The sequence below is a fragment of the Struthio camelus genome, chromosome 4 (assembly GCF_040807025.1).
Source record: "Struthio camelus isolate bStrCam1 chromosome 4, bStrCam1.hap1, whole genome shotgun sequence".
NCBI classification, from domain to species: domain Eukaryota; kingdom Metazoa; phylum Chordata; class Aves; order Struthioniformes; family Struthionidae; genus Struthio; species Struthio camelus.
The window spans coordinates 74,326,803-75,480,235 of NC_090945.1; the positions used below are offsets into that span (position 1 = coordinate 74,326,803).

Genomic DNA, 1,153,433 nt, shown 5'->3' on the forward strand with positions numbered 1-1,153,433 from the left:
TGTTATTGGTCATACCTGCTTGGGAGGTTAAGCTGTCGGAAGTGTTGCCTATGGCTCATCCATGAGCCTCCACCTAAAGGTTTTCATCACGGGCAGTTACGTGACTGCATGTGTTGGCTGTAGCTGCTGTACGTACTCTCCCTGGAGAGCTTTCTGAGGGGGGAAAAAATTTCTAACCCAGTGGTTCAGGTGTGGCCTTCAGTGGTGCAAGCACCCCATGTGAGCGCTGGGATCCTGCTCAGCGATGCTTCGATGCTTTGTTGACTTTTTAAACTTTGTCACTGTTGCTAGTTACTTTGTCATTATCATTTTGAAAGGAAAAAAAATCAAGGTTGTGCAGCATGCAGGACTTTGTCCTACAATCCCAGAGCAGTTATTTTTTTCACAGATGCCTGAACACCAGCTATTACTGGATTTTTGCGTGCGTTTGTGATCTTTCCACATGATACCTGAAGAATAGTGAAGATACAGATTCAACAATGCAAATTCAGTAAATTGTGTTATTTCAAGTGTATAATTGAAGAATTGCTAACAATACAAAAACCACAAAGAAATTTCTAGCTTCCCACATGACAATCCTGCAAGAGCTAGGGTCTTGCTAATTTAAATCAAACTTGTGCAAAGTGTGTGAAATTTTCAGCATAGCCCTTACTTTTTACAATTTGTGTTTTTTTTTCTCGTGTCAGTGATCACTGCTTGGCGATACAACAATGATACTGGTGAAGACCTTGCCTGTGCAGCACAAAGGAAAGAAAAAGAGGAAAAGCCACATGATAGTGTTGCTATACTGCTCTTACTATCCACCCACTGCTTTCTGGCAAGTAAATAAGCCAGAAATGCCAAGCTTTGGCCTTATAATACTTTTGTCGTTTTTTCGGGACTTTCTCAATGTCAACAGCTGTCGAGGGAAAAACCTGCAGCTAGCACAGGTGCTGGTGGATCAAGACTAAAAAACAGATGCCGTACAAAAAAAGAGAATGCAAGATTACATGGAGCTTGTTTGCTTTATGTCTGGTCATGTCCATAAGTACTGTCCCACTTTCAGAGGCGCCGTTATGGTATCGAGGCAGTACTGAGAGGTCTGGGAGCTGAAGGCCCCATTTCTCTGGGCATTGCACAGTGCATAAGTGAGGCAAATCCACCCTCAAGTGGTTTACGTTCACCCTTAAAATATAGAACTATACCTAACAAAAAAGGCTTTCCAAGTGTTGTCCTGACTGTTGCAGCCTGTTTTGCTTTACTTGTAGTGCCACCTTGTGGGCTTTTTGTGGGCTTTTTTTTGGTTGTTTTTTTTTTTTAAATAACTAATGAGTATTCAGCATCTGTTGCCTGACCTGGTTTGCAGTCACAGGTGTTGGTGTAGTTGTGTTTTTTGAATAGTCCTCTCACTATCAAGTGGTCTTGTGCTCCTCACATAAATACCAGATTTGAATAATATTTGGCAATAAGTAATGCTTATCCTAAATCCTAAGATGTTAACCAGGTGCTGCTTTTCAACTTGATGTGGTTAAAAATGAATCTACCCTCTAATGAGTACGACAGAGATAGAATCAAGAATTCTGGATATAAGTCCCTGTTCCTCTAGTGATTCCCTTTGTGGCCTTGTGCAATTATTTAACCTCATTTCCACATTTCTACAGCTACGAATTAAGGGTAGCAGTCTTTCAGTACCTTACAAGAAAGTCGTTTAGAGAGCACAAGGGAATTCAAATTCAAAATGTCAGATGAATAATAAGTCTCTTTTTTATTATTAATGTTGCAGTTGTAGTAAAGAAACTTGTACTCCTTTGAGATGAAAAATGCCATATATGCGAGGTTTGTGCTTGGAAAGTTTAAATGAAAATTTAAGATATTTCTGTTTCTCTGATAGAAACACTAGTTCTGTCTCCTAATGCTACAATATAGTCCATTGATATTCAACCAGCAAACAGAACGCCGTTACATTCGTGTTTCAAGTATGAACTGCAACTCTATTATTAATATTTTGATGGTAAAAGCAAAAGGGTGCCATATCTTCTCTCACTGGCTATGTTATAAGTCATTCTAATCAAAACCAAATATTGAACTATGGTAGGCACAAGTGGAAAGAAAAATGCCAGAATATCTCTGTGAATATTCTAGCTGTGACCTTTCAAGCCAGTTATCAGGAAATAACCAAATCAAAACAAAAAATGTTAATTTAGCTGCAGAAATGTTACTGAACTATTCAGTAATGAAGACAAACTTATTATTCAGCCTCGTGCCCTTCAGAAAAAAATCTCAGATAAGACCGCTGACCCTTAATATGCTGTCTGTTGTAGGAAGATGTCTATTGTAAAATTAAGGGACTGATCCTTGTATGTAGAATAATAAAAATTACTCCCTCTAAAAGGATTATTGAGACTGGGGATCATCTACAGCCTGGATCCACTGTGGACTGAGGGCAATAAAGACTGTAAATAAGTACTTGAATCCAGAAAGTTTAAATCCCATCTAGTGAAATATAGGGGGGGGGGTGCACAGGATTTTACCTCCCTTGAATTTAAGCACTGCTAAGATGGTGAATCTATACATTCAGAATTTTAGTGCAAACATTTTAAGAAATCTCTTTGGAGAGAGAATGTGTAATATCTACTTTCTGCCTGGCTTCTCCATAAATCTGGCAGAAAATCAGAGTACAAAGTATGATTTTGTATTGTAAAGAGGACTGTCTGATTCTTACAGCTTTTTGCTAACTAATTTGAAAGGTACGTTTTGTAACCATCTTGTTGCCTGGAGTACGTTGTCTCTGTGTTGGAAATCTAATAGTTATAGCCACAGGGCTCTGAAGAGAGCTAATTAGAGCAATTTAGAATAACAAAAGTTCCGTTCCTGGGAGTACACTGAAGAGATCCTGCTCCAAAGCAGCATGCCACTGTTTCAGAGAAAATTTATTATAATGTTCCTTTATAAGTCATCTGGCGTCCCAAGGATTTACAAATCTGGCTGTCTATTATGGTGTGCTCTCTTAGGCCCCGTGTTATCAGAGGCACTCATGAATGTTCAGTAACGTTCCTGGGGTTATAAAAATGGAAAAATTCTGTCAGTCAAGCATCATCCATCTTATCTTAAGGGAAGCTACTAGTTCCCAGTCGGAACCAAGCTGTTCAAGGCACAGAATCAGTCTTCTGTTGTGCTGATGTGGCTTTCTGCCTTGAGACAATGTTATTGGCCCTCGAGGGAAGGGTTTTTGAATCAATTGTGATTCTCATGAACTCTTAGTGAGGCACCGTTTATTTTATTAATATTAAAAAAAAGTTGTTTGTTGTCTTTCAACTACCAGAACAACTTTTTTGGAATTGGAGGTCAGCTGTGTTGGCTGGATCTCCCCCCTCTCCCCTTTGTCACATTCATATTCACCAGGAAGACAGCAGTTGTCCACATCCTCCATTTTGTACAAAGGCTAGCAGTGGAAGTACTGTAATAGGAATGATATTATGACATTCAGGGCTACGTTTTTCTTTCTTTCTTTCTTAATGTTTCTTTAAGATTTGGTGACTTAGTAGCTGTGGGTCCATTTTTCCTGCCCTTGTGCATAAGCGATTCCTGTTAGTCAAAGGGAGTGTTGTTTGGTGAGAGACTGCCAAGCCAGGTGCTAGGCAAATGGGCTGCCAGTAGCACTGTAAAATCCTGAGACCTGGCTATTTATTGCTCGAGTGTGACTTGTGCAAATGTTTCTCCCTTTTTATGTATTTCTTCTGATGACTGACAGGATGTCGAGTCGCACAGCTGGTTGGGCTGGTGCATGGAGCTCTGTTTAGGCCGGATGTTTTAGTGCTGTAACTTGTAGTTCAGCCTCATAAGCCTGCTTTTTTTTGTGCATCAAACTGACTAGCAAAGGGGGAATGCTCACACTGCTGATGTTACGCAAGGATGTCAGAGAGCTGTGAACAGAAGAGGCATACAGCAAAATTTAGAAAGGTTATCTTCTGCTTTTATTTAGCTCCTATAGAAACCAAGCAGGAGCTTTTAATTGTGTTTCTCTGCATTCTTACATGAGCGGGTGAATATTCCTCTGGGACCCTTGCTGTGCTCCATTCGGTCCTGATCTAGCTAGGTGGGGCGAATGTGGTGGGTCTGGCCAGAATGGGGACAGAGAGTTCAGCTAAGAATGGGGGGGAATGAATAGCTTCCAAAAACCTGATTGCCACTTAGATAAAGTCTGCCTACGTCCTTTTGGTGCTTTAGGTAGAAGTCACAATCCCTGAACCTGGATTTAAACCTGTCCTTAAATGAGTACTTCACACTGTGTTCCCTTGCCACAAGTCTCTGTGAGGTCATGACGTCAGCCCCGTGATAACAGCTTATATCATCCTTAAAGTTAGACTGGTGAAATCTGGAGGGTTGCAGGTTTTCCTCAAAATTGTTGGGTTCTGCCACTGATAGCTGTGCTACTGCCCCAGGTTTTGGAGTTTACTTGAATGCAAAACCTGTGCCAGATGGGTACAGACAGATATGAATGAAAACCCTTGTTTTACAGCCACAGTTTTTGATAATGGTATAATTCTTGTTAGGTTTATTAGTTTCAGTGATCCAATGAGGCTGCATCTCAGAAACAATTTTTTTTATTTTTATCTCCACTAGTAGTACATTATGTAAGTTCACAATAGCGATGTGTGCCCTCATTGTGTACTTTTTGACTGTCTTTATCTAGCAGGCCATCTGCGTTGCTTGTAGCTTTTTCAGAAAGCAAGGGCATGGCAGCTCTGCGTTTGCAATACTAATCACCCAAAATATTTTCACTGCTGTTTAAAAGGTCATCTCAGATTTATGAATCACCTCAAATTGATGTATTATTATCATTCAGAAACTGTTGAATATTGTTGGTTCAGCACTGCTAATACTCTTGTGCCAGATGTTTAGAAACTGAAGTATGAGCAAGGGAATCTGTACTTCCTTGCTATCTATTAAATAGGAATTTCACTGTTGTACCTTAAACTACATAATCTTTCTCTCTGATTGCAGCTCCCACTGCCACTCTCTGCATTGTCTTGCTCTGATTTGAGTGAATAAGCTACTTCTCGTTGCCCTGAGAACCCGTTTTTGGTCTTCTGAATTTGCCCAGGTTGTCCTTTCTTCTTCTTCTTCCTCTTTTATCTGCTGCTCTGCACTATCCATCATCATGTCTGCTCCTGTTTGGAGTAGACTAGCCTCGTTAGTGCATTTCTTCAATCTCTGCTTTCTCAAACTCTTTCTCAGGTTTTGCTCAAGCTATCCTTGCCTAAGACCTTATCGTTCTTTGTGATCAAGGACGTCTTCACCTTTTTGATATTAAAACCTTCCTTCGACATCACTGTGTACATTTTTGGAGATGCATATGCTCATGATAGTGGTGATGATGATTGACTGATAATTTTGCTTATGCTGGGGTAAAGTATTAAGGTGGAGAACTCCTGCTGCCTTGTGGCTTCTCTTTTAATTCATCTTTATACTGAACCAAGCAGCTACTTCCATTTCAAAGAGCTTACAGCTTTTGTCTGACTGGTACTGTCCTGTAGTTTGAGACCTCCTTTCTTTGCTTGCCTAATTTGTATTTTAAATCTATTTTTAAATGGCATTTCCTTTGTGTCTTTTTAAGTATGTGTTTATTACTTTCGTATGGTGCCACAAGTGTCTTGGCTGACATAGTCTTAATTAATAAAATTACTGTCATGTTATAGCTATAACAATCCACTCTCTTCTTGAGAATGAGGGCTGCAAGTTTGAAAGAGCTGAGGAAAATGAAAAGAATAGTTACCCTGGAGTAATTTAAAAAAAAATGGGATAAATACATAGGTTAAAAAAAAAAAAAGATTCTGTTGCAGTTATAAGCTGTTAATGTTTTGATCTTCCAAATTCTATTATACGTATAAACCAAAGGGTATATCTGTACTATCGTTACAATAGTGTTTGCTCTGCAGGTCTGATCTGCTCCAGCTAACTTTGAAGAAGTTGGACACTGATAGTAGCGTGGAAGTAGCCGAGAATTCTGTATATGCTAGAAAACCCACTTGAGTGTCATAGTAAATTAACTCATGCTAATTACCTCTGAGCTGTTTGTGCTTCTGGGAAGCAGCTAGGATCTTAGGCAGCTTATACCTATTACAGCTCTATACTGCTCTGCAAATACTGACGTAACTGTTTACACATTGATTCTACAGCTTTTCTGTTGTTAAGATGGAGTTGTTCCGGGCTGTTGTCTGTTGTCTTTTGATAACAATTGTAGGTGCCTTTGTAGAACACCAGGTGCGTAAAAGGTGTGCAAACAAGAACTTGAGACTTCAGAACTAACTTTGAGAGCCATAAAGCAGATGCTTTCAGACAGAGGAGCACGTGACAAGACTCATAAGGCTCTGTTCTCATATTTCTTGTGCTTCTCCACATTACACACAACTTTCAGAGCGAGCATTTCAGTAAACCCTGGCTAAACTATGTAGATCTTGCAAGCAGTTGGCCAGCACAGCTTCCAGCAACGTTAAGCAAGAGCACAGCACAGGAAGTAGTTATGCATTAGTGGCAATATCCTTGTAATTTCTCCTGGTTTGTAAGGAATACGTTCCTAATTGGGATCAATTCTTAAGCAGCCAACAAACACACTCCGCTTTTTGCTTTTCAGATATTGCTTGCCTTTGTTAAGGGCTCTGCAGATCATTAAGTAAGAGCAAAGTATTGATAAAGCTAGATGATGACTTAAGGCAGTCTCAATTTTTCAGGCAGACCATCTGAAGGGGAGGAAGAACACGTTTTCCTTCCTCCATTTGCACAATACTAGATAAGCCATACATTGGCTTAAATACTGTGCAAACTGTAAATTCACTCTGGCTGTATTTGCATCTTCTCTTGTTTTCTCTATTTCATGTTATAACATACATACAGTTAACATAGAGAAATGCCAATCTTTTAAACTCCAAATAGGTTTTATGAAAGCTGTGAGCAGAAATATTCAAATGGAATAGCTGAATTTGTGCATCTAATCTCTATTTGTGCACATAAGTGTTTTGGTCTTGAGATAAGCTGTTCACTTGCAGTTCCAGAAAATTTGTAGTAGTCTCGTCACTGTAAGACTGCATTTTACAGGGGGTTGTATATTCATCATTTTTTGCTTATAACTTTCATTGTATGTTTAGATGAAGTTCTGTAGATAACAAATCTGTGGATAAATCTGTAGCCTAGATAAATCTAAACCTCTGGTTTAGATAAGCTTGTTTCTGTAGAAATGGCTAAGTGCAGAGGCTGTCAGCATTTATGTATTCTTCTAGAAAATTTGGTGTGCCGCTGTGAAATCTCACTCTGTTTAGGGACTTTCTGGAGCATCGTTTCTAGCATTTCTCCATTCGCCCGATAAGTGCTCCTACTTTATTCAAGCCCTGTCTTCATCTGAAATTTATTATGTTTCTTTCGGGAAGAGAAATGATTTGGAGTAGAGAAGTTGAGATGACATGCAATTTGAGACAGAAATAGTATTAGTCTGGAAACAGTAATATCGTGTTAAAACCAAAGAGTATTTTGATCCACAAAATGTCAAGGGACAAGCTGAGTGTCAGACTTCACTTTGTTTGGCCTGTGGTGCCACTGTGGAATTTCTGTATATGTTGTTTGGGCTCTCAGTGGAGTTCTCTTTTGTTTTTTTTTTTTTGTCAACATGTGAGTCACAAAGCGAGCAATTCAGGTGCTAAACGTGTAGCCCCCTTGTAGACACCCTGCATAACCCACCTGGCCTCCAGCAGCTGCTCCAGAAGGGCACAGGTCTTACTTAAGTTTGCATTGTTTCCACCAGCCCCATGTTGAAGCCTCATTTAAAATGCTTCAGATACCTATTTTTAGGCACCTGAATCACTCATCTGCATCAGTTCTAGCAAATATTTCTCCTAAAATCCTGTAAGCCACAGTTTTACATGTAGTACATCAGCTATACCACAGCACCTGATTGTACAAGCTCCTCTGAATATGTCAAAAGAAGAGCCCTCAATGGTATTTAGGACCCAGCAAGTTGCTCTCTATTCTGCAGTCTAGTTCTACATGGACCTTGTCTGCTTGTGCATCCCCCTGTTTGTGCGTCCGCTTAGCTCTTGGCAAAATTGTTTACGCCCTTTCCAGTCAGCTTTCCAGCCTCATGATGAGGCCTTTGACTCACTGTCCTGGTTTTCAGTCTGTTTTCCTTGACTCTGCTTTTGTCTGCTTCACCCAGTGTTTCTTGTGACTGTGATTCTTGCCTGCAGTTTAGCCTGCTATTCCGGGGGATATCCCGTCTTCTGACCCTTCTGTTTTGTCTTCTGAGCTGGCTAGAAGTTTGAGGGCCACGTAAGCTTGATTTTGGTCATCTGTCTGCATCCCCGTATCTCGTGTTGAATTTCTAACTGTTGACTGGGATGTTCTTCTTGCTCTGAACCCGAAGAAAATATCAGGAACAGGATTTTAAACCAACCATCAGCCTAAGAAGGTTTGGGATGCTCTTTAAGTGTCTCCTGGTATAGCTTGTTTGGACAACCAGTTACCTCTAAGTGAATAAGAAGCGAGAAGGAATATTTGGGATGAGTGAAAAGGAAGAAGTCCTCAGCGAAGACTTCATAAACCTTAGCAGAAGCTCAGTGTGCTATTCCTAGATCAGCTGTTCCTTCTCCAGCCAGATTTGTGGCATACCAAATGCTCATTGCTTATCCTTGGTGTTTCTTGGGCTCTCTAACATGCATTAGTGACAGAGGTGAAAGGGTATGTATGGTACACACACACATATGTATAATGTTCAGGTTAAACCAGTGTCAGGATACCAGCGTATCTGTTTGACTAGCGTATCAGTGTGCATCACAGGCCGAACTGAACACTTAAAATATATTTCATCATTTATAAAGCATGTTGTACTAGAAATGGCAACACAAAGATCTAGATTTATCCCTATACTATAGTTTATATCTCAGTATAGTTTGTATCAGTTGATAATAGTCATGTCAAGGTTTGTATATTTGTTCCTGCTTATTAAAAAAGGCCAGTGTTGGTTTATGTAATTAAACCATAAATTCTTACCAGGAGCTTTGACCATGCTGGATATAAAACTCATCATGTTTAACAATAAATGATGCCTTATGCCATACAGAAGCGGCAGTCAGCAAACAGCACATTGGAAAGATCTTCTATTATTTTTCTAAAGATCTGCAGTGAAAGGAACATACTTGTGAAAATATTCAAGTAATATATTCTTCTTATGCTATAGATTGTGTTCTGTAACTTCCTTTGAAAATCAGTAACAACAAATCGTATCTCATGTATTCTGTGCTTTGCAAGCCTTTTCCCCAAACTTACTCATGCTGGGGAAAAAAGTCATTGCTGATAAAAGTCCTGTATAAAACAATTCATGATGTTTTGAAACCTTTCTTCTCTAGCTAAAGAACAGCAGGACATATAGGAATGGTTGTTTTTTACTGCTATGAGAATATTTATATTTTTTGGCACTGACTGACATTGAGAGCAAAAATAAATATGAGCCATACTGAATATTCCTCCTCTGTTTTATTTCTATTCAGAGGGGATGGGGTACAGGTGAAATTGGTTAACTGCAGTGAAGTTCTCATTGTTATTGTACAGAGCTAAATTTGTCCTTGCTGTAATTTTCCTGAACTCAGCAGTGCTAGGCAGGAGAGTGGCCTGCCTGTGATTACGTTGCTATTCTAGCCGAAGCTACACTCAGAGTTTCTTTCCTTCAAGTCAAATGCACACATACGCTCCACGAATGATCAGATAAAACTGCCCTTCTGCGACCCGTTATCTCCGAAACATTAACAGTTTATGGCATTGTGCTTAGAGGTAACTGCTTGTGGTGTGTGGCAGAGGGTTATAATAATGATCTCTTTATGTACAGCTAGATAGCAGCAGTGAAAGCTTCCTCTTCATGATCTGATTAGTAGGAATCATTGGTAGAGGCAGGTTGGTCCAAACCACTTCCATTTTGTGCGCCAGTGGGAAGCTTCAGGAAGGGAGAGCGTTTCTCACATAATAGTATCCGTGATGGGTTACCATGCTCTGCCTCAGTTTGTTCTCACTCTTACTCCACTTCCCAGGGTGATTCTTCTCAGAGATACTGTTGTTGCTCAGTTTGGCCTCACATACAATGAAAGTGATTTTTGTTCCTTTATGGTACAGTTCTTAAACAGGTATATGTGGGTAACTTCACGGGGGGAACCTGTGAATTTAAGGGGGAGCCCTTAAATTGTGTTAACCTCTGCAACTGTTTGTGTGATTAGAGCCATAGTGGATAGAGGAGCACAGTGATTTGAATCTGTGGCTTTTAAGTGGCTGAGATAAGGTTCAGTGTAAATGCTGCTTCAGAGGAAGGTTGCTGTTCTGTATAACGTAACTTAGTCTGCAATTCGCCATCACGTAAAGTGATTAGGCAAAAGCCTTCCATAGAAACAAATTGAGGTTAGTACCCATGAGATGTAGAAATTAGGTATCTCCTGGAGAAGGTCCAGAAATCACAGAGTTTTCTGTTTTTGTTTTTTACTAAATCACTAAGTTTCCATTGTTGTATCAAAATATTTTTGTGGTTATAAAAATAATCAGTGATACAAAATAAAAATGGCTGAGGGGAAATTTTCCAAAGTTTCTGTTTTAATGAAATAAAATTGTCAGAAAGGAGTAGAGGAAGACGAGATTTACACAGAAATAGGCCTAAACTGAAAACTGACACCCAGCTTCTATTGTGATGGTGATCCATTTTCTCCCTCTTAGGCGATACTGCCCCAAATTAAGTCCTCTGTCAACTGAATATTCATATTTCACCCCCAACATTTCATGTTCAAACCTACCTTGTATTGACGTGCAAATCTGGATTTTTAGTAAGATGATTCTTTTTTTTCCTCTTTCCTTCGAAATATCATGTGTCCAGAGATGTGTATGCTTCATTTTTGTGTCTGATTTTTATTTATTTTTAATGGATGCTCTCGTCAGTAGCATGTGTGTGATACAGGTTGCCATGGTAAGTATGAATTTTTTATTAACATTGTAAATATTAATTTAAAACATGGGAAGCTGGTAGCTGAGATGCTAACACTGCTTTGGAGATTTTCCTGCTCCTGAGGTGATAGAAATTATATAGGGGGCATAAAAATGTGAAAAGCGAGTTATCTTGGAAAGAAGGTACTGCAGAGATATTTCAGCAGCCTAAGGACATTGAAATGGAGGGTATTGGGACAGTGAAGCAAAGGCAATAGAAGGTCAGACATAAGCCGCTGAAAGTTAGCACTAGAGATGATATGAATCCAGAGTTCAAATTTTAAACTCCTTACATTTCAGAACCTTGTGCATCAGTATTTTGGATTAGAGTCTGACCAGTTGGCTCAGCTGAATCCAACAGAAAGAAAGAGAGCGTGAAGAGGCATTATCAGCTTCGAGGTGGGGAGGGCACTTTTATTCCTAAGGCACAGGGCTGCCTCCAAAGTTTTATTTATGTCTTTACGTTCATGACTTTATGATTTAACTTGCTGTGCTAATGAAGACAAACCAATTTAGGCAGTTTTTGAACACCTCAGTCCCCCAAATTTCATTGAGCTCAATGGAAGTTACCTGCCTGGAAGTTCTTGAAAACATGCCTCTTTACACATCTCATATCACTAAAATTCTTGTCTTTCAGTCTTTGCTAGATTATTTGTAAAAGGAGACTGATGCCTCTTTCTTCCCTTGAGGACGAAGAAGCGAGTATTCTTGGTTTGGTGGTGGTTGCCTGAGTTTTGTCAAACTGGTCGTTGTGGTACTGTTGAGTTGCAAGTGTATTGTTAATGGGGCTTTTGGCTCCCAAAGGCATGGTTACTGAAGTATATACACCTCTGGCATGTTTTGAGGATTTATTTATGAGTAGCTTTGTATCTCCAAAGTATTTCAGAAACGTGAATTATGTTATTTCCTCATGTCTTGCAGTGAGAGCTAAAAATAATCCTTCAGTGGCTTTGATGCTACGTTCATACGAAACTTTAGCAACCCCAAAATATGTTTGGACGAAACTAACCCTTCTGCTAGCAGGCACACGTTGCATTACTTGTGTCCTGAGTAACCCCAGTAGTCACCAGAGCTGCAGCCTTGTAGCCAAAATTTGAGACGAGTTATTTCAAATACAACTACAGAGCGTATATGTAAAAGCAATTCAAATCAGTGATGCCTCTAAACTGGGATATCTGTTGATAAACTGTGCACCAAAAGTGCACTTCTCCTTCCCTCCCTTCACTCTGCTTTGCAAGTTGCTTATTTAGCAGTATTTGTATGAGGGTCAGATAGTCCAGTGAACATCATGAGACTGGGCAACCGAAAAGGTAGTTCTCAAAGTGTGGAGCTGCCTTAGCTTAAGTCTTTCCTTTTGCGCCAGAGTCATGCAGTATAACACGCACTCTCCAAGAAATCATGCCCCTTAGCTGGGGAGAAAAAAAGTTTTCTGTCTCCCAGGAAGAGAACCTGGGAGAGGGAAGGGGGATGGAGGGCAGAGGAGAGAAAAGCCCTGTTTGAGCAAGTGAGCAAACCTAAAGCATGCTTTGGAATGACTTAAATATGCCAAACCCTGGGACTTGCATATTCCATGTTACTGTTAGTTCAGCTTTATATAGCTTGAGAAAAATCTCTCTCTGCTGTGCTTAGGAATAGCCAAGGCTGGGATATTTGCTCCGAAACTGAATTAGCCCTACTAGTGCCTAATCTGACCAGAGCGCAAGAACAGCACTCTGGGTGCCCAGTAAGGCATGGGTCTTCCCCTACCACAGAGCTCTGGTGTTTTGTCAGCTTGATGCGTATGAGTGTGTCAGAAATATATATACTAAGTAAATCTAGTTTTGAGGAGAGGCTTAGTTAGACCCCTGGTGGTGTTGACTTATCCCCATGTAAGACTCTTGGCTGGATCCCATGTCCTTGTGCCCTAGCAGCTAGAAATGCATGGAAGACCTGCTTTCCCCTGAATTCACATCAGTGTTGTGCTGCTTTTCAGCTGCTTTTCACATACACAGATGACTCTCAGAAACACCTCTCTTCTGTTGGAAAGGTAGGAAGATTGGTTTGTAAGAAGCAACTGGAGCAGAGGAAGAGGACTGGAACAATCTTTTGACTCCTTCAGTCCTCTTCTACGCTTTAGAGCTACCTTTAGATGAGGGTCTGTAATGTGAAGATCTCTGAGTTCAATCTCAGTAATACTTGCAGACTAGTTTTGAAAATCCCTAAATAGGAGTATAACTCTTCATTAAGGGTCCTTGGCATAAGCAAGTATATGTGCATTATACTGTATTTCGTTACTCTTAAACTATCGGAAGGAAATTTAGTCAGTGACTCTGTTCACCTGATTTTGTTTGCTCAAACAACCTATAAATAAACTTACCCCAAATGAAAATTTTTCTCTACGTAACTTATGGTTTCTAATGATTTTCTGTTCATTCATGAAGCTCCTGGTGTTGCCACATGGCACTAATTGCCACTATGGATTCACTTTGGGAGCAGAAAGTTATGAGATTGTTTGTAGTCTTGCCCCAGGACTTTGACTTGTATTTGATGCTGTCACTGAAGAGTGATTTTAAAAGAAGTTACGTGACGAGAGGTACTATCTTTCAGCCGATATGTTAAATTGAGGTCGCTTCTGCCAATGGCCCTCTTAGAAATCACCTGCCTGTTTTGTGAAATGTTCCATTTCCCGGTGAAATTAATTCTAAAAATCAAGGACTGTGTCTGAGATATTACCGAGCACATAATGGTGGCTCTGTTTGCCCCATATTCATCGCACTACTGGTATTTCACTTGCTATTTTTGTCAGGACTTACATTATAAAACTCAATTTACTCCGTTCTGTATCACAAAGCAGCATATGTCATGCTAACTCCACTGAGCGGAGTAAGATTACTACATGAAATCTTATATCATCTTGTGATATATGTACACACAAGATTACTCAGAAAATAACTTGTCACCACAATAGACACTTCATGGTTGCTGGGAAAAAAAACTCCGCACTGAAGGTCACATGGATATATACGCTGTTTTAACAGCTCTATTCACCCTTTGCTAGAGCAGTGCTCCTAGAAAAATGACAGGCGTCTACTAAAGCTTCATGCTTTGAAGGAAAGCTTTCTGACCCCTTCTGTTTAAAGGACTGAAGTTACTCATATTAAAAGGAAACGGAACTTTATAACTACATTATTTCATGAAAATAAAAGCACCTCTCAGCTCCTTTTGTCTTCTGGACTACTGAGACTCTAAAGAGTGCAGCATTATATGTGACACTTTCAGATTCTTAATGCCTTGGTTTAAATCCTGTTGGAGTTTTTTTTTTTTTTTAATACAGATAAAGAGTTCAAGCAGTTCAATGTCCCTGAGTCTTTCAGCTGAGGTTTTAAAAAGCAGTTTCTTTGTATAGACTGGAGATTTTACAACACAGCAGGACTTAGGAAAGCTGTCTTTGGGTGCGTTTCACTCCTTCATACTCCTGTTCATTGTGCTGAGTGCCCCAGGTATCTGCTTTTCGCCTTGAGAAGTGATGCATTTCATAGTGATTTCTGAGGGAAGAGGGCTTCCTTTCTGATAGCCTCATGAAAATCTGTGTAGATTTTCCTGAGTTACAATCTGAAATATAACCTTTATCGTTAGCGTCCTGTGCACTTGAGCTTATGTCTGAAAGCTCAGGTCTTTCTGCTGATTGTCTGCATTCAAAACTGAAATGGTTAATTTTGCAGGGGCACCCTTCCCCCCTTTTTTGTGTTTTCTGACTCACTACGTATCTAGAATTAAAATTTGTTTAGGCTATGTGATGCTATTGATTTCTTTCCTTAAAAAGTTTCACAGAACCAGTAAGTTTCTTATCTCTTGAGGATTTATTTAGTAAGAAGCCACAACATTGTACTCTTCTTTTGTCAGTACACAACAATTATGTCATAAATGAATTGACATCTAAGAGAACCACATTCAGTGTTTCACAAGATTCTGTTCTGGCTTTGTGTTAATTGATTTCTTTAATGGTTCCAGCGATACTTTACAATATAAAACTGATACAGAGGACCCAGTTGTGCTCTACTGTTTGTTGTCCACAGATCAATAAATGCTCTTAAAAAACTGAACTCAAACAACATTAATTATAGATATAGGCAAAGGTCACCTTTTCTATCAAATTCTTCTCCCTATCCTATTTCTAAATTAAAAAAATACAAAGCAGCATGCAGTTTGTGAGGTCTAGTGACAATGGTTTGCCTAAAAGGGCAATATTGAACCAATGTGTTTGAATCGGGGGTAGAGACTGACAGACTGTACAGACTGACAGAATAGACCTGCTCTCTAGAAGGTGAGTTAAGGGACAGAAAATGTCTTACTCCTCAGCTGGAGGTCAGTATGCCTGCTGCAGGGCATCAGATCAGTAAATGTGCTGTTACCCAGTGTAGTGCAAAATCAGCCAGGGTAGCTGCAGCCATCACTGGCATGGTTCAAGGTGAACTTTGACACTGCCCTGAGGCAGATGAGGAAGACTCAGGCATTCTGGTTTGTTGGCTCTGATGCAGGTTTAGTAACTTCCAGCCAAGAGATGGTAACAAAGGGCTTTAGGTCAGTTATACCTTAAGCTGCTCCAGACAACTGCGAAAAATCTAGTTACATGTGTTCATTTTGTACCATTAAATATAGATATAAAGTCATATAAACTCAAATAGGCAGACGCAAAATACACAGATCTAAACCAGGTTAGATATAAAGGAGGAATATCATAATGTTGATGCATAATACTTCAAAATACCATTCATTAAGCCCATGCAAGACACAGAGACCGGGGGTAGGGGGAAGGAAAGGGTTCTACATTAGAAAAATGACTAAATTTCACTTTCTAAATCAACTTAGGTGTTTTGAAGAATAAATATCATGGAAAGTCAATAAGACTTGGCTCCTGGGGAACGCATGTACTTTCAGATGTCATGCTTGGTACTAAATAGTGACTCATTTTATACATGTTACTGAGTCTTGGAAATGATCTAGATTAAACTAATGCCTGTGAAAGGAGCAGTCACTTGCTCTCCAGGCCATCCATTTCTGATGATTTGATTCTTTAAAGGTAGATACCCCGAAGAAGTGACTAAGAGAAGAATGTCTAATAAACTAAAGGTGACCAGAATGCCCAGTAAAGATCTATGGCAAAGAAACCAAGGGTGTCAGATACCGTATGGGTATTGAGAAAGGAATGTTACATACAGAGACCACCACCCCTGCACCTCTTAAGTGTGGTAGATTCTGAAAGAGGATTTTATATGTTACTTACAATTTTCCAGGAAATACTTCACTGAAGTTGTATTTATGTTAAAATAACATCTTGTTTAACTTATTGCGCTGAATACTATAGCGTTTTCCAGTTTTTCTCCTCTCTCCAAACTCTGCTTAACTGTCCTTGAAGTAACACAGATGGCTTTGATTGTCAAATATTTAGTTGTTAACTGTGAATTCCAGGATGTTTTCTAGAGGAAAGTTGTTTTTCTGATTCCATCAGAACTAACAGCATCAGCTTGTAATGTGAATTTGTGTTGCTGATCCTAATGCTTCCTTCATTTTAATCCTCTACTCAGTGCAACCAATGGCTCAGTCTAACACATACTCCTAAAGCAGTAGGAGATCTTCTATTGACAGATAGCAGTTGTAGTTCTTAAAAAAAAAAAAAAAAAAAAAATCTTTGAGATCTGGTGTCCAGTTTCCTTTCTACCATTTTAAGTATCTTTCCTGGCTTTCTTTGTGACCATGGCAGAGATTTTAGAGAGAACCATCTTTCAGTCTACAACAGGAGTTGAAGGAGCAGAAATAGTTTTTCCTGTTTCTTTTCTAACTAGAAACATGCTTGATTATTATAGTGTTCTTCTATATGATACCATAAAGAAGATCTGGCACTTAATAACCCATTTCCAAAGCTGTATACTTTGGCTGTAAATAGCATTCCAGGTGGAAAATTGGCACAGCAGGTATCAGCTCGGGATACTCTGAATTCTTCCTTTCTCCATTGCTGAATAAGGTAAAAGAAATATTTTAAGGATTTTGTGGTTTCATGTGCCATGGGGCTATTTTTCAGTTTTGTTACTCTTATTTTCCCTCCCATTCAGTCTTCTGCAAGTTTATTAAATGAATGAGGGTCTACAAAAATGCAGGAAGGAGGACTCAGTGAACTACAGGCAGGGCAGCATTACCTCGGTCCCTGAGGAGGTGATGGAGCAAGTCCTGCTGAAAGCCACTTTCCAGGCATGTGAAGAGCAAGAAGGTAACTGGAAACAGTCAGCACGGATTTACCAGGGTAAATTGTGCCTGGCCAATTTATTGCCTTCTAGAATGAAATAATTGGCTTGTGGTTGAAAGAATAATGGTGAATGTTATCCACCTTGACTTTATCAAGGCTTTTGACGTGGTCTCTCATACTATCCTTGTAGCTAAATTGGGGAGATACAGACTGGATAGTGGATGAAAAACTGGACTATTGGGCCCAAAGTGTAGTGTTGGATGGTTTGAAGTAAACTGGTTAACCAGCTACAAGTTACGTTCCTTGGAGTCTGTAGCAGGGCTGATATTGTTGATCCTTTTCATCAGGATGAAAGGGCAACATGCACCCTCAGCAAGTTCATGGATGACACCACATTGAGGGAGTGGGGTGGAAGCAGTTGGTATGTTGGACTGGAGCAGAGCTTCCATTCAGAGGGACCTCAAGAAGTAGGAAGAGCGGGCTGGCAGAAGCTTCATGATCTTTAACAAGGCAAATGCAGTGTTCTGCAAGAATAGTACAGGCTAGGGGCCAATTGGCTAGAAAGTAGCTCTGCAGAAAGATCTGGGCTCCTGGTGGACAGCAAAGTGAATGTGAGTCAGCAGGAATACCCGTAGAGCGATGGAAGCCAGCTGTATGCTGGGCTGCCTTATCAAAACTGCAGCCAGCAGGTCTAGGAAAGTGATTATTCGCCTCTTTTCAGCACTTATGAGACCCTGTTTGGAGTAGTGTGTCCAATTTTGACATCCTGTGCAACAGAGAGATGAATAAACTGGAGCAAGTCCAAGAGGGAGTGAGTTAGATGGTTAGGGAGCTGCAGCACAGGATGTACAAGGAAAAGCTGAGAGCTGTGTTTGTTTACCCTGGACAAGTGAAGGCTAAGGGAGGATCTGTTTGCAGTCTTCCACTATCTAAAGAGGGGACATAGAGAGGATGGAGCCAGACTTTTCTCAGCAGTACACATCCAAAAGACAAAATGCAGTGGATACAAGTTGCTGCATGGGAAATTCCAAGGAATTAGGAAAATTTCACGGATATAAGGTAATTTTTTTTTTTTTTTCCACTGTGAGCGTGCTTAAGAACTGGAACAGGTTTCCCAGAGAACTTGTGGAGTCTCTGTCCTTGCATGTACTGAAACTCATTAAGCCCCTGAGCAACCTGATTTTACTTTGGAACTGGCCCTGCTTGGAGGAGGGATTGGACTTGATGGCCTACAGAGGTCTCTTCCAACCTAAACTGTTCTGTAATTATCCCAGTCTGTAATATGCCTTCACCTGGGGACGTGACATCCATCTGAGATGCAGGAGAGCTGTAGAGAGATGGGAGAGGAGCATGAGCTTTGGAAGTTATTCTACAGACCTTCATAGAACATTAAATCTTTAGCTCTTAGGTGAGTACTTAGGTCAGCTCGCCTCCTGATTTCCACGAGTGTATCAATCCTTAGAAATATCACAGAGCTCGGTTAATGCCCCAATAGCAACGTAGTCCAGCATATGGGACACTGGACTGCCACTCTGAGCTGACTTCTGGACTTGATCATGCTGCTAATTTGCTAATCTACTGGTCTCTGAAGTTTGGTTTCCCCTCCCATTCCTTCCTGAATTGGATTGTAAACTTCTTGCATCAGGAAGTGGCTTTTTACTAGTTGTTTAGCATTCAGCATGCCTGGACCTCGTAAAGCGCTGTTTTTTGCAATACACCATCTGAGATGAACAACACTAGAAATGTGAAATATTACAGCTGGAATTTCTCTTAGACAATAATAGCTGTATAACACTGAGAGAAAAGGAATACTTCCATTTCTCAAAGCTATATTGCATCCAGTAAGAGACTTAAATAAACTGGTTTGAAGTTTAGCAATGATGGCTGCAGACTGGGATTGAATTAGAGTAATTCGAGGGGAGAGAGGCTGAGGAATCTTGTTGCGGTTAATGTAGCAAGATGGGGGAGAAGAATCTATATTTGCTGGTTGTCCCCAGGCTCCCTTCTCTTCCCCTCTCCCCAAATAAGAATAAACCCAAAGGGCATTATTTGGAGCTGAAATCCTTATGCAGCTTGGTGCAAGACTTTGTGTTCATTCTGTAGTGTTCTTACCTGTAGGGTACTGTGAACTGCTGGTTTGCAGTTAATGTTGATGCAAAGTGCTTACAGGATTTATGAGCTAGAATTTAAAAAAATAGCTATGATGTGGACTGCTGCCCACAGGCTCTTGAGTTTCTCTTGTAGCCAACTTTGCTGTCCCTATAATTGTTTCTGGCAAAGTACTGCAGCTTTCTTTTTTCCATTTTCCAAAGTGCAAGGAAACGTCTGATCGTGCTGTGTGCATCTCCTGCCTCCTGTTACAGAAGCAACTGGGGTAAATGTTGAACTGAACAATTCTGGGACCCAGCAACTAGTTCTCATTACATTGCCACCTGTGAAGTAACAGAAAAGCAACCATAAAACACTCTCCATTGCTGGGGGCAGATTGATTAACTTGTGGAAGAGAATCCCCAGGTGCCACACAGGTGATTCAGTAGCTCTGTGCTATTATTTCTTCCGGGGCCGTACAGCTAGGGGTATTGCTAGGACATGATATGGATGCTTCAGCAGTCTTGAATGCCTGAGTAGCCCCCTTCGCATGGATTTGCTCCCACACACAGTGGGAGCCAAGCTAATTTCTGACCAGTGGCTGAATAAGGGAACTGTGAACCATGTTTGCTGATTTCTTTTTCCTTCCCAGACTGCACAAAGTCTACATCTGAGACAGCTCAGGGTGGAGCTGAGGTTTTTTTAAATATATGCATTTGTTCCTAGCAATTATTTCTCAGAATTCTCCCTTTCTTAAAAAAAAAAAGAAAAGAAAAGAAAGGTTCTTACCTGGAGGGGGTATCAAATTGATTTAAACCACCCTTTAAGTGGTATTTATAAAGAAAATATTACTCTTAAGTTTATATCAACTTGTTCTTTGTTCACCTTTTCTCCTGAAGCATCACTCTGCTGGGGTACTATGAACATACTTCAGGTGACTCGGAAAGCTTTGAACGTCGTTTGGTTACTGCCCGTGCTCGTCTGATTATTTCTCACAAAATTCCAAGATGTGATCTATGAGTAATTTGTAATTATACATAGCTAGAAAGGTAGATGCTGGTCTTGAGGCTGATGCTAATCTTGTGAATAAATCACAGGAGCTGATGGCAGGAGATGTAGGTTCTCGCTGCTTCATTTACCCTGTGGTCTGCAGCAAGTGTCTGGTGTCTCAAAGCATAATACAACTTCTGACTCTATCCTGTGGCAACCTTGTTATTTATAATGAAATACTAAATGAATGTAAAGTAGTTGATAGGGAAAGAAAAAAAGAAAATGCTGGAATGTTCTCAAGATGTGAACCGTTTTTATAACGGTCAGTATTATGGTGTAACTTCGGAAGAGGAACTGAAGTCCATTTGAAATTAATGGCCTATCACTTTAGTACCTTGAGTAAATACATAGTTGAGAAAAAGGTCTCTTTCAATAGCAAATTTTCAGACAGACAATTCTCAGACAACTGACCAGTAATAGCCTGGGAAAACTGCTCTACAGCTTAATTCTGCATGGAAAATAAATTCATAGATTTTATGGCCAGAAGTAACCTGACCTCTTTATCAAAGACAACGTTCCTACTGATTACGAATGTTTTGTGGTTGGTTTAGTCTATTTTGGAATATGTTAGCCACTGTGCAACAATTAAGCAAGGAGAGACCTATATACAACCTAACCTGTGAAATTTCCTCTTTTATTGAAACACTCTCGTGGTAGCTTGTTGTTGTGTTGATTGAAAAAGAAATAGCTATGCACAATAATTCTATAACATTTAGCTGGACTTCTATGAGTAGTGTATTTTTATGTGACAAATAGAGACAGAGAGAGAAGGAGTGTTGTTGCATTTGTGTTCTTCCGCAGGGCCTGTGAGCTAATTTCTCTCACAGAAGGCACTTTTCAGTGAAACATGCTGAAGAAAATTTTGGGAGAAATGCTGTGGAATTTCCCTCCCTTTCTGCAAGTTATCCTGTGACAGTAGTGATCCAGAACACTGCAATGCTGAGCCAATGTAATATGGCCAGAAAGATCAGCTTGAGCTGTAGCTACCTCAGACGTATACTGGCATCACAGTTCCATTTAGCTGTAGTATAGAGAATTCTGAGTCCTGAACACGTCTTCTTTGGTGCAATGATTTTTAAACAAGACGTTAAAGTTTCTGCGTTTTTAAGGATTTTGTAGTTTTCTTATAAGGGTAGAGGGTTAGTGGCTTGACCTGTAGCTTAAAAAAAGAAAAAGGAGTAAAAGTCTTTTCTTAAGGTTATGGTTCAGGAACTTGTAGGTGTCTGTCCTTCTAGTTCATGGAAATTGGTGTTGATAAAAGTTGAACTGGAAAACAGATGTTGACTGTAGTGTCCTTGACATAGACGCTGCAAAGATAGCTTCTTACCCCTGGTTTTCACAAGTGATCTAATTAATTTCAGTGGAACACGTCACAAGACTGAAGACTTTTGATGGATTTAAGGGCTTTGAGATTGATTCTAAATTATTGCACCTGGCGTAACTTCCCCATGCAGTTTTACATGAATACCGTCCTGGTCTTTGATCTAGAATAGCGTAGCTGTGTCCTGGTAATCAGCTGCTGTGCCCCACTCCATATGTTTGCTTATGATTTCTGTGCATCCTTTAATTGTTTGATTAAGGAAATGGAGGTGTTATTGGTGCTTGTGGAGTGCTTTGGAATCCATGTACGAATGGTGTAGTAAAAGTGAAAAGCTGTTCTCTGGCAATTCCAGGAAAAACAGGCATTGAGCCTTCAATGTGGCCTATGGAGTTATCCTCAGTGGCTCCCTTATCGTTACTTGGCTTTATGAAAAAATAAATAAAATAATGGGGTATGACTGGGCTCATTAAAAACATATTTTGTTATTAAGCATCCTATAAAGAACATACTGCAATATCAATTACTGGCTTCAGCGGTTTTGGGAAATGGGAGCTTCAGAATACATGAAAGCTAATATGCACCGGTGGTGTAGTCATTGATTTTCATAGGACTCTGGGAGTCAAAGATGGAAATTGATGTTGCAGTGATGTCCTGGGTAATTGACCGTTTAAGTGCTTCAGTAGCACTCCTATAGGTAAGGGGAGAAGTGCCCCTCTTTGGTGCCTTTTCCATATTAATGAATTTAGTACTTTCTCTTTTATGCTTGTTTCTTTTATGGTAGAGCTCTAAGAATCTGATCTTGACTTGAGAGTACTTGGCATCTTGCAGGATCAGGAGTTGTGCCTGCCCAGGCTTGCTGCATTTAATTTAATTGTATCATTTTCTTCACTGTTACTCACTCTGTACATCTCAAGGGGAACACAGTGAAAGGAAAAGAGAGAGTGTGGGTAGACTGTAATAACAGAGAAGAGGAACTAATATAAACTGCTTTGAAACATGCTTTCTGTAAGCAATCCTGTCCTCCCAAGTGGCAAAGAGCTTAACTATTGAAAAGAGCTGCAATAAACTTAGGTTTTCTTGTAGCTGTGTAGCGTGTATTGATAATGCATAATTCAAGCACTATCTAAAATGGGTTTTGTTACTTAGGGAAATTGTCAAGTGGATAGGGCCCAGAAAGTCTGACTACCCTCAGAGTTTATAGTGAGGGCCAAGCAGAGGGTTAATAAAGGGCTTAACCAGATATTTGAGTAAAGGCAAATCAGCTATTGCAGTCTAATAGGTTGCTTATGATCACTGCCTATTAGCTATCCACTAAACCTTCTAATGATATCATCAGCTGTAATATGTAAGTCTTATGACTATACCATCCTTCTAAAATGATATAATCATTTAACCTTTATAAAATATTTATAAATGGAACCTTATAATAAGTGTAGCCCATATTTTGTGCCTTTGGTTTCCATTCTGCAGTGTGCTGCTTATTGGGCAGATCACTATTGTCTTATTGTTTCCATGTATTCCCTCATCTGCCTGTATGTAAGAAAACAGGATTAGTATCCCCAGGCTGCTGTGGAATTGTGCAAATATGTTTACTTTTGTAAAAAAAAAAAAAAAAAAAAAAAAAGATTTATTTATACATGTAAAAGTTTATCAATTTGTTGTCAGTGTTTTCAAGCGTCAAACCACTGAACTTTTTTTTTTTGGAAGTCACTGAGTGTGTGTCTGAAACCGTAGATTGCTGATGCTCTAATCTAGGGTTTGGTAACTTCTACAATGGCAGAAAGATATTTCCTTTATTTTGGCTTTGCAAGTAGTTCAGTTCAATGATTATTTAACTCTGAGCTGAGAAACTGACCTGTACAGAAAAAGCAGAACAACTTGTTTTTCTCTTCCAAACTATTAATAGAAGAGTAGGAGGATGAGATTTACTATTAAAAACTTGGAGACAATAGCTATAAGAAATAGTCGATTGAGTTTGCTAATTTTAGATTAGTAAGTTTTAAACAGACAATGTGATTGACAAACATCTTCTAATTCAGTTTGGCATAAATTACACAAAACTAGTCATTTAGTAAGCAAAAAAGATTTTATTCACAAGAGTCTGATTCAGAGAGGCTGAAGAGGGAAAATAATTGTATATGAACCAAATAAGTTCTTTAATATATTTGAGTTAGCAAAGAGAAAATAACAATGTACACAGCCAATGAAAGCGAACTAATTAAAGAAAACAAATGCAAAACAAAAGTAATAATTATTTAAAGAAAATTTTCTACTTGGTAATTCAAATTATTATCAAAATCTGTCATTACCAGCATGACAACAAAAGGTGAAAAAAAGATTCTCGGTCGTTCCAAGCCAGCGGCTTTACCCCTTTGCGGATGATCTCGGCGTTCCGAGGCAGACGTTTCGGTGGCTGGATGCGAAACAAGGAAGATTTTGCAGAAGGAGACTAATGATCAGGCTTTTAGTAATTTTTCAGTGGTAAAAGGCTGATTCAGCAGTTAAAGCTGAATTGAAATGTTCTTACGTATACTGATGTGCTAACTTACTCTGCAGGAGATCAAATTTATTTCAGCATCTTGTGCAGTAATGTAATGCTTAGTCTGTCTGAGGCTACAGATGGTCTTTTGCTTTTCTAGTTTTTTCTTTCTTACTCCTGATACACTTTTCTCTATATTTACAACTATGAGTAGATAAAAATAATAATAAAAATAAAAAGACCACCCTAAGGAAATTGAGCCAACAAAAACATTTTACCTTTGGATGTGAACTTAATGAAGAAACAGCAACAGAAGACCATTAATTTATACTGAAAAGGCAGAACTATATTATGATTGTAACACTTCTAAATTCTGTGCCATTACTTCAGGTTGTTCTCAATGGACTTAAATGGTATGTGATGAATAAAATACTGATTGGTGGTTTCAGATGACAGATGCTTCTCAATCTGAACAAACATAACTAATATGAAATTCAGATTATGATCAAACAAAAAATGAATATGAATTTCTTATTTTGTTGCATTCAATAAGCACAGATGTCTTGCCAGTGGCTCAGACTCTTGTCAAGCATCACTGCATCATTTTTTCTGGGCTCAGACATAAAGGTCTAGAGTTCTTTCTATATAAGTGTTTTGCATGCGCAATCAAACTGACTGAGATTCAGGCATAACTGCTGTTGATTTTCTTGAATGGCAGTTGTGGTTCTAATGTTAAAGTTTTCAAACTCCTTGCTTTGTTAGTACAGTGTGCGTTTGGTAATAAAGGACCAGAAGGGGCCTCCTAGCTCACCAGTGGATCATGTCCTGTGCTATTGCAGGCAATTTAATCCTACAATCCCTTTCACAGACTGAGTCAGCTCGTTATCTCCTACTGCTTTACAGTGGGTAAAAAAGATAAAATTACTGATGCTGTGTGTTATCTTCTACCGTGTTCCTGAAGATGAACAATGGCCTATCCTAATGAAGTATCAGCTTAGCAAGCAATGAAACGTATAAATGCAAGAATTGCAAGGTAAGTCAAAACATTGTTGATCTAGTCCAGTATCCCGGTTTTGACAATGTCCCATTCCAGCATAAGGTTCAAGAAACGCTTTTGTGACCATCCCACAGTGATCTTTCTGTAGGGGAGGCGTTTTTGTAATGACTCTCCGTGAGCAGTCTACCAAGCATGAGGTTTAATGTCTTTCCTAAAGGATTTTTTTTCACTCCTGACATATGACTTGGGTGTTCTCCCTGTCTATATAAACATTCAGGCTTTGCTTTCAGTGCCTTATAGTGATGAGTTTCAGAAGTTAACCCTGCAACACTTACGTTGTAAGTGTTTCTGCTTTTTCCCTTCGCTGTTTTAATGAGCAAAGGTTCGCTAGAACCCTGACTGACCGTGGCTGTCCCACTGATTATTCTATACATCTCCATCGTACGTCGTCTTGTTAGCATCTTGCTGAAACACTTAGTTTCCTCCATTATCTTTGAAAGTAGGATGTCCAGAACTAAATGCTCTGTTTCAGCTGAAGGTATGCTAATGACTGGAATAAAATGACATTCTAACATCATTTTTATTCTTTTCTGTATTAGCGCAGCACAGAAAATAAGACTGGTAAGAATCTCAAGAGATTATCTTTTCCTTCTCCCATAATCCTAACGTGTTGTTTGCCTCTTTATTTGCAGCGGTATGCTGATCGGAAGCTACGTTTGATCTCTTTACATTAATGCTCCTGTCTCTTTCCTCGATGGTTCTAATTAATTTAGAATTTATCAGGGTATACAAGTAATTCATACTGGATTAACATGGAGTGAACTCTGGATTAAAATCGTCATACGTTGAACTAATGAAAACATGTAATGCCTTTCAATTCCAGAGTGGTTGTTTGACACGATAGTCACCAGAAATTGTCAGCAACATGCAGGAGGTTTGCAATGGTATCATCTTGGCTCCTATTAGAAAAAAAGACCCTTTTTTCGTAATTGGTCTGTTTTTAGGAAATCTTCACTGAGGCACCAAGGCTGGCATGAAGTACAGCCTGTGCAGATGTCTGAGTGGTGGGCCAGGGTGAAGAAGCTGACATTGCGGCTCGCTCTGCATTGTTTACTCTAAATAAGGCCCTGGGGAAGGGGAGGGAGGAGCTGTTTTGGTTTTATGTCAGTCAGGGACTTAAGTGATGCTTCTCCCCTTTCCAAAGTCAAGTCCTGAGTGTTTTTTGCTCCTTGGGTCAGTGTGTTAGGCAACCATGCTATATCATTCCTTTAATAACTTAACCAAGCTCAGTCTAAGGATGTGCTGGTAACTGTGGCCATAGCCAAAGAATCCAACATTAATAATACATTCTGATTAGGATGCACCTATGCCTGAGGGCGGTAGCACCATTAACTGCAATTAGCGTGCGTAAGCAGCAAGCTGAAGTATGTCCAGGAGCACAAGATGAGAAAAATCTGGAGAAAATTACTGTCTACACCCCATCACCTCAAAACATTTTAAATGGACGAGAAATATATGTCAGTGCAGGAGCAATACAATGTACAGCCTATTATCCGGTTGAGTCATGACATGCATATAGATATGGAAATCTCATTTCATGGTAAAAATGTAGACAGTGTATTCAAAGGGTGAAGCAGACACAACTCACTGGCTGTGTAAATTATCACTATGTGAGAAGTTGCCCGTCATTTTAAATTGATATGGTAGATGCAGCGATAAAACAATGTTTGTGTAACATTTGTCTGAAATCTTATTAATTGCAGGAATTTTATCTAGACAGCACTGTATGTGACGGAAAAATAATTTATTCCTTCCAGAAGTTTCAAGTGCAAAGCACCGAAAAATCTGGGGATTTATTACTTTGTTATTTTCTATGATTATAGAAGACTCTTTGTCTATTGCACAAGTCAGCGTGCCATGGCAAATCGTACCAGAGATCATCAGATATTACTGATAAGGTCAGCATTCATCGCCAGTGTTCCCTGCCTGTAGGAATCAGTCCATGCCAGACTCATACTAGACATGGCGTTAGAGTGACATATGGCCTTACGCTGTCTCGGTACTGGAGCTGTTCAGAACTCTGTCACTGATGGCTGTTATTAAAAATGTCTGTCTCATTTGGAGGAGTTGAAGAGGACTGACGCTTCACTGCTTTTAAGGCACATAAGCCAGGTAGAAGCTTCTGCAGCCGAAGGTTGAAGTAGCCAAGGAAGAAGCGGAGAGGCATTTAAATGCCCAGAGTAATGACCGTACTGTGTGTAGAATACACACATGCATGGATCAGGGCACTCATTTTTGCTAGTATAAGCAGAGAAACCTACCATTTTTTTAGCCATATGCCAGCTCGTTTCTGCCAGGCATTATAGCGGAAGTGGGTAATGATAAAAAAGGGGAAGATGTAGTTGCTACTGCACTAACCTGGTGGGGGTTTAAATCTCTGTCTCGAATAAATTGTAAAAACTTACATGGAAAGAGACTTCCAGAAGTTCTCAATGTCATTCCCTTGATGCAGTTTGTTCCTGGCCTGAATCCACAGAGGGACCTAGCTATATTGACAGTCCTCGCACAAAATGAGATTAGTTCTTTCACTGTTCTTAACTGCATGAGCTCTGTTCATCTTAATTATGATGTGGGTAGGTGCCTGAACCAGTAATTTTTCAAGATGCTGAAAGACTGATTTAGCATACTGCATATGCAATCTACAGCGCTCTCTCCATTTCTTCTGTTCCTTGGATCGTTTCTGTAGCTGGTGCGATGTCACCAGGCTCTTACTGTTTGACTCGATAGTTACCAGTCCATCTTTAGATGGGCTCACTGTGCTGCAAACGCCATAGTCACAGTTCTAGTGCCTCATTTATTTAAAAATCCTAATGGTGGCTTTCAGTCTTGCTACTGCGCAGTACGTCTGCAACCTGACAGATTGGTCATAATGTTCTCATCATAGATTAGCTTTCATCTTTTCAACTAGTTTCTGCTTTTGTAGGGGAAGAAACTGCACGGGACTCAGGATTTACTGGGATTTTTTATAAGAAATAGTGTCTCAGGAGGTAAAGCAAGTAGAGAAGAAGGTTTATTAAGTCTTCCGGTGTGATTATAAAATACAGAGTCTGCTATTCCTTACGCTGAGGAATCAGGATTTTTAAATAATACTAATGTGGAGTTTATCGAAAAAGATTTTAATGATTTTTTCCATTTTAAACACATTTTCTGTTTTTCTGTGGGATACAAGCTATTTCTTTCTTTTATCTTTTCCTCGTTGTGGAATGTGAAGCAGAAAGGGACCGTATGTTCTCAAGATGTTACAGAGCTGTGTTTTCTTTTTTTTTTTTTTTTTCCCCCCTACATGGATCTAGTGTAACTCTAATCAAGTTGCTCTGGATTTCAGTAAGTATAGTTGAGATGAGAATTTGTCTCTCTAATTTTAAACCTGCTAGAAGCAATTCCTTTTATTCAGAGAAAAGATCAGATAATGCTTTAAACAGACATTAAAAAAAAAAAAAAAGCCAGTACCAGCTGCAACCACAATCTGAAAGAGGTTGTTGGGTGGCTGCTTCTGCATCATCTAACCGGTATCATGCATGTGCTTCTCTTAAGCCCCCTGCTCTCCCCGCACCCACAGTGGTTTTGATCTGCCCTTATGAAGTGTAGGGAGAGGGAAAGGAGTCGGGTGCCATGCCTTGACTTTCCTCCACAACTAATCCCAGTGACAAGAAGCACCTTCCTTTAGGGTCAGATGCTGAGCTGTTAGGAACATCTTTCCCCTGACCCTTGTCAGTTTTTCTGCAACTTTATCGATTCTGTTTATCTAGACAATGATATGTTTCTTCAGCTGCATATATCAGGGGTGGTTTAGCTTTCTTTGCCCTCATAGCAGCATCAAGAAATTTCTCAGAGACATTTAATGACAATAAATAATAACAGCCTGTTGGGGAGCAGACCTATCGAAAGTATTACCTTCCTTTGTTGGCTGGTGAAGGAGCGATAAGCTGTGTTAGAAGATCTTTGATTCAAACATGTGCTAGTTCATACAAGTCAATCCATCCTGAGTATTAGGTTTGCTTAGTTCTAGTTATCATAGGAGTACTTGTTTTTAAACAGGGGGAGTTACTTAGTGGTGATTTATTTTAGTTGCAATTTACCCCTGCAATACTGTGTCTAGGGAAAAGTGGATTCTCCATCACTTTTTCCATAATTACTTATTTCTACATTGGACAGCTTTCTTGATACAATTTTTAAGCATAGTGCAGGAAATAGTTGCTGAAATTATAATGGACCTTATTGGCCTGGAAAAACTATTGAGAATGATCGTTCTAATTTATTTATTTATAAATGAGAGATACTGTTGCAGGAGCTCAAGACAAATATCTCAGGCTCTCTAAGAATCCTGTGCTTATCACATCCTAGGTACTTTAAGAGCAGATTATAGCACTCAGATCCTTATATTTGATCCATTTTTCAAATACACAGACATCAGGTATATAGTGATACTTTCAGAATATGAATATTTAGTACAGTCGTCTTCTGGAGATGGAACCATATTGATGCTGTGTTCTTAATCTTTACAACTTTATCATTTATCTGAGTGCATTTGGAAGTTACCCTTTGTGTTTTTAGAGTTCCCCTTCTGTTTATACTGTGTGATCTGACTAAACTCCAGATCGCTTGCACTGTAATTTACATAACTCAGTTTCTCAGCTTTTTTCTAACTTGTCATTGAAACGGTGTGTAGTTTGCTTTATTTAAATGCACTGCTCTCCATAACTTACTATTCAGTCTTTCAACATATAAGTTAAGGGTTTAAGTGTGAATGAAGGGAAAAATTCTAAACTTCATACACAGAATTTACAATTTTTACAATAAAAGAGATGTTTTTCAGAACATTTAATAAGGAGTAGTCATTATATAGAGTAAAATCACTTTCCTGCACTTTTTCTATGTTGAAATTGTGAGTTATGATAGTAAAAGCTTCAGTAATTAAAATCAATTGAATGAAGTCCTATGCAGACCATAAGTAACAGAGCATTCACCACCATTCAGATGAGAGGGTACTGCGATTTTAGTAGACTGTGCTTGCTTTCCATTAAATGAATTATACATATTTTTGATGTTTTAGATATATGATTTTTTTAACTACTACCAGCTATGCCTTGTTTCCATTCATGTTGATATTAATTACATGGTAGAAACTGTAATATCTGGTATTATCACTTGGTAACAATACTTCTCCTAGATCAATTTGGAACAGATTTTGCAACTTACTGTACAGCAAAGGAGCAGATAGGGGCCATATGATGTTTTAGAGTGGTAGGCAACATATAGAAGATCTGTATTTAAGAAAAAATCTCAAACTGAAGCTGCAACCCTGCATGGGGCTAGAACTGATTGTTCAGCAAGTTAATAGTTAATAGCAGGTCCTTTTCCCTGGCCAGCATTACTAGAAGTTTACCGTCAGTATGAACTAGGAAGAGTTTGATGTATTTTAGCCAAAAATTGTTGCTGAAAATGTCCAGTAAAACTAATAGTAATCTATCCAACAGAGAGAGACTTTCCTTCTGCAGTTCCCTTTATGCCATTCTGTCTTTCATCCCACCTGTCCAGATACATATGCTCCAGTCCACCCTCACAATTTCTCAGAGACACTGAATCATTTCATTTCACTAAATCCCACCTTAAAACCTCCTATTGCTCTTAGTTTGTGTTTGTCATATGCTGCTAGTGCCAAAGATGTAGTCCAAGAATAAGTAGTAGTATACTGTACATTGAGCTGCCATTCTATGTTCTTCACATCATAGATGATGAATTCTTTCAGCTCCGTAATCTTGCTCCTTCTATTTCTCTCACTGAAGTAACATATGTGTTAAGGGGGAGTCCATAACTAAGCTTGATGCTTTTGCCTTTCATATTATAATTTCTTGGGACCCAGATGTTCACGTGGCTGACTTGTTTAATGTCTTGCAGAAGCAAATTCTATTTTGTGAAGTTAATGGGAACAGGACATTATTCTGGTAGTTGTCTGGCTGGTTTGATAATGCCAACTGAAAGTAATGGAAAATGACACGTAAATAATTTAATTTCACCTGCCTGTGTTGTTATTTTGTCAGTATTGCTCCATATCTGAATATAGCTTTGTAGAGATAGAAAGGTGTGCTTGCTGCTGCTCTCTCCTTTTATAATTAAGCTACTTTTCATTTAAAAAGTTAAAATGGTAATACAAACAGAGCAAGGAGATATAAATAGAGCACTGTGTCTCAATAGCCAGTAACAGATGCTTAAGGAAAAAAATAAAAAGAAACAGGGTAAGTAAAGAATAATCTTTCCTTGGTGCCATCCAACCTTTCTGTAAATGGCAGTTTAGGGACTTTCGTATCTGGATGTTGCATCTGTACTGTGATGTTCAAAAGCCTCAATGTACTATTACCTCTCTCTAATTTCTCTTTATACTTCTAGCTTCCACAGCATCTCACATGGAATTTAATTATGTTAAAAAGTGTAAAAGTGTAAAAGTTTAAAAGCTGCTGCGTGCTGAATTCATGAGCTACCGATTATTTCATACAACTATACTATACTCCCCTTCAGTCATCCTTTTTCCAAGTCCAAGAGTCTAACTAGTGTCTTCTCATACAGATATTGCTCATACTTCTGATCATCATTGTTGCCCTTTTCCCTCTTCTAGTTGTGCCACGTTCTTTCTGAGAGGAGAGGATCAGTGCTTCACACTATTTAAAGCGTAGACTCACCATAGATTTGTACAATAGCAAAACTTGTCTTTGCATTTGTTCTCAATTTCTTTTCTAATAATTCTACCATTTTGGGGGAAAGGGAATGTTTATTCTGTCCAACCTTGTCCTGCCATTTACAAGGTCAACAGCTCTTCTGCAATGTCCTTATCGGTTGTGCAGTACATCCAGAAAGATGACACCTTACCCCTTTGCTCTCTTCTAATGCAGCCTTTCTTGAGCTCAAAGAGTTTCCATGCTCCAGTTAGGTGGATTCTCTTCACTGGTTACGACTGGCTTCACTCTGGTGCAAATATTTCTTCTAGCCCTTTCACTTCAGTGTCTCACAGCTAGCTCTCTCTGCAAGCTTGGTGTAACTGCTGCTCCTCGTATTTAGTATGCAAGGGTGCTTCCCAGCGTATACATGCCAGTAGGTTCGCCTTCTCCATTGCTGTTTTTATCGGGCTCCTCCTGCTTTCTTCACATTCACGGAGTGCCGTATTCTTCCTTCTCTGCCTGCTCCCCTTCAGGCTCTTCCACTCCTACATTACTTTACCATTACTTTTCCCCTCCTCTTCTCTCTAGAAATCAATAGTAAAATGTTTAATGCAATGGGAGATTGGAAGTCTGTACCCCATTTTGTCAAGCAGCATGCAGACTTGACAGAAAAGGAAGTCTTAGTTTGTAAGAGTTTACTGTATAAGTTAAAGGTAATGGGGGACCGATGACAAGAGAAATGGAGCACAGCTGTGACTTGTAAAAAGCAGAGTCACTCACAATGGCATTAAAAGCAGACAGAGTTTCTGAGTCTAACCCTGAGTCCTAAAGTACTGAAATGTGGTGTGGAAGGAAAAGTCCCCGTGTTTATAATAGGCAAACCTTTGATTTGGATACCACTAAGCACTAATGTAAGTGAGCGTTACAAATTGAGGCATGATTTTCCTGTGGCTCAGACCAATGTTTAAGTGAAGATGTTTTTAAAAAAAAAAAAAAAAGTCTGTGATTGCAGCTGCAGCAATAAAAATACTAAATACACTCTAACATTTATAACAAGCACTCCTTATCATAATGTTGCATTCATGTTTTATTGCGCAGGAAGCCTTACTTGTGACATGGTAAAAAGTTATTATTGCTAGCTGAATCAGCTGCCACAAAATATTCCACTACCACCAAACTTTTACCTTTCTCCTCATAATTTTTTTTATAGTATCATAACATAGGGTATTATCTTAGACCTGTATGTACAACATGTAAAGGTTTCAGAGAATAATTTGCAGTGAATGTTGCTGTAGAAACAATAAAGGAGTACTTAAGAATGGCTTTTAAATGGTTCAGCGAAGTAGATACTGGAACGGCAGTCTCAATTCTATCAGACAAGGTAATGGAGGGTAAAGAAGCTGGCAAGCAGAGTGACTGGAAAACTGAGCGATTATATAAGCCTAAAGGGTAGAAGAGCTTGGAAAAAAAAAAAAAAAAACTATGCCAATAGAGCAGGAAATAGTGATGCATACATGAAGGACTGTTACTTGAAATGAGTAAAGGAAATATGTGATTGAAAAGGGGTCGTGGAAGAGCTGAGCCAAAGGTTTTCCTAAGGGCTTTTGCTCTGGATGCTGGCAGCCATGCAGCTAAAGGCCCCTTTGTTGTTTTGATTTAAAACAAGGCCTATAGCCATACAAAATAGGGGTGGCAAGGGTCATCTGTTACATCCCGTGGTTCCAAACCAGGACCAACTGTACCTGAACCATTCTTGACAAAGCTGTGTTCAGCTAGTCCTAAAAAAAACCCCTGCATGTGGATGTGCAGTCAGCAGAGGCACTCTGCTCCAAACGGTGGCAATTCCTGTTAGAAAACCTTTCCTGATGCCTCAGCTTAATATTTCTGTCTGCACTTTGAAGCTTTCTCTTCTTGCCCTGTCCTCAGTTGACGTAAATGAGACCTTGCTGTCCTATTAGCTTGAATCTCAAGCTTCCCTCCTCTGCTCCCACAGCCATCCCTAAGGTCTGTATGACTCACCCTTGGGCTTTAATCTGGAGTGACCTAGTTACCCCTGCAGACGGGGAGCTCAGGTCAGCCACAAACTGAGGACTGCCTCACACCTGAGCTCTGTAACCGTAGTTACTGAAATCGGGTAATATAACCTCATTACCTTGCTTTGCAAACCTGACATGGGGCACAGCACAAAATGGATATAAGGCTCTTATCAGGAATTAGATTTGCTAAACAAGTGTTAAATCTAAATGCATTAATAAACATCATATACTGTGTTCTAGAACTCCACTGAAATTACTTCAGCTATTAATATTGCTGAGGAGAAAAAAGTTGTCATCAGCATTTGCATGTCAAAAAGTGTGTCTGAACGAAGGACCGAGCAGAAGGATGGGTTCGAGGAGCACATGTACGGGCAAAGTTTTCTCAGCTCCACAGGGCAGAACTGAAGGCACGAAAGAAGAGCTGGAGGAAACGACAGTGGAAACGAGTAGAAACTTTAGGCCGATTTTTCAAAAGTCTATAGGAATTGAAATATACAGCTACCATATTTCTGTCCACATTTTTTTACACAGAAATATTTGTGCATTGGGCTCTCTATATGGTGGTATCCTGGATATCCATAACCAGTCACAAATGTTTGACTCCTCCGTATTAAGCCTGGAAAAAAAATCCCTGACTTGAAAAAGGGAACACATCCTAGAGAAATCCAGACGTGCTCTACCTAATAACACAGACGAGAGCAGAATGCCGTTCTGAAAGCCATCCTCTGTTGTTTCCAATAGCAGCACTGTTTTTAATTTGACCTATTTAAATGATTTTGTAAATGTTACCAAGCAGCTAAATAGTGTGAAAACTTGAGCCAAAAACCTTTGATATTTCTTGAAATAACTCCTTCCTCATCATAATGTTTGCGATGCAGGATCAAATCCAATCTTGCAGGACCCGGAGAACTCCACTGCAATCGCTGTGACAGACTAAGGTAAAATCTACAATATGAGAGATTCTAGATTCTCTCATCTAGAGAATGGTGAGAGATCCTAGATGAATCTCTCTAGATTCACCTAGAATGAGAGGAAGGGAATAATGTAATTTTAACTGGGATAGGGAAATCATTCTGGGCAAATGGATTTTAAATTGGTTGGATACAAAGAGCAGAGAATGTGAGCATGGACCAGTATGACAGGCTCTAGCCGGGATTGTAGCTGGGTTTGCTGTTTTGAGTGAGAGTTGTCAGCAGAGTACAGGGGGAGGGAGGAGGAACTTAGTGGGAACGGTGGAAGGTGCAGAAAGGTGGGAAGCAGAGGAAGGAAGATGGGAGTAGGGAGATGGGAGGGGAGGGATTGGCAAGTATTGGAGTAATGCCAAGATTATGAACTTGACATATCCATTGGGAAGAACAAACTGAAGATGGGCTGTGAGGGGAAAAATAAGGAGGTCTGGTTTTGCACACAGTTAACACTGCAGACCATCAATGGGCAACAGTAGATTAGAGTAAGTCTGGAAAGGTTGAGTTGGGAGCAAAACCAGAAATCTTTGGCTTGTTAAGTGATAACTGAGAAATTCTACTCTTAGTTATGGAAATGCAGCCATGCTGAAAACAGTTGGGTTGCATAAATGCAAACACGGGAATACGACTTGGAGGGGGGATATTCACAGTTGGTGAATTATAGTCTAAATGCATTTAGTCTAAAGTATTCTGACAAGGGAGTGCTTACTGCACTCAAATAACTATTATTTGAGCATTACATAATAAAAATAGCAGAGAGGTAATTTCAATTCTTATCTGGAACCATTGCCAGAAAAGCTGTTCCCAGTGTTCTTCTAGAACTAGACAAGTATTCACGGGTTTCTTTAGCAATAAAAACTGCTCTAAAAAGAAAGCTTAACACTATCCAGCCATATGGCAAAGGATCCCGAGTGCATGAGAACATCCCATGCATGCCACGAGAGAGACTTGTGGGGCTTTTTTTAGATTTTTTTTTGTGTATTGATGAACTGGATGCTATGTTGACATTTTGACTTGAGGAGAAGAGTTTTTAAGTATCTCATCCAACATTGTTCCTTGAGGATCTGGAAGGAAGGATGTTCAGACAACACAGTAGATGAATGCCTTTTCTGTGCTCATCAGTATCTCAGCTGTACTTGGTCTATAACCAAGCCTGAGCTCCTCCACACATGTGGTGTTTGGAACAAGTAATTCTATTGACTTCAAAAGGGATATGAAATTTGATGTGATCTGCTATATTTTTAGCCAGTTGGATAGTACCACATATTATTTAGCTTTGATTAGCTCAGACAATGCACAGAGCTAGTAAATGTTAAACATTAATATTAATCATACAGTAGTGCCACTTACAACCCTCCGCTTTCTGATCTTCATCCAGGAGTGCAGGTGTGCAAATGAGGACTATTTTGGCAGTAAGAGCCAAGCCTTTCTTCCTCTCACACCTGCACGTGTTTGGAAAATAAATATATCCAGCAAAAGCTTTTCAAAAATATGTTGTCCAAGTATTCCCTGAGCAAACACTTGAGAGAGATGCACAAAGATATAAAAGAAGCAGTTAATATTCTGAGAAGCCTGAAGTGTTGGTATTGCACAGGAGTTGATGTGATCTATTCACGCTTGTCAGGACATAAACTCGCAGGAGGTTTTTGATAACCTGTGGAATTTGGCCCTAGCTCGATGGACTGCTGGTATACGGTCATCTACAAAGCCTCATGCAGCCCCACTGAAGTCAATGACAATGTTCTCATCTCATTGTCCTTAATGGGTCTCTTGACCAGCTTGGTTTTCTCTTTTAACAGTAGAAGCGAATCTGGTCTAATCTGTAAAACTCGGTGAAACCGCAAGTACAGGAAGATGATGGAGAATATTGGCAGAAGTATTTAAAGTGAATAATCATGAAGGGAAAGAATTAAACTGTTCAAAGGGACTGAAAGATTTTCTAACTAATTGAAAATAACGGAATTGAATTGATAACTATTAGGAAACATATTCTTATTTGCATTGTGGCTCTAATGGAATCATATCTTTCACCTAATAACTAGAGAATTTAAGCTGATAAGGCATACATCTACCTAAAAAAGATCAGTCTAAGCTTGGTTTGTCTACGTTGTAGTAAGTCTATCTGATGTTCAGAAACGGACATTTATAATAGGAGAAGAAATAAGTGACCGGCAGTAGCTGTTGAGGTACGATTAAATTTGGTGTATATCAGAGGTGGTTAACTTCTGAATGGCTAGAGGCTACTTTTATTCTCTGAGAGGCGTTTGGTGACCAGAACTAACAGCTATATTTCTGTGGCCCTGCTAGATTAGCATCCTCTGTATAGCACAGCAATGCCCTTTAATTTGGCTGGTCTGTTGACCTGGTGGCATTCCTGGAATCTACAGAGCTCCAGGGTTTCAGCCCTGCAAGACCTGCAAACTGAAAACTTTCAGCCCTCAGATTACTAAATAGCTACCCCTTTTAACTGTGCTGCAAATGGGCGTCCAAGCTAGGTTAGGGTCATAGCAGAGATGAACGTTTAGGGTAAGATGAAAATAAAAACTCCAAGTGATGAATATGACAGTCTTCAGTGGGGCACCAGGAGGAAAAACTACTATGCAGTCAGTTCTTCTCCTTTGAAATGCTAATACTCGGTGAATGCAAAGGACATGAAGTCAGTATGTCCTCCATATTCTAAATACCCTTTTAAATACACAAAAGTGTTTTGTTTCAGTGGATGCAAAGGAAGCTTCCTAGTGAAAGCAGGGAATCTACTTGCGTGCTTTAAGTTAAAGGTATGCTCGAGAGCTCTGCTGAGTTGTGAGCCTTGGCACAGGACCTTCCTTTTTTTCTCTTTCTTGTCATTGCAGAGTCAGTAATGTATTCAACATCTTTTCCATAATTTATAACCCAACTGTGACAAGCACTGTATCAAATGCTGTTGTAGTGACTAGTGATTGATTGAGCTAATGAAGTCCAGAGGCCATGTGCCATACAGAACAGATTCACACAGAATTTTGACAGGGTTTTTTCAGAGATCAGAGGGTGACTGAGGTAACCAGTTAAAAAAAATCAGGTATGCACCTAATTCACAGTAATGCTTACACCTGAAGGAATAGCCATTAATATAGCTAAGGAGGAGAACCTAAAATAATGAAGGTGCTTTGAAGACAGAGTGGAGAGGATAAACTGAGGATGAGAAAATTGTGTCAAGCCAGCTGCAGCTGAATATCTTCAGTAATATTTTTCTGCTGACAGCAGAGACCCCATGAGAAGTATTTTTTTTCCTCCCAAAACAGAAGATTTGTGTCCTGTGATGCAAGCTGAAACTATAAGAGCACTGCTGGAAAATTGCAGGAACAATGATTTATTCCTAGGTTGAAAGCTGAACAAGGGAAAACACATAAACACTGCACTATAGGCACAAAGGGTGATTATTTTTGCCACATGAAACAGTTTTAAAATTCATGGGAAAAAGTAATTTTTGACAGTATGGTGCAGGTATTTTAGGTCTTATAAAAATAGCCATGGAAAAAATGTTTGTTTGTCAGAGACTGCTATCTTTGCTCTATCATTCAGGGTTCTTTTATAGCTTTTCTTGGAAAAGAGTAGTTATGTTTATTGATGGATGAATTTATATTATTATAGTGGACTGAAACTGCTGAATATTTACAATGGCTGAAACAAATCTGTGACCTAACTGTACTTTTCTTGAGCAAGTTGTCTGGGAAAAAAGATCTGATCATTCCATTTATTTGATTGGATTTTTTCCCTGGTTGTATTTATTTTAAATGTTTTGGAGGATAACTCCAGAACTGCTTTTCTGGGTGCTAGACTCTGAATTGTGTATGCAATCAGAGGGAAGTGTGGGATTTTAGCAATAGCTTTGCCACTAAGATATGTAAGAGTAACCTTCCATTTCTTTGACACTTTTTACAATGTAGATGAAGCAAATTCCAAAAAGCCCTAAGCGATCTTGTTTTGTTAAGGTTTTCTAATGTCCATCTCTCCCGGTTTCTGCTTCCATCTTCTGTAGATCGGGGGCAGACTTACCAGCTACAGATGAAAAAAAATATCAGTTCATCTTATTTCTCTTCATATTCTCTACATAGTCTTTTCTTTAAAATTATTTCCAAAGTATCAGATCAAAACCAGAAGAAATCAGCTCAGATCCTATAATGTAATAACCACTACAAGCATTTCAACTTTAGTCAGGTAGGAGGAGAGAAGGAAGAAGATGGTGAGAAGAACATGCTAGAACTTTCTGCCACAGCGTTGCCAAAAAAAAAGCTTAAATGTCGAAAAATCAGTGTGACATGATAGTGTCACAAATAGCGACATTAAAATAAAATTCTTAACTTCACTTTCTTTGTCTTCCAATTTCTGGAGTCTAGAGGATGAACTTCATCCGTGTTTTCAGTCTGTCTTTGAAAACATGGGGACTAACAAGCTTCCTTAAATGCCAACACTGAGATTTTCGCGCAGTCCCCTGATTCCAACAGCTCTCAGAAAAATATTGTGAGTCTTTTTCAGTTCCTGTATAAGCAGGAAGTTTTAGATATTGTTGCCTATAGATACATGTTTGCTCTTATTTACCTCTCACACACTTATTCCCAGTACTTATTCCCAGTTTCCAACTGAACGACATAGCAGGCATATGGAAAAACACATATGTTTCCCAGCAGACTTCCTTGCTTTTTGGTAATCCCCAAGAAAAACAGTCGCTCATGCCAGATTTCTAAAGGCAAGTTGATCTTCTAAAGCACTTGGGTCCTTAGCTCCCATTGATCTTTGTGGAAGTTAGAAGCCGAGTACATTTGAAAGTGCCTACCTGCATCTTTAAAGACTTGGGCTCTTTCAAGAATCTGGCTCAATGGGAACTTCAGGCTGAGCTGCACCTGTTTGGGATTGGAGAGAAAATGTTGTGCAGGAAAGAAAAAAAAAAATAGAGAAATGCTTTTCTTTTGGATAAGCATTTTCCTAGTGTGGTATTATAAGAGGTACTGATAATGGAATTAGTATCGGGATATTTACGCGCTAGTTTGGTGCTTTCAAAGTTAGTTAAACTATCATATATTTATATGATAACACTAAAAGGCACTTGTTATTTTGGAAAAATAGTATCTTGTCTTGATGTCAGTAAGATGGATTGGTGCATGGTCTTCTGCATAAAACAGGATTTTAAGATGTTACAAAATATGTTCATTTTGTTGTTGTTGTTCTATTTGCTCAAAAGCAGAACAAGAACGATTTAAAGGAAAGGCATATTTAAATATAGAAATGAGAATTGATAAGGGGAGCCTTGGAAAGTGTGAAGTCCTTTGTATTTCTCCAACCTGTGATTTCAAAGCTGTCCAGCCTTTTACTTATGCAAAATGTCTGCTTTGATTTTTCATGAAAAATAACTCATAGGAGAGGAATTGGCTGCAGTTTTCTTTTATGTTTCCATTACTGTAATTTTTACTATTACCCTTGTAGCTTTTTTGGAAAATAGTCTTCTCCAAAATGTGTGATGGTCAGGGTCTCTGGCATCTAATAGTACAAATTTTTCACAGTGCTACATTATTTTCAGTGACTTGCTATTTCAGGGGGAAAAAAAGATTCTATCCATTCATCTAGACCCTGAAGACTGCAAACAAACCAGGAAAAATGACATGGCAAAGAATAAGCCAGCTCAGAAAAAAATGCCACCTAAACAAAATTCATGTACTGTTCTCTTAAATTATTTAAAGTACCTATTCCTGAAAGTTTACTTTAAGTAAATCTATTTCACAGATAGAAAATAGTGTGGTCTTCTATGATGTTTTAGTTGAATGTATCTTCTCCTACACAAAAAACACTTGCTTTTGCTGGTTTGGCTTTGAAACAGCCACTGCTGTATCTGCAAAAAAGCAATGGTTAAAGCAAATCAGGTATGAATTTTGTCTCAGCCATGAGACAAAATTTAGGAAACCTGCTGTACCTGTAGCTAAATCCTTCTCCACCCCTTTAAACAGGCACACAAGACCACACAGGTAGAACCCAGTCCCACACCAAGTTAAACTTGAGTATTTGCAATAGAAAGGGTTTGTTCTCTTGGTCAAAACCTATTAATCATAAATTGGAGCCCACTCATATTTGCATTCCTGGCTAAACCCTTTACTTGAGCTCAAGAGGATGGAGGTAGCTGTGAACATGTCACCCCCACCTTCCTCTAAATGTCCACCTTCCAAATGTTGGAAGATCTCCTATTAGAAAAATGGTGTCTTCAGGGATCCTTTGCAAAAGACCAAAACACTGATTTAGAATGGCTTGATTTTAATTGAGCTTAACATTTATTTATCTTTTGGATATAATTTTGTCAGAAACGTAGCCATATTAGAAAACAGATTAATAAACTGAGTCTGATAAAAATACTGTCAATCAGAATGTAAATGGTTGATAAGAGATTAACACTATTTTAGAAATAAAAGGAACTGCCTACCTGTAGCTATATGAAGCAGAATAGAAACCTGAGAATTACATCCTTCACACCACATTTTACTTACCTAAGCACCCAAATCTTTTCCAGCTTTCCATATTTTCTGAAATTAGCTTCATGAAATTTTAGGGTTGAAAAAGCACAAAGAGTGCAAAGCTATCCTGTGAGAAACAAATTCCCACGGTCTAGCTAGCCACATGAAAGAAAGAGCTCCTCTTGTTCTGTTGTGAGCTCCCCAGGTGTAGACAGCTAATCCAGCGCGCTCCTGTTTTCCGAACTCTCATTAATTGTTAGTGAGAAATTATGAAGGCTGCAGACAGATGATCTTACAATAGCTACCACAACATTATGTTTCACCGTATGTTTTCTATTTCAGACTAAGCCACTGCTTCAGGCTCCGTGGCATAACAAATTTATACAGGTTAGTTTTTGTTTTTGTTTTTTAACTGATGGAAGATAAAATTTTAGGGGCTCTAGACAGCTTGTATTTATTGTCAGCCTGTTTTGTAAGTAAGTGACAGTAATTTTACTACCTTTTTTTCCTTTCAGTTTATGAGCGAGAACTAGAGAAAATTATGGTGTATATTTACCTGCTTACTAGTAAAAACCCTGTAAAGCGCTGAGCTGCTCATATTAAATATCAGTTATTTTCACTGAATTAGATGAGAGCTGAAGATGCCCAAAGGATTAGGTTTTTGGTCTACCTCCGTGACTCCTTGTTTATGGGCGGCTGGCCTTTATAAAGGTGGATGGTTGTATCAGTTCCTCTGCACACATGCAGTTTACTAGCTTGGCCCTTGTGCAACTATAAGCCGTTCAGCTTTCCCTCAAATCATTCACAGCTCTTCCATGTTTTTCCTCATACGTGTGTGTCAGTTGTTAATATGCTCGTACCTGAACGCAGTACCTGGTAATAACCAGAGATAATGCAATATACTGAGAAATCTGTGTGTTATCTGTCTTTGAGATCCGAAGAGGTACTTTCGTCGGTCCTGCACGGAACTGATGCAGCCACGCGCTCCTCTGGCTTCAGAACTGCCCACGGACGTCCGGTTCTGTTCTGCCACGGACAAGGGTTTCTCCCCTTTAACCAGGCTTTCTTCTGCGGGTATCAGAGAGAGCAGCTGACAGTGACGTACCAGTGAACTAACGAAGAACAAATCAGTCTGACACCTGCTTGAATTTACTACTGTGTCAAATGAAACAGCTATTGAGAAAAGTGTTGAGGCAGCTAGATTTGTTGACTACAGAAAGACTTTCTTTTTTTTTTTGGTAATTGGATTAACACAAATAGAAACTATTTTGGCTGCTGAGAGGTCTAGCTAAATAGGAACTTTGCTACTTGGCATAATGGAAATAAGGGATGACGTTATGTAAAATAATTTACATTTAACGCTGAAGAAAACATTTGTTTTTTGTTAATTGGGTAATAAGGCAATAAAGCTTTGCCATTTATTAATTTGTTAGCTTGGAATGTGGTCAGAGTGAGTGATAAGGCTGTTTTAGAGTCAGGCATTTTGATAAGACCCTTGTGAGATTAAGATGTTTTCATGCAAGAGCATTTTATCAAAAACCCTGCAGGTCACTGTGCCCTTAATGATGTTGCTAAAATAAACACAATGTACATGGAAATTATTTTGTATCTAACAGATAGAATGAGATATCCCAATACATTGTTTCAAATTAAACTTTAAACTAGGTAAACAATCTATAGGAGACCTACTTGAAAGTAATTCTTTTGTGATTTTTGCAGCGTTTTGAATCTGTGGTCATCTTGTTCTGTCGAGCAAAGACGGCTGTGAGTACAACACATACAGCAATCTGTTATCAGTGTTTGTAGCAGGAAGAGTACTTCTTGAATTTCAGTAGAAAAGGAATATTAGCGTTGCCTCTTGATTTCTGCTCAAGCAGATCTGCAACTTTCTGTAGTACTTTCAGTATTCGATCAGAAATGAACCTGGCAGAAGTACTGTGGTTAACTGAAGCCTATCTAATCTTAATTTAATCTGACAGTCAATAAAAATGTGGATAGACTTTATTAGTATAGCACTAATAATTCTGCCATTAACAGGAAGAACGTTGTCTTGGAGTTACAAGGCACTAATTCTTTTTCCAGCTTTTTCTATTTCCGTTCTGGGACTTGAGCTCATATACCAGGTCTGATACCAGGTTATTTGTCTTTTTTGAGAGTCTGTGTGTATTTACTGAGCCAGAGTTTATAGGAGAGATAAGATGATATAAATTTAGGGAAGCCTCTTTGTTTTAGGAATCCTTAAATTCAGTCTAAGCTAGCTTTTGGACAATCCTTAAGAAGTCTCAATTACACAAGCTTGAACAGTGGGAAAACTCTTGGCCTCTCGGAGTTGGTCTCGTATCTTCCTTAGCTTGCTTGGGCTTTCTAGACAAAATAGTACTCGCTGGTCTGTTAATTAGCTTCCCTTCTTTGTCAACATACTTCATGTTAACCAATCTAAAAAAAATCAGTAGCAGCCTGTTCTCATCTACCATTTGAGTTTCCGCTGGAATAGCCGCAAGGGAGTAAGACGTAATTAAATATTCTGGTCATGCTTTGAACTAAAAGTATGATATTTTGATTGTCCTTTGTATACTGTGTGCTTCTGTGAAGCTCGATCAGCATTCCTTTTCTTCTTTTGTGCAGCACCTAACGCAACTGCATCCTGATCTGTGATGTGGTCCCCCGAGTCTGAGCAAAACAAAAATATGGTAAGAGGTGATTTAGCTATGGGACTTTGAATGACATGCATGGGAGTTAAGTAATGAAATTTCCTTTCTGATTTGGCAAACCTTAGCTTTCTCTTCCCTGTTTTGATACCATACTATACTCTCTTTAGGCATACACAGCAGCTATATAATGCAATAAAGGTATTGTTGCTATCATATCTCTGGTTTATAGTTACAACATTTTATTATTGTGAATTACTGATATATTAAATATACATTATTTATTAGAGTAGAAGGTTCTGTAAGCGTGCATTAATCTGGCTGCTGTAAAAATGGCTTGAACAGCCATTGGAGAAGTGGCACAGCTGGCCACTTCTACCTAATGGTACAAGTTCTATCTATCCTGCGAATGTCTATTGCATGGACAGAGATGGTGCGGAAATACTCATAACACGGCCCACACATCTATCTTGGTTATAATCATCTCTAAATCAGGGAAATAGAGAAGTTACGTTCGTTTCCATTTAATCCTTGGCCTCTGAAGAGCCTGAGACCAAGGGATTCAATTAGTGACGAGTGAAAGTGGTAGGTTTAGTGCAGCCCCATGTGCTCAAAGCTCACAATTGAAACAGAAAGGTAAGAATTACATTAATTTCACTCTGCTTTAGCATCCTTCAGATGAGACTTTTTTAAATTTACTTTCTTAAAGATATAAGGCCTGTGCAATTGTTCTTTGTCAGGGAGCCATGCGTTGGTCAGTCAGTCTGTCCACCTTGGTCAGCATCTTTTGAACCATTAAGACAATTTCAACTAAATCAGCAAACGGGGAGATCACAAAAATAAATATCAAGTCACGTGACTGGGCAGACAAGGAAGACCTTGTATCTGTTAGCTTCCTCTGAGGGTACATGGGAAAGATCTTCCAACAGTGGGACAAGATTCAAACACATGTTGCAGTTCACGGTAAGACACAAAGCTGGAGGAAACCAGGCTTCATTAGTTCTAGTACTACTGGCTTTTTCCCCCTGTTTAATTGTGGGAAATGTCAGTTACTGACAGATTGAAAGAGCTTGACTCTTGGGAACTTGGATGTTACCATCTCTTCTCTTATCTGCTGCTCACTGAGAGCCCTGGTACGCATGTCTGTACCGCTGCGTTACTCTAGTGTGCCTGTCGTAGACAGTGGTGAATACAAAATGGGTAAGCAGGCCAAAGGTCCAACTGTATTAATTTAGGTGAAGTATTAGTTTTTGTACGCCAGTTTTAATCTGTAGGGACTCAGGCCTTTCCATCTATTCTGAGTATTTTTAGGTTATTATTACAAATGTTGAGTAATCTTCGCAATTTCATGGGAGATAGGCCACGATTTCAGAATCAAAATTATTCACTTCCCAGTAACTGACAGATCACCCTTCATACTGGCTGACAGGATTGCGGTAGAGCAAGGTTTTCTTAACAACTCAGCATTGCATTTTTTCCTTCATTCCCTTTTGTGCAGAGGCACAAAAGAGTAAAGGTAACAAGCACAATATGCAAGCGTTTCCCAGGCAGGGAACTGTGTCACTCCGTTTTCTGTGAGCAGTTGAATCGCTGCCTAATTTCTGCACCTCTGAAGAACATGTCCAAACAGTAATGATTCAAATAAGCATTTTAACACCATGTGTCACTGATACCAGTTTGCAAGAGTCAAGGAGGTTTGTCTGGAAAAATAACTTTCTGCCCACAGAAAACCAGGTGTTTTTTCTCTTACAAGGCTAGTGTTTCACAGGGATAAGTCACAATAAGTGAGGAAACGAACTGCATGCAAAGGTCATTCTCTTACACTTGTGTTTAACTGCCTTTAGACAGCTTCCTATAGCTTCTCCTAGATCTTTTAAACTTTGAATTTTGTCTCCAGAAATCAAGATTTGAAAAACAAAAATCTACTTGCTTTTTATACATATACCATACTTTGGGAATGAATTTAATTCATTAAAAGGCACCTTAAAAAGTCCCAGTGGCATCTTCTAGTGATCTGGGCCAGGTGGTGCTGCTTGCCTACTTCCTGCTGACTGCTGTGGGTCCTGTTGGCAGGGTTTTCTGGGCAGAAACTCCAAAAGTGACTCCTGGAGAATCTCAGACTATGGACAAGTTACTCCACTAATCCAGAAACGGGTGTGGAGGAGTGAGGGGACAGTGCTGCGCAAAAGCTGCGTAGAGGCTCTGCGGCCGTGCTTGGGACCATGAAAGATGACTTTGTAGGAAGCTGTGGAGAGATCAGCTGTGGGAGAGCACATGGGATTTCTTGGAATTTTTTTTTTTTAAATTTGTGTTCCTTTTTGAAAAGTGGCAGTCATCTTGGATTTGAAGCTGCCCTACAGTTTTAGCCACTGCAGTAATAACAGGGCATATGACCCGAGATCTCCTAGCACTGCTGTTGTACAGCTAATATGTGGTCATGCAGCCTGCTGAAAGTCATGTTTACACGAATTTGAGATGGCCATGTTACTCCAAGCAATTGTGGTGGTCATCCCAGACCTGTAAATGATATAGTTAAAACAACAGATACTCTTTTTCCTATTCATCCTCCTAGAAAAGCCTTTGTAATCCTAAATTTAATTTTGTAGGCCATTAGGCTAAAGGAAAATTACAACTAAAACCGTTTTACTAACCTTACTCATCTTGGTTTTGCCCAGCCCTGATCTCTTTTATTATGTGTCCTCTAACCTGTCTACCTGTAGCAAGAATTATTACTTCCCCCCTTGGTCTTTCAAACGCTTGTTTTCTAACGCTCAGGCCCTGAGCAACCTTGTCTTATTCTGAAGCTGAATATAGCTTCAAAGTTGGCCCTGGTCTGTGCAGGGGTTTGGACCAGAAAACCTGCAGAGCCCCAGAGGTCCCTGCCAACCCAAATTATCCTGTCATTCTAACAGGCTGCTTGTCATAGATCAAAATGTTTCACCAGCACTAATTTATTCAGTTATACAGCACACTGCAGTGAGGCAGCAAGAGCATCCAATCTGTGATGCCTAAAACTTCTTCCACCGCTTCCCCTGACTATTTTGAGTTACACCGCACCGCATAAACCCAGTCGTTGCCCTTACTGCTATGACTACAGCTGCAGTGAGGATTTCTTGGTGCTTCCATGACTTGGTGACAACTTAGAAGACACGCAGCCCCAAAGTGGGCCATACGGAATTAGCAACCATCTGTGGAAAATTCAGGTGACGAGTCTGGTGCCTCATAGGAGTTGAGGGGCAGAAGGAAGCACGGTCCCCAGTTCTTGTCTTAATCATGAGAATCTTCTTTTCACAACTGCTTCATCCGCTCCTCAGCTTCCAACTTCCGTAACAGAGAAGGGCTCTGACAAACAGACTTCTCCACTGCAGCCTCCTGGCTCTCGTGGCCAGAGCAGGACCATCTCCTGGGCCGAGAGGGGCACGGCTTGCGTGCTTGTGACCAGCGATCATCCACGCCTATCTCATCTGCACCACGGGGCTGGATGAATACCGCTCTGACCACTTCAAAACAGTCTTCTCCTAACCCTTGAGCTCCGTGTGAAACCGTACAACCAGCCCGGTAACGCGGGGCGGTCTGCCTGCGTCCCGTCGTTCCTGCTGAGCGGGGGCGTATCCCCATCGCTGCTCTTTAGCGCGTGGCAGGAGCGAGAAAGGACCAAAGCCCCCCCGGTTTGTGGTGGGGGTCCGGGGCCTGTCCTGTGCGGCGGGCCAGGAGGGACAGCGCAGGGGGCTGGCGCGCTGGGAGCGGGGGTCCCGCTGCGGGCGGTGCGCGAGCCCGAGCGGGGGTACACGCGAGTGAGTGCGTACGCGCCCGTGCGCGTGCCGCGTGGCTGAGTGTGACTGCCTGTGGGCGTGCGAGGCGGCGGGCAGGGGACTGTCTGGGAGCCCGTGTGCGTCGGAGCGTGTGGCTGTGCCTATGACCTTGCGCGCGCCTGTGGCTGCGTCTGTGAGGGGGCTGGTGCGTGTCTGGGTGACCCTGCGCGTGCGTGCGTGGGACTAGGTGTGTGACCTGCTGCGGGACTGCTTCTGCGCCCCCGTCTGCGCGCGAGCGATCGGGCGCGCGGCTGTACGTGTGAGGCTGTGCCCGTGTGCGTGCGGCCGCGTGGGTGCCCGTGACCCCGAGCGTGCGGCCCCACGTGCGCGCCCGGGAGCACGACTGCCCGCGCCCCTGCGTGTGCGCGCCCCGGCGTGAAGGCCTGCGCGGCCGCGGCGGGTGCGCGCGTGGCTGGGCGCGCGGGGGGGGGGGGGGGCGCGGAGCGGCGCGGCGCTGCGGCGCGGGGGCCAGCAGATGGCGGCGCCGCCCCGGCTGGGCGCGCAGCCCCGCGCCCGCCGCTCCCGCGCGAGCCCCGCTCCGGTTACAACCCTCCCCCGCCCCCGCCCCTCGGCGGCCGTGTCTCCCTCCCAGCCACATCCCCGCCTGTCACTACCACACGCCGGAGAGACACCATGGCGCACGGCGGGCCACGCGTGTCCGCCGCCGCTCCTGCTCCGCGCGGGGCCCCCCGCCTGCTGCCGCCGCCGCCGCCGCCGCTGCTGCTGCTGCTGCTGCTGCTGTTGGGAGCCGGCGCGGCGCTGCGCTGCGCGGAGCCCTGCGGCGGCCGCCCGCGCCCCGGCGCCCTGACCCGCGGGGCGCGCAGCCCACCGGAGCCGCGGGGCGGCGGCGGCGGCGGGGCGGCGGCGGAGGGGGGCAGCCGCTGGCGGAGAGCATCCTCCTCCCCGGCGGCGGGCCGGGAGCAGGTCTCGCTCATCAGCACCTCCTTCGTGCTCAAGGGGGACGCGTCTCACAACCAGGCGATGGTGCACTGGACGGGCGAGAACAGCAGCGTGAGTGCGGCGGGCGGCGCGGGCGGCGGCGGCGGCGGCTCCCCCGCCTCGCGGGGCGCAGCCGGGGCGCGGGCAGGGCCGGCCGGCAGGCGCAGCGCCGTCGGGGGCGGCCGGCCCCAGCGCCCTGCCCCTCCGCCACTTCGCCGAAGTTTGGAAAGTTTGCCAGCGCGCATCTCGCGGAGGGAGGCGCTGGGTGCGCGGCGAGGAGGAGGAGGAGGAGGAGGAGGGCTTGGCCCCGGGCGGCGGGGTGCTGCGCGGCCGCGGGGGCGTGCGAGGGTCGGGGGCGAGCCGCGGCGCGGGGGTTATCTCCTCCGGCCCTTCATAAAGTCCCCGATTAAATTGTCGAGGCTTAATCGATTCACCTCGAATCAATCATCTCCGTGTAATCTTCCCCTGGCCGCCGAGCCCCGCGGCGCGGTCTGGCGCCTGAAGTGCCGCGGGGGCGGTGCGGGGCGGGGGAGGTGAAAAAAACATCCCTCCGCCGGGCCCGGCGCAGAGGTGCGCGGCTGCGGGGGAGCGGGGCGGCCCCCGGCACCCGCCCGGCGGGCGCGGAGCCTCCGCACCGGCGGCGCTTGGCCGGACGCGGGGCGGCGGCGGCGGCGGCGGCGGCCTCCGCACCGGGCCGGGGCAGCGCGGGGCTCGCCCCGGCGGGCTCCCTGCCCGGCACAACGGTGCGAGCGGGACCTTGAAGTCGGCCGTTGCCGGGGGACTTTTCCCAGTCCCGTCGATGTGTAGAAATCGCTCGCTGGGACCCGTGTTTTTGCGTTAGCGCATGAGGCTTTGCAACTTTTTGCTGTTAAAAGCGTGCCTTTCTTTTACTATTTAATTATCAGTTTCGGTCGGAAGCTGTCACGGTGAGCCCGTAGTCCGTTGTCAACTCATTTTCAATTTCAGCTAGTCTTTAAGTTCCTTATGGGTTGACCCGTTGATGGTTGTGTATTTGCACAGATGGTTTCAGGGATTTGCTGCTTCTGAATTTATCCCTCGCTGCGACGTTATATCCTAACAGTTTGCATCGTAGGTAAACATTACATAGCACCTTGCGCTGTCTGTATAACTTCACAGACAGGGAAATATCGTTATGAAGGCTCAAGATCAACTTTCTCCTGGAGGATTTCAGTGTTTCTGGAAAACTCTGTGTGATTTTACTGCAGTTCAGCTAAGCTCCTACTCTGCTTGAACTTTGTGAATTTAGCATAAAGTTTGTTAAAGTTGGCGCAGTTCAGAGAGCTTGTGTTGTACTTCTCGTAAGTACATGAATTATCATCCTTCCTCTAGTTACTCAAGCCCTGTTTTTTGCCTGTTGTTCTAGGGAGTCGCCCAAGATGTGGGGCTGGTAAGGCTGCGCTGGGGAGGACGCAGTGATTCCCTTGAGCAGGCTGACTGCTTGTGTTACTGCTCTAGTATAATGAGATATTTTCACATGTCATAGTTGGAGTCGGCATCAGAAAGCTTGACGCTTTCAAAGGCAGTTTCTGATTTGCTCAGGAAAGACGTGAAAGATGATGGCCATTTTCTTTTCACAGAAAATGTTGCAAATCAGCCGCATCAGCTCTTCTGATTCTGTCCTTTCTCCGTTTCTCTGCCGCTCTTTCTTTCCTGTGGACAGTGCTTGCAGGCTGTTGGAGCTACTTCCTTGAAGAATTCGATATTAAAAAGTTGGCATAAGTTCAGTTTTTGACATAAAAGGCAAGTAACAGCTTTCATGCAAAGCGCTCTTTACTCTGAAATGAATATGGCAGAACCTTGCTAATCCACAGTGATGACTAGTGGTCTCTCCTCACTTCTCTGCAAAGATTTAATAACAGATGCTGCAGTGAGGGCTTGTATTGCTAAAATGTCATTATTTTTGCGGTATGCTACAGTTCATTTACTAGTATACTACGAAGTAGTCTCTTCAAAAGCAAAGATAAATGGGAACTGTCAAAATAAATGAAAGTAGTACAGTCTTTGATGCAACTTCTTAGTTCTTTTTTTGTTTGCTCGCTTACTAATCTACTGATTTCGCATTGCAGGATGGTACTCCCATCATGAGTGCCTGTAGATGTTCTTTCCGGTATTTACACATTCAGTGAAAAATACTCTTGCTGAGTTACTTAAAAAATATGTGGCTTACCTTCTCTACCATCAGATGATTACTGTCAAGCAAGACAGGATTTGAACTAGTGATCTGGTAATGAAAGAACCTCTACTGTCTTAACCCAAATCTGAGCAGCCAGTCTTTTTGCACTGGATGTTTTAAAGTATTGTTGCCACCAGTTTTTGCTCCTTCTTTCCTTATTGGCTTTGTTTTAGTGCATGCTTCCAGTGTAAGAGCTGATTTTAACAAAGGCCTCCAGATAAAAAATAATTTTAAAGGGAGTATATAGAATTTTTTCTTTTTAAGTGGAATAAATGCATTAAGACCAATGGAAGGAGGGTGGGCTTAAAGAGTTAGGAGAGAATATTGCTGCCTGTGTCTGTGTGAGATTAAAACTGTGGAAAATAAGGAGTTCATCCAAAACATACTGAAGAGTCGTCTTGAATTTTTCATACGTATTTTTTTACGCTAGGTTAAATGTTTGGAAGTAGGAACGCTGAGATGCAGTAGTTCTCACGCCTGGTAACTTATGCTTGCATCCTTAAATTCTGTACCAAATCTTCTCTGGCCTCAGCAATGCGTGCTTGCGCCGTGGAGTGCTGCTCTGTCCCAAGTGCGCTGTAGTCAGTGGAAGGACTGTCATTCCTAACAGTGGGATTTTGGACCAGGCCCTGTGCACCTCATGAGGCACTGGGCAGCCTTAAAGTGTCACCGAGGACATTTGGCAGCTCATTGGAGGTACTCAGCACTTTGTAAACCAAGGAGCTAAACTACTTCCTTTACCCTTTACAGCTGCATGGCTGAAAATTTGACAGTGATGAGCTCCAGATGACCATATATTCTCTTAAACACCTCACCTAGTAAAATAAATAAAGAGGAAATATGCGGTAGGATTATTCCTTTGAGCTCCCTGATGGAGAGACAAATAACCATAAAAGATGAGGGGGCAGCTGCTTCCCTGAGAGATGTTCACCTGCATGAATAGTTCATTGAAAGCCTCACCGTGGAGTGGTGTGCATCGGGGCAAGGAAATAAATTGGAAAAGGGTGGAGGTTAGGCTGATCTGCACATGAAGCTTTTAAAAATTTATTTACCTCTTGTAAATCCCTCTGTGCCTCAGTAACCGAACCGTGTGATCTCTTGTTGCATGAGGTATCCTGACAGAAAAGGAGGAGGCTATAAATTGAATTGTTCCTGTCCCCCACACCCTTATTTTTTGTACTTTAGAAGTCTGATGTGTATTGTATTATCTTCTTTTAATGCCGTTAGTTTTGCGAATTATGGAAATGGTGGATGAGGTAGCACAAGGGAGAATATGGTTGCACTGGTTGTAAAGTGAGCTTGAATAACTAGGAAGATCACTTCCTCGTTTTGTCAATAAAGAGCTGTGCGGGGAGGCGTGCAAATTGCTTCCTGTTTTGTGTCCTGATTATTTTTATTTTGTATTCTGATAATTAATTATTTGTAAATTCCATAAACAGTAAGCCTTTCCCTAACTTTTCCTGACAGTGGGCTGCATAGCTAAAACCATTGCTGGTGATGCAAGTCTTGCAGAGCTACTCCTTTTAACATCAAGGGTCTATCTGGCTAGTGAATTCCTACAATTAGTATTTCTGCTCTCTGTCCCCTATGGCGCTGAGTGTCCGCAGAAATCTGTTGTGCACTATTACTTTCAAACAAAGGTTCATGCAAGTGGAACTAATTTCCTTTCCAATCTTAAAATATCATAAGCTGAAGACTTGACAGGTGGGTGGTACAGCACAACGTTTACTCTGGTAAAGGCTAGTGGTTGACGTTTGCTTAACAGATAACCTGGAGTTATGCATCAGAGTATGTACAGCTAGCATGCCTACAGAAGAACCCTTTACTGTGTTAAGTTGAATATGTGTGTTCCCAGATTTAGTAAAAATACATGACCCTTTCTGATTTGGGGAAAGATAGTTTATTAATGACACTTGTAAAAAACCCGTATTTTCTTTGGAAGAGGAGACCTACCTTATAGTCACCCAGGAGGTTTTTGTGCTAGGTAAACAACTTTTTTTGGAGAACCATATTTCTTTTAACCCTCCTGGAGAATTCCTGTTGTGCATTAATGCTAGCTGATTTAAAAAAAATCAAAGCCAAAATAGAAACGTTGGAAGTACAAGACTCATATTCACAATTGATTTCAATTCACAGGATGTTCTTCATGGTGTGTGCAGACTGCTAAAGTGTTGTGAGCAGGACTTTGGCCAACTAGTTCTTAAGTCTGCGGTTTCATGGTGCCAGTATTTCCTTTTTTTTGGTTTGTTGTCACAGTACTAGGTCCATGCAGGCACTGATCTGTGCAGTAAGTTGATGTTATGATCTCTCATAAATGTGTAGCTCTGTGGTATGGGAAATAAAAGACAAACAAGCACACAATCTTTGCAAGACTCAATATTAAACAACAATTTATCAGAAAAGAAGATTTATTGCCCATCTGCAGAAATTGCTACACACTTAAATTTATTCAATTGGTCCAGACCTTTTTGTATTTGCTATACAGATATTTTGTTTAATTAAAAAAAATGCTATTTGTAATACAGTTTCACCATGTATAGTTTGCAGAGTCCAGTGATTGCTAAATGTATTCTTCTGGCAGATGTTTTATTTAATTGGTTTCTGTTTTGTTCAATTTGCAATAAATTGTGCTATGGGAATCTATAAAGACGATTGACTTCGATATTGCTGTAGCAGTATCTGTGGCAGTAAATGTAATTATTTATTCCAACTGGGCAGAAGTCCATTTGTGGTGAGATTTTGGTGCTGTTTCTCAAGAGTAGCTGGACTACTTTTTATGAAACTAAAAGGAGCATGAGGTCAACACTCCTGACGTCTCAAACCTTTGATAAATGGCAGATATATTGCAGAGTGAAAGGCAGGTTTCCCATAGAGAGGATTTAAAAACAAAAATTCCTTGAGATGATAGTGCAATAAAAAACAAACAGCAACCAAACCTGGTACTCATATTTGAATAGAACAGGAAAATCCCAGCCTGAAAGCAGAGTGATTTTAAGCTGTCTGAAATAACTGATGAGTTTAACATCTTCTTTGCTTTTTTCATGATATGAATGTTATGATTTGTTTCATATATTTGCTTGTACCAGCTGTGGATTCCCTCTCCCCCACAGCACGTCCCTCTTGCTGGTCCCGCCTGCCCCGCGTTTCTACAAATTCCACCGGATGAAGACAGGAGAGAGCACCTCCAGCTCCCTGAGTAGACTCATTTGAAATTGATACGTGGTTTAATTAGCATATGTTTGTCTTAAACATGCTTGAAGGTCCTCCTCCTTCATGCACACTCCTCCACACCTGGAATCAGACCTGGTTTGACCTGGTTTGCTGGTTTAACTGGCATTACCTGGCTTGCTTAGGAGCAAGTTACTAGCAACCTTTGTGTGCGAAGGAGCGCCTGTGGCAGTGTGGGGAGGTGGGCAGAGAGGGAGGAGTGGGGAGGTGCCACAAACGTGGCAGGGGTTTTAACCGCGGCAGGGAAAGTTAGCAATGGAAGAGTAAAGACAAGGTTGAAACCGTACCTCTGATACTGCTGGTATTATATGTGCATGATAAACCAAACCTAGCTTAATAACAATCATTGGAAATGTGTTCAGGCCTTTGATAGCAGGGTCACACCTCGCAGTGGGAAGTGGCAATTGCATTCTTCCCAGGCTTGGCAGTGTTAGAAATCTGCTGATGGAGATTTTTGGAGAAAGAGATGGGGACACTCCTTTTGATTTTACTAAAATTCAATAGACGAGTAGATTGGTTCAGGAAAGCAATGGGAAAAATGATGATTTTTTCAGGAAAACAGTAATTGTTCTTCTAAAATGGGAAGTTCTATCAGGTTTGTCTCTGTTTGCAAAGTAAAAACATGGAAGTTATTTATGCCAAGCCCTTTCCACGTCCAGATAAAATGTTTTATCATCGTGTCAATTAAGACCAAAGGATATTAGCACAAGGGAGTATAATCTGTAATATAACGCAAGTTGTATTCTTCTAGTTCCTGCAAGGAGAATTTCATTTAAGTAAAAAATAAAAGCGTAGGTTGAAGGTAGTCTGCAATATATGACCGCTTGCAGTAGCTCAGGAGGAAACTTGATGACCTACCACATTCCTTCAGCATTTATGTTCCCATAGTCTAGCATTCTTTACCAGAAATCCCCCCCTCCCGACCCCCTGCCTCAGCAATAATAATTTAAAACCCTAATAAAACACCAATGACAAAACCACTTTGGAAATAAATAGTGAGTGGGATCCTTTGTCATGCCTAGCTTCAGTCTTCGTGTCTAAGCTTGGACTTCTGTGGTAGGAAGGGGATGGAGATGGTCTCTGGGTTATTCTCTCCCCTGGCTGTCTTAACACGCGCAGAAGAAAGCTTGGATGAATTGTCTTCTGAAAGCATGTGTCCCCCTCTCCTTTTATTAGAGAGGGAGCCTAGATGACTAACTTAGATGAAACACATAATTTATTTCAAGTTATGCCTAACCCAAATATCTGTAATTTATTGCTAAGGGATGCAGTTATTTCCTTCCTTCCTTATTGTATTACAGTTGTTGGAGTTTGAGTCAGGGACTGAGACTGTTGTGGTAGGTGCTACACAAACCCAAAGCAAAAATACAATTGCAGCTCTAAAAATTTTATAATTACAATTTTGCCTACCTATATCCCTGAGAAGGAAGACTGTATATTTAAAGGATATACATGGACAGAGATGACACAGAGGTCTAAGTTTCAGTCCAAGGGCTGCTCCAGCAGCTGTTTAAGTATTTTTTTTCTAATGACTTTGAATATTCATGCCTAAACAGTCATTGGAGCAAGGCCTGGAATTTCCCCTCCCAGTTGGGAGTTTAACCAGGAGTGTGTGTGTGTGTGTGTGTGTGTGTGTGTGTGTGTTTTTCTGTCTCTCGCTTTTCCAGACTAGCGGATCTGTAATGCGGAACAGATTGAGCAGGAAGGGTTGCAAGCCTGGTCCCTTGGTATTCTGAGGTCTGGTGGGAGATGCGCGTTTGAACTCGTCATGCAGAAGCAGGTGTTAAACCCTGCTCCTGGGCGAGCGCTCCAACCCGGGGCCCTGTTGTGCAAAAGGCTGAGGAGGGCAGTGCCAACCCCCAGGAGAAGCTGTTGGGCAAACGCCGCCGCCGGCTGTGCAGTGCTCGGTGTGGCGGGTGCGTGGTGGCCCGTCTGCTGGGCTCCCTGGGGCAGGTAAGGTTAGTGAAGTGCTGCGTTTGTGGATCCTGCTGCGGTTTGTCAGCCCTGGGAGCGGCTGCCATGGAAGGAGAGGGGAGAAGCGGTGAGGCTGCTGCGTTGCGGGACCGCGAGCGTGCGCGCCGCGCTTGGCGGAGTTGGCGCTGCTCTCTGCAGCCCCGTCTCCGCGTCCCCGAGTGCTCAGGCCCTGCTGCGATAGTCACGGTGGTACGGCAGGGCAAATTCGAGGCTTGGCCGGAGGGAGAACTTAACGTTCCACGGGAGCGGCGTTTGGGTTGAACTGAAGGCGAGTAGCACTATTGAGGAACTTTGCCAATTACTTTACCAGTTTCCTCTGGAATACCGTTTGTGGTTATTCTGTGCCTCAGTTTCCCACCTGGGGTGCAAGAGTAATGGTATTTCCCTCTCTCTTAGCATTGTTATTATAAATAACCTGGACGCTTTGATATTAAAGTAGTGATTACCATCTAAATGCATACAAGAGGCAGGACTGTAGAAAATCTAATCTCTGGTTTCATTGTTCCTTTGTTTCATAGTATGGTCTAAGAATTAGAGAAGAAAAGGTCCTCACAGGTCAAGGAAACATCTCTGGGTTTTTTGTTTTTTTTTTGATGTTTGTGTTGATCAGGGCACCTTTTATAGTGTGCATTCCGGTTTTGTATTCCAGTTTATTTTAAATGCCTAGAGTCCTGTCATTTGTGTTGGCAGACCCTTGAATAGTCTTAAGGTTATGTGCCTGAAAACATTTTCACTGAAACTTAACCTACATTTGCCTTAGTTTTTTTCCACTCTCGTTCTCTGGTATACTGGCTAAAATAATTGTGCTTCTTTCTCGGCCTTTGTACCTTTTCTACGCTGGCAGACTAGTTATAGTGTCTCTGAATAACAATTTTTTTTCCCCCTTTTAATTTTTTTCTGTAGCTCACTATTGCTAGCTCTGTAATTGCACCATCTGGATACAACAGTACCTTCACATAATAGTACCTACCTACAATGTATTTGACAGGAACATTTTCCGAAGTGCACCTACAGAGATTGTTGTTCATTTCTGGCTTCCCTCTAATCCCTGTAATGGCCCCCTGATTATTACTCGAGTTCCCTAAAAAGAAACCTATAGAACAGTAAACAGAGTTTGTTTGCTTGTTTGTTTATGGAATGAGAAGTCACAAAAACACTAATATAGTTTGATCATTAGGTTAAAAGCTAATTTCTGTGGGTTTGTGTAGTAAGATTGTTTCTTCTAGAAGCTAAAGTAGATACATTTAATGTAGGTGCTGTTAGTATAGTAGATAGATTTAATATTTTTCTTTCCTCACCCACTTGATGAAATTTGTCTCTTTCATGATCCTTGGAAACTTATCAGAGTGCAAAACTGCAAGAAAAGTGGGGTAGAAGTGTATTACCAGATTCCGGCTACCAGCCGAGTATCCGTGTTCCTCCTGAAAGGTAGGACCGTGTTTTCTGACCAGCATGTTCCATTTTGGCAGATGGCCACCTGCAGTCTATAAAAGCAGTCTGCTGCTGTCTCTCCTCTGCTCCCCAGCCTGCAAGTGCCACAGGGCAGTCCTCTCCCCCGCCTCCAAGGCGTGGGAACAAGATGCGGTGTGCTGGGACTCTGCTCTCAGTTGGTGGCCTTTAGCGTAGCAGCTTCTGTAATACCAGTAAATAGTAATGATGATGACTGACAGGTGAGCTGTCCCACCTGGAAGCCCTAGCTGTGGGTAGCTTCAATCCCCCTAGACTCTCTAAGTAAGCTACTGTAGAGAAAAGTTGTTTTTCTCAGGTGTTGAAGAACAACCTGTTTATGGTTAATGCATTCCCATGCTTGCCTCCAACAGCAATTGTCACTGCAAGAGAGATGCCCAAGGGGATGGAGCTAGAGGCTTGCAGGAATGTATTGGAATCGCTCTTTGAGCTTTGAGCCGCGTTTCACAATGCTGCGTGACTGATTCTGAAGAAATAGTTGTTTCTTCGTTGAAAACACAATTGTATCAGGGGATGGTAGGTTACCAAAAAAACCTCCTGGGTCTAAGTTCAATAAGATATTTTTCCTGTGTAAGCTAACTGAAAATAGCTTATAACTTGCTCTTTTCAGGGGATTGGAACTGCCTGTGAGTCTAAGGGATCTAAATCTGCAGCAGTACTTGTTAAATCTTGCCATTTATGGAAAGCAGAATATTCTTCTCTCAAGTTCTGCTTTTATGCTGTAAGGGATTGCGTTGGGCATTTAAGCGTGAGTAGGCCCCAGTGTTAGCAGAGGTAGAGAGAAGTGAATAACTTTGAGTGAACCTTTGAACCCCTTTTGTATAGGTTTTTTAATGCACGGTTGTTGAGGGGCTGGCCCCTGGATGAGGCATAGTAATAGCAATAAAACAAGCAAAACCAGTCACATGCCAGCGGGAGGGCAGTTGCTTTCTGGGCATGTGGAGACAAGATCACCAATAATTATGGCCACACGGTGCCAGGGACCCGTCAGGACACAGCGCGTGTATGTAGCACTCCGCCATTCAGCCCATTAGGAATAGATATATACTTCTGTATCTTAAGTTCCTGGCTGGTTTGTAGAGTGATCCCACTCTGTTCCTTCTGAGCACTTTATTGGGCATGCTGAGGCTAGTGGGGCTAGGATTAGGCAGGGCTACTGCATACTGGTTTGTGGATATGCTCGTGAAAATCATTCCTCCTGTCCTCTCTCATTTTAGTCTTGTAAACAGCCCAAGTTTAATTAAGACATATAGAGCTCCAGCGTCTGGAGTATTCTAGTATTTCAGGTGGTTAGAGGGTAGAAGCAAGCAGACATATGAATTAGGAGACTTTCCTCTCCCTGGCCCGTATGCACCACGCGGGCACTGGGACTTATCAGAGTCATAGCTTTTGATTTAGAGGACTGTTTCTTTTGTTGTTAATTTATTTGACTTTTAACTAGTGGTTTCCCGTGTTTCCCTGCTTGTTATCCAGCTGTATAATGGCAAGCATGGCAGGAGGTCTCAGCTCCCTTGAGGGGGGCTTGAGGCATGTTCCTTGCCCTGAGTGAGAAGTACAAAAGGACCAGAAAGTACACAAAACATCTGTGCTGGGAGCACAGTGGCTTCAGGGTGTGACTTGTGTCCTGAGCACCAGGGACAGACTAGAGAGAGCCGGCAGTGAGTGCCCTGGTTGCCCTTGGCTGTGTCGGTGCTGGGGGCAGAGAGCTGGGAAGCTGGTTCTGAGCTTTTCGTTCCCCTGGGATGAGGGGGGCCAGTACTGACAGAGCCAGCTGAGACCTGATCCTGTTCTTTTTGAAGTTTCCCAGCCTGATAGGAAAAAGAAATATGAAAGAATCCAGTGTTATTTTTTCCTCTCTTTGATGTGACAGCCACTGAGGTGCTAGTGAGCACATGCAGGAAGGAGGAGGGTGTGTGGATGGAGCAAAGGTGCCCATATTTTTGGAGCAAGCAGGCCACTTGCAAATGTTTTGTATTTCTCTTGGGTCACAGATATTATTATTAAACTCTGACTGAAACCACTGTAAAGAAGAGAAGTAACAGCGTATGCTGTGCATCAGCTGTGGAGCGTTTTTGTAGCTCTGTGAAATCCAGTTTGTGAATCACTGACTTAGCTGTTGGCTCTCACCAGCTCCTGCAAAGGAAGTTGTAGAAGGAATCCTTTCCTCTGCATCTAGGCTAAAGCAGGCACTTCTCCTTAAAACTTGCTAGATGTAGCTCAGCAAACATATTTCCAGTTCATAATGAAATACATATGTTCTTCTTCTTGTGGCATCTCTCCAGGGCTACTGCACAGAGCACAGAGGGCCACTAGCTAGATCTCCTTTTCCTTCCTTCCTCCTCCTCCAATTCTTTAAAACAAATGGTGCATTATAAAGTGGGCTACCTTTGGAGGGCTTTGAACCTTGGTGTTATTTTTAATAATCTCATTGCTTCGGGAGAACATTAAGAGACAGCATTTTTTTCATTAGTTGTATAAGCACCTTGTACCTAGTGTTCCTTTTGTTTATTTTAAAATTCCCTTGAGGGCTGAGAGAACTTACCAGCCGTGGGAGATTGATAGTGCGTTATCAGGCTATCAATGTGTAGTCAGTGTGTTGTTAGCTGGAAAATTATCAGTACAAAATGACTTTTTAGTTTAGTTGAGCTAACATCACAAAAGCCACTTCTTAAACTGGCACAAACTGGGACAACTTAAGGGTTGAGGGAAGTGTCAGCTTCTTCCTCAGCTAGTGGAGGTGGTTCATCTTGGTCAGTCTGCAAGCACATAGGCATGTTTGAGCTACTTTTGTGTATGCAGGAGAGGTTTCACTAGAGCTGCATGAGAAGAAGACCCTCCACTTCTTTTGGAATCCGTGTCTGTGAGGGATACGTCTTGTCTCTAATGTTCCTGACTGAAGAGACTATCTCTGAAGACAGAAATGTAGGGTTAAAGGAGGAAATACTGTATTTTTTATCCTGTTTGCAGAATACTGCAGTATTTTGTGAAGGATGTTGAAGTTCTCTAGGGGAGCAGGAATCAGTCCACCATGATGTTTCACATGGGTGGGTAGCTCAGGAGTCAAGGCCATTAGGATGAGAGTTCATAGCCTTTCATCTGCAGTCTGTTGTGTGTGGAGGGTTTGCGCAAAATATGCAAGCTTTTTATTTTTGTAGCCACTAAACAGACTTGTATTTATTTATTGAACCTGATTGTCACAGTCATTATCACTCAGTGAGAAACTCTGCTCCTCTTTAGGCTACTGTTATATCTGTCCTTTGTTTCTCTTACTTTTCCCTCTGCGTTGTTTCTTATTCCTCCTCCCTCCTCTCTCCGTTTCTGAGAGTCTCCTTTGTTTTTCTCTCTTCATTTCTCTCCCTGTATTAAATCACCTTTCTCACCCCTGAGGGCTTAAATAGCATCATCTTCCCTGTTCCATCTGGAAAAAAGATCTTCAAAGACGTAGTTAGTAATGACACAGATATGTCATCAGTAGATTTGGGAGTTGCCATTCCAGTGAATATAGATGTTCACACTTGGTCACATGCTGTCTGCAGGCTTGGACTGATGTAGCGGCGTTGCTTAAGGAAATCTGGTGTTCGTGCTGGTATCTGTAGGTCTAGAGGCTAGCTACAGCAGATGTTTAAAAGAAAATTGTCCCTAGAATATATCATCTAAATTGAAACTGTCCCAGGAGCAGTGTGTTTCACCTTGTGCCCCTAGCCTAAAGCTGTAAAGTGATCTCTTGAACTCACCTAGGCTAGTTTTAGGTTAGGGACATGAATGAAATATATTGCTTCTCTGTCAAGCTTCTGGGGAAGTTTAAATGATCATCATTAGAAATGAAAGACTCAAAATCCCATTTCCAGTCATCCGGTTCTGCAAGCTGTGCATACCATCTAATAAGAATTTATATGTTACTCATCACTGGAATTACTCTGCTGCTTACCCAAGTTTAATTGAAAAATAATCATAATCTCTTCAGTGTTAGATTTAATGCATAAATGCAGTATTGTAAGCAAAACACAACTTTTGAAATATCTGTTACCATGGATTTTAGTGTCCTTATTTAGTTCAGATATTAGTGGATGCTCACAATTTGAATCATGTCATTCTGACACATGACTTTGCCAAGCGCGTCTCATTATTACTTTTGTAACCTATAGGCAATGAATTCTTTTTCCTTTAAAGTTTTTGCAAGCTGCTGCTTACTGAAGGAATTAAAATGAATGACCACTTTTTTTCAAAAACAAATGCAAGCTGAGGAGAGTCAAGACAGCAAATGTGTTTGAAGCTGTCATTACAGGGGGAATCTGCAGCTCATACACGCGAGCTCTGTGGGCTTTCTCTGAGCTTTGCGAGGATGGGAGTTCAAAGCAACAAAGCGCTACGGTCTTGGTTTCTAGCGTAGCTTGTTTCACTGATACCGCTGCACTTGCTGTGCAGTCACTGTAGTTCACAGACTGAAAGGAGATGAACAGATTTAGATTGCTTTTATCTGACATGAAATTGATGCTATCTTATGGGAATGACTTAAAAGAAGAACATAAGAATGGCAGCACTAGGTTAGACCTGTTGATACCTAGGGAGAAGCATCAGAATAGGATGGACATTTTGTGATCCTTCAGCAGACAGGTCTCCTGGCCTGCAGCAGTTTGTGGCTCAGGGCTAACTGCAAAAGCTTTTCTGGTGCAGAAAGCATGTACCTTGTTTTATAAACATGAAAATCAAAGGGAAGATGAGCGTATATACTTAAACGGAGCAGTTAACCAAAGTTGCTAGTGCTGAATCTCTCTTGATGACATCATCCTTTCCCTATATTTAAATGACTTCAGATTTTGAATTTTGGTCTCAGAGTGGCTTAAATTTTGTGGCTCTGTGGCTACATTTCAGAATTTGAAAATGATTTCTTACTGTATTGATTTTAATAGTATTTAAATTCCAGCAAGTCTCATAAAATAACAAGTAGACCTCTCAAGGTATTATTTACAAAGTACTTCAGCACTTACTTGATTTTTTAATGTAACTTTCTCACCAGTTTGAGAAATTAAAATGATACTGTTTGACTTGAGTGAATATTCTTTCTGCAACCTCATTTGAACCAGGATTAATTTTGTATTCAAGTCATTATTCTCTTGGTACATAACCAATACGGTATATGTTCTTATCAACAAGTGAGCCTCATTTTTAATTTATGAAAGTTCACCTGGGAGTATTCAAATGTCTAACCCTTTCCAAGTATTAAAAATGCCTTTGATGTCTTAGAGTTTGTCTTTAAACAACTGATATTCTGGTGTGCTGTATAAGAAAGTTGTTTTGATATGTACCAGATTTGCTGCTTGTTAGTTCCAAGTTTGCATGGCATAATTTAGCTAGGTTTTTGTTCAGTAAAAATCAGTGGTTCCGTTAAAATAAAAATCAAACTTTATCTCTCTCCAGTTCTGTTTAATATTAAATTTATAGTGATTTAAAGGCCAGTTTTTAAAAAGGCATGATCCTATTTCTTAGACTCTAAGAAATCCTGAGGATGAATGTTGCTGAGAATCTTCTTGTTCATTCTTATCCACACATGATTCATGATGTTTTAATAAAGGTGTGCAGTGCTCTCTTTGCCTTTTTAATATTAAATTGAAGAATATCAATAAAACCGTTCAGGGATAGTGGACTGTCTGTAGGCTCCATGGGAACCCATGCCTTGATCAGATTTCTAAGCTAGTATAAAGCAGTGTCATTCTATTGACTTTAATTTCACCCTCTATGGAACAATTCTTAACTTTGATTTGTCTCACAGTTATCATTGTAACGGAAAGAAAAGGTGCAGGAGCCTACAAAGTGGGGAAAAAGTAAACAGAAACCAGGTAGTATCACCAGAATTGCATCACAGGTATTGCATTCCACACAGCAGTCTTTTCTCTCTTCCTGTATTTTTTCCTTTTCTTCAATTTATTTTCTCTTGACATCTATATGTTAATTTTTCTAGGAAAAGCAAGCTTGTTAGCTCAAGCAGAGGTTGTTTTTTGTTTTCTTTCTCTGTGTTCTCACTCTTTCTTAGTCTTCTACCTGTCTGTCTGTGGATTGGTTAATTCAGTCTTTTTAGCGGCTTCTCTTTTGTATTGGTTTTGTTTAGCATCACTAGCGTCAGCACGTTACATATGGAAGGCACATCAGCTGAAGGAAACCAAAATCCTGATCAGCTTACCATCACTGTAGATAGAGAGAAACCAGCTGATATGAGTGAAATGATTTCTGCATCGGTCTTCTTGCACAGGCAGTCAGTTTAACAGTGAGAATCCAGACTTGAGTCCTCATTGCTTTCCTGCTGTGGATGGCTCCCTGTATTTTAGTCTCATTCTTCAGAATTCACTGATGCACTGTAATAGCGCTTAGCTGGGACAGCAGTGGTATGTTTGGCCCTTTTAAAATCAAACCGTGCAATATTACTGAACCCAAGGCCCATAAAAGTCAACAGCCACCTTCAGTGTGTTTTGGATCAGTTCCCTTGGATGATGCTTCAACTTTTTGACCATATAGTAGTTCAGAGGTATTTGAAGCCCAGAAGCATTAGGAGGAATCTGTCACTGCTAACAGCATGAGGCTCATCTTGATGACAAAGCAGGATCAATGTTTTTTATTGTTTTTTTTTTAGTATATCCGGCTTCTTTCTGGAGTTTCTGTAGCACATCAAGCTAATATTTATTGGGAATGAGATACTGTTTTACTAGATATCATTGTTATATCCAGTGTGAGGAAAAAGCGTGATGTTTTCACTCTTCTCCGTCACTTTTTTGGTGAAGGAGCAAGCATGCAGCAAAGCCGGTCTGTTCTTTAATGAAAAATTTTAGGGCACAATACTGTGTAACTTCGCTAATTATTTAAGTATTCAAGTTAAAGGGAACATAATTAGTAGGCTAATTTGGATTCACCCTTCCCTATTACCATTTAAAGAAGTCGGATGTAGAGCTCTGATACTGCTTCATTTAGTCTAACTATTGCAATGACCTAACTCCTTGTGAGTCAGACTGTTCTTGTTCTGATATGAAGCAGGTTTTTTGTGTCACTGGATCAGGCCATGTAGTGCTTGAGGCTTTTCTGATACCGTAGAATTGGAAGCAAAATAAGCTGACATATTAGCTCTCATAAGGAATTAGACTTGCTCTGCTTTGGTCCCAAAGGTGTCATTGGTCCTATTTGCGTTACACAGTCAAATGTTTGTATGTAGTATCTCTGAGGCTAACAAAAGGTTGTCATAGGGCAGTGTTTATGTCACAGATTGTGACATTTGCTTGTTGATGGGATAGTATAATGTCAGCATGTCATGGTGCAAATGTCATTGTTTTGTGATATGACAAATTGTCCCTAAGGATGAGCTTTTAAAAAGACCTTAATTGATGTTGGAAAAATGAATTGGTTCAGACTGATTTTATTTGCATCATATTTAGGAACAATCAGAAGTTTAGAAAGCAAAAGCTTGCAGCAGTTTGTATCGCTTTTCATTCTTGAAGTGTCTTTGCTAATGTCACAAACTTTAGTCATTATATCCATGATGCTTTGTTAGCAAACCCATTTGTTGACTCATCATGCTCAAAGGCAGCTCCAGAGCTGACAATTCCTCGGTAGCTAACATGTTTAATTGGAACGTTCTTCATCTGTGGCATACTGGGTTTTCCTATTTCAAGGACAAAATAGTAAGAGAATTTTGAACATTTCTAGTCTGACAAAACTTAAATGAAATAGGAGGATGAGTAACAATAACATTTTTCACGTCTGTTCTGCCTCCTCAAAATGTGTTAGAGGCAATTCTAAAGCATACTAGGCAATGCTTCTTTTGCCTTATGTATAGGACAAATTCAGCTGCGATGGCTTTGCTTAGTTAACGTAACTTAACCGATGCAGAAGCGTATTTGATATTGAAGTGTATTCCTGGGAAATTCCAAGTGTATGCCTGGAGTGTACGCTCACGTTAGTGAGCGGTACCCTATCCTGTATTACTGAAGCTGCATATATTCATTCAAAGCTGAACTTCAGTGATTTTGTATGAGACTATTTTGCACTAGATTTGGAAACAGTTCTTATGAAGTTTGGGCTTTCCAAGTCTGTATTTTCTCAGCTTTGTGTTTGCACAGAAATTCCGTTTCGTATGGGTGCTGTCTGTGAACCCGTACCTGCAGATGGCTTCAGTGACTTGCTCTGCATGCACAGTTCTTAGATGTGAAGCGAAAGTTTGGACTTCTGTTCTTTGAAAACACAAAGAGCTGAAGTTATAACCTTAAAATACAGTGTGTTGCCTTGTAAAATTTTCCTTACTGTACTCAGCCGATGTTGAGCTGATGCTCCATGATTACACCCGACTGTAACCCACTGCTACAGAGGAGAGATAACAACAATAGAAAAACAATAGTATCTGAAGAAAAACAATAGTATTTGATTGAAATGAACAGACTTTGAGCAGCTTCTTTGTCAAGATATTTGGACATTGGATACTTTGTTCAAACCATTTTGTTCTGAAACTGATTCAAAACCAGTCTTTCTCCTCAGAGAATTTGTATGGTATGAAGCAATACCATAAGCCTGCGTTTCTGTCGGTTTTGTGTCAGCGCAAAGACAGACTCCAGGTGAGCTGTGCTATCTCTACAGCGAACTTGCCAGTGGTTGCAACATGGTGGCAATTCCTGCAGAAATGGCAGACAAGGAGGGTCCAGTAGGCCCTGCATTCATTTGATCTTCAGAAAAACCAGTTTCTTGATCTGCCAGAGGCTTTGTGTTCAACCTTGAGCAGGAAACTTGAACCTTTCTATGGCTAAATTTCAGATACACAAGTTACGTTCCGCCCTTTTGGTGTATTATAAGGGCAACATCAAAGTTTATGAAGTGTTTGGATACTTTGGCAATTTATGTGATCATGTTACCACAGATAAAGGCTGAAGAGAGGCAGTCTACACAGGAAAGTTATTTTGCTGATGTTAATCTTATACAAGAGGATCTCATTTTACAATCTTTAATCTAGAGCTTTGATGTGGCTTTACATCCTACGTTATACCAGTTCTTCACTGCCATCCCATACCAGCAGTACAGCCTTATGAATGATTTTTCATTTACAAATATTCTTTATGGCTGATACCCACATCAGTGAAATATGCTTCCTTCCAAGCCACCTTTTACTTGGAGATATATGATTTTCTTTCATAATAACATCTATGCTAAAAATCAATAGGAGATTTTACCTTCCTTAAAGAATGTTTGGTATTTTAATTCTTTTTCTCAACTGTATGCATATTTTTATTTTATTTTGAAAAGAGTTATACATTTTTTATAAGAATCATTGTGTATATATAATAATTTGAAATGCATCTGGACTTAGTTCTGTAAAAACAATCTGGATGTTCTCTGATATGAATCTACAGAGCCATAAAATATATACGGCACTGTGTTAAGTTTTATAATGCTCATTACTTCAATGTTGTACCTGTTGGGTAGAAAATTATTGAAGCGGATGAAGAGTACTGCTCTTTGAGCAGCAGAATTATTAGAAGAGCCTTTACGTGGCCTGTTCTAGATGTGAGTTTCACTGCAGGGTTCAGCAAAGAAATAATTACTATTTAAACTGTTTGCTAAGTAGTGTGACTATTCCTCCAAAGCAGAAGGATTACAAATCAGTGAAGTGCTGCAGAATTTTTCTTTGGGCTAAAAAATTTGCCATATGAGGTCCTCAGGATACAGTGAGGGATACCTGTGGTCCGGTATAGTGAGCTTAAAACTCAATGTAGTAGGCCTTTTTTAATTCATGGATCTTTCACATGACTGCCATTATAATTTTGGACAATGCTCTTTGTTCCTGTTTCAGCTGCTAGAGCTGTTTTAGCAGCTTAATCTGTGTGTCTTTAAGTGTCCCTTCAAATTTAGTTACTTTTAGGGTCAATTCCTAAGCTACTTGGAGCACAGATTTAACTTACCTGCTTTGTAATGGTTGTGATGAGCGCTCTGGAAGGCCGGAGATCTGCGTGTGTGCCGTACAGCCTTGACCGTTCTGTTGCAGCAGTGAGCTCTAAATGGTTAAATATTTAGATGGTTTCGTGTTAGGTAACTTGCTGTTTATAAATATATACCTAATAAACCTCAATATTTATCTTGATATCTCTCTGTTCTTTTGAAGGGAGTTTTTATTTGTGATCTGTAGAGAATGCATTTCTTTAATAGGCTTCTCATTCACCTTGCTAATGGTCATAATGCACTTAGCTTCAAAGGGAAGCTGTTTGAAATTTAGTGCGGAACAGTGAATGTGCCACCGTTCGCTCAGGACCGTCTGGGAGAAACTCATGTAAATGTTTTAGGTTTAGAATATTTTCCTGTGCCTTTCCATTTCCATTAGCAAAGTGTTAGTTGTTTGCTCTAAGTAGCAATGTACGGGACATGAGGTATATTTCTCAGAAACAGCTATTCAAAGTGTCCCGTAAATATCAGGGTACAAAGCCATAAAAAAGCCTAGCGATCTCTGGTGGGTATTGAATCTCCAGCTCTGTTCTGCCCGATGAGAGTCTGTTGGCTTTGTTTTGAATGTATACAACTTTTGAGCCTAAAAAGTGGCATGCACGCCCCATTTGTGTGAGTGACACAAGTTCACCTGCCTGTTTTATAGGTATCAGTGTTTTGCAGTATGCTGATTTTGAAACTGTGTTGTGAAAGTGTAGTTTGCTACCTATTTCTCTGAGCAGCTGTGCTCTCCTAAGCAGCTGCAGAGTATTTTCAGGCCCCTACAAGCCCTCTCAGTTGGCGACAGGATTGGGTGGGGAACTGAGCTGAAGAACCGATCATGGTGAAAAGAACCTGGACAATGGGGTTACTGCCTTGCTTCAGTTTACCCTTTTGCTATCAAGTATGGATATGGGGAAAAGTTTATTCCCTATCTCTTTTCATCAAGCCTTAATGTAGCTGAAATCATTTATTATGCCTCTCCCATGTCGTCTTTTCTTTCGATTTAGTAACCTCACCTTCTTCTTGTCTTGCAAGGGAGCAACACTCCCTTGGTGTTGCTTTTCTAGACCTCTCATCATTTTTACTGCGTTCTTCCAGGCTGTCTCCAATTAATCTGTGTTAGTGCTCCAGCACGGACATGCTGCACTACCCGAGGTCTTCAGGCTGAAGTGGAAGTTTACTTTCAGAGTCTTGCAGCCTGCATGTATCTTGCAGCCTCTTTATCTGTTACCTTATGATGTTGTGCTGCTATGGAAAAGGAAAATGTTATTGTCTCATGATTCATTAGCGCTCGTGGCTCTTCTTTTGCTGAGTGTGCTTTGCAGTTGCCTATTCTTATTATGTGCACTTCAGTATTTACGCCTGTTGATTGTCATTGTTCTTGCTGAACGGCACCCAGTCATTTTTGATCAGTTTTCCAATTTGTGAAGACCGCTTTGAATTCTAATCCTGTACCTCAGTCTGCATGTTGCCCCTTTTAGCCTGGTGTCATCCTCTGATTTAATAAGCATAGCCTCCTCATGCAGATATCAAATAATACCAGATTAAGGGCACGTTCTTTTGCAAACCCATATCCAGGAGGATATCTGCTGCCTTTCTCTTATCCATAAGGCCTGTTACTGTACCATATAAGGAAAGCAGGTAATTTTGATAGTATTTGTTTTTGAGATTTCAAATTGAACTTTACTCATTGCTTACACCCAGTTTATTTAGAATGTTTCTGGGAATTGAAGCTAAACTAACTGGCTGGTAATTTCCAGACTCCTCCTTCCCCTCCACCTCCTTTCTTTTTATAAAGATAGGCCCAATGTCTGTCCTTTTCTAGTCGCCTGCTGTGCACCCTATTTTATAGTAATTCCTTAAGAAGTGGGCAAAGCAATCTCAAAATTCCTGCCAAGTTTGAGAATCCGAGGAAGGTGTTCAACTCCATTTTAATCTAAAAGAATGCTTCTGTTGCATTGCTGTTGGTGAAAAATACCACCTAAATCCTTCTTCCACCCTTCTCCACCCCTGGCCACTTATTCCCTTCTGAATGCATTTCATTTAGTTTTGCCACTGCAGCTGTTTGTGGGACCTTGTGATAAAGCAGATCAGTGAACTGATCTGGGTTAAGAGTAGCTCTGTAGTCATTCTCTCCCAAAAGTTCTCTCTTCATACTTCACACCAGCCCCTCTTTGTTGGTGGGATTACATCTGGAGAAGTCCGTATCCAGAAATGACTAACAGGATGTTCTGTGGGAGGCTTTGTGCTGCTGCATTTGTTTTTCCAAATTGTGGCTGGGTAGTTCACCTTATTGTGAAATGCCATGGTTTGAATTGTTCTTCTTGTTGCTTAAAATAGGTACAAATACAGGTCTCTTACAAAAATGTGAGCTCTTATGTTTCTGTGGTTTCTACCTCAGGTGGCAAACTTTGCTTTTAACTGGTGCATCTACCTCAAGACTGCATAGTGCCATCAGATTTTGCATGCCGTTGCCTAGATGATTTTTCACCCTGGTATAGGGGCATACAACATACCTCCTCCCCTCTCTGCTTCACTGCACTTTCACTACCAGGTAGTCTCTTGTTCTTCCATAACTCGATTCTTCCTTATTCCATTTTTTTTATTTTCCTGACACTGCTGGCTTTTCCTTTCTCTCTCCCTCTGCATCCTTAATTCTTCCCCCTTGCAGGAGCTCTATAATACATTTATGGATTATAGGCATTTACAGGTAAATTCTTTATAAATAAAACACACAGCTGGTAAAAATAAGTGTAGTTCTAGTAAAGTCAGTGAAGAATCTGAATTTCTCTGTATGTGTATGTGTGTGTGTGTGTGTACACAAACATATGCATGTCTCACATAAAATACTTGGTAGGTTAACCTCTCCTTTTTCTTCCTCCCAGAAAATCTTTAAAATGTTTGAGAAGAATGACCTCTCTTGCCTTGGTTATATGTTGTTTACTTCTCCCTGTCCTTTTGCCCATGTGGCTGATGTGAAATTTATGTTTCTAGAACAGTAGCTTATGTGTCACTTGGTATAATTTTGATGTTGTGGGAGGGCGTATAGGTGCTACTGTAAAACAGATGATAGTAGTCAGCAGATGTTAATGCATTACACATAGCAGAAGTTCAGAGGCAAGCCTCTCACATTACTTATTATTATTACTACACACCTTTTAAGTGGCCCTACATCTTTCTAGGCAGATATCTGGAATTTATTGAGTGGAGTAAATTTTTCTGGGTGTTCACAGGAAGAAGTAACAAATGTGATTTGATAACAGTGACATTTACACAATTCCCTTTCTGCTGGTGCATCTAGAACAACTTGTGAGAGCAATAGAAAATTAAGTTATGATCATGCCCAGCCAACATGAGTTGCAATAAAACCAAGCCTTTGGTTAGAACCTTACAGCAGTAAAATTTCTTACAGAGCCCTTCAGACAATGGAGGAAAACGTCAAAATGTTGAAAAGCTTTCTGTCTAAAAGAATGCAACTCTTTTTTCAGATAAACAGAAGTGTATAGTTTGCCGAAGAAACAGTGCAGGTGCTCATAGCAAGCCTTCGCTGCAGCCATTATGACAAAGCTGTTGGAGAGAGTCTTTGGAACAGTAACCAGCAGTACAGCAGATGCCAGTGAGCACGATGTGTTACTGCGCGCGCTGTAACGCGCGCTGTGATAATCACACAACACTGGATGACTGTTTCAGGTGCAGTTCACGTGTAACGAATGCTTCCTGTCTCGTGCGTTCTACACTGTGAGTGGGATAGCGTAAGTTTTATAGGCTACCAGTGGCATTCATATAGATACCAGAGAACTGAAAATGGACAGGACGTGACACTAAGCATGAAGAAGGTGTGAAACTATGTATTTTCACGGAGATCAGTGAAGCTAATTGTAATGAATTGTATTGTAATGAAGCATTAAGAGCTGTGGTAGGAGAATTACCATGGGTAGAGCCCACAGACTTCACCAGCTGAGGGCTAAGCAAAGCCAGCGTTCTTCAAGAGTGTTGAAGAATGGCTTGACCTACCAGAATAGTGAGGTCTGAGCCTTTAAAGGCATCATAAAATACTTGGTATTAGAGAGTTTCACTCAGTATTAAAGAAGGCTCTGAATTTGACATTGTTACTGCTCAGATTGCTTTTTAATGCGCAGTGAGTTTTCGGGGCCCAGGCCTTTCTTTGCTGTAGATAGAGACAACGTTTGTAATTATGTAACAAAGATACTCTCTGAAAACAGTTTGGGAAACCTTTGGAAATAGAGGACAGAAGAGATTGTGCCAGTTGGGGTTGCCATTGAAGTATGAATCTCTCACCACTCTGAGAGCAAAGAAATTGAGCTCTGAGATAGTGATGGGTTATGTTAAAAGTGTGGGTCTCTTTAGAAAGTTGGGGAGTGGTCAAATGGGGAAGATGGTTTTGTGTTATGACCGTCAGACTCAGTTTTTGATTTGGCTTTATTAGAGCTAGATTTTGATTTTTGAACAGGTCATGTAATTTCTCTCTTTCTTGACCTTGACAATCCGCCTTTTATTTTTTTCTTGATACCTTTTTGTCTATTTAGATAAACATCAGGAAGAGGCAGTCTCCTACTGTGTGTTTCTGTAGCACAAAGCACAGTGCAACCCCAACTTTGAACAGAGTTTTCCAGTTCTACAACATGGACAGAGGAGTTTACCAAAAGCAGAGTTGATACAAATTATTTTGCTGGCTGTTGAGCTGCAGCAGATCTTTAGGAAAATTTGGCAGAGAGAGTGTTGGCTCTACTTTTTTGATAATTTGTGCTTCAGTAGTTTATGATCTCATGTACCTCTGCTTCAGGCTAGATAATGAGTGTTGCCTGTGGTTATCACTTTCTGTGCAATAGCTTGTATCTAGCCTGGACTAGAGGATGATAAACTTTTTTTCCATCTAAAAGGGTTGCTGTGCATCCTCCTGCCACTGTATGTATACTGCTGTTAAAGTGTAATAATCTGTCTCTGAACTGTGTTGCTCTGGCTCTTCTCTGACAGTGAGCATCCTGTCCAGGGTTGGAGAGAGAGAGAGAGAGAGTGGATGACACGTTTCACTGGTGAATGAAGACTGTTAAGAGGAGCTGATGGTATATCATGCTGCTGTTTTTCTTAATCTTTAACTTGGGCCGGCAGAACTTCCTGTCATCTAGGGAGCACTTTCCAGTGTGAAAAAATGCCTTTGCTTGCTGAATTGGAGCCATGTCGTACAAGGCAATGCAGCGTATGTAGAGCTCAGCAGGACTATTTAGCCGTTGGTGCACGGGAGGCCAGCCTGGAGACTTTCTGGTGGTTTGATGGTGGTTTGCACAGAGCTCATTTTAAGATGGTGTGGTGGACTCTGCGTCTGGACAGCACCGGTGGCTTGTAGGGGGGCAGTCATGGCTCCCTGCACCCATTTTCTGTGGGAGGAATATTTACTGTCACAGCATCCCATTGTGACCGACTGAGGAGTAGAGGGTACAAGTGGAGGGGAGAAGGCTTTCATAATCATTTTTACTTGTAAATACTCCTTTAGTTTGTCTTTACTTTGTTCTATTCTTGAAAGACTGATTCTGAGACGATAAAGAATAAGCAACGAGGAATGAGCAGAAGCTATGAGTAAGATGTACAGTATAACTGAGCCCCAGAATATTTACAAGATCACACTTTGATGTTAAAAGCAATTTCTTAAACAAATAGTTTGTTGACAGGAACACATTTCTTGGGTTTGAAAATTATTTAGGGTTTGTACAGTAATTGAAATGGCAGTTGCTTCATCACACTTAAGTTTATTGATTCCGTTAGTACATTGACCTTCTTTCTGCTGAACCACCCGTTTGAATGTCTGTGCTGCTTGGGATAAATGAAAAGCAAAAGATACCATTTTCCTAACTATGCAGGTCCCAGTTTTCTGCAATAAATAAATAAATGAAAGCAGACAAAGTAGTAGAAAAAGAAAAATCCCAGGAGAACTGATACTTTGAATCTCTTTAGATTTTTGATCGATTTTTCAAAGCAACTTGGTGTTTATCAGAGGATTGTTTTTTCTGCAGGTCACTGGTGGATGCTGGGTTTGCTGGCCCAGTTAAAGTGGCAGCATCCATATTTCAGTAGTTTAAATAAGCAGAAATGCAGAAGGATATGAAAACTATCATATGGATGAGAGAAGAAAGCCAGCTGGAAAGTGTTATCTGTATGATTCTATTTTGTCTGTTGTACCTTTTAAATACTAGTGTCCACATTTATATTTTCCCCCAGAAAGACAGCTTATAGTTGGGCAATGCTAAAAGATGCAAAATAAAAAAGGTGGAGCGTTGGCATATGAACTAAATGGGAGCGGGGAACTGCTGCCTTGCGGAAGGACACAAATCTCTTGTCTGCTTGTGTTCTGCTGGGCCAGCCGCTCCCTCCTCCTGCCTCTGGCCTCTTCAGAGCAAGCTGCCTTGTGCTGCAGCAAGTTATTTTGCTCAGTGTTATCTCACCTTCTTGAAGGATGGTGACTTCCAAGCCAAGCAATGCCTGTGCGAGCAGGAGCTGCTGCCTTGCCAGGAGCAAGTGATCCTCTGTCTTGTTCTGCCCTTCCCGAGTTCCTGGAGCTCTTCAGCCTGCAGCAGTTCCCCTGGACAGTGAGGTGTATAAAAGCTGGTGGTCTGGCATAACACCGAGTGCTCTTCCAGTCTGAGCGTGGCACTGAGAAATGAGCACTTCAGGTTTTGCTGCCTCTCCCTCAGATTTGATAGGATTTTTGCTTTTGCCCCTTAATCTGTGATGCAGTTCAGCCAGACTGAAAGGACATGTTTTGCTCTTTGTAGCTGGGAAACAGAACAAAACAAAGTAAAGATTTGGCCCTTGGGATAATTGAAGTGAGTATAACCCATCGTTCGATGTCTTTTGGAAGGACAGTTGCTATTTTTAGCATTGATAATATATGCTGGGCTAATGGATATAAAGCTTCAAAAGCGCTTGTGTGATATTCTGACCATTTTGTCATGTAATTCTGAGCACTCTGTTGATGTAAAGTTCTTTGATTACAACCAAGGCTCAATATGACTGTATCAAGCTAATATTCGAGGTCTCTTAGCAGCACGTAAATACTGGTAGAAGGGACGTTTAGCTAAGTCATCTCAGGAGCACCATATTTTTTAACAGCTTGATTTGTGCCTGGATTACTGCAGAGTGACTTCTGACGGGATTCCAAGAGCACCTTTGCGTGGGATTTGGCCCAGGCGTGCTGTGCTTTCACTGACGTCAGCCTGGACAAGTGGAACGGGAGAAATAAAAATTGGGAACTGTCATGCTCTTTCCAAAAGGTTTTCCAAACAGATTTGTTTTCTTCCTATGGCAGGATGGAAACTTTTGGATGCAGAGCCTGATTCAGAGACCAAAGGGATAAAATAGTCTTGCATTTATTAAATTGTGATGTGTGTTGGGCCATATGGCAGAGAGGCGGAAGAGGGGTGTTATGAAGGTTTTTCTCCAGGGATCCAACTCTCTGTGACTTCATTGAAGTTATTACAATTTTATTGTGTAGAAGCACTCAGAAGATGTTTTGAGAAGTGCGGTAGAGTAATCGGAACTGAGCTGAATTAATTTCGGTCTTCTATATGGCAACAAATTCTTTGGCCCTATTACAAGGTTGGTCGCTTGTCATTTTTTTGATTGTGCTACTCTAAATTTGGGCCATCTGTGTGGGGTTGCATTCGTGTTGTTGCTCAGAAGTTTACAGGCTTTCTAACAGCCAAGTGGAAAGGGCGTTTCTCGTTATTGTGCTGATGGCTGAGACACTAAGTGCTTGTTGTTATGTTCACAAACGAGGATGCAGATTTTTGGCAAAAGCAAGGAGCCAGATTCACTCATTCAGATTAAGGTCTTGTTACAGTATGACTAAGGGGGCTGTATGCACCCACGTTGAACCGTTGGGTCGTTCATGTGAAACGAGGGCTAGGTTTCTGATAAATGACGGAATTGTCATAATATTGTATCAGTTCCATTCTTTTCTTTTTTTTTTTATTTGACTTGAGCAGAGAAGAAAACAGGATCTGATTTAATTTCCATTCCTCCTCCCTACAAAAATCTGTTTTACTGGCAAATTACAGTGATGAGAATTTCTGAAAATTTTATCAAGCAATACTTTCCATCTGACAAGACTGAAACTCCAAAGATGCCAGGAAACCAGAAAGCTAGTGTGATGTTAATTAGAGGAGATGGTCTGGCTTTTGCTTTTGCCATCTCACTCCATTTTGCTCTCATTGCATCATTTCACAGAGAAAGCCCAGTAACTATTCTAGGTTCAATAGCCAGCTGATTGTCTTGTCTTTTATACTGCATAACATGAACAAAAAGGAGTTTATTTGCAGAAGTATGATGAAATGTTTGTCTGTTATACATGAAAATGTAATAAACTTTGCAGACTTTCTGTGGCCTGAGCTTTGCTGGAACCGAAGGGGGGGGATGGGAACCAAAAGAGTGACTGAGCACATAGAAGCTGCAAGAGATACCTGGAACAATTTCACTGTTACTGTTTTATTAGAATGATGATTAGGAACCAGTATGAATACTTCAAATACAGAAAGGCTTGTGCTTCCCACCTCCTGACTTAGAGATGCATAAGGACTAAATTAAAGTAAATATGCTGTACTGCATACGTTCAGCGTTCTTGCTCTCTGACAGGTATCCAGCTCTTTTCAGTGCCAGCCACTTCCTAATGAAGTAGCAGAAAAGATTGAAAAGAGGCTGCTCACCATCCGCCAGTTGTGGTTTTGCTGCTGGGTAAAGAGGAATACATGGTTTATGGGGGCCAAACGCAGAACAAGCAAGAGGAGGCAGGGTGCTAGAGCAGCAGAGAAGGAGCTCATCTAGGAGGGTGGCAGACTGGTTCTGGTGCTTGCTGTAGGAATTATTTATGCCTTTTTCATTAAAGGTTCATTGGTTAAACTGCATAAACGGATTAAGGTAGTGGATTTAGAGTCTACAGCTGTGGTATGGATACTCGTCTCAGGTGAAGTGCTCTGGAGTCTCTCTGCCTAAGGCGTGTAAGACAAGGTTTTTAGTGATTGTTTCGGGTACGTCCATGTTGGCTGTGTTGCTGGCCTGAATATTAGTTTTTTGGTTAACTACTGCTGCAGTGAACTCCTATCTTGTATGGTTTAAAAGCACCTGCTATCAAATAAACAAATCAGTCCAGCATTAAAAATAAGCATGAATTTAAGCTCAAGCTTCTTTAGTCCTGAGGTCACAGACAGTGACCACATTCATTGATCCACAGTGTGCAGGGTACATTGGCTTTCAGAGGATACATCTCAGTGGATGTACCAGGACCTCGTCCTCTGCAGGAGGAATTAACCCAGGTATTGGGGATGAGTTTAACCATCCCATGGAATGACTGCACAATATTTCAAGCGTAGACAGTGCCATAATTAGAGCATATCCATTTTTTCCTTCTGTATTTACAGAAGGAAATTCTCATTTCTTGAGAGACTGCAGAGAATTCTTACAGAAGGAATTCTCACTGTTCCCTTCCTGTGGCTTTGGGCGCTGAGTATTCCTAGGTCCATACCTGGTTGTGGGTTGTTAATGAAGTTTTCCACCACCTGTCTCCTTAGCATTCAGTAACGTGAACTGCTCTGCGTAGGAGTAGTTGGAATTTGTGAAAATCCAGCGGGCCAATAGGTCTTTTCCCAGCCCAATTAATTTTTAATGCTATCTCTCAGCTTATATATCACAGTATTTAAGACTTACCTTTTGTCCCATCCCTAATGTGTTTCCCTTTATCAACCACTGTTTGTGTCTTTTTTTGATTTAGGGCTTTGCAATGCACTGCTGCCCCTTCATTAAGCTTTCTTTATGAATTGTTGGAGTTGGTAAGAAGGGATCACCCTGGTGATCTGTTAAGCTGTTGAGTGTTGACACTTCAATGAAACTGAATCCGTCTTTGGCTTGCCATCACGTGCTGTGATGCTCCTGTCTGTCTGCTGCTTTACGCAAAATGAGAGGCAGTTTTAAGAAAGTGCCATACCTAAATTAACTTCTAAATTTAGCGTCGTATAATTGGAAGCATCCTGTTGATTGGAACATGGGGGTGGGAGGCAGCGCTCCTGGGTTGTGTTTTCGAGGCAGATTTGTAAGACGCTCGGTGTAGGGACATTTGGGTGCTGCTGCCGGCTGTCCTGCTGATTTGTTGTTGCGATTTCCTGTTTGGGGTACCGTAGCATTTAAGCATCTCAATCAGCTGTCTGAACCTCCTTGTTCTAAGTGCTGTATACAGACAGCACAAAATAGTAGTTTTGGGAACATTTGACAAACTTGTATGAATAAAACTAAGTTTCCTTATGCATTTAAATAAATCTGGCTGCTTTTTCCTGGAAGTGCTGTGCTGCTTCTTTGCTGTTAGTAAGATCAAAGGCCTAGTCTTGTGGAGATAAGTTCAGATACCAAAGCAAAGAGTTTTCAGTGTGATTACTTACTATAATTTATTTAACTATAGTTATTTAATTATTTCAAATATTTCAGGTTTTTGGATACCCATTTTGAGGTTTTTTTTTTTTAAGGATCATTTAAAAAGACTGAGAACACAGTACTTTCTGAAAAGCAGGTCTAGTTAAGGTGGCCTAAAATGGCCGTGAGTGAGAGTCGTTTCACAAGTCACTTTTGAAAATCTAGGCCTATCTAAACATTGAGTAAATATTGAGGAGCCTAATTTGAGGTCCTTGTTTAGAGACACTGATGTCTTTTTTTTTTTCTCCTTGCTTCATTTAATCCCTCTGTAAAAGGGACCACAAGATATATATCTCACCATGCTGCTATCAGAGTTAATATTTTTAAAAGACCTTGGATACTTTACACCTCCAAAATATTAATTAATTTATTACTCTTGCCTTTAGTGGAGAAATACTTAGCGTCTCTGTCTGTATTGCTCTAAAATGAGCACGAAATTATTTGGTATTACTCTAAATTCATCCTGTGGGGAATCTGTACCAACAGATGGAGGCGGGAAATTCTGACAAGATCCCCTTTTGCAGGTTTTGTAGCTTAAGATTTCCCTCTGCCTTAACTAGTAGAAACATCTCTGTCATGTAAAGCTGAATTTTTAAACTGTTCCCCTCTCTTATGTTGATGCCTACTTTGTGAAATATTCCTATTAACATCACGTTTGTGATGTTAGATACAGGCGTTGTATCTCTCGTTGTGATGAGAGATACAGGCGTTTCGACCCAGAGCGAGCCTGTGGCTTGTATTCATATTCAAATCCTAGTATCATCTATCTATGAAATTATTCATCAGATTCATGTGTGAATGCTTTTAATGGTTTAATGTGTTCAGCTGATAACAAACTGCATGCTCAAACGTAATGTTGCTCTTTTTAGACTTGATTAGACTCTATCCTTGATTGTGATTTAATGGCTGTTCACAAGCTTGTTCGCTCTTGCTGTTGCATATTAAGTACCAAAGTATCCAGCCAGGTCTGCCAAAGTCTTTCAAGAGACCATGGTTTCTCAAGGCAGATGAAAAGCCCTAAGTAGGCTAGTGTTTGGATTCAGGCCTCGGATTGTATTTGATTGTTCTTGATCACCAAAGATTGTGTCCGTAAATCCCTGTGGAAATGTTTAAGAGCTCAAAGACTTGTCTCAGTGCTGGATTTTACTCTCCTAAAATCCTATCTAAACAATCAAACAAAATCCTTTTTAAAGCAATTAGCACAAGCAATAGCAGTCAAAACAGTTCCAAATGTAAGTTTTATTCACCCTCTCCTTTTCATTTCCCAAATGCCTATCTGAGCTACTGTGCCAGGAAAAGCAGTGTATGGTTGGAAGTAGACTATTTTTCATATGCTATGTAAGATCTCATATTTGTCTATCATGGGTACTTATATGGCCCTGGTTACCATAATCTCAGCTTTTTAACATACGCTGTTTTTCACTGTGCCCTTGTGCAAGTATTGATTACTCTAATTCACAAACAAGAAGATGCAGGTGAAGCTAATGGGCCTATCAGGGATTTTCACGAGAAGTCTGTAGAGCAAGGACTTGATCTGAAGTCCTAGGTGAGTGCTATTACTAAAGAATCCTTCTTTGCATAGGTATCTAGTTATCTCTATTTTAATTATGATGGGATTAGTAAAAAATGTGGTAGGCCTACATTAATTAGGAAGTTGTTTAAAGCCAAGCCTGATGTTATCCAGTATACCGGATGCCTGAACAGCGCAGTGATAGATGAGATGTCCTCAGTTGTTTTCTTGACAAGGGGTCAAATGGGGAAAGATGCATGGCCAGTAGAAATATGTGACCGCAGAAGTACGGCGATGTCTTCTAGTGATGTGCTCCTCACCTTTGGCTAATGTGTCTTTCATAAGCCCTAGTGAACTCATGATCCCTAAGAAAATATTTGTAAAACCGAATTGACTTTTAAAGTGTAGGTTCATTACACCTGATTCTCAGGTCATGTTGAAAATAGCATGTCAGAAATGGCATGTCCAAGTTTTACATCAGCGCTGATTTCCACAGCCTGTTGCTTTACTAATGAAATAAATAGTTTAAGAATTTGTAAGCCGTTTCTTACACCAGTTACTCTGTATTGACTTCAGTGAAATTATTGCTGGTGTACTCCTGGTAACAGAGAGGAATCTTGTTGTTTGTGTCTCTCTCCTTTCCCTCCTCATGTCTCACCACGTTTAATGAATCTGCCGTAAGATAATCTTGCAGTCTAATGTGCTTCATTTTAGCTGAAATATGAACATGAACTGGGTGCTTCTGAACTGTATTTTTGGTATATTAAGTAAGATATGTCAATTATTTAAAAAAAAAAAAAAGAGCAAAAGAGACTTATCACCTGTGCTTGGCAATGATACTGAGCTCGCTAGCCTCTTGTTAAGCCCATCTGGGGATTAAATGCAAAAAGCTATACATGAAGAAATGATTTTGTTGTAATAAATAACCTGGTAAATGCAACCTAGCAGGGAAAAGCCATGCAAAAGAGAAAATTTTGCCTTCTGGTAAGGAGGTGCAATTGACTTGTTTTGAAAGTAGTCGTACAAGGAGACAGCTTCTTGCACCCTCCTTTAAAACACCTGCAAAGGTTAAAACCTCCAACATGCCTGTTCCAGTGCAAGTGGCTCTTTTGGGCTTACACTCGGTCCCATGCCTTCCTCACTGCCTGCTAAACGTCCTTCATGTTTCCGTGGGGAAATAATCATCCAGCTGACGTGGATCATGAAACACTTTTATGTGGATCATACCCAGCAACCAGTTTAATTACAACTGAAGTGGCAGATATGCCCCTTGTGACACAACCTCTCTTTTTTGGCACCAGGAGAAATATTTAGCAGCGGAGGAACTACTGAACCTTCAGGAAAATTTTATGCTTTTCTACTGTTCTGACCAGGTGACTCTTACGTTAGCCCAGCTGCCCCTTTCATCTCCCTTTCAGGAGAGAAGGAATATATATCTTGTGTTTTTAATGAATACCCAGCACGAGGACCTTGCTTTTAAAACTGACAAAAAACTCTGTAAGCGTTAATTGCATGATAGTATTTTCTTAAAGCCGCAATTCTGGATTTTGTTGAGATTTAATGTAGGCATTTTTATTGGTTGTTAATCGAATCCTAGATATGGCTGGAACAAGATTTAGTTCCTATTTAATAATCCTGTAAATGCAAATATTGGAGCTCTTTTAAATAAGCTGCATATTTTTCCCTTAAGCTTGTTGAAACTGATTAGGAATCACCTACAGTAAGTGGGTGTTTTAGCTACAGTGTAGACTATCTGCTTAATAAAATACATTACCACATCAAGGGAGTGCGGAGAGAAGTACTGGGACACACTAAGGGTGAGATTTTCAGCAGCACTTTGCAGTGCCTTAACTCTGCTCTCTGTTGTGAATTTTACCCTTCACTTCAAACAGAGCAAGGTGAGAGAAGCACCCAGTGCCCATCTTGGATAAACGGTGCACAGAGAACGCAGAAGCATTCTTTTCTTTTTTTTTAGTATGTTCTTTATAACGTGCTGGTTCAACATCCCTGTGAAACCCTAATTGTCTTGCTAAAATCAAAAGTCTTCTGCCAAAAGCGAGGACAGGTTAAAACTAAGTGAACTGAAAAGCAGCAGTTACACTTGCTGGCAGTGCTTTATGGTCTATGCCTTGTTAGCTTTTGTTGGATTTGGCTTACCTCCTTGAGAAACAATCCTCTCTCTTGAAGAAATAAGCCTCATGTTACCACCTGAAAATAATACAAAAAGTCCTTGGTTCTTCTTACTACATTCCTCCCATCTTCTTCCCTCCTTAACCTGGGTTGTTTGGCCATTTCTTTTCCAGCCCCTTTCCGTACTGAACCTGATAGCTAGAATACTTCTCATTGACTTATCCCCTAAAAACCCGAGTGTATCATGATGCTTGCCAGAAGTCATTCAAGCAAAAAGTTGCTAGTTTATGAAATAATTAATAAGCATATACTTACAAGAAATAGGCGATGTTAAAGTTTGTTCAGCCAAACCAAGCTTTGTGCTGTTGTTTTTATCCCCTCCTTCCTTTGCCAGCATCTCCATTAAATCATAAAATGAAGCTGCAAGTGCTGCCGAGCGCGGGGGGTTTGGTGCAGTTTGCCAGCGGGCCGGGTCCCACCCTGCCTCCCCCAGCCTGGGAAATGACAGACTGCGCAAAGGAAACAACGAGGGTCCAATTCCAAGTCAGAGAAGCAAGGAAGTTGTGTGGTGTATTAGCAACGCCTGGCTCTTGCCGGTGTCACTGAAAGCGCTGTGATTGAGGGTGACGCATCAGCTAAGCCCCCGGTGCAAGGGCCGGGCAGAGTTCTAGCCTTAAATTGGAATTTTCCATGGTTTTGCGATAGTCAGAGCATAACTCCGTGTTGGGGTTGATTGACATGTGCATATTCTGATTGCCCGGAGGGGATGCGTCAGGGCTTCCTCGAAGCCCCTTGCAGCTTCTGCATCCCGGGGAGTGGGACAGGGCCGCGAGCCAGCCAGGCTTTGCAAGCTTACTTCCACTAGCTGTTCAGTGCCGCCTCTTCTGCCTAGAGCACCCAGGCCACAGACAAATTAGTTGCTATTAGTTGTCCCTCAGGATTTATAGAGTGAAAAATATGCCGAATATACTGTGGTATATTTTCTTTGAGTGCTGGAATTGGGAGCCTCCCTTAATCTGAAAGGGACAAGTTGCAGGAGCTTAAAGTGAAGAAAGTGTCTTCTGGAAATTCACTGCTGGAGAAGCTAAAGCAATTGCTATTGAGAGATGGTCATATTCATTTCAGGACCCTGCTTATTAAGCATCCTTGTGGAAGGAGAGAGAGTTTTCCGAGGATGATATATTTTATACAGATTGAAAAATCTCTCACCACAGCTTGCTTTCTTTTCTAACTTGCTTCAGTGTTGGAAGGTCACAGAAGACTGCACATCTGCATATTAGGAAGGCTTTGGTTAGGCAAAAGCACCATGAGCGAGGTTATCTATCTGGTTTTCATGTCCAGTCCTTACCTGGGGCTGTGTTTGCAACCTTAAATAAATTCCTTAAGCCAAGTTAGACATCCAAATCTGTAGTTAAGCTCGTAAGTAGGACTGCTCTGATTTTTATAGACACTGACTCCCACGGTGTCTTTATGTGCTACATCATGTGGGGGTTTGCAGCATCACTGACAACTAAATGTGGATTCAGGAACATAACTTGAGGTGTCCAAGTTTAGGAATGTCTGCCTTGACCTCCACAAGCTTAATTTTTTGCTCCTCTGTCAAGCTAACGTAATAATGCTTACCTAGCTCAAGAGGACGTCAGGAGGACTGATGGACTGTAAGAGTTCTCATTATGAAAGTATTTTGATCAACCAGTAGCGGATATTTTCCATTTTATTAATAAAGAGTTATTGTTACAGTGTAAGGAGGGAGGTTACTTTGGACCCACTGTCCAAGCACAGTGCAGTTGTCTTGTGGAAATATAACTGTCTAATATATTTTTGAATGTCAAGACCGTGGTGTTAAACACAGCCTGGTTTGATCCACCCTGCACCAAAGCAGATGAATCGCAGTTTCTTAAGGAGCAGTTAGATAGTTTCTTAGTGACATGTGCAATATCGTATTGATGAGATAAGGGCTCCTTTGTGGTACTCTGGATTCATAAATATGCTGGCTGCATGGGCAGGGTCAGACAGTTTGAGCATTTTATTAAAAAAAAATAATCTACTGTTTTGGTAAAGTGTCTGGGCCAAATTCCAATCTCATTTTCATCATAAATGTGCATATTCCTGGCAAAGAGAACAGAGGAGCTTATAGCCACACTGGGGACCAGCTTCCTTTTGATTACGTGTGGACCAAAGTGTAGAGCTCTGAGTTTAAAATTTCTCTTGTCTGGATTTGCAACGGCAAGGGTACGTCATTTGCAGTGAGTTTGGAGGCATATTTTAAAGGACTAGATTTGATGGTAGTAAGTGCAATTGCAGCAGCTTTCAGCTTATTATGGAGTTAAGCTCCAGCATTTACAGGTTAAAGAGAGAGGTTGCCAGGGAATATAATGCTATTTGCAGGCAGAATTGTTTCAGATCTAGTATCCCTGTCCCTTCCATTTTATGGGTGCTGTGCAAACACTGTCCCTTTTGGGGACTGACCAAAGCCTGCTGCAGCTTTAGGGAACACACATCTTACAGCCTACTTTTGTCTTTTTGAATTCAATGGGAATTTTGTCTTTAGATGTAGTGGCAGCACTGCTGGATTTCTGCTGTTCTAGCTTACTCCTTAAGGAGTCCCTGATCCAGAAGTGAATGCCTGTTGTTTCCGATGACTTAAACATGAGCTGACTGCTTATCACCCTTGGAAGGTGTGGTTCTTCCTTGCAGAAGATTCCAGTTTAAACAGATAGACGTAATTGTTCAGAAACAGTTTGTCTCCTGGCTCCTGATGAGCCAGTCTTAAGTGAACTTTAGTTTGGTTGGGTCTACTTTGATACAGGGGTGCGGCAGTGCTTTTCACATAATTGGGTTAACCCTGAAAGCATTGTCTATTTTGATTAACGTGGTAACAGCTTTTCTTTACCAGGTGGAGAACCACTGCTGACACAGAGTCGTCTACTACCAGAACAGCGCTCTTCAAGCCAATGGGTTTATCCTATACTTGCTCAGTCTTTAAAAATCCAGTTGTTGAGCAGAATCACTGTAAGCAATTGCACTGTCTGTATTTTTAAATAATTTATCCAAAAGGATCTTAACTTTAAGATACACACTGCCTGTGTTGTTTTTCACTCTGAAGCCATCGAGCTGCTTTGCTCCAGTTTGGATTAGAGTGTCTCGTGCAGCATAGGGCTGTGTGCGGTACACAACTGCTGGAATTATTTCTTTTTTTAACTAAGAGATTGGCAGCCACTTGGATGAGTCACACTCATGAGCCTAATTTTAGCTGGTATGTATGTATTGGGAGAATGTACCAGAGAAAGTTGCATCTCAAAGGCTGAAGAGAGGTGAATTGAATTTCTTTTCTGAGCTTCTTAGAAGCCAGCGTTTGTGCCTGAATTCTGTTTCTCCTCTTGTGGTTTTGCACAATCTGACTATAAACACAGTATTTGTGACCTTTCTGTCAGGATTAGCTTAATTCTTTTGCCTTCAAAGAGTTTATCAGAAGGAGACAATCTAGCATGACAACATCAATACTTTGATTGATGTTTGTTTGGTGTGTGTTTGACTTGTGTTTACTTGTGTTTTGAGCATAATGAAGTCCAGAGTTGAAACTGTCTTTAGTGTCCCAGTTCATGTGTTAATTTATGCGTATGTAGCCTCTGCTAGTGTCCTCTAGCCAGCGTAGGAAACGGTATCTGTGAAGGTGCAGGTAGTATGCTGTTTAAGAGGAATTAGTAGATATAGCTAGAGCCTTCCAGTCATTCTGGTCACATCAGCTGGTTTCCAGCACTCATGCCACTGTTCAGGGGCTGCTCCTGCTGTTTTCTTTATTGGCTTAAGTAGACACACGTATTCTGCTAAGCATATTTCATTCTGACGTGCTGGTCTACCTGTATCAAGGGACCCAGCTTCTGTTGGCGGCTGCATTACTACTTCTGGCATCCCATTAGGAACCCAAATGACTGGGACAGTGGTACCTAGCTCTAAACGCTTGGCTATGTACATGAGAAAGAAAAGGCACATGGCTTTTATGGCACCTTGCTGTTCTCTAATGCATTGTTCCTGTTTCCTGCAAGGCAAAGGAGTCAGTCTGGGTTATTCAAGGAGACAGAGTCCATGCGGTGGTCATTTACTGCCTGTGTTCAGAAAGCAGTCCGTAGCAGTACCCAAGTCCCTCCTCTGCTTTGTGTTGTGATGCTTCTGCCCAGCCTCCCTATGCACCTGGGTAGTAAACTGCCATGTGTTGTTTGTAGAAAATGCAAAGGCAGTGTATCATTTTCCACTTAATCAGGATGTTCCTAATCGGGGAATTGCCCAGAGAACTAATTAAAGCCAAATGTACTCAATAACTACTGTTTAAGGGATGCAATAATTCTGCTTAGCAGTAACATCCTTAGGTGATTTACAGGTACGTTGGCCACGTTCCATTTTCATGCTGAGTGTGGTCTGGTTTTCTCCTAGGAGAGAGCTTTTACTTTTGTCTGAGTTATGATGCAGAGGATGTTTGTACAAATGACTTTCTCACTGTCTGATCTGTACTGAAGCTGTGTCCTTTCTCCGTCAGGAGTGCTGACTGCCCTCCTGGTCTTTGCTGTGGTTGAGGGGGTAGCAGGCTCTGCTCCTGCTCTACGGCAGAGCTCCTTCTTTCGTTACCTTGCAGAGTCTCAGGCTGTGCTTTGGTGTTGGTGACGGTGCTGCTTAAGCTTTGCTTATGCTTAGTGTAAACACCTCCTGGCTCTGGACACGTTTTCCTGATTTGTGCTGCTTCTTGTGTTCCCCTGGCAAACTATTTGTTCAGCTGTGCAGCAGCTAAATCAGGATCCTGATCTGGCTGAAAAACAACCCAGAGAAAGAAAGAAGGAAAAAAGAAAAGAAGAAGAAAAAAAGAAGGATGTCTCATCCAACTCATTTTTCAAATCTTGTTCACCACGGGGCTGTACAAACAGCTGTGCAAGCACAGAGAAGGGAGTGGTGGGAATAAGTGGGTGAGGCCAGGGAGAATGGGGGCTGCTTAAGCCAGCACTACTGCCAAAATATTACTTGCCAAATTACTTCTCCGCTCCTCTGTTTTCTTGAACGTTTCCTCGCATCTGCTCTGTCACAGTAAACTCTTATGGATGTTACCACTTCAGCTTAATAACATAAGAACAGCTGTACTGGTTCAGACGAAGACTTCATCTAGCCCAATATCCTGTCTTCAGCAGTGGCCATAAGCAGACCCCCGGGAGGGTAAGAACAGGACAAGCATGTATGATACTTCCATGAATGTTTTCTCAGCCTCAAACAATTTGAAGCTCAGGGGTTTTCTTGAACCTGATGTGGTTCATCTATTTAGTAACCGTCAGTGAATCTCTCAAGTATTTGTCTAAGTCATGTACCCCCCGAAGGCCTTGTAAAATCCTTATGTCCATAACTTCCTTTGGCAAGCAGTCCCCCAGTTTTCCTGCTTGGGAAAATCAAGAACTCCACAGAGAGGATTGCCCTGTACTGCTAACCAGAACGGGCTAGAGGGTGATGGATGTCGGACCAGCCCACATCTGCATGGCCCCACCTCTGCTAAACTCATGTACCCTCCAAAGCAGGGTGGTTCCTGGCCCATTATAGGGATGGGCCTAGTGTCTGGGGATTATGGGGAGAGTTGGCATGACACATTAACACCTCGCAGCATAGGCAAGTGAGTACCAGCACTCAGGGATGGTCCCTGGCACTGTTTCATTCCTGAATGTAGATGCAGCCATAATGCCTTCAGTGAAGTATGTATGGACTAATATCAGTGGGATATTCCTAGAACGTCATTTTCTAACCTAAGGATTTCAGGAAGATGATAATTTCCTAGGGGAGGTGATAATGCTTATTTAGTATGTTTAAATTGATAATTCCATTGAGTCAGATTTAATGCCCAGTTCAGTCATCCATGACCTATTGGCATTATTTTTATGAACACTTCTTTCTGCATAATGCTGATGCACCTGTGCCGCAGGTAAACATACTGGAGAAAAAGTTTCCTTAGAGAATTAGAAGTATCATAAAGTTGGTAACAACTGCTAGCTGCTGCTCAGTGAAGATGAAATGTTTTGATTGCCTCAGTCCAGTAGCTGAAAAAAAGATGGCAGAGCGCTCTTTCCAGAACCCAGTGAAGGGTGGTTAAGTTCCCTGTAGGTATCCTTGGCCAAGAAGCCCCGGGATGAACAGTCAAGATGGGCACGGTATGTTCTCCTCTGCGGTCAGCAGGTTGAGTTCAGGTCTGACAGCACACCAGCCGGTGGGAAAGCTTACCGTGGCTGGGTACAGTCTGTATCAGTGTTGTGGGCAAATGATAGATTTTTTTGTTTGTTCATATGCTTAATGTCCTAGTGCTTGTCTAATTCCATTGGGATTCATGCCAGATGATGAACTGGATAAATCTGCATAACGTCTTTTCTATGCACATTTTGCTTCATGACCAAGTCAGTGAATTGTGCTAATGTTCAGGAAAACTGAATCTGCTGAGACTAGGCCATGTTGACAAACTAGGGCAAAATTTAAATGTTTATTTAGCGATGTGTTTGATGTAGATTGTAATTGTTGCTAGAATGTACATACCAGCTTACTGTGATGAGAGGGAAAATTCGCTGTCTCTTTTCACCTAATATATAAGTGTTTCTCATGGTAGTCTACGCTCAGGCCTTTGAGGCACTCCTGTTCAGCGTGACTCTGCCCGACCTACCAGAGTTGAGGTAAAAACATACAGTCTCTTGGGCAGAGAATGAAATTACCTGGTATTTATTTATGTACGCTTTAAAATCTTTTTATGAATAGGCTATACATTCCTTTCCTGCACCCTCTTGGGATGCGATTTCCCCTTTGTAAGATATTCACAGTTTATGTAAATGATTGTGATTGCCGAAACTAATCAAACCGAGGACAAAAGCAATCACAGGCTCTCACCTAGCATCTAGCTTCCTGACTCCATTTCAGCCCCCACATTAGCTTCTACTTCATTAAAATATATATGACCCACTTCAAGAGCTAATTTGGGCAAAACCATTAGGCTTCTGTCCTCATCACCGGTAGAGGTTTGAAGTTCATTTTCACACACGAGTGAGCAGTTGCAGCTTTAAGATGCATGAAGGTTATTGTTGTGTATGTGCACGTGAAAAGGGAGAGGAAGGGAAAAGGTGGCAGAGCATGGTCTGTAGTGCCCTGCTCTAATTATTTCTATAACTGCATCATTTTGTAATGTCCTGTTTGTGCTCCACCTATGGAGTGCTAGGCAGCATACAAACTGCCTGGATCAGTTAAAGCACGTGAAGGGATATGGAGCCTTTGAGGACTGAGAGCGGCAGATGCTGATGTTGCCTCCTGACTGTTGGGTAGCTAATACAAAAGTTGCTGGTTGTCAGTGGGATCCTTAGTTGAAGATATCTGGTCTCATCTCTAAAGATGTTTGGACCAAGCCCAGGGAATTTCTACTCAGTCTGCAAGATTTTCTTTTCATATTGGATAGTTATTTTAACTGCCTTAGCTTCAAAAGACGCTCTTAACTGGCAGAGTTTGCGAAAATACTCAGAGGATGTACAGATTCAGGATCTGAAGATATTTTTTAGTCCACCAAATCAGAGTAATTTATCCCAGTAATTTCCCAATGTTGGGAAGGATGCCATGACGAAATCGTGTCAGTAATATCTACCAGCATGTGCAACTGGCAGGGGTTTCTTCCCTGGAGCCACTGTCTGGGGTATCAAGTTGCTCTCTGGACTGATGGATGAGTCACGAGAATCTCTGTTTTGTTTGTGCGTTTTATCAGAGATCGTCAGGCAGCCGTCAGTGTGATTGACTAACTCAGCGCGAAGTGTCAGGCGAAAGTAACTGAAGTGAAGTAACACGAGTGACAGCTAAAGAATAAGCAACAATCTGTCTTTTCAAATGAGTTGTTCTGTTGGCAATTTGACAAATTGTACAGTGTAACTGAAAGTTCTAGCTAATGTGGTATATTACTTTATTTCAAAATATTCTATTATGAATTGCTTAGATTTAAATCCTGCAAGATAGAATGCTTAACGGTAGCAGTACAAGTACAATAAAATTGATATAAAGATGCTGAGACATTGCAAATCTTCTGAGATTTATTCCTAAATATATGTGCAAAATCCTGTTTCAACATTTAAAAAAATAATTTGACATTTTTGTTTTGAACAAAATAGAATGTAATCGGAGAGTTCTCACTATAAATGGACAAGAAGGCGAAAGGGTGGGATTGGAAACGATGTGCTTGCCTGTAGCGAACCTCCTGCAAGCTTTTGCTCAGCAGATTTATTTGGGTAACACATCACCTGACTGATGTAATTCTTCTGCCTTATATTACTAATTCAAGTTTTTCCTATCCTAAGAAAACTTGACTTCCTTTTTCTTTATGAGTTTTATCAAATTTACTGTGGTTCCATGATACTGGGTGACATTTTGAGGGGACATGTAAATAAGTAATATCTCCATGAATTTCAGTTTTGTTGCACAAATATGTGCCAGGAATGTTGGAAGAACTTTCTTCCAGACCGTTGTTTTTCCTGGCTGGTGAGTGCTTTTGGAAGGAGCCAAGCTCATAGCTTTTGTGGTTGTCAGTATTTCCCCACGTTTTTTGAAATTACTCTCATTTTATAAGAAAATATGAATCATGATTTCTTGAGCAGTGGCTGTACTAATTTATTAAGACTGTATTTCAAGGTGTTATAATTTGTTTCTCACAGTCTGGCCAGTCAGCGTCCTGTACACAGCAAGCTAATGATACAGCTTATAAAAAGCTATACTGGAAAAACTAATGGATGATTTTAGACATTTGCAGTTTTACTGGGATACATCCCTATGGGGTCACCCTTATTCTAGAGTGAGCGCTTGTTTTTTCTTTTTTTCACAGACTGACAAATCAAATTTGTAACTAAATTGAAATATCCTGCTCTTATTCTAGAGTAAGTATACCCATATGAAGAGCTATTTGCAAGCAATCAAGCTGGCTCATTTTAAGAACTTGCTGTGAAGGTGCTTTAAAATGTGCTTGTTTTATTTTGCATAGCAAAGAACGAGGAGTGTGTGTGTTGTCAGCTACCACGCTTGACTGAGAGCGCTCAGTCAGTCACATGTGATCATTAAAAATATCCACTGTCCATTAGATCGCTAATACTGTATCTTGGGTTAAGATTGTTTTGATAATTGCAGCAGCTTACAGTATCTAAGTGCTTTAGGTTTCCTTTCATGCTTGTTAGTCTGATACAGCATGAAGACACACTATTTATATTGTCAGGTACAGATTGTAGATTAGGTTACGACTGCTACAACATGAAATCTTTTGTCTTCATCCCTGCTACCTGTTACGTAAGGGTGCAGATTTGTCCAGGAGTCTCACTGAGAACAGAACAGACAGCAGGAACAGCTTTTCATAACTTTAAATTCTTTTAGGAGGCCTTGCAAACAGCGAAGGTATTTTGCACGTGAAGTTCTTCAAGATTTAATCTTGTCCCTCCTGATGATAGCTGCATGGTTGTTAGGAGGAATGCGATGGAGACTGCGGTTATCATCATTATGTTGAGGCCTGGGGCTAAAGCAGGGGCCACAGAAGATGCAGGAAAGCTACTTGTTCTGCCAAAAGCAAGGCAGTATCTCCTCAGTGCCCCGTTGCTGTGCTGGTACTCTTCCTGCTTACCGCCAAGGCTCTCCCCCTTGCTTCAGTCTGATTTAAGCACTGTTGGCATAAAGATGTGACTTTTTCTCTTCTGGCATAGCTGATGCGACCGAATTTCTTCCTCAAAATGGGTTGAAACCAGAGTTCAGATGACGGCTAGTTGGTTGCGGCCTAACACAGGTGGGAAAGAGCAGAGACTACTTAAATGAGGAAGATTCCCAGCAATTTAGGGTGGAGATTAGAGCCACTGCTTGCCCTGAAGATATTTATCTGTTCTTTAACAGCTGAATTTGCAATGACATTTAGTGCCTGTGGCAAGTAGTGCTGTAACAACTTTTTCTTTCCGATGAAAGCTGTGTACCTTCGGGAAGGAATGACCCAGTGCTAAGGGGAGCAGCCCCGGCCGCAGCTGCAGCGGGGCTGGTCAGTGCCTGCACAGCTAGCAGGTCCTGCCTGCATCCTCGACTTGGAGGAGCTACGACGCGGTCGGCGAAGAGACGTAGGAGGGGAAGGGAAGGGGGCTCTGGTCATGCTCTGCCCATGATATCCTCTTGGTTTCCTGGAGAAGATGTCCCTGCAGGCTTTCTCCCAGAGGCGTTTGACACGATAGTGCTTTTGAGATCAGTGGTGGAGAGCTCAAGGTGGGGTCTGTTTGCAAGGGTTTGAAACAACTTGCCAAAATCTCGTTTTTCTTTCTCACTGTAAAACAACCTGAGTGTTGCCATTTTTCCTTCCATCTTCAGAAGGATGAACACTAATCCAGCGGGGATGATGGCAACATTTATGGGTTTAGTTTTGCTATGTAGTGAGTCTAGTATTAGCCTTTTATTCTGTGATTTATGGTTAAAAATAAAACCAGTGACAGTTCCAAGAATGCAGGAGAGGCATTTCTAACATATATATCGAAGTAAAAAATAGAAGAAAGAAAATTTGCATTCTTTGTCAGTAAATTTTTTTCTTGCAGACTATTTTTTCCAAGGCAGATATTGAAATTATGTTAATTAAATTTCAACAACTATATTTAAAATATTTTACTACTTAACTGGCTTTTCCCTTTCGTCCTATATGACCACAGATTTTTGAAACACACAGATCATCTTCTGAAAGAATCCCACAGTAGCCTTAGATTGCAAATTAGTTCCTTGAAAAATCAGCTGTACGTATTTTGCATTTAATAAATTAATTTATTAAGGAAGATAGAACTTGATTATTCAGTTACAGGCACTGAGCCGCCTGGTGTGTACGATGAAGCAGATCAATAAAAATCTATTTCGTAGCATTTCTGAGCAGTGAGTTGGCCACTTAGAAGCGAACCAAAGTGCACACATACAAACTCATATCTACTCTAAATGTTTTTTCAGATGATGTGATTGAAACACAGATGTCTTGTGCATTAGGTTTGTGTATGATTAGGGAATTTGCATTATGTATGAAATTCAATTTGCATTTCATTCCTGGAAAAAAAAGTATGATAATACATGTTTGTTTATATTAGATATCTTTGAATGTGGTGTATGGATCTTGCGAACAGGAAACATATAATAAAATTGATAAACAAAAAAAACCTATGACTTTTACATTAAAGTTGTGCTGAACGCTAGCAACAGTCCAGAATCAAAACTGTCATGGTTTGTATGTGTCTCCCTGTTTCCTTCTTCTTAAAGATCCTTTAAGTCTTTGCTAGAAAAGGGAGACAGAAACCTTTGAATGTTACCCCAGCAGCAAACTTCTACTGTCCCAGCAAAACATCCTTCCTACCAACTTTTTTGATACTAAATATTGAACAAATTTTCCAGCAAATGGAAGATTTTATGAAAGTAATATTATGTCCATTCAAATGACTATAATATTGGAGGTATTCTATAATATTGGAGATATTTTATTACTTTTTTGACTCTTTGCTTTCTTACTGTACTCTGCTAGATGCAATTTACAGTAGCAGAATAGAGGTAGGAGAGGAATCGTAATCTACAGTGACAGAATCTGATTTCTGTGAACTAAGCAACAAAACCCCTTTAACATTCACAGTAGCTTGCAGAACAAGAGACACATATTCTACCTACAAAGTTGTTCAAAACCTATTGAAACGTAGGAGAGCGCTCCTTCAGTTCCAGCGGGTTTTGGATCAGGTGTGACAAATGCCTGTTACTGAAATTTTCAAGCTTGATGCTCCCCAAATTTGGTATCTGTATGCTGGTATACAATATTTTGCAGAGGCAATGAGCAGATCGCGTCCTTTGACGCCAGTAGAAGCTGTCTGCTCAGCACTTTATGCAGGTGCTTAATTGCGGAGCTGGAAACTGTGTGCTTGAGAGCAGAGCATCTCTGACAGTTTATAGAGGGTGCTGCCAAACTCTTCTTACTGTCATGAAGGATGTGTTAGAGTGCGGGCAGAAGAAAACAAGTGTTTTTCACTGGGAGTTTGTGTGCAGAGTGATTGCTGACCAATATGCCTACGTTTTTTTTTTTTTCCAGGTCTCAAAATGCTTCTGTTGCAGTTGATGAAATAGATTAGACTCTGAAGTGTCTGACTTATCTCCTGAAAATATTGACTTACTGTGTATTGCTTAGGAAGGACAAACATAATGTCTATTTGGGGATGTGGGCAGTAGGATATGACTTAACATTAGCTTTCTTATTGTTGCTCCATTTGGATTCTAAATAGGGAAGCATCAGGCTGTTGCTTGCCATTGTAACTGTCTACAAAATAATGATTGTACCAGGCAGCAGTCTAACGTTGCACTTTTGCTTGCATATTTGTTAAATAATCTCAAATTTGTATTTTCCAGGCCTATCAAAGAGTTCTGTACCGCTGTAGATAAGTCTTGCACCTTCTGTTTTTGACAAATATTGAAGGTTGTTTGCACAGTACACAGTGACCAGGGAGATACTGTTTTCACTTCAGTGGCTTCTGTGGAGATCCTTTCCATTTACACCTGGATAACTAAGATCAGAATCAGGTCACTGTTGTTTGGAGCCCTGTTTTTGCTGTAGTAAGAATCCGTCTAATGATACTCAGCTGTTTGGAAAGTTTTGACAAAGTAAGCATTGCTTGGTGGTTTGGGAGTCTTTCCTGTGTTTGAACAGTTTTATTTTGAGAATAAAATTGTATGTGCAAGCTAATTTTCATGCATTTTGCAAAACTCTGCTTATGATCTATGGTTTGTGTTACCGGTACGTTCTCTTCCAGCAGCAGATCTCCCTGCTAGTCCCAGGAGATGTCATAACAACAGAGGAATCTTTATCCCTCCGTGAACCTATAAAAACTGCTATCACAGTTCTGCCTAGATGAAGGAAGCAAAACAAGTTAAACTCAAGGCAAATTTATGGCCCACTTCAGCCAAACATTTAAGCGTGCATTCAAGTACAGGCATAGGTTTAATCCATTTTTAGACAACAAGTCACTTGAGCGCGTGACTAAGGCCTGCTGCAGTACCGTTAAAGGTGAGCGCATGCATACATGCTTTGCCACCGTGGAGCCTATTTCACGCAGCGCCAGGGTCCTGTTGTGTCATTTGTGTGACATTTGTGCCATGGTGTCTCAGTGCAGAGCCACAGACTAAGGCTGAATCGTCAGCATCACCACAGCAGCACGTTTCTTCTTAATGCTCCAAACCTTTGTCTCCCATGAGACAGACTCTCTCTTGAGCTGTAAGAGAGGCTGGGAGAGCTGTAAGAAGGTTTTTAAGTAGTGGCATGACCACGGTGAGGCTTGCCCATGCTGACGTTCGCCCAGCAGACCTGCTTTGCTTTGCACAGCAGACTGCGGTGGGACTTGAAGGCCTCTGGCTGCTGTGGCCCTCCCCTGCGCCCGTCCCCACGCCGCCGCGCTTGCGAGCAGCGCCGAACCCAGCACTCTGCGGCTCCCTGGCCTCCGCGGGCATCCGAAACGGAACGGCCTTCGTGCAGCCCACAAACATTCGTGTGTCAGCAGGAGCTATATCTAACTAGGCTATGTAGGGCCATCCATGAAATTAAATTATTTGACGTACCAGATTCTCAACTGGTGAAGTTCGGTACCTGAATTAATTACAACTGTGTAAACCAGCCAAGGGCAGGACCCATCTTTTTGTGTGTGTTTTCTGTTCTGAGAGTTAGCTCACTGAAGCAGACATTGGAAGTACTTTTTTAACAATAACGTAAGATGATTATTTTGAGAGAGTGCAGATGTTCATAATGAACTTTTTTTTTTCCTGACCTATTTTGGGATTTGAATTATTGTTCCAGAGCCTGAAGCGGGTATCTCTTCCAGTCTCCAGCAGGGCAAGGAACTTCCTAGAACAAATTTTGTGTTGTCTTATTCTCCTCATTAGCATGGATGCAAATGTTTCTGTAAGGACTTTGAAAAGAAAAGATACTTTTTGATTCTTTGCATAGCGATTTCTGCTCAGACTGAGATTCCTTATGGGATATAGTTTGTCAAGCACCTGTCAATCATTTAATACTCTGTGCTTTGTTGAATTCTCAAAGAAGGCATAGGGGTCTGTTTTCAACTTGGTGGTTTAAAATGATTTAATAACCACGATGAATCGAATTTTTTATGAGGCTTTTTGGCTTGTGTAGGCTTTTCATGATATGGCTGAAGGCACTTCAAGCTGAACATGGAGCAAGGGTCAGAAAAGAGGTTAAGATGAGACAGCCGTCATGGGAGTCCTTTTTTCCCTGTGGTATTTATTTTGTTAATAGAGCTCTTGATGACTGCAGAGAACAGATTTGTGACTGCTTGCAAGAAGGGAAGTCGCACAGGTGTAGCAGGGTCGGGTGCCCATATAGAACACCTGGGCCATATTTTTTTAATTGTTGTGTCAAGTAAGAATTGGCCTTTTTCTATTTCTGAAAAACAACTGGAAGAAGATAAACTCGGTATTAAAGCCTACCCTGGGATGATGCTGCAGTGACTACACCTCAGTTATTGGATTTTGCAACCAAATGCCTTGTGTTGTTTTCGACCTCAAAGTGTTTATTTTGCTCTAGAGGCAGTCAGAGATGTTAAATTAAATTCAAAAAAATATTGGGAGAAAGGATTTGTTCTTGAACTGGGGCAGAGGGAGGACAAATGTCTGGCTAGCTCATCTCTGTTCTTTCCTTTACAACGCTCTTTGTCCTGACAGTTATCCTGTGGATCTAACTAGGCTCGTTCCTCCAAATTTGTATGCATCTGGAATCATAAGCTAACGTGGCAGAGTAATTCCAGTTCTGATTTTGTGTGCTCTCTTGTAATTAAATTACTTGAGACAGCTTGGGGTGAGTAAAAGCAGTGCTATTCAGAAATCATGATGTTCAGTGCTCCTTGCAAGAAATAAGTGCTGTTTTGTGTGTTTGCCCATCAAGAATAAGAAGTTTCCATCCAGGACAGGTACCATTCAGGTGACTAGAGTATGTTTGCATCAGTTCTGAACATACTGAGGTGTTAAACTTAGATTATGTGCCAGAAAAACACCAGCTAATGCTGAGAAGCCTTTCTAAACACTGCCTGCTCTTCTAACCACACAGTCTTTAATATCATGCAATCTTTGGATTTTACTAGCTTAGCAGGCTTCAGCTGACTTTGGCCAGTCTGTACTTCTGCAGTGTAAATGTTAAACACGCATCAACTCTCTTCTCAGTTCCGGGAAAGAGATTTTATCCCACTTGCGAATTCTTTGTATTTGCTTACTGGCTATATTTATAGCTGATATTTTGAATTTTTCAGTGCTGGGTGTGTTACACAATGTGGTTGCCCTCCATGACTAAATATTTGTAAAATTTGATATCTATCAAGCATAGCTATTCTTCAATCAGTTAAAAAAACTTTCATTTCTGAGAACGTTCTCTCCTGTATTACTGGATGGGAAATAAAAGGTGAAAAAAATCTTTATGGTACAAATGTGTTAATACAAAAAAGCACAAGGGAATTGCAGAACATATAAGAGGACATTTTCCCCAGGTAATACTGCCTGTAGCTTGTTACTCTGTAAAGCAGATGATATGTTAACAGTTCAGCTCAAGAGAAACACTTCAATTACAGTTTCCGATCGTTTGAGCCAGTCAAGACCCTTGTGGCTGCTGGTCTTCAAAGAAATATATGCTTTTTTTTTGTCCCGAATTAACCATTAAATTTGTAGTTCAGCGGTATTTAATAAACTGCATAAACTCTCGCAGCTTTGAAATGCTGTTTTAGTATAAACATAGTCATTTTTTGTTGCCAGTCACAAGACAAGGGTTGCTGAATATTTCACATGTGATTCCTGAAATGTACGATCCTAGGTGTGTTCCTGGAGATGAGGCAAAAGTAATGTAACATTATAATTTCCTTTTCAGTCTGCATGATTAATTTTTTCTCGTGATATGGATAAAGATTTATCAGTTTCAATTTTTCAGGTCAGTAATGACCTTCTCTCCAGATGTGATATATTGATCTCGACAGACAGCAGCCTTTTGACTTTTCTCTCTTCTAAATTGCCATTTACCTGGAGAAGACCAGTCTGTGGAATCAGTCAGATTCGCATGTTCCTGCATCTTTAATGTAGGAGACACGAGGGTAAAATAAACTTCTAAATGTCTTCTGGGTCTAACCTACTGAGGTGGGTTATTCACTGTCTACTCTAATATATCATAAGATATTTCTTGCTGTCCAAAGGCTAATAGGTTGTACTGTGTGCTATCAGGGAAGTGTAAAATACCACCTCAAGAATTTGATATCATTTTGTGTTGAGGGTTGTACAGGTTCTTTACTTACTGTGAGGATTCAGAAATAGTTACATATTTAATGGTAGTTACTGTTTTATTTATTTATTTATTTATTTTTAATTCTATCCTGGGAGGCTGGAAAGAGGGGCTCTTTTGCTCATGCATAAAATAACAGCAAACAAGCTATTTGCAAAGATTTCAAATCCCAAGTAAGTCTAACGGTATGTCCCTAAATCAGCGTAATCTAACTGGTAGTCTTTGGGATATTTCTACTGCCTTCCTCTCAGATGAGGTGGGAATTAGCTCCTCCTGTACATGGAAAGGCACTCAGATCTCACTGTTGCTCCCACGCCAGCGTGGCCTGTGAGAAGAGCCCCAAACCTGGGATATGTGATCTCTCTTACTTCTGAGGTTTGATCGTTCCCTCTTAAGTAACCAAGTGACCTGATTTATATCAGTGCTAAACACCTGCAGCCTCTGGTAACTTTTGTAGGCTTTATAGCGTTCATCACTTGGAAACAAGATGCTTAGATAAATGTGGATTTAGTTCCCCAGCTTTATGGTGAAGCTTTCAAAATGTTAGCCTTTATTTCAGTGGTTGTAGTTTATAGGCATCAGGGCAGTTTTCTGAAGTAGTCTTTTAGAAGCGTAATCTTTTCAGCCCCTCTTACCGCCCTCTCTCATCCCCCTCTCCATCTCATCTACAGTCCCTTGAGCAGACGCGGCCACTGTTGGTGCACTCTTCTGAGTCTAGCACTAGACTCATCCTGAGTCTAGCAGAAGGAAGATAAGCCATGATTTTGCACCCCCTCTTGCGAGGTTCAGCTCTCTTAGCCGATTAGCAGCAGCTTGCCTTCCTGCTACAGCATGGGCGGCTGGAGCTCCCGCAGCTCCACGCTGCTGCGCCTCTGCCTGGGTTTGGAGGGCACAACCTTTATATTCAAATAATGTTTGTTTTTAACTTTCAGAATACGCTGATGTCTTAGTTGTTTACTTTTGCTCCTTACCACGTATGTGGCTTGTGTTAATAACAGTACTTCTGCTACCCCAGGAAGTTCTGTTTGCAAGGATGGCTCTTTTCCATCAAAAATCTAGGTGGTTCGGTCTTTGAGGTGGAGAGCAGGTTTTTGTATGTAAATATCCCGGTTCAATATTAGTGTTGTGCAGGTAATAATGCGCTACCAGCCTGATGCATTGACATAACGTTTCATGTGTTCTTCACGTGTGCTAATGCCAAATGCTGCCTACTTCTTTATCTTTTTATGTGTTGATTTGTAAGATGACACAAGGTAAGTGGAAAAAATTGAACTGAAATAAAATATTAATTGTACAAATAATTTAGAGGACTCTTTCATGCTCATTGCCAAAAAGGAACTATCGAAAAATATTCATCAAATTCTGTAGAACTTTTGCAAAACAGTTGACTTTCTTTCTCAGAATGTTGATGGTGTTCTCTAAGCTCACTTACTCATTGCGAGGATCTGCTTTGTAATGCATCTGAACTGTATAGGCCTCGCAGGGAATTTGGTCTGTTTATATAAGACCCTTTAAATTTATTAGGCAGCCTGGCATGTTCTTAGAAAGAAGACTTAACTTCAAGATGTCTGTGAAGGATTTGATACGTATTGAATGAATATGTGGTTTGTTTACCATAGAAAGATAGGAACTGATTTATCTGGTGATCTTGCCCATATAAAAAAGTTGCAATATATTAACAAGACTGGGATATTGTTGCTAGCAACAACGGGAGAACAGCCAAGCTCTGTTCCTATTTGGCTTCAATTCTGGTAAGTCATTCTTGATTATTTCAGTTAAACTATTTGTTTTATGTAATTCTGCAGTGCCTTGATAGCACAAAAGGTTTGTACTGCACACCTGCAATGATGACTTCTCGTAACAGTTAATGTTGGGGAAGAATATAGTAGAAAATGGTACAATAAAAAGTTGTCAGTTCCACTGCATCTCACCTGGTAGTTGCACCGAGTTTTACACTGTGCTCGTTCTCTTCCTATCTTAGGCATTTGAAGTGCTGCCACCCTCAAATCGACATGTTTATCCTTTGGCTGAATAAATGACTCCTTTCTACCACGATAGCCCTCACTATTCACCTGAAAAGGCATATGATCTCACATCGCTTCTGTGATTGTGTGGGCCAGGATGAAGCACTAAGTAAGATACCGGTTTCAGAGCGTGAGCCATTCTTATCTCTTTCCTTTTTCTTTGGTAACATGGAAGTCTGCCGGCAGTGCTCGTTTGTTCAGAGTAGCCCTTTTCTCCTTCAAGGAACAGAATCACGCAGCTGCCGCAGCGCTCCTGCTGCGTTTATTGTCAGGGCGATGGCGTATCTATAGGGGTTGCAGGTGTAAATGCATCTTCTTCACTGTCTTTTAAAACCAAGGAAAATTATTCTTTTTAGAGGAGATACTACACAGCTTGTCAGAATGGAGTTTTTGAAAGGGGAGAGTTTTATAGTGAAATGGAGATCTTGATGTAGATTCTATTTATTTTTTTCCTCCTGGCTGCCTCTACTAATCATCGGGCTGATAGGGAACTAAGCAACCAAAAGGCTCAGCCGTTGCTTTCGAAGCTCAAGACACGTTCATTGTTGGAATCTAAATATAAGGCTGCAATCGGGAGGATGATCAGTTTTCTGCAAGCAAAGGGAGCACGGTGTAGTAATAATCACTTTGGGTAGTCTGTTCCTTGTTGAAGTGATTAGAAAAATGATGGCATCAGCCTTTTTATTATAGCAGTTGGATTAGTTAGGGCTTTGGCTTGCAATATTATCTGAGAGACAGCAGATAAAACAGCTGTTAGGGAAGCTTTGCTTGTTCCTATTTGCAAGGAGCTTGCACCTGTACTTGTTTATTTTTCAGTGGGTGGGGAGAGGTTGAGAAAGCAAAGCCACTAAGTGGCCAGAAATGATACCAGTGCATTATAGTTTTCAAGGGTCATATTTTTTTACTGTGCTATATAAATAGTGGCTCTGAGCCACCATTATGTTTGTAGAAACAAACATAAACCACGCTGCCTCTCATGCTGCGGTGGGTGATACTCTTTGCCTTCATCTTTCCAGAGTGACTGACTTTGGTCCTGATTCCACAGCCTTCTCTCACATTCAACACTACTTACTTGCATATAATCCCAGCTCAACAGGAACGCTTTTGGAAGTAGTACTTGGTGTGCGGAAAAAGTGCAGAATCAGGTTATTGTTCCTGTTTTAAATTCAAGCTGCATGGAAATCTACTGTTTATTGACCAAAAGCAGTAGAAATAAATATACTCATGCGAGGATTAAGCCGTATAGACATCATGCAACACTTCTATCAAACATACATGATTTTAAGGGTAGATTGTAAAAAAATCTAAAAAGTTTTTAAAGTTTGGTTTTTTTTTAAAATGTACATTCCTAAATTCTCTCTGGGCTTTGAAATACATATAGTTTCATTTTCAAAGGCACTGAATAGTGGATTTCCTGATATCAGACACTTGGTACTTTCACAGATTTATAGATATAGATTTAGAAATCCAATTTCGTTTCTCACTGCGTATGAAGCTCTAGATGTTTATTAAGCTTTACTTAAGAAAAAGTAAGAGTACCAGTGTGCATTCTCATCAAGACTGTTATTCCTTTGCATTCACAAGCATATGAATGAAGCATTCCTTTTTTTCACTTGCAGTGATGATTTTTATTGGTGCTTCACCTAGAAAAAGTTTCCACAAAATGCGGTTTGTATGTGGAGTTAAACAGCAGCCTTTGGCAAATTTCTTTGACAAAGACTTTCATCGTTGGCATCCAGCCATTGAAAATACACAGTCCTTGCTGCTTCTCTCAAAGCTGCATTGTTCCTCGAGAGCTGAGCTATCGTGCGGGATCATGGAAAAGGAGGAGGTTGTTGAGGCAGCTTGGTTAAAGGCTGTGTAAATTTAAGATAAGGCTTTGAAATATTTTTGAAATGAAAAAGCGGCATTCATGTGCTGATGAGATGCGTTTGTGTAGACTCCTGTTTACCCGACATGTCTTCGTAGCCATACACCTGGTGCTAAAGGTAGACAGATAGGGCTCTATCTGATCAGTACAGGAACAATAGTCCACTGCCAACTCTGCTTCAATAAAAATGTTTTGCTCCTGGCGTTATTAATTAAAACTAGAAGGCTTTCCTTAACAGTTGTATGCTTTGAGGAAGAAAGGTAATCTTGAAACTAGCTTGGACCTGAACAGTATAAAGACTTTCATAGCTCAGCATCAGCATCTTGAACTGTATTAGGGTTAACAGGGCAGTCATACGATCTCTGAAAAATTGTTAGGATATGTTCTTTATAGATAGATGCTTTCCCCATTGCTTGCAAGTCTTCACAGTGTTCCACAGCTGCTCCATGTGAAATCAATATACTACTCCAGTCTGGAGGTCCTAAGGTGTAGCACCATTGGCAATTATGCTTTGACAATAGACTTCTAAAGTGTGTGCTCGGCTTCATTACAGTGACTAACTTTAAATATGCTGCCAGTTTTCTGAGGCTCATCTGATCAGGGCTGAGCTGGAGAGGAGATCTTAAATCAAGGCAGCTGTTTTATCTTAGCAGTCCAAGCAAATGGGTCTTAATGGTGGCGGCTAGCGTGGTAATGAAAATCTGTTACACCTATTGCTTGACACAGCAGAGCTTTGGATACCACAAAAGGTTGTTTTCAGAGGAGGTGGGGGATTAGGATTAGTGTAAGGCGGACAGAGCAGATGGTTAAAGAAAATTAGCCACTTTGTATTTCAAGGGAACAGCAAAGATTTCAGATTAATTTGTGCTGCCTGTGTTGCTTTTTATTTTAGATATTTGCAGAGATTACTCTGGATGTGTGGATGCCAATAAAGAAAATTGTAGTTTATGCAAAAAAGAAATCTAGGTTGCACATATATCTCAGATAAAGAAGATATTTAAGCTGTTAAGGAAATGAAAGCACAGTGATAAAAATAAGGCCATATAGATAGAGCGTTATGGTATTTGGTCTTCTGCCAGTTACAGCCCTTGGAGTTGCAGCATTTTATTGTCTTTAACGTAGAGATGCGGCCACCGAGCAGTTGGTCTGAGTTGGAAGCTGTTGAAATCCGTGTGGAGCATTGCGTGCTGCGACTTGCCGCCGTAGGGGTCTCTACCTTCGCTGATCGGATCAGCTGCGTAGTTGGAGCTGTCGCCTCCCTGAGCTCCAGTGGGAAAGATCCTGGCGGTGGAGTTACCCTCCGGTTCAGTCCTATTGCTTCAGCCCGCCAGCGGTGGCCACCGTTGCGGTGTTGCCCCTCCTTTGGCCAAAGGGTCCCTCCCTCTTAAGAGAAAAGACCGTGCTTGCCAGTCTCTGAAGAAGAAGAGTGTTTCTAGCTGTCAGTGCTAGGTGTGTAGCAGGTCTTTTCTGCTAGAGGTAGGCTCCAGGTTCATATGGGAATTAAAAAGGTCAGTCGCTGGCAAAGGAACTGACAAGACAGTGAGTTGCTCAGACAGACATCCCTCCACGTTAGCACGTTTTGCTAACGTGTACTCTCTCAATCATTTCTCAGTCCTTCTCTCTTCTGGGATGACAGCAAATTAATTGTAGGTGTGTACCTCAAACACGTGTGTGTGTGTGTGTGTGTGTGCACTCTACAAAAATAGGCTTCCAATGACTTGCAAGTTATAGTTATAGCGAGCACGCTCCTTCACCCTTAACGCTTGGCATCTTTATAAAGTCATGAACAAGAATTAAAAGTGGTTTTAAAAAATTAATGTTTGTCAATAGAAAAGGATGGTTCTAAAATGGACATCTCGGCGGGGGGGGGGGGGGGGGGAAGAAACACAACTGTCCCCATTAACCTCTTCATTACCAGAGTTTCCCTAGCAAGCCACCTCTGTCAGTCAGAAGAAAATCTGTGTAAATGATTCACTCAGCAATGTAGCAGGTGTGTCCAGACTGCATCAAAATTATGCTGCAACACCGTACCACTCACTTTTTGAAAGGGCAGCGGCCTCCTGCGATTCCCTGTGTATCTTCACGTAGGGCTGCTCTTGCTGCAGTGAATGGAGGTCTTGACTGCCCACAGTAGTTGCTGTCGGATTGACCTGCCGTGCCCCGTAGCTGAGCATGGTTGTAGTTTCACAACAAAGTCAGCCTTAAAAATCCTGTTTGCTGCTTGTTAGACTGAATAGAAGACCAGCGTGTTTTGTGGAGCTTTTTATAAATCCAGTTCTCTAAAGACAAGTACCTAAGTCAGAAGCTAGAGTTGCTGTCACCCGTTTTTTTCAAAATTATGACCTATTTGGAATCTCTTTAATAAGTTAGACTGCCATAAGGAATCCAGTGGATTCTGAAATACTCGCTGAATTTAACCTGAAAAACTCAACTTCTAGCAGGTTAACTGAGGCTTGCCAGCTTGTGAGTTAGCTTTGACATAGACCGACATGAATATTTTGAGAAAAATCACGGGAAAATTTCTGTGTTCTCTTTTATCCTATTCACAGGCCTTTGGAGCTCTTCTCATTTACTCCCCTGCCTTCATTACATTGCAAAGCAGAGCTTAACTATCTGTCGTTTAGTAGCGCAAGGCACCTGGCCGTGTGGCCTCTTCCTGCTGGTAATGAGGGTATTGAGTACAGCGCTGCTGAGACCCTGCCTGCTGGTGCGGTGCCCGCGTTTTGTTCAGCGCGTGCATCCAGCAGAGCAGGAGCCTGCTGGTAGCAAGGGCGGGAGCGTAAGCGGCAAGGTCAGAAGCAAGGTTAACGCTGGGGAGCAGAGCCCCGAGGACAGTGGCTTTGCCTGGGGTTGTGTGGAAACAGGAAAGAAAATGGCTTATACAGCACCTTTCCGCAGGAGGAGTCTTTGGGAGTATGCGTACCTTGTTGGTGACCGTATATTTTCTGCTGTCGTGAAGTTACGATGTTTGTTGCTCTGGACGTCAGTCTCATAAATCGGCTATCCGTACAGCTCTTCAGAAGACCTGTCATACTGATGCCAGAACACGAGTTCTAGTTGGCATTTAGATGCTTTTTCTTTGGCTCCAAGAAAAGAAGATTTTTAAAGGGTATGTAGGCACTTAAATATTCAGATAGAGACCTTGTGAGACTTTTAAAAAGAACCTTTTCTTAGCCTGCAATTCCTATTTATATCTTTAGATACCTAAATGGCTTTTAAATCTGCCCTGTGGCTTCTCTACTCTTGATTTTCCTTCTGTGAAATGAAAAGATAATCAGGATTAATTCACTAATGGAAAATGTGTGGCAGTTGGACAGTGCCCTGAGGATAAAAAATATCTTCTTTTCTGAATCCAAGAACTGTGCAGTTCTCGTAGTGCTTTTATAACACCAATGTGAAATACATAGAGCTGATGTGGTGGAGGTGGTGATGAAGGAGTGGTTGCTCCATACACCCTCTAAAGAAATAGCATCCCCTTTACTGGCAGAACTCTAGGCTCCTTCTTTACAGGAAGCAAACGGACAGTATTTGTAGGCTAAATGAAATGAATTAGCAAACAAGTAATTATATTTGCATGTAACCTTGTTAAGATAATATCCTGTCCATCTTAAACCCGTCGCGTAAGACGCGTTTGATCTTTGTGACGCATGGAGCAGTGTATTATGTTTGACAGTTTCTAAAGGAAGAAGGACGAGGTGCTGTAATTGCAATGCTGGCGTTGGCTGATAAAGATGAGCGCGTCTCATCTTCAAAGGGTTTTCAGCCTTGCGAGCCAAGCCACACATCTGCTGAGTGGGGAAGGTACGTTTTATCCCTGTTTTCAGGTGGTGAAACTGAGATGGAGGAAGAATCACTGGCTTAAAACTTGAAGTCCCTACTTCCTAGTAGTGCTGTATTAAAAAAAAATTAATCTAATTTGTGCATTCTAAACAAAGTAAGCGTAGGATTTAGGTTAGATCGAGCTGATCATGCTGGTATTTGACCCTTCAAATGTCAATTGATTTTCCTGCACTATTAATATAACAAGTTTTCTAGGAATCGTATTACTGTTGTGTTCAGTAGTCTTTGCAAGTAGATTAAAATGTGAAGAGTGTCTGAATGTTCCCCCTTAGAAGTAAAGGTCTGATCCTGAAAGCCTTCAGGGTATAGAAATTGTTATGAAATTAGTGGAATTGCAAACTCAGAAAACTGAGAGAATATGACCTGTTCCGCTGGGAAAACTCTCACTGGAGCGTGCAGCTGGGCAGCACCATAGTTTTTCTTGCTGGGTTGGCATGTTAAGGTAATTTGAGCTTATTGATAACTAAAATAGGGCTACCAAGATGATTAGAGGGCTGGAGCACCTCTCCTATGAAGAAAGACTGCAAGAGCTGGGCCTGTTCAGCCTGGAGAAGAGAAGATTGAGAGGCGATCTCATCAACGTGTACAAGTATCTGAAGGGGGAGTGTCAAGAGGATGAGGCCAGCCTCTTCTCCGTGGTGCCCAGCAACAGGACAAGAGGCAACGGGCACAAACTGAACCACAGGAAGTTCCACCTGAACCTGAGAAAAAACTTCTTCACTGTGAGGGTGACAGAGCATTGGAACAGGTTGCCCAGAGAGGTGGTGGAGTCTCCTTCCCTGGAGATATTCAAAACCCGCCTGGATGTGATCCTGGGCAATATGCTCTAGGTGACCCTGCTTGAACAGGGAGGTTGGACGAGATGATCTCCAGAGGTCCCTTCCAACCTAAACGATTCTGTGATTCTGTAAAATGGCAAAAACAAATCAGTTGCTGCAATGGACATCCTTCTCGCCCTTTCCTATCCTCCTGTTTTACTAGGAGTGATTGCTTGGGTGTTAAATGAATACTGGATGGTTAAAAATAACATCTTGTTTTGATTTTCCGGTCTCCTAATTCTGTTACTAAACTAGAAAGTGCGGTAAAAAAATTCAGTTTACCTTTTACTGTTCATACTTCATACTGGAATTTCTTTTATATTGACAGAAAAAGGTGGGTCAAGTGTTGCTCATTATCCATCCCTCACTGTGGCTCTGGTGTCCCAAGGCTAGTGAGCTGCAAATATGTACCTTAGAGATTTTTACAAAAAGTCTTATTTTTCATGAATAAATAAGTATTAAACTCTTTTCTCCTCTTCTTAAACCTAGTAAAGCTTTCTGAACGTCACCAAATTTTAATGTACAGACTAGCCATAAACCGAACCATACTACAGTATGGTAGTGCACTGGAACTACAGGTACACTGGAACCTCATGGATAAACAATTTGCAGATACGTGAACAAACATGAAAATATTTTGACTTTTTTTTTAATTACTATCAGGAAAATGCGTTACATATGCAAAAAAGGCAAGCAAAAATCACTAAAATCTTATTAATAAAAGCAAGAAATTCTCCTTTTTCTTTTCGCTGATTGTTTTTCCCCTCCACTGTGTTTATTCCCTTAACTTATTTTTGTGTTCCAGCCCTGCCCAGTAATTTTGAGCGTAAACTCCCCTTTTGTTTTCTTTCTCCTTTATATTTTCTCGGAAAATTCCTACATGCATTTCTTAGTTCCCCAATAAAAGAAAACATTTCCACTTAGTCTTTACCTGAGATCTCTTGGCTGAAATGACAACACTGCTAAAAATCAATACACAGAAAGCCAGGTCATTTAGAGGTTTTCCCATGAACGGTTAGTATAAACAGCAAGCTCAAGAAAACAGCCTGAGTAAACTGCATCGTGATTGATTTCAAGTACATCTGATGGAGTATAATTGTCTCCCCATTCATTCTTTTCATTCTACTCTCTACGTGCTTCGTCCTTTGGAATCAAATAATCAGTAGCAGTAAGCACCAGCAGCAAGAATAAGAAAAAAATACATATAAATGATTTCCCCTTAGTTTAGGTTTCAAAAACAAATAGCAGTAACATTTTGCATTGTTTATGAATTCCCGTATTCCACTGTCACGACTGCAGAATCTTTGGGTAAGCCCTGACTCCACTTTATATTAACTTAATAAAAATACGCACTTTGGTTTGTATTGACGGTTTTGCTGTTAGTGTTGTTGCGACTAGATTTTCTCTGTGTCTCAACATCATTATCAACCTCTCCCACCTAATTTCTTTTAAAATGTGGCAAGAGAATCAATACTGCAAGGTGTTAGCGTTGGTGGTAGGTCCAACGTTTCTGCTGGGTCTTTTTTTGATTGTTTTTTAATTGGCATTTGCGGTACTCAAAAGGGAGGCTCTCTGCAATTCAGAAAGTAACGATCCAACTGGAAACGGGGATTGTGGATGATGTTCTGATATCTTACTCGATATAAATCTCGAATATTTAATTGATATAAAACCAGAATATTTAATTGAGATTAATAATCTTAATTGGGATTTCTATCCAAGGAAAAAAAATTCAAATTTTATTCCTATTCCCTGCCTTATAAATTTACATTGGAACAAACTCTTACTCCACGCTGTGCTTTGCCGTCCTATATGAGAAGAAAATGGTTCTTCTGTGATTTTCTGCCATAGGCCATAAATCTGTTTTTTAAAATCGTATTCCATTTAAAATACTATTCTAAAATTTGTTTAATATCTTGGAATTTTTGGTCTCAGGCACAAACTTGTATCTTAACACTGCCTAAGCAAATGGTTTTGGAATGATTGTTAAAGAATGAATACTGTAACACTGTCATCTAATCTGTGTGTAGTTCCAGCATGTTATTGTGCTGAACATAAAACGTCCATAGTCTGGGTTTTTTAGTGCAACTTGTAAGTAACCTATGTCAAGAATGAAAACTTTTTTTCAGTTTATCGTATACTCCATACTGTAACTGCTTTTATACGATGGATACCACCAGAGCAATGAGATTTCTTGTGAGTGGTTGCTCTAACATGATGTGTTACTTCTGATGTTTTGTGTAGTTCTGAAGTCCTCTGTGAAATAATATCTTTGTAAACATGTGCTGGCATTCTGCATTTGTATCCTCTCAATGTTATAAGTATCAAATTCGCTAGTGAAAAACTGGCTTTTTTTTCCCCCAGCCCCGTAAACTCCATTTGAAAGGTGATAATTAGGCTACATTCTTGCTTTTTTTTTTTTAAACATAAATTTATCTCCAAAAAGAGAGAAGTTTCTTCAGGTAAAAGGCTCATTGGCTATCTTGAGAAAAAATCTTCCGCTTTTTTTCAAATTGGGCCCTTAGTGACCTAAGCCCTTGAAGGTAATGGGAACATGCAGAGAGAACGAGGCTGTGAGCAATGAAAGCAGTAATGTTTCATTTTCTTCAGGTATGTCTCTGTAATGAGCACATGCCATGGAAAAGAAGGTGTCATTTTATATTGAAGTGCTTCAGAACAGAGAAATAGTTTTGATTATCTAAAAAGTTATGTCTGCTGTCATTCATGCAGGAAGATCACTATGTACTTTCTAGTTGTTCACGTTCTCCTTTTGCAGTTGATTTCCAGTGTGTTACATCCTTCCTTTCTTTCCTTTCTACTTTTCACATAGTTAATCATCAACTGTATTCATGCTTCCTCCTCATTCCTTCAGCGTAAACATCATAGATTCAGATACCTTTTTTCATTGTAGGCAAGTCACTGCAACCCTGATCATGTTTTGTTACTCTCTTTGAGCGCTTTCCAATATATCTGCATCTTTCAGATAACGATATACACAGAGGATTAGCCACCTAGATCTGTGTTGATACAGCCAAGAAAAGTGATTTAAGTATTTTCAGTCGTCCTAGTATGTTTATACAGGTAATCTTTATTAGCAGTATGTTGGGAAATACATTTTGGTATTACATAAACTTTTATATAATCTCTTTGTGTCTGTAAGTGAGCGCTATTTACCTCTGCCATTCTGAATGAAGTTTTAAGTCCATTTCTGAAAAGCACGTGAGGACTCTTTGGTAGAGGGAGCCCAATCCTACATCTTTTAAACTGTTGGAGATTTTGCCATTGTCTTGGGTGGAATAAGGTCATTCCAAATGCATAATTGCTGTGTGCTCCTCTTGTTCAGGTACTTCATAGAAATATCTGTTACTTCATCATTTTTTAACAAGCAGCAAAGTGGATAAAAGATGCTTTGGCAGTCACTTCTTGACAAGTTTTGTTGACATGATCACTGTGAAATGAATTTTTTAAAAAAATAGTAGGGTCACTTTGAAATAATGAAGTCCTGAGACAGTACTATGCAAACAGATGGTTCTTCTCTCTCTTTCTGGTAGTGTTACTGAAAGAACTGATTTGAATGTGGTGAGTGAATCAGATGGCAAAGATGCACTATCCTACCATTGAAACCCTCACAGATAGTCAAGTTTTGTGGAAAATGATAATGACACTGATTTCTGATGAGCATTATAACTGCATTAATTAATTAATTACATTAATTTTTGAATTGAAAGTGATGCTTTTGAGTCTTTTAACTGTCTTAAAATATATTGTTGTTAATTAAGCAATATAGTATATGGCATAACTCAGTTCTGGTTTAAAATAAAGTAAAATATTTGAGTCTGATGTGTGAATTTGAGAGTAATAGCTACGCTCCCCTTGTATTTCCTCTTGTCTTTCAGGAAAGTTCAGATGTTTTGGTGTTTCAGTGTAGTCCATGAAACTGTAGAGCAAGGAAAAACTGTGGAATTTGGCTCTGAATCCAGGACAGAATTCCAGTCACTCTTCCTTCCCTATGCTTAATGACTTTTCAGCCTATTTTTTCTTATATTTTGTTCATCATTACTACAACGTTTCTACAAAGTAAGTCTCCTGGGATTAACTCTTCTTTTTAAAGTGGCAGTATGTCAGAAGTAAACCTTCTGGCATTGCAGAGGAGGAGGCTTTGAGACGCGAGTTCTCCAAGTCAAGATTTTTGCCAATGATAAAATCCCTTTTACATACATATCCATAATCAAATATCCAGTTAAACTCCTGGGAGAAAGACTCCTACAATAGATGTAACAGCTGATGCTGCGTTATATGCACCTCACTCACGGGTCTGTTTCAATTGCACATTAAAGCACAGGAGGAGGTACTTCTGTTTTTTTCTGCCTCTAAGCACAAAATTACACGTTGTTCCTCATTACTCATGTTCTTTTAAAAATAGTACAGGGATGAAGAGAAATCCTGGCCAATGCTTATCTCATATAATAATACCCTGGAGCATTAGAGATACTAAGAGCTTCTGATCTTGGTGTGACAATACCGAGCAACTGGAAAATGCCTGTATACCACAGAGGCAGTGAAGTCTTGCTGAATACTTTCATGCATACCCTCTTTGTTTTGGTAGATCTGGGGCTACGCCACTGTGTTTTAACTCCTATCCAACATCTAATTGGTTTCTAATTATACTTTTTTTAATCCAGAGAAGTATACTTCTTGCTCTTCAACCTGGTGTAGGTCTCTAGGCTGTTTTTAGAGGTGGTAGCATAATGTATTAACACAGAATATCAATTGCAAGTGGTGTTTGTTGCTGAAAATACATAATCCATGCTGCTCATAGAAGGGAAAGACTCTCCTGTGCTTATGGCACTGGCGCGAAACTTGAGAGATTGGGAGTCAGGTTCTTTCTCTTCTGTAGGTTGTCTGTGCCACTGTGGGCAAGTTTTTAGGCTCATAAAAGGATTTGAGTCCTAGTCCTTGCTTCCAGCGCTGTTTATTCTGTTTTTCCCCTGTAATGATTTTTATTGTAAAATGCCTTGCACAGGCACGGGAAGCGTTGGAGAGTATCTCTGTTCCAATCTTCTTACTGAGCTGATGGTTAGAAAACCCTCTGCAAAAGTGAGAGATAAAGGTTTGAGGATAGCACCGCTGTTTTTGCTGGATAGATGTTTTCACCTTTAAATTAATACAGAGAATTGTGACTCGTTGAGGCTAGGCAACAGCAGTAGAACAGTGAATATAAATACGTAACTGAATACAGAATTAACTCCTCTGCCAGGAATCTTTGTATTTTCCTTGCTGCTTTCACTTGTTTAAATTTGCAGATGAAACTTAACTCCTTACAACTTCTGGTGAAAAGATGAAGAGAAGCAGCTTTGAATCTGAGCCTTTGCAAGTGTGATGGAAGGTTCTCCTTAGAGTCCTTGGGACAGTCCTGCTGGGGGATCTATCTAATGAGAGCGCCAAAAAGAAATCGTAGCGGGGTCGCAATGACAACAGGAGTAGTGGAAGCGAACAGAAAGAGGTTGTTGGAAGGTAATGCAAGAGGACTGAGTGTGAGATGCCCGGACAGCCTGTCAGAAGAATTGTTCTCTTACTGCCATGGTAATCATGTACACCAGACAAAGCGATGAAAGAATAAAACTAACTGACCTGTGATAAAGACACAATGACATAAATCTGGCGAAGACATCATGTCGGATATTTCTAAATTTGGATGCTAAAGCCATTTTGTAGCAATGTAAGGTGAGGGGAGGCTCGGTATATATGGTGAATGGTCTTAGGTTGCTATGTGGTGACAGAGTAGAGATGTCTTTGGGTAGAAAGGACCTGGAAAACATTCCTGTTACCCAGAGTGCTGGCATTTTAGGTTAGTCTCGGGGGCGGTCGCGGTGCAGCTTGGACTGGCGTTCCTTGGTAGCAGGTTTGTGCATGCACCCGCGCCTGTTGGGCTCCTCAGCTCAGCCATGCAGAGCTGTCAAAGAGCTGGGCTGGGAACGGGTAGGACAGATCTTAGTGGAAGAAGTATGTGTGTTTTGTACTTGGGAGACTACTGCTGTCAAAATTACCCTCAAAAAAGGGGCACCCCTACTACAAAGCCACCCTTGCCACCACTTTAAAAAACTCTAATCAAAAATTAAAAAATTTCCTCTTCAGTTCCCTTTCAGGTGCTTTGTGGTTTTGCCCTTCTTTGCCAAGGTTGTTTATGTTTCATTGCTGTATATTGCTTGTAGGATATTTAGTCTCCATAAAGGAGCAGAAAAAAGTCTCATAATGTGAGATGTTCGGTTATTGTTACTGCTCTTGACATCTGTGGGAATGAAGGGAATTCTGCGTGGGTGGCTGTATTTGTGAATTAAAAAAAATGGGGAGATGATGAAGAAATCGAAGATGTTGCAAATGTGAATGGAGAAATTGGATTGTTGAACATTTCTAGTCCTGCAGCATAAAATAATTATTGATGAAAGTTTTACTCTGCAGAAAATTTATTCTGAACTTGGCACACACAAGCTTTTCCATTCAGCATGCAGATATAAATGATGTACAGAAGTGCAGCCTCTTTCAGAAAGCAGCCACTGATGATAATGATGCTAACCTGGAATTTGTTTCTATATCTTGTAAGTTTGGCAGGACAGGCTAGGAAAGCACCGAACATCCTTTGCTCTTCTCCTGAGGAAAACAACCGATGGTGGGCACTGGGTTTTGGATTCCCGAGAGTCCACAGAATAGATTGTCCGTTCCCTTTTAAGGAAGAAGTTACAATAATTGTATTGATTGTCTTTCATTTGACTCTTGACTGAGAGGAATAAAAAGCTTCAGGATTATTGATTTAGTTTTGCAGTCAAGTATTTTACTTTTGTCTTTGCCTCCCATAGGACCTAATCCCAAGGCCATTTAGGCAGTTGTGTGAGGCCCTAACGCAGTAGAGATAATGCAGTTTTACTCTTCAGGAGCCTGAATCAGCAGCGAACCTATGCATCTATCTCCTTGCTCAGGCATTTGTAACTGTATCATCTGAGAATAACCCTAAAATGTATTAAGCGAAGGCTAAACAAATGGACTTGTTTGTCTTGCTTTTTAGGAGGCTCCTGAAATATTATATTTTCTTATGTACCCAAATGACTTCTATGTCGATCCTTGCAGTATCTGTCCATTACCTGACCAGGACCTTGGGGGAAGTGACAGAGGCTGTTTGAGGCTTAAACTTGATCTAGAGAGGTGGGAATTTAGGACTGAAGATACTCAGCAGTGGCCAACGCCCTTGATCTTTAGCTATTGAAATTTTGTATCTGACTTTAGTAGAGGTGGTCAGTGCTGCATGCTTTTGAACTTCCCTGAGTAAGAGTTGGGCGACATTGTGTGTATGGTCAGCACTTCAGTTGTAGTGTTTAAATTTGAGTGTCTTCTCCTTACGCCCTGTTCTGCATGCCCAGACGGTGGAGTTCAGATATCACAGATCCGAGCGCTTCTGCAGGCACAGCTGGTGAACTTCCATGCTGACTAGTTCAGCAGTTGGAATTGAGAATCCCCTTTTCAGTCTGTCTGTGCTGCAGCGTTCACGGAAAGTGATCTCCTGTAAATCTGTTGGACCTTACATTTAATACTGATTTCTCCAATTCCTTCACTTAATAAATAAACAAATAAATAAAGCCCCAAAATGTAGATGAAATTCACTTGAGCAGGAATATTTAGGCACAAAATGTGGTAAAACAAACATGTAATACCAGGTGGACAGAGAAACAAGTATGACAAGGAAAATTTATTTCATAGGTTCGGGGCTGTCAGGTTTAAAGGCCTTGTGGTTCCAGGAGTCAGCAGAACGGCCATCTCTGGCCGCGTACGCGCTGTGCGTGTACGTGTGTTGGTAGGGGGTGTAGGAGGAGAGAAGGGCGGGATAGGAACCGATTATTTTATAACACAAATACAAATTCCTAGTTCTTATGCTTTCTGTACCATGATTAAAACCACATTGTCCCATAATAATGTTAGTTTGTTTTAGGGTTCTTGGCCAGATGTTTTCCTTCATTTTCAGATTTTTTTTGGAGGAGTTACAATTTCCTTATATCCCTTGATCACCTAGTTTTGTTCACGTTGCATGTAAGGCATGGAAAAAGCAAGGAGATTCTTTGGGATAAAAAGACAAGTGCATTTAAAATTATTTTACTGTACTAAATAGAGCGCTTGTAGAAATTTCAGCTTTCACACTGCTCTCGAATGGTACCTTAGGCACAGCAGGCTACGAGAAATTCTAGGAAGGCAATTAAATACATGTAAGTCCAAGTTTGTTATCGTAGACAAAGTTGGTTTTCTGAGAACGGTTGGTAGCTAGTATGATACTCTGATGTTCTAGTCCCAGTTTTGACTTACTGGGTGACCTTGGCAAACCTGTTCTGTCTCTTGCCCTCTTTTGTAAAATGAAGATAAGGAGGCAGAGATCCATTGCACGATACCTTGACATTTCTTGATGAAAAATGCTTTACCATTTCCAAGTATTTCTAATTATAGCCTTTTGTATACTGTTTTCTGAGGAGCACAAAGCCCTTCTCAAACCCATTCTCTGTCCCCCCCCCCCAATGTATTTATTTACCTTACATCCAGAAACCTTCTAGCATTTTATAAAGATCAGTGATAACATTATCTCTGTTTTACAGATGCAGCAACTGAGAATCTGTAAAGAGTAAGATCCTTCTCGAAGGTTATACACCTTGCCCGATGGTCCAGGCTCCTGCCTCCCAGTAGCTTTAATCGCTAGACAACTTTGCTACCCTTTGTAAGAGAGGGACTGATGAAAGAGCCATCTGCTGCTTGCGGTTGCTAGGTAATCGTATGCTGCCCTCAGGTTAGGCTGATCCACTTTCTCTCACATTTGTACTTGTTTGTAGCACAGCGCTGTACCGTACTGAGCCAAAGTTGGTTTTATTATTTTTCCTCCCCCTCCCGGTAGTCTGGCAGCTGGACGGTTGAAGATTGCGTGAATTTAAGTGTGTAGCCTCTTAAGACATGCATGCGGAAAGGGAGAGTGCCGGTAGCTTTTGAAAAGCGTTGCTCTTCTGCTTGCTCATCGGAAGCTTGCAGCATGGATGAGGACGGAAACCGCGTGTAGCGGAGAGCGCTCACACCCCAGACACTAGTAGACTACTGCAGTTTACAGAGGTCTTTTCATTATGGCTCTGTGGGGAGTTTCCAAATACATTAGCGTTTTTAGGTCCTCTTATCAGCACTTCAGAGAGAAAAGTGGTGCGAGATGAACGCTGCGCTCCGAGATTCACATATACGCTGCACCCAAAATAGGTAGGGAAGTCTAAAAGGGGATTTTCCAGCGGATGCTTAAAAATGCCATGAATGATCTGCATACGGCTTTTAATTATGATTTGTCAGATGGCTTTGCACAGGAACAGAATCGCAAACCAGATGATCGCTGATGGTTTATGCTTTAAAAAAAGAAGAAAAGGCAGTCTGGATAGTGCTTTCAGGAGGTGCTATTTGTGGGGGATCTGTGCGTCTCGGTCACGTTTGTCTCCCTGTTTACTGTCGTCATGGAAGCTCAGAGCCAACTGGGAGATCCTGCTCGGCACAGGACTGGATTACTGACCCTAATGCATGGAAAATTGAGTGTATTAAGCAGCCGCCGCATTTTCAGCCCTAAGGACTTCACAAGGAATTTGAAACAAAAGGCTATAGCCCTCTGAGGAGATTTTCATCCCAGGGGGGAGTCTCATTTTTAAAAAACAAATTAGCATCACCATAGAGAAGCAGCTCCCAACGACCAAAAATTAGATTACAAAATGAGAGATTTTTAGTTCTCCTTGGTGCTGCTTTCCATCTTTTTTTGTCAATCTAAGGAGCGCTCTTGTCTTAGATGTAGCTGAGGTGAGCTAAGCTCTGACCCCAATGCAATTGGTTGCAATCGCACTAGAAGTGGGAAAACTAGAGACATCTGAATGTCTTGCCAATCCGTGGGTGAAAGATAAGAGTGTCATTCTTTTATGGAGGGTTAACAGCAGTGGTCTCTTGATTTATACATATATAAATTCACTAAAGGTCCTTGAAAGGAGGGAATCTGCAGGAGTTAATCTAACAGAGACAGAGAAGATTTTTTTTGTCCTTTTCTTCCTGGAGGCAAACAAAGTATTTCACAGGCTTCTAGTAAAACATAGTCTAAATTCTGAAAAGACCTGCAAAAGAGAGCTCATAAGCTATAGAAACTTGGCTGGCATGTACATGCGTGTAGAAAAAGTGCATCTTGTGTCCTTCAGCAGACACCAAGGAGTTATAGGGAGAAGGGCCAGTAAGTCACCCGCCTTGTACATTGAACATGGTATCTGTCTAGCAGCATGGCATTTTTACTTAACAGTTTAAGGATATTAAAGTATCTGAGAAGATGCCTCGTTTTCTGTTGGCAGCAGAGGGAGGTGCTTTAGGTCTCTGGCTGACGAACAGATATATCACGAAATACATACTCAAAGCCAAACCTGTCCTCGTACCTCTCCTCACTTTTAAGAGCATTTCTCAGTTTCTGTCATCCTAAAGTAATTCATGCAGTGCTCCATGCGGACTTGGTTTTGGGGGTAAAAGATCTCTGAGGCAGAGGCACAAAGCATCCTAATATGATTTTGATAAAGAAAAGATGCTGAATCGCTGTCTGCCTGAAGAAATTCCCTCCAGATGTTACACAACAATTTTAAAGTATATACTACTTTAAAAGACAGTGACTTCTAAATGGCTGAAATTTTCTGATGTCTGTGAGCACAAGCATATGGTAACGGTGGAAAGCAGGGTAGCCGAAACACCACGTAGAGCAAGAGATTAGTTGTACATCATGACAGGATAGAGAATGAAACAGAGATATTTTCTTCTCCATTGTCAAAGCTACAGGGGAGCGTAAAGAAAAAACCGACGTTTTCATCGAAAGCGATGAGGGGGGGCGCTCTGATTAACATGGCAAAGCAGCAGAGATGCTAGCGTTTCTGGGCAAGAACTGGGAGAAGGCAGCGATGACAAATGGGTCAGCGACAACCCCCCAGACTTTTGCAGCTCATTAGCAGTAGCACAGACGAGCAGCTGTCACGCCAATGAAATATTGTGGCACTGCAAAGAACTTACAGCTGCCAACGGTGCCACCCCTGGCACCTCACTTTTATCACTGGCGCTCCAGGCGCCCACTCTCTACCTAGTCAGTGAGTTTCTCTGTCTCTGTGCATGCATCCCATTTAATTAGGTTCACTTTGAATCAAAATGGGGCTCAGTCTCTGCTAGCCTATGTTTTATAAAGCAGAGAGGGGTGGAGCGAGCAGTGCTCGCTCTCAGAGCACAGCTGAGATTGGGTGGGTTCTCACTGGTACAGATGAGATCCTGGTCAGCTAATTGGTATGAAAGTTTGCTGAGCACTGGTCTTGACCTATAGGTTTCAAAAAAGTCTGGTATCTCTTTTTCTCTGTTTTCTGCTCTTTGTCTGTCTTGCCCTCCTTTGTCATGCTCTTTTTCCTCTGGCCTTTTATAGAAATCTTGTTAATATTTTGTTCAGCTACCAGCTAACAGACTAAGGTTGCAAATAAAGGAAATAATTCTCCTGAAGTAGCTGCATTCTTAAATATATATACCTGTATACTTCAAATGGTGTATACTTAAATTGGTATACCGTGTGTAAGATATGTTTGCAGATCATTTAGTTCAAGCCATGGTGTGAAAAGTAATTCTAGTTGACTGCTGGGAATAGGAAGTGTAGCCTCTCATTTTCTGCTTTCGGTACTGAGCTATTCATGGAATTTGCAACTTTTTTTCTTTTGCGTCTCTATTATTTTCCATTATTCTCTGAATTTAGCTGTTTCTAAATCCAAAGCAATACTCTGGATTTAAAATGTTGCCTCCAGGAGCAGAAAGTCTGTTTTCCTGTAGGATGAATGTTTTGCTCTTGAGTCTATTAATTATGGCCCTTTCTTTCAACAGGAATAATTGTGTTATTAATAGTCTTTTCATGAACAGAAGAAAGGCCTCTTTGGAAGGAGAACGCTCTTGCTTCACAAAAGGTTTCTGATAGCCTTAAGGTGGATTTATCTGGCGGAGCCTTGGCTAACCTTCATATTAAACAGACAGAAGCAGTTTAGGGAATTTGGGGATGTGAAGCAAATTAGAAAATAAATTAAAAGCATTATAGCTCAATAGTATAAATTAATGCAGCTGCTGAAAGCTTCATCCTGAGAGAGTTGTCAATATCTGCAAAGCTCCTGCTATGGGGAGGAAAATTAATGTATACTTTAACATTTGCGTTTCACCCCGCAAGAAGCAATTTGAAAGAGTCCCCTGTAGCTTTGATAACTTTCCTTATCTTAAATCCTTGCACACCAGTGCCCTGGCTGTTCTCTGGGGAGGGCAGAGGCAAGGGGGTAACCGCCCATCTCCAGCAAAGAAAGCTGTGCAGAGCAGATGCTGATGACAACGCTGATGCCCGGACTTCCCTCTGCAGCTGCTGCTCTGAGCTCCTGGCTGCCCGCAGTATGGCAGGCTTTTCTCAGCAGTTTCCCTCCCGCAGATGTGTGGTTTGGGGATGGAGGCATCAGCTCAGCCTATTTCCCTGGAACAAACGTCTCTTCTGTTCGGGTTCTGTTGGTGCTAGTGGGAGAAGGGCACCGACCTCCCTCCCTGCCGTGATGCGTTCCTCCTGCTGCAGCTATTTGTGTCTGCTCTTGACAACTGAGATTTTAGTGTTGTCTCTTTCTTCCTCTGACGCCTGGGTGGAGGCTATATCAGTCCCTGTGGGAGATCAGAGAGAGCAATCGGGTGTCCCTTTGTGCTTATGGAGCACAGAAAGGAGTGCTGCACATCCTAAACAGGCACAGAAAGCGAACCTCCCAAAGCGGAAGAGACTAAGATAGCAAGGATTCGGTCGTCAGTGCGGACTGAGTCATGCAGAATGGTTACGTGAGGAGGTAGGGTAACAGAAGGAGCATGTTCATTTGCAGATAGAAAAGGAGACCCTGCATGGCATTTGCGCTTCTTTTGTACTCTTAACATAAACAGGGACTGCAAACTGTTGTTGCTTTCGTTATTATATTTTAGCGGCACTGAATAGTCTCAGTCGAATCTGGTCCATGGCATTCTGGGAATTGTGCAAATACATAATAAATGAGAAATTATGTTCAGCTAGTGTGTGGTCTTGATGAAGTTAAGGTGTTTGAAAGGGTATGAAGGGAGGGGGAAGTGGTGAGGGTAACCATGGTATGGCCCATGGGTGGGTAGGTAAATATCAATCTTTACAAAAGTAAGCAAGCAGTAGTTGGTTACTGGCCATAGTTAACTGTTAACCTCTGAGAGAACTAGATTTTAAAGAAGAATCTTTTCATCTGGTCCTCAGCTGGCGTTACAAGGTTTACACATGTCAGAGAGGGTGTTTGAGGTGCTGAACGACAAATGACCATTTAAGATTGCCATTCCTGGTCCGTTGGGGCATCTGGGAGTGAGACCTTCAGTGAAAACATTGTGTGTTGTGCAGATGCTTAATGCAGAGGAGCAGGAGCATGTCCTTGAATGAGAGCCAGTGGAGATGCTTTTAAGGATAAGAATGGTGAGTCAGGGTTTATGATGGTCCTCAGGAAGATGAGCTGGGTGTTATGAAAATGACAAGTACGGATGCTGGGTAGTACAGTGAGGGGGATGATACAATCTGTGTAGAACATGGCAAAAGAAGATCTGGAGAACATTTGTTATGCTTAACTAATTGGATGACATCTATGGAGAGATGTCCTGGAGATGTAGTTTCATGATTCTAGACAAGATGAGAAATATTTTTCTGACTCACAACTTGCTAGCTGGTTTTACAGGAGATTGCGTCGTTTAATTTCTAATAGAAAGAACCGCTTGTGGTCTTAATATGTGCTACTGCTTTTTAAACATGAATTCTGATCCTAACCCTGTGACATAAATTACAGCACCCTCTGACAGAGCATGACCTGCCTCCAGGACAAACAAGGAAACTTAAAATATTGAAGCTTGAATGATAGCTTTGTGTTTCTGCCTTCTTTAAGGTACTCGGCAAACTTTGGGTGCCTTGTAATAATGTAATGACTGCATAAGGAGAAGGGTACGGGCAAGAGCGATGGGAAATGCATGTGTGTGGAGAAAAGTAGAATGAAGAAGCTGGGACAAAGCTGACGGAGTGAAAAATTCATATCAAATGAAAGCTTGCTTAGGTGGGCATCCCACAGACCATACAGAACATACTGCATCTGCTGTGTACAACTTCTTGCAGTCTTTGCTCCAAGACTGCAGTTAAATATTGTCTGGGCAATGTGTTTGAGCTCCAGACATTAAAAATGGAGTGAAGAGGCCTAACATGTGACGAGGGTGCTAATATCTCCATTCTGCTGCACCTGAGACCCTGACATTCCCCTTTGAGCGCTGCTGAAAATGCAGGTCAATTAATAGGAGCAGAGTTCTCATTTTTGATCCTGTATTTAATTCCCTGAAGCTATTATCGCCTTGAGGGAGTGGGAGGAAAGTGGAGAGAATAATTAGACTTGACCTTGTGCTGTGGACTTGTGCAAACTGTTGGATGAGCCATGAACACTGTCAAGACTTGGTTAAAAAGGAGGGGGACACTGCAAAGCATGTTGTTTGTTGTTGAATATGCAAGAGAATGAAAACTGAAATCGAAAGGGCAGGAGGGAAGCTGAAAACAAATATTAAAGCCAACTGTCTAAGTGTGATGCTGTCAGGAGTTAATGTCTTTTTTTTTTCCGTTGTCGTTGTCAGAACAACATCAGTGATAATCAGACAAAATGGTACTTACTGCAGAGAAATAATTAAGTTAGGCCTTCACAGCCTAAATGATTAAAAATAAAAAAAGAATTGGAATTAAACGGAGGGAATATGTTATAATGGAGCTTGTGGTGGGTGAGCAGTGGCTGCAGATCAAATAGACGAAGCAGAGCAACTGCTTCTGATCAGCTCTGCTTTATCTTTCCCGTTTCTCTCGCTGAAGGCTCTCTCGCATTATCCTACTGTTAGCATTCCCAGCTTCCATTTTGGTATGGATTACAATGGCTTGAATAAGTCTTTTTTGGAAACCATCTGGCCTTAAACATCAAAGAACAGCTGTAGATAGAGCTGGCTTTTAATGTAGCTAAAGTTCACGTCTCTGGGTAAAATAAAATGGAGCAGCGCACACACTGGTGACACCGAGCCTCGGGGAATTCAGTTTCTCCTTTTCAGTTTCATCGCCTTCAGTCTCTCCCCCCGTCAGGGAATCTGGGCCAAAGCTTGTTCACCCTCCTCATGTGAAAACAGGTTTGGATATCAATAGCATTCTTTGCTTGCATCTTTAGGCAATGCAAGCCTGGGCCCTAAAGGTAGGCTTTGTTAAACAAGTAGGGGTGAAAGGAAAAGAAGGTGAAACAAAACCCAAGATAATTTGAAATTTTGTTTTGATTTAAATTTTGATAAAGGCTTTTTCTGCCTTTTGGTTTGTTTAACTGTGTCCTCGGGGCACTGGAAATCCCAAATCAAAAACATTTTAGCAAAACGAGACACGCAGAAAACTCTGAGGAGTGAGAGCGGAGGCTGGGATTGTGCCCTGGTTTAGGGCGGCGTCAGCGCCGCGTGGCGCAAGCGTCTTGCAGGTTTCTGGAGCTGTCGCGAAGAGCTGTACCGAACCTCGAGAAGGGAACTGATCTTTGTTTTCCACTCCGGGCTGAGTGGAGGAGAATTTCAAAGACTGACATGATTTATGAAAATATATTCGTTTTCTGAATTCCTAGAACTCAGCAGCAGCAGCAGCAGCATTACAGCCCAGCCGGAGCTATAATGTGCAGTAAGAAAATTTCAAAGGCGGCGTTAACAATAGGCACAAAACCAGACACAAGGCTGCTGCGTTCCCTCTGCGTAGGTCCCCAGGAAAGACAGCAATGCAACAACCCTTTCCTTTCCTTTTCCTTTCCGTGCTGCCCCTGGGGCATTTCGCTAGCATTGCAGGCAATGCTGACCTGGCACAGCCCCCCTGCGCGGAGAAGTGGAATGATGCAACCGGGCAGTATATAAAAGCTTCATGATTTTCGTACCCTCTTCTTACTTTCGAGGGTCCGAGAAGAAGTTGGGTGTTACTGGGATTGTTGAGCATCCCTTCCTCCAACAACTGTAGTAGTAAGTAAAAGCGCCCGTGGCCCCCGCGTACTGTGAAGCAAACAAAACTGTGTTTGCGTTACTGCTTTAGTAATAAGCTGTGCTGTCAAAACACAGTAAATAGGGAGTGAGCAATGAGAGAGGAAACTAATCCCATGTTTATACCGAATCGTCTTCCATAGATCTCTGTGAGAGGAACAAAGAGGAAAGTGAAGGCAGGGGACGAGTGTGCTGCAAAACCATGTTTCAATTACTTTATGAAGAAATAACTGTAAACGTTCCTCTTCAAAATTTGCTAAGCTTCATTGATTTAACATTGCACTCAACAAGGAATTTTCCTCCTGAGCAGTTAGGTTACATTACACCTGACCTCTTTCCTGCTCTTTCTTTTATTTTTCAAGAGTGACTTTTTAATGATGGCTTGCAAAACAAAATTAGATTTGCTTTTATAAATGCTGTCTCTACTTTCCTGTATTTTTTGGTCATTGGAGTATTTGGTTGTAGGAGATGAATATGTTAATGTTGAGGAAAAATCTATAAATACAGTGTATCCAAATGCAAGTCCTTGTTCTGAGCAGATTTATTTTTAAGATAAAGCGCCCTTGCGTACAGTCTCATGTTTAACAAAATCCTGTGACCCATAAATATTCCAGTGAATGTTAAATGAAATAGGTATTGGGCTAGATGAGTTTGGATATTTTGTACTTCCTCCACTGAGCCTCTGAAAGTTAATCCAAGCCTGACTTTTATTGGGCTGCCAAGGCATTGGGGAGTGGAGGAAGAAAAAAAAAACCCAACACCTCTCCCCCCCCCCCCAAATAAGCTATAGGGTGAAAGATTAATATAGGAGGAAATGGAATACTAAACAGAGAGGTTAAAATGCTAGCCCAGCTATGCTGTAGGTTTATATTGGGATTATCTGGTGAAAGCTCAAGGACAAGTGTATATATGATGTATGTAAGTGTGATGTAAATGTAAATTATCTGATGACACCTTCTTGTACATCTAAAGTAGCTTTAGAAATATTAAACAGTATATGTAAGATGCGTATTTTTTATTATAAACATTGCATAGATGGTAGTCTGAATCACAGGGAGGTTCAAGGTCATGCTGTGGCTGCCGGGCCAGTTTGACAGCCAGGAATGACTTTCAGTAACCTCAAGGAAGGGAACTATGGGATCATGCTGCATTGAGTAACAGAGCTGGGAACAGAGGGTCCATACACACAATATTTATCAAGATAAAATTATAGATCACATACAATGATCTGGTCAATTGAAATTGAAAATAATCTTCTTATGGCTGAATAGTTTTTTCAATGTTTTCTTTTTAAATTATTCCAGCACCTATCTGAAGTGTAGGTTGTCTGCAGATGGCCTGCTTACTGTGAGTGACACTGGCAATACTATGACATCTTTTTTAAGCAGAAGTCTTACACTTTGCTGTCAGTGGCCCTGCATTTAGATAGCAGGCATCAAATAGCTTTAAAGGGGTATTCATGAGATAACTTGATCCTGAGGAGGCCAGATTTCATAGCCATCAAGCTTTGTTGGAAAGAAATAGGCTCTGGTTCTGAATTGCCTGCTGGAGGCTGCATTTCTCCATCATCTGTAGATGGTTTCACCGTTAACTTGTCTCCCAAGACTGCAATTTGCCTTTTGCATGTCTCCTTAGGAAGCTCTTTTCTGAAAGCGTGGGAAGGATGGATACCTGCTCTAGCTAGTCACGGCTCTTTTGCTGATATTTAGCTGTTGCCTACCGAGACCTGGCCTTCTTGGGAAGTGAGTCTCGTTTCTCTCGCACCATAGTTCTGCAGACTACGTAGGACTCAAACTTGGCGTAGGTACCGTAGGTAGCGTTGCTTGATTGGTTATGGTAAAGCTGAGCCGTGGTGACTTTCTGTGAGTGCACATCTACTTGATCAAGAGTCTCAGGCCTCAAGTCTTATGTGCTAATTGCTTCACACAGATCTCGGGTCAGATCTCAGCAATTTAACAGACTACATTAACTTGCTATCTGCTCCCTTCGTTTTTCAATGATTTATTTGGACTACAAAGTCAGAAATATGCTTGAAATTTTAAATCAGTTGCTAGTCCTGGAGAAGCCTTGTCTTTTGTTCATCTCTCAAGAATCAGATTATTGGCTCTTTAAAAAAAAAAAATCAGACCGTATATTACTTGATAATTTGATCAATGCTGCAGTGACAAAGGTCAGCCAGTGCCTCATTGCCTGTTGTGCCCTCTGGTTTGAATAGTAACAGCACATTTTCATGCTGAGTTTAGATGAATTGGCTCCTGCCTGTGTGTGCTGGGTAATGTCCTTTCATATTCTTGGCATTGGCAATGAGTAGGATTTTGAACACAGCTTGCAGATGTTAAGGCTTATTGTAGGAAAAACCCTCACAAAAAACTTTAAGCTTCTAATATGGACCTAAAAGCCAAAGAGGGTATCGGAATTACTGTACTAATTCAGTTGCTCGGGGTTGCTTGCTAGATCTCTAATTGCCTATACAAGCACTTAAATGTATTTGGTGAGAGGTGACTTAACTTTATAGTTCCCAGAATTTTTGGCTGGCTATGTGTAATGCTCTAAGAGAAGTTTGGCAACCCGATAGCTGTTAGACATAAATTCTCCTATTACATCTCGATTATCTTCTTTGACTTTAGTGGTGTTCTTGCATCTTAATTAAGATCAAAATTTGACCTGTTTCCCCACCCCGCCCCGATAGCAAAATAGCTCTGTTACTGATATCATGGCTTACTATGGGAAATCTTAAAAAAAAGGGGGGAGGGCAGGCACTGCTGAAATGTCTGGTGTATGAAGGACACTGCATTTGCCACCCTGTAATTTACTATTTGTTTGCAAACCCAGAAACTAAAAAAAAACCTTTGTGGTGTCAGAATTGTCTTGATTTGATGGTGTATTTGTGAATAGTAACACAAATCATAAGCAACTAACAAACAAATCTTTTTTTTGAGGAATTACTGCGATTTGCAGATCCTATGTGATTTTACAGCAGAGAGTAATGCTATTGAAAAGCCGGATTTAACATGGATAGTTAAGAGGGATTCTGTTATTTTTTTCTTTTTTTTTCTTCTTCTTCTTCTTTTTTTTTTTTTCAAGAGAGATGTTTATTTCAGCTGGGGTTTTAATCCTTCCTTCAAAGAGAAGAGGAGGATAAAGTGAATGCCAGGGAAACACGGCAGGTTACTTCTGCTCTTTGTTGCTGCAGTGCTGAGCAAGGCTCTGTTAATGTGGTTGTGCAGGTGAAAATGCTTGGACTTCATTAACAGCCCTGTTGCTGATGTGTGAATGAGAATAGATCCAGTGGCTTTTCTGTTAGCTGTGTTAAATTTGCAGGGCTAGCAGAAGGAAAGTAGCTTGTGTTATTCCACTGGACAGATTTGACTCAGACTGTACATAGGCAGTAGAGTAAAAAGAAAAACAGCAGTAAAAATGCAAAATCTTTGTGCAGTCACACTTCTGAGTAAAACCAAACTTCTGAGACCTTCAAAGCAAGGCTTTGGAGGCAAACTACAATGAGTCATTTGTACTGTAGCCAAATATGGAGAAAAATAACTCGAGAATGACACACTAACAAGGAAAATATTAGGAAACGAATACATTGTTTTACCTTGGAGCCTGTGTAATTCAGCACAGTGTCAGAGAACGGAGCTGGACTCGAACACGGTCTCGTGCGGTAGGACTGGTGCCTGGTTTGCCACCTGCTTAACTCCAACGTGCGGAAGAAAAGATGGGCTTGTGGCTAAGGACGTGGTCTAGGTCTTAGGAGTATATCTGAATGAATAATAATAATTTTTCCAATTTCTTTGATAAAATATATTAAAAAACTAGGGGTCAACTAAAATGTTTTAAACCAGGTTAAAACCATTTATTTTTTTTCTGCCCCTTGGTCCCCAGTCTCTCGTGAGGGTATGTTCGGTGATGTTCAGGTACTGTTGCAGTGGAATTGTATGAATAGATTGACAGTGACAAGTTAGCCCCATTTGTTTAAAAACTAGCCAGCTCATGGAAGAATTATAGTACTAGTACACACACACACACACACACACACACAAACACACACACACACACACACACACACACACACGCACACACACACACACAGAAAAGTTTTTATTCTGCCTCTCGTAGCCTCTTTGGTAGAGCTCTTTTCTAAAGAGTTTTTTACACGGAAAATTTAACTTGTATTAAAAACAGTGCTTTAGCATTTTTTTTTAAGAGAGGAGGACTGTTAAAACTGTTTTAAACAACAGGAGATGCTTCTAACACCTCACTGTTCCTAAGTACCGCAACACACAGGAAAGTAAAAACTAGAAGAAAATCAGAGTCAGATGAAGATGGTAACAACAGAAGAGTTCTTTAAAAGCCAGTATTTCTTATTTCCTTGTCATGCAATCAATATATTCTCTAAAAAGCTGTAAGGCAGTGAGAGTTTCTTTAAATAGTGCTTTGAAATTTGCTTTCATGGCAGAGCAAAACAACATCAAATCAAGAGTCAGCGGTGTCAGACTTGCTTTGACTGATGAGAGAAAGGGATGGCTGGCTGGGCCCAATCCCTCTTCTCCGAGAGAGCTGACTAGTTGCGAATCATTCCTGACTAAAATCAGATTCTGCACCCTTCCCACCTTCCCAGAGAAAGCTTTGCAGATGTGAGCTAGCACTTTTCCCCTTTCCCTAGGAGTCAGGAACGCCCTTACCGTTTCTTACTAAGTATTATGTTCTGGGTATTTTGCTTGATTTCCCAGGGCATTTCACAGACTTTGGATGAAGCATAACACTTAGGTCATGAACACTTGTGGTAATTAAAGATCCCCGGTATGTATGTTCTGGGTTGCTAACTTGGGGATCTTGGCATGATTCCAGCTTGGGCGATGTTACCTGAAGCAGTGTCAGCAGTGTCAGCTGGATGTAGTGTTGTGTTCAAGTCTTCTCCTGAATTATTACATAATATTAGTTGTCCAGTCTCCTGGGCCTGGGATTCTAGGAGTCAGTCGGTCTCTGATTTATCTTCTGAAAAATAGAAAGGTCCAGTTCCGAGAAAGCAGAACCTCTAGCCTTTGTGCAGATCAAGTCCTTCCAATGTCTTGTGTTAAATAGGCATTTGAAATCGCTAGTTATTTTGTAAAAGTTTAAACTTTCAGCAGAAAATAAATTCTGGGTGGGTTTGGTTCACTGGGAAATTTATAGTATAGGAATAATTCTCCATTTGAACGTCAATCCATATAAAGAAAGACTCCCTTTTAGGGAGGAAGAAAAAAAAAAGAAAGAAAAGAAATATCCTGAATTTGCCTGAGAATACGTGTATCTTTCTGTTCAAGGTCAGAGAAGAATCAGGGCAGGACAGAAGATAGCATGAACTGTAGTTCTCTTAGTTAGGTCTCTGTTGGAAAGGAATGGAAAGAATTATTGTTGCTATTATTTTAATGTATTCTTGTTTTTATAAATATTAACATTATGTTCTACTACATTGCCTGAGAGTTAATCTCAAGTTTTTGAATATCAAAATCTTTAATATGGTAACACAGCCTACAGCAGAATTCACTGAGGGAAATGATTCTGCACTTTATTCCATCTGATGCTTTGTGAGAACTATATTTTGTCATAGTCCAAAAACATGTGGTCTGTTATGTGTTATTGCTAATTATCGAATTCCTGAAGACATCAGAGGTATGGTTCTAAAAGCATGCTAAGCTGCCCAGTTAGAACAGAGGACTAAATTCAGCTCTGGTCATTTTTATTTTAAAAATTCAGTTCTATAATAAGAACACGGTCCAGTAAAGAATCCCAGGGGACTACTGTGATGAGTAATAATAATCTGCAATATAGCAGAGATTTATGTCTTGTAATACCACCTGCGGCAAGCTGTGTAGTCACAAAAACCATGCTGCCATTGAGGAAATAATCTCTTCAGGGATGATTTCTCTGGTTTCTTGAATAGCGGGAGTGGAACTTCAGAATGAAAGTTTCTGAAAACATAGACGTACATAGGATAGATGTTAATGGGATTAGAGATACATATCGTGCTTCTGAGAAGCTCTGAGAAGAGGATACCTAGAGATAGCTTCTCCGTTTGTAAAGCTGATGCTGGTACTGTTGACTGCTTACACAGACTTTGCTTTCTGGTGCCAGGAAGAATCACAGCAATTAATTTAATGCAGTCTGAGATGCCAAGTAAACAGATTTCTTTCCCTTTTCCACCTGTATTTTTTTTCCATTAAAGAGGAAAGAGGAGAGAAAATACAGGTTGTCATTAGATCTGTTCAAGAAACCTCTGTGCTATGTAAGTGGGAATAGCAGTAGTTCAGGGACATTTTTTATCCTTTGCTGCAAACAAGAATGTCAAAAATGCCATTCAAGGTCGTGTCAATGGTTTGTCTAGTCTTGGGCGATGGCAACAGGGGACATTATTTAGGGAGAGCACTAGCTACTTTCTTCAGTCTCGATCCCTCCAACATCTACAATCATTACATCAAGGGTGCTGGAGGATTCATCCCTGCCTGTTCCTTCTAGCACTGCTAAATTTGTCTAATCCTTTTTGAACTTCCTGATATTATCTGCCTTCACAACCTCCTTGCTCTGCGAAGAAATACTTCCTACCATTTGTTTTAAACCCATCTTCTACTGGTTTCATTGGGTGCCCCCCTCAGAACTGTCAGGAGCTGGTGAGTAACATTCACCTTATACAGTGCTTTTTCATTGGCAATCATATCTCCCTTCTGCCTTCTCCTTGCTAAACTGAAGAGCGCTAGACTTTTTTGCCTCTTCTGGAAAGGCAGGAGGGATCTTTGCCAACAATGTTGAAAGATGCACTAGACCAACTCTTTGGGCTTTATCTGAACACAAGTTGCAACATAGGAAAATCTAGTTAAGAGATCAGTAAAAACTTTTTCACTGTGAAAAACATTGGTGGTTAAACACTAGAACAGGCGCCCAAACAAGTTGTGGAATCCCCACCTTTGGAAGCAGTCAGAATTTGACCAGGTACGTCCCTCAGCAGCCTGCTCTCATTTTGAAGTTAGTTGTGCTTTGAGAAGGGTGTTGGATGAGATGACCTCCAAAGGTCCTTTCCGTTTTACTGCACGATTCTAAATATCTGCATCCAGATATTTGGAAACAAGCTGTGTTATTCCACCAACCTCACTAAACTGTATCTAGAAGATCTGTCCACATCCCGTTACAGCAGGCAGAGATGCTCAGTTTAACTTCAGTTGGAATTGGGACAAATTCTAAGCCGCTACAGTCCTGTTCCAGTGCCCATTAAATCAGACCTTATATAATCCATTTCTCTAATTTCTCTAATCCATTTATACGTGTGACATCTGTAACGGTGTGTGGGAGTGAGTTCCACAATATTATTGTATGGAAAAAAACCATCCTTCTGTAGCGTAAAAGTTCAGGCTACATTTTTTTTATTAGTATTCCCTCCCATTCCCCTCTGTGGTTTGATTTGAGTTCATCAGACCTTTTATATGAAGCAGAACAGTGGGGAAACCAGTGAAAAATGTCTTGAATAAAAGAGCTTAGTACGTAACATTGTCTTGCAGCTGCCAACTATGGCAGAAGATGAAAACGTTGTAATTTAAATAAATGTACTGGGGCAGCATATTCCTACCTCATTCTCAATGTTAATATGCCTTGGTTGTGATAGTGAGACATTTTGCATGCAAAAATTACTGCGTCTTTTAAGAGTAGGACTAGTGTGAGATGGATTATTTCTCAGAAACTGCTGACTAGCCTTTCATAACAAAACCGGTTTCATCTGGCTTAAGGATACCCTTTTACCCCAGCTGAGGATCCTGTCCAGCGGTTTGATGGCTCCTGTGAGGAGCCAGATTTAAGCCAGTGACCCAGAGGTGAAAAGCTTTGTATCCCATTATCTGTTGCCTGGGGACATCCAGTCCTTCCAGTTTTTGCTGTTCACATGCTTTGTCTGTGATGGTTGCTTTTGGCAGAAGCGCGCGAACAGTTCCTAAGAAAGTCTGTTCCCCGTAACAGTTTCGTGGCTTCCCTCACCACCCTCCACTTTTAACTTAACAGTTTGATTAGCCAAGAAATAAGTTATTTACTAACTTACCCAGTAGTTGAGCAGAAAAATGTCACAGCATTTCTCTAATACAATCTTTAGCTCCAAATCATGCACGACACTGCTTTGACATGGGAGGAAACATGCACGGCTCTGCAGCAAGTGAAAAATTGTAGCCAACAACGTCACAACCGAGTCAAGGTGACATAAACCTGTTATATAATGAATATTTCTTAACATTTTCACCCCTTCTTCTCTGTGAACAGTATCTTTGCTACATTCTTGTCGGCCAGATTTTTCTTTCAGGCTTTCTTGGTGTGAGGAAGAACATTTGGCCACTTATGTCTAACCTTTGCAGTTCTCAGTGTTTTCCAAACTCTAATTTTGTAACTGTTTTTATTACTGGAAGGTGCTGCTGAGGTTTTTAACTGCAGAGTTTAGTGGGACTAACTTCTGAAATGGCTGTAGCAGCTAGCAATCTGATCATTTAGAAGTCGGGTAATTATCTTTATCTTAGGATTTTCTGCTCTGAGACAATGGCTGTTTCCAGTGCGTTGCTAAAGGCATCCCAGAAGCTGCTCTTAAAACCAAACTTGTAGGCAAGACAAACAGCACGGCTGCCTGTGGGGTGCGGGTCTCTTCAGAGTACGTCTCCTGGCACCTGCCAGGCTGCGCAGCCTGTACTGACTTGCCTGCAAGGCAATTTGCAGGTGGGAATGTATCTGCGTAGCTGCTTCAGATCCTGCTCTTTAGAGCCGTATAAAGCTGGCCAGTGGTATGAACTCCCATCGATGAGTTTATGCAGGAGACCATTGTTTTCATAAAAATAATGTTGGCTGTAATAATGAAATAGTGGACTTTCCCATGAGCCTAGTTCTTTTTTCCCAGAGGCTATGTAGTATGGGAAATTACTTCTATTCCGGGCTTCTCTGCTTTTGATGATGAGTGGGAATGGGTGATGCTACATCAGAGAGCATAAGATTAAACAATGAACAGGAGTGTTGATACTTTCTTATATGTAACAAATAGATCACATTGCATTCAGGTGCTCCTGAGTGTGGCAGGTCTTCAACAGCCTGTTAGAAGGAAGCCAAGCAAGACATCTCTTACTAGGTATGGAAAATCAATTGGAACGGATAGCCTGGAAGGCGGGAGTCTGACACGAAAAACCACTAAGCCGCCAGTGGAGCCCCATCGTGCTGCTTGGGGAGCCTGGTAGGATGCCTCAGTGCAGTCCTGTCGCCAGCTGTCTCTCTTCCTTGGAGAGTAGCGCAGTCCGTTTTCATGCAATTTTGGCTTTAGTCTCTGATGAGTGTTTAATAACCGTTTCCAAATCTCTACACAGTTGGGCGGTGACATTGTCAAGAACAGGTGCAGCCAGCTAAAATTATGTGGTAAGGCTTGTTACAACCGTAGTGGGAAGAAGTAAAGCAGAAAAGTCTGATTTCCTTCCGGGCAGAGTTGAATACATTGCATGGAGATATCCTGACATAAAATAATTGCCCATTTGTTTTTGGTTCATTTTCCGTTGTGAGAGGAACAGAATGGCAATTTGGGCTGGGAATAAAAAGACATCTATTCTAATCCCAGTCTGGAGGTCAGCTCACTCTATGACCTTTAACGAGTCACTTGGATAAAATTTTGAGTTTACTTGTACTACAATCAGATGTTTATGTAAGCCACCTCTTTTCTTGAGGTAAACCCACAACTCCGCAATTCATGCTGGATACCCAGCTTTCTACCAGCACTTTGTATTTGGGTAACAATATCTTGATATATGCACTTGGGACTGAACACTTCAGCTTTATTTTTGCTGTGCTAAACTCTTTGGGTTGCAAGGAAAATTAGTGGAACCCAGAAGTACTCAGCCTCTTTTGAAATAATTTATTTCTTGGTTTATCCCTGGTTAAATTGAAGATAATAATTCATATCTCATCAAGTTGTTTTGAGGCTTTTAATCAATTAGAGTTTGGTACTACAAGATATTGAACATTGTCAGCTCTGATGGATATTAATAGATGAGCACACAGAGCACCTGGTGCAAGCAGGGATCTTAATATTTGTGATTGCTTTGAGATTTTTGCTTTGAGATGCTATTAAATTGCTAAGGCTTATTAAGCTCTTTCTTAATGTTAGCAACTCACTGCACTGTCAGTGGCAACTAGCTGTTTGTGGCAGGATTCTTTTATTCGTGATACATGTACTGCATTTTCTCTGGTCTTTCCCACTGACTGCTTCATATAAATGTTTTGATGAACTCCTCTTTTCTTTAAATAAAATATTCTGGTCATGAGTGCTCAAAGGCCTCCCTTCCTTTTGCAAATACTCACTATCCCTTTCTCTGTTTTCTTTTTCTAATATTTCACCTTTTCCCTTTGCTTCTTCAGTGTGGCAAAACAGCAAACACAGCAATCTGTGTCCTTCAGAGCAAAAGGATTACAGGGGTCAGATGGTGTAAAAGTATATATGGAATGAATAATTCCCATTAGAAAATCAGTTTGTTGACTAAGGGAAAGTAGCTGGGGAGGAAGGGCAGAAAAGAAAAAGGTTTACTTAAAACTATTGTTCTCATGGTTTCTCTTTGAATCCTTGTGCAAACAGCTGATATCTGTGGTAACTCTCTAACCTCCTTTCCTTAACCATGAACCTCCTCTTCATTTTTTAGCTCCTTTTTTTGCTAATAGAGGGGATAACTCAGTAGATGGCACTCTCTTTCCTCTGAGTCAGCGTAGGGAGGCAGTGAGCCGGAGCTGCAAGGTGGTTCTGCAGATGCCCTCTTTTGGGGAAGATGTAGAGCCCACACCATAGTCAACTGGGGTCGGTCAGAATTGCTGAACAGATTTTGTGAAAGCAGATGTGTTCCACCTGAGTAGGCTCTAACTCTCATAATTACATACCATTTTTCCAAGTTAACAGTTGCTACTTTTATTATACCATAAAGTTGCAGAAAAGAATAGAAGAGAACCAAGTCTTGTCTCACTTAAACAAGCTTTACGTTACTGTTGATCAGTGGAGTTACTCTTCCACATATGGAAGTGGAAAGGGAGTCAGTCTCAGCATTTTAACTTTAGCAGGGTATTTGTCCAAAATACAGGAAAAGGTTCAGGAAGGTAAGTAATATGCGTAAAACCCATAAGACCAAATGAAATGAATAGGTATGCTGCTCCTGAGTGCAGCCTTTCATGCAGAAACTGAGTTCCTCGTGGAATAGAATTTTGCTTTTTATTAGTCGTTTGCATAGCAATTACTGCCACAAAAAACTGTATTTTGCTTACTATAGTAATAAAAATAATTTACTTTGTGTTTTGCTACTAATTAATATAAAATTTAGTGTTTAATATTTTATTTAAATATTTTAAGAAGAAATTAATTTTTTATGTACTGCTAGATGTCATGTTACAGTATTCAACATTTTCAGTCTTAAATTCATGAATCAGGCTGGAAAATCAATCATGAGACTTAAAAACAACCCAGATTTTTTTTTTTTAATTTATTTTTCTGCCTTCTGAGGGAGGTTCTTTATGGTTTGATTTACTCCAAGAGAAATCAGCAGTACTTGCTCATAAACGTGGCTTTTGATTGTTTGCATGCTACCTTGAGGAGGTAAGTCAACTTCCAGCTCCCGATAACATCACATGGAAGCAGAAGCTCAATACTGCAGTTTCCAGTTGAGGGCAACTGCCAGATAGTAGGCTAGATTTGAAGATTAGAACTTTAAATATTTTTCCTAGCATATTCTTGGCAGCCAGTGCAATGACCAGAACATTGATGGGTTTGTGAGAGCATGTATTTATTAATAACGGGGCAGCTGCATGTTACACCAGCTGGAGTTTGCTCAGACCTCCAGCTTTCAGTTCCATGCGTGGTGCATTACTGTAGTCAACCTTAGAGGTCATATGCCTGTGGATGACCGTTGTCTCTCTCCCATTAATACAGGAGAATATATAGGTCTGAATGGATTAGTCATATAATCCATCCTAAAATGCTGTTTGTCTATTACTCTTTTTGTCCTCCAAGCTAAAAATAAATAATAGATTCAACTACTAACAGCTCTAGGGTTGGTTTCTCTGAATACATTTTTGTTAAGTATTTGGCACCCTGGATTTTGACATAATGTACACTGCCATAGCATACTACAACACCTGCTTCGAATTCTTCTCTCTCCTACCTGTCAGTGCATCATTTCATGCTCCACTAAGTGGTGCGAATAGCAAAACCATCTGTTCATTACTCATGTAGCCATTGTGTGAAATATGAATGAAACATCTCATGTATGAAAGAGTCATTGTCAACTGAATCCAGCTGGTATGGGCTGCATTGTGCTTAGCATCCAGAGTCCAGTTGCTTCCTTCAGTTGTTGTGCTTAGTCTCAGTGCAGTACTTGTTCAAGCAAATGTCTAGTCTGTGATTTCAAATCTTCTATTTATTCACTTATTCTCCTCCTTTAAGTGCACTTCAGGGTTGAGTTCCTTTCTAGGACTCTAACTGTGGCATGAAATCATTGTTTGACTTTATCTTTGTGGGTGCAGATAGGTGAGTTATGTATGCATGTGTACCTACAAATGAGGGAAAGAGATTACTTTGTTATATCTTACAGGAAGTTAATGAATATTTTCAAATATCATCAATTTTTCCACTGCTTTTACTGAAAAACTTTCATCAGAAGTTTTCCCCTCCAGTCTAGAGTTACATCTCCATCAAAGCCATTTGTGCAGTTCTTTCTTTTGGCAGAAAGAATTGTTCCTTTGGAAGCCTTTCATTGTCAGCATTGCACAGATCAGATGGCAATGGCTTCTAAAATAGCAGGTTAATATCCCTGTCTGACAGGATTAAATGCTTAACAGTGATTCTTGCTTTTACAGCTATCAGGGTAAGTGATGCCATATGCAATGATAAAGATGTGACATAGTTCAGCTTGCATTTTGGAGAATGATTAAATGACATGCTTAAATCCTTTGTGGCTTCACAAATTCGATGGTACTGAATGATGCAGTAGAACAGAAGAGCTATACCTTAAGTGAGGAGCAAAGGCTAACTTGTGTATCTGAGACTCAGTTTATACTCATTAGTTGCAGGCAGACTGAATAGCAAGCAGTATTTTCGTTTGTACCTAACAAACCAGATGTATTATAAAATCTGTCTCTGGTATACGCTTTCTCACTCCTCATGAATGCCCTCATTCCCTTGGGGTGGAAAAGACAGAAAGACAAACACATTCAGTAAAACCTGTGCCTGCATCCTCTCTTTAGACTGGGGGTTAAGATTCAGTTTGTGAATTGAAATATCTAAATAGAGTTGTCTACTTGTGAAGTAGGACTCTAAGCTTCTATTATAGAGTCAGTAAAGATCTCATTAGTATGATCAATGGAGTCTAGAGCTATTCAATTAACCAAATGTAAGTGCCTAATTTAGGATGAGCTGAGCAGTTCTTTCAGACTCCAGCGACTGTAACGAACGCTCAGATGCCTTCTTCACATGTGAACACCTGTGTGTGACAACTGCATTTGGATGTCCATCTGTAAGCTGAATCATGGCCTCTCTGGGCAATTTGCAGCAAGATGTGTATGCTGTCTCATGATCCGTAGAGTGAACTGGACCGTCGTAGCACAACAGATGAGGAAGGTTGCCTTGTTGCAGTAGGACTTTGAGCATCTTAACCAGCTGGTTGTTTTGAAACTTGTGCAAACTTCGATGCCTGTCCACTCAAGGGGCTGAAGGAGCAGCGGAGCTGTAGGATTTTCAGGATGTTACAGAACCTCAACAATAAAAGTAGGCAGTGAAACAGATAGGTTGAGCTCTAAGTATCTTTGAGGATTTGGGTCTTTGAAATGTGCATCTGGTTATTGACATCATATTTAAAAACAGCCTATGGAGAGGTAGTTTGGTCCATTTCCATATTTGTCTTGCTAGTCTAGAATTAAATAGTTACATTGTAAAATATTAACTGTCCATGCCAGAATATTACAGAAGACGGTGCTGGGAGTGATCTCAAGGGCTGACATGGCCATCCCACGCCCACAGTCAGGATCAGCTGTACTAGTACATTTGGAGAAGGCTTTGGAAGGATGGAGCTTGACTGGAAAGTGCTTGGTGGTCTCCCTCACCTGTGGCCTGCTAATAGTCCCACTGATCTGCGTTCTGTTACAGGGGGTTAGGGAGAGTCTGTTCGTGCATATATTTTTTTCTCCAGTATGAAGGTGAAAGAATGCTTACCGTCACTTTGCTGTTTCCAGTCTTTTGGCTGATTATCTGTTGTCCCTTAACATTTTTCTTTGGAGTATCCTGTGTTATTTCACATATAGAAATGCCAACATTACCAAAAATATCAGGAACATGAGTATTCTTAGACTAGATTTTAACATAACATGTATTTCTTCTAAAACTAGAAGTGGTAACCGTCTGGCTTAAACCTTTTGCTGTCAAGAGCAAAGAAAGCGATTCTTTAGTCTGCATGTTGCGTAGCTTTAAGAGATCCTCAAAACTGGAAATTAACTGTTGTATCGTCAGGCATCTAACACTACGGTGGGATGAAATATTACTTTCAGGTTTATATTTTGTGCAGTTTCCAGGCTTGTAGCATGTGAGCAGGTTTGGGTCAGCTCTAATGCTACGAAATGACTCAAAGTTCAGAAATCTGGAAAGCTGCCGGTGTTTGCTTTGCTTAATAAAGCACACCGTAAGTCAAACATTTAATCACAGCGTTCTGGTAACAGGGGGCCTGTTTTAATACAGCTCTTTTATTGGCCTCTTTGTAGTTCAGAAATAATAAAGGCGATCCTGGTGGATAAGGTGTCTTCAGAGCAAGTCTCCTGTGGGATGTCTGTTTTCAGACACAGGCCTTGTATAACAATATGAATCACCGGCGTGAGAGCTGTTCCGATCCATGGTGTTTTTTCCAGTAGGGAAATAACCTGCTGAGTTTATTAATGTTTGTCTAATTTACATCATTAGGGTCACTTTTTAAATAGCCTTGTCTGTTTTCTTTATTGCTGGAGTGAGCGCTGGGAGGAGGGGTGCTAGAGAGCGAGCTGTGACTTTCTTCGAGGCCGGGAAAGCTGAGCCTGGTGTCCTCTGCGGCGGTCCCTGAGCGGACGAGAGAAGCGTCTAGGCTTCAGGCGCTCAAGGCGCGTGCCTGTGTACCCCTGCAGGTGTGCGTGCATCTCTGAGCACGGCTTTTCTAGTTCTTGGGAAGACCTTTGTGAGGAGAGGGCGGGAGCGGGGCGGGGGGAGGTGGGAGAGCGGTGCCTGTGTGTTTGGCAGGGCGAGAACACGATTCCCGTTTCGTGAGCCGAGAGGGGCGTCTGCTCCGATCCCTCTGCTCGGGGGTGCTCTGCAGAGCACTTCGTGCCCGGCGGTTTTTGTGCAGTGCCTGCAGAATTCAGCAGGATCATCTTTACGTTGTTTGTCACTGCGAACAGGCGGAGCAGTAGCCTTGGAGGCTCTTACAGCGTGTTTTCACACGATGATCCTGGTGGCGTATTTCAGAAAGGCTTGTCTAGCTCCTCCGAGGCAGAGGGTCGGAAGGAGTCACTCATGCCTCTTGCTGCCTTTATTAATAGTAACATGGGTGAGACTATTTAGATGAGAAATGTGATCTGCGGATCAAACCGGAATTCCTTTGTTTCTCACCTTTCATTCTCAAAGGGAAATAAATAGAAGTGTAATATTACAATTTAAATCCAGCAGACCAAGTCTTTGTCTTCCAATGAAAATGTGAATTTTCTCTTTAGTTTACTAGTTATTCTAGATATACTGCGATGAAATTGGAATCTAACCAAGCTGCTATACTGTTTGTGACCTACATTTAATTGGGGGGGGGGGGTGTGTGTCAGTGTGTGTACATACGTGTAGGCACCCCCACCCACACACACACACATGATATGTAGACCTGTGCATGCAAATTACATGGACTAAAATTAGACTTCATTGCTTTGGTGGTAGAAATAATTCAGTCTCCCAGTTTCCACCACAAAATTCTTTTTACTTGCATGAGAAAACATTAAAGGCTTGTCCATGCTGTTAGAGTGCCTGACAAGTTTGCCAAGGGGAAGAACTGCTGTACTGGAGGTATTCTTCTCCATAGTGCATCCAGCCAGGCAGGTGAAGCAGAGGTGGAGGCCTGATCTTTACAATTTCTGAGTTTATGCCCGGATATATGCCATTCAAACTTAACTCTCTCACTAGTAAAGAATTATACAGATTCATTGGGGAAGAGCATTTGAATGGCTGATTCTCTTTGTGTAACTAGATTGCAGAAATCAAGTCTTTGAGGTTATTTGGCTTTTGGATAAAAAGGTGCTCTGAAAGAGCTATTTGCTGTAGGTGTACTGGCGGTGATTGGTTCTGGTTTAGACTATGAGGAAGAAGTTAAAGGCAACATACTTTTTTTCTTTTTCCTGGGTAGGATTTTTTTTCTCTTTGTGTGGACAGCTGCTGCTCAGCTACAGGTAAAAAATGTTATAGTTTATGGGACTGCCAGCTGAAGCGAATTAAAATCCAGTGGACCAGAGTTGGCATTAAAATACCTGTTTCTGCCCTAGCAATGTGGAGTTTTTGTTCTGCTGCCTATGCATGTTGTTGTTTCTTCTTGAGAGATATTATTCAGATTAGTCTTTATGCAAACTGAAAGGCTTAAAGAGCATTTTTGGCATTTCTGAAATGAACTATTCTCAAAGTCTGAATCGAGACATTTTGACTTGTTTACAAGGTGAGGGGAAGAATTTCCAAACATACAGATTTCACCATCACTCTGTGAAACATGGCTGGTGTAAGAAATCTTTCTATTTCTTCACTTTGTGGTAGTTTAAGTGCATTTTACTTCGTATTTTCAGTGAAAACATTTGGTCACGTACTGACTGAAGTTCATCTGATGAACAGAAACTCAATTGATTACCTCCCCGCATTCATAAAGATTGCTCAGGGCATGCTGGATACCCTGATAACAGGTACATGAGTATTACTGTAGATAACATGAAGAAGGAAAAAGGCATGAAAAAATTTTAAAGCATAAACCTGAAGCATATCATCCTGTGGTTTCCACAAACAAGGAGGCTGTGCATTTGAAAGAATGAGAAATGGGAAGGGTGTAAATCGTGGGCATCTGAAAATTGTAAAATATAATAAATTTAGGCCTCATTTATCTAGGCCTATATTTTACCCGTCTTGGGATAGCGGTAGCTGGTTTTAGGTATGTTGCCATTTGTTCAGATTCATATATTCTAAGTTTGATCAGAGAGACTAATCTTAGCCCTGAACTGACCACTTTTAATCCAGAAAAGGGTTAATCCATACATGTTACCGTAACTCCTGAGGGCGGTGGAAGTGCTTTAGAGGGCAGAAAGAAAAGAGAATTGGAAGGACAATAAATGAACATGAGAAATAATTGAATTTAGAGGTACTTAGGTATTTGTATGGACAAGATTATACAAAGCCTGAAAGCTTGTACGTTTTGAACGAGCTGCTTCATAATTTAAAAAGAAGGTCACAAAATCTAGGGCACAACTAGTGTAAGGGTGATTGCAAACAGTTGACGTTTGTCCTGTTTGGACTTGTCGCAGCGTTTCTCTGATTCCTGGATGACGGATCTGCATGTGGATGAAGCGCCTTCCGGTACTGTCAGGAACAGCATATTTACTTGCTGTCTTGACTGAGTGCCGGCCCCGGGTCTGTTTGTGCTGAGGAGGATTTACTGTCAGTCCAGGGTGATTTGAAGATGCAGAAGTCTAAGAGATCTGTCCTCCGAGGAATGTGACTGGGGCCAGACCTTTTAAAATGGATTCTTCCTCTATTTTTATTTTTCCATAATTTTCCTTTTTGAAAGCCCTCAGGAATCATTTCTGTCTATGTTTGTGAAAATAAGCTAATCAAATTATCAGTAATTCCTTGGAGCTTAGCACGGTTGAAGCTATGTTGTTCTCCTTAGGATGTATTCGGCTCCCCTCAACACTGAAACCAAGGATTAAAATAGAAGTGGAGCTCATACAGCCTCAGGGTGGTCCTCTGGCACAGGACTGAGATATGTTCTCAGGAAAACTCTTGGAAATGCTGCAGAGGTGTTGTTCTTACTATGCCTGTATCACAGCCAGAGGACTTCCTTCTCTGAATTTGTCAATGTGTCTATTATAATAAGCATTAAATTTAATATTTGGAGAGGCATACAACTTCATGATATTAATAGCAGCTTCCTAATGTTAAAGAGAAAGATATAACCTAATTGGAGAATGAATGTAGACTTTTTTGGCTACTGTTCAGGCAGGAGATTTATTAGAAGCACTATAGTACTCCTAATTCCTAATCCATCTCCTTTAACCCAGTATACAACAAGTTACTCCATTTGCCTTTCTCTCTAAGGAGTACTCTTGAAATGGGATCTTTTTTTTTATGTACCAGTTTTTACAGAACATTATGGAGGCAAAGGAAACCAACCCAAAGCAAAATATGAATGATTCATAGTAAGAGCTATTGAGGTTTTTTTTTTTTTTTTTAAAATCCACTGGTAGGGATTCTGACGAGTTGGCATATCTCCTTCCACATCTATAAACATGTCACTGGTGCAAGTTTTTTCCTTCACAGTTGTACAATTTATGCTAGACCTTTTATACTGCATAGGTGGACTCATAGCTCATCCTCGAACAGCAGAAGATGAACTCTGACTAATAGATCTCTGTTGTTATCCTGCAATTTATGCAGGATTAGTATTTTAGAAGGGTAGTGTGCATGATTTAAGTAGGATTTTAGTATATAGCTGTGGTTTGTCCTTTGCTGTCAGCAAAGCCATCCTGAGTTCATTTCTTTAAAGAACCTCCAGGCCAAATGTCAAGAAAAATTAAATCAAGCAGTGATGTAGTCCTGTAGGGAAAATGTATTTCAATTGTGAAGTATGTCTGTGGCTGTTGGGTGCACTTACAGGCAACGTGGCTTGGTAACTGCTACTTGTTCAGAAATTTGGCTATGATGAAAAATGACCTGCCAGAGAAAGAGAGAGTTTTGTTAATTTTATTTAAGAGACTCATGAAAATTGGAAGAATGTGTGTACATGTCAGCAAATCTTCTGTGATATAGCATATTTAATAGAAGAGTATTATTTGTCTTCTGGCAAGGAGATAGCGGAGTCTTTGAGAGTTTGGCTTCTGGAGTGTGAGAAGCAAGTTGGATGAATCCAGTTGGAAACTGGAGTATTTCTCCTGGGAAATACAAGCGTGAGTGATAGCTATGTGTAGTAAATAAGGACAGAGCAGTGAAGGTGTCCACATAGCTTTCGGGGATCCTGTGCAAAATTTCTGCTTTCTGAAAGAATTGGGTCTCTTATTTTGCTCAGCTGCCAATGTTTTACTACCAAATTCTGCCTTCCTGAGGGCAAGCATAAACAAGTTTTCCATCTTTCCAACAGATGTGAGACAAAGCTAGACTTGTCAGATGTGCCCAGATCCAAACCTGGAAAAAATTAACTCCACCCTCTGTAGTTTTGTTTTCATAAAGTGTTCCTTTTCCTGGCATATTTTGAATAAATAAATCCAGATCTTTAGAGTTCAGATTATTGTTTAGTCGAGATCCCTAACCCAGCAACAAGACTATACAGGTCATGTTTAGAGGTCTAGAAAGCCTAGATAGAGCTGCGAACAGCCTTTCTGCAAGATCGCGCCCTGTGCATTCTGTTATTTTAGCTTATTATTCTGGGGGCATAGGTTTGCATGCAGTGGTTTTTTATAGCTTTTAATTACAGATACGTTAACCTTGCGATATCACTAGACATAAGTACTGATGTAGCGTTCAAATGTCCATGTCATACTCAACCATATTATTTGATTGTTGTGAAATGTTACATTTGGAGCACACGTGTAATTCAGGAAGGGTGGCTCTTCAGATGCAAATAATAGATGTTTAAATCCTAATAGGAAGCTGATTTGATAGCGTCATCCTTCCCGAATGAAAAGATTTATCACCTATTGAATTTTTTTCAGGAATAACAGACTTGCTCCCTCACCTGCTCAAACCCATTGTATTGCTTTGGACTTCAGTGACCCCCATGGCATTGATGATCTAGCCCAGTGTTGTTCCTATATCTGAGGATGAGAGTAGTGAAGCCACATTTCATGGATTTATTTTTAGGACATGAGAGATAGATGGGGCCAGATTCTGCATCATTTGTGCCACTGTAAATCCAGAAGAGTTGAATGAAAAATCCCAAGTAATTTTAAGCAGGACACTTGTATTATTCCGCAGTAACATATCTCTAGCCAGAAGCTTAAAAGCAAGGGCAGAAAAAGATTGAATCATAAGAATTTCTGAATAGTTTCATTGTGTGCTAGCAAATACTTGGGATGATCTGGGTAAGGAAATAGGTTGCGCTGAATTTTGAATGGGAAAAAAAAAGTTTGATTATTCTTGGTCCACATGCAAAATACTTTTTTGTAGGTCATATTGAGATTTGTTTGTCACCTTTTGTGTGGGTGTGTTGAATTAAAAGAGCCATTTTTAAGGATGACAAAGAGTTTTTCTTCTATCCCTTTGTATTTATTCTTCTTGAGTATCTTATCAGAGTTGTGAGGTACCTGGTGCTGTTAGAAATAAAGTACGCTCTGGGAGACAGTGAAACAATAGTTCTTCCTTGGAAAGGATGTTGGTTGAGAGATCCAAGTGTGTCTTTCCCATAATACTGAGTAGAAGATTTTACTAAGCTATCTACATGACTGTAAAGAGCTGATCTCTTTTCCTGGGGAGTTAAATTTAATTTTGAATGAATTTGCTCTTTCCAAAGTGCATTTTTTACAGCGACTTTCCTTTATTATATTGCTGAAATACTTTGTTTTCCTTGATTTTTGGTAGTTTTCCCCAATTCTTTCCGGAGTCCCACCTAAATAACATTGTGCAAAAAAAAGGATGTCTCTGTTTGTTTTTCCCCAGGGTGAGACGAGAAGGCAAGAGTTGCAACCTGTTAGCATCATTGGATGATGACAGACAGTTGACTCTGGCTGAGGCTGTGAGAGGTGGAATCTCTCCTTGAAGCTGTTATTAAAAGGTTCTTTAGAAGCAAAAAACCCAAGCATTCTGCAAGCAATAAAAAAAAACGCTGTCTTTGCTGAAGAAGATGATAGAAGACAATACTGTTGTTACACTCCTTGTATCCACTCTTCTTTGGCAAAGCAATTTATACAGATGCTATTAAATGGCATTCCAGGTGCGCTGGCCTTCTTGGAGTTGTGAAGCTCTGCCTTCGAAGGTTTGGCTGCAGCTGGCCTGGGTTTGCCTCTGAGATGTGAGGAGGTCCTAGGCCAAAGTCTCTGGGCTGCTCCGTGGGGCGCTCTTCTACTGCAGGCAGCGGTGGGAACTCAACCAGCTTCTCTCCCATATATTTGATCTAGGTGTTGAGGACTGTGACTCTATATTTCTCTGCATTTATCCTTTGAAAGGTGTGATTTAAAGCTTCAGACTAATTTAGGTAGTGTAGTGCCTGATGATAAACTAGGAGCAAATGTGATTTTTTTGTGGAAGCCATTTGAAGCACAATGGTTATGTTGCACTTCTATTTATACAGACTTCAAAGATTCTTTCCGGGCCACATGACTCACAACTTTGAAGTCACTGAGCAAAGGGTCAAGCCCTTCTTCACTCAATAGATGCTTTCAGCTCGGAGTGCTACTAGTACATTCAAGGCTAAAATCTTGTCTATTGAAACAGCTGTAGCTTCAAAATGTCGTGAAGCTGCATTAACGCTTCGTTTCCTGCACTGAATCATTTTGCCTATGAAAGTATAAAAGCTAGGGACATAAAAAAAAAAAAAGGAAAGAGTGAGAGAAATAGAAAGAAATAAACCCTCTTTGCTCTGAAATGGATCTTTTTTTTTTTTTCCATTGGATAACTTTACCCCATCACAGCAGTAAAATGCAATGATATGGAATAATTATGTGTTCCTAAGCCTTTCCAATTGATACACTGTGAATTCACCTGAGTGACTTTGGAAAGCAAAATACAAGGACATTATGAATAAAAGAAACACTCATTCGATTGGTATAATGGGGTGTTGTGACCATCATTGTCAACCTCTGCTCAAGATTAAAGTGGGTTTGCTGTCAGAAAAATGGGTGTGTGGGCACGAAGGTGACTGCAAAAATGACTTGAGGGGCTTCTTATTTGTTCCCTCTCTCTACTTTCTGGTTTTAAAATTTGATTCTGGATTAGAAGATCAAGCTTTTTTCTTCCTGTTACTGTTAGCAGGAAGGGGAATTTTTCTGACAGAAACTAAATCATAGTTTTGATGGATGAGGAAAGAGCGAAAATGAAGTCTAGCTTTATTTTCTTGATTGGCTTTGCTATATTGCCCATATTAAAAACATAATTTAGTTTAAAAAGTATTCAGATTTTAGGGAGCAGATACTTGGAAAAAAAAAGGTGCCATTACTAGTGATCCTCTCCTATCTGTAGCTGCATTTTGAAGCAGTACTGTCTTCTGTGCGCTGTATTAGCGCTGTGAACAGTGAAAACAGAAAAATGTAGTGTCATAGATAAAAAGTATATTCAGTATTATTCTATTTTCTCGTATGTATTCATCTTTGCATGTCAGCCATACTTTAAAATACGAGATAAGAATTGTACCAGCGTTTGTGAAATGGGGATGTAGGCGTTAGAAAATCTAGTACTGAGTCTATATTGCATATATATGATATGGAATACACACAGTTTAATATTATTAAGACATTATTGTGGAATTAACACATTTCAAAAAGGCATTTTATCTCATTGTGCAGCTACAGTAATGAAGTTATACTCTTCATGATTGTTTTTGTATATACATTTATCCTTCTGTGGCATTTGATTTTTTTTCTTTGTATCTTGGAACAATAAAAGAACTTGCCATAAAAGTTCAGAAACAATAAAATAGAAAGAAGGAAACTCCAAGAAAAGACAGAGGAGACAAAGAGCATTGCAGAGGATGCATAACAGAGGAAAATGCTCCTTCAAGAATGTAATTTTAGGAGAGACCAAACTGGGAGACTATAACCTGCCAAGATACAGTTACATCAGAGTTGCCTAAACAAAGAGAAAAAGAACGGCAACCTTTTGCATATTCAGTTCTTACACTCTTCTATGTTGAATTTTCCAAGCACAATTTTAAAATTTTGTGGGCTTGTAATTGAGAGTGTTTGAAATTTTGAGATGTTTTTTCCATCTGGCTGATTCCTTCTTTTCCATTTCACTATTGAAAAAGTAGAGTATGTGGAAAGATTTGGGAAAAGGAAAAAAAAAAAAACAGTGGAAAAAATGAGTCGTGTGCTTTTTGTTGAAGTAATTGAACAAATCTCCAAACCTCTCTTCCAAAATGTTGTTTTTTTCTGTATTTTTAATTATGGAAATGTCTGTTTTTTGTCTACACATTTCTAATTTCAAAAAAATCTGACTGGTTGTACTTTTTGAACTATTATAGTAGAATTGAGAACATCTAGCATGTTCTTGAATGGTGTGACAACTATAATTACTCACACAGTTAATAGGAATTATTCACAGGAATAATTTTTAAGCGTCAAGGGCTCTTCAATCCAGATGTCAAAGATAGCAAGATCAAGTGGCTGGAAACTGAAGCTAGACGAATCAACCTGGAAGTAAAACTGCACGTTTTTAACAGGCAAAAATAAATTATCCGTAGGAACTCCTCATCAAGGGGTGCAGATGCATCTCCATCACTTAATGTCTTACTTTGGTAGCAGGGCTTTCTAAAAGATGTGCTGGAAGGGATCAAAGCATTTCTTGGATTTATATGCTTCATTCTGTCAGATAAGGAGACAGATGAGATATCACAGGAATCTTTCTGATCTTAAGTCAGAATATATGAAACTCAGTTTTGGGAAGCTTTGTGAGATTCTCCACTATGACAGTGAGATTGCTACATGCTGTGCCTGAGCAATCAGAAAGCATTGCAGAGAAAGTATTATCTGATCATTTCAAGGGGATAGTTCAGACCACCTGCATGATCCAATGTGGGATTTGGTATGGTCAAGACTGCCATATCATCTTCTGTTGAACCACTTGTTGGCTAGTACAGCCATATAACTGGAACACCCACATCTGTTCTTTGATGTGCTTCTCTCCTCTATTCCCACCTCATCCGTAACCAGCTCGTAAACACAGCAGTGAGTTGGTGGTGGCCAGTCTCTGGCAGTATATTCGAGAAGGACATCTGTGCACAAGGGTTCTTCAGGGCCAGTTCTGCTAACTCTGAGGTCTGCCATGTCCCCTCTATCATACTGCTGTGGTCCACTTCTTGAAGAAACCTCTGCTTGGGAAGAGGACTTTCTGAGCCCAACTCAAGCCCAAGAGAGTATCTGCTCTCTTTTGTACCTTTTAAGAAGGATGCCGAGTGCTAAGACAAAGTAAAGAGGAGGAAGGTCATTTCTGTGAGGTGAGCAGGTCTTTACTGATGAGTAAAAGGTATCCTGCTGAGAGCTGAGGTGTGCTGGAGGAGGAGGTATGTTTTTCACCTAGTTTTAGTGTTGTGTGGAGTTGGATGAAGTGTTGCTAGCACTTCTGTCCGTACAGCAATATGTTATGGAGGTCACATCCTGCCATTTCAGATAGAAGATTAGGGGAAGATTCAGACTTGGCTCCCACCATTAGTTAGTGATTATTAGGAGCATGAAAATAGATATTGAGTAGAAGGTAAATATCTTCTCGGTGAAAGAGGCTGTTGTATATGAACAAGAAAGTTTTATTCATCCGAAGATGACTGAAGAGCTGAAAATACTTTTTAGGGATATGCAGGGCTAATATTCACAGGAGCTGAAGAAGTGCAAATGGGAGAAGAATTTTGCTCACCTATTTTTTGTTGTTGTTTTGATTTCTTTATCTCTTCGAATGCAGTAACAGAAGCCATGGTAATACTACAGATTGGAGGACTAGGAGATGCAATTCCTATCCATCAGGTAGCATGACTTCATACTAGTCAAGTGAAGTGAGATTAGCCTCACATTGTAGAGGAGGGGAAACTGAAACAAACAAAACTGAGCAGAGTTTTTCTGGGTACATTATTTGACAGAGAGGGGAGCATTTCTTACTCTGGGGTCAGCTGTGGGTTCCTTTGGCTCCTGATTCAGGTTACGGTACTTTCCGGTACCGGAACTTGTGCCTGAGTGATGGAGCAGCCAGGAGTAGCCTGGGAACACGTGGCCTGTCACTGTCCAAGGCTTGCCGAGGTCAGGGGAAGGGGCCTTGTGTAGACCCGAGCAGACGCCTTTGCACCAGCTCAGGACTCCCTCTGACAGCAGAGGTTTTAGTGCCTGAATTGCTGCTGTCCCATTGGGCATGGGGAAGCTGGCAGCATGTTTAATTGCAGGCTCCAGAATAATTCCTCAGTTAAATCTTGATGTAGTAGAGGTTTTGTGCAGGGTTAGTCAGCGTTAACTCAGGGCCATTAGGAGTTAAATTATTTTCCCAGAGTCTCAAGAAAGAAGTGGAAACAGAGCCAAGATTTGAAGCCAGAATTTAAAGCCAGGTCCTGTGGTTGGACAATGAGGCTAGGCTCTCTTTTCACAGTGTATGGAGCAGCTGGATAGAAACCTCTATTATTTGTGATATACATATTCAGAATATCTGCACAATTAACTTGTAGCATAGATCCTTCAGCAGTTGCATTTGAAACCTCTGTTGACTAAAGGATTCAGACCTTAGCAGATTTTGTTTCCTAAATTGAGTCTGTAATTGTGTTTTCAGTATTTCCATTTCCCCCCCTGAAACAGAGACACCCGATATACTTTCTCCATCTGTCTCTGTCCAAATTAGAATGGTTCATGAGGAAAATTTAATTCCTTTATTGCGTCATTAGATTCAACAGCTTGTCAGCGTTTTCATTCTAAGCTGTGTTGGGGGGGTGTTTATAACTCATCTGTATACTAGTGAAATTTGGGCTTAAATGACTCAGATGTGAGCATTTTCCCCTGTGTTGCTTATGAGTAATTAAAATAAATTGGTAAGGAATGCATTTTTAAGTTTGAGGAAGACTGAATGTTTAGACAGGGAATTGTTCTGGACGTTGTTGTTTGCTCCTTATACTTAGAGAAAGTCTATATCGTTAGTACAGTTTGCAGTTATTGTTAATTACTCCATGCAAGCATATTTTTTGCCTAATTCTCTTCTAATTCTCACCTTTTGAAAACTGGTATTATTCTGGTGTTTCAAATAGAGTTACTGTAGATTTACACTTAATGACTGCCGTGACATGCTGAATAATACTCTTTCAGTGAAATATGTTCCTTGCTTGGCAAAAACTGAACTTGACTGTCTTCACTTATATTGAATAGCGTCTCAAGTCAAACGATAGGAGAGCTCATTCCCTACGAGTACATCAGGCACCTTTAATCTATTCCAGGTATTTACTGCTGTAATGACTGTATGCCCAGAGGGAGCAGATTTCCACAGCTCTGTGTCCTCTTACTTGCAATTCATCAACGCCGTCGGCTACACTAAGGAATAGTGAGGCAAAGTATTGACTCAGGAGTTTCTGGCAAGATGAGGGCTGAGCTTTGTACTTGCATCTAACTCTAGATATCCGCATTTGGAATAATTTCTGACTTTTGCTAATGCAAGGGAGAATTCAGTCCATGATTGACCTTATACCATGTGATTCCTCTTTTCAAATCTAGGTGTGCAAAGTGTGCATGTTACAGAAATTACATCAGCTGTCCAGGTCGCAGCCTACAAACCCTGTCCTATCGGTGTAGTTCCATGCGCGTCTAAAGAACGGGGTGTATGGTTAGTCAGTATGAGGTTAATTCACCAGGCGTAGATAGGACACAGGTAAAGGTGCTGAAGACAGGCAAATAAACATGGTCATTTAACATGTTGTAGTAGTGGTCAGTCTGATATATAGTTGCGGTAGATGTCAGAGATGTGTTTCATAATTTCTCAGCAAAATAAATGACTGCATGCACTGTTATGTCCAGAAGGGATCTGTAATATGTTGAGACAGGCAGAGCCTTGGTACATTGATGCAGATTGCACAGTATCTTTTACCAAGACCAACATCCAAGTGGTGATGCATGACCATTTGAGATTAAAAGTGCAAGTAACACTTTGTATATGCCTCCATTAAAAATATAGAAAGTAGAGAACTAATGGGAAGTCTACCTGTGTTTCCCAGAGGGATTTAAAAGGAGAATAACATTAACGAGTGTTAGAGAAACAAAAACTTGCTGTATAGAGAACTGAAACCAGACTGTGAGTGCAGTTCTGCTGAAGGCAATGTCTCTGTTTGTCCACTGCCTGGGGAGTTACACCAGTGTAGCTGCTGCCCACTGGGAATAAGGATTTTCCACCTCTTTCCTTCTTAACTCCTGGTAACAATCTGATGAAGCCTAGCTGAGATCCATTTTAGGTGGCTGTAACTCCTGGTGGGTTGTAACAGTGTGTATTCTCATTAGTGCTCAGGGCCATGTATCACGGACAAGTGGTCAATTTCAAAATTAACGTGCTTTTTGACAGAAGTCCAGTGTGAAGGGTCTTAACTGCAAATAACAACAATTATTACGTATCTACTCTCATTGTGTATGTTTGTTCATTGTTTGTTTGGCAGGAAGTAGTATGCTGGGATTTATTTATTTGCTTTTATTTATTACCTCATAGTGCACAGAGTAATTGCAGAAGTACCCTTGATTTTTATATCAGTGGAGATCTTGCTGTATTGGCAAGATGAGATACTTGTCAAAACAAGAAACTCAAAATATGTGTAGACTGGGACTACAAACCCAATGTTCATCTTGCTTTACCCATTGCATCATGTCTCTTTTGAGCTCGTGCAAATCTACTAAATCAATGAAATGTCATTAGTTTACAAAACTGGTGCAGTGGTGTAGAAGAATGGGGTGCTGACTTCAGTGGTGTTCTTGCAGGTTTGCAGAGGTAGGTTTGATTGACAGGCCTTTTGTCAAACTTACTGGATTTACAGTTAATCATGCACCCAAACCTCAGGCTACCAAATATCAGCTTTGCTTTTGGCTTGTTCTGTTTTATGAGGTAGTAAACAGCTTGTGGTTGAATTAAAGCAATCAAATCCCTGAAGAGCTCTGTAGTAACTAATGCCAAAATCAGTAAACTTATAGTGTAGGCCTGCCTTATCCCATGTGCTTTTTTCATTTGAATGAGCAGCATCTTAGCATGACATTTAACAGGTAAACTGTACGAGAAGATCCTTCCTTCAAGCCTGAGGCAGAGATGCGGAAGATTGTATTAGTGCTGTTGTCTCCTTTCAGCTACAACTTCTCAGTCCTTACAGACTGAAGGATATCAATGTGTGACTTTCTAATGCGAGTGGTTATCATTAAAATAGCTAATTTCAGTAAACCTCAAAACAAGCTAAAGAGTTTTTTATGCAAAAGTAACACAGAGGATGCCTGCTGCTGGCATAAGTATTTACCACTTCATAGCTTTATATTTTAGATGACAACAAATGCAACAACTGACCAAAAAAGCTTCTATAAGTAATTACACAAACTCTGTGGATATGTCATAGTAGAAGTGGCCAACATCTTGTATTTAGGTAACAAAAATACAGCTTGTGTGCACATGGAACAGCTTGGTGCCAAAGAAAGCAAAGCTGCACAAGACTTATCTTAGTTTCTTACTTGAGCATTCCCCCCTCCCTTGTTTTTCCTTCAAGGTTGACATATTTTTGTCATTAATATCCCTGTAGTACCAAAATATTTCCGATAATAGGTCCTAGTTTCATTTTTGGAACTTCATCGTATGTATTTCTTGGCTTTGCCACTTGGGTGAAGCGTATGTCCTTTTAAATCAAACCGCAGATAGGTTGAAAATCAATGAACAAGTATTAACTGGCCGTTAATATTAACTTTGCATATGGATAGCTGGAAGCCAGTTGACAGTCCTGGCTCCTGGGGCTATTAATGAAATATGAAACTCAGACCATCAGACGCTTAGGTTGGTTTAGCCCGCCTAGGTCGGAGGGGAGTAGCATTTCTGAGGTCTACTGGAAAACTGGGCTCAGGGCAGCATCAGCGGGTTGAAAAACATACATTATCATCAAAATCTTCGTCACACACATAGGACTCAGGACGGGATTGAAACAGCCCAGAGATTAACACAGGGATTGACTTGGAAAAGGGTTTATCAGTGGGGCAGTTTGGCGAACATTGTGCTTTCTCTATATGCATGTTAATTTGCCCCACTTCATTAATAGTATGAATATAAGGTTACATTTATTTTGCATTTGATATGATTTGGGAATACTTTTAGCATTTTAAGTAAGACTTTGTTCTGCTTTCTCTAGGCATTTTATTGTATTACTAAATGTATGGTGTCTTTCCTTTACGTAAGAACAGCAAGAGTTGTCAGCCTAAAGAGAGAGTTAGCAAGCAGTGGGGGAGGTAGGTAAAGAGGAGACAAGAGTTTGTCTTCAGTGTGGAGAAGATCAATAGTACCTTTGATCATTCCGTTTTTGTAAAGGGTTTGACACAGACCATTGGTGACTTGAGCATGCTAAAGCCATGTTGTCACTTCCCACAGAGGATCAATAGATAAATCCAAGACAGACAAGAAAGGCAAAAATAACTCTTATTCTTTGCTGCTTTGTGCCAAGTGCAGTATATAGGTAGCTTTTAGGGACTGTTGAATGAACATAATTTTTGTGGACTTACATGTGGCAGCTTAAGCTACAATGATGCAATCCAGTGTAATCATTTTTCTCCAGTGAAGGTCTATGCATGTTGTTAGAGTTAACTTTACTAGCAAGTAGCAGCTGTAGTATCACCAGGGCTGGGTATTCTTTTATCTCATCAGTGGTGAGAGTTAGGAGGACAGATTGATTTCACTGTTATCAGTGCTTTTTGACCCTCCCCGTTAGGTTTCTCTTGCATTTAATGATCTGTGAAAGCCCTCCTTGCCATTTGTCCTGTATGCATATATGGTTGAGTGATGCTGAGAGATGAACTACTTCTCCACATACACGCTTTCTTCTACCTTTCTTTTATTTTTAATCTATTTTACTTTTATTAATTCTCAATTCATTGTTATTTGATGCCAGAGTACAGCATTTACACTGAAGGTTTTCAGGAATTTGGATAAGTAGAGAGTCTGACATGGTGAATATGTACACAGAATACCTTTTTTGATGCACACATTTGCTTTTGCTGGTGAGCCAAGCTCCTGAGCTTTTGTATGTATCAGAAATCAAACTCAGCTCTGACTTGGCAAAGAGCCCCTAACTCAGGAATAGTCTCACTCAAAACCTCCGCACAGAAATCTTTTTGATTTTCAGTTACTTAGCTTTCTGAATAGAGATCTATAACCCTTCCTATCAGCTACAGGTTTGAAATGTGAATTTATGCGTGTATGTGTGAAGGTGCACATACATGCATACGTGCTTCCCACCCCGACCCAACCAAGTATTTTAAAATTCTGTTTTCTGTAATTCTTCCTTCCTCCTTTTTCATCCGAGGCCTTTCCCCGCCATTTCAAATGCTTGCAAGATACCATGGAGTTAAAAACAATGTGGAGTTAAGCACGTTAAACTAGCAGTCTGTCCTCTACCTGCTGCCTGGGCAGGCAGCCACACCATCTGACGCTGCTCTGGTTTGAGGAGGAAGCTAGCTTCAGAGGAAAGGCAGCGTTTGAGAAAGAAAGCTCAAAGCTTTTGGTTGGGGGCGGAGGTTGGATACCACTGGATTTTTTTCTTATCTTTCTAAAATTCCAAATTTTAGGTCAAAACCATATTTCTCCTAGAAGCCCAGCTGCTTCAAAGTCATTCTGCCTGCAAAAGTTTCACAGCTTGTGCTGAAGTTGATGGTGCAATGCAACCTGCTGGGGGCTTTGAGATCTTGTGGTGTGTTCTAGCCAAAAGGCTCTTATTCATTACAAATTGAAGTGGAGAGTTAAAAGCAACCCAGGGGAGAGCGTGTGTAGTCTTTTTTTAATTGAAGAATTTCATATTTACTAAATTTTTTAAATTAGTGCATTTTATTATGTTTTCCGTATGTTAAAAATGACATGTAACATCCAAAAGAACTTATTTTACTGCTTTTGTATTTAGTTATTTTTATGATGGTAGCTCCTACTTGTCCCACCGGAGATTAATGCTAGTTCTACTCTAAAACTGAAATAAGAATCCATCCTGATCCCATAGGTTTACATCCTAAATAGATAAGACAATTAGAAGTAAGTAAAGGAGATACTGCTATCTCCGTGTTGCAAACGGGGGATATAGGCATGGAGAGATGCAGTGAACTTCCTCATTCTGCGTCTGCCCAAAGCCTGGGTTCCCAGGAACAGAGCCCACATCTTGCAGTATCTCTCAAAACATAAATCTATTCTATCTGATTGGGTCAGCCATTTGAACAGGTCAGAATTATTTAAAAATAGTGCCGAATGCAGCCTTACAAAGTGCCTGGAATGTGAGTTAGTATTCTAACCCATATTTTACGGAAAGAAGAGCTGAAACCCCAGAGTGAATCAGGCTTTCTGTGTCTTTCACAAACCTGACGCTCCAAAGAGTGGTTAAAAGGCTAACGTAGGGTCTTGCTTTCATGGTAATTCCCTTCTCAACCTTCACTGCAGGAGTAAGATCAGAATCACTGTCCGCAACGTTAAATGCCACTACTTGGTTAGAAGGCAGGTATGTGAAAGCTGCAATGTGCTTACACGTGACTGAAGCAGCCACCACTCTTCTAAAAAGAAACGACGTTTTATTTATTTTTGTTGAGTTTGCCCAGGTTCAGGTTGAAAGCAGGGGCGTGTGAGACCTGCATAACCTTAGAACTAAACCGCACAGTATTTAGTCTGATAAATGTAGTATTTTCCTATTCTCATTTCTTTTTCTATTTAATTCTGCTTGTATTTATTTCTATCTTTATAAAATGGTGACATCACCATTTGTTTAATACTTTAATTAATCTCAAAGCCAGATTTTAATACAACAGCTTCTGCTTGTTAAAATTTCACTGAACTGGTTTTCAGGTGATTGAAAGCTACCTTTTTGAGAGCAGTTAGTCATCTTTGAAAGTATAACAGGAATTGTTTGAATTTTTCTCCAAGCACTAAACATGTTGTTCATATTCTTTCTTGTGATAAACCACCTTTTATAATAGTATTGCCATTTATTTCAGCCGGAAAAAATATTCTGTATCATTATCAAAGTAACCACCTGGAGTGCCGTAAGTAATGTACATACATGGAACAAAACTCTGGTCTTTATTACATATTTCTAAATGCAAAGTAGCTGCATGTCAATTTAAAATAACTGTTGACTTCAGTAGAATAGCTCAGGATTTATACTTGTGTAATTGAGAGCAAAATGTACCTTCATGTATACGTCTTCTAATAATACAGGAATATTGCATGAGAAGTAAATCTAAACTTTATTGCTGTCTAATAAATTATCTGGTAAGCGCTGTAATTAAAGTACAAACCAGTTCATTAGATGCAAGCAGTATTACTAGATTGGTTCTAATATAAACTAGGTAGTTGCAGAATGCGAGTGGCTGATTGTGAATATTATTGCTGTGACAGCAACAATTAATTGAAATAATGATGGAACTTTAGTAGATGAGGTTGTGTGACAGAATTAGCAAAAGCAGATTTGCTGAATAATTGGTTCTTTCTTGGTAGAGTAAGTCATTGATTTCCATTCTCTTCTTTGCCCTCCTTCCTCTCACAGCTGTAATCATCAATCTCGTATGCGCATCTTGTCCTGAGACTTTAACTTTAGCTGTACCAAAAGTTCAGTGCCTATCAGAGGAAAGCAAGACTGGCAGATGAGATGCCAAATCAAATACATCACCAGGCCAGCAGGTGCATAGTCCAGGAGATAACAGGCTGTGAAACAAAGAGAGGAAATGCGTTCAGCCCAGAGTAGCAAACAACTGCACTACGCTAAAACGAGACCTTGGACACAGGGGTTTTACGCCAGCAGCCTGCTGAGCCATTCTACCTGCTCCTAATCTTTTTGAGAAATGAAGCTGCTGCCCAAGCTAGCGCTTTCTAAAAGAAAATGACTGCGTCTGTTTTGCAGATTTTATGTAATTGTTCTTTTTTTTTCATTTACTTTTCCTTGGCTTCATCTGTTGTGAAAAAGGTACCAGTAACACCACTTCTTATTTGACAGGCCCGCAGATCAAACGCTGTTTCATGCTGTCCTTTTCTCTTACAGTGCGAACGCTAGTACATTTGTATATACATGAGCCACTGCGAAGTGTGTGCACGCATGTGAGCTCATGAATGTATGTGTGTGTGAGAATGCACATAAATCTTTTGCTACAGTGTTTCCAAAGCTATAGTGTCATAGGTTCTCAGCAAAGGCTTTCAGAGTATGTAGCCTGATCTAATAGAAATACTGTGTAATACATATTTTTAATAGCACCAGACAGTGTGGATTCTTCTGCCAGTTTCAAATTGATAGGGTTGTTGTAATATCCATTTTAAGGAGAAATGAAAGACTGAACTAAAACCCTGGAGACACGTGGTTAAAAGTTTAGCTTGACAGGCAGGTGCCCAAAGATCACATGTAGCTCCAGACTCTGTATTAGGATAAATCAATTTTGTTATACGGTAACGTTTCTGAGAAAGCTTGGCGTTGGAGCTATATTTACTACCCCAAGGGCCCTGCTTTGATTTTATTTTTGCATACTGAAAGCCTTGATTGGACCTGTGTGTTAACTTGCCATCACTTCAAGGAAGTGTTACATAGATCCATCAATACTCATTTTCTCATGCCTTGACCACCTGACTTCTTCTGCAGCAGATGAGGTGCATAACAACTCCCCGCTGCCAGTGCCATTGCAGTCTCCATGCTGACTCTATTCAGATTTTATTTTTGATGCCATATAGCCACATTTAAGAGTTCAGTAGTTTGGGATATCTACTTTGCACAGCTACGAAGAGAAATGTTGCTTTTCTAGGTGCTCTGTGTCACCCCCTTGCAGTTTCCTCCCCACAGCAGCTGTTCAAAGCGTCAAACCCTGCCCAGTTGTGTTTTGTGTGCGCCGTACCATTTTCACAATAGACAGAGGATTTTCATTGTTTCTCCTTTCACCTTTTCTTTGTCTCCTGGCCAATGTCATCTTTCCTTTTACCTGTGTGTTGCCAAGTTTAACACTGATGCTCTCACTTCTCATAGCAGAAACTTGATATGCTCTCTTGGGTCTGCCTGCTGTATTCCAAGAGCTGTAGACTGATCTTTTGCCAAAATCCAGACGATAGTCTCCAGCTTTTTCTAATAAGGGTCCAAATGGTGCAGGAGGCAGTCTTTGCTTGGTATCCTGTCACCAGAATCTAGGATAGCATTATGAGATATGTGCTGCTCTATTACAGTCTTTAGAGTTTGGATAACATTTACAGTAAGTTCCAAGTGCTAAGACCAATTTCAGTTCGCATTATGGTCCTTGAGTTACAGAGAGACAAGATTAGGTGCAACAGAGTAACAGCTCAAAACTTGTTTAAATCTTACAAAATCTGTGTATTTTCTAAATCTGTAACCTTATGCTGTGATTCTGGAAAGACTTATATTTTAATTTTATTGTGTGCAAATCGCTGTCATTCTTCCTTTGAAACTGAGGAAGTTAGCCAAATCCAACAATATCAACAGTTTTTAGATGACAATGTTTTACTGGTTCATAATAGTTGGTAAAACATGTAAGACAATCAGATTTTTATCCTTATGCAGCGATTGGATGCTACTAGATAATTCAGCTTTGACTGTGGACATTTTTATTGATAGAGCATCAATTTCTGTTTACATGAGTGCTAAATAAATAGCAAATGTTTCCTTTTCCAGCATTTCCCATATGGAACTTTTCCTACCAGTCTTGATTGCAACACAAAGTTGTCAGATGCTGCCAGGTACGACTGGCACAGTATTTTGATAGTTTACCTGAAAATGTTACAGACTTCTTGGTTCCAAATTCTCTTTATATTTTCAATTCTGCAGCTGATAAAAGCAGTACGGTTGTTGCCGTCCCTTGTGAGAGCGACGGATTTGTCTACTGTTTCTCTACTTTTGGTCTTTACATTTGTTATCGTTTCCGAAGGAAAATGCACAAACAAGTAGATCTGATACCGAATCACTTTCCACTGGGCTGTCTATATTTGTGGACCAGAAGTACACAGGATCTTTTTAAAAACGTAGCTTGTATGGTTCATTTGCAGGTACATTGGTTTAAAATTGCGGGTTTGCTACTTTTACTATGGAAATAGTGGAACAGAACATTATATAGCCACCTTATAGTAACTCACTACCAGTCAGTTCCTGAGGGGTTTAAGTACAATTCAACATTTCTTGGATGGTTCACTTTCAAAGATCTCCTATCTTAGTGTAATGAAGGTTGCCCTATGAAGTTTTATATAAAATAATATGATTTGAAGAATAGCGTGGATAATTGTTCTTTGACTCTTTAATAATTATGGTGATTGTTAATCCTGAAAGATCCAAGTAGATATATGAAACTAATTTGGTATTTTTAGAGTTCTGCTGAGTTTATCTGACAGTTTAAATACTTTTAAATTTAGTTTGAAATTTACTCTCTTTTAAGAATGGGCGAAATGAAAGTGTAGTGGTAATCTGGTGTTTGGAACAAAGAATTGTGAACTGGCTGTCCTAATTTTATTATCTTGTTTCATAATCAATTGTTTCTTCATCTGCAAAATAAGCATAATACTGAGGACTGTAGAAAGAGAACAGTTTAGATTCTAACCTTTATTTTTTGCCCAGCTTTGTGCGTTCAAGTTGCATTGTTTTAAGTAAATTGGTATGGAAACTGATGTATTTAAATGGATGCACAATCTCTCATTCACATCCATGTATTGTTTTAAAACATCAATTTAATGTTACATCAATTTAATTTATATTTGAGTATTTACTGACAGAAATTAAATTTATCTGTGTCAAATTTATTTTTTAAGGACAATCATACTGAGTCAATTAATGCCATGTGAACTTAATGGTATGGACACAGCTGAATATGGAATGACTCTAATTCGAAGGTAAAAGAAATCGATTTAAACCACCTGCACTAAGACTTAATATAAATACCCATAGAGCACAGCTAATAAGTAGTAATAGGTAGTAGTGGCTCTGTGCCTTTCAATGAAGTGCTAGTTTTTTTAGGACAACCTTATGGCTCAGGCTTGTAAGCGGTTTATTACTGCTTAATAAATTATCCTGTATCATCTTAGGCACAGTAGTGAAAGCCCTGCAACATAATCTAACTTAAATCTCAGTGTAAGAGGTCTGAGTTACGTGGGCTGTGAGCGTGCATTAGGATAGCTGAGATGTGGAAATGCGAACTTGGGATTATAACGAGTAGTGTGTTGGGTAAGTGTCTGTGTTTTTCCTTATGTGTTAAAAAACCTGATGGATTAAAACCATGTTTTTGTAAATGAAGAATCTATAGCAGAATTTGTCCTGTGGTATTTTCCAAAGACCATAAATTAATTAAATATTGAATTTTCTTTGCAAATTCAGTTTTTTATACTCAGTTTTTCTCTCTTCACTTACGGAAGCTTTTCAAGGTGAAGATATTCTTATATGTATTTTGCTTGGGGTCTTCTCTGGCCCATATTTGTAAAACAGAACATGTGTGCCTTTTTATTTTGGCCTCATCTAAAGGGATACTTTCTATATTAGCATTATGGTTTAGAGGAGAAAGGATGTGGGACATTCTCCAAATGCACAGTTTTAAGAGCGTGTGCTGCAAATGTCCTTGTATGATTCTGTTCGTCGGGGGACGATCTCTTTGTGTTCTTTCCAAAAAACAGGTGGACATATTTTGGTTCTATTTGAAACCGAAACATAGGGTTGTTGGAACTGGCGTTGTAGAAGACCACTTTCAGACCAGTGTCTGTGAGTATTGTGACAGCAAAGTAAAGAGAGGAGGGGCTGCACCTCACTGCTTCTCCTTTCACCGGTCTTGTCCTGCGTTCTCAGCAGCAAGCTGGGGGCTGGAAGCCTCTCTGCGGCGCTGGCCTGGCAGCCCTGTTCCAGGTCGTGCAGCTATGGGAAAACCTTCAAATCATTTATTAGATATGGCTGAGAATGATTCTTTTCTTTTCTTTTCCATGCCCCCTTAGTGAGAAAGGGTGACAACAGCCTTTTTCCCAGAGACTAAAATTGGAAATTGAGTAGCTTTCTTAGCTGTCTTTCATCATCCTGCTAGGAGAGAGTGGTCAGGCCACTTAAAAAAGATGATGAAGACTGATGCATCACAGACAGGGTCAGAAACAAAATTTGCTTCGTTCTCAAAATTATGTTAAAACTTGAAGAGCTGAATTGCGCTCTCAAGTTCTGTACTCTGTAGGCTGTGTTTTCAGCTGACTGTCATGTAGCAGTGCACAGGAACTGACCACTGTCTAGATGATCAAAATCTTTTTTTTAAAAAAAACCCTTAATTTCTGATTATATAAATCTTTTTTCTTTCCCCACCTATCATCACTGCATGAACAACTATCTTACATTTCCCGTCTTCAGAGTTTTAATTTTCTTTTCAGTTTGCTTTAGTTACTGAGTTGCATAACGACACTTCTGATTAGCGAAAGGAGGAATTTATATAAAGTTCCAGTGCAGTCCAGTGTCCTACTGTACAGCACATGTCTATGCAGAGCTAATCTGAAGTAATTCAGCTGTGTGAATATATGGCATGAAATCTGTTCTAAGAGCTTTGCAGACAAGTCAGAGCTTTGCAGACAGCGGGCCTTTCACATTTTCTGATGTTGCAACAAAAGGTGTAAATACAGCGTAATGAGAGCAGCTGGCGAGGCCAGGGTCAGATAGTGAGTATGGAGCCTCCCGTTGCCGATTGCTTGGCCAAACGCCATTTCCAGAGAGTCTTCAAAGCTTCAAAAGGTTGCTGCCGTATGGTACCTGAGCAGTGACCTATATTATTCTTAATTTTTACCTGCCAAGTTACAGGCAGCCTTTTGAAGCCAGTGCCTTAAAAAGACATGTCCCATAATGTTCACATCCAAGACAAGGTTCAGACGTTTGGCTGCTCTGAAATAGAAAAGCTGGCATTTCTGCTGCTCTTTCTATACCAATTCCATAGCTATTAAGGCACTGTTGGACTCTAATGCTGTTAATGTGCCATGTTTAATGAAAAAATGAATTCTTCTATTCCAGTTTAATATCTTGACCCGGCTCTGATGTTTCGAGTATCATCTGTCTCGGAGGAGTTTCCTGTCTCCTCCTGTTGGCAGGCTCAGTACCTTTGCTCCAGATGGAGCTGCTCTCTCATCTGGTGCAAATGTACAGCCACTTCCCAGATAGTATCTCTGTCCCTTAAAAAAGATGTATGAATTCCAGAAGTCCCTTTCCAGATTTAAGTAGTAACTCTCTTTACCATTTTATACTGGCATGATTGTTCTTATCCATTTTCTTCTGAAAAGCTCATAAACTAACAGTGTAGTTGGTGTTGATGGTGAATATATGATGAGTTGATGCCATTACTGTGCAGCTGGAGTTCATAGTGGTGGCAGAGTGTCCTAGTTACACAGGTTTTGGTGGTGGTAAAACCCAGTAAACGAAAATGGAGCTTTGGACCTAAATGTGGCTTTTGCCTTGAATAATTTAATCCTTTGCTCCCCCTAATATGATAGTGAAACAGTATAGAGGCCCCTTTGTCATGTTCATATTCAGTGGTTCATAAGGAACTGCAGTGTAACACAGTTTTGGATTTGAACAGTGGTGGTAACTTTCATGACTTCTGGTCGTTGTTATATCAAAGAGTCTATTTCAGTAGGAATACAGAAATTGTGTGTTAATCCTTATATGTAGGATGGGATTTTCAAAAATGTCTAATATTGTCTGCTCCCATTGGGGCATCAAAGGTAGTTTTACCCCTGATGTCTATGGGAGTAGGTTTATGTGCAGACTCTTGTGCCTTTAACATTCCCGTCTTGTATCCAGATTTAAAATCTAGTATATTACAGTTGCCTGACAAAGGTACATAATACAGTTCCCTGTGAACTTGGTTCTTGACCATATCCCATGACCAGTATACCCTTGCTAGTAAGGAATACTAAAGTATTTAAATCTGAACTTTGCCGTGGCAATGTGCTTGTACCCATACTGCTGCTATTTGGTAATGCTTTCTCTTACTTGAGCAAAGACTGTTCTAAAACATTTCAAGTCTTAAAGGAAATTCAGCATTAAGGGAAGCTTGGAAAAAATTCTTTTTGAACATCCCGTTAAGCAAAGAATGCATAGAGGGAATAGTTGTGGTAACATGAGGTTTCACATGAGAGTAATTGACTAGAAGGTAGTATTTGAATGGCAAGATTTATGCCAGATCAAAGACTTGGCTGAGTGTCATCTTGCATTGAATAAACCAGTAGGTGAGATCATCATTTAGGAAGTCACAGTCATAGCTGGACATGGCTGTCTCTCTCCTTGTTTCTCTGCCCTTCCTTCTCTTTCTTTTCCTGTAGGTCTTCCTATTTAAGTTCACCATGCAGAACTGCTGCCCTTAGCCAGCTCCTGCTGAGCCAGGCTGATCCGAGAGGGCAGGTTCTTGTTGCTTTTTTGTAATCGGTTGTGGGTGGGTGTTGGACATAAAAAACCCAGACCAAAAAAAACCCACCACACTTGCATTAAAAATAAAGAGTGAGAGCACTTTTGGAGCGGGTAGGAAGACGTTGTGAGAAAAGTCATGTGCTGTGCAGTCCATCTGTGCCGAGCTCTGTGTGGAGTGGTTATTAGTGCAGGACATAGCGCATCACACCTGCAGTCCAGTCGCTGTGGGATCAGTAATTACGTGTTAATTAACAAGTCTGGAATGAGTGAGGGTTTGCATGTCAGCAGATAATCTGTATAGTGACTAATAGGCTACAGAATGTTTTCAATTAGCAGACTTGAAAAGGAAATCCCAGCGAGCGTTTTGCTTGGTTGGGAAAGGACTGAATGAATGCACTGTGTTAGGACTACCAAAATGGGAAAGTGGTACATCTTAAAAACTGCATTGTAAAGACTGAGAACTGTGAAACACCTGTGTTTAAGTTACTTGCTACTGCTGTGCACTGATAAAATCATACAAAATAAGCTTCAGTAAAACGATTGCGTACGAGAAAACATGGAAGAGTTCCACTCTTGCATAGATTTAAGCTATTTTTAGTAGTCTAAAATACACTTTTATTACAAGTTTTTTAAGGACCAAAGTAGGGACAAGTCAAGAATCCGTTCATTTGGAACGGAAACAAATGTTACGTTTTTCTTTGATGCAGATTCTAGAAATCATCGACTATTCTCAACCTCTGCTAAGCTTTCACTGTGATCTCCACATAACTTTTCCACTTACATTACTACGTAAACACATAGTGGACAGAATCTTATTTCCTAGTGACCTGGCTCCTGGCTTGCCTATTGTGACTTCATTTTATTTCTGGTCTGTCCGTATTTGCGCTCAAGGGCAACGTTTGGAGATGTGGGTGTTAAGCAATTACATCCATCATTTTTTCCCTGAGATGGTATTACAGTGGCAGGCAATTTGGGACGACATTTTTTTTTAGTTAGGTACAAGCAAGGAGGACTCATACAAGGGAAGAGTAATTGCGGTTTGCTTGGGATATTTGGGAGTGAACAGACTTGGGCTGTTCATTTTAAAACTTTAGATGCTATGAGAAGTTCCTCCTGTTTTCTCTTCTTGTTTTCCTGCGGATCCTTTCTTGGCTGCTATGTTGACTGATATGTTGGGATGCTGGAGATGCCTTAGTGGTATCAAGATGTCTTGCACCCTTTTTCATGGAGCTAAAATTTTTATCATCTTATAATTAATTTGCAAAGTTCTGTGATCCCTGTTCAGAGATGGAATTGGGTGTACAGAGGAGTTGGCCAGGCTCTTTCTAAAGCAGGAAGATGTTCTGCCATGAAGATAAACTGCTATGCTTGACTTTAGACCTTCTTAATTCTCATGGGGCTTCTTATTGGCCACCTCTATCAGTTGCTCACAAGCAGGTTAGTTTTAATTAAAATTCATTTTTCATTAAATTCAAGATCTTCCCCTTCTCTCACCGATTTCTGAAGGATACCTGAGCTTGTGTATGTTGCTCAGATCAGCTCGCTGATTTTTTTTTTTTTTTTTTAAGCCTTCTGCTGTCATGGTGAAAACAGGATTGGTCAGAGCCTAAGAAATGCAATAATTCTTCACTCTGAAGACAAGTGTGTCCTCACAGCTACCTGAAGCTGGATGACCTCAGCAAGGTTGAGTTTCCTTGGGGGTTAGAATAGAGCTGTTCCCGCTAGTGGGGCTGTTATACCAGCCACCACTTTTCACACTGGCTGGGACAGGCTGATAATATTTATATGCTTAGCTCATTGTTGAGAATGTTTGTGAAGTGATGACAATTCATATTATTCTTCCTGTTAAGTGGCTTATTCCAGACTGAATTAATCTAATATAACTTGTAAAGTAACTTTCCCTCCTACTTTTGGATACATGGTGAAATAATTTAATTACTTGTAATTCCTCTTATGAAGTACAGGGTACATTCTTGCCTCCCCTGTGTTTTGGCATGTTATGCTGTACAACAATGCTAAAATAAAAATGCCAGTGAAACAACTGCAGCAGTTCCCAGCACCTTGTGTTTGACACTATGGTACATGGAATGAACTGTGGAGGACTTTTAAATTACTATTAAACAAAAACACATGAAAGTAAAGTGTGGAGGTCTTGACTTAGACTTTCAGATGTTCAACCGACCCCTGGGAAGTCATTTAACTTCTGTGTGCCTCTTTGTCTCCATTTGGCATCACCTGTGTGATTTCTAGTTTCTAGAAATTCCGCTTTTGAATGTCTCTTAAGTGCTGTTAGAAACCTGGATGCCAAAGAACTATAAATATTAGTAAATGCTCTTCTCACAGTGCTTAGAGCATTTGCCTCACTATCTGAAATGGGATCACCTTCTGAGCTTTAAAAACAGGATCTCAAACTGTGAAATCCCAAATGAGAAGTAGTTTTCAGAAAGCTGGCTGTCTTCTAAAAGTCCATAAAACCAGGTAATTCCAAACAAAAGCTGATGACCTCCATTCATCTTACTATAGTTTCTTCAGTGTTAAAGCCTTTTATCTTGGTTATTAGTGTGGCTCTGTAGTGAGTCTGCAGGTACAACTGCTCAGGGACTGGTTGAAAAGGTACATGGTTACTGAGTTGAGGTGGTTGGGCAAAATCCCATCTTGCGCTCTGCTTCTCGAGAGTGAATTATCCCAGTCAGGATGGTGTGACGTTCCAAACCTGACCCATTTCTAACTAGGCATTGTGGTTCGGACCCTTACTGTTAAAAGGCCAGAGTTTGGGGTATTTATTTATTAACCATAAGAATTTGAGGATTCATGAGCAGCCTCTTTTGAGGGACGCAACAGTGTCGTCATTTGAAGGAGAGCTAATATAGTAGCCAAGTACATTAGAAAAATATTTTTTTCCTTTGAGATAACTTCTTAAAATGGTTTTTAAAATGTATATATCTTCTATGTCTAGTTCTAAGCACCTCTTCTGTCAACATCAGACAGAATTTAAAAAAAAGATGACCTTCAATAGATGCTTTTTTGTGAAATGTGTCAGATAATAAAAAGTAACTGGCTATGTATTTTACTTTTCATATGCCCCACAAACAGTGGAAGGCAGCAAGAGATAGAGTAGCAACAGTCTGATCTCAAAGACTGGCTTTTCTTTTAGCCTGTTCTCTGTTTATACTGCCTTTGAGTGAACGCTGGGCTGAGACCAAAGGTCTTTAGTCATCTAAGAGATGTCAGAGCTGTTGGGAATAAACTGGTGCAAAAGCAACTCCATGATTACAAGATCTGTAGGTAAATGTTAGCTTTCCCTTAATTGCTGTTTCCCCTCCATCCCCAACCATTGTACGTTCTGTACCATTCTGTACCATCACGACCAAACAAACAATAACAGCAAAACTAAGAACTATTTTTTACACTGGTTATTTTCTCTGTCCTTACTGAAAAGGACACATAATGGAATGAATCTGGCTTCCCATCTGTTGCTAGGTGCAATTCAAAGTGGCAGTTTTGACCTATAAAGATTTGACTGGTTTGCGTCATGCTTACCCTAGAGACAGACTCTCTCCTTTAATTTCGGTGTCTCCATTTTCCATCTGTTAAAAATCAGGATAGCGCTACTTTTCTACTTCACAGGGATATTGCAAGGACACATTTATTAACGGGCACATAGCACAGGCTCTGTATTAGATATTAGTGTGATTTCTATATGTAAAAACTTGCTGCCACCCTCAGTCTTACATAATCAGTCAGCTGACCTTCATTACACCACAGAAGGTCATTAATTGTCCTAGGCTATATTATGGATTGCCTAATCTTGCAGTTTTTTTTAGACACGTTCATAAGACGATACTTGCAAGTCATCTGACTGAATTTGGTGTTTCCTCTTAAACTGGGTGGGACAAACCATTGACACAGTTATGAATGTGTTTACCTGTTGCAGTTTTGGATCCCAAGTAAAATGAGAAGCAGCACAGACCATGAATGTTGGCTGGGTTGGAGAAGGTGTATGTGAATACTTACTTGAGAAAGATCTGGGCATTCTGAGAAAAACCTGGAGCTGGGGTTCCCTAGTGTTCTAGGAGTAGAATAGTCTTGTGGTTAACTTTATAAATCAATAGTTCTCAAGTATGTTTTTGCAGCTACGTGGGGCTCAGGTTTGAGTTCAGTGTGCCTATTTGAAAGAAAAATTCTCCCAGGGCGCATTAGCTGTCCAGGCAGTGTTTTAGAATGGTACTGTATTATGGACTCGGCTCTACAAGAGGTCACGATGGGTGGAGGGCACTTGAAGCAGCCCTGGCTTTGCAGCAGCAGCAGCCCTTCAGTCCTGACTTACGGCATTTCGTGGCTGTCCTCTTCCCTTCATGATTGGTAGAACCACCAAGTTAAAGCTCTGCAACAGAACAGGGGACAGGGTGCTTGCGGTTCTTGTATCTTGTAATCATCCACAAGTCCATCAAGCTTGATGGATTCACTTTCATCTTGGAAAAAGTTGGGTCTGTCCCCACCAGACCTGTGGTAAAATCTTTGGGTCTTATTTCCCTGCTGTGCTAGGTATGGATGGTACGTGTGCTACCACAGCGCTAGCCCTCGGTGGGGATTTTGCTGGCTCTCCCCAAGCTCAGAGAGACAGGGGTGAGATGACTTGGGCGAAGTAGCACATAAGAAAATGTTTTAACGTCTCTTAAAAGGTCATGGTTCTGCTCTCTAGCATGCTACAAGTAAATGTTCTAGTCTTGGTAACAAGTGATGAAACCTGTCCTTGTTCTGTATGATACTGTTCTCTTAAACATCTGTTGCATGATGTCAGCATGCATATACATCCATGTACCCCTCCACACCCCTCAAAGACTTCTGTAGAGAGCCCCACCAGCTAAAAAGTGTAGAGCTGCCGCTTCCTAACTGAGTAGTATCTGTAATCATCTTCTCTTCTTTGTATTTTGGTAAGTGTAGGATTTTGCACTTTTCAGGCCTAGTTACCCTTTCTAATCTTGTTGAGAGGGTTTAAAAAAAAAATTAAACTGCAGCAGACCTTTTTTCAACCTGCATTTAGGAACATGTAACAGACTGCAAATAAGTAGCAAATTAAAAGTTAGCCTGAAAAGTATATTCATCTTAGTTAATTTAAAAAAATCCACAAACCCCTTCATTTGAAAGCAAATGATCTGGTAGCTGCAATTTTGAGGTTTGGCAGCGATACAGGAAAGCTGCCAGCTTTTGAGAACTAGAAATAAGAACATCAGGGAAAGGAACAGACAGGGCCTCATCCTGCAAAGCTTTGGTCATTTGAAGAGCTGCTCTCGTTTTCTTAGGGTATATTTGCCTATGGCACTACTTCCCACTGGAAAGCCTCTTAATTTTGCTCAAAAAACACTGGAGTAGAAGAAATTATACAGGGTCACAAGAAGGTCCCTTCTTCCAATGTGTGGTGAGCGCATGACGGGACAGGTTGAGCTGAACTGTCAGTCTCAGTGCTCAGCCTGCGGAGCACAGTTTCCGGGTGGCGATGTGAGCTTATCTTGAGACACCTCATTAGCATAGGATGATGGCTTTCTTGGGGGAACAAGTAATAAAAAAAAAAGCTTCCTTTCGTTAAAAATGAGTAGTTTAATTTTAGTGTGGTGACAGCCTGATAACTGAGGATTAAGTTTGCATTAAAGCCAGTTCTGTGTGTGTACAGGCAAGAGAACAGACCTATGGACATGCACGCATAGAAAACAGCCTTGGCAGGGGGGTAAATCAAAAGAAGTAAAAACGACAGTGATTTTTTTTTTTTTCTTAAGTTCTGAGGTTCTTGCTCTCCTATCAATTCAATGGGCATCTTTTCAGTAGTAAACCCCTTTTAGGGAATCCCTATCCCTGAATCTCTATCTTCTAGTTAGAAGTAATCATCATTGGAACTATAGATAAGTAAAGTACCAAGGGAAAAAAATCAGATGTTTGTTGGCTTTTTTTTCTGCTAGTCATAAAGCAAATACTTAATGAACGTACTGCATAGTCCTGTTTCCTTGTCACCATGAAAACACTGTCAACAGAGTTTCCATTGTATCTGTTCCAATGGAAAATCTTAATGTGGGAAAATGCATCAAAAATAAAAACGTAATGTAATACCAATATTTAAAAATCCATGTTCACCTTTCATGTGAGCATCCCAAAGTGCTTTTCAGACAGGGAAACTGGGACAGAGATTAATGACTTGGTATTTCTGGCTCCCTCTTACAACATATTTCATTTTTCTTTTTTACCTTGTTACATGGGAAAGCTAAGCTGGTTGAAGTAAAGGTTGTTCTTTTCACTAGGTTTGTGCCATCTAGAAGTACCCCCACCTTGCCCGTTTCTGGGACCTCTAAATGTTGCTGTTATTGCATATTATTTATATTACAGTAAGTCACCTGGTGAGGCAGAGGGGAACAGAACCCTGGCTCCAGGGCATTTTTTCCTGATCACTAGACCGTACTGCCTCCCTATTGTTGTTTTTCATTATTGACCTTATATTGATTTCCAGTGAAAATGCCACAGAGAAGCAACCATGCATTTGCTGAAATGCATGGCCAGCATGATAGTGCTATGCTTAGAAGCACAATGCCTGAACATCTCGCCCCCTCAAAAGTATATGATCATCTATGATCAATCATAGGCTAATACGTCTGTTACTAGATAACCACAGATGTACCCCATGAAGAATAACATTTAAATTCTTCAATACTAAAATGACAGACTTCTACCTGACAAATCAGCATAAACTAATATACATGGGAAGGGATCTGACATAACCCCTTTATTAATTGCTGTTTATTTTTTTGATGATACCATCCAGTAGAGGGCACTGGTACATGTCTGTATAATATATAACTGTGCCTTCAAATTCCCCAGGAACCCAAACAAACTCACGTAGCTTGGTGTGACCTGCTGTCAAGAGTATGACACATTTCTCTCCAAAGTGCTTTACCCATCAAGGGTATAACAGGTCTGCTTGGGCTCCAGCAAGCAGATCTCGTTCTTCAGCACATGCTGTAGACCTCGTGTTTTAGATCAGGAGAGCTTAATCTGATTCCAGAGATGAGCAGAATGATAGTTGTGATAGAGAATTCTCTACTGAAAGAGCAAGTGATATCTGCAGTGAATGCATTGGGATACTCATGAAGATGATTAGAGATTAGGTGGGGAAGGGAAAAAAATGTTCTTAAGGTATATAGTTTAGCCATCCTAATTGGAAGTGGACAAAACTGGAGATACTATACTTCTGTCCTCTTTGATTGAGTTTATTAGGCACAACTATTCTCCGTGAAATCTCTACTTATTTACATGGTGTCAGGTACATCTAACATACTGGCACACTACCTGCAAAGGAGGAATTAATTAATTTGAAAGGGACAGTTTGACAGTTGTGTACAAGTCAGTAAATTCATTGATTTGCTGCATGGACCCAGATTCTTATATAAGACACTGGTCCTGAGGCCCTGGTCCATTCTCTGCTGTCTGTATATTGCACATATTTTTGCATGATGGTCCTGCTCATATGCTGTTCTTTGTAAAGTAGCTAGCACAGTGGTGCCCTGGTTGTGACTGGAGCCCCTAGACACGTTATGCTGGGGTGAATAACGGTAATGTCCTTTCCACCTTTAATTCCTGTGATGACCTCTGCACATTCTTCTATGAAATAAGTCTTTTAAATGGAGTTCATTGTTACTACTCATAAAGAAAGCGGAAAGAACACTGACTTGCCATTGAAAATGTTGAATCCTAGAGTAAATGGATCAGTTATGGCCATTTTGGAGTTTTGGTGCCTTTATATTCTTCAGGTTGAAGTGTTGTTAACTCTTAGTACTGTTGATCTGATTTTAATCCTAGCTACTTTAGTGCCTTCCAGCCACGGAGTGGAATATACTGAGTAGAAAATAAATCTGGTCTTACAGATTAAACTGCTATAAGAGCAGTTTAGAAAGGTCAAAGATGGAATTTATTTTCTCAGTGTTGTTGCAACCTCTCTGTTTGAGTGTTTGGAAACTAAATATGCCTTGATAGCAAGCGAATATTCGGAGAAAAGCTAGAGTCTCATATTGGCAGTTCCTGAATAACTCACTGAGTAGCTCACGGATTGGAACAGGAAGAAAATCCATTCTTGAATTAAGTCAACATGAATGTTTTCAAGTCAATGCTCAGTTTCTGCACATACTAGAATAGTAAAGAATTGGGAGTGACCATAGCAGAGGTCATAAACTGAGGTGTGTTAAATCTTCACATGTGTCAATCCTGATCTTTTTGGAGTGTGCAGAAATAGCATGAAGAAATCATGATGTATGTCCCAAATTACTCTATGTACAGTCTGGGAAGTCTACAGTGATGTTACTTGATTCTGAATACACATTATTCTTATCAATCATCAAAGTGGCATTCTTACTGAAGGATTGTCCAGCTCTTGTAAAATGCGCAGAATCGTCTCAACAAGATAAGGCCCTGTCTAAGGGAGAGTCAGTTGCCTGCATCCAACATTTGCTGAACAGAGCAAATTAATACTGCTGTTTTTTTCTGATGATACTCAAGGACAGGTACATTTAATACTGATGTATTGCCAACCTATAAACGGGAGTAATAGAAGGTCTAAGATGTGAAATTGTTCCATGAAACATAGTAATGAGTAAAGTTAGGACTGTGTAGATCATTCACTTGAGGGAGGTGTGCTGAGCACTTGCTTGCGATTCCCTTAACTTGATACTGCACATATAGCTACTTCTACAGAAGAAGTGAAATGACCTCCTAGTTGATAATCACCAGTATCTTTTTAACAAATTGGATCTTATGTTAATTTCTTGAGAAAGGCTCTCAAATGTACCAGAGCATCTAATTCAGTTGTGGGTTTAAATAAAACTTTGGTGACTGATAGTAGGTATTTCTATTGCTTCAGAGACTTTCAAGCCTGTAGGTTTAGTCTAATCTGATTGTGACTTCCATTGACTTTGGTGGATTAGGCCCAGAAAATATCTCCTTATTTTAGGCAAAAAGATACTTTCCCTTTTTCTCCAAAGCTTATACTATTCAGATTATTAGAAATAATTTTACTTTTTACTTTTTATCCTATGTATTGCTTACCTTGTGCTGTTTTTCCCTCAAACCAAATGGAGTTTTGGTTTTATTCTCTGAAGAGTCTCACTTCCTATCCCTCAGGGTAATGCTTTACTTTAAATATGAAAATTTTCACTAAACTTCAAAAAGTATTTAAAATATTTAATTTATACTAACTTTGAAAATACTTATTCTTTGCTTCTTAAATGCTATGCATTTCAGGTTTGTGGCACCCACTACTTCTGAAAGGGGGAAACATAGACGAGGAGGACAGAAGTGATTCCAAGTATTTTAGTTTCTACATCAGTGGATCTAGACTTTTCTAATTCAGGATATTTTGATATTCAATGAATAATTAAGAAGGGTCTGGATTAGGAGGAATGCCTTTAATAAATGTTTTTAAAATTAAATAGGATTTAAATATTCATATATATATTTTTTTCTGCTTAGTTGTAAGTTGTCAAGTAATATACACACACACATATATATATATATATATATATATATATATATATGGTTTTTTTAGCTCCAAATTCTTCCCTGGTGTAAAGTCATGGCGGGGGGTCATGGAAACATTTTTGTTGAACATCATTTTTGGTGACTTAATCTGTTAACTCTCATCTACTTAGTTTTTTTTTCTTCCATTAAGAAGAAAAGAGATTATATGAATAAACTTGGTGCTGAGCTCAGCCTGTGAAAAGGAATAATTTCCTTCATGCCACCTCAAGATTTCTTGCTCCTCATAGCATGTCACGTGCCATCTCTGTGGCAGAGAGACCAGCCTGTCAGATATGTTATTGGTTCTTTGCTGTTTGGTATCCATGGTACGTGAAGGGACTATAATAATGGTATAGCATTGAGTTATGTAGAGCAGTATATAGAGTAAGAATATAAGCAGGCCTATACTCTTAATGCTTAAGAGTAGCATTTCTAGTGTTGGGGGGGGGGGGCTGTATGTAATAACTTGTGCAGCAGCATTTAGAAGTGAAGACTAGGGTTATTTAAGTAGGTACTGTAATTGAAACACTGGGGAGAATGATATTGCCAACAGATGTGAAGCTTTATAAAAAATGGCCTTCATGGTATCGTTAAAAATAAGAAAACAAAAACCTGACATTGAATGCTAATGAACAGGATTGTTGCTTTAATTCAAAGAGTGTGATTTGTTGTTATTTGTGGACCTTTTCCGTACCTAGGGTAACATTCCCCTGCAGCTGTGACACTGATGCCAAGTACTGGTGTCATTTTCCTTTTCTAAAACACTGTGTAGCTGCTTTTTTGTTCAACAGAGAATAAACTTGATCATGTCAGTGTTAGTCCTTTGCGATTAGTGAAAAAGATGTGATGCAAAATAAATATGATAATAGTCATACAACAGAAACAACAAGAATAATTCATACTTCATAGATTATCTGGAAATATACCTATCTGTTATGATGTAAATTTACAGTAGACTTCTGTTTTCTCTTGTCTTCAGCTGGTAGCAACATTTCCTTTTACTTCTCTGTATTATGCACAAACTTTGAGGTCCCTTTCAAGCTATTTCATTAGCTATTTGAGCTACATGAATTCCACTTATGCAAATACTAGGGCAAGACTGGGGCAAGTTTCTTGTGTTTCCACTTGCCAAAACTTGGAGTAACTGTGCTCGTCTGGATTATTCTAGACTTGTGCTGTGATGGAGATCGGTCTGGTCTACAACAGCAGACGGGAGTTGCGGTCTCTGGTTTGATTCACGTGCATTGTTCTCATTAACCTTAACGGATGTTGCACACATGCATTAGAAGAATAGACCCTATTAGGAGCTGTCTAAGAAGCAAAATGAAAATGACAATCACTTTGTCTTGGGTGAGGTATTGTATTTATTCTATGGGATTTTACAGGATATTGTAGTGTTTAAATTGTCTATGGCATTAGAGAATGGTTTAGATAGCCTTTAGTTGATTGACAGTGGTGGGTATATTTTAGAAAATTATTATATGCCTTAAGACTTTAATTTTACTGTGAATTATATTATTTTTGGAGACATAAATTGCTCTCTCTCCCAGGAGACAGAAATAGTGTGCTGCTTGTTTGATTTGAGCAATAATTAAAATGCTGTGTTAAATTAGGCTCAGGTGGCATCACGAAACAGGGCCTATCTACTTGTGTGGGTGACTTTATAGTCCTTGAGAAAGCTGTGAATCTTTGCATAAACTGACTACCCTGTGGCTCGCATCTTTCAAATCACCCTTCACTATTGGGGTAGTTTTGATACCTAGGAGAAGGCCAAGTAATCCAGCACAGAGGCAAGGCAGCCAAGTCTTGCTGAGATTGAAGGTGGGGGCTCTCCAAAGGAGGATTCACTAACTGAGGAACAGATGAGTGGACTCTTAGCTAATGCGGAAGACTGTAATTTTGAATGCTGTGGATCCTTTAATTTTAATCCACTGCTATTCAAAGCAGATGAGGCTGTGACTGAAGGAGTGTTTTAAGGGGGAACTTACTGTCAGCTGAGTAGTGCAGAGAGCTGCGGTTTACAGCTTTTTGCTTTTCAGATCACCAGGCTTTGTGGAAGGTCTGTAGGAGGGAATAAGGTTAAAAAGAAAGATCATTGAGTCTCTCTGTTTGGACTTCACGGCTTCCTACGAGCAGTCCCAATTTAGTTAGGGTTGTTATCTTCGTCCCTAGAGAAGAGAAATCACAAGAAAAATAAAGTGATGTTTGTTACAGCTGATGGGAATCAAATTGAGTGCAGTGGAGTGGGTGATCTTTATTGAGAGCGAGGTGGCAGTGTCACACATCACCCTCCGAGCAGCGCTTGGCGAGTGTAAAGATCCTCTTCCCTTCCAGCAAGCAGCAGGGGAAGGCTGGTGCCCAGCTGGATGGAGTGAGTGGGAGAGGACGCGGGGCGTCCTCTCGCGTATGTCCCTGGGAAGCGGAGATGACCTGTTTTTGTTGCATCAGACTGCAGGCGCTGTATGTACGTGGTAAAAATGAGTGCTTTACAGTTCAGCCACGCTACTTATTCCTCGGACCATCCAGTGACTGCTTCCTGTCCAGACACCACAAGGAGCGTCAAGAATGGATGCCTAGCATAGATTTATTTCTGTTTTTGTCATGGGCCTTACTCCAGAGACTTGTATTAAACTTCTTTAATTACAAATGACTTATATTTTTTTTAATCCCATAGGTTACAATGTGTAGTCTTAACTTGGAATGCTGCAATTCAACAGTGCTACGAAATTACAGTCCTAGGCTCCTCAGATTGTAATTTACTTGGGACAAGGGCTCTCATGATATATTTACACCTACAGCAGGGAACTGGACCGACTTCCAAGTAATTTAATAGTATTGAGGAATAGTATCAGAATAAATAATAATCGTAGAGCAATATGTTTACTATAAAGCTCAGTATTTTGGGAGCGTAAAAAAATTTAGCAATGTGGTATTCATATTCTGTGGAATCGAACAGTGTGTGTCTAGGCAAAACTCTGAGCCCGGCTGTAAACCAAATGCTGGCATAGAGAACGCAAAACTAGCAATGCTGCATCAAACCAACTGTCTAATTGCTACAGACTCTATTGCCAGCAATGGCTAGCACCTAATTTTCCAAAAGCAGGGGTAGAAAATGGCTTGTCATGGGTCACTGCCAAATAAGCATCAAATGCAACAGTACTGAGGCTTACCATATGCAAACTGGAAAAAAGTAGAATAGTGTTCTCTAAAACGTTATTTGTAACACTGCCTGGTATATTGACTTGATATTCCCTCAAGTTACGTTTTTATTGACCTCACATTTTTAACTGTTCATTATAGTATTTATTCCTTTTCTCCTTTCTTGCTTTTTACATTTTGAGGCAAAAGTGTCCTTTCATCTCAACAGCTTGAGAACTCAATCATTTTCCCATTTATTAAAAATGAGAGCCTGAGAAATTTCCCCAAATCTTCCACATTCTCAATTTGCATTTTTCTCTATTGCTTTCCCCCAGCTCTTGTGCCTGCATCTCCATGATCACTTCCCTACCACATCAGAAAGTCTCTCTGCTCTTGGAGAATCTCCTCATCTCAGCTTCTGGTTTTTGGAACAATTTGTTCACATCTCTCTGCCTCATCAGCTCACCTTACTGACTGTCCATTGTGCATCATATTTCATCTCTTAATTTCTTTCTCCTCCTGTTCCATCTTGACACTGTAACCATAAATTATATAATCCACAGCTATGAAACAGTGGAGGCACAGTTTGAAAAACTCAGTGAGATGAAGTCTTACAGTATTTGCTTGATTATGCAAATTTTGCAGGCTGTGCATCTCTGCAGCAATGAGATGCGGTGTCTGGAAGGGTTCCATGTCTCCTCCGATCTCTGCGTTGCAAAACTGTCACCAGGTGGGCTTAGCCGTGTTGGTTACGTGCATGGATGTGTGGTGAGGGAAGGCGAGCAGGATTATTTTTCTACTACTTCTGTTAGGAATGATTCTCATTTGCTTTATCAAAAGCATTAGGAAGTATAATGCTGCCACCCACGTTCGCTCTGTAGCACATGTAAGGAAAAGTCATCATAGAGAAGTGCTTTGATAAGGAAATATTGCTAATATTTTTCTACAGCTGAAACTTTAATACAGAATGTTACTGGTATCTCTTACCATAACAGCACTGTTGACTCCAGTTTCACTTCTGTTCCTTTGAAGTCATTGGAAATATTTTCAGAACTGAATCTGAGCAGAATGAATTTCAGCACGTATTGTGATTATTGGCTGTTTCCCCAGTACAAAATAATTAAGTATGTGAACTGTGAGTATGATCAGGTGGACAGGACTTTTACATCCACTTTGGAGAGCTGGTGACAGTCTCCAGTGCATCCACAGGCCACATCTTGATGACCAAGTACTACTTTGAGGAGGTATGGTTTGCAACTGGGGTAGCTGTGCCAGTAACAACGGTTATACGTCACTCATGGCAAAAAGTGCTTTTTGCCAAAAGAGCCAATACAGTGTTGAGGGGAAGCTTGAGCTGGAATAAGCTCTGCTGACAAAAAATGCAGATTAGTCCTAATGAACCATGTCTTCCTTGTAAGCAATTTTCCGCCTCGGTAGAGCGGAAGTGGCGAAACCTTCCCTATACAGATGTGGCCAGAGAAGCCACGGTCTGTCGGAAACCTACAGAAGCTTGCTAGGGTCTGTTAGCACCCTCACCTGTCTTGGTTGTTCTGCAAACAGGGAGATTGCTTTTCTGTCATGTGAAATGGCTCCATGTTAAGGAATGGTGCTGTCATGTGGGAAAGGTGGATTTCCTAACAGCGTCTTTGCACGGAGAAGCTGTCCGGTCTCTCAGAGAGTGGCGTTTTCCTCTGCTTTGGCGTGTATCATGTTTTCCACAAATGAATTTCTTAGTCTGGATGTGATGCCACGGTGCGTGGATCAATACTGTTCCTCTGTGGTAAGGTGTACAGAATGCCAAATACATTTGGCAATGTGTTGTTATAAGGCAACTTAAGCAGAGCCAAGAAGCTGGCAACCACCACTTTTGTTAATGGTAATTATCCTTGAGCAGCTGTGATAGGAGCAGGAGCCTGAATGGTAATTAGCTCCAATTGTTATGAGATGCATTTTCAGGTTCCTGTACATTTTTCTCTCTCTTTAAAGAACAGACTGAGGGAATTGTGATAAATCCTGAATCTTTGCTGTTAGAGAAGAGCTAGCTGCCTACTGATGAGTTCAAATCAGGATGTTCTTTGCATGTCCATGTGGTCTTGCCGCAGTCAGAAGCCATCCTGCGTTTACATGGTTTGGAGTCCTTGCAGCAACGTTAACGTTTTCCTATCTATTTTTTCAACAGATGTATTGTTCTCTTGTTTAATTTTATGTTGCAATAAATTAAAGTAACAGTAGACCTGTTTCAATTCAATTTTGCTGTATGGTTAGATATATGTATGCATGCCACTAATGAACAGAGTTACCAGAGTGGTAGAAGTGCCATGGATACAACTTCAGTCACAGATAAAATTGATATGTTCTTATCAATCTAGTAATACCTATTTTTAGTAGAAGTTCAATGTTAGATTTAAATGAAAGAGTAACTTTTCTGTTTTTCCAAATATATCTTTGTTTTTATAGTATGTTCTCTGATGGTATGTTTTGGTGTCAATATATATAAGCATTTGAAGAGCTTAACAAGTACTCTCTTTGCTGCAACATCTTTTTGAGAAATGAAACTGAGCCTGAAATAATTAGTAAAACTCTTACTGTGCAACACAAATCTGCTAGCGCTTGATCACCCCTGCTCTGTCCTTGGATAATAACAGTCTGTCTTATCTAGTACTGTTCATCTTCAAAGTTTTGTACAAGCATTGGTTAATGAACTCTTGAAGTATTATTTAAGCATTTGAAAAGAGGTGCATGATGGAGAACTTAGGCAAAGATGTTAAGCAGTACACATTTTTTCTGTTTAGTTTTTCTATCTGGGAAACAATTCTTGTTGTTATTTCGAAAGAATAAATAAAGACTTGATACTTGCTCCTGTGCATTGCTAAGGACCCCTGAGAGCTTAATGTTGGTGAGAACTGAGGGCATTCAGCATTTCTGTGCTAATACTGGGCTCAGTAGGATTTGTCCTGGATGTGCAGTTGTCTCTTCTGGTTGCTAAATCATATTTTCAATGACTGGCATTTATAGTGCCCTATGTAGAGCAATTATTGGCTTCTTTCCAAATTGCATGAGAGTGTACTTGCTTTGTAGACAGAGATTTTTACCATGTAAACTTCGTAATTCAATATTCATATTACAAATCTGGTTGTAGAATATAGGACATCCTTAGAAATGCCTTTCTTCTAGTGAAGTCCTTTTTTTTTTTTTTTTTCCTGCTAGTTAAGGTTTTTCCACTTTCTGTTAGAAATCTGAAACAATGGCTTCATCCCCTCATCCAGTTCTAGCAGAATCTCAGTATATGCTATTTATGACAGTATCAAGAGAAACACTGATGCATTGCGTAGAGGGGTGAGGAGGCAACTCCATCAGAGGCTGAAGTGTTTGAGGACCAGGCACAGGTTTAATTTTTGCTATGTGCTTTCTGTCTGCCTTGGTGAGGTTTTTCCTTTCAACTTTCCTACAGCCGTTTTGGAAGTCTCCACCAGTGTCTCAAGTGGAGGCAGTACTGGATGGACTACCTGATAACGTGTAGCAGAAGTTTTCGTTAACACGTGTGTTTCTTTGACACCTTTCCTCTGAGTATCTTGAAGTACAGCAGCTGATGATCTGCTGTGTGTGTGCTTTGCTGCTACTGTTTTGGCTGCTTGCCTCTTTGTATAGAAAGAGCACTGTAGTAAAGCGTGGTATAGCAAAGCCTAGCAGAGAAGAGCTCAGAGGATGGAGTAGAGATGTCCTGAGCTTCACATAATCATCCATTTATAAATAATCGAGTCCATCCAAACCTTTTCCTTTTTTTGGCTAACCTTCCTGTCCAGCAGCTGTTAGCATATGGGCTGTGTTAAGTTACAAGTTAATAAGTGAAATTCCCTCATTCCTTGGCCACGTACAGACCCCCCCGGTGTCTCGTTAAGTGTTCTCTTACCAGTGAATGTTCTTAATTATGCTGTGGAAGACACTGTTCAAGTCACAAGTCATTTACTCAAGGTTCGGGCCCAGCAGGTAAACCTTTCAAATCTGTTCTGGTTGCCAAACAGAAACTGCTTAGATCTCTTGAGTGCTGATAACTTGCCCTCCCTATTAAAGCGGGAGATGTTGTTGTTCACCACATTTTGAAGTGAAGCTGATTGCTGCTTAAATAACAGGATAGGATTTTATAGTCTCCTGGATTGGTATACGTGGACTGTAATTCCCCAAGTGTACATACTTACTGTAATTGTGAATCACCATAGCGCCCTTTCGTAGTGGGCAAAAGAAGGGTAATGACTGTGTAGAGGAACGTCTGTCTATAAAGTATCTGGCTAGCCCATTTAGAAGGGGTGCAGGGCACATGCTAATGAAAACCATGGCCTGTAAATTACTAGCAGCAACATCTGACTGTAAATGACTAAATGTGAAGATTTGTTGTTCTCTATAATCTCGCCAGTTTTACATAAGGTAAAACAGTAAAGCTGTCCAAGAGTCTCCATTATTCCCTTGTGCATGCAGTTATCTATTATAGCAAATACTCTAAATATGGGTGATATTGAAGGTGTCCAAAGACGAATAATCCTTTTTAGTTAAGGTAATAGCTATGGTTTTTTATGGGGCATTCACTTCATGTAAACTTTTTTCCCCTTCATGGAAAGCCACAGAATCTTATTAATTTCTTTACTGTCATTTTCACCATCTTTGCCTCTGTGCCCTTATTAATGAATGACAGCCATTAAAAACCCAGAGTGTGCAAAATCTAAGCTTACCAGACCTGCCTGTGCTGGAGTAGAGGCAACACTGAGGGCAGGGCTCCTGGCTCTTTTGGGGAGAATCCTGGAACTTCCCAGCGGTGCGTTTGCTTTGTGGGCTGCACTGCTGACGGACCCAAACCTTTACAACACCAGATTAAATTTTGACCACTGACAAATAATCGGGGAGAGTGGGGTCCCCCCTGCCGTGTCCAGGTGTAAATAAATAAATAAATGCAGCTAGCAAACAAGCAAACCAAAAATCCTCTAAGCAGATATAAGCAGGCTCCTTGAGCCTGGCTTAAACAGTGCCCTTAACTTCCATTGAGAACAGCATGACCAGTTCCCACTGACCAGTAAGTAAATATAAGGTTGTGAGTTTGACAAAAACATGTCCTCCGTTTCCAGTGCAAACATGCATTTTTTTGTGGTCATAACTGAGTTTCCAGAATCTTCAATTTCAACAGGGTCCGTTGGAACAAACGTAGCTAGTATTAAAAGCGGTGCCTGTAGCAAACTTTAGTGTAGGCATGTGTTTGTGTAGCTGGAATTGGGGACTCCTGCTATTTTATCTTGAAGTGCATATGGTTGTTTTGCTTCCTAGTCTCTTGATAGCCTGCCTGCCTTTGGGAAAATGCATTAGCTGTTTTAATCTGAGCCTATTAGTGGTGAATATTGATACTTTTTAGTGCTGTACTGTAGTTTGCATCTGTGATTTTTGTTTGTATAGAACTTCTGACTTCAGCTCAGCTATCTTTACTGTAGAAAACAGGGAGCTTGCAGGAAAACTCTGCCAACAGTAGGATTTTATAAATAGGTATGATGCTACGCTTGTTAAGAGCTCATCAGAAATCACTTCAACACGCATTCACACCCACCCGCAATGGAAGAGTGGGTTTTTCAGCTAGGTAAAGTCAAAAAATTGCTGTCAAATATTATGCAGGTTGTTCTTTCAGGGTTTATGAGGTTAAATCTGTCTATTCATAAATTGAATTTGCATTAGAAATCCAGCCTTTCATCATTGAATTTTGCTCAAAACCCTGTATAGGGGAGAGATTGTGTGCATCACACTACAGAAGTATGCAAAAAATACAGCCTATGAGTGTGACTTCTTCTGCAAGCTGGTGACAATCTGAGGCATCTGAAAGGGATGCTGTATGTAGCTGGAGCACTTAGTCACCGGGAGGTGCGTAGTGCTGAAAGCTAATATGTGAGGGTATTTGTGGGTCATGCAGGTTCCCTGGGTATTGGGCAACTGGATGTTCATGGAAAATAAGTGGTTCCTATTGGGTGACTACATAAATAAGGGGCTTAGTGGAGCTGGCAATAAAGACAGAATCACAGAATCGTTTAGGTTGGAAGGGACCTCTGGAGATCATCTAGTCCAACCTCCCTGCTCAAGCAGGGTCACCTAGAGCACATTGCCCAGGATCACATCCAGACGGGTTTTGAATATCTCCAGGGAAGGAGACTCCACCACCTCTCTGGGCAACCTGTTCCAATGCTCTGTCACCCTCACAGTGAAGAAGTTTTTTCTCAGGTTCAGAGAAGTTTTTTCTCAGGTTCAGAGAAGTTTTTTCTCAGGTTCAGAAAGAAGCTTCAGACAGAAGCTGTCAATGTTGTGGATGTAGTGGTTGAAGCAGTTACCAAAGTGGAAACTACGATTGTTCTGTCTTAGTCTGTAATAGAGGGTTCAGCCTCTGTATTTTTAATTTCTGAAATGCCCTCTTCAACTTCCTTTCTGTTAAAAATAGAGATGATGTGTCTCAGTCAGGTTCTTCTGCCTTTCCCCCAGTTCAATATAGATCTGAACTTACTTCTGCTTTCCCAACTGCTGCTGAAATCTGTTTTGTAAATAATTTCCAAGTCTTTCCCTGGCATTTGATGTCTCATTTGCTTGTGACTGGCCATGATGCAGCTACATCCCTGTGCACCAGGTGACTTCCTCAGTTTTTCTTTTTTTCCATAGAGTTTCCACTCTTTCTTGCGACTTGATTTGGGAGCTGAGGATGTGCTTCTGCATTTCCCAAGCAGCCTAGATCAAAAGGCAGGGAGGGAGCTGACCAGAATTAAGGTAGCTTTCTATTAAAGCTCTTCGTCATAGTTGCCTGTTGATCTCCACATGCTTTCTATTTTAGTTTTGTAATAAAAACCCCTTTTGCCAGTCATTTTAGTCACTTCAATAGGAATGTTTCCCATAATATGCATACATAGATATCAAAGGATTTATTGGAATTCAAGAAGTAGTGACTGCTGCAATGCATCAGCAGTGCTTGACGTTCTTTAAATCCTTGGTCCACATCCATAATATATTATTTAAAAAAAAAAACAACCCTGAAGATAAAGGGGCAGTACCATCTAATGATGCAGGTACTGTTTTTACCAGGCCATACATCTACCTTTATTTAGTAAAAACTTGAAAACAAACCCCAAAATTTTTACTTATTATTCATAGGAATCCAGATACTTAGTCTATCATGTGTGCAGATGCTGTGTATACCTACCCACTTGAGTATCAGAAAGAACAACAGGAACGTGAATAAGCAGTAGAAAGGCTTTTCAGAGACTTCAGTGAATTGAGGTTCTGGGTTTATTCTGCCCCGTTGTCTTCAGCACTGATAACCCACTGCTGGGTATTGAAACATGCTGCAGTGTTAGGATGCTTCTGCTTCTCACATCCCTGTGGAATGGTGGATTAGTCTCTCTGGTCCTTATCTTCCCCTTCCTTTCAGAGAATCCAGAGATGATTTCTGATGTAGGAACCAATCCAGTTTGTTTTTTTGGATCGCCAGGAATAATCCAATCAGCTTCTTCATAGCAACATGAAAGCTTTCTCCATGTTTCCTCTCCTCTCCTTTCCCCCCCCCCCCAAAAAAAAAAAAAAAAGTACAGTTTATTTTCCTGGTTAGTTTCTTTTGCAGTTGCAGGGCCACCTTTTCTCCCTGGTAATGCATATATTTGTTCCTTTTCCCTAACATCCCTAGGTGTGTGTGTGGTTTTTTTTTTTTTTTTTCCCCCCCGTTCAGGACTGCTGTCCTTAAGTCATAAGGCACTGTTACATTATTCACCTGTGACCACAGGGATGTTGCCTGCTCTTGCTACCAAAGTAGTTAGATTACAGCAGAACATGTGTTTGCAGAGGTCAAAAATAATCAATGGGGTAGAGGGGCAGATTGTGCTGTCCTGGCTGGTGTTTGGGAAGAGATGACAAAAGTCTTTATGTTAACATCTTGGCGGTGGTGTTCACACTCAGCATGGGATAAATGCTTTATGATCTCTGATTCCAAGTTGCATGTGCTGGGGGCACTTCTAGTCCTAACTCTGGCCCTTTGATAGGCGCTCCCCAGGTTTAGTCCAAATTCCTCGTCGTTTATTGTCTGAAGCTTACTGGCCCAGCTTAAGTACTGCATGCTTCACTGCTGTATCCACAGCTGTTTTAGGCCATTTATTCTTCTGCAGCTGGTCCACTGCGTACTTGGAGAAGATAGGCCTTTCAGACCAGTTTACATGAACTGAGAGGACTTCAGAAAACATTCTTTCCCTTAAAGAAATACTGTCTCTTGGTAGCCACGTCCAGATATCTGCAGATGTAGAGATCTACACTGAATATTTGCATGTTACCCTCCTGAACAGAAAACCTCTAGCATATTATGGCAACTTTTCAGTACTGCTTTGGGTGACCTTACGGAGCACACAGTCCTGTGCAGCTTGCATACAGAAGCAAATTGTTACCAGAACAGGAGACTGGGCTGGTCTTGAACTACTCCAATCTTAGTTGGCTTCAGTAGATACTTTGGTGAGCTAACACTAATTCTTTAAGCTGTTTGTGCTTCGTGTTGTCAGAAGACCAATCTAATGCTTTTTCACTCCCTTCAGATGACTGAGAGAATCCTAAACTACATCTTTCTTTCCGGGTCAGCAATGCACTGAGCAATGTATATTCAGCTAGTTTTAGCCACTATCCTAGTGTTTTGATCCCTAGCCCCAACTAGCTGTACCTACTAATCACTCACACTGTTTTACCTTACACAGCCTTTATTTTTGTCCACTTAGCATCAAGAATTGGTATAAACAGCAATATCAGCTGGAGATTTAGCTTAAACACTTTCAGGTTCATTGCAACAATATCCACAGGCACGCACACTGCTATATGCAGGTGCCGGATTACACCACTAAGCTTGTCTAAGCCACCAAAAAGAGCAATTGAGCACTTGGTAAGCATGCTAAAAACTTCTGAGAAAGAAAAGAGGACTGCTTTCCAGGGAATTGCCTTCCAGTCAGATCTAAACATGTTGTTGTTGGTTTCTTTTTTTTCCTATAAAAACGCTAGGAATTCTTGCGATACTCTCCTTAAGGGATGGACATCAAGCCCCTTTTGGTACAACAGCATTAGAAATACTGATTCCTAAACATAGTGTGCAGAGCCTTCCCTGGCACCAAATTTCTCCCATTTACTTCAGAGGCTGGTGATCGGTTGTTGCTAATTTACTCTTGGAAAAGTAGAGGAAAACATTCTTCTTTCATTATCAATTTGGGACTCTTTACTGCAGGAATCAGACCTGCCTGAGAGCCTTGTATGTGGCCACACTGTGGTTCTGCAGTCCTTGCTGTCCCCGTATGTTTAATAACGGGTATCTGGATGACCCTTCATGTAGGCTGCTCTATTAATTGCTGCTAGTTACCTAACTGCATCAGCGACTTCTCAGTTCCCCAGTGTGAGCTGCAGTTTGATCTCCAGTGTTCTCTGGCTTCACGTGATCTGTAAATGTCAGCTAGTTGGGGACTTGCTTTGGAAACGCTCTCTCTCGTCTGGTCCCCAGGATAGCAGTGAATAGCTTGCACATTGACCTTTTCCAAATTTTTTAAATGCACTTCTCTAGCATTCATTTCTTGAATTGTTTGCATCTAGTGTGAAGTAGTTGCCCTGGGGCTGAGAACTGTAGCTGGTGTCTTTGAGAAAACCTTAGTTCATGCTCCTGCTTTGTAACTCTGCATAAACCTATCGACCAGGTTATATGTAGTATTTCTGCATTGTTCACTGGTGCATTAGGACGCTCCCTTGCTAATTGTTTGCAAACTGGCTTTTCACAGACGCTCTCTTATGTCTTACATCTGGGCACAGAGCTCTGTCTGGGTTGCCCTTGCCAGATCTGGCACAGCTGGCTTTGCATCAGCTGTGCTGTCTTGTTAGGTGACTGGCACGAGGAAAACTGCCTGGAAGTATCCTCAGTGCATACAAGCAGGCATACAGGATTGCTCTTCCTTTCGGCCTTCTGGCTTGCCGTTCCTTTCCGTGTTTTGGGAAGCTGATGCTTCCTGCCTCCTCCCCCTGCTCTGAGGTGCTGTAGGTTTGCATAGCGCTCTCCAGGACTCACACTGAGAAAATGCCAGCAAAAGGTTTTGGTGTCACTGTTGAAAAGTCTGCTATATCCAGTATAGTTTTTTTCCTTAGTACCCTCCTGTACGGAAAGCAATAACTCCAAATGTGCTGTGGTCTGATCTGTGTGATCACTACATTTAATCTCAAGTAGCAGTGCTTTTGCCATCTGAAACTGCTGCACCTGTAATTATTAAGAAAGATCAGAATTTTGAAACACAGAAATCTGCAACTTCAGCAGACACCGGCAGGGCTTTTTAGCTCTTCTTGCTATGCAACTTTAGCAGGATAGTATAGGTCCACCATTTTTTTTGGCTATGGGTTGCTCTGTTTTTTTCTTGGCAAATGCATTATCTTGCTGTTTCAGTTCACCTCTAAATGATAGAGCAGATTATACTGATAGTGATAGCTGATAGGACCTGGAAAAAGTGAAGCATTTCAGATTATAAAAGGAGTAAGAGCGGAAAAAGAATGGTTTTTTTATTTAAAAAAAGTTGCTGTTTACGGAAAACTGTGGTTTATCCATGTTCTGTATTGCAAAGGTCAAAAGGGAAAGGCGCACGTCAGCTTGGGGCTCATACTAGTTTAACTCTGTGGCAGAATATTGATATTTTTAACCTTATACCAAGAGATAACAAGCAAGTTGCATCCTTGTACTGGACACACACAGCCATAGAGCCTCAGAGAACTTGCAGTTTAGAAAACTAGATTTAACAGATGAGTGGTGCAAATAAGGCTGAAAAGGAGAGGACAGGAAACGGTGTTGTTGGTAATTGCGTCGTTAGTGGTGATCACAGTTGCCCAGCCCTTATGCAGCGCAGTGCTGTGGCTGACAGTTCAGGTGCACGGAGCAGTCTTGCAACAGGAGGGACAGCAGCTTTTATGCTCCTGAGAATGAGCTAGGAAGGAGGCAGCGTAGCTGGGAAGATGGCACCGCGTGCTCGTGGGCTGCACTGAACTCCGCTGCAGAAAACCTGCCAGCCGGCCGCCTTCCTCCGCGCGGGCAAAGGCAGGGTCGGGGTTTGGAGGGCAGGCTGGCGGGGCAGCAAAATCACTGCGCTGTTCTGCCAGGTGCCGCCTGCTAACGTGGCCTGGGGCCAAGCCTGAGCAAGGAGGGGGGAAGGGGAGAAAAAGCCTGGTGCATACCCACTAACACACCATTTACTAAAAATGACCTTTTTGGACCGCTAAAGCTTAGTGTGTGCACAAGCAAGTGGCGTGGATGTGTCTGGAGGCGTTGGAGCCCGCGGCTGTGTTCTGAGCGGCCCCTGCTTGCTCACAGAGCTGAAGGGAGCTGTTCAGTTTTGTCTCACCTCATGCTCTAAGTCCTAATTGTATTTTATTCATTAAAACAACATCCTTAAACACATTTCTTAATAGTGTATTGCCTGGAGCTGTTAGATACTATTACTGAGTAATTAGGTAGTTAAGAAACTGTTAAAGCATGTGTAGAATTCGGAAGACCTTTCCTCTTGTTGTGTGTGGTTTTCTAATACTACTGAAGGGAAAAAAAACAAAACAAAACCCAGAAATTTCACTAAAAACATAAACCAAAAATAAACAGTAGTGAAGTCTGGCTCAAGTTCAAAAATTCAAGGAAATTCAGAGTTAAAGCTGATAACCCAGGTAGACAATTAGTCGTGATGAACATCAGTGTGCTGTGTGGGTGTTTCATGTTTGTTTGGTTTTTTTTTTCCTTTAATGTATAATAACGGGAGCAGAGGCTAGAGCGTCAGCCTCGATTTTCGGCTTTGACTTGGAATTTGACTCTAATCTAGACACTTAATACTGTAAAAACTTTCAGGTTCTTGCAAATTAGTTTTTCTTTTAATAATGCAGTGTGCCCTTTCCATAGTGAGGAGAAGGTAAGGGCAGCTGTTCTTCCAGGTAGCAGTACCTCTAGCCTGGCATGCTAAAATGCAAGCCTGAATGCGATCTCTCAACAGAAGAAAACATTCGTAAGGAGTGCAACAGGATCAGCCAGTAGGTAGAGAAGTGACCTGAAAGCAAAGAGATTGCACTATTCTGCAGACCATAGGTGATCAAAAATCATGATACTAAACTAATTAAGAAATCAGGAAGTGTCTTTCTGAGCGCACATATATGTGTATATATTCTTCCTGTATGTATGATCAGTGTGTGTATATATATATAGTCAGTGTAAATATAAATATATTCAGTATATATGGTGTATATTTGTATCAGTGCTTACTTTCTTGCCTTTGAACAGCTACAGTTTATTTGCCAAACTCTTTCAAATTTGCTTTGCACTTAAATACTGTAGCACAACCAATTGGAATAAAAAATAAGAACAATTAAGCCATTTTCCTTAACTGATTAAATGCAGTAAAATATTAGATAAGAAACTATTGATGCTGTTTCCTTTGGATTTGCAAAGATCATTTAAAACCTCTGGTTTGCATTCTACTAGTGTAGAACTCTAATACTTAGAGGAGCTTTGGTGATGCAGGAAATGAGAGGCAGAGAAGGAAAATCACCTATTCTGCTAACTTGCCTTTCTGTGTCTTGCTGCTTGGTCGTACGATATTATCTGCAGAGGCAACAAGACTTCTTCCTATTGTTTCACTTTATTTAGACACTGAGTACAGGTCTATGGGAGGGGATGAAATCTCAAATCCTTTGAAGAAAGAGCCCTTCAAACAATCACCACGCAAAACAACTAGTGCACATTGACCTCTCATCTCATCCCAAGTGCCTGTGGTCCGAAACCCTTCCCCCAGGAGAGACAGCATTTCCTATCATACTCCAGTGCTTCCCGTTTGATCTGTAAAATGCAAGGATTGTGCTCTCCTGGGAACACCTTTAACACAAGTTCCTCTCAAGCCCTCATGGACTGGAGTCAAGGTGGTTGGTATCCAGTGCCTTTGAGATGGAAAATAAATCTCCTGAGCTACAAATCAGGCGATGCTCCTTGGAATTCCCTTGAGAGCCCTAGTTCCCGTTTTCAATTAGAAGATGAAACTTTAAAGAGAGGATTTCATTAGGCCTTGTGTTCTGTGTAGTAAGAGCAACTTGCACTGCAACAGCTTTGTATTCCAGTGGTTTTGAAAGAAATGCTTGAAATGGGCATAAACTTTGAGTAGCAGTTCGTTTGGAGCATGTTAAACATCTTTCAGGAAAATGTTGCTGACATGCTCTTTTTTTAATGTACACATCCTGCTAAAGAAAGAATAGGCTATAATAAAAAATCTACTAGACTATCACTGAGAGCTGTTACCTTTTGCTGGCTTCTTCCAATTTCTGTATAAAATGATAGAGCTTTCATATTCTGAGCCTATCTGAGGAAATTACTAAGCAGTTCAGAGTAATTTCTGGATGCCTGGAGTTTAAATTCACTATATGCTCCAGCATATTTTTGACAAACAATGTTAATATGTTTCATTGGGAGGGAAATGTCAGAAACATCAGTGTTTCTATTGAAGTTAACATCCCTGTCTGATGCTGTCAAAAAACTGATACTCGCATTTCTGTTGTGATACTAAGTCATTGAAAATAATACCTGTTCTTCCCTTACCCCTCAATCCTGCTCCAGCAAACTCATGCTTTGCAGCCCCTGAGAGGGGGTGCTTTGTACGTCCGCATAGTTGCGGAGAGCTGGGTTCAGTCAAGCCGGATTTGTGACCACAGACATGCTCGGATTTTTATTTATTTATTTTGAATGTAGAAGGCAAACTTCCTTGGAGGATTTTTTTTGGGGGGGTGGGGGGGGGAGTTCATCTGCTGCAAAAATGAAGGATGGTCGTGCCAAGGACAACCCAAGGTAGTTTTGTCATCTTACGGCATGAAGCTTTTTATTTTCAAAGGAAAATACTGTACTGTGGTTTTGGTTAGTCTGGATCCGTGGGTTGGAAGGATGACTTGAACTTTTCAGAGTCCCTGCTGTGAACAAATAAGCTAAGGCTTGCTTTTTTTCCTAATTCTCCATTTGAATGTAGTTGTAGTGAATTGTTTCTTTAGAGCTGGCAGTCTTTCTGGCAAACTTGTGGCATGGGTGGTGAACTTTCAGCTGTAAAATTGTGTTGCACACAAAACTAAGCTATTTTCCCCTCCTTTATTTCCTCCCCTGAAGAACAACGTTAATGGCTTTCCTTACCACGTCTCTAATGGCAGTTGCCTGGATTCTGCGTTCCCCCTCTGCACCCCTCCAGCACAGACTAAACTTTCACTACTGATTTTACTTTAACAGGAAATGTCTGTATTTCAGGCAGGAAGAGAATCCTGACTTTACTTAAAGCCCTTAGCAGCTTAAAGTAGTCTTAAGAGAGACCCCATCCCATGTAGGTGATAGCTGAGCCGTGTATCTGTGCAATATATTTAAATGTAGTGAAGAAGTATAGAATTGAATGAAGGTTTTGGCCAGTATGCAACCCCTAATGAAATGTCTTAAATTAATATTTACAATTGATATCAAACATTGCTATAGTAGTAACACTAATCAGACAGAAGCAAAATAGCAACCTTATTAAAACTCTCATTTCAGTAACGTAATGTGACTCAGACATTTGGAGTAAAAGAGGATGCAGATTAAGTTTGAAAAATAATTTTTAGACATCTTTTTTAAAAACCTCCTTACAGCTTGATTTGTCAGTAAAGTACACTATGTTCTATAGTGCAACTGCAGAGGTCATTTTTAACAAATGGAGATGGAGAGGAAGGAACAGCTGAAAGGTCTAGTCTTACAGCAGACTCCTCCTGGAGCAAAACTGGTTATCATTTATTGTTGGGGTTATATATCTTGCAATTTAAATATCACGTTGCATAAACAAAACCCATTTGTGATTAGAAATACTTATGGTAACCATAAAATGTGTGATGATACTATCAAGTGTAGTATTCACAGCATCAGGAGTGGTGAATATATAGCGACCAAAACACTGAGTTTTCAGGTACTTTCCCTACTTTTCTAATCAAAACAGCACTGTAAAATGGAAGCACTTAATTTGCTGCTGATACCTTTCTGCTACCTCAAAGAGTAAAACAATAAAAATACCCTTCAGCACATCTCGCCCAAGAAAAGCGCATTTAAAAACAGGTTCTTAGTAGCTTCTCTAGTGTTTGTATTCTCCTGCCAGAAATTCTCTATTTTGCTGCTGCTTATTTTCAAGTTGCTGTCACGTGAGCTATAATGGTAATGAAAGATATTCGGTACTCTTAAGGAAATATTATAATCAAGAGAGTAGAAAATAATTTCAATGCTGTCCTGAGCTTTGCAAGCTTAATAACAGGAACTGTTATTTCATGGCTGAAATATTTGCAAAAATGCTTTTTCTCACAGCTTCTTTTCCAGCTTTTCATCTTAGTCTCTCCATTCTTCTCCTTTCTTTCTACTTCAGACTTCCGTAATTGCTACACGTCCTGCAGCATAAAAGTCTCGTCTGAACAGATCATCCAGAATCTTGCTGGCTGGTAGCAAAAATGTTTGCCCTGTTTAAAAAACAACAACAAAACCCCTCATGTTATTAAGGGCTCTTCTCTGTTTTTATCTTGGTACTGGGAGTACAGAAGATGAATCAGCTTCTGTCTATCAGTTGTAAACCTGTCTCTTCCGTTACAAAACATGTATTTTTTTGTAGCGGAGAATGCTGCAGTTGCTTCTTCCTATGGGCTTGTCCTCCTTTGGTGAGCAGGGAGGAGTACAAGTGCAAAATCCTAGGTAAACTCAGACTTTTAAGCCATGGCCGTAGGAATATGCATTACCACTTGTTTCTGGAGAGCTCTTAGCTCTAGTTCCCCATTTAGGTGTTTATAGTGCTCAATTTTAGAAGCTTTTGCTTTTTCTGTAACTATGCACTCTTTGGCTAGTCGAACTTCTGAAAAGGCCCGGTGAAGACTGCTTTTCCATCTCGCTGCTTGGCGCAGTCTTTGACCCTGACGTTATCCTTCTAGAGCTGTATTATTTTTTTGTTCAGGCTAATAACATACCGAAATAATTGCTTATGGAATGAGAAAGGAACCTGTGCTTAGAAACTATGAAACTTAGAAACAGTTTTTTGCCTCGCTTTTGTAATCTAGTCCATTCTGGCGGAGGCGTTTGTCCTCCTAGAACAAGAATGACGTCCCTCATTCTCCACGTGGACGTACAGGTCCGCTTGCTTCCCTGGGCATGTGAGGACAGTTGTCTAGAGCTGCTTTTTCTTGGTTGCCTGTGTCATAGTCTTTCTGAAATGATTAGCTTGGTGTGCTTTTTCTCTGTTGGAGAGAGAGCTGACTCTGAAAGAGCACGTTTTTGACTGAACAAGGACCGAGCAATCCAAAACAATTTCCATATCTGTAAAACAAACTTCTGCATGCTGCCTCAGTTTATGGGTTAGGCATACTGACTCCGTGGTGCTGCAACGTTATTAAATGTGCATGCAGTTTAGATAGTAGCACTAAGACTTGGGAGTTCTTTGGGGCAGGGGTGTTTTGCTGGTTCTCTGTTTGCGCAGCATCTAGCACCGTAAGACGTGCCTTCTAATTAGAGACCTGAAGTGCAGTGTAATCGTCAAGGTTAATGATTTGTCAAAATGCAGAATGACTGCTTAAGTAAAAAATACTGGATGTTTATCCATCTTGTAGCTAACTTTAGAGGATTCCCTGTCTTCTCATAAAATCTTGGCATTTAAACATGTCCAGATCAATCAGAAACAGAATATACAGAGTAGAGGAGACGTGGGGCTCCATACTATTCACCAGACTAACCATCCTGACTGTCCTTCCTGTCATTCCTGTTTATTTTCATGTGCTTTCACATCTCACATCCCTCCCCATCAGTTTGAAACTCAGTTATTTCCTTTTTTTCTTCCGAACGCTCCTGAACTCCCAACCCATTGTGTTAGGCCTAGCATTACTTTTCTGGTTTTGGAATGGTTTTCCATACCGTAATTGGACTTTCATCACTAACAGGTAATTTGACTGAGGGAAGAAATTGTAATACTGACTAGACCTGAAATGGTGTCAAATCTAAAAGTTTAAAAAAAGGGGAAACGAGTGAAGTAGTTGAAAGGCTAAAGAAAGCGTGTATTTCTTCTCTCATCTTTTTCAATGGTCTTTGATACTTTTAACAACAGTAGATCAAGAATGTTTCCATTGGAAATACAATCTTTAAGGGCCAAATTGTGATACATCTTTTTTTTGCCTCTCTTACCAGTGGTTTGGAAGAGGAATTTTCAGCCCATTGCATAAGGCGCATACCTGTTGCACCCTCATGCTGTCGATCTGTATTAATTTAGTCTCGTTATTACAAGCTTTCATTCCCTGCTTGCTCCTGCAACTCCTTCCTTCATGAAGGATGTCTTGGTACCTTTAACTTTATTTACATCTGGATATTGTGCATACAGATTTACCAAAGTAAGATGCTGCATGATTAAAAATAGTCTTTTTATATTCCAATTGAAGACTCCACCATCTGGGTTGTTAGTAATTAGACTTCTCACTAATTAGGTATAATAAAGCAGCATAATGCCAACACTTTGAGGAAAAATTTGTTACAAATACAATGTGATATATGACTGATTATTTTTCATTGCTTAAGTGTAAATAAAATGTTTCTCATGTGCTGGGCATCCATGGTTTCCTACCCCTGTAGGTTTAAACTTCAGTCATTCATGACACTATTGGTTGCTATAGTGATATCAATTTCCTGTTTGAAATTATTGCACTTCAGAGGTATGTGGGGCTTTTTCAGTCTTTGATTTTACAGATGCTCTTGCTCCAGCACTGGAATTCCTATATCCTTGGTCTATTTTGTCCTTTATCTGATGGAAAACAGCATAAATATATAAAACTCTCCCCCCTCAGGATTAATGAAGATTCTTGCTGCTTTATTGTCAGCCTCTCTGAACCATTGCTCCATGATATCAAAGCCTCACAAAATGTATGTTTAGATTGTTGTGTGTTGCTTAGCTGGAGAAGCACAGGCTGTTCACCTTGACCAAGTCACGAGCAGCTGCACCCAGCAAAAGGGAATTTACATACATGTGGAAAGCAGCTTGTGCATCTTAGTAGATGTTAGGTTGGGTGAGATGGTATTAAAATCCACTACAAGTGCAGTTGGACCAAACCTCCATAATGCAACACAATGGAGATTCAATCTAGACTGAAGTAGTTCACCCTTTGTGTGATATATGTAATAGAAAGACATTGCTGAGGAGTATTAGCTGATCAAATTTCCTCCTGCTTCTGTATGTATGACAAAGTCCATGTGGTGTTTCAATTTACTGCAAGGATGAAGCACTTTCTGTGGAGATGTCGCTGTGCTCTGCTCGTTTTTACCTCCCTCTGAGGGCTGCTCTGATCAGATACGTGCATGCGTTTGGCAAGTTTGTCTTTTGATGGAATATTCCTGTTGATTTGTGTTTTAATTCACTCTGCATTTTATTCTCCTTGCCCCAGTATGGCATTGCTGTGATTACCCTGATCATCAGAATACGTGGAACTCGGTATGTTCTGCGACATACATAGCCCTAAGCAGCCTCAGTTCAAAGGTTTGCATTGCTAAATGCCTCCCTACTGGGGAGTCTTTCATACGGATACTTTGTAAACCATTTTTGATACGCATCACGTCCTGAAAACAGTGTGGATTCAGATACGTTGCTGTTGATAGAGTTTCCAAGCAATAGAAAAAAAACCTGTTGCTGAATATAAGTAAGGTAAAAAGAAAAACATTCCAGGTGGCATTACAGAATTTGCGTATGGGCAGCAAATGCACGGGGGAAGGCCCATAGAGAAAATCAGGAAGAAAGGGATCAGTGTGGCAGGAAACAAGTAATGTCTGTAAAACTGAAGGAGGAATGGAGACTGAAGAAGACAGATTTGTGTGGATCCTGGGATGAGTTCATATCTCTTGACATTATGCAAAGAATAAAGCAGGGTGGCAATATTCTCTTGTGTAACTGAGAAGCAACTGAGAACTAATATCATTGTAATCTAGACATGATATTCTACTTCATTTTCTTTCCAATTTAGGCGCTCTCCTGATATTTTGTTTTCCCTTGATTGGCTCTCTAGCATGGTGGATTTCATGCTGTTTGTTCAGCAACATTCCTGCTTTTCTGAATTCTATCCCACATCTGTTTAGCATAATCTTCATTTGCACTTTCACTTGCTGGCTGCTTGTTTAACTCTTCCTCCCAGGCCATTAGTTCAGTTGTATTTTCTTGTGGGAAAGAATTTCTTCTTGCTATAGAGGAAATTAAGTTTCCTATGCTAAAAGCTGGGTTCTCAAGGCTTCTCCAGATTTATCTAGTATCATTCCCTTGAAATCCATATTTAATGCTGTGGATTGGTAGTAGGAAAAAACTGGGGTCTCATACTTCTCTTCTGCACAATGTAAGTTTTTAAGGCTGAAGTGATTGGCAGCAGTTGGGTCCCAAGAACTACCTGCAATACACCATTAGCAGCTATTTGCTTTCTCTGCCAGAAACCTACCCTATGGTGTTGTCTCTTTATTTGTACTACTGTTTTCAGGTAGCAGCTGCTCACTTAGCTATGTGTTTTTAGCTGCCTGTGTGTGGGCATAAAACCCGTGTGAGAATCGCTCTGCTCTGGCTGCAATAGCAGAGAAGAGATGTATTTTCATCTCTCACTTGATTCTTTAGATCTTTCAAAGAGAAGTGAACTGTGATTGTGCTGGGTGAAAAGGGTCTTGTGCTTTTTAACTTCTATATGATAACACAAGGGACAACTTCATTTTGTTCTTCTTTTCCAGTTCCTTTTACTGATGTTGGGAATTCAAGTGTTATCTAGCTCAGGGTATTCCACAGGATTTATCCTGTTTCTCTTTTCTTTTGTACTTATTTGGCTTTGTGCTGGTGACTGGTTTAGAAGTATTTTTATTAGCTTCTTAACAGATGTGGAGTTGCAGTGCTTTCTCTCAGCTTCAGCGGCCAGTATATGCAGTAGCCACCTCTCAGAACCCCAAGGGTTGTTTTAGACCAACCTAAGACGACCAGGTCAGCCAGTCTCTGAATACTTCTCAACTTTAAATTTTTCTTGCTTTTTAAATTTGGTGTGGGAATAGCAAATCTAAAAAACACTGTATAATTAATATTTTTCTAGTTGCAGTAAGTGCATTGTTCTCAGGCAATAATAATTCAGATCTGAACCATCCTGTAATGCAAGAAAACTAGAAGTTTCCTGAGAAGGCCTGCTTGGCCTTATTAAAAAGGGGGAGGAGAGATGGAAGCAAGGACAGGCAACAGAGGAGCTTAAAAGCATTACTTGCGTACTGAGACAAAAGTAAGGAAGTGCAGAGCGCAGCTGAAGCTAAGACAGCAAGAGAAATTAAGAGTAACAAGAAGGGATTTCACAGCTATGCAAGTTGCTGAAGGGCATTCAAGAAAACTGTGGGTCCTTTGATGGATGAGGGAGAGGACCTAGTGATCAGTGATAAAAGGCTACTCATCACCTCTGACAATAAGGGGAAATCACCAGCAACTGGAAAAAGGAAGCATTATGCTGTTATGCCCATCTTTATCAACAGCAACAAAAAAAAGGGGGGAAAAAAAACAAGAGGGAAGCCCTGAGGAACAGCAGGCTGGTCTGCCTTCTCCATGATCTTTCCATGAATCAAGATAAGAGAATATATCCTCCTAAAATCCATTTCGCAGCACATTTGTTTAAAATATCACAACATAGTCATCAAGATGAACTGTATTGATGGCCAGTCAATTCTAAACATGGACTAGCAGTTTACTGGAACTTTTTTGTGCCAAAAATAAACATAATCTGTGACTGACTTTCTTTGCCTTTCCTTCTTTGAAGTTTAAAAGAAACTTACTGTTTTACAGTCCTGTCAAGGAGCAGCAAGAGCAGGGCTGCCCCACTAGGGAAGGCAAGCTGGGAGCTGGGATCCCCAGAGGACAGGCAGGGCAGAGCCCTCACTAACATGGCGCAATCCTGCAGCGCCCGAGCTGGGAGAGCACAGCATGGCTGTGACTGTAGTGGGTCCCATCAACAATCATCAGGCAATATAACAAGTCAGGTCCAAGGTAAATCCAGGAGATCCAAACAGTGATTCAGGAACACTGGGGAACACAAGTAGGAACGCATATGACAGCTTGAGCCAGGACTGCATGCCTGGGCCTTAGCCTAAATGGAGCTCCTAGGACTGGGCAAAAGCTGTGTGAGTTGGGGTCCCAGGTGAGGCCATTCAGGGCAATTAAGGCCAACTGGTGCCCTCTGTGCTCTGACAAGTTCATTTTTTTTAAAGATTTTTACTGGGAGACTCTTATGGCCAAAGTGACTGTGGCAAGTTAAAAATCCACAAGGGCTGCAAGGTAGGATGATGCTGACTCAGTTGAGAATGAGTGTGAGGAACTGGATGTAGGTGAATGCTGACTATCAAATGGAGCAATTATGAGAAAAGATGATGAGGAGAGAATATTGCAACAGTTGGGCTGAGTGAAGAAACTGACAGTGACCTATGATACAAATTGATGATCTGTCTTAGCAAGACCCTGTTACACTGGCAAAGAGGAGCCTGGTAAGGGGAAAAGACAACTATAGTCTTTAGGAGAGGTAAAAAAGATGGTAATTGTAATTGAATTACTGTGGAAAATAATCAACGGACTTATATTACACTTGCTACGAAAGCCTGACATTCCAAAATCTGGGCCTTCACTTTGTGTTTTTGATCTGTGAAAGTAACTGCAGGTGAAATTCCAGTCATACTCACATCAGACTCACGTCAGAATACCCAATTTCAGACACAAATCATGTACTTGGTGTAAGTAATTTGAATTGCTGGTATAGTCCTTTCTATAAAGGATACAGACACAAGAGGGAACAACAGTTAAGACCGAAGGTCAAAAATCAGATTCTTAATACAAACTGATTAGTAGTTTAAAAAAAAAATTAGTTTCCTGAAAGTTATTTCTTTTCCAAAAAGACTTCTCTTGTGGTAAGGGTATTTTTTTTTTTACCCAATGCACTTGGCCTTCTGCCAATAGATGAGAGCTCCAGATTGATACTAATGAAAGAAATATTAATGCACCATAGCATGTCAATTATCTTGAAAAGGTCTCCAGCAGCCATTTATCACTTAAATTTCACATCTTAAAGCTGGGGACCAAATTGTGTTACATGTTAGAATAGTTCTGCCAAATTTGATCCATCATTAACTTTCATTTGTTGATAATTTGGACATGAATTTTTATTTGTTATGCATCTTTGTCAACTTGATGAAAATGTCCTGAATTGTCATGTTGTCATAGATGAGTGAAGCTGTTGTCTAGTTGACTCAACTGTATTCTGCAATACTGACAAGGATGCGTTTCCCAGGAAATATCCCAAGGCCAGGGACTTTGTTTGTTTTGTTAAAAGAAATATGGAATTTTGTGACCTAAATTGGACTTTCTACTGCTGAATCATGGAGAAGAACTACTTAGCTGGTTTTTTTTACTCCTACTCATCGGTATGATAGCTTTCATTCCTAGGGTAACCAGGCTTCCAAGCAAAGTGGAGATAGTTACAAAGGGGAAAGGTAACAGAGTACAATTTTTGTTTACATGTTAGACAGGGTTCTGTGGCATGGGTAATAGATCTTAAGTCCAAAAAGACGTGACTCCATTGTAGATGCTGTAATGCAGTCACAAGTCTTGGTGTGAAGCAACATTAACGCTCCTTGGCTCAGACTTCAGATAAAGGCAACCTCCAGCAGGATTTGACCAAGGAAGGTCAACGAAGAAGCATCCACCATCAAAAGATTGAGGGACATCCTTTGGCTAAAGGAGTGAATTGGACTTTGGAGTTCAGAATGTGATGGCTATCCTAAGGGGAGCAGGTGCCACGTTGTGGAAATGTGTGGCACAAGAATCCTGTGTTGAATCAAACAATGTACTTAAGTAGCCAACAGATTTGACAAGCTCAGGTAGCTCCTTCAGAAGACGTGAATTAAAACCAGAGCAAAAGGAATGGCAAGGAAGTAAATATGGGTTGTAGCTGTGTGAAGTGCCTTGAAAAGGCAAGTAAAGTCTTGATACTGGGAAGACAAAAATTTATTTTCTTTTGGACAAGTTGCACTATGTCTAATTATAGTCTCACCTGTGCTTACATGGAAAGTGCGAATAAATTCTTTATGCAGAGCTCAGGATTGCAATGTGTATAGTTTCAGTGCCTGTATTTGTTTTAATTTACTCTTCTGAGAACCTCTATCAGTATAGAGTGCACAAAATGGCCTTGGATACCCTTTCTCAGCACCTAGTACAGCGATTAGGTCCTAGCATTGTAAGCCAAGAGATGATGGTTGCAGTCATCTCTCCGTTATCCAGGGTATTGGGTGGTTGGCAAAGACTTTGGATAACATACCTAATACAGGATATGCTTAGAGTGCAATTTAAAGACCCTCAAGCTGCTGCACTGAGCTCCCCAGGTTTCTGGAAAGGCTGATAAGCTCAGGCTGTGAACATAAAGCACCTCTGGTGTGCTTCTAGACAAAAGCTGGGGAAGAAAAAGCAAAGATGAGCTGTTGCTACACCTGAACTAATAGACCTCAGCCTGCTCTTCACTGCACTAGATCTAATGTAACCCTGATGTAACCCTGTACAGTTAATTGATGGCTTGAATAATCTGACCACATCTAGGTATAATTGTCAGTGTTTCCAGCATTTGCTCCTCTGTCACATTCTCTCTGTCTTACAGTGACTAATGGTTAGTTATTTCTGTCTTTGTAAATTGTTCTGACCTCACTGGAATTGCTTGTGTGCGTAAGGATATTTCTTGCTACAGTGTTTTAAGTCCTGGTGTCTGTCTAAGGCTCTGGTTGTGCTGGGTACAGAGTGGAGCCAGTTAAATTTCTCAAGTACATTGGTGAACTAAGACCTGTATGTTTGTGTCTCTTTATGGTGGTATCTCTGTAGTGAAGCCATGTACTTCAAGAGGGGAGTTCTTTTTTACTTCTCTCAGTTTTTAAAGCTGAGGGACAGTGATGTTATGGCAGGCTGCTTTTAGAGAGAGTGCTGCTAAGATGTTACCTCAGTTGTGGTCCTGTCACAAATGCATTAATGTCAGCTTGCTTACAGTACCTGGTATATAAACACACACGGACACTTATGCATCTCTTCCTAATTTTACATTACTTTAAAAACACTACGAATCATCAGTCATACACAGAAAACCACAGCAAGAAATTTCTCAATTTGGTTGTTTTGCAGCTATTTGAGTAATGCTCTGACAATGGACGTAAGGATGACTCTCTTTGTCTAACAGTACTATGAAGAATTCTGATGCATACATCTCTTTTAATCGATAATAAGGAGAACTTCGCAGTTTTCATAATAGCATGCTATTTTCTGGGCTGTGTCCAAATGATTCTAGAGCCCATTTTGGTTTGTATTTTGTATATCTTTGTAGATGTCTTGATATTCTGCACTTTGGTACTTTTTATTTTACTGTCTCATCTGTTTAATCACAGTTAGAAATAGCATTTAGATTTGTGTTTCTGTGACACAAAGAATCTTGAAAAAAACATGTAGGTCATTTAAAAAAAAGGGTAAAAATCCCCCTTTTCCCCCCCTTCTTTGCATGAATTAAAAAATACAAATATCAGACTGTGTGTTTGTGTTGCAGGACTTTGTAATAGTGGATGGTCCAGGGCACTGTTCTGGGACTGTATTGAGAATAGAGAGGTTCTTTATTTCATGTGTCTCTGAAACAGGGATGATTAGATTCTGACAGTCACTATTTCAGGAAGAATTGTAGGATTTTTTTCTAATGGTGATGCTTGTATTTCATTTAAAGTAGCCACAGAAGGTTTTGGTGAAGCTTAATTACTTAGTAGCAAAAAAGCATGTAATACTAACATCAAAAATTTCATAATAGGAGTAAGATTCTCTTTATATTAATAAGCCACTTGTCTAGCTGATCAACAGATTGATGTGACTCAGTCACCTTCATTCCTACTGTGTCATGAAAAACAGCTGGACACAAACTTCTGTTTCTGAGGACAAGTCACGGTCAGTCACCTTAGTGAGCAGTGGGGTTTGGGGGAAGCATTATGGAGTTGGTTTTCCTCAAAGTAGTCTGTAAAAGCAATAACTTACATTTCAATTGCTGTGAACTTTCTGCCTGTTTGTAAAATAAAGTAGTTTTGCATTGGAAGTGGTCCTCAGGGAAAACAAGAGTAACACCAAATGTAGTTACCCCAAACACATGCTTATGCTGATATGCTCTACCCTGATTTTATATTATTATTATTAGGGCAAATTCACCATAAGCAAAATTCTTCTAGCTATAAAGCTTCCAGCTAGCAGGAAACTGAGACTGTATTTTGCTATACCCTATCAAGGTTACGCACTGTCCGCTTATAAACACTCCTGGCTCACAGATTTGTTTCTGATTTATTGAATATTACCTTTTCTGTCCTTGGAGATTATTTAAAAAAAAATTAAATGCTTGGGAACTCTTTATTATCAGCTTATAACACCGTTAAACTGGATCCAGTCATGGGGTCTCAGACTGACAGTCTGACCAGATTTGTCACCAAACAACAAATAACCTGGATAGCATCTGAAAGAACTGGCTGGGTTTTGTAAGGCCAGACACCTTGGACAGTGGCGTGTCTAAAATCACGTCTGCAGGGAGAGGGAATTCCCTCACCTCTCTGGCTACGCAGCACTAGCACATCGCTGCAAAGCTGTTTTTCCGCTGTGGCCCCACGATACAGATGGATGTACCTGAGCCAACGTAAAGCCTAACACCATGAAGTTAACTTTTTTTCAGTGTGTTTTCATCAACTGTGAACCGTCAGAGTGAGTTAATACCGACGCGACGCTTCATTGTTTTTTTTTTTTTTTAGGAGCCCTAGAGGCAACTTTACCATACTGCCGAACCACCCAGCTCTGATTCAGCAGCTGTCTATTAGGTGTTAAAAGAAAACGAGTGGCTACATCTCCTGGACTGCTTTTGAAACCTTACGCAGTGTGAGAGAGATGAGCGTTGGAGCTCTTTCTAACCAGCCATCCGACCCGGCTCTTCCTTGTTGTAGGTTGGAAGGAAGTGGTGTGAGCCCGGCCACTGATGGGCCACCCTTAGGCAGTGTCTGGAGATGACGGGCAAATGAGGCACCCCTAGAGTAGACCCCCTAGTAGAGTTCAATACTCTACTCTTCTTCCTTCATTTTAAAACTTTTAAAGAAACTTTGCTATTCTTCCATGGTAGAAAAGAAAAAAAAAATACTTAAAAGGATAAGGAGGCTGAAGTGAAATGAGTTTTCTCCTTCACTTTGTCAGCATCACCATTTTAAGGGCAATGTTTGTAAGTCTAGCAACTCAGAGATGCATTTGTAAGGGGAAAAGAATGCTTGGAAATATGGCTTTCCACAAGAGCAAAATCAAAAATAGCACGTATATGTGTTATACTGACTCCTGTGAGAAAATCTCACAGATTGTAAATTGGTGCAAATAATGCACAATTTTAGAGCTTTTTAATCCTTTAGAGTTAATACTTTATGGAAATTTCAGATCCTGATTAGCTGCAGTGAAGCATTGTTTGAATAGATTGCAATTTTACAGTCTACAGAAGAGGCTGCTAGAAAGTCATCTCTGCCTTTCTCTGGCTTTTTTCAAGCCACCAACGCTTTCTTTTTAAAATGAAATGATCTGGTTTAGGAAAGGAGATGCAGCTTTAACAGGTTTTACTTCTTTGGGTATAGTTGTGTAGAATATAATGGTAATTATTCTAATGGATCACAATAGACTATATAAGTGATTGCATTCATGTAACTGGAGATATTCATGAAACACTGCCTGAATCTGTAGAGAAGGAAAGCAGGAAAAAAAAAATCAGACCAACTGATTTTAGTTTTACGGGAATAATTTTATCCTATCTGCAACTGCCAGTCTGATTCCTTTACACTGAGACATTCTTAAAAGGAGAAATTCACTGGAATAAGGAACATGTGGTCATCCTCATGTGAGAGAAAATAAGATGCTGAAGCATAATTTCTGCTTTTTAAAAAAAAAAAAAAAAACAAAACCTTGTACCATGCCCATGACACTTCTGATGTTTACAGAAGCATGACAGAAACAACATTACAGCTTATCCAATTATGTTTTAATACTGTAAATGAATCCGAAATACTCAGCCCTTTGAAGGTGCTGCAGGAATTTAGAAGATAATTTGCTAAACACTCTTGTGTTATGAAAAAATCTTCGTTCAGCATCAGTTAAATGACACTCCTTCCTATTAAGTTAAAATTCACTCACATTTGGAGAATGTGCAGTAGGAATACCAGAGACAAAAAGCAGCTGATCAGCAATGCTCTCTAGCTCATGGTATGAGTGTAATAAAGGTTGATTTGGGACTGACTGCTGCTGTCTAGGTTAGCAACACCTTTGTGGAGCTGGCTTTGGAACATGAACTTCAAGGCCTTAATTCAATAAATAGTTGGTATGTGCCTAAGCACTTTGCTGAATCATGGTTTCTGCGTTGGAAGTGTAGGGCTGGTTCCTGGTAATGGCTCCTGACGGGATCCTTACAAAGCGTTGGCTGTTTACAGATCGGATTCTGGGAATCCTGCATACTCAGCCTGAGGTTTTTTTTTTTTTTTTTTTTTTTTTTTTTTAAATCGAGGGAACGTGTTGTTCAGTGGGGAACTCTGTGAACTTGCCTGTCCTGTGCCTTTGGCACAACTAACACATTAAGCTCCTTTGGTTCAATAGAAGCCTATGTTTCTGCACTTCCTAAAGGTCGTGATTCCCCTTCGAGCACCCTGTGCAAGATGGAAGGGAAAGGTCATTGTAAGTTTATGATGAGAATTTGAGAAAGTCAGCATTCAGCCTTGGAAAATGTTGCTCACACTGATGAACAAGTCCCTGCTTGTTGCAATGAGCTGTGGCCACTGGCTGCAGCTGCGTGACTCTTCTTTTTCTTAAGCTTATTGTCCTTTTACTTTGAAAGGTTTTGAGGTCTTCTCTATGTGTTTGTGTGCACTTTAACAATAAAAATATTTGTCAGTGGCCTTTTGTTTTTTTTTCATTAACAGTGTTAAGACAGTGATTCATGAAATTTTTGGCTTTTAGCCTCTGTTGTGGTTTTAACAATGCATCCTTGTTTTCTTTCTTCCCCATCGTGGGCTACCATCCCAGACCGCTAGCAGTTCTGTTACAGTAGCAGGATGGATTTAAAGGGGAGATGTCTCTTAGCTGAGAAAAAAATGAAGTAACTTATCTCCTCTTGCTCATCCAGTCATACATACATCTTAATAAAAAGGTCTATTTAGTCATTTTGTTAAGAGACAAATCTAAGTGGCATTATCTGAATGCAGGATATAGAGTCTGTCCTCTGTCTTTGCACTCTGTTAATTTTTTTCTTAAGCTAATGTAATCAAAAGCGTTAACATTATTTATGCTTTATTAGCCAAGTGAGCATTCAGAGCGCGTACCACTTGGTCACAGAGTTGCTCACTCGTCTTGTCGTAGCTCCGCTGACTGGTCTGGCTGCTCTACCTCATTGCTACAGGAGATGCGAAAGACATCCTTTGCAGCTATAGGCCCTGGTTTCTGAGATACCAGGCACCCTATCTAAAAGTACTTCCTTCTAGGTTAGCAGCTTTGCTCGTGAGTATACAGGCATGAGGACTTGGATAGTAAGAGATTCCTATGGTACACTGGAAACAGTGGTATCTGGGGAGAGGACAGGAGGAAGAGAGATATGACCAAGACTTGATGGGTTTAGTTCTGACGTTACCTGTCTATCGAGTGCTTGATGTTGCATCCTTTAATTTTGCTAACAATTGTATAGTGCCTTAAGACCTCAGTCAAGGTCAGAATTTCATCCCGCTAAGTGCTGAACACATGTGTAAGAGAGAGCTTCTCTTATGCAGTTTTCGCAAGGTAAAGACTATGTCAGGAAAAGAATTACTGTGTCTTTGGTCTGCTCACGAGGAGCTAAAGTGAAAAAGGAGACTTGCTTAAGAGGGTGAAAATCTACAGTCCAATGGAGGAATTTGACCTGAGTTTTCTGAATTCAGGATGTGAACTTCCAGACCAGTTCTTCTCCTTTTCCCCTCTGACCTGGCCTCTTGGCCCTCCCTCTGCAAAGCTATGTGTAATCCTATTTCCTTTAACTTGTGCAACTGAACTGAACTAATCCTGCTGCCAAGGGAAATTCCTCAGCTGTGGGGTGAAGCTGTACTCTTAAGTGCTTTATTCTCTGGTGGAACGAGCTCATTTTGTCAGCTGTGGAAGATTTTCGGCTAGATCATCTGTATTACAAGGAGGAGAATAAAGATGGGGATTAAGAAAGGCAATAGAAAAAGGCTTAAGTGGTCAGAACTTAAATCTTAAATTGCCAATTGTATGACTGGCTAGAAAAAGAAAATGTGGAAAGAAGGAGGAGGCAGTAAACATGATGATTAAGTGGATCTTACTCAGAGTAAATTATAGCATTCCTGAATGAAAGTCTTCTCTAACAGAGAAATCATTAAATGTTAAACTCACACTATTATTTGCGTTTCATTGGGTAGATTTGCATGTGCAGAAATATCCATTTTAATTAGTGTTGAGAAGAAGTCTCGTGTACAGAGCACTGCCTGGTAGGTATTTTTATACTCTCTTGCAGTGAACTCATTTTATATGATGATGATTTCCTTTAATTTTTAATTAACATGTCTAAGTCAGAGTTGGGGAAAATGATCAGTATTTCATTAACTGCCTCACACTTGGAGATCTGTGCAAACCTAATTGATATGGTTGCTCTAAGGTACTTTGTCAAAATGAGTCATCCTGCCACTACCTTCCTTCCCTTACTTTTCATTTGTACGAATCTGAATGAAAGACATACTGCAGCAGCATATAGTTTTTCCTCCTAGATGGCGGCACATTATATGATATTATGTTTCAATGCAGTGTTTCATATTGCAAAGCGTTTTATAGATTACACGCTGGAAGCTCATTTGTTTATTGCTGATGTAGAGTGGTCACCCAATGCAAAGAGCGTGCACGACACTTAGGAAAAGAAGTAAGAATGTTTCTTGCTGTTTCTCTGGAGAAAATTAATGGCTCAACTCTAAGCAACGCAATTAAAAATATACTTGCTAGTCTGTAACAAATACCACTAAACTCATAATGTTTATGATCACAAATGGTTAGAGACCTAATATTTGTATGTATTTAATCATATATAGAAATGAAATGTCTGGGTAGACAATAGCTTTGCTGAGTGACCTGTCCTAGACCTTAACCACTCTCAAGTTGAGAATATTTTTCCCCTATGTCCCACTGGAATTTCCGTTTCTTCATCTTGTGACTTTTTTCTTTTGTTCTTTTGCTGTATAACTCTTCTCAGAGTTTATCTCTGTTTTTCTTTTTATGTAGTGGAAGCCCCTTAGGCTTCCACTGGGCAAATGGCACTCCCTTACTTTTCCTTGTCTGTCATGTGCTCCAGATCTCTGGCAGTGGTCTTCCCCTGGACCTGCTCCAGTCTGTCAATCACCCTACTGTAGTAGGCTCCCAAAAGTGGCCACAGTATTCTAGATTTTATATGGAGATGTTAAAGGATAAATACCAGTTGTGGGGTCCCCCAAAATAACTAAGAGGTAAAGGGAGTTACTTTATGTGCCAGATTGGCCGTATGAGAAGCTGAATGTAACCTAGAAGCATGAGTTTCATAAAACGTTGCTGTTGCACCTTGTATTCCAGTTCTGAAAAATATTGGATGGGAGAGAAGCTCAGTTCCAGAGAGAGAGGAGGGTAGAGAGGGGTTAGCTATAATGGTAATATTCAGTATAAGTTCTGAAGTTTCATTTTCCTGGAGAGGCGACAAGGAAGCAAGTTAGAGGGAGAGGAGTGAGGGTACATCTTCTGCTCGGGGCAAGCACGTTGCAAGCTCTCAAGCTTCAAGCTAGGTGGAAACACTGGAGCCACTTGAGTGTTAAGCATGGTTTAAGGCAGTGAGCAGTTTTCTTTTTTTAACTGTTTCCAGTTCTGTAATTAGGAATGTAACCTTTACATTCCTTTATAAGAATAAAATTTATTTTTCCTGTTAGGCTTTTTAGTGTTGGGTAAATGTGACAGTCACAACACATGCTGTTTTTTTTTTTTTTTAAAGCTGTGAATTCAAATAATGGGTTAGTGTTGAAAAAAAGATCTTGGGTATTTCCAATCCAAGGCAGGTGTATCAGCTGCAGAAGCAGGAGCATATTTTCCACTGAGTTTGAAGAGTCAGTTTGGGGAAAGTGTTAGAAATAAAGGAAAACTCCTTAGGGAAGGCAGTGAGGCATAATTTACAATTTTGAGAGAAAATATTACCTTAGTTTTTAGGCTTTGGTTCTGGATCTGATACATATCAGTATTTGCAGTAAGGACACCGAAATGAATCTTTGCTTTTAAGTTTGTAGATGGCACAGAGATTGCTGAAATAATGAAAGTTGTTGCTAGGATAATCTGAAATGGCTGGTTAAGTGATGAAGTTCCAGCAAAACTGATTTTAATACAGCCCGATGCAGAGCAGTACATCAGGAAATAAGAAAAAAGGAGATATGACTCCCAGGATGGAAGGCTGCTTTAGAAGCAGCAACACGGAAGTGGATGTAAGGTTAGTGAATAACTTGCTCAACATGTATTTTAACTGAACTGGTATGGCAAAGAGTGCTCAGGAAGTCTTTTCTTGCCAGAATGATTCTTATCTGTATTTGTGAATGGACCTTGGAAGATTGTTCTGCCTTTCCTTTTATCTTTTTTTTTTTTCCCCTTGTCTTTGGCTGCAGACTTTTTCTTGACAAATTGTTCTTTCTTCTGCAGAAAGTCAGTTGGATTCTTCTGGCAATTAGCCCAGGGAAGCAGAGGCTAATTAGAGTGATTATTGCTAGAGGCTTAGGTGGAGATCTATAAAGCCTAAGGCTAAACAAGAGGAGACAGATTAGAGACAGCTCTTTGGAGTTTAGGAGGTGAATAATGTCTGGGTTTGCAACGCTCTTGGATGCTTGGGAGAACCTAGTGGCATTGTGGATGAAAAATGTTCATTATTTTTATATGTATCTGCATTTATTTATTCTCCCACTCCGTGTACACCAATTTTATAAGACATGCTTGCCAAGTGATCTTTCCCTATTAGGAAGAGAAAAACAAAATATTTAACAGAGCACTGCAAAAGAAGCACTATGATGGATTATCCTGGAATAACTATTCGCAGAAGCCTGTGATGAGGCTAACGTAAGCTGGTTTTGGGCTGTCAGAAAAGGGCGCAGCACGTACCAGTGAGAAGACGGACTTCCTCTGCCCCTGACTTTGGTAGCGCTAGAGGCGTCCTCCCTTCTAGGGGACATACTCTAAAGATAAGGAGTGGGGAAGGAGAAGGAGCCAAAAAAATGATCCAGGTACTGGAAAACAGGCTTTATGAGGTGAATTTTAAGGAGGTCAGTCGTTAATCTTATCAAAAAGAAAAGCTCAAGAGGTGATATGATTGCTGTATGTAAGTACTTATACGTGGAGAGTATATTTGTCAGCAGATGGCTTTTAATCTTGCAGACAAAGACACAAGATCTAATAGCTGAAGACTGAAGTTAGACTAATTTAGTCTAGAGGTAAGTTGTCATTACCTGGCTGTCAACATAAATAAATATTGGAACTGTTTTCTAGAGAAAGAAGTAGGTGCGGTATGTCTTGGAGTTTTTGAAGTGTAGATTGCTGTATTTTGAGTCCTGTGCTTTAAGTGTGTTTCTGAGAGTGTGTGTATTTGGCGGGGGGAGGGGGGAGCAGGAAGGACTTGGTGATTTCCTGGAGCGAGTCCAGTGAAGGCCCACAGCGATGCTTAAGGGACTGGAACGTCCCTCATAGGAGGAGAGGCTGAGAGCGCTGGGACTGTACAGCCTGGAGAAGGGAAGGCTCGGGGGAAGGCTCGGGGGAACTTCTTCAATGTGTGTAAGTACCTGATGGGAGGGTGTCAAGAGGATGGGGCCAGACTCTTCTCAGTGGTGCCCAGTGACAAGATGAGAGGCACAAGTACAAACTGAAACATAGGAAATTCCACTTGAACTTAAGAAAGCACTTCTTCACTGTGACGGTGGTTAAGCGCTGGAGTAGGTTACCCAGAGAAGTTGTCCCCATCCTTGGAGATATTCAAAATCCAACTGGAGATGTTCCTGGGCAACCTCCTCTAGCTGACCCTGTTTGAGCACAGGATTGGATCAGTTGACTTCCAGAGCTGCCTTTCAACCCCAACTATTCTGTGATCTTTTCTAGTTTGGATTTTACCTTCAATTTATTCCTTTCATGTGAGGGCCATTTGAGTGTTCATAAAGCTTGCAATTCTCAAGCAAGATGATTCTTATCAAATCTGACCCCTCAGAGCATCAATCTGCAGGTAGTCAGGAGAGATCCCTGTTTCTTGTGGATGTGTGCCCAGCTGTGGTCACACTTTCACCATTGCCTGTGTACCACCTGCAAGCATACGTTCCTTGAGAGCATCGTGGACAACCATAGCCTGAGATGAGACAGGGCCTGAGATAATGGGTGTAAAGAGTATAGATCTTCAGCTTGCCCTCTCTTCAGAAACAAGCCTTATTAGGAAAGATGATTGTATTTTGTGCCTCTCTTGGGCCATTTCTTCTGCCCAGAATTTTTGCTGCCTCATTGCTCCCTTGAGAGACCATCTTCTCCTATTCCCTCTCAACTTGCATATAGTTCTGTAAGCCAGAACTAGTATGCATCTGAACCTCTTGGATCAACACCACTTTCAGTAAGCTGGAGGCCCTGTGCTTTTATATGTGGTGACTTTGAGTGTCCAAGGACACTGAACTTGCTGTGCGCGTGTTACAGAGCCTATGTTGTACAGGCCTGATGTGTCTGTCATCAGCCTAACTACATGGTGACCGCAGCCATGGGGACCTTTTCCAGTGAGGGGCTTGTCCTTGTAGGCCTATCACTGAAGATGGAACTGGCTCAGATGTGTCTTCTGCAGTTTGCTTATTATGCTCAGTTCTAGGACTGTGGTGCAGAGATGTACTTGAGAAGTCAACACTGCTCTAGTAGAGGCTATTACATTACCGCCTCCCAGCCCAGATGAATAAATGGACATTGCCTCATTGCTTAATAGTTTCTTGAAAAAGATTTTTTTTTCTCCTCTTTTGGCTTATAAGAAACAATTAACTGACTTGTTTAAAAAATCAGGCTTTATGTGAGTCAGAAGTGAGTCTTTCAGTGACTCTTGGCCCTTACAGAAGTTTTCCCTGTTAGCTTTCACCCAGTTTTCTCTGGAGGAGCCTGCTTCTCCTCTTCCTCTGGATGGGTCCTTTCTAGCTATGGATGATGCCCTTGTGAATATTGTTTGCCTTTTGGTGAAGCCTACTATTCCTCCTGTATGTAAATAAAGCCTCTCATGTGCTGCAGTGATGCTCTACTGTCTCTCTCCATGCTTGCCTTGGGGTTTGCAAGCCCTGGTAAGGAAAAATTTCCTGTTTAGATGTGTGGTTATCGTGTCATGCTCATATGGACGTTAATAACGATGGCCAGATTAGAAGACGAGGGAATGCTCTTTCCAATATTCAGACCAATATAAAGGACTGGAAGTTTTAAGTGGGAGTCACAAACGTGAGACAGAAATGCCTTATTTTCATCACCTCAACCTCAGGCACTCAGGCCCAACTATTGGAAGAGAGCTTGGGCACAGACGGCATCTTGATTTCACTTATGGTCTGCCTGTAGTAAACTGTTTTGTCTCCAGATATGCTTTAGTCTAGACTGAATTTCTTTGCTTGCTCAGTTTCATTGATTAGGAGTGAGATTTTTCTGATGCTTGATGGAGTAAAATGAGATGATATGATGGTATTTTTCTAGCTTGATTTTTCCTTCACTTCCCCCACCAAGCATAAGAGTAAAGTATCAAATTAAACATTCAGAATGAATCAGAATATTGTATATTTTTCTTGAAGCCTAAGCCTTCAGGAATAACCATAGCGATCTCATACAAAATATATCTAATGCTAGGACAAATTAGGCTACAAGTATATATTAAGAATAAGAACCTATGTTTTTGTGAAGTGTCTTTCATCCTAAAAGCTAGGCTTTAAAAGGCACTACAAGCTGTCTAAGATGCCTACGTATAGAAATCAGTCACTTTACCCTAAAACGGAGCCACTGCTGGGAACCAAAATGTTATGTTTCTGAAAGAACATGTATTCTCCTTTCATGCTTTTAGTTTTTTTCAATTTTCTTTTTAGTTCAGTAGAGAATTTCCTTGTGTACAGCCCTAGTAAACATTTACCTTTATCCACTTGGGTTCGTTATGAATTTAGTCAGAAAACACTTAGCTGTTGTGATTATTATCTACCATTATCTGCTATGAGGACTTTCGTACTTTACTGTGTTAATCATTACTAGAATTAAGGTTTTAGTTGCAATTCCTTTGGAAATACCTTATTTCCATGGGTTTGCAGCTCAATTCTAAACACTCCAGAAAAAAAGCATTTAGCTACAGGCAGTTATTTAATTTTTCATTTCTGTCCCTTTCTTTGGTGCTGAAAATACAATTTTAAACAGCACAATCTTCTGAACCTATAAAATAAAAAGACTATCTTGGAGTCTTATAGATTTCTCCCCCCACTCCTCACCCCCGTTTTTACTTCTCCTCTTCTCCCATGCCCGCTTTCTAGCAGAAGTGAGATGGACCCTTCTCTTTAGTCTATCAGTGTGAAATAACCATGAGAGTCACTGCAAAGCCTAATGGTAATTAATAATTAAAGACAGATGCAGAGGAACGTGTCTATAATGCATTGATTTCTGGGGGGAGGAGTGTGTAAGTTACTTAAAAAAAAAAAAAAAAAAGGTTCAGTAGCTATTCGCGACTTGAGGTGCAAGCACATTTTACCTTTAGACAAAGCTTCTTATTAATCATAAAGCCATCTCTAGATAAAATGAATTAAGTATGCAGTTTGCAGATCTCACAGTTCATATTTGCTGGTCATGTACAACTATAGACTGTTAGTGTTATTTGTTCTGAGAAATGAAAAAGAGGAAGGACAAAATGGATATCCTGGGTACCAGGACATTAAAAACAAAACAAAGATCTGCCTATTCAGTGATCAGAAACAAAAGATCTGTGCCTTCCCACGAGACTATTTCTCTTAAGGCATTGAGGAGTGAATATTTCTTAGGGGCTGACCTGTTCTGCAAATACCTGTGCCCACTGAGGAAACAAACAGTGCTTGTGTTGGAAAGGACCCCAAGACCTGAGCTGGCATGTTTGAGCGTTTATTTTAGCTTTCTTGGTTGATGCATTTCATTGGTAGTACGCGTACTGCCTTTTTATTTTATTCATGGCGAATTCCCATTATTTCCAGATATCTGATCGTACCCTTTTTTTCACCTAGTCCTCTAACCTCCTTGACGTCCTTCTCTGCCCCTCCTTTTTCTTAATCCGAAAGCTGTTTGATCCTCTCACTGCTGTAGCTTTGTTAATTAGTGCAAGTGATTACGAAGGGTATGTGTTATGTCTCCTCCTGGAGGAAAACCACTGGAAGCTGCCCATGTCATGATTTTGGGAAGGGAGACGGGGCCCTCAAAGAAATTCACTTCAGGTAAATTGCTGTCTATATGTTATTGCAGAGAGTAAAGGAAGCTTTCACCTTCTTTGGACCAGTAAATACAAAGGCAACTTGATTTCTTTCCCTGGTGATAGGGAATCAATGTCTCTTAAATTGCATGGATTTCTGCAGGTAGATCTCTGAACGGAGTAGTTTGTAAAAATAGAGAAGAAATCTATGGACTGAGTTATTACCATTACTAGTGTTTTATTCATTTAAATCTCCTGCTAGCATTGAACTTCTAAAAAAAAAAAAACCTTCTTCTTTCATATAAGCATTAAAACTGTGCTGTGTTAATTAACTAGTGTTGCTGTGTGCTATGCTTGCTCATTTTAAGTCTTTGAAAGAAAGCTTGATCTGTTTTGATGTATCTATTTCCTATATCGGCTACAAAGGAGTTTTTTGAGGGGATGCTATCCACATGTTTGACTCCTGAAGGTAAAATTTTAGCTGAACTCAACAAGAATATTTGTGTCTCTATTTTTGACACAATTCCTCATGAAGAAACATTATTCTTTTTCTACCAGGAGAAGGGAGTTCATTGACAAATTGGCAATGTGTATTTTTAACCTTTATTAGCTTTTGACATACCTATATATTCAGGAGGTGACCGACTAACGTTGAATGGATGTTTTAGTCATTTTATTATGTCTACAAGATAGACTTCTACAAGCTACTCTACTGATCGGACAGAAAATATCTTTTTCTTTCTATTTACTGTTGAAAAACCAAGGCCCACCACCCGATCAGAGAAGAGAAGATAATAGCATTAGGAGAGGTCTTAGTGTTTTTTCTGTACTGAGGAAAAGATATTTGGTATTCTGGAGTGGGGAAATTAAAGGAACTGAATGTTATTTTAGATGTGTGGGTGATATATTTTTCCTGTGGCTTTTAATCTTAACAATTCTTGCGAAATACAGTATTTTTTTCATGAATACACGTACATGATGGATTAACATAGTAGGTCTGAGCTCATTTCCAGTAGTCTACCTCTGCCCACTTTCTCTGATAAACTGCAACTGAACTGCTTTGATTTACGAATGCGTTTTTTAGAGATCTTCAGATATGAATGGAAGTTCTCACTACAGGATAAATCTGCTTGCGTTGTTAAGTGTAATCCTACCTGTTCTCTTTGAGTAGTCTTATGCCCTTTATTTGATACTGAAACTCATAAATTAGTAAAGCCATGCAAATTGTGGAAATTACAGCTTGGTTGTTTTTTCTGTGTGTAGGTTGTACAAGACTTCTGCAAGTATTGACTTTATCAGAACTGAATGCTTCTCTTCATGAAAGAACTTTCAGCATCAGATTTACTTTTAATCTGTTCAGAGTGGGCTTAATCCAGATTCCCATTAGTTTAAAAAGACTTTGGGTCAGACTCAGAATAAATACATGGATATGGCAGGTGGAGGGATGGGGAGGAAAAATATCCAATTGGTAATGATATCAAGCTGAAAAATTGCTATTGGGTTTGGGCCGTATCCTTTGCACTCAGCATTAGCATTAGGATATCAGTTAAACCACAGACTCCAGACTGAAGGAATAAAATTTGCAAGAACTTGCAGGTTCAGATTTTTTGTTGTTGTTTTTGGGATAAAGTAATTTTGATTTAAAAAAAAAAGACTATTGAACTGTATTAAACTGTAAACAACAGACTATGCTATAGAATATTAATAGAAACAGGTATTTATAATACAAACGTAGAAGAAACTTGTTAGAAAAGGAATTGGAAAATAAATAGCAATTGCAGAGAGATATTCACTACAACGAAGAACAGCAGTAAATGTCATGTACACTGTGCAGAAATTTTAACTGGTAATAGTATTGAGTTCTGAAACAAAGTACTTAAAGTATGAAAATATATGCTATACAGCCACTTTGAAGAAAAGAAATGTGTTTGAAATGGTTACAAAAAATAGTCTAGTGCACTTTCTGAGAGGAAATACAGTTGCGTAAGTTTCTTTCAACTCTTCCCTCAGATTTGCAGTTTTTCACTGACTGCTAGTTGAGGGGAAAAAAGGATTTTTCCTTTACTGAAGAATTTGACTTTTTCATATTATGTATCATTGAGGAAGTCTGTGGTACAGAAGCATGTAACTGTGCTCAAACCTCCTAATTCTGCAAAGCATGTTAGGAAAAACAATCCCTTAGTTCAGTGGGACAGAGAAATTCTGTCCTATCTGTTGATCCTGCTTCTCAGTTTGTCCTCTTTTCATATATTGGTTTGTGCTGTGCTCAGACTGCTTCCACACTGCACAGCCGGGAATTACTGCATTACTACAGAAAACAGCCATGAGAAGGTATAAGTGCTACAGATAATCAATTCTTCAGAAGTGTTTTAGGGATGAATTTAAAAATGTTTGCCTTCCAAGTCTTGTGGTATTAAACTGTTGTTTAGTTCTTGTAAAATGAAGAAAAAAAAGTCTTTAACATATTTCTAAAGCAATCTGGGAACATGGAGGCCGGGACCAAGCATGAAAAATTCCAGTCTCTAAGGGGAAAATTTCCATTAAGACTGTATTTTTGAAACTGCTTTGCAACCCTAACTAAATGCTGATATACAAAAACTGTCCCCAAAGAATCTGTTGAATGCCTAATTCTTTGCTGCAGTCAAATAAAACATATAGGTCTCATTTATCAGGGCCTACAATCTTTTCCTGCTCATATCTACTTGATCTGGAGGTCATGTAAAATGTATTAGAGGTTTAAGATTGGAATGTGATTGTGATTTGAATCTTGGCTCTAAGATGACCAATTGTGTTAATATTCTGCTTAGTGGCTAAGCTAAAGTGTAGTATCTATGTGACAGGACAGAATTGGCCAGGGACCCAACATGGCCTGGCACTCCCTGGTGAAATCGCTCTTTCTTTTCTCGGATAGTGCTGTAAAGCTCCACTTAGCTGCAACAGCCCCTGCACTCATAAAATAACAAGCACTTAAGACTGAGCTGGATGAGGAAAAGTCTGAGGAGATACAAAAAGCTGGCAAAAACTCAGTGCTCGCAGATTGGAAACCTTCTGGCTTGGCTTTGGCCTGAATGCAGAGAACTCTGCAGCGCTCCCCGGGCCCCATCCAATGTTTTCTCTGACATATTTGGCCTCTGACCAATTTTCCCAACTGCTCCCAAGCCCTTTCTAATAGCCTTCTAATCCAGTTGGACGTTCCCTTGGCTCCTCTGCGCCCTTTGCATTGGCACAGATGCGAAGTTCGGCTGCTTCAGGAGTAAAGCCCATGATAAATGTGCTATCATCCTTCTCCCCCTGAAAGGGACTCGTTCCCCGTATCTTACAGTAGCTGAATTCTGTTAATTTCATTTGAGTTGGTCCTAACTTATTTTGAATGTGGCCACAGAGAGTACAGACACTTGGAATCGGAGGGGTAATGGGTCCCTTTTCAGGCCGTGCTGGGGGCAGCATATTGGTATGTCTGCTAACATTATTTTCATATGGGAAGCTGCAATCTGCTAAAAGTCAGAGCAAAGAGGCAATGTTGGGCCTAACCTGTCCCTGCGAGAAACCATAAAGCAACTGGCCGAGCTGTGTTTTGTTTTATTCTTGTTTTCCCAGGGAGCCCGCTGACTTTGTCCACTCTGGTTCTGTGTTGCTGGTCAGGCCTGATTTTATCTTTCGAATAAAGGGTACTTTACCAGCCCCACACGTGCTAATGCCGGTCAGTGCAGCACGCATACCCCACCTCGCACGGTGCAAAAGGAGTCTTGTGTCTGCTCCTGCTGCCTCTCAGGTCTTCTGACTAAAATACTGTATTGCTAGAACGTAGCTGCCGCCTTTTGTAGCACGTTTGTCCTTGCAGTACGCCCTTCAGGTGAGAGGGTGCTGTTGTCCCCTTTTACATCATGTGTGACCATGGTTAGCTTTCTCATTTATAAAAAACAAATTCAGATTTCCTGCAAGATCCAGGAAATATAAGGTCCCGTCCTCATGGATGTTTGGAAGGATTTTAAATGTTGTGACTCTTTGGCTCGTGTTGATACAGCACCAAAGTCCTTGCTCCCATATGCAATCCTGTAAATCCTGTTCGTGATAGGCAATTAGGTTTTGTTTGAACACCACCATAAGTCATTCTTGGCAATAATTTAATTGAATTTTGAGGTCTGTGTAGGTGGATGCAATCTATGATAAATATGATGTTATCAGGTCACAAAGATATTTAATCTTGTGGCCCTGGTGAAGACAGCAGCCGTGAGGGAGAGTTACCAATATGAACATATCTGCTAACATCCCTGAGTCCAACAAGCATTCTTCCCAGCTTCTGGTATCCTCCACAGATGTTCCCATATGTCCTGCATAATGTTTTCTTTTTTTTTTTTTTTTTGAAATAAAGAGCCTAATTATATTTGTACAGTAATATAAAAAAACTAGCTCTGGCTTCAAAAAAGAATTCAGTGATGCAGCCTGGAAGCTCAATTTTACATTTTATATTTTACTATTGGGCAATAACAATGCATGATGGACTGAGAATATTTGACAAATAGCACTTAGGATTTGATCTTTCTTCTCTGGTAGTGAGTAACTATATAACATTGATGACCAAGGTGGATTGCCTGTCTGTAATATTGGATTCCTGAAATATCCGGAAGAGAGTAAAGATATTTTACATAAGTCTTCTGTGAATGTCAACGCTGCTTCCTCTTGAATTTTCATGGGAATGAAAAAGAGTATTCAAGCAATAGGTTTGCTTCAACAGGGCAGACTGTTAATCCATTCTAGAATACATTATTAGAGGAGATAAATAAAGCTAGTCTGTATTTCAAAAAATGTTACAATTAGGACCCAAGCCAAAATGTTAAAAGCTAGCAGAAAATATTCTTGCTTCATGCTTTGGAAATTTATTCTCTTGGCATATTTGTAGATGAGGCTTTAAGAGCTTATAAGTGCTATGTCAAATATTTAAACTTACACACACCCCCTCCCTCCTTCCTCAGACATGTGGAAAAAGGCAATTGCAAAGAACTGAGGATTTTTGTATCAGCAGTGACATCATTTTAGACTCTTTGAAGAACTGAAGGTGTACTAGAACAAGTAGTTAAAAAAGTGAGACACTATATGTTGATTAGTTGGCCTTCAAACGGAGTTCCCGTTTGCTTGAGTGAGCTCTGCATCTCCAGCTTGCCCAGCAATCTTAGAGCTGCATCTAATGATTACGCAAATGAGCAACTACAGGAATATGTTAGAGTAGCAACAGTCAAGATTGGTCACTACCATTCTGAATTTACATATGCCTTGATTTTTGAGAGCTAAACAATAAAAGATGCAAACACAATATTCCCTTTTGTCAGATCAGGCAGTGGCATCCAAAAGCTTATTCTTGTCCAGGTTGCCAACTGGTAAAAACTGAAGTAATGACCTAACTGCCAGAGTTGCAAATTACTGAAGGCCGGAAAACATACTTGGGAAGCAGCTTTGTGTGCTTCCCCTATTCTTACATATTTATAGTTATTAATCGCCACTGTGGGAGACAGGATGCTAATCTAGATGGTCCTGTGGTATGAACCAGTATAGCCATCTGAAGCTCTTAAATCTGCGAGGTCTCCTTTTCCATTTAAAGGCGATGATTCTCCAAGTTACATGTTGGAATAATTCAGTGTCTGACACGTGCCTGTTACACCAGCCTGTGTGTCTTGTTAGATTAGAAAGCATTTGTTTCCTCATGCTGAGGGAGGGTCTACAAAACCACTTCATTTTTCTTTCAGGTACTTTCTTAAGATTTTCCTTTGCCTCTTATAGCTGTAAACAAGTAGTCCATTGAGTAGCACTGCTTAGGAAGTTGAGTTTACTTTTTCCTTCCTTTCCTTTTCAGTCTCTGGCTGAAGCTTTTCCTGCATTTGGACGTTCATAGTTTTGTCTTGTGATAGCTGCGTCTTTCCCTCAGTAGTATTGTGCGTGATGATGTGAAGGCTTCTCTTTTTCTAAGCTTGGACTCTAAGCTCCTGCAGGCAGTATGCTGTCTTTTTTGTTCTCTGTTTGTACGACGTTACACAATATAATCCTATTCTCCACTAGATAGTGCATTAAATGCATGAGATGTCTTAAGGTTACTCTTTTATATAAATGTTTGCAGGGTCAATGTGTAAAGTGCTATATCTAACATGGTTTTGAATGTGGAAGTAATCACAGCTATCACTTTCAAGAATATGCACTTACTGAGCTCTTGCAGATAGAAATACTTTTTAGAGAATAGGAGTTGAGTCATTATTGTGTCTTGCCTTGAATTATGAATAATTTCACTGCACAGAGTTGTTAGTAATGTTTAAGACAAGTGCGCTGATCCAGTCAGTGACTTCATACACAAGTTCTGTCTTCTCCCAATACAGTTTAGCTGAAAGAACTATAAATCTAATCTTTTTAAGTCTTTCATGTTATATCATCTGTTCCTTTTATGAACTTTATTACCAGAGAGGAGTAGAAGCTTGTACAGTGAAATCTTAACAACTTTAGTAATGGCCTGAATGTCTTCGTTTTCACCTTGCATCATTACCACTGCAACAAAGTAAACTTAAATGCTCTCCTCCACGTACAGTTCTTTCAGCTCAATCAAATTACTGTGAAGTTGTTAAAAGTATTATGGTAGTTGGTCCATATAATAGACGTGTAGTGATATACTTTTATATTATTATCATCTTGGTTTTTTTTACTGTTTTCATAAGTGTCTATGGTTTAAGTAATGAATATAAAGACTAATCTTAGTATGATGATTAAAGAGTCTGCCTACTGTAGAGCTGGGGATGGCTTGAGGGATGGGAGCAATAGGCGGTTGCCTATAATGAATTATGGAATTTTTTGATCATCAGTTGTCAAGAAAGTTTTTGGAGTACAGGGGCTGTTGCTGAGGAATTAATAAGTTGTGCTTGATCTCCCTGAAATAGTTACATATGCTAAAAAAGGTGAATTAGGCTGTATTCTTGAGCAAAGCAACAGCTTATGTTCCAGTCATGCAGAATATTAAGTGCCTGTTTAACTTGGCTCTCATAAGCACTTCTGTTGATTTCAGGGGGTTCATGCACATGAATTAAATTAAGCAGATGCTAAAAGGTTTGCAGGAGCTTGAGTCTTTCTGAGTAGTTTATATCTTTGGTAGTACTGGCTGCCCAGATGTATTTACAGCGTGCTCTCATCTTCTAATAAACTTGTGAAAACACAAAAAATTCATACTTGCAATTATGCATTTGAAAGTATGAATGTTTCTCTATTAAGCCTCTGAAAAGATTCCAATAAAGAACATTATTTCAAATAAGAAATGGAGGGGTCACATAAAGCTTAATCCGTAAGAATTTCAATGTGGATAGAAAAAGAGATATATCTGGTAAGAATGGTCCATGAAAGAAGGCATCGTGGGGAGAGCATGGAAGAGATTTTTTTTTTTTTTCCTGTAAGCCTATGTTTATCAAAAAGAGTAGGATCTTAGTGAACAGAAAAGAAAAAAGCAAAGATATGATATAGAAAAAAACACTATGGAAAACGATTGATCTAGAATTCCTCCCTTTTTCCTTTCTGTCCCTTCTGAGGTCTCATGGTGAGGAAAAGAGGGGATTAAAATCAGCCCTTTTAAATTCAAAAAATGGTTAGGAGATGATGAAAAGCACATTGTGTCTCTTAAAGAGAAAGTTTCCTCTATGATCCAGTGTTGCTGCTAAGGATTTTCAGAAGAGAACAGGAGAAAAGGAGAAAAAAAAGGAGATAATTCTGATATTAGTTTGGCATCGATAGTAGTATCTGTGGAATTTTCCATTTCTTGTCTCGGTCTGTCTTTCATTGAAGACTAAGTGCAATCCTGAAGATGGGTCTATTTTGCATTTCTGTTTTTGGGACAGAAACTGCTACAACTCTTTTGATTGGAGAAGAGTTTGGTGTTATAGCTACCATAACAGTGAGAGCCCACCTAGACAGAAAGAAAGTAATGAAAGCAGTGGAATGCCATGGGAGCTCTCTTAGGCAAATCAAAAGTCTCTCTCTCTCTGTTGCTCCCCTCCCCTCCGTCTTCCCCCCTCCCCCTCCCCCCCCCCCAAAAAAAAAAAAAGGAAGGAGGAAGAAGTCGCAGTGGAGTAATTTCTAAAGCTGAAGTTCTCCTAGCCTGCACAAGTTGACCAGAATTACAGTTACTATTTCCACTGACAGCTTATTCCCAATGCACTATCATATGACTTTAGGAATCCTAAGGAATTGATCCTTCATGCCTTGGCCAATGTGCAGAAATACTGTGGGTAACTGTGGGCTTATGGATGGGGTCAAAGGCTCTAGTGAAGAGGGAGGTAATAGAGCGCTGCTTTTGTGGCATGGCATATAGTTTCAAAATAAAATTGAATTCCTTAGAAAAGGAGGAGTGCGAGTATAGTCGCTTGAATTCTATTCAAGGAACCTGGCAGGAAACTAGAGATGCTTCATTCTTGCTTCTGCTTTTCTACCTGTTCCTGAAAGGGGGAGAAACTGCTGTGAGCTGCCGCATTGCTGTAAAGTGGCAGAAGGAGCTAAGATCAGAGCAATCAGTAGAAATGTAGTCGGAAAAATACAAAGTGCAGGAAGATCTGTTGCTAAGAGTTGTCTGCAGCCCTCAAATACTTTGCAAAAAAATGAGATCTGTACTAGAGAGCCATGGCTTTATTTTGGACCAATACATGTATGTATTTTTACTTGCATTTGCCTAAGAACACCAAAAAACCGAAATTCCAGCCCTGGAACTTCATTAAAGTCTTCCTTCTTTAGGAGTTGCAGGGTATGACAGCCTTAGTGTTAGTATTGATAGCAACCACTTTCTGAGGGATCTGGGAAGGCAATGAAGAAAGCATGCTCAGGGACTTTTGTGTCAGGGTAATGAAAGCCAAAGACATACGTTTCTTAGGTGTATTTGACCAGGACCACCACCATCAGATGTTCATAAATTCCTAGCACACCACTGTGAATTACTGTTGCCATCTCCACTGACGCTAACTCGAGGAACTGTGGGTGAATTTAAGATGAAATAGGTTAAAATGACTAAAACAGGAGGAGGAGGGACTAAGGGATCTGTAGGCCGCCCTATAAATCTATCTTGAATAGAAAACCTGGTGAATCTAATTCTTCTCCGTTGCCATTTCACTACGTTTGGTGGAGCTGTCCATGACTGACATTAGGATGAGCCGGGCAAGAATCAGACCCTTGATAGTTTTGCTGCTGCTGTTGTGCGTCAAGCCTCTCTTCATTTGTAAGCAACCCAAGCGCTTTCATTAGGGCAGCAGCATGTATGCACCGTTGGCTATTATCCAGCCTGTAAAAAGGCTTTTTAGTTATGGAGTCCCATTGAAATGAAATGTCCGCTCAGTGAAACAGAGCTCTGCTCTTACAGATGTTGCACAGAATACAGAGACCCCAAAACACCTTTAATTTTTTGTGGAATGATTCCTCTTGTTCTTCTGATTGGCTCATTAACTGAGATGAATTATGGTTCTGGTTAACAGGATCGCTATTTAGTCTGAAAAGATGCCTGCAAACTATAGGACAGTGCTGTAGAATTTGTAAAAGAGCTGACCTATATTTTTCAGATACTGAGATGAAATATGCTGGCCTAATTGAAATAGTGGTCAGCCTTGCTGGCAGCCTCATACTTCTTAGATTGCAATAGGAATCTGCTAATACTGTTTAAGAATTCAAAGATGGCTGGTTATGGCTTTGTTCTGCCTACTAAGTCATTTTCCATACTTCCAAAATGCAAAATAGAGTGTTATAATTTTTTTAATTAATTTAGCAGTCAGATTGGAGATGAGAATATTCACAGCTGTTTCTCGGGGATATAACTCAGAGTAAGGGACCACTCCTGCAACATAATTGATGCATCTTGCTACATATGAATGCTATGCAATGCAGTTTGCAATTACCTGACAGCTATTCATTTGAGGTATGCTGGATAACAGTAGCTTTCTGATTTGGTGGCTGCATGCCCTAGATGAACTGCTACTAGCAAACAGTAAAGTCTTTAACATTTAGGACATGATGATGAGGAAGAGACATAGCTTATTTGGAAGGTGCTTTTAAGATTCTTCAGTAGTGGTTAAGTTCAAGCCAGGTGGGTTGAGAGTAACCACATAGGATCTTCTGTGTGTGATAATAACCAGGTTAAAATCAAGAATGAAACATCTGGCTTGTCCCATACCAGAGAATGGCTGCAGTGTACTTCACTGAAAACAATCTGAATTAAAAATATTGTGGTTACAGGATGTACCGGGATGAAGTATGTTGGCTTAATAAATTCAGGATTCATTCTCTGGTACTGCATGAACGTAAGGAAATAGCAAGTAATATAGGAGTATAATCTTATATCTTTTGATATTTTCTTTTTCAGTTTGATAGGGCAAATATACATTCTTGTGTCTCGTAATAAAATCTCCCACATAAATTTTGTGGTCTAAGAATTTCCGTTGCTTCAAAAATCACTGGCTGAAATTTTTTCCCTAATAATTGGAGCCAATAGAAGCTTGCTCCCTGTAGTTAAGTTTCTTTTTCTCTCTAATTGCAAGCACCAACAAAAAATTGTAGTAGGACACTGGCAGTAGAATAAATAGCTGACCTGATGGAGCATGTTTGGGCTGTAGCCAGGAATCTCATCAGCAGATAACTCTCTCCTTTGGGAAATGCTTCTTTCTCTTGGCTTTGTAGTCCTGTAGTAACGTATTTAAAAGTAAGAGATTTCATTTTTTCTTTCTGTATTTTAAACCAAGCCTTAATTTTTACAGTGCCTTCTCATCAAACTCCAACAAAGTGCAATAAGAAAGAGTGGTCTGGCAGATTACGAGTCTTTTGGGAATAGGAGAGAGTTTGCGAATTATGGTTCGGTTTTGCTTTTTCTTATATCAATATAAATCAAGTGTCATGAATTTATTAGGCTTAGATCACCCTGAGTGAGACTGATATCATAGCTCACTCTTGCAAAATGTTGTGTTATATCTAAGACACCATGTACGTAGGACGCGTGGTCTGGAATTCTGTGCTCTCGTAACCTCCACGGTGCAGGGATCCAAGCTCTGAACTGTTGCTCAGATGTAGTAGCAGCATATTAATTATCTGGATAATCAAAGCGAATGCCTACAGTTGCTGTTTGCTTTCATCTGCTGGTCGGGAGTAGAGGAAGTGCTAGCTAAATAAAAGCGGCCTTCAAACTGCTGGAGACTGATGTTGACCCCGCATTGAAGAAAGCTAACAGCTGTGCAAGGAACCAGAGGTTCTTCCAGTTTTACCGCCCTAGGGTTGTTATGGTGACTGGGGTAGAAGAAGGACTAATAGGGACTGGCAGAAGGTGAAGGAAATCTGTTTGAAGTGATCTAAATATAAAACAGTAGTAAGCTCGGTACACAATTTATGGACTAATGGTTTACATTTGTTGGCCAGTGAATTTGTCAGATGTTGAACTAATAGCACGTATTTCTTACTGATTCTTCTCATAGATTAAAGATATTTTGTGGATTAAATTTGGTGATATGTATTTTGTTGAATTTCAGTAGCCTAGATGAGTAACTTGCACAGCACAGGGCTGATTCTTGAGGTGAAAATAGAAGTGGTATTGCTGGGAATATGGCAGACATTGAAGTTGCATTTCCGATCTTGTAAAGACCAAAGCTCCTTTTCTGTCTTAAATTGTTATTTGGGTAATCGCATTCACTTGTCATAGTTTAACACTTTGGATTAAAAAAAGAAATCATGTCAGTAGATGTCAAAGGCTCCTAAATTTAAACCGGCAAACTGGCTTGCTTCTACTGAGGAATTCATTCAGATAGCTTGGGAGCTGTCATTTGGGAGGTGGCTTTATGTGACTGTTCCAACTGTACCCTTCCTGTGAAACAGGCAAGCTTTTATTAAGTCATTTGGTTTACAGGAAACTTTGAGTCCTGTAATCTCTCTCCTCAGAAAGAGGGGGGGGAAAAAAAAAGAATAAGTCTAAAAATGAGAAAAAAAATTCTACTAAGAAGTAAAAATGAAGTGAAATAAGTTTCTTCAGATGTTCAGAATAATGTTGCCCCTGATCTATTTCTTATATCAGTTTATGTGTACAAATATTGTCTTTATCTTTTTAGGTGATCCTGATCCTTACCAAGTATTATCATACTGACATGGGAAAAGTGCTGGAGAGCTCTTTGTGGAGGTAGGTTCTCTACTTTTTCTTACGTCCCTGTTGTCTAAATGGATCTGTTTCTTTTCCCTTTTGAGACTGCTGCAGAGTTGAGCTGATGACTGATTGATGCTAATGTAGCAAGGTTAGCCAGATTCTCATCAGTTCTTACTCTTTTTTTTTTCCCTTAAATGAGCTGCAGCTGAATAAGAAAGAACTTGAAAGGAGATTTAATGGTTTATGCTGTACCACAAATAGTGGTAGAGCAGTAAGGTACCTTTGTGATCCCACCTTATAGGATGCTGTTTCTTTTCTCGTACGTAGAAATTCTGCATTGAAAGTTACTTAAAGACTTTGAAATGTTAACTGTATTGGGCTCTGCCTGTTGGGAGATTTTGCTGCTGTTGCACTCTATTTTGAGGTTAGTAAATAATCCTGATCTAGAAGGAGTTATGATTTTTCTGGATGAAATATAATACCAGTGCAGGTTGTATTGTGTCTTATGACAACTGGGAACATGTAGTAATTCAAATCAGATTTTGAAATTGTTTTTCATTTCCTCGGGATTCATGAATAAGGATATCGATATGCTATTGCCTGTATGTATACAAGTTGCATGCTCAGATGTCTATCAGCACAAAAACAGCTAATGTAAGCCTATGTTACGCTGGTTCAATTTCATGGATCAAGATCAATATTTTCGCATCACATTCTTTTTTCTCACAAAAATACACATTTTAAGCTTGTCAATTGGAGACATTTTGCTATAATTACTATCTGCTGTTGGTGTATTGAGATGTCATGTTTTTCAAGGCAAATGGTTAACAGATACCTAGTTTGCAAAGATGTGTGTGCTTGAATGCATATAGAATTATGCATGTGAACCTATTTGAAATTATTTTAATGGCTTCAGTATTAAATGACAGTTTCCAAATCAGACACCTAAAATCTGATTGTCTTTTGATGTGTTCATTTTGTTCTGCTAGATAGGCTTCGGATGCTTTAATTTTTCTGTGTATCCATATACATCTTCCACCTCTTCCACTTTTGCTAGACCCAGTCAGTATGTACACTTCAAAAGGGAAAGTATTTCATGAATATCAATAAACGTACTGTTGCTCAGATGTTTACTATGCCAGTTTTGCTGGGTTATCTGCAGCAGAAGAAATACTGAAACATTCTGCCTCAGCATCTAAACAGTCAGTACAAGAGACTTATCTGAGTCTGTGTAAATTTGTTATGTAGCCCATAAGCTTCAGGTCTAGAAACAAATGGGTTATGTGATATCTTGTGGCCTAGATACTTGTGAACTCCCATAATTTCCCAAAAGCTTGTAAGAGGATCCAGCCTTCCCCTGTATGTGCAAGAAATTACGCAGAGACAGCCCAAGAAAAGGAGTGGGTATGAGAAATGTCTGTGCCCGGGGCACGCTGCACAGCCAGCTGGGTGCTCGAGGTGGAGAAGGCTGCGTTGTTTGGGTCTTGCTGGGTTTCTCGTAGCGACAGCGTATCTTTGCAGTACCTTGTGCTCGTGCTAGTGCTTGCTACAGCCTAGCCAAGTACAGCCCCCCTTGGAGCACAAGGGTATTTTCAAATAAAAAAGAAACATCTAGTCGTAAAAAGAGATTGGGCAGGAGAGAGAGTAACATCAAATGCGGAGTGCTTAGTGTTGGCTCAGGATTGGCCTTTAGGGCTATGACCGTTTGTAGTTATCCTTTAGACTTACAGGATGGGAAAATAATTGCACTTTTGTTTCTGTTTGAAGTTTTGTCCAACATCTTGTGCAAAGAAGGCAACCAAATGGAAATCTGAATACTCCCATAACTGCGTAAGCACACATCACCTTCCTGTTATATACCCCAGCCTATACAACACATGCAATGTGTTACAAGTTTTGCTAACTATACTTCAGTTTAATCCCTCATAGAAGTCTTTTCAACTTATGCAGTCAGACCCTGCTCTTTCAAAATAAACAGAAAACAGGCTTCAGATAACGTTGCTTTCTTTTGAGAAGGTAAACACTTTAAACAAGGTCATTCAGACCTTGCAGACAGTTGGTATAAGTAACTGGTGTGAACTGTATTTGCATAAAATTGGTGCTCGTGCTTGCGCATAGGAGAATAAGGCCCTTTTACTTACAGGTAGTGAATTTACCAGATAGTTTGTTTATAAAATGAGGATGAAAAACCTGAAAAAAAGCGAGTGCTTAAGATGAGCACTTGGAGCAGGGGTTGTTCGTGCTCCATCCCTAGATATCTTCTGTTTCCTCTGTCTTCCCCCATTCCTGCTTAAAAGCTGCACATGCTGTTGTCGAATTGGGGGAGGCCTCTCCCTGCAAGGTGCCGTTGAAGGTCGGTGGTGGGCAGGCAGGGGTGCTGCACAGGTCCCAGGAGGCGGCTGGGGGCAGAGCAGGGGCAGGGCTCAGGAGGTGGCTGGACCAGGGCTGGGTTAGGTGCAGGGTGAGGCTGCTGAGAAGGTGCTGGCGAGGGGCAGGAGAGGGAAGGATCGGCTGCGGAAAGGTGAGAAGCTCATCAGGTGTCTGTCAAAGGGCCCTGGCGCAGGAGGAGGTCGCTAAGGGCAGAGTGGTGCAGGCAAGACTAGCAAGCCAGCCTGGTTCAAAAACGTCAAGTACTGCCTCTGTTGAGATGCAGCTGATTGTACGTGCTAAAGAAAATCAAGATAAATACTGAACAAAATTCTCAGTAAAGTCAGGGAACTTTGGTGTTTTTTTCTGTGTAAAATAATTGGGTGTAATGTGGTGAACCTGCCTGTTTGTTAAGGAGCTGTGTTGTTTTGCTCGCGCTGGCAGCGTGCCCGGAACGTACAATGCATATTTTATTTTTTCTACCTTTTTTGTTTGTTCCTCTTTTGCACTCCTCTCATTTGCATCAGAACAAATATACAGTAAAGCAGATGCGGAAAATGTTATGGGGAGTTTGTCGGTAGATAAAAACCGTTAATCTCTGCGAGGTTTCTGTGCCCTGAAGGGAATGGGTGCTATCCTGTTACTTCCTGAATGAGTCCAGTGTTTTCCTCCTCCTGTCCTGCCTGCTCTCTAATGAGAGTAAACATGCTTTATAAGCCAATCTACCCCCACCAGGTTAATTTTTTTAATGTTACTGTTCTCTCGCTTTTATCTTGCCAATCAGGAAGTATTATCACAGCTTGACATTTATATATTTATTTATTTATAAGCTGTTGTTTCTTGAAAAATCTTTCCTTTCTTCCTCTGAAACATGTTTCCTCTTCATCTCTGTCTCTCTGTGTCTCTGTTTTTCTCCCATCACTCAAATTAATTATTTTTCCCGGCCTTTAGTGGCTTAGCATATCAGGGAGTGAGGAGGGAGAGGCGACTTGCAGGTCCGGTGATGGTTAGTTGTGCTCCATGACCTTGGAGTTGCAGCCCTGCCTGGAAGAGTAATAGAGTGGAGCGGTGGAGAAAAGCTGCAGTTTGTGGTCAAGTTACCTTTGTAGGTAAATCCTACAAAGCCCGATTTTTGCAAATGGATCTAGGTGATGCTCTGCGACTCTGCAGAGCTTCTTAAATTTATATAGGTAATTTAAGCCTGCCCACGTGGGTCAGGTTACAGGGTTGGGAGACCTAAGGTTTAATTACCTTATAGTTTTGCCGTTGTCCGATAAGATAAACAGTGAACATGGTGCTGGAGAATGAAAGTGTTAGCAACCTTTTACTAGTAGCAGTCATTTCTGGTTGCACTGAAGAGCTGGAGGCGTAAGTGGAAGTGTGTAAGTACTTAGAAAACACCAGTGAGTGTTTGTATAGTTGCTCTTTTTGATACTTTGTTAATGTAGTTAAGGAAATAATTAAGCAGCTGTTAAGGTAGGAGTAAATTGTATGGTTATTTGATTCAAAGTAGGGAAATAAACAGAGGTCATATTGATTTTGTCTTGAATGTAAATGAAAATAAGTAACTTAATGAGAAGGCATAGAGGAATGTTTTTCAGATTTGTTATAAGAGTTTCTGAAATGCAGCATGTCTTGGGGATAAGGGTCAGGTTGGCTGTCATGCTAGGCCTCATTAACTTAATGATGAAAACTACTGTTAGAGGCTAAAACTGCAAAACTGGGTGCTAATATTATCTTCACACATTGTGCATGCAATGAAATTTTACATACTGATGCTATTCATATCACAGTCCACACACATCGCTATAGAGCATAGTTAGGGGATGCAGGACCTGAATCGAAGAGAGCGCTTAGGACAACAGATACTTGAGTGCCTGTTTTCATAGATTTTATGCACCAGTTTGTGCATGAATATATAGATGTGCATATTTTACAGCCTCAGCTGCCTGCCTGCATACATTGCATGAATGCAGCTTTAGATACCTGTATTTGAAACTTAGAATCAAATATTCTAACTTTGATAGCTATCAAGAAATAAATACTAACCTGCAGACCTGAGTTAATTAATCATAGTAATATGTCTTGGAAATAGGTAAATATTATTATCTCAATTTTATAAAGGGGGTAATTGGGAAGTTGAATGATTGCTGAAAGTTATCCTAAAGTGTAGGTATACTGTACCTATAACTCGGTACAGTATGGCCATGGAAATGGCTTCCGGCCCTGCACTTGCACTGGCTGAGAATCCTGTTTCTGACATGAATGCAGCCTTTCCCTTCGTAACTTGATCTAGACAATGAATAATAGATGCTGCTGATGACTGCTAATAAAGTTTTGATTGCATATTATCAAGCTGTAATGATATGGTAGTGCTAACACCACTTGCTGGGTAATTGCCATTATTCCCAGTAGCATCCCTGTGTTGTTACAGCTATGCCACAGCAAAACAAACTGCGTTATTTTATGTTTACTCCTCTCAGCGCTGCATGCTGAGCCCTAGGTAGGCCAGTTTCCAGAGCTGTTGGGATATTTTACCATACTGCACATGCTGTCACTGAGGAAGGACTGAATGAAGAAACAGACCTCTCAGCCTACTTGAATATGGACTCGCTGAATATATTGGGACTCCTTATTCCAAAGGCAGCCCAGAGAGGCAGGGAAGTTGCAGTGCTGGGCTGGGAACTTGTGCGATCCCGGGCCAGTGCTGGGCAGTTCGAGGTGAGAGCTCACGTGTGAGTCCCACTGACAGCGTGAGATGTGGCAGGTCTCAAGGAGTCAGAGAAGTCCCTTGTTTTGGAGGCACAGCTGCTTGTATTTGCACCCACAAAAAGCCACGTATTCTGGGCAAGACCCAGTTGTGCAAGTCCATTGGCCATCAGTAATGATCAATGCACAATGACCACGGTGGTGCTTTGGACCTTTTGCAGAAAAGTGTATGCCTGCACTAAGGTTAAAATTCAGACTATGAAGAGCAGGAGATTCTTCAAAGTATGTGCAGCGAAAGAAATAATGCTCAGGAAAGTAAGATTTCCAAACTGCTCCTGCCCTGCATGGCTCACAGCAAATGAAAAAGAGTACGGGCATTTGCTTCCAAACTGTTTGGGCTTATGGGTGAAAACCAGCTCCTGAAAATGAATTTAAAAAGTAAAACAAAAAGACTAATATAGTCTGGTGCCTCAGTGAAATACTTTCTCATTGTGAAGTGCTGCCTAATAAGTGAGCAACTGTACTCTACAGCATCCTGCACTTCCAGATGGTCTTACACTGTGGTTCTGCTTTGAAAAGTGACTTTGTAGAAATGGCCCCAAGGGACTGAGTTATTGAATCTGTGATTTCCATATCAAGTTTGCACTTTTTCCAAGTAAAAACAAAAAAGAAGTGGCTTTATAATTAGTAGCCCAGCAAACACAGCTTGGGATCTAATGTCTAGCTGTGCTTTCTCTGGCTAATGCATCATTTCCAGTAATACAGATTCTGCAGTCAAAATGCAGCCCACCTGTGCAACGCTTTTGTCCTCCTATTATAGCCTTGTTTACACCTGTTCCACTGTGAAATGGTTTTGGGCTGTTGAAAAGCAGTCCTACAATTAGAATGTTATTTTTATTATTGAACAACAGATTTTTATGACCTCTTTGATCATATTTCCATGTTCACCGTATAGCATTAAAAAGAGCGTCATTATCTTTGTTGCAATTTCTGTCTTGCTAATACTCTACAGTGTGTCGTTACATATTGAATAGTGCAGGAGAGTTATTCTTTAAAATTTTTTTTAGAGTGTTTAAAATTGGATTGTGAAATTACTATTAGAAACCAAATGTAGTAGATTTCAGTCTATGGGTAATATTTTATTGTGGTTGTCAGGTAAGACAAGTACATAAAAAAAAAAAAAAAAAAAAAGACCAAGAAAGCGAGGGGAATGTATCTTGACTGCCTTTGAATGTGCAAGATACTAAAGAGATGATTACTGATGCTTTTACAGGCAGCTGTATTGATCTAGAGCTCCAAGGGTTGCTGATGGCTCTGTTACAATGTCCTTCTGCAGTCTGTGCTCTAATGGGCGCATGACCCACCGTATTCTTTCCTATGGCAAAGACCTAGAAATGCCTACTGTCTGTAGACCCCTCTGAATGAGATATCCTTTAAATGGCTGTTGATGGGGGCCTGGACTCCATTTGAAAGGAGGTCCTTTCAAATCTTGTGTTACCATCCTGGTATTGATTGTATATTTTGATATCAGTACGTACACAGCTCTGAAGGGAAAAAAAATCCCATAAGCAACTTAATCAAAGCTACCAAATAAATATGTCCAAAATTCTTGGACATAGAATTTCATAATTTTATGAAATTATTTTTCATAGATGAGTGTTGTTTCATAACTGCTCTTCGCAGTCATCAACAACTTGGAGCGGTGGTGGTGATGACGACAGCTATGTCAAATATTTATTTGTTTCTAAACTGCAGTTTGTGAATAAACAAAGAATAAATGATACATGGATTGAGATCCAGTTGGAAAGCTGTGATTTGTATTGTTAGGAAAAGGCTCTTGCTTAACGTGGACCTGTGCTTATACTTGTGCTCCTGCTCGTTGCAGCACTGCTGCTGAGCGTGTTAAATATGTCTTGGAGCATGGAGACGTTATTCCTTTACAGGTGCATCTTTTATTTTTTTTTTTCTTCCCTTTTGCTTCTGGAGAAGGTGTTAAATCATTATGAGACTTTATTGTTGAGTCACTTTATTAAGAAAGAATAATTGCTTGTTTAAACTACTGTGAGCCTCCTGCTCCATTTTTTGAGTCGTTTGGACCCAAGTTGTAGAATTTCTGCTTGCTTTAATTGGAGCGGGTATCTTAAAAAATTGTATTGGGCCAAGCTGATTGTATTGGGCCAAGCTGTGTGGGAATTGGCCCATTGTGCCAGCATGCAGGTGCTTGCTTTAAGTGGATTCCATTGGGCTGGGGCTGATGATAATAGGCTCTGTGATCTTTCCTCCCCAAAGCCGGTCCGGGTCAGCAGTAGTGGTAAGTTCAGAGAAGCCACTTCGGCTTTTCCTCAGCTATGTTGTAGACTGATATCTTATTGCACAAGCCTCCCCATAAGAAAATATTATCTTTCTTGCTAGCCTCAGCAGATGAGTTTAAGATGAGGAGTGGAGAGACGATGTCCTTCTATGCATTAGTGGTCTGTGAGGTTTGTGAATTTTGTGTGTGGGCAGTGGGGTGTTTTTTTTCTTCCCTCCCTACTAGTGTTCTCAGTATAATAGCAGGAAGCTTGCACTGGCACTGCCCACGATCTGCCTCTTGTATGATCAAGCTGGCAGCTGCAGTCTCAGGGTTTTTATTGTGGCACGATTCCTCTATACTAAATTCGTATAAGAAATAGCTGAGCCATCATTTGTAAGCAAATCAGACGTTCTTTGCTGCATTGTTATCCATTAACTCCCACTGTCTGCAGGCCAGCGCAGCAGGGAGGTGCTGGGCCCGTAACCTATGGGCAGGTGGACTGACACTATATCTATTAAGCAATGGTTTTTTTTGCCACTCTACAAAACAGAGTAAAGAAGAAACCATACATGAAAGCAGCTAGTTGCATTGCTTTCATTTTTTTATGGTGATAAATGAGGTATAAAAACCTGAACAGAATACATTTTAAAAAATTGATAAAGGATAGAGTCATGGCGTAGGGGAGCATGTGGGCAGGTAGATAGGACATTGTGCTCAGAAACTAGTGGCGTTGCTGGCTCCACCTTCAGCCGACTTCGGGACCTTGTTTGCAGAACCTGCTCTTTCCGTGCTGGCCTCCTCGTGGTCTTTGCCTGGCGTGTTTGTCTGCAAGAGAAGTCATTTGGAGACGTGATTGTACACGAGCAGAGGGACCCCAGTCAGCCCTGGGGCTGCAGTGCTGCTTTAACACAAATCCTATGAAGGAGCTGTAAACCTTCGGGTCATCTTGTGCTTTGTCTCCATAAAGGTCTTGGCTTGAGCCTGAGGAAGAAAGGAGCCCATCGAAGGGCACCAACATAGTGAGACCCACTGTGCGGATAGCAACAAAGTGCCTTTTCTCAGCTGCTGTTTGAATATGCTGCTTTGCAACCCCCCATCGCTTCTCTTCGTGTTGGGCACTGTGTCATTCCTGTGGTATGTGGCAGGCGAGCAGCTTTGCTTACTTCTGTCGGACGTGCAGTCCGCTCCAGTGCATCCCTTGCTAACTGATGGCAAATTAATTTGGTTGCTGAAGCTGAATGAATGAACAGCTGCATAGTTAATTATGCAGAATGGTATAGAAAAATGTACTGTTAATGTTTTATTCTCTCATTATCCCTGCGGTATGGAATATATTTTTCAACATGAAAATAACTAAAGCAATATTTCCCACATAACTTATTTATTAGAGACTTTGTAACATCAGGCAGCTCTTTCTGCTTTAATTTTGGTAGGGTTTGGGAAAAATTAAAGCTTCAAACAGGCCAGTTTTTAACAAGTAAGCATAATCCTATGTGCTAAAGAGTTTAAGGGGGAGTGTACAATGATTAAATGTATCTTACAGCAAGATTTAAATGTCTTGATTCTTTCTGATGTTCTTTGATATGGAAGCTTAGTCAAGACATAGTTTTTCTTTTCCCTGCTCGCGCTCATTGAAAAGATGACTGATTAGCCAACTGGCACTGTTCCAAATGCTTTTTTCTTTTTTTGTTCATATGTGTTTTTATCCCTTCCATTTTTCTTCTGCTCCTCCTCTTTCCACTTTGCCATCGTTTCCTTCTATCCCATATCAAGCAGGGGTAGTAACTGATTTTGCTTCAGCAAATAAAATTCTTGAGCTAAATTTCATGAAGACATTCCAGTCTGTCAGTAGTCCTCCCTCCTACGGGCCTTTTCTTGCTAGTTATTGTCCTGCCTCTTCTGTGGGCTTTCTAGCTCTTCCAGTTCTGATTTGTCCAGTCAAGACTGGACAAGCTGCTTGTGGGTGAGATGTTAAGTACTTTTTGCATTTTTGCCTAACGTGTCATCTCCAGCTGTGTCAGACTGTCTCGTGGAGACGTTCCAGGGCCGGTGTCCTTGTGGTGATGGTGGTCTTCCCTGGCGGCTGCCTTGGCGGACTCTAGATTGTTCTGTGACCTGTGAGCACGTTTGATCCCAATTTGGTTACCTAGGATCTGAAATTGTGATTGCAGTCTGAGTTGGGAGGAGGGAGGGTTACTATTTGTTGAAAGGCATGTTTGCGTTAGTTTGTTTTTGCAAATTTGGCATGTACTTTCTTTGCCAAATGGACATTGTTTTCCTTGAAAAGGGTGCATGCAGTTCAAATTACGTCGCTTGATTTAAAAAAAAAAAAAAAACAAAAAACAAAAAAGACATTGCCTCACCAGAGAAATACAGCTGCCCCTGGGCAAAAGCCAGGGGAACAAGTAGAGCAGGCATGCAATAAAATGCTTAATATCAAAAGGACTAACAGTTCAGTGAGCCTCTCTCAAAAGAGTCTATGTAGTTGAACCCTTAGATAGCAAGTCTTTCAAGCTCTCCCTTCTGGCAGGAAGAGGAAGTGTGGTCGTGCTTTCTATAGGATTCAGATAGTATCCTGTAACACCGATCCATAGGATCACTGTTCTGAACACTTCAACATAAAATATTAACACATGGGAGAGAAAATGGTTTTAAATTCTACTCTCTTCCCAGAATTTTTGGAGACTTATCACTATTTTATCTTAATGCTTACCATATGCTGTCCATGCATTAGTTTGTAATGTCTCTTTGGGATACAGTGTATATGGGAAAATGTGATTAAAAAATGAAAGTGTGCCATTGTGAAGTAAGCTGTCTAGAGCCTGAGATTTCTTTCCCTTGCCTTTAACCCTAGGCCGTGTCAGGTTGCAGGATTTTTTAATTTGTTTTTTCTTCAGTTTGTCTTATAGAATGACAGTAATATTTTATTTTCTATCCACATTTTAAAAAAATACAAAGCAAAATATACAGCTGTTGAGGTTTTTTTGTGTGTGTGATGATTTCTGATGTGTAATACTTAAAGTCTTGGTGCCGTTTTGGTGCAGTTTGCAGCTCAGCTCAGATCACAGCTTCCTGCATGCTCTGCTTGCTGCTGACAGGAAGCACACGCTGGTGAAAGAAGCATCTGCACCGTGAGGGGGCAGTGCTTCCTGGCAAAGTGCAGAAGCCTGGAGTGAAAAATCTCATGCTTTGCCTTTCCATAGGGCCTCAGGTGAATTTATGAATCTCTCTGTGTTCCAAAGTGGAAAGCATCCAAGAAACACATTTAAATAAAATAAAAGAAGGAAAGAAAGTTAATCAGTTAAAGATCAGAAAAGAGTGTTACAAGTATGTTGTATAAAGCACGCTTCTTTTGTTCCAGTCCCAGTGTTATTTTAGTAGGTCACAATTAGAGAAGACCTTGACTGCTTGTTTCAATGTACTTCTGGTACTCCATCTCTTACTGCACTGAGTTGGGATTCCAAAAACTTCACAGTGATTGTTGGACTTAGCATCTCAAAAGGCATGTTAACAAGTGTAAAGTACTTTAATAGGTAAGTATGAATTTCCTCCTGATTTCCATGTTATCTGGAAGTCTTTGCCTCGGTACTTCCAGATGCTTAAGTTTTTATAAAGCTTTTGACATTCCATCTTGGAGATGAATACAAATTGATATTATTATAGTAATCATTATTTCTTTTTTCTGTAGCATGTTTGGTAGGACTGTGAATAGGACATGCATGCATAGATTCAGAGAATAATTTAGGTAGCAAGAGAGCTATGGAGGTCATCTACCCCAGCCTCCTGCTCAAGCAGGACTCTAGCTTCAGAATTGCATTCATGTTGCTCAGGGCCTTGCCCTGACAAATTTGGAAAATCTGTGAGGCTGGAAATCCCACAGCTTTGTTGGGAGACCTGTGCCCACGCTTTTCCACTCCACTGCCAGGGTTATGTCAACTGGAATTCTCCATCCTGTAACTTGTGCCTGTTGTCTGTTGTCTTTTTCATTGTGTGCCATGAGATGAATCTGGTTCTGTCTTATTTATAAATCCCCTTTAGGACCTGGAAGACACAAATTAGGTCCTCCAGTAGCCTCTCTTCCCCGAACTAACCAAATCCAGCCTCCTCAGCCTTTCCTTGTATGTTATATGCTCCCCTTCCCTTGCCGGGCTGGTGACCTTCCGTTGGACTTGCTCCCAGTTGCTGATATCTCTCTCATACTGCGTGACACAAGACAGGGCACACTTAGTCTATCCCATTTGTCCAAGTGGGATAATCTGCCCGGGGGAGGTCTCTCCTTCTCCCTTTCCCGCCAGTGGCAGCTAAGGCACTTCATTACCTCTCATTACCTCAGTGGCAGCTAAGGTGCTTCACTACCTCTGGAAGAAGATAACATTGGTCTTGTTTGCAGTGAGCCTCTAAGCTAAGAGCAGTGGGGACTTTTTTAGCAGCTGGCTAAGAGCCAGCGTTAACTTTTTGTCCTCACTTCTGTTATGCAGTGTAAATTCTTGATGGCTTTTGATTTAGTTGCAGCCAAGAGATGTCATAAATAATGTACAAGCACCTGCTGTAATCCACTAAGGAAAGCAAAGCCTATTGTTTCTATGCATAGAGCTGCTGTTTGTTATGGAGCAACTCTCAGGTAATTACACAATATATGCTGTCACTAGTTGTAACATGGGCTCTTCTAAAGCATTAGTCAGACTGGATGACAGATTTAAGTAATCTTTTTTTCTTCTGAAGGTGTGTCTACCAGAGGTAGATGTTATTGTGTCCACAAATATTAGGAAGAATAATTTTGCGAAGAAAGAAAGGAAAACTATATGCTTTTCACATTCCTTCATTTAGAAGAGAGTTCTTTTAAGTCAGAATATTGAAGTATGCAAAGCAGAGTTCTGGGGGGAAGACTGCATACTAATCCCAGGATGTGGGTAAGGCTGAAGTCTTGTTCAGGGAATGGACTTCATACAGCAGTTTTCACTGCCATTGGATTTACAGAGTTGTGCACAATTTGGGATCATCTTCAACTTGACCTCTACCTTTGTATGTGTATTTTCTTGACTGGTAAGTTTTCAAGGGCCAAACTTAGACACCTGAAATTGCTGGAGTGAAAATTACTGATCACTTGAATAAATACCTGATTATACAATGAGAAGAAATGAGAAGAGGTGCGGTATTGATTTGGTGGATTTCTTGCCTCTTGGTATCTTCCAGTCAAGGCTGTATTCTTTTGTGGAATATGTGACAGATTCAAGGTAACTGGGAACAACACATAGGAAAGAGGATGAAATTCAATGTTGCACCGAAAGTCAGAGTATGCAATAGCCACTCTGAAAGCTCTGGATTTACCACAAGAGCGATCTCCTCCTCCCTGGGACGCTCTAGGACTGGAGATGGGAAACAAAAGATTGCATTTGTTCCATCAAAGGTTGTTCCCTGAGACATGTTACTTCGCCTTAGTATTTTAATAAGAGAAGAGTTGAAGAAGGAAGGATCAACCCTTTCATCTCTTATGGTTCTGTTCTGTTTTAAAACTGCATATCCTGCTTGACTGGCTAATTTGGAGGGGTGATTATGAGGAGACTTCAGTCTACCGTCTGTTGCAGGTGGAAAGGCAAAGTGAATTGCTATGTGTTACATATTTACAAGGTAGGCATTTGGATGATACGAAAGCAGATCCTAGGCCAGACGGGTTCTTCTGATTTTTGTTTTGCTCTATGAGTTGCTCCACATTCGATATTTAATTTTTCTTTGCAGCTTCTCTGTAAAATTCACGTAAAAAGAGCCAGCTGTTCTTGCTATTGTATTCATAGTGAGGAAGATTTCCCAGTCAGCAAATCATTAAATTTTTTTCACTACAACGGTTGCTCCGAAGAAGGCAACTGTATGTTGTCATCCTTGGGGATGTGCTAGCCTACTTGGCCCTTGGCACTCTTTTCTTGAAAACAAACAGAATTTGAGGGCACGAATCAATGCATTACTGGACAAGGGGGCAATAAATTGACTTTGCTGGTGTAAACAGACTTCATTTTTGGAAGCAGTGGAGCTATCATGATTCATGCAGCTTACAAGTCAGGTCTTACAACTTAACAATAGACTTCAACTGCAATTTTTACTAATTGTAGATTTTTTTAGGACAAACATTTGTACAATATGGTATTATTTATTATGGAAGTGGTGATTATCTGTTCCCACTCTTTTTTTTGCACTCTGCTTGGTAGCCTTCAATTTTTAGCAGGCGCTCTTTTGATTTCTGGTGTAGCAGTTCCACAGATGAAGCCATGCAGCAGAAAAAGGGTTACACAAGTGAAAATGCTCAACGGCAAGCATTTTCTCCTCTTGGCAATTTGCACAGGCTTTTTTTTTTTTTGGGTGCATCACAAAGCATCTTCATCTAGGCAGAAACTGTATGATCTTACTGTCGGGTTGGAGGGTGGGAGGAGAGGGACGTTGATTGTGTACAGGTTAAATTATTCTGAGTACAAAACTTGTAGGCTTGAAAGGCCTTGGGCTTTCCTCTGTGCATGTGAGGATGATTGTTGTAATTTAGACAATAAAAAGGAGAGAATTGATGTGTTAGAACCAAGGTGCCGCGTGCATTTGTTCTCAGCTTTCTGACCTATTATTTACTCTTTCACAAGCAAGGATCTTTGTCTAGCCTCATCCCTTATCACTTGCTATTTTTGTCACTTAGTGTAGCGGGCAGAAGATTTCAGCGAGGCACACTGGAGGGCATAGAGGCTGTGGAGTAGATTCCTGGCTGCTGATTTCCTTTTGCGTTTAACAGCAAATGACAATAATCCCGGTGTTAAACTGAGTCCTTCCCCCGCAACCAGTCTTGACTCAGTCCCCCCCAGGACAGCTGGATGACAGTGAGACTCCCGGGTGTATAAAGGCAATAGTTACATCTGCCACAGTTTGCCCACAACACCCGGCTTAGTTCCATGCTGAGAACGAGCAAATGGAACGGTCCTTCCCCTGCTTAAGTATGTAAATACTATAACATATAAGTGTTAAATTGTAAGCTTAAGAGATCTGATTACCTCCAGCTATTTGGTGACACTGCTCAGAATTTGGTCCGTTCTAGAGTGCACATTTGGCATGGCATCGCATGCTCTCGTATTTTATTTTAAAATTGGCACATGACTCACTGAAACTAAGGAACGGTTGAAATAAGACCATGCGGTTAAGGCCTCATGTAAGGTTCACTGAAACCTATATCAGTACGCCTTTTGATGTGTATGTGCCTTGAAGTGGTCATTCCATCTGTGTCACTTCATTTGTTTTCATGCTAAACAAATTAACCCTATATTTCCGCAAATGACAGGTACATATGGATAACCAACCTCATTTTCAGCGGAGGGATGTTCGATACTTTGCAGTTATCCGGTACCCTTTTAAGTTTTTTAATTTGAATGTTCTGAATAAAGGTTTTTCAAAATTATTATCATCTTTGAAATTGTAGATCTGAATGGGTGTTATATATAGCTCTAAAGAAAAACTAACTTTGACAAGCTTGGGACTACTGGAGCAAAAGATCTGTTCTGTGACTGTTGTACTGCAAACCCTGAATACTACTACAGAATGGAGTGCCACAGCCGACCTGCAACGCCCTTTCCCAGCGCAGCAGCTCCTGCAAGGAGCGAAGGTCCAGGGTTAAGATACCATGGTGAATTATCCTGCCTACGTTACGTTGCTGTGTGAGCTCAGGGCAGTGGGATGAACTCCTGGGACCTGATTCACTGCCTCTAATATGGGGATAATGTCAGTCAACTGCCTCTCAGTGAGCATGAATCCATTAACAGTTGCGTTGACATACCATGGGGATGTGTCTATGAAAAAATATACTAGATGAACAAACAAAATTGATTGTTCAGAGCTGTGTATTTTAGATATTGAGCACCCTTGGCTTCTGGTAAAGATGACAGCCGTTCTGTTTGTGCAGTAGAATGGGAAGTATCACATAAAAAGAAAAATAAAAGGTCATAAATTTTCACCTTGTATTTCCACGTCCTTACCAGAATTCTACTTAAGCTTTTTTTTCTTTAGAAGTTAGTTGAGAGGCTTTTGAATTTATATACTCTGCTTCACTGAATGTTTTCTGTTTTGTATTCTGTGAGTTTACTGTCTTTTTATATTGAAATTTCATGGTATTCATTCTCTATTTGAAAAAAATTAGCTCTGTGCAATATCAATAAAGCACAGGTTAAATATATTAAGAGCTGGTTAATTTACATTTTTTAAAAATGTAATTAATTAGCACTGAGTGAGTAATCATAACTTCCTGGAGTTTAGGGCAGATCTGTACCAGCCTTGCTTCTATTCAACATTTTAACCACTTACTTGGCAGGAAATACAAGTTATTGATGATGACAGTTATGGGAGGCAAAAAAGAATTGGCAAAATTATGAGGATTGAACTGTCAGAAAAGCTTTAAGTTGGTCCATTAAAATCAAGTTCAGCTTAATGGAATGCTATTTATCTGGGCATAAGGGATCTGATGCACAAAACACGGTGGCGTATGGTAGAAAGTTGTGACTGTAAAAAAGGATGAGGAGATCAGAGTGGTAACCTTTACGGTTGTGTCGTGGGTAAACAGGTGCTTATGAACTTCATGGAAATTGCGATAGTGAGGAGGGAGAAAAACAGTAACTTGATTTCTGTGCGTGTCCCTGGGAGAGTGATACTGCAATGCTTCATCTGAGCTTCCTGTCCACACATTTAAAAACACATAGAAAAATTGAAGAGTGAGTAAAACGTGTCACAACAAGCATTGAAAGCTGGTGAAAATGGCATACTGTGAGAGGTATTTATTTTGTATGACTCTATACAGAGTGTTAACACTTTGCAGATCATGCCAGATTTTTCCAGGTGAGAAGGAAGAAAGTTAATGAGATTTGCTGATTTACGCAAGCCAGGAGTCTGTTCTGGAAGGCCAGGTGAACCAGGCAAGATGCAGATGCTTTTGATTTGGGAGTTTTATCAACCCCCTGAATAACACAGCTATTCAGCTGTCTTTGAATGGGTTAACTTGTTCCTTAGCAATAACAATTCGTGGGTTTTGCAAGGACAGTGATCATTGACTTTTTTTTTTTTTAAACAATTGGTAAACAGTGTCTCATAACCAAGGCTGCAAATGAGTTGGGAGCAGAAGTCACTTCCCATGACTTACTAATGTACATAAACACTAAGTGATTTTACAGAGAAGTTGTATGTTACACGGAGAAGCTATGAACAGGGACCCTGACACTGACTCAAGCTTCTTTCCCCTTGGCAAGCTACCAGTGATAACTGTTTTATCTCTCTGTTCAGATAGCTCCGAAAGAGAGGAAAAGAACTCATCTTCTAGCCTAACGTTTTGTAATTAGTTTGCAATTTATAACCTTTACTGCCAAATAATTTTAATTCCTAAGTCTTCTAATTTGGTCTAGAATCAGCAGTATTTCTGTGTATCTGTCTCCTCTGTATATCTGTTACCAATAAATTACTTAAACATATTGTCCTATCATAGACTCTTACCCAAACACTTGGATATTTTATCTGTCATGGTATAAACAGTGTAAATCTTTGACATTACCTGAGGATTAGTATTGATCAAATAGCATTTTTATTCTTATAAAGTCCTTCAAACTCATACTGAGAATTCTTTGTATCCAGAATTTATAAAATTCTTACTGTCTTCTGGTGTCCTGTCTTTGAGAAAATTCTCAAAGAAATTAAGTTCAGAAAACCCCAAACTACTGCCTTTTTGCTGCATTTGTTCAGCTAACAAGGCCTCTGTACCTGCTTCTGATTCACCTTTTCTTGCTTAATTCATGAATTTGCACAGTTTTTGCACAATCTGCTTTGCATGAGGGCATGGAAAGGTCTAGGTGGTAATTTTTCTCTTGTTTGGGTACGTTCATTCTCTGATTGGTCTTTGCAGAGTTGGGCAGGTAGAAGGATGAGTAAAGCATAGTAAGATGCAAGAAAGAAAAGAGCGAAAAAGTCATTATGGTACTTGAAAAAAGGCTTTAAAATTTCGATATGCCAAAATGCTTTTTAATCAAGGCTAACTGAGTTTATAAATTTGATCCCGCTTCAAAATTAACAGTACGTACCACCAATGGTGTGTTGAAAGACTTAGTAATGTCAGTCTGATTGCTCGTAGCAAAGTTAAAATAATCAGAAGCCCCACCACAGATGGTACTGATTTATAATCCTTTAGGCAGTTTCAACAGATGGGCCAGGGAACTGTTATGAATATAGCGGTGAAATATGGTCGTCTTTGATGTGAACAATTCAGGTCAGAGCTTAGACCATTAGCAGGGTGATCAGTTTAAGAGAAAATTTATTGTGTTGAAATTAGCTGCAAATGGAGAATTTTATTTTCTTATCTGCTTAATTTCACCAGCATTCAGTTTTTAAACTGTGAAGCCGCTTTAGTTGATCCTTCTGAGAGCATACGAAGTAAGATAGTATGATCACCTCTGTGCAGTAGAGAGACATCAAGAAATCCGAGCTCAAGCACGGGCAACACAGATTTGCTTACTGGGAGCCTGAGTAGGCAAGGTCAGGTGCCAAAACAAAGTGCAGCATGTACAGCCCATTTCTTTATGCCTTTTGAGTGCCTACTAAACCCTGAGACTCCAGGGTTTGACTCTGATATTTCAGATTGAAAGGTTATCAGCGAATGTTTACATGAATGAAGACATGAGTCTTTCTCATGTCTTCTGTGTCACAGCTGCTTATAGAAGAATCCCAGCAAAGGGATGAAGCACCCAATGGCTTAGATGTGCAGCATGTAACAATTTGAAATACTCTTAATTATCCAAGCACTTGTTAGGAGAAGGAGTTGATACTTGCAAGGAGAACAGATGACTAACACAATTCAGAAACACTATAAATTAGCAAATGTGGATTTTGTTTAGGTTTAAATAGACATGTTATGAAGTTACACTGGACAGCTTTGATTTATTGGGTTTCTCTGTATGGTGAGCACATGTGTTCAGTAGACTTTAATCATCCTTTTCAGTAACATCATGACTGTGCTGGGTAAGCAGTTCATGAGTTGTTTCTCCAACTCAAAAAATTACTCAAGTTTTGTTCTGAATTGCACTATTACTGCACTGTTAAATTGTTGTAATTTAAAATACATGGACTAGAAGGGGAAAAATAAGATGAATTATGTATCAGAGGATACAGTTTTGAAAAACCCAGCTATAAATACCCTTCAAAATAGGCAGAGAGAACAGGCGGAGGAAACTTTTTTGGAGACCTCTCTTTAAGGAAAATATTTTTTTAGATTTTTCCCCTCCTTGCCGTTCTTTTTTCCCTTTCTCTTTCCAGACACAGAGTGAGGGGAGGGTGAGAATAAAGGCATTGGGCATAGTGAGAGTCAGGATGACGCAGCGCAAAGCAATCTTAGGGTCCCTCTCAGTTACACATGCATCATTTTCAGAGCCTGTGTTCGTAGGATCAGCACAAGGAGCAATTGGGTCCTTATGGATCAACTTTGAGCAACTCCTTTTTAGGAGTCTTCCTTTTTGGAGGAAAAGGAAGGAAAATAGATTCTTCAAATAATATAACCTGTCTTTACGTCTTGCAGAAGTTTTCTGAAAAGGAGAATCACTTCTTGGAAAGCTTTTGCAATTGAGAATTGAATTTAAGAGGCTAAGTCTTCTGTGATAATAATTGCACAGCTAAGGATGATGCAAATTTAATGGCTCTAATCAAATGAGGTGAAAGAAAGCAAACATTAGGTTTATGCTTTAATTTTTGATTTGCTCTACAGTTGATTCTGTGCAGGAAGAAACGTGTTGTGTGGGGTTTTTTTTTTTTAAACATAAAAAGTTTTGGAAAATATTAATCAAATTGAATGCCCTGAATTAAGATAATCTGATTCCAGCTAAAATGATACATTTTATAACATTTATATTAAAATAGTTTGCTGTAAATTATACTTCAGAAAATAAGAATAACCACATTGAAAGACTGTACTGCTTGATGTTGTGTCTTTGCCCACAAGTGATACCAGATACCTAGGTAACAGAAAGAAAAGAGGGCAATTCTGTAGTGATGGTCCACAGAATCATTGAGGTTGGAAGGGGCCTCTGGAGATGATCGAGGCCAACCTCCCTGCTCAGGCAGGGTCACCTAGAGCAAATTGCTCAGAGCCATGTCCAGTTGGGTTTTGAACATCTGGAAGGATGGAGCCTCCACAACCTCACTCGGCAGCCTGTTCCACTGTTTGATCACCTTCACCTTAAAGAAGTTTTTCCTACGTTTAAATGATATTTCTTATATTTCAATTAGTGCTCATTGCCTCTTGTCTTGTCACTGGGTACTGCTGAGGAGAGTGTGGGTCAATTTTTTTTACTGTCCGTATCAGGTATTTATACCTGATCTTATAGAGAAGATCCCCCGTGCCTTCTCTTCTCCAGGCTGAACAGACCCAGCTCTTTCAGCCTCTCCTTGTTATGTTAGGTGCTCCAAACCCTTAATCATCTTTGTGACTCTTCATTGTACTCGCTCCAGTGTATCCACATCTCTCTTATCGGGGATCCCAGAGCTGGCCACAGTACTCCAGATGTGTCTCACCAGAGGGGAAGCATCACCTCCCTCGACCTGCAGGAGGGATCCCTCCCTCCCTCCTTCTCTAATGCAGCTCAGGATGCTGTTGGCTGCCTTTGCCATGAGGGCACACTGCTGGCTCATATTCAACTTGTTGCCCACCAGGACCCTCGCGTCCTTTTCTGCAAAGCTGCTTTCCAATCTGTTGGCCCTCAGCGTGAACTGGTGCCTCCCCATATGCAAGACTTTGCGTTTCCCCTTGTTGAACTTCACGAGGTTCCTGTTTGCCCATTTCTCCAGTCTGTTGAGGTCCCTCTGAATGTCACTACAACCATCTGGTGTACCAGCCACTCCTTCTAGTTTTGTATCATCTGCAAAGTGTTGCAACAGATCATGCAGATTATCTACTGATGGTGCATTTGGTCCTTTCATCCAGGTCATTAATGAAGATGTTAAACAGTATTGGCCTTAATTTTGATCCCTAGGGTACACCACTAGTGACTGTTCTCCAGCTGGACTTCGTACAATTTATTACAATCCTCTAAGCCTGGCAGTTCAGCCAGTTTTCAGTCTGCCTCACTGTCCTCTTAGTGTGTACTTCATCAGCTTGTCGATGAGGGTGTTGTGGGAAACAGTGTTGAAAGCCTTACTAAAGTCGAGATAACATCCAGTGCGCTGGCTCCATCTCCATTGACTTAATTTTTCTCATTGCAGAAGGCTTTTTAGGTTGGTTAAGCAAGATTTCCACTTTGTAAATCCATGCTGAATACTCCCAGCCACCTTCTTGTCCTTCCTGTGTTTTGGAATGACTTCCAGGAATTTTTGCTCCATCACCTTCCAGGGATGGAGCTGAGGCTGACTGGCCTGCAGTTCCTTAGATTGTCCTTCTTGCCTTTCTTGAAGACAGGAGTGGCATTTCCTTTTTCACATGAATACTGTCTCAGCCTCAAACAGTTTGTGACTCAAGGGCTTCCTGAGCCAGAGATGCAGTTTCTGTATTTAATATTTGTTGATACAGTAACAATATCTGCTATATCCTATTTGAGATAGGTAGAGTAGTACTGCCCACCGTGGTAAAGGTTAGGACACAATGAATTGGCTAATACAGTGCTATATTGATATTTTCTGTTTTGTCCTCTGTTACCTTCCTAAAAACTTCTCATTTGATTTTTTTGAACTGCTATTGAATAGCAGATTTACATTTTCATGGAACTGTGCATCATTCTATTCAGATATCACTACTGAATGATAATGGTTTGTTCAGAACCCCTCATTTTGCGTGTAATGTTAGAACTATTTCCCATGGGCATCCCTTTACATTTATCTACACTGAATTTCTTTTGCCATTTTAATGACAAGTCACTCAGTATCATGGGGTCCTTCTGCAACTTTTCACACTTGGACTTTGTTTTATTACTGTGAATAACATAGTATTAGCAGCAGACTTTTGTCACTATTTGCTCCTATTTCTGGAATTACAGCTAATGTTAAACAGCACTGACCACAGCACTTACCCTTGTGGGACTGCGCTGATGACTTTTCTCAATAGCAAAAATGAATCAGGCCCATGTTTCCTGCTCTTAGAACAGTTATTCCTCCATAAGACGACCTGTCCTCTTCTCCAGTAACAATTTAACTTCTTGAGAACATTTTATGGGGGATCTTATCTAAAGCGTTGTAGAGTAGGCTATTTAGTTTGGTTTTCCTTTTCATATGTTCATTGATTCTGTCAAAAAGTTAGTAGGTTAACAAGTCATGAATTCCCTCTGCAAAAGTCATGTGGACTCTTGCTCAGTACATGTTATTTCTCCATGTGCCAGCTGAAAGAATTAGAGTATTTTTTACTAATTTGCATAGTGTCTATCAGACTTTTTGCCCTAACAGCTCTCTAGTTGCTCTTGGACTCCTTTAAAAAAAATTGGCATTCATGTTTGCAATGTCCATTCCTCTAATACAAATGTTATTTTACGTGAGAAGCTATTTGCTGCAATTGATGGCCTAGTGATTTCATCTCTGAACTCCTTTAGACCATTTGGATGAATACCATCTGGTTTGGGCAGATGAGTAATGTTGATTTGCGTAAAACATCTTTTAGTGACACTTTAATATGAGACACATCCTAATGCAGCCCCAGTAAAGAAGAGCTGTGACGTGGGAACCTTTCAGAGCAGTTCCAGAGTGAACAAGGATGTAAAACATCAGTTTGGGTTCTCTGGGCTCATCTTCTCTAGATGCTCTTTTCTGACCTTGTTCATACATCAGCTCCACAGACTTCTGTAACAGACTTGCATCTTTTGGTAGACATGACAGAAGATTCATTATTACAGTGTAAACTTTTTCAAGCTGTTTTTCAAGGGTTTTTGTTTTGGCCTATTTCATTCCAGTTTATCCTTCTAAGGATTTTTTTTATCCTGTTTTCTTCAACTGGACAAAAGTTCAACTTTCTGAAGTTTTTCTTCTGTCTTTAGATAGCCTTTCTTTTTGATCATGCCCTTTTTTGGTCTGCTTTAGGTGGTACGCGCTTGCACTGAATTTCCAATATCTTGTCTTTAAAAAAAAAAAAAAACCTGTTGTACATTTTACCTGTTTCAGTGCTGCTTTTAGGTTTCGTTTTTAAACAGGCATCCTCATTTTTATGCAAGAATCCTATTGAATCCACTCCTGTTGTGGACATTTTGGCTCCACTGCTTATGCACAGATGTTGAACCTACGTGCGTAATAATCACTATTACAGCGTGACTCATTGACAGCCCTGCTGAGACCCAATGAAGAGTTGCTTCCCCTCCAAGTTTCCTAGCTAGCTCTCATGAAGCAGCGTCTGAAAATTTAGTCTTGGCATCATGCCCTGATACAACATTTAACCAATCTACATGGGGTCATCAAAGTCTCCCATTGCGAATGTGTTTCCTGATCACAAAGGAAATCATAGTTGCTGTTCCCATCCAGACCAGCCAGTTTCCGTCCGACCTGGTGGTATGCTAAATACTGTACTTGCCCTGTGTAGGGCTGAAATCCCCATCCACAGGGATTATGTGTTTCTTGATAGAGGTACCTTATTTATCGGATTTAATTTAAAGCTTTTCTGGATGAATAGCACCCTTGCAAGCTACTCTCTTTTTGCTGTACTTTCTCCCCTGATGTGACAGCAGCCCCCTCATTCCTTAGATATCTAGCACTTATAGAGAAGCACTTTATTTACTTTATCCTCTGGTCTGGTTTTCTATTTTATTCATGCTTGTTTAAATGGGACTTTCTTTTATCTGACTGCTTTTAATCATTTCCTATTTCAGATTTGCCAACTTCTCTTTTGGCCTTTGCTTGAGAATCCAGTGTTTATGACTCCTGTCCTAAAAAGATGTATTGCCCCAAACTACATGCCCTTCTGCACTTTCAACTTTCCTTTTCTATATGTTTTCTTAATTTGCTTTCTAATCATATGACTATCAACCTTATTGACTTCAAATCTACTAGTAAATAGAATGGTGAGAACAAGCAACCTGCATCATTTTATTTCTTTGTTAAAAAACAAAAAAAAGTGATGCTAATTATTGTCACATACGTTACAATTTTTTACTCTCAATATATTTTGGAGGGTTTTTTTAAAATTATTATTTCCTCTTTTTGCTCTGGCTGTGAGTTTACACACTGGAAATGTCAGCAATGAGGAGGCCCTACAGCTCTGCTGAGAGAAGAGGCTCCTCAGCTCAAAAGCATTCCTGCCTTTCTCTGTCTCTCCAGCAGCTTCCCTGGGAAAATTCTCACTAAGGGTGAGGAAGCCTTTGAAAAACGCTTGGCCATGTGTTTTCTGTACATTTGTCATCTGGCCTCTTTCTTTTCCATTTTTTGTTTTTCTTTCAGTTATACATATTTGCTATAAAAGCAAGTTGAAACTAACCAGAATGCAGAGGCTTTGACTCCTCTGGTGAATGAAAACAAAGCTAGTGCACATCAGTGAAGGAGCCTGTGCGTGTCCGCAGCAGCTTCCCCCGCTCCCTCCGTGCAGCAGCCGACGCTTTCAGCTGGCATTTCAATTACAGCTCTGTGCATAGGGATGAGCTTGCATCATTTATAATTACACTGCTGTTTAGGCCCTCACAGACAATAACTCCAGAACATTATTATTCGTTAATTTTTTAAGGCTAGCAACAGTTTAGTCATCTAGATTGTAGCTTATCTCACTACTGCTTGTTTGTAATAGATTCCCTCTCATCTTCCTCTGCGTGCAGCTGTCTGTCTTTGGTTTGTGCGGCAATGTATCTGCTAGTCGTCCCCTCTCCGTCTGTGCCTCTGTTGCATCTGCCTTCCCCTTTATAAGAATACATTTCTTATATTCTTTCACCTGAGAAGACATCTCTCCTCATTACCCACCGCCCTTTCCTTCAGGGTGTTTTACAATATAAGCAGAAATATTAATAACAGAAGATCAGCGTTTCTAGGAATAAATGCACTTCATTGTTTCTAAGGGGGACTCACGCCTCAAGTTTCCTAGAAATTTCTGAAGGTTTTCATGCATTTCCAAACGTGATTTCGTGTGTTTTTAAGAAAGGAGGGTTTGTTTGGTTTTGCAGTTGTTAAACTCTGTTCGTGCCCTTCCTGTACAGCAGTAGTGATCTCTTCTTGCTAATGAGTCCATTACAAAGACAGGTCTGTGTATCAGACCTATTATTTAAAAAAAAAAAAAAAAAAAAGAAGAAGCAGCAGTCTTGTCCCCTCATCCTTGTATATTTTTGATCAGGTATGTTTTGTATCTGATGAAGAAGAGAGGATGGTATGAGGGGGAACCTGCTGAAAAAACAAGAGGTGGGAGGAATACCTAGGAGACTGTTTCATACCTTCTGTCCATCCCTGCAGAAAATACCAATGCACAAAAGATAGATAAATGCTACATATCAACTAAACCGCATATTAAAGTTTCTATACTCATCAGATTGTTAGCTTGTATATGTCAGTTCAGCTGTGTGCATTTTGGGGTGTATGGCTGCCTGAGCAGGCTGCTCATGGGCATAAAGTGCTTTGTAAGTGAGGGCTGATTGTCCTTCCTCTGGGATTTTCCACTGTTTCTCATGACCAGGACCAAACAAGGCCCAAGCAGTGCAGAGTGCTGTTTAATTGGCTTTTACTGCCAACGCCAGTCATTTGTGATGAGGCTTCAGGAAGTGCCAGGTATGTGCAATCAATGAAGTTGTCTGCTGTGAGGTGGGAATCTGTCCTGTCATCCAGCAGTGGAGCCGTAATCACTTCAAGCTGGGATCTTGTCAGATCCCGTCAGCGCGTGAGCAAGGGCCTGCTAGGCTGCTGCTTCTCTTTCCAACGCTTAGCTACGTGCTAAGCGCAGGAGGAAGAAGAGATGGCCACCACGTAGCTGATACTGCTCTTCTGAGTGAAGAAAATTGATGCCGTTGCTGTCTGTTTGCTAAGCCGCTAGATGAAATTATGGTCTTTAGCTATTAGCAACATAGTTTTTATAAAAGGAGAGCGCTAACCCTGTTGTCCTGGACACACTTGAACTGTGACGTGTGCATTTTTCACACCTTGTAGAGGTGTTGATCACAGGTAATAGTGATTGGATACTCTCTGTGTGTTTATGTGCACGCACGTTTGTATTCAGACACATTTAATTTGGAAGAAATTCACTGTGCCCTCGCAGCGAGGAAATACTGAGCGCTGAGGAGCTCTACACTAACAGAAACGGGCATGAATAGAAGCAATGGCTGTGAACTGAAGCAAGACAAATTCAGATTAGAAATCAAGCACACATTTTTAATTGGAAGCATAATTATATACTGAAACAAACCAACCAAAGTAAGTGATGGATTCTTCTAGTGAAGATTGGGTGGCTTTTACAGAGACCTGCATTGGTTAGACATGATTTACTATGCTCTGGTACAGCTGTACTTGAGCAAAATGCTCTGGCCAGTATTTGCAGCAGGTCATGTTAGATAATCTAATGATTCTTTCCAAGTCAAAACTAAGTGACTCTAAATGCTAACATTATTGCTATGAGACAGATGTGTCTGAGACTGGAAAATAGCAACCTAGTTAAAATGTTAGGGGCAGGTGTTGGAGGAAGACTCATCTATCAGTCTTTTGGGCTTAAATTCCTAGTCTGTAACTATCTCTCTAGTATGTGTTTTTTTTTCCCCCCTCCTGGACATGCTTTTTTACCTGTGTTGGCAAAGAATTTGAATGTAGATGAGTCTTTCAAGGGGAAGGTAAGTGCATGGACTAATGTACTTCTCCATTTGTTGGACTGGAAGATACTAAGATCATGCTACTTTCATTTTGCAAGTTGTGAAGAGCAGAGATCAGGAATTTCAATTAGAGTTTCTTCTCCTAGCTGTTCTTGACGTGTTTGACTTTTCTCACGTAGACATGTGGATATTTTTCTTGGTGCTTTTTCTCCTGCATTCTAGGGGCTGTATTCTCCAGTCTGTCATTAATTTGGTGGCTTTTATATCATCAAAAATCTTAGAGTAGAAAACTGGACAATGTGTCAGGGAAATTTCCAGTGGCCTTACACTGGAGGAGGCAACTTATCCATTTCCTACAGCTAGATGCTTCATCCCTCGTAACGTGAGGAGGAAGAGGCAGCGTGCCAGCAAAGTCAGGATGGAGGATGCTGGAAGACCTCAACTGTGGCGGCTTTAGAGGAAACTGTAATGATCGTCATCGTATTCCAGCAAACTCAGACACCGCCAATTAGCATCTCCCATGCTGTTGCATGCCTTTGGGAAGGAAAGGAAAATAAGGTTTCAGCAGACATTTTTAACTTTTTCTGTTGCTGCTTGTAACACTCAGCATGCAGCCTGACAGGATTTTGGCAGCCAGGGACCGCTGGCATCCCCTGGAGGAGGGATAGGAGTCCTCCCTTAAGATATATGGATAGGATCAACTTTCAGCAGTTGTAGGATCTCAAGCACCCAAAGCTGCTCGTGCCATCCATCTTCTGCTCTGTTTCAATAATTTGTTTTTTTGAATGCATATCCTGAAAGCGACAGCAGGACGTCATATAGCTGTTAGTACAATAGTGTGTAAGAATTTATATACTTGCTACTCTGGGAGACTATGAAACATATAGGATCTCTTGGGGGCTGTCTGTTTCTCTCTCTCTTTTTTTTCCCCCCCCTTTTTTTTTTTGTGGTATATAGATTACACAGGAAGTAAAAATCTCTTTCCAGCTGTTTTCCCAAATTTTAAATAGGTTTGGAAGCTTCCTATGAAGTCATCAGTCACCATGTTACTGCACATAAATATATTCCTGAATGTAACAGGTTTCAGATTTCTGGCTAACTTCCATTTTGCATGTGTCAGAAAAGGCCCACAAACTACAGACAGCTGGAGCTAAACAGAAATAATCACTCTGTGGAAATGCCTTTACAGCGTATGGCAAATGGACCCCAGTTACTTTACTGCTTTTTAGCTGTGTCTGTCTCTGCATTTTTGTGAAGACTGTATACAATATTAAGGATCTTATGAATTTTAAATGGCCTGTTTTGCTACTTTTCTTACTGTCAAAGAGTAATTTGGATTTGGGGAATTTATTAGTAGGTGCTTGAATACATTTTTTGTGCCCTGCAGGAAATATTTAAAATACCTATCGATGCTATAAGAAACAAAGAAGAAAGCAAGGGAAGTAAAGATACTTAAACTTTAACGACCAAAAGTGTTAACAAACTTCATTTCCATATTGTCCTGTCCCTATGGATTTTATTTTTTAAAGGAAGAGCTCTTCTCTAAATGCATCAAGTGACTGTGAGCCCTAGACATTCTTGTGTCTGAATTAGCTATGTAGTTGCCTGAGGTTACGTGTATAGCTAATGGAGATAAGTAGGGGTCTGCGGAGGATGACTGCGAGTGGAGAGGGGCTGAGCTGACTGCTGCCGTTGCCGTTCTGGGTCCACCGCCTCCTGCGAGGAGAATACTAAGTGGAATGAATCTGGGTCATGAGAGTCCCGCTGGGAAAGGAGGAGTCAGCAGGTACCAGCTCTCCAATTCTGTTGTTTTAGAATCAGAGTTGAAAATCTACGATAAATGTAGGGTACAGGAGAAAAGCAAAATGTAATATAGGGAAATGGCATGAGTGAAGTTCAGCTTGGTGCCTCGTTAGGCGAGGAGAAGGGGTGACGAGGGTGGGAGGAATATAATAGATGGGAGAAAGACTCAGTCTCAGCAGGAGAAAAGCTGTAGCAGGGCTGAACAGCTCTCGGATGGCGTTCCTGTCTGTTCACTGCCTTCGCCCGGTCCATTCAGAACATTTCTGGGTCAGGGAAAGATTTATTGATCGTAGATTATACAAGAGATCTGGCTATGTAGGTGATGATAACCACAATCATGGTGCTTTTTGATACAACAGGGATGTTGCTGCCATCACTTCCTGCTTTGTTGAGGGAGTTGCCAGATTTATTGTCCCAAGAAGAAATATCCCAAAGAAATGGAAACTGTAGTCCTGCCGCAACAAATTTCTGGCTGTCTGGGTAGGGAGACTTCCTTTTTCTCAAAGGAAAGAAAATGTGTGCCATCTTCATCCTCTGGCTGAAAAAATTAGCAACCCAAGTGTCTGGACTGACTTTGGAAGAAAGAGGATCAACAGTTAGGAGAAAGTTCATCTCTTAGCTGTAAGTAGGAAAGTAGAAAGCATAATACAAACTTTAATGCTTACTGAAAAACAGAATGTATTCTGCAAGCGAGAAGAACAATTGAGTTAATTAGATATAAAATAATATTTTATAGATATCCCCCAGATGTTAAAAATAAGTCCTTCCCCCAGATGATTAAATCCTTTTTAATGATCCTTTCATGTCACGGATATAATTACAAATTGCTGGATTAATTACATAACATATTACTGTGGAATATAACTTAACTGATACAAGCATATCAGCATATTCATCCCACTAAAAATGTGGTAAAATAAGCACCTCTACTTGGAGTAGGCATCATAATTTGTTTTTTAAATTCAGCCATTTGTAAAGCAATTAGATCAATTGTGTATTTTACAAAATTTGTGCTTTTCGTTTCTGACAATATATTTGATAATTTCATTGTTATCCTTAGGGATGTAAAATTACTTAATTGCTAATGAAAATGTTCAGCCCACCTGAAAAAATGTATTACCTAAGTACTCATGTTAAATATTTTCTGTTCTGTACAGAACAGAGGAAGTTCTCATTGTTAACCTGTTTCTCACTGAAGTCTTCGCTTACTGTTGCTATGTTTCATCATTTGAAATTTGTTTAGAGTAGAAACTTACGAAATGTATTTTCCTTTCCAGAGTTTAATAAAAAAAAATATATATATATATCTGAGTGGCATGCCGGTAACCTTCAGGGCAAAGGGATTTCTTCTGTGCTGGAATAATGGAGATGTGCGTTCAAGGCTTTCCTGGAGCAAACTAGAAACCTTAAAAAGGGCAGAGGTGAACCCCACCAGCTGGCAAGTTTGCTTGGCAGGTTGACTTCACTAAAATAGTATATTAGTCAGGTTATGACCTGTAACTTTGGAGTTCGATTATTATCGAAGTATTTGTATATTTTAACATTTTCATATAACTGTGTGTATGTACTGCAAGTATGTTGCTGAGGTGTAGCATTCGGGTATTCAGCATAACATTATAATATTAATGTAGTTTCCCTGCTGTTGTTTGTAATTTATATTTAAAGCAAAAAAAGATAAAGCTTTTCCCAGCACCTCTTTCCTTATCTTCAGGGGATGGGATTACCTTGATATTGACATCTATCATTTTATTCAAATGTTGTGTGTGTGTGTGCGCGCACACACAGAGGTGGAGAGAGAGGCATCAATTTATCTGCTGCACATTTCAGTGAAAAGAAAACCAAAGTGATATAAAAGCAATTGCTGTCATCATCTAACTTCTCTGTCTCGGGTCATGGTTTTGCATTTGGATATCGTAGCACCTTTTTGATGGAAAGGCAGTGTGGCTTCATCTTTACTGAACCTATTGATTTCAAAACAGCAAGGGTCCAGCTGGTTCCAAGAACAGGCAACATATATAAACCACACAGCTGAGGACGGAATTAATATAATTCTATTCCTTTTTGACTAGAGGATTAAATTAAAAAAAAGTACAAGTAGTTTAGTATTTTGGAAAACATTTAAGTTATAGGCCAAAAGTTGTGCTTTGCTGTACATTCCTCCTTTTGTGGAGTCACAGACAATATAATTAGTGTTATGTAATTACAACATTTAATATTAATAGCTCAGTATAACTAGAACTCAGAAAATTCATGCAATAGGGAAATGTTAGATGTTTGGACTTAAAATGACAAATCCTTGGTTTTCAGGCTACTACTTATAAGTAGTGTAGTTTTTCCTGGAAAGGAAATTTGTCATATGTAAACCCAATCTGCTGTTCATTCCTTAAGAGCTGGTTATCTTTAGGAAAGTACCTCCGTCCAATCTTTGCCAGTGTATAAACTCTGCCTGGCCGGAATATATTTCCAATATCAAAATGAAGTGCACTTTTCATGAAGTCTCATAGAGGTGGTTATCTGATATACATCCTTTCATCCCATTTGAGTTTTCTTCCTGCGAGAGAAAGACTTTTTAACTTCATGAGAAACATCATTGTCTCTCAGTCTTGAGCATACATTTGATTAAGAGACTACTTTTTAAGACTCTATCTTACAAAAATTCAGCCCAAAGGGAGTTTGAATAGCCAGCAGCAGCTGACAGCATTTTCATTTTGTCCTATTAGAACATGCAGCATGTACCCTGGCACTGCAAGCAAGAGAATAGTGCATAAATCGGTCTTGAAGTGTCATAGAAGTCAGCCCTTTCATATAGCAGTTGATCGTATGTTCCCCAATAACATATGACTGCTAAGAACATCAGAACTGTTGTTTTTTGCTGGCTGAGTTGGTTGAAAATTTTTAAAAATTTTGACAAAGCCTGTGAACATTACTTGGAAGACTGGGTCAATGGGGCTGTTAGTGGGGCTTTGTGGTAGCTCCCACTTCAGAGGAATTCACTATATTCAACCCTGCCTACGGGAAATTTGATTAAAAATGAGAGCTTGTTTTACTCCTTCAAGATCTGAAATCCAAAGAGAAGAAAATACACTCAAAGGGATCTGAAAGGATATGCTGATATGCCTGTCACAGAAATGTCTGGTTTTGATGTCTTCCCTGGAATGTGTAATTCATTGCTGCACTACCCTCCGGCTTCTGAACTCTTAAGACATTCTTCAGCCCTTAGATTATTTGAACAAATGACCCAAATCTCTCTAGCGGGTCCTTCCTACAAGGTTGATAGCACTGAAGTTTTTTTTCCCCTTTGTCTTGGGCTTATTTCATCTGAGAATATAGATTTCTAGTGATGTCTAAAAGCGGTTAACCATATTTCAGATTTAAAGGAGGGGTGCTTTTCATGAAGTCCTCTGAAGGGGACAGTCTTACATATAAGACTGCCTACCCCAAATCAGGATCGCCGCTGGAGTTGCCCAGTTGCCTGATACCTTGGCTGGGCAGGCCAGGGACAGGGCTGGCACCTTTTGAAATGGTGACTGGAGCGAAACTTCAGCTCTGTGAGTGAGAAGTCACCACGGGATGACTGTGCTACCTGGCTGAGTTGTGGAGCTGTTGTAAATACAGGGGTGAAAGAGAAGGAAAGAAGTGTTCCCAAGTGTGCAGTGTGCTGCTGAGTTTCTTCCTCCACACAGTGCCAGAACTGAGTGCATAATGCCAAGGTGGCTCTTTCCATTGCTGTCGTCCCCTGGGAAAAGTGTGTTTAAAGCTATTATCATTATATCTTTAGCCAGTGGATCTTGGAGACCTAGACCTTCTACCAGGGGAGAGAGACTGCTGGGTCCACGTGCTACAGAGCGTAATGGAAGATGCAGGGTGTTGGGATGAGGGTTAAAGGCAGGCATATCCAAACTGCCCCTGGCGCAGCGATGCTGTTTTAAGGAGAGACAGTGTGACACAGACGTGGTAAGAGAAGTCTCTTAATAGAAGCTGAAGATGAATTCTCTGTGTAGGGAGTAGAGATGGATTTGTCAGTGTGTGGTCTCATCTCCTGAACTTCATTAACCACTGCTGAAAGCTCACAGGAAGGAGTAAGCGTGTTGTAAAAGCAAGATTGTAGGAGCACAGACATGTTGGCTGGAAGAAACTTCTGAAGGTTCTGTAATCCGTGCTCCTGAGATTTATCCATTGGACAATGTCACCACTGGCAGCTGTGCAAACAGAGGTGAGGGACTATTGCTGGAGTATCTGTGGGGCTGGGTATTTAGCTTATTCCTATGCACATGTTTGATTTCTGAATTCGGTACTATTGCTTTTCCTTGTAATATATCTACTGTTTTAACCAGGGCTTGTGAGAGGGAAAGAAGGTCCTATTGAGTATGCCCGAGTGATAAATTTCTCCCAAGCACTTATGTGAGGGATCAAGCCACCAAAGTGTATTTGTGTAAGAACGGACCCTTGGATGTTTGCATCCTTCCCCTTTTGTTGCTTACAATGTTGCTCTATACAAGAATTGTAGGACTTGGCTCCAAACATTTAACTTGGAAGGATTTGGGGGGGTTATTTTTTAAGAGGGGACAATGGCAATAATCAACCAAGTGTTATGTGAAGACAGGCTACTTGTAGTCAGTCCTTATAAACAATAGAAGCACGTATATGAAGTGATATGTCAAATTACGTGGAAGTGGAAAATCAGGCCTGTATACTCACTGGGCACTTGAGGATTTATTATGTATTATGTATTTATCCCTTAATGTTATTCTGAAGATAGGGAGTAGCTGAGAATTCCCTCTTGTCCTATTTCCTAAATACTTTAAATATTTCCCCTTCAGCTATCTTTAGAAAAACCTAGCACTTTTGAAATATGATAGCATCACAGTGCTGGGAAATGAAGATTGCCTTTTATCTACAGAACTGGTTCAGCAAAGGGTCGTGGCAGAGACTGATTCTGGTACTGGCTCCGTTGCCCATTGACCCGCTAACGTGCAGGGTGAGATTGCCAAGAAGGCTGTCAATCAGTGTTGATTGTGTTGGTAGTTTTCTAAGGAGTCTGATTACTTTTTAAATCCATTCATATTGCTTTCCTTGTCCTTATTAGTTTATTTAACTTTACCCACAGTCTGTGTGAAGACATTTGTGCTTATGTAGTGTCGGTGCTCATCTTTCTGCACATACCAAAGTGGATGTTGAGAGTTTTAGGAACATGAAAGTGAGATCTTTGGGGGGCAAACAATGTTAGTGGCCAGGCTGAATCACAGCTTCTTCAAATAGTTGGAGGTTTTTCTTGGTTGTTGGAGGGATCCCTGCTTTGACAGGAGTGCTTAGCTGAATGCTCTGGTATATTGCCAATTACTAACCTTTACTTGAATCTAATCTGCAAAGTAATACCAATTTTTCAAATAAATGTTTTAAGGCTCCCACGTGCTTTGCCACATTTTGTCTGGAAGAAGCCCCAGGGGCCATCTATTTCCTCCTCCTTTTAATGCAGATGAGGAAATAATTTCTACCTCTTTCATTTAATACTACGTTTTTTTTTTTTCCAGTAGTGCCTGTTGTCCCAGCAGTAATCTAAGAACGCAGCATTGCAAGTCACAAGCACAGGAAAATCTTTTCCACCTTTTATTTGTCTATACAGTATTTTGACGGTGTAAAAAAAAAAAAAAAAAAGAAAAGTTGCGGTACTTTAGGAAGTGGAGAAGCTGTATGCTCTGTAGATTAACGTGCTGTAAATTCAGAACTTGATATCTTCTGTTTTTCTAATTCTTGATAGATCCAAGTAAAAATTCTTGCTCTGTAGTAAGTTTTTAACAGGAAGAGGCGAAAAGCCTGTTTGTTAAATTGATCCGTGAGGAAAAGTGTCATAGAAATATAAATATCCATCTGGAGTTTTTACTTGTATACAATTTAAAAATGAAAAAAGGAACCGGATAATGTAAAGCTTGTTGGTTAAACCTGTTTTTTATATGAACTGCAAGTTCTTGTTACACTTGTTCTTTCTAAGTAGTGATTGATCCAAGATGAAAAACTTAACCCTGGACCCAAATGCAGATTTTGAACATCCTTTCTTGCCGCTAAAACCCCTGGCCTTTCCTTTGAGTCATTACAAATAGTGAGTAAGGGCTGAGGGGCTATTCAGAACCTGGGCTGGAGTTCAGAGATCCATTTCCTCTATTACCAGAGTTCAGAACGCTTAAACATGCTGGGGTGTTGCCTTGGCCTCCGCAATTCTTTAATTCCTTAGGTTGATTTTGTGGAAATGAGTCAACTGGGGAAATTTGTTTTTTTGTTTTTTGTTTTTTTCCCTTTTATAAATACTCCTTTTACTGTTAGGGCACAAGAGGGTTTCTCTTAAGGAAATTTATTGCTGAAATAAGGAAAGAAAATGAAACTCTGCTGGCTGCTGCTTAAGACTTATGGACAAAGAACACACGGACAATGATTACTTTTAAAGCCTCACTGGAAAATCTTTTGTTATTAACTAAACTGCCTTTAAAACTAAAGAAAGCTCGTGCAAGGCCTGCACTATTATTTTGTGTCTGTCCATGCCTGCGTCTTCAGAGAGTTTTCATTTCATGTCTATGTTTGCCAAGTTCCTATGATAGTTCTCTTTTCCTTTCCTCTCATTCCTTTCAAGAAGTTCTAATGCTTGTTTAGATGCAGAAAACCCACACTGTCATCCTCTCCCAGGTAGCCACAGTGATGCTATGCTGGATCCTTTGCCTGTGTACACTTTCACAGTTCCACTACTAAGTTTTGTTTAGTTTTTCATTTATTTATTATGTTTTATTCTAATATTGCATAGAGATCTGTTAGCTATATATGTATATTTTTGTGTGCATATATATACATACACAGATGTATATATATACAGATATGTATTTGTGTGGTGTGTGTTGATCTGATTCATTTACACCTGAAGCCTATCACTTTTTTAATATAATCAGTTCCTCCTTTGCAATGCCTTTTCTGGTAGATTGCAGTCTTTCTGTACCTTTTTTGGTAATATTTCCCAGAGGTGGGATTTAAGGAAGGAAATGGAGCAAATCTAGATTCAGACTTTGATTTTGGACCTTCTCTAGAGGGTCAGAACAAATCCCTGCATGTAGTGGTGCACTTGAAGGTAATGAAAATTTAGATATCAGTCATCACTGGGAACCTGTGTTCTGTCCTCATTAAACAGCGAATTTTGGTGAGTGCTTCCCATTCTCTTATGGGATACTGCTGTTTCTACAGAGCAGCCAGTAGACACCAAGCAACATCAGGGCATAATGCACATTTTCATTGAGGCAGAGCAGTGTATATTGTGTTACTTTTCATTGAAACCTCTGATTCCGCTTACACTGATGTAACTTCAATGTCATAAATATGCAGAGCTGTGCTTTATCATACACAATGCTGGATTCTCATCTCTTTCCTTAGTGAAAGTCTAGACTATTTAGAAAGACCAGCTATTTTAATGTTCATGCGAATTAAATTGAAAAACAAATTTCAAGAGTGAAGAATAGTAATTCAAGTGGCATTAGAAATAAGTGACTGATGAAATATTTCCTGACTTAATGGTGAAGTTGATCTTTCTTTGAATGACGTGTATGTATACAAGGATGCAAGATGAACCTAAATTTTGGCGGTCATACAGGACCCTCAGCAGTGTTGTCAATCCTGTGCATTCAGAAGTCATGAACGAGCTTGACTTAATCAATTATGAGTCCTTCTTGTTTGTCTTCTGCCGTTTGTGCCTTTAGGATCCATATTTTGAAACCTTTCTCCATTCACGAAGAACAGAAATTTCCTTTTGCAATGTTGGTGATTTAAAAAAAAAATACCTGGGCTGCTTATATCTGCTGCACTTGCATCTGCTGCAGGGCTGACAGGCATAAAAAGACGGTAAAAACCTGGGCATTTGCAATGGTGAGGGTTGCGTGTTGAGTGTGCCACTGACTCTTATATTAATAAGCTTAATATTAGATTTTATATAATCTGTTTTTACAGAGGGATTACAATTGGAGCAGCCTATTGACAATATCCCTCTAAATCTTTTCTGTTCTGTAGTTTCATACTAATCTATGTAATTTATAGTGAATCAGTACCTGCAATTGCTTGCTCAATTTGTATTCTTTCCTACGTGCCATCTTCTTGTTTGTTTTGAATGCACTAGGGGATTCGGGGAGATGGTGGCGTTATTTATTCTAATATTATAAAAACACAGTTTACTTGTGTACATCAGCAGTTCCACTGCTATAAAAGGAAAAGAATAAAACCTGCCTTTTCATGCCTCCCTTGGCATGGGTTGGTTTAGTTGAATCTAGTTTTTAAAAAACTGGAATCTTCTGCCCAGTAAATCCATTTGTCCATCATTTACTAACCACCAAAGCTGGTTATTTGCTTGTCCTTCCCGTACCATGCTGCCTGACTGGTTTGAATTTCATGTGTAAATGCATTTCTGAGCAATGGTTTCTTCCATTCTGGCTTTAAAGCTTAATGAGAATGTAATGTATCCAGTCTGAGGTTTCTGTTTGATCTTATAATAGTAGGAAACAGGCAAGTAGATTGCCCTAATCATTAGCAATTGTTAATACATTTGTTTCTCTCCATTCTGACTGAGAATGACTGTCTAATGCCTGGTTTGGAGTAGGGCACATGGTAGAAGCAGAAGGGTTATATTATCTTACTTATTTCATGTCACAGGCAAAAATACATGGTTGATTAGAGAAGGTTGGCCATATTTCAAACCTTGCTTTGTAGGAGCTGGCGCTGGAAGGGTCAGTGCTTTTTAGCGGGATGTTTTCATTGGGAACCTCCTCCTGCGGCTCGCCCTCTGCAGATGACACAGGGCTGATCCTACAGGCACCGACGGAGCGGGATCCTTCCCGTTGCCTTCCATGATCTTTCAGTCCTGCCTCACGTGAATTAATAATCCAGAGAGCTGTGTTTGAGCTGATGGTTTTTTCTCTCTGTAGATCATTCTGTGAAAGTGAGAGATCACCTTTAATGTAGTCAATCTCTCTTTGGTGCTCTCTGCGTTCATTCCTGAAACTGAGCCCTTTTGTTCTGCCGGAGGTGTTGGAGTGAATTATCTGTCCTGCCAGAACGGACTGAAATGAATATGCTTCCTTTAGGAAAATTGCAAAATTAAATTAAACTTTAAAGAAGCCACAGAATCCCTTTTAAATATTTAACTTAAAACTTGACTTTCCCCCTGTCCCCCCCCCCGTCCCCCCCCCCCCAATTCTCTTGGCCTGAAGTTGCACAGAATCAAAATTGAAGAGTGGAAACGAGAGGTAGTATGGCAGCTATGAGCTAGCATTTGCTTTTTTGGATTGCGGCCAGTCCTAGGAGGCAGCCAAACTGGAGAACTTGCAGAGGTGTTAAAGGCCCAGGCTCTGAGCCCACAGATCTCAGCTAGGAAAACCAGCTGATCTGAAAAGGTAACGCGACTTGTATCCTAAAACATCAAGACGATGACATAATATATGTAGTGAAATAGGAAGCAATCTTGGACTTTTAAAAAATATCTGGATGTTCTGGGGTGTTTTTATTGTTGTTTTTTTAAGTTAAACGGGACTTTTTCAAGGTTTTGCTGTTTGAGTTCCTGCTCCTTCCCTGGCTTTCTCCACCCTATTTTATTTCTAAAATAGGACTAGATAAGGCACACTGGTTTTTGCAAGAAACCGTTTGTGACAAAATGGATAAGGGAGTCAACTGACATTTCCCGGCACACAGACATTTACTGACTTGAAGAACCGGTATGTTGGAAGAATCCAAACATTTACAGAGAGAAGAACGCCTCTGGCAGCTGCACAGTATTACATAGCTGCACTCAGGATAAAGTCATTCTGGATCTTTTTCGAATCAATGGAAACTATTTAATTAAGAGAAAAAGACATTTTCCAGTGTGTTTGAATGAACCCCCACGAATGGTACACTTATATTCCAGTGCAACAATGTCAGCAAGTTTAAGAACTGGGATTGTTTTTCTTGTGCTATGAATTTCCCTGGGATCACACGGGGCAGAGCCGCATCTTGCAGACAAAGTGTAGCACGTTCTCTGGGCTCCTTATGGCTACTAGAGATAGTCTTATCTTTTTTTTTTTCTCTTCCTATTTCTATCAGTGTACGTTCTTTTTTTTAATGTAATGCTTGTCTTCTTTTAAGGGAGTTTAAGATTAGGTGATTTGATTGTCAGCTCTGAATACTTAGCAATAGATTAGCTCCTTTCTTTGAAACCTTTTGGGTATTTGAAACACTGGGATAATTTCATGCCTTCAAAGTGTGTGATGCGCCTCTTGGCTGCGTAGTTAAATAATGGAAGACACCAGATGGGGGATACGATATTATAGGCAGCTCATAAGGACTATGAGTAAGGATTGTGGAGGACCAGCTATAACAGAGACCTTTAATAAAAGGTGCTGTGTAATTTTCTTGTGCAAATGCAAAAAAAAGTGTGTCCATGTAACCTGGAGCGTCAGCATGCTATTAAACAGGGTAGTTTTCAAGGGATTTTCAAAATTTTCAAAGATTTTAAAGTTTTTAAAAGATTTTGAAAACCACCAGATGAAGACATTAACATGTTGTATATGCTACTCTTTGCATGTAATGTTGGTTTAAAAGCCTTAGAAACAAGGCACTCGTTTTCTCTTTGTTGTCTTTTGAGAGACTTGTGTGTGTGTGTGATGACTAACTCATGTTTTCTTTACTTGAAGATTGCACTGAGCATGCTTTTTTTTAAACTCCTTTTAAAGACAATAAAAGTTATTAATTAGCCCACACAAACAGTGTGCTAAGAGATGTATCGCAGGAGAACGCCTAGCCCTGAGGAATGAAGACTAATCAGATGAGAACAAAATGTGCAATCTATTTTTGCCTTGAATTTTAGGAGATAAAATAGGAGGATAATCTTCTAGTTGAGGCATAAGTCTTGGGTATGGCTCTGCTATAATGCGGCGCTCTCGGAGGTTATTTGAAGAGCTTTCCTTAAGCGCCTACGAAGGATCTTGGTGGCCAATTTTGTGCGTTTTACAAGAATCTTGTAACGAGTCTTCAAAGTCAGTCATGGCTCTGGAAAAGTGGTTCTCTGGACTGGGCAAAGAGCTCTCATCAGTGGCAGCTTAATTGGCACACAAATATTACATTTCTCTCATCTTGTGCAAAGTACTCACTTTTTTTTTTTTTTTTACCGCCCTGTCTTTCTGGGCACTGCTGTTCTCTGTTTATAATTGTTATAGTCTCACTATCCTTATAGACTCCACCTAGGGCTACGCAAAACATTTTCTCTATCTTTCATGGGATATTTTTGACATGCTGAAACTCAATGCAAAACTCCCAAATTTGCTAGAAAAAACTTCTTACCAAGATATAAGCTACTTCACAAGGTTTCAGGCCTAAAGGAACCACTGCAGGATCTAATTCTAATTTGCTTAACAGATCATTTTGTTATGCCCAAATACTTCTTTGTTCAGACTAAAGAATTTTTGTTCTCTGGAGGCTAAACTGTGTGCGCTAGAGAATAAGAGCCATCAAGAAACCTCCAATACATGATACCCTTGGAATGGCAGGGAATTTATTAGATCTGATTCTGTGATCCCATCGAAAAAGAAAGAGTTCATAGCACCATTTTTCCACTTTCATCCTTTACTTGTGCTTAATCTCTGATGCTATAGGAGAAGATAAATACAGCTCCTTCCCCTTCGTCCTTAAGAGTAAGTCTAAACAGCAGTACAGGAGAGAGAAGGTGCTGTTTCTGACCTCAGTGGGCGATTTTGGAAGGCCTGAAAGATGAGATTTCATTAAAATGATTTCTTAATGGAGAACAGAAGTCATTCTGACTCTTCTGGGGGAGAGGCAAAAACCACTGTTTTCCTATGACCCATAAAGGAAAAGAGATGAGCAGGCAGCTTTTTCAGAATCTGGTTACTTCATAGCACCCCTGCCCCTGAAAGTCAAACTTCTTTCCTACCCACACCAGCAAAATATGTTGACTGTAAAGAATATATCTAAGATAATCTGCAGGGAAAAATATGGGCAAAGAAGAAAAGATCTATAGTCTAGAAGGATAGCATAGTTTTCTTTTAAAGACTTCAAGCAATGCTGAGTCCCCTGGTAAAATAGTTCAGTTTGATTTTCCCAGCTGTGAAGGTAATCAAAAGCTTCTTTCAAGGTTTAGCTTGCTAATGAGATCCAGTGACTGGAAGTTAGTTATGCCATTGTCTGCATGATTAACTATTTCCATCCTGTTATCAGATAGCTTTTATGTGTGAAAACACCTGTATGTGGTGATGAAGTCAGCCCTTAACCTTCTCTTTGATGATCTGAATATGTTGAGCTGCTTAAGCCTCACATCATAAATCTCCTCTTCTAGGCTTGAGTCATTTTTATGGCCCTCCTTTGAATGCTTTCCAGTATTTCCATGTGTTTCTTAAATTTTGGACACTCTAATGGTATTCCAGCACACAGACAATACACAAAAGTGGATGATTTCCATTTGCATATCCCCTGTTCAGTTTTTATCTGGGAATGTCGTAGATACTTTTCACTAAGAAATTGTATGAAGGGTTCATCCAGGAGTTGTCCTCCTCCTCCTTCTCCTCTTCCTCCTCTTTATTACAGACTTTCTTTTTCACCTCGCTTCCACTGCAGTCCTTTTCTGAGTTTCCAAAGTGGGTGGCTGCAAGGGCAGTGACCAAATGATGGCTCTTAGCCATCCAGCTCTGGAATACCTATTTGTTTTTACCTAAATCTGTAGGAAATTTAGGCTCTTAGTTTTAAAGCTTTGACGAGCATCCAAACTAAATTCCTTAAGTGGATGACAATGACCATTCTGAAGTTCCCATTAGGCACATAAAAACTCCATTCTTAATTGCCCTTGTGTTACCTTGTGTTCGGCTCTATTTAAATGAATTTTGTTAAATTGTCTCCTTGTAACCAGCAATTCAGATCTCAAATGTTAAATTTGTTATCTTTATTATCTGGACCTCGCTAACCTCTGAAGTGCTGTTTCACCTATCCCTCTTACCTAAGAAGATATTGTATCATTGATAAAAATAACTTTAGACCAAGAATCAGTTCCTAATGGCTCCACTAAATGAGGAATTGTCAGTATCAAGTACGTTTTGAGAAATGTGAGCGTACTGCAATTTGATCCATCGCAGTGCGCTGTGTTAATTCCACATCATCATTTTTAATTGAGATGTCATGTTGTACTAAGTCAAATGCCATGGAGAAATCAAGTATACTATAGCATACAATTGCCTTTGTCAACCAGACCTGTTATCTCTTCAAAAAAAGACAACAGGTTTGTTTTACAAGACCAACCTTCCATTAAAGTGGCTGATTGACATTAATTAGATTTTTAGCCTCTAATTCTTTGTTGATGAGATTCCAAATTAATCACTCCATTTACAGAATGCAGAATAACTGGAGGTCTGTGGCCCCTTTTATCCTTATTTAAATACTGGATCTCCTTTGGCAGTCCTCTGTTCCTTTGGAATTTCCCCAGTTTTCAAAGGTTTGTTTAAAAATTAATATTAGCAATTCAGGGAAGCTCCTCAGCATGTCCTTTTAGCACTCAGGGGTATATGTTATCCAGGCAGCTGATTCGAACACTGTTTAATTTTAGCAGATGTTGCCCAACATCTTTCTTTATCGCAGATGGCAAACTTTCTATTCTGTCCACAACTTTGCATGAGATAAATTCATCTTCCTGCTTCATTCTGAATGCAGAAAAGAAAAACCCAACTGAGTATTTCTGCATACTTTACATCCCCCTTTACAGTTTTACCACTTGCCTCTTGCAGAATACCTGTATCTTTTTTTCTTCTCACCATTATCTTTCATGCAGTCGTTCACTTACCTTTCTTCATCCTTATGCATCCACATACTCACTGTCTTTCTTCCTATGTCCGTTTTATGGTATATTTTTTTCTGGTTTTGTTGCTAATTCTGTTTCATTTCAGCTGGGTTACCTTCTTGGCCCTTTTTGCGCTCATCTGAGTGATGATAACTTCTTGGGAATTCAGAAGTACACCCTCAGTTTTTGTTAGAACTTACAACCTAAATTTATTTTGATCTTTATTTAGTCTTTATGCCAACTATTGCTTTAAATTTTTGAGAAATCCTCTAGAATTTTCAAATTGCCTGTAAAATGTGTGTTTGTGTTTCTAGATAAAATTATATTTTTATATCTATATATTTATTTATTTTTCTATATAGATTTGCCCCAGGTAAGCACAGTGAGGTCGTGATCATGAGTCTCATAGCCTGATAGGGAGCACATTTTTTTAAGCCATGTTCCACATTGAGATATCTGAAGCAGGTCACAGGCAGTGAGCCTCGAGTTTTAGGGGTTCCGACATGCTGATTTTGGCAGTGGCTGCAGGGAAATATTATTCTCTGCTAGAATTTGCTTTACTTTTCTCGGTGGAGCTAAGTAAATGAACTCGTGCGGAGCCTATGGAGAGTTGTGCTGTGCTGCCAGCTTGGCAGCTCGTTGCCATCAAGTAATTCCAGCAGCTGGTATCCGCAAATATGACATCCTTTTAACGATGCTCAGTGGTATTTACACAATATTACAGTGAGAAAGTGTTCATTCGGGCCCTCTCGCCTGTGAACCGTTAATGGAACGTGCTACATCTCCTGCTTGCTGTCCCGTCCATGCTACAACTGCATGGTGCCGTATTGATAATGCTATGCCAGCGTTTGAGGAGGGGTTATTTCTGGGTCTTATTAAGCTGTATTGCCTCCCCTGGCATCTTGTGTGCCATCTCTGGAGTCCGGTGCAAACGCAGGATCTTCCTGTAGCTGTCACTGGATTGCTTCTGACAGCCGAGTTACCTATTTCTGCTACCTACTTCACGTAGAACTGGCTCAGGTATCTCCAAGTCATTGAAGCCCTAAGAGCAAGGCTGGGTGCATGTCCCAGAACTGGCAGTGTACATTTACCAGAAACTGAGGGGCAGCACAGGACACGCTTGATGCCCTAAGTGTGACTGCCTCCGTAAATTTTGGACACATTTACCGCAACGTTTTCCATACGTCCCTTCCACCTGTTCTGATTCCTGCCCTGAGTCCTCTGCTTTCCTCCCTGTCTCATTAGTATTCCTGCAGATATCACTACATCCTCTGCTGCTCTGAGTGTTGTAGTAATGATGACTTTATTATGAATACAACTACAAATGTTCTTTATGGTTTGTTTGACCCTTTTTTAATCACTTCCCTTCCCTGCGCTGTTGGCTGCTGACAGACGGACTTTGTTTTCTGTCTGTCACAGAATATGTGGAGACTAAATAACCTTGTACTTCAACCACATGTCCAAAGCTTATGTCTCTAATAGCAAGTTGATTGATCAACTAATTGATTACATCAGACTAAGACTTTACCAAAGTGCTTGTGGGCACCAAACAGATGAGGGAAAAAATGGAAAACCTATTTATTTTAATTAACTCAGTAAAAACAATTATAGGAAACAATGCCAGCCTCATGGTGTGGAAACCTACGGAAAGAGGCAAGCTGGCTTGATATAATATTCCTCATTTTATTAAGAGGGAGTTTCTGATTTGTCAAAGAGGCTCATTTTGTATAGCATTTTTGCTGTACAGGTCTTTGTTCTTGTGCTGTAGCCTGCTGTGGCTAAAATTATCAGAGCAAAAAAGGGAGAAAAAGAAAATTTAAAAATAGGAGTCCTGGCAGCTTCAGTGTATACTCACCACAGTGATCTTTGTTCCTTTTGCAGCCTTAAGTGAAGAAAACTTCCCTCGCTGTTTTATTTCTTGCCTCAATACATATATTTGCAGTAAGGCAGAGTCAAAGTAGGTGGAAAAATTCAGTGCATGAGACATTTCAGCAACATGGAAAGGAGCTGCAAGAAATCGGTTGCACGATTCCAGATCTCGTTGACTTTATCTGCTTCTTTGTATGCTAGAGTTTGCACCCTCACCTCCGACGTCCTCCCCAGGAATGACAAAAAGGTTGTGTAAATGCTTAGGAGCTGGAGTATGCGTGCGTGTGTGAATGGCTGAGTAACTTTCTAAGAGTCTTTGTGCAACACACAAAATGCTGCAGTCAACTCCTTGGATGAAATCTGCTCATGTAGCTAAGCTTTTATTAATGAAAAAAACCCAGCTCTTCTTTCTTCAGCAAAGGCTTTCATTTGTTGAAAGTGTAAACCAACAAATCCTTGCTTGCCTGACTGTAAGAATAGTCTTCAACGGCTATAAGCGTTTATTTCACTGAGATGTCAACCTGTAAAAAAAAACTCAAATGGTACTACTGTGAATAGCAGCTCTTTCGTGTTTAGCTAATTATTTCATTGCCTAGATTAGGCAGTCAGATAATTAGTTAAATAACATGCTTCTCTTCCAAACTCCGACTGCTTCCTCAGGTATCAAAACCTCCCAGCATTTCCTCTCCAGCTGTCAGAATTTCTGTTTTCTTGATAGCCTTTCCTGACAGGTTTTATAATGTTCATGTGAATGTTCTGTACAAAACTTCCTCTGCGTTGCCAGTTAAGTCTTCAAAGCCATCGAAGTTAATCGCATGTAATATAAAATTAAATATGAGGGTAAACACTGACCTGATTATTTAATATTTAACTCACTAGAAAAGCTTTATTTTTTTGAGTGCTGCAGGATTTTCCTTGCATTGCAGTAAATGCTAGACTCTTCTGGTAGCGTTTGGGCATTCCCACGCTGCACCTGGAGCTTGCTTGCAGTGAGATCATTCCCCCAAGTGCAGCGTTGTGTTGGGCGGCAGTGGCAGCTCACTCCATGGATCTGCGATTCACTTCTAGCCCTACCCAGGGATATTACTGTCTGTCTTCGGAGTCTTTGGTGGATATACTGTTCTATGCTCCTATATCTTGGGGGGGTGGGGGGTGTTTTCCTTAAAATCTTTGATTTCCTCACCTTCATGAATAGCCCAGAGCTACCGCTATTACTGAAGTACTTCACTGAGTGGTAGAGGAGCTCATACAATGCAATATCCCACTTTCCGTGAGCAGATGGCTTCGACCAGCCCTCCTGGCTCCTTGGGTTATGTCTGACTCTTGGAAACCCAGGAAGGGAAATGTGGTGATGCTTTGGCTAACCTTAATTTAAAAAAGAAGAAAAACTTTTGAAATCACCTGGATAGCCAAAAATTTTTTCTACTGAACTGTCGTGGGGAATAAAAAAAGCATTATTCTATTTTATAGCTACATTACAGGTATGAAATTGGACAGTTTTTAATGTGGAAAGGATCTCTTTCACGTGTAGTTATGCTTCTGTGTACCATGAACCACGTATTGTCAATCTAAAGTAACTCTCAAGTTCAGATCAGGATGACTTAGCTTGATGTGCCACAGACTGAGTAGTCATTTTTCAAGGATCTTATAAGCTCTTCCAATCTGAATGTTGTAGCTCAGGATATTTATAGCTTCTGCTTTGTTTGTTCTGCAAGAACAAGAGCTTTAGACTACTGTTTTCCCTTTTCTGTGCATTTCTTAATTTATTTGCCTGTTTGTTCTCTATAGTGTTTTATTTCTAAACACTCATGATACTGTTAAATAAGCCAATCACACACTCCTGATTTCTGTTAAATGGGATTGCAAAAGAACGTACACAAACGTCAAGAAGCTGAAACCTAAAACTTGAGCAGTCAACCCTAATTCAGCCCAGGTATCTGCATTAAGATGATGCATCTCTTTGTAGCATTGCAAATTTACCAAGCAATAAAATCGATGACATCATAAGAAGTTAAAACAGTCAGACATATCATACGTTTATCATAGGCATTGAGGGCAATTTAAAATTTCATTTATAGACAAGAGAAATCTAGTCAATGTATTTGTTAAATTTTTACATGATTTAAAGTGGAACGTGTGCTTGAAAACCCTGCAGACTTCAGGGCTTTTGAAACGTGATATTTAAAATAATATTTATTTTTATAGTTAAAAATCTGATGTGAATTTTTAGTATACGAAAAACTAATTAATGTTTGAAATGCATTAGTAGTTACTGCTTATTTTCATTTGAATATTTGAAGCGGTGTTCAGGCTAGCATTTGAGAAGACGTATGATGTGCTGGACTTGGGTTCAGGCGGGCGCGCGAGGGTCGGCTCTGCGGGGCGGTGCAGCTCGAGGAGGCAGAAGAGCGCAGCGGGGCAGCTGCGCAGGCGGAGGCAGCGTGCTTCCTTGGGGGGGTGCTAATGCCAGGCCGCTCGGGCACAGGGTTGTAGGGCTGTCTTCCTAAAACAGCGTGCTTTTCTAGTGCGCGTGCTTGGCTCTCGCATAGCTCGGGTTTCCTGGAAAAACCTGGCTTTTCCATCGAAAAGTTGAGTCCTGTTGGCTTTCCCTATGTCGTTTCGTTTGTCTGAGATCGCGGCTTTGCAGGCGCTGCAGCCGCCGGCCGCTGCCCTGAGCTGGGAGCGTCTGCAGCTCGGAGGAGCGAGCTGCCCCGCTCAGCCCCACCTGCGGCCCCTGCTGCGGGAACTGTTGCCCATCCTCTACGTCCAAAATGTGATGGCTCTACCGGAGCTTTATAGGGCTTCATGTTAATAAGACAAGGAAAACCGGGAACGTTAGAAATTGAGAAAGCTTCCTTTGTTTCAAAGCCCTTCGTGTGTGTGGTTGGGGAGGGAAAGAAGGTGGTGAGCTGGCTTTAATATTTTGCCATTATATTTTATGTAAGTGCTTAGCTGTTCGATTAGGGATTTTCACAACTGAAGATACTGACTCAGACACGCTCTCCTAGCATCCTTTTGACTACTTGTGCTGGAGAAGGGCTGAGTGTTCATTTATTTTCCGAGCATTGGGTTGTTGATAATTACCTTTAAACAGGTAACGTACCTGCCAAAACTGCAAGTTTGTTTCAGCAGCTTATGTGCTTAAGGTAGCAGCAATGGTAAAAAAGAGAAGTGGTCTTCCACGTTTATAATTTTGGGCTAAGCAAATCCTTGCCGTAAGTATTGCTTCTGTAGCTCAGCATTTCTTGCCTTTACTTGTTTAGGTATTACTGTATAACAATACTTACATATTTTTATGTAAATAAGTCTGCTGATTAAAACAACACAAATTTTCTCTCATGTTTTCTGATACTACCTTCCCTCCTTTCTCCCTTCCACCATTACTAAAAAGAAAATCATATTCTCACAATTTAGACCTTAAAGATGAAGAGAGTATCATACCCTGGTACACGATCATTATGTTTATCCATATATAGGTATAGATGCACATTTTTACTGTATCTCCTTCTGATCCAGAATCATCACTGAGACCTTTTGGTTAAAAAGGAAATACAAGTAAAGATGAAAATAGGAGGACAAAATTGGACTTTCTTGTTTGATATCTTACAACTATGGGGTTTATATCTGGGAAATTACTGCCTGCTAAGGCCTCCTACTGATTCAACTGATTTTTTTAAATTGGTGCTTTACTCACTTTGCTCAAATCCAGGAATAAACTGTGTCCTGAAGACCACCTGTGAGCTGCTTCTGTTTTTCTCTGCTTTTTCAGTGTATTTTTTTTCCTCCACCTCCTCCCCTTCACATGAAGCCTACTTGTAATGGAAACAAAATGGCCAACATGCTAAACACACCTAGTTTAAAAAAAATTGCAACCGTGTGAAGATAAGTTCACTTTGAGCAAACTTATTGTCAAATTCCTGTATTTTTCTATTAACCCCATGTCAACAACTTACATACGAGCTTCCCATCTAGCTGAGGTTCAGACATTAATTTTTTTTTTGATCTTAGGTGTGTGGGTTGGAAAGATGTGAAAGACACAGTGTATGCCTGTATAATCCTTATTAAAATGTGCATTGGACGCAGAGTAAGCACAGATCGGTGAATCTGAACTGGGCAGAATTCTGAGGTACCCACTCTTGTGGGCAAGCATGGGCTCTAAACTTTAGTTCCCAGTAGTTTTGATTTCATTGAAGTCTAGTTACGTGATTTGGAATGCTTTAGTCGACAAAGAAGAAAATTAGTTGCTATTAATTCAATTGGTGAAGGGATCAGTGTTGTTAGTCTTTCAGTAAGTATCCTAGTAATAGTGAATAGACTATACGCAGACTAAAAACACCCTCCAGTATGTTGCACAATCTGCATGTAAATGGTGGTGAATAATTCCCTTTTATTGAGTTATCGAGAGTCTAACCAAACTTATATTAAACTTATATTGAAGTAAGCCAAGCCTTTAATGGAAAACGTTGAGTGTTAAGGTACAGGTAAGGCACAAAAGACATTTTGTACTTCATAGACTTTACCACTGTCCAAATGTTGTTTGGATGCAAATAATAATATCCATGCAGCAAGTAGTTTCTATGTTGCAGCAATCCCTGTTACATCTCCAAATAACCAGGATTCCCCAGGAGAAAGAAGTTTCATGCTCAGGAAATGAATCTTTCGCAAATAGAGTCACTTGGAGTCACAATATATATATGGTGTTACTTTTGCAGAAAGTAATATCGAATATGTGCAGGTGTGATTACAGCCCTGTCATTTTTGCTATTGAAAGGTGTCTTAAGTTCTGCTCAGCTGTTTTTCTTGACTATGCTCTTGTTCCATATAATGCTGTCATCCTCATGACACTGTCCCTAAATGGGATTATATTGCAGCAATTGAGATGGGGGCACCTTTGTGCCAACTGTGTGAGAGATAATTACAACCTTTGCATCATACCTAGTTTTTGTAGGAAGTTCATAGGAATTTTTACAGATCTTCAGAACTAACGCAACACAATTGTAAGTGATTTAAGAAACCTAAATCCCTGTATTAATTGTGAAATGTTCAGAGTGAGTGTTTTTGAAGCCCAGTGTCCCCTCACTAACAATGACCAACAGCAGATGCTTAGGCAACAACATAAAAACAAGCTTCAGTTATGGCCTGTATCCAGAGAGCCTGCCTCTGATGGCAATCGGCATTTTGGAGACTCATGGAATTTGGGTTTGCATCAGGATTATTGCAGCCTCTGGCGGAGTCATGAATCCTCCTTTACTGCTGCAATACAAAAGCAAAGACCTATGAAGGAGCTCGTAAAGTGGAGATCTGTCCTGTGCGCTGCCAGGGTTACACCATAGACATAGCAATCTGCTGCTTCTCCTATTACTATGTCATCTTTTGGAAAGATATCAACCTTTTTCTGTCACCTACTTTGTTATCAGCCTCTTTTGTGCATACAGATTTACCTATACTACCTCTATAAAACCTCATCTTACAAACCATATTTCTTGAGAGGAGGTATCTTTTCTGTAAAGGCAAAGGTCTGTCTTGTGCAGTGTTTGTCCCGAGTGCTTCGTTCCCAGCTCTGCCAACGATTGACTTTGTGATTTTGGACAAGACTGTTTATCCACTTTGTGAAGCAGATGTAATTTTGTTTCCTTATAGATGAGTGTAAAGTTTTTTTTAATGTTTAAAGGTACTTCACTGCTAGGGCCACATCACATCATAGCATTTTATTCATGGACTGGAATAAACACATACAGTGCAGTGTGATCAAGAGAAATTCTTTGGGAGCCTATCAGAAAAGTACATCTGAAATAGATTGGACTCCTTCCTTAAACAGCACTTCATTGTGGATAACTTTTTAGTAGAAGCAATTTCTGTTGTTTAGGTTGTATCTGTGCTTACAAAGAACACGGTTCCTATGGAATAATGGTTAAATAGGCTCTAAAACTTCTTATGAGGTATTAAACCTGGTTTCTTTCGGGCTTCAATCCCATATGTAACAAGCCCTGTGGTTCTGCCAGCTTGCAGTGTCCGTATTTGGCAGCGTACCTCACCTGACGCGCCTAAGTCTGTGCGATGATTCCAGCTCTTTCTAGAAACTACTGAAAGAGCCAAGCTATATTTTTACTTTGTAACATGTCAGAGAAATAGTGATTTATTGCATTTATTTCCAACTGGAAGTACTGTGCAAGAGCCTGGTTCTCATCATGTTTTCTTCTGCTCTAAGGCACACACCAAAATGGGTGTGGGCTTGCTACACACAGAGGAAATCATTCCTATTAAGGGGCAGAAGTAGCTACTTGTATGTGGGCGATGCTGAGCAAATGCTTCTAAAATTAAATACTGAAATGTAATAAGAATAAAAATCTCTGTCGTGCTAGAAGGTTCCTGTAGGAATCCAATACTCCCTGGATTAAAATGTGGAAAGGATGTTATCTGCTTATAGATTCTGTTGCTTCTTCCTCCTATCTCTTTTTTTTTGTTTGTTTTTGGTGGGAACAGTTTTTTAGAAGTTCCATAAAAAGTGAAACATTACATCAGAAAGAAAGATCACTCAGCTGGTTATTTTAAGATGGATTTTTTTTTTCCTGTAGTGATGTAAATTAACTGAAAAACAACTGTACTAAAAATAAATGTACAATTGTTTTAAATGAGTCAAGTGCGTACTCTTATTTCTTGCGTTATTGTATGTGCTCTATGCTATCCTATCCTATTTTTGAAATGACACCACTTTCCTTAAATGATAACTCTGAGTTTAAATGCAGCAAACAATGTAGTCAGGAATTGTGCAAAGATGCTGCTGTGCCGTTTTCTCTGTGCTAGTTCTCAAGTTCTGGATGAACAAAATAAGACATAGGTTAAATAGGCAAGATTTAATTTTTGGCTTTCAGAGTATAAGAGCTGGTACATTAACTTGTAATGTTCCCGATTATACTCTGCTACTTGATTCATGGAGCCAGAAGTATAGATAATAACAAGCTGATGTTCTGTAATAGCAATTTATTATAATAACTAGTCATGACTGTTTGATGGTACCTTTTCTCTTCCTTTCCTTTCCCTCCTGCAATACCATCTCATATACTGTGTCTTTTTCTCATCTCCAAGGACCTCCTTATTAGCATCTGCTTAATTCACGGCAAATGGATTTTTATTCCTTTATAAGATAAGCAAAGAACTGTGTATGAACCAGGACAAAATGCAGATAATTCGTAATAACATACTTGCAGTTCTTCTCTCGGTCAAATTCAAAAGGAAAAGCAACACATTAACTGGAGACTTAATTTTTAAAGTTGCTTTGTGTCCTCAACATAGTGCAAATACTGTTTTGCTGATAACTGAAGAACAGAGCTATCTGCAGAGTGGCGTATGTTTGTGCTAAACTGTGTGTCCAGAACGGAGCTGGCGACCAGACGCGTGCCAGAGTCGCAGTTACGGTTTATGGATGCGCTCTTTTAGAAATGGTGCAAAACTTGAAGGCCGCCATCAGCTGTCTGCTTCTGTCCAGCTGTGATAAAGCTTTAAAGCTGGAAAGAAAAGCAGTTTTCTGTTGCTGAAGGGAGCTTTGCAGTTCCCCTTTTGCTTAATCTCTTCCTTTCCTCGGTCCGGTAAGGAACGTGGCCGCTCTCGGAAGAGAGGTTGGTTCTGTGCCCGGCCTCACTCTGATCAGCACTGCTCCTCATAAAAACAAAAGAAAAAGAAAACTCTAATATCCTAACAGCTGGCCATTAAGCTGGCAATGGCTCTTTTGGTCAGTAATGTTAAAATTTAAAATTGGGACTGGATGTAGACCACATTAAAGGATCCCCATTTAGAGCATAAATTCAAATCGCTCTTTTTGGTAGTGCATTATTTACTTAAGAAAACCAAATTATATGATTAAGATCGAAGAAAACACTTTTCCTCTCAAATACGTTATTGCTGCTTCCTTTTCAGCTGCCTGTTCTACTCTTTTGCCTTTTTGCGTCTTTCTTTTTTACATCTTTGCTCCTGCCTTTGGTCTTGGTAGATTGAGAGCTCTGCAGGGAAAAGTTTGTAAATGCTTTACAAAACTTTAGTAAATTAGGCCGTAAGTTACATCAAAGTAACATTTGATCTTATTATCTAGAAAAAGCATGGCTTGCTGCAGAATTTAATGGTGGTTGCTGAATTAGATGACTTTTTTGCTGCGTACTATAATTTCTGATGATATTGATGGATAAGCAGTTATGCAAGAAAGCTGTTGTCCAACAGATGTTTGTTCTTGACCCAGTTAATCTTTCTCATAATACAGTAAGTAATAAGTGGATCTGAGAGGTCGTACTCTGCAGTTATAATGTTTAAGGAAGAGAAAGCCTCATTTATTTAGGTATGAATGATCTGAATTCTCACCAACAAGAAATATGAATGCTTGTGTCTGTTTAAAGAGGTAAAAACTTGAAGACAAATGCTGTGACAGGGAGTGACTGTAGTTGACTAAGCCACAGTGGGGAACTACTAAAATTGTTTGATTTTTGTCATTTCTTTTAATTCTTGAGTCTTTCCAACAAATGACTGAACTATGTTTTTAGGCCATTTTTTTTCCAGTGTGCATGAGTGTTTCCTTGTCTGGATTTGAAGTCAAGGCAGCAGGATCTCCCGTTACAATAGAGATTATCAGTAGGCTCATTATCAATTGATTTGAAAAAATGCATATAATTCTTCCCTTTATTTCCTCTCCTCTGTGGGAAAAGACGAGGCAAAAAGCTTCTTTAGACCTGGTAGATGAGGAGTGGACTCTTTAAATTAAAGCAATTTAAGCAAAGGATGGTAAAATACATGCACTTTTCCAGAAAAGATGTCTTTTTGTATGCTTGATTTTTATGCAGAATTTGACATGTAACCTTGATAATTGGCCATCAGTGTGTAGTGATAGGTCAAAGCAGAATTTAGTCTGGATACTAAAGAGAGCATTAGACTGTGAGTTATCAAATTGCTTGATTGTTTGTATTCCATTGTTACTCATATGGTTTCTCTGAAGTTCTGCAGTGAAGAGAATGAAACCAGAATGTCTTGGTGAAGTATGACCGTTCATGACTTCTTGTGTGTACAGGGTTGAGGTCAGACTGTAGCACTCCTAATGATTATGCTGTATCTGCAGAGGGTGATGAAGGTCTCTGTAGGTGTGCTCTTGTGCGTCACCTGGAAGGGCTCTGGAGAAATCTCACCAGCAGTACATGGACTGTATTTCTAGTGCTGTATGTAGCACGATTCTGAATTAAGTTATCATGGGACTCTGTCACTTGTTAGGCTTCTTGCTATCCTGTCAGGCACTGAGGGACTCTGATACAACTTCAAGATCAGTTATTTTCCAGATTTCGGATCAGCGTCGGCTTTTGAGCCATGCAGTGTATTGACTAAAGCGCCTTCACAAGATTTCTGTTTTCCATACATTAGTGAAAGTGAAGATAACATTTTAGTGCAGCTGTGCTTCCTACTAAATCTCTTGATGGAAGAGTTAAAATAATTGTGCCTAGAGTGAGGCAGAAAATTCTAATAATGATTGCAAAGCATTTATGTTCTGATTCCTCCGTTTAGCCTTCCAAGACTTACTCTATAAAGGCTATAACTGTCCACGGTTGGTTTCTGCCAAAGAGCAGGGGCTTTGTTTGTGTATGTTTTTCTGTCTGCTTTTGTTTTTACATTCAAACCAAAATGGTTTAGTCATTTTGTGGAGACATGAGAAAACTAAATAAAACTATTGTCTCTGCTGTCATTATACAGAATTAGAAAAATTTGAAAAGCCTAAATAAGAAATGATAGAAAGCTGAAATTTAGAATAGAAAAATTCTTCTCTAGGAAGGACAGTGAGGTGTTTTGATTGGATTTAACAGCCAGAAAATGTTGATTTTTGTGTTGACTAATACACAGATACTAATGACTCTTAGTACCCTCACATGTAATGTTCCCAGTGAAATCTGGCTGGAGTACACGTGAAGTACACACGCAGCATCACTCTCTGCGAGCTGGGAAGCGTGCATGGAAGCCCACATGTTTTGTCTTGTACTTACTGTTGTTCGTTTTGTTTGTTGCACATCTAGAGGGTTTTTTTCAGAGATTGGGGGAAAAAAAAATTAAGACCTCTACTTGCCCTCTGGCCAGGTCCCTGGGCAATCTACCCAGCTGGTGTTGTGCTCTCCCTCCGTGCCTTCTGCTCCGCATCCAGCTGCAGTTCTACTTCCTCCATCCTTAGAAACGTTCCCAGGAGCAGCTCCGTGGAAGCAGCCCCATGATTGTGCCACGGGGTCCCTGAAGTTCTGGGAGGCTGGGACCAGCCCTGTCCCACCAACCACAGAGAAGCAACTGGCTACAGGTGTGGCGGTTTCTTACAGTTCCCTAGGGTTAAACCCTACTGCTCTCCTTAGCAATTTGCCTAATAGACAAAGATTGTTACCAACAACGCCCAAAAGAAGAGCAAAACAAAAGGATGCTTTGCGTTGGCCCAGTATGTGCTTTCCCAATATCGAGCTTCAGTTTGTTTGCCATTGGGGAGGGGATGGTGTCTGTTTTGATTCTGTGTAGCTTCGTTTGAAAACAGTATAAATTATTAATTATTTAAGACAATTTAGTCTTAAAGAAACCTAAGAAGCCAAGTGATCATAAAGAACTGTTGCCTGGTTTCTCAATTAAAACTATTCATGAAGCTCTTTTAAAGATGTAATTTTAAATCGTCATGGTATTATGCTCATTAGTTCTCAAAATAATAATAATTTGCATTTGTAATACTGCTGTGCAATCCTTATACTGTAACACTATGCTCTGGATAGTATTTATTCAATGTTTTTAATTGGAAGAGCTTAAAGCATTTCACAAACCATTAATAATCCCTGCAATTGCCCTCTTAAAGGTAGTATTAATAGCCCCAGTTTACGTATAAAAGAAGACATGGAGACGTTTGTCCTAGGTTACAGAACAAGCCAGTGGCAAAGAGGAAATATAACCTATGGGTCCTGGTCTCGGAAAGGCAAAATAAATCTTCTAACATTGCCAAATGTTTTTTGACTGCATTAATATTGCTTGGAATTCTTTTATACGAGCAGGGGGAATAGGATAGACTAGCAGTTTTGTGAGCAAGAGCTTATGAAATTATGTGCTAATTTTCTTGAACTAATTTTCAGACCTTTTTTTTTTATTTCTTCTTGAAAGACTGACCTGAAATAAAATTTGCTAACAGGGCTTTATGAGAATGGTTTTCCTCTGTATTGTTTTTTCATTACAACATTACAAATAATAAAAGTGCATGCAGTGCTTTTGTGAGGATTTGAATTGTAGATTAGTACTTAACTGTTCAACTGCAATGATATCAAGCGGTGCCAACCGGGGTTGACACAAGTGATATGGAAATACAGAACAATGCAATTTTTGCATCTCTAAGGAGATTCAAATCATTAGCCTGTGTGGAGTAAAGTATATTTGAACAGATATCAGCCATATGAGAATAGGCACTTTTAATTGAGTCAGGCGTAGACCTTGAACATAAAAGTGCTTTGCTTCCATAAGCAAAATTATACTACTGTAGCATTTTTTCTGTGTTTGGGGATTTTTCTCTATTTAGGGCTATAAACATGTAGAAGTTCAAATTAGTGTTATGGTTTTAATAGTTAATATCCTGCTGTAAATCAAGTATATAGCTGTTTGATGTTTTTATATCAGTTTCTCAAGAAGTATAACTTAAAAATTAAGTTTAATATCTCAAAAAACCAATGCTATATTTAAAATAAATACCTCTCTGATGACAAGATTATGTATCTGAATCAAGTTTCCTTTCTTCATTTAGCTCAGTGCATTTTACCTCAATTTCTGCTCAACAAAGAGAGGTGATTCCTGTACAGTCCATGGTCTGTACTATACTGAGATTACATTGAAAGTATTTGCATTTAGGAAGATAAGAAAGATGCAACCTGACTGTGCTTGCCATCTTCTGCCTTTACTGTTGACGAAAAGGCTCATGGCTCTGTAGAGGTTTCTCACATAAATCTCTCACAAGTTCCTTGCATCACATTGCAGTAGTCGCACAGCAGGAAATGAAGACTATTTTATAGCCCCCATGGAGAAAATAGCCTAGTAGTGCACTTTACTTCCAGGGTCCTCCAACCTGTGTAACACTAATCTTGTTTCTGCTGTTAGTGATTTGGGGAAAATGCTATTACTTGGCAGTGCCTAGTGTGATGCTTCATAAAAGTAAAAATACTGAGCTTTAAAAGTATATTCAGTGGTGGTTTCAGTGACTTTCAGCGAGGTTGGGTATCTGACTCGAAAGAAACTCTTTCTGTGAAACACAGAAAATAACTGGTTCTCTGCTGTCTTTGGGTTATGAGGAATTAGTTGTTGCTATTGAGATTATCAAAATCAGCATTCAGGCTGCAGTGCTGTGTGAACCACAGTGCAGATGAAAAATACTGGGAGTAGAGCTATCAGATCCATTTCAGGAGACGTAATTAATGCTAGTTGTAAGGCATGATGTCATCAGGACAAAATCCAAATTTTAAGTTGAATATACTGGTGTAGTGGCCACTGATCTTTATAAGCATCTCATCCGGCACTTCTTGGGGACCAAATTTTGTGCTTTCAGCCTGTGTCTAAATACCAGTTATTCTTCTGTAGTCAAAAGGACAAAACATTAAAAACCATTTCATTTTTAGAGATATACCTTGGGAAAAAATCAAGGGCTTAAGAGTGACAAAAAAGAAACTGGAGGTAGGCTTAAGAAGAGAGAAAGGGAAGAAAGGGAGACTCTTACAACAGCGAAAGTCCCATTTGCAAATAACGTCACTGCTTTGTGTTGCTGATACATGAAAACGCATCACGTTTTTTAGGTGACGAATGATCCAGGCAGTCCACTATATAACATCTGAGACTGACCAGTGCTAGATGCTTAAGGAAAAGTGCAGAAAGTGTTAGAGGCTTCTTTGGTATTTAAACTGGATGAAAACCTGAAGAATTAGGTTTAATAAGGTTTCCAAAATGTGCTGAAACACATGATGGCGACTCTAGGAGTTGTTACCTCTCTAAATAGCTCTCCGTGATCTCAGCATCGTTCTCAGTCTTTCTCTGCTTGGCTTCTCGACTGTGTGGCAGTGACATCAGCAGAGTCCTCGCTTGGAAAAGGTTGTTTTCCGTTACTGGGCTTGATGTGATAGCGTCTGTGTTTCGCTGCGCGAAACAGCAGCGGCAGGTCGGCCCTGGTAGCCTGGGCTTCCTTCAGGTTTTATCTTTGCAAAATAAACTATTTCAGGCTTGTAAGTCACTCCTTTTGAGCGACTACTGCGATCACTATACAATTAATCTTATACCCCCCCCCCCCAAAACCCCTTCAGTTCTTCATTCAAAGGGCTTGGCAATTTGTATTAAGCGTAAAGCAAACTAATTTTGCAGCTAGAAATAGATTGAAGCTTGTGCTTTAATTTTTTGCTGAGCTTTGGCCTAAATGAATACACTGGTTGAAACATAAAGTGTTTCTTAATTAATATGCAGACACTGGTGAATGAATTTTATTAATTTCTTATTAGTTAATTTTTGATTTAGTTAATAAAATAACTGAGCGTATCATAAAGGATGGTATTTTTTATTACTTTCCTCTTCTGCACTCTCATCTAAGTATGTGAGTTTTTTTCAGATCATAAGTTTTCTTTTGTTTCTTAATGGATCAAGAGTGTATATTAGAAACAAACCTGAGTGTGTGTATGACTTAAATCACAGCACTAAATGTTGGCATATAAAAAGTATGAGCAAATAAATCCTCCACTTATCAAAGGTTATAAAAGAAACCTTGACTGACCTTTAACTCTAATGTTATAATGATGACTATGTAACATAAAACACCATATAGGATTTCACTGAAATAACTTAATTTTTTTTTTTTTAACAAATACTGTTTCCTTTGGTTCCAGCAAGCTTTGTGCTGTAGTAGTCTTGTTGATCTTCCAATACATGTAAGGCACACCGCATTTTAAATCTTTGCGAAGGACAGGTACGCATACACAAAAAATAAAATGATTGCATAAATTATGTGAAAAAAGTTTTACAATGTGTATTTGTTAGGATTACCTCCTTTCGAGGTCTGAGCTGTTTGTGAAGTAGGAGTGCAGAGGGAAACGTAATAGGTTTGGCTGGTGGTGCTCCTTCTCTCCCCCGCCTCCTCCCCTTTTTTCCTTCAGTTCCCAGCCTGAAACCTGAAGCTTTCCTAAACCCACTCGCGATGCACGGGGGTAGGTTTGGGGCAGTTGGTTAGGTTCTAGCCAAATGCGTCTGTTCTGGGCTATTGACATCTGTGGCTGTGACCTTCCTATGAACTTGCTAAGTCTAGTGCAATTTTTCTGCATTTCATTCGATATACGTGGCAAAGATTCACTGATTAAATTTGCTGCGCTATGCCACCTTAACACATTGCTGTTACAATGTTCTTGCTCCTCATCCACTATTTTTTCTGGCTTCTGCAGTGTCTGGAGAGTATCAAACTGATAGTTGCAAACTGAGTACCGGCTTTTGAAGTCCAGTCATTTGGAATATTGCTCGACTTTCATGGTGAGAATAAGTATGTTATTGAGAGATATTAAAGACAACTGGAGTTCTAATGACGTCAGGCCTGAAAAAATGATTATTCTATCAGTGGAACATTTAATTTCCAAAAATTAAATTATGCATCATTTCCAGACTTGTAATAAAATAATTACTGTCTACACTTTCTCATTACCAACTGGTTTACTCCAATTTCTGTATATGAAAGGAGCTTTGTAATTCAGTGAGGAGTCATATTATGGTGAAGTTTTACACATTTTATTGTCTCAACTTCAGCTCCAAGAATTACAAATCTGCTTGGGAAACGAATTCACAGTACCACAGAGCCTGGCAAGCTTCCAGATTTTAATTGCTTTCCAGGGAGGGTCAAGACAGCCTGTTCTTCCTAGGATGGGAAAACTCAAAAGAAACAAACCTCAGCTGTGCGAAATAGGAGGAAAAACACCTTACTGAAAAGACTGTTCAGTGATATGTGAAACAAAGAAGTGCAACACAGTTATCATTGCACATTGGGCTCTGTGACTGAATTAACACTGGGAAACTAAGCAAAGTAGAAGCTGTGGTGGTATTAGCCAACTCTTCCAGCTCTTTGTAACTTCTTCATTTAGGCCAGTTCAAGTAGCTGATGAGGAAAAAAGGGAGGTGAGATCAGAATGCATGAGAGAAGTTGAGAGGAAGAATGGGGTAAAAAGCTGTGTAGTAGCAAAACAGAGTAACCCAAAACACATCAAATGCAATGTAAAGGTACCACACAGGGAGGTCAAGTGATGAGTTACTGTCACTGACAGCCAAGAAATGTGACTTTCTATGTCTGGCTCCACAAGAGGTTCCTCTCAGGACCTGCCATGCCTTGTTTCTGATATTCTCTATCTGCAAACAGGGAATGTTTTTTCCACCTTTTGCCTGAAGATCTCTTTCTCTTGTTCTCTCTCCTTTTTTAAGCAATCCTTTCCATTTTATAAGCCCACAGTATTGCTTCCATGTCTTCATCTTGTAGTGCACAGCCATCATGATGCTAAAAAAATAGTGAGAATAACAGAGAATAAAGGTGAAGGGTAAAGATCCAAAGTGAAATAGTAACTAGGTATAGGGACTTCTTTGCAATTTATTGCAATCAAGCAGCCTAAAAGACATGCTGTTTAGTTGATGCAGCTTTCAAAAGGGATCACTGGTGTTTTGGAAAGGAGGAAGACTCTACGTTTCACCTGCAGAAACTACTGCTGCAGCTGCATAAGACTGCAAAAAAATAAAAGGAGAGAGGGCACAATGTGTTGAATGGGACCGAGTCCAGGCACTTCTAGAAAGAGTGAGAGAGCAAAGTTAGGCAGTTAATAGGGTATGACAAAGTGAATTTTGTATTTGCTACAAAAGTGGATGGAGGACTAGTGGAGCTCCACTAGGAAGGACTGTTTCTGTCCTATTTAGATGCAACATAACGTACTTGAATTTAGAGGTTGTGGAGGAGGAGAGGTGTGGTGATCAGCTGCCATGGGTGAGTTTGGCAGCAGGAGAGTGGTTAGATTGGTGCTGGGGTCTCCACTCCAGGACGTGTTTACTTGGAGCATGGACAGCTTGACGTCTGGTTGTCTGCCAGCGAAACGCGGATTATTCTCAGCTGCGTTGCTCTCCTGAGCTTTCCTTTCACACCTTATATTCAGCTTGTACTAACATTTGAACAGCCTCTGTGTTTTTATTCTTCTCGCTGCTGCTCTGGTAAATGACAGGAAACGGAGCAATACGGTTTAGCCAAGGGAAAAATATTTTGGGGGAGTGCAACACGGGCACTAAAATATATTCACTAGCCAACAAGAAACATGCTGCTTACATGGCCTAAGATCTCTTTTTCTGCTAACAATTACATGCTCCAATAGGTACTGTTTAATCTCAAGGTAGTAGTAATACACATGCTAAAAAGGGCTCTAGTTAGATTTAGCAGATCCAAAACTTCATAAGCCTTGCTATTCATTCACTGATGTTCACACTCACTAACGTTCGTGCTCGTTAAATGTAACATTCATTAAAAATATATAATCCGTATTCATCATTTTACTTATCCATCACTAAATCAGATTAATAGATCACCATACAATTTTACATTCTTTTTACAACTTAATGGAAATGATATATTATTCAAATACTGAGCATTGCCCATGTGCACACTTTTTTTTTTTGCAGTAGAGTCACTCAAGGCAAAAAAGAATAATGCTAAAAAATGTATTTGGAGATCTTGAAGACATGGCTGCCAAGACCCCTCATAGGGCTTGGTCAGCCTTCTGCATCATTATTCTGTGCTTTTGGCTTCTTGCGCATCCCCAGATGGAGTAATCCTGTTTTGGCAGTGCCTCTGAAGGGCTGGATTTCTATGACTGGATTAATGGTTTCTCTTATTATGTCTGATGGCTTTTCATATTTCCCATTTTAATCCTTTTTTTTAAAAAAAAGACCTCATGTGTTGGTAGCCTCTTAGCCATGAGAGGAGGTCTGTTTTGATCAAAACATTTCATTAAAGAGAATTTTTTAGTAAATACACTTTTTGCCAATAGTACTACCGTACGAATACCACTTGGATTCTGTCATGTACTTTAAAATGCCATGTATCTGATATGGGCAGGACGTTGCATATATGCCTATTGCAGCTGAGGGTTTCCAAGCACATTAAGGAGGGAAAGGACAGTAAGATATCATGGTTAACAGTAAATAACGATAAGCATATCCTCGCCGATTGGTTTCATCCAGTTTAGCTCAAGCAAAGCCTTCACTCTGACAGGTTTCTCCCTTAGGATTTCCCTACCTGTCCCTGTTACTCGCTCAAATTGTTTTTGTCTTCAGCAGCATCTCCAGAAGAGATGGTTGCTGGAAGCCCATGCGCAGTAGTCGGTCCTTGAAGGACCAGCTCTTCCCTTCCTCAGTCCCCCAGACCTGTCACCATGGTGGCTCGGGAACCTGCTCAGAAGCCTGAAAGTTTCAGCAGGTTCACGGCTGCTGTAGATGCTAAATGATGCCATAATAGGAAAAAATTCTGGCAAGCAGTTCTCATATTCACGTACGGTAGTGAGCTAGCAGAGGTACAGGGTGCTTAAATTCCTGAACTATTTGTATCATTCGAGGCGCAGGGTTGAGAAATGCTATCCAGATTTCACAAGAGATGCTAAGGGAGAGGGAGGATGAGGTAGGCCTGGGTCTGCTCTTTGCAAAAAAGAGATCCCAGCACCAGTGGAGACTTACACAACTTATGAGGAATGTTCTCAATCTCTTTGGGGGATGTGTATATGTGTGTGTGTGTATATATATGTGTGTATATACATATATGCATATATAAATACACATATATTTATACATACACACACACATAGAGATAAAGAGAGAATTCCTTAGACCAAACAGTGCCAAGCTGTACTGTCAAACTCCTACATGTAACATATTTTTCAAAATACCTTTTAGTAAATCCAGTGTATTCCCTTTTAGTCTTTTGTCTCTCTTTACCCTTTGTTTTGCTCCTGCACTTCATCCTAATTAGACTTCCCAAAGATGTATTGGTCAGAGCAGATGCCAGCGAGGTGAGGTGATGCTGGGCCAGCAGCAGCAGCCATCGCTCCTGCACGTTCCTGCGCTCAGCAAGTGTCCGGGAACGATCCCAGAAGTAACTCCGGGATGTGGTGCCGTGCCCTTTCGAACCCGCTACTGGTTGTGTTGACAGGCTCAATTGGCTGTGCACTGAGCCAGGTCTTCAGTTTTCTGAACCTGCTTTTCTCTTCCTGGTTTTCCTTTTTCTTTTTACCATGTTTCCTGTTTGTCCCCCTTGCCCTCCGTCGCGAGGTGCCTCCGGAGAGCTGCTGGTAAGGGCAGAGGGCAGCCGCTGGCTCGCTGGCTGTGCAGGGTTTCCTCTGTCACAGAGGAACCTTGCACAAGGCTGAAAGGTGAGAATTATCTTCTTTTTCCTCAGTAAACACTTCAAAAAAGCAACTTTGACAATGAAACAAACCTTCAGAAGTGATCCTACAAATGACAGTGACAATTCTCCGCTGTGTAGAAAATGTATCGGGCCCATGTTTTAATTGTAGTTACAGAAAAACAAACACAGAAACCCCTGAAGTCCCTGGTTTTGAGATTCAGTAATAGCAGTTATGTGAATAGCTCAGAGAGGAGTGTTCATCATGCTGGGACATGATCACGTTCCCGCATGCTTGCTCTGTATCTGTAAGGCAAGAACAAATCCACCTGATGTATTTATCCAAGGCTCGGTCTCCGCTCCTGTAAGCTTCCCCTTCAAGCAGGAGTGGAACTGATTTGTCTGTCACTCAGAAGTAAGGTACTTTAAAAATAACAACAGCAGCAAAAGGCGGCAGATCCCACGTCAGTATTTTAAACAGTAAGCAAACCGGTGGTGCTTTATTTCATACACCGTCAGGCAGCGCTTTCCTGGCGATGGGTTTAACAGGACAGTTAGGCTGTGCAGCTCCACTCGCACGGTCTGTTGGGCTTGTTCACGTGCTGTGCAACTCTGATTTCATCTGCAGCTTTCCAACTCAGGAAAAAGGGATCCGATAACCTGCATAGGTAGGCTGTGAGCTTTGTGCTGCATCTAAAACATGATGAACCAGTGTGTATTGACCTTTTGAAGTGTTTGGACAAGCTGTTAGATTGCAAATATCTCATTTTCTTTTTCAGTGGTTTGTTAATACTGCTATTTGCGTTTCCTGTTCTCTTTTCCTTGCCTGCTCTCCCTTCATGCTTCCTTCCCAAACTTATTATCTTGTATATGCCCTCATAGCATTTTCTATGTTTTTTTCCCCCGTCGTTGCTAATCTGAACTCCTTTGTTCTACTTCCGCACCAAGTAACCTCACCCACATCCTTCCCCTGACTGTGTAAAGCCTCTCAGGAGCAGTCCTCCTCCTAGAGTCCCTAATGTCAGAAATGAGACGAAATAACAGAAGAAAAAGGCCATCTTGATGACAAACGCATCTTTCGGAGTTTCAGCATTTAGCCCTCCTTGTTTCGGTGGGGCCGTGCGTTGTACGTGCTGATGGCAGAGACACTTGGAGAACTAAGCTGAAAGGCGCCACTGGAGAAAGCCATCGGTCCCAGAGGGTGGCCCATACGGGCACAGTATGTCACGTGGAAAATCCCCTTCTAGAAAGGAATGATTTCTTACAGTTTAAATGTCAGTAGTGAGTCCTTAGGAGGGGTGGGAACAAGGAGAAATCTGTAGAGGAACCATGTGCTTAAGGGACCTTCTCGTGTGTGAGGGAGGCAGGGGAGGCAGCTCGCACTGTCGGTGGAGGAAGGAGGCAGGGGCCTAGGTCGAAGCACGAATTTGCCGTCCGGGAGGTTTCTCGACTGTTTCTGTTCGAAGTTCACTGGAGCTTCCAGCTCGAACCAAGAGTTTTGGATGATGGTCTGGCCTTTTCGGAAGATTAAGGGGTTTCTGTTCTCCTTAGGTTTTTAAAGAACACAGAGCGCTTTGAAAAGACACAAGCATTGAACTAGGCCATTAAAAGAAAGTTGATCCTGCAGAGGATTTTTTAGGATATATCGGAGGGGTAAAAAAGCAGGCTGGTCCAAATGGTTAGTACGCACAAGACACCCGACAGTAATTGCTTAAGATAACGTGTGTTGTAAAAAAAAGTGAACGTTGCAAAAAAGCTCTGTGTTCCCAAATTGCTGCTAAGACCCTGAGTGCCAGTGTGCATGTTTGCATTAGAATTACACGTGCTTGCCTGGCTGTGTGCAATGTCCCTTCGTACCACTGAAAGTAGACGCGTTCCAGCATAGTTCTGTCATTAATTATTTCATTTAGCCTGTGCCCATCCTATTGTTGAGAATTGATGGGAGAGCCAGGATTTATTTTTTCAGAGCCAAAAAGTCTCTCCCCAGGACTTAATGATAAGATTTATGAGTCATCATGAACCCCCTCCACCCCAGCTGACAGAGGGATTTTTGTCTTGCATTAAGAGATTTTTGATATAGCTAGTAGTACCTGTAATGTGCTTCAGAGACGCATACATGGGAAAGGCATAGGTCATTCAGTAGTGAATGTTCACAATAGAGAGAAGCCTGGAAAAATAATTGACTGCAGAAGACTTTTGATTTGTGATTAATTATTCACAGCACAATTTCTCTAGCCCATCTTGGTCTTACACTTTAATCTCTTCAATTTGTCTAGCCTTCGTTGGTTTTATTTGTAAGTTCATTAAAATTAATCTTTTTGAAAAAGAAGTCTGACTTTGAATATAATCTTGCTTCTGTGATGAATGTGAACATTTTGCTTTGTTACGTGCATATATATCTGGGGGAGCTGCGTATGAAAGAGTAGTCACGTGGATGAGATGAATGTGCAATCAGTTATCTCAGAGTGTAATAAGTTACAGAGCTTCCCTTTTACAAGAGAAGGGAGCATCTGCATGGAAACAATCCACACAGTAGTGCTACCTTCGTATAGTTATAAATTTTTTTTACAAAGATGAAAAGCACTACTACAAGTAACTTAAAAATAATTTGTAAGTGCAAAGCTGGGTTATGCTTTAGGAACTTTATTTGGTTTCTTAGTTCTTGTTACATCCTGTGTGCTTTCTGCTGGCTTTAGCATCTGTGGTTGCACAGACATTTTAATGGTTAGAAATTCCTCTGGCGGAGAAAGAGGGCAGCTCGTTTGTCTCGCCTTCCCCGGCTCCCAGCCACGCATCCCTGCATCGCTCCCGTGCCAGCGCTTGTCAGCATGCAGCAGTGCGGTGAGCGGGACACAGCGCTGCGCCGGTGGTGACGGCTTTTGGGAGGGGATTAGTTTACAGCCAGATAGTTTCTTGCTCTACTTCACTTGTCTCGCTGCAAGTGTTGGTACACAGGCGGGAGCAGTGGCCCATGGCAGGAGAGCAGGGCCGGGGCAGCCTGCATTTCTGCTTCTGAAGGCGTCAGCAAGCAGTACTTTATTTATAGAACTGGGTTAGCCTTGTGGTTATCAAGGGTAGCTGAAAGGATTGATAAGATAGGATGTTTAGCACAGTATTAGTGCTAGCAAAGTTAGGTACTAATCAAGGCTGGTGCATGGTTTGGTAGGGTGGTATTTTAATAAATATATTGCTTGATTGATAGAAAAAAATAAGATATTATTTTGGCAATTTATATTCTGGTTCCTACATCTCCTACTGCGTATGTGAGTGGATGGTGGGGTAGGAATCCCTGATTAGAGACTTGCCAAGTACTCTGTTATACAGGTATTTGTCTAAGTTTAATGCACTTTCTTTTGATCTCTTCAGAAATATTTCTGTACCTATCTGCAAATACATTCTTGATCAGGTCTCAGTGTTTCATCTGAGCCTTTTTGGAAATTATAATGATGCTCTGCTAGTTCATATTCCAGGAGGAGTAAGCGCGACCTTGTTTTAGTTAGTCTGAAGTTCTTTGTTTTCTTCCTCTGTATAAACTTCAAATGTGCTTTATGACTCAGCTGAATAAGGCTGAATTTGGTTATTCCTATTTGTGCACAAATTAGTAAACCTCAGTTTAGGACTTCTTCATTAGTAATCCCTAGTCTTTGTTGATAGAAGTCACTTTGAGAATGAATTTCAACCAAGGTTGCTATTCTGCCGGAAATACTCATTAGATATTTTTGTACCTAAGATTGTTCCAGCTGTACCCCGAGGTTTAGAGCTGCTGCCTGAAATGACCGACAGTGGACATGGGAGAAGTCTGGGGCTTCAGTCCTCAAAACAGTTTTGCAGTTGGCTGCTGTGGAGCAGGAGCAAGGGAAAATAGGGTGGAAGTTCGGAGCCGGTATGGAGAGACACCACGCTGATAATCGTGTTTTAGCTCCCAGTTCACAGCAGTCCAGGATCAGTTTGCATTCTTCTTATCTTTCAAAACTTTATTTTGCACAAAAGAAGAAAGGAAACTGTGGTACCTGCAGGGCCATGTGGTAATGGATCTCGCTGAGGGTGCCCTGCTTTTCATCCCTCGTGCATCTTGAGGGAGCGTTTCACAGTCGCACAATTGCACAAAGATTTTTCGTCTCTGGTGCTAAAATCTGAAGGAACTGGTCAAAGCCTTGCAATTCAGAGGTGATGAAATGTCCTGCAGAGCTGCGGGAAGGTTTTGCTGATGAAAGAAAGCAGGAATTATCAGAGGGCCCTCAGTGGTAGGCTGTGACCAAGCTGGACAAGTGAAGAATCGCAAAGAAATATGAGCGATATGAGAGATTTACTGGTAAAAATCCGGACGGAACTGTGCTGTATGCTGAGCTTGTTCGTTCCTTTGTTCTGTTAATGTTAATGGGAGTTTGCAGAGATAAAGTGACCAGGCCTCGGGTGCAGTGAATTTATGTCCTTTTTGTAGGAAATTTAAGTACTCTTGGAAAGAAGCCTCCAATAGCCGATATACAGGTGCCAGCCAGTACCAAATGCCTGTATTGAAAGCGAACGGTGCATACCAATATGTTTCAAAGATGGAGAGCCAGATTTAAAATGTATATGTAAAAGGAAGTGGGTGTAAGCACATGATTAGATGGTTATATGCATCTTCTGAGTCTTCAATGATCTTCTGTCATCTCTCCTCATGAGATACAAGCACTACCTGTTAGGAATTTGAAATACTGGTTTTGCCTGTCAGGGATAAGTGCCATTGAAATCTGAGCTGAAATTGAGATCTCTTCCCAGAGGAACTGTTTGTTAATTTTTGCTGATAAATAACATTCTGGAGTTTTACCTGTAGCATGTACTTCCCTCTTCTTCTTGATGCTAATATTAAGTTTGTATCACTGAAGGGCGGGGAAACCTTATACCCTCTTCAGTTAGTCCAGTATATATCTCAATATTCGTTTCTTAGGAAGTGTCGCTGTCTCCACAGTCATATGGGACCACAGGTTAATCCTAAACATCATCTTAATTTTGGAGTTTAATTTGATAAGATGCAGTACCCAGTGACTGTATATACTGGTACCTAAATGGCTCTTAGTATATTATGTTCTAACATCGCTTTTACACACTTGTAACCAATTACTTGATGAAGAATGTTTGAACAGATACGGAGCATCTAATTGTGATGACTTGTTGTTTCAGCTTAATGAGAGTTGATCTGATTGGGCATGTGCTGTTCTCCTCACATTGCAGATTTTGAAACTCAGTTCTCATGGCGTTAATGAAAGGAAATGTGAAATCTCCTGCTTAGTTCGGATACATTTCATTGGGAATTAATTTCATCGTCATGTGAATATTCATTCTTAGGTAATCAGGTGGAACTTGTTTTTTAAATAAAGTTTCCATAAGGTATAGTCTACATACAAAAATAAACTAATGGAGATTACTATGGAAGAGCAGCAGTTTTGCGGTAGATAAAGTTGAGAACTGCTTTTAGTTTAAAGGCAAACTGCAAAATTCTCTGAAAAGTGTTTTGTGTACTTGATTTTTGATCTATATTCACACATCTCCCTGAAAATACAAGTAATACAACCTAATTTGGCATCTTTAAAGAAGGGATTTCAGGAAACACCTGAATGGCTGGTGCTAAATCTGTCTATTACCCTCAAAGTTCTTGAATAAGTAAGATTATGAAAATGGATTTTTGGTTTGATTGGACCCCTAATGCTCTGAATGACCTGATGTTGTTTCTGGCCAAGCCAGTATATAACCCATAGAAGCCATATGAAAATATAATTAAAATGCTATTTAATACAGAATTTGAGCTCTCTGAGTATGTGTGATTATGGGTCTTACAAACCAAATGATTTACACTGTTCATGGAAGTATTACTTATTATATTTAATTGGATTGATTCAAATACTTCGAGCCTGCTAGTTTTCATGCAGGTGTTCACTGAAGTCATTGCTGAACGTTTCCTAAAACCCCTATCCTTTGGTTTCATACCAACAATAATGAAATAAGAAATAAAAGGAAACACATCTTGTTACAGTCTGCTTTTGTCAAAGCATTTTTGTTATTTTGGGAAAGCTGAATACAGTAGAAAATTCAGAAAATGCTTGCTCCTTTGGTGAACTCTGGGGTCAGTGTAGCGGCTGGCCTTATTTTTTATTTTTTTTGTAATATGATGTATTTGAAAAAACTCTGTAGCTGCAGATTAAGCCTTCAGCAAATGTGTGGTAGAAGGATGGAGATTGTTACTATCCTGATCTGTGGCTTCATCTTTATTCACTGAGTTTCTCTCACCACAAACACATCGCATGTGAATTCCCACTCAGCGTTTGTCCCAAGTGATCTAGCCAATATTGTCTCCTTTTTCCAAATGCGCTCGAATTGGGCAGTCAAATGGAAACTGGAACACTAAACTGCTCTTCACAGTTTGCAGTGAAAAAGCTAATGATATGCTCCATTAATCATTTAGTTTGACCTTCATTCCCAGTGTAATGAAGACTGAGAGGCAGCATTAGCCCATCTGAAAGGTTCAACATACGGGATTGGTCTTGAATGGGATAAGGCCATCAGTGATATGATAAAAAATTACTAAAGGCTTAAATAAATAACTCATGCCTTATTATTGTGTTGACATAATAAACAGCGTCTGTTCAACAGAGGAGCTTACCAGAGAACACGCTTGAGGGAAATACAAGATCTTCTAAAATTTACTCCTTTTCTCCCTGTTGATTTTTAGTTCTTCCTTGTAGTCTTAATCATCAGTCTCACAACTGGAGAAAAGCAGAGAGAAGTGAAGGGTTCATTAAAGCTTTCTTATGAAAGCGCGTATAGTTTTGTATGTTTGATATATAGTACTTCTAGGTACTGTATTAGAAATTCATTACTGAAATGCCATTAATTGCTGGGAGTTCTGTCCCAGCAATTTCCTACTGGGAAACTTGGGAAGGCTGCTTGTTTTGACAACCCAGTATTTTGTTGCACTGCTAATAATGCTGTGGATGTTAACAATATTAAGTGAGGCAAGAATTACTTTTTTTTTTTAACTGTAAAAAAAATACTGCTGCTATGTGTAGAGTTTCCTTAGTCAGTGTCAGCAGCATTCTTGTCTTTGAACTAGATGATCTCAGATGCAAATCCCATCTCAGAGACCTGGGCATAGTCTATCATGGTGTCTTGGGGGACATGCTGAGCCATCTACATGCTCGAAGTGTCAATCCAGAAATTACAGGCAAGATGCATGAAGAAATGTAAAGGAATTTAGCAAGCAGTATAGTTTATATTTTTCTTTTATAACGTTTGCCTCACAACCTTTATAATCAGGATAGAGCTTCTATGGAAACAAGCATTGCTATTCAAGGTGCTTTCCCTTTTAAGTGTCTGCATTAAGTAAATAGATATAGGAGTCATAGAAAAGCAATTTGTTGTTTAGCTGTAGAAAACAGCAGTGATTTGTGCTTATTGAATTTTAAAACAGCAAGCAAAATAGTTAGAGCAGAATTTACGAAATCGTTATGCAGTTCTTGTTCACTGCTACAAAAAGTTGAGTGATGCATACAAATAGCACTAATTAATTTTTCAGTAGGAAATCAACACTTCATGCATACTGATTTTTCCAAGACTTGCATGAAATTGGTTACACTATTGCTATATGTGGAGAATTATAATGTGTGCGGAAAGGTGTTATGTAATCAGTGGTACTCGCATCTACGATCTCATTGATGAAAAAGGATTAAAAATGGGGAAATGTATCATTCTACTTTTACCTCTTACTTGCTTTGAAAATAGGTGAAATTGAAATACAATTCGGGGATTTTTACTTTAGGCAAATTAAACTATGATCAGTATGTAACAAATGCAAGGATTATTGCAGTGCTTGAATCAGGGTAAACAGCAAACTATAGGCAAGGATAGACTGTAAATGAGCTGAACTTGTTGCTTATCAAACCATATTTATCAGCAGAGCAAGTTTCATACTAGATTTTTAATAGCAGTAAGGCTTTGTGGTTCTGTAGAGTTCCATTCAAAGATCTGTAAAGTTCTTTCCTCCCTATGAATGAATAATGTCTCAAAATTCTCTCTTTCTCTTTCTCTTTCTCTTTCTCTTTCTCTTTCTCTTTCTCTTTCTCTTTCTTTCTCTTTCTCTTTCTCTTTCTTTTCTCAGATCAAAGTATTCAAGATAGTAATTCTTAAAAAAAAACTCTAGGAGGTAGTTAAGAGCTGCAGTTGGCAGTGCGTTGATTGGTCCTTGCCTTCTAATTTTTTCAAATGCATTGAAAACTGAAAAGTATATGAACTTTCTGCACAGCAGGAAACTGAATTGATCTTTGTGACAATATGGAAAGTAAATTTTCTGTAATGTTTTTACAGTATTTGAGAATAATAAATGTGCCATGATAGTTAAATCCTCAGATCACTGAAGCAATGTCTTTTCACAGCCGCTACGTAGTTAGCCCATTAGGTACTTTTCAGCTTTGCATAACAAGGCATGGAAAAGTGCAAAAGCACCATTACCTCTCAAGGAAGAATATAAAACTGTTGATACAAGAGTTCTCACAATCCCTGTCACTTTGCTCTTTTCTTTGGTACAGTTTTACATACTTTGGAGGTAAAAGTTCACAGTCTACAAAATTAAGAGCTGACATCTTTCAAATACAGGTCTCCAAGTAAAACCTTTGTATAGCTCTTGTGTTGAAATAACTTGGAACTAATTTAGAATGACTGTGTTTGTGGCTTTATGAGTTGACTAAATTGTGTTTATGTCTTGCAAAACGTAAATTATGGTCCATGACTTGGCTGCAGCCTTGGGAATGATTTGCGCAGTCTCTGAACGATTCGAAAGTCTTTTCTTTTCCCTTGACCGTGTCAAAGTGCTTATGCTGCAAGCTGCTACTGTAATCTCGTGTTTGCCAAGAATGGGGGACTGGCTATTGATATATGCCAAAGCTGACTTGCGGCTCAAAGATTTGAAGATGTTGGGCAGCCCAACCACAGAACAAAACAATAAAGCCCAATGTTTGAGGGGGTTAGTAAAATAATTAGTATTGATTTAATTGGGTGCGAGCATGCAGAGCATTATGCAAATTTCGGTATGAATGCTGTCTGCATCCTCTAAAAAAATAAAGATTTCTTGCTCATTCACAGCTTTTCATTGGGCCTTCTTCAGAAAGTGCCAATACGGCCTAATGGACAATATTGGAACATTTATGAAATTTCTTTCCTAATTTCTCTCTAGCAGCAGTAATTCTGCCGATTGAAGTGCTCAAACAGTTTTCGCTGGGCTGATGCGCCAGGACCGTGCGTAAGCCCCAGCGTGCAGTGCTGCTGTGCAGAGCTGGGGGCACAGCAGGGAATCGCGTTTCACAACCCTCGCGCCCTAATGCATAGCCATGGCCTTCGTAATCGGCCATGACCTTTCCCCAGCTGGAAGATTTGAACCGAACTAAGGATTAGCTAAGGGTTTATAATGATTTTTCAGCCTCTTTTCGTAACAAAACACCCAGCTGAACAGGCCTGCTGTGTGACGCTCCCTTTCTCAGCGTGCACTTTCGAATTCTGGGTGCGATGGAAGGAGGCGTTCCTGCTTACGCCACTCGCAGTGCATCCTGCTCTGTGATGGATCTCTCCGGATCTAGCTTAGTTTCTTGGGAGGAACAGGATTCAAATCCAGACGTCTGCATAGACAACAGACCATTGTTGCATTTTGGTTGGGCTGTGCTGATACCAGGATGATACAAACTCAGAGTAGAGCAGTTTCTGTGTGAAGGAGGAAAAGGAAAGCCCTAGCCACCCCAAAGGGAAATTTGCTGTGAGCTGGTAAGCAAGGGAACGCTGCTGAAAGTGAAATGTGGCAGCATTAATAAAGATACTGTGCTTACACACAGTGAGCAGTTATCTGAAGATTTCAAATCAGTTTATCAGTATGATTTGCTTAGCATCCCAGGACTTCTGATGAAGGTAACTGTTAGTCAAACTGGAGTGCAAAGGCTATTAACACAGAGGCACTGAGGTTATGAGGTTATCATTGGAATAGAGAGGAGGTACGGTCACGTAGTTTCCTGCTCTGTTCACTGCATATACCTCCTGGAAAAGGGCATAGAACAGAAGACATTTTGCGAAAGAAGTGAATCTGTAGCCTGGCGAAGTTTGCTCTTCCCCTCCTGCCCCCCATATTGAGCTATTACTTGTTTTATGCACAGTAGTCTCTCTCTAATGCCATATTTTAAACCTGTGTGTGAGATCTGATAGCTGCCTGACAGTCTCTTCTGTATCCTGTATAGACAAATCTTTGTGTAGAATGAATTTCTCTTAATTCCTTTGTGGCCAGCTTTTCCCCTCCTTTAAGAAAGTCTCTTCGTACTGAGTAAAACACTGACTCAAACTGTCTGATCTGTTCCTTTCAGAATTATATCTTTCCTTAGATTTTTCTTTTGAATGTATTATGGCAGATGATTACAAAGGTTATATTCTTCTCCGTGCTTTTTTCTTTCAATTTTAATCTCGTCTTTGTAGCTTGCGTATCTCTGTAGGGTATTGTCTGAACTACGTATCTGTTCATTTCTATACATTTCTAAGACATTAAAATTTTTATTATTGCTTCTTTTTGTATTAACTGTAGGTTTATATTATCAGTAAATGTTGTTATCCCTTACTGAACTACTTATGGGTCTTTGATCTTTCATGGAAATAGAATCAGTTTTAATGCAGATCACTTTTAGATTCAAGCTATTACTCTTTTTTGTTCTCTCTTCTACCGTTGTAAATAATCCCTTACCAGAAGGGATTAATCTTAAATGGTCTACTGCCTCCTTTTCTGCAGGTATACACAAAACATTTTCATCCCCTCTCCTCCAGGTTGTGTCTTTACAACCTTTTCATTGTTTTCTTGCCTCCTTTAGATTGCCTCTAATTTATTAATGTCCTTTTTGTAATAAGTGCCCAAAATGGCACACAGTGCTTTCAAGGACAAGTGATAAATAATTTATTTTGCCGTGAATAATTCAGTTCAAATTCTGTTAATGAACTGATCCAGTCTCCAGAAAAGCATCTAATGTTCATAAGTGTATGCAAAATAGTTTGTGCAAACAAACCTCAGGTGAAGTGGTCTTGAATAGTTCAACTAATTGTGGTTTTGATGGTATATAAATATTAGCACAAGGTCTTGTCTTACCATAGTCTTATTAGGTTAAATTAGTGCAAAGGGCTTATGTCTTAATAGGACTTTGACATGCTATTGAGTTTTGATAGTGTTACAAGTACAGCTCATCAAGTCATCTTCAGCAGTTTTATCCATGGGCTTAGTCCATGACAAATGTGAGGTGTGATTTTGCCTGTTTTTCAGATAAACAGGTTTGACCTAAGACCCTGAATATAGATATTACTGATCATTACCTGAACTCAGCACTTACATCTATATTCTTGGTTGTGTGTCTAAAAAATTAGTTTAGCCTAAATCTGTTCCTAATCACCTTCAGCTAACTTGAAATAAGTACGTGGTTTAAGCTGAAATGAGAGCAGATACAAACACCTTTCCGAGAAGCAATGCCATTCTGCAGTCCAGCTCTGTCTGTGTGCCAGGGCTGCCAGAGTGAAACTTGTTAGTGGAAGATGAGCAGAGTGACACGCAGTGAAAACATTCATTCCAATAGCCCTATCTGAATCCTGTTCCAAGAGCGAGAATGGAAGAAATGCAACATCTACTAGCACAAGCAATGTCAAAGTGCACCCTTCCTTCAGTGAAGTGGCAGGAATGAAATTTGAAGTGGTTTAATTCATAATTATATCATTTTTAAAACAGAAGATTTTAAAAAGCGTGTAGCTGACATCAGTTGTCAGTTACTCAATAATGTTTTACGTTTTCTACTATGTTATTAATCTGCTTGCCATAATTTGTAGGACTAGAGGCATTGAATCTTGACAGGGACAGTGAATGCTTTAACAAGATGTTAAAGAATGTCCTAAGAGAAGTATCCCTTACAATTATTTAACAAGCAATTTATGTCTTAATTCATATTCCATGACAGTCACTTAGGCTGTGAGCACATTGTTTCAAGGCCATCTTTCTGTTCAGTGTTTTACTGTCTGTCTCAGATTGGGTGATACAGATACCGTAGCCATACAGATAATGGAACAATAATGAAATTCTGTGTTAGTTTACCTCTGTTGATCAATTTGATTTTTGTTGTTGTTGTTGTTCAGTCAATGTAAATAATCAGAGACTGCTTTCTCTTCAAAATATCAAACTACCGGCTCAAAACAGTCTTACAGATGTATATCTGAGTTTAGAGATAAAATAATATTATATTTTGAGGTGAAAGTTTGACAGAGTTTGATCCTGAACATTAGATCTCACCTAGGCAAATCAGTTGTAATTCCTCCTTCCTTTCTGCTATTTATCCATGAAGTAAGTGGGAAAGTGAAAAGTCTTTCTGATCTTGGTTGCTACCTCTGATTTTAGGATTTCTCAGTAAAGGAAGCCATTTTATAATATATATCAAGAGTATGAGAAAAATTCTACCCCAACCGTACATCTTACCAACAGTCCTAAGGATGGTATTTCTTTGGCTGATGGGCTGATTTTGACTCCTAGTAAAAGAAGGAATTGCAGCCGTAACTGTGAAAGCTCTGTTTTCAACTCCCATAGGTGTTCTTTTATTGTGTATTAAGGACCAGAGACCTGAAAGTAGAGAGGCCTGTAGTTCAGAATTAATAGAATATCAGGATTTAAATCAATGTGTTTGGCCAGTGTACAGCATATTACTTCTTTAGAGTCCATTTAAAATATACTGCTTCAGAATAGCCATATGTCTATCACATTTAATTTTTTTTTATAACAGCAATAAAATCAGCACAGGTCATTTCTGTGGAATTGATTGTTAGCAAAGTTTAAATGTCCCAAGAAGTGTTGCATCTCAGGCATTGTGACTGAAAGAGGTGTGAATAGCTTACAACTTAAAAAAGCCTTGGCAAATACATAGAAGTCTGTTCTAAGGCATAAAGCTGAGAAACAATAACAAAGGAAGATGTGGGATGGAGTAAAAAGAGATACTTGCATCTGGACCAAGGGGAATGAAATAATTGAGAAATCTACACTACAGATTTCCTGATAAGCTTCCCTTCTGTGTAATAAAAACCAAGCATGTCACCCTGAATTTTAGTACAAAAGTGTAGCTTAACTTTATTATGATTTGACAAACAGAGAAAAAGCAAAGAAAATTGCAAAAGAAGTGGAACTTAAAGGTAATCAGAAATGGCAAAAGTGAGACAGAGTAACACTTGAATCCTTGTATAAAGTTATCTGAGATTAAAAAAAAAAAGGTTAAAGGTTTGCTTAAAAAATATCTGTGGTGGTATGCAGTTCCCAGCACACTGAACTCAGCCTTTGGAATTCCTTGAGTTTTGTGATAAGAAAAATATTTACTGTTAATGCGGAGATTTGTGAGCAAGATAAAAGGAGGCGGCTGATATAAGTAGATGACAGAAAATTGGCGGATGTGCTTCCAGCAAAGTCATTTTCCACTTTTTGCCCCCTAGGCCAATTCCATATTCCCTGAAGCGCGTTATGCATTCAGTGTCATTTGGAGAATCTTCTAATAAAAATTAAAGAATGAATTTCAAATCTGGAACGGCAATTATGCAAGGCTTTCCCTAATTAAAGATAATATTTAGTTAATACCCCATGATTATCTTTTAAAGGCACCTGGTGTTATGTGAGTTTATGTTCACAACAAAGTCTTCAAAATTTTGTGCTAGGTATGTTAGAAAATTATAGGCAATACATCTTTTAGAAGAAAACACATGCCATCGTTTCAAAAATGTAATAATTTATTATAAAAGCCAAACAAATTGAATCCACTGGGTTAGGTGTATTTTTTTCCCCTCTGGGCTTGCTGTTGTAATTGTCAGAGAACTCAGGTCAAGGGAAATGCTCAGCTTTCAGCATTTATAAAACAAGATCAAAGCAGCCAAAAAAAAAAAAAAAAAAAAGCCCTTCAGTCCTCCTGGAATGACGCCAGGGCCCTGGGGACCCGATCAGGCCGGGCTGTCCCTGCTCGCCCCCGGCCTCCCCTGTCTCAGCCCAGCCTTGGGCGACCGCCCGGCCCGACCCGGCCTTCGTGCAAGTAGGACGCCAGGGAAGCTTGAACTTTTCTTTACACGGCACGTTGTCTCTCTCCTTCGGTTTCTGCTGTCTCTTTGTGTGGTTCCTTAACCCGCGTGGGATGTTGACTTTGATTTTGTTTCTGACAAAAAAAGCAAACCCAAAGAGCCTGCTGTTAAGAAAGAAAAACCAATGGTTAAAGCGTTTGGCCAAGAGAGCCAGCACTTTGACAGTTACTATATAGTAAGCTGATCTGTAATAGAAGAAAGTTACTGCATGCTTTCTAGTCTAGATAAATATTAATAAATTCTCAGCCTAATGCATGGAGATTTTGATAGGTGAACGTGTAAAGACCGATGCACTGACCTGTAAGCATCTCCCATGTGTTATTTGTTTTTACTCTTTATTCTTATATTCCTGTTAAAGCAAGAGTAGGAAATTCTGTGTCCAGGACGCTGACACCCACCAGGGTAGCGCTTGGCAGCGTGTGGAGCTAGCCAGCAGCTTGGTGGTGGCAACACAACTTAATCAGCTGCTTCTCAGCGTGGTCCCCTTGCTTCTGTCCCTCTGCTGGCAGTGCCCTGGTAATACGGATTATTGTTATTTTTGTACAGGGGTTGTTTCCAGCTAGACTGGTTTCTCTCTCCTATTTGCCGGCCGCACGAGCGCCTGCTCGAGCCCAGGGCTGCGAGCAGCGCGAGGTGGCATAGGTGGCCGGTGCTGAGGAGGTGGTTACTGCAGCCGCCCTGAGCCCTCCTCACACGACATGCCGCCTCGCCCCCGGTGACTTGCCGCCTCTGTCACTTGTGCTTACCGAAATCTGAATCGTGGCGCGTGACCCAGCGGGATTTCCTGTTGTAGGCTTCCTGCCTATTTGATCTGACTACGTAGCGTTTTCAGACCAAAATAGGTAATCTCTGCTTGGCTCCTCTGTCTTTGCGTGACCCCCCGAGGAGGCAGCAGCTTGTCTCCTCTCGAGTGGGAAGACTGAGATGCAGCTGTAACTACTGGCCCGCTCAGGCATCGTGGAGGACGTGAGCTGCTGTGAACAACTGCCGTTGATGAGCGCTTCCTCTGCGAGTGAAACCACTTGCTGTCACTTGTCACAGCCTGCTCTCCCTCCTCCACCTTGGAAAAACGGAGTTTTTGCAGACACCTCCTGCTTAACAATTCTCGATCGTCTTTAAATTTTTTGACCCCTCCCCAAGGGGCCATGGACTGTGGTATAAGACCACGTTGGTATCCATAACGAGAATCAGTGAAAAATGTAATGTCAAGTGAAACTGAGAAGAGGAGCATGAGTTCTGGAAGAAGGAAAGAAAACCTCTTTCAAAACCATTTAATCTCCTTATGAGCTTCGGCATAATAAAATAATACGTAGAAGAACATGTGTCTTTATTAGCTTGCAGACCATGTTACTTGCTCCTTGCATTAAGTGGCCCTATTGCATTCATTGGGGCTATTTAAGACAGTGAGACATGAGTCACAATCATATTTTTTTAAGTTGGAAATCACTATTAATAGGGTTTCCTGAACCAGCTATGGAAACTTATCATCGTTGTGTGAACCAGAAGTAGGCTGGAAACTGCAATCTGGGAGCCCATGGCTTACGATGGGGATGATATTTGTAAAAGTTCGAAAATAACTTTTCCTGGTATGTTCTGAAATACAAGCTGGGATGGATTATATAGTATAGCTAACAATATTTTGGTTTACTTTATGATCAGAGAAGGTTAAGAAGCAGTATGACAGCTTTCTGAGCCAAAGATAAAGTGTATTTATAGTATTTAAGCTAGTTCAGAATTTGTGTTCCTTAATATATGGAATGTCTCCTCCTCACTCTAGCACTCCGGGTGCTAGCTTATATCAGCAACTACCAATTAGCTCAGTTTCTGCTATTTCAATGTGCTTTTCTTCAAGGTGAAAAACAGAATATAGAATATAGCATGCAGAGTTTCTTATGAGTCTAACTGTGATGCCTCTCTGTTGGCTAGTGCAAGAGATGGTAATGGAAATTTCATACTTTTGTCTGAGCTTTGGGCCAGTATCGTCAACCATCGCACTTGAGGACCGGGCACAGAGAGAGACATGCAATCCCTACTGACCGGTGATTGAATGAGCCCTGAAAAAGTTGTTAAAGAATCTTTCCAAAACTTCTGTAAGGGTTTGGACTCAATCCTAAATAAGCATTAAAAAGTTTAGAAGGAACATAGTACCAAGATGTATGTTATATTTATGAGCTATAGGTTTTTACACGGTGGTACTGGATCAAGAGTGGATTCTGATGAATGAAATGGCAGGAGTTCAGCTGGTACTGCTAAGAAATATGTTGATTGCATATAAGCAAATAGAGACGTGACTAATATGTGTTTTAGTGGCTGCGTACTGCCATTCCATGCAAACGTTAAGTTATTGATATTGAAATGTTTCATGCCTCTGGAACGTTTTAGTCCTTCAAATGGAAGTATGTTGTATTTACTTTACTTGTAATCTAGACACTAGCTCTACTGAAGTTCCCGCATGTATTTTACAATCTCGAGAGGACAAAACGTATGTGCAGAGAAGACATGTTATTACATTGTAGTAGAGAGGTAGCTGAATTCTTTAACTTTCATTTCTAAAAAAAAATATATTATGGGGCTTACAGCTGAAAGCTAATCTTAACTGTTACTGTGGAGTGATAGTTGCTCTAAAATAAACTTATGATGCTGTCATAAGATGAAATATATAGTTATAGGCACACACTTGAGTTATAAATATTTGATTCTGTTTCTTTCAAAGACTCACAGCTTGAATCACGGGCTTTTTTTGGTTTCCTTTATAGATTATATGAGGGTAAATTGATTCACCATTGTACAAAAATATTTTTGGAGAGGAAGAGAGAGAGATTGAATATCAAGCACAGAGAAGTTTATAAAAAAAGCAGTAAAAGGTAGACAAGGAGGAAGAAAGAAAAATTAAGATACAGAGCTTGTGAGAGTCATTCCATCAAGCTGCGAAATAGACTTGTTCTCCTTCAATGTGTCGTGCTTCGCCAACGCTGTTTCAGGCTGCTGCCTGCTGCAGTCTGTCATCCTTCCCTGGTCGTTGGCTCATCTGTTCCCTTTTTTGTTGTTGTTCACAGCAAAGGAAGTCTTCTCTGGAGGACTGTAATGATAGATGAAGAGAAACCAGGGCGTTCATCTTAGTTATAATTATGACCTTGCAACTTTTAAGGAGGGCTTTCTTGCATAGAAATTCCCTAGAACCCTGCTCACTCATAGTAATGGCGTTCCCAATGACACTGGCAGAACCTTTCTGAAGACAAGGTCGGTGAATCACCTAATGCTAGGTAGCTGTGGAAAAAAGTATTCTTTGATGTAGATACTGTTAGCATTGTAACAGTTTATATTTTCAAGCATGGCATTGACTGCCCATTTTCCTCTGTGAATCATTATATATAGCTTAGTGAAAAGAGGCATGAAAAAAAAATCTAGCATCTAATTCATCTTCACGTCTTCAGATTAGTCACAGGGAACAGGGTAAGTCAACCTACATGGAACCTGAGTCAACTGTTCAATTTTGGAAGACAGTACATCCTTTAGTGGTGCCTGGGGTTGCATAAAATTTTTGCTTTAAAGTATGTGGTATCACTTCTACATCAGGAAGCATTTGTACACACAGGTTGCATCTTCCCTGCTGCACAAGAGCAGCCTTAAGGCCAGACTAGAGGCCGAATTCACCCCCTATATACTTTACTTTCCAGAATGCCTGCAGCGTTGCCTCTGAGGTAACCCAGCCAGTGTTTCTGGGACCTCCTAGGTTTCAGCACGCACTCAAACACATATTTATCTGTTTGTAGCCTGGCAGTCTCATGTGGCACTGACACATGTGTAACAGGCATTTATGCAGTGCTTCTTAAATGGCCATAAAGTTTATATGCAGAAAAGGTAGATGGATTTCTGTAGATACCAGGAATTCGGACTGCCCACAGAGAAAATGTGGACAGACAGCGCACATCTAAATAAATGGCCTGCATATGGCCTGCAATCATGGCCCACTCTAGTGGGACCAGAGTCTTTGATTAACCCTTTATTTCTGATGAAATAGAAACAACAATAACAAAGAAGGAATGGATGCTGAGAAGCTATGTGCCACCTAGGCCTTGGAATATAGAAGGGAATACAAAAAGGTTCAAGCCAGGCTATTGCTTCTTACTCTTCATCTCTCTCCGTTTAATTTTCAATATGATGTCTCCTGTGGATTTCCACGTCCACCATCTCCCTGCCTATATAGAGCCTCCCCAGGGGTATTTTCTCCAATATTTTTGCTTTTATAATTTGAGCTACTGCTGGCCAAATATATCAGTTCAGATATGGGAATTACTTCATGCCTCAAGAAACCCTAAAATAATAATAAAAAAGGAGTACTGTAGAGGGAAATCAATCTTTCTTTTCCCTCAATCATATCTGTTACTCTTCTCCCAACCATCTTTGGTTTGTAGGCACAGCCCTGCATTGGAGTTATTGCCAAAAAAAAATAAATCTCTAAAATAAAAAAAAAATCTCTGGTGATAAAATTGCCTCCAGATAAATGGCATGTGTCTGCCTAAGCAGTACAATATAAATAGCAACACTAGAGTAACACAGCAAAGCGTTGCAGCAGCAGTATCTTTCACTGAAGCAGCCAAGAGTCGCATTACATTCCCCACAACCATTAGGACAGCAGTAGGACTGGCTTGGTTAGTGAGGCAGCCATCCCTAAGTATGAGAAATGAGATAAGGCGACAGAGAGGAAAACAGCATGAGAAAAAAACACATTTCTTAATTGAGCTGGGACTGAAAGGGAGGGTGCCTTTATGAGAACACCTTTTATTGTCTCTGTCTGCATCAGGTACAAGAAGTGACCTGGAGCAGTTTATGTTAGGAATATTTTCCACTGTTAGCATAAGTATAGCAAACAACATAGCACAGCAGTAAAGACACTAATGTGCATTGGCAGTATATATGCAAGTTCTAAAAAGAAATGTTCATCTATTTATATATACTACTATCCATGCAGTTGGAATTGAAAATAAATAGCGTATCTGAATTGTTTAGTTCTTTCCGGATAAAGCAAAAAGCGAAAGTACAGGAACCAGATAGTATATACATTCTTTTTCAGATGGGACCATTCGAAAATTGTTTTTATATATCATTGTGTTCTAGCAGGTGCTTTGCAGCTGAAGGGACTTGGTTTCTCCGGTGAAGAACTGCCTTGCTAAATGAGGCTCTATTTATTTGAGGTGTTATCATATTTCTGCTAGCAAATGGGAAGCTTCCTTACTTGGAAGTTTATTCTCCAAGGAAAAGTGTCCATTACTCAGGCTAGTTGTCCTGATTCCAGTACGGTTTTTTTAATCCAAGAACAAGTCTTGAAATTGCAGGACAGAAAAAAAAGGAGGAGGATTGATGTAGCTCAAGCTAGACAAGAAGAAATTAAAGCTTGACTGCTTTGAAAGATGGATGCCTCCCAGCAGGAGCTCAGAGAAGAATTGCGTGTAAGAATAGAAAGTGGGGACAGGTTGCTGGGTAACGGATTAATGAGCTGGAAGATAAATTGAGAGGAAAAATTAAACAGCAGATAGACCCTGCCTTTCGTGTCACAAAGACTGATGTCCATTTCCCTGTAAGTGAAGAAGCTGTGAGTAAAACTTCCATTTTAAGTCCTCGTGCTCCTGATTTTCTGTGATCACATCTGGTGGCAGGGCATTGGTTGGCATCCTTTGCATTGAGTGTGCATGCCCCTACCTGCTCAAGGTGATATCAAAAGGTGCCATAGTACGTGGCTAATGGCACGCTGGTAGTATTACATGGAAGAAAAGCAGAATTGGGCCCTCTACTTACTAGAATAGCACCCAGTGGTATACTATGGCACATTATGTTTAGACTCATCTACCTTAGTTGTATTAAGCAGATAGGAAACCGTAATTTTTTCTGATGTCATTTGAAGAAAAAAATTTCTTAACTGATTGCAAAATTTATCTATAAAGATGGATGTAATCCTTAAGAGGTTGTTTAGAAAACAAGCTATTAACATGCCATACGTGATGTACATGCATTGGATCAAAATCAATTTGTGGTCATTTTACAAGGTATACACATTTGGGACTACGGTTAAGTCAGCCTTGTATCACTAGGGAAACCTTTGACTGTCACCTAGGTCCTTTTATTTGTCAGAGTAATGGTGCTAGTGCATCATTACAAGTGAGACAGTGATGAAACTTGTAAGCAAGAAGACCATTTTGGATCCATATGCAGGACCTACTGCAGATTCCAAGGGCAAAAGAAAACGTGTTCCTCCTTTCCTCCTCCATTCTCCCTTTGGCGATACAGCAGTAAGAAAGGCAGATTATGGAAATGGGTCCTGCTTACAATAATATGTAATGCCCGAGGGAGTATCCAAGATGGTCTGAGTGTTGGAAATGTAATCACATGGTTTTGGATGGATCAGCACCATTCCTCCATTGGAGGAGAAAGCAAATACATCACTTTCCATGAACAAGAGAAGACACACACAACAAGAACTGAAGGATATTAAGAGTTATGTAGTGTGGAAAGATCTCATGCAATAAGATCCATATATATGTCCCCCTGGGCCAAATATATCTAGGTCATAGGGGATTACAGAAGAAATGGGAAAAGTTTAGGCAAAAGTTAGGTGGCAGACCAGTTAGGTGGGAAACCATTTAAGCCATTCGGGTCTAGTAGCAGCAGAAAGAAGAAAAACAGAAGGAAGTTTGGGAAGGAACACCTAAAGTACGGTATTTTTCAGACACCCCTGACTGTTTTATCACTCTGCTCACCTACCTTCCAAATGAGAGGAGGAGGGGAGACCTGGGGAGTTTATTTGGTTTAGCCATGCTGCTTATAAAGGTGACTTGATTAATTTTAGTTTTTATGCCATTTTTCCACTTGTCAGAATATGCAAATGTACCTCTTCTTCCTGATAATTGAAATAGTGCACAAATTGCAGCCAGAGCTGGAGGATGCTAAAGAGGTTGGTTCTGAAAATACAGATCACCTCTTTACTGTATGATCTCCTATGGCCTCTCTGTGTAGTCTAGCAAGAGTGTGGAGACAGCTTAAGGTTTTACTGGGTGCTCTCAGATTTCTGCTTTCTCTCATTATCTGTTAACTTACGAACAGTCATATGCCCGCTGAAGCATCTAGTTAATCTTTAATTCTGTAGTGAATAAATTCTCCTGCCTCCAGCACTGATGTGAAATAATGGGTCTGACCTTTAATTTCAGACCCTAGTCTTGTGGGATAAAGTGAAGCATCATGCTTTTTTCCCTGCTCCAGGAGGTTCCCTTTTTAATATTGGCAAATGTACAATAGGCTCTCATGTCTCGTTATCACTGGGCAGTTTTAGGGATTTCATTAGAAGTATTTAGAACAATAACAAGAGATGGCCTCTGTAGAAGCTCATACATAGCACCCTGATGAAGCTTTTCAACAGAGACTCCCTATGAAGCATCTCCAAACCTATTGTTAGCAAGACACCTGTCTCTTGCAAGGTATTGCACCACTTTTTCCTCATTCTATCACATGTAAAGTTTCTAAAAACTGCTCCTGTCCTTCAGCTGATTTTTTTCAGTTTCTTTTTCCAATGTAGTCCTATGATTAATAAGATATTCCCCTTGAAATATCTATATATGTATATGTGTGTGTATATATAAATAAATAAATATATATATATATATATATAAAACGCTAAGGTGAAGTTAAATTTCCAGGCACATTTCAGAGTTCTGAATTTTCTGATCCCTGATTATGCAAATGAAATTCTCCCAGTGCATGCAATTCAAAATGCATTATTAAGAATAACTTTACTGGAAGAATATTAGTGAAATGCTAACGTAAAGTACCATTATTTTAGGATATTGTGAGAAAACTCTATCAAATGACCAGAAAATGCACCAGAAAATTGCTTTTGAACTCACAGTTACCCTAACAAGCTTCAAAAATGTGGGGAGTTTATAGAGTACTTTGAAAAATGGTCTTGAAATTGAAATTGCAGAGGATTTAAATATGAAATCATTGTGCCGTCATTGTATTATTGGGCAGAAACTTTCCAGGTCCACTAATCAGGACAAAAAGTTTTCTGCTTTTCTCTTTACACCGATTTGTTTATGCGTCACATTTCTATTAATGTGTAGTTTATTACCTGTTCAAAAATGTAGTCGTTTTCAATAATACAGGTACTGGGAGAGTAAATCTCACCTACATAATCTGATGTAGAGGTGATGCATCTTAATCTCCAGGTCTCTGCTGTTAAGAAGTCACATTATAATTATGTCAGGGCCTAATAATGTTTCTGAAGGTTTATTTTTTGTGAAATACACTATCAGGCATCAGATTAACCAATAATTGACAACGTACAGCCACGAAGGCTCTGCAGTCAGCATTCTAAATATGATGATTATTGGACAAGACCAGTTCTTTCTATTTGTAATTTTTAAGGATTTCTTCACTTATTTTTATGTTGTGTGTGTATAAAATTACCCTTCATTCCGTTTAAATTGTACTTGGCATTGTCAGTTATATTTTATTTAGCTATATCTCAGACTAAGATATATGTCTCCTTTTCTGTTTTGCTTGGATTTGGATTTTGCTGTAGAAGATGATATCATTGCAAAAGCCCCATTGTTTTCGGAGAGGCCAAGATTTCATATGTTTATAGAAACTTATTGAAGCCAAGAGAGAAAGTCATCATAAAATAATTTTGCCCTTTTTTCAGATTTGAATGGCTGTTTAATGGAAATTTCCAGAGTTTCAACTTAATAAATAAATAGATAAATAAATAAATAAGGTAGGAGGAGTGGGAATTTGAGAAGAAAACAAAACAGTGCACGCTTACATTCCTGCAAACCAGTTCTAGCGCCTGGAATCTGTCAGCACAGACAGAGAGGTGTGTGGCTCTCAATCATAATCCCCCAATTAGTCCCATTATGAGTGAGAGTTACAAGGATATTACTATTATTATTTAGTAAGAAACATTAGTTAATGGGAAATGTCAACAAAATTTGACCACAAAAGAGAGCAAGTTTCCATGAGTTGGTGTATTGCTAAGACATTGATAATTGATTAATTTGTTTCGAGTTAGAATTGTTCTCATTTGTGGATGTTTCCACTTGCTTTACTGCCAAAAATGAGGTGAGATGTAATTTGTTTCTAAAATGCCATGAAGCACATAACACATCTGTCATATAAGGATGATTGAAGATTCATTGGAGAGATCCCATCAATAATTTCAATAGGAATTGGATTGATGCAGGAATTATTTGGCTTCATGACTTATTTCTACGTTCTTTTAATCTGCATGTAATGTGGATTGTGCACTTCTTTTCCAAACTTCTCTCTTGCTAAAAAAGAAATTATTGGAAGAGAGAAGCTGTAAGCATTGTATGGTTGGGAGAGAAGAATTCTACTTTTCAGCTCTTAGTAAGAAGAATTTCTTTCTCTCTAAGGAGTTTCATTTGTCACCTGTAAAGACATTTCAACTTTGTCATGGTCAACAGCTGCAATTAATATTGTCCATTCTGTTTAATTTTTATTTCTTTTCAAGTAAGAAAAGATAACAGTGGGATTTCTAAAATTGAGAAGGAAAACATAGAATTGAGAAGACAGATGGAGAATATTAGAGGAGGATTAGGGAGGGGTTATAATTTGAGTCCTTTTAAAAATTTAAAAACAGAGTACTGACTTCTGCCATTTATAATTTCTGAATGGAAAAACAATTGTGCTGTGCAAGAGTTGGCTTGTCCTAATTTAATGTACACGATGACTCAGTTAATCACAACATCCACATTTAAAATTAACCCATACATTGAACTGAAATCATATCTATCTTTTAAACAGTTAAAGTTTAAATGACGTTCTTTCTGTCTTGGAGAGAAGGGAAAGGTCCATGAAATGTGCGTGGTCCAAAGTCTGTGCAACAGCAGAGAGCTCTAACGTATACAGGGGTCATGACTGAAGGGATAAATGTTTACAATCCCAGATGGGAAAACGTCTTAGGAAATAATTCTACAGGCATGAGATTGTTGCTCAGAGAAGAATTACCTTCTTTGGGACATACCTTCGGTTATAATTCGGTTAACTATGTATGTGTATACTAGTAATAATTTAAGACCTATTTTATCTTACTGTGCTGGAGGAAGGCTTTAATTCTTCAGTTTCTATGTTTTCCCACTTCCTTTGGTTCTTCCACATGTCTGTAATAGATGAAACGGGATTCAGCTGCATGAAATTTTAACTGCAGCTGAAATTTCCGAAGTGAAGAACTGCATTGTGGGTAAAAGCCAGATACAGATGAAGTTCTGGCTGACCTTTATAAAATAAATTCCTGATAGAATTTCCTTGCTTTACTACAACTAATTAATCATATACTATCAGTTGCTATATTCTATACCTAGACTCCATCTTACTTTTTCTTAAAACCAATAAAGTCCTAACCTGAGGCATCTCAAGTCAGCCAACGGTACATTTTCATCCTCTGTTTTAAAATTCAGGTGAAACCACTATCCTGTCAGGTACATAAAATTCTCTCTACCATTATTAATGAACATCAACCTGGCTTTGCGTTGGGAAGGTTGACTCTTTCTAATCTAAGTTGACTGTTCAATATCTTTTTCTAGCCCTAGGATTTTAATCAGAAGGCTATATTCCCATTTTAGGCTTTAAGATACCATTCATTCATAAAGACACAGGATATCTCTTTGCCATAATTAAGAAAATAGGCCTTTGGGCTTGGATTTATCTATGCAACCCCTAGGTAACTGTCAAAACCAATCCACAGCTTTCAGAACCCTTTTCCTTTGGGAAGAGGAAAAAAGTTTAAAACACTCCTGTTCAGCTCTTCTGTTCATCACTTCAATAGCTCCTCTAGTCTCAGTGCTTAATGGTGATTCCAAAGGGAAGATGTAGACCTGGACTAGGACCTGTTAATAATTTGAATGTGCATTAGCACAGAGACATCAGAAAACATGTTTTAGAAAACTACTCTATATTGGAAATATGAATATGAATGGCTTCATAATCTGAGATTATTTCCCATTTCTATCTCATATGATTCTGTGGCATATCCTGGTTATTTTCTCAGGCTCCCTTTTATGGCTGGAGCATTTGTTTGCACTCTCTAGCAGTAAACTGGAATAGAACTTAGTATCAAATTCTGTTGGCCTTAAGTCTGCTTTTCTTTGGAATACCCTTACTTTCTTAAGATCTATAAATATTCTGACCAGTTTCAGTAAAACTGCAAGATTGCTAGCAAGGGCGTTGTCAGGTTCCTCCTTCCCTTTATAGTGAGTCTGAGCTTAAACAGCTTCTAAGTAGCCTTTCTCTCCAAAATGTGCTATCTTTTTTTTGTCCAGGATGTCTGCTATTTTTGTTCTGGAAAGAACACTGAAAGTGCCAGTCTGGTCAGATAAAAGGTCCTTCCAGCCCAGTTTCTCCAGGAAAGAGCCATAACAGATGCTTAGAGAGGAACAGAAAATTGTTGAATTGATTCTTGTCTTTGATCCAAACAATATAATTCTACTTTACCAAATAGCACTCATATACCAAAGAGTCTTTTCACAGCAGTGTTACACAGTCTTTACCTCCATTTTATGCTAAAGTATAATAGGTTCATACTAATCTCTCTCTAGACTCATATAAATTCCTATATAAAATATAATTTAACAAAGGCAAATATAGCAAATACATACTCCTCAGGTCATGGTAGAAAATTTTAACATATTAAGCCCATGTAGAATAAATCTTTATTTGTGCTGTTTATTTATTTTGTGATGTTTGCTACATACTGAAGCTATTGTCCAGCTGTTGGAAAAAAGCATAGTGAACGCTGGAGAAAGCAGGAGCTGAGATAGATGAAGTGACCTTTCAATACAAAGGAACAATAATTGTAAATTAAGGTTTCAACTACCCAACAGATCAATAAATCAGTATCTGTAGATGAGACATCTGTTGTATAAATAAAGGCTAAGGGGAAGATAGTAATCCTCTACCCAGGAAGAGTTTCTTTCCTTTTAAGTTTTCTTCCTTTCTTTCTTGTATGGGAGTTGTGTCTCTTCTTTGTCCCCCAAATTAGAACTTCTCTTCCTTATCTGTATTTTTATTGACTTATCTTGGCCTCTCTCCATTCTATCCCTTTCCCTTCCCTCACAAGCACTCGCTCTCTTTTTCCCCGGATTTCTCCCCAGGCTTACCCTTTGCTAGCAACACTAATGTAATGCATTTGTATTCTGCTCTCTGCTTCTATTTACATTTCTGATTTTCTCATTTCCTCTTTCCACAGCATGCTCTTCATACTAAATCACCTCTCTTTGTTTTCTTTTTCCAGTCTGAACTTTGAGTTCTTATTTACACCTGAAAATTTTCCCCCGTTCAGCGGGGAAATACGCTCTCTTCGTTCATAGGCTTTTGGAGAACTTCTCTCTCCTGTGTATGTTGATACTGATATGCCATGCAAATGATTTTAGGTATTCTTAAAATGATTTACATTTTGAGATAAAGTCATCATCAGCTCTGCAATGTCTTTGTGTCTGTCTTGTATTGTTTGCTTCATTTGATTATAGCCTCCTTGGGACAGGGCTCTGCTGTCTTTGTTTCTTTTGTATGCAGCACTGAGCATGCTATCATTACTGAGCAAATCATTTTATTATTGAGCAATATGCAGAGTATTTTACTGCTTTTTTTTCTTAATTTGAAGTTGGGGGAAAGGTGATTCCCATTTTAACTATTTAGAATTTATCTCACAGCTATTTTTATTCTTGGCTTAGTATAGACAAACAAGGCTTTTTTATCTTCAGAGGCATTCTAGGCAAAATGTACTTGTTAGGATGACTTCTGACTCACGATTTAGAAGATTTAGGAATAGTCATTTAGAACGATTTCTAAATGAAATGCAGTGAATGATATGTTGTGTTCCATTCAAAGAATGACTGACTTGTAATCTAGAATTTCTTCACAGTTATGTGGTTATTGCTTTTGCATTCAATATGAAATTCCAGCCACCACTCTCAATTTGATTAATAAGGTAATATAACTTGCAACATTAAAAAAAAGTTAAATGTTCATAAAGATAGCACTTGCCTAGGAAGCGGAAATACATTGCAAATCTAGCTGAGGAGTTAGGAAGTTTGCCTTGTTGAAAATGTTAGCATGATTTTTAATGTTTCTGCTTTAAATAATGCTTGTCATCTGTATGTGCAGTTCTCTGTTCCGTAAGCCTTAACTGTGAAATCTTCATTTCCACAAGGATGAAAAACTTTGTTACATAAACTAATTGGTTGTGAAGAAAGGAAAAGGGCATAAAATTGATAACAAGAATAGACAGAAAGGCCACTCCCTTGGAAATCCACTGATTAAAATAGTTCTGGAAAAAAATACGTGTGTGATATGAATACGCAGAAAAGCATATTGGCCTTTTAAATTTTAACATTTCATTTTCTTTTTGTGTACTATATGTAATATTTTGTATTATATTTGACTATTGTGGTAGAACAAAATATTGTCCATTTATAAGCAAACACACATAGTTTTCTGTGTGGCTAAAATAAGGCAATTGCAAATAGAGACAGCAGTACTCAGTACAAAGCATAGTTTAATATGCACTCTTGGTCCAAGAAGTGATAGTCTTTCAACTGTACAGGTGAAACAGAGAAAAGGAAGGAAGATACAGAAGGAGATTAGTGTTAAAAGGTAGATGAAAGGAGGGTATATAAGAAGAAGAAAGGAAGAACTGTGCCCGTCAATATCTGTTAGGTTTAGGCATTTGCCTTTTTCAGGGAAATGGAGCTAACAGTAGCAAAGGAGAGACCTCCTTGGTCATACAGTCTCTTCATGGTCCTTCTTTTCTGTAATATCCTCTTTAATATTCTGACAACATCCTCTTTAAATACAGTTTCTCTTCCTTCCTTGACAGATCATTCTGTCCATCATTATATTATAGTCATCCAAAATAGCATATTTTCACAGATGAGGAAAAGCAGTGCTGGTGGGAAGGGAAAAAAGATCACCAAAGCACACCCTCATCAATATTACTGCTACCTCTCCTACAGCTCTACGTTTCCAGAATTAAAAGCCTTGGACTAATCTTGTCCATGAAGCGCATGCTACAGAGCTGTTTATATTCACATCATGAAGTACATCAGCTTTTAGGAGACTACGTCGTCCTCAGCCTCATTGTCTTGCCTCCCATCTCTTCCATGGCTTGATTAATCGAAACTTGTCTTTAACATAAGATGAGTACTCCTTACGGATTTTGTGTTCTTAATTACTCTCAGTTTGAGGAAGATTGCCTTATTGTTTCAGTGCTCATGTAAATTCTTTATGGAAAACAAGAAGCCTCAAATGACATAAAATGCAAGTTTTAATATCAGTTTTCTCTAAATCAATTAACAGTTTTAAAGATTTAAATGCTTATGGCCCTACTCTCAGTGAAAGCAATGAGCAGGCCCAACGGGATTCATGACTATGTTTGAATAATAAGGTATTGCACAGAATGAATAAGGATAGCAAATACCAGCCCTGTGCCATTTCTAAAATGTTGATGCACCAAAGGCATATAAAGTTATAGCTGAAAAACAGGCTTTGAAAGGAAAACATAATATAGACATTATGAATGAGGCTTTAAAAATACAAAGACTACAGGAAAGTAGAATAAAGTACATCCTGCAGAATTAAAATTACATCCCTCCCCTTCTCCGCACTGATATTTTGTTCATGTGCTTTTAAAAAACAAGCTAAGTGACAAGTTAATTTTTTACACCAATTAACATTTTCTCTATGATAGTCTTCAAAGTTTCTGCGTTCTTGACAAAAGCTGAACTGTATGGTAAAACATTAAAATGCAATTGTTTAAATTCTGTCATCTCATGCTTGTGACAAACAAGAATCCATTTGCCTCTGTGTTTTCACTCATTTCATTCAGTGGTTGCTATAATATTGACTTTAGATTCCCATGCCCAGTAGACCAGAAGGCTTTGATAAGACATTTGAATATGCACTGGTACTATCAGGCCCTAAAACCAAAATGTTTTCAACGTTTGAAGCACATTGATTTCACTGAATTTGTACTTCCTCTGTACAAATCCAATTCCAAGACCCTTGGGGTCCATCCGCTTGGTTCTGTATAAGAATTTCCCTTAGACTGCTGAATGTAGTGCCTGTCTCAAATCAAATTCTTCAGAAAGGCTGTCAGTATGCTAGTACTGAATTGACTGATCCCATCTGTATGTTGGTTCTCACATGCTGTATGTGCTTATGCCCTGAAATATGAAAGATTTCTTTATTATATAGATAAAATCATCAGGAGAGATATGTGGATTTATATTGCTTTTCTTGGTGTTTCATATTCAAAAATAATGCATTTTATTTTTTGGCTTTTAATCACTGGTTACTGGTATAGTGAGCTCAAAAATAAAGTACTGCATCAATATGTTTTAATGTTGTAGTGTATCAGGATTTACTATTGTATTTTTATATCTAAATGATATTTTTGTCAATGATGTACATTTTTATGTCTAAATGAAGCATTTTTATGAGCGAGAGGGTTTTTTTTCCAAAGCAAATGATGAATGTAGCTTTGAACATGAAGTTTAGTGCAACAGATGCATTCACTCATAATAGAGCCTCAAAGATTCTTTGAGAGCAAATGAAAATACATTATTTTGTCATTAAAGGAATTTTGAATTTGTTACTAACTTAGATAAATGCAACAAGGTATATTTCTGACATCTCATTAGTTAAGCTGATTCCAGTAGAGTTGTACATTGAGTTGTACATTGAGTTGTGAATATTATAAAACATAGCATTAGACCTTTGACTGTAAGAGATGACTGGAAAATACAGTACCAAGCAACCTAGAATTGATATGGGATATTTTGTGCTGCAGTCTTATGTTTTACATAGGGTCAGCATGTTTTTGTCTGAGTTAACTTAAAATCTTGCATCGATATTACAAAAATATGAATTTAGCCCAAAGGTTTTTCTTTTAAGTGCAAATGCAGCTCTGAGATCTAAATACAAACTGCTTGGATTTTGGTCTTTTAGTGGGAGATGTAGATTCATGCTGAGACCTAAATGTAATGAGATAATGTTTAACTGGCACAAATCATTCTCATTAGCTGGTGATCGTGCTAAATCTGCAGCCACCGCGTCAGCAAGGCAGCAGACAGACACCAAGCGCGCAGTAACATTTAAGGTCTTCTAATAGTATTTTTACTGCTTTGATGTCTTGCACCTTGTCCTGTTTCATGATCCTGCCTCCTTTTGATTCATCTCTGGTCCTTATTTTGTGGTCTTATTTCTGGATTTTATTTTCCATCAAGCATATTTCAACACTGGTCTTTCTTTAGCTTTTCCTGTTCTTTCCCAGAAATTGGATTTTCTGTTTGAACTCATTAGGATTCAAAACTTACATGTGAGGTCTGGTTGTATACCTCTGATATTGCCCCTGGAACGAGTGGGTTTATGACTTCCGTATTTTTGACATTGGTTTTCCCGTGCTTCAACCTACCTATGATACAATTATTTATTAATGATTTTTCTACTCTGGTTATTTTTATAAAGTCTTACTGAATTCATAGCCATTGAGGTGGTGATGAAAGCTTGAAAAGATGAAACACTTGAAACGCTGAAAAATTAAACAAAGTAGAACCCCAAATTCATTATTAAAAATAGTTGTATATAATCTTACTGTTGAGAAACCTGATTTGTGAATTTTACATGTTTGGGATTTGCAATACTGCAATTAGTTATGCAGTATACCTTTTAGGGGTCACTTTTTTACATGTGATTGGTTTAAATCAGTAACAACAGTATATTGAGCAATGACTTTGTATTTATTGCTTAACTAAAGTGTTTAACAGTGGCTGCGTTTCATGCAAGTATAGTTTTTGCTGGACAGCTGACTACCTTGCATTTCTGAAGTCTTAGCCTTGGTCTTCTACACTGCACTCTCAGTTGCATGTGTGACAATACTGAAAGTGTCATCCTACCAGATTTGTTACTGATTGAATGTATACAATTAAAAAAAATTGGGAACAAAAATGTAACAAGAAATACTATAGTGTCACTCTTTAAAACGTCCTTGCAGAAAACTCAAGGGAAAAAGAATGGTAAAATGAATTAACTGTACATATTGTGCAGTCAGCCATTATAATTGGCATTAGATTCTAGTTGTCTCTGCATCAAGGTTACAACACTATGCCTGAGAACTAGGAATCTTGAACAATGATTTTAAGGGTATGGTATTATAACAAGATGGTGATAATACTAAAATTTGGTCTAATAGCCAAGAAATATTAACACAGGCAGAAGCAGAACTTCCAGCAAAAAGGAAGACTAGTGAGAACGGCATGAACCCTAGAACCCCATTTATTCACTGACTTCATTTTTGAACTTACTACATTGACTAGCATTTTTTAATCTTCACCTGCTGTTATGTTCTCAAAACCATTTTGCATGGCTGCCGATGCTTTTTGACTTGCATCCTTCGGTACCAGGGTCCAGTCAGCCCTCTGTGTGGCAGGTAGATTCATCATAAGGATCTAAGAAGAGTTTTAAAATTTCAGAGTTTCTTGAAAAAAAAGTGTGTTGTTTATTTTGAAACTAGTAGTTTAAACATTTCATGTCAATTTCTGTTGATAAATATGGAGAACTACAATTTTAACTGTGAATATCCAAACACACTGCAAATTGTTATTGTTATATATTGCTATTGATATTTTACATTTTAGCCTTACAGTTTTATCTTACCAAAGACAAACTGGGAATAGGCCAGTCTCCAGGCTGGACTAGACTCAAGTTAGTGAAATATTGTTTGTGCTAATGAAAATATTCTGTTGACCATGTGATGACTGCACATACCTAGATTTTTCCGTGGTGCTTTTTGGTTGCACAGCAGAAGAAAAGGCTCAGCATCTTTATTCACTTCTCTTCATTAATTAACTATTGCTGGTAATGTTGCCCCCCAAACATCTTTTCCTTCTTTCATTAAATAGATATAGGATAGTTAAATGGATATAGGATAGTGTAGACAGAGATATAGTTAGGCAAAAGGTAAGTATTAATTCTCTTTCCCATGTGGCCCGTATGACTGGGATGATTGAATATGCAGTCGTCTGAAGAGCAGGCGAACTGGTGTGAACTCGTGGGAACTCCCTTGCCACAGATGATGGAGAACAGGCTCATTTTGAGGATCTACAAATTCATAGTGTAGGGACTCTTCCAAAGGCGATTAAATGGTTATTGGTGCTAGTAGTTATTCTCTATTCTCATATTTCCTTTTTCAACCTTGAGAGGTGGGGGGAACAGGGCTCAAGGAGGATTTTGTTGTGTGCATGTACAGAGACATCCCATAATCGCTACTATTAAGAGTATCTGAGGGGCATCATTACAAAACGTAGTGCTGTGAAATTATTTGACAATATTCAGTCTTTCCAGTGCAGACAAGATTTCAAGCGTTGTGGTGTTTCCAGTATGTTTCACGTATGTTGATGAGTCTTTCCATGTTGTCATATTGGTACATCTAATCTTACCTGTTCTTTAGGCAAAGTTGGAAAATGTATAGAATTACTGAAATGTTCATTGTTGCAACATAAAGCATTGTTCAGGGGCATGGATAGAAGGCAGATCAGTCCCAGCTACACAGAAAATGTTAAATTTGTTTTTAGCTTTTGCTATGGTCCCAGAGTAGTGTTAACAATGTGTGCAGGGGCGCTGATGTACCTCCCTATAATATGATTCAATGATTATATAGGGCGGTTTTATCATTTCCGTATCTATGTGTTTCTAGAAATAGGCAAAAAATCAAGACATTAAAAATGGTTTAATCAATAAATTGAGGAATTGGTCTTGGCCTAAAGAAAGGAAGAAATATAAAAAAAGATAGCGATGCACAGTGTCTTCACAGTGCTGTAAAAAGACAGAGTGGACAGCATTATAGGAGGGACCAGTTTATGGCAAGAGAAGTAATGAGCAGGAAATGAGGCAGCATAATGATAAGGTGAAAAAGAATAGATATAAAAAGAATGATGCAAAAAAGAAGGAATGCTGTTTGGAGAGAGAGAAATTACATGATGATCTATGAAATTAGAGGGGAGAGATTTATGATGAAGTGAAATTGGATTTAATGATGTAGAAGAAAGGTGATTAGGGACAGAAGAAAAATAGAATTTAGTGATGAGAAAATCCTATTAAATTGTGCAATAAATCTTCTTGCCACTTCAGATTTCCTTTCTTTCTCCTCCTTCTTCCCAGGATATTTTTCCAGTGCAGTGGTCTCATTATTTAACCATACTGGAACCCCATTTTCCTTGCAAAACACTTCCCCATCTCTCAATAGGACTAGAAAAATGACAGAAGAATTTTGAACTCTTGGCACTGGATTATGACCTTCAGACTTGCAGTCTACGAAATGTGATGCTTTGTCAAGACCATGTTTAAGAGACTGGGGTATTTTTTTTTTAGGGCTCTTTTTTTTGGTCCTACAACAAGGTAATTATATCAGCTATTCCATATAAAACAACCATCTTTCCAAATTTCCAGTAATCTCCATTTCATAAGTAAAATCTCTGGACTTTGTACAGTTGGCTTGCCTTTAATGTCATTTAGTGCCATATTACACCTTTGTAAAATCCAAGCAAAGTAGATAGAAGCAGTAATATAGCACGCATAGCAGATGGTATTCCATTAGGAAACAATCAGTTTAGTCTGCTGTATTTTTGTCTAAATTATACTGAAAAGGCAAAGTACACACACAGTATTAATGCAGCCATTCCTGCCTCTTCCCTTTCTTTTTTTGATGGATTGGCCAGAAAATTCAGCTCTTTATGCCTTAACAAAACTATTCATAAGATACTTTATCAAAACAATTACAATGCAGCAGCTATTGCATTCTCAGTATGTGACCTTTCTGCCTTAGTATCGTGTTATTGAGACCTAATTTGGCAAGAGTTTGCCTTTCGGTTAAAATTTGAATCGTTTGGACCATAGGATGGAAATGCTAACAAAATTACATGTTGAAACTCCCTCTCATTTTCCCCAGAAAGCGATTTAGCAAAAGAAGTCTGGAAAGTCTTCAGGGCCAATTGACACTTGAGCGGTCTGAAACAGGACTCTCTCAAAGTCAGTTAGACAACAGAGATGGAGAGGTGTCCTGCAAAAGCAGTGTGAGTAAACTACAAAGTTTCAATGGTAGTTTAATTTGCATAGGAAGAGCTTTCCTGTGGACTTACAGTAGAGCTGATTCATCACCCGATGCCTCAAACTTAAAATGGTGTGTTGTGTGGAGTAGAAGGCAGCTAAATAGCTCAGCCAATCTTTCTGAAATTTTAGTATTGACTAGTCACCCTTTTTGTAGCTTTTTTTCTTTGACAATCGTTTAAAATCTTCCAAAAGCCTTTAGCATTTTGCAGGAAAGAAGAAATCCAGGACCTAAGTTAATGTGATTCTCATAAAAGGGAATATGTTGGTTCAGTGACATTGTAGAGTTTTTTGGAATATACTGTTAAGCTTATCCTGTAAACTGGGAATACTGAACAGGAATGTATGTATACTAGCCAGGTCTTCCACCTCTGTGTCCTGCATGGAAAAACATTTTTAGAGTTGCAGTTCCACAGCTCTATTTATTTCAGAACTGTTCTGGTCAATTAGACGAGCCTGATGTTGCTCAGCAAAGTTCTTAATTTTCAATGCCGTAAACTTGCAAGGAAGTTCCCTTAAGCAGTAGTCCCCATGACACCGGAGTTACTGAAATCACAAAACAACTGGGCAAGCTGCTTTGCTTTCCTGGAGTCTCTGGCTAATAACCCTGTCTCCCTGAATTTGAGTTGTTTAACCGTCATCATGCTGAGGTCCACCTCTGTTAGAGAAACAGAATCCTTAAATTATTTTAGCAAGAGAACCAGCATCTGAGTAAAGCCTATATGTATCAAGAGTTTTGAAAGTACGAAGAAATTGCTTTCATAATGACTGTGAAAAAATAAAAAATGCTGAAGTAATACCATTATTTAAAAGGAGAAATAAACATACACTTTTAGGTCTATGCTGTATCTGTTTGCTGAATACTTGGTATTTAAAGCGAAGACTCTGCATTTTAATCCTAAAAGCGACTCTCTACTAAGAAGATGATGTACACAGAACCTGTCATGCTGGCTGTTTTTCCAGCCATCTGGATATTATCTGTGTTATTAGTGATTGACCAAACTCCCATTCTTTCAGTGGGGCGTCTTGCTTCAGGTTCTGGGCAGGTTCCCACTGTGTGCATGTGCCAAGGAGTCAAATTGTATGAGAAGGGAAGTTTGAAAAGAAGACTGTAAGAAAGGATTTTTTTAAGGAATATAAAATAAAACATGATAGCAGTAGAAAGCTAAAGGAAGCTTGAAGTGGCAAGAAGACAGGAAGTATTCTAAATTTATAATGAGAATTAATTATGCATTCATTGCATCTGAAGAGGTCAGACATGATGAATTTAAATAGTACATGAGAATGAAGGCCATCTTTTACATTAAAGGCATTACAACAGGGTGATGTGAGGAGAGGCAGAGAAGTAAAGGAAGCAAAGGGGGAAAATTGCAACATTAAGGCAATAAGTAACAAGACCATTAAATCGAAGGGATCTGCTTTGTGACTAAATTGATTCATGATTTTCAGGCAATTCAAAATAATGACAATTTATTAGCCATAAAATTACATGGAAAAAAGTTTAAAGCTTCTGAGGAGGTTAGTAACAGAAGGAATTTCATACTGGATTCTCATCCGCTTGCAGGACTAGAAAAACCATTAGAACTCCTGTACAATGGAATATCTCCTCCTTCAAATTTTATTCCTTTCTTACATACAGTTGCTGTAAGTTTCTTGCTTTTATGGGGAAAAATGCTGCACCTTTGTTTGTTTGTTTGTTTTTTATGATCTCCTGCCAAATCTGCCCTATCTCCACTACCCTATTTGTGAATATAACATATGAGCAAAAAAGATTAAACACAAGCCTATGGAAAAGCTGTGCGAGACATCTAAGTTTAGGGCTACAGTAAAAAATCCTGCTCCCCTTTCTGGAATACTGGAGCTCAGAGCTATTAGGTTAATAGCGATAGAATCTGTTTGGTAACACCAGTGGAAATACAGCATAACCTCTACGTTTAACACTGCTTCAACATCTGTAGACTGGGAAGTATGAAGATGCCACATTGCTCAGGTACTTTGGAGACAGGAACCATCCATGTGGAGTTATGCAGTACTTACCGTGATAACTCAGCTCTGCTGTCAGACCCAACAGCTTGTTCTGGCTTCCATATTGCTAAGGAATTTGAGGAGACACAAGGAACGTGTGCATAGGAAGGTGAGGAGAAGGTCAGAAAATCTCACTGACTTTCCTAGCGAAGGCATACATTTAATTATGGAAATTCCTTGGTGGAGGGAGCTCTTCAAGAATATCATTTCTGTGGCCCTGAGCTTAGTATTGTTAACAGAAAACTAAATCAGAGAGGCTTAGCGGTCAAGAATGGAAATAAAATGTATAACAGGAAATAGTAAATTGTCACCCTGGGCTTTTACAAAATAGCACATGAGAGAAATAAAGAGTTTTTTCCCTGAGGAGTGGTTTCATATACCAAGTTGTCCATGGGATGCAAGGCCACAAGAACAGGATACTGTACCAGGTAATTCCCCTATGGCAGCTGTTATGATTCACTGGTTTTAATATTATCCCCAACTTCACTTGAGGGAGTTCTTCAGGCAAGCTTCTGAAGCATAGCATGTAAACTAATAGAGTTATTTTTTTTTAATCACAAACTGTTCTTTATTTATTTACTGAGGATCAATCTCTGAGCTGAAAATGGCACCATAATTTCTATAGCCGCAATTAGATAAACACAGTTAGATTGAATCAATACCCGTTTTTTGTGGAGAATATTATACTGAAATTATGGAGTATGGATCTCCTCCTTGTCCTGACAAATACAATTAGCACTGGAAACCTGGTCCAAAGTCCACCTAATTAGTTATTTACTAATTAAATAGGACATTCATAAAGGATACATTGCTAATAAACACATTAATGCTGTCCTCTCATTCTAAGTCTAAGTGTTCAGCATGGTTTTGTGTTGATGGTTGATCATTGCGCTGTGTTTGATGAAAATCCTGACAGGTTTAACAGCTGAGAAGGGTTTTAAACATCAGGCACGTGGATCCTGATGATACCTTATTGATACCTGATAAGGAGGGGAGGTTTCTCGTTTTTTATTTCCCTTTCTCTTGTTCTAGGCCTTGAAACGAGGGCAGTTGTTATGCTGAGGGTAGAAAACGTGTCTCCTTACCCACGAAGCGCTTGGGTTTACCTCCCTCGCTGCCGTTGCAGCGCAGACTAATGCGTGATTGGGCTAGCATGTTTCTACTCACATCACCAACACCAAAACTGTCCTGATTATGTGTCTTTTTTTCTTTGAGGACTTTACATTGCGCTACCCTAACAGGGAACGGGGCAAGCTCAGTCCTCTGACAACCTGGAGCGGTAATTGTAGCATTTCGAGCAATCATTTCAACGCCAATTTGCATGTTTTCACCATTGGAAAGTTTTTCTTCTCTCAGCACTTCCGCACAGCACTGTGTCAGCCTCCTAGCACATCTTTATGCTCCTGATTTACCACTGCTTTCGTAAAACCTAAATGTATTACTGTTACCACGCACACCCTTGCGGGCTGGTTCAGTTGCGTGAGCGGCTTTGAGATATCGGAGGCAGGTCAGTGAGATTTTCGCTTGCCCCACGAACAAAGTCCTGCTCACGGGGTGGCAAGACTCTCCGTCCCCCATAAAACTTTAGCAAGGGAGAGCGGGCAAGGTGCGTCGCCCCAGCTGTGGCTTCTCCTCCACGGCTCTGGCATGCTACAGGCTGTCTGACGGCCCCGGTGGTGTCTAGCACGTGGTGGGGGCCTGGGGACGCCGGTGCTGCCAGCAGCTGCTGCTCGGGCGCTGGTGCGGGCCAGGGCAGCAGGTCTCCAGCTAAGGCTGCACGCTAGGTACCCCGGTGAAGCTGTTACGGCTGCCACGAGGGAGAGAGAAGTTTGTTTCTTCGAGAGGCAATGTGCAAAATGGGACAGTCGTCTCCTTATTTTCCCATTTTCAACTAGCCGTTTTAACGCTAAGCGCGTAATTTAATTCAAATTATGACTTGAGTTGACTTAAGTTTGACTCTTAAATTAAAATCTTCTCCTTTTTAACTTCTTTTGCTTTTTAAAATGCTTTAAAATTTGTCTTCTGTCATTTTAATGCCTCTGTCTTCAGCCAGATGTAGCCATTTTTCTTTTAAAAAAGGCACAACAAGGAAAATCCTTCTCGGCTAGGACCCAGTCAAATTTAGCTCATCCGTTAGGCTGACAGTAGGTTTAGCACATTTATTAATTATGAGTGCAACTTGTTCAAACAAACAAGATCTCAAACCCTTAGGAGGCCTGGCCTGTTTCTAAATAAATAAAAAAAACCTTGAAAAATGCTTCAAGGCAAGCTCTTGGCAAAGAACAGAAGGGAATCTACTTTGAGAGCCTGCCACTAAATGTGGGGAGAACCTTTCTCTTCACTTCTTGGAGAATTGTGGTGGGTATGTTAGCAATACAGTAATGGTGTACAAGTATAAATGAGCTTTTTGGTTGCTGGAGGAGCAAAAAATGTTATGAACTTGTGTATGAATCTCCTTGTGAGCATCTTTTGTCTTCAAGACTGGCAGTAGTTCTGTCTTCTTTCTTGTGTGTCTTATATTTCCAGCCTTGGGGCGCTGTCAGTGCCACTCAGTGGATGAATTTCTGCAGAAGTGGTGGTTGCACTGGGAAGTCGATTTTGGATTTGCCGTAGGCTTTTCTTTTCTGGGCGAATGCATCCTCCTTGGACCCTTACAGGGACCTCTCAAGCATAACCCCCCTGTTCAAAGAGTCTAACCACCTTCTCTAAAATTATCAGCCCATCATAATTAACCAAAGGGAGAGGTTCATTTGAAGACATAGTCTTTCATGTTGCTTGTGTTACCTAACAGCCTGCATTTCGAACAGAACCAAAATACTAGCGCTGGGGACATCAGTTGTCATAAATTACTATAGAGCTGCATTTTGTGTGCCAACAGATATAAGAGATTTAAGTGCTAATCACCTGGCATGGTCAACTGCTATGTTTAGAGAATCTTAACTTCTCCGTTTTACAGGGAGATAGTGTGGCCATTTAGTTGGATTGCAGTGCAATTATTGATTTCAGATCTCGAGAGACTTGTTAAATCTGTCATTAAGGCCAGTATTCATTCATTTATTTTTTGCTATGAACAGACATCTGCACTGAAACTATGGGAGTGAAATGTGCAATGGTGGTACGGGGAAACCTCATGTTAATAAGTTTAGAGAAAGCAAATACCTGTTTGTAACAAGTACAACCATATGTCCTACAAATCTGCTCCGTGTTTCCATATTTGCAAACATCTATGATTTCCATTTTTATAGGCCTTACCCTGTAAGCATATGCCTTCCTATGCTGCAGCTATTCCTTTTGTTGATGCAAAACCAGTATGAACAGTTGTGTCTTGTCTTCCTGTCTCGGGATTAGCATGTCTGTGTTTTTTTGCTTCTGCAGGGTTTTTGCTCCCAGTAGTTGCCACACCCCTATCCCTTCGCTTATACATACTTCGACGTGGGAAGCAGAGAACATGTGTACAGCCAAATAATCTGTTCATCAGTTACAGTAAAACGTCAGAAATAAAAATACTGTTTTCCATAGCTAACCTGAATAGACCTTTCTGAAGGGAGTTTAAGAGCACACCTACAGTGAACTAGATTCAACTCTTTGTTACACAGATGTTAAAAGGACTCTGTGGTTGCGTTTCTGGGGCAGTTCCAGTGAAATTAGTGGAGCTACTCTAGCTATCCAGCTTTGTAATATAGAGTTGAATTTGACCTATTAGCATATTTTTCTCTGGATATAAGATTTGATTTTAACAATGCATTACTCTAATGTGCTGCTTTTGTAACTGCATTAGTTTCCTTGAAGTTACATAGATGAAAAAATGATGTATTGCCAAGTAAGTCAAACCCAGAGAAGTCTGTGACATAATCAGGGAAGAGAATATTGTGGACCGTTAAGAATCTGTGACCCAGAAAGTAGCACAAAAATGCAGTTACTCTGTGTGCAGATGAAGTATCACTTTGTTTTTTCAAGAACTTGGTTTCTCTTTTTCCCACCCTGTTACGTTTATTGGAAAAGTTCCATGTAGTTCATGATCATTAGAAAACCGAGGTCATACCATTAAAATTCTTTGGCATTCAAAGTTAGACACTTTTTCTCTCCTTTTCACAGAACACAGCTTTGAAATAAATAAACGGTAAAAACGATAAGCCAATTGTAATACCTTATATTAGGCAGGAAGGACGACGACTTGATTTTTCAACAAATGCTGATCCGTGACAATTCCTACTGCCAGTTGCTCAGCCATTCTAAAAATCAAGGCATCTACTTAGGTACATAAGTACAGATGCTATAATCTAACTTACGGATTCTAAGTTTTGTTTTTTTTTTTTTTTTGGCCATAATCTCTTTATGGCTTAGAGGGTCTTTTTGCTGTTTTTCACTTAACAAAGAGAAAACTTAGAGCTCCAGAGAAAACTTAGATCCGGATCTAAGTATCTACATATGGACCACCAGAAAAGTGAAAGAACTATCTGAACTGTTCATCTTTGTCTATATGCAAACTTACTGCCTTCGCCTGAAGGTCTATGAGATCAGTTGAAAGGCTGATATTTATTTCCATGGTTTTGAAAAAGCCCTAAATGTTCCATGCACCACACATGATTTTCAGTAAGATATATTCTCTTTTTGGATGTTTATACTGAGATTCCTGAAAGACCAGAGGATGGAGATCTCCTAGATGATTCACTCTGTGACTGACTTTCCAGGCTACACTGGACTTTATCATTTGTGATTTCAGTACCATTATTTTTAGCTGTGAATGTTTTTGACCTTATTAAGGAAGTAGGATAGTTTTAATAGGTTTCAGATTTTAAGTCTGCATTGTTCTTTTGAAATCTAAGACATGAAGTAGATATCATATAGTGAGCATAGCTATAAATCTAATTGCTGACACTTGAAAAACTCTTCTCCAAGTAAGCTGAGGTTGGTAGAGAACTATTAGCTATTTTAAATATAAATCTTTAATTTTCAGGTATGCAGAAAGATGTCCTGTTGCATTAGGTATTCTAGAGATTGTGTTGTATTGTATGGTACTGTGTGGATGTATAAGATATACTTATATTCTGAAGATAATTTTATTGTGATGACAAGCTTCCAATGAAGGAGAAGGTATTCAGAGGGTTGGATCTTCATCCCCAAACTTTGCGGTTTGCCTCATGTTTATCCTATGGAATTCTCTTCCTCTCTAGTCCTTTCTTTCCTGTCAAGTGTCCTGGGTTGCGCTGTCCTCCCCTAGCTTTCTCCAGTTGCCTCTTTTTCTCCGCAGCATTTGTAAAAGCTTGAGTTTGGGAGGAACCTATTCTTCATTTGGATCATTACTTGGTGATGGTTCTCCTTTGCAGATTGTTTGTCCCTCTTCCCCCTCTGCCACCCACCCCACGCATGTAGTCTGTGCTGCAGGACGACTCTGCAGTTCTGTATTGAGAGCTGATCTCTGTCGTTACCTAGGTAGCTCTCGTTTACCTTGAAGACAGAAAGGCGTCATCTCAGACAGCTGTCTATTCCTTTGTTTCAGGCAATACAGAACCAGGAAGGTTTCACGGGACTTCTGTAGACAGGTGTGTTTAATAATACTCTTCTGTGGAATTTGGAAGCTACTGTAGATAAAATAATCAAAATTTGATATTTACAAATCCTTGTGAGCATTTCGGAGCCGTGTCCAAGCCATTCTCTGTGTTTTGTGCAGAGACGGCAAGATGATTTCAAAGAAAACATTTTATGCCTTTCTGGATGACATGCTGCTGCTTCCCAAAAGTTTTTTGTTTGCCTTGGTTTTTTCCTCCATCATATATTAATTCTGTCTCTTCTTCCTTGAGAGACAGATGGTGAGCTGGTGCTACTAATGAGCTCCCTGCTGCCCAGAGGAGGCAGCCTGGAATGGGCTGTGCTCTGAGAACTAACAGCCTGAGCACCCTCACCAAGGATCTAACACAGGCGATGAAAGGTTCGATGCACAAATACTGTAACAGACTTTCTTCCCATGCACCTATGAACCATGTTTCCCCAAGAGAACAACTCCCTGAAACAGTCCACCTATTAGTTCAGTCCTTACTGTGCTTTTGGGGAGATGGCCATGAATGATTCAGCAGTCTCTCTCTTTTTACGGAGGTGGAGAGAGTATTAGGTTGTGGACACATGGCGATTGAATGCCCTGCTTTTCTGGCATTAGCACACCAAGAAATAAAAATAAAGAGCACCTGCTGTTCCTCACCATGATTCTTTGAACAGTATAAGCACTTTTTTGCCAGAAGGCCATTCTTTTCTGGGCTAACTTTAGAAAGAATGCAATTAATTATAAGAAACACAGACTTCTAAGGTAATAAAATCCAATTATCCAGGGATTCAAGATGGATTCAGTTATATCTTGTTTAAAATACAATAGGATTATCAAAACTGACTTGTATAAAGTATGCAATTAAAGATGGGGGTCCAGTTGGCCTGGAAGTCTAGCAGTTGCAATTGTATCACCAGTTCAAGGCCGACTGTGAAGTTCTCAAGTAGTGGTACTTATGTGGATTTGGTATGATTATGGAGAATTTTTCAAAACCTAATTTGTTGGTTACATTTCTGAGAACTTTCTCAATGGATTCATTAAATGTTCTTTTAGGGTCTCCGGCAGAGACCACAAAGAGAGAGATATCCATTTCTCCTCAGTCAGCAGAAAAACTGCAGTGACGCAAAATTTCTAACTGAGTGAATGCAAAACATCCACTTAGTGTATTTCAAAACAAATAAATAGTAGTATCAGAATAGCTGACTTTTAATATGAGGTCTCTTGCTCAAGATACAGCATTTTGCCACTGGAATAGAGATCATTAAAAAACCAAAACATTTGCTTTCAGTTATCACACAGGGATACACCACATGAGTTTATGGGATGGACAGTAAATCTAACTCTAACTTGACTAACTGTTATAGCTGATGTAGAAGTGTCAGTCCCTTATCAAAGCAGGTGCTTTGATATCTGTACCCAGTGCACATTTACGTTAATTACTGTATACGAGGGAGTAACAGATGTGCTGCAGATGGCTAGCATGATTAAAATATATTTCACAAAGAAAGATTTTACAGGTTTGGAAGCTAGCAATAAATAAAAGGGTTAAAGAGCACTATTTTAAAAAACTCAAACATTTTAGTAATTGAACTAATAATGTATTTGTTTATTTCCTTATTATCAGTCAGTTGCTCTGATTAGATTTTAAATAAAATAATAGTCCACTTAAGCAGAGATGTTTTGTCATATTTGAATTTCCTAGTACTATGCCCACAGTTTTTGTGGAAAAATGTGCGTACACTCTCTTATTGGTCTGTACTTTCCTAGCTTGCAGTAAGGACATAAAATGAGGGTCAGGATGAAAGGGGCTGGCAGTCTTTTTTTAAAATGTACATTTACATTTACTGAAATGAAAGACTTTTATAGGAATGTACTCATTTCACTAAAAGTGCTTTTAAAAGCGTTTCTGATTTTAACTGGAAATTCATTATTGAAAGGCGAGTGAGTGAGGCATTTACAGACAGGCAAACACCCATCTCAGAAAAAAAAACAGTATGGTCCTGTAGGCAATGTAAGATCTGGAAGCTGATCCAGATGTTCCCACAGGTTGGGTGGGTATCTTCACAGTAACGCTGTTTTCTCTTCTGGGACGTCGTTCCTTCTCTGTTTTTTTGTGAAAAACCTTGCCAGGTCTTATTGTCATCCTATTTCAAACCATGGCAATTGCTGGAGTCTCAAAACTTTCATCTAAGAAGAAAATGGTTTCCTGCCTAGCTGTAAGAAGCATCATTGTAAGGTTAGAAAGAAGATTATGAAATGCTCATAAAGGAAATGATGCAATCTTGATAATTTAATCATATACTCCTAGGTTGACCCCATTTCCAAATTAATAATAAAAATGTAGACCACCTTGCCATGAAATCTGATCAAGAAGAACCACTTAAATAGATACATGAAATGACATTGAATTAACTTGAAGAAGCTTAGGCTATTCAGTGTGCTGTGCTATGTAAGAGGTAGAGAAGGCGGCCTGTCATACTGTGGTACTTTGGATGCAAAAGACAAATTAACTTTTTATAAATTGTTCTTAAATAAGATTTTGTTTGCTTGTTTTTTCCATGTGGGATCGCTAATGGTGCTTAATCACCAAAATACTGTTTGACTGTTTTGCTTTAAGAAGGCATTTTTAATGTTAGGTGAAATAACCACTTTTTGAAAAGCAGATTACTAAGCACAGGTGAATTGCTTATTTCTGGCTTTTGCTGTAGCTATTTTTGCAACTAACTATTAAGGGGGAGATCATCAACAAAGAAGAGGAAAACAAAAGGACTCAGCTCAGGCCATGGGTCGTTATAGACTGACTTGTGTGAATGGAACGTCTGGTAGCCCTCATCAAGGACCGGGTCCCCTTTCTGCTACTCACTGTACAGAAAGGCCGTGGAAATGTGCTTTTTATTCCAAAAAACCTCTGTGCCATACAGAACAGTTAACCGTATTCACATAAAAGTAGCTCTGGTGGTAGAGTTACAGAACACCTGGCTTAGGGATTTTTCTTCTGTGTCCCCCGCTCCGCTGTATTAACATTGATTTCCTTGTTATGTTCCCCAGACATTTCTCTTTGACTCCTGCCCTGCCCCGTGGTCATCTCCGCATCTTTTTTGGAAGGGCGAGCGGCGTTTGTGGCTGGGGCTGCCGGAGCCACGGGACGGCTGGTCAGTCACCTGGCTGCGGCTTGCCGGACCCCCAAACACCAGTTCCCCTTACCTTCACCTGAGCAGAGGTGCTATCTGGGGCTGTATCCTTTTTCCAGCTATTGCTGGTCCTAGAACTTGTAGGAATTTAGGATTTTGGAGAGGAAAGGAAATGAAAGAGAAACCGAGTGGTCATGTAAGAAATGTTTCCTTAGGGAGCCAGACTAAAAATATGCACTAAGACTTGTCTCACACATTATGTATCAAGTAGAACGCATCCTCTGGTGCACTGCTGTCACGGGGAAGCTTAATTACAGGGGTGACCAAGAACTGAAAAATGCACAAAAGACACAGTGCCTCAATTTCCGTGATAGCTCTGGGGTTGTGTTATTTCACAAACACATTTGTCAGTTATTCACTGTACAATACCACTCTGATTTGACACCATTATATTTTTCCTTTAATATATGTTCTAGATAGTTATTGTCTATTTCCAACTATTTCCTCTCAGATCGCGGCCAGAAATGACATAATTACATACATTAAAGTATATATAATATGGTATTTTGTTTGTCAAAAATGTTGTACTTTACAATGTTCTGTCCTGCAAGAAGGCAAGACATTAGATGTGCTACAGAAGTATTTCCTGGCTTTGCAGTGTCTTGCACTCTTTTGATTTGCTCTCTACTAATGTTTTCTGTTACTTTGGATTTTTGGATACAGTGGAACATTGTGAAATGTTAGCCCAGTTGTGTTACTCAGGTTAGTTGTAGGTTTAGCTCATCACGGACACCACCTTAGACAGCAAGGAAAAGAGGAACATTGCCTTTTTTCTGAATTTAGATAATGAATTACCTTCTTAGAGCTCGTTTTGCATTTCTCTTACATCATGCAGAAAAATTCTTCCTTTTCCTTTAATTGTGAGAAAAATTCCCTCCCTCCCCCCCCCCCCCCCCCCCCCGCAAAGTTGTAGGGAAAGATGTAGACTGAAGAAGTATTTAGAAGTGTTTAACCTTTCTAGTTCAGACATATGCTGGTGGTACTGTGGAAACATGGGAAATTCTGTCCCAGTAAAAATAGAGTGAGAAAGGGTGCTTTTTCGGTGCTGAATGCACCGCCTCTGCTTTAAATATGGAGAACCTTTGGTATTTTGGATTTAATGAGGCCTAAATATGTCAACATTGGAGGCTGTTTGCTTTTATTAAATAGCTGGCATACTATATGAGCTGGCATTGTTTTATTAGCTCAGTCAAAGCCTTCTTCAGCTCATTGTTTCCTAAGCTCCATGGATTTAGGTCTTTGGGCCCAGCCTGTGTTTTAGGTTGTTCTTAATAGTTTTAGGATGAATTACATCCTCTCTCTTTTTTTCCAGACGTCTTGCTATTTCTTGTGTTGAAAAGAACTGAAAATTTTCACACTGACAGGTATCACTGTTGATATTTAAGTGATAGGAGCGTTTCTTAAATTAGGTAGATTGATATTAGTACGCTGATTCATAATTATTTAATATATCAGCAATAGATTAAAGTCAGATGTTATTATGTTTCAGTATGCAGTAAGTTATATCTTTCCTCTGGAGATCTTCCTTTTATGACCCTGCCTAAAATAAACACTTTTTATCTGCTCTGACATGCTGATGGTAAATAAAATATATTGTTAGTGTTACAGGGTTTTTTTAAGTGTTAGATTTATTCTGACTACTACTGTGACCTCCAGAAAGCAATAATTTGGAAAATGTGGTAAAAATGTTAATAGGCTCCATAGGCACATTAGCCTATATGGCACCAGGCTTTATTTCTGACTTCAGTGGAAGCGCTCATAATAGAGCAGAATTTGGCACTCTGTCTTCAGTTTCTTTCATACTGACGTGCTGTTTATGTGGCATGAGACTTATGTCTCAAGTAGTGTAAACTAAGAGAGGAAACTGATGTAACATCCTTATCCTATTGGGTTTCTTCTGCTGTTGTGCCTGCCTCACCATCACGGAGGTAGGCAGACCAGTGCGGGTAGAGCTCCCTGTCTTGTTTGACATGGGATACCTGAATGAAGCCTTGTAGAGGTGAGAGGTTCACCAGCAGTCCCACAAATTGCCAGCCATCCCGCCTATGCCCAGTACCTTTTATGCTAATGAGCTTTTAGAAAAAAGCAGTATGTAATTTTAAGTAAGGGTAGCTATACATAGAATAGAATCGGCTCTGGGGACCAGACCTAGCCAAAACTGATATCATGCGGCCAAGAGGGAATAAATTCCTGAGCTGTTGTATACCATACTTCCGGGCGAAGCAAGAAGTGCCCAGGAAGCGAGTACAAACCTTGTTCTGCATCCGTGTATCAGTAAGCACACAAGAAAATACTAATTGGATTGGACAAAGTTAATAGTTCATTTTGTTAGAGAAAGCAAGATTTTGATCCTGTGAACTGCTTCCTTTGTTGTAGATTGCAGATATGCTGTAGACCTGCGTTTCAAATCCTAAACTAGATCCACAGTTCACTAACAGGAGGATCGAGGACTAACAAACTTTCACCGAGAAGAGTTATTTTTATGTTAGTTGTATACAAGAGAGACGTATTTATAGGCATTAGAATGCTGATTGCTAATAGTAATTTATACATGCACTAAAGAGCTTCTTTTACATTTTCCATGTTTTATGGATGTTCACTTTTCTATCCTAATAAATTTTCATCTCCTTTTGTTACCTTAAATATCCTATATCTTTTAGATGTAGAAGAACGGGCAATTTTCACGAGGCTTTGTATACTGAGTTTCAGCATAACTTCATAGTTTCTATCATGTTGGTTAACAGTAAAATGCTTGGTTAGCTATGATTAGCCAGCTTAGGTCACCATGGAAAGTTATAAGTGAATTTGGTATTGGTATCATTTTAAAAAAAGAAAAGTTGTCAATGGCTTAGTAATAGCAGTAGCCTACTGCAATTACTCAATTATGCATGGCAGTACTTGCAGGACGGGAGTTGGAATTTGAGCTATGAGACTCTTATGTTGCACAGCCATTATCACCTGAAAACATTTTCAAACAAATATGAACATTCCAAATGTAGCGAAAAAGAGGAGCTAAGAAGTGTTTGTAGTACTGAGTGACTGCATTTGTAATTTTTGTAATAAAATCAAAGCTTTATGAAAGCTGGAGCGTTCCAAAATAGACCAGAGCAAGACATTCTGAGGTGAAGATGGAGTTCAGGGCATTTCCAAGTGACAAAACGTTGCCAAAAAGGCACAAGCGTGCCTCAGAGGAGCAAGTCATTGTTTTATAATTACGGTTCTTAGGACAGGTACTATGACAGTTTTGCATGTCTGATAAATGCAGCACACATCACTCGTGTGTCTTACGATTTTGTTCAATCATTTAATGTCTTATATTAATGTTCAGTCCCTACTGGATTCAAACAGAGGAGTAGTGTGTTTGGGGAGTACCCTATTTGGCAAAAAGGCATATGTGCGTACAGAGTGCACAAGAATTAATTGAGAGTTCTCATTAAGGAAAGCCCTGCTGGAAGTGGTTCATCAGGTGAACTAAGAAATGCTTTGAACTGCTCTCCCTGCCCTCTTCTGTTGAATTTGACTCGAGTTATTAGGGAGAAGAAACAAATGAGCTTTGATTTTTAGAAACAACTTGTGCTTTGGCAGGGAATATATTCTCAATTGGAACGATTCTTAACCACTCGGATAAACAGATTTTAGGATGAAATATGTAATTATAAATATCACTATATATTTAGTGACTACAGGGAAACAAGGTTTACAAGATGTGTTTTTTTGAAATACTCTTTAGAGAATCAGCTATTAGTTCAAAAGTTGTTTCATTTCAGCAGGAATAGTGGTAGCTAGTAATAGAAATGGAAGGATAAGGCCGAGATATTACCTTGGCTCTGGAGGGCCGAGTGGCTTTTCTCTGGGGCACAGAGTGACAAGCAGCTCTGGCCTATGGCATAAACTTCTGTGATTCAGAAGAGGTGCTATCAGTAGATCTTCTGCAAATTCTTCTAGTTCCTATATATACTTAGGATTCGCAGTGTGGCATTTACCAGAACCAGTCTTGCTACTAATGGTTACTAGATACTTTATGGCATGTAGTGCAAATTCTGTTTTTTCATATCACTGGCTTTTGACACTCTGAAGAATGTGTTTACTAGGAGCAGATTGGACCAACTGTTGGTACGCTGCTTTTGTCTGCAAGTGCTTACTGAGAGGGTAGGAGCTAGTGTCATTCTGCTCTGTGGATGCTTTGATTTGATGGACCTATTCCTTGCGGCACAGAACACATGAGCAGAAAAAAGGTAGCTTTCCTCTCACGCAGAGGTTGAAACGAAAAGCCAAATAATGCCATGTGGAACCGGTGAAGGTGAAAGCCAGAGGAGCGTCTGTGCCCGTTAATTTTCCCCTGGAATTCCTCCCTGTATTTCAGTGTGTTTGAGATTGCAATTGAATTTGGTTTCAGACAGGAAGCATATGGCAGTGGGCTGGGGAGTTTGACTTCACTGAGCTACAGAACACACAAAAGGAACTGCATGAGTAATTGAATCACTTGTTCTGGTTGAGTAGAGCGGCAGAATATTGTGAGGTTTTTCTGAATATTAATTCGTATTTGGAAATTTAATTTATTTCAGTTCTGTCTAGACCCATCTTATGTTCATTTTGCTTAAATAGACTTCAGCAAATGACAGGATTTGCCAAATCAGTATGCTTTAAGTATACATTACAGAATACTCGAGGACAGCAATTGCAATTTATAATGATCAAGGCTCAGGACAGAAGCCTGATTCGACAAGTCATAGGTGATCAGGCAAAGACTAACTTCACAGGTGAGCTTATGTCCAGTCAGAGCTCAGGTGTTGTCAGCAAACATAGCCAACAAGCCTCAGATCAAGAATGACTCTACAAACAATTTGAGAGAACAATTGTTGATTTTTCAGATAATTTACAAGCAGAAGAGACATTGTTTGGATAAATACTAAAATGAAACCTTCTCTAATATTCTCATTTACTGAGATGGATTTAGCGCTCACGCATAGAAAACACAGGGCTTGATTCCAAGTGATTTACTTAGGTGCCTTTTTATTTTGGGCCTTAGAGGATGGATTGTTCCCCACCCCTCAGCACCTCTCCCTTCCCTGCATACATCTTTGTAGAATATGTACCATATTCGGGAAATGCAATTTGGCTGGCTGTTCTCAGAGGCGTCACCTTTTCTCCACTACAGTAGAAACTAGGGTGGTGATGGTGTCAGGTGCATTCGGAGAGGATGGGCTGAATGCAGAATGAGTAAATGGAGATGGTGCAGTTAAATAAGCAGGCTACTGTAGATTTAGATGAACAATTTTCCAACCATCTGTCATGTTTTTCTCTCCAGAATTGATGGCAGGGTATCAAAAACTGTTGAATACTTAGTGATAGCTGTTAGAGGTATTAGCAGGCTGCCTGTATAGTGCTTCACAAATAGTGGGTGTAGATCACTGGTGATTTGCAAGTTCATGGGGAATACTTCACAGCCCATCTGTGGAAGTATATTGCAGGTGTGTTGTTTTCAGTTGAAAGTGTAACGCATAGGGATACTTGAAATACTCTTATCTAAAATTTTTGGAACCACTGCCTAAAGAAGATATACCCTATATTTAAGGCATGCTTCCTCTTCTCTGAGATGGGAGAGTAATTTGACACTAAGCACTGATATGCTGTAAGAGGACATAATAGAACATTCTCAAGCAAATTTATATTATATTTATATATGCTTTCTCTTCTGTGTACCAAGGATACTTGACTTTGCTATCGGTACTGCTAGTGACACTCTACCTGCAATTTAGATGAAATCGGTGCCTAGCATGCACAGCTTTCAAACTAAGGAATAATGCAATTCTTTTTCCTTGCTGATGCTAAATACACACTCTTGTGTAATCACTGCCAAAAGATAAGAAGAAAATGAAAAAGAAAAAGGCCCCTCAACAAGAAACAATGCTGTTCTGATGGGGAAAAGGGGAAGAAAAGAGAGATCGTATGTGCGATTGATGCTGTGATAGGAATTTGAAATGCAATTACCAAAGGTCAGCAATCTCCAAAGGCAAACTTTGTTCTGTTGCTCATGGATTTGGAAGATGGGGGAGAAGAGAAGGAACAAAAAAGCAGGAGGTTCACAGGAAGTAACAAGTAGGAATGCGGTGAGCAGCAGAGGAGAGTATATGGTATGAAATCTCAGCTAGTTATGCAGTGGAACTAATTCCCTCCCACGTAATTCTATGGCATTTGGCCCATTTGCTAATAAAGGACAACTGCTTTTTTCCCCTAAAATCTATATCTGAAAAAATGAAGAGGCAATTATAAAGCATAAAATTGAAGCCTGAATATTTACCTCCAATATGCATAGCCAATGCTATATTTTCTTTAAGATACTCCATTGAAAATATAAGCCATAAATGTTCTTCTTTTGTTTCCTGTTGTACTTGACAGTACGTCCATAAAGGTCTCAGAGTCTGAATGCGTTACTGCTTTATTATAGTTGTTGTTATTTAGTAAAACCACAGAGCTGACGTTACACGTAATCCAAAACTCATAATAATAAGTGGGCATGACTCATGGGTTGCTCATAAAGTATTTTCTCCATTAATCCGACTCTATCGTGTGGTTTGAAAGTAATTACATTTTGAATATCAGTGTGAATAAGTTAATGGTTTGGAATCACTTGAAATTTCTTATCAATCCATCAGCTAAAATCCCTTACTTATAATTTGCATTCTTAACAGAATAAGTGACTCAAAGCTACTCATTATTTTATTTCTTTTTATAATGATCTACAACTCCCTATTATCATATATGGAAATAACCTTCAGTTTTACATCCGTCAGTATCTTAAAAGCAACAGGTATCAATTGTGTTCAATTTTTATGCTTCTGCTTTATGAAATCGGAAGTTTCTCTGACTTCTTACAATGAGAAATTTGAGGAATCTGAAGCTCGGTTGTGTTGAAAGTATATTTATTCCTACATGTAAAGTATGTGACATGTTAGAAGAATCTGAGATAGATGCAAGAAGTAAAACCTGAAAAATATGTAGACGCTTTAAGTGCTAATCAAAATGCTAGCCACACATAGCTGCTGAATAGGCCATATGTGGCCAATGCAAATACAGGTGTGACGTGATTCTTCCTTGTTGTGCTGGATTAGTCCGTTTCTGAAAGCGTAACATTAATGTTAGAGGACAGTGCCTCTGGGATTTGATGGGTCACCTGATTTTCATGTATTATATTATTCTTACTAATCTCATGCTGTAGAGTAGATGAAATTGTGAAAAGGTAAATAAGGAGAGTCCAACTCTATTGGAAAGAGGTGGAACAAAAGATCACCGTTCCTCCTGAGGCATAGCTATGCAGCAAAACAAGGGGTCTTTAACAAGCATAAGAGAAAATTATTGCCATATGTGATTTTTTTATGTAATATTGTATATGAAAGAAGAAAAATATTACCATTGAGAAAGTCTTCCTCCCTCCATCCCCCTCCCAGATCTGGATGTCTTATTTTCATGAGTCTGAAGCATGGAAATGCAAACTTCATGTTAGTGACAGAGAAACAAATAGCCCCCCCTTTTTACGTATTGTACGTGATGATGAAAGAGTGAAATGGCTTTGAGTCAGGAAGGATGCTTCTCAAACTTGCTGAAAACTTACTCAGCCAGGAGGTGAATCAGCTTTTTTTTTTTTTTAGGTTCTTTAGCTGTTCCAGGAATTAAGTCCTTTATTTGACAGTATAGATAGTTTTTTCTTTTGTTCTCATGTTCACACAACATGGTCTATATTGGCCTCAAAAACAGAGAATTTTCTTTAATAAAAAAACTCCAAAGAATAAAAAATGGCTTAAGAATTGTCATACTTGTCCTTAATCATAAGGTGGAATGATGAAGTTTGTCTCTCTCGCTTAAAGTACATTACAGATGACCCTACTGTCTGAACTCATTTACTATTATTAGATCTTTCCAAACCTGAAAAGTGCTGACAACCTGTCATTAATACTCTTGTAAATTCTGAAATAAACAGATTACAAAGATACTTGACTGTTACTGTGAAGACAAGGTCAAAAAGTTGAATGACAAGTCCTCCTGCTACAATAAGAATACCCATCAATCAGTTTTATTAGGAACATCTTAAGAAAAGAGAACAGAACATGACAAAATAGTATCTTGAAAAATGTATGTGCATGATGTCCATTTTGGTATCCTTGGACAGGTAGTTCATAGCGAAGAACTATTGTGTATGGTCAGGAAATACGGTAGTCTTTTGCAGGAGAACCTCTTTTGCAATTTAAAATTGCTCAAAGGGATCTTGTCCTTGTTTAAGTCTTAAAATGAAATTCAGAAATTAGAAAAATATATTATGCTAGAGCTTTCTTTTCTGTTTTATTGCTACCAGAAGAAGGTATATTAAAATAAGTAAAGTAAGTAAGATGGGTGAATTTCATCTAAGAATTATCAAGTTTTAGTAATGATGACTCAATGGTGATCATTTCTAGCCATTAAAAACTTCAGTTATTAAATCCTCTTCAGTATAAGTGTGCAAGTTTCACTGTTACTGCATTTGGCAAATACATAGTTCACAAGCCAGCTTATTTTCATCTAACTTTCTGCTGAAAGTGTTTGGAACTTCTTAGGCTGTGCTGTGGTGCCTTTCCATTTAATTTCCTTAAATCCTCTGTGGCATTTATTCTGCTGGGTTAGATGTTATAGATAGAGTAATCAGGGATAATGTTAAACACAGCCAGTCTGTAATAAATTAAATACAGTTTAATAATAAGACAAAGACTAAATTTAGACAGATGGCTCTAGAAGAAGGAATTTCCTTTATCAACTAAATTAATGTAGAGCAACAGCAATATTATGACTCAGATCTCTCTTTTTTATTAGCATATGATATTAAAAAATAGTGAGAAATGCAGTACCTACATGTGGAAGGACTTCAGAAGCATTCAACAGACAAGATTTTACATGTATCTTTAAGATATATTATGAGGCTTGTCCCCGTCACCATTATCTCAGTGCTGATCATGAGAATTTGCCTCAGTAAAAACAAAACAAAAGTAATGCGTATCTGGAGATGGAGTCTAATTCAGTGTAGTCAGGAGAAGAGAAAAACCTTGCCCCTTGAAATTAAGCACTAGAAGAGTCCTTCAGAAGACATGGGTTCAATGCTGTGTGTATGCCACAAATTTCCTGCATAATCTTAGGCTTTTTCCTCTGATATTAAACACAATTCCACGCTCCCCACCCCACCCCACCCCACCCCACCCCCAGCTGCTTTATGGTATTTAACTTTTGGCAGATTATTTTGTGATCTTTTCAAGGTATAGCTTAGACCTTTCCATGTGTGTGCAGGGTCTATCAAGAGAGAGCCCATAGGAAGTTAAACTTATTGGAAATCCTAGGCAGTGATTTTTTTATTTCTTATTAAAACAAAATTGAAATATTTGCTCTTTCTGTGGCAGAAATTGATATACAAGTCTGATGCAGAGAGAGATCTTCCCCAGTTTCATTTTTATATTCTCTAGCTCTGCAGTTTTGGTTCTGATGTTACATGTAGGCCAATGCCTAACTTCCTTGCTACCCTCCTTCTTTCATGTCTTCTAATTAAGGGGAAGGGTCAGTGGATGAAGCATGCCCTTAATTAGCTCAAGATTTGATGTTTCACTTAGTGCTTGAAAAAACCACGAAGAGTGGGGATGGACATGTGAAGACACTAATTGCACAAATTAAAGTGCTTCTCAGGCATTTTTCCTGACATAAAAGACTGAGTAGAGTAGTTGTCATCTGCAGCTTTGAGAAACATCTGGGGCAGCTATGAAGACATGGTAGGTATTTTTGGAAAACACTGTAGAGTCTGGACGTGAAAGGTGTCTCTTGTTCCAACCAGGTGACACCTGTTGAAATTTTCATATTGATAAACTGAACTGGTAAGACAGACTTGTTTTAATGGTATTTAGTAAGATTGCAGGTCAACAAAGAGAATTGCATTTTTTTTCTGTGCATAATGCTCAAAACATTTCTCTCATCTCAAAAAGAGTAAAGAAAAGTGCTTCAGTCCAGAGAGAGTTCTCACATAACTATCTGGTTTATTTCCTGTGAGGCTTCAGTAACATTCACTACAAGTGTTATACAGATTTACAAAGCTGTCAAAGCATGGGCCAGAATATTTTTGAGAACCAAACTTCATCTTTCTTCAGTCTGTGAATGGTTCTTTGATTTCCCTCTGTGACAGCTTCCGATCACTGTTACTTCAGTGAAAATCCGAGACTTTGGTAGGAAGTTTTATCTAGTTCACACTACACTATCACAAGTTACTTACAAATAAGAATATGGATTGGTTGATTTGGTAATGTTGCTCACTTAATTGTGGCAACATCCAAGCTACTGCTTCCTTTGCAGACACAAGCATACCGTTTGCCCCAGTTCTGTTCTGAAGTGGGAAGTCGATTCTCTTGCCAGAAAAGGAACCCAGCAAATTCAGTGGATCTCCAAGCAGAGCAAAAGACATTTCCTCCACTGCAATTGAAGGATCAGTACCTAACATTATTTAATCCAAGATAAATTTACATGTAAATACACATTTACATTGTGAAGCTGACCGAAGGACGTCAGACTCTAGTCTGCTTACTTCCATGGGATTGTGCACAAATGTGGTGCAATGGGCATAGTATCGAGTGACTCCTCCACGCTACCCTCCTTTTGCTGTCCCCCCTGAGGGATAGCTGAGGCTCAGATTTCTTTTGAAAAAATTGCCTCGGAGTGGATGTGATTTGGAAGCAAGAACAGCAGATGTATCTTAATCTCCCTGAACACTGGCATGCTGGTTTTCATTTTATTGGTGTAAGACCGAGCGATCCTGTTTCCGAGTCATGTATCACAAGTACTTAATAAAATAAGCCTGTTGGGACTAGTGGGTAACATATGAGATCTGTACATTTATTTGTAGAGTAGTGGTATTGTACTGAACTTTCACTATGAACCTGAGGCTTGACCACATATACCGAAAGGTTTTGCCAAAGCTTCCGTAGGTTAAATTCCCCAGAGTGGTGGGTTTGAGTGGAACCAACAGCAGCGGCCGAGAAAAAAAAAAAAAGGCTTTCACTGGGCAAAACCACTTTTTTCTTTTTCATAGGCCTGACTGCTTTGAGCATTTGAACAAAACTTTGTATGACTGCAAGAAGAAGAAATGTAGGCAAAATGCTTTTATGCCGCCTTTCAAACTGCAAATGTGTAGTTTGGGATGGAACTATGATTTCAGATTCAGATCACTTCCTTGTTTGTGTGTGTACACATCGGGTGGGCTCCCTTTTGGCCTGGTTTGTAGATTACAAAGTCTCTTTTTGTCCACAGCACCGTTTTCTTGCCAACCTGGTCCACCAATTCCTTACTTCATTGTGGATGGTCATCTCCCTCCCTTGTCATTCCTAGATTAAAAGCTTTCCACACCAGATGGGCCAGCCTGTGGGCAGAGGTGCTTTGTCTAATTCTGTTAGGTGGATCCTTTCTCTCCCTAACAGTCCTCGATCCCCAGAGAGGATTCCCTGGTTTTGAATCCAATCCCTGTTGCTGACACCAGCCTTGCAGCCAGGCATAGACCTGCAGGATCTGTCCACTCTTCTTCAAGCCCTTTCCCCTTTCCAGCAGAATCGAGAAGGCACCACCTGGGACCCCATGCCCTTGTCCCCTGCCCCTGAGGCGCTCTTGCTATGCTCCAGGTCTGCCCTGGCTGTGTCGTTGCTGCCAGGGAGCACCAGAGGGTAACAGACTAAGGGCTGGAAACAACTCGGCAGTCTCTTGGCAGTGTCCTGGATCTGAGCCCCTGGCAAGCAGCAAAGCTCCCGGGACAGCACGCCAGGTTGGCAGAGAGGGGCCTCTGTCCCCCACAGCTGAAAGGCTCCCACTGCTGACACTGGCTGTCTTCGCCCGCTGCTGCTGTGCAGGCTTAGCTGGTTCGGGTGCCCTGTTGGCCAGGGGTCCCAGCCTCTCCTCTGCTGCCAGGATGCTGAGCCTGCCCTGGTGTAGCAGGTCTGCAGGGTGAGCAGGAGCCATCCTTCTGCTGCCAGAAGTCACCAGCTTCTAGCCTTGGCCATCCTGAGAGTCTCCGTTTCCCGACTCAATGAGTGCAGACTTCAGTTCAGTTGGGGGTTCAGGCTCTTGAAGCTGCAGGGTCGCAGAGAAGACCCAGTCAATCTCTTTGGCAGCGTCTTGGATGCTATGAAGTCTGCCGCTGTCCTCCTGCAGCTCCTTTACTTGGTGGCACGGATCCTCTGCCAGCACACACCTCCTGCAGACCGGGAGGCCGTCTCCCGCACCGCAGCCTCCGCAAGAGGCTCCAGCACTCCTCGCAGCCCCAGCTCGCAGGGCTGCCTCTTCTCTGGGAGCCCCAGCTAGGCTTCAACGGCTGACGCCAGAGGAAGCAGGAGAACGTGTAATAATCTTCATTCGTACAATAAGAATTCCTCCTTTTTTGAAGCTGGGCTGCTTTTTTCTCTTCCTAGTCTCCCTTAAGGGCAGACAGGAATGTGACTGAAGTTTTCAGCTCCTTGGGTGCTTTGTGTTGTTGTGAATGCAGTGAGCTAATCCTAGTCTGTGGGGGTTGTTTTCATTCACATTTGAAATTACATGGCAACAATTTCTGGTGGACTGAGCTTCCGTAAAGAGCAGTTAGTCATCACCAAGTGAACAAATGTATTAGTGTGTCACCCGGGCGTATATCAACCCTCTCTCCTTTAAAGCACAGTGTCAGCTGTGAATGCGCTCTTCATGCGATTTTCCTTTCACAAAATAGATCCAGCATGGCAGGTATTCAGAAATACTTCTTCTGCCAAGGATCATCTCTCTTCTGTTTAGTTTTTAGAACATTCATTCCTGTGGTGTGGAAGTACTGCAGATCCATGTGAAAGTGTTAATGGCCATAAAATAGCCTGCTTCCTGTACTTGTTGCTATGAAATATAATGTTCTCAGTTTGGAAACTCCCTCGTAAAGGCATGTATTTGTCTTTGGATTCTGTTTCCTAGCAAACTGGGACGCAGTGCAAAATGTGTAGCGTTTGCTGTGGCTAGCCCCTGTAGTCCGCCTGCATAATTTATGGGAGCACTTCACGGCACCTTCTGCTGCTAATGGGCTCTCAGAGTCCTGCAGAAAAGGTTCGTTCTGCCTTCTAATTTTAAGAGCTGTGGTGGTGGCACTGTTTGTCTCTTTTCTGGATCTCTTTTGGATTTATGTCTGGCCAAGGGATTGGAAGAGCTGCTATAAAAGCAGAAACATCTGCTGGGGTTTTATGTGCTGCTTGTTTGCCAAGTTCAACAGCAGGCCACACTACAGCTGACGGGCTCGGTGCTCCCCAGGTGTCGCTGCAGTTACCGGGAACGACTGCAGGGGAAATTTGGCTGCAGAAAGTTCTAAGCAAAATACATTAAAAAAAAAAAAAAGAAAAAAGCTTCAGCAATTGTAGAAGGCCATTAGGAGCTTAAGATGGGGATCATTAACAAGTAACAGAAACAAATGGTGCTGAAGAGGTTGTGAGCTGTTTGCATTCGCCCAGTCACCCCGACTGCTTCCTACTGCATGCCTCCTCCCGTCATTAACCGCACGCTTCACCACCGTGTTTTGCAAAGTGTCAGTTCAGGTGGCACAGACGCACCGTGATTTTAATGGCTGTTAGGAAAAATCCGATCCTGTGTAACTCTCTGAACGTTGTGATGACCTCAGATACAGGACGGCGGCCTGGCTCACGGGCAGACACGTGTGAGGCAGGCGGGGTTGTGCCACACATAACGAGCTGGTGGCGCGGCAGAGGAATTCAGAATGATGCCTGTAAAGGTCTGGTCGCTGAGGCAGTTGTAGTGACTTAGAGTGATCGCTCTCAGTTTCCCTGACGCTGGGAACGTAGGGTAGGAACTGGTGTCCTGGGTGAGCTCGTGCTCCACGGAGGTGCTGCCCAGCCTCGACCCATGGCGCGTACTAGCAGTTTCAGAGAACGACTCCAGAAAACACCCAACTGTGGGAGAGCTGGTAGGTCTCTAATACATTCAGCACAAGGCTTTATACCTTCCAGTGTCTTATTTATTTGTACTTAATCTTTGGGGTCCATCCTTTATAAAAATGTCTAGCTGCTCCCTCAGTAGCTTCCGTGGCAAAGACTACCACTGTCAAATTACTGACAAAACACTGACTTCATTTACCTTCTTTATAGAGTGCTACAACCTGGCCATAGAATTTGCTCCCCCTCCCTCCTCCTCCCGCAGCAATCGTAAAATCGAGGCCAGCACTTTCACAGCAAAAGCAAAAACAGCCACGGATTAAGTTGAAGAAGAGTAAGTAGCTGACTATTATAGTTGGCACAGCAAAGTACTAGAGGTATACATAATCACATGTGAATGTGCACATATAATTTATTAAAAGATTATCAGTTCTTTTTTAATTTCCTAAGTGTTCTTGTTGCAGCCGGATCTATTCAGCAATAACAGGAGCACGTGCTGCTCTGTGCAGAAAGCACAAGGCCGGTTCTCTCTTCCGTACATCCCAACATCCCTGTTGCCTTCCAAGGGGCTGCCTGACTGTTAATAGGAGAATACAGTTGTTTCAGAAATATTTCAGGCTCTGTGTAGTGGTTTAAATAAAAAGGCTATGGGAAATAACTAGCATTTTTCGTGGTGCAGAATTTTCCTGTTTCCATGCAAGCCTCAAGAAAATGTTCTTAAACCATCCGCCTTCCCCAAAGAGTTTTTGTCCTTTGTTAATTACTTACTTCCAATCACAGCACTCACAAAAGAGGAGTCATACTGGAAGTGATGTAAGGATGTTTCCACTTTTGGCAACCTGCTTAGTAAATGTAATTTGGAAAATCACATTTTAGCCCCAAAGGCTTTTCTTTCTTTTTCTTTTCCCTAAATTTTCAGCAAATATTCCTTTTCTGAAAATTAGTGGGAGTTTGTGTAATAATGGGAGAGAAGTGTTTGTTTCTTTCATAAGTAGTGATTAAATAGTTAAGAGAAGCCACCTTTTGTTTTCGAAACAGTATTTTCAGAAATAACAAACTGACCTTATGAAGCAAAGCCTTTCTATTAAAAACGCACACCTAACAGTCAAATTCTTCCTGTACTCTTTAATCCAGCTAGCATTTTTATGATACCGAGGAAAACAAATTAATATTAATCATTTTTGCAGCACTGTATCAGAGGTGGTATTTTATTTATGCTTCTAATAGGTCGGAGCTGTCTCTCAGTAACGCTCCATTATATACTCCTTGCCTTGTTGAGACTTACTAATGCAATGCTGGATTTGCAGCTACTGAAACTAAATCTGAACAGGATTGTTTCTCAGGATAAATGCTTGTACACTAAGGGAATAGTTGCATGGTATGCTGAATTAATTCAGTGAATTGGGTGTGGTAAGAAGGTGTGGTAAGAAACTCCTCTTTCCCTATTTTCCACCATTGCACTCTGGTTTTCTACTCATTTATTTAGGCCACTACAACTGTTTATATGACTGAGTTGTAAACAGGATTACTGAAACGATCGATATTAAAACGTAAGTCTTCAGAAATGGTATTTTGACTATGGATCATTTCAGTTGTTTTGTTTTTAACAGGGACAAGTGGCTGAGGGGGGTTTTTCAGGTGGCCTCCCAGGGCATCCCGAGGGCAGCATGGTCCAAAGCCTGGCTCAGCCAAGCTTGGCTTGCGAATGGGAAATGTAAGAAATAATATGGAGGACTTGCTTACATGATACATATCTCCATCTTTGTCACTATGACACTACTATTCTGTAGTTGAGAGGATTCATTGCAAATATTAAGCATGACTACAGTCTGTGCCCTCTACTACGTGCCATCAATGAGATCTGTGTACTAATGACTGAATTAATACTCCAAGGCAGTTGTTTCCAAATAGATGTCTTACCTAAACTAACAGTTTCTGGGAGAAAAGGTGATAATTACAGCTAATAGAAGCAACAGCAATGCTTTGCAGGCCTGTAAAATATGAAGTCAAATGACTGGAGCTGTGCAGCAAAGTAATGAGGAGCATAGTAACGTAACTGATAAGCAGCTCGATAATGGCCTAATGAGCAGGATGTTTGCAGTATATTGAAGGACTAATGAAGGGCTACACAAGGTAACTCTGGTATTGTACAGTGAGACTGTGCAGAGTAGGAATGTATGGCATTGGAAGAAATGTGGCATATACTCATTGCATGGCACTGCTCACTGTTGAAATTTAAGTGTGTGCATGTGTGTTCATTGTGCAAATAAAGTAATTTAAAAAGTGCATGATAAATTCACGACAGAAGATAACCAATAAGAGAATGCATGATACAGTATGTAAGATACGTGTTACATAAAAAGAGACAAATCTGAGCCAAATAACTCACCCATATACAGAACTATATTTGCTGCCCTCCATTTGTCCTCATAAGGAAAGATAAATGATTCCCGTATTGTGCTAAGCTTTGTGTCTGGGCTAGTCTGAGCGAGGGTAGATCCTGCAAAAGGTTTGTTAGAAACAGTTTCTGCAAAGGTAATTGCAACATGTGGATAAAAAGTTGTAGCCCAGCATGCCAGTAGTGGGTCTCTCAGGCACTGCGGAGAGTGCTGATACAGGCTGGGTGACAGCTTGGTCAAAACTTAGGGGAGAAGCCAACAAGTAGCATTATTTAGCATTGTTACCCTTAATTGTTAAGTGTATTGCAAAGGAAGCCAGTGCCCTATTCCTCGTTTTGGTGATAGTAATCATAATTCCTGTCTGGGACTGGCTTGCTGAAGTCACACGGCCCGCTAATTCCATGTTTGTATTATGGGCTACCAAGTACTATTTTTCACTCTCAGTGCAGATGGTTGAATCAAATATACTTTATGCATTGAGCAAAAGCTGCCTCCTAGAATTTAGGACATTTTGATCCTCTCTGAATTTTTACTGGACACAAATGCAGCTGTTCAGTGTTTTGGTTTTGGTTTTTTGTTTGTTTAATTTTTTTCCTGTGGGTATTTTGGAGCCAGTATTTCACAGTCAAATGTGAATATGTATTTACAAGTCACTAAAAAGCTGCTAGGAATGGCTGCTTGTGCTTCACTGTGCTTCCAGGAAGAGATGGAGACTGGAGAGCTCTACATGTGCACTCTACAATATTCACAGTAACGGGAAGAAAGCTCTGTAATTGTAAATGCAGTTGTACCACATTCTGTGTTCAGCATGACAGAGCAGTTCACTTTAGCCAAAAGGGTTGTTAGGATAGGCTAATCTAACAGTTCTTAAAAATACAGATAATGTTATGAGTAATGGATTGGTAGACAAAAACAGGATAAATTCACTTTCTTAGCGCATATGAAAAAAAGGTAAACTCTGCATTGCCTAAATTTGAAGTTGATAAACTGTTTAGCTGTTAGATCTTACCTACACTGTTGACTGTTTAGAGTAAAACAGGACTAAGGAGGAAAAATTTCTATAATATTTCTCTTTTTGAGAGCAAAAATATCAGAGCTTCAAAAAGGTTCAGCTTTTCTGGAAAGCAGAGAGAGAGGTATTTTCAGAAAGTACTTCAGCAGACCTAATAGCTGATGAATAGTCAGTTAATTGGATTGCTAGGTGTCATACTCTTCTACAGCCACCGAAGAAACATTCATCTGCATGAATTCCTACATAGGAGGTCAGGTACTGGAATCCAGCCAGCGCTGGAATCCAGTGTGCTTCTACTCTGAAGAAAGGCTTTGGATTTGGGGGGATTTTTTTGGTGGTGTTATAAGGTGTTATAGCCTTGTAAGGCTAACTAATGTCTTTGCCATTTCCAGGTTATACAAGGGCCCATAAAATCTTCTATGCTCGTTAAGTGATAAAGATAGGTTAGTGTACAAGTTTTTTAGTGATACTCCTGTGGTTACTTCCCTTGCACTAGGTTTGTTCTAGCTTATGTAGTTGGAACTTTGTGATGTATCTGTTTCAGATATCCCATCAACCAATCCTTCATTACTATACATATCTATGCATTTTCCTTATAACGGGCATTTGAGATGTAGGAGGTAGTATTGTCTCTGTCTCTGACCAGAACACAGAGGAAATCCCAATATTAGACATAAGTCTGTGATGTAGCGAGAAGCTGAATTCATTTTTCCTGCACTTTAAGGTTAATGATGTAGCTGTTGGATTATTCTTCTGACCAAAAGATGGAGGAGAGAAGAAAACATTTGCAATACAATCTGGAAAAGATTTAGATGGGAAGAAGTCCAAATGAGTGTTATGCCTAGATCCACGCCAATCCAGTACTGTAATGTGCATCTCAGTTGAATCATTAATTTTTTTTGGCAACTTATTACTAATACAAAACAGCAGATCTTTTCTGTGTCTTTTCCAAATTAATTTCAAAATTAATGAAAATATCAAAAGGAAGCATTTGCAGCTGACGTTTTGTTTTCATAGTAAATTTGACATGGGAATGCAATTTTGATCTCTTTAAAAAAATTTCCATAAAATCTTACTATCTATCTTTTGATATGTTTGCTTGATGTATATTTTAATATATATTTGTAAATATCATCTTGGAAAACAGCTAACTCAGCAATACTGAGTCATAGGTCAGAGTCGTCAGTGGAGAGCAGTATAATGAAACTGAAATTTAGATGGATAAATGTTTGGTTTCTGTATCTTTTAGTATCTGTTAAATTTCTTCTTTTTCCTCAACATTTCTGTTGAAAGACTCAAGAGTTTAGGTACAGTTCCAAATGATATTAGGCAAAATTTATTTCAGCTCAAATATAATAAAAGTTACATTTTTAAGGCCGAGATCCATATTTCCCCAGAGTTTAGGGGTTTTTGAAGCTTTGATTTCATCAGGGTACATCTCTGTGCCACTTGGAAGCTTTCCCAAGTATAATTTGAGCTCACAGTATTAAAACAAGCAAAAAATACACGATTCTGTCCTTGCTGTAATACCATTGTTTGATTTTGATGATTGTTATTTCAGCACAGGTTATTACAGTGACAGGTGATTTTTCCATAAAGAAAAAAAAATTGAAGACGAATGGTTCATATATCAGCAGACGTACACACTTTCAAAGAAGATATTTCTTAATGGGGAGGCCTGTCAGAAACGGATTGTGTGATGTCTGCATCCGTACATGAGTAATCACGTAGTCCTAGCATTGACGGCTCGACACGTTCTGAATGACCCATCACCTGAATACTGAAAGTTATATTCCTTTGAGTCCTTCACTTTGCTGGGCTTTGCTATACTAAGAAATATCCGCACAAGCTGTAGCCTTTTAGTACAGATGGATGAGCAGGAGCAAGTAACAACGTGTGCGGAGCTTGCTGCATCCATGGGAATGCCTCACAGAGAGCAAAAAGCATACCTAACTGCAGGTCCTTGAGAAGTGCAGGTCAGGCCCATCTCTAAGAAATCAACCTTTACATTTCACCCTCTGGTTTACAGAGTGCCAGGATTGTGCTTCCACTACAGACAAACCATACTCTATTAGGACTTTTCTGAAGTCCCTTTTTGCTCTTCATAGCAGCTACATGTTGCATCCTCTTTCCATTTTACCTTGAATTACTTTTTCATGAAATTTTAGGAAGGAGAACGTATTTATCCTAGTAAATAAAATTGGTTGTTGTTGTTTTTTTTTTCCTCTCTACGTAGCACTTTTGACACAGCACAAACTTGGTTTTCAACACAGAAAAAAATCTCTTTATTACTATCAGAGCATGAAGGGCTCCTCCTCTCCTGCAGCTGCTAGAAAACACTTTGTGCTTTTTACTCTACTCCTGAAGTAGGCACGCTCAGTTTGAGATGCCAGAATCCATAGCTCTTCCTCCCCAGCCCTGTAACCCCATAGCGTTATTACAGGGAATGCTGTCCAAGCCATGTGCCACCACATGTGGTAGCTCTGTACGTATGCAGAGTCACCGTGGAGCTCATGTCTTGAGCACAGAGGTTGTCGTGACCTGTTCTCTCTGGCTTATAGCAAATTTTGAATATCAGTTGCTTTGGACAGCTCTTCCCTTGAACCATGTCCTTAAACTATATCCTCTTGTATAGAAATGTCTCAAAGAGCAGATGGCATTGCTGGGTTTTCTGGGTTTTAGTAACAAAGATTTGGGGGTCTGAAGAAATTTCTCCAGAGATCCACAGATGTCCTGCCAGTCAGGGTCTTCCTGTTTGGGCACAGTGTGCCTTTATGTACATACATTAGCCTGTGGTCTCAAGTTGGAATTGTATTTCTTCTTTTTTTCCCCAACTTTTCTTTTATTGCTGAGATAACTAGTTTGTGCTGGAAAATTAAAGATTTTAGCCTTATAAATTTTCTACCTTCTATCTGAAAATACCTCAGTTACTGTAGCATACTCTTCTTTGTTACAACTTTATTCTGTCCTTTAAATACTTTTTATGAGTCATGAGAGTTAGAACAGGAATTTTTAGGCCAGAACTTTTTATCTTTACAATGGCTTATACTCTTTGGGCTTCTTGTCTGTTCTCTTTTCTTACCTTGACACAGTTGCCATCACCATTACTCCTGTGGTGTTACTCTCCAGTGGTCCCATTGTATTAATCCTCTTCAAAGTAAATTGGATCATCTTTAAGGTTCAGAGAATTATTTCAGGATTTTATTACCGGGCAAGCCACTGGCCTAATATTTCTTTCCCTACAGAGAATATACTAGGTTCTTGTTTCCAGTGTACCTACTTGTTCTGCATGATTTCAGTACATCTGGCTGAAGTCAGTATTTTAGTCTTTGCTTTAATTTCTTTTCTGTCAAACGCCTCCAGCAAATTAGCTTTAGCACTGTCCATCCTTTCCCCTTAGAAATTTAATCAGCTTCGTGCTGAATACCCAATGTAGTGGAATTGTGTATGTTTGATTTCTACATAATTATTTGTCAAAACTTGCTATGATTGCATTGATTGCATTAACTTTTGCAGTGCATTGTTGTATATCTGCAGGCCAAGCAACATTATTGGGGGGGGAAATGGATCAAATCCATTCAGATGTCACTGTAAAATAGATAAATTTGCAATCTTAGACCCAAGCAATGTCTGTGGCAGGACTCAGAGGTGGTGAGGCTCGGAGCAGAGCACAGCAGAGCATGCAATGCTCGGGGCAGCCCGTCCGTTAGAGGTCGAGCTTTACGCCAGTGAGGACCAGGGATGTAATACCTTGTGGTACCATGTGATGGAAGTCCACCCAAACCCATCTATGCTGTAGAGGCCTTTATGGTGAGGAAGGGGCAGGTGCTTTCAGTGCGGGTGAATCCCCTTCCAAATAAGAAGGGAAACATTGTTTTTACGGGGAGACCATATGGTGCGATTGGATCTTGTATAAAACAAACGAGGCTTCATCTAAAGTGATTTAAGTTCAGATTTGATTTGCTTTGAGTTTCACTGAATAACATTTTCCTTAACTAACATCTTACCTGTGCATTCTTCATGTGCTACACATTTCTGATACAGATACCTAAAAGAGATGCTACTGTAGGTTTTTCAGGTAAATGAAGCTATAGTTCTGCAAAGTGACCACAATTATGGTATTCATAGCTTTCTGTGTAATTCATGGTGATAGTCAGGTACTTCCTTTGCTTTTATTTATGCAAAGCTATAGTAATAATCTGCAAAAGAGCTGGAGGAGGCTGATACCTTTGTCAAATACAAATTCTTGTAGAGGACCATTGCTAATCTTCCACATCTCAGGCCAAATTGTTCTCTTATGCAGCCCTAAACTCTGAAGTCAGCTTTTCTTTTTCTGCAAGGATGAATAGGTGCTGTTAGTACTCAAATACAAATCTTTGCTGTGATTAGCTCTTTTTTCACAACTTGCAGGTGGTGATGGGAAGGTATACATATATATATTTGTGATTCTTTCCCCTGAAGTGTAGTGTCATCATGAAAACTAGCACTACATAGAATTGCAAAATACAGACAAAACTAGCAATGCTTTCTCAAACCTGCAGAAATACCCTTAATGAGGTGAGTTTCGTTTAGTTGCTAATGAGCAAGGAAAAAAGCCAAAAGCAGGCCAGAGAAGCATTGAAAATGGATAGTTAGTGTTACAACATGTTTTTCTGCTGAGGCCTTTAGAAGAAAGCACTTACAGATGTTTGATTTCTTTCAGGTCATCAGATTTTGGGACGTTGTACACAAAGCTGAATCTACAGCCTGGGATTGCCACTGTCATTGACAATTTCTACATTTGCCCCACCAACAAAAAAAAGGTATGTGGCAAAAAATGACTCCTTCTAGTGCAGCTGGGACTCCACTACTACGTGAAGCTTGTTTTATAGGTTTTTTTTTAAAAAATAGAGGAGTGGTTTTCCCAGGGTTGCTGGTCACCACAGGTACAATTGTGACATATGGAAGTAGGTTTTTTATTTTCGCTGTACAGTATAGTAGGGGAGAAATGCCTTGCTGGACTCTGAAAACTTTTGAGGACGTTGACTTTGAGGAAGCAGTTAAGTTTTCACAGATCCATGCAAGTTCTGGGACTAGCATTCAGCCTCCTTTCTCGTTATACAGAAGTTCAAAGTCCTTTGGAGGTTTCTTGGTATAAAGTGTAGGAAATGGACAATCTATCTTTGAGAATGATATTTATCCTGTGTGAAACTTTAGTTAAAAAATAAAAAGTCCCTCTCCTTGAACCTCTTTCTTAAAGAGCGTTCCTGCATCGTTACTGAACCAAAAAGCCTTTCACAGATCCTAGAAAGATTAAGTGAACTTTATAAGTGAGAGTGAAATCGAACCACGGAATATATTTACAATGGATGCTATATATTAGAAGCAAGCAAGAAGAGTGAAAATAATAAGAACCCTTCTATGTCTGCAAAATGCTCATGATTTTAACTGCAGGAATTGTGAAATATGTATGGTGAATACATTGTTGTGAGTAATACAAGCATAGGAGGTCTTTCATGAAGTAAGAATTTTCTCTCGATAGAGACCTTTCAACTACCGTGTAATGCAGAAGAATTGATTTCATGCAGAGGCCACTGATTGGGAGGACAGTGCTAGTTGTGTTTATCTATCTGTACTGCCTGATCAAAAATCAGTGGAACTCAGAGAGGCTGCCTGGGTGATTAAGTACATTTTTTATTTCTGTTGCAATTGTGACTGGAGTTTTTGTGACCAAGCTATGCTATGCCTGAGTTAGATAATACATTTTTAATCTGCTGTGAAGTCAGTAATGATTTTTCATTTCTTGAAGTGGGACTACCACCAAGCACAGAATTGCTGAGCTCTGTGCATCTCAGAGCTAAGATTGGCTGGTGATTTCAAGTGCAAAAAGAATCCAAAAAAAAATCTTCACTCATGTCAGTTTGTGACATGAAGGCTAGAAGGAGGAGGAATCTAGAGAGAGCTTTGCCCAGCTTCTCCAGCTGCGATGTAAAGGCCTCCACAAACACGTGGGGGTCAGTGACAGTGTAGATATGCCTGTTGTCTGGCAAAATAAACAGTGGTAAGATCACTGCTGAATTCCAAGACTGAAGGACACTGGTGTTTACAAAAATCTCACGTTAACCTGTTTTCAGAAGAATGTCATTTCTGCTCAAGGCAACTTGAAGTCCATAGACATACAAACTCGGCTTAATAAACTGATGTCGTTTTGGAATTCACTTGTTAAATGAAGTCTGTTTTGGTAGTCATTAAAAATGCTATTTTTATGCTGAGTTTTGCTTTCAACAAGATGTTCTAAAATATGCAAACAACAAAAACAAAAGAGCAAAAACGATTTCTAGGGCTTGTTAATGAAGCCAGATGGAGATACAGTTCTACATACGAAAGTGCATGCATACACACACATGGTACAGGAATGATGAAAGCAGTGCAGTTAAATTGTTTAGCCAACGATTTCACATCTGCCTTGGGGGTGTTGCAGTCACACGTGGTGGGTGAGGGGGAAGTCCCCATGTCGCAAGACAGTAAGAACGTAGTTAGTTGTAATGGCAACTTTTCTGATGTTGGACGTTTGATTAAGGCAACTAAGGTGGCCTGGTGATTTCACAAAAGCTACTTCAAAAGATGGAAAATGTCTCCCTATCTGTCCATTTCAGCAGAATTGCACTAGGGTGGAAGGGACGATTAAGAGCTCTGACTCCCTTTACTGAGCTGAGGAAAAGTCTCAGGATTTCACTCTTTCCATTTACTCAGCGTAGATGTCATCTGCAGAAGAACTCTTCCTGCACATACAAAGCTTGTCATTTCCACCTCACTGTCGCAGAGAATTGTCCTGGCCTGATTTTAGCTGTGTAGACTTTAGGTGTCTACTCTAAGCTTGCTCGTTCTCCCTCTGAAGTCAATAGAGAAACTTGAGTACCTCCACAGACAGTTCATCCTGTCACAATCATAGTTAATCCTATTTGTAAGAGTAAGATTGAATAGTCTTGTGGAGGTTGCTGTAAGTGTCTTTGTGACTGTGGGTCTGAACAGAGCCCAACTGCAGCTGCCTACAGAGGCATATAAAGAGTTGGGAGGCGGCTTTTATTTTGCAGTGGAGTTAGATCAAGTATTTGCTAGAAGGGTCCAGTCTAGTTCATGAACTGAGATCATTTCCTCAGTTTATCTCCACCAGTATACCAACTCCTGCAGTGAATTAGGTTTTTACTGAATGTGCCTGTAATCTGTGAGTTGTAATTATAACCAGTGGACTTAAACGTGTGGTTTATAGTGCAAATCTGAAATTATAATTTCATTCATTATAAGTTCGTTCCCTGCGGATTGCTCTAGTTTACATTTTCTTGAGAAGACCAGTTGACAAGAAAATACTGAGCCTTCTTATCTTTCCTACCCTCTTGTTAAAGACGTTAAAATTCCACAAAATTATGCTTTTTATTATGAAGTGCATTAGCAAATGCCGAGGTTAAAACCATATCATTTTCACCTAGTGCTCCATGGAAAAAGGGTTGTATAAGAAAGAATCAGTTACAAGGTTAACTGTGGGAATACTGTGGACTTTGAACTGGCTGGTGGAAGGAAATAAATCCATTTATAAAGCCCATTGAATCCATGCAAAGAAGTGGCACATTCCTTTTCTATCTTAGCTTTCTGTGATGACTACTGTTCATAGGTCTCCAGGAGCAATCAGGAAGGAGATATCAAGGCCATGTCTGCAGAGTCTTCTGCGGATTGAAGTAAATTCACTATGCCTGGGTCTTGCGCTGGCTGAATGCAGGAAAACTCTGATGTAAAAATCGTATTGCTGCAGTAACCACGGGACTCAAGCTAACAAACTCAGTTTCGACAAGAAATAACGGCAGAGCTTGGAGGGCAAAGCTTTAGAGCCCTTTGCGTGTTGCTCTGACTGACCTTTCTGATGAAATCATGGTGTGAACTATGACTGTATTGTTTCTGATTCAGAGTTGAACTGCAGTCGGGCAGCAGCAAAAGTAGAGAAGACAGTTGCGCCTAGCTGCAAAAGACCATGTAGGCTTACCCTACATGCTATGAAACAAGAGAGTAATGCGAGGTATAGCAGTGTAATTAGAATTTAACACTTCCTGAGGATGCATTGTTCGCTCTGCATTATGGCTCTTTCGGTGTAGCAGAAACCTGCATCCAAAGACAGCAAAACCATTAATCACATTGGTCTGACATGGTTTGGGGAAGTTGTAGGGTAATGAGAGTGAGTTCTCCTGTGCAACGTCTGTGACTTCTTCATTTGGAGGCACTTTTTCATTGATCCGTGACATAAAATAGTCTTACTGTATACTGCAGGCCATGTTACAGTCCTTGGAGTGCCATGTATTGATAAGGAATGTTCTTACACTATAAAAAATAGAACTTAGTAATTATCTCCTTTTCAGTAATTACTCTGTGCTGGTGTCAAATGGTTGCAGGCATCCTAGAATGGGCAGTGTGGGAAAATAATTTGATCTGGGTCCTCTCATTTCCAAAGCAGCATTGTAATTGTGATTTGGAGGTGGGGCATGTTTGCTCATGGAGTAAGGAATTCTGCTTTCCGCAGTGTCAATCTGGAACCAGCCAAAGTAAATCCTTTCTACAGAGAACAAAAGTTAGCAAATTCAGTTTCACTGAGCTAAATGATCAACAAAATGTAGAACATTTTTACAGGGAATATATGCTGTTAGATGTATAAATTACATATTTATTTTAATTCTGTTTGTATAATGTGGCTGGGAAGGAGTCGAGTGAAAACTCTGGTTTTGTTCCACATTCAGCAAATATTTTAGTTTTCATTGGTGCAAATGCAAATGAAGCCTACATCCTTATGTTTATCCTCTTCTGCAAGAGGCAGCTAAGCAGTATACATTCAAGTTTTCATATTAATAGAAAATAAAGGTTGTTCATTGTGCATACACTGACTTAATAGTTAAATGGGTTGAACACTTATATTTCCTAGCAGTCACAATAATCAATAGCTGCATGTTTTTTTCAAACTAAATGGAAAGATGATGAGTGTGCATTCTTATGAGTATGCACTTATACGTAAGATAATAATAAGAAAATAGGCTATCCTGTATAATATTTAAATGCCTGATGCTTTAAAAATAGTAATAGTATGAATTACACATGATAGCAAAAGGCTATTTGCCGTGGATATAAAAACATTTCCCAAGAAGCAACTGGGTTGAGCAGTGTTTAACAGCACTTATAGGTAAATGTAATCTTCTTGTATGTTGATGTTTGTCTTTCAGAGCTAAACAATTGATGGTGGAATTTGTAAAAGGCACTTCTCTTTCCTTAAGTATCAGTTTTCATTAGAGACCCCACCAGAGTATCTTCAAACATAATGAGTAGAACTGTCTTCCAATCTTTGTAGTAGAAGTTGTCAATTTAGGAATAATTCCTTTCAAAAATGTGAGTACTTACTTCAGGAAGGTTTCATTGTGAAATTACAGAATATAAGTCTGTATGTTGTGATGAGGCACCCGTCCTCCCTCTATAATGACATATTCTCTCTTTATAAACAGTGTCACTATTCAGTAATATTCTAGTGATGCAGCACCCAAGTACTGATGTAACCTAACTGCATCATGTCACTTAAGACTTCTAGGACTTTCAGTTCGTCTTCAGACTTTTCAGAGGCATCCAGAAGTATGCCCAGTCATCAAGAATTTACACAGTTTGCTACTTAAGTGGATTGCTATGAAAGTCAGTGCTGTGCAGAATCCCACGTTTATTCACACATGGCTGATGAACTGTTGCTTTATCGTTAGCTTATCTAGGCAAGAACTGGTGTCTCTGAAATGCTAAGAAGTTCTGTGCTCTGTGCTTTGGTATCTGCATTTGTGAAATGTGATGTTAATACCTACGCAGTGTTTGGAGACATTGGAATGAAAATCACTGTGAAGTGCAAAATTTTACTGTGCGCAACCAAAAAAAAAATAAGACCAAAACCATGTATGGTCTATCTGTTGTCTTTTATTGACAGCTGATCTAGGGAGCTGTTAAACACAAGCGGAACTAATAGGCTAAAGCAATCAAAATCTCTACTGAGACATCACCATCCACTGCACAGGTTCGTGTAGCACCTCTGTAACCAAGACATATGGCAAGAAGGTTTGATGGATGCTATGTGATGGGGTGGGAGTATGTAAATACGGAGAAAGTATGACACAGGTTAGAGAAGCAGAGAGTTGAACAGCTGCGAATTAAAAAAAAAAAAATAGAAGGAACAATCACTAGTAATTTGGCTATTAGAAAAGTGTTTGAGCTAAGTACTGGCTAAACTGAGGCGAGGAAATATGCCCTCTGACTAATTCCTACTATGTTTGAGAAACCAGGGCTTTTTCATACATTGTCGGTAAATAGGACTGCATCAAAAATATATGCAACTCTAACATGATTTTCACATTCTAACTCCTTACACCTCCTGAATGAGTCAAAGGGAATAGCAACATTACAGTACTGTTTACGTAAGCCATCGCTCTTAAACTGTAAACTTTGAATGCATTTTTCTGAATGGTTTGCTGGAGGAAGGTATGATTTATTTTTTTATAAAAATTAATTTACCCACACTTTCTGTGCGTTTCCCCATCCCAGTCTTCTATGTACTAAGCTTGAAAAGAATCCCCTGTTCTGGTTGTTTAGTTGTGTTATTGTCTTTGGATAATTTTCTGCGTGCATTTCTATCAGCAGACTGAACCATGCAGTCTGAAGCTGCCTTTAAACTTTCTTGTTTCATTTTTACTCCCTGTGACATCTTAATGTTTTATAGTCCAGCACCTGGAGAAGACGATGGTCAAGGGCTGTACCTAATTAAAAAATACAAACCTGGCTAACAGTATGAACAGCAGATTGTTGTGACTAGCCTGTGGGTTTTCCATAGCTTGTAGGATAATTGCTCATTAGGGTAGAGGCTGTGCGGGCTAAATGGGTTAACGCTTGAACAGACGTGCTGTGTTATTATTGTATCCTGTAAATCGTTTGACGTTTGATGGAGAGATCTCAGCTGAAGTTTTTGAGGTTGACCTTTCACTGTGATTTTTGTAATCAAGTGTGTAACTTTTTTTTAAGTTGTGATCAAATTTGATGTATAACTTTTGCATTCTCCTATGCTCAGTCATGTAAATTTTTTAAGCAAGAGCAGTCTTGTCTTAACTCCATGCTTGTTCTGGATTCATTTGTTCTATTTTTATGAGTTTCCTGTCTAAACCTCATTAATCACAAACGTAGACCAACAACTACAACAAGCCCTAATGGTAAATTAAGTTTACTGTAGTGAAGCCAAAAATTAAAAGACTAGTTTGTGGGAGTACAACATAAAAAAGATTTATGTGAAAATGGAGAAGACCTGCGAGCAAGTGCTAAGAGACTATTGTGCATAAGAGTCTGCACTCGAGAGACATCCGTTTTCCTCCTAGTAATTCTAGGAAGAGAAGGAATCCAAGCATCATATTTTCAGCAGGGTTTTATTTCCTATTACAATGAGCAGGGGGTCGCTGCTTGGAGAAACACAAATAGTCAATCAAGAGGATATAGCAGAAGGTATGCCTGAAGCTACACTCTGCACCTATAGTAATGTGTGCTGCTAAATGGGTGGGTATCTGGCCAGAGGGGAGCCCTGAGCTAGAAAGCGTAACGGTCCATACTGGAGGGGTTGTAAGATCTGGGATTTTGATTTAGTATGTCCTAAAAAGAAGGGCAATTTTTCAAAATTTAGACCAGGCTGTCATTTCCAAGCTTTTTATTTTAAAATGTGGATTCTTAGTTCCAGGCCCAAGTCCAAATCTGAGCCATACACCAAAGACATATCTAAGGCGGTGTTGCTAAATTTGCGGTGCAGACACTAGGCAGGCAGTGTGTTGTTTCTCTTGTCTTGCCTGCCAGTTAACGGACTGGCCTGAAGAGACTTCTTAATTCCTTTGTTGCTTGAGAGAAGAGTGGGGGCAGGGTGGGGGGGACCAAAATCAACCACCTAGCTAGAACTGTGAAGGGTAGTAGTGCTGGCTGTGACGGGTCTCTGGCCTGGAGGGAGACCTCGGCTTTTCTCCGGCACACGGGTCAGAGCTTTCTGCTGTCATAGCTGGGGCTGTAACTGCAGTCTTCCACTCAGGAGCTACAAAGGATCACACATTTTTTCTTGAAGGTTATACCTTCCTTGAGAATATGGTCTTGGTAGATTTTCTCATGCAGTATGGAGCTTGCAGAATTAAATATAGCAAAGAGGCAAATCATAATATGTAGGAGAGTGTGGGATTGTGTCCAAAAGAGAAGGTGAAGACTGAACGGAGTTACTGGTTCAGGTTTGCTAAAAGAACTGGAAAGGAAGAGTCTGTTATATCAAGTGCTGAATCTTTGCAAAGCTAAAGAGAGGAAAAGAGAGGGAATGAGGAAATGGTAAAGAATTAGTAGCAAGCATCTTATAGTACAGTATATTTAATTGGTTGCTCAGTGTGGTAGCATGAAACGGGCATAGCCATGTCCATTGAACAGTCAGATTTCCACTAAAACACCTGGCAGGCACAAGACGAGGTTTTTCTGTGATGAATTTAGACTCTTTATATCAAACTTATAATGTATGTTGAGATGACTTTCATTTAATTATTTACTGAGCATCAGAACACGCCTAGAGGCATGTATCAAGGTTCCCATTTTTTTCCTCCCACAGAAGGGAGGAAATTGGTAACTCTTTCATCTTGACTCGGAGTCTAACCACAAAGATGACTAAGCACTAGGACAATGTTAAGGGGGGGTGTGTGTGTGTATGAAAACTTCTAAACAGCATTTGAAGAAAGATGATTAATACTGTTCAGGAGGCCTGCAAGGACAATGTAGAGTATGCATATTCCCCAGACAGCCAGAAAATAACGCTGTACTGTGTTTGAAACATTCATCATGCTTGCTGATGGATCTCCTGCGTCTCCGGGAGACCTGTGCCTTTCCTCCTCATTTCCCCAGTGATCGAACGGCCGCATGCGTCACAAGTTCCCACGCTTCATGCTCTGCTAGCATTTTCCAATCTACTGATGTGTCAAATTCTGCTTCTCTTTGCTGCAGCTGGTTGACTTTCCTCTGCTCATGCTGACCACACAAACTCCTCTTGCTCTCTCAGGAGCAGGGATGAAGCAGGATTTTTTTCCCAGGGATTGGCATGGGAGCACAGTGGAAATGAGCAGGGTTTAAGTCACTGACGCTAATATTTTGCAGGGCTGGCAGTGTGCTCGTCCCACTGAGAATCCCTGGAGTCGCTGCCCCCCCTATGCTGATAAAACTGTTGTTTAAACCGTCGGCTGCTGCAATCTTGCTATCACCACACAAATATTCATAATATTGAGCAAGACTCCTAAACCTCTGTGAATCCCACAGTTAAATATTCCAGTGATTTTGTATATTCCAACCTCTAAAAAAATGCTCTTTGGCGCTAGCTGTAAGGCATGAACATAATTTCTGGCCTGCCTGTTTCTAATTCTACATTAGCCCGGATTCCTGGTAGCCTCAGCGCTCGCTCTGCAGCAGCAAACTCCTATGGAAAAGGCAGGACCAGTGTGACAAATACATTTTAATCATGTCTTTCTCTTACAGCCTGTTCCTATTTAGTTTAATATAGTCATCAAAAATTCATGCAAACATAAAGCAGGAATTTTTTTTTTTCATTACGCACTATATGCCTCTTTCGGGCAAAGAAAGATTCTCACTCATGGAACCAGAAATCTCATGATTTTAACTAAGCCATCTCTGAAGCCTTCTTGACGGTGGCCTCTTTCACAGTCTAGCACTAGAGACAGATTTTTTCCATCTGTTATAGTAATACACTAGGTTGCTATAGTTCCTTCATACCAGAAGATTACTATCAAATGAATGGTGGATTCTTCATAGCTTCTAATTTTTGAACTGGGATCTTCAACAAGCTTGTTTTGTTTTATGTCTAGCCAATATTTCTCTCTCCCCATTCTTAATGATATTTTGCAGCCTCTCCTTGCCTCTTTCTGTCCATCCAACTCTTAATCTCTTTCCAGCTCTTTTTTGCTTTCCTCCTTTTCTTTCTTCCTTTTCTAAGGATTACTGCTTTCTTTTTACCTCCCAAGTAGTCTCTGGAGCAAATTAAACCTTTTTCTTTCCAGTTATAATTATTAAAGAAAACTATTATTTAGAAAAATGTAATTAAATGTTCTATCTTTCTGTTCAAAATCATAATTTTGTTGGAATAATAATAAAACTGCTGAGACATCCCTAACTATAATTCAAAAAATGAACCTCCTCAATAGGGATGGTATGGTGATTAGGTCAGGGAGCTGTTAGCGGGGAGGCCTGACTTCCAATTTCTATGACCTTGAGCAAGCCTGAACCTCTCTGTAGCGTGACTTGCCATTGCCTTGCACCGTGTAATATCATTTACCTTTTGCAAAAACATTATGACATGAGATGATTTGACAGTCTACCTTGAAGTCAGATTACAAGGTTTTGCTGAAAGTGCAGACTTAGTCCCTTTTATTTTTCTTATTCATAAAGTTAAGAGAATGATACTGAAGTCTGCAGAGCACCTGTGATCTTTGAATAAATGCCGTGTATTTTTATGATTCCTTTTTGAGAGGTATGTGTATTTATAATGTATTTGTTCATGCCACTTTCCTGCAATCCTGAATAGCATTATAGGATTTGCAGCATGCTGAAAATAATTGTTGCAAGATCCCATGTTTTGCAAGATTGTTTAGCATTTACCTGGCATGGCTGTTTCAGGACATAGCTAATAACTTTGAATATGATGGAGGCGTTTCTCTTCTCTCATAAATGGGGAAATTTAAACAACTTGCCCCAAATGGAACAGAATTAATTTCTGCTACAGCTGCTGTAACAAGAATTTACAATCCTATTCTGAGTGCTCTAAGCAGCATTGCCACTCTGGCCATTGAAATGGCGTTTAGATTGGACTTAGTACTCTCCTTTCTCAGAAGACACTAAGCCTCTGCAAGGGAGAGGGTGGAGTGGTCTGGCAGGAGCAGCGCCTCAGGTAGCAGTAAGGGATCCTGGGGTGTTTATCTTGCAAAGCTCGCTGCCAAAAACCTAACAATTGCTAGTTGCATAAAAAGCTGTGCTTTCGGTGTAGCTATGACTACAGGAATCGGGCCTGGATCTTTGAGAATAAGCAAGCATCTCATATCAATTTAAGAAATTAAATGCACCGGATTTCTTTCTCTTTATTGCTAACATGTGTCCTGTTTATTTAATTTGGTCATACCTGTGAACTAATTTTTTCCCACATTGAATCACTTCATATGATTTTTTGTGTTAAAATGCTTTCGTAGTTTGTTTGTGATGCAGTACAGGCAGGAATAAATTAGTATACTTTTGGCTAAAAGATAGGGTCTCTCCCTATGAACGACAGTGTGTCGCCTTGTTCTTTCTGTGGGTCCACTGAAGATAAATTCATTGCAGCTGCAGATTAGGCAAGTGGTTTTCTGCATTGCAAGATGCTGTAGTGCCAGAGCAGGAGATCCGGGCCTACATTATTATGTAGACTCCAGGAATTGAAGGTTTCTGCTCTTCTTTGAGATTGCAAAGCAGAAAGGCTCCTCTGAAACTCTCCCACACGATGTTGTTGCAAGGTCCAGGCATAATTTTTCAGTTGACTTAGGCAGACAAAGTCTATAAAACTGTCATTTCTGGAATAAAATGCCATTCAGAAGGTGCTAATGTTCCAATCTAATATTGTTTGGTATACTATAAGACCATATTAAAACCGCTTGTGAGTTGTACTCTGTCACAAGCTCTCAAAACTTTATATGCATGTAGATGATTTTGTGTCTCCTGTTAATAGCTTTGGGAATTCTGAAGATTGGATTTTCGCAGATGGGGAAACAGAAAGATGTAAATGACTTGCCTGGGAAATAAATGAGAGAGGTTTAATAATATGCCAGGTGTCTGTGCCAGCCTCTGTGCTTCAAGCGCAAGACTACCCTTTTACCCCTCTCAGAATAATAGATAAATTAATTTGAAAGCATCTCTACCGGTTCAAAGGAAAGTATGGGCTTGTGGAAGGACCGTTGACACCATACATATTACCAGCAGCCAAATACAGGGAAGTTTGTTTTTCAAATAATAAAGAACAGCTAATATTTTTAGAATGAAGGACTGAAATGTGGGAAGTATTTTCAATGGTAAAGTCATAAACAGCCTTAAACAAGGAGACCAGGTGGGATTTTTTTGTTATTGTTTTGGAAGATTGAATAGATGCATATGTAGACTTTGATAAATTGTTCAGTACTATCTCTTTCAAGACTAAAGATGTGACTCTTGAGCCAAATTTCTGGAATAGAAAGTTTATTTGTGAGGTTGATGAAATGGAAGTTAAAAAAGCTTTTCTAAACTACTAGAGGCAATTGGAACTGCATCTTTAAAAAGTTACATTCAGGAACAAAGAAAGAAGTTTTCTACAGGTAGGAGCCTAATTTTAGATACTATGTTTGAAAACATCGGTCCTGTAGCTCTGCACAATTTGAAGAATTCACTTTCTTAACATTTATCTCCTATAAACCAGTTACCCTATAAGACATGACGAGGTTGGGATAGGGCCCTAAATGTTTTCAATCCCTTGAAAAATTCCCAAAACATTTATATACTGATTTATAGATGAAAATAAAAATCTTGGAAAAGAGTTGATGGATTCAAGATAAGGACAGATAGATTAGGTTAGATGAAATATTCTGTTTCAACTGTGATCTCTTTAAATGCCATTTTTAAAAAGTATCTTGTTGGAAAACATTGACTTTGCCACTCCAGCATTTTCTGCCCACATTTTTTTTTCTGAAAATTCCCTTTTTAACATTTTGATAGCATGTTATTTGGAGTAGGGTGTTTTTTTGTTGGTTTGATTTGGTTTGGTTTGATTTAGTATTTTGGTAACACGTTTGTTTGGGGTAGATTTTTTTTTTCCTCCTCTCTCTTGCCTCCTCCGCTGAAGAAACTAATGCAGCTTTTAAGTGGCTGAGGGGGTATACTTTGCTGTTCCTCAATACGGCTGTGTTACCTGCCCGTGCATTTAGACCATGTTCACAAATATAAGCTCAATGTTACCCAATTATATCCCAGAGAGAAGCTGGATCTCTAAATGGTTATGATAGCAAATAAGTTTGTTAAAAAAGCACTTTGCAGATCAGCTTATGTGCTTCAGCTACCAAATATCCACAGTGAACATCACGACTTTAAACTGGCAATGACACCTACTTTGGTAGGGGCAGTGTTCAGAAATCTTAAAAATAAAAAAAAAGCTATTAAGGCTATTCTAAAGACTGTAGCCGTTTTTACTAGTTCATAGAAGGGTAGAGGATAACATAAGAATGCACAATATATTTTCAGTCCACTTTTTAATCCAATAATTATATGCTGATATCTGGACAGTAAGATATTGTTGTGCTTTTCCCTGCAAGGTCTGAATTCCCATCTTACTTTGATTTCTTAAGGAACTACAGCAATCAACCAATTTAGGCTTGCACAGCTCCGTCGTACTGTGTTGTATGGTAATCAGGGCAACTCCAGATTGATGACCTTTCATCTCGAGCTGTTGTTTAACAGTGTACGGTGCTGCAATCTGGCCTTTCACGTGGTTTGAGTATTGATTTTCTAGATCGAGAGAACTGCAAGAATAACCTCGGGAGGTCTGGCATCACTGCGACCTGCTTCACTTGTATTCCTTTCAGCTCCAGGCAAAGCAGGCAGCTCCCCGGAGCCACGGCCAGCTGTGAACAGCAAGTCTGTCCCTGCTCTGCCTGTGTGAACGCCCTGAAAGGTTGTCCAGTTTCCCCAGCATAACCGGCTCTCCCTCCGGCTCTACGTTCCACCTTCCTTCCATTCCCTTTCCCCTTTTCTGCTCCCTCCCTGTCCGTTAAAAATCAGCCTGGCACCGGCTCTTCCCAGCACCGTCGTCCTTGGAGCAGCAGTGTTCATCCCAGCCAGTATGGCGGAGAAGCCTTCCTTGCGCTGGCGCTGTGAATCTGGCCGGCCGAAGCTGAGAGAATATTCATGTTAGATGCAATTTTGGTCAAGAATCACCTCAAAGCAGTGCTCTGCTTGGATAATACATCTTTTCTTTTTTTTTTTTCCTTTGGACAAAGAATAGTCTTATTCAAAATTCTATGTAAATTTGCTTCTTCTCTTTCTAAAACTCTAGGGTATGAATCCCCTTTACACTAGGATACCATGGTGATGAGCGACTTAGAAATACCAAAGACAGAGTGTGTGATGATGGTTGCTGTGGTATTCTTAATCTCTTCCTGATCCTCTTTATATGAGACTAATTCTATGTGAAGAAGCTATGATCCAACCTAAATTCTCTCCTAACCAGATGAATGATAATACGGGGAGCAGCGCTGCCTCGTGGGGCTGAGCTGGGGACCAGCGTCGGTGCTTTTGGTTTCCATTCCAGCTATGTCACCAGGTATCTTTGAAATCTTTGATGTGTTTGCTTGATCTAAAAGACTGTTTCATAAATCGGGTTCTCTCAGGTGAATGAGGTTGCTTACAGACTGCTTCAGAATATTGTCGATATTTGTTCATCACAAGTAATGGCAGGTACGTAATAGTTATAGAATCTTTCCATATAGATTTCCCCTGGGAATAGTGGGATCACAACCAGTTGCCACAGTGGCTCCTTATAAAAGCCAGCTCAGTTACCATACCTTGGCTGGAACAATCTAACCCTATATTATAAAAATATTACCCAATAAATAGAGTACGGTTGATATCTTATGAAGAGACCTCGCTCGTTTCAAAATCACAGGAGACAAAATAAGTTGTGTGACTGAAGCGCTGGACAAAAGAGAAGCCATTTGTTATCTGCAATAACAGGACAGCATATGTTTCACTGCAGTGTGACTGGCAGCCTAGAGGCTTGAAAAATATGTTCTTATCTTCAGGGGAGCATAGACATCAACTTCCTACACCTCAAGAGGCATTAAAACAACATCTGATGAGTCGAATTGCAATCAAATTAGCCTTGCTAGGGAAAAGCAAGCAAAATATTCAAAATGTTGACAATTGGCTTTTTCCCTGTGCCTTTTTTAATCATAAAAATTCCACTGCAATTTCTCACAAGTTTTCTTGAGCTTTACAACAAAGAAAGCTGCCCTGATCTCTCTGTCTCACCCAACCATCTTGAAATTTTTACCTTAGAAGTGAAGGTAAAGTAAAAAGTTAAAAGGCAGTTTTTATTTCTGCTTCTGTTCTCATGCCTGTTAAAAGTCATTGAGTTTGTCACCTAAGATTTACTGAGTTAGTCACCAAAGGGGAGAGCTGTGGAACGTGTCTTTATTCTGGAAAGAATAAATTGTCAATTTTTTAAAATCATTTTGGATAATGCTTTGGCTGCCAAAGAAATATCCTGAAGAGTCAGCTCTGCAGATGTATGTAGTCCTAAATTTGTCATGTGTGTGTTCAGATATCCATGCCATCTGTCTTTGTGATTTTAAGAAATCTGTTACTTGTAACCCTTGGGGTAGTTTAGAATTTGTGTTTTGTGGTAGAAGATACCAGAGATGCCCACAACTTGAGTACCCTCACACTGGTGGAGAAGAGGGGGCTCGAGGACAGAGAGCAACCGTTAGAGACCAGCAGCTTGCAAACACGGTGGAGACGGTCCTTGTACAAGAGAAAGACAAAAGGTGTTTGAAGTGGTTTTCAAAGTCCATATGCTTTCTATAAAGTAGAGCCACTTCATCACCAGGATTGGGCAAGGGTGAGGGACCTTAGTTTGCTGATGATCAAAGCAGCCTGTTCAGAAGAGGTGTTAGTCATGTATGTAGAAGGGTTGTTTTGTTTTGGCTGGATCTGTAATTCCATTATGCTGCTGAGTAAAAGGTGTGTGGTAAAGGAGTTTCACAGCACAGCCTGAACCACTGATTCTTCTCTTGAAGCCCAGGGTGAGAAATCAAAACCATATTATGCCCAGACTCAGCTGCTGAGGTTGGAAACAGCGGTTGCTTGCATGACACCTAACTACAGCTGATTCACTGGAAGAGGCTCAGCTGGGGCTGTGACACATTCATTAATGCAGAAATCCATAACCATTGTAATATCAAATGGGCAGAATGTTCCAATTTCTGGAGTAATTAACAGTGTCAGTGCTTGAACGTGTCCACCTATCAGTATTGTGGACCAATGAGTTGTTATCATGGTGTCAGGCCATACTCTTGCAAATCCTTTTAGAAGCAATTGTAGCGATAGGTAAAAAGGTTGATAACTTAGAGAACTGATCCTGCTTACATTTTGCTTGATCTCAGTCAAAAGTACTGTGCTTAATTTCTTACCCTATCCCTCGTATTGATTCATCAGTACTAGTGCTGTTTGCTGAACAGGGAGTGGACAAATAGAGAGGCCTTAGATGTGAGGCTTCTCATTTCTGATAATTCTTCACCTCAGAATTCCTTTTTCCTCACAGAAGTCATGTTTATAATAGAAATTAAAAAGGAATTAAGAAAACCCTTTCATCTTCTGTCTTCTTGCCATGTTGAGGAATTATCACCGAAATGGAAAACTGGACCATTTCAGAAAGACCGAACTTGTCTTCATTCAGAAATAATACAGAAAATTAAATAAATCAATATAGATTCTTTCAGTACATGTTGGATAGAATTGATTAGTTGTGCCGTGACTAGTCCATCATGGGGAAATTGTTACATTAGGATGGCGAATAAATGGCTCAAGAGGTGACCCCATATTTTATGAGCATGCCTCATGCTATTACATGTTGATTGCAATTGTCAAGATAGCTGAGTAGTTTGTCTATGTGACATTGCCCTCTGTTGACATCCTTGTATCAATACGTGGTCACGTTCTCAAGAACAGTGGTCCCCAACTGATCCATGGGTGTCAGTCCTTAGAAGGTGGGAGAGCACAGACAATTCTTTTCAATATTTTTTCTTTTTTCTTTTTTGACATTTCCATGGCTGTGAGCAACATGGAAGAGCATCACAGGCAATATGTTGTTTCCAGTGCTGTTTTAAGAGCTAACCTAAAGGTTACTAATTAGTTGAATTCTGAAAAAAAAAAAACAAGATGCAAATGAGATGGATTTACTCTTCAGGATCGAAGTGAAGAGGCATTTAGGAAAACATTGTGCAAAACTTTTGCTGGTTTTTACTTATGTCACTGTTACTTCATACACACTTCATCACCCTTCCTGGAGTCTGCGGCCTTTGGTCTGCCACGAGAACTACTCAGCTATCTTGAAAATAGATTCTTAATTGTTCTATGCACTCTGAATAACTTTTATTATCAGATTATATCCTTATGGCACAGAGTATAGCTAGAGATCTATATAATATGCAATCTAAATATGAAAAGAACTGTCACTAGAGCTCATCCTTGATTAAGAATTTATTTCATTCCGCTCTTAACAAGGATTGACTGGATCACAGACCATTTCATTTAGGAGCCTGTATGTGAGAGCTTTGTTGATTTTTAATTTTCCTCCATTGATTTTCAGCATCCAGAGAGCACTTGTTCTCTAATGGCTCTCTGTGTTGGTGTTTGCTTCCAAATTGAAGTAGAAGATGAATGGCTTTCAGGATAATACCTCTCCAAGGGCTCTCACTTGAGGGCTGGTGACTGTTAGCAGAGCTGCAGTGTGTTTAGAAAAGTTCTGTGCTCAAACAAAAGCATTCCTGAGCCTCTAAACGTGACAGAATTGGTTTTTATTTGGCCTGGCATCACAACAGTCTCCAGTCAATGGGGAATTCTTTGCAGGGTACTCCCTGGCCAATTTGTCCCTATTTTTCTATAAAAGTGAAAGGCCCTGCACTTGTCTTCGTGGGGATTCATGTATTTTTCTCGTGTATCTCATGTTGTTTTTCCTCAACAAGCAATTGATTTTTCAGTAAAAGCAGGGAAGCAAGAGCTGCTGGTGTTTGGTTAGTTATGAATGAATGTTTATACTAAAATGCAGTAATGTTATGCTTGTGCTAAGACCAAAAAGTTTTGTCCTATGTATTGGAAAACATTATTTTGAAATGGCTACAAGTTTAATTTTCAAATTTGCTGGCTTATGAATCTGAAGCTCATCTGTACGTATGAACTTGCTGGGCATTGGGATATTGCAGGCCTGTGTGTGTGCTGTTGCTGTGATACATCACTGCATTGTGTGATAGTGTTCTGTCTTACAGCCACTGCCACTGAAAGGGGCCTGTTTAGCACTCCTTATTCATTACCTACTCGGGCCAGACGTCACTGTTTAGAAAAGACATAAGTTCATTCAAGGCTTGCAATAGAAAACTATGGAAAAGGGGAGTGAGGCTCTCTGAACTCCAGGGAGCAGATCCCATAGACAGGAAGCCTCATCTCCCAGAAGTGCTGGGCAGCATCTGGGCTCCTCCAGAAATGATTGGTGTTCATTAACTCAGAAGACCCAATTTGCATTTCAGATATTTTTATATGGTACATTTGTGCAGACTGCATGATATATTTTCATATACTTGAGTTCTAAAATTAGGCTTATATAAATTTTAAAAGAGTTCAGTTATTAAACATATGTAGCATCCATTTATGTCTTTTCTTAATTTTCTTTTCAGTTTTTCAAGTGTCCTGTAAAATCAATAAGAATGTGGCCTAAGGAACCTGTGGTACGTTTTTGTTACTCTGGATTTCTTGATCCACTTACATCCAGGGTAATTCAAACAGCTTCAGCAAAGGTCTGGGGCAAGACTTGCAGTCAGTGTCTGGATCAGTAGCGAGCTTAACAGACTACTCCATTATCCATTATAATGGACTCCATTGTAAGCCTAAGAAATTAGAGACTCTCTCTGAACTGAAGACAAGCTACAAACCCTGGGCTGCTTGCCTTCAGTTCTGCTGCTATGTCGTTTTTTGTTTCTGTGATGGGTATTAAGGAAGTAGATTTAGAGTCCCCTAATCGTGCAGTGCCCAACATCAGTAGTAATTTGAAGCAAAAATTGAATAATGGGGATATTTGGCAATTCTGAGGCATTCTACTAACTAGTTTCAGGTTGTTTTCTGTGTTCTAGTTCAGCAAAAAGTTTAAATTGTTAAAGTTTGGTGTGCACAGATGGTGCCATTGACTTCAGTTCAGTGCATGAGGTTAGCACCTGCAAAATTGCGCTTGGGAATCGGGGAATAAAATGGAAAGCGCAAAAATCAGTGGTTACTAGAGTAGCTGGATGTAGCCTCTCCATATCTCCATTTATAAGTGAGAAAAGTATCTATCTGTATTTAAATGAAGTCACTGTTTTGTAACAAAATACAGTGTATCTGAAGCCTTCCATTAACTTAACATTTTACTTTTTTGGCAACGAAATGGTCTGTGTCTGTCCTGGGGCCTCATTTCCCAGGTGGTGGATTTAAATGGGGGCTTAAATAAGTTATTCTCAGAAAAGAGAAAGGTATAGCCCCAAAATGACCAAAGGAAAAGTTGTTGATCCAAAAGAAGTTAAGAGTGTGAGTTCTGTTATTGCTTCTGTTTCGATTCGGAGCAAAGGCTGATCCAGCAGACCTCCCCGGCGAGAGGTGATGGTGCTGGCAGCTTGGGATGGTGGAGCTGAGGCTGGCTGTTTTGCACGTGCTCACCGGACATGTAGCACTCTCTGCGAAGCGAGAGCTTAGGTGGTGGGCATTCAGCTTCACGTAGCTGTGAAAGTCTAAACTGAAAGTAAGGGAGTAGAGAAATGCAACCACCATCTTTTGAGGAAGTGGAAAATAATTGCTTGTATTATGAAGTTAAATTTTTGTTTATTTTCATTGTGGTAGAAGGTAGGAGATTTTGTAAGCAAAAAGTAATAAACTGGAAATTATAAATTATACCATTTCACAGCCCACAGGTCATGTTCTTTGATATTGGGGTGGGGGCAATGTGCTAGGACTATTTCCTAGGAAGCAAGCAAGACTCATATCAGAGACTAGTCCTGCAATAAGACCCAGGCGGATAAAATAGTGACTATTTTCCATAATAATTCTTTTTAATAAGATACCTAACAAAGGAGTTGAGAGAGGACATTGGAAACATTTGAAGCTGCAAATCAAGTGTTTTTATGGAAATAGAGTCATTAAAGCTGCCTGTTACAGAAGTGCAATGGTTTCTTTATCAGCGTGACGTTTGTTCAATAATTGAAATACGGTTCTTAAAAAAATGTACGCTCTCAGTTTTGTTTATGTAATTGATAAATGCCATTTAGAAGTGGGCTAGATACATTGGCCCAGAAAGCCTGGAACACATCCTGCCTGCTTTGTACTAGTTTAGTAATAAAACCAACTCACAAAATAAAGGTTTAGTTTATGAACTTTGGGCAAATTACTAATACGGATCAGTAAATGGAGATGTGGTTCTACACCACATCATTTCTTGTGTAATGTTGATGAACAGCAACATCAAGCTGCTTTAAGTTCTCCACATCACTCAAAAGACCTTATGTGAACTAACAACTTATTTTACAATATATCTTTAAAATTATTTTTAAAAAACAATTCACTGTGAAACTTTTCCAGAGCTTAATCAACAGATGTTGCCACTGCCTTTGCACACAGGTTTGGAGAAGCCACTTGATCACTTACTGCCGTTATAGTGCCATCTTTTTCACCCTTGTAATAATATTTAAATCTCACAGAACGCTACTAAGTTCTTACGGCCACAGTGCAGAGCTAAGGAACTCTCAGCAATGTTCTGCAGTTTCTGTGCTCGGTGTGTGGGCGCAGCAAGGGCCGGCTGCTCCCTGCGGGATGGGGAGCCGGTGGGAGCCGGTGGGAGCCCAGGGCCGGCTGTGGTGTAACTGAGGCAGCCCCACGCCCCGGCACCCAAACCCCCACGAGGGCGTGGACGCTCTCCAGGCCATTACACTCGCCTCCCACCCCAAATTTTCAGAAATATTTTCAGCCTGAATTAGCTTATCTTTTTGGCTAATCGGATTAGTGAAGCCCCAACCTGGTCTGCTTGAGCAGGAGGCGACTGGAGCCCTCCTGAGATCTGCTGTGGTCCTGTGGTTATTGAGTAACAGCTAAACACATTCACAGTTCAGTTCCCACTGTTTGTGCCTATCTTTTGTATCGTGGTTCTTCCAGTCAGAGGTTATGATTTATTTAATGTATATTTTTTATTTTATATGTCTATTTGTTTAGCTTAAATTCAAACCTGCTAAAATACTTTTTTTGCAGATAAGACAAGCATTATGAATTCTGCCATTTATGTATACAATCTGGTTATAAATTGCAGAGTTAAAGACACCATGAGAAGGGAAAATGTTATGAAGCATGCAGTATAAATCCTTGAAACAGATCTGCTGAGTTTTGAAGTCTCCTATTGCTCACTGCTCACAGTACGAAAATGTGTTGGTTCAATCCTCCGGTTGCCCCACAGACCCCATTTTAAACATTTATTTTCCCATTCATTTCCTTGATCTCCTTTTCGCTTTGTAAGTATCTGAACTAGACTTTTGCAAGGGTGTAGCAGTTCCTGCCTCCTCTTCCTCAATGAGAAAAAAGGGATTTCTCCTGCCGTGCCCCCCGGTGCCTGAGCCAGACAAGAATCGACGTCTTGTTAGACCGAGAGCATCCGCGGTTCTCAGGGCATGGAAACCTGTGCTGTTGTGAGTAAGATGACCCAGGTTCACTTGGTTTTGTTGCATTATGTATGTTGATATTGGTTCTTTTGTCTCTTGGCTGACTTGTCACTTAACAGCCTCCGTGTTTTGAAGTCTGAGTGGCATGCTGGAGACCAGTGGAACCATAGAGGCGCTGGTGGTCTATTGTGTGGAAGCTAAAGGTGTATGAAGCTGTGACTGGAAATCAGTGAATGCTGCTCCGTTCTTGTGGCAGATGCCATTAGTTATGGTTTCCCTCCGAGCAAAAGGTTTGCAGATGCCTTTGTAGTTTGTTCATTGGCAAAAATGAAAGCTGTTTTGTGAGAAGGGAACATCCACTTCATTCCAGAGCGGTGTAGTTTTCTGCATATTGTTTTCTTTTTCTGTATGTCACAAATTATGCCATTGATAGACAGATTAGTTTTACCTCCTCCCCATAATTTGGTTCAGAGTATGGATAGCTGGATAAACTGGATTATACTTTTCCCTTTAGGCTGTTCACCTGAACACCTCCAAGGGTGCTGCAGATTTGTATCTGATCCTTGGCAAAACTATGAGTGAGGTGCTGGGCTGCGGTTTTCCATGGAAAAGGAGATAGAGAGGTCACATGCATGGAGGCATATGGTGCAGCAAGTGCAGGGGCAGGCTGTAGGTGTGGACCGCGTTCCTGTGAACAGCATGCGGCCGCCACCGCTTGCTGTGGAGGCACGTATTTGCCCGTGCAGTGTACGAGCTGCTGGGTCCTGGGCTGCTCATGCAGGGAAGGTGGGCTTAGATAGGATTTTTCTTTTTTTCTGAAATCTTTTTAAAGAAGGCAAGCTGTGAGAGTCTGGAATGCACCTACGGGCAAAGTGCGTTCTCCGCAGCACATTTGGTGACCTCTTTCAGCTCTCCTGGTGAACAGTGGAGCACAGATTGATGGACTTTGTTTCGTGTCAACACTTCCATCGGGTTTCTGAAGAGGCAACGTTGCTGTCCAGATCAATACAACTCAGTTAGATTTAGTGATTACACAATTCTCTTTTCCCCAGACAAAGAGCAAGTTAGTAGTTGCATGGCATACTGTGATTTTCTACCAGCTCCATCCAACCACACCTGTCAGTTTGCCTGTGCCATAAGACAGGATTCGGGTGGCTTCAGATCCCTTTCCTCTCTTACATTGCTGTGGGTTGGTGGGCTTTCTGTCGTGGAGGAGGAGAAATAAGCTTTTCACAATCTGAGCCTGTCACTGCAGAGTTTTCAGAGCAGTGACCATATTTTGAAACAAATGCTTTGAGGTTTTAAAAGAGTAGACTGTGACAGCTCAGTATCCTTCCTTAAAAAAGAGAGGCTATTATAATATGTTCAAGTAACCTAAAGTGTCAATGATTTTAATTTTATTTTTGAATACAAATGTAATTTTGGTAGTTATCAAGGATATGCAAGGAACTTTGATATGCGTTGCCTGCAACAACTGTATACTTGCTCCTTTTTGTACGTCGACGGACATACCAGCCTTAAGTTTTGGAAGTCCTGAGTATACAGGAAAACTCTGGGCTTCATAGAAGAATTGGGCCTCTTGTGCAAAATAAATACCAGTCAAGAAAAATTGATAGTTAAAGGCTTTGAGCTGAGAGTAATTAATTCATTTAATCAGGCTTATCCTGGTATTCGCAAACCACTGTGCTACATGTTAATGGCAAGTCTCTCAGACTGCCTTTCTCTCCCAGGGTTTGGTAAAGCAGGTACTTCTCCTCTTTGAAAATGCAGGTCAGGTATGGCTTTGGAGGAAAATACGTGTTAATAACACCAAATAGTTAGATGAGAACTTCCATTCCTGTAATCACATTTTTCCAGAATTGCTCTTTCTTTTTAATAATCTATTTACTGCTGTAAGAATGCTGCAATTACTGGACTAAAGTGTACTTACCAAAGTACTTTGTAAGTCAAGTTCTGTTTGAGGTATGTTCCTTTTTAACTGAATTGCCAAGTAGGGAATTAAAATTTCCTCCCTGTTTCCTCCTTCTGGAGCACAAAGTCTCTGCTTCCGGGAGCAGACAAAGCTGCGCTGGAAGCATCAGTAGGTTTTGAGCCCTGCCTTTGCTGTGCCCCCTCCGGCACTTGGGTTGTTACTGCTGCAAGACACTCATCTCATCGGCTTGCATTAATTTGTCCTGGTAAATGACAGTAGCTTTCCCCTCCTTATTGCTTCTGCACACAAACCTCATCTCCCTGCAAAACCCATGGAAAAAGCGGGGAAGGATTCGGAGACGCTGAACGCTGGCAGTGCCCTCCCCTAGGGCTTATGTCTCGGGAAGCCGGAATGAGGCAAGGGCGCTAGGAGATGTAGTGCGAGAGGCACTTCTGTTCCTCTTGGTTGAAAATAGATTTTTGATACTCCTGGGGCTTGGTTCTCCGCTGCCCTGAAACCTATTTAGTGGCTTCTAAAACTGTGAAATAACGTTTCAAACACACGCTTTTTTCTCACAACTCGGGGACAATACAGAATGGAGGCAGCAGAGCAACGGGGCTGTTTTTATGTTGCAGGCAGAAATGAGCTGAGGGTCCTAATACAAGGCTTCATAAATGTTCTCAAGGGTAAAAACAGCCAGAGTTTCCTAATGAGTATTTTATTGCATTTCAGGCAACCATTTCACCAAAATTATCAGCTTTGCCTTCTTTGAAACAGACTGACCTGCAGCTGAACTGTGCTAAGGCACAGTTTTAACAGAATTATGCTAGCTGTTAATAGAGAGTTTGAAAAAACCATGCGTGAGATTCACAGCTGGTATAAATTGATGCAATTACAGTGTGCTGAGGGCAGCTCTGCTCATTACACAAACCTGAGGAGGTGGTATTTTGGCTGACGTGAGGCTGAACGGTCACTCTTCCACTTACTGTGTGATGGATGGTGCAACTATCTGTTTTCAGTGTTAGGACAGCCTTGGATTTTGAAATGTCTCTTGAATTTGACCTTCTGCGGCAGCGTGACTCGCGGCAGCTCTCGAAGGGGTGCTACGCCAGCCTCGACCAACAGGCTGAAAGTGTGCCAGCTGGTTGCAGATATACTGAACCTCTCTGAGGTTCCTGTAATGACTTGGGAATGGTATTTTCACCTTGTTGCGGAAGAGAGCACTTCAAAGGAAGGAAGTCCCACGCTCAGGGTGGAGCTGTGCTGTAACAGGCGGAAGGTCTTTGTATGTGAGCATTAGCTCTGTACCTGCGTGATGGCCTTCATGGGTTTGCAGGTAGGTGGAAATAACAGGAAGGAGTTGGGAGTTCATCTTTTCCACTTTAACTGCTGCTGGGAAAAACTATACACGTGGCTTTCTCCTTTAGACAAATGCTTTTTTTTTTAAGAATTAGTTTAGTTCTGTTTTAATAGCAGATAGATATTGTTAATAAGTAGTTTAATCACTTCAAGTAATTTTTGCATAGTGCCCTTAAGTTATAAAATACCTAGGAGATAGGTGTGATGGAAAAGAGTCACTATCCAAGTCTAGAAGGAATTGAAAAAGTGCTAAGCTACTTCTGTCTGGTATTGGGTTTGTCAGTATTTACCTGTGATATTGTAACACATGTGATAAGTTGGGTTTTGTCCTTCTTAAACTGACACTGTGAAATAATAGCTATATGTCATAAGTATTGTTGTTTAGTAGCTCTTGCTTACTTTAGTTCTCTACATGGAGAACTAAAAGTCTTCAAAATAAAAGTGAAAAAACATGTTATAAAACATTTTGAACATCTTTACTTTTGTGGACACTTAAACTGAGACTTTTTTTCAGATGATTGCCAAGTGCTGTTTCCTAAAGTAGGTATTATATCCCACTGGCTATACTAGAGTGAGATTTTTTTTTTTAAGTAGGTGACTAAAATTTTGTCTTTGTTCCTCAGGCTGCCCATTACAGCTAGGGGGAAGGGCAGCCAAATATTTAATGGTGTGTCTCAGGCCATAGACTGGTTTCAGAGACAGGATTAAAATTCAGGAAAAATTAGTACCCTCTTCTGAACTGATGCCTTTCAGTGAAAAAATTCTTGGACTTTTTCTTTATTTTTTTCCCCTCCATTGCAATGGTTTTATATAAATTTTATAGGGTTTTTTATATACCTCCTTTAAACTTATGATTGCCTGAGTTACTTTCCTCTGCTAATCCATAGCATTCCTTGTGACCAGTTGGAGCAATTGCCTATGTGTAAGATAAGAGTATATTTATTTCTAACCTATTTTAATATAGCTTAGCAGGTGAGATAGGGAGCAGAATTAACTTCAGGGGGTCAGGTAGTCCTCCCTGTAACACCAGGAGGTGAACTGCTGGCCTCTAGTGGTAAATGGGAAGTAATTTGGGAGTCACAGCTGTTGTGATGTTTCCTCATGTAAGTTATGCCAAAATTAGAAGTGTGAGTAAGACTATGGCTGTGATTTAGTTTCAGTTATAAGAATTACTTCCAGTATTACTCAGAAAAATCTTAAAATGAAACACTATTTTTTTTTTTTTCCTCTGATGTAACTAAAGCTCAGGTTGTGCATGAGCACTGGAAGAATGGGATTCTTGTAGTGAAAGCCAAGTGTGGAGTTATTTTAAGGTAGTAGGCAAACAGTATTTTATAATTTCTGTAAAGAGGAAAAACCTCTGTAAGGCTGCTTCTGACAGAAATAAGTGCCATTGTAGCATATGTAATCCTCTAAAGACACTTCTTTTTCTCTTCCAAGTGGATCTGTTGGGAGAGATGATTCTCCCTAGGCTTAGCACTGTGTGGGCAGCTCCCTCTTTTTAAAGTTAATGAGGAAAATTAATAGACAGGTCAGTCTGGAGGCCTGCAGGTAAGTGCTGTGTGTATGGGACTGATCCTTGCCTCCGGGGTGGCAGAAGCTGCGGAGAGGAAGGGTGGTGGCGGCACTGCCAATTTAAACACTTCTCTGATCTCCTGTGGCTGGTCTGAGCCCTGGACAGTTGGGGGCCAGCTCCTTTATTAACCCCAGAAGAAATTAGTATGTGAAGCAAGAAATCTAATTATTCTTAGAGCTTTAATTTGCACATCCTCCGATGTTTTTTACCTTACTTTATTTGGATAAATTAATCCAAGATAAAGCTTATCTATTGTCTGACCTGTAATGATATCCAATTACTTTCAGTTTAGTTTAGTGCTTTTTAAAAGGAGAGAAATAACGGCCCCGACTCCTGCTCGCTGTGATGATGCAAAGGCAGCTACGCTAGAAGCAAAGGATTCGCAGAGAGGTGAAACCAAAATGCAGTCGGAGTCGGCTGCTTGGGGTTGGGCCAGTTGGAATTGGGAGCTAGGCTCGCTTTGAGATTGCTCTAACGTTTTCTGTTTAGTTCAGTCTAGTTGCTATTTCCGCAAGAAGCGTTTTCCCTTCTGTGAGACCTACTTCATCCCCTTTTTCCTCCCTCTCCTTGGGCTTTGGATTGACAGAGAGGAGCCGCTTACGCTTATGTGCGCCTCAATAACAGTACTTGCCAAACAGTCTTTGGCAGGACATTTTGTGGTGAGTGAAAGTTTCTCTTTTTGTATCAGTTTACTTCCTCTTTTTGTATGTTTGAGGACATCTAAGGTATCTGCTGGGTTTCTGGAGGCTTTTTATCCAGCAGAGCAAGTCATAACAGGCTGAGAAATCCCAGAAATACAATTTACTTCCCTTCATAGAAGATAATTTTGAACCCAGACAGTTTCTCTGCAGACCAAAAGCTAAATTCTGCAGAGTCTGAGATTCTCGCTGTCAGCCTGGCTGTGGGCTGACCAATTGCGTAGGAATTGTTAGGACCTGAAGGTAGAAAATGGCAAAAGCAAATTAAAAAGCCAAAAGTTGCAAACTGTTGTTTACCTGGTATAGTTTCTGTGAGTCCATTTATCACTGTAGAAGTCTTAATGTTTAAGATTGGCCTCTGCAAACTTCCTTTATTTCAGCAGTTTCCAAGCCTTTTAAAGTTTTTCCTGGGGTGTCCCCACCTTTGAGGAGCGGGGAGGTTTCCTATGGCTGTTGGCAAGCAGGCTTTGTGCTTGCTTCTTAGAGCTGTTCCCCTCATTCATAAGGAGCAATGGCTTGAAAGAAAAGACTAATGCCCCTCCTGGCATTCATAATAGGATTTCCTTCCATTTGCAGGCCCTTAATACTACTTACTCAGCTGTGCAGGGGTTGATGTCATTTGAATGGCTGGCTGAGTCGTTTTTGAGTAATTTAACATGTTGAGAATAAGCCTGGAGCTGTCAGAAAAGTAACATCTACATAGGCTTTTTCTAGCTGCAGCCATTCTTAATTTCTGTGCTATATTTAAGCTAATAATAGTACTTTGGGTGATACTTTGATGTGAAGCTTTGTTGTTGCGGTTGTGAGGACTAAAGAGGTCAGTTAATTTGGGAGTCGAATTGTTAAGAGTGGCAACGATGCCAAACTGGAGATTGAATGAATAGATGGAGCAGCTAGTTCTTTTGCTAAAGAAGATAAAATAGCTGAATGATAGGTCTTTCTCAACATACTGTCTGGTGAACGGGCACAGTAGCTGCATTGTTGGAGCTGATTTGTTTCTTCTTGTCTTCTCTAACATTTCCTAGCTTTTTAACAATCCAGTTTCCACCTGAAAAGTGAGACTAATAACAAGAATATGGCTAGAGATAGACAGTTCCTTGTTACAATAATTAGTCATTCCCACGCTGGCTCTTTTTGGAAAGAACCTAGGGTTTAGCCCAAGTTAAGCAGAAGGAGGGGTAGCAGCACATCTGGTTTTGAGGTGGCAGCAGACAGTACACAAGTGGCACCCACAGCTGGGTTACCTTGCGGCAAAATAAAATAGTGCCATCTCCGAGCTGTATGGTGACTTGGGAAGCTTAAGAGAAGAGCAAAGGACAGTCAGAGCTCTGCCTGAGGAGACCGGATGAGGCTGGTGAGCATGGGGAAGCATAATAAAGAGCTCCCTATAGCCTCTGTGGCAACAGAGCTGTCTATCAAATAGATCTACTTTACCTTAAGTAAGGTACCTTTTACCTTAAGACTTTGGGCTCAAAAGTATGGACTATCTGATATGGATCACTAAATAATCTGTGAGATAAATCATGATTAAGAAAATAAGATTAGGAAGTCTAATCTGTACAATTTATACTTTGCACAGGTGATTCATCCCAACCAAATAAAGCCAAGGGTCACTGTGAGACTGTAACCCTTGAGAGACCATATTGGTTTTGGCTTTAAATTAACTACAGTTAGACATTGTTTGGTTATTAAAGGGAAACTTAGATGCATGCTTTCTTAAAATGGCTAGTTCTAGGTTGATATCAATAAGCTGCCGCTGAATTTTATATAGTGTTTGCCCACTTCTGTGGTAGTCTGTTTTTTGTGGGTGGAAGGAGCTGCACAGTCAGATCAAAACATATCTTAAAATACTCCCTGGCAGGACACTTCATTTGCTTTCCTGTTTTTCCTTGTCCTTTGGTCTTCCTCTGTGGAAAAATGTCACTATTTTATGTAAAAATTGTATTCCTCACATAAAATTGTGTAGATAAATTTGAAAAATAGTTTGGAAACAAAGCCACTCTACTAACATGTACATGTTACAACCAACCATCTGCATTGGATTTTATTTCCCTTCCTCAGATTGAATAGGGCTGTAGAAGAAGACTTATATGTTGTATAGTATTGTTTAGTGTAGGTAATCATGGCAAAAAGCAGTTTTATGTTTGAGGAATTTCCTCAGCTAAGACTGTGAAAGCATCAAGGGCAGCACAAAGAAATAGGCCAAGCTAAAAGTGAGGGAATGAAATGCTATGGACCACTGAAAAAGATTATAAAAATGGAGAGAGAAAAAAAAAAAATCAGTGCAAAGAAACTAAGCTCAGGCCTTTTATTGCTTCCTCCATAAATCTCAGCAAAGGGCAAAGCGGTGAGTTAGCATTTGAAGTCATGGCAGGAAACCTGATGTGTATTTGCTTGATACTGAATATTGTCCTCAACTGGTCTGTAGCAATTTTCATCTGAGTGTTTTTGGTACAATTTCCAGGCACTGCATGAGTTGATCAGGTGGTAGTGTCTCTGTTTTTTAATGTAGTGAAACCGTAGCCAAGACAGGTTAACTGACTTTTCAAGGGCTTAGCGGGGATATGAGACAGGTACATAACACAGCCTTTGCAAAGCCTGCTTCTATCTTAAGCTACATGCATCAGTGTGGCAATTTTGTGCGATCCATAGCATCTTCCCCGCCTCTCTCTCACTACTGTAGATTCCTTATATTTGTTAGATTGTAGACTATTGGTCGGTGTAGAGTTGTGTGTCCTTTACACTACCTCTACGCAAGAGGCATTGCTCCACCAGTGCGTGTTTCCCAGTAGGAGAGACTGTCTGTAATGAACAACATGCAATGGGAGGACTGGCAGGTCTTTGCTCCCCTGGCAATGACAATTCCTTATGCAGATTTATCTCTTGTGATGCGAGGAAGGCGATGGGGCCAATGCCCTGTATTCTGTGCGCCCTCTCCCCCTTTGCTCCTGTTGCACACTTGGCTCACGCAATCCGTTAAAGGATATGCTCCTCATAGTCTCCTTCCAGTTTCCCTGTGTTTTGCTGCTTTTTTTCCTCTTAGCACGTGAGCCAAGCAATAAACCTCAAAACCAAATGTGCAGGAGTACACACTTTCTATGTCTCTTAAAGGCAACACAGACTTTGAAATGTTTTTGCTTCTTTCAGCCGGAAGTGTCAAAACGGTCAGTGACTGGAAAGCTACTGCCCTTTGTTAAGGGAAAACGTTGACATGATCTTTACAAGCATCCGGGCTTTTAATGAGCAACTCTTAGGGAACGGAAGACCTTAAGATAAGTAACTGTATTGTTCACTGGGGTTATGCTGTCAGCTGTAGTCCTCCTCTTCTGAAAAGTGGAACAATATTTTTTTTACAATAACTGGAAATACGAGGTACACTGAGGACTGAGATTCTCCTCTTGGGTCTAAAACATGAGGTTTCCCATCATCTGGAAAAAGTGAACAACTGTTTCTGCCGCTGTGTTGAGAGCAGACTCACAGATGGGGTGTGGGACCATTAACGAGTCAATGGTGGGCTGCTGTCCTTGTCTTGTCTTGGGTTCCGTGTCAGATGCTGTGATGAAAGTGTCAAGGTCTTCAGATGATGCAACCATATCTCTTCTGGTGATTTGTAAAGCTAGAATAGCTGTAGTCTTTTGTCTAGTGAAGTTAGGCTTGCAGTGGCAGTGAAACAGGGACAATTTTAGCAGCTAAAGCAGTGAATAACGGAAGTTAAGGGATATAGCCTGCCTTTGAAGACTTTAAGCATGTGAAGTCCATTAAAACCAATGATAGTAATGCTTTTAAATTTTGCTAGCCTTCAAATCTGAAAATATGCAAACAAATCCAAAATAAGTATCTTTTTTTGGCCATAATTGTCTGAAAACTGACCCAGTGCTGTTCTAGATTTATCTAAAATGTTTGTTTTTTACGAAGAAACTGGACCACTAAGGGATGATGCCCTCTAGTAAAGCTTGTGACTGCTGTGTGTAGTTGTGGTGCGTTGTGCTTTCTCTGCTTGCTTCCCTGGGGTATGCCAGGGATAAAGGCTGTTTAATATGGGAGCTCTGCTAGGTGTGGTGGTGGTAGTGTTTGGGGCTCAGTCAGAAGAGAACTCCAAAGATTTAAAAAAAAAAAAAAAAAAAGCAACTGGACTACACTAAAGATGTTCTTATTTCCCCAAAGGAAAAAAAAAAAGTCCTATTTATTTAGCAATAATGGTAATAGATTAGTCTAGTGGCAGATTTTTACGTTGCAGCTAGTGCTAAAAATATTTTAGCAACACATAGAAAAAAATCCAGCCCCCTGACTTGCTAAATGTTTAAAAAAAAAAAACAACTTTCTGTCCGTTTCCTCCACTTCTGAAGTGATATTTCCTACTTAATTTCCTGATTACATGATGATTTTAAAGAACTGTCAGCTTGACAAAGATTTAGAAATTGGATTTGGATGTCTAGAATACTTAGGGGTTTTTTTGTTAAAGTTTTTGCATTTATTTTATATTGTGTTTATATTATTGCTAAAGGGCTAATTCTAATTGCTACCATTTTTATTGGTTTTACATTTTCATTAGAGCTTCATCTGTGGAAAGGAGATTAGATTCAAACCTCATAGCAGTAATAAGGACTGACTTGTTTGCTGCTGAACACGTCAGTTGTATGTCCTCACCTTTCCAAAGGTCGCATGTTCTTGCTGTCCCTCAGGTTTTGAAAGAAATGAGATCCTTTAAATGTGTTTTGTGTTTCAGCCTAACAAATAACATTTGGTTATGTACTTAATGAAAAAGATTGCTTGTGGATGCTCTCGCTCCACTTTCCGGTGTTCTCCCTGCTCATTGATCCATGAGAGCAGTTTAATTGCACTAAAAATGAATATCTATGAATTTAGAAATAAATAGATCTTTTACATTTGTATAGTGTACTTCACTGGAATAAACTAGTGAACTGCCCTTCTTATGACTACCTGTAAGGAAGGTTAAATGGAGATATAGTGTGCTGTGTGCCCACATCATTCAGTGCTTGCATTTAATCTGTCTGCCACTAATGTTAAAATCCACTATTGGGACAATGAGTTGATTTGTAGATGAGAGCTTGGTAGGCTTCAGGCAATCTGTCTTTGTGTGATATCTCAACTTTATTTTGCTTTGATTTGCTGTGGATTTATTTTAGATGCACTTAAAGCAGTGAGAATTAGCAATGAAAGGTGTTAGGAAATGGGCTTAACCGTTACCCAAGTAACGTGACTGAGCTTATCTCTGTCTTAGCGGTCTAATTGGCAATACTTTGGTTGAGTGAGGAAAACAGACTTTATTCTGTTTTGCCACAAGAAAGTGAATTCTGGTGGCTTTTCACGATAGAATGTATTGTTCAGCCATCAGGCTCACCAGCTGTGTTTTCCAAACTGGGGAATTTGAGACATTTACTTGTATGTGTGCAAGGCAGAAGGGTAATTGATGTTTAGGTCAGTACCTTGAATGGTTGCTCAAAATAACATAGTAATAGTGTGATCAGATTGCTGCTAATCTCATTTCCTGGTCTAGGAAATGTTTGAGATATTTGGCTGCATTTTCTGGCAGTCTGTTGAATTGCTGGGTGAAAATACAGTAATTTGGAACAACTCTCACTTCTTTAGCTCCTTTTTGTAAGTGAATTTCTCAAAAGGCTTGATTAAAGCCTTTAATTACAGAGTAGCAGTGGAATAAGTATCCATAGGACAATGCAGATAGCATTTAAAGCTGGGCTGCATCACCTTTATGGCAGTCATGCTTAATGTCAACTAATGAGCGTGCTGTTCACAAGAGAGTAGATATTGGCAGGATAACACAGCCATTGCTGCGGCTATAAACCGTCATTGGATTTTTAAGTTTTCAGTGAGCAAACAGCTACTTAAATGGACAGGAACTGTGACTGATGTTTCAGCCATTATCACTGTAAAGTCACTTAAATATCTATGTATAACCAGTGAAAAATCGAGCCGTGACAGCACCCACAACAGTTCCTGGCAGTAAAGGAAAATACCTCATTGACCTTGGCGGCTCCTAGCTTCCCAGCAATAAGTGTGAGGCAAGCACTGCTCTGCAGGGAACTCATTTCTGTAAGCCTCAGATTTAGTCACAAAATTCGGACGCTGACTTACAGGTTCATCTGTACCTTCGTAAAATAAATCAATCTTCTATTGACAGTGATCAGACTTTTTAGGATGATTTTTGGGCCACTCTAAATGTTTTGAATTTTGGCCCACTCTCTAAATCTTTTGATGTTTACTTTTGAAGCTGCGATGGAAGTGATCTACCTGAAGTCAGACAGGAGCTGGGTTGCAGAGCTGGGAATTATAACTCGGGCCTCATGGTGCCAGTTTGATGTCTGGTCCATTGATTTTTTTTTTTTCTTTTTAATTTTTTTATTTTTTGGCTGTCTTCACTGCTCGGTCTTAACTGTCAGTAGCGTGTGTCCAGTGTCTTCAGCCTGGCCCTGAGTTCAGTTTTACAGTCAAAGTAATGAGTGTTCGTCTAGCAGGTCTTGTTTCCTGCTAGACCATTTATTGTATTAAAATCTGCTTGCTGTGTTCTCCTGAAGTTTAACCTGAGGGTTAATGTGTTACAGTTCAGTGTTTCTGGCTCACTTAACTTTACCATTTTTTTAAATGCAGTTATTGATATTCTTCTGAATTTTATTTGTAATCATTGAAAGGATTCAGTGGTCCTGTGCGATCAAATATATTGGAAAGAGAAGTAGGATACGAAATATTACAGAAAAGATGAACTCGAAGGAGGAAAAGTCACTAGTAAAACCATACCTCTAGTTTCCAATAATTTAGGAACTGAATAAATTCTTAAAATGTATAAGTGTTTTAAAGAATGGCATTTTCCTTATAATTCTTTGATTCAGTGACTTGTAAAAAGGAAAAAATGAAATTACTGCTATTGCAGTTCTGTAGTCTTGCAGGCAGTAGGCCAGATCCAGGAGTGATATAAACATTAGTATTAACTACGTGCTGTTAATCTAGGAGAGAGGAGGAGTTTGCTTCCTTCAACCGTGGCTGTTCAAAAACTTAGGTGCTTAACCTACGTTGGCTGTCAAAATTAATGACGAGACAATGACATCTGAGGGTGACGTTTACCATAAAGCTGGAGCATGAAATAGTTGGAATGCCTTGCTGAATAAGGAAAGAGAGGAGACAACCAGATCTGTCTAGACAGCTAGGTGATTTTCACTTTTAGAAATAACCACTAGGAAGGTTTAGAAACAGGCCTTTCATTGCCAGTGTTGTCATTATCCTGCTTTGCATATGTTCACCGTTTTAAAACCTTGATCATCTAATTTGGTGTTAGTTTGCGTTCCTCAGTCAGTGCTACCAGAGGAGAATTCTGCTTGCAGAGTTTATTCCATGTCTGATAAATGAAAACCCTTCATGAGGAATTCCTAATTTCCATCTGCATTTCTACTGCACATCATAAACTGGTGTCAGATGATAAATTGATGCTACTGGTTGCTTAGTCATTCATCTTCCTTTCTTCTGGTATGGATTGCCTTTATTGTTACTCTTAAGAATATGTTGAGTGGACATGTGTGTTGCTGTTGATGCTTCTCCGTGCACCAAAAGGCGTATCGAATAGCTCTCAAAGCAGTAAAATAGGACTTCTGGACCTGAGGAAGTGCAATACAAATTGCATATTGATGTAATGAGGACATGGCACTACAGAAAGGTAGTAAATAAGATTAATAGTCAAGCTAAATATGTCCTTTTATTCAGCAAGATCAGAGCGTGCCTGGAGATGAATAAAATAAACAAGGGATATCTGGTTTTTTGATATACAGTCTCCCTAAAATGCAGATCTGTGAAAGTAAAGCTACATTCTTTCTCATTTATGTGTGTGGTGTTAAACTTCAGGAAGAAATTACCTGGAAAAAATCAGAATTATGTACATGCACTTGGCAGAGCAGACTTGAGCTCAGCCTTGCTCAATCTGTACTGATGCGACTCTTCACTCCTACAAACAGTAATTATTTGTTTTGGTAAACTTAATAAAAATAGGCAGTAAGAAGATGTGACACCACTTAAAACATGTGCATGGTTATTTCCTATCCCTCAATTGGACATTAAAATGTTTCTGCATGTTTCTCTCTGAAGGGCTCTATTGAAGTACAATCTGTTACTCTTTTTCAACACCGTAGGGGTATTAATATGAAGAGAGTATTCCTAGAAATGTGGCACACTGACGACAACTGTTTTGTCTGATGTTAGCCAGATAAAGATGTTAAAAATGAATAGGGAGTAGGTCTCTTGATATCTTTATAACTCTACATTTGTAGATCCAGACCACTTGAAGATAGTTATGAACTATGGTAGAATTTTCAGTGGGCCTTATTTTGATACACTGTAAGCAGTACATGGTCTGGGAAAGGTAATAGTTCTAATAAGAAACTGTAGTCAATAGGGGGTGATTGAAGTAATCAGCTTCCTTTAGAATTAAGTTTTAATGAAAACCTCAAAACGATTAATGAAGAAAGGATATCCTTCACAAATGATAGCTATTAATAGTATTAACATCGAGATGTACTGAAAAATAGTATGATGTATTTGTAGAACTTCAGTGTATGTAATGGATAGTAATGCATGGTTTCTGATTCACATAATAGGTGGACTAGTTTAGTGTGGTGCATATCAAATTTGGCAGCAGGTGTGATCATCTTTCTGAAGCAAGTTAAGTGTCAGCCATTAAATTCAATATGTAGGTGTCTTCCCCTGAAAGTGAAACATCTGGGCACTGCCTGCTTGATAGTGGTATTTAGATTCTATGGCTACTCTTAACAAAGGTGACTTCCCTCCCACCTCGTTCCTTTTCCTCCTGTTATTAAGATAATAATCTGCTGAGGCCTGCAATTGTTAGGCACGTTCTTTAGGTGTCCGCCATCTCTACTGCGGAAGCTGTAGCTTGCACTGACGCTGCATGTGACTTTGAAGCCTTCTGGGATGAGCAGAACTGCTAGGTAAAGTGCTACTTAAAAAAAATGTAAACACCAAAGGACACATTATCCAGGGAAATTCAAATGTACAGAATGTGCGGGTCTGTCCTACGAACCTTTGTGAGAATGGCAGTAACAGAGGTTTGGGTATTGAGATGAGCAATGTTTGGCTTTTGACTCTTCAAAATGTCACAAACGGCAGGGAGGCAAATCAGCAGTTCTCTGAGAAAACAAAACTTGTGTGCGCTACTAGACTTTTGACAGATGGGTTTCTGCACTAAGGCCTGCAAGCTATAGTTTCCGCTGCTGCTGTTGACTTACGAATTCAGGGGAGTTAGCACTGGATCGATAGAGATTTCAGAAGGCTTCAAGGCTTATACTGGGAGGTGAGTGAGTGATATTCTTGGACAGTTAAGAGGTTACTCAGTAATAAATCAGGCAAAGATATGAATTTATACCCCAACAATGATATTAAAGAAGGATCTGTGTAGCTTGAAAGACATTAATTTTTCCTCCAACAAATGCGTGTATGACTGAGATTCAGTTAATTCAGTTTAGTAATTGGATCAGCAGTTTCCATGGGAAAGCCTGACTACTGACAGTGCTGACGACAGAAACACTGATCTGTTATTCCTCTTAAGATAAAAGGCTCTTTTTGGTCTTGCGCGCTGTCAGTGCCATTTTCAGTGAGGTGGCAGAGCCTGGAGGAGCTCTCTGATGTGTCACTGGTTATGTGGGATAACCGAGGTTGATTTAAAAACTAGATAGGGACCAGGACAGGGTCTTCACTGTATGCATGGGTGCACACAAGCTCATGTTGCAGGAAGGAGGTGGCAAGGGGGAAGAGGAGACAGCAAGTGTCTCATCCTGGTACTCTGTTTCCTGATACAATTGAGTATCTGATAAAGAAAAAGTACTGGATTAAACTGATGTCAGATCTGTTACAGCAGGTCATATCCAATGTGGAGGGAAAGTACATCCTACGAGAATTGTGTCTATCTGAATGACTGTAAAAATTGCTTGCGTACTAGATAAAAGCAAACCTTCAGGAAGCAAGGAAAAAGCTGAATGTGTATAAGAGTGCTAGGATTTATTGGTGTCAGATAAGTCATTAAAAGTTTTGCGTAACTTCAGGAGGAGCGGAGAGGGTTTCATGATGAGGTATCCTCTTGGATTAAAAACTGGAGGTCGAATGCAAGCCAATCTACTGAAGTTCCTACTGCAGAAAAAAATCCTCTTGCTGAGGCAAAAGTTGCAAATGAGGGTATGGCAAACCAGATCGTGTACCTCCCTTGCTACAGTCTGTGGTCTAGGGCAGGTAACACTGTACTTCCCTTTCCTGTACTACCTGCAAGTAGCTGGAACCTCTCACTTGTCAGATAAGAAACCAGTGTGTCCCTGTTCAGAAGATCCAACTTGTGCTTCTGCAGATTTAAGGAGGGAAAGCAAAGCTATGGGAAAGCAGTGATTTTTGTATATTAATGCATGCAACTGTTAGATTCAGTGATCCCAAATGTCAGATTTTTACTGAATGCCCAGCAGAAGGGGGAACCCTGGTTGTATTTTTGTGTGTAGCAGCCCAGATGCAAACTTAAAATTCTAATAAAAGCAGCAACACTACAGAAGTTTACTGGAGGTGAATCTTCATATTCTACTGTTAAACGTTCGCCGAGTTACTTAAAAGACCATTATAACTCTTGTGCTGTATCAGTCAGGAGGGCGTATAATGCCAGGGCAAGAATGTTTCCCCCGACAGTGTAAAGGGGGACGGGAAACTGAAAATTATTACTGAAGTTAGAAATGAGACTATCTCTTTGCTGATGGTGCTTTAGGAAATGGTAAGAACAACCTGTCGGGTGCGTTGGTGAGAGCATCTTCCAGGTGTGCTGAGAGACAAGGCTAATAAAGCCAGGACTGAAGAACATGAAAGACAGTGCTTGGCAGGAAGCCATAGACAAAATGTTCCTCTCAGTATTGAGAAATGAGTAAAAATGCAATGGAAAGGAGGTGGGGGGGGGGGGAAAGCAGAGCTAGATGAGTAGGAGAGGTAACAGAGCTATCACAGAGTGATATGACTAATAATAGTAGGGAGGCACAGAGGGAGCACAGCGCTGCGTATCACATGGGGACTCAGAGTTACTGGTTCATCCTCGTTCTAGAGTGCCCAAGACCAGAAGGAGGGACAACGAAATCATGCAGAGATCAGACTGGCTATTAAATTTTATTGTGTACTGTTGGACTGAACCCAAGACACTTACTGAAGCCAGTTCTACCCCAAAGCGCTGCACGCCATAAGGAAACGGGGACAGTTCTGGCACGGCCAGTGCCAGAAGCCTCAGCAAGGGCAGCAAAGGGCGCTTGCTCCTTGCTGGTGCTGAACACCATGGCTGAAAAAGCAGTTGTCTGCCAGGATCGTCTAGGGGAGGATTCCTTTGCTGTCCTAAATCTAATGCAAGCAAGTAGAAGTAGAACTTTCTTAAGTTTATTTGCTCTGCCAGGACATCATGTCACGTTATTTTTTTGCTTTCAGCTATCACATTCCAACATACATACATCGGCAAAACTGAGCATTTCTCTTCTATTACATTTCTTTTCCCTGTGTGAGTGCGAACAGTGAGCTCTTGACCTTTTTCTTTTGAAAGATGAACAGATTTTTGTCTGGAAGTGAAGGACTGTACTGTAAGGTGGATTTTTTTTTTTTTTTTTCCTAGCCCTTTGAGCATTTCTATGGCTCCCCCTTTTTCCTCCCCTAAACTTTCTGTGGATTTTCCACATTTTACATTTGACCAAATGTATTGGCTCAGTCTGGCAGTACCCTGTGCTCCTTACTATTTAATACTCTACCTGTCTTCCTGTGCTGCCTACAAACTGTACTAGCAAAGAGCTTATGTGGTCATTGATGATGACTGGTTAGCAGGAGAAAAACATCTCTGAATGCTCCTTAACTATCTGAGCTGTAACTAGAGCAGCAGAGTATTTCCCAAGCTCATTACAAAACATGTAGTTGTAACTGTGAGTTTAGATTTTCAAAGGTTTGCTTTGCTGGCCAACTTCTGCTCCTACTGGAGACCATAGTAAAATTCTTTTCTGCTCCAGTGGTAACAAAGTTAGGCAGACAATGAGAGCTTTGGAAAATCCCACTATACAACTATAACCAAAAATAATTTTATAGCAAATGATTGCCTCTAGTTTCTTTTTTTTTTTTTAAAGCTGAGCCACCCACTGGGATTTTGATTCTATAGGGCTGTGAAGATGATTTGAGAAGAGAGGGGGAAAAAAAAAATCAACCTAAAAATAACTTGGAGGTCTTTTATGCCTCAACACACAGGCACAGTTGTAGGCCTGTCATTTCTAGACCTCTAGGGCTGAGAAGTGGAAGATGCTGTTTGAAAGAATCCATGTGCATGTGTGTATGCACGTGGCCTGTGTGCTGTGGATGCGTGTACAGAAACTTTGTCAGTTTTTGGCATAGTTGGGATGAATTAGAAATATTTATTCAAGAATCTGGATTATTCTCCTCTTCAACCTCCTTAACGTTTCTTATGGGAAATACCCAAAGCATGGTAACACTTCATTAAGATTACTCTTTATTATTAGCTAAGTTGTTGGAAACGCTTTAGTTATGTTTTATCAAATAGGGAGACTGTTGAGTCAATCGATGTCAGCTGAACTGCAGAAAAACTGCATTTTTTTTTTCTCCTCCTGTGTAAGTAGAGCAGTAGGTATCCAAGGGGACTGATGAAAATGTCACTTGGGAAAGAGGTGGCCAAGTTCCTGGGCATAAAAAGCACCTGCCTTTTTCTCCTCCAAAGAGACAGTGTGTGTCACCTCTTGGTTGCTTTCAGTTTTTAAAGCCGATCTGGCAGATGTGCAGAGAATTTTTTCCTCTAGTGTATTTGATTTGAAAGGCTTGGGAATACAGTCTTCCAGCTTTTCAGGATGGATATCATTCAGTCTTGCAATGTAAATGCATGAGGATTTCTAAAGGCCCCTGCAGTGTGGTATAATGTAATGACAGAGCCAGAAGCATTTGATTCTGCTTGGATTCTGTAGTTTTTCTGCAAAGAATTAATATTCTTCCATTTGTTTTTAAAGTGTGTTATTTATTTTATTTATTTTTATTGCATTTATTTTACTTTGGGGCTCCAGTAACACTCATCAGCCTGATGTATGAAGTGTTTGCAATCAGATGCTACTCAAGGAGAAGCAAGGATGAAAATATTGCTGTTTGCTTCATAAAGAAGCATATTCATCTCGCTCTACCAGGCCTTTGTAAACCTTTGCAGAGGATAAATGATACTACAATTCTTCAAGCGTGTAGAGAAGGGAAAGCTGGTTACTTCACTTATGCTGTCAGCTATCATTGGCAACATAAAGGCTGTATTCCTACAGCTGCTGACCGTTTGTAGATGTCATGAATAAAAATATGCACTTTTAGTCAAATTGTGCTGTCTAACCCCAGTGTGCTGCTGGTGTGATATCCTATATCTGGGTGGAATATAATAGATTTGATTGAATAATTCTGTTTTGAGTTTAGTACTTCATCTTTCTGCCTGTATTCTCAAGGCTATAAATATATTGTAAGGTAATGTCAAAATTATCACGTGAATAAGAAGCTCCGATTCTTGCATAAGATATAAGAACTCATTTGCAACTTTGATCAAATGTTAAATATATACCTACATGTATTCATGGTTATGTAATATAATGTTTTTGTCACTATATTGTTAAAACCTTACATTTGCACTGTTACAAGACTGATTATTACCATGAAGAATTTTCATGGATATTGAAGCACGGACTGGTGATAGACAAGGTAGATTACAAAAAGGATTCCATTCTTGCTTTGTGGAGGCCATAAATAGAATCATAAATATACCACAATAATATGAATTCTAATTGTCATGTAATTATAGTAAATGTGGATGGTTATTTGTCCCCTGTAATTTGTTGAATACATTTCCTGTAAATGCTAGCTGTACCATTTTTATATATATTTTCATTTTCTTAGCTGAAGGAAAATGTCATTTCCCAATAGACCGAGCCCTCTGTAAATAAAGTAAAAACAGAAACGTAAAATGTCACCAACTGTTTTCTTTTTAAAGAAGGCCATTTTGTTTGTGCGTGGGCACTCAGTGCATAGGAAAGGGAGTTGCATTTTTTTCCCCCATTATTGCTGATAAGGATGGTATTTCAAGCAGCATTTTTAATTTGTTCTTCTCCAGGGGTTGACTAGTATAAAATAGTGATAATGAATTATTAACAGTTTTAACAGAGATGCTGTCAATTTATGGTGTGCCTTTAATCCTCAGTTGGGTCTTGTCCTCCTCAGAGGTTTAATACTTCATTGTGTAAAATCAAGGGGTGTTAAGCTGTGGTCAGCTGATCCTTTAGAAACAGCTGTAGTGGTCTGAGGTGTCATCACCGCTGTGTTGTGTGATACTGGCCTTTGTGTTGGAGGTTGAGTTGGGAAACGTTCAGCTGGCAGAACAAACTATCTAGGTGCTATTCAACTGCTTTGATGGAAAACCAAGTATCTTCCTTTAATCAGGTCTCACGGATAATCTAAATTAAGCTGTCTGACGTTCTGCTGAAGAAAAGATGTTTCTTCAGTCAGGGCCTCAATGAACAGTAGGAGGAGTAGCCTCCAGCTGAAGAGAGTTAGCAAAGGGCTTGTGCAAGAGAAAATCTTACACCTTGCAGAAACATGCAGGTCATTGTAAATACTGGGGCCTGATGCCACCTGATGCACACAGATTAAGTATTACCTCATTGCCCACCATGAGGTGGGATGAATTTGACGTTAACAGCCCAATCATCCTGTCAAGTTACTGTGCTAAGAAATTGCCTCTGACAAGTCACACAAGTTATCTTCAACCACCTCTCATTGTGGTGTGAGCTGTAGTGCATTAATTTGCATTTCTTATCATCTAAGAGTATGCATGATAACAGTTGTCATGGTCAGCTGGTATTTGGTAGCTGAATAAACAACTGGATTTGGATTCTAAGCCCCAGCTGAATGTGTGTATGAAGAGAAGTGTCTTTTGAGCTATTGCACCTGGTTTCCTAACACACAAGATGTTCTAACAAAGAATTGCATTAATGGAACTGATGTGAAGTCTGCTTAGTCTAGTATCCTGTCTCTAAGAGAAATTCGTTTGAGGGGGTAAAACATAAACATCTTGCAACAAGGAATGAAGAGGAAAGGGCTAATGTCCTTCCTATCCTTAAGTGTGTGTGTGGGGGGGGGTTTGTTTTGTTCTTTTAATATACCACTCCACAGTGTCATTGAATGACCCTTACTCTTGTGTTATGAGACAAAGGTCTCTCTCAATATAACTCCTTATTTTAAATGCATTAATTATGCCTAGTCTTGTTTATTTCCCTTCTGGGATAAACACTGTCAGTGTTTTCAAATCCTACTTCAAAGGAAGGAAGCTCTGTTTATAAAGAATTCCTGGAAATACGGCTACTCTTGAAAGTATGTTCCAGACACAAACTTTCCTTAATAAATATAAAATTATTGTTAAAACAAAGCACTGTGGAAAAAGATGGAGACAAAAAATAATGGCCTATCTGCTCATGGACCTGATGCCTCGACTCAGACTGAGGATAGCTGGTATTAGCGTGAGCAAATCTGTCTTGTTAGGCTTTGGAGGACAGGGAAACAGCAACATATTTCTCATAAAACCCATGATTACTGATTCAGGTTTTTGCGTGGAGCTGCTCAACAGCGCAGTTCCTCAGCATTGTATTAGAATTGGTAACACAGAAGTATAACCCAGGCAACACAGTCACTGGAGAAAGACAGATAATGTCCTTATTTATTCTCATAAATATGTATAACATCTGGTCTACTTCTTTTTGCTGTCTCAGTTGCTTCTTCCAATTATAGCTTCCCTTTTTTTAATCTTTCTTCATCTTTTTCTTAATACTGCTAAAGTCATCCTCATGCATGTTGCTTAGACATTTTTAATACTTAAACCTTTTAATTTTTCTATATTTATGCTGCCTAGTGGCTGGAACGTACCCTGTCTTGACAGTATGAATCACGACCAAGAGAGAGGATGTGAATACCCCTAGTAGTAGCAGCCTTAGGCTCCTCTTATGATATACTTAGCACCTTTAAGCTAGGTATGAATCAAAGCACTGGAGTTAGAGCCCATGTCCTCTGTATAATTGGTGGTAAGACACATGTGACCTGGAGGATGGATGAAGGGGGGTGTGTGTGTGTGTATATATGTGCCAGGAATTTGAAGAGAAAAGTGGCTGCTCTGTGAAAACAGACTTTTCTCACATCTCAAAACTTTACTATGTCAATTAGAAGTCCCTCATCCCAGTGGTGGTCTTTTAGGTAAGATTCTTAAACTGAGCACTGGTGCTCAGGAAATTACAGAGCAGAAAGGGTATTGAAGAGCATTAGAATGCGTGTCAGAGTGTGCTTCCAATCACAAAATTTGTTTGGTTTGCTGTTGCACAGGCACAATGATATCCTGAAAGGACCAAAGTAGTAGAGTCACTTTAAATTAGGTTTTAAAACTCAATATATTTCTTGCATAATGATGGATGACAGGGCTTGCAATACAAATAAAGTCATTGGAATTAATTATGGGGGATAAAATTAAAAATGGGCTTGCTGAGTCCTTGCAGAATTGTGGTCCAACAGTTATTACAGCCTGGAAAATTATTAGATTTAAGTACATCTCAGAACATGGCTTTCGATCTGGGAGATGGATCTGAGCTGTCTGACTACTTGAAACACGTTATACATGGAAATTGAGGAAGCAAATTTGATGTGAGCAGTTGATTCCTTATCCCTCTTCATTTTTTAAAATTGCTTCTGATTGTCAAATTCTGTGTAACCAAATTTTAGCCAAAAAACTGGTAACTGTTGTGAAAAGATAGGTCAGAAAGAGGCATCTCACGTGATGGGCCCAAGGGCAAGTCTAAAGTTGTTGGTACCTCTGCCTATATACTGCTTTTTCTCATTTGTCGCAGAGTCAGAAGATGCTACAAGGGCAATATTGTTGGTACCTCTGCCTATATACTGCTTTTTTTCATTTGTCACAGAGTCAAAAGATGCTACAAGGGCAATATCTTTTGTAACGCTAACCATGAATGCACTGAGCATGGACTGCATGTTCCTTGTTTAAGAAGTCTTTATATCATTAAAGAAGAGGGCAAAGAGGGATTTAATCTTCAGTAATTATGTCTTAGAGTATACGTTTCCCATCTCGATCGTGTCTGGATTGTTGTTACAGTTGTAGAGCAGCAGTAAAGGTTACATGGATTTTGTATAAAATTGGGGAGATTCAGGTAAAATGGGTGCAAATTAGAGGATGTTCAGATCTATGTTCTATAAACATAATTTAATCTTTTAGTATGCGTTTGTGTAGACTTTTCAACAGGGTTATATTTATCAGTATTATTTAGCTGCACGTAAATAACTCTTGAAGTATAACAAGATGCTTTTTTCTGTTTGTCAATGAAAATAAAAACACAAAGTTAACTTGAGAAAATGAAAAATGGATCTATTCCATTTTACACAAGAAGACTGAATACATGGAAACTTTGTGTTTTCTGTTAAATGTAAGCAAAGATTCTTTGACTAAATCTTGCAGTTTCTTGCTTGCTCATTTTTAAATAAAACACCCATTTTGTTCAGTCCGCGCACATATACACACGAATTAATCCCTGATGATAGTGCAGCAACTGCCCTTTATTTGGGAAAGAAATTGTGGCAGTCGGCTTCAATGTTAGCCCATGTATTTGGGCGTAGGACCTAGGATAATGTAGCTGATATCTGGCTGCCATAGAAACTGATGGGTGAGGGTGTTGTTTCTGCCAGCTAAAGATCTGAGCCTGTAAAGTCCCCAACAAGTGCCTGTCTTGGGTAGTGTCTCTTTTTACTGTTGCAGAAGTCATTGTAACTTCAAATGTTTCTGCAGGTAGTCTGAGACTTGGAATAGTTCTTCTAGCAATTATTAGGTTGTTTAATGATTTAAAAGATATTGAAGCTATATAAAAATATTCAAGGAATTTCATAACATTGATAGTAGGAGATTTTTTGAACGTTTTTCCAAAATGGAGTTAAATCAGTGTTGCAGTTGTTTTCTTATAAGTAATTAAAATATCTAAGAAAAGACACTCCTCCTCCTGCCCCCCCCCACCCCCCCCCCCCAAAAAGAGCAGCAGTTAGTGGGGTGGGGACAATTTCCTCTATAGCTGAGTGATTTTAAAGTGATTAAATCAGTTCCTCTTGGCAGAGGTCAAACCAAGAGAGATTTGATGACAAAGTTAGTATAGCATGAGTAGGAAAGGTCTAAAATGAAGATTTAAAGTGAAGAGTGCTTCCTCACCACAGCAGGCTGCTGCTGTTACAACAATGTTGCTCATGTAGTCACTTTACTAATATATCTCTTGTTTATGTGAAGTATTGATTTCTGTGTCAAAATTTTCTATAAGAAGAGCAAATATACTTAAATCAGTGTCAATAAAAATTGGGAATTTGCCTTTCCCCCCTCTTTATTCTTTTTGTAATTCCCTTTTGGTGCTGTTGACATAGACTTTTGATATCAAGCTGATATGCTTGAAGGCTCCCCTGCTGCTGAACTTAGGCAACCAGCTCTTCATGATTGCAGCAGATGCTTGTGCTATTTGAGTCAACAGCGTTTTCCTGAGCATATTTTGCTCTTTGTTCTGCTCCAGAAGTAAATGTTGGCAGGGAGCCCCTGAAATCACTATTTGGCAATGAGGGCTAATCCCAGGACCTACCTCCCAGTTTCTGAACCAAGGCCTTCTAACCATCTCCGTTCTGATGACTGGGGCAGACTTTTTGAGGTAGAGAATAGCTGTGTCTATTATGACAAATACTGAGAGCTGCTTTTAAAGTCTAGAGATTTGAATGGACTGCATGGTGCCTTATGCTTTCACATATCTAAAGGTGTTATATCACAGACTATAAATCTGGCCATTCACTGTACATCACAATTATGTCATATACGTGCAGCTGCAAGAACATTTGTCTGTCATTAAATGAAACAGCTCAACTCCTTAAGACAGCAGCACACGTAACAGTTTCAGATCATTCATCCATCTAAGTTTTGATCTACTGTGAAAAGCAGTGCCAAAATTTATGTACCCAGTCACACTACTGACAGATTCCTCAGGATGCTTTGAAGAAATCTGACAGCTCTAATTTAAGTTTACTAATGTGATAAAGGGCTTACTTTTCCTTCTTTTTTAAGAGAATAAATGTTTTACATGTGGAACAGCAATCTTGCCGTGGAAAGTGTTTGGCTTTACAGAAAGATAAAGCAAACAATCCTCCCTCCATAAAATAACAGGGCTTTACAGTAGTTATTAATAGAGAAATTTAGATAGTTAAATCTGCAGAAAGTGTCCTGAAGAAACTGAAAGATTGTGTAGGCCATTGGATTCCTGGGAGGAAAATCCTGAAAGCTGAGAAATATTCTAGCAAAAGAAAAGGTAAATTGTTTGATTAAAAAATCTTTTAGTTTTTCAAAGTTATTTTTTAAAATTAAACATGACATATTGAGCTAAATATGATTCTTTATGGAAATACCTTTACAAAGGCCAAATCTAGATATTTGATTTTTTTTTTTTTTTTTTTTTAAGATAGTGCTCATTGTCCTTAAGGGCTGACATGAAACTTTGTATTTAAGTCCTCAAACCTATTGCTGTATCCAAACAGAAATACCTGATCTGGGACTATGTCCAATCTTACATCAGAGTAACTGATTTAAGGTCTTCTGTCAATCATTTTGAATATATATAGAAATGGAGAAAGAGCACAGTTAGTGTAATCGCTTTATGCAAACGTACGCAGCAAACGTGCCATTCAGGAGAGAAAGATGCTACAACACATCCCTTGTGTTCGCTGACAACAAGGAGTAAGAAAACTGATTTTCTCCCCTCACATTGACACTGAGCTGATTTCCTTAACGGTTTTACCACAGCATAGGTGAAGAGCAGATTTTAACCTGAGCTTTTGGAAGAACTTGATTGATAGGGTATTTCTGCTGTATTATAATACATAATGTTCTTTTTGCAGTAAAATAGCTTGTTTTGTCTCTAGAGAATGCTTGATACCAATTACTCTTGTGTTAAATTATAAACACCGATGGGAAGATAAAAAATCATGTTATTCCCCATCTCACAGATGTACAATGAAGATAATCACTTGGTTTGGCTGAGTCGGTTGTGTTTGGGGTAAGCTTTGAAAGCATCCTGAGAATGCAGGAAAAATGTAGTGCCTGACAAGAGGTCCTCCTGCCAGTACCCTTTTTCACAGGGGACATCCAAGAGGATCTGTCTGAAACTCAAGTGTCAAAGAAGAGGTGGTAAAATAAATTGCTAGGAGCTGATAGTATTCGTCCAAGAGGTGAAAGGAACTTAAGGATGAAATAGCTGAATTATTAATTGTTCCTTGTAACCTGTTGCTTAAATTTGCTATGTAACCAGAGGACTATGAGATGTTAAACATACCTTAAAGCTTAAAAAAGGGTTCTGGGGTGATCTGTGGAACGACCAGCAAGTAAGCAATACCTGTACTGAACTAATTGGTAGAAATGTTTTCAAAGTATGTAAATGAGACATATGGATAAACATAGTGATAAGATTCTATATGAATATCTCAAAAATATGTAAGAGTTTATTTTGAGAACTCAACTAACATTTGAACAGGAGAGACTTGGTTTATGTAACCTACTTGGGTTTCCTGGTAGAGTTCAACAACCCCACTAAATGCCCTTACAGTTGAAATTCTATAAGATGAGAAAAGTCCTTCTTTCTTCTTTGTCTGCTGCTTTGTACTGTGTTTCAATATTGGCATAAGGATTCTGTCGATGCTAAAAACCTCTATTGGTTTAAAAAGGAACTACACAAATTCATGGAAGAAAAAGTATATCTAGCCTATTAAACATAAAGGTGCCACTCTTGTCTTGGAACCTACTGATAGATATGGGTAATCTTCTGTGCGAATATGGGCACATAGATGTCCCCAGTTATTTATATCTTCTTGTACTACACTCATCTTTCTTTTAAGCCTAGCTTAAAATTTACCATCTAAATACAATTTGATGGAATTGAAGTACAGGAAAATAATGCAGAGAATAGTCACTGGGTGAGTTACAATCCTTACAAGTTCAGCTTTCTGCACTAGCAGAATTATTTAGGCTCTTACTGCTGCACATACCTAGAAGTGCCTCTATCGTCGTAGTGGAGTTGAATGTTTCGGCACCTATCTCATGCCTGAGGCAGTACGCGAGTCACTAAGCAGGCATCTCATTGCTTAATCCCCAAAGCAAATAAACTAGTAGGGATATTCAGAACATGTCTAACATACACTGAAAGCCTTGCACGACAAAGCTATGGCCACTGCAATTACTGCAAGCGTTGATTGTATACTGGTAGCTTAGTGATAAAGGAATCTATCCAGGGAGTGGAAGACTTGGATTTTAGAACTTCTCTAGCTAGATTGAATTCAGGCCAGAGCTTGCATTTTTCAGAAGTGTTCCCTAAGTACCAGTCCTCTTAGGAGAGTTTGTGTGTGTTTTTATATTAAGTCATCAGTGAATATAAAATGTATTCCTGTGAGCAAGGGCCAGATTCTGGCTGTTGCCTTCCCAGGTGATGCTCTAGGAGAGCTGTGGCATCAGGATCTTTCTTCTGCCCCTCCGTTCCCACCCCCTCAAATCTCTGGCTGCCATAATGGCCGAGCATCAGGAGGAGAGCTGGACAGCACCCTTGTCCCAGCTGGCCGAGAGCTGGTGGGTGGTGCACTTCTAAAGTGGGGCTGTTAATTCTCCTGTGGCAGCTTTACCCTCCTTGTGGACATGGCCAAAGGATCATGTGGATACCTATGTTGTAACTCAATGCGTTTTCATCCACTTCTGCATTTTTTTTGAAGTGTGTTTCCCAGGAGCGAAGTGACTAAAGCTGTGGAAATTTTGTAAGTAATTATATTGAAGATGCTGTATAGTACAAAGAAGATTTGAAGACGTTCACTGTTCTTAACGGATTTGTGATTACGTGCGGGGCTGCTTTGTTTCCACAGTCCTGAATTGGACAGAAGGAAGAGAATGACAGCATGAGTGGGAATATTGATCATACATAACTAGACTATTAAATGAAGGCAAAAACCATATCAGTCAGTGGGTACCGCTAAGGACGATATCCCGTTTATCTGTCACTGTGGAATGAAAAGAAATTTTGGAGTAATACCTCAGCTTTTGATAATAGATTTTATGGGTTTTTTTCCTTTTATAATTGGATTGGAATTGTTGCACTTGTAACCTTTTTAGTAACTACTCATTCAAGTATTGACAGTTTTGTGTGTTTTATTAGTATCATCCTTGTTATGCAAGGGTCTGGGCTACAAACAAATAGGTATCTGGGTCCTGGAAATGGCTCTCAATGACTACAAATTCCAAGAAAGCGTATAATTTATAATAATATTGTTTTTATCGTGTTTTCCCTTTACTTGAATTTAGCAGTATTTGTTCAGATTGACAGTGCAGGCTGTTAAAATCATCTGTTCAGCTTCAGATGCAACTAGAGCTCACATAGTCTCCCTGTAAGGTTCTTAAATCACTTCAGCCCCTCTGAAAGGTCTCCTCTGACTGTCCAATAGAGTTTGGAGGCGTTACGTTACCTGTAACGTTGTATCCATTGAAAAATGGAGAACAGTGCTGGATAAAACTACTCTTTGAGTTTGTGTTGAATTAATAGCTTTATTAATTAAAAAGGTGGAAGGTTGAAAAATGTGATTATGATATTGTGATGTACTGATTTCTTAAATAGTTGCATTTTTAAGTTGTTCCAACTTAAAAAAGAGGCATTAATGTAGGTGATTAGATTATGAACTGAGTTTTAATCCTTTTTGACTTTTGTCTTAAGTATCTGGGAATAAAGTAAATGTGTCTTGGAAGCATTTTTTTTCATAGCAGCTTCTAAAGATCTCTAAGTTGGCGATTTAGAAATTCATAGCCAGGAATTACGGATTAATAGCATCATGTAGGCAAATCCAAAACACATTCAAATTGGAAAGCACATACATTATCATATTTCATATGGAGATATAATTACAGAGCGCACTCTGATTTTTCCATTTAGGTACAGTATGTATTTGAGTTGTTGAAGAGTTACTTCTCAAAAGCAAATGCTTTAGTTTTTATTTTTATTTTTTTAAAGTTTTATCCAAAATGAAAACAGATATCACAGTAATGCTGGTCCGGTGAGAGCCTTTGTGGTCTCATTGAGTAATTTATTTATTGTGTGCAAGGTGAAATGTTCTGAATTTTGTTGATGCCAAAGAAACCTCATATAGCTGTTCTTTGTTATAATATCCTGAGGTGTGAAGTTTAACGGGTCTTAGTCCTGGTATCGCTCTTTGGAGTTTTGTGTTAGAAGGCAGTACAACGCCTTTCTAATGGAGAGACATAGGTGGTTTTCAAAAACAGCACATTAAGGCTTAATCCTTTACCTGACTCACCTGATTTGTCTCAAGTAGGAGTATTTGTATAGGCAAGTGTAATAGTATTATTTCCAGTTCACTCTTTTCCTTAATACAGACATCAGGAGTTAGATTATGAGGAACACCAGCAATATGAAAGTGCTGAATTAAAGAACACTTTTGCATTTATTTTAAATAAAACTTGTCACGTTGCTCCCAACTATAACTTAATTCTGTAGATTTTACTGAAAATATCTGAGTTCAGCTGGGCAAACCATACCCATGCAAACAGTCCAATTAATGCCTGTGAGGGCGGTAGCTAGTTACAGTGCAACCATGCGCCAACAGTGGGAGAGGGCAAGTGAGAAGAGCTCATCTTCTCAGAAGGTTTCTTCCAGGGACAGCAAGCTTTCTACCTCTTCCAGTGTGTGTGTGTATTTTCTTTGTTAGCCTTTAAGTTTTGAATCTACTTTCACTTTAACATAACTGGTAAGTTCTTACGCACATGGGTAACTCTTTTGAATTCAGTGGAGACTACCTGTGGGCTTAAGACTTTGCACATCGCCTTTCAAGGACTAGAGCTTTTTTGGGACAGGGGTTCCTTCTCATCCTTTGCAGTGTGGTCCACACTGTCAACTCTGCAAACTAATAATAAGTAAATAATAATGACTATAATAAAATATCAGGCTTAGATTTATCAGTGTGCAAAAAAGTAAAGAATAATTTTTTTAAGAAAAGTTCATTCTCCCTTGTGCTTGAATAACTCAAAACTGGCAGCATGATCCTGTATTAACCTTTTGGAACCAAGACCAGGCATCCCAGCTGTATGTTTTCTGAGAAAGTATGCATGGTGGAAAAGACCCTGTTAGAAGTGAAAAATACTATCTCAATATGACCTTACCATCCATCCCCTGATGATGCTCTGTAAATAGCTTCAGCAGTTTTTGCTTTGGAAAGAGAAACTCTAAACTAATGCCTTGCCTACCAACCCCTCCACAGTCTGGATCTTGTTTTCTCTGGTACATCTCTGATAGTACAGGCTTAGGTTAGAAATAAGCTGACAGAAGCTGTGTTGGTGATGATCTCTATTTTTGGTGGCTAAAGTCAAGTTTACACCTGAGGAGCCTGGATAAAGTGTGGCCATAGTCTTCCCTGTCCCTTCCCCCCCTTTTTTTTTCTAATACATTGCAAGCATCTTTTTATTAGCTTTTTGAAGATGGGCATCTTTCCCACACAACTCTATATGTACTGCACGCAAAACAGCTCTGCCTTTGATTCAGTCAAAGGTTATTTCTGTCTCTAGAATACTCAGTTTTTATAACTTATTGCTATTTTAAACAAGTCAGGCAAGAAACAGTTAATTTCTGGATCATTATGTATTATCTTCTCTGCCCTCTCCCCCTTGATGCAGTTTGCTTAATCAGCTATAAGATAGTATTGTGAACTTACAGCTACTACTTTGGGACCTTGTTGATATGAACTAGCTTGTATTTTGTAGCGTGCGCTAACAGAGTAGTGACAACCACCACCACGATTACCTTTCCTTCCCTTCTGGTGGCATTTGTAGACTACATATAGGAGAAGACTTGGCAGCATCCTCTGAAGCAACTGAAACTAATAAACTGGGTCTCTTAAGATTTTTTTTTTAATCTTTCCAGTAAACTTATTTTCAAGTTACAGAAGGCTGCAGCAGGAGAACGTGGATGGTGCCCTTATGTAAAAGCAGGCTGGAGGTGACTTTGAGGACACTAAATGGGGCTAAAGAGAGAAATAAGCTACAAGTCCATTTTTAAAAGTTTGAAACTGTAGTCCATCTCTGTCATAGGATTTTATGTTGTTTGGAAGCCCAGGTAAGAGAGCTTTTTTTTTTTTTTTTTTTTTTTAATTTAACCTTATGCCATCACCAGTGTCTCAAGCTAAAAAAAAAAAAAAAAAAAAAAAAAGAAAAGGATGTGAAGTTGTAGTAACTCTAGTATCAGAAAAAACTGGAAGCCACAGGGGTGAACAACAGCTGACACATCAAACTGTGACATACTTTTTATCTTGGTTCTCAGTCCTTTTGGAAGGTTAATTGTTGGTTTATTTGAAATGCAAATGAGAGAGGACTAAATTTTATCACAAAACCATATTCCACATCAGAAATCAAACTTTGATGTTTGATTATACAGAAAAAGCATCTAAAATTTTTCTGTCATTTTAAAATGAGTTCAACATATTCTTAAAGGGCCTATGTTTAAGGTAAAAGACTCTAAGCAAACAGCAGTTGTTGTTTTAAGTGCAGTTTCCTATTCTCCAAAGCATCAAGCAGAATAATCATTAAATCTCCTTTGCTTAGCTCAAGTGGAAAGAGAGAACAGGAGGCAGGTAAAGACATTTTCCTCACAGAGACGATTTTATACAGCCCCTTTGTACCACCTGACTATAGATCAATACTACTCTGTTGGAAAACAAACAAGCAGAATGAAAACCTCGGAAAGTTCATGAGCCTGGCCGCCTGCATTGCCATTGGGGAATGAGATCTTCCTTCAGCTTTCTGCATTTGCACAGAAGGAAAGTGATGTTATTGGGCTTTATATTATATTTCATGATTTTTTTTTTTTTTTTAGGACCTCTCCAATATTTTTTTTCTACAGGGAACATATCCTTCTATTTTTGTGGAATATAGAACACACATTCTCCAATGTACTGTACCAAAACAGCAATTTCTCCTTGAAAGGATTTAACTCTTAAATTCAGCTTTATATTCTGACTCCTCCTCCCCTCTTGTTCTTTCATCTGCTATGCCTCCCCACTCCCACTTCTTTACAAAAGTGTAAATGACAACCAAATTGTAACTGAGTGGAGAAGTATTCTTAAATGATACAGTCTCAGAAAAACTCTTGATCTCTTTGGTTTGCTCTTTAGGTCTCTAACTTGTATAAGAAAGTAAAAGAGGGAGAGATAATGCTGAAATTCAAACTGAAAATTACCAAAATGAAATGGAAAGTTTTTTTTCCTAAGTGAAATGAAAAATGTTTGAACATAGAACACATATTTTTCTTTTATTAGGAAAAAAAAATGTCAAGAATGCAGTAATTTGTGAATCGAATGAAATTCTTTTCTAAGCGTTACATTAAAGTAAAGGCTGCTGACCCATTCTGCTGATCCTCTCTTTGGCTTTTGTAATCGCCTCTTCACAAAGCCGTGGCTCCAAGCATGGGAGGAAATCCCCCCTAAAATTATTACTATAATTTGTCTTTCACTTGCTATTTCATTTTTTTAGAAATAGTAGTGGTTGAAATTGCAAAAATAAGGGGTGGTTAACATTTTGGGTGGGATTCTTCTAACTTCATGTCGGTGTGAACATCCAAGTTAGTTTATGAACACCTTCAGTTGGTGGAAAGAACTGCAGTTTTCTGATGCAATTCCATTCATTGAATGGCTCTCTGAATTTGTATCCTAAAAGTGTTTATTTCTCTTGATTGCCTAGAGAAGCTTGGATAACTTACTCAGGTCTAGGCGTATATATAAATATCTGAATTTAGAAGCTAATTTCATGATCTGCCTTGACAGTGTCCAATCAAAAATAGACCTTGGCATCAGTGTAGAGAGCTGAATTCAGACTTCCGTTTAATATGCAACAGCAGCCGAAGAGTAAACAAATGTTCAAATGTTAAAGGAGGGAGGAAAATGCTGAAAATGCTACTGCTACTATTTTATTTAGGACAAAAAAAAAGTGCTATGCCCTTACCTAGGATATTGTGATTGGTTCTGATTGCTGTATCAAAAAGACACATTGGAGAAATAGAGTAGTTGAGCTAGAGGAGAATGATAGGAATGCGGAGAGAATGTTCTTGTATGAAAAGAGATTGAAAAGACTTGGACTATTTAGGGGTGAGATGAATAAAAGGGAAACAGTGAAACTACCCGAAGTAATGATTACAGTAAAGAAAAGCAGGATGGGAACTTGTATTATATTTTTAAGAGCATGAACAGAAGAACAAGGAAACACTGATTGAAACTGGAAGGGGAAAATTGAAAACTGATGAAAGAAAAGACTTTATTCACACACTGCGTAATTAACCCATGGCATTCATTTCCTCAAGATGGCATTGAAGCCAGTGTTTTAGCAGCCTTTGAAAAAGGGACTGGAAATAGATACGGGAACAAGCTGAACATCTCCAGCAATGATAATATGCAATACCCCCACTCAGAGAGAGGAGAGGAGCTTTGAGCGTTTTCAAAGCATTTTCAGTGCTCCTAGAATAGTTTGACTTTGGGATGATTTTCAGATGTCACTACTTCTGAACCAAGTAGAAAGCAAATGGCTTTGAGGAAATTTTTTTCAGTAGTAAATTTGTTTATGCAAAATAAATGTACCATTTGAAACTACCAGATCCGATATGTTGCTTGGTTATCATCTGTTCTCATTTATTCAAGTTTATGCAAAATTCATTGTGGTCCTCTATCAGAATGAATGCATATTTTTGTTCATGATATATTAAGGGCAAAATAGCAGCAATATTTCAAAAGAGTGGGCTATATCAGTTTCAGTACATTGTCTGGCTGGGAGATGAGCTCAAAGGAATCTCAAAGCAATTCAAGCAGGTTGCAGCCTGTAAATGCTAATTGGGTTTGTCTGCAATGTTATTGATAGAGCCGCTATGGAAGAGAATAAGAATTCATTACCCTTCATATGAATAACTGAAGGAAGAGGAAGTGAATTAAAAGGAGGTGTGCTTTTTCTTCCTGAAGTCTAGATTTATTGAACTAACTTAACTCATTTGACTCTTGTGTCTAGTGGTCAATTTAATGTTTTGGATTTTGTTCTGTTTAAGGTCACCATGTATCTGTTGCAAGTATCAGTATTTTTTGACTTAAGCAGCTAGCAAAATGTGGTCTCCTGTTGGTTGTTTCAGTTGGGATTAAACATGGCAACATAGACCATTTATATGTTCACTCTGATCTATTCCACAAGGTATAGATAAAGTCCCCTTTCTCTGAGTTAAGAGAAACCAAGACTGGATGATGGTTTTCTGAAGGCCTGAAGATTATTTCAAATAGGAGCTGCTGCTGCCAGCAAATTCCTCTTTGAATTTTCTCTTAGAGTCTGTATGCCTTGTTTGGGCAAGCAGATGGGGAGCTTCTGTCCTCACCCCTTCTCGCTTGCTCCCCTGTATGCCCTTGTGTTGTTCTGGGCAACTCCCTGGTTCTCCAGCTGTAGCTTGCAGAGCTGTGAGAAGCCTGTGGCTGGCTCTGGGGCTGCATCTCATCAGCATGAGATGGCATACACAGCAACTTGTCAGGTTATTTTGTGGTCTATGGGGGGAGCAAAATAAAAGGGAAACCACTTGCTGAAGGGTATGTCAAATATGTGTGAAGTAGCACATTAATTAGAGATGGTATAAAGCAACAAAAGAGGAGCTGCCTGATATGCAGTGGGCTTGTTTGCTCACTAAACTGGAATCGTGTTCTGGCTGTGTGCACTTCTTGCCCCTTTCTCTTGCAGTATAGTTTGCTGTGGTCTAATCCTAATGATCTTACTAACCCCAAATTTCCATTAAGCTGCTGCTGTGAGGTTAGAACATGGCTCTGAATGAGCAAGAATTGAGTCAGGATTTTCAAACTGGGAGCAATGGGTTGTACTCATTAGTGCATACCAACAGTTCCGTTTTAATGTGATGGATATGGAAACATGATCAAACCAGAAAATTAAACTAGGTTTATGGCTGCTTTATCTTACTTATGAAGAGGTTGCTGTACTATACTGGTGAATCAGGTCCTATAATCTTGAGACTGGCTTGGAAGAGAAAGGTCATTAGTCTTTTATTTTGTTAAAGCCAGGGAAAATGGATATCACTGAGTGGACTATGATTTATCATGGATTGACAGTAACAAGTAATAAGAGCCCATGAAGTTTGTGCTGGAGACTGTACATGTATACTGCAGATAGCCCTACCCCAAACTTCTTAAGAATCTTTCTCTGAAACTATTTTTTTCTATTTCAGTGATCTTCCCTCTGTTTGCTTCTTTTTCCATTTATATATGGAAAAGATTTAAAACAAAGAGCTTGGAAGCTTTGATATTCACTGACAAAGTGTGTTAATTTTTCGTAGCATTCTTTCTAGTTATGGCAATGATACCATATAGTTATGCTCTTTTACACCAACCAAAAAACATTTCCATGTGGCTGGGCAAAAGTTAGTGCCGTCCTCCACATAACTGTGGACCAGAGCTCCAATGTATTTCTTGGCGTTCTCTCTTAAATTTTAAACAGAGGAAGAACAGAAGCTGTAGTAGTACAGATTTTTTTCCCGAATGATTCTGGGTTTTCTCCTTGTAACAGCCACTTACAGCTGCTTTTCCTATGAATCTCTAGCCACTCTGACTGTATTTCTTTCTCGTGTGTCTTCATACTGTTGGTATTGATATAACGACACCAGTCTAGGCAAAATGATTCAGCAGAATAGCTCTTTATATTTATGCGTCGTGAACCTGTCTTGGGGTATTACATTAAATCTCTTAAATCCCTTTTAGGGGGTAGGAGACAGAGTTTTAAATAATGCCCAGATTTGCAAAGGTCCTCAAGAGGTCTTGTTTCTTATGGCTTCCGTGGGACATAATGCTTGTTATTTCTTCTGAAAATCAGCCCCTGTATTTTGAAACCTTAATGTAAATGCATTAGACTTAATGGGAGCCTCTGCTTGAAGTTTTTTAACCTTTTGGCTGCCAGATATGTCACTTCTAAAGTGAAAATACTAATTTTGTTATGAACTATTTCTTTCCCTCAGCAAAATATATTTACTGTGCTTTTGTCTATTATGCTCAATTATTAAGTACTATATCTGTGTCATTATTAAGTGAAGAATAACAATAATGTAGGTATACAAAATGCAAAAATTTTAAGTTCTCCAGTGTTCAGGACATAAGTGATGGAGATTTTAATAAAACCACCACCTAAGATACTATGTTTACTTGGTAGCTGCCAAACAAAAGGGTGGATACATATTTCATTTGAACTTGATTTGAATTCTGCAAGCACTTAATATAGACAGCTGAATTCATTGCAGCTCTTTATATTACAGTTCTTGAGGAGAAAGTGTCTTTAAATGAAGGAGGGGGAGGGATTTTGTAGGCTTATAACTCTGTGTGAAACTCAAACTGTGAAACTAATGAGGATACTTGGCAAAGTTTTTCCAGTTATACTTTAGTATACGCATGTATTAATCATAATAAAAAATTCTGCCTAGCAGGCAACTAGAAGCTCTCCAAAATCAGTGCATGTGTGTATACAGCTTCAAAATATGTAGCAAAAAGAAATGTTTCAGAAAAAAGATTTGGAAAATACACATTTGAAGATGAGAGTGGAGTTAGAGGAATACAAGACTGACATATATAATAACCTGTGCTATGCACCCACGTGGAGATTGAGAGGAAAAAAATGTCATGTCAAGTGTTAAGTATGAGCAGATGATGAGCAGAACGGTTATCTCCAACTGTTAGTGCTCCCTCCGCGTTTCACAGATGACTGGCAGGCCACAGAGCACTTCCAGTTGGTCTGTTGAGCCAGGGAAGCATCTGTCTATCTTCTAAAAATGATGCTTGTTGCTAATTGCAGCTGAATAAAACCCTAGCACAGAGTTTTCAGAGGGTGTTTTGGTCCACTTAAAATAACATTGAAGCTTTTGGTATCATCTGTGTGGCAGCTTCCTGACTCTGTCAAGTATTGTTTTAGTGCCAGTTCAGCTATGGTCAGCTTTGCAGAATGCACAGCAAATGGTCCCAGCCACTGCGGAGAAAAACAGGGGAAAATGTCAGTGTGACTCAAGAAGTGAAAGTGTGTGCAATAAAAACGTGTGACTGGAGTGGAATGAAAACAAAATAGCCGGACAGACAGCAGTGAAGTTTATTTAATTCTCTTTAATTTTTTCGCATTGCTGTCAAATGCAAAATACATTTGTGTAAAATCGACAAGGAAGCAGAATAACACTTCATGTGTGGTAGGCTCCAAAGATGTGAAACAAATGTTAAGTTTGTTGTGAAGTGAGTTGAAAGCAGAATAAGTCCTATCCCTATGCCATCGCTACCGCTAGCGGTGTACTAGGGAGTATAGTCCCAGACTTGTATTCATTTCCTAAAAAAGATTTTTGGATTGGGCTTGGGAGTGGAGATGTCATCAGTAGATTTGCTTTTTTAAATGAGCAGTCTTGAGAACCAGCAGAAATAGGACAGGCTGGGAAGGGAAGGGGGAGAAGTTACCCCTTACGTGGGAGATCAGTGGGATGCCTGGAGCTCTGCTTGGTGTGGGTGTTTTTCTTTTTAAAAAAAAAAAAAGTATTTGAACTAGATAAGTGGATGGAAACCTGACTGAACCGTTGGGTTGTGATCAGAGGGTTGTGGTCAGCAGCACAAACCCTAGCTGGAGGTCAGGCACTAGTGGTGTACCCTAGGGGTCAGTATTCAGGCCAGTACTGCTTAACATTTTCATTAATGGTGGGACTGAATGCACCGTCAGCAGATGATACAAAACTGGGAGGAGTGGCTGATACACCGAATGGCTTCGCTGCCATTTGTTTTGCTACCTTGACAGGCTGGAGAGATGGGCAGAGAGGAACTTTGTGAAGTTCAGCAAAGGGAAGTGCAAAGTCCTGCACCTGGGGAGGATAATCCCATGCACCCACACATGCTAGGCACGTGGCTGGAGAGCAGCTTTACAGAGAAACACCTGGGAGTCCTGGTGGACAGCACATTGCCCAAGAACCAGCAACGTGCCCTTGTGGCAAAGAGGGCATGCTAGGCTGCATAACTAAGCATGTCGTCAGCAGGTTGAGACAGGTGGTTCTTCCCCTCTGCTCAACAATGAGGAGACACATCTGGAGGGCTGTATTCAGCTCTGGGCTCTGCAATATAAGACAGAGATAAACATGCTGGAGCAAGTCCAGCAAAGGGTCACAAAGATGATGGACTGGAGCATCAGGAGAGGCTGAGAAAGCTGGGTCTGTTCAGCCTGGAGAAGAGAAGGCTCAGGGGGAATCTTATCAATATTTATAAATGTCTTATGGAAGGGCGTGAAGAAGATTGAGCTATGCTCTTTTCAGGGGTGGCCAGTGACATGATGAGAGGCAGAGGGCATAAACTGAAACACAGGCAGTTCCATCTGAACATAGTAAAAAACTTTTTTACTATGAGGGTGGTCAGATAGGTTGCCCAGAGAGGTGGTGGAATTTCCATCCTTGGAGATATTCAAAACCTGACTGGACATGGTCTTGGATAACCTGCTGTAGTTGACCCTGCTGAGCTGAGAGTTGCACTAGCTGATCTCCAGAGGTCCCTTCCAACCTCAGTGACTCGGTAATAATTGGTCACAGATGTGTTAATTTGTTTCTCTGTGTAATATTGGTGGCACTAATGAAAGCTGCAAAATTATTGTTTACTTCCTTTGAAATGTTGCCCAGAGCTTTTCCTTAATGCCTTGGTCTTTGCCCGCAAGTGCGATGATTTCCTTTTGTTGCTCTCCAAAGGGAGCAACCACAAACTGTCCAAACAGCGTTAGGAAAAAGGTTCATTAAATGAAAATACAGTGGTGTTTCAAGACATTCAATATTAGCATTACATCCATAGAGAGGCTGTCTGCTTTCCATTATGAACCATATACAGCAATTAATTGGATTGCCTTTGAGAATTTTTTCAGCCATCTGGATATCTACAGGAATGGAGGTAGTGTTATCTCTTCAGGTGGAAGAAAAAAAAACCCAACAAAACTGTAGGCTTAGCTACTGTCATTCACATCAGTTCAAGCTTTAACATCTGTTAATAGAATTAATAGTCCATAAACATCAGAATTCTCAACATCAAATGTTAGAGGCTGGAATGTGTCTGACTTGATGTCAGCTGTCAGTACGCATCTGGCCTGAGCTGAAGATCTAGCGTTTCTTTCTGGTCACTAGACAGACACATCTGTGGAGGTTGATTTGTTCAGTCTTAAAACAGATGTGTAAAATATTACCGTGAGTTACCTCTTCAGGATGCCTACCTCTCTGCCTTGACTTTAGAGACTAGGATTTCAACTTTTTAGATGGCTAGGGTAAATCAGATTCATTACAACCTAAGTATCAAATTGCAGTTAAAAAAAAAAAAAAAAAGTGATGTAGCAGCTGTAAGTCAAGTGACATGTTGGGAATCTTTTACATTGCCCTAGCTCTGAAAGCAGTAATGCATGGTGGGGGGGGGGGGGGGGAGACTATTTGAAAGTAGTTAAATAAGACGCGCTATTGTAGCTAGGATATGATTTTTTTCTTCCTTCCTGTGCAGTAGGTACTGTCTTGGCTGTTTTTGCCTAACCACCTTTGACCACATCTGCTCAAGCATAGATGCTGATGATTCCGTGCTGTAAGGGTAATTACCATTTTCTCACCTTAACAGAACTTTTTCTAAAGAAATTGGAGCTCTCCTCTGTGTTTCTTTCTCCGTGATTTAGCATATCCCCAGTGTATTTGAATTGTTCATTAACCAGATGCTACCTACTTTAGAACGAAAAGGTAATCTACCATGCAGCCAGCGGTGACCCTGTACTCACTAAAGAGTGAACTTAATTAATTCCAAACCATAGCAGATAACATAGGTTTCTCTCCTGGGCTTTCCACTGAAAATTTCTGCAGAGCTTATAAATGTCATGTCTGTGTTCATATGCAGTTTTTATACTTGTCGTTTTGTATAATGAGATGTCCTGTCAGTTTTGGGCAGAGTTGAGATGGTGGTGTTGGGACAAAGCACAGGCCTTATTTTAATCACACCATATAGGGAGAATCAAATGAACAGTAGAATAAAAGCAAAAAAGGACCATAATTATTTTCTGAACTGTATTTATAAAAGCATGTGGTGAAGTTATGGAAGCACAGTTCCAGATCCTAGAATTAGATCTGGCTCCCTTCTGCCTAGATCTATTGATTTGTTTAGGACTTCATGAAGTTTTAAGGTCGTATGAACGGAACTGGAAACTCTAGTCAAGATTCATAAAGAGACTCAGGGACCCTGGAAAGCAAACAGACTTCTTGCACGAGTGACATAAATGCTTAAACAATTTGGTAATTAAAGCCCAGGTGTAGCTAAACCATTATGCACACTACTGTAGATCATTCTAAGAACATATCTATATTTCTGAGCGCTTTAAATATCTTCATACATCTGATTACAAGATAAGTAAAAATTAAACTTATACTCTTAGGGATTTTTTCCCATTTACAGTCTGCAGCTGCATGTGGATCACTGGAAATCTTCAGAAGAGAGTGCTGGAGGAGGAGCCAAGGCTTTTAGTTCTTTCCACATTTTAATTTGTATTATAGTTTTAATTTCTTAAGATTTAAAGACAATGGATGGTACTTTATGCCACCCAAGCCACAGGAAGAAAACACTGTCCTTACCTGAGGAATCTGCAACTGTAGCACAGAATTTTCAAAAGCTGACTTGTTTCTTCTACTCAAAACTAGCTGAGAATCACCTGATTTTTCCAGTGGTCTTGAAATACCTTATCCTACTGACTCCTGTTAGAAGCTGGTAGATGTTTAGTATGTCTGAAAATCAGAAATGAGGACAAACCACAGATTAGCAGGTGCTTTTAAAAAGTGAAGAGTGTGTGTTTGAGCTGGAGGCTACATTAAAATGAAATGAATTGGAAAATGCAAGTTTAGTATAATCAGGATAGCTTTTGTATTAGGAGAATATAGTAACTTAATATAGGCCCAAGATACCCTCCTGTCATCTACTTGCTATTATAAAAAGGGCTGTAGCTTCTTGATGTGGTTTGCTGGTAACCTACCTTCAAGGATGGTATTTAACTCCTTTTTTTTATGTTAGCTTTTATATTACTGTCCAGTTTTACTCTTTAATTTTTCAGACATTTCCTTTCTTCTTTTCTTCTTTCCTCCTTCCTGTTAAAGAGCAGGTAAATGCTGTGCTGTACAGGATCAAACCATGATGATAGAGTTCAAATCTGGTGAATTCGCTCATTTTAGATAATGATGTAAGTGGTGGTAATGATTCTTGAAACTATTTCAAATGATGCTGCATTATATATTGGAAAAACTGAATTATTCCATGTTCTTATGAATGTTAAGTATTAGACAGCACTGCTTTGCTTCCCGATGTAGTTCTAATGTCAGCATGCTGTGACAATGTTACAAGCGTATACTTTTTTCTTTAGTCAATCTAACAAATGGGTATATGTCCAATCTTTTTATCCTGCTTCCTGAAGCACCTTTGGCCTGCAAACTCATTAGAGTTGAGCTCAACCAGTGTGAATGGCAGTGCTTTTTGTTCAGAGGTGTTCAATTATTCATATGCTACTTTGCATCCAATTCTAAAACTCTTCAATGATCAAATTAAAGCTTAAGAAGGCTGCTGGGTTTGAGGAACAGAGTGCTGTTTAGCATGTCAATTCTTTTATCTCTAGCCTCTCTGCTTCTTCCATCTGTCCTTACTACCGCTTCTTCTCTTTTGTTGCACGCATACCTTCCACCCATCAGCTACTGTTCTCCACTATTCATCCTCATTTCTGTCTGTAGAATTGGCATTTCTGTAAAAATGCCCCCCCCCCTTTTACATATGTTTATACAACTTCAGACTCTTTTCTTTTCTTCCTTTCTTCTCTCTCTCCTTTTCCATAGCATTCCTTGGCTGGAATGAAGAGTATCTGGAAGTTGGCATTCCCTGTAATTGTAATCAGGGTAGGAATAATTCAAATTAAAGGTTAAGGAATGCAGCGAAACAGTTGGCACTCTTTTTCAGCTAATGAAAAGCTGTAATGTAATAAGGAAAGACTTTCTAATCATTGCATCAAATTTCAAGGGAGAGTTAAATCATTAATAAGCTCTCTGAGACATGAAGCAACATTAAAGAAAGTGAACCACAAGGAGTGATGTAGGAAGCAGCTATGTGGGCACCTTAATGTCATAGTTTGAGGCTCAAAGGATAGCTTTTGCACTCACCACGCTGGAGGGAGGTAGAATTATAATCCTTATTCTCTGCTTAGCATATTGGCAAATACTTCTTTGAAAGATCTTGACCCATCTGCTAACTTGGACATTCAGCCCTGTATTCTCTCTTTCAAGACTGTGCTTCTTTGCTGCTTGCAGCTTCAAAGCAGAACTCCTTAACCCTGTTTGCTTGAATGTACAGCATGAAACAGTTGTATTGCAGTCAGAAAGGTAAATTATTCATTTATTTCTGTATTATTTATTTTCTGTCCAGTAATTTGACAAATTGACTCATTTGGGTTCATGATTAAGAAAATTAGTATTGTAGAAAGCTCTGACTTCAGAATTAATGAAGTGAAGACCATATAGTTCATTGGAGATAGTCAAATGTCAGTGAACAAACAAGTTGGTGTGAAATATGTATGGTCTGAGGACAGTGATAAGATCTGAAAAGCGTCTAAGGAAACTTCAGCACTGTAATTTCTTTCTCAAAGCAGTGGAGTGGAGTATTTCATAGTGTTTGGTCTGTAGTGATACCCACTGCATTTAGTGCATATACTTTTTCTCCCAGCTGCAATATTTTGAAAGAAAGGAGGGGAGGTCATCCTTATTGCAGACAATGTTTCACAGTGTTGAGGTGTTAATAAATATAATTTACTGCCAGTTAATCTGTGAAAGTCAGGAAGGTTCCATTCATGGATAATTTCATGCTAAAATGTATTGTGCTCACTAATGCTAATCTTTTAAGTGTGTTAAACACATATGAGACACTTTATCTCTGTCAGCTTTGAGATGTAGTAATTTCAATAAGGTGCCATTGAAATTCTGTCGGGTTTTACTAGTAATCGATAGAGAAGGTTGGCAGCAATGTCTGTTACGTTAGCACATTCTTTTGCTTTCCTCTTTAGCACCAGTTTCCATTTACTGAGCACACAGATCACTCGAATTTTGATTTAAAATCTAGCAACCTTAAATTGTTGACAGTTCCTGAGCATTCTTGTAACTGGCAGTAAAATAATCAAACTAGGTCTTGTCAGATTAGTGTTACCAGTTAAAAATTGTTTTCAAGTGGTAATGGTGATTTGATTTTCAAAGACACTTACAAGGGAGGTTAAGCTAATTGGGATTGGGAGCACGCATCCCAGCAGTCATTGAATGGTCAAAGGTAAGGTAAAGGTATTAAAAGAAAGGTCTTGAGAGTGAAGACAGGGATGCTGTATTTGATAGAGGGGGGGAAAAAAACCCAGGGAGGGAAGCAAAGAGGATGACAAAGATATTTGGATGAGTATCAGCAGGACAAAATTGTATTTGTCAGGACCAGGAAAAATGAATTTGCAGTAATAGTTTGACAACGTAATATATTGAATAAGACCGGATAATTTGAAAGGAAAAGTCATATCCTAGATTTGATACACACAGTGCCTGAAAAATACAGATGCATGGGAAAAGGATGCCTGAGTGGAAAAGTTAGGATCTAGACCGGGATAAAACAGTGCCATCTCCTATCTTAAAAGCCCTTAAATTGGCTGAACTTGGTATTTTGTTTGGTAAAATGTATGTTTTTACCAAATAACCCTAACTCTTATTTAAAAGAGGGTTTTGTTGGTTTAAGTCTGTTATAAATCTCTGTTGTATACATATTAATAAGATCAATTTAAAGTTGATTTGAGTTAAATCACCTGAATTTCTCATGACTATTAAATTACAGATGGGTCAAATACTGGAACAGGAGATTAGGGCAAAGTTTTTTCCACAAGGAGAATTTCTAGATAGTTGGCAGTTAAGAAAATCAAACTTCTTATTGAGTGGCTAATCAAATGTAGGAGCTTAACACGGTTTGCTTTTCTTCTCTTGGCCTTAGTGTCGGGCCCAGGGTCACTCAGTGAGTCCATGGCAGAGCTGGAAATAAAACTGAAGAATTATTACTCCCAGGCATAGGCACTAACCACAAGACAATCTTTCTTCTAATTTCCCTTTTAATGGGCTACACTTGCATTTTGCTTTCCACCCTAGTCAACAGGATAAAATTATTGGCTACAGTTAGTGAAATGTACTAAAGAGTACCTCAGAGTTTACGGATGAAAACAGCTATAAAAATGCTCAGTTTTATTATTATTATTATTTATTGTTTGCAAACATGGAAATTCAATAAAAGTGTGCAGATAAAGGAGGCCCAGCACAGGACTTAAGTTTTCTGTTATTTCTTTTCTGTTCCAAAAGCAACATACGTTACTAAAATATTTAGCTGAAAGGAGAAGTTGCCAATGCTTTTCTGATATTTATTCTGGAAAAATACATTAAAATATGAAGCGCTCATTATGAAAAATTCTTTTAAATTATCGTGCTTCCATTCTTAGCTTCTCTTCTTCACCTAGTAATTGTTGTATGGTTCTCTGCAATTAATTTAAAGCAGCATCTATTAGTGATATCAAGAGTATCTGCAGAGAGTCTGCAGGAATTTATGAAGAGTTTTCTTTCATTGCCAGATCTTTGTCACTGGTCTGAATGTCAGCTCAGTTCTCCGCACTGGGGTCAGTCCCTAATTTTTTTTTGGTTCATTTGTCTTCCTATTGTTGCCTGTCAATGTGAGTAAGTGGCAGCAATGAACTGTATTGTGAAGTACCATTAACGTATTTGCTTATGTGAGCAACCCATGTACGTTAAGGCCTATATTTTTCTTTGGGGGCTTCTGTTAAATTAAATGTGACCCACCTTTGACAGAAAACTTTTATACCATGAGTTAAAATAATTGAGAGTTGAGATGAAAAGCTAAGTTTGGTAGGTTGTGAAGGCTGAGACAGTCTGGCTGCATACGTTTGGCAAAGACATCAGAGCATGTCCAGTAATGGATAAGATACGGGATGAAGACACTGGCTTCCTGGAGACCTCATAGTCACAAAATAAAACAAATAAATGTATGTATCTGGCAGAACCAGTCAGTGGTTGTAGGGCTGCCATAACAGCACTGGTGAGCTGCCCCCAGGGCAGCGAGCAGCATTTGTGTGGGATGCCAGCTGCCAACGCGGTGCATGGTGCAGCTCCTCGTGGAGAGCAGAGAGTAACCTTCGTGACATCGCAGGGAAAACCTTCAGGACGTTGCAGTAGCGAGGCTTGAGGGCAGCATTTCATCATGTTTAAGACCTGCAAATTATTTACCTGGCCCAAAGACCCAAACCTATGCAGTTGCAGGACAAGACGCAGACGTGGAGGGGTAAAATGTTTGTTACTGATGCTTCCAAGGACGACCAAGCCCTTGCAGCAACTGATTATATATTTTTGAATTCAGAGCTGCCAATACCTTATGGGCATGGAATAAGCACGTGAAAGAGAGCAGAATGGCTCCAAAGGGGAATTAGTGCAGATACTGCTAAGAAAGGGTGAATAAACTAGCATGTAGTCCTGCGACTAGCTAGCTGTGGATGAGTGAGTAGTCCAGTAGTGCCACCACAAAAAATGAGACAGGTACTTTCGTATAATGTGCTTGGGCAAGTGAAGCAAAAAATATTCAGGGCTGGTATTGTTGTCTATGTTACTGTGCTAACCTTGGAAAAATGTGACAAAAGATTAATTTTATGAGGAGTTGTGGGCAAGTGTATTGCTGTGCCTAGTTCTAGGTGGAGCTTCTATGTTGTTCATCATATCTATTCTGTGCTTTTTTGATTTCAGTGTCTTAATGGACTTAGCTGTTTCTTTTTATTTATTTATTACCAAAGCATTAGGAGTATAATCAACTTCAGTTGGCCGGGGAACAGCAGTCTTAAAGCCTCCTGTCCCCTGGTCATTTGTATAGTTCCTGTATTTAAGCTTTTTTTATTTTGTGACCGTAAATCCTAACAGAGTGAAGGGGAAAAAAAGAAAGAAAGAAAGCCTCAAAACTAAACACAAACCACAGTAAATAAGTAGCAGAATCTAAAAGCAAATTTCGGGCTTCTCTTGACTGCCAATTAATTCTGCATTCTAACTTTGCTCTTGGGTTCATTAACATTCCAGTTCCTTTTGTGTTTTCTTAGGACCGCATTTAACTCTAACACGTCCCAGTCTGCTTCTGCATAACTTCATTTCAGCATGACATTCCAGTGGTGGGCACCATGCTCGGAGAAATCAATCTTTCTCTTTTTTTTTTTCCCTTTTATTTAACCTCCTAACATTTTTCTCATAAAAGGAGGTTTGGCATCAGCTTAAGTAAGGCAAGACTTCACCCTGTTTCCATTAAGAATGATAAGAAAGTACGTGCCAGTACATTTTTTTTTAATTTCAGGCATTTAAATCTTTCCAAGCTCTTTTAAAACTCATTAACATTATTGTGGTACTCTGTAGTCTCCGTATAGAGACTTAACCTTTTAAATAGACTCGAGGGAATCTACATCAGCTGCAATACTAGGCTCATTTTGCAAGATTCTTCCTGCGTGCCTCTGCATTGTGTAGCTTGTAACTAGTAATCTAAAAATAACATGAACAATTTTTTAATTAAAAAAAGATATAAAATTATGATTTTGTATTCTTGTTAAGATAAAGTTCAGATGATATAAACTGTCAGGCTTTGGGTTTGCAAGCTGATCAGCTGTAGTAAGAGAAATCTCCTAATCCCCAGGTGCATGAGGTTTCATGCATTTCTCTGAAACATTAGACCACAGCTGGAAACAGATGAGGATGGTCTGTGGCACTTAGTATAACAATTCCCAGAAAAATATGCATTTAGCATTTGCAGCAATGAAGTGAGTATGCTTATTTAATGGTTTTCTATTTTTTTTCCTTGGACAAATGGTATTCCAAAAATGAAATGTTTGGCAGACCGCTATACAAGTGCGAGACAGATTATTACTTTATCCTCTAATCTAATGTGAGGGATGCAGTATAATTGTTTCACTCTGTTCTGGTTCATGCACCTCAGTCACAAATACTTAATAGAACTGTGGTGCAACTATATCACCTTTGCAAGCTGCTGCACGTTTGAATGTTCAGGGCCTTAGACTGAGCACTGAGCCTGCTGCTGGGATTATGTCTGTTTTTCATGTGGTGGCTGTGTAAAATACTATGTATAAAGTGAGCAGGGAGCATAACCCAGTTTCTCCCCTTTCCCACTGAGTACCCTGATTATGGAGCCATAGGTGCAGATCTCCCTCTGTCTTCAGGTATCTTCATGGCTGCATATAGGAGGAGTGAGATGCACCTTCCACCAGACTGTCCTGTAGCATGGTGGACAGGCACTCTGGCATGTATTTCTCCCACCAAATTTTAGACACTTAATTGAAATGTTAAAAGGAGCCCAAGCTCTTACCTCAATAGTGAATGGAAAGCAAAAAGTAGTTTTCCATAGATCATATTTACAGTCAAAGTTGTTCTTAGGATGCACTTCTTCCTCTGTTGACCACAGAGATCCAGCCTAAATTTTTTCCAAATTTAGGTAGGCACCTAAAATTAGGTGGATGAAGACTTGCCTCTGAGATGCACAATGGGTGGGTTTGAGTTTCTTCCACCTAAGGGAAGACACGGAACCCACATCTTCCATTCGTGGTTATATATGGTAAGCTATACGGCACTATGTAAGTAATTACTGCCATGCGCTGTTGGACGTGGTTTTAGGTGCAAGTCCTACCTGCTGGTAGTGGAAGCTGGTCCTCAAGCAGAGGCATCGTTTGACCCGTTCTCGGGTGCCTTTGCTTCAGAACATGGCAGGAATTTGGGCACAACCCTGTGGTCCTGTCACAGGATCAAACCCTGTTGCCATGAAAAGGAATATGTGTACTTCTGATGGCCTTAGGGAGGCACAGTTTAGTTACAGTTCTAACAGAAATATCTCAACCCATAATCTCCTGTCCCCAACTTTGCACTGAAGATGGTCATTTAGCTTTTTGGTTTTAGTTATTGCATTGATATTAAATACGCTCAAGTAAGTCATGGTCAACTGAAAGCATGTCCAATTTCTGTATACGTAAAAAAGTTACTTAGGGAAACTGAAATATCATATTCACAATCTCTTTTCCACCTCACTATAGGTGTTGAAGAGTAAGTAAAATATCAGTTGGCAATATGTAGCTATGCTATTTTAATATTATTAAAACTTGCCATTTTTTTGTAAACAACTAACTACTACAGGCTCTCCTGAGTGGGTGGAGTGTGGTTTTTTGGGGTGGGTGGGGTTTGTTTGTTTTAACTTCACCTAGAGGAGCGATGATGTAAGAAAACGTGACAGCAATGTTTTGGCCAATGTGACGTGAAGAGCCTCTCTGTAAATCTAAGAGAAGAATATGTTTAAGTTCCAACTTCAGCATATGCTCTGTTAAGCATGCAATTGGATGGCTTGGTGAATAAGGGGGTCCTAAAGTAGGAAATGAAAAATTGTCTATTCCTTTTAGTCACTTATTCTGAAATACGCTTATTAACTAATAACACAATTCTGCTATCATCTTAATAGCATAGCTTTTTTTGTAGATTATGTAAATAAGGTGAGGTGAACATAGTCTTCCTCATGAAAGATAAGCAATGGCAACTGATTTAAAAATAAGTCTACCACCTGAACTACATGCTCTTCAAAGCCACTGTGTGATAACAGCTCTTTGGTCTGCATTCAGGAAGAAAATATGCATATAATCTGACATATATGTCCTTAGTACTTTCAAAGACCACCTTGAGTTTAGTAAAAATCATAATAATTTAGAGCTCAATAAAATTACATCATTAAAAAAGTTCAATAAAAAATTGACTGCAGCTTACTGAAACTTGTGTTACTGAAAATATTTATTTCTTGAGTAGGTTTTCAGATGTGAGGTTTATTATTATTAAACATATGAAATATGTGAATAATATCACAAATGCATTCATATGGGTGAGAAAAAAACCAATGGTTGATGAGATTAAGAAGCCTCACTATTTTAGGTTGCAAATAGATTGAATTAAGTAAGCATTTAAAAACATTCTTCACTTTGGTAAAATGGAAATAACAGTTATTAAAGACTTCAGCAATTCATTGAGATTTATTACATACACGACTTCAATTCCTGGAAAAATACTGGAAGAAGTCACTAAAAGTACCTGTAAGCACCTAGAAAAATAAAGGAGGTGAGGGATGGTAAACATACATTTGCCAAGAACAAAGTGCGTCAAACCAATTTAATTTTCATCTGTCACAGAGTAAAAGGCCTTATGGGTAAAGGACAGGCACTAGATGTCATATGTTTTGACTTCAGGGGAAGAAATTCTTGTAGGTGGATAGAAAACTGTTCAAAAACCTATAATTAGGAGACTGTTATTAATGTTTCACTGTCAAAAGCAAGCATGCATCAAGAACGTGTGTATTAAATCTGTAGAGGACACAAACCTGAGAAGTACTGTAAGTACTTGGGGGGAAAAAAGTGAAGAAAAAGATCAGGGAAGAAAGTTATAGTACAATTAAAAAGGGAGAGGTGCATGGAGAATGTAATGATGTTACAACAAGAGAGGATACCACAGTTTTGTTGAAGTTTAAAATAAATTTAAGCTGAATAAAAAGCATGGCAGATCATTAAGTTTGCAAATTTTTTTTGATGAATGTATTTAAAAAAGATCTGATCTGCATTGTCCATTTGAGCAGTGAGGATGTGAAACCTCTGTCTAATTATTTGGGTGAAAGAGTCCATTCAAATAAAAAGGGAAATAATGTCTGCAAAAAGTGCAAATCTTTACATAAAACTTTACAGCTCTTTTACATCGCTGTTGCCTAAAACCTGCAATTTCAACATTGCAACTAATAGTTCCACTCAGCCATAAGCTTTTCTTGGATGAAGTGATATTTTATCATTTAAATGGGGAAAATGTTACTTGATCATTTGAAAATAACAGAATAGACGTTCTGTAATGAGGCAATTTTCATCTCTGTGTAACAATGAGAAAGCAAATCACAGAATCACAGAATGATTTAAGTTGGAAGGGACTTCTGGAGATCATCTAGACCAACCTCCCTGCTCAAGCAGGGACCTCTAGAGCACATTGCCCAGGATCACATCCAGAAGGGTTTTGAATATCTCCAGGGAAGGAGACTCCACTACCTCTCTGGGCAACCTGTTCCAGTGCTCAGTCATCCTCACAGTGAAGAAGTTTTTTCTCAGGTTTAGGTGGAACTTCCTGTGGTTCAGTTTGTGCCCATTGCCTCTTGTCCTGTCGCTGGGCACCACGGAGAAGAGACTGACCTCATCCTCTTGACACTCCCCCTTCAGATACTTGTACACATTGATCAGGTCCCCTCTCAGTCTTCTCTTCTCCAGGCTGAACAGGCCCAGCTCTCACAGCCTTTCCTCACAGGAGAGGTGCTCCAGCCCTCTAATCATCTTTGTCCAGCGGAGGGCTACTCTCTCCAGGAACTCCATGTCTCTCTTGTACTGGGGGGCCCAGCACTGGGCACAGTACTCCAGCTGAGGCCTTACCAGGGCTGAGTAGAAGGGCAGGATCACCTCCCTCCACCTGCTGGCCACACTCTGCCTAATGCAGCCCAGGATCCCATTGGCCTTCTTGGCCACAAGGGCACACTGCTGCCTCATGCTCAACTTGTTGTCCACCAGCACTCCCAGGTCCTTCTCGGCAGAGCTGCTTTCCAGCAGGTCAGCCCCCAGCCTGTCCTGCTGCATGGGGGTTATTCCTCCCCAGGGGCAGGACCTTGCACTTGCCTTTGTGGACCTTCAGGAGGTTCCTCTCCGCCCAGCTCTCCAGCCTGTCCAGGTCCCTCTGAATGGCAGCACAGCCTTCTGGTGTGTTAGCCTCTCCCCCCAGTTTAGTATCATCAGCAGATTTCATCAGCAAATATTCATGTTTAAAATAGCTTGACACTATACTTGAAAGTTGTTCATAAAAAGATGTTATACTTTATCTTCTCTGTCTTTATAACAGCGACTGCTTCTGATAAAAGTATATTAACATCACTGTATTCGTGTATGTGTGTATATATATGTTAATTATATCTGAGGGCCTCACAGCTTACCAAAGTCTGTCCTCAAACCTTCCTTTATGAAGCTATTGTTACTTTAAGAACATTATTTGTTACATTCATGAAAGAAATATGAAAGGACTGGAATTCGATCCTAGTTACCCGAATAACATTATATTAACCTCATTAAAGAAATTCTATTAAGTCTAGGAGCTCTATGGCATTAAATAAAGTATTGATGAACAGTTCCTTTTCTCTGCCAAATAAATGTTTCCAAAATTTGCTTAACTTTGGAACTAATGAAGAATATTTTTACATAAACTTACTGTTTAGTTACTGCCTTAATATTTAATTTATTGTGTTTCTAGTCAATGCATTTTAATATTAATCCCATTAATATCTGTTTTACCATCCTTTTCTTAGTAAAATTGTTTTATCTTCACTGAAATCATTGTATTTTCTTTAATAACAATGAACATTTCACGTCCTCTTGATGTGAATTAATTTTTAGTAAACCATTAATAAGTCAGTTCTCTGTGAATTTCCTTCCCCTAGAAATCAAGCCTCTTCCAGCATTGGAGTTTATTGTAGCATTTTCAACTTTATTCATAGCAAGAAAAAGGGAAATATTTTTGATTAATCACACTGTAGATTATTTTTTTCCTTTGATACATGTACAAGACAGTGTAAAACTTGTATTGTTAGATAAACTGATTCTTTAAGATATAGTGAAATCTGGGTTATTTTATCTTGTAATCTAATTTCCTTGCAGGAAAAATAGCTGCAATTTAGCCACATTTATCCACCTGTCACAATGTCAACTGACTGATGAACTGCCTTGATAGTTTTTGCACTGATGGTTAAAAGATCTAAGCTACAGAACTGTGGCCCAGGTACGGAGAGAAGAATTCTTAGAACCTTACCTTGGTAGCCCTTACAAACCTATAGATTTAGCGTAAGGAGGGTATAGGACAAACAGTAGGCTTCAGTTTATTCTGTCTGAGACTTATGAAGGAGATACTGGGATATTGGTGGTTGATTTAATATCTTAAGTGATCAGCCTTCAAAATGATAAGCTAAACGTGCGCTGAGTTTATGAACTAACTCTGTGAAACAGCTGTACTTTCCCATTCTCACTGGGGTGTGTAAGTGCTCGATGAAAAAGAGTATACCTGGGAGGTTTTTTGTTGCTCTGAGTACAGAGTTGGGAGGAAGTAGACAACGTTTTGGGCCTTTCTGTATGAAACAGAAGGAGAAAAGTTCAAACAGGAGCGGGGTTGCTCAGGGGTTAGCTAGACTGATACCAATTAGACCATGTGGGGAAAAAGGTAGTTCAGTACCTGTGGACTCGAATGGACGAGAGGTTTTCTCTGCAGTGAGAAGGAGATCAAGGCCGCAGCAATTTAAATCATCCCTTTAAAAGAAAAGGACTGCTATGCTAATTGTTCTGTGCAAGTTTAGGAAATCTAACAGTGGGTTACATCTGCTCACAGTTACTCACCATTTATACTAGAGGCATTTTGTTGACCTCCAGTGGGTTACTGGGTTCAGCTGAAGTCAATGATTTTTTTTCCATTTGGTGAAAGTTGGAATTGGGGCTGTATAACCTCTTGTACCTGACTTGTTGTGTACAGTGTTTCTGTTATCTAAGAGCGTAAGGTCCCCCCTAGGGGAAAGCTTCTCTTGTATCGTTATGTGTGTCTGCAGTTCTGTTTGAATATGAAGTGGTTGTGAATCTCGCAGATGTTTACTTAAAACATACAGAAAAACCAGGTTGCTCTGCTCTTTCAGATGCTTTTATTTTAAAGACAGTAGTGAGAAAATTTGTTACAAAACCACTTGGTCAGGATCTATTCTAGTACTTTAAGGCTAGCAAGAGCTGCTTATGTCACCTGATTTATTTTAATGGCATTTGGAGGGACTGAGGCCCAAGTCCAGCAATAGCACCTAATCATCAGCTCAACATCAACTTTGTTAGCAGTTCCCTTGGGTTAAATGGGACTGCTTCCATCCTTTAAGTTGGGGCACTGTGTGTTGTATGTCATTAGATGAGACATAAACTGTGATTTGCTGGCTCTGCTGATTGATTGAGACCTAAGCTTATCCAAGATTTTTTTTCAAAGGACTGTGCTTTATTAATGAAAATGTTGTTAACTTCAGCATTTTCAAGGAGCCGTGGCAAAGCAGAGGATATAACATGCCTATATTGCAGTATAGGCATTACTGTTTTCTGCAGAGTAGATGTACCTTCCTCCATAGAAACAACATAGAGCTCAATTTTGGGCCTTTCTCTCTACACTGAGGAGTGTTTGCTTTTGTGTGCTCTTTAAAGAAAAGCACGTTTCTGTGACGTTGCTCACTTTGGTAGTATGTTGAAAAAGTTTGCAGTTTCAGCCATTCATTTAAGAGGAAACTTGTATTTATTTTGATTAAATTGGAACGAAAGGTTTTTAGAATAGACTTCAACGAGCAATAGATAATCAGCCTGGAGAACTTATAATTGGTCTAGATTTAGAAACTATATAGCTATATATATATCTCATGTATGTGGCTACTTCCGAGAAGCTTGTCAGCTTCCTGCTTCAAAGGTGCTGACAGTTTCTACTGTGGTACAGTTTGAATAAGCATGTAAATGTATAGCAAGTATAAACCAAGATAACCTTTCATTAACACTAACAGCCAATTGATCAGGTTGAGTGGCAGCAGAGGCCATGTAGGGCTCAACCAAAGTCCGAAGGGAATTCTTACTACTTTCTCTGTGTTCGTTTTCGTTGCTTGTAAGTCACAGCAGTATATGAAGTAGAACACCCATAGATGTTTCCTAGCAATATGATTCTGTGACCATCTGTGTTACTGATTACTGATACGTTTTGTAAGCATCTTTGGTAACCAATTATTGATGCTTTGTAACTCATGATAATGATATAGGAATTTGAGATATATATATATATATTTCTTAATGTTCAGGCTATGCTTGTTGAATATGATCACTTCTTTGTGTGTGTGGGTGCATTGAATCAGATATTTTCAATTGTGTAAAGCTCATTAGGAAAATAATATAGTTCTTGTTCCTGAGGTTTATCTAAGGAATGAGATGTTCCAGCAATATTTTTAGGCACATAGGCATAAGTTTTCTTCTATCTTAAAATATTGTCAGCTATAATCTAATGATATTGAAGGACCGCATAGCATGCATATGAAACTCTATCAGATACCCATGCTATAGGAAGAGCTCTCTGACTTTCAGGACCCTCTAAGTACCTGCTCTCCAGAACTGTATATGAATGAACTGTCATGAACTGAAATGCATCATAATACCAGGATCACTAAGAAAGCAATCAAGCGAGCTACCATTTACTGCAGTATTTGTAGTTACTGAATTCAGTGTAATAGTATGCTATAATAACTGGTATAATAACCAGATACCTGAGGCTTTTTCCCCCTCCCTGAAGTAACTCTTCTGTAGCTGTTGTAGCAGCCTGCTGAGTGGCAATAGGGTCAGGCCTAGAAGGGGGTGCATGTTTCTTAAGAACTGAGCTCTAGCACCAAGTACTTAAGTTCCTTTTCTTTGGAGTAGAAGCTGTAATGCTGGTAGGTGTGCAATGGGAAGAGTAAGGAAATAGGATGAGCAAGGTGGTTCACATGAAATACAGAGCATCCTGGGCAGGAGAGCTGTTGAAGGACATGTTCACTTTTCAGTTCCTTTGTACAGTCGAGTTGGAAAATGGTGAGGCAAATAAGTCCTAAATCAGTAGTCTTCTAACTGTAGTTTGGAGGCGTTTTCTGAAGCTACTGAACTTTTTTATTGTTGGTTGAAAGTTTGCCCAGGAAATTAGAGAGCCCAATTCAGTGCTCTATTGGGCACTACGGCGCTCTGACTCTGCGCTCCTGCCGAAACTGTGCAGGGGATGAGATGCAAGAGCGGAAGTGAGAGGGGGAGAGAAAACACAAGAATGATTCAAATCCATACAGCTCTGCTTCTGTATTAAGCAAAGACTTTTTAACATAAAATGCATGAGTGGCTGGAAGGCCTTAAAAGCTCTGTTCATGAGAGCCATAACTGTGGGGTTGCAGAGACAGCTGTGGGCTCTGGGTCTGTGCCCGGCCACATGGAGCCTGGCTTCGTTCCTGATGAGCCCTGTGGTTGCAGTGGGAGAGGTGGGGAGCCTTCCCTCCCTCCCTCCCCAAAGGCGATCTGACAGTTACAGCTACTTTGATAAGATACGTGGGTTTGAATCCTTTGAGGTAGAGGAAAAAGTTGGGCTTTGATCTCCTACTCCATGGCAACTGCATTTTGTGCGGAATTTTATACCTGTGGTACATGTTACAGGTACATTGGGGACATCTACGTAAGGCTCTTAGGGCACGTAGATAGAAAACATTGTAGTTTTTTGGAAAGTGGCTGGGCTTAGTTGCCAAGCCAGTGAAGCCTAGCAAAGCTTTATTCAGCAAAGTTTGGGTGGAAAGGGCAAGCATTATACTATATTTAAAACAAGGGAAGGAAGAAGCGCCCTGGTGTTACAAGACTGCGCATTTAACTCATTTTTCAGAAAAGCTTTGTAACAAATAATAAAGAAATTCTTTGTAAGCAACTAGATGATTACAGGGATCCATAAGAACTGTAATCAAGAAATAAACTATCATATGAGTTTAATTCTCTGTTCTCACAGTTTAACAGTTCTGATAGATAGAGGAGAAGTAGTAGATGTCTCTGTACATCTACTATAACGTATACATTAGGAAATCTGTCAAAGTGGACAGATATATCAAGTGGGACTATTCAGAAGCCAAGTGGGACTTCAGTCCAATTATTATTCTGTATTTTCTTTAAATACTTTGGATGAAGGATAGGGACTATGGTTATTCAATAATGGGTGACAACATGGGAACATGCACTAGGATCTTTGGAAGGCAAAGTTGAATTCTGTGACTGTAAAATCATTCTAGTCATTCTATTCCTGAACAACTATGGCAAAAATAGAATGAACTGAACAGGGTGCTGCTTAGAAAGGACAGACTTAACGTTCTCTATTTAGGTAGGAATGGTTAACTGTACAAACACAGGATGGGTGATGACTTGTTAGACATCACCAATACAGGAAAAATTGTGGGCTAATAGTCGATTTTAGCTTGAACTTGGGTAAACAATATTAGACCAGTGATGTCAAACACCATGTGCAGTGTATGACAGGAACAGCGCGTTACGTAGGGGGAGGGAGAAATTCTGCAGTCTTCTTGAGGCTAGTAAGGTCTCAGCTGACGTAGTATGTCCATTTTGGAGTGGCTTATCTCAAAAGGGATATGGACCAAATAAGGATGGTCCAGAGAAAAGTGATGAGAATGCTCAGAGGACTGTGAAACCTGACTGACAAGAAAAGGTTGAAAGAACAGGAGCGTTTGAATACAGCAAAGATAAGACTAAGGGGAGTCATGATAACAGCTTTCAAATACATAAAAGGCTGTTGCAAAGAAGTGGAGAATAAATTCATGGTCTTCCGGAGGGAGAGCAAGTAGAAGCAGGCTTAAATTACAGCAAGGAAGATTTAGGTTATACAGCTGAAAAAAACCTTCCTACAGTAATGACAATGAAGTTCTCGAACAGGTAGCAAGGGAGAATGAGGTTTCTGTTATTTGAGGCGTAAGAATGAGTGTCTGAACTTGGTATTGGGGGAATGCGGCAGGCACATGAGGAGCTCTGATCGGGCGTAATAAATGCACATGAATCTCATGCTTAACATCAAGCAAAGCAATTTATTGCCCTTTTTATTGGATTCTTGAAGACAATGGGTTCATAATTGCATGTTTGCTGTATGATATTGCTATCTGAAAATCCTAGCACGTGGCCCAGTTAAATGTGTGTTGAAACCGATAGTGGAGCATAATTTGTTCCCTTGCTCTTTCATTCTTCCAGGCAAGGGGATTTCTCTCTGTTAGTCTTTCAAAGGTGAAACTGGGAATCGATCTGAACCGCTTTCCTTAAGCCTAGTTTCCCCCTAAAACGTAGGGGTTCAGCATCAGGGCTTCTCAGGCGGCCATTTGCCCTGGAGGACTGTTGTCCTGACTGGCCCCTCTCCATGGCACCGCAGGGCCTGACGCTTCCCGGCCAATGCTTGCTGTGGACTTTTATTTTTATTTTACTTTTATTTTTTTTTGCAAAACCTGATGGCAAAGTCCAGCCTTGCTCCATTTTTGTTTCTGTGCCTTGTAGCTTCTTCAGGGGGCACTGAGCTTTTTCTTCTCTGGCTTGCGTAATTCTAGTTGGGATCATATCAAAAGATACTCTTGAATATCTGATCCAAAGCCACTTCTCTGCTCGGGCCTGCTTTTGTTGGGAAAATAGATCCCTTTTGGTTTTGTTTTTAAACAGCGAAGGGCTTCGCTTCAGTTCAGGCTGTTCATCTGAGAGGCACTTCAGTGATAAAAAGAAGAATGTGGTATTTATCTTGCAGTCGCAGCAACATCCAGTGAATAATGCAGCCATCTCCCTGGGCTCCTGTGTCTGAGACACAAACAAACCGGCCATAGAAAACAGTTTATGTTGCTCTAGACTTAATTTAAGCACTGCATTTTAAAGGATATCTACATGGCCTATTTTTTCCTTGTTTTGCTCCCTCAGGAGGAAAACAAACCCAGCCATTTTGCAGTCACAAAGGTTCTCATTCCCCACAGGTGGAAGAGCCCTCATCTTTCTGCCCCTTCAGTGGGAAAAAGGATTTTCAGCGCATGCAATTGGGTGCGAAAATCGATAGTTTCTATATTACTAAAGAAGTTCAAAGCAGGAGCTTCAGCATATTTGTAAAACTGCTTAGTGCAGTGAATATAAACAAAACATCCCAACTCAAAAACCTAACTAATTCCAGTATTTAGCCAGAATATTCACTATTAGCTTATTTAAATATTAGCATAGATCCAAAATAGAAGTTTTGATGCCTTTTCAATCCAGCAGAGACTTAAGTTTTAAACGAAGAATGAATGTCTCTCACTTCTTATCTTCTAAATAGTTACTTTCCTCAAAATTCAATTTGTCACTAGCTTAGCTAACTCTGTCTGCATTGTGAGCTATGACAGGTAAGAATTGCTTATGCAACTGGACTGTTCAGAAATAACTCCAAGGCAAGAAAGCTGACAGGGGCTGCTTCACTGAGTTTCTAATTCTGACTTGATCTGCGCTACATAGCTGAGTCTCTGCTGCAATATCCTCCAGTGGTGATATGTAAAGGTGCTAGGAATAGTCAAGGATAAAGACATCTGGTCTTTTGGTGTGTATAAGCTTTCTTTGCTCAGGAAGGGTTGGGTGGTGAGTGGGAAATGTTCTGTAATTAACATTGGCTCTTTCATTTAACTTGGTCTGTAGGTGTTTTCAGAATATATGGCACACTTTGATTCCTTGATGTGACTACTCATTTGAGACCTGGTGCTGTCAGTGACTCACTTTAGTTTTTCTAAATTCTGAAATAAAGATTTTTAAAAGCAAAATTTGCAACATATGTACACTTAACAATGAAAAATCCTAAGCATTGTGCAAAATTCTGTTTAATTCTGAAAGCTCCCATTCGGTTAATAATGAGATCTAGGATTATGCCATGCTATGTCAATAGCCATTAATGTAAATATATTTTATCTCATTTATGATAAAGCTCATTTAAAAAGTAAAGTTAGGATATATGTAATCTGTGAGAGACTGAGATCAAAGTCCTCTGTCTGCAGACAGAGCTCAAGTGTGAATCGTGAGTTCCCATATCGTAAATGAGTGCCCTAATCTCTGTGTATTGGGTGTCCTGTCTTGGTGTGGCTTTTACCTTGGGGGGAAGATCTTGGGGTAGTCAGATGTGTAATGAAAAGTGTCATGCTTGGCACTAATTCAGTGTCTTGTCTTGGTAGTGATGAACATTATGTTTATGATATATTTCACTACAGTTCATGAAAACTTGTTAATGTTTCTGCTTATATGTAAGTCATATTATGTACTGACCTCACTGGGCAGTTGCATCTATGAAAATCCATTGGAAGCAGTTATTTTGACACGTCAGTAAAGACAGGGTTGAGTACTGTGTGTTTAAATAAGTATAATAAGCGTTATTTAACACATGAAGCTATATTTGTGGTGATGACAAACTTCTGAGCAATTCAGTTTTGAGATCACAACTTGCGTTTGGAGGAGAGGAGAAGTAAATAGGTGTGCAGTTCTTTGAAAGAGAATGTATTGTATAATGAAAATTTGCAGTCATATTTATAACAAGAATTTCACTAAATATCTCTAGTTCAGGACTAGCAGGAATGTTCTTCCCTTGTTCAGACAGGCTTATGCTACCTTAAGGGCAAATCCCTTTATCCTGTCACAGTTCTTTTTTTTTTTTTTTTTTCCTGTGGCAGCAAGGCATCAATCACCTATCCGAAACTGTGACATCAGATTTTGGTTTTCTGTGGAGAAGCAATACACAGTAGGAGATCCCATACTGTGTATTGCCTTCAAGGTTAAGCCTTGAGATATCCTCTTCTTAATGAGAAAACTTTGACTTGTTAGATCATTGCTTAGGTTCTGAGGAAGTTCTGTTAAAATTCAGTTCTGTTAATGCAGGTGAATCTCTAAAATAGCATCTTTTTTGGTTCTGACTTTAAAGGATTAAAGGTGACTTAGGGGGTTGCTAGAAGTGGATTTCACTGAAAGCTTTGGAGAAAATTCTGGTCTACTATTCAAAGAAGATACAAAGCTGTAATTCTTTGAAGTCCACCACTGTGAGATTTGACACTTGAGTCCCCATTGTATTCTGTACACGCATGATGGATTTCTGATAAAAGTATGTGCTGCTCTCTCATCTGGCTTTGTGTGTGTTTATGTGTGGTTATTTTGGAAGGTATGCAACATCTCTGTCCATTCTTGCTGTTAGCGTTCTCAGGGTAGATAACAGAAAATCTTCCAAAAGCTTTATTGTATAATTTCAATTGCACATAAAGAGGACCTTAGCGGCTCATTACTGCAGAAGAAAAAAAAATCTTTAATTGGCAATAGCATTGAGAAATATGTATGCCTGCATTTTTGGAGAATTGCATGAAGTTGTTCTTAATGTAGTGTTTCCTCTGTTTTTTAATACTTTTTAATAAAGATGCAGAATTCAGTTTTGAGCACTTGATATGTGCCAGTTAAACATTATCTAAATCTAACTTGTTAGGATTTTTGATAAGAACATTTAGGAAAATTTTCTGTGGATTGGATAACAGTGGATTAATACTCTTATCCTGAGTTTATGCTACATGCCTGAAATTACTGGTGAGAAGACATAATCTCTCCAGCCTGAAAAATTTCTACTGAGGCTTGTGCTGCTTCTTCCTTTTAGAAAATGAGCAGCTAAATAAAAAAAAGCAGGGCTCTGAAATGAGCATATCTCATATGATCCTATGTGACATGTAGTCAACAAAAATGCCAGAGTGTAGTCTTATGGTTTGTTTTGACGTTTTCTTCTGTCAAACGTATTGGCAGGTATTTTATTTCTTTAACAACTCTGTGCTCCTGAACCAGTGCACATCTTCAATTAAAAGGGGTATGTTGGAGAGGAATCAAAGCAGCCACAATTACCTTGTAGGCAAAAGAGTGTCACCACTTGCATGACATGACATTTGCAGAATGTGAGAGTTCAAGTGCTATGTGATTTTGGGGATCTGGGTGCATGATGGCAGACTGTCTATTACCCCTTAACATAAGCTGGATTCAAGGCACATGACGCTGAACATTGATCATCTTGACAGCTGGCTTAGGAGAACAAAGATTTAGTGCTGCAGCTGGATGAATATTTGTCATGCTGAAATGGCTGGTGGGTTTTCTGTTTGGCCTTCGGTAAGGCATAATCGTGGGGAGGTAAGGGAGGAGGCAGATGGGGATTGCAGGAGGCTTCTGACCCTAAGCATAGCCAAATCAATTGTCAGAGAAATATGAACAGATTAGGCAACTGGGCAGCGAGTGGGTAACAGCTGTTGGGTTGTGAGGCTTCAGCAGCTGCCGAGAGGACAAACTCGGTGGCAGTGGCATAGAGGTACGGTGCGCTTGCTCTGAGTGTTCAGCAGTTTGGAATATGGTTCTCCTTTACTCCTGGCACCTTAACAATAAATTGGCAGTGCATTTTTCAAGTGGTTTTTTTTGTGTCACAGTCTCTCTCCTGGTGGCAGTTATCCATTCTAGTGATGACTTCTCAGGCCTTTCTATAATACCAATGTATTAAAACCTTGTTGATGTTTAATCTTGGCAGTTAAATAAGAGATATTTCCTCCTGCTCTATACTGACTGGACTCATTCCTTTTTCCTTTGCGTTACAGAAGGGCTTGCAAATCTTTGTTTTATTGCTGGCCTAGCTCAGCAAACAGGGGAAGAGGGCACACGGACTGAATGCTTGCAAATTTTTAAATTGTAAAGGCTGTACTCTCAAATGAGTAAAAATCACTAGAAACCTCTGTTACTATTCAGTGGACTTAGGAATTAGAGTTCAGTTACCTATGGTTTACCTTGCAGTTCATGAGTTCATGCAAAGCTGGAATGTTTTGCAGCATTTTTTATATATATATATATATATATATTTTTTTTTTTTTTTAATAAAAAACTCCAGATAGTTACAAATTAAGTGAATTTTTCTGCTAGAGAGCTGCATGTTTGGCATAGGTTGGGGATTTTTTTTGGACTTTTCAAACACTTAATTTTCAAATAGTGCAATCTCATTAGTTTATCAAAAGAAATATCAAAATATGACATTTTGATTTATGAGTACAGTAATGACAGACATTTTTCAAGAAACCCTAAGCCAGACAATTTAAACTGCATACTGCATGCAAATTTTAATTGTGGCTCTATCTCCTGAGGTTTCTGGCTTGAAACTGGTGCATTTTTGTATAACAGAAAACGTGCTGAAGGGAAATACTAGTTGAACTTGGGAATAATAAGGAGCATTCCATAGCCATTATTGCATTGATTTCAGACTAGATGTTCTCATGATCCCTTCTGACCTAGAAATCTATGAATCAATGATTGTCAAGTACCAAAAAATTCTCTGGCAAAACTAAGCTAAACTAGACCTCTCAAATGCTTATTAAAATAAATTGGCAAAGGTGGACAAAAAATGGAAACCAAGCTTCATTTCCAGACTGAAAACCTTTCTTCAGTAGATCTGGAAAAATATGGGAATTAAAGATCATAAACTTTTCATGAGATCTTGGCAGTTACATCTGGCTTGTCTGTACTGCTATATCCCATTGCCACATAATCTTTGTTATAGTAAATGGAACAGTCTCTGCTACTATTAATGAAACTCTATTCCAAACTTTGTCCAGTTATTTTAGAACTGACAGAACACTTCATTTTTGATTTTAAAGGTGAGCTATCCCTTATTTTTTTATCCCTTATGTTTTGTACCAGACTTGACCAGTTCTAATGCAAACAGATGGCTGCGGATTTGCCAAAATTCTCTCTTTTAGAAATGATGTCCTTCTGAATTTTTTCTGATAGTTATTAAAGCTTAATCCTTTAATGGCATGGCTGTCGCTGTGATCACTAGATGTTGGATGTACATTGTTCCTTAGAAGTTCCCCCTCCCCCCCCCTTCCTGATTCATGCAAAGATGTTCCCAACTTTTGGGGGACAATATTGCATGAGTTACAGCTGCTAGAAGATGCTTGATGATCCATCAAGTTTTGGCTAGTTTCTGCCAATCGTTGGTGTTTCTTAGTATCAATCACTCTGAACAGAAACATTTCTCCTGCTAACTATTTTGTTGTAATTATGCTGTTATTCATTAGTAGCCTGCTAATTCATGAGTAGTATTGAACATACTGAAAACCAGTCTCTCCCGTTATGGCCATCTACTGCTCTTCATGCAATTGGTAGAATTTTCTGGATTTGTAGAGGTTGGGAAAAGTGTTATCAAATGAACGATAAGAGCAGAATATCCCGGGAGATAACAGACCCAAAGACTATTTCATAAGAAAATGATTGTGTGTTACAGAGGAAGCTGTCCAAAAGAGTCCAAGAAATGAAGTGCAGGAACTGTTGTTTAATGAAGACATCAAGAGAATGAGCGAGGAGTTTGCCGTTCTCATGGTGTCCATAAAAAAGCCAATGAAGTATGAACTGCGACCAGAGCTGTCCTGGTGTAATATACGTGTCGTCGCAAACTGATACATCTGTATTTCCAAACTTTAAAACACATAGGCAGTCTTTTTATATGTCCAAACTCTTGCTTTTTTCCTATCTGGATTTGGTAGATTCGACAGGGTGGTCTTTAGGTATGGCCAAAAATATGCCCTTGGGCCAGGAAACAGCTAAAGGCCTTTACCTGTTACCTTCTTTTCCTGTGCCAGAGCCAACCTCCAGCCACTGTTTGCCACAGGGGCTCAGGACGTGGGACAGACTGTGCCAGCCTACCAGCAGCAGCAGCAACTCGGGAAGGTTCTTCTCCAAGTTCTCCCTTTGTTTTCTGTTCTTTTTCAGAGGAAGGTTTTTGTTTTTGTTTTGTTTGTTTGCTTGTTTTAAAACCACTAAAATTCATTAAGGTACCAGGCCAAACTCGGACCTTTTGGGGACAGAATGGAGTTAGGTAAAAGATATGAGACCTGAGATGGTCTATGTGGCTTTTCCAGGGAGATCTATACATTCATTGATCTTGGGCCTGAATGTCCGCAGGACTTCTTTGCGCAATACATATTGGAGAATGTCACCAGGCTACTTGTGTAATGAGCTGAATACCTTGTATTTGACTGAAGTCTGTAGGCAAAGCAGTTTGTTCCAGAGATGTCTTGATTATTATTAAAATACTAGATTACTAAATCAGAAAACACTTACTAAAATATCCTGATTTATGAGGCCTGTAATACTAAAATGCAGAAGTACATTGCATAATATATGTAAAGATTTTAAATGTCTGCTATACAATGAGACAATAATAATAGCTGTTCTTCAGCAAGGGGGATTTCCTGCTTGTTGCAGGCATTTGCTTAGGCTTTAAAATAATTTATTTTTATGTTTAAATATAATTTTATTACAGAGGCTCCTGTAACTCGGAGCTTCTATAATTTCAATTGGAAAAAAACCTCAGTAATAACTAAAACAGAAAGTTCTCATAAAAATGATTTCCTGATGCTGCCAGGCTGTTATATCTGGAAGTCATCTATTTTGAGACAGACTCTAGCACCAGGCTGTACATCCGTACAAAGACATTTTATTTTGGGTTTTGCTTGTTTGCTTTTTTAAAAATTCATATTGAATCAGTGCAGCTCACTCAAGGTCCCTGACAACTTCTTGATGTTTCTTCCCCCCCAATCATTCGCAGAGTACTGCGTTCACTCCCATTCTGAGCAAAGGGAGCCAGTCTGGTTTTATCAATAAACTTTCTTTCCAACTGATTGTCATTCTCAACAAGGCTGAGTCTGTTGCTAGCTAACTTCAGATGGTTTTGATGTTTTTGGCAATGAGCTCCGTCATTTGTACACAGCAGTAGAACCAAGAATTCCTTCATGTTGTGATTCTTATTTATTGGTAAATTGAGGCAAACAGATGAACTGTGAAACTGTATTGCTGTGTACTTGTCAGTGAGATATTCTAAAATACAATCTAGAAATACTCCCTTTGCAACTCTGTTGTGCTTCAAGGGGAAATATTTGTACAGGAAACACTAAATCAGTTTGCCAAAGTATGTCATCCACGATTCCTAAATTCCTAGTTCTCAGCTGGGACCAGGGTTTTATTAATCATGACTCACTTGGGAAGCTGATAATAATCTGTCACCATCCCTCTCCTCCCACCTCTCCTGTCTGACCCTGTTCTCCTGCTAATCAGTGACTGAGATGCTTTAATTTCCTTGAGTTTTGTCATTAGGTGACTCCTCTGGAGGTAGTGCTGAGTTCAGATAATCCATTTCAACTTAGAGCTTCAGACAAGTGCAGAGGAAGACAGCAGGGAGTGATAGAAAATGGCATTTGGAGGGAATGCAGGAGAAGCAATAAATTTTTAAAACTCAAGTGGTGATGAAGTGGGGACACACAGGGAAAGAAATAGCAGCAAAAATATTTCCAGAAATAGGACATCTTTCAAGTCATAGTGTGGAAACAGTGGGTCATGTTACAATGTCCTAAATTCTTCCTGGATTTTTTTAAAGAGATGCTACGCATATTGCTTGAAAGCAACCACTGCTGTGTTAGCTGAGTAAATTCTTCATCAGATTGATTTCTCTGTGATAGGCACCTACATCCACTACTACAGCATTATTTGTGTTTCATTGGCAGGTTCATGAATTTGGTACATGAAGACTGTGAACTAGAAGGTTGTTTACTCGTGTCTGGCTTTTTGATGCACCGTAGATTTCACTAACTCAAATTCTCTCGTGATTTCCAAGTTCAGAATATATGTTTAAAGAAAGAGTGATTTAGCAAGTTGGCATTGCTGACTTCTCAGGACTGGACTTTTATCTTGCAGTTTACAGCACGCATAACCTAACATCAAAATCCCAGGCATGTGCTCAACCCTCCAATAGGATGGTGTGGAAGGTGAGTGCAGCTGAGATGTCACCTCCAATTTGCTGTAAGGCCTGAGAGTTTTTACATACTGGGTCATGTTCCCCTCCCCTCTTCCGATAAACTGGATGAATCGCAAGGAAAAGTTGTCTAAGGTCACCCAGTAAAGTTCATGGTTCGGTGCCTAATCTTCCTCAGGATTTTTCATTCTCTGATGTAAGTGCCTGATTACATGGTCTCATTAAAAATGAACCAAAAGCAAGAACATATAGAAGTCCCACCAAAAACAGTTGCTGCAGTTTGGAAAGTTATGCTAGACAAATGACATGCCTTAATGTTAAACAGAGATACAGTGCTTTCCAATACTTTTGTTTCAGGATACTGTAATTGATAGCCAAAAAATGAGTCAATAGTGAAAGCGGTTAAGAGAGTGACATAGTTAAGCATCTTTTAAAGTAGTGATTTAGTGCAGAGCAGATGAGGTAAGTTTGCTCTGCCTCCCCTTTTTGATTACCATTACAGCACTGCCTTAAAGAAAGCAAAAATTTAGTATTGTGTTTTGATCTTAATGTGAAGAAATTATTTAGTAATAGAGTGCATTAACAGTGCCTCATACGTAAATCCCATGGATATATCAAAAACCTCTCAACTATGAAAAACTCAACTGTGGCAGCTATTGGTTGCATTTGTACTCAAGCCTTGAGCAAAGCATGAATATAACTAAATGTAAAAGATATATTTTAGCAATAACAGTGGTAGGACTGCTTTGGTACCTTATATGTACTAATAACAATATCTGTGCAGAAAAGGCAAAAAACTCTCAAGGGAGTTTTTAATCTGAACCAGGCAACTTTTGAGCATAGTGGTCTTTGAAAAGCCTGGAAATGGATAGTTTGTTGCTGACATGCTTCTTGTGAGTCAATAATCCAGATGATCAAACAGTACATTCTGCTAATATGCAAATGAAACATGTTTTTATTAGTTTCTTCTTTTAAAATATTAGTCACATATTTTCAAGTCTTAGTTATTTGTGAAGTAATGATGAAAGCATATATTCCTATTCAGTTTCATTTGGCAATTCATTCAGCAAGCTGAATCCTTTTTTTGTTTTTATTTTGTTTTATTTTGAGGGGCAAAAATGGAGGGGGGCGGGGAAAGGGCCAGATCTCACCACTGTTGAGGTCAGTAGTAAATAGCCTGCTCAAAGTAGCTGTTAACGGCATTGATCTCTGAGTTTTGGACCAGTCCCATGAGAGTGGGAGCAGGTCCATAGCGGAAGAAAAGCAAAAAGGGCAGACAAGCATTTTTCATCTTAATTTAGAATAAGGGCCTTGAACTCTTGCACCCCCTAACGTGACAGTGAGGCGCCCTCACCTTCATTCCCTGACAGCATCTCATGTCAGCCAAGAGATGTGCAGACCCAGACCTGGAGAATGACTGATAACATTGAACATTATCACGATTGTCTGTTAAATGTCCTCGCGAGCCCTTTTTCCAGTACCTGCCTTTTATAAAAGGCATGAAGAGAATCAAATGTTTAAGTATGTGAACCATGCCGGAACATCTAAGCTAGGTTGAAGCTGCAGAAGGTGACCTGAGGCCACAGGAGGTAGCACAAACATGTTAGTTCAGGTGCAGCTGCAGATAAAGCAACTATATCATGAGGAAATTAGGGGAAAGAGGGAAATCCCAGAGGAGAGACACCTGCACCCGTTTGCAGCTTGAAGAGCTATGGTCCTGGCCCCTTGAGCCCTATCTCCTGAAACCTTGGTGATCCCAGTACTCTTCCTGCCTCCCCCTTCAACCTTTCCCACCCAAGCCCCACCAGCTCCTTCTAACCCTCCCCAGCCCCTGAAATGCCAACAACTACTTCTGGCCCTTCTGCAGTCCTTGGACCCGCTCTACTGCTGCTGCAAAACAGGATGCTGCTGATAGTATGTCAGCTGTGAGCCATTCAACAGGGAAAGGTGAAGAAAGACAACGGTCAAAAGGTTGTCTGTAGCCTGGCTGGCATGTGTCTGAGGTAGGACTTCATTGCTTCAAATTCCTGAAACTTGTTATCTAAGCCAAAAGTTTATCTTCTAAATCCGTTGGGTTGGAAAGAAAGAGGATTCTGCCATTGATGTAACAGCCAAAAGGCTGGGAGCCAGGTGATGTTGCCTCCTGTGTTGGTCTCACTGTCTAAGCGAGTGCCCCGGAGCGCAGACTGGCGCCCTGGTAAGACAGGGCCCAGCAGGCAGGGAGGGCAACGCAGTTTCCCTCTTTTGCTATGGCTGTGGCTTCTGCATTTTATATTGATACTCTTCAATGAGAAATGAATAAATAGGCCTTGGTGAAAGCTTGGACTCCAGGTCTCTCATTTCCTGGGCAGGGGACCTAGCCTCCATGCTATTATGAAAATGTAAGCACAGCTGTCACCTAGCCTTCTTCCTTTTCCTCCTTTTCTGAACTCGATGCTGTCCATGCGCACAGGCATGCTCTGGGTGCATCTACCAGATTAGCACAGACAGATTTTAGGCCCACAGATGCCTGGATTTATGAATCTCAGCTGGGGTTGGCATGAGCTTCATAGCTGAGTAAAAGCTGCAAACGCAAAATAGCAAACTGGGACAGTTCTCGGGCTGTTACGTACTGAAGGTGTTAGGTTCAAAATTATTCTGTAGATCTCTCTCTTGGACCGCATGCCTAAATTTTGCCTGAGCTGCATTTTGGATGCCCGAGTACTTTTTTAGATCCTGTCCTAAATGTGGACAGATAAATATGACTTAGGTAAAATTGAGGCACACATAAATAGTACATATACATTGATATAGAGTGATTTATGTTAGAAATTCGTTTTCAAATCTGCAGATGGATTTTTTATGACCTTCCCTTTCATTAAATGTGTATTAGAATCCCATACAATTTAGTGATCTAAAGATGAAATGGGCACTGAATTTTGCAAATTGGTCAATACATAATCACAGGTTTTTAAAGGAAGAAAATAAAATGCATCTCAATGTGTTTTATTCATTTATTTGACAAACGTAGATTAATTTTGAATTAAAGGCTTCCTAGAATGCTAATAAATATTGCTTGATAAATTTCAGTAAAGCTTGGGAATTCTTACTGTAATGTACAGTAAGTTGCAAATCTCATTATGTCAGCCTTTAGAAATCCTTTCTGAAAAGAAAGTAGATGGTGATTATAATGCAAATTCTGGAGCGCAAACTAAATATTAGCTGGTAAGGTGCTGTTCTGTTTAGATTTTATGATTCTTATTTTCTCAGATAGATAAACCTACTGCATTCATTTTTTAAATAAATAGTGTTAAGGATTTTCCGTGTCTATTGTACGTTAGATTAAAGTGCTGATTTTTTTTTCAAAAAGTTGTGGGGGTTGTAAAATCTGATTCCATTTATATGTAAAGATGCAGAAAAGCGCGCTCGTTCACTCTTTTCTTCTGCTCTGCGGTTCTCATTTTCTGCAGTGACTGCTCACTATTGAGAAGTAGAAGGAAAGGTGATGTGAATGAGTATGACATGGCTTTCTGGGTTTCCCAGCGCTTCTTTTGGCCTTAATTTCTCTAGATCGGTCGTGACTTTTCTAGCGAAGTGCCCTCTCGTCTCTTCCCTGAAGCGTGACGATTTGCACTGCTGCTGTGACACCCTTTTGTGGTGACGTGGTTGCCAGAAGCGTAACTTTTTCTTTGGTGTGTGCAGGACTCTGCTCCCGAGCTGTTTATCTGTCCAGGGCGGGTTCCCATGGCAACACCCATGTGTTGGCTGAAAGGTTAATTACAGCCCTGCTGGTAAATGAAGTGCCCTGGCCAGCTGAAGCCCAGTGGCCGCTAATCCAGTCTCCGGGTGGCAGGGCGAGGGCTGGTTTGGGAGGCCGTGTCATTCGATGCGTGTGTTTTGTTTTGTTTTGTTTTTTTTGAGTTACACAGCCCACAAGGCGACACCTTTGACCAAGATCAGGGCAGAACAAATCTAATGAGCGGTGCGTCGGTCCGATACGGAGCGCGCCGTGCCGCAGGCCGCCGGCCCTCGCGGCCTGCCCCGGCCTCGGGCCCCTGCGCGCTGCGGGCGGCAGAGCCTCGAGGCGAGGTGGTCCCCCGGCGCCGGTGTTTCCCCGCTGCCTTCTGCGGCTGTAGTCACGGCCAGCAATAGGTGCACGAGTGAAATTTGCGTTCATAGCTGCTGCTTTTGTAAAGGATTTTTGAGATTTCGTTAGTACAGAAGCGTAGCGTGTCTGGCCACATCCGAACTGAGCGGCCGGGGCTTCGTTAGCAATCGATGCGTTCTCTCTTCTTTCACCCTACCGCTGAGAGTCTAATTGCTGGTACGCAGAGGCGAAAAGTTTCGGAACAAATCCTTATCCGTTTCATTGGGACCTGACAACAGATAGGAGAAAGTGTAGTCTCTCAATTAGCCCTACAAAGGTACAAAGGTGCAGGATGAATCTGTTGACAGAAAGCTCCTCTGAAGCACCCCGGAGGGCAGTCTGCAGCTGTCGTCTTTAAACTCTGGGCTCCGACTAACCTGCCAGACAACGGACTTTGAAGCCCCGGGTGAAGTTTAATAGACGTATCCTATATTTCAAGTAGTTTCTTTTTTTTCAATTTCATTTGTTTAGTAATATTTTTGTTATACTACTCATGGTATTAAATTTTTACAGCTCGTTTTTGAAAGCAAATGATGATGCAGTGCTTCTGCTTTATGGTATAAAGTGTAGGTAATACTGTGGTGTGTTTATGGTATAATTAATGTTACTTCAGCAAAACACAGGTTTTTGGAGGTAACATGCTGTTAATATCTTTAGGTGAGCCATTGGGATACCTTCTACCATTTAGTCCATCTTGGACCACATTAAAGGGAAACGTATGAGGTTTATACACATTGCTGTCTACCTTTTATAAGGCAATGAGTTTATTTACTCAGAAATGTGTGCAAATGTGGAAGGAAAAGTTGAGCCAACAAAACGTGCACTGAGCTTAGTCAGGCTTTTGCCCGTTCTCGTTTTCTGTCTCTATCTGTTTTGATTTTATGCCCTTCAGAGTAGTGCCTGTATGTCTGCAAGAAGTATATCACTATATTTCTTATTGACATTATAGAAATAATAAATACTAACAAAATGTCACTGGATCTGCCGTGAGCAGTTCTGGATTTGTGAAGGACTTTCTGTTGCATTTTTAGTCAGGGACGCTTGGTCAGTGAAATTTACTTATATGATGTCATTTCTACATTGCTAAAACAACTGGAATTTTGGACTTCGGAAAATTATAACCTCAATTTGGAAATATATTGGCAAATTTCGTTGTGGGAATTATGAAGGAGAACATGCAGAATGTCTGAGAAGATTAACCTTATTGAATAAAATTGGTTACACAAATGCTTGGCTTTATTTTTTCTACAAGTAAATCTCTTTTGAAAAGATCAGTCTTTTAAAGAAAATTACTCTGAAGTGAGGTGGCCTGGTGCTCATTTATTAGTCTGGGCTTATCTAAGTCCAGTGGTGGATGCAGAATAGTTAGAAATCCTGTTTCTAGCATGATTGAAGCCTCCTGAGACCTGATAACTGCTCATCAACTGAGACTGCTAGCAATATGTTTGAAGGACACGATGGAGGTCACTTCTTAAAAAAAAAAAAAAAAAAAAAATCTGTCTAGTCTGTCAGCATTTTCACATAGCCCCTTAGTTTATGCTGCAGCATTTGACTACTGTAGAGTTACAATCCTATTGTTTAGAGTTGGAGAAAAAGTGGGGAGAGAGGAAGAAAAAGGAACAGGATTAATAGGAGGTAGGTGCAAGTTTGGTTTGGATTATTCCCAACATCCTGTCACTTTACACAGGACAAACTAATGCAACCAGAAGACCACAGAAATATGAAAGAAATATGACGGTGAGCAGTTGCTATTATCAGCAACAACTTTGGCGGTAATATGAAACAGTCACATTACAGATACCATCCTGCCTGCCAGGGCGTTCCCATCCCTTGAGAAGAGAGCCGGTCTGATCTGTGTGGGGACAAGGAGGTGAAAGGTAATAAATGTGGTATCTGCAGGTGCAAAAATGCACGAATGACATAGTGCCCCTGTAAACTACAGCTATACGCTCCTATGATGCCAGGGAGTGACTTCAAACACACCGACCCTATTCCAGGGATTTTGACCTAAAGCTCTGCATGCCCTTAGTAAGATATTTAGACTCCAGAGTTGTATGTAAAGGCTAGACAAGTATATATGTTTACACAAAGGATATTAGCTGTTAAATAAGTGGCTGGACTGCTGCCATCTTTGGGTAATCTACTACGGTAGCATATGCAGGTGAGAAAACCTGTTTGTGCAAGTGGGCAATTTGCAGACATGCAGTGCTGAGTGGGATTTGTCCCCTCTGGGCATGCCTAATGTTAGAAGACTGGAAGATTAGCCTCATCAATACTAATCGCTGCCCTTTCTCCAGCCCTTGCAGGGGAAGAATCATACTGCATGCACTTCGCTCTCTTTGCTACCTGCTGCAGGAGGATAATTGCTTTGGCTCGATCAAATGCTAATTAAATTGTTATTGATAATCTGTCTGCAAAGAAACAGTTGCTCACATTTGTTAATGTGAGGTCTAATCATGTCACGTCTTACTCAAATAAGCTAAAACATTAACAGAAAATAACTAATATTTACCTCAGTGTCTCTGCTTTTCTGTGAAGAGTTGGTCAGCAGTTTTTCCTCCTGTTAGTTTCTATACGCAGAGGCAATTGGGGCAAGCAAAAAGTATGGGATGACATGCAAAGACATCCAAGGATGGCATGCAACAGAGATGCATATATGGAGATAACGGCTTACAGCAAGATGACACATCAATTGCCTAACAACTAGAGCTGAGCAAAACGCAGTGATTCTATTTCTTCTGAGTCTATTTAACACTTCTTCCCCTTTTGGGATCTGAAGGGTAACAATACACAATTTTTATTTCATGTTTCAGCTGGAAACAAAAAACTGTAGATCCTTATAGCAAAACTCAAAACTACTGACTGAATTTGTGCAGAAATACACATTTAAAGTGATTTTAAAGAAAGACCACTGAGGCTAACCCCACTCAGGTTACTCTGGGAATAAAGATTTTTTTTTTTAATCTTAGTATGTTGGTAACAAGCTTGATCTTCTATTTTAAATTTAGAGTGTGTAGGGATGAAAAATGCTATTCAGTTTTATTTGATTTGCTGAAAATAATAGAAAAATTGTGTAATTCCAAATGGGGTAAATTTTATATGATTTCAAATTTGTTTGCAGTGATAAACATTTTAATGACACGAATATTTGCATGTTTTTAAGTCAATAGTGAGTTTCTAGATGTCAACTTTCATAAGTCAACTTTTATGCAGCAGTTGTGGCCTTACGATGCTGTTGACTTCAGTAAGTTTCCCTAGGTGGCATTGATGTCAGGAGGTATTCCTTATTTTTGTACATAAGTAAGAGAACATAAAGAAATTACTAAACTACATATGTTATTAAATTCTACTGACATCTTGTGTATTTATATATGAACTCAGAAACGTGTCAGGGTTATATAAGAAGAGATCCGTTAATCTCAGAGCGTGGTCAGACCAAGAATTTGGCGAAGAAATTCTGGAACTTTGTCCTCTGATAAACCCCTTCAGAGGGCATCACCATTAGATGCGTACCTGAAGGGAATATTCCTTGGCATAAACATAATGAAAATGGAGCCTATAAGCGTTCTGGACATTCTCTCCACTTGTCTTTTCAGTGTTTTTGAGCGTTGTAGCTACTCTCTGAATTTTTTTATTGGTTTTGGATTTTTATTCTGGAGTGAAAAAGCGATTTGTTCTTTTAAGCAACCACGTAGCAACAGTAGTTTGGTTATAAGCTTGGTGGATCAATTAACTTGGTTCTACAAATGGTTATTAAGTAAAATCTGACCATGAAATAGTAGGCACTGATGCTGCAAGAGAATATTTTATAGCACTATGTTAAATTTCTTCCAATACATAGTCATGAAGGAGTGATTTGGTTAATGACAGTTTCAAAGTTCATCCTGTGTTATTATGTGTGTAATTTGGGGCGGGGGAAACAGGTGTGTTAACTTAAATGAATTTTACTCAGAAACATGTTAGAAATTTCAAAAGCAGACCAGTTGTGCCCAGGACAATAAGCCATAAGCACTTGCTAGTTTGTGGTCTGGGATATTGTTACTGTTGTATTTCATGTCAGCTGTGATCACCTGTGCTTGTGTTGATTGTAGAAATTTTTCTAACTGTTATTTTAGAAGGCATATTTTTAATTTGTGAATGATTTTCCTCTTTTGGCTTTGCACATCAAAGTCTAAATGTTCTGATTGCCTCCATGATTGAGGCAACTCTCTGTGGAAAGAGATTTATTCTAACATTTATCTAGCAGATAGGGCGAGGATTTTCTCTGCTATGTTGATCGGATTATGCAAGTACAGGCATAAAGTGAGACTCATTATTGCTGGATATAGGAAGGCCAGTTTCTTCTCTTTCTCCACCAATAATTAGCATAACATTTTACTCCATGTTCCAATATGCTTTGGTGACCTCTTTTTCGTTATTGGCATAACCGAAATACGCTTTAACTTAAATGATGCTCCACATTGAAATTCAGAGTATCGTACAAATCCTTAATAGTCCTTGTCATTCCCTCTTCATTTTGCAATGAGATAGGTATTATCATCATATTCTTTACAGATAGTGAGGCTAACAGGCAGGGAAATGAAGAGGCTTCTTTATCATAATTCACTAGCAGAAAGTCAATCCCAGATAATGGAAATGCCAGGACGCGAATGGGATCATTACTAGGGTGCAATTCTAACTGTTGAATCATGTTACCTTTTTGGGAAGAGAGGTAAGAAAGGGTTTAATAAGAAGTGTTATGTGTCTGGAAGCCGCTGCAAAGGGGAGTGAGACTATTTATTGAAACGTGCACGTAGCCGTTGTATTTCCATGCCAGGGAAGTGTGAGCATAAATATTCAGCCACATTTCTAATTATTCTTATCTCATTATGAGGACTGTGCAATTTATCTGCTTGCAGCTATATCTCTCTAAATAAAATGCCAACTTCTAGTTGTGAGGCTGTTTCCCCTCTCATTCTGTTGTCTTATACAGGATATGCATCAAGCTAGGCTGTCACATTTCTTTAATTCCATGTCAATTTAGTGCTAGTATTTATTTTCCTGCTTGGAATCCATCCAGTAGGTGACTAGTTCCCAGTTAGATTGGTTGAAAGTTATTGTTTCAGTTGTAGTGAGATTTGCTTTTTAAGTAAGATATCTAACTGCACTCCAAAAACGTATTTCTGCAGAGACTCCAGTGAAACTCAGGTTGAGGAGATCTCTTCCAATTCACACCAGCTTTCCGACTGTTGTGTGTGGTACAGAGAATATTTTCTCTGTGCCACATGAAACATGGAAATCAAGCCATTAAAGAGAGAGGTTACAAAGTAAATGTGTTGTCTCTTCATGTCTTCTGCAGCCCAGGTATGGCACATTCGTTTTTTTCTATCGATGTGTATGTAAGGGAGAGATAGGTAAAGAAAGGTAAAGCGTGACTTTAGAGATTGTGCCGTTGTGGATTTTGGACTACTAAGGTATGAAATCTGTTTTTTTCAAAACGTGGGTAGTGACCTGGAATAATTTCCCTCTACTGTCTGCAGATCTTCTATGTAAATCTTCACCCTGGTCATTCTCAATAATCAATCTCACATCATCCAGCTATAGAAATAAGTAATTTGTATTGCCTCAATAATAGAAAACAATTGTTTCTGGCCAAAAGGAGCACTATTCCATCTTCTCCTTCACTTCTGCTTCTGCCTTAGTAGCTCATGTTCGTTTACTTGCTGTCTAGTCTGTTTTCAGATTTATCCCTTAAGCCAAGCTACCCAGTTTGTTTTTCCTCAATTTTAGTCTCTAAATTCTTTAGCATTTGAAACATGAAGCACATGGTTGTGCCTTGGACTCAGCCCAGTTTACTTTGTATTTCTTTGCGATTTCGTATTTCCAGCTAAAATATTTCCAGGTAAGGAAAAAACTCAGTGATGTGAGCAGAAGTAGTAGTCCAGCATCAAACCGGAAATGGAATACAGAACAGATGTCATGTTTGCAGTCTTAAAAAAAAAAAAAAAAAAAAAAAAATCAAGCCCAGAATAAAAAAAAAAAAAAGACTATACCCAAAGGATATTTTTGCGTTTCCAAACACTGTTTAATGCTACAGTGACAAAAGCATCATAAATGCAAGTGTAAAAAACTGATAATCTTTCAATTGTTTTTCTTTAATAGGAAATCCAGTTATTTTGCTATTAATGTGGTATTAGGGGTTGTGATCAGCAGCACAGAGTCTAGTTGGAGGCCTGTAGCTAGCGGTGTCCCCCAGGGGTCAGTCCTGGGTCCAGTCTTGTTCAATGTATTCATCAATGACCTGGAGGAAGGGACAGAGTGCACCCTCAGCAAGTTTGCTGATGATACTAAACTGGGGGGAGAGGCTGACACGCCAGAAGGCTGTGCTGCCATTCAGAGGGGCCTGGACAGGCTGGAGAGCTGGGCGGAGAGGAACCTCCTGAAGGTCCACAAAGGCAAGTGCAAGGTCCTGCCCCTGGGGAGGAATAACCCCCATGCAGCAGGACAGGCTGGGGGCTGACCTGCTGGAAAGCAGCTCTGCCGAGAAGGACCTGGGAGTGCTGGTGGACAACAAGTTGAGCATGAGGCAGCAGTGTGCCCTTGTGGCCAGGAAGGCCAATGGGATCCTGGGGTGCCTGAGGCAGAGTGTTGCCAGCAGGTGGAGGGAGGTGATCGTGCCCCTCTGCTTCGCCCTGGGGAGGCCTCAGCTGGAGTACTGTGCCCAGTGCTGGGCCACCCAGTACAAGAGAGACATGGCGCTACTGGAGAGAGTCCAGCGGAAGGCTACAAAGATGATGAGGGGACTGGAGCATCACTCCTATGAAGAAAGGCTGCGAGAGCTGGGCCTGTTCAGCCTGGAGAAGAGAAGACTGAGAGGGGATCTCATCAACGTGTGCAAGTATCTGAAGGGGGGGGGGGGTGTCAAGAGGATGAGGCCAGACTCTTCTCTGTGGTGCCCAGCAACAGGACAAGAGGCGACGGGCACAAACTGAACCACAGGAAGTTCCATCTGAACCTGAGAAAAAACTTATTTCCTGTGAGGGTGACAGAGCACTGGAACAGGTTGCCCAGAGAGGTAGTGGAGTCTCCTTCGCTGGAGATATTCCAAACCCTTCTGGATGTGATCCTGGGCAATATGCTCTAGAGGAGCCTGCTTGAGCAGGGAGGTTGGACGAGATGATCTCCAGAGGTCCCTTCCAACCTAAACCATTGCTGCGATTCTGTGGTGTCTTATTTTGTGTAAGCTATCTTACTTATAGCATAAAGCCAAACTATGTATAATGATAGCTTAGCATAAATGCTTCCCATGTAGCTTATTATTTTGAGTTCCTGTGTTATTAGTGCCTGACATATTTATGTCTCCTCGTAATTTGGTCAATGTTGCTTGCAAGTATTAGCAAATTCCTAGAAGCTGAATAATGTACCTTTTTGTTAAAGATAAGCCTCTCTAGTGAGTACATATTAAAAAAGAAAAGCTGAAGTGTGATATAAAGTTGGGCACAGTATTTCAGTTTCCTGTAGTAGAAAGTCCTAAAGACTTCATGTAGTGACGTTTTATCATAAAAAAATCATCTGGCTGAATTTCTTCCCAATCCCCATATGCCATTTATCTTTAGTTGTCAGGTAATATGGCATCCAACTAATTCAGTCCTTGAAAAACTTGAATGTGTGTGAAAAGTCGAGCAATGAAATAAAATAGATGATAAGCCCTAGGAGGTTCCATAGTTCAGTAGTTCAAGGTCACAACAGAACTGCCTAAAATTGTGACCATGGATTTGTCCCAGGATAGCATCTCCTGCAGTGGCTCAGGATCATCCACTCTGCCAAATTTCTGTTATAGTCTCATGAATAACTTGATAACTAGTTGGAAGAATAATATCTGAAACCGGGATCTGTAGACACCAATGTGTTTATTAACGTACTAATCATATTTGTCTTATCGGCTGCTCAGGACTGGAACTTGTCTTTCTGTGTTTGTGATTCAGTGTTTAACTTGCAGATGACATATAATGGCTTTGCAATAAGAAAAACTCTTCCTTTATTATACTGTATGTTCAGCCTTATATTCTTGTTCTAATACGCTCATTCTTTCGTTGGAAATCAGAAATACAGATCCTCCGTCGGAAGAATTTTTACAGCAGTGTTTTCCTGGCAGAGCTGTTTAACTATTGTACAACTGTCTACTGAAGAAATTTCAAAATTTCCTGAAATAATCATCACTGAAAAGGCAGGGAGTGAAAACTTATAATAGACACTTGTGGAGAGAAGGTGCAAAAGCAGATGAGCTCTTCTGCTCTTCCTACAAAGGTGTTTTCTTTTCCTCCAAATTTTTGTTTCCTTTTCAAATCTGGCCTCTGTTTGAAAGTTTGCTTTACATAACTGTTTTTTTTGGCAAGTAAACCCAAGATGACACATCTGATGTATATCACAGGCATCTGTTCTCTGATACGAGGTCCTGTTAGAACTTTTTAAAGCCTTTCAACTACCAGATGGCTGTACATGTTTTCAAGAGAGCTTTTTCATTTTAGAACTGGGCGCAGGTTATCTTAGTCCATTCATTTCAGTTCATGAATTCTAAACAAAGCATTCAGGAAATATTTGAAACAGTGCTGCTTAGTTTAAAGATATGTCCCCATCAAAGGGTTCCTTTTTCTGTGTATTAACATTTGAAGGAAAGAGAGTCACAGTGGTCCATTGGACTGGTTTTCTTTAACATAGCATGCATTACTGAGGGGTGAGGGGTTGATAGCAGTTTTTTGGTCACTGGGCAGTTGAATGCTGAGTTTTCATGTTGAACCTGAAGAATTTAACTGCGTAGGGCATGAAATGATAACCCTTATAGAGCAGAATCAGTGTGTGTCTGTGCCTTTTAATACAAGGAAGTGGTAACTGAGTTTTTGGTTTAGCCATATGGCTTTCAGTTTAAGGATTCCTGACTGGTGGTTGTTTCCAAAAAAGACAGAAAGGAAAATTGGGAAAAGAGCTTTGCACTGAAACTTGGTTGCTTTAAATATTGGAGTCGCTTTCAGATTTTAAAAACTTCATTAAATAATCATAGTAGATATGTCACTGAGTTTGATTTTTGTTTTGTTCATCTTAATTAATATCAAGGAGAAGTTTGTGACTAAATGACTTGCAGGAACATATACCAGTGAAAATGATGTCCTTAGATATCTTTGAAAACCTCGTCTGCTGTATTTACTGTTATCCGTGATGACGATGAACTTTACAAATACATAGGGCAAAAAGTGTTGTAATAAAATCAAACGCTGATGCATTCATTAATGATTTTGATAAAATATTCATTTTTGCAGCATAGGCTCTGTTTTAAAAATATTACAGGTAAGATGAGTGGATGGAACTACAAGTAGCCCTGAACTTTTGTCCTGTCTAAGAGATTTGATATAACCCTGTTGGTTGTAACTAAAACCAGAAGTAACAGGAATGTTTTAAACAGCCAGAGGAGTTGGAACATCCGTGAATAATCTAGGGAACGGAACTGACCTTGACTGCGAGTTTAGTTTGCTGTATGGTCTTAAATACAACAGCATTCTGTGTTTTCTTTAATCTGATGTATGAGAGACTGATTCAAAGCCTTTTGAAAGCTATGGGAATCTGCCTGTAGCCCCCACTGGGTTTTGCCTAGGTTTCAGAATGCAAAAGCTGAATCTCCCATGGCTATGATGAAGGTTAAGTTAATGTTTGTGCAGTACATAGAAAATGTGAGGTAATCCACTACCCAGCGAATATGTTGAATGTAGAAGCAGCTGTAGTCCAGGTATAGATGGAGAGAAAGGAGAGTGAAAGATTGAGGCAAGCTGCATCTCACTGCAACTGTAACCACATCATGTGATTCAGGAATGCCTACCACCCTGTGTCCAGTGTTAACTGGGGAGCTAGAGCCTCTTTAATCTTCCTTATCCAATAAATCTACCCTATTTGAGATAAGCCTTTGAAAAAATTTCAGAAGCATCACCCGGCAAGTAAACCACCAATTCATACTCCCTGTCCCCTCATGAGTGTCGTCTTAATAAGAGTTAACAGTTTCTTTGAAAAAAAAAAAGACTGAGTAAATGTGTAGATACAATCTTACTGGACTATGCTAAATATTATGGATTCGAGGTGATGGTATTCGTTTTGGGGCTCTGTTATGTGTATCTTAGCCTAACTAGTGATGCAAGGACATAGGTTTTGTTTTACTAAGTTATTTCGGACAGGTGGAAGAGTTGCTTACTTGCAGGTGTGTCCAAAGACCAGCTGTAACTCGTGGCATAATGGAGTGACATACTAGTAGACTAGCACTTGTAAAAGACAGTCTTTTGCACAAGTTAAATGAGTACAGCTCTATTCTGTTCAGGTTTCTTGTATTAATATGCCACCTTTGAATCTTGAGGCTCCCTCTTCGGGGAGGGAGCCAGAAAGGTCAGATGATGAACACAAGAGGGCTGGTCTTTGGGGCCGCTCAGAGGAAACCTGTGCTTTCAAGGGGTGATGTTGTATTTGGAGCAGTGAAACCAGTTAGTGCTACTCTGGGCTTGTAAAGTGGTCCCTATGGGCATGTTAAGAGAGAAAAAAGTGACACATTAATTTTCAGTTGCTATTGAGCAGCTTAACTGTCGAGATGCTTGACTTCCTGCTCTCTTCACCTCTTCTATGCACAGATTTGCTTAAGAGCCTGTAGTGTCAGAAGAATTCGTTGTTTAAACAATATTAAAACATGCTTTTGCTTGGAAGCAGAAATACTGTTCAACGGTGTACTAAGCCATGAAGCCCTTCTTTTTTGTTGCACTTCTTTCAAACAAAATATTGTTGCCAAAAAGCTGTTCACTTATTTTGTTACCCAGCCTCACTTGTTCAGTAAAGCGCAATTGAGATCAAGGAGGATAGTGAACTTTTGAGGTAAAAATCAAGGACACAGCTGGAAGGTATGTTTTACAGCCAGAGAGGATTCTTATCTTCTGCGTTACTAAGAGCTATGGGGGTAGCTTCTGTCTTTGTGCAAATCTTTGTAGAACAATTTAGAGATAACCGAAGACACTGAGAAGCATTCTTTTAATCCTGGCTTTTACACCAGAAATGCCTGAGAAATGAACTGAGATGAGGAGAGAACGCACTGAAGTGCTATAATAAATAAACATTATTTGGCTGTGGATAAAGAAGGTTGAACGCAGCTTCCTCCAGAGATGACTAATGCAGTCCTGCCTGGCAGCCAGAGGGGCCAGTTAAGAGTGATTCGAGCTGCTTGCTGTCCCCAGGAGATATTAGCAATTGCATTTAATGCTTATGTAGCGCTTTCCGAAATGTTTAACTGGATTACTGGGGGCTTGTAAATTAAAGGCTTCTGGTGACTTAAAACAGAAGAATAGCTGAAATCCACAAAAAACTCCGTCTCCCTTGCCTAAACCTCCAGCTCTGCAATAAGGAGAGAACAAATACAATCAGAGGGCAGAAACATCCACCCTTCCTCTCTTACAGAAATACCCTGGGACAGCAGCACTTAAACAGAAACAAAAGACGACATGAATCTTCTCAAACTTCAACTTCACCAAACATAACTTGTTACACAGAGAACGTGCACCAGGTCACGCACAAAACAGCCAGACAAGAACCAGGGATGGTATTGTATTGATAGCAACAGCAGATAAAGGTATTTTCAGCGTGATGGTAATAAACTAAACTGGAATTCTTGTAAACCAAAATGTGATCTGGCCCTACCATTTTTTGTAAGAGAGCCAGTTAGGAGCACATAAAATAAGGCTGAGATAAAACCGATCTGTGTGACAGCAGAAATATGGTGCAATCGTAAAGGGAGGAAGAGCAGCTCAAAATTTTTTTTTTTCCCCTTAAGTGCAAGGGAAGAAGCTGGTAGAAGATTTTGGTGGTCTGAAGCAGGATCCTTCGGTTCCTTCTGAGGCAGTGGAGCTAAGAGTAGGTTCATGTACAAAACATTGGACAAACATAATCCTGAACAAACCTCTAACTAATACAGGCTGATAATGAGGATTTGAAGCAAGTCAGACCGGACATCTTTCATTACCTTTCATAGCTATGCATTATTGCCAGCGGATACCTTGGTATTAGAAAATAAAATATACAGCTACCAAAAACATGGGATCACACTATGTGTATGTCATCAAAGGAGAGTTCCAAGTATTGGTGGTTGTCATTAAAGCTGCCTAGTATTTCCTAATATAAGACTTAGTTTTCAGTTGTTTATAACTTTGCCTGGCTTTGTTTTGCAACATTTATACTGAAATTTTCTGTCACATATCCGCTACATGATTAGTTTAATTTACTATGAAATTTCTAGCACATTTTTCTAATATTTGACAGTGGATGACCTTTAAAGATTAGGAATATGTTTTTTGTCAATGATTGACGGTGGTACATGCCAATGAATGAAGGTGGAAGAAGGAAGAGGTCATATTCTCTAGACTAATGTATAAGATTATACACCCAAGATGCTGACATAAGGTTGCACAAGCATGTCAGCATGAACTTTGGCAGTTACAGCTCTGGCGTTTCTAGTCCATACCTCTGGGATAGCAGTGCTGGAGTATGAGAGCTCAGAGTAAACATATCTGTGTGGTCCAAATGAAGTCAGCTCAGGATCTGGCTCCGTAACATGGGAACAGTCACTTTTTTCTGTCTTGTTCCCTAAACGTGAAGTATGGAGGCCCTGATCATCTCAAGCACAATGCTGTGCAGAGATAAAAGGCGCTTCATACACGTAGAGTATGTATTTTCAGTTTCTTTTCTAAGAAAAGCATTAAATGAAGTAACTTTTAAATAAAATATCTGGTATGTTTTTTCCCTGAAGAATATGTCCCTTGCTGTGTAATTGCTGGAGCTAAATTTTGGTGGCATTACTCACGTATGTTAGCATCTAATTGCAGGAGCAGCACCACTGGATTCATTGATTCTGACTGTAGATCACTGACTGTAGATCAAGTGGTCTCTCACCATGAGCAAAAGTACAGAATTGGTTCTGTAGCATTAGACTGAACAGCTGGAGATCTTTTACTGAAAATAAAAATTGGAGGTCATCTTTATTTCTTTTTTCTTCTGACCTCAAGCAAATTCTGTTAAAGCCAGTAGGACTTTGAAAATGGAGAGAATAAACACTAAGGTTAGGAAATCAGGATTTTGCTTCTCTTGCTGAGGGGTAAAAGAGAGATTCTGATACTCAAGGCTCAGCATGCTACAAATAAAGCAACGCGCAGACCATGCGAGTAACTACATGGTTGCCACAAGGAGCCTAATTGTGCTCAGTTGACCTTACGCAGTGGTGACATGTATCGCCTTCCCTTCCAGCAAGGCAGGATGTGCAGTTTCATCGCGCCATGTTGCATTGGTCAGTAATCAACCTAGAGCTGTTATTGGTCAAGGAGGTCAAGTACTGGGGAAAATACACTATGGCTGTATTTCTGCTTGAAGCACATGCATGTATTTTTCTGTCAAGTGAAATATGTTTCATTTTATAAATGCATAATCGCTATCTGGTCCAACATACCTTGCCATTTAATTTTTTATTATTTTCTATTCCCAACATGTTCTTGATTCTTTTTTTTCCTTTCCCTCTCCCAAACACGTGTGCAGCCAGAAGACTATATTTTTACTTCAATAACAATCTTCAGTGACTCATTCTTATTTTGAGAACGTGCAGGTACAAACAGAACTCTGTGAGAGCAAAACTCTAACATATATTTATAGTGGTGATGAAAATTCAATCTTTGCTTCTGTAAACATCCAGATACACATCTGCATCTATTTGCATACATAATTACCCATGGGACTTTTTTTTAGATTAGGTCATTTATAATTTTGCTTACTCTGTCACTAGCAAAATGGTCATTCATCTTCTTACTATTTAAAGAGCACACTTGATAATATGTCAATTTGTATAATATAGTAAGCTAGTTTGATTGCAAAAAAGAAAAAAGAAAAATCCCTCCAATCCTCAGATGACTGGGACAGCTTGAATGATTGTGGATCATGCAGGCAGAGTTCAAAACTTGCTTCCTAGCTTCTTGAATCAAAGCAGTTGACTGTCCTCCTTGAGACTTTTCCCTGCACTTAAGAATAAGAGCATTTAAGTCTTTGCTGAACAACAGTGTTGGGAGCAGGTCTGTCCTTTGGGAACAGTTTTTTGGATAACTAAGACTTGCTTGGCTTTTTTTTTTTTTTTCATGGAAAAGGTGCAGAAAAGTAACTTTACCAAGCCATAAGCAAGCTGAAAGAAAGCAAGCTAGAACTAAGCTGAAAATAAGAAAGCTAGAATCTGGATTTTTTACAATTTTCTTTAAAATAACAAGTATTTTTTTAAAGTCTTAAAATAACCAGTGTTTTGTAAAGAACATTTCATATTGAAAACATTTTTGCCTGTAAGAGGTCAACAAATTCAAAGACTTTTTGAGTTTTTTACTTTATTTTCTGAGCAAAGTAATTTGGCTCAAACACTGCATCAAGATATTTACACAGTGCTGTAAGAAGCTCATAATATATCTTAATTTGCAAGATGTGAATCATACTCTACTTTCAAGACGCGAATATTCTTCTTGTATTAAAAGGTCTCTACTGTGCACAGCGTACTGAGTTGTGTTAAATAGTTTCTTATTTTGAAAATTCTTAAGTCCCATTTTATTTTAGCTGAGTTGCGCACAGATATTTTAGTTGACTGCAGATTTCTTTTCTTCAGTAGTTTTCCAACCCTCTTCCTTATGAGTATGCTGAAGCATTTTGAACATCTTGCCCAGTCTAATTTCTTACTCCAGAACTAGTTATTATACAAATCCTACATGAAGTTCACTATCTGCAAGGTTTTTGAATTAGTGCTATTTCTCAACTTGTTTGATGTCAAATACTTCGCATAGATATAATTGGTGGTGATCTTTGGAGGAAATTGCTTTTACAGCAAAATTAGACATGAAAAAGGGTAACAAAAATGATACCAGTCCGCAGTACCTTGGCAGAGGGTGTGCCAAAGTTATATCTTTCATGAAGGTTTTTGAAGGTTTGTCTGTTCGAAGGTGGATCCTGACCAGGGTAATGCAATCTGATCTCATAGGAGAACTCACTGTGGAGAGTGCTTAGTGTCTTAATTTTCATTGTTCACTCAGGTCCTTCATATGCTTCCGTTAGTCTGAGAGGACAATGAAAATAAGTCCTGCCCCTTGCCACTTTTTCCCCTTGGCATTTTAAAATAGTGTCAAAGTTGATGATATACTTAGCGGATTGCTGATTGATTTCAGGGCCGATGCATGCTATCTATGCATCAAACAGTAAATTTCTTTTGAAATTTTTGGAGAAAAATTAGGTTCTAAAGATTTTAAATCTATTCCAAAAACACACTTAAACTAAACTTCAGACTTCTTTTGCCTCCTTCTTTTATGAACGCCTGCTGAGACAGAATCTTGTTTTTATTTCTTCAGTATTTTTTTTATGCAACGTTGATGAAAAATGAGAAATGGCAATGAATTCCTCTCTCAGGATATAGCTGCACAATATTTGCTAGTAATCATGTAATCTATCTGATTACATAGGCTGATTACAAAAGCAGGTGTTCAGATTGATTACATAAAACAGCTTCCCTTTTGCAAATAACTATCATTAAGGGGTGAATTGTGCTCTCATGCTAGTTTGATTCCAAAGTCATTCCATTAAAATTAATGGAAATGCTTTGGATTTGAGCCAAGATATGGTGTTTAGTGAGCAATACAGATGGCAAACTGACAGCCATATCTGATAGCCAGTATCTGGCATCTTCCTGTAAGAATTTGTTTGCCAGGTGTTCCCCTACAGCCAGTTGGACTGTTTGGGGCTGGTTGCCCGGAAGTCTTTAGCTGAGATCAGATTAAAGAAGGGAACTATGTAAATGGACTATTTTTTGTGTGCTTGTTTAGATAGGTGGGAAATTTAGGTCTAGATGATGTACACCAAGTATTTCAATCTGTTGGTGTCATTAATGAGAGTGAACAATCAGTTGGAAATAGAACCCAGGCAAAAAAAATAGCATACTTAAGAGCACCATTTATTTCTCACAGCTATTTCTGCTATTGCTAATGTAGGTAATGCGCTTCCGTGACAGCTGTAGACCCTTTATCAGTTGAAATATGATTCCATTAATGTAGGGATGCACTGAGGTTACTTGGATACTAATTGTGTCCCGGTATGTCCTGATAAGACCTAAACTATTCCTACATGGAGCTGCAGGGCCACAGGGGATTCATTTGCAGTGATACTGAATTGGATGGTGTTAGGATGTCTCTCAGTAGCCCTCTATCCTTGGATCGTTCTCCTTCATCAGATGAAATAAGCTCTTACAACAAAAGGATTCACTGAACTTTAATCTAGGAAATAAATTTGCGTCATTCTGAGGTCTTACTCCACATAATGGTGTTTTTATGTAACAATTACAGGCAGCATAGCATTAAAAAGATAAATAGTAGAGATCTGAAGAAATTCCAGCAAGTCAGCAAAATTATTCTAATATAGAAGACATTAGACATCTACAGTGCCATCACATGCAGTCTCATCAGTGTTACAGTCATAAAATAGACCACAGTGGCCCATTTTGGCCCTAGGATTTATGAATATCTGAGTTTTTCATAGTTAGGGAAATTACTCTGTTTTTATTATAAATTAGTGCTCCTAAAAATTTTTGGTGTCAAAAATTTAATTTGTTAGTGACTCAGTTGTATGCATGTGGGTCACAGTCTGCCTTTCAGGTTGGTTCCCTCAGCAAATGGATGCTTCAGTAGATATATTTAAGCACCATCTGTTTTTTCTTAGTTTTAATATTAAGGCACACGGCAAAACGTTTTATGGTTTTTCTTATAAGGCTTCATTGTCTTTAATATATCACGGAAGCAGAGATAAGTGTTTAATCCTTCAGTTTCTTCACTCAACTTTTTCCAGCATGCCCTACATTTGAGCAGGAACATTGCTTAATAGCATCATATTATAATCAAAGTTTGTTGCACTGAAAGCAACATTGTCATTGTTTGAGCGCTTCTGACTTAATTCTGTTGTCTAATCTGTAAATTCACAACCTGCTGTACAAGTAAAAGATGATCAAAACTTGGTTGAGAGGTAGAAGCTGGGGAGAGAGGGATAGCAATCTCAAGTACTAAACCTTTTGAACTGTCACTTAAACCCACGGCAGCAGGTAGCGGGAGGCTGCTGTCACAAAGGCTTGCACAGGTCCAGTAAATGGCAGTGGTGCGCATCTATGTCAGCTATACCTCAGCGGCAATCTCTCTCTCTCAGTTATACTCATCTCTGAAGTGTCATGGGTACATACCGCTGTCATAAAGCATGCTAGAAAGGAATATTCCATGTACAGAGCTCAGTAAAAAGTTATATTTTGTACAGATGCTGAGCTGGAAAGTTACTGAAGGAGGATCTGTGGGGGTGAAATTCAGAAGAGAAAAGCACTTTAATAAAATCCTGACTCTTGACTCTAATGAGTGTTGATTGACTGTGTAACTTTTAGGTAGGTTTGAATTGGAATAAATGTCAAATATAATTCAGTTCACAGTGTGGTGTGGAAAGAACTGTTACTTCCTTCAGAGAAAACCTGACAGCCCAACTTTCTTAAAGGGCTTTTCTGCCTTGCTTGTTCTTTCTCTCCTTTTAATGAAGCTTTTCAGAATTGTCACTTCCCCAACAAAAGGTAACATAGGTCACTCTGTTAAACAGAATATTCTTCCATCCACGACAGCACAGCTGATCAGCAACTGTTATTTCTGTTTCGTCTGATGGAAAAAATGGATTGTTATCCACGAGAATACTCTGGCGTCCTAAAGCAGTATCACCAGACTGCTGGTGATTGGTGTTAATGCACATGTGGAGAACAGGTAGCAGATAAGTAATTGCTATAAGCTAGAATAGGTATATGTAACTAAACAAAATGTGACATTCAGTTCTTGACTGAAACTGAAAATGCCCTGTGTTAATTCCCAGCTCTGTAACAGACTTGACATCTGCACAATCCTTTGGGGAGCAGATTTGGAGGAAAGTGGGAAAGGAGAGAAAAGATCAAAATTGCTTAGTGCCTGTGTTCAGGACCAGATTTTCAAGAGCTTAGAGTACTGGCTTCTGACATAATCAGAAAATTTCCCCTTGGGGTCACAACAGGAGATGCTGTATGCCTAGCATTTTTGAAAAACAGGTCTTCATTTACATGCTTCAGCAGAAGCTAAGATTTTTTGAAAAGATAGCCTTTGTTTTTTCTCCATTGATCCACCAAATGGAAAGCGATGGTAATATTTTTCCCTTGTATTTTTTCTGTTTTCTTTATATATAGTGTAAGTGAAGGGCAGGGCCTGTCTCTCTTCTGTGCTCAGATTTCTGTTCTACTATGTTTGGTACAGAGTCCTGTAAATGTCCAGAAGTGTTTCAGATCTTTGTTGTATTTTAATCTTTTGAGGCAGGATCACATTACTTTTTGTTGTCAGAGATTTCTGAGAGCAAGGCCAGTATGTGTGTGCAGGTTGAGTTAGGAGGAGCAGAGTGTTAGATTCACTCCTTACAGGGGAAGATCCAAGCTGGCTGAGAAAGGAGGAATTGCTCCAAGACGATGAGGAGTGCTGCAGTAGCTGGGAGAGAAAGAAGAGCAGGAGCAGAAAGCTGTAGGTCCTGGAGGTGTTTTTTCACAAGTGGTTCAGGAAGCAGCTGTCATGTCAGCAGTCAATTCAACCAAATCAGGCTGCGCTCCCTACAGTGGCTCCCCTTGTTGCGTGTCCAGATCAGTGCTAATTTCAGCATGTGAAAGACAATAAAGAAATAATTGTATCTAGATAGTAGGTAGCTTGGTGGAACTGGTAAGAGCAATTAATGAAAACAGAAAAAAGACATGTCTGTGAAAAAGGCGACGCGTTCTGTTCTGCACATAATTAAATAAGGAAGACCGACAGGTGGTAAGGAGAAGATGAAGGAGGAAAAACACCAATATAGTGGTTCTCAGGATAAAGCTGGGATTCTGTTTGTGTCTGTATTTGGTACAGAAAAGCAAGGCAAATAGAGATCCAGTTTGGTGGATATCATTGTTCTGTTTTTTTGTGAAGAAATGAGATTTTCAGAGATTGTTGTGCTTAGAAAAGTAAGGACAATCCATCCATTCCACGTGGGGTGTCTGTCTTTGCGTAGTCCCTGGCAAGTTTAAAGATTCAGTTATTGAGTTTCAGGGGATAGAGAGAGGGACGGGTGGCTTCTGAATATCTCTTTCTTGCCCATAATGAATTGGAAGTTACAGCTTTTAGCTTGATGGAATTAGCTTTGACAGAGTAGAATTATTTATGTATAGAGTGGTAGTTGTAAAGAAAGATCTTTTTTATTGTTGACCTTTTTTAAATATATTTCTCTTGAGGTGATTAAGAAAATCTTTTTGATTGTCCAGTCTGAAGATAAATTTTGAGATTTTCCAATCATTCTTTAAACATAGTTTTTTATGACTTGGGAGAAGCCAGCTACAAGGTGTGGATAAGGGTGATATCTCTTGTGGTTACTTGGCAGGCAGCAGGAGTTGTAAGGCTGTACTGAGATTTTTGTCTAGATGAATTGCATAAAACCCATTCTGGGTTATTGTATTTCTCAAGCAGCAAAAAACTGTCCTTTGAAGGTTCTTAAAATGACTCTAGTAAATACGTTTGCTCTGCAGGTAAAAGCAAAGTAACTCAAGTCTTAGAATGATTTGCACCTCCATATTTGTCTGCCAATGTTTTGTTGCCATGATGTATATTCCCACTTGGATTAGAACGCACTAATACTGCTGGAAAATAAGATTTTCCCTCGTTTTAGCCACTTTTCTTTTTTTGCAAGATGACCATCTCAAGCTGAAAGGCTGTGGGACACACTTAATGCTTTCCAAGTTGCTATTCAAAATTGGATTTCAGTCTAAACTTAAGGAAACGTAGATGGGTTCTTAAAACAGCCCACCGGAATGGTCTTCCACGTCCTTCCTGAGAGAAGTATCCCAGATTTGGACACTTGTGACAGTGTGGTTGCAACAAGACCTGCTTCAGCTTATCCTCTCCAGTCAGCCTCCTTTGCACTTTCAGAAGCTGACCAATTAGCCCTGTTGGCTAATTGATTAGTAGGCAAATAAGTCTCAGGCTGTTGTGAAATTAGTGCGTATGTTTTGTTAGTGTCCAAAGGATTCTGGTTATTTTGCGTATGGCACGTGCAGGAATAGCCCTCTACTCTGAAATTCAGCAGTGGGATCAGCTGGGATCTCGGAGATCTTTGAAGTCATGTCACTTGAGAGAGCTGTGGGAACAGTGGGAAATTTATGCTTTTCTGAAGGAGTATGTAGAGAGCAATGATGACGTATGAAGTTGGAAATCGGGGAGCGAAGGAGACAAAGTAAATGGTTTGATAATTCAGTGCTATTTGCAAAATCGTTTGTGTATGTATTTATTTGCAGTGGGCATCAAGAGATATAAAAGTCTTGTATTATCGTATTATTCCCTAGCCTGATGGGTGAAGCTTGTCTTTGCAGAATACCAAAACTTTCTTGGGGTTAGGTGTGTGGGCAGGCTTAAGAAGCATCACTGACCTCCCTGTGCTCTGTTCCATCTGCAAGGTGTCTTCTCAGTCATGCATTCTCCAGCACTATGTATATTCATGAGTGGCTCTTATTTTAATAAAAGTGATGGAAACCATGCACAAGTGCCTCCTTGAAAAGTTTTTTCTAAGGATTCGTTATAATCAGAATGCATCATTCCATTAATTCAGATAAGCTGATACAGAACTCAGCATCCAAAACCACTGGTAGATTCACAGCTCTAATGAAGTGACATTTTTTTCTGAGGCAAAGAGTGATTTATACTGATTTGTGCTCAGTATGCTGTGACATGATGTGACTTGTGATTCCTTTTTACTGAGTAATTCAAGTGCAGTCCTTTCGTAATTTGTAGCATAGTGAGGAATGCTATGATTCTGCTTTTTTCCTCAAAGTGATGAGACTACTAGTGGTAATTGCTAGATCTAAAAATAGATATATTAGCTAACTTTTCAGATCAGAAATAAGGATAAAATTATTATGGACTGCTAATACAAGTATTAACTCTTCATGTTGTATTGAGCACGTCTTTATAATATGAAAGTCATGAAAATGAAGCTGAGGATAATCTTGCAAACACTGATGTGCTGTAGAGGATAAAACAGCTCCACGACCTGCACTCTTACTCCTCTGATAACCGAGACACTTACCACAAAGCGTTTTAATTCAGCAAATGTTACGACAATTCTGATTCTACCGCCTTCTCTTGTGTAACAAAAGATTTCTTATTTCAGTAAAGTATCTCATACATTAAAATGAAGCAGGACTCTATAAAACTATACCTGCTGTATCTTATCAACTTTTTTTTTTTTTAAAGGCCAAATATAGATCTGGACTTCATAGCTCTAGCTGCAATTTTTGCATTGGCAGATGCGATTGAACGAAATTTTATAGCAAGAGATTTTATTACTCAGGGTAAAGATTTATATGCGTTAGACTGAGCTTCAAGCAGATTTAATGGGCTTTACATTTGGCTCTGTCATGTCTACAATGAAGTGTGAGGTTCGGTGGGTGGAGGTTGCACTTATCATGTGGAAAATCTGCCTTTGAGACTTGATGATGACAGGACAAAAATTATTCATTTCTCTTCACCATACTATTTGTTTTCTTCAGTTACTTTTGTGTTGATCTGTTATGTGCATTACAACAATAATTTTATATTAAGTGGTCAAATGGTGGACATAGAAGAAGAGAAAAACATACAGCATGAAACATAGGTATTCCTATGGAGAAGTGGAAGCAGTGGATTTTTTGAAGTACTTGGAGAGAGGACAGTTCTAAGAATAAGTCGTATTTTAATAGCAGCATCTTAATCCTACAGTGCACATAGGTCTTATCTCCATTGTGTTAACGGGTATCATAAAGCACAGAGAGGTAATGTGTACGCTCCCCCAAGTCCTATAGTGAATTGTTGGGGAAATCTCAAATACAGGTTGGAGTCCTGACTCTTTAGCACCTGTTTTTGCTGCCTGCCCGTCACAGGCGCATCCCTGTTAAGGTCCAACAGCCATCTGCTGGTGAACCTTATTTAATGCTGGTGAACCTTATTTAAATTATCGGTATGGTGGCTTTGCCGTGCTGGTCTATGACCTGAGACAAGCATTTTTGCCGCTCCTTTTCCAAAGCGTAGCCTTCAGCAGAGAGGTAGAAATTCAGCAGATTTGCTATAGCTTTAAGATCTTGTGTTGAGGGGGAAGGCTTTGTGAGTGTGTAATTTCATTATAAATGTTCTGTTTAGAAAAGCCTGTGTGCTTTTCGCAACCGTGATGTGCATTTGTGTAATGCAGTGTGCTCTGGGAAACAGTTCCTGTACCTTGTCAACTTGCATTATGTTACACTATTCACGGCCAGTTGTTTAGTTACCATCACTTTCTTGCAAAAGATATTCTTCAGTGAATTAAACCTTATGAAGTTTTTTTTCTTATGTTTAACAAAGGGATTAGGGATTAATAAAGGTCACAGCTGATTATTCAAACTAAAAATACAATTGCTGGATTTGGGCAATAGAAACGAAAATTGTAAGTGTGGATAGAATATAGATGTAAAAACAAACCATTTTTAATTATATGAGAATTCAGAATATCACATTATCACTTATTGCCTTACAAGTTGGGAACTACAGAACATCAAATGCTTTCCTGACGGGCCCAGATCTGATACAGCACAGACATTATTTTAAGTGCAACTTTTGATGGACATGCTTATATGAATGTTACTTGTTTAAATGGCCTATAACCTACACTACTTTTTCTCCTTCCTCTTCAGTGATAGTTCCTCAACTTGCAGTTTCACTTAGACATGAATAATGCAGATAATTGAAAAGATGTATTGTGGGATTGAGAAAAAAAAAAAGGACGTAAAGCCCCAACATGAGCATGATAAATCTTGGCTATCATGGGAATACAAAGTTGAAATACTTATTGTAAGACGATCTGCATCCCATGAGTGTTTCCAATGCCTTGCAGACTCATGCAGACTTATTCCACTCTCATTTTACTGGTGAAAAAGCAGGAGTAATCTCTGGTTAATGGTTTATTATATGAACATGTGGTTAGGCTGTAAAATTTAGCAGGGTGTTTCATGTATTTGCAAGAAATGCCTCAATATGAGGCGGTCATATTTCAGTGAGGTTAAGGAATGATATCGCCATAGAATTGGTTTTAGTTGGAAGTCAAATCTGCACTGTATTGAGCCTTATGGCCCCTGTTCAGTGAAAGATGCTTTGTCTATAGTGGATATAGGTTCCCCTTCCCATAATAAACTTAATTCTGCATTCAGAGATTACCCCACTAACCAGAGATTAAACGTATTCACTGACTGTAAATTTGCCTGTGGATAAGAAAGATGTCAGCAACTGTTTTGTATTAGAACAACGTCAACATCTTGCTACAGCTGCCCTTTCCAGTTAGATTTTTGTAAGTCTGGCTGTGCTGATGACCTGTGCCCTGTTCCCCAGAAGAACTTGTGAGCACCCCAATGTTCAGCATCTGCAGAGCTGGCTGTCAGCTCTGGGCAACACTGTGTCCCCTTGGTCTGTATGGAGGAAAGGCAGCTCTCCAGGGCTTGCTGTAGGCCAGAGAAGTGCCAATACTGAAATCTGGAGTTTGGATACCGGGCTGTATTTTACCTCTGCTGGGTCTATCATTGCTAGCTCCCTGGTGGCCGTCTGGAGTCCCAGCTCCGTACCATAGCCTCAAGGATCAATCTCCCCTATCACTACCAAGAGTAAAGTTAGGGACCAAGCTCCTGTGCCTGCCTTCCCCATCCTTCTCCTTTCTTCACTAGTTTCAGTGATAGTTTACTGAAGACAGCTGTAATACTGGGAGGGGAAAAAAATAAAAACTAAAATGCGGTAATACCTTCAGGTGTCATAGTGACAATTGATTTTTCCCAGCGCCACGCTGTGTGATACGTGGACCACTCAAGGCATAAGAGAATATTATGAATATTATGGCCGGGTCAGGCAGCGAGGCAGTGCACCTTGCAGCTCTCCAAGGGGCACCCGTCCTGTGGCTGCCTGGCAGTGCCTGAGCCCCCCTCCACTGAGGGGACCTGTGAGCTGCGTGTTGGAGGCCAGCGGGCCAAGCAACTCTGTCTCACACGTGGCATCCGTGAGGTAGGGAGAAGCTGCAGGTGCTGTGCTGCAGGAGATGCTGGTGCCGTGGAGAAAGAGCACGGGACAGGAATGAGATGAATGGGTCTTGTGCGCAACTTGGTGGGTTGTATACATTGTTGTTGTTGGGAGTTTGCAGTGATTTGCCATTCCCCGGAATTGATACGGGCCACTCCGGGGAGGTACAGGACTTCAAGTTCTTGTTCCGTCCTGTTAGAGCTAGCTTTTGCCAATCTGATATTTCTTGATCTGAGCTTGTTTCTAGGTGAACAGTTCAGCTTCTCGGTGTCTTGCCGTGATTATTGCCAGTTAGCATGGTGTCCTGACAGATTGTTCAGGCATGAACCTGCATTTTTCTGTTTTACTTTCTCCCTCTCTGGCTGCAGCAATTATAACAACCTGAATCACATCTAACCTTTCATTAATACCCACTGCCTCCTCACAAAACTAGTCCACGATTGTTTGCAAAGTCACATTCATAGCTCCAGGGTACTGAAAACTCTTGCCTGGTGCTAAACTTTGAAAAAGACGCTCAAAACATGGTCTTTAGCAGGCTTGGGCGGCTCGGTAGTCGTAGGTTTAACATCTGAAAATGCAGAAAGCGTGAAGGAAGATGATGCAATTGGGAACCTTTGGTGCTTAGTTGGCAAATCACACCCCCAGCACATGAGCTGCAGTGAGTGAAACCAAGGGAGCTGCTTCCTGTGTATGACAGTGGAAATGAGGGTAGCGTGTAGCTCATTTTAATTAATTTGCCATGAACGTTGGAGGTTACAGTCTTCAAAAATGGCCAAGTTCTCATTTAGAAGTTAAAAAAAAAATACAGAATCGAGTTCTAAAAATGCTCAACAATTCAGTCTGGTTGGTGTGCTTTTTGCAGCTGTATTTATTTTGCTTTTATCATGGCTGTACCTGCAGGCAAAGGTGCTGTTGTGCTTGGCATTGTCCAGTTGTGAGAGAGAGACAGTCTTGCCCTGGGCAACTTGTAATCAGACTGACAGAGAAATAGATTTTAAAATGTGCCTTTTGAAAATTTAGCTGAGACTATAGGTGTGCTGGCTGTGTTTTAGACACCATGATCCTGTTGCTGCTCTGTTTATGAATCCCAGTTGCAGTATTAGTTCTGCATTCCCAGTCATCACCTTGACTTAGGCAGCTGCAACCAACAGAAATTTTGGTTACTACTTTCTGAAACATTTTGTTTAGGTTCCTTCAGGTCTGTATAAACATGCATTGTTTTAGTGATCAAATAAAAGTTATTAAGCGAGAGTATTCTACAAACGACGCAGGTCTGTTTGGAGGCGATTTGGGAAGACTAGGCACCTACCTGAGCAATCCCTCTCCTTGAAGGAGGATTTTTTTGATACATGAAGCATATTTGATGTCTTTGTATGTCCAGCAGGCCCTTTTGTTTTCAGTTGCAGTAATTTAGTTATAGCCTGTTCTTCTACAAACTTTTTACTGGCTGCTTATTAATTTTCTCAGAGAAATGTCTCAGGGCAAGCTGAAGAAGCAAGGTAGATTTGAATGTGAGACACTTGTCAGGGAGCAGTGTAAATAACTTTCTCCTTTTTTTTTCTTTTCCTGCCTGTCACCAGACTCTTTAACTTCCAATAAATTATCAAGAACTGTTAGTAAATTAGTATGCCACCTGGGACAGGCTGTTGATTATTGTGTGATTTCTATTTACTTTTCTGGAATGGGCTGCAGTCCCAGATGAGTGCTTCTTTCAGGAAACTCGTATAAATGACAAAGGGCCGTTTTTTCTGGATATAGATTATACTGATGGCTTTTAATTAACTTTTAATTATGTGAAAGAGGCTCTTCATAACTCCTAATGTTTCTGGTTTTATGGCTCATCCTTTCTGGCAAACTCACACTATTCAGCCTCTGCACAATAGGTTGTGATGTAGTACAGTGAGCTTGATGGTGCTCACAAAGTTTTTAGAAACATTACTTCGAGTGCAGTTGATAGGAAAGACTGTAAATATTCCTGTGCTTTTAATCAGTGGCTAGCTGTAGTCCAGGACTGCAGTGGATTAAAACATAAGAGGCCGAGGACAAAGTGTCCTGGAGAGATAGACTGGAAAGGAATTTATAAACATAAGAAAAATACACTGTATTGTTTGCAGTGCTAATACTGACAGGGAGAAAAGGAGGACAACTCTGAAAACTCTACTTGGCTCTTGTCTCCCAGCCTTCAGTGCTTCCATTGCTCTCTTGACTGTACAGGGAACATGTTTGTGAGGGACCGTCAAGTACTGCTGTTGCTGAGATAACAGCAATTGTTAGGTGCCTCCATCTAAGTAGCGTTTTTTTCAGGATGATACTGAAAAATGATAAGGATGATAAGGATGTCATAGCATTATATAGGCTACATTGCCCATATAATTAAGTGGGTTTTTGGTGCACCAATAGGCAAAAATTGGATCCTACCTTGACCTCAGAGGGGTAATTATTGGCCCTGAGCTCAGGATATAATTGAAAAATGCTGCTAAGCCTGTTGCTGTAGTATTTATGTGGACATTACAGCCCCAACCCCTCAGGGATAGGTTGAAAGAAATGCTCATTTTCTTCTGATACCGTTAAGTGGCAAGAAGCATGAAGTACTCTGTGAGGGACTTAGTTCCTTGTCTTTCTCTTGATGCGTCAGTAGTAACCTGGAGATGAAAGCATTTTTCTCGCTGTTGTTGTGGTTCTCAGGAAGTGTACTAATAGGAACCTGAGAGAAAACCTCTTTACTGTGAGGGTGACAGAGCACTGGAACAGGTTGCCCAGAGAAGTAGTGGAGTCTCCTTCGCTGGAGATATTCAAAAGCCGTCTGGATGTGATCCTGGGCAATATGCTCTAGAGGAGCCTGCTTGAGCAGGGAGGTTGGACGAGATGATCTCCAGAGGTGCCTTCCAACCTTAGCCATTCTGTGATTCTGTGAACGTGTAACTATGACAGAGGTAGACAATACCTACAAATTAATTGTTTCTCTGCACAGAATGAATTTTGATATTCCTCTTTCAGAGTGACGTTCACTGTACAGGCTGGAGAAATGGCTGATAGGAACCTTGTGAAGTTCAGCAAAGGGAAATGCAAAGTCCTGCATGTGGGATGCAGTAACCCTAGCAGCTGTACAGGCTGGAGGCTAACTGGCTAGAAAGCAGCTTTGCAGAAAAAGATCTGGGAGTCCTGGTTGAACAGGAGGCAGCAGTGTTCCCTAGAGACCAAAAAGGCCAACTGCATACTTAATAAGCATGCAACTAGCAGGTCCAGCTAAGCAATCTTTCCCCCCCATTCTGGCAGTTTTGAGATTGAATCTGGAGTAATTTGTCCAGCTTTGGGCTCCCCAGTACAAGAAGACACTGCTGTACTGGAGAGAGTCTAGTGGAGAGCTATCCGGATCTGGGGCTGGAGCACTGGATGCATGCGGAGATGCTGAAGGAGCTTGGGTTATTCAGACATAAGAAAGATCGGGGGGGTGGGGGGGAGATCTTATGGCTATCTAAAACTGTCTACTGGGGAGATGAAGATGGACCCAGACTCTTCTCAGAGGCACAAAGTGGAAGGATGAGAGGCAGCTTAGGACAAGCTGGAACATGGGAAATTCCAACTGGATACAAGGAAACCAATTTTTATGAGAAGGCTGGTCAAGCCCTGGAACACACCTTCCAGAGAGTTTGTGTGATCTCCATTCCTGGAGATAAGCAGAACTCAGGGGGACATGGTCCTGAGCAGTCTGCTCTAACTGGACATGCCTTGAGGAGAGCATTGGACCAGATGATCTCTGGAGGTCCCTTCCTACCTCATATTTTTATTTTTCCATACTCATAGGCTTTCTAGCAGTTACACTCAGTAAATAATTCCCGATATCTACATAGCCTATCCCCTAGCACAGCAGATTTTCTGGGGAGAGCAGACCAAGGAGAGGGAAAAGCAGTGACTGAAGTTTTGACCTGGAGCTAAGACCATGTTCATTTGAAAGGAGAGAAAGATAGGGAGAGACTGTAAAAACATGCAACTTTAAAGTCAAAGAGCTAAATTTTAATGCAGCGTGTAGGCAGTATCCATCAGCGTCTATCAAACACTGGGCCTATGTCTGCCAGACCGATAGCTAATTACCAACTGAGATGAATTATTTTTATCCTTTATGACTAACTCAAGTTACTTAAGACTGGTTTAGTAATCATAGCACTCAACTGGGAAGACAGCAAGGTTCATGTTCCTGTAGTGGCATGCGTGAGTACTCTAACAGCTGATCTACAGAGTCAGTGTCTCTATCCCAAAGAAAATTTTCTGTGCCTGTGTATATGGTGGAACAGCCCCAATGGGAGTGCTGTCCACCCTACTTCCTTCATGGAGCTGAGGAATCATGCTGTTAGATGTGCTACGGTAGATTTTCAGCAAAACAGTTATGGCAAAGCAGTGCTTTTCAGTGGAAAAAATGTTTTATCCATCCTCTTTCCATGAGCCCCAATCAACACTGATCCCAAGTACACCTGGAGAAAACTAGCCCAATGAGTGCCAGATATGTGCATTTTTGAAAAGCCTTCCTCAGTATAAAATGGATACTTTACAACTGCAAAAATCTAAACCTTGATGGTGAGAGGTTTATTATCTGTAGTGCTGCTTAGAATCAGGCACAGCGGTACTGTATGCTTCTGAATATAAAAGATCTATTCTTCAGAGAAGTCCTTTTTCTATTAATGAGATTCAGCCTAATGGGACCAAAAATTACTTTAAAAGACATTTCCTTTCTGCTTTTCAATGGCTTTTTTCCAGTCCATTTGGACTGGATATCAAAGATAAGGGGAAATATTTCAATAGCAAGAGCTTTTATAATTAAGCTTTGTAGCCTACATAATGGAGATATAGCCAAATTCAAGTGAAAAATAATTACTGTTTTTCCAGGGCTTGCTTCCGCTGCTCTGCCTCCCTTTCTTCTCCCCCTTCCGTTTTCCCCTTCAAAACCACGCAATGAGTTGTGCCTTACATATTGAAGACTAGTTTGATGCAGCTCCTTCCCAAGGGTTTGTATTTTCCCCTGTGTTTTAGAAGGGAAGAGCTGTTCAATCTTTAGCTATACCTAGACCTCCATAAAGGAGAGCACCTACTGTTCTTAAAAGGAAGCAAGTGCTTGCTGAAGGGTAATATCTTTATCTCCTTTCATATTGCCAGCTACTCCTTCAGCTATGGGAAGAAACAAGTTGAAAATACAGTGTGGGATGCCTCTGAGAGACTTTGTACATGATGCTAAGATAGACATGACATTTATCTTTTTCCGGTCTTTAGGAACCTCTCCTAATCACTATGGTACTTCAAAGGTCCCAGTGATTTCAGCCAGCTCTTTCAGCAAACATGAATGTATTCCATCTGGTTCCATTAACCTCTGTGTGTGCAAATATATATATATATATATATATGTATGTACATATACATTTTTGCAGCATGCTACAAGTGTTTTAAAAGTTGCAGCACAGTTACTTTACGTGCTGAAGAGAAGTGCTTCCTAGAATCGGGAGAGAAAGGAGTAGAAGACGCTTGATGCCTCAGTTGGAGTTAGTGATATCTTGGGAACATAAGAGGATGGCCTTTGGCTGTAAAAATGCTATGGATCTGCTGAGAATTTAGAATAGTAGGACTGGAGGGGACAATTTCTATAAATTCAGGTTCCCCACAGTAACGTCTGAAAAGCTCATTTCTCCAGTGTTCCCAGAAAATTCTCCTGGAGCCTTATAAGAGAGTTGAGGGCTATAAAAAAAGGCCAAAAGGCACACCTATAGCATTCTTAGGGTGCAGGATAGAAAGGATCTTTCTTTCTTGTTTTCTCCTCATCCCCTAATTACCATCCCTGTAATTTCTGTACAAGCTTAGTGCAGTTTTTGCTGCCAACAAATTAATGGCTGTAGACTAGGAACTGCTTGACCTATCTCTTTATTAGTTTAGATCAACACACATATTCAGTCATTAGTTGTGCATCCGTTTATCCTATTTGGTAAATGTTTTTTGTTTTACTTTTTTTTTTTTTTTTGGCTCCGTGATGTCTTCAAGCAGAAAATATTTACAGGCTTACTGAAGATCTGCAAAACAATTTCTTGAATTTTATTAGCCTACTAATGCCCAAGCTGAAAAGATAGTGCGTGCCTGTTCTGTCTGGAAAATAACAAGGCTTGTGGAGATGTTGATGAGAAAGAAGTAAATTGTCCATTTCTGCTGTGAAGCCCAACTCTCATTTTTTCTCGAAGTCATGCAGAATTTCCTTATTTTATGGAAGGTATAAAAACTGGTTCTAAAACATTGCCCTGCTGTTACAGGAGCCGGCAGTATGCCTCCCCCAGTGTGGTATCCCAGTTAAAATGCTGACTTAGAGCATACTGGGAAAGACTATCTGGTTTAATTTCATACCAGAATACGTCATTGTAGATGAAGCCATTTGAATATGTGACAATATTAATATGAAATCATTTTACAAAACATCGCAAGACAAGTTTTTGCTCTTTTTAGGTTTAGAAGCTACAAACAGCGCATTAAATGATAACCTTTGCTCAAGAATTAGCAATAGCCAGGCTAATGTTAGACTTTGTAGGAAGATCAAAGGACTCTTCTGTTTTAACTTCAGTCCTGTTTACTGAGCACTACCATAAAAAGTTGAAAAGTAACATGATGTGGAGGCAAACAAACAAAAAAGTAGTATCCATAAAAAATAAAATTAGGTTTCTTAATCTCTGAATAAGGTCCATAATAAAGCTTCTGTTCCTCTCTCAGCATGTGTTTAGCCTGTGCTGAAGAGATTCACTGGGTGCACTAAAAGATATGTCCTTATTAATTAACCACTTTTTGTAATAATAACACCATAATTTGCAGAGGTTAAACAATGCATGTATTATTTAGCTAGAGTTTTACATTTTCTATGAGTTGTCTGAAATGAGTCAATTAGTCTTCCCAAAAGCCCTGCAAGAAGACAGGTAAAGTAACACAGGTAAAATAGCTATTAAAAAGAGGACTGTCTATCAAGACTTTGAGTACTGTTTCTCCCTCTGTTTTAACCTTTGCCATACGCACCTCTCTGTCTTAGTATATTACAGAAATACCAGATTTTTTTTAATATATGCAGTTGCTGTAGAATCCCTGGACTGAAAGCACTACTGTACTAGTTACTGTTCTGAAAGCTTTTAGAACAGGACATTCCCTATGAAAATTCGGTCTGCCATTATCTAGTCTGCGTGTAAACAATTTTGTGATTCCAGCAGGTCCTAGATGTGTGAGAGATTGCTCCTGTGGAGGGAGAGATAATGTCTCAGCTTGCTTATCCTAGCCTCTAAATAAGAAGACTGAAGAATTGAGCTGTAATAACCCCTGGAGAATCAGCACAGAAATTACTTTCTATAGAAGTGTCCAGTTATTGTGATCAGGCAGATGTAGATATGTACAGATTGCCAGCAAGTGGGACAGGCAGGGTTTTCAGGCTAGTCGTCAACATCAGTCAGAAATTCTGTAGCTGTTTCTCTGTGGACATTCATTATTATAGTATCTAACCATCCCTAAAATTGATGCCCTTATAGCAAAAGCCCTAGACAAAACCCAGCTATTTCAAAATTACTTCCTTTCAGTCATGTCTAGTTGCAATATAAGCCAACTGCTCACCATCTAGTTGCTAGGATCCCATTTTTCTGTTAGTAAGGTTCCAGCTCAGATGTTTCTGTTCTCTTTGGCATGTTTCATGGCCTGTTTGGCCTGAGCTGGTTACTTCCGCTGGTAACCAGTTCATTTTAACATCCTGAACCCTTTAGATTCACTGCCCAACCTAAGTGCCTTGCATGTGATTGGTGCTAGATAAATAATAAATAATACTGATCCTGTCGTGCTATTCCAAATGGTTAATGAGCTGACCACAACACAGGGGAAACGAAACGAAACTGTAATATATGGTTTCCATTAGCCCTACCATGATGATTTCATGTGGCCTTTGATTTTGTCCTGAGATTATACGATCAGTGTAGCAAATGTTTCTTGGGAGCCATCCTTAACTTTCCCACCTTCTATTCCATAATGGGAGTTCTCCAGAAAACTAGTTGCCGTTCTGAAATGTATCTCTTGAAATGCAGCCATGTGAAGATTTGAAAGGGGCTTTTCTTGAAAAAGTAAATGTGAATTCTAGAAGAAGCTGTGAATGCTTACTAGGAAACAGTAATGTATTAGTCTGGGATGTATGTACTTTCATGTGTGTATACCGTGAATGTGCATTTATGCAATTCAGTTGCGCACACAAGCTACTTTTTTACCTCCTGTTGATTTGCAGCGATTCATACAGATTCACTAATAACTTTTACATTTGTGAGGAATCATTCGGGAGACAACTTTAAGGGAAAAATCTGTGAGATAAAGCTGATATTGGGAAGGCATTTTATTTTACTCTCTGCTTGGAATTACCCTAGGTTGATTCTTTAGTTATTGTTTTATACATATGCGAGTAAAGGATCTATATTTCACTCTGCAGTTTTGCCATTCTTGAGTTATCAGGTCTTTCATATTATCCAAGATAAAAATCATATCCCTTGGCAGTCTATTTTGTGTATTTTATGAATGCCATCTGAGAAACAACATCTCGTTTACATTGGGACCAGGAGCTGGAGTAATTTCTGTACTAGCCAAGCATCTAATAACACATAAATAATGTAAATTATAAAAACAAGAAAAACGGATGAGTGAGTTACTTCATCTGAAAAATGTTGAGGGTGTGACTGCAGTGCTGCTGAGCTATAAATACTGCCCTAAGATCAGCAGTGTTGCTACAAAGAAGATTTAGGTTCCAAACTCAGTGGAAACAGTACGTAGACGGGCAGTTTTATGTGATGGTATCAGTGAGAGTTTTGATGCTGCCCTGTACCCAGCAGCCTGATCTCCAGTTCAGCTAGGCACCTTCACCTAGGCCCTGCTTGAGGTGTTCTTAAGGGTAATTAATTGCCCTTCGTGAGGATGGCTCATAAGTTTAAAGTTAGTTGTGTCATTAAGATTTTTGCTGGAATGTTTGAGAGAACTCAGCCCTCTAGGACTGAGTCCCTGTAGCCAAATCATTCGTATCCGGTGGGAGGTGAGTGAGGAGGCCCAGGTTCTTCCTGCACTTGCTTGGCATCTCAGTGCATGGACTGCCATGTGCTTAAATGAAGAGTTTCTGTATTTTAATTTCATATTCAGCCAAAAGTGGTTTTCTTCTTTGAGGTTCAGTTCAGAGTGCTGTGGAATACCAGATGTTTTGATTTCAGACCATATGCAGGATTATATAATTATAAAATGGTAGTTATCATATTTCTCTCCGCTTACTGCAGAAAACTCCTGTGGCAGGTCTGACACTGTGAGTCTAGATAAGTCTTCATAATGCAAATTTTGGAGGTTTTTTTTTTCTTTTTTAGTGCTATAGGAAAGGAAATGAAAATCAGAGCAAGAATTAAAGTTAAGATCAGCTTCTGAAGCTAACAGAGACAGTGCAATTGGAATATGGAATGTTAGAAAATTGCCTTGTATTAGAGAAAGTGCTGATTAAGATCAAATTTATCTTGAGTTTAGATTTTGATCGGATCTAAACCGAGGGGAGGGGATTTATAGCTCAAACACAGTACAAGTGATGCATGGTAATATCCTGTGTTTATTGCCACATGAAATTGCAGTATAGCTTTGAACTGCTGCCAAATCTACAGTCAAGATTCCCCAGTAATCACTATGATTATTCCAAGTCTTCATGGCAATAGTGGGAAAAAGTATGATACTCAAGGTACTGCGGCCTAAACTGTCAGACTCCTTTTTATCCTTTGGGGCTCAGATTGACTGTGACTTCCTTCACATCCAGCAGAAGGAATAGTTAGACATACACATTTACCAGTCAATCCTTAAAGGGATATTAAGCAATTGGATTTACTCACGTTATTTTCAGAATTATTTGACCTCTATATTTCTTCCTCTTTCACCAACTTTTCCTTTTTCCATAGCGTTTTTTATTTCTAGACTGCTTTACTTCATATGTATGCATGAAGGTAGTATTTTTAATTTTTATTAAAAATCTTTTTTCCTCACTTGCCTGCTGATCTGTACCCTTTCCTATGCATTCTCATTTCCTTGACAATCCATGGCATAGGTTCTCTCCTTGAAACGTTCTTTTACCTCCATATGACTATTGCAAGTTGTATGTCTGCATCTGATCTGAATATACACGTGTGTTATTGTGGTTTATTTAGCAGATGGGAAATTAAGAAGTGAAGTTGGGGATAAGCTGCATAGTACAAAGTTACGATTTTGCTAAAAATATTTTCAGAGTCTGACAGGAGGGAGGAACGTTAAATAAAATTGTTCAGAAATTTAAGTAAAGTTTAAATGTGATTAAAATCTAATCTAGTTTTTGGAGCCAAAGTCATTCAAGCAAGTAGTTATTTATTTTGAGTTAAAACCGTCAGCAATCACTGCTAGCTGTCCTGCTAGTATGTCCCAGTTACATCTCTGCATCAATCACAAGCTCTCTTGCTGGTGTGAAGGTTTGCTACTTGTTCCACTTACAAAGGAAATAAAACTTGTTACGGAAAGCTTTTAACATGGGTACAATATTACTCTGGAGTATTTTCTTCCCTAAGTAGTGTTGGCCAGCAGGCAAGTCTGAGCACCCAGTATATTAGCTGTGAGAATCGAATCTGTATGCTTGGTGCATAGTCATCAATTTAAACTACTGAAGTATAAATCAGAACACTGAGTGAAATTCAAAAATATTTCATTAAATGAATTATGATACATGTGTGGATAAGAGTATAGTTAGGGGCTCTGCCATGTATGCTTCAATATCTACAGTCTTTAGGCTAACTCTCTTCTCAGAGATTAAACTCTGAAAGGTACACAGCCCTTTTGCGGTAGCAAATCTCACAGTGCGTTTGCATTCGTTATATTTGGCATTTTGCGTATGATTTCAGTTTCTAGAATGATGTTATTGAGTGAGTCCCTACCTTTCATTTATTTCTATTTTCTGAAAGCTATTTCCGAGTCTTCATTGCGCAGGAGAAATTTAGACCTACACTCAAGGTTCATTAACAATGAAAAACACTCCCAAATTTATAAATTTAATTCCTTTAATATATTGAAACCAACCTTCTGGGCTGTTTTTTTTTTTTTCGGTCCGAAGCATAAGTCAGAAAAAGAAAGCAATACAATGACACTGTAGTCCAGAGATTACCATTCCACTCATGTGCTGTCTGGGCATGCTGGAGAACCCACCACGCTGATTTGTTATCTCAGCTGTATGCATTTTTTAAAGATGTTAACAGGAGAGAATCAAGATAATGACATTGACAGTGTTGTTTGGACTAGAAGGTAGTATCCAAAGGTATTAAGCTTTCCATCTGGAATTAGTGACATGCTGCTTCTAGTGCCAAAGCATGGAAGGAAGTGTATCACCGTAAAGGTGAGCATGAATGTCACGACCAGCCTTGGGCATCATCCACGCATTCACATGCGACGTTCACATGCGACGATGAGCCTGGACACAAGCTTCGGTAGGAACCCTGGGGCTTGTGCTGCAGCTGTATTGTGGAGGCTGCTTGGCCTCTTAGCACTGGACCACGTCCTTCTTCGTGTGATCCGAGTCGGTCAGGAACCTACAGGGTTGAGCATTATGTAGCTCAGTCAACAAGCAGACAGTCTGAATTAATTTATTTCCAAGAAAAATGCTGATGTTGCAGCCTAAGTTGCTGTTGGTAGTGTGGCAGGAAAAGTACCAGGCTTTGTGCTGGGCACTCCTCTCCGCCTTGCGATGCAAACAACGGCACAGGGAAGCACTGTCACAGCTACACTGTATTTCAGGTTAGTGTCGTGCCCTCTGCAGAAAACTACTTCCTGCATGAGCATGTTATAGGAATCTTTGGATGCTATACCTGGGCCATGAGCAACGTACTTGGGCTACATATAGTAATAAACAGATGCAGTTTGAAGAGTAGCAAGAAAATAGGAAGCTATGAGTTGCAATGGAAATAAGATAATGTTATTTATGAAGGTGTCATTTATACAGGCTTTCCAATAAATATGACAGCTTTCACACTCTTGGATAAAGAATATAATTTAAAATATAGAAAATCTTAGAGAAGTTGTGGGCTTTTATCTTGCTCTCGCACCACTAAGAGAAGTAGGTTTGGCACAGTGTGTGGTTTCGTGCATGGTTTTGTAGGTGGACCATGGACTCTGAAGTATATGTGCGAGTCTCTTGTTCAGCAAAGCATTTCAATGTGTGTCCCATGTTAGATACATGAAAGTTATGCAGAAAATAGTGGAACTGTATATGCACTTCAAGTACATGCTTAAGTAACCTGTCAAGTTAGAGTTTCAACAAATGTTGTATTTACAGTTTTTTTCCCCAAGAGCAATAGCAGAAAAAACCTCAATCCAGCTGTCATCTCTGCATAATTCATTAGTGCATACTTCATTAGAAATTCCAATTTTTTTTAACTTCAGCTGTACTGCAAAAAAGTAACTACATAAAAATGTACTGTTTTGTCTAAGGTATTTGCTTGTTTGTGTTTATATTATTGTAATTCTTTCTACATAACTGGCTGCCATTTTTGCCTGTTAGCACTTTACAGTCACTATGTAGAAGAGTGATTGGGATTCTGCAGTGTCTTCTGCATTGTCTGCTGAAGATTTTAATTATGTTTTGAGTGCAAGATTTTTTTTATTGTTGTTGAAGTTTGAGCCAAATAGATCCCAGCTGGCCTTTGAAGATTCATGTTGTGTTTGTAGGCTAACAGTTAGTAAAGGCACCTTTCTACTTACAAACTAGGCCTGGAAAGGCGATGAAAATGGGTCCTCACAGTGGCATTTTTAGAACCACACTGTAAGGCACTTGCAAACTGCAAAAGGTGGAGGAGTTGAAAAAAGTATGACTGATTAAATTGTGTGAGGAGAATTTCTTTGTTATTGAAAGCCTGCCATGAAGTCCACACAAGAGACAGCTGAGACTCTTCCTGTGTTTGAGTCAAGGTATTAAATGAAAAGGAAATGCAAATGATTGACATATTTTTCTGCATCAAAGTGAATTGCCATCTTATCCAAAATGTGTCAGCAGGAGGAGAATGTTGTAACAGTGGAGGGATGTTTTAGACCAGTTCTTTCTCTTGGGTGGTTCTTTTCACGTCAGTCTAGCAGTGATTATTTTTAGATTTAATATTTACAACGGCAGCCTCACATGAAGTGATTTATTTATATAGACATAAAAAAAATGAGTCTTTACTAGTGTCTGTTCTTCTTTGTTAGCCCTGAGATTTTTGCATGTGGCGTCACGAACCTTGCACGAGGCCCAAATCTAAGGTAGTCATTCCGAGTAGAAGTGAGGACTATGGTCAGTTTGGTGTGATTTGAAGGAGAAGTTATAGAGTTTAACATTCCTAGATTTGGTGAGGGAAGATGAGTAGGACCTGGGTGTCCTTGTCTCTTAGGTACTTTTGAGTCTCTTGTCCAAAGAATTCTGATACGTAAGGTATGTATAAAATCTGACATTTTCACATGAAAAATAAGTCAATGTTGTCTATCATATAGAAAACAGGCTTCTAAATATATGTTATATTTTTTCTCTTTTAGATAATTCTTGTAAGTTCTTCCCATAATGACCGTGACCAAAATCTTTTCATAAGCATGGATGAAGGAGCCACTTTCCAAAAACAGCCCATTAGTTTCTTTGTGGAAACTCTCCTTTTTCACCCAAAAGAAGAAGACAAAGTACTTGCTTACACCAAGGAAGGCAAGGTAAAGCTCAGAGATACTGTATTTTTTCAAAATTTAGGAATTATTTCATTGAGGTGTGATATAAAGCAGTTGTGATATGCTGATTATTGTTGAGTTTTATGAATTATATATATTTTTATGAAATATCATTTGTCCATTAGGAAACCATATTCGGTTTTTGAGAGGCTTACCTGAATATTTATTGTGTGCATCTCCAAATCTCTTTCTTTTTTAGTAATTTCAATCCTAGCATTTCCAGTTGACATGGATATTGGTAATGTTTCTCCTCCTGCGTAATATTAAAACTTAAACAGAGGCAGCTAACTGCTGCCTCTGAAATATGCTACTCCCTAGAAACTGACCATGAGCAATTACTCTTTAATTTACAGTGTAGTAGAAAGTTTATGAACTTGAAATACTGCCTTCAAAAGCCTTTCTTGGGACGTAAAATAAAGTCAAATGAAACAAACTTCTGTTTAGTTGTACAGCAAAAGAAGAGCTTAGGAAACACTGAATCTGTAAAAATGCAGAATAATTCTCCCTCACACAAAGTATTTATACCAAATTCAGATTCAGAAGTTGTATGAGCGTGTTCGTAGATTTCGAATATCTTTCAGCTTGCTTCCGATTACATTATAAAGACCAATGTCAATTTTCTGCATGTGTTAGGCAGAACACGGACGACCGAGTACATAGTCCTGCAAGAGCATAGTTCCTGCTCTGAGCACATAATCCTGCGTAGTTCAGCTCCTTCTTACAGTGCCAAAACTGAAGCTGTTAGGTCACTGTGATTTTGGTCCCGATAGTGATCTTGACTCGCTTCCATCTGTACTCCTGTGTTAAGCTGCATTTAGGTAGGCTGTAGGATAGAAATAGAATGAAAATGATAAACTATCAAATTCACTCACAAATTACATGGAATATATTACTTATTTACTTACTAGCTTTGATTTTAAATCCTAACACAGTTAACTGTTATGAATATGATGAATACGTGTCATGTGAACAAAAAACTTCAGGAAAATCTATTTTACGAAAAAGTCTATCATCAGAAACAGAAGTCTAACTGAAAATAGATAGTGTTCCTGAATTGAGTATAGTCAGTTGATCAAATGGCTTTAAAAAATTAATTTGGGTATGATATTCTAGAGAAGTGTATGAGGAAGTTCACCAACCCCAGTGAGTAAAAACGTATGCAAGGAAAGAGAAGGGGGCAGGAGCTCAAAGTGAAGCATTTGTTTAGTGCTTTGCTGAGTTATGCAAGATAGGGAGGTTTTCAGGCTTTTTGTACTTGGATAATCTTCCACAGGGAGTGATACTATTACTTGCCATACTTAAAATGTGACTGGACAAAAATTACGAAATACTGAGTAAAGGCTGTTCTGCATTAGTAGTAGGAAGGATTAGGTGATCTGATAGACTTTTCTCATTCTTTCAATATGACTGTAAAAGGAGACAACCATAAGGATTTTACTGGACAAGTCCTACAGTCTTTGCTTATGGTGTATAGGGAAACAGGATACCTTTGACTCTAACTGGGTGAGTCACTTGCTTAAATTTTGTGCAAGAGGTGAAGTATTCAGCCTAGCAGAGAGAGGAAGATGAAATGATGTAGGCAAAGGAGGTGTTGAAAGTCAGACTTGGAACTTGGCATAAAAAGGTCACTGTATTAAAATCAGTGGTCGTGAGAGATAACGTTGATCTGAACTTGGCCAAGGGAAATAGTTAACTCGAAAATCCAGAGTATACTAACTTACCTTAACTTAAAGAAAGTAGTATCAGGAAGTAACATGATATAAGACTGAGCAGAAGCCATTACCTCCTGTTACTCAAATCATTTCTTACAAAGGCACTCTCAAGAGTACAAGAAATACAGGATCGAGTCCTTATTAAATAGCAATCACCACGGCTTCTCTGTCTGCTGGAGCATCAACTTCCTTTATGTTGCAAAATCTGCAATGTTCTTTCATTCAGAACCATAGATTTTATTTAAATAAAGCTCTAGCCTCTAGCTGACACACTAAATGAATGCAAATCCAGTCAATGTAGTTAGATTAATCCATTTACTATCTCAAACCTATACTTTCTTTTTCTAGCTACCCCAATAATAATGAGTAACAATCACTTGTTCACTGAGTCTATGTAAATGCTTTTTGATTTTTTTAAAACTTGACAGGGATATAGTAGATTTTAATTGTTCGTTCGGAAGCTAAGGAAGAAAGAATGGCCCAGCTGAGTGATGCATCTTCTGTTTTCTTAAGAGTGACAACTTACATTTATTGCATGGGTGGTACTTAACAGAATTAAACAACTATTAAAATTAAAAACAACTGTTTGCTGAAGAGTAGATGTTGAGAAAGTTACCTCAGCCTTTATCTTTACATATTAAATATGGCTGCTTATCTGTAGCAAAATGTAATATGTAATAGTTTTTTCATTTGTTATTAAACCTATCCAGTTAAAAAAATTAATTTCTTACTAGTTCTTAAAAGACTCTATCTCTCCAGACAATCAGCGACTGAATACATGAATTATTATCACATCAGAGTGGATTACTTTAACTGGGATTTTTCTTCTACTAGAGATATTAAGCAAAAACTCATCATATGTAAATTGTATCAAATAAGCAATGCATGTAGACAGCAGAGTGCTTTAAATCTGCCTTTTAAAAATTCTGGTAGATATTTGCTATTTTAAATGGAAGAAACACATTGTGAAGGCACTTGCTGAAGGAGGGAGCTTTCTGAATAGCAATTTGTATCCTGCTTTATTATGGGGAAGACAACTTTCACCTGCGCTCTTGATATCCATCCTTGTCTTTCGCATTCTGCTTTTACTGTGGATAAACCACAACAAGGCAAGGCGGAACCACCATCTTACCCTTCCTCCAGGCCATCTTTTGCCTCTTTGCTGAGCGTCCGTTTTTCAGGGAACACAAACCGGTATCCCTGAAGCAGGTACTTATGAACATCTCTCCTCATCAAATCTCTTAGGCATTTCTGTAATATTTTTGGTCCTATTTGAGCAGAGTTTTAAATTCCATTGACTTCTTGGCTTAACTATATTTGACTGCATTAAGGCTTTAAGCATAAGGAGAACATTTGTGCTTCTCTGGTCACTGAATGGGAAGAAGGTGAAGAAAAGTGTCCTCTATGGCCCTCTAACCATGCCAAGTGAAAAAGAACCTGACCCAAAATGAATTGTGAATTGTTTTCGTGGTAAAGAAGAAGACATTGTCACTGAGTTATGTTCTTTATTGATTATTTTTAAAAATATTTTCTCTATGTTTCAGTTAATTTTAAAAAAAATGAAATGGTATTACTCTGAAAATATTTGTAGACAGTTCCTGGAAATGATTTTTTTCATTGGTGTGCAGTTGTAATTTTAATAGTGACATAGGCCCTGTCTTTTAAGAAGCAGTTTCCCATTGTCTAATTTTTTTCTCTCTTTCTCTTCCCCCCTTCCCCCCCCCTTTGTAGGTTTATGTCTCAGCTGACTTGGGGAAAAAATGGATCCTTCTGCAGGAGCGAGTTTCAAAAGATCATATTTTTTGGTAAGAAGGATATTATTCTACAAACAAAAATGAAGAACAGAAGTACTTGATTCTAATCAACCACAGTATTTTTGGAAGTACTGATAAGGACTGTAGGAGCCTTGGCATATTTTGCAATTCTAGTATGTCACCATTCATTCCTACATCCACCATTGCAAATACTCATGACAGTGATCATACTTTTAGTGTCAATGCGCAAAGGGTTACAGGTCTGGGTCTATAGTCCCCAAAATTCGGAGAGAACTTTACATGTTCAGTGAAGTTGCTCTTCGTTTTACTTATAAAATGGATCTTTAGAAAGGACAGCAGTCTCTTTGCAGAGAAAAATCTGTAAAATATTCTTTAAGAAAGGTTGAATCACACATATTAACTAGAGTCATACATAAACTTACACTGTTAGGGAAACTGTTGAAAAGTGCAGCTTTACTGAGTACACACACATCAACTGATTTTATTTTCAAGTATTTTGCAGTCTCTCCAAATCTTTACAAAGTGGTCTTTTCCGGTTGAAAAAAATTTGAAGAATAAAAATGCCTTTTTTATACTAATGAAATCAATTTGCAAAATGTATAACTTCCTTTATATTCAAATTAACATTTTTCTTTTTCTAGTGATTGTAATTGATTTCATTGTTAAAAGTGGTCAATTTGCACCCTCAACACTTATTTCTATTGAAAAAGCCAGAGAATTCTACCTTTCACATTTTGACTTCAGTGCATGAATATAGACTGTGTATTTCTGATGACTGTGTCATCACCAATGATTGGGGCTGTCCTGTGATAGGAGTAGCCATAACTTGCTAGATACTTTCCTTCTCTGAGTGACTTTTGATCTGAGTTTTAATTCTAGAGGCACTCTGATCCGTGTTGATTGCATAAAGTATAATTATCTGCATGTTTGTGGAGCAATATCTGGCTTTCAGCAGTATTTTGTGGATTGCTAGCGGTGTTGCCAGTTCTGAAATGGATTTACCTGATTTCAGCTGCCAGATTTGCTACGTGTTTGGCATTCATACTGTTCTCCTTGTTTCTCAGGCAGTTGCTCTCCACTTGAGTTGAAATGGATACTCATCCTGGCAAAAGGCAAAAAAAAACAAAAACAAAAACAACAAAAACACTTAAGCTTCTGATGTAGAAGTTGCGTTTTATAAAGTACACAGAACTGTTACAGTACATACAAATGCATTGCCTCAAAATGCAAGTTAGCAACTGGTCCAAATATGTAGTGGCATGGTGCTGCTGCAAAAGCCGAGCAGGACGGCGGCTGAGACACGTGAGCAGGTTGAGCTGTGCCAGACTCTCCCTGATGGCAAGAGCTGTGAGCACAAGACTTGACCTACCCTGCTGCACCATTGGCATCATTATCCCCTGGACATACTGAGGCAAATTTTTTTCATACTTCCAAATGCCTCTTCTTCAATAGGCAACCTGCTTACTGTTCATGCTGTCAGACCAGCCCATGGTTTTTTTGTAGTAACACCCCTCTGATTCACTCCAGGTTATGTCCGCCTTTTCTGCTGAAGTACTTGAGTCAGCCTGATCCTTTCTGCTTTCTTGCTTCTGCAAAACATAGCCTTGCCAAAGAGCTTGCTTCCACGTAGCTCCTGGAGCTTCATAGGCAATAGCTTCACCGGTCTCTTACCTACCACGCAAGGGGCAAAATGGTTAAGTGACACAGTGGGTCAGAAATGTCATGTCTGCCTTACAACCAGCTTCCATAGTAAGATTATGTAGGGTGTAAGTCAGGAGGGAATTTGGCTCTCTGCTGTTAATTAAAGAAGCATTTAAAATGAATCTAATAGAAAAAAAACATTAAACTCGGTAATAGTTAAGAAAAAACAGTTTGAATCCTGTCTTCTATAGGCTTGTTTAATGATGGTTTGCTTTTCTAAGTATATTTAGCACACTTAAAGTATGAAAACCTTAACACAGCATTGAAGTAAGTGTCCGTTCTGCTCCGACACAAGTGATATGTCAGTGTTTTTGGTACATAAGAATGAAAGTAAGTAAATGCATGTTTAATATTAAGCATAATATTAAGCAGCATATTTAGCCATGTTTCAGAATACTTTTATGTTTCCTTAAATCATTCAGACAGAAGTCATGTGTGCTGAAACTTGATAAAATACTTCCAGTTATTATTTTAAAATCACGTTTGTTCATAAACCTCACATTCCCCTCAAATAAGAGTAAGAAATTGTAAGCATTTGTATGTTTACAATAGAAATAATTTCTATTATTTTATTTCTTCATTTTCTTTGATTTCTCTCAAGACCTGTATCAGCTAGCAACATCAAGGATTTGGGGGAAGAAATTGAGTGCCTCATCAATGCCAAATGATCTTTCTCTTAAACTTCTTTATAGACAAAGAAATAAAGATTAAAAATATATTTTACTTCTATTGTCATGTAGGACATCAAAATATATATTTTACACAATCTACTTTGAGTGGAGGGTTGGACCTTTGCTCCAGTGGAAGTTGCCCTATGAATATGTGAATATTTCTACTTTTCTATGGCCTTCATCACCAGAGTTATTTGAGTACTAGATAGAAACAAGTATTCGTGCAATTTCCAGTGGCTGAAAAATTAGGGACTTTCTCGTACCTCAGCTATTAGGATACTTTCTGCTCAGTCTAACATTCTTTTCTTGATATTATGCAGTATCTGATGCTTTAAAGATAGGTGAAATGAATCCAAACTAATTGTCCATTTCTCTGTAAAATGGAGGAACGTGTTATGCTGATATTGGCTGGTTTGGCCAAGAAGTATTATGTTTCACTGGGCAGATGTTTCTTCTTTGATACCACTGGAGCTTTGCCATTGTATACTATAGCCTCAGGCCATTGCATACTAGTTGATGATATAGCCTCAGATTTTTATTTTAGCCTGGTAACTACAAATATTATCCATCATCATATTTTCCAGGGCTTTTTTTAAAACAATTTCCTCCTGTGCGCCCAGCAGTAGCCAGATCTTCATGCCTATCCTGAAAAAGCTGTTCCTTACTGAAACTACAAATGCAATAAATTTAATGGAATGTCTTTTGTAGTTATATTATGGGAAGGTCAGTAGGGACTTAGTAGTTCATTTATGTTCAGATCTTACACTCTATGTTCATAAGCATTATATTCAAATAATCTTCTAGACTTACATTGCTTTTCAAGGGTTCTGGACCGTCCCTTGATTATCTCTGCAGATTTAACATATGGAATTTGGTCTTTCATGACAGTGGAACTAATTGAAAGAGTATTGGTATCAGTAGAAAGCGTATAGTATCATCTCTATTTTAGGAGCACCGCATTTCCTCCTCCCCTCTCTGATTTAGAGTGGCATCTTCTTTTGCCCCTCCCAACCTTCTTCCCAATGTGTTTCATTTAGTCTTTTCCAAAGGAAACTCAATTAATCCTTCCTAGCAGATTTTCTTCTCTTAGGAGCTCAGAAGGCAGGACCAAAGGGGGGGCTATAAGGCAGCAGGTAGATGTAAAGATGGTTGGAAAACTTCTATATCATAGAAATTCCTTTCTTTTTCTTTGTTTTTTTTCTCATGCAAGTTGAAATGAAAAATCAAAATATAGAAAAAAACTTATTCAGAAAACTTTCATATGGAAGTACTGAAAAGAAAAGCTCTGACATTTTTCATTGAAAAGCTTTTTTAAAAATTTTTCAAACAAAACCTTGAAATGTGAATTTGAGATTAACTGCAGAAAATCAAATATCAAGTAGCAATATAATTCAAAATGGAACATTCAATTTTGTATCAACATTTAGATAATGGATCTTTTATTTCTTTATAAATATTTTTTGGGGAGATTCAAATCCTTTTTTGTGTGAAAGGTTTTAATTTTGAGCAAATTCTTATGCTTTAAAACTAAGAAACTTTGGATATGTTGACAAACTTAACTTCTGCCTGTACACTGCAACCAACCATACAGCATTGTCCCTAATGTGATGATTTCTATATCAGTGATGTTATAGAATCTAACCTTGATAAACATTTATTTTCTCCAATTCTTAACATATTTGTAGGAGGGAATGAATAGAAATTGCTTAGAAATAGAGTTATATGGCCTATCCTTTTCCAAACGTTAAGCACCCACACTTCACATAGTATGTAATTGCTTTTATATTATCAAGCCCATTTAAAAAAAAAAGGAGTAGTGTATTATGTGGTAACAGTTCAGAAGGAAAAAGTATTCTGTAATTTGGGATTCTTCTGGCTCTGCTGCTGTTCTTTTCAATCCCCAAGACTTATGCACCAGTTAAGTTCCTTTTGATTTCTCAAAATAGAGCTTAGTAATGCGTAAGTGAAGAATAGATTGTGAATCAGCTGCCTACAGCAGCACAAATATAACCCAGGACAGGAAGGCATGAATCAGTAATTACCAGAGAATTAGGCCCAGCACATTTTCTTTATGACTGTGTCCAGAGCCTTGGAACTATTTTATCCTCAGTTCACTAGAATATGTGGATCCTGTGCTATAGATATCTCTTATTTTTAGATACAGGCTCTCCATTTTCATGAGAGATGAAAAAAATAAAAATAAAAAATGATGAGTTTATTTGGGTAGAGCATTTGTACTCAGGGGACCGAAGTTCTGTTCTCACCATGAAATCCCATATGAGTAATCAATCACAGCTGTAGCCATTAATGTCAAGTGTAGCGAGTTTCTGGCTACTCAAGTGTCAGGTGAAAGAGTGGATTTCAGAGATGTTATGCCCTGAAGGGAGGAGAAATGGAAAGAGGATTTCATTGAGCCTTTAACATTGAATTTTGTGTGAACGGCTCTTGTGTGGGAAGCCAAGAGTCTGTGTGGGCAGTCATTCTTACGTTTGACTTAATCACTTAGGATAACATTTGTTTCTACTTCTGTGTGGTGATCAATATGACAAACCACTCCAGCTCTGCTATTTGGATCAGGCTGCCTGGAAGAATGCTTTTATTAAAAAGTATTTAAGCGCAGGGAGTAAATAAAGAACAGCACATATTGGCTGTGTAGGGCGTGGACTGTGTCATCAAAGGTGTGTCTTTCAAAGCAGACGTGAAGAAGGCAAGGCCTGAAACATAAGTCAGTCATAACTCAGACATATCTTGCATAAATCAAGTTACAGATTTGTCTCTCTGCGTAACGAGATTGCCAAGAGTCAATATCATTTTAAGATAGTCAGAAGAAACATTTGCAATACAGCTTTAAAAAAAAATACTGATGCTCTTTCATGCAGCAGCGATACCTTTTGGTCAAGCTCTTCTATAGCAAGCCAAGAACAACATGGTTTTGACTTGCTTTCTAAGCAAGGTGGTGCCCTTAAACCAATAATATGAATTACTGCAAATCAATTTTCAGTCTAAACTGGGCCCTTGTTACCTTTTGGATAACCTGTGTATTCGGAGACTAAAGGAGGGCCAGAGAGAGGAGACCAGCTAGTTTTCAGATGGCCTTTGATTGGAGGCTCCTGCACACCAGAGAGTGGGTTTGTTTTGATTTGGTTTTGTTTTCAGATGCCATGTTTGAAGGTAGCTTTTCATCAGTATGCATCCCAGTGAACTGGATCAAATATTTAAAAACGAAGGGACCTATCTGAAGGAGAAGAGATACCTAATCTGTAGCAGACTCTACCTTATTAGCGTTTGCAGGCAACCGCTCCCCTACAAAATGAGCCGTGAATACTGGAAACACAGAAAGTGTTTTCTCTGTGGAAATAAAATATAAAATCGTAATTATTATGCAAGGGATTTATGCTTGTGATTCACAATTTGAGATGGTAGTGTTACACATCAGTGCTAATTTTTGTTCATATATACTATATAAGTATCAAATTCTACGTGAGCATTGGCATTTTTCTAATATTGCATGTGACTTAAGAAAATAGTGGGGCAGTTTGTGACGAAGATAAAAGCAAAATCAATACCAAATAATTCCAGAGGTTTGATAATTGGAATTCTTACTAGAGGAACACTTAGAATTGTAGCATTCTTATTTAAAATATAAAATACATAATGTCCATTTCATGGAGTGTGTACACAGAGCAAGGCATGCGCAGAGAGCACTCGTTAGTCCACTCCATTGCACTATTTTTATGCTAATGTAACTGTGGTAAAGTCAATGAAGAATTAGGTCATATGACATATGATCTTTCAAGAGAACTTCTCTAAAAGTCTAAAAAATACACATATGAAAGAGCTCCAGTGTCCCTCAAGAGACCAAATTCAGACCTCCATTGTGCATATGTGGGAACAAAGGTGGCCTCATTTGCTACCGCCTTGCATCATGTTTTATTAGATGCATCTTAGAGACATAAGTAGGGTGAAACACACACAAAGGGTGCAACGTAGCTGAGCCGATTTAAGGTCAGTGCACCACCAAAAGGGACTGTCTTGCTGCTTTTCTTCAACATGACTGGTGCTCAGCTATCCGCATGATTAGATGATATAAGAAATAGAAAACTAATCCCTTCAAAAAGTCCCCAAATTATGTTCTTTTGGATTAGTTTTCCAACTAATTGAAGTTTGAAGTTAGGCTGAATTTTTAGTTTAAATTTTAAATATTAATTTTAAAATGTAGAAACAACCCAAATCAGAAAACCTTTAATTCAGTGGTCAACCCTCCTTCACCCAAGTAAGACAAACAAAAATGGTCCCAAACTACTTAGATTTGAAAATTTCAGTTGAAAACTACTAGAGAAGAAAAAGGAGGGAATTATAACAAAACAATACCACATTGATCAGATCGCCTCTCAGTCTTCTCTTCTCCAGGCTGAACAGGCCCAGTTCGCTCAGCCTTTCCTCAGAGGAGAGATGCTCCAGTCCCCTCATCATCTTTGTAGCCCTCCGCTGGACTCTCTCCAGTAGCGCCACGTCTCTCTTGTACTGGGTGGCCCAGCACTGGGCACAGTACTCCAGGTGAGGCCTCCCCAGGGCGGAGTAGAGGGGCAGGATCACCTCCCTCCACCTGCTGGCAACACTCTGCCTCATGCAGCCCAGGATCCCATTGGCCTTCTTGGCCACAAGGACACACTGCTGCCTCATGCTCAACTTGTTGTCCACCAGCACTCCCAGGTCCTTCTCGGCAGAGCTGCTTTCCAGCAGGTCAGCCCCCAGCCTGTCCTGCTGCATGGGGGTTATTCCTCCCCAGGGGCAGGACCTTGCACTTGCCTTTGTGGACCTTCAGGAGGTTCCTCTCCGCCCACCTCTCCAGCCTGTCCAGGTCCCTCTGAATGGCAGCACAGCCTTCTGGCGTGTCAGCCACTCCTCCCAGTTTAGTATCATCAGCTCCTGAGCAAGTACTTATTCTTTTGAAAGCCTGAGTTTCCATTTGAAAAAAGTATGTTGATGGTGAATATCAACTAAAAAGAAAGAAGCTCCTGTACTGTCAGGGTCCATTGTGTCTGTGCTCTATTAGCTGGAAAAGGTCCTATTCGAAAGCCAGCTCAGGAGCAGTAAGCTGGACTTTTGAGACTGTTCTCTGTAATTTTCATGTTTATTCTTTTTCCTGAAATCAGGGATGAGTGTGTGAGTGGATGTGCAGATAGAATCGTAACACTGGTGCAATATATTTCTTTTGTATTAGTCATAATTTTGTATATGCAAATACAAAAAAAGTCCTAGATTTGTGCCTCAGTATGAAAAAAACATTTCTGAGCCTTCCATTTAAGTGTTTCATGTTCTGTGTATGTTTTTGCATGTCCATTTTTTTGCCCATCATTTTAAGAAAGCTGTGCCTCATGGGATGGGGGGCCTAGATTGTGTTAATCCTTCATAGCATGCTACTACTTTTCCTTTGATTCATGCTCTAAGTACAAATGAAGTAACAGTATGGCTATTTAAAGTACTGTTGCCATAAGAGTCCTCTGAAATGAATGGATTAGTTTATTCTTTGGGGATATTGCTTCAAATTCTCTGCACACTCAGGCAAATAGCTCTGTATTAGTTATACTCTCTTCTGAAGATTTGCTTAGCAGCCATAATAGATGAGGTCTTTTTTCAATAAAAAAGGACTATTCCAAAGTCTTTGTAAGACTGGGAAAGAGCACTTCAAATTTGGGAAACTCTGCTCTATAGTTCACATTCAGAAGTCAATTTTGAGGGTTTAGTGTCTTCAGTGGTTGAACAGAGAGCCTCTGTGGTTGTATCTTGTCTGTAGAATTAGCGTAATATGAAACACAAAGCACATTGCTGAAATATGAATATTTTTTCCTCATTCTTTTTACTTAACTTGTGCATTTCAAAATAGGCAAACTGTGCACTTACAGAGTTCATCTCACCTGTTAGACATATGTAAAGATAGGTATCTGCAAGTACAGCTTAATGCGCGTTTCTGCTGGCAGCCTTGTGGTTTCTTTCTTTGTAGGGGTGCCTTTAAATTAGATGAATTCCCAACACTGGGGCCTGGCAAGTTTACCAGGGGATCTGAGGCAGTGAAGGAGAGGCAAGAGTGGAGACACAGGGTGGGGTGGCTTAATCTGGCACAGCAGCGAGAAGAAATGGTTGCCGTACTGCAGTGTGAGGTTGTCATCCTAAACTTTCTTTACAAGCCGTGGGCACCTTAGGAGGTGATCCGGCTGGTTTAGGAAGAGAGGACTTGCCCTCTGGAAGTAACTGTTCCCTGTTAAATGAAGGATAGTTTTAGATGGGGCATAGGGGAAATGTCTGAACTTCAGGGGGGAAAAAAAGCATTACTTTTTCCATGCTAGCCTAAGGAAACTGTCCTTTTGCTTCGCATCTGCTTAATACAAATATAAAGGGGAAAAGGGGCCTGGGATGGGAGCTTTTCATTTCAGCATGCGGTACTACCTCTTGCATTAAAGGGTTACGCTGTAAATGAAATTAGATGCTACCACTGTTAGGAGGAACACAGTAAACATGAGACCATTGTCATTTCCAAGCTACTGGAAGACGTATGAAAAGGTAAAAGTATTGGCAAATATCTCAAACTGTGCTTATAAAATCTTGTGTGATAAATTATAGATACAAGAGGTTATTTTGAAAGTATCCAAAAAACATCTTTGCGTTATTGATGCTGATCAGTATGTCAGATTGAGCCTTAGAAAATTTCAGCCCTGAAGTTTCTGTTAGATTGTGGTTCAGCTGCATGAGGTCCAGCACAAAAAGTAAAATATTCAACCAAACATCACTTTTCTTCCTTCAGAAAGCTGACTGCAGAGCTGATAGCAGGCTTGATTTGGCATGTTATGAATATCTAGAAAAATAGATACAGTCTGCACTGTGAAAAAGCTCACAGATCCTTCTCTCTGTTCAAATGTATTCTCATCAGACCCTCAATAAGGAGAACATCTTGTCTGACTTCTTGTTGCTTCCCAAAATGCTAAAACAGTTTGTGTTTCAGAGACTAATTTCGTATTAAATTTTTCATTCTATTTATAAGGAAAAAAAATTACCCACTTGCAGTTTCCTTCACATCTCTTGGCTTTACCTCCTTTTTAAAAAAATAATTGCTGTAAATGTCATATTCTTCTCTCTTGTATTCTCTACTCCTTAAGGACTAAATTGTATTTTGCCACAAGCCCTGGTTTGGGGTACAGAATAGCTTTTATGATTTCACTTCCCTCCTCTTCCCACTTCATCCCAACTTGTCATTGCCAGTTTTGGCACATGCTAATGTTAGGTGCCAGCCAGTGATACGGTTGTGATCCTACGTTTTCCTTAGCAGGAGTTGTATTTAAGCCCTGGTTGCACTGAGCTGTAGACTGATATCAAATGTTGCAGCTCCTTCACAGAACTGGGTTTCAGGTTGCTGTTGTCACCCTCTCCTTGCCTTCTCCACCTCCTCAACTGATCATTTATCTTATTAGGGAAAAACAGTGTATGGGATTATTTCTGCTTGTTCTGCAGCAGCTGAACTGATCCAGTCTCTTCCCACTGGCTTGCATTCCCAAGGAGCCCGTTACTGAGTCCCAGTTTTACCATTCCTCATGGATCAATCCCATTGAAAACATTAAACAATGATGTCATTTCAATCTAAAGTATAGCTTTATTACATTTCATTATTAATAATTGTATCAAACCCATCATTTTCTCTAAGTATTTATTAGATTTTCTTAATAACTGCATCCAGCTGCACTTTATCACTCAATATATCTCCTTCATGTGTCTTCAGCTCACAGCTGCTGCCTCTGTGGGCTCTTCCGCATTCGGCAGGGAAGAGCCATGTGAAGAGCAGTGTCACTACGGGAGTGTGGCCTGCTTCTGTTTCACTTTGTGACAGCGTAACTGTCAGCTCAAAGCTTTCTGTGCAGAGCGTGCCTCACTAATGATGCTGCAGGGGCCTGGATAAAACATAGCTGTGTCTGCCGTTCTGAGCCTGGGATGGAAGCCCTGAGGGGTGAAAATCTCATCTTTTGCCTGAGCGTATTTGACATGGGAGATATTAAGAGAAAATCAGTCTGCATTCCTATTGCACCTTTTCAAAGTTAAGCTGCACCTTGATCAATTCTGACTGAATTTCCATCTCTGGCTTTCACTCTCAAAATTATTCTGTGTTTTCTTGCTTTGTCAAAGCAGAATCTACTGTTCTCTTGAATATACTTACCAAAGATGTATCAATTCCTTATGAAAGGCATGTATCAAGTTGAAGAAATATCTAGTAAGGATGGAATCTAGGTCTTTTTTAGCACTAAATCTGCCCTAGAGTCTGAAATGTCAAAGCTAATTGTAAGAAGATGATCTAACATTTAGCAATGCGTGTAAGTGTGTGCTAATATGTATGTATATTTATATCAGCATATGGTTATGAAGTTTTTTCAGTTTCATACCTATTTCTGTTTTCTCCAGTTGATGTTAGAATCCTGTTTGTATGCCTGTCCCAGTAGAAGAGATTCTAAACATATTTAAGAAGAAAAACATAATGCTAAGAACAGAAATAATTTTTTCCATCTAAATGATGTGTAATATGACATTATAAATGGGGTTTATTTTAATTTCCCAGCTAGGATGTTAAAGCTGGTTAGTATAAAATCCTCTCTTTTTTCCATCCACACAACTACTTTTCTGTAGCTGGCTGTGCGTAACTTGATTATATTATGTTCTCAGGGCCGTTGCTGGAGTTGATGGAGACCCTGATTTAGTCCATATGGAAATCCAGGACCCCAGTGGAGGTATGCAAATGAAAATGTTATCAATTGATACCCTAGTGTGTAGTCATTTTTCTTTGTTTTAGAGAGTACTTTTGGATTTATTTTTTAAAACCAGTCAGAAGAAGAATTGTGCACATCAGAGTCTTGTTCTGATTATCTGTAGTCAGCAAAGTTGTCCTATTATGTAAAAATAAAGTATAATTTAACATTTACTTGTGTTCCATTCTGAGACAAATTGACATCAAGATGCTATGCTCCATTGAAAAAGTCCATTAATAGTGCAATTTGTTCTGGCAGTTAAACATTGAACAATTTTTCCTGATTTGCAAATAAAACTGGCAATATAGTATTAGTGTTACGTCTATTAAAGTGAATCGTGGCCTAGGTCAGTTCCACTGAATGAACTAACTTCTCCCATAATTTCCTCATGTTGCAACATTCAGTATACTTTGAGACTTTAAAAGCAAAACAAACTAAAAAGCAGACTAGCAGTCAGGATATGGCATCGTAAGTAGTCACCAAGATTCCAGTATTTGTGTAGTTCTTGTTACCTCTTGCATGCATGAAAGATGATTGAATTCCTTGATGAACTTAGTTCCTATGCAGTCTTACATATCAGTTGTAAAGGATGCATAATTTGGTACTCCACAGTTCAGTAGCTTTTCTTCCTTTCAGCCCTATAAAAACCATCAAGGTTACCATGTTAAAATCTGAATGACAAAGTTCTTAAATCTTTAAGGAGTGAGATTTCTGGTACTTGGTGAGCCCTCCATAGCCCCAACAAGTGCTCTATTTAGAGGCAGTATAAGAATTTAGAGATAGCTTTAGGAGCTGGATGGGAAGATTTTTATTTAATAGAAACAGCAACAAAACTTTCATGAAATATTTATTTCCTGGCTGGGTCCTCAACACACGGACCTTGTGTGGTTAAGGTCAGTACAAGCACTGCCATTGATTTTAGTGGAAACAGCGTCTTTGTACTACCTGTCTGACAAAGAACTGTGCTTGTCACGTGAATTATGAATAGCTGCAAGACATTTTGATGGCCTATTGCTGTGCTTGCTCAGATATCCTTGTGCTGATGATTTGGAAGCAAGTGGGAGAACCTGAATTGACTCTCGCTGCCTCTCAAACAGGTCCAGATCTTAAAACCAAATATTTGGATCTAGCATTTTCGTTTGACCTTTTCTAATAAAAAAGTCATAACGTTTGGAATTCATTTCCTATCGTACTGCAAAAGTAATGTAGGATATGCATGGTGGTGCATTATTTGCTCTTTCATACTGTTTCTGGAGGGTGGTGAACATTACTGATCTGTGTACAGGATCACATGTATACAAATTTTCCTACTGCACTTGGGAAAGTCACTCAGGCACTCTGTGCTCCAACCCTTGGGAGGAAGGGCTTGATTCTCAGAGAAGGTCCGTGTGTCATAGTTTGTGTAAGGTCTGATGATTGATTCTGCTCCCTCTCTTTGGTAAGAGCAGATTGCACCAAAGATGCAGCAATCCTACCCTAACGGACTGTGCAGAGAAGGTAGGTGGAAAGGAGGAGAGGCTATAGCCTTCTCTGATATTAATCAGCCCAAGTTTTTTCAGGAAGCTATTAACACTTAGCATAGGAGTCCTCCCCCGACAGAGAAGTTCCAATAGTGCATAGTAACTTTTCCACAGACCTTTGAAAATAGCCTTAAAAATTCTGTGCACTGTTTATCAAATTGAATCTGATTCTTTTTTCACTCTTCACAGTTTTATACTGGAGCTGCTCTGTTGATCTCAGTTATGTTGTGTCAGATTGTCATTTGCCCAAATGAGTAATTTGACTCTGTGCATAGGTTAAGCAAGAGAGGAGGCTCCTTCTTATTGTCCCTAACCCTGAATGTTTCATTCACCTAATCCCCAGTCTCTTGGATGAGCAAAATTTGGATAAGTGGCTGCCTCCCAGGAATGATCTGAACTGTAAGCAGTTAATATACGATCAGTACTTAGCAGATTGAAAAAAGCTTGTATGAGCATTTAATAAAACAATTTTACAGCTAACTTGACTGGCAAAGGTAGTGCTTTCCCTACATGAATAACATTTTATACTGTTTGCTCCTTTTCCCTTGAAAGCCCTATCATACATTTCTGTCTCTTCCCTCAGGTTATCGCTACATCACTTGCCAGATTCAAAATTGTTCTGATAAGACAATGACAGTCCAGTTTGCTGGTGGCACTGATCGGGATTCTCTGACTGTGCAGGATGACTACATATTTCTTCAGGTATATGTCGCTTTATGGAGAGACTGAATTTCAGAATTAAAAATTTAAACCATGCAGCAACACTGTAATTTAGGAGGTTCATGAATTTTTACATGGAACGAAGCATTTCTTTATTAGTCAAAAAAAGATGCATCTTTAATCTGTGCAACCAGTTGCTTATTTATCCTGTTGATTTTAATTTATCTCTGACCTAGTTTTTAACTAGAGTGGCTAAATTTTCAAGTGGATTATATGGCTCAAAATTACTTTCTATAACTGCTCTTGCATGGTAGGCAGAATGCAACCCTTTTGTTTCTATGCATAACATCCTCTTCTGGGTCCTTTCCGGCACCTCTATACACAAAAAGATTCTTGAGAACAGTATCCAAGGAAACCCACTTACAGAGTAGTGGCTCAGCTTCTTCATATGGATACCTCTGTGAAGAGGTTTTGTTGGGAAAGAATTATACAACTGTCCCCAGTCAATAAAATGGGGGAATCACCATAGCTGGGGAGCTTAGACTGGCTTGAGCTGGTCCAAATTACATTGGGACTATTTCATTTCCAAACTACAAGACCTGAGTGCAAAAACACGGCTTGGCACTCTGTCAGCCTTATGGCACCAAGTACAGCTTAGTCCCAAATTAAAATTTGTTTTTATGTACTTGGGACTAGATGTGGTTGGAATCTGACAGAGCTGCAGTTTGAACCTGCCAGAGCTGCAGGCTTCTCAGAGAAAGATATATCCTGTCTGTTTTTAAGATTTTCCTAGGGAAGTTCCTTTTCTCAGTGATTGGCTATAATTTTTCCCTTACTTTGACACGGCTTGCCTGTTGCAAGGCTTGTCTGCTTATTGACTCTTGCAGGAAAGGAATATTGTGACAGTGGTCAGCTCTCCATACGACTGCCTTAGTGGACATTAGATTGGCATTTTTTTTTAGATTTCCCACCTTGTGCCTGTTTCTTGCAAAAGGTTCTATAAATTGTTATAGAGACAAAGGATCTGTCCTCCTCTTGTTGAGTGCAGTAGTTTTAAAGGTCCACGTGGCTTGGAACACTTAGGACCACAAAGAAACAGCAAAATGGATTTGGAAAAGTATTTTTGATTTAAAGTAGGCATTTCTCAACTCAACTCTAGCACTCTTGGCAACCATTTCGCTGAAAAGTAATGTTATCTGTAGCTCCCACCAGGCACATTCTAAAATCCGTTTTGTGGTAAGTAGATGGTGAAAGTGCTTTTCACCATGTGACCTTCCAGACTGCCGTGCTCAACCAAACACAGCTTGCTTCATCTTCAATCAGGAAGGAGTTGTTATTCTATCTAATGCCAGTCATGGGCAAATACGAAATGGAAGTGCAACTTGGAAACACACACATAGAGTGATGGATGAGCACTGCTAGCAAAATCATGCTATTGGTAATGTAGTCTTGTCTCTGGAGATTTGAGACATGTTAATGGGAGTAGAAGAGATGTGCTCATATTCCGCATAAAGGGAAAACATCTTTAGTCTTTTTCTTTCAGACATAGCTGCAGTAAATCACAGTAGTTTAATGTAAATCTCATTTATTGCTAAATTGGTTTGCAGTTAGCCATGCCTGCATTACTGGAGGATAGAAGAGATTCCTGGGATCCCCTAGTCATCGCTGAAGTGCAGCCACCTCTGAGGTGTGATGTGGGACACCATTTACCTGTTGTAGTGAACCAACACAGCAGCTGCACATCTGAGAAACAGCACATTTTTGAAAGCACATGGAAATTCTGCTTGCGCTAGGCTAGAACATAGCTACGTGAATTAGGATCAGACCAGGCACTGCTCCTAATATCATAGTAACACATATTAGAAAGAAGATGGGACAGAATCATCTGTGCAAAAAAGAGGAGAGTTTGAGATTCCTGGCATCGCTGACATGCCCTAAACTGTGCACCTGTGTATTGGAGCATTGCAGATCCATAGCCATAATCCCGTCCCCACTCTCCCTTAGCCTCCACATGCCCAACCTCTGCTCTCCTCCTTCCCCTGAAGGAGCTCTAGGGTACCCTGAGCACAGAGGTGGGAGAGCTCTGAACATGGCAGCGAGGAGGTAGCACTGGTGACACAGAGGTGGCTCCGATTCTTTGAAAAGCAGGTTTGTGTGTATGTGAGTGGACTTGTACCTGCCCTAGTTTCTCTTTATACCAATTTTCAATTGTGCAAAAGGACAGTAGCGCGACACTGATTTAGGCCTGCTATCCTCAATGGTTTGGTGAGTATCCACTTGCAGTGCTGCTTTACCTTGCCATACTTCCTGGCACTTCTTTTGGTACAGATAGTACTTAACAGCTAGACAAGAGGCGAGGAAATAAAATCAAACTTTTACCATCTTAGATTTCAACCCCCTTTCTTTAGTATGTCTATGTCCGTGAAGATCAGGAACCTTCTAATACTGATTTTTCTTTCTCGGTTTGCACTGGCAGTTAGACGTTTTCAGAGGCAATGTTAGGAGGAGGACTAAAGTTTTGACACTGTTTTAAGCACAGACCAGCCTTTAATGTCGATGGGGCTTGACACAGCTAGCTGCTTCAGCTTTGATTCTCTGCTGCCTTGCATCATCTTTAGTTATTTCAAATGAGTGACATAAAATAAGTGCAAAATGAACATGAAGGCTATGGTAAGATGGATAAGACTGATATTTAACCCTAATTAAATAAATAGTGAGCTTTTTGCTTCAATCCATCATTTAACAAATCACATTCCTAAAGGGCATCACATTTTCTCTACCACACAAATGGAGATTGGTTTAAAGGAAGAGTGAAAATGATTACAGCGTTAAATACTTTGATATCTGTAAAATATGCAGGGAGGTAGATCTGCTGTCATGCATCAGTTCTATTTTTGCCAAGCAAAGTCAAGTTTGCAAGCTTCAGGGTAGACTGTTTTTCAAATCAGATTCCTTATTTAAGCACGTACTTCTTTAAGTGTGCAGTGGCCTACAGCCAAATATTGTTTATTGTGGCAAACAAAATTTCGTTTATCTAGTAGCTTTGCCTAGTAGTTAACTAACTGCAAAACTTTGATTTTATATTTGCTTTTAGTACTATGGAAACCACAGAGAATCTGTGTGACGTGTCTTCCCTGAATGAGAATGATTTTTTTAAGGCTTTCTTTTATAAATGACATCATTGAGTTTCTACCTTTCATTTCACCATCAGTTAGCTGTGTTTGCTTGCTTCCTTTGCTCTGACATGACTTATGTAAGAAGTTGAAGTAGAGAAAACTGGATATAGAAGGGTTTATGGTAACCTTTAAAACTGATTTCTCTTACTGTATCAAAGAGCTCCTTTTGTTTTAGTAAAATTTCATCTGGCTGCTAGAACTAGACAGGATCCATATTTGCAAAGAAAGTGAAAAACTGCTATAAAAATATCTTTTCCTGTCACAATGGCGTTGTCATTGCTAGATGGGTCATTTTATTTTTCCAATTCAGCAGAATAAGCTTTCAGAAGATAGAAAAGAAACTGAGTAAGTATTCAATACATGCAGTTTTGATTAATAAAAAGTCTGGGCTGTCCATAGATGAATCATTCCACCTTTGGCAGTTCAGGAAAAAAACAGTGAGACGGGGATGGGATTCTGAATGAATTTTCTAAGTCAAAGTAAGGAGATTAGTCTGCTTGTGCTTCTGTTCCACAAACTGATTTGTCATGGTAACGACCAGAGAAAAATTTTGTGCGTTTTATTATTTTCTTTTTTGACCAGTCCGTTCCTGTAAAGTAGTCACCTTTAAACAACCTAGTGAAAATGGCTAAATAGCTGGTACCTAGCTGATCTCCCAGAAAAAATGTTCGAAAAAGACGTGAAATATTATTTATTAAAGGCTAAAACCATTGCTAATCTGATTGGATGGCACTCAAGAGGCCTAGTTGGAGCTGATTTATACCAGCACAGATTTTGGCATTTTATCTGTGCCTGGAAAAAGCTAGAGAGGCCATCACTTGAGTTTTTTCGTCAGTCCTTATTTGGAATGTTCCTTTTGCTACTTTAGAACAATATTTACACTGATTTTTCAGTGACTAAGATAAAAATCTTTAAATTACCAGTGTATCTGCTGTAACGCAGGGGAGAAAAGTGCTAATGGATAGTATCTACACTGGTGTTCCTTTAATGCATGTTTCTGTTTGTCTGCCTTTGTGTGAAAATCTTCAGAGAACCCCAGGTGTTTTACATAAGACCTGATCTTATCTTCAGTTACACACGGGAAAGCAGTTGAAATAGGTGTTTAACCCTCTATTTCAGTGTCAAATTGTGTCTTTGGGACATTTAATTCCTTTCCAAACTGACGAATGGCTTTAAAATTGCATCTTCATCTTCCATGCTCTATTGTCAAGGACTTTCACTGGGAAATGTTTTCTTCTATGTACAAAATATTAGCCAAATAGTGACTCATAATGCTGTACATAAATCGCAGCATGACTTTTATGTTCGGCTTTGAATAGTGCTGTTGGATACCGCTTGCTCTTGAAGTACTTGGTTTTCGATGCCAGTGTGTACCCTTCCTACCCCTACTTACCTGTGGAGCGCTTCTGGCCAGGTTTTTGTGAAGGGTTAGAAATGTGAGAGGCCACTGGGAACGCAGTGTACAGGGATAGCAAGAGGGGCTGAGGGAGGTGAAATACTAAAGTCTCAGGTATCACCTGAGACTGCTGAAATGGTAAAGGAGGAAAATAAATTCCTTTTGCTTCCTAAAGTGGGGGAGAACAAAGGAGTTTGAATTTATTTGGAGTCTGTTTTCTCACAACTTTCCGTTTATTCTCTTAAGAGTAAACTGTAAATTAATGCTATGCAATAGAAGTAATAGCTATGTATTTAAATTGTAGGCTAAAAAAAAAAAAAAAAGATTTCTGCCATTACAAGCTCTTTAGATTTAACATAAATTGTCACAGCGTTCTGTTTTTCCTTTGTACAGACAACATCAGCAAATCGGACCAAGTATTATGTGTCTTACCGTCGAAACGGCTTTGTACAGATGAAGTTACCGAAATACGCGTTGCCAAAAGTAAGTGCACAGGATACGTTTTTCCTTATATTTTATTATTCAACTTGTTACCTAAACCAGGTTTATTCTCTGCCTTTTGAAAACCTCGTTACTCTGAGATCACAATTTTACGTTGCCAGGATTTCTGCGTTTCCCCTGAGGTATGTTCTTACTCTGTTGTTTCGAGCCTTGCTTCCACGAAACACTGCTGCAATGGCAATGTAACGAAATTGAGTGAGTGTTCTTTCAAGAATCAATTACCTTTTAGTTAATTTTAATTAATATGACGCTTTCTGATACAGGCATCAATGGTAACATAAGCCAATTTTGCTGGTTGATGGTGTTCTGTTTCACCGAAGAGTCTGTTTCCTTACCTGATGTATAGCTGGAAGGCTCCTGCAATGCTTAGGAAGGGTGACTTGGGGGTTTTAAGGACCTCCTTGGAGTAACTGATGCAGCCCTGCCCTGAGCACAGCCTGCACCACAGACCTCCTGAGGTCCCCAGCAACCTCAAATATCAACCTCGGTATCATCCTGTGATGCTGTGGCTTGCTTAGTAAAGAAGTAGCAGAGACCTTTTGTCTTTGCATATTTTGACTGGTTTAAATGACTGTTTTACTAATGAAGAGGAATGGAGTACAGTGTATTCCCTTGTTTTTTTGATATTGTTTTATGTGTTTAATGTTTTTTTTAACCTTTTTAAACCTTTTTTAACCTTTTTAAAAGAACTAAAGTGCTAGTTTTAGATCTTCTAGTTCTAAGTAGATAGCACATTAAAAAACCTTCGCATCAAATCCTCAGATACTACTTGAGCAAGAACCTGAAATATCTGTATGCTCCCAGCAACGGTAAGCAAATAGCTACATATTTATTTATTTGCTTGTTTTGCCAAGAAACGTTTAACCAAGGACAAGCAAATGTGAATCAACCTATCCACATAATTATTTCAGTGTTTTTAAGCCCTTCAGAGCAGCCTTTATGGTCTCTTGAGGGAATTTGTAACTGGGAAAACCACAGGAGAATATAAAGCTCTAAACGTGAAAATGAAAGGGATCTGAATCGTGTACAGATACACAGGGTTTAATCATAAATTTCCCAGGAATAAAGTATGAGTTAGGGAGTTGGTATGTTTGTATCGGGCATGAAGGGCAGGGTTCGGGCAGCGGGGGCTGCGGGGGTGCCCTGTGCGCGGGGGCCCTGAGCTGCCCCGGGCCGGCCGCAGCCGCCTCCAGCCGGCTCCCAAACGGCGGGAAACGGCCCACCGCGCACCGAACGGTCAGCCAGGCCCAGGAGCGCGCGGTGCCCCTGCTCGCACATACTGAAGGAAGAGCGGCAGCCGCGAGGAGAAGGAGAAACGTGGAGGAGAAGGAGACGTTTTGGGGGGCTCGGCTGGAGGCGTGCTCTGGGGAGGAGGTGCCTCTGAGGGGGCTGCAGGCGCGGGTGACCCACGCCGGGGCGGAAGGCGGCGAGTGAGGGAGCCGCAGACAGAAACCGTTACGCAGACGACGCCAACCTCCTGCGCTGCCTGTCGCCTCGCTGAGGGAGTCGGAGGGGTCGAGTTAATGCACAGCAAAAACAAGGGAGTTGGGACTAGGAAGGGCGGAGGAGAGGTGTTTCCTTGAAGTTGAGCCTGGGGAAGGGAGGAGAAAGCTGTTTCCCTAAGTGTTTAATTGTTTATGTTTTCTTTCTTTCGCAATACCCAAATCGTAATTTAAAGTGTGTGTTAACTGAAAATAAATTAAGTAAAATTGCCTGAGTCAAGGCTGTTTAGCCCAGGACAGTTTTTCTGAAGAAGTCTCAGCACCTTAACGCAGCTGTCAGTTATGCTAACCTACCTGGCAAAACCGTTGTCTGTTCCAACCTTTAGGTTGGAAGGGACCTCTGGAGATCATCTAGACCAACCTCCCTGCTCAAGCAGGCTCCTCTAGAGCATATTGCCCAGGATCACATCCAGAAGGGTTTTGAATATCTCCAGGGAAGGAGACTCCACTACCTCTCTGGGCAACCTGTTCCAGTGCTCTGTCACCCTCACAGGAAAGAAGTTTTTTCTCAGGTTCAGATGGAACTTCCTGTGGTTCAGTTTGTGCCCGTCGCCTCTTGTCCTGTTGCTGGGCACCACGGAGAAGAGTCTGGCCTCATCCTCTCGACACCCCCCCTTCAGATACTTGTACACACTGATGAGATCGCCTCTCAGTCTTCTCTTCTCCAGACTGAACAGGCCCAGCTCTCGCAGCCTTTCTTGAAAACCTGTTCTTCAAACCTGTACCTTTCCATTGCAGTTTCACTCTCATTCCTATTACTCTGCTGCATTTGGCCTGGGCAGTGCTGCTAGTCCCTTCTGATAGTGCCATTGCATAGAAGATGTACCTTATATTTGTAAGAGTAGCACAAACTGTTACGATTAGAATATAGACATTAGTTAATATTGCATATGTGGATGAGTACTTTGAGCATTCAGGAAAGTGAATTATTTATAGCAAATTGGTTGTATTCTACCTCTTTAATGACACATGCCTCTCTCATTTAAATACCAATATCACAGTAGCACTATATTGATGAAGGACACGTTATTTGGGTTAAGATCTTGCTGTCTGACACATCACAATAAATGGGTGGAGGCTTTCAGAGCTCAGGACTAAATAAGAATATTGTTCAGTTCTTGTAGGCATCCATGTTTAAAATAGATGAACTTGCATCAGTTGTGAAGAACAGCAGCAAACGTTATTTGAGGACTGGAGACGAGGCACACAGTAAGGGACTTAGAGATCTATCCCATGTAGCTTTTCTTGGCAGCAAAACGAGTTTAAGAAATTGGCCTCTGTCATTCATTTCTACCACACTTTTGCAATCTACTATGACCTCTGTCGTGTTTGTGGGACCACGCTATAATCAAGATCATTTCAGTGATCTGAGTGAAAAATAGCTCTGCAAAAAAGTGTAATTTGTTTTTTGAAAAGGAAGATAAGGAGGCAACTTGATTGTAGTGAAGAAGCCTCCCTATGGAGAGAAAATACTGGCTCTTAAAAGTGCTTTAGTAGAGAAAGACAGACCTGTAGCTAGGAGCTGAATCCAAACACATTCAAATTAAAAGCTCAGCATAACTTCTTGGTGATTAAGTATTTTAAAAAGTGCCAAAGAAAGTGATGGATATTCTACTTTTTCAAGTTTCCAAATCATAACTGAGTGCCTTTCTGAAAGATTTGCTATAACCATACATAAGTTATTTGCTCCTCCTGCATCTTATAAGTAGGCAGAAATAATTGTTGGAAATTCACTGGTTGGAAAGATACCACAGAGTAAAATAAGAGATCTACTAATCTTCTAGCCTTAAAATCCATTAATCTGCAAACGGTGCTTAGTTTATTGGGTATGTGATCTTACTGAGTGCATATTAATACACCATTTCTGACATGCTCAAAAAGTGTCTGGCATAACTCACTTATTTCTGTCATATGTAGTCAAGATTATTTGAAATAGTGCTGCATGCTAAATTATTTGTCTTGGAAAATATGTTTTTTGTCTATTTGTCTTTTCTCCCTGCTAAAGCAGATTAACTCCAGGCTTGACTGAATAAATAAATTAGAAGTTAATGGTTTCATTTTGGATAGAGTCAGTAGCTAGCTAGGAACAGGATGACTGTGGTGTTTGGAAAAGGATGTTTTTGTGTTGATCCTAGTTTAGGCAGTGTACCCAGTAAGTGGAACGAAATAAACTGCATCTCTTCAGCATTTTGATGATGCCTCCAATAAAAGTTTCTTTGGTATCTGCACACAACAGAGCTGAAAATGTCACTAGGAGGACCTAGAAGCCAGGCATCCATTAGAACAGTAGTGAATGTGAGAGATTTTAACCTCTTCTGTGAAAGATACATTTTTTTTAAAGTAATTTGCTACCCTTTACATTATATTTTAGATATTCAATATGAACTAAAGAGGAACACAGCTCTCTGAAATTTTTTGATCCCACGATACTTCAATGAGAATCATAAGAGTGCAGTAGAACTGTATATTCCAATCCAATTTGAACAGAGGGGAAAGATTAATATGAGAAAATTACTCATGAGATTTTGCAAAGAAATGGGATATCAGCAAAGACACTGACACATCAACAGTGCTTCGAGGACACATGACGTTGAGTTGCTACTTTTATGGTAGTAGGAGATAAACAAAATGAAAGCATTTACAATGTTTTGTTTAAGTTTATTTAAAAACAGATTTAGAAGCTTTTTGAAATAATTGAGTTTCAGGTTTTGTAAGTAGTAGATTCTACCTAACCAGGAGATTAAGCAGGTCTAAAATATACTTTATTTCTTTTTCTCAAGAGAATGGAATGAGGCCTCAAAAAATCTTTCTAAATGATCTCTGCATAATGTTGCATGTCATGTGCCAGAGTTTGAACAATGATTCTGTACAGGCAATGGAAAACTGTAGACAAGCCAGAAAATACTACAGGCTGGACAAGGATCTGTCTAATAACATTAGGAGAGGTATGCTGGATTGCCAGGCCCTAGCCTGAGGAAATAATGCTGGGCACTTCAGGTATTATTCTTTCTCAGTGCAGCTGTGTTTCACTCTGATTTTATTAATGACGATAGAATGAACATTTTAAAACTGAGTAATTAAAAAAGTTATTTGATGTTTTTCTTTGGACACAAAGAGGCTGAAACTCTACAAAAAAGTATTCAGTTTTTTAATATTGTTTGTGTTTGAATTTGTCCAGATACGTCCCGAAGCAAAATCCCAGAGAAGGATATATGTTTGTATATATCTTTGGAGTAGTTCAAGGCCTTCTTGCTTATGAATAAAAAGCTGTTAGCATAGCTAAAAGCAGCTTCCAGCCGAGCTTTACATGGACTAAGTTTCATTGTATTCATCATGTCTTTTAGGCTCAAGCTCCACAGTGCCACTTAGATCACCTTTTTGTAACACATTGGAGCTACATATATATGTATAAAGAACAGAGCCAGTGGTGGCCATCTAATGAGCAGAAATCAGCTTTTTTTTTTAGATCTTTGCCCTGCTGTTGAGAGATTTTCTATAGTATGTTTAATACTGGCAGTCCTTTGAGTCACAGAGCTCATACGTTGACAGCTACCAGTCAAAAGGGTAATGGAAGTTTAGTAAGATCAGTGTTAAAGGTTGCTAGTATGCTCCCCAAAACAGTGCAGGAAATTTGGAGCTATTGTTTTAAAGCTAGGTTGGCTATTATACTGAGCCTATATTCCATTTTACTAAAATTGCTTATTCTCTGATGCTAAAGCTGGAGCAGAGGTGAATAACTTCTAGGAAATGAATACCAAAACCATTTCATAGCCAAGAGCAACAGGATTGCATTTGTGTTGTGAGATGACTGACTAGTCACACAGGTGTGTTCCAGGGAGATCCAGAGCTGTTGGCGCAACAGGCCCTGCTGGGTCATTTTCAACCCGAGCAGAGGCTTTGGCAGCAGCGCTTGTGGAGAACAGTACTGCTGAGGGCTGTGATGGGTAGCCGCGTCAGGAGAGTTGTCACACTTGTATTACACGCAAGTTCCTTGCAGCTCAGATTCACCTCTCTTAGAGAAGTACACTACCGTAATGTGACTAATTATAAAACTGAGAACTAGTTCGTTGTGATAGTTTAAGCACCAAGTACTGCTAACAACATGTTAACAAAAAATATTGACCAAGTCAAAAATATGATAGAAGTCGTGTTAGTTTTACTATCTCAGTTTTGAAGAAATAATTATTCTGAGTTCCCTTCCCAACTCTGGTAAACCAACTGGTAATGATCTGCTTTTATGAAATGATGCAAGGCATTCATTGATTCTGCATTTGTTCATGCCAGCTACAAAAGCTTAATAATGAAAGAGCTACATTAACTGTTACATCCTACTGCAATTCAGAAAGTAAAATGTTTAGTTCTGAAAAGATACAGTGTGGAAAAAGCTGCTTTTATTTATCTTGATCTCTATCTTTTCTATCTTGTGAAATAGGCAATAATATTAAATTTTTCAGATAACTGAAGTAGAAGAGAATACAGGGGACAAATGAAAAAAAAGGAAGAAAAAAAACTTATTACCTTGGAAAAAAATGAATGTATTTAATATGCTCATGGTAATATGAATTTCTCATGCTTTTTAGAAACTCTATATATTCTTTTTATTTGAGTATCACTTAGTGCTCTTCTGTCAACAGAAGCTTAGACTAGTATTCCTCAAACTAAGAATAAGTTCAAAACACAAAGTTAAACTCTTCTAATGTGTTTGCTGAAAAGCTACTGTCAAAAACAAACAATTTTGTCTTTACAAAGTACCATCTGATGCAGTCGGCTCTTGCAGGTGAGACTGAATCTTCTGAGGGGCTCTAAAAAGGCCCACGTCTTCCTTGCATCAGTCTGAGACAAGTATTGCTATTTTAACCATAAATTTTCTTCCAAACTGGTCTGCATCATTCAATAACAGGTGTGACACTACTAAAATTAATTTTTTTAGCAGTTTGGCTCCTTTTCCCTAAATAATCATCAATCTTTTGAAGCATATATTTTCTCCACTGTCAAGCTCCCTCTGACCATAACTTTTTCAAGGATTCCGTAAATGGGTCTATTCATTAACAGTAGAAGTGACAGGAAAGATTCATGTAGCCTTTTTCTCAGCAGATAAAATTTTCTTGAAGACCTGGCTGCATCATGGTTTGATTACTAATTAGTGAGAATACAAAAACTCATTTAGCGGGGCTCTCAATCTCCAAAGGATTGTTCCCCTACATGGGTAGTCCCTTCACCACTTCTGCCGCCCATCACTTAATGGATGCTTAGGCTGAGTTGATTAGTCTGTTAGGCAGAAGAGCAGTTTGCAGCTGCAGCAGGGCTACTTTTCCGTCCTTCTAAAAGGCCATTGGAGTGGCTATTGAAAAAAGAATAAAAAGAAATAAAATAAAACTACAAATAGTAGTGTATTTGATGCAGTAGAAGTATTCTTTTCCTGAGAAGTGTCACAGAAATAGCAAGTGAACCAATGTGGTAGCAGCTATCTGCTTGAATGGCTCCCCAGTCTTACAAATCCATTTGAAGTGGATTCAAGGAACTGTTCTTTTCTTCACAGTGTAACTTGTTATTGATTTCTCCCCTTGCACCGTTTTACTCAGCCGGGCAAGGAAGATTAGGGAGATTGTCTTTGGGATATATGCCATCCAGTTACCTTGATTGTACTTAAGAGATTATAGGGGTATAAATGTGGTGCATCTGGAGGTCAAGGCTGTGACTACACAGTCAGAGTGCTTACATATGTTGTACTTGTGATACATTTGCTTCTGGTAATTCTCTGTTTACTTGATCACTTGCTTCAGGTTAACGCATTGCCCAACCTAAGCATTAAAGGATTGAAAGGGGGAAAAATTATGGCATTGGCTTGAAAATTATAAGATTAGAAAAACAGGAATTTGAGGGGTTTTTGTATTTGCCTTGTTAAGTAAAGCACCACAGTTCTGCCTGTGTAGCAGTACGCAGACTATTCTGAATCCTGCCTACAGTGTTTTCATTTGATGGCACTTCCTAGTTCATCGTCGCATTTTCCCTGCACAAGGGATCATTGGCTTGCTATGTGATCCTTGTCATCTTTTATATGCTTGTGTCTTCTGGATGTAACCCTATATTTATGTCACAAGATTTCTTATCACAGTTAGTAATATAGTAAACCAGATTGAGTGTTTCTTGAATATAAAATTCTAAAAGGTATTAACAGGTTTATAGGTACGTGAGTTACTACGTGTAGATGGTACGGGGTTGTATACAGTGGAAACAACACAGTTCCCTTTCCTTCCTCCCCCTAACCCTCACCTCCAGAAATGAAAACTCTCTCAACTATTTATGCTTTTGGACTTCTTCACAGATTTTGACTTGCGGTCTGGTGTTTGTTCAGACTTCTGTGAAAATGAATTTAACTGCATTAGAAGTGCATAAATTTGGGAAAGTGTTAGACTGATCGTGTTGGTATGTCTCTGTTGAAAGTCAGCAAATAGTTCTGGAACAGTGTAGACATTCTTAGGAAAAGTTGATCCTTACTCTCCTCATGCAGGGAGAGTTTCTTGGGTGCTTGCTCTCCATTTCGTGGCTGAAGATGCACAATTCTTTCAATGTCACACGTCCACCCTTCAGACTCATTTATTTTGTTTAATAGACCAGGTCTATCCATGTGATAAGAATTTTCTTTGAAGTGATACTCATCTTTTGGCAGGATTTTGCCCTGTGTACATGTCCAACTATTTCCAGTATTGCTTTGAAGCTGTCTTAGTGTTCATTTGAATTATTATGTTCTCTGCTACTGATGTCAGATACAAACCAGCTTAAAAGTCACTGAGAGAACAGGAGTGCTATGACCTGTCATTAGATGCCCTGTTTAATCATATCAGTTTTTAATATGCAGTCTTTGATCCCTTGCAGGATTTGTCAGGCATTTTGTATAGAAGGGATTCTGATTCAGTACCTTAATTCCGGTTGCTCTTAATTCTAATTCTATGATCAAGTTGAAATTCATATTTATCTGGAAATTTTATACTTTCTGTAGCATAGTCAAGAAGTTACAGCTCTTAGAAAAAAAAAATCCTCTTATTTGTAGTGACATTCCCATATGTATTTGCAAAATTTCAAGTAAGCTCAATAAGCTGGCTTTTATTTTTCCCCGTTTTCACAGGATCATAGACAATAGACATGGAATGGATCTTGAGATGTCCTTTTCCAAAGCACGGACATCTGCCTTAAACCAGTCCTGACAGATGTTTGTCTAATCCACTCTTAACAACTCTCAAGGATGAAGATTACTTTACCTCCCAAAGCAATTTATCCTCAATGTGTATGACCAGGCCCTACTATAGAATGATTTTCTGAAGTCAAACCTAAATCTCCTTAGCTGTGATTCACACTACTAAACTCCCAGTAGACGAAGACGACAGTTTATTCTTTTTGCCTTAGGGCAGCTGATTATGTCTTTGAAGGCTGTTTTGTGTCTCCTCTCATACATCCAAGACAAACAACCCTGTGGACTTGTTTGCACTGTGGATTTCAGAGCACTTCACAGACTTCTGGGATTGCACTGTAGGCCTATCCCTGGTCCTGCGTTGAGAGCCACTTAACTGGATCTGTGAATAGCTCCATAGATTTTTAGTGATGATCATACAGAAATCTGTGTTTAGTGTCGTGTAACAATACCCAGTATAGAGTGGAGGGTGAAGGCAACATTATGACAAAGGAATTCCTAGAACATAGTGCATAAGAAGCACCGGAGGAAACAGAACCCAGACGTTTCACAGAGTTTTAGAAGTAAAGAAAAGGAGCTTTGGATAATCCAACTAGCAGTATCTGTAGTATTCTCAGAGCTCCACAAGAGTTTGTAACCTAAAAAGATGAGACAAAGCAGAGAGAAGAATGGCTGGCTGACCTTAGGGATTGTGTTTGGGAATGATGATTTATTTCTCTTGAATTAAATCAAGAGCAATAGATTGCTCTTGGTGAGCTTTGCAAAACAAAACCAAAAGTAAAAGAGAGAGAAGTGAAAATGGCAAGAAAATGGATTTATGGATGTTTGTGTCAGCAAGACATAGCAGATCAGAAGGAACAAGGCAGAACAGACAGAGCAAAGGTAAAGTGGTAGAGATGAGAGAAAGGATGTCCATGGAGGAACTGCATTAGAGGAAATGTCACGGTTGGTGTTGCAAACCTGTAAGAAGATTCTGCCTTAGGGCACCTGAAAGCACAGGAACTCTCTCATTTGAATGTAGTAGAAAGGAAAGGAGAGAACAAGAGCTCAAATATTGCATGTGAATAAAAAGGCATCCTGGAGATAAATGAACAATCTGATCAATGATAATAAGGAGTGTTCCAAATCCTGAGGAGCTCTAAAATCAGAAAAGGAGATGTTTATCAATGAATTTGAGAAAGTAATGTGTGAGTAGCCAACTTGCTGAAAAATTTAGGTGATCAGCAGAGCTATGAATATCCTGCAGAATGTGGAGAGAGTAAACAGGGGTTCCAGAAAGAAGGTGGTTACAATAGTCTACGTGTGAAATAATCGAGGAATGAATGCTTTGCTTATAGAATCTGCAGAGACTACAGCCCAGGGTAGTATCTGTTGCTATGAATTAGGTAAAGCAATAAAAAAATCACAGTCCCTGAATCAAGATATTTCTTCTCTCTCAGGTGTCTTACTAATTAACTCCTCAGTGATAGTAAAAGTTTTGTGTAGCAATATTTGCTGACATCCCATCTTCCTCAAGTGCTTACCATCTGTTGAGCTGGGCTGAAGGGTTGAATGTAGCACACTGGAGAACTGGGCTTCTGTATTGGTTGATCAGTTTCTTCTTCCTTTTAATTATAGTTTGCCAGCATAGAAATGGTAAGAGAGTGGCGTGAAAGCAAAAGGGCTTTAGGTTAGCTTAGTTTCAGCTAGATTTAAACAATCTGTGTCATTGGGGAGTTTAAAGAACGTTTAAGAATCAGGCATGAAATTTACAGCTTTCCTTCATCGGTTAATTTTCTCAGATGATTATATCATGACTAGGGGCAGAAAGGGTTGTGCAGGGTTACTGCAAGGCAGTCTAACTGAAGGACTGCTGCTTCGTGAGGGAAAAAGAAAGAATCACTGCTAAAAGAGATAGCGATAAGGCTGAACTGGAAGTCTGAAAGTTTAAATGGAAGAAGCGGAGTTCAAGGAAATGGAAAGGCAGTTTCACTTGCTAAAATCAAGATCTGTGAGGATCTTGCCTCAGAAAAAATGGTGTGTCAAATGGGTTAACCTCTTAGTACAAACCTCTTAATAACAGTTAGACTCAAGAGAGAAATAACCTCTCACTTAATTACAGTAAACTTCCCCAGTGTAACGCTTCTTTCTTTCACCTCTTCCCTCCGGTCTGTCCATAATTAATCTTACTGCCCTTCTGCACTACACAGTTCTTTCTGGCTCTTTCTTTGTTGCTTCTCCACCGTCCTGCAGGAGTGCTCTGCATCTCCCACCACGCCAAGGTACGAGAACCGTGTCTGGTCCCTGGCCTGTCTGCCTCGTACTGCCACTGCAGCCTGGCCATACAATTTGCCTTTCTCTTTGATAAATGTTAGATTCTTTTCTCTTTTACACCTAACCAACCTGAAATAACTCCATAGAAGTCAGCACAGTTATGTTAGTGAGGACGCAGTTTTTTGGCTTTGTTTCTGTGAACTCCTCTGTCTTAGAGCAGTCTTGCTGATTATCTTACCTGTTATGGTTGTTCCTTGAAACCTCCTTGCATATTCTCAATTACAGGCAGCACCCAGGCTCTCTTCTTCGCACTTGTATCCTGTGTGTCGTTTTGCATTTACTCTATAAGTCTTGTTTAGTTTCTAAGTACTTGGGACAGGGAAAGTAAAGTTTTGCATTTGTTTATGGCACTGTGTAAATGTTTTATTTTAATAATTGTAGTTGATAATTTTGCTGAAAGCTTGCTAATAGCTCTGGCAACACAGGAGAGTAAGGATTTTCTACAGCTTTTCACTTGGAAAAAAGAAAAAAAGGACTGTTTATACTTCTTTACTCCTTTGTTTGTTCCATCCCTGTTTATTGGATAATCAGGGGAGCTATTTTCAGGCTGTAAAAGAAAAGGCAACTTCAGTGTTGGTTGTAGTGTAACGTGGACTACCCAGTCCCCTATTAACCTGATTTAAGGCAGCAGATGAAGAGTTCTGTACATGTAAGAGGCTTTTAAAAGAACCTATTGAGATCAATTGGTGTGTTTTGCTGGCATTCCTGTGCCAGAGCAGTTCAGTGTTTAGTACTCAGACTGAAAGAATTAAACCTCTGTTAGACTGTCTATTCCGGAGTAATTGCTGAGTCTAAGAAAAAAGAGGTCTACTACTGAGATGCTAAACAAAATCTACCTTAGCATAAACACTTCAACTTTAAAAAATGGCTTTGAGATCGATCAAAGATAGGAAACTGACTAGACAATAGAACTCTTCACTTAAGTTACTTTGTGTTGAAATGTGTCAGATACGTAAAAATAACTTGAATTTGACTAAATGATTAGTTGTTTAATAACCATCTTTTGTTTATATTAAAAATGCTTTGAGTGTACTTTTATTTCTCTTAATGGTTTTTTTTTGGAATCTAAGTGTTTCAGTCATACCATGCATTTTCCCCCAAGTGTGACTGCCATGCATTGTCAAGTGCTCAGTATTGTGCATACTCGTCTCTTCTCCAGTGTATACTGGATTCTTATGGAATTTGTTTTATTTCTGTGTTAGAAAGAGGTCTATGACATTACTTTGATCTTTTGTAAAGCCTGTTCTACCCAAACTCATTTTCTCTTGACATGTTGGTAGTTTTATTTCATATTCGTTCCATAGTGTTAGTTACTTCTCCAGTAATAAGGTGGCCAGAACTGCGTGCAGTATTCCAGCTGAAGTAACAAGAAAGTCAAAGAGAAAGAGTTTACAATCTTTCTGTCTCCATGACTAGATGTCATTTTTTATGTTGCCCCAATATTCGCCTTTCTGTTGCTATATGCTATTGCAAACTCATGTCCTATTTTCTGTTTATTAAGTTTAGTTCAGTGTTCATGTTTCCTGCTTTACTTCTGTTTAATATTAGTGTTAAATTATTTTCCCCAGCTGTGCATTTTTTCTCTAAAAAGTTTGGAGTGAAGGAGCTGGGAAAGCTGAAAGAACTCTGACCCACACTAGTTCTTATTTCTTTAGGTGCTTGTGGATTATTTTTAGATTGTTTCTTTCTTTATGGTGTTTCAGAACATACAGATTTTTCATTGACTCTCATCCAGATCTTGGAAAATAATTCAGTATATATTTTTTTCTTTTCACTCTTAGCCCCTGATGAAATTGCCAAAATTGGCAGCAGCTTTTTATGTTGAAACCCACTAACTGTGAAATTTGTTCAAGAAGCTGAAAAGCCCTGAAAAGCCAAAGCAGATCGCAGTCTTCACACATTTCCTGATTTTTGGTCTTCATTAACCTGATTTGCATTCCCCGTGATAACCTGTAGCCAGAAAGCAGTGACTAGCCATCTTGGAGTGGTAGGGTACAGCGTGTCTATTAGTATTAGGTTGAGAGATTTCTATCACTGAAATGTCAAAACAGAGATGATGGGAAAATGAGTCATTTTGTATCTTATTTTTCTACAGGATTTACAGATAATCAGTACAGATGAAAACCAGGTATTTGTGGCTGTTCAGGAGTGGTACCAGACAGACACATACAACCTGTACCAGTCTGACCCACAAGGTGTTTACTACTCCATCCTGCTAGAGAATGTCCGGAGCACAAAACAACCAGAAGAGAATGTCCTGATAGATATTCTAGAGGTAGGATGCTGTTCAGAAGCCATCTTCCCTTTTTGTCTCTTCCAAAGTGTGATCTGAGTGGAGTTTTATTATAATTAATTTTGTGTTCGTTATTTTTTTTCGTAGTTATCTTTAATGTAAAAAGACAAGGCTCTTTTTCTTCTTGATAGTGTATCATTGCTATTTATAATTTTCTTTCTTTTCCTGCTGATGTGCTGTGGGTTTTGAGAACAAAATTTGTGGTATGGGGTTCCAAGGATGCGCAAAAACAGGGTTGGTGGAGGGTTTTTTGTTTTTTTTTGTTTTGTTTTATTTTTTAAGATACTGAAAAGTGAAGCTGGCAGCTGTGTTACTGATGAAGTAAGAAGTTATGCAACTGCCTGTGTACAGCTTTTTGCTTGTAGATGACTCACTAATGCGGTTCCTGACTTAGACTAGGACGTTTTTAGCCAGTAGAGTCTTAAATAGAAATCCTCTTAGCCTTGTGCTAGATTCTCTGTGTCAGCTTTGACAAGTTAAAAACCAACAAAATTAGAATTTTTTTGGACAGCAAGTCCACCTGCTTTCAGCTGATGTTTTGTGCCACTAGTGTTTGCTCTGAGACAAATTCTCCTATAATCAATTCTGTCTTGGATTTTAAACTTAGTGTATTTGTCAAAATAAGACACTAAAGAGTAGAGCATTTTTGAAGAATGGCATAAACTGTCATCCATTCAGTTCCTGTTGATGATGACATTTAAATGTAATAAGGTGTACATTTGTCTCATTTTTGTTCTTTCTAATACTGGCCATTATCAGAGAGAGGACATTAAACTGCGTGGACTTTTGATCTGACCCAACTTGGCCGTTCGTACGCTGTAAAGTGCATGGTGTTAGTTTAAAAAAAGTCTAAGCGCAACAGACTTCTTTGGAAAAGGTTCGTACTAGTTCTAGATACAAGTCGTACTTTCAGAGGTACTAAATGACTGGAGGCTCTAAATAGACTCTTATTGGGGGAAGGTGATAAAGTTTTTTCCCCCCTTATGTTGTCCATCTTTGTTTAAGTTTTTCTTTTTGAATAGGCTGTGGTAAAACAAACAGGTGTATCATTAGCATTTGTAGGTACAGATCATTTTCTAGACTGTCTCTCTTTAGAAGTGAGGCGTCTTCCTAATGAGCAAAGCTATATATTGTGTATAATCACATTCCCACAGGGTGATTTAAAAGAGAGCATTGTTTTGTTGCTTTTGTTCTGATCACGCCTGCAGGACGCAGAGCTAAAAGGGAGTCAGCTGCAGTTTCTTCTCCCTACATCACCTGGAGCGTGATTCTCAAATAGATTGTACAGAGATGCCACCCCAGCTGTTCTTTTTTCTACAGTTATATGCTTAATTCAGTTTCATTAGTTATTTAAGAATTTCACAGTGTTACTGAGGGCTGATTTGATACTGTAATAGAGGGAGAGATCCTAGATTATTGTGTATGGGCATACATTGGATTAATTTGTAGGGCTGCATTAAAAAGACAATGTGCACGTGATAAAGAGTAATTGAAAGACAATAGACGTGGAGCCACACAATTCCATTTCTTCAGAGCTGTTTTTTGGAATAGATTTACATTGTAAGTGGACAATTTTGTTTGCTTACATTGAGAAAGCCTACAGCATTCAGATAGTTTGTAGGATAAATAATTACTGTTCATCTTCCTCACTAGAATGTGATCATCTACTCATATCTAGAAGTAATGTATGATTTATTTACACTATACAAAATAGCTAATAAAGAAAAGACATGCTACAGACCTTAGGGATGGGATTTTTTTCAGTCTAGTCTGGCATTTCTCTCTGGGCATTTTAATGCAAGTATCTCATCTTTGGAAGATGAATCTTCAGTGCAACACAGATACAATCCTCAATGGATTTGAGAGTTTCTCTTTCAACCAATGCATAGTTCTGCTTAGATTTTGCACTGTTGGTCTTCATTATCTTTTGCTGACCTCATTTGATCTTTTATTCGTGACTCTCATAAAATCTTCTGTAGGCTTCTACCTGTCTTCATTCATTCCCTTTTATATGCTTTCTCTCTTTTGCACTGTATTTCTTTTCTGATCTTGTTGCTTATGTGAATGGGGAATAATTCCCAAAATGTGTGTCTTAAAGAAGGAAAGAAAAGGAAAAATCTTATATATTTAATATCTATTTAAATCTTAATCACAAAGTAATATTGTAGAGCTGATTTTTTGTATTTTTATGGGGCCATGTGAACACTACTGCTTTGTACCAATCAGGATAAAATACTGCTCAATTGTTACTAAGAATAAACCGAACAATGCAGTAGTTAATGTACCACAGAATACACGTTCATAACAGAAAAACTGTTAAGAAAATAGATTTATAGGGTACAAAGGGTTTTTTTTTTTTTTTTAATATCGGGGAACCACTAACCGCTGACCTGTTTTGAAAAATTAGTGTTCCAAGAACTCATTGAAAAATGCAAAGAAGGTCAAAGAACTTTTGAATTTCTTTGCGTTCATCTATCTTACATAACCACTGGACTACTCAAAGTAACTGAACACTCCACTATGCTTAGAAGTGTTCTTTTGCACAGCACCCTCTTTGCTATGTGAGTCTTTTCCCTTCTTTGTAGGAAAGTACTAATATCAGAATTTTATAGTAGTAAACTGAGGCAAATTTGGTGCATTGGCATCACAACTGAATCCAAAAGGTAATTTTGACGTGTAGGCTTTATGATATTTACAGAAAGAATCAGATGTGAGTTCACATCGATCGTAGGACGATTGAACTAAAAAATACTGCACAGGGTGGGGTGATTCAAAGCTACCACTCTTAGGTCTTTCACACCTTTTTATGTTAGTTATTATTTTTTATGATGTATATTAGGCTAATGCACCACTCCAAACATAGTTCGGAACATTCTCTAAAGGTAGGTGCCTACAAAATTATTATTTCAAGCAATGGTCGTGCCTTTTATTCAAAATATAGCTGCTAAAGGTAGTGCTGGCCAGCTTTCATCTTTTAAAGCAGCAGGAGGATAGTTAACTGGGACACTGGAAGAAGAATTTGTCCTGACCTTTCTGTGTTTGATGGGATTCAAACTCATACCTCCCACGTTCTGGAGATGAGAGGTTACCCTAGAACTTGGTTAGGACAGGAATGGGAGTGGGACTGGAGAACGTTCTAAGCCTGACTCCTATTGAATGATTATATGGAATGATTACATACTCGTTAAACAAGAATGAGAGAAAGAGAGAGATAGAGAAGATAAAAATACGTGATGCATCACTGAGTATTTAGGCCATCCACAAATGAAGAGGGAAACTTCAGTTACAGTCCCTGATCTAATTATTTTTTAAATATTTAATATTATGTTCACTGCAAAAAATATTTACACAGAGATGGAAACCCGCGTCTACCTTCCCAAATAAATGTTTGATCTGCTAGGCATTTGAGTCACATTCATGGTTGTGCTGTCTCCGGAAGGTAGAATATGTAATAATTCCCCACAGCAAGATGAAATTGCTTCAAAAGAAAAGCATACAGCTTCCTTATTTCTTACCTCCCCTTCCTTTTCTAACCTACACTGCAAATTAGTTTATTGCTGTAATATTTTTGACTTGGAGATGATTCTGAGCTTCCTTCATCTTGGACAAGTAAGCCAACCACACATGTATGGGATTTAAGGAAGAAAGATTGTATGTCAGAACTGGGCAGTGAAAGGTCTTCACAGAATTATGCCTTGCAAACAAAGTAGGTAGAGGAGAGTACCACTCTGAGCTTTTCCTGTGCATAAGCCTGCTTATGAATGTCAAGAATGAGCTGGATATGCTCAGAGCCAAGTCTTTAGACATGTAGGGAACTTTGATAGCAAGAATGTCCTGCTAGCTGAATTCACAGGATAGCAGTTTTTCACTCTGGCACATGATGGAAGAATTGGATATAACTAAGGTATTGATATCCTCGTACAGACTTAGTACATAGCTAATTATTTAGGAAAATCTATTTGTGATCGGTAAATAAATTTCCAAGTTCCAGGCTATCACCATCACTAACTGACCATCTGAGTACAGAGAATAACTGTAGCTTTGGGTCAATTCTTTAGAAAAAACATGTATTTATGAATAATAGGTATCAAATCTGTACCTTGCTAGTAGGTATGCTCTCTCTTCAGTCTGAGCGCAGACTTATGTTAAAGTAAATGTCAAAGAGAGTTAATAACTGGTAGTTAGAAAGAAGAGAAACACTAAGTATTTCAGATAAAAAGTAATGATAAGTAATGATAAGATATATATTGACCTCCATGGGTGAAGCCCATGTACTTACTTTTACTTGTATGACTCAAATTTAAGTATGTACAAAACAGAACATTAGAGGTCATTATCGGCAGAACTTTCCCCCCTTGAGTCATTGCATTTGTCCCAGGGAAGGTGATAGACATCTGCTTGGCAGAATTATGGTCCTAAGTATTTCCTCTTTGAAAAAATGCTGGGTTTTGGCCAATCACAGTTTTTGGCTGACAGTTCTTATGGAAATGTCTGACTGTTGGACTGAACAGGTCCTAGGACGTTTATGCATCTTAACTGGCCAGTCTCCTCTTAAACACATTATACTGATCTTGCAAAGTACTAAAGAGCTGAGTATACTCTGATCCATAATAACTAGACAAATCTCTAAGGACAGACCTTGGCTAGTGCAAGTTGGTATAGACTCATTCACTCAACCATACTTTTATGGCTTTCAATATGTATGTGAAACTATGTACTGTCTTTGTTGTCTTTTTTCACTTGAAAACAAAGGCAAAAAGCCTGCTTTATGATTCAGGTTTAGTGCAATTGAGGTTTTTTTAGTCATAGATATTGCATTGAACAGCTTATCATAAAAGACATGTTATCCTCAGGGACAGCTATTGTACTGCTTTTGCCTCTGCAATAGCACTAACAGTAATAGAAGGTGTAGAATGCAAAATCAGCCACTGGGTAAAGTGAAAGTGTGGGCCTGATTCTGTATTATCCTCCTGTGGAACAAAATTGGCATAAACCTGATGTAATTCATTTGTTGACCCAGGGTGCTTATAAACAAATGGTAAGATATTCTGGTATTCCTTTACACCATAGTTTGAGTCATCAGATGAAAGAACACCAGAAAAATTCATATGGATTTTTTTTTTGCAGTTCAGTTTTCTGTTTGTTTGTGTTAAATAAAAAATAATCCCTAGAATACCATTCAGTTTAGATACTGAGGATGAGATCAGGGATGATGTTAGAGCTAGAAGTAAACATACTAAGGTGCAATTACTGCTAGGGTTCTTCTAAAATGATCCATATTAATTTTTACAGTCTAATTATGGTTTTCTAATACAGATCATTTTGAAAACAGCTAAATGTGCCCAAGAGAAGAGAGGGCCTTTAACTATTCCTTCAGAGGTTAAGCAGGTTCAGGGAAACTAGAGGGAGGAAGGCTAGGTGGGGAAATATTTCAAGTGCCTGAGACATGAGTCAGACCTCAGTCATTCTTCCCTAGATAATCTGTCTGCGTTTACTGCAAAGGCAACTGTGCTTCCTAGTTCAGTGTTATTTGGTAGGTATTATATGATTTTAAAATATTTGTGTATTATTTGTATGTTGGTCACATAAGTTATAACCCTACAAAAAATGTGTTAAATAAATATCTGGTCTGCAGAGTTTTACACTGATTGAGGCTCTCGCCCCTGATGTAGGGAAAGCAAACATAAATAAAATAAAGACAGTGCTAAATTCAGGCAGCAAAACTAAAATTTGACAGTCAAATTGGACTTGTTAATGATAATAAATATATTAAGTAGTGTTTATAGGTTCTGAAAAAAAGTAGAGAAATTCTATTTACCTTCAACTACTGAAGCAAAAATTGTAAGCTACCCCAGACACATGGGAGGTATGTTGACATTGGTGACACGAGGCCTGATCCTGTATAGATTTGCATGCGTGCAATTGTGTTCACACGTGTGGACTCATAAACTTCAGTCAAGTTACAGTTAATAAATTCCTTAAGAAATTTACAGTATAACATTTTCAAGATGCCCATATTAAAAAAATGCAGAAATATATTAGAAAATTTTAACAGTAGTATACTTATACGGCAACGCTGTCATAATCTTTTGCATTTAGTTCTGTGAACAACATGTAATTTGCTTAGACTTCTGATGCAGAGAGAACTGCATATTCTTTTAAATACACTTAGAAATAAAAAGCAGTTAGTAACCATCCTCCCCTTCCCCCTTTCTCCCTTGCCTCTTCTCCTTTTCTCATTCCTTCTTTTTTTTTTTTTTTTTTTTTTTTTAAGTATCATTCACTATCCTAGTGGAGAAACTTAACCTGAAGTACACTGTTCAAAACCACAAAAGAACAACTAATCAGGAATAATCCTGCTGAAAAGATATGCATGTACCGATCATTAACTGTGTCTCACTTATGCTTCAGGTCAGAGGTGTAAAGGGAGTCTTTTTAGCCAACCAGAAGATTGATGGGAAAGTTACAACTCTAATAACGTACAACAAAGGCCGTGACTGGGACTTTTTAAACCCTCCAGACATTGATATGAATGGCAAACCAACAAACTGCAAACCTGTAAGTGGTTCTTTTAATCTATCCTTTGTCTAAAGTGCACAAGAATTATTTGTATGCTAGGATGTGCAGTGGTTTAGACAGCCTAAGAGCTTTGTGCTGACTTTACCTGCTAAACTGATAGACAAGTTTAGTTGCACTACATGAGCAGTGATTTCACAAGCTGATTGTGCAGTCATCTTTCAGCATGAGTAGTCATAACTGTCTATAGCACTGCATTCCTTGTTTTAGAGCCTAATGTATGTCAACCACAAAACCCAGTTCAGAATAATCATTAACAACAGTCATTCCTGTCTGGATATTAGGGGCACATCATGCAGAGCTCAGAGGGTTGCGGTCAGTGGCGCAGAGTCTAGTTGGAGGCCTGTAGCTAGTGGTGTCCCCCAGGGGTCAGTCCTGGGTCCAGTCTTGTTCAATGTATTCATCAATGACCTGGAGGAAGGGACAGAGTGCACCCTCAGCAAGTTTGCTGATGATACTAAACTGGGGGGAGAGGCTAACACACCAGAAGGCTGTGCTGCCGTTCAGAGGGACCTGGAGAGCTGGGCGGAGAGGAACCTCCTGAAGTTCCACAAAGGCAAGTGCAAGGTCCTGCCCCTGGGGAGGAATAACCTCCATGCAGCAGGACAGGCTGGGGGCTGACCTGCTGGAGAGCAGCTCTGCCGAGAAGGACCTGGGAGTGCTGGTGGACAACAAGTTGAGCATGAGGCAGCAATGTGTCCTTGTGGCCAGGAAGGCCAATGGGATCCTGGGGTGCATGAGGCAGAGTGTGGCCAGCAGGTGGAGGGAGGTGATCCTGCCCTTCTACTCCGCCCTGCTGAGGCCTCAGCTGGAGTACTGTGCCCAGTGCTGGGCCACCCAATACAAGAGAGACATGGCACTCCTGGAGAGAGTCCAGCGGAGGGCTACAAAGATGATGAGGGGACTGGAGCATCTCTCCTGTGAGGAAAGGCTGAGCGAGCTGGGTCTGTTCAGCCTGGAGAAGAGAAGACTGAGAGGGGATCTCATCAACATGTGCAAGTATCTGAAGGGGGAGTGTCAAGAGGATGAGGCCAGACTCTTCTCCGTGGTGCCCAGCAACAGGACAAGAGGCGACGGGCAGAAACTGAACCACAGGCAGGTCCACCTGAATCTGAGGAAAAACTTCTTGACTGTGAGGGTGACAGAGCACTGGAACAGGTTGCCCGGAGAGGTAGTGGAGTCTCCTTCGCTGGAGATATTCCAAACCCTTCTGGATGTGATCCTGGGCAATATGCTCTAGAGGAGCCTGCTTGAGCAGGGAGGTTGGACTAGATGATCTCCAGAGGTCCCTTCCAACCTAAACCATTCTGTGATCATCAAAGAAATATAGCTCACCAATACCTTTTCTGTTTCCATCTTTCATGTTTTTGTTTATCTTAAACCTAGATAATCCTGTTAAAGGGAATTCTTGACAGTTGCTTGGGAATAAACACCACATGGTTAATTCCGTCAAAAAGTCCACTGTTTTTGTGAGATGATGTTATTTCAGTTTGTTTATATGTCCCAGCTACACATAGTATTTTCTTATTTGTCAGGCTGTACTAAAAAGCCTTGTATTTTTCTCACTGGCTCTCTGCTCCTGTGGACTCTGAGCTCTGCATTGCTGCACAAAGTAAATCCTTCAGTCCTGTCACTGCCAGAGATTTTCTCTCTCTCCACATAGCAAAAATGGAAGGCGAGGTGCTGCTGGCTCCCTTTTGAAGAGTTCAGGACTGCAGTACATGGTTCAGGCCTGCAGTGCCTGATCCAGAGCTCCCTGAATTAGTGGAAGGTCTTAGGCTAACTGCAGTGGAACCAGCTCCCAGTCATTCCTGACAGCCTGCTTCTGGTGAAGTTAACAACCAGATTGCTGTAAATTTCAGTCGGAGCAATAATGACTTTCAGGTCACTTAGAAAGAGTATGTGCAAACAGAAAGCTGATTAGCATGAAGAGATGATCAAATGCATCCAGAAGTTTTTTTAATCTTTGTTTTAGCTAATGAGTTGGGACGAAGTAACAAGCAGTACTTGTTGCTGTTACTCAGGGTTTCTAAGCACTTATACTGCCACAAGAACTCTTTATACTGTAATTTCATGCTAACTTCTTTGAGTTTGCAGACCTTTTTGCTGAAACCATGGCAAGACTATGCAGACAGTACCAGTGATTCTTGTTAGCTCACTTAGGTTAATATTTCAATCTGGACTTTTGCTGCATGGGAAGATGCCATTCTATTTCTCTAAAAAGGCCTGCATCACTGAAGCTACTCTCTGATTGTGCTTTCATTATCATAAAAGCATAATTTTTATCATTTTTTTTTAAACTGTCTTCTTCTTACCCTACAAGCCTGATTGCTACCTTCACCTCCATCTCCGCTGGGCAGACAATCCATATGTGTCAGGAACAGTCCATACAAAGGATACTGCACCGGGGCTCATAATGGGGGCAGGTAAATGCATGATAGTATTTTTTAAGACCTGAAATGTGGATGATGTTCTTTGCAGAATTAGTCTTTGGAACAATAACATTAACCATGCTATAAGCATTGCCAAAATATGGCTTTTCCCTACATAATATTTCTTTGGGGGATCACTTGATCAAATGATTGGACTAAAGTCGGAGATTACTTCTGCCAAGACAAATCTGTTACAGTCGCCTGGATACATTGTGCTTCGCTGTTGCATGTATATGTCCTTTCTCCCTTAGGGTGGTATGAAGGAGTGACAGTGGCTGAATGACTTGTCCTACATTCTTTTTTTTGAAAGTGGAGTGGAGGGCCTTACCATCTCCTCCCACATCATGAATAGCCCAGCAAATCCATCAAAAATAATGGAATAAATAATCAGAAAATAATTTGATCTGAGCAATAGCATAGCCTTTGGTCTTTAAGCATAGATACAGATAATTGTCTTAGAATATTTATTAATTCCTTTCTGCCTAAAGAGAGATGAAATAAAGGAGGCAAATATACCTGTGTGTTGGGAACAATGCCAGTTGTGGGTTCTGCATTATAATGTATATATGGAGCCATACTACTCTTAAGTGAAATTTAATGAAGAAATTCTATTACAATATTGACCACTCATTATGAAAAATATTGACGCAAGTCTGTTTTACTTTGCATACTAGTAATTCATCCGTTCATTTCTTTAATTTTGTGTTTCTTCTTTTCAAAATTATTGAGATATCATATCTTAACTACTCTAAGAGCTTTTTCAGTGTATTTAAATTGCATCATTTTATTCTGATATTGTAGGTGATGTTTTGGTGAAATATAAACATGCACTGCTTGTCTTTTCCTGAATATGTGTTTATTTTTATTTTTAATCATTAATGTATTCTTCCTTCTCTTACACTAGTGTCTTATAAAAGGCTTTCTCAGTTGAAAATTTACTGAGAAAATCAAGGCAAGCATATCTGATGTTGAAAGAGAATGACATCTGCCATTATTTGCCATATGATTGAATTTGAAGTCTTCCTCTAGTGTGAATGGAGTTGAAAGTACTTTACTGCAGGGAGGCCTAGCTGGTGAAACACTGCTATATTTTTGTTGACAAGAATATGTCTAAGAATTTATACAGTACCTTTGTCAAGACATTTCTATGAAGTATCTAAGTAGGTGCTTAATTCACATTTTAGGTATTCCAATGCCTCAGAAAATAGCGTCCATTGCAAAGGATGTTCTTATTCCGCAAAGGTACTCCAAAGCTATGCTATTCTAATGTAGGTTCTTGTTTTTCCCTCATATGATATTTGAATGCCTCTTAGTAGCAGAATGTGGTTTAGTTAATGAATCTGTTACTTCTGTTTCATTTTTGTCTATCCTTGCGCTATACTATTCCGATGTGGTAAATTGTTTTTTTTTAAGATTTGTTTGTTTTCATTTCATTGGGGTTTTTTTTGTGAATATGCTGTCCTCCGAGATGATATTAGGGATGGCAGGTTGTGGAAGAGTATCTTGCACTTTGGTCCTTCCTACAGTGAAGAGAACTTTTATCATTGTGACATTATCTCATCATGCCTGGTAGGTAAACTTGTCAACAGCTTTCCTCAACGTGAACATTAGGCAGCCTTTTTGATGATAAGAGCTGGACTGATACGTTGAGTTTGACTTGATTGTGGGTCAACCAATAATGGAATTGAAATGATAGAGAGGCAAAATCATTCATATCCAGCTGGGCTAAAAAGGCCAAGAATGGTGCAGTACGTTCTTTCTCTGGTAGAAGGTCATATATATGCAACTAGAGCAGAGGGTCTTTGGAGTCTTCCTGAAAATTTTAAAGCACAACTGTATGCCCCTTGCAAATAGAAGAATTGAATCAACTTGGATTTTGACTTGGATTTATATTATTTGGATGCTCAGGTCATCTAGATTAAGTGCACGTATTCAGTCTTATCTGACAAAATTCATATCCTTATGAACTTACACTTTTTATCAGAAATACTTTACACACAAGAAGCTTGAATTTCTTTTGGCCCGATCCTCAAAACTGATGATCGTATGCCAATCAACAGAAGTGCTGGTTTCTTAACACATGCAGAAATCAGATCGATTGGGCCACATAACACACTACCCTAATTTTACTGTTATGATTTAGTAGGAGCATATCTTCTGGAATGATAGAACATGGTAAAAATCTCTATGTGTCCGTTGATCACAGTGTGACTATGAACCATCAGTGCGTCGTGCTATGAAAAAGGGAAATGTAATCTGAGGGCGAGGTAGGTAAATGATTACCAGCACAGAGAGCAAAATATTAATGCTCTAACAAAAGGTTATAGAGAAACCTTATCAGTAACAATTTGTACAATTCCAGTCATCAGTTTTCAAGGACAAGAAGCAGGTAGGTGCTAAGAAGGTCTACTTGGAAGTGGATGGAAATAGAGATTCTATTTACAATAGGAACCTTGTGAGCTGAGAAGAACAAAGGCCAATAAAAAATACCATTTTTTCCTGAAAGTACAACCATGAGGTAGAAACAAATGGTAATAAAAAGATGTTTAACTAAGGTATGGTGTAAACAAGTGGAGAAGAACTGGAAACTGGAGAACCATTTCTAACCGTAAGAGCAGTGAAGTCCATCTTCTTACTGAGAGTAGTGTGGTTATTAATCAAACAAACAAATAAAAAAAAATCTCTTTAACATGGAGTTTAGTCACTTTATAAGGAGATTGTATAACACAATTGTTTGTGATATTAGAGAACTTAACCTGTGACTTATAGATACTTTTGGTAATATGCTCACAAATCAGAGCACTGAGATTATTGAATATTGCTTTAATTTAAAAAATTAAATTTAAAAATTTAAAAGAACAATTACATGGAGAATAGCGTTAATGCCTAGAGCATTTGGAAGGATGCAATAATAGTATTTTAAAATTCCATCTTTTGAAACTCACATTTAGGAATGAAAATTCTACTCTATTAAAGTTGCATAAATTGTTCTGAAAAATGCATGTTTTTAGCTTATAAATATATATAAATTGTGCAGACAGAATATTACAGTTTATAGCTGCACATTAAAGTGTTCTTTGAAATAACTAGTTTGCTCCCTTTAAGGAACGTTTTAGTATTTTGCATTTACATTTCATTTTAATCTTGGCCACAGCTTCTTTTTTTCACAGCATAAGCTATGAAATGTATGTCAATTGATGTGGAAATTTTTACTATAAACTTGTGAAGGACTTCTCTCTGAGAAATGTTAGAAGTGTAGATTTTTCAGATGTTAGTTTACTGTAATTCTCTGCTTAGCCTCCAGTTCAGATGGCAAATCAAGTAAGCAGTGAGTTTTGCACACCAGCGTGAATTGAGGAAGGAGTTCAGTTTACTGTTTGTTGTAGCTGGCCCAAATATGCTGTATACGTTGTGATGAATTTATGTCTCCTTTCACAAAAGTAGCATGCCATGATGCCGCTACAAGAAAGGATGAAGGAACAGGGATGTGATAGAACATTTCCCAGTGAGCTTTGGAGTGAAGATGCTACCATTCTCTAAGATTTTTCTCATGTCAGCATGTTCCCAGATTCTGATAGTGTGAGTCGCTCCCTCAGTCCACAGCTAAACACATGTTCAGTCTGCTGAGCAGACGTTGTCTGTCTGGGACATTTAAACACAAATTCTGTGTATGCTTGTTCTACACTGTGACTTTTAGTTTATGAACCACAAGTTTTTAGCTTATTATTCATTGACTGGAAAGATGGTATAACTGTGTTAATTAAACAGTGATCTAGGCAAGTTATATATCTCTTTTTGGAGTTAATAACGCCTGTGTGCTAAATTTAAGTGGCCAGAAAAGACTCCGTATTTGAAGGGTTATCAAAATTTTACAAATGGGAAGTATTTCCTCTCACAGTAAATATGTCAAAAATCACACATAAAAATATTAGAAAATGCAGTGAGCAAGTAGCAGTTAAAAATATGTAAATGAGTAATAAATTGTAAGTGGAAGTAGTCTGTCATGTTTGTGTCACACAGTAGGAAGCTACCACAGTACTTGAACAAGGACAAAGTTCAAATTAGCTAAGATGTCCCATCCTCTTTTGAGATCTAGGGGATCTTTAGGTGTTTTATGCAGCCCTACCACTCTTCCAGAGAGCTTAGCTGGCCATTAATCATCATTAAGATGCATCACTTTCTTTTAGATCCCTGTGTCACCAACTTCTAAACTGGTACATGCAAACTTGGGAGTAGCCTGGAGAAGTATGTTGAAGAACAGTTGTTATTCCTGTATTCTAGCCTTCATGAGAACTCGCCACCACTACTACCATGAATGGAACATCATGATTTTACCCAGTTACCTTAAAATTAGCCTTAACTCAAGACAGGTAAAGTGGCAGCAAAAGAGAGAGTGTCGCCATATCCCAAAGCACAGTTCAAAAAGATTTGTAAGAACTCAAGTAACAGAGAAGAAAGAAAACCGTGCCTAATCCCCTGTGTGAAATTATATCTAAAATGTTTCCTTTTATTTCCTGAATTTAACTCACAAGTTGTCAGAAAGCTCCCATAAGCATATAACAACATAACAAGGGCTCTTGCTGGCTCAGATCAGAAGTCCATCTAGTGCAGTATCCTGGTTCTGATGACGGTCAAAATTTTTTGGAGAAACATTTAAGAACAGTGCAAGTGTGTATTATATCCTTGATCATGGTTTAGGGGAGAGCACACTCATAGGACTGTTTCTAATAAATAGTATGGACAAGACCGCATCAGATTTAGCTCTCTCAACCTACACAGTCCAATGAAGCAGACTTTGTATCCTCAGACACATCCGTTATGACTTGGGGCATGCGGCGCACGTCCTCAGTTTCATGCTATGGAAACACCATGTTTATAGCCTACAACATAACCTTCGTAATATTTTAGGTAATTTAAACTGAAAAAAAAAACCCTCACAAAAATACAGCTCATGGCGATGGCAGCACTGCTTGGGGGCCTTAGGAGACCCAGGGCTATGTGTTATGTAGTAAAAGGTAAAAAGAGGTGGAATAGTAGACATTTATCCGAGAGCAAAGCTAACAATGTGTTCATTAAAAGTATCTGTACAAAGAAACACGTAGACCAGCAAAAATAATTTATATGCTATCAAGAAAATAGGTTTTATCATCTCCAGCTATCCCAAAGAAAAGGTAATTCCAGAAGCATGAGAACATATTCATTCAGAGAAACACATAGCAATGAAAACTGTGCAAATATCAAGGAAAGTAAGAATACAAGAGAAGCCAAGAAACGTGTTTTGTATAGACAACAAAACACTTGCTAAAGAGAACTATGGATCTCTGTAACAAAACTGTAAAGGAAAGAATGTGTCTGTGAGAGTGATTAGGATAGTGTAAAGGAGAAGCTGCAATTTATATGAGCGTGACTCTAACTCTGGAAAAACATGCAAGAAAAGACAAGAAAATCTTCTAAATCAGGTGCCCAAATGTGTTCTTATCTGACTAAACTGCACTTGAAATAATTGTGTTTGTAACTGATTTTATGCATCTCCTGCCGATTGTGTTTCTTTTCACATTGTACATGTATGTTTTGACTCTGATGTTACACTTTTTTTTCCTGTATTGTACTGAGTAAGTTTGTATGTAGAAGTTAACCAAAAGAGAGAGAAATGCCTGTGCTTTAATTTTCTAACAAGAGTCGTGTGGAGATTGTAACTCCTTTCTTTAGGAGATACAAAAATAGAACTCCTATTTCTTTAAATTTATGATAGTCTATTTTTTTAATTTTTTACTCTAATTTCTGGTAAGAATTTTTTGAAAATTTCCAAATGAATGACTTTTCATGGAAAATTCTGCTTTTCTAAAGCAATATGCTTCAGGAGACTATACCAGGAAAGTATCCTTCTTTGGGATAGAGAATCCGATCAACATTAAAGGGGTTTCCAATACATATACCTGCTTCAGATTCAGGAGCTTGTCAAATTGAAGATTTGAACTTCAAATTTTTGAACCAGTTCCGTGCATCTCAAGAGATGCCTTTACTGGTTAGGGCAGTGACTATCTGGGATGTGGATCTTTATTCATTTTCAATGAAACACAAGAGAAAATTTATGCTCCTCATCATTCATCATGCCAGTTTGGTTCTTACCAACCTCCTATTCCTTTCCACCTGGCAAATCCTGAGAAGGTGATTTCTTATCCACGCCTCCTTCCAGTGACCAGATTGATCTTTACAGGTGGGGAACCCTCCTACACAAAGCTGAATGTCCCACTCCCTGATGAGACTTGTGAGACTCAGGAAAGTCAGATCATGTTTCCTGACCTCTGCTCACATGTTTTTTTAGGATTCAAAGTGTTAATGCATTAAAAATGTCCATGAACCTAGCTAGATCTAAATAACCTTCAGTTTGAGAAGAAAATACAATTGAGCTCAGGTGTGAAGCTTTCATTTTTGACCTGTCTCTTTAAATAATATTCAGGTTCAAATTATATTTAATTATTTTTTTTCTCTGATACCAGAAGCTCTGCCTAAAGGATTGCAACGTGACTGTAACCGAAAGACATAATTTTCCAAGGAATACAGGACAGAATAAACCCAAAAGCTGAATCTTTTTTAAAAAAAATGTGAACCCCTGGTGGTCATTTCTGCATAATACAGATGATGTGGTTGTAGCTTTTGGTTGCTTCTGGCACTGAAGCTTCATTGTGATTGCTGGTATCACTACAGCCTTTCTCAAAACTAGACAGTCTTATGCAAAAACAATAACCTTTTTGTGAAGCTGTGTAATTGCCCTCTCTAGCCCAGCTGCATTGATCACATCAGCAGGCAGAATAATGGGAAGCTGATGAGATAACATGCCTCCCTGGGTAAGCACCGAACAGTCCCGGTGCTGAGCTAGCTAGCCTATTTTGAAGATGGTGATGTTTGCAGGGAAAGGAGGACTTCACAATTGCGTGTTTCTCTTGCCTTCCTATTTTGCAGAACTGGTGTCCCATCCAATATTAATGAGAGTTATCCCTGCACTTTGAGTCTAGGCTGGTGCTGGCACATTTCTTATTACAGGTTTTACGTATACTTCATCCGTATAAGCCTGAGTCTTAGGTATGTGTTCAGTGGGTATCAGATTACTTCATTCATAATGTATCGGCTTATCAAATCTCATCATTGCCTACAGGATCATGGGCTCATTTTCAAAATGACACAGCCAATTAAATCTGTGCTGAATTACTTGATAAATGATAGAGCATGGAGAGGGTTGGAACGATAGAAAATGAAGAGATAGTGGCATCCTCTGAAATTTTACATGCAATTGAAGGAAAAGAACTAATTCCTATAAATTCTGTGATCCAGCAAAAAGAATCTTGTAACCCTATCTAGCCTCTAGCCTGTGTTTAGAGTTAAATAATTTCAAGTTAAACCACTAAGCAGTGAAGCACACACAATCTTGATGGTCCAAATAGAGCATGTATTTTGGGCAGTGCACGCAATCGATCCTCTCAAGAACCTTTCAGCACTAATGAGCGCACTCCATCAGCATGAACAGATTTGTTTTAGTGGTAAAAACAGCTGTTTATATAACACACAAGTGAAATTTCATACCACTATCCTAATCTCAAGTGTTTTCTTTCCTCAAGTCTACTCTGCTTAAGAAGATCTGATAACTTTTATCTTCTTTTTACTCTAAAAACATGTAAACAACATATTTAAGGCAAAATTCCCTGAAGGATATAATTTAGAACGAAGAGTGTGCTACGATTGCTTCTTCACAAAAACAGTCCGAACTTGCTGGCGATTTAATGGTTTGCTACTTGAAATACAGCTTGTTCAGAGATAGAGATCTCGAGATTTGGAATTGCATCTGCTAAGATCTGGTTCCACAAGTTTGTCCCAAAACTTTCGTTTGCTTTGGAGCAATCTGAACGCTCTTCAGCTACTGCTCTTCAGTGCTTCTGGTCAAAATATTCAGTAGCTTCCTGGTCAATCTTTAAGTAAATCAGGCAATTCTACTTTGGACTCTTTTGTATTTACAGATCTTTTCAAACCCCTAGCCACAATTTTTCAATGTTATATATTTCTTTGGATTCCAAATTTTTCTACTACTTCATCAGATCTTGCAGATAAAACATATTTTATATTAACAACTCATCTTCTATATTAACAATTAAAATTCAAGATGAATAACAATAAGGTTTACATCTTAAATGAATACTCTTTCACCATTTGTTATATAGAGGAACATAACTAAAATATTCTTTAATGCTTGTGGATAGTTTTGAATAGAGCCATAAGTTTTTAGGCCAAGAAACAATGGACATACAGAAAAACAATGATTCCACCCTTTGCTTCAAAACAGAATCAGTTGTATTTCTTGTTCTTAGATGTCCCTTTAAGCTGTTCTCAAAGGCTTGCAGTCACAGCAAACTATTCCAGGGCATTACTTACATTGCCATTAGAAAGTGAAGTGAGTTTTGGGCTTATTGTACAGATCATAGTGATGTCAATGATATTTAATATTCCCTGGTTTGTTTGAGGGTACCTTTAGTCTTTTGTGTGATATTATGTGATATTTTATACCTTCTTTCTGTTACATGTTTTTACAGTGCCTGATAAAATTGGGTCCTGATTGCTGATTAAGGTCTGTGGAACTGTGGCACACATTTTAATAATAATTTGTGGGTTATTAAATCCTCAGTATGTAGTAGTCCTGTAATACTACACAAGAACTAGACAAGTTAAAGAAATTACCTTCTATGTGTAAAAGCAAAGGAGGTTCATGGGCAGAGAGAGGGGACTGGGATTTACTGTTTGAATCTGCCTTGGTCTGCTTTGGCAAGCTCAGTTCTTTTATGTTTTTTGATCTATGAGTTTAATGTTCTTCACTCCCCTTCCTCCACAGTCATTCCCTCCTATATATTAGGAAGCAACCAGGAGCATATGTAAGCAAGGAAATCTGTGACTGATTGATAGTTAGGTAAATTGTCAAGGATCCTGGAGTAACCTTTATCTTGATAGACTGACCATCTTGTCAGGTGATTTGTCATTATTGCAAAAGTAGTTTCATGCATTATTTTCTGGGCAGAAGAGGTAGGGTTAAGGATGGACTGACTGTAAAGTAAAGGTTCAAGATGGAGGGCACAAAATGTTGTGGCGGTAGCAGGAGCAAGGGAAATAGACCTTACTACTGTGTCTTTGGCAAAATCTTTGAAATCTTTATGAAGAGCAGTGAGTGTTCTGGACTTTTTACAAGCCATTCTATTTCTTCTTTAGGGTGTGGTTAGGCCTCTGCATTTTAGTGTTCGAGTTAAGCCTCCTTGCTCCCACCCTTTAGACAACTATGTAAATGTAAAAAAAACAAGCAACCAACCAAAAAAAAAAAAGGTTACATAATATGTTTTTAAGAAGATATAGCTGGTGCTACCAGAAATGCCTGGTGATCATTCAAATTTAGTTCTTGCTCTGGCCTGAAAGCTTCTCGCTCTGACTGTTATCACTACTAGATCCAATCTGTTTTGGCCTGACAGTCATTTTTTCTTGCACTTTTGGACGGGGGAGAGGATGACTCCACTGTCTAAATGCAATCTTTGTATCCTTCTGTTTTGTGATAGGTAACCTGGGGTCTCAGCTGGTTGAATATAAAGAAGAGATGTACATAACATCCGACTGTGGGAACACGTGGCGTCAGGTAGGAAGCAGAAGTAACCAAAGACATCTGGAAATAATTTTAATGTACCTAATGTGATGAATATTACAATGCTTATCTAATCTAACTAATCTTTAGTTAGAGGCAGGTAGCTATTATTATCCTTATTTTGCTTGGAAGCTGCAAGAGATTAAGGAGGAGATTTGCAAAGACTGAAATGGGCTGTTCTATCAGGTTCCACTGCTACTCAAAAACAATAGTCTTTAAAGTTCTTCTCATAAATATCTTGCATAAGAAGCATGCAATTCTCTAAGGTTTAAATAGCTTAAATGATCATCTTATGATAACAATGAAGTGGACATGGGCTAGTTCTTACAGCACTGATACTCCAACCTGAAAGACATGGTTTAGGTAAAAAGGAAGAAACTCTTCTGCTTCTTAATCTGAAAACTTATATTTAAGCTTAAACTCAACTCTGTTCTACTCTGAAACTGAGAAAACAAGAAGAGATGGAAAAAAACCCACAAACCTTTGGGGTTTTTTTGTATGATTTAATTCATTCTGAGACTACAGATATCAAAGTGTTTAAAACACAATCTTGCAGTAATTGTAATGTCATTTGAACTTGGAACCTCTTTTGCTCACAGTGCTTGATGTTGGTTTAAGTTCTGCATCTTTATTATATATTTTATCCTAAATTACTCTGTCCAAGCTATGTTAAATCATAGGGATATTTTCTTCTTGACTGTTAAATAACTGCTTCAATAATGATCATAAAATATAAGTTCTGGAACCTACTTATAATGTTTATCCAGGAAGAAAAAAAACCTCAAAGCACAGAAATGTGTCATAAAGTCATTTAATTTCAGTTAAAATAGTGTTTTAATGTTTAGGTGAAATAAAATTCAGTTGTGTTACTATTTGAGAATAAGGAAGTGTGAGTATGCTCTCACTAGTGTTACTGAGCCCAGAGAGAGTGTGAAAAGAAAAGAGAATAATAGGGATGTTTTCTTATATTGCTGTTGTAGGGTACGGGTACCATTTATACTCCACAGAAAGTCTTTTTAAAAGTAGTACATTGTTTTTGTCATGATAATGTCCTTTGAGTTTTAAAAGATAAGTTTTTATGCCAATTTTTTTCTCACGTTCTAGCGGATGATAAATAGATGTTTAAATGCAAAAGCCTTAAAGGATTTGCAATGTGTACTGTGTTACATAATACTTAATAAAGACTTATCTAATGATTTATTGTCACCATTTACCAAAGTTCTATATTTTACCTGGGGTGAAAAGTAAGAAGGAAAGAGTGAAAGGGGATCAAATTCGTATTCTCACTGCTTTTGTTTGTGAGACACTCAGGCAAATGAGATGTGATGAAATTTGACCTTAAGATGACTATTCAGGCTGTAAAATCAGTCAGAAACTGATCCTCATTATGACAGCCAAAATGAAAAACACTGTTGCTTTCTTTATTTCAATTAAAACTGCTATGAAGCCTTTGAAAGCACTTACTCAATCTTAATATTTGTGATCAGAATGAAAAATTAGATTATTTTATCTGATTTATGACCTCACTATTCATGATCAAACAGTTCCTCCTGAGGACGGCTGTACATTTCCTTTCTCTGTTGAATTTCGTGAAACAAAAGATGACTTCAGTGAGATAATATAGGAATTACTTAGATAGTAAATTACCACTCCTCTGAGCAGGCAAAAAAAGAGCAAAGCTCAAGTTTTGTCACAATTCTTAGGATGTGTTTATGTCACTGACTTGGAAACTGCAGTTGAGATAACTAAGTACCTGTTATCTCTCTCACATCCCATACATGTTGCTGTGGCGCTGTCTACAAGCTCTGCTAGAGGAAAAGCAGACTGTGCTTGTGTAGAGAGACAGAGCAATATAGAAAAGTAAATAAAAAGGATTTAGGGAGGAAAGCCAGTTCAAGGAATTAAAGGGTAATGAGGGTGATAAATAAAAGCTATCCTGAAATAACAGCAATATTGACACTAAAATTAATAGGAATATAGGACTGGAAGGAAGATCAAAGTTCATATAGTCCAACCATCTGTTCAGAGGCAGCATCAATATACCTACAGCATCTCTGATGGAGGTTTGCCTGACCTGTTTATTAATCCTTCACTGAAGGAGATGTTCTAGGCTTCCTGTGTACTGCTTCCCCATTCTTCATAGATTTTTCTGAAAATTTAACATAAGCTGTCCTTACTTTTTGCTTTGTTGTTGCAGTTTCACAAATTTTGCCTGTTAAGCTGATTTAGTCTGGTCTTTGGAGAGCAATGATTTCCTGTCACCTTGGAATAAACTTTTAGATATTCAGAGGTGATTATCGTGTCTACCCATAGTTAGAAAAAAGCAAACTCAAAACCAGCTTTTCCTGTTGGGTCAACTTTCTAAACTACTTCTCCCTCTTTCTGCTCATCTTTTGGACTCCGTAATATGTCTTCCCTCTCCTGGAGCATGATAAAATTGAATGCAATATTACAAATGTTATCAGTACTAAATAGAATGAGATGATTGCCCCTGATGTCTTGATGTTACTGGCAACTTAATTCAGAAGATTTCTGTCTTATGCAGTAGCATCACATTGTTGACTGAGATTCAGTTTGTGAACCATGATTGTGACTAGTCCCTGGATCACAGAATTTGTAATAAGTTCACAACTTAGCAACAGTCCATTGCTCAATTTCCTTCAATAATTTCTATACTTCTTAGAATAACTCCAACTAAACCCATATTTACATAATTTGCATATGGTAATGTCACACGAGAGGGTTCGTGAAGACTTACGGTGGTAGGATATACAGCTAGTGTTGATAAGCAGAAATAAAAACGCCCAAACAAGAAACCACTGTGAAATTAAATAAATCCCGCTGATAAATGGAAAAGTAAAACAAGGCTTCTGATTAGAAGTAGCCACAATACAACTTGGGCTGGCTTTGGTTTTTCCCCTTCCTCTCTGCTACATGTTGCTTCTTGGTGTCTCTTGAAAATATTATTTTACATTGCTTTTAACATTTTCAGACAAACTGAAATTTGTGACTTTGCACTGTACAACATTGCACTGTAAATAGCAGTAGTTTAGGAGCTGATTGACAAGCAGCTTAAATGTCTATGCAGCAACAGTGATTTGGACTTCATGCAGGAGAGGGAAATCTAATCTTGATATTATCATAAACTATGCGGGCTTAGATCATCTTAAATGAACTGTGAAGATACAGCCTAAGGTGAACATGTGGGACAGATATGTCTATTTGAAAGACTTCTTTGTTTCTTATACCAAGAAAACAATATCATGAAATGTGTTAATGAACATGATGTTGAATCAAACAGATAAATAAATACTGCATCCTCGGAGAAATGACCTATCTTTGAACACAATTTCGGACTATCCAGGTTTTACACACTTTTTTCTCTGTCGGGGCCTGTTTTTCCAGTCTTGATTTTTAAGATGTTAGAATAAAATGCTGAGGACAACCCTATGTATACATCTGAGTGTATAGGGCTTTTTTTTAAGAACTGATTTCTGTTCACATTTATTATTGCCATTGCTATTTCGACATAGCATCTGTTACAACGTTGTGTTTCAAGCAGAGCAAACAGAATAAGACAAAGGTCTGGCTTTCAAAAGAAATGACTTAAATAAAAGCAAAACACAGTAACAAAACTTTCTTATTTGATCTGTTAGAAAAGTAGCCAGTCCAGATACAAAAAGGTCAATTAATCTACCAAGGTTATACAGAAAAGTGTGTTGTATGTCTAGGAACTGAATCGAGATCTCTGGAGTTCAGGCCAGTGCTTTGTTTGTAGGAATATTCTTTCTCTATGTCAAGTCCTTTTGTATGAAAACAATTTGAAAAATCTCTTTGAAGCAGACTACTTATTTTCTGCAGAAGCCAAAGAGATGGATGGTAACACTTTTAAACACAACAGTAAAGGCTGGAATTCCAGCCTCTCACCAACTGGGAAGGTACAACTGGCTAGTTCTACCATAGGAAAAGTTCTGTTTCCAGATTTGAATTCGGAAATGGGTGTCACTTTGTGAGAGAAGCATGTGACTTTGAGTATATTTGTTTATTTTTGAAATTTACACATCTGAGAGTTAAGCTGCATGGAATACATTTGTCTGGGACTATTTGAACACGGTTTCAGTGACTTAATGGAATTCAGATGATCTGGCCCGAAGTATCTACTGAAGTTGTCACAATAGACGCAGGAACAAACAGGGAGAGGAATGAGAGAGGGGGGGAAAAAGTTGACGTTATGATTATAAAGTACATAACATTCTCAAAGAAGTAAAAGAACATAGAAATATGTTATAATAAATTAGTGTCATAGTGGCTAACTACTAGTAGGGATCATAATAAATTTCTTAAATTACTTTAGTTAGTGGAAAGATTAAAATTTATATGTTGGAATTGATGACTGACTGTAAACATACGTGTTGTTTCTGGGTTCTAATTTAAGCTCTGACACCAGGACCGCCTTTGCATAGATTTCTTAAAAACTGTGTGTGTCTTGGTTTTGTTTCCAGAAAGTAAAGACAAATACTTATTTTTGCACTCAACTTCATAGGGATGAATTCATTAATTCTTTACAACATACTGAAGATGAAAATTTGCTTTCTTAAGGAACTTGATATATTTTGGATACGAAATGTTTGAAATGTGTGCAAGAAGAGGATGACAGAAAGGTCGCATTAGTATGCCTAGGACATGTCCAGCATGCCTTATAGCGTGCCACAGTTCAAGTGGAAGTAGGGTAAAGCTGAGGTACTGAAATGATGCACTAGTAAGTGCCCTGGTAATTTTCTAAGAGTAAGAGGGATAAACCTAATTTGGATGAAATGATACAGATGCTGAGTTCTGTTATCATCAGTATGAGGGTGAAGCTTTCAGAAACTGTATCCCAGCGTATATTGTTTCATTTTGATTTGAGCAGAAGTTCAGAGTTTGGAGAAAGATCAAAACTTTGCTTGCTTATCTGACTCCCACTGATCTCATCCTTTTGAAGTGCATCTAAAATTAATGACTGTCCTTTACTAAGTTCCCTTCTAAAATACGCAGCTCTGTGGAACAAGTCGATAGGAATGTAAAAAGCCTCATATCAGGGTTTTGCCTGTAAATTGGCAACATTGAAAAGCTGATCAGACACTTGAAGCTCTAGGATTCCCACAAAATATACTCTTATTAGATGAGAGAAAGACTGAATTTTGAACCCTAATGAAATGCTTACTATTTTTGAAGTAATTGTGAATGAAGATAAAGACTTTTTCCCCCTCCAGTTCAACCTACTGACAAATCCTCTAAATGTATGAGGAGAAGTGTTTAGTATCATCAGTGTTTTCTCATTCATGAGGCAAAGTAAAGCTAACGCTTACGTTTTCCACCTTTGCTTTGTCAAAGCGTGTGGGAGGCTGTATGTTCTTGTATTAATTGCTAAGTATGTGTAATAACTCTCACTTTGTCACGTGCTCTTACAGTCAATGAACTTTCACAGACCAATAGCATGAGCAAACTCTGTCTTACAACAGATTTCAGATGTAAAAGAGGAAATGCGTTTATCTGTTCATTTATTTTAGTACTGCTGATGACCTCCAGAAAATGAATAATTTAGAACATTTTGAATCCTTTGTATCCTTGAATCACTGTTGTATGTATTTTGATTCCAAACTCAGAATGACCTCATTGTAAGAGCACATGAAGTTTCAGTTTAAATAAGTCATTAATACTGGAAATGCAGAAAATATGCTTGCCCAATTATTTAAAGTTTTATAGAGTCTGGAGAACATGTGAGAGAGTCACAGGCAGCAATAGCTGTCCTGTTTTTTTTAGAATTAGACTACAAAGTATTTCATTTTGCAAGATACATAAAATATGGCAAATACCAAAATAAGATGACATACAGCAGGTGAAATATAGCAGGAAAGAATGCAGAATGCATACTGTGAAAAATATAAGCTTGGGCTGAGATCACTGTAGACAGTTAAATCTGACTGTGAATTGAATTTGAAAGTTTTGTGATTCACCGGCTTAACTTCCTTTTCTTTTACAACTTGGATAAATTTAAGAATTAAACTGACTTTTTTGTCCTTTTTAATTTAAAATGCAGACATTGTAAAAGTCTTTTAGCCGTGGTTTGCTCATACACTTTATTTCTGCTGTTTGGTGTATTTGCTTAGCTGACCTTTTCTGTCTGGCTTTTAGGTCTTTGAAGAAGAACATCACATCTTGTACCTGGACCATGGTGGAGTTATTGTGGCCATCAAAGACACCTCGATCCCTCTGAAAATACTCAAGTAATGTTACAGTCAATGCTACAGTTAGAGCAGAGCTATTGTGTATTCAAGATAAAGTGCGAAGTTTAAGATGAGCATTTCAGTGTAATCATATTGGAAATTCAGGTGGAGTCAGCTTGGTTCAACATTCATTAAGTCAACAAAATGCAGGTTGATGTTTTCTTAAAGTTTATTTAATGATATTTTTGGTACCATGGCGTGCTGCGTTATCCGTAATAAATTGTTCTAGCATCAGTGTAAATAGTTTTGCATAAAGGACTTCTGTAGTACTCTATGGTACAAACTACATTCAGCGTGATTGTTATCTGCCACAGGTTTGCAGCAGCAGTATATGGCAATGGTGCTCAACTTATGCTGCATAGATGCCAAAGGTGTCCTGTCAGAATAATTAATAATGTAATCAAGTTCTGTCCCCTTTAAGGGCCACAGCAAAGGAAGGTGTTGGAGAGTGGCTCTGGCAAGAGCAATATAATATAGGCTTCCGGAGCCAGGGAGAAAAGGACTGGTATGTCCTAAAATGCTGTGTAACAGTTATGCAAGAAGCCTAGTGCTTCTGAGAAATGCATGCACAAATTAACTGTACTGTGCATTAAGTGCAGATCCTGTCACATAGTGGGAATGCAGCATTTGAGTTTGTCAGGTTGTTTGGCAGGAAGAGTTTGGTGCTGCAAAGCGTTTTATTATAAAATAACAAGTTCCAAACTGCAGGATAATTTGAAAAATGCAGTATCCTTATACAATGGCATACAAAGTTATCATCTTTAGCATTATGAAAAGAGTAAGGGATCTTTATCACTCGTAACTAGCCCGATTTGCGTATATACTCTTTTCACTAATAGGAACTTGGTTAGCTAGAATAAAAGTTATCATTAACCTAAGTACCCAGAAGATTTGGAGGAAAAATATACAAGAAAACAGACTTTTGAGTCAAAATGTTTGGCTATAGTGGAGTTGCACAGAGTACTTGAAACACGTTTTGCTGATTCTTTTTGAAAGTGAAAGCATCTTTTGAAAATGTTTGAGTGGATGGTAACAGCTGTGAAGGGCCATCCTCTTGGTGCCTGCAGTGATCACACCTCCCACATGTTCTGGCAATTGAGATGTTTTGCCTACCCATGTTTCACTGACCTTTGCTTAACAGGTCTCTAGCTCAGAGACTGCTAGAGAGAATGAAGTGTAAATTAACTGGCTCTTGAACCCACAAGGTAGCAGAATGGTTTATTCACAGTCCTCAGTGTTTATTTGCTTGAGAATACCCATTGTTGTTGCAAGTTTAATATACATCTTCTAATAAAGATATGAGCCCCTGGATTTGTTACTGAGAAAAAGATCACATTAATGAAATATACTGACTAGGCAAACTGTGTTTTGGTCATCATAAATCCTGGGATTTAATAACCATGGATATTTTTTGAACTGAATTCTGATTTATGTAAGACTTGCTGTAAGTGAAAACCATGTCTACTTTTTCACAGGTTCAGCATAGATGAAGGCCAGACCTGGAGTACACATAATTTTACCAGCACTTCAGTCTTTGTGGACGGACTACTTAGTGAACCTGGAGATGAAACTCTAGTCATGACGTAAGTTTTTGTTTTCTTCTATTTCTTTAGGGCTCTCTCTGCTAATGCACTTAAGTATATTTTTAATTGTGCATGTTTGAGATAGTCCTTGAGTTAGTGGCTTTTGTTCCTTGTGGTCACACAGGCTTTTATACTGATCATGTCTAAACAGCACTAGTGTGTAGCCTGCCTTTGAAATTATCTGAGTGCAATATTTCAAATTGTAAAGATGAAATGTTATGCATATGCAACCTCTCGTAGGCATGACTAGAGAGAATGGAATAATAAGACTGCAAATACAAACTTGAGAAATATAGGTAAAAATAACCAACTTCGTGCAATTTTTCAGTTTTCTGTACATTCTTAGGCAGAGTTCATAAAATGTTAAATACCTATCCTTTCTTCTTGTGAAAATTGTCTTTACAGTGTAAACAGCTATATTGTTGTCCTCGTAACTAGCATTGCGGTAGTTTATGTAACGGAGCTGTGGAACAAGCACGTTTTACTTCTGTGCAGTGATTGTGGCAGATGCTGTGAACAGAGTTAAAAATAACCAAATTCTGCGACTCAGGTCCGTGTTTATCTGTCTTTTCCCCAAGGGCCATGGGCATCTGGATCAGAGCTACACGTTTTGCTCTGTCTCTAGGATAAATGCTGATATTTTAAAAGTGTCTGAGACTAAAAAAACACCTGTCTAATTTGAGACAAAGGCACGTGGTGACTGCAGTAGTGAAAGGAAATGCAAGAAAAAAAAAGCATACCTGCACTCAAAGATGTGCAAGATGTTATGTTTGCTCATATCACTTAGAACAGCTTGTGTGCCCCTGCATGTTCATGACAAGGTTTTTCTCCTAGGAACTGCAAATAGAGCTGCCTTTAACATGTACCAGTAGCATTTCCTCAAGAAAAAACCCAGCTCAGCATAGGAGTTGCGTGAAGGATCTGCAGCAAAAAAGAAATTCAGCCCAGTGTATTTAAAAGCATCGTACCATAACGTTGTACTCCACAGGAGTGAATTTGGCCTACTAGTCATTCTTTCTTGCTGCACTGTCTCATTTCCTTCTGTTATATATACGTTTCTGTTCTATTATGTATATATGATCTGAGAAGAACAAACTTTAGTTTTCAGCCATCCTCCGCTTCTCTCAAACATAGATTTTTATAGTATCATATATGTCACACTAAGATATTTAGGAGGTCTCTGAATGAAGGATTTCCATTGATTTCAATGGAAGTGCAAGGATCAAAAGCTTTTCCTAAACCATACTTTTAGGAAGATAAAAGGGTAGGTTATGACTATATGCTCCATTTTTTTTTTAATTCATAAAAAGCATATGATTTTGTGAAAATGTATTTAAATATCTGTCTGTATAGGCCAAAGAGATCATGCAAAACATGATAGCTTTTTTAAATAATCCAATGGAAATAGACCAAATTGTAGGTGGATTAGGTACGTGAGCATAGACGGACAAAAAAGCATCATATGACTTGTATTTTCTAAGGCCAGAAGAAAAGAATCTGATTCCAACCATTCTTAAATCCAGGGCCGGTCTGGTAGGATCTTACTTTACACTCATTCCGCTAAACATGGAGGTAGACCCCATAGCACCACAGAGTGGCCCTAAAAAGACTTGCTGCTTTCCTTCCTGTCTTTAAATGTAATGGAGAATAAATCCGCAGTATGTGTTTTCCAGTTGACATTTTGTCAGCTTCCTTACCTCTCCTGCTGGCTTTTGATTGGGTTTTACCTTCAGGGTGACATTGTCTGCCTGCTGTTTGTTCTGTCTGCCTTTACGTCATTATTAATTTTCTTTTAAAACTTTGCACTTGTACTGAGTCACTGGGCATGACTGACTCTACAGTGATTTGCTGCTTTTGAGAAATGTCATCCACTGATACACACTCCCTGTAAAAAAAAGCCAAATCAAATATGCCGTCTTTCCCATTTTATTAGCAAGAGGTGACTTTTTTCTGGGGAGAACATTAACTTGTATAAGGTAAGATGAACTTCTGCATGGTAATGGAAATAAATTGATATAGTGTCTTTCATCCTGAAGAATCCCCAAGTCCACTACTAGGGACCTCATCTGATATTTTGTTACTTGTGTAGGATTCTCATTTTCTCCATTTTGTAGGAGATTTGTTTGAATAAAGAGTTTGAATAAAAGTCCATTGTCAAAATCCTCATAAATTAGCAGAGATAAAATAATTTGACGTGGGAGGGTAATAATTGAAAGTGTGTGCAGCAGTATGGTGAAACAGAGACTGTTTCATTTAAAGCTGCTAGTGCAAACTCAGAAAAGAGTCAAAGAATATTTTACTTGTACAGAAAACATCTGTTACTGGAGGGTAAAATCCTGGTTCCACTGAAGTCAGTGGCAATGGGGTAGGGATTTGCTTCTAGTTTTTAAGAATTTTTGTTAAAAAAGATGAACAAAAAGATTGTCTGGGAAAAGACATTAAGGGACCTGGTAACACTGCATGTAAGAGAGACATTTTATTTTCCAGTGTGATGACTAGGGCATTGACCTGACAAGTAACGGACTTTCATTTGAATTCCTGTTCTGTCCTAACATATCCAAAGAGAAGTGATCTGAAAAGCTTTACTGAGGAAATGGGGGAATGTGAACCTCAAGTCTTCATTTCAGAAAGTGCTGTGTTTTTTTCAGAATAGAAGAAAAACATTTGTTGACTGACCTGTCAAGTTTTCAGAAAAGTGAATTGTCATCTGCCAGTCAGCACGAATCAAAATCATTTATCTCACTCTCCTGCAATATTCAAAATGTGTACTCCCAAACGCCAGAGAGTATATATTTTATTCCATTTTGCTCTGCAGTAGGTCTAGTTAGGAGTTTTAGGAGTTTTGAGCAATAAAGTATTCATAAAGTTTAGGAAATGCATTCTCTATAAAATTTCTACATGATCTCAAATCTGCTATTTATTGTTAAACAAATAAGTAAGGCTTGCTAAGAAATTTTTTCAACTAACTGATATATATTAAATTTATCAAAACAATGCATGTTCTAATGGGCTTTATTTTGTCCTCGATTCTTTAAGAGTGAAATTTACTGCAACCAAATGTTTTGCAGTTTATAATATATTTGGGGAAAAAAAAATCACTTAGTAACACTAGATGAAGTAAAAGCCCCACTTAGTGGAAAAAGGAAGAATTTTATGTGTCTGAAATATGGATATCCCTCTTTAAAGGAAGTAGTTCCTACAATGAAAATTTCAAACTTGTTAAAATGACTTCTGAATCACAGTTCAGCTTCTGTGAGAGTATCTCCCAAACCAGGTTATTTAGAATGCAGTGTAAACCAAGCAGGCCTGGTAACCACGGTGCGGAGTGTGGTCCCTTTTAAAAGGCCAATAGGAGATTATGTAACGACGGCTTCCTTTCTTCATGTCAGCTAGACTCAAAGTCTTTCTTATGGGAATCTTTCCAGAGGGCTCCTTTTCTAAGGTCTTGCAAACTAACATCTTAACATGCTGTTGGGAACTTCAGGACACCTTTGAACTACAGCAGTTCTGTGTGTGCATCTTTCTCTCTTGGAAATCTGATTTTGCAAACCTTGTTGGTTTCCTAGGGAAGCAAAAAAAAAAGTCTAGTATAAACTTAATCAAAGCAAGGTGGACAGAGTATAAAAATGAGGTTAGATATTAGGGAGAAACATCTGGATTTTTACAACTAGTGATTTTGCTTGGGGGTGTCAACATCAGCTCTAATGGGTGTGTAGCTTGTGGGCTTATTGTTTTGCCATATCGGCAGCACACTACCTTTCCTGTTGTCTCTTTGTTTCTTGCTAGGTGGAGGTATTCTCTGTGCTGTAAATTCTTCACTGCATTCTTCACTGTCTTATACTGCAGCCCTAAAAATTGAAAGTAGCTAAATAGTAGATAAAACCTCATTATGTAAGAGAATAGCTGATTTCCTAAAGCAGGCTGTAGATTTTCTTTGCACCTGCATAATCTAATGTTTGAATGTAGTTTCAAGAAGTATTACTCAATTATGAAATGGTTGTTGTACTCTTTACGCAACGAGGAACATACCCAAATGTCGGTAGATGGAGGAAACATAGACAGGTAGGAAATGGTGACCGTGCCAAAAGAACACTGAAAAACAAACTAATCACTCTATTTCAGCCTAATCTAGATGTCAGCTAATCCAGACATCCAGATATGAGCTTTGTGGTGGGCCTCAGCTAATTCTGTTGCTGTCGTCTCAGTGAACACACATATTAGCATATCAAGTCAGTGTGTAGCAGTGTCACTGCCTACCTGTGGTCTTGGTGTGGTCCAGGAACATGGGACTGCCGCTTTCCTCTCTCTCTGCTCTGAAGAGCTCCGATGTGTATGCTTTGTTTTTTTTTCCCTTTTCGTAAAATTGGCCTTTATGACTATTAGCGTAACATTTTCAGAAGCATGGGAACCCGACGCTTTCAGTGCCTTGCTACAGCCCATATTTAGCATATTTTGAGGGCAGACCTGGAAAGATATTTGGATAAAAGAATTGAAAGATTAGGAATCCAAGTCCTGTAAGAAACCTTGTTGTCCTGCCTGCGTTTAAAGACTTGTAAGGAGAGAAAGAGGATGACACAGTGACTCTTGTGTTTGGATAGAGTCTTTGTGACATTTTGGGGGGCCTATTACTAAGTGTGTGCCTGCAGCTTTAGTGGTCTGAACTCTCTTTCAGGGAGACCGTTCCCTTTCAGTTTTTAGTTCTAATTAGTGGTGCTGATGAGCTAGACATTTGAAACTTTGGCCTACTATAAAATTATTTAAACGTTTTACTTAAATTTGGGTGGGACCTGGAACTCTTCTCAAAATGAAGGAGCCACAGTTTAGGTAAGCATAAGCTATTTACTTCAGATCTGCAAGGTGAAGTATGAATGAAGAATTCCTTCCTTGTGGCAAAAGAGATCTGCTTTTTAAATAGTTGAGTAGAAGAAAAATACAATTTGTTAGGTAAAGAAGTAGTTATAACATTTTTAAGTATTCCAGATAAATTTGGTCTTTAAGATGATATCAGAGAGCTGAATGATGTAAAGGTACCCTTTATAATGTCAGATATCTATTTAATGGAAGGAGAACTGTTGGTGATTTTACCAAATGGATGAGAAGAAATGTTGGTGATTTTACCAAATGGATGAGAAGAAATGTTGGAGGTAATTCACAAACATTATGGAGCCACTGAGCTGGATAAAATGGGAGCACCCTTTAACCGCTCTTCTCTAGCAGTTCTCGGAACCTAAGAATTCATTTCCATTCTTATTTCCCTAAAAGACATGAAACCAAGATGTTTTGGCTTAAAAGAATGATTGGCATTTTTTCTAGCAGGAAACAGTGTAAAAGCATATTTTGGATCAATTTCAGCTAAATTGTTTCCTCCCTTCATTTTTCACTTTGGCAGCCAAAAAACAAAACAAAACAAACAAAAAATTACTGCATAAAGCATATGCATGTGTTTGTAGTTTAAGGCACTTAAATCATAAGTGTCTTAGTGTATTTGCACATAATATGTTGTATACACAAGCACTGTTTATATGAAGTTATTTTATGTAGACAGGTGTTGTCTTTTACACATGGAAGCATTCATCATTTCTCTAGTTGCAATTTAGGAAGGCCACTGAAAATGTGACCTCTGTTATGTTCTTTTGGGGAATTAGAAAAATATGCTGAATTACAATCTTGCTGTATGACAGACTGAAGCTTGAATCTTGCCTTACTTTCATCCATTTTACTTGTATGAACTCTTTGATTTATCTAGTTTTTATTGGCTTTGCAATAGTGTGAAGAAAGCAAAGAAAGACAATTGTTAGAAGGAAAGCATATCTGCAAAGATTCCTCTGGTCGTTCCCCTTTGGAAAATGGAAAACTTAAAGTAGCACTGTACTCGTAGTCATGGATAACGTACTCTTCTAACTTATATCCTCTTGAAATTTTTTCTGTAATAATTTCACTTCTTCTATGAGATATGTGGAACACTGCCTGTTGACATTGGTTACACAGGAGCTAAGGTGCATCCTCCCAGTACCACTGCCTAATCACTTTACTCCTTTAGGCTCATTTCTTTACAGATGCGGGCGCGAAGAGGCCATGCATCTTACTATACGTTCCAAGGCATGATAATAATACAAATAGGACAGGCAACAACGAAGATAGATTGTCACGTTTATTTGCTGTTTCAGTTATGTTATCATCATTGGTAGTAAAGACATAAATGAAACAAATGACTATCAGCTCTTTGAGCTCACCATAAGCTGACAAGAAACATCTAACAAAGTGTCCCTTTTACATAAAAGACAGCTGAGAATTTTTCTACTGTTTTAATGTGAATGGCCTCTGATACCTAACTATAAGGAGGATTAAGTATTCAATCTGAATTTGCACTTATTTTATAAAAATAATCAGGGAGATTTAAAATTTTCACACAACAGTCAATTCACTTACAGCTGTGGTTCCTTCTAATATGATTTATTACAGAAAAAGAAGCCCTGTCTTGAGGAACAAAACCCAAATACCACTTTTCAGTCACAGCCACAGTGTGGCTCTGTGACTACTTCCATTTAAATGAAAACTTTCCCGGGGACAGACTGAGAGTTGTTTAAATGGTTATCTATCAGCTCTGAGAGTCTATTTTCCTTTTTGAGCTTGGTCAGAAACACACTATTGGATCTTGAGGTTTAGATCCACAGAGAATGTTAGATACAGGCCTTTTTGTACGTGTTGGGGCATCTTTGCTTAGGTGCTGCCTAGAAGAATTGATTAAACCTGTTACACAAAATTAGAACCACTGAGGTGACAGCACAGACAGGTGTTGTGGGCGTTGAATTGACCCTAATTCAAATCCTAGGTTTTATTCTGCCAACAGTTTTATATATTTGAGGGCTCTCCCAAAGCAAGAGAAGTCCTGTTACATCTGCATCCGGCATGTCAAGCTAGTAGAGTGTGTCAACAGTGCGGTTCTGGACTGTACAGACAAATTCTGCTACCTTGGCAGCATGCTGTTTCAGAAACATCTTAGTTTGATGAAAAAGTCATAGAGAGGGGAGCAAATGCCAATGCAGCACTTGGGAGATTAAAGCAGTAAGTCTAGAATGAAAGAGGCATCTGATTTCAAACAAAAGTAGCTATGCATCACACTGTTGTCATCACTATCCTTCAGTAAGACTGCAAAAGTTGGAGAATTTAAGTTGCCACATTAAACATCTGAATAAATTCCACATGTGCTGTTTTCATGATCTTTGTGGTGCAGTACAGCCGGATCACTTTCTCAGCTCTGAGATCTTTGAGGGTTCTCAGATATTTGCCAGTGAAGTAAAACTGTCTCAGGGTCAGCTATGCTGCTCTGAGTATCTGGTGGGTATGTCAGACATCAGGCTGCTCAAAGCCATTTTCTGTGGTCAGAGTGATAAAATACGGCTAACAGCTCAGAGGTAAAACAGCATAATACTGCAAGAAGTTGTTCAAGGAATGTCTTAATTTATATGGCATTAGATCCATGACATGGGATACTGTAGCTAAAATCTGTCTGCTCTGGTGCAGACTGTGTTTTCATGCTGTGAAAGTCTATGAACAAAATCCTGAAGAACACAACAGAAAAGCACAAGAGGAAGGTGAGCGCAGTGAATATAAAAGGCTATGCCTGTGACCTCTGAAAATGGCAGTGTGATGTAAAAATCAACTAACTTCTCATGAATATAGCCATGGAAGCTGAATCTTTATCTGGTAAATCTTTGGGAGACTCCAGCATCATTATCATCTCTTCAGACAGGTGGTTTTGCAAGTGACACAGACAGCAAATAACAAAGTTTTTAGTGTTCCTGGGAACTAGGAGCCTCTATTGACTAGAAACATGAATTTTCTGTAAAAGATTATCATTGCGTATAGTTCCTGTTAAACTAGCCCCCCGATTATCAGGGACAGAAATAACCAGCGTTCCTCTGGCAAATTGTTCAAATGAGTTAGCTTAAAAACTACATTAAACTATCTTAGCTTTCAAATGGTGCAAACAAATTTAAAAATGATGTGCTTATAAATGAAGTAGGAAAAAGCATACAAAGTTGTTACGGCAAGTGAAACAGTGAAGTTAAAATTATAGATCCCAAATTTTTGCAAATAAAAGTAAATGAATTTCCAAAGTAATGGATAATTTCTTTCAAAAACTATTTAGCATTGTCTTTCATAGTTAAAATAGAGCTGATCTGATGGCTTTCTAGTGAACTGTACTTAATCAAGAAGAATGTTGTACTAGCTAATGAATTGCTATCATCTTGATATGTATCAGTTACACTTGCTACACTGTTTCATTTTTTTTCCATTCATGATTTTATTGGACATAGGTATTTTTGCATGTGAGCAATTAGATTATGTTTGCTGCCATGTAATGCCCTATTGGAATTCATATGTTTGGCTTATCCATTGAATCCATTTTAGAAAGTGTCTTTCTTTGGAACAATATTTTATTGGAACAGTATTTTGGAACAATAGTTTAATTCTAGTAATATTTGGCTATACATTTGAACAGGCACTTCTGATGTGTCTTCAAACTCCTGACCTCAATAAAGCTACGACTGTTATTGCAACAAGAGCATTAATAACCATGAGGCTAGTTTTTCAAACATGCTGGATGCGTGTAAGATACTTGATTCCTTTGAAAATTTGTTCCAGGAGTCCCAGAGCTGTGTGGTTGCATTTTACATGGGGTTTGTGGCTGTGTTGATGAGACACTGTTCTTCAAATCTCATGAATTTTACTGAACTTAGAAAATGGTTGGATTACTGGTATAGTTCCTGCGCTCTATCAAAACATGGTCATAGGTATGTAGAATCGGTAAAGCTATAATGGAAATTAGTATTTTGTCTACAAGAGGCAGGACTGCCAGGCAGAAGTGATATTTCTGTTGCTGAAAGTCCACAGGGGAGAGGCTTGTAGTTCACCCGTTGAAGGGAGTAAGACCAAAGCCTCTGCCATATTCACATGTATATTGCCTGTAGCTTCTGTGTTTTTCTAGTAGAATTTTCAAAATATCTGTAGCAATTTCTGTAATTTTTATAAATTATAGGATGTGGGGCTGGAGATATCTTAAAATTTTACCAAATCCCTAGCTCTAATCCAGATTCTTCTCTCCAGTGAGGGAGAATAAGCAATCTGAGTAGCTCGTTTCATTACCGTTAGAGAATTCTCTAGCTGTATCTTTTAAGCATATTTCTTTTAAGCATATTGATTCGTGTCCTTCCTGTTTTGTGCCACTCCTCCAGGTCTCTTTGAAGACAGCCTTTCAATCTATAGGAAGACCTGCTGAAGACATTTTATTTTACTTCTCAGCTTTATCTTTTCTACAGGAAAACCCAATTCTTTCCATTTTTATTCATTGGTTACATATTCTAAACATCTTATGAGTCATTCTTGCCCCTCCTCTAATCCATTTTCGATAAGTCTGTAAATATGCATATAACATCCAAAATTAGAAACCATATTCTTTCACAGGCTCCACCAGTGCCAAGTTTATGAAAATAATTGCCTCCGTATCTTATATCTGACAGTTCTGAATACAAGCTAGAATTAATTTTTCTTCTTTTGCAGCAACATTGCACTCTTGATATAATTCACCATAATTCCCCAAACTTCCCCCCGTGCTTGGAAGTTACTCTCCATTTTAATTTTTCTGGGAGTATGTTTTGCAATTGTTTTTGAATATTTCAGCATGATAATGTGGGACCTTCCATCAGTCAGTGTAATTTCAATTCGGATCCCTTCCTTCTGTGTTATTCACAAAAGTTATGTGTGTTTATTCTTTGACAACACAGTTGTTAATTAAAACCTTCGACTGTGGACCCATCATACGTTTCTGCTTTTAAGACAGTATCGGCTGGAGCTGCATAGCATGTTTAACAAAGGTCAAAATAAGCCTCATTTACTCCTCTCCTTTTATCTACTAGGCTAGTTATCCTGTTGAAAGAAGAAAATTACATTGGGTTGACATGATTTGTTTTGGACAAATCCATGGTGGCTGTTTATCATCTTAATTATCTCCAAGGTGCTTATGAGTGAATAGTGCAGTCATTTGTTTGGTATCTTTGTGGGCATCAGAGTGAACTATGTAATTCCCTGAGCTCTCCTTTTTCTCTTCTTATATGATGGCAGAATGTTTGCCTTTCCACAGTCCTCTGGAATCACCCTAGTCCTCCATGAGGTCTCAAAGATGATTATTAATAGGTCAGAGATTTTTTTACACTTTCAGAAGCATTTCATGATTATCTGCTGCCTTGAACATGCGCAGCGTCCCTATATGTTGCTCAGCTTTTATTTACCTAGTGTAGCTTTTTGTTTTTTGTAGCTCTCTCTCACACTATAATAGAAAATTATATCTTTCCTGCAAAGCCCAAACCAGTTCTCCATATGTGAATTATGCATGAATTACATCAGGGCTGAATTAGCAGTGGAACTTCCTATTTATTGTAGGCTCTTATTATTGCTCAGTGGCCTATAGTTGGACTGCTTGCCCAGATGTGCTTGTTCACGTAACCCGTCCTTACCACAGCTCCTACCGGAGTACTGTGGCTACCCTTAAGTTGGTGCTAATACAGTATTAAAATATAAATGCAGGCGTGGATGAATCCCTGATCTAAAAAGGAAAGTGAGGGGTTGTCTGGAAGTGTAAACTCTTTCATGTCGCTGGAAGGTGCATTCTGTGCTGACCGGTACTAACAAAGGACTAATATCCTCAAACCATCTCCTTCCCTCTCTCTTCCTGACTAATCTGCCTGAGACAGCTAGTATGAATGAAGAAAATTTCGTTTGTTCTGTAGAAAATAACCTTCTGAAGTCAGGAGTGAGGATTTGACACGGCTTGGCTCCTTGCACTTAAATATATTTGTTGATATGTGAGTTAATAAAAGACATGCAACCAGTTTGAAATGTTCTGTGGTCTCTGAAGAAGCATTCACTAAGGTAGCTAGCTGTACAAGCACATGGTGAAGTCTGCCTTACTTTAGCATCTTGCATGGAGAAAAACAAGGGAAAAAAAAGGCATTTAGCATTGACAGATATTTAGCATTGAAAAGACATTTCATGCCTCTCAGCAAAGCAGGTCATATTGAAACAGGCATTGTGTAAAAAGCGTGAGACCACCTTAGTAGTCGCTTTATAGCATATGTAACTACACGTGAATAAGAGCATATGGTGACAGCAGTTCTCAGGATCTAACTGAACCAGAAAAAGGAACCAATCCTATAGTTCTCAATGTGAAACAGTCCTCCAGCTGAGAAAAGTGGGACCACATACCTATGTGTTCATACAGCTAGTCAACCGGGCTTCATTTTTTTAGGTTTTGTGTATTTCGTTTCTACTTCTGAACCATGGGTAGATTTAAAAAGAAAGAAGGTAAGTCATCTAAGTCCTTTAATCTCAGAGCCTTGCTTAGGAAAGAGTAAGAAATGCAAAACAAAGAAATGCGTATTTCTGTTTGATTAAGTGCCCTTGTGATGGCAAAGTTTCAGGTGAGCATGGATTGTTCAGCCATTATCAGGTGGACAGTATGGGAGCCATCTATAGGTAGTATCTACATCTCTTTACTAAGGTTGAGTAGCAGAAACACTAGAAAGGAAAAGGGGAAATCACTATACCTCTTTAATCTCTACAACTCTCAGCCTCTATGGTAGATTTTGGAGTTCCTTGTCCATCTACTTGGAAACAGTCTTAATGCAATGTTATTGCCTCTGTATTTTGCAGAGAATCCACCGTATCCTCACTTCTGGCCTAGCCAAGTACTACTTTGAACCTGGTATTCAGGACAAGTGAAGCAGGTGCCACAGAGTGCTTTTAGTAAATCTGTACCATTCGTGCTGTGTCTGGATTTGAACAAAACTGAGGAAAATTAGTGAATTAGTATGGCGAAGGCTTGGAGTATGAACTCTGTGCAGTATGAACTGCACAGAAACGTCTGGCTTCAGAATCAGCCTTAAATTCTTTGGCAAATGAGCCACATAAGCCTGAGCGTTCTAATGCAAACCACAAATATATTTGACTTTTGCCCAAGTAAAGTCTTTATCCATTGTAATTTGTTGGTGGATGTTGTACTTACCCGTTTCGTTTTGGAAGTAAATCAGACTTTTAAAATGTTGGCTACTTTGAAAACGAAGCCTGATTTTTAAAGCAGTGAGGTTTTCATTTTTTTCAAAAAGGAATTTACAGTCTGTGACTGTTTTTTGGTATAGGTTGAACTATTAGAAAGGAAGAGGAGAGTCAGAGTTCTCCAGCACAATGTGTATATTGACAGTATTCCTTGGAAATGAATACGATTTCATGATTCTGCTAAGTGTTTGATCAGTAGCAGTATTGTCATTTGAAGGCTATGAAAGCCAAGTCACAGAAAACTGAAGCAGTTACACCATAATCATAAGAAATGAATACCAGAGCTGGAAATCAAATCAAGGATGCCTAGGTTCTGCTCTTTGATATGACCTTAATACTCCTGGTCAAAATCTGAGATCTCTATGCGTTTCATATAACAAGATAATAGACAAAAGTGTTGGGTTCCCATTTGGAAAAGGGAAGTATATTTCCATTAAATTCCTAGATAGTTTGCTGGGGGGAGGGGAATATCTAATCAATGAGCTGTATCTTTTCACTCTCGAGTTCCATGGACAACTGGCAAATGTTTTCTAAGTAGACACATTGTATAAATAAAAAAAAAAATGTAGAAGAACAAATACCAGGGACCTTTTAGTAAGGAATCGTGCCAACAGAAATCGGTAGAGAAAACTGAAAGTTGAAATCTCAAATGTATGGTATTTCTTTCCTTTAAGATCTTACTCTTGATCTTCTATTCAGAGTCTTTGGACATATTAGTTACCGTTCCGACTGGGAACTGGTGAAGGTGGACTTCAGGCCATCCTTCCCCAGGGAGTGCACTGATGATGACTATGAATCTTGGGACCTCACAAATCTACAGGTATTCACAATCTTTTATTAGAAGGCCATAACATTTCAGGAGCTTTCAGATTTATGTAGAACTGTGCCCTGTGAAAATATTTTCTAATAGAACTGGGATGCCACCTTCCTGGCTTTCAACTCGTTAGGTTGGTATTTGCTGATTTCAGAACAGTTTAAAACGGGCAAAGATTTTGTGTTCCCTTTATTAGTGTGAACTATAGCCTGGGAAAGAGGGAAATATATTCGGTGGTCTGCCATAATAATTGGTGGTCTTGCTGGATTATCAAGCATATATCACAAATTAAAATCTGTGATATTGACTGAAGCAATTTGAACATGCAGTCATATGTTCTTTCAACTTCCTGACCACATACTGTACTCATATATAAATTACCATAAGTAAAACCTATTCCAGAAATAATTTAGAATCTCAGTGAACCAGTCATGTAGTGGAGTCCCGTTGTTTTGGGCAGTACCGTTTCTGCAGTAATGCATTAAGGATGTGCCGATCCTGGTGCTCCAGCCAAATTCAATTTTAGGCAGCTACAGTCTCTTTACAATGCATTATTTAAAGAGCTCAATTTGAGTTTTTTAGATTAAACGTGATATGTCGTATTTGTTCATAATCATTGTGATTATTACATTTATGCTTCTTCCAGTACATTTGTTTTCTCTCTCTGCAGGTTTCTTTTTTGCATGCTATTCAGTATTATTCCAGCTCCCCAACTCTCATTTGCTAGTTTCCATGCCTAATGTTATACTTTCCATTGGGGAATGCTGTGTATTCACTAAGAACGTTATGCAGATCTGAACCTAAACAATAAAAGTGTGTTGGGATACTGACACTGAAGTGTCCTTCAGAAATTAGAAACTACTAAAATGACTTTGGTAGAGTACTTGCAGCTGCTCACTTACCAGTGGAGTGTTAGATTCGATCTGAGTTATATCTGCACCTATGTGCCTGGTGTTTCCTCTTGACTGGCTATTTGATGCATGATGATTTAGATAGAGCTTCAGCCATCTTAAGCAACCCTTGAGTATTTAAATAGCCAATTGTAGAGTTGTGCCTGGGTTGTGCACGCGTGCAACGTGGGTTTAATTGCGCTTGAATTTCCACGCGCTCCTTTGGATTTGTGCCCTGAAATATATTTCACTGAGAAATAATTCCATAGATGGGGCATATTCTGCAACCCTGTAATATTTCATTAGCAGATAGCAGCAGATGTGAGAACTTTATAGGCGCATGGAGCTTACAAGGAGCGATGAGGTGAGGAAGAGGAGAAGGCTGAAGCATATGTGCTTCGCTCAGTCACTTGAAAGAAGCATGCATGCCGTGGGTCACAAAGGAAATTCCACCTGTCTTGTGAATAGCACATTCAACTGGGAGAATTCTGAATATCTATTTTTTCCTTTTTTGATGAGTCTGTTTTCTTGCAATCTATCTTAAGTTCCAAATTCATCGATCACATTCCTATAGCTTTGTCATAGGCAACTTGCTATAGATTGCTCTATATCGATGGCTAAGTAGAGACTTGATAAAAGTTTACAGAGTCTTGGCAGCAAAACCAGCCTTTCTCATGACAAACATAAGACCACATCTGTGTGATGTAGGTTATAGTGTGCAATAAATCCAGTGCTTTGATGTTCAGGGTGATCGTTGCATCATGGGTCAACAAAGGAGCTTTCGGAAGAGGAAGATTTCAGCATGGTGCATTAAAGGGAGGAGTTTCACATCAGCTCTCACATCCAAAGTCTGTGAATGTGTGAACACTGACTTCTTATGGTAAGTCTATCTGTGGACTTTTAGATTTATCAGTAGTAAAATGTTACTTTGAGATGTTTTTTTTTTCCTTCCTTTTACCCTCCCACCGCACGTACCAATCCTACAGACAACTAAGAAACGATGCAATGGATTTGAATAATGAGGTGCTTTTGTATTTACTTTTCTTAAAAACATTGCCATTTTTTAAAATATTTTTTTCACAAATCCTGATATTCTTCTCTATTTATTAAGACTTGAAAAATGACCACTGGATTAGATTTATAGAGCAAAGAAATCCTTTCTATTTGCAAATGAAGCAAAAGTCAGAAGAAATGTGTTGGTCTGAGTGGCAAGGGAAACCTTTTAAAAATCTAAGCTGCTAAGAGAGTTAATTTTACAGAACTGGAAAAGTAATTACAACCAGTTTTGCCTGCAGGTGTACACATCTCCCATTGAACATAACTGGCTTCACCAAGTTGTATGTTGAGCTGATACCAGATAGTTTTACAAAAACTCTCCTTTTATCCTTAAAGAAGTAGTCTCATCCACCCTAAATTAGATTCACTAATAAAGCAGGGATAGTAACACACTCAGTGTTGATGTTTTTCAGTGATTATGGGTTTGAGCGTTCTGCACCTCTGAAATCGGACTCTAGTAAATGCTTTGCTGACTTCTGGTTTAACCCAGAAGCACCCCCTGAAGACTGTGTACTGGGACAGGCATATACAAGCAGCACTGGGTAAGCTGATTTTGTGCTTTACCGGCTTGCAGAGCTTTCCAGAGTGGGGAAAACATTCCAACCAAAGGTCACAAAGTGATTTTAAGAAAATTTAAATAAGATAAACTGTAAAAAAATTGTAAAATTGTAAAAAAATTATTTTAGCGCCTTGCTTTGGTTTAGACCAAGTTCCAGTATGAATCCAATGAATTACGGTGAGGAATAAGTAACGTTTCAGAGAACTTCCCACTGTCTCTCACTTCCACAGAGATAGAGTTCTATAAAGAACAGATTCTTTTCCTAACCATATGGGACGCTCAGCATCAAAGGAAAGCTTTAGAGAACCGTAAACAATAGCGCATAGAATATACACTACAGTGTAATCTGACGTCAGTGCTGAGAATAACTTGCAGCTGGCATCTATTCTAGTTTATCGTAACTTCATGTCTGTCAATTGTGGAGATGAGAACCAAATGATGAAACGTCAAATCTGGCAATAGAACCACTGTTTCTGTGTATATTTGCGTTACAAAGGAAAATGATGCCTTTTGGGTTGTGGCTGACAGCTGTGATATACAAAGTTTAAATTCAGAAGAATCAAATCTGACTCACATTTTAAAAGGATACTTAAAAATAACATACCTGACTGAAACTGATCTGTAAATAATTACCATACACTTTGAAGTGTTTCTTTACTAGCTCTTGAAAATTGCTAGGCTTTTTGCTCTTTTAGACATTTACTTAAAATAAATGCTTTAAATGTTTTAAGAAATGCTTAGATTTGACAGCAACAGCAAAGTAATTAGTTCTGGGGAGATGTAGAAGTTGCTTGGTCTAATTTCTTCCTGGTCTTTGGCATTCGAGCCAAGCACATTTAATGCACAGGTAGAATCGGATAGGATTAAGGCCCAAGTCTGGTAATAAATGAGGGCTGCAAAATCCAGGAGCGAAGACCTCTGGAAGAGTATTGAAAGATAAGAAAGCATATGTCAGAGAGGACAGTGGAGTAACTATTTCCTGGTGGACTGATCAGCCATGTTTCTAAATTTGAAAGGACAGACCCTTCCAAAGCTTGGAAATGAAATCATCATGCTCCATCCCCTCTTTCTTCAACAGACTTGACTTAGTAGAGGCAACATCTGTCATCAAAGTTTTTGCATTATGAGTTGTTTTCAGTTATCCACAATCTTGTCCATTCATGAACCATTCATTAGCAGCTGTCACACTAGCATTCAGTGCCTCTGGTAGCATTCTTCTGCTCATCTGCAATTCACTGTGCTCACTGCTTACTATTTTTGCAGGTACAGGAAAGTTGTTTCTAATGTGTGTGAAGGTGGCATAGACCTGCAGCAGAACTTAGCGCAACATTTGTGTCCATTGATTGCTCCCAAGGGGCTTCACATCAGCATCAGAGGAGAAAGCCTGGCTGTTAAGCCTGGGGAAGACATCACCTTCGTTGTTAGACAAGAGCAGGTAGTAATGAACACTTTATGAAAATTTCCTCACTGTGTTTAGGGTTCATTACAGACTGTAATTTCTCTTCTACCTGCTTCGCTGTTGTGTGAAATTAATTAGTGCTTGAGAGAAAGAGGAATGAGTCTCTAAGTATTGAAACTTCTGTCCTGACGATCCAGTGAACTCCATGAACCATGCGGTTCCGTCCACAGGATGGGTTTTGTCTCCTCTGCTGCATGCGCGGTCATTGTTCCCTAAAGGCATTAGCTTCTTGGAAAATCCTCATTCAAAGGAACTGAAGTGCCAAAGTCTCTTTGGAGTGAAAATTTCACCTGTTGTATCAGAGAAGAACTATATAGAAATGTACTTCGTGTTGTGATTTAAGTGCTCTTTAAAATCTGCCTTTCAAAAAGGAATAGGCAAAGCTTTACAGAAATGAGCAAATAGTACAGCATAAGAACATGTATTATGTATTAGCTGTATAGCCAAAGAAACATTTTTTTCTGTTTATTGAAAGAGACAATGCCCTGAGGCCCTGTCCAAAGGCAGTATGTAACTTTCAGATGTGCTGCTTGCCCTGGGTACGTTCCTTAATGCTTGCTTTTTAGATACTGGGTTCTAACTGTTGTTCTCAGGCGGTAGGAGTATTGTACTTCCTGGCTGACCCTACTGATCTGCAAGAACTTGAAGTCAGTTCAGACATTTTGGCAAGCCTGTGTGACATTAATCAGGGACTTGGGATTTATTTCTGTGGTAGAATCAATAGGGTTATGTGCAGAACACAGTACTGCTTAACACATAGCGGGTTCTGGATCCAAATGCTTGCAGTGCACTGACAGTTGCATGGCACACTGTACTTCCTTCTCTTTTCTTAATTAGTTTTGAATTACGTTTACTGTAAGAGTAGAGCATTTGTTGTAATTTGGGATCTGATGATCTTGATTGGAAGTTAGACTTTTTTCCCTACGGTATAGATTCTGAAGCTTTCATGAATCTTTGTGGCAATATGTAAAACACTTATAACTATTCAAAAATTTTCAAAAGTCTGAAAGGGAATCCTATGCTTTCTTTTCTGGTGATAGCTTTACTCGCTGCATAGAACTGGATGGAGATTTACAAGAAATGTAACCGTTTGCTGCCCCCTATGGCTAGGGATCAGTATTTATACTCAAATGTCCTGAGCATTGTTTAAGATTTAATATATATAGCAGTCTCGTGAGAATTCATAACAATTAGTGAGTTTAAGAAGCAGGTCCGCTAAGATAAACCAAAATATGCTACTATCTCTGTCTGAAGAACAATATTAAATTTCTGGTTTATATGAATGCATGTTCCTAGGTGCAGGAGTGCTAGGCATCAGGGAGTAAAGAAAGCAGTTCTTCTGGAGCAATGTGAAAGTGACTCCAAAAATAATAAGAATAAAATTAGTTTTTCCATATTATATTGGATGGAGGTATGAATCGTGAATGCCATGAAAATAACTATTTTCAGTGGAATTGGAGGGAAGTCCCAATTCCTGTTAGATTTAGCTGCATTTTTCCTATGTGACTCTTTTGTTTTCTGTCTGTTACTATCTTTCTTCCCAGGCCAGGGAAAGAGAAGTGGGCTTCATGTTTTAAACACCACACTCTTATCTTTATATTAGGAAAGGAGTTAGAACAATACAGAAAGAGCAAATTGCATCTACTGGCTCTCAGCACTACATATTGTTCCTCTCTCACTTGGAGAAAATGTGCATATCCGCTTGCTGGCATAAGAAATAGCAAGCAAGAACTGTTTGCAAGCTAGTGCCATCTAAAGGGATTGCACTTACTGGCACGTTGCTGGCCAGACAACATCTCTTATGCTTTAAACTAATAATACATTGTCTCATCTGCTAAATTCTAGCCATCTGTTTTCAAAAGAAGGATGTTGTTTGGAAAAAAATACTCGGACTGAAGGCACTTTCAGGGTCCTTTGTGTATGTTGAAATATGGGGTTTAGCTATTTGATAACTTTATAGGTTCCTTATGAGTATTTTCTTAAGTTACGAGCATTGCTCTTTCATATGAAAGAAAATCAATGGAACTGCAAAATAATAAAAGGATTTAAAAAAAAAAAACTCCAAACAAGTATTTCTTCCTTGTGAAATACAAGGGTTTGAAAGTTCTAGGCTTTGTTGCCTACTTTGATTTTACGTTAGTGCTGCCTTTGGGAATGAAGTTCTGATGTAGACCTGTTTCAGAGAGTGGCTCATGTGTAAGTGAAGTGTTTTTTGAATACTTTGATGGGTTGCAATCCTTCTCTAGTCTGATTGCCGTGCAGGTCACCTGACAAGTGTATGGATGTGTAAGTTCCTTTCCTGGAGTCAAAGAAGATTGTTAAACCAACAGTTTGTTTGCACAGTATAGAGGATTTTCTATGAAGCCTGGCTCCGCAACCTGTTTTTAATTGCACAACTGTGACGGCATAAAAAGCAGGAACATGTTACAAGCCACAGAGGAAGAGGGGAAACATGCTAAGTCAGTTCTGCCACTGGAGTGATGGTATTAACAAAGCATTGCTTCTGACCGCTAAAATAAATTTTCCTTTGGCTCCATCCACATGGCCAGTCCACACAGCACAGGCCTGACTTTACTCTACAGCAGGCACACTGTAACAACACAAGTGATGGTGCCTCTGACAACAGTATCAGTTATTGCAGTATTTTAGGCCCAACTTTTGGAAGACAGTGTCATTTAAAGGAGCATTTAAAGGTACAATGAATTATAAAGCACATGAGATGCTTGAAGTAGCAGAAATACTTGACTGGATTTTTAAATTCTTTTTCAAACTGAGCTCCGTTCTCTGCTTCATTAAGCACGCATCTAACTTTGCAATAGAACGTATTAGTTCTAGACGTGCTAGTAGTTCTGTATAATGCAGTACACCTCAGTGCAAGCATACTAGGTTGGATCTTAAAGGCCATAGAGTTGACACTCAGAGGGTTTAATTATACAAGGTGCTCTGAAGATGGTCTAAACCAATTAATTTTACGTTATGTTTGCATAGGTTAGAAGTTCACATTTGGTCAGTTAACACAGGTCACTGGATGAGTGGTAATTTGCTACAGTACTCAGTGGTCTGCAATCATATGAGCGTAACCCTAGAACGTGGGGTTGCTTTGCACCATTGTGGTGGTTAATGTCCAGACACATCAAGGAAAGGAGGTTTCTGTGTTGTGGAATGCTTACGACCTTGTTAGTGGTCTGGGATGGTTTATTTTAAGACAGTGCCTTACTGAGGATAATTAATATTATCCCTATTAATGCGCACAACTTCTGTTGTTCTAAAATCTTTTTAATGGGTTTCATAGTTTTACTGCAACTATTGAAATCATGTTAAAACATCTGGCGGGTGCTGGAAATGCTGCTATTATTCAAGAAATGGTGATAATAATGTATCCTATCTATTTAAGTTCTGGTCATTTAAAATATTGTTAATATATTCTCCTTTTAGGGTGATGTATTGAATACCAAATACCAGGTGGATCTTGGAGATGGCTTTAAGGCAATATATGTGAACCTTACAATGACTGGAGAACCCATTCGTCACCGTTACGAGAACCCTGGGATTTATCGTGTATCGGTTAAGGCTGAGAATGTTGCTGGGCATGATGAGGCCGTGGTGTTTGTCCAAGTTAATCGTAAGTCACCTCTTTGGTTTTCTTGCTTTTTAGCTTCATAAAAAGCTCATGACAACTAAAGCTCAAAAAATTTACTAGTTATAATTAGGAAAAATATATTCTTTTCGATAATCTCATACGGTCATGCCTTGCTCTGTGTTATTAATGCAGAGGCTTGTAAACCTAATGTATTAGGAGGTCACAGCTTTCTTTAGATTTGGGAGAAGGATGGTCTATTAGTCTTTGAACAGCATTAAGTAGCACACATTGCTCAGTTCAAATCTCAGGTTTGACCCTCGTCCTGACTCAAGACCCCATTGGCAATCAGCAGCTGCAGTATAGCGCTTCGGGCTACGTCCACTGTGTGAAGCAAGTGAACAGACATACTGAGAAATATATCTGCTCTTGCATGATTTTCGAAAAGTATGTATTGGTGGAAGAATTAAAGTCTCAACGTTTCTGAAAGTCAGGTTACTTGTTGAAGTACTTGAATCTAAATTTAGATAATTAACGTTATCCTCACAAAGTTTTCAAGTGTTACTTGAATTTAACTGTATGTTGGCAGGCACAATCACTTGACAAAGAACTATCCATCCCTTCTTAATTAAGACCCAAATGAAAACCATCAAGTAGATTTAAAAGAAAAGAACTGAACTACACAGCACTGGGAATATCGTGCACCATCAGAAGCTTAATGTACCTCAGTCATCTCAAAATTGAAATTAAGAAGGAAACTCCTAACTGGAACTGAATTTTCCTCTTCCTTCAAGATTCAAGACAGCTGTGGCTTTGCCTTTTTTCTAGTTTGTCCAAAATTCAGAAAGAAGTAACATCAAGAGAAAAGATACTCATCTTGTGTTCTCCAGGTATCGACTTCCCACTGATGTGAGTGGTCTCTTCTGTCGCTCATCACAGAATAGTAGAAAGCCCTGAAAGCACATACAAGGCTGTGCACGAATCCGTATGTTTTATGCCAGCCTATCTAGTAACTGCTGACATGTCTGTATTTTACTATACAGTGTCCCTGAATCCAGAATTTTTCCAGTTCTGCCTTGATTAGGCAGATGGAGACCAATCCATTACTATTAATGGCAAAACTGCTATTGAAATCAAATGGAAAGGATCAGAAACTAATTCCCTACCTCAGCTGCATTATATGTTTCTTTATTTGTTGTATTGTGTTTTGTTTTTTAAATCTGGTAGTGCCATTTTACAGCTGCAGAGTTGGAGAATTTACTTAAGACTTTTACTTTTTAGGAGCTTGTAGGTGCTGAGAGGTAGATTAAGCAGAGAAGTAGCTGGTAGATCTGTACAAGCAATGAACAGCAAACACTCCGTGTCACATTCTCCAGGGAGAATTTCTTCTATTGTTCAGAGAATGTCAAGCAGTAACAAGCCCTGATGGAAAGCTGAACAATTACTTTCTCAAAACGTGCTTCTGATTTGGCCTACATCTGGTTAAACAGTGAAAAGAAAAGATGCCAATTCTGTTTTATGCATTGGATTTACAGATCGCAGAGCCTGGGGTGGTTTTCAAGAATAAAATGACCGCTGCCTTAAAGGACTTTGGTGTTGAAATACTCAGACAGGACAGATTACTAAGAGCAGATTTGTTGGTTAATTTCTGAGCACATCTTGAGCTTGCCCTTGGTTATTGCATATGATACGGAAGGATCACGGACGGATTATACCCTGCCTGCTTGAATAGATGTTTGGTATCTGATTTACACAGTTTAGTTTTCTAAGTAAGTGACAATATTTGAGGAAATTGGCTGGCAGTAATTAAACTGATATTTCAAAATACCAGAGAAATGTTGGTTCAAGGTCATTTTTCATTGTGGTATATCAATTAAGAAGGCAGAATTGTCCATAAAAGTTTTCACTCTCTTTCCTTTGGATGTATTCCCCGTAGATTTTATGAGGGACAAATGATGAAGGCATTATTTTTGGCTCCTGTCAAGTTCTATTCGTATGGAATGTCCTGTATTGCAGAACAATTACATAAATGGCGCTTTCTGATGAAGAGTACAAAATCTACAACTTGATAATAAACTGCAAGAAAAACTAGAGCAAGTTTGCTAGTACAAATAAGTGTAGACAACCCAGAATTAAAAAAAAAAAAAAACTGAAGAAGGACTAGACATACATTTTCTTTGTGTGATTGAAACCATGACCCCTGTGGTGTGTGAATGTAAAAGGCTGAGAGTTTTTGGGGTGTAGAAATTGATATGGAGAATCAAGAAGCTTTAAAAAATGTACTGAAATTGTAGCTTGGTTTAACAGAAATCATATGAATCAATTTCATTCCTGATTATACATTCAATTCTATCATAATTTTTATACAAATAAGTTTGTTCAGATACATTCTGGAATTGTGTAACTCAGACACACGGAAGGACTCACAATAATTATTAATAGATTTTTACTATATAGGAATGGCAAACTGTAAAATCAGGTGTGATTCAAGTGCCAAGCAACTGACTCTGTAAACAAATTTAAAAAGAAAGTGATCTTCTTCAGAACCAAAACCATATCTCAAAGTGATCAAGGTCCTCTTATAAAATTTAAATATATTGCAATATCAAAACAGTGATTCAGATTCCCTCCAGGCTTCTTTAATTTGCATCAGAAAGAAAACCTGTTTTGAAGAATAACATATTTGATGGAATTCCTACAGTTTCTGAATTTTCCCCAAAACACCAGCAATGGGAGGAGTATTTTAATTCAGTTTCATAAAGAAGGTATTAAAAAAACCAGTTGTTTAAACACCCAGTATGTCTTGAATTCACTTAAATGTGTAGAAAGTCATCAGAGAAAATTCAGAATAAAAACAGAGTATCTTATGTTCCAGTGAAGCAGCAAATAGTCTGGTAGAAGTGAAGTGGATAAAAGGAGGCTGTGTAGAGTGTAGGCTACCCGCTCTCGGAGAGGTTTAATCTCCTAGTCGGAGTGAATGGGCAGATTCCGTTAATGAAAGACAGTAAGAGAAAGGCCTTGGACTAGTGTAAGTACCTTTAAGTTTGAACTGAGATGAAAGGCATTTGAGTGAGTTAAAAGACACTTAAAACAAGAAGTAATGGGTTAGTATTCATTCTATGTAATGAATGCATTTTGGACTGTACAGTGCTTTGGTATCCTGAATAGAAACTGCAACTTAACTTAAGAATTTCTAGTTATTACTTTATAATATTATAAATCTTTTACCTTTGGACATTCTGAAAAAGATGTAAACAGATATTTTGTTTTAACGGTGTTATTTTACTGTGAAGCCAAATACATGTACAACATTAGGAGGCACATAAAAACATTTTAGTGATGAATTTCTTTTATACATTTTATGTAAATACTTATAATAATGTTTTCAACCTTCAAAGGCAAAAAAGTTCAGAAAGGCGTAAACTTATTCTAAAAGCCCATTTTAGTGTACAGAAGTTATCTATTTTGATTTGCAAAGAAATACTGCCACTGTACATATTTATTTTAAAGTGTATATTATTGAGAGATTATGTATGATATGAGTCTAGCAGCTGATATTTTGTAGTGAAAATGAATAGTCAGCAACTATCCTTTTCAGTTTTCTGCTTTTCCTGTAGCAATTTGAGAGGTTTGTTAGATTTCTGTTTGTTTGATCTTTCATTGCTTAAACAAAAAAGCTGAGATTGCCTTTTCCCGTTTTTAACTGGGGTATATTTGATTTTAGTCTCTAGAACTGGACATGCACACACAAAAATACGTTGTAAGGGCACGTTCGTCTGTCACATTGCTCTAGGATTTTGTTTGTGATTTTTTTAAATTTAATTGAAATGCGATCCTTCCAAACATACCTTTCCACACAGATGTAGGAGGAGGAGGGAAAAATAAATTCAGGACCTAGTGAGGTCCTTGTGCAGGCCGTTAGGCGGGTGAGAAGCATTTGGTGAAAGAGACATTGGTAAATTGATGAACTCTTGTTCAATGACATTTTGGGAACTTTGTCCAGCTCCACTGCAGGCTATAAATTTGGAAGTGGTTCCAGTCATTGGCAGAAACCAGGAGGTGAATCTGACAGCCATCGTATTGCCCAAGAACCCTAATTTGACAGTCTTCTACTGGTGGATAGGAAACAATCTTCAGGTACATGAATGGTTTTGACTGAGATTATTTTCAACCTCTTTCCAATAAAGATTGAGTGACACTTTTTACTCTAACAAAAATACTATCATGTTATATGACTTCATGTAGACCATCTTTCGTTCCACATAGCCAGTTATATCCTCTGACAACCGTTATCTGAATCCCATTGTTTAATCACATATTTGAGGCTGTTCATTTTCTTTTATTGCTACTTATGTGAAAATTGAAATTTCCATTTTAGTTTAAATTTCTGGACCATTTCCTGTCTAAAAGGGTATCAAAATAGTAAGAGCATTCAAACAAGATAATGATATTTGTTTGGGGATAGAAAGGCTAGATACAAATATCCTCAAGTAATAAATATCCAAATATTTCTACTGGGAATATTTCTTGTCTAGCTGGGCTAATTCTTAAAAATTAATTTTTTTTTTTCATAATAGATAAGTAAAACATTTTCCTCATGAGAGAAAGAGCCATGTCTGAGGCAGGAACACTTTCAGATAAGCACAATTAACTTTCTTTTTGTAAATGTACTGTCTACCATAATCCTGGGCTGCATTAGGCAGAGTGTTGCCAGCAGGAGGAGGGAGGTGATCCTGCCCCTCTGCTCCGCCCTGGGGAGGCCTCAGCTGGAGTACTGTGCCCAGTGCTGGGCTCCCCAGTACAAGAGAGACGTGGCGCTACTGGAGAGAGTCCAGTGGAGGGCTACAAAGATGATGAGGGGACTGGAGAGAGAGAAAGGCTGAGGGAGCTGGGCCTGTTCAGCCCGGAGAAGAGAAGACTGTGTGCAAGTATCTCATCAACGTGTGCAAGTATCTGAAGGGGGGGTGTCGAGAGGATGAGGCCAGACTCTTCTCTGTGGTGCCCAGCAACAGGACAAGAGGCGACGGGCAGAAACTGAACCACAGGCAGGTCCACCTGAACCTGAGGAAAAACTTCTTGACTGTGAGGGTGACAGAGGACTGGAACAGGTTGCCCAGAGAGGTAGTGGAGTCGTCTTCGCTGGAGATATTCAAAACCCGTCTGGATGTGATCCTGGGCAATATGCTCTAGAGGAGCCTGCTTGAGCAGGGAGGTTGGTCTAGATGATCTCCAGAGGTCCCTTCCAACCTCAGCCGTTCTGTGATTCTGTGATCTGTTCATTGTTATTGACTTGGCCGTGGTTAGAACAGGCAGGTCAATGCAGTGTTGTGGAGGGTTTTGTAATTCAAACAGGTGTGGTCAGGAAACAATATCTCAGCTCCACCTTGAAGTTACAGTAGGCTGATGAACTTCCATGGGCCATGCTGTAGGTTGACAGAAGTAATCCATTTGACCTTAACTGTAGCCCACATTTTTTGAGGCAGATGGCTCATTGAATATGATCATTTAAAGCTTTATGAGCCTGATTCAAAATCCATTTGTTTCAGTGAGATTTGAATCAAAGCCTAATGCTCTGCCAGTTATTCTAAAAGAAATATTTGCCCAATCTGGCAACTATTCTATAGATAAAGAATCCATTAAGAGAAAGGAACTTCCTGTGTTGAAAACTGTAATTGAGCAATTTAATAAAATATTGATTAGTGTTCCAGAAAATTCATGTGAAATCTTTTTTGCTGATATTTTTAATGGCTACCACTTCAGACATTATTCTCATGGTTCTTGCTAAAAATCTATTTTGAACTTTTTCCTGTTTTTTAAGCCACTTCTTACATTGGAGAGTTTTTTGGTGGCAAGGTTTGCGGAGATAGGTGAAGTCAGAGTTACAGTGCAAGCTTCCTGTGGGAACTCCATGCTTCAGGATTCAAAGGTTGTCCATGTTTTTGGTAAGACGCTTTACTCTCGTTGAATATTTTTGTTTGTCGCATGTACTTATGTTGTATACCCCTTAAACTGGCCCTTAGCAAACAGAACCTGTGGTAAAATCATTTCTAATGCCATTTTTAATTTCTAAAATTAAAGGGCTGAGCTCTTCATTAGGTAACCCCATGAAGTTGAATACTGTGTTTATATGGAAGGGTTTCCTGTGAAATCCTTTGTTACCTGTGCTTATGGAAAATGTTAGTCTGGTTCCTAAACCCTATACAGGACAATAGCACTAAAGTAGCATTTTGGCTTATGACTAGAGAATTTGTTAGAATGTCTAAGTATGGTAGTTTTAGTACTCTGAAAAGAGAAAATTTCATTGTGTATAAATTTTCAACAATAAAACCAATGTAAAACAATTGCTTTTTATCACAATATTTGAGGAAACCTGTCCTTTGGTTGTTTATCTGAGAGCGTAGATCAAAGATAGCTCTGTTGTAAATACCGTGTAACCCTTCAGCTCTTGTTTTGCCTTATGTTCTGGTGTGTTTTGCTGTGTCATAGAATGGGATGACAAGGTATGATATACCATGAGAAATGCAGTGCTGAGGAATTATTTCCATTAGTCACATGGAGTTAGTGCTGTCACATGTAGCAGTTGCGATATCTAAAAAAGCTCCTTTTTATGCAGAGCTAAAAGCCTTCCTATATCCTAGAGATACACAAAATGATACATCTCTATTGTCTGAACAGTGAAAGAAGATTCTGTTATTTTTGCTTTTAGTATACTTATTAATTTAAAATAATGGTAAAGACCACACTCACGGTAAACACAGCTTTTATGAACCCTCCCTTTTTCTATGATAAATGGATTTAATGTTTATGCTACCACTTGTAAGTGCATCCATTTTTTTAGAAAGCTTTAAAAACATAACCTTATTAGTGTGACTGGTTCAATGACTTTGGCTTTCCAACATTACTTCTACTGTTAGCATTGGCAAATCCTGATACAAAGAGCAAGAAAGTACTGGTCATGAGGGAAATAAAAAAAAATCCTTCAGAAAAAAAGAAATTAAAATTCGATTCTGTCTGAGCTTTTCAGGAAGCCAGGTTTGAACCATTCATACAGTCCGAAGGATCTCTTTATCTGCTTTGCATTAAGTTCTTCATGTGTTCTTCCAATGAGCCTGTAAGGAGAAATGGGAGATTATATAGAGTCCTGTTTGCTGAGGAATAGCCCATTTGTAGCATTTCAGATATTTTGGACAATATCCACAAAAATGTTGTGAGTGTATCTTATTTTTATTCTTTCATAGAGTGCAGTAGTTAGCCTTAGGCATATCATTTCTGTTCTTATTTCCATAGCCAGTTTATGGAATACGTAAGTATTCATTTTGCATGAAAAAGAGGAACATGAAATGAGCAAAAAACAGATGTTTATGATTCAGTGAGACTAGAATCCATTGGCATATTCCCATTAAAAACAAAAGAAACCAACCCTGTTTGTTTGGTGTATTTTCTTAAGAAAAAGTCATTGGGAAGGTTATAATCCCAGAGCATGAATGTAAATCTTTTTCTTTTTTTTTTTCCTGTTGCCTTTTTATCTTTAGGCACAAATTTGATGATGTTGAGGAAAATACAGAAAGAAATTGACTGACTGACAGGAATGTAATCTTGCTTCATGCTGCCTAGACTATAGACTCCTGGGGGAAGGATTTGTCATTTTTTTCTTTTTGAACAACACATAGCAATAGGTTTCCTAGGTACTGCAACACTGCACATAAAATAATACTAAAAATATATTTTCAGCTTTTTTTCTACAAAATTGTTTTTGCAATCCTATATGTTAATTGTTCCAAAAATGTTTCTTTTGCTATTCCAGATCATTTTCATGTTCTTTCTCTGAAGTTTACTAAGCGCCTGGACACATACAACCCTGACATACCAGAATGGAGGGAAGACATAGGGCGAGTAGTAACACGACTTCTTGCAAAGGTGCTCTCTCAGATTGCTCATAAAATGTTCCCTCTCCAGTCATAAAGCTTGAAGGTTAAGTTAGTGCCTTCTCATTTAGAAAAAAGTAGGCAGAGCAAAACAATAAAATGAACCGCATGAGCCACATTGCGAATAGGTTTGAGCTTAGTGTCGTTTTTACATGCAGTCTATGGGTAATGATACTGCAGTACAGAAAGTTTAGTTCTAATACAGCCTAACTGGCAATTAATGCTATATATTGGTCTCTGGCATTTGGGATAGCCGTATTGGCAAATAGTGCGGACTCCAGAACAGGAAGAGTAGCTTAAACATGATATACGTAGGGGTTAACTAAAAGGTACTGTGTAATATAAAAGACTTGATCTTGTGGTAAAAACCAGAACAAACCAGAACTTACAATGTCATATGTGTAACTCTGAAAATTACATAAAATGCATGAGCATATATTTGCTACACCCATTTTTTTAGGTCGTGTTTGCACGTGAAATATGGATTGGGAACAGCTGATTCCTGTAGATGAAATACAAGTACTTATGCCAGTTCTGTGGCATAGGTAAAGAGCACTCCGTAAAAACAGAGAGCTCTAGAACTGTATTCTTCAGAGACACACACTGCCAACAATGGAGTACGCGCATGCTGACTTCTCTTGAGGAGAATATCACTGATTTGTGGGTTGGCAATGTTTTTAAAATGGTTACATGTGAAGAAATATTCACCTTTACTGTGCAGGTTTTGCCACCGAAGTCACTGGACTTAGCTTCTGAGTTTGCAGTAGTGCATATGGGAATTCAGGATCTGGGATTTTAACTTCATACCATTTCCTGCTTTTTTTAGGTTCACATACTATATGTCAAATCAAAATACATTTCCGCTTTTATCTGCTTAAACCCCGTCGATAACTAGCGTCAGTCAAACAACTAACTAAATCATCTACCAAAGTATATGAACAATTTAATGGAATTTCAGTATCTGTTTGAGAAACGCCCAGGGTGGTGGTGGTAGGGTTTTATCACTGTCTTATATAACGCAGGAAGAAACGTGGGACTAAAAACAAAGTTTGCAAAAACTCATTTGGAAAGCCAGGCTGCATTTGACTTGCAGTGGGGGTGGGTAGGGTGCAGGTATTTGTAAAGAACAATTTCAGGAACTGAACCTAGATGCTTTAAATCGCTCTCTGGAAGACTTCTCTCTGCCAATTAAACACACTTGGAAAAGTAGCCTCCCTAAGCTGAAGTTAGGTAGAATGAATATGCTCTTTTAAGTCCACTAAGCCTGTGAATGGCCTGCAAAGAACCCTGAATCGTTTAGGATTCTTTTTCAAAGTCACCCTAAAAAAATGCAACCATTAGAGTTTTGCTAAAACTGCATACCACTTAGTTTTGTCTCTTTGCATGATGCCAGTAAAACATTTTGATGTGATAACAATGTTTAGCACTTCTAATCTGCAAAGAGCAGCTCACAGTTAATTAATATTGGGCTTTGTTTGTAATTTAACTTCATGTGTAATCCACTCTAAATAATAAGGATCTGAACGCTAAAGACTTAAAGACCTATGTGGAATTACTTACGTATTTTTTATAATATTAGAAGTGAAAAATTAAAGCACACTGTCCTGTAATTTACCACATACGTTTGTCTGCACAGGAAACTAATATACCTGAAGAAACACTTGTGACGGTTGTGAAACCTGGTCTGCCCACAACTGCTGACTTGCATGTGCTACTCCCAGCAAACGAACCAAAGAGGAAGAGGAGTGTAACTAGTGATAAGGTAATCAGAGAAATGTGTGTCTAGTTAGGACAAACTTCATCCTATTTTGAAATCAATGGCTGTACTATAGTTGTTTTTATTGGAATTAAGAGGTGCTCCCTAACCACGTGAAGATCTCACTCCCATCTGAAGAGACACGTAAATGCTAGGAATAGTTATGACTGTTGTGTTTAACTGTGTACAGTGCACCTTCTGCTTTCAGGGACAGATCCTACCACATGAGAAGAGAGAGAAGCAGCAATTATCTATCATCCCACTCAGTGCTATCCTATGATAGACTGAGCATCAGTCCTTCTTGATGCCTTTGCAGACATACAGTACTTTTGCGACAGCAGATGTTGTACTCCCCAGCATAAACTAGTGCTTACTGGTATCAGTGTATTTCTCAAGATTAATTAATACTGAGATGTTTTTAAAACAGAAACAACAGTGATAGCATGCCAGTCTGTGAAGATACAGTAGAGCAAAAAGTGTATTTTGAACACTGGTGTTTCTAAAGAGGGAAGAACCATGTCTTAGATTTCAGATCCGAGTGAAGCAGAAGCTTAATAGTTGACCTATTTTGTAAAGAGGATCAAGCAGGTAGTTTCTGCCTTTATGAGCAAATACCCTTTTCAGTTACCAAGAAACCAACATAGTGAATGAAAACACAGCAGTGAAAATTAGACATAAGGTTAGATGCAAGATTCCTCTTCCCTGTTTCCAAACCATATCTCCTCTGTAATAAAAGGCCTTAGGCCAGTAGAAGATCACGTAACTGTTTGGCCCTTGCTTCTAATTTGTGATTCATGATACTTGTCCTTCAGGGCAGCTTGAAGTATATTGTCAATTATTATCAATCGATAATATTATCAATTATATTCAATTATATTCTGAGGGCTTTTCTATTTATATATATATGTGTGTGTGTGTACACATGTGTATGTATACATACACACACACATATAATATATATAATATATACAAAATAATATATATGTATTTACATATATATATGCACACGTGTGTGTGTGCGCATATATATATGTAAATACATATATATTATTTTGTATATATATGAAGTATTCTGCTAGTTACTCTAAGGAGTAAAGAAGAACAGTCACATGTTGCAAATGATTTGGGAGAACTTCTGTTCAGTGGGGCTATGGAAAAGAGTACTGTAATTTAGCAGGGCATAATTTCTATAATAAATAGTCCCCCCTTAAGACCTGACCTTGCACGGGCTGTCTGGGACTATAGGAGCACTGAAAAGTGAAAGTAATTGTAATCTGGAGAACAGTTTTACATTTCTGACACTGTTAAATTGGACCAGGTCACACCAGTGGTCATTGGAGATTACACGTGCAGAAAATAAGAGCAAATGAGGGAAAAAAGGAAGGCAGGAGCAAATATAGCGACCTATCCTATGTAATGAAGAAGTGAAGTATGCTAGTCTCAATCCCAGCGCTTTGATTGTTTTTTAGAGTGCAGGTTGTAGAGCCAGACTTCTGAGCAAGCTGCCTAAATTTCTATTTTTTTATTATTGCGAAGGGACACTACTTTAGTTGTTGACATGTGCATATAAATTTGTTGATTTAGAACTGAGTGGCACAAGTTTGATAAAATATGTGTTGTATCAGAATCCATTAGGACTCAGGAAACATCCTTAAAATATGCCCTGTGTAAACTTAAAGCAGTAACTGGTTAAGTCAATAGAAAAGGACTCATAGTAACACTTGTTTAGAGATGAATGTAACAGTAGAGAATCTTGAAATCCCTCAGCACTTCTTTCTTCTCATGCCTCACTGAAAGGATATTTATTGTGCTGCTGGTGCCAGTTCTCAAATCTGTGTTCTGGCATTATTGAGCGGTCTCTTCTTTAACTCAGAATGTTTTCTGCACATTGGGCTGAGGTGCCCCTAAAATCTTTACCTTAGACGTAGTTATGAATGTCTTCCCTTAAAGAGAACCCATTTGTTCTTGGAAGCAAACCTTTTAATTTTAGGATAATGTGTGATTTCAGAAGCTCCATTAAATTTCTCGTTCAGGCAGAGAGCACCTCCTTTGAGGAGTTTCTAGTGGCATTCTACATGGATTTATATGACCTGAGGCTATTTATTAAGTTCATTAGTGACCTGGAACAGAAGTCAGTACTGATAAAAGTAGCCAGCAATACAAATATTGTAAATAAGCTGAAAGTACAGTAGAAAGAGGAGCCCTTTGAATAATTCTGTAATTTGTTTCCATTCAGACAAAAGCCCACTTACTTTCAAACATAAATTTATGCATGTAGAAATAAAAACTGAGAGTGTTCTCACCTGATTTTAACAACATAGCAATTTCAGAAGTATTTTATTCATATCATTGACTACAGAGGAAGACAGGGTCTCTTAAATTAAACACTTTTCATTACATGTCTGATATCGGGTGGGATGAATCCATTTGAAAGAGTAAATTAAAGTGCATTAAAACTATAGGAAAGCAGTGACCCTGAAGAAGATTTAGGGATCTATCTAGACAAGCTACTAAATGAAAATTCCAATGAGTTGCTTTGGCAGAATGGGCAAGTAAGATCCCTGGATATATAAGCAGGTGGGTAAGAGTTTGAATAGTGAAGGGATTTTTTTTGCATTCTGATACCACGGTACAAGAGCTGTCGTGTTTATGTTCTCAAATTTTATCCTTGGAAAGCGTACCAAAAAAAAAAAAAAGACATAAAATTCAAATGCCACTCTAAGTACCTTAACTTAGAGACTCTAGAGAGCTCAGAACACTGAGTTTATTTGTTAAAAAGTTGGAGGGTAACACTGCTATGCTCAATAAATACTTCATGGCATAAAATTCCTAATGAATACTGAAACATTCATCAGTCTTATCATTATAAATGCACAAACCAGAACCTGTGGCTGGATTCATAGTTAAAAATGAGAAATTGGATTCAAATCTTTGACCTTTGGAAGTGTAATTCCTATAGGTCTGGGTGGGAACACAGGGGTGGAGATAGAAATAGTGAACAAGTCTTAGTTCCTTAAACAAAGCCAAAGCAAATGTTGGATTCCTCAAATACCTGCCAGGAAAATATGATGTATCCAAAGACAAGTTATGGGGCTTACTAATTGCATTTAGTGCCTGAAAGTTAGGTTAGCCTAAAGTAGTGATCCCTCTTGCATTGTATCCTACTACTGTGTGAGCAAGCTTAGACAGAGACTAAGTACCCCTATTTCAGCAGTGCCAGCATCGCTTTAAAGTCTGCTAGTCAATATAGTTGTGATATGTATTCTCTTTTCAGGCTTTGGGCAAAAAGATAAATACTTAAGAGCTATCTGGAGTAATTTTCTTGTAAAGTAGCTGAGGCCATGCTTATACCACCCTGGGGTATAATTTTGTGGGGTTGAATAATTACCCCACAAAAAATGTGATAAAGCCAGTTCAGAAGTTAGATTTTCCTCAACATGACTGAGGATATTTGAATTTGAACTTTTGTGAAGTCCCTGTCCATACATGAGGGAGACTGCAGGGATTTCTATCTATTATACTGCAAAGGCTTGTCAGAAATGAGTGCCATAATTGATAATATCATAAAAGAAGTTGCTCTTGAAGGTTTCATGGATATAAAGTATATTTCTAATTTGGCGTCCTGTGGGAAGTCGTATTCTAAATTATAAGGCATGGACTATAAAACTGGCTTTGATCTTTTAGAAAATTACCCATGTTGAAGACACAAGTAAGTGAAAGGGAAAATTCAGACAATTTGTCACTTGGGCTTAGGATATGATGGTATATTTAATCGTTCTGCTCCATAAAAATGTGAGAGCCCATATTTTAGTGTGTTCTGTCCACTGGAGAAAAAATATCCTAACTTTTTCCGCATGGATGGAAGTATGTCTTTGTACAGAGTACTGTCAAAAAAAAAGATATAAATGGAATCCATCCTGTTACAGCTAAGGAAGTGAGTTAAATTATAAGACACAGTTCACTATCAAATAGTTACTTTTCATAGCAAGAAATCTAAAGTGACATTGCAGTTTGTCTGATGGTATGGTTAGAAGAATGGATACAATTTTTATGTGGATTATGGATTGTGTGAGTTATGATCGAGGTAAACCAAACAGAGCATGTAAATGAAATGCTGTCTTTCACGTAATGGGTAAATGTGAAGGGTTTGGTAAGCAGAAAGAAAGATTTGGCTATAGAGATTTGACATTTTCAGCATTTACAGTTTGCAGAGTTTTGCATGATTTTTAAATATGGTATTTATTTAAGATTTCAGCTCATTGTTGACAAATGCTTTCTGAGTTTCACACCATGTAATGAACGAGAGGTTTTCCTCTTTAGAACATTGAGTCTCTCAACGTAGAACCAAGTGAAAGATGTCTGACATTCTCTCTTATATTTTCAGAGGATAGCGGCTATAAAGCAAGCCTTGAACGCACACAACATCAGTTTCTTTCTGAGGGGAGGATACTGGGTCTTAGTGACTTTAGCTGACTCCAGTTCAGGTAAATATATAAACAAAGCTCCCAACAGACCAACCTGTGAATGTCTGTTAGAGTTCTGATAGGTTGAGGAGAAAATTTCGATATCTATAGCTATATATGTGTGTGTGTGTGTATACATGTACATACACGCACACACATACATATACACACACTTGGTATTTGTTAACAATCACCATCAATAAATCTTTCTTACATATTTTCATTTCACTGCACCTTATGGTTTGTGTCAGAAATTTCTTGCCCCTATTTCACTCTTGCTCTTTTCTGTGTAACCATGGCGTTAAGTAAACGATTATACTGAACAAAACACTGCCATGAAGGAAGAGCCAACCTGGCTTCAGAAAAAGACAGCTGGTGAAGTTAAACGCGCTTTGGCTGCATTAGCTGCCAAGAAAGCAGAGCTTCCTTACTTCAGCTGTCATTAACTGTGCTAATAAAACTCCATGCATCTGGGACATAGCCTTGTGTCTCCGCATGATACCGAGCTGTGTCTCGTAGACAGATTTGAAGCTTGCTGTAGGAACTCCACACAGTGCTGCACTGCTTTGCCAGTCCTGTCCTGAGATATATGATCTACCAGCTCCTGTTTAAAATAACTGGAAACAGGGTTTACTGGCATGTATTTTCTGTGCCTCTGGATTCACTCTGTGGTTAGAAACTGATTGAAGAGAGTGTGTGCTCATGCATGTGCCTATGTTTTGAACAGAGAGGTGTTAAAGTGATGCTTTGACCAGAAGGTTCAGCTTTAATTAGAACCTTGTATTTAGTGCGTCCTGTAATCTTTGTGTGTCATCTCCCATAATATAGTCTTGTCTGTTACTCAAATGCGTTGTGGCAGAACACCTTAGCTGGCCACAGTCAATTCAGGGAAGTACTGATGTAAGTGATATTTTATCTGTCAGCTCCCTGTAAAAAACAAAGGTATCTTTTTATCTAGCCTCTTTAATGTAGTATCATGCTACAGTTCTGCTGCAACATCTAGTCTGATCACTGTAGAAATCACTTGCTTAAAGAGAGAACATTCATTAGCCAGGACAAAACGCTAGAATTAAAAGAATCCCATGTTCATTCTAGCCTTTGCTATTCAGTGTTCAGAGCCGTAGTTTCTCCCTCTGTGAAATTAATGCAGCCTTGCTTTTACATAGTATGTAGTTAGGGTATGTGATCATTTCCTATGATAACTTGAGATTCCTAGAAAAAACAAAACAAGGCATGCAAATAATTAATTCTTTGGATGTTCTTTTTGAAATTGGACCTCTCTCCTTCAATCGTAAGTCACCAATTAATTCTGTGTTATTGCCTGTTTGAAGAAGCTACAGATGGAGAGAAGAGAAGAGATTGCACAAATAACAACAAATGTTTTTGACTTAGCAATTCAAAAGAAAGCCCAAGGATGTGACTAGTCTGAAAGAGGATGTGCTAAACTGTTTTTTTAATTTCTTTTTTATTTCAGACTCTCAAAGGATTGGAGGAGGCAGTGGGTACTGGGCTATTGTAGTTCTCTTTGTCATCTGTCTAGTCATAGTCGGGGCTTTCATCCTCTACAAGTTTAAAAGGCAAGTAAACCTTAATCAATGCTACATATATTTTAAGAATTGAATTTACCCATGCATCAGCAAAATACAGTTAGCTATTTGAAAAGGAGATTTTCCTGAGGGATTGCAAAAAGCCCATCACTTTGAAAGCTGTGTTTTTCTGAACTTTTCAAACATGGGAACTATGGAGAGTTTGTTCAGCTTATCTAAATAATATCGTCAAGAAGGAGAGCTGAGCTAAAATATTATTGCTAATTAATTCCTATGTCATTAGCATTAGAAGTTATGAATAAACTAACGCCATCAAGAGAATGAGTAGATCTGCAATGCTGATTTGTTTAAAAAAGTAGTTTTGTCAAAACATATAACTGTATGGAGTTTCTCTTTGCATTCATCGGGTTCTAATTTCTGGGACAATGTCACCTCGAATAAGATAACTCATAGGTAATGGAACTAGATCAGTGTTAATTTAACAGTAGGGTGTGTTGAGGGGAGAACAAATTCTGCAAATAGTTTTATGTAAGGCCAAAATTGACAATGGACACCACATCAGCCCTTAACACTTCTGATAGATCTTTAGTCTACAATTGGTAGTGGTCATTGCTACTAGGATGATGTGCAACTTAAGGAACTTTGTTCTTGTTCATCTGTTTATCACTGGCTGTGCTCCTGTTATTTTTGTCCTGGGTATTTGGAAGCTTTGGGGTGGATCATACTGGCAAAAACCTTTGTTACCATAAAATCCTGATGTCCTCACTCAGTGAGCACTCCTATTGATTTGTTTCATTATTTCAAAAATGATTTTTATTCAAAATAAACATAAGTTTATTTTGAAATGGTTGTGGCACAGAGTTTGTGGTAGCAGCAAGAGTAGATAGCTTTTAAGTAAGAGTTTGTTTAGCTAAGAGTTTAAGTCAGCAGAGAAAAACCCTCTCTGCCAAAAGTCTCTTCATTTTCTCACTGCAGGATCTAAGTCTCAGAGCTCATACTGACTGATTGCTCTCAAGGACAAAGGACAGAGTTCTTTATCAGACTCTTTCTACAACTGAATAAAAATCCATTTTACTATTTTTGGAGCCTGCAGTAGAAAAAAACATAAAAATGGTTGATGTGATGTAATTATATTATTTCAGTAGCAATGCTTGGAGGATTTGCTGTTTGTAGTGTGGGATCATAAAACTTGCTTGTGATATCATTTGAAGGCTATATGATTTAAACGTTTTTATTAGCTCTTAAATGAGGGCAATTAAATAACAGATACAATTACTGCATGGCAAAAGAAGTATAAAATATTTAAGAGGAAAAGAAAAATATTTTTGAGTCCTTTCTAAAATGCCCACTGGACCATTTTTTATAAATATAGCATTTATTAAGGAGAAAACTGTAATACCCTTTGCAAATTGTGAGCCTTAATGCCTCACATGCTTCCATATATAATTCATGGAAATCGTTTGAACTGATGTATGACCGTACGGTAATATCTGCTTTTAGTCTGTATCATATCTATTTTTGAGATATTTGACAGAATTATTTTTTAAATACTACTGTTAAGATTTTCTGAGATGAGAGTTTTTTTCAGTTGCATCCTTTTTATGCAATATGATTTTCAAAACATATTGAGCACTAATCAATCTTTTGAAAAATCAATTTTCCCCAAGTGCTCCCTGTGAACTCTTCTCCCACCCAAATCACTAATCACACTTAAAGAAATCCTTCCTGTGTTTGTAAGGACTGATAGTAAATAGCTGGATCCCCTTGGAGTACTTTCTTGGAAGTATAGTCCCTCTAAAGTCAGTACAGTTAATGTGTGTAAGTTTACAAACTGGCCTATAAAGACTGAAGCTATGAAACTGAAGCGTCCTTTATTAGATACAAACCAATCTGTAATGCACAAAGAAGGCTCGGCAATATTATGCAGCTGTATACTAATAACAAATTTGCTGAAAGAATACAATATGCCAAAAAAATTCAATTTTAGGTTGTAATTTCAGCAGAATAACACTTTCTGGACCATATGTTAACTCAGACACCAAATGCAAATGTAAGAGTGAATTATTTACATATAGAAGTTAGAGAAATGTATAAGTTCTTGAAGTTTTAATACTGTCGATAATTTTTATGTACCATTCACAAAATTAAGGGGGAGACAGAAGACACTTGATTGTGCTTTCCTTTTTCCCTTATGTAAGTTGATAGTCAGATACTCCCTTCAGATAAGGCTTAAAATTCCTTTTTTCCCTGAGTCAGAGGAAGGTTTATTAGTCTTAGTTTTATCACTACACGGGTTGGATCTACAGGACTTCCAGTTGCCATCGGGGCACAAGCAGCGCAGATTGTCTGCAAAAGATTGTGTGAACATGCCTTGAATTACTCTCTCTCTCTTTGCTAGCCCAAAAGACAGTTCCTTACTTAGGTTTGATACCTGAAAAGATAAAAGACGAAAATATTGGCCTGCAGTTAAGGCTTAAAGATGGGAATTGGATTAACTGGGAAGTTAGATTTTCATATGTGAGAACATTTCATATATTTGCCAAGAACAGAGGAATTATTCAGGATTTAGGATAAAATGTAAAAAGTAGCGCCAAGTCCCATTTCCTAATTGTGAACTTCAGTGTAGACCGTAGTACAGCCTCCACAGAAAATGGAAAAATATGGCCCAAACTGCCTGATGGTTGCTGAGTGTTGAGGCGCTCAAGTATTACATACGTGTGTGTGTGTGTGTGCGCGCGCGCGCGCGTATACGTATGTATTTACACATACACACACTGCACTCCCTGCCCAGCTTGTGTCTGGAAGTGAGATTTGTGCTATGTCAGATTGCATAGTCGAGCTGTCACGACTGTCTAGTTAATGATTACATGATTGTGAATATTGTTACATTGTTTCAGATAGACTACAATCCAAAATAATTAAACAATGACTAGGAAGACTGTTGCCTTCTGTTCTTATCTACAGAAAAATTGCAAGCATTTATCATTTTGTCTGTCCCCTACTTCCCCACGCCTCGCACACGCATGCCTGATGGTCTCTTTGTGCGTGCAGGCACATTACCTTCTGAGCTCTTCTCATGAATGTGTACTTTAAAACCTGTGATACTAGAATCCATGGAGCTTGGGACTTGTGGGCATCCCAAGAGTAGTTAGTTGCTTTAGACAAAAAAGCCAAAGCACAAAGAGTTTGGGAACTGCATGCAGGGTTTTGATCTTTTGTAGTCATTAGTAAGTAAACAAATCAGATAAGGGCTATTTTTGCTCAGTAAATGGAAAGTAAATTTTAAATGATAAAGGCTTATTATTGTTAAAGATCAATTCTAGTCCCATACTAGTCCACTAGTGAACAAAGACGGTTTTAGACAATTTTTTTTTTTTTTGTAAAATTTCAGTGGTGTTGTGTGGCAGTAATGAGAGAGAGTTAATCTCCTGGCTGCCAAAACTCACTGTGGCTGTGAAGCAAGAGGTTGTGCAGGTAAAAAACATGGATATCAGGCAAGCCACGAATAATTTTCCTTTTCTTTGCTCTTACTTTCTGAGTATAGAAATCAAGTCTCATGCGTCATGCTAACAATATGCTACTGTACTCACTAATATGGTTCAGTTGCTTCACCATCCAGGTAAAATGGGCTACGGCTGCTTCCTTTGACTAGAGCAGTATGAAGCGGCTGGAAAATATTTTTGAGAAATCAGTCCCATTTTTAAACACAGATCTGGGACCTGCATGCATTTTTTCTGGACCATACCATCTTTACTAAATTTGATTCAGTAAAAGGACACTTCTTCTTTTCCCTTTGAAACTGTACTTGTATTTGTTGTGGGTTTCAAATTGCCATCCAGAAAAGATTTCTCCCTCCTTTCAGAGCAAGCCTCCACAGTGTGAGGTCCTGGGCAATCATACAGAGAAGAGAAATAGCACTATCTCCTCTAAGCAAAGTAGAGGAGGGAGAATTATATTTTAGCCACATCAAAGCTGCTATATATTAATTATGTTACTAGCGGAATATATGAAATCATCCTTTTCTTACTCTTTTTCTTCCGCACAACAACAGGATTTTAAGATTAGCCAAACCAGCGCAGATTACTGGTTTTTTTCTGCTTAGGTATTTTACCTAGCAAATTTTATTCTCTGAAAGAGTATGGAAATCTTCATATTTTAATTTGCACGCAGACTACTGCCTGTGTCCTTAAAGTTGCATGCATTGTTTTCAGAAATGTCTATGGATCTACTTCAACCAAATTCATACAATTTTGTATGTACTTCTTTTTTTTCATGGTACTACCAGGTGCCACTTTTGGTAAATGAGCCCCCTCTTGGGTTATTTCAACAATCTGGAGCAGAACTGTGTTATCTTTCTGCCTCATTGACCTACCATCTCATTTTCAGTCTCTGAAGAAAATCTTTTTTCCCCACCTTGCTTTATACTAGTTTTATGTTCCATGAGAGCAAGTTTAGTCCCAACCCATGCCATTTAGTTATAAAAAAACGGGCACTAATTTAATGATCCATAATATTTCATAAAAACTTCCTCTCAAATCAAAGTAATAGCATGTAGAAAAAAATTTGAAAAAGGAAAGAGGCAAGTAAATTATGAGTGCCTTAATGCACAAAGAAGCCATTCATCTGAACATTAATCCAAACACCACAATAAAATACTCTATTTAATGGATTATTATTGTTGTTAGTTTTATTTAAGTTCCAACAGTATGCTACGTTATTCCATATCCTTTTCCATGGGAACGTGTTCCTATTTTGAATATGTTCCTACTAAACAGAACCTTAATCAGGCCTCCGGAAAATGAATGAAGCTACATAAAGGCCAATTAACGTTGGCTCCACAAGGCTGGAACGGAAAGACAAATAAACAAGAGAGTTTAAATGCGTAAGAAAGGATATCTCATCCCCCTCCTGCTGTTTCTTACTGCTGAAAATTTTTAAGTGCAAACAGTTTCTGGTATGAACTGATTAGAAATTGTAAATACAGGGGGGAAAGTTGCTTTCTGGAGCATCTTCTAGAAAGGTGCAGGACCTGGAGAGCTCTGTCAGGAAGCCATGTGCTGTGACCGTGGTTAGCAGCTCTGTGCAGAGTTAGGTCTCCTGTTCAAATGTTATGGTACTTAAAGCAGGCGTGAATGTTTTCTCCTTCCTCATGACTGAAATAAAATGCTGCAGAGAAAACGAAAGGAACTAAGAATGTAAACCATGGGGCGCTCAGCAGAGGTAATTGTCTCCAGTGATGGATGCAAAGCACATGCATTTTGCAGCTCAAGAGTAAACCCCAAAAGAAACTATATTGTGTAGTTTTTCTTTCTGTTCTTATAAATATGCTTTCAATTTGCATATTGCTGATATAAAACTCCTGGGTCACATTTCATGTCCTGTCGTGTTTGCACAGTAGTCTTTTATGTAGACCCAAGCGTTTCAGCTCTTCCTACTTCAAACAGTTATGTTGTCCTCAACATAAATTGCTTCCTTAAGAAGAGCAGAGCACATCAAGGTACACAAAATTTTTTCCAGTGTAATTAGGGGTAACAGCTTACTTCCTACATGGTAAAGCACTGTGGAGGAACTGGAAAAGTTGCCAGAAGCAGGCCCGTCTTTAGCAAAGATCCAGTATCCACATCCTGTTTCATCCCACAGTGTGGTTGTCCCTTATAAACAGAACATCTGGCACGTGTAAAAAATGCCTTTTGAAGACTTAGACTCTCTTTTTTTTTTTTTTTTGAGTCTAATTGCTTTTTTTCCTTGTAAAACTCAATCAATATGAAACACATAGAGATCTCTGTGATGTATAAAAGGTCAAATGCCTATAACATATGCCTTCGTAAGACCTGTAATATTCTCCCTCTTCCTATTCATACTCAGTGTTATGATCTAAGATAGTTTCCTCTGCAAGTGTGAGGAGCAAAGGAAGTATTGAAGAGTTACTGAGTACCTCAGCTTTATACCTTTTAGAAACTGCCTTCCTGTACTTAGCAGGATTGGGCTCACAAAGTTTAGGTGAGTGAGAAAGAACAGCTTATACCTTTTCTGCTTTTATATTTGCTCCATAAAAACAATAAACATTTAATGGTTACTTGTGAACTCATGAGGTTTCTTCATTCAGGCACGCCTAGTATATTTAATAGTATGTGTTGTGACTGTGGTGATCTCTAACTAGTAAGTCTCTCCAGAGACACGAGTTTGAAGCCTAAAGATTTACACTGAAGGACACAACTTCTGGTTTCAGACAAGTCCAGCATGGGGAAAACACAGGCAGACAACAGTTAAATTAGCAGATCTACCTAACCTTGACTTAATCATAAAGGTCTGATGTGCCGTATGGTTTGGAGATGGATAATATTTTTATTATGTTAAAAATATTTTGATTATGTCATTGGTGCTTCTAAAATCTGCCAGAAATACAGGTTTGAGAAGAACCCCCAATTTTTTTTTAGCAGCATATGTGCTAATTCCACAGATGTGGAAAAGAGGCAAAGATGGTCTTTTGGGTTTTGTTTCCCTTAAACGTTAGGAGGAGTGAAGGATTTCACAGGTTTGGTGTGATTGAGAGTGATACTGTTTTCCACATGACCAGTTTCATAAGTAGACGCATTTTAAACTGTTTGGAGTTACTGGCCCTAGAGAACAGAAATCAAAATTAATTAGGTAACGTATTTGTTTTGGTAATGAGGAATGTCCTTCCTCCCTGTTAACATGTTATTTTTTCCTTAATGGGAGCAGAGTGACACAGGGCTTGGCTTTATATGTATGCTTGTGTTGGAGGAGCTCTTGGACCTGTTGAAGCAGCCATTCTAGCTAAGTTCTGTGCCATCAGACCCTCTTTCTTTCATTGTCCTTTGCATACAGTTAGTGCCTGCAGTTTCTTTGCTCCTTGTGCACAGAGGAACAGAAAAGAGTCTTAGTGTGATAAGCCTTTCTTTGTGGTGCTTATAAATAATGGGATAAAATAGCTCATTTCTGTGTGCATATGGTTTTGTATGTGTGTTCATATATACACATACCTATATATGAACATGCATTTGTGTACAAATGTATTTACGCATATAGAATGCAATTCATCTCATGGATAGTTCAAATTAAAGGGAGGGGATCCTCTTCAGTCACGTTTCATTGTTTAGCAGTTTCTTTTTGTTGTGATGCAATGAAAGGTGCTGTTCAAAATAGTTTAGTGCAATAACGTTTAATCTCAAACTAAAATGGTGCCACCTGGGATAGAACCTTTCTTCTGAAATAACGTTTAAACGCAGGTCATCTCAGAAAAGCCTAGAGAAAACAGAGCAATTCATGCATTTATCCAGCTTTAATGTTGCTGTCAGAATATGGAAAAGATGGTCATTTTTAGAGAGATGCCCAAAAAGTTAATGTCACTTTTTCTGTCCATCTTCTCATTGTAGCTGAACGAGCTCAGCAGAAACACTACAGTTCAACCCCATTTTCCCTCTTTTCTAATTGTTTGCCCACTGCAATGATCTACGTTTGAGCACAAACTTTGACAGCCGTGATCAGCTATCATGCTGATCAAGCTGCTTTTTGCAGTGTGGGAAATGGAGCTCGCAACCTGCAACACCCTAATCAAAAGCCTGCTTGGTGAACAGCAAAGGATGTTCTATGTGCCCAAGCAGATTTCAGAGGAAAGCAGCTGCAGCGGAGGTTATGGCTCTCTAGGATTATAAATCTTGTATTCTGTTGGAAAGTTAGAAGTCCCTGTTAAGTCTCCTTGACCGTACAAAATCTTATTTAGCATAGTTAAGAACTCTTTATTAATCCTTATGCTAAAGTGTCCTGGGCGCTGGTGTTAATTGTCTGGTAAAGCTGGTAAAGCCTTGTAATAGCATCCTTTTAATTTTTCTGATTTCAAATCAGAATGAAGGAAGTGCTGTCTCCTATAAAGAGTTTAGTCTAATGCAGTTCCCAGCAGTCTTGGGACAAGCTTTACTCTGTCTCCTTTAACGCTGCCTGCTTGCCTCTACCCAACGTGCCCTGCAGAGAACACTCTCATCTTCTTATCAATGCCTGCTCACCTTCCCATTCCTTACCCCTTCCTTGTTCCTGGGCTCCAGGTTCTTTGCTCCCTGGTCCCTTTCTATTCCCTGTCTCCTGGATTTCTCCTGCTTCTTCCTGCTGATAGAGAGAATGAGTGCCATTCTATGGTTCTGATCACCTTCAGCGTTAGTCCAGCTCACCAGGGAGATGCACTTAATGGGGTGTGACTCAGCATAATGTTTGTTAAAGCACTTGGAACCAGGCATGCCTCTGGGGCCTTTTTATTGTTTTACTTCTTAAAAATAGCTTTACTGTGTTTTTAGTAATGTTTTAGTATTGTCCATTGTTTGTCAATCTTAGTCAAGAAATTGATACTTAATTATTTAAGTTAGTAATTCCATTGTTTTAAGGCAGTTGCATACAATTTTGACTTAGGGTAAGGAGTTGATAACTTCTGCTTGTGAATACAAAGTTAAGGGAGGGTGTAATTGGTGTTGTTTTGTCACTCTGGTATTACTTCATTCTATTGGAGTCCTCTTCTGATTCCAACGTATGTGTGACGAGATGGAATTCCATCACAGACTTTTTTTCCCTATCCAATTTAGGAAACTGCCAGGCAGAAATGTCTATGCGCAGATGCACAATGAAAAAGAGCAGGAGATGACAAGCCCTGTTAATCATAGTGAGGACACCCAGAACATCATCCAGGGTGAGGAGTTTATTGATGATGATCTGGACTCTCAAACACTAGGTAACGCAAGAGGTAACTTCACTTTTAGTTTATAAATTTTTGTTAGTGATTGATTTTTAAATAATGTTAATTTTCATTTTAGCTTTCTTTCATTTCTACTCTATTCAGGAAGAAGCAAATACCTCTAACAAAGGATTATCTCAATTTTCTTCTTTTTGCGTGTAATTCAGCCTTAATATATTGGTGACATGCTGTACAGACCATGCTTACTTAGACAATTTAAGAATGAAATCACATTTGGTAGAACAGAGTATAATTGCTAACATTTGAAACACCTCAAGAATATCCCAAATTTGTGGAAAATGTTGTTTAGGTGAGGGCGGAATGGTTTGTAGAGTCAATGTTACCATATTTTCAGATGGAATGTATCTAGATCCATTGTTTTATTTGCCATACTATCCCAGTGGAATATAAGGTTTTCATAATTAGAAACATTACATTTATACCTAGGTACAAAGTGTAGCGTATACCTCTTTTAACTGTTAATTCACCTGTATTCCTGGGGTGGTCATAAGCAACCTATGAGGGAAACTTTCTGTGACTATCACTTAGTGCAAATGATGTCTGTATCAGATAGAAGTGTGTATCATGTCACCCTAATGCTATCTTTAATGTAGCATAGAATGCTGATCTATAAAGTTCATTTCCTATAAAATTTACCATTTTGTTCAGACTGCATTCAGGTCACAGCCTGAGAAGTGTAGCACAATGTAAAAAGCTCTCCAGTTCCATTTCCACAAGTTTCGTGAAAATGAAACAGATAACCCAGAGTCTTTGGGTTTTGTAACAGTAGCTGTCATGGTGTAACAGACAACTATAACGTCTTCATGAACCCCTGGAAGAAGATCTTTTAGCTATGGCAGGGTAGCCTGAGGTAGTACAGAAATTTGTCACATAAGAAATTTCTTTATCTTGCACTTCTTTAACTATCTTTTGCAGTAGATGTCCTTATTTTCATTTGCTCCTTCTGAGTTTTTGAAGATATTAGCTTTCAGGAAAAGTGAAGAATCTAGCCTTCAACTTTACTTCAGGCTTTCTGTATTTCAGTATTTTCTTTGTGTATGAGTATTACTGTGTTTTCTTCAGATTCTGCAAGAAGACCTTGATTGTACTCCTAATTCTACTGGAGTTAATTCCAAACACAGTTCTGGAAAAACAAAGCCTATGTTGGAATTGTTTGAATAACTCACCTCCAGGGTCTTTAGAGCAGAATGCTGAATGCTGACAGAGTGTGTGCAGACATGCCTATTACAGTGGAGCATTCAAAAATCTCTACTAATGTACAAAAGCATAACTTATTTCACAAGTAGAAAATTTCATGGCCTATTTATATGAGGCTGCTTGGGACTGTGGAATGAGGAGATGCTACCCTGATTTGTAACACATTCAAAAAAAGTCACCTTACTTACTCACTGTTGGCTACATGAGCCTGATCCTGCACTCCTTACTCAGAGAAAACTTTTCTTGCCTCTGGATAGAGCGTTGTTAGGGTTAAAGAGTGCAAGATCATGGTGTTGTGATATGAAACTTTAGACAGTTAGCAAATGCAGATCTCAAGGTGATCTGCGCTTCTGCCAGGTTGTCAATACCAGCAGCGTTTCCAGTGGAGCATGAAGAGTTCATTTCTGTGGGCCCTAAACATCTGTGTTCATAAGCTACTGTACAGCTTTTAGACAAAAGACTTTATTTAAGGCATAAAACTATACTTCTGCTCTCTGTACTGTTTTGTTGCTTGCAATACTTTCCACTAGCTCCAATATCACTCGATACTGCCAAGACAATATTCCTGTTTATGATACTCTTCTATTTTATCTGGCTGGAGTATGAAACGTATTATAATTCCTGCTTTATATTACGTTCTATTTTACAACATTATTTACAGAAGGTTCTCATGCTATGGAGATTCCTGCTAATTCTGATGAGCTCTTTCCCTCCCTATTAGGGAGATCACTGTAACAGCCTCCACTCCATGCACAGCAGGGTTTTACAGGCCTAGATTTCTGTTTGTTCTCTCTTCTCATAACTTTTGAATTTCTATAGTACAGTATTTCCAGACTCACCCATCCACTTTTTTTGTTTTCTATATATTTTATGTTGCCTACTTTATCGCAACCCCCACGTTGGGACTCCTCAACACCATTACCTTGCAGTGACTCCTTCTGGGAGAAGTGGCAACTTGAACAGCTACAGAGTTCCCCTATTGCTGATGCCGGTCAGTGTCCAGTCCCAGGTCAGTGGCATGTTGAATGGAAGCCTCAGGTTCCATTCTCCTCCCTCACCTGCACCCCTCAAGACAACTACACCTTTTTAAGCCACAAAGAGAAACAACTTATGCTGTCACAGGGATAGAAACCCTAGGACCTCACCACAAATTCACCATCATGAGCAAAAGCTTTAAGCAAAAGTATGCTGTAGGTACACGGAGCTGTTGCACCAACCTTCACCTGATCTGTTCTTTGATAAAAATCACTCTATGTGACTGACTTGTCCCTGAACTAAAAGGGAGATTTATAACGAAAAACCCAAAATATACTGATATCAGCCTTTTCTTTTTATATTTTCATAGGCAATCACTCAGGCGTGGTTTTGAGCATCAACTCCAGAGAGATGCACAGTTACCTGGTTAGCTGATATTTACAGCTGAACACAAAAACCGAAAGACTCTTCTCTGTATCATTTTATTTTTCCCTGGTGATGTCACAAAATTGCAAATATGGCTGTAAATGCTGGTGGAGAGGAGGTTCCTTAACAGTCCTGTGGAAAAAAAGCATCCATCATCAGCTACTGGGGAGACGATAAATCTTGCGTTCACTCTATGGCCTGGAAACTTGTTACAATTCAAACTCAAACTAAGGTAGCAAATTTGTAGCCCTAGGCACATTCAATGCCACATTCTTTCTTTTCTGTATATGTTCTAGTTTCTCTGTGTTTATTTTTAGAAGGATTGACTGTAACTTTCTAATTATGTTTTTAATTGAGGTAATCAGTGCAAGGCTGGGACTCTTCAGCTTGAAAAATTGATTTGTAAACAAGTGACAAGACCAGAATAGATGGCTGGCTGAACACTACCATATTTTTTTTCAGAAGTCTGTAATTCAGAAAAGGAACTGTAATGAGAGAGGTCTTAGCAAGGAGACAAATGCACTCCTAGTGAATTCAAGTTCTTAAATTAAAAATGTGTGAGACAATCTAATGAACTGAGACTTAGATCCTTCTATGGATTAAAGGAAGCAAAGTGTTAATTAGGATATTCTATAATTATAGGATAATGCTCTTGTAAGTGTAGCAAGTCCTGACAAACCATCAGCACCAGTATCTCTCCCAGTCCCACCTTGTGTGAAAAACAGAACACCAGCTTGATGTTTTTTCCAGACCAGGTGCCTTCACTTACAGTCAGTTATTTTCAGTTAGTTGCTCTCGTCTTTTATCCAAGCACCTCTAGAATGATGGCAGCCGCCAGATCGGTTATCATGTGAAAAACTGTTCTGACAGCCTATCTCTTTTTAAATTTCCAGAGAGTGTAAATACCTCCTTTAAGTAGCTTTCTTTGTATGGTTATTTTTTAAAAACTTTCTATTCTTGGGGCAGAGATGCCAGGTATGTCAGAGTTCTCCTCCAAACAGGATAGTGTAGGACACCAGAATCCCCTTGCTACTTGGATTTTCCCTTGGTGTTCCCTTGGTGTTTGCCCTTGCAGGTGCGGGTGGTCAAACTCTTACCTGAACTTTGCCACTTGGATATGTTTGACAATCCAGAGGGCTGTGAGGAGGATCTGCGGAGGCTCATGTTTTCTTTCTCTCACCACAGGGTGTCACTCAGTCCCTATCAGGCACTGGCCCCTATTTCTGCAGGAAGAGCTGTGGGCGTTTTAAAAGAGCCACCTGCAGAAAGGCGTGTGAGTCAGTTCAGAGTTTCCTTATCCCAATCTCTGCATCCCTAGGGAATGGAAATCCAGTGAATCCACACCTGGCCAGTCACTTTAATGTGTTTTTTTGGAGCTGTGTGAAAAATGGACCGTGGGGTGATGAATTTAAATATTTGGCATCCCATGTTATCACAGCTGCCTGGAATGAGGACACTTCTGTCAGAAACCTATAAAATCTCTTCACCTTTTGCCTTCAATAGAGACTAAATGGCTCTTTGCTCAGTGAATGTCATACTAATGCTGGTAGCAAATTACCACACCAGCTTGCTTAAAGAGGGTACAGCTAGCTAGCTACATCCTTGTGAATAAACAAACATAAATAATGAATGCTGATAAGACAGAATAGAACTATCTTAAAATTATCCTATGCATTGGAGTCATTCTTCCGTGTGTAGCTATGGATATCCTGCAGCATAATTTCATCAAATGCTACAGCCTTGGATATAATAATTCATTGTAGTACTGTAGGCTCTCACAAACCCCACAGGATCTGTGTGTAAAGCACAAGAAATGCTAGTGTAGAAACTAAGGGTATCTAACTAGGTGGAAAAGTTAAAAGATTCCAACAAGTGCTTGCAAACTGCTCAGGAAAACTATTTCAAAAAATCTTTCTAAAATTTCCAGCTATGTAGTTCTAGACTGCCATGCAAACATGATTTACTGGGAAGCAGCGTTCTAGTTGACTGTTGTATTGAGGCCTCTGTATAAATTTGAGGTGTTCCATGATTCTGAGTCGGGGCCTCGTGAAGAGAAATGCAAATGCAAAATGCACTGTGCTCTGGAAACTCTGAGGACTGTTGTGTCGGGGGCTTGCACTTCTCACCAGCTCTTTACCTTTTTTTCTAGTAGAAACGAGCTGGAACAGAGAGTAAAATAGTATTGCAAACAGCTTACTGTTTCCTGAGAAATAAATTTGAAGTGGGTTATTTATGTAGGGCAGTTGAGTAGTGGAATAGCCTCATGGAGAAGGAATGGAATGAAAATTCTAGCTTGGGATCTTTCTCCCATTGGTTATGTGATTGGCTAAGGACACTCTAGGAACAGAGTTACACATACTAATTTATGCTTTAACTGCCTTTATACATTTTAAACAGTGCGATTTGTGTCTCTGATGACCGGAGTCTTTTGGAACACAGTGGAATATTTAACTGCTAGGTACTGTAGTTAACGCTTAGTACACATATTGTGCCTGTAACATGTTTCTCTAATGATAATTAACTTAATTTGTGCAACATTTCTGTGAGGTTGGTTTGTCATGTCTTAAAAACGCTATGTTTTCTAAAGAGATGTCAGTATTGCCATATCTATATTAATAATACCCGACGGATAATAAGGGAAATCTTTGATTCCATGGCAAAAATAACTTTAAAATGAACTATTTTAAAAGTAAGAAAATATCCTTCCCATTCGAGGTCACTTAGTTTACCTGTAAATAAAAATTCTCACTAGTGCTAGGTTTTGAATCTCTTGAACTATGTCCACGACATCTTCGTATCTTTAAAGGACATGTAAGCATACCATTATTTACATATATCCAAAATCCTGGTATATGTGAATACAGAAACACAGAGTTGTTTATATGCACAAACACTAGGCACGCATGCATGAACATACGCATGCAGTATTTAGACATACTCCAGTTAAATTTGCTAGTGAGGAAGGGTGATTTGATGGCTGAGAGACAGAAGACAGCTGTCAGGTGGTCTGGATTCTATCCCCAGACTTCAGGCAAGTTATTTAACCTGTATGTGCCTCGGTTTCCCCGCCTGTCAAATGGGGCTGATAATTACCTACCTCACAGTGGTATTGTGAGGCTAAATTAATTATTATTTGTTCAGGATCTTCAGAGTGAAAGAGTTATGTGAGTATAAATTATTAATAGCCTTGCTTTCTTTGTTTTGCTTATTATTATTGCTGTTATTAAAGGCAATCTAGGGAAACCAGCCACAATTATGTGTAAAAGTAAAAAATACATAATCCAAAAAGGTAAATAACTGTTAAAGAGAAAAAAATGAAATTTGATATAAAAGTCTTACTGGGACGCTTTGTTTAGTGACAGCATTTTGCAACATCAGCTGTGATTTTGCTAGTGTCTTAAACATATCAATTTTCCACAGTGTTAATGGTTAAAAGCCTTATAATAATAGGTACAATGATTTCGCAACTACATCAATACCTATCAGCACTGATACTGAACTATACTAAAATCACTTACAGCAAAATTGGCAATGTGTTGGCCTCCTTTGTATCTTGTATTTTTAAAGTTCCAAATAGGTAACAGCTTAAGCCACCCTTTCCTTTTCAGGACACTCCAAGGAATACTGATGTGATGTAACCATCAAGATTTACAACTGCTATCTTTGGTTTCCCTTTTTACATAAAAAAAAAAAAAGGTAGAGGTTCTTGTTTGAAATGGTTTCATTTTAGCAGTAAAATGCTCCATCCATACAATGAACTCAGAAATGCTCAGAAGACATTTAGGGAAATCTCACATACAGAGAAAATTAATTTCTCAAAAATAAAAACAATATAAAACAAAGTATGTTTTTATACCCTGCAAATGAGGATGTTAGGCTATGGAGAAATAGAAAGTGCCAGCTTGAGCCAAGATCTTGTTGTATCTCCAATTCACTTTCAATTTTTTGGGACTGTTTTAGGATATTCTCATTGAATTATATCATTCTTGCTGAGTTTTCTGCTTTCAGTGACTAGTGTAAAATGAAGTATTTCTTCAGATGAAGTAGGTGATTTGGTAAATTGCTGTCCTCTGGACAGACAAATGAGTGGTCTACCCTTACCAGTTCACAGTACAGAGCAGATTTCATCTGACATCATTACGATTGATAGCTGTATTTTAGGTCCAGTGAGAAATTCCTTTAATGGGGATATTCTCCTACTGCACGATATCTCTTAAATAGAGGTTAGCAGAATGGAACTAGTTTGGTTTCCGTCCTGGTTAAATTAACATGAATACATGCTCTGAGAAAGAGTTTGTTTCATGGTTAAAAAGTAAGGAATACATGCATTTGTTTGCAGTATCGTTGTGATGATGAACCAATGGTTCTGATTTGCTTTGAATTTTTAGCATTATTTAAAGTCCAATACAGTGTCGCTAAGTTGGTGGTGGTGGTGGCAATTTCAGTCATGGATTTTCCTGTGTTCACAATATTTTATAATTATTTTTAAAAGAGTCTTTTGTGGAAAAAGACTACAATTTGAATTTCATTGGAGAATCACTGACAGTTGGAGTCGTGCATTGGTAGATACTGCTCTGTCATTGCCTTCTCCGCTTACGTTTGAGAGTTTTAGGTGAAAATAAACACATTTCTCTCAGAATGTTGACTTTTCAGTAGAAAGAAATTCATAATCATTTACCTTTCTACATGTGGATTTTTGAGATGCAAAGTTTTGTTAGATCTTCTAGTCCATCAAAGAATAAGTTGCTTCCTGGCTCATTTTCTCTAATCTAGTCCCAACTGAATATTGCTTCTACAGCTTTCTTTATGAGACTGGCATATAACCTAATCTTAGTAGTCTGTGGAATTCCTTTTAAAACTTCCATTGGAATGGCGCTTAATTGCCTAGAAGTAGTTAAAGCATCTGCTCAGAGCGTTTTCATAGCATTAAGTCTATATTTTCATGTTCCTTATTTCCGTTCAGTATTTTTAGCATTACCCCTCTCAGTGCCATTTAAAGTGTTTATTCCTGGCATGGATGTGTATATAATGTTTCTCACTTCTTTTCAGACTGAAATCATTAAAGTGACAAATGTTGAAAGAACTCAGACCCACAGTTAGCTTTAGCAATTAAAAGCCTGGCTCTACAGGCTTTAGAAAATGTCAAGTTGTGCACTCTTAATTTTTTAATCTTTCTTCATAAGTCAGTCCTTTTACCTTGCTTGGTCACCTCTGTAGCTTTTGTTTGAATTCTTTTTGTTACCTCAACTTGGTAGGAATGCAGAATGTTTTTCGAATATCTAGATATACTAGAACGGCAGATTTCCCAAATTTGAACATGAATGTTTTACGGACTAAGTTTTTATTTTTCTTTTCTTTTAAATCTTTTGTGTAGAGCGCAAGGAACAGTACCATCAGGGAAATTAAGATCTGTGATGTACATAAATGGTACTTCAAATTGTGTGAAGACTAAAGAATGTATATCTCACATAAATGTCATTTTTTCCTGAAATTGATACATAGAGGAAGTTAGTTTCACGCTTTTAATATGCAAGATCTTATTTCTGTAAGTCTTTAGTCCCTGCCTCTCCTTATCTGTTAAATGGAGTAACAAATTGCTTAAAATATGAATAGTGGGAGCCATGTAGGTCTGAATGAAGAATGTTCATTGTTTTTTTCCCTTTTTCACTGTGTTAGGCTTGTCAAGACTTCAAGTTTCAGCTAGCTTATGTGCTGGTAGCTGTGACAATCTTCAGGAAGAGAATATTTAAGACATGAAATACAGGAAGGCATAGAAGTATGTGTTCTGAAGTGCAATGCTGTAGCCACGTAGACAGTGCTGGCTATGAATAAGCCGGGCAAAACAAAATCCTTATGAAAGAGCTGTTATGGTTTGCATCCAAATGTTCCTTTTTGTACGATATCTCTTCAAGTACATATTCTCAATTGCATACCCTTTTTCTCTTCTTCTAAACTGATTTCCTTTTTAGGAGTGACACTTATTAGCCCTGAAAAAAGTGGAAACTTGCCTTTACACAAGTAATTCTATTTCAGGTTGTTTCCTTGCAACACTTGAAAGCATTGCCTACATTTGAGCTTTATTGATTGTATTTGATTTCTGAGTTTCTGGAGAATTTGCATCTTTAGTCTGTAACAGTTTGTTGCAATACAAAGGCGTAAAGCCTTGCTAAGCAGCAAAATGCATACAGCAGTATATGATGCTGCTTAAATAATATGCTTTTCTTGTGTTTATTCTCAGTGGTATAATGAGGATTTTAGTCACCAGTAGGACCAGGCATTGCACATAGCTTTTTTAGCGTGTCTAGTATTTCTCTTTTATTTGATGCTAATTTCAGTCAGCTCTTGATACTTATATTCAGCTCCTACAAACACTATTTGCTCTTGCAGATCAAAAGGTAAGAATTGGCTTAGTTCTATTTAAAAAAAAAAGTATTAATTCACAACTTCTGTGTGTTTAGTTAGAACAGTTTAGAAAGAAAATCTTTTTGAAACAGTAGAAGAGATGCTTTTTGATGAAAACAACTCATGTAGGAAAACAACAGACTTGTATCCACATGGTTTCCAAGACAAACTGATTATGGATTATAAATAGGCAGGACTATGCAGGAGAAATGGACATCCCAAACATCAGCAACATGCACATACGCAATTTGCAGACTATAAAACTAGTCTAAAGAAGAACTTTGTTAATACACCATTTATATGACCCAGATTCACAGTAAGGTATTTAAATGGTTAAAATTACAGGTTATTATCACGATAGTAGGAAGATGTCCAATTTACGGGCTGCATTTGCTGCTTACCCTCCTCTCTCTCTGGTTTATCTCTTGAGATGTGAAACTCTCCAGGGAAGTGACGTGCATTGTTCAATGCTTGGAACTTTTTGTTAAGTAGTTGATGGCACTTTATAGAAAAGTTTATCTGAATTTCCATTCTCCATCTCTTCTGTTTTTCTTCATTTCTGTTTTTCCTCCCTCCCTTTTTCTCCTGTTGTTTGTTTTTATCATTGTAGCTGGTGTTTGTTGCTCTGCCTTGCCAGCCTTTCTGCTTTTGATGACAGTTCTCTACAATGCACTTTCTCTCTTTCTTTTTGTTTTGCTTATGTTCTATTTCTACCTATGTTTCTTTCTCACTTTCAGTTCTTTTAATCCTTCATTTTTAATTTTGGCTCTCATTTTCTCTGCTTCTTTCTGGAACTCTTCCCTTTTGCCTTTCTAGGACTTCTCTCAACTACTTTTCTCCAGAGTGCACATATTTCCAGTCTGAAATTTGGATGACTGTTGTACTCCCTCTTAAGAATGATAAACTTACATTTTCTTCTCTCATCCATACATGTATTAACCTTGCTGTCTGTCTTTAGTGGAAAATACATGTTTAATTGACAGATAGCTATACCCATCATCTCCCAAATGCTCCTTCTGTCTCATTTCATGTTATGGGGATGAGATACAGTGTTTGCATGAGTTTGTTGGAGCACAGCAAGGATGGGCTTACTTTGACTCTCCTTCGAACGGACAGGTACTGAGTAGCAGCAAGGTTGGGCAGAGGCATCTTGCCAAACAGTTGGTTGGCATATGTATTTCAGTGTGGATTGCTGAGGCCCAAGCTAGTACATAGCCTTTTAGATAAATTATGACAACTTGAAACTGAAAAATAGTTGAGATAGAGGGTCCATTGCTAAGGGGAGAGGCAGGACCAAGGATCATTCCTCTTGGGAGCAGTTTGAGTATCAGGTTTGTGGGACGGTTCTACATGTGACCTTTCCTAGAGACAGAGCAAAGGGGCTTTCTTTCAAGTCCCATAAAACACAGGGCTAACCAGAGTTGCCAGAGGAGCATGGAGAGGTTAATGGGGCAAGAAAACTGGCAAATTCAGACGTCTTTGTAGGGTAGAGCCTGTGTGAAAGGGAGTGTATGTGAGACAGATGCAGGAGGAAGAGAGGCAGACAAAACTAAACAGGACAGGGAAAAGGAAGGAAAAAAGTTTTGTCAATGTGTATGATTTTGCCATGAATTGTTGATTTTATGTTTTTCTTAAGGTTCTGGGCAGTGGTGCTTATTTTAATATACTGCATTTTTAATGGCACATATTTTTCGTTTTAATGGTTGCACAGAGAAAATTTAAACCATGAGCCTAAATTACTGCAGCTCCAGGAACATGGCAGCGCTGAATTACTGCAACTTCTACCTATGATTTGGGTGGATCTGGTTCACAGCATCGTAAGACTTGCGGTATACTGGAAAGCTTGGTGCACAGGAGTCAGAGTGCGTGCATGTGGGCTTCAGAGGTGTAGCTCTAATGGAGGAAGGAGGACTCCTGGACTCCTCCTCTAATGGAGGACTGCCACAGAACTTTTGCTTTTGAGATGACTGTAGGCCGGGTTATCATTGGCTAGTGGTGCTGCCCCTTAGCACAGCACTGGGCTAGGAGGCAAGGGAGAAGAGTTTTTTTATGGGGTCTATGTCTTGGATTTATGATAGTGGAAGTGTAATTTGCTAGAGTCCCTCTACGTCCTATAACTTCGCAATTTTTAGAGGCGATGAATGGATTTGTTGAGTAAGGAAGAGTATTCCTGAGAGTAAACACTAGCCATTGGAGTTTACTGAACATGTGACTGGAAGTTGCTGAATTTTAATTTTAGCAAGAGAGAATTCCTCCATTTCTTATACACACTAAACACTTGCATATACCTCGCCTTTTTTTATTTGTCACTGACAGGTTATGATTTATTATCTCATGGGTGTATGTCATGAGCTGCACTTGCTGCATGGCAGAAGACTTTGGAGGGAAAACCTAATGAAATGGAGAAGTATACCTGAATTCTCCCCTCTTGATCCCAGTCTCTTCTGAGTCGCTTTTCTCTGGTTTTACTCTGTGGTTCTGCCAGCAAGCTGGGTTGATGGCAAAAGGAGATTAACTCATTTTTATCTTCTTTTGTGTGACTGAGAAAAATACAAGAAAAAATGTGTAAAGGAATAGCAGATTGGTTGAGGTCAAGAACTTGATCATCTGGTAGTGCTCTTTGGGAAGCTTCCAGTAGTTTGTGCTTTATCTTACCACTTCTTTATATAAATGTCAACAGCTACTCTGATTTCCCTTTCCGTTACCCATAGTATTCCAGTAACCATACCACATACACATTTCTTTGCAAAAAGGAAGGTGGTTCTAAAGAGTATCAAAAATGCCTGGGTGTTGCAAGTGTGGTTTTAAGAGACATCAGCAATCACACTTTCTTGCCTAAATAAATGTTTGGATAGTATTGTTATTTTTATTTATGAAGCTGGACTAGGAACATGAATTCAGCGTGGATTAAGTATTAGAGAAAGATTTGGGGAGATTTGGAATGGAAACATTTTCCATTTTAAAAGTAAAGGATGGATGCCATCATATTTGCAGTACATTTCAGGCTACTTCAACACATGTGGGTCCAAAATCTCGCATTCTGTACTCTCATAGATAAAGATTTTGCTGGCATTACGCATATGAATAAAGGAGAAAAACTTGGCGATTAGACTAGGCCAAAATCAGTTGTTCAGACTAATCAGAGCTACAGCTCTTGGTAAGAATATGAAAGCCAATAACAGAAGAACTAGACTTGACATACAACTTGCGAAGGTTCCCAGAGCATTTCTCACTACCCCATTGTTAATATGGAGCATTCTTTATTTGTCTTTGCTGGGCCAAATTCTACCTTAATTTATGACCATGCAATTCCACTGCCTCATCCACTGTGAATTTGACATATAGGTGTGGGCTAAAATCAGTCTTTTTCTTGCTGGGTCTATACTCATACAGATAACTTGCTGATTTTGACCTTAACTCTTATTCCTATGGTTAGCATGAGAGTACTTTGTACAGATGTAAGAAATTACAACAAAGATAAGAGCTTTCTTAGTTTTTTTTAATATAACTGCTTTTTCTGAATACGATCAGCAAATGCTTAACACTGTGTTTATAACTGACGAGGGGCCCTTGTAATCCACATAAAGGCTCTTAGCAGTAATCAAAATACTGTAGTACATACCTTGAACATAACGTGAGTATGCAGTCCTCTCCTTTTGCCTTTGCACACACTTCAATACTTACGAAAACAGTACCTGCCCTTTCCTATTTTTGTTTCAAGAGCCCTTGACCTTGTCTAGGCTTCTTTGTACACAGTATCAGGACTCAAGGGAGGAATTAAATTAATCCGTAATTGGTGCATTGTCATAAATGGGGAAAAGTGTTATTTGTATATTTTTTGTAAATATGTAACATTTAATGGCAGTTTTGTAGTGATGTGCTGTTTTTGAGAAAAGAATCAAATATATGTTTGAATATGCTTAATGTAACAATTAACTGTGATTCAATTGCACAATTAATAGCTTAATCAAAAGTCTTGTGCAATATGTAGTGCACACACATAACCAAGTTATCTGTTAGTGACCCACAACCAAGTTTTTGGCAACTTTTAATGATGCTGATAAACTGTGCAATATAGTTTTATCACAGTCTTTTTCAGCTCCCAAACATGTAGCAGGCAAACTACTGTATACGTACCTGTGTACTCCACTGCATCCAAAGGTATGCATTTGTCTTGAGAACCTGCACTACAGGTTTTTCTTTAATAAAATTTGGTTCTAAACTATTTGTTGCTTTGTTTTTCTTGTGAAACAGCTCACGGGATTTGTGGAAGGGAGAGGGTTTAACCAGTCCCCAGAGTTTGTGAATGTTTTGATTTGTCAGTCATCAGCAGCAAACTCACCAACTTCAGCAACACTGAAATCAAAGGCTACAGCAACCCTGCACCCTCTGCATTAGAATGGGACCAGTCCTTCTTCCTTTTTTCCCTAGGAACAGAGTTCAGCTGCAGTATAATTGGCCTGAGGGTGACACTCTGTGGTGAGGATGAAGTCATGCAATTACAGTAAAAGAAAAATAGAAGTATTTTCTCTTTCACAGAAAGGCTATCAAGTTGGAAGGATGGGAGTGAGAACAGACACAGACAAGCTGTTGCCATAAATGAGACACCTAATCAAACTTGCTAATATTTAACCTGAAAGGCCTCTTTACTTCAGAAACCAATTTCCATGGAAAAAGAATAAGATAATCAGTTTTCATCACTTCTATTTTCTTAGCTGTCCTCCTCAACACCATATTAATGGCTATGTTGTTTCAAACCATTTCAACATCTTCATAAATTATGTCTCTATAATAAAACTTCTGAGTCATAAACATCAGCCAATATTTTTTCCTGTTTTCCATTAAGATATGGCTTGCTTTCCCTTTTTTTTTTGTTTTTGTGATTTATGTTGTGAAAGACACTTTGCTTTCTTATGAATCCAGCTGCTGTGGTGAAAATGTTACTCCTTTGACCCTTATGCTTTTCAAAAGCTGAAGTAAAATTATGAAAAAAAGCTTCTCAGTACATTTTTAATGTGATAAAAGGATATGTTCTCACCATTACAACATCATGTCACAAGCTAATCTCCAAAAAAAAAAAAAAAAAGCAATACATGCTAAAAAACAGATTTAAAAAGTAGTAATTTCAAAAAATAATTCAGTGACAAAAATTATCAGTCTATTTACATATTAATAATGAGGTCAGAAATTAAGCTTTTCACTTCTTACGTTCAGCTCAGGACCATGTAGCTATAATTCTACTGAGTGAAGCAAAATCTAATTGGAAAATTATTTCCTTGTCATCAGGGGAGATTATTGAAGAGAAATATCCTTGATATAATTTATTTATTTCAATTATCTAGTATATTCTGAAGGAATGACTTTGCATTGTCTTGATGAGACAGATGCATGGATTAGAAAAACAAATTGAAAAGAATATGATACATTAAAGGAAAGATTGTTTTTGTAACTGATGGAGGAAAAAATTAAACAGTCTTTCTTGAAAGAAACCAGCTTCATTTGTCAGTAAGAAAAGCAATTTGTTGCAGACAATTGTAAAGAACTGAAAAAGAAGAAATAGTGCCCCACAAATTAGCTTGATATAGGTTGCAAGCTCTGTTACACTGATCATACCACACACGTTTTTACAGCAGCTAAGAATAGGTGCTTGGGGAGGAGCTAAGAAAGGGGAAGCATGTGAGGATACTTTCCCAGTATCCCCCTCCATCAGTTTGTGGATCTAGATTTGGAGCTTTCTGCTTCTGAGCTGGAAACTTTGTGCACTAGCACATAATTAAGTCTTTTCTTCCATGAATTTCCTTTATTGTTTTTGAACCTCTGTAAACTTCTAGCATCCATAACGTTTTGCGGCAATGAGATCCATCGCTGAATTATACAGTAGGTTAAAGTACCTCTGTGCAGCTGTTTTGAACCTGCCCCATTAAGTTAATATATTGGGTACCCAGACTTTGCATTTTATGGGTCCTGAAGCAGATGACAGAGGCACCAGAGATGGCAGATGGGTGTCTTTCTCTTTTTAGCACTTGTTTTCACAAGTTCTTACACAGAGCAGTTGTCTTAATTTTGTCTTTACCATGAAGGCACTTGGAGCACTGGCTGACGTGTTATTACAGTCCGGGAAGTTTTGTTGCAGAAGGGATATGTTGTGTTGGTTTGGTCAGGAAAGGTCTAGAGCTATTTGCTGAATTTCAGACCACTGGGAATTTGCAACTTTTTCTTTGATTCTTACTATGCAGTATAGCTACATTTTTCTTGGACCTAGCCATTAAAATGCCATGATGTTGTTTGGGTTTCATCAGAGGTATGCCAGTGCTCGCAACTGTCTATGCAAAGCTAGATTGCTTTTAGGGGAGGGTAGGGAGCTCTTTATTGTCCCTCCACATGCAGCTCTACATTTACCTTCATCAAATTTCTTCTGACATTTTAATCACTGGTGAAGTTCTGTAAGGTGTTTCTGCAAATCTTTGTAGGTAGTTAGCTTCTAGTGTGGGATTCCAGAACTGACTGACTGCCACGAGAAAAAAAAAGTAGAATTTATGCCCTTTTTTAATAGTTTGTTTGTTTACCAACTTTACACTGGTTGTTTATCCTTATCAGGCCTTTTCTATTTCCCAGCAAACAGAGGACTCCAGGAGTAGATAGTGACAGTGACCTCAGTTCCTCATACTGGTCTGAAGAGGGGCCATGCACCACAGGGGCCATGCTTCTGCCCAAGGACAGTTTGCGGACCCTGTCAGAGCCCCTTCCCGTGACCGGCAGTGCAGCAGTAACACTGCCTCAGAGGAGCCTTCTGCTATGGGCTCTAGATGCACTGAATTTCCATTTTCCGTTGTAGGGGCATCCCCTAGATACAGATACTCAAGTTGCAGAAAGTCACTGCCCAGGTAGAGGCGGGGGGGACAGACCTGATACACAGAAACACTGGTTCTAACCTAGCCCGGCTTTTTGGCAGGGGAGAACCGTCTTCCTTTCGGGGCGGCTGCTGCAGATGGCCTGCTCACGTGCTGCCTACTTCTTATACTGACAAACACCAAGAAACAGAAATGCGAATACTACTTTCTTTTGACAGGTAACTTTATTAATAATGATCTTGAATCTGTCGCACCTACCAGGTGCCAGTCTTTTCTCACACTCTGCAAGACTTTCTGGAGAATAAACTAGAAAGGCAGAAAGTTAGTTGAAGCTACTAAGAAAGACACACATTTGTAGGTGGGTCTATTTTGGAGGGTTTTTTTTTTTACATAAGTTTCCATGAATGTGTGTCAAAAAACTTAAATACATTGAGAAATACAGTAGAAAGACTATATTTACAGTCAATTATAATGGGCACTGCCAACATATCCAATAACAAAAATAAAACAAAAACTTTGTTCATGTTTCTTTCATGCTTTTTTCACAGAGATTTTTAAATATGATTTTGTTTTTTTAAAAAATACAATAAGGAAATAATTACATTCTTAATATGAGAACATTATCTTACAACATACAGCCTGGGCCAATTAATTTGAAAGTGACATAAATGAAAATTGATACTAAAGTATTCTCCATCTGAAAAAATCAAATTGCCACAATCATCTCTCTCATTAAAGAAAAAAAACCTTTGATCCCCCTAAATTATGATCTGTTTTTTTAAAAAAGCATCACCCATAACAAAAAACAATATAAAAAAGCACCTGGTACAGTAATAGGAGTTTGCTGAGGAAGCACAAGTGTAACATTGTCTCAAAAGACATGGAAATGCAATGGTTTAAAATACAAGAATTTTCTTTTTGAAAAAAAAAAGTCATACTGCTCTATTGCTGACTTTGCCTGGTGATTCTGAATGCTAAAAACATTGAAAATACAAGCTCTGTTGCTTTTTTATAAAAAAAATTGTACAGCAATAGTACTATTCAACAAAACGGAGTGTATTTCACAGCACTGAGTGTGGTCGGCAGCGAGGTTATTTCTAGGAGTTTGTTACTTTCTTCCTTACAAAACCTTGGCCATTGGATCGAATAGACGTGGCACAAAACGCGAATTGCAACGCGTCCTCGAGGGAAAGCCGAGAGATTCGCTTACGGCATATTCGGGGCTGGGGGTGGCTTTTGGGGGCCCGTGTGGGTGCAGGGAGGGAGCCCCGCGGCCGCAGCATCGCCCAGGGTGCACCAGGCACCCTCTGCCGTGACAGGAATTTGCACTCGGGTGTGGATTAAAAAGAAGCCCTGTCCTCCTGTCCTCTCCACACATCTCCTCCTGGGATAAGGGGTGGAAGCTACAATGCCAGTGTTGGGTAAATGAGACTGCTTCAAAATAATTTGGCTTTCGACGGCTCTGCAGTACTTGATGTGGGACCACTTGTTCATGGCAACAGTTACATCATTGCAAATGTTGACTAGAAGCCTGATTTGCATCATAAATATGTACAGATATAAATTAAATATTTATTGAAATATACAAATAAATAACTTAATTTGAAATAAAAAGCCTAAATGAACTTACTTTTGCTTCAAATTTGCTTCTGTTATTATTTATGGGATTCTTGATACTGTTTAGTCCATAGTCATACAGCATAGAGTGTGCCCTCCACTTAGGCGGAGTTAATAAGTAAGCAGATGACCTAAAATAAAATAAAAATCCTGTTTTCAATGAAAACTATGCTGACACTTGCTTCCTTGCTGCATTTGCGTTCCCATGGCGTACTGCATGAAGCAGACTCCCAGGAAGCAAAGAGCCTTTTGTAATTTTGCACCCCATTTCTGCTCTGCTAAGGTCCATGGGATCCCTGGCACTAATTTCACTTGGAAACAGGATAAAGCCCTTACAGGTGACCCATTGTGGACCTGCTTTTCAAAGGCCCTCAGCAGTCACCATGGCCTGATTTTGGGGAGCTGCTAAGTGCCATGTCTGATAGCTCTGCAGCATGGTCCCAGGCCTGCTCATACTACCAGCTCCTGCAGGACGTCCTGTGGCATCCATCCGAGCTTGGAATACCAGCGTATGCTTCAACAGTTATATACGTTCCTTACTGGATGTAACAGGCACACTGTAGGCCTGGATGATAACAGGTTTTAATCCTTGATAACTTCCATTTTGCCATCTTCTGTGATTTTTAAGTGTGTCTTGACTAATTATCAAGATTCGAGCCCTAACGTCTTGTGATTATGTCAGACTACGAGTAGTATTTTAAATTTTTTAATTAAAGTCATTTTCTAGTCCTTACAGTTGAGGAGAAAAAAATCTTAAGAATGTGATTGAAGGTTCTCTGAAGGCTTAAAAAAAAAACCACAGAGGATAGATTAAAAGAACCCAACTCATTATTTGGTCTCTCTCCTGATTTTTAAGCTAATCTTGAGATTTTTGAAGGACTTTTTAGTTGGCAATTTACTGCATGTAGCCTCAGGAATGATATGGATAGAGACAAAGAAAAACAGATTTATGTAATTTTACGGGCTAAAATGCAAGGCACGGTTTCCTAGTAAACAGAAATGAAGTCCTGTCTGAGAAATTCCCCAACTGTTTGTAAAATTGTTTATAAAAAGAGGCTGGAAATTATCATCCTTTCAGTCTGTCTTCCTCAAAAAATAATAGCTGAGGTCAGAAAAGGCTAAGGAAACCAAGTACAGCAGTGTTCTATAACTCAAGTTCAACAATACTGTATTATAAAAAAAAAATGAAACAAGACTGCATAAGCTATTCTGAGTTGCCATTATCTGTTGAGGATTATTATTATTTTTTGAAAAATGAAGTAATATCTAAAAATACCTGCTTGGCTTTTCGAAATACAGGAACAAATCATTCTTAGATGACATGACCTTTGAAAATGACTGGTGCTTCAAAATAGCGATAAAAAGAATGTATTAAAATGCATTTGTGGAAGTATGGCAGCTTTTTATGTCACAATGACAAAAGCATCTGTCGGAAAAGTATCAAAAAAATGCTTCACAGCTGAGTTGTGTCACTCCGGGGTCTCTAATCACCACAGAGGACAGTGGCACTGAAGAGTCCTGACTTCCCAGTTCAAGCAAGTCATGCCATTTCTGTGAATACATTTCTTCATTTTTTTTCTTTTGCCCTGTGAACAGCTAACAGCAAAGTGACTGCAAATGAGCAGGTCTTCTCTCAGCGACCGTTCTGGCAGAACCCTGAAAGTCAGTATTACCTGTAAAAGTACATCTTGTTTATTTGAATGATTTCACATTGGTCTTAAATAACGCACCAGTCTTCAGTGCTGTTCAGGCCATGTGAGGCAATATAATTAACATTGCTGGTCTACGTTGTTTCCGCAAAGTAGACTTTCAATTACAACAGTATGCTCCTTTTTACTTACTAACATTGTTTTGGCTTTTGGTTTTCATTTTCTGTACAAATGAAGTTGGAAATAAAAGAGTTACAGGTAATAAAAAGGGGCACACATAGATACACAGCAATACAGTACAGGGAATACAGGCAAATGAGGGCCAAGCTACCATTAACTTAACAGAATTATAAAAACCTCTTGTGTTGTATCACTTGATACCACTTTTTACAGATGAGTCTTTTGCAGCCTGTGTCTTGGTCCATAATAGGTAAGGCCTTTATGGAAAGTGAGTGGTTTTGCTATACTTAGGTTCCATTTTTCATCTCCCATTCCTGGAAGGGGGAAAAAAAAAGATAGGGAAAATGTTAGAGAAATCAGGGTATTTATTTCACTGATGGCATCAGCTCTGCTAAGGTCAGTAAGTTTTTCCACGGACTTTACTGGATCCAGCTTTCTGCCCACAAGTTAGTTAAACATGCTAACAAGTATGTCCTGATACAGTGTGTGCACAGCATCCACGCCCCTGGAGCTACATACGGCAGCTTCTTCCTAGTGCACTGCAAATAAGCCATGTTTGTTTGCTGCAGAAGGTACTTAGGCAGAAAATGTGCACCCTGCTGTTGGTCTAAAGCGCTCACTTGGAGCCAAATAAGAGAGAGGTGGATTTGGACTGTAGGAGTTAGTTACAAGAAAGAAACACTCAGTATTTCTCGTAAAGACAGCATGATTGTTACGCTCTTCAATTTTTTTTATTCTAAAAATCACAGCGGACGCCCGTTTCTATGGCTAAAAAGTGAGACTTACTGAGGTAGAGAGGCTTACAGGGCAGGGCAAGAACTGGCACTGAAGAAAAGCAGGTTAAGTAACGGCACGTTTTTTTTTCCCATATACAATCTGAGTTGAGCTGTTGCTGGGTAAGTTAAAGAAGTCACTTTGCTTTTCCAGGCCTCAGTTTCCCCACCTGGTAGATGAGGACAGGAGCAGCAGATATGAAAAGGGACAGGTGCAGCCTAGGATACCCATGCTGTACGTGCTCACCGAGTTATGCCCTTACGACACGGAGGAAACACTGATCATACGAAGCACTCAGCCTCTAGCCTGATGTAATCTCTGCAGAGCAATTGCAGAGCTGCTCTTTGGCCAGGAACTGGGGGGGGGGGGGGGGAGGGGGGGTCCTCCAAATTCCTCTCCCACCCATCGCTGTGCAGAGATGCTCTGCAGGCAGCCTGCGTCTTGGCTCCTGATCCGAATTCCTGAATTTAGCACTCATTCCACAATATTTAAGAGCTCTAGCTGAAAACTGTTAGTTAAACAAGCAACTATCTGTTTCTGCTGCCGAAAGCCATAATGGCATTAGTTTGGCTAAACAGCTGCATGACCATGACTGTTTTTCAACCATGGTAAAGGTCACAGTTGGTGGCTTTAGGGCTAGAGGAAAAAATTCTGGCTTTAAAGCATGTAGATAATGGTTTAATTTTTTTCAATCTAATTTTTTAATTTAAATGGTATTTAAAGTTTAATGAAAAATTAAAAGTAAGACTATACTGCAGTTTTAATATTCAGTTTTACATCTCAAATTACGGCAAACCTAAATTTTAAACACTATATGGGTGATTATTGGATAGATTACTTTAAAAAGAGTATTAAATCTATATTGCCCATATAGAAGCTGCCACAGCTCTAAAGGAAGTCTTTGGCTAACCAACCGGGAACATAGTTTCTGAAAGTGTTAAGTAAGCCTTGAAAGCAGTAGCTTTTTTCCCAGGTGCAGGAGAAACGTTTTCTTTGTTTCCATTTCTCCAGCTAGTTCAAGCCGGTGAAGGAATGTTTAAGTCAACACTGACAATGTGACTGGGAGCTGGAAAACTGGAAGAGCTTGTTTTCTTCTCCAGACCCTGAGCATAAGCAAAACGGGAGCTGCTGACGTTCACCAGCCTTCCAGTTTTGAAAGAAATAATCAGTGCAGGAAAGGCACTGATCAGTCCATAACAATTTGCTTTTAGGAATTGATTTTTAGATATGAAGCACGTTTAAATAATTGTTTTTCTTCTATAGCAAGAGTATTTAAAGTACTTCACTTAACTAGCAATCCCAATGCAAAATGTTGTTTTGCATATTTTAATAAAGATTCACAGAATGGCTGAGGTTGGAAGGGACCTCCTGAGATCATCTAGTCCAACCTCCCTGCTCAGGCAGGCTCCTCTAGAGCGCATTGCACAGGATCAAGTCCAGGCAGGTTTTGAAGATCTCCAGGGAAGGAGACTCCACAGCCTCTCTGGGCAACCTGTGCCAGTGCTCTGTCACCCTCACAGGAAAGAAGTTCAGATGGAACTGCCTGCGTTTCAGTTTGTGCCCGTTGCCTCTTGTCCTGTTCCAAATTCCAGCCAATGAACAAAATCACAATTAAAAGTTATTTCTGGCTACTTAAAAACTTGCAATATTACTTTCTAAAACAAATTAAAAATATTTAAGTTAAAAACAGAAAAGTTAAAAATCCAAATAAATGTATGTGAAATACTCTCACCCCCCTCCCCCCAAACTGCTGATAACTTGGATTTAAGACCAAATCTGGCCTCTTTTTTTTTTTTTTTTAATTGTTATCAAACCCTGAGAATTTATTTAAAAAGGTGCAGCTGGCTGGTAAGATTCAAAGCAGCGTTTAATCCATGTTACTCTGCTCCAGCTGTGTTCCCACGTCTCTCTGTGGTTCCCTCTCACGCTGATGCACGAGCAGCGCAAGCTTTCTGGTGCAGCAGCACTTTCAGACTCTGCCTTTCGCGCGAGCTGCCCCGGTCGGGCTCGTTGCCATTCTCCTGGAGGCAGACCCTGCACATCGCTAACTAACGCGGCTGCTCACTATATACGTTTTAAAGCAGCCGCTGCCCTAGCAGCACTTTGCAGGGTCATACAGCTCTTTGGAGATTTGCCAGGTGCTGAAGACACAAGCGTGAGCGTGGACATGAACTCAGCCTCCGTCCCACACACTGCGCTTTCACGCACACAGCGCCAAGCTCTGCTCTCGGGATACTCACGTGTGACTCCCTTTGCTCATCGCATCCAGGAGGCCTGGGCTCACTCAGAACTGCATCAGGTGAAAAAAAAAAATGAGCGCCAAACCCCACCCTCGCCGACATACGTTAGCTCCCGCGGGGCAAGCGGGGCGCGCTGCGGATGCCTACCTGATGGCAGGCCTTGGCCGCAGCACAGCGCGAATGGGCTCAGTACAGCTTGGGTTGCACTAGCTAATTCTGCATAATTTCACTGTTAACATTTAGTGCGTGAAGTTTTAGGGAAAAGCTGTTAAGGCTGAACTGGATACTTTTGAGTTATTTTTTTCCCATGATGAGAACTGTGCCTAGTAGCTCCGTATCCTTCCTGCTTAGCCTCATCTGATGTCCAAGATTCCTCTATGAAAGAGCCCGACCAACCTGTTGTGCCCTCCAAAGCACAAGCAGCAAAGTCAAGCAACGCAGCAGCCTTTTTCCCGTATGGTATATGCTGAGCACAGAAACGAGCTACAGCTGTAAGGTATTCTTTACACCAAAAATTTCCAGGTTTCCCTTTAAGCCCTGTGAAGATTAAACGGCTGGCTTTAACATGCCTGTCTGGTGTGTAGCAAGCCTGAACCCAAGCCACGCTCCCTTTTGCAAGGGCTGCGCTCCAGCCGCTAGACCGCGTTCCCTTGGTAATGCTGCGCTAACACGCAAAGCTAAGACAAAGTGTGTAGTTAGAGGTGATAGCTTTTATGCGACAGATTATGAGACAACTGGAATCCATAGATAAGTTTTAGAGTACAAAAAAAACCTTCTTCAGGTCTGAAGCAGAAGCAGCAAGCGTCAAAGTTAAACAGAGCTGAAACCAATTATTCCAAGTTTAGTTAGTCTTGAGTTGAGTGAAAATGACTCAGGCCAACGGAAGAGGAAAGGCCACTGACGCCCATGGAAGAGCAGGAGGGCTGGGTGGCTGCAGAAGGCTGTAAGGGTCCCACGGACGATACGGCAAGGGAAGCCGCTCCTGGCCTGGGGAACGCAGCGAGGTTAGCTGGGGCGGGGGGATAGCCAGGAAGAGATGAGGACGTGCCATAAAAGCAAATCATTTCTTGACCTGATGTTTTTTTAGTATCTAGAAGATTTAGGCACTATCACGCTTGATCACTTAAATGTATATAATCAATGAAAACAATGTAGCTGCTCTTAATAAAAGTTACTTTAAAAAGATCCCTACCTTACAGAAAATGACATTCTTTTGAACAAAACAATGCAGTGCATTATGGAAGGCAGATGTCTGTGACTATTATTGTTTATAATTACAATTAGTAGTGAAAAATTAAAGCAACAAAAGCTTGGGCCAGTGCTGTTCCCGTTGCCCTTGCTTACATGCCACCTACATGCTAGTCAGGAATATTTTTACGTTGCTAGCCGATTTAGCCTTCAAGAACTGTCATGCAAATCTCATTTAATGGAAAGCACAGCCATTAAAGAAACTGTAAAGTTCTACAGGAACACAAACTTCAGCCTGGTACTTGTCAGACTAAATCATATTAATTCAATTCATTCAATTTCTACTTTAAATGTGGGTAGATATTGCACAATAAATTGTGCAATTGAGGGTAGATACTTGCACAATAAATTTTCAATTACTGTAGCTTGGAACTATTCTGTTCTTGCATCAGCTGATTAGATACAATATTATCTTGTTTCAGAAAACTTACAATAACAATGCTCTTAATCACTTATCAGCTACAAAAATTAGTGTACCTTTCTGAATTTTAAATGGATTGACTACAGCACAGACCACTTACCTTGCAAATGAAATCTATAAAGGAACAGAGAGAAAAACAGGGGGAGAGAGAGAGAAATAATACAGTCAAATCTGTCTCCCAAAGTAATTTCTGCAAATGGTTCCCAAAATTCACTCCTGACTGGAGAGTGAACATGCAGCATTTATATAGTTATGTAAATAATTTAGACATGGCACCGTCTCTTCTTGAAGCTAAATTTTACCCACAAAAATTAAGGAGCAGCATATTCTCTCTCTCTCTCTCTCTCCCCCTCCACAAACAAAAAGATTTTTAAAAAAGGACACAAAAAGGAAACTAGGTGTAAGGCTTCTCACCTTTGCTTTTCGAAGTACATGGCCTCGACACGGAGAGTTATTTGACGAGGGAGGTCGCTTCAGAGCTGCTGCGCTGTTCACAGGTATTGAGCATTCAGTATCACTAGTGTCACAGCTGGAGATGGGCGAGTTTTCCAAAGTTCGGTGCTTGAAAATTGGAGACTAACAGAGAGTCCACAATGAGTTTCCTTCAGATAGTCACATAGGCAATATTGATCTAGACTTAGAAATATCAAGCTTTTTTTTTAAAGAATACGCTCAAATTAAAGATGGAAAAAATGAAAAAGAGGTTAAAACAAAAGAAAACAAAAGAAAACAAAACAAAGCATGGGTTCTGTGATGACAATTAATGCTCATTCTCCGTGACTAAACAACAGTGGGTCACATGGAGGGATCAACGCTTCGCTCATTGACTCTGCTATAATATCATAATACAAATAATAATTATATACATACTGCCTGTGATTCCCCTGTCTACCTAATTCCCGTTGCTGTAGAAAGTACCCCAGATGCAGGTGAAGAATGCAAATAACGCAGAAAGGAATTTAGTTCTGTTCTTATTTCTTGGGCTTAATAAACCCCCTGAAAACTCTCAATCCCCACTCATTTTCTCGGACACAGAGCGCTCCCAGCCCACGCTGTTAGGAGCTGAGTGTTTAACGGCTGCGTATACCTGTGGGCTTGATGTTCCTGATTTGGGCTCAATAGCCAAGCCCAGCGTGATGCCGCCCGCCAAGGCTTTCTTCAGGCTCTCCTTCACCTCTGTCAGCTCCAGCTCCAGGTTTACGCGCTCGGCCTCCTTCTGCTTACATTCCTCCTCCAACTTCTTCAACTTATCTTCGAGAATCACTTGAGTCTTCCTGCCTGTCACCCAGAACAGTGTTATTATTTCAACAAGAAGCTTAAACTAACACTTAGAAAGCCTATCTTCTGTTAAAAAAAAAAAAGGTACGAGGTCTCTAAAAATCACCGACCTCACAAAAAAAATTACATACTTTGCAAAAACTACTTATTTCAGGGAAAACGTTTAGCAGAAAAAAACAAACACTGTCTTTGAGGTGCCTTTCCTACTTCTCTCTCTAGTTTCAAACGAGTAGTTGCTCCGTTGTTTCTTCGTGTCACAGAAGTATAATTAGCCAGTCACAATGCAATTATTGCCACAATCTGCTTGCGAATGAGCGGCTTCAGTCCCTGCCGCTGTCATTGCTACGTAGCACAAATGCATCTAGTTAACCTCTGTGTGTGTGTACATATATATGTACACATATGTATATGTAAAAAATATACATATAGCCATTACAGAGTACAATTTAACATCAAAACCAAACCTATTGATTCATCTTCAGCCTGGAAGGTAAATCCATCTGGGTCAGTAAGTCTACCAAGTGCAGAAGTCAGCACAAAGAGCCCCCCCATACCAGCATTGACTTCAATGGCCGCTCGGAGATCCTTCCTCTCTTTTCGGAGCTGGGCCAACCTATTCCGGAGCGCTTCTTTCCTCTTTAACAACTCCTCCTCTTTGCTCTGTAGCCGCTTTGCGTCTGCCTCCACGCGGTTCTTGCCGTATTTGTACTGCTCGGCATCTGCACGTATTAGACTGCCGTTACCTCTTTGACCCGGTTGTTGCCGGCCCGCTCGCTTTCAAAGGAACTTACCAGAGTTTAAGACGGGAGAAAGAAAAATCACAGATACACAAATGCTGAACTTATTCTCAACTTAACTTGGGCTCAATCAGGCTTTTGCTCTGTGTGTGTGTGTGTATACGCGTGCGTGTGCGTGTGCACACGCGCGTGCACATGTGTAGGCATATTCGCACACATCCACGGCCTTCCTCAGCTGTTTCGGCAGCTCTTGGCCTCGGTGCCTTGGTTACACTACCAGTAAAACCCCAACCTATTCCCCGAAACACAAGGTCACATAAGCTATTTCGTGTTTTGAGAAACCGGTTTAATGTTTGTGTCCCACTGGCTCTTCCTCGAGTTTCGTGACTCCCGCTGGGTTCTGAAGCACGGCTACTAAGGATGCAAGAGAGAGTTTTTTTTCTCCGGATTTATATGGGGAAAAGATGAGAAATACCAGTTTCCTTACAGCACTTTGGTTTCAAAAGGGCCTTGGCATTCTCTGTAGTTCAGAGACTGGAAACCAGGCTCCTCTTTATCTCTGAACCCTTGATTTTTAATTGGAAGAGGTCAGAGGAAAAACTACCTGTTTGCCCTTTTTGCCTAGTTTCCGTTTCTACTTCAAGAGATGGCTGGAATACTTTAAGCATACATCTTTCTCACTCGATGTAAGGGAACACGATATGCTCACTTCTTTTTTGATACTTAAGATTTTTTTTTTTAATTTCCCACATAAATGCTTTCATGGCTCACGATTCATATCTGTGTTCCAATTTATACCACCGCCACTTCTCTATATGTGTTCCAGTCACAGACTCAAAGAAAATAGGTCATCTAACGGATCACTTTGGCCACATGTCTGAAGATGGAGTCAACTGTACGTAAATCATTTCTGACAAATAGTTGTCAAACCTGTTCTGGTCAGTCTTCAGTAAGAGAGACTCCTTTACCCACCACAACTATACCTATTCCAGTGCCAATCCACCTGTATAATCATAAAAATGTTTTTTTTTTGTCCTAATGTGCAACTCAAATCTCTCTTGTTCCCATTAAATCCATGACTTCTTAAAAATCTAATTTGGGCTCAAAAACCCGTTCATTCTTTCTCTAGCAGAAGTCTTTGCCATGTTTTAAGAGTACAATTACAACGCTTTTCCATCTTATCTTCTTTAAACAAAAGAATCCCTGTTAGGCTTGTTTTTAATTACCAACAGTTCTTTTGCTAGGACTGGAAATCAGGCAAGTCTCTCCCCAAATCCTCCTTGCTTAATATATAGGTCCTTAAGTGAACATTTATCTCAGAAAGGAAGTGCTCAAATTACCTACAGGCAATCTGCCTGTTAAGGAGAATCCTCTTTCTCTATTTGCCCCTCACCAGCTGCAATCTCATCTCTTTCAGGAAGCTTTTGAGCTATGTAGACTTCATTATTTTGTTTTGTCTTTTTATTTTTCATTAGGGATAAGAATAATTCCACTTATGAGCAACAAAGTCCTTCAAGTGTCTTTCCCGGCTTCTCATCCCTCTGTCGCAACAGGAATACAGCATTACTACTATTTGCCTCGAAAGGAAGAATGACTACTGGATTCTTTCCTGCCTTGCTCATGATTTTTTTTTTCCAGCCACATTTCATATTTATTGTCCTGAATATGACATCCTTTTACCCTAGGGAATATCTAGAGTCATAGTCACCAATTCACATGGGATCTCCTACCCCAAGTGCGGGTGGCACCTCCAGCCCAACCTCTCAGCCACAGAAGAGACAGAATGGTCTTTCCCTTGTTTGCTAGGAATAAAGCTATTTTGGGTATCCTCATGATTGCTTTCTCAAACGGCAGCTGCGAGGAGATATACTTACTGGATGCTGTGCGCTTCACACACGACACTGATTCAGATTTCTTCGGCTGGCTACTTAAAGTTCTCCCTTTTCCTGTGATCCCATTAGCAGCTGCAGGAGGCTTCTTGCCTTTAAACTGTTTGAAAACAAAGTACAAATAGGATGTGGCTATTACTGTACCACTGGCATTACAGTCACCCTTTCATCAAGGGCAAAGCTTGACAGCAGGACATAAAGCTGCCTGCTTAGAGGATCCTTTTAATAGACTTAATCAATTCAACTGGAGACAGCGCTTCCTCTAGAGATCTGTCACTGAGAACTGCCACCACTTTTCAGCGGGCTCCGAAAATGTTAACTACCAGGAACCTTTTCCTATTTGCTATATGACCTTTACATTACTGTGGTACATGGATGTTTGTTCAAAATAATACGATTATTACACATTTTTTAAATATTAAGCACTAATATACCAATTTTCTTTTACATAAACTTTTAGTTAATAGATATATTTTTTTCTTAAAAAAGGGCATACTCTCACATTGGACAGGCAAGCTCACAAGATTACCAAAACCAGTACATTTCGTACGCAGTTAGCACCAGTGTATGCACCACTGCTATGAACCGAACCCAGGGCAGAGAAACAGTGACCTGACTAATCCTAAGAGTTTCCATCTGCAATGGAAAGTTTCCATTAGCCAAGCAGGGGGCATACATGTGGCACACTCCGGTCACCTGCTTCTAAAAGCTTTTGAAACGTCGCAACAATACAGAAGGAACCAATGGTGCAATGGGTTGTCTGCTGAGGCAGACGAGGAAGCCAGAAGATACATTGCTCAGGTCTCTCCTGATTCTGCTACTTCTAATTCTAGTATTCTGATACAAAGGTTTTTTTGTAGGGATTAAGTTAACACATAATATGACAGGTACATCATAGAGGTGAAATTGGTAGCTAACTGCTCTGTTGGAGATTAGATTGAAACTCTCATGTCCTTGCGACACATTCAGGTTCCCGCAGTGCTTTTGCCATCCCTCAGCTTTCCGGGCATGGCCACAGCCTCTGGAGACGCTCTCTCTTCTCCCTGCTGGGGTGGGCCTGCCCCCGGGGCCTGGCTGCCCACTAAATCTGAGCACACAGGACTTCGTGTGCTCTCTGCACCTCCACTTCGTCTCAGGCCCACAAGCCCGAGGCCGCCCTCAGAAAACAGCACAGGCACAAGCTTAGATTTTTTTTCAGGGGAAGAAAATAGTAGGCAGTTATTTAAATATGGTACATATGCAGTATATAGTATATAATACAACACACTATATCTATACATACATACATACATACATATATATATATATATAGCTATAGCATAGATAATATACAGATTAGTCAGTCTAGAGATGCTGGGTTTTTGTTTTTTTGAGCCATCATCATGCCTAAGGAGAAAGCAGAAAACTAGATACGCATTGAAGTTACGTTTGGAAAGTCACATGTGTTCTTTTGTTATTTTCTACACTACGTAAATCATCATGAATCTGTGGGGAAGGCCTTTACAGGTACCACGAGGAGACAATACTTCCACATCAGAATTTACAGCTTAGCAAAACTGTTTAACTTGCAGTGGCTCATGACCGAACTCCAAGCACGTCAGTGATAAGACTAACTGACTGGAATAGTCCAAGGTCCTTAAAATAAGAATGAACAAGCAGAACAGCCAAAAATAAAAAGCTTTCTTAGAGTATTAAGTAGTACAGTACCTGCGAGGCAGATCCCTTCCCCACAGCAGAGGTATTAGTGACAGACTGAGCAGAAGACAGATTGGAGGAGACAGGATGTTTGTAATGGTTAGAGGATAGTTTGTCAGCAGATAACCTATTGGTTTTCCTGTCAGCTGATGGATAGCGCGCAAAGATTTTTGGAGACGGCAAGTTATCGTACAGGCCTGCGTTATCATAAAGCATTTCTTCTCCAATGTTCCTGCTACGAGAAGTAGGAAAGCCATCTTCTGGTTCCCACTGCAACACACATACTTTTGCAGTTAGTAAACAATGCACCATGCAGCACCTCAGTGAAATTAAACATTAGTAAGTTCTTTGACCACAGAAAGCCCTTTATGTTTAGCAAGCATAGCCTTATCACTTAAACTGGAGCCAAACTACCTGGAAAAGTGCGAGGGGGACACAGTGTGGAAAGGAAGCGCTCTGTTACATGTCTCATAACCTCAGTCCTTTGCATCTTCTGTTGCACGAGCAAGGCAGTACTATCCTACCACCCTTACTATTTCATAGACTGTATTTTTAATCGCTCACTCTAACACTGAAGGGGCACATACTCTTTCCTTCTTTAAGCAGAATAAGCTGGCAACGGGATTCACATGGGCTATGCAGATGAACCTGTAAGATTACATCTGGTACGTGATTTGTTAAAAGCAATATGGCCTAACAGCAGAAGCCAAGAGGGTTTTTCCTTGTTTGGGTTTTTTTTTTCTTCAGGCTATATGTCTTTCCAGTGTATACCAGCTGCTGGTATGCCAGTATTCTATTTTATTTGCTGGAAAATTATTATTCTGAGCTAACTATCTAAAATAGCTACAGGCCATTTCCTCCTTTTTTTTCAGAAAAATGGAAAGCTCAACAACAATACCCCAGTGATTCATTCAATTAATCTTAAAAGAAACCATGAGTCTGGCTGCCAAATATCCTTCCTTAATCCATCCTGGCCGTGGCAACATACTTCTCATATGAAGGCTTAAGCACATCCAAGTACTGCAGATCCGGACTGCTCACCACACATGCTGTTGTGTGTTGTTCCCCAGAGAGGCTTCTCTACCATCTTTCTGACATTATTATGACATGACTGAAGATTGTACTTGCAGGTTGCTTAATAATTTTGAATTTCTGTGAATTCTCTGAGAGTTCAGCCTTTGCGAAGGCCTTTAGGAAGCAGCCCAAACTGAGAGGTGACACGAGCTGCAGCAGCCCTCTAAATCCTCTTAGGGACCACATGCTACTATGGGTTAATATCAATTATGTGTTAAACCTTATTACACATCTGCCTAAGATCAGCTCTGCAAATGATGAAGACGGAAATGACCCCTGAGGTCCTCTGGGAAAAGCGGTACGTGGTGTCGAAAGTCATACAGCCCTGGGACAGAAAGCCTTTCTTGCAATGAACATCAACAAGTGTCTGGCGGTAACTGAGTCGTTAACTTTGCCAGGTCTGGTATGATCTAAAAAAATACCCCCTTAAGTCAGTACTATACTCAAGGAGTTGGCAATGAATCATCAGCCGGCAACTGCTTTCTAAATACATGTTGGCTCGTGTGCAGGTTAATGTACACAATATGTCCCCCACCCCTAATACTCTGTAGGTGTGAGAGAAGTTTGCAGTTCCCAATCAAAAAAATAAAGAGTTCATTTGGAAACTGCCCAGTGGTGCTTTTTAGATAATATAATTTTCAGATGTCCATGCAGTCAACACATGCAAACCATTTGTCCCATGCAAATTAAATTCTTACCGATCCATTTATGCAGGGAACATCATCGTAATGAAGTGCCATTCCACTTGGACATGCGTAGCCGTTGGCAGTGCTTCCCCGATACGGATTTGTAGATATAACTCGCCTGTTCATAAAACTGAATAAGGCAAAATAAAAAATAATAAAAACCAGCACTTGAACCTAAATCTAAATGATGATTCAATGGTATGTTCCCTGTATCTGATTATATAGCCTGGAAGCACAGATTTTCTCACTTTCTGCAGGAAAGCTGAGGACAGTTTTCCTTCCTTCCTTTGCTACTCACATGTTGCTGCTAGCAGCACCATATGCTATCACAACGTATGTTTCTGTACTGTATTCTTACAGCGGGGATAAGACTGCGAGAAAGCCAGGATGGCAACAGCTGTAACTACTCAGTGGCATGTTTACAGGGGAACCTGCTAATCCAAGTTATAAGCCAGCCTGCCAGTGTCCCATAAAAGTTTCCTTGTTGTCTGTATCGGGGACAAGCAGGTGTTTCTCAGTGCATGCATGTGCAGGGGGGACGTGCACTTCGGAATCTGGAGAAACAATAATCAAATACTGCAAAAATTTGAGGAAAGTGGAACTTAGATGAAATTCAGTCAACTTTTCAATCAAAATTTGCTGAACATTTTATTCTCCAAATTCTGGGGGTTTTTCATGTCCATATCTGAACTTTTGGCTGGGAAGAGTTTACACAATGGTGCAAACTGGATTCCCGGCTTGCTTTTCTGCAATTACTTTATATGCACCTTGTTGCTATGCACAGCGGATCCGAGCCCTCTGAAAACATCAGAAGGATATACATTTTTCTTTCTTTTTTTTCCTCTTCCCAAATTCTGGAGTGTAGCCTGTTTTACTGGAATTCTGCAGAACACATGCAAAATGTCACCAACTGCAACAGGCTCTGTGTTGAGAGCAAAGCTCTAACAACTGCAGAATCTGGCCCAATAGCGATAACTGCGTTAAGGGCGAGTTTTCCTTTCAAGCAGCCTCTGAAATGCAAGGAGGTACACAGTGAGATCCCAAATAATTCCTACAGATGCAGGTAGACATGAATGGGAAAACAAAGACTTCCACCCCCAAACAATGGAACTATTCAGGCTCTGTGCTGACATTCATAAAATACGATAAAGCCCTCCTAAAGCAGAGTGGGTCGTTTGTAGTGCTGGCCAGAAGTCAAGAATTTTGTGGTTTCAACATTAGCTTTCTTTCGGTGTTGGAATAACATCGAGCTCATTGAATTTCTTGCGCAGAGGGAGACAGGCCTCATCCAGCTATTGTTCACCTGAGCCGTGGGAGAGGCGGGCTCACCAGGGGGATGAACCTGCCCGGGTTGGTGCGAGCCTTTTACGTCTGCCCCCTCCCAGATGGAGGCACTGGACTAAGGCAGTGGAATAATGACTAGGCAGAAGGATTTCTTATCCTCGTAAAACAGACCAACCAACAAACAACAAAAAGCCTAGGATAGATAAACATGTTTTTAATTTCATCATATCTCATCTTCTGTTATACATTATTAAAGGGCTGCTCATCCTAATGAAGAGCACTAAAGTCTTTCTGGTTAGTCTGAAGGATTACATTTGCAGTTGCTATTATGTATTTTCTATTTAATAGCGTCATTGAGAGTGATGCGTGATAAGTGTCTGAAAACTGAGATACTGATTAATGACATCTCTTGCACCTGCAATAACTACTTCCACCTCCAAAAGAAGCTAACATTTATCATGTATCTGCAAGTACTAAACCACAGTTCACTAAGCCTCATTAACCCTGTTTACAGATGCATCCATGTAAGCTAATTTTATTCTAAACCTGCTAGATGGGAAAGCAAATAGAAAAAAAAAACTGTTTGGAAACAATTTTTCTTCAGTCTTTGCAAGAAACCTAATGATTTACGTAAAGAAGATCTTATTAATGGAGAGCCAATCGTTTGGCACAGCATTACTCTCAGCAAAAGAATAATCATTAAACCTGATGTGATTTAATGATAATCAAATCTTTAATGATTACTGCAATCAATTTAAAATATAGCTATTCATTCTATGAAAGACTGTCAATAGTATTTCATTAACACTTCAGTATCACTGTCATTTCTCCTAATTTTCCAGAAGCAGCTAAAAACCAGAAGACAGCTTTTCTAGCTGCTTTTTGACAAGCCACTGCAGTCTTTTTAAAGACACCCGATGAATGTGAACAACTTCTTAATGGGGGAATTTTGCTATTTTGCAAGTTAAGTTAAGTTTGACATTCCTTCCTAATATGTGGTCTAGTTGTGTATGCTTTTTCACTTGGCTCCAATTGATATCACATTTGTTCAGAAAAGGAAAGCCGAGCAGTATTAGGGGGAAAAGGTTTCCATCCTATTTCTTTCTTAAATGTGGTTAGTGCTAGATGCTGACTGAAGCAGATACATGTCAACACAGGAAACACTTCTTGAGTCCCATTGACTTCAAAACAAATACTAACAGAAGCCTATAAGCTAAATGAGTTTTATTCTCTCAGAATTGTTTGGCTTTCACAAAACTGGGATCGTGATAACACTGAGCCAATCACTTTGATTTCTATCAGAAGTCATTCAACCTAGATCCTGAATGAGGCTGCACATTTTCCCACGCTAAAGCTCTCTAAACGCTTAGCTAATGCAGGAACTTTTGGAAAACTCCACAGCCTTTTGCCTTTTCAGTACTTTCAGTCCGTTTAAATTTACGATGAGCCGATAGGGTGTGATTCTCTGATGTATTATTAAGTCAGTCGAATTATAAATGTGTGTGGAGAGCCTCATTTCCGAGAGCGCGGAGCAAGCCTACCACCTCACAGGAGGACACCTTAGCAAAAACTGTCTTGTCAGGCAACCTGCTTCTGACCCTGACAAGTGAAACCACTTGGTATGGCTGCAGCAGGGGATCCCAGATGTCCCAAGTACTCATTCGCGCTAGACTGCTACACAATCTAATGTAGCCAAGGAAAAACGATAGTCTCTTCCCACCAAATACTGATTTAATGCATGAATTGATTTGAACACTTAAATCACTGCGTAGATGCTAAGCATGCATTGCTTTCTTACTACATGACGTAGGATCTGTGATGAGGCATTCACTGCACTGGTCCATGCTGGGCCTATATAGTGCCTCTCAAATTCCACCTCCAAAATCAAAATTCAAACATAAATTGGACTGGTGTGAACTTGATTAATTTTTTAATTAATCAAAAAAGAACTTCAGAAGCTAACACTGAGACTGTGGCTATCCAAGCCTTATATTCGCTACACATTTGCAGCGGTTCTGTTCAGATACAAATACAGCCGGGGGTAAACTAACGTAATCTAGGTAGCCGTGAAATTACTTAAATTTCAGCACATTTGTCCTTTTCCAGTGACAGTTCTAAGACTTTAGGCAAAATAGGGGAGTAAAATACAGCACTGAGTAAGTAGCCTTCCTGAAAAAAGAGAGTAAAGATTTGAAAAAAGTTGGCTATCATCATCTGCATTTTTTACAGAACTTAGCAGGATGCCAACAAGATAATCTTAAACACATCTGAGCCGCTGAGACACTTCAGGAGTTCACTCTCTGGCAAAGGAGGGAACTTTGATAAGCTGCCTTGGCACGAGAGTTAACAAAAGGACAGAAATTCCCACAGTACTGAAAACAGCCTGGTTAGTTGAACACGTCTTACCAGAAGGTCTGTTTTGCAGCCTGGATGACACTCGCAGTCATTTCCACGTCAATGTAGTCATAGTGCAGGGCTCCGGGGTCTGTGGACGACCCAGTTTCAGCCAGCAAAATCCCAATCCATCTGCCCATGTCTTCAGATGATGATGCCTACAAGGAGAGGGGAAGAGCGTATGTAAAGTCCGCAATCTGCCACTGAACTGAAGGCGTTTTTAACGTTATTTCAAAACTGCGCATTTTTCTTGGCTAATAAAGTGCTACCATGTTGCATGAGATGCTCTGGTTTCTCTGTGTTGAACTCCTGAAAAACGGGACTTTCATTAAATTTGCTTTGCTATGAGGAGTGCACTTTGAGTAAGCTATGTGCTCATCAGTTATGATGTAATACTAAGTGGGAAATCTTCAGAAAAGAAGAAAAAATAACTATAGAGGTTAATGAATTGACATTCGTGTCACACTTACATTAGATGTGAGAAAACTGAAAACTATGACAGCATTATTTTCCTATGCTAGGCTGGGGGATTTTAGTTAGGATGACTCCTGTCGAGAAAATGTAACGCTTAGTAGAAAAAAAGGAAAAGAAAATGATGAAATACTAGAAGGAATATTAGGGTTTTCTTTTTCATTTCAATATATTTGTCTGCTTGATGGTATTTATTTTCCTAATGGCACAAGTACAAACATGATTACTGTTACAATTAATTTTTAAAATTCCATATTTCACCTCAACTCACAAATTGCAAAGCTAAACAGTAACAAAATAAATAACGGAAAAAAGGCAGGAGAAGAAGGAAAGCGTGTGGTTTCTACAGGAACTTCTAAATTTCCACTTTCTTTTTTAATATTTCACCACTTTTTAGAGTGCATTGAATTGCCACACGGTCTTTCAAATTCTCTGAAGCGCTCACATGTAATAGACCTTGTTCCAACGACAAGAGACTAACGTGACCTGTGCTTGGAAACCCAGAGCATTCAAAGTCCTGCCCCTGAAAATGAAAGGTTGCCTCCTCCTATAGTTCCATTACACTTGGCTTTGAGTGTCTTCTTATTTCAGCTTGCCAAATAAAATCAAAAAAGGAAAAAAAAAAATATCATGGACCACTTTTCATAGCCCAAGTTTAACAAGGTATGAAAAGGAATACATTTTTTTTCTCCAATTTTTTAGTTTCCTGTTGACTTTTCAGTTACATCATGCCCTTGAATTTGTTGCAGAGAAGTTAAATGCAGTAACTGGACAGGGACAGAGCCACTGAATGCAGTGGCAGTCCCAGATCAGACTGGTTTCACATACCAGCTTGCCTGGCCTGTCACCAGCAGCTGCCATCAGCCCTTTGAACTGGGATCCCAAAGTTTTGAGTATTTCCCCAGCTTAGGTTATTAGTTTTCTGGGCTGCACTGGACTGTGACTGTCCTCTTCTCTGTTCCCACTCCTCTAGCAACGGAGTTACTGTGCACGTAATGCAGACGATGGTATGACCTTGGCAGCGGTAAGAGGGTGTCCACGTATGTATGGACATGTCTTTACACATGTGGTGTGTAAGGAGATTCACCAGGTGGCTGGCATACAGCAGTTTTTTACCTTGAGATAGAATGAGAATCCTACAAGTGACTCAAACAGGTAGCAGACAGAAATGAGAGTTAAGAGCCCAAGAGTTTCCATCAACAGTGATGCATTAATTAGTTAATCACAGCTAAGGTATTTACCTCAAGTAGGTATATCCCTAGTATGAAAGTGTGCCTACGGAAGGAGCACAGATATTTCAGTAACAGGTCAAGGGAAGGACAGAACAGAGAGGCACGGTGGAAACATCTCACTGAAGCTTTCTGAACTGCAGTATGGGATTTGTCCCTAAATCTCTACTCTTTCTTTGCCCACAAATCTTAATTTCTTTTCCCTCCAGTATTTAGTACCCAGCTCCACAACAACATTATTCTAAAGGTTTTCTGAAAGGTGAGGTTGTATGAAAAGGCTCCTCTAAGTTAGCTTGTGGGTGTCCATAGGAAACATAGCGTTAACAGCCACTGCACCTCGAGCACGGCAACCTCCTGCCCGTTTCGAAGCAGCCGGAAGGTCAGGGGATGCTTGGAATCCAGCCCTGGAATGACCTCGCAGCCGCGGAGAGGGATGGAAACTATGTGGGTCTTCAGATCTGTCCTGTCCTTGTGGAAAATGAGCTTATTGTCTTTCACTCTGCACCAGCGCTCACGCCAGCGGTTATTTGAGAGCACGTTGAGATATCCTGCAATAAAATGAAACGGGAGATATTTGATTTTGATAACTGTGGCTGCCCAAAATTTTCTAGGGGAAACCAATCACAGCTGTTAATATATGATTTGGTGATGAGCTAGTTCCTGTTAATATCGAAAATCAGTTTCTTAAAGACCGAAACTTCACCCACTCAACGCCAATCCCTTCTGCTTTGCCAGGAGGAAGAGACTAGCGTAGGCAGCTTCTCATGTTGATTATCCCATTCTAATTTCATTTAGAAAGAAGAATGCACCTCGCATTTGCAATCTGCAGGAGCATTTTTAAAACAGAATTTAACAGATGCCTATTGATGCCAATGACAATTTAAAAAATATCGTTTTAAAAATCAAGAAGCAAATATATATGAAATTTAGCTAAACTTTACAACTAAAGCTTTAAATAAATTTTTTTGTCTCACAGGTAATATGCTACCCTTATAACAAATCAAAATTTCACAAATAAATTGCCTTTTAAAAAAACCCTACTCTTCTTATGTTTACAAACACAAGGTCTAGGCAAAAAATGTCAGTAAATGGACAGTGTTTTTCCTCCTCTGTCCCACAGCAACCGTCATCCCAGACTCAAACTTTAAAATCAAGACAATGCATAATTTTGCTGCCTCATTTAGTTTGGAAATTTAAAAAAAAGATTGTTTCATTTCGGTTCCCCATTACAAATGGTACACGAATTCAGCATGTTGATGTGCCGTAATATCTTGCACGGGCCAGGATTTATATAAAATATTTATCTTTTTTCTCATGTCTGATCTTTATTTAAGCGCTTAATCATGCTGGACAGCTATCTCCTTGGTTTTCATTAAAACTATGACTTGTCATCTATTTTTTCTGGATTTCCCTTCCAACATTATGGTTCCAATCTCAAAGCTTGATCCAACAGGATATGGCAGATCAGAAGTGTGCACATCCTGGAAGGTGCCATAAAAAAAGGAGGAGGATGTGCATAATCCTGTGATTCTGGCTCCTTGCGATGATCAAATTCTCCAGCTTTCCTCCCTCCTCCTACAACAAAACCTGCAGAGCTGTGCATTAAAACAACATAATCCCGAGAAATGCAAAAGCCTTCACGTGCAAGCCAGCTGGCTTGTTTTGGAGGGATAGTTCCTTTTTTTTCAGACAATTTCTTTTTCCTTCTTCTCCCACTGCACCTCTCAGACAAGCACTTCCAGGCCCTCATACTTCATCTGAATTAAGTAGGACCCCACGCTTTTCCTCCCAAACATCCCTACTTAAACCTTCAACAGCTGATGTGCCCAGCACGCCTTGTGTGTGTTCCCAGTTGGGGCATTAGCAGTTCAGCTTAGCCCAGGCAGCCAAAGAGAAATGCTGCTGTGTGAAGAGTCTTCCTTGAGACTCAGGGCGCAGGTGGGTTTCCATTTCCATTCCGGCTGTGTGTCCCCTGCAGACCCCGCCATGCCTTTCCCTTTGTTCTTGGGAGGCAGCGCACTAACGGGAAAAGCCCTTAACTATGGAGCAACCTCCCAGAGGGCATTGCACTGAGCCAAATTTCTGATCTTCTGCAGAGACTTCCTGCAATGACCAAAGCCTAGGAACTTACATATTTTTCTATAAAACCCGCAAGTGGTGTTGAGTAGAGCCAAACGCAGACAATAGTAATGGCTATATTTATGCCCAGATCCTAGATAATGATAGAAATACTATGAATTGGGTTGTACAGCTGTGGTTAACGTCTCACATAATACAGAATAATCAACAGACTATGAGACCCAAGAAGTTCAAGCTTTTAGGGAAGCCAGATGCTTCAGAAGTCACATCTGGCTGGACACAGCTTTTCCCAGCTGTTCTTTCGGTTAATAAATCACATCTCTACTTAGCTGATGCATAGACATGTACATGCACGCTTATTTAAGCAAAGATTGCTTATGTGAATGATTCCCAAACTGTGGCTTGAGAGCCACCTGTGATCCGTGAAGTTCTCGCTGGTGCTCCACGGATCTGCTTTTCTCACACGGGAAAACATTTATTGTGCTTCATGCAACCAAGAGTTCTGGCAGCTGCTGTCTAATCACAGCTTTCTGGGTTTCCTGAAGTTTTCCCAGTCAATTAAAAGGGAAAAGCTAATCCCTGACTTTATACAGAATACTGTGCAACCGCTTCACAGCTTTCTTTCCACAGGATTTCTTGGGGGTGGATGGGTTGGCAGAAGGGTGGGTTCAACCTTGTTCACATATGGAAGTGTTAGTTAATACTGGAGCATCAGAAGGCATATCAGGGAATGTAGCTACGTTGCATTGTTTGAAAACACCAGAGCTGTGACAACACCAGCTATACGTATTACGCAAAGTCCTGAATAGTGGGCAAACATTAACAGCTAAGATGCAAAACGTAAGCAAGAAGGTTATCATATTTTCTGCATGCCTTTAAATATACGTTCTTGCTGTTACCAAGCACTACAGTTGTCTTAAGGTTTCTTTAACATCAGTAGTTGAAATAGTCTACAAGAAATTTGTTTCGCCCAATATGTATCAGTTTAGGAACCCAGAACTAATGGGATCACTTTGGCTGCGGCTGGTCCACCGCTGTCATGATTGCCATCACGTATAACCTCAGTAAGATCCAGCATAAAAGCACCTCTGTTCACAAGAACTGTTTTCTATTTTCAGCCTACGTTTATTTTATAATCCAGCCTATATTCATTTTATGTCCGTTAGTTTGGAAATTATCCTTGTGTTTTAGTAGCTCCTGTTTCTTTCTGCTGTTGGTCCACATTTCTCCTCCCCGCCACCTTCCCTGCAGAGAGCAGTGATACTCTTTCTTAGCCTATGCTATCATTGTGCAAGAGAGACATGGCACTACTGGAGAGAGTCCAGTGGAGGGCTACCAAGATGATGAGGGGACTGGAGCACCTCTCCTGTGAAGAAAGGCTGCGAGAGCTGGGCCTGTTCAGCCTGGAGAAGAGAAGACTGAGAGGCGATCTCATCAGTGTCTACAAGTATCTGAAGGGGGGGGGTGTCAAGAGGATGAGGCCAGACTCTTCTCCGTGGTGCCCAGCGACAGGACAAGAGGCAATGGGCAGAAACTGAAACACTGGCACATGCTGCATCTGAAATGAGAAAAAATTTCTTTCCTGTGAGGGTGACAGAGCACTGGACCAGAGAGGTAGTGGAGTCTCCTTCCCCAGAGATATTCAAAAGCCGCCTGGACGCAATCCTGGGAAATATGCTCCAGAGGACCCTGCTTGAGCAGGGGGGGTTGGACCAGATGATCTCCAGAGGTCCCTTCCAACCTTGGCCATTCTGTGATTCTGTGATTTTATTAAATAATTCAAGCTCTTTAAGTCCCTTCTCAAATGACAGGCTCTTGATTATTCTGCCCCTCTTTCACTCTGAGTGCATCTTTCTGATGTTGGGGTAACAATCAAAGCAGATAAACATATATGAATTTCTAGGCTACAATTTTATAAAGTTTTAGTTGCAAAGTGCATGTAAGACTCAAAGAGAAAAATCTCTTACCACATGTTGGAACATCTTCTTCAGCTGATGAGGTCTGCTCATCTGTTGATGGCTTTTTCTTTCCTAAACCGATGATCTTGGTTATTTTTTTCCCTGTTACTTTAGTCACTGTGCCCTTGGCCTCTGATTTTGAACTTTTTTTCCTTTTCACTGTAAAGGAAGCAAAAGTGTACATTTTAGTGTGTTTGAATAAACTGATGAATAGGGAGAACCTGAATTAAAATGACAGTTCAAACAAACAATCCTCTGCAAAATGCACATTCAGAGTAAAGTTGCAGTCTGTAATGAGATACACATTTATATGCCCTCGTTAATACTGATACCTATAAATACCTTTCATCCTATTGAAAACATGGCATATGAAAGGACAAGGAAAACAAAAAATTAGGCTTGTGTTTTATCTAATCTACTCAATCTGAAAGACTCTTTCCAGAGCAGTCATCACCTAATTTATCAGCATAATTAATCCACCTGTATGTAAATTACTTATTTACCTCATATATGTAAGAATAAAAATCCAATTGGATGATCATTCATTGGTCCCAAGCATTTATCTCAAAACACTTCAAGGATTAAGTATTTAACAAATGGCTTTGCCATTTACATTAGGTTAAGGTAATCACAGTGGGCCTTGTGGAAAGACAAGTAGTATATTCACATAATCATTTTTCATGTAAAAAAAGTAGCTATTAACAATTAAATTAGTGGGAACAGGACAATGATTAGAAGTCAGTACTTTTTACGATCATGCAGACTTAAAAGGAAAAGCTGCACAGAAAGAAGAGACTCTGCTAATATCCAGTTCAGGTTTTCATAAACTTAGTATGTTACTTGCAACATTCTGGCTCTAGGCCCTGAGGTATATTGAATTACTGAAGGTAACAGGGCCAAGACCGGGGACAAAATTTTTGCAAATGCCTAGCTGACTAAAATCCTAACTAACTCATTGAAAAGAAAAAAAAAATGCTAAGAGTAAATAGAATCAGAAAGAAACTTATTTGCAAAACAGAACAAATGAAGTGAACTTCATTTCAGAAAAAAAATTCAGATAGTGGTCTGGATTTCATCAACAGAGCTAAAGTCGGTTTGTTAAATGACCGAACTGTTACTGAATTTATCCAGGAACTTAACCTGATTTATGATTTTGATGAAAAATACAATAGGACTTGTTACTGTGACTGAGTGGCTATTAAGTTTTGCCCTGACAGAACAATTCCCTTTGCACTTCCCCCCAGAATATTTAGCAGTTGTGGACTTGAGCAGAAGCGAGTTAAAAAAAGGACAAAATGTTTACATGAAAAATGATTATGTGAATTGATGAACTGGGATGAAGCATGCTCTGAAAACAGGAACGGTTTGGAAGCCGCAGTGGCATAATTTGTCATATTTAGTTTAATTGTCAGCAAACTTGGAAAATCATTAGAAAGTGTGCCTGCAGCTAAGCAAGACTGGACAAATCTGTCACCTGCCACATGCAGTTTTGAGGTGGGGGGGGGAGGCTGGTTTTCAGGTGCAGACTGCAGTTAATCAGCAAATAGCAATATAGCAATTAGTGTGTGCAAGCAAAAGTCATAGTTTCTCCTTCCTGAAGGATGGTTGTTCACAGCTTTTTTGGTGCTCTCCAGACATGCAAGGAGCTCCCAGGCTCTAGGGAGGAAGGACAGCCCAGTGCTCTTCACCCTCCACCTGTGAGAGCCCCTGAAGGCAGCACTTGGCTGGAGATGGGTTTTTGGCCCGCTCAGCCGCAGCCTAGGGACATCCACAGCTGCAGCGTGGAGAAGAGAAAAGTGTCTATGTGTATTGCGGTTTGGGAATAAATTCCCATGCTCCCTGCAGGCCAAAGAGAATCGATCTTTCTAAGAGGGACAGACAACCAAAGGAGGCTTTCTCATGGCCATGCACAGCCAGGGGAATTAGCCCGTTCTTATACGTCCTGTCTTTCATTTGCATGTTTTTTTTTATTCTGCCGTAGAAGAGAGAGGCAGCAGAAATGAGGCCTTTATGACTTCATCTTTGGGAGTCTAGGGAATACACTTATTGCCCAATTGTAAGAGATTTTTGTCAAAAAACCCTTTTCTTCTCATTTCCTTCCCCACAGCAAAACAAGAAGCTGGTTAAGGGCAGAGTGAAGGCTGGCCTGCGGGTAAAGTGTGTCGATAACACTCTGTGCACAGAGTCTCTCTTCCCATGTACAGCTAAGTGAGCTCCCATAAGTGTTTCCTTTCTACTGTTTAAAGCCAATTCAAAATATTGTTACCTCATCCAGAACCACTTAACGCGATGCCGAGCATATTTTAATCTCCTTGCAGTCAGTCATTAATGCCTATTACTATTATTACCATACAGTTGAAGGTCAAGGTTTTCAAAAGCAACTGCTATTTTTAATTACCCTACTTGAGACATCTTAGGATGTGCTGGTTTTCCAACAGCGTACGCTCCTTCAAAATGCCTCCAGCTGGGCACCTGAGTCACCAGGCACTTCTGGAGATCCCGGACAGCAAAGCTGCAGCTTTTGTTTCACAGATGTGCTCAGCAGGTTTCAGCACTAAAAACTGTACCGCGATTTGTTTTTGAAAGCTTAGTGGAAGATTTTATAGTGCAAAAACTAACCATATACTGCAACTTCTAGAAATCACAATAACTGACCATGTTTCAGGCTCTTGGGTACGTCACAGAGATCTGCGTGTTCAGGAAATGTTGGAAGAGGATACAAGGAGAAGGAAAAGGAACGGAGTCAAAGGGAGAGACAGCACTGGCACCAACGCCAGTATCGACACATTCTGCTCACTGCAGCTCACATTACCCTTCCTCCCCAAAATGGAAGAAATCCCACGTGGCCAAGAGGAAGGGTAATGGGCCTATAGTGCTTGCCCAAGCTCCCCTGAAACGGAGTGCAATTCTGGACTCAGGAAAAAAGCCAAGTCAAAATTTCTATATTCTACGTCCTTACACTAATTATATTTGTTTTACCTGCACAATAATAACACTGAATGACTTCTGTCACTGCAAAGTTTTAAGGAGTCATACTGGACATAATTTAACTTTCAAGTTAAATAGAATACTAATAAAAATATTTAATGGCATTATTACCTATTTATTTAAAAACATAAATGCCAAACCTCTTCTGCTTCCTATCTTCCTTCTCTCTCTCTCTATGCACATATTATTTACACTAAGCACCTCTGCCTCTGAGACGTACCTTGCTCCTTGCCGTTGCACACCGTAGCGATGCCGTTTTCCACAGCACCTTCCCCATCCGAGCTCGGCCTCTCAGACGACAACTTCTGCATGGGCAAAGAGATTAGTTGATATATCATGTGGTCACCTGAGCCAAAAGCAGTATCATGAGCCCATTTAAAATTATGCTTACTATGAAATAAAACACATTTCAAGCTCTCATCCACTTGGGAGACAAACAGAAGACAGTCAAAAGCTCAGTTTTAGAGGAGTTTTTTTACAGTATTATATAAGCTTTAGAAAAGTACCGTTGAAAGCCTAACCACACATTAAGTCTACATTTGATAGTATAATCAAAACATTTTAAGTTAGATAGATAATCGTAATTCAAAAGATGTTATTACACACAACGTATTCGTAATGCATTTCTAGACTCTGCAATGTTGCTGTTTCTTAATCTGCCAAAGAGTGATAAACAATTACATGGATCAGATAAAACAAACTTTAAACCTATTTCTTTAAAAAATACTTCAGATATGCATATACAATTACAACATACCAGAAAACGATGCATTCCTACATGGTGTAGGAATCAATATTTGCAAAGAAGATATTTATGAAATAAATTTTTAGCACCAATTGTTCCGTAATGGTTGGGTAAGAAATATGGGATGATGTGATATGAAGTTTATGCTGACACAGTTGTGGTAACCACATTCATTACTCATGAGTAGTGAAGCCATGAAGAAGATATGCAGATTATCCCCCAAAAAACCAATGAGAAGTTTTGTTATACGACATCATCTTTTTATGGCATGCGCTTCAGAAAGTAACTCTTCTATGACATTTTTAGTTACTTGGTTAATAATGTGCAGATGTGCAGAAACACACAAATACACCAGCTTGTGGCCTGTGAAATCAGAATATCTGAGCTATCATGGGACATATTTTGCTTAGTTTCCTGGGTATAACACAATATAATACTACTGAGAGCCACGTCTTTACATCAGAAGGGCAGAATTTTGAACAGGAGTTTTGAAATAAAATCTTTGTCAGCAGGACTTTTAAATAGGGCCTTCAGTAAGGTCTGTGCACATGGATGCCTTTGCAGAGTAAAGGTTTAAACAGGAGCCAGAAATGTACTGTTCATTCACTGCAAAGATACTGTCCTTTCTTATTCTTGCTCAAATATCTTGCTGAGTCAAGGGAGCTAAGACAACCATGGCCGAATAGCCAAGTTCCTCCGTGTTACGGCACGAACGCTTGGAAGGGTCTGCCAAAACAGTGACCTCAACAAGCCCAGGGAGCTCTTTAAGAACTAAATTCTCAACAAAAAAGGAAAAGCCTTTCCCTGAAAACTTCCACGTAGTCTCCAGCGATTCTTCCGTGAGCATCACATCCCTGCCTGTTCATCCCTGCCTGGCTTGACAGAGAGCCATCTCCGCGCCACAGCTCGCACATCGTACGCACTTAGTGTGCATGAACTTAAAAAGAAGCTGCTAATGGGTATAAGCCAATCTGCTGTTTTTTCTTGACCAAATCAACAGAAGATGGCAGAAATTTCACATCTGTAGGATCTGTGCAGAAATCCAAATAAATGAAAAGGACAAACGGGCTAAACAGTAGCACAAGTCAGCAGATATTTGCTGAAAATATCCCCCCAAAAATGGTGTAACAAGATAAAGTTAGTGCACCAAATCCAGAAACTAAATTTAACTTCAACTTTGTGATCTGGACACCCCCGGAGCCCTGTGGTGTTTAGTGGTGCCCCATAATAAATAACCATACGGAATTTTGCGTTAGTCCTTCTTGGCAACTTCACCTTTTCCAGTTCTGTCTTGTGCACCGGAGAACTAGACAATGGCCCATCTGAGTCCACAGCTCCAGTGCAGTTGCTGCACACATCTTTTATAACCTTAAGAGACAAGGTAAAATGTATTAATTAATCAACAAATGCAAATCAGAGAAATTATATATGAATGTGAAGGAGAACTGGGAAGGGGAATCACAAAAATATTTACTAGCCCGCAGGTTACAAAAAGCAGCAGTGTGAAAATCTCTCTGCCCGCAGGCAACGTGTTAGGCAGGCTGCCACTACACGAGCCTCTCCGCGTTGCCTCCCGCAGTCATGTCATGCATGACCTGGAGGAGACATAATGTCTAGAGGTGGAAGGTTTCGGTTTCCAGACAAGCTAAGCTCCAAGCATCTCCCGAGTAAAGAAACCGGCAGAATTGCTAATTTCTATGGGCTAGTTTTGCAACATGAACTCAGCTAACACCACCAAATTAACTTCATTATGATGACACAAAAGTGGGATTGGATCCAAGGTCCTGCAAGTCAAAGGACAATAGTTTTGCATAATATGCTACCCAGCTGCTCTTTCTGTTGCTGCTAAAGAACTAATGAAGTACTGATCAACTTACAGTTCATACTAAGCAGTGGTATTCTGTTATATTTTCTTATTATACTTGCACATTGGCATAAAGGTATAGGTCAAAGTAATCGTAAATGTACTCTTGGAATTGGGAATGGCATTACGTCTGCTTTTAAAAAGTTAAATAAAAACTCAGAACCTGGAATGCACTGAGATTTCAACAGAATTTAAAAGGAAGTTCAAAAACTGAAACTACATAAAATAAAAAAACCCAAGACAGACATTCACTTTTGCTGATTCTCAGTGGACATCACTAAGTTTGTTTCTTTAATGAGGTTCCCCCTTTCCAATTATCAGCCCGAATTGCTCATGCTGATGCGAACAGGCCTGGACTCTCAACGCAGGCTCACGCTGAGCGTGTGTTCAGATTCACGCCACGGCCGAGCACGCATACGGACAGCACATATGTTAAGACACATACGGACAGCAGAGCCCGGCCGGCTAAGAAAGGCATCTTCTGCCAGAAGCATTGCAATTGGGCGTGGGAACTTTTCTCTTTACATATTTACATGTTCCTATTCATGTTTACATATTCAGATTTTCCCTTACACTGCTTATCAATCACAGGCATGGTTAGCGGAGAGGAGGCTCTGACCTGCAGAACTCTCAATTCTGGGGAAAACAGTAATTACCTAACTGTTAAAATCCCGATTGCTTTAAACAGCAAGGAAAAGCAAAGCAGCAAACATCATCATCTTAGTTTTAAACAACCAATTTGATGTGGAAACCACTACAGACCTAAAGATGGCACCAGATGTGATTTTTATAGTTCCTTTCACAGCACTGAAGTACCCTTTAAGGATAAAACTAAACAAATCAAATGTTTATGAGCTTACAAAGACCCTACTGCTACAATTCACGAGCACATCATAAATTAAATGTACTATATCCCATATGGTAAGATAGAGTAGCAGCCTCATTTTACAGATGAAGTACTTTTAGGATCAAAAGTAAGATTAAATAATTCACCCAATGTCACATAAGAAATCCACACTGAGCATGGAAATGAACCCACATTTTTAGCCCTGAGCTAATATCTTAAAACACTTCAGTATCCTTTCTTGATTGTCCAAACTTCCCTGCATCTTGCCTCAGAAATATAAAAACAGTATTAGCAAATTCATGGCTCTTGGCTTGTTTTCTAACAGAAAACTGAGACATACATGTTGGAGCATTTTGTTGCGGAGAAGTAGAAATTTGCATCTCTGACTTAAACCTAGCCCTACATCCCCCCAAATGCATGAGAACTTGTTTCAGAGTACTGTTTCTCCTTCGATTGCTGTCCTTCAGTTTGGTGGAAGCACACTGCTGTTTTCTTCCTAAAGAAATGTGACCGTAAAGCTTCTGGGAATATTCATTTCTGTCTCCTGCATGACCCTGATGCAACGGCTCATGTTTTCGGCATCTGCTCACACCACACAGTTAGTTAATTTTGGCAGAAGAAGATAGTAATGGGAGTTACAGATAGAACAGAGGGAAATGATTTGGCAGCAATAACTGTGCAGTATGTGCGAAGTCATGCACTCAAGTAAATACGGTTCTTATCATACCTCACATATTTAAGGAAAAGTTTTCCCGAAGAGTTTAATTGGGTTGTAATTAAATTTTGATTAGAAAAATGGCACAGTATCAAATGGAAGCTCATGGCAAGATCTGAAGTAAATGCATGTTCAAGGATTTAACACTTCATTTAGGTTCAAGGGACTCACTGGCACACTTGTGCATCACCTTCTACGTGCAATATAATTGTGTTTGATACACAGCACAAAACTCAGACTTTCAGAGCTCTGCAGGATGAAATGGCTTTAATATATAATGGTTGCCTGGATGCACTCTCTATAATTACGTTTGCAGACAGCTGCCATTATAAATGTGGTTTTCACATGCTTATAGCTTTAACTCAAAACTTAAGGATAAAACATTCCACCAGTGCTGCCAACTTGCATAATTTTAATCACAAGACTCACAGTTCTTGTCATTTTTTCTATGTTCCATCTCCTGGAGTCATAGGAATAAAAAATAACACTATTTTCATAAAAAAAAAAGTTGTGAGTTAGAGTGAGGAAAGGAGGTCGGCAAACTTTTATCCACTGCAAGGAAGTATATGAAAATATGAACGACTGTATCTCAATCGTTCTACAACCAGAAAGCAAATAAAACTGTGTTATATTTCAATGTGTTATATTTCAATAAGACGGTATGAATTGGAAGGCTGTACTGAGTATGTTAGTATTACTTATCTGTACGTTTCCAAACTTCAAGAAAAATGACCAATTTCCTTATTAGTTTATATTTTTGCACATGTAAGAAAAGAAAATCATTCTTTTTTTCTCATCACAAATACATTTGTAGATAACATACACACACACACACGCGCGCGCGCGCACATACACACACACACACACACACACACACGGACAGACAAAGAGGTGATTTGTCAGGAAAACCAAACTGAGATTGCAGACAGAAAATATGTTAACATATTTAAAATAGATGAGCAAACATAATCAGAAAACTGAAGGTCTTGCACTTCTTTGGACAGATTCAAAGCTAAATACATTTAAAATAAACTCCTGTTATTCCACTAAGAGAATTTTAAATACAACTAACATTACAATATTACAATTACCAGACTTCAGAACTGCCTCTTCCGAAGGCAAACTTGGAAAATATTTATGCAGCCTGAATTGTGTTATTTTTCCATAATTTATATTGTAGAAAAACCTTGAATCCCCAGATGGATCGGGATATACACAAGTGAATTGCATTGACTTCAGAGACATGAGGAATAGAGGGGAAATATTTGCAGTTATAAGGCTGGAAAGATTCTCTGCCCTAAGCAGTTGACAAGGATGGGTGAAGTCAGTGGAATTTTTGCCATGTGGTGTGTCTGGAATATTTCTCTCCTTAAAAATATCTTGCTACAGAACCACCAACTTTTAATATAAAGCTTTCATACCTGCACTCATCTACAAATTTCTATAGTTATTGTATTCTATTTTAAATGACAGCATGACTGGAGGCAAAATACCTGCCCTGCCTTTTTTTCTTTTACATGTAAAACCATAAGGATCAAATCATGAGAATTTTCTAGCTACTTTCAAGGGCTCCAGATAAAAGTACTGGCTCTGCAGTAAAATCAGAGAGTCAGCTGCTTGCTATCCAGAACCTGCCACAAAGGAATCCAACAAATTCTGAGCAAAACACCTAAATTATGGCTGGTTCCTTGTGGCTGAACTCTCTGGTACCTAATAAGGAATAAGAGTGGCTGAAACTCTTAAACTCTTCCTATACTGGAGCAGGCTGTAAATGTCTCTCCCGGTGGATACCATGGGATGAGTTCAGGCTACAGACTTGCTCACCACAAGGACACGATTATAGTGTCCTCTCTTCCACCCAGTGCCTGTTTTCATGAAACTCTTAAGAATTCAATGCCTGTGAGACTGCCACTGTCTTCCAAATCAGGCCGGGAAAGGATTAAGTTTAAAAATGATTGAGTTCCAAAGTGAATACGGAGAACACTGATGGTCTGACTGCACTCTTGCTTCATTTCTTTATGAACCTGGGCTTAAAATCCAATCAACAAACCAATGTCCCCCATCTACTCCTGTGTTTCGCAGAATATAGGAACTGCTTCAAGTGGAAAAATTAAATTCCTTGCCTCTTGCCTCTTCCTAACTCTAAAGATAAGGAATATGGTAAAGCTGAAATCTGCTTATGCACAGTAAAGCAGAAGAAAAAAGACCGGCTTCAGAATTCACTCAATAATTTTGATTCCTGTCACACTCCTCACCAAGTGCCCGAGAAGTAATGACTTTCTGGGACTCTTCACTATTCCTGCATGATTATAGCCTCACTCTGTCTCTTGCACTACATATATTTAACTATGCCAGTTACTGCCTTCTCCTTAACAGAGCACCTAAACTCTGCTAGTGCTTTACAGAAAAGTAGAAGACGAGCCCCAAGGAGTTCACAGTCAAGCAACCCACACTAATTAGAGGAAAAGCAGAAGACATCCACATAACCTATGCTGTGGGTCCTAAAGAGAAACTCCCTTTAGCTTGGGTACAGGAAAATGTCATTCTCAAGAACACCCTAGCCTGAAAAGATTCATCTTCGTCCTTATTGCTGTTTATCTGAGCAAAGCAGGGCTGAGATTCTCGCAGCCAGCAGGCCTATCCTTGCTGCCTGGATATCCCCTTAAAGAGGCCTATCTTTGGTGCCCGCCTATCCCCTTACAAGCTCTTTTCTGACATACTCGACCAAGACAACCCCTACATCCTTTCTCCTGCATTATTTCCACGGGGTCCAGTGCCATACAGGGCCATACGCAGCCCGAGTCGCGCGGCCGGAGGTGCTGGGGAGCGCGGCTGCAGGCATCGCTGCCCCAAAGGGAGAGGTGCCCCTTGCAGGGGAAGCTGGCTCCCCAGCCCAGGCGCCAGCGCTTTCGGCTGTAAACCTGAACCGGCTACGACTGAAATACGTTTCTACACATAGCTACAAGCAGGAGAGAGAAAGCAGTTCAAGTCATGAGCTCAGAAAGAAGGGAAGCAGCCGTAGGAAAGTAGTAACTATCTAATGGTTAAAACGGGGGACCAAGTGTCAGCCCTGCTCAGTCCTGTGCTGAGATCTGCTGCAGCCTGTACCTGTGATTTTAGCCAGGAACCCAAAGGAAAATTCACCCCTGAGCAAATGTGCAGGTAGGATGTTTGCTGTTCTGTATTCACCGCTTTTTTGGATTTACACACTGCATCTGCTTTTTTAAAGTAACGTATTGCTTTCCCATAGTGCCAGCGGCACAAACACGCTCCGGTTCACGGCAGAGCTGGGGTCTTTCTGTGCTGTCAGACCACACTCGTGGGGACTCTGCAGCAGGATGGTCGAAGCTCTCACGTGCAGCTCAGTCCTCCGGGTCTCCACGTTATACCTCGAGCAGCTCTAAGGCAAAATGACCTCTCAATGGCTTGAAATGATGCAACTAAAAACGTATTGTTAAGAAAATGGGGGCGTAAGTCCTGGGAGGTTCAATTTGCTTTGCAGACCTTTACTGCTGGTGATGATGTGCAGTACAGAAAGAGCTCAGCCTGACTGTCTTGGGACACAGTGTGTTACTGAACGTGCTTAAAAACTAACAAATGCTGTATGGAAATCAGTTATGCAGAGTATACATCCCCAAATGCACTTCTTCCAGTCAGTTTTAAGGCCTGATCATTCAGCACTCGACTTCACTCAGCTACAAAATGGAGATAATAACCTCTTTGGGGAACATTACTTAATATTTGAAGTGTTTTAAGATCTTTAGCTGGAAACTCCCATAGAAAGTGAAACCAGTCATGTAATGTTTACAGTTACAAAGTCAATTTTGTGCTAATTTAAACTGGTAAGCTAATAGCTCTGTCAGGAGTTTATTCCTCAGTAAAACCCAGTCCACATGAAGAGTGAAGCCCAGAAGCTACTTAACTCCACTCACTAAGCTCAGGGCAGTGAAAAAAACATGTTTTCACAGACTTTTACTGGAGACGACATGCAATTATCAGAGATGGAAACTGGGTACGATAACTGTATTAACAGTCTTATGAGGAATACTGCAGTATTTAAATGAATGCACACAGTCACAATCTTAATTTTTTTCTTTCTTCAGGGAAAAAGCGTCTCTTATTCCAACAAGTCCAGAATTAACTTAGCATTACCAAAACGATCAAGGTGCATCTATTTATGCCTGGAATATTCTCTCTTGAGTTGCAGACGCTGGCCCATTTGGCTTATGAAAACTGGAGACGTTGCAGCAAAACATGGCTGCGTACAGTAAAATAAAGTTAACAAAGGGAGGATAACGTTAGGAAAAAATGAAAATGAAGTCCAGTATTTTAAAATGATAGATTACCTCTCATGCATGATAAGACGGCAAAACATCAGAAATACCTGTTCGCAGGAGGCAACGCTAGGAGGAAGGGAAGGCCTCGGAGAGGGACACTATGACCATTTCATTCCTCTACTGCTCTTCTACAAGAAGCTACTTTAAAACTTCATTTCTCTGGCATCCACTGATTTTTAATTCTAAGGGCAGTTTTTTGTGGTCTGGTTTGAAGGTGCTGCACACAGAACACATTCATCTGTACGAATGAAGCCAGTTAACAAGCATCTTCTTGTACTGCCATGTTCTTAGTAGTCCTTTTACTTTCAATGCAGCATTTCCCAGGGATGCTGACAAATAAGTACCTAGTTTCCATCACTCAGTTGGATGTGCTGAGACAAACAGGCAGACTTTGAGACCTTACTTGACCACAAAAGCACAAAAGTGCACACAGATGCACATATACTCAAGCGCGCATGGAAAGAGCTCATGTTTGGGTCAGAGTGCATAACTGCATACATTTTTTCACGTACATTTTTGTGGGTACGTTTCAGGACTCAAGTCTGGAAATTTCCACTGCTTTATGCTGCATACTGTATTACTGCTATGATCTCAACTGTAGCCTGGAATTTGTACTGGTTACACTTGATGCTCTGCAATCTTAACAGACTTTTTGGTGACATCAGCTATCTTTTTTTCATCAAGCATTTGTTAGCTGGTAAACCTGAAACTCCCCCTGCGGTTTGCAGTCTAGACTTCAATTTACGCTAGGTTTATCAGCTGTTTTTTGGTGTCATCTTTACCAAAAAAAAAGTCTAAAATACTCTGCATTTATTTAAGCTCTACTTGTTTTAGTGTCACTTGTCTTCCAATTGATATTTTAAAATTGTTTGCCAAAGTAAATATCTTCTATACCAGTTACAACTTACTGTTAAAAACAAAAACTAAACTGGTTTAGCTCTTGTGGGAAAATCTCATGAGTGGCTCTTTCTGCCACCACCATTTTGAGCTCTTCAGACTCAAGAGGAAAGCCTTGACCTGGCAATTACATATGCATTTCCTCATGAGAACCTGTTGTGCCTGCCTGACAACCTGGCTCCACTTTCTATCTTTGATAGAAAAGGTGTGCTATGATGGAAAAAGTTGGCTGTAGAGACCTTCCTCAATTGCCAGAGTCTCTAAATCTGCCCATTTTATTAACTACAGGAATCATAAGTTGATGACAGAGAGCTTGGGTGGGAGCATGCCTCGGACTGACAGGCAGGAAAAGCTCAAACCACTTCTCCCAAGATAATGCGGTGCGGTAACTTCCTACATAAATCCACACAAGATTTGCAGAGCTCACTGGAAATTACGGTTGAATGAGCAAAAAACAATTATTTTCACAATAAAAAAGCCTTGAATTCTGATGTATTTTTAAAAATGCAAAAGCAGTGCCTTTTACTGAGAAGCCGTACTTTCTGAAAACCTCGGAGCTGTTGCAAGAGCTGCACAAACCATTTTAGCTTTGCTGTCGGGAAGGTAATTTGTACTGTGCAGAATGGAGGGTGCTCTGGCAGCACCGAGGAGTTGGATGTTGAGTGTACAGTCACATTGCCGGATACTTGAAAGAGCTTTTTTAATAGAGCTGTGCCGTGCGAAGGGACTAATAAAGTGCTGTCAGTTTGTGTCCAAATACTTTGCAGATAGCATACTGCCCAGCCGTTCCCCTCAGCACGTACCGCTTTGCTAACATGCTGTACACAAAATCAATTTTTTAAATTAGTAGCAGCAATGCATCTGCGATATGGAAAAAATCTAGCACGGCTCTGTCTGTCTGTGTAGGGAATGTTTTATGTAAAAATAAAAAGAGAAAAAAATTGTAATGAAAGGAAGTCTGATAAGTGCCAATGTATTCAGCATTACCAAATCCAAGTTTAGAATAACGCAGGAAATAATGGGGCAGTGACTATGATCTAATTACAGTGGAATTCCCTTGGAAAAGAGTATGACTTGTGAATGTCACTTCATTCCAATCAGTGTTTTTGAAACACTAGGTGAGTTAACAGAACACTCCGATGGCGTGAGAAGATAAAACAAGATAATGATGTTAGAAAAAGCCTATAAAATTCATGACGGCCTTTAGTTTCTATTAAAAAGGCAACATTGCATTTTCTAAGATACAAACTCCCAGTCAAAACCAACACACACACAAAAGCCTAGCAAAACCCCAAAAGGTATATTCAAATATTGCAAAATAGGAAATTACAGATTAATTTTCCATTTGTTGAATTAGCCTTCAGCAGATCTCATACCTCTTAAGCTGCATTTTACCCCTTCTCTCCCTTCTACAGAAAAACTATCTGTCATCAGGAAATTCCTACGTGTTTAATTCAATTGTGTTTGGAAAAACACAATTTATTCTTAGCAAAGTAAGTACCATATAAGGTTAGATCAGAGCACAGCATGGAGAAAGCCTGATGAGTCTTATGCATCCAGACTTTTACATCCATTTAAAGGGCTGGATTTAAAGGCCTTAAAATAAGCCGCTGAAACTGCAGTGGTGGTTTCCCACACTACTTCACTGACCTCCATATCTGAGACCGGCAAAGTCCAACACAAATACTAGTAATACAGTTAGGATCTAAAACTGCAGCACTTGTGTTGGGATTTTCCACATTTTTAGACGCTGAACAGAACGGAGTGGAAGATGACAAAATCCCGTTTCTCAGAAGTCTGCATTCCCAAACAAGCCATAACAGATGATATGCTGCTAAACTAGGATTAGCAGACTCTACATAACAACAAGAAGCTGAAGGGTTTTTCTCCATTCCAAGTCCTTCAGATAAGTATCTCCTTATCTTTTAAAAAAGCTGATTGTGGTAGTGCTATTCCCCATTTCTTCCCAGTAGCCTTGGTGGCAACCCGCGCACACCTATCCAACAGCAACCTGAACCTTCAGCTCACTGAGTGTGGATCTCAACCATCAAAGCCTTCTGCACAATGAGGAAGAGATGCACGAGGAGGAGAATTTACACCTCTCCTCCCGGTGCTAGGTTATTGTGCAACCAGGAGTGCAAAACATATGTACTAGCCGCAGCTGCATGGTACTGAACTGCTGGTTACCCAAGGAGCTGCTTAGTGAGTTCCTCAAGGCCTGGACATTAAGTCTGGATTTCTGCAGGCCCAGTTTAGAAGGGATGTAAGTGGTCTGGAATTAACTGAAAGTTACTGTCTGAATCTCAGTTTTTAATAGGACTTGACGAGGCAAAAAGACTTCTGTCAGTGGAAGAGCTTCAGGTCAGCAGTCCTGCCTTACCTTTAGCCACTGTTCCGCCTGCTCTTTGCTCTGCACTGCTAGAACCAGCGCATCCGCTCCTTGGTGAGCGATTTTCAGCTCATGCTTCTTCTTTTTGCTGTCTTTGGGAATGTATGTGATACTGCAGTCATTCAACAGCAGCTCCATCTGAGGTTGCTGGTCCTTGGAACTTTTATAACACTAAATAAATATAAGGAATGTAAGTTAAAGCTCACCTTTCTGAACTTTGGGGGGAAAGCTGTGATTACATACAAATGCTATTTTTAATTTTTAATACTTTCCATGCATCCCGTTATGACATACCACAAAGTTTAGCCAATGCTAACTTGCATTTCTCCTCCTCATCCCCTTTGTAGAGCAAAATTACTTCCAGACTGATATTAATAGAGGTTTTTTATTGCAGGACAGGTACAACATATGGAGGACATTAAGCTTCTCTATGTTATTCGTATGACTCAACCCTGATCTCGATCAGGCAGGCAGGGGATGGTTTGGGATAGCTGTTCACATAGAATATAGAATATGCTGGCACAATTAAAGATGCTAAAGTCCAGGAGCTCGTCCTGCCCTCTTGACCATGGTTTGAGCCCCATAGCAGGGCGGAGCATCTCGGGAATCATTTCCAGCAGTGACAGCCCAGTGCATCCAGGTGAACCTACGCCAGTGCCCACACACTGCAGGGGAGCAGACACAGACTCACTCAGCTCTTCTTTTTCTTGAGGTAACAAAATTTGTCACAGTGCAGAGAGGGGGAAGCTCATTCAATTCAATTAGGCACTGCAGAACCCAACCTCTGTGTTGGTTTACTCTTTAGGGTCCTGGCTAAATGCACTTGAACTGCCAGCTGTTTCTCCCTCAGTGGCAATGAACAGCCATGTCATGTTGGATCCCTGATGACCTGCTCTATATTTGAATTGGTCATCTAAAGACGAGGGGTTTCACATAGCATTACTTGTCCTACAGACCTAGGGCCTGTTCCCATCTAATACCTCAGTATAGTTCAGTTCCCTAAACCTGTCGAGTGCCAGAACTGCAGAACGATGTTTAGTTGTGCAGGTGAACGTCCAGTTACTTTATACACATCTGCAAATGGGCTTTTGCTCAGATAAATAAGTAAGAAGGATAAAAAACGTATCTGCTATTAAAGAAGAGTGATTAGTAGATGCACACATAGAAGACTGAGCATAAATGTGAACAGAGAAAAGCACACGGACTTTTTGTGCCTGCTGGCAATATTCATTTCATGATGCAACATTCAAAAACACAGTAGCTGTTAAAAGTGTATTATAAACACTCCAACTTAGGCTAACCAAATACAGACACTCTCAACTAGTCTTTGTAAATGACTCATCATCTTTCTTTCCTCTCCAAGGCCCATTGACTCAAAATTCCTCTAGCTTAGTCACAAATTTAAAGAAGTTTGTAATAGGAAATAAAGTTAAGTTTCCAAGCTATGAAACCTTGTAAAAATACATCATTGTTCACTTGAAGAACGATTGCAGAGAACATGATTCCCTTTACATTAATTTAAAGATTGTACTTGAATAATTATACATTACTAAAACAAGAGTATGTATATATTAAATGACTTTTAAGTGAGAGGCAGTTCCCTATTAAAAGCTATTTCTATTGTCTACTTCTAATTAAAATATTTTGGTCCTAGAATGACAGCTGTATTTATTACATAGGCAATTACTATTCCCTAGGAAGATATATTTGTTTTACTTGCATATCTCATAAGTTACATCTGTAAGTCCCCCTTCAAACAATAAGCTAATCTTATGTAACCTGGTCTCTTGACTCCTATTGTGATTTTTATTTTCTTAATCCCCATTACAGAATTATACTGAAAGATAATCCCTATAAGGGGGGGAAAAACGCTTTTAAGACCACACATGTGGTTAAAGGAAAGGAAAACGGAAAAAATAACATTTTTATATAGAACAACAAACACAGTTCTAGAAGAAATATTGTATGACTTTTGAGAAAATCTGTTTCTCTCCTTCCTTCTTTCTTTACTTCAAACTGTTATCACAGGCTCCTGAAATTTGATATGATTCTGATTTATGGTGATATTACTGTAGACCAAGAACAATGGCATCATAGCAATATAGCACAAACCAAATCAGAATCAACATCTAAAAATCACCAGAAACCATGGAAAACTAGCAAATGAACTCCAACTATATTTTCAGAAACCTCTTACCTAGTTATCTCTATTTCATATGCTCTTATTTCCTATACAGCCATAAGCATACATACACTTGGAAAGCGAACACAGATAAGCTATCTTGGATCAGTGCAATAATGATGTTCTGCAGAAAATGGTCTATCACCTGTTAACCAGCTTTTAACATTTGGGATATTGCAATAATTATTAGTTACATAATTAGTTACAACACGTGTAAGCACCAGCTAGGAAGATAGGGAGTGTCTAAGACCACAACCGATTTATTGCTTTAAGCCTCAGGTGGCTTATAATGATATAGAAATGAATGTCTCTGTCCATTAGACTTGCTTTTCAAAAAACAAAACCACATCTATAAGCAGATAATTTACTAACTTACGGAGTCTTCTACTGGCGCCTCCAATCAAAAAAAAACACAACAGACTTACTGAAGGAACAAATACATCCACTTGTTTCTTTCCTTTCTATAATGCAGCTGTGCATCATGTGAATACTGCATCTGTAATTACTGCCGAACAGATGGCGAAGGTTTAGTTTGAAGTGTATACATTACAGCGGCATATGCTGCCAAGCGAATTCTCACTGTAACAAGGGACTTTTCTCTCTAACGGTCTGATCCAGCAGTTCATACACAAAGCTCCCTATGAGATCTTTGCCTCCGCAGGGAATGAATGATTGGCTTTACAGTTTCAGCAATTTTTTTTTCAAATGAAATATGTTAGAAGCTAATAGGCTAGACTTTCCTTCGGGTGTCAGGGAACTGCCTGAGTTTAAGTTTAAGTGCAATAAAAAACAAAGTCCTAAGTGGTTAAATGATACAGTCACCATTTCAGTGGTTGTCTGCTTCCTGGGTATTAGCAGAACATTTCAAAAAATAGTTTCTTGTAGAAATAAATACATCATCTAAAAGGTGCCAGGAAAATACAACTAGATAAAAGGAAAAATTACCAGTAGTTTGTTTTCTTTGATAACACACAGTAGTTTTGTCCATTGCCCAAATCGTTTCTTTCTAAGGAGGAAGGCACAGATTTTGGCATCCTTCACTAGATCCATAGAGGCCTCCTCAGAAGGCCACTGATGTCTCATTTTCTTCCCTTTTCCATCCTCCTCCTCTTCATCGTAGGATTCATAAGAGCTGCTCATAGCATCCGAGTCATAATCTTTAAGAAAAGCAAAAAAGTACCAAGTTAAAACATTTAGCCATGAAACACACTGAAACAACAATCTCAGCGGAGTTCGCTTTAAGTAAAGGCTTTTAAAGGTCAGCTGCAAACAAACGACTGTTTCAGCACTTGGTAATATCCAAATATTTTTTGTTGAAGAAAAGACACTATAAGACAAAAGCTGTTCCATTATGAAATTTTATAAAAGACCCATACCGACATCTTGGGAATTTTAATTAAACGAATGAATTGGGAGTAACTACACAGAATTTTAGGTACTGCTTTATCATCGTCAAAGTATGATTTGGCAGGTACCTTCATCTTCTGTGATTCTTTCACAGAAGAAAGATTTTAATTTTGCCCTACTGTTTAAGAAAAAATACATGTAGGCACAGAAATATAAATATTAGTACAGCATACTAAGAAACAAACACTGAAGATGACAGAGGTCACAAGAGTAAAGTACAGGGCACTATCTACCTATCATAACACTTCGTACAACTCTAAAATATAGCGCATGCAGTGGTACAAGTAATGTTGAACAGATTGTGCTGTTCCCTGACCTACAGACTCTGCTTCAGCTAAAAGCATTCTGCAAAAACATCTCTTGTTATGCGCTCAGCCTCAGCAGTTGAATCCTGCTCCAAGTTTGGTGATGTAACGGCAAGATTCCTTTCTAATTTAACAGTCTTTGGTCAGGCCTTTCATTTTCAATAAAACAGTCAGTTCTGTAGCAGTGACCTTAATTACAAAACTAATTTGTCATTATCACAGAACCTCTCTTCCACCATACACGTATACTTATTTGTTTATAGAGAGATAGATAGACAGACACACATACATGTATATAAAGCCCCTCAGATAATAACACTTGAAGGCATGCCCGTCATTCGGTGCATGCAAAACATCCTGGGAGCACGTACTCCCATGGAGGAGAGCTGATATTTTTAATATTTTCAACAGTAATTGAAAATAGAAAATTTTCAATAGGAATATTTTCAATAGTCAAAATTTTGTCTGAACACTTCAAGGAGACTTTGACATATTTTTAGGTCAGAAAAATGGAAGAAAATCTCTTGCTTGCTTTAGCTTAGGCACTTAGGGCACAGTTTGGGATATGGGAAGGAGATCTGGAGAAACTGGGAAGAGGACAAGACAGTGGATGGCTGGAGAGCTCATTCTGTATCAGCACCTACCCAAGCAGAATCAGAAGACAATACACGCAAATGTTGACATCCCCAAACCAAGATTACACCCAATTTGTGCCTTTACAAACATGTTGTGTAATTTTTTATCTTTATTACAAAGTGAAATTAAAATAAAATTTCAAGATCTTGACTTTTTTTTGTGGAACCAAACTGCTGTCTTCTGATTGGGTCAACTATGGAGTGTTTGGCTCAGGGGCAGCTCCATGCAGGCTAGTGGTAAAAGCCACAAATGATTATCAATGGGGAAAAAAAGGGAAAATGGGAACTTTTTTTCATTCATTTTAGAAAAAACAATAAAAAGATGGGAAAAATTGGGGTAGACCATTAACCTGACAGCTATTCTACAGGTTAGGGTTTATTTTTCCATGCTTGTTTAAAAGAATGTGCAAGATCTGGTAGAACTCGCCATTTCATCTGTCTCTTACGACTTCCTCCCTGCGAAGCAGGAAAAAAGCCTAAACAAAAAACCACCAAAACCAAAATCAAAACAAAACAACTTCCCCCTGCTCCAGAGAGGCTGTCCATAAACTTTCACACAGATACATCTGGAAATGTTTGGGAGTTCACTGACCAATCTCAAATACACAGTAGCATGCCAACCTGTTTGAAGTGGAGGCAGAACGATTAATGTGGCCAAGTTACCAAACACAAAAGTGCAAGATCTAGTCACTAAATCAGCATTTTTCAAGATGGCCCTCTCTCAAAGACAGAGGCTAAGGGAAAAGCTGCCATAACCTAAAGTTGCTGTCTCTTTGGCAACTAATGGTTTTTCACGTAAAGCGCTTCATCTTTAACGCCACCCTCTCCCTTTTAAAAAAAGCAATACTTTGGTGTCCGTAACATTATCTTCCTCGGCCCTTCTTCGAATGTAATAGTGCTCTTTGTTGCAGCTAAGGCATTATCACAATGTTCATTTTAACATTCACTCCCTTTGTACAATCTTTCACATCATTTGTGATTTTGCTCTAGCACTGGCAGTAAGATTGCTTTGAAACTTAAAAATTTTGGACAACCAGTAAGAAAAAGAAAAGGAGATAAGAAATCACTACTCAAATAGTGAGGTAAGGCAATACTATTCTGATACCATTTTTCCATTTAACTGCCAGTTAAATTTTTCCTCCAAAATTCAGAAGCCATCTTTTCAGTGTAAGAGTCTCTGGGGTTCATTTTCATTACATCAACTTGAAATAAGTGCATACAGAAAGGTCATTCCTCATACACAGTCGTCATTAAGAGCCTTGAGCTGGGGAAGGCTTGCCTGCATAACAAAATCAAAGACCTTTTTCTGTCTGAAGACGGCCTACCAAATGTGCCTTCTCCATCTGCATTTTTAAGCGCATCTGTCAAAAGGACCTACAAGGTAATAATGAATCTGTTTCCACTGTTGTAGCAGATCATTTTTCTTTCCTTTTTAGGACATGGTTTAACTTTCTCCTACTGCAGGAAAAAAGGTTTCACCTTGAATGCAATTATCAGTCACCTCTACCATATAAAAGAACTCCTTTCTTCTTAGCTCAAACCTCATGCAACAATCTCATTTCCTTTTCAGCAAGGTTAGCAGGTTCAACCATTGTTTTTGATTCGCAACATTCAATCTTATAAAATTTTTTTACTGTAAGTTTTATCAGTTTCTCAAAAATTAGTTGCAGTAAGTGATGACTGAGACTTTGAAGCAGAGACTGAAAACCTGCACCTTAATAAGTACTTCTCATGTGGCTCACCAGTAGTTCAAGGGCAGATTTCAATTTGGGATAAATTGTATGAGCAGGAGTGGGACTCTGCTGGCACAGCAGTTGCAGAATTATCCAAATCTCTGTTTATAGGAGAAGAAAAGCCAACAGGCACTTCTGAGACTGACATTTCTGGACTCCCATCCCAGCGCAGCGTTAAGGGGATCTCTGGGGAGTCACTGCCATCCCCTGCCTAGGGACCCCTCCCCGTGTTCCTCTTTTCCTTGGGTCTCGTGGCTCTTGGCCAGAATAAGTTTGGTGTGTGGCTCACATCAAGACAGTCACCCACCCCTGCCTACCCACACCATCTGGCCTGCAGCCTTTTTTGTTCTTTGCCACATCCTGTTTCTATTTTTTGTTTCTCCAAACTATCGTATGATGACCAAACAGCTTTTCAGCTCTGAGACAGAAACTAGCTTCTGTTCACTTTGTAAAGTGACTAATTTATTTTAACCAGAAATACCACAGGCATTCCAGCATCCACACATAATCAATGTTTATCAGGTATTGAGAAAGATACCCCGAGAAATCCAGCATGCATGGATCACTTCAAAGGGTTTTGAAGTAGTACTACTTTCCCACTGGAAAACAGTAAATCACCTATTAGAAGATGTTAAATTGTGAAAGACTAAACGATGAAAAGGTAAGTTGTGTAACGGCTGCTAGTGACTAAATCCTGTCATCTTTCACTTTCTCATCACAACAGGTAATGAAATAGGCTGAACATGAAATCATAGGCAGGACGTAAAAACATCATGTGCATACATTCAAATCAACACACTCTTTGAGTCTCACGGAGGGGAGGGAAGAGAGGGATAACAGAGCATTCACAGTGATCAAGAATTGGAGGGGGAAAATGACAGACTCTTGCAGTGTCTCTCCAAAAGAAAGAGGTTTTATTAGGTCTACTTAAGTCTCAGTGATTTAGGATGCACTGACACATGCTACAGTGCTGCTGTATGTATCTACATCTTTTGCATCATCTTCTGCATTTTTTGTTGTTTGAGCTTCTTCTGACATCGGCTTTTCATGATTATCTGAATGAAAATTTCCTAACATGAAAGAGTGATTACTGCAGTAGACTTTCACATTATTTGCAATAGTGTATTCCAAAGATTAGCCTATAACAATTTAGGCATATTGTACAGATCGGTACTTTCATAAATGAGGAAGAGAGTTACCAGTCAAGGCATATGCAGTCTCGTTTTCACCTACATTCAAATGTTTACAAATAGAGTACAGGGACATTGGCAGGTTTTAGGTATTTCACCTTCACAAACTATAGTCCTCTGTAACCCTCTTCCACTCCCATTCCCCTTAACAGGTAGAACATATGGGATGTGAGCCTGATTGATTGCTATTAATGATGTTAGAAAAAAATTCTGTAGGAATATTTACTCAAGACAGTTATATTTATCTCAACAGCTATTTAACAGTTTACTACTGCAGATCCTACACTTTAAGAATTTCTTTGTTAAGACCTTCTGAATCTCAGTCAGTCTGAAAAACTGTAGGTTCCATCTTTAGCTCACCCAGCGCTCTGATGGTTTGTTTTAATTGCCTATATTCATATTAATCCAAATCCCACAGAACAACACACTGGATTTAGTGGAAGTTTTGCTTGTGCGGAGACCTATTATGAATAGTATACTGAATTTTAAAGCAACTTTATTATAGATGAAGAGAGGATGACTTTTAATATGCAGTAAAAGAGTACAGGACTAAAATATGGCAAAATCACGGCAAGATAGATTATGAGTTTCATTTAAAAAGTTGTATATGTATGGGTATATATATATATATATTTAAATGATGGAATTATTAATGAACTTTTAAGTCTGATATTCTAAATATTTTTGTGGTTTTGGATGGCTCAGTAAAATAAAAGATCGGTTTCATATTTTGTTATGTATTTTTCTCCTAGGAAATCCTTTAGCAGTACTATTAATATTTTCCTGCCTGTGCACAGCTCTTGTTTAATGACCAAACACAAACCAGCAGTTCAACAGATTACAGGGTGTAGCAGGACCACCCTGCAGCATTTCAAGGGAGGAAATGAAGACAGGAATGATTCTGCTGCTTTGCAAAACTGCATGTTCCTTCATTTATTTTACATTATATGAAACTCTTTCTTACTTTGAATTTGCTAGGTATATTAAGAGCTGCCAGATACACCAATTTGTTTTTATTTTTAGAGCTAATGCACAATGATAAAACAATTTTCCCTGACATACAATGTACAAATTTAAAATTTAATGTTCTAAAGTGTCTCTCATGCATGTGTTTTCAGAACAGAGATTTTATATTATTCTTTCATTCTGGTTCAAATAATAAAAGTGTCTATAAAAAGCGGGCAGATATCCCTTTCATCTTTGGGTCACAAAAAATAACTATCAGTGATAAATGAAACATACACAAGTGATAAATGAGACATACACAAGTAATAAATTACCTCAGCCAATAAAAAAGAGTAACAAATAGGAAAATGTTTGCAATTTTTTAGTACATAGTGTCCTATTCACTGACCCTGTGTAAATGCTCACAGCAGTCATTTCATCATTCCATCAGCGTGCTCTCATCCTATTGCCACTTAAAGTACAATCAGTCTCTGGCTAAGTACTTGGACATGATAAAGAGCATTTGCGTGTTGCAGTAAGAAGTTCTGGTGACTGGTTAGTAGGCAGCCCCTTGCCTTTTGCACTGAGTCGTTAAAATAACAGTCATGTGCATCAAACACAGATTGGGGCATTCAGTATGAATGATTAATCCCTGCCTATAATATGTCATCAGAAATGCTGCAAATCACATCTTTTTTATTCTTCACTTTAGAAAAGGTGGTGTCTTTTTTCTTTAGATTTTTATCTGTCTACTTTAACAATTAATTCAGTGCAATAGGAAGTTATCATTAGGTCTGCAGATGAGCACCAAATGTTGAGGCCTCTATATTTACACTATCTGCAATTTGAAGGGGTTTTAACGTTGGACTATACTTAACTCTGAAGCCCTGGTCCAAATATCCCCACCGTGCTCACAGTTCAAAGCTGTCCAAAGGCCCAGTTGCTGATTCTGGACCTTCTGTCCGCAGTGGGGGCTGCAGCATGTTTGATGCACACCTAAGGTGGAGCTCTGCATTTAGTTTCCTCAAAAAGGAACCTGGTTTGTGCACACTGAAACATCTCTACAAACCAAACCAATATATGGCCAGTGAGGACAACTGCAAATGGCCAAAAATGGTCAAAACCACACTTACTGCACATCGCCAAAGCACTGACAGAGATGTAGCCTTTGAATGCTAAACATATTGAAGGACATTGGAATTACTAGTTGCTCAGAAACGGACCCGGACATATACTACTCACTGGAAGTGATATACTCAGGAGCCTTTCCAGGACTAAGTGGCACTGCCTCTTCATAATAGCCTTCTGGAAGGGATGATGTTGGTAGCGGTGGAGGCCCATTATCTGGTGGCTAAATAAAGAAAAATGGAAAATAAAAAAACCCAAAGGTGATTAAAGACCAACAAGGTGCTGAAGCAAACATGCTCACAACATCTGCTCATGATCAGTGCTGATGTTACCAGCCTTATAACCTTAATGGCTTCTATGGTGACTATTTCTTATGTTAACTATATCTAAAGGTAAGGCTCTTGAGGGGTGAATTGGTCCCTTGAGTAAGAAATATTCTGCAGGACAGCAGCTTTTAGAAACAAGTCTAAACCTCAAGCTCCTCACCTGTTGCTATAATTAAGCAACAACACCAAGTAGATGCTGAGATGTGCAAAGCAATAAAGTGATTTAATTATGCTTCATACCATAATGAGACATCTTGAAATGTATCATTATTGTCAAGTCTTTTCCCTCCGCTGATGATAATGAAAAAGAACCGCACTGTGTGTACTCCAGCTGAGCGCTTTGGGGATATATGAACAGGCGAATCATACTTGCCACTGCTAAAGATGGCAAAATCAAGACAGCAATTACATTAAAAGAAGTCCTTTCTTCAACAGCAATAAGTGGTAAAAATGTTGGAAGCATAAAGTTCTCTATTTAAGAACTAGAAATTTAAAGGATCTATGTAGGAAAGAGATTTCTACGTACAGGCCATTTTACAGTATTGAGGCTTATTTATTAGTATTTACATATGCAATAATTTCTATTACACCAGTAAACAAATAGGAACTCCCTTAACAAAAGTCAAAGGGCCTGGGTTGACAGAGATTAAGGATAGATAACGTAGCCCACATTTTAGTGATGCATTTTGCTTTTCAGTGGCAGATCAATTCTTAAAATCAATACTAATTTTTAAAAAGTTAATTTTACATAGTGAAATCTGAGCTAGTTCAGAACATCACGAAACTATTATATGATAGAGAAAATATTTCAAATACCAGGTCAAATTTTAAAATGCTTCTTTTCTAAATATAAATCTGTTTTAAATCTAAAACTGACTGCTGGTATGTTGATATAGTAACAAAGTAAATTTAGTTCTGTATGACTTCTACCATATGACTTTACTGTTCTATTTCCTTGACAAGTACCAAAACAACTGCATTTTATAGAACTCATTCATATTTGCCACGGGGTTTTAGTTCCATAGTTTCATACTGAAGGAAACACTTAAGCCTTTTTCCAACATCAGTGCTTTATTGTATGATGACAAAAAAATATAACTTGCAAGCAGAGCCTCATTTCTGCAGCAACAGTTTTCAACACATCTTTCTCTTTTTCACAAATGGAGGTAAATGTAACTGAGTCTTTGTCTCCATTGGACTCATCCAGTCTAAATTCAGAGGCACCTAAAGAAGAAATTAGTCAGGGTGGGCTTTGCTTATGGCCACAGACAGGCACTTCCGGAGCACTGTTCAGATCGAAGGAGGGCTGAGGAGCCTAAGAGAGGCAGAAAGCCTTTTTCCACCTAACACAGATGAAGTCTGTAAACAGGAAGGGTTAGAGATCTGTGTGCGGTCGCAGAGCCATGATCTCATTGCGGTTACAGAGACATGGTGGGATAGTTCACATGACTGGAATGCTGTCATGAACGGCTACATGCTTTTTAGGAGAGACAGGCCAGGAAGGCGAGGTGGTGGAGTTGCTCTTTATGTGAGGGAGCAACTAGAATGTATGGAGCCCTGCCTCAGGGTGGATGAAGAGCAAGTTGAGAGCCTATGGGTAAGGATTAAAGGGCAGGCTAACATGGGTGACACTGCTGTGGGAGTTTACTACAGGCCACCTGATCAGGAGGAAGTTGTCGATGAGGCCTTCTACAGACAGCTGGAAGTAGCCTCACGATCCAGGCCCTAGTTCTCATGGGAGACTTCAACCACCCTGACATCTGCTGGGAAGACAGCACAGCTAGGCACAAACAGTCAAAGAGGTTCCTGCAAAGCATTGATGATAATTTCTTGGCCCAGGTTATGGAGAAACCAATAAGGAGAGGTGCATTGCTAGACCTTGTACTAACAAACAAAGAAGGTCTAGTTGGAGAGGTGAAGGTTGGGGTCAACCTTGGCTGCAGTGACCTTGAGGTGGTGGAGTTCAGGATCCTACGAGGAGGGAGCAGGACAATAAGTAGGATCACAACCCTGGACTTCAGGAGAGCTAACTTTGGCCTCTTGAGGGACCTACTTAGGGGAATCTCATGGGGTAGGGCCCTAGAAGGAAGGGAGATACAGAAGAGCTGGTTAATGTTCAAACATCACTTCCTCCAGGCTCAAGATCGGTGCATCCCTCTGAGGAAGAAGTCCAGCAAAGCGGTCAGGAGACCTGCATGGATGAGCAAGGAACTCCTGGCAAAAACAGTTTCCTGTAGGAAACTACAGGCCTGTCAGCCTCCCCTCCATCCCTGGAAAGGTGATAGAACAGCTCCTCCTGGAGGTCATCACTAAGCATCTGGAGGACAAGAAGGTGATCAGGAGTAGTCAGCATGGATTCACCAAAGGGAAATCGTGCTTTGACCAATCTGATAGCCTTCTATGACGGAATGACTGGCTGGGTAGATGAGGGCAGAGCAGTGGATGTTGTCTACCTGGACTTCAGCAAGGCTTTTGACACTGTCTCCCATCACATCCTCCTAGGTAAGCTCAGGAAGTGTGGGCTAGACGAGTGGACGGTGAGGTGGCTTGAGAACTGGCTGGATGGCCGAGCTCAGAAGGTTGTGGTGAATGGCGCGGAGTCTAGTTGGAGGCCTGTGGCTAGTGGTGTCCCCCAGGGGGTCAGTACTGGGTCCAGTCTTGTTCAATGTATTCATCAATGACCTTGAGGAAGGGACAGAGTGCACCCTCAGCAAGTTTGCTGATGATACTAAACTGGGGAGAGAGGCTAACACACCAGAAGGCTGTGCTGCCGTTCAGAGGGACCTGGAGAGCTGGGCGGAGAGGAACCTCCTGAAGGTCCACAAAGGCAAGTGCAAGGTCCTGCCCCTGGGGAGGAATAACCCCCATGCACCAGGACAGGCTGGGGGCTGACCTGCTGGAAAGCAGCTCTGCCGAGAAGGACCTGGGAGTGCTGGTGGACAACAAGTTGAGCATGAGGCAGCAGTGTGCCCTTGTGGCCAAGAAGGCCAATGGGATCCTGGGGTGCATTAGGCAGAGTGTGGCCAGCAGGTGGAGGGAGGTGATCCTGCCCCTCTACTCAGCCCTGGGGAGGCCTCACCTGGAGTACTGTGTCCAGTGCTGGGCTCCCCAGTGCAAGAGAGACATGGCGCTACTGGAGAGAGTCCAGTGGAGGGCTACAAAGATGATTAGAGGGCTGGAGCACCTCTCCTAGGAAGAAAGACTGCAAGAGCTGGGCCTGTTCAGCCTGGAGAAGAGAAGACTGAGAGGGGATCTCATCAACGTGTGCAAGTATCTGAAGGGGGAGTGTCAAGAGGATGAGGCCAGTCTCTTCTCCGTGGTGCCCAGCGACAGGACAAGAGGCAATGGGCAGAAACTGAACCACAGGAAGTTCCATCTGAACCTGAGAAAAAACTTCTTCACTGTGAGGGTGACAGAGCACTGGAACAGGCTGCCCAGAGAGGTGGTGGAGTCTCCTTCGCTGGAGATATTCAAAAGCCGCCTGGATGTGATCCTGGGCAATATGCTCTAGGTGACCCTGCTTGAGCAGGGAGGTTGGACTAGGTGATCTCCAGAGGTCCCTTCCAACCTAAACCATTCTGTGAATACTGTGAAGTCGGCGTGACTAGTTTCCTAAGTAAGCCTCTTTTTAACAGCGCATGCGTTCAGAGGGCACTAGTTATTTTGCAATAACTTCCATGGGCACTTTCAGGCCTGGATTCGTCTTTGCATACCTCAGAGCTAGACATCCCCAAATCTCATGACTGGTTGCAAAACTGCACGGGACTCCTAGCTCTTAGCAGCTCAGCGAGACGACTCCCACCCTGAGTGTGCTCTGTCGTTAGCTTTACATAAAGTAGGTTTTCCCACCCGGAAAGTGCTCTATATCGTATATTATAGCTACTTACAGAAAGGTAAGTAGCTAGCGAAAAAAATCAGCCCTGCAGTTCATCAGGTCCTAACAGACCTCCTAGTAAAATTAGCAACTTCCTCATGAACAGTGAACTGATTTGGGACCAAACACAAAAAATTTGGTCAGACTGAGACTTACACGAACATTACGTCTACATCAAACAACGTAGCCAACTTACTATTAGTCACACTCAACCACAGATAAAAGGCGGCAATTACTGTTATCTGCAATGCGAACCGAGCGAGTTTTCCTCACAGGCCAGTTTTGCTACAGAAATTATCTGCCAAAGAACCAGAAAATTAAAAAAAAAACTGCAAACCTGCGCGGCGTCACAAAACAAACGACGGCTTTCGCGTGTACCGGCCGCTGCCCTAACAGGCACACGGGACACGGAAAGATACCAGACGGCTGTTAATATGGGGGACACCTGAGAGGAGGCTGTGAATCTCGCCCTGCCCGCCGGCGCTCGCGTGGGTGGCTCCGCCGGGCCCGAACCGCCCGACGCAAGGGGCAGAAACGCCTCGGCGTTTCCTCCTTGCGCTCAGGTGGGCAGAGCCGCCTTCTGGCGGGGCAGGGTCAGCGTTCGCTCCCTGGTTTGCTCCCGGGGCAGTGAGGAGCCCCACCGCTCCTTTCAAAAGGCAGGTATATTAAAATTGCGGTCTAGCCTCCAACTACGTTCCCCGTCAGGTGCACAGAGGCTACATGAAATTCCTATCATTATTAAACCTAATTCACCCAGGAAATATCTGTCCTGAGAGCCATTCCCATTTCGACTTGACACAGGAACGAGCTTTCGAAGCTATCTTTTACCCAGAAACAAATAAGAGGTTCCAATAACGATCCGGGGGGAAAAAAACATGCTTGTTTTTAGACAAAATGTTATTCTGAAAGAAAGAAAAAAGGAAATGAAACACAAATGGTGCTTGTCTGAATTCGACCCCGCCGGAGCAGCGGTTACTGCGTGCAGCTGGGGCGGGCAGGGCTGCGCGGCCAACGACAACACAGATGGAAACCATTGCTGCCTTCGGCGGCCCTCGCTTTCCAAACGCGTTCTGCTGCGCTTGCCATAACAAAGTTGCTAACAATTATAAAATAGCTTTTTCTCTTTTTTTTTTTTTTTAAAAAGATTATTAGTAGAAATACAAACATCCAACTGATTAAATACAAAATAAAAATGCCTCGCTCAAATCTGCACCATAAACAACTACATCTTTTGGGAGCTATGGAATATGTAATCCTCTGAGCATCGAGAAATCTAAAATGTACATGTGAGCATGCTGATACTACTTATTAATATCTACAGTGTTTAAATTTTTTTCCTATTGCTGGTTGTATAGTTTACTGCTTTCAACTTGGCAATTTTTCAATGGAAGAATTTTGATGAAGTTATGAAGTACGAACTGAAATAAATCTTGATTCAGTAACTCCTCATTCGTTTATCTGAAAATAAAAAAGGCCATAAAAAAGCATAAAACTATTTATATACGCTATAAAAGGATTAAATCTTTAAAAAACCTGGAACATGTGTAGTTTGAGCGGTATCATGGGAAAAGACATAGCAACCTGAAGAGAAAGCATTAACACAAATTTCTACCTTTATTTTTTCAAAACAGGCCACAGGAAGAAAACTAGGGAATGCTGCCTTTCAAGACGAATAACCTTGCTCAATCCCAGGAATAAGAACTGAGTCAGAAAAAAATTACCATTATTTTATCTCACTGGAGGAAAAAGGACAAAGATGAGTGACATACTGTTGCCCAGAATAATACCAGCAATACTGAAACAACTGACAAAAGTGTTTGACAGGTGCTGGGTCTAACACAGAATGAGAGATGCTTTAATCGAACCCAAGAAGCAAAAGGGCTAATAACTACACTGCAGAACTGAGAACTCAGAAGGTATTAAAGATTGGATTGCTCACGAGATTGCTTGCCTAATGCCAATTTACAGGAGGGATTGCCGAGAGAAACAAATGCCTGCAAACAATAAATAATATTTATCTGCAAATTAAAACTCATGTGTCTACTAGACACAAAAAAACAGAATCAGTGGAGATGATATTTTTGGGGCACATCATGCTCTTCCTCTCCACTAGCTCCTCTGTGTTCCACAGAGCAGAAATAAACTTCCTCTCTGCATCCTAGGAGAGAAAATACTTTACTTCATCCTTCCCTCAAAAGGGTATCTACCAAGATAGGTAGCAACTATCTCATCTTTCAGGATTGATCTTGCTTATACTTGCTGACGATGTGATAAGATAGTATATAGTGTGGAAAGCAATATGAAAAGCAGAGAAAAAATAAAGGTCATCCTATAGGGGTCTGAGGATATAAAATTGCTTTACATCACAATTAACTGTTTTTACCTTGGAGGAAACAAAAAGAAACATCTCAGTTTATGCACTCATTCAGGACATGAGTGGAAAAGAGTGACTTTTCCAGTGGAAAAGAGTGACTTTAAGAGAGGTGAGGTCTGCCAATACGCACGTGCCACTGCTGAAAGCTGCCAGCAATTCATGTGCCATTCTCGCAAGGGTGTTATTAGATCAACCACCAATTCGGTCCCAGCCAGACTGCGGAGCCAGCTGCTACGTAACCCCACAACACTGAAAGGCAGCAACGTGACACTGGAAAAGTGGTCAAAGGCTTGTGATGCATAATAAAGCTATTTAGAAGCCAGTGGGCAAATGGGACTTTTCAAGAAGAACCGTTGTCACCTATGCGTGCCATCTGCTTGGGAGCAGAGCTGACCTCAGGACAACCTGCCATACCTTCGGCCCGAGAGATCAAAGACTGCTCTTGCATTTACAGTCCCTCTCCCTAGAGTTCAGCAAAAAAATGGATATTACTGACAGCACTATTCAACTCAGCTTTGTCGTGCCACTATAAAGGCTGGAAATCAGGCACTGGTACTCGCCACACACTGAAAGTTGATATGAAAGCTATAGGTAAACTCAACATCACTAAGATGCTAAAAAATCTCTGTTTATTGCCAACAATTGAAGACTTACTACATGGATTTATTCAGGCCAAAAGTGCTGACTAAATAGGATGTTAAGAGAAATCTATGGCATACTAAGCTGCGCAGGAGTGAAAAATTAGCCTGAGTGTTGACAAGTAGCAGCTGAGAAGAATTCTTCATCTGACCGTTACTAATTTCTCAAGTTGTCAGCTGGACCCTAAAAAACTGGGAGCCAAATAACGTGAAAGAAATCCAGCAAATTCTCTTTTCAGGTTCCGAACACATCTGACTAAAGACAGTGAACCACCCAGCCAGGTAACAAATGAGCATTTCTCGTAACCATGGCAAGAGGCTCTCACAAATGTTTCCAGTATGTGAGAAAAAGGTTGAGCAGCGCTGCAAAACTATTAGCCACTGGCACGCGGGGGTCTGGTTTTAGCAGATGCAGAAAAGAGACGGATACATGCAGATAGACAAGCAGTTAGGTACAAGATTCCTCCAGCCCAATCTACTCCAGTCCCAGCACTACTGGAGAGACATTCACTCAACTTTTCAGAACAGAATAATCCTGTTGGTCCCTACCTGCGGCTGCAAGGTGGACAACACAGACTGCTGGCCAGCCCCGCACAACCACCACTAAGTAAATCAGTGCAATTACAGCACACGCTTCTGGGGAAGATGAACATGAGCACAAGCTAAGATTTTGTTTCGAGTGATCCTGAACACTGACCTGAGGAGATCTAAGACCAACAGCAGAAGTAGGTACGTGCTTTACACATTTTACTCCAGGGAATGGAGATAGATACAATTCACATGGCCAAAGAGTGTTCCTGCTGACCCAGGAGTGACTGCCTAATTAAAGGTATCTATGGAAAAGTGTTTAGTATGTAGAGTACAGTGACCAAAAAGAGAATGCAGACTCAGACCAAAAAAAAAAAAAAGATCGGAAAGGATTTGTTCACTCGGACTACACAATGACCTCACCAGCAACAGAATTGCCATTTCCTCCAACACAGCTCCTCTGAGTTCTGCTCAGATAATCCTTTATCTAAAGAAGAGGAAGGTAAAATGGTAATGGAGAGGGCCAAATGAAAATAATAAGAACTGAGCACAGCATATCAGTTGAGCTCAGCATCAGATATATAAATTAAAAGTGATAAGACTTGAGCGCAGAATGCACCACTGAAATAACAGAGATGCGGAGGGAGGTACACCCAAACTCTATGGAGGACAGAAGTGGAAGTAAACTCTCAGCTCCATGGAAGTGACAGGAGATCTGAGGAAAGAATTCAGAAGTAAGAAGGAATGAGCCAGAAACAAATGTGTGTTATTTCTGTCTCATTCAGATTTTATAATAAAAGATTACTTCACAGCCACTCGGCAGCACTACTCAGACAAGAGCAATAGAGTAAACTCCTATCAAACAAAGGGTCTGGGGGCAGCAAGAAGAGAAATGGGCTTGAATTAGTGCTGGGACAGTCTTTCATACATAATACATGAGAAAGATGAATCTGAATTTCACGCAGCATGGGCACCTCAGAGGTGACTGCTCTAGCTGTGCTTGAAGAAGTATCTGTATTCGCAGCATAGACAAATTCTCCTTCCTACTCCAGGAGTTATGTATTCATGTACATGACTTGACAGCGGGGAAAGGAGAAGGCAGTAGGGTGAGAAAAGTGTGGACAACACCATTTACACTGTAATAATAATTCTCTAAGGGCCTGAACACTGCAACAAACTAAAACAAGAGAAAACTTCGGTACTTACAAAAGTAGGAAATTCTTACTGGCCTAACACCTTTCCCATGTGTTTGCAAACAGCACCTTAATAAACACGCTTAGAAAAAGAAACAGGCTGGTTTCTCATCAGCAGCACAAGGACAGTGTTTTATGGACAAGTATAGCATGGAAAGATGATACCAAAAAAACCTGAGACCACAAATATGAACATGATAAGAATGATGGTAGGACAACATCCTGTCAAATCTGTGGCATGAGTAATCTAAAAAACTTTCTGCTATGCATGTCAAAGATCATCAACATCTAGTAAGGACAGAAAAGAGGGCAAACAGCTTCCCAATAATCACAGAAAGAATCTGGTAAAGCAGTTCAGTCCCACTGTAAGCCCAACCTGAAGTTCGTCCAGTTTCAATGCAAACTGCAGTTAAAGGCAGTCCAAGACAGTCCACTCTGGCAACTTATACATGAAAAAAGCTTTCAAATACGATGGTGTACACTGTTATAAAGCTATATCATAAATGAACTGATGAGGAAATTAATTGGAAGTTTTCTGTAATACCATTTGCAAATATGAAATAAGAAACAATAACACACACCCCCCAAAAAAACTGGGGAAAACAGGGACAACTACAGCCTCCTTCAAGACATGATCAATACAAAAAAAAAAAAAAAAGAATGTAAACATTTTATTGTCCTTATTACTTATGTAATCACATACGATGACTGGAACGATTACGCAACCAAATCATGTCCAGAAAGCTCGCTGCCCTGTAATGCTCGCTGCTCTGGTCACTCATGATCAACTGAGAACATGAAACCAGAGCAGGCGCTTAGCCGACATACTGCTATGAAGAGTGGACTAGTTCAACAGAAAAAAACTACAGTTCAAGAGGAAATTGATAGAGCCTGTCTTAATTTAACAGAGTGAAATGAAGGCTGAGAGAAATATGATTGCAATTTCGAAGGAAATCTGAGGCACACGCTCAGGTGAGGAAAACTAACTGCTTAAATATAAGGACAACGGCTGATATTAAACAGTGAGATGGTGGAACAGCCTTCCAAACTGAAACAGCACGTTAAAGAAACCTATGTGGTAGTAAATTGATTTTGATAATTTTCTGAAAGGGTTAATGTTTTATAATTGCCAGCTGTAGCAGCGACCGGACTCAGTGATCAGAAAGGACCCTTTGGTTCTTCCTTCATTATGGAAGGACGTGCTGAGATTCATTCAAACTGAAGCCGTTGGCCAGCCTGAATGAAACAAATGAATTTTTGTTGAATTTATTTTTGTTGGTTTTAAACATTTTCTGCAAGGGAAACCCTCCAAGGCCAATACTAGCTTAAGTTTATCTTTTAAGAAGAACAAAGAGTAATGACTGATTTTCAATGTTAGCAGAAAAATCAATATGAAATAAAAACTCCTAAGTACCTACCTGGCACGCAGCACCCTTGCTCTCGTTATATCACAAGCCTAAATGCACAGTTTAGAACGTTTAAGACTATCTTTTTTTTCTTCAAAGCATGATTAATGTAATTGGTAATATATCACCTTAAAAATCCCTTTGATTTCAGAAATGATTTTTCTCTTCTCCAAGGACACTGTCTCCTTTCAGCATTTTCTAATAAATATCTGAGTGTATACCTGACAAGCAGCCAGATAAAAGCAGGCTGTCAAATCACTTTTCCACAATAGGAAACTCATTTATATGAAATGCTCCTATGGAGTGACTGTGTATGTATGCAGGAAAGGGTTGGAGGAAGGTGACCTATTCTTTTGATTTATATCTACAGGGGTTCTGGCATACTGCTGGACACTTGTTGCGGTTAAATAATTATTAGATTGTATTCCAGGAAAAACGAAACATATATCCAATTTTATTGTGAAAATCATGCAAAATAGCCAAATGAACTGTTTGCATTTCATTCTGTTGGACTGCACAGTGCAAGGTCTCTGCAATCACTCCCTGTCATACGTAATACGACTACCAAATGCCTGAAGGCGGGGAGTGCTCTGTTACTGTCACACTGTGGATAATTTATGCTGATAGTCCTCAGGCACATCTGAGACGCAGGACATACTGGATGTTATTCTGTTGCCTCCGTGTCAACTGTACTTTAGGGCAACCTGCTGATACTGCAGTGATGGGATCCCAGGCATTAAACTGCCAGCAGCTGAGGTACGCACGGAGCATTGGCCTATTACTCTTCCAAATCCATCCTCTAGCACTGCTTCTGGCCTGTTATGAAACATCATAAAAGTAGGTGCAGACTGAGAGATGCGAAAGCAGGCTAAGATACACAAGTCCTCATAGTAAGCAGGTTCAAGAGGGGACAACCAATGTGACCAATTCAAACAAAAGTGCTAGACCACCGTGACCTCCTCTGCTCCCATCCTAGGCAAAGGTTCATTAGCTGCTAGCCTTGTAATCACGCTGACAAATATATTCCTGCACTCAGGCAAATGGGGTTGCATTTCTGCAGCAGGACTCGGACTAGCACGTAGGCTTACATCTTTCACTTGCAGCTTTTATGTTGCTGGCCATCTGAAGACGCTGTACGCACAGGCCTTAAAGCAAGCGAGGATTTGTGCTTCCTAAGAAGTCTGCTAGACCAGATGTAGGCAAGGGAATGCACACAGACACAGAGAATGACACAGAAACGATGGGACTAGTGATTTGCTTTATTCGAACATGTGCAAGATCCACCTCTGTCCCTGGATTTTAAGACCTGGTCCAAACCCCACTGAGTCCAGGAAATCTCTCTGGGCTTTAATGGGTTTTAATAATTGGAGATTTAACTTAAAATATTAACAATATACCTCTAAATAAAACGATTTTATGATCTTTGCTCATGTGCTGATGAATAGCAAAACTGATATAAAATGTGGCATGAGCAAATATGCAGGTCTATTTACGGATTTGCAAAGGAAGCCTTGCACAGCACCTGCCTACACATAATTCTGGCTCCTGGCACGACTTTAAGGAGTATTGAATTCCTCCCCACCCACACATCTTTACATAAGTAAAAGCTTAAACATCAGTTCAGACTAAACATTTTTGAATGCAGAGTCCCTTGAGTGCAACAAAAAGAAACAGTGGTGTAAATGAGACTTTAATTTCCATCACGCTCAATAACTGATGTGCTAAAAACTTAGATTTTAAAATAGTGCATAGTTTATTTAAAGCTATTGATTCCTACTTCCAGTAAATTTATGTGTTCCAGCAGCACACTGTGTCTCCACTGGAGGTTGAGACCACCAGTAGATGTTATTCAACAAGTGGAAAAACTTGGTCTCTGTCCTGGCTAGCTGCCAAAAAGAGGTGCCAGAAATTATTGACTTTCAACTTGTTATGTGAGGAAGGACATCCTAGAGCAGAATTTCCTATCCTCTCATGGGTCCAGTGGATTTCTTCCACTGGACTATGAAAGTGAGGTCTAAGAAAAGCGATTAAGAAAGGCAGATTAAGTGCAGCTCGAAAATCAATGGGCTAGAGCATTAATGCAGGGAAAATTCATCTTAACCATTGTCACTGATATCCAGCTTTGCATAATAAGGCAGAAAATATGACAGTCTGATCATACCTAATGATAATGAGGGTCTAAGAGAAAAGGAGTCCCTCAGACAGGGAAAGGTTTCTGAAAAACAACTAATAATAAATATCATTAGTTCAAGGGGATTGCAGGAGAAATTCTGAAACTGCCAGACTGGGGTTTGAGCTGGTGCCAACATTTAAAAGGTCAGAAAGCTGACGATTTTGTCCGTCCCTCCTGACTCCACCTGGGCTTTTTCAGGACAGCAGCAGCCTGTCATCTTTTTCACAAATTATGATGTGCTAGCATCTTAACACAACATCACTGGTAACCTGTACTTGGACAGTGCAGGGCAATGACAGGCCTGGAACGGCACCTGGCTGATCTCAAAGGGGCCCTGAAAGCACAAAGGGAGGCACAAACTGCTGCTGTCCGTCAGCATCAACGGAAAGGAGGAGAAACTGGCAAAAATCAGCTTCCACTTCGATGGAGAAAACAGCTCAGCTCTGTGACTTGACCAAGAGGCAAGTGTCAGCACTGTTACTGGCAGGTCAGGGAGGAGAGCGGCGTTCAAATCCCGCTTTGCTGGACTTGCCACAGCAAGAACGAGCTCCAAACCGACTACACCAGCGTCCAATGCACTTCTCACTGTATCTTAAGAGAAATATTATTCTTACTCCAGAATCCAACCTGAATACAGCTACTGCAAAACAGTGGCGACCTAGTGGGCCTAATTCATACTTCACACCGTTTCATTGAGAGCACCTGCACCAGCTCTGAGGGAATTTACACATTCGTATATGAGAAAGGAAGAGAAGGTTTTTTTGTTTTTTTAAAAAAAAAAACAAACTTGCGTCTTCCAAACTAATTTATTAAACTGAGCCTACATAAATACGAAAGAATGACAAATTCAATTGGCCTGAGTTCATGAAGGTAGCACCTGAAGTCTACATCTCAAAGGTATGTGCATTTTGTTTAATTTTTTTGCCTCTCATCAACCATTTCCCTGTAATTCATGCTATACACTTCCTGAATGAAAGAAGAAATTCATTTTCAGACGCTGTTAACCATGAAATGAATTCTCCAGGTTTCACTGCACATTAACATGATCTTTTTTCACATCCCCTCAAATCTATTACATAATTATTTTATAGCACACATTTTAATTTAATTTTGCTACCATATAAATACTGACTCTTGAATATGGATGTTTCTAGCATAAACATTCCGTTTCTATAATGATTTGAGAATAACTGATGACATTATATAGAATTAAAATTAAAAGAAAATCTTGTTCTGAATCTCAAACCAAAAGGTGGCAATGCTTAGGGAGAAACTATAGTTAAGCTATTCTACATAATTTACTTTTTTTTTTTTTTGACTTTGTTCTGCAGCATGTAGTCCTATTTATCTTTTTAAAAAGTTTACTAGAAAAGGCTGACCAAGAGTTTGATCTGATAAATTATTTCTTATGTGCATAGGATGCTACTGCCTTGTAAAATAGATATGCTTGTCTCTTGAAACAGGGCATAAATCAGATAACAAAGTAACACATTAAAACGCAGAAGCATGTTGGTCATCCAGTTGTTCTCCCCCTACCATGAGAAGGCTGCTGACTTGTAAGCTGTATTTGTAGTTCATGCTTCAGGCTAATAAACACAGGTCTCCTCCATAGAGACTTAGGATTATTATTACAAACGAGAAAAAGGATGGATAATTTGTCAATATTAGGGCTAACATTGTGTTCACCTTCAAACAGGCTAAACCATTATTTGCTTATGCTTCTCTCGAAAAAATGCTGAAAATGTTTTTTCAAATCTACTGTAAAGTCACTAAAAGGGAAGAATTAAAACTTGTTTATAGCTTATTCTTCAGCAAGACAGCTGTTTCCAACTGGAGGAACTGAACTGCAGATCTCAGTTAACATCTCTTCTCTAAACATCTCTGAGAACTTGAACATCTACTTGTTCTGCAGGGAATTCCTTACCCAGACAGTGAACACAGAAGGGCACTAAGGACTGTAGAAAAAAGGAAGCCTTCTTCCTTCATTTCAGATCTCTAGGCCTTCATTCTGGGGGGTTGTTGCCAAGAGGCAGTCTTTTCTTAAGATTTTCTGTAGGAAAAAGTTGCTCCTAAGAATCGTAAGACAGTTTCAGCTGGGAAGGACCTCCAGGGTTAGGCTGGCCAACCACCCGCTCAGAGCAGGAGACTGCTGAAATTAGAGGAGGTGGCTCAGCCCTTTGCCAGTTGACTTCTGACAATCTCCAAAGGTGGTGATTGCACAACCTTTGCAGGTAACCTGTTCCAGTGCGCAACCACTTTCCCCATAAGGAATATTTTTCCTTCTCTTCTCCAAGCTGAGCAAACGTGGCTCACTCGGCCTCTCCTCAAGCATGACATCCTCCAGCGCACTAGCGCACCCGTGGCCAGTTGCCAACACCTTGCAGTTTGTCTCCACCCCTCTTGCACTGAGCGGAGGAGCGACAAAACCAGCCTTGATATTCCAGTCGTGGCCTCACCAGCCCTGAGTCGAGAGGAATAATCATTTCCCTTGACCTGCTGGCTCCTTCTTCTTAAAACTCTGTTAGTGGTTATCACAAAAATATCACATTCATATATTTAAATTAATACTCACCAGCCACTGCTGAGGTATTTCCGGTAGAGGCATTTGAGGAGGCGCAGGCAAACTGTTGGCAACTTCCTGTTTCTGAACATGTTCTTTTATTTCAAAACCTGCGGGAGAGGGACATACACCACTCAACACTTCAAATCCTGATGGAGTCAAATGGGATGTCCTTCCACCACCCGTACACTATGTTCAACAGTCACACACGGAAATCTGGCACGCAGCCCTTCCCGAGAGTCAGTCCCAGCTCATAGATTACCTCCAAAGTCCTGTTGCTTCGGAAAAACAGGAACCACCAGAAGGAATGTTGGAAATTAGGAATTTAATCAAGTAGAACAAATATATACTTACTAGATAGGCTAAAAGCTGCTTAGATCAACAAATACCAGACAGAGAAAAAAATTACAGGAAATCATTCTAAACTGGCGACTAATCTGCACTGAAAGATCTAAGGAGCTACAATTGAAACATTTTATCACACAGATAACAGCATTTATGAAAGGAAGATCCCTAACTTGTGACCATCTCAACCACACCATACGGCAAATAAAAGATCAGCAGCCTGCGGACCCTGAGCGGCCTGGGCCTTTCACTGGAGGAGACGAGGGACAGCTGCCCAGCTGCGGGGCTCGGGGTGCTGCTCAGCGCCCCCAGTCCAGATCATGCTGCCACTGAGGCGACGCTGGCCAACATTTCCTTCTTCCTCTCATCTTTGAAACAAGAACTGTGGTTTCCCAAGGGACTTGGAGAAGGGAAAAGAAGCTAATGCAAAAGCCGCTTTGAGGCTCCTTCCTTCTGCTATCAAATATCACTCCCTGGGGAAGAGGAACGACCCCTTCGTTCTGAGACTTTGGCACAATGATTTCAATCCTGGTCAACCTCGCTTCACAAGAACACAATGCTGTTTATTTTTCTAAATATCAAAAGGGAGATTAGGGTGCATCTCCTCAATGTTTTGGCAAAAAGTCAGTCAATGAGATGCACCCTGCTTACCCCCCTAGACTGAATTTAGCTTCTAGTGTTTAGTTTAGTTATGAAAATATATATTTACATAGTCAAATTGATGTGTTTCGGTCAAGATCATATAATTCTCAAAAATGTAACCAATGATGAAATGTTTCTTGTCATAATAAGCCAGTCCCACTGGCTGTGAAGTCATGGATTGCAAAATAACGCTGATAAAATAAACTCTCTAAGGGCCATAGATACTTCTTTCTTCCTACAAATTGAGAGCAGGATTATTCTTGGGAATCATTCTTTTTTTTTTTTTTTTAAAGTATAACTTTCACTTGCTCCTCTTTATATAGGGTGAATTCATATTATGACTGCTATCCATATCCCAGTCCACTATGCTTTCTGTAACAACCGGAAGTTAAATATGAGGGGTCTTTTTACCAGAAAAAAAAGTATCCCACATGAATGCTATTGACTCTGTAAAAGCAGTTTTTCCCCAAAGTTTGAAACAATGTGTGCTTAAGCAAGAAACTGCTCCAATATTTATTTTCTTCTACCAAATTGCACAGCAAAGTCAGCATTATAGGCTTATGACACTACAATTCCTTTAAGGAAAACAGGCAATGCTAATAGTCATATTAAATGCCTGAATTCACGAAAGATTCTTACTCCAAAATAAACTGTTTGTGTCTTTGTTTTTCTGAAGAAAGTTTGAGTTTCAGAAGGAAATGCCAAGTGTTTTCTTCAGACCTAAAATCCAATGAGCATGCCAAGATTCAGGAAGCAAAATAAAGTTTACAGTTTTTGCCAGTTAATCAGAGTAACTACCACATTGGATGTGGGGCGGGTTGAGGCCAGACAACTACTACCTGGCCCAGTTCTCACTGTCTGATGGCCATTCAATGAAGAAAACGGTGTGCGTTTAGTAGGTACAACGAAATATGGCAGGAGATTTCTAAAGAATTCTCCAACTAAGGACGTACTGAGAAAAAAGTTTAAATGGTTTAAAGTTCTACTAAAATCCACCCAGCCCATTATAATAATTTCCACACCTGTAAAAAGAAAAACGTAATTGTTCACTTCCAGATGTTATAAAGAATCCAGCCAGTTCCCAGTTGCACAGGTCCTTCATTAGCTTTCCCATTATGCTTAAATGGCTTGCTTCAGCAATAGAAATATGCTAGTGGATTCACACAGTTGATTTTCACAAATGCATATAAAGAGCCTGAACTCAGCATAATCCTCAGGCCTGTTAAACTATGCCAGCGTTCCTGAAGTTCATCTCATGGAGTTACGTGGGTGGAGTAAAGTAACATTTTAAAAAAACAGACTCAGAATGACAGCTCAACCGAGTTACAGCATATTGGAAGTTTATGCATTTTTTATTGCTTTTAATTTTAATGAAGAGATGAATAGTTTTGAAGGGATGGGAGTAGTGAATGTTATAACAGACCAAAAAAGCAGCAGGGTCATCTCCGTTAAAGTGTACAACTCCCTCTGTAGTTTCACACGCGCTTCCAGCTGCCGTGAGATGGCACAGGTCCCATGCAAGCTGCTCCACTCTTCCCTGCCCTGTTCCTGTCCTGGCACCAGTCCCTCCTTTGGGCCAGCAAAAGTACATGTGTGGCCTCGTGTTGAACCAGACCAGGAAGCTTACACAGGTTAGGACTAACCCAGCAAAAAAGCAAATAATGCTTGCGCTAGCAGAAAGCAGGATGCAGAACGTGAGCAGGAATGAGTAGCCTAGGGAGAGGGACAGCAGCGCTTTGTTCAGAGACCGTGCTGCCTTGGACTCTTACTTAAACTCCAATTCTGTGAACTGGAGTTTGTAGATTTACAAAGTACAGCCCAAAGAGATGTCTACTACCACCTTTTATGACCTCTTGCTTAATTCAACTATAGGACTTCCTTGGATTAATATGTTTGAACTAGAGCATATCTTTTAACAAAATATTCCATCTTGATAAAATGCCAGCAATGGCATGCGGACTTTAGTAAGTTCTTCCATTAGTTAATATTTTCAGTGTTCAAAATAGGTCCTGATTTTGACTTTGAAATAAACATTCAGCCACTGGATACTGCTATATTTTGTTGTGCAAGTTTAAGAGCTCATTCTCAGTCGTCCTTTTTCTATATTGAGATTAATTACGATCCCTCTTCTAGGGTAATTCAAAGGCATATTACTGGATCCTCTAATCATTGTTTTGACTTTTCTTTGAGATGTCTCAACTTTATCTCCCTGAACGCAGGAGACAGAAGTGGGTACAATCTTCTGCTAACAACTTCACTGAACCAAACCTGGACGCATAATATGTGGATCTTGTACAGATCTTATTAATGGATGGATCCTGCAATAGGATGTTATGGATCTTGCAGTAGGCACCAAAAGCTACAAGGTAGGGGCTGAAAGGTGGAAAGCTATGTTCCTTGAGTCCTTTGATCCTTGGCCACATCTACAGCGGGAAGGTTCCCACGGTACTGAGAAATTCATATCAATTTTGTTAAAATCTCTAGCCCCTTAAAACCAGGGTGGAGAAGGAGGACTTCTGAACCGTCTGTTGGGAACGGCTCTTTGCCCATGATAACCCCCAAATCATGCCTAGGAACTAATGAGAGAGACAAGTCAGCTCAGGCCAAAACCATGCCAAGGAGCACTCCAAAAATTTAGCAGTGCAAATGGTGAGTTCCAGGGCCCAGAAACATACCCAGCACTGTTTAATTTACTAGTACAGTTGTATTTTCTGTGTCCTGAAACATCAACCACAACCCAGAAAAAAGGATATGACAACCTTTTCCTATGTTTCCAAAGCTGGCAACAGAATGCTGTCTGATTTCTCGAGGAAGTCAAATGTCTTTATAATAAATCTAGCTGAAAAGATCAAAAGAACAACATACAACTTAAGATCAGCATTGTATGAGGTTATTTTGAGCTTCTGTAAAATACCGCGGTTTCTATACATACCAAATTGCAAACACTCAGCTACAGATTTTTCTTTTGGGGAGTTCCATATATTTTGATTGGCTTTTGGAGTATGAAATGAAGACTTCTTCTACAACACATGAAATCGTTACCTGCCTACTTTTCTCACTAGTAAAGTAAAAATAGTGACAGATCATCAAGAAAGTCAAAACTGAGAGCAGGATGATCATCATTTTCAAGCTGAGCTCCCTGGACCTGAATCCTGTGGCAAATACGGTTTCTTTACTGGAGGGGGATGATCATGCTATTTTTAGCACTGGAGTAAGAAACAAGTCATGCGAAATGCAGCTGCTCACAGTGTGACATTTTTTCTATAGTTTTTCAGAATCCAAACACTGGGGGTTTACCCTGACAATATGTCTGTCAAACGACAGATCTTATAGCCAAATGCTTCCTTATACAGAAAGGTGCTGTATGGAAATAGAGGACTACGATTAGGAAAAATAGTGAGGAATATGTTTTGTAAAAGCTTGTACAGAAGATTGTTGTATATAGTCAACCAATTTATATTGCATTCGATTACATAGTCTGGATGGAGACAAAAGTGACTGTGCAATTAAAACAGTTTTAGATAGGGAGAGGAGGGGAAAGTGAGCATTACTCCAATTAGGAAAGGAAAACCAAACACACTGACTGTCGTTTCCTGGCTCTGGCTGGGCACTCCTGCATTAGCCATGCACCAGAGTCTGCATCTAAACCAAGCCTTTTGATGAATTTAGGTCATATGACAGACATGCAGCATGCAGCCTCCATGCTGCTAGAAAAGGTGTGGTGGCCAGTGCTCCCTAACAGAGTTCTGCTTTTCCATCAAAACTGATAAAGAGAATTGCTGCCACAAATAAAATGAAATAACTACTGTGTCAACAAAGTGAAAACATTCTATCTAGCGCATTATTTTGTGGCTAGATTCACTCACGTGCAGTAAGCTATTACTTCCAATAAGTCTTTTGCTGTATTTCAACGCTGAGCATTATGGAAAGTGCTCAGAAAAGTGGCGCTTAGGCTTCACTCTGTCTTGCTGTGTTGCTTCAGTTTAGGGTTTGTCCTCACCCCGTAAAGCCATCTTGTTGAGCACAGACTTATTCTGTGCGTTCTACAAGCAAGAAAGCACAGCCCCAGCACTGACCTTTTGATGACTGTATCCTCAGGAGGATGTTAGTTATTACTGCCTTCTTCTCCCTGACAGTAGAAGTTAGATATTCATGGTCCAGAAGTTCAAGAAATAGACGCAGCTCAACTATTAACTCTTCCATGGCTGAAAAACAGTAAGAGAAAGATGTTTTCTAAACACGCAAATTCCCATTGAAAAAGGACAGAGTTAATTCTTATAATTCTTACATGTTCACATCCAAGTTATTCTTTATCATTTCTCAAAAATGTACATTACTCCCTGCTGGAAACACACCACATTCACTTGTCAACTCGAGAAACTAGCACGCTAGTGAGCACCACTGGCCTTTGTATCAGTCACCATGAAGTCGATGCAGAAAAAACACAATTCTTTTCACATAGCAAACCACCGAGTCGGCGCTAGATGAAAGTAAGTGCTGGCGTATTACTCATCGTTTTTAGCAATGCCACTCCTGTTCCTCTCCCTTTAACAAACAATTCTTAACTGCAAAAAAAAGATATCGTTTGATACCAATTTCTAAATTGCACTAATATTTTCAAAAATCCTTAGGGAACTCGCTCCCCTTCATTTCTCATTTTATTCCATCTGTTTCCCATGGAAAAAAGAGCAGGTGTTCCTTTTCTACTGTGATTCCTATCTGTTATAATTTCCAAAGACAAGCTCCCAGCTTAGCAGTGTAACTTCTTATTACTCCCCAGATTCCTGATCTTGCACTTCTAATTTCACCGTATCTCTACTATTCCAGATGTCAAGCCTTTCCAATTCTTTCTATAAAAACCACATTTCTTCTCTGGACTCACGGTGCCTCACAATTTTATATCATCAAAAATTTTTGTAAGCGTATTTCCACTTTTTCCTTCTTCTCAAATTAGCTCTGAAGACTGACATTCTCCTGAATGGCTCAGCCCATACAGATAAATGCATTTGTTCCAGCCTAATCGTATGACAGATCTACGCAGCAGATTTATGAGACACCCATAGTACTGAACATCATTTCCATGCTTCACTCCACTCATGACTCTGAGATTCTCTTGTCCCTTCACTCACGTGGGCTCTCTATTTTTAGTTTTGCTTTCATCTTGCATAGAATAGTTTACGCTTTCATACTTTCCTGTATCTGACGACATTATCCTCATTAAGAGATGAGGGGAAACACTCATTTCATTTCAGCGCTACCCCTAAGATGAATCTCAATTCCACCCTCATTCCAAAGGGCCTCTACTTAAGTTTTTCGCTATTTATTTACATTTTTTGTGATCTTTTCAAGGCCTAACAGGCCAACCTTTAGTAAGTTTTAAGATCTCTAAAAAGCACCTTCCTTGCCGCTCACCCCCTTACCAGCTCTTTGCTACTCCTCAAACCCTTTGTGATACGGTTGTTTACTGAACTGAAACTGGAATCCCTTTTTCCATTTGTGAGAACAGGTCTGGATATTTAAATGGGTTTTGATCTAGATGCGTTTGCTGTATCTGGCACTTGGCATCAGTATTGTGCTGGGCAACCTGCAGGTACCAGCTACGCTCCTGCAAGCGGCTGGGGGCCCCTTCTTGCCTCCAGTGATTGCAGATTGTACCATTTACTTGCAGACTGTGCCTGCAAGTATGATCATAGCTACTCTGGCAGAACTGACCTACTCCTAGCAGGCAGCGGAAAACACAGCAGTTTGCAATACTAAGGCATGATAAATTCTTTATAAAGAAATCAATCTGGAGAAGTACAGGTGGGCAAATCTTTTCTGAAAGACACTATCTATAACCACCCTGTACAAGTTTTTCTCTCGGTGAATACATCCTTTTATTTAACTGAGCATTATTACTGCCATTATACAAACTGTCCACGTTTTCAGGAAATATGTTCCTCCAAGATTTTTACAAAGCCATTTCTATATAGGCAGAAGGAGGTGATCCAAGATGACAGTAAATCTGCCTATATCACTTCACAATGTAGTCCAGGAAAAACTGCAAATAGCAACACATCATTTGTTTACCACCATGCTTATGGCTGCTTAGGAGTCTGTCAGAAATGCAAAAGTATTTCAGGACAACCATATTGCTTCCAGTGTGGTTCCCATTCTGGACAAACATACAGCTTTGTGAAGCAAAAAGGCATAGATTCAGAGTGATGATTTAAGCTTGATTTGCAAAGTGGTAAGTGACCATTAGATATAAGACTTAAGGAAAAAGAAGAGCATCTACCATCTGAAAACTGACAAAATAATCCCTAAATTATCAGCTGTGGGTTATTTTTTAAATGATACATTTTAGAAGTAAGACTCAGATTCTCTTAAGTGTATATAATACACAAATTCTGATTACAGTGGTCTGTTGCTTTTAGGTCTGCTTTAAATATAAAGTCTTTTACTACTGTAGCTATGAGCTTTATTTTAAGAAATTATGAAATACATGCATCTTAATAGTTACTTATTCTATTACGTGCATTTCAAAAGCAAGCATTACTGTAGAACCTAGGCAGTCATAGTGAAATCTAATCAGTACACAGTGCTAGAAACGTGTCCTCTTCAAGTACTTCTACAGCCATATCAATTACTGCCAGGACATATCAGCACATACGCACTTAAAAGTTACATCAACATACCAAATGTGCATAATTTCAATTTGCATATGTTACTGCACTAACATTTCTGTGAACTGGCACGTTTTACGGATCCTCTGAAGGAAGAGACCATAAAAAAAGCTGAAAGGGAACCCTCTCTTGTCCACCTCACCAATTAATGTGCACTAGTACTCCCTTTTCCTTCCATACAGCCTGAATTTCCACAGCAGAAGAGAGAAAAGAATGAAAGCAAAAGACATCCTTGATATGCATAGTGTGCCTAGCATTTTTCATCCGTTGAAAAGGATAAGATCGTTGCACTCGGGAGCTTATAATCTAATACAGATAGACAGTAAAATGAGAAATGAAAACCAATCATGAGGGAGTTACAAGGCAAAGAAACCAGGGAAGCAAAAGAAAATAAGAGGAAATGGGAAACCGTTGCTGGAGAGACTATTGGGAGCTGGCATTGGTCCAATTCTCTCCTGCAGCCTCTTCACATAAACCCATGGACCTCTCCTCCTCCACGTCTTTGGAGTAAATCTGCATTGCAGTCACTGGTGACCAGTCCAGTGGTCCAGTTCCTGGACCTGCAACGGCCGAGCTATCTAAGTTACTGGATGCATTTTAAAAGCACCCAGCAGAGGATCTAGCAAAAGGCCTTGGCTCGGACGGATAGAGGAGGGCAAGCAGAAGAGCATAACAGTGATGTAACGCCTAAAAAATTCTAGAAACCACTGCCTTAGATAACACGTTCACCGTAACTGCATTTATATTTGGCTTGGTGTCCAGCAATATGGTTGAAATATATCAAATAATGTATCTTAAAGGAATACAGAATGTGAGAAGACTGTTCTTCCTGCCTTTATACACTTACAGGTATACTCCATTGACTTTAAATAAGCAATAGTAAAAGCTATTTTAAGATTTTAATATGAGAGAGAATAAAAATGTTAGCAGCTGCTATACATTGCTAAACATAAATGTTTTGACATTTCTTCATTTCCTACCAGGATTAAATTGGGTTTGTATTTTCTTTTGCAGGAGCTAATAGCATCACAAACGTCAAAGTGTAAGGAAGGAAGTTCTGAATTTCACTTCAGGTATATATGTAATGATGTCAAACATTCAAACAGAAAAAAGGGAAACACTGTTCACAGCTAATAAGAAACACTCTTTCCATATATTTAAAAAAATGCATTTACTTCCTTTTCAATAATTTTGCTGCTTAAGCATGGAAGAGAAAATACTGCCATGAAGTGTCTTGGAAGTAATTAAAATAAGGAACTGTGAAATCTTTTCTTTAAGAGTGCACCAGACAAACATATATGTTATGAGGAAAAACTCAGTTTGCTCAGTTCTCAATCCGTGGCTTATTTTCTGGATTACAGAATCTTTTCTTGTCCTTCCTAGAAATGTATATGATGTAGTCACAAAAAGTAATGGAACTGAATAATAGAAAATCCACATAATGCATATTTTCAGTAAGCAATCATTACTTCTGAAATGGAGACCAAAAATGAGAGGGTGATGCAAGTCCCAAAGAAAAACATACTCCTCTAGTGAGAAATTACCCTTGGAAATCTGACATCACCACAAAATAAGCAGAATAATCAGAAGGCTCTCAAAAAGGGGCCAGTTCATTTGACAGTTTGGGCTGTACTCTAATTGCCAAAGGAATTACTGGTAAGTGGCAGGCGGTGAAAGGCAGGGTGGAGCCCAGGGATGGTAATCACGACAGTAAGCAGATTTTTGCTAGACTGAGGTGTAAAATCACATTCCTTATTAAATGATGAGAAGCCCGTTTTCTACTCAAGAGGAATTATAGGCCCCTAAGGTGCTGCTGCGATTGCCATGCACCAATAAAAAACAGTGATACATCCAGAAGGGTTTCCAGCTTTGGCTCTCTAGGGTTTTAAAGTTTTTCAAATGACAGCACATAAAAACTATACACACAAGCCAGCAAAAGAATACATCAAGGTAAAAATAATCAGAGAAAGACAATTACATCACATTGTAGTGTTTGTTCCAAACCAAAACTAAAACCAACTGGAATTGGAACAGCATAATGTTGCAGCTATTCCAAATCTACATTTATGGGTACTAGTCTATAACCATTTTTTAAGAATATAGAGTTTGCATTTCAAATTGATTTAAAAATTCTTAGGAGCAGTGCCATATCACACACATGATTTCCAGTTTGCTCGAACCAGAAGCAAAACGACAAGTATGAACTCATGAAAAGAAGATTCAGATTGCTTTTTGTTCACTCACGGGAACTGCAGTATCCCTTAACCCTGTCACGCCACAAATACGAGCCACAAGTGCTTCCTAGTTAACTAATATCAAATAATCTTCGGAAGAACCTTTAAAGAAAAAGAAAGGCAAATCCAGGAAGGATGACAAGAAACATTTTTTTAATTTTTTGTCTTATACCATACAATGCAACCCTTTACAAGGTAACTGCACTTCCATGCTTCCATTTCTATTCTAAATGCACGTATACAAACCTAAAAGTATACAAATCTACAATAGAAATATGAATTAAAATTGAGCTTCAAATTATGAGAAGACCATCTTCATCTGTTGCCTGTACATTGTTGAATCAAATTTCTCCGGGCTTAAATTTTTCATTCTCAGTTTTAGTTTGTTATTTACAGATGTTTAAGGGCCAGAATAAACCATCTAGATGAGATCATCTAAAAGAGACCGTCTAATCTGACCTTCCATAAAATCAGGCCACAGAGTTTCATCTAGCTACTCCTTTATTAGTCTAGAGACTTCTATTCCCTTAAAGCACATCTTCCAGGAAAGCCAAAAATCTAGGTTGCCACTTTGAGCTCTAGTCTGATTAGAGACAGAAAAAAAATCTCATTTAACTTCTAGAAACCAATATTTGTTTAGATTCATCTATTATATCAAAGCCAGTTCTCAAGCTATATATAAAAATAATGTATTGAGAATGAACGTGCTTGCATTCATATGGAACCCAATACACGCGCGCGCACACACACACACACACACACACGCATGCACACACACGCACACATATACACAGTGTTTGGGAATCACTGAAGTTTTTCAAACTGGATGTCTCAGCCTTAACCTTGTTTAAATGGACATTTTTGCAAAGCTATATTATATTAAACGCATACCTTATCCTACAATAGCATTTATTCGCAGAAAAATGCTCGTAGTGACGTTTCGTATTACATGAACAAAAACATTTTTTTAATTCTTACACCGTATATGACAATTTCAATGCATCTGTGCTCTCCGCTCTTAAAATTTAAGCCTTCAGCCTGCCGTTAGCAGCAAGATACTTTGGGACAACTTGTTCTTTAGAACATGGTAAGAGCAAGTCATGTCTGGCTGAATGATTAAAAATTATTCCATGCCTTTCTGATAACGAAAAATCTGATTAAAACCAACTCAGATCCGACATCTAAAAGGTCCCTGAAGCATACAGACACCCCCTGTCTCCCCCAAAAAAATCTCACAGGCATTTGGGTCTAAAAGTGACAATGGAGAAACCAGACACACAATCCAGTTCTGAATCAGAAACAATGTGCGAAGTTGGTGTTTACACCCGTTTCTGTTGAAAGAGCGTCATCATCTTAACTGTTACATACCTCTAGCTTTGGATCCTTTCATTTGAATATTTAAAAAGACCAAAGCAGAATATCTCTGAAGAAAGCATATCTGTATTTTATAAAGAAATTCCTATCAACCCTTTGTTAGACAAAAATCTTCAAACTATCAAGAAATGCACAAAACCACTGTGACTTGCTTCCACTCAATCCTACAATGCCATTACAAAAATCTAGGAGTTAATGAAAAAGTTCCTCTCATGACTCCCTTTTGCTTTTGGGGGAAAAGAATTTCACACAAAAATACACAAAATCTGGAAGCAGGAAGCAATAGTGCCTTTGGTGCTAGGAAGAATTTTGGCTTTCTTCAATATGCTACCAGCAATTATGTAATTTTTATGTAAATCTTCACGCATTTGGATACATCTTTCCAGATACTGTAAAGAACGTAAGTGAATTTAATATTTTTCTTACTGATCTGGATGATGGCATGGAGGGCATCCTCATCAAGGTCTGGGAGAACAACTGGGAGATTCAACTGGGAGAACAGTTGATATATGCCAAGGTAGGGCTGCCATACAAAGGGATCTCAATAGCTTGAAAAAACATCAGCAATCTCTTGTAATTGAACACTGGGGATGGAATAACCCCAAGCAACAGTACCGTCGGGAGGCTTACTGGCTAGAGAGCCGCTCTGCAGAAATGGATCTGGGGCTTCTGGTAGACAAGCAGAGCGCAGGTCAGCAGCTTGCCCGTGAAGCCAGGAACCACACACTGGACTGCATTAGCAAGAATATAGTCGGCAGGTGGAGGGAAGTGATTATTTCCCTCTACTCGGCACTGGAGTAGTGGGTTCATTTCTGTCCTCCCCAGTGCAAAAAAGACATTGAGAAAGTTGGGCAAGTTCAGTGGATGGCCACTGAGATGGCTGGGGGGCTGGAGCACGTGACAAAAATGAGGAGGAACCGCAGGAGCCAGGTGTGCTTAGCCTGGAGAAAAGAAGGCTACGGCGAAATCTAACTGCAATCTTCCACTACCAAACAGGTGGTTGATAAAGAAAGCAGAGCCATACTCTGTTCTCAGAGATGACTAAAGAAAGCACAAGGGATGATGGACAGCAGCTGCAGAAAGAGAAATTATAATTAGATACAAAGAAAAAAATTCTTCATCGTAAGAGTGGTAAAATGAACCACCTGTCCAGGAGACTTAGCTCTATCCTTTGAGAAATTCAAAATCCATCTCGACAAAATCCTGAACAATCTGACCTGACCTCAAAGTTAGCCCCTATTTGAGCAAGGCGTTGGACCAGATGACCTCCATATTCCCTTCCAACCTAAATTATTCTGTGATTTTATAAATAATGTTAGGAAAGTAAGAATAATTCCCATCACTTTACAGATGAAGAACAGAGGTTACATGACTACATGACATTAGCCATGATCTCAGAAGAAGCCTGGATGATATAGAAAATGGATCATAATCCTTGAGGCTCATTCCTATCCATCCTATCCACATGACTACTCTTTCTATAAAAGAAATGATAATTTTAGACAGACAGCAGATCCGTAGACTATAGACAATGAATACAGATGTTGTGAAAAGTGAATTCTGGTTCCCTATACTCTGTTGTCACTATAAAATTTGAGTGACTGTGAAATCTGCAGAGAGAGCTGATAAGAAAGAAAGTTTTAAAGGATCCAACTTTTCGATGCATTACTATCAAAGAGAAGAAGTAACCAATTAAATTCAACTGGGATACTCTTAAACCTTAGCACAAACACTACGGTGCTTGGTCTGCCTGGAGACTTTACATTAAAAAAGATCTCTCACGGCTGCACTTTCCCTCTTTGCTGCCCTACTGACTGCAGTGTATGAAATGTGATGTGACATATACCAAAAGGCAATGACCAACTTACTCTATTGGTTAAGCATACTAAAAATGGGCTCTGTAAAGTAGGGATGATCATCCTTGGGGGTGTATGGTATTACCAAAAAGAATGGGAAAAGTGCACAAAAAAGGAGTGAACTCTAAGTAGCAGCCGAAGCCCTAAAGATGAAGAATTAGCAAGGAGCAAGTAAAATATATAGAAGGTTTGTCATCAGGGTGCTTTAACATAAAAAATAATTATGTCTGAGGCTCTCTAAAAAATAAAACAATGACCTTTTGTTTAAAGTCTGGAGCTCTCCAGACTGTCACAAACTCTCTTTCCAGACAGCTTGGGGCAACAGAGGCAAAATACAGCTACTAAAATCTCCTCCTGTCTCATACATATGTATGATCAACCTCAATGAGTGTCAAGGGATCATCTCAGCCGCAATCCACATGTATCCCTCCTTTTTTTCCCCTTCTGCTCCAGTTTTCAAGGAATCGGCTTTACAAAACCAGATTTTCAAAAAAAGCTATCAGAGCTCCAAATGCTGCTGTTGCAGTACTTGGCTGATAAAATAAGAGGTAGGAAAGCATTAAGAAATGTTTGGATAAGAAACAAGCTGCCAAAAATCCTTCTCAATCAGCTACAGCCATGCAATGAGTGACAGCAATGCAGGAGTCTAATCCATTAGCATGAGACAGATGGATAAAGAGTTCATTTTTTTAAAGTATAGAGCAGTGTTTAAGCACTGCCACAGATTTTGGAGAGGAATGCCTGATTTTAAGCAAGTTCACAGACTCATAAAAATAATAAAAAAAATAAATAAGAAAGCATTTAATATTACGGGCATTTATTTTTATTTAAGCATTAATTATGTTCATTGAACTCATTATAACAATATGTTTAGGCAAAAAAAGAAAAATGGCAATAACTGCCTGCAAAAACCTAAAGTGGACTCTATCGAGTTGCTGAAGGTTTCCTCTAAAAGTGTATTTCCCACATGAGGTTTCTCATAACAAATATAACCTACCTTGTAAAGCCAAAGAACATGGATTTCACTCCATCTGCTGCACACCCAGCTGCCTGGGAGAGCATCTCCCGCTCTCAGTCTGCACTCACTAGGGGCATTCAGTTTCAGTTTCCTTTTCAGACTCCCATTACCCTACTAGGGCAGAAAATTAACATTTCTTGCATTTAACCATCTCCAAATGTATCAGCTGACATCATCTTGTCAGGACAAGACATTCCAGGTCTTGCTTCCTGGCTCCCGCATTTGCTCAACTCCTCCATTACTCCAAACCACAAAAGATAAAACAGCCACTACAGTACTAATAAATAGGCTCAGATTGCACCAAAAAAGAAAAAGTAGCTCCTTATGATGCAAAAAAAGAGACAGAAAATCTGTGAGAGAAGGAGAAGTCGGCCCCAGATTCAAGGTCCCAGGAGGAGATGGGGCTCAGTTAAGACTGAAAGCACAGAAACAGATAACCTGCATTAGTAAAAACAAAACAAAGCACTACAGTACACCTTGGAGTTCACTTTCACTCAGGTCCTCAGCTGCACACAGATCTGCTCTTAGGTTAGGATTTCTTTCAAGGCTAGGAACTAATTACATGTCCAGCAGAAACGTGAGACAGTAAATTAACTCACTCAATGGAATTGAAAAGCTAAACGATGGCAAAGAAATACAAATATGGCAATGGTGGGAACTCTACAGTAGTATTCATTATTTTTGCATGCAGCAATACAGTTTTTATTATACATGCCAAGTACCGGAGTCAAAAATTGCTCAATTTTCAATTGTTCACTGCGTGATCGTTTTAGCAATACCTGCTGTACAATCCAATAATAGTTTGCACTCTGTAAATATGGCATTATAAGCTTCCAGTTTGCAGCTAATTTGAAGGCAGTCTAAGACCATCTGCATTTTATCAGAACATATCCAGAAGTCCTCACATTCGTATGCAAGGTTGGAAAAAATTCTTTTTTGTTTGTACTCTACACTTTTTTATACTGCACTTCTCACTACAGGGTCTGTTATGCAATGAGTAATTTCTGTCATATATTGCTTGCTGTCTTCTTCTCAAGGAGAGAAGCACATTCTGCTTTTTCTGTCAGGCTTTTAACAATTCCTTTAAATAGATTTACACAGCGTTACAGAGTTATGTTAAGAAAACAAGATTAAAGAAACATACTTTACATTAACAGAGGGTAGAATGGTGAGAATTGAGGTCTCTCTCCTTACGGAGAAGATGTCACCCCCCCACCTCACACCAGTGTCCCAAGGAACTTCCCTCTTCTTTACATAGAACCCTTTTTCTTATTTTGGAGAATTTCATTATGTGAGAGCTATGCTGTAGTCAACAAAAAAACATCTTAGAGCTTTAGGTAGCAGTGAAACTGAAAGCCCATACCTGAAGCACCATTAACATAAAAGTGGAAATCTTTTTTTTTTTTTTTCCAGTTCTGGGGAGAAGGGACACTGAACAAAGGTGGGTTGTGTTAATGGTGCTCTGCCCTGCTGAGCTTGCTCTACAAACGTGTGCAGTTCCCGGGAGCTGAAGATTTGCTACATCTGTGGGCTCCATTCACAGCACTTCAGGAAAGACTAAACCATAGCTTGTATCCAGAAGGATGAGCAAATTAAATGCAAGGAGAAAGCAAAACAAAAAAAACTGGCATAGCCAAAGTCCATAAGCCTTTTCTATTTCCAATTTCCGATCTCCTCTCACACCTCACAAACATTGCATTACCACAGGTGTCAAAACATGGTGGAGACTCCAAATCGAACTCGCACTGCTGAGTATAATGGTTCTCTGCAAGGCTCCAACACAGCCTTCAAAGCTAGAAATGTTTAAACCTTGTGAATAACATAGATATGTACACATTCCTCCTACGAGCAGTTATTTCTTGTCTTGTGCATTATACTTCTTACCCAGTGGTGGCTCTGGGCCTTCGTGACTTCATGCTCTTCAAGCATTGCTTGGACTGCACAAGTATCATCTTTTCCATGCTGTTCACCCTTCAAGTATCCAAATCACTCACAAATAAAGTTAGTTACAAAGCACCATCGCAAAGGCAGGATCACCTCATTCTAGATAAGGAACTAAGATAAAGAAAGACTAGAGATAGAAGGAGCTGCTGATCCCAGATCCTCAGTTTGAAATAACTGATTTTTAAAACTACTTGGGACGATGCAGAGCTTTATTCATCCAAGCACAGCTCTTCTGGACATCAACTGATTCAAGAGCGCTCTGTTCTTCGGTAATATAGGTTATGGGATTTTGATTCCTGTGCATAGGGAATGCTGAAGACCTAGTCACTGTTTGCCTCTGAGAAGCCAGGTCTAAAATCCTTGGCTCATTTAATGAGAACGCTGGAAACACTGAGGATCCAGTGCTTTATGGCAACGTAAAACTGCCAGGAAAACGAGAGTATCCTTTCTTTGCTGCAATCCTTTGCTTCATTCAAAAATCTGGAGGACACATGGGTGCTCTAAAGCCAACACCACCTCTGTGCTGAATAAGGAGGGTATAAACACAACAGAAGTTTGATAAAATCCCACCATTCAGTTCTCAGTCTAGGGGACCTTGAGGGAAAATACCTTGCAGTAAGCACCTTCTTTCATTACACTCGACCTCCTTCTCAAGCATCCATCCAAACTGTATTTTTAACAGCTTTTCACGAGGTGAGATGCTCAAAGAACAACAATGTCTTAGACATGCTGCCCTGGGACATTTGCAGTTTTATGGAGAAAGGAAAATCAACATCCTGAAAGCAGTTCACAAACACTAAGTCACAGTCCAGGAGATAACACCGAATGATCTGTTCACAAAGAAGCACATAAAATGTAATAAAAAACCACTAAGCTCTGCACCTACTGAAGTTTCCAGATGTATTCAATATCACTGGGATTATCTGATACCCATGGAGCATCTTTTTGTTAACAAAACCGACATCGGCCTGCAGTGGGAGATAGAAAGCAGGACTGCAGGCACCAGGCAGACAGGGAAAGGGAGGACTCACTGCTTGATGATGATGCACAGGTGGGGTTGGTGGCAGACCCATCTGCTAAGCAAATCAACCCATCAAGGGATCAACCCTTCAAATCAACCCATGAACGGGTGACAGGGAGCAGCTCTCTTCCCATGTTACACCTTGCCAGTTTTTTCCCCAGCACGCACACACACAACTTGCATCACTTTGCAGAACTTCCTCAGTGTGCAGGAACACTTTTCATGAACGGATTGAGACCCCGCAGCTCTGAGGTAAGAAGCTGGGGCGACACTACCCTGACACCAACAGCCATCCAACAACTCTATGCAATAAATTAATTGTAAATCTGTATGCTTTCGATAACCTGAGAACTGATGCACTGCGTTTGTCTCCAGCACTGATCAGACAGAACACAACGTATCAGAACATCAGTTTTCAAAAGACTTAAGCAGTTTGTGGCATAAAACGCAAACCATGAATTCCTCCTTTAAAAATCATAAAGTGGTATATTGCTTTAATTACTCACAGTACAGTGTGGATCTTTAAAAGATGGACAGAATCACTGAAATTAGTGAAGTTATTTCTTCAGGGAAGCCTTCAAAATGCACAGCACTGGACACAGCACAAGCTTTTAAAGAAAACACCGTATTTGTCACACTATCACCAGTTTATTCTGCAGACCTGTAATGAGTTGCATGTACAGAAAGAGGAACTGCTAGGTAGGACTCCAAAGAGGACTACACCGCTCTCTTCGCCCTTTTTCCACAATATTTCTTAAGAGAACAAAGTTGTAGCTGGAAACGTCGCCTGAAAAAATGCACGTTCTCACAAACTTATTTAACTACTGTTTTTTTAAATATGTGATCTGCCTGAATACAAAAGTTGGACTTATAGACAAATCTCCTCCACCAAACAAAATAAACATCAACACACATTTAAATTCTAAGGGTACAAAATAAACGAAAGAAATGAACAAATTCCCCTCAAGAAAGCATAAAAAGCACCCGTTAAAAACTCTGTACAAATACTTGTACGTTACAGAGATCTAATTGTAAGAGATGTGCTCTGAATTTATCACAAAAACAGAAACCATATGTTTAACAAATGCTAATAGATTGCTGCCAACACCTTTCTTTCCTGCTGATTTCTTTCCTCTTCTGCCCGAACACGCTCACTGCGCTCGCACCTCTTTGCAATACAGAATGTGTCAGACAGACTTACCCACCAGACCTTCGGTAAAATCCACCTTTCGCTCCTTTAGGCTTTCACTCTCCTCGGCCCCTCTGTGTTTTCTGCACGTTGTCCATTTCTTTGGCATCTGGTTACGCTGCCCCATATGTTTGGAGCAGGCTCCCTCTCCCCTGCCAAGCAACCTCGCTCCCTCCCGCGAAATCCCTCATCCTTTCAGCAGCCCCTTCGACAGTAATCCTCACATTCGCCCTCGCCTAGCAGTTGTGCTGTGTCTGCTCTTGCAGCTGGTTTTTTTATCTATACCTTTAGGCCAGACCTCGCAAACATTTTTCCTGCGATAAAAAGACCCGATTCTTCCGATGGGTTTCACTAACCGGAACAATACGAGAAAAAAACATGTTTTAGCTATTAACGTTTAAAACAGAGCAATTTCACTTATGTGCAACAGGAGCAAAATACACAAACGGTTGGATGTCTGCTCGTCTCGCCAAGAGCAGGAGGACGTAGTAATGAGCCTGACAGAACAGGTCAGCGGTGGGGAAGCGGTGAGCTCACCGCCCAACATACAGCGCTCTACTGCTACGCGTATAGCCGCGGCCTTACCACTTGTGCCTGCTCCTTCCCTACTTAAAGCTGGCCCCTTCCAACGTATAGGTGACGGTAACAAAAATTATTCTCCTGTGGCACAATAGCATTTCGAAACTGTGAGGTCACATCTCCAACACGTTAACTTTACCAGACTCGTAACACTGCGCTCTACGCGATATTCACGGCTAAAGAAACCGAGGCAGCAAAATGCAGGGCAAAAAATCCATCCCAGGAGGCCTGTGGCAGACACCATCCTGCGCTCTCGCTCGCCGTGACTCCCAACGCATTCTGCAAGGCACGCTCGCCTGAGTCAGTTTAACGTTAGTTTAACATTTGTAAAACGTGCCGCCACAGAATGAGGACAGCATAAGCAATAGTAGCTTCTCACCTACACAGTTATTAAAGCCTCCTATCTGACCATACCTCTGAGGGAGAAAAAAACGCACTTTACACACTGATCTGAGCCTCGGCATATTCTCCTCACGATTGCCAGCTTCTGTCTAAAGACCTGACGGATACCATGACGATAACAACTGACCACCGGACCCAGAACAAAACTCTCTATGCATATTATGGGGATACCGCTGGCTGCTTGATCTGCAGATCCTACTGACCATACTTTAGCGACATCACCCTGGCAAGGGAAGCCACATTTTACGACCAGGAGGATCACTCCTTGTAATTCCACCTGTCCACATCAGACTTCTCTCACTGCCGAGGGAATACCACGATCCACAGGAGCTTGAGCGAAGGCTGGGTGGGCCGTCCGTCTCACGCACTGTATCGCTGCATAATTTCCTGAACGGCTTGTTCAACACTATTCGTCAAAAGGTGCTTCCCGGTCTTCCTGTACGCCTAAGTAACAAGGAAGATGCACTGCCAAAGAGCCTCCCACGGAGATCTCAAAGGCCAAACCCCGTCCCCTCAAAAACAAAAAAATAAGGATTTCGGTTTAGAGCAAGTGAGCTTATTTTCTAGGGTTCGTATGCTTTGTTTTTCACAGACCCATAACCTAACTGGGAAACCACAGACCGCTGCATTTGTCGGTCTCAGCAATATCAAAAAATGCGCTGACTCGAGGTAAAAGTTATCCCATTGCATCATGCACAAACAAGACATGTCACGCTTGCAGCCGCGCGCCCGCGAGCCCGCGCCAGCCCTGCACGCACAGGCTGGGGAAGGACCCAGCTGGTTCGGCCGGGGCTGCAATCGGGCCCCTGCTGGCGCAGCCCGGCCGCAGCCACGTTTAGTACACAAAGGTAAAAGCTATCGATGGCAACCATTTGAATGCTTCCCTGATCTCACCATCTGCTTCTGCTGCTGCTCACTTGAAAATTAATACGGCTGTTGCTTGAATCAGAAGCTAATGCCGCATCTGTCTTCCTTAAAATTACAGATAATTATGAGACTGCGCATACAACTGTTCCTGCAACCCAAATGGAGCAACAACAGCCTCTAATCCGACAGGAACCCTCTGTCATACGAGACCAAAATGCTTCATTTGCAATTACAGCCCCTGAAACTGAACCTTCCTCCTACTACTCTTTGCTCCCTTTTCTCTCCCTCCTTCTTCCTCCCATACACACTTTGAAGAGGTAAAAAGTAAATTCATGAAGTGCAAATCTCTTTCAAAGGACATAAAAAGGTCTTTTGCAAGCAAATATAAAGAAAACTCAGACCTGCTCTTGCTTGTAAAAATAACATCTCCCAGCCCAGTTTCTAGAGGCTGTCTGAATCTTGGATATTAAGGAAACACTTGAAATTGTGTTTTATCCTCCTGAGTATTTATTTCTAATACTTTCCTATTGGCATCTGATTAATGCAGTGCTGAAAAGAGAGGGCGAAATATGAGAAGAACCAAGTATACACTAAGTCATAAAAGGCTTTGGGGTTAGCATTCTCGTACAAAACCTAATTCTGTGGCTTTTAATCCAGAGAAATTCTCAAAGAGGCATTCCCTACACAAAAATTGCAACCTAATGGTTTTATAGAAGAATTAATTTCAGAGACTCCACGGGAAAAACTCTGAGACAGAAATCTGTTATCTTCTTGCCCATGTAAGTCACATTTGAATCTTCTTATAGGAACATTATCAGATTAAATGTATTTTTTAAGACCGGTAGAAACGTTTCGACCCTAAAAGTTGTGCTTTTCACCATTATCACTCATCTTTTTATGAGTTAGAAATTATTTACAATAAAGAAGAAAGTAGTAAAATCCACTTTTAGAGGAATTCTAGAGAAAATTATCTATCCAAACAAAACAAAAAGAACCCTTCTGCTCAATGCTGTTTGAAAAAACAAGGAAGAAAAGCCTTCTAAGAAAGGAGTTTGCAATCTTTTTTTCACAAGCTATACTTTGAGCTCCACTGTGATAGCAAGTAAGAGGCTAAAACTAACAAATGGTAAAGGATAAAATGCTCCATTGTGTCCTAGTTCTTCCCAGTTCTGGCTCCTTATTTGCAACGGCTCGTGGAGTACATGCACGTTAGCAGTAAAATAATGCAAGAGGATCACACCCTCACAGGAAAAAAATGACAGACATCTGACAAAAGGCAGAAAAGGCCAGTGGAAAAAATGGAAACTATTTAAATAAGCCTTTGTTTTGGAACATTTGACAATAGTAGAAAGGTGCTTTAAAAAGAACATTGTCACATGAATAGGACTTAAGGAAGAAAAAGAAGACAGAGAGGGTCATTTGGAGTACGTGAACTCTAACAGTATTCCTGTAAGAAAAATAAAAAGGTCGATGTCTCTCAAACGGTTTTTTCATAGGAAAGATGCAAGCATACACCTGCTGTAAGAATTTTTTTCTGTTTTCTCTGTCTTCTGCTGCTTTAATCTGTTTTCCTACGATTATGCTTTTTTTTGCCCCTAATTTTTCCTAAAGAGACCTACAAAGAAAAGACAAAATCAGCTTATGCTTTCCTTTCACTCCAGATGCCAAACTGACTAACAGCCAAATCAAGAGATGAATTATGATGAAGACACTGATTCTAAAAAAAAAGCCTTTGCAATGTTTCAAGTGAGAGAAGTAGGACAGCAAATATTCATCACATAACTTCCAGAAGTAATTTACATTCGAAAAGTACCATAGACCCATTAACTATTTTGTTTTCCTAGCATCCTTTCGAGTTAGCAAATAGGACTCTTAACGTTTACAGCTGGGAAAGCTGAGGCAGGCTTTGCTCCATGATTGCTCCCAAGCAGGATATGTCAACTTGTGGCTAAATTAACACTCCATGAAGCTGTAGACCCAGATTCAGGCTGTTCAGAAATCCCTTTTACCCTGGTAGCCAGCAATAGTGGGGCATCCCTGTATGAAATGATAACCAGGTGGTCTTCTCTCTCTGATCTCCTGCTGTATCACGAGGACAGAGAGGACACACACAGAGCTGGTGAGCTGTCCACACTGCATACAGGGATAGTTTTGTGCAAAGTCTAAAGTGGAAACACGTGAAGTTTTCCTCCGAGGAACACCCGCAAAGGAAAGTGAGAATTGTACATTCTGCAATTCTCCGAATCTGCAAATTTCGCCTCAACATCGTTCCTGCCCTAGAGGATCAAATTTGGTCACTCAGACCAAATGCATCCATGCTGGACGTAGAACACCGGATGTTTGAGACAAAACGGCAGTCATCATTTGTCTAACAATTCCTGTTAACGGCAAAGTTCACCCAATGTTGGCAGCTGTTGAGATAATCTGACCCGTAACACATCCGAGGATCCAAATCAAGTTGTGGCCCTCTCAAGAAAACTGTCTAATTTAGCTAATTTAGTTTTTGATAGTTTTATCTATTTTTGTCTCTGGCTATTATACTTAAAACACCGATCTAAGTCATGGGACCTGGACATAGGGGAAAGTCCTTAAGGATTCTGCTGAAAAGGGATAAGCTTTCCTCAAACCATAAGAAACCCCAAGTCCCTATAGAAATTCATAAATGGCTAGGGGTGTGCACTAGAGAATTAGATAATACGGTTTAAAACATATAGAAATACATTTTGTTAATAACTGTAATAAAATGAATATTTTAGTCACAATGTCCTGCATCACTTTGCAGATTTAACTGATGTTGCAGGGCTTTTCCAGGGCGCCATCCAGGAGAATGGGGGCAGAGCAGCCTGGTAGGACTCCAGGTCTCCACGCATGCTGCAGCATGGCTTGACCAGATGTGCAGCTGCCAATAAATAATAATAATAATAATAATAATAACGATGATGCTGATGGCAGAACCATGTAAGCATTCACAATTTCTGGTTTCCAGCCTGTCCTCGATCTACGCCGCCAAACCGCCTCCCATCGCTGGCGAGAAGTCAGAGGCTGACAGCTCTCCTGGCAGCTCTCTCGGCCCCCAGGCCCCTCACCGAATTAGCCTGATGTGGAGCAGAGCACTGCTGTCCGGCTGCCAAACGGGGAGGCACGGGGCAGCGAGACGCCCCGTTTCAGCCTACGATGCTCCGCATCGAATCCAAAAGTCCATCCTGGGAGGACAATCGTGGGCGGCGTTCGGCTCCCTGAAGCACATCCCTGGGTGGCATTAGCCTGCAGACAAATTGCTTACCTAAGCCCAGGAGGAGCGAGGAAAAGCACCGGATTTCAAGCCAAGCCAGTGATCATTTGCAGCATGGATTAATTAAAACCGCTTGGATTTCATTTTTCACCCTACACACTGAGAAAGAATAAATGTTTTGGAATAAAAACGTTACACCATGCCAAAACGTTTCCCCCCGACCAGAAACTGACGGCTGTACATGCCAGGGCAGTGCCTTGCCATATGTGGCTCACGTAATTCTCCGCAGTGGTGACGCTTACAAAAATTATTTCACAGGCTACACAGTGTAACTACATCCCACTGTATCAGCTTAGCCTCCAATTCCGAAACAAGAAGAATGGGGAGAAGGAAAATGAGAGGGGAAAACACACACAGAACCACATGCACAACTCTGAAACGGTCAGTGTAAAACTCGAAGCAGTGATCCGAGTTCTGCTGCACAGAATTAATTCTGAAATAAGGAAAGCGCAAAGGTGCAAAGGGGCTTGGAATACAAGTTAGTAGGTGCGATTATTATTTGGAGAAGTCTCATACACTTATTTTTTAGTGCATTGCATCAATATTCATTCTGCCTCCCAGCTTAGGAGGTTTCAGATGGGAGTGTTGCTATCTTCGTTATATGGAAGAAAAAACATAAAAGCCCAGCTTCAGACAGCTAAGTGGAACCCGAGGATTCTAGCTTTTCCATGGCCTGCCTCAGTTCTTTTACCAATTATCTTTCTTTAAGAAAAAAAGCGCAACAACTAAGTGACCGTGGAGAAAAGCAGTTGCCTAAGACCACAACAAAAATAAATGGCAAAGACAGGAATGAATTCAGATCTCCTCAGGCTCAGTGCGGTACCCTGTCCCTTAGGGAACCCTACTCATGGGTGGCAAATCGTGAGCTAATGTCACTCCTTTGAGCTCCGGTGGCAGTTTCCTAAAGTGTGTGTTGTGAGGCCCCAGTTCAATGACCCATGCAGGCAATCAATGGAGCAGTGCCGTCAACAGTTTCAAGTTCAAAGTGAAAAGAAAAGGGTTTGCTGAGCCCCTGTGATAAATTCTAGGCTCAGCAACAGTGCCTTAAAACATTGCTCTCTGACAGTTATCACCGTCAGACGACGTTTTTCAGAACGTATCTCAAGTTTGGAAAATTTTGTCAGGAAGTGTCTTGCAAGCCCCATATATTGCGACTTGCAGGGGAGAACTACCACGCCAGACACTTCCCTGAGAGTAACTGCGTCCTTTAAGATTAAGTTAGAGAAGCTGCATTCTTCAGTCAAAAATCGGGGCAAACTCTTCTGCTCCAAGAAGCTTCAATAACTCCTGAAAAATATATTGAGACAGAAAAAATCCTGCAAAGTCTATGTGGAAAGTCTAGGGAGTCAGCACACAATGTGCATGCCCAAACACCTTAGCTCCCAAGACAGAGGACTACAGGGCAGAGTGACCGAGGAGAAGACTCTGTGCACTAGCCTCTGGTTTCTCCTGGATCTGTTGGATGAACCACAGCAAGTCATATTTCTTTTAATACCTTTTGTTTTGTGCCTTGAAATCTACTGAAGAAAGATACCGTATTAGAGTTAGGTATTATTTATTCTACGACGTTCTTCGAAATACACATACAAAAGCAATGAAAGATTTCTTGCATACGCTATCTAATAGTTTAAAGATTTTCCAACTACACAAAGCTGAAATCATGACAATAAGAAAAAGTGCTGCAAATATAGTTAACCAGAGCAAGACTCCAAAGGTCTGCTAGGGAGCAGCCAAACATATCTGTCATATTTGTTCAGTCATTTCTCACTTTCCGCGCATTAGAAGAAAAGAAATTGCTATTTACCCTCATTTACAGTATATTGCTTTGGAGTAAATGACACAGAAAAGGTCAAGGGTACTCCTGGTAGGGTTTAATCTTCTAAGCAATCTAAAAAATGCTGAAAATTTTCAAAGTAAATATATATCTTCAAGCCTTTCCCACTTAAACAAAATAAGAGCTAAGGAATCTAAGAACTTTAAGGAGTGTAAAAGTAAATCAAAGAAAAAAAAAATCCTGTGAGGCAATACAGATGGTCGAAATCCTAAAAATATTAAGTCTGTGAAAGGAGAAGGGAGTTTACAGAGGGAGCAGCCAGGAGAGAGGTACGGCAACGTAGGTACCGCAACGACACTTGCTCCCCAGGGTGCAACGAGATACCTCGGCACCTTCCCAGTTCCTAATCTCTCTGCCCCTTTCACCTTCATTCCTCGCTCCATCCCAAGTGGCGTCAACCCATGTACCAGGACCAGCAACAGAAGAATGGGGGATGCAAATGACGGAATAGAAAAACCACCAAGTTTTATAATGCCACATACTGATCTCAGAACCCAGATTAAAATGTTTAAAAGGACTGGTAAACTTGCTTATCAGGAAAACACGAAATACAGTCTATTTGTTTTAGGAAAGACAAAAGTGTCATGACAATAGTGTAAAACACAACGTTGGGATACTCCTATGTACTCCTCTTTAAAAAGCAAGGAGATAGTCAGTAAAACTGAAAGACCTCAAACAGACAAAAGGAATTTTTGTTTAAAATTGTACAATTTCTTTTTTTGTGGAATGTATGAATATAAAATACCAGAAGAATGCAGAGAATATGTTTTTGCTAATATTTCTGGATCACTGGATAAAAGCCAAATAGGGTTATTGTTTTATCAGGGGTTAAGAAGAAACTTCCTGAAGGGCAGGTTATGCCAGGGTCACCAAACAGGTGGACTGAGGCATCCTCGTTTTATACATTTGTTAAGACTAGGTGGCTTTCTGGCAATAGTGCACTCTGACAAGTTTGCACTAGCTATGGGAACATCCTAACAATATCAGAAATATTTGATGCCATGATCCCTAATTGCCCTGATCACTGCCTTAATTCTCCTGGGCCCCTACACTAAGAGCAAGCTTTGGTGCCACTGAATCAGTAGAGATGACAAGGGGGAGCTGCACGTAATCGCCTGGGCCGTAGTTATTTTGTTTATTACTTTGTCTTTCAGAGAATTCCATAAAATCCTTTACCAATTTGTGCCTGTTTTCTGAGAGCATCGCACCCTTGTGCCCTTTTATGGGGTTTGCACGTCTTAACGAGGCTCCGCTGCCTCTCTGCTTTGGACGGGCTGCGACCTTCTCTCTCTTTGCAAAACCTGATTTACGGGGCAGCCCTGATGGGGAGGTCAGCCCCCTGGCAACGCAGGCGCGGAGACGCTCCAAACCCCTGCAGAGCGTACACTCCAAACATTTACCCAGCAGAAAATCCGCTCGTCAGCTCCGCTGCATCCCTTTCTCCTACCCTCTATTTATTTCGGCATTGTGGAAGAGTATGCCACGCTCACGAAAACACAAGTCTCTTCTGTAGCAGGATTTCGGTGTAGTAGAGCAGGTAATTTTGACAAACGTTTATGCAGCAGCATGGCGTGAGCGTACCTGTTCAGCTCTGCTCTTGCCGAGAAGGAGATCCTGCACCGCGTGCTACAGCCACCAAAGCTTCACGATAGCAGCAAGAGGGACGGCAGAGAAGGGGCTGCACCCCAGAAGTGCAATCTTGCCCAGTTTGTCACATGCCATCTCCACTGACTGAGCAGTTGTGAGACCTTCCAGTGCAAGACAGTTGTAGTTAAACACACACGTATTAGACAGGTCAAAGCCAAGGACGCCAGCATCAGCCAGGGAATTTAGCCTCGCGCCCTGCTTTGAGGGAGGTAGGTCCTTCTAGTCGCCCACTGGAGGCAGGAGGCTCCGCGTGGTCAGATGGCCGTCTCCTCGGCAGGAACTGCGTGCCCCGGCAAGGAGCAGTCTTTCATCCGTCAGAAACCTGGAAGGCCCCACCGCGCCGAGCCAGGGTGACACAGTACAACCCGGGCTCCAGTTATTTCTTCTGGCCTTCAAGGCACAAGAACAATTTATTCTACCTCAGAATGACACAGTAATAAAGATTAGAAAAAGATGCTCTGGAAACTTACCATATACATTACCAGCAAATATCTGCTTCTTGGCAGTCCCTTTTGTATTTGGAGAGGTCTTTTAGGTTTTTTTTTTTTTTTAATGAATTTTTCACTACATAAACATACGCACATTATTACTCATATCCAGAAGGAAGTGTGACTTTTCAGGAAAAGTGAACTTTCTGCTCAGGCAGTCTCCAATAAGACCGCAGAAAAATGAGTATGCTAAAAGTCAGATTCATTTTAGAAGCAAATTAAAAGCATCTGTTGTAAGATAAACTCCATGTTCTGCCCTTAAAACTTTTATTCTGAAGCAGAAATTAATTTCAATTGTACTGCAAAATAAAATAAAGATTTCTTTTTCAACTTGCACTACCTCCTTAACTGTAGTGTTTATACTGAATAGAGGTTATTTATTTTTGGAGAGTGAAAAAATGAAAGTTCTGGTATTATTTTTGGCTGTTTTGTGCCTTTTCAACAGCAATGCATTTTGTTCTCTTCAAAGACCTATTAATTTTTGGCCTCACAGTACCTTTATGAAGCAGATAACAATTTTATGAACAGGAAGATAATGAAGTCTATATCTTCACATCACTATTTATATATTTCCTTTTAAAATGAATCTCATTAATTCATTTGGAAATTCCCCAAACAATCGCAGTTCTCACTTCTAAAATCTGGACCCTAATATCAGTTAATATATCATTATGTATTAACATGTTTGGAAATCAGAGAGCCTATCCACTTAATCATAAACACTACAGCTAAGTAAGTCTGACCCAAGTAATCTGCCAAATCCTGTGCAGGAGCTGGTGCCAGTTAGGAAGATAATCTAATTCTCTCAGTTCCCAGAGCTGGGCTTTATCCAGGGGACAATCTTTTCTTTGGGTTATATTTTTTATAAGCTAATTTGGGGCATTTTGCCTTTGGCTTGGAACATTTTCTAAATAAAATAAAAACATTAATTTGAACATAGTATTAGCGCCAATGCCATAGAGTACTGTTTTTATATGGTTTAAGATTAAAAAAAAAAAAAAATCTCCATTACATCAAAGAGACAATTATAATAAAAGATATAGTCCTAAAGAGCCTTCTCTTTCTTTCAGAGACGTGGGAAACGTTGCTCTGAGCAGATCTGCACAACCTATAGCAAAACTGCAAGCTAACCTGAATCATCCTCCTAGGAAATCTACCTAAAGATGCAGTTTCTTTTCACGTCGGCTCCAGCCTAACGGGGGGCTGCCAGGAAAGGCAGGATCTGCTCTGCCCCCCCATTTTCTGTGTGCGTTTCTGTTTTTTTTTTTCCCCTGCATCAAGACCTGGATTGCTCAGCTGCAGGATGGCTTGATTCAGCTCGAAAGGAAGTTACTGAAGGGGTTTGAGGGGATTCATTTTCCTTGTAGCAGCGGCACAATTGCTAGATTGGACGCGTCCGTGACAGATCTAACAAAGTCAGTGGGGTAAAGCAATCTGGTCAGGTGCTGCACGCTTCAGGACTGCTCATTTAATTTTTCAGTGACTCTGCACCTGCTCCATCTCCAGCTTCGTTCTGTTCTGCTGCTGACGCCTCGCTCGGGAGTCAAGAACAGTCTTCCAACAGTCAGCTTTAATCACAGAAAGCATTTACATTTAACAGGACGTTCTTTCAATAGTTGAGTTCAACTGCACCGTCCTGAATTTCATTAGATAATTCATACCAGAGGGCAGATGTAAAATTTGCGCTAGAAGCAGTTCAGCAGGTCATTGTTGCTTTAAGAGAGTGTCTTCTTAACACAGAGAAAATTATGAACTGTCTTCACAGAACTGATTCCTAATTTTTATATTAAAAATATTAATATTTTTAAAATAAAATATAAAATAAATATTTTGTATTAAAAATATTTATATTCCTAATTTTTATATTAAATATTTCCTGCTAAGCAATTTTACATTAGGTCACTATCGGTTGGAAACTACAGCCCTGACCATGGTACAAGCTGAGTCGCCGAGGCACAAAACAACTCCCATCAGAGGCTGTGCTTCTGCCCTCCAGACCTCTCCGACTGCTCGGTCCATGCGTGTGTGCGCACGTGCACCCCTGCACACAGCCACGCTTTCAAACCAGCCTTCTTGCTGCAGGGCCAGTGCTTGCTTTTTTCTAGTAGGGAAGTAATAAAGGAAATAAAAAAGATATCTTGAAGATGGAAAAAACATGGTTTCAAATTAGAAAAGGAATGAGACCTGAAATGTCCCAGGGGAGAACTGCTGGAGGCGGCATCGCAGCACGGGAACCTTCTCAGTTTCACTCTAGCAAGGCTTGCTCCTACAAGACGCTGAGCAAAGTACACAGGACACATGCAGAATTTATCTGAACTCATGGCACTAGTCACTTGTTTAAGTTCAGCACATGCCCAGATGCTCCTTTTGGCATCCTTGAAGATTAAACCCTTATTCCACTGCACCCGCAGCCCTGCCTAGGAATAATCGCGTTGAACCACGTGGACCCCCTTAGAGTCATGCTCCAGGAGGAGGGTGAAGCAGGGTAGCATGAACCTTTTTGCCCCGTCCCAGCACTAATCCTTTCATTCAAGCCAGGAGGCAGCGCTCAGATCCATGCTGCAAATCTCCCGCATCACTTCTGGCCTGGCTGAGGGAAACCAGCTGCAAGACTCCTTCAAGCGGCTCAGCCCTCCCACCCACTGCCATGAGCTAGCTGCCTGTAGACCTAACATGCTGCCTCTGTATCACTTCTATTAGCCTGTATCTCTATATAGAAATTTCTCTGTCAGTTAACTGAAAGGCACATTCAATTTGTAAATTCATATGCCTCTCTACCATCTGTGGCTTTAAAAGATCACATCTTGTTAATTGGTCTAAAATGTCAAAAGACTTTTAATTCTACATTTCTGCAACATTTTTGCAACGGCAAATGCATTTTTCACTTTAATCTGCTTAAATTCATTCAACTCAATGCCAGTGCCCAGACTGTGAATTACACACACAGAGATCTCCTTCTTGCAGAAGGCCCATGCCTTCAGGACAAGCCATGTGACAAACAGCCACGGTCCTCAGTAACACTGGGGACCACAGCTACAGTGTGTCGACGATGCTTTTATTCTTTTCATTATGATAACCCTCCCCCCCCCAAAATTGCAAAACGGACTGAAACTAATTGAGATTTTAGTACCCCTAACAAAACATTGCCAATACTTGCAAGGTTGAATGGTTTCAGATGCTCAAATTGGTTTCTCCATGTATAATCTCATTTGCCTCTCATACTAACTTGGTGTTAGGAGAGATTGGCTGAATGTCTTATATCCTTTCCAGTCTGGATCAACGTTACATGCATCTCAATATAAGTTTTTTTAGACTCATTCAGGCATGGATACAGCAATTAAAATGAGGGTTAGCTTACTGCCTCCCCAGCCCTGAAAACTGAAGTCTTCTGCTTATATGCCCAGCAGTTACAGCATGATAAAGTAATGGAAAACTCCAGAGGATGCTCCACTAACAGAGATCAAACTTGATTTGGAGAAAACATTTTTCTAGGTAAAAACTTTTCACATTCTCAGAAACTGCATTATTTTATTATTTATGTATTTAATTATACCCACTAGAAATATATTTTCTGCACTACTTGTAGCAAAAGCATTTTATTACAGCTGTCTGTCAACAACTGGATGAGACTTTGAGCTCATTTCATGCTAGCTACAAGCAGCCTCAGCCATATTAAGGGCTTTGATGTCGGCTGGACTTCAACTAATAACCTAAAAGTGAATAATCCTATGTATCCAAGTACTAATTGAGTCCCTTCAGATGGGCATTAATTAGATACTGATCTCTGTGTTCAGAGAGAAAAAAGAACAACTTCTCAGCTGAGCTGGCAGAAACCATTTATTTGGTTGCTGTCTGACCTAAGCAGTAGATCTACCGGTTTAAAGAATATTTTAAAAATTAGAAGAATTTCCGTGAAGTCAAACACACATAAAAATTTAAGTTTATTCCAAATTTGTGACTCTAATCTTTCAAATGACATGCCTGACTCAATTTTCAAGTCTTAAAATTTCAGGGAAGGTTTAGTGTTCAATCAATCAAAAAAATATTCAGCAAGAGCAAGTTATAACACATAATAATAATAACAGTTCCAAGTACTGGTTGTGTGGTCCAACTTTCCTTTCTCATTCTTGACCTCTATCGAAAAAGTACATAGACTATTTCATATTCTCTTTTGACACAAGCAGATCAATTTATGAGTAAAACCAAAATTGTTTTAACAGAAAAAGCAGTATTTGGTAAATCTGAATTGCAAGAATGAAAGACCTGTAGCTTGCTTATGATGTGAATGCTAGTTAAAATTACTTCAGATTATATGGCTCAAAAAGAGAGTAATCAAAGCTAAAAATACAACAAAAATAAAGAGCAAACCGTATGATGATCTACTATTATATATTTTAAATGACAGGTTTTGAAGTAAATATAGCTTTCTTTAAACTCTAAAGGTTAGTCAAAGTCTGGTCTTTCTTCTGTTTTCCCTAACTTCTTTGTTTCAAACTTATGAAAGTACTGTTGCTATTATTGGACCTATTCCCTTTTTAGTGCTCCACTGATAATGCGCCTAGTATCGTGCAAATAAACATGCTTGCAGAAATGAACAACTGATGAAGAAACAGAGTATAAAAAAATAACTAATATATTAGATCATCTGTAGAAAATAGGTGATAAATTACATACTTAATATCATAACTGGAATAAAGGAGTTAGCAACTAACGACAAAATATGAATGCCCTGGAGACATTCATTTTCCCAAAGTTCTGTTGATGTTAAGAAACACGAAGGAGAAACCACACGTCCTTTCCCAATAGCTGCAGTTCTGCACGTGTGTTACTCACCAACTGCAGCTCTTTGCCTGGTGGCTGCTCAGGCCGCCTGGGAGTCTGTTCTGCACGCTGGAATGCCACCAGCCTTATTTTGATCAGGGTGGCATAGGTACAGGAGAAGGTGTATCAGACCTGGGGCAGATCTGGCGCGTGTCCCCGTGGCCTACATATCAGACAGATACCGGATGACGAGGAGGTCAACATCTCAAGGCAGAACAGGGATTTTTGTTGAGACTGCAGGTCTAACGCAGTCAAAAAAGGATCGTTTCTCGACCGTTAACTAAAAAGAAGTCCTCAGGGGTTGGTGCGAGACAAGCATTCGGTATGATTCCAGCTCCACTTACACTGATGTAAAGATGGAGTAACTCTGCTGAGATCCTGGCGTTTTCCAAGTTTTATTCCTTTATAATGAGGAACCAGTGGTTTCAACGGTCAGATAAGGGAGCCTGGGAAACTTAAGACCGCAGCGTTTTAATCTCAGGCTCTTCATGAACTTACAGTACAGCCTATATTAACATTATTTAACCTCTCTGAAAATATTACCATATTGCCATTGTCTTTCACAGGTGTTGCAATAAGGTGACCTCCTCTGATTAAAGCCGTAAAAGCGCTCAGACTGCCAGCATGGCCCCTTCCAACCGTCACATCAGACGCTCAGCATTTAAAAGAGCCCGGTTCTCAGCAAGAATGCCAGAGCCAACTTTCGGGTAATATAGCTTCTGCAGACGTGAAATTATACAACAGCTCCCGTACAAATTGGCCCTAAGGTGCCAAATTAGCTGATACGCTGCGTCATGTAGTAAATAACCTGACTCTTTTTACGCACTGACTTTAAACACTTAGGATGTTGCTAACATTGACGGATTTACCCCCTGCTTATGTCTGAGAGAACATAAAAAATCCTAAGCACAATACAGTGGCAGCAAAAAAGCAGTTACTTGTCCTGTTGCCTCTGCACGTTCCTTCATTTCTCATCTCGGCGCTACTGGAAAAGTGCAGAATCACGGACAGTTTCTGTTCGTCAGAAATTGTTAAAACTTACAGCCAAAAGACACACATCCCCCCCCCCCCCCCAAAAAAAAAAAAAAAAGCCAAGGAGCAAATTTAATAGAAAAAGTGTAATGTTATTTAGGCCAAAAATCACATAGGCCGCATTAAAACACTTGGACATGGCTGCTCGCATTCACATTTAAACATTTGAGGAAGAACGGTGAAATGTCTTTGAAGTTATTACGCTCCCACAATGTCCAGGAAGTCAGTAACAGCACTTTGCACCTTCTTGACCCTGATATTAAACACACAAATGCCATCCTCTCCCCCCTCTCATTCACTTCCCCTAAAAACTAAATTTGGGATTAGAAAAGCAGTATATAGCTATCATTATTTATTCTAATTTTTACAAGTAAAGATACCGTAAGCTTTTGCATTTCTAAACAAACTTTTCCAAATAAAGATACGAAGAAACAGTTCGCTCTGTAATCAAATCATCCATCCCCACTTAAATATAATAAAAATTAAGTAATCTCCCCCTGGTCCCCTCTAGCATCATCCCTACCAAGCATCTGTCATTTGAAAGGGAAGGAGAAACTACATGAATCTATTAGAGAGTGAAGAGCCTCTAAACAGTCACATAAAAATTAGAAAGAATCCTCTTTTTGCAGCACAGTAAGATTTATTACTGTTAGCTCATTATTGCTAAGCCATTAGCATAGATTTTGCACAACATTCCCCTGGCCTCCCAAGCTCTAAAACATGCCAAGTTCTTTGACTCAGTTGCCATAAAACTTTTTTAAATTGCTGGAACCAGACCCAAATTTTGTTATATAAAAGTAAAAAAAAGGATATGAGTAAAAACCGTGGGTTGATTCACTGTGCATGTAACATATGCTAAAGAGTTTCCTGGTCCTGTTACTCATTATAAGAAAATAGCAATCCAGATACGCAGATATATTATAGTGGCTCCACAGGTTTAGACTCATCCTATTGTTTTTGGTAGCCTTCCCTTTCATCTAATCACCTGCATCTGGATTTTCCCTAAGTAAATCCACGTCTTCCAAAACCAAGGAAACTAAAGCAGTGCCATCGGTAAAAATGTGCACTCTCTCTAGTAGTATTAACCGCACATTTTCACCTTAGTCAGGAGAGCAAATTAGATCACAGAGCAAACAACCCTTTGGACTACTCAACTATTCAGCTATACTACTAGGAAATCTGGAGTATTTTTATCCTTAAAGAAAATAACAATGTAATCTATATTTTAATTTATACTTAGGTTGTACAAACAGCTAGAAAAGATCCTGAATTTTTTTTTTAATGCCTGATGTTTCAAAGAAGTTCTGCATTAGGTTTCGCAGCTTTAAACAAATTTTTAGAGATTGTTCAGTTGTTAATGTTTTCCATATAATAAACCAAGCAGGGCATAATCATCATGAAACTCATACTTAAATATCTGCTAAAACATATCTTTTTGCAAAACTTTCTGCTTTATTGCTAGATCGACCAAAAGGTTCGGATGGAGGAAGCTTATTAGGTGTACGTAAGGTGCCTCTCCAGATGTGTTTTGCAAAGGCTTCTAGGAGCGTATCTGCACAGGTCTAGCATGTTCTTTTGGGCAAAAAAAGGAACTTATGGGCGAACACACAAGAAGAACAACAGCTCTTCCTGTTAGCCTGGCTTCCATCCTCACTGGGAAGTGGTAAGATTAGTAACTGGAATTAAAGACTCACTTAACTATTAGCTTGTTCACTAGCTCATATCGGCCAGCTTGCCTGCACTAGAAGCAGCACCAAACTCTGCACTGCAATTCAGAGGTTTTAACGGGTGTATGGGACATGAGTTAGACAACTTCACAGCTGCATAAATTACAGGATTTAAGTCTATAGATTAATAAGAAGCTAATTCACATCTATCAGTGCTTCCTAGAGTTGGAGGAATTCCAGAGCTGCAACTTAATGTGAGGTAACACAATGCTTAATATTAGTTTGGCACAGGTGGGTTCTGGGGATGGGGGAGGTCCAAACTAAAGGCTAGATTTACAAAGACAGACACAAAGCATGTCACGTTCTTATTCCTGCTTGTGATGTTCATAACATGTGCCAGTGGGTTTTCTGAATTTCAGGAAGCTTCTTTTAGCAAGTTCAAGTTTGGGCAGTGCTAGGGGAGCGATGAGTCTGTTTTGATCTCATTTTTAAGGAAAAAAATATTTCCATGCTTTCAGTGTCAGTTTTCAAAAAGCAGAGTTTAGATGTTTTTATTTCTTTTCGGTAATTTTTTAAACTTTTAAATAAGGAGTAAAATGATTCATTCCTTTGGAAGCCTGTGCGGAAGGGAGGTGTTTTTAACAAACAACCCAAGATCCTCCTTAAAAATAATAAACTGTGATGCCTTCTCTCTCATCATTTTTGTTTCTTTGCCTGCACATTGATTGTTTAATTATTTTTAGCAGCTGTTTTTCTTATTTCACTCATACCATAAACCAAACATTTACTATCAAACATCACCATAAGGGATGTGCAGGTTTGAAGGGTTTTGTTCATGCATCGTGTCCCTTCCACACCATTTTTTCTTTCTAGTACTCCCCACTAGTATCAAGCTTATTCTAGACAGCAGCACAAGGAACTTCAGGATTTGATTTAATATTCAGTATACTTATCCCTAAAGAGGGATGGTGTCATATTTGTTTTTGCTTCACATTTCCTGTTGTCATATGTCTCTGTGTGTTTTTTAAGACATGATTTAGGCAGAATCTGTTTCTGTGGGGTTTATAGTAGGAGAAATGCATTTTGACAAAGACAAAGAGGAGGATGACAATAGGGAGCTAAAGAACAAAGAGGGGAGAATACTTCTGAGCAGTGTGATTGCCACTCTACATCATCATTTTCAGCCCAAAACGTTTATAAAAAATGGAATTTTGATCTTAGTTGTTATCTCTAGTTTTTGTTTTTGTAGCTAAGTGATTATATTTAACACAGCTTGAAGTCAGTTATGTTTATACAAGTGCGTGGGTCTAACTTGGAAAACTGAAGTCTGCCAAAAGTAATTGAACCGTAAAAGTCACTGAAAGTTTTCATGTCGCACCAGAGGGGGAAAAACATAGATATTGTTGCATTCTAACAAGACAGTCAGAAGAACAAAAGGTTTATATTTTCTTACAAACAATATTTCCACAACACTGCAAATAAAACCTGTCTTGGAACTAAAGCCACTTTAATGATGCCTCTGTAGGGGCATCAGCCAAAGGAAGCAAGAGGAGACAGAGCGAGGGGGGTGGAAAGACCCACCAAAAAACCAGGATGAGATGTTCCTTCAGTCAGAGCCTCTTCAGTGTCCATTCCTTTAAACAGCCGGTTCGCGATTTTCTTCCTCAAAAGGCAGGCTTCAATACCCAAAGACCTACTTGGAGTGCATTGTCTTTTGCAAATCATATCCCTCAGAGGCTGCCAGAGGAGTCCTCAGCATCTCATCACGAAGGAGCTATCTTCATCAGGGAGCGGGAAGCGCCATCCATGAAAAATTAAAGGAAGTCAACAGTCATCGTGTCCCACTAGGCGACTAACTTTGCCTTTAGCCTGACAGTCGCTTCGTCGGAGACGGTTCTGTCAAGCTTCCACCCTTTTCAGAGGCAAACGGGAGGGAGAGGAAGGGAAGGTACTGCTGTAGAGAAGAGATGAGAAAAAACCTAATCCTGCAGCTGTCATCAAAGGTGAAAAATCCATATGGGCTTTACTAAGAATTGCAGAACTCAATTTCAACACAATAAGAAAGAAAGAAAGAAAAAAGAAGAGAATAATTCCAAATTTAAAGTTTTATGGAAAAGTTTCAGGTGAATATGAAACTGTGATTGGAGAGGGAAGAACTAAAGATATGAAAGTGAAACAATGGTGTTTGGCAGTTAAAACTTCCTCTGGAATGTCAAAGCCATTTTCCATTAGTTACCGTATTATCATCACACTCTTTTCAAGATGGAGAAACAGAGGCTGACAGAAGAGAGCAGCCAGGGGATCCAACCTACCCTTGTACAAAATGTTCTTTACTGTGTTTATGTTTACTTGTTAAAGACATCTTTAAGTATTAGGCTGAGGAAAACCATTACTGAAAGAGAGAAGATTAAAGAAAACCACTCTTTTAAGTGGAAAAGGGTTAAACAGTATGAGAACATAACACACAATACAATAATTCTTGTTCAGTTAAAGAATAAAGCTGAAAGAAACATTGAGGATGAGAATATAGTTCGTCATTCTCTTCCAAGGTGAGATCAGCTATACTCATACCATTCCTAGTGGATGATTGTCCAACCTTTGACCTTCCCTGGCAATCTGTTCCAACGTTCAACCACTGTTAACATTAAAAAGAGTATTTCTAACATGTAACATAAATCTCCTTTGCTGTGGTTTAAGTTCATTTTTTCTGGACTTATCCACAGAGGACATGGAGAACATATTATTCCAGCAGCTTTTGCATATTTGAAGACTACTATCATGTCTCTCAGTTTTCTCTTAATTTAACAACTGAAATACCATCAATCTTGCACCGGTCATATCTGCCAGCCCTCCTGTTGCTTTCTTCTGGAAGCTCTCCAGTTGTCCATACTACTCCTCCAGCACAGCGCCCAACATCATGCACTACTGCAGCTGAGGCGCTCTCTGGGTGATTTGGGGCAGCGGGATTATTTCACATCTCTTCCAGACAACACTCCCAGTAAAATGTTTGCCTGTTTTTGTGGCAACAGCATGACATCAGTCCTTCAGATTTGGCCAAGATGAGACTGTTCCACGTACACATCCTATAGAGCATAGTGCGGTTTTATTCTTGTTATAGGTAATGCAATAAAATGGAGGATACTACTTACTTTTACCTTAAATAGTTTCTATTGCTTAAAAAGGGGGAGGGAGGGCAGGCAAGATTTTTGCAAGGATTATGGTCTACAATCTCTGTGGAAGCATATTGTTAAAAAATCTTCAAGGTTTCACCACTGACTTCATCATACTGAAGAAGAAACAAGAGTTGGCGGGTGGGGGGGAGATCACACTAACTGCCTGGGAGTATTATTTTGGAACAATACATCTTTTTGTCATCTGCGCAAGAGATAAGATGACAAAACAGCTGTAAACTTTCCAGCTGGTAGGTGTCTAAAGAAACTGCTTTGCTCCACATTAAGAGCCCCCTTCCTACATGCCCAGATTTTGCAGAAAAACTGCTTAACTCCTTCTCCACAAATGCCAGTTTTATGAGATGCGGAATGATGGAAAGAAGCAGGATTGCATGGGCAAACGGATGAAAGAAATGGGGTGCCTCGGAGTGCAGGAGCCTTCAGCCTGGGCTGTTGTTGAAGATCCTTGCTATTTTTCTGCTTAAACAATGTGTCAATAGCAGTGTCAGCAATGGGGAAAGGAACATTACATAATCTGTCACCTCCTGACATTACTGCACATCACTTTAATCGCAGGAACAGTTTGTGTCTGCCTGAAGTATTAACAACAGCAATATATACGGAGCCCAGTTGACCTTTCCTTTCATGATGGGAAAGGTTCTTACGAGGAAACATCCATCTGCTACAATGACAAACTAAGTAGGTTGCAAAGAAGTGGACTCATGACCAAGGCAGCCTAATTATGGAGTGGAGAGAATAGGTTAGAGGCTACTTTCAGTCTGTCCTGAACTGTCACAAAAGGTTAGGCAGGTGGAGAAAGAGACAGAATACCCATAGTAGACGATGCCACTCAAAATCAACTCATCTCAAAGAACAGGATGGATCTCTTAGGGCTCTGCAAACCTTGGCATTGGCTGCAGGAAGACTGCGACCTCCTCCATGCCCTGTGCATGGACAGCTACGCTGGTCTTAAATCAGCTGATGAGCCACTGCAGCTGAAAGGGTTAGTGCAAAGATCCCTAATTTTGGTTAGTATTTAAACATCACAGCAGTTAACAGCAGCTGATTCACACACAGAGAGCAGTAACTCCATCAGCCCATAATGGGCACGCCAGAGCTCTTAATCAGGAAGGCTTGAAAGGATTACCAGCAATGAAGAAGGCGCTGAGCTTCAAGTAACAGATCTGTTTCTGCAACCCTCCCTGTCTTTGTTGTTAGCTTTAGGACATGATATCATTTTCAAAGGAAATAAGTGTTTCTTATTAATGATTTAGATCTGATTATGCAGAGCTCTGTTTAAGTAGGCAGAAATCAAGCTCTTCAGCAATCTGATGCTTGTCAAAGAGGCAGCAGTAATTTAGAAGTTAGCTGTAACACATTATCCAATTAACAGACCCAGAAAAGTCAGAGAAGGATAATTCTGACGTGGTTAAGAGTTTAAATTTAAAAGGATATGATAAGCCTGCTTCTCTTTAGACTGACATCAGATACATAACATACACTTGGAGAGGATAACACGCAACTGAGCATGAACAAACAGGAACACTCCTGTTGATGTGCTCTCCGCTTCCCTCCCAACGCGCTGAAGGGTGCTTCCAGCTGAAGTGTTTCCCAAGTAGAGAACTTTTAGCTCCTTTGGCCAGGCCACATCTGCTATTTAATACCCGGTACGATTGTTTTCGTTACTGAGGAAACAGTAACTAGAGAGTCACTTTCTGATATATTAAGATGACTTCTGGCACTGTGTACAAGTGAAAGAAGCACGTGTGAGTGTGCAAATCTGTACGTTTCAAATAAAAATGGTTATTTTTGTGTTTTTTTTTTCTTCCCTGCCGTTCCCTCAAGCTGTGGTTTTACAATAGCTTTAAGTTAACATAAGTCTGGACTGCTGCTGAGAGGGCTAAGGTCCTCCCCAATCCTTCATTTTCATTCCTTCCTTTGGGCCAGCATTAGTGTTTCTGGGACACTGGGTGACCCACATGAGGGCACAGACGCAGCCTGCCACATGCTTGCAGGAGACCTAGTGCCAACACAAGGCAAGAGCAAGCAGTGAGGAACAGGAGAGAGGACCTGTACCTTTTGGAGGCAGCCTAGGTTTAGATTTAAGGCTACTGTGAAACAACAATTGCAAATGTAGGTCTCTCAGAACGGTTAAGGTTGGAAGAGACCTCTGAATTTCATATATATAGGTGGATATATATGTATATACATACATACATATATACATAATTCATGCATGTATATATATAGATACACATGAATTTCCTTCTGTTCTGTAGGTGGAAGCGCAGCCTAGCTATCAGAAGGCAAGTCGTGGGACAGGACATCTGATCGCAGGTGGAGCATGCTGGAGTTTGGCAGGAAGGATGTAGCTTACCCCAAGATCATCAGAGAGCCCCTGGGCATGCTGGGTTCATACTCTTATGGGGTTTTATTTAATTATGTTTGAGACTCAGTAGCTACGTAGAAACAAGAATGAGGACAGTTTTATTATTTTTCATCCGCTGTGAAACAAGTCTACTCAGCTTCCTGGAGCATGCATGACTTGAACATAGAAATTTTGTGCTGGATAGACCATTTTGTAACAAAATAGCTGAAGATTAAAAAAACCTCTGTATTTATTGAATACATAAGCAAAATATTTGTGTGCATATTTTTATATATGAAACATATTTAGGCACTGAACTGCTAAAGTTACTGGCGGTAATGTCGCCGATAGCCTAAATGTTATAATTATTTTCAAATGGCAGCAACAGCTGCAAGGAGCCTTACATTCAGCTTGCTTTTCCCTGGGGCAGTGCATTCCAGCTACGTGTGTTATCCTGCATCTCTGTGGAACGCACTAGCTGCTCTGATAACAATGTACCTCTGTATTTTTAAAAGACTACAAAGCACCCATGCAAAGACTAGTAAAGTTCATTCTGAATATTTCTATCAGAATTAAACAGTCCAGTACTACTTCATGTTTTAGATTATTTTACTTTTCTGAAATTTGTTTTACAGTCAATAAATACAACAGCAATAGAATTTTTTTTAATTTTTAAGCAAATTAATGAAGCAACAAGGTACCACACCTACCCTTTCCTCTGCAAAAGGTTCTAGCTGATAATTAAGCAGAGGAGACTGAAAGTGGATAAGCAGATGTTATAACAGAATAATGCACAGTTATTCACATCCTTTATTTCAAGGGGACCTATTTAATTTTTCAATGTATTTTAACTCTCTAGACATTGCTGAATGTTGAACAACGATGAAATTGAGTACAATATAGCTATTTTTAAACTCCTTTTTCCAAATAACTATGGCTTGACCATATTCTTCAAGTCTCACAGAGGCTTGAATAATAATAAGCAGTAAATACATATTCTCATTGAATAGAACTATTTATTGGAGAAAAAGCTGACAAGCATTTTGATTTGTGCTGACGTGTAACAACAAGGACAAGTCAGCAATTTTTAAACTACCTCCTGGGCAAGGTTTTGGAATCCACATGCACCATGGAAAATACATGCAGCAAAAATTTAAAAAAAAAAAAAAAAAGAAGAAAGAACAAAACCAAAAGTCCATACCCTTTAAGGACTGAGTACATACGATAAAAAGCTCTGGTGCTTCCAGTACTTAAGAAAAGAGAAATACAGCTGAAACGATAGGAAGAAATCTCTTCTGGAGGCACTCCAGGCAATCCCTGGTATGCATGCTATTGTATTTCTAGTAGCCCATCTGTGGATGTCTATTATGCAGGACAAATGTGCGCAGAAGTTAATGCAAAAGATTACACACACATGCATTTATATACAAGACCATTTGTTCACAACACAATTTAAATAACCATGACTTTCTTATCCCACAGCTCAAGCTAAAACAATATATCAGCTGGGAGCATTATCTAGCTCTACTTAGCACTCCTGTTTGTCAAGCAAAATCCCACAGCTCCGCCACGGACTAGTGAATAGTGCACAATTTGCCTAAACTGATAGGCAATGAATCAGATCACCACAAAGATCCATGGGATATATATTACTCAAGAATCTCAGTACCAGGGAGAAGGGAGTATAGTGCAAGGGTAGACATGGTTGTGAGCATCATTCCACAGTATGGTTTCTCTCAGCCAACCTCAATTAACTGAAGAGGAGCCCCTGAAATATAGTTAAGTTAAAGTAGTTCTTCAGTAAAGACATAGGAGGACAGTAGGTACAAAACCTAAAACAGGTAGACACTGATCGCTGCTGTGGACCTTCACAATAAAAGCCACGAGTGAATGAAATAACGTGAAAAAGGAGCGTTTCAGGAGGCTGGGTACACTTGACCAAACCAACAGTGATATCCAAGGAAACAACCCATGATACTTCTCTCCACTTCACTCAGAGAAGGGGTCCTACCATTATGCATAACTATATATATATGTGTATATATTCTGTAGGATAGTGCTGCTAGAATAGCAATCCTAGGGGGAGAAATGATGACTAGCACAAGCTAGTCATCTAACAGGGAGATGTGGCCAATTTTCCTCAAACATTCTCATGGTCAGCAAATGAGGCTGCTTGAAGATGCTTCCATCCTTTTATAATGGAGGCCCTGTGCTGTGCTGACCCTTGATGTAGCCCTGTTGAACAGACTTTACACCAGAATTACACCTGCAGTACACTTTAACTAGATTAGTAGGTCTAACTTCACTGCCTTCCCAGAGAAGACTCCTTACAAGTTAGTTTTAAGAAGCCCTACTCAAAGCAGTTTTCATTAATACTCTTATGAGGTGAAGCAGCATAAACACCTATCTATATACTGTATGGAAAACTAGTTTCTTCCAAATCAAGACTGAGACTTTCTATTTAGGGCAGTAGCGAAAGGGAGGCGCCTTCTTTGCTGCATCTAAGGTTTTATGTGTAAGAGAGAACTGCAATTCTCCTTGGACACAAGGATAAGGAGAGCTGTGTAAACACTTAGAGCAGATCCCTTCCTCTCTACATCTGTAGCAACTTGTGGTGTTTTGTAAAGGGTCTGGACACAGTTTCAAGGCAGTACAAAAATATCTGCTGTGGTCTGAGGCCCTCCTTTAGCTCTATCTTGTCTTTGTGGTTAATGCATAATGTTAACATAAACTCCAGCTGCTCAGCAGATCGCAAGTCCTTGTAAAGGACATGTAAATGAACGCTTGCCTAAACTAAACGGTAACCCTGTGGTGGTCTGCACTCAAGTGAACGTGATGTGATTATGAACAGCACTTCCTAATAAATGCTGCACCTCTCCAGTTCCTAACAATATTTAACATTGATATTTTTTCTTCTTTCAGTAAAAATGATTAAGTTAAAATAATTCCGCAATCGTCATGTTTCAAACAATATTGAACAAGGAATCCTTCTGGGAAGTCACCTACAATAGGCAATATAAGCAGTATGTAGCCAGAGAGTAGTTATTATTCAGCCTGAAATAAAGTGATGAAGCATTAGATTCTTTATAAAAACGGCTTCTTCTCATTGGACTTACTTTCAAAATCAAGATCCCTGGTATTATTCAGATGTAGGACTCATGTTTAAACCGATTAATACATTATTGATTAAACCCAGATGCCACCCTTTCCCAGAAGTTATAGGCTCTAATGGGCACCCTTTCTAAGGGCACAAGCGGCAAAGTTTTCCCAAATTCTTGCTATGTAGCTCCCCATGTACCTCTAAGCGATGACTCCCAAGACCACTACACAGTCAAGTTTATCTTCAGAAAAGATTTTTTCTGTGATTTAACGGTAAGGCTTTCTCTTTTCCTAAGTTTTGGTGAGTTTTAAATAGTAGTGATAAAACTCATTATTTTTGGTCTATTTAATCTTAATAACCTCAGTCATCCAAATGTAAGATATTTTAATTAGTGTAGCACTGAGCACAACAGCCTAAATAAAAATCTCACCGCTGAATGAACCAACGTTTGATATAGGGATGATATTGTATATGACCACGAAGGCAAATTTCTGCCAATACAGAGAACTAACATTATACAGCAGTTCTCAGAGATACATAGCTAAGAATTTCAGTCATAAAACTCATTTTCCAAGAATCGGTCTTTGTCATCATTCTGGGGTTTCAAGTTTCTTCTTCAAGGTTGTTTTCATTTAGTCCTGTGAGTCTTCAAAATATTTAAGTAGCCACGCAAACGTGTCATGACAGACTTTTTTGTAAGCACCAAGTAAACCTAAATTAGGAGTATAAATATTCCAGGTATCTGTGCAAGTCCAAAGAATGATCATCTTGTTCTAAACCTCCTAAATAGATTCTTTCACCTAAGAATTACTCATTTTATAAGGTGGAAAGCACAGAAGAATGCCATTTTAGTTTCAGAGGTGACATTCCCCTGACTAAATGCCAACGCTTACAATGCAGTCATCTATACCTGAGCTAGTTGCCTTAGGCTCCCTGTACAATCAATGGCGAAATGCAGGCTTCCCAAAATAGACAGCTAGCGCAGATCAGATTGATTACATCCTAAAGAAGCGTGTTTCTGTCTAAGACTGTAAAAAGAAGTCTACAGGGACCAAGCTCAGCCATAGATCTACTCTCCTGTCTACGTCTGAAGCCTGGAAGGACGTATCCCACTGTAAGGGGATATCAGTTTTCATGTGCATTTAATTCAAAAATCTGATCCCATGTTTACTATAGGGGAACTGAAAAATAGCTTTACTGTAACGAGAAAGCTGTTTAAATGTAATAAGAAAAACATTTAAATACAGTCATATCCTATTTTCACTCACACTCACCTATTTGATAGTGCTAATATTACACAGCATGTATGGACCAACTTTTATCTGTGCTCAACCAGTTTTACAAGCAGTAGAAATGAGGCATAGAAACATCTAGACTTAAGTTTCGTGAAATACACGAAATTAACCAAAACCATCAGGAGCCCTTCTGTGTTGCACTGAGACTCTGAAAAATCACAGCAGAGCTCATGTCACCTCCTCAATTTCCGACTTGCTCTTCCATTCGCTCGGCATGCACACAAGTCTGTGGTTATGACCACCGGGGAAAAGCAGGAGCTGTGCATATATGAAGACACTTCATATTCCAATTTTTTCAGTACCGATGGTCTGAATGACTGGCCTCGCAGGTACAACTAGGTGAGCCCTCTGTAGAAGTTGACAGGTTGAAGCAAACTGTGTTTCTCCTCAGTTAGAAAGTAGATTTCCAAATGCTAACCTTCAGGATTGGTAAATATAACATTACTTCATAGAAATCTATTCTCATTTCACTCTAACTTCAGCTCCCATTCCATCCTCCTGTCATGGCCGCATTGAGAGCCTTTTTCTTCCAATCTCAAAACTCAAGTATGAAAAACATAACAGATTGGACATACAAACGTAAGATTTCATCCCACTGCCCCAAGCGAAGGGAAGAGGAGGGAAAGAAAACACTTTTGGACTGAGGCCGTCAACTGAGCATCGGGAACAACCAATGCAATAACATGCCACTACACATCAGGAAAAACCATTTTCACAAAGAGTAGACCTATTTCCTCAAGTCCCACTGATAAGCAAGGTGAGGGTTTTCACTGCACTTGGTTTCTTTGCTTTTCCTAACCCAGCAACACAAGTTCAGCTGCGCCCAGATTTAGCTTCAGCTCCCGCAGTAGTGAATGGCACAAGAGTTATATATCCCATTACCAACCCTTCTACACCTGATGCAGAAAAACATTACAGTGCATTTATTTCAAAAACTTCCCTCTCTGTTAATATTTGAAATTATTCTGCTCTTTTATCACTATCCACGTTGGCTGTCCTCTGTTTCACTTTGCCTTTGGTTGCAAACCTGACACGTCAAGTTGTATGCTGCCCTTGAAGAACAACGATTGAAAATAATCTGAAATGAAATCCCCTACGTAATTTGTACCCACGGTCTTTTGGTAAAGGAGTCAGACCCCAACAAATTCCCCCTGGCACAACTCTCTATTGTGGGACTGCAGATCACTACGCTTGAGCGCCTCAGTCTAATTTACAACAGGCGACTTTCTCACCATTTGTCTTCAAAAGCAATTTGGCAGGATACTGACTCCATAAACTCCTCTGGCATGAAAGTTCACAACAGATGCAGGCACTCAATCAAATACAAAGTAAGGCAAGGCAAAGAAAAGAGGATGGTAGGCAATTATATAAAGGACAAGGCAGAGTCAAGTAGGGTACCATGCAGTCCTGAACATACACTGCCTCTAAGAATCTCCAAAATGGTTTTTACTTCAGAACAAGCATAAACCTAGAAAATAAATAGGCATATTTTGGGGTAGAATATTCACAAGTACAGTGACTTCCCTGGGGAGTTGCATCAGTTTAATATTTTCAAAGTCCAGTGGTAATACGGTCATCTTTGGACAATGCAATCAGACTGAGCTCACCTTACACTGTAAAGTATCCTGTATGAGTAGAGGCTGATTAGATTCTTGTTTGGGAAGCGTGTTTGGAAAAGCAGCCACCAGCCACAGTCCACACACTACTATAAATTTTTCCTTCAGTAGTTAATATTTCAATCTGGAAACTGACAGTAATCTGACGCTAACAAGTAGCTTAATAAAAACCAGAAAATAATGATGCAGCGAAAGGGCGGTGACATTATGTATTACTTTTCTTATATTTTTCTTTGAAAGATTCTGAAGATTGGTGCATGCGTGAAGAAAGTAGAAAAACACCTATGGGAAGATAAAGAAGCTAGGGCAATACAAAACTACCCAAACGTGTCCACAGACATGTTACAGTTGAGCTAGCTTAGCAATGCCATTTCTTAGCCCTCACACTTAGAACAGATGGGATGCAGCCCTCTGATCCTTAAACGAGGGAACACGCAACTTTATGCTGACGAAGCTTTTAATCATCCGGGACACGCACTCTAATATATTAGTCAGAATTTTAATTTAGTGACATAACTCCTTGGTGTGATAAAGAAAGGAAAATAGCAGCATTCTCAAAAGCACAGATTCTAGTAATATTCACTACTAGTAGCAAGCCAGCAGACAAGCTGCATGTTAAACAAGATAATGGCAGCAGACAATAAAAATTCTTACTCAAAGGGCTCTCTGCTGGAGTTCAGAGATTTTCCAGCAGTCCTATTATTAGCGTCCAAAGTCACTGGCATTGGTCCTTCTCTTATTAGTCAAAGACAAAAATTCATTCGCCTATAATTAGAGGAAGAATCATTTTGGCATAGATGCTTTTCCTTAAACACAGCACAAAAGAGTCGTCACTCGGATTAAAACACTCAATTAAAAACTGAATAAATTATTTAATGCTGTATTAGGTTTACTACAGTATAAGTAACCACTTAAAATTCTATAAGAAAATGCAATTGAAATGAGAAATCAGCAACCACAGAACATTTATTTTTGCAAGCGGCTTTTATCCTTTGTCCTTAACAGTTTGAAACGGCATCCTTCCCTACTGATTTGGGCAGCTCCCATTGGTGAATGGAGGGTACCTGTTTCCTCCTGATTTTCTAGTTTGATGAAAATCTCACTAGGAAGAAATGCTCAGTTTAACGAAGAAACGACAACAGAAGGAATTTAACAGTTTCCTAAGTAGGCTCACTTCAGCATATGTCTCATACATACACACATACACACACACACACACAGAGTGAACTGGTCTGGGAGGGTCATGACGCCCTCAGCCCACCCTAGCACGTGTAATCAAAGGAAAGAAGTGCACACGTGTGGACAGTCCTGGCAAGTCTGACTTCAGTGAGACAACTTCCATGGCTCTTCCTGCCTAGTCTTGCAGGAGAGGTCTGTGATTTTAATAGCAAATAGCACAGCATTACCTCACACCGCTCACGTAAGGGGTACAGGGCTGTAAAACAGCAGCCGAGGTGTTTGCTCCGTGGACTGCCTGACAGAAGGGCCACGTGAGGTAGCCCCTATTAGCTACAGTTCGAAAGCAGCGTGACTTGCACTGCTGTGACGGATATGACGTCTAGCATTACTCAAAAAATTAAGTTTCCCAAATAAAGTAGATAAACACTCGTTTAACCCCGTTTCTAAAAGTGCTCCTAAATTCATCATTAAGATCATCTGAGTTGCAGTAGTCAGCAGGAAGGCTTAGAAATCAAATGTGACTACAGCGAGAAAAGGGAAAGCGTGCTGTATGATTCCTACATGCTTCTCCCTGTCCTATGCACCTCATTGCAGTGAAATTGGATTATGGTTTTGTACTGAAATCCCTGGAGCATTGAGGCATTAGCAGGGCTGATGAGAGATATGACCAGTGTAGCAGAACGCTCATGACTTCATTATGCGTTTGTTCCCAGCTTTAAGCAGACTGGCTCGCTTCTCTCCATCCCTCTGCGCCCTGTACATCTGCCATTCCCAGTTCCTACTCCCTGTCCCATCTCATGAAGTCATTAATATTTTATACGTTATTAACACGTAAAGAGCTGCTCTAGGGTACCAAGTGCTCTGCGTTAAGTCACTGGCGGTGGCTTACTGGAAGGGCACACACTTCTTCGGCTGCAAGGCTCAAGCAGTGTACTCTGAAAGGGCTTTCCAGCTGTGCTGACTTGGGGCAATGCTCGGCCATGCCACTGGACCACCTAGTTGATGCCTCCTGGCCAAGACCATCTCCTCAGTTACACCAAGGAAATGTGTGTACCTGCATTTCACATATCTTTACTTTCAGATGTCTACATTTAGATACTGCTCTGGGTTGTTAAGATCCTGACTCACAGAGAAAAGTACTTAGACCTCACTAAAAAGCAGCCCTTCCCTACAGTGATGCACAAGGAGAGGGCCAGACTCTGTATAATAAGCACTGCTCTCCAAGTCACTTCCCTCAAGGGCAAGAACATTACAACCAGCGTGAATGCAGAGACTGGGACTACTTAAAGCATGCTCAATCAAGCTAACGTTTGATTCCTACTTGGCAGGGTGCTTTTTTTGTTTGGTTGTTTTTCTTTAAAGCTGGCAGAACGACAACTTAAGAACAGCTGCTCTTTTGTAAGGGCTGATATGTCAGGAAACCTATCCCAAATGACCTCAAGTCTCAAAGACTGATTTTACCCTTGGCTCTCACAAAGTACAACAAAATTTGGGGCAATCTGAGTTTGCACTTGGATATCGGAGCCCTCAGATGATCTGACCATAAACCAGAAAGGAACCCTCAAGTTCAAGTATAGTAGAGCTAATCCTATTATACTTAAAAAGCTATTACAGTGGTAGGAAAAAGGAGAAGGGTGGAGGAAGTCTAAAAATTCCCAAACATCATACCTCTTCAAGATCATCCAACAGCTTTTGCTCTTTGCAATAGAATCAATATTTCAGTTGTCTCCTTTGGGGGAGACAGCAACGTGAGCCTTGTGTACGCACCTGCAATTTTCTTCAGGTTGTTCAAAGAGCTACTGTTTACAGGGAAGCCTTGAGCTTAACTTGCTTTCTCACTCAAAACACTTTCAAAAGTTCCACAGTTGGATTATAGAACAATGAGAGGAAAGAAAAAGAAGGTGAGAGATCTGAAGAAGTTGAGGCCAAAGGGGTGACATCTCCCACTGAGCTTCTTCACGTATGCAAAATCTAGACTCTGAGTTTTATAAACAATAATAAAGGAGAACGTCCAAAGGGACACAGCCCTTGCCATCACTGCAGACAGATGGACTGGAACAACAGTTACCAAGGCTCTAATTGGAACTTGCGTCCAGTTAATTTTAACTGTTGGGTTTTCTTTCATTTGTTGGACAGGGTTTGATGCAGGTCAGCTCTGGGACCAGGCTCCCGATGGGGCTGTCACAAGGACGACGGTGTTTTGGGGCTGGCTACAAGCACGCAGCAGTGGAGGAGGGTGGCAGGGCTGGTTTATGCCAGAGTGGTGCACCTCATACCACCGGCCCACTCTTGGTCGCTGAGGCTCCCATTGAGCAGGGCAACACAAACACGTGCTCAAGGCAGAGCGCTAATCTCACCGACATCCAATAAGGTGATCCACTCACTTAAAGCGGAGCATGTGCTTAAGCACTTTTCTGAGCTTCAGGGAGCAAAAGTGCAGGAGAGAGCGAGAAGTTGTACTACGAGAACCAAGGACAACAAGAAGTCTGAGAGAAAATGAAAAGTTCACAAGCCCCACGAAGAGACAAACTTTCCCAGTGAGGGAACAGCTCTTTCCTTCCCCAGAGGACACTTGTTTTGTTTATCAGAGGGTTTTGATGTGTGCTTTCAGTTGACAGCATTTTCAGGGGCTTGCTTTCCTTAATTTCTGAAGCGGGAAACTTTTTTTTTTGCCTCCACAACTGGATTTTTTCTTTTAAATAAGACCTTACTTACTATCATTTTTTTCAACAGCCATAACTAACTAACTTTGGAAATACGATTGTTTATGTAACCAGGTGGGGTCCCACCCAACTGAACTCAGCATTATTCACCCTGGCCCCGGTCCAGCATTTTCCCCAAGACACTGCAGGGTGGATTTCATTCCTGTTAAGCTCAAAAGAAAAAGCTGTGGCCTGACCTAGCCTCGATCTCCTTTCAGCGGTCCTGGTCCTTCCTGGAGGACCCACTGTGCACCCATCATCCCTTGACCAGAGAGACTCCCAACCCTTCATGCTCCTAATTGCAAACATATGGTGTCAATAAAGGGAAATAACGTGAATAATTTTTCCCCCCAAAGAAGCAGACCTTTTCGTTTTCAAAAGGATGGTTTTGATAACATTGCATTTGAATAGAGAGTTGAAAATTGCCTAGCTCTAAACATTTTAAGGTACTTTTTTCATTTTAAGGTATTTTTTTCTTCTGTCTCTATCTCCTATAGCCAGTGACAACCTCCAGGAACTATTTAACTCAACTCCCTAGCACGGACTTTGCTTACAAGAGCAAATCCCATTTTCCACGTGGGCCATTTCTTTCGGTTTGATCTACACTAAGCTTCGCTGACAGAACCACACTAAAGACAGTGGCTCCTCTGCAGCTGAACTGTTGGCCAGCCCCCCCCCCCCCCCCGATGAGATTTATAGCCCTATCTCTCTTTATCCAACGACTTACCTCTTATGTTATCTATCCTATTTTCAACTCCTGCCACTTTACCCTTCCCTCATTTCTCTCCATCCTGTTCGTACAGCTGAAGCAATGTCTTTTGGGTGCCTGGTCTATGCCAGCACCCAGCTGCTTTGCTGTGCACACACAAAGCAGCAGCATGAGAAGGACTTTACATGTAGGTCTTGACCCTTGGGGAGGACTTCTCCTATCAGCTTTACTTCTCTTGCTGAAGCCAACTCACTTGGGGCTTAAAATGCTCTCTACTCTTAAAATGCTCCTACGCAGCTGCATTTTAGCGTTCTCCCCTCTTCATGCCCCGTCTGGGCCACAGGCTGGGCGAGAAGGAGAGCGGCTGCTGCCTCCTTGCCTGCTGCCAGCTCTGCTGCCAGGCCACCAACCTCCGGCAGGGACAAGGCAGGCAGCTGGTGACAGCGGCATCCAAAACCACCCCGGGACGTCCGTCAAAACCCTCCGTTCAGCTGCCAAAAGCCTTGAGGCTTGAGTGTCAGTGTTTGAAAAAAGACGAAGGCCAGCCAGGTTTTGGGCCGGCTCCTCTCGCTCGGATTTGCTCTGTTCCCCGGGGTGGGCGCTGAGCGCTGCAGCCGCTGTCGAGTCCGGTCTCTGCTCAGCTCCCAGGGCAGGGAAGCCTATCAAACATGTCAAACGCAGGAAAACCCTCAAAGTCATTCTTTCCGTAGCCAGCTAGACAATTCTCATGATTTTTTCTGACACATTTTGCTAAAAGTATTCCACGTTTCCCGAGCATTTGCCTCGCACCTGTTATTGCATGTTTTTTACAGCATTCCAAGCCTCCTCGCCCAAACCTGGCACATAGGTAGCTTCTGCCAAGAATTTCCTAGTTTGAAAAGTACAGAAATTATAGGTCAGACCCTCTTCTGGCCTTCAACACTACCAGTTATCCTTTCAGAGCCTAAACCTTTTACTTGCTAGGGAAACAACTGTAAATATACACTAGCAATTTGTTACAGGAAACCTGCGTGCCAGTGGTGGCTCCAATATATATGACCTCTACATATACCTGCACACACACTCTCTCTGTATATAGATATATATGTCTGTGTATACACACAAACACACACCCACAAAGGAAGTTACAATTACATACTAGCAATTCTGCCTGTCCTAATTGCTTCTTATTCTCCATCTAACTGTTAGCTCCGATTTTGCCTGCAAGGAAGGAAAGCATTAAATGACAACCTGTCAGTGGTACTGAGCCCCCAGAAAGGAAGGCAAGAAAGTGGCACTTAATGCAGGTGGCAGGACAAGGATAGCAAAGGAATTTGAAAAAGGCAGTGTTGTGGTCTGAGCAACAGCGAAAAAATTTAAGAACACAAATTGTTTTAAACTTCAGTAAAGCCCTAAAACCAGACCAAGGCCAGTAGGGAAAAAAAACAAACCAATAAAACACAAACAAACAAAAATAATACACTTCACAGGGTGTTAATAATGTTTTGCATGCTGAAAAGTGGCCACCACCTTATAAACTTGCTTGCAAAAGAAAGCCCCAGAAAAGCCTGTGAAGGCACACGCATTCCCACAAAAAATAACAGACCGCTCCATCTGAGAAAGCTGCATTACTCCATTTAAGAGCCACAGCAGCCTGAAAACCCCTTCTTTACTCTGCAATACTTACGTGTGCAGAAAATACCTGAAAAAAAATCTAACTGCATTAACTCTTCCCTAGTGAAAATAATGCTCAGGATTTGAATAAACCTGGAGAGCATCCACTGTGAAAGGCTGAAGACGCAATGGTTTGTGAATGATTTGCTAATGATACTGAGATTAGTGCAAGTCTCTCTCACTGCTTTACAACCATCATGTTTTATTAATCAGACCAACAGCACCCCGTAAAAATTGAAATCTGTTTACAAAGCCAGCACACATGGGAAAAGCTCACCCGTATTTATTTTACTTTAAACAAAACCTACAGTAGCTCCCATTGTTTGTTTGTTTTTCCCCCAGACTAGACAGCATGTGGCTTATGAGCCCCATTGATAGACGTGATAAAGCTTATGCCAGATCTGATTGATGACTGCACTAAGAAATGCTACAAAGGTCACTCCTTAATTCTCTGCTTGCAGCTGGTCCTGGTAAGCAACGCTAGAGCAAAATAAAATCTGGATCTGCTAATTGCTAATAACAATGGAAATCACATCCACACCTTTCATTACCTTCCGTTCCATTCTTGCTAAAACAGTAACGCCGTAAGAGCATGCAACTGATGAGAAACCAGGTAAGTTTGGAAGCAATCCTTACAAATTAAATACACTTTAACAGACAGAAAAAAAAACTGACTCAGAATAACTGGCCAAATAATGAGCTGAGTACAGACAGGCCAGAGTAGTTTAGCAAGGAAGCAGCATAATTTTGCCATCCACCTCTGCAAAACTGAGATAACATATACTCTGTGAAAGACTAGTGCTGTCCCTGAGAAAGTGAATACACAAATTCAGCTACTTCCCCAAAGGCAGTTTAATTTAGGTGAACCAAGGAAGCATGTTTATTAACAGCGGCTAGCAGCACAGGACGAACTCAGTGAGCCAGAACATCAGTCAGTCTTGTAGAAGGACACTAAAATCTTGTTTTCCATAAATGTTTAGATACAACTGGGAAACTGATAGAGACATTGGGGAATTCACAAACATGATATAATGACAGTCCCCTAATGAATAATATATAATTAGTGCAACTCGGAGCAATTATTTCACATGCACAAAGGGCTGTATTTGTTGGGGGCTTGTAAAATACTGTTATCTTTGAGACATTAGCTAAATTACTGATTAAGATTGAAATCACTTGTGCATTATTTTCTGGCACTTATTATTAATGGATGAAAATATTTTTATTCAGTATTTTGTACTCCATGTTTTTGGCACAATAGGGACATCACTGACATCTGTCCTAGAGAAAGACAGCCATTATCACTCAGCTCAAAAATACACGATGGCAGAGAGATGTTGGCCGCAGAAATCCCCAGATATGAAAACATCCCACCGCTATTTCAGCTGTCATCATGAAAGGAATAACGCACTCATTTTTTTAATGTTTATTTCTTTTTTTAGTTTAGAAAAGGGAGTCCTACACAGTTTTACCTACAAACATGCACTATTAACTCCGAAGATACCGCTGCATCTAAGAGCGGTATCTTTACAAAAACAAGCCTGTAAGAAAATCCTCTTAGGAATTTCTTTTTTAGATTTCTTGATGGACAGTGGTAAAACATACAAGAGATACCAATTTGTCCTCTTCACAGCCTAGGGTATTCTCCCCAGGGCTACTCTAAGAGAGATGGGTCGCCGTTGGCTCATTTTGGCAGTGTTGCGCGTTAAGGGCACTCAGCAGCTTGAACACTCGAACCTTACTGCGCGCTGCACCACCTGAGCAACTTTCTGTCGGGGTGGCACAGGAGCAACGGGAGGCAGACAAATTATTTTCTGCCATTTAGTGACTCTGTTTCTTAAAATCTCTCTGAAAAAGTGTTTGCGTCCGCCAAATTTCATTTGTTACCCAGGATGAGATATTCCCTCTTTCCGCAAATCCTGGTTATGTTCCTGCAATCCTAAGAATGAGCCTTACTAGCACCAGCACACCCGCAGAGAGTCAAGGATTAACTTAATAATCAGAGAATAAGAGTAATGAAAGCTTAAAAATCTACCTGTAGTGTTTTACAGTACCACGGCATATGCAGTGCAAATGCAAGAGCTTAATGTATACACACACACACGTATACATAGGTGCAGCATGACAGTCCTGCAGCTGTAACCCCCACACACCTAGCTCAGGGTCACTGCTGCGTGATTACAGCTACGCGTTTTCCTACCAGCTCATGGCATGGGCAGAGGTGACAGACAATTCCCTTTATTGCTCTATGCAGACACCCCCAAAAGACACCCGGTATGATATTACAGTTACACCTGCGCTGGGGCCAGCTTAGGACACTGCATAACAGAAAAATTAATTTCTCCTAAGTTTGAATGGATAACCTGAACAGACTTAGACCAGGAACACGTTCAAGATGTAGCTTTTTAAATCCTGATACAGTTCACGGTGACTCTGTAGTACTAGTCATGGTTGTCTTCCATTTTTCCATTATTTCTGTTGAGTCTGAATATCTGGGTTCAGCTGGAAACCTAAGAGCAGTAACCTGGAACATTATCTACTGGGTGCATAAAACGCTCATCTGCCCAGACCAAACAGACAGGTCCTTTGCCAGATGAAAAACTGTATTTGCAGATAAACTGATGAATCAGTGGAAAGTCAGGGCTACACCAACAGCGAGGTGTTACTCACAGGTAACGCAGGTTGAACTGTGTGACTGGAAGGGGGGCACGGATCTGTTGAGCAGCTGAACACAGTAGGCTTTAGTGTGACTAAAAGCACAATAATACAAAGTTAACTAAACCGTATGGTAGCTCGGAAGCAGAAATCCTTGCATCCCACCCTCCCACTCCTGCAAGGCAGAGAGTCTCTTCCAAAGCCACATAAAGGCAACCCGTTCTTCCTCCTCGCCCCCATCCACACAACACAAAGAGTGCAGCTCTGAACAATGCGGCTAGCCAAGCACACTCAGGTGAACAAGGCTCCCATTGACAGACATATCAGATATGAAACTTTTGAAAATGCCCAGAAATTAAATCAGTAGAATCCAGATTGCATGAACCCGCACTGAGCCGCCGGCTCTTTGTCCTGGGGCAACGTCTCGGGGACGTCTGCTGTGAGCAGCGGGGCAAGACAATTTCTGTCTGACCTTCCTGCAGGTTCTTTGTGCCACTGAAACGAGTAAAACAATTAGTCACATGTGTATCACACAGAGCCTGGCTCCATTGTGATTTCAGTGATATTCATATATTTTTCAACATCTCAGAGAACAACTCTTAAATCTGAGAGCTTGAGGAGATGCAAATGAAAAACCTCTTTGCTCACTTTACAAGATTTTAAAACAGTCTGAATGGCTGACCTATGGAAGTGTTTTTGCACTTTGCCTCTCCTTGCTGCTACCGCTTCCAGAAACACGACAATTTTGATGGCAGAGTTTCCAAATCCCTTTATCTACAGATCTACCCGAGGAGCAGTAACACTACATAACGCTTTTACGTTCGCTGCAATACTTCCTGACAAACATCAAACAGTGCTGCATGTAACCAAAGGCGACAAATACCTGCTCATTGTTCTAGGCACAGGAGCGCCACTGAGATCACTGAGCATTTAGACACACAAAGACAACTGTAGATGCTTTTTTTCCATAACTCATTTCAAATTCTTCTTAGACCATCTGGTAAGTATAGCCCTAGAAAGCCCAGGCTGCTCCCACTCAGTCTGTAATGCAACATTAGCTCCTTTTCCACCTCAGTTCCGAAGGGAAAAGGGAATTGTCCAAAAGGAGAAGGGAACTGAGCGGCTAGCTCTTCCTACAGAAACCACCAGGAGGCACAAGGGATGGATGGCTAAAGGGCACCAAGTGCCAATATAGGACAGCGCTGATGGATTGATCCATCTGGCCGCCAAGCCGTCCCCTTGCCCCCCTACACCACCCCTTCCCAGACAAACAGAGAAAAAGAATTTAATCACGCTGCCGTCTTCTTAGAAGAAAAACGTGGCTCCCTAACGCGTCGCACAAACAGCGACAGAGCACCTGTGAGGGCAGGAAACTACATTTATGGAAAATATCTCTGAGAACAGAACCGATTCCCGTTGTGACATTTTTTCCTATGGAACGAAACAAAGAACTGCACAAAGAACAATAAAATCCGTAGGCTCGGGAAGCCCTGGACTGCAGTACAAGGTTTAATTAGCCCTTTCTCGTTTTGAGGTTTATTTCATTATTGTATAGTCTGACCTCAGCTGAAAAGATCAATCACCGTGAAGGTATGGCAAATAAAACAGACACAAACCTATCAAGTGTTTGCTGCATCCAACCGATTACACAGGAACCAGAGGGGAGATTAGCTAACTACTTCTGCGTTCCTGACACCTGCCTCGTCTTGCCTTTCAGACGTGTATGTTCCTCTACGTTGTCTTCCTCGGCAGGTGAACCCCTTGGTTTCCTGAGGAGCAGGGACATCTTTCGACTCTGCAATTGGAGAATCTATTCAGTTTCTCCAGCTCGAGGACTCATAATTTATAAAGCAAAGTCTGCTTTGGGCTGCTTTTCTAGCTCTCTCTTTTGCCTGCCTATTATCTTCCTACTGGCTAAATCTTGGGCAAGTTTCCCACCGTCACCCTCCACCCCAAACACAGAACCGACAAAGTTAAAAAAAAAAAAAAATCTCAGTGGAAGAAATCAAAATACGTCGCTGCGAACTGAACAGCCTTCTACCAATCACACGCTGCTTTTCAGTTTTAACCTTTCTGTTCAACAGGAAATAAAAGGAGGGGGTCATCTGGTGAAGCCAACGGGACAGACCGGGAAGGATGGCTCTTCTCGCCTTTGCCCTTACTGAATCCCGGACCGTAACATGATGCAATCTCCGCGCTATGATGAAACGGGTTCAAACGGCAACGGCGGGGGACACACCACCTCCTCCCACCCTAAAAAACCAGGAAAACCACGCAACGCTCCGCTGTCCAAAGCGGCAGCCGCCTTGCCCCGCGGCCGGCCGGCCCCTTTCGGCCGCCGCCGGGCTCCCTCGCCGCCCCGCCGGGCGCGGCCTCGGCACAAGCAGCCCCGTCCTGAGCTCAGCCCAGCCCAGCCCTTCCCCTGCCTCTCCTCGCCGGCGGGCAGGGCGGGACACCGCGCCGCGGCCGCGGGTAGACCTCTCCTACCTTTCGGGCCGTCCCGCGGCGGCTGCCGGCACGAAGCGGGAGGCGGCGGCGGCGGCGCAGCGGAGCCGAGCGCAGCCCAGGGCAGCGCAGCACCGGGGCCGCGCCGCGCCGCGCCGCGCCGGGGGCGGGGACACCACGACGCCCCGCCCCGCCGGAGCCGAGGCGCGGCCAGGCCGAACAAAGGCGGCGGCGGCGGCGGCGGCAGCAGCGGCGGCCGCCGGGGGGCGCGGCGGAGCGCGGCGGGCGCTGCCGCTGCCGCTGCCGCTGCCCGCGGGGGCAGTATCCGCGGGCCCCCCGCCGGGGGGATTCACGCGTTGGTTCCAAACTACGTTCTTTCGCCCTGTTTCAGCTCAGTGCGCCCCGGCGGTGCGCCAAGAGCGCAAGGCGGGGCGGTTTACACTGATTAGGGTTTATATCGGTTAGACGTGCCCTCAGAGAGCTTAAGGCAGGCCTCCGTTCTTAACGAGCTTGCAGGCTGAACCAGTGCAAACTTGCATGTGGACAAGGTGGATAAACACGTTGCAGCTTTGCCAAGTTCACATACTTGTTTTCTTCTCTTTCCAGTAAAGAACTTGGAAAACTGAGCTCACAGGAGAATGCTACGAAAGGAAGGACATCAATTAGGACAACAATATTTCTGCATCTGCCCTTCAGCTGGGTGTTAGAATAGCTTTTACTCTGTTTTGACTATAATAGTTTGATACACAAATGTTCCCCTGTAAGCAGTATTTGTGGCACATACTAAATGCAAGTTCATCGGTTTGTACAAGCCTGTAGCTGGTGGCGTTGTGCATCTTACAGCATACAATTTCGTGTGTGCATTAAGAGTCTTTAATTTTGGTGAATAATGTTTGGTTTGGTCTGGCCAAGCTAAATACAGTCGTCTTTCCTGGTTTATCACCCTCATTCACTCGAATGGACCTTCACCCAAAGGTTCAACAAGGAGCAAACTGTTTATTCAGCATTTACACTGCATGGCCGGCTGGGGTATGCATGCACAGGATCTCAGCAGCCTAGAGCAGAAGTGCTGAATTCACAGCCCAACCTCGTATGGACAACTTATTTAGGCTAAAACTCACGTGCAGCCACTTTCTTTCTTGTCTGCCTTTGGGTATGGGCAGGGAAGGAGCTGCAGTCTGGATGAGCTCCCCTGACAGCAGCAGCCTACTGCTGCCTGCCTTTTTTCATGACATTTGTTGGGAGCTGGCAGGAATGGGAAGGTCGGAGTAGTTGGAAGTAGTGATTCTACTGGCAAAATTAAAGGTTTTACTGGGCCTTGAAAAATTAAACCACAGCTCCTCTTCTCCACAGTCCAACTGCTTTCAGCTATTGCCATCTTGGAGCTGCTTGATTAGGATCAGGATCTGTGAAACATGAGAGCTAGAGAGAACCACCCAAAACAGTTTGCTGGAGTCAGAGCAGCTCTCGGCTGCTCTGGCACGTAACTGTATAATCCGTGCAGGGTACCATTATTTGCATGGTTGCAACAAACACTTCTAGGACACATTGGCTTCACTGCCCATGGCTTGATAAGATTTAATGCACATATTGCATTAACTCTAGTAACATTTCAATGTATATCCTCTGCCTACCCTAAGACGTTGCGTAGCCTGTCTGGAAAATGATGGACCTTGTGGTCCAGGATGAGCCATGTGTAAGCAGGACGCCTGGTTCTATTACCATTGCTGAGTATTTCTTCCCAAGACATTTTCTGAAGATACATGTTATGTTAGGAAGCAAAGAAATTCGGCTATTTTAGGGTGGAAGCGACAATGAGATTTCATTATTAGTTTGTGTCTGAGGTCTTTAAAAACAGCACAACACAAAACAAACTTCTAAAGATAATTTTTGTAGCTCTTCCAGAATAGGGTTAGAGACTTACAAGCTCTGCTGCAATGCACATGAGAAATAATAATCCCAAGAAAGACAGGAAAACAAGCACTTTATGCCTTACGCCAGAAGAGAAAGTGAGATCACCAGGTGTTTGTCCTCAGGCTGGTGCAGAGATTGACTGGCCTTCTAGTCTTCTTCTAGTGATTAACTCCATGGGGACTAAAGAAGGGGACATTTATCATGGAGACAAACATCACAAAGCATGAGCAGTTCCTCTGGGACACAAACTCTGCCTGAAGCTGAAAGGCTCAAAAGAACTTTTTTTCTACTATTCACATTCTCAATTTCCACAAATACAACGTTTTAAAATGTATTACCAAAAAATGTTTCGTTACGTAAGGCATGTTTACTTTTTTTTTCTTTTTTCCTTTTTTTTTTTTTTTAATTCTGAATTGGACTATATGCATGCCATAAGCTACTTCAGCTGCAAAATAGACCCTGGTGATTCCGCTAATTTCTTTCCCATGAGTTTTAATGGCATGATTTAAATACAAAATCAATTTTATAGAATTAAAAGGACCAGCATATAACTCACCTGGAACAAAATATGACCAAAGAAAATTGACTGATTACTACGGAATTTCTTCCATGGAAACTGAAGTCACTTCATTAACAGGACATTTGTGGTTCTTCGTAACTGTACGTCACACATTGCACCCAATAAACTTCTTAAACTAATCATCTTCTAACACAAAGCAGGAGATGGTAAATTTGTATAAATCCCCATATTTGAAACATATATCCTCCATGTTTGGAAAAGTGTCTTCTAGCTTTAAGTTACAAAATCCTGAAACAAATATCCACCTGATATCCCAAATATTGTTTTTGTTCTCAATAATTCACAATAAATTTCCAGTACAGTAAGGGTGACTTCACTGCTGTAGAAACAGTCTTCACAAGCCTCAGGCATGCCTTGAGCAAGCTTAGTCATAGAGATGCCCTTATCCTCCTGTAATCTTCTTAGCACTGGTTATTACTAAAAAGAAAATAATTAGTGCAAAAAAAAAAACATCAGACTACTCCCAGAAGCAAGGTATCTAAACATAGTTATTTACAGGATTGGGGCCTTAACCATCAGATAATCCCTAGTGTGTTGAAGGAAAAAAAATATAAAAATGATAGGCCCTCTTTATTATCTTTAGGATGTGATTAGGCGAACTATTGTGCATATTTTCAGACTTTTTTTCCCTTGGAAAATCAACGTTGGATGAAATCTGAGAAACACAGGCCTGAGAAAAGAATCTCCAACTGTTTGTTGAGATTTATGTCTTGTAAGAAACTCCAAGCAATTTGGATTTGGCTCACTTCAATAATGTAAAAAGGCAGGAAAACAGCACTTTAAGCATTTTAAAGTATGGGTCAGTTCTTAAAGATACATGCAATTCCATTTTAAATCTATCTTGGACTGAGTCCAGAGTCATGCAAGTTACTAGTTTAAGAGGCCCTAAAACCTCAGCAGTGTCCTAGTGAGAAAAAAAGTTTAAGAAAAGGTATTGGATGTTGTAACTGATGATTGGTGTCCTCTGAAATTCTGTTTAAAACTTTTCAGTAAGACCTTTCAGACTTTCAAGAAGCCTCAACAAGAATATCTTTTTCTTTTTTTTGTCACTATCTTAAAGTGAAATCATAGTTGTGAGAAAGCAGCTGCATGTTCTTGAAAGCCTGTCAACACAGGCAATCTGCTGCTTTTTTCTTTTTGTTGTTTCTTTTGAGCAGAAATAGAAAAACCTTGCAACTGGCACAGTTGGGCTTCATGTACAGGCCAGATACAGCCCCATTTAGAAGAGAGTCAGTTCATTCTCTACTTCTGGAGGCCCGAACTTTGCCTTCTTGTCTTCATTTCCCCTCCGGAGCAGCCTGCCCACCTCCTGGTCATACTGGCATGTCCTGCCTCTCGGGAACGGCTGGTCTCAGGGAAGACTGAAATGCAGGCGAAAATGCTGCGCAATCTGGGCTGTCAAAAGATGGAGTGAAATTACATTAATTCCCACTCTCTTCAATAAACCGTATAGCGTTGGCATGATTTCACTGAAGGTACATGCGCTGAAAGGGAAAAAGTAGAAAGCACGTTATGTTTTTTTAGGGACAAAATTCATTTCTGTTACCTTGAAACTGTGATTTCCTTTAAGAAAAATGTGTTTCTATCACTGTCTCAAACATTTACAAGCTAGGAGTAAGTGTCTCTTAACCACAGCAGAAAGCTCTTGATAAAGTGTTTTCTTCTCTTGTGCTGTGATCCAGTTATTGCAGACTCTGTGGTTATGTACTGCTAACATACTCTGCATCTTTCTGAATTTTTTTTAAAAAGTATTAAATTTCTTCAAGGAGTTTTTTTCTGGGTCCCACATACTCTCCAGGTTTGCTTTGCTGAGTATATTTAGACAAAGTTGATGCAGGTGAATTTTCTAATCTGTATTTGTGGATTGGACTTGCTCACTGAAAAAAAAATATAGCTCATGCTTAGCGGAGTTCATATGAATTTTGAATCTCTGATGGCCACAAAACAGTACTTTGATACTTTCGTTTTTCAAACAACAGCAACTAATAGCACATTTGCTCAGGCTTTCCCTCTCTGTGAAGAACAAGCATCAAAGTGTTTGAAAGCCGAGGAGTCTTTTTCAAGAAGTCAATCAAATATGCAGCCATTCTATAAAATCAGCTTTGCAAAAAAAAAAAAAAAACCCTTCTTGTCTGAATGAACACATTGCTTAAAGTTTTAGCTACTCAGCTGAACAACTAAGACATTATATTACTTTTTGTTCAAGTTATGAGGCCGAGCCAACGCAGCTCTGAACTCCTGGTCTCTTATCTGCAGAAGTCCTTACTGCAACTGAACGGAGCTGAGCTGTGCAGCATTGCTGGACAGATGTAACTATGGGTATATATTTGTCTGCCCTGCTTCTTTGTTAGTGATGCTGCACCAGAAAAAGTCTAGTTTGACTTTTTGCTCCAGCTCTGAGCTAACATAGTTCATACACACACACACACACACACACACACACACAATCCCCCTGTTGTGTTCCTAACATATCTCTTGTGCAGTCACTGAATACAAGAGACTCAGAAATACATTAAGCTCTGTTCAGAAAAGTCCAAAAAGTCTTACAATTACATAAAACTGTAATATGCATCAAGATATGACTGTACTCAACATAGAGGAGAGAGCTTTAAGAGATGTGAACTGTCAGCACCTCATAAACTCGTAATGATACATGATGTGTCCCATTGTATCTACTCCATCAAATGAGTTTGCAAGCTATTCGTGTACATATGCACAATTTCAGCACAGAGGACCAATACTTATGGCAATGATAACAGAAATATACTTTTTGATTGTATATATACTTTTAAATTTTTTTTCCAGGAATCTCACATAGTGCAAACTATATATGTGGCCCACAAGGATGTCTTATACAGGTAGACGTTCCTTTTATGGAAATGGCATTCACATTTCTGCAGAAATTGTGCACCATATAAACTTCAAGAATAGGAATTATGTGGCTTTTAAATACTGCTTGTGCATCTCCTTATTCTCTGCACTGGTACAACTTATCCTGTGTAATAAGACTATTTGCACCTATTTTCTCTCTGCAGGGATGTAAAAATCTTAAATTACCTTCGTCATTCCACTGTCACATTTCGAAGCAGGGTGAATGAAGGAATAGGTGCAAAAGGGTGATGGATACTTTACAGAATCTTAATGGGTAGCTGAAAATGGTTACTTGCCCATGGATAGTCTTCTGTTTGAGCTGGACATAACCATACCACCCCTCCTGCTGAGTTTAGCTTTACAGCAAGCTCTGTATAACCTGACCTTTGAGGTCCTGTTCAGAGAAAACCTCCACTGATTTCAGTGGGTTTAGCATTTAGCGTTTGACATTTTCAAAATGCTCTGCTAACATCCTTTTATTATTTGCATGTCAAACTCCTGGCATCATGGAAAAGTAGCTCTACCTTTGCACAGCACAAACTTTACAAAATGCTCTTAAAATCCTAGGCTCTTTATCTTTATTTTTATTTTTAGGTCGAATACACCAGGACAAGATTTCCTGTAATCTGCTTGACTCTATTTTCTTAGAAGTTTAGCAGGATTGAGCCAAAAAAGGGAATTTCAGCCCTTCCCTTCCTCTTTTTTCCTCGCATTGATCAACAACATATGAAATTCGATACCTTTATTTTTTTTAATTGTCGAGATCATGGAACGGCCAGTTCTTAAGCTTTTCATCTGTCTAAACAGCATCTGTGTAATTCTGTTGAATTTCTCAATTATTCAGATAAATCCACTGAGCTTTATAATCTGTGTTGTTTTATGACACCTGTACTACTTAGCAGTCTTTCCTACAAAAATTTATGCAAGCAACTACTTAAAGTTACTCCTTATTTATACCTTATTTACTCTTTATTTACTTCATTCTGAGTCAATCTGTCTCTTTTTTACCTTTATTTGTACTTTCTTGTTCCTTCAAGAAAATTTGTGCAATTTTGCATTTAATTATACTTTCCAAAGTAAGAAAGAAAGCCATACTATTTCTTTTTTTCTGCTCCAAAAACTTGTCCAGTTCTTCCAGTTAATGAATTATAAGGATTTTGAAAGAAAAAGATTTTATTAATGGATGGACACTTCTACTTAAGGCTTGCCTTTTGAACAGTGTTTGGAAGTCAAGGCCTGATAAACATGATGTAGGGTAAGTATCTTTATAAGGTTTGTTTTACAGGTAGTAGGCCTGTTCACTCCTTACTGAAATGAGAGGATGCTTTGCCATCATTTTTTAGTAAGCAGGATCACATTCAAAAAAACTTTCATAAAAACTTCTAATTTCAGACTGATACAATAAGTGTTGCCAAAATGATGTTATGTTAACGTAGAAATAATCATTTTAGTCCTCTTGAGAATGGCAGAAGGCTCAAAACATGCTAGTTTGCATACTGTGAGCATATTTCAGAGGTGAAAATGTAAAGAAAATGTGAAAACACATAATTTGATATTCACATTTGTCTAGAAGACTTTCAGAAAACATTTATAGAGCTTGGAAGAAGCTCTCTGCCTTGAAATTCAGCCCCTCATAATAACCCACGGCAGCACAGTCTTCCTGCCAATGATAACATGTAATACCAAAAAATATTATGATTTGAACAATTTGATGCTGTTTATGTCTTATGCAGTGCCTCTCATAAAGTCCTGCATGTATTGCCATCTATCCAAATCTAGCTAGGAGATGAAAAGCCTCCAGTACAAATTAGCTAAACCTGGGGTGCGTAGACTGTCTGTTTGAGTTCCCATATGCTTTATCTATTATTTTGTTTAAGACTGATTAGCAGAATTATCAAGTGACATCAAGATTATTTAAGTGGTTCCCAAAACTAAAGTATTCTGGGCCAGAGAACTGTAAGGAAATTCAGACCACCTCCTGAACGCAAGGTACCACAAACCTCAAAGAGGACCGAGAGGAGCTCACAGAAGAATGATTAATGGCTCAGAAAGATTTTCCTCTCAAAAAAAATTGAAAAGGCTGTGATTGTTAGCAGAGGGACGAGTAAGAGGATATAATAAATGAGTTCACAATAGCAAGTGGAGAAACAGACCAGGAACTTTTGAATCATACCATTAATGTATCAATGACTATGTTAAAAAGGAGTTGAATAAAAAAGGATGCTGTGTACAACATGGGATTATATTGCAAAACTCCATGCAACAGCAAATCATTGAGGACACAAATCTAACAATATTCAGAAAAGGATATCAAGGATATCCAGATTTCTTACAACACATGCTAAACTCTTCATAGCTGAGACAGTAAGCCTGTCACTTAAAGCCTGGAATACATTTATATGATACCTATGTGAACTGGCTGCTTTTGCCTGTTGCTGGTTTCCTGCAGATCATCCTGGAGCCGCTTATGCTGGCCAGTCTGGAAGAGTCTGTTCAATTATTTAAAAAATGGAAACTACCTACTTACAAATACCTATATGCATAATATTCAAGATGGCACACACTGCAGGGTAGGAAGAAAAGGTGCTAAATGATCAAAGTAAGAGCACTTAGAAATAATGGTTTACTTCTGTTAGCTTTAATCAGAAATGCGGCTGATACAAGGAGGAAATAATACCCAGCTGAAACAACCCAACAAACTAACTTCAATTTGGTGTGTGTGCTGATAACTTCATTACCAGTGAAGTAAACTATTGAGGCCTACCGTTTCAAAGGCATACATTCTTATTGGATGTCACCATTTCTAACATGGCTTTTCACACAACAGGAGAAGGGAGAAGGAAACCAAAACTCACAAACCTGAGCCGGCACCTCCATAAGCACGTGAGGACTTGGCCATGCACCAGAGGTGGCCTGGACCTGAAAAATAAATGCAAGCCTTCTCCAGTATAATTTTACATGTACAAGAAGGTTGCAGCCTATCATTACAATCTTAAAACCATTTTTTTCTCTTTCTCTCAAGATATCTGCAAAACTGCAGCCGTGCCTGTGAGTTATCCTGTAATCACACTGGTGAAGGGCCAATTTGGATCTTAGGAAGCTTAAAGGAATACGACCCTGTTGTTCATACACACGTCAAAGGGTCAGGAGGATAGGATGACACTCAGGAGCCCATCTCCTCTGCAGTTGGCAGCGTTTGCGATTTGATCTTGCTCATCTGCAAATGGCAGAACATCATTTTCCTGCAGATCTGTGAAAAGGCTAATAAAATTAATGGACTGGCTTGATCATGCTTGGAAAAGTTTAAATAGATGGTTCCTCATCAAAATGAGGCATACGAGACAAGGTTTCTCTCAGCCTGAACTGTATGGTTTTGGTTCATGTAAAACAATCCGCATCTCAAAGGATAATTAGATTCCAGGTAGCTTCTCAAAACTGTATTTTCTTGCTTCTGCAATTACAGCTTTCAGAGTTCTCCACTGACCACAAGGAAAAAAAATACCAGAAGTTCAGAGAGAAAATGTCCAGCCTTCTGAGACAGCTGCAATGGTAATTTTGCATGCCTGATTTCCTCCCTGGAATTGTTGGCCAGATATGCCTCAGCCTTAGTAAGTCAACCACAAAAATATCCACGTTTTCCTTTGTCTCAAAGACTATGATGATGAAATCGGTTGGCTTTTCATTGCTATGTTTGAGACATGCCTTCTTAAAAATACATGAGGTGAGAATTAAGTCATACCTTAGGGTTGTCCTGAACAGCTGAGCTATACAAATCAGATCCAAGTATGAAAATGAAATATCTGACAGAATTCCCTTGCTTCTTGAATACAGATCAAAATTGGTTCCTTGACAAATTACATTGATACGTATAAGCTGCATGGCCTTACTCATACTTACAAAGATGCTGAAAGACAGCATTTCCTTGAAAACACCACTATAGAACACTATCTAAATAACTGTGAAGACCATTATCTAAAAAATGGCTGATGTTTTGTTGAGACTCTGGGTTTGCAACTGCCAATGCTGGACCACACTACTCGATGGAAAATTCTGGCAGAGTTATGTAATTACTCTGAAATGCATTTTCCATTTCATAATGCTATTTAAGATTAGTGTATGGAACTCTAGAAATAAACCAGAACATTGATTACACACATGTAACTATTCACATTTAATGAGATGCTCTAGGTTACTGAAAGTATACTAAATGACTAAAATTACAATTTGCATTTTAAACTGGGGAAAATATAATAAATTTTAGAAATAGAACTGTTGTAGTCGCCGTTAGGCTACGTCTGGTTTACAGAGGTTAGGTGATGTGCAGAAGACTCAGCGGTGAAGTAAATTAAAACACTGCTCACTTTATGGCCTTTTGGCACTATCCGGCTAGTACCAAATCTAGCACACACTATCATATTGTCAATGAGAATTTAGTTATGCTGCAAAGGTCTGTACACCATGTGACAGGAGAAGCTTTAAATATAGAGTGATACATTGACATGTATCATCTGAAAATCAGAACAGCTTACTGAGTTATGCCACCTTTGCACAGAACAGACTTCTACAGACCATTTCAAGCCTTCAGGAAAACAAAATAAGCAGGATACGCAAGAGTACTCGTTTGCCTCAAGTCAGCAAAGGTTTTGTGTATAGAAGCCAAAATTCCATTTGGTTTGGCTGGTAGGAGGAACGTAAGCTGATAAGCTGACTGTTTTATAAAACATCTTTGCATGTTTGGCATTTAGTATGTGCTTGCTTGGTGAATAGTTCAATGAACACAAAAAATTACTGTGTTAAGGCCTTTCATTAGATCTGTGCAATTCAGAGCACCAGCCTGATGCCTTGAAAGTCATTTGGAAACACGGACTAGGAATTGACAGTGGTCCTGAGACTGGTATTTGACCCCTTGGGTGAGATCACGAACTTATTACTGTTACTTACTGTTACTTGTAGACAGGAAGCGTGGTCTTTATTTCATCTAAGAGTAGGTAGTTTCCAGTGTAGACACCTGCAGTCACGTAGGCTTTCTTTATATTCAGTGGACAGAAATACAACAGGTGAAATGTGTACAACTCATTTCGAAGATCAGGAGGCAGTGAAAGTGCTTTTTCCTCTTTGCTGACCATAAAGGGGAGCCCAGAATAAAGAATTAATTTGTAAACCAAATACAGATAGATGATGGGGTATCGTTCCTCGGTGCAGCTGTGCACTGTCATGAGAACTGATGTTCCTCAGCTAAAACATCTACATAGGGGATACGTAAAGCAAGAGCTGCATCTGCTTTAGCTCAGATAGGACAACGACCTTCAGCAGACACTTGAACTGTTCACATCCTAACTAACTGGCTCAAAACAGCATACATGGATAAAATAGAGCTCACATGCTCTAACTGTCCTCACTTGTCATCCGCCATACAATTGTCGAATACGATACAGGAACGTAGAACTGTTAATCACCCACATTGCTTATTAATGCACAGTTTCCTTGCAGCATAGGCTGAATCCTACATCGGTACAATGGCTGCTCTGGTTAAGCAATTTTCAAGCTATTTATGAAGATCCATGCTGAACCTGATCTGCACGTGTATATGGATTTCTTCACTTCACCTGCAATTTATTTCTCATTGAGAAAATGCCTGTAACCAATTTTTTGTTCCAAGAAGGTGCAGGTGAGAATAGTGGTCTTCATCAATGATGTCAGACAAACATCAACAAGATATTCATCATCATTCTCCAACCACTTGCTCCCCTGGATTTGGATTTTCATGGTATCAGTGGACCTTGCTGATCATATTTTGGACTGGCCAATTTCAGTGTGCGGCTGATTTTCACATAAAGGCAAAACATAATCTATATTGAGGCCGAAGAGCATTAGAGATGCTGTCTGCTGGTGATCAGGAACTCTCGTTCAAGATTGGCTAATGGTGGTGTACACTGAACATCACCACTGAAGCAGCTTTCAGTTGGTGAGGTGTGCATTTGCTAGATGTACTGTTTAAATCATAACCAGCTTTGCAATACTCAACATTCAGATGTACATTAAACAATAAAAAGGATCCTTTCTCCTCACTGGGCAAATCTAATGCAGATTACGTATTAATATCATAGGAAGAACCTATCCAGAGCAGCAGTACATTCTAAAAATTATACACATATTAGCACAGTCACTGAGTTATGTTTTTGTTTTAATGAATTTTTTAAACATTTGTATCATCAGACAAAACATTTAGGTCATGAGAAAATATTTATTTCCAACAGCACAGGTTTTGAAAGTGAGCTGGAAGAAGGCATGTTCAATGCTATGACATCTCCCATGCTGGGTCAGTTGAACCAGTGTGTAGTAGTGCATATATTAACCAGTTACTTTAACAAAATGCAAAAAGACATCGTGAAGTAGGAAGTGAGTACAAACATTCAAGGCAGTAAAAATGCAGAATACTGACACATGGCTGAAAAATGTACTTTTTTTGTAATGCTCTTTTAGTATCGCACAAAACTAGCAACTTACTTTACAACATTCTTTGTCAGCAACAATACTTCCGACCATATGAAATTATCAAATTTAATACAGTCTTTCAGCTGGAAGAGATATTAAGGTCTAACGCTCATATCAAATGCTTAGATTTTGTTAGCTTTGCTTGTTGTTTAACATAAAGTTTCAAGGTACTGCACTGGTATCACATAGTTTTTTTTAAGATCGATTTGTACAGAAACATGCAAATATTAATGCATGAGCAATTTATAATAGTTATATATTGGTTTATAATTTGATATATTATTGATAGAGCACATCAAGCTTTTTTGTTACATTTTATGCTGAACTGTTCCATTTTCACACCTACCAATTGCCTTCATAATTCTCATGGCTTAGCATGTAAAGCCAGAAAGTGGAGAAAGTAAGAATGCCGTTATTTAGAACATGCATTAATGAAACTAATTATTTTATAGATAGATCTATCTATCTATCTATAATTAAGATTACATGGCATTTTTATCAGCATGAAATGTAAAAAAAAAATTCTCCAAACATCCCAAAATAGTAGGAAAACACAGTTTACTGGCACCATACACTCTTAAACCAGTTTTCAATAAGGCTTCGATTTTCCTGATGAATGGGACTAAATTTTTAAGTAGGTTTCTATACATTTTAATTATTATAAGTGTTTTATGTCATAATATATTTTTAATAAAATAAAAACTCTTATGTTGTAATTAAAGATAGCTAGTTACCATTTAGACAAACATGACCTTGTAGAGAGCAGCTTGTGTCTAAAGTATATGAACTAGATTTAAGGTGCTTCCATTGTTTTGCTTTCATTCTTAAAAAGTACTACACATAAAACAGTTGCAGTAATTGCTTGCTGACATGCTTTTCTTTGGCTTTTTCCACATTTTTAATAGCATGTGAGCCCCCTTTGGAGAATTTTATATTCATTACTTGCTTGATTTTGTAAAAATTGCATCTCTGTTGTAAAACTGAATGAAACAAAATGTTAGATGAATTTCCTCTGTCACAGCTACACCTTTTGCTCTTCCTTTCGAAACTTCCTGTTTTATCAAGCAATAACTGCAAGCAACAATACATTTAAAGCTAGATTTCTGTATGTTGTAAACTGGGTAGGACCAGGAGTGACTGACAAAACCAGCTGGTCATGCAAGATTAGCAAATTCTCCGTATTCCAATGCGTTGCCATCTAATCTGTCCTTTGTTTCCCCCGACACATAATAACACAATGAAGCTGGACAATGGTTCAACAGCAAGTGCATGTGATAGTTCTGGCAAGACTATTTTTTGTTTTGATTAAGCACATATTTTATCTGGGAGGGGCTAGAAAAGCAGGGCCTTTTTCTTCAGGTCATTCCGCTTCCAAAGTGCCAGACGATCAAATTCCTCAATGCTCATTTTGAAGACTTCCTGGAACTCTTCAGGGGACAAATGCCTCTTGAAAATGAAAATACAAAGGTATCATTAAGCTCTTCCACGCATAGGAATATTTCTCTCCTTTCTAAGTCTTAAAAGACAGTACAAAATAATGCATTAGGATTTGCATTTAATTTCCCATATTGGCTCTAGAAAAGCCAATCCACAAAATCAAATGAACTCAGAGCAGCTGGAAAAGGAAATTATTGATAGCAGTCGCTCACTTCTGAAAAAAGAAATCTGGTAATAATGTTCCAGCTGAGCAGAAGCTATAGTCTTTGGGAAAGGGATGCATTTATATGTGGGGCGTGAAGGCAGAGCACACTGAGACAAATTTAAGCTATGCCAGGACTTTAAAGAGACTGATAACAATGTAATTTCAGAGTTGGATTTGTTTTGCCTTGATCTTTAATGAGAATGGTAGACACCACACTGATTCACTAATAGCGGCCTTGTAACAACGGAGAGGGCACGCTGCTAAAGTCTTAAATCCAAAAGGTGCTTATCCATGGGGACAGGCTCATAGCAGAAATCCAAGCTGGAGAAAGCTTTTCTTGAAATGATGAGAATGCTGCTTCTATTTGATGTTTTCATATGATTCAATATAAAAAAATTTAGATATAGAGAAAAAGGCGAGAATACCGATATAAAGAACCGGAAGAAGGGAAGATAAGGAAGGTATATAATCTTTGCCTTGCAATTACTCAGATACTCACAAAAATGGCTGCCCAAAATAAATGTGTGACTTATAAACAAACATCATATACAATTCTGATAATTGTGGGCTCTTTTCCAGACATTTTAGAAGCATCAGTTACAGTTCTGTGTGTGTTACGCAAGCACCGTGTAAAAGGGACGGATTCAGTAAAATCAGAATTACAGACTGCAGGTTTTAAACATGGCCTCTCCTTTTCCACAAAGACCGCTGCTGCAATTACTGGCAGCTCAGGGGCTGAGCACCTTCACAGGTCGGTCGGTCGAGCTGCAACATGCAAGTGTGATCAAAATCAGAGCCCGTTTCTGTGGAAATGCTGTCTTAAATACCTCTTCAGCCTCAGACAGCTAGACGAGAGCCTAATCTAATAAATTCCAGTTGTCAGCATTATCAAACAGATTACAGTGCTTGGTGCAGCATGTGGCAGAAATATCTAAGATAAAACAGAAGTGGCTTTACACCGTGAAGATATATGGTCAAACCCACACACCAGAAAGTTAGGCCAAACCTGCAGTCTAACCCTCTCCACCCCAACGGGGCATTTGACGTGCAGTCCTGCAGGCGCAGTTCTCCTCCCCAGCTCGCCTGGGCAGCCCCAGCCTGAGCACCTCGGCCCCCGCCAAAGCAAACTTTGCATTCAGAAATGAGGTCCCCACTCGCTGCTAAGCAGAGGGCATGCCTGGATGCGCCTCACACAGCAGAACAGGACACAGCACAAGTGACACATCGGCCTCCTTTCCGAGGAGGGGTTGTCGGCGCCTTCCTTTAGTTTAACTGCGCTGTGGTTGCAGGGCTTCTCAAGAGGTGAGAAACCCAAGTTCAGTGCCCTCATGGCTCAGAAATGCACCTAATCTACATCTCTCACTGTCCAGAAGCATGCCAACAAGCTAGCCAGGAGGGGGATTTAAAGGCGATATCATTCTCACAAATGTGAATAATGCAAGTGCTGAACACCAGATGCGCGTGCTGGGTGGAGAGAGGAACACAGCGCTTCTGGGCCACAGAGACAAGGCCTGATGTGCAGCCTGCTGATACATCCGCCGGCCAAGGGAAGGGGAAATCACTGGGTCCTTTAGCTTGTGTTTGCACTGGTCGTTAAAATGGGCCGAGGTTGTCCATCCCTTGAATCAAGCCTCGGCATCGTCTGGAAGAGCACTTGCTGCCATGGCCCAAAACTGTGTCAGGAGCAGGCTATTGCATCATAATAATCCCACGATGGCTTAATTGACTAGGACTGACCTATCTTTATTGGCCCTGCCTTACAAAGCTCTTTTCTGACAAATCTGAAAGCAAAATTTTACTTTCTATTTATTAACAATGAGTTTCTCTTTGCAATGTAAATTACATATGGAAAATTAATAAAACCCTCTATGAGAAATCACTACATTTAATTACCTAGAATGGTCATTATTAGCCCTTGTGGCTTCTTAAAAAAGGACGGCCTTTTTCCCCCCCTTGATTCCACATATTCAGAGCAACAGTGACTAAGAGTTTGGAACTCAGCCTTCATTTTCTATTTGACCAATGATAGCAACCCAACATAAGCACTATGCCTAACACGGAACAAATACACCATGCATATTTGGCAAAGGAGTTCCTGTTTCGGATGGAAATGAGCAACATCTGACAATGTATTTTAGAAATAATCTTCCACTGATAGAATTTAATTCTACTGGGTTTGGAAAGAAAAACTCTCTGCACTGATACTTGTTTTCCATCTTTTTCTGGTAATCCAGCGAACAAATTTTAGTAAGCTTAACTTCAGCAATTTATCAAAGCAAGAAACGTGTCTGCAAGCCACAGGATTGAGAAAGAAGCCCAAATATGCAAAGTGTACCATATTTTGTTTTACCTTGCTTTTTAGGTTGCAGATAAGGCTTGAGATGTTGCCTCGCTCATGAGAAGGCAGTGACAAATTCTGTAGTTTACATTCAAAGAGAAAATCAGAAAGCCTATACCCCACAGGTAAATCCACTTTGCCAATCAATCAAAACTACAGGAAATGTAGAACTTTAAAAGGAACGTTTTCACCAGTTTTTCTTGATGTATACTACAAAACATTTTTCTATAAATTGCTGTGGCCACATCAGATCCATTATTTTTATTTCACGTCAAGGGAGAGATTCTCAGCAAGCAACAGGCCAGGCCCTCAGGCCTTTTCTGCAGGGTGCTGAATGTTTCTACATCTCACCTCCCAAAGAAGCTTGCCACCAATCTCAGCACAAACTCCGTTAACTCCCCCTCTCCCCTCCAAGGCAGTCCTTTGCCATTGATCATTTTCCTCTGCCCTCAGGCTTAACGAGCTTTCAGTCCCCATCTACCCAAGCCAATATGAATTAGACATGCTGTCTACTCCTCTGCTAATATCCAGATATGATATCACCTTCATTCTTTGCATGCATTCATTTTCTAATTATGATATCACCTTCATTCTTTGCATGCATTCATTTTCTAATTTCACTAAAGTTACGTGTTATATCAGCATCTACTTCTCTCCCCCCCCCCCCCCCCCCCCCAGGTCGTTCTCAGTTGGGGCAGCCTGGTCCAAAAGCAGTTCAGAGCTGCATTTCCACTCCAGGGTTGCTAGGAAGTAGCAGAGTTGAGATAGGGAAAGGATGAGCCCACTTATGTCCACCTCCCATTTTAGGCAGTTTCGCTGCTTTTTAATTCTCCCCCACATGCTGCCCCTAGGCAGTCTCAAGCACTGAGCCACCAGACTTTCTTACTCCATCAGTGCAGTCCCCATACTCAGCGTGAATTCTAGAAGAAAGAAACACCTCTCCTCTTTGGTTTGAACCCTCTCTGAGGACACCAGCCTGCACCCAGCATAGCATAATTCCCACTATAACCCCCTGCGTCTCTGAAACTTTCACCATTTCTTCAAGGAGCATGGGCTCCTAGCTTTGGGACTGACCCTAGAAGTAGCAACAATTACAATTCCGTCTGCACATTTTGGAATAAACTTTGATCCCAGAAAGATGTCATCAAACTGGCATAACTTCAGATAGAAGTTACAAAAGTAATCATGGGCTGCACAGTTTGATTTATGAAGAAAGACTAAAAGGGCCCAAGTATGTACGACCGTGGCCAAACGATGACTAAGGGAAAATATGGTAAATGTCTACAAATATTTGAAGGGTCTAAACACCATGGGAATAGGCCAGTGTGGGAAGTTTATGTTCATACTTTTCTTTGTATGTGTGATGTTAACTTTTGCCTGTACCATTGCTGGACTTTCTTAAACCTTATAGCTTTACGACCTAGAGGTCTTCCCAAATGAAAGCAGAGAAAATAGATTACTAAGAAATCTAAGACTGATTAATCTTTCTTTTACGCTATTTCAATATTAATCCGTCTTAGCCGAAATGTTCTGATGCAGAAATGTTACTTGATCTCATGAGTCAAACAAAGGAAGGGAAATTGAAAATCATGTGTATGGAACAGGGTACAATATTGATCCTGAGGTATGACAGAAGATGTGTGCATAAAGCCTTACTTTACAAGGCCAAGAATGTTTTATTTTTATTTTTATTTTATTTAGGATTAGATCAGTGGAATGCCACTTAAAATACCCAACTATGCTAATACTGTATCATTGTGCCATTAAATGAATGGCCTGACTTATTAGCAACAGCAACATTCATTCCTTATTTTATTAGTGTTGGCCTTATTTACATAGGAAGTCTGGGTGTTTTACAATGTGCTAGTAAGCAATTCTTAACTCCCTTTGTGACAATTTGGCCATATTCAGACAGCTTAAATTCCATCTGTTTCTCTGCTCTGCATCAATGGCAAAGCTAGGCACATTAGTCGCTGAGGAGAGGTTCAGAGGACCAAAATAAGGTGGCTGAAAAGGGAGGAATAAATCTGCTAGAAGCAACTACAAAAGAAACACCAGGTACAGAGGCACTGATATATAGAAAGCTTTCTGAGTTAGGTATGTGTTGGCCGGCGAACTGAATGCTGCTGCCGTAATTCCTCCCCAAAATGTTACCTAAAATATGGTTTAGTGGCATAAGCATAAGAAGGGTCACCACACCATGCTGTGATAATGTAGTTAGCTTTCCTAAAACATACACCTACACAGAATGGAAGAATTAAAACACAAATGTCTCCTATTAAGATATACAGGACTAAGGGCTGAGCTGAATCTCTCTACTGCAATGTAACCACTATAAAACAAAATCCTCATGTTCTAAGAAACATGATCATTAAATGAGTGGTACAGCTCATTGTACAGTCTCCCAGAAGAAAAGTAATTAATTGCACATTCAAATACTTGCCACACAGTGTTAACTCAGAAAATAGTGATGCTTTTGTCTGTAAATTAGTGAGGCTTGTCTCAATTTCTCCGTGGCCTGCTTAAAGACCACTAACCAGTCTAACTAGAGTTACACTGTTTATTTAATTCAGCGATGAGATTTGTTTTCCCTGAGATGAAATTTAGAGATCTTCAAAACTAATACTTAGGAACATGACATTAGTGTGCCCAAGTCACAGTAATGGAAAACTGCAATCAACCTACAGCTATACTGCAGTTACTGTGACCAGGTCAGGCTGCACAAGCTTAGTATGTTTATTCTGTGTCTGTAATTGGATGGGAGATCTCAAGTGAAAAGCTGCTGATGTAGGAAATTCATAAAATATCATACTGCCTCACGAGTCAATACCGAATCAATGAACCAACACAGCGGATGGCAGGAGGTGATGAGCTTAAGATGAGAAAAGTCGAGGTCCTAATTCCTGGTGCTCGTTTACAATCTTGGGTTTGTTTCTCTTTACCATTTCGTTAACTTATGTTCAGAGGAAATGACAGCTGAGGCCTCGCATTACCTTTGCTTGCTTCCCTGCTGAATCCTTCAGCTAGTCACACCTGCTTTGAAGCACTGAAGTGCACTCTATTTTGCAGAGTGTAATTTTAAATAGATGTTCATTTCAATTCATTTTTTACTCAGAATCTTCGTAGCACTTCCAACCTCTGAGGCACAAAATCTGGAAGAGCTGCAGAATCTCCTCCTGAGTCTTCAGTATACAAAATACTCAAAATAAACTGGGATTTACTGGGGAAGATTTACCCATGTGAAAGCAAGCATTCACAGAAATATCCAAATTTCAGCTCTTTAGGGTAGTGCAGAGGCTTTGCTGGTGAGTTATAATCTCACTTCCTGTGTTAGGATTTAAAATGTTAGAAGTGTCTCAACCAAATACATCTAGAATAAAAATAACTTTCTCCCTTCTCCAGTTTTCTCCCTCTCCCTCCACCCCCTTCTCATGTGCCTCTCAAATTTAGTCCAAATGTAACTTTACGGTGCCCATTTTCAATTTTCTGGACAATTTTATCTTTGATCTACTGAACTTTGAATCCTTGTCTCACTTCCACAGGATTTGCCCTCCTGCTTTCTATCAAACTGCTGGGGCTCAGCAGGCTTCTTGGATGCTTCTTTTCTAAGCCTACTGCATGCCTAATTATAAAACTGTGATTAGCCATGTGCCATGCCCCCATGGGAATACTGAATGTTATTCTCATCTACGAAGTAATTAAGCTTCACGCTCAATAAATATTTCAAACTGTTAAGTAATTATGTGATAGGGGAGCAAACCTTAAGAAATGGCATGGGTTGCTACCTAATGAACCTTAGAAGGTATCACAAGATACCTAGAGAAACTCCATTTATCAGAGGATAAGGCAGTAGACGCTACAGTTGTGGGTGTGCTGGGCTACGGCACTCAGCCACAACCTTGGAGAGCTGTGGGGGGTCGTGGGCTTGAGCTTTCCTGAGAATAGCCTGCTCCCTCAGCACACACAGCTCATCTACCGCTTGTCCTGTTGGCAGGAGGTGTAATTACCCTCTCTACTCTGCTTCCAGGGGGTAACGTGGGCCCCAAAACAGTCCCAGGAAAAGCAGCGACGAAGGGATCCTGAAATGTAACCTCAAACATACGTAAAGGCCACTGGATCTATGGATGCATCTTGCTCAGTATATCAAAGGTAACATGCAACTTCACTGAGAAGCTGCATTCCACTCAGCAGTAGCACTGTGGGGTACTTACAGTCTTACCTCTTATGAGGCATCACTAAAATAAAAATACTAACCCACAGGAAAGTATGAAAATGTGTAGAGGGTCTTGAGTTTCAAAAATGCAGGTCATGAAAGCGCAGTTTTATTTTGAAAGAGGTAGATGACTATTAAATTGGAGGATCTAATGAAGTTGCTTGTTGTGAGTTCATGGATGCTAGTGCTAGTGCTTGTTTGGATATTTGCCCCAGACTCACAGCTGGGGCTCAGAGACTTGGCTTCAGGTGGGACATCTACGGTCTTTGGGCCCGGTCCAAAAAAGTACACTGAATTCCACATGAAACTTTCTGCACACATTTGCATTAAATACAAAATATCTTGTTCGTCAAGCAGATTTTCCAGTTTCCCTTAGTTTGGGCTTTTACTATATCCATAATATGAATGCTCCCATCTAATCCCTGTTCACTCCCACACTGTTTTCACCCTGACAGGAATTAACTTTCATACATATCATGTCATTTGTAATGCATATTTTCATTTTACAATGGCTCCTTTCATAAGGGCTTTGAAAATTGATACAGACAGACATCCGACACTGATCACAACACAAGCATATGCTTAGAATAAGGAACATGACACAAATGTTTTGCAAGTTAAACAGTGTGAAGTTCCATTAGAGTCAGTGAACAGCACTTTCATACGCCAAGTTATGAATTTCATTGTGAAGTGAGCCCTTAACTGCCTCAAATTCACCCCCAAACAGCAAACTGCACTTCTCTGTGTCAAAACACACAGCATTCCAGTGCTGTCTTGATTTTTCCCATCTGAGCTCTAGAGAAGGTGGGACACAGAACATTACTTCTATGAATGACATCTCCTAGCTGGAGCTGTTATGAATTCAGGCCAAATTACTGGAAACCATTCCTAAAATGGTTGCAGCCCAAATGGCTAGAACCCAAGGTGATTGTTGAACAAAAACTAGTGGAAAAAATGTCATCCTTAAAACAGATCCAGACAAGCAGTCATAGGAGGAAAACCGTGTTTGAATTAATGCAAGTACTCTGTTCAAACAAGACCGCACCCATGTTTAAATCTCTGATTTCTGTTTACAAGAGAAAAAGGTGGCAGATGAAGGTTTGCTACTTGACATTCCAGAATACTTTTTTCCTGAGCAATTGTTTCAGTATATCCTTCTGAAACAAAGAGTGAATAGGCTCAAACAAAAGTGGAATAAGTTACTTCCAACTGTATGTGATAGATGTGAATGAATAGCGTTTCTTTTTTTAACTCTTTGATATTCAAACGGAAAAGGAATTAAAGGCGACTAAAGAAACTAAATTACAGCTAAAGAGAAGAAAATCAACCAAAAAAACCCAGAAAGGTTTCAAAATGGAAGATTCTAACCATGTTTGCTTTCGAAACTACCCAACTACGACCATGTAAGAAATCTTATACTCTGTGATAGAAGCAACTTGAAGTGGGAAAAAAAAAAGTTTATGCAGCTGTGCACACGCCATCAATTTAGATGTGTAAGCATTGAACCAACTCACATTGCAGTGACTGAACACCAGCAAAGCAATACCTGATATAAGATAAAGATAACAAGTGCCCAAAGCGTAAATCATCAAAGGTATGCAAGCGCTAAAAGAGGTCATCAAGATTTTCAAACGTGTCTGTAAGCCTAACTTCTTTTGGAAAAAGAACAAACCATGCAGAACACCATGCGGAAAATACTGGTCAAAGAATGTGCTTGTTTGCTTGTTCTGTCTATATCATCCAAAGGTGATGTCTTAGTCGCTGGAAATTCATGACTGCAAGTTGTCCAAAATAGGGCACGTTTGCTCCAAGACACGTGTATTTAACTCTTTTCACAATAAAACCATCCTGTTGATAAAATGTTCCAAGACCGACCCAACTACGCATTTCTTCAAATGCTACTGCAATAAAAGCATCTTAGAATCATATTTTGCCATTGTCTCTCATTAAGGCTGTGTCTTCACAGAAGAAATAGTCCAGCCTAAGCAAAGGAGGGACCCAGGAAGCTTATCAAAGCAGGGTCAACTTTAAAATTAGATTAGGTTGCTCAGGGCCTGCTCCAGCGGAGTTCTGAATACCTCCAGGGATGGAGACTCCACAGGCCCTGTGGGTAACCTGCTCCACTGCTTTACTTTCCCAGCTACAAATTTTGTCCCTATATCCAACTGTAACTTCCCTTCCTGCAATGCGTGACTGTTGCATCCTGTCCTTTCACTGCATACTTCAGAGAAAAATTATTTTCTCTAACCCCTTTTCTCCAATCCCTCTTGGATAGTGGAAATCAGCAGTGAGCTCTTGCCTTAGCTTTCCCTCCTCCAGGCTACACAAAGCCATCTTCCTCAGGCCCTCTTTGCAAGTCAGTTGCATTACAAACCACCCTGGCTATCCTCTCTTGAACTCTTTCAGCTTGCCAATCTCTAGTACTGGGGAGCTCAAAACTGGACACAGTACGTGGCCTCACCAGTACTCAACTGGCAGGGAGGGGAATAATAACTGGTCAGCTACGCTTTTGCTAAAGCAGCCCAATGTGTGGTTGGCCTTCATTACTGCAAAGGTGCACTGCTAAGCCATGTTCAACTTCTTTTTCATCAGGACCGTCAGGTCCTTTTCTGCAGAGCTGCACCATAGCTAGTTAGTCCCTATCCTGTGCTGCTGAATGGAGTTATTCTGTCCCAGGTACAGGAATTTGGATTTACTTCCCGAGGTCCCTGACCCACTCCTGCAGTGTGTCTAGGTCCTTCTGAATGGAGGCTCTGCTCCTCCCAATTTGATGTTATCTGCAAACTTTGTGAGGGTGTATTTGACCTCTTCATCCAGATTGCATAATCAAATCATGTTTTACTACTTTGCTGTAGTGAAACGTTACCTAAATTAATTTGTTTTTCATCATTTCCCTTTAGAATCACTCACGAGATCGCTGCCTCGTTCATACGCTATTAGAATAAAAAGCAGTCCGGTAAAGAGAAACTTCTCAAAAAAATTCTGGGCCAAATCCTTCTGTGCTGTAAATTCCTTACAGTTCTAATCAGCTTATACTAAATAAAGACGCAGGCTATTCACTGGAAAGTCAGAGTGCCCGTAATGTATCTAAAAATCAGCAGGTCATTTATTATAAGTAGTACTAAATGTTGCAGGTATTAGTTCAATGTTGGCATAAACATCTCTTCTAGGAGAACAAAGAACTAAGCTACTTCTGCTTTATTGCTGAGTTAGAACAAGCAAACAAAAATATGAATGTTTCTATGTTTGGATATATGAGGTTTGGAAGAAAGAATTTCTGTTATTTTAATGCATGTATTACCAGTTGAGCCTTTCTAATCTCTAGATACCTCTCAGACTTGGAAAAATATGCATTTTTTACAAAAAAATATTATTTCTAAGCCTTAAAATAGATTTCTTACACAACAGAGAGCGGTAATCTAAAAAATACTCACAAGGGGAGCAAAGTTAGGAAAATACTACCACCCATTAAAACCCCACCCTCCTAAAATCCTTCATTTTGAGACCATTAGCAGCTGCTTTCATTGCAGCTTCCCTTAATTTGACCCAAGGAGCTAATAACTTCTACTGGAGTTCATTTTTCATGACAGGAACACTCAATATAGGAGACTTCCCTTCTAACAGGGAATCAGAGATGAACAGCAGTGCCTTTTCTATAACACCTATGCCACATCGTGCAAAGTTTATAACAAACTCTATTTCACAAATAAGAAATCACTTTAAGTCATCTTTCAAGAGGGCTGTTAAATAAATCTAGCTTATGCAAATTTATTCACTTTATTGCTACTAAGTACACCAGGAAACCAGAAACATCGAGCGTAAGAGCTTCTCATCGTACTGGACAGGGTAAGACCACTTTCATGTCTGACAACAGAAAATACAATTTTCACGTCTGACAATAGAAAACACAATGGTTCTAGGCTTCTTTTCACCTATACCACCTATACCCTCTTCCACATCCATTACCCACAGGAACTACTTCTGACTTGCAGCAGGGAGAAGGAGATAAGATTCGGCCTATAAAATTGATTGTAATAAAGCTGGAGTATTAGAATGTTGATTTTGTCTTAAAAGTTTTTCTGAGAAGATAGCGCTATCACCTTCACCATTTCTTCAGGCAAAATACTGTCCTTTCAACAATGAAATTGGCTGTGCAGGCCAAATAAAAAGAGATCAGCCAGCAAACCATTCTGCTCAAAGAGAGAAAAAGCCTCCTGGAGAACTGTGAGCACTGAATCATACGCTAGAGCTAACAGGAAACGTAGCTCAGGAAAAGGCAAAATCTAACCTTACTACCTGCTTTAGTGTTCTCCATGTTGCCCACAAAAAGCTCAAAGATACCAAAAAGTGCTAAGTGGGTCCTCTCCTAACAGATGGGGGGCGTGGGGGTAATTCTAGCCTGTTCCTGTGAAAACCCACAAAGCTACATCATCCGGGGCTCCCCGAGCGCCTGGACTCCTGCTGAATGCACAGGTCAGCAACTCAGTTACAATCTTCTTTCTTCTGCCACAAGAGGAAATAACGGTAAACTGCCTTTCTCTGCAAAGCTACCTATTTCCAGCATTTCTCTAACGCAAAAGAAAGGGAGAGGGGAGGAGGGGAAGAGGTTGGCTGGGAAGGCAACAGTTTGCCACTCAACTATGCGCATATGGTTTGAATGTGCAGATCTGCTGCTGCCCTTTTTTTTTCCAGTAGTTATAACCCCATTAAAATGCTGCTAATTCAATTGTTTAAAAAAACTACCAATCCCTAATAAATGTAAGATGGTCTACAAAGGAGTCCTTTTTGCAGAGGCACATGCTTAACATAGTGCAACAATGAGCAGGACCAGTCTGGTCCCCTTATCACTTTTCTACCGCAGGTTTGAAGCACATCTTGTTTATTGTTCTTTTGCAAATCTCTGTGAGATCTTTGAAGTGGTTGGGCTTCTTGAGACATTAGGCATAGACCTGCACCTGGTGTGAAGCAGACTGAGGAACTCTAATGTTAAACAAACAGCAATCCCAGCTGAGGACAATGTATGAGTTATTGATAATGGCAGCTAGGACATGCATGATCCATCCAAAGCAAACTACAGATTGTCTAAAAAAGCAATTTGAAACTGCATTTGCCATTCAGACCAGCCCGATGTGTTTAAACAAAGACTCTATTCTTGAATATACACAGACATATATATGTATATATAAAAGAATCCTTTATAGGATGTGTCCAGACAAGCATCCCTCCAACTCCTTGCTCTTTTTTCTGGGCTCAAGCTTTTTATTATGGGTCTCATGCCTTGCTATACCCCAGGCTTAAAACAGCACAGGTTGGAGACTTTCTTTTTCTTTCAATCAAATCAATCCCACTTGCTGGGTAATCACGCGAGAAGCGCACTGAACTATTTAAGGAACGTACATCATTTCCAAACTATACTATATGTGTATGAATTTGACATACGAATTTTTCAAAAAACCCTGATCTTTAAACAGGAACTTGCTGCTAGTTCATAGTTTTTCTTCTTTTCTGCTTTAAGATTAAAGTTTCTTTCTTCTTTTCTTGGCAAATATTATCAAGTCAAAAATACTATTAATTTATTTGAATATAAATCTTCCCAAAGGACTAATGTTGTTAATCATTTAATTTTTATTGAACTGTCTCCTGTTCTTAATATTAATTGGCAAAAATACACATAAGTTGAATAATTTAGGTGAGTCTTTATTCAGTCCTGTCACTACTCAGACAAAACAATCAGCTTTCCTTTAAGATAAATTGTATCTGAATTTCTCCAGCACTTACATTACTACTCTTTGAGAGAGGTGGATGCATTCAGCGTTAGTGCTTTAGCTGCAGCCCTAGTACTTTCTCAGTGGATCATGGACCACACAACCAAAGGGAATGAAGCTGAATGAGCTAAACAGTTGAGCTACATATAAAAAGTGCACATGACCTCATCTTGTCATACCGCTTCTACTTAGTTTCCCATGATTTTGAAGGAGAGCAATTCACAATTTATATAATCGGATCATTGCATGGATCGGAAGCACTGGTCCATATATTTGCAGGATGAACGGAGCTTTTTACTTAAGGAGGGTCTTTTTTATAGGAACTGATAACCCAAGGTTCTATCCACTCAGTGTAGACTTTCAACATCCTATAAAATCATTCAAAAGTAATCGACTTCATCAGTATCTTGGTAAAACGCCATGCTATCACACTTATGTGTTGAAATAAAATATAATGTTATTCCGTATCGTTGTTTGGAGAAGGAGAGAGAAGGTCTTCCTGTCCTGAAAAGCCAATCTGCCTTAAATAACTGCAGGCTATAAACTTCCACAAGTCACCTCAACTTTCTGGTCTAGACCCACTGAAGTCAACAGAGCTATGTTCGGTTCATTGCTATTACTTAACTTGGGCACAGGAATAGCTAAGGTCATAAATAAACAGGACAAAAGACTTGGAAAACCATCAAACAAATATCATTCCTACCTCCAATCTAGTCCTGTCCACATCCTTAGGCAATTTCACACGAACTCGGTTTGTTACAATAAGTGTTTCATAAGGATAAATCTGTTAAAGAGACAAGAGCATATGAACTGCAGCCAAATCTGATTCCGCTGTATGGAAATGGGTGTGTGGGGAACTTATTAATTTAAATGGTACATACTTGTATCCTTATTTGACAAATAATTCACTTGGACAAAATTAACAATATAAAATAAAAAAGGAACACATTTAACCTTGCTAGGAAGCGCTGAATCTGATTGTTCTTCCAGTGTTGGAAAAGTACTTCTTACCTTGTATTCTGTAAGAGAATGAGAATAAGTTCACCATTTAGAGTTCATAGGCTTATCTTGGAGTCTCTGTAATGCACATTTAGTTACATTATTGATTTGTTATATTACTCTAAATTTGCCATATTTCTCCTAGTGTTTTCAAATAGTTATTGGATAACTGCATGCATAGTAAGCATGTGACCCAATGAGCTGAATGCCTGTAACACGGCCTATTACTGGAGCCACAGTCCTAGAAATCAAAGGCTAATAACAGAAAATCCATCTCCTGATGCCACTAGGTTAAACAGTGAGTATGTCTGGCAAAACTGCTAATTTTTCTTTATAAGAAGCTTTTGTGTAGAGTTAAATCAGTCTGTCATCCAAAAGCCCTACCCTTATTGTTCTTTACTGAAAATAATTAAATTGTATCGATTATTTTAGACTTTTCATTATGGGAACATCTGAAAACCATCAAGTTAATAGAATATTCCAAAATGCCAACACCCTGCCTTTGGACTGACTGCAGTGGAAATAATCATGACGAAAAAAAAAAGGAAGACTTTTTTCTGGGAATACTGGGTCTAAGGTACCACAAGAATAGTCTACTTTGGTCTATAATGGTAGATATGACTACCGCAAGGTCATCTATTCTCACACACATTGATGACGAAAGGCAACCAGGATAGCCAGTATGTTTTCAGAGCCCTTTTTAAAGTCTGAAATGAAATCAGAGATAAATCTGCTTTTCAAAATCTATATACTTTTAGCTATCTATGTACTTTTAGCTCAAATATTAAGACGAAGATTTGTATTAACACAAAGACATGAAATGAAGCGTTAAAATGAAGATTTTAAAAATGCGATTAAGTGACTGGGAAACAACACCCCACCCTTCCCCATCAGAAGATGCATGTTCCTAAATGCTCAGCACGCTTGGAAATTCCAGCCCAAGTTCCACATTAAGCTTATAGTTCACTCACTTACACTGTAAATAAAATAAATTAATGCAAAGAAATCCCGCTTTTTGAATCCTGTAGATTTTAATCCCACTATAAGATAAACATGAAGCACAAGGAACATGTTTTGCTGCTCCTTCCAGACATGTCTGGAAGGACTGATTAGCTTAAATTTCTTCTTTGATTTGATATGAGAACAGCAACAGCTAAACCAAGAGAACCATGGAGGCTGCTGCCACATATACAGGATATCAGGACTGACTCAACGCCATTACACCAACTTGTGAGGCAGGACTTCCATCAGGCCTTTATTTTTGGTCAGATGAAAAGAATATTCTCTGTGATAAACATGATCCTGAGCTGTGTCACTATCTAGTCATAATTATGTGAACCATGGGAAGGATCTCAGAACAGAAACGGTTACGGCAAGATGCTAACAAGCATCCTCCAAGGAAGAAAGCATGAAGGGGGGTGGAAATGATATTGCAATGTACCTTTCATCCCCCAACTGGCATCCTGGTCTGGTTCATATTGGCCCATATTTTCAGGCTAAAGAGAAAGAGACAAATAATGTAGCACCAGCATATGCCACAAAACAAAATCTGGCACTCAGCACACTGTTGAGAAAAAAAGCAAAAACCAACCTGTACCGCACAATAAAAACACAAGAGAGAAAAAGAATAAAGTTTCATTCTAACTTGACCTAATTGTTCAAAGCAGACATCCAAAGCAGTCAGAAAATCCATCAGTCTACAAATGCAGAGACGTGACTCTGCCCGTAGAGAAAGATGGAGTGTCAGACGAGGGCTTGTCACCCTTGAAGGCATGCTTTGCCGGAGCAGCTTACTGCCCACACAGTGACTTCCACAGACCAGGGGAACCTGGGGCTTGGATGGCACTAAGGGAGGCCAGCACATAGCCATATCAATCCTTCTCGCCCCTATGCCTTTTCAAATATTTTAAGCTCTGATACCCGGCAGCTTTTGATGACATAGAAAGGCGTTAGAAAACCGCCACCTAACTTAATGCCAGGTCTTCACATGGGGGTTAAGACCTGAAATTTCACATGCCTTTTGCCTGTGATTCAGATGTCCTATTGCAGCAGTCACAGGAGAGTAGATCACTTAGAGTAGATCACTTATGCTCTACTGAAAATTTTATGTCTCATTCTGCTTTCTACTTCATAATTGCTGATGCCACTAAAGCCAGAGAGTACTGTGCATCTCTGTCTTAGCTTTGCTTGTCCCATTGTCTTTTTTCGGTGCTGGCAAAAGCTGTGATGGTGACAGACATCACAGGAGACCAGAAAAGGAGCATTTTTAGTTTTTTTTTCTAAGTCTCACTTTTTTACTGTTAGGATATGAACCACGTGCAAAGCTATGCTCACTATAACCTGCAAGGCTCATTACTGTTTGTTGGTTTTATTTTTATTTTATTAAGTAGCACTGGGATGACTGATTAAAAATAACAAACCACAAAAATTGGCATGAATCTGCATTCCAAAAAGAGAACTTCCATTCTGAGAAGAATACCACAATTTTGGCCTAAAGGATTTGACCGTGGACAACCTTTTCAACTTTCCTATGGTTTTCGTAGGTGGTGCTGGACCTTTCAGCTGGGATAAATGCTGCCATCTGCTGCTTTCATATTGCATTACACTGATTAAGCCTACAAAGCAGAGCAAACTTACTTTCTACATTGCTCCCTGCCATTCTCTCTGTATTACTTCTTCTCCCCCCTTAAAAATATGGCGACTTTCTATATATAGGCATATTGAAATAAAGGAGAAGAGATAGTCCAAGAAATGCAATGGATGTAGGCTTGCTCTAAGATCATTACTCACCTAATTATAGGCTCATCCTTTTCTATCATTAATTCAAGCTATACTCTGCTCTATTAATATGTGCAGCCTATCCTTTTTTTGCATTTCTGTTTGTTTCGGGAGAAGAACCAAGATTCCTAATGCTCATGCCACACACAATTGAGGAGATGCCTCAATCTATCTTAGTCTTGCAGACAGACAAAGTGGAACCCTCTTAGTACATAAATCTCTCATGCAGGGCTGGTAGCCAAAAAACCTCTACAGTGCTCTATGTTTTTATTATGTGGATTTTTAACTGGTTACTAAGCTGCCTATTTATGATACAGTATTATCTGGAGAATGCATTTAAATGTATACCTACCTGATGTAAGCCGTTCTTCCCATAGCCAGGTAGAGAAGCAGATTTAGCATACGGAAACCCTGTAAGAGACAGAATATAGAGCTGAATTTTTCGGTAATGATATATTTTATAACCTGCTCAAACACAGAACTGGAGGAAACCATGACAAACAGCAATTGCTGGGTCACTACATATATTCTATTTGCAGGAGAAATATAACTGAGTACAGCTCATATTTGCTCCACATTTAATGCATACAGATATGCATAACAATGGCTGCAAATCCTATCATGCCAGGATGCAATCATCTTAGCGAGCATGACAAGAGGAGAGTTGTGGAATCGTATATGTTACGGAACCCTTATACAGTTTAGTAATGCGGAACACATCTAAGAGCTTGTGAAATCTCTCCTTCCAACTCGGGGTTAAACCATAACATGAAAATGGGATTAAAGGTACCATCATTTCAGAGTTACACTCACTTCTGTTCATGACATATGTGGTCTGGTTTTGGCTTTGTTTCTTAAAAGCAAAGGGTGGGTGTCCTACTACTCAAAAAAAAAAATCCTGCTCTCTTTAAAACTTCTGCTGCTTCAAATGAAAAAAAAAAACCTATAAATGAAGATATGGCAAAGGATAAAGGAAATAAGTGAGTTAAAGCATAAACAGTGAAGGGAAAGAAATCTTTAAGACTGACAAAACTGGCAAAGTGGCGCTACCATGAACTAACTGGGTCTACTATGGCGATGAAATTGTGTGCAGTCAGTGCAAAACAACTGAAAAGCTTTAGTTTTAACACTGAGAGTTTAACAGGAAAGTTCAGATACTCTCATTGTCACTGAATCAACAAAAAATGTTTTGGACTAGTTTTTGGTTAATAAAAATTAATATTGCATGGAAGTGATGACTTCAGACAATAACCCTGCACTAGATGATCAACAAGTTGAATCAGTTTAAATTAAATAGAAGATGAACAAACACATATCTGCAACAAACATTCTTGATCCCACTAGTGCACATTTTAATAAACTTAGACAAAGAGCTCAAAGAACTAAATGTACTTATGCCAGAAGTGCTGGCAATCTGTGCCCAAAGGGGAACGCAGAAAGGGAATCCAGACCCCACTGGATTAATGAGTACCCTAAGGAGATTATTAAGAATGAGCATACAGAATGAAAAACCAAAGGCTAGATCAGCAAAGAACTCAAGAAGTGCTGAGATAAAGTGAGAACTGCCAAAAGTCAGGCTGAGTTAAACAATGAAAACAATATTACAAAAAATAGCAAAAGGTTTTCCAGCTATATAAATAAAAAGAGAACAAGCAAAGAAATGGGATCAGTGAGGAGGAGTTATGCGATGTCATTACACAGTAGAGATGAAAGGTAACCTACGTAGGGCTCCAATATTAATTGAATACTTCACCTCAGTTTTTAGGAACAAAGGGTAGATTGAGTACAAGGAGGGAAAAAGCTCATTTCGCAAAGAAATTACAGTCATGATGGAAACATAATTCAAGGCACTTCATGTACTTTTAAACAGGGAGCTGATAATTTCAACTAACTCACATAAAATTGCAAGACCAATGCCTCATATTTTTACTGTATCACTGGAGAGCAGCAACAATCTTTTTTTATATTTAAGAAGGGAAAAACATGGTCTGGACCTATCAGTTTGCTTCCAACAGAAATCTTAAGGAGAGACTAAACAAAAACACAGAGGTAAACAGAAAATCAATTACATTTACATAGATTTTAACTGGTTTAACATTAGTTAAAGAAACAGTGCCAGACTAACTTTGTAGCTCCCTTTGTACAGGAAATGACTTCTGCACAAAAGAAACTGTCGATCTCCTCTAATGAGCTATCATTAGAGTGTTTGGTATGTTGCCACACGCAAAATAAAAGCAAAACTGGAGAAGATGGGTTTTACCAGAGGAATTATATGGTAGGCAGGGAAATAATGAAATGTGAGAAAGAGGTTGTGAGAACTGAGGCGTGCTGAATGAGAAAAGCGTCTGCGTGGACTGGTGTTGAGCTGAAACTGCTTAATGTTTTCACTGATAATCTGGACACCAAAAACAGTAATGTGCTAATAAAATCTGCTATCCATACAAAGTTATAAAGCAATGCCAACATATGAGGACTGAGATATCATCAAGAACTGGGATAACCTTGAACACTACAGTAATAGAAATGGGATGAAATTTAATAATACATGCGAAAGGTCATGCACCTGGGGACTAATAAGAAATCCCAAATTTCTACTATTTAACCTGACAGTTTATCAGTTCAAAATGATGGTGGAAGAGACAGGCTTAATCACCATGATTAGGATAACCATGAGCTGCTAGTATGATGTAAGTGTACAAGAAGACAAAGGTCTTCTATGGAAACATCTGTCTTGATACATTTGAAATATGGAACTAATTGTACTATTTTCAGGCTGTGACAGGGCACCATCAAGGAATTCACTGTACTGTCCCTATTCACCAGTGTTCAAGTGGGTTAAATTAATTCCATTGGAACAGTTATAGAAAAGACGTGCAACATAATCACGGCAAAGAAAGCTCATCAGAGGAAAGAAGGCTTGAAGAGCTTGACTTATTTAATCTAGCAAAATGAGGGTGACATATATATAAAAATAACAGAATAGACAGTTGCTTTAGAAGCATAAGCAATGGTCATTTGAGGGGTGGTAGAGATTACGAACAGACCTGTCCTTGGCCCTGCAGGGGATTATTCTCATGGCTGATATGGACGTGGTGTTAGTACTGAATACTGAATTAGAAGGATCTCTTACCTATCCCCGTTCGGAAACTGGAAACCTCCTATTGCATGTTATCGGAATTATAATGGCACTAGAGGACAAGGAGGGTAACAGGTAGTGAACATATCTGCAAAAAAAATTACGATCTCTACTGCTGCCTGGAGAAAGATACTGGTGTTGAACATTCGTGCAGAGTTCAATTTCTTGGCCTCTTGGCTACAGGGATATCTAGTTCTATCTCAAATATTTCTACTCAGTTTTGCATGATGAGGCTGACTGAAGCAATGTTACAGTGTAAAATCCTGATGCTGAAACCACTGAGGAGTGTAGGAACTGGGGTCTCCAGAGAAGGGTAGAAGAGGGAAGGATTCAGTACTTCTGCCCCTAGGTAGCCAGAAGGTGTGAAATCCCTGTCGTCCTCCTGAGGAGTGATGATCCTCCGTGAGGACCAGGCAAAAATGCACAAAGGTGAAGAACGTGGTTTGAAAACAACTGAAACTTACTCTAATACCTAATAGCTCAGGACTTTTCTCCCAGGCTAACAGTTAAGATTAAGGCTTTATACAGTTAAGATTAAGGCTTTATTCTGAGCCACATCCAAAGACACAAGCGACATCTTGTGGCTGTTTGGAAAAAATCCAAGGGATGGATAAAGCCTAAATAACCCAAATAAAGCCAGTAAGAAAAGATCCATTGACACCAACAGGAATAGCATTTCACCTAGCTTCTGTTTCCTATTATCTTATTTGTAAAGTTAAACACATTGTATTTGGCTTCTTTCTGTTTTTTTAATACAAAGGAAAAACATAATGCCAAAAGCCAACAACCATATACTGCTCATTGTCACGCTCAACTGCAGTTGTACAGTAAATTTTCTGGAGTAACTGGCCAAGATAAAACAATATTTCTTTCTCACCAGAGACTTTATGAACATCAGCTGCTCTCTACATGGATACGGCTCCTGCTTTTTCCAAGATGGCATTCACCCTAACCTGAATATTTTGAGGTTGCCTTTCAGCATATCAGGTACAGATAAATAGCAAGGGTTACACTCTTCATTAGGAGTCTGTTTTCCTAAGTATGTGACACTTAAAATCATGACTTATGATAAATAGTAGCTATTAAACGTCTACACATACAGACACGGGGAATCTCTATGTGATGGCCATAACAGATAAGACTGTTTAAATATTATACATAAGGGTAGGAGGTGAGGTTGTGGGGAAGACAGGATGCTCTAGCCTGCTGGTTTCCAATCTTTCTTCATTTATTAATGCATACATCTTCCACAGTTGTGAGCCCTAAGTGTTTAAGTCTGCTGATAACAAACTTGCTTAGCTACTTTTCACAGGCCCTTAAAAGTACTCTAACGAGACAGTTCAGAGCTAGCGGAGGGAAAGCAGGTGCATATTTACGTAGTTGGCCCTGCTGCCAAGTCCTCAATGGAGGAGATGCAGGCCCTGCTGCTTAGTCTTCAATGTGGCGGGACATTAGCAAACTCCACTCTAGGTGCCTGCTAATTGCCCAAGCCTCAGGGCATCGCTGCTAGATATATTCTTCTGGGCACATAGCTAGGACAATGTGGCTAAATATCTCCTACCGCAGAGGAGCCCATCTCTGGTTTCCTTAGAGATTCACAATCCGATGCCTGCTAACCCTTTTATTTTACGTGTAATTATTTTGCACCAAACCTATACCTGAACAGTTTTTCTCTGATACTCACTGACTACACCGCACAGACTGGGCTGAATGACAGAATTATCGATCTGTCTGCTCCTCATCCATAAGTGCAAGAGGGAGAGAAGCTACTGTCTTCATGACTGACACAGCACGCGATAAACTACAAATATTCAGACCCAAATAGGGAAACATCGAATAAAGAAGGAATTTCGGTTGTCCATAGCTAGGAAAACAGGTATATGGCTGCATAAAATCAGAAAAAAAAGAAGAAAAGAAGTGTGAATGTCAGGAAAAGAAAACTTCCCTGAGGTCACTGTGTAGCTGCTAACTGGACAAGAGTGCTAACTTTCAGGAGGGACAGAGACACTAAGCAAAAACTGGAAAATGGACTAGACCATCAGTATTGCCCTCGCAAACAGGGGATACTGACCCCAACAGAGACCTTTCTATTTCTAGCTTTTACCGTTCCACATTTCCAAGATTAAAAAAAAAAAAAAAAGCTGGTGTAGATGAATAGCGACAGATATAGCAATATTCTTATGGAAAAAAACCCCAAACTCTGATACTGTATGTTGTTCCTGTGTAGCACAGTTCATTGTGTGCTACATTTCCATGTTTAAAGATTTTACACAAGACCTACTTTCTCACAACATATATAGAAAAGCACCCGATCTCCACCAGAAAGCTTCCAAACATCCCAGACACGTGTATCACAATGGAAACTTCAGGTGTTCATTTCTGTAGAACAATTTCTAAATGTCAGGTGTTTGAGGTGATAGGAGGCAGTTCTGCCTGCAAAACACCCTGTGCACACGGATGAAGTGTCTGGCGATGTTTAAGAAATCAAATCCCTTCAGGTTATCCCTTTGGCTTAGACCAGTGAGATCGATATTCCAACATAACCATTCTGTTTTATCTTGTTCTGTCCTCGTGACAGAATTTGCTGCATCTCTTCTTCCTCTTCCTTGCATAGCTAAGCCATAATTTCCTTAATATAAGCTGATGGAGCCAGCTCTCCATTACCAAAAGGCCCACAAGTCTAAGTTTGCTGCCAGACATACCTTGCGCTGGATACATTATTTTGGAAAACTGCTTCCCCAGCTTGTTCGCCCCAGATGACCTGCTACTGGTGTACAGGGTAAAGTGGAGCAGGCAGGGAGGGAGGAGAGTAGCTCAGTTACCTCTTAAAAGTCATTTAATCTACTTTGTGCCATTTCTGTAACTTAAAAGTAAAATTCAGACTCCCCTTCTGATGACCATTTCCTACACTTCCTGACTTGCTGAAATACTGAATGAGAAACATGCAGAAAATGCTTTTGGTGCTGAAAGCTAGCAAGTACATGCGGTCGGTCTTCAGATAAACATTTACTAACAAAAATTACCCAGTTATTCCAACTGGTTACATAGTGGTTTATATATCCAGATATATATCTGTGAACTTAAAAGGTGTAACTGCGAGCAACAATAAAAAATGCCAATTCTAAATTAATCTTTGGAACAAAGCGTTCTTTATCCTTTATCCTGATACAAAAGAAATTACTAACGTTCAATGCAATACGTGTACTTTCTATGGAGGAGTACTTAGCGCAAGTCAACAACTTGTCTGATAAATTTGGAACCTACGAACGTATTTCTCAAAACTAGTCTAAGAAAGGCATAAAAAGTTCTACTGCTGTGCTTACTGAAAACAGGCAGCAAATAAACAGATACATTTGTATATTCATTAGGGGCACACTTTTACTGTAAGGAAAATCTGCTCTCCAAAGAGATGCTACGACTTCTTCATAAAGTCACGGCTTCTTCTTTCACTAGTATGGCAGGTGGCAAAGCTTGCTATCTGGAGTTTTGAATAGTTTCAGCAATTGCACTCTGAAGGTACTGAACATTTACAAGCCACGGCTAGACAAATACGTATAATTATGATAAAGAATGGGAGGTCAGAGCAAACCAGAAACTACGCGCACAAACCTACAGCAAGGGCTATCTTCCCACGTTACTATTCGACAGCTACAGCTGGGCACGCGATGCCACGCGACACTCACGTGAATACGTGGTGGTGGTGCTCTCCTGCATCCTCTGCAAGTTCTCTCTCTCCGTTCCGGGAGTAAGAGAGAGTGACCGGGTGTCCGAATCTGGTGAGTTAGTTCTGGTGTCTGTATCCCCTTTCAGAAGGAGCCAACTGCTCTTCAGCTGAAGGGAATAAAATCCTGTCATACGGGATTTAACATCTGAGTGCAATTTTCCTGCTTTGCTAATCTAGGAATTCTTGCTCATTGATTTCATGTTTATGCTGTACCAACAACCTACTGAATTATAAAAGTGCACTAGATCATGTAATCCCCCATTAGATATTACAGCTATCAAAAAATTTAACTTCCAGCTGAGCTGAGGATGTCCCCTCTGCCCCATTTTAGGAGATGCACTGTTTCATTTTTATTTAATCCTCAGTAACACTTACCTTGTATGCAGACAAACATTCTCAACAGAAGTCCAACAACCTTAGCTGAATCACCAACGTACATATTTATACTCAGTGAAATTCCATGAACTTATTACTGACAATCTTAATACCCCTATTTCTTTCTTTACTGCAAAATGTGGATTCTAAGCCCTCTGAGCGAGAGATTATGCTTTTCTACGTCTTCTTGGAAAGACCTAAAACCAGCATGATTATTTCAGTTACAATTATTTCTTCAAATAGAAACACATTTTAAAATCAGTTTCCTCAAGAAACATCAATAAACTACCTCCTTTTGTTCTTTCTGGTCATTACCTTCTTACTGTCTTGATCCAAACTTCCATCCTCCCCGTCTGATCGTCTTGCTGCTGGAAGATAAAAGTTAATGATAAAAATTAAAACAGACCTATATCTTTTTCGCCTTCTATTTTGACTGTGATTATGTTCACTTTCTCAAAAGTGAAAAAAATATGAAAGTGGGCAGGGAATTGGATGTGTAAAGCTATAGCGTCACAGAATTATTTAAAATCATTTTGAAATAACTGCGGTAATACTCATCCTGTAGGCATACAGTCAATGTAGAAAATCTATTTTTGTTTAAGAGGAAGCTACTTTTGGGGAGTGACTGCAGGGAAAAATCCCATATCGTAACTTAGGGACAGACTTACATGGTCATGGCACAAAGTCATTTCTCTGTTCCTTTGTAGTACCATGATCATGAAAATACACATAGTCATCTAGCTATATCAGTGTCTGCACATCTGGTCCCCCCATGTTCCCCAAAGGACAGGCAAGGATGGTAAAAAAAGACAGGAAGAAATCTACTATTACCTCTTCATTATATCTGCAAGAGAAGCCGAGTCAGTCCAAAGGGTGTGAAGGTATGTGAGGGAGCTGACCACCCTCTCAGGTGTTTATCATTTGATTAGCAGGAGCAAAAGAGGACTGACTCTAAATTTCACAGTTCCCCAACCATCCATTTTTCTGGCTATGTTGCCTTGCTTTCTTTTTCTCAAAAAAAAAAGTTGTTGACATTTACCTGTTGCTTTATTCTCTCCTAAGTTTCCAACTTCCCGAGGAAGAGAAAACCCAAACTGAAAATGTAAAAGCTATTCATCAGATAGCTCCCAACTATCAGATGTGTTTCTTATGGTCTTATATGGTCTCAGAGATAATTTTGCAGAAAGAACTTGTGCCAATTTTCACATTATTTCAGATAATTTCCCAAAGTCTGAGTCCTACTTGCCTTTGTATTACTCTGTGTTGTTTCAGGGAGAGTTTTAACGGCATAACACTGGAGTAATGATCTGGCAGAACTTTAAGCCCATGACAGGTTATCATAACAACGGGATCGTCTGCAACGCCCGAGTTGCAGGCGTTGTGACACAGGAGCCCCATGCAACACAGTGAAGCCAGAAAATCAGGTATATTAAGAATAAAAGAAATACAACAATATGAAAGCTAAGGATCAATTGAGACTGCTCAGGATCAGAGGTTCGGAGGAGCACAAACTGCATCTTTAGAAGTTCCTGTTGCAATCACAGCTAGTTGGGAACAGCTCTTCCCTCTCCATTTCCCTACCCAGTGTATTTGCACCTAAACAACATGGGCAAAAGGCCATCTACCGTTAGCATGCCACTGCTACTCTACTGCATTTTCTGGTGCCATTACACAGCTAACATCACAACCATAACTGGTTTGTCGAGGAGGTGATATATTAAAAGTGACAAACTGCAGTAAGGGAAAGATCTACAGGTTAGAGGCGAAAATCTGTAACTGTAGTGTTTCTTCCCAGTTTAATTTGGCAAAACAAAGCTGGGTCAGAAAATAAAAACAGTATTCTGAAAAATTCAAGATTTGCACATTTAGCTAATGGCTTCACGGCCAAGGCATTTTCCTAGGATAGTAAGCTGTTACTCTGAAAAAGAAGCAGCAGATACCTGAACCTGGCTCGCCTGCCTTCCAGTGAAATATCCTAATCAGTGTTTAATCAGTAACAATATGTGAAAGATGGAAAATAAAGTCCTTACATTGCAGTAAGGTCTTAAACTTGGTTCACTGACATTTTGAGAAAATGCCCGTGACAGCAGCCAACAAGTTGTTCCAGGTTATATGTATGGAACTGCTCAGTAAATCAGAAATTCTTAAAGAGACGCTGATGCATTTTTGCAAAATGTTTTTTCCCAATAAGTTGATGTTTTTAAAAGAAAAAAGAGTTTATTCCAAAGTGTTATTCAGCGACTCCATAGGTTTCATTGGATCTTGATATTACCTGATTTCAAACAGTTAAATGTCAAAAGTTTTACACAGAGGTCTACAGCAGTCCAGTCAAAATCAGCAGGGGCCTGCAAAGGTCCACATGAAGTTCCTGAGGGCTTACCTGCTCCCTATGGGCTGATAAAACCCAGTGGCCTGAGTTTCGCCAGCACTGAGCATTAGCTTCCCTGGTACAAGGGACACGCAGTCGCTCTGAGAACCCAGGCAAGAACTGTACCTTTCATGTGGGTGGATCAGTGCTGAAGACCAAACCCCTTCAATTTTTTTTAACTTTGAACTAAATTTCCTGGAAAATGAGCGCACACAAAAGAATGACCATCCAGGCTCCCATGCTCTTTACTTCCCTACACCAGCTCACAGTCTGACTGCTTGTATGTGACATTTTTCCACCACCTTTTTTCACTCTAGAGTTAGGTGTTTATAATAGAAACACAGAAGCTCTGGCTGAAGCAAATCTGCTGGGCACTGCTGTAACTGAAACTTTTTAAAGCCAAATGTTTTGGAAGAGTTTCTTGCACTTTTTGTTTTAAAGAACATTCTTGTGCTTGTTTGTTCAAACTTGGTTTATTCAGCGAAGGAATGTTCTCTGGCTCCTTTTCAGGATGTATTAGTTCAGTGTCCCTTTAGCTTGAGGAGCTGAATCATCAGTTGTACGTGTGTTCATGCTTTAGTAAAAAGATTTATACAACCTCTGCTGTGAGTTCTTCCAGAACGAAAGGTAAATTCTACTTGTCTTTCTATTGCAAGGAAAGTTCCTTGTTCTGATCTTTTTGATTTAGATCAAAATGTGACTTGGATTTGATTTTGGTTTTTCTGATTTAGAGTTAATGTCTTGCACTTTAGTAGAAACACAACTAGCACATATTTTCAGTACACGCTTTCCGAACACCTACAATACATAGAAGAAAGTTTAAAATACATATACTTGTGCTGTAGAGTTTACTGACTCCATGCTTTGATTCTCTGCTAGTGACTACTAGGAATAACTCCTTTGTCAGTGAAGATACAGCAGTGCAGAATTGACATGATCCAGTCTTTGGCTGCATATCAGACTGACTGCAAATTGATATAAAAATGAATGGCCTCAAAGGAAAGAAGCTGCTGTTTAGAATCCTTTGCAAACTAAAAATATCTATAAAATTAAATGACACAGCCATGATACAGGATATTAGAGACAGAAGACTTCTATTAGATAGAAGTAACTATCGTTTTTCCATAAAAGGTAGTATAAAAATGGTAACTACATAAAAACATCATGCTTTGGACTGAAAACGTTAATTAAAAATCTTAAATCAGGCAAAGCCCCCTGTTATCACAAGAGAAGAACACGTGTAACGATTTTTGTTTGTTCTGACCACAAAGTCAGTGATAGATCTGCTGAATTTCCTGACTGTTCGTTCACCCACAGAAAGTCGTCAGCTATCAGGTAAAGGCAAAGTTCGCCTGCTCCAGCAGCAGTGCAATAGAGAGTGGCTGCTGGGAGGCTTCCCCACTTCCCCACTTTCCTCAAGCTGGGAAGCCACCTCCTCCAGGACTGGACCTTCCCTGGCCTTGAAGAGTGGCAGAACTTCCTTCTCCCTTCTGCATTGCTTTCATCACCAAAGTGCCTCGGGTGCGGCTTACAGTCATGTTTACGTCATTCTCTCATTCTCTCCTGGGTAGTGGAGTACTCAACAGTAAAACAGAGTTTTGGTGTAGCGCAGGCTTATATCACGTGTTTTATTTTTTGGCCTCTGCTTCTGAATACGTAAGTATGCCAGCAGTGATTCCTTTAATCAGAAATGACGGAAATGCAGTTACGTGCTTTTTAGGCACCCTATTGCAACAGGACCTGGGCAGCTGATACAGCAGTGGTGCCCACCACCTCTTTGGGTGTAGAAATCTTCAGATGCTACGTAACTGCCTGGGGAATGACAGATCCAGAGAGGTGGCAAGGTAGTCGGGGGGTTAAATAGAATAGCAAAGTAGCAGAGAATCCGAGGTCCTCCAATACATTAATAATAGAATTTAGTCTAAAAAATGAATTCTGTGTTACTAAGTCTGTATCACGAGCCAAGTTCATTGTAAAATGTCACCGACAACACAGCAGGCGCTGACACCGACATGGAAGTTGCAGTGCTGTTAATTAGTGACATACACAACAGGAATAATGACAGAAGAATGCAAACCTTACATTTCTAATAACCTAAAAATAAAGACCGTTTTTGGTGTTAAATATTAATTAGCTTTTCACTACAGAATATTTAATTAGCTGCATACTTGGATATGGGTTTCTTACTTGCAAGCCAGAAAACAGTGTAACCAAAAAACCTGAATTTTCAGAAGCTTACAGATGGCTTTGCATGAAGAATAGCTGGTATCAGAATTTATATCTGAAATCAAACAACGGATTACATTGCTAGAAATTTTTCATTAAATTCTTTGATACCATTTCGAATGTTTTCATTTTACTGTTGTGTTCAAAGCACATTTCTTCACTAGAGTCTTAACTCAGATCATCAGTCACATAAAACATCATGTATTTGTTTCTGTTGTTTAGAAACTTAAGACACCAATCTTGTAGCTGGGTCAACCAAAGCTTTTCCAATGGTATCTTGCTGATGATATCACCTATTGGGAAAAAAAATTGTCCTTAACAGACATGGTGTGATTATATTTGGTCCTGATATTAGACAGCTTGAAGATCCTAAAGATGAAAAGTAGATATTCCATATACACTACCTATCAATGAACTTTTTTTTTTTCCAGCAGGGTTAGAATTATTTACAAACAGTAGATACTCCAAAACATGGTCTCAAAACAGGACAGCAGTGTCATACATTTATATGCTTTTTATCACTCCAAAAATAAGCAAACTGCTTTTAAGTTAGTACTACCTCTGAATTATCATGACAAGGCAAAATATCATTATCCCAGTTATAGAGAACTTACTGAATCCTTGGACATCATGTCATACAACGTGCTATTTAATTTTCACATCACCTCTTTTCCTTTTCTAATTTAGGTTATAGAGAATAGGGCATAATGAAATGCAAGTACCAAAATGCAAACCAGTTCAGCAGTCAATAGGCGTTTCTTTACAAAGACGTATAGCAAAAACTGCGAGAGAGAAAAGCAGACAGTACCATGCTGTTTGTAGATAGGAGGTTTCCTATAGATGTTATCTTTTACGCCAGTGTCTGAGAAAGAGGAAAGAGAAAGGAAAGAACAAAAGAGTAAGCAAGCAGTTTAGACCATGTTGCTCCTGTGTCCTCTTAACAACACTAAAACGCAAACTCAAGCAAAGACCACTCATTCTTTCACTGGTTTGTTACTCACTGGTAATTGTAAGAGAATACAGCATTGTCCATCATCAATATATATTTAAAACAGGGGCTGTGCCTACCTAGACAGCATAATCTACCCTTTAAGTCCCTCAGAATGCTTTATGACACCTCAAGCAGTACCCATTTGCTGGTATGCAGATGGCCACATCTGGGCTACTAATTTATACTTCACAGTCAACACAGAGAAACTGGCTACGCTTCTCATTATTTAAGACGAAATCTGTACCATTGTAGGAAAGTGCTCTGTAATAGTCACACTTGTAAAGGGATTATTTCTCCATTAATTATCAGAGAATGCACACGTTCAGATGTAGATGTTTATACTAGAAATGCCTAACGTTCTCACATGAAGCTGTATAGTTTGTCTACATCTTGAGCTGTAGAGCTGACCTGGCCTTCCAGGTATTTTTGGTAAGTCTTCAAGGTCACAGTCCAGGATTCCCATAGCATGCTGTATGGATGTCAAAATGACTTAGGCCTACTGACCTGGGCAGATACAATCCCTAATTATGCTGTGTTCATAGAAAAGTCAGTCCCAGAAGCTAAACATAAATAAACTATTCCACTAAGCAGGTGGATAGGCTTAACACTGAAAAAGCTAAACAGGCTGGACATAAATTTCATGTGCTTGTAAACTGAATGTGAACTTGAAAACGGTACAGTGTGTATGCAAGGACACAGCTATTGCGGGCTTCGTGGTGGCCCAAAGCTTTTCATCTGTCTTAAAGTATACATTAATATGACTCTTTAATTCAGAGTAGACAGATGAGGGAAGAACAAAAATAAAAACAAAAAACCATTCAGACTTCCATCCTCCACAACATTCAACAGACTATGCAGCTGTGGCTCTAAAAGCAGCTGTATCCCTTTAGGTTTAATTAAATTTGTCATTTTGTGCCTCCCCTAATACAAACCTTTCTATACATAAGCACACAGCACTGTAACTACTTTATTTCTGAGACCAAGTTTAACAGATAACGGATTCTCACTCATCAGAAGTTTTCTTCTGTTGCAGTTCTAAGTTCACAAATCAATGCAAAAATAAAAATACAATTAGAAGAGAATAAATAGGTGCCAGCCATTGAAGATCAAAAGCGAAGCAGTGAATGCCTACCTGGAATATGGAAATGCCTAGGAGCCTGCTGATAGACAGAAGGTGAAGATTTGCTGTCTGAGTACATGGATAAACTTGGAGTGCTCCGACCACTTTCACTGCCTCCAAGGGGAAGAGCAAAGAAAGCAGGTAAAAGAAAAAAATGGAAAGCAAAGTAGAGTATTTCAAGCATAAAAGCTTGTTCAGAATGACTTGTTAATCCAACTTTTTAAGATAAATGGTTTATGTAAAACCCATTATTTTTCAGCACAGTGTATTGGCTCAATCTCCAAACAGAACGATGAATTTTAGTTTTCAGCTATCTATCTCATCAATAACAAATGCTTAATAGATAATATCAGATTAAACTGCAGTCTGGCATCCCACTGCAGTCTTGCATCCCCACTTCTCTTTTAAAAATACTGTAATGCAGAAAATAAAAGGATAAAAACATCCATAATCTCATAATATGTTCTGCATAGCCTTACGTGAATAATCTATCATCAGTTGAGTTTTTGAGAAGTTTAACGGTATGGCTTATAGCCTGCCCTTGAAACCATTAATGAAATCATTTGGTAGTGTTTAAATTGCCTAAAGCAAGACTAGACTGAAAAACAGATGTTATAGTTAAGCCAAATATTCCTGCATATATCAATGACAAAAGCTGCTGTTGAAATCTGGTATTCTTTTAATTAAACTGTCCCCACAGGTAACATGCCACAGTATTTTATATTTATGCAAACAGGGTTGGATTATCAAGTCATGAATCTATAATGCCATAGCCACTCGACAAAATCTTAAGGTATGCACAGTATTGAGCTATATTAATTTTTCCTCTCATTTTGTCAAATACTCATCAGGTACTATTTATTTCCTCTCCGTTTATTTCTCCAAAGCAAACTCTATGGCATTATAGTGCTGCCTGGCAAACAAAAAAGTAAAGCTCTACTTTTTTGGGACTTGTAAAATCCAATTAATTTATAGCACTGTTAAGCAACTGGAAGCCAAACATGACATTTACTCTAACATAAAACGGTTGGTTATTTGCTGTTACTGTTTTAGTGTGGATGGAGCACAAACTTAATGGATATTAATGATGAAATTATAGCAAGTTCTTTTGGGGAAAGACAGCAGAACCGCTCAGAGCTTGGGATCTATCACTGAACTCTGACCTGAGTGAAGGGAAGCTTTATTACCATAAAACTACTGGATTACCATAGCAATCTAGGCCATGACCAAGGGGAAGTATCTGCTAAAAACTTGTGATGCCTCTGTTGACAACCAGTATGGCCATAGGTCTGTCACTCCAAACACACCCGAGTCAACTGTGTGTTGCCACCAAGTGACAGCGGGGACAGAAGCAGCCCAAACGAGACCAGAAGGATGTGTTATTTATCTCATGACACTTAACTAATCTGCTTTAAATGTTGAGTCTGTTATTTCCACATTTGGTACAAAATTAAAACTGCAAAACTATTCAGCTGTTGCCACTGTGTACTCAATAACAATGACTTCCAGTTGAAAAAATATAATCAGAGTAGTTTAGAAACTGAAATTACAACTGCACATGATTTTAGACTACCACCCTCCCAAAAAGAATTACAGAATTACTGGAAATCTGGAGCACCACCAGCTTGCAGTCAAGTTGTCCTCGGACAAGGAACCAGACAGTTATTCAGTTTGTTCATTCCCGTTTTGCTCTTGGAAGGAAACCATTGGTGGCAGGTTCTCACCGTGTATTTATTATTTCCCTTTTTCTTTCCTGCTTGCTCCTCAGTCGCTAGGCCCCAACCTTACTGAATGACGGGAAACCTCAATTTCACTCTAGGTTTGACAGGAAGGAACAGCGCTAGTTACTTAAGTAAGGTCCCTTACAAGTCCAATAATTTTAAAAATCTTGTAATGACGCTCATCTCAAAGTGATACTTCTGTTGGAAAGTTTTAATTAAAAAAAAAGAAAGTTTTCAATTGATTTTCACAGTGTAATTATTCTTCTTTTAATAGAAGAATATTACCATATTATTAAAAATCTTTATTCATATATGACCTGCATAAATAATCACTTTATCACTCCAAGATGAAAGTATTGTACACACACAAAAAAGTCATTCTTTAGAGCTGGGTTGTCAGTAGCATATTCAGGGAATCACGAGAATGCATCGATTAGGAGGAGTAAACTTGCAAGAAAACAGGATGCAAGCACAAAAAACAGAGGGCAGCAAATCTGCAAACTGCTCTACGTGAGGATCACCTACACGGAGCAGTTTGCGGAGCCATCGCATAAAACTCGCTCAAAAGGGAAGAATAAAGGATGGAAAGAGGGAACAAAGTTCTTCTTGAAGCCCACTCTTACAAGCTGATGCATATTTAAATTATATTTAAAATTCTGCCACTTATTTGTTCTAAAACAAGCGAGTAGCTGTATTTCACATTTTGCATACAAAGTATTTAATAGTAAAGGCCCATGTAGAAAGTCCACGTGTAGAAAGTCTAGACAGTCACCTACCCTATCATAAAAATCTCTAAAATGAGACCTCTCCACAAATTTGTCTTTTTCAAGGTTTGCCTGGCAGACACTGAGGAAGAGCTTCAAATAAGATCTTCAAATAAGATCTCAGAGAAAATAAAATGACTGGAGAGAACAACTTTTCAAAGTTCTGGTTTGGTCTTCCGCCACAGGCAGCTGCAGGCTGTGATCTGATCTGCTAGTCAGTGTAGGGCAGAAAACCAGAATCATGAACTCTTCCCGGGATTTTGTTTTGTTTAATTTGGACAGAATCTGGAAAGGTTTACTTTGAACTTAAGCATCAGCCACAGAAACCCTCTTGTGCCTCTTGGCTCTTGACAGGACAGGCTGCCCTTTTACCCTTGTGTGCCTGCAGCAACCTGACCAGATCTCCAAGGCATTCCCATTTCACGCTGCTCAGGGCACTGCCGTGGAAAAGTATAACGCTGTGTATACCTCCCTCCTCATCAGCTTTTGTCTTATCTGGGAAGATGGGAAATTTGATAACATATTTGCAAATGCATTAACTAGCTAGAAGGTTGCTGTAAGAGTTGTGGAAGTCCCCTGACTGCGGATTGAACAACAGACAGATACCAGCCGCCTAAAAAGGGAGATGCCAGAGGTTATTCTCCAAACTGGGTTGTTTAGGATCTCTGTGTGCACATGCTGCGTTAAGCTAGACACAGATACCTGAAGTCTGATAATTTATTTTTTTCAAGCTTTCAACACCAAATAAATGGACTTGAGAAGCTTTGTTCATACACCAGAACAGCAAGGCACTTTCCACCAAGTTTTAAGTAAGGGTTTTTTTCAGCAGGACTTCGTGCTGACTTTCTGCTCACCGACTCCATCACTTCAACCGGAACAGCTACCTCAAGGCTAAAACACTCTGACTATTACACCCTGTCATTTTGGAGGGCGCGGACTGTGATGCTTTCTTGATGTAAGGCTGTCACAGAATTTAGTTATTTCTTCATTTTGAAGGCAAAAATCTTTAAAAAGACACAACCTCATGACAAGGAATAGGTGAACCTATTACTCTTCATGAGAGCTAGACTAAAGTGTACAGAAGAAAAAGCAGAAGCTCAGTAACCGTATTCTTGTAAAAAACCCGACGAACTACGTCGTTCTCAGGAACAGAACGACGCAAACTCAGTGAAATCAACAGGGAGATTCTGACTGCTTTCATTTCATTAGGGTACTGACATTTCTCTCTCCTGGAAGTTTAAAGAAAGATTTTGTACGATGATTGCAGCGAGCTGGTTTTACAACGATTAGTTCTAGCATTATTAACCAGTGTATTATTTTTGGATTTATTCATTCTTTTAAAATGAGCATGATTTCACTTTTTAAAAACAGAAGTGGCAACATTAACCTTGGTCTGGATACAAAGCAACTATTCTTGTGATTCCACTCTTCCCACACTGACCACTTGGAAGACAAAAAAAAAAAAAGCACATCAACGCCCTCAAAAGGCTTATGAAGATAAAGAGAGAATACCGCCTTGAGCTCAGAGCAATGAATTCGGAGAGCAGAAAGCAGAGAGCAGAAATCCTATTCCTTTTGGACATTGACTCAGGGTAAAGCAATGGATAATCTGTATAAGCTCTGCAGGGCTCAGTCTCACCTACATGGAAAAATCATAAACCTACTCACCCACCTCACAGGAGCGCTGTGAGGCACTGTAAGTTACTGCTTGCAAAATGTTTTTAAGCTCACGGATAAAAAGTGCTGCAGAAATGCAAAATATTATAATTTTGATCACTCTGCTAATAACTGTTCGGGCACTCGCAGCCACCACCTGAGGACCTATTCTTCCAGGCAATAGCAATAACTAATCGCTGCTGCTCTGAGCAACAGCAGGTAGCACTGCACGGAAGCCGATTTTAGCAAGAGCGCTGCTAGGCAACTGCAGACGGGCTCTCGGGTAAGAAAGAGCGCTTCATACCGGGAAATCACGCACCGCAGCACACGCAGAAGGTTCTCTCACTCAGGACAGCAGCTCGGATAACATCGTTTAAATTAATTTAGAGCACACATACAAAACCCGTTCAAGCAGTGCCTCAGGGAATACTAGGATGCGTGTCAGCCTTCCCAAAAAATGTGTGCGCGCGTGAGAGTTTGTGGGTGTGGGAAGAATCTTTGCAGGTTAAGTTTTAAAAGGGCAACGACGGGCTTAATCTCATCAGCTTTTCCTCCAAAATTTTCTCTTGGGGGGTCACATTTGGAAGACTTACGCTTCATTCTGTTCTATTTATACCAGTGAAATTCAGCTGCCTTTGAAGAGAATTCATTTCTGGATACATTAGGGCCTAATCAAGATGCGCTAGCTGTTTTTCCAAAGGCAACGAGCATCTGCTATTCATTTGAGTTTGTATGTCAGACCTGTTCATAAGCCTGGTTCCTGCAGAGGGTCATTTCCTTTCCTGTAAAGGTTATGATGGCAAGAAGAACAGTTTTGCTTTATTAATTCAGATAGGACATGAGAGACCGGGAATGGTCACGGGAAATGTTTGCCGCTCCCGTCTCCTGCCCAGTCTGGCTGTTACTAGAGAGGACAAGCTCCGGGGACGACAAGGTGGTCATTGAATGTCTTCGCTTTCTGATACCTGAGTAACTGGCCAAACAATAACAGATTTTGCCTCAAAGCTTCTTGGTATTCCCCTGTTACAGTCTCCTGTTTGCAAAATGTAGGTCATTAACAGTTAATATCCACTGCTAAGCATTGTAATGGCGATAAGACTCAACATAGCTATGTGTTTTATGATATACAGCACAGATATTTTGCTAATCATTGCTGCCACATTGATTTAACTGGCTTACCTGGCATAATTTCTGTTAATACTACAAATAACAAAAAGAATCTCTAAATGTAGGTTAGAAGGTTAGGTAATTGATTATCCAATGTTGGAGCCAATGTATAAGCCTTGTTATAACGTTTATTTAGCTTCACCAAAACAGGGAAAAGGTGAACGCTCTGTAGTAGAATGAACAGAATTTTAAATTACTTCCATTCCTCATTTTCATTACAAAATAGAATTCCTTCCCTCCACCCCTTTGAAAAACACTTAATGCTCACTGAAAAAAAACAAAAGTAAGACAACCCATACCCACTCATTTCTTAAAACTTACACAGTACATCAAGAAAGCACTTGCACAAAATTAAGACAAATTTTATCCAAGTGGAAGCCATGCTTGCGCAAACATAAAAGTGAAACACATCTGAATAAATCTACAGTTATCACAGCACGGTTTTGCATTCCTGAACCTTACCTTTGAAGAAAGGGATGTAATGATGTCTGAATGTAGATGTAGGGCTTGGGTGTTGGGGCAAGGAGATGCAGCTACTGGTACCAAGAGTCTGGGTACCAGCTGGGGGCAACAGAGAGTAAGTGAAAATAGACTATTTAGTTCACTTACTGAAAGCCACAAATTACCATGCCATTCTCTTTTTCAGGAACATTTTCCTCCTGATGCTTCGAAAACATATAGTTTATAGATAAGATTTCATCTTTCTCCGGTTATATCTAAAATCATCACAGTGGCCGTATTATGTGGTTGGCCAAGGGATACAGACACAGACAGAAAGAGAGTATCATAAAGTGCTGATAAGGTAATGCATCAGAAAATATTCCAGAAAAGGCACCACAAAGAGCATAGCTGCACTCAGGGGAAAATTTGCATATTCAAAAGCTGCAAGAATGAATGACATATGCTTATAATGGATCTAATGAAATGAAATGGGCAGGGCCTTTTTTTTTTTTGATGAGAACCGTGCTACAAGTGGGTCCAGTTCTCACTGTCATTGGTGCATACTGGAGGGATTTAGTCCACAGTGCACCAAGGTACTCAAGTGCATGGCTAACTGTAAGCATTTGAAGGAACGTCCTGAAGTTATTTGAGCTCTGAAAGTTAGAGGTGTGGTTAAGTACTATGAAAACTTTCTCAAAAGTTATTCGTTTTCCTGGTTGCAATAACATCCTGATAATGCATATTTTGGAGGACTAACATTATAGAAATGTCAATTACAATGCCTAGCCTCTAAATTTTCCATAAATTTGTAAAGCATTAGAATTAATCTGGAATTTCTTTCCTTTTTTCTCCTTGCTTTAATAGTGTGCAGCTAAGCTTCAGCACGACACAAGTGCCAGACCTTCAGCAGAGGCTAATCATCCCTCTCTTCAATACATCTTTGATACTCACTCTCATTTCCAGCTCATCAAAGACTTTATATAATACAAATACTCATTTCCTGTAAAAACTGTCTCTGTTACCCGTATAATTTGGAAAGATAAATAACTCTCAGTTTTCCAAACTCATTTATAATTCTCACGTATCCCTAATGAAATTAAAAGACACTGAGAAAATAATAGAAATTTTCTGTGTTTTCAGCCCAGATGATGGGGTAGAGAGAAAAACTGGAATGAATTTTGAGCAATGCAGTTGGTTATTTCTAAGGGCCAAATTCTTCATAAAGCCCAAATATGAAGGGGCACCCAGGCCAAGATCAAAAGGGGACGACTTCTCCTCTCTGTGCAACTAGAATACCAACACAGCCACTACTACAACCCAAAGCTGTAGTAAACATTGCTGTAAGCGTCTCAGCTAAAGGACTTTGGCCTTCAAAAACCAGCCAGTGAGTAGATTCACTAGCCATTCCTCCAGCTCTTGCACTATGGTGAAGAAAGCCACCACGGACCATCATCCTGCAGAACAACAAGGAATATGAAGTCACCCAAGCACCCTTGTGGCTTTGCGTGCATTCACTGCTACCATGCTGCACGGTGTAAGAGCTGTGGTTTGACTGTGTAGTTTCAGGGAGGGTTGGACGAGGATCACGTCCTTTTTAGCCTATTATATTTTTTTGTTTTCAGATATATTAAATTAAGTTTTCTAGATGCCTGGGTTTTCCTAGATGGTCACACCTGAAGTACTTGTCTCCTTCTTCCCCATGTTACATTAATCATGATGCTGTAATGAACCGCTACTCCACTAAACACTGTCTGTCGGTGTCCTTTCCACTTACAACATAAGAACAAATAGAGGATAACTCTAGAGGATAAGTAAGGCTGCTTCTCAATTACCTGCTCTGCTGTAATGCTGAGGAGAATGGGACGTTGGAGTGTAGCGACCATAACCCAGAGAGCCAGCAGAACTAGGACTCGATGTCCTATACTGTTTGAAAGATCTATCATCTTGGTCACCCTGAGAGCAAGGGAGAAAAATGTAAGTCATTATGAAAGAGAAATCACTTTCAAAACAGGCAGAATATGCCTGTTTCGGTGCCTTGTAGAAAGAAGTCGATTCTGTCGTAACACTCCATGCAATCCCAATGAAATGAGGGCCGCTTTCAGCCATAAGCACTTCCACTGTAGTATGATTCAAGGAGTTCTGGAATTGCCAAATATGAGAAAATGGTCATGTTAATTGGAAAGTCAATGCATAAATGAATTTAAAATGACAATATTATTTGAACACAACGTGTCAGTGTAAAAATGTTTCAGCATCATGCAATTCCCCCACTCTCTTCCACCTCTACAACATTTTAACAAAAGTGGGTGGGAGATGAGGTCAGGTAGCATGATTGTGCTATTGTCACTTTGTATTTGTGTGAACGACTACATATTACAGTACAACGATCACAGACAACACAAAGCCAGCACTCATTTGCTTGATTACATCACAGAATCTACTGTGCCTGCTGTATACATTGCTTAGCATACCATACTACAAGTAAAATGTGATTATTATTAATGAAGTAACTGACACACACTGATATCTAGCATTAAAATTAATACTACAGCATTGTGCAAAGCAAGTCATGGTATCTACTTCCACTAAAAATTTGACTTCAACTACTTAAAACTACATACATCCATTAAAAACCCTTCACTCTCTATTGCTAGTTAAATTATAATTAACATAGTGTCTTATTAACAGAAAAACCATTAATGAATGAATTAGCTGTGGGAATAACTTTATGGAGACTAGGTACAAAACCAAACTCAATCAACTTGTTTCTTTTCAGATAATTCAGAAATGGCTCCAAATCAGAACAACTCATTGCAGCCCAAAGACGCTCCCTAACAGAAAGTCGTTCTCCAAAGAATGCTCCCCCGACTCTTCTGGTAGGAGGGAGTGAGGAACATGCTATCCCAGAGCAGGTATTAGGAGCTTGTCATGACTCCTAGGACATCCTTAGGCATCTGTGTGACTCCCATTGGATCGTTCATCATTCGTACACACGGGAGATCCTACACAGCTACATCATCATCTTCCAGCTTCCTATCTAGGCAACTTAATCATATCCATCCATTCATCTTTAGATTCTTCCTGCCTGCAATTTCCCACTGCTGCTCTGGCATTATCCTTGAACTTAGCGAGATGTACAACGTTCTCCCATCCCAGTCATCAGATCCTTTCCTCTGGCTCATGTGTGCTCTGTCCCCTTCATGTTATCCCGGACTCACTTAACTACGTTAAAAAAATTGGAAAGATAGTTTTGTATAGTGGTAAGTAGCGTTATTGTTTAAATATCCGTTTCAGAAATCAAACGTTGTCCCAAAAAGGGAGAACAACTGAGGTCTTCCTGAGCATGTAGCATTCTGTAGGCATTCTGCCACCAACTCCTCCAAGCCCTGTCTGAGATATTTCTGTCCTTAAGCAGTCACGTTGTTTAACATCTATTCTAACCCCTGTAAAAAGTTACAGGCAGTATAGCAATGCCTCTGGAAAGTCTTGTAATGTTATTTAAACACCCTAAGAGAATCAGCTCATATAAGCGATCTATAAAGTGTCCAGTTGTACGATACAGTGAAATTTTCTTCTAATAAAATCCCTGCAACAAAGCTGTTGACACAAATTTGCAGATGTTGATGCTTAAGAACCAGATCATAGACTCTTAGAGAAAGGCAGGAAACAGGGAAAAGCTGGATAACCTGGGAGAATTCATATGCTGTGAATCACAGCTGCATCAAGCTCTGCACCAGTGTCACTTCTGGAATTTAATAGTAGATGGTTAGCTAACAGACAGCTAATTTAAAGGAAAGTATTATACTTCTGAAACACCAAGACTTCACACTGATAATTTCAGATCATACTTTTTGTCTCTATAAGGAGCAGTCAATCAAGTTCATGAAATCCAGTATTAAATACAGCATACTTTCAGTTTTAAAGTATCAAATAAATCATATTTCTATTGGTTAACTTATCTTTTTTTGCTCAGTGCTGACAGTGCCAATTGGTGATTTATGATCTCCCCTTAATGGAAATTCCCAATTTGTTTTTAGACCGAATTCCCCACTATTACCCCAATTTCTTAATACCTTTTTACTAACATAAAACTGGGGCAATGAGTCAGGCCCTAATTTTCAGGCCCTCTAATTTTCAGCTGAGTTCATATCTAGGAAGGTATGTGAAATTCTTTCACTGCTTCTAAAGTGATACTGTTCAAAGCTGAATTGACTGTTTTTGACCATTTATGTCCATTAAAATACAAAAATCTAGAAGTTTAGATATGTGCAAATGATTTAACAGTATGTGTGTACAAATAGTACAAATACATTACAAATAACTTAGTAACTATTTGTGAAATAAAAATAGAAAATAAAAAAAGGCAGAGAAAGCTATGCCAAGCACCAAAGTTTACTCATGCTGAGATCTTTACATGTAAAAATAAATGATGTTTCCCAGTGTAGTTTATTTAGTAGAGCTTGAAGAAGTGATCACAATACAACCTTTATTTCAGGAAGCAGAAACACGGATGACTATGGCGACAGATGCATACAGATGACAGTCCGGAAGCAGAGCCCGTATTCAACACAAGTAACATGACTCAGAACAGAAATGGCAAAACCCCATGCACTGCAGCTGCAAGAGGCAAGCCACACGTTTCAGACTCCGCTGGTTATCACTATGACCGGGGTTAACGCATCACGAAATGGGTCAGAACAGGAGAACACAGGCATTGGGGATTACCTCAGTAAGTGCTGGAGAGAGCAACTGAGGTGACTGCAAACAGCAATACACAAAGTCACAAATTAGTGGTTAAAATTCATGCATGATGTTACTTGTGAGAACAACTGCTCTTAAAATATCAACATCCAAGTATAACCCGATACCGGTAAGAACAATACCTATCAATTAAGCTAGGGGTATTTTTCTTTGTCTTTGCTTTTTAAAGAAGATGATAAGGAGCAAGTTTTAAGTCCTTTCATATACAGCTTTTGCTGATTTTATTGCTATGAAGCCCTGTGATCAGGTATGGCAAGCCCCGTACCACACAGAGTGCTGCTACTAGGAAAATTCACATTTAAAACAACTGCCTTAAAGACACAAGCCCTAACTGAATCTGCCTTGACATTTCTCCAAAAACTGGATTAGAATTTCGTTGCTTGGGGCTGGGTATGTTCTAAGGAAAACCAAAATATTCTTACTATTTAATTTTTAATTAAACATCACGCAATTTGACAATTTGCTGTGCACTCCTTTTCCTTTCAAATTTAAATGGTAAGTTTTGTTACTTGAGCATAAATCTGCAGTAGTATCACCACAACCGTTGGAGTTACAGGTGTAGCCAGGATGCTGAAATTTGGAAGAGAGGATATGTCGTTAACCCTGCCAATATCAAGGATATAAATATTTGGAGCTCCACGAAAACGCACGTTGGATTGAGAGTCACAGCCCAGAATCCCTTCTTGGTTTAAGTACCTAGAAACAGGCGACTGACCCCCACTTTATGAAGGTATCACTGAGGCATTGCTGACATGAATGCCTGCCCCAGCAGATCTGCCTGAGCCAGCTTTAAACTAGTGGCATAAACACTGCAGGAAGAGCAGACGTGGTACGAACCTGGATGCGGGCGTTAAAACGTGCTCAAGCGTGAAGGCAGAAAACTGGGTAGTCAATCTGTGTTAAGACAGGTATCTTAAATGATTTCATTATTGTGAACTAAGATATCTAGCTTAAAGATTGCTCAACTATATCTATATGCTACCAACCGTTGCTGCAGAGGGCATACGTTTCTGAGCCTCGCTTGGTTCTTTGGAAGAAACCAAGCAAACAGCTGCCTTCGGGCAAGGCTCTGGGCTGCAGCTCTCAAGCGAGCAAAGGCATCTCTTGCAGACTCATGGGGAAAAGATCTGCTTTATGATGGTGCTCTTTTTTACATTCTATTAAGGAACAGAATTAATGGAACTAATTACGGACAAAATGCCTAAGAGGTTGCAGGACTGGGGCTATTATAAATAGTATGGCTGTTATTTAAAATATTTATTTCTACCCTCTGTTTACACCCATAGAGAACACAGCAGACTTCCATTCTAGGCAGTGTATATCTTACTAACATATCTAAAATAAAATATCTGAGAGGTTTTAATTTGTAAAATGTGTCTGAAATCATAAAAGAAATCAGAAATTGAAGCAAAAGGTTAGGGAAGAAAGGCTTACTTGCATGACAGGAGTTATATCCAAACGTATTTCACATAAAAGAATTAGTATTAAATAAGATTATGTTAAATTAGATTTCATTAGCACAAACTGCATAACACCAGCTCTGCACATGAAAAGGGCAAAATGCAGGCATGACATGAGGATGAACTTTAAAAAGGGACAGTTAAAAGAAATTTGTGCATAGAGAAGTGATACCACTGTTGTTTTACCAAAATAACATAGAACACTTAAAAAAAAAAAAAAAAAAAAGCATGAAAGACATTTGGCTTGGTTTCTGGTTTGTGCTTTATAATCAGCAATGGTTCCTGTTTTGTACCACATGCATGTACAGCTCCTCTCACAGAAAAACATATTTTCATTACATGTCATCTGTTTAAAAAACAATCACAGAAAGCAATTCACTAATTTCCATAAACTAGGAAGTGAAAGATACAATCTCACTTGTTTTTTGAAAGGCTGAAGTGCCTTGTGAATGAATGGATGACATGATTCAATTAAGTGAATTTTTAAAAGAATTTTTTTTTTTAATTATGCACACTTAAGAGTGTTCAGCAGCATGATGAATGATCATAAAATTTCAAATTCACAGTAAAAACGATACCCATGTTTCAGTACCTCCCCATAACTATGCCTGTCATCTGAAGAGTAACTGATATATGGAGAATAGGAGATCATATCTGGGCGGTCAATGTTATAGATGGCTTTATTTTTAGGAAGAGCAGCCAAATCCCTGTAGTCAAGAATTTCATCTCCAAGCTTTGCCTAAGAAAAGGAGGAAAGAAAGCAGTGAGGATAAGAAAGAATATGATCAGAATGCAATCAGAAAAGGACAGATATATGCTGGTAGAAAAGTCAATCATCACATTAATAAACCACTTTTTCTGTTTGTGAGAATTTAAATATCTTATGTTTACTACAGAATCCTAAATATTACTGTTGTTTTCTTTTCATATACTGGTGTTTTCTACTTTGTCACTCACATTTAGCTAATACAAGTAGCCTAGTATCATTGTAGTTCCCTCGGATATTTCCTGCTTACTGTTAGCTGTACAGAGAGACACGTGGGACAAATATTGCAGTCTTTTCAGGCTAAGCGCCCTTTTTTTAAAAGTGGTTTTGGTGTGCAGGGTCCCCTACCACAGGCCACAGTGAATAATCAAAAATGTATCTCCAACATATACTCTCCAGATGCTGAAAAACATCACGCAGGTCTTTAATTTTTTCCATTCAGCTGGGATACCATGGCTTCACCTCCTTTTCTGACTATTTCTAAGTAGCCCTTATTTGCTGGCCACAAAACCAGCAGATGATGGATTTGTACCGGGCTGCATTAGTTCAAAAGATCACAGATGCAATTTAACCCTTTCACGAGAGTCACACAGCCAACAGAGGGAAGAGCGCTCTCCCTTGCCATTGTTTCCCTCCCCATGCTGCTTACTGCCCTTATTCCAAAAGACCAACTCTCAAACCACACATTTTCACGGTTAACATAATAACTTGCACTAAAACTGTATCCAGCATCACTGGGCTTGTAGACATCACGACGAGTTGGCAGGGGAGAAATAGGCAGCATAATTGTCTTATTCCTAGTTCAGGCTTTGCAGTAAGTTCCTTCTTGGCAGCAACACAGTGAATAGAGAATAGTAAATCTCACTGTTCTCTGAGAATGTCAGTATTATCTACTGTAAAACTGTAATGTTCTCCACACGCAAAAAAAAAGAAAGTACCTGGAAGTCAAGCAATATTTGTGCAATGATTGTATTTTTTCATAAGATGAGATAAGTTCAACAGACTTTCCAGGGAAGTGTTCTAATTTAGCTCGAGTCTGACAGTTTTCATTTATCCCTTTTTCTAAAACAGCATATGAATTTGTGCAAAAGTAAGCCAAATTAGCAACACGGGAAGGAGGAAGATTCCTCCTAATCACCAAACTGGGAACAAAGCCGCCATAACCATCACACATTCTCATCTTAACAAAATAATGAAAAAATGCACTTCAATCAAATATCTGATTCTCTAAAAGGACACAGCGATCTAAAAATCTCACCTTCCTTGCAGCTATTTTAGCTAAAGAGCAATGAAATAGCTCCTTAGTGGAAATAGCTCCTTCCCAACATAGGCGCTATGGCAGGCAGCCACAAATGAGAAGCCAGTTGCCCCCTCTGATGCAGGGACAGGTCATTCAAAGATCAGGAGAGTCTGTCTGTCGGGTCAAAGGAAGACTTTGGACAGTGTTGTAGCCTACAAGGAAGGCCAAGGAGACTGTGACCATTTTTTAAGGTATCTAAGGTTGTGGAGATTATTCTAGTGAACCCAGAGAAGTTCAGAGTTAAACTTCTATATGTAAGTGTGAATTATAGTCTTTTTAGCCCCTAGCTCTCCAAGTAGAAGAGCAACATGGACTCCTCCAACTACAAACTTCGGAACTGTCAGTGGCAAAAGTTGTCAACTTACACAATTCCTTTCGGTTTAAACATCCAAATATAGGCAAAACTGGATGAAAAAAACACCTTGATTAGAGATATTGTGGATTTCTAAAAACTCAATTTCAGCCTACGTTATTTTTTATTTGTTTTACCTACTTTCAAATAGATGAGTGGTATTTAAAGACTCTAGAGAAGACTCCAACTACAGCAAAGAAGCTTAAAGCCATCTCTTCCATAATCCAGTGTTTTGGACTCTGTTAATTTAAAATCATGCTCTAAATTTAGAGTACCCGTTTCATTTGGAATATGTAATGTTACAATTGCAAATATGATCCAGTATAACAGTATAATGGGATTTCTATTCTTAGTATGAGAATCTACAACACAGTCAAGCAACCTAAACTTTCCAGTTACATACATCTCTGTAGAGAGCTCCTAGTTCTCTCTTGGTAAAATTTGGCTAAGTACAAAAAGGTCTTTTATTTAAGCCCCATTTAATAGCATAATGTAGAAACTGACTATTTTTTAAGTGGCATGTAGGGCCTCTGAGGGGAAATCTGCACTGGAGTAAATTCCAGGCTGGATACAATTCAGCCAGAACTGAAGCTAATGAAAATATGCCCATTAACTTCAAAAGGGCATTGGCTTGAGGCCTCTTTCAGTGCCGGAAGCCACCGAAGTCTGATATCAGCAGAAGGAGAAAAAGAGAGGTATGACTTTAGAAAGTGGACTGTGAGAACCATACTCAGGTTTAGTTAAAATATACTTTCTTCAGCTTTCCCTAGCTGAGCACTAGAGCACAACTCAGGAACATGCCTCCTGTGAGACCACCACGCCGTTCACAACACTTACATTGCTCTGATTTGACACCTTTGACAGTACGAGTACCACAGATTCACGGTTCCTGCGCTTTAGCTGTTTTCTCTACATTCTGTTTTGTCCAATATGACACTTTACAGAGCTCCCCAGCTGTTAGGGTACAGTTTCACTACTGGTTTACATAATCCAAATCCATGCTACCGCTGAAATGGCTGTCCTACGTGTGCCTTCCTTCTCTGCTGTTCCCACCTCTAGTATTACATTAACATTAAAGGCAGGTAGATAGCTGGATCTTTTTTGCCTCTCTGGCTGGTTGGAGGTTTCTTCTTGGGTTATTTTCTAGCTGAATCTGGCCTCAAATCTGACTGATCACGCTCCTGTGCACCCAGTAGTACTAGCACCTAAGGAGAGGCAAGAACACATGCCTGGGAGGGCAGGACCTTCCTTTCAGTGACAGCATGAATTTAGATTTGGCTAAACCAATCGTGAAAGCACACCTGAGCTGAATCTGGAACATGTCTGTATGTCTAGCACTCCTGTAGTAGAAGACAGATGCAAAGGACAGCCGAAGAATTATTTTCATAATGCAAAAGTCCAATAACAAGTTTTTAATTCTCTTTCCTTTCCCTTTCCTGAAAGTTGAAACGGGATTTAATCAATCTCACGGCTTACTGACAATTAAGCAGTCACAGAAGAGACCGATATAGCAAGAACTCACACGCCTCTGGGGAATCTTTTTTCCTAATTGACTCGTATTGACTAGAGAACTTTATTCTTTCACAGTCCCAGCTGCCTCTAAAGAAGTATATTACAATAAGAAACACTAGAATTGTGTGCTGATTTAACGATATCCTTTGAAAAACCAGAAAAAGAAAATGGAGGTTTGTCCTTGACTGTAAACAGCCCGTGAAGCATATTTAAAGAAGTAATCACAAACGTCAAGAATCACAGTACCATTAGATAAATGCCATATACATCTTAGAAGAATGCTCATGCTTTTAAAACCAATAAAGTGGCACACGGCTGGAGAAATAGAGACCATCTTGCCAAAGGAAATGCTTACATGATAATAGTCTGTTAGCACAATGAATTGTTTTCATAGTGGTTGTGGCAATGACCTTTTTTTACTGGGCACATGCCACTGCCACCCACCAGCAGGGACCTCGACTGGAAGGAGCACCTAGAAATACTGATGAGCATTTGTTTAAGCGGTAGTTCCTACAGTTCTAGCTCAATCTTATGCAGAAAAAGGGTATACTGAGTTTAAAAGAAATAGTATTTGAAGAAAGAAGACAAATTTGACTTGAAGGCACTGTTCTGCTTGTCTCAGTGTAGTAAATAAAAACCCTTAATCTTAGTATAACAACCCCTCTGACAGTCAATTGCAGCTCCAGCAATTTTCTCTGCATACAGTACGCTGATGAGAACGACTTGCCTTCCTGAGGGATGCTGGATAGGACAAAGAGAATAGTCACGGCAATACGGAAGCGCTCAAAGAGATGTTTGTATGGAGCGTGCCATAACTGTGGATATATGTATTTTGTATTCAGGTTGTGGCCTTAAGAATTTACCTGCGAACATTATATCTACAGTGCGTACTCTGAGATACACCTGGTATTGAAAAGATATTGAACGTAAGTTTTCAGTTATTTCAAAGTCTCTCTCAGAGCTTTCCAGGGCTAGCGTTTCTTAGATGAGAAACAAGGGTCCTCTGAGGTTAGGGTCTGAAATTTGTCAAGGCTTGAATCCAGTCATCACAGACACGAGTGTTTTCATAAGCAATCAAATGCAGACTCAGGGGCTAGGTTTAGACAAGGACTGTTCAAATCTAAGCTTGTAATCTACTTGTGGGCTGCACGGTTTACTTAAACTTTTCTTTTTAGAAAGCACTGTAGTATTTTGCATGCCTATACCAGCTACAGTGCTAAGTGCTAAAAATTGACCACAAAAAATAAGGAGAAACTGCCAATATCCTATTATGTTAAATACAGCATTCAAACATTTAAAATGTGAGAATGTCAATTCCATTTTAGAGGAATCATCAACTACAATGGTTGGGAGATGTTAAGTTTCCATATAACGTGCCAAACTGGAGAAGGAAGTATGAGTTTTTTCCCCATCTCACAGACCGAATTTCACAGTGGAATACTTACATAGATCACACGGCTTGGGGAACCCGATGTACTTGAAGCAGGTACAGAAATAATACTCTCAGAGGAAGTCCGAGTTTCCTAAAGCAAGGGAAGAGAAATAGATAAAGAAGTGAGAAAGAAGAGGAAAAGAGAAGAGAAGAGAAGAGAAGAGAAGAGAAGAGAAGAGAAGAGAAGAGAAGAGAAGAGAAGAGAAGAGAAGAGAAGAGAAGAGAAGAGAAGAGAAGAGAAGAGAAGAGAAGAGAAGAGAAGAGAAGAGAAAGAAATAAATAAAATGTATCTGTTGCATCAAAAATAGTATAGAAGATACTTCATTTAACTTCATGTTTACCACTCAAAAACTGCAATTACAGTGAGCTCAAAACATACAGACATGTCAAAGACTGTAGTCAATAAAATTGACATTTTGATAATGCAAAAATGATTTTATGTGCTACTTTCTTTTCCCATCCCTGCTGAATGAAACGGTCTGAGCTAACGGGACAGCCTTGGGCATTAGTAGTGACAGGTGAAGGTACAGCTGCTCTGAATCTGGGGTCACAAAACGATATGGTGGCATTTTTACTTTCTGGATTTTTACTCTCTAGATAGGATGTCAAATCTATCCATTCTGCTTCTGGGATGTGTCACGGTACTGTGTCACTCACTCATAGCAAGCAGCGTGCAGAACATCCTGAATAAATCATATAGATACCAAACAGGTTAGCTTTTCCCTCTCTCATTGTAAGAGTATTGGATTAATTTTAATACTCAGCTGTTTTTGCTCTTTACGGTGGAAAATATAATTACTTTTAAATAATAAAAAAGTGCTGCAAAACACAATGGTATTAACCATGCATGAACAGACCTGACATTTGTAACTGAAGTTTAAACAAATCTTATGAAGTAATTTACTGTTTCACTAAAGGCAAGCACTTCTCACTGGGAGGTTACGATAGTTCATATTCTCAAAAGGATTCCAGCATTATTAAGCGGTTAGCTCAAGGTAGCACCTTGTCTACTACCCCAGTCTTTACTCGAACTACTTGCTAGCTATTAGAAGCAATAGGTGAATATAGCTTATCTCAGAAGTGTCTGTAGAAGAGGTATTAACATAATCTGAAAAAAGGCCCACATTTCATAGCCTACTGATTGAAGAACTTTAAAATGAATATTTAACATGGGAATTCTTCACCAAACAGAGACAGAATGGTAGCTTTATACTATAATATTTACAAAGACAGTTACTATGTCAATTGTAATTGTTAAATGCTTTCACAGGGAATGGAAAACTTTAATTTAGAAATAGCGAAGAATGGCTGAAAGTAAAAATTCTGTAAATCAGAGAAAAAAAAAATTATTCTTCATCACAGTACTGTACTGGGTTAGCAGAAGGATCAAACGCAGTGATCCCAACAATCCTTTCATCGACCTTCATTAATACAAATAGTCCTATGAACTTCTGTGGGACAAGTATCCAGCCCAACGGAATAGCCCCCAGTTTTCTTTAGCTTTTTTTGCTCCTGCAGTCACTGTCTTATCACAACTTCTTTTCCCCTTCCACTTCAGGTCCAAAGTTTTGGACTGCGCTGCCAGTTACTCCTTCTGCCTTTATCACCTATTTCAATCATGCACAGTTCATTTATCTTTATAGAGAGATATAAAACTTTTGAAAACAATACTGTGCAAAAGGTTGACCAGGAATTTGCTCAGTCAGTACATCCTATTTCCTATTTTACTAGATACGTTGAAAAGTCTGCTACTACCCACTGTAAAGCGGAGGAGTAGCAAAAAAAAAAAAAAAAAAAAAACCCAAAGGAAAATCCCAAAGAAAATAAAAAAATGACCAGGCTCTAGGCTTAGCAAAATTCCCTCAGCTCCATTCTGGTTTTCTTACTCAGGCAAAGCTCGCTGTGACTTTCAGATATAGGCATCTTCCTCTCTGCTTGGGAAGGAGCAGATTCCCAGTGGCTCCGGAGAGATTTGTCATAAATGAGTCAGCCTTTACACAATATCTTACAAGGACGCTGTCTGTGTCTTTGTGGGGAAAAGGCAGTCAGTACGAACCCAGCACAAGAGTGTCCGCTGTCTTTCTTTGAAGGAGGAAAAAAATTAATGCATTTTCAATAAACTACATGGGGTTTTAGCCTTGCAATTTCAGTTACTCAGCCAGAAAAAAAACCTCAGGAAGCCTGAAATGCTGCGTAATATTATTAGACGGATTCAACAGCACTCATTACACCAAAATATTTTGACAATTTAAAATACACTTATGCTTTTTTATACTGAAACACCACTTCTTTGATATGCAGAGCTTGCCATACCGAATATCAGAACAATCCCTTCCCAAACACAAAAAATATAGCCAAAGGTCCTCCAGGGTAAAGCCTAAAACAAGTTTCTTCCAAGGCTGTAATTTAGTCAAAGTGGCACTTGCTAACACACCAGATTTGTAAACACTTTTTATAGCTGCTGCCTGCTGTTCTGACTGGTCCCACGTGACTTGAGTACAACCCCGATAAATCAAACCAAAGCTTCCTCAAACAAGGATACCACTTGGAGCATCAGAAAAGACCAGAACTGAAAAGCCCCATACTCGGCCTCTGCATTAAAATGAGATAGCTGTATCTCAGTCTCGCCACTTCAGAGAGACCAATTCCCCAGCTACAGATTAATTCTTCATTTCCTAGGGGCAGCTGATTCATCTACTACCCTCGTAATTATTACAGTTGCCAGAACTCCCTTCTCTTCCCCTTGCACACAGACAGATGCACAAATCATCCAACTTAAGGATGCACTTAAAGCCAGAGATTAAATTAAGGTGGGGGTGGCTTGCCAACTTTTTAAAAACAAATAATAAAAAAGAAAGTCCAAGGAGAGACTTCAGCAAAAACAAATAAAGTGGGAGTCCTCTGATCTTTTAAGAGCAGAGCCACATAAAAGAAGAGGTCGTGCACTGATCACGTCATAATCAGACAGAAGTTAAAATTTAACTTTTTTCTCTCTGTGACAGCTTATTCATATAACTCTCACACCAGGATTCTCCTTAAGTCATAGCTTTAATCACTAGAGTAAAAAGCAGAACAGAAAGTGCTACATTAACCCACCAGTTCTCTGTCATTTAAAATTCAAAAGGATGGCAGTGAAACAATTCCAAATCCTTTCCTCTACATCCCCCACAAAAAAGGGACAGAGAATAACAAGACAATGGAAAAAAACTGGATTAAAAAAAGGTATTTTTACCTTGTTTTTTTCTTCAGCCTTGGCAGCCTGTCTACAGACTGGATGCCAGATGGATGTACCTGAAAATGAAATTCAGAGTTCTGGTTAATCCTGTTCCCTAATAAGTGGCTTTTATAGGATGCAGCACACTGACTGATTTCACTGGCGTCAGGATCTCATGGACGCTTTCCAAATTAAAAATGACAATTTCTCACTATCAGTAAGCCTGTCCCACAAATTTTAAAAGCTAGGTGCATATCAGAAGCTACGTGGACTTCAATATGGGAAGTAAATCTCCAAACCCGCGTCCTGGGAAACGTTAGAAGAGACCTCTGGAGGTCCTCTACTCTAACCCCCTGCTCAGAGCAGGTCTCATCAGAGCAGGTGACCGTGTCCAGGTAGTGCTGCAGATCCCCAAGGATGGAGATCCCACTATCTCTCCAGGCAAACTGCTTCAGTGTTTGAGCACTCTCCTGGTAACATTTTTTTTCTTCTCCTTGTATCTAGTCAGAATTTCCTATGCTCTTATTCTCCATATTCATGCAATGCTTTGGTCCAGGTCATCCTAACTAGCGTTCTGTGATGGAGCGGAATAGAGTTATGCTGAAAATAGCTGAAAATTCAGTCTTTTTTCTGAATTACTCACTGTACCAATCTTCCGCTTTCTACCTGCTTGTCCAATACAAATTAAACATTTAAGAACTGTATTAATTCAAGGAAAGTACATATCCTAGAGAAAACAGGAAATACATAAAGAATGGGCCAAGTCTATATTGCAAATATGTATTGAATAGAGGCTTACGGTACACTAAATGTGATTTCGGCTCCAGAGATATAAGTAAGTGTGAGAAAGAAACTTAATAGTTTTGTATAAAAAAAAATCCTTTAGAAGTTGAACACAATGTTCAATACTCAGATGGAAGTGGAATGTGCATAACTATGAAAAGCGAAGAATTATCTGTACATTTTAATAGTAAAAGAATCCTGTGTGTTTACCCCAGTCTGATCTGGGACAAGACAGGAGCATTTCTCCACACAGCTGTTCAGTGCACAGCAACTTCTGCACGACTAAATGAGCAGTTGAGAACTATTGTGTTATGAATATTTAATGTTTTCACTGGGTGGAGAGCACCATGAAGATTTATAGGAAATGCTTTGTTTTCACAGCAGTTTGATAGTTTTCTTCACCAGTGGATTTTGGAAAGGAGATAGAAAGACAAAGTCTGTTTACCAGAAGACAGATGGAGATCATTAGAATTTATTTCACAAGAATAACTGAGATGAACCCAGACTCCAGCAGTAAAAGACAATCTGTAAGTACAGATTGGACAAATTATGTCTAAGTTATTCAATTTTTCAGAGGACTAAACCAGCAAAAATGGCTTTACAGCACCTTTAAATTCAATGCTAATTTATGTTCAGATTATGAGTGGGTCTGAGCTCTCCCACTGAAAGGGTTTGAACCAACTGCCACACAAGCTGATGTAAAGTTTCCCATTGGTTTTAAATAGTATTTAATCAGCTTTTCTGAATGACTTACTCCTATATGTGGTTTATACAGGACTGTCTGGGAAACCTTTTCATACAGAATAAAAAGTGTCATTGCACACAACTGTCACCTGCTGTAGGACCACTGAAGACTTGTTTTCTCGTAGTGAGCATACAACACGTAAAGGTACTCTATATTAGTTTACTAAGAAGTGGGTGAAGAACAAGTTACAAATCCCTGAAATTTGACGTTTTAAATTATCTAAAATGTCTGGTCAGTCAGTCTGAACCCCCAAACATAGATCTTTCAAGAAGTTAACGCTGGTTTCTGATGGCAGTTGCTCTTCATGTGAAAACGTACGATGGTACGTTGGTATGAATGTTTCCCTGCATCAGAAAGTAAAGTGAATACATGGGTCCAAAATTAACAGGATCTGAGCATACTTTATGACTATTTGAACTAAAAATCAGTACAAAATCTAACAAACATCCATCTTTATAATGAATTGAACTTAAACAGAAGACTCACGGCAACCCAATTTTTTTGTTTAAAAATCTTGAAAAAAATTTGCAGTTTGATTTTTTTTGAAGCACTGATTTTTTGTGAGATTTCAGTACTGCTAAGCTACTTGGCAATTGGAAGAGCTACTGCATTTGTTGGCTCCTGTGGGAGAATCCATGAACAGATACAAGGATCATTATGTCCTTTAATGAGATAGTTCTTGTTGTAAACCAAAGTGACAATAAAATTGTCATTTTAAATAATACACTAAATTCTAATTAGATCTTACTGAGACCACTGTTACGTTTTAAATAAAGCCTAACTTTTTCTGCTTAAAGAATGAACTCAGCCTGTTATTTAAGAAAACTGTGGACAACTGCAAAAGTTATAATATGGATAAGGGCAAACATCTGATTTTAGGATAATACACCAGCCTTGCAGTTCCCACTTCCTACTCTCTTTAGTGTTTTGCTCTGAACACATACCATTAGTCAAAGATGTAATAAAAGCCTTCATTTTCTCTGGTGACTGACCCTATATTTAACTGTGCCTAAATTTTTTTCTTTGATCAATTCAGTACAGTTAAAATTTGCTACATAAGAAATACATATCTGAGCTCATGTCTATGCTAAATAATGTTTCCTTTTTTCATTGAATGAATTACACAATGAGTCTTCCTCTATAACCACTGAAATTCCCTGACAAGAAATACTTAATTTCTCCAGTGCATGGTTATGGCTGCATAAGGTATAGACAGATTGTCCGGTAAGGACGTCAGCTTCATGGCACACTCTTTACCATCCGAGGGTAATTAGATCCGACCGGGGGGAATTCAAGTAAGGTTCTGCAGATTTTCTCTGCGTACCCAAATAGGAAATGGGTTCAGCACTGCTCTCAGAAGTGCAACAGCTGCTGTAGGAAACCCATTGTCCCACATGTGTGTTAGTTTTCATCTGGACAATTTATCCTTGCAGAAAATCACATTTTTTAATAAACAGAATGGAAAACTTTATAATCTTCACTGTTAACTACTTCCATCTGAAGGAAATAACTTCTACCACCGATTCTTTGTTTCCATGGTTCATACTTGCTATTGGATTTAAACAGAGAGGGAATTAATAGTGAATGAGAAGCATCAAGGAGCATTTTGTTTTCGCTTTTCCTTAAGCTTACACATTCCTTCACTTCATTTGTTTGTTATGATATGAGAATATGTCCAAAACAGCTCGGCCATGCTAGCAGGCACGAGCAAGAGGGCAACGCTGCTGAGTGGAACTTGTTTGTTTGTTTGTTTGTTTGTTTGTTTGTTTTTACCTTGAAGATACATTTCTTCTCCTTCTGCAAACATCTGACTGCACCTGACACATCGTGCGCAAGTTGGGTGATAATGTTTTTCTCCCGCCTGTTTGGGAAAAAAATACAGACGGTTAACCTCAATGATCAATTTAGTAGATTTATCATGAGAAATTTTCTTTCATTCTCTAGAATATGATTAATTACAGCAAATTAGTTAATGCCAATTAGTTCAACAACCAACTAAAACCACAATGCTTGATTTTAGACACTTCACTTTTTAGAATGAAATTATGGTCTTGCCCACACAAAAAATGTTAGCTTGCAATAGGTACGTCTGTGAATTTACAGAGGAGAAACGCTTTTGCATAGTGAGCGCGGTTTTCCCCGTAAGCAATCGTAATGTGCACCAAGCGCTAGGCAGCTTAGGACAGGGAAGTTGGGATGTCCTGACCCTGCGCATGGGTTCACAACTCTCTGCGCGTTCCTCAGGTTCTCACTATACAGACACTCTTAACGCATACAAAGAACCAACCACCTTGTGCAAGGAACGATCTTCCCCCCTTTGAAAGGGAAGTGTCTTGCAGGTGATATGTGCTACAGGGCTTCCATGAGGTATCTGTGTGGCGTGGCTATCACACTGTAAATTCAGACCTTATCTTATCCATGCGCTCACTTCCTCACGAAGACAAACCAGCAGCTTTGGCAATGGTTCTGGCTCGTAATTTAACAGCAGCATTTTCACTGATTGGAATGAAAACAGCACTGAGCCCTAAATTTGCTCAAAACAGGCTAGTACATCATCAATTTTCATAAATTTAGATTTCCAGGTACCTTATGTCCCCTGTTAATTTCAGCTTCTTTTACCATTGACTTCAGTGCGTTTTTCAAGAAGAGGAATCTATGGGATATTAAGGAGTAATGGCTTATCTTATGCCAGAAAATTATTGTGTGACACAGAAAAAAGTGAATTGGACCTTAAAATAATATCAGGGGAAAAAAGTCAATATTCTTGCAGAAAGGGATTTATGCAGGATTCATGCAGCGAACTTTTCATAGCTTGGCCAAAATCCAATTCTGTGGTTAACTGTCGGCAAACTTGTTAGCTCTGGTTCCCACCGGCCACGAGTTAATGTTGGCTTGAACCAGACAAAATAGTGTCCAGGGATCTATGGAACAGCCGAATCTTGGCATCTCCTTCTTCCTCTTTGACCCCACATTTTTCTGTGGCAGACAGAATGGCCTGTGGTTTTAGGCTTAAAGTCAGTGCCACTTCCATTACGAACAAAAGCCTGCAGATTTAAGTTTCCCTAAAGCTGTCTGAACCCCAGAGAAGTCCTGCTGGAGTTAAAATGAGTATATCTATGTAGAATGTCTCAGAACCTGTTTACCCAGAGGAAGCTGAAAGGGCTATTAGGATTTTGCGCAACTTTAACAAATTATTATCAAGTACTGCTACACTATCTTCAGCATCTAAACACGGTCTCACAACATTGCACTGTAACTCCAGCCTTCTCCTAACAGTTTGTGTGCCTCTGCCCTTAATATCAAAAAATATGTTATTAGCAACAATCAAATAAGATGCTTTGAGAAATTTAACACTGTTACTACAGGGATAACTTGCATGATTATTTTTGGCCGACAAAATATCAAAGCCTTCAGAGAGATTTACGCTTAAGAACATAACCTGGGTCTGGGGACTACTTTGCCATCCACAGTATCAAATACAGAAGTGTGGTAACTTCAGGTTAAAGAAGCTCCGAGTTTTACTTCACCAGTGTTAGCTTGATACACCCCTGAAAACTTCTTGCTGTGTGTGTTATATCAGCAATAAGGATGAGCTACACATCACATTAGAATTAACATTTTGAAAACAGCTTTGTTCCACTTTACTCTTTGTTTTATGGTATCATTTGTGCAGGTCGCTGAGCGTCTTCTGCTACTCTAGAAAAGGGAGATCTTCACTACTTAGGGTGAAGTATCAGACCTGAGGTTTAACACTGCTCACCTCAGTGCAAGTGTTTAAGCACAGGTGAACAGGTAACTATAATCAGACAAACCTAAATGTGAAATATCAAGTGAAAAGAAGTGCCATTTCCCTTGGAAGACTGGTATTACATGGGCATTGCTAATACGATGCATAGCCTCAATAATTCAATTGATTTGACCCAGCTCACACAATTCCCAGGCTGAGTATCCAGGGGAATTCAATTATTCCTTTGCTAAAAGAAACTGTCAGAATGCATTCAGAGAAAACCTGGACACATCGCAGAATAGCAGCTATTTCCCCAAATTTAGTAGTACAGCCAAATACATCATTTTAATTCACTCACCTGTGTAGTAACTGGTAACTAATTACTAGATGCAAAATGACAGAGAGATATCTCTTTTTATAACTTAGCTATAGTTAGAACAGAAAAATCAGAGTAAAGAGGCGTAGTGATCCTTTTGCTCTGCCACTCACATCAGGATAATTTCAACAGATTTTTCAGGATTACCTCTGAATTACAATGGGACATATTCAAATTTTTGAAGTAACTCTAAGTGCTGACAGTGTTCTTTGTTTCCCCCTTTGTTTTTCAATTTATATTGCAGCCTTGCTAACTGAAGCAGGGATGACAAGACATGGTAAGTTCTTTAACCCTAGAAGTAAATTTCTTTAACCCTTGAAGATAGATCACGCTGTCTTTCTAAATGAGAGGTGACAGCTGAATCTCAGGTTACGGACTTGATGCAGGAATTAACTAATATTATTCTCTAATATCGTTACACAATTTGGCTGATTAAATACCCATAAATCATATTCACAGAATCACAGAATCGTTTAGGTTGGAAGGGACCTCTGGAGATCATCTAGTCCAACCTCCCTGCTCACGCAGGGTCACCTAGAGCATATTGCCCAGGATCACATCCAGACGGCTTTTGAATATCTCCAGCGAAGGAGACTCCACCACCTCTCTGGGCAACCTGTTCCAATGCTCTGTCACCCTCACAGTGAAGAAGTTTTTTCTCAGGTTCAGATGGAACTTCCTGTGGTTCAGTTTCTGCCCATTGCCTCTTGTCCTGTCACTTGGCACCACGGAGAAGAGACTGGACTCATCCTCTTGACACTCCCCCTTCAGATACTTGTACACGTTGATGAGATCGCCTCTCAATCTTCTCTTCTCCAGGCTGAACAGGCCCAGCTCCCTCAGCCTTTCCTCAGAGGAGAGGTGCTCCAGCCCTCTAATCATCTTGGTAGCCCTCCGCTGGACTCTCTCCAGCAGTGCCATGTCTCTCTTGTACTGGGGAGCCCAGCACTGGACACAGTACTCCAGCTGAGGCCTCCCCAGGGCTGAGTAGAGGGGCAGGATCACCTCCCTCGACCTGCTGGCAACACTCTGCCTAATGCACCCCAGGATCCCATTGGCCATTCAAACCAGGCGACCTGGCAGGTTTTGGGTCTGACTGCGCACCATAACCTCATCTGGGTACACATTAAGGTGGCTTTCACCTGTGCCCATTTCTCCTCCCTCTTCAGACTACTTCAGAGGCTTCACCTCATAGATGAACAATCAGTTTCCAGCAGAACCCAGAAACTTTATAAGCTTAGGGCAGCAACTGTTTCATGTTTTCAGTTTAGCTGTAATGATGGCCTTGTTATTTTTTTCTTTTCTTAGTTACATTGATGTGAGGGAGTTTAATGCAGCAAACAAATTCCTAACCATATGGTTACTTCTTCTTTGCACAGTTTGAAAGCTTAGTTTGACAGATTGTTGTCTCAGTGTTGCTTGTTTAATAAAATATCAACACACACACAGCACAGAAGAGGCAACATCCATCCTTGGCAGATCTCTCATTGCTCAGGGCTGCAAGAGCCCCTCTCAATATCCTACATTTGCCTCAAGGCTGCACCTGGACTTTGTGCCTAGGCATCCCGATGTGAGGGTAATAGTCTTACGAAGGTCAATTTGAAGATGCATTTTCAACTGATGTTTCTTCCAATCTGAATAGCAAAGAGTGTCCTTGGTAACACAGTACACTACCAACATTTTAATTTCCCTTCAAGTGACTGCACCAGCTTTTCATAACTGCTGCATCAAAGTCTTGGTGTATAATTTCAAGATTGAGTCAAAAAGGTCCTTAAAACTTTGAGACAGACTGCTCTGAATCACTTCATCCGTTTAGCTACGAAGGACTGCTTGCAAAGGTAACACTCTTCTGTGCAGCAGGCAGGACTTTCTGGGTCTGCTCAAAGCGTGGAACGGCCTCCCACAGGAGCCAAGAACCACTGAAAATCGCAGCGCTTTCTGCTCTAAGCACGAGGTGCACTTCAGTGTTGCCATTCGTAATACAGCACATAGGAAAGTATACCCACACTTACTAAAAAAGGAACAAAAAGCTCTGCAGCAGTGTACATAAATTGCCTTTTTTCTCATTCCCCATACCTTCAAGGCTTGAAGTAGATAGAACAAAGAATGAACAAATGTTAATCACACCGCCTAATGCACAGTTTGAAGACAATAAGGGGAGCACTACTACATCCTGTACAGAACACAGAGTAGCATAAACAACATTCAACGCTGGCCAAACCAGAATAATTCATATTAGAAGCAATAACCTGAACTACTTAAAGCTGGGTTCTAAATTAATTGCCATCACTCAGGAAAAAGATACTACGTTATTGTAGACGGCTCAGTCAAAACCCTTGCTCTGTCTCTGGCAGTGCCTGAAATAAGCAACGAGGCAGTAGAATCTATAGAAGATGGGATGTCTAATAATCCTGAAGCCATTACCATGACATTGATGGTCTGGCCTCTCACGCAGTTGCTAAGAGCGCAATCGATGCCACTTTTCACTGCAGCTGATGAGCGACAACTGCTGGTGCATTGGGACTGAACCAGCACGGTCCAGAGCTCAAAGCATGAGCTAAAGCCCTAGGAAGAAGACTCAAGATTTCTGATGACAATATCGCCAGCGGAGTATAAGCACATCATAACTCACTTCTTTACCCACTTAGTAAGGGCTTAGTAAGAGAAGAGAGAAAGCAGACACAATCATTTAATGTGTTAAATAATTAATCTCTTAACTATTTATTTGCCTTCCTGAGAATGAAGAGTTTTCAGTAAACTTTTTCCTTTAAGAAAAATAAAACTCAGTATCATTACAAAATGAACAGTGGTAACCGACATCTTTTACTGCTGGGAGTAAAGAGTTCATGAAGTGAGAGAAAGATCCAGACTGCTGCAATGATTCCATCATATTAACGGATACAACACAACACAGGTTGCTGTAATACTGTATTACTACCAGTGAATTGAGGTCCGTCCAAATCCTGCTGTCCTCATACTTTGAAATCTCCAAATGAAGTCTTCCGGTCTGCTTTCTATCCTGAATAAAGATAATGGAAGCCAGCCTACAAATCACGCAACCTGCTGTTTTGCCAAGGCATAGTGCAGTTGCACGACCCAGAAACAAAGCCAGTCAAAGATTGGTGTAAATCATTCTTAGCCAAAAGCGTTATGTATGGAACAAATTTTCAAGAGACTTGGGTCATCACCAGAAAACCACCTCTTCACTAAAAGTGAAACAGAATAAAGCATAAAACGACCAACAGTCAATACGCTGTTGTATCAAGCTACTTTTCACCCTGAAATGAAGAAGGCCCAAAGCTTCTATGAAGGAAATAAGACTACTGTTATTTGTTTAAATGGAAGGAGGAGTTTGCACAGGGGAGAGGAAATACTCAGATACTACAGAGACGGACAAATTTTAAAACTTTAATTAGACAATAACACGTACTAAATAATCATTTCCTTCAACCTACAGCTTGCACTCCTGTTAAGACAGCCTTGTACGCTGCCTTCTTTGCTGCCAGGGCATACTGTCCTCTCATGTTTCGCTGACTGTCTACCAGGACGTGTTTGAATGCGACTTCAGCTTCTTGGATGCAACCGGTCAGTGCTCTGCTTTATGGAGACAAATTCACAACTCCTGTAAGTAAATGCAGCCCACTGTCTTTGGCTGAGCTAGGGGTCTAGCTCCTGCTCCCAGAACTAGATTAGTTATTATTTAGTAACTATTTGACCTAGCAGCACAGAACTGGCCCAGGAAGTTTTTAGCATTCTACTTATTAGGCTAAAAATCAGGGGTTCCTCTTGCTCATTCCCCATTTGGTCATATAACCCTCTCATTCGTGGCCACTGCTTCAACACGGGGCTGTGGGATGTGGGTTCAGTCCTAACGACCGAGTAAAATTGAGGGTTCAGCCGTTCGGCTTTCTTGGTGAATACTCTAATCCCCAGAGCAGGAGGCAGAAGGTGCATAGCACAGCACCATCAGGTGTTGTTCAACAGCTGCACTTACAACTCTGCTATTGCATCAACACAGCGGCACGTTATGTGGACTATGCTGGTTCCACAAACTGGATTCTACCCGGTATTTTCAAATAACAGCGTTGATAGGCAGACAATCAGATAACCGTTGCTGCTTGGAGTAGAAGACCGTGCTCAGTTGCTAGCTTTAAGTGCAACCACACGCAATCCCCATTCACATTAACAGCAAGGCCAGAACTTTGCATATGCTACAGAAGAACTGGAAGGATTACTCAGTAGCAGTCGTATACAACAATGGTTAGTAAATACCTGTCATGTCATCTACTGGGTCTGAAGGGACAGGCAACGGTATCAAGGCAGAGGTAGTCAGTACAACACCTATTTATTATGTTATCTAACAGTGCTGAGGAGAGAAAAGTGTGAGAGAGGAGACAAAGAGAATAACGTGAAGGATAGCTCTTACTAATTCTCTTAGTCACAGTGGGCCTGACTCACCACTGAGTCATTTCAGCACTGTGCCAGGGCAAACGAGCTGTTTTCAAGGGGGTTTACACCAGTGTAAAAGTAGTGCAATGTTGTGAATAAATCCTTCTCCTCGACTTCTCCTTACTGGATTAATTTGTCATCCCACTAGATGCCAAGACAGAGTCATTTGAAATGTTCAACACATGCACCTGCAGCATTACTTACAGCTTTAGCTGTCTCACATGTACAGTTACTTTGTATTGTCTTAGTTCTGGTTCATCCCCCTGTACTTTGCAGAGCCTTGAGACTTCCCACCCACCCACATTTGAGTCATTTTTACTCCCTCCCACACACTCTTTATTCTTCCAGGTATAAAGTGCAGAATTGAATGTACCAGCGGGGACATTTATCTCAGAATGGTAGTAACCTACTATATACTGGACTCTCAGAAGGAGAATTTTCTAATGCTTGGGAGAGAAATACAAAAATAATAAAAAAATCCTAAAGGAAATAATTAAGAAAGATTCCAACAAATCAGCACTGTTATAACTCCCATCTCATTCTGTAACATCTGCAAACAATTTCTGACTCACAGGAGCAGGCAAAAGCTGAGAAAGGCCAAATAGTACTTTTTCTGCTGAATCTGGTATACGGTCCTGTAAACCAAAATGGACTGACATGCCTAAAATCACTAATTTTGCCCCCAGTTGTCTTTGTTATGTAATGAGTGAGCTGCCCCTTTTGTCTTCTACTCAGCTTTGCAGATTTTTCTTGCCACCCACTGAGACTTAAGAGGCTTCTGTTCTCCATTTGCTAATGGAGAACAGAAGAACCTCCTTCACTTCTTTTCAATTTTCCTCACCCACTCCTTAAAACCCACTTACAGGCCAACACAAGCTGCAGCTGACTGTCACTTTTGCCATCCCTTGATCAGGAAGAAGGAGGGAAGAAGGAGAAAGATGACTTGGCCTCAGTTTTGCAGCTGTGGATTCAGCCCGCCCACTTTAGACAGTAAGAGCGAAACGGCAACCAACACTGTACAGTCCTGGAGAGGCGGTATTACCATACTATCGCACATATTATCAAATGGAAGCCAGCACAGCCAGAAGTATGGCAAACCTGATGCTTCATTCATGGCACTTTGCTGTTCTACTGCTCCTTTCACGTTAGTCACAATGATCCAGGCTGCAAACATCTGGGCACAGAAGCTGCCTCTCATTATCTGTTTGAATAAGGGCTCATATTTTGGAACTCCAAATTTTAGGTCCCAGATTAGGATTTGAAATGCTACTACCACATGCGTAATTGACCTTAACAGTATTTCCTGACAGCAGAAAGTTGCTAGTTTCAGATCATCAACACTCTTCACGGTCAAGGTACAATTCAAAAGCTCTTGCTTTGAGGTGGAAAAGAAATTGAAAGAAACAAACAACGTTGAAGGGTTGGCAGGAGAAAGAGCTTCAAGATACAAGAAATGAGTCACATAGCCTGCTTTTCTGCTAATAACAGACATACACAACAGTTGTCACATGGGTCAGAACATACTGAAGATACTTTATCAACAAAGCTAATTGTCATAAGCACACTTAAGAGCGCTAGACAAAGCTAAATGCTACGCCACTGTCATGGTTACTGGAGAGAGCTAGAGGGAGGCTGCTGTGTTGTTGGCTGGATCGCGGCTGTGTTACAGGGCACCGCAGAGAAGCAGTCTGGCTGCCTTCAGTGTGCCCGAGGCATAAATCAGAAGACAAACAAAAATCAAAGAAATTATGCAGAGTATAATGATGAGGAACTGAAAACATCCCAAAAGTGCAAAATTTCACATCGCCAGTACATTCAAATGCTGGCAAGTAGTACTACATCATATGAGAAGTGAATGCATCACCACAGCAACACGTTGCTTGGAAAGGCTTTCTAGTGGGCGCGCTGTATGCAGTTTGTACCTCAAGTTCAGATGGTACGAGATGACTACTGAAATCACTCTTTTGATGCAAAACTATCTTAACTGATCAATAATACTGCATTTTTGTATACTGAGAAGCAGGAGAAATCATTCACCTGCCTCCCAGGCTCAAGAATCTAACTATGCTCCAAGCCCCTCTAGCACACACAAACCCACACAGACGCAAGCGCAGGGCAACATTATCAGGGACCTTTTCCGTAGAAACAAGAGAAACCTGGACAGGAAAGAAAGAAAGGAAATGAAAAAAAAAAAAGCCCTAAAACGGTCATTCTTACCTTATTATTAACCAGGTTATTCCAAGTTTTAAACTTCTTTTTTTTCTGTTTGATTCAGAAATAGGATGCAGAATCTCTTTTTTTGGTAAAAATGTATAGACTTAAGCTATCAGCAAATTTGATAGTCAGGGCTCTTACTAAATAATCCTCAAAACTGACTTACAGGCTATTAATTATGCAAAGAGTTCCTTTTAGTATGTACTAGTTTCTCCTGACATGTCAACAGCTGTGAGTTTTTAACAGTTCAGATAATAAATATAGATAGGTATAGCTCTGTATCTTTCTCTGGAGAGAAGAGGTTGTTGAAGGAGGGAAAGGGAAGGGGGTGGGGGGAAAGATAAGGTGAATAATTCCAAAATGTTAGAAGTGGGTTACAGAAAGGAAAAAGGCTAAAAGCTAAGGTAAAATACATTTTCATTGCCATTGTTATGCTTCTTGTTAATGCATTTAATTATGCTTATATTAAAGCAAAAAGTTATTGTGATCTGTCTTCCTAATATTCAGTCTAATTCAACTGATTGCCAGTTAACACTTACCCAGCCAAATTCAGACCCCATGCAATGATGATTAACCTGCCTTTGCAAACCAGCAACCCCAGACAAATGCAAGTGGCACCAAAACAGAGACAGTCTCAAAATGTGTTACATCTCAGTAAACACTGTTCATTGAAAGTGCTAGTTAATATTTCCTACCTTAGCTGGTTTCCTTTTGCAAGAGCTAAAGCTGATTTATTTAGATGTATCTTTCCCAACAGTTTCCCTTCTCTTCTCTCGTGATGGGAGAAAACTGGCGCAGAGAGCAGTTTCTAACTGAGGATTAGTACTGACACTTAGATCCTTTTGCTGCTTTGACAGCCTTTTCGAGGTTGTCCATTCTATAGGAAATACTTCGTTCATGTAGAAGGAGCCCCTTTTATTGCATGTTTCAGTATTAATGCCTATATTATAAGCTGCTGAAGTACCTTTCACACATCACTAGGTTTTGTTGTTAGTGAAACAGCAGGATAACAGACATTTCAGAATGAACCATTATTGCACACTGCAGGCAGAAATTTGTACACCCTGCTGCAAGGAATTAGTCTCGTCTCTGTGCTATAGTCCCTTTCGTAGGGGAAAAGCTATCGATTTACAAAGTAGATGTGGCTGCAAACAAAAACAGCTCAACCTTAGGGCAAGCAAAAAAAACAAACTACAAAACAAAGACGCATTTTTAATTAATAAATCACAGAGGGATAATTGGCATTTAATTGACATATCTAGTCTGTAGTCTTTAACCGACATTTCTAGTCTCATCCCGGTCTAGTGCCTACTGCATTTGTTCCCTTGTTTTAAAGCAACATATGGCTATGATTATAATAGAGTTAAAGAAATATTGATTGTGCCTTCCTAGACATTTACGCATAAATGTAAAACAGAAAAATGTTAACCCTTTCTTCCCCCACATACATTGAGTGCCAGGCTGCCTTGTTAGGATGCCAGATACAGCAGTGGGACTCCATCTGTACGTTTAAGCAAATGACACGGCCATTTTCACCAGCTCCTGTATGGCACATTTAAGCCTCAACCACGTAGCTGTAAATCATGGGACAGTTGCAGACACAAGTCTAGTCAAGAGCTGGAAACATGCCTCGGTGCTTAAAGGAGCAATTGGGTTGCGCGTACATAAGCCCCAAGAGACCTTTGCAAAGCATATCCTCCTGTGTGTTATACTGTCAACTTTTATTCACATGAAATTCAAAACAGCAACTAGCCGCAGAAGAAAACAGGCTTGTTTATCAGCAACCGTTCTACTCAGTGGTGGAGGCCTGGGACCAGGCAGCTCCACCTGGCAATCACCGCGTTTCCATTCACCGCCTAAGCAGTAACACCTGGCCACCTGGCAATCTCCAACACGTCTGCCATCAAAACATCCCCACGAGGGATGAAGGTTCCTTCATCTCCTTGGGTATGAAGGGTTCCTCTTACAAACTCAGAGATCTTTAGCTGAAACAACAGATGAAGAGAAATACCCCCAAGCCACATCTCACTATGAGCTGTCAGGGTCACACGGCCTCAGAAAAGACACACTCAATGAGCGAGGTGCCAGGTAAGGTGCTTTCTTCAGAAGGAGGGCTACCATCATCGCACAAAGTAGCGGTGAGACATCACCTGGAGTACGAGGCTGTCCATGCTGAGAGAAGGTGATCCCAGCTGGGAATACGTGCTGAGCAGGCCTACCAGCGTAGTCAGAAGAGCCTGGAGCTTATTTTATGAGCAGAGAACGGGAGAATTCGGCTTGTTCAGTTTAGCAAAATGAAAGCTGAGAGGAACTAAGACTGCTCTCTATAAATTTTTCAGAGTTCATCACAGAAAGGGAGAAGATCTAAAAAATGTGAAAATCAATCAGCACGAGACGAGTTAGTGACTATATGCTGATCACATACAAATATAGAGGCTTTGATTTTGAGATAAAGTTTCTCACTATCAGAGGTTTTGACTTCTGGACCTTCTTTCAAATAACAAACAAAATAAACTTATTTTTTAAGGTGGATCGGTCTGTGAAACAGTACAGGGCTGTATGCAATATCAAAGAGCCAGCCTACTTCTAGATTCCTATCGGATATGTATCCAAGTCTGACGATCAAAACCGGAGCAAAGCAATACATAAAAATAAAGCTGTGCTTGGCTGTTCTTCTATCTCTGCGTTTTACAACCGAGGCTTTCCTCCAAAGAGAGGAAATAGCCTCGATTTGTATCTATCTTGTCTGTCTTGAAGGACCCTGCTAAGAAGGCCTGTTGTGAATCTCAGTAGTCTGAGACCTGACTGACTGGCCACGGTGTTGCTTCTTCCTTCTGGCCTATTACTGTGCACACCAGCACACTGTACTTAGGAGATCCAAGGAACAAGTGCTTTGACCCACGGACTTTTTAGATCAGTCCTCTCAAGGTATCTCTAAAGTGGCAAAACCACTAATATTTCGCAGTTTCTCGGAAGCATACCCTGCATATCCCCACCTTTGCTGTGAAAAGGGAAACCAGGCACGGTCCCCAAAGGGGACCAAGAGGAGTCCCAGCCTTCCAGGACTCTGCAAAGCACATCGTGCGTGGAGGACAGGCAGGTAGAGAATCTGCATCTACCTCCTCCTGGAGAAACAAAACTAGAAGATTGATTAAAAATCGCTAAATAAATGGAAATTTTCTTCCAGACTATCAAGGGGCTCAGAGTTATCATGTGAAACATAGCATATATTTTTTAAGAAAGGCAGTTACACTTATTTTGCCTATTTTTATGACATATTTTTTATGACATATGACTTATTAGCACAAGTTGAGGTTTTAATTAACAAATAGCTGTCTGCGATACAGAAAAAGTGAAAAAAATATTTTTAGTGTCAAATGCAGAGAAATAGACTACAACATGACAAAAGGGAAATGACTGGTTATAAAAATCAACAGCTTGGAATATTAAAATGAGCTTATTTTCTGCATTGTTTCATGTTAGCAATTTCTGGATAGGGAACACAGTTATACCATAAGCAGTAAAATAAACCATCCCCTGCCCCTGCAAAAAAACAGTTTTTCAGTTGCACTGCTCCTTGTTTAAGTCCAACTATAAAGCATATCCCTGCTCAGCCCCTTTTGTAGCTGTACAAGTTCCCCGGGAGAGTGAACGGAGGAGGGAGAAAGGAACAAGACAAACAGAACGATCCCGCGTTTAAGCCCATCTACTGCATTAAATCGATCTGATCCTCAGAAAGTCGGCTGAAGGAAGAATTTAAGTAACTAAATCATCATTGTATTTGGCTGGCAATCTACAGAAACAGCTGTATTTTTATAAGCTATCAGTAATTCACACTACTTGACTCTCCCTTCCTCCTCTGCTGAATAAACACTTAAAATGAACAAGTGTTGGAAAAGGAGACAATATTAAAAATCTGGGCACAGAATAATTGTGGAAGCAGCTGTCATCCTGACATTATCACGGAAATCAGAGATGGAAAAAATCCTATTAGGTCATATAGCCCCTCCTTTTGTCATTGCAGGATTGTTCCCTAACGTAGATTTTCCAGTGCCTTGTCCAATCTAGTTTTAATATGATCTAAGTGATGGCTTGCAGCAGCTCCCTAGGGAGACTAGTCCACATTTAATAAGTATCACTGTCAAGATTTTTCCCCTCTTTAACACCAGTTGCCCTATTTGCCCTACTATTTCTGTGAATCTCCAGATTATATTCAGTATCAGAAAAAGACTGAAGTATTGCAAAATGTTTCAGGATTCCAGCCAACTCCATAAAAGCCCCTAAAATGTACAGCAGCCATGGCTACTTTTTAGTGTTTCTCTCCTTCTGACCGGGCAATATGTAAACCAACTGGCAAGCTGACTGGTGACAAACAAATGCTGCGTTAGGTATTAGAGAGATCGAAGAGACCAGCCCCAATTCTAAGTCCTCAGAGGAAGTCTGTTTGCTGCAAATAAACAACAAATAAATTAACAATGCTAGCTATGGGTACGGGCTCTGTGTTCTTTCAAATCTGTTTGCTCAAGTCATGACTTTTAGTCTAGCTTCCTAATGAAATGAGATGCATGCGCTATCTGCTTATCTGACTCTTCTCCACTAACAACTATGGAGCTCGGCGGCCATTTCAAACGTTACCTCACAGGATACAGGACATTAATCCATATTCATACTCCATTAGTTTTATTGTACACAAAACAACCACTTTTTATAGTATTTGATGGAAAAAAGTTATAGACCATAAAGTTTCTGGATGGTTATAATAAAGCTCTAGGCACTGAAGATCAAGGTACATGTTCATTGCCTGCTTCATACTAACTTCATCCTATCTTGCCTATTTGCTGGTGACACTACCTGACACTGCCATGCTTTTACAAACTGCCATTAAGTCCTCTTTCTCCTACTCATCTCCCCTCCTCTTCCTTTAATTTTCAGGATCTTATTCCTCTTGCATTGGCATTTTTTTCCACTTTTAATGCCGCTGACTTCAACTAAAGTTTCTCACAGCTTTTATCAAAATAAGAAGAGAATCCGCGCTGCAGCAATTTCATCAGGGCACCATTTAGGTAGGGAGGTGGAAGTGGGGACACGCACTCACTAACCAAAATCATCACCTGGATCTACAAACAGGCAGAGGATACTCTGCTGCTTGTCTGGAAATGACATACGGCATCAGTCACAGAGAAACTCCCACTATCTTTAAAGAATGATCTTTCCTCAAATTTATTTTGTCCCGTCTATAGTAAAAAAAAAATGAATTCTGTCATGCTGCTCAATATGCTCTCTCCAAGCAATCGGAGGGAATGGATACAGCTACACTTACCTCCAGATCCCACAAACCAAACCGAGCACTGCCACTACACACAACTTCTTTTTAATCTTTTTTCTTTTCTCCTTCATCGCATCAAATGTGAGGCAACTGGCTTCGCTTTCAAAGCCACCCCCACGTACTACTTTTCATTCAATGTCAAAAGGCTGATGTTGCCTCTGAAAAGACCAGTTTCCACTGGTCACCCCTTGCATTTTTCAAGATTCTGTGTTTTCTCCTCGTTTGTCTCTCCCGCCTGAGAGAGCTGCCTGTAAACAGCTAAAAAGGTGTCTTTATCCTCTTTCAAATCTCCTAGTAGAAGTCTATTTTCCTGGGATGGCTACAAAAAACATATGACAATGGAAAAGCTCCCCACGCACTAATGGTATGCTGCGTTGTGCCAATGAGTATGGACTCACTCTCTCCCTACACTTGCTTCTCAGTCTTTTATACAGCTATTATTGCCCACTTTTGGAACAGTTAAAAGTCGGTGCATGACTAGCAGCAATTCCTTCTCTGGTGGAAAAATTAGGCTTCCTTTGTGACTTTCTCAAGTTCTCTGCACTCAGGAAAAGAAGAGACTGAACTGAGCAATCATCTTAACCCCAGTACTGGTAAGACTTAACAAAACACAGGAAAAAGGCAGAAGAATAACTGGATAAATTTTAACATTGATTGGATAACCATGCACTTAGATCCAGGAGTAAATACATGCAGCTCGAAGGAAAATATTCATTTCTCAGCTATGTGGAAATCACTTTTGGATAAAGCTTAAATATGCACCTGCATTAAACATCTTCCTTTCTTTTTAGAACAACAAACTTGCAAAGAAAGTGCAGTACAACCCATTTCTGAGTGCAAAAATACATGTTGAATGATTCACTGTAGTTTTTCAGCAGTTTCATCCTAACTCTGGAGAGTGGAAAATGGAATCATAGAGCAGATGTTACAACAGAATTTAGCATAAGTATTAAAATGGGCTTGATAACCTGTTCGCTTACTACTTCTACTACCTGCATATTCCCCAGTTCCACAAATAACCATTTAGGGAGTTTGTATGTGCCTTATCAAACCATTAAGAGAAGAAATAGAAAAGAGTTATAGAAAAAGTTCCTGGTATTCCATAAAACTAACATGGGCAACTAACGCTGTTGCATTAACACTCATTTTTAAGCATATGAGTATACAGAAGTGAGTAGGTCTCTTTGTATGCTTTGAGAGATTTGTTCAAATGAGAGAGTCCCCTTACCTCAAGCACTCTTCCTGTGATATACTTCTCACAATTGTCACATCTGATACCAAACTTCGCATGATAGTCCGTTTCACAATATGGAATACCATCCCTAGGGAAAAATGACAGGCAACACGTAGATTGCTTTAAATAGCATTACAGGTGTTCTGGCAGATTACACAGCTAAAGTTTGTTAACATTTCAACAGACAGTGTTTATGGACTTACCCCCTCCCAAATCCAGTATCTATTAATTTTGTGAGGAACTCAACAGGAATAGGAAATACTTGCCTGCCCATATCTGACCCCCTTTCCAAGTCCGCCATGATCCCATTTACGGCTTTATCACTGAATTCAGCGATCTCTTCCCTCCCAGCCACAACATTAAACCATGTATCAGACCCACTGCCCCACACCATTTGCCTCGATAGTCTTAGTCATTAACTTATTCCACGTTTCCCACTCTCTGGGAGAAATAATTATTTCTACATATTATTCTTTTCTTCGTTCCCTGACAGCTAAGTATACTTTCCTTCTGGACTATCCTGATTGTAACCCAGGTTTGGATTAACACTTAAGTCTACCGAGGTTCTCAACAGGGCATGCTTAGAGACAGTCATGGCTTTAAATGTCTTGGGAACCTGCTCTGTAGAACCAGTAACGACTACGAGAATGCCCCTAAACAGCAGAAGAGATGTTGCAGTATGATCACACATGAAGTAAACAGTTACTTTACCACACCACAAGTAGTTTACTCACCACAAGTGATTTAAGATAGTGTACAAACTAAAAATTCAAAGACTAAAAATGGGAATCTCAGCTTTTATTCTAAAAAATAAGAACCAGAACACTTGTGCTATTACTCTGAAATTAACCCATCTGTTAATTTGCTTTGTATTATTGGGCAACTCAAATATATACCTCAGTGCTGCCATCCGTGAAAACATTCACTACTTCAGAGACCTACTAGAGGATTAACTTATCAGTTTCTAAAAAGTATATTTTCCTTAGAAGAGGTGAAGAGAGAGGTTTTAAATAAAATCTATCAAAAGTGTATATTTAGCTCACTAGACCGATGAATGAAAAAAAATACTGTTGAAAAAAATGGAGACATTTCTTTTTCCCATTTGAAAGTACAAATTAAACATAATTAAGTCTGTTTAGTGCGCTAGTACATAATATGCTAAAAGAGCCCACCATCAGATAGATTTATTAGCCCAGACACAATTTATGTGGACATTCCCCTAGAGAAACATAAAAATTACTTTTATAGAATAAAGTTAGATTGCTTAGAGACTAACTCATAAGTTATTACAATAATTAATTAAAATAATTGAAGTAAGGATGTTTCTTCGCTTGAGTTGTTTCGTTTGCCATTTAGCTATTTTTCAGAGAGGATTTTGCAATAACTAAATCTTTACAATTTAGGGTGTTTTTTTTGTTGAATAACAAGCAAAGTACCATACTGAAACACAGTAGAGTAACATGGAATTTGAGCTAACGCAAGATCTTATTTTACAACATTCTTCATTGAATGTTTTCTCAATCTCCAGTGCAAGCTGTGAAATTAAATGTTATACTTGTAGTAATGCAAATCCAAAGAATTGTTGAATGTCAGTGGGACAACGGCTCTGAAACGCCGTCGTTGCTGAATATAGGGCATCGGTGACTGAGCGATTTTGTTGTTTAGGAAAATTTCATCACACAACACGCTTCATGGAAATGAATTCCTGTTGCCATGCCAGTGAAAGGTCTATCTGTCACTGGAGTGAGCTGAGTGCCGATACGGAGCTTAGTCTGTGCGCGCTTTATGCTGATTCCCATCACTGTTGTTAAATTCAGTCTGAATCTGACATCTTTCTTATGGGAAACACATAGAGAGAAAAGTATCTGCTTGTTCACTTTCCAGCATCGCATAGAGCAAAGTCAAACGCAGATCACTAAGGGTGCATCTACAGGGCACTGAACGCAGCTCTGCTGCTTCGGCAAGTCCTGTTCCCCATAAATGGACAAATTCGCCTTCTACTTTTCTTCGTTTGAACTTTTCTATTTTTAATACAATTTGAAAATTTGAGATAACAATCTCTAATCTTTTATACAACCCCAAAGACTGATAAATAAAAACTAAAGGATATGCCACGCTGAGCTAATCCCTTTGTATCAAAAGAATGCTGAAAACGAGTGAAGACGCCCTGAGCTCCTCCGCTCAACTTACTTGCTGATGTACTCTGCGTTCAGCAGCTTGCCGCATGTATTGCACTTAAAACAGCCCAAATGCCAGTGTTTGTCCAAAGCAACCAGTGACTGCCCGTTTTTTATTTCTGAACCACAGCCCCCACAATCTGCAAGAGAAAAATCCAGTATGAGCCAATCACACACTTTAAATGATCACATAGCAATACAGGACAGGAATCCCGTGGTGTCACAGTAACAGCTCGTGCAGGCTCCAAAGCTCACTGCTGACTACTCACCAGTGGATGACAAGTGGTGCAGACCTAATGTAGCCAAAAGACATGACTCATACAAAGAAAAAAATAGTGACTTAGGTTTCACAGTGATTTAGGTTTTACTTTACTTCATTTACAGTATCTCTAAGAGATACGAAATCGTGCTCATCAAATATTCATACACCATAAATCAGACCGATAAAATTAATAAAAATGACCTTAAAGTCTGAGATTAAAATAAATAATTGGTTCTTCTTATTAGACTTTGCTTCTGGGTCTAAGAGTTTAACTCATATTTCAAAATTCTCGCAATTGTGGAAAAAAACTAAGCTGAAATTCTGATGTTATCTTCTACAACCAGGAAAAATACACCACAACCTGAAGTGCATTACAAACTCCTGAGTACTGGTGACACTGGATGTGCAATATGTAAAAGTTATGGCTGATATATTCATTATTTGTAAAATTCAGCTACGTTAAGCTCCAAAAATTTCTAAGGAAAATTAAACATAAAACATGCCATAACTGGATAACATAGGCTAAACTATACTGATTAAGCAGGCTGTATGTGAGGTAGTGCTACACTCCCCAGAAAAAAATAATTCAGAGCAACACTTCTCACTTCTTTTTTCTTTCTTTTTTTTTTTTTTTTTTAGTGATGAATACTTTTGATTATGCTGATAAAAGCCAAAAGCCAAATCCACTCTCAGGTGCCATGCCAACAGCCCACCACCTAGTGCCCTTTCCAGGGAAGCTACAGCCAAACTTAGAAATCTTTTCGTTATTCAGTTTAGACATGGAATTTGAACCTTGTTCTCTGTATCCTAAATGAATCCCCTAATCCTCTATAGTGTCCATCTTTCATTCACTCTTCATTCTTTGTAGATCTCTCTCTATGTATAATTCTCTTATAAAATGCTAAAATATTCAGCATATGTGGAAAAAGTGACAAATATCAGTATCTCAGTAATCTTTCTAATGTTCTTTATGATCTTATATGAAACCACGTATTTTTGAGGAATTCTTCATGTACACCAACAATTTGCTAGAGAAAAGACAAAACCTGGAAGATACCTAACAAGTCTTTCAGAGATGCTGGAGAAGAAACAAACAAGTCTTTCATGGAAGAGAAAGATATACAAAGGCATAAAAAGATTTATTTAGTTAAGAAGAAAGACTGCAAACATAGCATCTCATTAAAGGTTTTAACCAGTCCTCTCTAAAACTTTCTGATTTAAGATTCTCTTTAATTGATTGTATGACCCTAGTGAGGCACTGTGGAAGTGCAATTGTAAATGTTTAACTTCTGAGCACACAACAATAAAGGACAGGTCTTATTTTCCTTTGGTGGATTTGGAACGGATTAAGGGAGTAATAATATGTCTTTTTAATATCACTCTGTAGAACACTAATATGTGGAATCAAGCCCAGCCCAAAGGCGTGTGCAGCACAGATCAGAAGGGCTGACATTTGCTAACAGAAGAGAGAATTTGGGTCGGTGCCTGGATTTTTTCCGAGAAGACAATAAATACTTCAGTATCTATTCTTTAACTGCAATCAGAAATTTGTTTGTGATCTCCTGTGCCAGAGGTTTATCTGGTAATCTAATTTAATCTCACTGGTTGAAGTTTTATTCTACAAGTTTAATACAACACAGTGTGCTCAGACGTCATTCACCTTTCATCTTGCTTAAGCTTGGGTGGGCAGAGATGCAGCGTTTTATGTGGTACGTTTTTTTCCCCCTAACTGCTGTTTCCTCTGTAAAGTCCTAGATAATTAAAAACAAATATTATGGTTACTATGCCAACCGTGGTATTGATGTGGTGTCCTTGTCTTCCTGTTTGGATGTAGCATCCTTTAGTGACTCACTTAATTTTTACCAAACACTCAGAATACATCAACTTGCTGCTACATATTGATATCCTTCCCTAAGCACTCTCTCAACATCATCACTGCCACAAAAGGTTTCCGCAGCTAGCATTTTATAAACCAAACAGAACAGATAGGTAGGTATTTATACAATAATAAAAAAATTCAAGGGCTCAAGCAAAAAGCGAATATTTGACATTCCTCGTTTCTTCCAAATGTTAATGTAGAAAGGAGGTCAAAACCACATGGAGAAGATGAAAATAGAAGGACTGGTCAGAGGGGGCAGTGGTGTTGGGAGTTCAGTGAGTCCCAGGAGATCTCTTGAAAGCATTCTTGAGCTGAATTCAGAGATGCATACGCTGATGAATAACACTGTGCAGTGTGTATCTTGAAATTATGAGCCAAGAGCAAAACCTAACATAACAGAGGGTCAACATACTATTTCCTCCTTGACTCAGCTTGCCTGAAGACAAATGTTTTTGTGCACTACTTTTCTTTTACAAAAAGAATGGTTCATTTAAAATATCACGGTCTTTTTTCAAGATTGTTGTTAAAACAATGAGACATAAATGCCGTTTATTGCCTCACATAGTATGTAGCATAATTACAGACAGCCATTTTGGACTTTCAGCTTTACAGTAAAACCAAGATGTTTCGGACTCTGCTTGTTTATTCCTACCATTATTGATACAATGGTGTTAGCCTAAGGATTAGTAAGTGCTTGCAAAACAGCTGTTATTACACATTGCTGCCCTTTTTTTTTTCCTGAATGTTTTCCAAATTTTTTATTATATTTTTTGACGTTTGGTTAATTTTCTGTATATTCTCACTGGTCAGAATTTTATATATCCTGCTGCATATACATACACAGATGCACACACGGATACATGCACCTATGTCTATTTGTGACTACAGCGTTTCCCTTTAATGCCCCTATCTAGTGCTCTGTTTCCCAGCCAGGGATGGATCACATCAAGGCTACCTGGCTGTCTGAGCTCCACTGGAGAAGTACCAGCACATGAGCTTTATCTCTTCTGGGCCAGCTGGGTGCTGTGTGTCTCCATGTCACCAGGAAATCAGACACTGGTGCCCTGCAGTAGTGTCGCAAGAAACTGGGGAAATGGGAGATATGAGGAATGGAACAGTCTACTCAGGTAAGAAAGATACTTACCTGAGATCAAAGATATTTACCTGAGATCAATTTACTTGATACGGACCTCAGCTTGCTCTTGGAGAAGACTTGGTATCTACCAGTTCACCTCTACCACTATAACATCTTTTGGGAAGCAGAGCTGATCGGTCACAGGTGAAGACCAGATCAATTCCTTTAGAAGACCTGTCTGCAGTGTGTCAGAAATTATCCAAATTTTGAACTAAGATGCTTATCCAAGCCCCACTGAAGCCTGTAGAAAGATTGTGTCCATTTCTAATGCGATTTGGGGTTTAAACACTTGCATAGGTTTGAGATTCTATTTGGGGAAAGGCCAATCTTTTGTTTTCAAAGGTCAAGTTTTGCCACAAAGATCATTCCCTTCAAGTGAAGTTCTGTCCATGTAACTAGGGTGAAATACTGCACTATGCAACAAAACTAGAATTATAAAACCAGAATTATACTCTGCCTGAGCACAGAAAACAAAAACAACTGGAAATAAAGCTGCAGGGAATCCGCAGCAAACACAAGAATAGCAAGCCCAGAGGAATAAGCCGTTACTAGAAGTTGCATTCTATCCTAATTACTAGTCAAACTTCAGAAAAATAAGATATTTTAGTCAGCATCCATAAAGACTTTATTTGAATTAAAAGGAGAATATCTGGTTTTGAATTTGAGCACAGTAGTCAAGAGGGGACAGCTCTCTCTTCACAGGCAGTAACTTTTACGGAAGTCAGCGGCGCTGTATTGCAAGACGAGGATGTTGCCCTCATTCAATTTCCAGAAAGGCTGGAAGTCTACTACTTTTGAATGAATTTCTTCTTGCCCATAAAGTTCATGTAATATCACTATTCATTAAAATATTGCCATCCTTACGATACACGAAATGAGATCAGAATAAAAAATAGCTAAAACTGTACCTATTGGTTTTCAGCTTTCAGACTGTAGCAAAGTATGAACTCCCAAGCAGAGATATTATCTTCCAAAGTTACTTTTTCAGTGTAAAGACAAAAGGTCATAAAGAAAATGGAAACAAAAACTTATAGATATTTTGATGCAATAGTATGTGGGTATATGTACATATTTCCAGAAGTTTTTGTTGGGCAAAAATGACAAAAATACTTCTTAAACAAAAAATTCCAATAAGGAAGTTTTGGCAGTGAAAGCAATTCTTCAGGTGTTGTCTTGCTCATTTCTTTCCTTAAAACATGACAGAAAAAGCTAGTACTAGTATAAACAAATATCTTGGCACGCTCTGGATTGATAATCTCAATGAAATTAGTGCTCTGGGCTAACAGTAAAGCTTTTTCACTCCATTCACAGATAAAGTATGTTATTTATCACTGGTATGAAAAAAACCCACAGACTTCAAAGAACAGACAATTAACTGTCTTTTCATTCATGACATTGGTGTATATGTAGGACCACGTCACTGTGCTGTGACAGTCGAGAGCTGATGATCATAGCAACTGTAGTTGAGCTCTGCTGGGTGTTAGATGACACTGGGCATCTCACCTCGGAGCCTAGCAGGGTCAGGTGTGCAAAGCCCCTCGAACGCGGCCTAGCTAAAGGGCTATCTTTTTTAGCAGCCGTATCCTTAGGGGGACAGGGTTGTACATTGGGCAAAAGAGCTGGAAGAGGGAATACGTGGCCCAGGGCCTGAGCAGGGGTGTCCTCTGGGACACGTGTGGGGTGTGCTTCACATCTGGGCTGCAGCGTGGTTGCGGTCTGTGGAGGGACTGCAGGGATCTGCAAGCACCCATGCACTGGGGAGGCACGTGAAAGCTGTGGAGATGCAACACAGAAAACACTCTCCATGGTGTGTGAGCGTGGACAGACATAGATATAAGTATATGTATATAGAGAGAGAATGTAAGTACATTAAAGGATTCTGTATCACAGATAACAAGATAATTAAATGAACTTGTTTTGTCAGTACTCAAGCAGGCAAATAATTTCCATTAAAGTCAAGGTTGATTTTCCTGTGAGAAAAGGATACCTACAGGTGATAGGCTATTAAAGAACTGATCTGCAAATGCAGCCAGCCAAGATGGATTAGACTCATGGCTGAGGATGATCCACCAGTGGAGTATGTGATAAGAGAAATCACCTAAAAGAGAGGACCATCGATTCCTCAAAAGAGAATAACATTAGCAAGGGAGGAATCAGCACAGGGTCTCTCATTGCATTCACACTGCAGCCTTTGCTGACAAATTGAAGAAAGGAGATGGGGAAGACTTCCATGGGGGGGGGGGGGGGGGGCAGGGAGACAGATTTCTCCCTGAGGTGGGCTATATTCTTTATACACAAAGATAATAAAATGTATGTGGTCCTTCCTCAATCACGCTGAATGCAGCTTGATGTGATGTAATAGTCATTAAAAATAAAAGGTCTTATAACTGTCTTCGCCGTTTAATTAAATTGCTGGTGCAGTTTAATTGGTCTTTCAAAAAGGCAGTGGTTGAATGTTGTAGTATGGCAGCTTCTCATGAACAAATCAACAGCACCAAATAGAGTTCAGGGGAACAATGTAACTCTATGAGACAGCCGTTTTGCTGTAAAAAGTATGGTATGAAAGGATCTCCAACTCTGTAGTGTTAGCTTTGCATCTTTTGATAGCATATCCCTAATACTGAAGTCAATGAGAATGTCCCTCTGATCTCTGTGCGTACACTAAATCCCCGTATAGTAGTTAGATGTGCAACCATTCACTGACATCTTTGGAATAAATCCTGGAATACATATAAACGATAAAATCTCATGTTGGTTTTTATTTTAGCTGGAGTTGGGCTATAGCCTCAAAAATATTAACACCTGCATCACTTTTCTCCAAACATTTTGTTTTAACCAAATGTTCTGAGAGGTTCTCTGTATTGTTAACTCTGTAATGGCACTTTTTTCCTTTGTAATATCAGACTTACTGGGAAACTGCCATATCCTTTTTCATATGACTGTGCTGTATTTCTTGACTGCATGTATGTAGCACAGTGGTAAAGGCTCTCATTGCACATACTGGTGTAAAATTTGCTCTTTAAACCCACGCAGGTTAAAACGTAACAACAAAAAACAGCAAAAAAACCTTACTTACTTCGCAAGTTTTGTACCGGGAAAGTGCCACTGCTACCAGGAGGGGGCAGGGAGCATTTCTGGCAGATACATTCTTTGCCGTTAAAAGTTACCCTGTCACCTGCGGGAAAAGGCAACCTGCAACAGAGGAAACAAAAGCACACAGGTTACACTCCCATGTCTTTACTGAAATAAAATATTTTCCCAGAAAGGAACTGGTTATTACTCTGGTTTCCTTTTCGCTGCTTGCTAAGTTCTCATTCACGATTTTTCAGCCACATAGGAGGCTGAAGTATCAAAGGGACACATCAAACAGGATATTGCAAATGTAGATGTTAAAGTGACACAGGAAAATAATCTTAACATAAAAATATCACACTGAATGCTCATGTCAAAAATCTTCCCGTTTCTAAGAAATGTAGTGTCAGTAATGGTTGATCACGAACAGAATCAATTAAACAATTAACACGAAACTGGAATTACAGTGAATAGTAAGTACAAGCAAATGTAATTGCTTTTACATTGTACAAATGCTGCACGACTGCATGACTCTTCTTAATTAAAAAGCCTTTTGAAAATACAACCATGATCAGGACTTGATCCTCCTAGCTGTGATCATATCAAAGTCCTTCTCGTAATCTGTCTACTCAGAAATCAAATGCCTGTGAGCATTCATAGGAGAAAATATATCCCAGTTATAAAAATGAAAGCATCCATATTAGTTGCTTGTTCTACTCAACGGCTCTCCTTACACTTAATTAAATCCTTCTTTTTCATCAACTTTCCTAAAACAGAAAGGTTTTCCCTGTGAGCTTTGCTGTCCAGGCACAGAAACTGCTGAGATTTTTCCTTTCTGAAACACCAGATGGACAAATCACTTCATAATGCAGCAAAGGATGGTGAGGATTTAGCAACATATTTCACCCCACCCAAAGCTCATGTCAAAATAAATCCCAAGTAAGCTATCAAAATATGGCTTAAGTGGGCCATAAACATAATGCAGGCCTTCTGCCTTATTGTGAATTCCATCTGACCAGATTATTTCATTAGCATTTCATTAAAACTGTGTGACATTCCCCCCAAAATGTTATCAAATCATGTTAGATGAGAGGCTGTCTTCTATATAAAAACCTCATAGATACTTCTTGCCAAGCTTATACATTACTTTGCTCCCTCAACCAGCTTTAGAGTAGCTTATTCTAAACTTTTGTTCTATCCCAAAGGTCCTTAAAGAACATTTTATTACTTAAAAACAGAACAGAGGTAATGCAGTTCATGGCTTTTAAATATTGTCACTAAAATCTATTTTAAACCAGCTAAGAAAGTCTTCAACAGTATTATCCATTTTGGACGACAAATGGTAATACTTCAAAAATTATGAGGACGTATATAGTTTAAACATTATTTTGTCTTTGGTAATCTGATCATGAATTCTCCACTTCACCATTTTTCTTCTTCACTAGTGACTTAATACTCTGCATGCGTGTTTGCTGCTTACTTACCTAAACTTAAGCTAAGGAAACAAATTTTCTTTGGAAACAGCCTTTAAAGTTGTCTTGCTCTTTGCCACAACTAAATGCTCCACACGTGCTTCCAGGACAAAAAGGCCCCAAACTTTGCTAGTACAGGTCCAGCAGTCCTAAAATTCGACCTGTTTTTGAGTGGATTTTCTAGCATGAATTTCACCGAATAACCTGCTGCTGAATACGGCAGCTCTGCCTCTGGCGTAGCAGGTGGGATGTTCGGGAGCCGCGCTGCTCTCGTGGGGAACACCTCCGTCCTGTCTTTCAGCAACCCAGCAACAGCAAACGCCCAGGTTACGTACCAAAAAAAAGTTCTCGGTAGGTAATAACTTACTTGCAATGGATTTTTACACTGCTTAAAGTCACAGAGCCTATTAGTATATGGAATAATAGAAGGGTTTCATGAACATGCATTCATTAGTGCAGAAATTACTAAATATGATACACTTTTACACAGATAATAAAAATTGATGACTAATCAGCAAAAACTGCCTCAACAATGGAGTGATATAATACGAATGCTGCCCTACTTTTCTACTCAATGTGAAAGACATTATTTAATCATGTTTTCATTTTAATAAACTATTGTAAAATCAAGCCTAGAATTAAGCCCCTTGGATCCATCTGGAAAAGCACAAGCCAAGCAATTTTAACATCCCCAGAACCGAGACAAGAATTGGTAACTGAGCTCCCACATGTTTTTAGGAAGATACTCCACCTTGATTTACAGATATGCATTGTTTTATTAAGATCTCTGATAATCTACTCCAAATTATGCCCACACAAAACCAGTTACCTGCTCCACATATGCCATCATACAACTACACTGCCACACAACTACTTTGAAACCTTGCGTTCTTACGTGTGGTTGCCTCTCCCTGGGCAGTTCAGAGTTTGCCATACTCTTGACAGGGAATGAGACTGGAAATCAGCTCACCACCCAAAAGGGCCATCTCCTGAGAGGCGTCAGTAAGATGGCAGTTTTTTCTCAATTAGTAATGCCAGAAAAAGTAAAATACTGGAAGCCATGAATAATTAACTGCTTTGACTGTGACTACTGAACAATATAGTATTTATTATATCAGAGCGAGCAGTCAGAGAGAAAGTTATGTCTTTTGTTGAGTCAATAATTTAGTTAAAAATATCCAAATGAACTTTTGAACACCTAAGTCCCTCTGAAACAGCTGCAGCAAACATCAAGCTAAATACAAGTAGGGACGGATTGCTTTGCATTAGCTCAACTGTGTTATCCATTAGGTAATTTGAAAAAAAAAACAGTCAAAAGCAGGAGAAGAAAGAAATAAGATAATTGACCTCCTATGGCACACATAACAGAGACAGATACATGACACCTACAAAACATGCAGGTGCTCACAGGCTGCATAATATCCACAGGACCTGATTTTCGGGTAAGGGAGCTGAGGGGGTGCTTTAATTTCCCACAAACATATCTCATTTGGTTTATTTCCTGAAAGTTTAGTGACCGCTGTGCCCTTTCACTAAGGAAGGAAGGGGCAATAACTTCACTTCCCTATTAAGTTTTCCATGTCTGTAAAACACTTCTTGCTCTAGAGAAATAGGGAAGTCCTTCCCCAAAGGTTTCAGCAAGGTCCAAGCTTCTATACTCATAATTAAGTCTTGGCACGTGCTTCACTTGTACACAACATATTTGCCAGTATTTCTGCAACATTTGACTTATTTCTTTCACAAGCAGCCAAGTTTAAGGATTTTGAAGCCAGCAAGAGTGAAGGCACAACAGAAGGTGGTAACAGTCAATTAACAAGGTTTCAGTGTCTGAACTCTCTAACTTGTGAGCAGGATTATATATATAGCATTGTAGGTTAAGAACCAGTGTATCTGCCTTTGAATATAATGACATCTCACAACTAGTCACCCACTGAACATTGCTGGATGGTACTCATATTTTTAAAAATATTCAGCGTGATTTTCACAGTCAGCTAATCTATTTTTAAGATGAAAATTAAGTGTATGTTTAAAGCAGCTCTCTGAAATGACTTTTTAGGGTTTTAATACACCGTTTACCAAGGAATTTTGTTTTATCCACCTTCCTGGAATATTTGTAAACCCAGCAACGACATAGGAGCTGACCAACAAAATTATATTGTAAAACTTCAAATGACCATCAACCTAGTTCAGTGTAACTGCAGGCTGACACTGAACGGTCTGGTCCTGGTCTCGTCCTTCGCTGCATCACGAAGCAGCTTATGAGGCTGTGGGCAGGTCATTCAAGCTTTACGGGCCAAAAGAAAATATAGATTTTTTTCGGTAAAGAGGGAAACCTTCAGTTTCTTAAGCTGCTGAACAGTCAGCTCAATTTGATATAAGAAAAATGACCAGAAACATATGGTTAGGGATGTGAGGAAGGGAGAACTATCCATTTCAGTGGCAGCCTGCAGCTATACCAGGTCAGATGTAATGTCAAACTGTAATGTGAATACCTCCAGGATCAAATTCTGGTCTAACTTGTATCTTGTACAATCAAATCTCTCAAGGCTGTTCCACAGGGTAGAATTTGACCCAGAATGTTACATCTGACTTTAAAAAAAGTATGTTTTTCTTGCTATCTGCTCTCCACATGAAGTTCAGCAAAGGCAAAAGCAAAGTGTTGCACCTGGGGAGGATAACCTGTGCTGCAGTACTGGCTGGGGGCCAACTAGCTAGAAACAGCTTTGCACAAAAAGATCTAGGGGTCCTGGTGGACAACAAGTCAAAACATGAGCCAGGCAAAGAAGACACATGGTAAAGAAGGTCAAACACATCCTGGGTTGTACTGGCAACAGTATAGCCTGCAGGTGATCCTCCCCTCTACTGGGCACTTGAGAGATTGCATCTGGAGGAATGCATACAGTTTTTTGTCTCCCCACTACACGAAAGAGACTGCCATACTGGAGGGAGACCAGTGGAGGACTGCCCAGAGCTGGGGCTGGAGCACCGGACGCAAGCGGAGAGGCTGAGGGAGCTCCGTTTATTCAGCTGTAAGGGGAGACGTTACTGCTGCCTACAGCTATGTCTACAGTGTGTGTGTGTGCGCACGCGTGAGAGAGAGAGAGCGAGAGAGAGAGAAGATGGTACCAGACCCTTCCCAAAAGGGACGAGTGGAAGGACAAGAGACAACGAACACAAGCCGCAACACGGGAGATTCCAACTCATTTTACCACAAGCGTGCTCAAACACTGGGACAGCGTGTCCAGAGAGTCTGTGGGATCTCCATCCTTGGAGATATTTAAGACTTGCCTGGACAAGGCCCTCAGCAGTGTGCTCTAACTGGACCTGCTCTGAGCAGAGGTTGGACTAGCGGACCTCCAGAGATCCTTTCCATCCTACATCCCTGATTATAGATATGCTCTGTGCTTAAGCCTGAAGACAGTAAGACTACTTTGTTCAGAAAGCATCAGATACTGATAAATGTATTTAATTTAAAAGCCAAAATGCCAAGAACACCCAATCTGATTTTAAAATATCTGCCTCAACATCCAGATGAAGAGGCCTGCTTAATGAGATTCTTTAAGAAGTATCCAGCACTGTTTAAGTGGGAGCCAAATGCTTTCGGAAGTCAGCAGTAAAGGTTAAAAGGTTTAGCATATTAGAAAAATTTGACAGAATAGCTGCTTTCCAGAAAAACTGAATTTTAACTTCTAATTGCCTGTATTGTCTTTGTTTCTTAAGGCATGTATATACAAAATCTTTAGGCTTCTTTCTAGAAATAGCAGGGTTACACACAGGACTAAAACCACCCTTTTTTTTCCCCACACTGTTTTCAGTTTTCTGAGTTTATATATTCAACTGCTTAATTATCCTCTTGAAGATAACAGAAATATAAGTGGATTCAGAGATTTAGATCTGGATTGAGCACAAAAATCCTTGATGAATATGTGACTATGCCTCTTGCCCTTCCATACACTGAACTTCATTCACCTCTACGTGTTTAACTTCTGTCAATGTGCTTCAAGAAAGAACTTCCTAAATTCAGCTAAAATACAGAACTTGTACTTCCAAATCCTATCAAACAAACACAAAATTGTTTGGTTATTAACCTAGAACATATATGCTAATTTATAGCCTAGCTAATCAAGGATCAACTTGTTCTTCTGTCTTCATTGCTTATGTCACAAAATACTTTACTCTTCCACTCTTTAATTATGAGAATATTGAAATTAGAGAAAAGGTGATTGTATACTGTCCTCCAACTGGGTGAATACCCCCCCCCCCCAAACACACACATTACTAATCACATTAACTCATAAAACCAAAAACCAGACTTTTCATAACCCGTGCACACACAGCACATCAGTACCACTGATGTACCCACAAATCAACTGGCTCTATCTTCTCGGCTTTTTTGTTTGTTTTTAACAAAAAATAAGCTCTTTTTCTGCTAAATCGCATGTATTTATAGTCTATCCACCTCACTTTCGCTGAGGATATCACTCAGAATAAAACAAATGCTGACGATGTTTAGATAGGATACTCTTTCCCATAGGAAATATAAATTATGTTTGGCTTGCAAAGACTGGGGTAGTTGAAGCAATACTGATTTAAATCAGTTCTGTTGAGCTACACCATGAGCCAGTGTTACAAACTCCCTGGGAGACACTAATTGAACCTCGTTAGTCAGCTGGACATGAGCAGGCTCTCATGAAAACAATATGAATATGCGTGTGTCTTGGTAAGGAAAGCAATGGAAACAAGTTTGTGTCTTTTTACTGAAGTTTTAGACAGCAGTAACTGGAAACTTCATCAACAGAATGGCTTTTATTCCAGCCGTTTACTATTACACATGAAGATTGGGGAACCTCACCAAAATGTTTTATACGAAATCTGTCGCATTGAGAACTTCATTTTTAGAATTGTAACTTAGCTTTAGCATGTCTTCATTACATATAATTATTTGCAGCATGTTCTAGTGAGGATTTTCACTGTACTGCAACTAAGGCTCGCCTTGCTAGCCTTGCTAGAAAGTAGTTTAATCATATGGAAACGTGTTCTGAACTCCCAGGGAAAAGAGTCAATTTGTACCAGAAAACTCCAAACTATCAGCTAAAGAACTGGCTAAACACAGCATCAGGTGATGTACCAACTGAAATCTAAATTAGGTACTGAGCTGCTAAGTAGTGTAATACACAGGTAAATAATGGGCTCAATGCTAACTCCTAATGGCGTGGCTAAGGATGCAAGTACATTTAGTGGGACAACAGTAACAACGAGTTTTTATTTTTCTCTTAACTGAAGATTAAAACTTCATAAAAGGCACTAGTGATAAGAGGAAAGGCACCAGGAACTAACTGTGCCCCTTTGCAGAAGAGCCTGTCAGAAAACCTGACAGGCTGGAGGCCAAGAGTAAAGAAAACAAAAAAGCCTGAAAACTTTTATTTATTTTTATTTACTCTTCATGTTTGTTTACAGTATCCAAAAGGAAAAATCTTCTATTAAACAAGGGAAAAAGTAGACAGACGGGATTCAATTAAACAAAGATTTTTTTAGTCTTAGAGGATTCCCCTTAGCATGGCTATTTACTTATTTCTGCAATTGACATACTTACTCTACACAACGATAAAAGCGGCAGAAATCCTGCCATAAACCGAAGCCATTTTGGAATTTGAAGCCCTGCTTTTGTATTGTCACAGGATTATGACTGAGCTCATAAGCCCTAGGAGCTGGGGTTATTAGGTTCAGCACGCTTGCCATATTGATTTGGATACACTGGTTTTGGACGGTGCTATTCCCCGAACACGGCACCCGCGGACACAGCAGTTAAAGCTGGCACTAGCTCGGTGCACCAGTGCCCCTTCCCCGCACAGCGATGCAGGCTGTGCGCTCCCTTTGCATGTGCGGTTACTTTTCTTCTATTGCTAAACCTTCAAGTTCAACCAGAAAGATATTGCAGCTTTTCCCTTTACTTCAAACTGTTCCTGTAACAGTGTATTTCCTGAAGGTTTGGTGTACTTGGCCTCTTCCTAAAGTCTTAAACATCCTTGTTTGTTTGTTTGTTCATTCACTTCCGTAGCAGAGGACGAAGATACAGTTCAAATGAACATCAATCATTTTTACTTCAAAGTCTACAAATGTCACCAGCAACACTGGGTCTCAGCTTTGCACATAACACACACACAAAAAAATCCCACTGACCTCCATCAGGTTGCTCAGGGGTGAAAATTTCATATGCTGTTTTTACTTGTCACTTACACAGCACTTTTGACACTTGGTGAAATCCAAAACATACGTAAGCGTTTATGAGACCAAGACCTTCCTGTCCTCCAATTTAAATGATTACTGCAGTTTCTGGGAAGGAGCACAGTGGTATTCCGCATTAAGTGTATCAGTATGGTAACTACTCAGTTTGCTGAGCGCTCAGCCATTGGCATTTGCTGCCTTTGTAATTTCAGTGGACAAAACACAAAATAGCAGAAAAAGACAACATTTGTGTTTGGGGCAAAACTGTGTGACTGTGGAGGAAATGGTAGTTTCTCAAATACCTTAACAACTAAAGCATAAGAGACCATAAGACAGAGAGAAAAAAATTTTTTTCAACTGACACATTGAGAATTTGCAATTAAAAAAAAAATTTGGTAGTTTTTAAGGAATAGATAATTGAAAACAGAACTATTTTTTCATCTATGTGCTATGAGTTTGAATACCTGGCATTGGTCTTTTCTTTCAAAATCTATTTTTTAAAACGAAATACACCTCCATGTAAAAAAACCTACCTGCAAACAGCACACACAAAACAGTCTGGGTGATAGGTTTTGCCAAGTGCTGAGACCACTTCTCCCTCAATGAATTCATCACAACTGAAGCACCGTGTACCATAGAGTCTCTGGTAGTCCAAAGTACAGATGTAGTCTCCCTGTCTCACAAAAAATCCTCCTTGAGCCAGGTCACATCCACAAGCTGCAGGAAGAGAAAAAGCAGACTCAGAAGGTTGGAAAAAAGGAAACTCTCTCTACAATGATGATGTTTTCAACTGCAACCAGTACAGGTCTTAGTGAAATATTTAAGCATTTTAATTTGAGGGCTTATGATCACAGAACAGTTGTGCATCTGAAAAATACTGCTTTTACAGTAAAATACATCAGGATAAGCTATGTACATTAACAGTCTAAATTCATTCCGTATAAAAATATCATCTCAGTGCAGAGGATCTAGTTCAGAATTAATTCCTTAGAAATTGAGTATAGGGCCAGTATACACAATACTCAATTATATTTAATAGGTTAAATGAAGCGTATAAAGGATATAAACCTTCATAAACCAATATTCCTCCTTGGCATGACAGTGGTTAAAATACTGCTCTATCTAAACACTAGTTCTGATGCACATGGGAACTGAGGTAAACTTCAGTGACAGTTTACAAGTTTTGTTGTTATTTTTTTAATAGATCTTATGTTTACTTGATAAGCATAACACACCAAGCATGAATTAGAAGGATCTCCAGAACCATCTGCTCCTGGTAAAAGTAGAGCTTTCAATCTGCCACTTTATGTTTTTAAGGTCACATCTGTAGAAGAGGGTTAAAGATGACTAACAAGGGGCTTTTGAGACGTATTTTCTCCACGGCACCACGGATGGAGCTAGGATGGTATTTTAAGATTTTAAAATGGGGAAGGAAGCCAACAGTCTGGCTGAAGTTGTACAGAAGTAGACAGAGATATAGAGTATCCTCGTCCCTATTGATCAGGATCTTTGGAAACAGACTTGATTAGACTTATAAGAAGAACTGAACTTCAAAATGGTGATTATGCTATAATGACTATTATTTTATACTAAGTTGCCTCATTATACTTGTCACTATGTCCTTCTACTGTTGGACTTGCACAAGGGGGAGTACCTCCAGCAGCAAACAGTGCTTACAGTCAAACAAGGCTGAAATGCAGAATAAAACAGATGAACATGACAGGTGGATAATCTCTCTGCTGCTGGATGCAGAGGAAAAGAAGAAAAATTGCTTATGAAATTTGTCTTACGTGTACAAAACACTGCAGAGCTGTTTACTGCCTTTGACCCAAAATCACAAAGGTACTTAGACGTCTAAAGTTCAAGAGTGAGATTTCTACTTAGGTACCTGAAAGACCACAGGCACTTTGGTTTTTAAAAGTAAATCCTCCCTTTTGACACCTAAACCCATTTTCAATTCCAAAAATAGTCATCTCATGAGAAATGCATCCAGCAGACACGCTCGAAGCACAAAATAACATATACTTACAGCACAGAAATCTATAAAGGATTCCACATTCATTCAAAACCACAATCAAAGAGGAAGAATCAGCTGCGCGAACTGAAGAGCCATGGGGTAAATTCACCTTTCTTCCTTACAGGCCAAAATAATTCCAGTTATATTGCTTTCTCGTGGAAACTGTTGGTTAGATGATTTACCTTGCAATACATTGCTCATGTGCCTTAACTCATAGGCTTAAGACATTTACATTAACTCTTCTGTTTCTCAATGTTAAATAAAACCCTTATTCTAATTTTTAGTAAGGGTACACTTTTTGAACATGCTCTTCAAAAATACAGTATGGCTTGCTAAATGCTATGGGTTTCTTTTAGTCAATATATTTCCCTTAGGTATGCATTACTGTGACAGAAACACAAGTCAACTATAGATCTAAGGGGAGAATCAGCTGCGGGCTCAGCTGATATTACTGGTGCCTAAAGTAGCTCTACAATGCATCATGTTGTGTTTAAATGTGCAGAGTAGACCATAAAAGAAAAAGTTAATGGACATAACTGGAGTTTTGGAGCGAGTAGGGAAGGATTACTTCCCTAACTCTTTATGCCAGTAGTAGCAAATCTTCCTACAGCACAAGTGAAGAAAGCCATCAAGAACCACTTTGGGTAAAATTAAAAATGAAAGCAATACTTATATGCATCAGAACTGTGAAGACAAGAATACAGTGTAAACAGAGATGCTCTGGCAAAAGGTAGAAAGTCAGATTTTATACAAAAATACACAGAATGAACAATGACAAAACAGCTATTCAGAGAAGGAAGCGGATGCTGCAATGCTCCAGAAAGCACTAACAGCCCGTTACATTCCCTCTGAGCAGCTCTGCTCCCTTTTCCCTTCTGCCCCAGCTGCCGAAAGGTGCTTGCCAGGAGCTCGGCGGCAGGCGCTGACCCACGTCTACTCCTTCAGCGCCATCCAAAGGGCCTTGGGGCTCAGCTTCCAAAACAGGCGGAAGAGGAGAAGAGGATAATCTACCCATGAATTACCTGTCACTACTCTTGTCAGCTAAAATGCGCAGGAAACACAAGCAAATCGGTATGTTTCTACTGCTGATACGGATGGAAAAGCTGAACACGATTAAGGGAGGCCACACCAGCTCTGCCTCGCTGCTGCTAACAACGTGCCAGCACTGACGTCCTGAACAGATAAAGTTGGTGACAACTTGCCATTCGCTTGATATGGGCCAGCATCTCACCCGGAAAGTATTTTCCTTTCTCTTTGCTGTCACAGCAGTTACAATTACTAATGGCTTCTTGTATATTACTCAAAAGCCGTTTGCATAAATACACCTAACCTTGGCTTCTTAGGAGACACCTCAGTAAAACTTTTCACCTGAGGAGAGGCAGATAAACAAGGTATTTAGACTTCTGAATGGAAAATGAATGCTCAGCTTGGCATAATCTAATCAGGCCTCTCTTCGTATTGCCAACAGTTCAGCACGCAAAGAACAGCCGGATTCAGTAAGGAGGAATACGAATCGCTCCATGAAGCCTTCGCAAACACGAGCAGAGCGCACATGCGCTTGAATAGCAGAATGAAGTTTAGGGCTTACTTTCTACATAAACTGTGCTAATGCCTGCTACAATTCATATTAACTGACTCAGTCATAACAGGCACACTGCAAATGAACTGCATGCAAAAGCAATGGGTTCTTACAGCCTCTTTTGTGACACACTACACCGGGTGATAATTGTGCAAGAAATGAAGTGGACCATGAGAGGGTGAAATGCAAGTTAACAACATGCTGGCTCCACAACATAGAGTCAATGATTTTATTCCTGAAAAAAGCTATTATAAGATACCTGACTTTTTAGATAAACAAGGCATTGTAACTCTTTATCTAGCCACAGTTCTAGAGCAATAGACAATAAAGAAAAAATTCACGGTATAAGATTCTAAATAGACAAAATGGCCAAGGGAGAGATGACAATGGTTTATGAGGAAGGGGGAAGCATAGGCTCAAGGAAGGTACTAGTGCAGCACAACTAAGGGAAGTTCCGAATAGGAATAATGTTCTTATTAGAAAAAAGCAGAATGAGGCCAATGAAGTGTGTTAATGACGTGAAGCCCATCGGGATTATCGGTGCAGAGCGGGATCAGAAGAGTAAAGAGAGCTGGATACCTCGAGAAGTGGAAAAGAGAGGTACTTAAAGACACAAGGGGAAAGGTCTTGCACGTAAGCATGAACAACAAAAAATGCCATTCTGAGTGGCAGAAGGAAAGAAAGACTTGTGAATTCTGGCTATCACAGAGCATCTGCAAGTCATCAGCGTTTTGAAGGATGCACTGGGCAAAGTAGGTCCCATAGAGCCAGGCAGTAACGATGGCGTATGCCTTGTGGGACCTCATCTAGCATACAGCGTGCAACTTGCTCAGTCAAATTCACAAAAGATTAATTCAAACCAGAGCAGGTGTAAAGGGCTGTTACGATGACATAAAGAATGAAAGCCCGTTTTAAGAAACAAGCAGACCTTGGCTTGCTTTAACAGAAAAAAACCTTGGGGAGCTGCCTGATCTCTAAAGCTACATCAGAGCTTTAAACAGAGCTAGTTAAGGGGGAGAGATAGAGCTATCTAAACCCAGAGAGAACGCCCTCACAAGAACAAGCAAGGAAAACCTGGCCATGAATAAATGAGGGATGGAAATCATCGAAAGGTTTCTGATCATCACAGGAAAGAGTTTTTGGAACAGCATCCCAGTAAGAATGAAAAAAGATAGAAAAAGCACCCTCAGCTACAGGTTTGGAATGAAGTCTGAAAAATATCCAAAAGGGATTATGAGATATGGTTAAAACATTATCTTTAAAATGTTCTGTCTTTTAAAGGATAATAAGAGAACTCTCACAGAACCATAGGAAAGCTTCAAGTATGAGATAAGTTTGGATGTAATCAGAGCTAAAACTTTTTTTGATTTCTTAGAGTTTGACACCTTAAACCCAATATTGCTCATAAAATATAAATATCGGTATTTTAAATTATAATTCTTATGTTCAATGCTTCTGTTTAATTAAGTAGATGCTTCTGTCATCCTCCATAAAATCAGTACTTACTATACATTATGGTAATAAAAACACCTAAACATGTTTATTCAACTGCTCTCTGCTAACATATGAATTTTCACGTCCTTGAATTCTACAGTTACCATTGAAAGTGCATGAGAAATAGGGAAAGAGGCTCTTTCAATGACCGTAATACTTCTGTGTAATACAGCAGTAGAAATAAACAGACCTATAAACGGGTACAGCTCAAACTTATTTCGAACCAATTAGGCCTGTAACAAATTGATTTGTCACTAGTGGCCAACATACTTATTCCTCTTATGAGATCAGATGACCTCTTCCGCTCAGCGAGACTATTAAACCCCCGGTGTACATCCATGTGACTACTGATGCAGTTTAGTACAACATTTTTATGGCAGATGATGATAATTTTCTTGAATATTTCTGTTGTAAAGCCAGCTGCTTTTATGTCACTAAAATCATAGCTGGCAAAGATTTGAGCTAAAGCAATTTTAAATGTGCCATATTAAAGAAAATATTTTTTCACTACTGCTTTTAAATGAAAACAGGTTTTTGATGCAAAAATGTTAAGTACATTGTAAAATATTTCTTCCCTGACAAAAGCTGGGATGATAACTTTTCAAAGAGGCTTAGCCACCCACCACACAACAAGCCTTTATCTGGGGTAATGATATCACTGTTAATGGAGGTTTTCAGCATCTTAGCAACCCAAAGGGGTTTTAAATCATTTATATTAAATCTTGATGCGACATTTGACTCCTCAATCTTAACTCCTGTCAGTGGTAATTAGTTCTTCTAGAGTTTCCTCCAAACAGATAAGCCATAAGCAAAACTCCTAAAGAAAAAGTCCATTAATGTTTTTTTGGCACAGAAATTAGAGCAGGGTAGGTTGTTGGACCTTTCCTCTGCATCTTACTTTGGCATATCTCCAAAACAGACACCACGTATGTGACTTTATTTGAGATGTTACCCTCTTCAAAGTCTTTATACTTATTCATGGATGAGTAAAATCATGAATGAGGCACAGGACAGAGTCTCCATGGTTATAGCCTCCCCTTTACCCACTGACTTGGCAGTGCAGAGGAAGAAACAGCTTTTCCTACAAGCCACGTTTTCCCAAATTTCCCATATTCCCACAGTCCACATACTTCTCCCTTGCTACTCAGCACAGTCCTCTTTAATCAGTTTCCTCCGCCAGCCTGCTTCCCACTCCTGCGTTAGGCACTGGCAGCTACACCCCTCGCACCTTCCTTCACTCTTTGAACCATTTGATACGACTGAACTCGATACCCAGTTGACCAGAGGAGAACACGGGGTTTCCAGTTATGCTTTGGCTTGTTTATTAAAAGAAGTCTGAATGAAAAGCTGAGACGAGTAGCTCTGGGAATAGAGCCACTAGCCATCTCTCCCGAGAGACGCTGGCCTCGTTGCCTGCGGCTTCTGTGCACAGAGAAGCCCTCCCCTGCTGGGACGATCCTGTGCCGTAACCCGAGAGAAGAAAACAGGAGAAGGAAACCTGAAGGTACTCAAGGGAGCACACTGGAAAGCAATAACCAGATATTACTCCTGTAGGACAGGAAATCAACGTTATGTGACAGATCCACTCCTACCCAACACTTGTCATCCAAAACGGGTATCTGGAGGAAGAGATATTTAAAACCGGGACACGGTTTCCAAATATCACTGAAGTTCATCTTAGTCTAACATTAAAAGCGTTGCACAGTACTTACGATAATAAAGAGGCGGGAACACTGAGCAGCTAAGCTGATTGTCTTGATATCACCCTGTATACCAAAGCAATGTTCTAGCCTGAACTAGCTCTCAGGAATAATTCTGAAGTAGTGAATACACAAGGGTTGACTCCTGTTATGGTTTTGGCAGCAAGCTATCTAGTGCTTGGAAGTGGTGGTGTGGGACTCAAGACGGCAGATATCTGCACTATATCTCAAGAGCCTCAGGGTGGCTTCTCTGATAACTCAGTAGCTCTGCTCATGAATATGCTTTTCAGTTACCTGACGACAGAGTATCTCATCGATCTGAGGGGTTTCTGTACTTGCTTACAAAAAGGCTTCTTTTTTCTCCACTCTGGTATCTGTAGCAGCACCTGGAGAACTGTCATTGGATGCTGTGTGATTTTACAGTCAACTTAACTCCATAATTCTTCATGAATGATACCATCACATAAGGACAACAACCCATAAAAATAACTAGTAGCAATAGTTAATTAAAAAACTAGGTTAAATTCAAAAACTAACGCATTTTAAGCACGTTTCTAGCCCCACTATCACATTACATCAGTATTTCATTTGCACTCTAAGAATATAAAACGCATCCGTATTTGCCTTGCTCGCATATGAGCCCAATGAAAATAGATACATTTTATGGCTGTGTGCTGGGCCTGAAAATCAACCGCATCCCAAGAGGTTCAGCCTTGGGTGCTACACCTGGAGCAGCAGGCTGCAAGAGTAAAATGCACTAGTCAACTTGTTATTCTGCCTTCAGCCTGCCAAACATGCAAGCATTTTGCTTATCAACCTGCAACCACATGTATGAAATTAGCTTCTTTCTTCTCATTTTGTGGCTTGACACAAGCATCCAGGCATGAATCCAACAGAGGAGAGAGAAGCAGAGTCCCAGAAAATAAAAGAACAAAGACCCATGCACGGCGTAGTTAAGGAATAAACAGGGAATAAAATCCCCACTTGCCCAATAGCTAAATAAAAGTTTTTCTCAGCATTCTGGCTTTATATCTACTTTTAACATTTCCATCTATCTTTGAGATGAACCCGCCTCAGTGGCTAACCAAGATCCCAAGAACGAAAGGCAGTGTGCTGCTGACATAATTCTCCTCCGGCAACTAAACTGCACGTATTCATATGCTATTAATGCAGCTTGGGAACCCATTCTCTGAAAGCCCATTATTATTTCTGGAACATTTCTCATGGCCACTATGACTTTGAGAAACAACAGAAATCACCTGGCAAACCACTACAATTTTCACTTCTTAACTGCACACTGACATGCAATTACCTTGAAGCCGTCTTAGCCAGGCCTAACTATAGCTAAATCTTTCCAGGTAGATGTCTGTGAAACCAAGAATACTCAAGCCTGCGAATCACCATCAATGTTTTAGGTCTAATACCTGAAATAACAGCTATAACGTCAACGAATGCATCATTTTGTCACTGTCCAAGGCAAACAAGAAGAAGAGCATGTAGCATCAGACATGTCTTGGCCAGATGGGCTGGCCCCTCCCAGGCTTCCCAACAGCAACAGGAGGGAAAACAAAAACATTATTCCAGAGGAATACAAGAAAAACTTTCTGAAGTGGATAAGTTACAGAGAACTATGGATATGTCTTATCCAACTTATAACATTGTATCTTGCTGCAGGTATAAGAGATATAGCGCTGCACAGCTACATAGGCTTTCAAACTATGGGTAAAATACCCATAAATTAATTTGTGGGGTACATACTCCAGCACAGACTAGCCCTTAGAAATTCAGATATCTTTAGATATCACATATGATATCATAAGATATCTTATGACTCCAAAAGCTTTTAAGATTCAGGCGCACTAATTAAAAACAAGGAGAGTTTGGGGAGTTCTCTGGATGCTCTACCATTTGACTCTAATAGTTTATGGGAACTATAAATCTAGTGTTTTTTGCATTAGAAGTGCACTCCCATTTTGAATTTCCTTCCAGGAAAATGGACCTTCCCAACAGCTTAAAGACAGCATAACAGCCCTATAAAAGCTCTCCTGTAGTATTCTGGATGAGAAAGAGAAGCGCATACAGCACTATGAACATGGTTCTTACAGGCTACCGGAACAACCCCCAGGAAAACTTGAAATCTTGTGTGTTTTGTGTTGATTTATTGTTTTAAGGAATTAACTTGCTTATTTTTAATTTACAGGGAAGCTAAAGAGATTTAAGAAACAGAGTAATGCGCTTTCAACGGTTGTTCCCTAACATAACAACATCTTTGGCCTTTCTGATAAAACACTGCTGTCATTTGCCAGACTAACTAAAACAATTTGCTTTTTTTGAAAAAAAAAACATGTAAAGCAAAAACATTAAATATTTTATAATTTTCCATAATGATGCTTTGGGTGCCAGTTACAGGTTTGCAAATTAAGCGCTTGCTCTAACCAGGCACAGCTACGGCAGACGGTCTCGTGTTAATGAGCCGCAGAGAGCGGGAGGTGCAATAACACCACTGTGGCAGTGACGAATTTTGTTGAACAATCCTCTCTAGGTCTCCGTGCAGACTTCGCATCACCTTAGCGCACTGAAATGCCCACTGACTATCCCAGTATGCTTTTCATATCCCTGCTGGGGTGTGAAAGAGCACGATGCAGACAAAAAGTCCTCCTGCATAAAGGGAACTTTGCACTGGCTATTTCCACGTGGGGATAAATCTTACCCTAAGGACAGAAGTTGAGTAAGTATTCAGAAGAACCACAGGCTCTGCACCCAGGTCACACTATCTAATATGGGCTTAAATTATGTATGCTCAAAATTGCCTTATTTGAATAATACACCTTTAACGCCCGCGAATTCATGTTTCCATCCAGCACTTAACAAACATCACACGTAATTTTCAAATGCATTCAATTTTGTTCCAGTTCTACTCTGATTTCAATCAGTATGAGTTTTACTACTATTAATGTATTTGTTGTATTTGGCTAAGTCCGTCAGCCTTTTCAGCACAGTAAAGCACCTCTCCCAGCTAGCTGGAAACAGATCTCTGCAATGCAAATATCTTCTGCACTCAGCCATATCTGCAGCTTGGGTCATCCCCCAAAAGTTCCAACAATAACTTTCTTGCAAATCCTATCCAGGTGTTTTATGAGCGCTTAATTTCCTAGTACAAATGCTCAAGCTTTGGAATATCAGGATATAAATAAGGCCAAAAGTAAGACAATTAAAAGAATAAGAAGAAATATATTAGTGTATTGTTAAGAAAGTAAAGCAGAGGTACTTCGTACTATGCTAGGTATAAACACTAGAGTAAGCACCTAGAGTTTTACTATGTCTAAAAACCCAGAAGCTTTGTTTTTTTAAGTGAAATGAATCCAGTCGGAAATCAGAAAGAATAAATGTCTGGATTCCTGTGATAGATAGATAGCCTTTACTGAAATGTTAGGAAGATATTGCTTTACCAGCAGTGTCACTTGTAACTCCTGCTACTTCCCCTGTCCCTTTCAGCACATTTTACTATTATCATATAAAATCATGAAGGATACTTAAAAAAAAAAAAAAGTGCCCTTGTGACTGGTACACCATCCAAGGAAAAGTTGCAACTAATAAGAGTATATATGTAAAACCATAGCAAAACTAATAATTACGCTACCATTGTGAGAGTTTACTAACCGACCAAAAAAATTCTTTAAACTTAATAAATGCAAGCCTTAATTATTGAGTTGTTTTTAGAAAGTTAGTCTTACATTAATGATCCCAAAACCACAACGCAGAACGACTTTGCCACTGCATTCAATCACTTTTGCACAGGCCTGACTTCAGTGAAATAAAGTGTAAAGCTAATGTGACAGCGGTACATCAGCCCTTAACTTACCACACTGTTCGAACTAGTGTCTCTGAGCATTGTGTCCAAAGCTGAGTTTTTTCTGTCGTACTGGGTTAATATGGTCTAGGACTGCAGGATGCTAAAGGACTCAGGAAGTGATGGGCACACTGCCGACAGCACCGGGTGACCAAGGGCCACGGCATTTCATCCCCAGTGCCCCAGATATCACACGCGTTATGAACCACTACCGCTATGCCAAAAGTTGGGACTCAGAAATCTTCCAATTAGTTTCTCGTAAATGACTCCCGTTCTGAAACCTGAAACCCCTTAGCAATGTTCAAATGCAAATCCCTCGGATTACTCAGTGTAGCTTTTAACACACGTATTTATATCCCAGCAGATGTGTTTGATCGGATAAACAAATCACTGCCTGTTACCAAGCTACCTGATGTTTTTAACCTTTTCACTGAATATTGTGTCTCAGCCCTGCCATTAACTACGTGGGCTCACAACCACCGTTACAACTTCATGTTCTAATGAAAAAAAGCGTATGTGAAAGGACTTTAATGCAGGTATAAATGCAATGTATCCAGTCAAAGGCTCCTTTACAATTCCCAGGGAACTTTAATGCCAACAAGAATCAAAACCATTCACTCACAGATGCATTTTTCAGGGTGTACTAACAACTAGACCAAAATACTTAGGAAAAAAAAGTGTACTTGAAATAGGTAGCCACGCTGCCATGGAAGACTACACGTTCTGCATCCATAGCAAGCCAGAAATCCAAGGAATTTTGATGAGGGGTCAAGCAACGAGACCTACGGACAGACACATAGCGAAGCTGGTACAGCACAGTGGTCACGTTCCTACATCTCTGGCTCAGATTGCAAGCTTACTTGATTACAATCAAAACCAAATCAGTAAAGGAGAAAGACACGAGTTACAGTCCACCGGCCATTTCAGTAATCTTATACAAAAAACACTTCCGCAGGACTGCATGGATTTTCCCACATAATTAGGGTGGAGGCTGTAGGATTTTTGCATACAAATACTCTAAATTTGCAAACACGCGACGGATTGTCCATTATTTGGCCTGCTGGGGTCACTGCATTAAATGCTGCCAGGTATGTTTTCTGTTTATAGGCAAAGTTATAGCAATGAAATTAGCCATGCCTCCCAGAAACACTGGCCTTTGATTCAGACTTCCACTATTTCCTAAAAACTGCGGCTGACACAAGTCTCTGCTCCTTTGGAATCGCCAGGATGCTATTACATCGCAGAAAAAGAAACGCGAGAGAAATACTCCTAGAACAAGATAACTTCTGTGTTCATGGAGGACCAAACAAAGAGGCTATTCAGGATAATATAATCACAGCGCCTACATCTCTCCTATCTGCAGTTCAGCTTTAGTCTGGGCCTCCACTGGCCCATTCAACTGCGCTGCCATAAATGAGCTCCAAATGAGCATTTGTCTAATGCCATAGACTGTACGAGACGCAGTCATGACACACACCCTCAGAACAAACAGCCGAACACACTTAGTTTGAACTTGATATAACCTGTGTTGTCAATATTTTATCATCTTGTGTCTTCTTTGTCAGTGCTTTCATTACAGCTGTAGGAAATAATATGAGAATTTGCAAATGAGGGAACCAAAGCCTTTGAAGTCTAAGGAATATAGTGTTTGCCTTATGTTTCAAAGGCCTTTACTTCTCCTATCATGGCACTTTTATTAAACCTAATTAAAAAGGAAGGAATTTTAAAGTACAGATGGAATAAAAATATGAAATCAGCCCAATGTGAATAACTGGATGGTATGTTCCCTACAGCCTTTTACTAGCAGATTAGATTAGGCACTTTTACAATGAATAATACATATAAACTATAAATAGATATGACTATAAACATTATTTAAAATGCTTATTTACTTCCCTATCTCTTAGCTTTGCTATTGAGCAAAACTAGCAGATGTTCACAGTATTGTCAGGAAAATTTTTAACCTGGATAGGTATCTCACTATCTTGAATAAGAATAGGAATAAATCAACAGTTAATTATTTGATTTTTTAAAACTTTGCTGTCTTAGAATTCTTTAGAATTATCTAGGGAATTTAGGAATGGCTGGATGGGAATGAGCGGCTTTATACTAACCTTCCTTGTTTTTGCATGGCTTTATGATTTCGTTTAAATATAAAAGACAACTATATTCTTGCTGTTACCATGCTGATCATTCCTGAAACTTGCAGTCCTCATAGCAATAATCAGCCAGCAATATGGCAATATTCTAAGATACCTTTTTACCCTAAAAAAAAAAAGAAAGGATTGAATGCCATGCCCCCTTCACTGAAGCCTCATACTTCAAACTCAAACCCTATCAAATTCAAATCCAAAATTCAAACCCTATCAAATAAATGGTTTCACATTTCGCACGTATTCAAAAAGGTAAGCGTGACTTCATCTAGTATACTATCATCTGTCACTGATAAAGTTATTTAACAGAGTTCAGATATCTTTAGATGCCTCTCAGGGTATAGTCATTTGTACCCCTTCTCCTCGGGCTCTGTGTTAGTTTGTGGTCTTCACTGCAGTAGATCTGTCAACGCGGTGAGAAGAAAACATCATTTTCTGCAATCTGGCTTCTGTATTTCTAAAGTAAGGTTTTCTGGTAAAGGCTATCAGATGGTTTAACACAGAGGTAGTCAGCTTGAGCGCAGTGGCACCGTCCCGCTTAGCAGCGCGACCCATCCAGCCCACTCCCAAGATTAGCTGTCCTACCGCCGGACGGCCACTGCGCGGCACGCTGGACGCATTGCCCTTTTCTAGATGCTATCTTTGGGCAACGGGGTGACAGGGGCAAACTGCACCGCTGAGCACACACACAAGAAATACACCGCAGGGAGGAGTCAACCCTAGTATAAATTCCCAGGGAAGTCACCCTGTCCTCGCACAATAGGGCCGTGGCACGGCAGACAAGGGGTTCAGCAAAGGGGCTGTGGCATGCATCTCTCCCCCATGGCTGAGAGGAGGTAAGCGGTCAACTCACCGAGAAGCCTGAGTACCTTTTTTTTTGCTAAATCCTAACATATTAACTATGCTCTTTTCATTCACTGATCTGAGTACCTAATTAAAAAAAAGAAAAAAACCCAAATCACATTTACCTAACCTAATTTTCCCTCCTTTATTTTAACTAGTGAAATTTATATTTAGTGCTTTGTTCTGTTCTTAATCTCTTCTCACGCAACAACGTGGTAAGTTCACACTAGAAAGCAAGTTACACTTCTTAAACGAAAACATAAAACCCAGAAACAAAACATAAACAGATACCAGAAAGATGTCAGCAAAGTGGTGGAAACTCCTGAAGAGCAATAAAAGGGATTATGGTCTTTAAATAATGAGGACAAATTTAAAAAACCTTAAATACGCGCAAACTTAGCAAAATGAATACTAAGGAGGAATATAACTATTCCAAGAGCATTAACACCAAGAAGCAGTTTAACTACGCGTCTCCTGTGCCAATCTAGAGTCTGATGGGTGGCTAACAGAAGCTACCACGCTTCTTAATTGTTAATACAGTGGGTTTTTTCTCGTTTTATCCAAGTTCTGCCTGAAAGCAAACAAACTCCTCCTTATCTCTATTAGACATGTAAGGGTAATAGAGCTTCTACAGTACATTCCTCATCTTCTTTTGCATGAAAAAAAGAGCATCAGCAATGACTAGATCACTGACCGACGAATAGTTTCAGAATTAGCTTGCTGCACTTGCGGGTGACCCGCCAACTTCTAAATGGAGATGTCCCGTAAAATGAAACATGGATATATAACAGTGTCTAGTTCTTTATATAGGACCTGTCAACTTGTTCTCTCATAGCAGATCTATATAAAAGGGGGCCTAGATTTCATCCAGGTAATTGTAAGGAGAACATACCAGTTACTGAGACTTTATGCAGAAGCCAAGACTTCTCAATAACAAATTACTCGCTATCTTAATGAGTTACGCCTGAAAATTAATTTGATCGTGAAGTTTGTCATAAGAATGGGTGGTTTTAAAAGCGTTTGGAAAAATTATATATGGGTTGTTTCCACTTTGAATACTATTCTGGTTCTGAACAGGCGACTAAAATGTTTTTGCTATTTAGGATATTACATTGTGCACTTTTTTTGGTTGAGTAATTTTGCAAAGAACGCAATCATTGAGTTAGACACTTAATGCCCTCTAACTAACTCATTAAAGACTGATGCAGGTATTGAATACTATATGCCTTGTCCCAAGGGATTAAAAAAATATCTTTGTAGCCAATGGAGGAAAAAAAACGGAGAAAAACTGTCATCATCTAACGTTTCCCTCAAAAGTCTTTTACTCCTATTTTAAGCAGCATTAAAACAATATCTGATATACTAGTGAAATGCACGTACTGGCACACTCTAGGAGTTGCTAAACTTTGATCTAGCAGTAACCAGCTCTGTTACCTTTGGCAAGTGCTTAAATCATCTTCTGCATGTTTCTCCTCTCCTTGTCTCTCTAGATTGTACCTATCCTGAGGAGTTTACAGCCTCTTGGAAATAGTCACACTAAGACAGCTGGCACCAGAGCCACATTCATATTTGTGCTACACGTAGTAAGAAATGCCATTTGGAATACAAGTACAGCAAACTGCTTAATGATGAATTAAGCAGGTTGTCCCAAAATTGTCAGTTAACATCTTACTCATTTGTACACTCAAAACAGATTAGAACTTTGAAGCTTCCAGGTAACCATTCAAAAAACCAAATATTTACAAAAAGGGTGCAGATATACTGTCATACTGATTAATTCCTTGTTCGTTCGGAGGACTCTTGTCCTTCTGTCATTCGCAACGTGTCAATGTTAGACCACTTCCAGGCTCCAATATGGAGCAAACCGAGTAGTACCCTCACAAAACTGCCGAAGCACAGACGGTCACACTGGGGTTCAAGCGTCACAGCCTGACGCAAGGCGGCCTGAACCAACTCGGCCGTGGTTCCCCCCGTGGCACGCATTATTAAGTCAGCGGAGGGATAACCTCTGAGTGTCTTTGTAAACACTAAATCTCTCCTAACCCCATGCCATTCTTCATAACCAGTTCTTCCAGCCTGTTCTTCAGGTCCCAACTCTGCAGTAAACTCCGTGGGTTTACACCCATTCAAAACATATTCCATTTTTAGGATTTGGGATGTTTGCAGTCTTACAGTAAGCAGTCGTACAGTCTACAGTAAATCCTTTCAGGCGTGGACTGCATTGTAAAATGTTTATGAAGTTTCCAGGACCATGAAGCCACGTGTCCAGTACTAATGTACTATACATAGTAACAGCTGTCACAAACACTTACCTTTGCAAACAAAGCACTTAATATGGAAATATTTGTTCTGAACTCTCAAAACTTCTCCTTTGCATGGGTTGCCACAGTTATTGCAGAGAATTGCAGTACTTGATGGCTTCTCCAGTTGGCTGTGTACAGCCTGTGGTTGTGAAACTGCAAAGAAAATCAAAAGATAAAAGTATTTTAAATGCTGCGAGATGGATAGCTGCAATAGAATCATCTTCTTTAAGACCTGCCAATAATGACATTTAACACTTGGAACAAAACAGGCCATGTGGGTCAATACTTGGGACAAAATGGGCTTGTGGGTCAAACAGTTTTAACTTCTGATATTGGCCAGCACAGGAAAAAAGATCTGCTAAATCAGCTGAGACACGTTTCCCCCATTTCATAACTTTAAAAGTTCACACTTGTAAACATTTCAAACATAAATTAGACCTGCTAATAGAAGAAAGAATTCTCAAGATGATTAAGAGCCTCTCTCTAAATATCAACAAATTACTTTGTAGCATTTTCCTTTCAAAAAGTCAAAATATATAGACAAAAGTTATTATTTTCATGCAAAATACCTTTAATGGGATTTAGTAACCATTACATTATGATCCACTCTTCTTTAAAGTTCGAGGTAATTGCATTTCAATATAAAAATATATTTCTGCAATGTTTTGAGTTCATAAGTTTGAAAAATTAACATTTCTGTAGCTATTATACATGTGATCATTAAATAAAGGTTGTTATCATTTTGTAGAAAAACATTTGTGATTTTAACAAAAAATTAAGTTTATTTAGGCTAGTAAAATATTAAGTGAATCAAAAATTGGCTGCCACCTTGTGATGCAAAGTAGAAACTGCATTTATTGGGCTGTTAATATAAACTGACATTCCAATACGTTACGTGGCCTCCTTCTTGTAATTCTGCTGCAGTACATGCATCAATTTTATATTGCAATGTACTCAGTAAGAGAGTCTAGAGAGTGAATATCAAGTGAGCTAATTATAGCAGGCCTATAACGTTCCAAAGAGCTGGCTTTTCTTTTCTATCCGAAAAACTAATAACAGGAAAACGTACCACACTGTTAGTAAATTACCTACTGACTGTCATACTACTACTTCTTTAATGTGGCATGTTTATTCTAAGGTTGGATTCCTTACTTCAAAGTGACTAAAGTCTTTTAAATGGTAGCTTCAAAATAAACTTACCTACCAATCAGTCAAGATGCAGCAACCTCTCATAGGCCTATACACTAAGCATGACAAGAAATCAATCAATCAGATGCGTTTCACTTCAGCGTTCAGCTGACGGATAACGACACTGCTGCCTAGCTCCCCATTCCTTTTCTTTCATCAACATTTCAAACAAACTGAGATGTAACTTTGACTATGAGACTTCTGCAGCATGACTAATGTGCTCATAAAAGTCTATGTTAAACTCAGATTAGCTGAGATAATTAGTTTCTATTCCTAACCGAGCATCAGAGTTGCTACTTCAGAAAAAGCTTCTGAAAGAGAAAAGGATGTAAAAACCACAGAATTGTTTTTAATTTAAAAAACAGTAACGTGTACCCCTTCACCATAGGGAGGGATGATATACAGACATCATGATGGTATTGCCACTAATAAACATACATGATATCAGATGATATCAGAATCAGTAAGTGTCAATACCAGTGTGGTACTGGGACATCCACAGTCTTGCTAGATCCTAGAGCCTGTGCTGCCCTGGAGAGCCCAGGCCAACTCTGCTCTCCAACGTCTGTCCTTGCCGCTCTTCCTCCTCTATTAGTACCTTCACCCCCATCTCTGGAACTGGCTGGTGATACCTAAAAGGCCTCTTCAGGTCCATTGACCTTAAGAAGCCAGTATTTCAAAGAGATGCTGAACCTGCCACCCAGTGCTCTAGCGAGTTTCTGGGAGTTTTGACCAATCTTGCACATTCTATTGCAAATAGAAGTGCTTTCTTTCGTTGTTGGCTTTTTTTCAGGGAGATACCTGTGATGAGTTGTCTGTAGTCTTATTTACCACCCATCAGCTTCCTGCCTCGCCCACTGCAATTCTGCATTCTCTGCTTGTCAAGAAGCCCTGCTGAAAGCAATGTGAATTTTGGAGCTCTTGCTGAAGCCCTGGCTATAATTAAGTACATATCCAATACAAACAACAGCCGACAACAAGCAATTAGAAGTTTATAGAAATGCAGACGCCCAAATTTACGAAGACTAAAGGAAGCTCTTAGTTCAAGCTAATACAGTCTTCTGCCTTTTTCCTTTAAAGAAATAAAAACGGAGAGAACTCTACACTTCACAATGTTTAACTTTTGACACGAGAATTTCTCTGTATTGTAACTTGCCCAAAACGATCCACCCTGAAATTAACTGAAGAATCAGCCCTGTAAGAAATTTAAGCAATGTTTTTTTTACTGAGATGCTGAGTATAGTAGTAGCTAGAAGTTTCTAATTCTTGGTAAAGAGGGTTCTCTCTCCTCCAAAACTGTTAACAAGCATCAGAGGTGTAGCATTTAATTCCTGGACTGAAAAACAGTTGACTTCACCCAGAATATTTTCGTATGAAAAGTTACATTTGAAAGGGAAAATTCTGATTAGAGAGACAGACTCACTTGATTTTTTGAACCTGTGCTGCACGCTCGACTCTCCCATGCTCCTGCTGCCCGAGCGAGCTCCCTGGCGAGGCGTCGTAGCCCCCCAGCGCGGAGGCACGCGGACGGCAGCCATGTCCCACGGCGGCGCGGCGCGCAGCCAGAGCTCAGCCGCCGGCGCAGCCCTCCAAACGAAACGCTCCCCCGCTCGCTGCACCGAAAACGCTGTCACTTTGCCAGGGCAAACTGCGGCTTTCCTCCTCAAGAAAATGCTAAAATATTTGGCTCCCGGACACATGAATTTGTCCATTTTCAAAGCCCTTTCAAAAGATTTTCTTTGTTGTGGTTTCTGGGGAGCTTTTTTCTCTTCTCGCTGAAAAGCAGGTCAAATGACAATTTTTGGCCCACCCTACTTTCCAATTAATCAGGAAAAACAGGAGACCTGTGGCACAGGTCTCCCAGCTAGACCTGCTTTACAGAAGATATTCTGATTGCACAGAGCTACCAAGCTAACTACAAAGCTCTGGCAGCAGAAAGCAGCTTGTGCCCCCCACAACCATCCCGCACCACGAGTGGGATGCTGAGTGGGGTTCGTATTTCCACCTACCACCCATGATGGACCCTTGTAAGTCCAAGGCTCCACTAGCCCATGCTTCTGGCCCTGCTGGATGTAAGGAAGGAAAGGGATGTACCAGAAAGGTCAAGGAGCCCTTGAACACGTCTGCTGCATCCTCCCCCCAAGCGGTACCTCGCTAAGGAAATAAAATCCTGTGTAGAACAACCAAGCGTATGCCAAAGACTTTCTTAAATTAGACGTACGGTACTATTTCTGTTTAACAAAACCTTCCCTGAGAAAACATAGTCTACTACTCTCTGACACATCTCACACAAGAGAAAGACATTAGTGAAATCTTTCAGTACGCGTATTCCTTCTGCTTTGAAGTGACGAGCATCCACACCTTCCCCAGAACGCAGCTGCGGGTTATGGAGCTGCATGACTCAGGAGCTGAAGAAGGGTAACGTCTGTTGGCTCCCTCGCTGCTCGCCTGGAAGTTCAAGGCTGCAGTTATCGGAAAGCAATAGCGCAAGGCGGCTTTACTTGCCACGTTGCCCTTGGTGCTTACTGTCCACTTCTACAGAGCAGGAAGACGAGGCATTGCTTGGTCCTCTTGAAGGCCACTGCTAACTCAAGAAACTGCGGCCAAACTCTGACTGGGACTGTCCTGAGCAGTATTTGTGAAGCCACCCTAGGAATACGTTTTCTTACACTATGCTACCCAAATGCAAGAAACTTCACCCACTGGCACGTTCTTTTTGTTATTTTCAAAGCCTTGAGATTTTTTATTATGAGTCATTTCTCATCAAGGGATAGAACTGGAAAATAATGAAGAATTCTCAACACATAATAAAGTCTAAAAAAAATGTAGTATTTCATTTGGAATTCCTTCATTGATCTTGAAATAACACAAATTATATTTAAAATATGCATATTACAAGCATATTACAGAGGAATATTTGTTTTGCCTTCCTCTCAGTTCAGAACTAAGCTAATCAGTGTTTCACACAACAGTCTCTAGGAAACCAAGTGGGAATAGAGTGCATTTGGGCTCATTATAAAACTGTGCTTTTGATGGCAGTTTTAAATACTTGTTCTTTCTTCTCGCAGAACAAAATGATGTGATTAACGTTGGTCTAAATTTGAATATTTTGTTTTAAAATATATTGTGCTTTATGTTGAAGTGCAAAACTATGGATACAATTTTTAAAAACGGAAATACTTTCAAATTAATTATCTTAGTCAATCTAAAATTTCAACATATGTGCCTTCCAACTCATTATGAAGTAAATCTGTTTACATGGTAATTTTCAGCTTTCTATTTTTACCCCTTTAGGTATCAAAACTAGTCTTCAAAGCAGAAGATATGACCGACATACTTAGCTGCTAACATACTGTATTGCTTATGGAATGTAATGATCTGAGAATATTCATCTGATCATGATCAACTAAAGAGTTCATTAAAAATTAAATGATTATGCTATTGCATTCTGGTTTGTAGAATTTAATGAAACTAGAAATTTCCTTCTTAACTTTAAGTGACTCTTGCTGAACAGAAATGCAAAGGAAAGCCTGATTCTCCAAATTTGTCTTCCTCCTAGTTTGCCAGTATACTGCTCTAGCAGAAGTATCTCCACAAATCCTTCAGCCCCGCAAAGGTTTTATTGTACTTACTCTCTGGCAAGGACAAAAATGGGAAAGAAAAGAATTAGCATTCACTTTCCCTAGCACTTATTAGCATACAAGAACTGTGCGGTGCTGGAAACATGACTGGCAAAATTATTTGTCAAATGTCCAGCGATTATACACTTCTGATGGTGTGACTGACCAATAACCTCTACAATGGGAGAAGGCTCAGAGAGCCAGCTGCCCCATGAAACTCAAGGACAGTGTAGGATGCGGCTTGTTAACCCCTGCTGTTGCACAGAGGACTGACTTTGTTTCAACACAAAGGGGGCCGGAGGGTGACCTTTGTTTTAGATAAGCAGCCATATCCATTAGTTAGACCTGGTGTGAATGCTTCTTCTGAGTTGTTGAAAAGATTGTGAAGGTCTCCCTAAGAACAGCCAGACCGCCAGACCGGCATGGGGGAAGTGTATACGTAGCTCTGCCCAACAGAGAGTATGAAACCTCAGCAACTAACAAGTCTTGAAGAGAGCAATGGGCTTGAGCTGGCATCAACCCACATATTCCTTCCTGGCGACTGGGGATGCCCATTGTCGGGATGGCGAGCACATTTGAGACCACCAACGGCAATCACATTGGTATTGTGATTGAACTGTCCAGCTAGATTTTGTTAAGCGTATACACTTGAATTGTGATTTCAGTGTATTGCTGAATCACTCTGCTAAATCAAAAATCCTGTGTAACATCAAATTGCTTAAAAGTAAACTTTTATATTAAACACTGCGCTCTCTGTATGCGTGGAATATCTAAAAGACCCTGTCAGAGCGTACTGAACTCTGACAGATAGCAAAACTAGAGAGCCTCAGTGATCAGGCTCACCTCTCTCCAACATGCTGGGGGCAGCCCATAATTCTGCAGTTCTGGATTAAGTAGGGATTACTGAATTAGCAGTGCTTTAAAAATTGTAAAATAGGATACATTTCTGCAAACAGATTTATTCCTATTTTGTTTGCCCTAGCCACATGCACTTACTCTAAGTATGATGGGGGAAGAGAGGATTGCGGGATTGCTCACTACTACAGCTGCACTACACTGTAACTGTAAAATGACAGTTTTAGCGGGCTTACAATTTGCCAAGCTTCAACTGTTTATATTGAAATTCTTTATGTTTGGTGTTCTCCTCAGACTCATTTCTTTGGGGAAAACTTCAGACAAACTGTCTAAGCTTTTAATAGAGATGAAAAAAAGAAAAGGATAACATATATATTGTCTTTTCAACTTAAAAAAAAAAGTATGGCACCTTGTCTTTGGAAGTTCTCACACGGTGTGCTTTGGAGTAAAGGCTGAAGTCTAACAGAGAGATGGACATGACAGTCCCCGTGAAAATCCACAAATATGGGGTGGAAAAAAAAAAAACAAACTCTTTTGAACTAACACAGCTCATTTAACATTGCTAGATCAGCTAGGATTTAACAGCAGCGGGGACTGGGACAAAGTGCTGGGGTAAGGAAGAGACGTGCCTGAGACAGGGCTGTTAGAGTGGGACAAAATTAGCTGATACTGGTGACAGAAGGGAAGAGGCTCTCGAGGCCCTGTTCAAGCTCCTCTCCAGAGCCTGGGAGGGAAAAGACCACTGCTTATCCTTCAGCTTCTCTGCAGCGTGAGCAAACATCTGAGACTCATCCTCTGCAAAGGACCTCGCTGCCCACCTAGGACTGGCCCACGCAGAGGATGAGCAAACACTACCATTATCGGGCTCTCTGCCAGCCCCATGACAGAAGTCCTCCTGGTAGACCACAAACCTCATGAAGAAACATGTGGCTAGAAATTGCCTAATTTAACATAGTCCTAATGCTTTTTTTTTTCCAGTTTGTTTTAACAGTTTGTTGTTTGTTTTTCCCTTTTGTTTTAACTTAGCAATAAGGACACACAGAAGTCATTGCTGAGCTTAGAAATCAAGCACTGAAAAGTTAAGAAATGCCATGCTTAGGAATACACGTTCAGCCTGAGATCCAACCTCTAACACAATGCTTAATAATAAAGACTTTTACTATATGAGCAAATAATGGTGGGTTTTTGCCTTCCACCCATGCCTCAGTTAAGGCACAAAATGGAAGGTGCTTACGTAGCAGGGAGATGTGCAGTACATTTTAGCTGTTTTGCCCAATATATGGACAAAAATAAGGCCATGTGTCCTATTTACTCCCCACTATTTAGCCCTCTTCTGCAAAACAGCTTCTTAGGTTTCTGGCTCTTCAGCATTACTGAAGCCTGAACGGAAAAAGTGCCAAATCACACAACTTAATAACAGGTCTGACAGGTGTTTTCTGCTCTGCGGTATGTCATATAAACATTTTAAAGAGTACTATGAAATAAACGGTAAAATGTAATTTGAATGACTGGATCATGTTTGTGTGAATAAATATTTTATTCCTAAAGAACAAGTTTGCATAATCCTAACAGTTAGCTTTCAATTCAGGAGAAGCGTAAACATTTCACCACAGATCTTGGACAGTGAGTATATGATCAGAGCTTAAAGATAGACGTAAAAGGAAAACCAAAGAGAGGAGAGTAATTTGTTGTGTGTCTTTTTTTCCTCTGCTTTCCTCTTTTGTTTGCTTCTGGTCTTGTGTTCTTGGGATTGGGTTAAAAAAGAGCAATCCTTTCATTTCGGGCTCTGAACGCAAATGCAGTATCATTTGCCTTTAATAGCAACCCTCCGTCAGAAGAAAAGCTAGATCAAGCTTTCTTTAGAAACTATCAGCACTGCTGGCTCCTGTATAAATTCACTGAGAACTTCCTTTCTTCATACCCCATTACATCCTCTTCAAGAGATGTATCAGTTGTTTAGTTCATAAGATTGGTCAACTTTTGCACTAACGACAAAGACAACGTTCCAACTCTGAAAGAGAAACGCGTGGCTCTGACGATGAACGCTATTCACCTTGACGGGATTAACAGAAAATTATCTCAGAAACGTTGACACTGAAACCCTTCACCTCTACGGCTAGAGTTGGTCACTGCAATTCAAAATTAACAACTATGAAACCTGAATGCCATTTACTCACTAAGTATTTGAGGAGAAAAATATGGACTGCTGGAACGCTGTATCAAGCAATTGGAGGGGGGGACAGAAGCGCTTAGAGTGGAATTAAATTTGCAATCTTCTCTGAGCAGGATTAAGAGAGAATCAAATGACCCTAGCACCAGATCCGAATTAAGAGATTTGAGTTCAAGTTCTCATTTCGCCAAACATTTCTGGCATTGCCTAAATCAAATCACTCAGGGCTAGGTTTAAAAACATAGCATGAAAGCAAAGGAAACTAGCATTTAAGTACCTGTAAATATCCCATTTAGCACTATTTGCAGTTTTAGGTGCCAAAATGTGACCCCGAGTCTCCCCTTGTCTTGCGCCTATCTGCAAAAATACAGTGACCAGGAGTACTTCCAGTGCTTGCCTGAAGGCAAGGATAATATAATAGAGTAATAAAAAAGTAATAAGGTAATTAATGAGGTGTGTGGAGAACTACATGGGTGTGAGCTATACATTTACCACGGATAAGGGTTTTGGGGGTTTCGTTTTGCTCCTAAGGACCCCTGAGGACTTGTGAGGGCCCGAGACCCCTACGGTGACCCGCAGCCCCTGCTTCTGTTTCTGCGGAGAGGAAGAGGAAAAGGGGGATGATAAAAGTCCACAACCCTCCCCATCCACCTGCCTCCCCTTCGGCTGTGCTGCACTGACTTTTGCCGCAGGGCAAGAGCAGCGCCCGGCCCCCCACCCCGCCAGCCGGGGCGCCAGCGGCCCCGGCACGGCACAGCCCGCACCAGCGCCGCGGGGAGCGCGGCACCTCCGAGCGGACGGGCGCTGAAGCGGCCCCGGCGGCGGACGTGCTAGAAACCGATGTCCCGGAAGAGCACTTGTGGGAACTCGTTTCAACATATCGCTCCATTAGGAGTTTGTATTAAAAGCCTTTTCCCAGATAATGTGCTTGCATCCTTAATTGTGCCACCTTAGTATTTTGCAAAACCTTTTCCTTTCACGCAGCTCACAATAAACTAGACAGTTTACAGGGAAAAAGAGTAAACTAAATTTTGCCTTGAATTTCCACATTACGTATTGCCCCCAAAATTTCGGCTAGCTATACAGGGAGCTGAACTGGAACCGCTTTAGCGTACACTAACTAGCTGACTTCCCAAACAGGGCTTTTACACAATGACCATGTGTAACAGCTTCTGAAGAAATGCTTACTATTTTTTCAATACTGCTTGTTGTTCCTAAAGCAAGCACTATTACTAGTTCTTTAATTAATATCCTGCACCACAGGCAATTCAGCAAATTCAGGAAATCCTTAGGCCAATAGATCTCTATTTAATTAAAAGTACTTAACATAGTCCAAAAAGATAAAATAACACCATTAAAAATAATTGTGTTCACTTCTGAACTATATACCTGCTTTTACTAGTTATTAGCATTAGTTTTTACAGCGCCTTTCCTTCGGCACGAAGAAATGGATTGGAAACCTTTTCCAATGCTTCCTCTGGCTCATAATCCAAAAAGAAATCTATAGCTGATACAAGACAGCACATAAGTTAACGCAACTGAAAGCCTGAAGTGTCTTCTGCTGTCACTGCTGCTTACAGGGTTTACGGTACGGGCAACGGAGGAACGCAGCGCAACGCAAAGTAGCGCAAGCAGGCATCAGACATGCAATACGGCACAAGCGCTCAGCACCCACGAGCTCCAGACCTTGCCATACGCTCAGTGCAAAGCCCACCTCACGTAAACAAGCCTAGCGCAAGCTAGCCTCCTGCGCTCCCTACTGCTGTAAAATATTTACCAGACCCAAGTTCAGTTAGCAGAAGTCTGCTGAATTTTAGGAGCTGCTACTGCAGCAGCATAAATGCTATTTTGGTATGCTTTTAGCAAGACTGCAGCGAGAAAGGAGATAGGATCAGCACGCCAATACATCTGCATAAAGCAATAGGCGTTTTTTCATTAGAATCCAATACAGGTCTAAGACAAATTAAATTAAATAAAATCAGGGAGTTTTTCAAATTGAGCTGTCAGCCAGTAAGTGCCGTATCACTGCAGTTTTCAAATCATCACTTACATAATTAAAAGACTATGAAGCATAATTTAACATAAACGTTTAGCCCTCTTCCTCTCCTCTGCAGCATTTTCATGTAAACAGCAAGTATTCTGACGATATTATCAGCGAGTTACAGCAAATTCAAACTATTTCAGGTCCACACGCTCCAAAATGTGGCATCATCACACTGTACCTGTATCTTCTGGCATTCCCGCATTAATTCAGTCCCGTGCAGACAGTGACACGGGAAACACCACCAGAAGTATCACAGCCCCAGCTTCCTCCGAGCTGCGAGGAGGGCAGCGAGAAGGGCCGGGGAACGCGCGAGCGCGACAAGCGCCGCAGCAGACGAGTGGGAACTGCAGCAGCGCGCCGTCGCCGGAGCTGCCTCCGACAGAAATGTGGCGGGGGCTCAGATGACTCCTGCAGCGCCCACGCACAAGCAGGAGGCGAGCCAAGACCTCGCTGCCATGCAAAAAATAGCGCCCGAGAGAAGCCGAAATAGTCTCACGTTCGCCGGGCGGGCCACCCCTGGGCAGGACGGCGCGGGGACGAGGGGCTGCTGCCGCTCGCGCCTTCGCTGCGGTGGGCTCCCATAGGGCGCTACCGGGCACCTGGGAGAAACGGCTTCAGGAAAGAAAACACTGCGCGAGCCTGTAAGCTCGGGGAAAAAACCAAGCTGAGCGGGAGGCGCTCTCCGTTTGCAAACTGCCCGGCCACAAATTAAAAATACGGGCTGAGGTAACTGGCAGCAACGGGAAAACCGCTCCAGCAGTGTCCCGCGGCCTCCCTCCGGCAGGCTTTCACGCTCCGGCCCCCCGCAGAGGGGAGCCGACAGCACTGATTTCTGAAGGAGATATGTAAGGTGGTTTGTTTTCTCTCCAGAAGGCATTCAGGGAGCTATCTGGCAGCCAAAAATCTCTCCCCTGATTGCTCATATGGAGTTGGACGGGTATCATTGTAGCAACAGCGATGTGCTGAGCTATTTAAAGCAATACTTGTTTGCCCAGTTATCATGTGAATAGTCTGGGAGGGCGAAAATCTGAAGCTCTCACTTGCTCTGGGCTAACTTTGTATGAAGGTAATAACACGGCCAGTGCATTGGAAGGTGGATCGATTGCTTGGAGAACAAACTCGCTAAACCTGGACTAAATCACTGGGTGAGGAATAGGGCTGTGTTTTTCATGAAGCCGGCTTTGTTTTCCTGCCGGCTCAGAAGAAGCCGAAACGCTCTCCCTCCCCGCGGCTCACCATCCTTTACCCAGCCACGGCCTGCTTGGTTACAAAGCAGCAAAGAAATAGCTTTTCCTTTCCTTCAGCAAACAGAAACAAGTCAGGGATGGAAAGGTGAAAACCAGGCTCCTCAGCTTCTGATATTGCTGCAGGAGGGATAGAAAAGCAACACGGGTTGGGCGGCACTGGGCACAAAAAGCAGGCCTTACCCATTAAATATGGCCAGCTACTTAGCAAGTTCGTTGCACTACACAAGTCAAAGACTGTTTTGCACTAAAGCATGTTAAAAAGCCTACTGAATTGCCCCAATGTGCATTGGGCTGACTTTTTAAGTTTAAGGCTGACTTTCCAGTGACTTCAAAGGTTGCTGAATCATATCTCTCAGAAAGTTCAATCGCTTCCAAGCTTCCACAAAGGAAACAAACTGTTTTTAAAACATGACATAACGCTTTTTTCTTCTTTGTTTGCAAAATAAATGGGTTTATTTGTGCAGAAGAAAATGGAAGTATTATGTAAAAATAAAAATGCATAAAAGATATTCACTAAGTTAAGCTCTTACTAGCTCACTATGTATTATTATAAACGCTATCAAAAGAGAGGGTGGAGACTCTTTAGTCTTTGTTTCCAAAAAAAAAAGCGTCAATGCTTCAAAAGCATCTATATGTGATTATGATTTCCTGATGATAAGCCAGAAACATCTAATCATTCTTAGATCTTACAGAAATGCCCATCGACTAAAGTGGAAATGTATAATTTCAACAACTTTTCAAAATATTTTCCTTTAACTTATGGGAATATTTAAAGATATTTATGGGCAATGTCTTAGTATTTCATAACGCATACAAAATAAAACATTGTTTTGTTTGTCCATTACTGACTATTGAGAATGGAGTAAGCACTTCTGTAAGGACAGATAGGGAGCTCTGACCGGAAATCCATGTCCCCGACTTGGGACAGGATACACACGGTGTCTGTAACATTGGACTGCCATGACCCGAGACCCAGAAAGCAGATCCCAAGATCTCAGCTCCCAACCCCACATTCTGCACCTTGAGACCGCTTCAGCTTCTCACTGATTGAGTAATTTGAAATTACCATAAACTCACAGGAACCATATGCTGCGCGCATGAACAGTCTGATATTTGAAAACAAATGCTACTGAAACTATAAATTATTCAATTTTTTGTGCATATATATATATATATATATATGCACAGTCTTATAGCAACTGACTTCTGGCATTAAAACCTTATGGCAGTTTCCTCCCTACCCTCAACATTTTAGTGCTATCTGTGCTAGACCCAATCCTTCCTTGTATTCTTTTGGACTCACCAACAGACACCCTGGCTCAGCTCTCCAGATATTTGCAGGATTTGGCCTACTTAGATTTTCCCAGAGGTTACTTCAGCTTGGCAGAAATGCAGAAGGCACTTTGCTAAATAGCAACACTCAGAAGGAACAGAAATTAATAGGCAGGAAAAGTGGAAGAGCTTTCACTCTTAACACAGCCTTTCCCTCCACTGCCAGATTTGCTCCTTTTCAAGGCTAACTGCTACATAATCCACATTTTGACAGTATACCATCATAATGAAGTCAAATAGTGTACTAATCTGTATTTACAATTCTACTTGTAATCTTTGAGTCTTCACGACAGTCTCACAACTTGGCTACAGCAAAGGAAAAAAAAATCATACTTCAAAAGCGTAAAGGTTTTTGCTAGTGTTTCAGTAAAGCTTCAGCACCAGTCTTTGGCTTTGTGGGCACAAAACAAGAAACTATCGCACTTCATTAGTGTGATTTACTGAGTCAGATGAGCTCGGCAGGAGACAACAGTGACAGCAGCACAAGCCAGACAGCTCAGATACAGACGGCTGACACTCCTGCTGTAAACGATCCATGAAGTATTATAGTTTTAACCTGATTTCTCAAATCAGCACAAGCCAAACACCTTTAATTTCTCTATTCTAAAGGTAAGGGCGGTGTACTGCTCTGCCACAAAAAGGATGCTATAGAAAAGGATGACGCACTTAGCTTCCTTTAAAATTTAAAGTCAAGTTTTGGCAACTACAGCAGCGGCCTTGCTTGTATCCCTCACCTATCTTTTTGTTTCAGGTTTCGTTTAACCACGGTTACATTACTGAGGTCAGTGCCTTTACTGATGTCTTCGCAAACAACAGCCAGACAGCTTAGCAATAGATTTAGGCCACGCTGAAATGGATTAGCTGGCTGCAAATTCCTTACAGCCCATGGTACCACTGGCCATAAACAGTATTTTTTAAAGGTTATAGATATGTTCCCAAACAGCTCAAGTTTTTCCTATACTTGCTCTCCTCCTATCACTAACACTTAAAGAGAATGTCAATAGTAACCAAGAGGATTAAGGCTACAGTATACCTGTATGCCTGGCAGTAGTGCTGAATAATGAGATGATCCGTGCCCTCAAACACTTACGACCTAAATAAAGGGTGCCAGTAGAAGTGAAAATGAAGGGTAAAATGGTAATGGTTTAACAAAACAGAGTAGGATAAAAGGCCTACCTACAACCAAATCCATATCATCTGACTTTCCACCCGGCCTCTCTTGAGGCAATCAAGCAAGGATCCAGTCCCGCTGGAAGCGGCCTCATACAGTCATCCAAACATACTCATGGTTACCACTTATACCCTACCAAAATTTCATCTGCACAGAAGCGGATTAAATTTACAGTTCTCTTCTGGCTATCAAACACTTCTGTCTTCAAATGCATGCACGAGAGAACATTTCTCATCATCTGCATAACAATGAAACACATAGACGGACCTCTTTAATTAAAAGATGTTTAACCACGTAAAGAAAAAGAACGTAATCTGTGGTCTTTTTGTAGTACGAAGCCTGAGTATAAGATGTGGAAACTGTTGCATATTTATGAAGTAGAAAATCTTAAAATATAAGATCAGCTTGAGAATTCACTCTGAGCTTTGCATAAAGGATAACATCTTGCTGTGCTTCCTCCAAGGTAATTGGGTCATGAGTCTTTTACTGCTCCCTACTATCTCTTGGGAATAAAGAGCTTCCTTCAGCCCTGAAATTCGTGATGACAGCCCTTGCCTGGTGGCCAGCAAGTTAAATGAATGAAGCCAGAAGCTTTTCCACTCCTAGCCTCTCTACTGTACTTCTCACAGAGGGAACTTCTCTAGCAGCACTGAAGAAACAGTGCGTTTTGCTCTTTCCTCCTCGACTAGAAAAAGAGCACCATCTAGTATTCTGAAGAATATTTTACTCATACACGTAAAATGGTGAGAAGGAATCAAATATACAACCTGCAAAGTCTTTAGAAGATTGTGACATAATGGAAAAAAAGGACTGTATAAAATCAACACATAGGGTGCAAGAAAATTCTTGAAGGATTGAAAAAAAAAAAAAATGTGTCTCATAATGAGGTCAGAGAGTCCCAGCACATCCAGAAGGTGGTTTGCTAAGTGACACAGGTCAGAAAGTAAATGGATACAGTTCAGTGAGCAGTGAAGTGATGGTACAGCATATTATATACCTTTAGAAATGAACAGGCAGTGCAGGGAATTTGCAGAAATTATGAAACTGATAGGGATGGTTGGGAGCAAATAGAGATGTTAGGTAAGAAAAGACCTGCTTAAATAGAGACTCTAGGCTGTCAAGTGCCATTTAGTGTAGAAAACCTGCCATGTAATAAGGATAAGGCAAACAATTAACAAAAGGTATTAGTTTCTGAAAGGTCAGGGATTACAAGGGACTAAACAGGGAAAGGATTTGAGAGTCAGAGAAGAAGAGAAATTTAAACCGTCTGCTGAATATCTGGCAGTAAATTAGGAAAGGACGCACTGTGTTAAGGGAAGGTATCACAGAAGCAATAGTGATGGTACTGTGACAAAAACTGTTGAGATAAAACCTACACTCTCAAGTTCACATTTCTTAGGAGGAAAAAAAAAAAGAAGCAGAACAAGCCAATATATGTGAGTTGGTGTGACCAAAATTGTACATAGTAAGCATGGAAGTTGGAAAATCTAATTTATATCCTTCACTACAGAAGGAACTGAACTACAAAATGAATTTGACATTGAGAGGCTCACAAATGGAGCAAGAAAGATGGTGGGCATCGCAGAGATGCTAAGATCATTTTAAGATATTTCTTCTAGGAGTAACTAATGCATAGAAAAGATTTTTAAAGATGTAATTTTCGTGCGGGTTGATGTTACACACACAAAGAGAGAGAGAGGTCACTATAAATGCTAATTTATCATTTTTTAAATATAAAATTTCCATTTAAATTATCTGCATTTTTTTCAATCAATGGAAATTTGAAGTCCTTACATGGAGAATAAACTAAAGTATTAACTAATTGTACAGACTTAAAGGATCTTCATTGCTTCTCCCTCTTTTGGAAAATTACACAGAAATTGTCATAAACCCGCAGTCCTAAGCCACCTATCCTACAAGATTATCAAATGATAAAGTATGTTGGATTGTATTTAGAAGAAAGATTCAACCTACTCTCTCATGTGCTTTTATTAGAATCTAGAACCTCAGAGGTGTCTTAAAAAAAAGAAAAAGGACACGGATGCACACAAAATACCCCCAAAATGGAAAAATTGAGAATTAAGAGGCCTGGGAGTATATCTAACAAAAGATTCGTGTGCCTAAGATGTCAGAATGTAAGTCCAAATCTGCAGCCTTGAACAATCCCTTCTCAGCTGCTTTTTCATGCCTACTCCTGAGCATGTCCTAAAGCAAAGCACTGTGGTTTTTCACTTCAAATTTCCCAGCTACCCACCGAGGATTGTTACCAAGTGCCTGCAGTTTCCCCCACTTTTGCACATGTGACTGCTGCATTTCAGGCTGTGTAAGCAGAAAAGGAGGTTCTCCCTTACCCAACATAACTGAGTATTTTGGGGGAGTTCAGGAGTGCAAGGTGGGACAGGCATGGGGTCAGCAGCAGCTGCCCCGAGGAGCACAGGGGGTCGCTTCAAGCAGGAAACGCCCAAAGCCAACACACAGGAGCCAATTGAGCCAATTGAGCCAATAAGCCTTCCCAGGGGAGATCGCGTTGTCATTTTATTTCAGGAACTCACTAAAACTTGGGAGTAAAAACAGAACTGGAAGAAGCGACACCAGCCCTGCAAAGACCCAGGGAGGAAGGGCTTGATTTTTTTTTTTTTTTTTTAAAGCCTATCACCCAGCAGATCTGAGGGTTTTTCTGTTTGAAGAGTTACCTTTCCTGCGCTCCAAGAAAACACATCTACAGAGACTGGTGGCCTTTGGGGGTCTTCAGCACACTTTTCTGGAGACAATCAAGAGGCGCTTCCCTCTTGGGGCTCCTGCTGATGGGTGGTTCCCCTGTAGAGACCAAGCCAGCTCAGTGCATCTCTGCGCCACGGCCAAACACACACACAGGAACACTCCTCAACAAAACAAAGGCAGATAAGAGTTTTCTTTTAAAGCAGACATAGTGATGTGGATAGCAGCAACGGCCACCCTTTAAATACTATCTTGAATACTATCTTGACAGAGGAGTCCTCCATAAAGTGGAAGACTTTGGTTTACTGCTCTAGCTAGGCGTTCCAAAGCAAAATGCTGCTATCTTGCAGGATAAGATCTATCAGATTGAAAGTCTATTTAAATACATTCATTTTGGTTTATGAACACTGACAAAGTTGTCGACAATACAGATTGCTGTTTTGAAAGTAAAGATAAAAAAATGTTATTGGAAATCTGACACTGGTGGACTTCACTTTGTTCCCAGTGATGCCACCTACTACTGATTTGGGTGGGGGACTTTCAAACAACATTAACTTCTGATCTTAGTTGTGCTAAGCTCTGATCTTAGCACTTTACTCATCACTACCAGGAAGTTCAGACTGATCCCTATTTGACTAAGGTTACCATTTCTTCTCAGCAACATTTGAAACAAAATTATGCCTTTGAATGCACTTTAGTAACAAGAAACTGAGCAGAAATAGCTGTTCTTTGTGTAATTCTAAATTAACTGATATTCTTGATTGCTCAGTTCCAGCTGAACTGGGCTTCAAAATTCCTCGCTCCCACTTTTTTTTTTTTTTTTTTTAGGAATCACTTAAAAAACACTGGTCTCTGTCTACTACCAGTATATCAGTGTGAATCTGAGATAACCAAAACACTAGAGTATTATCTACTGATTTACCATAAAAGGAAGCCTACAGAAAGCTGTGAAACTCCTGAGGATGTGTAACCTGGAAATAACTTTTCTGAGCCTTCTATGGAAAGGGATCTTGCTACGAGTGTCTTGCGAAAGGCAGTGTCCGACCGACGGGCTTCCTCGCAGCAGTGCTTCGCTGGCAGGTGATGCAGGCAAGATGCAGCAGGGAATCGCCTGTGTCCTGGGGGGCGCCAGTGACTGACCACACTTTGCACATCACTGGCTACCTGATACTCACTCCTCTGACCTCTGCAGGTTATTTGTAGCCATATTCTCGCCAGTCCCCTGGTCTTCAGGGCTCTAAGTTACAGAGAGCCCTGGATCAGTAAGAGTCATTTAGTCAAAACTGTGCTAGCTTCCAGCTTCAGGTCTCGAGTACTGAGCGGGCTGCCCTCCTGCTCGGCAGCCTCCTCCTGGGTTTCATGGTGATCATGTGCATTTGCTCCCATCTGTGCTGTCGAATAGAAGAGGGGAAAAAACACATTCCCTGGCTAGGAAATGAGCAAATGTTTGGAAGCAGGAAAAAAAAACAGTTTAGAAGGAATTTCCATGGTTCATTTTTCTTTCCATTCCCCAGTGCAAACCGAATGACAATAACAATGCCTGTGTGTTATAGCAACACCAAAAGGCAAAATCGAAAAAAGTAAAAAAAAAAAAAAAAAAGTTTATGTTGCTAGCCAAGTCACAGTGAATCACCACAATAGTTAATTAATGTATAAATTACTAACTTCCCACTAAACCTATATGAAATAGTGTTCCTAAAAGCATTACAATATAAATAATAATTTAAGGATCTTTCATCAAAAGCTTCTTTCTTTTCTATGGCTTATAAAACTCTCCTGAATAAAAACTCAGCCCTGAAATATAAACCTGAACGCCTCTTGGTTTTATTTGCTATGCTTAATTTGGCATTAAGATGGGATTAGCTACTGTTCTGCTGTGATCACGCAGTCACTTCAAATATAGGTTGGTCTGGAGTTACGGAAGTGCTGGAGCTAAATTCACCCTACTTTAAACAGGTGCAAATTAGTCAACTTCAGCAAAGTTGACACAGCCTACAGGACTGAATTTCTCCTTAGATTCAAATGCACACATACAAATATAATTGTGTTTCACCCTCGTCAGATATATCAGCACATTGCTTCCGTTTTCACATTCAGGCTACACAATTTCTGCAATCAGTTATCTTTCGCTGCTGCATTCACAGGAGAAATGTGTTACGCTCACACAAACATAACCCTTGAACCTAGAGCCACCGTGCTACTTTTGCACAACTCTGCAACCATCATTTTTATTTAACTACAGATACATTTTTCAACTGCCTACACAACACGTTCTTTCACCACATTCAAATGAATTTCAGTTTGCTTTTTTTTTTTTTTTTTTTTTTTTACAACCTGCCACCCTCTTCAGATATTGAATGATTTTCATGTTCAACTGAATCATTTTGATCAGAGTGTTACATTTTGCAGAAAGAAGGGGAAGAAACATCATCTAATAAAAATGTGCACTACTTAAAGCAAGATATTGCAAGCCATTTTTTCACAGGCAACATACAGATATGGAATTCATCAAAGAACAGATCAAAATACAGTGCCAAATTCCTAATCAGCATCACTTCTCTGATTTCAGTAGGGTTGTGGTGGGATAGGTGCAGGGGGATAGGGTCGGGAGATGCTGGAGATCACTGCAGTCCCCCCCCCCAGCCCCTGCGTCCAGGTTGCTTTTGCATAGAGACCATAGCACAGCAGAGGTAAGGGAAAGGCAGTGGCCACTGTCTGGTCCCAACGCTGCCAAGGATGAGGCTGCGACGAGCACAAAACCTAGGAGCTGGTTGGGACTCGTGGCTCCCACAGTCTCCCCAGGGCCTGTACTCATTACTTAGTCCAACTCATTAGGCAAAGAAAGAAAAAGTGCAGCCCTACATGATGAAAAATGTGATTCAGAAATTCATTTCTGTTCACGAGGAGGGGGGAACTATAAAATACGTTTGGAGGAGAGGACTGAAACCCACTTTTCAAGTGAAAATAAAATAAAATAAAACAAAACTAAAGAACCTGCTCTATCTGAAGCACTTTTTTAATTGAAATTGGCTCTTAGTTCTACTGTGACTGAACCTGGTAAGTCCTATCTTTCCACAAAAAAATAAACAGTGACTCTAAAACAGTAACCTAAGCCAGATAACTACCAGCCTTTAAAAGCATTACAAAAACCTGTATTTTCCTGTGCCTCAGAAGAGCCTATTATTTTCATCCGTAACAGAGAAAAGCCTAGCGAGTTTCTGTTAAGCACAGGGTCTTACCCTCACAGTAGGCCTTGGCAGAAGGGTCATGCGCTCATCACGCAGACAGATGTGGGTCATCACTCCTGAGCACCCCAGGAGGCAAGCGGGGAGTTCCACGCGTCTGCAGTCCGCTCCGATTGCCAATAACCCCACAGATTCAGTTCAAGATTGTAATCACGCGCTACTAAGACGACGATTACGTGTGACTGGGGAACGCAAGTAGCTATTCCTTGACCTATATCTGACTAAACAAGACTCACTCCGTTCGGCTTTCAGTGACACAGCCGTCCTGATGCAAGGACTCAGCTCGTGACATTGCCTGTCTGTTTTACTGAATCCCCTCCTTGCTGTAAATACGTTCAGAGCTTGTTCTTGTTCACAGCCATTCCTCCTTAACCATTTCAAGTGCTCTTCATCAACTTCCCCACAGGGACGGCAGCTTCTGGTTTTGGTCTAAGTATGAATGACTGATGTCCGGCCACTTGGTATTACGTAGAGGAGGGACAAATTATGCATGGACAAATGTGGTGGACTGCGGGACGCCCAGCTGCCCCCCCTGCGAGGTGGCGGCCGCCCTTCCGGGATGTGGCCAGCAACGAGGCTGAGCGCAATCCCCAAAAAACGCATACGCACATATTGCAACCATGGGCAGACTCAGGTCAAAACACAGACCGAACAGCACTTTTACAAATAGCATCTGCAAAATCGCGAACACTGCAAAACATCCAATCCTGTTTCTCGTCCCTAGCTCATCAGGCTTGATGCTGAGTGGACCATACATCTGTCCATACCCAATCTTGAGCACGGGCTTGGGGTCTTTCCAGATGCTGGTCTCCGGCTGACTGGTTAGTTTGAACTGATATTCACTAGCAGGTCTCACATACACACACAGAAATTGCACTGGAAGCACTTAGGAAAAGTTTAACAAGCAGACAGACTGTGGGGATCAGGCGCAGGGCTTGGCCAGACAAAGTACTGACCGCCAGCCACCTTCCTTGGGACCAGCCTCTTTTATTTCCCTCTTCTCTCATTTTCCCAAACTTCCTCCTCCTGGAGCCACTGTGATCCCTCCTTTCTCCACCTTCAATCCCTCCTCTGAATTTCCACAACCAGCTTTGCACAGTCCCCCTCAAACAACCCAGGAGGGGTTTGCTCTTTCCCATGAAACCTATAATAATCACATTTTCCTTCTCCCTCTTGGGCACAAAGTCTCTTGAACTCTTCAAAGTGACCCTTGAGACGTTCCTGCAACAGCCCTTCAATCAGTGTCTTATGGGTCCTGGTCTTTGTTAACCATCTCCGTTCTCCGCTGTTTGTTAGGGTTTGTCTATATGTGCATTTAATTCACTACTTCTCCAGTTTCTTTACGCTGAGTAGGTGTTAACCAGATATCCTTATGGATGAGCCAATCTGCTTCGTGCGTCCAGTAATTAAAATGCAGAAATAAGGCAGAGCATCTCCCTTTTTTTGTGTCTCTACAGTTGCATCAACATCCCAGTCTCCATACTGTAAACAGCGTGAAGCCAGGTACTTCCAGGCCCATGTGCCTTGTGGAGAGAAGCTGCTTTCTGCGAGTGGGGTGCAGCTCTGCTCTCCCTCCAGCAACCTGGGCCTCACGATGGGGTAGAAGGAAGCAATTCTGCCTTACTGTTTCGTAGGGCTGTGAAACACAGGAGCTCTTTTACCTCTTGCCCACTGCAGACCATGTACCAAAGGACCATCAAGGCACAATTTGGCTTTGCTATTACTTCCAAAGCATCGCTCAAAAAACATCGGTTTTAATAAGAGAGAAGCCTAACTTTATTTTAATGTGATACACAAAAAGAGCAAGTGATCCGTGCTACCACAGCACGTTTCCACTGTTTATTTCCAAAGCTGAATATAAAAGCAAAGATAATTCTTCTTCCAGTCCAAACACTCAAAATGATGACTCAGATACCAAATACCTATTCCATGGCATCCCATTTCTCTCTGTCATTTAGAGTGACAGTCTTGCTCTCACTGAATTAAAAAAGACAGTTCTGCTTAGTAATGAATGAAATCAACATTCACTCTAGTATGACTACTTTTTCTGCACTGCTAAGCACCATCAGTGTCTCTACTTCAAAACTTTTTGTTTCTATTAGCGTTTCTGTAAGAACAGGCCTGAATTCCAAGAAGTTGTTTTGCTTTTTTTGGAAATCCCTTAAAACATGGACGTGCATCTACCCGTAAGTGAGCTACCTAAAAATATATATACAGTCTAGTAAAGTTAACAATCTGACCACGTTGAAAGAAATGAATATTAATTTCATACTCAAAACACGACATAGAGTTCCATAAAAAGACTGATGAGGTTCTCAGCATATGAAAAAAATCATAGGATGCAACTGAATTATCCCAGGAACACAGCTTCTTACATAAGAGCCAGAAAAACACCACAGCGAGGGCTAACATCAAATAAGCAGATAATTAGGCACAATTCCTTAAACCATGGCATTCATATTAGAAATTATCCATATTGGAGTTACCACATCCATATTAGAGTTATCCACATTAGACATCCTTGCATTTCTAATAATTTTAGCTACAACTATCTTTGCAGCTGTGCAAGATAAAACATCCTCTGGAAGTGCTTCTCTTTGCTGACTAACCTACTTGCCTACATTGCCAACGGTTAGGTGCCCAAAATCATAAACCTCTATATTTCATAAACCTCTATAAATCATAAACCCATGCATCCATCCTTGCAGAATCCTTGAATCTGACTTAACATTCAGACTTAGTATGAAAAATGATAGAATGGCTATCAGTTGCAAATTAGTCTTACCTCTTGAGAGCCGCTTTGTTAGTAACGCTTTCCTGCATCACTAAGTATTGGAAATTCCTCTTTCAGTATCTTTTCTGAGCTGAAGCAGCGTTGAAACGTGTGGTCTGAACCTCAGTTTGGAAGACAAGAATGACTTGCACTTATGCCCCAAGCCATAAACCTTTATGACCCACATCAGGTCACAGTTACATCAAGTGTGACTCCACACTGAGAACTCAAGGCAGACAGGTTTTAATACTATGCATTGTAGCACTGGTTTAAAAACGACTGAACGTTTTTAGAGTGCCTGATCTTTTCAAAGCCTTATCTACGAGGAATACTAACATGATATTATTTCAAACTGCAGTTGTAATTGCCAATGGAAGGAGTTTTCAGCTCTACATTCTATGAAAACATGAGCTTTGTACAAAAGATTACCAATCAGGTAAAGCTTTAGTCTTCCCTTGTCTCCTAGGGTGGGAGTAATCTCACCTAACTTCAGTCATCCAAAAATTAGGAAAGTACTTAAAAGTATGTTCCCACTGTCATCAATGCAAGGAGACAGAAGCTTCCAAACATCAAGTCATAGCTCTAGCACAAGATACTTACCTTAGGATAGCACAAAACTTTCTCTGGAAGCGCCTTTTTCCACTGGATATTTGATGACTTAGACTACACAGCTAATTTTAAGATATCTAAAATCAGCTGAGATAAATCCAAACCTGACTCTGTAACTGCTCACTGTGTGTTTTCTGTGTTTGTTTAAAATCTTATTAGGATTGTGAATTTCTTTATTTCCTATGCCAACCACGCCTGACTCTCATAGATCTTGCTCTTACGCCGCTCCAGCTCTCCTGATTCCCGCGATCGATGTTTTTAGACATCCTAGTACGGGAGCCTTATAAATAAGTGAAAATGTTATTCTTCATTAGGGAAGAAAATCTGGCTTTTTAACTGTAAAGAATCATTTGAGAACTGTATATACTCATTTTAAACATCTATGGTGCTTTCTGGAGATTAGATTTTCTGACATTTTCAGGCTGATGCTACCTCTTTGGAGTAAGGATCGTAATTACTTTGTATCTTCACAATGCCTCGCTTTTGTTTGCTGAAATGCTACTCTAATAGCAGTGCAAATTAAAGCACAAGACAGTTAAATAATAATTTTCAAGCAAAATCACTTAGCCGGACCATTTGGCAAGAATCTATGTGCAAATATATTTTGTTCAAAACAAATCTATTATATGTGTTTAAGCATCATTCTTCGACAGAAATTTACAATATTTAGTGCTGTATAACAAAAAAGAAACATCTTTAATCTCTTAGCTTTGAAATTAGGTAGTGGATGAAGAAACTCTGTTTCTGAATAAGTATTCCCATGATGTTACATATCCTCATTTCTGGACTGTTATTAGGCGAGGTCGGGATATAAGCAAATGTTAAATGCGCGTGCAAACTGTGTCTTTAATGGAGACTCTAATCAAAACTTTACAGAGAAGTCAAAAAGAATGATTTCTCAATCAAAAGAAATCCCGCCTTTTTAGGGTGAGCTTTATGAAACAACAGAAAGCCTCTGGCTGAGAACATATGGCAGATGCAGGTACTGCAGTAAGGAGCAGACTGCAATAGCATGTGGTTGGGGGAAGGCAGAGAGAAAAGGAAGAACCAGGGGAAAGACAAAAAACACTTGTTATTAATTTCAAAGGAAAAAGAAGTGCAACAGGTTCTTCTGAGCAGGGAACTAGCCAAAGCAGACATCTCTAAATCAGCAGATTACCTCCTGCTCTTCAGTCCCACTATTTGCAACAAAAAAGGACTTTGTTCACGTTCTTCTTTTAAGAAAATGGCATTGTACCCAAGAAACACCTGCATCTGTTGTCAATTTTTCTTCCTAATCAAGACAAAGTGCCCCAAATGCCGCCTAACTAATTGGGAAAAAAAGAGCAATAAAAAGGAGCAATACTGCGCCACTCTATGATTACTATCTGTTACTTAAAAATCTAACATTTTTCCATAAAATATTCTTATTTTTCTGAAGTTTTCTGTAAGCGTGACAATAATACTCTGATAGTAAACGAGCCACTAATCAGGTGCCATTCAGTACAGCATTCAAGCGGAAGTAGCGTCCTCTCTGCGTATCTAGTTGGAGAACACTTTCTGTTGTGCCTTACAAATGGCTCCCTCTAAGCCACTGCCCTTCTTTCCAATTGCAGGCCAAACCACTCATCTAATTCATGCAGTAAGTCCAACCATTCACAGACTGCTAGTACAGTTATACCTACGTAGATGTAATCAACACTTCTTTACAAACTAACTGGACGAATTCCAGGCCTGATGAAGGGGAAGAGTAAAAGAAAACGGCTCTAAATCATCTTTTCGTTCCCTCGATATCCATGTGCCCTACATTACACCACCAGAAGAGCAGTCCCCCAAGGATTCTCCAACAGACTGACGGACTGCAATGTGTTTCACAATTCCCATGTTTGGTCTTTTACTAATTATTAGAAACTGGCAAAAGAGTGAAAATAAACTAAATAGAAATCAATCCAAAGCTACTAAGATAAAGGTTTTCATGCATACTCTATATACCCTTTTAAACCAATGAGACTACACTTTTGTAAATTTGTAAGATGGTAAAATAAGAGCAATTAGTTTAAAACGTATTCTTCTACTTACACAATAATATGTAATTATTTTATTTAAAGCATAGATCCAAAACCTTCCAAACATGCTCAGATCTACTCAAAAACTTTTAACAATTATATGCTAATTCTAGACTCAGGTTATGTACTAATCCATTCATTAGTTGTATGACAAGTAGGGACATAATTAGAAAATGTAATAAAGTAAATTTTGCTTTTTTGAAACTGAAACTGGCCTAATCTTAAAAACTTCCTTTTTCTGCAATATCTTTTACAGTCTTTTTACAGGTAGTTTTATATTAATGAGATTTTTCCTCTCCTAGATAGGTATCTGTGAGTTCACTATATGTTTTACGTTCAGTCCACATGAAAAAAATGCCTTCGAGATTCAATTTCAAATCAATACACTGTCTTAAAATTCGCTTAGTTGTAGTAATGACATATCAAATTAAAAATTAGAAACTGGGGACTCCACTTTGTAGAAAATCTACAAAATACTGGAAACATATTGGCTTTATTCTCAGGTCAGCTGTACGGGAGATTAGATCTTTTAATTATCCGTTACAGAACAGAAAGTAGAAGTCTTAAATCTATTCTGCTCCACTTATGACCTGGAAAATTAAATGTGACCCCTTAAAAAGTTCATTTAAACATCACACAGCCAGAGAAATGGCTGTTTTTTAAAATCATCACATAACTTTCAGTTGAGATAACAGTATACTACAGAGGAAAGAACTGAGTTTCTGTTTGAGGTATACGCATCTTCTCTATATTTTTTGGACATGCTGCATGACAGTCCCAGAAGCATTGTCTTGCTCTCCTGCTCTAAGCTTTAAATATAATCACCCTGAAGTCAAGTTTAACAATTCCACCCTCTACATGTAGAATCACAGAATAATTTAGGTAGGAAGGCACCTCCGGGGGGTCTTTCAGTACAACTTGCCACTCAACGTGGATTCAACTAGATTGCGTTGCTAATGACCCTGTCCAGCTCAGGTATGAAAACCTCCAAGGATGGAGACCTGCAACCTCTCTGGGCAACCTGTTTTTTTAGTGCTTTACCACCTTCCTTGTGAAATTTTCTTTCCTTATTTCTAATCAGAACTTCCCTTGTTGCAAGTTGTTAGCGTTGACTCCTGCCCTTTTGCACCATGCATCTGAGAAGTCTTCTGCAGCCCCAGCAGCAGGTAGTGGAAGGCAGTGATTGCATCCCCCTAGCTGTGTCTCCTCTGGGCTGCGGGCGTCCAGCTCCCACAGCCTCTCCCCATGCACCTTGTCCTCTAGCCCTGGCCACCTGGCAGCCCCACACCGGACTTGCTCCGCTCCCTCCCAGGTGCGGGACTCCACATTACATGAAAGGCATGTTTTGCTGCTGTGCCAGTATGTGGAACGACTCTCTAACAGGAACATCATCGCAAGTGAATGAAGAAAAGCACTATAAAGCAGGGGTGATTAAAATTAGGCTTCCAAACTCATATATAGCAGCTATAGGAAAAGGGCCTAAGATTCAGCAGTGCTGAACACCTCTCACTCACAGAATCTAGATTTTTACAAAGCCACCTCCCATTGTAGTCTCAGACGATATACATATGCAGTAAAGCAAAACTTTTCTCTCTGGATCTGCTATAAGGAACGTCGGACCCCTGGGGGAGGGTCTACATTTCTGGTCTGAACTTCTAGTTTTAGAGCACTACATCCTAATAAAATCATCTAATTTTAGGCAACTCTATATGTAAATTTCAGGCTAAACGAATGACATTTCTTTTTGGTTTTGTTTTGGTTTTGTTGTTGTTGTTTTGGGGTTTTTTTCCCCAGAAACAAACATAAAATGAATTTCTTGCCCCAGAGCGCTATCAATCAGCTACTGCATACATCTATTTCCATGCACACTGCCTGCCTTCAGATTTTCAGCAGTCTGGCCCCAGGACAGGCCCAGAGAAGACAATGCTGAAGTCTAGCTAGTTATGTTTTCAGAAGGAATTTCACAATTCTACAAACAAAATATTAGTCATAACATGATCTTGATGATCCCCCCATCAAAAAGTCACAGCAAAGTAGAGAGGCAAAGCTGTATTTTTAAATCTATGTGTATACTCAACATTCAAAGAAACTACCCTGGGTTTCAAGGTCCTGCATTTCACATTGCAATTTGCAGGGCCAGGCCTTAGAGACGTCGTCCTGATTCTGTCCTGACAGTAAATACCAAACCCCCTTAACTCTAGGTCCTACAGGTCCCGTTCTCTCCCCTTGCAATCTAAACAATAGGCAATATGATTAGCACTGCTCATCTAAGTGAATTTTGAAAGCTGGCTGACTCTTTGACATGTGAGCTCAGGGAGTATCGACTGCAATATGAGAAGCATTATTAAGTCTTGCAGTTTTATCATAGCCTCAAAGTAGTTGACGTTTGAAATAAAATACCATCACTGGGAGATAAGTGATTATGCAGAAACCTGTTCCTATTTTTTTTAAAATATGGTTCTAGCTGTCATGGTTGCAGAAAAAAAGACTAAAAACCTGATCCATTTTTAAAAGCCTCCTTATCCCTTTCCTGAGTGAAAAATATATATAAAAAAAAATCCCAACAGAGAAGACTACAAGTCAGAGCCTTTTTTTTTAATTTTATTTTATAAAAAGAGATGATATTACTTGTGATTTCTGCCTTAATTTTCTTGTATATGTACATTGCCTACTGATAGATAGACCTCTAGGGCAAGCATAAGGCTTGCACTTGCATGCTATCTGGTAAACTGATTACATTACTGTAATTTAAAAAGTTGTGTAAGATCTTTCAAAGTCCTGTTTAACGAGAGATACGTTGAAATACCTCGTTTTGGAGTAGCAATGACAATCACACAATTTTTTTTGTGAAGCCACTTTTCCAGGGTGTCTAGAAGAGTAGTCAATTATGCTGCAGAGCTTCGCTACTGGGGTAGCTACAAATGATAGGGAAAAAATATTAGGAAAAGGAAAAGAAAGAATTCCTCCCACAGCTAATTATGTTCCTATACACGGTCGCTAATGACCCAGAACCGCACGGGCCAGCACACCAGAAACAGCCCCGTCGTTCGACTCGCCAATTTTATTGCGACGGCAGGAGGAGGAGCACGATGGCTGTCACGAAGCTGAACATCTCCTCCCGAGCCCAGGGGCCACAACCATCTTGCCAAAGTGACCAGTGTCCAGGGACCCAAAAGCGGCCCCCAGGCCCCCAGCACTCCCTCACTTGGAGCGTTAAATCCGGAGCTTTTGGATCTGCCCTCGCAGATCTTTTGCTGCAATTCCTCTTTCCCAGCCCGTAGGCAACTGACATAACAGATGCTGCTGAACCGACTTAATGCGTTAAGCTGCTATTTGTTTAATTCTGATGTGGAAAATGTGTCATACTCAAAACAGTTTAGTATGTTAACGTATCACTGTAGTAACCTAAAGCAATCTTTATAACTATATTCTAGATCTATTTGCTTACAGATTTTATTCTACAAAATAATCAAAAACTTATGTTTTCTTGCTGCCTCTCTATGCTTTCTTAATGTAGCCCTAACTTCATCTTCAGTTTCCTCAAGCAGAATAAACAGGACTATTAAGTGAAATGAACACTTACAATATTTAACTTCCTAGCATATTTTATGTACAATTCATTTGCATTAAATGACCCAAAACAGCTGCCAACTTCCAGAATAGGGTACTCTGTTAATAATTTGCAGCACAGTAGTGCTGCACAATAGATGAGGGGCTTTGGGGGGGGGAGGTCAATTTTAAGTAATAACATTCTAGTATCTATTTCTGTACTAGAAAGCTGACCAAAGCTATATTTGGAATAGATCTGAGAGTAATGCGATCAACGCAAATCTCTGAAATCTAAAATATTCCTATATAAAACAATCTTTTTTTAAAAGGTCCTTGAAATTTTAAATTTTAAGATAACAAGCACTTTTTTAATAATTACAGCATCTTACTTTATTTCTTGTATTCGTACATTGTTCCACACACCTCAAGGGACTATGCACGATGAAAAACCTATTTAGACTTGAATTTGAAAATGATTCATCTCAAAAACATTTTAGAATCAATTTTAAAATATGATGACGAGCACCTTAAATAAGGAATGCCAAGGAGCAAACACGAATAAAGGCTTTTGTGGTATTCACAAACATATGTCCATTTCAAATGTAAGGCTGCATTATTATGCCTATTAAATTGATCTCACTGGTAGGCTTGCATCAGATGTTGTGGAGTCTTATCAGATGCAAGAACTATAAACACGTATTAGTAAAATTAATCCTCTTGCATATAGCTGCACTCCTTCGATAAGTCAGCATCCTTCTCATCAGCACTCATGGTTTCTTCACACTCTCTGGACATGCATAAGATAAATTTAGCTTGCCAGAGCCTTATTCTGATGCTCTGCCACGGAGCATTTTGACAGGCTTTCCCTATGGGGGCTGAAGGCTACCAGACCGGCTGCTGCTTCATCACGGACTTCATGTCAGCAGCTCTGAAAAAAATCTTCAAGACTTTTGTAAAATAAACTATAAATTTGAACCAATCTTTCTAGTACATCTCTCAAAATACAGATTTTGAAATATACACTCCTTGTCTTTGACGCCTAGTTATCATTTAACACTGATACCCTTACTGGCATGATATTGAGGATTTACTACAATACAAATGCTGGCTGGCATTTTCACTTATACCAGCTCCACTCATAGTTTTATTATTTCTGCCCAAAAGCATCTCCGTTGGCTTCAGTTGTTTTTTTTCTTGAATATACCCTCTGTAAGTCAGATCAGAATCATGCCAAGTGTCTTCAAATTGTGCAGTATTCATTATACAGATAGAAGTGGATTAGCTAGGTAAGTTAGCATGCACCATTTTTCTCATTTTCATCCTCTTCTGAAGTGATTCAGACTCCTATTTAACCCTCCACACAGGAATATAAGAAGCTTGCTGACAATGTCTACACTTCTGATTAACGAAAACGTCTTATGACAATTCCATCTTATTCTTCATAAGCAAACAGAGTAACTATTAAGACCCCGAATACTATAAGTCTTTCATTTTGTGTATCTGTATTGTTCTTAAAATGAATTTTTGGGGGAAACCAAAGAGGTTGTCACTAACGGAGCTGTCAGACTGAAGCACTACTAAACCTGAGGATGACCAAGGTGAGTGTAAAATACCTAAAAGCCATCCCAGGGCTACCATATCTGCAATTCTGCCTTCCGTGAAAGTATTCGGGTGAGTAGTCACCTTTAATCTACCTAAGCCAGGATGCAGGATTGGGGCTGGGAGCAACATAAAACTGGTCAGTATTGCTAGTCACAAATCTAGCAGTTCAGTTAGTGGCTAGTGGCTTTCAGTGACTAGAAAAAGGTTGATGCACTTTTTTTCTGCTTACTTTCTAGGCAACACAAGTGATGCATGCAAGCAGACCTGAAAGGGAACATACAGGAGAAGGCAGAAGAATATGAAAGGCAGGCAGAAAAGATCAGCAGAGGCTAACAAGCCTAGGTCCGTGCAAAATGAAGTATCATAAAATGCTGACACTTCCTTGTTTTTAGCAGTAAAGGAGACATTAAAATAAGCTACAAATACAGCAAACACTTCATCAATATTATTTTTTCAAGTATGTAACCGATACAGTTGCAAGAGACTTGTGTGTATGCCTCGAGCAGGGGGGAATAGTTACTCCTAACAGGAGTAGGCAGGGCACGGTCCATGCCGTGGAAAGTTTAGGAACTCCAGTTAGAGAATAAACTTGGTAGAAAATGGAAAGCTATATAACGTGTGTGGGCTGAGAAGCGAAGGAAACTCTGGAGTCTCCAACGATGGGAAGGCCTGAATATCTAGAGTTGTGAAAGAAAACATCCACTTCAACCTCACGATGGTCAAATGACTACTCCTCACCAATAAGACTGCAACGACCCATACGTATGTTAGGTCCAGGCGTAACCACTGACAGTCATTTCCGGGAACAAAGGCTAAATATCTGAAAAAGTTTCAAACAACAGAGAAAGCTGAAATATGTTTGTTCAACAACACAGTGCTCCACAAACCCTTGGGCTGGTGCTGCACTGGTTCGAGCTACCTGTCCCATGTCTCCTTCAAATGGTTCTAGTCAACTCGAGAGGAAAAAACATCTCTGAAGTAGTTTATAGTAGGGGTTACAATTTGCTGGAACCTCAGAATGATCAAAAGCTCATGACAAACGCATGAAGACAGGCACAGACCTTTCATGGATATCTGGGAAAAAGACTGAATCGCTCTCTCTTAAGCATCACAGAAAGTCCATAAAGAGCTGATAATTCAACGGCCTACATAAAGCTTTTAACGTGTAGGACATGATTAACTCCTTTTGTAACGATGTGACGTTATCGAACTCAGCTCAACCAGGAGGTTGCTAGAGTTAGCCCTGGGCCCTTTCCACAGGACATACGCTACTGCAACATTTGCTCCTTCCAATGCCGATCCACTACCAACCTTAGCAGTATTTATACAAGCCTTCCTCCTGCATCCATGCTCATTTAGAAGCATCAGGGGACAGTCAAAGCGGTGCTTTTTAGTCAGCGCCTTCTTAAACTGGGCTTGTTTTTTTCAATGCATTTCTAACCAAAGTATTACGTGTCGCTTGGAATAGGTTCATTCTTTCCAGTACAACTTACCCAGTAAACAAGTTTGTCTCAGCATAAGCCCTCAGGACTGAAATAATCTGCACCCCAACAACCACTGCCAAGCTTTGGGTCACCTGAAAGGCGCTATTGGTCTGATCTGGAATGGATCAAAAATATTTTCCAAATTACCTATTGCATTATTGTGATCGTGACTGATGAAAGGTAGAGAGCCAATTTCTGTAACGTTTCAGTTGGACTACGAAATCTTAAGCCATCTGACACCCTTCAGTAGAGCCCTGGCTTCATTTCATTCTTAATGCTGATTTGGCTTGGTATTTGCCTCCGGTTCCCATCGCTACACAAACCAGTTCATTGGCTCCATCCCCACTTTCCTACCCGGCTGGGAAACGGAGGTGGGAAGCACAAAGAAGGGCAGGGGCTTTTCCACTTTGCTGTACACATCTATAACATGGCCTTTGGAATTAGGGAAGCATTAATTTAACTCTACCTCTAGAGGAGAAAGCTGCATGTTATCTCATTGATGTGTTACGTCACCTTTAAACAGCTTTAAGCAACTGCCAAGTGACAGTAGCAGCTGCTGGCAAGGGCCTGGTGGGACAAGCGTCACTGTGAGCTGCACAGATTCCTTGGTGGGGCTGCACGGCTGCAGCGAGGGCGCTGGTATGTGCAACCTTCTTTACCACGTACAAATAAAAACATCGTCTAGCTTTGTTTTGTTTGTTTGTTTTTTACTATTTTACATGCACAATCTTCCTGTCTGACTGCTGACATTGGTTGCAATCCTGACTTCTTTTTGGAACAAAATCTTCTCGTGGATATGATCCAAAAAGAAACAAAACTGGAGGAGGGGAATATCTAGGCTGTCCAGGGCATGGAGTTAACAGCAAGAGATTGGCTTGGTTGCAATTGCTTTTTGCAAGCAGAATTCTTCTCTCCCTCCGCTCAAGCCTTGGGGCAAATTAAGGACCAGTTTTAATTTTTCAAAATTTAGAGGAGCATGACAAACAAATTAAGAGTTTGTTTTCCTTTCTCACTTCGGCAGACAAATGTCAGCCACTCAAGCCAGTTGTAAAGAACAACACAAAATGTACTGAGCCTTATATACGTGGAGTCAGAGCGGCCTGATGGAGGCCACATTTAACTCTAGTATTTCAGATTCTTTCTCTTGGCTAATCCTAGCAAATACAAGTCACAAGCCTGTTTGCAGCCCCCCTGTGCGTACAACGGAATTAACAGTTCACTTCTCTTGTGAGATCTTTGCAGATAACTGATGAAAAGTATGATAAAAAAGCTAAATATAATTATTAAAATATGCATCATCAACATTGCCATAATGAATTTCTACCAAAAGGAAGCCCTGACATCAGACAAAATACACGTCAGCGTGATACATCCTACCAAAAAAGGAAGGAATTCCTGCAAAGTATAGCACAAGTTTCCTAACAAGATGATGTTATCTTTCTGCTTGGGACTAAAAATAGTATTGCTGTTTATACAGTACACAAAGCTGGAGACAGCATCTCCTCCAAAAAGTTTACAAGCTAAGTATACTGCAGCCAAATGAAATACAGGGAAAATTAATACAACCAGCAGTTATTCATTTCAATACTATATTTGTAGAAATAGAAGAGTTTTCAATATTTACATGGCACTACCAATTTCCTTAGGGTATAAAATTTTAGGAGGCTTACATGGAAGTACGCAAAAAAAACTCTGAACAATCTGAAAAAAAAGGAACTTTGAACACAGACTGCTAGATGCAATAGTCATTTCAGACACAGCAATCTTGAAGAGGTTGTAGCCTAGAGACAAAAAGGAATGAAACGCGTACAGCAGGTAGTTTAGGGTTTAGTACAACAGCTCTCTCCTGAACACGTAGCTCTTACAGCTACAAAAGTCCTTGCACCCAACTTTTCAAGTGTTATGCATAGCTGTCAAGCTGAAACGTCAAATTGCCCGCTACCGATAACAGATCTTAGGTAACTCTTAATTCTTCACAGTCCAGTAACGTCAACATAGTGATAACACTTAAAAAGGAGGCTATACTTTCTCTAGAAAACGCACAGGGGATTCCTGCTCCACTTAGTCTTCAGCCTTTCAACACACCTGGAGCGCAAGGTGTGCTCATCACCCGTCTTTCAGAATCACAGCAAGGAGCAAGAGGCCACTCTAGAGTAAAAAGCTTTCTTTAAGATGTCAAGGTTTGCTCTTCACTCACTGCAGAGGTCTCTGTAAGTGACACTGGAGGTACGACTTTTTAAAATATATAGTATTCACAGGTTCACTTAAAGAAAATAGGTTCACTTCTAGAAAATAAAAAATGAAATGACACTAAAAATATGAAACAGTACTTTCTGTACTCTTCATGTTTAAAAAATAAGTACTGAAAGGGACTACCAGGAAAAGTGACAGATTTATTGTCTTCTGCTATCTTTAGTGAGGAAAATCCTGCTTTGTCAAACAACTCAATATTGGGATAGGAGAGGAAAAACAACCAGTTATAGAGAGTAGCAGATCAGAAGAGATGATTTAATGATGGGACTTGCCCTAAAACTTACAAAATGCCATAAAAATAATTTAAACAAATAACTAGAATTAAGCAGAAAGACGGGGCTGAATCTCAGAATTGAAACGTGTGAGCTGTTTTATATCCACAGCGCAAACAGCTACACTGGAAACATGACCCTATTATATAGATCAGAATAGCATTTAGCATTTAGGAGAATTATATACAAGATCAAAATTACCAGGACTGAAGCTGGGACTGCCTCTTTCTAGCATTCCTAAATATTTCCAAAAATATTAACTGCCTCTGTATTAGGAAAGACTCTGAGGAGCTGTGCTTTTCTACTTTTCCTGAAAAAGAGCAGTATCACTTCAACCTGGAAAGATTGAAAGATTATTTAACTCTGCTTTTGAAGTTTACGGGAATTACGGGTCCTCAGCACGACCCAGGTTTCAGTCTAGGTCAATTCCATTTAACAACACGGACGAAATCAAATCTACAGCAGCATAACTACTTTTCAGGATAGCTTTATTAAGACACAAATCCATACTGAAGTTTATTATTATGCTGAGTTCAGGCTAACATTTTATAAACATAACTTTCTGATTATACGATGAAATTTAGGTCCAGCTATCGAAAAAGAGCTACAATTGAGTGTATTGGGCAAAGCGTCACTTTGTGTTCAGCCCGGTTTTACATTTTTTCCAATATGTTACTATTAGCCACTGTTCTCCTTGGTTCCCACTTCAGGGATGATAGGTGCTGCTGGAAACAGGATACTGGGCAACACAGACCTTTAATCTAAGCTGGTAAAGGCATTCTTAAATAATGCAAATAAATACGGCATACAGCAAAAGGTTAATAATTATTTCCAAAAGTCTTATGTTTAGTAAGGAATATTCTCTATATAACTCTGTTTCTGGAGAAAAATCTCACACAGAAATGATTTTGCTCCAGAAGGAGATCTTAAATACAATTATTCAACACAATTTTTTGCCAAAAAGGGGGTCAGTTCTGCTCCTATTAAAGTTAATGGCTAAAACGTTAGAGACATCAACAAAAGCAGAACGAGGCTTGAAGGTACGAGATGTTTCTCACAAATAAGCACTCCGTTGAATAGGAGGACTCAGACCTCTCTACTTGTTCTAGTAGTAACTATATTTTTATTCTTTGGGTGTACTGTGCTAAGCCCCAAATGGGGCACAGAGGATATCTGTAACCTCAGGACAGAAGCCTAAGAGAAGATCCTGGAAAAGCTTTGATTTTTCTCAAAGCAGAAAACACGCTAAGAAAGTCTCCAAGATGTTTGTTATCTTAGTTCCATATCACAAACAGCTGCGGTTATTAAAATAAAAGTTTAAAAATGTTTGCTTCTACTCTGTACTTAGGCACATAAACGAATGAGCTGGTTTCAGAGTTACAGAACTCCTAAGCTAAGACTGTAAGAGATTAGTGCTGAACATCTCGCTTCTCCATCAGCACCTGGGCTTTCAGAAGCATCGCCATGCTTAGTTTAGGAGGGGCTGTGCAGCCGTACACGTACAACCCGTGGGACACGTACAACATTTGTATTGACTAAGTAGGTGGGAACTTTGCACCTAGATGTTCGCTATTGGTCAAGGATACATTCAAGATGGCATGGGTAGGTTCAAGACGGTTCAAAATTATCGCCGTTATTCGTGTACAACCTGTGCTCCAACACAGTACTGTCACTGTTCCAAAGATAAATGCAGAGCATGTTATTTTCTGATCAACTCTGCTTTATTTAGTCTGAGTAGCACAGTTGAGCACACTGAAACTCCGACCACAAGCAGAAATCCTCAATTTGGCACTTCCTAAGTAAATGTGCACTCTCTGGGCCTGACTTATAGCCAGGATAACAGATAGCAGAATGGATAGCATATGTGCAAGTCACAGGGGTAAGGTGCTGAAGTCATTGCCAGACACTTGCTACAACTAGCAGTATAGACATATGAAGCCCCAGCTGTTCCAGATTGTTTTGTATTCCATTTATGTGATTTGGCTGCAAATCCTTTTCCATTTCAGACTTCCTGTCATCAAGGGTAACACTAGCAATACGGCCTGTTTCTGTGGTTTCTTTTGCTCTCCGTGTCCTACACAATTACATATACAACCACCAAGAGTCGATCCTCTGTGTCTGTGTTGCATCTAAAATTGTTACCAAGTGATTGTTTTAATACTGCTGGCATTTCAAAGCCAAAAGAAACACGTGAGCAAAGTGGACCCTACAAGACTACGTAAAGCAGAACGTCAGCTAAACTTCTCAATCAAAAACCCTCACTATTTTGTAGAGGGTAAAGAACAAAACTCTGACTTGCAGATCCAAGCTAAGTTTGCAACACTGAGAACATCAACAAGAAAGGAGAAGAGATTGTAAAGAGAATCTGTAAACTGAACAAAATGAAAAAAAAACCTGAGATGAAAGATGAAGATCTAAGAATATTGTTTGTGACTTCTAGAACGTTCACAGCATTTTAAACTGCAATATTTGCAACAACCTGGGATTTATAAATGTTGCCCCAATGAACTTTCTTGACAGAAGTATAAGCTAAGCAAAAGCTGAAGTAGTCTCTGACCTAGAACTCTTTGAACTAATCACTGCACATAATAGCGCCTAGCCATTTAGTCCCATTCAATAGCACTTAGCAAAGACCCCAGTATGTATTTAGCCATCAAACAGTAAACTGCCTGATGTATTAAGATTTGTGGCTATTCACGAATCCTCAAGCCACGTGCCTGTAGAGGACAGCGGGTATAATGACCTGTTTCCTAAACTGCCAAAAGCTCTTTTATGATAAACTCAAGCAAAACAGAATCTTTGACTTCTGCTTGCGATATGTATCCAACTTTAACCCTTACTACTTCATCAAGGATTTCACCATATGAAGAGCATCATCGCTATTCAACTACAATTTTATTGGCAAGCTCTGAAAAAGGCTTGTGAAGGTATTGTACGATTTCTGCTCCTTACCTATATTGTGCTTATCTCATTCCATAAATCTGTACAGGTCAGGAACAAAATTGCCCCTGAAGCTCAACTGAACCTGGTAAGAGGGAAGAGGAAGAACGTGGGACAATTGTGTTCTATCTTCTTCTGAAGCATCAGAGACTGATCTGTGCTAGGAATGAAATTATAGAAGAGGTACTTGAAAACTTTCAAGGAACTGGATACTGTATTTGTCAGCAGTTACTATATAATAATAACCAGGATAGCACATTTGCTCCTCATGTTTACCAGGAGGAGTAATTGTAGTCTGTTATTGCTCAACAAGAACAGTATTATTCACTTCTAAAAATAATAGCTTTTAAATAATAAAAAGTCCATAATACAGGAACATTAAAATGCTTTAAAAATGCAACTTGTTATTACAAGTCACTATGATGTCTTACTATTGAGGAATGTTTATTTTTCATGGATAATTGCATTTAGGATTTGTTTTCCTTCACTGCAGATCAAGCAACTTGTACTGTAAGATCATGAAAATCTCCTAAATAGATCAATTTGTCTAATGCCAGTAGAAAAATTATTTGCTTTTACAGAGAAGGGGAGAAAACGGATCTTAAAGCAGACATAAATATTCACTGAACGGAGTTTATTTTCATCTCACATTCCTTTTCTAAAACGGAAAAATAAATAACTGTACTTTGTGCAAAACAATACTCCATCTAGATTTCAGAGCACAAACACCAACTAATAAGCTGTGAAAAAAACATTCTAACATTTCAGATAACAGTTAAGGCCTTGACACACCACTAGTAGATTCTGACACAGGGAATAATCTAAATTCAGAAAAATTTGCCCTAAGGATGTATTTCGGGATGCAGACGGCAAGCCAAGAAATTGTCCAAGAATCTCAAAGGCCTCTGTGCTCCCCTCTGTCTCACACTGTACTTCTGTAGCAATGAATCAGGAAGGAAATACAGCTCTGCTGGTTGTGCCTACCCTCACCTTGGTAGTTATCACTGCTCCCCTTGGTTAAAACCTCAAGCAGCATGTTCTGTTTCCCCACACAAATATGTTGAATTCATTACTGTAAATGCTTGGTTTGAAATCCCACGGCGTAAAGGGTGAAGCTCATGGTATGAGCTTAAAGTTAACAATAGTCAAGGGAACCACGTTTCCACTGCTAAAAAGCCCAGATTTGGAGGTTTGTGTAGTGTAGGAGGGGAACGATTGGTCAAACTAGGCAAAACTGGCCAGTCCTTTGGATAGAAGAAAGTAAAAGAGGGAAAAGGTTACCTCAATAGCTGTATTTCAACCGATTTTCCAATTTTTAAAAAATCTTCATATGTCTTAGCCCTCTATGTTTTATGATGAAGTGGAACATTGGGCACAAAGAACATAAGCCATCGTGATTGTCCAGGAAGTAAAATTAAAAGTACACTGACTTTAACACTGTATTGAAATAGCAGAGAGATGCGTGTGGAATACCAATCAGGGAGTATGCTCATTTCTGTAAGGATGCTCTGTTGCAAACAGGCAAATTGGCAAGAAATAGACCTTGCTCAGAAAGCCCAAGTGCCTGATTTATTTAAAACAGGAAGAGCTCCCTTTCCAAAAGATCTACTGTAGATAGCAGCCTCAACAGAAGAGTGTTCAGGTAGCATGCAAAGGCCTTGGAAGACGGAAAGCCCTGCCATAAGAAGTTACCAGCCGACATAGCTATCACCTGATCATCTCTTCTGACCTATTTCACCTTCTTGCAACAGTGCTGTATGTTCTTACAGTTTAAGAACACGATGCCATTAAACAGATGTCACACACTGAGCTAAAAACCTTTTCTAAATGGCTGGAAAGAAAGATTCTTCCCCCCCAGAACCTCGAAGAATATTAAGATATGGCTTCCTATTCTACTATAATCCATGACAAAAAAAATATATATATATATATTCCATGCAACTCGACTTCAAAGAAAGAAACTTCCACCGTGAAATATGTGACATTGCTTAATTTTTCAGAAAAACGGTACCATGGCTAAAATGGCAATGACATGAAGTTATTCTAATTCTATTTAAGCACAGAACTTGGACGACTGTGCATTATAATCTTCACACATTCATATTTAATTAGGCTGAGGAGAACTCCGAAGCAAGATGACCTCTTGCTGCCTCTATCACGTAATTTAATGCTCTCTTTTACTAGTGCTCAAAATGAAGGGCTGAAAGCATAAGGGAAAAAGTATATCTTACTATAAAATATCCTATAGTCTGAAACAACCACACTACTGTTTCCAGAGAGCATTTCTATTGCTGTATTTGCATATGGCTTTTGAGAAAGAAGTCAGTAGCTCATAAGCAAAGGAGGAACCTATCTGACCAACTGCGCAACCTCTTTTTAACCAGTATCACTATTTTTGTGCTCCATTTGGGCTGTGACACTCCATTAGCTGTCCTCTGATCCATGCAATCCAATTTTCCCTCTAACATAATAGTTTAAAGACTAAATAGTCATTTGTGTCATGACATTTAATTTAATCTAATCTAAAATAATTTATCTAGCATGTAATTAGCTCTGTGATTCCTTTTTTGCACTTAAATAATAGACATCATGCTACCCTATTTCTGGAAATGGATGGGAACCTAATTTTCTCAGTCTCAGAGTTTTAACCTACTCTGTTCTTCCCGCTATGATTTCAAGATGAAAAACACAGGTACACTTGGAAGCCTAAAAGCACACACGTCATGCGAATCTCACAGGTGTAAGGGCAATGAATGAGCTTTCTCAGATACATTTTCAGTCAAGAGTTTTCAAGTATCCACACCAATGCTAAATATATGCAATTCAGCTGATAAATATTATGTGTAGAAAAATCTAATCATGAAAAAAATAATAATTCATTTGAGCTGTGTTATACTATGTCACATGAGCATGCATATTAGATTTAAAATTATACCATGACTTTGCAGTCCGTAAATATAGGATGATGTTTCAGAGCATGTACTATTGGGGCATTTTAAATGATGTAATCTGTATCTGTATTGTACAAAATAAAACACACTACACAAAAGACAAACCTTTTTATATTAAAAACCCAACCTAATGGTTAAAGTGGCTGAGCAGAGTCATAGGGTTACCTGGGGCCCTTGCAGATAGCTGACGACATGTTACGTCAGCACAGGAGGAGACACACACTCAGCAAGGAAGGTTTTGGCATAACAAGTACAGGCCACAACAGTTTACTCCTTCTCAAAGGTAACAGGAAGACCGAAGGGAAAATATTTCTCCTCGACCGCCAAACAGCGCAACAACTCCCTAAACCCTGCATCAGGCAGATTTCATTCCACACTTCACCCTTGTTTTACTGGCATAACAATAAACACCTTTAGGTTACGGTACCACTGACAAGGTCTGAAGTACTGCTTTCTGCAGTAATTTTGACGGAAATCTTTTGTGAACTCTAAGTTTACTCAAATTAATTGTAATATTAAAGCTGCTGCTCCACTGATGTAAAAGGAAAGTTTCCATTGACTTTGTAGAGTAAGTGTGAGCTCCTTACATTTTATGTATAGTGGAAGCTGACTGTAAATTTCCATAGTCCACACAGAAATGCAAACATAAAATTTGGAAACATCAAAGCCAAACCAATACTTAAAATAAAAGCAACACTCCTAAAGCAGCCAATTTTACTTTAAAATGAGAGCTGAGGCCTCTGGGGGGGGGGGTCTTTCCCCCTATCTTTTTCCCAGGATGTTATTTTTATTTCAGCACTGTCCATTTTTACTATTTCCTGTACACTGTCTTTAGTGCAATTTCTGGGATAAAACTGTGTCAAGTCTCACCTGCACTAGACTGTTATCCACTAACGGTCCCCCCTTGGATTATAAGTCTATTTAATTTGCCTTTTAAATAGTCTACAAAAACTCAGTATTCTCTCTATCAGCCTGGCTTCTACTGCTAGAGAATTCAAACGTTTCACAATGTTTTGTAGTCTTCGGTACGAAATTACAGATGGGTAACCAAGAATAGGATTCTGCACTCGAGTCCAATCATCTCCAACGCAGATGGAGAAATCTGAGTTAACCATCTAGATTCCCGTTACAGTCGGAAGAACCAGGCTTTCTAGTGCACAGTTCGCTTCCTCCTGAAGCACACGCTGTGTCCGCTCTCATCTGCGCTCCCAGACACCAGCCTTGCCCTGGACGCTGCCCGGGGAGACCAGCTGCATGCTGAAAGCGTGCATTTCTGCCACCGACTACAAAGGAGCGCAGACGACTGACTTAACACGGAGGTGTTACGCTCTGAGCAGCCATGAAGAAACAAATGCCAAAGTACATTTGCAGCAAAGCCACTCGCAGGTGTTGGACCCCCCAGGTCTCGCACCCTCCTAGCAGCACCTCTGCTTTCCTCTTTGTTCGGGTTGGGCTCTCACTGGCTCGCGGTGAGGACGCGATATGATTAAGCATGTTGACATACACAGTCACCACATAATTGCAGCTATTCAGTGTCTCCCTGTTGTTGTGGCAGAGGGTATATTTAGCAGCTACAGTTATCCTCGGAAATAAAATATACAATCAACTCTCAAAGCCTCCCCCGTTTCCCTGTGCACAACCCTGCATTTGCCTTGAAGACTGTAATATGTTGCGCTCTGCCGTAACCCCCCCCCCACGGCCACACAATACGGACGAACGCACCCGCACCTCTGCAAAACACAACCGCCAGCCAGCTCTCCAATTCGGACCCCATCGCAGGACAATCTAGTCTCGGCGGCGGAAAACCCAGGGCTCCCCAGAAGCCTCCAGCGATTTCCATCGCGGCTACCGCCCCGTAACCTGGCCCGGGAGGGGCAGCTGAGCGCTGAAGCCCGATGCGCCCCTTTGACGGGGCGCTTCCCCCCCACCCCACCAGCCTCGGGACACCGCATCCCCCCCGCCCCCCCCGCGGGGCTCCCGCCGCAGCTCGCAGCCGTCCTCGGGGCGGCGGAGCCTCCCGCCCGGCCGGGCGTTGCTTTCCCTCCCCCGGCCCCGGCCCCGGCCCCGCGCCCGCTTACCTGTGCCGGTGCTCATGGCGCGGCAGGAGGGGACGCACCCGCCGCTGCCGCCGCCCGTCACCGCCGCCGCCCGTCACCGCGCCGCCGCGGGCGGCACCATCCCCGCCCGCCGCCGCCGCCGCCGCCGCGCAGCCCGCAGCGGGCAGGCGGCGCCGCGCTCCGCCCTCCTCCGCGGGCAGGTGCGGCCGCCGGCAGCCGCTGGGCCGGCGGGCACCTTGGGAAGTGTAGGCGGCCCCGCGCCGCGCCGCGGAGCTGCCGCGGACTACATCCCCCTCCGGGCCTTGCTGCGGCGGGGCCGCACCGGGCCCCCCCACCCCGCGGCCGGCGGAGGAGGAGGAGGAGGAGGAGGAGGGACGGCACCGGCTGCGCCCGCAGCCCCCCGCCGCGGCGGAGGCTTGCCCGCGGCGCGGCAGGCAGCGCCCGCCTGCTGGCCCCGCCGGAGGTGTGTGCTGGGGCGAGGAGCTCAGCCGGCATCCAACACCCCCGGCTTTCTGGGGCGGTGGAGGAAGGCAGCACCGAGTCTCCAGGGAGCCTTTGGGAATCTTGCTGTTAAGCAAACGCTTCCGGCCCTGTAGTCAGCGAGCAGGTCTTTCTCTGCAATTTCCTCCCCTATTTGCTCTTGCTTTATGTGATTCCCGAGGAGCATACAAAGAAAGATCCAAGATGCAAAGCAAATTAATGCACAGGTCCTTTAACATATTCCTAAAAAGCAGAAAGAAGGAAGATGATGTTTGTGTTGTTCCTCAGCCCAACCTCAACTGCAAGCAGCACTGCACCTCAGAAGATTTTTGAGAGCAAGTCTAGTTATTAAGCAAGAAAAGGTAGTACTTTCTGGAGCGCGTGAACTCTCACTAGTCCTTCGTGTTTGAAGGTATGCAGATGTAGAATGCTTTACTAAAGCTAGCTTATTCTGTATTTTAAAGCCTCATCAAAAATCAACTACTGTAGTTGTGAAAGGGATAATATTTTAGAAAATAAAAGCAGCCATTTTAACAACTTCAGAAGGAGCCAGATATAGCTACATAAGCATGTTGCTTTACACAGCTCCTTTGATGCTGAGTTCAAACTGGATTCAGGGTAGCTTGCCATCATAGGAACAGCATGAGGAAGTTGGAGTGTACAGAAGACTCTTGCTCTGCAACTACACCAAAGTGCTTATTCTGCTCTTTTCAACAGTTATCTAAAAGAAATCATTCACCTAAAAAAAGAAACAGTGTCCAACTCATCAAACCCTCTACAGCCATCGAAGCCTACACAACTTTCTCATCCTAATCCAGTTACTCGAGTGCGATGAGCTCTAACACTGGTTACATGTCAACTTATGTGAGACAGAATAGTGATCCTCAGCTCTGTGCGAGCACAGCAGCGCAGTACCGCTCTTGGGTTGTTCGAGCGATACAAATCCCGGATCTGGAGCCTCTGGGGATCATCACTGGCATTCGGAAGAACGTGGAGCCACTGCTGTGTGCTGACAGTTGCCAACAGTGGTTATCTGTCAAGGAGCATGAGAACAGAGCGTTTATATAGTGATACTTCCCTTGCCTCTCAGCTTCCAGCAATTTCAGCTTGTGGACTTCCTGAGACATGTATGTTTACTTTGTACTGAAAAACCTTCCAGGGATTTTCTGCTGTTATCTTGTCTAGTTGTTCTTTGAACCCATGCAAACTTCAGGCAAGTGCAGCAGCCTGTGGCAAGGAATTTCACAGCTGAACTACGTACGGTGTGGAGAACCACCTACTTTTGTTTTGGACTTGCTATTTACTATCTTTATTTGATGCCTACTCATTCTTGCAGTAAAAGAAACAGCAAACAAAACATTCTCTATTCAATTTCTGTGGCACTCATGAATTTATACACCTCTGTCAGATTCCTCCCTTGCCTCCTATTCTGCTCAGCCATTCCCTAATGGTGATGACTTGATAACTTGTGGCCTCTTAGCCACAGACTAAGCATCACTCAAAGAATGCTTCAAATTCATGGTTATTATTTGCAAAGGTATTTCACGATGAAAATCACAAATTGCAATGTTACTGGAAGCCAGAACTCACTGGCATTAATGCAGAGCAAAGAAGAGGGATGCTGCAGCGTAGCCATGTTCAAGATGCTCTATGCATTATGTAGCATGGATATTCAGGTATCATCCATGTCTTAACGAAGTTCTATGAGGTCAACCGGCATGCTTCAGTGAAGCTGTAGCCATCGTAAAGAGTCGGCAAGCATGATTACACGAGATTTACACCGGGCATTCAGTTTCATAGACGAAGCAGCTGCGATCTTTCTTGACAGTAATCCATCCTGAGAATGAGCAGATATGGTCATCAGGGCACTGCAGGATTCAGTCTTGTGTTACAAAGAGCTCTACCAATCCAGATCTCAGGCTAATAAGCAGTCATCTCTTGATTTTCATTTTAAAAAGCAATCAGCATCTGCAGCCACTGCAAAGATGGCTGAAAAGCTGGCCTCCAAAATGCGAGCATCTCTCGCGACCCCTTCTATCATTGCTGGAAGTTGAGTTGCATCAGTCCTGATGATCCTGCTTCTTCCTCTGCATCCTCCATGCCATCCGGAATTCTTTTAAGTGCATCATTATTTTTGGAAGAGCTTAAAAAATCTTATGTAAGGCAAAAAAGTTTACTTTTTAGTTTAAAAATGATTTTGAACACTTCTTTAGTTGGACAGTATTATGGAAGAACTTACATTGTGTTTTACTGTCCCTGTGTATTTAAAGACTATGTATTTCTCAAGTACCTGCATGCATCTACCCTCTAATACATTAATTCCATTGGGAAAAAAATCTGCAGGATGTACTGAATTGCTAACCATTCCAGTTTTCAGAAACACATCCTCGACAGATAGTGGGATATGTCTCACATTTCATTTTCTCTGCATCTGGGAAACAGATGGGTATAGACAGGCTCTTACTCTAAGGCAAGATCTGCCAAATTCTGTGGTATTCTGATATGATTGTCTTGGAATTCTGTGTCGTTTTGTGTAAACAGAAAAGCAACGAACACTTCACATGTAAAACAAAATACAACAATCAATAAAGCAAATATTTATGAATATATATGAGCATTCCATTTGACAATGTGCTTATATACGTTAAGTAGTAACCGATACCTCATGGAAAAAATTGTGTGAATTAGATTTCCTTTTGTAAATCCTACTCTGCATCTGACTGTATTTCCTGCTTTTAAATACTGTTAGGTAGTCCTGAAAACTGAGTTTAAGCTCCTAAGAAACTTTGGTATTTCTTTATGTTTTACCCGTAATCTAATTATTAGGCTCCTATTCCCTCCAAATTGCTCTCCTTTGACAACTATTATGTCTTCTGAAAGCTGAAAAGTAATTTTTCAATTTTATAGTAATTTATTTTGAAGTGCTTATGTTTTAAATGACAAATTATCCTTCAAATGTGTTCCATAAATTTCCAGAAATTTGTCATTTTCCTATCACTTCAAAAATAGCAATTCTTTTGTGTCACAGAAGACTAGCAACCTGGCATGACATACTTTCATGACCCCTCTTCTGCTTTTTACTGATTCTCTTTTTTGTGAAGAAACCTCCTTAAAAATCCGCATATTGCAAACATTTATGTTTCTGTTTTTTGAGTCATATGTCTCTCAGGAATTCAGGACTTGACTGCACTGAAGATTTGCCTCGGTTACAGTCCTGTAACTACCTGAACTAGCATAATTTTTGAATGTCCAATCCTAAATCCAAGTTACGACTTGTTAAACATTTAGGCTACTTTATCAGGGAGTTACTGGTTTTGAGATAGTTGCCAAAATATGCCACACTTGTGTTTGTAACCTGTTTGTGCCTGAGACAACAGCTCCCTCTCTACCACATTGCTGTGTTTGCCATGTGCTCCTTTGGGGCATTGATAATAAATAAATTATAAGTAAAATCTGCAGTTTCAGAAGAATAACAAGCTAGGATCTTAAAATGAGTTTCTGGGTGTGAAAATAAATTGCCAACTATTCACTAAGCCAGAAGTACACATATTTATAAATAATGAATTAGGGTAAAGCAGCTGTAATGAAATAATAACGTAGCACAGTATTGGGATGTCTGCACTGCAATATTAAGATGTCTGTTAACAACTTTACTGTAAAGTTCCTCTCACGTTCTGGGCAGAACGTGGTAATTCTTTACATCAGCAGTTATAACTTAGGCATCAATTACCCATTGCAAACCTAAATGCATTATGATCAGAAGGTCAAATAAAACTCCAAGGCATCAGACAGAATGAAATAACATCAAAGGGAACGATGGCTGAGGATGAAAGAAATCTTTGTTACAAGGAAACAATCAGTGATTGTTCTGTCATGTCAGCAGTCAGCTTTTGGAAAGTTGGTCAGAACAAATACATTTTCGTATCAGAGTCGGCTGCATATGACAGGAAGTCTAGCATGTAATGCAAGTCTAGCACTAATATATAATTTATAAACCAGAATGAAAACCACAGAAGTTATAGAAATGCAATGTGCAGAAACAGAGATTCAGTGAATGCTTTGGGGAGGGGCCAAGAAAACACATGAATAATATAAATGCCACGACATATGCAAAAAACTTTGGCAAAAATTGAATTTGAGAACAGTAGATGAACCTTGCAATGATTTCGATGCAAAGTTACACAGTCTATAGGGCCAGTAAAATCAATGCTCACGGCAGTAAACATTTAAATAGTTATAATTTTGTGCTTTCTGTAGTAAACAAGCAAGAACTATATTACTGTCCCTTTTGTGCCTGTTGCACACAACTTAATACTTGTGAAGCCTGTTATCATCTCTTGCAAATCTGACTCTCTGGAAGGTTATTCTTTATATGGGGCTAGAACTTCTCATTTCCAGTAGATATTACAATCAATTGGCCTTGAGTCTATTGAACTCTGTATTTTCCAATACAGGCTTATGTATGCTGCTTATCTTACACTGCATTTCCAATACTGTCCTCATGTCAAAAATCCTATATCATGCTAGCAAAATTTAGCCTCTGTATAGGTGATGAAATTCTCACATCGCACCATCTGTAAGTAAGACTTTGTCTGGTAATGACAATTTGCAAAAGCTTTCACCAAATTCTGCCAGGGAATATACCTGGGCTTGAAGACATCAGTCCTTAGAAAAATGCAGCTGTGAGTGAATGCTTCTATATATGTCCACAGCTGCATCACAGCTATCTTGGACTCTCAGTATTGCTTTTCAGACATTAATGATACAAGTTGAAGGTCGCAGTCTACATGTAGTGCTTGGGCCAAGCTTACCTAAAAGTTAACATAAAGGTCTTGGATGAGGTTTGTGGTTGCACAGAAGGCAACTAGAAAATAAGGAAGAATGGAAACATCATTTTTGCTCCAAACGCTGATCACCCTGATCTTCAAACGTGTACAGAAATGGGCAATTGTAGACACTTGATTTAACTCTGCTCTGAGCTGGCCGAGTTCATGAAGCAGCTCTAATCCAAAAGCTATCCGTTTGTGCAGTTATACCTTATATAAACACATAGCTGCATACAAACACAATAATTCCCAAAGCAAGGCCCTCAGTGGATTTTCTTGTTCCTCCTTCAGTGTGTTCAAAATTTGTCCTCAAGGGACATGACAAGAAAAAGCATGGTCACATCACCTGATATCCTCCTGGAAGCATTTAGGCACATTATTAACTTCCATCACTTCCATCCCTTCCATCCTTCACTTTTTCTTTCCGCTACATTTTTAAACAATTATTTTTATAGTTTGATATAACTACAGAGAAATATGTTTGCTTTCATTAATGACTGACGGAGATTCAGACAGCATAGTTATTTCATTCTCGTTCTTGCTTTTGTAACAGAGCGGAATTTGACTTCACAGACAAATGCTGTCTTTAAAATTAAAGGAGTTAATTTCTACAGACGTTATTGGAATTGCACTTTACCATGTATATCACTATTATTAGTAATATATAGAAATTCTGCTGGTACCTGGAAATCACACCATGAGATTTGGCTCTTTGAGACAGGTAGCATATACTGATGTAGCATATAAGCTTTCAACCATTCTAAGAATGTGCAGAATAAAACATCTGACTTCCCTTGAAAAAAGTGCCTGAAAATGCCCAGTCCATATAACTGCATTTCAAGCAAGATCAAAGGGCACCAAAGGGACATGGAGGAATTTAAGAAGATCCGCAAGTGTGAGAACACACATACAACCTCTGGAACTTTGGCAAGGTCTTCGGAGGATTAGAGGTTTTACCACCACTGATGCTGTTTGCAACAGGGTCAGAAGATGAGGAACCAGATTTCTTCCTTGAAATCTTAATCCAAAATCTCATACAACCATTCTTCCTCCTCTGCTTTGTATCCATCTATGCATCTCTCTCTCCAGTATGGGTGTAAAGTTTACAAAATATTTCCAACTTCCTGGTTAAAGCTCTTTGAGATAATACTGATAACATTGGACTACAAGAGCTAGGTATTTTTGCATTACTATATCAAATTCTTAAGCTATCCTAGAAATGAAGATTACAAAATAGGAATATAAGACTACTACATTTAGAATTTTAGTAGTGAAGCAGCCACCTACAAGTAAAAATGACAGCAGAAAGGATCATTCCTATTTATATAACGTACCCTTCTCAAAAAACAGCCCACTGTGACCATAAATAGAAGTTGACTATTATACCATAAATTCTTCTTTCATATACATATTCACATATGGGAAAACAATTACTGGATATAATGTATGGACATAGGACACATACTGTGCATTTAATGGAGTGAGCCCAGAATGTGTTAATGCTGACTATAATTTTTTTTAGTTGCATACCCCTAACTGTAGTAAGGATCTTTTTATCAGCATGCCCCACACATTTACACCTTGTCATAACTATTGTCTGCTGTGGCACTAATTGAAATAAAAAATATGCAGCTCCAGCCTCAAAACTGAAAACTTCATATTTAGGAAAAATACATTTCACTGAATCAAAACTCCATAAATGCAATCCTAAGCTGGTTCAAAGGCTGAAATTCAAATTGGAAGCATCCAGAATGTTGATGATTTTTCATATCCATATTGACAAATGCTCCACTGTGCCTCAGATCAGCTTCATTAACTAGAAAATCTTTCCTCATATTTCACATGACTATTGATTGTACTGTACCTTTTTAAGATTTTGTTTTTCTTCTAAGAAATATTGCATTAAGCATGCCAAACTGGATACTTAGGCAGCCGAATGTGTTGTGACCGTTATGTTTATTGCCATCTTTTTATATTCTTAGTTGTGTTATCATTGGCTAAAAGGTTTGTAGATATAAGAGGGAAGGTGTTACTAGGAGGAGGAGTTAAAACTTAGATCTGCTCACATAGCTGCAAAAAATGAACATCATCTTGCACGCATGAGCCCTTCTTCAGGTCTCAACTAGAGGGCAGCAGTAATTTGGAAAAATCCTCATCACTTTCCTCTACTGCTCTTACCTGGATGCAGATATTTATGTTTATTTGCTAAAGTCAAAATTACCAATGTAGCATTTTCTGTACTGTAGACGTTTCAGGTGACTAGAGATGTTAAACCTAAACTATAAGAAGATAATATTTAGAGCTACCTTGAACAAGCAAAAACCCACCTCACATGACATTCCCACTACAAACATTTACAGTCAGTCCTTCTTTATACAGAACCTGTTTACACTAAACACTTATGAATGGCACAAAGATTATGTGACAAAAAAACCAAAATTCTCTGATGCCCTGGGATGTAGGGCATCGCCCTCCACACTTGCTTTGCTAGATGTAAGACTCCTAGTGCTCCCTGCTTCCAGGTCCAGCCAGTGGCCAGGCCAAATGTGAATTCCCCACGCACATACACACACACACACACACACACACGCACACAGATACACGCTCTGTACTGACATGGCTGGACACAAAACAGACCAGTAAGTCAGGAGAACATGCTTTTACAGGCACCCATATAAACACAAACAGCACTCCCAGAAGTGTGAACAAGTGGCCTGATCCTGTTGTTACTCGCTGGCTAGTTGGGCCCCAAAGTTCACTAGCAGCTCACATGGGGGCACACACATGCACACATGATCATATGAGTCTCCCCAGTATCTCACTCCCGACCTCTTCTCCTTGCTGGCTAGTCTGCCTGAAGTTCTCTAGCAGATGTCCCTACCATACGCACACACAAAATACAGAAAATCTTAGGAGCAGATTTTAATGAGAAGATGGAACAGACTTTGCTAAACAAGTGCAGGGCTTGGCCAGACATGGGTTCTGACCAGCAGCCACTTTCCTTGCGACCAGTCCCTTTTATATCCTCCTTCTCTCATTTTCCCACACCTGCTCCTCCTGGATCCACCTTGATCCCTTGTTTCTCCACCTTCGAGCCTTCCCCAGGGCATCCCCTAACAAGCTTTGCACCGTCCCACAGTCCCCCTCAAACAATCCAGGAATTTGCTCTTTCACATGAAACCTGTGATAATCATGTTTTCTTTCTTTCCTCTCGGTTACAAAGTTCTGGTTGAATCTCTTCAAAGTGATCCTTGAGAGGTACCTCAAGGTACCAATGGACCAACGGTGGGTGTTGACAGTGCTAATCATAACCAAGTATAAGATCTGATATTATGGCCTATTTCAAGTTAAGTATTCACACTTTTCCTGCCTATATACTCCCCTGAAGATGGTTACAGTGTTACCAGTTTCGTCTGCACTATAGCTATACAGCGTATCTGTCCACCATATCAGCTGTCTTTTTTCAGAAAGCAGCCTGTAGATTTTTCTACCAATTTTGAAATGTAAACTGAGTTACAATAACATTACACTTTCAAAATACCACTGACTGCAAACATTATGTTTGTGCAAAAAATAAGATTAAAATTTTGCAATCATAATTATGCATAGAATCATAGGATCATTCAGGTTGGAAGGGGCCTCAGGAGATCATCAAGTCCAACCTCCTGCACAAAGCATGATCAGTTATGAGGTGAGACCATCTTGCTCAGGAATATAACACCTCCAAGGATAGAGACTACACAATACCTCTGAGCAGCTTGTTCCACCACTTGACTGTTCTCATGGAGAAAAAATGTTTCCAGTCTGAGCATGTCTTGTTTCGGCTTATGCCTGTCTAATAGTGTCCCTAAATGCCACTGAAGTAAGCAGAGAGAACACCTTTAGGATAGGCCCTTAATTTCTTTTCCTACCGTGTTCCCTAGCAGACAGCATGAAGTACATGGATATTTTGGAAAGAGACACACATAGCCTGAGATTTAGTGACTTAAAGACAAGTGTTCCTTAACATACCAGGACCTCAGTATTTTATCTATAAACTAAACTAGGGAAATTATGATGATCAGGTCTGAACCACTTGATGAGACACCAGTGATGACCCACTTGATGATGAACCTGGAAACCAGGACCTACATTTCATAAAGACACTCAGATATCTAAGTATATTTATTCTGCTGGGCTACATGCCGATTAAGGATAGCTACCACTTGCTAACCTGGCTAGCCATCTGACAGGAAAAACTCACCACTCAATTAAGGAACTTTTTGCTCCATTGATCAACTGTTTTTCAAAGGGGCTGGGAATGAGGATTCTCACAGTGAGGGTGAATAGGTGTTTCAACTTACCAAGAAGTCATTTTCAAAGATTACAAGATGCACTAAACTTAGGTAACAATACAGTAAACCAAGCTACCTTTGAGCGAGACCAGATCTTAAAACACTACTTCCCTAGACAAGGAAGTGCAGGGTCTTGCTCTATTTTCTGATGTTAGCTCAAGAGTCCCCTTTTTCTATTTTCTTCTCCAATCTCTTTATGCATTCTTTGTATGTTCATATATGGAACCAACTTCTTTTGCCCAAATAGGATTCTGTCTCATCTACCATACTGCTGACTCTTAAGTCTCACTTCTTGTGGTGTTGACTGTGGCATCATCCTCTCCTCCTTTCTGCTTTTTGTGAAGTTTTCTGACTGCCATGTTCTGGTCTGTGTTAATACTGGATTAGACTGAATGCAAGTCACACATTTTTCATTACAAAGTCAGCATTTCTTCCTAGTTTCTTATTTGGGGCCTATCCATTATTTTGGGTATTCCTTCAGGCACGTTCTTCCACCGAACATCAGCTGAGGCAAAAGTGAACCTCTGTTTCCACTGAATCCATATTGAAGTATCCTCTTTCCTTCACTTGGGATGCCTAATTAAAAATGTAATTCCTCAATATGAAAACTAACGTAGGAGATACCTGTACTCCATGTATACTCAAGCTTCCATCAATAAAGTTCCCTTATCCTGTATTTTCTAGCACTAACCAGAATCACCAAGCAGATGCCAAAAATTTCAGTGCTGCAAATTAAGTCTTTCAGTGTAGAACTAAAGATTTTAAGTGTTTTCCTGAAAGTCTTTTTATCATAGCAAAAAAGATTGTGAATATACATATGTATATATAAAATATTTCACATGCTGTAGATTTATGTAAAACATTAGAAGGGATAAGAAGTTGAAGCAGACCTAGATGTTCCTTACTGCTGTTCCTCTGCTCTCTTTTTTAAAGTTAAGGAGCCACAGACAGTAAACACAATAAACAGTTTCAGATATACTGCTACAGTTTTCTCCATTTTAAAAACAGCAGAAAAATTCTGACAACCTAAATGAGAAATCTCATTTAGAGAAAAAACTTATTAGTGTGCTTTTTGAATGCCTGATATGGAATCTAAAAGACTTTTTTGAAGGAAAAGTGATACAAAATTCATTTGAACAACAAAATAAATAATCTCTAATCAAAGGAGCATACTGTAAATATTTCCTCAGTACCTATAAGAAGGTTCCAAATGTTTTCTTAAGAACAAACTCGTATTTCTATCTGAAAACTTCAAGCAGCTGGTAAAGTTATCTTTTAACAAAAAAATCAAATCACCTGATTACCCCATAAAAGGAAGTACCTATTTTCCTTCAAAACATCCACAATGCTATAAAAGGTGAGGTTTTAGTCTGTTAAGGGTCACAAGCAATTGCAAGACTTCTGGTAGGGCTTCTGTGAGAGTTTAAATGTCACTCAAACTGAATTTAGGCAACTCTTACCTCATTTCATTTTCATCCTAATTGTTTTTTATTTGTAAAATAATTTGATATTTTTGCTTTCTTATCAAAATACTGTGACAAATTCTTAGGGCTTTATCAAATATTTTAGAGAACTCTTTCACCAGCTGGTTTCTTAATCCTGGTACCTAAGACAAGATACAAGGATTTCTGCTTCACCAGATAACTTTCAGAGTTACAAACAAAAAAACCTAGGGAAAGTTAAGTCCCTAAACTGGAGTTTGTGAATGGAAACTTTCTGAATGTTTTCAGTTTTGAGTCACTCAAAAGTAAAGCTTTTTGTGGTATGTATGATTCAAAAATCTAGCTAGGGGAGACTGTTATCCATCTGGGGCAGAAAACAGTCTTGGTGATCCAGAGGGTAAAGGAAGGAAATGATTAATCTTCTAATTGGTAAGTGTTAATTATCAATTTTTATTCTAGCTGATGAAGCTACTTGAGAAGGTTTCTCTTCCCCTAATACATAGAGGCCTAAGAACTACTCCATACCTAGAACGAAACTGGGAATCCTATTGGGACCCCTTTGTCTGCCTAAATTTGGACATAACCTTGAATCGTCTTATCTGTTTGAACTTGATGAGTTTTTGGTCTGTGGCCAAAAGCGTTCTCAGCGAGTCACAGTGGCTCTCAGTACTTGTTACGCTTAGAAGGAAGCGTTTCAGGTGTATGCTATGTTGTGGTTTGTGCTGATGAATAATAAGCACAATAACATCTATTATTAACGTTTGATAATTGTAAGTAAGCTTAGCTATTATTTAGTGAGCTAGGTAAATAGCTAAGAATAGTGTTTAAGTACAGTAACAGCTGGATGTTTTGACTCAGCATTTTCCTGCAGACTACGAGGCGACAGCATTTCCTTCCAGATGGATGCAAGTATATTTTTCTTTTCATGTTTTCTGTTTTTGCTTTCTAAACCAGACTGTGGAGCTGGGGTAGTGTTTTTTTCACGACCTGGGGAAGTAAAGCTATCTGGATTCCAACCAGGAAGAGGAAAAAATGACAGGATTTCAGGAGAAAACGCTTTAACTCTTTAGCTAACTCCATGTGCAGTAACTGTGGAGAGATAACATGCTAATCAGAGGGAAACATACTGCTAAATCTAATCTGCAGTGTTGTGCAACCCTACTGCAAACATGTTAACTGATGCATTTTGGTAGTCCTATTAAAATCAATGTAATTAATTAAGCTAGGTCTGCTGAGAAAATGGTTGCTACTGTGAAGTTCATACTTGAAACTGTACAGATTTCATATCTAGCTGTTGAATTGATGTTTTGCTGTTAAGTTCACAGTTCAGATTGCATTATACTACATTTTAAGTGCGTATACATCAACCACTGGATTAAATAGGAACCAAAAGAGACAAATTTAATCAAGAAAGCAGTATCCTGTGTGACTTCAAGCAACAGCTGTACACAATGAAGAATGCTAATTTGAGTAAAACATTAAGCAGAAGGGGATCATTTTATTACAGGATTCAGTATGGGGAATAAGCTTTGTAATATTTAGTGGACTTGAGATGAAAGACATCAGAGAGGAATTTAGGAATGGGGGTACGAAGATTCCTTTGTGCCTGAATCTGGTGTTTGCTCTTAGTTATCAATAAACGGTGGTTCCAAAGCAGTCCCATTTCAATGGCCTTGAGGGTTAAAGACTGGCACCAGGCTAAAATATTCATTCATAGGTACGTCTCCAACTGTAATGGAATAACAGTTACATGGAAGGTATAACTTGGCCTTAATATTAAAATGTGTTTTTTCCTAATGCAAGTTGCTGTCGAGAAAAGCTGTCAGACAAACATGCAGCTGCAGAAGGGAAGACAAACAGGATGATGAAAAGCAATGCCAGAGGGAGACAATTAGAGGAAATGTCTTGTTTCTATAAACAATGTCCTCAGTCTCCTGGCAAATTGTTTTAGTAATCCTGAAAAGATCAGGGATAACCGAACACAAACAGAGGCATCATGTCTTCATGTAATTTTAATAGTTAAAACAACAAATGTTCTCAAGCCTGTCCTTTAACATAAGGAAACCCGAAGATGTGCCACAATTCCTGCAGTAGCAAATTCCTAGTGCTTCAAATGTAACGTAAGGAATACGATTACTAGCGTGGAAACCATTCTGTGCTACCTTTGTTTTCTTCCTGTTTGCCACAATATAGTGGTCTCTGGAGTTATTTCATGAGAGCAGGTGTTCACAACTTCAATAAGGTTACTGAATCATATTTCTGTAATGTAGATTTGGTACCCTTTTAAAAAGGCAACAGGAAGTCCAGGGCCAGCTTTTGATATCTACCCTGAGGCTGAAAACCTTGTTTTGCCTGCTTCCCCTTCAGCTACATATCAAGAGATAACCTCAAAAATTTAAGCACCCTGTATGGTATGGTGAAATAGGTTTTGGAGTAAAATTGTACATGGTAAGGGAGGAAACAGGGATTGAAAGGAGGTTAAAGAACTATAGTTCAGTTCTTGATTTTGTTACTTGTTACCTTAAGCAAGCTACCTTTTTGTTGTATTTTTACTTAAAGATTGTTTGTGTTTTATGAGATATTTTAGGGACACACTGATCAGTGACTGACATATACAGATTCTGCAGGGATTGGGCCATAGAAATGCAGAGGTTGTAAGATCTGGTATTCATTGCGGGGGAAAAAAAATTAGGTTTACTTTTTTTTTCTAAACTAAGTATCTGGAGTCCACATAAAGGAAGAAATAATAGGAATTCCAGAGAAGAACTGAAGTTATAAAATGTGACCAAAGATTATTCTTAAAAACACAAATAAAATAGATGCTCTAACAAAGTTTAGACTCCATTGAAGACTAGGCAGTTTGTAAATAGTGACAGAAAGGTGTTATTTCATGCTGTGGGTGTAGCTACTATATAAACTGATTAAAACTGAAGCAGCACGGTTTGTGTACTGCATTGTAATGTGGAATCAAATCTGGTCCACTGGGAGAAAAAACCTGCACGATGATTGGTTAGGTACGCTTATAAAATTACTTGAATACCTTCCAAATCATAATTTCTTGAAGGATGGAGCGTTCCCAAGCATACTGTAGGAACAGATTGGCCGATCTGTGTGAAATAGTATTTATAATTCATATTAACACGGGGTGAGAAGATAATGTAAGGTAAGTGAGAGTCTGACGTGTAACTAATCATTAGTGTATAAAGCTTAAAAGAAAGTTTAACTGTGTGTTTTTGAGCAAGAGGCGTAACAAAGATCTTGATGGTATCTGATGGGTCCCCAGGCTGCCTGGCGATGCTCGAGGGGTGCAGGGGCGGGAGGGAGGGTGGGCAGTGGTGCTGCGCAGGGCATCCCCTCACCGTAAACCGTGTCCTCCAGGCGCTGCCGAACCCACAGCCTCTCTCCAGCTGTGCGATATATCTCAGGACAACACCCGCTCCCCCCCTACACAACTGGTCAATGCCCTGCTACCTCCAGTGTTGGGATTTTACTGACTAGAGATGTCTGAGGCATCAGACAGACGTTTTGGGGGGATACGGTCTATCTGTTCTGTCCTCGCGTAGTGCCTGCTGCAATGGGCAACCCACCCCTGTGGCATTTGGGGTACTCAGTGCTTACCTATAATTAGTGTAATGTGACTATGACTAACTGTATGTGAAATTTTGAGTATGTTAGGAAAGGAAAGAAGATGAAAATAGTCATCCTTATCTCAGTGTGGAGAGAAGGGAAAAAAGCAAGTAGATTTGAAATAGGATAGTTTCTTTTCAGCTTCTGTCATTCCCTTGCCTATGTGTGGGTCATCTGGGATCTGGTACTTGGGTCAGTGATGAAGAAGTTTTATGATGTGGAAAACATGCTCTGCACTTACTCTGCAGCAAATTTGCTTAATGCCACAAACTGATATTTAGGGCTTTGAGCGCTGCACAGTGCAGGAAAGATCTGCAACACTCTATACGTATTTGCAGTTTAAAGCCAAACGTATCAAAGTGAATTCATCCTCAAATAATTATTCATGAGGCTTTTTATAGCTGGAACGATAGCAAAAAGTTTAATTCTGTGATCAAAAGCAAAGGGGAATCAAAGCCTGGGACTCTGTCTGAAGGACTATTTGTTACTTTGTCTGAACAATGCTTACTTAGCACAATAATCTGGATACATCCCACAGAACCTTTTAGCTGCTAATGCAAAATGCCAAAATGAATTATTGGTCTGAAAAAGCCAGTGTTTCAATGAACCTTGCAGCACATTCGATACATTTCTGCTTTGCATAACGAACTTTGCTCATGAATTTTTTTTTAAAAAGTTTTTGAATTAACAATATCAGTTAATAGACAACTTTTTGTACTTACCACATTCAGGCTGGGCTGTGCAATCAACAGGAAAGATAAGAAGGTCAAACAGGAAGAGCTGTATTGAAGTTAGCTCTGAGCAGAGCTGAGGACAGCACAGATCAGTCTGTTTACCAGCACGTTACAACAAATCAGGCTTTGAGAAGGTAGGAAAATTCATGCTCTATATCTGAATGTCTGTCACTGTATTTTAGGTGCTTGTGCCTAGTATTTCACTGTAGGGTTATTGTCAATCTGTTAGCGTTGCAGCCTGTTAAGGGGATAATATCAACAGTACTGAATACTTTGAGGTACTGATACTGAAATGACTGAAAAATACATGTAAGTGTGATCTGTGATTCTGTGTTCTCTGCTCTAGGCAGTGTTGTCAGCTGAGCTGCTATTTAGAAACAGAAGCGTTCCTCCTGCTTTATTCTTCTGCCTTAACCTGCCATAGGCCAAATTCTGTCAAATCTAGCACTCAAAATGAAGTATTGAGATTCACAGATGTCTCTTCCAGTTTTAGAGTGACGTTATTTTTTTCAGAAGTACCCATTCAATTAATGTTTACTTTTAATCAGCCACTAAATTGTGGATTTGAATCCATAGTTTTCAGTATCAGAACTTGGAAATTTTGAACTTACTGTATATTCAAAGCTGAACGTACAGCTGGTGATTGCAGGTGAAAAGCAGCACAATTCAGTGCTACTCCGCTATGAAGAAAACTAATCATGAGAGGGTTAAAACGTGAAGCTTGCTAGGGTGTTTTTTTTTTGGTAGACTAAACATGAACAATGATATGACATAGTAACTAATGTAGAATCACTACTAACCTAAAATTACTTCACTGATATAGGAAACCTATCTTCCATTTACAGAAGGCACTCAAATTCCTAAGTCCATTTAACTTGACCACAGACTTGCTTTACCTTTCTGTGTAAAACGTAACAGCACGGGAAGGGGAAAAAAGCTCACTGTTCTAAGCATTGCCTGTACAGTACATACTATGGCTTTTTTAATTTATGCTTGTGGTGGAATTTCATACAGATAAAGGCCTGGCTGTGATTTACTCTCTCCAAGTACATAGTTAATAGTCTTATTTGTGAGATATTTGAAGCCTAAGAGAGCAAAACAAATGTGAGTTGAGAGAAACTGGGGAGAAGGAATGGTAAAATAACTACTCTAGCATCAGTTTGGAAAAATGACCTGGATTAATTTTTGATCTGAGTAATGGAGACGCAAGACCGAGATGTTATACGTCGTGTAAGGATTGTAAGACATACAGAAGACAAAGCAGAGCACAAAAGCAAGGAAGTGCATACAGGCAAATGCGCTTTCGATGACGGTAATACAGATTTCACTGGATGTCCTGCCAGGTTTGGAAGCTTGGAGGAACCTGACGTGCTGCATGAGACAAGGATAAGAACTCAGGGGCTACCACAGCCCTTGGGTGCCTGGATAGTGATTAGAAGGGTCTGGAGATTTTAAACTTAGAAGAGCTGCCCCTCATCCACAAGCAGCTTGGGTGAGATGAGAGGAACAGTACCTGCTGCTCCCTCTTGGATTGGCCCATAGAGCTAGGAATTGATGCACAGAGGAGCAATGAAAGTAACTTTCTATCACCCAGGAGGTTCCCGATATGTATGAATAATCCTCTCGTGGTAAATTAATCCAGCTTTAAGTTCAGCTCTCTGAACTCATGAAGCACTGAACTCTTCAGCTATTTTTCCAGCACTTTATAGAATTCCTGTGTCACTACAAATAATCTTTGTCTTTATTTCTGTACTTGTAAAATTAGAATAATTATAGTTGCCACAGGTAACTTGAAGCTAAATGTTTGTAAGTTCTCCTAAGCATCTTAATGGGAAGATGACCATAAAAGAGAAATGTGGTTATTGCATGCAGTCTTATAAGCAACTAGTTCAAATATAATCCATTTTTAGATAGTGGGCCTTTTCTCATCGTTAGAAATATCTTTCAAGACAGACAGAATGTTAAAAGAACCTGTTCTGCAGATGTTATTAGTTTTCCTCTTCAGCCCCATTTAATGAGAACAAGCTGGTGGGAGATTAAAAATAGTGTTCAAATAGTGCTCTTGTCATCCATAACTCCTTTTGAAAAAACAAAAAGCAGAAAAACCCTCAGTCTGCATAGTCAGGGAAATGGAAAATGTCGAGCTATGTTTTTCTTCTGGTTAGCTGTGTTTGAAAAACAGATATAGGCACTCACTGAAAAGGAAGTAGTAACAGAGGAAAATAGCATGATAACAGAATCGTTCTATTTAACTTCCAGTAGGAAAGAAGTGTCTTATTTCCCTATCACGTTCCTCAGCTGTTGAATACAGCCCTTTCCGGCATGCTGTGCTCAGTGAGAAGGTGAGGGGAAGGTGGAACGACCTTCAGAGCCTTGTGAGCCTGGACAGGCACTAGCAGTGACTCTGTGCAGGGCAGCAGGCCTAGTGAGCTCAGGCCATGCGGAAGGCTCGTGCCAGGGAACCTCTATTGGAGGAGTTTTTGAGCTGTCCAGCTTCTGCATCTTGTCTCTCACCACTCATATTCATTACAAGTGCCTTCCTTAGAAAGTGAGACTAGCTCAGATCAGTGGGGAGTTTGCATGCACACCTCTGAAATAGAGGTTGGCCCCTGGTTTGGAGAAATGGGAAGATAAAGGTTTTTTGTTTTTTTTGGCCAACATCCTGCAACGAATTAATTTTTTGTTCAAGCCTCACAGAACACAAAATATAATCATTTTGTCTAAATTGAAAGTAAAATGTTTTGTCAGTGCATGTAAATGTAGATTGCGAGACCAGTTGTAAAAGACAAACACACTTTACATGAGAAGTACTAGATCCAATCTTTAATCCATCTTCTTCATCTTGTATGTGTTGCTATCACAGTAAATATGCTAGAAGTTAGCATTATGAAAAATCTGTTTTAATTTGTATTGGGTCTGGTTAATAACTGATGAGAAAGCATCAGCACAATACATATGATGATATACCTTAGCACTGCCTGTATGTTACGATTTTGGTCTTTGGGGTACTTACATGAGTGTCAAAGTTGAATAGTAAAAGGGTAAAAACCCATGTGTTTCCAAGCTCTATGAAAATTTTTCTCACTTGGGGCCACATCTGTATGCTTTAAGATGCATTTATATGCTAAATGAACATTCAAAAGGATCTAGCTACAGAAGGTGCCCAGCAACAGAAGAGTTATTTACTATCTTATTCTTGGTGCTTATACAGAGCCACATGGGTTCACATTTGACAGTTTAGGTAAATATTAAAGATAGGAAAGGAAATCGCAGAGGAGAGCGTGGCTGTCAAATGTTTTTGAGATTTTAATTTTCGCTGTCTCTTGGAAGAACCAAGAGGAAAAAAATGATCAGAACATATTGTTTTTCCTTTTCTTCTCGCATTTTGATTTCTTCTTTGGCTTAGGCTCTGAGATAATGACTCAGTCTTCTTAAACAGATCATATCCATCTTAATATATTCAAAAATCCCATTTGCTCTTTGCCTTTGTAGCATCCTGCTTAACAGGTTCAATCAGAACCTTGTTTCTATATGTTACCTTTACAACATGTAGACACTCAAGTAGGAGACAGGAGAAGTTAATCTTTTCTCTAACTCATTATCTGAATTCCTGGAATTCTAGTCCCAGACATGTGTGCTTTTTTCCTAAATTTTGTTGATATTTCTGCTTGTAGGTAGAAGGGATGGCAAATACTAATATTCTGAACACTGGATTTCGCTTCTAGGATTAAGGATAATTCTAATCAAAAATTGTATCTGCCAGTATGAAAGACTCTGGGATTCACTGAACGCTATAATTTAAAAACTGCACCTGGAATTTAACTATCCTTCATATCACAGTATATCTCTATCAACAGCAAACACACATAAAAATAGATAAAAAGAATATAATTCATAAGAGTGGAAAAATACAAGGCATTACATGTAATCATGATACAATGCTGAAAATAAACTTTTAGTAGCTACTGTATGGGTCATTATTTTAAGGAAAAGATGAGCTGTATAAATGGAAAAGCATATCCCTAGCAACATGAAGTTTAGTTTTCAGCAAGCTTGTGCTTTTAATCACTTATAATTAGGTCCTCAAGAGTGATAGGCAGTTTCTTGGGGAAGTTAGCAAGAGAAATTGAGATCTCAAGTCATAACTGAAATGCTAACTCGGTGTGTTTGTGGAAATACTCTTAGATTGAACCATTGAAATCAGTTGTTCTTGAATTTCTATCTCTGTTTTATGTGTGTATATGAATTTATACACATATCTTTCTATAGAGAACCTCAGTGTTGCAGCACAATGAATCTTTTATCAGCTGCAGTTCTCCGACATTTTTGAAAGTGCCTTAATAAATGGCTAAATCAGACGATGAAGCCATTAAAACAATGTCCAGCTTAGGTTTTTACACACTTCATTAGTAAATTGCTTGATAGACGTGGTTATAATTTAAATCTCTGAGAATTTGTCATGCCACCTGCATATGACTTCATTAATTTTTTGTAATTGTGTACCCTGCTGCTACCTATATATAAATAGCTTACTAACTAGCTTACTTACTACTAAATAGCTTAATAACTTACTATATTCAAATACTCCATAGAGTGAAGTATAGAGTATGAAAACTGTGCAGAGTTCATTGTCTTCTCCTGCTTATCTGCCTTTCCTGGCAGAGAGCTAGGAACTGCTACTAGTGTTCATACTGGCACTCAGTTGTATTCAGGTTTGGGATCTATGTCATGATAACTTGCAAGGGTAGAAGTGTGGGAAGGCATGCATGTGAAGGGGCAAGCTAGAACCATGTCCTGTATGATACATAGTGAACAGAGAAGTAAGAAATTTCCAGACAGGTCAGAAGGGGCTATTAGGTGATTGGGCACTAGTCTGAGGTTTTGGCAGAGCAAGAGCAACCTTCCATCAGCAGCGTCAGTTTTAAGCAATTTCTACTAGCAAAAAAGTGAGAGGAAGCTTCACTAAGATTACAAGCTTGGTATACATATACTTATAATGAACATAGCTCACCAGTGAGTATGGCTGGAATAAGTGCAGAGGAACTTGGGTTAAGTCCAACTTGGGTCAAGCAAAACCTAACCTGTGGTTTATGTTATTGATTAGTGGCATGTGAGAGCCCACGTAAGACATGGATCTAAATATCAGCATGGTATGTGCTGGCTACACTGAATCCTTTGCAGATGCACTGGATGATGCTCTGGTTCCACTTGTCTCAACCTGAAACTGAAGTAGCTTGTGCCCAAGAAATCAGCAGAACGTCTACAGTCAGCAGCTGTAAAGGGAGCAGTGAAGGTTGCAACTCCTTGTGCTCTACTTCCATTTCTATTCCTTTTTGCTGGTGTTCATGTCAGTAACAGTCTTGCTGCCAGACTCAGCCTTTAGCTTCTAGTAGATGACTCAGCTTCTTTACCGCAGAGAAATATTTGCCTCTGTGCATACCAGTCTTCCTGCACTGTGGGTTCCTCCACAGGACTCATTCTTTAGCTGGATTTATAAAAATCTGCCCGCTTCTTTGAATTAAGCATGCAGCACACGTTCCATTCTTGTCACCTTTAGCAAATTACTGACGTTTTCCCCTGCATTGCTTCTGTTAATGTGAATGAATGCTGTCTCTTGGAGGCTCTCCATTAAAGCTCGCCAAGAACGAATAATTAGCAATGGGCACAAGTACCTTTCATTGCAGGCCTTGGATTGTCGCTATTGGTCAAATTTACCTTTTGCCTTATTTCTAAGGCAGTGATGCCATCTGACTGCAGGAGCTTTTTCTGCGATGAATTTGGGTGTCAGGCAACAATTCCACCTGAGAAAAGGTTAAAACGAAACTTAGACATTAGTAACTAGAGTTCTTAAAGGCATATGAGAGAAATGCTAGCTAATTTCAGAACAACTCCTGAAGGTATATTCTAAAATTGACTTCCCCTCTCCCCTTTTGCAGTGAGGAAAGCTGAGGTGCCAGTAAGGTAAAAATGTCTTGCCCAGGATTAAAATTAAGGTGCAACAATGATGAATGACAGTAAGGCATTTCTTTCATTTGTGGTCTGCGTCAGATTATCCGTATCTGGAATTTGGGTATTTATCATGGAGCATTTCCTGCTAGCTGGCTTTGGGGCAAGCTCCTTACTACTTTCTGTTGCTACCTGTATCTTCAGTTGCAAGCAGTTAGAATAGTTTGAAGTGCTTTTCATAGCCAGCTCTTGTGTTTTCAAGCACTACTTTTGTTCCAGCTGTTGCGTGTTCAAGCACTATTTTTGTTCCTTGTAGTTTTCTTTAGTTGATCCCCACTCAACTATCCCTTAGAGAGAATTTAAAACAAAAAACGGAAGTTATATTTTCGGTTGTCATTGATTACTTTCCCTGCATTATATCCCTCTCTTTGTTCTTCTTTGTGTCCCTTGTTACTTAATAGAATGGGTCTCCTGTCCTGGTGGGTTGCTAAACAACACTTTCATGTTTATGATGAATAAAAATAACTCCTACAGAAGAGGGCGGCTCTTGAACATGGTCATGTATGCTGAGGTTTTTTTTTTAATACACTATCAATTTTTCCCTCAGATTCCTGATAATGTTAATTGCACTGCTGTGAGGAATTGCAAATTATGGAGAGTTCAGCAACAGCAGTGAGAGGCAGTGCGTCTGTGCTCAGGTTTCATGCAATTACAGAGGAGGGAATCCCTGCTCCTAGTCTAGAGGGAAAGCGAGACAGTAATTTGGAAAGGAAGAAAAGACAGCAGGGAAGGTGGACGTCTAACTGGAAATGTGAGGAGGCCGATGCTGCCATGAACAGTAATGAAAACGAGAAGGACGCTTTCCAAGAACAAATGGGTAAGACCTATCACTACTTCCTGGTTGCTCTGACTCTTCATAATTAAGTTGCTTTATTTCTAAATATTGCTTGCTGTGCAGAAGCAGAACTGTCGCATGCTTTTCATCTGAGGTTTTCTGAAATACTTCCACAATTATTAAACACAACAAAACAATTAGCTGCCTTTCCTCCATGGAAATGCTGCATGGATTGGCATATTAAATGATCTACATTCAAATTCACTTTGAACAGACCGAAAAATTAATTTTTTCATCTCAACTTAATCTCATCATAATTCATTTATCTAAACCCAGGAGCAATAATAGTGAAAGCAAGTACTTTGCCTAGGACTTAATCACTTTTTGCTTCTGAGATTAAAGCAAAGATGAATTAGAATGCATGTTTCCATTTCAGTAAAATCTTGAGATTCCCTTTTCTCATTAAGAGATGAATACTATATTTGGTTTTGTGCAAATGGAAAAATACTACGTGCAGGGGGAAAAAAACATGCAAGTCAAACATTTTTTGAGTGTAACAGTAGAGCTCCAAAAGGTAGCAGTAGTTGATCTATCAAAATCAGTGGATAAACTTTATAGCAGGCATGAGTGTTTTTGAATGAGAAAATACTTTAAGCAATCATAAACTATTTCCATATGTTATATGGCTTAGAAAAAACACATCTTTCTGTTTACAGCTGCAACTGCACGGACATCTAAGAATACCAGGTACAAGCATCCCAGGGCAGTATTAAGGAGTAGTTTTCAAAGAGAGTATTACCTGCTGAATATTAATATCTTGATGAATACCTTTCAAGTAAAGTTCACCTCTGATACTATAGAAGTAAGAGTAATGGAAAGTTTGCATATCTTCTCAACTGTTAGATGATGGTCAAAGTGATAATATGTTGTTACGGTTTGGACAATTGCCCTATCTGTCTCTACTTCTGACTAAAACCAGAAAAAGCAGAACTAGAACTATGAGCTGGAACTAAGTCTAGAAGAGAAGTTGTTTTACTTGTTTCTTAAATCTGGTCAGGCTAGACTGCAGTTATCTTACTGCCAGATTTCAGTTTGAAACCAAGTATCACTGGGCCCATATTTAAAAAACAAACAAAATGCTTGGGAATTTAAATTTCTAATGCTAGTGTAGCCTAATAATTGGCCTTAGGGATGACTGCTTTACTGGTTACTGCTTGTTTTCATAATCAGTAGGAAAATCCTGTTTTTACGTAGCCTAGTATGTTTGCTTGCCTTTACTTTTTATGCAACTTCAACAGATGCGATCAAAGGAAGATAGAAAGTACTAGACATTATGCCATTATACTAATTACAACTGTTTTCTTAAAAGCAGAGCTGCAGGAGAAAATGTCTTGTATATGAAAACTGTCTCAGAAGCTTTCTTTAAAAAAAAAAAAATAGATTTTTCTCCCCACTTTTATTCTTAGAAATATCAAATCTTGTCTTTGCAGACTTTTGCCAAGGGAGCCTTGTGAAAATCAGAAGTGGCTTCAGGGTGTGGTTTTTAGCATAAAATACATATTATTTCCAAAAGGCCTGGAAGGAATATGGGCCAAAAAATGGGGAGCAGATAATTATTTTGCATTAAAAATCTTTAAAATTTTAGTTGCTCTTATTTTTACATTAGTCCCCTCAAGTATTAATTTATAGTAAATATAAATTGAGGTATCATTTCTCATAAAGTGGTAGAAGGCACTGATATCACTGACAAGTTATACCGCTGAAGATCCAGTGGAGACCAACTTTTAGTATAGGTGGGAAGGGAGAGGGAAAGTCGAGTCGACTCTTGCTTGCTCTCAAATGAGACTCCAGTTTTCCACTAATTCCCCATCATCTTGAAACTTCATGTGAAAATGGTGAAATCAAGATCTAACTTCCTCCCCAGTAGAAGAGAAATGATCTGCAGATACTTTTGGTACTCTGTGAATCATAAAGCAGATAGGAAGAAAGATCTAACTAGATACTTTCTTTTAGCAGTTCTCCAGGTCATCAATCTCTTTAAAGTACGTGGTTTTTTTTTCAGTATGATTTATGTGGACTTTGAAAATGCACTTAATCATCCCTTTTATGTAATAGGATATTCTCAAAGTGAAAAATGCGCAGATGTCAGTTCAAGGGCAGAGAATTTTCCAACTGGTAAGAACTTTTCTTTCATTACATCTCTTCCCAATGTAATGCCCTGTCATTACTAACTCTCTTGAATTGAAACTACTACATCAACAGCCTTTAAACTTATCATTCCTTTAACTTGACAACACGCCTTGTGGCACCTACAAATATCCAACTTCTACATAAGATTTTTTGAGAATTTCTCATAAAATGAGAAAAGTAACTTAAATTGCCATAAAAGCCGGAAAGAATTTAGGGACTGTATGGGAACAGCTAATAAAAATGCAAGTTAAGAGATTGTTGCTTATTTTAGGCATGGGTTTTAATATTTTAAATATCTTACTCACTCTTGTGCAGCCTTTCTGTGTCTCAAAATTTAAAATGTTGTATTATTAATAAAGCTATGATAAAGTTCTTCACTAAGTAGGTACGGTAAAATTCCCCTCTGGAGGGCTCATGTCCTACTCTAGGAAATGAGGGGTAGTTACACATCCTGTTTCTTCTTTATGGCGAAAGAGAAATAAAACTGACTTATCAGCACTTTTGACTCTTAAGAAAAATGTCTAAATTTATCTATGTGCACCAGTTTGAATTTTGCTTTCTTCCTTTAAGCAAGCTAGGTTCCCTAATACCAATAGGTAAATGACTCCTCTGATAACTCAGGATGTCTTTATACTTGAGAAGAAACTGTGCTGTAATGTCCCTTGCAGTCTGTCTGGTTTCAGGATTTCAAAGAAGCTTGCACAGACTTTAAGCAGCCATAACTCTTATTGAAGGCAGTCCCTGAACCTAATCTCATGGATTCTGCACTGAAGATACTGGAATCAATAAGTGGGATGTGCTCTTTCTTCTAGCTTGATCTGAAAAATCATATCAGTGTTTGACCACCCCCCCAAGCATACAGTTGTGTAGTGAAACTATTTGTGCTTAATTACCTGTTTATGTTTCACTAAGCATAGATTTACTTGTATCCTTACAGAATTTGGGTTCTTTCTAATTGAGGGTGTGTAGAGCTCACTAACACACGTAGGAAGATCACCATAGGTGTGACTGAGTGAGTTTTGGACCACATTTCATTTTCATCAGCATTGTCTCTTTGGCAGAAGAAGCCGTACTACTGTCATTTGAGTTCAATTTAATTTTTATCTTAGTAATTACTAAGTCTGCCTAAGACTTAAATCATGTTTCTACAGTTAAATATGTAACTTGGACACAATTCAACCAATGTGAAACAATTTTTATTTTTTAAAAAGTAGTCTTTCTTATGCTGGTTTTTTATGTCTTTGAAGGAAATGAACGTTGATAATTGTAAAGTAACAGTGATCTGAGTAATATTTGAAGAATTTAGCTTGTGTTCTTTGTGCTTACTCTGACTACAAAAGCATAGCTAAACTGAGGGGTCTTGTAATCCAGTAACACTATTTTGTACCTCTGAGCCACCATAATTCCTGGCTTTAAAGTAAGGACCAACTCAGCCAGAAAACTTCTTAATGTAGTCTCTATTACTATGAGGGGTCTTCTGGTTCTGGCAAAGATGATTCTTCCTCATCACAAAACTTGTAATCTGTAAATGGATATCCTTCTCCAGATATCTCCTTGGAGTTAACTGCGGTAAGACGAAAAAGTGGGTGTCCTGATCCTAGGCTCCAAAGACAGCTAAGAGGACGACTCCGTCTTCTGGAAAATGACAGCAGGGAGGTCACAGCAGTCTTCAGTGTAAGTCACTTGTGTAGGAATTGAGTTCTATTTATTCTGAGGGTACCACTCTGGTTTTGAACTCATCTGTGAGATACTCGGGTCCCGTTCTCATCTGCGTGCTGCATGCTTGAATTTTAGGGGCTAGTCTCCCAAGGTCCAACTCCATCTAGAGACATTAGAAACATTGGACTATCCAGAAAGAGTAGAACACCAAATTTATGCAAAATAAACCTAGCTAAATAAAATATTTAACGGACTTCTTTGAAATATCTCCTGCTTTAATTTACATCAAAGGAAATCATGTTTTTGTCTAATTTGATAATTTGCCCTCATACTGACTCTTCATTTCAGTTTCTAGTCACTTAAACAGTCATTTGTCGTGAAAGTTACCTGAAATGTCCACTGCTGAGCCAAAGACTAAGTCAAAAGAATAGCATAAGTATTGGACTTCTTGGGGCTGGGTAGCTGTAGTTTTAAACTGCGCACAAGGCTGGCCAGTTTTTATTACCCTTTCAAATTTGTTTTATATTTCAGAATGGATCATATATAGAAAATCTGTCCTGTATAACCAATTGTTTGCTACAAAAACAATCTAAAGGCTTTCCTTTTGATGAAAACAGAGGATGATAGTATTTTATCTTTGTCTTTTTTGTCTGAGCCATGGGTTCTAGCCTCTTTCACTAGCAAGCCAAACACCCAAATCTTAGATATGACTTTGATTTGGATGTACCTGTTCCTCCATGATTTTCCTTTTATGTATTACAAATCCTTCATCATCAGCTTGTTAATTCTGTAGCCATGAAAACAATGTGTACTCTTACTGCTCTGCTTTAATTTTTGTTTTAGGGGAGGGGAAGGAAGAGAGCAATGGCAAAGAGAGGGGAAAGGAGACTGTACAAATAGACTAGATTTTGAGGCATTACTAGAAGCAGACTGGGAAAAGAACTTTCAAGGAAGCAAGATTTATAATAGTTTCCTTAGAATTTCGTTTTGATAACGAGCAGTGCATGAAGCCCCTGAGGCTGAGATTTTAGCACGTGTTGGCAATTTATTAACAGATTTCAGGGTCTCGTTAACATTTCATCTGGTGTAGAAAGGGGCTTGCACAAGATCAAAGCAGTAATGAGGCATGCCTGTTGGAAGAGGCTCGAATCAGACTTTTGTTTTCAAAGAGGAATTAGTATTCCATTCATGTTGTGTGAATTAAAAATATGGTAATTAAAAAGAATAAATTCAGAAATCTTTTAAAATCTAGTCAACAAAGCAGTGGATCAAACTCTATCTTGTTTAGACTGCAGAAATTTTTTGAGAGACAATGTCTTTGTAGAATTAGGATCAGTTTGAACAGTCGTTCAACATCTTTAAAGATGCACTTCAAGTTTGTGATGTGACAGAGACGAGGGTACAGTATTGGGAAATGATATAGTAACTTTATACCTGTTTAGTTTTGTATCTGACTTATTCTCTGAGACACTGATTCAGCTATTTGAGTCAAATTGCCACAATTTCTTGCATTTTCCTGAAATATGGTAACCAGCATCATTGTACAATCCTAGTTTTAAGCATCTAACTGAAGTGCAATCAGACTGCATGTTATCGCTGTTGGGCTAGAAGAAATTAAAGCGTATTTCACTTATTTGAAAGTTTAGGGAGTTCTCACTTTGGTATTGCTGAAATCCCTGAAAATCCATCATTATAATTTACAGTGATTGTTGTTCGTCTTTATAAAATGCAAAATTTAATGCCACCCTAGCAACATGAACATCATGAGCAGCTGAGCTTTTTTGATGTCTATGTTTACAAGATATTTTAGTTTCAGTCCTGCTGGTATAAATGAGGAAGGAAGGATCTTCTTAATACAGCCTTTTAAAAATAATAATCCAATATATTTAATTAGTCTTAATGTGTAGAAAGAGTAAACTAGGAAATGACTGTTCAATGTTTCCTCTGGAATAAGAACGAAGCTACCCAGTAGCACGTTCAAAAATGTGTCAAAGAAGCTGTGTTGCGCCATGTGTACGGAGCCCTGAGGCTAACCCTGCAGCAGAATGCTGTGGGTTCTAAAAATTTATGGGAGCTCAAAAGTGGCTGGGGATGGGGGGGAAATCCTGAGCTATTTAAGGTCTGCATATCTAGCAAAGGAAGTTCCTGAGCTTCAAGTTGCTACAGGCTAGGACAGCATTTTTGGAAAGTGTCACCAGAGGCTTGCCTGGCTTTCATAATCTTTATGGCCAATAGCAGCCACTGTATAGGGACATGTCTAAATCAGATGGGACTTTGGCCTCGTTCAGTTTGGTCATTCCTATGGTCTTAATTTCTCTGTAAATTAACCTCATTGGAATTGAGGGTTGGTATAATTCATAAGAATAAATCAGATTAGAAGTTGGCTGACTGTTGTAGGTCTGTGTTTTAAGAACAGATATCATAGGTGAAATGTTGGATGATTTTTACCCGTCCTTTTATTAGTGTTTCAGTGTGTTAACTAGTCAGAAATTTTGCTTATTGCAATTATACCAACAACAGATTCAATAAATATTGTTTTTTTATTTTAGGAGCTCTCTGCTAGATTGCTGTCTATTCACAGTGACCAAGACCTAATAGTGGTGACGTTTAAAACTTTTGAAGAAATATGGAGGTTTCTAACCTACCATTTGCTTGGTAATGCTATTTTACCACACAGTAGTTCAGTTTGCTTTTGTTTTATTGTTCTGCACACAATTTCTGGTTAACTGGGAATGTGTTGAAAAGCATTTTCAGAATAAAACCTGATTCTTAATGTAGGAACTTCTAGTAGCAGCAAATGATGTTACTGAACTTAGTAATGTTGATAGGAAGGAGAGAACCCCCTCCAAGGGGACCATGCCTTTGTCCCAGTGTAGGCAATAGCTTAGCTGTCCTTCCTAAGTAGCTGTTTAAGTAATTTAAATACCCTAGGATCAGACCATATCCTCTTCTTAAGTAATCTGGTCCAATCCTGTCCTTATTCTTAACTTCCTAATTTCTAACCTGAATCTGTGCTGCATTTTAAATGCTTTTACAGCTTTTCCTACTCACCATAAATCTAGAGAAATACTCCTTTCTCTTAGTGCTAGGCTCATATTTATTTGAAGGCTTCTATCCCACACTTTTCTCAGTGTATTCGCTAGGAAAATCAATCGGTCTTCACAGACTGTACTTTCCAGACCTATGGAGCAGTGGTCAGACCTGCTGTCCACTGGCTTCCTAGCTGGTCTGCATCTTTCCTCAATAGTAGTTAGCGAACTGGACAGAGTTGGTTAGGCCTCAGAGGAAATACCAAGTAAAACAAAGATTGCCTCATATGCCTAACATACTTCAGTGCAGTTCCAAAATCTGAGCGTGCCTTTTGTAACAAGTATGATGCCGCTGACTTCCGTTTCTAATATCCTATGACCCCACAAGTCTTTTCTGAAGCATAGCATTTGAATCAGATCATCTTCCTTTTGTTTTTCTTCACTTGATTTTTCTTCTGCTTTGCATACACTATTAATGAACTTGCTTATTCCCATCTGACCAATTTAATGAATTTCATTTATAATTTTGTATTTTTTATTTAGTAGCCATTTTGTATTTCAAAATGCTCCTTAAGGAACTAGAAAAAAAAACTTTAAAAAATCAATTGCAGAGAAAAAGCACAAGAGGATAAAGTTCCTTCTAACAAATGGCTGTGGCTGAAAAGGAATTGATGCAGCATCTTCCAAATTGCAGAGTAGCACCCTAATTGCTGATCTGTCCATCTTTCCTCTTAACACTAACTTTTGCACAAAGGATTAGCTAATGTGTTAATGTTGGCCCCTTAAAGAATCATCTACTGACTATACCAGCTTTATTAGGATACACTAACCCACATGTCCATGTAACCATTACAGCTTTGAAAGTCCTAATGTAGGATTCTCAGTTTCTAAGATCAAGCACTAACTTCTTGTGGTTTACCTAACGCTGGAATGCAGTATTGTCTCTGTTCTATGGAAATACCAGGAATCTGGTACCGAGGCACAATATCTGTGCTTAAGTAGTCACAGCTGAATTTGGCAATGAAGAGTTATGACGAGATTATGTTTTGCTGTGTATGATTTCTAGTCATCTGCTGTTAAGTGATGTTAAGTGACCTGTTGCTCAAAGCTTGCTAGTGATTACCTTGTCATTTAGGCTGCAAATCTTTCCGATACAACTTTAAATTATGGGGAACCCTTGTAAGGCCAGGGCATGGTCTACTCTTTCAGTGGTGTCAAGCACAGAGAATTTATATAACCTTTATGTGTCGTCTGAGCATGAAGCACCGAAAGTAGTTGTAACCTGTGATTCAGTGGATGCAATTTTGTCAATACTAGGAAGCAAAAGTAGTTTTATGTTGTGGGTTAAACAACAGTTGAGTGATCTGAATACCAACTCTCTTGACTTCCTGAGAAGTCTTTTTCTTTGGTAAATCTACAACACTGTGAAACATTGGATTTATTTTTTTTTTTTAGGTTTTATAAATCACTGCATGGAGAATTTATTCCTAGATCAATCTTTCTGGCTTTATTCTCAAGAGGAAGAAGAAGCAGGCATTGAAGTCTGTATAAATGAAAAATCTTTAAATTTGATGTACAGAAGTCTGCTAGTACAGGAAGGTAAGGAGGACTGCATGCGTTAAGGCCAACTTTAGAGAAGCAACTTTATGTAAAATCTTGAACAAATGTAAAGACCTATTGATTGTTTATTGAAGTTGAAATTTAAATCTATTGACTCCAAATGGACTGAAAAGAAAGAGAAAGGAACAAGCACAGAGATATTTCTGAGTTTAGAGTTCAACAGGATCAGAGGAAATTAGAGAAATTCATGTACAACTAGTCCACAAATAAAAGGCCCAAAAGGCCTAGGCAGGGGTACACGCTCTAACATGCTTAATACTATTCCAGATCCTGGGGAGATTTGAGGGAAATGGATTGCAGAGAGTGGCCAGGCTCATGTGCTTTCTATAAATGACATCATCTACTGCCACTGTCAGAGACCATGCTGAGCTGCTAGGTAGATTACTGACCAATTCTGTAGGAACATTCCTTCTGTTCTTTATGTTCTTTGGGGAATGTAGTTATATATAGCTAGATAACTTGCCAAAAAATGTTGCAATAGAAGAAGGTTCCACACTTTATAGAACACCTCACCTCCACCTTTTTTACTTAAATATAAACTAGATGAATGTATGAATATCTGGCAAACATTCAGAAAACTTTTATGAAATCTGTTTTTCAATCTTTATTCAATATTATTGATGCTTTTGAAGCTCATTTTAAAGCCTGCATGACAGGAAAACATTACCTAAAATGGCATCTGCTGCACTGCTTTCTTCCTAGGGGCATTTTTTGTTTTAAGTCCTGACAATCTGATAAGAAAGATTATGGCTACAAACAATGAAATAAATATTTATTGTGAGAATGGAGCTCTTACTGAAGATGCATCAGGTGGATCTGTGGATGGTGACATGACCATGCTGTCTAATGTTTCTTCAGAGCCATTGATCCCTTTTCATCAGTAGGTATTTGACTTTATCTACTTATTTCATATGCATCTGTTTCATATCCACATATCTGTTTAGACACAAGCATCTCTAAATGGTAGCTTCTTATGAAGCATCCATCTACCAGTGAGAACAAATGCTCTCTTTATTTTCTTCCACACCATATAATGGAAATTAATCCAGATGCCTTCAGTGCAGCATAAAAGATGATGGCTTATCTTGTAAGTCAGATATTGTTTTTTTCCTGAATCTGAAATAATGGCTATTAACACTTCTAGAATAACATAAATGTGAGAATTTAGATTTTCAGGATACCTGGAAATGTAGACAACAGGCTAGCAGTGTTTTTAGTCAACATTATTGGCAGGAGCTATCCAACTCCCTAATGCAGTTTGCTTCAAGTTAAGGTCTGAGCTACAAATTGATAGCTTAAAAAGGCTAAAAAAGAAGTAATGCTACTTTTACTACCAATATGCAAAATATAGTTGCATCTGAAGTGCGTAGTGTTGAACCTGAAGTATTGGATGGGAGGGATGTGTCTGTCCTGTTTTTAAAAGGATTTAAAATCTCACTGTTGTTATCGCAACATTTAGTAAAGTGTTTCATACATTTATTTCAATTTCTTTTTCTACTTTTAGATGGTTTCTTAAAGTGTATTCTGACCCTATTGATCTTACTTACAAAACAGAACCTAAATCCATCAGGCAAGTTGGTAAGAAACTCTCTTTCAAACCATCAGCATTTAAGTCAATTTATCCTAGGCTTTCTTTAGGACAAACGTTAAAGGGTTTAATAAAACTTGTCTTTTTCTATTTACTAGGACAGCAAAATAGTTTTTCCAAAGTACAATGCAGTAGAACTAGAGCGTAAGTCTGCCTATGGCTGCACATCATACTTATAGAACTATTTTCAAAGGGCTTTTACGAAATACCTCACTAGACATGTCTAGCTTAGTCTGAAGGTGTATCACTTCTCCCTTTTAATTTTTTTATCTTACATATTAAATCAAGTAAATACCCGAGGTAGTAAAGAGAATTTAATTAGTGAATGCCTCTGTAGGTGTGATGATGAACTTTAAGAAAATGCAGCAATGTGATTATTGTGGATCTCTCATATGTGCATTGTTTTGTCTAATGCTGCCGGATAAAAGCAATTAACCCAGATTGTATGAGGTTAGAGAGTAAATATGGCTTATATTCTATTCTCTGCTTATAGTTTTAATACTGTATTGACTAGTATTTAACTGTATATTTACCTAATAGGAATTTTATTAGTGAGTTCAAACGTTTTTACTCTGGACCAAGTTAGAGCCCTCTGAGAGGGAAAAATAGTGATCTTAAGACAATTCTTTTTGTCGTGATAGATTTTTTGAAAAGATTTTACACATTGCTTTCTAAGGGCAGGGAAATTGCTCCTGGGGAAGTTTGACTTTATTTACCATTTTAAGTGTTCAAAGCAAACTGATTAGCGTTTGATGCTTTAAAACTTTCCGTATGTGCCGTTCAAGAGTTCCAGGAATGTCTTTGGTTAAACATGTTTCTCTGCTGAGCTGCTATTCTATGAAGTGTATTTGTATTTTTAAATTACTGTATCTGCAAATTCTTATTACACAGCAACAGGATCCTGTCTAGCTGTGATGAGTTATGAAAGTACTGTGCCTGAAGAGATTAGTTTCCAAGGAGGGGACAAAATTGAGATCCTTGGCTACTTCATTGAATGCATGGAATGGTTTGTTGGAAGACATGTATTTACTGGTCAAACAGGTTTTGTGAAGACAAGTTATGTTGAACTGGATGTATCTAGAAATAAGTAAGTGATATGTTTGTGTTCAACTTGTACACTAAAAGAGGCATGGAAAGAGTTTCAAGCTTTAAAATACTGAATGTTAAACTCTTTTTCTGAGAACTGTCGTAATTTGCTTCACTCAAAGCAAACGGAAAGAAATTGGAACATGAAGTGTTAAGTGTTGAAAAATGTTATCAGTACGTACCTGAGTTGCTTACTGGGGAAATGAGTTTCTGTAGTTGCTCGTATTCGGATCACTCCAACAGGATCCAATACAATAGGATCACAAGATCCAAGGAGTCTTGCTATTTCAGAAGATTCCATTTTCACTGGTCTCTAGAGACCTGTGTTTAAAGCATCCAAGTTCTGTTTTTGCTAGTACCCTCAACACAGCCTATAATTTGTTTCAAACGGGGCTCCTCATACATATGTTTGATCATAATGCAGAAAAAACCTATTACGACTGTATTTAACATGCATTAGCCTCATGTAAACAAGTTACACTCATTACTGTCTGAAGTGTTTGCGTGCATAAGGAATTCTTAGATGTAGCTTGCAGATCCATTTGGTGTGTGACTTTAAGTTTACTAGAAAACTAATGACATAATGTCCTTAAACATTTGTGTTTTTAATAAATTTTCTCATAAAATACTGCATCATGATGCAGACAGAAACAAAATTTACTCTGATGTAGCAGAAGCCATGGAATCTGCAAGCATAGCTATGATCAGTTTGTATGCATGTTTAAGTATGTGACTGCTAGCAATTCTGTCCACAATAAGACCTATAATAGTGTAAAGATTGTATTAATTTCTGCAACAAGCACAAGTTTGCATGATGGTGAGCTTCTGAAGCCAAACTGGCTGTCAGTCAGAGGTGTTCTCAAAGTTACTCCTTTCTTTGTTAGACCACAAGATCTGGAATTTCTTGAAGCAGAAGAGCTATCTTTTTTTTCAAAAGAAAAAAATTTGGAAGAAGTGATACGTTTACTGAAACAAACCTCAATCACAGATGTTTGCTCTGTCTATAGAATAGGTGAGTATGACCTTTCACTTCACAAGATATGTATGCATTTCCCATATCCCAGTTACAATTGCGTTTTTTTCTCTATTTTAATGAGATTTCAGCGCTTATAGCTACTTTGAAATATGTTGGTATTTGTTTTGATCACAGATACGGCATCTAAAAATCCTTTAAATTATCTTTGTTACTTTCCTGCTCGTGCCAAATCTTTCCCTGCAGCACATTTACAAATCCTCTTTTGTCCTTTTTTAAGTGAATTGAACAGCCTGTCTATAAAGTGTTGCTCTTCAGCTGAGTGAATCTTCAAGTTTTCAAATGTTAGAGCTGTGTTACAAGAGACTGGCTGTTCAGCCAAATCCTCTGCTTTGCATTGTTCTTAGGAAAGGTTGCAACTAACTGTTGAATGCTAGTGCAAACATATACCTCTTCATGCTTGCTTTAACTTTCAAAGGGTATAGAAAAATAGCAATAGCTATTGGTATAAAGAAATAATGCACTTCTAGCTACATCCTCTCTGATACAGCCATTAGTCTCCAAGCGCTTGTATTTTACGTAAACTAATTTGGACTATTGGGGTTTTCTCTTTACAGGCTTTAGACTAAGGTAGTTTAAGATAAAACTCTTGCTGAACTAAACTTGCAGGAAATTTCTCATTCCACCATAAGCTGCTCCGTGGAGAGGTGTTTGTGGGGAAAACTGTTCTGTGGGGACGTGTGTGCTTGTCAAACATCTAACAAACCTTTATCTCCTTTAGTGCCTTACTAAGACAGGCCTGTAGGATCTGATTTGGAAGGAGCCAGTGCTGTTTGACTCAGGTGCATTGGATTGACTATGCAAATTACTCTGCAAACAGTAACTTGGGCATGTCAGACCTGAGCTGGAAAATGTAGCTCATGTCAATGTTGAGTGATTCCATATCCCATTTTCCTCTCTCAAACGATAAGCCTGGGAACGGAAACTTGAAACTATTTTAGATATTAAAACTGACTCATGGGCTTAATGAAGATACTGTTTTTGCCTGTAGCATATTTGCACCACATCTTCAGTTTTCCGTTCCTTCCATCTGTATCAGTCTAATACAAGGTATTACTGCTTATGAATGATATTCAGAGCATCAATTTACAACAACTATTATAAACATTTATGGCATTTGTTCAGTAAACTCTGGAGAGTTTAAACAAAGGAGATTCAGAGGTAAGGAGTCAGTGAGAGGTCTTTTGTAACAGCTAGTAAAATAGCTTCCTAAGAGCTTAAATGTACCTAGTTCTATGAGACTGTTTTTTAGATATTTCCTTCATGCCCTTGCATTGCATCTAGGGTATGGAAGACGATGAATATATTCATTATTCTAAAAATGCAGGATGACAGCTGAAATACCTTGAGAAATATCTTCTACTTAAAATAATTCTTACATGCTTTATAGATGTGCTATTTTAAACACTTAAATCTGGATTTGTAGTAGTACTTTCAATAGAAGTGAGAGCTTTTTAAAAGTATGTGCAGGGATTCTTCATCTGCATGTTGCTGGGATGGTCACAAAAGCTTGGCACATTTTAGGCATGTTATGCTAAATCGTATTTTTTCTGAGGACTGACCCTAAAACTCACTTTTGTACTATTAAGGGGTTTTTGATACCTCATTTTAGAGGGAAGATATTTGTATTTACACTGTCCATTTGTAAATTCTCAGTGTATACATTCTGTTGTAATTCATCAGTGATGAACAAGTAGACTTCAATTCTAAATGTTGTAAGCAGATGTCTCCCTATCATCCTGCGCACTGTTAGGTTCATGATAAGCAAGTGTGTGTCTGTAGAAGAGTAAGTTCCTAGTGTGTTAGCTCTGGGTCAGATTTAGAAAATTACTGTTCTTTTCTGAACTTCCATAACACATGGAATTCTTTTGACACAATAAACTAAAAAGAATCCTATTTTAGGATATCTAAAACTGGAAGAACTTGAATGTTATACTTAGCATGGCTCTTTTCTTTCTTGCAGATCAGCTAGAAGAACTAGACTGTCAGAATACTCGTGAATGTGGTAATATTTAATGTGCATACAAATCTTATGTAAAATTAATGTGATTTTTGATCTTCTTGGTATCTTTCCCAGCTTTTTGTCTCCATTTTTAATGTCTTTTCACATTCTAACTTCAGATACGTTTCTCAGACCTTGCCATTCAGTTGCAAACTATATCGTTTATTTTTACTGCCATGAGTTCCCTTCTTCCCCCCACCGCCCGTTGTTTAAAAAGGCAAAATATTGTATATGGGACACCTGGCAAATGCTGAGCTTGAATTCCAGCATATCTTCAGTTTCCTTTCAAAAAAAAAAAAAAAAAAGAAACCCATGAATAGAATTGCCCCAAGGAAATATTTTTGAGTATGAAGAATTGTTTCCCATTGCCATTTAGTTGCCCTCCTGTTACTGTCATTATTTCTGTTGTACTACTTTTTATGCTTATGGCTTTGTTGAACAGTTACAGAAATGGGGTTCTAAGGAAACTGAGCTCTCTAAATCTTCAATTTCAATAAATTCCTGTTGATATTCAGCTGTAAGCCTCATTGACTGTAGTCTCAACCTGCATCCCTAGTCCCTGGCTCCACTACCTGGGCTGAATGCGAGTGGGAAGACTAAAGAAATGATTGGATGTTTTTTTTCTGTAAGATATTCAGTGATGGAAATACTAAGAGACTTTAGAGAGAGAAGTTCACCAATGACCACAAACTTGGTAGTTCTGAGAATGTTAATTTGCACCAGCAGAGAACTGGGGTTGGAATTTGAAAGACGATTTCCTAGTGCTGGTGAGCTGGTGACACAGAAGTCATGATGGCAATGATGGCTTCTGTAGTCCTACCATTTCCCTCTGAAAGTACAGAAGGATGCCTTCTGCTTTCAGCAGTGGATGGTGATGCAGGATACAGGGCCAAATAGGTCTTACTCTGGCCGTTCTTGGGCTCTTATGAAATAATTCCAGCTCTTTTTTGTTGGTGATGGGGTTTTGTGTGGAAAAATTCCTTGTATGCTGCTAAGGGTAGCTGAACCTAGTGGACTGTGGGACACAGGAAACCTCCCTTCCTGGCCCATTAGATGTGGAGCTGCTGTTGTTCCCCACTTCCAAGCCCAGGCAGAAGTGAGCTTGAGCACAAAACCCCAGCAGGTGCATGTATGCATGCACCTGTGCATGCACACATCACACAGGTGTGACCTGCCGCACATAGCCAGTGTGTGGACACCAGTGCCTTTATGGGCACCCTCATAAACACAAATAGAGCCCACATGGGACTTTAACAGTAGGAATGTCCCAATCCTATTCCTTCTGTCTGGCTAACCTAGCCTAGTTTTCCAGCAGAACATAAGCATACCCTTACTTGCTTAACTTGCATGCTTACATTCATGGTTCCTTTGAAAGTTAAGGCCATCCAGTATCCATGCCCAGACCTTCGGCCACTTATTCTGCCTCCAGTTCAGATCCTGGTATCCTACTCACCAGCTAGTGTGAATTGTAAATCATTGGCAGATTTCTCTAGTATACAGACAGAACAGAGACTATGCACTCTCACAAAGTACGATGCAATAGAGTTTAAGATGGACTAGATTAGTGATGAGGTGCAGGGCTTGACCAGATAAGTGTACTGATCAGCAGCCTGTTTATGTGGGACAAGCCCCTGTTATCCTCACTCCTGTTTTCCCACATTTGTTCCTCCCCAATCTGCCTTGATCTCTCTTTCCCACCTTTGGTCTCTCTCCTAAACATACTTTTTTTTCTAATGGTATTTTCTATTGACAAATGCTTTTGTTAGTTTATCAGAGATATGTGCAAGAATACACGCATGAAATTTGTGATCTGTCACTTATTTTTTGAACTGCAGAAATTCCATGCCCGTGTTCTAACATGGTGTCCACTAGCAAGAATGGCAAGATCGAAGAATTCCTGGAGCGCTTCAAGGATTTGGAGGCTACACAGGCTGGAGGGCCAACTCCTGAAGGAAAGGATTCTGCTAGCTCTTTAAATAGCAAAGTCTTTCCTCAGCCTCAAAGACTTTGCTTCCACATACATCAAGATGATGTTCAAGCATCTGAAGTCTTTCAATCACTGCTCCTGTTCTTAAACAGAAAAGAGTATGACAGAAACTTCAAAAACCTCTACGATTTCTCTTATCCCTTTATGAATAACATGTTTTATGGTTATTCAGAGGAAGAAGAACTGGTTAGCTTTTTTAGATTAGCAAGGGAAGCAGCAAAGAAAGCAAGTATGTCCTGGGCTCTAGCAAGGCTATGCTTTCTATTAGGTAGGCTGAGTGTTAAAAAGCTTAAGTTTTCCCAAGCTCGGGTTTATTTTGAGGAAGCTTTGGGAGCCATAACCGGAGGGTTTAGTGATCTGTATCTCATAATTGCTCTTTATACAAACCTAACAGTCATCTACCTGACACAAAAGAACAAAGAAAAATGTGCGCACATTTTTGACAAGGCCACATCCCTTCTCATGGGAATCCCCAACTACATTTGCAGTGCTGACCTGGAGTCAGATATTCTAAAGCATGCTCTAAAGAGGGCAATACTGAGCCAGAGCAAGCATGCAGAGGCAAGGGCATGCTTTCTACTGGCAAAACATTATACTGAACGCAAACAGTATGAAGAGGTGCTACCATTCTTAGAAAGGCTGCAGCTATTGCTTAATGACTTGAGTTTACAAAACAACTTGACAAAAAACTGCTATTTCGAGCTAGCAGAGTCCTACAATGAGAAGTGCTTACCACACATTGTGTTAAGTTGCATAAAGGTTGCCTCTTCCCAGAGCTCAAGTACCTTAATGGATTCCTTGAAGAGACTTGATTTAGTCATCAAAAATGCTCCCAAGCTCTACAGCCTTAGAAAACTCAGGCAAACACTCCCATCCCAAATTGCACCTTACCTCACACAAGCGCTTTCCTCTGTGTTTACTACTGAACAGCAAGGACTACGCAGCTTGCTCTATCTTAGCTTAGCAGAACTGTACAGCCACCACAAATGGTATGGAGAAGCCATTGTTTACATGATGAAAGCACTGGACTCTGATATTTCTGCTAAGCCAGAGGAAACTATTAACCATTTGGTTTCACTTGCTTGGTTATACGTTCTTCACAGGCAATATAGTGTGGCGTTAGCTATTTTAAATGTTGTTGTAGATTCTTCATGGAGTAATCCTCAGCAGCTAGGTGTTGTTTATAATATGCTTGCCATTGCTTTAAAAAGAACAAACAATACAAGAGAAGCTGTGGAGAACTGCTACAAAGCACTGCGTCTTTCAGAAGAGACTGATAGGACTCATAACCAAGCTATAGCCCTGGCTAATTTCGGGGCGCTTTGCCTGCATGCAGCAGCCAGTAAACTGGCAGAACACTATTTTATCAAGGCAGTGAAGCTGTTCTCCAAACTTCCAAGTCCGGATTGTGGCCAAGATTTTATTCAAGTCCTCCTTCAGCTGGGATGTTACTATGTTAGTGGAACTCAGAGAGAAAAAGGAAGGTTTTATTATGAATGGGCATTTTTAGTTGCAATGGAGACAAGTCACCTGGAAAGTAAGTGCATATTTTCTCTCTCTAAGTTATAAAGTGTACCCTGTTTGGGAATGTTTGTGGTATGCGTATATTATCATTGTTACTTAAACAATATTTTGTGTTCATGTATGTGACAGCTACTAAAGGGATTGAAATCTTTGCTCTATCCCACAATAACGGAGAAATAAATATTTTTTGGTCTTCCGGTGCTTTTTAGGTTTGTATAAAGTGATGGAGTAAATGGAGCGTTGGGGAAAATTAAAATGTAGCTTAATGATTTGTAAAAAGCATAGAGATTTGTACATTCAATATTGCTTATAATAGTTACGATACTACTGCTAGTACAAAAGCACCAGCCACACGTTTAAATGCATGAAAACAAAGGTAATCCAGATTACTCTTGGTAAAATGGTTGTATTTAGAAGAACCTTTTTTTTTTTTTTTTTTTCCCTAGCATGATTCAGGCAGTTTATACAGGTAGAGTGACTTTTTAACCACATTTTATTTTGGACCTTTGGAGTAGCCTTTGTTAATTTTTTTCATATTGAAAAAACTGGTAGTGGATCTGCTTATCATTATTTTTAGATCTGATTGTATATCATGATTGAGTGTTCTGAATTTGTGAAACAGTAGAATGAATTATTTTAAAACTATTTTAACTTTTCTTTTTAAGAGATTCATGTTAGTATTTCAAATCTGTTTTCCTAGGTCAGCTTCAAGCTATTAAGCTGCTGTGTCAATTCTACAGTACAGTTATTCCCAATGAGGCTCAGTGTGTCATCTACAATGAATATCAGCTATCTTTAGCTAGAAAGATGTCCAACAAAGATTTGGAGGGACAAATTTTGGAAACCATTAGTCAGCTCTATCTGTCTCTAGGAACAGAAAGGTGAGATATGCTCAAAGACTTTGATTTTATTTTGATCATAATGTTTCTGTCATGCTAGAGCATCTCTAGGAATTTTTGCAGCTGTTGAATATAACTCAATTTTTCACACTCTGCTGATACGCTTTATTGGAGTTGGAGATTTTTTATTTAATTTTTGCTGGTGGATGACTTGTGATGGTAGCTTTCATGTGACAATTTTTCCATCAGAAAGTAAATGGAGTATTCCAATAGATCAGGCGTCAAACTGTCCATGCGCTTCATTTTGAGGATGTTCTTTGTCAGAATGTCCATAAATGCAAAACCTAGGTGTAAAACTGCATAGTGTCAGTCTCTGGCAATTTTTATTCTGCTTTTATTTTCAGAATGCCCATTTTTTGCTTCTGTTTAAGGAAAAAAGACTGCACAAATCAATTTATAGTCATTTAACAGGTGCTGGGAAAACTGAAGGTTTTTCTAAACAATTTTTTCAAAGATTCCTTTTTTTAAGCTTTTTTTATTTTTGTTTGCTTTGTCTGAATCTTTTTCATTATATCTTTAGGGAGTCTGTCTACTTGAGATTCTCAAGTAAGCCTCAAGAAAGAAAGAAAAATTAACCTTGGTTTTGGAGAGAGTGTAGAGCTTTAAGTGGCTAAAGTCCATGTGTCTGATTTCTAATCTGTCATCTAATTTATTCCACTTTGCTAGCTGCTGTTTGATAGAGTTGGTGAAAACTCTTTGGATGGGCTGAAGAAAAAGGAGTCAAGATTTCAAACTAGTTGGAATTTATAGAAGGATTTAACTAGCTGGATGATCTGATTCTTTGTGCGCATGTAATCCTTGGAATTTACCAAATGTTGGCTGTGTAACTTCAGCAGACTGAGTAATGTGACTCCATATTATAGTAGACTGTAATATCACAGTATTCCGAGTTAGCGGCCCTGACTAACAAGGGTATCTGTGTGCCTGTAGTAATGAAACCATTGTATGCTCTGTGTCACCTTATTTGCTCTGTGTCACCAGGGGTTGCAGCCTGGCCTGTCTCAGCTAACGTGCTGGGCTACGGGTTGGCATGTACTTGCCTGCTGCAAAAGCAAAAACTCTGAAGGAAGATGAAAGTGGTATTCATTAAGTGGGCTGAGCTGGACTATTTTACCTGCTTTGCTGTATCCTCATATTGCGACAGTAGCTTACTACTAAAGAAGAAAAGACTGTGAAATACCCAGTGGATCTTTATTTCCTGTTATGAAAATAAAAAGTGACAGGTCTTTTCAGTTTCTGTAAGAATCAAAGTGGTAAAACCATTTTTCCCCCTTAGGGATGAGATCTTGCCAAGACACAACAGAAATCCTGATAAAGTGAAATACCAGGGTGCATGTTACATTTTGATATGTTTGGCATCTTTCTGGAGGTCTGAATAGGTTGTTCTGAAGATACGCTATTTAAGGATTCACTGTAACTGTGCAGTTCTTCATGTGATGGGACTCTATGACGTGACAGATTGAGAAGGATTTAATAAAGAAGTCAGGAGCTTCTATGTCTAGTATAAAGCATCATAAGCTCAACCAATCTGACAGGCTTTTCCTATGAGAAGTATGGCCATTCTTCTGAGAGCACAGCGCCCTAACACTTCCTCAGTGGCAACTGTGCTGCCTAATCTGATAATTTAGGTTCTTCTAGAACTGGTGTTTTTTGCTCCCAAGATTTTATACAAGTGTTGACTAGTCTGAATTCGACTCAAGTCAGAGGCCTAGGTGATATTTAGAAACAATTTATTTACAGATACAGTTCCTTTCTATGAAACGTGTAGGAAAATGCCATAAATGATAAGAGCTAAAGATGAAACATTTTTCCATCTGTCCTTAGCCTGAGGTAGGGGAAGGACACATCTAAAATGATCTATTCTAAAATGTATCATGATAATCTAACAGAAAACATATTGAACAAAAGAAGAGGAAAAAGACTGAGTTTTTAGTTTCTAATGGAATATATCTGAGAAGTTATAATTCTTCAATGAATAGAAGAAACTGAGATTGTCATTTATGTTAACATAAAGCTTTTTCTCTCATTATAAACATTCCCAATTCTGAAGGGTCACTTTGTGATTAGCAGTTTTTCCCTGTTTCAGGGCTTACAGATCAGCTCTGGAATATACCAAAAGAAGCCTTGGAATATTTATAGATCTTCAGAAAAAAGAGAAAGAGGCATATGCTTGGCTACGGGCAGGAAAGATCTATTACATTCTTAGACAAAATGAACTTGTGGATCTTTATATTCAGGTATGTTGTCCACACTTAAAGTCATGGTGCAGGTGGCACAGTGAAAGAATAAGTAATGTAATGATCCCAGAGATTTTGCCATTTGATGTCCTGAACATACAGTGATGTCATTTATGCGACAGTTAACAGCTGACAGTCTAAGCATTTTCCTGCTATGCTGCATTTTTAATGATGTTACTTGACTCTGAAAGGATAATTTGGAGGAGTGACCTTACTGAGTGCCTGCTCTGTCAATTCTAAGCATCCTATTCCTTCATCTTATTGCATCACTATTAGCTCTACAGTACTACAGAAATCAGATCATGTACGCATACTACGTGCTAGTGGATAATGGATAATGATCATCTTAGCATGCTGGCTTGTGGGCCAGATCCTCGGGAAACAGAGAATGACTGTTTTTAAGAACGCTTTTAAGAAGTGTTTCCCAAGCATCTACAGCTTTTCTTCTGTGGCTGGGCACAGCATGGCATGGAGCCTGTTGGAGGGTGCTGCTGCCTTTGCAACAGTGAGACTGGAGGCACGGCTCTGACCCCCACACAACCAGCCAGGATCTGCTGCTGCCACTGCTCTGTTAACAGGCTGAAAGGTGACCTGAAACTCTTGAGTCTTCCCTGGAGCTGAACTGCTGCCCAGTTCTGATTGTCTCAATTGTCTATATGGTTGTTTGGCCAATTATTTAAGTGTTTGGGAATTAGTTTCTTGGTTTTGTAAAGGGGATAAAAAAGATACTACTTTCCTGTGGTAAGGTGTTTGGGAGTAGTGCAGTCTTGTATTATAGGATGTATACCGAACAAGACATAGTAAGATCTGAGACTTGGTGTATGAGTGATACCAAAATATGATTTCTAAATAAAATTATCCAACTTCCATTGTTAAGATATTTGAAAAACTCATATAAAGAACCATGAAAACCTAGGGAATAAGTTCATGCTTAAAATGTATTGAGAGACGTTGTGGGGCTACTTTTAATGAATATTTCTCCGAATTAAGTTAGATCTTTGAATACACGTCAGGAAGACTGATCAAATGCCTTTATGGGAAGGGACTGTACCATAACCTGCTATTTCTTTTTCCTCTTCTACTAAAGACTCTAGCTGATAGCCAAGGCAGTGATCCCACTGGTGTTGCACGTGCCAAATCAGCCTCAGGGATGATTTTATATCTGCTATGTTTTCAAGAGGAGAAGCAGGCCAGGGATGTGCGTGCGTTCCACACTGCGTGTATGTGGATGTTGGTATTTAGAGCATAGAGTCAGTGCCTCTGCATGAGAAAAGTCTTAAAATAGAAATCTGCCCACTAACAGGTTGACTACTCTGCCAGTAATTTGTGCAAATCATCGCAATTTGACTTGTGTGTAAAGCACAACTTCTGAAAACACGACACAGCAGAATCCGTAGGTGACTGATGTCTGAAAAGGATCAAAGCCTTTGAGCCTAAGTAGACAGTGAGACTTGTATTAATTGAATGCGATTTGAAAACTAGAGATGACAAAACCAAAGCAAAATTCATCTATTGAATTAAACATTCTGAGACAGCAGGGATATCTTGCCTCATGTGCAAGTCTGCTTTCCCATTACTACTTATTCTCTCAATAACTGACCATCCTGCTATCATTCATTTACTTTGGAGGATGCATGCTTCCTTTCATGAAGACTTTTCTGCTAACATAGCATTAAAATATTTCAGAAAAGCAATACAGAGGAGCCAGAGATACATTCACTGGCAGAATTCAGTTCACTGGCAGAATTCAGTTCACTGGCAGAATTCAGTTCACTGGCAGAATTCAGTTCACAGGCTTTTAAATCTGCACTGTTGGGTATATCAAAGGTGTAGATATCACTCTTTTTTTTTTCTCATTCAAATTTAATGTTGCAGCTATCAAATACTCCATTGTTTTTGAAGAGTGCTATGTGCTGACAAAGGTGGTGGGAGACTATTGCCTGAAACTGGGATATCGTAACTCTGTATGTGCCCTGGTTTTTATGCTCCTCCTTAATTATCTGCCACTGGCTGCTCAAAAAGAGGCTACCGATTAAGACAGCTGTGGTTTAATCAAATATAGCCTCTTCTGTGTTATAATGAGAAGAGAGGGTTTAATAAGATTTCTTTTTTTTTTCCAAATTGCCAGTGTTTATGATTCTTTACCCAGAAGTAACCAAGGTTTTCTTTCCCTTGCCCTGTTTTCTTTTCAGGTTGCTCAGGATGCTGCCCTTTACACAGGAGATCCAAATTTAGGAATGGAATTGTTTGAAGCTGCTGGAGACATATTTTTCAATGGTACTTGGGAAAAGGAGAAAGCTGTGACTTTCTATAGGGTTTGTGTTCTGTTTTTCTATTGCATTGATTGGTGGGCCCATTTTACTAGCTCTTCTACAGTGTTGAACCAAAAGATGATCCTCTTGCAAACAATTTATAACCTATTGTAGCTGAGTAATTTGTGTCACAGTGTTAACAGATCGGGCCTGTTTCAACCCATCGCCTGGCTGAAAGATCTGTTATATGCAAAGAGAAAAATAGAGCCAGAAGTTGCTTTACATCATAAAAATGGAAGTCTGCCAGTGCACATCTTGGGATTCAGAGGTGTCCAAGCTTTCCTTGTACATTTCAGGACAGGGCTCTTCCACTTGCTGTTGAGACGGGTAACAAAAATGCTGAACTCCGATTATGCAACAAGCTGGCGGAATTGCTGGTGAATCTGAAGGCTTATGAGGAAGGTCTGGAGTATGCAAGACTATCCCTTATACTCAGTGTGAATTTAGGTAAGACCAGTTTCAATTACAGCTGGATATGACTGGTATCTCCATACAAGGCAGAATTCAAAAAGGAAAATATTTTCTTCCTTTGAATTCAGTCAGATTTCTTGCCAGGTTTTTATATCAATATCATCATCCTTACTTTTTTTGCCTCTGTTCAAAAATGAACAGCTTTATTGCTGCCTATTCTAACTCTAAGCTCATATGGAAAACCAAAGCTTTGGAGACCCAGGTTTAGTTCTCTGCTCTATCAAGTCTAAACAGAATGCATTAATCAGTCTGCTTTCTACAGCTAAGCTGTAGTATTGATGAATAATATTTTTCCAAGAGGCTTTTGAGGCTAATGTGCTGCTTTTAGATTTGTTCATAGGCTTACTGGTGAATAGAGCTATAAAAAGTAGGTAAAAATAGTAGGGCTAGTTTCCAAAGTCACTGTTTTCTTGAGTTGTTGAGAGCTACAAACTGGTTAAGAACTCTCTCCCCCCTCCACCCATGTGTAGACAGGTCATTCTGATCAGTCTGATTTGTCGTATGATTTTTTTTTTTGATAGAAAGTTTGTATTGGAACAAGTCTTAAATCCCATTATCTACTATACTTTCAAAGTAATCTATTCATATTCCTTGTATGTGCAGGGCATATATAGCTGTATATGGGAGGTATGAAAGCAATTATCGCAGAGACAATCAAATGCTACAGTTGAGAAATTCAGCAGTTCCATATAATTTTCTTGAGAAATAAAAGGCAGTAGATTTTGGCCATGTATCTCTTGGTAAAATTTAGATTTAATCACTAAATGATCAAAAAAACCCATATAGAAATAAAAAAATTGCCAATGCTGGTTTCAGAAAATCTGACTTCTTACTGTCTCTTTGCCTTTATCCTGATTTATGCATTCTCTCATTAGGAAATCAGCTAAATGAACGAGTAGCTTACCATCGACTGGGTGCCATCCATCAACACCTGGGTCACTGTGAACTTGCAGAACACTTCTACTTGAAAGCCTTGTCCCTCTGTTCCTCTCCTTTGCAATTTGAGGAGGAAACACTGTATTATGTGAAGGTGTACTTGATCTTAGGAGACATCATATTCTATGACCTAAAGGTAAGAAATACTAAAAGAACTACTGGGGAAAATCATTTTATTGAAATGTTTCATAACATTAAGTTTTAACCTAGTTTTGTTTTTATGCATTTAGAATGTAATAAAAACTTGGGTTCAGAATCTGTATCCTTCTGGTTGGATATGTAATAAACTGATCTTGGATGTCCTCTTACAGCAGTTGTGCTATGGAGGGTACTATCTTTGTGTCACTTATTTCAGGACCCTTTTGATGCCGCGGGCTATTACCATTTGGCACTGGCTGCTGCCATGGACTTAGGCAATAAAAAAGCGCAACTGAAGATTTACACAAGACTTGCAGTAATCTACCATAATTTCCTTGTGGATCGGGAAATGTCTCTCTTCTTCTATCAGAAGGCAAGGACCTTTGCAACTGAGCTGAATGTGAGGAGAATAAACCTAGCTCCTGATCGATGTTATATGAGTTCGTGAGCATCACTTTTTAATGTTTTAAATGTCTCTTTGCTAACTGTTTCTGCATAGCTGGATATTGGGAAATGATCAATGCATATCTGCAGTGAAATATATTTAATAGAGCATTGCAGAGAAATAACGCTCCATGGAAAGCTGTGGCTTTCTTTGCATGACCTATCTCTATTGTATTTACTCAGTGCTGTAGAAATATTTGCACAAGCATGTTAGGGTATTTGGTAACAGGTTTGATCCACTTCCCCAGGCATCACCCCTCATTTCCCCTCAAACTCACCTACTGCAGAACTCTTGAGCTCTAATTAAGTGTTACCTTTGTATTCATGAAAATGCTTATCATGTGCATGTTGTGACAACTAATTCTTTTCAGAAATGAGAACTCTAAAATGTAAATTGTAGTCTTGTGGATTGCAGTGATAATGTGAAGGCACTTTTCCTCTTTTCAAAGACAATTTTGTTAATTGACAATTTTCATAACTGTCAGTATTGTTTGCAATGACTCATTATAATACCTACTTCAGCCTTACTTATAATTATATAATGTCCAGAAAAATGTATTTATTCACTTCAATCACAAAAATTCTGTGTTGTTACTTTTGATAGCTCTAAATCTCTGTGCCTTAAAGATTTTTCATAGCAAAGCCATGGTAGAAATGATATAGTAGACCATGCTGTATATTTTGAGAAGGCATGTGTATGATGGAAAAAAGCCTGATAAATTTGCAATTAAACATTCAGACAAATTTTGAAGTAATGCCTTAGCATTCTCTGTAACAACTTCATAAAGCGTTTATTGTATTTTTAAAGGCCTTTACATGGGATGGAAGTATGGAAGTGGGTTTTTTCGTCTGGAAGATGCACGCAAAGGCTCAAGAACAATCAAAGAGTTGTTGGCTATATATTCTGTTTGCTTATATTATCTAAACTGGGGAAAGAGGTGCAAACTTTTTCTTTTTTTTTCTGGTCCACATATTCTCATTGCTTTTACTGTCTGCCTAAGAATCTTTCTCTTCCTAAAATCTTCTTTTCATCTATGTATTTGGGCCTCTGACTTTTGTGTCTTTCTGTCCTTGTGACTTCTTTATTTTTTTGGGTCCTTCCACTGAAGGAACAGAGTACTTATATGTAACCTGGATGATAAACTGCTACTTCAGATACTCTCCAGAGAGGTGAGAGTATGAATTCGTGCTTTTAGGCTTAGAAGGGCACAGCTAGGCCTGCATCTTCTTCCTTAGTGACTGCTGTAACCATTATTCTATAGAACAGACAGCTGCCACTGTTGTGATAATAATTGTGTGACCTATTAAGTACCTTCGAGAGATTTGACTTCTGGGTAGACAGACGACCTCTCTGCAATGCTGCCTTTGGCTCAGGGCACCTGAAAGTGGAGTTGGGACTTCAGTCCTATACCTTTAGGCTTAATACTTCCTATTTACTATTTTTAGAAGGCTCCTCGCATGTTTTTTTGGTTTTCTCTTCAGACACTGTATAGCATATTTAGGTGTTTGTATCCTCATTTCATTCTGAGGCTTTATCTGATTAGATGGCTAAAGAGTAAATAATGATAGTCCCTTGCTTGTAAATGTTTCACTCATTAAATTTATCTCAGCTCTTTGCTTAACAACTAAAAAAAGCTTTTTGATGGATAGGGAATCAGATCTCTAATGTTCCGATTGCAGAAATACATCTACTGCTCAGAGCAAATCCTTGCGCAATTTTTTCAGTCACAATCGGATTTGAACTAAGCATTAAAGTTGAAATTTTTACTGTTCAGGTATCTTGGGAACTTACCTGGAAGACTCAAGATTCAGACTGGTGTCCTATTGTCCCACTCATTATGGGATCCCACTAACCATGGAAAGTTGTCCCATGTCCTTTTCTTTGTCTTCATCTGAAAGTTTAACAGAAGTCTTAAATGATCTCTTCAGAGCTGGGAAAATGTTGGATGCTGCTCTGTTTATTAATTTTTTTCAGTGTTTGGCAGACTGTTTTTCATTTCAGTTGGCTTTAAGAATAGATAAACTTACCTCCCTCTGGTCTGATTGCCATAATCACATGTAGTCTCTTTGTATTTCAGGAAGGGAAGCTGCGCTTCCTATCTGAAATTCAATTCTACTGATAAGAACTATTTTCTTTCTTGCATTGCTGCTTCATCTGCTTGCCCTGATTCCTCAGAAATCTTGCTTTCATAGCAATCCAGCCATTCATATTAATTCACCATTTAATGTTAAATTGTGCTTGTGCAGCATACAGCACACTGAATTTCTTGTGCACTTCCTTCAAGCCTGTTGAGCAGCATAAAAAATTTAGCTGACTTTTGAAAAGGCAGTACCTGAATTCTCTCTGCTTGCTCTGATGACAAAGCTCTGTTTCTGCTTTCAGAAAGTGGTTAAAGTGAGTCACAGGTATGGAATTTCCAAGCACTACATTTCTGTTAAATGTGAGATGGCATTTAGGTTTCAAAAACTGCTTCAAAATCCCTTGGACTTTTAACAATCTCTTTTTCTTCAGGACTAACAACATAATTTTATGATTCTGTGATCATGTGTCCAATGCACTTGTGTAGCAAAGCTGAAGTTTACAAATTCTGTGAGGGACTGAATCTGGCCTGAAGGATTTTAGTACTTTAACAAGATGTCTGCTTTGCTGGTCAAAGGATCTGTCCTGTGGAGTTCAAATGCGTCTAAAATGAGCCATATAGCTCGTCTGTCACAACCATGCTCTTAGAGGCTTTACTGTCAAGTTCTGTTGCATTTGATCAGGAATAGCAGGCTGCATCTTACCTGTCAGATGGCCATACTCCCTTCAGCATCACAGGATGGTCAACTCAAAAGGTCTAAAATGTAAAATTTTACACGTGGGTGAGATGAATCTTACCTGGGCTACGCCCTGGTGCAAGTCTATATAGAGTGTCTCAAATTATCAGACTTCCATCCATATACTCCCTGCAAGTTTTTCCCATAGCTGTTAGGTGAAGAATTTTAACTAGGTAATTGGCAAAACATTTTTCTAGTTTAATGAAGCAAAAAGTCAAAACAGCATGGAGTCTGGACGTCTCCTAGCTAGAGAACAAAAAGCATATAACTGCAGGCCTTGTATGTTGGAAAAGACAGTGACAAGTAGGATGTTTGCATGATAAATGGAAAAAAAACCCACAGGAACCAGCTGTAGATTCAGAGGTCTTAAATACAGAACTAATTATATAGCTAGTTAGCAGCAAAAGTTTGAGACTGTTAATGAGTCAAAAAAGGCCTGCTGAGCTGTTAGGGGCCCTGCAGCTGTTGACATGCTGTAGGTATTGCTGCTTGATGGTTTTTTTAAAAAAAATAAAAAAAAAAATCCTTTGTACCAAATTTCTGCTTCCAGGAAGGCCATCAACTGGTGCAGGTGAGCAGCCATGTACGTACAGCCCCATCAGATGTGTATCCAGACGCTTGTGGCGTTTTCTCATCCATGAATGACATAAGTTGTCAAATGTCACCCCTTCATTTTTAAAATAGGATTAGAGAGAAGGAGATGGCAGTGTTGCTGTCATTGTATGTAATATTTAATTACTTGAAAAGGGTAATCTCCTCCACCCCAATGCTTTTCTCAGTCTGTAGAAGCTTGTATCTCTGGAGAGGAAAATACAGAGTATCCTAACCAGTAATCAAGGGGCCTGTCCTCCTCTCTGTCTCCCCCTGCTTAGGTAGAAAGGCATGCCATATTTTACGTGCTATCTGGATGTGTGTGAAAGGCAGCATGACCCTTTTCCCTCATGGTTAAGGAATTTACCTTAGGGAGTAAAGGCATGCTGGGCACCAGCCCCTGCCTTTTGAATGACTTGCATTAAACACCTTTGCATAAGATATGGTCTCTGGCATGGAAAGCGGCACATAGAATTCTGGTTATTTGATGTCCGTTCATCTTTTTCTTAGACTAAGAGCTCTGTCTTCTCATGTCCCCATTTTTGCAACTTCTGCCTCCTCGGAACTGGCTTCATGCTGCTTTTAGAGGGAGGTATAGAGGGCCTAATCCATTCATTCTTAACTTTATTTTTTCCAGGGCCACTGCTAATTTTAAGCCTTTAGCCACACGGTGGCACTCCCTAGCTTTAAATAAGAGGCCTCCAGTCCAGAAGGTCAAGGAATCCAAAAACCTGAAAATGTAACACACTGTTCCTCGCTTACTCTTCTTTTCCAACCAAAAATCTAACATTTCTTAAAGACCAACCACCCCCAACCCACATACATAACAACAAAAAAATCTTCAAAAATGATGGCATAGGTCCTTGCTCTTGTTAAATCCCCTTCCATCAGGACAAAAGAAACAAGATCTTCCCCCAAAGAAGCATTTTTATCTTCTTCCACAAAGAAAATTTGCTGCCAGAAAGCAATGGGGCACTTAGAGGGAGTGAGACGAGTTGAAGAGAGTCATTTTAAGCTACTTTATAAGAACTTCAGGCATTTCAATTGATTTGTCCACAAAAAACCCAGGAGAAGTTGGCTGCTCTGAGATAGTGCACAATTTTATTTGGCAATCAGAAAACTGAAATATAACCATGAAATCCTATGATAGAGGAAAAACATAGAAAACGATGTGAGAAGCTACACACTGAAAAACATTCGTGTTAGTTTAAAATGGTCAACTTTTGACAGCTAAATAAATGCTGTCCTGTATGAGCCTGGTGTTACAGTATTCTGGGCAGTGATCCAATATATTCAAATTACTTAACATACAGAGCTCAAGCAAACCACTTTTGCTGAAAAGATCTCAAAGATTTTTAGCAACGTTGGCAGCAGTCTTCTTGCTTGTGTGAATTGTTTGCAGGGTTTTATTGTCTCTTGAGGTGCTAAGGAGAAGTTTCTCTAAATATTTCGCTCCTAAAGCTTTCTTGCTTTCATTTTCCTATTTCAGATAACAAAGGGAGGAAAGATAATGTTTAATTTCCCAGAAGATTTATCTCTATCTGGCAACTGTGATCACCGAGTGGGCAGGTTTAGTTTCCCTTTGCAGTGCATTGACATACCGGGGTGATTGTAACTTTGCATGAAAAAGAAAACTATACAAGATTACCCTGACTTGAATTATCATAAAACTTACATGTCACTTATACACTGAATTATTTTAGGGAATTATTTCCTGGGCAACTCTTGAAAATTTTCAGCAGGTGTTTTTCCTGATGTGGCAGAAATACAAAATCTGCTTTAAGTGTCCTTCTTTTGCCAAGTCAACAGAAGGGAATTTCACTATTTGCATGGAAAAATGTTTCATTTTATAGAAGCTGGAGTATGATAAATGGAGTGTTTTTGCTTCTTTAAAAATAACAAGGCTTCTTTCTGTACATTTTCTGAAATATGTCTAACATCACTGGCTATTAGACATCAGAACACTACATTATATGAGTAGAACTATATTTGGGAGAGACAGACTTTCCAGGAGCAAATCCATTCTCAAGGTAAGGAAAGAATTTGCCCAAGAATTATGGACCATGATCCACCTGCTCTTTTATATTTCAAGTACAGATATACTTCTGCGTGCCTACCTTTTATAATATGTCATAGCTATGTGTGTGAGACAGAACACACACTGAAGAAGGAAATTCTAACCTATTTTTAAAAAACCTAGAAGCAGTAGCATATGTTATTAGGACATATGAAGGAACACCTAAGCAATGCAAAGCTTGAAGGAAAACATTGTCTCCTTTTCCTGGAGGTGGTGTTCTAAATTTTAGCCTTTGGTCACAAATAAACTCTGGGGTGGGTGGAAGAGAAGCATATTTTAATGCGAATTAGGGACTGAACTCCCAAATTAATGTCTATATTCTATAATTTATCATATCCATATAATAACTCAAAAAAAAATTCAAATGCAGGTGGGTAGATGAAGAAGAGCAGTGGATGTTGCCTAACAATTTCAGCAAGGCTTTTGACACTGTCTCTATAGCATCCTCATAGGCAAGCTCAGGAAGTGCAGGCTGGATAAGTAGACAGTGAGGTGGACTGAGAACTGGCTGAATGGCAGGGCTCAGAGGGTTGTAGTCAGTGGAGCAGTCTAGTTGGAGGCCTGCAACTAGCGGTGTCCCCCAGGGGTCTATATTGGGTCCAGTCCTGTTCAACATATTCATCAGTGACTTGGGTGAAGGGACAGAGTGCACCCTCAGCAAGTTTGCTGATGATACTAAACTGGGGGGAGAGGCTAACACACCAGAAGGCTGTGCTGCCGTTCAGAGGGACCTCGACAGGCTGGAGAGCTGGGCGGAGAGGAACCTCCTGAAGGTCCACAAAGGCAAGTGCAAGGTCCTGCCCCTGGGGAGGAATAACCCCCATGCAGCAGGACAGGCTGGGGGCTGACCTGCTGGAAAGCAGCTCTGCCGAGAAGGACCTGGGAGTGCTGGTGGACAACAAGTTGAGCATGAGGCAGCAGTGTGCCCTTGTGGCCAAGAAGGCCAATGGGATCCTGGGCTGCATTAGGCAGAGTGTGGCCAGCAGGTGGAGGGAGGTGATCCTGCCCCTCTACTCAGCCCTGGTGAGGCCTCAGCTGGAGTACTGTGCCCAGTGCTGGGCTCCCCAGTACAAGAGAGACATGGAGCTGCTGAAGCGAGTCCTGCGGAGGGCTACAAAGATGATGAAGGGACTGGAGCCTTTCCTCTTACGAGGAAAGGCTGAGGGAGCTGGGCCTGTTCAGCCTGGAGAAGAGAAGACTGAGAGGGGATCTGATCAATGTGTGCAAGTATCTGAAGGGAGGGTGTCAAGAGGATGGGGCCAGACTCTTCTCCGTGGTGCCCAGCGACAGGACAAGAGGCAACGGGCACAAACTGAACCACTGGCACATGTTCCATCTCAGAGAGATTGTGGAATCTCCTTCCCTGGAGATATTCAGAAGCCATCTGGACATAATCCTGGCCAGCATGCTCTAGGTGACTCTGAGCAGGGGTGTTGGACTAGATGATCTCCAGAGGTCCCTTCCGACCTCAACCATTCTGTGATTCTGTGAATTGAACTACTAAACATCCCTATAAAAGTTGGTTCTCAAATTTCTTCTTCAGGTTGTGTTCAAGCTGATGTTACTATTAACTGCACAGAAGTATCTAGAGGGAACTGGGATAGTAAAATCAATATATCCTCTCTATCTACTGTACCCTAGTAACTACGACTTCTTGCATTTGTAATTCTTTGCATCATTCTGTACTTAATTTTATGGCAGATTAAAAGTGATATATATCACAGCTCTCTTTAAATCCTGAAGCTTTATCTCATATATGGTATAAATAAATCCTTAAAATTAATACACTCTTTTACTGATTAATTTAAGTCAAGAAGAAAACACTTGTAAATTGTTTGCTAAGTCATCTGAAAATTGTTTTTCTTTGGTGCTTTGCTGTAGGTCTGTCAATTATACACTGTATGAAAATGGAAGGTTTTTCCTGCATACCAGATATAACAATGGCCTTACATACAGCTGAGTCAATATATGTAATGGACTATGAAGTAACAAAAATATTAGATTACTTTAATATTATTCTTCCTTGTTATCTGAGATAGCAATCATCTGTAAGTTTCCCACAACTTTATTTTACTTCCTGATAACAAGGTTTCTTTAAATCTTGGAAGACTTGTGATTATAAGAAGCTTCAAGAATGTCTGGATGTCTTCTGTGTATGCCAGTAAGTATCCTAAAACCTGAAATATTGTCCTTTACAAACTAATTTTAATCAATTTCTGTATTTTTGACATATTGTTTTTCTTTTCAAAGGTATGTGGAATTTTTGGATAGGATCATTTTGCTAGATTACCTAGTTCCTTTCTTTGCCTACCAGTTTATCAATGTCTATAAGCGCTTGTGCCTGGAATTTTGTGAGTCATTGAATAGAAAATCACAGTCTCTTATTAAAGTACAAAGAAGTTGTTCTTGTTGCACTGTTTGCCTGTTACCTTTGCTCTACTGGTCTCCTTTTTTAGACACCATTTTTATTTGGTTTTAAGTTTGCCAGGCTTTTCATCACCCTTGCTGAATCCTGCATGTCTGCCACATACCAGTTGATGTTGGAAAAGGATCAGTCCTGTTTCTGAGCGTGGAGAAAAATGCTGTAATTGGTTGATATTTATTTTAAACCAAATTAAGTCTGGTTACCAGTTGTCTATAAAGCTTTAGTGACCAGAAGCAGGGATCTACCAGCAAAGTCGGGTTGGGTTAGGCGTGGCATTTCCTCCATCAAAAAAAGAAAAGTAATCCTATGTAAGCTTTTGGAAAATTACAACTTGCATTGTAGAGACATTTTTGACAGTTGCTACTAAAATTCTCCATAGAGTTATGCTCACTGGGTAAACTTGAGCTACTTACAGCTTGTGAAAGAGAGCAGAATCTGCCACACATGTGCTTTAGACTGTTAGAGGAATGAAGTAAATAAAGCTAAGAACCTTGCAGCAGATAGTAAAACCCAGCTGATAGAGGATTGAACACAGCTGATCCTCTGTGCCAAACAATGAAGAATCTGAGAGGAAAACGTTGTTTGACCATGTTGCCAAAGGCTGTATCATGTCAGTAAATTAAAGCTGTGTAAACATTAGTTCTGTGATTTTCTGAGTAATTGCCTCACAAGGTTTAATGATTCTGTGTATAGACTGCAGGTACCCCCACATCAACATTAACTAATGTTAGTAAAGGTTCGTTACCTAGCATTCCCTTATATTCTGATTTACATTAGTTTTGAAGTAGTAGTGCGCAAGCTCGAATGGGAAGGGAGTTACTTTGGCAGATGCTGTTACTGCTGCCTCAAACCCAATATCCCACATTCACAGCAATCAAATATTAGAAGCTTCAGAATCCTCAGTTGCCTTTTGTTAAGCAGTCCCAAATATTTCCTTTTGAATTGGGAAGAGGTAAAACTGAAAGCAGGGCACCATGTATGTTTCTCTGTATTTTTGGTCTTTATATAATATGCATATATGTGTAATTTTGCAAGCTGCTTTTTTAGTGCTTCTCATCTCTACTTCTAAATCTGTACCGGAATAACCCAAATATATCTATCTGTTGATCTTTTCTGAACTCTCTTCTATTTTTTAGTAACTTTTGATAAATTATTACTTGGTCCTGAGCAAAACATGCTGGATATGGTTTATAGTGTGTTAAATATAATATAAACTTAGATGGATTGAGAATTTAGAAATATTTAGATTGCTGCCTTTGGACCTCCACATTCACAAATAAGATTTTATTTAGTTGCTGAGACATGGAATTTTGATTTGGACAATATGCCAGATTCTCAGTTCTCAAAATTCAACTATGCTCCATTGAAACAAAGCGTCAGTTCTGGGTCAAAGTAAGAATTTGAGATTTGGTTAAAGGTCTGTTTCTAACACAACATTTCCTTGCCATAGTAGATTAGAGCTAAATGTTGAGGTCCTAGATAAAGGTCCAGTTTGAATTGACTCCTGGAAATGGAGACTGTATGTGGGCTGACAGGCTGAATCTCTTTCCTGTCTGATAGCTGCTGAAAACTTGTATGGCTCTGTTTTCCCGTGTGAGAGTTTCGAGGAGTGGGCTGTGTGGGCATGAACAAACTGGAAAGACTCCTCAGCACTGTGTTTGGACTACACCGTGTGGAGCACTACTCCACAGGATGTAGATGTTTTGGCATATTCCTACACGTCCTCCTCTTCGCCTGTCCTCTCAGTGACCTCTCCCTCCCCTTTACTGTTGTCCAAAGCATGAGAGGGTCTCCTGGAACGAGGGCTTCAGAGTAGAACATGTTTTGCAGAATTCAGTTTAAAAGACCTCCTAGAGATATCTGATTCTGGAAGAGAGGTTATCAGTGTATATTCCAAAACCATTCTCTCTCTTTCCTTATTATCCAAGATTTTATGGAACTTTTTTTTCTTTTTTTTTGCTGATTTTATTGTAGTATGTTTTTGACAATTTCTGCTTGGATTCTTCCTTAGTCATTTGTCATCTTCTGCAGAAACTGTGCATAGTTTGTCAATAGCTACCTAACAGACTACCAATAAAAGGGTAATTTTATCCTGCATTTGATTTTGAAAATAAGGAAGACAGGAAATGGCAAAATTAGGCCTTCAGTTCCTCTGAATGAAGTTATAAAGGAAACTGTGAATGATTTTTATTTCTCAGATATGGTACCTAGGCATGTTTTCACATACTCCTTTCTAATTTTATGAATTTTAGCTCAAAGCTGGAATAGCTACATATAAAAGTTCAGATTAAGCAATCATATATATTCTGAAGGTCAGTCAGCTAGCTTAAAACATTTTTGTGAACACCTAACAGAATACGCTTCTAGTCTTTGGTAACAATGTGGCGGGGCAGATTCAGCAGCTTTTCCATTGTGGTCAAAGTACTTTGGGGAACTCAAATGCAAGGAAAACGGCGTCATGATGCTTGGAGATCCTTACTTTTTTTCATTTTGATCTAACAGAGTGTAACTACACTGCTTCTAATGGCTTTATTCCTACTCCACAATGAAAATCAGCCATAAATCTCTAAAATGGATTATGCCAATCTGTGAACCGGACAAGCACAGGAAAGCGATGCATCTTTAATATTTTCATTGCTTCTTCAAAAGTGTTGTAATTTTTTTCTCATGGTATCGATTAGTTACACCATACCAAATAAAGCATAAAGCTACCATTAAATACAGGAGTGATTAAGTCAAGAGGCTCAAATTGTTAACTGATGAACGTGTATGTTACCAAAATTCAAGCATTTCATTGTATAAATTCCCAGAAAAAATCCTTGGTAAAAATTATGCGTACAAAAAGGCATAATAAAAAGATACAAGATAGCAGAGCTAAGATTTGGAATCATCTATTTCCAAGATCTTTGGTAATTTTATTCCTTTACTCAAGCTCAGAAACTCTTCACGTTTGTATTTTTGCAGATACGTTAAGATTTTAGCACTACTTTTATTTTGCTTAAACTGACTGTAAAGCATATCTTCATTCAGTGGAAGGAGGACCAGATTACTGTATAAAAAGGAGAAAAAACAAACTATTGACCTCTCATGGAATAATGTATCCAAAGTTAATCACACTTGATTTCCCTGGGTCTGTAGGTTCAGCCAGCTAAGTACAAGTGTCCCAGATATGAAGGCAATCTTGTGCAATGTCTGAATTCTTACCAGCATGCTTAATTGCTGTATCCTGTACTATGAGGTGTGGTGGTATATCAGTGGTTAAAATCATCCCTATCCTGAGGCAATACTTTGAGTAGATGGTGAGAAACAAGGTGCATGAAGTTCATCAAACTTTAGAAAACACCTGAAAATAGCCTGAAGCTGTTTTTCTTCCTTTCAAATGCTCAGTCCAATAAGGGGAGGTGGCTCTCCTTTGCTGGGTGGAATCGAGTATCACTTTTCATTTGGTCCATACTCTGCTGTATGTTAAAATTATGTTCATTCCCTTACTTAATTTTCATAAATAAAAACAAACTAATAAAACTCCATGGAAGAACTCACAATGCAAATAAACTGTTTCACAATTATAGAGGTTTATTTAACCACTTAAAAGTGAGTTTATGTGCTTATAATTATTAAATTTATGTACTTATTAAAACAAAATATCTTGTTACAGATTTATTTCACACACCCTTCTGAAGAACATAAACATTTGATTCAATCCCGAGAGTCTGATCTTGGGAGGATTTGTTTTATTATTGTAACGAGTCCACTACAAAAATGCAAAGTCTCTGAGTTTGGATTCCACAACAATGTTGTAAGGCCTATATTATTGTTATCTTTATATTTTGTGAAATATGTAACTGTCATTTAGGTAGCCACTTTTCTTTTGCAAGCCCCAAGGACCTTAGAAGGGGGACTTATAATAACAAGGTGCAGTATACGCCACTGTCATAAGATTAGCAACAGGAAATATCAAGATGATAAATGGTGTTAGAGCTCACATGTTGAAGAGTTTACTGGGGTAACTACTTTATCTAACGGAATAGTAGATCAAGTTGAAATAACAGTTGTGAAATCATGATTGTATAAAAGTCACATCATACTTCTTCCTACACAAGAGTACCAAATGTGGTCACGGCAAAATATTGTGATGTGAACATGTGATTTATTAAAAAAACTCAAGAATTCCTTATCAGAACTTCACACTATCAATATGGAGGGGATTTCAAACAGGGATCGGCAGAGGAGTAACTCTGGGCCTGTTTGCATGATTTGAAGAAAGCTGGAGGTCTGTAATTTGCTGATGATGGCAGACTGAAACAGGCTAAACACACTGCATGGTAGGGATGGGAAATCAAACAAATATTGAGAAAGGTAACTGCAAAGACCCATGCTATGGAGAATAAATATGGGATGGGGAATAGCTGACTGGATGACAGAACAGAGTGAAGGATTATAACAGGAGACAAATTAGACGTGAATAAGCGTTATGGATCTAGTGCAAAAGTGGCAAAATTCGCATCAGAAGTGTCATGGACAACACACAAAAAAAAATTACTCACTGTGGCCTTGGATGAAGAACAGTGACCAATTTAGGCACAACACAAAGAAAGATGTCAACAAATTAGAGTACAAAGAGGAACAGTAAGACTGATAAGAAGTTTAGAAAATATGAACTTTGAGGAAGGGTTGAAGTAACTGTGTGTTTAGTCTAGAACAGACTGAGGGCAGATATAACAGTCTTCATAATGTAAAAGCCTTTTATAAAGAAGATAGCTCTTCTCATCTGCAGCAGAAAGGAAAATAAGATTTATGCTGGATATTTTTGTAATGGTAGGGAAATGGAGTACTAGAATCTGTTAGGTGAGGAGAAGAATCTTCTTCATTTAAAAAAAATATTGGATAAGTATCTTCTGATAATTGATACACTGATCGTACTTATTTCTCCTTTAGGGCACAGGATTGGGCTGGATCCTTAGAGATCCTTCTCATCCCTTGCATTTGCATTCTTTCAGGATTCAAACGGACAAAAATGAAACAACTTAAGCTGTGGGGGGATAAAGAGACCTCTATCTGTAAATGTCCCCGAGCCTAGAGGATAAAAGCCAACGGAGATGGTGGTTCACGTTATTTCATATCTCGCTATCCAACCACTAAGTTAAAAGGGCATTATCCCCTTTGGTTGTTTTCAGTAGGGACAAACCATGCTTTTGTCCTCATCACTGGGGAGAGAGGTAGGATACCCGTTTTGTGACAATTTTGTAAGAGTATAGCTGTTTCTTTGGCACTGTCAGTGCTGATATGCATGTGACCAGTGCCAAAACTGTAAGCATACATGGGATTTAATCAGACTGAAGAGTTAGGAAGAGATTTTGACTGGTGGTTGTACCAAAACATTGGATAGATGCTTAGTAATGAATCTAGTATCCTACAGTGACTGAATAGGCTTTGGTGTACCCAAGCTAAACAATACAAAATCTTTTTGGAAGATTTAGCTTTTTCATTGTACTATTCTTGTGATTTTGCTGTGCTCAGACAAGCTTAGTGCTTGTGAATGAAAGCAAATATGACAGCAAAAGACGCAGACACCATTTCTTTATCTGTACAAAGCACAGCATGAGTCACAGTGGCAATACGGATGGCAAAAGACTTTCTCATTTAAACGGAGGCTAGTTTAATCTTCAGGCTGATGCAGGAACAATTATTTACTGAGACTGATGATTCCGGTATGGGCACCTGTCCATTAGGAAATGAGATTGAGAGAGAAGGAATGTAGGCTAACGAACAGCTTTCACTTAGGTCTTGGACAGGCTTTAAACCCATGTGTAGCACCCATTGCTCACTGCTGGTCTGCTGAACAATCCATTTCCACCACTAAAGCAGTTTTTATAAACAGAACTGTTTTATACATACAGTTTTATTTTAGTTGAATGTAAAACTCCCTAATTTTAACTGAAAAATACAGCTATTTCTAACATTTCACAGGATGTATCAGGAATGACAGATCCAACAGTGGGTCAAACATGACACAGTCTCTTCCAGTAATTTCTTTTGTTATGTACTTCTGCTGGACTACATCTCTTCTGTATCTGTTACTGTCGGTGGAAATACTTGAAAGTAAGAACAGAATGTGGGCTAGATGGATGAAAGAATAGGTGGGATATTCGACACCCAAGTTCAAAGCTCCAGTCCTTCAAACACCTGATTATCAGCTGCTTAAAGCAGTCTGAAGTCCATAGGTGCTTATGATTTGGGGCACTGCATCTCTACACTAAAAGTTCTTCTTGTGGTATAACCAGAGTTCCCACAACACATATCTCATATCTAAGTCCCAACAGGCTCTACTAACCAGACATTCCTTTGCCTATTTGGCTGGTATCTCAATCCAGAAGGTAGTTTCAAAACTTGCCTAATAAATCAGTCTTTTCAAAAGAATAACTGAAAGAGGTTGCTCTCTTTAACTATGAGGCACTGTTAATTTTGGGGAAGAGCTAATCGAAAACAGGGAAAGTTCTAGCAGTACCTCCTAAATAGGCCAACAGTGCTATGAGATCATGTGGAGTCTCTGTAGCGCAGTAGTTTGGTCACTCCTGTGGCATAAAGTGACGGGTACTACTACTGAATATCTTATTACTGATCCCAAGATCCCAGAAAAACCTATGCTGACTTTATTTCAAACTGCAAAGTTCTGAAAGCGAGAATCTCATCAGAATTCTACTACTAGACGAGAAAGTCATGCCAGTAATAAAGTGAGATAATTATCATATGCCTACCCCTACCTGGTCTGAGTTGCATGAAAAGTACAATCATCTCAGTGTTGTAAACTTCCATTACACTGACTTCCCATTGGCTTTGCTGATTTGCCTACGCTGGCCTTTCAACTTTGGGCACTGTGGTTTGAAATTGATGAAAACACAGGCAAACGCCCTGAAGACCAGGGCTGTTTTTTTCAGTAACTATGCTGCTACTGCAGTAACGTTTCAAAAATTATAAAGATCTAATCAACTGTGCCATAGTAGCAGATCCACAGAGCAACAAATTATCTGTATAATTACATACCTCCAACATCTAAACTCATGACAGCTTTCTTGTGTTCATAATTGGCAGAGTTCATGCTATTGTACTAATTGAGCCAACTGAGGGATTTGTCATTGAGTTTGGTGTCCTATTTCATGTATAAACCATAATATACCCTAGAAAGTACACCATTTTTAGCCATTGAGTTTATAACTTTCATTGCCAAGGAAAATATTTCCAAAACTGAAAAACACACAGGCTTTATTTTTGTACTTGTTAAGAAAATTTCCACTGCTACACAGGCAAACACAAACATACCTGTGAGTACAAGTCCTCAGTGAGGTAATAACAAAAAAACAGAAGTCCACAAGAACTGAGAGTTGCTTATGAGGACAAAAAATATTAAATTTACTGGCTGGGTGGCTGACTGCTGTCTTCCGCAAGTGCTGGAAATAATTTACTGATGGAACTTTTTAATTGCCACCTTCACTTTTTATATTTGTTTGTTGTTATTTATAGACTACGCCTATCAGAAGCCCTAGATCCTAATTACTACTTCCTACTTTACTACCTCTTAATTACTGTTTCTTTCCTACTATTATTAAGCTCCTTTAGTTTTGATGGATATCCACATTATATTAATGGACTGAAAAGACAACACTGGGGTTATGGTTCGCAACCATCATTTTTGCCCTTATGTAGCGTAAGGGAGAATGTAGTCCTAGTTCTATTCGGAAAAATAACTAGATTATTCCCATAAGCAATTTCAAGTGTTTGATCTGAAATGATTCGGAAATAATTTGCTGAGATGACAAAAGTGGATAAATATTTGGAAAATAAAGCATTTAATACTATTTTCAACTTAGAAATGTGCAGAATTTTTTGCCTTTCTACAGAACTGTGAATTAGTGACAATGGAGAGGGGAAGACTTAGAAATCCCTTTCCCTCCCCCCTCTATTTTCACTGAAAATTCACTCTTTTCCATTAAGTCATAACCTCAAAATCCACCAATTCTAAATGCATCCTCAGGCAAAATGGATTTTACCCTCTGTATGTAAAAGGACATGGTTTCAGGAATATTCTGTCTGTAAGTTTCATAAAAATGGATTACTGAGGACAATTTGATCTCCCTCCAATGGAAAATTTCTGTGGTCTTATGGGCCATTTTTGAATCATGAAATGATAATGATGCTGATTACATTTGTCCACGGAGAATCTTGACCTACCTCATGAGGCCTAAAGCAAAGCAAAACAAAATACATTTTCTGTAGAAGAAAACCATGAAGCTGCTGTGAGGATAAGCACTTACAGAAATGAGCTTCTAGCCTCTCACATAAACAGCGTGTGGGATCGCTACCAGTGTTACCCAGACTGTCACAGATCAGACACCACACAGAACGGAGATTCCTGAAGCTTGCCAGAACTGAAAATTGCCCCAGGGGCTCTTAAAAGAAGTTCCCTGATACAGATTTCTGCGTATTCTGAGTCTGCCCACAAATGTATTTTTGTAGAATTAAGACTATAACTCCCTTCCCTGCAAAGTTACAGTCTAGCAGCAAATGTGACAGAACAAGTAAGAATTAGAAACAACCAGCTTGTGGTAGACGCGGTGTTAATAATAGATGTAGGCCTCAGAAAAAGTAACGCTGTACCGAAGCTTCTAAGAGACTCAGAGCCACCAGTGAAAGCAGATCAAGGAAGACATTTAAAAAAACAAAAAATAAAAAAATGACACTTTTAAGTGCTATGACACGGATTGGAGAAATTCATATTTCAGGTTATGGTTACAGAAACTCAGATCTTAATTCTGTCTTTCCTTTCAACAGTCTGGGCTTCCTTGATGCAAGTTGTGCATGAGGCAGCAGCTTCATAAGCTCTCTGAGAAGTTCCGTTTTCCATACATGCAGTCTCTTCCCCCGAGAGCTTACAAAATGATTTCCTAAAAACGCTTACTGTTGTCAGCGCTGTTATCTCCCATGGTCCCTTGGGAAACTGAAGCTCTTACAATCTAAGAGACTGGGAGACCAAAATATGTTTTGCCATGTATACATATATAACTGGTTTTGTATGGAAAATCATATGTTTTGACTTAGATATGTGTTGAATAAAAGGGAAGGCACTCTTGCGTCTAGCTGAATACCGACTTACCTGCCTCTGAAAAAAGGCATTTTCTTTTCAACGAAGAACACATCGGTGTTAAGTTTAGGATAGGGTCATTTTAAATATTTTTAGGATAATCTCTGCCTTCCCATGAAATCTGTAATGCTACACTAGACTAAGGGATTATGAGCCTAATATTAATAAATAGGGAGCATAGTGAAAAACAGCTGCTTGAGTGAGCAAGAGATCTATTTAAAACTACGTATACAAATCAAAAAATCGGAGCAATTTATCTATCTATAGCACATCAGATAATTTCTAGGGCAAAACCAAAATGAAAGACCAGAATTCCTACTACAGCAAAATTTTTCATCATGCTCTACTGTAACATGGTAATTTTTGCAATTATTATTGCATAGAATAAACATTCTCCTATCTGTCAGGCTTTCAAACTCATCAGTGAAGAGGCCTGGTCCAGTGCCAGACAGAAGCAGTGGAAAAACTACCACAGACTTGAGTGAGAGCTGAGATAGTCCTTGGAGGAGGAAGTCTGTTGTGTGCCCAGAGAGAACAAAGTCTCCTCCTTATGGCATCTTCCTTCTCGAAGGGATGCTAAATCATATGCGTATTTCCACAAATAAAACTGGCTTCAAGAGCAAGGTATAGTACAGGTGAAGGCATGAATAAAGCACAGTTATCTACATTATCTTCTTTTTGCTATGGCAAAGTATGGTTGCAATATCTCACATAATCTAGTCACAACTATATGCTGATGGGCATTTTGTAACGTCCTTGAAAGAAACAGTGATAGAGAGAGAACAAATATTTAAAATTAAAATGCATCATTTTAATGCTGAACTAGAATATTGGGGAGAAAGTTGGCAAAAATAAAGCAAATCTTGCTAGTGTTTTCTATAGTAGAAGAGATACCAGAGCAGTTTGAGGTCATTAGTTGTATACAAATACATTGCAATAGTTTTAGGTTCTTTCCTTCTGCAATTGTATTTCTTTCTTCCATCTCACAGTCCTATTGGTAACATTAGTTTGGTACTGGTGCAGTGGAAAGGAATTGATGACACAGTAGGAGCCTTGTCCAACACAAATGATTCTATGTAATCAACTTTTTAGCAAACACAGATTTTCCTGCCTCTCTGGTAATCTTTGCTATGCATGATATGTTCCTTTCTTAAGGGAAGAGCTATTCCTTACACTTCCTAAAAAACACAACCCTTTGAATGCAAATAAAATGACTAATGCTTCTTTAAGCTCATACTGGTTCCATGCAGTAACTTAAATGAGGGGCTATTAATTCATCTGTGCCTGAAAACCAAAACCAGATGGATTAGCTTGTTAGAGTTCTCATAAAATACAGCTATGAGTTATGATCACAGAGGGGAATACATTTCTGTTTCAGCTGCCTTCTTTTAAGCTCCTCTTTCAGCTGTTTTGTTACACTGGGCTTTTAGAAAATTGTTGCATCTAATCTCTTTTATAAAGTCTTGTTTAAAAATAGAGGGAAGGAGCAGATATTATTTTCAAATGCAAAAATGTAGCTAAAAGATGAAACACAAATTTGTTAGGGACAACTTATCAACCTGATATGTTCCAGAACTCTCTCCTCTATCAAAGAGAAGCCAAATTTGAAATACAGTTAAAGCATCAGGAGAGAGAGATACGGGTCTATTCTTAAAAGCGTATTCTTCCTGTCGAGTTTTTGCATGAATGTAGGATGAGTGAATGAGTATGAGTGCACCTGCTGAATTCATTGCTCTCTACATATATGTGAACATGTCTAGTGAATCAAACTCTTCAAGGCAATTTGGCAGGAGGATACCAACAGTGTGAATCCTAAGGGACTTTACCAGGAAAAAAGCAGGAAGATGTCCAAATCTGTCTGGACAGTACAGTTCTAGACGTGCCAAGTAGCACAATCTTATGTACCTAAGGAAGTTTTAACTAGAGAATAGCATATACTGCATTTCAACCCATATAATTATGTCTTCTGGATTACTCTTCTAAAGCTAGATGCTTGAATGCTACTGACATTTCATTTCGGGGGACTACTTGCTATTTTCCGCTTTGGGTGTTTGTCAAGAGTTTCTGTGTGGAGAGGTCTGGCAGCAGAAGCCTACCGCTGGAGGCCCGCTCCCACTCATACTGGGCTCAGTGGGAATGCTTCCATCGTTGCCAGAGAGTGGATTTGCCAGGTCATTCAGCATTTCTAAGGATGTTCTAGCTCCTCTCATATCTCTTTGAATATGATGAGAAGTATGGCTGCTCAGCCTCTCACAGAAATTCATGGAAAGGTACATCAGGAGCTGTCACACCGATGCCTTTCCACTATGCAGTATTTCTCAACCATAACAGAAAAAAAACAGCTGTTAGGGAAACTGCCATGCCTGTTTGGCCTTTGCTTGCTCTCCTGGGACTGCCAAGTAGTGTCCAACTACAGAGCTTTGGAGTTAGAAAGCTGAATCAAACTTCATTCACTGTATTACAATATAAAATCTGAGTGTTGGATACATCTCTAGTATGAACTTAGTTTTACTGGTGATGGGGATATCTATATACAGGACTGAGATCACCGAACAGCCATTAGATGAAAATAAGTTTTGATTCTGATTATCTTCACTTTCATTTAAAAAGGAATATTGCAGTCCCCATAGTGTCAGTTATAGGGTTATTCAGTCTCTCAAGTTATCTTTATTACACACAGCCGAGCTGATTCCCACCAAAATCCCCGGAAAGACTGCCAGTGTCCTCTGTTAAAAATGAGCTAAATCCTTTTCAGGCTCTTAACTTAAACACAACACAATGTATGTGATTCCTCTCACCTAACTTAAAGCACTCAATTCAATCACCTAAGCACAGAGCAGACTGTGATTTTCAACACTTTAAGGTATCTGAGCCATCTGTATGGGTCTGCAACATAGGACATATGAGAGATCTATGCTCTTCTGGGGTTTCCAGCGCCCTTTTGGAGACCAGGTGGAACATACTGGAATATCTCAAATGGCACTAGATTCTGATTTCTGTGCAAATGAATTGAACATTAAGAATTTGCAATGTACATGTCTACATGTAAGTCAGGTATCTAGGTTACTCTTATCATCAATAGAGTTAAATCGGCACAATACAGGGAGTAACTTATCTAATCCTGAAGTAGACACCTACACTTGCTCAAATGATTGCACCTTAAACTCCACTCACTATATTCATTAAGTCTGTTTTATTTATTATCAAATCAAGGCATCTATTTCACATTTACACAACTACACAGTAGATATCTAAAGCATTGTGAAATCCCATTTGAAATCCCATTTGAACAATGCCAATACGGTACCGTGTTAACAATGCTGTAGGGATTTAAGGACATGAGAAAAAGTTATATGTCCAGTCCATATGTAAACTCTTTTTCAAAACAATTTTGGAAGGAACTTTTGAGTTATTTTTTTCAAATCTTACAGATGAGCTACTGTTACTAATATCTTCCATTTAGGACAAAGTTAAAGCAAAGGATGTAAGCTGATCACAAAATGTAAACAAGAAAGGAGTCTGAGAAAATGACAGTGAAGAGAAGTCACAGAGGGAATGAGAAATTATAAAGTAATTTGTGGTCATGAACAGCAGGATTAAAATATATCATATTACACTTATATGATACTACACAAAAACTGCTAACACTGAAGGTCACTGAACTTCACAGTTCTGCTCCTCTATAACTCAAAGACCCCTGTCCCCCAGGGGTAAGTACTGGGTCCAGTCTTATTCAACATATTCATCGATGACCTGGAGGAAGGGACAGAGTGCACCCTCAGCAAGTTTGCTGATGATACTAAACTGGGAGGAGTGGCTGACACGCCAGAAGGCTGTGCTGCCATTCAGAGGGACCTCGACAGGCTGGAGAGCTGGGCGGAGAGGAACCTCCTGAAGGTCCACAAAGGCAAGTGCAAGGTCCTGCCCCTGGGGAGGAATAACCCCCATGCAGCAGGACAGGCTGGGGGCTGACCTGCTGGAAAGCAGCTCTGCCGAGAAGGACCTGGGAGTGCTGGTGGACAACAAGTTGAGCATGAGGCAGCAGTGTGCCCTTATGGCCAGGAAGGCCAATGGGATCCTGGGCTGCATTAGGCAGAGTGTGGCCAGTAGGTCGAGGGAGGTGATCGTGCCCCTCTGCTCCGCCCTGGTGAGGCCTCAGCTGGAGTACTGTGCCCAGTGCTGGGCTCCCCAGTACAAGAGAGACATGGAGCTGCTGAAGCGAGTCCTGCGGAGGGCTACAAAGATGATGAAGGGACTGGAGCCTTTCCTCTTACGAGGAAAGGCTGAGGGAGCTGGGCCTGTTCAGCCTGGAGAAGAGAAGACTGAGAGGGGATCTGATCAATGTGTGCAAGTATCTGAAGGGAGGGTGTCAAGAGGATGGGGCCAGTCTCTTCTCCGTGGTGCCCAGCGACAGGACAAGAGGCAACGGGCACAAACTGAACCACTGGCACATGTTCCATCTCAGAGAGATTGTGGAATCTCCTTCCCTGGAGATATTCAGAAGCCATCTGGACATAATCCTGGCCAGCATGCTCTAGGTGACTCTGAGCAGGGGTGTTGGACTAGATGATCTCCAGAGGTCCCTTCCGACCTCAACCATTCTGTGATTCTGTGAAAGTCTGTAACAGTAAAATTAGCTGACAAGCCTTTGTTTGGTGGCTGACCACTGAAGCTTTGTTTTCTCTACCAATATTTATTGGGAAAAAAGCCTCCAGATTGTAATGTAAGGATTTTCTCTACTCAGAGAATTGTCATGGCTCTCCAGGTTATACCATTTGTGTATCTCCACCAAATTGAGTAAAGCTCTGTCTGTTTAAGCATTGCCACTAATGAGTTAAATTTCTAACTTTATGGTTAATTTACGAGGGAGCTGTCAAAGTCAAGAGATGAACTATGTAATAAGACATCTTAAGCTCCCTGTACATTTTTCATCTTGACTAGCTAACCCAGTTTGATTTTTCTAGCCTTGAAAGCTGTATTTGCATTGTGGAACTTGTACATACTCTGATAAATTTTATCCTGGGTGTATAATAAAGAATTTAGTTATGAGTGGTGTACTTAAGGGTTTGTTAAATTATAAGGCACTTTCTTCAAGTCAGCCACTGAACAAATTTAGGTTATGATCTCTCCAGATCTTGCAAAACATAACAGGCTCAGGCTGGCTAAAATTTGGATGGGAGCTGTGATCTCCAAGAACTATCAAGTGATGCAGTAAAACAGTGTTAATGATTCAGAGGATGGCATTCTTCCCTCTGAGTCAACATTGACTACTGCCCCAATGTGCTTCAAAGAGGCACTGTACAGTTGAGAAAGATAAACCAGACTCTTGGTCACTTGTGGTCAATTAAAGATCTTATGGAACATTTGACAAGGGAAAAGGCAGTCACCTTGGTGTTCTGGCCAGATTATACTTTATTGAAAAAACAAGTCCAGAACATTTTGGGTCTAGTTTTGCATTCCCCACTCAAAGTTGCGTGCCAGGATCTCTCCTGCAGTCCTCTGAATTCCTGGAGTCCTCTGATTTATACCAACTTCAAGCTGCATAGGATTTGGCCCTGGATTCCAGGAGAGTTTCATGCCTGACAAGAATCAGTTCCCTTTTGGATCTATTGTCAGCTGTACATTGGGTAATTCACCAGAAGCAGATTTTTTTTTGTTTTGGTTTAGTTTTGATGCTCTTAGGTGAATGGGAGTTATTTGAACTCCAAAAGACAGAAGAAGAGATGAAAAAGCAAGCTAAATCCCAAGTGATTGTGTCCACAAGCAGATGTTTTAGACCACTACAATTAATGAGCCTGCACAAGATGAGTTTGATGCCTGTGAAGGCATCAATTACAACAGAAAAACAAATTGTTCACACTTAGTACATTCCAAGAGAAAAGCATTATAAAAATGGGAAAATAGCATTTTTGTTTAGTATTGCTAAATCATATTTACTTGCTGAATATTACAGAATCACAGAATCACAGAATCATTTAGGTTGGAAGGGACCTCTGGAGATCATCTAGTCCAACCTCCCTGCTCAAGCAGGGTCACCTAGAGCATATTGCCCAGGATCACATCCAGACGGGTTTTGAATATCTCCAGCGAAGGAGACTCCACTACCTCTCTGGGCAACCTGTTCCAATGCTCTGTCACCCTCACAGGAAAGAAGTTTTTTCTCAGGTTCAGATGGAACTTCCTGTGGTTCAGTTTCTGCCCATTGCCTCTTGTCCTGTCACTTGGCACCACGGAGAAGAGGCTGGACTCATCCTCTTGACCCTCCCCCTTCAGATACTTGTACACGTTGATGAGATTGCCTCTCAGTCTTCTCTTCTCCAGGCTGAACAGGCCCAGCTCCCTCAGCCTTTCCTCATAAGAGGAAAGGCTCCAGTCCCTTCATCATCTTTGTAGCCCTCCGCAGGACTCGCTTCAACAGCTCCATGTCTCTCTTGTACTGGGGAGCCCAGCACTGGGCACAGTACTCCAGCTGAGGCCTCACCAGGGCGGAGCAGAGGGGCACGATCACCTCCCTCGACCTACTGGCCACACTCTGCCTAATGCAGCCCAGGATCCCATTGGCCTTCTTGGCCACAAGGGCACACTGCTGCCTCATGCTCAACTTGTTGTCCACCAGCACTCCCAGGTCCTTCTCGGCAGAGCTGCTTTCCAGCAGGTCAGCCCCCAGCCTGTCCTGCTGCATGGGGGTTATTCCTCCCCAGGGGCAGGACCTTGCACTTGCCTTTGTGGACCTTCAGGAGGTTCCTCTCCACCCAGCTCTCCAGCCTGTCGAGGTCCCTCTGAATGGCAGCACAGCCTTCTGGTGTGTTAGCCTCTCTCCCCAGTTTAGTATCATCAGCAAACTTGCTGAGGGTGCACTCTGTCCCTTCCTCCAGGCCATTGATGAATATATTGAACAAGACTGGACCCAGGACTGACCCCTGGGGGACACCACTAGCCACAGGCCTCCAACTAGACTCTGCGCCATTCACCACAACCCTCTGAGCTCGGCCATCCAGCCAGTTCTCAATCCACCTCACTGTCCACTCGTCTAGCCCACACTTCCTGAGCTTACCTAGGAGGATGTGATGGGAGACAGTGTCAAAAGCCTTGCTGAAGTCCAGGTAGACAACATCCACTGCTCTGCCCTCATCTACCCAGCCAGTCGTTCCGTCATAGAAGGCTATCAGATTGGTCAAGCATGATTTCCCTTTGGTGAATCCATGCTGACTACTCCTGATCACCTTCTTGTCCTCCAGATGATATTGATACCAGATGTGTTGCCATTTGTGGATTAAATACACTTCAACATGATAAAGGCTTTCATCAGAATTTTTTTGTAAAACCTATTCTAAGATGTGTAAAACTTAGGAAGAGAAAAGAAAGATAGGTTGGTTTACATATGAACAAGCAAAACTTTTGAAAAGATATCAAGTATGATAAATACAGGTAGGGACAAACCTGGTCACTCCTCAGTGGGTTGTATCCTGAGGACTGAATACAATAGACCAACTTGATTGATTCATTTGGCAAACTGAAACTTTGAATTTGCCCTGGAATACCTGCAGTAAGCATCTTAGATACCAGTGGGAATTTGCACCGACCGATGCAACTTGTCCCTAAGCTATTTGACATACAGCTTTAGGAGCAGTTACTCATTACTGTACGGCAAAACATTCCGCACAACACACTCTTCAGCCTAATAGGAGACACTATAAAATAAGACCATTATATAGAAATTCATAGGGAACTTAGCTATAGATTGAAAAGGGATTGATTTAACTTGAACAAGGCACGTAGTTTATTTGAATGAGGTTAATTGTACCCGAGTCAGACATCTGGGATAAGATTCACCTATTTGAATGAAGGCTGCTACAACAATTTGAGCACCTGAAGCTCCGTTTGTAATCGAGAGAGTGAGTTAGTATAGTTGGTGGTCATTCTTTTTATTTTGAAATAGATGAATTGCACCTTGAACTCCACTGTCTATATTAACTGGGGCTCCACTGACTGTAGTGAGAGCATAGGCAGATAGCTCAAAGGTAGACAGTTCCACTTTAGATACCTTAGGATAGGTGATACAATTCCCTACGCGGTCTCAAGTCCTTCTCTAGGCTCTCTGTATAGTCACTAGAGAGAGACAGGGACCTGTGGATCTACTTAATGATAGGTTGAATGACTTTCTGCAGGGCACTCGTCCACTATGCAGCAGATGTTAAATCAGACACCTAACTTCTAGACCAGTAGCATTAAGTGAAATGAAGTATCCCTCTTAATACCATCAATATTTATTTATTTTTATTACAAGATACTGCTGTGAGGCAGGAAAATGGATCAGATGACCTCTCAAGGTCCTGTCCAGCCTATTTTGTGAGACAGTATGATTTCACAATGATAACATGATTACTGGAATATCACAACCTATAATTCAGAATAGAGTCTGTGCTCCAAAGCATTTTCAACTGAAGAGTGCTAAGACAAAAAATGGAAGGATATAGACAAAGGAAATGATGACACAGTACTGGTCAGCATGGAAAGGGGAAGTCTTAACTCATCAGCAACCTCCTCTTTGTCAGTAAGCATCACAGCAAAGGAGATATTTAAGAGGATAGTGAAGTAGTGACACATGACAGCTATTCTGAGAGATTATGAACTGTCACTGTGCTGAATGCTACTTGTCTTGCTCTGTCCACAGAGGACCAAAAAGTGATGTCCCTTCACTCAGAACTATTAGTTCTCAAGGTAATCAGCGTGGGTACAAAGATTCTACAAGGACAATAAAAAATAGCTTGATAATCAAGCTGTTACACAGGTTTCTCTTTCTCTTTTATACACCTCAAATACACACACACAAATATATATATTTTATTATATTAAATATGTTATTGGAGGGAGGGAGAGGGGGAGAGGGAGATCTGACATAACCTGTATCAGCTGTCTCAGGTGAGGTGCAGCTCTACCGTATCCTCCACCCCGCAAATAGTATGATCTTTGGATGTTTCCCAAACGCTAATGCTGAGGGCTTGATCTTCAAAGTAACAGACTATCCTGGAAGTATTTCCCTCCAAACAGAAATCTTTTCCTGAGAAACAAGGAATACCTGTTATTGAAGTGGTTTATGTTCAATTCAGAAGAGTCATCAAAAAACAGTTCTCTATTGCATTTTCCTCCCTTTCAGTCTTGCTCTCTAAAGATACACACACACACACACACACACACACAGACACTCTGTTTGAAGGGAAGGAAAACACTACCAACCTGATCTGGGTATATTTCACTTTATCCCTTTCTCTTTCTGCTGTTTTAGTCTGTGCTAAAATTGTATAACAGCTCTGTTAGTAAACCACAATTTTTTTATTTTTACAATCCCAGAGTTGAAATGGAATAAGAAAGTTCTCCTCCCATCTCTCAAAGTCTTAGATTCCATTCTGCACTGGCATATCCAGAAAAGAACCTGTCCCTCACACTGAGGCTTGTCCTGCCAAAAAAGTCCAAAATTAGAGTGGATTGTTGAACTCTTGTTTTCTCTTGCAACAACAAACAAAACATCATCTAAGCTTCTTTTCAGATCTGATCTCAACTGCAAAAAACGATATATTCATCTTATTCTCTCCCATATGTAGCCACTGCTCTTTCCTACCAACTCTGAAATATAAGCTGCTCCATGACAAGTAAAGGATATGAAAGAAACCATGTACAACTCCCTGACTACTAAAATTTTCCAAAGACTAGGCCAGGAGCACATAGAAGTCCTGGTGATGGTACAGAATATACATTACCTTGGGTTCTTTGGAGTGGTGCAAAGACAAGCATCTCCTTTTTTTTTTTTTCTCCAAATACGTTGCCTGCTCTGATTTCACTGCAGTAATATGATTCAGCAGTTTCACTATACAAGTTTCTCTCACTTAGAGAGCCTGCTATTTGCTCTTCTTTTTCTCCAGTCATCACTAAAAAGGCATGTCAGATTAACCCACGTGGTTAAGGCACATTTAGGAAAAAAAACAAAAGTTTGATGAGAGTACTGATTTAAATAATTGTTTTTATCATGAAAAACTATACGAGGCATACCTTGGCACCAAATGGAAGAGGAGTGTGAAGCAGACATGAAAGAGGTGTAACAGCCATCTATCTTTCAGTGTGGCTTCAATAATAATACACAACATTTCAACAAGGCATCTATGCAGAGAGGGCATGGCAAGCAGAAAGCCTTGCCATGACTGCTGGTGAGTTTTCACACAGTCATCCATAGAACCAAACCAGAGAAATGTGATTAACAAGCTGGAATAATATGATATTTATGAGTATTGTAGTTTGTTACAGTGTGTGTTTCTTCACGCTACACACATCTGTCACAAACAGGCTTATGAAACGATTTGCCGTTTGCTTTATCTGCAGAAACATTCTTTGTGTGCTGACATCATAAAAAACATGCCAGGGTAAGCAAACAAGACCCTACGGCAAACACCTTGGTATAAGTGACACCTGTCTTCCTACCTTGCTTTGGCTAATTTCACAAGGCCAAGCTGATAAAACTTCAGGTAGTTCATGAGTGAGCGAGGTCTCACAACCATTTTTGTTTGCCATCTAGCTCTTCTACTCAAAGTTAGTCTGAGTCACAGAGTTACTTGAAGAGTTCCAGTTTAAATATGCATCAGTGGTGGTTAGGATGCAAAAAAAACACGTTGCTCCCAGATTAGTACTGTCTAGGATGGGTAAGTATCAGTTCAGACTTGCTCTATTCTTCCTTAAGTACCTGTTTTAAGTCACCATGAATGACAGGACATTGGGCATTGGACTGACCTGGAAAGGCCACACTTACATTCTTATCTTCTGTACACTCGACCCACTGTTCTCTGCTGTATGGTTCTATTCATCCTATCAACCTCTCTGCCTCAGCTCTCGAGTGCCAGCTGTCTCAAGCGCCATCAGTCTTCACAGGAAATACTGCTCCTGCAGTAATTTGAGACTCTTTACATTCCATAATAAATAAGTTGTTAGCTCTCATTTGATGAACGAAAGCTCAAAAACACAAGTCCCAGGCATATAAAAAGAAGGCAATAAAAAGGAAAAAAAAGGATACTTTGGTTCAAATCTCATAATTAAAAAAGGCTCAGGAGTTCGCAGACTTGAGGTTGGCAAGACTGCCGAATCCTCCTTTCTTCACCATTCCTCTTGCATTGTTTCATTAGATAAATTTGTTGAGATAAGCAGCCAGTCATATAGGGTCTTTTACTCTAGGCATACAATATTTTTGGATGGTAAATCCTCAAATTTTTTCTAAGCAAAACTGAATCATTTGTCTTCTCATGGATTAAGTAGAACAGAGCTTTCTTCATTAATTTGAACTTTTTACTTTGATTTCTACAATTCATTCTGCTATTTGTTTCTGTAATTAATTCTACCATTCTATTGCAGCCTTCTGATCCTCATCTCCCACTTTGGAGACGCACTCACAGAAAGAATGGCTGACATCCGGTGACATCTATACCATCCCTCTACAACAATGAATGAAAATATTCATAAAATCTTTGTTGCTCTGCCATTGAGGAAAAAACTGGCCCAGAGAATGGGAAAGTAATCAGGAAGAAAAATTAGTAAAGAAAAGACATGGAAGGCAGAAGGAGGTTGATTTTCTGACATTGGATAACATTCATATTCATATACTGAATACCTAGTGATACCAATAATGATGGTCACACAGGGAGCAAGCTTGATTAATGCATGGAATTTGCACTTTTAAAAGCTTAACTCATTTACAAGAAATCTTTCCATACTTGTTTAATATCTTTTAATATAATAGGCATGTCTCTCTTCACAGCACGTCCTCCTCTTGGCACAGAATCTTGCCAATCTTTCAAGGAGATAATATATGCCATCTGGAAGAAACTTTCGTCTTTCCCCCATCCTCCCATCTGGTAAATATATCTCTTTGATCCTTCTCCTTCCCCCCTTCCCTCCCCCAACACTTTACCCTATGATCATCCGTAGACCTCAAACCCTCTTAAATGTGCTCATTCCCATAGCCATACAGTTATTTTCACTTTCAGTCTCACTGCCTTTCTATTTAGGCTTTGCCTTGTGGTTTTATCATGTTACTGAAACTACTAGTCTGCAACAGGCTTGACTGAATCCTTCTTCTTCTCTAATTCTAAGCAATCTTCTTTTTTCTTGAAATTCTGAGTGAGCTTCCAAATTCCTTTTCAGGAGTTCTGCTATCTGATTATGTTACTCTTTAATCAGGCAGAGAGTCTGCACTAATTTCACAAAATCAGAAAAAGGAGGAAGGTCATTCAAGATCCCACCCTCCCAAGGCAGGATCAGTTCTTTCCAAATAATGTCTGACAGTTGCCTAACTTTGTTCTTAAAGGCCTTAAAAAATGGACATTCCACATGCTCCAACAAAAGCCAGTTCCAGTGCTTTGTTATTTTTACATTTAGAAAGCTCTTCCTAACGCTGATCTTAAATTTCCCTTGCAGCTTTTTGAGCCTTTTTCTTCTTGTCCTATCCCAAATGAACAAGGGAACAGTTTGTTACCTTCTTCTTTCAGCAACCTTTTGCATATTTGAAGACTCTTATCATGTCCCTTCTCTGACTTTTCTTTAGACTAAACAATTTCAGTTTTCAAGCTTTGCTCGTAAGGCGTATTTTTAGACCTCTAATGATTTTATACTCTTGTGGATTCTCTCCAATTGTTTCACCTTTTTTTTTTTGAAGGGGAAGATGCAAAATGGGACACAGAACTCCAAATGAGAGACTCTATCAGCACTGAGGAAAGGGGACAGATCAGGATTTTTTTTGTAAGATATACAAAGCATCTATTTATCACAATATAGGGGCAGGGAGGCTTGGGTGGTTTTGGTCGTTTTTCTCCCCCCTCCATACTATGACAGTTAGGCTGATGGTCTCTCATAACTGCCCAAACTTTTATGCGTAACAGTATTTTACCAGTCATTCCTGGTTTAATTACTAAATTGCTCATTATTTGTGCCAAAGGGTAGTATTGTGCACTCACCCTTATTGAATTGTACCTTATTTACTGACCATGTTTCTCCAGTATAAAAAGATCACTTAAATTTCAAATTGTCTCTTTTATCTTGCTGTCAACTGCAGTTTTAATCAGAATAGTGCTGGACTAAGGATATATCCCTAAGAAAACACCTGATACATCCTTCCAGGTAGAAAGATTGATGACTCTTCTTGGAGAACAGAATTCCAGAAAGTTATATATCATGAAGCAGTTTCACTTACACTTTGATTTCACTGTTCGCTTACAAAAACTTGTCTTACAATGAGACAGTATCAAAAATCTTAGTAACGTCAATATGTATTTATACAACATCCACGTTTTTTACCCTGTATAGAATTCCTATTATCCTGTTATAGAGGAAATTGGGCTTGTGGAGCATGGTATGTTCTTAATCATAAAGGCTGTTGTATATCACTTTATTCTGAAGGCATATGAACTGACTTATTTTCACTCTGCTGTGAACGGCACTTTTAGGTTGCTTCAGGCTGTTCATTAAGCATCCTAAAGTGAATTTATTGGGTCCAGCTGAGTAGAAAACATCCAACAGTGACTCTTCCTTTTAACTCATTCCACTCAAACTCACTCCCCTTCCTTTAACTCATACTATTGTTTCTGCATGCAGCAGGATCTTGCAGGATATGTATATCTACAGGAGTGCATCAGCTGGGAGGGGGTATACTGAGATTCTAGGCAGGTGGTCAAAAATGGAGCAGAGCAAGAGGCAGAAAGAGGCAAAATACCATTTATATTTGAATGTTTTCCTCTGATTCACTACAGCTGTTTAGAAGAAAGAACACGGAGTTTCTATTACTCATGATCATTGCCATGCAACTCTTGGTTCCACAAATTGAAATGACACACACTACTAGCCTATGAGCAGGAACAGACTGTGGTGTGGCTCTGGCAAAGCGTCCTGTCTGAAGAACCCACAAAAGCCTAGTTTAAATTGACAAGAATTGCCCTCTCTGACTTGCTTTCAGATAGTTTCACACATGCTGAACTGATAGCAGTAGGTGTCATGGTATCTCTCTTTGGAGAGCTGACAAGGGATAAGGAAAAGTACAGCAATGTTTTTGAAGAACTACAAACTTCTGCATCCTGCTGAACCATAGGTCTACCTAGTCTCCCTAACCCTTCTCAGCAGCTAGCTAAGCTTGCCGTTGCAGCTTCAGATGTGGTGCGCTGACTCTTAGAGAGCAGCAGAGATGTACTTTCCCAGCACGCCCAGATGGTGCTTGCCAAAGAGCCCTTCACACAATTTTTGTGTCCCATTAATGGAAAGGCATAGAGGCACCTACAGCAGGGTGGGCTGTAAAGCAGGAAATCCAGATAGGAGAGCAGGTTTGCTATCTGCTTTCATTTTGCTTCTGCACAAAACTAAAGCTTCTAACGCTGTATATAAGAGAACAGAATCTTCCCAAGCTGTTGGAATACTCAGCAGCAAAGGACAAAAGCCAAAGCCAAGTCCCTATTCTTAAGCAGAAAGAGCAGACAGTTGAATCTGGGTCTTCTGTATTTCAGAAAAACATCAAAAGCTTTTGTTCTTAGACTCTTGAAGGTGAAAAATGAAGGCATCTTCTCTTTCCCTCTTTCCTTCTCCTCTTCCTCCCTTTTCAAATATACATTCTGAGCAGATCTCTGCCTCCTCAAACACATCCACGCACACTGAGCAGCTCTTCCAAACAAAAGTTGTTATGCTTTGTTCCTCTGGATACCTTCTGTTTTTATGAATCAGTATTTTCTTAACCAAAAAAAAAAAAGTCCCCCTGTCCCCTCCCAAACACTTGTTCAAGTATACACTTAACTTCTCTTTTCACTATAGATCTTACATTTAATGATTACAGTTTGAGATATAATTCCCTCTTTTATAGCTAGAAAAAGACCTGTTAAGATTGTCACAGAATTTGAAGCACAAGACTTCTAGGCTAGTTCTGTAACTAACAGTCTGAATTTCCTCCCCTTAAACAAACCAACATAAACTGTTCTTTTGGCTGGGAACAGAGTGAAGAACAGAGTGGGCTGCGGCGTTTCCTTCAAATAATCCTGTCTCTGTGCCAAAGGCCTACCTTTTTTCTCCTGCACCAAATTCAATGAGTTCAGAGTAGCTGTGTCTCACGTTAAAGGAGAACAAGCTCTTGATCTTTTAATTTGCTTCCAGTATACTTTGAGAAAGTACTACGTTCATACATTTCTGGGATTCAGTACTGCTTCCAAAAATTATTTATTGGCATGAGTTTGGCCGGAACACAGGAAAGAAAAATGACCCCTGCTTTTCAGCACTGTTAGAGAAAGAAAGAATGAGAGCGAGTGAGAGAGCAAGAGAAAGACAGATTGACTTTAGAAGTCTATTCGTAAGACACAGCTGATCACACTGGCTAAGACACTGGCTGATAAAGGCACCTGAGAAAGTTCCCACTTTGTTTGAACTTGATGCGTTTGTGCAAGTCTTATTTTACCTCCACCCCTTCTTTTCTCCTGCAATGTCCAGTCTTGGAAACAAACTGACAGATGTTCTCTTGGATCAGCTTGTGAGACTTGCAATGTCAGGAGTGCAAACAGACTCCAGTCATTCAGTTCAGGAAATGAAATGCAGACAACCTGATAAATAAACAGTGCTTATTACTCCAGTTTAAAGTGAGCTTTGGATTTCTTTTCAAAATACTCCTGCAAGGAACTGAGGATGAATATTAAACATGTGCTCCTAATTTAGAGACCTGAATGGCGAGGTCAGAGTGGCCGTTAACTTACACAGTTTGTATAGCGAGGTTACCAAAGTGAATGTTTCTGAACTCTAACCATATTAAGTAAACAGTAACAAGAAAGTTTAATTATATAAAAATTCACTCCAAAGAAGCTTATAAAACATATGAATACACAGAGATTAATTAGAATAACAGGATTTACAATAGTGTACAAATCAGAATACTCTGTGTGATTTAAATTGAGAAAGAGAGAGACTGATTTAAACTAGCTGATATGTAATTACCCAATTTGGACTGGGACAAGACAGAGTGGAAAATACTCTTTTACTGAAGCAATTCAGTATGCTTTTCAATGGTTATGGAGTTGTGAATCCAAAGGGCACTTTCTTTACTAGCATAGAGAAGCCCAGCACAACACTAAGTGAGACATCATTTCACCATTAATCTTGGGCAGTGTAATGCACCCCCATTCTTCGCTATCACAGCTACATACGCTATACACAGCAGCACAGGAGGGACGAGTGTCTGTGGTTCTGAGATGTATGTGGCCAGGCAGAAGCACAAACAGACTGGAGCCCTAAATCTGTCCTGTATGTACACCAGGAGGTGCCAATGAGCAAGCACAATGTCAAAAATTAACGTCAAAAAAGCCCGAAAGGATTTTTTCCTCTCTTAAGGAAGGGAAGGAGAGGGTTTAGAATGAGAAAGGTGACTTTCATAGCCAACTCCTGGTGCTTTCTTAAGGGCAAGGCAACTACATGCCTCTTTATCCTTCAGGGCTTGCATAAAACCACAATTTGGTCATCAGGAGAGAAGACAGATACCCACTGAGTCACCAGTACAGTTTCCTGCATTGCTTTCAATTTGTCTTGAGGCACCTCCCTTTCAGCTATTGAGTAAGCATCATTTTCACTAGAAGTAGGTGATTCAGAACCCATGAAACGGTCATTTTTCCAAAATGACGTAGAACTCTCATTGAATGAGTTATCATTTGAATGGCTTTTAATGCTACATTTGAATTTTGAATGAATTCAAATTCTAGTGAAAAGTGCCTGGTAAGTAGCACTAAGCAATGAAACCTGTTATTATTCCCAAGAAAAGCACTCAATACGTGGTGTGACTGATTTTTTTCCCTAGCCTTGCTCTCTGTCATAATTGTTAGAATAGATTTTGGAAAAGAAAATGGTTATAGAGACTGAGTTATGCCTTACAGTCCTTGTTTTGTCTCCCGTAACAAAAAGAGCCTGTTCAGTACCCCTCAGAATATGATTAACACTCGGTCCTAGCAGTGACAGTGCTATATACATGCTTATCTAAGAGAAATCATGATGTTTGTTTTACTTGGGTGCTAGACAACCATCAGCTGAAAATGCCTTTTAGATTTTTTCATGCTAAGTTAATGGGATTCAAATTGAAAATGCAATTATGAAAAGACTCCATGAATCTCCTTGCACTCATTCATCCCAGACTGCAAACTCTTCTGTCACGGTGCTCTACTTATCTGTCCATCTTCCTCCTACATTTCCTGTATTCTGTTTGAAGTCTCCAAGTGTGAGCACAGAGGGAGATAATTAATACCAATACTGCTATGAAAGATTCTGCAGCCTAACGGTAGTTTCTCGTAGATTATTATTTGTAATTTGAAACATTTTTCCCAACCTCCCAACCAAAGTTAATGACCTTTAACTAAGGTCATTGCAAATAATTAAAAAATTCATGTTATACACATACACACGCAGAGACCTAGTTTCTTTCTGATCTATGTTTCAGATCTAATACTCTTCATTTTTATTGCTATTCTTTTATTCTTCTATTATTTCTTTTTAAAGGGCAACTTTATATCAAAATATAAACATTTGGTATACTTTAGGTATTTCACTGTAAATAAAATTATTTAGCAAATCATATCGTCTTCTTTAGAAGAGCCAAGGTGTGTTGTGCAGCAAAATTTCACAATTTTCTCTTCGTAAGACCCCATTTCTTCACACTAATGTCTTCAGCTATCATATATGCTTTCTTTTTATATAGGTGAGACTGCAGTTGTTTGGGTACTACTGTGATGGACTGACTCTGTCCTGTGACAGGGGAAACAACAAAACACTGGCTGTAGCAGGGGATTCTGGATGCAACCTAGTGCATTCAGAAGGTGCTTAATTAAAGGACACTGTGTTATCACTTCTCCTTCTTCATGATGCTGCAGCCGGATGCTGCTGGTCACCAAATTAATCACTGACTGCCTCCCTGCACCTGGTTGACAGGGTCCTGCTGGGAGAAAGGCTGAGGTGCTCCCTTGCAGGACCGCGTGAGCAGCATCTCTCTCCGGGAGAAAAGGGAAGGCAGGACTGGAAGCCAAAGTCAAGGGTCTAAAATGTTACACCCAGCAAAAAAAACTTGCCCAGTGGCTTTGGTGCTGCCTGCAGGTGAGCCATGTCAGAGGCCTTTCTCCTTAAGTCCAGGTAACGTTTCTGAAAATCAGCTCCACCCATACCTCAATTACTTAATTTGAAGAGCGGGACTAGTTGCTACCTCTGAGCAACCGTTAAGTGTTTGTTCACGAGGGCGGCTCACGCTGGCAAGGTTTACTTTGTGCGGTTTCTTCTTTGCATGAAGTGCCCCGATGAGTAGTTAACAGAGTGTGACGTGTTCAAACCAAAAGTGTTGTTAAATGCTTTGTAACAATGATAAATACTTTTTTTTTTTTAAAAAAAGCCCCACAGAATTAAGGCTTGGGCAATACTTTCACTTATTACCAGATTATACAGAAACGACCACATCTTCTGTTGAAGTAGAGGAGGGCGGGGAGCCCCGTCGGACCCCCTGGGCAGCGCAAAGCCGTGGCGCTGGGTATGGCTGAGCACCTGCGGGGCATGTTGCGCTCTCTGCGCCTCAGTTTCACCACCTGCAAGCAGCGATTCGCAGTCCAAATGCCGCGGCACTTAACAGCGCAAGCGGGGCCTAACCGATGTGGTCGGGACGAACGCCGTTAGTAACGCTGACGGCGCTAAGGTGTGAGGGAGGACAAAATGGCCGCCGGCTTTCTAACCTCCCCCCGCCCCCCAGCTCGCAGAGATCACAACCGCCCTCTTCAAACCGCTCCTCTTCCGTGTTCACGTTCCTAACCCACCCTGCTCACCCAGAGCCGCTCACGTCCTGCGCACCAGCCCCCGCTGCCTTCCCCGCCGCGGGGTGGTGTTCACCCGCAGGAGGGCAGCACCTGCCCCCGCCGGCGGGGAGCCGGCCCTCCCCGGCCGGGGTGGGGCCTGGCCGCCGCCGCCGCCGAGGTCCCGCAGCTGCTGCTGGCGCGGCTGCAGCTGGAGGCGGCGGCGACGGTCCCGGCCACGTCCCCATATAACGCTGCTGCTGGGCTCGCCGCTGCCTTCACTGCTTCCCGCGGCCGCCTGGAGAAGGCGCTCCCCTTGCGCGGCGGCTTGGCCATGGCTCGGCGCCTCAGCCCTGCCAGCTAATGCCGGGGGGGCCCCTGAGCTGCCGCGCGTCTCCGATGAACTGACCTCGCCTTTACTCTGCAGCTTTATGCTCTAACCTCCTTCTTGCCCCCCCCTGCCGCTCCTTTCCGCTCAGCGCGTAGAAGCCCTGCTCGGGGGAGAGAGGACGCTGACACCTGTGTACGCACAAAGCCTGACTTCGCCCTCCCTCGCTGCACCTCACTTGCGCCTTCCCGCTGCGCTCCGGCTCCGCTCGCAGCCCGCGGGGATGCGGCTGTCGCTGCTGAGCCCGTTGCTCCTGCTCTCCCTGAGCTGCGGCCGCGGCGCCGCGGAGCTGCCGGCGGCCCGCGCCAAGTGCCCGGCCCGCTGCGATGTCTCCAAGTGCCCGAGCCCCAGCTGCCCCAGCGGCTACGTCCCCGACCGCTGCAACTGCTGCCTCATCTGCGCCGCCGGCGAGGGCGACTCCTGCGGCCGCAAGGAGGACCCGCCCTGCGGGGACAGCCTCGACTGCCGCTACCCCATGGGCAAGCGCTTCGCCAAGGGCGTCTGCCAGTGCAAGCTCAGCGCCCAGGTGTGCGGCAGCGACGGCCGCACCTACGACAACGTGTGCCAGCTGAAGGCGGCGAGCCGCAAGGCGCTGCAGCACGGCCTGCCCGCCGTCGCCCAGGTCCAGAAGGGCGCCTGCGAATCGGGTAGGAGCATGGCGCGGCCTCGGCCCGCGGCCGGGGGGCAGCGGGCGCCTCGGGGAGGCCGCGGGGTTGCGAGGCTCTGCTGCCTCGGCGCTCCGCGTCCCGCTCGCCGGCGGCCGATGCGGCCTAGGGAAGCGGTGAGGGGCTCGGGGCCTTTCCAGGTGGTGCCAACCCACCTCGGTGGTCGTCCCGTTGGGGCAGAGACTTGGCCTGAGACTTGGCGGGGGGAAGTTGCGCCTCACCTGCGAGGCCTCGGGTGCCGGGAGGCAACGTGGGAGCGTGAGGCTGCGCCCGGCCAGCGCCGCGAGCCTGCCGTGACGCTGCGTTTGCGTCTTATCTTAACTTTGATATTTGTCGTTTCCGTGTTTCAACGGTGTCCCGTGGTTCCGGGCCGGAAGGCAAAGCCCTTGCGCCAAGTCCCGCGCAAACGGATCGGGTGACTCGGAAGCGCTGGGACTCCCAGGCCTTCTCTGGGGATGGTGTTTCAAAGTTAATTTGATTAACAGGCACCCGTTATAGCTGTGAATCTGAAATAGGGCCAAAAAAAAGCACTAGGCAGTATCTAAAACATCATCTTCTGTCTCCCGTATTTCCTCCTTACGAGAGGACTTGCAACCATGGTCTTCTGGCACCTAAAGAGGGGAAAAAAATATCAGTGATCCTCTGTTACAGTTTAAAATGCTGCCACTCAGAACATCAGGCAGTCTCCTTTTGCAATAACGTGTTAGGACCTTTCCTTCACCTGGGATATTGTCATGTTCTATGGTAACTTCAAGCTTGATGGTTTAACGTTGAATTCATTAATCACTTACTTTGGCAATTCTTTTTTGTTATTAAAATGGTTCACTTTTCTAGAAGTGTTAATTTTGCATATTTCTGTTAGGATACTTCCTCGCATGTTATTTTAACAGTGTGCTTCTATTGCATTTGTAGCAGTTCGCCTGCAAGGAAAAGTCATATGTTTAGCAGGGTTTTAAATCAAACATTGGTGCTTCTGTTATGTCAGGCGAACTACTCTGTTGTTCGTAGATAGCAAATTTGCTAAAATCACTGTGAGGAGTGAGAGGGAGAAGAGAGTGTTACTGTTGTTAGCCTTTAAGAGCTGATCTGTGAAGAGGGACCTTTCATATATCGCACTTTTCAGAGCAGATAAACTGAGGCACCAAGAAGGAGGAGGTCAAATGATACTCCTAAAATTACCTTAGGAAAATCTTGCAGAGTCAAGAATGGCTCCAGATGCCACCATGGAGCTGCCAGTGATCAGTCTCTCCATCAATTTGCAGTGGTAAATTGCTGTCTGCCTGTTCATCTTAATCTAAGCATCCATTAGCTTTAGTCCTTTTAATATTTGGTTGGAAATCATCCACGAAATTAGAACGTTTAACCAAAACTGGCAAGCTTGCCTGTATCTAAGGGTTTACAGAGTGCTTGGGGTTTGGTACATATGACATTTTCTTTATGGAATTCTCGTGAGTCTACTGTAATCGACTTAGAAATTTGGAGCAGTGAAGTAGAGGTAGCATTTTTTTTTTTCAAGCAACTGTTCTAATGTTCACTGTATTTTGGCTTTATTTTTTGTCCCAGTAAACCTCAGCTTAGATGAAGCATCTGGTTTTCTGTGAAGTCTTAATTTTTTTTATTCAGTTCTACAGCTGCGTAAACTCAAGCTCAAAGAGACTAAGAGTCTTGCCCAAGGTCAGACTGAATCGGTGGTTGAGTCAGGAATAGAACTCAATTATGTTTTGGATTTTTTTTTTTTTTTAAACAATAACATGCAGTGGCTGTAATGAGAGGGTTTAAAAGAAAATCGACAGTTTGAAATTATTGTTGAGTTTGTCTCTTTTCCCTGTTCATGAAGGAAGTGTGGCCTCAGATGACTCAGAGTTTGGAGGCCCTGAGCTAGTTACAAAGTAAATCCAGTTTTACTTAACTGTACATGTATTAAAACAGTCTCAGATAGTGGTAGCCTTACCTCACATGACTTAGGCGTGATTTTCAGAACACAGAAGAGCTGCAGTAGGTCCAGAAGGGAAGGAAGGAGAGAGGTGCCCAGAATGACCAAAGAAGTGATAATTCCAGAGCTGACAGAACTTGGAAATATTCTTTCCTTGCGAAAGGCCTGGATTAGCACGAAGAACACAGACGTGCCAAGCTGTAAGGTGTAGGTGCGGTGCACCAAGGAGGGGTATATTTCATGGAGATAAAGGAACTAATCTGTCACTAATGTTCTCCAGTAGGACCCATGCCCTGAAAATCACTAGCACAAGATACCTTAATGATTTTTCTGAAACACTAGCTCTTACCTGTCTTCTGTCACAGAGACGTATATACAAGCTATTACAGGCTAGCATGTATGTAATGGCATAAAACTTTATGGAAGACAAATAGTAGTCAAAGACCTGCTTCTGCAGAGCCCTATTTCCCATTGTAGCAAATTTAAGTTTAAACAATGTCACTTATCAATCTATTAAGCTGTCAGCATCTACACAAAAATAGTTTGTGAGGCCACCTGCAATTTATGACCAATTTGTGTCAGACTTTCCTGCATAGAGAGCTGTTTAGGAGCCCTCAATACAATGTTCTCAGTACAGTTAATAACTTCCTGTAATGTTGATTTTGCTGATGGTTTCTATAAAAAACATTTCAGCTGTCAAATGAAGATTTGGATTTTCTAAGCTAGGAGGCAGAAGCAAAGGAAAAATTTATTTTTTTTGGAAATATAAAGGTATTATTCTGTTAATGGAATGAAGTAACTAAGAAGATTGATTAGAAAACTTTTGAAGAAAGATGTTTGGAAACGCGTCTCGGGGCTTCAGTACTGATTCTTTGCAGGGTTATGTCTGAGAATGCCTGTGCGCTGAATTGTATAACTGAAGAGACTCTCAGAAAGGAATCATGATGTAAAGTATTAATCGTGTCCATCAAATGAGCCTAAAAGTTCAGTTCCCTAAAAGAAACACTTGAAAATACAATTAAAGCATAAGCAGAGTTATTGCACACCGTTCTGCCTTGGGTATTTGGAACGTGCGTGCATGTAACCTTGAAAGCGCACAGGAAGAGCAGAGCATATCATTACTTCAGTTTTCAAGAAATTGGCCCAGTAAAATATATTGAAGTCTCCTACTGGTATTTGTCATCAAAGCCTAAGGCTGCCTCCAGCTGTATGCTTTATTTAGGGAAATGCATTGCAAGGTATTGGCTGAAAACACAAACTCTAGTTACGTTCCTTAACTGACTGTTTTCCTTATGTCTGAGTTTGTTTTGAATTTTTGCAGGTGAGGATGAATATTGTTTAGCATTTGCCGTGTTCCGAGTATAACACTTAACTGTTCTTTGTAAAGGACCGCTAACAGGAAAGAGATGTTTTCATTGTATCTCCTTGTGTAAGTCACTTGGGAAGGAGGAATAATAAGCTTCTAAAGTCAGTGAGGCAGTTGGGTGTCTTTGCTGGAAGGCATGTGTCAGTCCATCTCCATCTGGCCATTGTGACTTCGGCACTGCACAAGAAAGCCACTTTGATGATGGTTCACCAAATTGTTTTCATCTGTGCACGGTAGATATCCATTGAATAAACAAGTTGCCTGAAACATAATGTAGTATTAAAGTCACCAAGGCTTTATGGTCAGTGCACAGCTATGCAACCTGATCTTAATGCTGAATTCATCAGAAAAGCTGCCCATGAACCTATGTTTCCAGCAGATGTTTCTGTTTTTTAAGCAGAGACATTATAATCTTTTATTTGTCTTTCATTTCTTTCCATGAAAGCACAGTAGGGACAGTGTTTATCCCTGGTGATCATATCTGCCAGGTTGCAATCCTCCCTTAGACATAATAATTTAGCTGAATGTGCAGATCTTTTCTGAAGCTAGCTTTAAAAGGGGGGGGTAGAGAGAACAACCTCAAAAGAATGAGTTTCCCAGGCTCACAAATTCTTAATGAATTGTGGATTTTAATGTAATATTGTCTTTTAGAAAGCGTTGAATATGATCTAATTCTACAGGGAATAAGTTGGCAGCTCTTCAGACACTTTCAGTCTTCAGCAAATGTAAACCAGTGCCACTTTGTCTTCAGTGGGACTATGACGATTTACTTCTGCTGTTCTTTTTTTCCAATTTTGTTCATATTAGTTAACTCTACAAATTTGGTGAAGTTGCTCTTCATTTCTAGCAGTGTTAATGAGATTGGAATGCTCTGTTCCCTCTGTGACTAAGTAAATACAAAGGTATTAAATGGGTTGATAGTCTGTAGATGCACTAGAATCCAGGAAAGTGTTAAGCTGCTAATTAAGGTGACTCCCACCTGACATGCACTTAGTTTTACTGATGTGTAAATCTCATGTAACTGAAGCACAGAGCTGAAAATGTAAGGTGAAATTTTACAAAATAGTCTGAACGTCTTTAACTCCAGTTTATGCACTAACATCCAAGTCTGGATTTTGAGTGCTCTGTGAGAGGTGCTGAATGCTGAGACCTTCTGATGATCTAATCACTTCATTTAAATGATAAAACAGGAGTTCAGATCTGCTGAAAACCTGGCTGATTTGTGGGTTTGGAGCAGACTGGAAAAATCTAGTTTTTTCAATTAAGAAAGATACAGACGGCTAAAGACGTGCACCGTATAAATATGCTTTTACTTCAAGTTCAACTTGCTTCAAGCTCCTTTCATACCTTGATTATTTTAAAGATAGTTAATTGAATTAAGTGATGGCTTTTTACCAAGACAAATTAGCCTTGGTTAATTGAGATGATTATGAACGTGTAGTAATAACACCAAAAGTAACAGATGTTATTGAGAGACCTTCTGAAAATATGTGCAGCAAATCTCAGTATGGCAATGGGTCAAAACACATGAAGCTGTAGTAGATGTGGAGCTTTTACATTCACAGTCCAGCAGAGGTCTGAGAGCTGTGTGAAAGCTGTGCAAGGCAGCAAGAGTATCTGCAGGGAAAGAAAAAATGAAGGAAAGATTTTAGGACTATCACACATGTCTAATTTTATGTTGTGATAAGAATAATAGCAGTAGCTAGTCTCCACCAGTTAATTAATACAAATTAATGGATAGGTTGGAGCTCTGACATAAACCCCTGATTTGACCACTACATTTCTAATGCTTGTTTGTAGGATGACCCTATACACCTTACGCAAGGTAGTGACCTTACTTCCTAAGTTTCTCAGGCTGTAACATCTTCTTTTTAAAGTATATCGAGGGTTGCGGATGAAGGTCAGCTGTGTGCGAATTGTGTGCTACAATGTTATTTATTAATAAATAAATTCCCTTATATCAGATGGGGATGGGGAGGGACAAGAACAAACGTTAGTTTGCGGTTACTTCTTCCCAGTCCACAGCCTGAGCTTTCCTGAGTGGGATGACAGATAATCTGTTTAAAGGTGCTTATCACTCTCAGCTTGCAGAAAAAGGCTTGAGGGATACCAGCTTCTATGGAGGCATCTCAAGATTGTAAGTCAGTTTTCCACCAGTATTTAGTCTCCACAAGCTGCTAATGAGAACAGCTCATCTCTAATCATGCCAGTAGATCTTCAGCTAGGTCTTTTCTTGCCAAGTTTGCATGTCTATTGTTCTTGATCCTCCTTTGTTTGAAATTTCTCTTTCCTCCAGTGAATATATATGGCAGATTTGGATTCACCTGCAGGTCTGAGTATTCTGTCTTCTGTCCCGAGCTCAGACTGATGAATGCTTCACAGGCATTGCTTTGGTTTTACAGTTTCTCTCTTTATTACTTCATTTATTTTCTTCCACTCTATCCATGGTCATATGTTCATCCATGTTCATCCACTATCTCTGTCAGATTTTATTCCTCTACATACCACAAATCTTAGCTGGAAAGGCACTGCCACCCATGATGTTTTGCTGGTGGCTGCACAGAAGGGGTGGTATGAAACCAACTTCTTTGGCAGGCTTCCTCCTCTGCTTTTCAGTCTTGTGCTGTGCTGTGACAGTTTGGCATGAATAGAGTAGTTCAGCTCTCGGCTAATGCAAACCGATTTAGTTGTTCTGGCTTACGTAGAGCTATACTGATTTAAACCAACTGAAAGCTCAAATTCGCCATTCTTTTTTTCCCCGCTTATGCCAGTGTATCTCAACTGAAGGTCTAGTCTGCTGTCTTCCATAGGCACACAGTCATTTCTATTAAGATAAATGTGATAATGAAGTTATAGCCTATCAGTGAGCACTGCTGTGTATGCAGGCATTTAAACTCGTGTCACTAGACTTCAAAGGATATCCTGCATAATCAGGCAAATTGCTTGTGATTTGAAGGTAAGACAAATCTTCAGTGACTCAGTAAACAAAATAAACAACAGTATATTGAGCGTGCATTTTGACTGACTTCTGTGATTCCTGTGTGCAGTCTATTTTAAACTAAGTACTGAAATAAGCATATTCAATTGGTTAGAAGTGTTTTTCAGAGTACATGAGAATGTACATAAAGTAGACTGAATCTGTTCCTGCCAAGTTGTTCCTTTTGTTTATACCATATCATGTAAATTTAGTTTGCTAAATGTAAGCATGGTTTCCTCTCAGAACTAAATCCCATATCCAGTAACAGGAAGAAGAACATTTGGAGTTCTAATGAGAAATGCCTAATTGTCCTGATCGGATTCCTTTAATACTTTCTTTTCCCTTGGTACTGGTGTTATATCCATTCCATATTAAGTTCCAAAAATTCCTGTCTTTGCTTCAAGTCTCTTAGCTACTGTGATAATGTATGGTCTCTCACTTTCTGACTCTGTAGGTCCTTTAACACTGTATTGTGAAGGCCTTTTGAAAGATGAAATAAGCTATTACAAATAGTTCTCTGTTTTCCACTATCTTATGAATTCATTCAAAGAACAGGATAGATCAGTGAGACTGTGTAATTCGGTTAGACTCCATTGTGCTGCAATCTTTGTACTCATTCCAAGTAATATGCAAGGTTTAATGGTCACTAAACAGCTTTAGATTTGGGTTGGCCAGAACGATCTTTGAATTAAGAACTACACAGAATACCAAAATGCATGAGAGCTGTCTCATTCTCAAACTTCCTCCTTTCTTTTCTGCATGTTTCTCCTTTTTGTGTGATACATATCCTTTTCTCTCTCATTCACTTTCCATAGAAAGACAAGGGTAAAGGGCAGCTGAAGAAAGAAAATTATATTCTTTCAAAAGATAAATTATCTGGACTCGTTACTGTGTAGTGCTGCCTAGAACAAGGGAAATCTAGAGCCCTTAGGACCAAGTGTTAACTGGGAGTGCTAGAGCTACTGTGGAGGTAAGTTCCTCCTTCAGCATGAGTTGAACCTAGATCAATCATTGATTTGATGGCACAAAGCATTAGTTCTAAATGATATAAACCTTTCAGAAGGTAGATTATAGAGCGTATCCCTCCTCACTAAAAGGCAGTAAGAGTTATACCTCCTGGGACAAATAGTGTGCTGTTGCACCAGGTTTGAACAAAGCCAATAATGTTATTACTGTATCTGATTACAAGCTGCTGACTCCCTTCCTTAGATCTTATAGTTAATTTTAAAGCATCAGGCTGTGATTATGAAAGACTGCTATTAAATGCAGTGTTATGTCCCCTAACGTATGTTTAATGTATGTGGTGGTATGCCCTCATGTATTAAGGGTTACAGATAAGCATGACATTCTAGCATAAGAAGTATTACTGCTTTGGGATGCTGTAACATTAGAATCCAGGATGCTGTGGGTTTTTTTCCCCCTCTAAGATATTCATTTCATAGGACTTCCATTCAGTATTCATAATTTTTATGTAGGGTGCTGTTTAACTTAATACTGAGCTGTCTTCTACTGGAATGCTTAGTATTTAGTATCTATAGTTACCTTGTGATAGCCTTTGCACCTAAAAAGTTTTGCAAGCTCACAACTAAGCTATCATTTACAGCAGGTTTCTAATGTGTCTACTTCAAAAAATCCTCATTTGGGTTCTAAATGCAGTCCTGAGGTGCTGCAGTGATGTTACTCAGCGCTCCTTAGACCACGTCTAGAACGCTGCAGCTGGGTTTGGGACTCCCACTACAAGAAAGATGGTGATAACTGCAGTGAGTTCAGTAGTAGGCCACCAAGATGGTTGAGGGGACTGGAGCACATATCCACTGAGGAAAGGCTGAGGGAGCTGGGCTTACTCAGCTTGGAGAAAGGACAGCTTCAGGGTGAGCTGACAGTAGCCTGCCAGTGCCTGTGAGGATGTCGCTGAGAAGACAGAGCCAGGCTTTTCACAGAGGGGCGTGATGGGAGACAACAAGCATGAGTTTGAGCAAGAGAGGTTCAGGCTGATTTCAAGAAAATCCTTTTCCCCATGAGGATAGTGAAGCAGTGAAACAGGCACGCAATCTCCGTTCTTGCAGGTTGTCAAGCCTCAGCTGGACAGAGCTTTTGAGCAACCTGCTTTGAGTTGGTAGCTGAACCTGCTTTGAGCAAGAGGTCTCTCAGGAGACCTTGCAGGAGGTCTCTAGTCTAGCCTCTTTGGTTGGACCCTTTCAAGTCCCCTCCAACCTTCCAACTTGGTTGGACTCTTTCAGGGCCCTTCCAGCCTCACTTATCCTATGATTCTATGTATTTCAGCTAGTAATTAGTAGTTTTGCCTAGAAAAATGCTCCGGATAAAGCTTGGAGACTTCCAAGAAAGTCGGGGAACTTATAGCTGAGTGATTCTTTTTAACTTTCTTGTGATCAAGCAAAACACTGAATAATTTTGAACAAATCCTAATGGCTTCAATTACTTCTCCCAAATCTGGCTGGAAACTATCCCAGTGTGAGAAATTCAAAGCGTATTTATCTCCCCTACTTGGTTAAAAGGGTGTTTTCTTATTAACATATCCAATTCTTTCTGCTAGTATAGGTCACCTACAGTCCAGCAGCCCAAGATACAAATTCAACTTCATAGCAGATGTGGTGGAAAAGATTGCACCTGCAGTTGTGCACATTGAACTTTTCCTCAGGTAACACTTTTAATTCTTTATATTTTAATTGCGTTATTTAACAAGGGTCTACAAAGATTTTTTCCTTTTCTTCCTTTTGCTATCAAATAGAACAGTGCATTAAAATTGTTTTGAATTACTGATATTCAAAAATACTCTGAAACGTTACAGCGGTTTCATCTAGAGAAGCAAGATCTAAAGATTACAAGAATGAGACATCATATGTAAAGTATCATCACCCATTTGTGTGTTCTGTTCCTGTTTATTAGTAGGCTTGTTTTATTGGGCTTAGAATCTTTACAGTACCTTACAACAGATCTTGTCTGCCCTCAAAGGCTATATAATCTTCTTTGAAGACCTTTGCAGTCTTCACAACAGTGTGATGTATTAGATTGTGTTTGTTATGTCAGAGTTTAAAAAAAAAAAAACACTAAAAAATAACCTGTCAAGTACAGAAAAGTAAATGGGAAAAACATAGTGCTTTCTTGCTTATTCCACTTTCAGTGAGAGGTAACGTCAGGTGATATTATTGGATTACATTACTATTTAAGACCTTTTAGGTCTTTGCATATATGTTCTTAAGATTATTTGTCCCTTCTCTAAAAATAAATGTTTGCCCAGTGGCCTGCTAGACACGAATTGTGATACTGCCTTCTGCTTGGGATTGGCTCCAATTCTTTACTGCTAAATAGCCCAGAAGTTGCAAACAATTTCCTAATAAGGATCACATCTTTGAAGAAAGATGAATTTGTGGACCTTTTCTCATTTTCTACTGCTAAGGCACTTTCTGTTCCCCTAACGAATCTAAGGTGACTGCAGCAATTGTTCACAGGGAAAAGTCATAGTACCTTAAACAGTTCATAAAGTCTTTTAGCTATCTTCAGTGCAGCAAATGATGTCCCCTCCCCAGATCTTACCCATTTTTAATGTTTTTCATTTCCTCTCTCCTACATTTCTAATCCTTTCAGTCTGCAAACATACTTTTTCCTACACTTGTGCTTCATGATCCCCTGAGACCTCACCACCTCCTTTGCTCCCCTGTCCAGCTGCAAGATTCCTCCTTCTTCCCTGGGCATCTCTTTCTCGTTAGAGAATCAGTCCGTTTGTCAGCTCTGCCCATTTCCTGTAATCATTTTCTTTCATTACAGAAGCGGGTGGTGGAGTCAGATGAGCTCCTCTTTCTTCTTGTCACCTACCTTTTCCTCTTTGCAAGGAAAACTTAGAGATAGCGTTGAAAAAGGAAAGGACTATGTGATCTGCCAGTTGTCTGGAAACTTCAGCTCATGTCTCCCTGGCTGACTCAAAGCAGTCCACTGCTTTTCAGGAAGTGATCCTTTCTTCGTCAGTATTTTATATTTAATTTTTTAAGGGCTCTAACAGAAGTCGTCAAATGCTTTGGTATTTCTTGGGATGAAAGGTGGTGAATAATTTATGATGTAGTCTTCTTTTTTCCCTTGTGACTTATATTATTTATTTTTTATACAGGCACCCTCTCTTTGGTCGAAATGTTCCCCTTTCCAGTGGATCTGGGTTTATTATGTCTGATTCTGGTTTAATTGTGACTAATGCCCATGTGGTGTCAAGCACCAATGCTATATCAGGGAGACAGCAATTGAAAGTGCAGCTACAGAATGGAGATACCTATGAAGCAACCATCAGAGACATTGACAAGAAATCTGACATTGCAACAATAAAGATTCACCCTAAGGTGAGTGGTCTAAACAGAGGAATGAATGAATTTGGGAGCCTTATCTCAGTTTCTTTTAAGTACAGACTGACTGGCTGGAATACATATTTAGGGATTCCTCGGAAACAGATCTGGAGATAATGGTGTTGAGAACAAATTACATCTGTAGGCCTGGAAATCTTTCATATCTTAGAATTGAATTACTATGTCTCTTCTGTACTAGAACTGCTAAAAAAGAAAAGATATTGTGGCCCAGCTAATATGCGGCCAGATTCTGATGCCTTCAGCCAAAATGGTGTGTCTTCAGGCAAACCTAGTTTAGCGCATACATAGACTGTAAGATGGTACAGAGCGTAGTGGGAATGGCAAGGTGGTCAGTAGCCAATTTGTATGCTATTTCTGTGGGGGGGAGGAGGTACAGTCTGCTGGAAAATAGGCAAATCTGGTTCTGAATTTTGTTAGCATTTTTTTTGAATGAAATTGCAAGGTACTGCTGCTAGTACTTTCTTTCTGAAGACAGTTGAAAGCGGTAATGCCCTACATTACTGTGATCTATCTTAAGTTTTGGGCATATGATAGAGTTGCTCTGCCATTAATGTAATGGACAGTATGCCTTCTGAATGCCTCGCTAGTTTTCGATCTTTTTAATCAGGTTATTTTCAGAGCTAAACTAATGCTTCTTCCTGTGTTTGTTTAAGAAAAAACTGCCTGTATTATTACTGGGACACTCTGCTGATCTGAGGCCAGGGGAATTTGTGGTGGCGATTGGAAGCCCGTTTGCCTTACAGAACACTGTGACAACAGGTATTGTCAGCACCGCTCAGCGAGACGGCAAAGAACTTGGCCTGAGGGACTCGGATATGGATTACGTTCAGACAGATGCTATTATCAATGTAAGTACTAGGTAGGCAAGGGGCTGAGCTTCGTAGTCCTGGGACCTTGAAACCCCCAGCTGTTCAGCAGGGGAGTGTGTGCTCTGAAAGATGAATTCCCTGACTGAAAGGGGCTTTGTTAAAAATCAGTGACATCCCCTTCTTTTTGTAGAAGACTATACAGTGTCATAAGTTACATTCGGACAACAGTGTTGTTGAAGGGGTGTTAAATAAAATAGCCCTTTCTGAGGTTGTCTACAAAGATGCCACATATGACAGACCTCTCTCGTTCTGTGTGCGGTAACATATGGTTATACAGACAGCAGTAAATCAACGTTTCTTTCTGTGCTTGTCCAGCTAGTCTGTCCCAGCAAGCTGTAGAATAGAGCCAATGTTTTGCACCTCCATCCATTGGAGCTGGATGGAGTTGTGAAGTTGATAGTGTCTGCTTGGATTTATTGTCAGGGAGCCCAGGTAAGAACTTAAGGGTCCTTTCCCCTCCCTCTGCCCGAACCATGTACGTCACATACCCCAGATAAGAGTCTAGATGTAAAATGCCTTAAAGCTTGGGATACTGTTCAGTTCAGTTAAGGCCCCCATTGCACTACGTGTTTTATAGAAACGTATGAATACGTGAAAATAATATCCCTTCAGAGCAGCTGGAGGGATTCAAAGAGCTTCAAAGAGATTCAAAGTGAAGTCCTCGGATGTGTATATAACTTGCGGTGATTCTAAAAAGAGCACTGCATGCGTATCTGAGGTAGAAAACAGCCTGAAATCTGTTATACGTTAAAAGGAAAACACTTCCAACGTTTATTTAATGGCTCTGAATACCAAACTCAACAAATCATAATGCTTAGCATTTTACACATGCAAAGCACTTCACAAGTGTTTATTTTCACAGAGTTTTTGCGAGAAATTATATGAAAAAGGCAATTGCTATTAGTTCTTCAGTTGTACAGGCAAATAGAAAAACTTAGGCAGAACGGGTTACTTGGGAGCACAAACTGAATTGGTGGCAGAGCCAGAATTAGAACATGGGATTCTTGACTTCACGCCTTGTGCACATTCCTCTGGATCAAACTGCTTCCTCGTATGTGCTTAAGCATTCACTGCCCTCAAAAGCTAATGAACCAATTCAGACAACGATAGCAGAGTGCATCAGGTAATACTAGATTAAACGGAATAGTGGTAGTACTGAGGTGAGGAAAATGCCAATATATTTGAGCTGCTTTGTCAAACGAGACTACAGAATATAAAGACAGTCCCTGGCATAGGGATGCTGTGTGCTTAGCTAATGCACTGGTTTTCTCCTGAGAATGGGAGGAGTTTCAGAGCTGCTCTATTCAGAGCATTCCTGTGGCTCGGCCAAGACTTTCCTACAGGAATGTGCATGCAGCTGCCTTCTGAGAAACGCTAGGACAGCAGGAACATGGGGCAGGAAAGAACAGGGCCATACGTTCCTAAATGGAGCTATACTACATGTGCCAAAGTTCTTCCGTTATCAAATCCTTCAAGCAGAGGACAAGTGAGTGAAAGATGATATGCTGAAAATCATCCCTATAAGAGTATTTGAAAGCTGAAAAAAACGCTATCTCAGTTCCTTTGTGTCAGATGTAAAAATGAAATGTGTAGCCCCTGGTTGCTGAAAAGAGACAACATAAGAAACTGATCTCTTCTTAAACGTGAACTTTGAAGCTGTTTTAAAAATTTTAAATGTCTGTTTTATTCTTCTGAGAATAAATAAGATTTGCCCAGCGCTATCTAAGTGTAAACGGTTTAGAAGGTTTATGTTGCTGTCGTGCATCACTTGGCTTTTGTTTATTTTAAGTGGTAAGTTGCTGCACTTGGCTGTTTGATAGACCTACTTAAAAACACTGGCCTCACTTGAAAACAAACTTGGTGAGCCAACATGAAGATGAACAAGAGATTTCTCCAACTCCCACTTCCTGTAGTCCTGTTTAGATTTCTTCTTTGAAGGCCATCAGGTATTAGGTAGTTTTCAACTGCTCAGAGCTGTTATATGCTCTCCCCAGAGGTGGTTACATCTCTGGGGTTACCAAAGCAGTCCTTGCATGGCACCTACCTCACAGCAGCATGCCATGATTAAACTTGCAAAGTGTTTTGCTCTCCTCTAGTAGAGAGTAAGAGAGACTGACAGTATTGCAGACCAAAATGATGAATAACACCTCTTAAAAATCATAACACACTGAGAGCACTTCACTGGAATATCATTTTAAACAGCAATTAATTATTTCAAAATTTTTTTCTATTGGTATTCAGGCGACTCAAAATACCTGTTTTAACTTCTTGGTGATTCTTCTCTAAATTACAGCCTAATTATTTTGGCTGGTAAGTTACTGTCCCTAACTTAAGACCTGTTTCTAAGAAGAAAAAAATCTAATCGTAAGAGGTGTGAACAGGTGGAACAGGCCTAAGAAATGCTTTATCTCTCTTTCATTTGCTAACAAACAAAATATTGCTTGAAATGCAATTTTTAGTTCCTACAATGGCGCACTAATGTATTGTTTCCTTATGCCATTTTTACAGTATGGTAACTCTGGAGGACCTCTAGTTAATCTGGTAAGTCCAAGTGGCTTGTTTTTTTATTTTTATTTTTTAAATCTGGTTTGAAGTAAGTGGGAGAATACTTGTGATTGTTGTGAAGATGGAAGAATAATCTGTGTAAATTACTACCCAGATGATGCACAGTGGTAGTAGGGAGTGCTCTCATGGCTAAATTGTAAAGGCTCATCTATTATACCAGCTTCTAGCCATTCAGGCTAATGGTGGGCAAATACGCTGACGCTAATACAAATCACGTAAATTAGGTTTCAGTTCACGCACCTTTTGAAAAACGTTTCTGTGGAGAGCAGAGGAAATTTTACGCAGCAGGGAGGAGAAGGGGATCTAGTGGGAGTAGCTATGTTGTTTCTGAAACCTGGGATGCAGGGCAAAGGTGATGGGATCTCATTAATCCACACAACAGACTTCGAAATAGATCGCTTTAAACCAGCTCTGATTTCACAATTCAGTGAACGGTGGCTGTACTGGAGCTGATCACCTGCTCAGTGGAGGGAGCCACTTGCTGAGTGGCTGGATGAACCTTGGATAAACAAGCTGTACTGTTAATCTCTTTGGCCATCACAGTTAAATTTGAGAGGCTATGTAACTCGTAGCCCAGATCCTGTCCTAGAAATAATATTTATTTCTTGAATGATTATAAAACTCTTTTATTTTAAAAGCTGGTGTAGGTAATTTTAAAATGCTAGGTAGTGAGTTGAAGTCTGTGCGTTAGGAGCAAATTAACTGATTGCTGTCTCTTCACAGGATGGTGAAGTGATTGGAATTAACACCTTGAAGGTTACAGCTGGAATTTCCTTTGCTATTCCTTCAGACCGCATCACTCAGTTCCTCACAGAGTCACATGACAAACAAAGTAAAGGTAAGGTCTGCAGGAAACACTGATGCTGTCACCTCCCAATTATTAACCTGATCTCTCAGTGAAGTGTCAAAAGGCACAGGTCTGGGGTCCTGGTGCTGAAAGATGCAGCATTCTTTTACAGTATAGGACACCTTATTGTTATTTATGGACTTGGACATAGAAGACAACTTTGTAAAAGTGGTGGTGAGGTTTTATTGCTCTCCCCCCTCCCTCCCCACCAAGAATAGACAGTATCTGTGTAAATCTGGAAGGAGGAACCTCTGAAGATGGTGAAGGTGCAGATAAGTCATCACAGTCTCAAATAATCTTGAGAACAAATAATGATTTAATGAGGGGGTCTTAACCTCTTCTTTCACACGTTGTCCAAGCAGAAAGATGTACTCTAGAGAATAAGATGCAGCCTCTCAGAATGTCCTGATCTGTCTGAGGATGCAGTGCCTGTGCACGCTACCTGGATGGGTTGTTGGTGTTTTTTGTTTGTTTTAACCAGGGTCATCTACAGCTGTGTTATATAATTGGATCTTGTGATAGGCTCTCAGACCCCTTTGGAAGAAAAGCAGTGTGTTAATTCCTAAACAAACACATGGTAGGGGGAGAGGGGCATGCGCTAAAGAGCTTATGTATCTAAATGTATCAGCAGCTGAAGATTGCAGTACTCTGGGCTTTCCTGTTGTGTGTCTGTCTCACATATGTAATGCTGAGACTCTGACTACATGTCATACTATGTGCTGCGCAGCTAACGCTGAGCTAGTAATGCTTCATCCAGGCCAAACGTTCCTTTCTGTTCTGCTTGCCAGTTTATCTGCCTACACCCTACTCATCTTGTATCATGACAGCTGGCTGCTGCTCCTCTTGAATCTTTTTGATATCAGTTCACCCGCTTGCTGATGCCTGAATCGTTTCCCTACACCATTCCTGTCGGAGAGTGTTATTTCAGAAACTTCCTATAGTCTGAGGTTTCAAAGTTATGCTTCTGCCCTCATGTTTGAGACATCTCAGTTCTGAGATGGTCCTCTCATCTACCTTCTGCTACATTCCCCAAATCATATTGTTTTCACTACCAAAGTTGATGAAAAAGGTTCAGTTACTTTTGTACTGAAAAGTGCATTTCAAGGTAGCTGACATAATTCTGCTTCAACAGGTCAAAAAATGTGATTATTTCTCCAGCTTTTCTATCTATCCCCATTGGTTTATGTGAGAGGCAGGCCTGTATACTTAGTGATGTTGCCATTCAGAACCAAAATTTTCATCTCAAAACGCTGAGGAGTGGTGGCTTATGGAGCAGGAATGGCTCTAGAGGGTGAATGCAAACCTTGTAGTGAAAGTCCATCACCTGCCAGTGGGTTCTTCATAACTGGGGCTGGACAGTCAGCAAAGGCTGGATATGAAGTCAGCCATCTTGCCCTCTCAAGCACCGTTGCCCCCAGAGTGTGATGAACCCTCTAGGCCCAGTTTGAGGGCCTAGAGAGAACTTTGTCTATGGACCCTAGAGCAAATAATAGTGAAAGACTCAGGTTTATTTTATGATGTTCGTGAACCTTCTGACTTAGCCACCTTCATCCCCTGATTTTCATCCTCATTCCTCCTCTTTTAATTATGACTTGTTTGGACTTACTCTTAGCATCAGTCTGATTTTCATGACTTGGCACACCCTGGGCACAGGCAATTAAGTATCTAAATTTATATTTAATTTATTTTTTTTTTAGCCTCTCTAAAGTACCTCTAGTACTTTCCCTGAAGGCAGAGCAGTCATTTAAAGTCCTTAATGCAGAGGGAAAGGAACTTCTAATAGATATTTTTGCTGTATTTTAGACTTAGTTTGCATTTTTTTCTTTGGGTCTTTAGTAATAGTTTTCAGGTCTGTTGTACAGGCGTTATTCCCTGTCGCAACTGTAAGCAGAATTTTTAGGATGCTTTTATCGTTTTCGTTTGCTCCAGTTACGTTTCAGTAGTTTCAGGGGGATCCACCCTTATGGTACAATTAGGTCATATGAAATAAGTTTAAGGGTATTTCTATTTTGCTCTAAATATCATATTGCCTAAAGATGATAAAATTCCCTTAGGAAACAGCTCTTTCCAGACTCACTCTGGCATATAGGAGATATTCAGGATACTGTTCAATAAGCTTGATCTTAGCCTTTTAAATCTGAGCTAATCAGATAACTACCAGTTTTATCTACCTATACACCAGTTTTCTATAGAAGGCATACTTTTGTGAAGTCTCCTCCATTGTGTATAAGTGCAAATATATAACCAGCTTATGTACAGGAGCCAAAAAAAAGTAGGGTGAGAATGGCATTTGGATGAATTATTTGGACTAATTATTATTCCCCAAATATTACGTATTGCCTAATATGTAGTATCTCTGTATAGAGAGATTTATCCACTGAAAGGTCTGAAAACCTTTGCTAATTCTGGATTTGTTAGTAATAATGTCAACCTGATTTTATAGTTACAAATTATTAAATGGGTGCTTGAGGTTAAACGTCTGAAGCCATATCTAGATTTTAACCATCTGTCTGTTTTCTCCTTACTTCTGGAAGTCAGTCTGTGTATTTAGACATCGACTGACTTTATTTCAGTGTCTTTTGCTAGTACCCTTAGGAATTTCTCAGTTCCAATCTTAGCTCTGCTGTGTGCTACTAGTTTAGTTTTGGGCAGAGCAGTAAAACCACAGAGATTTCAAACACAGATGCTCTAGGATTAAAGATGGCAAATTAGTAATGTAACAGAATATTAGGGAGAAAGTCCAGCCTAGGTGGTCAGCCTGGCCTCTCATATAATATCAGCAGAAAAGTGAATAAAACCTGTTTCAAAATGGGCAAGGGGAAGTAGGAGATTTCTATACTGGCCACATTCAACAAGTCATTTATATCTATCTATATATCTATCTCTCTATATTTATCTATCTATATCTGCAGTTACATCCTTGGAACATTTTAATCAGTTGTGCTGAAACTCTATGGTTGCCTATGTATTTGTATCATTCTTACCAATAATTATCAATAGCTATGAAGGCTGCTTAGGAGGCTTTCTGAGTATACATGTATGTACCTGATTAAATTCAGCTGGAAGGTGCCTTGCACATAATTCAACATTGTAGACTGGAGTTGTTTTCATGGTTTCTGTTTGGCAGCAGAATATCTTTCTTGCATACTTTCAGGACTGCACATGCAATCTGCAAGACAATCTAAGTGCAGAAGGAGGGAGCAGAGAAGTAGGAGTTTTGCCTGCCGCTTGAATAAAAAGTGCAGGATTCGTTCCTTCACTTGGAGATCATGGTGATATCTTGGCCACACTGAAATCAACTGCAGTGGGGATACTCATGTGCCAAAGATACTGCTGTCTATAAGAGTCTGAGTAACTGGCCCCTTAATTTGGATCTGTCAGTTCTTTTTGCCACAGTTTATAGCAGTCACAAGGGCTGACAACAGAAGTGTTTATATCTGTCTGGTTTGTATGTGTCTATTGTTACAAGCATCAATAAAAAAAAAAAAAGAAAAGTTTAAGTAAAGTAAATGCTGTCCTTGCTGTTGATTTTAAAAAAAATGTCTTTCGTAACAGAAAGCTCCTTAAACTGTCAACTGTTTCTAGATGTTTGGGGTTAGCTGCTTGCAACTTTCTATTAACACAAAACACATTCAAGTTTAGACTAAAGGATGAGGCTAGTTTGCTCAACTTTATACCAGTGGCATGGCATAAAGCGCCTATATCAGTGTTTAATCTCGCCTGGTGTTTACAAGAGCTAAGTATGGTCTGTACGTTGCCCTCTCCCGTACTGCGTTCCAGCTTCGAGCTGCAATGGTTTCACGTCTGTTGAACCTAATTGTTCCAACGTATTAGCCTTCTTTTAATTACTACTGGGACTTCTCCCTCGTGACATGCTTCTTAGATTTAGGACCTCACTTTATTCCAGTTCTCTTAATTATTTTTTCTTATGCTTCATGATTGCGCAAATTGCTGAAATGACAGGTCTTGAGACTTTCTATTCACAGAGCAGATGTAATATGACAGCAGTAGTTCCAGGTGCCACATACTGCTCTGCCAAGGTGACTCAACCCTGACCTCAAAATGGCCATCCCTTGGGGTGAGGAAATGCTATAACCAGTTGTCTGTGGCCTTTCAGTCTCCGCTGATATTTCTAATAAGGTGCACAATTATATTTCCTCTACTCAGTGTTGATGGAAACTTTATTTTTGTGTAAGACGTTTGACTTGGGTTAAATTTAATGGCATGAATTTTTGCAAAAGAAAAAGCCTGAAGTTCTCCTACCTGTATTCTGACATAGGAAATGGTTGGGAGGGTGGGAAGAGGAGGAATCTAGACTCTACAGACATCTTCTGCAGCTAAAATAATGCAACCGCTTGACTACTAGACTCCCATTAACCTCATAGCCATTAGTTTATGCAACAACCTTTTTATTGTTACAGTATGAACCACTGTTCTGACTATATCAAACTCATTATAGAGAGAGGATTGAAGACCGTTTTATATTTTGAAGCATGAATGGGGGTAAAGTCATACTCAAAGCTGCCCATAGATGACATGAGACCTTTCGTGGCAAATAACTCTACAGTTACTAGATTATTTTTTTCAAAGCCTTTTTTTACATGTATCATCAGCCACAGGGGAAAAATTCCCCTTTAGATCAGCAGTATTTTTGCTTGTGGCTTTCCATTCTTGCCCAATCGGCCTCTCGTTGTTTTGTTTCTTCCAGATCAATTTTTGTCCCTCTTTTCATCTGCATTTTCCTTCAAGTATCCATTCCTAACTCAGCCCCGAGATTATGCGTTATGCTCCTACATCTTTCTGCATCACACAGGCCATGACCAGCAACAAAGTCTTTAACGGAGACAGTAAACTGTCACCAGGGAGTCTATATGTCATTTATATCTCTCTTCAGTTTGACTGCAGTCGCAGCAAGACAACTTTGTCATTGAACTGTCCACTTTGGGGGAAAAAATTATTTTTAGCTGGAAGAGTTAGAATATTTGTCTTTTAAAGTGAAAGCTTACCTTTTAAGGATTTGCATGTGCTACGTGGACTAAAGAAACGTGAGTTCACTAGTTCAGGCCCATGCCCAAAGGTTTTGACACTTCAATTTATAGTAACAAGACTTCTTCATGGAGCCCTTACTGCAGCTAATTTTGATCAGATCAGTTTCACTTTAAAATACGGGAGAGCTGGAATGTTTCAGGGAAAAGCATGTGTGATGATTAGAGATGCAAGATTGTCCAGTGTAGTAAATCTTACGTTTTAGTGCTCAACACTTTCACTGACATTAATGGAAATATTCGACAGGCATAACTTTCAGGACTAGATCCTTAGCTTGGGATTATTTTTCGTGGAAAGAATAAGAGTTAGAGGAGATTCTGTACATCTCCTTTTCAGTCTGTCTCCTCATATGAGAATATGGAGAATCTCAAAGAAACTGTGAATTGTGGAATAAATAAGGGGAAATATTATTTAATAGCGGATATAACTAACTACTGAGGCACTCACTTCAGGAAGTCATCAAAGTGCATTTGTTCATAAAACAGCTGTGCTTGTCTACTAAAAGCCAACTGCAGAAATATATCGCTGTTCTTGAAGGAGTGAATATCCACCATTTAAAATTCTAGAGAGTCCTGGTTAAGGTCTTTAATTCATTTTTTCATTCCTTTTGGGTAGAAATAATGAGCTGTTGGCGCTAGAACTCATGGAAATTTTCATTTCTTTAAATCTCCTACATTCCAATGAGAGCACCATACGATTAAATTGTCTCGACCAGTTTCAGATGAGATGGTATTTGGTTATAAAATTTTCCATTTATTGAAATCATGATACTAAATCACAGAAATTTTCCTGAGTTTCCTGAAGGAAATGTTTCACAGAGTGGAAAGGAGCTTCTCTCTTACTCTCTCACTGGTGAGGTGAGGGATTCTCATTCCATACACCAAGGTTAGGCAAAAGAAAAGATGACATCATTGTTGATGCGTATGATTTGTGTTTAGTTTTGTTAAGAGCTGTTATATCGTGTTTGAATTGGCAGGTATTTTGAGTCATCAAATAAGTTATTTTTGTCAGTATTTGTCTAAATTTCTTAAATACCTTCTGTATTATTTTCAGATGGGAAGAAACGCTTTATTGGCATCAGAATGCTGACAATAACACCTGCGTAAGTATCTTGGAAAAGTAATCTATATAATTGTTCATAGAGTTAATTGCAAAAAGTGTTCAATAGTGGTTCCAAACTTTGTTATTTGGCTTTGGTTATAAATCTCTACAGAATGCAGATGTGCGTGTTAGCTTCTACAAAGCTTGTGAACATTTAAATTGTATTGATGAAATGTATGGTTTGAGACTTGGAAAATCAGTCATTTTCTAAATACAGATAATGGGATGTGCCCTGTTGATAACTGTGGGAAGTTAGGAAGACCCTGGATCCTTTTCTTTTTTTTTTTTCTTTTTTTTTTTTTCTTGTTCTTTTCTGGTATGTCTGGAGTCACACCAGGTTTTAGGTGTGATTTAAACAAGCTGCTGCGTTTAGGTGACTGCGTGAGTGCCAATAACTGATTAGGTGCCTGAGGGTTTGGCGGTAGTTTTATCAGTACCAGTGGAGGCCACATGTGGGATTTGGTGTTCAACCATTAATTTGAAACAAAGTGGTTGCTAAAGCACAGAACTAAAGCTTTGTCTCCTTGTTAGCAAACCCAGAATATGGACGCCCTCCTGCAGTTCTTTAGTGTCTTTTCTCTCTCGTGCTGCTTTGTGTCTTATTGTTATCCGGACATATCCTGGGATAACAAATGAGGGTTCTTACGCTTGCGTCCTTTCCCACCAGTAGGCACATTTCCAATGTGGCTGTAGACTACAAAATTAAACAAGACAATTTCCAGCTGGGGTTGTAGTCAAAGCCATCTTTATTTATTGAGTTACACTCTTGCAATCCTCCCCCAAAGGGTCAGATCCTCAGCTGGAATGAATCAGTGTAATGGCATTACCATCACCGGACCGCCACCACTTGAGAGAAATTCAGGATGCGTATCTAAATATTGTGACTTGAACGTGGCGTGAGGTTTTAGTGCTTTTGTGGTGTCTAATAGAGCAGTGTCAGATGCCTCCAGGCCAATTTTCAGGAAAAGACTTTTTCTCGGTGTGTTTGTTTTAGGCATTTAATTACGTTAGCTTCCTCAGTAAAAAATAAAATGAAGCTGTGTGCAGCTATTCTGACTTCCTCTCTATCTGAGGGACCCCAGATTTTCATGACAAACGAGAAAGTAATCCATCGTTAGTTTAAAACTCTTTCTTGCTATAAGTGGGTTTTAACCCACGCTGTATCCAGGCCTAACATGAAGGCATCTCCTCAGAAGTGAGAGGATGTATTAAGAGTCTCTATTTTGCAGCTGGTTTTTGTCTTCTGTATAAAGACAAACACAACCAATTTTATTTGTGAGAAAACTTGAAGAAGCTGAGGCACTAGTTTCTGTGGAAAAATTCACAATTCTGATCGCCTGTTTGATGACTGAAGTTGTCAAAAGCAGTGTTGTTCTAACTAAAGACTTGCCAAATAAAAGACGCAAAACCATTCGCAAATTTCTACCTTATCGCCAGTGTTAATTCTTTGGAGCAAGAATGTCTTTCGTCCCTGTACAGCCCCTAGGACGGTTTGTGGTGGCGGGGGAGAGGGGGCTCTCTGTGCTGTTGCTGCAAATAACAAGTCAAGCCCTTGCAATAGATGTATGAGACCATTAAATATAGCATGTTTTGCACAGATAAGTGTTTTTGACTCTTGATATCTTTTGCTTTGGATTGGGCTGTTACTTGTTTTATGCAAGTCCAAGTTCCCTAAGTTGTCAGCACAAGAATGAGAGGCAAGCCATTATCTGTTATGTCATTTATTTGAGGGCAAGAAAAAGAATAAGGAAATACTTTGAATGTTTCTGCTTTTATAGTAATAGTGGAATTAAATGTTACATAATTTTGATTTTCTTTTAGCTTGGTGGAAGAATTGAAACACAATAATCCTGATTTCCCTGATGTTAGAAGTGGAATTTATGTACATGAAGTTGTTCCAAATTCACCTTCTCATAGGTATGCAGAGCACATTGTTTTCTTAACCTTAAATAAATTTCCAAATGGATATTTGTATTCAAGCACTTATTCATACCAGTCTTCATTTGTATTTAAAAAAATCAAAATTTGTGCCTTTTGGTTTTAAAAAAAAAAAAATCATTAAAATATTTGTGCTAAGATTCTACTTAGATTTACAAAGATGAAATATTTTGTTTCCAAAACTTCTCAAATGACATCATAAAGCACTAACAGTGTGCAAATTTAAACAACACCCTAAATACAATGAACTAATTTTGTCTTAGAAAGGTAAAGAAAATGTTAATAAACTTTGAGTTTAAACAGGAAACAGCGTTGCATTAATGTAAGACATTGCCTGAGCTATTTTCTGAGGCAATTGTTTGAGGAAGAGACCACTATGCAGAAAAGTTGGAAAATAAACAGCACATTTTTACAAATTATTTTAGGAATTATTAAGAGGATGCAAAGGTAAAAGAAAAGCAGCCATTCTGGCTTGAGTGGCAGGAAAGAAATAATTTACTTATTCAGTTGGTACACTTCATTTGTCCTTAAATTTTGCAAATAGGTTTAATTTCCACTGTGTGGAGTGTGTACTGTAGAGGCAGAGCCATAGTCTTTCAAGTGGATGGAGTGAGTCAGTCATGGCTAAAAGTCCTTTCTATTTCAACTTTGCTGTGGTTTTGTGGAAGACGAAGAGAAAACTAGGCTACTTTTACTCTCTGTGTTTGCTGTTTTAGAAGAAAATCTTCAGTGAAATGTTCCAAGCCTGATTTTGCATTTAGTGAGCATTACTCGTTAGTCTGCCTTTATCAAAAGGCTGAAATTCCCCTCCTATGGAAACTAAAGCAGGCAAAGAGTATGATATCAGCCGAGGAGGTGGTAAATAGCCTTGGTACTACTTTTTCGGGTAGAATGCATGCTTATTGCTGTGTTATGTTCTTGCCTATACAGGGGAGGGATCCAAGATGGAGATATCATTGTTAAAGTCAATGGACGTCCTTTGATGACTTCCAGTGACCTGCAAGAGGCTGTGATGAATGAGTCACCTCTACTACTTGAAGTTCGAAGAGGAAATGACGACTTGCTATTTAATATTGAGTCTGAAGTTGTCATGTAGATAGATTTGAGGAAGCTCCCACCGTAATTAAACTCACTTATTCTGGAACACTAGATACCTCCTTTACAGCTACAGTAATTATACTTCCTGTTGACTAATGACAAGGTGGACTAACTTAATTGCCTGAGCCATTTCTGTACATAGTAGCTGGAACATAGTAGCCATGTATAGAAGATGTAACTTTCAAAAAAAAATTTAAGAACTGTGTTCTGGGGAGGGAGAGGAGGAAAAAAACTTAGGTGGCTGGTAGAAATGGGGTCCACTTCCAGTTCCTGTAGCGTTCAGAGCAGATTCAGTTGTGCAATTTGAAAGATCAAAATATTGCTGAAAGTGAGGAAACATGCCAAAAGGGGAAATTTTTCTTAAAATTACAGTCATGGCAGCAGCAGAACCAAGCTATTTCAATGCAAAATTGAGCTTTCTAGATAACTTTTTCAATGTGAAACTAGTATTGGCAAAGCTTGTATTTGTTCTTAGCGCTTGTATGCTACGTGTCAATGCAGATAGATTAAATCTGTAAATATTGAAAGGAACAAAAATGGTATCAGGCTATAGAGTGTTACACCTAGGTCATGCAATTTTGGAATATAGTAAATGATTCTTATAGAATTAATGCCTTATTATATATAAATCAAAACGATGTGCTGAACAAAGTTAAGTTTGAGAAAGTGCACAGGTTTTTTTTTAAATTTGATAAGAATTAGTTTTGCATTTTACCAGTAAGCTTTGCTGTAAAATTGTTATACTACTTTTGGCTTGTACTGTGTATGTTTCTACTGTAAGGAGATAAAAGTTTACACAAATAAAATGTTGCTGTAAACCTCTTTTTAAACAAGTGTTTCTACTCTCTGTATTTTGTCAGACGGGAATAGACTCTCCCAAGAGAAAAATTTCTTACAGAAAATTGGACCCTGCTGATCTAAACGCTCTTTGCAGCCCTTTGCTATGATTATTCTGTCCTTATTTAGACTATGCTTAGAAATGGTTTGCACACAAGTCACTTATTTACACTGTTTTTTTTTTCATATTTTTGAATTGTGCTTTGATGTCATTTAGAGGCTATCTAACGTTGGGCTCCTGTTGTGCTCAGTTCTGCCTGAATGTGACAAGAAGCAGATAGGAAACACTATTAACCCTCTTCTACAGCTAGTGTTTGAGAGGCTTTTATTTAATAAACACAAGACAGAAATTGCTAAGAGCTGAATCCAGATCTTGTAGACACCCTGAACTACAAAACCATCTTCTTAATTGATCTTGCTACCATTCCCAAAGAGACAGAGGAAGTGGCTGTATCTGGAATGTTTTCTACAGCTAGCAGTGCTTTTTAGACTTGGGTATTGTCTTTGAGCTTTCCACATGTTTAACTCCTTCTTGATCAAAGGGTAGCTTTGTGGCAGCTAAAACCTTTCCTTTACATAGTCATTAAGTCTAGACTTTCTGGCTATATCCACTGACTTGTTTGTGACAAGCTTGGCACCACTGGGTTTTGCATTTTGCCAGACGTGCAGAAAAGAGCAGCCTGCCTGTGATTCGCTGGATATCTGTGAATCCTCCTGTACGTACAGCAATACGGTTAAAAGATGGATGCATTATATTCCTCCTAAAAAGGAAATGTTGTTTTTTTTCCGTTATAGTGTTGCCCATGTGTCTAACAGTGGTGTGACAACCATGCTGTTGCTAAAGGGAGAGCTGTGTTTTCACCTCTTCAACAAATGTGACTTTGTCTGTTGAGAATCCCATATTCAGAGGGATTAAGACTCTTCATTAAAATGCAATCTTAGTATCCACTGAGCTTGCAAAAGCACAAGCATATTCTTAGCTTAGAATAACTCTGGTGTCCACAAGGATATGGTCACGTCTAAAGTCAGGCCTGTACATACATATGTGCCATTTTAGGACGATCGTTTTGCAGTTTGTGAAGGGTGTTTCAGTGATTACATCCACTGATTAATATTAGACAAGTTAAAATATCTCCATGAATTTGTTTGATTAGATGGATTTGTTTTACTAATTTTTCAGATTGTTGACCAACAAAGTATTTTGTAAGAAGATTCATAGCGTGATTAGCTGCTTCTGTGGTGCTTCTTATTGTAAAAGCAGCTTTTTGGCTCCCAGATAACACAGTAACAACTTTGAAAGAAATTGCACAACAACCCTATTGCAGTAATACTGAATGGCATCTGAAAGGGATGTAGCATTAAAATTTGATCAATGTGCTGGGTAGAGTGCCTTGGCCTTTTAATCATGATACTGTATGAAAAGGCTGTCATACCTATGAGGGGAGAAAGGCTGTTTCCCTGCTGTTCTAGCACCATGTGTTCAATCAACAGTTACTTTTTTTTCCTAAGTTTTCTCTGAAAATCTTGTGGAACGTGAACATCTGATGATCTGGAAATGCCTTTGCATTGTAGCAGATTTTACTCTGAGGGAATAAAAGTCAGTTTCTTCTAGGAAAAAAGCATTGTCCTTTCCTTCGGACGCAATAGTGTCTGTGTCATTTCAGCTGTGATGTGACCCTTAACTGCTATGATAATAGAGTAGACTTTATTAATTGCCTCTCATCCTCTGACATGGGTTAGAGTTGCAAAGGTTAATTGCTTTGTCATACAACAGAGTCAGCATCTACTGATGCCAGCAGTTAGCAATAAATCTATAACACAGCCTTACTGTCTTTGGTTTTTGGCTAAGATCTTTGGACTCCAAAATGACTGTCTGTGTCTCTTTAAAACAAAATGTTCAGGCAACTTTTCTGTTATACACAGTAACTGGCTGTGTCTCTCAGGCAAAAAAAAAATATTGCAACAGTGTGATCTTGATCTGCTCAAAGCAACTGGCAGCTGCAGCTTTTCCAAGTCAAGTCTGGGTCAATAAGATGAAAACTTTTGCTATTCATTAGTCTAACCACCCTTTTATTCCCTGAAGGTTTTCTAAAGCCATCTCATTATTTCTGTAAGGCCTAATCAGCAAAATAAAGACAGAAATCAGTACATGACATTCCAAAGGGCATAAGCATTTCAGGGTGTTTCTACGTTGCAGCCCAGCAAGATCTGCAATGTGTGAAGGGCATAGTACTGCTGGCAAGCTCATCACTGTAGTAGAGCTCCTTCCAGCCTCCATCCACCTGTGGATGAGATTTCAGATACTGTATGGATGAAATTTAAGATACCTGCTTCAGGATGTGTTTAAAGTTAAGGACAACTTTTCAGGCCCAATGTACAGGAGAAGACAGGAATGAGATAATGCCATGCATAAGATAACACCATTAATAAACAGAAATGATGGCTGTTAGGAAGACAGGGTATGGGTGAAGCAGGAAATCGGGAAGAGAAATAGCACAGAATGACAGAAAAAGAATTTTCTTCTCAGGAGAGAAATTTTTTTTAGGAAAAGACCTTCCTGTTAATTGGTTTCATATATTTAGATGGGCATAGTCATGGGCCAGACTGCTGTACCGCTGCCTGCACTGGATACTTGAAGACCCGTCTCTGCAGGGATGGCATCTCCTTGCTCTGCACCCCCAGAGGAGTTTGGCTTGGGGGTGAGGGTAACTGCCCTAAACACCAGCAACTCTGTCCAAGAAGAACAGCTAATGGAGCAGGGGAGCAGCCTGCAGACTGCCGTGGTGACACAGGTGGTCAATGCCTGGTAGCAGTTCTGCAGACCTGTTCCCTGCGTGCTGTTCTGCAGGAGCTGTGCCACACTGCTGCCCACAGCAGCCAGCCGTCTCTCCTGCAGGTTCACTTGTTTTGGCTTCCCGTACAGGTGCTCCCACACAAGCTGCTTTGTGCTGCTCCTTCCACGCTAGCTCTTCTGCATGTCCGTGTTCTGCACAGTGGCAGAACCTCCGTGGCAGTCCTTCTGGCTGCTCTTCTCCGCTGGTTTTGCAGCAGCTATTCCCTGCCACTATATATCCCAGACAGCAGTTTCATGCTCTCTTAATTTTATTTTGACTACTTATTTCTTGCTTGGAGTTTTGTTAGTTTAGCAGGAATCCAGAAGAAAGAATTTATTTTTCCTTCCCAAGTTCTGAAGACTGCAGCGCTGCACTGAGCGGTTCCAGTCAATAGCATAATACCAGGGCACGGGGTTGATGAAAAGTTTGTTTTAACCACAAGAGGCTGCAGGATACAAAACGTGATGCAGCCTCTGCTCAGGCACCTCCAGCCAGGAACTGGTGTTCAAAGACGTGCAGGGTTGCAAGCCTATCCCCAAGCGCTGTGTATGGATAGTGTGCCTATGCTCGGTGTACCCACACAGGACCAAAGCCCGAAGACTGCTTTGAAGCAGGAAAAAGACTTTAAAAGGGACAGGAAAGGGGGTGTAGTGTGTTTATTTTATTTTATTCCCTTTATTTACTTGGGTTTCTTTAATCTTCATTTAACTAAACGTGCCTGGGGAAAACATCCAGGTCTGTGTTTGTTCCCAACCCTCTTCCTGCAGCAGCAGATTATTTTTGCAACTTTGGTGTTCCGCAAATAGGAGACTGGGTCTTTTATCCAGACCTTCCAGTGCTTGTGTCAGCAGATACAGCTTGGTGGGGTTTTACTGCAGAAAATCTTTACAGGTCACACCATGGGATGTAAGCCTGGGTGAAAGGTTGCCACCGGCAGTTAAGCTAGAGTTACTTAAAAGATCTTGCTGGCTTGTCCAATTCTCTGGCTTTTGATAAACTTGTAAGGCAACGTTACCTTGTATTTTTCTACCAAACTCTGTTCAACAGCCATGAACAAACACACTTGTGTAGATGAGCATGGATAGGGGAGCAGAGCTTCAGGCTGTCGCAGTCACAAACAAAAAAGAGAATAAAAGATATTTATTTTTTCTCTTTTGATTTTTATGCTCTGGGGAAAAAGGCCAGACAGAGCAGGTCTTCCCCACTCTCCTTTCCTCTTTCCCTCCCTTTCTGTCAAAAGGCTCCTCTGGAGACTGTGCACATATGTCAGTATTAAGCAGCATTTTTCTCTGTAAAACCCTCTGGAGAGCAACAGAAGAAACCACTCACTCTTTCTTTCTTCAACAAACATGAGCCAGGGCTTTCACAAACAGCCATCTGAGGCATAGTCAGGAAAAAACAAGTTCTTAAAGGAAGCAGTCGCCAAGGAAAATAATTGGGCAGCATGAGGGGTTTGGTGACGCAGCTGCACAGCTGCGAAGTTCAATGACTTCAAGATTGCCTCCATCTGAAATTGTGTTCCTCTATGAAATGCTCTTCTACCTCCAGAGTTATAAATAGCTGAGCGTGGTGATTTGCTGCTTGAAATCCCAGCAGCAGCCTGGGGGGACAAAACAGCAAGCCCCTAACAACTAACCCAACGCACAACAGGGGAACAAGCGGCCTTCAACTGTCTTCCCACCAGACCTTAGGAAGATCCAAAATGGTGAAGAGAGAGGGTAAAGCAGGAGAACATAATGCAGGTGATTTGGAAGATGGCTTTCTAACTTCTCGGTTGGAGGTGTACTGAATGTCAATTCCTCCGTCTTCCTTCTGTGAGAGGAAGCCACCTAGGGACCGGTGGTCCTGTATGGACCTGAGCTACTTGTCTAGATGTTCCTTTGCAGCACAGGAAAGAAATGCATGCTTTCAGGGTGGAGTCCTCTCCTCAGAAAGTAGATTTCACAACAGGTCCAAAAAGTTGCAAAAGATTATTTTTTAGTCTCCTTTTTATAAAGAAGGCCTCAGATGACCAGAACTGAAGTACATGTCTGGGCTGTAAAACATCTCAAGTTAGATGAGATGACTTTTAATCTAACAATCTTCAGGCAGTTTTCAGAACAATTAATATTTTGCCTTTGGTTACTGGCTAAATTTTGGTCCTAATTTCAAAAACATTATGAACTTTCTCTTGTGTCAGGCAGAAGTAATCTATAAAGCTCTAGAGCAGTGGGAGAAATGAACTCCCTTTCTCTTTCCCTGTAGTAATATGTGAAATTTCATGATATTGTCTAAAAGGTTTATTGGCAAGACTGGGGTAGATTCTTTAAACAGGGGTAACAAAGTGATGGATCTGCCTCACAAAGTGTCAACCTCACTGCATCAAAACACACACACCACAGCGAGCTGACAAGTCATCTGATCAGAATTTGAAAGACATTAATAGCACCTTCCTTTCTAACCCTTTGACCTCTAAAACTATATCTTTCCTGTCTATAAGTCCAGGTGCAAGGAATATGGAAAAATACATCTAAACCACAAAAAAAGCTCCCAAATACCTTTTTTTATGTACATAACAATATCTGAGCTTGAAAGACTATCATGATGGTAGTCTTTGTGGTTCGAAACCGATGCTCAGTTTCCCATTGCAAGTTCTGGAGGTCGCCTCCTGCAAGCTGTATATCCCACTGGAAAACTATATACTGCTTACATTCGGGGCGTAAAGCTGCCAATTGTGCCTCGACAGAAAGATTTCAACATTTGAAATATGTTACTCCTCTGGGATTAAATATTGCCATTCTGGCCTATAAATCTTACAGTGAAATCCCACATTTAGGGAGAAGTAGGAAAAAATTTGTGGCAGGTTATGGGAGTTCTGATATTTCGAAAAGCTCTTTATAGCTTCTCAGTGGTTTGAGATGTCAGATGTTATATGAAGGGGACAAATCAGTGGGCAGAGTGTGAGAAAGCAATGAATGAGAGGTGCAGTGATAAATATTTGCCATTGTTCCATGTTTTTTCACCAAAAGCTCTGTACATATGGTACACGTTTTTGTTGCTTTTGTTGCAGTTAATTTTCTCTGTGTTAGTTTTTTCAGGGGAAAGCTCTGATTTCTTGCCAATCTATATCACTAGTGTTATCGGTAAGAGGCTAAACAACCACAAACAGAAATCTAACATGGCGTGAAAGTGGAGGGAGCTGCTATTTTCTTTGCTTTCCAACTTTAACAGCAGCTGCAGGAAAAAGAAAGGCACATGAGTAAATCCTGGCAAATTGAAAAAGAGCAGCCTCTGAAAGCCCTCTGGCAAATTTCTGCAAATCACCACCAACCCTTTAAAATAAAGCAAGGTTTCCTACAGCTTAGTTATACCAGTGAAGCAGTTTAGTGTTTGCGTTGAAAAGAAAAATAGTAATCTCTATACATTTTTTACTGGTAGACATTGCAAAGTTGCCTTAAGTTGGAACCATATTTGCAAGGTGTACTTTTTAAAATTGTCTTACACAAAAATATGGCAGATAATGAAATAAAATCAGTATTTGCTTAATAGAAATGTGAAACTTGGTCTAATATTATCTTTTAAATAGGCAGTATTCTTATAACGCAACATCTGTTTTGTGGCGTACTGAGGTGATTTGATCTGATAGAGTCAATTCAATACTGTCAATCTTAATGGCATGGAGTCAGGCTCTAAAATGAAAGACTAAGTCATACTGGCTCTCTGGAAGATACCTGAAAGTTAGCTGGTCAACCAGCAAAGCCCTTCCTCAGCCTTCAGTGAGACAGAAAGGAACTGTTGGCACATTTTAATTTTCCATGTACAGCTCCAGCAGCGCTGCGTTTGTCAGCCACAAAAGTACTCTGTGAAAACAGTCCTCTGTTGTCCTCTGAGGGGACCAAGAGCAGTCTTCTTTATGTAAAAAAGAAACGAAGAAGTCGCAGAGTAAAGAAATGAGCTATGCGCTGTTCCCTTTCCTCCATTAGCAGGGGTGAAGAAGCAGCAGAAGAGAAGGGCAACCACAGCATGAAGCATCAGCAGGGTGTTGCAGGAGCAGAGGTTTATTCAATGCAGCCATCTGTGTCTTCATACAGTCCCCATTCCCGAAGTGTTTGAGGTCCAGACTCTCCAACAGCTGTTGGTGGTAGGCCATGAATGCCTTATAGATTGTGTGATTCGCTGTGTGTGGCTCGTGGGTACTATATTTCCTAGACACCGACCAAAAGACAGAATTTGTATGCCTGTGGCAATTTCTGACACCACAGCATTGGTTAGTGTCCTGATTTGGGGGAGAAAAAGTCAGCATGTAAACATCTTTCTTGGAGCAGAGCTTTCCCACAAGTTATTCTTGACACTTCTCATCACAGTGAAACATTTTGATACCCGTTTATCTCCCTAAGAACACAGCAGTAGCTCAGCCAGAAAGCACAATAATGTACATCACAGAGCACACAGAGAACGTGAACTGAAAGTAAGGCCGGAGGAGACATTTTATTTTGCATACAGGCATTTTTTATAAAGCGCAGAAATTTGTTAAGTCCTGTTAATTAGATGATATATCTGAATCCTACACCATATACAAATAGTAGGTACAGAAATCTTACTGACATCTGGCCTCACTCATAGAATCAAGCGAAGGACAATCATCACAACTGCATTTAGACATTGTATACATAATTTGTCAGATTTGTAATGGCAGATACATGTTAAAAATAAGGAAAGAAACGTGATTGCACTCAAAGAGTCTTAAGCTAAAAATCACAGTTTCGAAAATCTATTTCATGTCCGGTTTTTAAATTTGTACAAAATAGGAAAGAACTGCGTGAAATCAAAGCTTACTGCTTAACGACGTGCAGCAGAAGTGTTTCTGCTGTTAGGACCAAAAATGCTTCAGTTCATTCTCACTGATAATTCCCCACCTCTATTTGTGCCAAAATTAACAAACAGAAAGTCATATTGATTGCAATGTACTACGCAGAGTAAGTTTGTTTTAGACTGAAATTCTCCCTAAAAACAGAACGCCCCCGCCCCCACCCAATGTGTTATTTAACGTTCTTTTTTGTGCAGAGATTAAGAGGATTAAAAAGGAGGTCTTAACTGCACGGAGGGCGCTTTGGGTTAATTCCAAGATCTAATCCCATGGCTGTGGCAATAGTACTTTGAAAAATCATTTTTCAGCTGCTATGGTAAATGTTTCTAAAAACATAGAAGAGGTTTGCAATCTGTTACAACAATGAATCAAAATAGCTCTGCTCATTTTCCATGTTAAGTCTCAAGAGTCTTAGTAAACACTACACTGGCTCATTTGAAACAGAAGAGTGATTGACAGTGTAATACAATGAAAACACTGAAAGAGAAAACAGGTAGATTAATTATCGATTAAATTAATGCTCACCTACTGGCCAGAGTTTCAGACACCTGACCTGAATCTTCTTAATAAGTAAACTATACATGAGTCCAGCACAAGCCCACCATGGAAACCTAGGCCTTCCCCAGCCTTACCGAGCAAGGAACTGTAATGTTAAGTACGTAAAGTTAAGCATGTGATTAGTACGTTGGTGAACCAAAACAGGGGTAAATGTTCTGGGGGTCATTTATTAATGTTAATATCTCTTCCTTGCATTTTATTAGAGTGCACATAATAAATAGGGTGATTCTGAAAGGGCTCTCCGAGCGCTCTTTTCTATTGGATGAGTGGTTCCTTCTGGCATCAGGGTGCAAACTGGCTCTATTGTATTTATTAATTCCTCACAAGTAAATAGATAACTATAGAGCAGCTGGTAAAAAGGAGTGTGCTGGGGATCTCCTTGGAGAGTCTTTCTTAGGACAGGACAAAAGGAGACTCGTAAAGCAAAACCTGGGCAAAGGAAGGAGAATAAAGTGGAGAGTTTGACAGAGTAATGGTTTCTTCTTTTTCCCTTCTGCAAAGAGAATGTGTAGTTTTGATGGACTCCGTTGCAGCAGAAGGGGAAGAAAATCTACGAAGCAGGCAGCGTAACCCAGTCAGGAAGAGGTACATCTTAGAAGAGGTGAGTGTGAAAAAAGGAACAAGCAAGCACTCATTTAGCACAAAGTCAGGATGCACAGAACAAGGTGAATCGAGGTCTGAAGGAAGCAAGGAGGGAGTAATTTCTTAACTGTCTACAATCAGTACTAGAAGTGTGGATAATGAGCATGAGAAATTGAAATTGCTCATAAGCATAAATTTGCCTAGTTACTATTACAAAAATCACTGGGAATATTTGCATTAGTGGAATGTTAAAATAACTGGTTACCACCATTAAAGGAGCGTCGGATGGGAAGGAGAAGGGGAGTAGCAGTCTGGTTCTGAGCCACGGATTTGGAAAAAATTGCCTTGAAAACAACCACCATAAATAATGTCCTAGCAAATGAAGAAGGGAGGGAAAGAAGGAGTAAAAAAAAATAATTGGTGCATGCTGCAAATCATGAAGTCACGCTGCAAAACAAGTGCTGTTAGACCACTTGCCTGCAACACGAGGTAAATTAATGTGTTCAGGTGCAAGACTTAGAAATCTGAGTGGCCTATACTGGAAGTCTCATGGTGAAAATATTAAAATATCCCTCTAGATTTTCGCAAGTGATTGATCACAATTTACTGGTCTAAAAAGTATCTCGTCTGCTACGGGTGAAAGTCTATAGTAGCAATGATCTCAACAGAGTGGACCTAAATGGCACATAATATATAGTCCCATATAGTGGCCATGACTTAGCAGATCATATTTGCTATGCACAAAGAGACTAAATAATCTTGACAGTTTCGAAGAGCTGATTTCACAGATTTGAATGGCACTCTTTTACAAATTAGTTGAGAGTAATAGCTTGATAATTTTGCCAGATGCTTAAAAGGCCATAACACAGAGAATGCTCCTTCAAACCTAAAAGTGCTTGAGAATCAAAAATCTCAGTTTAAGGAAAGTCAAAGTGTAAGTCAAATATGAGTGGCTGTAGACACACACACAGACATCTAATTAACTCTAAGTTATATATACTATAAAACATAGAGGATACAGTCACATGTATTCATTTGACATGCATATGTACAGACTATATATGTACAGCATACAACATGGGAAATGAATGTAAATAAGTATAAAATTAGAAATATTTATAGGGAAATGCAAAGATGAAAGATGAATTCTGTGGCTAGCCAATATTAAAGCATCTGATACTGGAAACTTGAAAAAGCTGTCCTATGACAGCCCTGATCAATTAAAAGCACTGGTGGAAGTACTGCCAATAGTGCAGAGAACACATCATCTAACAGCTATTTCCATTTTGTGTTTATATAGAAGTATCAAATGAGATAATTCCAAATGAGGTAGTCAGTTCATATGATGATGATGATGAAATACTTTCCAGTTTAGCAGTAACTCAGGATGAAATTAGACAGCTATATCTAGAGCTAGGCCTTCCCCCCCACTTTTTTTAACAGCAGGTTCAGATAACTTGTAGCCAACAGTATTAAAAACTGCTTAATGGTTAGTTTTAGTTGTTTATAAACCTTAGAACAGCGGCAATGCTCCACGACTGTCTCCAGGTGAGACTGGAAGATCTCTTGACTTTTTTCTAGGCCTTCTAATTGATGATATAAATAAGCACTGGAAGGTATAATGTGATGGGATTTTTAAGTCACGTTAATAACGCTGCAGCTGATATAACGGGCTGAAACTGGATATGATAAAGTGATCTGAATGTCTGAAAACAAGGGGAGTTTTGATTACATTTTGTGCAGCCCATAGGAACGAGAGTCGTACGACAGTAAGAAGACTAGACTGGACTTGGCTGTGGTAAACAAACTCTAACTTTAATACAGATAAAATGTTTTCTGCAACTTATTTGAAACATAAGAGGTCTGTGATTCAGATCTATTCCCAACTGATCAATGCTGGACTCTTCCTATGCTTCTGTTCTTGCATCCATTAGGTGTAACTGGTAACAATTCTTAACTTGAAGCACTACAAAAATCTCAGACAAATAACATTATGCAATCAAATTCCAACCCCTGGCTTTATGTGATTAGAAAATGAGACTCAGTGAGCCTGTGTGGGCTCTTGGTAGATAGCTGTCTAAACGGGTGTTGCCTCATCTCTGATGTTCAGTCTTTTCACTGAAACCCTAGGTCATGGGTATGAATATATGCTTTTATAGATGTTTGAATTCAGTGTCTCAGCAGGCTAAAGGCAACGTGCCCAGTTACCCAGGGTGATGTCTTTAAACATCCCAAGGTTTAATTTGCACTGGCTTTCAGCTGACAGATTAAACTTCACTGTTTTTTTTTTTTTAATCTAGACAAATCACCATCCATTCTCCCACAGCTTTTGTTTTCCTGGTTCGTATTTTTACTCTGTGTTCTCCCTCTGTCTGAAAAATTGATTTTTTGTTTGTTCACCTTTTGTGGCTTTTTTGTGTTGATTCTCAACTAAAAATTCCAATAGAATATAAAGGTTGTAATAAATTAAAGACAGAATAGTAAGGATAAAATGAAAGTATCTCTTAGAACATTTCTTGTTTTAACCTGTGTGAACTAAGACCGTACTTGAGGTCACAGGAAAAACTCAGAACTAATAGGTCAAACAAGATCAATTCAGCCTTGATTGAAGCTCTTCCACTTTCTTATAACTTTTTGAGCTGAAATGTTCGATGTCAGGATCAAAACTGAAAGAAGTCCAAGGGAAAGGATCCTCTCAATTTTTATAGCATTTGGAGGAAAAAAAAAATCCATAAAGAAATCTGCTTGCGGGGGAAAACAGCTTGCAAAATATCTGCTGCTCTCCTTATTTATACAAAATATAATAAGATAAGATACAAAATATCTCCCAAATGCATCTCTCAAATTATTCTAAAACAGGTAGAAATCAGCCCACGGCCAGTAACTAGCTGGCCTGACTGACTCTGCTGTGAAATAACGTGTCACTGTGGTGAAATTGTCCCTGTGCTGACAGATCTTATCTGCACAATGATCTGCACAATGACAGCAGATGGTTGTCTGAAACGGTCAGTTTTTTGGAATACAGCCTTCATTACCGGCCGGCTGCAAAGCAGCTCATGCATTTGAACAACTAGGAGCAGGAAAAATGCCCATAAATATCTGCCCGTTAACAATGCAGTTGATTCAAGAAGGTCTGAAACATCTGGGAAGTGTTTGGAAAGCCCATGGTTTGGAGTGTTTGTGCTATAAGAAATAGCCGACAATTTTAAGGTGCGCTAGAAGTGTTTAACTACGAGTCATCTGTCAGCCTCCTCATAAATCTGTTAGAAAACACATTATGCATAAAGTGCCTGATATGCTCTATTTTTATACATGGAATAATATGGTAGCAGGTGACTTGAATATAAAGCAAGTAATTTGTGCGTGTAATAGAATATAAACTCATCAGGCAGCTATTTTGATACTGGCAAGACTTCTGAGCAAGTTGATTTTACGGAGAAAAATAGAAGACAAGATTTCTTCCATTTTCTTTGATTCTTCAATGCAAGAAAGCATCCAGCCTTTCTGCTACTAAGGCATTAAGAAGACTTATTAGTGATTATAGTAGCGCTGTATTTTATGTGCCTCACCACTTAGGTTAAACCATCAAATTAAATAGCCTCTAGCTTCACGACGTATATCTTTCCATTCCCATCTGTTGCATTTTGCCAGATCATCTTTTCCAAACAGTTGCAGCAGACAAACTTGGTGAACTATCAGGCAGAGAAAGAAAATATTTGCAGAGCAGAAAAATTCAAGAAATCCCAATTTTTTAACAAGAGTTCCTATGTTATTAATAGCTATGTATAATATTATAAATCGGAGGGATGAAACTTAGTAAGGCAAGATTTATTCATTGGGTTCTCATGAAATGCAACTGAATGAGAAATGATTTATTTTAGCATGGGAAATAATAAATTCCTCAAAATATACTTTTATTTTGGGGGAAAAAAAAGTAATCTGGGAAATGCTGATGAACTCTAGTTTCAGTGGTGACCCAGAGAAGCAATGTAAAGATGGCTAAGAGCAATTCCAGACACCAATCAATCACTTTCATCTTTCTTGAACATACAGACAAGGTACTAGCCTTTGTGATTACAATTACACACCATTGAGAACTGGACTAGGAGCAACAGACTATATTATATTTATCACGAAACTGATATATATTATATATATTATATTTATCACGAAACTGCTACGATTTTATGTGGATGGGTGACCTGGATTTGAGCCGAGTGACCAGCTGGATCGTATACAGCCAGTTTTAGGATCTGTATCAGTTACTACTTTGACGCTTTCTGAAGAAACAAAACTAAAAGTGTTCAGGTCCCTCTGTAACATGGTAAGAATCAAATTGCAAATATGTCAAACTAAAGGGAGCAGAGCTATTCTATTCTATTCTATTCTATTCTATTCTACTCCTTTTCTTTTCTTTTCTTTTCTTTTCTTTTCTTTTCTTTTCTTTTCTTTTCTTTTCTTTTCTTTTCTTTTCTTTTCTTTTCTTTTCTTTTCTTTTCTTTTCTTTTCTTTTCTTTTCTTTTCTTTTCTTTTCTTTTCTATTCCATTATGTTCTGCCATGCTAAGCTATGCTGTGCGGTTCGGTTCTATCCTGTCCTATCCTCTCCTTTCTCATCCTTAATGTCATAATACATAAAAATGTAATTATGCAGTCACGTGTTACTACTCTCTGAACAACGCTTTGTTGTTACTCCATTGTTCTCAGGGAGCACATACAGTAGATAAATGCAGTATGATTACGTAATGATCTGTGGTTTTTAGCTAAACGGAACAGAGTAAGAGTAACCGCCAAGGAAGTTTTACCTTCTGCTCAGCGCATTTTTACCCTGATGAGGCTGAGCTCCAAACCAGCTTCATCTCAGAATTTTACATACTGAAGTGCTTGTATTCTGAATTTTAAATATGCTGAGCCTAGGTATTGGTGTTTCTGGAATAAAGTGATTGGGACCTTGAGCTTCATTCAGAGTATGTGAGAAGTCAGTATTGTATTCAAGTTGACACTGAAGAGATGGTCTACAGTGTAAATACTAGATAACATTTCCTAAATGCTGAAGTCTTTTTGACTAGATATATAGCTGTTGCTGCTGCTAAAATGAGAAATCCAAAGACACAAATAACTGAGATCACTTGGAAGAAAAACAGAACCCGTAGTCCCACGACAAATAGCCCCGTTGTCATCTTCTCACTTTTTTATAGGCTAATGATGATGTAACTCAATAATCATCAAAATCCTTACACTTCTATTCAAAACAGCAGATCAAATAAATAATTAAAATAAGTTGTAATAGCAAAATTTGGTTCTAGTCTCTAATACTGTGAGACTTGTCTCAGCTTACCCCAGATGTATAAACATAGAATTAAGAAGACTGGATTTTCAGTACTGATGCTGAAGCAGCATGAAATTAAGACTAAGGGACGGTCGGTTTCATAATGTTTTTTACGGACTTAGATATACTAACAGAAAGATTTAACGTCAATGATAGCCCTTAGCCAGTCTGTAAGAAAGAGCCTGAAAAACATTTTTTTGCATATTATTGAAACTAGTGGCATGACATCTCTTGTAAAGGTTAGGAGAGATAGTATTCTATTGTTTAAGTGGGGTTTGAGTATGAAATAGATACATTTTTTAACTCTATGAATTTGTGACAACTGCTTCTTTACAACAGATGTTTTGTTCTTCTGGGAACATCTCCCAGTTAGTGGTGGCCTGTTGCATGACTTTTTTTAAACAAGGCTTCTTACATCTTTGGCTGAAAACTGAGAAAATAACCCATAGCATTTTGTTGTTGCCTCGAATGTTGAGGCTATACTTACTTCTGCAATTAGATCAGCTTTTTTTCCAGTTACTTTTCTAGATCCATTTATGGTGATGTAGAAGGTAATATGACCAATAATGGAAGATTTGGAAGACTCCCATAGAATAGCTTTAATCTAATCCTTAGTAGTTTGTAATAAAATTCTATCCTTTATAAAGAGTTATCAGATCTCAGAAAATAACCTTTATAACCGTAGTTTCCAGTTCTAAATAAAGTAGACATAAACTAGACAAAACTATTTTTAGGATTTTCCTTTCTGGGGCATAAACGAATCTAAATACCCCTTACAAAAACTAGACATCCAACTGTTATATGTGAATCATATTCCAGTGAATCAGGTCCCCTTTCCTACTGAGGACTGGGACCCCTTCAGAGCAGTAACTGACTTTGTTCTGTGCCTCACACTGCCTGAAGCTCTTGGTCAGACCGGAGCTACCAGGGAATTGTAAATAAGTGCATTGACTCACATATTCACACTGAGTTAGCCTGGTTTTGTGGTTTGATGCATTTCCCAAAAGCTTACAGAATTTAGTCTGAGTTTGTTTACATGCCTGGCATATGGCTTAACGCACAGGAGAGAGTGTGGGAATGCACTTTCTTCTACTTCTTCCTCATCAATAGTAAAAGACTGCTTCTATGGCATTTTCTAATGTAGACCCGAGGGCAACAGCAGAGCCACAGAGGCAGAAGTTGTTGAGTGTAAGTAGTTCTGGGTTAAGCAGTTCTGGGATCATTCCTATGGCTTGCATGCCGTACAAGGCTGGCATGCCGTGCACGCCCTCATCTCCATCTCTCCTCTTCCTTGCAGTAGTGCTAAAGATTCTGTCCCAGTGCAGGATAAAAAGAGTATTTGTCAATCATCTACCCCACACAGCAGATGTGCTACAGGCAGGTCCAACCTTACTCATTAAGAGCGGGAAGGGACAGTAGTTGCCTCACTTTTGTGCTTACTGGAAAACAAACAGTATGAAAAGGTTTGGGTATTTTTTTCCATGTCTTTTATTTCTTCCTTTCCTCATAGGAGATGGATTTAATTCCATTCAGACCAGCTGACCTTTAAGTTCTCAACAGATCCATTTTATGAATCACAATATGTTAGGTAATTGCACTAGAAGCAAGCATGGGTACAGTGGAATTTCTTACTCAGTGTCCGGTGAGCACTGTGACCCCAGCCCCAAGGAAAAACTAAACATCCAATCAGATTAGGTTATGAGGACTACGTCCTGAGAAGCTACCTCAGATAAGTCTTTACTGAGATTTGGGTACTGGGGTTCAGTATTCCAATATTGAAACCCCTTTCGCAGGTGCCATCTGTGCAGAGAAATATCTGAACACCATAACTGCTTCTCTGCACATACACCGTGTCAGCCCAGCAGTGATGACACCGTGCATTTTACTTATGCCTAAATTCATGTAGGGCTTTGGAGAACCTGTTCCACAGCTTGGTCCTGCAGGTGTTCCCTAAGAGTTGCCATATGCATTGATACTACCTGGCTCCTTGTGGTGGTGGCCTCTTTCTTTTTAAAAAGTAGTGTTTGGAGGGAATATACCCTTTCAATACAGTATATTTATGACTCTGCCACTTGGTCAGGAAATGTGGAATCAGGCTTTGATTCCATTCTTTGCTTAAGAAATTTCAAAGTCACATCTCGCATCTCTCACCTCCTAGTAAATCGGCTTAACTAAACCAGTCTTTGGAAATTTACCCTGACATCTGCTGGAAAGAGAGCACGGCTGGGCACAAACAGTTAAGGACGTTCCTGCAGAGCATTGATGATAACTGTTTGACACAGGTGGTGGAGAAACCAATAAGGAGAGGTGTGCTGCTGGACCTTACACTAACAAACAAAGAAGGTCTAGTTGGAGATGTGAAGGTTGGGGGCAGCCTTGGCTGCAGTGACCTTGAGGTGGTGGAGTTCAGGATCCTATGAGGAGGAAGCAGGGCAATAAGTAGGATCACAACCCTGGACTTCAGGAGAGCTAACTTTGGCTTCTTCAGGGACCTACTTAGGGGAATCTCATGGGGTAGGGAACTAGAAGGAAGGGGGATACAGAAGAGCTGGTTAATGTTCAAACATCACTTCCTCCAGGCTCAAGATCGGTGGATGCCTCTGAGTAAGAAGTCCAACAAAGGGGGCAGGAGACCTGCATGGATGAGCAAGGAACTCCTGGCAAAACTCCAACAGAAGAAGGAAGTCTACAGAACGTGGAAAAAGGGATAGACCACTTGGGAGGAATACAGGGACGTTGTCAGAGTGTGCAGGGATGCGACAAGGAAGGCTAAGGCCCAGTCGGAATTAAATCTGGCAAGGGATGTCAAGGACAAGAAGGGCTTCTTCAAATACATCAATAGCAAAAGGAAGACTAGGGAAAACATGGGCCCGCTGCTGAATGGGGCGGGTGCCCTGGTAACAAAGGCTATAGAGAAGGCAGAGTTATTGAATGCTGCCTTTGCTTCAGTCTTCATTGCTAAGGCCAGTCTTCAGGAATTCCAGACCCTGGGGACAAAAGAGGAAGGCTGGAGAAAGGAAGACTCTCCCCTGGTTGAGGAGGATCAGGTTAGAGATCTTTTGTCCAAACTGGACATCCATAAATCCATGGGCCCTGACGGGATGCATCCGCGAGTGCTGAGAGAGCTGGAGGATGTTATCGCTAGACCACTCTCCATCATCTTGGAAAGGTCCTGGAGATCAGGAGAGGTGCCTGAGGACTGGAAGAAAGCAAACATCACTCCAGCCTTCAAAAAGGGCAAGAAGGAGGAGCCAGGAAACTACAGGCCTGTCAGCCTCACCTCCATCCCTGGAAAGGTGATGGAACAGCTCCTCCTGGAGGTCATCACTAAGCATCTGAAGGACAAGAAGGTGATCAGGAGTAGTCAGCATGGATTCACCAAACTTGACCAATCTGATAGCCTTCTATGACGGAACGACTGGCTGGGTAGATGAGGGCAGAGCAGTGGATGTTGTCTACCTGGACTTCAGCAAGGCTTTTCACACTTGTCTCCCATCACATCCTCCTAGGTAAGCTCAGGAAGTGTGGGCTAGAGGAGTGGACGGTGAGGTGGCTTGAGAACTGGCTGGATGGCCGAGCTCAGAGGGTTGTGGTGAATGGCGCAGAGTCTAGTTGGAGGCCTGTGGCTAGTGGTGTCCCCCAGGGGTCAGTCCTGGGCCCAGTCTTGTTCAATGTATTCATCAATGACCTGGAGGAAGGGACAGAGTGCACCCTCAGCAAGCTTGCTGATGATACTAAACTGGGGAGAGAGGCTAACACACCGGAAGGCTGTGCTGCCATTCAGAGGGACCTGGACAAGCTGGAGAGCTGGGCAGAGAGGAACCTCCTGAAGGTCCACAAAGGCAAGTGCAAGGTCCTGCCCCTGGGGAGGAATAACCCCCATGCAGCAGGACAGGCTGGGGGCTGACCTGCTGGAAAGCAGCTCTGCCGAGAAGGACCTGGGAGTGCTGGTGGACAACAAGTTAAGCATGAGGCAGCAGTGTGCCCTTGTGGCCAAGAAGGCCAATGGGATCCTGGGCTGCATTAGGCAGAGTGTGGCCAGCAGGTGGAGGGAGGTGATCCTGCCCCTCTGCTCCGCCCTGGTGAGGCCTCAGCTGGAGTACTGTGCCCAGTGCTGGGCTCCCCAGTACAAGAGAGACATGGAGCTGCTGAAGCGAGTCCTGCGGAGGGCTACAAAGATGATGAAGGGACTGGAGCCTTTCCTCTTACGAGGAAAGGCTGAGTGAGCTGGGCCTGTTCAGCCTGGAGAAGAGAAGACTGAGAGGGGATCTGATCAATGTGTGCAAGTATCTGAAGGGAGGGTGTCAAGAAGATGGGGCCAGACTCTTCTCCGTGGTGCCAAGTGACAGGACAAGAGGCAACGGGCACAAACTGAACCACTGGCACATGTTCCATCTGAACATGAGGAAAAACTTCTTTCCTGTGAGGGTGACAGAGCACTGGCACAGGCTGCCCAGAGAGGTTGCAGAATCTCCTTCCCTGGATATATTCAAAACCCACCTGGAGGTGATTCTGGGCAATATGCTCCAGAGGACCCTGCTTGAGCGGCGGTGTTGGACTAGATGATCTCCAGAGGTCCCTTCCAACCTCAACCATCCTGTGATTCTGTTGGAAAGTGGCAAAAACTGTGCTTCTATGAGAATGGGAATTTAGGAATCTTCAGCTCTGAAAGAGGGCATAGCAATGAGCATGAGCTTTAGCTTAGTGAGCAGAGAAACCTAGGGTTGGTCTCTGAGACTCAATAAATTTTATCCCCTGGCAGTTTTAGTGGGAACCTCCACATGTACATACAGGTGCACAGGGCCTAGCACAGTGTTTCTTTCTTAATTGCAGCTTTTGTGTCCTTTCCTTTTACTAATTTTTTTTTAATTGTCCTGAGTTATTGGCCATTTTTAGAGAGTTTTCTGTAAAGGCAGTGGAGCTGAGCCCTGAACAGGCTCTCATAATGGAACAAAGTCTTAAATCAATGTGACATGCACTCAGAAAGAGGTTGTAATGATCCTATTGCTTATATACAGCCAAAAGGGGAAGAAAAGGGGGAAAAAGTTGACCCTACTATAACCATCACTGGGATCAGCTCAGAGGGGCTAAACTAATGCAAACACAGCTCCATAAGATGGAAGTCACTTTATTAAAAGCATCTGGCATGAACAGAAATGGGATATGTTGGCACCATCCAGAACATTATCAAGACTTAACCATGTAAGGCTGTGTTGATTGTTATTTATAGCATCAGCTTAGAGGGGGTATGGAAATTGTACGGGGAACCTCATTAGTATCAGCATGTGAGCCCTGGTCAATCTTGCTGCTCCAATGATTGAATTCATTCCACAGAACAGATACAGCAAGCAGCCAGAGAGAAATCTTCTCAGCGCCTTTCATCTTTATTTATGGAGGAAAAATATGTAAAAATGGAGAGTAACTACAATACTGACCAGGCAACACCTTTCAGGGATTGTTACCTGTGTTTTCTAGAGCTGCATATCTATACTGACATCCTTACTGCCAGCTAGCCACAAGTGTATATCACTGGAAAGCAGACTTCTATTTTTTTGTAGGAGTTAAAATGCTGGAAAGGAGAAAGTTTCTACCTGATAAAACTTTAAAGATCTGTAATTTTTCTTCTTCAGAGGAGAGTATGTTATAAACTGAAACAGTCAAAGGATGACATATTCCATTAGCAGATGTGCAAACTATCTACTGCATGCATTTGGTGTGGTGAAATCTGGCATTAAATTGTTTTAATTGTAAATGTCTTATCACTTTGAGTACTTTTCAGTCTTGCAGGCTCTTATTTTCTCAAACTAGGTCATGACTCACTCACCTGATGCTGAGCCAAGTTAAAGAGGTGGCTGATTTATTGTTTCAACCAAGATGCTGCCAATTACTAATATAACTATGTAGTATATATACCAATATATGTGTTACAGCTCTGAATTATCCCTAATATTCACGCAGTATATATCTGCTACAGTCTCATTTTGAGTGTTTTAACCTCTGGTGTGCGCTTCAAAAAGCCCTTATTCAGTTCTGAGCAGCTGGTGTTGCTGTCACACTAGCTCTTGTCAAAGGAAAAGCTGAAAGGGGCTTGGTTTTCAAAGGTTTTGAAGTACTGGTATGTATGTTTGAGGGCTTTGGTACTTAGCCTGTTTGCAGGCTACATTGCCAGAGAATTACAGAGGCGAAGGACTGAACTTGAGGGATCTTGGTCTATATAAAAAGCAGAGCTGCAAAGACGTTATTGAAAAGAAAAACCGTGGCTTGAATTGCAGAGTTTTCCCTAGGCGCTTGCTACTGCTTATTGTCTGCCTTTAATAACATAACCAGACTTTTAAATTTCACACTCCTGTGCTATCTAACCTTAATCTACTAGTTTTATGTCAGGTAGATGAGTGGAAAAAGAAATGGGACAGCCCTGTTTTTTTAAACTCTGCATTCCTGTGGGAGTCTGTTAATTTTCAAAGGTTCCAGCTCAGGCTCTAACTGAACAACTGTGATAGAAGTTAACAGTCCGAGAGCTTTAAATTTTATGCCTTAACTGTATCAGATTGAAAGTTTTCTAATTAAGGTTGTCTTTCATTCTGTGCTGCCTGCAATGTGTTTCATTTAATAGAGTCTTTACTGATAGTAAACCAGGTGATAAAGTACGTGTGAAATATAGCCTGCTTTCACTTGCCTGTCCAGTTTGGTGCAGCCATTCCTAATTGCTGTACCTCTGAACTCTGCTTCTCTGTGGATTAACTACCCAGGAAAACTTAACCTGACAGCCTCACTCATATCTGGAGTTACTTTGTGCTCGACCAGTGCATCCATCCAGATTTTCTTACCTGGGCTGAATGTCAGTTTAATACAATCTTTTGCCTTACTCTTTGGAGAACAGCAAAATCTGAAATGTTTAGGCCTTGGATATCCTATTTTTCAGAGGGGATTTTTTTTGTATGCAAATTTCTTTTCTCCTCTTTAATAATATTCTAATCTGATCTGCCCTTTGCAGCAGTTCCCTTCCAGTCCTAATAAGGTCTAACTAGATCTGCTATAACATGTGTAAATCTGAACCAACACTTTAAAATTTATTCTTCTTTATTCTTCCCCCTCGTTGTTAAAAATCAGGCAGCCAAACAACATGCATCCTCAATGACTAAATGGTATAATTTTTTTCATTGCCAGTTCAGAAATCATTCTGTGTCATTTATTTATGACATCTCTTCCTCTCCTAGACGTTATTACGTTTGCAGACGAACTTCAGGTTTCTCATAAAAGGCATTTTTACTGAGAAATTAACTGCAGTATACATTTTTCTATAATTCTGGAAGAACGTCTCTTATTTCCTGATAATGTTTTGTGCTGCTTGGTTTAAGGCTAGGCTCATGCAATCAGAAGCTTCCAACCCCCAAAAGACCTTTTAAACTTATTCTCTTGTAAAATGTCAATAGGTGATTAAAGTCATGTAATCCTATGTTTTCTAGGCCACAACTGTTGAAAGGAGATTCACCCTGTTATTCTCAAATGAGCTATTAAATAATGATAAATAGAGGACTGCATGGTTTCTGGTAACTGTACTTGAAGTGTAGCAGACAGACATTAAACATCCTGTGCCTCCCATTTATGTAAACATTGGTTTGGAAATTACTAGGTTCAGTAGTCTTCAAAATCCTCACTAACCACCTGGCTACAATTAGAAATTAGAAGTGCAAGCCTAACTTCAGGACAAAAATGACCACTTGGGAGATGTCAGTTCAGGATCATGTCCCAGCTATGACTAACACCCGAGCTGACATGACAACTTTGAGACCAAAGGGATGCTGTGCACACGTCACTTGATAAGGGCAGAATATGAAAAAAAGCTTTTAGGCAAGGACCAGTCCTTCAATAGCATTGTATCTACACCTTGCAAATCATCACTTCTTTTAGCGATACAAATTTAGCAGAAATACAGAACCATGAAAGAGAGTTTTCTTTTTTCCTAGCAAGAGAGTTATGTTTCCTATATGAATGCTTCGTGTTCCATATTTTGTATATTTTATGGATCTTCACAATGCCTGGTACATATACCTAAGTTAAATAATTATTCTCTGCTGACTCTATGGGAAGTGAGAGCTTACTAAGTTTATCAACTTCTTAAGGTGAGTGCCTACAGTTAAGACATGAATGTCTCCTTCTGTAGCGTGTTAGGTACCCATTTGAGTTTGGTCAGGGCAAGAGCAGTGTTATGTTTTGACTTTAGAGTCTTGAAGTAAAAGTTGGGAACATAAAATAATCATAAATATTAATAGAGGATCACACAAAGATAATAAAAACTGAGGAGAGAATTTGATAAAGTGGGTAAAGTAAGAAATGTTAATAGGTAAACTGGAAATCTGGGGCAATGTGGTAAAAAGGAACAGTCTGAAGAATAGAGAAGTGTCTGGCAAATGTTATATAACTGAAATTATTCTGGCCAGCTTCGAGTACAGAGCAGCCAAAAGCCAGAGCAGGCTCTGGTAAGGACTGCCCAGAAAGAAGAACTGGAATGGAAAAAACTTGTGAAGTACTTTCCAACTGTCCCAAATTCCACTGTCAGTAATGCGAAGTGCTCTTTACCAGTTGCCTTGGATGGGGCTGGAAGGGGTGAGGTAGTGTCTAAGCTTCAGCATGCACCTAGCAGCTTTTGCGCGTGTGCAAACCGAACTGAAGGAAAGGAGAGCATGAATTCCCAATATTTCTGCAGGAAAAAAAAAAGTCTATTACATTACTGAATTGGTTGCACTTTGCCCAATTTGTCTACCAGCACTAATCCATTGTTAGAGCACTCGGCTCATTGTCTGCAGAAACGACAATACCAGCAGAGCAGCTTTGGTCGTTCAGTGAAGCATCTAAAATTAAATCACAAGAAACTGTTTAATTTCTTATTTTCCCATTCCAGTAAAAGACTGTTTTCTGGTTCAAAAACATCTTGAGTGCCCTCAGCTTTTCATGACCTACATTCCATGCATTAGATAGCCTTACCCTGCCTCTTACCAAGGACAAAATGTCTATACCGTTTTCTCAGAAACAGAGATGATGTGTCTGGGTCAGGAACAGTGGAACCAAGGGGTATATAAACAATATAGGAGCAGAAAGACTAAAATTATGCCAGAGAATCTGCTTGAATTTGTCTTCATAATTTTTCATGAACTCAGTATGTTCAGTAACTAAGTGGCACTATTTCCAAGACTTGGGTGTTTTTAACCTGCTGTTCTTTAAAAGAAGAACCCAGATTATGAACTTTAGAGGATACGGAAAGAGAAAAGATCTTTTTAGCCAAGCGTCCTGTCTTTGACAATGGTCTGTAATATCTCATAAAGAAAGAGTGTAAAAGCAGGGCAAATATTCAGTGATATTTGTCCTTGTATAATTTCCCAGCAAAATATATCCCGATGACTTGGGGAATTTGAACTTCAGGTTGCAGCTATATTTTTGTATGTAATAATCCTAAAAGGAATTCTCATTCATTAATTTATCTAGCTGCTAGAAAAAGATCTTTCTAAATACTCCCTATTTTAATGTATTTCCCCTAATTGTCTGCTACTGGGTATTCCCAAAGACAAATTACTAGACACTACTAGACGAGATAATCAGAGATGGTTCTCCCATTGATTGGGATAGTGCCTTTTATTCAGACTAATGGTTGCACAGTTGTGGAGTTCTTATCCTTGAAGGTTTTCGAGACAAGGCTAGACAAAGTTACAGGTGACCTAATCCACCAGCAGTGACCATCCTGCTTTGAGTGGGAAATTGGACAAGATGACCTCCAGAGGTCCTTTCCAAGTGACATTTCTATGATTCTGTGATAGCTGATGTGGGTGGGGAAATCTGAAATAGAAATTTTGTGCTGAGGCATTCGTAGCACTTAGGAGTGTAATGAGAATGAATGGGATTTGATGGTATTTATCGCTGTATCCCCATTCACATTAAGGAGAAACTATTACAGATTGAGCTAATTCAGCCACTGGTATTAGCAAATCAGTTGCACAGACTTTGGTAGAATATGCTGGGTGGTTTCAGTGGGTGGATGGAAATCTGTTTAATCAGAATTGCAAAGTGGCAGCATTCCAGCCAGTGGTTTGCTGTGACACTTCTACAGAGGGGCTTTGTGCCTCCCTTTCTGTGTCCAGAAAAAATCCATGTGTTTTGAAGTTTGGATTTTGTAAATGCCCGAAAATATCCAGGTTGTCACACTAATAAATCGCTTTTTTCTGTTTTGACAGCAACTCTTAGAACCATGGGCATTTTGGATGGGCTTACTAAACTGGCAAACTGATACCAATTTTTGCTACGTACACAGACAAGAAATTTGATGATACGAATGTACCCGAACTGTCTCTGCATTGGTTTCCTAACAGGACTTTGATGCCTCTAGACACTAGCATTTTTAGGTAGTTGACCCTCTGAGTGCAGACAGGAAGTGTGCGTGAAGTACCTAGGCTCCCTGTGAACTGCAGAGAGAAATTCAGACATCTTGGAAAAGCTAACCATAAACACATATATTAAGCAGAGAGAAGACTAATGCTAAGTGACAGAAAAAGTAAGAACAGTTTTTTTAATATGTTATAAATACTATCCCTCTCCAGAGCGTAGACTCTGGATTCAAGCCTATAGGATGGTGTATCCATTCATTTTAGAGTCTAGAATATTTTCCTGTAGACAGATATTTATGTCTGTTTTTTGAAAGAATAGAGTAAGGCTCATGCTTTCCTTTTAAAATAAGACTCCTGAAGAAGAAAATGTTGTGCTTGTTTTATATCATAGTCTTATGTTTTAAATGCTCACCCAGAAAAGGGGAGACCTCTGGTTTAGACAGAAACTGAATGGGCTATGCTCGGAAGAACGAGAGCTTTCCATCTCCTTTTGCACTATGCCAGAAGGAATCCAAGATCCAGAATGAAATAAACACAGAAGGAGTATAATTCTTTAGCTTAGTGCAGAGGAGGGCATCCTGGGTTTTGGTATGCTCTAGTACAGTTAAAATTTGCACTGAAAATTCTTTGAACTGAATATGGGAAGAACTTTGTGCAAGTCCTATACTAAATATACAAACAGTGTCTGTCTCTTTTAGGGTTTTTTTAGATTAGGAATGTCTTAGACTAAGCTGATTGGACCCTGTGGGCACACCAGGAGAAAAGTTTTGTTCTTTCCCGCTACCCAGGGTGCACAGTTCTGAGCACCTAAACAACATTTCAGTTAAAGCCAGTGGTGCTTCAGGAATTTCATTGCCTTTGATGGCAGGCACCATCTCAATAAAGTCTCTGCACATAGACGCCTTTATTCCAGTAAGATTTTGTGTTTGTGACCTAAGCTCCTTACTGGCTGTAGCACTAAATGACTTGACTAAAGCTACACTGTTTAAACCAAGGACTGAATCCAAATCACCTCAGTCTTGCAGCCTTACTACAGAGACACAGCTCTTCCAGTGCTTAGTACTGCTTTAATAACCAGCCTACAGGCTCTTAAGATTGTGGATGATTTCCTCCTCCTATAATTGCTCTCAGATTTCCTTCATTTCAGGAAGGTGAACAGGATTTTCTAAGAAAACCCAAAACTGATGGTGCTTGATCAGAAGCCTGAAGAAAGTAATTGAAACCTTTCTGTTGAGCCTTGTGGGATGAAGCCCTGGAGAGCAAAGACAAAATGTGAGCTGCTTTAGCTCAAGATAAACTTCAAACCTTTCTGCTGTAGGCAAGAGGAAGAATTTAATTCTGTGTTTGATGCTGAATGAAAGGCAGAGCTGTGCTGGCATTGGTGGACACAAAATAAAATCATTTAAACTAAAGGCCAACCCAAACAGTGGAAAAAACAGTGACTGACTCTTTTTATGCTCAGTTATAGGTGAAATATCACCTTAGCTTTTTCCAACCAAAGAGTCAGAAATTACTTTCTTTTTGTTTAATACACAAAACCCCCCAAAAGTATACAAAGTAATTTGTAATTTTCTGCTTTGGTTTCACAAATAGATAACTGAATGATGCAAAAGTTTTGATGTCCAGACTGAGGTTCCTCATACCAGCAACATGGATAAGGCAATCTGATGTGATGAAAAAGTTCATGCACACTGAATAGTTCGTAATTTAGCAAATTATATGTGTAGGCACATACAGAATGTTTTAACATGCCACAAATGAAATTCAGAGACTGAAATTAGGCACTCAAAGCTTAGAAAATAATTCTTCTGCACACAGACATTTTTATTCCATTTCATGCAGCATTTTCCAGGGGCCTACTGCATCATCAGGATACCAAATGAATTAACAAATGTCTATTTATTGTTTTTCCATTGACTTCTGAGTTTTTGGCTATGTACTATTCAAATTCTTTCATTGTTCATTGTGTTTAAGGCCATGTCCTAAATGGAGATTACTGTCCATACAAGTTAGGCAGGGGACTGGCTCTTTGTTTCAGTGGAAAATCAGTCAGGTCTGAGATGCATTCAGTGAGAAGTCACCAGAATTTGAACCGATGTGGAAGAGAAATTTTTGGGTGCTTCATCTGGTGATGGCTCATGTGTGGTGACAGCTAAATCTATCAGAGGAACGATAATTAACTTGGTGGAGCGCTATCTTAAACCACCTTACCCATTTTTGACCAGGCTAATTTCCTATTTCTTTTCTTGTAAAATAAATTGAAGCATTTCATCATATGTCCTTGCTGAACTCATCAGGGTGCCACCAAGAAGCTAAAAAGTGTATAGCAGATGTAAATTGATTTTATTTATATAGACTAGCTGTAGAGGAGAAAAATTCGCACAAATCACCAACAGGATTCATGGATATTTGCTGGCAACAGGAAACGGTGAGACTTAGGAAGCTGGGCATCCACTGAAGAAAAAACTATGTTATGACTCCAGACTTGTCACTTTCTGTCTCACCTTCTCTAACATGTTCCTATGACTGTTTTGATTCTCCTGGGCTTCTTGGTCCATGTGTGTAGTTCAGCCAGTCCCAACTGCCATCCTACAGCAAAGGTTTCGATCTGGTCCACTCATTTTCAGACCGACCTTGCTCTTCACTGATGCGTCTTTGACCCCTCTCCATTCTCAGTAGATCATTTCACTTCTCTGGCTCCTTATATTCTGGTTCATGTTTTCCATGCATTTGCATCAGCCCAGCTTTCTGTGCTAAAATATCTGCGTGCCGGAAAGGGGGTTGTTAAGAATCTGGAAAAGACAGGTACCTTCTTTTTCATTCTGAAACCCCGGCACTAACGATCAGCCAGAGGAGATGTAAGAAGCTTAAGTTTGTTCAGTGAGGACAGAATTGGTGTTGCTTAGCTTCTAAAACTGAAGATGCCTGCTGAGCCCCCATTTAAAGGGTAATTTCATAGAAGTTTAAATCTTGTAAAATTTTGCCCAGATTTTGCTGAAAACAGTGAAACTGTTCCCCCTATAAGAAGACATTATTTTTGCTAGGTTTCCAATACGTGTTGTGGTCTAGGCGTGTAGCTTCTCCAATGAAAATGCCTGCATGCTTCTAATATTGTGAAAATGTTTAAATTTCCCAGTTTTGTTCCTGGAAAAGGCTGAACAGTTGCCCAATTTTGGATGATACTTTCCAGCCTAAGGCTGAATTTTACATCCAACATGTAAAATTTCAGCCCAAATGGTTCAGGACTGGCAAAGATGTAAGCTGTTGAATACAAGGTCTTATAAGTGGAAGTGCTGGGAAGGTTTAATAGTAGGCAGTGCTACCAACTCCGCCTATAATATATCTTAAATCTGCTATTAGGTCTGTAAATTAGATCATGCTAAAAGTAATACTAAAACAATAGCAAACATGTTTATATAGAACTTGAAATGTCATAAAAAGTTTTATAGGCTTAAGATGATATCTATATTTAGCCTGTGATCTTGCAATATAACATAAACAGAGCCAGAAGTCAAAGCATTTCAGTTTTGGTATCAGCATTCCCACAATAACCGATTGGCTAAGCTTCACTACCTTGATCGTCTAAATAAAATTTCTGTGGGAGTTTCTGTGCTAGGCAGTTCATGCCCTGAAATCTCTGCTCAATCGTTATATGGACCAACTCCCACTGAAGTCAAGTTTTCCTGAGAGAATGTTGAGCAATAAGGATGTCCATGCATAGAAATATTTTTACTGTAATTCTAGCCACGTAGCATAGTTCCTATGATGTTTTTATGATAAGGGAGAGCAGGATCAGGGTGTGCATATGGAGGTGGGAGTGGGAAAGTGTGTAATAATTAACATGTAGCAGACCTAAATTCTTTCTCAGTTGCTGGAAAACAGCTGAAGGATGAAAACATGAAAGAGCGCAGTTGTTTCAGACAAAGAGGCACACTAATATTTCCCAAAGGCCATGCTGAAACTGTGGTGGATAAGCAAATGGAGGATGCAACGAAAACTTAGGGATGGAAATGGCATCTTGCTGATGGATAAAGTTGGTGGATAAATTGATGGAAGGATGGGTCTTTTTCTCTCTTTTTCTCTTTCTTGACTTCTCAAACAAGAGATTGGACAAACAAAATTAGATGGCTTCAAATAGGCTTGAAACTTTAACCCACCTCTCACAGTTGCCACAACTGTCTCTTGGTACCTCATGATCAGCCAAGATATCCTTCCACCGCTCATTGCTCAGGACCTGAGGAAAGCATATAACATTGTTTGTAGCCATTTAACCGACTTTAGCTAATCCCTCACCTCATCTCTTGGCTTCTTAATATCTTTTCTTCTCTCATATACTTTTTCCCCTTACTATCTTATGTCCTTTTGCTTACTTTTTAAGAGTTTATTTGGCCTGCCTAAGGTTTCTATACTACTGCTCTTAGTCTTATCACACCGAGACAGCTGTAAGTACCACCTTGAAGGTCACTGATTGGTATCAGTTTCTCAGATTGAAGAGTGTCTAAGGAGATTTTTTTGCTTGAGTGAGGTGACAACTGAGGGTTAGCAACTGAGAAAGAAGCTTTGCTAGTCTTTATTTCTTCCCATTACTGTGTGTTCATTCTGCAGAAACAGAGCTAGCAAAAGCGAGCACCTCTCCAGCCCTAGCCTTTGTTGATGCCATTTTTCTTTCCTAAAGAAGTTCATTACTATACTTAATACCATCTCAAAGATGGCCAAACAATGTGTTTATCTCCAGCAAGATTCTCAAGAACTGAAGGAAAAAAGAATGAAGAACATTATTAAAAAGAAGGCTTTGCTTAATAATTTATACCTGCCTTTTTATTTATATTCTTTATTTTCTTCAATAAAACCCTACAGAGGTTTCTAATTACAGTTGTTGCTAGGGGATTAGCAGGCTACTAGCTGAGCTTTTCCTGTAATGCTGCACTTCAGCAAGATCATGTTAACATCATGTTAATATGTTAATATCCAGGACTCTGGTTCCGGTTCTTCCATTGATATGAACACAAAAGCAGACATTACTTCCATTTCATTCTAAAAGTGGAAGAAAATTTCCCCCTTCTTACTGATTTAGGGAAGAAGCCCTTCTCTATAGCTCCCTGTTCTCACTGATTTGATGAAAATCATTTCTGCCACTGCATTGCACTTTAGGCGTTCTTCGACAGGGTGGTGGGTTGTTGATTTGCCCCACTGCAGAGATGAGACTTTTCCTTATCTAGACACAGAGATCCCTCGCTTTCAGTCATGTACGAAAGATTTTATTTTGGCTCCACTCCTCTTATTAAGAAGGATGAAGATGGAAAGAAAACAAACTGAGATTCATTTTCAGCGTAGAGAAGCTTAACAAAAATCAACACAATAACGGCATAGTGGGATGAGGTAAATTTATTATAATCTCAAGACTTTTGAGAGCAAACATTATTTTTAAAGAAACTTTTCAAAAAGAGGAGGATTTAGTCTTTAGAGTGGAATGGGACTGTGTTGAATAAATCAAGGATAATCATACCAAACTAATTCCCTTTCAGGATGCCAATTTTCCAGAAGTTATTCAGAAGGCAAATGATGATACAAATAAAGTACGTTTATAATGAAGCAGATGAATGGAGGCTTATGAATTTTTGAGGAAAATGAATAAAGGACATTTCCTGCTGGTTCCCTGGCATCATGATAAAAAAGAAGGTCTGTACTGATGAATATAAAAGGCATATGAATATTCCTGAAATCTAGAATCGTCTTTTCAACCTGTCAGATCTACTTTCCTTATTCTTGCTGTGCCAGGGATACTGCTTCCTCACACTCTTTTGCTTTTGTCTTCTCTTCAAAATGACATCTCTGTTAAAATGGAGTGGCAGGATTAATACACTATAGGAATTCAGAATATTTGCTGAATCTGGACTCTATAGTAGCATGTCATGGAATCTCATTTTAGAAATGAATTAAAATTACTTGGATAACTATGCTTTCAAGTAGGCTGGCAAGCAGACAAAGGACCATAAATCAAGGTTAATGATAATGGCAATGTACCAATTTGGAAGGGAAGATGAACATCAGGAGCATTGCAAGAATTGGTGCTAGGCCCAGCTTTGCTAAAAGTCATTATTTATTGTGTTAATGGAAACTAAAGAATACTAAAGTCAAAGCAGTTGCCAAAAATCTACGGAAGATGGAGAAGTCATCTTGCCTAGCTTCAGCCATCCGAGCATTACTTACTTAGTCCATGACAGTTTTCTAGATTCTCCTGAAAAAATGGTGAGAAAAAGGTACCTCAAAAAAAGCAATTGGGCTAAGAGCAATGAGTTACTGTCTGGAAGCACTTTTCTATAGAGTCAGAGAAAGTCCAGACGAGTGTGATAGATGACTGAAGTACCTTCACGATGAGTAAATAAGATTAAACCTGGAAAAAGCTTAAATTATGCTCCTCATTAAATTTGCTTATAATAATATATTCAGCTGGAGAAAGATGCTTCAGAAAAAGTGTCAATAAAGAAGAAGCTTTAACAAGATGAGGAAGTAAAAATGAGCTTTTAACATTAAATAATTCCAGAGTCAAGTGTTTTGGAGCTTCATATATGGGACTCAGATAGATAGGTAATAAATAATTCCATTGCAACACTAATAAGGAAATATATATTGAAAGTGAAGAGTAACAGTATTGAACGAGAAGTCAAAGGAATAGTTCAACAAATCTTTTATTGAAATTAAAGAAAAGAGTCAAGTTTGGCCAAATGATGACTAAGAGAGAAAAGAAATCCTCCTAAAAGTATTTATTTAAAGATGAAAACAGCAACGGGAGTGATAGCCCAAGGGGCATGAGTAAGGAGGATGAACTCAGTATAGCTATAAGCTGAATATTAAAACTATTGGTTAAATCTGGGATTCACAAGACTCTGAAATATTTTACAAGAGAGAGGATGGAAGCCCATAACATCAGGGTTTTTTGTTTGTTTTATTATTTTTAATTAGTTTTTATGAAACAGTGAGAACATGTTCCTATGCTAATTATGGCATGAGCAAATTAGAAGTGAAGTAAAATATGAATGTGGCCCTCTAAAGACTGAAAAGAAAAAGTGGTCAGTCTTGAATCCACTCTTAAGGCTTGTCCAAGGAAAACTGAATGAGACAGAAGAAACAATGAAATCAACACTCTTATCTAGTGGCTGGGGCCTTTCCTTGAGAGATGGGAGCATGTTCTCACAATTTTACTGCATCTGAGTGTCCTATTCCTACAGTATCCATAGTAATTGGACAAGATACTTAAACAGTTCTTACCACAAGAACTGGAACCCAAGTCCACTCTCACAAAGGAATTCTGTAAACAGAAAATAAAAGGATGTTCTCTTGGCCTAGCCATTCCTTTATAATTTCAAGGAAAGTTGGCTGGCTTCAGGAGTGGTGTCATCTTCCAGCAGCTCAGTGTTTAGATCCCATTTCCGAGACATTTGATATTCTTTAGGCTAAGAAAATAACTGGAAGCATTTGTTTCACAGCTAGGCGAATGCTCTACCGCCTGCATCACTGGATAAAAGACCAGCACTGAAACCACCAAAAGCTTTGCTGGCAGTCCCATGCAGAACCCTGCTCAGCAGATGTGCCATAGAAAACTTGAACGTATAAGAAAGATGGAAGGATTTTTGTTGTCGGTATCTTCTCATGTAAATGACGTGCTGGTCTTCTCAACATCGTCGATCTGGAACATATATGTGGTTAATGTTGCACAGATACGTAAGTTACTGGTCAAAATTGAGGCACCAAAGGCCACCACTTTGGAGTTAGGCACCTAAATGCGCCCCACATCTGACCTTATATCACTGATTCTGCAAAACATAATGCACAGACTGCACCGCCTGCCTGGAAATTCACTGGGAAGAATGGTCCCACAGTCAATAAAAGCCCCAGAGTTGATTTTCAGGAAGCAAGGGTGGAGAATTTATATCTCTGAAGGCTACCTGTTCACACTACATCACCTCTGTTATTAATCCTGAAAACCTTGTAATCATCTGGAAACAATTTACTTTGTATATATTCAAGAGCTTTGGACACTGTCTATTTCCACCTGCCACAAAGCAATTCCCTGCACTGCAGGTGGTCTATTAAATAACACAAAATTCTTGTTTAGGGTTAAAAAAAAAAAGGCTTTTGCTTTCTGCAGCTTGGCTTGGATTTTTATTGACGGGGTATAGTGGACCATTATGTCACTTTCACTGTAAAAATCAGCAAGCCATGAATGCATCAATGTCAGCGATAGAAAAGAAAGGCCAAGGCCTGCAAAGGAGCTTAAGGTTCTTATATCCAAAACATAGATCCTTGGAACCATGTCATATCTGTAATAGAAACTGAATTCCCATCAGCACAGATATGTAGAAGCCTACATTTCTGGTGTTGGGCATACGAATTTTTTTTTCAAATCCTGATAATCAATCAGTGTCTGAGTCCTCTCAGAGTCCCTAAACTCCACATGTTGTGTCAGACTTACTTGTGATGTCCAGTAGATGCTCTCAGGGCATGTTCCAATCTTCCACAGAACAAAGCATGGAGGAAGAGGTGAAATCTCTTTTTAGCCTTTAATAGACCAGTGATTAAGGCATCAATGGATGAAAATCCTTCCACCTTCTAGTCTGGCCCAGGAGTCTTCACTGAGATCTGTATTTCTTACATAAGATCAGTGAAGCTTCTCCCGTCTGTGGATCCTCTTGTTCTCCTGCGAACGCAAAGAGAAGGTGTGTGCCTAAGCCCTCGCCAGGCTGTGAGGAGCGTGTTCAAACCATCGTGCTGTTGGTGGACAGACTAGTGTAGGCTGCTTTTGGTGTTTCTGGATGGAGTTATTTCACTATGCATAAGCTACTGAGTATTCACTAGCTTATGGAAGAAAGGAAAATGGTGAAATGACTCTCTGTTATCACTTTGTAAGGCACCTTGACCAATGTGTAAGCGACTCAAACCTAGATCTCTTACCTGGATGAGTGCCCTGATCATATGAATATTTGGCAGGGAGAAGCATGAACATTTAAGGTTCTTTGTGAGAAAAGTGCTAGGCTACACTGGGACCTTATTCCAGGCAGAAATTTTCCTATATCCTAGGAAAAGGGATCAAAACCTACATTTTGGACAATGTGGCCAATTTGGGCCAATGATGGAGTAGAAAGCAGAAGATCTGGTCTAGGTTCTCCATGGTTCAGGAAGATTCGGGTTCACAGGTCTGAGCAGGGCTTACTAACCACTAGTCTAGAGGCTATTCTAGGCAGAGTTAAGGCACCCATGCAATAGGTTATGACACAGAAAAGAAATAACTGGGTCATTGAATAGGCAAAGGCAGGCCATGGCTCTTAACGATCAGGGGAAACGGATTCCTGGGTTGCAGTCACAGAAGAATCATCAGGAACAATATAGAAATAGTCTTTTTTTCTTAACTAGGTATATCATCACCTTCATAGATTAGCTGAGGATAGATAAAGCACTTTCATAGACTTAGATAGCACTAGATAGCTTCAAATTGCTGCAAGCAGTCCTTCCACTGTTTGCAGGGTGTGTTGAAAGTGAGGCTGAAGAAGTGGGAATTGAAACAGCATTCTTTAGGTGGGTGGATCTGCTTGTCACCAGCTATTGGCAAGGTAGATGCTGCTGCGTCAGGGCCTTCAAGTTTGGATTTTTAGACGATGCGTTCTTGTCTCAATCCTTAGGTATTCCTGATGTTACAGTATCATTATTAATGACAAAAAAGTCTCTGGCTTTTTTTTTTCTCTTTATTTAAGAATAGCTGTATTAGTCTGTCTAGCTCAAAACGGATCTTTGCTTTTCTAAACTCTCACTAATATTTACCTGGGCTGCTGTTAAAGTGAAAATCCATTTGCTTCTCTTTAAGTAATGCAATTGAAGTATGGCCTCGTTGTGAGATGTAATTTCCATCTAATGCTTGAACTAGACATCATGAAATAAAATGCAGAGAAAGATTTACGAGTCACCAAGGCTTGAGCTAATGTGCTGATAGCTGTGGAATTTCAGATGTTCAAATACAATTACTCACAGCTGCGGCAGGGTTTTCTTAATTTGCCGAAGCTTGTAGAAAATAACCCTACACACGATAATAAGTGAAAGTTTAAACTATATATGCACGCTTGACTGTTTACAGTTTTAAATAGTTCTTGAAAGCAGCAAAAAAATCTTTTAGAATCATCTTAACATGCAATGAAATTTCTGAGCATGGATCAAGCAAGCAAGAGTACAAGGGACTTTTCAGACTGTCGTGCCTGGGGGAAGCGTTCTGGCTGTGTGCACAGGCTTGCACCTGCTTTGCAGAATAGCTGCGGACACATCCAAAGTCCTCTGGGAAGTGTCTTATTGACTTCTATTTGATTGAAGCTTTCCTCAACTTCTAAGTATAACATATACAACATAACAGACCAGGTCCTGCCTTGAATACTCATTTGAAATATTCAGTGATATTAAGTGAATGCTTTCTTCAGGTAAAGGCTGCAACATCAATTTCTTTATTAAAAATAATCCAGGATTTGATGAAATGTAAAGCTGATTTACGAAAATGTCACATGCCGAAGCCCACTCAATTTTTTTGGGATCACTTGATGCTATTTCCAGACACTAAATTGAACATACCCTATGCCTTTTTCTGCAGGAGAGTGCAATCTGCTTTTATGTCTCATCCTTGAGATAAGTTCAGAAGAGGGGAAAAAAAGCCATTGGAATATCCACCAAAGACTACGGGCGGTGCATGTAATCATGTAGCTGGGGTTGCTTAAGAGTGCTGTTTTTTTGCCTGTATATATTAGCTGGCAGAACACTTATTTGGATGGGCTTATAAATGCATACTGATAAAAAAGTTTCTACCAGTATAATTCCTTCCCTGGCCAAAATGACCTATACAAGTGCAAGCATATCTATATCAGTGCAACCATGTTTATACCATCGCCAGGCACAGTTAAAGAAGTATAGCCTTTTGTCCTTGGTCTCTTCAGAATACACCAGCATAACAACAACGTTAAAGTTTGGAGATTAGATCATTTTTGTGAACAAATTATGAATCAAATTAACTTCTCCTACATTTGGCAAATAGTCCCAAAGAGAACATGTTTAAAGAGATCTCTTGGTCCCAGTAGAGGCACATTCATTTTTTTGTTCCGCATCTTTCAAAGGCTACTTGTGGCAAGCTCACCAAGTGTTTGATGTTGGTAGTGTGGTACTGGCACTTAGGAATGGGTTGTTTGTGGTCTATTTTTGGACAACAAAAGCACAGCAATGTGTTAATGAATGTTTGATATTTCAGTTCTTTCAGGGTAAGACAACAACAACAAAATAAACCAAAAAACCCTCTATTTTATTTGAATTACAACTATCTGTGCAGCTGCAGGGTAATGAAAGTCTAGGAAATTCAGATAAAGGAAAAAATCTGGATCTGGACTGGTTAGCTCATACTTGGGCTGTTAGTTGGTGCCATCCGGTGAGAGAACATTATAAACCCATTGGTACCTCTATACTAATATATGGAGTTAGTTTATGTCCAGAAGCACCAATCTCATGTCCAACTAATAAAGGCATACAGTGGAGATGATAGGTAGCACAGAGAAGTTTCATAAGAACCTGTGCTGAGTGGCCTGGTTGTCTGGTGTGGCATTATCTGCAACCCAGAGAATCCACTAGCGGATAATGGGGAGCTGACTGCAAGTGTATTTATGGATGAAGAAAAACATTGCATCAAACAATGAAAATTTTACTCTTAATATAACAAGGGATCTTATTTTTGTGCTCAAAAGTGAACAAAAATTAGACGTAAGCTCACCTAATTTCTTTTTAATTTGTGAGTCACTGGAAGAGAAAAATGCAGTAACAACTATGATAAATTTTCAAGGCTTGACCCAAAGTTCACTGAGGTCTGTGGATGCTTCTCTATTGTTTTTCATGGTCTTTGCAACAGCCTCTTAGTAACCTTCTGTGTGCAATGCCTTGGCTTTCATAGTTCGTCATATTACTCAAATTTCACATTGCAATAGAATAAATACATCATATCATTTTGAGGAAGGTAAAAATTTTCAGAGAATGGTTCCAAAGCCGTTAGGGACAATGTTTGCAAATTGTGGTTATATATATTCAATCATCCCTAATGAAATCAGTCAGTACGTGTCATTCCGAGATGAAGCAGTTGAGTTAGGAAGATTTCCAGGTTGCTGTATGTTTTCAGGAATTTGCTGCAACAAATGAAAAATCAGTCTGTCACGAGAGAAGCAGCCTACTAGACATCGCTGGGTGTGTGGACTTGGATGAGCTCTACCAAACAAATATCTTCCAAGGGATCAGCTCCATCAGATGCTATTTGAACACTGATAAAACAAATGTGCTAGGCACAGGCAGTTCAGAACAGACTACAGTGAATTGTAGAGTTTGCAAAACAAACATCTTTGAAAGTGCAAATTCAGCATGCAAGTAGTTTGTGGTCAAGACGAAATTGTCAGTTTTGTTTTCCTTTGTTCCTTTTCTTTTTCTTTTTGGTTGCTTTTATTGAAGAAGTCTTTCGTATTTCCTTGAAGACTCTTCTAATAGTCTTGCTATTTGTAAGAGATATGCCGCTGCAAAAATATTGCTGTGCAAAATTATCTTCTACAATGTCAAGCTTCCATTCATTTTCAATTTGTTTTAAAAATAGTTCTCTATGTAAATAATCTCTGGCATAGTAGCACTTAACCATTTTAGCTAACATGCCCTTTATGTGACAAATTGGTACAGAGTACTTTATATTTTAAACATTGATTCTGTTTGAGAGAGCAGCTGTTTGACATGTAGCTATTTCAAGCCAACTCCACTTTCTAAAATCATTCTAATCAGATTGGATAAACTTCTGATGTAAATACTTTTTTCCAAAACACACCAGTGATCTTTTTTTTATTCGGTATTGTAAGATTCAAACTGTTCTTACATGCATGAAGAAACTGTTATTACTCTCATATAAACACTATGAGACATTCATATTTATCTTCTACCTCCTAGACAGCTTGTATATACATGCCTCAGTATACTTAAGTCGTTTAATGTTTAAGCCTGAGTTTGAATATCAGACAATGCTATGTCTGCTCCTATCTGTAGGTCTAAATGGAGATTTAAGCCCACATTTAATAGATTGGCTAAAGTAAGACTGAAATCACAGACTTCCAATGAACTTATCAAACTTACTTTGGCCTTAGCAAAGACTGAAATGTGGCATTGCCTATCTTCAGGGAGCGGTTTCCAGCCTCCAGGAATCTCTCGTGTGCAGGCATTGCTGTGTTTGCTAAATGCTTGTCTCCTGGAGAAGGGCTGAGGTCACAGAGTGGAGCTCATGATGCACGAAACGTTTCCAGCACACAGCCAGACAATGGGACTTGGCAAGACCATGAGCCCACAAGCCCCCACGCTGCCTTTTGCAGAGGCTTGGGAGCCTCCCTGAAGGCCACCACAACATGCCTTCCTCCCGTTAGGATGCACCATCTCGCATTTTGTCTTAAGGAGAGAGGTTACAATTGCTGTTTCAAAGACCCAAGTCAGAGCTCACCTTTAAAGAACATCTGGAGGTAAAGAGGGCTGTGCCAAAGCTAACCTTTTCCATCACATCCTACTGACTAGAGATTGGGCTAAGAAATGAGAAAAGTGGGCTAACTTCTCTTTCTGCTTGAGGGTTTCCAGCTTTTCTCACTGCCTAAGAGAATGCCCTGCTCACAGAGCTCTAGGACTGGCTGTCCAGGAACACTTCCAACCTCCTGTCCTGAAATTATTGCACTAGGCAAAACTCCCTCTGGCCTAAAGAGTCTGGAGTCCTACAGGAGAGTCAGATGGTCTGGGACATTAACCCAGTGAAAAAGGAGCATCCCTGAGAGAAAAGAGGAAGACTAAGGTTTTAGTCCCTGAGGACTGTTCTCATATTTTATGTTCATAAAATAAAGCCATCCTGGCATAAAATCAGAATTCAGCCCTATGTATGTGCCCAGTATTTTGCAAAGTTATCTTCCTTTTTCTGCCTAACCTGATGAATCTGGCATTTTCAGCTGCATAGAGAGGCAGCTTTCACAGGAGGAGAGCAGAAACCCCCCTCACAGGCAGAGCAGCTGCAAGCCCCTTCTTCGAGAAAAGACCCAAACCCCCTCAGCCGAAGGCTTGGAGGACTGAACCCAGGGCCTTTCTGTCTGAGTGTCACAACAAGTAGGAGCTAGTATGCACAACAAGTATGCAGCTACATAATAGGGGCACAGGGGGATATGAGGAGCGGTAGATGTCTATGCATTTAGTGCCTTCAGGGTCGGCATGATCCGAAGGGGTCATTGGTCAGGCTTTGCTTCGTTGTGTCGGGGCAGTTCAGGCCATCCAAGCATCAACACGCAACTCTGAGCACAGGGGGGACATCAGCTACCAACAAAACTCAAATGTTTCCAGGATTAGTAGCAGCTGAATGAGAATTTTCTACATTACAGTTACGAATTCAGGCTCTTCATTCAATCATATTTGACTTTATTGGAGGTAACCTTTAACGTCTCTGCCTGTCTTCGTCTCTGTAGTGGGGAGATATATGTCTCCCTCCTTGCACTTCAAGGAGGGTTTCGATATCTGTCACGAATGACCTCATCCCTCCCCTCTTCCTGCCTGTGGATGATCGTTCCTGGGAGAAGTGCTCAGGACTTTGTGTGGTCTGGCTTTGAAAGACTTCAGAGACAAGAATTGGCCTCTTCCCTTATGGGACAGTTCCACATCCTAGTTTGTTTTAAGGGTAGAAATTGTATTCCAGTTTAAATTTTCCTCTTTCCTGACTTCATCCTATGAAGCTCATCTAATTATACCAGACAACTGAGCCAGACCTAATTCAGCCAAATTTATGCTGGCTAAGTTCAAGCTTGATGAGTCTAATTTCCCTTCAGCTTGGAAAAAGCACCACGCGTGTGGCAGAGTGGTAAAACAGTCTCCTGATTACTGAAACAGGTTTCTGAGGCCCAAGCACCCTGATACAAGTGGAGCTGCAGTGAAGGCTGACAGCTCGGGCCACGTCTCCAAAGTCCATCCTTGACATTTCCTGTCTTTCTGTCAATTTTATTTCCCTTTCTATCAGCTGCTAAGAAACTGATTTTTCTACTTTTGGAACTAAGTCTTTGCATTTTTAGCAAAGAAAAGACCTGTTTTTCAGCCCCTTCCAGCCACTGCCATTTACCACAACTGGGACTGAATCTTATTTCTGTGCTTCCACTCCTTTTTTAACTTCCTGAGTCCAGTCTACAGGTAAATTTAAAATCCTCTGTGGCACAGTCGGCTATATGCAACATATGCAGAGCACTTTAAAAGGATTCTGGAAAGAAGCTTAGAGTTTATTATTAGATGGAAACACTTTTGTTTCTGATGTGCAATTAGGGAATAGCAAATCTTTCATGAAAATATGAACAATTGGGATAAAAATTCCAGCGGGCTAATACCCCTTGTAACGTTCAGGCCTGGCATTTACATTAAAAGTCTCTCTCTTTCAAGACATGATCCTCTTGATTCTCCGCTTCACGACCACAAAGAAGCATTTAATAAGTCAGGAGCCTACTATGAAAAACTGTTTCCTCTGCTATACCAAGGAATTCATAAACCCATTTTTCCTACCTTTCCCAAGAGTGGGGAAAGGGTTACTTAAGATGTGACAGATACCTCTGTTAGAGAAACCGTTTGATGGGAATTAGGCCAGGTTTGGATTGTTTCCAGAGCAATTCTGAGAGCAGCAACTGTAAAGGGTCTGTAAAAACACCAGCCTGAATCATTTACTTGCTGTCCTTTCCCATTTGCTTATCTTTGAGCAAAACTAAAAATAGAGATGAGTTATGGGGCTCCAAACAACTATGTAGAGTAGAGCATTTGAGAGGGTGGTGTGTATTTAACAAGAAATACTTTATAATTGAAACAGAAATAGTAGGAGCTAAACATAAAGTTCTCAATTCATTTGGAATCTGGAGCTGGCAGTTTTGCCTTTATGGGAGTTTTGCTGATTTCCTTATTTGAACCAATATGAAGTGCTATATACATGTTTCTTTTCAATCCAAGCATTTCAGTGATCCAGTATTTTTGGTACATATCAGTATGTACAATCTGCCAACTAGAAGTCAAAATTAAAAATCAGATTTTGTCCCCTCAGTCCAGCCCTAGACGAACCGCCTGCGAGGAGAGGTAACACTGAGCATTATTGAAGCCTCAAAAGTGGCTGAGAGAAGCCACACATTTTTTGCCAGTTCTCTTCTCTTTGTTTAGCTTTGATGAGCAATTCCAGGGATGGAGTTGCTTTCACTCTGGTTGTAGAGATGCACAGTTTGCATCCTCTCATGTTCATCCCAAACCAGAAGGTTCAGCAATAGTTGACGTTGTTGTATGTCTATTTATTGCTCCCAGACCAAGCTAATAAGTTGTCCATGTGTGTGATTTGTTTGAAAAGCTACTGCACAAATCCCTCCACCACTCTTCACCATGTGGTGCAGACATCCCCTAAATTCTCCTGGGCAGATGGGAAGCAGACTGTTTTCCTGAGGACAGATGTTTCAGATCAACAAAAAGCAAAAGCGCTTTGGGTGAAGCATTGCCAGTGGATAGCCAGCTACTCCTGGGCAATACAAAGTGTGACAGAGAAGCAACCAGTGGAATGCAAATCAAAATACCAAAGTTTCTCAGTCCTTAAATCGCCCTGTGAGTGGGCAGTAAGTGACCAAGAGTAGGAGTTCTCTAATTTAGTCGTAGCTGTCTAAAAGTGAAGAGTCTGGTCTAAGCTAGCTTTCAAGGCTCCTTCTGTAAAGGGGAAGAGAGAGGACTTACCCAGTCCTAAGACAGATGTTTAAAGCTGGTGGGATGAACTGCCCTTTGGAGATGTGCCTCTTCCTACTGACTGTTGAAAAAGCCTGGATAGCAGTTTAGACACAGCTAGAGTTCGAGGTGATGAATCCTACCCCTATGACAGAATGACCAGTAAAAAGTCCATATTAAAACCTAATGTGGGGCAATAATTAACTTGAAGGTATCTCTTTAAGAGAGATTTTTATACAGCTTTTTTTTTTCCAGAACAAATCAATTGTCTAAAAATACCAGAGCTGCTTCCATTCAGTCTTAACAAAAATAAACAAACAAACAAGCAAGAAAATTTTTTCATTAGCGACTGCAATTACTGAATAACAGGATATGATTTTCCACCACATCCTATTTCTAGCTGCAGGCTTTTTGAAAATGCACCAACAGCCTGGTTACAGAACTGGCTTTTAGACTGAGCTCGGTTGTGACCGAGCTTTCCAGTGACAGCAAGTTTCTTCTTCACCTCTCCGTCAGGTCTGCCAGTTGGGTGAGTTCAGAATTAAGTCAGGAGGGGCAAAGACATCACTGCATCATCTTTCAGCCCTTCAAAAACAAAGAGCGCATACTTGGCAGCACTTTAATTTCTATGGTTACTGATGAATAACAGAACAGCTGGGGAACTGTTGCTACAACCCGCTAGCAAAGATAATTTAAGAGGTCACACTTAGGCAGATCCATTACAAAAACACTGGGGTTTTTTTTCAGGGATAATAAAACTGAAGGCTATAGGTTGTACTCTTTGGATTAATATCAAGTGGACTACCCAGATAGTCATAAATTTGTCCTCATTACTCTCATTGTTTAGAAAGCAATAAGAAGAGTCACTGAACCAGGGCTGGTGGTCTCTGGACTAAATTTTGACCAGGAGCACAATTTGCTTGGATTTTGTCGCAGTCTCAGACAGTGACGTCTCCCATGCTAATGCAGGCAAATACTCGAGGCAGCTTGGAGAGCCGTTCTGGTCAGGAAGACCTCTATCCAAGGCATTGCTTGCTACCAGCAGGACAGTGATAAAATGCTCTGGCAGAGCCTGACAAAAATAATTGAGTAACCCTGGATCAGACTGATTTGGGAGCTCTGACACAGGCTTCTTGCATGACCTGGGTGAAATGACTGTTTTGTGCTTTGAGTTTTGACCTATACTCCCTTTCTTATCTCTTAGGGTCCTGCAGCCGTGGTGACTTCACCGCAATAAAACATATCTTTAAATATTTGAGAGATGGGACTGTAAAGGCCTTTTGGGCAGGGACAGTCTATTCCTTTGTTTCATACAATGCCCCATTCAGGAAGGAGGTGAAGGCAAAATATGCTCTTCTTTTGGCCTGCCATGCCCTAGCTGTGGGCTTGTGTGAAGCAAGCCCATTCATAAAGTAGCCAGTGGTAACAATGACTTTCAGAATTTTTTTCTACTTTTGCAAATTCACAAAAGTAGTGTGTAGTCAAGGAAAGGAACAACCATTATTTTATATGGCTGTGGGTAGAATTTTAAAGTAGTCAGTTAAATATATAAAACAGTTATTAACAGGCTGAACTCGTGAGCTGGTCCACAGAAATGCAGTGTTGTCGTCAGTACCAGTGTCGCACTTTTACATTCAGTGTACTGTAAGATTAGTATTAGAAAAGACAAATGAAATCCACGTCAGTCCTTTAGAAGACTCTTCTTTCTACACATTAGCTACATACACTGGAACAAGCACGCCATTGAGAATAAAACCATTGACATCAGCAGAGTTTCACCTGGGACGAATTTGGCCTACTTCTGCTAATTGTGTCATTACCGTCAAGCTAAACTGAACAATTCATTAGTGGCAGACAGCTGAATTTCTGAACGTGTGTGTAAGCTCGCTCTAACCACCAGCACAGTAGAAACTACTCTCAGTAGCTCCTCTAGGCAACCAAGGACACCATGAGGATGAATAAATAAATATAAAGAGTGAATGTTTTCCAGTTTGCTCCATGTCTGGAATAAGGGACACTTTTCTAGCTCTGAAACTAAGCCTTCCCTGCTTTTAGATGGCACCTTTACACGCACCTTTTTAAAGCTAGCACTCTCTACCTTCTGCCATGTCCGATGATCCCACTGAACTTAACAGTGTTATTTCTTTCTGTAGGTTAGAGGCTTTTATTACTTGTTGTGCCTTTCCAAAAATAAGCTAGTAGGCCATTGGTTATTTCATTTTTGAAAATTATTGCTCAACTCTTTTCCTGCAGTCCAGGGTGAAGGTGGAAGTACCTTTTTTATTTCTTTTTATGCCTAAATGCCCGTTTGTACCTGCCGGTTACATTCCTAGCAATAACTTAAGCAATGCCAGGCAATACTGCCGGCTGTTGGAGCCCGTGTGGTTGTTTGCAGCCCTGGACTGGCTCGGCCCGCGGCAGCTCGCACTCCCCAGCAATTCCCAGGCGCTTCCCGTGGCGCTTCCCGGGGGGCGGCTGCGTGCAACTGCCCTGCCTTGGGGGTGAAGCCAGCTCCCTTGCTGACAGCGGTTTTTCTGGGCCAGCTGGCATGAGCGCCTGACAGGGTTTCCGAGCTTGTTTAACTTACTAATGGAGGTGTAACTTCTGAGGCTACAGGGGTACCGTTCAGTGGCAGGTACAGGTTGGATTCTGGGGCTTATTCCTTTTGTTTATAGCACAACACTTAAAGAGGGCCAGAACTGATTAGTGCCTCTTGGTTTAGACTCTGGATAAATAGACCGTGTCTTACAGAACTTGCAGTTTAACTGATGCATCCAATATAGGACATGGGCAAATAAATAATCCCCACCTCCCCGCCTCAGACAATCCCTGTTTTGTTATCAGCTAAAGTTTTATCTCCTCATACACAATAAAAATGAGCTAGTCTGGGATGTTGTTACTGCTCTCATCGTTCTGGCTCATGTTCATATTCTTGCTCAGTAAAAGAACTAGAAGAATCTCACTCCATCGATTCGATACTCTCCTCCCAGCTTCTCCCCTGTTGAGGCTGTGGAGGACACAGGCCATAGGTAGGTATTTACCAGGCAATTGTCTCAGGTTCTTCACAATCTTCCTTCCGGAGCTCACTGGAGCTGTTTGGGAGCTACCTGCTGAGTCATTCCTAGGGTGGCAGATGTGGGGACACACACAGGTAGACTTTCAGGTATCTCACCCAGTAGATACTACAGTGTGGCAATCAATACCTTTGCTAATGTCTTTACACACAGGGAGAGATGCTGTTCATCTCATCCTGGCACAGACATCTAAACTAGGTGATATGAACCCTTTGAGTGCCTGTTTCTCTTCGGTGGCCTAGATGACCATCTCCACTGCACTATTCTGTGGAGAATGTCTAAGGCCAGGAGAGGTTGTTTCAGATGTCACCTCCCTGTAATGAGTGTAGGTCTAGATGGGAGGTTGTTCAGTTGGTAGCTTGCTGAAGTATCACAGATCGTAAGTGATTTCCTTACTCAAACACTATCCACCGAGTAAAAATCTGGAGTTAAATATTCCGCATCTCCTACACATCCCTCTGTGCCCCAGCGTATTCAGTGTATAGCTTGTTGACTTAGCCCAAGTTTCCCAACAATCCTGAGTTATCTTTCAGGAAAACCTAGCTGGATTCTTTTTCTTTCATGACAGTTCCACAGAATTGGCAGTTTTGGCAACTTCTGGGGAAAAGGAGCTGTGCTGAGTGCAGTGCATTAATTTTGGAGGTGCCTGGACTCACATTTGTGAGAACTGCTAATAGATGCTGACTAACGTGCACCTGCTGCTCAAACAGGTCCCAAGTACTTTTCTGGCCGTGATCTTGGATTGCAGTTCTCTCTGATGTGCTGATTCATCAGAGCCTCTCCCTTCATGCGCTGGCGCTGCCTTTCCCTTTCTCCTATAACTGATTGATTCCAGACCTTATCGTTTCTAATAGCGCACTAGTCCCAAGAAAACAAATCACTCTTCATGGATCAGCTCATCAGGCAGACATTTAATAATCCTCCACCTCTGGAGATCAGCAGAGATTCTACGTAAATAAGGGAGCTGATTAATCATTTTCACAAATGTTTAACTCTCCCTAGTCTGTAAAAAAGAACAAGAGTATAAAAAGATTTTTATAAACATACTCTACATGGCCAGTTTGTCCTGCTCTAGCCAAAGACTACAGAGATGCTGATCTGGAGGTAGAAGAAAGAAAAGCTTGTTTCTTACATGTTCATGCATACTATATATCGACCGTGCTGGTCAATAAATTAAATTCAAGGCCAAAGAAAAATTTCACTAATGGTTTGGTTAAGGAGAAAGCGTCCTAAAATTTAGTGGCAGTCATGAGGAAGTAAGTGTGCAGGCAACTATTGCACAGGGATATGCTGTAAATCTCTAGCAAACTCACCGTGCTGTAGCTTTTTCACCACATATTGTCTCTTCTTTTAACTAGTGAGATAAATTACAAGTCAATATTACTTTGACTGCTCTTTTCTCTTCTGCTTTGAACCTCTTCCCTCCCTTTACTTTTCCAAGGACATAAAACTGTTAGTGACAGAAGAAGCAACTGCAATGACAGTTTCTCAGTTGCTCTAATTCTAGTAATAAAGACAAAGCAATAATGTGTCTAATGCTTTCCTTCTCCTCCTACCCACCCTTTCAAACTAGTGGACTGCAAGTCTGTCCACTTTATTGCTTCCTGGCTTTCAAAATACGCTTATATTCCTTTGCTAGTTTTTACATGCTCAAGCAATGCATTACTTTACAGGTGATTGATGAGACACATGAAACAATATCAGATTGAAACTGTTCCAAATTTTCTTTTAAATACAAAAACATCCAGTCTAGTGAAGAGAAACTGATAGTACTTAGAACTGCAGAAGCTCCTGGAGACTCCGGTCAGAACCACAGCTTCACTGAGGAGGTGATGCAATTATACGATTGAAGACAATCCTCCTTCTAGACTTCAACCGAGCAAATCAAGGAAGTTTATATGCTTGGGGCTTTGCTGGTTCAGATGGAGCTAGGGCCTGAGACCTAAGTTGAGCTCGTTACTGGTGAGCTGCCTAAGCAGTGGGCTGCAGAGCTGTACTCTGCTGACATCTCTGGCTCCACAGTGGCCTAGTTTCAAGAGTAGGGACTCCAAAACTGTTCAAAAACAAGTCATAAAAACAGTTCCCTGGGAAGTGCATTCTCTTATTCACCATCTGCTCAGATGTGAAATTCTGCTTTGAAAAAGGTTTTTCCTCTAAGACAGCACCCTTTTGTTCCAGTTTATAAAATATGTATATATCTAAACTAAATATAAAACCACACATACCTGTTTATAATACATACAATTTCTTACGTCTGTGTTGTAGCATGTGATACGTTTTCCCCCATGGATGTGCTATGCAGTTTTGAGTAATGGCATTACAGTGAGTTGAATTAGCACTTCAAAAATAAAGTCAAAATGAATACGGACACGTTTAAAAGGGGAATTGAATAGTTTAGATTGAGATAGCAAACAGTTGTCCTCTTTAAATCAGATTCCTTGCTACGACTATTTCAAGGAAATACATCCATCTCCTCCTACGAAGTGGCTAGAAGATTTTAGGGACTATTAAAAATATATACAGTTCATGGAAATAAATAGTACAACAGAAAATGGGCTTTTCAAAATTCAAGTAAATGTAGAGTGCAGCAATGGTAATTTGGCAGAGAGCTTGCACAATAGAGTTCGGGAGAATGATAATTGAAAACTGACTTAGCCTCTTAAATAAACCAGTGACAGCTGGGAAAATCAGCAGATTGGCCCTTTGTGCCTGTTTATAGTAGATTTTGGCAGCAAGATAGTTGATGTAGTCTGTATAGGACACAGCTATTATGTCTTCCAGATGTGCTTGACCTTTATCTTGGATAAAAAAACTTCTTGCCATAGAAACTATCAATTTATATACTCTTAGTCCAAGTCAGCAGCTACTTTGAGATGTTGACAAAACCCTCTTGTGATGGTTATGCTTCCATCGCCACTCAGTATGGATATCTAAGTTGCATGTGGGTGCTCAGGTTTTTAAATATCAGACTACAATTTCAGCCCAAGGTGCCTGTAAAGCTCCTGATAAGGAGGAAGGTTTGTAATATGCTAAGGGTTGCTCAGTACTTGCCGAGAGACACTTAGCAGCCTCTTCCACGGTTAACTACTCACACTTAGTGGAAGGAGAAAGAAAACTGGCCATAGCTTCTTCATAGGTTGCCTTTTATTACTTACTTATGTGTACATAAGTACACTTATGTGTAGGATGGTGCTACGGTTAGCTCTGCCTCTTTGTGGACACAAAATCAAATACAGTCCCTGGCAAAGACTTAAGCTACAGACAGCTTAACGCTGATGTGCCAGGGAAATTACAGAGGCGTGAGCAGTGCAGCTGGGAAGGGTTTGGGTCACCAGTACTATTCACCAATTCAAGGGGACATTAGTGGGCCTGAACTCCTACCAATGCCAAGCCTGCGTCAATGTGAATTGTACCACTGGCAAAACCCCAAAGTCAGGAAACAAAGAAAAGTAGTCTGGGGCTATAAAGTAGAATCAGGCAGAGGAGGATTTTGAGTATAGGAATTTGACTGCATCAAAAATGCAATGCCACTCAGATAATCTCTGCAAGATTAGAGTAAACTTTATACATGAATGTTTGTGGGGAGGAGAATTAGGATGCACTGGGGTAGAAAAGAATGGGGAAGATGGGCAGAACACTATGGGAAGAGAAGGGAGCTGTGGGCATATAGCAGTGGGCTTGCTGGCAGAGAGGGAGAAGTTGAGAGGCTCACGTCAGGTTGAAGAGCGAACCTGTTTTGCTGGGAAATAAAGTGTGGCAAGACTTTGAGTGGTTTATATTCACTGTCACATCTGGACTGGGGTCTAGGGGGCTACAGGATCCCTGCTCTGTGCAGGTGTTTGGACATCGGAAGAGCTCTGTTACTCTGATGGTGACTGAAACTTTGCTCATGCATCACACGTAGGCCAGATGTGAGGACTCCCTAGAGAGAATGCTAATTCTGGTAGGGGAAACCAGGACAACATACTACGGACAGACACGCATAGCAGTGAGTCTATCTCAGACATCCTCAGTGCAGCACCACAGACTTTCTACCACTGTAGGACTCCCACGTTCACAATGTGCCAGATCATAAATCTGCAGACTAACTGTATCTGGTTTTGTGTCCTAAAGCAGGACCTGAGTGTGTGTTACAAGCTTGGTGTGCTCTCAGAGAAGCCCATTGACAGCACCTATAGCCCAGTACTGCACTCCTTCCACCATCACATGAGCCAGAATGTGTTGACCTCGTATGACCAGACGGGCACACAGATGTGTATCTGTCACCTGATCTGAGGCATAAGATTCTCACAGGACCACCTCATTACAGGACTTGTTATCTAGGTGCCTCGTGTTGGGAATTTAGAGAGTTGGAGGGAATGGCAGGATGGACTAAGGTTATGGCAGAAGAAAACTGATGGAGAGAAGGAATAGAGCATGAGCAGGTGGCCCTCCAGGGTGCTCCACCACCAACAACAAAGTGTGTGACTCTATCATCTACACTGCTTTGGGTCAAAAAGATAAGCTCATGGAAAGATGGAAGTATGAAGACGATGACAGGAAGAAACAGAGAGGGGCTGAACAATTTTCTCTCATGCCTGCATTTTATCAAGAGCTAAAGCTTTTGAGATCTTGTGACAACAGAAGGCCAATTTCAAAGGAGTAGGAGGATTTTGGAACATTGCTGCCAGCAGACCATCTAACAGTCTTTCTGAAACTGAATTTCTCAGAAATTGTGGTTTGTGAGAAATTTTAAAAAACATGGTAATAGTCCAAACTGGACCACAGTTGCACACAAATCAGAAATCCTGCTTTTCAACCTCAGTGGTTGTCTTCTGGCATCTCTACTGGGACTAAGATGCCAGCTGGCAGCAGATGGAGAGTGATTTCTGTGATGTTGTTTTCTGGAGATAGGAACATTTTTAGGAGAGGTGATAGGCAAGGCAGAATTCCACTTCATCATACTAAGCCACTGGTGTAATGTCCTTTGAGGGCATTACTTAGTTTTGCAAAGTAGCAGCTCTAAACAGCACTGGCTAGATTTTGAATGTCCAGAGATTTTCACTTGTGCTTAGCAGAGCCCCCCCCAACAGGGATGAATTTCGCCTATAAATCCTTATTTCTTTCACAATTGAGGAGGATGTTTTAATAGTGATACACACTCCAATTTATCCATATTTGAGACATTAATCATTTTGTAATATCTTTGTATCATAATGCAAATCAGGGAAGCCCGTAAAGAAATACGGTATAATTTATTTCATCTGAATAGCAAAAATATGAAAGTAGACAAAAGTAAAATAAAATCTGACAATGTAGGAGGATAAAACAGCTGTGTCAGCTATTACACTGCTATGTAAACAATTTAATGTGATTATAAATCTGCTTCCAGTTACATCGTTACACATATTAAAAAGTTAGGCAAATTTTTAGCAAACCCTCTTCCTCCCCTTTCATCAGAAGTCTTTCTCTTGAATCGCAGGCTGCTTCGGTAATTTGGTAACATTTGGTAAACTGCTTATAGGGTTACGTACAGATGTTTCGGTCTGTGCCTCCACAGATGCTGTTATCGGCTGGACCGCTGGGGATGAGCAGGTGCAGTCAAACCACATCGCAAGAGAATCTGGTTTCAGGCTGTGCCTTACGCTTTGAAGTTGCTGCTAGGAGGAAAACCACAGAATGTATTCTTAGTACCCCAGTTCTGACTCTTCCAAAATCTGTGCTCAGTTTTCACATGTACAAGTGATTTTAGCCAGATTTAACCGGTGTTACTCCCTAATGCTCACCTGTTTTTGTAAAGTTTGAGGACAAAGAAACAAGACCTTTCCAAAACTGTTAGACCAGCCTTATTAGAAAGGAGATGAAGCATGAATGTGAGCTGTCAATATGTTATGGCTCAGCTGGAGGATGACAAAGTAATGCTCTGGTGGAGCAATTGTTCTGGGTCTTGTCTCCTTCTCCCAGGTGGGATACCATTGCAACTGACTGACTGCCATCCATGGCTCTACTCCCTGCTACACCTAGCGCTTATGAGCTAGGCCTGGGTGCACCTGCGGTGCAGTGGAGAAAGCTTTCTGCAATGCCAGGTGGCTGCTCGTTTCATATCAGAGTCCCTGCACCCTTCCCAAGGTGAAAATCGTTGGCTCAGAGGCCTGACTATGGAGTGTTTTTTTTTTTTTTTTGTGGTAGAAATGCTGCCTTGCTTGTTTTGCCACACACAATCACTGCAACCTACATGAGACATGGCAGAGTTTGAGTAAGTGTGGTGTGCAGTGAAATTCCCATACCGCGTAGTAAGGAAGGGCTGGAGACAGAATTCACTGCTGAAGTGTGCAAATAGTGCAATGCAATCATTTAAAACACATTGAGATGTGCTTAAGCAATTAGAGAGGGCATATGCATTGAAATGCAGTTTGCATGAAACCAAGCTTTTAAAAGTATTCAGAATTTACATAGCTATATGTTAATCTACCGACACGATATAGTTCTGAATATTCTCATAGCAACAGGAGAACAACAAATGATCTCCCTGAGCTATTCAGGCATAACACTGCTATTAGATTAGCTCTGATTTTTAATTAAAATAAAACAGCTTGTTTCTAAGCTCTAAACATTTTGAGGTAATTAAAACTACAATATCTTTTGTAGGATGTATTTGTTAAAGTAACAGTAATTCCTCTGTCCGACTTTATTACTGAAAAGTATACTGCAACTTCATTAGACAAATCAGATTATTCACAATTTTCTCACAAACTTAAAATATAAAATATGCTTGCAGTTCTGCTGCTATTTTTGAATGGTAGCGATATGCTTCAGTAAACAATGTAATAGAAAATTCCCTCTCCTAGTTTTTACAAAGTAACTCTTGAGATAACAATCTTATCTAACACCATTATAGTCCTAAGCAATATATCATGTCATAAATAGTGTCTAATTATCACTTTGCCTTTCACAATGTTTTAATAAAGAGCTGATTACTGTGATAACGTTTTAACGTCTTGTTAAAAAATATCTGATTCAAAAGTCTTAACTTTAAACATTTATTTCTGGCTGAATTTTGACAAAAAAGAAATAGCAGCCAAATGGAAAACTAATCAACTAAGCCATTTTATATTATAGGACAAGTACATCAAAACTGTTTACTTTTGCATCTGGATACATATACAAGGATTGAGTTTTGTAAATAATTGTGTGCGCGTACGTGTGCGAGTGTGTGTGAAATCTGTATCCTTTAACTGAAAGTGTTGCAACATGTTGAAATGAAACACTGAATTTTTAGATGCTTTTAGAGAATAATATGATTCCAGGTGTTGCCTAGATACATATGGAAGCAAAAAATACTGAAAAAATGCCACAGGAATTACTGAAAGGAGTGTTTTAAAGTGAGACCTTCATTATGGAGGCAAACTTACCTATTATTCCTCAGTCTATGATTTAGTTCCTATGTCCAAGCTATCACTAAATTTTGACACAGTTTTCTGCAAAGTGTTGACTTTCCTCTTTCTCATACAGTGAAACTCACTCAGTCTTCTATGTATCCGTTATCTCCATTTCTCTGGCCTCGACAAATGCAGCTCTGTTTCCATGCAGAATACAAAAGACTATTTGCACATTTTCTTACTGCAGGGCCTTGGCATTGTCCCTGGCTCTCTGTGTCTTCTATATGTCATTCTAAGTGTAAGCTCTTGACTTTCACTCTCAAGGCCCATCATAACCTAAACGAGTTCTGAAATCTCTTATTCACCGACAAGATGCTTACTCCAACTTCTGCTTATTCCATGATGCCAAGCTCTGGCAACCTATTTTCTCCTAAGTTTCCTTCCCAAACTAGGAGGCTCCCAGAAAATTTCCAGAGAACTGTCCCATTATTTTCTTCCACTGTTCCATTATCTTCTTGCACATCTCTCTTTTAAACTCCACTGATTCTAGTTTTATAAAAAATTTGACCAAAATAGGTCGTTGGAACATTGCAATTGCTGCAAATAGTGCTGTCCAGTACTGACCCCATCCATGTATTAATTCCTTCATAATGCATTATCTCTTTTCTTCTATTTAAATTGCAAGGTTTTGGAGAGAAAGGACTATACACTTGTGAAGACCTACAAATGTATACACTTAGGACAGTGGGATCCTGGTCCATGATTTTCACTCCTAAGCATTATAGTAATCCTGCTTCCTCTTCACCAAGAATTCTATAAAAACACAAGATGAAAACACGCTAGATGTCTAGAATAACAGCCATGTTTGCCTTTTCTGCTATGTTAATTATAATTTAATGCTGAGTCTGAGATTCAAAAAAATGTCTGATTTAAGGACTAATACACGTATAATTGATCTTTTATTGAAGAATAAGATTTGACCAGATGACATCTTGAGTCATCTCAAGTCTTAGGACATTTGAACATCTACAAATGAGTCTCTATAGGACATTTAAATAATTTTCTTGAGCTACTATTGCATACCTGACTGGGAATTTGAATACTTCTGAGGAAACATTTTGGTCATTCAGAGGTGACACGGTGGTTCTGAGAAGTGAAAAGACACACCTTATTAGTAACGATGATGCTACTGCAGTGTACAAAGAAAAACAACAAATAAAGCTCCCTCCCCAACTAAAAAAAACCCACCATAATTGATAATATAAATCAAATATCTAAGGAAGGTACCTTTCTGTATAAGTTTTTGGTGTCTAACCTCAACTGAAGCAAAATACAGCATGACCCTTATTCAGCTCTGAGCTTTCCCAGGTTAAAACGAAAAAGCACAGAAAAGAAGATTTTTTTTCTGTAATTGTTTAAAATTTTGTCTTGGGAGATTAGCTGGTGAATCAAGTTTTGGATAAGATCATTATGGGAGAAGTCAAGCAAACAGAAAGATGACTCAAACAGTTTAGTGCCAAGACTATTTCTTAACACATAGGAAAATCATCCTCTGGTTTCATATGGAATTCTCCCACAATGAACAGTGAGCCTGGCAACAGACACAAAACTGCAAACTGGCCAACTTTTGCTGCAGAAATGGCCTAACAGTTGAAGCATAATGACAAGAAACCAGAAAAATGGACATAGTCTGAGGAGGAGGAACCATGGCATGGTTAAATAATGCTGTACCTATCTTTGTGCTTGTTAATACAGACAGCCTGGTAGAGAGACAGCTAACATTTTCTATGTTAAAAGATAAACAAGCAAAAAAACAAATAAAATAAACAGGAAGCCAAAAACATACAGGAAAATTCCCTGAATACATACTCACGTGGTAACTATGATGGTCTAAGGCTAAGAGTGGATTTCTCCTGCTTGGGTAGAGCACAGAAAGAGGGCACTGCACCAACTCCAAAATATCATATAGGGGGCTATCTCTGGGACACCCTGGAACAGAGCCCACGGGTGACGCTGAGGAGTGGCTCTGCCTGGGTCTGTGCCAATGGGTTATACCTTGGACCAACAGTGCTCAGTGCAATTTACTGCTCTGAAAAAGTACATGGTTTTCATCTGTCATACTGTGTAGCTCAACTGCGCTAATGCTTTGTGTTGAATGAAGAGCTGGGCTCAGTCTGTCTTGCGCACTTGCGTGTTTCCTTCCTTTTATGACCTTATGGAAAATCAGATGGCGGTACCCTTACTCAGGTGGGGAAGCTAGTTTTTCTACAGAATTACTTTGTGAAAATTGTGCTCTCCCTGCCTAGTGCTTCTGGCTGTGAGATTTATCCACGGCTTTGGACTGGAATAGAATGCAATTTCTGTGAAGCTGGAAGACATCCTTTTAATAAGAATTTGTAAAGAGATCAAAACAAGCACGAGAACCCAAATTCTACCCTATATGTGTTAAAAATAAGTTTACAACTGGGAATACTCCCCAGGAGAAATGTTTTTCCTGGCTCCTCCATCACACAAGTGAAATACAGCCAGTGCTCAATTCCGAACTCTTAAAACTCTCACCATTGATAAAATAGATTGAAAAAGCCAAGTGTTTGTGTGGGCTTACAAAAATCATTATTTAAAGACACTCAGAGAAGTACATTTTGGGAGGACAGGTCAAATGGCACCAGCTGTTCTGAAAAGGAGATTTAAAAAAAAAATCTTGGTACAGGATGTAACAAAACCATAGACCATTGTTTGGCTATCCCAAATAATGTGTGCATACGCACACACTTTCCTTCAAAGTAAACCATTTTCTTAAATCTCTCCCTAGTGACTGGACACAAATTAGATTTGTTTTGACATTCAGCATTTTGCTCCACTTTTGGAGAAGCGGATAATATAATCACATCGCCTTTTAATCTTCTCTTTGACATGCGAAACAGATTGAATTCTTCCAGTTTCTTGTCCCACACCTTTCTCTTGCTTTGAAGTCAATATTGTTGCTCTTTTTTGCACCCTTTCCTGATCTTTGCACTAAGGAAAGAGTAGTCTGGAATCTAGTATCTGCCAGCACGAGCAGAGATAAAATTACCTTCTTACACACTACTCCCTTTCCTTAAACATGTTTTACAGGGGTTATGTGAGGCTTTTTTATTACTACACCATACTGAGAACTCACACCAAATTGCCTATCCACCCTGACTGCCTTAGATCTCTTTTAGAAACCTCCATTTTCCATAGCAGCTTCCATTCTGCAGGCAGGCCTGCATTTTTATGGGTCTAACTTTGGATGTGGCTGTTTTAAAACTAGGGCTGGACACAAAATATTTATCTGAGCATGTAAATGTAAGGATCTCACATTTTACTCTTCCTGTGACACTCCTGCAATCTTTAAAAGAATTATAAAACATACTCTCCCCTCTCAAATATGTTGATGTAGATAGGTTGTTGAGAGCAATCACCCAAAGGGGAGAGGAAGGGATTCACCTCTGCTCAGCTCTGTCTGAGCTGGAATGCCAGGTCTTTCAAGCCACAAAATCTCTTTGTCTCTGTATTTTTGGAGGAGCTGTTGCATATTAGGTTTAACAGAAAAGGCTGCTCTAAATTTACTAACCATTTCAGACTATACTGTACGTAAAGCCTGTTTTCACCTTTATTTACTATTCCACTAGTTCTATTACGCCACCTGCACATTTTAGTAAAAGTGACTTTGTAGTTACTTCCAGCTCACTGATGAAAATAATAAGCAGTGGCAGGTCTAGGATTATGCTTAATACCACCATCCATAAAGTACTCTATGATTTCTTCACTGATGACTTTCTGAGATCTTGTCAGTTAGCAAGTTCTTAATTGAATTTATGTGTGTTTTATTGATATATAGAATGTTAATTTTTTAATCATCATGTCACGTGACATTAATTCAAGTGTCTTAGAGGTATATATTCGCTGGATGTCACTTATGTTCAAACATCACAGTTTGAGTATACCTGTAAACTCCTCCAAGAATGAAATTAGGCTTGTCTGATATGCTCTATTTTTACTAAATCTTTTGGTATTAATTATATTGCTATATGCCAATTATTTTATTAGTTCACTCACAGTTCAGCTTTTCCATTGTTTTACTTGCGATTGAATCACGTTCACCACTTCTTTGCCCTTTTGAAATATGGTACAATATTTAGCAAGCCTTAGTCTATCGGAATTTCTTTGACACTCTTAAATGTAACAGAAATGAGCACCAGCAGGCCAAAGATCTCCTCAGTGAACTCCACAGTCGTCTGTTGTAAGTTATATGGGTCTGCTGAATTTATAATGTTTACCATGTTACAATTGCTTAACACCCTCCTTGATTACTAACGGATTGGAAAATTGTTCATCATCTCCGTGTGATGAAAGCCTGTAAATACAGAGCAGAATGACTTATTGAGTACTTTTAGCCTTTTTTGCCTCCGTATTAACAGTTTTGTCATCACAGCTTATATTTTTGTTATAGGGAATGATGTGTGCCTATAGATTTCTGCTTTGATTCTTACATTTTAGAAAAATGATGTATTGCTCTGTAAAAAGAGGTTTCATGCTCAGGCAATTGTTTTCCTTTCTTAAGTGCAACCTATCCCCAAATGTCTCGAGGAGGTGGTAGGCCAAGTGTATGGTATATAAGCATACTGGCAAAAGGCTTGCTTAGAAGTCTCCCTTGCCGAAGGATCAATGGCTGAAAGCACTAGGCATGTCTCTGTAACACTCACAGGTATGACTAAAGTAGATCTGCATGTCCATGATCCTTAAACACACTATTTTAGAACTCCTGGTTACCTCTATGTGGCAAAAATATTGCAAGTCCTTGCCTTCTAAACAAAATTGTCATTACAAACTGAGGTATTTTCTCCATCAAAGAATTTACTGTTTACAGCTGTCCTTCGCATAAAAGGGGAGACAACAATGGATGTTTCATGATTTGGCAGAAATGAGCTTTTAGCAAAGCTATGAATACAGAGAAGTTGACAAGTAGGAGAAATGAGTTGGGGAGGGCACTCTAGAGAAGGATAGATGAGAGCGGAGACTGTCATCCACTGACACTGGGCCTTTGGAGTCTTCTGCAAATCTCAATAGATGCTTGATACTAAAGTTTACCATAGTTCCCATGCAAAAAAAAAAAATTCTAGACATAAAAAAGAGAGATGTTTTAATCTGAGGACTATTTTTATGGTGATAATTTTGGCAAGAGTGTAAAAACGTGTAACTTTGCTTTTGAAAGTCCACTGGAAATTGTTCTAGTCATGTCCTTGCTGGTCTTTGACAAACGCAGTGAAGCAAATCCGGATGGAAGCTGCACTTTGTTCGAGACGGATTCATGTTCTCAGAAGGCTCAACAAATGCAAACAGAATGTAAAATTTTGGAAAACAAAAAAAGCAAGGTAGCTAGCAGAATTGTCACTCTCAGCAAAAATTATCTTTATCACTCTTTCTGCCTCTGAAAAGAAATGGTGTGAAATGCTCTGTTTGTATTATAATAAATCTGTGCCTTTACTTCTTGAGGAAGAGAGGCGCTTTATGCTTCTGTTCCTGCTAACATTGTTCCGGGCGGCCTGCTGAGATCACAGCTGACCTTGCCTTGACTGGATCTGTCTGTCTCAGATTATACTATCACAGGGATGTCTCATGCAGTGAGCTCCCCTTTGCTTATGGTGCTCCTTAGGCCAGTGAACCAAGCTAAAATGATCTGGAGCTCTATTCTGATCTCAAGCTAATGAGAATTGGAAATAATAGAACATTACGAAGGCTCTTGGAAATATAGCAATGAGAGGAAACATAAGTGTTTGCGATGTAACATACTATATCTGAGAGAGAGGATGATCATGTAGATAAAACAGTATGTACTATTATTAAATCACCATTCAGGTTTGAAAACACTTTTCAGTCAGTAAAGAAAATACATGGATAAGAACAAACAGAAGGGGAATGTACTACCCTGTGGAACTCACGATAAATCACATATTACAGTGGGAAAGAGGCTTAGGGGCAGAGCTGGCAGCATGAGTCTATCTATCTGCAGCAAACCAGCACCTCTGGGAAGCTTATGTCCACAGAAGTGCAGCTGTTGCTAAAGACGGTAGGACCTCCATTTGATTCCCTAATCATTTCTCCTTACACCACAGCTCCTACAAAAGGCCTGCGAATGAATGACTGGTGTATATATCTTCCATATTGCCAAGGGAGCTGTGTGTATTCGGTGTCCAAACACCCAGGAACAATTTGAGTTTTCCCGACATAAAAGTGCTTTGTGGATTTAACTGAGTCACAACAGCAGAAATATCACATCCCAGAGGAAATCAATCTTTACCTTTAACAGGTAGGTAGGTAGCTTGACAAGTCACAAAGAAGAAAAATAGTACTGTCCATGAGTCAAGCCTTTGGGATTACTGGGAAAGCTATGTCAGGGCTTTTTCAGGCCTACATGGATTCAACCTTCTGGTGACAGATTTGGCTTCCTTTGCATGGCAACTGAAAGGATAGGTTCCCAAGGCCAAATCATTTTGGACTGAATCTATTTGACAGCCTTTGACCCAACTCCCCAGCCAAGTTAAAACGACACATTCAATGTTATTTGGCATTTGGGTGGGAAGTGACTTTTCTGTTCTGCCAGAGGTCTCTTCTAAATGTCCTATAAGAGGAACAGACTGCAAACAGTAATGACATCTTGTGGTACTTGCTGAATTATTACCCTCTGATTTAGTAGAGAACTGGATGTCAAAGTTCATTACATCTTGCTCCCTCCATGCTGCCGCTCAACTCTGCAAATTAACACTGAAATTTCAGCTACTCTTAAAAGCTGGATACAGCAACATTACAAAGAGTAACTCCCCATGGCCTTGCTGTGGACCCAGTTCACTTTCACTTATTTCAGCTTTGGCACTATCATCTGGATTGTAATAAAATGCTCAGGAGTCTAATGCTTTTCATTAACTGTGTAGGCATCCAAAGCTCCCATAAAGCTGTGTGCTTAACGTAAGCTGTGTGAAGGATTTGCACAGTTCATATTAGCATCTATTATCATGACATTTTACTGATTATCCCATTCCGCCTCCCCACAACCACGTTCTTGTCAATACACTCTCTCCAATGTTCATTCCAGTCTAAGTTACAAGCTTTTCAGGACAAACACCACAGTTTCCTGTCAGTTTGTACAGTCCTTGTCAGCATGGAGTAGCTCATCTTTTATCAGGGATTTTGGGAGTTGACAAAATAGTAGTAATAAATAAGGCTAGCTGGAACAGTTTAGGCATATATCTCCACAGAAGTGATACAAATCTGTTTTTCCTGTTATGTGTTCAGTGGATATCTTTTGGGGCTTGTTGGCTCTTCGGTTTTGTTCTACTGTGACTTCTCAGTTTCTTTTTGTGGACAAAGGTGGCTAAAGCTACTTGCCAAATACAGCCTTTTTTTCTTCTTTTGGGCTACAGAAGGCCTCATAAGTAGATGACTAGTCTATATGCAAGATTTACATACAGCTTTGCTACTTTATGTTACTTTTTCCCAGTTGTGAGGAAAGAGAGAGTAAAAGACTATCACTTACGAAGAATTCAGAGGTGATAGTGAAATCACAGGCTTGTAAGATACAGTGAAACAATGCTGCTGATAGCTGATGGTATAGAACGTGGAGCAGCTGACCAATGCTACTGGTCTCTGCATTTTGAGTAGTTTTGAGTAGTGGGGCATCGTTTTCCTCATTTGCCCCTTTTACTGACACACAGATCATGGTGTTCACACTGGATATCGGAAATAATGTGCTCTGCCTATTTCCTTCACGTTTGCAAAAATTCAAACTGCAAATACAAATTACAAATCCACACTCGCTGGATTCCCTGTAGATGGAGAAAACAGAAATAGATGAAGATAACTATATGGCTCTATGATTTTACAATATCTAATGATAGCTGTATTGATCTAGGTTTTTCCATGGGATGATGCCACCTATTGGACATTCTTAAAAGAGGCAAAGCAGTTCAAAGAAAATAAATTCTTAGTATATACTAATTTTTTCCAGAAAAGCTGGCTAAACTTTTGACTCTTTCATATAGTTCAATAGCTAGATAAAGGCTTCTACTGGGACATCTTGAACTATGATAACTCATTAGAAAACAAGAAAGGATATAGCTAGAAAAAAACACTGGCAACACTGACAATCTTCTGGAAAAAGACAATGAAGTTTAGAAAAAAAAGTACAGGTAAAGTTTAACAAGACATTTTCATCCATTTTTCCAGGGGAAATGTGAGTAACTTTTACTTATTTATTTAATACTGAAGTGTGCTGAGGGTGATCAACTTTAATTAACCTTGAACTGCTCTTAGTAACCCAAACTAAACTTAAAAATTTTCTGTTTGGTAATGTAACTTGAGGTACTCTAAGAAATCTTTTTAATATTGGCCTTTCAATGCATTCTCCTGCAATGAAATGTCTCCTGCGCTCTGTCAGATTTTGACGGAACTGTGGAAGCCTCCACACAACTACCTGATCCTATGGTGGTGGTGTGTAAAGACTTACAAACTTTTATGTAGTGACATTGAAACTACTTACGAAATTGTAAAACTTCTCAAGGGCTAGGGTATGATTCTGCTAAAGTGGAATTCAGTGTTGAACTCTCATTTATTTTAACAGCACAAACTGAAGCCATAAATAATAGTCAACTTATAAAATAATCACTTTGACTTGATAGGACCGCTCACAACAGCAAGGGAAGCAGGATTTAGGATTTAACAGTTCAAAGATACAATGAAGAAAAATTACTTTTTCAAAGCATATCTAAAATATAAAATATTCTGAATTTTCAAAGCTTTATGTTTATGTCTCTTCCATTTGAAAATACAAATATTTATTTTTATTATTTATAAAAATATTTATTTAAAATATTTATTAATATAGCTGATGATAGAGAAAATTTGTAGTATGTTCAGTACTGCCTATCACACAATTACATGTTCCTATAGCATAACATTTTTAATAACTCATTCGAGAGCATTTTGATTTAAAAAAGTAGGTGCAGTTTCTGTGCGTGCTGACTTATCCCAGGTTTATTGCTCGTTTTGCAGCGCTGAAAGCACTATAACCAACAGGGAACATACATAAGACTTTCAAGTTTGCATTACCATACTTTTTTAAAAAAAGAATAAATAACTCATTTTCAATTAATTGCATTTACAGAGATATGCACAATTCAAAGTCAGATTACCTAAAATCTCAAAGCCTCTCTTGCATTGGAAGAACAATCAAGTATTTTAATGTCAAGGCACATGAAGTAAATCCGAATAGCTTCTTGGACTTTAAAAGGGCTGTTTGAAATGATTCCCATTCCTTAATACATGTTTATCCCTATTGGTGCTCTTGATATCTTTTTTTCGTTCTCCTTCTTTTTTTCAGATTCTCTTTTATTTTGCTAATATTCTTCTAGACTCTTGAAAAAATGCTTTTGTTCAGCTTGTTCATAATCAATGGTGGCACAAGCCTGTTAATTATTTAACTTCTGTAATATGCCAGTAAACTCAAGACGCTATTGGAACATTTTATTTATAGACACTTTGCAAAGCAATGATCTTAATGAATCCTAATTTTTTATATTTAACTGAGTAAATATGAACATTGTGCAGATGTGTTGCTTTTGCTCTTGTCACTATTATGTCAACAGTCCTTGAGATCAAGTTGGACTTGATATCAAAGTTATTCTAAAACTTGGCACCTCTATATGAAAATCTCTTTCATTTTCCATGTTTGACAGATGGTCTCATTTCCTCCTGATGTTTGAAATATGGTATCCATCTCAGTGTTATCCGGCCTCTTACAAATTGTTTCATTTACAATCTTGACCTCAGCCTGCCTGTAACAGGTTTATTAATACAAAATTCTGCCCACCATGAAGGTCTGTTCAGAGCTTTGCTGCCTTGAAGGATCTCGGCCCACATATTTTTGTATAACTGCAAAATTAAGAAAAAAAAAAGATTAATTTGTACAGAAAATAAAACCAGGAACATTTCTGCAGGTTTATATTATTCGATAAATATTTGGTTCAAATGGGATTGTGACTGAATTTCTAGATAACAAATGTGGTAATTATGCACGAGCTAGAATAAATGCAAAGATAAAGGATAAAACTCCAAACTAGTGTAAACATCAGGTTACCTGTGTAAATCATTTAGACCATTCTTGGTATAAGAACAGTTACCTTTGTATTCTTGTTGTGATTATGTTGTTTTCAATTTGACATCAGTTGTATTATCAAAGGTAGAAATTTAGAGGCAAGGCTAAATTAAGCTAATCTTCATTCTGTCCACACTGAAAACTGTATCTGAAAGCACTCATGTACGTCAATACATTTCTGCCAAGTAACATAACTTCTCTCCCAGATATGAACTTTTTAGTCTGAGAATAAGAAATTCCTCTCTCACAAGCAGATTGTTAATTCATCAGCAATTTTATGAGGGATAAACAGCATTACAGAAATATGAGGGAATGAAAGCAATATCTTCAGCAGTAAGTATGAGTATAGTATAATACAGTAAAAGAGCAGTCAGTGATGTAAAATGGAAAGCCTTTCATCGACATCAAAAGAAGGCTTGGCATTAGATTTCTGTAATTATTTAAATAAATATTGAAATATATTCTTTGAATATATTTACCCCTCGATTATTTGGGCTAGAGCTTACTGAGACTATTTAATCCATTCCAAGTTTGTTTTAATATTGTTGCACATTTTTTAAAATTAATCTGGAAATAAATGTAGTGAAAACTTTACATACTTAAGCTGAGATTGTCAGAGCTTCAGAGAATCACAGAATGGTTGAGGTTGGAAGGGACCTCTGGAGATCATCTAGTCCAACACCCCTGCTCAAGCAGGGTCCTCTAGAGCACATTGCACAGCATCGCCTCCAGGTGGGTTTTGAACATCTCCAGGGAAGGAGACACACAGCCTCTCTGGGCAGCCTGTGCCAGTGCTCTGTCACCCTCACAGGAAAGAAGTTTTTCCTCATGTTCAGATGGAACTTCCTGTGGTTCAGTTTGTGCCCATTGCCTCTTGTCCTGTCGCTGGGCACCACGGAGAAGAGACTGGCCTCATCCTCTTGACACCCCCCCTTCAGATACTTATACACGTTGATCAGATCCCCTCTCAGTCTTCTCTTCTCCAGGCTGAACAGGCCCAGCTCCCTCAGCCTTTCCTCGTAAGAGGAAAGGCTCCAGTCCCTTCATCATCTTTGTAGCCCTCCGCAGGACTCGCTTCAGCAGCTCCATGTCTCTCTTGTACTGGGGAGCCCAGCACTGGGCACAGTACTCCAGCTGAGGCCTCACCAGGGCGGAGCAGAGGGGCACGATCACCTCCCTCGACCTACTGGCCACACTCTGCCTAATGCAGCCCAGGATCCCATTGGCCTTCTTGGCCACAAGGGCACACTGCTGCCTCATGCTCAACTTGTTGCCCACCAGCACTCCCAGGTCCTTCTCGGCAGAGCTGCTTTCCAGCAGGTCAGCCCCCAGCCTGTCCTGCTGCATGGGGGTTATTCCTGCCTAGGTGCAGGACCCTGAAGTTGCCTTTGTTGAACTTCAGGAGGTTCCTCTCCACCCACCTCTCCAGCCTGTCGAGGTCCCTCTGAACGGCAGCACAGCCTTCTGGTGTGTTAGCCACTCCCCCCAGTTTAGTATCATCAGCAAACTTGCTGAGGGTGCACTCTGTCCCTTCACCCAAGTCACTGATGAATATGTTGAACAAGACTAGACCCAGTATTGACCCCTGGGGGACACTGCTAGGTGCAGGCCTCCAACTTCCATGGAGAAATCATGCCCAGACTATTAAAGTTTATTTTAAATAGAATCTGAACTTTTGTTCAGTGCTTAAAGCTGCCTATTACACATTTGGAAACTTTTCTCCTGCTCCAGCTAAGGATCTCTGACTCTAGGCCCAAGCCACCCCACTGCAACACAACATGGATTATCCTGAATTAAATTCATATGCCTGTTTTGCTTTTAAAATCTATTCTACATCACATCATAATTTGTACTAAAATGTTTGCACTGTTTTCCTTTCTCCTCTACATTTCCTTTCCTTTCATATGAAACACAAACTGTCTATAACTCATTCATGAATAAGACGTGTGAAATGGAGAGGAAAGTATGAGACTTAAAATAATCATAGAATTACAGCTATGAGAAAGGTAATGAAAAATTCTGATTGATACAAATATTTAACATATATGTAATTAGAAAGAAAGAAAGGTATCCAAATGTAAGTTTTAATGCTGCATTATTTGATAAGCTGCACAGATAGGAACAAACAGAGAAATAAATACAGGCATTCAGGAGACAGGGGGCTTTATCAAACAGTTTCTTTGAGTGAGTGACTGGTAGCCTTTTTCAAATTTCAGCTGCAGGTATTTACACAAGTTGAAAAGCGTGGACTAAAAGGTAGTTTGCAAAACTTGCCTGAATCCTACAGAACATGGATTGGATATCACTGCTTGAAATTACTTTCTCGATATGTGTTTAAATATGACTCTTAATATTTTTACAAGAAACTTAGGAAGTACTTAGAAGGTAAGGAAGTCAGCAATGTTTAGATTCCTATCCACATAACACTCACATTATTCAAGGTCTGTATAGCTATAGGTGAAGTTGGTTGTCTGATGTTTTCAAAAGTCTTAAAATGCAGTGCTGCTCAACTGAAAATAGACAGTTGCTAGAAGAGCTAGCATCACTCTTCTATCACAAGGGATTTTCTAAATAAAGGAAATTCTGTAAGAAAATTAAGCTGTATAGATTTCAGTGATGTATTTGGAAGTCCATCAGTTCTAAAATCCTAACATTAATGAATTAAATAAGTCTCCATGGCTAGTATATTTGTATGAGAAATCAACCTAAATCTTTCGTTACAATTCACAAAGTAAAAGGGGCTAGCCAAATCCATTACATGACAGCTTTATCAGCTGCTGATATGTATCTCCAGCTGATTGCTAGAAAGTATTCTAGGAAAGGATCGCTGTATACATGCCCTGTATCTTATATTTTTGCCCCTAGCATCCACTCATAGTTCCTGTTAGAAACAGAATAAGGGGTGAAAAAGGGCTGTGGCCAATACAGGTGTTCTTACAGATAGTGTTCCTTCTCCCCGAATTCCCTCTGAAGCTTCATTCTCCAAGGCCTCTTTCGTTAATTTAATCCTGAAAAACCCTATAGAAAGGGAAACAAAGTTCCCAGTGATGATTATGGTCCTCTTGTTGAGATGGCTTAAAATGTAGTGCTAGCCCTTCCGTCTTCATCTGTAGATACTGTGTTCGCAAAGTAATCATTTTGTTAGGTCAGTGTCTCTTTAGAAACAACTGTGCTGCTTTCTGTATTGCCTGATCACCATAGAAACAATGGACAATTTTAGACAGCAAGACGCAGATACCACAGTATTGAGTACACTTGACTCAGCAGTCCTGTCAAACTTCCTGGCAGTCTCCCCGGGCTCTAGCGATTCGCTACAGGGTCTGTCCACACTAAACAAAACTGCCGTACTGCTAGTCTCTACATAATAGCTATCCCACAGTTTGGCCCTGCTGACTAGAGTTGGTCAGTAAGCAGGAATTTTGGTTCGTTGAGGCTTTAGAGTGAAATACAGCCCTTAAAACATATCAAGAGAACAAAAGCCGAGAGGAACAATGACCTAGAATAGCCAAATCCATGGTGCACCCACATCCTGAATCCTGCATGTATGTCTGGTTATGGCACCTTGGAAAGGATATGGCAGAACTAGGAAGGATACAAAAAGGGACAACAAGGCTTATCAGAAGAATGAAAAGGCCCCCACAGATATTGAATGGATACAGACTGAGAACAGAAAGTACTTTTTCACAGTATTCATACTTAAATTGCGGGACATGCTGTCACAAGGTTTCACAGAAGCCAAAAGGTGGATTCAAAACAGATGAGAAAACTTAATGGAACAGATAACATTGGTGGCTATTAAAAAGGATGATAGAAATACAACCTATGGCTTGAGAAACCTCTTCAACAACCGTCAAAAGCTGAGAAACTACGGGAAGAATATGTCTATATATCATCTGTTTTGTACAATGGTTTGCTTCTGCTATTAGCTATTGTCAGTAACAGAGTATTAAGTGAACTGGATCCAGTGTGGCCATTCTCATGCTCTTGATACAATTCTTGCTTTGTGTGATTTAGACTACACAAACGAATGCCTCTGAATCTTAACAGGGGTGAATTACATATTTATTAAAGCAAGGAGAAGCACTGACAAAACAGAATCTTTCCAATCTATATTAAGATCCCTTGGGTTTCTCTCTTCAGTTTTGGACCAGAATTTTCAAGTAGAACCTGGGACACCTTACTGGGAAATGTGTCATCAAACCAACGTGATTTACGTACAGAGCTTGTATTTCATTGCGTAAGTGATATGACCTTTGAAAGGGAAGGTAGGGGACTCCTTGCATCTTTATGGTTAACAGAGGTGTTCCCAGAGTAAGTCCAGGATTAAATTAGCATGTACAGAGTAATGCTGTACTTTCACTACTACTTAGTAGTAGACCCAAACTACTATATACTGCCTGATTCAATTACAATTGGAAGATATTTCACGACAGGAGATCCTGAGATGGTCAACGCAGAAGAGAGGTACGAGAGTTAAGGACGGGATGCTGGCTTCTGTGATGCTATCATTAATAAAGTAAATAAAGCCAGAGTTTCTTAAAGTCTTTTTCATCATTTCATTTGTGATAATTGGTAAATACATTCTACAGTCCTAACAATCCTTACCCTTGGAGCTCAGGCTTCCTAGGTTGTGAAATATGTATGATGACATGTGCTTACATCAAAGGGTTTCTAGGAGCTTTGATTAACAGGATTTTTAAATACTTTGGGATTGCTAGATGAAAGGTAATGTGCAAGTACCTTTCAATGCTAAGTGAGAAGCTTTGGCTACACAATTGCAAAGTGTTATGAACACACTGGGTGGATGGGATGATTTGAGTGTAATACTAGCTATTACAGAGTTTCCAGTCAAAGAGATTTGCCAGACTCAACTGATCTACTAGCAGAACGACAGCAAACTTGAGCATCAACTTCCTCTGTCCTCCTATATATGTAAAAAAATTCCAAACAGAGCTAATTTTGATGTGGAAACCTGCTGGCTCTAATTTACCTTACAACACGTGACACGTTGCTGGATGTTTGACATGTTGCTGTTGAAAACGTATCAATTTGGTTTTGTCTTGGAAAACACAGGCATCTTTGAATATTTAAGAGATCACTTTCGAACACAACCAAATAATTAAAACGATAGGTCTAACACTACGTGCTCTTTGCTACAGGCTAAAAACCAAGGAGGCATGCTAAGTCACCATGCTGAGGTGCAACTCTACCCTATACATTTCTCTGTTCTGTCACTGTCAAGCTCAATTACTCCAACCCAAATTAAAAATGAAATTATCTACTCATAATTGAAGTTCTTCGAAATTATGCATAGTCCACCGTAGACATACATGTACCTCTAATATTCTCACATATACTTTGCTTTCCTCCATTTGTATGCAAACAGCATGAATATAATCTGCCTTTCCCCAAGGCAAGAGTACAAAAAGCAAAGTGTACATGCTGCTCCTCAATTTTCTTTCACTTGTGGAATCGCAGAGATTCTCTGAGGAAGATAGGAAAGAGGCTGGAATGATAAAAGTGCATTTTATCAAAGCGTCTCCAAGACCTCTTTGTTGGAAAGTTTTCATTGTACTTCGAGCGACTGTCCTTATGCACGTTCCATTCTGGATGATTCCAAAGTAATGCCTGCTCCACTTGGAGGTAGGTTTCAAAGTCATAAATGAACAATGCCTAGAGAATAACTTTATTCAATGCAACCTCTATTCCAGAAGCCTCTACAATGACAGCTTGGGAAAGATCTGGTTGGATGTCCACAGAGCTGTTTTGCAAACACCTGGAATAGTCATGTTCCAAAGCATTATTAGATGTGTGAATGAATGAACGCTGATTCTTGATGCATTTACAGGTCTCTTTGACGCTATCCAAGATGTAGGCAGACTGTCTTTGGGCATTTATGTGCATTTTGATCTTCTGAAAGTGAAAATAAATAGCCAAACAGCTTTCCAAAAAGACAGCCCTGGGTGGGCCAAAGGATGCAGTACTCCTTCAGCTCAATCATATGAGGAGATGCTTTAGACTGAAAACAGAGATGCTTTGGGGAGACAACTCTGACGATTAAATTGAAATTCCACAAGTTTGAACTCACCATGAATAGTTTGATTTCCTCTATTAGCTTCTTAGCAATAGCAGGTGAGAAATTTTTCCACGGATAGATGAAACAAGTCTATTGCCATTAGTTCATATGCCAAAAAGGACTAGATTTAGGTCCTACTTTGGAAATTCTCCCTCACATCAGAGAGAATATTTTCGACAAGTTATGATGGATGCTACTTTTCTACTTGTGTGTTTGCAGCTACATGTTAAGTTCCTTTAAAAAGTGAGTAACTGACTAAGATGAGACCTCCTGGAAGATGATGGGAAATATTTATCTCTCTCAGGAAGGAAATGAACTTGCTTACGCAGAGAAAGTTTGAAAAGCTCAAGATATGGCAGGCAAGGACATCTCATAATTTGGCTGACGGTCCACATATCATGTGGAGAGCGAAAATTATTTAAACACAAAGATTTTAGATGTTCTGAAGTTTCATGCCTGCTACCATGAATTAGGATTGTTTTTACCATGAAGGTGTCATAACAGTGCAGCAGTACATACTCGGAAGTTCAAAATATAAATTAGTTGGAGGAGTCCTGTGGACTTTACTCTGTAACTCTGGCATCATTTTTGACGTCGGTTTTTTTCAGCAGGTACGTATGCATTCAACTAAGTCATAAGATCAGGTTCATAGATTTACCTAAGAATAAAACTTAGAAACTGGCACCTCAATCTTCCTGAGCACGAGAAGTTAAAATTTGTAAAGAGAACTCTCCTTAGAATTCAATGTTCTCCTGAACAGTAAAGACGATCACAAGAAATAACGGTATTACAGGGACATATCTCGATGCCAAGCGATCTACTGAAAGACAATGGCTGAAGAGAATTTTGGCCTTTGCATAGGTCAATGGAATCATGGAGCTTATTGAAAAATGACAGATAATAGAAAAAAACAAACAAAAAGGAAAAACTACATACTAAAATTGTTCCGGAACTAAAGGAAGTGAGATTTTTAAAACACTGTAAACCAAGCATACTGTTTGAAACAAACTGCAGCAGCTCAGTCTCAAGACAACATGATGTAGGGAAACAAATGAAGATGAGGAACAGGAAATTTGCTCTTTATGCCCTTGATGCATATTCACTGTATAAATAATACAAGGATAAAAGGGCTCTTACAGACCTTTATTCCTGAGGTATAAACATAGCAATAGTTGAATGTACATATTAACAAACACTGGAAATAGATTCTATTTTCTTTATTCTTAAATATGTAGTTTTTCTAGTTATAAATGTTTTTTAGAAGAGTCTCAAGATATTATATCTACACATACAGACAGGTACTTCCTCAAAGTCTTTTGCCTTGCACTGGCCTGAGAAAAAAACTGACACACATAAATTCCTTAATTACTTGCACAAGATGAGGACAGACCATATCTAGAGATAAATGTCATATAGCAGTGCTTCCACAACTTACTGCAAAATGTTACTGCCCATGCACTGCTAAAACAGACATTGCTCCAAGAGTGTGAAAGAAAAAAAGATAACATCCTCAGATATTTCAGAGTTATCCTGATGTCCTCCTCTCAGGACTAGAGCTTTTCTACGCTTTCCAGTTAGGAATCAGGATGCCAGCTGACTCCCTTCCAGCACCTACACCTTACTGTTATTCTGAAGAGACCCAGCTTCTCTCCTGCTCCCTAAGGAGCTCACATGCCTCAAAAATCTCGAGGAGACTGTCTCCTCGAGATGGTGCTAAGATCTGCACTCAGATATTCAAGTCCTCTTAGTTTCCTAAGTTGGAAGCTTAAAGAGCCAGGGCTACATTTGAAAATCCTGGTTTCTTTTAAAAAGAACTTGACTGGGGATTAATGTTTGTGATGTATCTCTCAATAAATGCTATTATTATTATTATCATCATCATTATTTGGCTTTGTGTGTGTATAAATTATATTGCAAGCCACGAATCATCAATCCATGACAAGATGCCCTCTGTCATATCCTAGAATCCCCCCTGGATAAACAAAATTCTCTCATAGTCGTGCATTTCTGATATTATTATTTTTAATTGAAACAAGTTTTAAATTTTTCTTTCTCTTATTAATAGTAATATTGTAATAATCTAATGTAATATCTAATCTAGGACATTAGTCATAATGTAACTAGGATTTAGCGCAACAACAATAGGCAACACAGAAACAGAGACATGAGGATTCTTTGTCCTTAAATCAATGGGAATTTTGCCAGTGATTTTACAGAGTCAGAAGTTCACCATAAAAGTAATAATAGCCACCAAATTAGACTTTGATAGGATAGAGGTCCATATACAGCTTTGCAGGCCTGTGATGACATCCATCAAGAAATCTAACACAACGAAATTGGGAATAAGAAGGGCTAGAAAAGATGGAAGCTCTCCAAGGTATTAAGCTACCTACTAAAGAGAGATTACTCCCTAAGGAATCTTAGGAGATGGTATAATTATTTTTTTCAGTTCAGCAGAACAGGTGCCTACAAGAGCAATTAAGAGTAATACTGCATGACTTTCTCACTGAAGCATATCTCCAGCAAATGTAAACTGTCATTGCTCTGCTGACATCAATTTAACTATGGTATTTTGCACTGAAAGAGGGTCTTTCCTTTCTTTCCTAGCTGTAAAGTGTCTTGAATATGTTATGGCCATTTACAAAAACAAACCCTTTCAAGATGATTAGATTTATAAATACTAAAACAGGTTTTAATACCTCTCCGTTAGCTTTGCCAATGGGAGAGTTGAGAATGAAGTCAGGAGGAGCAAAGACATCAACCAAGGCAACGGCATCATCTTTCAACTGTTTAGAAACAAAAGACATACATTTGGCAACTTTTGTAGGTGTCTATGGCTATCTGTGAACTCGAGAGCAGTATTAAATTACTTCCGTATATTACCAGCCACTGGTAACTTAACAGAAAACAACTGTAAGCAGACTAGGTTTATTTTGCCTTTTTTTTTTTCTCCCAAGATAATTACCAAAAAGAGATTGTATTTTAAATGCTTTCTTTTGTTACTTAGGAGTTTTAAGACACATTTTAACTAAGATGGCACTGTTCATGACATAAAAACACAGATTTAAGAATGTGAAAAGCATAACTTCTAGATTCTTATTTGAAAACGTATCTTACCTGGGAAAAATATGAGCCAGTTTGAAAAGCTTTTGTGTTGAGAAAAAAAACCATGAACTAACAATATAATTAAATACATAGAACTGGAGTAGAGATCTCAAGTATTTGGCTAGTTTTCCAGTAAAAATTGCAAGGCCACAAACGAAAGAGCATCATTTTGTAGAAATATATTGTTTTCCAGTTTTTGGCAAAAAAACTAGGACTATTTTCAGGGTCAATGGGTTATTAGCCTTCTCTTTATATCAAGTTATTTAGAAACAATCAATATAACATTCTGCTAATTTACCCCTTGAAGTACAGAATAACTGACATGTCTCTTTTTTTAGTACTCAAATATTATATCATTATTCTATCACAACAAACAATATTGATGGCTTACCCTGTAGCAAAGCTCCAGAATAGCATTCTGAATAAATCTACCAGCTTGTTCGCCTGAAACATAGCCACCTGCAAATACATTTACAATAAAATGATACAAAGAAACTTAAATCATTTAAAGTTATACTGTTACAAAGGAGTTTATCAGTTCAGTACACAAGAGACTAAATGCTCTTGCACTGACTAGCTTTCATTAATGAGCTGACTGCAAACCCCTTAGTCTAAGACTTTTGGAACCTTCTGCATGAATAAACCACATTACAGCATCTGGCTGTATATTTCCTGTCCTCTCCCGCAAGGGCTGGAGCACACCAAAGCTTGTGAGCACTCCATCCTCTGTGAGCTAGGAGTGAATCTTCTGGGTTAATGTATAGCTTTATACTTCCAAATCCCTGCTCCTGAAAATTCTGCCCAGAATGACTATTTTACATTACACAGGCAATAACAAAATGCTCTAATGTAAATCCTAATTAGGATTCTCTCCTCCTGCCAAGAGACAACGTGGGAAAAAAAAAAACCCTAATTCTGAAATTAGGACTTTTATAAAGTGACATGCATAATCCATATAAGGAGCTGATCTCACCTTGGTAGAGCACCGCCAGATGTTTACTTAAAGACCAGAGGCCATACAGAGCACTGAGGTTCTTAAGCACAGGCTGCAGAGTAGATGGTACGTTGGGATCATGAGTGTAGTCATGATATCTTTGTAAGACTGTTAGTTCAATGAAAGCAATGGCTAATGATCGACAGTAGTACACCTTAGGAAACAGAAAAGAAGGATACTGAGTAACAAAATACAAGGAATGAATATCCAGCTGGTTCAAAATGGTATTGCTCAAGTGAAGCTGGTGGAGATGTGTCCATTTACATTGGCTGATAACATAGGTTAAGATTCAAAGAAAGTCTAACAAGAAACTACGAGGAAATTTTAACAAGAAACTACGAGGAAATTTTCTACAATGTCCTTGCAAAGGTTAGTCAAAAAATGCCTCATGCAAGTAGAAGAAAGATCCTTATTTTCCACATAGTCCAGTTTGGGTAGTCACACCAGTCCTAAGAGAGGACAGATTCAATGTTTAAAACCTAAGCGGTGCAATTTGGCAGCACCTTGCACCCATACTGCGTGGGTTCAAGTAGCTACATCGCAGAGGAGTCCATGGAAATTCAGGTCTGATGACCTTAGGATGATCAATAACCCATACAACTCTAAGGTGACAAAAGTAGGTTTAGATTTCAATTAATATATAGAATTTTATAAAGGGAATAACATTTTCAGAGGTTCAGTAATCTACTGAAAACTTAGCACAGTCCATTCAATTAATAAAAAAATTAAATCTGATCATGTAAGCGTGACTCGATTAAATACAATGGCCTGCAATATGCTTTGAAAGAACTACCCAGCTAGTCTTTGCCAACTATCTGATCAGAAAGGTAAAAGTCACCACTTACTGTTAACCCAGAGTACAAAATCTTAAATAGTTGTACTGGCACAGGAAGACTTGTCTACCTTGACATGTTTCACCTTTGTTGTATCGTGGCATATGTCATACGATGAAATAGGCTGCTAGGTGAAGACACTCTAGTGGATGAATAAGAGGGGAATATGAAACTCTTTCTTTTGTGGCTGATTTGTTGCACTACTGTAAACCTGTATTTGCTTTTAACTCATTTGTTTAGTTTGTGCCATTTAGAGTTAGTTAATTAGTTTTCCTTTTTTTTTTTTCTAACTTGCATCATCCTTGCATTTAAATCAATTGTGGGATTTAAGAAAGGCATATTGCAAAGATCACTGTCTCTCTCTGTATATAACTGTTCAGTGGCATACTTGATAGCAAGCTTATACGTAAGTATGAACTGGAAAATCCACATCTATTCTCTACAGGCTTAGGAAAGACTTCTTCCCTTACTAGATGGACTTGTTTAAATCAGAATATTGAAATGAGTGTCAGTTCTCTAGTCATAATGAAATAGGTTTCAATATCCCAAATGAAGCATTAAGAATTATTTCTTTATTCTTCTGCCCTTCTTCCTTCTTCATCTTTGCTTGCACTTCTCTGTTGTTTTAATCAAGTTTCTGGCTGAAGACAAATAGACACTCCTCACTACTGAGGTTTCTAACCTTCTTAGCCGTTGTGAGACATCATAGACAAGTAATACAAAGCACTTCCTCCTTTCTGCTTTGGGATGCCTTCACAGAACTCCCAAACCAAAATAACGTAGGGATAGGCTACGATTCTCTCCCAGATCTTCCACAGCAAGAACAAATACTATATATTCATCAAGCACTGGTCTGACAGAAAAGTTCTTCTTCATGCCCAGAAAGTTTTAAACTTTTAAACAAGTAGTTAAAAGCACCGCTTGTAAATCATTTTCAGATGTTTCTGAGGCATTTATAACAAGAAATCCCCCTGTCCTGAAGACAAATTGCAGGGAGGAAAGAAAACCTAATGACCTAAGGTATTTCAGTACCTGTCTCTGTGGGAGTTGTGCGCCTAAATAACTTTAAAATTTAGCTTAACTGAACACAGAAACAAGGTGAGTAACCTTTAAACTGCTGAGCAAATCACCTCTAACATCCTGGCCCTAGAACCAACCTCCCAAAAGCTGGCCAGTGGATAGGCAATCAGGTTCGAATTTCTTGTACTTCTTATGTTGCATGCAACTAGAGCGCAATTCTTGTCCTGAATTTGACACAGAACAGGGTCTCTACTATGCTGCTTCCACTGTAAACACAGGAAAGGTTTCCTTCATTCTACCACTGGTTTTACACAGACCATAGCCTACTGAAGCCAAGCTGGCTCTTTCTAGGTGCAGAGTTGAATATTCCTTCCTGCAGTTTTTAAATGAGTTTTGCAGATAGGGTCAGCTACATTGGCCATCTTCAGGGAACAGATCTCTCTCCTCAGTGACAAATGCCAAGTGTTCTTTTCTTGGATGTCAGTCAATTTTTCTCATGGAGGTAACAGAAGTGTTTAGGGAGCTTGGGGATACAAACTGAAATTTGGAGTTATGCCATTCCTGGCTGTTAAAGCTCACTGGTGTGAGAGCAGATCTGCTATTTGTAGACTGTCAGCGTTTCCTTTTCAGGTTCCAATGCTGTCAGTCTGATATCTTTCATGAGTAGTTTGCGCTATAGAAATTAGAGATGGAAAAGACCGTTTAGGTCATCTATTTTACCTACCTGCCAGAGCAAGATTCTTTCCTACAGTATGTATTTGGCCACAAGAGCAGATGGAGATGTAATAATCAGATGCTGCTCAAGATTTAACAGTAGGACCTATAGTCTTCAGAAGTTACAGTTTCAAACTTACGCACACCACCCAGCACATGCCTGCACTTTTCTGAAGGGAACTATATCCTGGAAGACTTCTGCTGATCATAACTGTCCTCCTTCTATCATGTTTAATACAACGCACATGGACAGGAACTACATTTTATTAATATGACTTGCTGCTTTATGCTTGAGGAAATTATACTTCATGACATAATGGGATAAAACTAACAGGATCTGGCAAACTTGGATGAAAACACACATAAATAAAACGAGAAAGCTGAGTAAGTGTTACCTGACAGTTGTTTTTTGCCTCAAAATCACTTCGCCCAGACTGCCTCTCCTGGCTCAGCTTTAGATCACTTTCTTGGAGCAGGTAACAAACCAGCCATTTATATGCTGCTAAAGGAACTGCAGAAAAGAGAAGAAAACTGAAATTCTTAGTATTTACATTCATAATGCCAGAAGTCAGATGCAGATTCTACTACGTTCTCAGTTCACATTCCGGAGATGAGAAGTGAAGGTGATAATTAATCAACAAGAAACTTCAGCAAACGACACACAAAACACCATGAATACAGCTGTTATTTCTTGGATAAGATCTTTGTGAGTCAAAAAATGCTGGCCCATTAGTCAACACCAAACCAGCACTCCGGTGAAAATTAAGGGGCGGCACTCTCGGCTTGAGTAAGACCCTTCCTTGAGGCAGAATTCTGGTGATAGAAGGCAGAGCGATAGTCATGTGATAGTCACTTTGCCCGCCCAATACTGTAGTTGCAGTAAGTAACAGCTGGGTATAATAAGATTGTAACTTTCAGTGAAGACGTATCCTGCTTGACCATACACTAGTTCCAACTGACCCCAAGCTGCAAGACCAGGTATATCCATAGCTCAGTTTAAACACAAATATTTTCTGACGCCATCAAATTCTATTAAGTTATTTTCTTTCCTGTTTTAAGGCTTAGGTCTACATGGTTCTGAGTCTCTTCTGAGAATAAAACAAGAACAGAAGATAGTCAACATTTTGTGGACTCATTCCTTCTCAACTGTGAAATGATGCTACATTCTGTCAAGCAGATAACTTCTAACTGAGCAAAGGTGGCTGAATATAATCGAATGTGAATTAACTGCTTTGTATATGTTATGTGTTATACTTTTAGAACAGTCTGGAACTATTAAGGGAAAAGGTACTACAGCTTAAGGACCTTGTACAAATCCTGCTCATCTGTGCCTTAGCTTAAGATTTAATGTAGGGATTTTATTTATGCAACTGTGAGTGTTCACACGCTGCCTGAGTTTAGGCACCTAGTTTAAGAGCCTACCTTCTAAAAAAATACTGCAATAAAGAGATTAAGATATTTTTAAAACTACAATCTGATTCAGTAGGAATTTTAAAAGAGGACAAAAAACTTGTTTCGCTATTAGTGTGTGCTTTGAGGGATTTCACTAGCTGGAAAAACAAAATAAAGAAGAAATGCAGTCATTTTGAACTAGTATTTATCTTATTTCAAACTATTCAGATTTTTCCCCATAGCTATTATGGTACTATTCCATAGTACCTCACTTAGTATCTTAACTTAGCACTCTGATCGTTATTCAAAGTTCAGGTTTTTTGCAATTATTTGAGCATGGAAGTGGTATTGAATGCCAGGAATCAACCCAACTGCGCCTTATATACTAAGACTGGAGTTTCTTCCCCTTCTCAGTTTCACAGATTCACTTTTGCCCAGTTCCCTGTTTCTATCTCCTCATCTCTTCACTTCTTCATTAATTTTTGCCTCCAAGAGCCAAGCTGGGTTCACAGTAATACAAAAGTGGGAATGGCATGTAACATCTTACTTGATTCGATTATATAACAGAGTAAGCCAAGAAAAGTAAGGTGACTTTTCTTTTGCCATTACTCCTTTTTCTCCATGCAACCAAAAGCAAATCTTAAAGCAGTGGACATACATAAAGCCTTTTCCACATATTCCTAAATCACATGTATGGTTTCTTAAAATATTTAAGATCCAAAGGTAGCGACAGTCAATGTTGGTCACAAGTGTGTCATTTAACAACAGCAATGACACAGTGGCAAAGAACCTAGATCACAATGCTATTTTAAAAGAACAAAAATGTAAGAAATATATGTGATGCTACTCTGCATAAAAATTCCATGACAGAATTCAGATTTTACTTCTGGGGACAACAGTGTATATATTAGGAAATCAAAATTGCATTTTTAGCAAACTGTAACGTGCAAGGAAAGCCAGCAAACAGTAATTTGACAAATATCTAGTAAGTGGTGGAGAGTGAATCTCAAATCTCTGGATCAGGCAGGAATTGAAGATTTTTGAAGTAGTTCTACAACAGCAAAAGGCTACCTGAAGAGTCCATGCAATCTTCAACACTAATGGCTGTGAATTTCTGGCCAAGGATGTGGTGGTAGTTCTGCAAAAAGTTTACTGTTCCAAAAGGGGATTCGAAAGGAGCTTTCTCTGAAAAACCGAAGAAAATAAAAATGGTTTACAAGAAAAGAAATCAGACTGTTTGGAAGTAAAAACCTATTATAAAGCCAGACATACACTTGATAGGCCAGATGCAGATAGGCCAAAATATTTCCTTTTTGTGGCCTAGTCCAGCAAGTGAGGACAGGTGGACAAGTGCTGAAAAACCTGACACACTGTCTACAAGCACCACAAGATTCAACTCCTTTTGCAGGGTTTCATAGTCCTGGAAGTTGGCAAAAATCACTGCTACAAAAGTGACACAAAATCATTTATCTAGGGAACTACAAAACATAGTCATGGTAATTACGATAAAGTTAAGCGATATGAACTGTTTTAAGCACAATGAACAAGGTACCCAGACTCCCAATGATTTTAGGAGTAGCTCCATTCAACTAAATGGCATTTCTCAGGAAGTAAGATACTAATTAACAGGATTAGGGATGGCAGACCATCTAGTTAGCTTCCACAAGATCTAGGAGAAAGAATATTTCTTGCAGCAAATATCTGTGTATTTGTGAATGTATCATGTGATGGAGTCTGTAGCATATTATTTCTGCTCTACAAAATGACTAAATGACTATCAGCTGCTTTAGTATAAAATTACCTCTTAATTCTATTATCTAGTCACTGTTGGGTTCAGCATAGGATTCCAGAATGAAAACTGACCTCTTATGCAATTCATCCAGCTCATTAAGTAGTTGCTGGTTTGCTGAAGCAGGACGTTATTATCACCTTCATATGTGCAGTTTGGGTCATTGTCATTACGAATTTCACCTAGACGATTCACTTAAAAAGAACAAGTGCACATTTTAATATATTTCAGTGTATTAGTGAAGGGTAAGGTAATAATTATGCTGTGATAAAAATGTGAGAGATCTATGTAAGGCATCTGTTCCTGTATGTATAGCTATTCTTACCAAGAGATGAGCTTGTAAATTCATTGTTTAGCTTGAGAAACTGAATATCGTGGGAAGATTTTATAAAAGCGTGGATTCATTTTTGAAGGGCAATTTTCACCCAAAAAATTTGCATTTTTATTCCTGGAACCGAAACTGAATCACATATACTGTCTTATTCTGCCCAAATGCTGGTGTAGACACTGCACGGGTTTAGTTCTTCTTGTGGTGTCAGGTATAAAACGAAAAAAAAGGAGATGAGGAAAAAGCGCTTTCTAAAATTATCCCTAAAATCTAGATGCCGTGACCCAAAAAGAGTTGAGGTAGGCAAGAACATAAACATTCTCTCTCTGAGCAGGGTATAAAGTAGTCTGTAACTTACTGGCAAGGTAACCATGTCCTCCACAAGCTTCTCGGCACTCCTGGGCTGCCTGCTGAGCAGTCCAAGAAGACAGTGGTTTGCTGGCAGCAGATAAGGCATGAATCTCACGTCCCAAATCAGCCTTTGTGGAAAACAAGTTGCTAGTGAACAGTAACTTTTACACAATAAAGCGTACAGTAAGTTGCGAGCATACAAAGAAGTATGTTTCTGCCTTCTACAAAGCTCTGTTATGTATTGATGCTTTAAACCAATTAAATCCATAGCTACGTGTGCTGTTTAATAAAGAGGAAAAGGAGTTACTTATGTAAAATTTTTGACGATCTTTGTAACGGTAGTTATTTCTTTTTTTTGCCATCCTTGAAAGAAAACAGCCACATCTGAAGAATCTTAGGGACTGGGGTTCTTAGATGGCTCAGGAATAACTTCTGCCAAGTAATGGACACACGGGTACATCTTATCTCAAATGTACCAGTTGGCATTTGAATGGGAAAGTTCATTGCTTGCCTCTTTCTTCCTCCCCAAGACAGGGAGTCAGGTGGTTGGAGGTGGCATGTCCAAGAGAAAGCTTCTGCCCCCTCTATGATGTAAGCAATATACCTCTCTCCTCAGTCAACAAGTGGATATTTGTATTATTTTCTCCCTTATAAGGTCATTACTGAATTTTCAGCATCAATTTCAGAAAGAGCAGTGAAATTTAAATGTCCAAAAATATCTCCAAAGAATTAGAATGGTCTGCAGTTACACTAACACTATTGGCCTTCCTTTGGAAATGTGTCTGGAATTTCCATACTGGGAACTACAGAGTTTCTGGGGACACTGGGTCTACAGTACCAAAGCTTGTTTAAGAGCAATTCCCTGAGATTCTTGAAGACTCCTTGTAGGATAAAATGAATGCGCAAATGCTAAATTCTTAACCTTGTCAAACAATCACAGTATTTTTATTCTATTACAGTTAGCCTCTGAGAGCCACTGTTTTGCCTAAGATAGTTACTGAACTGGGTACCTCTAGACAAAAAAAGAATAGATAGAATCAAACAGATTCTTCCGTGGTTTGGGCGAAGAGGGAAAATTAAAATACCCATCCATCAGTACATGAATCTTTCATCTGTGGTAGTTTATCCAGAAAAGACTGAGTGTTTAAGTGAGATCGAAACAATTCATAGCCACTGGGTAGGCCCTAACAAACAGTCAGCATTGTTAAAATTAAAAAAGTATATATATTTTATATGTTATAAGAAATCTGCAACACTGCAGTTGCTTTGGCTGAGAATCAGTCCTTACATTGAGACAGATATATCAAACTATTTCCTATATAAAGAGGTAACTTCTCATGGTCTAACAGTGGCTAAGACACCCACCACTAACCAACAACTCAAAAGTATCAACTTTTTACTCTAAGAAGATTTTTCCTAATGCATGAGTATGAATTGCAAAATTGATCCAGACTCACAGAATCTGCATGGGAATTAAGAATAATATTTGAGAAAGCCTTTGACATATGTCTCCCGCAATACCATTTACAACAGCCATAAACTGAATTTGCATTATCATCATATACGTACGATGAACAACTCTACAAGGGAACATAGCCTTAAATTCCACTGAAATCAATACAGCTTTAATAACCCCATCAAAATTAATTTGGGCGCCTTTCTGATCTGTTTGTTTTCCCCACATTTCTGAGACACTGCTGTACCACTCTTTATTGTAAGATGATTCAGGACTTGTACGTATATCCTTCATTTAACAATTTCAAGTTTATTGCAATGAGAGCTCAGTTAACAGGAAACGTGTAAAAATCTCACCTGTCTCTGACTCCTTTGCTTCGTCAATAAGCCTGCATAAAATTCTACAAAGTTCTCAAATAGGGATTTGGAGAAATAATCTAACACATATGCAGCAGCTAGATAAGGAAGGAGGCGCCATTGCTGGAATGAAAAATAAATAAATGTGATTGCAAGTTGATATATATTTTTATGAGAGTGAGATGATAAATAGTAAAAGTTTCAAGAAAACAATTTTTTCCCAATAACTATCTTGTAATTTTGAGCCAACCCATTCCGTTTTTTTTGTTGACCAAATAGAGACACTCTGGTTTATTGTGATAACTTCACAATAAACCTTTACAAACATAATTAAGTATAACTACTTTATAAGTCAGGTATAGTTACACTATTCCAGTTCATGGATTTTATGAATTTGTGAGAAACATCCTGTTAAACCAGTGCAAGGGTTCACTGAAGCTTTTTGGGTAGAGGGCAGAAAAATGTATTTTTGACCTGTATTTATATAATCTCTGGCATGCCACGAGTCAGTCATGATTCATATGTTACTTCAGTACCAATAGCACAGAGGGTGTAACTTCCACTTGTTTTTTCATTGCTTAATGTACGTTATTGTTTGCTGCATTCTGTTAAAACAACAGGGCTGTGCAGTACAGAAAAAAGCATCTTTGCTGCTCCAAGTAGGTCAGATGGAAGCCCATGAAAGAAAAAGGAAGCCACTTGAGAGGAAGCTTTTGTGGTAGAGCAAGTAGAGAATGAGAGGTTCAGCAAGCAGAGGCTACAGAGTAAGCAGAAATCAAGAGACTCCTAAGAATAGTGGGAAGCAAACCCAGCCTAACCTCAGAAGAGGCAGAAAGAAGGCAGCTTTTGCTAAAGTTTATTGAAACCCATGAAAGCTGTGAAAGTTGCAGTATTAAGGGCAAGCCAGGAAAAAAGTATCCACTTTGCACAGACAAACTGGGCAGGTTTATTTTCAACACTTTTAAATATTAAGCATTGCATTCAGCAAATCTGAGGTTTCTCTATTTCCAAGTTTACTGTATATACTCTTCTACTTTTTCAGACCAAAAGTCCTTTTGGTGTTTTTCATCTGCTTACTCTATGGATAAAAATCAGTTATATCCCTCTCAAAATTAATGCTTTCTTAGGATCTAATCACAGTGCACGCCAATTTCTACATTTTTGAAGAATAAAGACTAAAAAAGGGAAAATGAGCAGAGCAGCAAAAGAGGCACTGACATTTTTAAAAAATGCTAGTCTCTACATCTGCAATAACTTCACGGGCACATAAAAAAGTCTTTCTCTGAAAAGGTTGCTGCTTTAAAAGACAAACATTTCCAGGTACTTCAAAGAAATATGAGTGTTTTGGGTTTTGGTATTCCAAGAACTTATCTCAAAAGCCTGACCATGCCAGGAGTAGTAGCAATGAGGCCTTCAGTTAGAATGAACTGCTGCAGCTGCACAGGATCTACACTTCAGACGAAACAATTTTACTAACTTTTTACTAACTTAAATTTTACTAGCTTTTAATCTGATTTTGTTTTAATTATACGACAGTCTCTACATTAGAATTCCAAACTTTTTACCTGTGTTTGGTATTCAAGAACAGGTATTTCTTCTTCATCAGTTGGTCCAAACTGATGGCGAGTTGCTGAGAAGCGAATGGCTATTGATAAGGCAAGCTTCAAATTGGTCACGGACATTGATGTAATCAGAACTCTGCCAGTGGACAAGGACCCAAGAGAAGCACTAAAACGATCTTTAACATCCTGAATGAATAAAAGGCACAGACTGAATGGTGAGGTTAACACTTCATTCACCTATCCTGTAAAGATACAACTCTGATAGCACAACCAAAAGTCCAGAGGGTTGGCCAATTTTATTTCTTTAGATATTCAGTTAAGGTGCCCAGGCAAGAGCCAGAGAAACTACTTTGGCACTGGTGGGGCAGCTTGAAAAATAATTAGGTAAAAACAAAAAGGTGAGTTTAGACATCTCTAAAAGGCCATTAAAAACCCAGCATTTTTGATTATGGAGCTATCTAAACTGGATAAGGGAAAAAAAAGACTGTGACTAATCAGTTGCCTCCTCAGGAGCTTAGCGAACTTTTATCTAAATCCTGAAACTATTTAAAAGTTGGATATTTGCATCTGTGCTACTGACTTTAAACTCTCTTTGTAACAAGCGGGCAAAATAGGCATTTCCCAGGCATGAATAACCTTGAATACTCATGTAAGGATGAAATGTATTGATTATTACAATTTAATGTGAAACTGTGCCAACAGCCTTATTTAAGTCAGGATATCTAGCGCTTCCCAACCCACAAGGCCCATGACCTATCTCTGCAACCTAATTGTACCTTTCTATATTTAGTGAACTATATTAATGAAATAGTTCTTGATCTTGACTCATACCTTGAAAGAGCTTGAGTATTTTCCCTCAGCTGTGACATCTCCAGCAAAATTCAGTATGTTTTCTTTAGGTATCCTGATATTATGAAACATGGCAAATCTGTTCAAACAGGTACACAAGGAATGTAAAGTTTATCTTGACACAGTTTTAAGTGTCTACATTAAGGAAAAAAGATCACAACAAAGATATGATTGCACATGGATTTCAGGTGTATCAGTGAACTGACAATAGTACCATCAAATCAGGTAAGTCATTTTAGGAGAGTATATATGGGAGAAGAAAAGCCTTCAGACACAGGCCAGTAGAGGAAATACAAGCTGGGAAGTGATTTGTTATCACTTTTAATTTCAGTCTGTTACTCAGAAATAAAGATGTTGCTTAAAAGAACAAAACAAACCCCTCATTGACTCTAGGGGACCATTTCAGTAGCTTTATATGTAAAGAAATAAAAGATTAATGGAAGGAAGAGCAATGTATTCTCTTTGAGGGAAAAGATAGTTTTCCGGGTAAAGTGACTCATTACAGACATTATACAGAGTCTATTTGACTTGGACACTTTCACCCACAGCCCAGAAACCTGAACTGAATGCTCAGTTTGCATGAGCTTAGGTAAGTTACTTAACTTGATATGTCAGTTATGTAAAAGTTTGGGAAGATGAACTATTGAAACTTCCTTCTCCTGCTTGGAACCAGACTGGACTATTCTGATTCCAAATAATTCACTACGGCAAATAATTCTGCTGAACCAAGTGGCCTGCTGGTGTACTGAAGCATTGCTCAGTCCAGTCTGGAGATTGTAAATGCTTTGGGATAGAAATATTATATTTTTTTTGTAATTCTAAAACATAGCTCTATGAGGCTCTTTCATTTTAGCATAATACAGAAGAGGACATAGCTGAATTAGTGCACTGAGAGGGAAGTGAATGGAGTGTTTTCCTTTGCTTAAACTTAAACTAGGATTTCTGTTCCCTATAATGTGGCATCTTAAAAAGGAATGAGCCAGATAATCTTTTCTAAATTGTGGCATGCCAGCAGTAATAAAGAAGGAACCTGTTATAATAGGCAAAATGCCTTATGTATTCATACTCCTCAGGAAAAAAGTGTATAAACTGTTTCACCCAAATGGGCAATACAACTTGGCACAATACCAGTAATATCAGCTCTACTCAAGGATATCTCAGTATCTAATGGCATTTGAAAGCTGTATTTGTAATCAAAGCAAATTCCTTTTGTCTGCCAATACTGGCTGATCTATTTAATAATGCTCATGAGAGCCAGGTCTTTAACGTTAATAAATTACATAAGGGTTGCATTGCTACATGTGCTTTAAAATTATGAGTTGTTTCCAAGGAAACATATCTGCATATCGAATTTATTCAGCCTTAGAGATACAGAGTATTTTTGGATTTAGCCACAGAGAAAAGCATGTTATCCTAACCAGGAACTAGCTGCTTACTAGCCTTATTCATGCTAAGAAGTGCTATAGTGAGTGCCAGTTTCAGTGAGACAACATTACTTGGTGGCAGAAGCAAATTCGGAATTTCTAAAAATCTGAGAACCATCTTCATTAATATGTTTTTCAGATCATCTACAAAAAAAAGTTCATTCAAGAAAGATCTTCTGGTTAAATGCACTTTCTCTGCTCCCTACATACCAAATAAAACCCATCACAACCAAAAATACACATCAACTCCAACATTTTTAAGCAGCAGTACACATGTTAGATAGAATTCAAGCTTCTTTAATTGTCACTTATTACTTTAGTTACAGGAGAGTGAGTGTGCATTTAGAGCCCTAGTTTAGCACCCTGTTTTGCTGGATACTGTACAACCCTAGAACCACAAGAAGGTGCTTGCTCCTAAGAGCTTACAATCCACGCATAAGGGAAGAAGATACGAACGTGTTCAAACAAATGGTGAGGCAGATGCTCACTATGGAAGAATACTTGCTTGGTATGAAAACTGCTAGTTACAGCATCTTGGCAGCTAACTATTGTCAATTTTTTTGTAAGCAATTATGGCAAACAAGAATTTTAAGAAGGAACTTGAGTGATGAAAGTAAGGTAGTTTCACAGATGTTAGCAAAGGGTCTCTCCAACAGGAAAACATGCATGGAAGAAAGCAATGAAATACCTTTTGAAAAAGCTATTGAATGGATTATAAACACCAGAATCATGATCCAGTTTAAAGGAGGAGCTGGCATAACAGAGAGATGATACTCTTTTGGGCACAGGTTATGAAGAACTTTCAAAGGGCTCCTGTTCGTGGGCCTTCTCTTTGCAAATACAGACTTGGAGTATAAGGCTTAGTCCTGTGTATGATGAATGGGAAGACTCGTGGTAGTCATGACAATGAACAAGACTGCAAATTGTCCTTTTTGTGTTTTACACTATAGGGATTAATTCAATTCATTCAGCAGAGCTGTGCAGTTGTGGAAAATTATTTATATTGATACATGCTCGCAGCTCTACAGCTCTTAAAAAGCAAATTCAAATCTACTAATATTTCACATTTAGGAAATTGAAGTCTACTAATACTGGATATGTTGCAGATGTGCACCAAAAGAAATAGCTACCAAAACAGCTATTGCAGTAGGCAATAGGCTTCAACCTATTCAGTGGAATAGGTTCAACTTCAACCTATTGCAGTAAAATCCCAAATAGTTAAACCTATCAGAAGTCTTTTGCAGGAAAGAGAGAATAATTTTGCAGCAGGTTCTGTTATAATCTTTCAGACAAGGATAATATAGCTACTTCTGTACCAGATAAAAGGTTATCTAGAATTACTTTGACAAAAATAAAACATATATAGCCATGTATTTCATAGGCAGTGCACCAGAATATTGAATTTCCAGTCATTTTATAATAATAATCTCCTTTCTTAGATGAAAATTAGTTTAAATAAAGTACACTGAGACAGTTTTTTGAGAGTTTAGATTTTGTCCACTACATTGTCCATTATAGATACATTATTTCCTCCTTTTTCTGTAAGCTGCTATCAAAATAAATAAACATAAAAATGGCACAAACTAAGAAGCAAAAAAGGGAGACAGAATTAGCAATTACAAGTCCCATAGAAAATTCCCATGAGTAAAGAAATAAGATATATTGTCTGTAAGCACTAGTAATGAAAATAAAAGCAGAAACTTACAGAACCTGGGAGTTAGATGACTTTATGATATGACGGCCAACTCCTGTTAGGCTCTTACTCCAAGAACTTTTATGCTATTTGAAATCTTACTTTGTAATCATTAGACATACTGGCAAATTTGAACGTGATATTGGAACATATTAAATAATATGATTTAATGAAGTCAAAGATCACATTTCTAATGTTTATTAACCTAGAAAGCACAATGAATGGACATGAACCACATCTGTCAACACATTTAGGAGAAAATCCCCTTAAAGAAATGGAAGAAGAGTAGAAATATCTCACAATAATGGAACCATATATACTGTCATGGGGATATCATGTACCAGCAAGTCTAGAAAATGGCTAAGTTGCCCGTGGTGATGACATGACCATGGGTTTGAAAACTCCACTGCCTCTTCTGCATAGCAATTAGTGTGGCTGAGATGAAAACTTTTCTGCATTTAGATAAACAGCTGTCACTTTAAATATATACTGTATGATTCTTTCTACTGTGTTTGCCTCCAGCTGTGTGATTTTGGTCATGATAAATTCATAGGACCATAAATCTCAAGGTCAGAAAGAACTACCAGACCATCGAATCTGACATTCTGTAGGAAACGGTAGGTATTCCACAGTTCATTTGTAAAGCAAATTGCCCCAAGTCATTCTGTCTTGATTTGCAAATTGTACTTGGTCAGGAGACCCAGTACTTAACTGCAGTCCTCGGTAAAATTCATAGTTAAAAATGGAAAAGAAAACAACACGCCTTCTTTCTGGCTGTGGTTCCACAATGTTTTCTGTAAATCTGTCTTTCTATAAATAATGAATTCTCTGCTCTTTAAATTTCTGTCACTTACAACCCTTCATCAGTCTAGTGTACACGTATTTTCTAGCGAGCACGTGTACATCCCTATCTGATGGTGGACAAAGCCACACTCACAGAGTAACCTCAAGATTCTAGCAACAAGTAAAAACTACTGTACCTTTAGCAATGCCTAAGACATGATATTTTACATATAATATACAAAAGGAATGTGCATTTTTACAGCACCTAGCAAACAGGTAAAACAAATGTGTTACATTTCTACTGAGATTAGCTGAGCAGCGTGAAGCACTCTTCCAAAAGTAGCATTCTTGTTAGGGTTTTCTGGCCAGTAGTTTAGGGAACATTTCAAGCAAAGTTAATCCTATCGACTTTAAATCTCGCAGTAATAATTCATCTGGTGTGCAGTAACGTTGATAAAAAAGGAGCAGCTGGAAAAGCTACAAGCTCCTTTTGCCAGTACTAAATTAATAGGCTGTTACCTATGGTACACATACCTCAAGCATGCTTTCAAACCCACTAAAATGCCTTTCCTGCCAGCTTTTGTTATTGACTATGTTAGAGATGGTGCAGTGACAGTTCCTTTAATCCTTCTAGCCAGAAGCAGAAAGCAGGTGAATGATATTGGAAGACTGGGAGTCAAGTGATCTCACAGATGTTTATGGGATACAGTAAATCAGGAAGAATAACACTTAAGAGGTTTGGTGAAAAACTTGTAGAAGAGAAAGAAAACAGCCACATATTCCAGACTGAAAACTCATAGAAAGGTTAGAGTTGAGAAGAGCTACAGAGAAGCTGGGAAAAACTATGCAAGGCAGTAGTTTAGGCCCAGTTTCTACAATCAAGGCACTAAAGTAAGAATCTAGCTCTGTAATAGTAATGCTCAATAGCTGCGATCAAACAACGTACCATTTTATAGCTTCCTAATCCTATCTTAATGGACTTCACGGAGACAAAGATGCACTCACCCTAAAGTTCTTATAGTCTAAGTGCCAGTCTTGCAATGACTTCTGGATGTGCAGATTTCTGCAATTGTTTAGAGCTGACAAGAGCTCCGCTGAGGAAAAGAAAAAGGATGTTTGAAGCTCACTGTAGATGTGGGGCCTTATTTCTGTGGGTGATGAAACAAGTGCATGACCAGATATGAATTCACCTTTCTTCTCCCTATGAGTACTGGTCAGTGTCAAGGCACTGCAATGAACTGGCCAGTTCTGAAGTACTTGTGAGCGACAAAAATGAGGAGGAATGAGGCAGTATTCTTTAGGAATGTGATCATGTCTTAGTCCTATGCACAGCATGGGTGCATTTGTACAATGCTTCACTGGCAGTAGAAACTAAGCGTTGGAAGGCAAAACAGGGAAATATCAATGATTCCCGGCAAAATTGCCATTTAGATTTAAATTGCAAATAAACAGGATGTATATTGCAAAATACTGGTTTAACTGTGCAAGCAGCACTGCTCACACTGATTGATAGCAGTAGATATACGTAAATTCAGGTATAGGCATTTTTAATATCTATTTTTATTTCATATTTGCTTCATTACTATTGCTCTTTATGCAACTGCTTGTAACTATGATTAGTTTTCAGACAGTTCCAATTCCCTAGTTGAGTCCACTATACAACTACACGAATGTCCTAGCACAAGGAAAAAGGCAGCATGCGGGAGAAACAACCAAAGGAACTGTGCATGAGATTTGAGCTTCATTACACAACTGCTTGTAAGATTGCACTCCAAGAGACTAATTAGGCTGCAACAATCTATTACAGCTCCTATCTTCCCAGTGAAATAACTGCAGCCACTGCAAAATCTAAATAAGAGTTAACAACGTAAATACTAGGAGACAAAAACCTTTTGAAGGACTAGATTTTCATTTGTTCTACACTTACACTGGGTAGCAGAAACCTAATTTATTATGGGCACTCTGGTATGATACTGAAATACTAACAAACAAACAATAAATAATATTTAAAAATAATCTACAAAGAATTGGAGGCTGTGTGATATATACCATTTTTGCAAATATGCAAGGAATTGCACTGAGGGCTTCCAGAACCTGCACTCTTTCCTGGAGGGTTACTTACTGCTTTTTGGTCCAACATACTCTCCTTTTCCCATTTCCTCTTGCTTATTTTGTTTTGTTTTCAGTAACTAGAATACTGAATCTGGCTTCAATTATTTTGTTAGAGAAAGTACTGACTGTCTTAGCACATGTCATATGTATGGAGAGATCACACATGTTAACTGAATGTGAAAGGCTGTTAAACAGCTAAGAAAAAGCTTCAGTTTTCCAAAGTCTGTTACTGTAATTAAATACAGCTAACAGTTCGTCTTCCCCCAGAAAGATCCTTTTCTCTCCCACAAACAATTCAGTTAAAATAAACAGCTTTATCTTTGCCAGTAATGTCATCATTTCACTAGTTTCTCTTTTACGATAGGTTTTGTCTGTACAACAAAATCATCACTATCAGCAAATACATTTGAACCTGCGCAGAGTATATTTTATAAAGGCAGCTATTTAGTTAAGCACCACTTTAGAAACACAATTTTACCTGCTCTTCAAACTGTTTTCTATACAGATACAGCTGGGTGCCTTACTTCTCTGTGATTTCTGGAGTAGGGGAAGCAATAGTTTGCCACAAGTTCCAACTGGATATGAGCTAGAAACACTACTGATTCAGCGGCAAGCACTTGCTGATGTGCATTGCAGTCATGGGTAATTTTGCTAATGTTGTTATATTAACCAGGGTAAACAGGTGATTGCTGAAAAATCAAAGGGAAGAAACAGAAATTCATCTCAGCGTTTACCCAAGCTCTTGTCTTTGTTCCTCTCTTCTTATACCTGCTGTGCATATTACTGAAAAGCCTCCAGATCTCAAACGACAGGGTCTTTTTGGCAGCTGTTTTTTCCCCCCAACTACTTCCATTTTCAGAGTTCAGTGAACAGCATATTTCAAAGCATCCCAGACCACTAGCAACAGGTGGATATTTTCATATTATAAAAATTAAGATTGAAGCCCTGGCACCCTCTGGTGGCAGCCTGATTTTTTTGGTAACATAACAAAAAAACAGTCTAAGCCTACCATATGAAAAACTGGCGTTTTATTTTTATTTATGTATTTATTACAGAAAATGTGTGTGAATGGCACAGAGAAAGGAACATATTTTAAAATAATTTAAAGTGATTTTGTCTTTTTTTAATGGGTAGCTGAAATTTGGAAGATTTGCAAAAGCTAAGTGATTTTAGGACGTTCCAGTTATGAAGCTATGAGAATTATTTCAAAAGACAGATTTCCAAGGAGCAGACCAGGCAAATGGATTTACACTGCAAATATTCCCACCTTGCTTCTGAATTTCTTTCTCTTACTGAAAACATTACACTCTGCATTAGCAGGAAACTACCCTTCAGCCAAACAACCCAAGAGATTAATAGTTTTCAAAAATCAAAAGGGTTACAATCACCTACTTTGTTCTCTTACATACCATAAATCAGTTGCATTTTCCTAGGAATCTCTGGAATTTTTTCCCCATATCCTATACATGCATTCAGGAGCTTAACTGTGTGTATATATTGAAAAGTCTTAGCCAAAACTTCAAGTACAAAATTTGAGGTGTCTATCAGCTTCCCTACACTGTGATATCCATTCTGAGCATTTATCCTGAGTGCTACTCTGTGGAAATATATGCGATTTGTTTACATAAGTGTCTAGTGGCAAAGCGTGCAGTAGAGATTAACATGTATAGCTGCAGCATAATGGGATGTTTTCTCATGCCTGCACGCAACAGGCTTCTATAGCACACAGGAACTATAGGCTGTGCTTTCTCCAGGCTAAGCTGGCATGTAAGCTTACTAAACCAATTAGGAGATAACACCTGGATGAGGCAGCATCTGATGTCCCAGGATGAAATCTCTCCCTGCCATTTTTGACATTTTGGAGATCACGCAGCCAACAGTTCACCTCTTTCAGTGGCACAGCTTGTCTGCTCCTCAGACAAGTGCAGGGCTACAAAATAACTACCTCTCCAGTCTCATCCAGGGCTTCACGTAACTCTCAGAAACATTGTGTACAAATCCTGACATTTCTGACAGACCACTGTGAGCAGGAAGGTTGCGAAGGGAAAACTAACTCTTGTGAACAACGTTGGTATCTCTAGCCTCAAACCTCTTCAAAGAAAATAGTTGAGGGACATCTGGACAACAATCACCTACAGTTTTCAGCTGAATGAAGGGCATCTTTTCATATCCTGGGACTCCCCTGAGTGTCTCTCGTATTAATCTGTTTTGCTTTCTTAGATTTAAGCTTTTTGGTGCAGGAATTGTCTTTATATACACTTATACATCTAAATCCATGATTTAGTTACCTAGTTACTCCTGAGACACTGCTGTGCAGGAAATAATGGTAATCGGTTTTAAAAAAGCATAAGGAAAGTAAACAGAAAGATTTGAATACTATACGATTACTTTAAATGACCTGTGATACTGTAACTAATACACAGGATTCCTTCTAACATTAAGGTATGGAGTTATGGTTATCTCTTATTTACAAGGTATTGTGTGGATTATCATTTTGGGTGCACTACAAGTCATTACCCATATTTTAAGAAATTATACATTTTTGTCATTAGATCACCAAAGGAAAAATGGATTTTAAAATCCTGTACATCTTTAACATGTGACAAGCACACAGTAATCTCATATCCATACTCTTACATGGATATATAGATAAGCTTTAGATGAACGCATGAACATACAAACTCTATACCAGATTTGGCACGCTCTTTTCCTTCCTCATGTTGTGCTTAAGACTATGCTAAAAATTAAAAATAAACAGCAAAATTTGTCCATTTCTACTTAATATGAGGCTGATCAACATTTACATTACTCGTGTACGCCCATTTCGTGGTGCCATCTGGTGGCTACGAGTTTGTAATGCACATGCAGGCAAAAAATAACAAAAAAAAACCCTTTCCCAGCTCTTTTCTGACATTTTAAAGGAGTGTCAGTTGCTTCACTATCCTTATGCGTTCAACAACTTTGTAAAGCAGGGCAGCTATGTGTCATTATGGAGCAACTTATCTCTTTGATCATTTAATTCAATGCACTCTTAATCAGTTCTGTTTTAGGCCTTATTTAATGCTACAATGAATGGCTCTTAATTCTTAATAGCGTTACTAATATGAGCCCTCCGGACCTAAGAGAAAGAAGTCTCTTGAGCAACAAGCATGATAGATTAAACTGTATACAGCGAACACAGAAAAAATAACCAGCTTTCTCCTTCTGTTCTGCAGTGAATGGGATTAGTCCAGAAATCTCAAGGTTTAAACAGGATCGCTACTTTCCCTACTGGGTCTCATTAATCTTTTGTCTTTACTAACAACAAAGCATGTCTGTGGTCCTCCACTAGCCTTCCCGTGGACTAGAAACTTAAACAGGCAGTAAAGAACTAAGGGCTTTTACCCAAATGGCAGAAGAGCTTGTTTTGCCTTTCCTCAGAACTTTGTGGGGTTTTTTTCATTATTCCTGCTACAGAATTTATGACTCTAAGACTGCTTGGGGATACTGGCAAAGTATCACTGGTACTTTGTATTCTAAAAAGTGAGAGAAATAAAATGGCTGTGGTTACTGGAGTAGAGAATACCAAAATTCAAGATTCTGCAAGGCTTTTTTTTTTTTTTGAAATTAAAACCATGAGTAAATACCTCAAAAGATATTTGCACCACTACAGTGTGATACAATCTGGCATGTTTCCTTATTCAAATGGATTGACTTACCCATTATCCAATCCATTCTGCCCAACCTTCTTTCCTATGTCACCTACCATCACACCTGGCACTGGTAGGAGAGTTTTTGTATCTCGAATCTGCACAGAAATGGAACAAAACAGTATTTCAGTGGTGAGACAAGTCTTGGTTGGACTTTTCAAACAGTGAAAATTCTCCCAACTTGTATTCTGTTACTAACATTAAAAAAAGCTTCCTGTTTCTCCAAGCACATAACCCTGGATATAACTTGTACAGATATACCGTCTCTTTCAGGACATAGATCCCACAATGAAAATGACTTAGGTAACATTACAGTGATTATACCAATATGTTAAAATATGCCTAAGCAAAAATGATCTCCCTCATCAAACTAGCGTTAAACCCCTCCTCTGGTCTACGCAGACATAGGAGAAATCAGCGGAACTTTTATATAACAATCAGCTTTGAGATTTTCCCTGATTTTGCCATAAATCCCATTCCATCGACAACCAGTTTATTTTACTGTTTTACGACTTTCCTAGTGCACTGGCATGTTTTCTAATGCCTTTGATTTTACAAAATGATCTCTGCAGTAGAAACCTGGTTTCATGCAGACCATCTTGTAGAATGGACAGACATAATTCACCTTAAGCCTCACCTAAGACTTTCATGACTTCATATAGCATAGGTTATTTCTAACTGTATATGTAGTGTGATAATCTGGAGGCTTTTCAGCTCTTTCATATTTTCCAGTTACAGAAACTTGACATTATAAAAGTGGCTATCAATCTCCACAAAAACTCAGTGAACATTTAAAACCAGTATGCTTGTCACAATTGCAATAAATGTTGATGGCGTTAACCAAAGAATCTGCTGGTCAGACATCAGTAACAGTCTACTAGAAAACTTTAATTTTAACCCTGTCCCCACCACCAAACGATTAGCAATATTATTATCCTACCTGTACAATAAAGGAGTGCAATCCATGGCATTGTCCATCAGGAGTATAGAGTTGGGCATACACAACTGCATGAGTAGCATTTTTCCCCATATTACCAACCCAGAACTTTGCAGCTTCAAAATCAGGAGTGTTGATGATAAATTCCTGTAACCACAAAAAACAAGTGGACAAAGTTATATAAATCATAAAAATCAGCACAGTTACTTTAATTTTGTTCATGAGCACGGCGATGTTTCGAAAATGGCCATTAACTACCAGGGTTTCATTCTATTCTTGACTTCAGCAGTGTGAGACCTCTCTTTTTATCCTGTGTTCAACTTTGGAGAGAATACATTGTCTAAGACAAATTTAGAGCATAAGGTCATGACTTCATTGCAAGGCCTAAAATTCAACTTTCTAACTGCTCATTTTGAGAAAGCAAAGTGAGGGCCTCAGTAGCATTTCCTAGCTCCTGGGTTAAGATATGCAAAGTGGGCTGTGAGTCTATGTCGTTCTGAAACCTGTACAGGGACCATCTCCTTCTTGCGTAGTTTTCTGTGGAAAGGAAACCCGGCTGACAGTGTGAAAGGCAGCATACTTCCCAGTTTGGACAACTGGAGAACCATGAGTAGAGGGTATGCTGAAGAACACACGTACCCTAAAATTTAGACATAGCTTCAACATTCAGATTTTTAGATTCTAAGTAGTGTATTTTTCTGGGTGTAAAAGAAATCTAAATTCATGGCTTCATGATCTCATCAAAGATATAGTCATTTCAGTCTCTTTTACTGCAGAGCACTCTTCACCAGTATAAACCCCCATTTATTTTAATGGAATTTTCCATGCTGCCACTCTTGCATGGTTTTTTTTTTTAAGGATAGCGATCTGATTGTCCATACTGCTTACATGATCTTTGAATTGCTTGTTTGTGGAAAAATGCAGACTGGAATGTTGATCTACTGAAGGATATTCAGTGCTTATGTTTATAATCTATGATTCATATTTTTCATTCTTTTGAAGCCACTTAATAATGTACAGATAGGAGTATCTCGCGATGATAACAGCGCATAGTTCTGTACCTTAGACTGCCATCAAAGGCTACAATCTTTGGGGGAAGACAATAAGCCTACCTTTTTGGGACATCAAATAATGAGCTTTAAATTTAATTTTTCACTGCAGAAGAATACAGATGATAAATCACAGAGAGTAGCTTCTATCAGCCCCACTCTTCTGTTTTTGGTAATGTAAAATTAATGCAAAATTAGGCTGAGCTCTACCCATTAACTGAAAAAGCTGTTATGAGGATGAATTAATTTCTGCAATAGCGATGATTTCAGGAAGCCAACTATGAATAGTAAGCAGTATCCTATTGCCTGTTTTGGGTATTTTTGATAATCTTACACCAGTTACCTCTTTTTTAAAACTTCTTTTTTCTCATCCTCAGGAAATAATCCTAACCTTCATATATAAAGTCCTCATATTTGAGGAAAAAAGACAATTTAATCTGCATGTCCAGCTCTTCCTTAACAGACATAGCAAAGGAGAAGGATGCTATCCTTATATCCTACCCAGAACCTATAACTACTTTTACAAGGAAAGAGAAATTGCTGCATTTACTATAAGTACTGATATATGGTAGAGAGTCATTTCACTTCTCTGTGTTTTGTTTTGCTGTCTGATAATGGACTCACTGTGCTTTATACTTCTTTGCAAGTTTTCTGAGTATTAAACTCACTGATCTGTATTAGTTAAAAACATTACCACAGAACACTTTTTATTGTTTTGAAAACATTGGAAAGTTGTGCGGCATTGGAAAGTTGTGCGGCAACATGCTTAACTGCTGAAATTCCTATATCCACCCTTATGGTACTCTCTGCAGGAATCAATCTCTTTCTCTTAGAAACACATTAAAGAGAGAGAGGGTAGGGTGCCTCTGAATGAGGCACCCACAACACGTGAAGGGGAACATACTTCTCTGTTTTGTTTTTCTTGAACTCGGACTCTGCAAAAACACTCTTCTCTCCAGTGTATGCATTTGATAATTTTTTTTATTTAGAATTAAACTTTATTAATTCTTACTAGTCAAACTTTTTAAATCATTCTGTCTTGTTAATAAGTAATAGTACTTAGCAGTGCCAAACATTATTCCTATGCACTATGGACTAACCTGAGTGCTGCGGTCAAACGTGGCAGTAGTTCGTATGCCTTTGGTATTAGTCCCATGGCTGAGTTCAGTAAGAGCAAAACATCCAAAAATCTAAAAAAGGAGACATAAGGCGCAATTCAAGTCTAGTTTAATATGCCAGTTAAAACCACAAAATTTCCAAACGATTGAAAATCCGGCTGTTGGATAGTGACTTGTAGTTTTAAGAAACCAATCAGATCTAACCCTAAGGTTGGCATATCTTGCCTGCAGTAGGGTGACAGATTTGTTTCCTTTGCTAATGGCTGACTCATCGAGACAGGTAGCAACTGTTACATCCACCCAATATGTAAGTATCTTTGGCTCTCTGGGCAGAGAAAACCGTTGCCTGGCGAAAACGTGCAAGCCCGCTCACTTTACAAGCAGTTCTGGGAACTCTCAAGTCTAAGAGAAAGAACAGTACGAGCCTATGTTTATTTTTAAAATTGTCAGTAGCCTTAATCTTTAGAATAGGATAAAATTATATCAGATCAATGTATGCATACACTTCATTCTTAGCAGTATTCGGGAAGACCACTTGCTTGACCCCACATTGAAATCTGCATATCATCTCCCCTTACCACTGATCTGTTTGGCCTAGAGCATATGCTGTTATGTAACAAACCTTTGGAAAAAAAATAATTTTAAACTGAAGCCTCAGGCAAAATTATTCCGACAAATGCATATCCCCAGGCTTTTGCCCACACTGAGGGTCATCAACAGAATTCATCCTGATCTTTAACATGCAGTATCCAATCAGGACTACACATCAGTATATTGCTGTCTATTTGCTGAGAGACACAATTTAAGAAACTAAGTTAAATACACAAGGACAGCGAGTGGTTGACAATAAGAAGATAAAAAGTGATAAAGAATAACAAAACAAGTGTGAAGCTCAGGAAAATATGAGCGCACTGAGAACACATATCTATCTTACAAAAACAAAGAGGGTTAGGCCAGGGAGCGAACTCTGACCACATGGCCAAATGGCATAGACTGTTTAGGACTGTTTAGGATTGGCTCTTTCCAGATCAGATTGTCTGTATTTACTCTGCGAAGGACTTCGTCCTTTGGACTCTGTGTGGTGTTTCCATAGCCATAAGACATATCATCAAAACGGTATTTTTATAGCATCATGCAAAGGTACGTGTTGCAAGTGTATAATGTGGATACGGGAGTATCCAAGAACGCAAAACCGGCTAGGATATGTTACAGGACTGTAGAAGGAGATAAAACTGGGACAGTCTCCCTGTAATTGCCTTTTGGGAGAAGTCCTTGGAATGAACTATCCACAAACATTTTCTGCATGTTGCCTTTGACAGCTTAAAACAGCTCCAGGAAGTGGTGCAACAATTAATAGTGAGGATAGTCAGAGCTCAGTGCTTGAGTCTGCACCTTGGTCTTTTATTTTGCTACTTAGAAGTTACCTAAGATAGATACCTAAGATATCCTTTACCTAGATACCTAAAGAGATCAGAAAACACACAAAAAGGTGCGGGTACTGAAGTAATTCTGACAGTATCCGATTCTCATAAGTTATCAGAAAAAATTACCTCCATGCTATAAACTTGTTTCACAAAGTCTGCAAACCTCTTAGAAGCACTCAAAATTGTACCTGCAAATACCTGCAAAAACAGAGAATTATGAGTGAAATCCATGACCTCATGTTGGAAAGCACAAACTGCACAACCAGAATGGTTTGTAATAATGAAGCCCATTAAAGAAACAGGGGAGAGAGGTTGCCCAGTAAACTACTACTTACACTATACTTTGAGGACATAAGTCCAAGATTTCATCTTGCCATAGCCCCTTTGCAGAGGTTTGAATGCCCTCTGAGGAAGAAACACACTCAAAGAGTGGATATGGCCTACTGACGCAGTACTTTTCATGACATAATCAACCTTTTACAGTTCTAACCTGTTCAAGCCTTCACTGCAAGCTCTTCCAAGTGCTCAGTAAGCTTACTTTCCACTTGTACTTATGGATGCCCACTAGAGTAGAGCAACAACTTAAAGAGAGTTTTAGTCTGTTTCACTGTAAATGACCCAATGACCCAGAAGACAGCTGCTTCAAGATCAGACAACATCATTGTTTTTAAAGCTATTTTCAGTTTTTCTGATAGGTATTCATATAACAAACTCGTAATTCTCTGACCCTCCTCTGTCCTGTGATCAGTGCTAATGAATTAATTCAGCTAATATTATTTGACCACCTCTGTTAAGTATTCTTTCCGGAAGACTCATCTGGGGGCAACTGATCAACACAACCCCAACCCACCGATGTCAAAGAGAATCTTTTCACAGGTTTTAGTTCCTTCTGAATACACTTGAATACACCATGCAGTGAGGCAAGGAAGTTTCTGATACCTATATCTGGAGTTATAACAAAGACAGAGACACCAAGTGAGGCACATATAACTAAGTTCTTTTCGCTGATACTGCCACAGAGAGAATGCAGAGGCGGACACAAAAGAAAGAGAAGATGATATTACAGGTGTCAGAATATCGTTCTGTGGCTCGGCCCATACTGCCTCAGCTTTCCTCTCCAGAAGTGATTCTAATGGAGATAGGACTTAATGACAAAGATCTACGAATGCCATCTCACGGCTCTCCAGTTCTTTTAAACAGTTAACTCAATTTGATTCTTAAAAACAAGGAAACAGACTGCGCAAAGATATTGCTTTAATAAAATAGGCAGAAAGCAACAGAATTAAAGATACTCAAATTTAAATAGACATCACTATACCTTTTTGAACTGTACTTACACCGCAATGTAAAAAATATTTGAGACACGGAGACCAATCATACATCCCTAAACAGTTAATCATATTTAATATCTTTAATGGTTTCTCTGTGATCTCTTGTGGAGTAAGAAAGTCATACTCAAAGAGCCTTTTACAGCGCAGGAATGTCAGCTCCCGATATTTCTCATGGCTCAAATCTTCGCCAGGATGATGTGCAAAGAAAGGATCATTTTCTAAAGCAGAGAAGATTTTATTCTTGAGGGAGAAAAAAATTGACATGAAAAAGTTTATCCAAGTGCATTAACGAAACAAGTTAATAGTCTTCTGGTACTATACTAGGCCTCAAACTACAACAGTTTGATAGAAGAGGTAACTTTATAGACAAAATCAAAACTCCTCAGAATTTAAAAATACATTAAAACAGTCCATCATTATATACATATAGTTAATGTAGCTCAATTTTATGAAAGCTTCTTAGTCATGAAGTAGCATATGACTGATTCACTTTGAATACAAGAGAATGGTATGGTACAACTTATTTTTTACAGCAGCCTCATTATTTCACTGTGAAGCGGTTGGCAGGACTCTGAAGAGCAATGGCCCTCAATTTGAGCGCAAAGGTAAAGCTCCTGGGATTATATTCAGTTAGAAATATGCTATAATGCCAAAGGCATTAGGCTACCACGACCTCTCTGCTCCCAGTCAAAAGCAGAGACGTACTCCATTTAACACAACTGCCACACATGGACGTTCAGTCTATGGATGTGTTTACAGCTCTACTTTAATCTTTCTTTTTTTCCTTAGATGATATGCTATAGCATTTTTCCCATCAAGTCTCTGTGTCTTGGAGACATCCATGCCTCCTTAACTGTTTGTCATATAATTCAGAAAAAAAAATGCAGTAGCTTAGGCAAAATCTTCTAAAAAGATTTTTCAAGTCCTCTTCTCCTCTCTGAAGAAAATATGACAGTATGAGGGAGGAAAAACACATGATTCCATGTGCTTTTCTTTGCAAGTTAGGGTCACTCCATCTCTCTGTATGAACAGTACTATTTGCCCATTCAAACACAGCGCACTTTTGGTTTTCTACGGCTTTTATGGTCTGCTGTCAGATGCAGACCGAGGCACTTTTGACTTCTCTGATCCACCTTCTAAGAGTCTAATAATTACAGTGAAATTTCATAATTAGCTTAAATACATGTAGATCTATTCCAGTACCAAAAAAGGCAGTTCTACCTCCTCCTGCATCCTCATTCCTACAAACTCTCTTCTGCTTGAATTAATCGCTTTCTTTTATTGGTAGGGTTAGCTTTCAGCCAGGTAGGCAAGCTAATCTGTGCAACTGCAACGCCACACAAGCGCTAATGGCCAGCACAGAAGATAGTAGACCTTATGATGTCAGGTCAAAGAAGGACAGAAACACTCCTTTTGGCGGTGGAATAAACTTAGATCAGTGAATTGTAAAAGCATGATATAACAACAGCCCTACAGAAATATGGTAGGATATACTTCTTTCTAGAGACCCGTACTTTTTATTTAAGTTCTGTAATGTAGCAAATGCTGGTTTTGCCGCTATTCATGAAATAAGCTTGACTAGGTAGCAACGTAGGTTGCTTAAAAGTCCATTTTTGCTCTGAAAATTGGATGTGGAAAAATAATTTCTCCATGCTCCATATCTGCAGAGTATTATTAAATACCCTCCCTCTGAATCAAGCACGCTTATTTCTACCGCTAGTTCTATCCAAAATTAAAACATGCTTACAACTCTCTTCAAAGCTTACCTTGTGCTGGATGATATCTTCCCCATCTAAAAACACAGCCATTTCCTTCCAATTGAAGGAAGCTTTCTTACGATATTTGCAAAGCGGTCCTTTAGGGAAATCTGGTATCAAAGTATCCCATGAACTTTGGCTGCCAGTTGCTTCTTTCAGATCCAGAGTGGATGCCATCCTTAGGTTAAACAGTGCTGCACCCAAAGGAAACAAATACACCTTGAACTGAAGCAGTGCAGGCGTCTAATTTTTCACAGATAATCTTACAAGAGAATAAAAATAATAAAAAGGAATTAAAGAGAAATGTTAAGTACATTCTTCAAATGTATGAGTTCAATAGCGCAGAGTCAACTAAAAGCTTGGCCTTACATTTTTCTAATTTAATTAGCTTGGAAAAAGCTAAGAAAAAAATGCCTTTGATCAAAGGTAAATTAAAGATATAGCCTTTGTATTAAAATGTGATGTAAAACTTATTAAATAAGCAAAATATGAAACAGATAACATCAATTAATATTTCATATTAAGAAATGGGAGATTAGATAAAGATCGAGGGAAGAAAATAATAATCTTTAAATAACATAGGTAAATAATTCACTTCTAATGGAAACAGAGAATAATAAAGTACCAAAGCACCAAATATGCATACAAAAACCCACTGAAATGCAGAAGATACCTGCAATACCTCTGCATTATTAGTAAATATTTAAAGGACTTTCAACCAAATGGCATGCTGGTTATATGTATATATATATATATAATGAAGTGCTGAACAGCTGCTCATGCATAAATACCACAAGTCAGAGGACTTTAGGGAAATGGACGGAGCTTGGATCTTATCTTCCACTGGCTGAATGAGTTACTGGGTAATAAAACCATAAATACATGTACATCCAATTGCAAAAAAGAAATTCCTGTAAAATTCTGCGTATCTGCATCTACTTTGCCTGAATGAGAAAAGGCAAGTCATTATGCAAACAGCTTTTCTATACCCACAAGATATTTAGTGCAATTCTCTGTTAGAATTGAGTCATAATCATCTACTTTCACACATCCACAAAGCCCTTTCCATTGACATTGGTGTTTTGTTTTGTTTTTTCCAAACTAGGTTAGATGATTTAATCTGGCATATAAACTAAAGTTCTTGTGCCTTCAGAAAACTCTGGGTAGAACCTTCCCACTACCTAAAGACAAAAACTGTATCTCTTGCTATCAAAGCCTGCTTCCAAATAGCACAGTAATACTCCACCTAAATAAAACCCTACGTTTGTAATTTTTTATACTTGTTGCCAATTTTTTTCTGAAGGACTGAAGCATTAAAAAATTCATTTCAAAATTTTTAAATAGAAAAATTAGAAAAAATTATTTATTTTCCTCTCTAACCCACCTATTTCCTTATTGTATTTTCACACAGAATAGTCCCTGAGATAGATAATGAAACTTTTTCTTCTTTGATGTATTTTTCAAAAGTCTGTAAAATAATTTCTAGATACTTGAGATGATACTACTGTATATAATCTAGAAGAACTTTTGGATCAGTGTAGGAATGTTATAGATGAATTTTTCATGTGATAGAGTTATATATATTGATTTACTTTAAGTGATGTTTCATAATTTAATTTATAAAATTTCTTGCATAAATCCTATTCTCTAAGACAGGTAACTTTTCGTACATTCATTATTATTTTCTCAGGAAACAAGGACTTACTGTTCTGCAGCTGAAACTCTTTCTTAATTCTGCAAAAGACACAGTGTACTTCATATACTCTGTATCAAAGTTTAAACCAAGAGTTCAATCCCAGACTTTCTTTAATGATTAACCTTTCTGATTACTGACATGGGAACAGTCTCTCAAATGAGAAAGATATGTCTATCGTGGCATTCAAAAGCTAATTTTGGCACAATCTTGCTACTAAAGGTATCAATCCCACAACTAGATCTGTGAAATTCTGCAGAGATCTGCAGAAAAAATGTGGGTACTAATATACGCTGTTAGTAATAATTCTCCACAAGAGCTATTTATAAAGTGCTAATCAAGAAAACAAGTGCTCTTTATCAGGCAAGAGGGCATATTTATATCCTAGAAGCACAGATGTAGCATTTGGGGTGTGAAGAAACCGAAGCAGGGAAAGGAGGGTCTTCACTGTTTTGCGGCTTCCTGTAGTCAATCAGTATCATCCTGCCCCTTTTACAGTAGTTAGTGCCACTTTGCCTATGAAATCCATCTGTTGCACTTTAGCCACTGGAGGGGAAGAAGAGCTAAGAAAGGATGCAATATACATACTTTCTCCAACTGGGGGTTCTTCTGGATTGCAGGAGCAGACCCTCAGAGTAATTTCCCATAACTGTATTGAATTAAGACTAGAAATACCAAAGTGAATGCAGCCATGAAAATTCTCATTAAATAAGGATATATTCAGTGGACTGAACCAGACATTAAGACATCAAAGACACTAAAGGTTCATTAAGTGAACAGATGCACTCTGAAGTTATTGCTATAGAGAATGTTTGACTTGATTAGCTAAAAGCCCAGTTAATTATGTGGGGTAAGGGGAAATGGGGAGCTGGAAGGGGTGAGGGTAGTTGACAGTAAGTGATGATACAACTGGATACTGTGAATACTGTATACTGAAAGTGTAAAGCAAATACCCGAGCGGGTCAGTGTGCAGAAAGCTGGAGGCTGCCACAGCTGTTGATGTAGGTGCCTAAGTACTGATTTAAGGCTATTAATCTTGTCCAGAACTGGGCTGGCTCCCGCAGATCTACTCGGGTATATACTCTCTGTACCACCCCGGTATATCTGCCCAGACCATTAAGAATATAGCACAAAAATAAGCAGATGGCTTTGCATATGGTAAATATAATCACCTCCAGCCCTGTCTACCTGTCTACTCTCCTATTGCTTGGATATGATTAATATTTTTAATTGTAAAACTAGAACGATATCAATATGCTGTCCAACACTAACACTGATTGAACAGAACAGGCGAATGGGGCAGGCAGGAAGCCTTGTCCGCAATGATCTGTAAAAGGCACAGATTAAAACTGCGTAAACGAATTCAAATAAAACTACTGCAGTTGTGACTTTAAGAAACACAGACAACTGTAGAGCATTTCTTCCACACAGAAGACGCAATTCTAGAAATTTGTCTGCACATAGGTATGCGCTTAAGTGTCATCTTGCCACGACTCAAGACTAGATTTAAAGCAATACAAAATATGATCTTCACATGTAAACCACACTTAACCTCCATTCTTCCCTCTTTTTTCCTCACAGTTAAAATTTTCATTTCTGTTATTTGATGGCTTCTAACATTTTTTAGTCTATCTTCCTGCTAAACATTTTTTCCAATTCCCCTTATTTATTTCTGTGCAGTTGGCCTCAGGCTCTTGATTATGTTATCAAAAGCATACAAGTCTGATAGCATTTCATTGTATTTTTATGGATCATAATATTGCTCTGACACATTGCAAAACAGACCAGCAGAATTTAGTTATCGGTAGGTACAACTATATTGGTTCTGGAGAGAAGTGGAAAACCCTGATTTCCGTTATAACCTGACCCAAAGCATAACAGCTCACGCCTCTGCCTACTGCAGAAGCAGATGTTGAGTGCCCTCTGCCACTACCCACTCGTATCACATGCAGCAGTTTATGTCACTTTATTCAGATAAGCAGAGATCTGTGTTAAGCATGTCAAAAGCACAAAAGGAAGCCCAAAAGACTAGGCAGGGGAACAGAAGCTGGCCTGACAAGGGCCTGGCTGGAAGAAGCGATTCTCAAAGCTGCTGGGAGGAGGTCCAGCCTAGGGCTGGCAAGGGGCTCAGCAAGGACTACAAAAGCAACAAAGTGCAGAAACCGCTGGCTTAGCACTCCACTTGGTGTCATTCTTTTTCCTCCTCCTCTTGATCTCTCTCTTTGCTCCATTTCTTTTCTTTCAACCGAATCCTCTCATTGAGGCCACTTTCTAGTTCTGTATAAGAAGAACATACTAGAAGATGACTATACGACAGTATTTCCGCATGTGACTTCCTAATCTGTTCCGGGAAGGTGCGATTACAGTTTGGAGCAACTGTTTGGGAGGAAAAAAACAAAATCAAACAGGTAGTGCGAAAGAACATTTCACCCTGAAGCTGAATAAAGACATTACTATTTGGACAGCCAGTAAACAAAGTTTCTAACTGAACTGGAAAACAGGTAAATTAGGCAAAAGTTCAAGGCTTCTGGTTCAGAACAGGCATATTCTATAGGAAAATACTTTAGCTATTCAAACATGCATTTAGCTTTGTTTTCCTTGCAAATTAATGAGATTGTTCAAAAGAGAAAACTTAAGCATTCATAAAAAGGGACTTCACACTTTAATTCCCTCTTTGTCTTCACACAGTGTTTTAATTTAATTTGGTTCCTGGCAAACAGCTTCGAAATTAATTAGAAAATCACAATGGACAATTACAATAGGAAAGTAATAGTCAAAGGACTCCCCTAAAGAATAACCTCAGTGTTATTTTCATCCTGGCAGACTTGAAATCCAGTTCTTATATGTTTTGCAATCTGCATATGGGTGTGGCGGTAAAGAATAACGCGTATTGTTTTCAAATGATGGAGAGCTGCTGCAATTTCACTGCGAAATGCTGAGTTATAAACCTGTATATGTGGAAAGTGCGCCTGTTAGTAATTCAAATTCATAAAAAGACAACAAATAATGGTATGCAAACCACTAGGGAACAGCTCAATTTGCAGTATGTTATCGTGAATTATCTTGCATAATGATGATACAGCTCAGACACTTGGTAACCATCAAGAACAACGATGCTGCGTCCTCAGACTGACTGTCTGTAAGAAATTCCATTACCGTCAAGTGCAGACCCGCTAGAAAACGAAATTAAAAACTAACGATGGAAGTGGCACCTAAGCTATTGCCCAAGAAAGTGAAACGCAACAGCAAGAGAGATTAAACGTAGGAAAGCAAACCACTCATTTAAGAATACTTTGAGGTTTCGTTGAGGAACCTCTACACGTATTGCCAAAATTTGGGGCTGGGGCTTGTGTTCATTAGGGGAAAAATATGACTGAGTTGAGTACCTAATGCAGTCCTATTTACTAGAAAAGATGCATTTACTATGAATATCGGAACAAGTAAGATCTGTCTCCTTGAACAGGAAGAACCAAGCACCAGGGGCCCTATCAGGTTGTCAGTCCTGACGCCGCACGAGGCTTCCCCCCCGTCTTGTGTTTGTTTTCCGGTACTTCGTGGCTCACGGAGCTGTCGCCGTCGCTGTCACAACCGCGCAAACCTTCCTCAAACAACGGCCGTAAACACCACAGCGCCCCGCCAGCCCCGACGGGCCGGGGGAGGGCTGGAGGGCACCGCGGGCTCCCAGCCGGGGCAGGCAGTCACCGCCCGGCCGCGCCACAGGCGGCAGCGACCGTTACGGGGTCAAAGGAGCTTTGGCGGGGGCGGGGGGAGGCCGCGGCGCGCTGGGGCAGCCGGGCTGCCCTCGCCGCGGGCAAAGCCGCTGACGGCCTCCGCCGCCGCCGGCTCGGCCCCCTGGCCTGGCCTGGCCGCCGTTCGCCCGGGCAGCACGGCGCCGGCAGGTGAAGGCGCCCTGCGGGGGCCGCCCGCGCTTACCTGGGGCCGCGGCCCGGCCGTCGCCGCCTCAGGAACTGACGGGAGCAGCCTGCGCCGCGCGTCCGCCGCCTCCTTCCTCTCCGCCACCCCCGCGCGGCGGCGCGGCCATGGCGGCGGCGGCGGTGGCGGCCGTGCGGGACGGCGGCTCCGCCCTGCCCCGCGGCTTCTGGGCGGCGGTGCGCGTCTGGCTGGAGAAGCCGCAGGTGGCCAACAGGCGGCTGTGCGGCGCCGCCATCGAGGCGGAGGGGCCGGTGCGGCTCGAGGAAGGCGGGGGAGTCGTGACGGGGCCGGAGGCGGCTGGCGGCGGCGCGGCGCTGGAGCGGCTGTGGCGGGAGGTGCGCAGCCAGCTGGCGGCGGGGCGCGGGGACCTGCCGCCGCCCCTCAAGGCCTGGGGAGGGCCGGGCCGCGGCCCCGAGCTCCACGCCGTGCTGCGGGCGCTGCTGCCGCGGGCCGGGACCGGGGCCGGGGCCGGGCATCCCGCCGCGCCGCCGAGGGAGCTGGTTGTGCAAGGTGAGGGCGGCGGGGGGCGCCGCGCCTGGGCAGCCCCTGCCGGGGGGCGGCGGGGTCCGGCCGCGGCCGCGCAAACACAGCGGCCGCTGAAGTTACTGCGAGTGCTCCAACTACCGTCTTGTAAGGGTGACAGTGGCCTCGGAGAACGCAGAGCTGATTTAAAAAAGAAAAAACAAAAAAACCCGAAGCAGGTAGCTGCCACACCTGCCTGGCCAAGTGTGAACTCTTTCTGTCTACTTTCGTGTCGCTTAGGAATGGAGGTTAATTGTTGTTTTCCATGTAAGATGGAAACGCGAGGTAGTCATCTCTCTGAAGACGAAGAAACACACGGGGAGGGTAGCGGCTGGCACCTGTTTCAGCTGCGTTTTTCAGGGCGCGCCGGGGTGGGTTAGGTTCTGATGCTGGTGTTTGGCCAAAAATCGGACTTCCAGAGCCAGTGGAGAGTCACTGCTCGGAAAGGCCTATGGTCACTTAGACCGATAGATGGCTTGGGAAGGTCTTAAAGCCTCGGGCTCTTACTCAGTACTGGCAATGCCTTAAAAAAACGTATGTGTTGCTTTTTTTTTTAATTTTTTTTTTTTTAATTTAAGGAAGAGACGTTCTAGAGCTACTTCGCCTTTTTTCTTACAGATAGGATCTCTAGATTTGTTTGCTATTTTTTTCAAGAAAAAAGTCTTAAGTTGCTAAAAAGATTTTTGCAACTAGTTTGTAAAGTAGTAATGTGCAGGTATTTCAAGGCAGTAATGCTGACTGTTTTAAAGAAATGCCATATAATAGATATTTCTTATAGTAATATGTAAATAGTAAATGTTTTTAGAGGCATTTTATAGGAAGGACATAGGGAGTAAAGTAAGATGTTAAGATTAAGAAAAATCAGCAGTATGTGAGTACTGTGTTATAGCATGCCATTCATATTTTGCTGCAGCCTCCTTTGTTTTATTTGTTAGTTATTTCAAATGAAGAGCAAAACCTACTTTTACTTGTGGTAGGAGTTTATCATGATATATACATGAGTGATAACAGAAGGTGAAACCTGACAAATAGAAGGTGCAGAATTTCAAGAATATCTTCTTGAAATCTGGTAGAGGCATCTAAGGTCATGGCCAGCTGTTACTCTGCCCGTCTCTGCTGTTCCCAAATCTAATGTTTGGGACTCTGTCACTGGACGTAAACGTTTTGTTCCCTAGATGATGCGCTGTTTATCAGTAGGGTAGTTGCTGAACGTAACTAAATGCAGAACATAATATGCGAGCCCTTACCTAAACTCAAGTCTTCTCGGGTCGTCTCTCTTCGGAGTTATGAGTTACTGCTATAAATGAAAGGTAGGGACACAGAATGTGTTTTACACAGTGCCAGGAGCTCTAACTGGAGAAGCTGGATGTTGCTAAAACTGAAGTGTAAATACACTTTGTTGTAATCCAACATTAGATCCTGTGTTTGAACACAGTAAAAGTTATTGATAGTATCATTGATTACTACTTAATACTGCACTGTTTGTGTATCTACAACAAGAGTGTTTGAACTGTCTTCATTAATCTGGAATGTGCTCCCCAGGAGTCTAGTTTTACCGGGGGGCTGGGGAATGCAGCTGTTTTTGTGCTAGAAAGTGACTATGGCAATGTCTGTATTATATAGCTTTCACTATATGCAAATGTTCAGATTTAAAGAATGTGATTAGTCTGACTGATCAGGGTCTTAGAAATTCTGGAAAACATGCAGCAGAATGCTAGATTTTGAGAGTTCAAACAGTTCTGTAGCTTCAGATGTTAGGCAAACTGAGAAATGAACCTGTTCTTAGTACTGAGATTCTTCTTTCTGCATTGTCCTAGATCTTGCCTTACTAGTTACTTAGTCAAGGAAGGAAACAAAACCTTACTTTTCATGGCTAAGTGACAGGATCATTTACACCGTGGAATAATATTTCACTGTTTACAAATCTTTTCAGATGCCTTTAATGGGACTGTGACCTTTCTACCTTTGGAGGAAAACAGCGAAGGAAAATACCAGGTTAAGAAGTGCAATATTTATCAAATTCAACTAGCACACGTAAAAGATGAGGAATGGTAAGTCTAGGAGTGGAGAGGAAGCAAACCCTTTGCTCAGGGATCACACCACGTGCTGGTATCAGTATCTACTTGGTTTGGTTTGTGTAATTGCAAACCAAATGATTATGATTAGTAAATAACAGTAATGATGTGGTCTTAATACTTAGTGTTCAGTTGAAAATGAAAGATCTATAAAACCAAGCTCAATGCAAAACAAATCTTTTTCCAGTGTTCAGTGTGTATATTGACTGTATGTGTGTGTGCATGATCTAGAAAAAGTTTAAGTAATCTGAGAGTGAAGAGCCAGCTACACCACTGAGAGAAGTTGAGTTCTTTGGTTTTTAGTAAACTTGAAGTTAGAATTGGAAATTTCTGTTTGGAACCTGCTGAGCTTCAGCCATTAAGATATGGGACTACTGCGGCTTGCTCCTGCAGTACATTTGAGGGCATAATTATATCCACTGACAGCTTGCATAGCTTTAAAGAGATGTAAATAAAGTTAGAGATCATGAAATGTGCGTAATGATATTTTTCCTGCTGAATTTACTATTACTTTCATTAATTATTCACTGTTACTTGTTAGCCTTTGGATTATCTTGCTGAATCGGGTTGTTCATCATATATAGATCTGTAGTCTGGTTTGGCGGTAGATCTAGAATAGCCTCTCATGTACAGTGTTTGAATTAGCAGCTAATGGTCTACCTAACAACATTCAGAGGAGACTATTACAGTATTCAGCAAGTTCACTGTTTTTCTTTTCTTTTGTTTTTGTACATTACATGCTTCTTTATTCCTCTGTCTACTGTTACACCTCTGCTGGATCTTCTGATTTTTCTCCACTTAAATAATATGGAAGACGAAGTTTTAAATGGTTTTGTTTTCTCTCCTCTTGAAGTAGCTGAGGTATTGAAATGCACTGTATTTGTATAACTTCTTTATTTTATTTTTAAAGGTCTGTGTCTATTGTAACCTCATCTCCAGAAAACTGGTTTTCCGATGGAATTGCATACCCCAAATTAGCATGGCTTGGAAACGAGCTTCTATCCAAACTGGCTAAATGGTCTGTGGAGCAAAAGCATAGTGAGTTTAAAAGTACACTCTCACTCGTTCCTGTGGCAAAATACAGCAAGGTTTATCAAGAACTTAAAGAAAAATACAAAGAGATGGTAAAGGTAAGTTTGGTAATAAAAGGCAGTAGAAACATGCTCTCCTGGCATTATTTATTGTTTAGTGAAACTGCTTTTTTCATTAATTTTTTTTTTAACCAAAAGAAGCAATTTAATTGAGCTGTATACGTTAAATATTTTTTTACTTTTTGTGTATGTGGGGAAAAAAATAGATTTTTTAATAATATGTAGAACTGAACTGAGAAAGCAAGATTTTGAGCCACTAACTACATGGGGAATTAGGTATTTTCCAGAATGTCTCCTTTCAGATAAGAAATAAACAATTCATGAAGTCAGAGGAGGGAGGCACTAAGTCATCCACGTTAAAAAGCGCAGACTAAGAATCTAAGCAGCTTCTTCACAGACTAAGAATCTAAGCAGCGCTGGTTAGCAAGCAGGTTAAATTTCTTATTACTCTTAAATTTAGATGCTGTATTAATAAGTACTTCTGAGCTGAAGGAATAATGTTTTAGCGGTGTTTTATCCTTGATATCCCTCAAAATAACAATGATCATCTTAAATACTCTAAAGAATAATATTCATAACCTTTTACACCAAACTTTTGCTACATACAAAAAAATTGGTAAATACTTCTGTAAAATATTAGCGTGAAAATGTTAAAAGGGTTTGCTGTTGATCTTTTTATGCTAATAGAAAGATACAGATGAAAGAAAGTTTGGACTTGTGGGTAAGGTACTGGCTTCTGACCGAATTAAGTCTTCAGCTCTATAGTACATGTCGTGTACTGTTGAGCAGATTGTTGTAATCTTTGTCTCAATTCCTCATTTACGGAAGAGGGATAATAACACCTCTCCTTTCTGCCTCTCTTGTGTCACGTTTTGACTCTTCATGCTCTTGTGCCAGGATGATGCTATGCCCTGATATGTTATGCAAATAAACTTACCAATAACAGTGTGGTCGATGCTGCACGTAACAGGGCTTGAATTAGTATTTTTTCCCCTGAGAATTACAGTAAGCACAAGGATACATGCATGCTATAATCCAGAACAGTGAGGCAGTTTACTTGTGAATTGCACATATAGAGCCCTGACTGTCTTGGGAACTTTACTGATTGAATGACAGCAGGCATTCTTTATCCCATTACTCTTGTGTGACTCAAAAACTAACAGTCTTTATTTACATTCTTTTTGTATTTTTTTAATGAAGTTAAAAATTCAAAATTTATGAATCTGAGAAGCCTGTTAAAGGGAGTGAGTATCCAGATCACTCTGAGCATACTATTTACGTTGATTTAGATAGCAAAGAAATTGATAGCATTTCCTCTCTTTTTCTGAAGGTGTGGCCGGAAGTAACGGATCCTGAGAAATTTGTGTATGAAGATGTTGCTATTGCTGCTTATCTGCTGGTAAGGAACTGCTCTGCATAAGTAGGAAAATTTAAAACCTCTCTCAAGAACATCGTTGTTTTCATTTTATTCTTACGGCCTTCTGTAAAATAGAATGACATAGAGTTATTATAGGCTTACAAAGGAAAAAGAAGGAGCAGGGGAAAAGAAAAACTGGTTTTTTTCCTTCCTTTTTTTCATTTAAGAGGAGAGAGAGAAGTTCTTAGTGCAATGTTTTCGAGTGCAATTTAAACAGAAATTAAAATTTGTGGCTATAACTCAATTCAAGTTGAGTTTGAAATACTCTTGACAGTAATACCAAAAAAGATTAGAGATTTACCTGTAATGAATGATTACAAAAACCAGGCCTTTAGAAATGGGATAAAGGTAAATGTGAGAGTAAAATGAAAATCAGTGAATGTGTTTTTTATGCTGCCCTATGCCGCAAAAAATTAAACGCAGTAAATGAAAATTGAATTCAGAGGAAGAATGAAACTTCTTTGTGAACCTGTCATAAAGACTTGCAATTCTCTGTCACAGGAGGTTGATGACCTACATAGAGTAACTGTATTTTTAAAGCGATTAGGTCCCAAAGCACTGAGCTGTCAGAGAAATAGTGGTTAGTGTCCAATTTGGAGATAAGCTATGGTATTATACCCATTTCAACCACTGATTTTTTAATTGGGCACTAAAAATTTTTTTCACTGCTTTGTCTTTCCCTGATAAAATTTCAGCTCCAATTCCATCCTCGAGTGTAGTATAAAGGCCAACTATAGTAGGTATATGAATGTCTAGGAACGCAGATAGAGGCTTGGTGCAGTTTCCTAACGTACCTACCTAGTAAAGAGTTTATGAAAATGCTACCCGTGTACAGTCACTAGAATCTTCAGGTTTGTAAAGAGCATCTCAATTTGTCACTATATAGGCATGCAAATGTTTTTCTGACTACAATCCTGAGTGCAGTAAGAGTATGTCTACTTCGAAGAGTATGTAGAGACCCTGTTGCATCTTCTGTAAATCAATATTTGTAAACAAGCTGACTCACTTACAGGACTCATTGAGGACTAATTTATTTTGTTAATTGACTGTTTAAACTTAGAACTTCAGTTCCTTATCCTGTAAAGGCTTTTAGAATTGTCTGAGGAAGGCTATGTTGACCTAGGCTACTTTCAAAATCTTAATTATCACATTGGCGTGATAAAACTTTCTCCATCAATTGAAATTATGATCATGACATTCGTTTGTGGAGAAAGCTATGTAAGAGACATATCTTATGTTATTTTTACCACCTTGATAATAGTAATTGTTGCATGTAAAAAAATTAGAAAATTCATTCTTGTTCATTATGAATTGTAGTAGTTGTGGCCACTGGAAAAATTTGGCATGATACTCTCGAAAATCTGTTTTGCAAACTTTTATGCATGTGAGAGTTAGTTTAAAGTGATAAAGTGTTTTAGCTGAAGAGATAGTAATTTTCAAAAAGTTATTAAAATGATCCAATAACTGGCTTAGCTAAATGGAAGCTTAATGTATGATATTAATAACCTAGCCTGTTTGCAAAATTTTCAAATATCAACACTATGTTATATAGTAACTCCCTATGTAGAAATGTTAAACAGGCGATTAAAAGAAGGTAGGTCCGATGTTAACTCTTTACAGTTTTATGGCAACTAGACTGAGATGACGGCGGGGCAGGAGCATCTGACCCTCATTTTATTCCGCAGTCGTAAGAATTTTACCAGCTGTAACATGCCCCAAAAGTACCAACTGCACATGCCCAAAGAAGTACAAATTCACTTTGTGTCATAAGAAGATCAGCAGAGGATGGAGATAGGTTTGATATGTGTAGGAAGTGGTAAGAGTTTTCTGGGTTTTACAGAGTTTAAGAGTTTTACAGTCTGCAGTGCAAAAGTGCAGTGACTTACACATTTAGAAACACAAACGCAACCTGCTAGTCTCATGGGATATTTGCAACTTCTTTCCCCTCAGCAAAACTGGCAAATTAGTGAGTGGCAATTTTACAAACATAAGTTTTCTTGGTCAGATATTCTTGACTATTTCTGCTTCATAGGAAAAAATAAGTGTGCGGCGTTGATGAATGTCTCTTTTGTAGCATCTCATGGAAAAAAGCTTATCTGGCAACGGTGGCAGGAGACTAATTCTTTTCCTGCGGGCAAACATCCAGTTATTAAGATTAACTTGTGAATTAAATAACAACATAAAACTGCTTATATATGGAGCAGGGACTAAAACTGGGCTAAAAGCTGTGGGTTCACTTTGGTTGATCTAGAATTTGGGGCAATTGAATGTTGTTAGGTAATTTACTTGTTGCCTATTCAGTAGAAAGTTATGTTACATGTACCAGTCTAGTCCACAGAACACTTTTTTTTTAATTTCCAACTCTGCCACCGACTCTCTTCAGTGTTGTATGACAGGATAAATACTTTCATGATGCTCCTTACAGAGACACTGTTGAAGCTTACTTGCTAATTCCCTTACTTCCTCTGTTCCTCTCTATGTGCCCTTTATTTTAGCGGCTTATTTTACATTTATGCTTTTGGTAGCCCAGTGTTGTATAGCTGTGATTTATTTCAACTTCTAGTGACTCAGAAGTGAGTAGAGGATGCTTGGTAGTTCACAATATGCTTGATATTTTGCAGCGTGTATTTTTCCCCTCCGTAAACAGTCTAAAGGCTCTTTCGTCAAGTTAGCTTCTCTGTGAGTGAAGTGACTGCCTTCTGTCACATCTGCACTGTCTCCCAGCACTCTCCTTTCATTTTCAGTATCCTTTGGAGGACTAATAAAAATTGGGAGCATACCTGCTAATCTGTTGCTGTTGGAGTGCCCTCCTTCCAAATTCATTTTGGTCAGTTTCCCTACCTGTGTGGTACTGAATTGAGACAATAAACTTTGACAGGTTGACTGCAATGTGTTATTGTGTTGGGCTTTGAAAACAATCTTCATCCTTGTCACCTTACGTTAATAATAAGCTGGGTGCTTATGGATAGCTCTTTGATGCTTGACTGCAGTATCCTGGAGATGGGATATCATGTACTGTAATGTAAATTAAGGCTAGATGGGTAAAACACTCCGGTGATGTAGTTGCACTAAATTCTGCAGCAACCTGAGTTGATGAGACACAGCAATGCCTAATATATGAATCTCGTAGCTTAGGCAAGACACAGATGCTGAAGCGTTCAGTTAAGGTGTTAATGTTTTTGAGCACGTGTTGTGGCAGCGCTTAAGACGCCTGTATGAATTTTCTTGCTCACAGCTGAGCACCAAAGCTGTTGGTGAGGTTTATAGAGAGCATGCTTTTAAGGTAAATTTGAGAGCATAATTCTAAAATGTTTTCTTTCTTTGTCTTAGGTTCTTTGGGAAGAAGAGAGAAAAGAGAAGGGATTGTCTAAGAAGCAGTCATTTGTAGATCTTGGCTGTGGAAATGGTCTACTGGTTCATATTCTAAGCAATGAAGGGGTAAATAGAGCGTATGGGTGTGGCTTTTGTTTTTGTTTCATAAAAATAGTTATTCAGTATTCTTATTATGCTGTGCTTTTGTCTAGCATGCAAATAGCCAAAATTCAATTAATTCATGTGGTAGTATGAATAGGATTTTGCCATTCTGTAGTTACCAGAAACAAATCCTAGCAGAGGCTTAGAAGCCTTTTATTTATTTTTTAGTAGTGCAATTGGTTGCCCTGAAGGCTATTTATCTTTCTCGGGTAAGAAATGAAAAAAGTAGTGATGTGACTTAATCAGAGTTTTAGACAGAGCAAAAAAGGAATGGGAAATCTTGAAACAGAGATTCTCTCTCACAAGATGCTTTAGATTAGATGTTTTTTGTAAACTTATTTTTCTTGAACCTGAAGTCTACTCATCATGTCTTGAAAATGTTTTTCCATATCTTCAGAAACAATCCCAGCATTTGTCGTTGTAAAAAGACCTAACAATGCATCGTGCTTTTGGAAGTGAAATCAGAAGTACAGCAAAACTCAGTTTTCTTAATGCATAATTTTTGAAACAAGCAGAAAAGAAACAGCAGAAAAGTTTTGAAACAGCAGAAAAGGTCACTGAAATTCAATAAAACCCTGTGAAGTTCAGTCTGTCCATTTAAGAAAATTGTCTTTTCCACTTTTGGGAAAACAGGGTAACATTTGTAGAGGAAAGTAATATCTCCTGTTGGATCAAATGGTATCATTGGCCAGCTTTTCAAAACACAAGCTCTCTATCCTTGTGTAGTCAGAAAAATTTGATCTAGTAAGAGATTTTTTTTAATGTAGGTGCTTCTTTTCTTATGTTATTAAGTTGTCAGTGCTATAGCATTGAGAAGCATGTTGTTGATGGGCAAAAAATCCTGTGTCTGACTGTCACAGGAAACTTTTTCTAATAATTGATTTTGTGAAAATAATAATTTTGCTCACCTATTGCATAAGGTTCTTGGAGTTCAAATACTATTGCTTATATATTCTTTATTTCTTACCGTATTTTTCAGTCCTTATTCCTTTTCCCATTACTTCACATAGGGAAAATGTGTTTGGACTCCAACAACCCTACTGACTTCAGTAGTTGGAAGGCTGTTCTCTCAGCACGGGCGGCTTTGAGTGGCGCTCTTCCCTGAGCCTCATGGACAAAGCACCCGTTACTGCAGCAGTAACACTAACTCCATGAAAGGTTTTGTTACAAAAATCCGACTCTCCTTGTACTTCTCTAAGCAAGATTTTCAAGAACAGTCTCAATAGGTGTGCCCAGATAAAATTTCAAACCAAATATATTCTAAATGTCTCCTAGTCTTTTCCTTTTGATTTAGTATTCAGCTTCTGCTGAAATGGTGAAGCTGTTTTTCATATGCGTCTCAATTTTAGTGTGAATTAAATAATCAGTTTTTACATATAGATGTAGTGAACTTGTATGAAAATTTCTGGTAAAATTTGTATTTAAAAATGATACCTTTTTGTTGTTTTAAATATTTCAGCATTCAGGTAGAGGAATTGATGTGAGGAGAAGAAAAATATGGGACATGTATGGATCAGAAACTCATTTAGAGGTATTATGCAAATGTATGTGAATCTCAGTCATTTATAACTATTCATTTGTTCATTGCCTCAGTCTGTGTTCGTGTAGATATAATCAAACATACCAGGTTATATAGATTATTATCTACAGCGATCTATGGACTTGGTGTGATGACAGTCATCTGTCCAGTGGTATTGTAAGGAAGTTGTAAAGGGAATTCATAGTTAGCCCGATACAATATCATGTCCTTGCACATTTTCAATTTTCTCTTTTTTTTCAGCTGAAATGACTAGTGTGATCTTTCTGTTTTCATACACATTATGAGACAACTTTTTACTGAAAGATCAATATTCAGTAGCATTCTTTGCACTGTTGTACTTTACAAAAGAATTAGCATTCCAAGTTATAAGTAGTTTATTCAGAGCAGTTCTGTTATTAATTGAAGAAAATGGTTTTGACCTTCTCGAGTACTCTGTGCTCTTTTGCGACAAAATTGTTGAACCTCAGAGGAGCCAGTTCTTTGCTGTACTGACTTTGTGGTAAGTCATTGCAATAATAGCCTACAGAAAACTGGGCAGGAAAATGAGTCTGAAAGAGGGATTATATTTCAAATTCCACATTAGCTGTTTATGAGAACAGGAACAGTTCAGCACAGGAACGTTCACTTTAACTCCAGCTGTTCTTGGTCTGATATTCATTAAAGGTTAGTGCTGATGAATGGTTGCGCTTTGGAGGAGAAGTGTTCCTGGTTTCTTCCTCTGTAGATTTCGGAAACTTCTTACCACATTGTCTCAAACATCCTCTAAGATGTTTTCAACTACCATTATATTTAAGGAATTTTCCTTCTATAGTTACTCTGTAGTAAGACTGTTTAGAAAGCGCATTCAATGTATCTTCGAGTGCTAGCAACTTTAAGGTGTTGAGAGGTGGAGGAAGGGTGGGTTTTGTTGTTACTAAAGTTTACTGTTGTGGAACCTTTTGTCACCCTGCCGTTTTGAGTATAGATTGCCAAAACAGTAAAGTTCTTTTGTATAGGCTACAACCAGATCTTATTTAAAGGATTCAAGACGAAATAATCTAAAACAGCAAGCCGCAGTGCTACTTTATTCCCTTTATACTGTTAATAAGGTATATTTCCTGGTTTTAAATTTTTTATATATATAAAAATAAATATATATAAAAATACATAAAATAATAAATATGCTATAATACATCTGATCACACTGTAGGTTTTCCTTCTTGTTGTAAATTCTTTTTTCTGTCCCAGTTGCTTTCTGTATTGCAGAAAACAGTGAATTTTGCATATTTATTTCATATTAAGGTTTGACCATTTGCAATTTCTTAGTTTTCATGACTCCTAGGAAAATGCCTGAGCATCAACTGTCAGTCTTTGCAGCAAAAGAATTTTTTTTTTTTCTTTTAACCAAGACAAATAAGAATTCACACAGAAAACTTGAAAAAGCCAGGTGGAAAACAATGAAAATATAAAAAATATGCATATGAGCAAAGTACAAATTTGTGTGGGAGGGAGTTGCAAAATCATATTTCCTCCTTCCTACTTGTTATGTAAGGCTCCCTTAGCCACAGGAGTGACAGAAGAAGAATGCTTCTGCCTGCTTACAGCCTTTTTGTTCCCCTTGGATGTTAATTCTGTTTTGATTTTTATCTAAAGCAGAAGTTGTGGGATGAATATTGCCGTCTGTGACATTAGTGCCCATACTCACAATAGAAGTGAATGTAACAGGTGACATGCTGCATCACCAAACTGCTGTCAGACATGGTGAATACAAATTTGATATTAATATCTGTCAAAATGTGGACTGTGGCACTGCTAATTCATGCTGTGTCTAAGTTCAACAACCCAAAATGAAATGAAGCATAGATGTAATTTCTTTAATCGACCATAAGAAAACATTTATCGAACTCTTGGATTAACATCAGCTAATCTGCTAACCACAAATGTTACGTGTACATGTTATCTGAATATATATTTACATATTCCAAAAATGGACAGAGATATAGTGATTAAAGTGGACAATGATGCACCATAGTGAGACTTACAACACCTAAACTAGCGTTTTCTGAAGAGAGAATATAGGTTGGATTTGAGGTATTCTGACGTTTCTGAAGTCCTATACTAATTCTTTTGAATTTCTGTGTAAATACTATTTTGCATGTGTGTGACTGTTGAGCTACAGAAAATGCATAAACATACATATAATAACATAAAACATGAAAATATGGGAACTCTTTTCAGAGCTTCCCCTAAATATCTGGAGATTTACATTTCCCACAGTATTGTTTTATTTTATTTTATTTTATTTTATTTTGATCTTCCCTATAATTATTGTGAGATTCATGTACGTTTTTAGAGGAGAATGTGTAATGGTACTATGAACATCTTCAAGTGCTTTTTTTGCTGAACTTGGTTCTCTTTTTTATTTTGCGTTTCTTGAGCTAAACAGAGTTCTTAGAAACATCTGAGTAAAAACATATGACTGTAAGAAAGACAATTAAACGTTTTAAAGGCACTCTGGAACTTTTAAAATTCAACCCATATGAGGACTTCATCCTGTTTCATAGAATATCTGAATAGAGTGTTCCCAATGCTAATTATTCTTCTCTTGAGGCAGTATTGTGGTGGGAGGACTTCTGAACGGATGTCTCAGTCCATATATATTGAATTTCTGCAAGCAAAGTGCTTTTGTAAAGGCCACCAAATAAGCCTTCTTCCTCTAACTGGTATACATCTATTGCTTCCCACTTTTCCTCCTATTTAGTGAGTATCATATGATAATTTTGACACAGGTTAGAAGAGAATGGAATGGCATTGTGACAAAAGTGGAAGTGTTGCAATGGATTAGGTACAATGTATGGGAATGACAGGGTGTGAGGCCTGGTGTTCTGTACATTGGCAAGTGTCTGTGGAAGAAAAGAAGACAGTAACAAAACTTGTTCCAATTAATTGCTAGACCTAGATTAGTGCAAGACCTAGTTCTATAAAAAGCAGCAAATTGAACAGGTCTTTTTGAAAAACTGAGTCCAGAAATACATGACATAGGAGGATAATGGCAAGGGACCAGAATCTAGTGAATGTTACTTATTTACATGTGTTTAGGGTGTCGGATATCTTTTATTCCACTCTTTGTCTACCAATATGTTGTGGGTTGCTGTTGCTTAATTCCTTGAAGCCTTAAAAGATTACTGCTTGGCAGAAGTGCAGATTGAGGAACATATTGATAGCTTCTGTGATCTCATACAGCTTGTATTTATCTCCTTGTAGGATTTTATAGTGTTTCTTAGCGCTTTGTTAACAAATACAATATATTCAAATATAATAAAATTTACTTAATTTTTGTTGTTTGCTGTTGTTTTTTCTCAGGAATGTGCAATCATGCCAGGTGACAGTAATCTCTTCCCAGATGTTGACTGGTTGATAGGAAACCATTCAGATGAATTAACACCGTGGATACCTGTAATTGCAGCTAGGTATGAAAAAAACGAAGAGGAGTTAAATTAAAAAACGTAATCTACCCATGCATGCTAGATGAAAACTGCAGTTGTTGTGGCTACACCTGCTGTCCTTTTTGCAGGGCTTGGTGTGCGTGATACCAGCTGGTTACCCATACAATTTTTCTTCTTTAATCCCATAAAGAAGTGTAAAAATAATATTTATTTCATCCTAGAATTAAGAATAATATAGCATTTTGGTTTTGAAGTTCAAAAATGGGATTGATTTTCATTCTTTAAATTTCAGTCTGGTGAAAAATTACTGTTGTGTCCTGTCTTTCATTGAATTGGTCTGCTCATCACAACTAGCTGGAATAGGTTGATACCTAGAGATTTAGTGCCACAAAACAATCTGCCACAGTAATTTGCTATAGCAAATAATTTGTGAAACAGTGTCTTGTAAGAGGATCGTACTTGTATTATTTCTTGAAACTCTGTCGCTTCATAAAAATTGCCATTATTGCTGGTATCTAATGAGTTTTTACGTTTATGTCCATTTATCATCCCTGTTGTAGGTCTTCCTATTGTTGTTGCTACTTTGTGTTGCCATGTTGCTTCTTTGATTTCCACGGAAAGTATAGCCGAAGACAAAGTAAGAAGACTCAGTACAGAGAATATCTTGATTTTGTTTCCCAAGTGGGATTTATATGCGGCTTTCACGTAGAAGAAGATTGCCTTAGAATTCCCTCAACTAAAAGGGTAATCTTATCTCTCTCTCTCTCTCTTTCTCTCTCCCCCCCCCCCTTTTTTTCTTTTTTTTTTCTTTTTTTTTTTCTTAGCTGTTAGCTCTCTGACACATACGGATGTTTGTTCATGATTATTGTTGTGTAAGACCGTGCTGTAGTCAACTGCATTACTTCAGACAATATCCTCTGAAGAGAGGTTAAAAGTACTGATTTGTTTCATGGGTAATCTGCTATATCAAAATTAAGGTCATAGGTACAATTCCAAAGACAACAGAGTGGAATGTTTTATAGTTATTTCTTCTGCATCTCTATGGGATGAAAAGCTTTTATACTTGCTTTTCACCTTAATTTTCCAGCTGCCTTCATTGATTCCTTTTACCTCAAGCGTTGCTGATTTTCATGGCCCATGAAATTCAAAGTGAAACATTCTCACAGTGAAAAGAGAGTTCAGCCTTAATCTTGTGAATAATCTGAAAATTAGGAAAAATCTTCTTGTTCTTGTTGCTTGTATGGTGTGATGGATTATGGTTTGATTACTGGATTTCTTCCGTGGTTCCAAAATTCAGAAATCAAAATAAAAGAAAACCCACCCAGACTAATGAACACTGAGTTCCGATGAACATCTCCTGTAGTTAGATTTAGAAACCTGGTAAGTCGTGTGCAAGTTGGAGGACTGTGTATAAACATAGGATTCTATATAAATATTATGATAGAAATAATGATTTACCCGTTTCTGCTACAATAGGTGTGCCTTATTGGGAAAAACAGGACCTATCCACCTGTGCAACGTGCTCTGATTGACAAGCAGATAACACAGTATATTCATAATCGTCAGACTTGCGCTCTGGTCGCACGTGACAGAAGAGTTGGATTTAATCGTAATGATGCCTCTAACACTGTGTGCAAAGAAACAGGTGCAGAATTTCCTGTAAAGGAGACTGAAACAACTGGTAGAATTTGGATGCCTGGATTTCAACCCAGAGAAAAAGTAGAACAAGTCAGAAATTGTGCTGCTCTCCCTCGGGATTTTGTAGATGATGTGGTTCTAAATGTGGCAAACTTGCTGTTAAATACAACCCAAGAAAAATCATGCTGCAGTACAAATAGTGGAAGTACAAACACCTGGAATCAAGGAGGTGAGATTGGTTTTTTCCAATAAATCTACATTATTGTAGGTTTAGTAAGTGAATAGATTTTAGGAAATAGTGGGAACAGTAAAGTAACAATCTCTGTCAGCAAGGGCAAAAAGTAATGGCAAGCACTACTAGAAAAATCAGAGGCCTTTTCGCATGCTGGGATGCAAATAAGGCATATAAATTCTGTTTCTTATTTGCTTTAGATTTTTCCGTTTTACTTAATACTGATTTTGGCTTAGTATTTATGTTTAAAAACAAAACAAAACTGTTCCCCATTGCCCAAAACACAGCAGTCTACACCTCTTTTGGGGTGAATATTAAGTTTATTTTTGGATAGTCGCATAGTAACTGGGTATTGTTCCACAAGAAGTGCTTTGAAGTGGCATTTGGTCACAGCATGATTAGGAACGTTTGGTTAGTTTAGTTTCAAAGAAAAAGAATAAAGTTGCTGTTAATTTTATAAACACAGTAGTTCTAGAGTGCTCTTCTCTTTCTGCTTTCCTCCCTCCACTTTTATTATTTATTTCAGTCTTCTGTCATATGTTCTATGACATATTTCTATGACATATGTTCTGTCATATTTTGTTAATGTTCTAGGAGATCCTGAGTCAGACTCTCTGTACTACATGCATGAAAACAAGTGCCTAGCACAATAAGGATTGTATATTACTGTAAAAAATTGTGTGGGGGGTGGTAAATTGCATCTTACTGTGGAAATTCTGACTTGAGTCCTGTAGAATGAAAGCTTCCATTTTACAGACAATATACATGTGTATACTGTGCGTGATACTAGGAGCGCAAAGTTGCTGCAGTGCTTGTAGGTAATCTATATATTCTGCTTGTAATATTCAAATTATACAGAAGTTAAGAGTCAGTGGGAGAAGCAGGGCTTTTTAGGGTTTTGTATATACATATATATATTAAAAAATGTATTTAATACCTACATCTTTATTTACTGCAGAAAGCCTTTCCTTGAAAGAAGTAGCAGAGCACTTAAATAAAGAGACTTTAAAAAGGCTAAAGAGTGAATACGGAGGCCTACAGACACTACTCAAGAACAGTCATCAAGTATTTGAAGGTAAAGACTAGAGAGATGTTGTTTTTCTCTTTGTTTTTTAATAACCTGTTTTATGGCTTCTCTCTGCTTCTCTGCTTACCACGGTAGTGGGATTTTTTTCAATTGCTGTGTATACCTTTGTGGAAAACTAGGTAGTGCTTATGTGCCCCTGTATTGCTCCAAGATACCATTAATTAAAACTCTCCTTTGAATAAGATTGGAAAGGCAGCTGCCAGCAAAGAGTTGTTCTCTTAGACCAGTTGTGTCTGAAAAGACCGCTCTTTAGCAGGGCAGCCCTTTAGTTAAAGTGATTAATTAGACTCTGTAGCTGAACTAGAGAGAACTTTTCTTTTTTCTGTAATGATCTGGGGTGGGGGGGCAGTCAAGCGCAGGGTAATTTCACTAAAGCATTTCACTGAGACTTAATTGTGACTTAACAAGCCCCGCAAAATAAATGCCAACACAGAATAAAGCTGGTCTAGTCAAGAACCTTTAAGTGTGTTGAGGCTTAATGTGTTCGTTTAGCCAGTGGTAGCCTGGATAGCAGTTTTCAGAATACAGAATGGCAAGGGGGAAATGATCCAAGCTACAAAAGTGTGATACAGAGGATATAGATTTAGCAGAATATGAAAACAGAATATGGTAATTTACAAGTGACAGATTCTTCCCTCTTCATTTTCACTGTTTTTTGACTTACGTTTTTCTATCTCTGCTATTTTTTCTTCTGTTTTTTCTGTTTTGTTGGCACATTTAAGGAGTTGACAGGGATTCAGAGATTCACAGACTAATCTGTGTGTACAATTTATGGTCCTGACACAGTAAACAAATAAAAAAACCTCACCAAAATTAAGAGCCATAAATAATCCCTGATGCAGTGCTGAATCCCTGTTAATGGTGTTCCTGTTATGATGGTTCCTACCCTTTCACTGTTGATTCATATCCAGGATTAGACTTGTCAACTCTTTTGAGCAGTCTGTACTTTGGTCAGTTGAACCATTGTCTTTGCAAGAGCATTTCTTTGTAGTTAAAGTTGTAGAAGACTCTTACTGAGTTTTTAAATGTGGACTAATAAAGTTTTGAACAAGGGAAAGATTGATGTTTATAAAATCGAAGGTTTAGGAGTTGCAATCTGAGTTCAGAGGATTTTAATTTAAATTATCCTAAATAGTATTGGAAAAAAAAGGGAAAACAAACAAACTCTCTGCAAAGATGATAGAAAGGTGCCTCAGGCTGTTTGACATAACAGCAAAACATCTCACAGGGGCAATCAATCAATTCTTCTTTAGACCGTGTCTACATTATCTCAGTTTGTTGTGCACATCTTCTATTTCTGTGCAAATGGTACATTTTGGTTTTGCCTGAGTGATCCATTTGTAGCATATGTATTTTATTCACAGAATGTCACTATGCATTTTTTCTAGTACAATTCCCATGACTCTCTATTAACAGCTGTATTTTTTTTTGTTGTTTTTAAATTTTAGTTCTAAATGGGAGAGTTCATATTCGTGACTGGAGAAAAGAGAAACCATCAAGGAAGAACAAGCCTGAAATAAAACAACGCCTTTCAGCTGAAGCATTTAAAACGCGTCTCTGTTGGTTTTTCATTCATCATCCTGATGGTTGTTCTTTGCCTTCTGAATCTTGTCCTTATGCTCATGGGACTGAGGAGCTAAGACAGTCTCAGATTATGAAAAAGAAAAAACACACACAATAATAAAATGCTGCAATTTATTTTTAAACTTGTGTACATGACTGGATTTATGATCGTTTTGGGCTGTCTAGTGCATGAACACCTGTATGATAAGGTTATCTCATTCATAGGTATTTTATTTTGCAATTTCCTTATAAATTCTCCTGCGGTTTTTTTTATTATTAATTGAGAGAGAGTATTCTAAAGTATGTACTTTTGAATTTTGGTTACTTTTAAAAGATGTGGCCTTTCTCACGAGCATTTGCAATATACTTTGCATAACTAGGAAAGTAAAAACTCTTAAATTAAATCACAGGGCATTGTTCATCATCTTTGATCAGTTCATTTATATATAATGAGGTATCTATGAACCCTGCAAATTAACTCAAAGCTTTCCAGTAGGATTTATGCTTTCTTATAACTCACTGTGGCTCAATTGGAGTCAGAAAGTAGAGAGATTTCATTCTTTTCTGATCTGTGTTACCCTTTTGTCCCTATTACTATCTCCTTTTTCTGGACAGACCTCGCCCGCCCTCTCGCCCACCCTCCCTTGTTGTTGTGGGGGTTCTCACATGTTTGTGTAGGGCTCTCTATCCTATACTGGACACTTTTTTTTTTCCTTTTTTTAGGGTAGGTAAGTATAGTTAAGTGTGTAGTTTGTAGTCTAGTGTATCTAATAAACACACTCCCTACCATTCTGATATTATCAGATAACAAAGAAGACTTTTGCTGAAGAAATAGCAATGTGAAAACATAAATAAGGGGTATGTTAATGAAGGAGAAATCTGAAAGTGAGAGCGAGGGTATAGCCCTGGATCCTACGTTTCTTCTATGATGAGGTTCTAAGAGTGAATAAGCTATATGTGCAAGGAATTTGAAGAACAAAGGAAATAATTGAAGACAAAGGAAAAAGGAAAGGTGGCACTGAAAATGTTTTTCAAAGCAGTTCCAAAGACACTTTCCTCGCAGTCTTTGCTTTAATCAAAACTTTTTTGCTTTTAAAACAGGCTGCAGCCCACAACGTGCAGAAGAAGGGACTTAATCTGGCACCCAGCCCCTTACTTGGAGATCACTTACCACGCTATCCACCTGCCAGGTAGTGTAGCCCGCTGGCCTGCCTCTGACGGGAGCTGCGGTGGGCTCCCAGGGCCTTCCCTAGGGGCTGTGCTCTGCAAATGTATCATGTCTTGAATTTAAGACTAATGACTAACGTATCTAGTGCTTTGTCACAAAGATTACAGAACCTACAAGTTTGGCGGGGGTGGATCCTACTCTGAGGGGAGCGTGTGTGGGATGTAGTTCAGTTAGGGTTATTGGACTAAGGGAAAGAATAGTAGTATAAGCCATGTAAAGTGCAACTCTTATGAGGGAGGGCAGCACAGTAAGAGAATGCAGTTGATAGGGTGGTTATTGTTTAGTTTTTGTAAGCATTTCTAATAAATGTTTAGCTTATAGAGAGGAAGAAAGTTAAGAAAAGCCATGGAATCATTTTATATACCTATGTATAATCAGCTGAAGTTTTAGCCTTAGTTAGCCTTAGCTTGGCTGCACGCAAATAAGAAGAATTCCCCGAGATGCTTATTCACTATAATAATGTTATAAGTTTGGCGAAGAAGGAACACCTATAAAACCATGTTCATACTATTTCCAGATGAAGATTGTTTCCAGATGGCGTGAAGAGCAAAACCAGACTCTAGTTTTTTTTCTAATCATCAGCACCTCCTTTGATGCTTCAGTTTGGGGGAGGATGTGCCTAACTTGAAGCAGGTGCTTTCCTGAGTTGGAGTTTACCTGTGGAGTCCCTAAATACATCAGATGGGCTTGCATGAAGTCAGGGTTAAGAAGCTGAAGGAAGGAGTTTCTTTTTTTTTCTTAACTTTTTTTCCAACAACTAGGGAATAAAATACTGTGACTCATTGAAGTAATAGATACAAGTGACCAGACTAGTGGATTGATTTTAAAACTACTTTTTTTCTTCTTTATTCCTTTGTGAAATTTTATGATAACCAGCATACTATTTAAAGTAGTAGCTATTGACTTCCTTTGTTTTTTTAAACGCAACAATGTATATCATAATAGTTATTCTTCTCCCTGTTTGGCATCACTGCAGGTAGCAAGCCATCTAACGTCTCCTGTAATTACAGAAACTTTCCTGTTGTTTGGAGAAGTGATGAGAGAACATTCTTCCTCCTCATTTTTGCATCAGAATGTCAGCCTTATAAATTCTGCATGTAAATCCAGAGGTAACAGCTAAAGCCGTAAAGTAGGTCTACTTAATCTAGCTGCTTTAATTTCTTGTTGCATGGTCTGTGATCTAATCTTAAAATGGCATTCGTGCAGTATCCAACTTTAGCAATGGGTGAAGTTCTGTAGTTGGTAAGGATCACTTTTGCTGTTAAGAAAACCTCCTTGCTCCACAAGGGGTTCAAGCACAAAGTCCCAGTTGTTGATACGGCACTGTCATTTTACTCCTTAGTTTATTGGAATCACTACCCATTAGCTAATTTATCTGTATTTGAAGCCTATTATTATAGAGGGAAAGAAATTGCTGTGTTAATTTTATAAACACAGAGTGAGAGTATAAAGAGATAGAAAAGTTAGATGACAGATTGTAATCATAGAAATGCTAGGATTTAAAGATTTTGTATTTCTCTCTGTAGATGAGCTATAGCTTTATAAAGAAGATTAGCTGTAGATTTGTTAAAAATCTAAATAAAATGAGAGGAAAAAAATACGAGTTTCCTTACTCTCTTAAAATACAGCCGTTTACTGAAGTTTGTTTGTTTTTATCAGATTCCTAAAAAAAAAAAAAAGAGACATTGTGTTTTCCCTATGAAATATCTGTGTTTATCTTCAAGGCAGTCTATTTTCTGTCACGTTTCAAACCAGTAAAATTTTCTGTGTGTGTATCATTTGGATTATCTCTTTATGATACTCCTGTCTTTTTTTTTTTTTTGTTATAAATTATTAGGTAGCCCAAATTTAGAGCAATTCTTGTCTAACAGCAATTACAGGCCTCTAGGTATCTTTTGAGGCTTGCCTGTTCAGATTCAAAATTTTAAATCATAATTAACTCTTTATCTTCAGTGATCTTTGGAGCATGATTTTATCAGCTGAACTCTAGCGTTTCTTGCTATACAAGTAAGCGATAGAGAGCAGTCATTAGCTTTGCTAAGGACATCGTATAGGCAAATATTTCAGAATCAACAGAGATGGAAACCAAAATCTATAACAGTCCTACCAAGTGACAGATAAAATAGGTATTGGGACAGGTGTCTGCTAAACTGCTTATATATTTGGCATCAACTGAAGGCACATCAGTACCTGGTCTGTTATTTCTGGTAACTTACGTTCATACGGTTTTAAGAATATTTTCATATAAAAATTGCAAATACTTGGGAATTCACCCAAAGCAATACTATCGTGGTACTAGAAGGAATACCTTTCATGTTTGCCTATTTGCTGTTTTATCATGTTGGACCTGTGAGTTAGCATCCTTAAAATTTTCCTTCAGAGTGTTAGTGCATTTCCTCTTACGGAAGCAATAGCATATACTTACTATACCTACTACAGCATATATATAGCATATATAAGTAGGCTTACTATACTTACTACAGGAATAATATATACATGGCTGTGGTTTCATGACTAGGCTTTGCATGTCGTGAGTGATTTTTAGTGAACACTGTTATTTGGACCTGCTGAGTTTGTGTAGTTCCTTCATTTTATAACTTAATGTTCATATTTATCAGGAAAAAAAAAAAAAACTGCTTTAGTGCTCAATTACCATCTTATAACTGCTGCTTCCAGCCATTTCTAACTGAGTGCTACTAAAATACTGCAAGATGAAACTTGCTTAATAATTGCAGTCCAGCTCCCTTCTTCCCTGTACAATTTCATTATAATAGGTTTCAACAACTCTAAATGGGTGAGCTGAACTTCAGTTGAACTTTGTGGAGGTAGCATTACAGCAAACTTTGTAACAGGAAAGATGGGTGCTAGTGGTTGAGGGATCAATGGATCCGACACTAATATGTGTACTAGTGTCTCTGTGAGCCACCCTGCACTTTGGGCAAAACTGTATAAGGGCTCTGCAGATCCAGCCCTTTCCATGTAGGTGGTATTTGTGCATGCTCCAGGGGGAAGTGATTGGCTGCTGAAGCTGAGTGCGCCTGGTACATTTTGAAAACACTGTTGTTCAAGCTGCCAGTCACTCTTGTTGTTTGACAGCTAGCCAGACACTGTATACAAAAGCAAAACAATCTTCTCCTCCCGGAACGGCTGCCTAGAATATTGACTGCTTTCGTGATTGCTTTACTGTAGCAGCAATAAGGAAACTGTCCTCTTTGCTAATTGCTATTATGTGTGGGGTATACACAGAGCTACAGCAGCTGTGAAACAACAGCCTTTTTGCCTTCTGATTGTAGGCTTCGTTCTAGCATTTTTGAATCCAGTGAATAAACGTGGAACTGAGAGAGGAAGGGAAAGTTGTTTGCCTTTTCTCAGGGACAAAATAGAGTAGGGAGTTTTCAGGTTGCCTGCTTTTTGCCACTAAATCACACTTCTTTTGTTTTCTTTGGGTACGTGACCCTCCCTGTGACAATGGTTTTATCCCGCAGTACTTGTGGTGTCTTCTTCAGCCTTTGATGTTTCATAAAGAAATCCATCAATTGCATTGTTAGATCTCTGTTATACTATGGAACAGTATAGGTTTAATCATTTCATTTTTTTCATCTTCCAGTATTTTATTAAATGCTTATTTTGTCAGATTGCTTCAAAGACCATGCCATGTAGTGAACACATCACCTATTAGCAGTGATCTAATAATGCTATGAACGTAAACGTTGGCCCTTTCCGTACACTTTAGCCTAGCAGTCATATTCTTTTTGTGTTTGGAATCTAAGCAGATCAGGAATGCTTTCAGTGAGCTTAGTTTTTTTCTGAAAAAAAACCCTGTAATGATCAGGTATTTTTTGCCCTTTCTCTCAATGCTGTTTTAATGGAATGTCTCGTAACAGAAGGTGATCTCCTTTGTAGAAATATAAAATACAGAGAAACTTTATTAATGGCCTATGGAAGTACCTTGGTGGGAGTGAGGGCAGAATCGTTCGAGTCTAGTGTCCTCGTATGGATGCTGTGCTGCTTTCCAGCACGACCAGCAGATGGAGAAAGAGAAGAAGAAAGCTGCAGATACGAACTGCTCCTAGTAGAAAGCCTGCAGATACACAGTGTTCAGAAAGGCCTTGCTTCGAGGCAAAGTGGGCTCATGGCTGCATTGCATTTTGTTAGATATTTTAGGCAATTCTTTCTTGTGTCAGTCTTTCAGGGTATTCCTGTATTTTTCTCCTGAACATTTAAAGAACCTGTATCTAGGATCTTTCTTCTGTACAAATTTAATTGCCTAAGCAAAATAATTGAAGTATATTACAACTAAGTAGTATTATTTTGATGACTGATTTGATTAGATGGAAGAGGCTGGCTTTCTTAAAGTCATTTCTTGGCGATCTGAAATGCAAATTAGTATTAAGAAACTCTGTATGTAAGGCCTTTTTTCCTCCAAAGCGCTGATTTCTTTTCTAAAAATGCCTATCTTGGTCTAGGTCATGCAGTGCATGGGAAAAGAAGGCCGGTTTTTGGTAAGTCTTCTGTTCTAGTAAATTAGAAGGTCCAGAATTGTTCTATGATACCTCCTAATAAATAGAGATGACAATGTCTTCCCTTTTCCAAGTCTCTTGGGATCTGTGTATCTATAGTGGGATAAACAACAACAGAGAAAAATGCCACAGAGTGATACAGATAAGTTTTCCCCTTGGAGTCGATATATGAAGAAGCATCTTTATGGTATGGTTAAGGTTACAAAGGTTAAGTGCCGTTGTAAACTCCTCCACTTTGGAGGGGTAAAATGATAGAAAAAGGTGTTTAAAGGTATTTATGAACTTCATGCCCTTGAAATAATAACATGACACTAAATGACTAAAAGAAACTAAATAACTAACTGCTAAATTTCAGGTGTCTTGGAAAAAAGGTAGAAGTGCCATTTTTCTTAAAGATGTTCAGCAAGACATTGACTGAACATAGCCAAAGTTTCCTTGCTGAAGTGTGTCTCAGGCATGTAATTACTAGTAGCTGAACTTGCAGCATAAGAGAGCTTGTCATCTTTCTTGCTCTTTGCCATGGGATATTTAACATCAATTTGCGCCTGACATAGCTTGCATGCCATGTCACAAGCTGATTTGCATGATGACTCAGTCACTGAAACACTCCTTCTGTTTAAACATTGAAACAGAAACAGAAAATGTTTATTCTTTGGATTTATATGGAAGGGAGTTCCTTCAGTTTGTACTACCACAGCTTCTTTCTTTTTTTGATGATATTGCTTCATGTTGTGTTGCTGTTAAGGCTTCAAAAAGGGTGATAAAGAAATTAGAAATAGATAACAAGGTGATGAGAGTGAAAGAAAATGAGTCACATTAATGTTGGCTGCAATAAGAACAGTCAACCAAGTACTAATAGTCTTTCTCCCATGGAACTGGAGAACGGAGCTTCCACGGGACAGCAAGTTAGAGCAGACTGCAAAACCCCACGAGACTGACTTCTGGATAGAGAGATTCTTAATAATAATAAATATTTTAAGCCAATACAAATGGCACTTGATGGTTGTTAAAGAAAGTCCCACTGCTGATCTATCACATCACTATCAATCTGGAGATAGGTCCAGATAGGAGCTACACTTCAGAGTGTCACAGCTGGACCATTAGCGTGGCTCTAACCACTAGACTGAGATACCTTAGCTGCTGGAAGGGAAGCCCCACCTCTCCCGTGCCTCGTTATTTACAGCCAACTTATGGTGTTATGGAAAAAAAGCAAATCATATCTTTTCTCCTCTGGGTCCCGAAGCCAGTTTATACACCTAGCTATTCTAAGCTTTATATGATGCAGTGTCATAGAACAAATCTTGTATTAAGGCCCTGCAGAGACAATGAGCTTTTTCTGTTATTTTTTTCTGAGGTACAGGATCAAGCCTTGACGCAGGTTCGGGTTCCTTTGAACAACTTCTCTGCCGTTACTCATCTGTCACAGCACTCCACCTCTGCACTTTAGTAGATTATGGGCTTGTTTTTGTAAAATCTAGACATATTTTGTAATTTTGTCAACAGGCAATCAGCTATGCCTGGAAATACTGTTCTTAAACATATGTACTTAATGGGAAATGGCTTTTTCATGTGTGTTTCTTCCACTAACAGTGATTTAATCAGTGACAGAACAGAATCCGGCAGCTTCACACTCTTGATGAACAGGGGATTGATATTTCTGATGAAAGGAACAGGTTATGCCCTAGCTAATTCTTTGAAGTACTTTCCTCTGTGGATCATCATTGTGCCTTCTATATGGTCAGAATAAGTTGGCTGCTCTTTGCACAGGAACTAATTTCTGGGAGACACTGTGACGTTTTACAGATAGCAGTGGCTACATCAGAGAAGAATGAAATAGAAAGCAATATGTTCTCAGCAGAGAAACCTCTGGGCTGCTTTTACTCCTCCAAGTGGATGTTGAAAAGAAAGGGAGATATGATGCATCCCAGTAGGAGAGCACAACCAAAGTTTTTTTTGAAGAGGATGAAGAGCAGTTATCCATTTGTATTCCCTGGATCTTTCTGAAGGAAATAATTACTGCCTACAATGCACAGTATATGTCCACATGAATAGTTCTCGTTGCTGGCTGACACTGCAAATAGAAAGACTGCACCTTTCATTACTGAATATGTCAACCATTTCTGCATTTTCCCTACAAAGTGAAAGGTGTACAGGCAGAGATGAGGTCTGTGTGTGCTTAGTTCTTTTTAAGACTTTTTTTTTTTTTAAAGCACAAGGCAAGCAGCTTTGAACAATTCTTCTTTGACTCATTAACTGTCAGAAGCAAATGTGGACTGGAGGCATAAGACTATTTTTTCCCCTCTCCTCTCCCCACCCCGCCAAAAGAAGCATATAGCTGTAGTCGTCTTTGTCTGTGTAGAAGCATCCTTCACATGCAGCAAGCACTGACATGTTAAATGACATATTCATAAGTAAGCTAGGGAAATATAGAGAACAGTTCAGTTTCCTACAAATGGATGCGAAGTACCATTTGAGATACTGTAGTGTCTCATCTCATCTCTCCTGGTATCTCACCAGGTTACCAGCTGCTAGCCCAGAAGAATATAGGGCCTCCATTAGGTCCTTTACCATATCTATCAGTCTTGTGTGATCTGGGCCCGATGTCACCTCTGGCCCAGACAGATGTAAATATCATAAAGTTTGTGGTTGAAATACCACGCCTAGAGACATTCTAAGCTGATTGTTAGTAAACCTGAAGGATATATTAAGTGCCCTTATACACAAGGACACATTGCTAGTCTTATCTTAATCTGCACTTATATTTAAGATTTGGATGATGGAATAAAGGGTATGCTTATTACCTTTTCAGGCTATACCACATGGAAGATGTGGTACAAGCACTCTGGAGTGGATGGTGGTAAATGAATACTTAAAATGGAGAAGGTAAATTTTTATGTGACAATTCTATTAGTAACAAGAAAGAGTAATAAAAGGTAGGGACAAACAAAAACAGGTAAATGATTTCCATTAAGTTTACCGTTCCCCAAATAATGGTTAGGATCATTGTGTGTGTGACTACTTCAGGTCAAAAGCATAATTAATGCGTGTTCATTACTAAGAACATGCAATGTGGCTTGGTTGGAAATGCACAATGCAATTATATGTATATTATAAAAGAGGCAGCTAGATCTTACAGTCTTTGATTTTGAGCTTTGGATCAGTGATTCCTGTAAGTGGCTGTAAGCAATGTGCTGGTGTTGTTCTACTTGTTATATTCCTTGAATAAAACAGTTCTGATACAGAATTGAGTTTGTAGCTAGGACAGACAGAATCCCTGGCTGGCAGGAGGCAATTCCTGAAGGAAGAATGAAAGTAAAGGACACAATTGTAATTCAGAATGATCTGGATTAATTGCAGAAACGGGGGAGATAAAATGCAGTAAGTTCAAGCACAAAATGCATTGAATGAGATGTGTTTGTGAAGGTGGGGAGGGGGGATTATTAATATAACATTGTGGGGGGATTACTGGCTGGATGGTGATGTTTTAATAGATCACGGACTGCGTAGGGATCAGTGATACTTGCCACAAAAAAAGAATAAATCTAATTCTGGATTTATTGATGGGAATATCATGTATAAGAAACAGCAGGTGAGACCTCAGCTGAAGTAGAATGTCCAGGTTTGTACACCAAGGCTTAACAGAGATGTACATATATTAGAAAAAGAACACAAGAGATCAATAAAAAATGATTAGATATATAAAGATCAAAGGGCATGATCTTCAGGTGATATAAATCACTTTAGTCTCAGTAACCCCCAAAAAACTAAGCTGATTCAGACCAGCTGAGGAGCTAATTAAAGGTATTACTTTTTAAATTTTCTTTCTATTCTAACCTTAACAGCGGCAATTTGCATTAGCTTCTCTGTGCCATCACGTTTTCCCCAAGGCTTACAGGAAAGAATTATTTGAGTGTCATAGTTTAATTCTCTCTCTCTTTTTATTTTTTTTCTCCTTTAAATTCAGCTATAGATTTTTTTTTTTAGTTTCTATTTTAACATTATTTAAAAATGAACATAGTTAAAATGGAAAAAAGGAAGTGCTTTTTAAATACAAGGCCCAAGTAACCTCTGAACCCCACTGTCTCTTGATACCATTCAAGCCAGAAGCTTAATAGAATCAAAAAAGGGTTATAGATAATGGGAAAAGCTCCTGAAACATTATAGAAGATTAAAACAAAAAGGCTAAAAAAAAAAAAGTAACTCTCATAAAGCTACGCACTTCAGTACATAAAACAGGCATTATATGTCTGAATGGAGGAAGCTGGTTTCTCTAAGAATAGTTTGTGCTATAGTTGTCCTTAATAGGAGTTGACACATCTCCTCTTACCCCATGTCAGATGGAAGATACTGGACCAGATGGACACAGATCTGAACAAGTCTGGTAATCACATTTTTCCTAATTTGAATTCTGTGCAAAATTCTGTGCTCTTTCAACTAACCTCTTAGTGATCTGTAAAGGTGACTTGAAACTGCTGTTTAAAAAAACTGCAAAGCTAAGCCTCCTTTGTCCTTATATTCATGTCTGTCTGCATATTCATATCATATTCATGCTCACCACTGTGTTATTTGAACATCTTTTATGTGTATATTTATTTCTTTGTTTAACTGAAGTGAATGGGATGGAGAAAGATTTCTCCAAGGGTTGATCTTGGAAGAAGGTGGATGGCAAAAAGGACAAGCAACAAAGGAAGAGTCTTAAAAGCATTGCTGGGGTACTTAGGGACAAAATCAGAAACCACAAAGCCGAGCTGTAGCTAAATCTAGCAAGGAACATTAAAGATGGTGAGGATGGAGTCTACCTGTGTGCTAGTTGCAAGAGGAAGTTCAGGAAAAAAAAAGTAGGTCTGTTGATGATTGAGTCAGAGAGCCTAGCGATAGATGATGTGTAGAAAGCTGAAATTCTCAACACCTTTTTTGCCTTACTCTTCATAGATAGAACTTGCTCCCAGACTGCTGTATGTACCACTACAGTTTGGGGAGGAGATGGCAATTAACAGGGCAGGATCCAACAGGGTAGAGAGTATTCAGAGAGGCTGGATAGATTAAAATCTGTGAGGCTGGATGGAATTCACCTGAGGCTGCTGGTGCAGTTATTATGGGGATGCTGTCTGTCATTCATGAAAACTCATGGCAATCAAGGTAGGTCCCTGATGACCGGAAACAGTACACCCCTCAATAAGAAAAGCAAGAAATAGTCTCAGTGTAGTACAAAACGTAGTACCATCAGTCTCTCCTCACTCCTTTGAAACATCTGGTAGCATATCCTCTTGGAATCCATTTCCATGCACGTGAAAGTAATTGGGAATAATCAGTGCAGACTGGGAAAATTGTTTGACCAACCTGATTGCCTTCTGTGCGGATGAAGGGACAGTGGTCTGTATAATGTTTCTACTGCCAGCCTCTTCTAGAAGGTGTAGTGAGAAATATTAAGGCCCATTTCTGTCTAGAATAAATTGTCCCTCTTCCATAGATGCAGAAGGAACATACAAAGTTTGCACTGGTGGGGGCTCAGACATAGCACCACAAGCCTCAGTAAAAACATCTTGGGTTACCACAGGAAGGTCTTTTTCCACTCTGGGAAGTGAGACTAGGTACCCCTACCCTGCATTCACGATGGATAGCTGTCTCAGGAAGGGTTTGTACTAGTCTGCTTACATAGATCCTGAACTGAGTTGATTTAGTACCGTGATTAATGTTTCGTGACTCTTTTCTTCCCCCAAGCCTGCGTATTGCTCTTTGAATTCGTCAGTGAGTCATTCCTGATAGCCTATTGCTGATGGAGCTATATTCTAGTGAAGAGATATGTGAGCTTTAATTGATTTTCTCATAACTTGGAATAGGCCTAGGAAATGTTATCTTTTGAAGGGGGAGGATTGGCTTTTCATCTTTACTGGGTCTTTATAGTGATCTTCCTTAGATTCTTCCTTAGAATCATCGGATTAATATTACGGTTGAATAGCTCACACTGGGAAGCTGAGAAGAGATTTGACTCCTCCACTGTTTAACAGGCAAGCAACTTAAAACATCACCTGTGTAGTATTTCTGACCAGTGTAATCTGGGCCTTCAGGAAACAAGAGGTGGTGGAATTTGGTGGAATTAACAAATGTATAAGCATTTAAAACCTTTCTACTGCTTCTATCACAGTCACTTACCTGGAAAGCTTTCTCTTTTGAACAGCATCGCAAAATCTTTTTGCAGCAGCTTACAACTATTTGAGGGATAGGTTAATGCTTCTTCTGGGTTATGTGAAAATTGTGTCTGACAAAACCCTGATTTTGAGAGTTGCATCTCTTCCTGTGAGAGTGTGTGAGCCAAAGCAATGTCCCTACAATGATTTATGCTAAGCGAGAATCTGGCCTAATCTGTTTCTCGTATAGACAGGATGCAAGTTATATATCCTTTATGATGTGGTCTGTCAACCTTGCATAAAGCTCTTTGCAAGGTAAGGTCTAAAATAAGAGGAAAGGCTGTGCTTAGCTAAAGAAAGTGGATCTTTTGTTTTGAATTTCAAGTGCTTGGTTCAAAGTTTTAAAACTTCATAAACATCACTCTTTTTCTCTCTGCAGCCCCTGGTTCAATGGGAAAAATCTTCGGATGGCAATCAAGGCCCAGTGTCACTCCCTGTCGCCTTTGCTTGCTTGTTGATTAAGCTGTAATAGCTTGATAGAAATAAGAGCTGTGAAAGGATATTTAGATCAGGTCCTGTTACTATCTTCAGAAAAAGTACTCAGTCTGCTTTGAAGATTTCAGATCTTAATCACGCTCACAGTTGAAACTATGGGTCTTACCTCCCGTTCAAATTTGTTTGACTTGACCTGTCTACCCCTGCTTCTTGGTTTGCCCCTGCTTAATTACAAATCCTGCTAGTACTCTGCATCCCTGTAAGTCTCTCCTTGAGAAGTTAAACAGTCTAAGCTTTTAAGTCTTTCATGTTTATATCTCCTCTGTTTTGTACGGTGATTTTCCAAATGTGGACACCAGGAATGGAAGCAGTATTCCCCTTTCAGTGCTACTGGTGAAGACACTGAACTAAAATCTCACTACCTCTCCCAGGTTTATAATATGGAGGATCATATTGGCCCCTTTTTGTATCGACATAGCACTTGGAGGCTAAAATAATGCAACTTATTATTACTTGCTCATTTTAACCCTAGATTCATTTTAAGGCACTGGTTCACCAACACACCCTCCGTTCTGGTTTGCATTTTTCTTTGTAGATGTATAGTGTGAATTTGATTGTATTAAAATATTTTGTGTGTTTGAATTGTTTCATTTGATGAAGCACTCCAGATCATTCTATATAACAGTTCTGTTCTTGCTCTTTATCATTCCACTTATTTTGTGTCATCTGTAATTGTTTTAAGATTGCTTTAGCCCTATTTCAAAAGCATTTATGAAAATGTTATATAGTCTCAAGTCTAGTGCCAGCCCTGAGGAATCACATTCAAATATTTGGGTCCCACAGTGTTTTCCCTTTTGCGACTGTTTCTAGAGGTGGGCCAGGTTTTAATTCATTTAATGACCGCTTTATTAATAATGCGTAGTGTTAATTTTTAGATCAGATTATCATATGCTGCTAAGTGAAATGCCTTATAAAAGTCTAAATATATCTTCAGTTATCTTTTTTCAAAGAATCTTGTGACCTCATCAAATAACGAAATAAGGTTTGGTCAGTAAGATCTAGTTTCTGTGAAAGCATCATCAATGGCTGTAACTATATTCCAGTATTTAGTTTTTTAATTGATGATACAGGATTTAATTAAAAATTTGGTCATGTTAGATTAATTGGCTCATAGTCATGTTTGCTGTCGTACTTGCCTTTCTTGAAGGTAGGTCAAGCAATTAGCAGTCATCTGGGATTGTTAAAAGTGTACAATAGCAGGGTAAGTATCTCCTCAGGTAGCTCTAGCGCTTCAATGAGACGTAAGAAAAGTTTAGAACACGTCACAAGAATATTTTGGCATTGGAAAAGGCTGGTCTGGCAAAGAGATCATTGTCATGCAAGACCTTCTATATTCTGATATTGCTTCCTATGGAAGAAAAAAACAAAAGTGCGGTTAGTAGTAAACATGTTGTTTAATACCAATTTAGCCAAAATATCTCCTCCTCTAAATCAAATCCCTTCTGTCTTGTATATTTAAACAACAATGAATATAGTTTACGGCAAATCACTGATAAAAAGCAAGATGACAAAACAAGGCACAGAAGGGGGGGTATAACTTTTTTTTTGGCTATATCTTCATACCTCTCCGAAGTCAGATCAGCTTGCATATTATTAAAATTCAGAGCATGTGTCCCTGATTCAAGGATAGATTGAGCATCTGGTAAGAGCGGCAACCTCGGTCTTTGTATTGGCAGAAAATAAAATTGAATCTGCTTTAACCAGAAATGGGCAATGAAAATCAACAGCATGTGACTGAGAACCAAAGACAACAGGGAGAGATTCAAATCTGAACCCTTCTGAGGCATTGTAGGAGGCAGAGGCGGATAAGAGACAGCCTGGAACTGAAAGGGAATGGGCAGTCCCCCGAGACGAGAGGATTCAAGCTGCAGCTGTCACACAGGTGCAGGAAGAATTGTCTAAGCCAAGAGATTTGGTGCCTTATCAAGGGAACAAAGAGCACTGAAGGGAAACCCTTAAAACAAACATAAATCCTGGAAAAGACAAAGGTACCGCACAGCAGAAGCAGGCCTTGGAAAGATGAACAGGGAGCTGTTACAGATCTGGAAAGGGAAAACGAAGCTATGAATATAGTAAGAATTCAGAAACTTCATCTGGCTAAAGCTCTGCATGGAGGTTTCACAGCAGGAAGGGGGCCAACCAAAAGCAGAATAAAAAAAAGCTCTGATGTTCTGAGGACGTGCACTTTGAACGCGAGAACGTGGACACATGTATGAAGCTCTCTTGCTGGAATGAGAAAATGTTGTTGTCCAAGAGAAACGATCTACTGCAGCCCAACCCTAAGAACAACGCACAACAGAGAGGGAAGAATGGTCAAACTCAGTGCTCTGCCATAGCGCTATACATTTTACTATATATTGTATGGTTCTGTACAATTTCCAGGAGCTAGCATAGACTTATTTCTGTATGCCAGTATTTATGAAGATATTAGTTCTCCCATTAAAGATGCAAAGTCAGGATTTTTAAAGCATGTTGATACTTAATTGTCATGGAAATCAATTGAGGGGCTTATAAAGAGATTTAGCTGCCTAAATGCTTTTAAAAATCTGATCTTTCAGTTAAATTTTTTGAAGCAGACAAATCTCTTATCTGCTGACTTCAGAGAACTTTGGATCAGGCCTAAATTAACCTGCTTGATTATCTATTTCAGCAAATTTATCATGCAGTACTCTTTTTTTTTTTTTTGGTAAGTCAAATCACAAAAACAGTATTTTATTCTATTCAGTATTCAAAGTAATTTGATGACAGATACCACCACTGTTTCAGAACTGACATGTACCTACTCCTCCTTCAAAGAAAAGAATCTATGTCAACTTCACTAAGGTTGCTAGGACAACAGGAGGGAACTTATGAATTTTTCTCCTCAAGAAGCCGCACTTTCTTGTTGCTGAATTAATTATGTTACTTTATATTTATCACAGTTCAGGAGAAAAGTGACAATTAAGTTATGACACTTCTCTGGAGAATTGCCATTTTTTTATAAACAGAATGAGATGGGGGCACATAAGCAAAATCAAATAGAGACCCTTGCACAATGTGCTATCATTTATTCTTTAGATATAGTGACTTCTCCATTAGTGTCCAATTTGGGAATTAATGTAGCATTTCCTGTAGTAGTAATAGAAGAGATCAGTTTTGGCACCACAAAGTTTGATTTTTTAAGCACAGCACAAGATTCACAAGTGAAGAGTTGCTTGAATTGTGTCCCCATGCAGGAAAATGTAGAATAAGATTTTATTACCAGAAATGGTTGAAAATGTTCTTTGAATTTCTTTTTTTCCTATCATAAATTGTCAGTTCATTAAAACTGTGGGAAATTTTTCAAAACCAATCTTTTCTGAGTTTAAAAATGTATACAGTTTTTCATGATCCATCAAAATGTCTCTTTTTACCTATCTGGTTTCTGAAATCAAGAAGAAGGAATCCCATCCCCTTATTTATTTATTTATTTATTTATTTATTTATTTTTACACAGAAATGGATTGATTTAATATTTGGCTGTTTTTGTGATAATGTTCTGGATATACTAAACATGAAATACTGAGAAGGTCCCAAAAGAAGTTGCAGGTGATCAATTGGAAAAAATGTGTAGGATATCAACTTTCTGCAAAACTCGAAAAGGCAGAAAATCCTAAGGGTGATGACAAACCCAGTTCTCAGACAATCTTGCTCCTCTAAGTACGTGGGCAGTCCAGTCTGAGCTAAGGAATCGTGCTGTCTGATTGCTGAACATCACCCTAGGGGAAGCACAGGTGGTGCTCTATAATACACTTAATTGAAGGTTATATATGCACTTGCTTACTCTCTTTCTGGAGCAGCATGGTAAGAAGCAATCTTCAGACCTGTTGTGACAGTAGGGGAGTACCTTACTTTTTTGCTGGCCTGGGTTGACAAATAACTCTCTTCCCAGGGAGCAAGGAGAAAGCAGGGAAGGATATGCATTTAGATGCTTCCAGAGCTAATCTTCTAAAACTTAAAGCATCAAGGCAATTAGACTCACTTCTATCCTGTTTGATCATAATTGAAGTAGCTGTGAACATAATTAAAAGTAACTTTTTTTTTTTTAACCTGAAGCACTGATAATCAGGTGCTTCCTAAAAGAAGGGGCATCTGCCCCTTCTGAGAACATGAGCAGCAGTATCAGAGTCAGAACCAGGTATTTTGTCTCAAAATCTTATATCCTGCTCTATTTCTCTACACTAGTTATTAGATAGCACTGAATATATTGTAAGTGCTATCATGGTATTCATGTGCACTGACTTTTACTTTTAGGATATTTGATCTTATTTAAATAATTGCCATTATATTACTCTAGAACTATTTCAGTGGTAACTGTGTGTAGAGGGAGGTGACAGGAAGTCACAAATATCTAGAAAGGTGAAATGCATCCATGATCCACAAAGCTGCAGTAAGTTTTCTGAACAGTTCTGGTTTACATTTTTGGACTGCTTCACTGCAAAATTAGCCTGGTTCCTATAGTACCAGTTAACAACAAGAAAAAAATAAACACTTTGCAAATATTCTTCAGGGTGATCCTATGAAAACAGAGGTAACATAATCTCTGTCTAATTTGCTCCAAGAGACAAAATTGATTTTATTTCCTTATGTCTTCAGCTTACATAATGAAATCGAACTAGAACACAGATATGCAAGAATAATAAACTTCAGGAACCAGAGAACTAAAACACAAACTTTTTTTGTCATATGAGAAGTTTCATAAGGAAACGTAAAACTAGTTTTGTAGTGTACTCTTAGTTTTACCTTACCAATTGGTGACACAAGGCAGAGACCTTTTAAAGTCCACTTCAACATGAATATGATTTGCACCACTTAATTTGGCATCTGAGGATTATAGGCTTTGAAAGAAGACTCAGCCACAGTAAATGATACTGGATCCACTAACTAAGTGTACTTTCAATATTTATAAAATTATTGGCCTCAAATTCCTTGAACATATTTGCTTATAAATCTAATGTATTACTCTTTAGATGCTTTGAATATCCTTATGTCATGAAATCATGTCAAGAGATGGTTAATGTGTGAACCCAAAATTTCAGTGGATGTCATCAGCAAAGATTTACTAGATTAAATTTATCCCTGGGCTTTAACTAACTGAATCTGATCCTGCCAGGTATTCCTGTGCAGTGAGTAAAATAATTTTGGTCAGGCATATGTTGTGAATAGGTTATTTTGGTTTTTTTCCACTAAAAGCTATAATATTATAAATTTCTTCTGATAGACACATACTTCTATCCTGCACTTGCTACAAATAAAAAGGAAACCTGCAAAATTAATGACAATTGCAGATAACACTGAGTGTGAAAGATCTTTAAAAATGAAAGAGGAGAGACGGAGAAATAAGTCAACAGGAAATGAGAGCAATTCAGAATATCTGCAAAAGATAAATAAGAGTTGATTCCACATGTTCAGTGGTAGGGAGAGATTTTAAACTCTGAATGGCAGAGTAACAAGTTTAGTTTTCTACGATTAGATTTCTATAACGCTTTTCGTATCAGTTCTCATGCAACTTGAAAATAGAACTTATGGTGCTTTAAGGCACCACAGCATTACTTTATAGATTTTATAGTTGAGAAACTGGCACACACACAGATGTGTCCTTTGGAGAGGGGAGCATTCTCAAGAGAAGCAATTTTATGCCTTAAACCAGATGAGCTGCTCCAAGAAGCATTCATCAAGTGAAAATGTGGTCTTCTTCCAGAATGAAGTGCATAAAGGTCTCTCCCAGCATATCAGGAAAAGAACTTCCATTACTTTAGCTCCTGATATGAATTTTAATAATAAAACTATTCAGCCTCTCTAAAAAAAAAAAAAAAAAAAAACTGAGTGGACAGTGAATTATGGGAAGAAACATCTTTTTATATGCCTCAAGTGAGCATGTGCCTAACATGAGCATATTTAACCTCAGATTGCAAAATGACTCATTTTTCTGTGACTTTTTGAGTCCAGTAGAATTCTGTTTTCAGTTCTGGACATAACAACATCAAAAATAGGTAGAGAATTTTTCAGTAATTAGTGGGTAAAAGTCATTAGGGTGAAGTAAGCAAAAGAGATAAAAAATAATTATGCTAAGCTGATTTGCGATACTTAGCACTTAAATAAAAGGCAGTTTTCAAAGATACTAAGCACCGAACATCTCCTGTTAGCGTGAAAGAAATATAAGAATTTAGTCACAACTCTTAAGCCACTCTATTATGGTGGCTTATGTGTATTTAATGACACTATTCAGCATTATCATTCTTGTTATTCAAATTTAGTAAAAGGATTGCCAGGCACTTTGAGAGGGTCAAGATTTCAGCTACATGGCTGGCAAGAGAAGGCATTTGCCCAAAGAGCAGGCATCAGCTCTCCGGCTAGAGCACTTCCCTGGCACGTAAGTGACGTGACTACAAAGCTTCCTAATGTGCCCAGTTTGGAGAAGAAACTTGAACCTGAATCTGCTTTGTTCTGGGTGACTGAGCCGTTGTCCTACAGGATTTTGTTCTCTCAGTCTTGTTGGAATTATTCTACTTTGTGTTAAATATGTGCAGGTACTTTTCATTGCATTTTACCTCTGAGGAATTAAAAAGAATGGGAATCATCTGCTGTTCTTTTTTCCCCCACAAAAACTAAATTTGATTTGCTCTATTTTAGGTCTGCTTGTAGGAAAACTTGCAGAAGAGAGAAGAGTGTTTAAAACCGGAGAAAAAAAAATTAATCTCACTGCTGACTGAGTTTCATTCCCACTTTCATCTTTTTGGTGGGACCATTTCATCAGTGCAGAAGGACAGATACAGATGGACACATACAATGCTGTATGCCTTCCCTCTCCCTATCGTGTTTATGTTAGAGACTAATGATGGGCTTGAGCTGAACTTCAGCTAATGGTTTAGACTAGACTGTCACAAGGAGTGTCTAATAGTGATATGTAGAACAACCTGTGTAGTGAGGACTGCTTTTGCCTCAGGCACTGCTCTGGGACACACGCTGCATCTTCCTAGAAGAAGCCCAGAGCTGCCTGTGGCATGTTGCCCTTCCTTACAGGCTGGTTCCTCACTTTCAGAAGTCTTTCTCAGCAGGGAAAGGGCTGAGCAATTCTTCCCTCTGTAAGCATTGCTTGCGTTTTGCAGAGGTTAATTATTGTCTGTTTGCCTTTTTGTTCAGTGTTTCAAAATCTTTTGTTGCTTTAAAGAAAGGCAAACCAACAGGATAAAAGTTCTGCCCAGATGGCAACCTCACAGATGAGGTGGTGTTGCCTCTTCTCACTTTGTGGTCTGTTGAAAGCTTTCTACTCTTTTGCTGCTTTAATTTAATCTTGTTGGCATTTCCCCAGTGAACCTATTTTCCCCGTATGTGAGTATTCTTTTTTCTAAACCAAGATAACATCATTGGCACATATCCCTGGATATGAAGATCTCTTTTTTTTTTTTTCCTGTCACAATCAATAGTACTTGTTTTATCTGTCAAACACATTTCTATATGCAGTTGTCAAAAGGCCAACATAAAAGCATAATATCATTTGACCTCTTTTTCTTGTATGTAAATAGTGACTAATCAAGGATCTTTCCTGGCATCTAGGGCAAATGGCAGCTACAGTTCACGTCTCTTGTCCTCCTAGGGGGTTCCCAGATCTCTGAGATGAATTTTTCACCTAGTTTTGTACCACCTGAGCTTGTACCAGATGATGTATATACATCAGATTTGCAGCCTGGTCATTTAAACCAACAAAGGGAAAAAGAAGTAACATTTATCTCATTCTATAGATGATGAAGGAAGATGCAGAGAAAGTCAAGACTATTTTGTCACAGGTTTTTATCTTTTGTAACACTAAACTTCTAGATAGCCTGTTGCCTGCTAAAGAGTGTCTGGCACAGTAAGATACCCAAAGAAAAACATGCTGACTGTGTCTATTCTAGTTAATAAGAGGGCCAAGATCAATTTTGTGGCTTTGAATGGCAAATGGCATGGCACTGTTTGCAACCACCTGTTTCTCACTCCAAATAGTGGCCTCATCCACGTGTCTATTGGGGCATTAACTGCCCCAGGCTATTTCCCAAACAGGGCATTGTCTTGAAGTCTCATAATTGGCATAGGCTAAAACTGTACTAGAGCAGCTAAGAGTTTAGCAATATAGGCAATCATGGCAACCTTGGCTGTTTTTTAGATTATTTTTTATAAGTGTACCCTCAAAAAGAATGGAATTAACTTAAATCAGATAGAGTACTTTTTAAAGACTCTTAAAAGATCCAGCCAGAGACCAGTAGATTCACCCACATTTTAATTTGGCCAAATTCCTGCTGAGTCTTCCTGCTTAAGTCTTGCTTTCCCTCTTAGGTAAAAGGAAGCCCTCTTAGAATAGGTAGTAACCCTGTGCTTGGAGCACTTCCCAGAAGTATAGTAAGGCAGGGTCCAGTTTTTTCCTGGATATCAAATTTTAAAAAAAGATTTGAACCCACATCTGCTTCCACTTGAGAGGAAAGAGGTGGAGTGTTCTTTGTCTCAAGCTCATATGTTGGGGCTAGTCTACTTTGTATTAAATAATTGTCCACTGACCCAGAGAAAGTGAGAGAGTAAGAGAACAATCCGATATGCTCATTTAATCAGAAACAGAGTGATGAGCCTGAGTAGCTGGATCTGCGGCTGAGACATAATCACTGATCCTATGCATGTTTGCAGTCATTTGTGATACATAGCAAATTGATAACAAAGCTGATCTATGGTTCTTCTTCTGCTGAAGTGTCTTCCTAAAAGAAGTGCATTTGATAGCTTACAATTAGGTGATTATGTAACTAACTGATGGTTAACATAAATGTTATTCTTTTCTTCAATAGAAGTGGGTGTGGGAAATGGATCTGGTTAGTTATTGAGCTGCACGCTTACTGATGTTGATGGATTATGTTTTGGAGTTCATTTTGCAGTGTCACTGTTCAGGGTTCTCTGAATTCGCGCCCAGAGAAATAAATATGTATGATGCTATATATAAGTAACCATGGGATAGATTTGCTGACTTCACTTCAGGCCTCTGTGCATTAACCAGCACTTCTGTGAATGTTTTGTCTTTAATATCATTTAAACAAGTTTCATAGATGGTTAGTGTACGGAAAATGAAAAGGATCAAGAGAAGTATTTTCTTTCTCTAGCATTAATTCTATCATCAGACATGTGAAGCCTGTAGTCTAATTAAGATAAAGATTTACAGCAAATAGAAATAAACCTCATAATTTCTTAGGTGAAATGTATAGCAAAGCTTGGGGAATGAAAGCTTGATTATAGTATTAGAAAATGTTCAGATTTTCCATGGATATAAATATTATGGTCTAAGGAATGGGGGTGGGACGGAGGGTTATACATCAAACACTGACATTCTCTTTCATCTAACAGGTTTCATCTTTCTGGCTTTCAACATCAAGAGCTAAAGACAGACCCTAAAGACTGCGATTAAGATATACCCTCTTACATCAGGGCTGAAAGTTGTGGTTAGTTATTTGAAAGGGAATAATAAAAAACACATACTGTATTTTACTTGGCAAAAGCTCTCCTTACATTAACCAACATGCTACAGAAAAGTTATGGGCTAATGAAATTTTATATGAGGGCTTTTAAACATAAAAAAGTGTATAAGTGAAATTTATGGATCATTTATTCAACTACTGTAGTGTTATTCTGGCCAGATCAAACATTAAGCTGGAAGAGTAGGGACTTAAATTTTTTTTTTTTAGAGGACAAAAGAAATCAATAAGAAATAATATTGTTCTTCAGGCTATAGTCAGCATGACCTCTGTCTGTAGCAGATTCTTCTGTTTGGCTATAAAAGAATCATGAGGCTAGGTTTCGAGCCTACAGAAAATGTATTGGCTTCAGTAGCATAAAGAAGGGGCAGTAACTATTTTTTTCCAGGGTATTCAAGCACCTCTGATTAATTAAAATGAGACTTAGAAGAAGCAGAAAATTATTTTTATGTGTGTCTATACATGGAAAATTGGGCTGTAAGATCTAGCCTTTTAATTCTTAAATATTAAACAGATTCAGTTAATAGATTTTCTGATCAGAATTTATGAAGGACAAATTGAGTATTAGACTAAAAAAATATCTAGCTCAGGCTGTGATCCTAATGGATCCTTAGGGAAAGAGAGCAATAAACAAAGCAAATATTTCCCTGGTTTATCTTCCATCTTGCACACATCCTAATCTGTCCCAAAGTCATGGATTTTTAATAGCTGCTAGAAGATTTATCCACTATTAGTGGATATGGAACTGAATGAGCTCTGTAAAGGTTAATATGGACCCCTTTACACAGATTTATGCTAATAAAACATAACTTCATGTTCTTCACCTTCATTTTTTTGCCCTCATGTGTCTTCCTTTGAAGGAGAGAGGGACTGTTTGTTTCTTTTTTCTTGTTTCATTCTTTCAGCACCCATCCTCATCAGGTGAGCAAATGAAGTGCTGGGAATGGCTTTGGCTTATATGTTCTTGCTTTCTTCCTCTAGCTGTTTCCACTGTTCAGTGAATTTCTTCCCAAATTAGGTTGAATTTGAATATCATCCATAACAGATAGGTGCATGAAGCATTATCAAAATACATACTGTGTGTCTAGTGACACACAGTCAATGAAATTGTTCAGCAATAGCTGTTGGACTATGACAGTGATTCCTCTGAGCTTATGTTAGCCAGCTGTAGAGTATCACATATCCTAAATGCTGAGTGCAATGGAGAGAAAGGACAAGAGGAAATTTGTATTGCAGATTGTGTGAAATGGCTACTCTGAGGTCACAAGTGATAAAATTACCTATGATATGACATTCAGAGTCTTGAACTCTGTTACAGCTTGCCCCTATCCACCCTGAAACCTGACGTGTGACTTAGAGAGTCAACAAAAAGACTATGCTTGAGTGGATGCGGCCACATAAATCTCTGCTCTCATAGACAAAACTGCAATCCTGCAGCCTAAGCTGAAGCCATATATCTAAAATAAGGCAAGGTGCTCTTCCTGTCCTAGCTCTTTGCCTGAGGCACTTCAGTAAAGTAAAAACATCTCCATAGCCTAATAAAATAAATTTCTGGCAAGCGTGAATAAGTATGTATGGAGAGAAAAATATTTTAATGTGTCTACTCAAGTTGCGTATAAACTCTTCTGAAAATTGAATTTGTTTAAATGTCAAAGCCAATTCACATGGGATCAGGGGCTCTACATTTTGAAGAAGTTCATGTTAGGATAGACCTAGTTTTCAAATATTGTTGCAGATATAATACAAAGGTTCAGGTTGAGTCACCTTCAACAGGAATCATGCCAAGTTGATGGGACCGGATCTGGTGACTGCACTCTAACTACTCCCAGGCGATCTGTTTTAGCAGGAAGGCACTTTTAGAATGTCGTAGATGGTCATAGTATTTGAAACTGCTGGTATTATTAAAGACATGGAATTTATTAAAGAATGTTCTAGACTCCGATAAATGGCTTCTGTGCAGTTTGGTGTCTGGCTTTGCTGGAGACATAATATTTAGCATAACATCAAGAGATTTCTAATACATGCTAGAAGTAAAGATAGCATTACGCAAATAATTTGTTCTTCAGGTCTGAGCTGAGGCTGATCTTAGTCTGTGTGCTGTTAGAGATTAGTGGTTTTCCATGCCTCGTTGGCTTCTTTACCTTTTCCTCCCTCCTCCAGCTCCGGTCTAAGCCATTTTCACAGAGGTCTGCCAGAATGGCCCTCATCTGTATGTGTGCTTGTGAAAGGTCTTTTTGCCTCTTTTCTGCTGGATTCATCCCCAGACGATAATGCAGTGAAAATATTATTAATGATATGTTGTGTAACAGTGGTTCTCAAAGCCTGTCCTGCGGAGCGCTCGGTAGCGTTCAGCGGAGAGCTGGCTAGCCATATGGTGTTGGCTCCTTCTTGTTCCTCCTTGCTACAGAGATAATGAAAATCAGCTAAAAGTGTGTTGCTAAGAGTAATTTTCTGTTACAGCAAAGGAACCTGATGAAAACGGGTAACCAGGTTCATTAAAATGGACAGCTACAGTAGGGATTCACCGTGCTTAATTTTTGTTGTCTATAATGATCAACATACAAGCTAGCCCCGCTGAATTCCCTTTGTAATGAACAGGGAGCAATGAACACTTTTAAAATGGGGTTTGTGCGATCCAGTTTAGCTGTCTGCTATGGGACGAAAGGGAGCGTCAAAAGTCAGCCTGCTTTTCGTCACTGACTTACGTAAAGGAAGCATAGGGTGCCTGGCTCGGGTGTAGCTGTCCGTATGGCAGGCAACACCAACTCCAGGCTCCGTAGCTTCTCTGGAAAACACCTGCTTTAGCTGTAGTATTTATCTGTCTCCTTTAGAACAGTATTTAGGCACTTAGCAGGTTTTATTTTTAAAACTAACACTGTGATGTTCAAAAGTTTTGTTATCCGCTATTCAGCAGAGAGGGTGAGGAGGCGTAGGGAGACTGAAGCCCAGATCCACTAACTGATTTCTGTTCCTTGGCAGATTCAATGGTAACGTTCAGGCCACAGGGTTCACAGAATCACAGAATGGTTTAGGTTGGAAGGGACCTCTGGAGATCATCTAGTCCAACACCCCTGCTCAAGCAGGGTCACCTAGAGCATATTGCCCAGGATCGCATCCAGGTGGGTTTTGAATATCTCCAGCGAAGGAGACTCCACTACCTCTCTGGGCAACCTGTTCCAGTGCTCTGTCACCCTCACAGTGAAGAAGTTTTTTCTCAGGTTCAGATGGAACTTCCTGTGGTTCAGTTTCTGCCCGTTGCCTCTTGTCCTGTTGCTGGGCACCACGGAGAAGAGACTGGCCTCATCCTCTTGACACTCCCCCTTCAGATACTTGTACACGTTGATGAGATCGCCTCTCAGTCTTCTCTTCTCCAGGCTGAACAGGCCCAGCTCCCTCAGCCTTTCCTCAGAGGAGAGGTGCTCCAGTCCCCTCATCATCTTTGTAGCCCTCCGCTGGACTCTCTCCAGGAGTCCCATGTCTCTCTTGCACTGCCCAGAATTGGACACAGTACTCCAGCTGAGGCCTCAGCAGGGCTGAGTAGAAGGGCAGGATCACCTCCCTCCACCTGCTGGCCACACTCTGCCTAATGCAGCCCAGGATCCCATTGGCCTTCTTGGCCACAAGGGCACACTGCTGCCTCATGCTTAACTTGTTGTCCATCAGGACTCCCAGGTCCTTCTCGGCAGAGCTACTTTCCAGCAGGTCAGCCCCCAGCCTGTCCTGGTGCATGGGGGTTATTCCTCCCCAGGGCAGGACCTTGCACGTCAGGACCTTGCGCTCGCCTTTGTGGAACTTCCGGAGGTTCCTCTCTGCCCACCTCTCCAGGCTGTCCAGGTCCCTCTGAACGGCAGCACAGCCTTCCGGTGTGCCAGCCTCTCCCCCCAGTTTAGTATCATCAGCAAGCTTGCTGAGGGTGCACTCTGTCCCTTCCTCCAGGTCATCGATGAATATGTTGAACAAGACTGGACCCAGGACTGACCCCTGGGGGACACCACTAGCTACAGGCCTCCAACTAGACTCTGCGCCGTTCACCACAACCCTCTGAGCTTGGCCATCCAGCCAGTTCTCAATCCACCTCACCGTCCACTCGTCTAGCCCACACTTCCTGAGTTTACCTAGGAGGATGTGATGGGATCTGTGTGAATCTGATTCCTGAGGGCAAGTAGGTCCCAAGACGGGGATTCCCATGTCTTGTGCAAACTTGCAGGGACAATCTGCCGAAGGGGAAGGGCAATATTGCAGTTTGGCATCCCTGCTGCCGGGTGTTTCTTTCTGTAGGTACTTTTCAAGAATGGGAAAGGAAGTTAGCTTCGTAACTAAAAATGAATTAGGACAACACTGAGGGAAGTTCTTGTCCAGCAAAAATGCTTGCAAAGCTTTGGTGTAGAATGTACTCTACGAGCTTAGTAATATTCAGAATATTAATTAAAATCTTTGGCTTTTTATCCAGATTAGCATCTATTCAAGTTAAGTCATGTAAACAAAAAGAGTGAATGTAAAAAAAGATTAGTCATAGTACTGTTTTTGTTTCTTGGTGTGAAAGTTATACAAGTTAGAGCAGCTTTAAAAGCCATACACTGTTTTCATTAAAATACAATTTCAAAGCCATTGGTGCATCACTTATTCCTGCACAGGGTAACTGGTTCATCTTAAAACACTGTAGAAAAAAGATTGCTACTTTTGCGAGTTAAGCAAGCTACCCATGTTAATGTGATCTGTGAGCAGATAGCAATTAATTCTGGATCAGGACGTGATTTTGGGATCCGTTTCCAGGCGACACCTGTATTTTTCCACACAACAGTAAACACAGCTTCTTGGATGCCCGTTTTCCTTAAAGAAATACACAGGATGTTAAACAACTATCAAGCTGACCAAAAGTGTTTCGTTTTTCTTTTCATCTGCATAAATATTTGCAAGCAGTCTGCTTCCTTGTTTATTATAAACACTGATCAAGAAACGAGTGCTCATAAGTCTGAAAATCCTACAGAGAAGTCTCGAAGGAATATAGTACAAGCATTATGCGCTCACTGATGATTATCTGTGTGATTTTTTTTTTCTATTGAAATCTGAAAACAGGTTAGTTTGTTAGACAGACTGTGTCTATGTGTGTTTTTCTCTTGGACTTAAATGCATATATATTAAAGAACACTTTCAGCATAACAGTAAGAAATACTACTCATGCTTCCCAGGTGGGGAAAGTTAGGCATAGGTAGTTTACTTGTTAGACATGCTTTGTAAACGCATCTCAACTTTTCTGTAGCTACCTGACTGATTTTCAAGCAATCATAGGATAATTCATCATAAAAATTCTTGATTTACATTTTGATTATAGGAGCATCTATTCTATTTAAATATATTTACTGTATGCATTATACACACAGATGTGTACGTATTATGTTTACAGAGATATACATTAAACATACCTACTCCATTTGAATACATTTATCTGTTTTCTCTGCTTGTGATATACGTCTATGAGCAGCTTGTTACCTGTAAATTTTAAGTACCCAATATTCTGTGAAATATGTGCCATAAAACTGAACTAATCTCAGCTTGTTACCTGTGCTAAGCAGGGGCCAAGCTATTTGCTGTGTTTCCTGATCAGACTTCTTTTTTTCAGTCTTTTTAAGCAGACTGAAAAGTGACCAATATTTGCATATGAATAGCCCTCTAGGGACAACAGCAAGTTATTAACAGAAACCGATGAACTGCTGCATCAGAAGAAAAAGTCTTCTGAAAGCTATTGCGTTTCAACAGCGTGATGTCTCTGCTTCAGGCTGGTGTAAGGTTTGTGCATATGCTACTCTCATATAACAGGGAGCCTGCCAGGATTTTTCTGAGGCACAGAGAAAACAGTGTGCATATTGAAATAAAGCAGTAGTCTCCTCCTCTCTCTGCCCACCTTAATCAGAAGAAGACATGAAATTCAAAGGGTTTGAAAGTATTGTGCTTTGCGCCATATATAGTCAGTACACACTAGTACAAAGTAGCCATAAAATTTCTTCTGCAGCTGAAGTATTTGGCACTGCTTTGCTCTGTTTAACTGGTGACTGATCGCAGGCCATGAACCATCAGGGTGAAAAAAGATACTCAGGCAGTGTGAACCACCTACTGCCTCGCACAGTAGAAACTAATACGCACAGACAGAAACTGGGAGTGTTGTGTCCATGCTGCTAAATCAGTTTGCACTGAAGAAAGCCGGTAGAAAACATGATCTTTTATCAGCTGCAGGCTGCTGTCATGACTGACAAAAGCAAATATGCCTAGCTGCCTTCTCTGGCTGGTAGCAAACAACAACACTGTCTGGTAGAAGCATTAGGAATTGCTCTATTTCCCTCAGCATGGATAGGATGTGGCTCTTACTGATGTGAACTGGTGGTTGTAATCTGGTACAACTGGTGGTTGTAATCTGAATGTAAGAGTCCTAGGATTTCTTGCAAGTTACATGCTGTGATGTCAGGCCCCAGAGTCAGAATCAGAGCAGTGATTTATTGCAGCTATAGAAAAAATAAAGTTTTGCACGCATATGGAGAAAACCTGTTCAGCAACCTTCAAAAATGTACTGAGGAAGTGAGACAGAGCCGTGGTTGTCTACCTGTGCTGATGGAGTGAGCCCTAGCTTGCCGTTTAATTTTCGTCTTTCCAGTCCTATAACACTAAGAAATGTAAGCTGACAGCACAATGTAAAGAGTTCTTGGAAGCTTAATGTGTTAGTGTCAAATGAAACAAAACCTGAGATTAGCTTTTTAAAGGATTTTGTCTACTAAAATAAGAACTGAAAGGCTTTTATAGATTAGCTTCATTGAACAAGATTTTGGGGAAGGAGTAGGGAAGATAAGCATCAAGGAGAAATAAATGGTGATGGTACAGCCACATGGATTAAAGGATGGCAACCACAAAATTGTGTATTTGCCTACGTAATTAGTCCCTGCCTGTGTTACAGAAACTGAGGGCAATTTCTTGAGATTGCAGATCAGGTCATAGTTTGGGAAGGATTAAAAAATAGCTTTCTGAGACCCAGAAAAACTTGAAATTAAAATAATAACCTACAGAATACTCTGTCCACTAGGAGATATTCTAGGTTGGTTGGTCCTTTTTTTTTCACTTATTTGAGCTCCTTCTCTTAAATATTAAGTAGTTAAATATTCATTTAGCCATAAAAAGTATATTGTGATATAGAAAAGACTTTTGATCGGAACGAAGGAGGGGGACCAAGGGTTGAATGACTGTCTATAAGGTGAAACAGTTCCTGGAAAGTGTGAGAAGCTCATGTGGAACAGCCAGGTGGATGGGGCGACATCCTTTGACCCAAGAGTGGAAACTCTACTTCAGGCTGGGTTGGAGTTCATCATTGTTACCACCAACCCTCAGCTGCGTGTTGCTGGCAACTGAGGTCTTGCCCAAGATATTCATGCAATTGTTCCGATATTACCTTCAATCAAAAAGAGGAACATTGGCTTAAACTGTTTAAGTACCAGTTATTTTTGAGTGACCCAGTTACACAAGTGGCTCAGCTGGCTGAGGTGGACAGGCAGTTTCCCTGAGCAGCACGGCAGCAGTGAGCGGGGCAGGATCCCCCAGCTGAAGGCTCTGGAGCTAAAAGAAAACTTATTTCTGCCACCAGGGAAGAAACCAGAACAACAGGGAAAATAAGTTTGTTTCTTCACATCTTAGATCAGTGTTCTTGTCATTGGAGTATTTATTAACCATCCTAGAGGAAAGGAAGTGTCTCTTGGTAATGACATTCTTGTTCAAATCAGTGTTTATGTTTCAGTAGGTAGCTTAGCTTTTGACAAACGGACTTCTTCCAAGCAAAAACTGTTTTGTTAGAAAATCCCCAAGCAGTATGAGTAATAGCAGCATGTACTGATACTAAGGGTATCTTCTGTACCATGACATAGCAGTCTTCTGAGGAACAGCTGGTTTCACAAAGGCATGTGTGCCCTGGCACCAAATTAACAAGTCAACCTGTAGGGAAAGTGGAATTTAATAAAGGCTTCTGCATCTTGGTGTTTGATTATCTGATTATACATAGGGTGAATCTGTTCTAAGCAGATGGCTTTCCAGACATCCTTGAACTGAAGAAGTGAGTCTATCTTTATGAAAGGTGGACTCTTCAATAGTATTGATGTGATTTAAGGAACCAGCAGTGAAAGAGTTTTCAATTTATATTGGTGCTTCCAAACTACCTATGTGCTTCCAAAAATACCATGGGAACAGCTGATTTAGCACATAACAGATGAGTCTTGTGACAAAACATGGGTATGTGGTCTTGATTTCTGCCTGGTAGGTTGCTCTATGAGGAATATGACTGAACGATCTCTCAGAAAGCAAGTGGGAAGGGAAGCTCTGATAGCAGAAGCAGCAGTGGCTTTGGAGCGGGAAGGTGACCTGAAGGCAAGCAGTGGGCTGGCAAAGCGAGGCTACCGTAAACCCAGGCGATTAGGCTACAGCAGTGTCATCCGCGGACACAGGCATTGTCTTGCAGATGTGTGTGCGGCTTGCGCCGTGTGGCTAGAGACCAACATCTGGAACCTGGTTGCGTGAACCTTCCCAGAGGAAATAAGAGAAGGATACTTTTACTGAAGTGGGAGAACAATTTCATTTCAGTTCAGTATTGCTTCATTTTTCATAGTTCTTCTGGTAAAATGGGGCTGTTTTGTAAAGCTTATTATCTGGCTTAAGTAGTTAACAGATGATGCCATTTGCAAAACTCATAAAAGCTTAACCTGGGAAAATACCACAATGAATAAAAATGACCTTTATTGCATTTCATTTTCATTTGGTATTTACTTTTCTTTCTTTAACTTGTATTTGTCCATCTATGCACTAGACCTGGTGTCCAGAGCTTCACGGCCAGTTTGCACTTAATTAAACATTTAAGCAGAAGTCACTATGAAGGTATCTCACAAATCCAGTTGTTATGTAACTGTGTTAACTGTCATACAAGGTAAAACGATTTAATGAGACACCATAATTTAGCAGATAACACGAGGGAGCTAAGCTACCACATGCAACTTACTTGTTCTTCTGAGTATTTGTCTATTTGCATGTAACAACTTCTGAGTGCCTGATTTCTGAGGGTTTGTCTACAGCAGACCCCCAGTCTGAATGGACATTTAATACTGATTTCATTAAAAGGCATTTAGTCCTTCTGTGAACACTTGAATTCAGAATTAACCTTGTTTTCAGTTAGCTTACTTGAGTTTTCCATGGAACTTAATTATGCTAAATTAAAATAACATTTTAATCCCAATTAAAATGCACAGTTTCTGCACAGGAGTTTAATACGTGATAGTTAACCTGCTGTAGATGCGTAGTGTGTCTAGCATATGGACAGATGCACAAATTACTACTAGGTAAGCAAGACTGAATTTGCGGTGCAGTACTAACCTGAAGTAATTGCTGCCGTGCACATTGTATTAAACACCAGGTAAGAGAAGTAAATTATTTTCCATTTCTGGATGGCAGGAGAAGGCATGAAAACAGTTGTGAGAGTTGTTAGAGTTAAGATCTTAAGTTCACAACCTATTTCTCCTTGTAACTTTTTTGTGTGTCTATACCCTTCATCAATTTGGACTTTCTATATTGTTCCCAAATAGATAAGCTTTGAATGTTATCATTACACTTATAGTTTGGCTGTTTTTGAGGATTTTGGGGCAGGAAAGTGTTGGTTATTTCCCCTGATAAGCAACTATCAATCAGATATTAGTTCAAGGGGACAGTCTTTCCCAGGAAAATACAGATCCCACTTTGACTTCTCCATTCAGACTTCTGCCTGTGCTGAACCACCGAGGGAGTCCTGGGTTGCTTGGAAGTTGAGTTTTGAGAGAGCTGGTTCCAAAAGAGACTGGCAGAGCAGGCACCCAGCTGTACTGACAGCACTTAACTGTCAGCTCCTTTTTAAGACAGCAGAAGCCTCATCTGCTTCCAAAAAATTAAGTAAACACGTTTCTTCTCCTGCTTTCACATAAAATGGTGCTCTAACAAATGTTGTAAGTGTGAGTGTTGTATGGTAGTGTATAAGTTCACTTTGCAAACATGTTTTTCTTTAGTGAAACTCACAAATATTGTATTTTGAAACACAAGCACTTTGCAAGGACTCATTTTAGTAGTCTCACTTATCTTGCTGGAGCTTAATGTTGTTGTATATCATGGTCAGTTTTCATTTGATCCCCTGTATGTCTCACAGCAGCTGTGAAATGAGAAGGCACCTGACTCTTTTAAGGTTTTTCAGTCGATGCAGGAAAGCCTTTCAAGCCTCTTCAGTAAATACATTTTTGAAAGGGCATCTATGTAAGCTATTTCTTTTATTATCAGACATCAAAGCATTTTAATTCCATGATGGCATGCAAGGGGCAACCACAACTGCCTTATGAGGCAGGTGAGATCAAAAGGAAAGTCTTCTGCTAAAACTAGGGGCCATTTCATCCCCTCCATATTTCCTCCTCCCCCATGCAGGAAAAATGAGTGCTAACTTCCTTAAAGGTAATGGAGTTCCAGTAGCAGAAAACCGTTTTAAGGTGGCAGTTGCTGGTGGTGGTATAGGGAAAGCAGGCCTAAAACTATATTTCATGCTTCATTTGAGAGAAGCAATGGAGAAAGAAGAAGCATCCTCCTGTTGTCCTGTCCACCTATATTGGAAGACAATTACCATTAACCAGCTAATTTGTGCTTCCTTAAACAGTCTTCTGATGTTTCAAGCTTCCTCTCTTTAACTCTTGGACAGAATGACTATGAAAAGTTTAAGCTTTCTATGATGAAATGACTGGCTGGGTAGATGAGGGCAGAGCAGTGGATGTTGTCTACCTGGACTTCAGCAAGGCTTTTGACACTGTCTCCCATCACATCCTCCTAGGTAAGCTCAGGAAGTGTGGGCTAGACGAGTGGACGGTGAGGTGGCTTGAGAACTGGCTGGATGGCCGAGCTCAGAGGGTTGTGGTGAATGGCGCAAAGTCTAGTTGGAGGCCTGTGGCTAGTGGTGTCCCCCAGGGGTCAGTCCTGGGTCCAGTCTTGTTCAACATATTCATCGATGACCTGGAGGAAGGGACAGAGTGCACCCTCAGCAAGTTTGCTGATGATACTAAACTGGGGGGAGAGGCTGACACACCAGAAGGCTGTGCTGCCATTCAGAGGGACCTGGACAGGCTGGAGAGCTGGGCAGAGAGGAACCTCCTGAAGGTCCACAAAGGCAAGTGCAATGTCCTGCCCCTGGGGAGGAATAACCCCCATGCAGCAGGACAGGCTGGGGGCTGACCTGCTGGAAAGCAGCTCTGCCGAGAAGGACCTGGGAGTGCTGGTGGACAACAAGTTGAGCATGAGGCAGCAGTGTGCCCTTGTGGCCAAGAAGGCCAATGGGATCCTGGGCTGCATTAGGCAGAGTGTGGCCAGTAGGTCGAGGGAGGTGATCGTGCCCCTCTGCTCCGCCCTGGTGAGGCCTCAGCTGGAGTACTGTGCCCAGTGCTGGGCTCCCCAGTGCGAGAGAGACATGGCGCTACTGGAGAGAGTCCAGCGGAGGGCTACAAAGATGATGAGGGGACTGGAGCACCTCTCCTATGAGGAAAGGCTGAGGGAGCTGGGCCTGTTCAGCCTGGAGAAGAGAAGATTGAGAGGTGATCTCATCAACGTGTACAAGTATCTGAAGGGGGGGTGTCAAGAGGATGAGGCCAGCCTCTTCTCCATGGTGCCTAGCGACAGGACAAGAGGCAATGGGCACAAACTGAACCACAGGAAGTTCCACCTGAACCTGAGAAAAACTTCTTCACTGTGAGGGTGACAGAGCACTGGAACAGGTTGCCCAGAGAGGTAGTGGAGTCTCCTTCACTGGAGATATTCAAAACCCGTCTGGATGTGATCCTGGGCAATGTGCTCTAGGTGACCCTGCTTGAGCAGGGGTGTTGGACTAGATGATCTCCAGAGGTCCCTTCCAACCTAAATGATTCTGTGATTCTGTGATTCTGTGAGCTTCCCAGGTGTATTTGAGGAAAGAAATACAAATATTTATCAAACACATTTTTATGTTATAGGGCACCTGACTTGCACAGAACAGAGTCAGCCACTGGCAGCTAGTCAAAAATAGACAGAATATTGGAAAGCTGATAGAGGAAAAAATGGTAACTAAAATGATAAAAAATAGAACGAGCTAACATTAGCCAAAACAGTTAAAAGAACAAAAGGAGCTTGAACAAACATAACTGAAGACAAAGATATCCTCAAACAAAGCTAGAAAAACAGGCAGGATATTAGCAAAAGAGTAAATTGCTGGAAAATTGGTATTAATTTTAGGAAAATGTTTATAAACAAGAATAGGGGTCTGTTCATGTCTTCGCTTTCTTTCTGTAGTAACACTTCTGCTATGTTGATTGAATAAGACCTTGCCCTCATCAGTTAGTATATTTATCAAGCAGAATACCTAGCCATGAAATGAAAATTTAAGTCTAAAAGTGAGATTTTATAACCACTCAAGTCCTTCCACTGTTCACTATGGAGACTGTGCATGCAATGACCTGGTAAGTGCTAGAGCTAGCATCCCCTCAGTTATATTTTCCTCAGTATGTGCTTATAGCATTGTTGTTAAACATCTTCATTTCACCCATGTAGTTTTTAATTTAGTCTAGGCTATTTTGGAGGTAGTTAGATTCCACCCAGTGAAAGGAGCAAGATTTTAGGTTGCGTTTTGTTCTGGAATACGACAGAAGAAACCAAGAACTGAGGAAACCTGGGCATCTCACTCAGATACGGAGGCCATTGGGCTTTGAATCAGCTGTAGGAATCAATCCCAAGCAAAGAAACATTTTCCTACTCAGCATACTGCATTTCAGGTTTATTCTCTGATAATAAATGTTTCCATTTTCCCTTTCTCCCTTCTTTCTTCATTTTCTAGACAATCTCATGAGAAGTCTCCATCTTGTGTGTCTGAGTCTTACAATATGAAAAAACACCAAGGACTTTGTGAGATGCTGGAGCATAATGAAAAAGATTATTATGGGCTGCTGCTGTTGTTTTTCTGTTAATAAAGAATTAGGTATTTGGAGCACAGTACAATTGTATGGAATTTCACTATGCAACAAAGTTATCAAGGAGAAATAATGCAACAGACAATGATTATTTCATAACTTGTACAGAAGGCTGTGATTAAATCTCATGATATGATTTATTGAATTTTGAGAGAAAAAATCTAAGGCAAGGTGCTAGAAAAAGAAATATCAAATGGGTGATGATTTACAGACAATAAGAAACTGCATCTGTGCTTCTGCCTCAGATGTCAGACTCGGTCATCTTATAGATACACACTCCTCAGCATCATTAAAGAGAAAATTAAAAGTCATTTCCAGTTTCTTCAATACAGTGGCTTTGCATTTAAAGAAGCTTATGACTCATACAGTGTTTACTTCATCAGGGAGTCTGACATTTAGAAGGATGTATTTAGTAAGAGTGGTAGTATAGAGGACGAAAATTCATTTCTCTTAACTACACTTATCTTATATGCTGAGCATCAGCAGTATGTTTAGATCCATGCTAGAGATGATGCCTAATTTTCTTCTCAGTCGCACCTGTGTTAATCAGAAGTAATTCTAATGCAGGCAGTGAAATCACTTGGTAAAGTGATAGGGAATATAAGCTTTCAGTGTACATGTTTTTGCTTCCATTGGCAACAGCCAAATTTTAATACATATAGTTATATTAAACAGAACCTTAATGCATTAGACATCCCAATAAAATATTTTATTTGGCATTGGAGATCTATAGCTTTTGCCCTAAATTGTAATTTATTATAAAACTAAAGTAAATATCTGTGGGGATGCTAGATACAAAGCACAATTTCAGTCATTTTTGTGGTTTGGGCATAAAAATGGTTGGAGTCTTGGCTTTTTCAGCCACACATCAGCCTGACATTTCACTACAATAAAGGGGACATTTCCTTCTATTTGTAAAGATTCAGCTGGTACATTTCTCAAGGATTATTTTTTTGAATACAATAGCAGCAGGGGCTGTAGGACTAATTTGTTTTAGAAGCTTCAAAAATTCCTGTTTATGTACCACAGAAGCTTATTTTCAGCAGCAGAAAAGGGAGACATCATTGTGCAAAGCTGGGATGGACAAGTCCTGCTTTTATGACAATATCATGTTCTTGTGTGTCACTGATTGCAAGGGACTGTGAAAGTTTTTCCCTTGGTTTAGCTGTACAATTTTTTCACTTTCAGCATTTTTCTATATACTCTTTTCAGTGATTCTGAGAGGGTCTCCACTGATTCAAGGGAAGGAAATCTCTGGGCTGCTTTTCACTTTCTGAAAGCAAAGTCAAATTGTCTAAAAGAATGGTTTTATTTGTGTAATCTCTGAATACAAGTGCAGATTTTGATGTTACAGTGAGACTCAAGGTTGATCAGTATTGATAACAGAGCCCTATTTAAAATTCATTGCAGATGTTTGTTTTACTTTTTCTTCATCAAATAAAACAATTTTCTTTTGCTAAACATTTCTATTTTTCATAGAAAATTAGATTTTTCTTTTTTGTGGAGGAAAAGACACTATATTTTTCAACCAGCTTGAGTTTAATTTTCTGGTAGATCAAGGAGAATTTTTCTAGCACATTTGAAAGAAACACAGGGGCTATTGGCTAGATGGTGCAAAACAATAGCCATATAAAAAGAAGCAGCATACTCTGAGCTGCTGCTCCTTTAACTGAAGCCCTTGACCATTTTATTTTACGCCACATTTTTACTCTGTTCCAAACAAAGTATTATTAAAACTTCTAAGAACTCATTTCTTCATACGTTTCCAAATGAGTCACTTCAATTGTGGACTCCCCGATGATGTTCTTTTACGTTATGAGATCATTATTTCTGCAGGCTTTTTTGTACATATGAGTTTACTGTTTTTTTTAGTATGTAGACAGGTAGCATAATCTCTCTTTTTTGGATAGAATTAGATGAGCACAAACATGTTTCAGGTTGGTAGAGCACATACATATATTGACATGTCTCTACTGTGATGAGATGGCTGTTCTAGCAGTGACCTGAAGCCTCAGGCACTCTGAAAGCAACCCCGTGTAGCCACATGGCCTTTGTAAGCCCAAACCTGAATTCTCTAAAACGAGACTGCTTTAGTAGCAGGCAGTGCCACTCTCCACGCAGGAATGACTTCAGACTGCACTATGAGAAGATGCTTGTAGATTCCCCTACAAGGTAAACAATAATGATTAAGTCTGCACAGCCTTTACATACTGCCCCTGAGCTCATTTTAAGTTTCCAGCCATGTTAAATTTATTTCCAGGTCATTCATCTAACATGTATTATGCCTGTCTACACAAAGGGTGATTTTTTCTCTGGTACTCATAGTGGTTATGTACCATGCTGCTGTACTGCTACTGCCACACAACAGTGTCTTCACTGGGAAGCAGGAGAAAAATCTACATAGCTCTTTCACTCTGCAAGCTTTCTTAATCATTGCAGACAGTGAATCCTGATGATTTTCTTAACAGGTTTATACAGAATGCATCTTTCTGTCTTCTTCCCCTTCCCTGTATTATGTAGCCTTTATCATGTGCTCTTTAAGATGAATGGAAAAATGCCTATACAAGATGGGCAGGAGTTTGCTGGGGAGGTAGAAAGCTCCTGGTAACTCACAGCAAGTAGGTAAGTGAGTCAAAGGACTGGCCTTGCAGGGACAGAGTATGATGTGGAAAGTTTTTCTTTTTTAGGTTCTGGCTGGAGTAGGTAGGTGAGAAGAAAACAGCTGTCAACTGAGCTAAAACTAGAGATAAGCAGGCTAAAAGGAAAAAGTATAAGTCTACAAAACCTCCTGAAGTGGATCTGGGTCATTAATACAGTGGGGAGAGGTAGGTGGGAGAGTGGGTGAGTT

At 39.7% G+C, this 1,153,433-nt stretch overlaps 7 protein-coding genes and 1 long non-coding RNA gene across 36 annotated transcripts; 4 read left to right on the forward strand and 4 right to left on the reverse strand.

Moving 5' to 3' along the window:
- Positions 1-48,421: 48,421 nt before the first annotated feature.
- On the forward strand, positions 48,422-600,717 carry SORCS2 (sortilin related VPS10 domain containing receptor 2). Of its 2 annotated transcripts, none has more exons than XM_068943433.1 (28): positions 48,422-48,799; positions 223,508-223,575; positions 352,647-352,746; positions 480,670-480,834; positions 484,293-484,366; positions 495,412-495,476; positions 497,598-497,716; positions 502,640-502,729; positions 515,847-516,026; positions 522,456-522,602; positions 524,944-525,046; positions 534,640-534,716; positions 540,897-540,988; positions 542,464-542,571; positions 555,385-555,505; positions 557,136-557,269; positions 557,859-557,987; positions 559,268-559,439; positions 562,899-563,085; positions 567,044-567,177; positions 568,859-568,982; positions 570,845-570,957; positions 572,602-572,727; positions 577,106-577,205; positions 578,659-578,761; positions 587,323-587,480; positions 589,619-589,698; positions 590,035-600,717. In XM_068943433.1, the coding sequence occupies exons 1-28, from the start codon at positions 48,422-48,424 to the stop codon at positions 590,056-590,058; spliced, it is 3,471 nt and encodes a 1,156-aa protein (XP_068799534.1). In that variant the 3' UTR covers positions 590,059-600,717. The 2 variants fall into 2 exon arrangements, with proteins under 2 accessions (XP_068799534.1, XP_068799535.1); XM_068943434.1 differs by having other exon boundaries at positions 48,683-48,799; positions 587,323-587,468.
- A 3,640-nt stretch (positions 600,718-604,357) lies between these two features.
- On the reverse strand, positions 604,358-725,620 carry AFAP1 (actin filament associated protein 1). Of its 5 annotated transcripts, none has more exons than XM_068943428.1 (19): positions 725,477-725,586; positions 724,606-724,784; positions 672,689-672,817; positions 667,638-667,735; positions 652,668-652,776; positions 646,156-646,367; positions 643,020-643,199; positions 633,255-633,347; positions 631,455-631,539; positions 628,256-628,405; positions 624,546-624,757; positions 622,522-622,667; positions 618,844-618,961; positions 617,084-617,341; positions 615,362-615,476; positions 613,305-613,469; positions 612,560-612,750; positions 611,887-612,048; positions 604,358-607,103 (listed from the first exon to the last, which is right to left on the reverse strand). In XM_068943428.1, exons 3-19 carry the CDS (start codon positions 672,813-672,815, stop codon positions 607,077-607,079), a joined length of 2,448 nt encoding a protein of 815 aa, XP_068799529.1. In that variant the 5' UTR covers positions 672,816-672,817; positions 724,606-724,784; positions 725,477-725,586; the 3' UTR covers positions 604,358-607,076. The 5 variants fall into 5 exon arrangements, with proteins under 5 accessions (XP_068799529.1, XP_068799532.1, XP_068799533.1 ...); XM_068943429.1 differs by lacking the exon at positions 724,606-724,784 and adding an exon at positions 609,804-609,853 and having other exon boundaries at positions 606,971-607,103; positions 725,477-725,620; XM_068943431.1 differs by lacking the exon at positions 617,084-617,341 and having other exon boundaries at positions 725,477-725,588.
- Positions 725,621-736,966: 11,346 nt separating this feature from the next.
- On the reverse strand, positions 736,967-882,778 carry ABLIM2 (actin binding LIM protein family member 2). Of its 9 annotated transcripts, none has more exons than XM_068943437.1 (22): positions 882,677-882,778; positions 840,540-840,683; positions 825,125-825,308; positions 816,899-817,014; positions 810,560-810,686; positions 808,364-808,457; positions 792,817-792,904; positions 789,534-789,592; positions 786,315-786,392; positions 781,532-781,678; positions 779,444-779,476; positions 776,551-776,671; positions 774,740-774,838; positions 768,982-769,083; positions 767,667-767,720; positions 762,580-762,629; positions 761,849-761,996; positions 755,382-755,440; positions 753,693-753,747; positions 752,207-752,271; positions 751,956-752,036; positions 736,967-738,740 (listed from the first exon to the last, which is right to left on the reverse strand). In XM_068943437.1, exons 1-22 carry the CDS (start codon positions 882,690-882,692, stop codon positions 738,627-738,629), a joined length of 2,034 nt encoding a protein of 677 aa, XP_068799538.1. In that variant the 5' UTR covers positions 882,693-882,778; the 3' UTR covers positions 736,967-738,626. The 9 variants fall into 9 exon arrangements, with proteins under 9 accessions (XP_068799538.1, XP_068799536.1, XP_009684500.2 ...); XM_068943435.1 differs by having other exon boundaries at positions 762,580-762,632; XM_009686205.2 differs by lacking the exon at positions 882,677-882,778 and adding an exon at positions 850,586-850,765 and having other exon boundaries at positions 762,580-762,632.
- A 15,336-nt stretch (positions 882,779-898,114) lies between these two features.
- Positions 898,115-933,354, forward strand: SH3TC1 (SH3 domain and tetratricopeptide repeats 1). Its single transcript, XM_009686204.2, has 18 exons — positions 898,115-898,232; positions 904,652-904,921; positions 906,995-907,054; positions 908,616-908,743; positions 911,278-911,383; positions 913,213-913,356; positions 914,080-914,257; positions 914,882-914,955; positions 915,857-916,052; positions 916,936-917,063; positions 919,048-919,089; positions 920,922-922,610; positions 923,298-923,478; positions 925,583-925,733; positions 927,926-928,048; positions 928,342-928,492; positions 929,392-929,588; positions 929,808-933,354. The coding sequence occupies exons 2-18, from the start codon at positions 904,696-904,698 to the stop codon at positions 930,036-930,038; spliced, it is 4,005 nt and encodes a 1,334-aa protein (XP_009684499.2). The 5' UTR covers positions 898,115-898,232; positions 904,652-904,695; the 3' UTR covers positions 930,039-933,354.
- A 32,681-nt stretch (positions 933,355-966,035) lies between these two features.
- Positions 966,036-991,885, forward strand: HTRA3 (HtrA serine peptidase 3). The gene is made up of 9 exons (XM_068943444.1): positions 966,036-966,924; positions 975,778-975,877; positions 977,342-977,564; positions 978,242-978,436; positions 980,966-980,998; positions 981,746-981,860; positions 987,969-988,017; positions 989,838-989,933; positions 990,885-991,885. Exons 1-9 carry the CDS (start codon positions 966,501-966,503, stop codon positions 991,048-991,050), a joined length of 1,401 nt encoding a protein of 466 aa, XP_068799545.1. The 5' UTR covers positions 966,036-966,500; the 3' UTR covers positions 991,051-991,885.
- Positions 991,886-1,041,775: 49,890 nt separating this feature from the next.
- Positions 1,041,776-1,051,316, reverse strand: LOC138067244 (uncharacterized). Of its 2 annotated transcripts, none has more exons than XR_011141114.1 (3): positions 1,051,185-1,051,316; positions 1,044,713-1,044,775; positions 1,041,776-1,041,907 (listed from the first exon to the last, which is right to left on the reverse strand). It is a non-coding gene; the product is annotated as an uncharacterized lncRNA (long non-coding RNA). The 2 variants fall into 2 exon arrangements; XR_011141113.1 differs by having other exon boundaries at positions 1,041,814-1,041,910.
- A 1,838-nt stretch (positions 1,051,317-1,053,154) lies between these two features.
- ACOX3 (acyl-CoA oxidase 3, pristanoyl) lies at positions 1,053,155-1,097,704 on the reverse strand. 13 transcript variants are annotated; one of them, XM_068943448.1, is made up of 19 exons: positions 1,097,569-1,097,600; positions 1,096,434-1,096,583; positions 1,091,952-1,092,136; positions 1,090,192-1,090,425; positions 1,088,981-1,089,052; positions 1,087,413-1,087,502; positions 1,085,267-1,085,410; positions 1,084,336-1,084,424; positions 1,074,608-1,074,704; positions 1,073,780-1,073,962; positions 1,072,215-1,072,337; positions 1,070,410-1,070,530; positions 1,069,798-1,069,917; positions 1,069,006-1,069,119; positions 1,066,938-1,067,053; positions 1,063,955-1,064,129; positions 1,063,373-1,063,440; positions 1,062,576-1,062,662; positions 1,053,155-1,053,577 (listed from the first exon to the last, which is right to left on the reverse strand). In XM_068943448.1, the coding sequence occupies exons 3-19, from the start codon at positions 1,092,117-1,092,119 to the stop codon at positions 1,053,458-1,053,460; spliced, it is 2,121 nt and encodes a 706-aa protein (XP_068799549.1). In that variant the 5' UTR covers positions 1,092,120-1,092,136; positions 1,096,434-1,096,583; positions 1,097,569-1,097,600; the 3' UTR covers positions 1,053,155-1,053,457. The 13 variants fall into 13 exon arrangements, with proteins under 13 accessions (XP_068799549.1, XP_068799554.1, XP_009684496.2 ...); XM_068943453.1 differs by lacking the exons at positions 1,096,434-1,096,583; positions 1,097,569-1,097,600 and adding exons at positions 1,092,734-1,092,801; positions 1,093,648-1,093,705 and having other exon boundaries at positions 1,090,192-1,090,403; XM_009686201.2 differs by lacking the exons at positions 1,096,434-1,096,583; positions 1,097,569-1,097,600 and adding exons at positions 1,092,734-1,092,801; positions 1,093,648-1,093,694.
- On the forward strand, positions 1,096,920-1,115,843 carry TRMT44 (tRNA methyltransferase 44 homolog). 3 transcript variants are annotated; one of them, XM_068943456.1, is made up of 11 exons: positions 1,096,920-1,097,534; positions 1,100,024-1,100,141; positions 1,101,076-1,101,295; positions 1,102,587-1,102,655; positions 1,106,004-1,106,111; positions 1,107,607-1,107,678; positions 1,111,030-1,111,136; positions 1,111,673-1,111,856; positions 1,112,589-1,112,979; positions 1,113,941-1,114,057; positions 1,115,518-1,115,843. In XM_068943456.1, the coding sequence occupies exons 1-11, from the start codon at positions 1,097,060-1,097,062 to the stop codon at positions 1,115,748-1,115,750; spliced, it is 2,094 nt and encodes a 697-aa protein (XP_068799557.1). In that variant the 5' UTR covers positions 1,096,920-1,097,059; the 3' UTR covers positions 1,115,751-1,115,843. The 3 variants fall into 3 exon arrangements, with proteins under 3 accessions (XP_068799557.1, XP_068799558.1, XP_068799559.1); XM_068943457.1 differs by lacking the exon at positions 1,096,920-1,097,534 and adding an exon at positions 1,097,676-1,098,078 and having other exon boundaries at positions 1,115,518-1,115,842; XM_068943458.1 differs by lacking the exon at positions 1,096,920-1,097,534 and adding an exon at positions 1,099,278-1,099,400 and having other exon boundaries at positions 1,115,518-1,115,836.
- Positions 1,115,844-1,153,433: the final 37,590 nt, after the last annotated feature.

Coding starts and splice junctions, on each gene's coding strand:
- HTRA3 (XM_068943444.1), top strand. CDS start 966,501: ATGCGGCTGTCGCTGCTGAGCCCGTTGCTCCTGCTCTCCCTGAGCTGC. Junction 977,565..978,241: donor CAATAAAGATTCACCCTAAG/GTGAGTGGTCTA, acceptor TGTTTGTTTAAG/AAAAAACTGCCTGTATTATT. Junction 989,934..990,884: donor CCAAATTCACCTTCTCATAG/GTATGCAGAGCA, acceptor TTGCCTATACAG/GGGAGGGATCCAAGATGGAG.
- ACOX3 (XM_068943445.1), bottom strand. CDS start 1,092,119: ATGGCATCCACTCTGGATCTGAAAGAAGCAACTGGCAGCCAAAGTTCA. Junction 1,069,918..1,070,409: donor AGGACATGGTTACCTTGCCA/GTAAGTTACAGA, acceptor GTTCTTTTTAAG/TGAATCGTCTAGGTGAAATT. Junction 1,063,441..1,063,954: donor TCTGGCGGTGCTCTACCAAG/GTGAGATCAGCT, acceptor ATGTATTTGCAG/GTGGCTATGTTTCAGGCGAA.
- TRMT44 (XM_068943456.1), top strand. CDS start 1,097,060: ATGAATATCGGAACAAGTAAGATCTGTCTCCTTGAACAGGAAGAACCA. Junction 1,101,296..1,102,586: donor AATACAAAGAGATGGTAAAG/GTAAGTTTGGTA, acceptor CTTTTTCTGAAG/GTGTGGCCGGAAGTAACGGA. Junction 1,114,058..1,115,517: donor CAGTCATCAAGTATTTGAAG/GTAAAGACTAGA, acceptor TTTAAATTTTAG/TTCTAAATGGGAGAGTTCAT.
- AFAP1 (XM_068943428.1), bottom strand. CDS start 672,815: ATGGAAGAGTTAATAGTTGAGCTGCGTCTATTTCTTGAACTTCTGGAC. Junction 652,777..667,637: donor AAATACCTCAGCAGTGGCTG/GTGAGTATTAAT, acceptor TTCTTTATTTAG/CCACCAGATAATGGGCCTCC. Junction 622,668..624,545: donor AGGAGGTTGCCGTGCTCGAG/GTGCAGTGGCTG, acceptor CTCTCCTTGTAG/GCATCATCATCTGAAGACAT.
- SH3TC1 (XM_009686204.2), top strand. CDS start 904,696: ATGGAGAGTTCAGCAACAGCAGTGAGAGGCAGTGCGTCTGTGCTCAGG. Junction 916,053..916,935: donor CTGGATGTATCTAGAAATAA/GTAAGTGATATG, acceptor TTTCTTTGTTAG/ACCACAAGATCTGGAATTTC. Junction 923,479..925,582: donor CTGTCTCTAGGAACAGAAAG/GTGAGATATGCT, acceptor TCCCTGTTTCAG/GGCTTACAGATCAGCTCTGG.
- ABLIM2 (XM_068943435.1), bottom strand. Junction 786,393..789,533: donor AGGCTGAAGAAAAAAACAAG/GTAAAAATACCT, acceptor CCCTTGCTTTAG/GAAACTCGGACTTCCTCTGA. Junction 767,721..768,981: donor TAGGCATTTCCATATTCCAG/GTAGGCATTCAC, acceptor CCTCTTTCTCAG/ACACTGGCGTAAAAGATAAC.
- SORCS2 (XM_068943433.1), top strand. CDS start 48,422: ATGGCGCACGGCGGGCCACGCGTGTCCGCCGCCGCTCCTGCTCCGCGC. Junction 223,576..352,646: donor CTGGAGAGCTCTTTGTGGAG/GTAGGTTCTCTA, acceptor GATTTCTTTCAG/GTCATCAGATTTTGGGACGT. Junction 572,728..577,105: donor GGAGTGTAACTAGTGATAAG/GTAATCAGAGAA, acceptor TTATATTTTCAG/AGGATAGCGGCTATAAAGCA.